Below are 1,128,760 nucleotides of genomic sequence, written 5' to 3'. Positions count from 1 at the left end.
GGGGATCCCTCCCTCCTTCCTCTCCGCTTCTCTGTGCTTTCTAAACTGCCCGTGGAGCACTGCCTTGCCACAGCGAGGTTTCCATTCTGCTGCCCCGGGAGCCTAGTCCGGCAGGAACGCTGAGAAAGCTCCCGAGCAGCCTTGATCCGGGCGCCGGGACCTTTCAGCCAGCGGAAAAGAAGCACCTGAGTCCCGGCCTACCAGCTCGGCCACGCGGCAGCACACGCCACCCCGGACGGTCGGTCCGCTGGGACCTGACGACACTGGAACCCGACGCCCCGGGCGTGGGCGCAGCGGAGCATAATAGCTGACGTACAGCCTCGCCGCGAGGCCCGGCGGAGAGGAGGAAGTTGAGGGCGCTGACGCAGCTGGGGGAACTTTGGCTCGATGGTACCTTCCTGTCCGCGACTCCGCCCCCGCCATAGGGGCTAGGCTCCGGAATTCAAGATGGAGTCGCTGAGTCGAGCTGGGCAAGAGATGAGCCTAGCGGCCTTGAAGCAACACGACCCCTACATCACCAGCATCGCAGACCTCACGGGCCAGGTCGCACTGTACACCTTCTGCCCCAAGGCCAACCAGTGGGTGAGTGCAGCCAGGCCGCTGAAGTCGCCCGCCCGGCCGCCGCCTCTTAAAGGGGCCGCGCGGAGCGTCCTGGGTGGGGGCCGATGAGGGAGGCCAGGGCGGCAGGGGCGAGGCCAGGGACTGGAGAAGAGTCCGGCTGGCGCCTGAGGGGTGTAGGCGGAGCCGAGGATTGGGCGAGAGGAGCGAGAGAAGTAGGTCCAAACATCCGGGGGAAAAGCTGATAGAGGGGAGGGTTGGAAGAGGATCAGTCCCACGGGGTCCGGTTCGAGGATGTGGGCGACTTGCCTTTTTTGCAGGTGTATTAGAGGATATGAGACCGGTGGAGTCATAAAGATGCCTGAAAGATTGTGTTTGAAGCTTTGAGGGTTATTAGATAAAGTATACATAATCTATAAAATAAACACTCCTTCTCTCCCCCCAATAGACACATAAATAAGAGCTCCCTTCTCAGAGGTCATTTGGATTTAGAGCTTGAAATCCAGTTAGTTTCAATTCTTGGAAGAGAGGGGTTGGGGATAAGTCCCGCATTTATCGAACTACACTGTATTTCCAGAGTTTGGAAAAGATTTCAAGGCACTTAGGAAAATGACTTCCATGTTAATTGGATTACCTTGAAACCTGTGGAAAAGAGACACTGTGTCTGTTTCAGCTATGCTGCTGGTGATGTCACCTCTGAATGCTCCCATCAGACTAAGTACTTTTTGTCTTTTTTGCACGGGAGGGGATCCGAAAAGTTGCATTCAGTTTGTTCACTGACTTGTTAGCCCGTTTGAAGCTTCGTCCGTTGTTTAAATAACATAATTAGGGAATTTCCTGGCGGTCCAGTGGTTAGGACTCTGCACTTCCACTGCAGGGTCCCCAGGTTCGATCCCTGGTCAGGGAACTAAGATCTCACAAGCCGCGCAAGCGGCCAAATAAGTAAAGATAACAATTTCCCTTTAAAAAAAAATTGAACCTTCTTGATTAACTCATTCAGCTATATAGGCTTTACTTAGAAAATAATCCGTAAATGTTTGTTGGATCGAATTAATGATTGACGTTCACGTTTCAGTAAGAATTGAAATCTTTATACTAACAAAACTGAAAGATTCTTATCGTAGTATGATTACAACATAGTGCAGATACATAGGTTATATTTAATTAGTAATTTTGTGAAAAATCATTTGGCACTTATAAACAGTTAATTCAGATAAAGAGAGTTTTCAAAGTCATCTTGCTTTACTTTATCTTCTTTCCTTCACCTCCTGGAAGAGAAGGAGGTATGGGAAGCTAAAGAGAACAAAATTATAGATTTTTTTTTAAGTGTGGCTGTTTTAGACATTGCTTTAGTTTGAATCGTTCTGAATCATTTTTCATTTCTTGCTCTACGTATAAATTTTTGTAATGTGGATTGCAGACAAATGGTGAAGATCTGGGGCATGGACTTATTATTAACAGGCTTTTATTTCTAGTTTGTCACAGCCTTCCAATATTTTGGAATTTTAATTGTGGTGTTCTCCTTTAAATATGAAATACAAGCTATAATAACCTGAACTGAAAAATAAGCTGCCATTATTCATTTGGGTCATGGCACATGGAGCATAACCAAAGTCTCTTCTCTCATTGTTATTTTACAGTGAGTTGTAACTTTGCACAGTGGTTTATTTGGGCAAGTTTTCTTTCATTGTGAAAACAGTTGATTACCAATTTCTTGTACTAATAAAGTTTGAAAGGCAAGAAAAAGCCTCTGAATTTTTAGTAAGGAAAAGTTTCATTATGATGTTTAAGCTAGGGCAATACTCCTGGAAGAAATCAAGATGGTAAATACTTTTAAAAATTATTTTTTCATCCCAGCAAATTCAATTTTATATGACTAACATTTAAGTTTGCTAAGTTTGTTGATTATATTAAACCATTTAGGTCCTATCTGGGCTGTGAACTGTAGACTAATGTTTTTTTTTTTTTGCTTTTTTAAAAACATTGTAATGGTGTTTAAAACCTAAATATGCTCTTGTCACAGCAAATGAAAGACGATGAGTTGTACTTTCTTTTTTTTTTTTTTTTTTTTAATATTTATTTGTTTATTTGGTTGTGCCGGGTCTTAATTGCGGCATGCATGTGGGATCTAGTTCCCTGACCAGGGATCGAACCCAGGTCCCCTGCACTGGGAGCGCAGAGTCTTATCCACTGCGCCATCAGGGAAGTCCCGAGTTGTACTTTCTTAATCAAAACATTTACTTTAAGCTAAAAAAAAGTTTTTAATTATTTGTAAGACCTATAAGAATTACACTAAGACAGAGCATAGTTTCAATATTCATGATTCTTCAACACAGTTTTAAAAATAACAAACTAATTGTGTTTGACAGTAACTCTTAACTAAATTTGCTACAAAATTTGCTACTCATAAAACTATACCCCCAGTGATGAAACAAAGTGTCCTATAAGAAAATTTCTTTTTTTTTTCCCCCTACTAACTTTGATAAACTTTAAAGGTGAAGAAATTGCTGTATACAGGACCTTGGCTTTAAAATTAAGAAATTTGGGTAAAACATTTTAGTTTTAAAAAGTGAAAGCTAATTCTAGAATTTTTCTCCTTTAAATTTTAAAAAAGGAAAGGGAAATTACTGCAGATACAGGTGTGTTGCTGGATAGAACATTGCATATCAGTTAATATGCATCAATAGAATAGAAAGAATACAAAAGAAACTGGTAACAGTAGTCTGTGGAGAAGACCTCCTTGACCTGTTCACAGTGATTAATTTTAAAATAAATAAGTTGATCTTAAACATGAAGTATTTCTTCTCCATTGGGACTACTTGGGGTTAGATTATGGGGAAAAAAACTAATTGTCTCATTGTCTGTTATAGGAGAAGACTGATATAGAAGGGACCTTATTTGTATATCGAAGGTAAGCTTTTTAAAAAAAATTTTTTTTTAATTTTTTTTTTTTTTTAATTTGATGGTGAACGGTGTCATACAAAGTGATTCAACCCTATTGTATATTTGTCTTTGGAACCTTCCTGCTTGACCCTTCGAGTATTCATGCATCCCTTGCTGTGAGATCCTTACCAAGTAATGTCCTTTCTTTGACACTTCCTGTGATTCAGAATCAAACAGAATTAGAATTTATTTAGGAACCTAGCAAAATGGAAAACATTTTCTAGTAATGAATGAGTCTAAAGCAGTTGCCTTTCTCCCTCCCCCCATATTAAGAAAAATAGAATACATTGAGAAAAATAGTTGAGAAAAAGAGAATACATGGACTAGCTGTTGTGTGATTACTAAACAAAAAGTTATCTTCTAAGACTCTGGATCTGTCCCCTTTCCAACTACCCGCAAAAGTTTTGGATTGTGTCAGTGTCTGTAGTAATATGTATTTTTAGTTTGAGAGTCTTTTAGAAAGCCTAGATTATCCATAATTGCACATTTTTTATTTTTAACTTTTCTGAGAATTATCATCTTAAAACATGATTTAAAAAAAAACATGATTGGTTTGTAAATGCAACTTGTGTTTTGTTCGGCAACTTTCTTGGCCTAAAGGCAACTGACAGGGTATGTTAGTCATTGGAGTTCCTTGTTTTCCTGGATCCCTCTTAGGTCTTGCTCTGACTGGGGTAGGTTCCTTCCCTTGGTTTCTAAAGCTTAGGGAACTCAGCAGGAGTTATTACTGATACCTGGTTCTTTTCCTGCGTGTGTGTATTGTGAGTTATCTTTTATGGATTGCCTTTCTCCACTAACGGTTATTAACAAGAATTTGTCAAATATTCTTCTAAATTTTGCTGTACAACTTTGAGATCTTGTCTAAAAATACTGATCTTTTTCTTCCTTTAAATGTAAATGCTTTGATGTTACTTTTTATTTTTTGACATTTTGTTTGCTGTTATTCGTCTTTCTCCTTTAAAAAAAAAAAAAGCCTTTACCCTTCACCTACTTCATTAGTCTTCATTACCAATATAAATATCTAGAAGCTTGTCAACTGTTGTTAGAATGTTCGTACTTGGAAAGTGGCTTGCTGGCCTTATTGTTACAGTAGAGTACAGATCCACCGGTTATAGAAGATGAAATTTAGTTTAGTGAGCGACTTGATTTAATGAAATTTATGGAGGCTTACACAGTATTGATTCTAATAAAAGGAGACCAGAGAAACTCTATTTGGGAAATGTGAGAACATTTTAGATACTTTGGATAAATATATACCAGGATGTCAGAATGTCAATTTGGAGAGACCTTAGTATAAAAGAAGCCTGGATTTGGAATCAGAAAACCTAAAGGACTCAGCGAAACAAGTGTATACAGAGAAACAAGTGAGAAACCGTAAAGTGTTGTATACAAGTGAGAAATATCTAAAGGATCGTATGCTGAATCACCCTGATATGAGAACCAAGGGTGTTTCTCAAGGAGTCAAAGCATTTTCTATGTAACTCAGGTTTTTCCATAGTTCTCACATTTGATGTAAGAAAAATCATTGTAATGGTGGGCAATAATTATAACCAATCCTGCAACATATTTAAAATAAATTATACTTTTATTGAGCATATGTTTATTAAACATATACTATATGTCTGTCTTGGGACATATCTAAAAAAATGACAACCCTATTTGCATGGAACTTACAGTTTAGTGGAGAAGGACAATAAATACAAAAAATGATAAGTGGTGTGGAAAAAGAGAGAGGAGGAATAGAGGTATTGAGTTTGGGAGCATTAAAAAGGGTAGTTCTCTAGTAGGCCTCAGTGAGAACAGGACAATTTACCAAAGGCTTGTGGGAAATGGGATAACTAGATTCTGGGCCAGTGGCCCAGGCAGAGGTCTTTAGGTGGAAACATACCTGTAGGAAGAATGGCAAGGAGCCCAGTGTGGCTGGAGCAGGAGGAACAAGGGAAGAGGCATAGGAGGTGAAGTCAAGGGGGCGCACATCACCTAAGGCCTTGGTGACCTTAGATAGGACCTTGGTCTTTTCTCTGAGGGACCGAGAAAGCTTCTGAGAGGAGGAGGGGTATGATCTGACTTAGATTTTTTTGTTTATAGTTTTAAGTGCTAATAATATTATATAATGCAATATTGTATTCGTTCTTTAAAATGGAAATAAAGAGGTAGATAACATTTCTGCAAATTGAACAGTGACTACAGATTTTTTTTTTCTTCTATTAAATCTAAGGTCAGCTTCACCTTACCATGGTTTTACCATTGTGAATCGACTGAATATGCACAATCTAGTTGAACCAGTGAATAAAGACTTGGAATTTCAGCTCCATGAACCATTTCTTCTATATAGAAATGCAAGCTGTGAGTATCTATCTGTTAATTACAGTGCATATGTTTGCAGTTAAAATTGAGTGACTTTAGTTTCTGTCAGCACATTATTCTTGGAAATTAAAGGTACAATAAAAAATATGGTCTGTACTCTTGTGGTTATAAATGAGTCTCTTAGTAAGATCAAAGCTTTTAAATTGGGCTTCTAAAATTGAAGCACTCTTTTGTATACAGTAACTTATTACATTATTTTAGTTAACTATACTATTCCATATAATAGCATTACATTATATTCCTATTGTTCTGTGAAAATAAGTTTCACCCTTTGTTTTTGTTGTAACATGTATTAATGGCTGCCCATGCCCCTGAGCAGCAGAACTTAGTTTAAGAGACACAGGACAGATACTGATATTTCTGTCCACAAAGAAAGTACTATCTTTGCCCTGATTGTGGTATTTTTCGATCTGTTTATTTAGTTGAGTATCTGTTGGGTATAAGTGCTGGGCCAAGAGCTATTGTACTTTAATGTTAATAATATAATAACCTCTGGGGTAGGCAGGCAGTTAAATGAGCTGAGACTCTGAGGTGAGTGGCGGCTATTCAGGTGAAGAGTGAGGACTGTAACCCTTTTTTCTGCTTCCTAGTCCAGGGTCCTTTCAGGCATTTTATAGACTCTAAAAATGGTTGGGTGTGGTCAGCAAAGCTCGAGTGGCCCTTTCAAGAAGGAAAGCACTGAAAAGTATACCTGGTTCCTGTCCTTCAGCATGGCTGTTGAAGGTGTGAGTGTTTGAGGACAGAAGACAGGCAATTTGTTTGGCATTGACGGTAGGGATATCAGAACGTTACGGTGGTAAAGTGATTGTGCTGTAACCATCATCTAAGGAGATTGCTGGAGATAACTGCTCCTTAAGTAAAAGTTTGCATTTCACTTGACTGGGAGGTAACTGGTATTGGGGGAATGTCTTCAGTATAAAATGTAAAAAACTACTAGAAATTATGCATCTTTTCATTCCCTGAATGAGAAATGGCAAGGTCTGTGTTGAAGCTAGAAACCCCAAATTCTTCTCTGTAGCTCACTTCTAAGCGAAATAAAATCTGTCTCTTGACTTTTCAGTAAACTATTTGTCCAGATAATTACCTCTCTTAGATGGTTTGAATGGATTTATTTAAACTAATGTTACAGTAGAATTACTTCAAATAGCTGTTTTCTTTATGCTGACCATTCTGTTAAAGGGAAAATTCTGCAAAGTAACACAGATCCAATTTTTTTTTAAGGAAAATTGGTTTAATTCTGTTTTTTATTACCTGAAAATTTAATCTAGCTATTGCCTCTAAGAAAAGTTTGATTAGTAGTCAGTAGGGGAAATTTGCAGAGGACCATGGACTTGATTACCATTTAGCATAAGCCTGAAGTGAATCTCATTATATTTCTTTAACAAGTAAAGTTTCCTATGAAGTTGAAAGTGCAAGATGACACAAATATAAGTGAACCATGATTAACCAAAACCTTTTTTAAATTAATTTTTATTGGAGTATAGTTGATTTACAGTGTTGTGTTGATAAAACAAAATTTAATCGGAGCCTAAAATATCTGGAAATATTTCTGTAGTCCATGTGTGGAAGAAATGAAAGCAAATTGTAAAAAAAACAAGCTAACAGTTAGGTTTTATTTTGCGAAAATCTAGTAAATTTCTCATGTGTTACTTGGGATCAATAGTATAACTTTAACCGCACTATAGTGTCATAGATTGATTTGCTGTAATGATAAGACCTTAAATGGTCAGGAGTGTTTTTTATATTAATTAGAATATTCTTGAGGGAAAAAGTAAACTACTGCTTTTTATCTTAGAAAGGTTTTCAACAAGAGGTTGAAACAAAGGTTTCCTTAGTTAAACAGAAGACTCATTTAACCAGGTCATACCCTTCCTCGGTTAATTGAGGCACTGAATCATCTCAAGGGCCTTACAGTTTCTGATATTGCTAATTAGAAATTCAAGAGCACATCAGTTTGCTTTCAGACCAGAGAAAAGCCTGAAAAGGTCAAGCACAATACAGTGGATATATTAGAAACAGTCCAGAGGATGAGCTTGGGGAAAGTATTAAAGGGAATAGCTGTATCGGGGAGAAGTGACAAGGCAGCATAAAGTGATTCTGGGAGTGTTAAGGCCTCTCTTGAGTATATGTTTTGTCTACCTAGTCTTAAAAGTAAAAAGTAGTCTTGTCAGGTCAGCAAGCTATTGAGTTGTTTAGGGATTATTCTTTAAATAAAAAGTTAATTAGTGTCTGATTGTGTATACAGGTAATTGTACATGATTCTGTAGCTGCTCTTCTGTTGTTTTCTTTTGGAAAATACCCCCAAGACACCTGACCCATTGTACTCAAGTTACACCCTCAGATCTAGCCTCTTCCACTTAAATCAGTTTTTAGAGTTGAGACAATATTGAGCTATAACTTTTTCCAGTTCTAAATTGTTTGTTTTGCTTTATATTATTTTTTTTTAGTGGTTTTTTTTGTTTGTTTGTTTTGGCCGTTTTGTGCGGCTTGTGGGATCTTAGTTCCCCGACCAGGGATTGAATCCCGGCCCACAGCAGTGAAAGCGCGGAGTCCTAACCACTGGACCACCAGGGAACTCACTAGTTTTTCTTTATACACTCCCCACCCACCCCAGCTTCACCACCCCAAGAGAAAAGTAAAGTCTTACAGAGGAAATGCTTATGCCCTCCAGAAGCTTAGCTTTGGTGATTCTCTTGAACCTTTTGGAAGCAGTATATTTTTGTATACTGTGCAAGGACTTTGGGCAGCCACAAGACCCAATGAGGGTTGTGGAGACTGCAGATTCTGTAGTTATTAAGCAAAAATGATGTTCCCAGCACCTTATTTCTTTTTTTTTTTTTTTTTTTTTTTTGAATATATACAATTTATTTAATAAATTAATGTCATTCAAAATACAGTGCCAGAACATTATGCAGTTGAACATGCTAGTAATGTTTGTCATGAAGCACCTGTGCTCATGTTAGATTGGCGGCACCCCGCTACTGCTAGTGGTTCCTGGGATTAATGCCAGAGCAGCACTAGTTATCTGCTCTTCTGCACCACTAGTGCAGAGAATTCCTGAACAGTTCACCTTTCTAATCCTACCCCCCACACACAACAGGTTAAAAAAAAACACACCCTGACAGCTAACGAATATCTATACACAATCACTCTACAGTAATGTTTGTTATTAAATTAAGATGTAATGACCTGGTTAACCCACTCTAAATCTTAAGATGGAGAAATACAACAGCAGCAGGTAGTTATATGCATGAGCCAATGTTAATGTAATACAGAAAGTGGAGGCATTTACTGATTAAAGCTCCACACAGACCCGCACAATGAGGGACTAGCAATTCATATTGCAAGCCCAGCAACTTAAGTCCACACCTGGTAAATGACCAGCTGATTGGAAGACCTGTATTCTAGATAGACAAGTATAAGTTAGTGAGAGAATACATGCACCTAATAGTTAGACTGATCCTGCAGTCATACTTTCCCTGTGCAATACCATAAAATGGAAGATCTTCCTCAACTATAGGATTTAGACAACATTTCTATACCAACATGGACATTAGTGTTAAGTGCAGCTCAATTAACTACACCGAAAAAACTATTCCAGGACTTCAGAACAGAAGCACAGGAATGAAATACATATAATAAAATAACCTTATTTCTGATTCCCGACTTACAGATGCGGAAACAAGAGTCCCAGAGAAGTTAAGAAATTTGCTCAAGAGTCACAAAGGTTATAAGTGACAGGCAGAAGTCAAATCTAGGTCTGTTGAGCTTCAAAACCAATGTTCTTTCTACTCTGCTACAACAATAAAATTACTTCATCAATCCACATTCTAGAGCAGTGCTGTCCAACAGAACTCTATGATGATGGAAAGAGTCTATATGGGCACTGTCTCATTTAGCAATCGCCAGCCAGCCACATGTGACTGTTGAGCACTTGAAATGTGGCTGGTGTGGCCAAGAAAAAAAATTTTTTTAAGTTTATTTAATTTAATCAATTTGCATTTAAATAGCCGTACGAGACTAGTGGCTACCGTATTGGACAACAGAGGTCTAAAGCATGGATCCATGCAGAAACACACCCTTTTGTTGTGCCATACCTGAACTGCACAAGCACTTGGGAAGCTTTAGATTAGATTTTTATGCCTCTCATTTAGTAATTCCTTTTTAAAATTTACAAATGATTTCTAGATACAAAGGCTGCAGAAGATATCCCTGAGGGTGGCTTTGCCATGGTAACACTCTACTGCGTGGAATTTAGTTTGCAGACAAGAATTCTATTCTAGGCTTTGCCATTTTACCAACTGTAACCTTGGATAAATCACTTAAACCACTGATCTGACCTGCTTATCTTAAGAGAGCATCATATATGTAAAGGTTTTTTGTCAGGCACTTACAAATATAAAATATTATAGACTATGTCTCCATCTTGGACTTAAGCCAAATGATCTTATTAGTGGAAGAGTCATAAAGACTTTATTATCCAGGTTCTCTTATAACCTAGGCCCATAGTGTGCTTCTTTCCATCCCTTCTGATTAGCACCATGACAGGCTGGGAACTCTGTTTACCTTTACAAATATTACATTCAAATGTTGTAAGGGCAATTACTAGACAGCCTGAGGTATGATAAGTTGAAAATATATATATATGTTAAAGATGAGAAATCTTAGAGGCTACAAATTTTTTAAAACTCTGATCAGTGGGTCATGGTGTGCTGGAACACACAGCCCCCTCCTGGCTAAAATTTTATAGGATAATGTAATGCTGTTTTAATCTGTGGACACATCTCCCTTAAAAACATTTATGATAGTTTTCATTTTATCTGTGATTAGTTGAAAAATCATAATTCTTTTGCTCTGTAAACATATGCATTACTACCAATCTGCTGATCTTCTGTTTTCATTTGTGAACAGAATCCATTTTACTAACTGGATTATAAAACCATTCTTTGGGAACTCTGAATTTCGAGGACTTACGGCATAGGCACATCAAAGAAAAACTCCTGTCCAGCAATATGATGTCAGAAAATCTGCCCCCTACAAACACTTAGAAATGCTATATAAAATATTAAATGCATAGTATAGCCTGAAAGGGAATGGGGGCATTTTAATGGGTGAGCATCAGAGTGAAAACTGAAAGCCAAAGTGGGAAGCTTGTGTGCTGACACCAGCTGCCAGCTGGTTATAGGGTTCTTGGGGATAGGGAACGCTCCTTAACATAAGGACCCCATTATAATTACATGGGATCAGGAGACAAGACCTTGACCCCTCACGAGGTGGCTCATTGGAGCTGAGATGTACATACCAACGTTCACCCAGGTGCCCTAATGAGTTATATATTAATAAATTAGAAAGATATCAGGGATATCCCCACGAACCTAGGGAGATGACAGGCAAGCTAATCTACCTCAATCTAGGCTATGAGTTGGAGGGAAAATGTCTCCACTGAAAATTGTAACCATGAGCTCTCTCATACAGATTTGAGATTCAAGTTATATCATTCATTTGGTATAATTTCTTACCCAGGCCAAAAAATTAACATAAAATTGATCGTCAACTGTTGAGTACTCTAGAACACCTGGCAAAAGCAAATACAAAACTTTTCTAGAGAGAAATATTCTTAATCCAGATTGCCCAGGCATCTTATTGACAAGCCTCGTGGTCCAAAATTACTATATATACAAAGAAATAATTCAGTCGGTAAAAGTTACAATAAAACAAACAGCCAACCCTTCGCAGAAACTTTGGGTAATGAAATGATCAGATAGAGACTTTAATGGATATGAGTATCCGATGTAGATTATAAAATAAAATGATAGGTAGATTTGAAAAATAACCAAGTAAAACTTCTAGAAATTAAAATTTTAGTTATCGAAATAAACTCTCTACCTGGACTCAACAGTTAATTTATAACAACTGAAAAGAGAATTGGGGAACTGGAAGAGACATCTGAGAAAATTATCCAGGATGCATTCCAGAAAGGGAAAAAATGGAAAATTTGACAAAGAGGATAGGATTGGAAAGCCTTAGAAAGTTTAACATATGACAGAGAAGAATTTCAGAATGATAAAATATAGAGAGAGGTAATATTTGAAGAGATTATGACTGAGAATTTTCCAGAATCCATGAAAGACAGAAGTCTCAGATTTAGGCAGTAAAATAAGGCCCCAAGCAAAATAAATAGAAATAAATACACACCTGGACAGATGGTAAAACATCAAAGGCAAAGACAGAAGCAACCAAGCTTGAGACTGATTATTTACAAAGAGCACCAATTTGACAGCATATTTAATTGCAGCTACTGAATTTGAAAGACAGAGGAATAATATATGCAGAGTACTGAGGAAAAAACAAACAACAATTCAGTAATTCAAGAGAACAAAATAAAGACATTTTTCAGCAAAAACAGAACTGTTGTCTCCGCAGACCCTTGTTGTATACACTTCCAAAGCAGTACTGTCCAGTATGGTAGCCACTAGTCACATGTAGCTATTGAACACTTGAAATGTGCCTAGTACAACTGAGTTTTTAATTGTAAATTAATTCTTAATTTAGTTTAATTAATTTAATTTTACCAGTGCAGTTCTAAAGGCTATAGTTCAGAAATAAGGAAACTGAACACAGAAGTAATGAGATTTAAGCAACAACAATAATGAGCAAAAAAAAGAAGGTACATCAAAATAAGCATTGACTGTATAAAACAATAAAATGACTAGTTTGAGTAGAGGTATTAAAAAGGTGAAGCAAAAATACTAGACAGCAATAATATAAGATAAAAACTTTCCAAACCTAAAGCATCCCAAGACTGAGGAGAGGGTAAATAAATTGATGAACAATAGACTTTTAAGTCAAGTGATTACCCAAAAGATTCAGGGTAATCACTGCAGAACAAAAAATAAGATGTCTTGATTTTAAGCCAGTATAAATCAAGATAGGAAAAACGTAAACAGAAACCATGGGAAATAGCCCAGTTATAGTAAAATGGCATAAATAAATAAAGCAGTATTTAGAACAAATGTTAAGTGAACTGTACTTGCCAGTTAAAAGAGATTCTGAGATTGGATAAAGATACAGAATTTGCCAAAAATGCTGTTTTCAAAAAACTTAAAACTCAAAAACCAGGAAAGTTTGAAAGTAAAGGGATAGAATGATATATATTAGGTAACTATTAACCAAACAAGGCTGATGTAACTATGTAAATCACATATGATAGATTCCAAGGTAAGAAACATCATCAGGAATAAAGTTACCACATAATGACAAAAGGAGTAAATAACCTGCAAGATAAAACAATTCCAAACCGGTATTACCTTGTATTAATATTTGTCAGAATTACATATCAAATGTTTAAAATCCATAATTATAATGGGAGAGTTAAACAGGCCACCTCAGTAATTGACAGATAAGGCAGATAATTTAGTAAGGTTATGGGATATTTAAACAACACAGTTAGGCTTGATCTAATGGACATATAAAGAACCCTGCTTCTAGCAGTTCAAGAATTTGCATTTTTTCAAGTCTGTATAGAATTTTATAAAAAATACCGTATGTAGGCTACCCAGGCACAGAAGTTATAGAGGAAAAAGGAAATCTTTAAGTTGAAGGAAAATATAGATGAGTAGAAATTAATTGCAGAAACCAGGGGCTTCCCTGGTGGCGCAGTGGTTGAGAATCTGCCTGCCGATGCAGGGGACATGGATTCGAGGCCTGGTCTGGGAGGATACCACATGCCGCGGAGCAACTAAGCCCGTGAGCCACAGCTACTGAGCCTGCACGTCTGGAGCCCATGCTCCGCAACGGGAGAGGCCGCGACAGTGAGAGGCCTGTGCACCGCGATGAAGAGTGGCCCCCGCTCGCCGCAACTGGAGAAAGCCCTCGCACAGAAACGAAGACCCAACACAGCCAAAAATTAATTAATTAATTAATTAAAAAAAAAAAAGAAAGTAGGAATTGCAATAGAACAGTAGAGCAAATGAACAAAACAAAAAACTCTCCCTTATAACTTGATTGATCCAACAACAACAACAAAAAAAGAGTAAGGAGAGGCATAATAGGCAATACTAGTAATAATATATACTATATATATATAGCAATTAAAGATAGAGAATAAAATAAGAAACCACTGCGAAGAACTTTTTAAAAATAAGAAACCACTATGAAGAACTTTCTGCCTGTAAGTTTAAAACTTGGATTATATGGACAATTTCCTGGAAAAAACACAGTGTAACAAAACTTAGGAATAAATGGACTCAATGAAATAATTGGGTCAGTAGTTTAAAATCTCTTCCATCACATCTTAAAAAATGCTGAGAAGAAAGTTCTGTCCGGTTCAGTAAATGGTACTAGAGTAGTTCTCCATATAGCAACCGGCCTCTGAAAAAGCAGCCATAGGATCTGTACATTTCTGATCTTATCTCAGGACACTTATCTCCAGTGAGGAAATTGTGCTTCTATTATCCACTATTCCTTCAAGCATTTGGTGAGCACCTGCTGCAAGCAACATACCTCACTAAGTATGTTTCTCTTAGAAGGTTCTTTTCCCCAAGATCAATGTCAGAGGTGCTTTGATTTCCACTTCTGTGGGTATCTCTCAGGGTGAACGTGGTAACCTGGAATCTGTTATTTATGTGTGTGTGTGTGTGTATGACTTAATTATGACATGCCCCAAGGCCATTTTGTAAGGTAGGTTCTGAGCAATTTTTTTAAATCCAAAGTTTGGTATGTGAATCAACAAAAAAGTGAAAGCAAGCAAAACTGGTTTTTCTTTGTTACAGCTAGACAGTTTACAGGATAACCTGGTTAATTGAAAATATTAAGATAAAGGTTTGTGGTACCACTAAGCTCTGTAAAATCGATTCTAGCATTTAATGATTTTCTTTTGCAAAAACTATTTATTTTGTCCTTTACTTTGTTTTTAAACAAACAAGGTGATTATTTAATTCAGATGCACATCTTAATTCATTAATGTTTATTAAGTATCTTTTGCTAAGCATTTTACCACATGGTATATCATTTTGATTAACAGTATTGTGTACTTTTAAAGAATTTTATGTATGTTTCTAGTTCTGAGATTCTGTTTTATTTTCTTAGAAAATTATAAGCAGAAGTCTTTAAATTAAATTGTTAGAACTTTTAGCGTCAGAACTCTGCCTTTCTGGTAAAGGTCAAGATTCTCAAAGAAATATGCTACTATATTAATCCCAGTGCTGTGCATATTTATTCCTGAAACAACCCTGTTAATTAGTGGTAAAAATTAATGATTTAAGATCTGTGATTTGAGACTTATCAGTTGCCAATTTGAATGATTAAGCTCGTTACAGTGAAAACGTGATCCACCAGAGAGATTGTGAGGGTATTTACGTGTTGTTTTTCCTGGTCATTTTTAACAGCAATACTGATTCATGAATTAGAAGGAGTATACAGTCTACATTTTCTCTTCTCACACCTAACTTTATTCTGTCCTTAGACAAGTTTGTGATGGCAGTTTTAGCCAAAAGAGAAGTGATTATCTTACTTTGTGTGCATGTTAGACTTAACATCTTTTTACTGAACGATAATCATTTTAACAAGGACAACTCCATGTTTCCTCCACCCAACACCTTAAGGCATGGATGTCCCACTGAATGCCACTTTTCATTTTAAAATGTTTTCTATAATCCAGAAGTACTTTTGAAAAAAATCAACAAAGCTTCACTCTGTAACCAGCTTAACAACAGCAGATCACCATAACAAAACAATAGAATATAAAAATATTATTGCTATTTAATATTTTTAAGAACTTACCTCCAAAAACCTGTGCGAAGTACCCCTTCGTTTCCGCTTCACTTGTAACTTTTCCTTTATATCGGGCGTCAGTCTCTTGATATAGAGCATTTTTAATTAAAATTAGATCACTAGAAAAAGCAGGGAAATTCATTTCCATAGCGTTGAAAATGTAGCTGCCAAATGGAAAGTTTTAGTAGGAGAAATACTGTAGTGTGTGTGTGTGTGTTTCTTGGTCTCTGCTTGTCCTTTCTCAGTTCAAGGGCAAGACTCGGAACAGTAGAGATGCTAGGTGGCTGCTGGCATTTGGCGCAAATCTTCAGACTTAAAGCACAGTGCAGGAAATTTCCTTGCAAGAGAAGTTTACAATTTGTCAACTCAGAAAATGTGAGTTCTACCTCGAGACTGAAAGAGGAATTTATAAACAGTTTTTAAAGTTACACAGTTCATTCTTTGTGATCTTTGAATCCAGCACACTGCTTCTTACTTAGCCTGAAGAAAGGCAGGCAGTCTTCCCCCATCAGCAGCAGCTGCTGTGGTTGGTATGATTCTGCAATCAGTGAAAGAAGAAGGATCTGTGGCGCTGCATTAGTCTGGCCTTCTGAACCAAGATAAAGAGCCTTGCTGTTGCCACCTTTGTAGATTGAAGAGGTAAAAACACCATGAAAACAGTGACTTAGACTCCAAGGCTGATCTGGTGACACTGTTAGGTCAGACATATCAAAAATCTTTAATGCTTCCTGTCATAGGCCGCCACTTAGTATTCTAGTAGAGCTCCATCAGGTACCTTCTTGTTAACTTCACGAGTCTGTGAACGTGTCAGAATTTCCAAAGCAGATTCTTTTCATTATGACTAATTAATTACTGGCTTCCCCCCCTGCCCAAAGTAGTGTTGTCAGGGGAAAAGCAATTTTTATCATTTTTTTTATTATAGTGTTATTTTAATTGTAAAGATTTAAAAAGTTAACCATGTATGCTCCATTTATTTCTTTTAGATAATTAATGTTTTCTCTTTCAAGAACTCAAAAAGGAAAGCAACAATTACTTGTAGCTAAGTGGCAGAAACTTCTTACTATGTGTTGTATAGGTTTTCATCTTGTGTTAATATAGGGAAGCACATTGTGGAGGTGAAAAATTGAAACAGAGTAACCACTTGTCCAGGAAGATTTGAAGCCACTCTGGAGTGGGCAGAATAAACCTCAAGACAGCCCTCTGACATTCAAAAAATTAGGGCATTTGGGCTTCCCTGGTGGCACAGTGGTTAAGAATACACCTGCCAATGCAGGGAACACGGGTTCGAGCCCTGGTCCGGGAAGATCCCACATGCTGCGGAGCAACTAAGCCCGTGCGCCACAACTACTGAGCCTGCGCTCTAGAGCCCACGAACCACAACTGCTGAGCCCACGAGCCACAACTACTGAAGCCCGTGTGCCTAGAGCCCGGGCTCCGCAACAAGAGAAGCCACTGCAATGAGAAGCCCGCGCACCGCAACGAAGAGTAGCCCCTGCTCACTACAACGAAGAGTAGCCCCTGCTGGCCGCAACTAGAGAAAGCCTGCGTTCAGCAACAGAGACTCAACACAGCCAAAAATAAATAAATAAAATAAATTAAAAAAAAAAAAATTGGGGTATTTTACACGTACACATCTGGAGTTCTGCCTTTTCTTCTTATGATGAAATGGCATGTATGGCCACACAGCACCTGCATTCCTGCAAGCACTAACAGTCAGCAGAGCTCTGGGTAGGGCCTGCTCACCGGAGCTTCGCTGATCCCATCACACCCTGAGGTCTCTTATACCCCTTCGGCATTTGCCTTACAACCCTGGTTTGGATAATCTCTTAGTAAATTGGTAGAAAAACATGTAGAAGAGAAGTTAGAGAAAGGAGAGAAAAGAAATTCCCCCTTTTCTTACACTACTGTCTGACCTGTTTCCCAAACCCCTAAGTGTAGATTTTTAGAAGCCCAGGAAACGGGAACTTGGCTGCATGGAAGCCAAGGGCCATGCTTCCCACCGTTTGTTGTCCCTTATGATACATAAAAATGATAATATGGATTTGTGTGGGGCACTGGGGTGAATAGACCGCTAGTGGGGGTTGGATGAATCCAACATTTTGGCACATCCATAATCACTTGCAGCTCAGGGGAAGCTCTGCCTTAGGGAGTGGCAAGTACTGTGTGGCAATAGTGGCGATAAATCCTGACAGCAGAGGTGAAACCCTAGTGTGATTCACTATTTTATTCAGGGTTGCCCATCATTAAAGAATAAAAAGTTTATAAATAAGAATCATCAGTTGTGATATTTTGGGGTTTATTCTCCTAGTCCCCCAAAACATTCAGTGGGCATTTCATGTGTCTGAATCCTATACTGAAATTACAGTGTTAAAAGGGACTGTGGAAGCAGTATTGCTGGTAAATATTTTTGGACTTGATTTAATTTAGAGAGGGGAACCAAATTTAGAAACAAACCAAAGAGTTTGCAGAATAGCATTTTTAATTTCCTGGCCTAAGTCTTTTAATCAGTGTTTACTAAATAGACATTATAATTTAAATTTTAGAAAGTGGACTCTTTCTCTGCCATGTTAGTGTTCAGTGGTGTTTTAATACGTGTGTTCTTTTGTCCAAAAAAGGTAAGCTGCTGACGTAACCCAGTTACATTTACCAGCCTTACTTATAGATTCACGGCATTTCCTCACCTGCCTGTTTGCCACCTACCACAGTCTCCGGTCGTAATCCCAGGTCCGCAGTCTTTGGCTCCATACCCCTTTTCCTGTGTGTGTGTGTGTTCTAACCCGCACCCCACCTCAGAGACTTTCTCTTCTCTCTCTTTCCCAACCTTTTGATACTGATATGGAGCCACCAGGCTTATTCCTGTCTTAAAGGAAATGATCTGTCAAGGCATTTTCTTTTTCACTTGTCAGGGCAGGCTTATGTTTATATCATCTACTCCATTCCTAACAGTACCTTTATAATCAGAAGGGTCTTCCTCATTCTAGGGTAAATATTTCTGGTTATGTTCAAAGTACATTTTCTTGTTTTTGTTCCCCAGTCTAGGGGATCTTTGTGGGTGTCGTCTTCATAAATTTTATAATAATTTTATAACTCAATGCCAAAAAGCTTTATCAAACCCCTTTTTCTGCTTGGCACCATACTGAGAAAATCTTCAGCCTCCTCAGATCCTTTTAGAAAGTAGATCAGATCTAAATAATAAATGAATAAAAAGACAACATGCATGAGAGTGATTCCCAGCTCTGTTTTTGTGACAGTTCACGGAATCTCTAGAAGTCTCAAGGGATTTTATAAAGGCTCCAAATTAGTTTGGGTTTCCTTGATCTTGTGTGTGCCATATGCCACTGCAGATGAGAAGCAAAATGAGGTATAACATCAAATCATAATTGGCTCCTGGATCTTCAAACAGGACTCTCTAGGGAAATGGACGTCTTGCCCTTCAGCTTTTTAAAATTTATCAATATTAAATAATCCAATAACTTTAATCTTTGTCGGTTGTATTTTTCATACTTTCAAAAGAAAAGGGCTGTCACTTGAAAAGCAATGGAGAGCTTCCCTGGTGGCTCATTGGTTAAGAATCCGCCTGCCGATGCAGGGGACACGGGTTCGAGCCCTGGTCTGGGAAGATCCCACATGCCGCAGAGCAACTAAGCCCATGCGCCACAATTACTGAGCCTGCGCTCCGGAGCCCGCAAGCCACAACTACTGAGCCCGCATGCCTAGAGCCCATGCTCTGCAACAAGAGAAGCCACCGCAATGAGAAGCCCGCGCACCGCAACGAAGAGTAGCCCCCGCTCACCGCAGCTAGAGAAAGCCCGCGCACAACAACAAAGACCCAATGCAGCCAAAAATAAATAATTTTTTTTTAAGTTATGAAAAGAAAAGCAATGGAAACGTTTAATTTTTTTTTTTAAGATTTATTGATTGATTGATATATTTTTTGGGGTCTTCGTTTCTGTGCTAGGGCTTTCTCTAGTTGCGGCAAGCGGGGGCCACTCTTCATCGCGGTGCGCGGGCCTCTCACTATCTTGTTGCGGAGCACAGGCTCCAGACGCGCAGGCTCAGCAGTTGTGGCTCACGGGCCTAGTTGCTCCACGGCATGTGGGATCTTCCCAGACCAGGGCTCGAACCCGTGTGCCCTGCATTAGCAGGCAGACTCTCAACCACTGCGCCACCAGGGAAGCCCGAAACGTTTAATTTTGAATATACTTTTCTGCACTTTGCTATTTTTTATGGAAGTACAACATAAAGGTATTTAAATGTCCTGTCACACCCCGTAACTCTTCAGTAACTGCATGACTTACTTGGGACAATGGTTAACAGCCATGATATGTGGTGGGTGTCCAATAACTAAATAATCTGCTTTCATATTGAGAAAAGCCGCTTATAAAACAGGATGCCATTATTATTTACTATAGCAAAATTATACGGTATTGCCAAATCCCTAAATCCTCTGTGGTATAATTAATCAAGATGTTTCAGCAAGCAAATTGTTGGCAAAATGTGTTGGGCCTTAGAGTGTGAGTTCTCTTGAGGGAAGAATACTTAGCTTTGGTTTAGAGACAAGGTCTTCCATGGTTTTAGCTATCTGGTGAACTTGTCTGTCTTTCCTCACCAGTGACAGTGACAGGCTCAGGGGCAGCTCCCTGGGCCTCCTTGCCAGTTGCATGCACTGAGCATTTGATATGTTGGCAGACAGAGCTGATTCTTTGATGCGTGTCTGAACCTCTACAGGTCTGCTTTTGGCAGAATCGAGTGTGACTCTTATCCTTTACCCATTAAGCTATCATTATGGCTTCCTTATCTTTATTTCTTCTGCAGCATGCCTTTGAAAGTGTTTAGCTCTTTTTTGGCCGTTTACTTGATAATGTACAAACGTGGAAAGTGTACATCTTATTTCTAAATTACAGTGTATTTCTTCAAAGGAAAGGGGGTGGGGCTTAAGTAAAGATTTGTCAAAGTAAGTTGACAGCTCGGGTGGACTTACTTTGATTACTGATATGGAATTCTTTCTTAAGAGTTTGGTTTACAAATCCCCTGTGAAAACATACTTAAAAGCCTCTGCTTAGCCCCAGAAATACTGTGTGTTCCTCTCTGAGCCTGATGTATTGCATATCATCCTTTTTTCTCATCACTCTAAGTTGTATGGGGTGTCTATTAGAGAAATATTGGTGTCTTTTGTATTTGGCCTCTTGTATTTTGTGTGTTCTTTAGCCAAGGTCAGATGAGGCATATTTAGAGAAAGGTAGTTGTGTGTAATTGCCATATATGAAGTCTTTTCAGAACCCCAATCCAATTTACTCTATGTTGGAGCAATTTTTAGCTGCTAGGAACATAACTAAGAGCCTGCGGTAGATAATGCTTAGCAATTATCTCCTCTGTAACAAGGTTGCTTCTGTGCTTCTTCCATTGGGATGTCAAAGGTAAGTTTAATCTGTCGACTTACATCATGTAAAATATTCCAGAATTATCTGTTATTCCAGGATGTTAACTCTGTTTGAAGCATTGGTAGTGTTTTGAAGTTCTGTGAACAGAAGAGGGGCGATGAAAATGGATTCCAAACACAGGGAACTATTCACAGCAGGCTGACGGCTCAGAAAACAAAAGCAAGCCTGGGCTGCCTCATGGTAGTACTCATGGCCAGATGTGGGGTCAGAGAAACCCCCTTGTGAACAGAGTAGGGAAAAAAATATCCATGTTCATGATCTTCATTGATTAAAATGAAACCATTCACTTACTCTGTATATCAATGTTTTATCTCACTCTACAATGGCAATAAAAAAGCCAATTAAACTTTTATTTCCACTGAAAAGAAACTGTTAAAGTTGTGATTGGTCATGAAGTCTTTTATAGAATATAATGACCTTAATTCAGGGTGAAACAAAAAATTCGCCATTAAAATAGCCTTCCGTGTACACTGAAAACTATGACATTAATCAAAGAAATTGAAGAAGACACATTGGACTTCCCTGGTGGCGCAGTGGTTTAGAATCTGCCTGCCAGTACAGGGGACACAGGTTCGAGCCCTGGTCTGGGAAGATCCCACGTGCCACGGAGCAACTAAGCCAGTGCACCACAACTACTGAGCCTACACTCTAGAGCCCGTGAGCCACAGCTGCTGAGCCCATGTGCCACAACTACTGAAGCCTGCACGCCTAGAATCCATGCTCCGTAACAAGAGAAGCCACCGCAATGAGAAGCCCACACACTGCAACAAAGAGTAGCCCCCACTCACCGCAACTAGAGAAAGCCCGCACGCAGCAACAAAGACCCAATGCAGCCAAATAAATAAATAAATAAATTTATTTATTTATTAAAAAAAAAAAAGAAATTGAAGAAGACACAAATAAATAAAAAGATATTCCTGGGACTTCCCTGGTGGCACAGTGGTTAAGAATCCGCCTGCCAACGCAGGGAACATGGGTTTGAACCCTGGTCCGGGAAGATCCCACATGCTGTGGAGCAGCCAAGCCCGTGCCCCACAACTACTGAGCCTGTGCTCTAGAGCCCGCATGCCACAACTACTGAAGCCCGCACGCCACAGCTACTGAAGCCCGCACGCCTAGAGCCCATGCACCACAAGAGAAGCCACTGTAAGGAGAAGCCTGTGCACCGCAACGAAGAGTAGCCCCCCCGCCACAACTAGAGAAAGCCCGCGCACAGCAACGAAGACCCAATGCAGCCAAAAATAAATAAATACATTTATAAAAAGAAAAAAAAGATAGCCCATGCTCATGGATTGGAAGAATTAATAGCGTTAAAATGTCCATCCTGGGCTTCCCTGGTGGCGCAGTGGTTGAGAATCTGCCTGCCAGTGCAGGGGACACGGGTTCGAGCCCTGGTCTGGGAAGATCCCACATGCCACGGAGCAACTAGGCCCGTGAGCCACAACTACTGAGCCTGCGCATCTGGAGCCCGTGCTCCGCAACAAGAGAGGCCGCGATAGTGAGAGGCCCGCACACCGCGATGAAGAGTGGCCCGCACTTGCCGCAACTAGAGAAAGCCCATGCACAGCAACGAAGACCCAACACAGCCAAAAATAAATAAATAAAATTAAAAAAAAAAAATGTCCATACTACCCAAAGCAGTCTACAGATTCAGTGCCATCCCTATCAAAATTCCAGTGACATTTTTCACCAAAATAGAACAAACAATCCTAATATTTGTATGAAACCACAAAGACCCTGAAGAGCCAAAGCAATCTTTTTTTTTAAAATATTTTATTTATTTATTTATTTATTTATTTATTTATTTATTTGGCTACATCACGTCTTTAGTTGAGGCATGTGAGATCTTTCCTTGCAGCACGCAGGCTCTTTGTTGCAGCACGCAGGGCTCTAGTTATAATGCATGGACTCTAGACCACGCAGGCACAGTAGTTGCAGCACACAGGCTCTCTAGTTATGGTGCGCAGGCTCCAGAGCACGCGGGCTTAGTTGCCCCGTGGCATGTGGGATCTTAGTTCCCAGACCAGGGCTCGAACTCGCATCCCCTGCATTGGAAGGTGGATTCTTAACCACTGGACCACCAGGGAAGTCCTGAGCCAAAGCAATTTTGAGAAAGAACAACAAAGCTGGAGGCATTACCCTCCCTGATTTCAAACTATATTATAAAGCTGTAGTAATCAAAACAGTATGGTATTGGCATAAAAACACACATAGATCAATGAAACAGAATAGAGAGCCCACAAATAAACCCAGGCATATATGGCCGATTAACTTATGACAGAGAAGCCAAGAATACACAATGGGGAAAGAACAGTCTCTGATAAATGGTATTGGGAGAACTGAACACACAATGTAATATTATTCAGCCATAAAAAAGAATGAAATCCTTCCATTTGGATGGCCTTTGAGGGCATTATGCTAAGTGAAGTAAGTCAGATGGAAAAAATAATACCGCATGATTCCACTTATATGTGGAATCAAACAAAAACGGAGATCATAGATACAGAGAACAGGTTGGTGCTTGCCTGAGGTGGGTAGGTAAAATGGGCGAGGGAAGTCAAAATGTACAAATTTCCAGTTATAAAATGAATAAGTCATGGGAATGTAATGTACAGCATGGTGACTATGGTTAATAGTACTGTATTGCGTATTTGAATGTAGCTAGGAGAGCGGATCTTAAAAGTTCTCATCACAAGAAAAAAAATTTTTTTGTGACTGTGTATGGTGATGGATGTTAACTGGACTTGTGGTGATTATTTTGCAGTATACACAAATATCAAATAATTGCACTGTACACCTGAAACTAATATAATATGTCATTTATACCTTAATTTTTTTAAAAAAATAAGCTTTTATTAACAGTGGCTTTCTAAATGAATGTGTATTGGTAATATCAATATATGTTAATGTGCATTGATGAAATTCAAGTTGTAGTTATAAAAAAGGATTTTTAATTTATTTAAAGTTTCTTATGCTAGCATTTATATTTTCTATATTTTGTCAGTCTTTTAGTGTATAATTTTTAACTTATTCAGTTATTTATACTTTATTCTTTTATGTGTTGCTTTAGTCTTCAAGCATAATTGAAGCTCATTAACTTTTTTGTTTTTACAAAATATTTTACGTTATTTCAACTAATGAGGCATTGGGTGTATAGTGGCAGGATTATTGGCCTAGGAATGAGAAGACCTGAGTTCTAGTTATAAGGCTATTTTTCTCTTATTTATTAATGTCATGTAGTCTTTCCATGAGCTTCAGTTTTCCATCCGTAAGCATACATAATGAGACTTCTGATCCAAACAAAATGGCATAGATTTGTCTTTCCTTGCTTCTACCCTGTTAAGTACAACTATAAAAACCAGAAGTAACGCAAAAGAAAATCAGGAACACTCTGAACAGTAGGAGGAGGAAGATGATCTGGTGCAGGATCCAGAACTCGAAGAACAGCACAGCAGCAGGTTGTCTTACAACCCTCCCACCCAACAGAAGAAGGGGACCCAGGCCTGGTGTTTCTTGACCTCCAGTGTAGCAAAGGAGGGTGCCCCAGTTAGGCTCATTCCTCTCCCAGATCAAATGGGAGTCCTGCCAACAATACCAGGTGAGCCCAGCAAAACTGGCAGGAAGGATTGGAAGCCCTACTGACAATAAGTGGCCACTGGGGTAGTATGTTTCCTCCTTTTCATGAAGGTGTGGTGGGAGCAGGGGAGGAGTCACATCACAGCCAGCCTGGCCTGGGAAGCAGTCTTCATCTCTGAAGGTCAGAGGCTCCCCACTAAAGGCATACCAGATGGCCTAGCCGTGGGAAACTTCTCTCACCCCTTCAAGCAACACTGCCTGGGAGTCTACTAAATTCCCACCTCAAGAAATTAGGAAAAGAAAAACAAAATAAAATAACTCAAAGCATACAGAAGTAAGGAAAGAACAAAGATGAGAACAGAAAAATCAGTGACGTTGAAAAGATGAAAATAGAGAAAAACCAATGAAACAAAAAGTTGGTTCTTTGAAAAAGTCAATAAAATTGATAAACCTTTAGTAATGACTAACAAAAGCAAAAACACGACACAGATTAGCAATATCAGGAATGAAATAGTGGACATTGTTACCCCAAAACTGGGTTTGCCTCTCGATGGGTGTCGAGCCAAAAGACAAAGCCAAGCCAAAGATCAGTAGAAGGAAGGATTTATTATTACTTGCAGCAATTAAGAACTACTGGGCTTTCCCAAAGCAGGGTTTCCCCAAACAGCAAAATTGGGGGAGTTTTAAGCTAAGGATACATGCATATTCATGAAGGGGCTTGAGTGGTCCACAGAGTCCAAACTTTTAGTTGATTGAAGTCATGAGGGTCGGAAAAGGTCAGCATCATCATTCCTTAGGTTTCAGTTGATCTGGTGGTTGAGCTTTTCAGGCTAGTCTTACCATTGAAACAGAACAGGGAGTCTAAGACTGATATGTTATCTTTGTTATTGTTACTTCTCTTGCCTGATAATAGTTAGTTTCTGCATTCTTTTGTTCCCTTAAGATCATTAGTTACTGGGACCTGTTCAGGGGCAAGCATGGTAGCCAGGCTTAGATCACAAAATGTCTTAGGCCAAAAATGGCTTCTCTTCTGTCAAGAAAGCTGTGCCTGGTTCTGTTTCTCCTGGGACCTCCTACCGTATCTGCTTACAATGTCACTACACATCCTCTGTAATAAGAGAATGCTATTAACAACTTTATACTCATAAACTTGACAACTTAGAAGAAATGGACCAATTCCTTGAAAACAACAAACTGCAAAACTCAACCGAGATAAAATAGGTAACATGAGTAGTCCTATAGCCATGAAAGAAATTGAATCCATAATTTTAAAGCTCTCGAAAAAGAAATCTCCAGGCCCAGATGGTTTTACTGGAGAATTCAAAGAAGAATTAACACTAATTTTACACAGTTTGTTCCAGAAAACAGAAAAGGAAGGAATTCTTCTCAACTGATTGTGTAAGACCAGTATTTACTCTAATACCCAAACAAGGCAAAGACAGTACAAAAAAAAAAGAAAACCACAAATCAGTATCTCTCATGAACTTGATGAAAAAAATCCTTAACCGGGCTTCCCTGGTGGCGCAGTGGTCGAGAATCTGCCTACCAATGCAGGGGACACGGGTTCAAGCCCTGGTCTGGGAGGATCCCACATGCTGCGGAGCAACTAGGCCCGTGAGCCACAACTACTGAGCCTGCACGTCTGGAGCTTGTGCTCCACAACAAGAGAGGCCGCGATAGTGAGAGGCCCGTGCACCACAATGAAGAGTGGCCCCCACTTGCCACAACTAGAGAAAGCCCTCGCACAGAAACGAAGACCCAACACAGCCATAAATTAAATAATTAATTAATTAATTAATTAATTAAATTTTTAAAAAAAATTGGGTTGGCCAAAGTGTGCCTTTGGTTTAAAAAAAAAAAAAAAACCTTAACCAAATATTAGCAAAGCCAACAGTATATAGAAAAGAAATATAAATTATGCCCAAATGGGCCTTATTCCAAATCTGCAAAGCTGGTTCAGTATTAAAAATCAGTCACTCTAATCCACCATATCATTAGTGAAAGGCTGAATGTTTTCCCTCTAAGATTGAAAACAAGACAAAGATATCCATTGTCATCACTGCTATTCAGCATAGCACTAGAAGATCTAGCCACTGCAATAAGGCAAAAAAGAAAAAGAAGAGGGCTACAGATTGGAAAAGAAGAAATAAAACTGTCTCCATTCACAAATGACATGATTGTCTATGTATAGACCCCTAGAACTAGTAAGTGAGTTTGGTAAGGTCTGAGGATACAAGATCAACACACAAAAATCAATCAGACTTCTACATACTAACAATGAACCTGTGGAAACCCAAGTTAAAAACAATACCATTCATAATCTCTACAAAGAAAAATACTTAGGGTAAACATAAGAAAAAATATATAGGGTATGTGTGCTGAAAATTACAAAATGAAAGAAATCAAAACCTAAATAAATGGAGAGATGTGCTATATTTGTGCATTGAAGGACTTGACATACTAAAGATGTCAGCTCTTCCCAAGTCCTGTCAAAATCCCAGCAAGGATTTTTGTAGGCGTAGACAAACTTATTCTAAAATTTATATGGAAAGACACAGACCCTAGAAGCTAAAACAATCTTGGAAAAAGAAGCATAAAGTGGGAGGAATTATTCTTCCCAATATTAAAGCCTATATATAGCTGCAGTAATCAAGATGATGTGGTATTGGTAGAGGGATAAACAAATAAATAGGACAGAATAAAGAATCCAGAAATAGACACACACAAATATGCCCAACTGATATTTGACAAAGGTACAAAAGATTTCTCAATAGAAGAGAGCATTTTCAACAAATAATACTGGAACAGTTGCACCAAAAAAGAAAAAAAGAACCTTAACCTTTTTTTTCCCCAAAAACTTCAAAATGGATCACCATTTTAAATGTAAAACTATAAACCCTTTAGGGAAAAAACACAGGATAAAAAAATTTTTTTAATTTATTTATTGTATTTATTTTACCTTTGGCTGCTTTGGGTCTTCATTGATGCTCGCGGGCTTTCTCTAGTTAGCAGGGCCTACTCTTCATTGTGGTGCATGGGCGTCTCACCACAGTGGCTTCTCTTGTTGCGGAGCACGGGCTCTAGGCATGCAGGCTTCAGTAGTTGTGGCTCACGGGCTCTAGACCGCAGGCTCAGTAGTTGGGGTGCACGGGCTTAGTTGCTCTGCAGCATGTGGGATCTTCCTGGACCAGGGCTAGAAACCTTGTCCCCTGCATTGGCAGGCAGATTCTTAACCACTGCACCACCAGGGAAGCCCAGGATAAAATTTTGAATCTAGGGGTCAGCAAAGTTTTTTAGACTTGACATCAAAAGCATAATCCATAAAAGGAAAAACTCATAAATTGCACCTTGTCAGAATTAAAAACTTTTGCTCTGGAAGGACCTCATGAAGAGGATGAAAAAAAAACTACAGACAAAGGAGAAAATATTTTCAAACCACAAGTCTGACAAAGGACTGGTATATTGAATATATGAAGAACTCTCAACAGTTTAAAAAACAGTCCAGTGGGGTAAAAGACATAAACAGACATTTGACTAAAGAGGATATACAGATGACAAGCACATGAAAAGAAGTTCAGTAACGTTAGCCATTAGGGAGATGTAAATTAAAACCACCATGAGATACCACTATGCACCTATCAGAATGCATAAAGTTAAAAATAGAACAACAAATGCTGGCAAGGATGCAGAGAGACTAGATGGCTCATCCATTGTAAAACTGGAAAACAGTTTAACAGTTTCTCTTTAAAAAACGTGCAACTACTGTGACTCAGTAACTGTACTTTTGGACATTTAACCCAGGGAAATGAAAACTTAGGTTCACAAAAACCTATACCCGAACATAGCTTTTTGCATAATGGCCAAAAACTGGAAACACTCCAGATGTCCTTTAGTGGATAAATGGTTAAATAAACTAGTACATCCATACCATGAAATACTATTCAGCAAAAAATGGGAACATATTATTGATGCAAGCAACAACTTAGATGGATATCCAGAGAATTATGTTGAGACAGAAAAGTCAGTCACAAAAAGTTGCATCCTCTATGATTCCATTTATAATACATTCTTGAAATGGCAACATTATAGAAATGGAGAACAGATTAGTGTGCTTGTCAGGGGTCAGAGATGGGGGAGGGGTACCAAGGGAGATGGGTGTGGCAGTAAAAGGTCAACAGGGATCCCTGTGGCTACAGAAATGTTCTGTATCTTTTTTTTTTTAATATTTATTTGGTTTTGCTGGGTCTTAGTTGCAGCAGGTGGGCTCCTTAGTTGTGGCTTCCAGGCTCCTTAGTTGTGGCATGCGAACTCTTAGTTGTGGCATGCATGTGGGATCTAGTTCCCTGACCAGGGATCAAACCTGGGCCCCCTGCATTGGAAGGGCAGAGTCTTAACCACTGGCCACCAGGGCAGTCCCAAAATGTTCTGTATCTTGATTGTATCAATGTCAGTAGTCTGGCTGTTATATTATGTTATAGTTTTACAGAATGTTACCACTGGAAGAAACAAATTAAAGGGCACACAGGATCTCTGTTTATTTTTTACAATTGCATGTTAAGCTACAATTATTTCAAAACTAAAAGTTTAATTTAAAAAAATAAAAGCATATCTGCCCTTCCTGTGCCAGAGAGTCACAGTAAGTATGAAAGGGGGTGCAACCTGGGATGTGCTGTGTCACAGTGGGTGCACATGGTAGCAATGAGCCATGCCTATCCCTATGTTTATTTTGACTTATATATTCAGTATATCTACCTTATCCAGAAAGTATTTATATGTACGACACAGAGAATACAGCCAAAATTTTGTAATAACTGTAAATGGAAAGTAACCTTTAAAAATTGTATAAAAATTAAAAGTTAAAGTAAAAAAATAAATTCAAAAAGTATCTGAGGCTTCCCTGGTGACGCAGTGGTTAAGAATCCGCCTGCCAGTGCAGGGCACACAGGTTCGAGCCCTGGTCTAGGACGATCCCACATGCCGCGGAGCAACTAAGCCCGTGCGCCACAACTACTGAGCTTGTGCTCTAGAGCTCGCAAGCCACAACTACTGAGCCCGCATGCCACAACCACTGAATCCTGTGCTCCACAGCAAGAGAAGCCACCGCAATGAGAAACCTGCGCACCGCAACGAAGAGTAGCCCCTGCTCACCACAACTAGAGAAAGCCCGTGTGCAGCAAGGAAGACCCAATGCAGCCAAAAATAAATAAATAGAAATTAATTAATTTTTTTAAAAAAGTATTTACAGTAGTTTTATATTTAGTCATCTTTATAATAAAGTTCATTTATCCATTCACCAGTGTTTTTCTTTATTTTTTTAAATTGATTTACAATGTTGTTCATTTCTGCTGTACAGCAATGTGACTCAGCTATATACATACATACCTTCTTTTTTATTATCTTTTTCATTATGGTTTATCCCAGGATATTGAATATAGTTCCCTGTGCTATACAGCAGGAACTTGTTTATTATTCAGTGTTTTGTGGGGGCTTTTTTAGTGGTAATCACCATACTGGGAATAAAAGATTGGAAAAGAAGTGTGAGATGGAGCTCATCCTGGGCACTTCCATTTCACGTGTGAATAGAGTCGATCATAGGATGGGTCTGGAGTTGGTGTTTGTTTTTTAAAGCTTTGTTTTTACTGTAACATGGTATTAATTTTATATTTTTAAATTTCAAGAGACTCATAAAGGTTCTGATGTTTGGTTTTGGAACATGGTTTTCAACGATTAAGACACCTTTTTCCCCACATTTGACTATCAATTTGGAAAGCATTTTACAATTATCAAGTGAAGAAAAACAAAACCTAGAAGTTGCAGGTTAAATTTTATTGAGACCTTTCTGAGGACTGTTGCCCAGGAGATAGCTTCTCAGATAACTCTGAAGAATGCTCCAAAGAGGTAAGGGAGGAGCCAGGATAAGTAGGAGTTTTTGCTGAAAATGTGTAGTTGAACATCAAAATATTACTGCTAATCACAAAAAACAGATACCTCAAGTTAATGATTTTTGTGCTTTTGTGTGTACGGGAAGATGCAAGGTCTGGGCTCATTGAAATTATTCCTTAGATAGGCATCTTAGATGTGCAGCTATCTAGGGCCAGTATCCAGAGCACACAATGTTTGCTGTTCGTCTCCGTCCTGAATTTGCCTTAGGGCTCACCATGGGGGGTTGGGGGGGATGCTGCAGTGGCTGATGGCTTGATGGCAGGCAAGGGCAACATACCATATTTACTGGAATGGTAAATATTTCCACACAATCAATGTTAATTCTTAGTTTAATTGGCAGCATTTTTTTTCTTGATAATACATAAAATAATAGTTTATCTTGTACTTTAGTGGCATCTTAAGCTCGATGAGATCTGGTAATGATGTCTAAAACCAACTGTTTTTGCAATTTTCATCTGAATATTTTAGCTGTCCTAATTTTATTAATAATTTTATTATTAAACAGTTTGCGGGGAGGCTTTTTTTTTAATTTAGAGTAACTGTTAACAGTTTGAGGTCCTCATGGTAAATTCTGTGACATTTTATGGTGATAATATATTACTTACATATTACCCAAGTATTGAAACCTCATTTCCCCTTATCTTTTTTTTCTTTGTTTTTCAAGTGTCAATATACAGTATCTGGTTTTATGACAAGAATGACTGTCACCGCATAGCCAAACTCATGGCCGAGTAAGTATTTCTGTTTACACCATAGATTTAATTAGTGATATATGGGAGATGAAAAAATGACTTTTCCCCTTTCTCTTTGTTACTGGAGTCCACTAACTCATGCTATTTTCCCCTGATTCCTGTTACTGTCGAAGTTTTGAAAAAGGCAGCAAAGCTCAAAGAAATCTAAAATTATCTATAATCCTACTACTACTAGCATTACTGTTTTTGTCTGTTTCATTCCAGTCTTTTTCTTTACGTGTACCTTGGGTTGATGTGTGTGATTGTTTCTTATGTCCACTGAGAGAACAATGCACAACATAAAATTTGTGAGTTAATTTTTATTCAGTGACCTTACTGAGCGCTATAGCCTGGGAGATGGCCTCTCAGAGAGCTCTGAGGAACTGCTTCCAAGAGGTAAAGGAGGAGCCAGGATATATATGAACTTTTTTTTTATATATATACATCAGAAAAAAATCATCTACTCAAGATGTTACCACCAAGAGGAAAATACCATAGGAAAAAATATATTTACATAATTGAAACCAGCTAAAGACTACTTTGTTTTTAAACCAAAAAGGTAAGAAAAAAAAGAATTCAAAATATGACCCTCAGCAATAGTAACAAGAATTTTAAAATACTTTAAAAAGAAAAAAACAGGGAGCTAGAGAATGGAGTGCCAGAAGAATGAGGATATATGAACTTTCTTGCTGAGAAAAACATGTAGTCAAGCATCAAAAGATTACTGCCAATAGCAAAGGACAGACATCTCAAGTTGATGATTTTCGTGCTTTTCTATGTATGGGAAGATGCAAGAATCTGGGGTCATTGAAATGATTCCTTAGATATGCATCTTAATCTAAGGACCAGTATATCCAAAGCACAGAATGTTTCCTGTTTTTCTCCATTCTGAATTCCTCTCAGGGTGCACTCTCTGTGGGCAACTGCAGTAGCTATAGGCTTGATGTTTCTTGAACTGGAATGGCAAGCAACACTTTTTTCTTTACACTTACAAAAGTAAGATCATACTGTACATCCTACTTTTCATGTCAACAGCATTTTTCCAGGGCATTCTAGTATTTATAACGACTGCATTGTATTCAGTCCTGCAGACAGATCATAATTTAACTGTTAAACATGTGGTTAGAGCCATTGAACTGCCTAGCTCCAGAGGGTATCCTCTATATCCAGTGCACAGCCTAACCGCCACATGCAGTGGATCTGCCTTAGGTTCTCTCCAGATTTCCACTGTAGCAGGTGGAACTGTGTTCAGTAACTGATAGAGAACTTCTGCACACATCCGTGGCTACTTCCTTTAAGAGAACTTATTTTTGACACAGATTCTAGGTTTAGTAGTCCCCAGTCCTCTAATGTATTATGTTCCAGGAGAGTTCTTATAAACCAGAATCTTGGAATTTGGAAAGTAATTTTCATTGGATTGATGTTCTGAGCAATGGTTCATCGACCTTTCTCAGACTGGCGCACAGAAGCCACCCCTCATGTGGCTTACCTGTATTGCTGGTATGGCCATTCTGGTTTCTGGGAGCCCAAGACACTTAGGTGCTAGAGGGGCCTGAGGTGCTACAGAGCTCTGGACAAACTGTTGCAGTGGGCAGCGAGTTCTGGTGCACTTATGTTTCCTTTGCAATTTTTGCCTGAATCTCCTCAGAAATGCAGACCTCTCTTTCCCCTCTGTCAAATCAGAATTCCCTTTGCTCTCCTGCAAGGTTTTTACCTACATGCTTGGGGGGAAACAGTATTAATTTTCTTTTTAACAGTCTAATTTTAAACTAATTCTTGTAAAAGTGTAAATAATTAGGCCCAAAATCTCAGTTCCAGGTATATTTGCATTTTAAAAGAAGTGCACATGTCTAAGGCCATGTTTTAGTCCAGGACTGCTAACATGTCTCAATTGGATGCTTATCTGCTTCCTGCTTTGTTTGCTGTAGCTATGAGCCACTGGCAGGCCATGTTTATTACTGTGTGCACCCCAAGGATATTGTTCCATATGAACTTGTGTCATTCATTTGAAAATGTGTTGTTGGCTCTCTAGAACCAGACTTTCTTTTTAGAACAACTTTTCTCTAAAAAAAAAAAAAAAAAGATAATAAACTTTTTTTACAAACCCATTTATTTGACTATTTTGTAGTTTTGAAAGTGACAGCGGAGGCAGCTTCTGATAACTTAGAAGACAAAGATTTGTTGATTCTTGATTGTCCTGAAATCCAGAATATTTTTCTTAAATATCTATGCTTTGGAATATATTAATATATAGACTTTCTCCTGCAGATTGAGAGCTTTTGGGCCCAAAGTGAGAGAACCTGGCTTTTGCAGCACTAACAGCTATTTGCAGGAAACCATTTTGAGCTTTTTTCTCTCTCAGGGCAGGTGGTCACCTAAGACAAGACTTCAGAATGTAGATAAAGCAGAAGACTGAAGGCCTATCTGAAACTATTGTATTGAGCCTAGAAATAGGATGAGGAAGTAGAAACAGAAAGCAGAAAGGAAAAAGAAGGACATTCAGGGTTCCTTCACTAGAAATGCCCAAAAGAGGGACATTTGCTTAAGCTTTAAGCTTGTTTTACTAGAAGCAGGGGTGGTATTGAAACTGATTAGTGAATGCCCTCGTGAAACTGTTGATAGTGAGTTTTCAAGTGTCTGGCCTATTTATGGCTGAAGAGAATACCTAATATGTTAACATTAACTTTGTGATAAATGGTATTCTGGTCACCGAAGATAAAAAGGTTACTTTATCTTTCTTTGCTCTAACTTTGCCTGCATACAGCCTCTATTTGCTACATGTTTCAGAATATCACCTCTCTTAACCAGAAATACAGGTAGAATTCTTTTGGGCATATTGTGCATCTAAATAAATGTGCCCGTTATTGCCCATTCTGTTAAATCTAGTTCTTATCACTGTTTTGACAGCTGCAATATAATAAAAATTCTTCAAGTAAAAAATTGATTTATTCCAAAAGGTGTTAATAAGAACTGAGAAGCTATGTAGGAGAGCAAGAAGGTGGATTCAGGCTGATGTGGCCTATAACTGAGTATTAACTAATTAGTCAATTTTAATAGTACTCTTCTTTCTGATTATTAAAAGAGTGCCTGTTAATTATGGAAAATGAAGAGAAGTACAAAAAAAGAAAGCGAAATTGCTTGTAACCTACCATCAAGAAATAACCAATGTATATCTCTCCAGTCTTTTTTTCCTTTGCAACAGGCCTCACAGTTGTCACAATACAGTATTTCTTTCCCAAGAGTTGATTACCAGTATGGATATAAATGAAACAATATTTATTCTAATTGGTCTGATCCTCATATCACATGCCTGTCTTCTTTCAGTCTGCCATCAAGTCCATGATTCTACATTTGTTTTATAAATAATAATCTTATTAAGAGCTGTAAGAATCTAAATAGAGAAACGACACCATTACCTTGAAGCAGCATTTTCCAAATAAGAATCCTGCTTCAAGAGAAGATTCTACGGTCAAATAAATTTGGGGAAATCTGTAAGCCCATCCTTGGAGAATCATAACACATTTTAGCATGTTAAAAACTCAGAATGTTTTTGCTGTTTAAAAAAAAAATCTATTTAATATTGTTTAACCCAGTATTTTCAAATAAGAGAACCATCCCACACACACTATTGGGAGTTCCTGGACAGGCTGTTTTAAAGCAGTAAGCTGACACTGGGTGGCCTGTTGTTGACCTACTCCTCTTAGTCCATAAAAACAAACCTTTTGCTACTGAATTGTTTTATTGCCTGTCATCATCACTGTCTGAAAGTTCTCAATTAATATGATTATCAAGTTGTGACTGTACCCATAATATCCCATGGCAGGTACGCCTATTCATTACGGTTGGGATTGAAACCTGAATGGATCTTTAAAAGAAAAAAAGACTAGTTGCCTTATTAAAATTTATTACTTTTATTTGAAGCTTGAAGAAAAATATAAGAAACAATAATATATCCATGTGCTCACCACCCAGCTTTCAGTTTCTCACATTTTGCTATAACTGCTTCCGACTTTAATATGTGGCAGGGAAGAGAGGATGTTCCTAAGAAATGAAACCCCTCAGATAGATTTGAAGACCCCAACCCTCGACTTAGACCTTGCCTTTTCATGCTTTATATATTTTCAAGGGCAGAATTAGCTTAAGCAGCACCAATCAAAATAAAGAGCATCGCCACTATCACCCTAACCTCAGTCACCCACTTAGTGATTTTTTAAGGAGAGAACAAGGGAAATCTTTTGTTTGCTTGTAGTGCCATCGTTAACTTTTGAAGATTCGCCGAGACCTCCGTTTTCAAGAAGCTAATCTTTCTCCTTGCTACCCCATTATCAATACACACTCTCCACAGGGGTTGTTCAACTATGCAGCCTTCCTTTGTCTTGGTGGCATTGTCCATTTTCAAATTTACTTCACCAGTTAGTTTGACTGATTTTGAGATACTTTTAAAAAGGAGAGAGAGATAATGAGATAATTCAGTAGAGTTTTCAGGGTACCTACTTCTACCCACTCTGGAAAGGAATTCTGTATTTTTGGCCTTCTGACAGTGAAATATATTGGTTGGTACTGTTGTGAGTGAGGTGGTGAAGTAGGTAGTCGTATACTCCTGGGATGGGGTAACCGAGGCTCTGTGTTTTGTATTGTGAGGACGGTGTTACCATGTGGCATTCTTCCTGTATCCTTGGAAGATGGACACCAAAAGAGTTCTTGGGTCAGATTGTATCAAAAGAGGTCTTTCTAAAACCTGGTTCTCCTCCTGTAGCGTGGTAGAAGAGGAGACACGGCGGTCCCAGCAAGCAGCTCGGGATAAGCAGAGTCCCAGCCAGGCCAACGGCTGCAGTGACCACAGGCCCATCGACATCCTGGAGATGCTAAGCAGAGCCAAGGATGAGTATGAGAGGGTGAGACTCTGCATGCTGAGTGGGAGAAGTAAAGGGAGGAGGAGACCTGCAGGGGGGCTCGTGGGCTGGGGAAGTCACCTCCAGGGCCAGCGGGAATAAGTCGTTCAAAAAGAAAACATGTCTTATAATTTTAAGCCTAAAAGATAAGGAAAGACATTTTCTTACCTCAGAAAATTTAGAATGCTCTTTTTCTATTCCTGTAAAATTACTGTGGGAGAAAATGATCTTGGACTGCAGGAGTTAGCCTGTAGCAGGTAGTTCTGGAAAGGTTTTATGCCTCTTCTTCCACCCTGCAGGCTCTGCTAGGTCTTAGGAATTTATGTAGTTTTTGAAAAGTACTCTGATAATTTGCACCCTGTAATACCGAAGCTTATATTTATGATCTGTAATTGGTGCTAGGTGCACAGCCCTCATTAAGCACCTTTTGGAATATTACCCAAATGAGAGGCTTTTCTAGAATGCTTTTTTTTTTTCTGTTTTGTATTTTAGTTTGTTTATTTATTTATTTATTTAAGCCTCGCCACATGGTTCGTGGGATCTTAGTTCCCCGACAGGGACTGAACACAGGCCCTCAGCAGTGAAAGTGCAGAGTCCTAACCACTAGACCACCAGGGAATTCCCTGGGTTTTGTTTTTTTTTTTAATGTTTATTTGTTTATTTATTTATTTGGCTGTGCCGGGTCTTAGTTGCGGCATGTGGAATCTAGTTCGCTGACCAGGGATCGAACCTGGGCCCCGTGCATTGGGAGCACGGAGTCTTAGCCACTGGACCACCAGGGAAGTCCCTGCCTGTATTTTAGTTTAAAAGTTAATCGATAACATTTTCTCCCCAAAGTTGAATTAAATGGAATTTGTGGTGCATTCATTAATTTATTCAATACATACTTATGAACTGTCCACTATGTGCCAAGCAGTGGGCAGTTCCTCAGTGGTCTTCAAACCTTGTGGCTTTGGAACTGTCCTGGCTTTTCACCTGACATCAGCACTTCAAAGCCCCAGGCTTCATTGGAGTGAGGTGGAAGGTTTCCACTGCTGCACTTTGTTTCAGCAGAATTGTAATTGTCATCTTACTCTTTACTAACATTGGGTTAAGTTAAGCTTTTTTTGTTTAATCTTCACCTCACCAAAAGTTCAAGGAACAAGGTGTGAAAAACACTAAGACGGTAGCTCCCCTAACAGTTCTCTGACACTAGCCTCTACATTGTCAACAGGTGGTCCTTGAAAAGAGGTTCTAATTGGTCAAATGAGTTAAGAAAACATTGTTAGAATGGCTTCTCCTCCCCCATCTTCTTGGGGCTTTACAGTGCTCAAGACTCTGAGAGGTCCCACAATAAACAAAACAGTAACCCCAAGTTCCAGATTGACTTGACTACAGGACCATTTTTCACATACTACCCTTTAACATCTCAAGAATCTAGAGTTCGGGGAACAAACTTTGGAAGCAGTGCTCTAGAAGGTAGTTGCCCGTAATTAAAAACAGTCATATTCACCATAAACTACAACAGATCTTCTATGTTCAAACACCAAAGGTCCCACCTCCTGGGTAGAGAAATGTACATTAGATCCCATGAGAAGTTTCAGTTTATACCAAATTCCTCAGTGTCTCATAGAGAATTACGAAGAATTTGTGGATCTGTGAAAATTAATATAGGAAAAGCAGTCATCTCTATAATGAATTCCTTGATTCTTAGGAAACTAGATGAGATTAATTTCAAGAATCATTTCTGAACTTTTAGGTTACCATATATTACCATAAATTCCCTCTTGTATCCTTAATGAGATATGGGTTATCTACATAGATACCTTGTTCTGTTTTTATAGAGACCTTTTGGTGTTCTGACAACAAGTAACTAATAAGTTCCGAGCTCTGTCACCTGTTCCCAGTGATGAGTAGATCAAGGTGCCACACAGGGTAGGAAGTATAGGCGCTGTGCACTAGAGCAGACACTCCAGGAGATGGCCCGCCTTCCCCCTCAGGCTGAGAAGCGAGTAATCTCCAAAGGAAAGAAAGAACTAAAGCCTTGTTTTTCTACACAGAGCTGTAAAGGAACTCTAGGTCACATGAGCAGAATAAAAATCTGACACGATTTCTAGTTAATAAACATTGCAAAACTAGAAAATATGGAAAGTGCAATAATTACTGTTGTAAAGAAAATTCTTCCATGGTGTGGAATAAATGAAATTTCTGTGGTTGGATTAAGACTAAACCTTTGGGAATTTAGTTAAATCTTTGATATTTACTTCATAATATGTTCTTTCTATTTTTGAAAACCGTCCATAAATAGGTGGTGCTTCCTTAAACAAGAGTTTCGTTTCTTGTCTGCACTTGCCTATCATCTAATCAAATGGGGTTAGTATTAGCAGTGGCCCCTGGATGGGCTCTCCTCTGATGCCGATTGTTCCAGATGGACCCTTTATCTTTAGGTAGAGACTTGGGAGATTGATAGTTTCAAGGGCAGGGGTACAAGCTAGGCCTCAGTGATGGAATTTAATCCCAATTCTAAATCTCCCCTGTCCAGTGTATATAATACAGTGAATGAAATTCCTGACTTTTTTTTTTTTTTTTTTTTTTTTGGCTGCGTCTGGTCTTAGTTGCGGCACACAGGCTCTTCTGCTTTGTTGTGGTGCGCAGGCTTTTCTCTAGTTGTGAAGTGCAGGCTTAGTTGCCCCGTGGCAATGTGGGATCTTAGTTCCCCAACCAGGGATCGAACTGGCGTCCCCTGCATTGCGAGATGGATTCTTAACCACTGGACCATCAGGGAAGTCTGGAAATTCCAGACTTTTGAGTGAGCAATTTCTAATAGAGACTATTTGAAAATAAAAATACTTTATAATAATCATTTTCTCCCCATGTCCTATAGTAGTTTGTTTCAACCAACTTCCTGGGTTTTTTTGTATTTATTTATTCATCTATTTATTTATTCACTTTGGCTGTGCCGGGTCCCAGCTGCAGCACACAGGATCGTCGTTGCAGCATGTGGGATCTTTTTAGTTGCAGCACGTGGACTTCTTAGTTGCGGCATGCGGACTTCTTCGTTGCAGCATGCGAACTCTTAGTTGCGGCATGCATGTGGAATCCAATTCCCCAACCAGGGATCGAACCCAGGCCCCCTGCATTGGGAGTGCGGAGTCCTACCCACAGGACCACTAGGAAGTCCCCCAACTTTCCTGTTTTTAATGTAAAGAAAGATAGCTGAAACACAGGCCTTGACTAAGGTTGGCCCATTCTGAGTCACATCTAGCCACAGGATGTAATCCTAGATTTTGGTAGGGACTTTTTGTTTGTTTTAGTGTAATTGCCAAAAAAATTTTTTTAACCCAGAGGGATTTTTTTGTTCTTAAAAAAATAGGAACACTATTATTTTTCTTATTATGTAAGCAGTGCATATTAATTATAGAAAATTTTATATTTTAAAATTATTATTATTTTTTTCCTTATAAATTTATTTATTTATTTTTTGGCTGCGTTGGGTCTTCGTTGCTGTGCGCGGGCTTTCTCTAGTTGCATTGAGCGAGGGCTACTCTTTGTTGCGGTGCAGTGGCTTATCTTGTGGAGCACAGGCTCTAGATGTGCGGGCTTCAGTAGTTGTGGCACGTGGGCTCAGTAGTTGTGGCTCGCAGGCTCTAGAGCGCAGGCTCAGTAGTTGTGGCACACGGGCTTAGTTGCTCCGCGGCATGTGGGATCTTCCCAGACCAGGGCTCGAACCCATGTCCCCTGCATTGGCAGGCGGATTCTTAACCACTGCGCCACCAGGGAAGTCCTATATTTTAAAATTATAATAAACGGGAAAAAAAAATAATTCCACCACCTAGGAATAATTGCTACTAATGCCTTGTTATTTATCCTTCCACAAATTTGTCTAAATATGTCCCAATGTGTGTGATAATATTTAAGTACACAGTTTTATTAACTAGTTTTAAAACTACTTTTTCATTAACTTTTTTGTAACCTATTTTTTTTCCAAAGAACAGTATCTTTTTGTGACAGTATTCATCGCACAGGGAGTCCCTGGGAGAGTTCATCTGGTAGAATGAAAAGCTTTTGAAAAAGCAAACTGTGATGTTAATAGTTGTATATTTTTATTTCTGTGCCTTATATAAACAATATCCTAGATATTTCTAATTCTGTTTGAGAACTCAGAAGTATACCTTTGTAGCTGTCTTGTTATTAATTAGCATTAATTTTCTCTTAAGATAAGTTACTTGAAATGGGATTGGTAAATCAAAGGATTTTGACATTTTTAAGGTTTTTACCAAATACTGTAAAATTATCTTCCCAAGTTTGTTTGTGGGACTTCCCTGGTGGCGCAGTGGTTAAGAATCCACCTGCCAATGCGGGGGACACGGGTTCGATCCCTAGTCCAGGAAGATGACATTGTCGAAAAGACAGAACTAGTGGCAGAGGACAGATCACTGGTTGCCAGGAGTGGAGGGAGGGCATGACTGCATTGGGATAGCCCGAGGGGGTTTTGGGGGCTGATCAATATGTTTTACATCCTGATTGTGGTGATAGATAGGTACACAGATAGAACTGTGCACTCCAAAAGTTAATTTCACCATATATTAACTTAAAGAATAAAATGGAAAAGAGTACATGATAAAGTAATGCTACTTGCTTTTCCTTAAAGGGGTTATAAAAGTAACAGTTGTTACTAACACTGTTGTCTAAAATCAGGTGCTCAGCTTTCTAGAAATTTTATTGTACAGGTTAATTTACATGCAGGTCCAGAGCAAACATTTGGGGGGATTTTATGCTTGACTTTTAAAATAATGTTTCTAGTAACCTTGAATGCTGTTTTGTGAGCCAAAGAATAGCAAGCTTTTCACATGATATACTTTTCCTTCTAATTTAAGAATCAGATGGGCAATTCAAATATCTCCAGCCCTGGGTTACAGCCAAGTACTCAGATCTCCAATCTGGGAAGCACCGAGACTCTAGAAGAGACGCCATCCGGGTCCCAAGATAAGGTTTGTACAGCTAAAGCCCTAACTTCATCCAAGGTAACCTAACAGAGTCAACATTTTGTAAGGATTTTAATGCAGTACAAGTTTGATTTGTTGTTCATCTGTCAGAGTACGTATGTACAGGCAGCAACGTAATGTCATCCTCTCACGTCATATCCCCTGGTCCATGTAACTATCTTTCATCTGGATTTTGCCGTAGCCTCCTGTCTGGTTTCCCAGCATTTGCCCTTGCCACTCCCTCCCCTATTCTTAACCCAGCAGCCAAAGTAATCCTGGTATAACATCAGTTAGATCATGGCCTTCCTCCAGTGGTATCTCATCTCACTCAAATAAAAGCCAGGGTCATGGCAGTGGCTCACAAGGCCCTACCTGATCTGGCCCCCCTAACCCTGGCCTCATCCTCTATCTTTCTGCCTTGCTCCCAGCCTCATTGGCTTTTCTGCCTTTCTGCAAATGTGCCACACATGCCCCTGCCTCAGCACAGGCCTTTGCAATTACAGTTCCCTTGGCCTGAAAGACTTCCGTCCTAGAAGTAGCTTGCTTCCTTTCTTCCTTCAGATCTCTAGTGTCTTCCATAAAAGTGAGAGCCTCTCTCACCACCCTATTTTATTTTATTTATTTATTTTTTTAATAAATTTATTCATTTATTTATTTATTTATCTTTGGCTGCATTGGGTCTTTGTTGCTGCACGTGGGCTTTCCCTAGTGGTGATGAGTGGGGGCTACTCTCCATTGTGGTGCACGGGCTTCTCATTGCGGTGGTGGCTCCCCTTGTTGTAGAGCACGGGCTCTAGGCACATGGGCTTCAGTAGTTGTGGCTCGCAGGCTCAGTAGTTGTGGCACACGGGCTTAGTTGCTCCGCGGCATGTGGGATCTTCCCAGACCAGGGATCGAACCTGTGTCCCCTGCATTGGCAGGAGGATTCTTAACCACTGCGCCACCAGGGAAGTCCCTCACCACCCTTTTTTTTGGCTGTGTTGGGTCTTCATTGCTGCGCACGGGCTTTCGCTAGTTGCGGCGAGCAGGGCTGGTCTTTGTTGTGGTGCGCGGGCTTCTCATTGCGGTGGCTTCTCTTGTTGCAGAGCACGGGCTCTGGGCGCACAAGCTTCAGTAGTTGTGGCACACGGGCTCTAGAGAGCAGGCTCAGTATTTGTGGCACACGGGCTTTGTTGCTCCGTGGCATGTGGGATCTTCCCTGACCAGGGATTGAACCTGGGCCCCCTGCATTGGGAGCACAGAGTCGTCTTAGCCACTGGACCACCAGGGAAGTCCCAGAAAACCATAGTTTTTTAATTAAACTTTTTATTTTGAGATAATTATAGATTAATATGCAGTTGTAAGAAATAATACAGAAAGATCCATGTCCCCTTTACCCATTTACTCCATTGATAACAGCTTGTAAAATACAGTACAATATCACAACCAGAATATTGATACAATATACCCATCTTGTTCACATTTCCTCAGTTTTATTCGTATTCATTTGTGTGTATGCGCATGTGTTTATTTAGTTCTATGCAATTTTATCTCATGTAGAGCTTTGTATGTCTTCCACCACAGTCAAGATACAGAAGACTTCCATCACCACAAGAATCCTCTGTGTTGCCCTTTTGTTACCACGCTAACTTACATGTCACACCCTCCCAGCCTTCTTCTGGCATCCCTAATCCCTGGCAGTGACTAATCTGTCTCCAGGTCTGTAATGTTGTCATTTCAAGAATTTTCTATAAATGGAATCATACAATATATAACCTTTTGGGATTATGTTTCTTCACTCAGCATAACTCCTGGAGATTCATTGTAATTGTTATGTATATCAATAGTTCCCTGTCATTGCTGAGTGGAATTAACATTTTTAACCATTAACCTGTTAAAGGACATCTGAGTTGTTTTCAGTTTGGGACTATTATGAATAAAGTTTCCATGAACATTTGTATACAGGTTTTTGTACATAAATTCCCTTTACTCTGGGATAAATGCCCAGGAGTGCAAATTTGGGTAATTTGGTAATTGCATGTTTTAGTTTAATAAGAAACTGCCCTGCCATACTGTTTTCCAGAGAGGCTGTACCATTTTACATTCCCATCAGCAATGTATCTATAAAGTTTTTAGGTATGTAGATGGTAATTCAGTTAAACCACATTTTGTGTACCACATTCCTTTCCTCCATTTTTACTGTATTTGGACTTAGGATCCTGAAGGTCAAACATATATTAGAAGCAATGCTGTGTTTTAAAAAAATCAAAGAAAAAAGCAGTGCTATATAAAATTTAATTTTTAAAAAATGTATGTTAAAAGAGGTGGCAAGGGAAGGAGCAGATTCCTTCTGGTCTGGTTTATCAGCCAGTGGGCCAGTCACTTCCCCTTTCCTTCTGAATCATGGGATTAAGGATTCTTGCAGTGCCTAACTCACAGACTTACTGTGAGATCCAAATGAAGAAATGGACCCCCCAAAACTCCATTTTATAGCCAAAGTGACAGCATTTTGTAAAATATTGAGATCTGGATATTGTCAGAGCCATGTCTAAAATTAGCTAAAATCCATAATCAGCCCTCCATGCAGATTGTATGTTGGTTTAGTAACACTGCCATCTAGTGCTGAGGAGCAAGTAATGCTGTCAAGCCTTAATAGTATTAAATTTTATTTCAGTTTCATAATTCACTTATTAAAATTCCTTTGGGACTATTTCCCTAGTTTGTTTAGTATTGTTTTTTTGGTTCCTGTGGTTAAGAATAATCGTATCTTCTAGTGTGCCCAGGGCACTATCAGGTAGGAAATCTGACATGGACACAATAAATCCAAACAGAAATATGAAGTTCTCTAAACAGCAAGAGCTATGGGGTGAGGAAGGAACAATGGAAAATCTGATACAGTTTTGTTGTTGTTGTTTTGTTTCTTGGGTTTTTTTTTTTTTAATATTATTTATTTGGCTGTGCTGGGTCTTCATTGTGGCACGCAGGATCTTCACTGCAGCATGCAGGATCTTCGTTGCAGCACGTGTGATCTTTTAGTTGTGGCAAGCGGGATGTTCAGTTGTGGCATGTGGGATCTAGTTCCCTGACCAGGGATCGAACCCGGGGCCCCTGCATAGGGAGCTCGGAGTCTTAGCCACTGGACCACCAGGGAAGTCCCCTGATACAGTTTATTAGAATTTCTTTGAGTACCGTACATGGTGTCACTCACTGAATTCCATTTCCCAGGGGCATGGTCAGACTAAATCTTGATTTAAGTGAGGCATTACAGAACTCAGAATCCAGTCTTTAAAGATGAGTAAAGAATACAATTTCACCTTTTCTATGGATGATGGAAGATGAATCCATGAATAAATAAGCCCAGCTACTAGAGGAATGCAGCCAGTTTTTCTTATCAGAGGCAGAGAAGTGTAGAGAGGGTCCTGTCCAACTCAGAGACTATAAAGCTTTGGGGAGTTTGTGTGGAGACGCGTGCTGTGCCCACTCAGCCTCTTGCGACTGATTCAGCCAGTTACATATTTCCAAAAGTTCGTACCTTTTGACTTGTATCCACCTCTTAGTTATTCAAGTCTTAGCTGCACCTCTGTTCCCCAGAGGATCATATCACCATTCAGTTGAGTAGGTAACCTATCATCTGCTTGATGGACATCTCAGTATGGTGGCATAATGGTTAAGAATATGGACTGTCTTGTTAGAACTAGGTTGGAGTCTGGTTCTGTTGTTGTACTTGGTCATCATCTGTAAAATGGCAATAATAATAGTACTGCCCTCACTGATTAATAGAGTAATGCGTGTAAAGTGTGTAGCACAGGGCCTCATGTGTAATGAGCGTTCTGTCTATGATAACTCTTATTGCCCTCATAACCTCATTTATTCTGCCTCATGTGAGATACCTCTGAAACCCTAAAGCTTTACCACACACCCTATTCCAGAGAAAGTCTGAGAATCTGTCTCTGGCCTGGCAGAAGTTGCAGGGAGGCAGCATGGAGAAATTGGAAACTTTCTGCTGCTTTTGCCATCAGAATTCAGCATTCTACCATATGGTTTCATTATTTATTTACTAATTTACTTATTTATTTATATTTATTTAGGCTGTGCCAGGTCTTAGTTGCGGCACGAAGGATCTTCACTGAGGCATGGGGGATCTTTTAGTTGCGGCATTCGAACTCTTAGTTGCAGCATGCATGCAGGATTTAGTTCCCCGACCAGGGATCAAACCCGGGTGCTCTGCATTGGGAGTGTAGAGTCGTACCCACTGGACCACCAGGGAAGTCCCATTTTTTAATATGAAGTAGATTTCGTACCATTAGAAATACCAGTTTTGGGGACTTCCCTGGTGGTCCAGTGGTAAAGAATCCACTTTCCAATGCAGGGGACTCAGGTTCAATCCCTGGTCAGGGAACTAAGATCCCAACTAAGATCTGTGGGGCAGGGCTTCCCTGGTGGTGCAGTGGTTGAGAATCTGCCTGCCAATGCAGGGGACGTGGGTTCGAGCCCTGGTCTGGGAAGATCCCACATGCCACGGAGCAACTAGGCCCGTGAGCCACAACTACTGAGCCTGCGCATCTGGAGCCTGTGCTCTGCAACAAGAGAGGCCGCGCTAGTGAGAGGCCCACGCACTGCGATGAAGAGTGGCCCCCACTTGCCGCAACTAGAGAAAGCCCTTGCACAGAAACGAAGACCCAACACAGCTAAAAATAAATAAATAATAAAAATAAAGGAATTCCTTAAAAAAAAAAAAAAAGATCTGTGGGGCAACCAAGCCTGTGCGCCACAACTACCAAGCTCTTGTGCCTCAATGCTAGAGCCCGCCCTCGCGCCACAACTACAGAGCCCACACGCTCTGCAGCCTGCACACCACAACTAGAGGGAAGCCCACGTGCTGCAACGAAAGATCCCGCATGCCTCAACAAAGATCCTGTGTGCAGCAACTAATACCTAACGCAGCCAAAAAAAAGAAAGAAAGAAAGAAAATAAATAAATATATATATTTTTTTTTTAACGGAGGATTTAGAGAGACTTTAAAAAAAATACCAGTTTTTTTCAACAGTCTTAGATATATGTATTAATTCAGTAAATATTTATTAAATTTATACTTCAAAGTAAGCCGTGTTTTTTTATACTGAAATAAACATTATCATCAAGCACCATAAGACATTCACCATTCTAATCGTCTTGGAAGGAGATTTTTTTTTTTTTTTTTTTTTTTTTTTTTATTTGGCTCTGTCGGGTCTTAGCTGTGGCATGTGGCATCTTTCCTTGCGGTGTGCAGACTCAGTTGCAGCACGTGGGCTAAGTTGCCCCACAGCATGTGGGATCTTAGTTCCCTGACCAGGGATCAAACCCATGTCCTCTGCATCGGAAGGCAGATTCTTAACCACTGGACCACCAGGAAAGTCCCTAGAGATACCAGTTTTTAAGTGTAAGTGTAGAAACATTTCACATGTAAATGTGGGTAATGTTAGTTGTTCAAAAGTTGATTTGTGTTCCACTAGATAGGTAAAAATTGCTACCTGGATCGTGTCATTTATGAAGCCTAAGGTGTATTTCATGGTGAGGCTTCTCCATGTCCTATTGTTTGATTGCTCCTTTTCTTATAACATAAAATAATATTCTTCCCTGGAAAAGACTCTTAAGTTTCTGCAAGATAGTGCCAATGTGGTCTGTGTTTTTTAAAGTAGGTATGTCTAAATGTTGGTTTGTGCGTGTGTGTATATATGTGTGTGTGTGTGTATATATATATATATATATATATATATATATATATATATATATATATATACACACACACACACATATATAAAAGAATATGGTGCTTAAGATCTACGTAATTGGGAATTCCCTGGCGGTCCAGTGGTTAGGACTCCGTGCTTCCACTGCAGGGGGCACAGGTTCAATCCCTGGTTGGGGTACTAAGATCCTGCATGCCGTGTGGCGTGGCAAAAATAAACTACATAATTTGCATTAATGAATAAGAATTAGTGTAGTTTTCCAGCACTTCTTTTGCCAAGCAGTCTTCACCATTTTGTTCTAAACATGATGTGTAAAAAAGGAATTAACCCAACTCAAAAATGGGCAAAGGGGGAACTTCCCTGGCAGTCCAGTGGTTAAGACTCCGAGCTTCCACTGCAGTGGGCGTGGGTTCAGTCCCTGGTCGGGGAACTAAGATCCTGCATGCTGCATGGTGCAGCCAAAAAATAATAAATAAATAAATAAATTTTTAAAATGGGCAAAGGGCTGAATAGACATTTCTCCAAATAACATACACAAAAGGCCAACAAGTGTTATGGTAATGTAAAATGGTACAGCAGCCCTGGAGAACAGTTTGGCAGTTCCTCAAAAAGTTAAAATGTGGAATTACCATATGATCCAGCAATTCTTTTCCTGGATATGTACCTGAGAGAACTGAAAACAAGGACTAAAACAGACACTTTTACACTAATGTTCTATGAAGCATTATTCATAACAGCCAAGAGGTGGAAACAAATTGTCAATCATCAGATGAATGGATAAACAAAATGTGGTATATACGTACAATGGAGTGTTATTCAGCCTTTAAAAGGAGTGAAATTCTGGGAATACCCTGGCGGTCCAGTGGTTAGGATTCTGCGCTTCCACTGCAGAGGGCACAGGTTCGATCCCTGGTTAGGGAACTAAGATCCCGCAAGCCACGAGGCGCAGCCAAAAAAATAATAATAAAAATAAAAAATAAAAAGGAATGAAATTCTGATACCTGCTACAACATGGATGAACCTTGAAAACATGCTAGGTGAAATTAAGTCAGTCACAAAAGGACGAATATTGTATGATTACACTTATACAAGGTAGGTAGAGTAGGCAAATTTATAGATACAGAAAGTAGAATAGAGATTACCGGGGTCTGTGGGTGGGGCATTGGGGGTGACCAGGAGAGAAGGTAGGGAGTTATTTAATAGGTACAGAGTTTCTGTTAGGGTTGATGAAAAACTTCTGTAAATAGACAGCATTGTGAATATTCTGAATGCCACTGAATTTTACAGTTCAGTATAAATACGGTTAAATATGGTTAAAATGGTAACTTTTGTTATGTATATTTTACCATAACTTTTAGAAATGGGAAGGGGGAAGGAATTGTCTCTCTGCTCATCAGCAGACATTTATAATGCCAGGGATCCAAAAGTGAGTAGATCACAGTGTTCAGCTTGGGGTTGGAACCTATGCGTTCTACTACAGTTATGTGGCCTGGACAGAGAGAAAGAGACATCTGTCCCATATCAGAATTCATTGTCTATTTCAGATTACTTTGAATGGATTTGAAATGTTACCAGTGAATTTTGAACAAATAGCTGTGTCTTTAATGACTCCTTGCCTCAGGGAACAATGGGGTGATTTATAATAGCACAGCCTCCATATCCCATCAAGTGGTTTTGTTGTTATTATTTTGCATTATAGGGGATGATATTCTAAAAGGATTTGATAGATTTTTTTTTTTTTAATAAATTTATTTATTTATTTATTTTTGGCCGTGTTGGGTCTTTGGTGCTGTGCGCAAGCTTCTCATTGAGGTGGCTTCTCTTGTTGCGGAGCACGGGCTCTAGGTGCGCAGGCTTCAGTAGTTGTGGCTCGCGGGCTCAGTAGTTGTGGCTTGCGGGCTCTAGAGCACAGGCTCAGTAGTTGTGGCACACAGGCTTAGTTGCTCTGCGGCATGTGGGATCTTCCCGGGCCAGGGCTTGAACCCGTGTCCCTTGCATTGGCAGGCAGATTCTCAACCACTGAGCCACCAGGGAAGCCCTGATAGATTTTTAATATCCCCACATATTATTTGATGTTCTTTAAAACATATCCACACACAGATTTATCATAATTGCTATTAAGAGTTATATGTGGGGCAATGTGCTCACCGGTCCCGCAGATCTGTCTCTTGCTTCAACAGTGTTTGGACGGAACAGACCCAGGGATGCCCCTTGCTCCAGCCTCCTACCACTCTCCAACCTTTTTTCCAGTCCCAACCTTCGGAGTCAGCCACTCAGCTATCCTCGGCCACCAGGACCAGCTAACACCATTTTCTGAGCTTAACTCTTTATTACCGATCAACCCTGAGCTCCCAGATTTGTCAGAATTATTCCACCAAGGTGGAGGCCGCCATCAACTGCCTGGTCAGCATGCATCTGCGGGCCTCCTACACCTACCTCCTCTTGGGGCTTCTATTTCGACCGCGACATCGTGGCTCTGGAGGGCATGGGCCACTTTTTCTGCGAATTGGTGGGGAAGAAGTGCGAGGGTGCCCAGCGTCTCTTGAAAATGCAAAACCAGTGTGGCAGCCGTGTCCTCTTCAAGGACATGCAGAAGCCATCTCAAGATGAGTGGGGTGCAAACCCAGGACACTTTGGAAGCTGCCATTCTCTTGGAGAAGAACCTGAACCAGGCCCTTTTGGATCTGCATGCCCTGGGTTCTGCCCGCCCAGACCCCCACCTCTGTGACTTCCTGGAGAGCCACTTCCTAGATAAGGAAGTGAAACTCATCAAGAAGATGAGTCACCGCCTGACGAACCTCCGCAGGCTGTTTGGTTCCCAGGCTGTGCTGGGCGAGTATCTCTTCGAAAGTCTCACCTTCAAGCATGACTAAGAGCCTCCAGAGCCCAGCGGCCTTTGAGGAGCCCTTCTGGTGTCAGGGCTTCTGCCTGAAGCCCCTCTCTGCAGCCACTAGGCAGCTTTTTAACCACCCTGGAGCCCTCTCCCAAGCCTTGGACCAAATGGAAACAATAAAACTTTTTGCAGCAAAAAAAAAAAAGACTGTATCTGGGTTCATATAATGATGATAATAGCCAACTCCCAATTATTGAATGCTTGTTGGGCACCAGACATTATATCGAGAACTTAATTTTTACAACAGCTCTGTGAGGCAATTAGCCACAGTTGCCCTCAGTTTTCAAATGAGGGAACTACATAGAAATGCTGTAATTTTACCAGTTAACAGCTGGTACTTGAACCTAGGTACTTTTTATTTCAGACCCTAAGCTCTGCAGTTTTCCAGAAGTAAAAATGTAAGGATATGAAACCATATAAAGTCTTTTGCAGTTCTTCACATCCACAGTGTATGATGAGGTGTTAGTGCTGCCTAGTATTTGGAGTGAGACTGTGAATCTGGAAAATCCCCTGAAGTGCTAGAAAGTGTGACAAGACAGTCTTACTAGTCTCGCTACGGCATTGTTAGCGGGGGCCTGAATGTGCCATGTGAGAGTTCCTTCACCTAAACAAAGCCTCTTGTCACATTAACTTGCCAAGATAAATTATGTTAGCTTTAATATTAATAGAATTCTCTTCATTGACTATTTTCTGAGATATAATGGTTCGGTACGAAATTGTAATTTTTTACAACTGGAGGAGGCTTCTGCCTCTTCCTCCACAACGGCTATTCCGCACCACCTCCGCTCTCCCGGCCACCTCTCTCTCACCCAGCAGGTGCTTCTGCCCTCACACCAGGGAGAAAATGCACAGCGGCGCCCCCGAAACTTTTTCTGTCCCTTATGTGTAAGCTCCCCTGCATGCTCAGTCCTCCCTTCCCTGTTGTCCCTCAACAAAGGGGATCCCTAACCCCCTTCCCTTAAGAGCCTGCTGCCCAGAAGCTCCCTCTCTCTTCTTCTCCCCACCCTTCACAGCCCAATGCCCCTGGCACCTGGTTAACACCATTAATTATTTGTCAAATGGACGCAGCAAACATTGGGGGAAAACTGAGCTTGTTTTCCTGTGGAAATGGGATCATACCATAGTGTTATCATCATTGTATTTCAGATGCAGTGTACTTGAAGGCCTTTATAGACTTTCTGGGGCCCTGAAAATCATGTGTTTTCAGTGAATTTTTTTTGTCATGTAAACATATATGTAAACAACTAAGAAGTCCATACACTTTAGGGATAAAACCATAAATTGAGGCTGCTTGTGTTCTCAGAGTACTTTGTCTCCCATGAGAATGTAAGCTCTGTCAGGGTAGGACTTTTTTTTGTTACTTCCTGGTATGTCCTTTGGGCCCAGGTCAGAGCAGGACCTGCCACCCTGTGCATACTCAGCAAGTAAAGGTTAAATGAATTCAGCAATACTGCTTGAAGGGAAGGGGCCGGAAAGCTCACAAGTGGGAAGCATGAATATTTCTCCTTTGAGTCGTTGCAGTGGTATCAATAAGCCAGATCACTAAAATATATGTAAATTTAACATGTTCAGGCTTAAATGCTTTGCTTTTTCTTAAGGATTCTGTGATTCGGGAGTAGGAAGGAGGAATGGCTAGCTATTTAAAAAATGGTTAAATTGGGAGGGGCAAGATCGGGGTAGGGGATTAAGAGGTACAAACTACTATGTATAAAATAAGATATAAGGATATATTGTACAGCACAGAGGACATAACCAATATTTTATAATAACTTTAAATGAAGTACGAGCTATAAAAATACTGAATCACTATGTTGTACACCTGTAGCTAATATAATGTTGTATCAGCTATACTTTAATTTTTTTTAATGGTTAATTTTATTTTCTGGTATTTGAGGCCTAGTCCTCAAGGTGCAATGCCTACCTTTTAGTCAAAAATCATGAAAATAAAGGTAGGATTGCTTGATCAGCATTTGGTCCCTCTGTCCTCTTGAGTGTAATTTCCCTACCATGTGTGACTGACATAGGACAATTAGGCACAATTAACTTTGAAGTAAAGTAATTGCCCCTTCACCTTATATCTGTTTGCCAACAAAAAAAAGATGAATTCTAAGCTATCACCTAGAGTCCGGAAAATTGGAATTTTGCTACTAATGCAGATTTCTGTCCACCACCTTGGGGAGACCAGATAGATGTACCTAGGCCTTAATCCTGAGGACATCTTCAGTTTGTTCCACTTCCTATTTTCAGACTGCACCCAGCCTTGCTTCTGCAAACTGTTTTGGTTGATGGAAAAGAAGTTTAGTTGCGCTGGTTTGCAAGAGATTTCTTTCATTGGGTGGTTTGATTTGTTTTTCAGTCTGCTCCGTCTGGACACAAGCATCTGACAGTGGAAGAATTATTTGGAACCTCTTTGCCAAAGGAACAGCCAACACTTTTGGGTCTGGATTCAGAAGAAGTGGAGAAGCTGCCAGGAGATGCCTCCCAGAAAGAGCCCAGCTCGTTCCTACCATTTTCCTTTGAGCCAGGAGGGGCCCCTCAGTCGGAAAACCTGGGTGTCCATCCTGCTGCCCAGCACTCAGTCCAGCCTGAAGTCACCACCCCGGTGCTAATCACTCCTGCCTCCATCACACAGTCCAGCGAAAAGCAGGCCCCAAGCTATGCGATCCCGTTGCACCCTGTGCTTAGTCCTACTCTACCAGCAGAAGCTTCTACTGGACAGGCTCCCCCAAGCCTACCCCGAAACACCACCATGATACAAGCAGTGAAGACCACACCTAGACAGAGGTCTCCACTTCTGAGTCAGCCAGTCCCTGAGCTGAGCCACACCAGTCTGACTGCCAGCCAGAGCCCATTCAGGGCCCCGCTGAGTGTGACAAACACAGCTGGTACATCCCTCCCAAGCGTTGATCTTCTCCAGAAACTCAGGTTGACCCCACAGCATGACCAAATACAGACACAGTCACTTGGGAAAGGTGCAGTGGCACCCAGCTTTTCTGCAGCAGCTGGCCAGCTGGCCACGCCTGAGAGCTTCATAGAGCCTCCCACGAAGACAGCAGCGGCGAGAGCCTCGGCCTCCCTGAGCAACATGGTGCTTGCTCCCCTTCAGGTACTGGCAGGAGGGTGGGGGGCTGTAACTGGGTGGGATGAAACTGCAAAGACCTGGATTTTAATTGACAGGAGACAGAGTTGTTTAAAGAGACAGCTGTTGAGTGTGTCAGGAGCTAGAAGAAAGGAGAGAGAAGCCCTGCAGTGATCAGCCAGACCATTGGTAACTGGTGTTGTAACTCAATTCACTTCCCAAAGTTATTTCAACTGATAAAAGCTAAGAAACTATTTTCTTTCCCGGGTGTACATTTTAGGGTTTTTTGTTTATTTTTGCCTAACAGTTCCAGAAGTCCTTATTTGACTCGGGACCACGGATCCAGATTATCCCAATCTTTGTTCCATCTCTGGCTCCCTCAGTACTCTCACTGAGTGCCTGCCTTGTGCCGGGAGCGTTAGGGCTGCCATCAGACCATCCCAGATTTGGAGGTCTGGGGTCAAATAAAGCTTCCTCAGGAAACTGATGTTCAGCTGAGGTCTGAAGACTCAGTAGAAGTTAGCCAGACCTATTCTAGAAGTAGGAAGAGTGTGTGGAAGCAAGGAAAATAGCACATACAGAGGCCTGGACATGAGAGGGCTTTTGCTGAACTTGCACTGCGGCTGGATCTACGTGGAAAGAAATGTAGGGGAGCAGGTATTTGTTGATGAGCAAAACTTTGTAAATTGTGTCAAGGAGTTAGAGGTTTGTTCTAAGGGCCCTAGGGAGTCTTTTAAGTGCTTTGAGCCAAGGGTGGTGTGCCGGGAAACGAGAAGATGGAAGTAGAATGACCCATCAGGAAGGAGGCTGGGGCAGTCACCCAGGCTTGAGCTGGTGGGGGCCTGCACTGGGGAGTGTGGACACGTGGATTTGTTAAGAAGTAGGATCAGTGGGACTTAGTGGTGAAGTGGGTGTGGGGGTGAAGAAGACGCTTGTCCCTCAATTTATAAGGTCGGTGAGTTTACAAATGAGGAAGTCAGGTCAGAGTTGGAAGTGACTTGTGCAAGATCACAGAACTGAAAGGGGGTAGAACCTTTCAGAGTTTTAGTCTCATGCCCTTTAATAATTATAATCCCCAACTCTTAACATTTTACCAAATAATATTATATAGAAGAGCCCATCATAATAATTGAATATTATTTCTTAGTTAATGGAGTATTTTTTCCATTCCATTGAAATTCTGTACAGAAAAAGGGGAAACCTAGTGTCCCGGTTACATCATTAAATTGTCATTTTTTGCCATTTCTGTCTGCAGTATAAGGAGGAGAGAAAATGTTCTGTTTGACAGGTAGGTATCCCACCCCTGCAGTGTATCTGCTGCCACTGTTCCTGTTCTTCTGGAAGTACAACCAGCAGTGGTGAATGCCACCCCCTGCAGATTTTGACCTCTGGGATAGCACCCTGCCCTCCAGCATGCCTCCTTGCAGGGGAAGCTTACAGACATGTACATTTTCATTTATGTGGCAGTATTGACTTTTAGGACCTTGGGCTTTATTGAGTTCTAATGTATTTGCTCTACACAGGAAGTTTTTTGTCTCCCAGTGAATGGGGATAAAATTTAGCATGTGGAAGTGTGACTCTGTATGAAGACTATTTAGTGCCACCTGTCCAAAGTTTAAATCACCTTATCAGGAGGTATCACACTGCCAGGATCTTGCATCTCTACAGCCTCAACAGCAAAAATAGGCTTGGGCTATCCCAGCTCTTATAAGAGACACAGGTTTCAGCTTTTTCCTTAGAGATACTTTCAAGACTTTGCACGCACCCCTGTTCTCGGGTGGAACTGAAGGGAGTCGGGTACTGTCCCAGAGCTCTCATCCTGCATTGTCACAAGTTCTGGTCAGCCTCTCCCCTCAGGAGTCTAGGAACCAGTTCATGTCTGAACTATTCCTTACTGCTGCTAACCTAGATTTTTCCACAGTAACTAAGAAATCTTAATTGAAACTTGCTACATTTGTTCATCTTTTCTTTTTAAACGTTGCAGTCTATGCAGCAAAACCAGGATCCTGAAGTTTTTGCCCAGCCTAAGATGTTATCCAGTGCCATCCCGGTAAGGATTCCCTTTTTCTGAAGAGCACAGTATGTTTAAGTTCTTCTGCTGAGTGTGAAGTAAAACATTGTCACTTGAGTGAAAAGTTTTAGCTTTCAAGCCTAGGCCCATCTTAGATGCCCCCTCCTGCTCCCCTAGGCAGAGTTCATTGCTGTGGCCTCTGTAGGCCTCAAGGCATCTGTCTGCAGTGATGTCTTCCCTGACTGTGTGTATGGGAGGGCAGGGTGGGCCACAGCAGGGGCACTCACTCAGTGTTTGTGAATGGGCGACTGCTGAGAGCAAGTCAGCCTGGTCCCTATGAGTAGGAGATTGTCTTTGCCCTGGAAGAGCTGTGGTGTCTCAGTAAACAGAAGGCAGCATCACTATGCTGCTCTCATTGGCTTCCCGTTGCTCTGACGACAAAGCCTCCCAGGCCTGTGTGCTCTGTGTCTTGCTGTTTCTCCCCTGCCTCATTTTTTAAAAGTTGCCCTCATCCTCCATTACCTACCAGCCTTGACATGCACACTTATTTTTTTCAGTTCTTAAACTTTTACATTCCTTTTGCCTTTGAGCCTTTACACCACTCCTCAAGTCTCAGAATTTAAAGTATAGCCAGCTTCTGACTGGTCTTGTTAACGGGTCTTTTCTGTAGCTTGTCCTGCTGCATGGTGATCGGCGGGAGCTCTCAGCCTGGTGTTGCACCAAAACAACAAACCAAATGGCTCAGAACCCAGAAACCACATTCTTAAAACTATGGCAAGCTCTTGGCTATTTGTAAATGAGGAGAGTGACAGATAGGAGGAAAAAAATATATAGCTCTCTGTTGATTATATCAAAATGTGAGAATTATTTAAAATACTAATTATTACTCTTTTGTGTATTCTGATGGTTAGCTATTATTAGCCCAGAAGTACATCTAAATGAAAGGAGATAGATATTAGATTTATGTTTTTAAAATGTATCTTTGAGGGCTTCCCTGGTGGCGCAGTGGTTGAGACTCCGCCTGCCAATGCAGGGGACACGGGTTCGAGCCCTGGTCTGGGAAGATCCCACATGCCGCGGAGCAACTAGGCCCGTGCGCCACAACTACTGAGCCTGCGCGTTTGGAGTCTGTGCTCCGCAACAAGAGAGGCCGCGATAGTGAGAGGCCCGTGCACCGCGACAAAGAGTGGCCCCCGCTTGCCGCAACTAGACAAAGCCCTCGCACAGAAACGAAGACCCAACACAGCCATAAATAAATAAATAAATAATTTTTTTTAAAAATGTATCTTTGATACCTGTAATGGTATAATAAATACGTTGAACACCACCAAAGAAACTAAGGCTCAGGATTTCCCTGGTGGTCTAGTGGCTAAGACTCCGCGCTCCCAATGCAGGGGGGCCCAGGTTTGATCCCTGGTCAGGAAACTAGATCCCACATGCCACAACTAAAAGTTCCCGCATGCCCCAACTAAGAGCCAGTACAGCCAAATAAATAAATATTTTTTAAATGAAAGAAACTAATGCTTCATATAACTGGGTTTTTTTAATTCTCTTTTTATTGAAATAAAACTTACATATAATAAAATGCAGATTTTTTAATTGAGTTTTAACATACGTATATCCCCTGGGTAACGACCCAGCCAAGGTGTATGTAACATTTCCATCACCTCAGGAAGTTCCTTCACACCCTCTTCCAGTCATTTCTGTGCCCCTCATGGAAAAACTTCGCATGTTTGATTTATCACAGGACTATTCTTACTGTGCATACCCTGCTGTTATTTATCAGATTCCCCTTCTGTGATGATCGGGCTTGGCTTCTCATAACAACTCTAGGGCATCCTTATCATATAGATGGACTCTTTATCCTTCAGCTAACAAGCTTCCTAACCAGACGTAAAATGCCCAGATGCTGCTCCTGAATGTTTATCTGAACCCCAGATAGTTAGCATTGGACTCTGGGCTCCAGTCTCCTGCTGCTTATGCTTGTTATCAGGCGTCCACTGCTCTGGACGTGGCTGCTGGCTTCCACACTTCGGTGCAAAATGACCATTGTTCCCCTGCAGGTGGCAGGCCCCCCACTGGTTCCTGCAACAACTTCGGCAGTGTCCTCAGTCCTGCTGTCCCCAAGTGTTTTCCAGCAGACAGTTACAAGGTCCTCAGACCTTGAGAGGAAAGCAAGCTCCCCTTCTCCTCTCACTGTTGGAACATCAGAAAATCAGAGAAAGCCTTCCATTATCCTCAGCAAGTCTCAGCTCCAGGATACATTAATACATCTAATTAAGGTATGTAGGATATCAATTTAGTCTTTGAATTTCATTCTTTAAAAATAAAAAAATTGTATGACTTCTTAGAAAATCAGTTCATAAAGAAAATTCAAGACTAGCCAGAACCAGTGTTTCTCTCTTCTTGGGCATACGCTCCAGGTGGAAAAATATCTGAGTGGGGCTTCCCTGGTGGCGCAGTGGTTGAGAGTCTGCCTGCCAGTGCAGGGGACACGGGTTCGAGCCCTGGTCTGGGAAGATCCCACATGCCACGGAGCAGCTGGGCCCGTGAGCCGCAATTGCTGAGCCTGCGCGTCTGGAGCCTGTGCTCCGCAACAAGAGAGACCGCGATAGTGAGAGGCCCGCGCACCGCGATGAAGAGTGGCCCCCGCTTGCCACAACTAGAGAAAGCCCTCGCACAGAAATGAAGACCTAACACAGCCATAAATAAATAAATTAATTAAAAAAATATATATCTGAGTGAATTCCAAAATATTAATGATGGTTATCTCTGGGTGGTGGGATTCTTTGGGTAATTAGTTATACAGATCATGTATACAGCTTCTTCCTAAGCTGTTATCAAGAAAGTAAGCTCTAATGAGGTAAATGTGACATTACCATCTCTTCCAGAATGATTCCAGCTTCCTCAGTACGCTTCATGAAGTCTACTTGCAGGTTCTGACCAAGAACAAAGACAACCACAACCTATGACTGGAGCAGAGTAAATACGAAGGCAGAATGTCGACCTCAGAAACAAATAGGCCTCATCATGGAAACTTCTAAACAGAACATTGAGTTTTGAGAATCCTGAAATTGAGCCTATGAGAAAGAGACTCATTCCTTAAGAATGTTTTCCAAGTGACGTTCCCAGTGATAATGGAGGTTTCACTGTGAAGCATCACCAGCAGACCTTTGTTTTGACAAAAAGAAAAAAAAAAAAAAAAAGACCGTTGTGTTGAGTTGTGTGGGTGTTTTCATCAGATCTAAGCAAGTTTGTGAAATAAGGAATCTGATTTTCAACTCACTTTCACGTTCAAGGTCTTAGGGAAAAGGGGTCACCAGCCTTGCAGCAGTCAGAGTTCAGCCCAGCCTGCACCCCTCTCCCCTCCACTCCCCCCCTAAAAACTTGAGCATTGGGCTGATAGTCAAGTTCAGAACAGAGCAGAAGTCAGCTCTGTGCAAAGTAGCTACGTGTTTTAAGGGTCAGAGTTTAAGCTGGCAAATTAGGACTGATTTGTTCAAGTGAAGTATATTTTATATGAACGCCTCACTTGGGCCTTAAAAGTTCTGAAATTTCTTAATTGTGTTTTGTTTTTAAGTGTCCCCAGTGCTGCCGTGTAGCAGGCTCCCAGTGCGGGGATACATTGGAATCGGGCCCTGCAGGCCCTGTCATGGTATGGGAGCAGGCGTGGCACACCTTTGAAATAAAGGCTGGGACTGGTAAGGCCCGAATTCTATCAGAAATCTTCACTTTAAGTTACTCTCCAGTGGTTTTGAAAATGTTAAATTTGTGTGTGAATCATAGCCTTATTTTCCTTTTCTGTCTAAACACAGTGAGAAGTCATTGTTAATTGTTTTCCTTAACACTTTGACAAAAGGACCAGTGGACCAATCTGACAAAGCCATTCTGGTTCCATTCCTCAAGTCTACTGAGAACAGTTTTAAAGCTATGCAGAAAAGGGAGCTGTTATTCACACTGCCCTTATTTTATTATAGAATATGGAGTTAAAAACAAAGTGTGAAATTCAGAACTTTACCAATGTATTCCTAGGCTGTGAGTACTTTTGCAGCCCAAAGTGTGAAAATATGTAAAGATGCTTTGTTATGCTGCTATTGATCCGCCATGATTTATATTTATTCTTTTATGGCATGTAATGGTGATTAGTAATATTTTAATGTAGATTTTGATTTATTTCAGCAATAGTAATTTTAAGATATTCTTTGAATGAAAGTGTCTTCGTTTCTATGATACAGGTCATTTTGTAGTATTTAACCAATTAAGATGCACTGCTTACTTTTCTGAGCACTATTTAATGATGGGGTAAAACCCAATTGGCTCAACCAGCTAGCATAAGGATTAGCTGTGAATAATGCTGACAGATGTAATGGTTCCTCGGGAACAATCATTTAAGCTTTAATGGTAACTCAATCATAAGTCCACAGATTTTTTTTTTTCTAGCTGAGATTTTAGAAAATTACTTGTGAATTACATACTTGTTTTAGTTTGCTCTTAGTTTTTTAGCATAAAGAATACCTTGATTGGCTTTTGTTAATCTAAACATGCTTCCTGAGCAACTTTTCTGCTTCCCAATTTAGTGTCTTCTATTGCATTTACCTAGTTATTTGTGAATTGCGCAGAAGTCAGGGAAGCTTTTAAGTTCTCATACTCCATTAGGAATAGTTTGTTTTCAAAGGTAGTGTGTAAATTTAGCAACCAAAAATGAATTGCTTGCGTGTCACCTGGGAAAGAGAAAGTTACAGTAAGACATGAAGTGTTGCTGACACCAGGAGATGGTGTCCAGGGAGCCACGTGACTGTTCTCAGAAAACAGTTGCCCTGGTAGGTTTGCTCGCATCCCAGGTGTAGTCTCAGTGGGCTTTGGTAAGCGGAAGAATCAAGGGATTCTTGTTACGATAGACATTTGAATTGAAATGATGATTTGAGTATGGACAATATTATGAGAGAGTTGAGAGAATATCCTGAAGAGGGTCTTTAATCAAATCTGTTAATTTTCACCCTTTAATCCAAGTAATGAATATGACAGACAGTAAAGAGAATCTGTGATAAGGTTTCCTTCGTGTGAAAGTAAATTTTTAAGTGCCCAAGTCATGGAGATTTGAAAAGGGTAAACCTGTTTCAACTCCCAGATTTATGTATTCAAAGCATTTTGAAAATTCAGAAGCCAGAAGTTCACCGTCATGATGACTAGGAAGTTCAGGCCAGAATGAGTCCCTAGAGAAGTCAGGCCAAGCCTGAACAGTTGCAGTTGGATGACCCTGGCCCGAAAGTCGCAGTTCAGTTGCCTTATTCCTCGTTCAGGCTTCTGTCCAGAACCTCATGCTAGTTTAGGTTGCATGTTTACATTGCTGCAGTGACTTTACTGGAATCTTAGTTTTAAACCTTAGTTGAATCAAAATGGACACCAAAACAGAGATGCTTCTTGCTAGGTTTGCAGAACTGCAGGTGACCTGCATTTAGGTCACCGTGACTGTCTGTATGCCCCCCCTCACCTGGGTGGGTGGCACTACTCTTCTTTGGTTGTAGTTAATGTGGTGTCTTTGAATGGACTCCCACCTCCCAAACAGCCTTGCTCCTTTCCTTTAAGGAAGAAGCTCCTCCTCATTGTGCATCTCTCCTGACGTTTGTAAGGTGTGACTTTGAATCCTAGGTTTTCAAGTGACTCTCAGTTTCAGAAGCATTCATGCTGTCTGCATGTGAATGTGAGTGTCCATGGCTTACTTTGGAAGGCTTTTGGGAGTGGGGTTTTGTTAAGAGCCCAAGTTGACCTGGGTCCTTCTCTGCCGGAGGATGCACAGGCTAAGTTTAGAATATGACCCGATTTTGCATGTCAAGAATTGTTCTTTTTCCACCCATGTATTCCTGTAAAAATTTTAAACCCCATCAAATCTTCTACTAGGTAAATATTTTTAAACCACGCAGCTTTATTACTCTCCTCCCCAAAGAATGTAGTTTGAAATTTTCTCATTTTGGTAGTAGAGGCCATAACTGCCATTGTATTACTAACAATGCAACATGAAATTGAAGGTGCCTAACTGCTTAAAAAACAAAATTAGCCATCATACTGTAACTCTGGGCAAAATGAAACACAGAGGAATGAGAGGCGGCACAGGCACGAGTGGGCTCAGTCCACGTGAGTGAAGACGAGGAATCACAGGGACATGTGTCCTGCATTCTTGCTGCGTGTTTGCTGCTGAGCACGTGTTTCTTTCTTACTTGTCTTTGGTTTTCTTCAGTTGTATTCAAAGGGCCTTCTGGAACCAATAGTGCCCTGTGTTTTCAGGTGTCTAAAACGTTAAGATCTGAAACAAGTAAAGCAACTTACACTGAGCTTTTTAAAGCTGTGCTTGAGAACGTTTCCCTGAGTGGGCTGGGGCCTCAAGGAGCCTGTTTTTCAGCAAATTCAGCAGGAGAGATGTGTGCAATGTTTCACTCGGTTTTGTATTTGACATCTTCATTTGAAATGCTATGATGCAATATCGTTCACTTTGAATGGGGAAAATGCAAAATTGTGTTGCCCTTTTATCTGTGTGATTCCTTAAGAAACGTGTTTTTAACAGTACGTGTTCTAAATGGTTTTTTATTCTGTATTCCTGCTTTGGCCATGTGGCTCTCATGACCTTCAGTGTACCAGAGTCTCAGCGCCCTGAAATGTGAGCATGAGAAGCTCTGGGATTACAGCAAGATTTTTGTTCCATGAGCGCAATACAGCATCATTAACATTTTTAATGGTATGGATTTTATACCATCTGTGTATGTTTGCAAATATTAAGTTATTACCTGTTTTCAGATGAGCATTTTTCATCCTAAATTTTATATGTTTGCAAATATATTTTTTTAATAAAAGTTCAAAACCAAGTTTTAGCACCTACTAAATTTTAATTGTGTTTTTATTGAATTTACAGAAATAGGAACTTTTGAATGAGTTGCTACACTTTGCCAGAGCCTCCTACTGCTGAGAGGGAGTGAGGTGAGAGAACAAAACAGCTCCATTTATTCCTCTGAGTTTTCCCCAGATGGAGGGTACAGGTCTAATCATGACCAAAAACACTGTTTTACAGGGGACTTAACCTTCCAGGTCACTTCCCAAATTCACTCAGTTGATGTGTATTGAGCTGTCATATGTGCCAGGCATCTAGGATGATAAGGAAGGAAAGAGGGAGGGAAGAAAGTAAAATGTGATCATTATGGGACGTAGGGAAAAGGAAAAAAGTGTTAATCATATATCTCCCTAGTAATTGTTCACATTAAGTGTGTTTCCAAATGAAATTCTCTCTAAAATGTTTGTTATACCTGCCTGCTTTTGTAGAGCAGAGCATATGCTTAACCCTCGCTTTATGACTTTTGTACACACGCCCCAGTCATCATTAATGCATGCTCATTCAGCACTTAAGCACTGCTGTCCATTATTTTCCTGATCTTCACAATAACCCATTTTAGGGAGAAGGGAGTTGAAGCCGAGAGTGACAGGGCCTGCTGCTTGTTAAGCCAGTACTGAGTTAGGAACCCGAAGCCAAGCAGACCGGAGGGCTGGTCTAGAATTCCTTTCTTGACTCCATTGCCTCCACGATAAATTATTCTAGATTGCTTTCTACAATTCCTTAGGTCACACATTACCACTGTTTATTAAAAGCTAGTTTGACCTACTCACGTGCTGCTTTTCAGCTCTCATGACCTAGGAAACCAGGTAACCAGGTTCATTGGAATTTCGTGAAAAACTAAGGCCACTGGATCGTGAACAAGAGCCATAGGGTTTGGGATTTTAGGCTTCCTGCTTGTTTCTAATGATGTTTTCACTCACCGTTTATGGATACTGGTTCATGCTGTTGCTAAAAGATACCTCGTCTTGGGCTTCCCTGGTGGCGCAGTAGTTAAGAATCTGCCTGCCAATGCAGGGGATACGGGTTCAAGCCCTGGTCTGGGAAGATCCCACATGCCGGAGCAACTAAGCCTGTGCGCCACAACTCCTGAGCCTGCGCTCTAGAGCCCGCGAGCCACAACTACTGATCCCCGCGCACCTAGAGCCCGTGCTCCGCAACGAGAAGCCACCACAATGAGAAGCCCACGTACCGCAAGGAAGAGTAGCCCCCGCTCTCCGCAACTGAACAAAGCCCGCATGCAGCAACAAAGACCCAACGCAGCCAAAAATAAAATAAGTAAATATTAATTAATTGAGTGGTTAATTTTAAAAAATACCTGGTCTTTGAGCAAGTGTGTGAGTTAGAAATTGCTGAGGCTTCTGTGTTTGTCAGAGCTACAAGAACCAGCCTGTCTCTCCTGGATGAGCAGCTAGAAATCTGGCCACGGGGTTTCCTCTAAAGATGAAGCCGGGTTCTTGGAAAGCTGAAGGGAAGAGCAGCAAAACAGTCATTAAATCAAGCAAACCCTGGAGCCCAGCCTGCATTCCCTCCTTCAGACCGTGTCTTTTGGGGTCTCTGTTACCCCCAAATGTAATGGGAAGACGCCAACAGGTTTCTAAAGGGCTTAGATCAATTCAAGATTCTTCACCCGTCTAAGTTTGCTGCCACGCTCATGCAGACGGAACCCATGGCAGGGCAGGAGGATGGGGCTTACACATATCTCTTCAGGTTCACCAGGCAAATTAGCTAAAAGTAAAGATGACTACTAAGAGATTTCTTATGCCCAGCGGTAGAATGGCTCGGAAGGAGGTGATACAAAGGCCGCATGACAGTCACATCATGTTTCACAAACACTTCTTTCACGTAAGTTTGAGTAAATTTGAAGTACAGTCCCACAAGTAATCAGAAGCGATGTTTGTTGTGTGCTGTGTGCTCTGTGTGCATTCTTTAACCCTCCCCACATCCCTGGGAGGTGGAGGCCATTCAAAGTGCAGCCTCGGGAAAGGGCCACTCACGACACCAGCTTCCTGTCATCCTGGGAAGGGGCAGAGGCCCTGGCTGTGGTTAGACCGACGTCAGCCCATCAGTCTAAAAAGGGCCCCAGAATTTGGAGCTGAGAAGGCGGCCACGGTCCACAGGAACTGCTGCTTGCTTACCAGGTCCCTGCCCCTGCAGAAAGATGGGTCTGGTACTGCCTGAGCCCTGGCAGAGCTCTAGAGGCACCTCCAGCAAACTGCCCGCCATGTTCTGTGGAATTTCTCAGTGTTGGTAATGGTGCCCTGGCTTCTGAAGCATGTACAAAATCTGGACCCCTACACATTTTGCTAACCAAGCCCCGTTTCGTTGTTTCTATATCTGACGCGTCCCTGCCCCCAGAGATTGCCCCTCCCAGCCTCTCCCAGGCAGGGGTCTTTCCCCTGGACAGAAGGGCTAACACCCTCTCCTGTCCTGCTGGCACCGAGAAGCTTCCCTGACTTCTGTTTGACCCTTACCCCAACAGGCCCCCTGATGGGAAAGGGGACTCTAGCAATGTTGCCGGCAACACCCCCATTTACTGTGTGGTCTCCACCCCAGCAGGCACCTCACCCCCTTTTAAACAAATATTTTGTCATTTCACCTTTACCATTTTGACCTAGAATTCATAGAGAATGTAACCTATGCCTACATAATTTTTAAATAAGACCTTAATTGTGATATAGAGGAGAAGTTTTAAAGTAATTTATAATCAGATGTTCCATATTAAATATGGAAATGCTTGGGCATGACTACACAAATTCTCAGAATGCCCCCGTAAATAGGAGCCCTGGTCTTCACTCTGACACGGCTCCCCTTCACCTAGAAGACGGCTGCTCTCCCACAGAGGGCCCGTCCAGGGCCGACACACGTGGGAGCCAGCTCCCGTGCCCCTCCATCGCCCGCCCTGACTCACTGGGCTCCTGCCCAAGAGGAGACAGAGGAGCTGTTTGCGCTCCAGCCCAAGATGGCGAGGCTATTAATTAACATTCCCCGAGGACTTGGGAACCCTTAAATGATGGGCCGGTGCGATGGCTGGTGCCTCAACCTCAGAGAAAGGTAGGGGGGAAGGTGGGAGAGAGAGAGACACACACACCCTATTTGTTGGTCCCCATCCGACCCTTGGGGCTGGGGGTAGCAGCTATTCTGTCCCAGACTCAGTGCTGGACACTATGGGCACAGCCCCACACACGCCTGCCCTGTCCCCTTAGCCTGGGCTCCGTGGTAAACTGCGATTTCGGGAGCAGGGATGCACGTCACTCTGTGGAATAGAGTGACTTTCACCGTCCTGACCACCTGGGGGACACATGTCATTGCCTCGTTTTCCAGATGAAGGAACTGACCACTGAGTGATTTGCTGAAGGCCATCCGTACAAGTTCACCCAGCTAGGGGGCAGCAGAGGCAAGAGTTGACCTGGACGTGTTCAGTTCAAACCTCCCTCTGGGTTTGTGGAACATGGAAAAAGCTTTTGGGTCCCTGGAGAATTTTGAAGCACGTTTGGAAATGACAGTGGCGTTGCTGCCAGTCACCTGTTGTTATCCCTTCCTCCCAGATCTGGCTCTTCAGAGGGCTTTCTCAGCCCTAGGCCGGGGGTGGGGGGTGGGGGGGTGCATGGGAGTGGCTCAGAGGCATCCTGCCAGGACACTGGCCGAGCTGGGAAGCCGAGGTCCAGATCTGAAATGGGTTTATAGTCTCAATCCCCATCACCCATGCCAGCATGACACAGGTACAGTTTGGTGTTATTTCAAAATTTGCTGTCGGTTGTCACCTCCTCCTTGGAGCCTTCCCTGATCTGCAGTCTCAGCAGGCAATTCTTTGTACAGATCACAGGACAGGGCCGCGTGGCCCCCGCCAACCTGTGACCTGTGATCTGAGAACAAAGACAGGATCATCTTCTTCCCCAAACAACTAGCACAGTGCCAGCACACAGGCCTTGGTAAATGCAACAAATGAGTGAATTCATGAGGGAATCAAAGGGTCAATTGAGGCCTCATCAAAGTCACCAGAAGGAAGGCTGACTAGATGTCATTGCTAATTCTGGGGGTGGGGTGGGGAGAAAAAGCCATTGTGTTTGGAGGGCAACCAACCTGGACTTGGGACTTCCTGTGGCTGCTGACTGTTCCTCCCAGCCAAGCACTGTTAGGGCTTCGTGTTTCCCAGGAGGAGCCGTGTGGCTCTGAACAGGGAAAGGATCCCTCTCCATGCCTTTCCCCAGACTGCTGCAGCCCTACCCGAAATAACCACCACTTCAGCTATTCAACAACTGCCCAGGAGAAGATCCACTTAATCTCCCCACAACAAAACCAAAATGTTCATCTTTAATATCCACAGGAACAAAAGCCACCTCTACCACCCAGCTTGCTCAGGGAAACCAGGAGCTATCAGAAGAGGGAACAGGGTGACAATCTCTCCCCACTCTGTGCCGCAGGCCATGCAGGCGGGCCCGGCTGCCCTAGAAGTGCCCTGACTGTCAACAGCACTGCCCAAGCCCAGCCTGGCATGGCACACCCGGACAGGAACTGATGGGGGCTGTTGAGGCAGCTCCTTACTCCCCACCCAGGGAGGTGCCCAGGCTCTGCTACTCAAACCGCAAGCTGCAATGACTAGGCACTTTTTCTTTGTGTGCAAGGAAAGAAGGCCTGGCAGGGCTGCGCTGGGCTTCATGCTGGTGCTCACCTTTCAGGAGTGCCAGGTGCCTGCAGCCCCGGCCTTTGGGGGTGACTCAGAGGGTCGACCACCCAATCTGGTCCTGGGATTGGCCAAGGACACACAGTGATGACCAGAAAAGAAGCCCTCTCTCCCAGAAGCAAGTGCTAGCTATAGTGAAAACACAAGTATTGTTTGATACAGTACAAACGAGGAAGCAATGCAAACGTCCAACCAAGGGGGGACAGTGGATGACCTTCCTCTGTGCCAGTAATAATTCTGTGGGAGAAAAGCACGCGGACTCTGCGGGAAAGCATTTAAGATGCACAGTGATATAAACCAGAGGGATCGTGACCTTACTTAAAATATTTATGTTCATGGATAAAAAGGAAAAAAAAAAGGCTGGAAGAAAATAACCAAAATGTTGTCCTTAGTGACCTCTGGATGGTGGATTATGGGGGATGAAGTTTTCCTCTTTGTGTATCAGTCAGGATACAAGCAGAGAAGCAGAACCTGTAGGTCTATATTAAAGATTTGTGGCAAAGAATTGGATTGTTCCAAGGTGGTGGGGCGAGGGGACTGATAGGTAAGTCACAAACTGCAGAGGAGGCTGGAGCTGCCACAGAAGAAGTCACTTTTCTTCTTCAGCCTTTCAACCAACTGAATCAGATCCACCCAGGTTATCTAGAATAATCTCTTTTACTTAAAATCAACTGATTATGGGATTTAATCACATCTACAAGATACCTTCACAGCAGCACCTAGGTTAGTGTTTGATTGAATAATTGGGGACACAGCCTAGCTGAATTGAAACAGGAGGGAAGGGGGGCAGGGCACAACCTTTGAAAGAATGACATAGCCCGAGGACATGACATAAACGGATTAGAACCAAATGGGTCCAAGATGGTGGACAAGTCGACTTCCACTAGACCTTGAGCCTCAGTATATACTCATTGTAACACATCAGCAAGCTAAATGACAAACCCACAGGCGCCATGACAATTCCAAGGCCAACCATAAGGATGAAAAAGTGGGCAGTGGCCCAATTCCTGGAAATCCCTGCCCCTTCCTGGAATAGCTGGAATACTCGTCCCACTCATTAGCCTATGAAATTACCCACCCCTATAAAAACTGACAGTCCCTTACCCTGGTGCCTTTCTCACCTTCTGAGATGCCCACACGCTGTCTGTGGAGTGTGCTTCTCACTTCTTACCTATTACTTTGTCTCACTGAATCCTTTCTGCAATGAGACATCAAGAACCTGAGCTTCATTAAGTCCTGAAACCAGGTGTGCAATCTCAGTTGGAAGACTGGGGGTTTTGGCCGGGTTCAAGTCCCGGCCGTGTGGGTTCAAGTCCCAGTCTGGGTTTTGGCTGGGTTTGAGCCCCAGCACGTGAGTTCAAGTCCCAATTTGGGGTGCACGGTTTCAGAATGACATATAAAACAGACTATCACAGTATTTTGCTGTATTCTCAAATTTTCTACAAAGAACATGTGTTGTTACTTGTATAATTTTTTTTTTTAAAGCAGTAAATGACAAAACCACCATGAGGTACCACTTTGCACCTACGAGGCTAGTTAAAATAAAAAAGACAACAGGATGGGCTTCCCTGGTGGCGCAGTGGTTAAGAATCTGCCTGCCAATGCAGTAGACAGGGGTTCAAGCCCTGGTCTGGGAAGATCCCACATGCCGCAGAGCAACTAAGCCCATGCGCCACAACTACCGAGCCTGCGTGCCACAACTACTGAAGCCCGCGCACCTAGAGCCCGTGCTCTGCAACAAGAGAGGCCACTGCTATGAGAAGCCCGTGCACCACAATAAAGAGTAGGCCCCGCTCACCGCAACTAGAGAAAGCCTGCGTGCAGCAACAAAGACCCAACGCAGCTAAAAATAAAAATAAATAAATTTATTTTAAAAAATTATTAAAAGATACATTTCTGCAAGAAGAAAAGTGAATCCAGAGAGAAGATTTGGGAGTAAAGAAGCAACCCTGACTGGTTCGAGTCCCAGCTGCGTAGGTTCAAGTCCCAATCTGGGTTTAAGCTGGGTTCGAGTCCCGGCATGTGGATTCAAGTCCCAATCTGAGGTGCACAGTTTCAGTACCACGCGGCTTACGGGATCTTAGTTCCCCGACCAGGGAATGAACCCAGTCCCCTGGCAGTGAAAGCGCCGAGTCCTAACCACTGGACCACCAGGGAATTCCCAAGTTGTGATTTTTTTAAAAAGCAATAAAATGAGAAAGGAAGGAGAGAGAGCCATGTGCACCTGGGTTAGAGCTGACTTCTAGCAAAGTCGAGGAGCTGGTGAGTTATCCCCTGTGTCCAGGTTCCCTTTCCCCACCCCTGCCTCCCTGTCGTGGGGCTCTTGCCCAGTGCCCACGGTCCCAGAGTCTGCAGGTGTCCTGGAGAAAACCATCTATAAAACTCATCTCAGAATTCTCTCTTCTCATTGATTTTCCCTTTGCTCACTGGCCAAGGGGGTCTAATACCTCCTGCTGCCTACATACCACTGCCAGGAAGAGCTTACAGCTGTGAAAATGAGGGCAGCCTCCCCACCTTGAATTTGCTTTCCCCAGGCAGAGAAAGGGAAAACAAGAAGAAACCTCTGTTTGTTGTGAGAATGAGCCCATTTTACAAATGTGAGGAAACAGAGGCCCAGAAACATGCAGGGATCCACCCAAGGCCATGCAGGTCGTGGACTCCCTCCCTCTGCCCTCTGCCCTCTCCCCCAAGCACATGGCTGGGACCTCTCTACTAAGAGGCAGAGGTGACTGAGTCACAACCAGACTTCCTGGAGAGCTCATTGCCAAATATGTATCAAGGGCTTTAGAAGGGTTGCCACCCTCTGACCTAGCAGTTTCCCATTGAAAACTCTGGGAAAACTCCCGGCTAAGCTGCCAGGAGGACAAGGATTTAGGTACCACATGTTAACTGCAGGGTAATACATCTTGGTGAAAACCTGGAAGCACTCCAAACACTCATCACTGAGGGATGGTTAATAAATGAGGACACAGCTCCATGATGGGACAATACACAGCTAGTAAAAACGATGTCTTTGAAGAATTTGGGAATGCTAATGGGAAAACGTAAATGAAAAATGGAGAATTTTATGTGATCCTGACAATAAGAAAACAAAAGAAACTATAGTAGCAAACGCCTATTGAAGGGACCCCCACTTCTACTCTCCAGCCCCTCTCCCTGACCCTTGACCCTGTTTTATTTTCTTCAAACAATTGTAATAAATCAGTATTTGTCAAATGAGGGAATTCCCTGGCGGTCCAGTGGTTAGGACTCCAAGCTTCCTCTGGAGGGGTCACAGGTTCGATCTCTGGCGGGGAGCTAAGATCCTGCATGCAGCGTGGTGCAGCCAAAAAAAAAAAAAATTTGTCAAACCAACAAATGACTTTAACAGTGGTCCTCTTTGGGTGGCATTACATACAATTTTAGTTTACTTCTAAATTTTCTATACCTTCCAGGTTTTTACAATGAGTGTACTTTACTTTTACCTTTGGAGGCGGGGGGGGCAGTGTTTTTAAAAAACAAGAACAAAAACAAAAGTAATATCAGAAAAATCAGAGGTTCTGTGACTTGAACTGTGTGTCATCTCACATCCCTGGGGGCAACATTATCAAAAGAAACTTTACCCCAAAAATGCCTCTGGAAGGAAATTTCTGGCTTTGAGAGGAGAGATGGATTTATTAAAACTGAATTCTTCATCAACCTACAAGCCCGTTAGAGAGTGTCCAAAAGTGGGCCCTCTGCTACGCATTGGTGGACACGAGACTGGACACATCCTCGCACAAGGACTCATCCCAGGCCCCCACAGGCTTTCAGCCCCGGATATGAGTCAAAGACAGTGTCCTGAAGACCCAGACTGGGATGTTGCCTCCACTGCAAGCCCAGTGCTGACTTAGGGCCCCCAGCACTAGCCCAGGCCTGCCCCAGGAGCCGCACGTGGGCCAGACCTGCCAAAGTGATGCCCAGTGCTGTCATTCAGGAACACAGCTGCTCAGGACCCGTTCACGCCTCATTGGTGTCCACTCAGGGGATGTGCAGAAGCACATCAGGATAGCTCTGCCCTGAATTTCATGTAGACAGCAGAGCAAGGGCAGGAGGACCTCCCACTGGTGAGCACCCACCGCCTGGAGGTTTGCTCCCAACTCAAAAACACCCAAGGAAACAGCCTGGCTTATGAAACACAGAGGCGGCTTTACATAATCATGAGAAATTACAAGAAAAAGCGCATTCATAAAAATGCATCTCGAGGGCTTCCCTGGTGGCACAGGGGTTAAGAATCCACCCACCAATGCAGGGGACACGGGTTCGAGCCCTGGTCCAGGAAGATCCCACATGCCGCGGAGCAACTAAGCCCGAGCGCCACAACCACTGAGCCTGCGCTCTAGAGCTCGTGAGCCACAACTACTGAAGCGGGTGCGCCTAGAGCCCGTGCTCCGCGTCAAGAGAAGCCACTGCGATGAGAAGCCCATGCACCGCAACGAAGAGCAACCCCCGCTCGCCACAACTAGAGAAAGCCTGCGCGCAGCAATGAAGATCCAAAGCAGCCATTAATTAAATTAATTAATTAATTAATTTAAAAAATGAAAATTAAAAAAAAATACATCTCCCAATCTCAACAGTGCTTTTTCAAGATGGAATTTTGTTTTGCTTTTTTTTGGATTATAAAAGTCAACAGTGTTCACTAGCACTAAATTCCAGCCAAAGAGAAATTTGTAAAGTAGAAACCCAAAGTCTCCCTCAGTCCAACCCTCCAAAGTCCCCCACGGCTTGAAGTCTGTCCTTGCAGCCTCTGTTCTGCCCAGGCACACTTATGAACACGCACATGTATGGGTACACACGCATGCATGCACACACACATGCGTGTGCACACTTTATTTTTGACAGAAATAGGATCACACTCTACGTGCTGTTCTATACCTTGCTTTATTTACTCTGTTTTCATGTCACGGACATCTCCCCACCACAGCTGGACTTTCAGTGCTTCACTTAGCCCCGTGGCGTAACCAGCGAGGCGTTGAACTCAGGTCTGTCCAGGTCTCCCCCATGTTTTTCTCTGGAGAGTTCTCAGAACCCCAAAACAGAATTGCCTGAGGGTCTTTTAGAAATGCAGAGTCCTAGGCCCCACCCTAGGGATTCTGATTCAGAAGGTTAGATGTGGTGACCAGGGATTCGTGTGTAGAATAACTGTTTCAGGCAATTCTTATGACTTAGCCAGCTAGGGGACTGTCATGTCTGGTGATTGGGACCCTTAGGAGCTACAGTTCCCCACAGGCCCTTCCAATTTCTGTCCGCAAGTCAGAAATGGGGATACTTTAGAGTATACCCATTTCTCAGGAGGCTTGGTCTTCACACTGATTGGGTGAAATGACCACGTAGGCCCCCACCGGCCCGTGCCTGCTGCCATTGCAGACATGCTTGCTGATGGAACTTCCCTCAGCATCATCTCCCAGGCACAGAGTTCCTAGTGGAAGGGCACAAGCATCGTGAAGGTCTTCATGTCCAAGGGTCTAGTTGGGTGCCCAGATCTGAGCAGCAGGAGGAGCTAGACCTTGGCTCTGCCCTGTGCCTTAGCTAAGGCACCCAGACCTTGTAGGCCAGGGGTGTCGGGGAGGGGGGCGGGAGGAGAAGGCTGTGGTGATGCCAAACTGGGTCTTATTCACCTGGAATCCTGGGATGACAAGAAGCTGCCCCAGGGGTCCCTAGAACCCCACAATGGGGCAGGTGGAGGGGCATTTTCTTCCATCACTGCTGGATCTCCAGAGCCATGGAGAGACCTGTGCCACCATTAGAGACCAGGGTGGGTGCAGAATGGCAAGGATTAGTCCCATTGGGCAGAGGGAGAAATTGAGGTTTGGAACAGGAAACCACTGCTCTAAAGGCCAGAGTTGGAAGGCACAGAGCTTCCAAAGGGTTTCAAAGGTATGTCCTTTCTTATCAGACTGAGGGCAGAGGCACACGTCAGGTCTCTGACATGGCATACCCTTGGGGCTATCTCACTCCAATCCAGCCTGCAGCCCTTGCCAGCTTTGGAGCCAAACTTGGGTGGGCAGGCCTCCGTGGGCTGGGCCAGCAGGACCCAAGTGCTATGAGATGCACTTGGCTTAGGGTTTGGCTGGGCATCTGGGAGCCAAGCCAGCAGAGGAACAGCCAAGGAGCACCCAGAGGTGGGGTGGGGGACTCAGTCACATTCAGTCCATTGTCCCTTGTGACCCAGAGCTCTGAGTGTTGGCAAAAGACACAGAGGGGACACAGGCAAGGAAGGCCTGGCCACTTGCCTCGCTCAGCTCGCTCAGGGGCTCAGCATCAGACAGATCTGATGCAGCCCCCTCCTCAGCCACTGATCTGAGGCGATACCTTTCTCTGTCCTCTGTGAAATGGAGTTTCTTCCTGTATAAGACATGGTAAAGGGTATCAACCTCCTGGGGCATGTGGGGTGGGTCAACTCCACCGACAGCGTCTGTGATGACGGTCCCCTCCCTACTCCCACTCGGGGGACCCTCGTCCCCCTGGGGGCCAGGGGACCTGGTAAGAGCAGAGGTGGGTTCTCCTGTCCCTACAGACCTGGAACCAAACCCAGTGATCTCCCTAGGAGTCAGCAGTGTTATTAGGCCCTAATAACTTGTGAAGGGTTTGCCTCTAGCAATTTCTCAGTTAACATTAGCTGATATTATCATTACTACTAATATGTGTTCTCATTTTCATAATCCTCATCCTCCTGCAGTTTCCTCAAGCCCTGGGGTCCCTCTCTGGGGCTGGGGCTTGAGGATAGGGCGTGTTTGCTAGGGCAGAACCCCCTGCACGCACCAGCCCTGTGACCTTAATTGACCTTGCCAGTTTCAGTTTGCTCATTTTTACTAAAGGATAATCAATGAAGCCTCCCCTCTCAGTTTCACTCCAGGGCTTTGTGGAGGAAGGAGAGCGGTCTGCAGTGAAGATGCGAGTCAACCGGAGAACCCTGAGCCGGGCCTAGAACCTGGAATTATTATCACATTATTTGTGTCGGTGGTTAATCCCGGCATGGCAGTGCAGCCTGACTCACAGGAACCTGGCAGCCCGCAGCTGCCCCGCAGATTTCGGAGGAAGTAAAAAGAGACGGAGAGGTTCGGCGGGTGGACAGCATCGGGGCGGGTCCAGAGTCTCCCAGGCTCGCAACCGCCTCGGTTTCCTATCAGCGCCGGAGGGCTGGGGCGGGGCTGCCTCCGCGGGCCCGGGGGCGGGGCGGGGCGGGGCGGGGCAACCTGGGGTGATGCCGGCGCCCCGCCCCCGCGGGCGGCTCCCGGGACTCTTAACGCGCCCCCGCGCGGTGTCTGGCCTTAGCAGTTGCCTGCGGCTACGCTGCGCTGCGTCTCCGCGTCCTCGGCCTCCCCACCCGCCCGTTCGCCCGGCCGCGCCATGGAGGCCTACCATAAGCCAGACCAGCAGAAGCTGCAGGCCCTGAAGGACACGGCCAACCGCCTGCGCATCAGTTCCATCCAGGCCACCACGGCGGCCGGCTCGGGGTGAGTGGGGGCGCAGGGCGAGGGCGCCGGGGCCGCGGGCACGCCGGCTCCATGTCGCGCTGCACGGTGCCACCACGAGGGAGGCGGCCGGGGGCGCGGTCAGATGGCGGAGCGCGCGCCTCGCAGGTCAGCGCCGGAGGAGCCTTCCGCCGCGCCCGCGCTCGGCCCGGCTTCCGCCGGCTGGGGCCCGGCTCCCAGCAGGCCTCAGGCCGGCTCGGCCCCTCATTCCCCGCTGCTCTAAGGCGCAGGGGACGCGGCTCCGCACTGCGGAGGCCCCTCGCCGGCCGTGCCGGGAAGGCCACCATTAGTGCCCACTCGCCGAGAGACAAGCCCTGTACCGTGCCCTCGGCACGCGCGGCCCCTGGACGCTTTCCACCCTGGTAACTGGTAACGTTGCACCCACACGTGAGGAAACTGAAGCTCCGAATTTGTGAGTTGCCCGAGGTCACACGCGGCGAGAGCTGGAATTTGAACCCATGCTGCCCAACTCGAGAGCGCCTGTTTTAACCCCTCATCTTGCAGAGGAGCCTGGGGCCCCGGCCTTGTCCCTACCTCAAACTACCCGTCCCCTCCTCCACCTCACATTCCTGTTCAGAGTCACATTCCTGCCACCCTTGGCTCTGGAGCAGGGGTGCTGAGACTCCAGGGGAGTAGGAGTGGGGAGCGAGGAGGAAGGTGGCCACGTGGATGCAGAACCCTGGCATCCCTTGTGAAGGGAAGGTCTAAGAGCTCCTCTGGGGTGGGGGCAGGAGGAGGGGATGGGGTGGAGGAGGGGAGACTTGGAAGGTTAAGAGAACCAAGAACCAAGCCCCAGGGCCCTGGGGTGAACATGCAGGGCCAGCCTCCAGGTGCACTTTGCTCAAGTCAGAGGCCCATCTCCCAACGTTCTTTCCCGCCAGCCCCAATGGCTCAGAAGATGGAGAAAGGCTGTTGCCCATCCCAGGGAGCCTTCTCTGAAGATGGCCAGTTGCAAGGGACAGTAATGATAACTGGCCACTGTGCAGCTGGAGGCATCAGGTGGGGTAGTTGAGAGGATCAGCTAGTGAGTCACTTCAGAGCCTGTTTCCCCCTCTGTAAAATGGGAACAATAGTAGCGCCTACACACTGAGTAGTTTTGAGGATTCCAGCCCTTTGGAGCGGGGCATGAGGCTGCCCAGACAGCATGTCATGGGTTCATGAAATGATTTTGAAGTCTGGGTGGGGGATGGTTTCCAGGAACCTTCCCAGCCAAGTCTTCTCTTTAGAACAAAGACAAGATTCTAGCTTCTGGCTGATTTCATACAGGATATGCTTTTAATGAGTCAACCTGTTGACCAGCAGGGCAGGTAGCCACTCACCCTGTGTGCCTTTAAGACACCCATTTCTCAGAAAGGATTAGACCTCTCCTGGGAGGCCATTGCCCTCGCATCCCACCTCTCCCACCCCACCCACCATGCACTCTTTGGACCCTTTATCTCCACTGGGTTTATATCAGTGGAGATACACTGATACCCAGTCATGCAGGGTATCCCTTGGCCAGGCAGGGATCTGGCTTACTCTTGGTGCCCTCTCCCCCGCCTGGCACACAGTAGGTCTGCACACCTATATTGCTTGGTGAGTACTACTGGATCCCCTTCCCTTGACCACTTCAGGGGATCATTTGCCCTGCAGAACCTTGTTGAGCCCTGCTGTATGCTAGGAGCTCTCTAGCCAGATTCCTGGCGGTCTAGCTGGAGGGACACAAAATAGTGTTACACTTCTGAGCATCTTACAGGTCTAGATAAAACCTATAGACAATTACAGGGTTCCTGAGTGGTCAGTAAGTATCCCTGGTGTGACACAGAGCATCCTTTATTGCTAATATTATCTTATGGATTCTGAGAATAACCCTATGAGACAGATGCTGTCATATCACATTTTATACATGAGGAAAGTGAGGCTAGTGTGTTAAGTGACTTGCCCAAGCTGGTCATTGGTCGCCGTTCCATGCTGTCCAGTGAGGGGCTCACGTTAACCAGGAAGAGTTCTTGGGCGGGCAGGCAGCACCAGGCCAGAAAATGGAGAGAAACTAGAAAGGGGAGGATAAGGCACAGTGATAGGGGATCTCAGTCAGTTTGAAGGCACTTGGAGAGAAATGAAATAACATTGACAGCTGGGGGAGGGGGGCTCCCAAAGGAAGAGGGTGTCCAATAGGTCTCCTGGGTCTTTGTTAGATAGTTAAACTCTGATTTCTATGGGGAAAAGATACTGGATTTGGCAACTAAGTTACACCCAGGTTTACTGTTGTAATGCCTTAGGGAGGAACTCACTGAACTCAAAGTGTCCATTTACAAGAAGAAAAAGTGCAAGATACAGTGATTCCTGTTCGTTTTAAGCATGCGTAAAAAATGAAGGAAAGAAATACTTAGAAAAAAACTTGCCGCAAGGCCAAAAAAAAAAAAAAAAGAAATACTTAGAAAAAACTTAACTTTTCAGAAGGAAGTAACATTACTAATACTACCTCTGTCACAAGAGATTTTGAAAGGCATGTGCCAAGAGCTCTGTGTGCACACACACAAAAAAAACCAGTAAAGGAAGACTTCAACAGGTCTCCGGATGTATGTTTTGAGGCCGACTATTCCCTCACAGCAATGGGTGCGGTCCATCAGGTGAAGGCTCAGCTTTGAGGCCCTGGCTCTGTGCAGTCATGGCCAAAGTGACCATCCTGTCAGGTTGTCTCCTTTCTGGGGGAGCTTACACCCCCAGTGGTGAAACAGCACTTTGGCCAAAGTCTTTTCATGGTCACTGTGGAGGCTGGACTGACATTGGATCAGTGAGGACCAGGCCGTGGTGTTCAGGATTCGGTGAAGTCCTGATATCTTGGTAGCTTTCCCCTTCCTGTGCCATCACTGACCAAGTGACAGTGGACCTCACCAGGCCCGGGAAGTGAGGACACTGGCCTCTGTGTCCAGGGAGCTGAGGGACAGAGCCAGCACAGAGGGCTCCTTGTGGCAGCACCCACAGCTTCTCCAGGTCACCTGCCCCTCCCTCCGCGTGCTGGGGGAGCTGTGGCAGCCGTGGCAAGGGTCCAGCTCATCCAGGCTTTAAAAGATGAGACTTGATGGCCTTGTCAGAGGGGCCCTTACTGCTGAGGCTCATAGTGGAGATTTCTTAGTTCTCAGCAAGCGGGCTAGACTGGCGTTATCCAAACAATGCTGAGTGTCATCTGAGGACGCCATCAGAGTCAGGCCCGGCTCTGGAGGCGCGGGCTGTGCTTAGAAGTCCCCGGGGCTCTGACCCACAGTGTTGGGGTGGATACTCAGGAACATAAGGTCTGGCCAGGCCTGGCTGGTGGGCACAGGGAGACGAATCTAACCCTGGCTGTGTTCCGACTGGCTGTGCCCTTGTCAGAAAGACCCTTCCCATCCCAGGGCCTCAGTTTCCCTATCTCTAAAAGAGAAGTTCACAGATAGGTTGTTTTTGAACTGGGTTTCTCTGGGGTGGGGCTGGGGGACCAGAAGGAGCAAGCTCTGGGGTCCTGCCGCCTCCTGTTGTGGGTTTCATGTCCTGGGGGTCCACGTGACCTTGAAGTGGCTGGAAGTACATCCCTCCCTGCTACCCAGCTCTGGTGCTTAGAGAGGCTTTGAGTGCTCAGAGGGCCCCTGTTGGCCCAGCCTCTCTGGGCAGAAAACTGCTGCCTGGGCCTGCTTCTCCATTCGGGCTGTCTTCACCCCAGCTTGGCCCTGACTGAGGCAAGAGCAAGCCCGTTGAGATTACCCCAGCAGCAGCATTTCCCAACTCTGTGTGAGGACACCCGGCTGTCCTGCAATGACTCTGTTCTTTGCCTCTGAACTCAGCAGGGCTGATGGGCAGTGCTTCCTGAAGCTGGGAACCTGGTGCAGCCACCTGGCTAGGGTCTGAGGTGTTCTCCTGTCTTCCCATGAGCTGATCACACTGTGGCCCCTGGACCACCAGCTCTGACTCCCCTTGATTTTGCCTCTTTAGGTAGAGGCCTGTTGTCACTAGAGCCCAGTCTCACAAAATCAGGAACTCCTTTATTGCCACAGACTACAGCTACCAGCCCTGGACGCTGGGTCCTTAGGCAGACTCTGTGCTCCTGCCCTGAACAGTGAGGTGAAGTCCACTCCATGGGGTGGGCTGGTGGGAGCTGGCGATTGCCCCAGCATGTGGGTCTAGCTGGCGGGGGCCTGCACTGTGTGGCCTTCTTGTTCAGAAGTCAGTCTCACCCATGGCCTGGCTGTAATCTCTGAGGGCTGCACAACTGGGTAAGGGAGTGTGGCTGCTCAAGTACTTCCTCTACTGGGCTCTGAGCACCTTCTTCCTTTTAAAAATCATCCTTTTATAGCTCTAGTGAGGTATAATTTTCATATGATAACATTCTTAGTGTATGGTCCAGTGGCTTTTAGTAAATTTAGTATATTGACAGTGATTTACAGTAAGTTTTAGTGAATTTACCACTTCCCATTTTAACTCTTCTGGATATTTCATATAAATGGAATCCTACAGAATGAGGTCTTTGGGGGTCTGGCTTTTTTCACTTAGCACAATATTTGGAAGGTCATTATGTTGTAGCATGAATTAGTACTTCATTTCCTTTTATTGCTGAATAGTCCATTGTTTGGATATACTACATTTTGTTTATCCATTCTTCACTTTCTCTTAGCGTTTTGCTTTTCTCCTAGCTCTTCTGATGGTAGGCTGTGTGACCTTGGGCAAGGTACTTCCCCCTTCTGTGGACCTTAGTGGTCCCATCCTCAAAATGAGAAGGAGGTTCGACTTCATATCTGGTGTTTTTAGAGCTGATATTTACTGAGCAATTGCCGTTTCCCTATGCACTGTGTTAAGCTCTTTACACACAAATACTACCTCATTCAGTCAGATTCTGCTACTGTCTCCATTTTACAAAAAGGAAGCTGAGGCTCAGAGAGGTCACATCCCTAGAGTCTTGGAGCCAGGATACATCATTTATTTGTGCACGCTTCGTTCCAGATGCTCTTCAGGCCCGAGGCTACAACAGTGAAAAGACTCAAACTCCCTGCCCTCCTGGAGCTGGAGTTGCACCTCGGATAGACAGGCAACAAATAGCCACATACAATGTCAGTTGGCGGCAAGTGAGTGAGGGGAAAGGTTTTTTGTGTTGTTTTTTTTTAACGCGATATGCGAGATCTGAGTTCCCCGACCAAGGATTGAACGCAAGCCCACTGCAGTGGAAGCGTGGAGTCTTAACTGGTGGACCGCCAGGGAAGTCTTGAAGAAGGTATTTTAGATAGTGTGGTCAGGGAGGGCTTCTCGGAGGGAGTCGTGTGGGGCATAGCTCTGTTTCTTCACAGTCTGAGGTGTGGAGGCAGTCTTTCCAGGCGGGAGTCAGCCCAGGTGGTTCTAGGAACAGGAGGAACAAGGATGGCTTCTGTCCTGGCATCCTGAGATTCTCTTGCCTGAGTATTTTCTTTTTTAATGTTTTTTTAAAATATATAAATTTATTTATTTTATTTATTTATTTTTGGCTCCGTTGGGTCTTCATTGCTGCACGCGGGCTTTCTCTAGTTGCGGTGAGCGGGGGCTACTCTTTGTTGTGGTGCGTGGGCTTCTCATTGTGGTGGCTTCTCTTGTTGCAGAGAACGGGCTAGGCGCGCGGGCTTCAGTAGCTGTGGCTCGAAGGCTCCAGAGCACAGGCTCAGTAGTTGTGGCGCACGGGCTTAGTCGCTCCGCGGTATGTGGGATCTTCCCAGACCAGGGATCGAACCCGTGCCCCCGGCATTGGCAGGCGGATTCTTAACCACTAGTTAAGAATGCCACCAGGGAAGTCCCCTGAGTATTTTTTTTTTTAATATATACCTAAAAAAGAATATAAATGATGTACATGTTATAAATAACGAACCTGGGTGTACCTACCTCCAGGCTTAAGAACTAGGACGTTAATAGTGCTTTAGAACCTGCTGGGTGTCTCTCCCTCCTCAGATAAGGAAGGTTTCCCCTAGAAAGAACTATACACTGAGTTTTGCATTTTATTGTTTTCCTTATAGTCTTATAACATTTGTATAAATTCATAAACAGTATGGTCTTCCCTGCTGTAGAGATCTGTCAGCAGTGTGCTTTGTTCACGTGTCGTATTTGTGAGATCTTGTTGAGGTTGCTGCATAGTATTCCATTATAGGAATATATTGTCATTAAATATCCTCTTTATTTCTTTATGGCTGCGTTGGGTCTTCGTTGCTGTGCGCGGGCTTTCTCTTGTTGTGGCGAGCGGGGGCTACTCTTCGTTGTGGTGCACGGGCTTCTCACTGCGGTGGCTTCTCTTGTTGCGGAGCACGGGCTCTGGGGCTCACGGGCTCAGTAGTTGTGGCTCACGGGCTCTTGAGCGCAGGCTCAGCAGTTGTGGTGCACAGGCTTAGCTGCTCTGTGGCATGTGGGATCTGCTCGAACCCGTGTCCCCTGCATTGGCAGGCAGATTCTTAACCACTGCGCCACCAGAGAAGTCCCTTTTTTTTCCTTTTTGAAGAGCTAACTCTTGACTTCGATTTTTAAAAATTGTACATTTGCTTCCTATTTCATAAATTTCCATTTTTTATCTTTCTACTGTCTTTGAGCTCACTGTATTTTTTAACTTTTTAGGTTGGACCTTAACTGTTGGTTTTCAACTCATATTTCTTACTTTTTCCTTCGGGTACTTATTTCTTCTTCATAACAGATTATTTTTCTTTGTATTTTTAAGCATTGGAGAGGCTGTTGTAGTGCTCACCTCCCTGGTTCATTTTCTGAGGCCTTGAGGCATGTGTATGACATGTGTAGGGTGGGAGAAGGGCCATCTTCCAGCAGCTGGCAGCATTATCTGTTGATAATGGAGAAGAGCCCAGCCAGGGGGTGAGGGATCTTCTCTGCACTTTTTCTGCAGGGAAATCTGTGAGCAAGCAGAGTGAATGCTGAAGGGAAGGGTGGTGGTGGAGACATCTGGAAGAATGTCCTCCCAGAGGTGGGGGGCCTTTGGGAGACTTACCTAGGCCCAGCTCTAAGGCCTCAGCACCACCTTCATAGATTGAACTAATTAGGAGTAAGTGGACAGGTTTTGGAACAAACTTATAATCCCCATGCATCACAAAGAGTTGCATAGTGGATAAAATTCCCTGCAGCCTCCCACCTTGCCCACACCCCTCCCTGCCTCTTGCCAGTTTACATTCATGGGTTTGTCCTGTACAGCACCTTGGGGTAGGCCCCCGCCCACAGTTGTCCCCCCAGGGCAGGCTGGGGTTACAGGAGAATCTCAGGCCCTCAGACCACAGACTCTGTACACTGAAGTTCCTCTAGTAATTTGCACCTAAAAGTAACTGTCTCCCGTGTGTTCAGCAGTTTATGGTTTGCAGAGCCCCATCTCAATCCTCAGCTCATTTCTTCCCTCCTGCCTGCCCCGTGGTCCGCAGAGGGTCGCGGTCCCAGCCTGGAGATGAGGAGTTGGAGGCACTGAGAAGTGTGGCATCTGGTCTTCCAGCAAATGGTGGCTGATGGTAACCTGGGCACTTTGAGTTCATTGTCTTAGGGACCCCCCGCCATCCCCACACAGCACCCCATTTACAAGTGAGGAAGCTGAGCCTCGGGGAGGTGAAGCAAGTGCTAAAGTCACAGCCTGTGTGGCCCATATCCCCACCCTGGGACACCTCTCAGAGGGAGTTCCCTGAAAGCTCTGGGGTGGGGTGGAGCAGACACCTGGCCCCCAGGGATCCCTTATTCTGTATGTTTTTATTTGGCAGGTATGAAGGTAGGGCCAGTAGTGTGTCCGGGATGCAGTATTTGGAGGAAATATAGGCTCAACCTCCATGGGTCTCGCAAGGAAGGGTTAAAATCAGCTACTTTTCAACTTCTGGTGTCTCTTCATGGGTGACCTCCCTCCCACCACGTCAGCTTTGCCTGGGTCAGGCACACTTCCATCATGTGCAGAAAGTGCTTGTGTCACAGCCCTTTCTCCCTGAAGCCCCTTCCTGGGAACCGCCAGGGGGGCAGGGCAGGCCAAGCTCCTGTCCGTGTCTGCCTTCTTTCTCTTGGAGCAGTTTGGCCTGCTCTCAACCCCCATCCTTCCCCCACTGTTCTCCTAACAGGGTCATGACTTTTGAAAGAGGGTTCCTCAGGGATGAAGCTGCCCTAGGAGGGGAAGGGCAGGAGGTCAGCCTGGCTGGTGTCGACTGGGGTGTCCCCCAGCTGAATTTTGCGCTAGGGACACGGGAGTTGGGTTCCTGCCAGGCAGGGAAAGGTTTCTCGTTCACATTTCCTCACCTCCCTCTTTCAGGTCTAGTGTCTTTCCCCATGACCAGGAGTTCGTAGAAATGGTTAAGTATAAGACGATTGTGTGCTGGGGATGTGGGTACTAAACCAGCATGGACAGTTCCGGATTTCTCTACTAATGTGTCTGCTCTGGGAGTGACTCACCCCTAACCCGTGGCGGGAGCCGGCTGGCAGGGAGGAGGGAGGCCCACGTGAACTCCAGGTGGTGCATGTGCCCTTGAGTTTGGCAGTGGGCATGTTTTAGTGTGAAGGGCCTCAGAGCAGCAGCAGAAGGCTGCGCTGAGCTGCATGGAGGGAGCGGCTGGGAGGCACGTGCCCTGAGGCTGACATTGTAATCAAACTGCGGACCGCAGGGCTTCAGGAATCACAGCATGTCCTGCCGGGAACCCCAGTCTCCACTCCTGGGGGCTGGGGCTGAGGCTGAATCCATCAAGTGAGTCCTAAGAAACCTGAATAAGTCACATCTCTAAGACAAAATCCTTGTACTTTTCTCTGGTTAAGTCCTTTGCCCAGTAGCCATTCAAATAACTGTGCAACAAATAGAACAAGAGCCCAAAAAAGGGAGACCCGTTGACCCCACTGCTCCAGGCCTGGAAGGGCAGGCGCTTGCTGCTGTCAGCCCCAGCCCAGCCCTGTCTCAGGCAGAAGGAATTTTTATTTTTTCCAGGATTGTAGCCTCTGTAGAAGGTAAGAGATTGCTTTGCCTTTTAAATTCTGTGCAAAAACATGGTTTCTGGTGGCTCTGCCAGCCCTCAGAATGCCCATTAAAGGCCTGCCAAGTAGCCCAGTGATACTCTTGGAGAGCCCGAAGGCCCAGCTTTCAGACTACCAACACTGTGGGTGGAGGCTGCTGGGAGCCTTCGTCCGTTAGCCCCTGCCCAGGGCCGTAGGAGGCCCAGCACCCCTGGGGGCCTGGGAGGCCAAGTTGCCCTGACAAGTGGGCAGAGTCCTGGGCAGTCCCACTGGGACTTAGCTAACTGTTCATAGAGGGGCCACCGCAGTCTCCTGGACCCCTCCTCCTTTCTTACTGTAGTCCAGCCCCAGAATTCTTCAATTACCGTGACTCTGAGGGTCCAGACTGTTGGCCCCTGGGAGGGTGCAACCCCCATGCTGCCAGCAGTGCCTCCTTGAGACCCCATGTAACCCTCCCAGGAGGGAGGAGCACGTGTCTCTGACAAGCCAAGCCCGTGACTCCTTGGGACCTGCACCCCCAGGTCCCTGTCTGTGGGCGTGGGATAAGCCCTGTAGATCAGGGGTTCAGGGCTGTGATGCATGCGTCCGTCTCTCTCCTGGGCCACAGCCACCCCACGTCATGCTGCAGCGCCGCCGAGATCATGGCTGTCCTCTTCTTCCACACCATGCGCTACAAGGCCATGGATCCCCAGAACCCTCACAACGACCGCTTTGTGCTCTCCAAGGTAGGAGGCCAGCCCTCTGTCCTTCACCTGGGGCTGGGTGGGCCCTGAAATGGTGAGAAGGGGACCTACCTCCCTGGTGTGAACCCAGCCCCCACCACTCTTCTCCCCCTGCTCCGCCCGGCCCCTCCCTCGGTGTCTTGCTCTGTGCTGACCCGGCTGGTAAACTTAACCCCAAGCTAAGGAATAAACAGCCGAACTAGTAGGGGATAATGGAAATGATCTGGGTGTTCCACCCATGTGTGGTGTTGACAGGCAGGACTGGAGTCCAGGTCTGGGGTATAGCTTTGTGGCTTTCTGCACGCGTCTCTGCTGTGCCAGTACCCAGGCCACGCTCGCTCTCTCAAGAGTGGTGATGCCCTGCAGTAGGGTTTGGGATGGGGCGCACTGACCGGCACTGACCACCTCCCCCCGCCGCCCCGCTTGAGAACCATAGCCACAAACTATGCCGTGAACCCCCGAAATCCACCTGTACCCAGGCCTGGCTCCATGGCCTCTGGTCTCTCGGGGTAGGCATGAGAGCTTAGAAGTCTGTCCAAGTCCGCTCACATGCCAGAACCCAGGGATTAGGGCGGCCGGCTGCCTGCTGGGGTTTTGGCCTCGGGCCTCACAGCTGCGCTCCCCCTGCACCTGTCCTAGGGCCTGCTCGGCCTTGGCTATGGGAACCTTGGGCTGGAGAGGGATGACAGGAGGGGAGGTAGCCTTCACTTGCTTCCTTTCCTGAAAGGGATACCCGGGCCGGCAGGTTCGGTTCGGCCAGGCCCCGGGTTTCGGGGCGTGGCGGGAACAGCGCCTCCTCTAACCCATCCCCCCACCGTCCATCCCCTGCAGGGCCACGCAGCGCCCATCCTGTATGCCGTCTGGGCTGAAGCCGGCTTCCTGCCCGAGGCAGAGCTGCTGAACCTGAGGAAGATCAGCTCTGACTTGGACGGGCACCCTGTCCCGGTAAGTGCACCCCACTGGGAGCCTCTCCAGGCCTCTGCTTCCACTTCCTGTTTCTCAAGGCATGCGGGAAGGGGGCAGGGCACCCACTGAAGAGCCGAGGGAGTTGGAGGGCAGAGGAGGGCATTAAAGTGAGGAAGAAGCAGGTATTTGGGGGCACGCTGTTTACCCCAAGCTTGTGCTGAAGCGTGAGACCTTTAAGGCCCCAGCCCAGGGCACTCTGGGTCAACTGCGGAAGGGCCTCTCCCCAGGCACCAAACACCGGCTTCCCTTCCCTGCTGGGCCTCTCTGGCCACTTAGACACAGCTTGGGAGAAGAGGTTCACCAGGGATTCTCTAAGGGGGTTGCAGCAGGATGCTGGTGACACCCACGGAAGGGGCCCGGTGTGCTCCTCAGGGCGCTGCAAACATTTGGAGTTCATGGGGTTACCATGGAAACTGTGACGCCCCATCTGGGCACCCACTAGGGCCAAATAATTCAGTTTTGTCATGAATTCTCCCAGCCACTGTGTGAGGTGAATAATGTGGGCTCTGTTTACAGATGAGGGAACCGAGGCCCAAAGAGATTCAGTCCGTGGCCTGAGGTCACCCAGCTCCCCATGGGCCGAGCTGGTATTTGAACCACAGCCACAATTACTGCTGTAGGGGAATAATGAGAAGTCACACTCTGCCTTCTGCAGACCTGCCTGCACCTTGGGTATGGGTGGGGTGTGGCTTCGAGGCTTGCAAGGTCACAGGGCTAGAATCCTGGGAGGCACTTCTGGGAAACATTGCCTGTGGTAACTGTAGCCCTCTGTCATGACAGAAGCAAGCTTTCACCGACGTGGCCACGGGCTCCCTGGGCCAAGGCCTTGGGGCCGCTTGCGGGATGGCCTACACCGGCAAGTACTTCGACAAAGCCAGGTGACACTCCCACTCCCCACCCCCACCCACGATGGTTTTGGGAGGGGTCCTGGTGGCCCAGCTTTACTCGATGCCCCCAGGCACCTCCTTGCCTGCCCAGGGCGGAGTAGGAACTGAGTAACTAACCGTGCATGTGTGGCGTGAGGCTGGTACCAGGACCAGCTCCCTTTTCAGATGAGGAAATAGGCTCAAAGGAGTGAAGGGACCTGCCCAGAGTCCCTGGATCGTGACTGGTAGGGCCAGGCTTGCGTCCAGGGCCACGTGCTCTTTGGCCAGAGCGCTTTGGCTCATGAGTCCGTGCTGCCCCCAAGCCTGGCACCTGGACCCTGGAAGTGTTAGGTGGGCCCACCTCTCAATGCCTGACTAGGTGCCGAGAACCCAGGCCCGAGCCACTCGCTTTTACCTCGGGAAAGGAGAAAATGGGGTGTTCCGGGGGTGTTTCTGGGCCTCCCTGACCCCCGTGTGTCAGCCAGGGAAGAGATGAACCCTGGAGAGAGTGGCCTGTGGAGGGTGAGCAGCCTGGTCAGAGAGGTTTGCTGCTCCAACACCAGGCAGTTTGGGAGAGCGCCCCCTCGAGGCAGGTTTCAGCTACAAGGCCGTCCACCGTAGCCTGCAGACAGGTCTCTGTTGCCGAGGGGAGGAGTGTTGGCTGCAGGCTGTCAAAGTGGTTTCTTCGTTCCTTTACCGTTTAGGGCCCTGTCCTCTGTGCTTTATAGGGTTTCACCTTGATAAGGGGATAAGGTGCGTACAGCTGCCCCTCTCACAGGTGGGGAAACTGAGGTAAGATGTTTGCCTTATGGTGGAGGCAGGATGTGAACCCAGGGTGTGCATCTGGGGTCCATATTCAGGGTCCCCAGGCTGCTCTGAGGGACCTGAGGGAAGCACAGCAGGCTCGGGGAGCCCTGTGGGCGGGAATCTTCCCAGAGGAGAGGGCGAGGGAGTCTGGCCTGCAGGCGGCAGGAGGCTACAGGGAGCCTGACTGGATGCTCCGCCCCAGTGAGCACCTACTGTGTGCAGGGGAAGCTCCTGAGACAGCTCTCCAGGAGGTGGGCTGGGGCTGTGAGGCCTTCCAGACTCAGGCCAGTGTTACCTGACGGCATAGCCTCCCGGGCTGGGCTCTGGGGCCAGGCTCAGCTACACCCAGAAGTGATTCACCATGCAGTGAAGAAAGTCACAAAGAACGGGATGTGTGTTTAAGAGTATTTTATTTGGCACAGAACCAGAGCTGTGAGTTAATTATTCTCTACAGTTGCTTGAAATAATTCCTCGTGAAGGATCGTTTCCTGACCCTAACATAATGGGAAAAGCCAGTGTAGGGAGAAAACGTTCAGCTGGGTTCTCAGTGGCCAGGGTTGGCTAAGGCTGAGGGGTTAAGGGAATTATCAGGCTGCGCCAGCTGCCAGAGTTCCTGGATCCAGCCTCCAGTCAGGGCTGTCCAGCCATCAACCAGGGAGCACACATCCAATGGGCTCTCTTCCATTTCTCTTTTGTTTTTTTTTTTTTTTGGTTGCACTACATGGCTTATGGGATCTTAGTTCCCCAACCAGGGATCGAACCTGGGGCCCCGGCAGTAAGAGCACTGAGTCCTAATAACCACTGGACCGCCAGGGAATTCCCCATTTCTCTTTTAAATAATTTTTTTTTTGGATTATAAAATACATACTAATCTAAAATACAGGAATGCATTAAAAAGAAACGAGGGATTTCCCTGGCGGTCCAGTGGTTAAGACTGCGCTTCTACTGCAGGGGGCATGGGTTCAATCTCTGGTCAGGGAATGAATACTGTGAGGTGTGGCCAAAAAAAAAAAATGAAACAAACATCTTCCTTATTCTTAACCACCTCTCCCCCATATCAGTCTCACTTAACAATGTATCCTATTTCCTCCATGTTATTGTGAGAAGAAACTTAATGGATTTATAATCCTAGTATTTATACAACTTTACCTAATTCTTTTTAGAAAAATCTGAACACTTTCTCACACCCTAACTGTCAAGAGCTAGTGTTGTTGTTTTTTTAATTAATTTATTTATTTTTGGCTGTGTTGGGTCTTCATTGCTGTGCGTGGGCTTTTCTCTAGTTGCGGCGAGTGGGAGCTACTCTTTGTTGCGGTGCATGGGCTTCTCATTGCGGTGGCTTCTCTTGTTGCGGAGCACGCGCTCTAGGTGCGTGGGCTTCAGTAATTGTGGCACGTGGGCTCAGTAGTTGTGGCGCACAGGCTCAATAGTTGTGGCTCACAGGCTTAGTTGCTCTGTGGCATGTGGGATCTTCCTGGACCAGGGCTGGAACCCGTGTCCCCTGTATTGGCAGGTGGATTCTTAACCACTGTGCCACCAGGGAAGTCCAAGAGCTAGTTTTAATGACTGGATACTGTTCTGTTTTATGGGGATGCTGTAACACGTTTAGACCGTCATCTGTTATTGGATATTTGAGGTGGTTTCCCAACTCCTGCAGCAAATGTTGGCCCTCTCGTTAGGGTCTCTTCTCTTCATGGTAGTTCAGGACTGTGGGCATTTGTAGCTCTACCCTGAATCTAACAGCTTCAGGAAATATGCAGCCTCGGGGTTAGCCCTGGCTTCTGCAGGGCCCCCTTTCCTGTTCACAAGCACCCCCAGTGTCTCCCCACGCCGCCCTCCTGACTTGAGTCTGAGGCTATGCTGGAACTCCACTCTTGGCCCCAGTTCAGCTTCCTTGGAAGTGGGTGTGGGGTTGGGAAGGCAGCCAGTCTGCTTCCCTAGAATCCCTTTTTGGGGAAGTCGAGTTCCCTACAGGCTTCTCTGGCTTAGCCCCATCAGGCTGGTCATTTTCGGGAGCTGCTGTGCCAGACCCCACCCCTGCAGTGTCTTCGGGCCCCCCTTGCAGCCTGCAAGACCCAGCTTCAGATAAGCCTCTGTGAGTGGGACCTTCTGCTCCTTGTGGGGGAACCAGTGGCCTGGCCTGCTAGAGGCCGCAGAAGGGAAGGTACGGGCCTGGCATGGCAAGGGGAGGACGCAGGAGCCCTCCCTGACCTGGAGGCCTGCAGGGGTGCTGAGTCATGCTGACAGCACCACAGCCGTCCCCACCTCTCTTCAGCTTCCCCTGCCTTGGCCCTGCAGCAAGGAGGCCTGGAGGCCCGACCCACTCAGCAACAGGGCGGCTGTGTCCCTCCGAGCCATCCAGGCACCAGCCTCCCTCCCTGGGGTCACACATCTGGACGCTGGGCAGGGGAAAGGGGTTCCCCGCATCCTGCTGCTCCTCCCCCGCGTGCGATCCTAGTCAGCAAGGAGTGGACAGTCTGGGCTGGGCAGTCGGGCCTGTGTTTGAATCCTCGCTCAGCTGCTCCCCGACTGCATGATCTTCAGGCAAGTGCCTTGACCTTTGAGCCTGTTTCCTTGTCTGTGTGTTTTTTTTTGGAATAACGACTGCACTTACCTTCTTTGAGAGTGTTACTCAGTGCTAAGCAGAGTTGGGGGGTTGGGGGTTGGGGTCAAGGTCCCTGAACTGGTCTCCCTGCCTCCAGCCTCACCCCTTGGCTCCACCCTCCCCGGCCAGGGAAGGTTCTGTTTCTGGGTAATTTATCCCAACTTCATTGCTCTTTTTACCGTGTCACACTGCCTTTGGAACAGTCATGGCTGCCTGTGTTGAGGGCAGGAGATGGCCCCTGGGGTGGAGAAAGCCTAGGCCCAGCTCTAGTCTTGGGTAAGAACCAGCCCCAGAAGTTTGGGAGGAGCCCATCCTTTGAGGCACCTGCCCACACCGTGATCCCGGCCTTCAGGCCCCCTCGTGAGTGCTCATTTCACCTGAAGCCTCCCTCTAGGGTGCATCACAGATGGCCTCCCTGGCCCAGCTCCTCTGAGCAGAAAGGTCCTCTGTCCCTCTGGCCCACTTAGTGAGTCCCAGGGCTCCCGCAGCAGTCCTGGTTCACGGTGGGGCGGAGAGAAGTGGGTGCACCCCGGCAGCGGGCGGCTCCAGGCCCTCCCGCCAGCGTGAGTAGTTAGCCCCTGTGAGCCTCACCATTTTCTTCACGCCCTAACAACTCCAGACTGCTGTCTGGAGCTCTGTTTCTTGGCAGCTGGTAGTGCTTTCTGGAGCTCCTGACAGCTTCCTTCACAGCCCCTTCCTCACTGGGTGTGGACTTGGGGTGGGCACAGCTGTTGCACGTCCCAGAGGGAAAGGCCAGGGGCACGTGGGCCAGGCAAGGGGGCCAGTCTCTAACCCACCCCCCCACCCCCGCACCCCCGCAGCTACCGTGTCTACTGCATGCTGGGAGACGGGGAGCTGTCAGAGGGCTCCGTGTGGGAGGCCATGGCCTTTGCAGCCATCTACAAGCTGGACAACCTCGTTGCCATTCTTGACATCAACCGCCTGGGCCAGAGCGACCCCACCCCGCTGCAGCATCAGATGGACGTCTACCAGAAGCGCTGCGAGGCCTTCGGGTACGTACGAGGCTGTGGCCTGAGCACCCTCATAGCAAAGGAGGCCTCTGTGCCAGAAGCTTTGCAGATGCAGGGGCTGAAGCCAGAGGTTAAGCCCCATCAAAAGAAGGTCTCCCTTCAGGGTCTGACTCACAGGGCATTTGGACTTAAAGTGGCCGCCCTGGCCAGTGCCATGGATTTGTGGGCTGAGGCCCAGCTCTGAGCAAGTTCCTTTACTTGCACGTTGGGTGGTGTGATGGCTCTCAGAGCTTCCACATAATGTGATCTCACACATCCTCACCTTGTTCTTGGGTGAGGAGGGAGGAGGTGCATGGTGTGGACCAGGCTCGCTCAGTACATCAGGCCACTGGTTACCTCCTGTGACAGGAGGAGGAACAGGCCTCTCATAGGGAAACGGGAGATAGGGTTTCCAGATTTCCCCCATAGCCTTGGATGGTTGTGAGTTCAGAGTCACGTGTTACAAAGCAGGGAGGTCCATCTGGGTGGGTGTCAGCCAGAGAGGGCCTGACCTTGATGTCCCTCCCCTACCCCAAATACAAGTTCTGCAGTTGGGCTCTGAGGGTCCAGGGCCTCCAAGGCCACCCTTCATAGATGAGCCGATGACCAGGGAGAGTCGAGTTGGAGTTGCAGTACCTGATCACACAGCAGACATAGGGCTGTTATCTCTGAGAGACCTTATAGAGAGAAAATGAAGAGAAGAAAGATTCTCTGTTGGACAGGGGAAGAAACAGCCACAACATGCCTCAGGGACAGACCTCCTCAAGGCCACATCGGGCTGGGACTTGGAGTATAACCCCGACAGCATCCTTGGGTCTGTGTCCATAACCTTGTGGCTACGAAGCCAGATTCCTTAAGTCCTGGCTTCATCACTTAACTTGCTTTGCGGCCTTGGGCAGATTACTCCACCTTCAGTATGTCAATTTACATGTCTATAAAATGGGGACAACAACAGGTTTTTGTTTGTTTTTAATAATTTGCCTTTTATTCTTTTTTTTTAATTTATTTATTTTATTTATTTATGTTTGGCTACATTGGGTGTTTGTTGCTGCGCATGGGTTTTCTCTAGTTGCATCAAGCAGGGGCTACTCTCTGTTGCAGTGCGCGGGCTTCTCATTGAGGTGGCTTCTCTTGTTGGGAGCATGGGCTCTAGGCACGCGGGCTTCAGTAGTTGTGGCTCGCAGGCTCTAGAGTGCAGGCTCAGCAGTTGTGGCACATGGGCTTAGCTGCACCGCGGCACTTGGGATCTTCCTGGACCAGGGCGTGAACCCGTGTCCCCTGCATTGGCAGGTGGATTCTTTTTTTTTTTTTTTTTTTTTTTAATTTTTTTTTTTTTTTTTTTATAAATTTATTTATTTATTTATTTATTTTTGGCTGTGTTGGGTCTTCGTTTCTGTGTGAGGGCTTTCTCCAGTTGCGGTGAGCAGGGGCCACTGGGCCTCTGACTGTCACGGCCTCTCGCGTTGCGGAGCACAGGCTCCAGACGCGCAGGCTCAGTAGTTGTGGCTCACGGGCTTAGTTGCTCTGCGGCATGTGGGATCTTCCCAGACCAGGGCTCGAACCCGTGTCCCCTGCCTTGGCAGGCAGATTCTTTTTTTTTTTTTTTTAATTAATTAATTAATTAATTTTTTTTGGCTGTGTTGGGTCTTCGTTTCTGTGCGAGGGCTTTCTCTAGTTGTGGCGAGCGGGGACCACTCTTCATCGCGGTGCGCGGGCCTCTGACTGTCGCGGCCTCTCCTGTTGCGGAGCACAAGCTCCAGACGCGCAGGCTCAGTAGTTGTGGCTCACGGGCTTAGTTGCTCCGCGGCATGTGGGATCTTCCCAGACCAGGGTTCGAACCCGTGCCCCCTGCATTGGCAGGCAGATTCTTAACCACAGCACCACCAGGGAAGCCCGGCAGGTGGATTCTTAACCACTGCGCCACCAGGGAAGCCCAACAACAGGTTTAAATGGGTTAATATGTGCTCAGCCCCGTGCCTACATAGAGTGGGCACTCAGTAAGTGTGAGCTGCTACTTCTGTTACTATTAATCTGCCAAAAAATGTCCCAAAAGGGATTGCCTGAAAGAGAAAGGCTCCTTCCTCAACATGGCTCATTTTATACAAGTTTCCGGCACCACGTCCAGCATCTATGGAGTGATCGGATGTGTCCCTTAAATAAAAATTCATCAAAAATCTAGTAGTAGATTCCAAACCCAGTGCATTGTCCTAAAAGCAGCTTTCAGTAGGAAATGAATAGCTCAGGAATGAAAGACAATAAGTGAACTAGGCTTTGCATTACTTAGGAGAAAGGAGGAAAATCTGTTCAAAGGCAAACAAGAGGAAGTAAAACAATGTGAAAAGAGAAAATTAAACCCAAATTGGAAACCGGCAGGTTTGAGGCGCCCCAACTCCTCCAGCTCTTTTCCAGATCACAGCCGTGCAGTGGAGCGAGGGCAGAGCCTTTCCCCAGGACCCTTCTCAGGGCCCTCGCCCCTCACGCCCTCTTTCTGTCCCCAGCTGGCACGCCATCATCGTAGATGGACACAGCGTGGAGGAGCTGTGCAAGGCCTTCGGGCAGGTCAAGAACCAGCCAACGGCCATCATTGCCAAGACCTTCAAGGGTCGAGGCATCACAGGTCTGTATGCTCGAGTCTCCTTCCACCCACCACCCCGGGACTGGACCCTGCGGCTGACTGAAGAGGGGGGGTTTAGGAGGCGTGCCTCTGAGAGCCCGCGTCGGGGGTTGAGCCAGCCCCTTGTTTCCTCAGCGGAGTGCACCCAGTCCAGGGAAGGGGGAGCAGGAGACTAGCTGGGCCGTGTGGCTGAGCTGGGATTTAGACCCTGGTTTGGCTGGTCTCGACTGGGGGTCATGTGTAGGCAGGAGGAGAGGGAGGACTTGGAAAGGACTGTGGGTAAGGAGAGAGGACACTCCCTGCCTGGCATCTGCAGAGCGACCTTGACAGCTCCAGCTGTCTGCCCTGAGCCGAAGGGCTGATGCAGGGAGCCCCAGGAAAGCCTGGGGAGACCTAGATTCTTCCCTAGGAGGCAAGCGGGGTACCCCTCATGCAATGGAAAAGTGATTCCAGAGGCCTGTGCGGGTGGGCAGCCCAGGAGGGTCTGGAAGATGGTTCCTGTGCCTGGCCTGAGAGCCATGCAGACATAAGTCCCTCCCTAGCACCTAGGCCCAGGCTCCAGACCCTTGCTTGGGGCTGGGATGGCCCTTGCCCATTGTAAAGCTGGGAAGATGGGGCTAGAAGTGGCCAGGGACTTGCCCAGGGATACAGGGAGTCTGGCACTAAAAGAGCCAACTGCCCGCTCTGGGCTGGCTTCACTGTGCCACGTGCCCGGCTCTCCCCCTGCCCACCAGGGGTCACGTCCCCCTCTGCCTGTGTGGACTTGAGGTAAATGAGGATATTCACTGGTATCTGGGAAGAAGTGTACAGCTCTGGAACCTTCTGGGAGAGGACTCTGGGATACAGTCATGACCTCAGTGCTGCTGATGCTGACCCCTCAGGTGTTACCACCACGTGGGCTCTGGAAACCTCATAGCTCCTGGGGGCTGCTTGGGAGGGTTAGTCCTTGGCTTTCTCCAGGCTGTGGTGACATCTGAGGTGACCTTAGAGGAGAGGGTTATTAAGCCTCACTGGTCCCCACACAGCCAGATGCCACGGTGGGGGATGCACCTGGGGGCTTACAGAGCCCCGTCTGCTGCTCACTGATGCATAGGTGACCTTGGCGGTGCTCCCCTTGCCCTAGGCCTCAGCTTCCTCTCCCAGCCTATTCAACAAATTGAGTGTGATTTCTACAGCAGACCCCACGCTGTGCAGGCTTGGGGTGGGGAGGTGATGCAAGGGGAATGGGATGGGGTGGCATGCCAGCAACATTCATCTACCACACATGCCCCCTCCCCACTGGGAGCTCCTGGGGGACTGGGCCGCTACTCAACGGGGGCCTGCAGTTGAGTGCTGGTCACCATGGTCCTCCTTCCCTGACCCCCATGGTGGCCTGCCCTTGACGTGTGGAGGGTTAGGCCCCCTCGAGCAGCTTCCTGGCCCTCTGGGAGCTTTCACCTTACCTGTTCCTCTGCCCTCCTATGTTGTACCCATAGGGATAGAAGATAAGGAGTCTTGGCATGGGAAGCCCCTCCCCAAAAACATGGCTGATCAGATCATCCAGGAAATCTACAGCCAGATCCACAGCAAAAAGAAGATCCTGGCGACACCCCCGCAGGAGGACACCCCCTCAGTGGACATCACCAACATCCGAATGCCCACCCCACCCAGCTACAAAGTTGGGGACAAGGTACCCAGTTGGGCCTCACTTTTCTGGACCGGTTGGGCTAGGGTGGCACCGGTTCTCTGGTTCCCCAGGGGTGGGGCTGGGAAAGAGAAGAGAGATTAGATTAGTTGGGGGTCAGGAGGAACCCTGAGATGTTGCTCCTGCCAGTTCTTTCATGGGGCCAGCCAGCTCTGGAATTATTTACATGCAGAGGCTCAGAGAGGGCAAGGATTTGCCCATAGTCACACAGCAAGCTACTGGGATCAAAGCTGACAGCTTATGAGTCCCCCCCAGCCCCGGTCCATCATGGCCTTGGCCTGCGCTCAGGACTCCCCCACTTCTGGCCAGGCAAAGGCAAAGGGCAGGCCTGCCCGGCTCTGGGCACTCCCCCTTGTGGACCCATCATTGTCACCTGAGTCAGGCTTTCTGACTCCCAGGCCCTCAGTGTATTCTCGTGCAGAGTGGGGCGAGTTCACAGGCCTCTGTCACAGGGCTGGGGAAATGGGGGTGTTAGGACATCTTTTCCAGCTCAGATGGTTCATAGCCGGGCTGGAGACAAGAGGCTGCACCCAAGACATTCATCGTTTTAAGTTCTTATTGGCAACCTTACGGAAGTTTCCACAGGGCCATATGCTGCTGGGCTTCCTGTTTGTACCCTTTTCCGCCCTGGTGGAAGCTATGGCCCAGAGGCTGAGCTGGGCTCCAGGCCACATACCCCCCGAGGTGCTCAGCCTTCCCACTCTCCTCCCTACAGATAGCCACCCGCAAGGCCTATGGGCAGGCCCTGGCCAAGCTGGGCCACGCCAGCGACCGCATCATCGCCCTGGACGGGGACACCAAGAATTCCACCTTCTCAGAACTCTTCAGAAAGGAGCACCCAGACCGCTTCATCGAGTGCTACATTGCTGAGCAGAACATGGTGGGTGCAGCTGGGGTCTGAGAGGTGCAGGGGCAGGGCTGAACCCCTCCTGTTCCCTTGAGCAGCCGTGTTTGGCACTGCCAGGTGCCTGCTAGGCCCTAGAAACAGCTAGGACTCAGCATTGACCCTTGACCTCAAGTAACTGGTGGCAGAGGGGTGTTGTGACACCCAAGGGCTGGGTGAGTGCACACGGGGGAGCTGAGCAGGGGATGCTGCGCGCAGGCCAGGCATTGTGGTGGATGGGCTTTCTCTGGGGGTAAAGGGCCCTCCAGGTGGAAGGGCAGGCACAGCCAGGAGGCTGGAACTAGCAGCCAAAGTCCGCTGGGCCCTTTTATGCACAAGGCTTTGGCCCTTGCCACCCTGTGGAATACAGAGATGAGAGAACTTTGTGGACCCCTGCCATGCACACAGTTGGGTTAACAGCTCTTTGTCAGGATCTATGGTTGTTAAATAAGGAACAGTGTTTTGTCCTGTTTTTCAAAATATCCTGGCCGAGGAGCCCAGTCTGGCCTGCAGGCTTCTAGGAACTGGGAGCTTCCTCCCCCTGGAGACCACCTGACTCTTGCATCCAGAGTTCTTCTTCAACCTGAAGTTGTCTCTGGCTTCCAGCCTTGGCAGCTGGAGGGTCCGGGGAGGGTGGTGGCTGGGGAAGGAGGGCTCCTGTCAGCTGGTGGGTTTCAGAGCTGTGGAGGTGATGCCAATTTAGAACCAGTGCCTGCACTCAGTGCTTCTGGGCCAGGATTTGGGGCCTGGGGCCTCTGGGCATACAGAGGGGTTGCGAGGGCTGGTCTCTGCAGAGGCCTTGGGGTGGCAGGGAGATGGTGGAGGAGACTTGCAGAGGCCTGGGAAGGATGGACCATCCACGCCCAAGCTTACTAGTCTGCTCTGTGAAAGGCTTTGCTTGTTGCTAGAAAAGTGTTCCCCAGGACAGTGATTTTAAGAGAACTTGTGAAATTACTATTTCAAGTTGAAGGAGTTTGGAAACAGACTGTGGAGTCAGTGGGTGCACAGGATCACTTGCATGGGAGGAGGAGAATTAACAGTTACTAGGATGACGGAACCCTCACCTCCCAAGAGGTGGGCCCTGGGGGTCCTGGGCCCCCTGGCCACCCTCTCCGTCCTCGGGGCTGACACCACCCACTCTGCCCCCAGGTGAGCATCGCCGTGGGCTGTGCCACACGTGACAGGACGGTGCCCTTCTGCAGCACGTTTGCAGCCTTCTTTACACGGGCCTTTGACCAGATTCGCATGGCAGCCATCTCCGAGAGCAGCATCAACCTCTGTGGCTCGCACTGCGGTGTGTCCATCGGTAAGGAGCTGCGGCCGCGTGCTCACGCCTGTGACCTCCCCGGAGTTCTTTTTTTTTTTTTTTTGCTTTTTCCCACACATAAACATTTATTAAACATTTTGAGTATTACACACAATTTGCTTCTTTTACTTAGCAATTTTTGGCATTTTTCTGTCAGTACTTCATTCTTTTTAACTGCTACAGATTTACATTTTATAGACATATTGGTTAGTTATTTATTAATCAACATTTGGGCTGCTTCCAAGTTTGAAAAAGAAAGTTGCAACAGATACTCTTGGGTCCATTTCTTTGTTCAGGATTAATTTCCAGAAGTGGAAGTTCTGGGTTCAAACCCAGAATACTTTGAATTTTAATTGATATTGCTAACTTACACTCTAAAAAGGTTGTACCAATTTATAAGGCAGAAAATGCTATTTTTTTTGGATACTTCATCTAAATCTTTGCTAACGTGATGGGTAAAACATGTTTTAATTTTCATTTTTTAATTCTGTGTAGTTTCTAACTTACTAATTTTGGTTTCTAGCAATATTCATTCTTAATTTTTACCTCTTTGACTTTTTAATTTTAGCCATTATGCTTGATATTAGGTTATTCTTTTTTGTAAAGAGCAGCCAGTTCTTATTCTATCGTTGTAACATCCCACGCAATCTGATTGAAGGTCAGAAACAAAGTTTTCTAAGGTCTCAGACCTTCTCCTTTAACCACCGAAAAGGTAGTCTCGTACCTGCCTCTTTACTATCTCTGTGGAATATCCTGGAGTTTTCAACTTACTGACTCCTAGTCTGAGTGAACAGAATTTTTTTCAAAAGTGTGATATAAAGTAATTCACAGTCCCTCTTTTGATCTAATTTTAATAACTGAATGCTAGCTCTTCTGTTTATAATCCATTTCTGACCTTTGGACCCATCTGCCTAGCTCCTAACTCTATAGGCTCTGGTTTCAACTCATGCTACCAGGGGACTCTGCCACTTTGGGCTGTCTTGGTAGATATTCTACCCTAGGCAGGTGCTGGTCACCTATTCTTGACTCTTGATGGGCATTCAGGCAGTTACAGCAGGAAGTGTTTCACAAATGGTATCTGATACAGTGTAGTTAAGATTAATGGGGAATAAAAGTACTTTCCTTAGAAATAATTATCCATAGATCTAAAGTCAACAAAAGTCTCCACAACAAAAAATACATAATTTTTTTGGGGGGTGAGGAGGAGGCTTGAAATAGATCAGAAATCACTTTCACATTAATTGTTCTTTTTATATACTTCAAATTTGTACTTAATGCCTTTCTCCTCCTGGACATCAGAAGGAACACCTGGATATCCTATAAACGGAACTGCCTTCCACTATCCAAACCATGTCCACTTTATTTGTTAATTCTGGTTGCTCAATAAGTTTTAAGGCATCATCCAGACTTTTAGCAAGAAAATGAGCTCCCTGTGGAGGTTCTTTGAGTTCTCTACTGAGAACTATATTAATTCTGTCCTTTAAAGGTCGATTCTTCTCTGGAATGGAGATCCAGGTTTTCCCACCCATAATCACTAAATTCTGTTTACCTGAGCGGGGGCCAGGGCAGGTCCCCATTCTTGCCGATGCCCATGTTCTGGGACACAGCGACAATGCAGTTTAGCAGATGAACCATGACGGTGGCAGAAAACACTTGCGAGCTAGCATGTCACACTAACACGGGGATAGCCCGCCAGCTTGGCGCGAAATTCTGTCCCCGGACTTCTGAAACAGGGTTTGGGGCCAGGATTCCATTCCACGCATGAGGTCGTACTTCAGCATATCCTTTCCCACACCCCAGGGGAAGATGGGCCCTCCCAGATGGCCCTGGAAGATCTGGCTCTGTTTCGGTCTGTCCCCACGTCAACCGTCTTTTACCCAAGCGATGGGGTGTCTACGGAGAAGGCAGTGGAATTAGCAGCCAATAGAAAGGTGGGTCACTTGACTGTTCTTTCTTCAGCTGGCAGCTAGCGCTTCCCTAAAGGAACAGGAAGGGAGGCCAGCATGCAGGCCCAGAGCTGGTCATTTGCTGCCCCAGAGTGGTGTCTCCTGACCTTGCACTGGTGTTGTGGCTTGGAGGAGTTAGACCAGGAAAAATGAAATACACACCACCCTTCCTGCTGCGTGGCAGACATTGCTAATTGAACACCGTTGTCTTTCGCCACTGAGCATCCTGACAGCCCCTGCCAATCCAGCAGTTGATGCCTGTCTGCCCTCCCTGAGTTGGATTCTCCAAGACAGAATGAACTGAGTCCTGAACAAGAGCCACGCTGCCATTGACTGGAATGTCTCACGTGGTTCTCGTTCCTCTGAGGGCAGGGGGCGAGCCACAGCACTCTGGGGCGGGGGGTGGAGGGGGTGCATGCAGTCCTTGGAGGCCAGTCTACCTGATGGAGAAGTTATCTTCCATCTGGGGCTTGGGGCTGGCTCTCACGCAGGAGGAATATTTGGAGAGGCACGTGCTGCAGAGGAAAGACTCCAGTCCTCAATGTTGGAAGTCCTGCGTCCTGAAATCCTCAGTTATTCTGTTTCATTCCAGGGCATCTGCTTCATCCGAACCAGCCGCCCAGAAAACGCCATCATCTACAACAACAATGAGGATTTCCAAATCGGACAGGCCAAGGTCAGTGTGGTTTATGCCCCAGTGAGACCCCATAGAGCGAGCCTGAGGTCAGGACCCACCCGAGTCTACCAGTCCCTGAGCCTCACTGGCCCCCATGTTGCCCCCAGGTGGTCCTGAAGAGCAGGGACGACCAGGTGACTGTGATCGGGGCTGGGGTGACCCTTCATGAGGCCTTGGCTGCTGCTGACCTGCTAAAGAAAGGTAAGGAGGGCGGGACCCACAAAGTCTTAGATGGGGTGCTAACTGCAGACCCGGTCTTGGGTGAAGAAAAATCTCATCTAATTAAATGATGAGAGTATTACTAAAAGCCAGGCTTGGAGCACTTCCTGTGTGCCCAGCATGGTGGCCAGATCAGAGGCCCCGGAGCCTGAATCTACTTAGCTGGCTTCTAATTAAGTATGTTATTCAGCATCATTGTGCCTCGTTTCCCCATCCATGATGGAGGTACTATCACCTTCCCCATGGGGCTGTCCTGAGGATTTAATAAATGTGACCTGGCATTATTATTATCATTGCGAGCTCACGAGTGTTAGCTGTAGGGAAGACAGGCATTAGCCTCCCCTGCAGTAGAATCACAACAGATTTCAGCCGTGCTGAGCACCCAGGAGAGGGCGGACATGGGTGTCCTTAGGAAAATGACCTCAGGGCTTCCCTGGTGGCGCAGTGGTTAAGAATCCACCTGCAAGTGCAGGGGACATGGTTCAAGCCCTGGTGCAGGAAGATCCCACATGCCGCAGAGCAGCTAAGCCCGTGCTCCACAACTACTGAGCCTGTGCTCTAGAGCCTGGGAGTCACAACTACTGAGCCCACGTGCCACAACTACTGAAGCCCACGCGCCTAGAGCCCGTGCTCTGCAACAAGACAAGCCACCGCAACTAGAGAAAGCCCATGCGCAGCAACAAAGACCCAATGCAGTCAAAAATAAATAAATTTAAAAAAAAAAAGAAAATGACCTCAGATGTGAGTAGGAACTGATAAGCAAAGAGGGTGTCGAAGAGGCCCAGGCATAAGGAACAGAGCTCTAAGGAACTAGGGGGAGGGCCAGAGCAGGAGCGAGACGGGCTGGAGATCCAGGGGGAGGGTTGACCCATCCTCCTGACCTGACACCGTCCTGCCTGCAGCCACAGCTCCCCTCCCCACCACCCCACATGCCCTCACTTTACCTCAGGGTGGACCCTTGGAGGCGGCCGTCCCCCTGGCTTTCCCTGACAGTCGGTCCAAAGGCCAAGATACTGCAGCCCAGGGCGTGAGGGGAGAGAGGAGGCGCTCCTCTTCTTGCCTGAGACCTGCTGCTCCTGTCAGGCCAGGGAGGCTCCAAGGTGGAGGGGTGGGTGCGGAGGACACCGGCATCACAGCTCAACAGAGGCGGTGGCCGAGCCATCGGGGGTGGGTAGCTGTGTGACAGGCCCCCTCGCAGGGTGCCCATCAGAGACCCCCAGAGGGCAGACCCACGGCGCCCAGCTCCTTCCCCTCAGCCCACCCCGCTTCTTCTCGCCTCACAGAGAAGATCAACATTCGCGTGTTGGACCCTTTCACCATCAAGCCCCTGGACAAGAAGCTCATTCTCGACAGTGCCCGGGCTACCAAGGGCAGGATCGTCACCGTGGAGGACCACTACTGTGAAGGTGACAGAGCCGGGGACACACGGGTTGGGAGGGCTGGGGCACAGGGCTGGACATCCTCCTTTATCCCAGCCCCAGGAGGGTAGCTGCGGCCCAGGAAACCCAGAGCAGCTGGGACTTGGCCTCTTAACAGACCTCAGGCTTGGCCTGGGGACCCTTGAACTCGATGGCTGGAATGGCTCCTTGGATCCCTGCCTGACTCAGGAAGCCTGAGAGGGTTCCAGCCGTGCTAAGAGCACACAGTGGTCATGTCCCTGAAGTACCTGAAAGTTAAGGCTGTTGTGCAGAATCAAACTGGGAAAGCGACACAAATTTCTGGCTTTTATGAGTTTTTCACAAAGCCATCCTCTACAAATACACACTACTCTCTCCTCCAAGGGAGGCCTCAGGGGAATAGACGGGCTTAGACCCTGAGATCAAGTGCAGGTGTCGGTTGATGACAGCTGCCCAGAGGATGGTGTTAAATATGATTCAGAGGCCATATTTGGGCTTATGAAAAAAATAAGTACTGTGATTGGTGATGTCTGCTCTGGCTGCTGGCGTGGGGCAGGGTGGTTGGTATATATGCCATCCCCCCATCCTTGGGAAAGGGAATAAACTCAGACTGATTCAGGACCCGGGGGCGCAGCTAGGGGCTCTGGGGACCCACCCACTGCTCACCTGAGGCTGCATCACCTGACTCACCTCTTTTCCTTTGTCCAGGTGGCATAGGTGAGGCAGTGGCCTCTGCAGTAGTGGGCGAGCCTGGCGTCACTGTCACTCGCCTGGCTGTCAGCCAGGTGCCAAGAAGTGGGAAACCAGCAGAGCTGCTCAAGATGTTCGGCATTGACAAGGACGCCATCGCGCAAGCCGTGCGGGGCCTGGTCACCAAAGCCTAGTGGGGGGCATGGGGTACAGCGTGGGAGTGAGTTCTACACATTCCTGAGATCCTGGCAGAGGTGCTCAAAGATGTACCGAGAGGAGTCATAAATATACGTTTTGAGAACAATGAATTGGCTCCTGAAATGTTTTTTCTTTGATGTGAATGCAGCCAGTGCTGGTTCAGAGGAAGAAGGGTGGAGGGAGAAGTAGGGAGGTTGGCGCAGTTGGTTCTGAGCTGCTGCTGCTTCCCAAGCACCACCAGGTTCGCCTGCAACCTGCCTTCCAGCCTAGAGGCGGAAACCCTCACCCTCAGCTGGCCCGGCCCCAGGGGCCTAGGGAGCCGCCTTACAGTCTGACCCCTGTGGTCCAAGGTCTCCTGGGGTAGGGAGGGCACTTGCTTCTTGTTCTAGTTCCTTCCCATGCCCTCTTAACCAGCAACCTCAGAGAAGCAGAGGGAAACAGGGTAGCCCCATCCTGGGAAAGAATGTAGCTCTCAGGTTGGCATCAGAGCTGCAGACAGCAAGAAAAACAAGAATCCCCCACCCAGCACCACAGACCCAGCAGTCCTCAATTCCAAGTGTGCAGAACTGCCTCCCCTCGACTTGTGAAAATGCAGTTTCCTGGGCCTTGCCTCTGGGGCCGGGACTCTGTATTTGACAGCTGGCCCAGGAGCTTCTCCTCACACTTAGAGAGCTGTGCAGGCCCGAGCTCCAGCCTCTACGCGGGGCTGGTTCCCTCACCTCCGTGACCACAGCTTATGTCTCCCTTGCTCCCTGGGCTCAGCTACGGTAGGCCTTGCCTGTAGCCAAATGCATAGAACCTTATCCCGACCTAGGACAAATTAATGCCAGGGGAAGAGGGCTGGGTGCTCCCAGCCACTGGTGGGGCTCCCAGGAAATCCGGAGTCCTTGGGGAGATGAGACATTCACAGACATGCCTGTTTGTCCACCCAACAATCTGGACAGTATGAACCAATCACACCCACAGTCAGCAAGCTCACAAGGCTACTCAGCCAGGTTTGGCTGGACCAGGGGGCTGTGTGCCTGTGTTTGACACCAATTCCAAAGGGTGCCAGGAAGAGCAGGGGTGGGGAGGAGTCCTGGGCCAGGGCTCATCAGCCTGCTGGCACCAACTGGAGGCAACTTAAGCACTAGAAGCCGACATCAGGGCAAACACCAGGGAGGCTGGCACCAGGCACTGCAGGAAGCCCACATGGGTTGGGGGAGGAGGGGAGGAGGCAAGCCCTCTCTTCCTGCCTGGGACCAATGCGGTGGGGGGAAGAGGATAGTTCTCAGCCAGAGCTCTGGATCCTGACACAACTCTGATGCCCCTTCTTGTATAATCCAAAATAAACTACAGTAAACCAGAAAAAAAAGTAAGGAAATCCATGGAGGTCTGCAAAGCAGCAGCCTGGGGACAGGGAGCTGGGGTGGGCGCCACCTGGTGGTCATCCCTGGTACTGTGATGCCTGGAACGGATCCCCAAGGTGGGGCTGAGACGAGGAATGGGATGGCGGCTGTTGTCCCAGGACTGGGCTGCAGCCAGCCAGGAACAGTGAGGAGTGGGAGGTGAAGGTGACATTGCTGAACACCTCCTGCAAGCCAGCGCTTTATGTGTACACATCTACTTAGCCCTTCCAACTGGATCATCCCCATCTTTCAGATAAGGTAGAACTGAGGCTCAGATGAGACACCAGTTACTCCAGCACAGTAGTAAAAGCCAGAGCTGGGATTGGAACCTGGATCTCTCTCACTCCAAGACCTCAGCCTCTGCACCCTACTGCCCCTCGGCCCCCTGGAGAAGGGGTTGTGCAGCGGGCACCTGGAGAAGGGCCTTGGGTCCTGCAGGACCATGGCTATGGGGAGCGTGGAGGGAGCACGCTGGAGCTCAGATTCTGTACAGCTGTCAGCAAAGCCGCCTGTGGTCCTTGGGGCCTAAGGCCCATGCACGTAAGTTTCTAGAAGCAAATGGTGGGAAAAGGGCACCTGAGCCATGGACACAGGCCCAGGCCTGAAGGGAGGCTGGGGTAGACCTGCTGGGCCCATCTATACGCATCAGCCATGACCCCAAGGACCTGGGCAGCCCTGGATAATCCAAGCAGAGGGACAGGAGAGGCAGCTGCCCCAACACCCCAGCCTGCTCAGCCTCTCGAAACCCACACAGCTTGTGAGGGAGAAGACAAAGGCCTGGGCGGGCAGGCCCTTGGGGCTTGGGCAGGATATGGAGGAAGTGACAATACTCCCAAGGCCCCAGACCTAGTCCTAAGACATCAGGGACACAGGAAACTGGGACATTTATGGACCCAGAGCCCATGATGAGCCTTTGAAACCCTGCTTCCTCTCTTTGGCTGAGAAGACATAGTATAAAACGTGCTTGGTAGAGACTTCCCTACAGGTCCAGCGGTTAAGACTGTGCTTCCACTGCAGGGACCGCAGGTTCGATCCCTGATCAGGGAACTAAGACCCCACATGCCATGCGGTGTGGCGAAGCACATGCAGGAAGCCCAGTCAGCTGGGCCCTCATGAAAGTCCGAGGAACCTGTTATTTCCTCCTCAGCCCCTGGCCAGGGAGGATGAGAAGCCAGGACACAGTGCCCAAGGCTCTCCTTGGCCTGACCTCCCAGCCAGAAAGGCCTGGCCAAGCCTCATGGCTTAGGCAGCTGAGTGGGAGGTCAGTTTCAGGGCCCCACAACAGCCTCAGGACCAACTCCTGGCACCAGTGAAGGGCCTCCCAGCCCAGCTGGCAGGGAGGGGAGGCCAGGGACCACTTTTCTTTGCACCACCCCACAGCCGTGCATGTGACATGGCTACAGGGGTGAGGGGTGCCCTGGGGACTTCTCGGTTCTCAGGCGAGGCTGAGCCAGGTGAGCCTGACAAAATTATACTGGTCTTTTCTGCCTTCTTTTACTTACCATAATGTTTTTAAGGTTCACCCGTGTATCAGAATTTCATTTCTTTTTATTGCCAAATAATATATTATTGTATGGTTATACCACATTTTATTTTTCCATTCATCAGTTATTTCTCCTTTTTGTCTATTATAAGTAACGCTTCTATAAACATTTGTGGTCTGGAGGGACATATGTTCTCATTTCTCTTGGGTGTATACCTAGGATTGGAATTGCTGGTAACTATCTGTGTTTAACTTTCTGAGGAACTGCAAGGCTGATGGCTGTGCCATTTTACATTCCCACCAGCAATGCATAACAGATTCAATTTCTCCTCACCCTTGCCAACACTTGTAATTATCTTTTTTATTACAGGTGAGGTCGTATCTCATGGTTTTGATCTGCATTCTCACGATGGATAATGGTATGGAACATCTTTTTATATGCTTATTGGCCATTTGCACACCTTCTTTGGAGAAATATCTATAGAGATTCTTTGCCTATTTTTAAAATTGGGTTATTTCTCTTCTTCTTATTGAATTGTATGGACTGAATGTTTGTATCCCCTCAAAGTCCATATGTGGAAATTCTCATCCCCAGTGTGATGAAATTTGGAGGTGGGGCCTTTGGAAGATAATTAGGGTTGGATAAGTCATGAGGGTGGGGCTCTTACGATGGAATTAATGCCCTTTTAAAAGAGGAAGCAAATAAGATCTGTCTTTCCTGTATGCACACGGGAAATGTTATGTGAGGACATAACTAAAAAGCCATCTGCACACCAGGAAGAGGGCTTTCAGACACCAAACCTGAGGGCACATTGATCTTGGACTTTCCAGAACTATGAGAAATAAATAATTGTTGGCTAAACCACCCAGCCTATGGTAATTTATAACAGTAGCCCAAACTAAGACAAATTGTAAGAGTTCTTTATTTATGTAGTCCAGATACAAGTCCCTTATCAGACTTACGATTTGAAAATATTTTCTCCCATTCTGTGGGTCTGCCATTTTTTAAAATCTTTTTTGTTGAGATAATTGTGGATTCACAAGAAGTTGCAAAAAAAAGAAGAGGTCTCATGACCTCAACCAGCTTTCCCCAGTGGTGGCATCTTACATAACTATTGTGCATCACCAAGACCAGGACATGCACGTTTGTACAATGTCTCAGGTGACCACAAACCTTACTCAGATTTCACAAGTTCCTGTCTTTTTGATAGGACTTGAAGGCCTTCACTTCTTGTCCTTTCTGTGGTGAGGACAGGGGGGCAGAATGTGAGGTGTCTCACTGCAGCTGGGGACCAAGTGCTCCGTTCTCTCCCAGTGAGGATACCTGTGCTTCCAGGATCTCCGTGTGGAGATCCACACAGATGCCTCTTGCAGCAGAGCTGGGGTCACAACCGTTCCCTCATCTCACCAAAGATCCCCTCCCCGGATGTTGTGTGTAGGGGGATCCAGGTTTTGCCACAAAGAAAGCCGCCACCTCAAACATCCTGTCCTTCCAGCCTCCGGGACAAGGGGTTTTGGGGGTGGGTATTACTTTAATAATTAAAGCATTTCAGAGGCAGGTTCCAGCCCTCCTCCCCAAGATGAGTCCCTGCCTGGGGTTCCCCAGTGCTCTTCTGTCCCCTTCGGGGTAGGGGGAGAGGTAACAGGAGAGCAAGGGGACACTGGCAAGTGCTCTGGGCAGGATTCCAGAAATCACTAACCCTCGGGGATCTGGGTGTTACAGACATGGGGATTTGAAGTATGAATCTGGGAAAAAACATAAGGGCAAAGACAGGTTGCCCACTCTCACCACTATTATTCAACATTGTTTTGGAAGTTTTAGCCACAGCAATCAGAGAAGGAAAAGAAATAAAAGGAATCCAAATCAGAAAAGAAGAAGTAAAGCTGTCACTGTTTGCAGATGACATGATACTATACATAGAGAATCCTAAAGATGCTACCAGAAAACTACTAGAGCTAATCAATGAATTTGGTAAAGTAGCAGGATTAATGCACAGAAATCTCTTGCATTCCTATACACTAATGATGAAAAATCTGAAAGTGAAATTAAGGAAACATTATCATTTACCACTGCAACAAAAAGAATAAAATACCTAGGAATAAACCTATCTAAGGAGACAAAAGACCTGTATGCAGAAAACTATAAGACACTGATGAAAGAAATTAAAGATGATACAAACATGGAGAGATATACCATGTTCTTGGATTGGAAGAATCAACATTGTGAAAATGACTATACTACCCAAAGCAATCTACAGATTCAATGCAATCCCTATCAAACTACCACTGGCATTTTTCACAGAACTAGAACAAAAAATTTCACAAGTTGTATGGAAACACTAAAGACCCTGAATAGCCAAAGCAATCTGGAGAAAGAAAAACGGAGCTGGAGGAATCAGGCTCCCTGACTTCAGACTATACTACAAAGCTACAGTAATCAAGACAATATGGTACTGGCACAAAAACAGAAATATAGATCAATGGAACAGGATAGAAAGCCCAGAGATAAACCCACGCACATATGGTCACCTTATTTTTGATAAAGGAGGCAAGAACATACAATGAAGAAAAGACAGCCTCTTCAATAAGTGGTGCTGGGAAAACTGGACAGCTACATGTAAAAGAATGAAATTAGAACACTCCCTAACACCACACACAAAAATAAACTCAAAATGGATTAAAGACCTAAATGTAAGGCCAGACACTATAAAACTCTTAGAGGAAAATATAGGCAGAGCACTCTATGACATAAATCACAGCAAGATCCTTTTTGACCCACCTCCTAGAGAAATGGAAATAAAAACAAAAATAAACAAATGGGACCTAATGAAATTTAAAACCTTTTGCACAGCAAAGGAAACCATAAACAAGACGAAAAGACAACCCTCAGAATGGGAGAAAATATTTGCAAATCAAGCAACTGACAAAGGATTAATCTCCAAAATTTACTAGCAGCTCATGCAGCTCAATATCAAAAAAACAAACAACCCAATCCAAAAATGGGCAGAAGACCTAAATAGACATTTCTCCAAAGAAGATATACAGATTGCCAACAAACACATGAATGGATGCTGAATATCACTAATCATTAGAGAAATGCAAATCAAAACCACAGTGAGGTATCACCTCACACCAGTCAGAATGGCCATCATCAAAAAATCTACAAACAATAAATGCTGGAGAGGGTGTGGAGAAAAGGGAACCCTCTTGCACTGTTGGTGGGAATGTAAATTGATACAGCCACTATGGAGAACAGTATAGAAATTCCTTTAAAAACTAAAAGTAGAACTACCATACGACCCAGCAATCCCACTACTGGGCATATACCCTGAGAAAACCATAATTCAAACAGAGTCATGTACCACGATGTTCACTGCAGCTCTATTTACAATAGCCAGGACATGGAAGCAACCTAAGTGTCCATCGACAGATGAATGGATAAAGAAGATGTGGCACATATATACAATGGAATATTACTCAGCCATAAAAAGAAACAAAATTGAGTTATTTGTAGTGAGGTGGCTGGATCTAGAGTCTGTCATACAGAGTGAAGTAAGTTCGAAAAAGAAAAACAAATACCGTATGCTAACACATACATATGGAATCAAAAAAAAAAAATGTCATGAAGAACCTAGGGGCAGGACAGGAATAAACACGCAGACCTACTAGAGAATGGACTTGAGGACACGGGGAGGGGGAAGGGTAAACTGGGACAAAGTGAGAGAGTGGCATGTACATATATACACGACCAAATGTAAAACCGATAGCTAGTGGGAAGCAGCCACATAGCACAGGGAGATCAGCTTGGTGCTTTGTGACCACCTAGAGGGGTGGGATAGGGAGGGTGGGAGGGAGGGAGATGCAAGAGGGAAGAGATATGGGGATATATGTGCATGTATAGCTGATTCACTTTGTTATAAAGCAGAAACTAACACACCATTGTAAAGCAATTATACTCCAATAAAGATGTTAAAAAATATACATAAGGGCAAAAAGTGGGAAAGGATGAGGCAATAAAAGGGTGTGAACTACAAGGCTCCTCCCCCAAGTAGTGGCTCAGTGGGGGCCACTGAGACCCCCCAAACCAGGTCTTGTGCCCCCACTATCCACTCTAGAGAAAGGGGGTCACGCAGATGTGGCCCTAAGGGCAAGAGGAGGAAAATGTCTCCTTTGAGTTGCGTCCTGGATGGAGGCACAGGGTCTGCATTGGTGCTGGGCTTGGTGCTGACTCACTCTAGGTCAGGCGCAGCCTTGGGAAGAGTGAACCTTTGGTCAAGCTGGCAAGGCAGGACAGGGTCCTCGGGGTCAGGTGTCTTGCTACTGCCTCTACAGCATAAGCCTGAGCCAGGAGGTGTCCTGCTCCCAGGCATCTGGGAACGGGGAGGGACAACGTCAGCATTAAGGAGAACCCCAGGGCTTCCCTGGTGGCACAGTGGTTAAGAATCCGCCTGCCAATGCAGGGGACACGGGTTTGAGCCCTGGTCTGGGAAGATCCCACATGCCGCGGAACAGCTAAGCCTGTGAGCCACAACTACTGAGCCTGTGCTCTAGAGCCCGCGAACCACAACTACTGAAGCCTGCGTGCCTAGAGCCCGTGCTCCGCAGCAAGAGAAGCCACCGCAATGAGAAGCCCGTGCACCGCAACAAAGAGTAGCCCCCATTTGCCGCAACTAGCGAAAGCCTGTGCACAGCAACGAAGACCCAATGCAGCCAAAAATAAATAAATAAATAATTTTTTTTTAAAAAAAGGAGGACCCCAAAGCTGCTGAAGCCCCATTCTTAGCTAGGGCTGCATAACAAAATTCCTCAGGCTGGGTGGCTTAAACAACAGAAACTTACTTCTCACCGTTCTGAAGGCTGGAAGTCCAAGATCAAGGTGCCAGCCAGTTCGGTTTCTTGTGAGGGCCTACACTGTGGCTTATAGATGTCCTCACATGGCCTTTCCTCCCTGTGCCAGTGGAGACAGACAGAGCTCTTGGTGTCTCTAAGTAAGAGGACACTAACCCTATCTGGTCAGGGTTCCACCCACATGATCTCATTTAACCTTAAATACCTCCTTAGAGTCTCCATCTCCAAATATGGTCACATTGGGGGTTAGGGCTTTAACCTATGAATTTGGGAGCAACACAGTTCAGTGCATAGCAGCCACCAAATCTGCCCAGTTCATGGGTCACCCATCATCTCCCAGGGGAACACTCAACTGTACATTAGAACTTGAAGTTTAAGAGAAAAAGGAAAATATCTGGGATTTAAAGGGGAAGAGGAGGGAAGGTTCTTTAAAAAGGGAGCAGAAATTCATCCACAGGTCACTGACCACCTCCCTACACACACCCAAGCCAGGGTGGAGGAAGCCCAGAGCCCCCATCCTTCATCCCCATCTCACCACAAAAAAAGAGCAACAGAGTTTCCAACATCGACAAATGCTTTTCCCCAGAAAATGTCTCTTTGTACCTCAGTACCCCTCAAAGCACAAAGGGTGACTTTACTAGTACCCAAGTCATACATGGCCCATTTTTATGTTGCCTTCAGTGACTTCAGATTTGAACATGCAATAAATGTTTTTCTCATATTTTCATGGGGGTAGGAGGCAGCTGATCAGAGTTTTAACAAAAACTTCCTAACCATACTCCACACCTTAAATTCAAGAAGTTTCCACCTCTGCTCCTCCAAGCTCAAAAGATGAAGAAAACCATCACACAGTTCAGAACTGGATGAGCAGCTCTATCCTTACAAGAGGTATTTGGAGACAAGCCAGGGCCTCTGCATGTGCTTGAGCCCAGGTCCACCAGGCTGGAGGTGAGGGGTGCTGAAGTTTAGACCCACCAGGAATTTCATTTTAGCTGATCCCAGGAACACAGACCTCAGCAAAGAGCCTGTCTCTCCATCACCTCAGAGGCCCAAGTCACATCACTTTGTAGGAAAAAGTGGCCCATGTGGAGGAGTAGCCTGTACCTCCACCTGTAAGGACTAGGGAGGAGCTGACTCATGGACCAGAGACCCTGGGCTGCAGCAGTGGCTCCCAGTAGTCACACAGCACTGAGATTGCAAGATGCATGCTGGGACGAAGAGGAAGTTTGGGGCAATTACTCACCCCCACCCCACTCGTGGGACTGGACAGGGTTCTCTCCCAGTAACTCCAGGACCCATTGATTTTGCTTCCTAAATGATCCCAAATATGCCAGCTTCTGCCTTCATCCTGGTCCAGACCTCCATCACCTCTTCTTCTTCTTTTTTTTTAAATAGACTTATTTATTTGTTTTTGGCTGTGCTGGGTCTTCGTTGCTGCGCGCTGGCTTTCTCTAGTTGTGACGAGCGGGGGCTACTCTTTGTTGCGGTGCGCCGGCTTCTCATTGCGGTGGCTTCTCTTGTTGCGGAGCATGGGCTCTAGGCGCGCAGGTTTCAGTAGTTGTGGTGTGCGTGCTCAGTAGTTGTGGCTCAGAGGCTTAGCTGCCCCGCCGCATGTGGGATCTTCTTGGCCCAGGGCTCGAACCCAAGTCCCCTGTGCTGGCAGGCAGATTCTTAACCACTGCGTCCCAGGGAAGTCCCCATCACCTCTTCTTATACAGAGCACAGTCAATGGCCTCCAGATGCCTTCTGACTTCTGCCCCTCGCCCCAGCTCATTCTCTACACAGCAGCCCAAGGGAATCCTCTAGAACCTGACACAAGCACTTACTGTTCAAGCGCATCCCCTCCCTCATGACTCCCACTGGATGAAGCCCTGAATGGCCTCTTCCTGCCCTGCTGCAGCCTCACTTCAAACCATCTCCCCCTGTCTCTCCAGCGCCAGCCCCGGTGGCCCAGCTTCTGCCACTTCCTCCATGGTCTCTCCCACTTCCTCTTCTCCCTCCCACCCTCTCCCCAGGCTGCGCTGGTACCGATCACTTAGTGCTGAGAAAAACACAAGGCAGTTTGACAACAGGAAGAAAACGGGGGACTGAGGAGGAGGAAGAGAAAGCTTGGGTTGGGGGGCAAGGGCCTCTCAGGAGGAAGGCACAGCCTATCTGGGTGACAGCCCATGCCTACTGTGATTAGAGGGCACACATGGTGGGGGGCTGGGGGAGGAAGGATGCAGCCTTGAATGCTAACTTCAGTAATTTGGATCTCAACTATGCCTGAAAAGACTTCCAATTTTACTTTCACAGGAAGAGGAACTTTTTTTTTTCCTTCTCCAACCAATATTTTATTGAACGTTTTCCATGGCCCGGATCCTGTGAAAAGAGGAATCCAAAGCTGGACCAGCCCTAATTCATGTCCTCCAGGCCAGTGATTCCCCAAACCCTGCTAATGAACAGAATGGGAGATTTCCACACACACACATCAAGTCCCAGGCCCAGAATATCACCTTTCTGTGGCTTTCCTTAGCAAAGACAAGATGGGCTGAAATTCTCAAGAAAGGGTCCACTAAACCAAGAGAAAACAAAAAGGATATCAATGCATAGAGTGCTTGAAAAATTAATCACACTTCTCCACAGATTCCAAACCGCCCAAACCAAAAGGTCGTCTTTCTGTTCACACCCCCTACACACCTAAGAAATCTGCAAGCAAGCCCAAATTACAGTCGTAATTTCCAAGGCCACTCACCCTGCTACCAGCGGCCTTTGGAGATAATCGAGATATTCTGGTGTTGAAAACTATCTTCCTCCACTTTGCTGCTTCACCATCCATTCTGTGTGTTCTCTCCCCCTCCCCCTCCCTCGCCACGCTCCTCCAGTTTCAAACATAGTAGAGTAACAGAAGGCAGAGGCATGAAGCAGGAGGAGAAATCTTATATTTTAACCAGAAATTTAATATTTTCATCAGAAATTGCCAACACGTGACAGATAAGATGCAGCCTTTCTTAACTAAATGTTTCTAAATTCTCATGCTTTGGAGGGTTACCTAGGAAATGGCCTTCCTTAGATCTCTGGTTGGGAGAAATCCCTCCCTGCCTCTTCTATATTTCTTCCTTTCATAAGGCAGTTGTATTTATTACTTGCTATTATGGCAATTTGTTCTAGACTGTGAAATCCTTAAAACCTGGGTAATTTTCTGGTTCGTCTTTTTCTCCACATAGCCAATTGCAGTGTTGTGCATGGGGCAGATGGCACGTGAATAGCTGTCCAACAAAGTGGGTAAATGAGAAATGAGTAGCAAAAGAGTACAATTAACCTGAGAAAAACTTCACTGTGGTGGTTGGGAAAGGTGTATGCAGATGCATTGCTAATTTCCTGCCCTTCATTATCTGCAGAAACAGTTTTCCTGCCTTGCGTCCACCCGTAGAGGAATAAGGACATTTTTATAAAGAAATGTTAAATCATGTTACCTCTGGAACTAATTGGCCTGCATGTGCAATTCCAGAACACAGTTCACCAAAGCTTCATTACTAGACCAAGTCATCCATACTGTTCCTATTTCTGGTATGCTTTGTTCCTTTGTGTAGATTCCTGTTTCCATCTGGAATAATTTTCCTTCTTGATGGACCTCTTTTAACATTTTCTGTAAATGCTGGAGATGAATTATTTTAGCTTTGGATGTCTGAAAAACTCTTGACACCCTTGCTGGCCATAGAATTCTGAGTGTGTGTGTGTCTTTCAGTATTTTAAGGACTTGCCCCCTTGTCTCCTCACTTGCCTTGTTTCCAAAGAGAAATCTGTTGTCATCCTTATTTTTTTTGTTCCTCTGCCTGTAACATGACTTTTTTCTTTGGATATATTTAAGATTTTCTCTTTATCACTGCTTTTTAGCAATTTAATTATGATGTGCTTTGGTGTATTTTCCTTGTGTCTGTTGTGCTTGGGATTCATTGAGCTTCTTGGAGCTATGGATTTATAATTTTCATCAAGTCTAGAAAATTTTCTGCCATTATTTCTTCCAATATTTTTTCTGTACCATCATCCCCTTATCCTTCAGAGATTCCACTTCGATATAGATTAGATTGCTTGAGGTACCATGACTTACTGGTGCTGTTAATTTTTCCCGCACTCTGGGTTTCATTGTGGATACTTTCTGTTGCTATGTCTTTAAGTTTTTATCTGCAATGTCTAATCTGCTGTGAATCCCAGTCAGCATATTTTAAAATCTCAGACATCATTGTGTAATTGGGGTCTTTTTTTGTATCTTCCATATTTCTGTTTATTTTTTTTTAAATAGGCTTTATTTTTAAAAGCAGTTTTAGTCACAAGCAAAACTGAGTGGAAGGTAGAGTTCCCATATACTCCCTACCCCAACACATGCATAGCCTCCCCAACTATTGACATCCCCCACCAGAGTGGTACATCTGTTACAACTGATATGAACCTATATTGACACATCATTATCACCCAAAGCCCACGTTCACATTAGGGTTCACTCTTGGCGTTATACATTCTATGAGTTTGGACAAGTGTATAATGACATATATCAATATATTAACATATAGAATAGTTTTACTTACTGCCCTAAAAATTTGTTGTGCTTTGCCTATTCATCCTCTACTTAACTTTTTGAAATATGGAATAGTTATAATAATTATTTAGTTAATAACTAGTTTTAATGTCCTTGTCTGAAAATTCTAATACGTGTGTTGGTTCTGGGTCAGTTTCAATTGATATTTTTCCTGTTTCTTTTCATGCCTGGTAATTTTTTTTTAAATTTATTTATTTTTTATTTATTTATTTTTGGCTGCGTTGGGTCTTCGTTGCTGTGCGCAGGCTTTCTCTAGTTGCGGTGAGTGGGGGCTATTCTTTGTTGCGGTGCACGGGCTTCTCATTGCGGTGGCTTCTCTTGTTGCAGAGCACAGGCTCTAGGCACGTGGGCTTCAGTAGTTGTGGCACACGGGCTCAGTAGTTGTGGCATGAGGGGTCTAGAGCACAGGCTTAGTAGTTGTGGCACCAGGCTTAGTGGCTCCACGGCATGTGGGATCTTCCCAGACCAGGGCTCAAACCCGTGTCCCCTGCATTGACAGGTGGATTCTTAACCACTGCGCCACCAGGCAAGTCCCCATGCCTGGTAATTTTTGATTGGATACCAGACATTGTGGATTTTATGTGATTGGATGCTGGATACTTTTTATATTCCCATAAATATTCTTAGGCTTTGTTCTACGATGTGGTGACCTCTGGGTACTCTACACAGTGACCCTGAATCATGAGGTTTTCCAGTATGGCTTCTGAGAATAGTCACTGTTCCCAACACCCTGTGAGTTCTAAGGATTGCTCCCTCTTATCCACTCAGATAATCCTTTCTCACCTTGGAGCATTTCCTCACACACATGCCCTGATGAGTGCTTAGCCAAGTACTCCAGAAGGATTCTCTGCAGACCTCTGGGCCTTTCTCTCTCATCCCCAATAGGCTACATTCTGAATTCCATCCCCCTTGGCTTCCCTGAATTCCCAGCTTCATCTTCCCAACTTGGGGAGTCCACGGGGCACCACCTGGTTTCCCCTCCCTAAGCCTCTGCCTGAAGACTGTCTCCAGGCAGTAAGCTGGGCAAACATGGGGCTCACCTCCCATGTTTCCCATCTCTCAGGGAACACTGCCCTTTGTTACCTCATGTCCAGAATCTTGAGAACTGTTGTTTCATTGATTTTATCTTGTTTTTGTTTTTGTTTTTTGTTTTTTTTTCTTTTTTCCTCAGGCAGGACAGGAAGGTAAATATAGTCCCTTCTACTCCATTTGGCAGGATGAAAGCAGGATTCTACATCATTTATTTGGATAAAGTGTGGTCAATATATATGATGGGATATCATACAACCCTGAAAGGGAATGCCTTAACCAGTCACAAAAGATTACATATTGTATGATTCTATTTATATGACACATCCTGAATAGGCAAATCTATACATTCAGAAAGTAGATTAGTGGTTGCCAAGAGCTGGGGATATGGGGGAAGTAGGAGGCTGAAGGCTAAAGAGTATGGAGTTTCTTGAGAGGGCAGACAGCAGAAGCAAGAAGAACTATAATCCTGCAGCCTGTGGAACAAAAACCACATTCACAGAAAGACGGACAAGATTAAAAGGCAGAGGGCTATGAACCAGATGAAGGAACAAGATATAACCCCAGAAAAACAACTAAATGAAGTGGAGATAGGCAACCTTCCAGAAAAATAATTCAGAATAATGATAGTAAAGATGATCCAGGACCTCGGAATAAGAATGGAGGCAAAGATCGAGAAGATGCAAGAAATGTTTAACAAAGACCTAGAAGAATTAAAGAACAAACAAACAGAGATGAACAACACAATATCTGAAATGAAAACTGCACTAGAAGGAATCAATAGTAGAATAACTGAGGCAGAAGAACAGGTAAGTGACCTGGAAGACAGAATGGTGGAATTCACTGCTACAGAACAGACTAAAGAAAAAAGAATGAAAAGAAATGAAGACAGCCTGAGAGACCTCTGGGATAACATTAAACACAACAACATTTGCATTATAGGGGTCCCAGAAGGAGAAGAGAGAGAGAAAGGACCCAAGAAAATATTTGAGGAGATTATAGTTGAAAACTTCCTTAACATGGGAAAGGAAATAGCACCCAAGTCCAGGAAGCGCAGAGAGTCCCATACAGGATAAACCCAAGAAGAAACACACCAAGACACATAATAATCAAACTGGCAAAAATTAAAGACAAAGAAAAATTATTGAAAGCAGCAAGGGAAAAACGACAAATAACATACAAGGGAACTCCCATAAGGTTAATAGCTGATTTCTCAGCAGAAACTCTACAATCCAGAAGGGAGTGGCATGATATACTTAAAGTGATGAAAGGGAAGAACCTACAACCAAGATTACTCTACCCAGCAAGGATCTCATTCAGGTTCGATGGAGAAATCAAAAGCTTTACAGACAAGCAAAAGCTAAGAGAATTCAGCACCACCAAAACAACTCTACAACAAATGCTAAAGGAACTTCTCTAAGTGGGAAACACAAGAGAAGAAAAGGACCTACAAAAACAAACCCAAAACAATTAAGAAAATGATAATAGGAACATACATATCGATAATTACCTTAAACGTGAATGGATTAAATGCTCCAACCAAAAGACACATTGCTGAATGGATACAAAAACAAGACCCATATATATGCTGTCTACAAGAGACCCACTTCAGACCTAGGGACACATACAGACTGAAAGTGAGGGGATGGAAAAAGATATTCCATGCAAATGGAAATCAAAAGAAAGCTGGAGTAGCAATACTCATATCAGATAAAATAGACTTTAAAATAAAGAATGTGACAAGAGACAAGGAAGGACACTACGTAATGATCAAGGGATCGATCCAAGAAGAAGATATAACAGTTATAAATATATATGCACCCAACATAGGAGCACCTCAGTACATAAGGCAACTGCTAACAATTCTAAAAGAGGAAATTGACAGTAACACAACAATAGTGGGGGACCTTAACACCTCACTTACACCAATGGACAGATCATCCAAAATGAAAATAAGTAAGGAGACAGAAGCTTTAAATGACACAATAGACCAGATAGATTTAATTGATATTTATAGGACATTCCATCCAAAAACAGCAGATTACACTTTCTTCTCAAGTACACATGGAACATTCTCCAAGGTGGATCACATCTTAGGTAACAAACCAAGCCTCAGTAAATTTAAGAAAATTGAAATCATATCAAGCATCTTTTCTGAGCACAACGCTATGAGATTAGAAATGAATTACAAGGAAAAAAACATAAAAAACACAAACACATGGAGGCTAAACAATACATTACTAAATAACCAAGAGATCACTGGAGAAATCAAAGAGGAAATCAAAAGATACCTAGAGACAAATGACAATGAAAACACAACGATCCAAAACCTATGGGATGCCGCAAAAGCAATTCTAAGAGGGAAGTTTATAGCTATACAAGCTTACCTCAAGAAGCAAGAAAAATCTAAACTAAACAATCTAACCTTACACCTTAAGGAATTAGAGAAAGAAGAACAAACAAAGCCCAAAGTTAGCAGATGGAAAGAAATCATAAAGATCAGAGCAAAAATAAATGAAACAGAAACAAAGAAAACAATAACAAAGATCAAAAAAACTAAAAGCTGGTTCTTTGAGAAGATAAACAAAATTGATAAACCATTAGCCAGACTCATCAAGAAAAAGAGGGAGAGGACTCAAATCAATAAAATTAGAAATGAAAAAGGAGAAGTTACAAAAGACACTGCAGGAATACTAAGCATCCTAAGAGAAGACTACAAGCAACTCTATGCCAATAAAATGGACAACCTGGAAGAAATGGACAAATTCTTAGAAAGGTATAACCTTTCAAGACTGAACCAGGAAGAAATAGAAAATATCAACAGACCAATCACAAGTAATGAAATTGAAACTGTGATTAAAAACCTTCCAACAAACAAAAGTCCAGGACTAGATGGCTTCACAGGTGAATTCTATCAAACATTTAGAGAACAGCTAACACCCATCCTTCTCAAACTCTTCCAAAAAATTGCAGAGGAAGGGACACTCCCCAACTCATTCTATGAGGCCACCGTCACCCTGATACCAAAACCAGACAAAGATACTACAAAAAAAGAAAATTACAGACCAATATCACTGATGAATAGAGATGCAAAAATCCTCAGCAAAATACTAGCAAACAGAATCCAACAACACATTAAAAGGATCATTAAAAAAAAAAAAAGGGTATGGAGTTTCTTCTCTGCGTGATGAAACTGTTCTAAAATTGATTGTGGTAATGATTGTACAACTCTATGCACATACTGAAAACCATTGAATTGTACACCTTGAATGGGTGAATTGTATGGTATATGAATTATATCTCAAAGCTCTCACAAAAGGAAGGAAATACACCTGAGCTACAGGGCTTAGTAAAGGTCAATTTCAAAAGCATGCGTGGGTTGGCGGGGTGGGCAATCAGGCAGCAGAAGGATCCTCCTGTGCACAGACACTGTTTATAATGAAGTTTAAAAACATGCAAAACAATTCTCTAGGGACTTACCTGGTGGCGTAGTGCTTAAGAATCTGCCTGCCAATTCAGGGGTCATGGGTTCGAGCCCTGGTCCATGAAGATCCCACATGCCGCGGAGCAACTAAGCCCGTGCGCCACAACCACTGAGCCTGCGCTCTAGAGACCGTGAGCCACAACTACTGAAGCCTGCACACCTAAAGCCCGTGCTCCACAACAAGAGAAGCCACCGCAATGAAAAGCCTGCGCACTGCAACGAAGAGTAGCCCCCGCTCGCCACAGCTACAGAAAGCCCACACGCAGCAACAAAGACCCAACACAGCCAAAAATAAATAAATAAATTAATTAATTAAAGCAAAATTTAAAAAAATTCTCTAGACTATGCTCAGGGTTGCCTATGGTACAGAGAAATGGTCCACACTCTAAAACCAGGTGCTGGTTCCTGCTGGAAGAATGCAGAGGAAATGAGGGTGGGAAGTACAAAGGGTGGCAATTTTATCTCTACACTTTTCTTTAAGAGCTTTGTTTTTTTTTTTTTGGTTGGGCCACAGGGCATGTGGGATCTTAGCTCCCCAAGCAGGGAGCCAACCGGGCCCCCTGCAGTGGAAGCACGGAGTCTCACCACACTGGACCACCAGGGAAGTCCCTTTACGAGCTTTCTTAGTAAGATTACTTGTCAGATAAATCACCCACATTTCCCCTGATGTCAGTGCCCCTCCATCCCTGCGCAGGCCCAGCACCTCACAGCGAACGCCGGCCCCACGGAGCCTGACTTCCCATCTCTGATGCAGAAAGAACACCGGAGAGTTTAAAAAAACAACCCCTGAAGCTTGTTTTTTGCTTCCCTTGGGAAAGCGCAACTATCCCACCACACTTGCCCGTGCTGCGTCGCCCCCAACCTTCCCAAAGCCCCAGAAAATCTTACCGAGCTGGTTCAGGCTGCCGTCAGCGGGACCTCGTGGGCCCATTGGGGTAGCTGCTCCTCCGCGCCCACGCCCAGGGCCCGCAGCACTCTCTCCGCAGCCCCGCGGGGCCGCCACGCCCCGGCCACGAGCTCCCGCACTAGCTCAGCTGCAGCCCGCCCACAGCCTCCAACAAGTAATGCCAAGCTCATGATAACCCCCACCTGCGGGCTGCACGCCCACCTCTTAACACACCAGGAGGGGGTTAAACCGCTCATCAAGCCTGTCCTCTCACTCCAGCTGGCTCCCCTGCCTGAGCGCTCACTTTCTGCCAGCCTGGCCCCCCAGTGCAGAGAGCCCGACCACCCACGGGTGGGGGCTGGGAGCAGGGCTGTGCTCAGGGGACCACACATCCTTGGGGCAGGACTCCAGGGCCCTGCCCAGTTCCCAGGCCTTGGCCCTGCCAGTTCCTCTGCCTGGGACCGCTTCCCCGACCCCACCCTGTTGCCTACTCATTCTTTTTAACTTCTAAAATACTGTGAAATGTCACCTCCATAAAGAAAAGCACATAGCACAAATGTACAGTGTAACAAATCATTAGAAAGGGACACCTGGGTAACCAGCAGTCAGGTCAAGAGACAGAACGCCTACCTGTTCTTGAAAAAAATACTTTTAAAAATTATGAAACGTTTTGAGCATAAAGCACAGAGGATAAAATAAGCATCTGCAGACCTTCCACCAAGCGCTATGAACCTCTGATGGTTTTCTGTACATGCTTCAAATTTTTTTTGAAAGAGGTAAAGCATTACAGACAGAAGCCAAGCCCTTAGGTAGTCTCTGGAGCCCAGGTCTCCCCCGACCCCTACTCTTCAGAGGAGCCAGCGTCCTGCGTCCCGGTTGCACCCTCTGACTCCTGGAGTTCTGGGCGCTTCACACAGAAGCTTACATCCCTGAGCTCGTGCAGCTCTGCGCTGCCCTATTTCATCACCCCACACATATCCTTCCACATTTCCTGTTAACATGGGTTTGAGAGTCAGTCGGTGTTGAAGCTGGCAGCCCTGTCCACTGTGAAGGCGGAGGCTCCATACCCACTGCACGAACTCACCTCCAGTTCTCCATTTAGTCTCCTGGGTGGACATTCGGGTGTTTCCACTTTTGCACTTTATAGTGTGGCAATGAAAAATCTTACCTGTGTGGCTCTCAGTGTCACGACCAAGACTTTCTCCAGCAAGAAGGCTGGGTCTTCAGCAGTCCCAAAGAGTGCCAAGTTGCCTTCTGGGGGAATGAGGCCAATTACGTTCCCACGCTTGCTAACAGGGACCCGCAGCTTTGCATCTCAGCAAAACTTGGCATTAGCAGACTTTAAAAATGTTGCAGGTCCGACAGTGGGACCTACTCATTCTTTGGATCTCAGCATTAAATGTCTCCTCTTCCAGGAGGCCTTTCCAGTCCCTGTTGCCCTCCCAGGAAGAGCCGGTACTTCCTCTGTCCACCCACAGCCCCAGCGGACACCCTGACCCCCACCCTCCCCTGTAATGTAATTTGCTTACAGACCTGCCTCCCCCAGGAGACCACAAGCCTGTTCCTCATTTGCGCAGTTTCCCACCATCCTGCAGAGCCCTGACATGCAGTCAGCACTTACTAAATGCTCACAGAGTGAATTGACGAGTCCAGCCTTCATTTCAGAGACATGACCACAAATACACTAGAAAAGCCTCCAGTGCAGGATCTGACCTTAGTAGCTGCTCAAGAAACATCAGCCCAACCTGTGTATCTGCATCCTGGATGCATTTGGGGGCTCCCAGGAGGCTCTCCAGCTCTGCCTCTGGAACATGCTGGGCAAGGTCCTGAGGGGTGAGGGAGAGTTTTTAGTGTGGCCCTAAGACCAAACAAGAGGGGGTGGAGAAGGGGAGACCTCCAGGCATCTGTCTCTCCTTCTGCTGCTGTGGCAACTTTCAATGGAATTCTGTGACAGTGTGAATTACTACCTTTCATGTCATTTGATTTTAGTTTTTGCCAAGAACTGGGGCTTTTTTTTTTTAAATTTTCTTTTATTTATTTTTTTATACAGTAGGTTCTTATTAGTCATCCATTTTATACACATCAGTGTATACATGTCAATCCCAATCTCCCAATTCATCACACCACCACCCTCACCCCCCCACCGCTTTCCCCCCTTGGTGTCCATACGTTTTTTCTCTACTTCTGTGTCTCTATTTCTGCCCTCCAAACCGGTTCATCTGTACCATTTTTCTAGGTTCCACATATATGCAGTAATATGCATTATTTGTTTTTCTTTTTCTGACTTACTTCACTCTGTATGACAGTCTCTAGATTCATCCACGTCTCTACAAATGACCCAGTTTTGTTCCTTTTTATGGCTGAGTAATATTCCATTGTATATATGTACCACAACTTCTTTAACCATTCGTCTGTCGATGGGCATTTAGGTTGCTTCCATGACCTGGCTATTGTAAATAGTGCTGCAATGAGCATTGGGGTGCACGTGTCTTTTTGAATTATGGTTTTCTCTGGGTATATGCCCAGTAGTGGGATTGTTGGGTCATATGGTAATTCTATTTTTAGTTTTTTAAGGAACTTCCATACTGTTCTCCATAGTGGCTGTATCAATTTACATTCCTACCAACAGTGCAAGAGGGTTCCCTTTTCTCCACACCCTCTCCAGCATTTGTTGTTTGTAGATTTTCTGATGATGCCCATTCTAACTGGTGTGAGGTGATACCTCATTGTAGTTTTGATTTGCATTTCTCTAATAATTAGTGACGTTGAGCAGCTTTTCATGTGCTTCTTGGCCATCTGTATGTCCTCTTTGGAGAAATGTCTATTTAGGTCTTCTGCCCATTTTTTGATTGGGTTGTTTGTTTTTTTAATATTGAGCTGCGGGCTTCCCTGGTGGCGCAGCGGTTGGGAGTCTGCCTGCCGGTGCAGGGGACGCGGGTTCGAGCCCTGGTCTGGGAGGATCCCACATGCCGCGGAGCGGCTGGGCCCGTGAGCCACAGCTGCTGAGCCTGCCCGCCTGGAGCCTGTGCTCCACAACGGAAGAGGCCGCGGTGGTGAGAGGCCCGTGCACCGCGATGGGGGGTGGCCCCTGCTTGCCGCAACTAGAGAGGACCCTCGCACAGAAGAGAAGACCCAACACAGCCAAAAATAAATAAATTAAAAAAAAATATTGAGCTGCATGAGCTGTTTATATATTTTGGAGATTAATCCTTTGTCCGTTGATTCGTTTGCAAATATTTTTTCCCATTCTGAGGGTTGTCTTTTCGTCTTGTTTGTAGTTTCCTTTGCTTTGCAAAAGCTTTTAAGTTTCATTAGGTCCCATGGGTTTATTTTTGTTTTTATTTCCATTACTCTAGGAGGTGGGTCAAAAAAGATCTTGCTGTGATTTATGTCAAAGAGTGTTCTTCCTATGTTTTCCTCTAAGAGTTTTATAGTGTCCGGTCTTACATTTAGGTCTTTAATCCATTTTGAGTTTATTTTTGTGTGTGGTGTTAGGGAGTGTTCTAATTTCATTCTTTTACATGTAGCTGTCCAGTTTTCCCAGCACCACTTATTGAAGAGACTGTCTTTTCTCCATTGTATATCCTTGCGTCCTTTGTCATAGATTAGTTGACCATAGGTGCGTGGGTTTATCTCAGGGCTTTCTATCCTGTTCCATTGATCTATATTTCTGTTTTTGTGCCAGTACCATATTGTCTTGATTACTGTAGCTTTGTAGTATAGTCTGAAGTCAGGGAGTCTGATTCCTCCTGCTCCGTTTTTTTCCCTCAAGACTGCTTTGGCTATTCAGGGTCTTTTGTGTCTCCATACAAATTTTAAGAATTTTTGGTCTAGTTCTGTAAAAAATGCCATTGGTAATTTGATAGGGATTGTATTGAATCTGTAGATTGCTTTGGGTAGTAGAGTCATTTTCCCAGTATTGATTCTTCCAATCCAAGAACATGGTATGTCTCTCCATCTGTTGGTTTCATCTCTAATTTCTTTCAACAGTGTCTTATAGTTTTCTGCATACAGGTCTTTTGTCTCCCTAGGTAGGTTTATTCCTAGGTATTTTATTCTTTTTGTGGCAATGGTAAATGGGAGTGTTTCCTTAATTTCTCTTTCAGATTTTTCATCATTAGTGTCATCATTTCATCATTAGTGTCATCATTCATCATTAGGAATGCAAGAGATTTCTGTGCATTAATTTTGTATCCTGCAACTTTACCAAATTCATTGATGAGCTCTAGTAGTTTTCTGGTGGCATCTTTAGGATTCTCTATGTATAGTATCATGTCATCTGCAAACTGACAGTTTTACTTCTTCTTTTCCAATTTGGATTCCTTTTATTTCTTTTTCTTCTATGATTGCCATGGCTAGGACTTCCAAGACTATGTTGAATAATAATGGCAAGAGTGGACATCCTTGTCTTGTTCCTGATCTTAGAGGAAATACTTTCAGTTTTTCACCATTGAGAATGATGTTTGCTGTGGGTTTGTCATATATGGCCTTTATTATGTTGAGGTAGGTTCCCTCTATGAGCACTTTCTGGAGAGGTTTTTTATCATAAATCGGTGTTGAATTTGTCAAAAGCTTTTTCTGCATCTATTGAGATGATCATATGGTTTTTATTCTTCAATTTGTTAATATGGTGTATCACATTGATTGATTTGCATATATTGAAGAATCCTTGCATCCCTGGGTTAAATCCCACTTGATCGTGGTGTATGATCCTTTTAATGTGTTGTTGGATTCTTTTTGCTAGTATTTTGTTGAGGATTTTTGCATCTATGTTCATTGGTGATATTGGTCTCTAGTTTTCTTTTTTTGTAGTATCTTTGTCTGGTTTTGGTATCAGGGTGATGGTGGCCTCATAGAATGAGTTTGGGAGTGTTCCTTTCTCTGCAATTTTTTGGAAGAGTTTGAGAAGGATGGGTGTTAGCTCTTCTCTAAATGTTTGATAGAATTCACCTGTGAAGCCATCTGGTCCTGGACTTTTGTTTGTTGGAAGATTTTTAATCACAGTTTCAATTTCATTACTTGTGATTGGTCTGTTCATATTTTCTATTTCTTCCTGGTTCAGTCTTATAAGATTATACCTTTCTAAGAATTTGTCCATTTCTTCCAGGTTGTCCATTTTATTGGCATAGAGTTGCTTGTGGTAGTCTCTTAGGATGCTTTGTATTTCTGTGGTGTCTGTTGTAACTTCTCCTTTTTCATTTCTGATTTTATTGATTTGAGTCCTCTCCCTCTTTTTCTTGATGAGTCTGGCTAATGGTTTATCAATTTTGTTTATCTTCTCAAAGAACCAGCTTTTAGTTTTATTGATCTTTGCTGTTGTTTTCTTTGTTTCTATTTCATTTATTTCTGCTCTGATCTTTATGATTTCTTTCCTTCTGCTAACTTTGGGTTTTGTTTGTTCTTCTTTCTCTGGTTCCTTTAGGTGTAATGTTAGATTGTTTATTTGAGATTTTTCCTGTTTCTTGAGGTAGGCTTGTATAGCTATAACCTTCCCTCTTAGAACTGCTTTTGCTGCATCCCGTAGGTTTTGGATCGTTGTGTTTTCATTATCATTTGTCTATAGGTATTTTTTGATTTCTTCTTTGATTTCTTCAGTGATCTCTTGGTTATTTAGTAATGTATTGTTTAGCCTTCATGTGTTTGTGTTTTTTATGTTTTTTTCCCTGTAATTGATTTTTTTAAAAAATTTTATTGGAGTATAGTTGATTTACAATGTTGTGTTAGTTTTAGGTGTACTCCCCTCTGTTTCTTTTTCTTTTTTAAAAAAATTAATTAGTTTATGTATTATTTATTTTTGGTTGTGTTGGGTCTTCGTTGCTACACATGGGCTTTCTCTAGTTGCCTGTAATTGATTTCTAATCTCATAGCGTTGTGGTCAGAAAAGATGCTTGATATGATTTAAATTTTCTTAAATTTACTGAGGCTTGATTCGTAACCCAAGATGTGATCTATCCTGGAGAATATTCCGTGCGCACTTGAGAAGAAAGTGTAATCTGCTGTTTTTGGATGGGATGTCCTATAAATATCAATTAAATCTATCTGGTCTATTGTGTCATTTAAAACTTGTGTTTCCTTATTAATTTTGTTTGGATGATCTGTCCATTGGTGTAAGTGAGGTGTTAAAGTCCCCCACTATTATTGTGTTACTGTCGATTTCCTCTTTTAGAGCTGTTAGCAGTTGCCTTATGTATTGAGGTGCTCCTATGTTGGGTGCATATTTATATTTATAATTGTTGTATCTTCTTCTTGGATTGATCCCTTGATCATTATGTAGTGTCCTTCCTTGTCTCTTGTCACATTCTTTATTTTAAAGTCTATTTTATCTGATATGAGTATTGCTACTCCAGCTTTCTTTTGATTTCCATTTGCATGGAATATCTTTTTCCATCCCCTCACTTTCAGTCTGAATGTATCCCTAGGTCTGAAGTGGGTCTCTTATAGACAGCATATATATGGGTCTTGTTTTTGTATCCATTCAGCAATGTGTCTTTTGGTTGGAGCATTTAATCCATTCACGTTTAAGGTAATTATCGATATGTATGTTCCTATTATCATTTTCTTAATTGTTTTGGGTTTGTTTTTGTAGGTCCTTTTCTTCTCTTGTGTTTCCCACTTAGAGAAGTTCCTTTAGCATTTGTTGTAGAGTTGTTTTGGTGATGCGGAATTCTCTTAGCTTTTGCTTGTCTGTAAAGCTTTTGATTTCTCCATCAAATCTGAATGAGATCCTTGCTGGGTAGAGTAATCTTGGTTGTAGGTTCTTCCCTTTCATCACTTTAAGTATATCATGCCACTCCCTTCTGGCTTGTAGAGTTTTTGCTGAGAAATCAGCTGTTAACCTTATGGGAGTTCCCTTGTATGTTATTTGTCATTTTTCCCTTGCTGCTTTCAATAATTTTTCTTTGTCTTTAATTTTTGCCAATTTGATTACTATGTGTCTCAGCATGTTTCTCCTTGGGTTTATCCTGTATGGGACTCTCTGCGCTTCCTGGACTTGGGTGGCTATTTCCTTTCCCATGTTAGGGAAGTTTTCGACTGTAATCTCTTCTCTTCTCGGGTCCTTTCTCTCTCTTCTTCTTCTTCTGGGACCCCTATAATGCAAATGTTGTTGCATTTAATGTTTTCCCAGAGGTTTCTTAGGGTGTCTTCATTTCTTGTCATTCTTTTTTCTTTATTCGGTTCCGCAGCAGTGAATTCCACCATTCTGTCTTCCAGGTCACTTATTTGTTCTTCTGCCTCAGTTATTCTGCTATTGATTCCTTCTAGTGTATTTTTCATTTCAGATATTGTGTTGTTCACCTCTGTTTGTTTGTTCTTTAATTCTATTAGGTCTTTGTTAAACATTTCTTGCATCTTCTCGATCTTTGCCTCCATTCTTTTTCCGAGGTCCTGGATCATCTTCACTATCATTATTCTGAATTCTTTTTCTGGAAGGTTTCCTATCTCCACTTCATTTAGTTGTTTTTCTGGGGTTTTTTCTTGTTCCTTCATGTGGTACATAGCCCTCTGCCTTTTCATCTTGTCTATCTTTCTGTGAATGTAGTTTTTGTTCCACAGGCTGCAGGATTGTAGTTATGCTTGCTTCTGCTCTCTGCCCTCTGGTGGATGAGGCTATTTAAGAGGCTTGTGCAAATTTCCTGATGGGAGGGACTGGTCGTGGGTAGAGCTGGCTGTTGCTTTTGTGGGCAGAGGTCAGTAAAACTTTAATCCACTTGTCTGCTGATGGGTGGGGCTGGGTTCCCTCCCTGTTGGTTGTTTGGCCTGAGGTGACCCAACACTGGAGTCTACCCGGGCTCTTTGGTGGGGCTAATGGCAGACTCTGGGAGGGCTCACGCCAAGGAGTACTTCCCAGAACTTCTGCTGCCAGTGTCCTTGTCCTCACGGTGAGACACAGCCACCCCTGCCTCTGCAGGAGACCATCCAACACTAGCAGGTAGGTCTGGTTCAGTCTCCTATGGGGTCACTGCTCCTTCCCCTGTGTCCCGATGTGCACACTACTTTGTGTGTGCCGTCTAAGAGTGGAGTCTCTGTTTCCCCCAGTTCTGTCGAAGTCCTGCAATCAAATCCCGCTAGCCTTCAAAGTCTGATTCTCTAGGAATTCCTCCTCCTGTTGCTGGACCCCCAGGTTGGGAAGCCTGACGTGGGGCTCAGAACCTTCACTCCAGTGGGTGGACTTCTGTGGGGTATCTTTTTTGGTGAGTTCCAGTGTCTTCCTGTCGATGACTGTTCAGCAGTTAGTTGTGATTCTGGTGTTCTTGCAAGAGGGAGTGAGAGCACGTCCTTCTACTCTGCCATCTTGAACCAATCCTCTATTTGTACTCATTCTTCAATCCAACTCAAGTTCTGAAATCAATAATGAGTCGTACAAGATTTAAGACATTCCTTTTTCATTTTCCTATGACTCATACTTCTTTCTTCCTGGCAGTTTGTTGGGGCGGGGGTACGAGGAGGAACTCTCCAAACTCCGGAACTCCACACTCCAGAGGCAGCCCTTTGGACGTGCTGCCTCTCCACTTCTGGGCGGGTCCTAAGCAGAGGCCCTGCCCCACGCTTGAACGTCACCCCACCTAGCAAGAACTGGGGCATTTGACATTCAAATTTTCTTTTTCATAATTTAAAACCACATGAGACCCACCTGCCACTCACATCAGCCTTAGACTCTCATTTTCCTGCTGTGGAGCTGGCTGATGGCCCAAAGCCCACAGTAAGGAAAGGGGACACAGACCCTGCTGCCAGGTCTGGAACCTACTCCTGACTCGCAGTCCAGGGCTCTTCACTCCATTCCCATCCAGGAAAATTGTGTCCCCTTTCTACATGATTCCCGGACACTAGCCTGGGCCCAGCCATGCCGTGTACCTACAGCACTGTTCTGAGGCAAACATGCTTGGAGACATGGAAGATGTTCACAGAGTTAAGAATAAGAACAATAGTCTTAGATTTCCTGAGTACTCACTGTGTGCCAGGCTGCATGAAGAGTTTTCCAAGCTTCAGCCTCATAACAACACTGTAAAGCAGGTATTATTATGCACAAGCTATAGGGGAGGAAACTGAGGCTCAGAGAGGGCAAGTAACAGTGGAGGGATGGAGCAGGCAGGTGTAGACCCAGATCTGACTCCAAGTCTGCATCCCACAGTTTATCATCAGTGCTGCCACTCCCTGGCCCACGCTAAGTGAGTCTGAGTATGGGTTCAATATAAAAAGGAGCATTTGATATCCAACTACTGCAAACCTGAGCCAGGGTTTAAAGACAATCTTTCTTTCTTTTTTTAAACATACCTTGTTTCCAAACAGAGTGCTCAAGAACAATTAAGCTAACAAGATCCATTTTTAATGGAATGCAAGCATTTTGTGAAATGAGTTATTTTGAACTTATCATTGATGCAAAGTGGGTCTAATTGGCTTAATTTTTTCTCAACTCATGATTTAAATCCAGGAAGTGGCTCAGAGAGGTTTTGCCAATACTATTGATGGCAGGTTTCTAAAGGTCTGTGGCTGGCCACAGCTGTCTTGCTCTTGAACCATGTCCCAACCCTCAGCTGGGACAGTGGGCCAATGCCACTTGCCAGCTGGAGGACATTGACTTCTGAGTTCCTGGGGTTTGGTCACCTGTCGCTTCTAATGTCACAAGGCAGGATTGGCAGCCACCCTTGTTTTACCGACTCCTTACCCATGTCCCCAGAGCAGGGGGAGGGGAGCTCATATCAGTCATTCACACCTTAGTAAGGAAGAAATTGGGGAAATGGGATTCTAATTGTGTGATGGATGCTAAGGAATGGGGTTGAGATTTGGGGCAGCCCAGAGACCCTCTTAATGCCAGGGGAGCTGTCTAGATGTGTAACCTCCACATCTCTGAATCTCTTCAAAATGGTCCTCGGGCACCTCCTTGCTGGAATATTTCCCCAGGGACTAATGACGGGAGGTGGGTTAGGAACCGAGCACTGTACCTGGCACAAAACGGTCCTCCCTGGGCCTGCAAGCCCGCCGGCCACCAGAGGGCGCTGTAGCTTCCCGGGGCCGCCGCAGGCTCCCTCCCTTGTGCCTCTAGGGCCCACCGATCTTCCGCCTGTGCTGGGCGCTCACGCAGGGGTCCCAGGGTCCAGCGGTGGAGCCTTCCACGCACAGGGGCTGGGCGGTACTGGCTGGCGACTTCACCTTCCAGGGTGTGGCCCTCTCACAGCCGCATCTCCTTGCTCCACCAGGACGACTGGGCGAAATGCAGATTCCCAGATCTCAACCAACTGGCTCTTAATCCTGGTGCCCGCTGGACTGTGGGGCGCTTTAGCAATACTAATGTGGGGTCCCTTCCAGAGATCACCTAGAACTAGACGCGGGGCAGCCTGGGCATCGGATTCCTATGTACAGTCAGGGCTGAGACCTGCTGGCTAGAACTTGGCATAAAGGATGTGTTTTATCAGTATGCTTTGCATGCTGACTGTGAGAGCCACTGCCTTAAAGGGATTGTGGTCTGCGCAGCCCATGCATTCATTCACTCATTCACTCATTCATTCTTCATTCCACCTTTGGGTGCCCTCACGAGCTGGCACATGGAACCACAGGGTGGAATCACTCTGAAGTTTTGGTTCTCTAACTTGCTCATCTTGATTCCTTGGCCCTGCACCACTTCCCACATCAGGAAAGGATTTAACCACCTCCCCAGGTGCTGGGTGTTCTGCTTGCTTCCATTTTTTCCCAATTAATCCATGAGGTGGTGGGCATCCTGGGCCAGCCTCCTGGGGCCTGTGGGTGAGACTCCTCTGGGTAGCTCTGCTTGGGAAGAGGGATTGCTGGGTCATGGGGTGGGTGCATTTTAGGATTCATTCATTCATTCATTCATTCCACGCCACATGGCTTGCAGGGTCTTAGTTCCCAGACCAGGGATCGAACCTGTGCCCCCTGCAGTGGAAGCGCAGAGTACTAACCACTGGACCGCCAGGGAATTCCCGCATTTTAGGTTTTAATTGAAACTGCCAAGGTGCCCTCCTGTAGTCTGGTCAAAAGGCCCACGGGTTCCAATGTGCAGCTGACAGTCCCGCTATCCTGAGCATGTTTCATCCCCTTGAGGGGATGGGGTCACAGTGGCTGCTGTTTACTAAGCATCTACTGTGTCCTGAGACCGTGGGATGCACTTACAGAAATCATCCTAGTCCACAAGCATCAGCATAGTTACATGCATACCTCGGAAATATTACAAGTTCGGTTCCAGACCACCGAAATAAAGCATGAGTCACAAAAAATTTTGGGTTTCCCAGTACATATAAAAGTTATGTTTACACTATACTGTAATCTATTAAGTGCAATAACATTAGGTCTTAAAAAACAATGTACATACCTTAATTAAAAAGTACTTTATTGCTAAAAAATGCTAACCATCATCTGAGCCTTCAGCAAGTTGTAATCTTTTTGCTGGTGGAAGGTCTTGCCTCGATGTTGATGGCTGCTGACTGATCAAGGTGGTGGTTGCTTGAAGATTCAGGAAGCTGTGACAATTTCTTAAAATAACACAAAAATGAAGTTTGCCATATCAAATGACTCTTCCTTTCATGAATGATTTCTCTATAGTACACAGTGCTGTTTGATAGCATTTTACTCACAGTAGAAGTTCTTCCAAAATTGGAGTCAATCCTCTCAAGCCCTGCCACTGCTTTATCAACTATGTTTATGTAATATTCTAAATCCTTTGTTGTCATTTCAATAATCTTCAAAGCATCTTCACCAGGAGTAGATTCCATCCCAAGAAACCACTTTCTTTGTTCATTCATAAGAAGCAATTCCTCGTTCGTTAAAAGTTTTATCATGAGATTGCAGCAATTCAGTTACATCTTCAGGCTCTACTTCTAACTCTGGTTCTTCTGCTATTTCCATCACATCTGCAGTGACTTCCTCCACTGAAGTCCTGAACCCCTCAAAGTCATCCATGATGGTTGGAATCAACTTCTTCCAAACTCTTCTTAATGTTATTTTGACCTCTTTCCATGGATCACAAATGTCTTAATGACATCTAGAATGGTAAATCTTTTCCAAAAGGTTTTCAATTTTCAGATCCATCAGAGGAATCACTATGTGTGGCAGCTATAGCCTTGTGAAATGTATTTCCTTTTTTAAAAAATAAATTTATTTATTTATCTTGGTTGCGTTGGGTCTTCGTTGCTGTGCGCAGGCTTTCTCTAGTTGTAGCGAGTAGGAGCTACTCTTTGTTGCGGTGTGCAGGCTTCTCATTGCGGTGGTTTCTCTTATTGTGGAGCACCGACTCTAGGTGCATGGGCTTCAGTAGTTGTGGCACGTGGGCTCTAGAGTAGTTGTGGCTTGCAGGCTCTAGAGCGCAGGCTCAGTAGTTGTGGCACACGGGCTTAGTTGCTCCGCGGCATGTGGGATCTTCCCGGACCAGGGCTCAAACCCGTGTCCCCTGCATTGGCAGGTGGATTCTTATCTTTTTGCGTTTTTCTTGGCTGCGCTATGCGGCATGTGGAATCTCAGTTCCCTGACCAGGGATTGAACCCATGTCCCTTGCAGTGGAAGCGCGGAGTCCTAACCACTGGACTACCAGGGAAGTTCAGATTAAGTTCTTATATGGGCACAGTTTGTGGTGCTGCAAAACAATTACAATAGTAACATCAGACATCACTGATCACCATTACAAATATAATAATAACTTGAAATTTGAAATATTGAGAGAATTACCAAAATGTGACACAGAAGCACAAAGTGAGCAAATGCCGTTGGAGAAATGGTGCCGATCGACTTGCTCCACGCAGGGTTGCCACAAACCTTCAATTTGTAAAGAACGTGATGTCTGCAAAGCGTAGTATAGCGAAGTGCAGTAAAATGAAGTCTGCCTGCATCCCCATTTTACAGTAAAGGAAACTGGAGCTCCGGGAAGTTGTCACTCACTGAGGTCACACAACCAGGGACATGCAGGGTTTGAAACCAGGGGTATCTGACAGCAGAGCCCTGCTCCTGCCCCCAGGCCCTCCTGCATCTGTGTTTGCTCGGCTCTGAGTGTGAGGCCTGGTACACATTTCAGGTGGAGGCCAAGCTCGCTGCTCTGCCTACACACCTACCTGGCAGGTGGAGGGCCGCCTTCCAGACCCCCAGATCCCAGTGAAAGCGTGGCTCCGGGCCCACCACGAGAGGCATTTCCTGGGCCACCCGTCAGGCCTGGTGCCTACGCAACTCTGGAACAGGCCTTGAGCTGCACAGCTTCCCAGGCAGTTTGGCAGCATCCCTGGCAGCTGCTTCCCCGTCCCCCAGGCTTTGCCCAGCCCCATGGGGTACCGAGCATCAGTCTCTGAGGGGTTCCCCAGAGCCGGGAGCTCCAAGAGCCAGTAGGGAGTAATGGTCCCGTTTTACAGATGAGGAACTGAGGCCTAAGGAAGAAACTCGTGGTGGTTACAGTGTGTGGGTAGCAGAGTAGAACTCACACTTCCATTCTTCCCGCCACCCTCCACAGCCTCTGGCTGAAAAACGACTTAGTCTCCCAGCCCACACAGGAGGAAACGGGCTCTGGCTGCATGGCTCTGCCTTGGAGCTGCAGGACCATGGGAGAGGCTCTGAATTCACTCACCAACTGTAGTTCTGTTCTAAACACACTCTGGACCACCCCGGGGGCTTCTGGGGCCTGTGCAACAGAAGTAGGGAACGGGGGTCCCCAGGCTCCTCCTCTGGGCTCTCACAGCCCCAGCATTCCCCAGCACAGCCCATGTCACGCTGTCTCCCCCACCTGTGAGCCCAAGGGGACAAAGCCCCACTTCTGGGGCTTTCACTGCTGGACACAGAGCAGGGATTCAAGTGTTTCCCGAGAGGATGGCAGGTGGAGAAGACAGGGGGACACTTAGGTCTCTCTGGGGAGGGTTCGGCCCCCAATCCCCGCAGCACCAGCCCCCCCTCATCCGGCTCCTCTCCAGCTGTGGAAACTTGTACCTCAGCCCAGAAAAATGAACTTGCTGGAAGTCAGCTGCTTGGCTGCCAGGGCCAGCCAATCGGGCGCTGGGGGCACCTCGCTCACCACCAGGGACGAGGGCCGGGGGCTGGACCAGAGGGGCTGGAGGGAGGGCCCTGCCTGAGGCCTGTGCCCAGAGAGAGGTGGAGAGGACGAAACAGGAAGCCGAGAGCGGGTGTTGAAGTGGTGGGGACAGAGAGATGCACGCTCAGGGGGACACCGGCTGCCACCAGTTTCCTCGCTGCACACGGGCACACTGAGCAAGTCTCTCAACCTCAACCCGGCCACTCGGCATTTTCTCACTTTTTTCTCCTACCCTGCTCCCCTCCCTGTCCCCAGGTAGGAAAGAGCTCCTGGGATATAGATTCTAGAACTCAGACACAGACTCCTCTGTGGCAAGGGCGGGGACAAACATGAGATGAGGAGTTACACCGAGTACCGCCTTGCTTTGTCCCCATTTTACAGATGAGGAAACGGAGGTTTCAAATGATTAAGTGACATCTTAAAAGCCGTATCTTTTGGCTACTCTGCGATTTGAATCCAGTGCTGTCTGAAGCCTGAGCTGTATTTCCTTCCTCTCCCGTCCTCCTCCCCAGTCTGGGCTGGCCTCGACGACTTTGCTCACGTCTCCCAGCCAGACCTTGCACTGTCCTGCTTTTCAGCGCTCGCCCCTCACTCTTCTGAGATAGACTCTCTGCAGCTGGTCCCACCTCCTCCCATCACCCCACAGACACACCTGGGGCTCCCTCAGCCACCCAGAAAAGTTTTCTGTTTTTGGCCCACGGCCCTGGAGCCAGAGGAAACCCATAAATACAAACACATTTGCATGAAAGCCCAGGGGTCTGCATCTGCAGCTAACAGCTCAGTTTAACTTCCAAGACAGAGCTGCCAGAAGCGGGAGCAGCAGCCACCAGCTTCCTGGGAGAAACGTGTCCCGACAGCCAGGTCGGTATCAGTTGGTGTTTATTTAGACACACAAATAAAAGAACCTGATGGTTCAAACAGCTTGTGCTTCTTTTTTTTTTTTTTTTTGGGGGGTGGTGGTGGGAGGTGGGGAGGGTGTGCATCATATATATAATATATATATATTTTAAAAGATCAACATATCACCAGTCCCCCACATTTTTCTCTACTGAGCAATATATACAGCCTATATATATATATATATATATATATATATATATATATATATATATATATGCGTGTATATATATATATATATATATATATATATATGCGTGTATATATATATATATATATATATATTACATATTTTTTTCAATAGATAACTACATTCAAGTAATGAAACACAGGATTTACAATTTCCCTCTGAGGGCAGAGGAAAAGCAAATTCACATCCAATTCACAGAGGAAGTACCATGAAAGCCCAGCCAGACAGGAGCTGAGGCCTCTCTGGGGTACGAGGGAGACAGGCAGCAGCAGAAATTATGACAATCACACTGCTGCTTATCGTGGGAGACAGGCAGGTGCCGATGAAGTGGGGGGCCCCGCCTGCTCTGCCTGGGCCAGGTCAGCAGGCCGTGCTGGCTGACCCAGGCTCCCTGGCTGGGGTGGGTTGGGGGCACATGTCTGGCAACCTCAATTTTCCAGGAGCCCCTCGAATTTGGGGTTCACAAAGGAGAAGCCGGCAAATGCTGTTTGGTCCATGGAGTCGATGAGGTCCTTGTCGCTGTAGGAGAGGCGCGGCTTCTCGTTCAGGAACTCCTGGTCGAAGTTGCTGTAGTCTCCAGGGGACCTCTGCAAGCAGAAGGCAGGGGTGCGTAAGCGGGACCCAAAGGGCAACCTTCCAATGGGTTCCCGAGATTCTGGGGACCCATTCCCGGAGCCATAATCCCTGTTGGGCTGGGCCAAGCCAGAGCTGCCCTTATTTAGAACAGAAAAGGGAGTCTTTCCTCTGGAAGGTGGATGCTGTTACCAAGGGAATGAGGGAAGCCAGCAGGGGGCCTGGAGGAGGAAAGGTGGACATCCACCCAAGCAGGGTTCTAGAAGACCACAGCCCTGGGTCAAAGCCCACCCACCACCTGTTTTTGTAGGTCCCACAAGCTAAGGCTGGCTTTTGCATTTTTAAATGTTTAGGAAAAAATCAAAAGGAGAATAACACTTCATGACGTGAAAATTAAATGAAATTCAAAGTTCGGCATCCATAAATAAAGTTTTATTTGTGCACAACCACACCCCCTCACTGACATACCGTCTATGGCTGCCTTGAGACTATCTGGCCTGCAAAGCCTAAGATATTTACTATCAGGCTGTTCACAGGAAAAGTTTGCCAACTCTCTGCTTCTGAAGGTACAATGAAAGGGTGATTGAAAGAGGTCTTAAGCTGGTGGCCCTCAGGCCAAACTGAGCTGCAGGTACAACCATTTTGACTAGCCATGGATTTTAATGGCATTTGAGCCAATATTTTAAAATTGGGCAATTTGACATAAAAATCCTGGTTTCTGGCTTCTTTTGAAAATTGACAGAGCAGAGCAGCCCTGGGCCCATGTCCTGGCACGTCCGCCCACTCTTGGTGCTGAAACCCGCTTGGCCAGCTCATCACAGGCCCCACTTCCCACTGACAGGGGCTGCCGATCAGCTGCCTGGTGTTATTTAAAATCAGTCTATCCCTCTTTCTATCAAAAGTGAGACACTGAAAGCAGGCTGTGTGATTTTCCTACAGCTGGCCTGGCCTGGTAGTGACGTGCCCAGGGCAGGAGGCACTGAGTTTGAGATCCCTGGAATGGGGGAGTGCTCTGCGGCTTCAAGACACAAACACATTACGCAGGCTGCTCAGTGGAACAGCGTGTCCTGACAGAAGAGGGGAAGCAAAGGAGAGAAAGGGGAAGGGAGGGAAGAGCTGTGATCAGAGAGGGGCCACGGAGTTCAACTTCTGAGAAGTCCAGCCTGCCTCTGCTCTCCTGCTGGCTCTTTGGCGGCTTCTCTAGATTCTAGGCCTTTATGCAAACCATCCCTCCTCTACCTGGAATACCTCCCATCTGCCCTTGGCCTGACCGAGCTTCCCCAGCCCTGCCGACATCCCATTTCCTCTCAGACCCACCCCGATCTCTGCATCTTGGGCACCGGCCCACAGACCCTCCCAATGGCAACTGATTGTGTGTGGCCTTGTGACATGTCTTGTACTGCTGTCATTTATCATAAATGACCATCAGTGTGCAAGTTTCCTATCTCTCTGAGGAGCTGGGGCCCCTCTAGCTCTGGGACTGGGCCTCCCACTTTGCTATGCAGCCCAGCACAGTGCTCTGCACCCAGAGGGCACTCAGCATTTCCGATATTTTTTGGAAAATGGATTGGATAGATGGGTAGATGGAGGGAGGGGGGCCTTAACTCTGATCCCCAAAGCATACTCCCCTGCACACAGTGGGTTTTAAAGAACGTATGCTAAAGGGTGGCTGGATCCACTGTCACCAGTGTTTGTTGAATGACTGACTGAGGAGAGATGGTGAGGATACGAGCATAGAGGCTGTGGCTCAGTGTGCCAAAGAGGTTGGGAAAGCAGATTTGCTAGAAGAAGGGAGAGGAGGAGAGCATGTGAATGATGCAGGAGAGAGGCAGGGCAAAGCAGGAGGAGTCCACCCCGGAAGGCAGTGAGGGACAACATCGAGTGGGCAGCCCCCACTGGAGTGGGATCACGTACCACTCTGGGCTTGAAGGGCGGCTCCACTGCACGTTTCTCCAGCAGAGCCCAGTTGATGGTCTTGAAGAAGGGGTGGATTTTGATGTTCCCTGTCACTCCCAGCCTCCTGGTTGTATCCCGTTCAAGCAGCTGCAACGCAGCAGGTAACCTGGTTAGCACCCGAGGGCTGTAGGAAATGGGAGCCTCAGAAAACCCCCAAGCAGGCCAAGGGGTGCCCAGGCTGGTCCAGCCCAGGCTGGTGTCACAGCCCAGGGCTTCTGGGGCTGGGAAGTCCTCTCTGGCCTCTGGTCCCAGGTCCGGTGGAGAAACAGGACGTGGACTGGTGCTGCCAGGACTCTCAGCTGGTGGGACTTGTGAGTAAAAGCAGGAGCCCTTACTGGGTGTTTACCATCTGCCTGGCATCATACATTTATGTTTTTTTCCCCAAAACTCTGTGAGAAAGGTTCTCTTCTGGCCTCACTTTGTAGATAAGGAGATAGACTCAGAGTTTAGCCTAAGGTCTATCTGTCTTCTGACCCCAAGCCCATCATTGCCAGGCCAGGCTGATTCAGTGCAGGGAACATAGACAGGAGGTCCCAGGAACGTGGCAGGAGAGTGACCCCCCAATGTGTTAGGACCGGAGCACTGGTGAGGCTGCCATCCCTGAGACAGGAGGCTTCTGGCATTCCCGTGACCTGGCGTCTGCCAGCTCCTGCCCCTGCCAGCCCAGCCCAGGGGCTCCTACCTTCTCCAGGATGTCCTTGGACTCCCTGGTGATCCAGCGGGGATAATACGGTGAGTCCACACGGATGGACTCGAAGAGTTCGTCCTCATCGTCACCATGGAAGGGGGACTGACCAATGAGCATCTCATAGAGGAGGACTCCAAAGGACCACCAGTCCACGGAGAACGAGTACTTCAGGCCCTGCAGGATCTGGGGCAGAGGGGGTGCTGGAGCTGAGGGGGCCCTGGAGCACAAGCCCCGGCCAGCCCTCCTCAGCCTCTCGGCTGTGGCTCGGACATCGCCACCCACCCCCTGTGGAGACAAGGTGTCGGCCAGAGGCGGGGCCGGGAGGGTGCCACTCACCTCGGGGGCGATGTAGTCAGGGGTGCCACAGAAGGTGCTGGCCTGTTTGTCCCCGAACATGTTCTCCTTGCACATGCCGAAGTCAGCAATCTTGATGTGGCCGTCCCGGTCCAGCATCACGTTGTCCAGCTTGAGGTCCCTGCGGGGAGGGGACAGGAAAAGGAGTCGTTAGGGTCCAATTCCCCTCCTCCCCGTAGTCCCCTCCCATGTCCCCATTGTCAGCTTGGAAAGCCTAGGACTCTCTCCAGGGGACAAGGGAATGAGGAAGAGGAGGGGAAAGAGGTGCTAAACACAGGTGATTCCTGCAAGCCGCCTACTGTGTGCTGTGTGCTGGACACACACCATCCTACTTCCTGAAGCCCAAAATGAGGCTCAGCGAGGTGGTACCACTAGCCTAGGGTCACCCAGCTAGTCAGCTGTGGAAGCGCCCTGGACTCAGGTTTGTCAGACTCCACAAGGGCAGGGAGCCCGTCTATTTTAAGTAGGTAGTTGAGTAGATAACTTAGGCACACGGTAACAAGCACCAGAAAAGCAGAACAGCACAAGGCCCATCTTCCACTAACCTCGCTTGCCAGGCCCTCCCTAGACTGAGTCCAGGCACGGACAGCACATTACAATGTGCATCTCACGCCAACTTTTAAAGCCTGGCCCCTAACGTTCAATATGCACTGTCCCATGGATTGGTTTTCCACTTGGCAACATACCTTGGGATCATCCCACAATAGTACACACAGCACGGCCTCAGCCTTTCGGATGAGTACATATTAATCCATGGCAGGATGGGACTGTCATTTATTGGGTGAGAATTTATGAAACCAGACCCCGTTGGTGGAAGCTCAGAGTGCTCGGATGCAGCTGCAGAGGGAGACCGATGGCTCCAAGGGAGGGAGACCCCATACCAGTCAGTGCTACGCTCCCGCCAAAGCTGTCGAGTATGGGCAGGGAGTTCCCAGTCCCTGGAGCTGTGCCAGCCTCAGCTAAGGGGCCACAAGGAATTGTAGCAATGGAGTAGGTGGTTTAAGCAAATATCCAACTAAAGACCGACTCCAAGAGGAGATGGGGCCACAGCTGGACCGGGATCCACTCAGAGCATTTAGAGGATATGATGGGGTTGGGGCCTCCCCTCCTATACACCCCCCACCTTCCGATCCCCGCACCTGTAAATGATCCCTTTCTGGTGTAGAAACTGTAGTCCACAGACTATCTCAGCCGCATAAAACCTGGATGACACACACACACACACCAAGTGTCCTGAGATGTCTGTGAGCAGCCCCTGCTTCTCCCTCAGTCTTCATCCCCACCCCCAGGGACAGGAAATGCTGAAAATAACTCCACGGACAACCTGGTCCTGATCAAGCACATCTTGTATCAGGCAAGTAGGGGCTGGTAGTCAAGGCAAGAGAGAAAATTGTGAAGAAAAAAGCTCCAAATGAGACAATTCTCTATCCTAAGAGTGTATGCATTTATATAGATATGCCTGTGTGCACACACACACAGTCTGGGGGTGCATGCTAGTTTGGGGTCCACCCACCTGGGTTCTGCATTGTGCAGGATCACCCACCCGCTGAGGCCCAGGGAGGGGACAGGACCTGGCATGTCTAGGTTGTGTTCCCAGCCACAGCTCACCCCTCACCCCTAGCTTCCCACACGGGGCGGGGGATGGCCCTGGCCACCCCAAGTCTCTCCAACCCCAGCTCCAGCCCAGGCTGGCTTCACCAGGGGGAGGGAAGAAGGAATGGAAGGCAGATGGGCAGAGGGCTCTTCCTCCAACAGGGCCTTGCGTACGTGGCACGGTAGAGCTCGAAGCGGCCTTTGTCCTGGATGTGATACATCAGATCGCCCCCATTGAGGAACTCCATCACAAAGAACAGGTGGTCCTGCGGGGGGAGGGTGGTGAGCAGAGGCACAGAAAGCGGCAGGAAGCTCCCTCACTGAGGACCACTAGGGGCAAGCCCCAACAGGAAGCAGGGGGCAACTCTGCCCTGGCGGATGTGAGGGGGGAAGAACGGCCCTGCCCTGGGGAGTCTGAGGAAGGGGCACTCAGCCTTGCCTTAAGTGGTCTGAGGAAGAAGACTGGGCCCTGCCCTGGAGAATCTCAATGGGAGACATGGCCCTGACCTGAGCGACTGAGGGGGGCTGTGGGCCGGGGCACTGATAGTGGGCGGGCCGGCACCTTGGTCTGGAAGGTGCAGAAGAGATGGGTGAGAAAGGGATTCTCCCCGGAGAGCGCCAGCACCCGCTTCTCCACCATCGTGCACTCCACGTCATCATCGATCAGAACCACGTCCTTCTTGAGGGCCTTGATGGCGAAGAATTCTTTTTTGCCCTTCAGCTCTGCGAGCAGCACCTGACAGATGGGCAGGGGTGCTGAGCAGGGGAGGTTCGGACCAAAGGTCAGGGCGCATGGCCCAACCCAACCCGGAAGCACCCAGGGAGGGTGGGAAGCAGGTGCCCCTTGGCTACCGAGCCCAGGTCCCTTGGGCTGCCTGCCCCAGGGCCATGGGGCCCTCACCTTCCCGAAGCTGCCTTTGCCCAGGACCTTGAGGAAGGTGAAGTTCTCAATGCTGCACTTGGTGCTGCTCTCCCAGATCTTGCCGTAGGTCCCAGTTCCTGCCCGAGAGACAGCTGCTTCAGACTCATGTCTCATGTCCAGAGGGTGGTCCTCCCCTGCTGGGTCCCTCCCCACAGAGGTGCCTCCTTTCCGGTTGCACTCAACTGTGTGGAGAGGCTGGGTCCCATGCTGGTGTTGGGGGGTAGGGGCTTTCCTGGAAGGAATGGGCAGAGCTTCACCTGGGACATCATCTCCAGAGACTCCTGGCTTCTTCTCAAAATTCTGGTAGATCCCAACAGTCTCTGCAGTCTCGGAGTCCGACCTCCGGGCAGGTCTCTGGAGGGGGTAGGGGTTGGGGGGCCAGAGGTCATACCATGGTCAGAACTCCCAACCCAGAGGGGGGACCCCAACCATCCGTAACTCCACCCTCAATATGGGTGACAGCAGGGGTAGAGCCCGGGACCCCAGGCAGTGCACGTGCATGTACACGTGCATGTACACATGTGTGAACAAGCGCGCACGCGCACACACACACTTCCGGCACAGAGACGCCTCGGTGGTCTGGAAGGCACTGATTACAAACAAAAGTTCTGGAAATTGAACCCTAACTTCCCAACCACTTACTCAATAGATTTTTATTTGTCTTGCCTTCACTTGTTTTTTTTTTCTCACTTGTGATAGATTCTAGAATCTTAAAGTTCTGTGGCCTCCTTCAAGCTCCACCCATACCCAAACACACACACACAAAACATATACACACTGGACTTTCCTGGTGGTTAAGAATCCACCTGCCAATCCAGGGCACACGGGTTCGAACCCTGGTCCAGGAAGATGTCACATTCCGTGGAGCATCTAAGCCCATGGGCCACAACTACTGAGCCTGTGCTCTAGAGCCCGCGAGCCACAATTACTGAAGCCCTTGCGCCTAGAGCCCGTGCTCCACAACGAAGAGTAGCCCCTGCTCGCCACAACTAGAGAAAGCCCGCATGCAGCAACAGAGACCCAACACAGCCAAAAATAAATTAATTTAAACAAAAAAAAAGTAAAGGAGGAAAAAGAGATTTTAGGTAAACTCTTTTTTAAAAAAAACAACAAACATATACACATAAAGGCTTTAGTTCCAAGTGTTCCAACCTTGCAGTCATCCAGGTTCACCCTCAGGAAAAGCACTGCTTGAATAACTAATTTCTTAGGAGAACAAGCCCACCACCCTCTAATGTCCAATCCTTGAACTGGATCTTCCAGAAGTAGGGTCTTATGTATAAACGCCCCTCACTGCAGTTCCCCAGGAGTGGGCATGAGCCCTGACTCGTCCCCAACCCTGCCACCCTCTGTCCAGGATTCCCACAGTGCCTGCCCACCTGGGTGACTTGGTTCAAGGCCTCGGCCAAGAGCTTCTGGTTGATGCCACAGAGGTTGGCCACCTTCATCTGGCACTTATGGTGCACGTTCATGCCACAGTCTGGGGTGGGAGAGAAGCAGAGCCATCAGGGTCCCCGCCAGGCAGGCAGCCAGCAGGCTCCAAGAAAACTGTCCCCTTGTCCCAGGCCCAGCCAAGGGCAGGGAGGGATGGAGGAGAGAGCAGGAGAGAGCAGGGCTTTTGGCAGCGTCTGCTGGGTTTCCTGCCTTTAGAAAAAGATGTATCTGAAGCCATCACGAGCACCTCAAATCTTTCATTATTTAAAGAAGAAAAAGAAAAAACAAATGTCTGGGACAAGCTAGGCAAGTCACTTTTCCTCCAGACGTCTCTCGTTTCAGTGAAGCCTGAGGTGGGGGAGGGCCTGCTAGGAGCACGTGCTGAGCTGGTGTGAGACGGGCCCTGGCCGAGCACCTTCCGCCCGCTTTCCCCTCAGTGACTCTTTGGGGCCGACTCTAACGCCTGTTTTATACTTGCGTGGAGCTCTCAGCGGTGGGGCCACCTTCTGACGGTCACACAGTAGTAAATGGCAGAGTCAGTCGGGCCAGTGGGGAGGGGCCAGGAGGCCTCACCCATGTGAGAGTCCCCGAGCGAGGGGGCAAAGGCAGCCTCAGCTGGTCTCAGCTTCCAAGGTCCGGGTGGGCCCCCCTCCCACTTCCGCCACAGCCCCCGCCCTGGCCGGCACGCACCTTCACACTTTAATCCCTGCTTCACCAGCCCCCAGAGCAGGCTGCCGCAGTGGTCGCAGAAGGTGGGGCTCATGTAGTTATAAACCTTGAACCGGTGTGGCATGTCAATGTTGAAACGTTCTTTCTGGAACTAGGGGTGCAGGGTGTCACAGGTCAAGGATCACATACCAGCTCCAGCCCCTTCCTCACCTCCTAACTCTCCCTGATCCAACCCCATGCGTGGCAAGATCCCCAAGAGGGCTCCATGGGGACTGGGAAATCCAGGGATCCCAGGGGCCAAGCCAGGGGAAGGAAGGAAGAAGGAAAACGGGGAGGAAGGGTGACCCCACAGGGAAGGGGTGGGGAGAGCTCGAATCCCTCCCGCCCTACCCCGGGCCCGGCCTCACTATGGTGTCCCGGCTGTTGGCTGCAGTGCCCGTACACCGGCCAATGATCTTGTCGATGCATTTCTTGTGGATGGCAGCGTTGCATTCTTGAGGAGGCCCAGGCCCAGGAGGGGGACGGGAAGGCCCCGGAGGGGCAGAGTCTGTGAGCTGGCACCCCCCGGCCCAGTCCTGCCCTCCACACAAAGCCCCCGTGCTCCCCGACCGCCCAAACCCTCACCACACGGAGCCCACAGCCTAGAGCTTGATTTTTCTCTCCTCCAGTCAATCCCTGTGGGAGGAGTCTGGGAAGGATGGGGCAGGGAGGACAGGTCGATCTGGGGGTGTCTCGGAGGTTAGGAAAGGCTCAAGGAGTCCCGGTGGGCAGGGAGCGGGGCATGGCAGTGAGAGAACTAGAGGCAGAGGAGCCCTCTTTGTGGCTCAGGACAGCAAACAGCTCTTAAGCTCTCTCACCCACCCACCCACACACACCCACACCCACACCCACACACACACACACACACACACACACTGACAGATGCACCCCAACACAAAGGCACTCAGATACACGTACACAGCATGTATAATGACAAACCTTCTTACATAGAATGCTTACCGGGCACCAGCCACACTTAAAATACAGCTTTACATATTTTATCCCATTTGATCTTCACAATGACTCTATTGCCCCTATTTTACAGATGAGGAAATTGAGGCACAGAGAGGTTAAGTAAATTTGTCTAAGGTCCTACAGCTAGGAAGTGGTAGAGCTGGGATTCAGACCCAGGCAGGCTGGCTCCAGAGCCTGTGCTCACCACCACCGGTCCACACTGCCTCATGCATGCACCGACGGCCGTAGAGAAGGGTGTGCTCATACGTGAGTACCAGATGCACAGAGCTCTCAACAGAAGCACACATGCAGCCAGGGATGTGCTGGCAGAGGTCTAATAGCCTCTCTGGGGGGAAAGAGCCCCGATGTGCAGCACTGGCAGATTCTGTGTACATACTCCACCGGGGCCTATTTCAGGCCGCCAACGTGATGTCACTGAACAGGAAGCGCTGGGAAGAGACACGCCGGCTCCAGCACTCACTGACGCAGCTGCCATCCACACACACACTACCACATGGAAAGCCTCACGTGCATACACTCAAGCACAGGCTTCATCCAGACACACCGTCCCAACACAGGGACACAGGCTTCGCTGTGAAGGCACGCAGGCACATGCGTGCACACACATGTGCATACAAACCGGGCTGTGGAGACACTTACGCCTGCATTTGTAGCCTTGCTTGTTGAGACCCCTGAAAGACAAGTGCCCAGGCAGGGTGACTGAGGGGAAGCACCGGGGATGGGGGCCCTCCCTCACCCACCCCACCCCAGAGGATACAGCCAGTCTCACCAAACAAAGTCTCTGCACACAGAGCAGAAAGTGGGCTGTCCAAAGAAGGTGGCGATAAACTCGTGGTTCTTGATGTAGTGAATTTTGGCCTGTTTGATGGCTCCACGGCGGTTCATCGTTGGGAACTTGGCCTCGCCTTCACCCCGCATTGACTGCTTGCAATCTGGGGGCCGGGTAGCAGTGAAGTCAGCCCCAGCCCACGGGAGGGGCCACACCCCTTCAGTCCCTCCCAGGGCAGTCCTGGACAGAGCGCCAATGGAGGCTGCTTCCCTAAACCTCCGTTCTGGCTCTGGCCTCTGAACCTCCGTCCCCAGCCCAGGTAAGGAGGGGCTTACCTATGTCTTCCAGGAAATACTGCACAGACATCAACACCTTGGCCTGGGGTTGCAGGTCCAGCTGCAGGGGTGAGGGTGGGGGAGTCAATGAGGGCAGGCCTGGGCCAAGCCAGACTCAGAACCCGCCCCCATGGTTGGTCCCTGAAGGACCAGGGAGTCCCGGCGGCCTAGCCAGACACCTGTCTGCCCAGAGTGGGCAGGGCCCCACCCCTGAGCCCCGCCCCCAGCCCTCACCCAGGGGTATTATTACATTTGGGGAAGTGAAAGGATCCAGCCCACACCCAGCTTGGCCACATGGCCCCGGGAACAGAGTGGGAAGGGAAACTCCCCGCCCCCAACCCCAGCTGCCCGCTTCACAAGGATCTTAGAATGGAGGCACGGCATCCCCCCACACACGCAGACACACAGACACACGCATACTGACACAGCGTGCTGGTTCTCTCTCTCTCCCTCTCTCTGTCGGGGGCTCTGTCTCTCCAGTCTCCTCACACAGACTGGCTCGTCCTAAGGGCAAGACCCTCAGCTCCCCCAGGGCCTGGTGACTGACAGTGTCCCTTGGGGTGGTGGACAGAGAGCACAACAGCAGTCTGCCTGATTCTTCAAGGGTGGGTGCAGCCCTGGGTCAACCTCTCTCGGCCCAGTTCCTTCACCCCTCACTGGAGGCTGAGTAGAGTCTCCATGGTCACAGGTCTTTCCCGGCGGGGACATCTTGGCTGCAGGAGCCCACATGTAACCCCAGGGGGCAGGGATGCCCTGCCAGCGCTGACATCCTGTGGCCACGAGGGACATATGGCCACGTGTGTGTGCAGAGTCCAGGTTTCAGGAGGTGAGTGGCGGGCCATGAGCCTTCTCCTCCCCGACCCCCCCTGCTGTGGAAGATCATAACTGGTGTTCCCCGATGCCTGCCTGGGTTTGGAATATCTGTGAAGATTCCAAACAGAACTGGGAACAATGGGGTTCTCTGAGAAGGGGGACCTGGTGTTGGGGCTAGGACCCACCCTTTCATACAGCTTGGTATGTTTTACTATGTGCACAACCTGCCTTTGCAAAATTAAAAGGGAAAAAAGCAGCTGTAATACCAAGGAGGGCTCTCTTTAGCACTGCCTACGTGCCAGGTTCTGCAGTAAGCCCTTTGCATCCAGCTGCTCATTTCATCAGAACTGACCCTACCGTAGGTCTTTTAGTAGTTTCTCCTTTTACAGATTCAGAAACAGACTCAGAGAGGTGAAGGGTCTGATGAATCGCAGGACCAGGATTCGAACACAAGCTGTCAGCTACAGAGCTGCCCCAGTGGCCGGAGCAGCCGGGTGCCCTCGGCCGTACCCGCTCACTTTGCCCACACACATGCGTGACTGTGGCTGTGCCCCTCACCCAGAACTCGGCCTTGCCATTGTTCTTCTTGCAGCGCTCGGCCAGCACCGACACGCCCACTGTCACCTCGGACACTGGCTCCTCCGCGGCTCGCATCAGCACGATCTGGATGACGCGACCCTCATAGATGTGGGCATCGAACGAGGACTTCCACTCGGGGTACATGGTGGGCTTCTTCTGCACCAGCGTCTTCCCACGCTCTGCAATGGGCCAGGAAGGCAAGGTCGGGCTAGGGCCCCTCTGTGCCTCAAATCCCAGGCCTTCCCACAGCCTTCCATCCTATGGAATCTGCCTGCTCTCTCCCCCAGGGCCCAAGTCTCCACTCCTCAGCCCTCATGACCATGCTCTGCTCGCCTCACCAGCCCCGTCTCACTCACAATCCGCATGAGAGCACAGAAACGCTGGCAGTTTCCCCAGGGTGCCCTGCTAGGTTCCACCCCGGGCCTTTGCTCCTGCTGTTCCTTCTTCCTGTGACCCTCTTCCTCCAGCCCCTCTTAGATGTCACCTTCCCTTAGACATTTACTCAGTGACACCGCCACAGGCTCCCCCATGCCAGCCATGGTGTTGGAGGCAAGGAACACGGTACCTGTCCTCCTAGAGTCCCAGTCCTGGGCAGTGACATGAATCAGTTCACCCCTCAAGTGAACATTAAATCACAGCTGTCATGAGACCGAAGAGGGCAAGGTCACTGGTTCTAGACCTGCCCATGGTCAGGTGGCCTGCCCCAACCTAAGGGTCAGGGAAGGCTTCCTAGAGGAAGGGACGGCTCAGCTGAGACCTAAGGGATGAGCCAGGGGTTCACCAGGTGAGGGCAGAAGCAAGAAGGAATGGCATGAGATGTTTGCTTCTTCCAGGATGACCTCCCTGACTGCAGCCTGGGATGGTTCCTCGTCTGGACTTCCCTATCACAGGATTCACTGTCTGGCTCCTCCACCAGACTGTGAGCCCCATGAGGGCAGGGCCTGGTCAGCCCTGGAGCATGGCAGTGTTCTCAGTGCCCAGCACAGGGCCTGGCACAGATGGACATGTGGAGCTCCTGCAGGGAGCCTGTTCTTGGGCGAAACAACCAGTGGGGGAGGAGCCAGAAGCCCTGAGCTCCACAGAAGGTTCCATGTAGCCAGTGCAAGAGGGCCTACAGGCAGTGAGTAGCCTCTGTTGTCCTGCATCGCAAGCTGAGCTGGGCAGGGAGACGAGGACAAGGAAGAGAAGGATCCCTCAGAGGCTCTAGGAGAACAAGGCACAGTCCCTTCCATTGCCTCCCCCTGGCCCTGGCTTCCCCGCCCCCCCGGCTGCTGCCAGTGCCTGTAGCCCTACCTGTGCTGAGTGCCTCCTTCATCTTCACAGCACAGAAGGGCTGGCTTGCCTCGTCTGCGGCCTGCAGGGAGCCCAGCTCGTAGGAGTTGAAGGAGATGCGCAGGAACGGTGCCATGTTGGGGCTTGCAGCAGGGCTGTGGAGACAGAAGGTGTGAGGCGGGCAGCAGGGACAGCCCTGGGAGGTGGTCAGGTATCCGCTCCCCCCAGGGCTCCCACAGCATTGAATGTGGCCCACATGGTGCTTAAAATGCACTAGTCCTAGTTGCCACCATTAAAATTGAGAAGTTTTATGTAAGACTAGATTGGTAGCCTCCCTGGTGAAATTGGAAGGTGCAACATCAGGCCTACTGGGCCATATCTGGCTGGCACTGCCCCCTTTGTTGGGCACCCCTGCCGGTTGACTCCAGTTCAGAGGCCCCCTTCCACTTCTCTCCAAATCCTATCTAGGCCCTGGAGGCATGTGAGCCTGTGACTCCCATGTCATTCATTTGGGGAGTCAGTCATTCAATGCCTCCTTTAATACCCAATGGCTGTTACCTAGTATGTGCTGGCCATAGCACCTCGGTGCCAGCCAAGATGGGCAGGACAGCACCCCTTCCTCCCTGTACCCTGCCCCATGCAGCCCTCCTTGGTTTTCAAAGTTTGTTTTTTGCCATAACTACCCAGGCAGACAAGTAGGGCCAAGACAAGTAGCAGGGCCAAGATGATCACCCCCACTTTTCAGATGGGAAACTGAAATCCTGAGGTTGAACCAGAACCCAAAGCTGGGATTCTACTAATTAAGCACCCACTTTGGGACCAGGGTAGTGAAAGGCCCCACCCACATCAGTGTGCCTGACACTTCTGAACCTGAGCCCCTTGGGGTCAGGCGCTCTCGCCTACCTGGAAGTTTGTCCGCACTTTCAGACTACGTTTTTCCAAATATAAAACTACTTTAATGTCGAATGTAACGCTGACATTGCTTCTTAAACCACACAGGTTGGCCCCACACGCCCCCATTCCTCACAGTTCCTCAAATCGAGGATCACTATGGGTGGCCCCGAAGGTCTTTCGTCTTGTCCTCGTGGAGGATGCTCAGCTGTGCAAGCCCACAGGTGTGCGCTCGTACACCTGCACAGACACTGGCCCCGGGCCTAGGCCCCATAGGAGGGAGCTCCACAGCCGTGGCTGCAGGAACACTTGCTAACGTTCATCCCCGTCGATACGTATTTGCTCCATCCTGAACATAAGCCGGCACGGAGGCAGACTCAGACACGCACCCTTACCCACACACGCGCCTGTGTGCACAGGCAACAGCCACCCTGGCCCTGGGACGGCTCCCCCAGCTCCTCCACATGGCCGCAGAGTACCAGCCAGGCCTGCTGGCAGCTCCAAGCCCAGATGAGCTCACAGGAAACACTTGACCTCAGCCTACAGCCCAGCCCAATGGCCCGGCCAGTCCTCTGAAGCCTGCAGCCAGAGTAGAGGGGAGAGACCATGCGGGGCAGACCCCACCACGTCCCCTGCCCGGGCCAGGCTCCTACTCAGAGGGAGTGAGAGTGGGTATGGGAGCTCACGTCTGAGACCAGATAGGCCAGCCACAGTGACCCCTCAGCAGGCAGGGAGGGAAAGCCAGCTGTGGGCGGCTGCTGCTTCCTCCCGGGGCCCAAGCAGGCATGAGTGTGCAAGCTGGTGTTGGGGGAGGGGGGCGGTATGTGTGGGTGTGACTGCACAGCCATGGAGATGTGTGTGCCTGCGAGGACGTGTGAGTGGGTGGCAGGTAGTGGGCACTCAGCCAATGTTGAAGTGGAGAGCGAGCTGCGTGGGCCTGGCTGGGAGCGTGCATAGGAGCCTGGGTGAGTGTCTCAAACTTCTAGGCAAAAGGACATCGTGCCCCTCCTGCCATCCTGTGTGGTCTGGGGGTCCAGAATGATCAGCAGGGCCCCTGCACAGCACACACTTGCCATGTGTCTGCATCCGCGTTCCAGGGCCTGACCCCCGGCAGACGTGGCTCAGCCTCATGCTTCCCAATAGGATAACCTCGAGACCTAGGTGGGGCCGTGATGAACTTCCTGAGTGTCTCAGAGGATGAGGGGGCAGGTGGGCAGGGACAAAGGAGGAGCAGCTGTGCTGCAGGGGGCTGGGCTCGTATGGGAGAGGGGGTCAGGGCAGCCCTGGGTGGCAAAAGGACGGGCAAGCTGCCTGGGTATAAGATCCTATCACCCACACTGCCTTGGCTGTGGGACTCTGTGGGTCACTTGGCCTGAGTCTCAGTCATCCCCATCCTCCAGATGAGGAACAGTCCCTCGCTGCAGGGTTGTCACGATGATGAGAACTTGGATAGGACGAGAGCCAACACCAGCCCCACAGCCTCAGGGCGGGGGCCTCTTACCACTACAACCCGTTCTTGCTTATAGCACCCCTCTTTCATCTGTGCACCTTCCTTCACCGCTTACAAAGTACACGCACACCCCCGCCACATCCACTCCACGCCCCCCCCCCACCCCCGTAGCCTGGGAAGATGGTCCTGATAACTGACTCTACCTCTCGGGGAAACCAAGTCTCCAGGAACAGAGCTGCTCATCCTGGAGTAGCAGGTGGGCCCAACACCTACCGGCCAGCTCCTCCTGCACCCTTCCCCCACCTCCCCTTGGGGCCCAGTCCAGGTGGCCCCTGGGCTCCGGGTCACCCAGCAGGAGCCGTCCGTGGACCACCCAGGGCTGTGAGGCGGAGACGGGATCATCGGCCTGCCCTCCAGCTCTGCAGCACACTCGGAGCAGTTGCTGTTCACAGTCAGTCAGAAGCCACCAGAGGGAAAACCACAACCACAGCAGGCCCCAGTCCCGGCCCCAAACCTGCACAGCCAGGCCGCAGCGCCGTGAGAGAGAGGACCCACGGGCTGCCCTGGGGCTACTTGGCAGTAACTCTAGGGTTAGGTCACCTAGCCCCAACTACCAAGGACTAAAACTAGAGCATGGGCCCCGGCCAGGTTCTATCACCTCCTCCACCTCAACTGCACCGCCTGGACCCCCAGAGGAAGACAGGCACCACGAGCTGGCATCTTCTTCCATTGATGAACCCTGAAAGAGGTCTTGGGCCCCTGCACACCAGGACCCCCCTGCACAGCAGAGCCAGAGTTGCCCACCTACCTTGCAGAGCATCTGAACACTGGTGGGAAGACCAGAGGGTAAAGTGACAGCACAAAAGCAAGGTGGGCCAACTATTTATAGCCCCCATGCAAATTGGCTCAGGCCCACAGGCCCCAAAGGAAGGCCACTGGCTCAACCTCATCCCCACTCTGCAGGGCCACGGAGGTGGCAGGGGTTGGACTCCACACAGGCCTCCATGGGGACCAGCTCCTTGGAGCCAGCTGAGGCCAGCCAGGCCTTTCCCAACCGCCTGTGGGCTCCAAGTCTCTACTCTCCTGCTTCTCCAGCCCACAGCAGAGGCAGCCCCGTGAAGCAGAGAGCTCCGGACTTGGGAGTCAAAGGGCCTGGGTGTGAATCAGTGCCCTCACTTATAAGAAAGATCATCCTTCTCTGAGGCCAACATACACCAGACCAACCTTGTAATGGCATTAGCTCACTTTATCCCTGTGCAGGTCCCAGAGGTGGATATTTTACTGATGAAGAAACAGGATCAGAGAGGCTAAGTGACTTGCCCAAGATCACAGAGCCAGTAAGTGGTAGAAGGAGGATCTGAATCCAGGCCTGCCTGACGTTGCAGCCCACATTCTTCTGGTATGCCACGTCAGGAAGAGGAGATGAAGGGCAAGAGGGGGCAGAGGTAGAGATAGATAAATGTGCAGGGAGCAATACACACAAACACACCCATGAGGACAAAGTAAACAAGAAGAGGGGTGAGGGCACCAGGAGACAGGTCCCCTGTGCTTGACCACCCAACCCCCTCCAGGCTGGTCCTAGGTCTGAGCTTGGGGACCCCCCGCTACTGTACAAAGAGGGTGGTACAGACCCCTGAACTGCTACTTTTTCTCCTGACCCAGCTGTTTGGGACAGACTCCAGTTCTTAAAACCTGGGGAAGGTCTGGCTGCATCCCAGCCCCAGGAGATGAGGGCTTGCTGGCCCTGCTCCCCACCCTGCCCTAGACCAACAGCCCAGAGGTACGGAAAGGCAGGGCCAGGCCGGACCAGAACAGGCGGCCCGCTCCTCCAGGGCAGCGGAAACCTTCTCCCAGCCAGTCGGGGGCAGTGGGCAAGGCCGACCTCGAGGTGACCAGTGACTGTGCCAGTTGAAGCTCCTGGGACGTGGAGGACAAGTATGCACATTACACATCCACGTGTGTGTGCGTGAGTGTGTTCCAGTAAAGGGGGCAGGTGGGGGGCATGGCCTGAGGGGCACTATCAGGAACAAAAACGCATTTTCTCATTTTCCTACAACAATCACATATAACTTGTTGGATAACAATTTTGTTAGAGGTAAAAAATAAAACCCATCAAGCCAAAAATATCTCCCAAGAGATGGGCCTTCAGAAACTGACACGTCCATCTCCTCTTTGTACAGAGCGGGGGAACTGAGGACCGGGTCCTGCAATGAGGGTCCCCTGACCCCCAGATAGGGCCGGGTCCCCTCCACCCTAGTCCTTCCCTGACATTTGATTCTGCCTCACAGGCCACAGGGTGATGCCTGCTGGACAGAGGAGCAAAGCAGGGCCCGAGAAGAGAGGCCTTGGGCAGGCTCTTGGGGAGAGTGTGAGGATGTAGAGGGGGGCTCCCTCACAAAGTCTGCCCGGGGAACAAGAGGAGGCAGGCTGAGGTCAAGGAAAGCAAGGGTGAGTAGGACCAGCTGAGGCCCCTAGTGGGTCTAGGGTCTGGTTCCCTTGAACAGACCCCTGAGGAGAGGGGGATACACCCCTCCCATGCAACCCTCCCCACACACACCCGCCCAGCCTGGGGCAGCCCCTGCCACCTGCCCACGGAAGGCCACCACCCGCTGCCGGTCAAGGCTGGCGGTGGCGGCAAAGCAAAGTGGGGCAGTGTCGGCCTAGGCCCTCTAGGGACACAGACCCTGCCTGGGGGGAGCTCAAGGTCCGGCCCACATCAGTCTTGAGGGATGAACGCAAGAAAGAGGACACAGGAGGCCCAGGCAGTGGGAGGGAAGGAGAGTGAGAGGCAGTGTGATTGCAGGAGGGAGCAGGGCTGGCCCTGGCAGGGTTGCAACAGGGCAAGGGGGCTGGGCGTGGCAGAAGCTGCCGGGCAGGGCAGGCAGGCGGGTAGCAGCTCAGCTGGGAGGCTGGCTTCCCCAGATGGCCTTCCCAGACAGAAGCAAGTTAAGGAGGCCACAGGGGTTTCACAACCCAGGAAATGGGCTCAGCAAGAACAGGGGGTGGGGGAGGGGAAGGGCTAGCAAGACCCCTCCAAGGCCCTTCCCCAGGGCCTGTGCCCCAGCCCCCACGTCCTGGGAGAGGGACCAGCCATGGTCTCAGGTCATGGCCAAGTCCCACAGCAGGGGATGCTCCCCAACCCTGCTCTCCCCCAGGACTAGCACCTTATCCCCCAGCCAGACTCCTTCTCAGCCCCTCCCTCGCCCCACACAGACCACCCACTGCCGTGGACTCTCCTCCCCTTCCCCAGTGACCCCTACTACCTGTCACCACTCCCGGTCCCTCCCCAGTCCATTCTTCTCACAGCTCCGAATCTCCTGGACTCCCACTGCCCTTGGAGAAGGCCCATCCCTCAGCCTGGCCCTGGCCTCCCCGCCACCTCACATCTCACCCCTGGCTACTCTGTGAACACATGCCTCACTTTCCAGCTTTTGCACAGGCTGCTCCCTCAGCCAGAATGTCTCCCTGAATTCCTCCATATCCTTACACATTGCTCTGAAGTCCAGCCCTTCCTTCCCCACTTGCCAGGAAACCTCCATCTCACGTGCCCCAGCAGGTACCCTGTGCATGTGTCTGGGATCACACTCAGCAGAGGACCTGGGTGTCTGCCTGTAGCTCAGCCTTGTCAGCTCTGGCGACACATCTGACTGTCCTGGGGACATTCAAAAACCCCACTGCCGGCCGACCCGGCCCACTGATGGGAATCAGAGGTGAGGCCTGGGCAGCACAACTGAACCTTCTGCAACTGTCCTTCCCTCAGAACCAGTGAAACACCTGGCTTTTCCCTCAGGAAAACCCATGCCTGTGGCAACAAGATTCTGCACATGACAGGGTGGGGACTGTAGGTCTCGAAGGCCGAGCCTGGTCCCAGGTCACCCCCAGCCAGCGGGCATCACAGTGACAAGACACACCAGGCCCATGGAACTCACAGCCCCAAAGGGGACAGCCACATAAGTGTGTAATTACAGAGAAGATGACCGCTGCTCAGGGGCCGGAGGGGCCTGTCAGCAGGGGCGGTGGGGGGGTGGTTTGCCTTAGGAAGGGCTTCAGTCTGAGAGATGCCCAGGGTGCCACGGGCCCACCTGGCCAGAGGGTCTGGAAGGGTAAGGGGGACAGGTCTTGGGACCCTGGCTGTCACTGGCTCACACTCACCCCTGCCGGCCCGTGTTGGGTGTAGGACCTGTGTGGGGCACAGTCCACAGCAGGCACAGGCCTGAGCCACTCAGCTGGCCCTAGGACTGGGGAAGCCCTGGGCTCAGCCAGAGGGAGGGCTCCAGGTACCCCTGAGAGGGGAACAAAAGCCCCTTCATGGCAAGACTGAGGACAAGAGGCCTCTGTGAGGAGCCAGGGTGGGGGGTATGTCAGGGCCTTTCCCAGAATAACCACACGTGTGTGCCCACACGGGCACACCCACCAAACCAAACACAGTTACACGTGGGGAACCCTGATTGCAGTTGGACATACACACACAGCTGTAACCATAGGCACATACACAATTCTATGACAACTCAGTAACGTACACACCGAGAAAGACACCCCTGCTCCCCGGCTCTCACGTGTTGACAGACATCCAAGTCCACGCAGATCACACAGGACATTCATACCCTCACTCATTCACCAGCACAGAGAGATCTGTGTGCACACAGGGAGCCGCGAGCACACAGGCACATAGACACTCCAGGCTGGCAGAGATCAACTCACAAGCCTGGAAGGACCCACACGTGCCTGACTACGGTCTGCCACCGGAAAGTCCAAACGTAGCTTTTTCTCCTGCAGCCCGTGGGGCACGACAACTGGGGACAGGGGAGGGAAGGGCAGCAGGACATCAGGCAGGCTGGGCCGAGGTGGGCCCGCAGTCCACTCCTCAGCCCCTCTCTGTGTACCTCCTTCTAGAGTCCCTGTGATTTTCCTGATTGTCGACAACAGCCTTTGTATTTGAGAGACGGTGAGATGGCCATCTAAGGCTTTTGCCATCCATCCCCACAAGGTGAGTAGGGCCTAGATGATGCCTCCCCACTTTAGGGATCAGGAGAAAGCTGGAGAGAGACAGGACCATGGTGTGCCATCCCACGGCGGGCAGTGAACACAGGAACTGGAGAGCAGGGGCTGGTTGTGGGCTGGACAGGTCTGTTCAGATGGGGTCTACCCTGGGTGCCCTGCGAGCTTGGCCAAGGCCCTCTGGCGTCATCTGTGAAAGGGATGATCTTGCCCTGCTCAGGAGGTGGTGCTGAGTGTAGGAGCTGTACCGTCATCCTTATCAGCGCTGTCATCCTCACGCTGGGCCCTCTCCCCACCTACCCCACCGCCCATTTCCAGCTGTCTGATAGCCATAGGGGCCTCCAAACTTCCTTGGATCAGTGGGTAAAGGGGCTCTCTCAAGCCACCCAGCCCTGTGGTACCCTGCTCTGGTCTGCTGCTCTGGAAAGAGACCAGGCTAGGCAAAGACAGCTGAGTCCACTGGCAGACCCCCAGCCAGCTACCATCTCTCTCAGGACCTCAGTCTCCCTACGTTGACAATGGAGACCTCTCAGCTTCCTCCAGCTCTGATACTGAACGACCCTGCAGTTCTCCTCCTACCTCCTCCCAGCCCCAGTCCACAGCAAGCGGACACCTGCTCCAGCCTCAGGCCTAGGCGACTGGCTACTCCACTGTGCCTGTTTACCCAACACAGCCATAGACATAATCCAAAGCTTCCGGGGCTGTTGTGAAAACAGCGGCTCAGCCACCACAAGCCTGCCCTCCTGGGCACCCTGGCAGGGACCTTCAAGGGACAGCCACCCCAGCCCTGTACCCAGGGCCTCTCGAACTTCCCCACCAAAGGCCTGCTGAACCCTCTCCTCCCTAGTCCGGGCTTTATGTGCTACCTCTCGACTCTCAGGTTTCACTTTCAGCCCAGACCCTCCCGAACTCCAGGATCCCCAACCTCGCCAAGCTCTGGAGGTGCTCAAACACATCCAAATGAGGCCTACTGATGTTCTCCACGAAGTGCCCCTGGTCTCCTAGCAGCGCCAGCACTCAGGCCAGACACCTGGCGGTCGTTTCCACCTTCCCCTTCTTCCCAGCACAGCAAGGCTATCACTTCTGCCTCCTGTCCATCCCAAAGTCCTCTCTTCTCTCCATCACCACCCCATCCGGACACCATCGCCTTCTGCAGGCCTGCTCCAGCCTGCTCACTACTCTCCATCCTCTCCTTTGGCCCCCATGGTCCCTCTGCCCCAGGGACTAGGCAGGTCTTTTAAGACAGTAAAGCAAATCTTGTCACCCCCTGCTCAAGTCCCCAGTGTTTCCCATTTCCCTTCTTATGAGCCCAGACCCCTCTCCCCGGCCTCCTGGCCATACCCCGCCCTGCTCCTGGGCCCCAACCCCAGCGACCACTTCTGGTTCCCTAAACAGCCACGTTCCTTTCTGCTCAGGAGTCTCTGAGCTCGCTGTTTCGTCTTCCTGCTCCTCCCAAAACACACACTGGCTCTTTCTCATCATTCAGGTCTCAGATGGACACTCCCTGATCTGCCCATTTCACAGGTGAGGTGACTGAGGCTCAAAGCAGTCCAGTCCCTGGCTTGAGTACACAGCCAGTAAATATCAAGCAAGGATTTGAAGCCAGATCTGTCCGACACCTGCAGAGGTCTTGCTTCTAAACCTTCGATGCCCTCCCTCACACTCCCAGCCGAGGCCCCTGCCCATCTCCAGCCCTCCAGGCTCCTGGCCCCTGCCTACTACACCGCCAGCATTACCATTCAACACCCGAGGACCCCAGCCCCTTGGCCCTGGATAGCGAAAGCCAAAGCTCAGCCCAACCCTCACTGGGCTGACCTGTGTGTCCCTGGGACAGGCAGGTCCCTGCCACCAGCTGCCACATGGCAAGGATGTATGTATGGATGTGTGTAAGGGGATTTCCAGCTCTCCCCACTCCTCCAGCCTCCATCAGCCCCACACGTCCGCCCCCTTGCCCAGCCCAAAGGCCAACTCCAAGGGTCCGAAGGGCAGGCAGGCTGGCGGGAGGGTTCACCAGCTACCCCCTCACCGCCAGCCTCAGCTTTTCCAAGCCCCATGTCCCGCAAGGGGCCAGGGCAGGGGAGGGGCTTTGAGGAGGCCAGAGGGGGCAGCAGGCAGTTGTGGCCTGCCTTTCCCTTCCCTGCATCCGTTTGTCAGGAGATCTATTTTTCTCCCTTTGAAAGAGAGTGAGGGGGAGAAGAGCTGAGTGGGCACAGCTGTTCCACCCTGGAGTTCTCCTCGGAGAACGCAGAACCTATTGAAACAACAGAACCGTCCCCACCCTGCAGCATTGCCGCTGGAGGCAGAATCGAGACCCGGCTTCTCAGCCGCAGCCACTTGGCCCTGTGACACTGGGCCCGTGCCCAGGCCATCAGACAATAATAATCCCACCATCAGTACCACCTGCAGTTCTTCGAACAGTTACCATGAACCGGGTGCTGAGTGCTTTTTACAGCTAGTTTCTACTTCTTACACACGAACAGCGTGCCAGGCACGGTCCTGGCTACTCTGCATACATCATCTGTTGTTTCCAGCACAACCTGGTAAAGGTGGATGCTGTCATGGTCTCAGGTGTCAGAGGGAGACACTGAGGCACTGGGTGTCAAAGCCACTTGCCCAGGCCCATTCATACAGCCGCTTAGAGCTGCCTAATCCCAGAGATGCAGCCCAGCTGATGTCACTCACACACAAGGGGCCATCCCTGCCTGAGCTAATGCTCTGAGCCTCAGCTTACAGCTTGGAGGAAAAGAGGAGCTGGGGTCATGGAGGCTGCAGGAGACTCCGTGGCCTCTGCACCCCCAGCCCACTCCTTGAGTTTCTGTCCAGGCCTGGCCAGCCCTGGCCATGGAAAGCCTGGCCGGTCGACCTAATCCACTGGCCAGACACCGCTCTCGGAGGCAAGGCTGGGGTGGAGCAAGCCACAGATGGAGAGCTGGTCAGTCCCACTCTAAAACCACTTCCTGGGCAGCCCAGAGGAAGTGAGCCTCCGGAAACACCTCCGACGGTCTCTCCTTGGGCCCAGGCCTTGGAAAGTGCACAGACCGCCCCAGGAGAAGTCCCCTGCCTGCCTCCCAGTCCCCAGGGCCCAGCAACTCCACGTGCACCAGGCATGGACACTGCAGGGAACAGAGGAGCTGACAGGATCCCTCACCCGCCTGTGAGCACCTTGGCCCCGTGACCACAGGCAGCCCACTTCCTCCTCTGTGGCAGCAGCCACAAACGGTGCCAGCACAGCTGACATGGCCCCTCCCCTACATTTATTCCCCCTCCCCCCAGTGCCAAGCCCTGGTCAGCCTGGGGGCCTAGCCCAGGCGGGCAGGATAGCTGGTGAATGCCTGGAAAGAGCTCACTTCCCACTGTGGCCCTGTCCCCTGGAGTGCCTGTGGTCACACGGCCACACCTCAAACCTCACCCTCAGTGCCAGATGCAGGCTGAGCTGTGACCCTGACCAAGGACCGCCCCCCCTTCCTGACCCAGAATGGGCACAGTGTGGTATGTGTGGGCAGGCGTCTGAGTGCACGGATGACTGGGTGAGCGTCTGTGTGCGTGTTTGAGCGTGCCTGCGGGTGAGTGCATGTGAACACCTGTGTACGTGTGTGTGCATGTGTGCTGCGTGTGCAGGCACTCGTGGGTCTGCGGGTATGGGTGCCGAATGCGGCTCAGCTTGTCTCCCTGTGTGTGTTTATATGTCTATGCCAGCGAGGTAGGTGAAGTTTGAGAGTAGAAAGTGGGCTGGCTTTAAGGCTAATTAGCTGAACTTAGGGAATGAGGCTCAGTGGTGGGCGGGAATGGCGCCCTGATCTCACACAGCAGAGTCCCCCAGCCAGCCAAGGACACATCACCTCCTCCCCACCAGGTTTGCAGGGAGGCTGAATAAACAGAAGACTCAGCGTAGACCCTGCCCTTGTTCAGCCCCTCCAGGAAGTGAAAGCCCTGACCTCTTGCCCTCCCCTCAAGGGGGAGCCCAGCCCCCACCATCTATTCACCCCTGAGACCTGTAGGTGCCTGGCAGCCAGTAGGGGTGGGAGTGAGGGGTTCATCTGGGAGGACTCCTGGGGGAAGAACACCTTGGCCACCCTGAGCACCCTCCAGTGCCCCCCAGAATCCTGTTCACTGGACTTCGGACACTCAATGGGTAACTCACACTTACCCCTGTAATGCGGGCTGAAGGAGGCAAGTCTGGCCCCAAAGGAGGGAAGTTTTAGCTTTATAAGGGGCCTGAGAGAGTGCAGCCTTTCCCAGTAGTCCTTAGAGACTCCCAGCTCACCCTGAATCTGGGGGCTGGGGCTGGGGATTTAGAGCCTCTCCTCTGGCCCCAGAGAGGCTGCAGAAATGGGGGAACTGGGGTGTGGAAGAGAGCTTGTGCCAGGAGCTGGGAGACCTCGCTCCATTCCAGCTCAGTGTCCAACCCCTACAGGGCCCAGGGCAAACCTCAGTTTCCCTTCCTGATGACGAGGACAGCCTGAGGCAGAGAAAGGGGCCAAGGAAAAGCTGATACATCCACTCTCACCCTGGCTCAGACACCACCTCCTCTTGGCACCAAACCACTGGAGGGCCCCAGGCCTCTGAGCTCCAAGGCCAAAGCCTTCCCTGGGCCAGAAGCCAGTTCTAGGCAGGGAGCTCTCAGGGGCAGGGCCAACTGCTACCTGCTCTGGGTGCCTAGCCCCATACCCAGACCAAGGACTCTGTGTGTCCCCCCACTCCAGTCCCAGGGCAGAAGGGGAGGAGCCCAAAGAGGATGGTCATCCCTGTACACTGTCCATCTGCCTAAGAGAACCCCATCTTACCTGGGGATCCCGGCTCCCCTTTGTCTGTAGTCCTGGCTCCTGCTGCCACCACCGCCACACAACCACCACCAGAAGTAGGCCCACTGCCCTCACCTGGGCCAGTTCCTGGCAGACCTGCAGGAACAAGAGAAAACAGATGAGCTGGGAGGCGCCACCAAACAGGCTCTTCCCATCAGTCAGCCCCAGCATGGCTGACACAGGCCCGGCTCAGCCTCATCTGGTTCTCAGACCTTGGCCTCTGTGGACCTGGCTTTCTCTTCTATGAAATGAGGTATTGGGCTTGACTTTTCCAGGGCACTGGCTATGTGTCCACTCTATGATTGGGGTCGGAACACTATGTCTCAGCCCTTGGAGCATTCCCAGACTACAGATACAACAAGAAAGCTGTCCCTCATCCTCCTGTCTTCAAGAGCCTGCCCTGTGGGCTTGGAGACCTAGGGTGCAATCAGGTACCACCGCTTTGTGGCCTGGGGCAATTCCTCTAAGCCTCAGCTTGTCTCATCTTTAAAGTGGGGAGACTACATCTCCCCAGATGGTACTGAGGCTCCAATGATGTGGTGTGCCAGCTGCTGTGCTGAACTCACACTGGGAGTGCCAAATGAATAGTGACACTTTTTTATTCTTTGTTTTGCACCTTCTAGTTCAGGTGATTCTCACATTACTGTGGTGCCCATTATACAGCTGAAAAAATGGAGGCCCAGAGAGATCCTAGAAGGAAGGAACAGCAAAGGCAACAAGGTGACCTGAGTCTCCTGGCTGAAAGGCCTGAGCACTTTCTCTGCAGGCCAGGCCTCCACAAAAGTTTCTCCTCCCCAGATGTGAGCCGCTCCTGCAGCTGAAGACCCCCATCACCACTCCCTCGGGGCTGAGGCATCCTCGAGCTTTATCTTTTTGTCTGTGCTTTAAGTTATTTCTAATTTTAAACTCCAATTAGCTGTGCCTGCTAAATGGTGTCAGTGGCCTGCGGTCACAGCTTCAAATCACCCCCACCACTCTCTCCCCATCACTGCTGCTGAGACTGGTAGGGGGTATCATGTGGGTTCAACAGGGCTGGATGTAGGTAGGGTCTCTGTCAGCCATCTTCCCTCCACAAGCAGTCTGGTCAAGGGGATGGGAGGGGGCAAAAGATACATCACAGGCAGGAAATTGGGTTGGGACTATCTGGGCTTTTATTAGCTCCAGCTCCCAGGAGAACGGGGACCATACAGTTTGGGGGAGGTGAGTGGTCACCAAACAAGACTTAGCATGTGCTGAGCTTTCACTATGGACCAAGGCTGTGCTAAAGGACCTCTGACACAGGACTTCTGGTCCTCACAACTTTCTCCACCCTGCAAATAAGGAAACTGCCTTAGAGAGGCCTAGTTCCCAGCTCTTGCTCTTAAAAGGCACAGCGCGTATTTGAGCCCAAATCTTTCCTGGGTCCAGAGTCCTCGGTCTTAGTCACAACACTATGACCTCAGGTGTCTGTGAACTTGGGAGAGTGGAGGAAGGTGAGAGATGGAGGCCTTCCCCGTCTCCCCAGGAGCCAGGGCTGGGCCTGAGTGTGTCATGTGCACATCCACACTCTCACGGCCTGCCACATGCATACACATACACACACACACACACCAGGGCTCTCACCTTCCCTCCCGGCACTGCCACCCCAGGGCACAGGCAACACACACCTTGTGGCATCCCCTCCTACTACTGACACCCACGCCCAAGCACTCTCAGTTCCCCACAATCACAATGACTCCCCAAGCACACATCCTCACAGTTTCATACAGTCAGACTGTGAGTCTCCCACCAGTCATACGCTCAGCCTTGCCCCCAGCCAAACTCCTGTCACACGCCAGATCCCTCATACCACCCTATAGCCAGCCAGGTACAGCTGTCCAAACACCTCCACATCACACACACACATACCCGCACAACTGCCTTCTATCAGCCTGCCCACCACACCCGAGCTCAGTCCACAGCAGGAACGAGGAAACCCAAGGGACCAGTCCCCTCCCTCAGCGACTAGGTCAGCCTGGGCACAGCGGCTCAGTGGCAGAGAACAAGAACATGTAAGTGCACACACATACACACACTTATACAGACACACTCACACATGAGCCTGGTTAGCTGACACTAACACTGCGGGCTGTATGTACTCATGACCACCAAGACATACCCAGTGTACAACACAGGACCCTCCAGGCACATGGGGACACACGTCCCAACACACAGAGGGGAGTCCGGTGACAAAGAACATAGTACACACATAGCTGCAGAGGGCACACAGAGCCTCAGGACACTCAAAGAGATATATACACATACACACAGGCAAGTCACACATGTTTAAAAGGACAAACAGGATCAAGTCCCAGACCCGGTGACAAAGAACACACAAGGAGACACAGATACACAACATACCTACACGACAGATACGGACAACTCAGCAGAAGACAGGGTCCACGCACATAGGGTAGGGGCCAGAGGAGAAAGGAACGTCGCCTCACTCACACCAAATCCTTCTGACCCGGTTCTGGTGGGGGTCTCAGTGGGGCTCTCCCTTCCCTGACAAGGACGAATGGAGGAGTTGGGGAAGTGCGGCAGTTCTGCCGGTGCCCACCTCCTGCGTCTTCACCCCTTCCCTCCTCCGCCTCCTCCCCTCTCCCGGCTGGGCCCCCAAAGGGGTGGCATCTGGACTGGGAAGGGGCCACTGGAAAAGGGGGCTGGGGGCCGTAGGGGTGGGAGGGGAAGGGCAGGGGATAGTGTAGACTGGAGCCACGCCCAGCCCGGAGACAGACAGGGAGAAACACACAGAGACTGAAAGAAGAGAACAAGCGAGGAGGAGGCGCCGCGCCGGCTGGGCAGGGCAGAGTCCCAGCGGCGGGAGGCGAGGCCCAGCGGGCGGCCTGGCCTCAGCCCCGCGGTAGAAAAGAAGAGGCGGCGGACAGGCAGGGGTCGGCGAGCGTGGCCGGGGCGCCGCTCGCGGAGGACAGGATCTAGGGGGTGGCGGGAGGTAGACTGGGGGTGGGGTGATGGGGCGCAAGCGGGGCGAAGGGCAGCCGGATGGGTACTAGGAAGAGGCGGACGGGGGAACATTGAGGGGGTGGGGACGGATGGACGGACAGAGGGCCCCAGGAATTCGGAAGGGACGGGTGGACCCTCGGAGGCGCTGGGGGCACACGCGGGTAGAGAGGGGCCGGGAGCAGACGGATAAGAGCCCCTCGGCCCCTACCGCTGGACAGAGGGCCAGACAGACGGACGGCGGCACGGAGGCACCGGCGGGTCTCGGAGCGCGGCGGGACTTTCGCCGGCCGCGGCTCAGTTTCGGAAACGGGAACCGGAGCGGAGAGGGAAAGGGAGGGGTGGCGTGCCCTCGGGGCAGCCCGATCCCACGTCCGGGCCCGGCCCTCACTCACCTCCGGGCGCGGGCCAGGCGCCAGGGGTCGCGGTGGCTAGAGTCTGGCTCTCGGCGCGGCTCCCGGGCGCGCGCGCGGATGGGGGTTCGGTGCGCACCCGACCCGGACGGGCCCGGCGGCCGGTGAGGTACCACCCGGGCCTCGGCGCGGCGGGCGAACGCCGGGGGTCGCTCAAGTGATCCCGGGTCCGCAGCCTCTAGCTCCCGCGCAGCGGCACACGGAAGTGCGAGGGGGCGGGGCGGCGCGGCGCGACCTCACCCAGGTGCCGGCCCGGGCCGTGGCCCCGCCCTGGGCCCGCCCCCACGAGGGCCGCCTCCACCCGCGGCCCCCGGGGGTCTAGCGGCTCGGCTTTCCCTGGCCGGCCACTCAGGGTCTGGGCCTCTCCGCCCGCCCCGGCACCCCTCGCCCCCGCCCGCCATTAGGTCACGTACCAGCCCTCAGAAGGGGCCTCATTTTACGGAGGACGCTGAGGCCGGGGGGTGGGGGGCGATCTCCCCGCCCCACGCCCCGCACAGCGAGCCGGAGAGGCGCCGGAGGGGTTCCCCAGCGCCGGCGCCCGGGACTCCCGGCCCGCCAGCTGGCCCGCGTCGCCGGGCCCTCGCTCTTTCTCTTCCTGTTGGCTGGAGTGCGGACGCGGCCGGGCTCGGTGCCCGCCGCCAGGCCGGCTAGTCCCGGCCCTGCCCCCGGAGACGAGTGGGAAGACTCCAGGGCGGGAGGCTCTAGATGGTCCACCGCTGCTGGTCAAGCGATTCTGGGAGCAGCCCCTACCCCGATCCACCAGTATTCCTCCCTCCTGCCCCTGCTTTTCAGAGTTCCCCATCGCCTCTGGGAGGCTCCTGATCTTCCTTTCCAGACTTAGAACTTGTTGTCTGGCATAACTCATTCATTCATTTCATTCACTGGGTATCCTCTGGGCCTCAAGTCTGGGGAAAGAGTAAGGCCCAGGGAATCCATTCCCTTGCCCCCAAAGATCAGAAAACCAAACCAATGACTCCAATGAAAAGAAACGTCACTTTTCAGAGGAAAAGAAAAGGGTTCCAGTTCCAGGCCTACCTCCTAGGGGACCACCTAGAGGACAGTCTGGACAGCTCTTCCCAGCTGAGACCTAAGGGATGAAAATGGGAGGCAATCCCTGAGGAAGCCTGAGCTGATCAAGGGGCCCACAGCCAACACAGGCCATGGCCAGGACATTAGTCTTCTCAAGGAGCAGGTGGTTGCAGCTGTTAGAGTGGAGTGGGCTTGTGGAGGAAATGGATGGGACAGAGTGGCTGCAGGCAGAGACGGGCTCACAGGGGCAGAGGTGCTGCCATGTTGTTCAGGTGGGAGGACCCTAGGTTGGGGAAGATGGGTGGGAAGAAGGGGTCACACCAAGTGGGTTACAGGGCTGTGGGAGTGGGAGGAAGGGGTGTCCAATGAGACCTCCAGGGATGGAGAGCCTGGCAGAGATGTGAATCCTGAAACAGTTTTAAGTGTGTGTCTGGGGGGGTGGGGTGGGGGGGTGGTCTGGACTGGAAAGAGAAAAACTACAATGATTCTTCCCACAAATGGGAGGCTGGCGGGGGTGGGGCGCGGGCCGGGCGGCTGCTACTCTACATTCCAGAAGGAGGACCTAGTTTGAAAACTGGTTAATGTCTAGGTTCCCAGCACTGGTGCCTGTCCCCTACCCCACTGGGGGAGGCTCTATCCACCAAACTGAACCTTCAGGTCACACTGGACTATCATTTGGGAAATAGGGCTTATGCCCTACTCCTCACAACCAGTCTTTTGTACACACTGTTCCCTGGGACTGAATGCCATTTCCCACACAGCCCCAAATCTCTACCTCTCTTGGTTGTGTCCATTCAAATGCCACTCCTCCGTGATGCCCAGCTGTGAATCCATGGCACGTCCCTGAGCTAAGGGACTCCATTCATTAGTGTGATTTGTGTCCTCATCCCCACCCCTACCCCATGGCTTCCCTGGGGTTGGGCTGGAGGAAAGGGGAGCAAGGTGAGCTTCAGGTGACTTTTGCTCACCTGGGATCAAGTTTCCCTCCTGGCTCCTCCCTCCAGGTCCACAGTGGCCAGCCTAGCCTCTCCCTCAACATCAACAATAGGCCCAGCCTGTGCCAGGGATCACTGGAGGGAGGGCAATGGAGGGCTGCCTCTTGGGGAGCTCCAGGACCAGCCACCAGACCTTTGCTCCCACACGCTAAGGTTCACCTTGGAAAATGGAAAAGAAGAATAATCGCTATCACTGATGGAGCTTCCCCAGTGCCAGGTCCTGTGCTGGGTACTGGATGTGTGCAATCTGATCAGTCCTCGAGGCACTTTAAGGTGAAGGCCACTTTTGGTGATGAGCAAACTGAGTCTCAAGGAGAGATGAAGCCACTTGCCCAAGGAGTCACAGCTAGTAAATGGCAGAGGTGGGATTCAAACCAAGGTCCACCTGGCTCCAAAGTCCAGGGGTTCTCAGTCTCAGCACTACTGACCCTTGGGTCAGATGATTCTTTGTTGTGGGGGCTGTTCTGTGCATTGGAGGATGTTTAGCAGCGTCCCTGGCCTCCACCCACTGGATGCCAGTAGCACTCCCCTCCCTTAAGTCGTGACACATAAAAATGTCTCCAAAAAGGGAACCCTCCTACACTGTTGGTGGAAATGTAAATTGGTGCAGCCACTATGGAAAACCGTATGGAGGTTCCTCAAAAAAACTAAAAATAGAGTTGCTATATGAGGCAGCAATCCCATTCCTGGGCATATACCCAGACAAAACTATAATTCGAAAAGATACATGCACCCCTATGTTCATAGCAGCACTATTCACAATAGCCAAGACATGGAAACAACCTAAATGTCCATCGACAGATGAATGCATAAAGAAGATGTGGTACATATATATAATGGAATATTACTCAGCCATAAAAAGGAATGAAATAATGCCATTTGCAGCAACATGGATGGACGTAGAGATGATCATACTAAGTAAGTCAGAAAGAGAAAGACAAATACCATAAGATATCACTTATATGTGGAATCTAAAATATGGCACAGATGAACCTATCTACAAAAGAGAAACAGACTCACAGACATAGAGAACAGATTTGTGGTTGGCGAGGGGGAGGGAGGTGGGGGAGGAATGGATTGGGAGTTTGGGATTAGCAGATGCAAACTATTATATATAGGATGGATAAACAACAAGGTCCTACTGTATAGCACAGGAAACCATATTCAATATCCTGTGATAAACCATAATGGAAAAGAATATGAAAAAGAATGTATATATATAAATATAAAAATATATATATAACTGAATCACTTTGCTGTACAGTCGAAATTAACACAACATTGTAAATCAACTATCCTTCAGTAAAATAAATTTTAAAAAAATGTCTCCAGACACAGTCAAATGTCCCCTAGGGGGCAAAACCACCCCTTGTTGAGAACCACTACTTTAGAGCAGGACTGGTGTTGCAGGAACAAGAAGGATTTAAATTAGACACCAGGAAGCACTTTCCTGGCCCTCAGGATTATACAGACTCATGAACTCAGGGGCTGTGAGCACACACTAGCTTCAGCCAATCTTTCTCCTATGGAGATTCCAAGGGGAGGCGAGATGTCCCCAGAGAAGGGCAAGGGGCTGAGGCTGTGCAGGCCACACTGTGGCCAATGCAGAGAAAGGATGCAGGTGGGCTTCCCTCTAGAGACAGGCCCTGGGATCAGGGGACCCAGGGAGAACAGGCTTGTGTGGGGCCCAGGGAATCCAGGCCAAGCTCGGCTGGAGCCACTGTGCATGTCGGAGTTGCCCTTTTGTGCCACACTGGGTGGGCCAGGGCACAGTCCAGGTGAGCTTGCTTCTGTGCCTCCACAACCTGACTGGTACTGACCTTAGAAGGGCCTGCTGAGGCTTGGGAGCGAGGCTTGGCTGTGTCACATGCTAACCGTATGACCCTGGGCGGGTGACCACACCTCTCTGATCCTGAGTTCTCACCTGTGAAATGGGCCGATGACAAACCATGTTGGTGGTTAAGTGTTGGGTGAGATGATGTGTGTGCAGCTTCAGCCAGGGTGGACACCTGGTGAGGCTCAGCTCACACTGGCCAGGGGCACAGGTAAGGTCACTTTGCCAAGTCACAGGCTGTCAGCCTCAGAAGAGCCCTTGTTAGCCTCTCATGATATGGGGCATAAATCCCCAAGCACGGCTGGGTCCACAGCAGCCACCCAGAAGTGGTACTTTCCCTTTTCCCCTATCCAGGTTTGCAGCCAAGGAAACAGGCCCATCAGAGTTAGCACTGAGCAGTCTCCAGACTCCTACCCCCAGCATCCACCCAGGGCTGTCCCCCTGCAGGCTCGCTCCCTGGAGGGTTAGTCCAGAGGATGGCCAGCCTGACCCCTGCAGCTTCTACCCCACCCAGAGGCCATTAACCCTGGGGGCCCTCAAACCCCTCCACAGGAAGGCCAGGACTCAGCCAAGCAACCTGGAAAAGACCTGGACCTCCCTCCATCTCTGGGGCTCGCCCACCTGAGGGGGCAGGATGGGGTCCCCCACTTGATCCCTGCCAAGAGTTGGTCCTTGTTCCGGCCTCTCTGCCTATGCTGCCTCTCTGTTTCTGCTTCTCTGTATCACCATCCCTGTCCCTGAAGCTTTGGCTGCCATCACCATCCCCATCACATCCAGAGCACTGGCCTGACCAAGGGAGAGTGGGCTCGTGTTTCTAGAGCAGGAGGCCTAGGCCAGCAGGGATGGTGCTCCTGGGCAACTGCTGGGGATGGCAGAGCCTGGATGGGTCCTGTTGGGGGTAGTGCATGCAGGTGAGAAGGGCACTTGGAACATGGTGCAACCTGCGGCCATGCCTCAGGTCACCAAGATGACCATGGGCAGGGATTTCAGCCTCAGGCACTGGGTAGGCAACAAATAAGGGAAGTGGCCTTGGGGGTAGTACCAAATGGTAGGGAAGTGCCAGGTCAGGGGCCTGAACAGGCCAAGTTTACATCCTGGCTCCACCCTGGACCTGTGCCTTAACTGTGCCTCACCTTCCTCATCTGTGGAATGGAGAAGAGAACAGTAATATTGGCCTGGTGGGTGGTTGAGAGGATGGAAGAGATCAAGATTCTGGGGCACTAGGGGCAGAGCTCAATCCATGCTGGTGTTCACTACCAAAGAGTTGGTGAGGCCGGCTAATGGTCCACAAGTTCTGTCCTCAACACATCTATGTTTGGGTGAAACTTGAGAAATACCTGGGGTAGACAAGGGGAAGGTGCTTTCTGGGAGTTCAGGGCACAGGGTTTTCCCCAGGCTCTCACAGAGCAGGCAGCCCCTGGACTACCCCAGTCCTGCACTGACCACCGCACAGCCCCTGCTCTTCTGGGTCCTCTCTTCGGGCTCCTCTACTCCTCTGCCCACCAAAGGGGCATGGATAGGCATTGGTGTTGTCAGGGGCAGTCACGGACTAGCAGCTATCCCCTGGCACAGAGACCCAGGGGACCCCCCCAGCTCTCCAGCATCACCCCTACTCCCCCATCACCTGCACGCAGCACCCCCTCTGCTAAGATCTGCCAGGTCTCACACTAGGCTCTGACACCTGCGGAGTCGGAGGGGCTCTGTCACCCACAGGGCGGGGAGGGCCGCCGGCCTCACCAGCTCCCTCGCTTGCTCACCTGCCTCAGTCTCCCTCCGCAGCGGGCAGCTCACCGTGCCCAGCTTGGCCGGTGGGAAACGGGGAATGGCGGGTACGGGTGGCCCTGAGTTGGAAAGGGTGGGGAAGGACCGCCAGGCACACCCGGATCCCCACCCGGACAGCCTCGCCCCCCAGCAGCGGCCGCGGCGCACACGCCCCCGCAGGCACGTCTCCCGCGCCCCGGGCCCAGCCCAGCCTAGCCCCGGGGAGGCCTTTCCCAACGGCGGGCGGAGGCGTCCGCCTCGCCACGTGACTCAGGCCCGGCTATAAATGACCCGGCTCTATTCCCGGGTCGGGCCGCCACCTGGAGGCTGGAGTGGCGCCGCCTCCTGGGTCCGGGCGCTGGGCGGTGTCTTCTTGCCCTTCGCTGCTGGCTCCGTCCAGGAGAGTCAGGGAGACTAGAGCACGTCTGTTTCATGGATGGCGCAACCCGGAGCCTGGGCGAGAGTGTTGTCCAAGGCACCAAAGCCTGCCCCCTGGGTGGGAGGACGGGGCTGGATGGGGGGCGGGGGTGGTGAGAGATGGGGAGGGAGAGTCACAGAAACCTAGAAAAGTAATGAAGTAATGACACACATTGGCTGTTCTGATGAAAAACAGAGCAAATAAGGAAAATAGTGACAAGTTTACATAGAAAAGTAGAAATTTCTCATAATTGCACGGATAATTTCATCTCCTCAGACAAACCTACCCTCCACACTGTTATTGTATCTTAGAAATTGTCCTATTGGAAGGCACAATCTGGGCAGGGTTTCTGGAGGAGGTGACTGTGAGGAGGTGACAGAGCAGTCTGGGGCTCAGGACTCCTTAATCATTTTACCCTAGGACCAGGATGAGGGATCCTAGGTTCCTGACCCAGCCTTCACCCAGGGTTTGCCAACAACTCTTGGCAGGGCTGTGAGCAGGGGCAGTGAGCAGTGCCTGGAGAGAGAAGTGGTTGGGCCAGTTGGACCAGCAGAGCCTGAGCAAGGTACCTGCACAGCCAGCACCCTCCATCCTGGGTGTGCTCAGGTTGTGCTTTGCTCTTGAAGATGCCATTCCATCAAGCTCTTAGCCGTCTAACAAGGCCCCATGCAAAAGATCCTCCTCTAGGGAGACTTCCAGATTCCTGTCTCTAACTAAAGAGGTCCTCTGCTTCCTATGAGCCCTCCCCTCAGTTCTAACCCGCTCCCATCCCCTCTGTCCAGGGCCTCTCCTGAGGCACCAACCACATGGTGCAGACGCTCCAGAGTAGGAAGAACTAGCATGCATCTTCCACACTAACTCACTGTGTGACCTTGAGCAAATGCCAGCCGTCTCTGAGCCTCAGTTTCCTCATCTGTAAAATCCCCAGCCCTTGAGGCTGCTCTGAGGATGGATTGAAATGCTGGCTGCAGAGGGCCCAGCCCTATGCCCAGCACTAGAAACAGGCAGCTGGGCTCTTCATGTCCATCTCCCCCAGGCTGCGAGCTCCCTTGGCAGACATACACCTCCTCCTCAGTGCCCAGCAGCCTGTGGTGGGTAGAGACAGAGGTTGCCAGGTGAGGAGCCTCCCCAGGGAGCTGAGTCTCACCCTTAGGCTACTTGCACACCCCACCACCTTCACATGCCTGGGCCTTGCCTCTGCCCACAGGATTCTGCAGGAACGGACTGTGGCCATCTTGGCCACAGCGGCTAGGCAGGTGGCCAGGCTGCTGGGCAGGCCTGGGCAGCAGGAATGGTGAGCCCTTGGAGCCAGAAACACAGCCAGTTCCCAGGCCAGCCCCTCAGGGCCGTGGGCACCAGGCAGTCATCCCAGGGCAATAGAGGGAAGAGTGAAGAAGGCTGGAATTTCTGGATGGGGGTGGCATTTGGGTCAAAGGCTGGGATATATAATCTAAGCCCTCAGGTGAGGCCCATGTGGGACCCTTTACACCCTCACTCTAGGCCAGTGGGGTGAGGGCTCTGGCTAGCTGCATCCAGCTGTACCAAGTTTCCCCAGGTGGGCACTGGAACTGGGGCCTCAGCTTCAGGCTGCAGGCCTAGGATCACAGGGAGATTTGGGAACCTTGCAAAGAAGATGAACTAGACTTTCAACTTGGCCTCAGGTTTCACAACCTGGAAGCCTGGGAAGTTCATGCTGATGTCTGCTCTAGCTCTACTGTGCTGCTGAGCAACCATGCTGGTCTGTCCCTTGGGGTGGGAAGGTAGCTTTCTTGTGTGGGGGCCACTCTTTGCCTCGGGAGCAGCTCTCTGGAGGGAAAGCAGAAAGGATGAGGAGGGAACTTGGGGAAGTGTGAGTGGGTTTTAGTGCTGGGCAATAGGGGTTGCGGTGGGAGTGTTCTGTGAAATCTGGCTTTGGGTTCTTGCGTGTGCACCTAGGTGCCGGCGGGTGTGCACGTGTGGGGGGCTGGGGGGTGGGGATGGAGGGAAGCTGGTGGCAGTGATGCCCCGTCTTCCCTCCTGCTCCTCAAGCCCCCTCCTTCCACACCACCCACATGAAGCCACCGGAATCTAGAGGAGAAGACTCCAAGGAAGCCTCCGCTGCCCACCAGGCTCTTGAGAAGCCGGGCTGTGGCCAAACCGCAGCCTCTGTGGGGTGGGTGTGGTGCATGGCATAGCTGTGCCACAGGGGACGAGAAATGAACTTTTCTTCCCTCAGGCAGAAGCTTTGCTCCGAGAGAGGCGGGGAGGGGACAAAGGATTCCCAGCCCCTGGGGTGGATCCACGTGGGCCTGCGCTGGGCAGCCTCCTGCCCTTTCCCCACCGCTCAACCTCCACCCCCCGCAATGTCGCCACCCCAGCCAGGCCCCAGGTCACTATGGAAGCATGTACAGGTCTTTGTCCCCTTGGTGCCTCAGTCTCCCCATTCCTTTTTTTTTTTTTTTTTGGCCGCGCTGCACAGCATGCAGGATCTTAGTTCCCTGACCAGGGATCGAACCCACCCACCCCTGTACTGGAAGCACAGAGTCTTAACCACTGGACGGCCAGGGAAGTCCCTCAGTCTCCCCATTCTGACTTCTCCATTCTTTTGTCCCCCCTGCCGCCGCCCTGGGCCACCAGTGCCTCTTGTCTGGCCACCTGCAGTCTTCTGTACTCAGGACCCCAGCTCCACACCCCCAACAATTCTTTCTTCTCACAGGAGCCACACACCCCTCCTGAAGAGTCCAGGACTGCTCAGTCCCAGCCCTGAAGTGACCATGGATCTCTCGGGATAAAGGACAAAGTCTCGACATGACTGTCAGGCCCAGCCTGGTTCAGCCCTGCCTCCCCGGCCCCTGCCAAGCGCCCCAGCTCCTGTGAGAGAAATTTCTTTCAGTTCCTACCAGACAACCTCCTGCAGTTTCTCACCTCCAGGCCTTTGCCCATGCTCTTCCCTTTGCAAGGTGCACCATGCCTAGCTAACTCCTTCTCAGCCTTCGTATAGGTTCTAGCTTAGTTACCACCTCTTCCAGGAAGCCTCCCCTAGCCCTTGTACCAGGTTAGGCAGAGCTCAGACATCAGGGCAGAGTGTGCCCTCTCTCCCTGGGGAACACCACCTCTTGGGGGTTGGGGGATCGTCCTTTCACCTCCCCACCCAGGCCTGCCCAGCTTCCAAGCCCCAGCCCAATGCTTTACCTCAGCCCCCAGGTGTCTGAAGAAGAGAGAACAGGGTGACCAGCAGGAAGTAAGGGGACAACCGGTGGGGGGGGGGGGGGCGTTCCTCAGGATGACTCCTGCAGCTCTGGCCCACCTGCCCTACAGGGCCTCGCCTGGGAGCTGGTACCACCAACTGATCCTCCAGATTTGCCCGGGGCTTCCAGGGCTTGGGGGGCTTGGCCTCTCAGCTGAGCCCCAGCTCAAAGGGAACCCTAGCAGCTGAGGATGGGTCTGGCATCCTGGGTCTTGTCTGATGGGAAGTAGGCATGAAGTGAAGCTTCTGGAGAAGGACAAACCTCTGGGCTGGGGTGGGCCTGAGCGCACACAAGTAAGCGAGTTTGTGTCAGGGGTGGGGATTGTGGCAGAATGGAGCTAGACACAGGCCCCCCATGGGCATGCCTGAGGAGGTGCCTGGCAAGTACTGTGAAGCTGGAGGCTCACCCTGCGGTGCCTCTGACTTGCTGCAGAATCCCAGGAGGCCCCTCTGCCCCTCCAGGCCTTGATAGCTCCAGCTATACAAGAGAGGCGGCAGGATGGGACGTATTAAGTTATCACTAGGATGATACTGGCCCCCACCAAGGACAGGCTGAGCAGTTCAAAACAGCCTCTCGTTTAGTGCTTGGGGCAGCTCCAGTTTACAGGTGAGGAAACTGAGGCTCAGAGGGGTGAGGTCACCACCCAAGGCCACTCGGCAGGTCAGGAAGAGGCAGCCCCCCAGGTCTGTGTGAGGTCGCAGCCTCCAGCCTTTCCGGAGGAGGACCTGGTGGCTTCAGAGGCAGGGGCTCCTAGTAGTTAAACCTGGTCTCTGGGTTCCCCTCCCAGCTCATCCCTCACTGGTTGTGTGACCTCGGGCAGGTAGCTCAGCTTCTCTGAAACACGATGAAGGATGATAAGATCCCTAGCTCTCCGTGGCCACGAGGATTAATTGACCCAGTGAGGGTAAGGAGGAGGCCACTGCCTTCCCTATCCCATCTCTCCCTCCTCCCCAAGTCCTCATGAGGACGTGCTGGGAGCATGGACAGGAGTGGGCCACTCTGAGGGTTGCAGGCATCAGGTCCCGCAGTTCCACCCAGATACATTCTTCTATTTACCCCTTGGCTATGAGCCCCCCAATTGCCATCTAATTGCCTCCACCTGGGTAGAGCAGGCATTCTGATCCCATCCCACAGAGGAGGAAACTGAGGCTCAGGTAAACCCCCGCCCAAGGCCACACAGGTTGTTGGAGGAGAATGAGGCAGGAGCCCAAGGCCTGGCTTGTCCACGTGTCCTGCAGAGAGTCGCTGCCCCTTCCTTAGACAAAGGCAGGATGCTGTGGTGGGGACCGGCTCTGCTGCCCTCCAGTTGGTTCTGACAAGGGCATTGTCAGGACAATTCCTCAGGAAGCTGGAATGGAGCAGATGTTCTGCCTGGCTTAGGCCGGGCCCAGATGGCAGCCTGGACTTTGGCCAGTGTCCCCACCAGAGGAGGGGATGGAGTCCAGCATGATTTGGGAGGCCGGGCATCTGTTTTCCTCTGCCTGGCAGGGATGCTGGGCTGGAGCAGCCACATGCCTGGGTGACTGCCCTCCAGGGTCCCCTCTTCCCTTCCACGTGCCTGCGGGGTTCCCAGCCCACAGTGCAGCCCAGGCCCCTGAGCCTGAGCCTCCTGAAAAGGGCCTGTCCTTACAGGTTGTGTTGAAGGGCAGTGGCCGAGCTCAGGAGGCCCAAGCCTGAGACCAGGAGTCCCCCTGGCCATTGGGGGCGGGCTTCTTGCAGCGAGTTCAGCCACTCAGCTGTGTGACCTCCCCTCTCTGGCTTCAACTCCCTTATCTCTGAATGGGGTTGTTTATAGCCCCTCAGAGGCTCAGGGAATGTAGACAGAGGAGGGTCTAGCACTGTGTCTAGATCAGAGTGACCTCCCAATAGATTACTGCTATTTTTGTTATATGATTTAATTTTGATATTATCAGGGTGCATTTAAGGATGGGGTTGGGAGACTAAGGTCCCAAGGGGCAAAGTGACTTGCCCAGGTAACCAGCACAGACTCCAACAGAGCCAAGAATAGAACATAATTCATTGTTCTTTCCCTCCTGCAATCAGTTAGCAAACACCAACTGTGTGCTAGACCCTGTACTAGAGCTGAGGAAGCAAGGACAGCTCCACCACAGGGTGCCCCTGGCCTGGGCCAGAAAGACAAGGAGGAATTCCTTCTCGGGCAGTGGTGAGGAGGCAGAGAAAGCACTCACAGCCGGAGCAAAGACTACATCCAAGACCAATCCTAGGAAGAGCGAGGTGAGCCTGTGGGGCTGGAGCATGGGGTACACAGGGTACCCCAGGGGTCAGTGGGGGATTCACATTCTCAGGGGCCTTGGATTCCATGCAAAGGCCTGGGTCTGCATTTGGGCCTGTGCTGAAGATAATGGGAAATGAAGCCTTGGGAAAGGGGTTTTCCAGGCAGAAACTGGAAGCGATAAGGTTGGGAAGACAGGCATTCTAGGCAGAGGAAAGGGCAAGGGCCTGGAGGCAGGCTCGGCTGCAACAAGCCCCTTTAAATGAGTGGATAAGTGCAGCATGGCCTTTATCATTCATGCTGCCTGGGTCTGTGGGTCCATTAGGGCAGGGATCAGAGTGCCCTGCCACATGCTGCTGATGGCACCTGCAGTGCAGGGGTGGAGACACAGCTGATGCAGAGACCTCCACCCACCCACCCCCATGCCCAGCTCCCCCCATCCCCCACCGGCAGCGCCTGAGGCTGATTACAGCCTGCTCCCTGAGCACAAGGTTTACCGACATGAAAGGGCACACATGGGTGTAGGTCCAGGGAGATTTCTCTAATCTCTGCCCTTCTGACCTTTGCTCTGTGAGCTCAGTGCGCAGCCCCGAAGGATGGGCTGCTGGGTCTCCGACCAACAGACTCATGGGTGAGGGTGTGGCTGTGTGTAGGGGGTTCCTGAGTCACCTCGAACCCTCTTCCTTTCGTTTACTGTTGGTTCTGGAACCTTTACCTATGGGTCTCTGGGCTCCCTGGTGTCATCATTCTAGCACGTGACCTTCCTGGTGCCTGTAGGATTGAGCCTTAAACTGTGTATGTCTTTGTTCCTTCCCTAGCTGCAGGGTCACACCCCCTTGAGGGCCATGTCCTCTCCTCCAGATCACTCCCCGTGCCACCACACACATGGCCGCCACCCTGTGAGGGTCAGGCATACTGTAGGTTCTTAGTGAAGACTGGCTTTCCCGGGGCGGCACCCCATGCCCAAGCAGGGCTCAGCAGCATCTGTTCACCTCACGTTTGTTGGCTCCCTCTGGGCCCTGGGCCTCCACAGGCTAAGGGCCAGGGAGCTGCTTCCCCATGGAAGTCAGGCTGGCTGGGACTGGCCTGAGCCTCTGGGGCTCCCTGTCCTGCACCCTCCTGCAGCTCTAGCAGGCCCTGCCCTGGAAGCTCCTCTGCGGATCCAGAGACATCCCAGCCCTGCCCTGGGGAGAAAAGTGCAGTAGGCGGGGATGTGCCCAGAAGAATCAGGAGCAGCAATGCACGATGAAACAGCTCGGGGCAGACCTGCCTGTGCTGCTGCCCAAAGCACTCAGACACAGGATCCTCTCCCTGACCGGGAGGCTGACCCCTCGAGTCCCCACTTCTTGCTGCTTTAAGATGGGGAAGTTTGGGGTGGGAAGTCACCATTACTTCCTCCATCATCACCCTGCAATTGCTGACATGGTTGAGTGTACAAGGACGTGTCTGTGCATAAATTCTTGTGTGTGAGAGGCCTGCAGTGGGGGCAGCAGTGTGGGAGGGCAGGAAGGTGCCAGTGCACACGGCGGTGAGAGGAAGGCCAGGCTCCAGCCAGCAAGGGTGCGTGACCTCCAGAGACGGCTCAGGCTCAGGGTTTGCCCTTGAGGCACCCTCATTCCCAGCCATCCCAATGCCAGCATCTGCCCTCCTAAGACCAAGGCCTAGGCACCTGAGGGGAGGAGGGGAAGGGGACAGTGGGGAGGAGGACGAGGATGGAGAGTCCACTGTGGGTCCTCTGGAGCCTCCCCATTCTGGCCTCACACTGTGTCCAAGAGGCCCTGGAGTACTCTCCAATCAACTCTCCTGGCTGCCAAGGGTCCCCAGAGCAGCCTTTGCCCCCAGGGCCTGGGCAGAGGCGGGTCCGTGGAGACTGTGGGGTCCTGAACTCTTGGATCCTGCACTCAGAGGTCAGCTTCCTTGGAAGGGCCTCCTCCCCAAAGGACTCAATCTTTACCTGTGTCTGGCAGTGGTCAGCCGGTGTGGGGAAGCCCAAAGGCACTGACTGGGCATCAGAATAAAACTTCACAATTGCTGCCCCCGCCCAGTGCCACAGAGCTCTGCCAGAAGGTAATTATAGGTGGCCTGGGCTGGCTGGCTCTGCTCATAGCCCAGAGCTCAGCAGGTCCAGGGGCCTCAGGGCTGCAGGGAACCCCTGCCCACCCCATTTTGCTCTGCCCTAGGCCTTCAGGTTCAAAACATTCCAAGTCCCCAGCTCCAGGGCCCTCCACCAGCCTTGATGCCTACCAATCTTGGAAGAGGTCCCCTGGGGGTCCAGGTGGAATCAGGACTCTACAGAGGATGTGGTGAACATGAACTTGGTCTCAGAATCTTAGAATCATAATAAGAACAATAATTCCAGCCCCTGCATATCAAGTACTCACTACCTACCAGGGCCTGAACTAATACAATGTTTATTAACTCACAATCTTTCCACAAAGCCCTTACGATGTGGGGACCATCATTAGCCCCATTTTACAGGAGAGGAAACTGAGACCCAGGGATGCTAAATGACACGCCGATTCTCACACAGACAGGACGTGGCCAAACTGAGCCTTACATCCCAGACTGCTCTGAATTCCAGGCCAGAGTTCATAGCCACTAGGCCAGTCTACCCCTAATGCCACAGAAACAGGGATGGGGGTAGGGGGGACAGTTGGAAACTGGCCTGTGTGGAGTCAGACGAGCGATGGGTGCGGAGGTATTGGCAGCTAGCAGGGGAGGGACACAGCTCCCCTTCCAGAGGCTTGTTCCCCAGCTGTGAAGGCTTGTGCAGACCTTTCTGTGTGGCCTCACGGGGTGGGTGTCCAAGGGGCAGTGAGAGGCTGGGGGAACAAGGGTAGGCGCACACAGTCTGGCTGCCCCACTGTCAGCCTTCTCGGTCCTGCCCAGGTTCTCCCAGACCAGAGGGAGCATCCTGCCCGGCCCCACCTGTTCCGGACCCCACAGTTTTCTTCCCCCACAACCTGGGAAGCTATGTGAGGGCAGGGGCTCACACAGGAGCTGCACCTGGGACCCCTATGGGCCCCTTGCACTGCCCCCGGCCTAGTGGGGATGCCTGAGTCTGCCGGGCATAGAAGGCTTGGGTCCGGCCTCCTGCAGCACAAGCCTCCACCTCCTGGGTCCTTGCCAAGATTTATCTCTGGAATTTGCCTTGGAAAACTCCTGGTTCCTGCTGACTAGTGAGGGCAGAGCTGTACCTGGGTTCAGGATCTCAGTCCACACTGTCCAGAAGTTCTCATGGGCATCTAACTTCTCATTTGCTGTCTGTCGTTCTTTCCCATTCTCTTCTCCCTTTTCCCTTTCTGGTTCTTGCAGATACAATAGTAAAGAGGCCCTGGGTTCATAGCTCCATCTCCATGAATGACTAACTCCAAATGACTTCTGCGCTGACCTTGTTAGTAATCAACAATGAACCCACAGACATTTATTGGGTCCCTACTCTGTGCTGGGAGTTGAGGAGAGGTGAAAGGAGGGGCTGACAAATTCTGAAGTAGGCTACTGTGCCCCTCTCTGTGCTGGTGGCCAATATTGCTAATCAATCACAGCACTTCTAACTGAGCCCGGAGGGATACAACTCAGAATCCTTCTCTACAGAGCTGCAGGGAGCCATTGGCAACCAGCCGCAAGTGACACATCAGTTGAAACCCATTTACCCTCCATCTCTTCTGCAGCCCACCTCCTGCCAAGGATCGAGGCCAGGGTCAGGCCAGGGCTTCTTGTGCAAAGCTGTCCTTGTCCTGTCCCACCTCACACTGCCTGTGCCCTGATTTCTTTGTCCTCGTTCTCAGCACCTGACACAGGATGGGGAGAAGGCAGACAGGATCATCTGTCTTTGTGTCTCAGGTTCCTCCGAGGCTCTGATGGCCTGGTTAGGGACTTGGCCCCAAAGTAATGCAGTGCCTTTGAATGGAAGGCATCTGGGCCACTGCATCCAAGCATCTTTCAAAGCTGCCTCCGTCTGGGACCCAAGACCCTCCCCAGACACATATCTTCTCAGAGATGCTCTGGGGCCTGGGGGTCATAAGTCCCCTCACCTTGTCTCCTGCTCCCGAGGTGCTCACTGTGCATTCCTTCCCAGGTCGGCAATAAGATCCTGACTGCTGCCTTGCCTTTGGTAGCCATTCCCACACGTGGATTAGCATCCACTGGGTGCCAGAGCCTATGGCAAGGGTCAAGGACCCCCCCAGCAGAAACAGCGGGTCCCTGATTCAGGGAGCTTGAGGTCTGTAGGAGAAAGAGACATGTTCCTGGATGGGTGATTGAGAAAGCATTAAACTCAGGATCAGACAGGTGGGAAGTCAATCCCAGCACTGCCACTGAGCCTCAGTTTTCTTGCCCATAAAATAAGGATAATTGTAATAAGAAACACAATAACACCTGCTTCACAGACTTATTTAAAGGTTAAACAAGATAACTTATGCCATCCTTTAACATTATTTGTTGAGCACCTACTATATGCCAAGATTTGCCTTCAGTTCCAGGGATATGATCACTCTCTTGGAGCTGACAGAGAGAGAGCAGACAAGTCACTAGGAAATGACCATATCCTGTGAACAGAGCCCACATGGGGAAAGCCTAGGCACTACGAGAGCCAGAAGAACTCCTGACTCCACCCAGGAAATCAAAGAAGGCTTCCTGGAGGAGGTGACTCCTGAAGGAGGAGGATGAATTAGCCAGGCTTAGGGAGAAAGGTGTTCCAGGCAGAGGGAGCAACATGAGCAAAGGCTAGGCAGTGAAGATGGTGCATATGAAAGGGCCCAGCACTGGGCCTCAGCACTGTTTAAAAAATACAAGGCAGGAGAGTGGCCCAGACAGACTGGCCTGGGTGCTGGATGTGGGGCAGATGAACTGGGTCAGGTACGTCCAGGGAGCTGCATTATTTACTGTCCCATCTATAAAATATTTACACAGGCTTCCTGATGATTTATGGTGTTTGTTTTCCTACCTTGGGGCTCCTGGCAGGTAAACCATGTGCCCTGCAGCTCACCCTTGGGAGGAGTCCCAGGGCACCGATGCCAAGCACCTAACTGGGCCAGGAGGAGGGCTCTGGTCCATCAGGCCAGGCCATTCAGCAGCTCTAAGCTCTTCTAATGAGGTGTGAGCCCCGCAGACCTGAAGTCCCCACCCCAGAGTCCCCAGGGCAGAGTCAGGAATCCAGGGTGACAAAGGTCCAGGCTATGGGGAGAGGCAGACCCAGACGGTGACCCAGTGCTCCCTGGCTGCGTGGTCTTAGACGAGGTGCCAGACCTCTCTCATCTTGTCTTCTCCCCTGTAAAATGGGGTTCATGGTGGTACAGTGTTCTGAGGAGTGGATTGAGATCCCATAGCACAGGGTGTCAGCTCAGTGACAGGAAGCTTGAAACCCTATACATGTTACATTAAATGTCTGCGAAGTGTAATATTAGGACAACCTGTCAACTGGAGCACACCTCATAGAAGAGCACAACTCTTATAAGTGTTTTATGTGGAAAGTGGGTGCCTTTTAATTTGCTTGGGTTGAGAGCCAAGAGCCTGCGGAAACCTTAGAAGGGCTTGACCTCAGCCTCCCACAGAAGGAGACCTGCTGTCCCCTCTGCTCAGCACCTCTCTCAGAGTCTTTTTAGAGATCTTTCTTATAATCTCTGTAAAACGGGCCCAGTTTCCTGTCCATTTCTGGAAAGGAAAAAAGGAAAAACCCCAGGTAGAGGGAGGGAGGTGGGGTGGAGGGCTTGAGTGGACCTCTGCCCGGGCCAGGTGGTGCCTCTTACTGCTCTGAAGGGGAAGAGCCCTCAGCCAGCGAAAGTGGAGCTGGGGTGGGAGGTCCAGACCCATGGCTGATGGGCTGGCAGTCTCATGAAGACTGGACTGCAGGGAAAAGCGGACACAGGGCTGGGTGCCCCCAGCCTGAGACAGGAGGATGGGGAGGTATGGTGAGGTCAGCAGATTCCTGAAAGGAGCTTCTGGAGAATCATGGCCTGGATGTGGATGAGAAATCCGCCCACATACCCAGGGTCTTCTTCCAGGGCCCACCTGGACCAGCTCGACCAACCTCTCCATTGAGCAGATGGCCACACTAAGGGCAGAGGGAGTAGGAATCAACAGGCCACGCGGGATCAGAATTGCGACCAGAACCCAGGGAAATCCACGCCCTCCTCTAAGAGTCACAGACCCATAGACTCTCAGAGAGCAAGTACCCTCAGGAACCATCAAATCTGACCCCTTGCCACAGTAGACAGAGGAGAATGTGCCTATCCTGGGCCTACTTACCGCAAATCATGCCTCACCCTTCCCCTGCTCTGATCCTCGTCTATAGCAGAGGGGTCAACCTCTTCAGGCTGCATTCCTCATACTTCTGTGGCTTGGTTTAGCCTGTTGGGGGCACCGGGGGAAAGGTGGAAGGAGACAGGAAGAGAAATGCCTTAGGCAATGTTTCGAGCAGTGCCTGCCTCTCTTCTGTGGCCTCAGATCCCCTGGACAGGCCCAATGAGGTTCTAGCTTCTTCTGGATACCCAAGTATCAGTCAGTAATACTTTAGTGAGAATCAACTGATGAAGTTCCTTAAGTTCACTACATTCCCAGACAGCTCTCCACAAAGCAGAAGGAAGCTGGCACAGAGTGAGGGTGAGGAAGGCAGATCTCCAAAGGGAGAGGGGGCTGAGGAAGCAGAGGATGGGTGCCACAGGCAAGCCCTTTGATCCTGGACAAGTGGCCTTACCTCTGTGGACTTCAGGGTCCAACAGGAAAAGAGAAGCCACTTGAGGTGTTTCAAATAGAGGGAACTGAATGTAGGGAATCCATTACACAGGTGATGGAAAAGTAGAGAAGCTATGGGGAAAGGAAAGGCAGCCCAGAGAGTAGCACCAGCAGGAAGCCACCACTGCCTCCAGGCTAAAGGGACAAAGGAGAGAGTGATGCGCATGTGCCACCCCTGGAGATCCCCTCCCCAGAGCCCAGCAGCCTGGTGGATTTTCCCCACCTTGTTTCTCAACCGGGTGTTTCGGGCAGCAACTTCCCCATTGAGCACATACTTCCTTCCCTCGGCTGCAACTCTGGGACACAGCTGTCTGGAAAACCTGTGGCCTCCTCTGCCCGGCTCATCTGGGAACTGGAGCGGCTGGGCCTGTGCTTCACCCCCACAGTTCCCAGAGGGAGAGCCAGGGGCTGCTGCCCAAACCAGGCACTGGGGGAGAGCTGAGAACTGAGGCCCTCTGAGCAAGGCTCCAGAAACCCAGGAAATTGAAATCTCTACCCCACCATCTAGACTCCAAACAGCACCACCCCCTAAGGGTCTCAAGGCCAGTGTTAACCAAGGGACCCACAAATCTTTACTGAGCACCTTCTGTGTGCCAGGCACCATTACATCACCTTGGTTTTACCTGACTCCAAACCTGTGAGGTGGGTATTATCATATAACCCCACTTTATAGATGGGGAAATCAAGGTTCTAAGGGGCTAAGTCATTTGTTCAGGCTCCCTACATTAAGATGCTCTATATCTCAGAGCCCTGAGGTATAGACGTGGAGAACCCTTGGCATTCACCCTTTCAACATAGGGGTTTCAAGTGCTTGAGAGTGATCCCAAAGGGTGGGGATTTTCTGTCATTGGTAGCATTGCCGAGGCATGAATTTGAACCCTGCATAGGTAAGGCTGGTGGTGGGAGGGAGTCACTGACTTTGAGGCTTAAACGGAGTAAAGCAGGCTAAGCATTTCACCAGCACCCCGTGTGAAGGCATAGGGGCTATTAGGCTCTGGGGTCAGGTTACCCACCCCACCTCCATCCCTTTACCTCCTCAGCTGTTAGATGAGATACGTAATCCTGACCTTAAAGGGTTCTTGTGAAGACTGCAATCACGTATGTAAAGGTTCCAATGCTTCTGGCATATATAGGGACTGTTAGGACAATGACGTTGATCTTGGCCTTTGCAAACAGTGACGTAATTCAGGGCTCAGTGGTAGGTTGTGAGGCCTGAATTGGTAGGAGCTCCAAGGGCAGACAGTGTGATCCTGGGGGGAAGGGTGGCCAGGAAGGTCCACGTCAGTGAGATGTGAAGGGCAAGCAGGCAGGAGGCACCAGGTTGTGTGCTCAGGGCCTCTGGTCTTTGGGGTCACAGAGGCCTGAGTGCAAACGGCAGCTCTGCCCCTTCCTGGTGGTGTGACCTTGTGCATGTTACTTCAGTGGGGCCTCACTTTCCTTATCTGTAAACTGGGGTGACATCACTGCCCATTTCCTAAGGTGTGTTGAGGAGGTTAAATGCAATAATACACCTGAAACCCCTGGTATACGCCTGGCACATGCAAAGAGCTTAATAAATGTCAGTAGTTACTGTTAGTTAACATCAGTGGTTACTATTATTTTCATGAGGGTTGGACCAGCACTTCAGGACATGAGTGGAGGTGATGGTTCCTCCATGGCCCCAGCAGTGATTTCCGGGCCCCAGCAGCCTTGGGAACTACTTGCTTCTCATCTCTGGCCTTCTCTGAGGGAGGATTCCTCTAGTCCCCAGGGAGGAGGTTTTTCTCCATCACTTCCCACCAGAATTGGACTAGGGGGAGTTAGACTCTGTGCCTCTCGGGATTTGGGGTCTGACTCATACCCTGACTCGCTTGTTTATCAACTGGAGATTGAGCCTACGCGCCCAAGCAAGGGCTAGACTGGGGAGGGGAATGGACAGTGATTAAAAACTGAGCGAGGTCCTGCCAAGAGGAGTTCACGGTCTAGGGCGCAAGGCAGACCAGACTGGCTGAGGTACAGGCTGTGATACATGTGGCGGTCAGCCTTAGATTCACGGTATTTTCTGAGCAGCTGGCGCAGAATTCTCATCCTCCTCAACCAGGTTACCTTCTCTGGCATTCGAGCATTGGCAGTACCCTTCCTCTTACCTATGCTCATGTGCCTGCCCTTCCGGCGGGCCAAGGTGTTTTTCCAGCATCAAGCCTGGGAATGGACTGTCACAGGCTTCCAGATGATCAGCCCATCTTTGATCAGCTTCCGGATCTGCTGACGGGAGTTGGCATCGGTAATTTCATCAGTCTCATTGGGGTCCAACCAGACCTTCTTTTTGCCACAGCGGAGGACGCTGAAGCCAAGCCTTTTCTGAAGCCTGAGCATACTCATGCCTGCGGCCGCAGCAACAAAAGAGTGGACAAGGGGCTTCCCCGGTGGTGCAGTGGTTGAGAATCCGCCTGCCAATGCAGGGGACACAGGTTAGATCCCTGGTCCGGGAAGATCCCACATGCTGCAGAGCAACTAAGCTCGTGTGCCACAACTACTGAGCCTGTGCTCTAGAGCCCGTGAGAGACAACTACTGAGCCTGCATGCCACAACTACTGAAGCCCGCGCGCCTAGAGTCCGTGCTCCACAATGAGAGAAGCCACTGCAATGAGAAGCCCGCGCACCGCAACGAAGAGTAGCCCCCGCTCGCCACTAGAGAACTAGAGAAAGCCCGCGTGCAGCAACGAAGACCCAACACAGCCAAAAATAAATAAATAAATAAAATAAATTTTAAAAAAAGAGTGGACTGCCATTTTTGATTCCACTTTGCTTTCCCCGAACCATGTCCCAGACACCGAGCCTGCCCAAGGGGTGTGTGTGTGTGTGTGTGTGCGTGTGTGTGTGTGTAAATGACCTAAAGTTCCCCACCATACTAAAAAAAAATTAAAATGCTATTTCTCCCTTACTGCCCCCTGTCCCAGAATAGAGAGCTCACTTGTCATGGTACTCAACTTCCTCAGACCTCATCAGAGACATGTTCAATTTCACATTTCCAAGGAGATTCTTGACCATTTATCCTCTGATAGACACCCAAAGGCTGAGTCCTCCCTTTCCCATTCCAGGTCCCAGGTCTGTGGGCAGATTGCTCATGGGCTCCATCCACTTCAGTCTTGAAGTGGCAAAGGGGAAACAATTTCAAGGGCATAAGCCATATTGCCCCCTGCTTCATGACACTGCTCTTCTAACCTATGAACTGAAGTTAGCTGTGAGGACCTGAATTGACCCAGGCTGCTCCAGTGCTTTTCCTGCCTCCGACATCTCTCTTCTTGTTCTGCCTACACCCTCTTCCCAGCAACCTTAGTCAAGGTTTAAGAAAGCCTGGTGTAGTAGAAAGAGCCCTATTGTCTTGAGTTCCAAGCTCTTCTTTGCCATTTAACAGCATGTGATTGTGGGAAAATCATTTACGATAAGCCCCAATTTTCCCTGTCTTTGAAATGGAAATAATAATAGGTGCCATGCCTGAAGGGTTAAGAAACTTAGTAATTGTGATTATAAAACAACACTCAGGACACCAAGTAAAATAGGCTATTTCATTAATTGCTAGTGAGTACAAAGTGGGAGCACAAAGTGTTCCTTTTTAAAAAAAAATTTTAATTTTATTGGAGTATAGTTGATTTACAATGTTGTGTACAAAGTGTTCTTTAACAGGTGAATGGTTAAACTGTGGTACATCCATATCATGAAATAAAAGAAACAAACTACTGATACATTCAAAAACTTGGATGGATTTCCAGAGAATTATGCTGAGTGAAAAAATCCAATCCTAAAAAGTTACATAGTGTATGACTCCATTTTTCGAATGAAAAAATTTTAGAAGTGGAGGATAGGTTAGTGGTTGCCAAGGGTTAAGAAGGGGGTGACATAGGCGTAATTATAAAAAAGCAACATGAAGAATCCTTGTGGTGTTGGACCTGTTCAGTATCTTGACTGTAGAGGCAGATGTAAGAATTTACACAAGTAACAAAATTGCATAGAACTTAATATACACACATACACAGGTAAAACTGGGGAAATATGACCAAGACTGGTGGATTGAACTAATGTCACTGTTCTGGTTGTGATGTCATACTATTGTTTCACAAAATGTTACTACTGGGTAAAAGTGGGCAAAATGTACAAGGGATCTCTCTCTATTGTTTGTTACAACTGCATGTGAATCTACATTTACCTCAAATTTTTACAAAGGATATGATAGATTATTAATGTTTCTGCTGGGTTTAGGAGAAAGAAGGGGCTGCCCTTGTGTTTCCACTGCAGAATTCCAAAGAGGAAGATTAAAAAATATTACTCTCAAAAAAAAAAAAAAAAAAGAATTGGACTAGGGGAGTGGCCGAGGCCTCCTGGACTGTGGCACTTGTGACAGCTCCACCTGCCCCTAGAAGGTCACTTAGAAAATAGGTCTGGAGACCCAGCTGGGAGGAGCTGGCTCCCCTACCCTGGCCTCAGCTCCGATGTCACTCTGCAGAGGCCCTCCCTGACCACTCTGTTGAAGTAGGCCTCAGGATCGCATCACCCTACTTTTCTGACTTCAAGGCACTTTTCAGGATGTGGAATTATCTTATCAACTTGGCTATTGGTTTACAGTCTACCTTTCCACCCTGGAGGAAAGCTTCTTGCGGCAGGGTCCTGGTCTGTATCTTAGAGACCAGTTTGATGCGTAGCTCTCAACAGGTACTCAGTAAACATTTGCTGGATGAATGGACCACAGAGGCAGAAGTTGTGTCTTGGTGGAGGCACAAGAAGACCACTGGACACAGAGGCGAAGGCCTGAGTCCCAAGCCCAGCTCTGCCCCCACCAGCTGTGTGACCCTGGGCTCCAGTCTCCCCATATGTACCATGAAGTCTTTGGGGAGAGGGGCTCCAAGTCCCTTTGGTTTCTGACATTCTGTGCCTCTGAGAGGTCCACAGAGCAGCAACTCTAGGAAGCCTCATTGGCTCCCAGGTAACAGGGAGTCCCCATGACAAATGCAGCCGGGTCTATTTTGAAATATGTTCTTGAACTGTCTGTGTCTGGGCTTTGAGTGACTTAGCCCAGAGAATTCTACCTTCCCTCGGGGCCACCACCATTAATAAGTGACCTGGGGCACCGACCACAAGCACATGCACATGCACAAACTGATTTGCAAGGCAGAAATAGAGACACAGATGTAGAGAACAAACGTATGGACACCAAGGGGGGAAAGTGGCGGGGGGTGGGTGGTGGTGGGATGAATTGGGAGATTGGGATTGACATGTATACACTAATATGTATAAAATGGATAACTAATAAGAACCTGCTCTATAAAAAATAAATAAAATAAACAAACAAAAAAAACCATACACACAGACACACTCACTATCACACCTGCTTGTACACACTCACATATACTTGCTCACATGTTCGCACCACACGACACAGGTGAACACTCACACATGTGTACTCACATGTTCTCAGACACACACACAGATGCTTACACAATCACACATACACTCTGGTATGAACACATACAGGCAGTCACACACATTTGCACTCCTACACGCTCATACTCATTTGTACACTGTCATATGCACTCACTTGCACTCGCCTACACTTGCATGTAGACTCGCAATGCTTACATACTCATGTACGTGCTTGCACGTGCTCACAGACTTTGCCTGATACACAAGTGCACTCACTCAACCTGCATCCACACACTCACATATACACTCACACACATTCACACATACCCACTCCCATACCCACGTTTACTATCACACATGCTCAGTCATGCTTAAAGTCAGTCACGCACACATGCACACACTCACACACGCACACACTCACACACGCACACACTCACACATGCACACACTCACACACATGCACGCACACACACACATGCACACATACCATTCTGTTGTACAAGCCCAACCCCCACCCATCTGCAGCTTGCCCCTCCAGAACCGCCCAGGCCTGGCCCCATCTGATGGCTGCTCTCCGCTCTCTTTTCCCTCTTGGTTCGACTTATTTTTCTTAGCCACAATGAGCATATTTGGAGAAGGATCTATTTTCACCCTATCTGGAAATGTACTTCCTTTCAGCCATGAGCTCGGCAGACCAGTGAGAAGGCGCCTGGCTGCCGTGGCACGGGCTGGGAGGGGTGAGGAGAAGCCGGGATGGAGACCAGAAAGTCCCAGAGACCAGACAGCTTCCTAGGATGGGGCTGCTGCAACCTCTCCTGGGGCTGCTGCCTCTGAAATTCTTTTTTGGGTACCCCTGAAATCAGGACAGCTCCTTCCCATAGAGGTAGCTGTGACTGGGAGAGTCTGGCTTGCCCCTTTGCTCCTTTCATATGACGTGGGGGTTCCACTGGCTCCTTATCACCTCTCTTTTCTAGGAGGAGTCGAGCATTTGTAGATCATCTCGTCCCTCTCGTCCCAGATAACAAAAAAGTAACATACGTTATATTGAGTGAACATTTCCTCTCCCCCAACCTGTGTAAACCCCTTTGCATGCATCATTTCATTTCAGCTTCAGAAGTACCTCAAGAGATTGCGTTGTTAGTCTCCCATTTCACAGATGAGAAAACTGAGGCTCAGAGACATCAAGGGACATGCCTAAAGCACACAGCCGTGTGGGGCAGAGTAGGCCCCTCTGTCTTCCTATTGCTCAGGCTCCAGCAGCCTCACTATCCCTAGCATTCACCCTGCAGAGATGCCTGGAGATGACCAGGGACTGTGTGGGGACCCTGGCTGGGTGGCCATGGGTTTAAATTGGGATTCCCTGAGGGTGCTTACCCAGAGGGTGCCTCCTCTGTTGGTGACCTGGGTGGCTGCCACATATCAGTCACACCGGTGTCAGGTGTGGCAGGGTAGCCTGTGGGCAAGGCAGGCCCCTGGGAGGGTGCATGGCACAGACAGCCTCTGAAACCCGAGGCCCTTGTCCAGTCTGTGCCTCCTCCCCTCTTGGATCAGAGTCCCTTCTATCACACACATGCTCCAGTGTGACAGCCCTGGGAGGCAGAGCAAGGCAAGTCTTCATGTCCCAAGCAGAGTCCATGGCTCTGTGTGCCCCTTCCCATCCCAGTAAGTCAGCACACAGGAGGTGCTCAGTAAATGTTAGCTAAAATAAAAAGAATTTTTAAATGGCAAAGGATTTGAAGAGACATGTCTCCAAAAAAGATATACAAATAGCCAATAAGCACATGAAAAGATGCTCAACATCATTAGTCATTACGGAAATGCAAATCAAAACCACAATGAGCTATCACTTCACACCCGTGAGGATGACTGTGATCAAAAACATGGACAATAATATGTATTGGTGAGGATGTGGGGAAATTGGAACCCTCATACACTGTCAGTGGGAATGTAAAATACTACAGCCACAGTGGAAAACAGGGTTACCACAAGACCCCAGCAATCCCACTCCTAGGTACATAACCAAGAGAACTGAAAACATGTCCACACAAATATCTGTACACGAATGTTCATAGCAGCATTACTCATAATAACCAAAAAGTGGAAACAACTCAAATGTTCATCAGCTAATGAATGGATAAACAAAATGTGATATACCCATAAAATGGAATATTATTCAGCCATAAAAAGGAATGAAGCAATGATACCTGCGACAACATGGATGACTCAACAAAACACTAATGCTAAGTGAGAGATTCTGGGTGCAAAATACCCCATTCTGTATGATTCCATTTATAGGAAACGTCCAGAATAGGCAAATACAAAGAGACCCAAAGTAGATGAGTCATTGCCAGGAGCTGAGGAGAAGGGGAGAAGGGGAGTGTCTGCTAATGAGTATGGAGTTTCTTTTGGGAGTGATGAAAATATTCTGGAATTAGATAGTGGTGATGGTTGGAGAACGCCCTCCAAGCGTGACTATGCTAACACCCACTGAATCGTACACCTTATTTTTTATTTTTTAATATTATGATGTTGTATTTTATTTTGTTATTATTTTTAAAATTTGTATTGAAATAGAGTTGATTTACAATTAAATTGTACACTTTAAAAGGGGTGAATTTTATGGTACAGAATTATGAAAATAAGTTATCTATTTTATTTATTTATTTATTTTCGGCTGTGTTGGGTCTTCGTTTCTGTGCGAGGGCTCTCTCTAGCTGGCGGCAAGTGGGGGCCACTCTTCATCGCAGTGCACGGGCCTCTCACTATCGCGGCCTCTCTTGTTGCGGAGCACAGGCTCCAGACGCGCAGGTTCAGCAATTGTGGCTCACGGGCCTAGTCGCTCCATGGCATGTGGAATCTTCCCAGACCAGGGCTCAAACCCGTGTGCCCTGCATTGGCAGGCAGATTCTCAACCACTGCGCCACCAGGGAAGCCCAAGTTATATATTTTAAAACATTTAAATGAGCCTGGGACTTCCCTGGCAGTTCAGTGGTCAAGACTCCGTGCTTCCACTGAAGGGGGCATGGGTTCAATCCCTGGTTGGGGAACTAAGATCTCACATGCTGTGCGACATGGCCACCCCCAAAAAAATTAATTAAAAAAAAATGAGTGTAAGAAAAAAAAAGTCAGAATAATCTCTACGTGGGTGGAGGATGGAGGTCCAAATATTAAATGATTTTCCAAGGTCACAGGGAGAAACGATGTCAGCTCTATTGATGCAAATACAATGAAAATAACACTAATAGCTCCTATTTGTTGCGCATGCTCAGTCTATGTGCCTGGCAGTATGGAAGCCTCTGCATGCATTGTTTCATTTAACTCTCACCATAACCCATGTGGCAGGTATTATTATTATCCCCATTTTACAGATGAGGAAACAGAGGCTTGGAGAAACGAAGTGTCTTACCTAAAAGACACTTGAACTTAGATCAGTCCATCTCCAAATGGTGGAGGAAAATGATTCTGTGAGACCTATTTTTTTAAAAATCGTTATTGCCTGTTTTGGTTTTTACAAGACACTTGTGTCCTCAATGCAAGAAAAAAGACACAAATGCAAGTTGGTGGTGCTGCTGCCGCTAGCAGGCTGTCAGGTCCAGGAAGGGCCTGCCCTGGTACCCGACTCCACTCTGGTCCCCAGGCTCGACCCCCACCTTCTTCATGAGCAGGTCCTGGCAAGTAGCCTTCGAGAAAACAGGCCCGGGAGGGCCTGGGGGCAACTCTCCATGCTGGACTGTTGTTCCATAGGGCAGCAAACACACCATGTGCTCAGGCTAGTGGCCTCCACTGGCTCTGGCCCAAATTCTTTGGGGTTTTGGATAAACAAAGTCTGCCCCGTTTCACCTCTATGTGACCTTTCTACGTGTGTAGCCCTGGGTCCAAAGAGCCAGGCCCCAGGGACAGCCCCTTCCTACCTAGCATGTGAGAAGAAGCCCTGGGTGTTTATGCCAGGTCCAGGCCAGGGGCGGGAATGTGCCAGGGGTGGGAATGTGCCAGGGGCGTTTCCTCCCTGGGAGCTTTGTGAATTGCTGAGAAGCAGCTTGCAGAAAATGGTAAACGGGGGCCTTTGAGGTCTGACAGTCTGAGCTCAATCCCAGCTCTGCTACCTATTGGCTGGGTAACCCTGAGCAAGTCACTTTACTTTTCTAAACTTCAGTTTCTTCATCTGTAAAATGGGGATAATAACTCAGATGATTATTATATAACTATTATAAGCCCACCATGTAAAATTTTGTTTTAAATAAATTTATTTATTTATTTTTGGCTGCGTTGGGTCTTCATTGCTGCATGCGGGCTTTCTCTAGTTGCGGCGAGACGGGGCTACTCTCCACTGCAGTGCGTGGGCTTCTCATTGCGGTGGCTTCTCTTGCTGGGGAGCACGGGCTCCAGGTGTGCGGGCTTCAGTAGTTGTGGCACGTGGGCTCTAGAGCGCAGGCTCAGTAGTTGTGGCGCACAGGCTTAGCTGCTCCGCGGCATGTGGGATCTTCCCGGACCAGGGCTCGAACCCGTGTCCCTTGCATTCGCAGGCAGTTTCTTAACCACTTTGCCACCAGGGAAGTCCCCCCACCATGTAAGATTGATGAGAGGGTTAATTGAGGTGATGCATGAAAAGTGGAGGCCTGACTCACAATGTTAACCATTTTTACACTTATGGGGGCCATGGACCCAGAATCAGAAAGTCCAGAGGCTGACTCCCTGAGGCAGCCTACATATGTGTATACCTGCGTGCACACACACCTTCATGTCCCCACACGTTCACTGGCTGCGTGCACTGCACGTGATCTTACATTCACATTTTCACATCCGTGCTCATACATAAACTCACAAGCATGTATGCATTCATGTGTGTGCGCACATACTCCCACACACAGACTTTGTCTGTCTGAAGGCAGATCCTGGCAAATAAACCTGCACACACATACAGATGCACGCTCACCTCCCCCCATGCATGTGAACACATGTGCCTGAATTTGTATTCATTCACACATGCTTGTCCACATCCATGAACTTGCTGCTCTTCTCAGGGCTACCAGCCCAGCAGTGGCCACAGACCAGTGGGGGAGGACCTCCTGCACTCCAGGGCAGTCAAAGGCACTTCCTGGGTCCTCCAATGGGCTCGGCAAGTTTCCTCCTCTGTGTTCTCTCTGCCTGCATGTCCCTCTGTCTGACCAAGCCCTCTCTCCCTTCAAGGTGCAGCTCAAAAACGGTCCCTGCGGGAAAGCTTCCCTGATGCCCCCGCCAGAGAGCTCTGACCCCGACCCTGAGCTTCCCTTGCCTGTTTTTTTCCACCTCAGCCTGCCTGGTGTCACAGTCGTGTTCTCTTGGAGAGGGACCCTGAGCTCTGAGAGGGCAGCGATTGTGACTCATTCACCCTTACCTTCCCTCCTAATGCCCAGCACAGGGTGGTGGCTCTGGAATAGACATTGTGTTGATATGAACTAGGCTGATGAGTGGACATTGCAGTATCTCTGCACAAATCAAAGCCCACAGGAGCCAGCAAGGCCAGGGCCCTGTGGCTGCTCACCCCCAACCCCTGGGCAGACCCTGGGACCCAGGGACTGCACTGTGCACCCTTCCTGATACAAAATTTCCCCAAGGCCCTCGCGCAGGCACCGCCTCCAGTCCCTGCTGCCCTGACCACTGAACTGTGGCCCAATCCTGAGAGCAAGACCCCTTGATGGCTAGATGGGCCTGGGGGCAGATCTCAGGACTCAGTTTGCTTGCTTTAAGCAGACAGAATTTCCCAGCCCACTGAAAGAGGTAGATTTTCCAAGGTGCCTGAAGATCTGCCCTCAGGCTGTCCTTCTCAGAGCTTGGTCCACTGTATCAGAACCACCCAGAGTGCAGGTTAATGCATATTCCTAGGCCCACCCCAGCCTTCCTAAATCAGAACTGCTGAAGTGGAGCCAAAAAATCAGCACTAACAATAAACAACCTGGTTTAGTCCTGGTTAAGGGTCTGAGAGTCACACTGCCCTGTGCAAATTCTGGCACCGTCATTTACTAGCCCTTAGGCAAGTCCCTTAACCCGCTAAGCCTCAGTCTCCTGGTCTGTAAAATGGGGATAATAATGGTGCCTACGTTGTGGGGCTGCTGTGGGAGTAAAATGAGATCATGAAAGTGAAGCGTGCAGCATAGTGCCTACACGGGCTCAGCAAATGAGGACTACTAGTAGCACAGCCAAATTCTCATGCCCGGGGACTTGTGAGTGAGGGACAGAGTCTTGAGTTTTTCTTGCAGGGGGGCATTAGTGGAGGTCCTCTGGGCAGCAGGAAGCCTTGGCAGGGCAGAGCTAGTGGCTGGTGTATAGGACCATGCCCAGCTCTTCTGCCTCCTCCCAGCTGAGGTCCAAGGTCCTGCTTCCCATATCTTCCATCCTGCCTCCCCACCCGCCAGCCACCTCCCTCCCTGCCCTGCTGCCCCAGGAGTCTAACTGGCTTGGCAACAGCCCTGGCACTCCCTCCAGCTTTGTAATAAAATAGCCAGCTCAGGTCAGCTTTCCCTGGCAGGGAGGCTACCTGCCATGGAGAGCAGGGGGTGAGGGGGGCAGGGAAGCCCAGAGAAACAGCTCCTTCAATGACCACCAGTGATAGTCTAGTGTTCTCCCAGGGGTCACTTGCTCTCCAAACCAGGCAACCCCCAGGAAAGAACTCTTCTTATCATCATTATCATCATTAATCATTTTGTGTCTTGCCATGGGCTAATAAAACTCTTCCACCATTAAAATATTTTTTAAACTGAACTTAAAATTTCATTTATGTATGCATTCATTCATGCAATATTGAAATGCCCACTGCTTGTCAGGCACCGGGGCTCAATGGTGATCACCAGGATTGGCAAACTTTTTCTTTAAAAGGCCAGATAGTAAATATTTTCAGTTTTTCAGGCCAAACTATTCTGCTGTTCTAGTAAGACAGTAGCTATAGACAACAAGTAAACAAATGGATGGATGTGGTTGTGTTCCAATAAAACTTTATTTGTGGGGAGGGGCAAGATAGGGGTGGAGATTAAGAGGTACAAACTACTATGTATAAAATAAATAAGCTACAAGGATATATTAGAAAACAGGGAATATAGCCAATATTTTATAATAATTGTAAGTGGAATATAACCTTTAAAAATTGTGAATCACTATGTTGTACACCTGAAATTTACATAATGTCGTACATCAACAACTGTACTTCAATTTAAAAAAATAATAATTTGAAAATACAGTGGAAATGTACAATATGATTCCAATTTTCTTTTTTATTTTATAAAATTTATTTATTTAATTTATTTATTTTTGGCTGTGTTGGGTCTTTGCTGCACACAGGCTTTCTCTAGTTGCGGTGAGTGGGGGCTACTCTCCACTGCAGTGCGCGGGCTTCTCATTGCGGAGGCTTCTCTTGTTGTGGAGCATGGGCTCTAGGCGTGCGGGTCTCCGTAGTTGTGGCACGAGGGCTCAGTAGTTGTGGCACATGGACTCAGTTGCTCCACGGCATGTGGGATCTTCCTGGACCAGGGCTCGAACCCATGTCCCCTGCATTGGCAGGTAGATTCTTAATCACTGCACCACCAGGGAAGCCCCGATTCCAATTTTCTAATTAAAAAAACCTTTACTGTGGACCCTGAAATCTGAATTTCATGTAATTTTCATGTGTCATGAAATAGTCTTCTTTTGATTTTTTTCCCAACCTTTTAAAATTATAAAAATTATCCTTAGCTTACAGGTGGTTTAAAACAGGCAATAGCCAGTGGGTCACAGCTCACCAGCCCTGTGCTTAGCCCTCCACACAGGAATGTGGCACACAGGAGTGTGGCACACAGGAGTGTGGCACACAGGAGTGTGCCAGGCCCTGTTGGTGCCAATACCTCTAACAGAGGCAAGGCCTTTGGAGAGGCTCAGCACAGAGGCAGGGGACAACTTCAAGCCCACTGCAGTTCAACCTCTGCAGCTCTCCCAGAGTCCTCATCTGTAATACCTACCTCATGAGTTGTTGAGAGGATGAAGGGGTTAGTACATGCATGTGCAGTGCTCACACGAGCACCTGACATCGAGTCAGTGGTCGGTGCTCACTGATTCTCATTACCGTTCCTTCTGTCCCACACACCCGTGCACCCAGCATGGCTCTGGGCACAAAGTGTCTGCTCAATCTCTCCTTGCTAAATCCTACCCTCCAGAATGAGAGAAAAGGGCCCCTAACTTCCTGCCCAGAAGCCCCTTGGGGTCTGAACCCTGGACTCCTGGGAGGCTTTGCACCTTGGACTTAGCTTGGAGCATTTCCCTTTGGCTTCTTTGCCCCCAGTGAAACGATTCCCTAGTCACTCCCAGACCAGCCCACCTGGATGCCTAGGGTTAGAGTATGTTGACGTGAAGAGCTCTTGGGGACTTCCCTGGTGGTCCAGTGGTTAAGACTCCGTGATTCCAATGCGGGAGCGTGGGTTCGATCCCTGGTCGGGAAACTAAGATCCCACATGCTGTGCAGAGCAGACAAAAAAAAAGAGCTCTTGGCTGTTTGCACTCCAAGGAGGAGCTGTGGAGGAGGCAGCTGCTTGGCCGGGGAAAGAGGGAGCCAGATCCCACCTCACCTGCCAAGGTCCATGGGGGTGGGCAGGCAGCCCAGGTCAAGGCCTTGGGCATCTTGGCCCACAGGCTGAATACCTCGACCCTCCAGCATTTTGCTCTCCTCTCCAAGTGGTTGCCTAATTTGCTTTGCCTTCCGGAACAGCACCCCTCCCTCCCCGTCTAAAAGCCTCTATTACCTTATCTTATTTCATTCTTCCATAGCACTTATCACTATGTGAAATTTTATTATTTATTTACTAGGGTTTTTTTTTTTTTCGATCTTCCTTCCACTAGAATTTAAGCTCCTGAAGGGCCAGACTTTTGTCTACTATAATCCTTACGATTGCCATCACAGGGCAGATAATATCCCCTATTTAATAGCTGAGCATATAGCGGTCACCTGGTTAGTGAGTAGCAGAATGAGGATTCAGGGTCAGGTCTGTCTGACAGTCAAAAGCTTACATTCTGAGCCCCTGCCATAAGACAGAATTTGATTAATCTGGCAAGATGGGAGTGGGGGACGTGCATAGGCCTTGAACCCCATAGTCTGTTTCCAGCAGTAGTAGCAGCAATAATAGGTCAGGAAGCATTCACAGGTGTCCTGGGGACTTTCTCTGCCACTGCTGCAGGAGGCAAAGCCAAATGGACTTCATTCCTGCCTTATTGGAACTCATGGGATGTTTAGACATAGCCTAGTCTCTTCACTGCAAAGCAGACTGTGCTAAGAGCTATAAAGGGTTACAAAGTGCTTTACAGGTGCTGTCTTTTTTTTTTTTTAATAAATTTATTTATTTGTTTTTATTTTTGGTTGTGTTGGGTCTTCGTTGCTGTGCGCAGGCTTTCTCTAGTTGCGGTGAGCGGGGGCTACTCTTCGTTGCGGTGCGCGGGCCTCTCACTGTCGTGGCTTCTCTTGTCGCAGAGCACAGGTTCCAGGCGCGCAGGCTTCAGTAGTTGTGGCAGGCGGGCTCAGTAGTTGTGGCTTAGTTGCTCTAGAGCATGTGAGATCCTCCCAGGCCAGGGATCAAACCCGTGTACCCTGCATTGGCAGGTGGATTCCTAACCACTGCACCACCAGGGAAGCCCTACAGACGCTGCCTTTATCTGCTTAGGCTGCCGTAATAGAATACCATAGGCTGGGTGGCTTAAACAACAGGAATTTATTTCTTGCAGTCCTGAAGGCTGGGAAGTCCAAGATAAAGTGGCCGATTCAGTTCTTAGTGAGAGCCCTCTTCCTGGTTTGCAGCCAGCTGCCTTCTTGCTGTATCCTCACATGGCAGGGAGAGAGTTCATCTCTCTGGTCTCTTCTTGTAAGGTCACTAACCCCATTCTTGAGGGCTCCACTCTCGTGACCTAATTACCTCCCAAAGGTCCCACCTCCAATTACCACCACATTGGAAATTAGGGCTTCAACATATGAATTTGGGGAGGACACAAACATTCAGTCTTTAGCAGGTGCTGTTATACTCACAAGTCAGAACACTGGGGCCTGGGAGGGTAGGCAGTGCCATTTGGAAAGGAAGGCACTTTGGGCAGAGTTGGCAGCAGAGCAAAGGCCAATTTGGGCCTGTTTGAGGAAATGTAAGGGATCCAAATGGCGAGAGCCTAGAATGTGTTGTGAAAGGGCAGTGAGAGTGTGAAAGGTGGTTGAAAGGTAGGTTGGGGTCAAATCACCGAGTGCCTAAAAGAGATAGATGGAGCTTCCTATGGCCCGCATAGTAGATGATAGGAGCATGGACAGAACAACAGCCGACTGTGTCGGGCACTTTACATTTTATGAAGCACTTTCCTACCATTCTTCTGCTCTGTCCTCACAATTGGTGGCATGCAGACAAGTGAGGCAAGTTTAGGATCAGGAGCCTGGGGTCCACTCCACCCAGGCACAAGTTATGTATATATGAACAAGTCACTTCACGTCTCCACGTCTCACCTTACTCATCTCTGACAACAGGTCCCAATTTTCAACGCTTGAGAAAGGATTACACAAAACCACACATATGAAGATGCTGTATTCAACTTCTGGACCTCAGTTCTTTCATTGTAAAATTGGGACAATCCTGTCTACTGTAATTCAGGGGACAGTGTCCGTGATTTTGTAAGCAAAGGTCAAATGGCAAAAATCTTATTACGGAGGCCAGTGAATAGTTTGTTCCTTTTGACAGATGAGGCCAGGGAAGTTAGTGTTTCTTGGTTGGTGGGCTGGGAGCCTCAGAGAAGGGGCTTTGGCTACTTTAACAGCGCCTCTTAGTATGGTCACAGTATTTAACTTATTTGGAACAGGGAGGCATACGCACAGAAACCACACGTTCTCTGAAACGGCAGAGGCGATGCGGCGCAACCACGCTGACTCATCCGAACCCGGTCCACTTAAAGGGCCAGATCTTCCCGTGCCCCGCCTCCGCCGTACAAAATCGCCAATCAGCGAACGAGCCGCTCCGTGACGCTATCTTCTTGCGACAAAGCCGGCCGTCTGAGGCGTTTACTGGTGATGGATCCCGGGGGCTGAGGCTATGCGCCCCCGGGAGGTGCTGGGCCAGGCGGCCCGGCTGGCCTCCTCTGGTCTCCTCCTGCAGGTACTCTGCCGGGCCGGGCCGTCCCCAGCCCGTTCCGCAGCCGGGATTCACGGGGAGGTGGCCCTGGGGCCCTTGAGAGCCCATCCCGGGGCAGACCCAGCCCTGGCGTGAACTCCGCTACTACGGAGGGGTTCCGCGAGAGGCGGTGGCGGCGGCGGCGGCCGAGAGGGGACACCTGGGCCCGGAGCTGGGAGCCTGCGTTCAGAATCCTGGCTGGGAGACTGCAAACAAACCACTTTCCTTTTGAGCATTATCTATCCCATATGGCAGTAGGGGAGGGTTAGATCAGGTGGCAGGGGTGCCTCTGGTGCTCTAGAATCTCATATTTTTTTAAGGCAAGGGTTTATTTTTTCCATGTCCCACTCCTTACCCTCAAACACTTTTTTTTTTAAATTTATTTATTTATTTTTATTTATGGCTGTGTTGGGTCTTTGTTTCTGTGCGAGGGCTTTCTCTAGTTGTGGCAAGCGGGGGCCACTCCTCATCGCCGTGCGCGGGCCTCTCACTATCGCGGCCTCTCTTGTTTCGGAGCACAGGCTCCAGACGCGCAGGCTCAGTATTTGTGGCCCACGGGCCCAGCTGCTCCGCGGCATGTGGGATCTTCCCAGACCAGGGCTCGAACCCGTGTCCCCTGCATTGGCAGGCAGACTCTCAACCACTACGCCACCAGGGAAGCCCCCTCAAACACTTTTTTCAAACTCTGACTCCCACTGAGTTCAGAGAGACAATATGGCATGGCGAAGAACAGGGACCTGGGCTCAGACAGGCCTGGACTGGAATCTTGGTTCTACCATGTCCTTGTTGCATGACCCAGGACAAGTGACTTCACCTGCTAAGCCTCAGCTCCTCCTCAGAAAATGGGGGTAATAATAGTACCTAGCTCATAAGGTTGCTGTGAGGCTAGGATGGGGTTCATTCAGATAATTGCACTTAACAGTAGTATGCTCTGGCTCTTAGTATGCACTCTTCCTTAAGGCAGTGTGACCTTGGACAAGTCACTTTCCCTTCTTGGCCCTAATTTTCACGTCAGATATGGTGCATGCCAGTTGATCCAAATGGTATTGTAAAGATTCTTTTAACCCTAGAACCTGGTCATTCTAAGTCATGTGGCTCAGTTTCTCTATGTCTCACTCTCGACCCATTCAGTCCTTCCTCACAAAAGTCCTGAGTCTACCTTTCCCCTTGTTTTAGAGAGGCAGCATTTCACATAGAGGTTAGGAGAAAGCACCAGGCAGACTAGGGCTCAAGTTTGGGCCTTGCCACTTGCTAGATGCCTGCACTTGGGGAAAATCTCTTGACTTCTACAATCATCAGTTTCCTCATCTTAAATGAGAACAATAATGCAACCTCATAATGTCATTAGGGAGATTAGATGAAATGCCTAAGTGCCTGGCATATTATAAGTACTTAATAAATGTTAGCTAGTTTTATTATGGTAATATGAATTTTTAAAATGGTCACTGTAGGGGTGAAATGAGCCAATCTATGTAAGGCATGTAGAAGAATTCCTTGCACAAGATATGCACTTAATAAACATTAGCTAGTCATCTAACCCTAAATTAGGTGAACCCTAAGTTACCTAGTTGTGTTTTTTTTTCTATTTCACAACATTAATAACTGTTTGAATTCAGTGCTTTAGCCACAGTGTTGATTGTTCAACCTTTGATGATACCTTACTACTGAGATTAGCTTCATTAAAAGAAAACGAGTCATAGCAGAAAACACACTAGACTAGGAGTCGGGTGGCCTTACCCATAAGGTCAAGCTGGGTCATTTGCTTGCCATGTGGGCAAATCCCTTTGCTCCGAGTTTACTTGCTTCCCTCCCGTGCATTCACCCAGTTGCTTTTAGGGGTCAGGTAATTAACAGATGTGAAAGGGCTTTTTTTTTTTTTAAACTGTTAAGTCCTTTACAAATGTTGCTAATAAGGGCCACTATAGGGAGCAAATACTGGGGAGTGTGAGCAACCTCATAGCTTCATTAGCTCAAACCTTTATTCAAACCAATTAGGAGATATGGATATAGCCTAAGACATTAAGTTTCTTAGTGATAACTTTGAAGTTAACATAAATGTGTGCATGTGGTTTTTTTTTTTAAATAGCTACAATCTTTAGGTTTCTTGGAGTGTTTTAATTCAGTCTTGTGTGCTTTCTCAAATTACAATGCAGACACTTGAGGTAGCTTTGCAATTACATTGTGTTCTGAAAGAATTTAAGAGCTTATTCTCTGTAACTCTGAGCCAGCCATAGTGTATTAATGCCTTTCATTTGTATGCATTTTTCAAAAATGCTTTCACTTCCACGATGTCTTTTGATCCTTGTCATCAACTCTCTGTGATAGGTAGCCTCACTTGACAGGGATGAAAATTGAGGCTTACAGAAATTAGAAGATGATGGGTTTAGCTAAATGGTGAGTTGAGACTCTCAGCTGAGTACTTTTTCCATTAAGAGCTGCATGAATTGGTTTCAAATCTCTAAAACTGAATACAGAATTTGGTGTCTATGTATGTACCCGCATGTTTCTAAGGAGAAGCTACCAAGCTTTCATCAGACTTTCAGAAGATCACCTTTGACTCCATAAAGGTTAACACTGTGATACCTTGGCTTTGGAGACCTTGCTGCTCTGTGACACTTCAGGGACAGTGTTAGACTGCAATCTCCCTTTTTGGTCATACCTTCCCCCGGAGATTTTCAGACCACTGTGGTCCATTGGCATAGTTTGAATTTTCCAGATTGCAACTGTTCATGTGTAACTCTGAGAGTGCTTGACACAGAAGTGATCTGTCATTTGCTCTGGAGTGCCCTTGAGTTACATCTGTGTTGCTGCCAGGATGCAGAGGGGGTGTCACTTAGTGAGGCTTGCACCCCAGCCATCATCCCCATTTGGCAACCTCACTTAATTGCAACCTGTTTTTCTCTGTCTCATGGGAAGAATTCTTTGTTCAGGTGGTTTTCTTGAATTCACAGGCTTGAAAGTCTCAGGATATATCCTTTTCAAATGGCAATAGCTGGACTCTGTTTTCCTTTCCCCTCTATTGTATAATCTTATTGTAGTTTTTTGAAAGGTATTTCAGTTCCTCTCTGGAAAGTGGCAAATATTCAGTAAATAAACATAGCCTTTTCTGTTTTCTAATTGAGAAACCGAAGTTCAAAGAGATTTAACGTCATTGTTGGATCCTTAGATATTACTAGGCAAAGAAGGAGAAATTAGATTCCGTGATTCCTGGTAAATCTGCTGTATTCTGCAGACTCCCATTTGCTAAGCGTGTGCTCTTTCTAAACAGGCTGGAGGGAAGGCCAGTGTGAAGCACTAACTAGAATTCCCTTTCTGCTCCCTAGAGTGCCTGACTGAACTTGAAGAAATTCAGTGCATCTGTCAGGGCCTCCCTCTTCTCATCAGTAAATTAGGGAGACTTCCACACGCCTTTTTGGGTTCTTTGACCATTGCACGAGAGTGCCGAGAGACCCCAAGGAATGAGATTTCAGAAGCAGTGCAGACAGGTTGAGCATTTTAAAGAGAATCTCTCTGGCAAAGCTGCTGTATGTCGTTACATTAAGAAGAGCAGCCATCTTGTGTTCATTTCAGCAAAGTAAACCTTCCCAATATAATTTATTCTTACGTATTTTTTTTCTTCTTCTGTAGGTGTTGTTTCGATTGATCACCTTTGTCTTAAATGCATTTATTCTTCGCTTCCTGTCAAAGGAAATCGTTGGCATAGTGAATGTCAGGTAAGAAGGGGTGTACCCTGGCATTGTCCACAATTCACATCCCTAGTCCGGTTTTCTTCAAACTGTGTACCTGTGTGTCACCCTTGGATTTTAGAAGCATAGACCTTTACCAGAAGCAGAGAGTTTCAGCAGTGGGCTGAAGAGAAGCGTTAGGCAATGTTGCTTTTAATGAACCCATGGTGTGTTTTCCATTAGCAGCCTCCAAATACACATTTCTCTGCCCGCTCTTCCGCTGTGCCTTAGAACCCAGGAGAGGAGTGGGAGTAATTCACTGCAAACTCCAACTCAGGTATAATCCTGTGTTCTCTTAAACACTTTGCTGTCCTGCTGACAGCAAAGGAAGCAGGAATTCTGCAGATCGTGAGGATGTGCTTTGTAATTGCAGGGCTGGAACAGCCACCTTCCTTCCCTCCTCAGTGAATTTTATAATTGGAAAGTGGCAGTGGAATGAGAGCTGAGTCCTTGTCATTAGTTCCTTGGAGGCTCTTAGAAAGCCAACTTGCTTTGTCTTTAAACTCTGTTTCTTCTACTCTCCTCCTGTCTGTTCAAGGACACCCACACATATTCTGTCTTCACAAATGACACAAAAGTATATGAAGTGATGTGAGTGCTCAGTATAGCTCAGCTTCCCAGGTGTGTCTTCATGTCCTAGTAAACAAGACATTATGTTCCAGACAGCATTTCACATCTAATATTTACCGAACATATGTTCTTGGCTCTGTTCTCAGAGCTTAGAGAAGGGTCTCAAACTTTGATGGGCAAAGGAATCATCTGGAGAGCTTTGCAATTGGTAGGACTGAGGAGGTGCCCGGGAATCTGCACTTTGACAAGTTTTTCAGGTGATTTTGAAATAGGGACCATACTTTAAGAAATGATCTTTTTGGGACTTCCCTGGTGGCACAGTGGTTAAGAATTCGCCTGCCAATGCAGGGGACACAGGTTCGATCCCTGGTCCGGGAAGATCCCACGTGCCACGGAGCAACGAAGCCCATGCGCCACAACTACTGAGCCTGCACTCTAGAGCCTGCAAGCCACAACTACTGAGCCCGCGTGCCACAACTACTGAAGCCCGCCTGCCCTAGAGCCTGTGCTCCACAGCAAGAGAAGCCCCTGCAATGAGAAGGCCGCGCACCACAACGAAGAGTAGCCCCTGCTCACCACAACTAGAGAAAGCCTGCACGCAGCAACGAAGACCCAACGCAGCCAAAAATAAATAAATAAATAAATTTATTAAAAAAAATAAGAAATGCTCTTGTAACAGCAGGAAGGAAGAGGGCCAAGGCCTCTTAGGTACTCAGACTTTAAAGCAGTTTGGGCCTCTCCCCACTGGCTTCCCCCAGATTTGCAGATCCCTGCATTGACAGCCCTTGTCTGGCCTGTCCACTTGCTTAAGGTATAGTTCAGTCTCATTGGGACAGAAGCACTGGGTCACAGAATGGTCCCTGGACAACCTCAGGTATCTTAGCCCTGGGCCATCCTCCTTCTGGCTTCATCCAATCAACTGCCTGTTGAGGAAGGGGAACTGTAGCTACTCTTTGCTAAGGTGCAGGAGGGTCCACCTAGGTAAGCCCGCCAGGGGGAACATGGGCAAGCCTTGCCCATCTGGGTTGCAGCAGCCCCAGTAGTGGTTGCCAGCCTCATTGCCTGTGTTGAGATTCTCCACTCAATAGAGCCTCAGCTTCTTTCATAGGGGTCATTAGGTCACCAGTCTCAGGGTGGCCAAGAGGCCCTCTTGCTGTGTGGGGTCATATCTTGTCCTTTTTTCCTCCTTATGGTCAGAGCCACATCTCTGTATAGACACAAAGGCTGCAGGCTTTGGGGGCCTCTGTGGCAGTTTCTGTCCTAGGCATAACTCTCTATAGGCACACGCTCATATGTCCCTTGTTTGGTTCCTAACTCTCCTACTGTATGGATCAGATTAGCTGGGGAGGGGGCTTCTGTAAGAAACCATTGCCCCCCGCCAATCACCACCAGTGATTTATGACCAAGACTTTTCCTCCTCCCGATTGCTGGCAAAATCCCAGAAGTTGTCTCTATGAAAAAACTAGATGTCATGTTGATTTCTGCTTTTCCTTTACAGGCTAACACTGCTTTACTCTACCACCATCTTCCTGGCCAGAGAGGCCTTCCGCAGAGCATGTCTGAGTGGCAGCACCCAGCGGGACTGGAGCCAGACCCTCAACCTCCTGTGGCTAACGTGAGTTGTGCTTTGGCCAGAGACGGTTTCACGGAGGCAAGTGTGATAAGTGTGAGAAATTAAACAGCAGCACTTGCCTAAAGCTGAATAGTTTCCAGCTTGGGTTTTGCAGTGGGCTTCTGGGCCCTTGGCGTGGGACAGGAAGGGGAGAACATCTGTGTGAAGGAGCATCCCTGGCTGTTTTCTCTCTGGATGGCCAGGAGCCAGGAGGAAGCTCCGGGTAGGGGTTTCTGTGCCACGTTTCTAACCCCACTTCTACCCCCTTTGGAGGCTGTTTCTGCTATTTTGATTCCCACTGGGCCTGTGCCATCTTTCTTATTCCCAACCTTTTTCCTTAGAGTGTTTTCTGCGCTTTTAACAGCCACTTATTATTTTTTGAAAGCCTTTTTAGGGTTTCTTTGTATCTCTCCTCAATTTTGTTATGTTGATTTCAGTTCTGAGCCTTTTAGAATATTCTTGAGGACCAAGTACATCAGCTAAAAATTGTAATGGCTTTTCTGCAGTTCGATCCCTGCCGGGAGGGCTAGTGATTAAAATGGTTTCCCAGTCCTGCCCTTGCATAACTCCTTATTACCTCATGGAGATGACTGTCATAAGGGCTGGTAGGTGTTTATTTTATTAGAGGAATGACTGTTAGCCACCCAGTCATATTGAAGTGCTCTGTGGTCACACCTGAAGGGATACTGTGCACTGGACTACCAGTTATTTGAGGTACAAGGACCAGCTGTATACCATCCTTCAGTTATTCTAGTGCAAACAGCAGGCACTTCTGGGAGTTTTACTTACGAGTCATTGTAACACAGTGGATAGGAGTGCAGGCTTTGGAGTTAGATCAGGATTGGGTCCTACTTCTGCCCTGAATAGCTGTCTATGACCTTGGCCAAATTACCCAATACTTGTCAGCCTTAGTTTCCTCATCTTTTAATTAATTAATTCATTAATTAATTAATTTTTGGCTGTGTTGGGTCTTCGTTTCTGTGCGAGGGCTTTCTCTAGTTGTGGCAAGTGGGGGCCACTCTTCATCACGGTGCAGGGGCCTCTCACTATCACGGCCTCTCTTGTTGCGGAGCACAGGCTACAGACGCGCAGGCTCAGTAGTTGTGGCTCACGGACCCAGTTGCTCCGCGGCATGTGGGATCTTCCCAGACCAGGGCTCGAGCCCATGTCCTCTGCATTGGCAGGCAGATTCTCAACCACTGTGCCACCAGGGAAGCCCCCTCATCTTTTAAATGGGGGTAATGACAGAGTATCATTGTGAGGAATCAGTGAGATAAAGGGGGTGAATCATATGCCTGGCACGTAGTAAGTGCTTGAATAAGTGGTAGCTATTTTTATTATGACTATATTTCTTTTCTGTTCAATGTTACTATTTTAATATATTTTTATTTTTATATTTAGCATATTAAGAGACATTTTTTCCCTTTTCTAGAGTCCCTTTGGGTGTGTTTTGGTCCGTGTTCCTGGGCTGGGCCTGGCTACAGTTGCTCGCAGTGCCCGATCCTGACGTCATCCCCCACTATGGAACTGGAGTGGTGTTGTTTGGGTTCTCGGCAGTGGTGGAACTTCTGGGAGAGCCCTTCTGGGTCTTGGCACAAGCACATATGTTTGTCAAGCTCAAGGTCAGTGTGCCTTCTGCTGTGAATGAGAAATGAGAAGAATAGGAGAAAGAGTGTTTTTTTTTTTTTTTTAATTAATTTATTTATTTATTTATTTTTGGCTGTGTTGGGTCTTCGTTTCTGTGCGAGGGCTTTCTCCAGCTGCGGCAAGCGGGGGCCACTCTTCATCGCGGTGCGCGGGCCTCTCACTGTCGTGGCCTCTCTTGCTGCGGAGCACAGGCTCCAGACGCGCAGGCTCAGTAGTTGTGGCTCACGGGCCTAGCCGCTCCGCGGCATGTGGGATCTTCCCAGACCAGGGCTCGAACCCGTATCCCCTGCATCGGCAGGCAGATTCTCAACCACTGCGCCCCTAGGGAAGCCCGAAAGAGTGGTTTTTAAAAAATGCTTTTATAGGAGAGAATGGTCTTTTCAGATTTGCATCTAAAAAAATATTTGGAAAAAGGAAACATGATCAGTTCAATTCATTCACTTGAGATTTGTCAGATGAGTTTGGTTGAAGTTTACCTCTGCTACACTATTAATGAAGAACAGGTTTTGTTAATAGGGAAGTTATTAGTGTAAATAAGAATTTAAAAGGACTTTTTCAGATATTTCTAGTGATTCTATTTAGTTGTATACGAATATTAACTTTTCATCTTTTAAGATATATTATTTGATACATACAAAAGAATATAGTGTGTAACATATATGTAAATCTTAAAGCACGATAATATACTGAAGGTCCATGAACCTACCACCCAACCCAAGAAGTAGAACATAATTAATACTGTGTCCAACCATATGCCCCACCCCTACCACCAGGGTAACCACTATCCCAGATTTTCTGGGATTCCTTTGCACCTTTAGTTTTTAATAATGTTTGTAAAGTGTACCCTTTACCATGGGTTTGCAGGTGATTGCTGAGAGCCTGTCAGTAATCCTCAAGAGCGTCCTGACAGCTTTTCTCGTGCTGTGTTTGCCTCACTGGGGACTGTATATTTTCTCTTTGGCCCAGGTAAGAGTTATGACTTTTAACTTTTGTATAATCTCTGTTTCTCCATCTGTTTTTTACTTCTTGTTTCTGTTACTCTGTGATTTACATTTGCAGTATTCATGCATGTGGAGAAGGCTGGAAGCTCTAGAAAGATGGTCTTGGCACTGCTTTTCCTCTGGCTGCCATTGTCCATCCTGCTGCATACACTGACACCACTGGTGTTTGTGGGGACCTGGTGAGGGCCACATCCGGCCTTGTTGGCAGACATAAAAGCTCCTTTATACATTCTGTGGGCAAGCCCAGCCCGTATCAAACTGATCTTTGATTGTCTGACAATCCTATGGAGGAGAGAAAAAGCAGTAAGGGGGTGGAGTGGGAATCAAATTGCATGTGTGTTATTTTCCCTGGATTTCAATCAGTTGTTTTCAGAATAGCAGGAAACTCTGCCAAGCCTGTTTTAAACTTAGATTGAAATCTCTCATAATTCAGAGGGTGTGAATCAAGTCATAGGAGGTACGTTTTCAGTTTTAGCAATTTTGGCTTCAATTCCATCTCATTTTCTAGTTCTAGTTCATATTTCTAGTTCTATTAAAAATGTAACTACAGTACTAATGCTAATTTAGAAAATGAAAAAAGATCATATAGTTATCAGACCATCTCATAGTACAAACTACTTTGTAATTTTTCTTAATGTATTGGAAGACAAGTTAAAATTCTTAGTAATGATTTATGTGAAAATGTTTCCCATGTCCTAGGCAAAAACTACAAATATTTCTGTGAAACACAGAAGAACTAGATTTAAAATTATAGATTAAGAATGAGAATTGCTTCCTAAAAGCAGCTAGCTACAATTGAATATTTTAGAGAAGTTATCTCTGATTATTTTTGCCATGTTTTATTAGATCTAGAACTACAGTTCTCAACATTCATCATTGTTTGTGATCGGCTCTCCCTAATAGGATAGGAGGGCAGTAGAGATGCCCAGTTATTGGTTGACTCTTCTTGGGAAAGTTACTTGCATTATGACTTTCTCGCTGTCGTAGTTCCCACTCAGGATACGTCATAGATCATAGGTCAGCTAGGCCAATTCTGAGTTTATTGACATCCTTATCATAAGATTTCTGAGAGCTCTTCTCTGGTACATTCTCTGTCAGTCTCTGTGGGAGAGGTCTAAGAGCCAACAGCACCTCATATCAGCAGGCGAGCCCCACCTATGGCGCTAGGATTCCCCTTTCTCTAACCTGCCTTCAGGTTCCTCCTTGAACTGCCCCTCTCCCCATGGCATCATAGCTCAAATAAAAGAGTCACTCTAGAATATATAAAGAAATCTTACATCTCAACAACAAAAAGACACACCATCCCAAAAGTGGGTCAAGGACTTGAATAGATATTTTTCCAAAGAAGATACACAAATAAATAGTCAATAAGCACATGAAAAGATGCTCAACATCATTAGTCATTAGGCAAATGTAAATCAAAACCGCAATGAGATGCCACTTTACAGCAATTAGGATGGCAATTATCAAAAAGATAGAAAATAACAAACGTTGGTGAAGATATGGAGAAATTGGAACACTCATACATTGCTGGTGGGAATGTAATATGGTGCAGCTGCTGTGGAAAACAATTTGGCAGTTCCTCAAAAAGTTAAATGTAGAAGTGCCATATGATCCAGCAATTCCACTCCTAGGTATATACCCAAAAGAACTGAAGATGGGTGTTGAACAAAATTTTGTACATGGATGTTCATAGTAATACTATTCACAATAACCAAAAGGTGGAAACAACCCAAATGTTCATCAGTTGATGAATGGATAAACAAAATGTGGTATATCTATACAATAGAATATTATTCAGCATAAAAATGAAGTACTGATACAACATGGATGAACCTTGAAAACATGATACTAAGTGAAAGAAGCCAGACACAAAAGGCCACCTATTATATGTTTCCATTAATATGTAATGTCCAGAATAGGTGAGTCTGTAGAGACAGAAAGCAGGTTAGTGGTTGCCAGGGGCTGGGGGAATGGAGAGTGACTGCTTAATGGGTCCAGAATTTCCTTTTGGAGTAATGAAAAATGTTCTGGAATTAGATAATGGTGGTTATTGTACAACATTGTGAATGTACTAAAAGCCACTGTCATTATGTGCTTTAAAATGGTTAAAATGGTCAATTTATGTGACTTTTTCCTCAATTAGAAAAAGGGGAAGGGCTCATGTAGTTAGGATACTCTGTAAAGAGTTTGTTGCTCTTCCCCAGGCTCTGGTCAGCAGGAAGATGGAGAGAGGCAGGGAAGGGGGCTAGAAAAGGGTGCTTGTTACAGAGGATGTTGGCATCAAGTGGTGTGGCTCCCCACAGCGCTGCTTGTGTCTTAAAGGGTTTGAGGCATGAAAGAAGGAGAGTGGATGGCGAGTCTGTCCTCAGGCATGGATGGGCGTGGAGAGCAGAGGAGCCTACACCTGCTAAACCCAGACTCCTCTTAGTGCATTTACTAAAGGAGCAGCCTTGGTGTTTCCAGATTGAAAGTGGGGCCTGGAGGTCCCAGTACTTCTTAAGCTAGTGTGCACTGTTCTCAGGGGGAGAGGGGATAAGGGAGCTTATGAAAAGGGGCTCTTTAGGTTTTTTTTTTTTTCCCTGCGATGCCACGCAGCTTGTGGTATCCTATTGTAGTTCCCTGACCAGGGGTCGAACCTGGGTGCCCGGCATTGGAAGTGCAGAGTCCTGACCACTGGACTTCTAGGGAATTCCTGAAAAGGGTCTCTTTGGATACTCCTCCCCAACTTGCAGACAAAACCCCAGGCTGCTGCTTATGGCCAGAAGACATCTGTCCTAGATGGGAAGAGGAAGGGGTGGAGCCTCTTAGCACCCCGTCCCTCCCCATCCTGTAGTAGCTCTTGCCCTGCCCATGCACTGGGCAGAGAGGAGAGCCAGCAGCTCAATTCTGCTTTTTAATCATAATGTCACAGGTTTCTGGGGTTCATGGAAAATCCCCAGCCCTAGATGATGGACAAGTCCCTCGATACTAGCACAGCCGGGACACATGGATTCTCACGGTGTTCTGTCTAGGTGGGAGAGCCATCCCTTTGTCCAAACACGAATCTTTGGAGAACGTATCTGACATTGCTGTGGTGGTTGTCATAGTGGATGTCTGTCACGGAACTTATGTTCTGCCTGCCTGGAAGAACTTCTGTTCTCCCAGTCAGGTGAACTGTTGTGACACCTTCCCTAGAGATGCTGCAATGGAGCTGGGTCATACTGAGTAGTGCTGTTTTCCAGAGGGTGAGGCATTGCTCCATAGAAAGTACAGTTAATTAAGACAGTTCTATTTCTTGACTGGACTTTGAGGTCAAATCTATAGGTGTACCTTAATTATGCTTACATTAAAACAGTGTAATTTAAACCCATTATTTTCTTTTTTCAGCTTTTCTATACTGCAGTTCTCGTGCTCTGCTATGTTATTTATTTCACAAAGTTACTGGGCTCCCCAGAATCAGCCAAGCAACAAGTTCTTCCTGTCTCCAGAATGACAGATATGTTACCCAATATTACGAGAAGTAGAGTAAGTAATGTATTTTGTCTGTTATCATTTTAATCACAGATGCTAGTTATCCTTGAGGGAAAGAAATGACAACCTTATTGCTTATTGTTATAATAATAAAGATAATTTGATAACTCATGTCTATGGAGTGCTTGTTATGTGCTCAGCCAGGGTTTCTAAATCTTGTCACTATTGACAGTTTGGGCCAGATAATTTTTGTTGTGAGAGCTGTCCTTTGCATTGTAGGATGTTTAGCAGCGTTCTTGATCTTTACCCACTAGATACCAGGAGGTACCACCCCCGAGTTGTAACAACCAAAAATATCTCCAGACACTGTGGAGTGTCCCCCAGGGGACAGAATTGCCCCCAGTTGAAAATCACTCTGCCAGCCCCTGTGCTGGATGATTTGCATACCTTATTTAATGCTTATAACAACTCTTTGGGGCTGACATTATTATTTCTATTTTAGCGTTGAGGAACTGAGGCTTAGCAACTAAATTACCTGCCCAAGGTGAGGGTCAGAGTGAGGACAGGAGCTGGAGTGGCATGAATCCCAGCAGAGCACAGGGCTCTCACCACTGTGCTCACTCTCTCTGTTCTGCTGCGTCTCTTGGTTTTTCCCGGGACTGACCTCCAGCACAGATAGTCTGGAGGGTGCTGACAAAGCAGGGAGGGCCCCTGCAGAGTTCCTTCGCCTAGTGTCAGGCTGCTCTCTCAGGTGATCCGCTTCCCCACGTAAACCATTGAGGATTCCAGAGGCTGATGTGTGAGAGTAAGGCATAATCTCTTTCTACTCAACCCTTCAACTTTCAGTCCATTTGACTTTTATCTCCTGACTCTCGTGGGGTCAGTGCTAGTGTCTCTAGCCCAGGAGCCATGCATGTGATGTCTTACCACATCACCTCTGCACAGATGCTCTGTGACCTGCTCCATCTGGGCTGATGCACTTTCCCTTTTTCTCGTACTTATTTGCTTTCTGGATGTGGTGCACTTAGTTGAGGTAAGGCTTCAGCTGGACTTCTCCTTATAGCTCTTTTGTGATTACTTGAAAATGTAATAAAGTATTTGGGACTTAAGTCTCAGAACTTAAGGAATCTTGTTATGCAACTTTTCAAGAAAAACGAGAAATTATGTAGCAAAGCCAGGTATGTTCTTATTTGTTAGATGAGAGTTCTCCATTCTGATCAACTAGATCTTACCTTTAACCTAAATCAACATGACAGTTTTTGGATACCATGGTGCCTTATCTTCAGGCCTAACAGATCAGGACTCCAGATCACTTCTCTTGCCTGGAGCTTCTGCTCCCTGCCCACAGAGCGGGTCTGAGAGTGCAGAAAAGTCCCCCTCCCTGAGCGCTCCCCAGGGCCCACCTGTACCAAGCCTGGCCAGCTTTTCATACTGGACCAGCGCCTGCACCCAGCAGTATTTTGGAAAGGAGCGTTTTTACTGTTAATACAGGCAAAGAGAGAGAGGGTAAGGAAAAGAGTCTGACAAGTGTGTACTTAACCCTGTGACGGGCTCAGAACTCCAACCTTCAGTTTCCTTATCTGTCAAATGGGCATAATAAGAATACCTCCTTCCTAAGGTGGTTGTGAGAGCCAGATGAGATGGGGCATATAAGGTGCTTAACGCTGTGGCCTGGCATGAGTGCACATCCATACGTGACAGCCCACACCATCACCAGCATCTCGCTGCTGCTCTGAGAGCAGGAGTAGCTCCACTTGAGCATCCTAGCCAGGCAGACACTGATGACATTGCTGAGAGCTCAGCGATTTCACCTGGCAGTCTGTCCCGAAAGTACCCATGCTCATGTTGTCAGGACAGAAGTCTTGACCTTAAGAAGGTTGGGTGTACCTGTCACACACGATGGTGGCAGCGTTCCTGCTGACAGAACACAGCCCCTGCTGGGTGTTCTCTGGGATACAGACACGTAGGAAGGTGACTGCTTAGCCTCAGGGAGCTTCCTATGCATTTGGGAGGCAGTAGATACAGATCTGAAGCCTGCAGGACTCTCTCCAGACCTCAGGGTCCTCACTTTTAAGGTGAGATTGTTGGTCTACACAACCCCTTAAAGACTTACAGAATTCTGTGAAAGTATTTGAACTTTGACAAAGAGCCGTTTATAATAACTGCCATTGACTACACACTTACTCTGCGCCCGGCCTTAGGCTAAGTACTGTACTTGGACTTCTGTCCTTAATCCTCTTAGTAACCCTATGAGGTAAATACTATTGTCTCCCATTTTACAGGTGAGAAAACGGAGGTTCAGAGACATTAAGTGACGAACCCCAAATCACACAGCTGGCTTTGGACCCACTTCTCTCTAACTTCTGTCTGTGGAAAAACCTTAGTCTGTGTGTTTAACCTCTATGCTATGAAGCCTTCCAAAAGAAATTGGCTTAAAAAAAAAGAAAAAGAAATTGGCTTATTGCCAAAAGTAATTATTTATTTACTTAAAGATTGGGAGATTCCAGGTAGAACAATTCATTATTCAAGTTTACTTTTTTAAAGAGAAAAGAAACGAGACAAATCTGAATGCAGTGGATAACTACACCAGCGACATGCCTAACTCGACTCTCCAGAGCAGCTTTCTGCCCTGGGGGCTCCCTCCTACGAAACTGGTCAAAAAATTGCTTTCACAATCAACTTGACCAAATTGGGAGATATCTTGCCTCCTCTTATAGAATTCCATCTTCTTTTTTTTTTTTTAATTAATTACTTTTTGGCTGCATTGGGTCTTCGTTGTTGTGTGTGGGCTTTCTCTAGTTGCGGTGAGTGGGGGCTACTCTTCGTTGTGGTGCGTGGGCTTCTCATTGGGGTGGCTTCTCTTGTTGTGGAGCACGGGCTCTAGGCGCGCTTGCCTCAGTAGTTGTGGCTCACAGGCTCTAGAGCACAGGCTCAGTAGTTGTGGCGCGTGGGCTTAGTTGCTCCGTGGCATGTGGGATCTTCCCGGACGAGGGCTCGAAACCATGTCCCCTGCATTGGCAGGCGGATTCTAAACCACTGCGCCACCAGGGAAGTCCAGAATTCCATCTTCTTTAATGTTACTTATTTAGCCTTAAAATAATGACATCTCAAATAACGGCTGCCTTTTACATCTTTTCTATTCTTTGATACTTCTGAGTGATTTAATATGAGAGATCAGCTAATAGTCAAGTAAAGCTGAGGAATTTAACACAGCAAGCATGTACTAAGCAGTATCCTGTCTTAAGCACTGTACCAGGTGCCCTGAGCGGGGTCCCTGTGCTCAGAACTTGCACTGTGGTGGGGAGATAACATGTGTACTCTGCTAACTACACTGTGTGTCTAGTGTTAACAAGATAGAAGCACAGAGAAAGAACTGATGAATTCCATCTTCAAGCGTCAAGGAAGGCTTCATGGAGGAAGCTGCTTTTGAGCCGGGCCTTGACGCCTGGGTGGGCAGAGGCGAATGTGCACGTGTGGTAGAAATGAGCATTCGTGGCTGTAGGAAGGAAGAACATTTGCTCAGGGCCTGTTATGTGCCCATCACTGTGTTGGAATTGGGATTGCAGAGATGACTGGGTCCTTAGGTTTGTTGGACAGCTGGGGAGGGGAGAGGTGAGGAAGCAAAAGGGGGAAGGAGGTGATGGCGTGCTGGTCTAGAGCCGGGTAATAATGCCCTCAGTGCTGCCGAGTGCAATTCAAGGGCAATGGAGCCTAATGAAAGGTTTTTGAACAGTACCATGGTCTAATTGCTTGTGTTGAGAAACTTACCATCTGTTACAGATTTATCATTTCTAGTTTTCTCTCATTCAATGCTCATACCAGCTCCAGGAGATAGGACTTCTTATCCCACTTTGTAGGTGAGAAAACTGAGGCTTAGCAAAGTTAAGTGTTTTGCCCATGGCCTTCGTAGTCCGTAAGTCAGGAGCTGTAGGGCATTCCCTGGAGGTCCAGTGGTTAGGACTCTGCGTTTCCACTGCAGGGAGCATGGGTTTGATCCCTGGTTGGGGAACTAAGATCCCACATGCCGCCGTGGCCCAGCCAAAAAAAAAAGAAAAAAAGGGTAAGGAATGGGACTTCCCCAGTCTCACCCCTGGGTCCAGTGGGTGAGACTCCATGCTCCCAATGCAGGGGACCTGGGTTCAATCCCTGGTTGGGGAACTAGATCTCGCATGCATGCCGCAACTCAGAAGAAGCCGTCATGCCACAACGAAGATCCCTTGTGCTGCAACTAAGACCCAGCGCAGCCAAAATAAACAACAACAACAAAAAGTAAGGAGCTGTAGTTTGAGCCCCAGTCTCTGAGCTTGACTCCAAAGCCTGAGCCCTACCATGAGGAGAGAAAAGGTTGGAAGAAGGTCAGGGGGAGGCAGTGGCAATCATCTATCACTTTTCAAGTGATGAGGACAGTGGAGGGTGGGTGGAAGCGGGAGCATGGACGAAGCCAGGGCAGTCGATAGCCCTGGAGCGAGAGGCAGAGGAAAGAGTGCTGTGTGGGGTGTGGAGGTGATGGAGAGCAGGGGACAGGACCGTGGCCCTGGTGACTCTTGTCAGTGTGGTAAAGATGCAGCTGGTTGGACCATTCTGAGTCAGAAGAGTTTGGGAAGTGGAAGAGTGACTCAGGTTAAAGCACAATGAGCCCCTGAGTTCTGATTCCAGACTTTCTCTGGAGGTACTGGCCATCACCTTTCCCCATCCGTACCTCAGTTTCTCCATCAGTACCGGGAGGCAGTGGAATGGCTTGTTGGTCACGGGATTCTGGAGAAATTCACAGCCTGTAGACCAGCTCAGCAGCTTAGCAATACCAACCTAGCTCTTGGGGAAGAGGCCTCTTTTGACCTTCCCAAGTGACAAATCCATTCAGAACAGAATGATAAAAGCCCGAAGAGTGCTTCTTTTTCTACCACTTAGCAGTTGCCTCTGAGAAGAAACCCAATCTCTGATCAGACTTCCTGCCTCTGTGTCCTTAATGAGCATTTTGGAGTTAGTAAGCAGTGTGGCCATTCCTTCCAAACCATGGGTCCATTTAAATTGAAGGCATTAGGAGAAAGGAATGCTCAAGTATAAGCTTGAAGATCAGATGCACTGTCATGATTTCACTCGCCTAAAGAACTTTTTATTTATTTATTTTTAAAGAGCTCTGCCACCTTCCCAAATCAATTCATAGCCTAACAGCAAGTAGGCTTCACAAAAGCCTTGTGGGCCCGCTGTAACTGTAACATTTCCTTTGGAAAGAGCACAGTTACTGCTTTGCAGATCACACCCCTCGCCCCCTCCAGAGGACCACCTGGCATGGAGGGGGCAGACTGTGAGAGAGAGAAGGTGCTGTACCCAGGCTCCCCTGAAGCCAACTATGGGCAGGATCAGTGTACGAGGATGACATGGTCCACAGTGCCCCCTAGTGGTATAGGGAGGTCTGGCGCTCTTTGTTCTGGGGAAAGGAAATGCCCAATTTCCTTCTCACTGAGGAAAATTTCCTCCTGGACTAGAGCTACCCCTGGCATTCAGCTCCAGGTCCAATGATGCACTGAAGTCAGTGTGGTTTGGCAGGATTCAGAACTGTCCTCCAAATCCGGAAGAAAGGTTCTGAAACCAAAGGGTGAGGAGATTTGAGGACTGGAAATGACCCTTGCTTTCAAAGGGTACTCTGGACTTGCCCTGTCCTAAATGGTAATGTGGACAGGGCAATGTGGCTACAGAGCATTTGGAATTGAGATGAGCTGTAAGTGCACTCAATACACACTGGATTTCAAAGAATTAATATAAAAAATATGAAATGCTTCTAGTATTTCTTTTCATGTTGCAATGATCGTATTTGGGGTCAAATCAAATATATTAAAATGAATTTCACCTGTTTCTTTTTACTGTTCACTGTAGGCTGCTAGAAAATTTAAAATCATATATATGGCATACATTATATTTCTACACAGATGGGCTTTGGGCCAAGAGCAGGGGCCCATGTGACTGGGACAGGTTCTACGCCTGCCTTTGGGCCAGCTTCCATAGCTAAAGTCGACCTTTTAGAGAGGTGAGGTGGGCTTGGCCTTGTGATTCACCCCTTTCCTCCTAAATAGCCCCCTGAAATCCCACCTTTCAAAAGTCATCAACTGAGTTAATATGAACTTTCCAAAATGCAGGTACCCTGAGAATAAGAACCTAACACCTAAACTGAATATTCTGGAATCCCAGGATGCCTTCATGTTTGAGGAGGGGCCCCTAGAAGGAACTGGGAGGAAGTAGAAAAAAAGAAGTCATGTCCAGCTAGCTTGCCCCTCTCCTGCATTTTGTGGTCAGCTCTCTGGCTTTGAGGCTACCTGTCTCTTACAGGTTGACCTCTGCCCTTCCTAAGCATTTTCTTCCTTCTCACCCTCCTTGTCCCTAGGAAATGGGCGGTTTGGTGCTCCCCCTGAGAGTTTTAGAAGAGCCATATCAGAAGTTTGTTTTTTGTTTTTGTTTTCCTTTTCTCTGTCGTTCCAATTCTATGTGGTTTAACTGACCTGGAAGGCCTTACTTTCTTTTGAAATATACAAGCCAAGCTCATATGCTTTCTGTAAAGGGACCCTGGCTGGCTAAATAGAGCACTAAGATGTACATTGAGCAGACTTTGCCCTGCAGCTTGGCATGCTTCAGACGTCTTTTAAGGAAAGAACTGACTGTGAGCTGTGTGTGTTCCATGTGGTCAGCTTACTCTCTGGGCAGCAGCAAGGGGACAGCACAATTCTTCAGGGGTCTCAGTGAATGAATCTTGGGCAGGCCCTACAGGGAGGCTCTTCCACCCAGAGACTTTGTCTTCACATTTAGGAATGTAAGTTTTTTGCCAGTATTTGTTGGATGTCTTCTGTGTGCTTAGCAGTAAATGAAAAATTAGTGGGGACTATCCAAATTGGGATTTAGAGACCAAACTGAGTTTGCCTCTCATGTAGTATTATTGTATTCTTAGACTTGGAATACCTGGAGTTTTTGTTTTGTTTTGTTTTTTCTTCTAGGCTTTTGTAAATTGGGAAGAGGCTAAATTGACTTGGAGTTTCTTCAAACAGTCTTTCTTGAAACAGATTTTGACAGAAGGTAAGTAAAAGGTCTCTCTGAGCAGTCAGGAAGCCGAAGTATCAGCCAGGGGATTCCATAGAACTGCTGATTGCCTAGATGCAGACCACCTGCTGCCTAGAGCCCCCAGGGCAGAGGACCCTCAGAAATGGGAGTTTTTTAAACAAGGAGAGGAAAACTAACATTTATTTAATTTGATACTTCAGTTGTCTAATTTAAATCTCCCCACAGCCTTGTAAGAAAGATATTGTCCCCATTTATTATGGATGAGGAAACTGAGGGTCAGTGAGGTTACATAACTTCTGCAGGAATGAGGAGCAATTTAATTTGAATCCAAGTCTAACTCCAGAACCCATGTTAACAGCGTTTAAACAAATGTATTATAAAAATATTATATCAATTACAGAAAGTTTGGAAAATACAGAAAACTATCTGTAATCTCATTTTCCTAACTTTTTATACACTTCTTTTTCTGCACTTTTTAAGAACCAGGTTTTTCTCATTTTATTTTCTTTAACAATAAAATTCACCTGTGGGATAGTTTGGTCGGCCTTCCAACTTCTCGGGACTTTCTAGTTTAACAGTGACAGAGCTCTGAAGCAGAGGGCAAGCCAGGAGCTGAAAGTATATGTAGTTTTTCTATATATATGTATTGGTTTATTTATACCCAGCTTTAGTTCAAAGAATGAGATTGGAGGTGGCTATAAGCTGCTGAAGGTAGTAGTTTCTCTCTATAAATTTCGTGTGTCTGTACATCTATATATCTATTACTGAACGTGTTTCTAAATCTTTTCAAAAATTATCTTTTAATTATGAAAATAATATAACCCCATTACAAGAATTTTGGAAAATAGAAAAGTTTCCTATAATTCCAGTATTCTAATACAAACATCATTATTATTATCTTGTTGTTTTTCCTTTTCCACCTTCTTTATTTTATTCATTGTGCTTCCAAAGGGAAGTAACTCCCCCTAAGCCTCACTTTCCGCATATGTGAGTTAAAGGATAGGACCAGGAGGCGCCTGAGGGCTCCCTGAATTTTGCGAATGGATGTTTCTAGCCTGAGCCCATAACGCTGCCATTACAGAAGTGAAACTGTTCATAGGACTTCTGGAGGAAGTAAAGGTCAGAAGCCTTCAGAGAGCTGAGTGAAGGTGCCTTAATGCTAAGTTTCTTGAGAGCAGCGAGTGTGCTGTTCACCACTGTCTCCGTGGCACCCTGCCAGGCCTGGCACATGATAGGTATTCAGCAAGTATTTTTTGATAAAGAAAGGTACTGTAGTGAAATTGTATATTGTGATAGTTCCCATTATTGTTAGAACAGGCAAAACAATGGAGGGAGTTTTGGGGAGGGGTGTTACTTAAATGCACTTTTTTTTCCTCCTGAAGTTTAAAGGACAGTTTGAATGAGTTGAGGAATGGTCCTAAGTTGGTTGCAAGCAGTGGCCCTAAGTTGGTTGTCTGGACTGCAGTGGCTAGACGTGTGTGCAGTGGCAGGTATCAGCCACACACTCAAGCCTCCCAAGCTGGGTCTGCTCCATGGTTGGGCCGTCCTGACTTGGCTGGAAGAGGGCCCTTAGGGACTTTCCAGGGCCTCCCTCTCTGTGGCTGTGAAGTAAGGAAGGGGCTTGACAAGGACACCCAGATTCTTCTTCTCTAAAAACTACAGCTCTAAAAAATTTGAAATCATTTATTGTTATAGCAAAAATGTGTGTGTGTGTATGTGTGAGTGTATATAGTATATGTGTGTGTATGTGTGTGTGTATGTGTGTGTGTATGTGAGTGTATATAGTATATGTGTATGTATGTGTGTGTATGTGTGAGTGTATATAGTATATGTGTATGTATGTGTGAGTGTATGTGTGAGTGTATATAGTATATGTGTATGTGTGTGTGTGTATGTGTGTGTATATAGTGTATGTGTATGTGTGTGTATGTGTGAGTGTATATAGTATATGTGTATGTGTGTGCGTATCTGTGAGTGTATATAGTATATGTGCATGTGTGTATGTGTGAGTGTATATAGTATATGTGTATGTATGTGTGTGTATGTGTGAGTGTATATAGTATATGTGTATGTGTGAGTGTATATAGTATATGTGTATGTGTGAGTGTATATAGTAATGTGTATGTGTGTGTATGTGTGTGTATATAGTATATGTGTATGTGTGTGTGTATCTGTGAGTGTATATAGTATATGTGTATGTGTGTATGTGTGAGTGTATATAGTATATATGTATGTATGTGTATGTGTGAGTGTATATAGTATATGTGTATGTGTGAGTGTATATAGTATATGTGTGTGTATATAGTATATGTGTATGTGTGAGTGTATATAGTATATGTGTATGTATGTGTGAGTGTATGTGTGAGTGTATATAGTATATGTGTGTGTATATAGTATATGTGTATGTGTGAGTGTATATAGTATATGTGTGTGTGTGTATGTGTGTGTATGTGTGTATATAGTATATGTTTATGTATGTGTGTGTATATAAATGCTGTTACTTTCTGCCCCCACATTTCCTAAACACTGTGTGTCAGGTGCTGAGAATACACAGATGAATGAGGAACAGGCCGTGGCCTCAAGGAGCTCATTCTCTCCCCAGAGACACAGGCATTTGTGTGGTTAACTCTGACACAGGGCTGTGAGGGGCTGTACTTGGAAGTGCCAGCTCATTCGCCAGACATCTCTTGAGTGCTGTTTAATTTCCTGGAGCTCTGCTAGGCAGCCAGGGGCACGGAGATGACTGAGACATGGTTCCTGCCCTCAGGGAGCTCACAGAACGTGGGAGGGAGAGGCCTTTTGTGCCAGAACCCAAGGAAGTCCCTGAAGAAAAGTCATTGCAGGTGGTGAGAATACCAACAGCTGAGGCTGGGAACACCGGCCCAGCCTGACTCAGAGCAGCTGGAGGGGCTAAAACCTCCATGTAGGGTGTAGCAGTGGATAACAGTGTGATGGTGGGAGGTGGGGGTGAGGTTGGTGAAGGGAGGCCAAAAAGATAGCTTGGGGTAAGTTTATAAAAGGCCTCAAGGGCTTCCCTGGTGGCGCAGTGGTTAAGAATCTGCCTGCCAATGCAGGGGACATGGGTTCAAGCCCTGGTCCGGGAAGATCCCACATACCACAGAGCAACTAAGCCCGTGCGCCACAACTACTGAGCCTGCGCTCTAGAACCCACGAGCCACAACTGCTGAGCCTGTGCGTCACAACTACTGAAGCCCGCGTGCCTAGAGCCCATGCTCCGCAATAAGAGAAGCCATCGCAGTGAGAAGCCCACGCACTGCAACAGAATAGCCCCCACTCGCCGCAACTAGAGAAAGCCCGCACGCAGCAACGAAGACCAAACGCAGCCAAAAATAAATAAATAAAATAAATAAATTTATAAAAAATAATAATAATAAAAAAATAAAAGACCTCAAATGCAGAATCAAGGCGCTTGGACTTTTTGCAAACACTACAGAGCCATTCAAAGTTGTGAACGCAGGGATTGACTTAAGATCTGTATTTGCAAAAGCTGGAACTGTTAGTGGTGAGGATGGATCAGAGCAGAGCAGAGATAGATGGGAACTAGTGCAGTCCCTGAGGGCCCGTGCCTGGGAAGACTTGCAGAGGTCCCTGCCACAAATGCAGTGGCTGGGAGATTGTAGGCAGGGAAGGGCTTGAAGAGGGACTTAAGATCACATTGCTTCTCGTCTCTTAATATTGCTTTCCTCTTTGAGCAAGTTGCTAGGAGGTGAGAGTTGGCCCTTCAGAGCTATGGACACTGTTCAGTGCCCCACCTCCATAGTGGTCAGTGCTTTCCACTCACAGATAATAAGAACATTCATGGAAGTTGGGGGTGGGGAATAGGGCTCTGGGCTGGTGTCTTCACCTTGAAAGCATTAGACTGTCTTGAATTGTGAACTTGGGCTCCAGGGAACTGCCAGCCTCCACGGAGCTTTATCCACCCAGAGAGGAAACTTTTGATGAGTCTGTGCACTTAATCATGGACCTTTCATTTCACAGAATTTATGCTCAGATTATCTGACCTCCCTGAAAACTTGAGATAATCATTTTCATCATTAACATTTTAGTAACTCCTCATACTTTTTAAAAAACTTATCAGACTGGTTTTATTGATTTTTGTTTTTTTGTTTTTATTTATTTATTTATTTATGGTTGTGTTGGGTCTTTGTTTCTGTGCGAGGGCTTTCTCCAGTTGCGGCAAGTGGGGGCCACTCTTCATCGCGGTGCGCGGGCCTCTCACTATCGCGGCCTCTCCTGTTGCGGAGCACAGGCTCCAGACGCGCAGGCTCAATAGTTGTGGCTCACGGGCCTAGTCGCTCCGCAGCATGTGGGATCTTCCCAGACCAGGGCTCGAACCCGTGTCCCCTGCATTGGCAGGCAGACTCTCAACCACTGCGCCACCAGGGTAACCCCTGTTTTGTTTTTAATTTAACTGGTTTGGAAATTTGTTGTCAGTAAAGCCCCCTGCACTTTCCAAATTGTTATTATTTTGAGATCATTTGAAATCAACATTAGGACAAGGAACATGTCTTCAACTGATTACTTAATTTTTCTTCTTTGAGAGTATTTACCAACTGGAAGAGATGATAGACGATAAAAGAAAAGGAAAGAAGAAAATACTGTACATTTGAAATGCTAATTAGTTTGCTTTTCCATTTACAGGCGAGCGATATGTGATGACATTTTTGAACGTGTTAAATTTTGGGGATCAGGGTAAGATGAAATTCTGTATTGTTTTAATTAAAGATGAACTATTAGTAGACACTTTCTCATATTTTTCTCTGCAGTTTGATACATTTAATGAAAAAATGAACCTGAAGATTATTTTTTAAAAAAAGATTATAAGTAATGAATCCTGAAGATTAAAAATTGTAGGTCTTTATAAATATATATTTGACTATCCCCTCTCATGTGACGTGGGTGGCAAGTTCTCTTTTGAGATTCTCTGCCCTTACCCCGCTTTCTGCAGAGCTCTGGTGCTCATTTTGGGGGCCAAAGGGTGCTAAGGGAAAAGGGAGCTCATTGCAGTCACAAAGATTTGCTCCATGTTTGTGTGGCTAGATAGGTCTTAATATTTTTTTCACACTTATTTTTGAATATAATCCCAAAGTAGTGGAAATAAAAAGAAAAAAAAATCAACTTGGCATTAATGACTTTTATAAAAAAATGCTGGTGATGGAAATGTTCTGTATCTTGACTGTATCCATGTCAGTTGAGATATTGTGCTATAGTTTTGCAAGAATTTACAGTTTGGGGAACTGGGTAAAGGGTACGTGGATCTCTCTTTTCTTTCTTACAACTCCATGTGAATCTATAATTATCTCAAAAACTTTAATTTAAAAAATTAAATTAGAAAAAATTTTAATGGTGCTATAAAAATTCAAATAGAAAAGCCAATACGATTGTTATTTCTTCCTTTTTGTTTTGTAGGCGTGTATGATATAGTGAATAATCTTGGCTCCCTTGTGGCAAGATTAATTTTCCAGCCAATAGAAGAGAGTTTTTATATATTCTTTGCTAAGGTGCTGGAGAGAGAAAAGGATGCCACACTTCAGAAGGAGGTAGTCTTGGTTCTCACGTCACCATCTCCCAAGTGAAATCTCTGTCTATGCGCAGGATAAACAGACAGAAACGTGGAACTATCTGTTCCCCTCTGTTAGATCTGAAATTTTCTTCTCGTTTTCATTCTTCTGTCACATTCTGAATGATGGCAGGACCCTGAGCTCACTTCTTCTTTCACAGCCTCTCCTCTTCCCCCTGACCAGCCCTTCTTTTTCACCCTTTGTCCTTCTTTGTGACCTTATTCTTGTCCCAGCCCTCTCAGAACTCTCTGCGGCTGTCCCCAGTGCAGCGAGCGCAGACCTCCTTCCATGGTCTAGTCTTAGGTGTAAGAATGAGGTTGCCTCCCCCATCCTCAGATTCTCAAGTACAAAAGATGAGCCGAAGGATGCAGAGACCGGGTCAAGGCTAACTGAGGGTGCAAGGAGGAAAGCGTGCGGGCATTTGGTCTCGCTCACCAATATGCGGGTTTAAGGTCTCGCTCGCTTAAACAACTTAAGAAGTTGTTTAGCTTCTTAAGGACTGTGACATGCCCAGAGCTCCATTCTGACTCTGAGAATCAATATACTCCGGCCAGTAAAAACAGAAGAGATTTTAATCCTGGAGTATTTGGTTGTAGAAACTTCCCTTTTCCTAGAACCATTGAAAATGTCTGTCTTAGAATTAGAAGCAAGCTAAGTCGGCCTCTTACATCTCTTAGAAGACATTTTGCAAAATGCAGTTTATGCACAGTATTTCAAAATGAGCTAATCTGGTTCTCAGACTGATTTAGGAATGTTTTCCTAAGTGTAGATTCCAGGAACATCAGGGTTTGGAGTTGTTTGTCAGGAGAAGCACGCTGACAAAGCTAGCTAGCAATGTAAAAACTCATCCATTTAAGAATAAATGTCAGAGGGGGAAGTGAGTGTTTCCTAGGCAACATTTGAGATAGTTTATCCTAAATGAGTTAAAAAGTAACCCTCCCCTGCACTGCCTAAGGAGGTACACTTTGTCTTTTTCCCTCCATTCTAATTGACATAGAAACAAACCCAGGCTACAGAAAAGCAGTGATGGCCCTCAGCAGTTGAAAGAGTGATCTGTAAAACAGCAAAGGGAGAAAGTCAGATGTGAAGTTTTTCTTTAGCTCATGATTCATCCCACTTATTTCCCTCTCTCCCGGCCCAAGGAGGATGTTGCTGTGGCCGCTGCGGTTTTGGAGTCCCTGCTAAAGCTGGCCCTGCTCACTGGCCTGACCATCTCTGTTTTCGGCTTTGCCTATTCTCAACTGGCTTTGGACATCTATGGAGGGGCCATGCTTAGCTCAGGATCAGGTATGCACAAGAGGTTTTTCCAGATCTGTTCTAATTTCCAAACCGAAATATTTAGAAGAGTCTTACAAAATTCAAACACATGACTGACATGTGTGTCAGTGTAGGGAAAATTGCCGGTAGCTGGGGCACCTGAGGTCAAACCAGCTCAGGGTGCAGTTGGAGCTTTGGCACCAGGTCGATCAGTCCCGCAACCTCACTTGGAGCAGTTGTTATGAATCCTTGGCTTTCCTCTCAGCCCTAAAATGTGTTTTGCCGATTGCTTCCCTGTGCTCCCTCTGGGGTAAGCGAGGAAGGCAGAGAGCAGGCTCTGATGAGTCTCCGCTTGGTACTAAACACATCTGAAGACAGTAAATGCCACATAAATCTCACGGCCTGATGCATAAAAGCCTCCGAAGGATAACCCAGAGCCATTTGCAGAGAATGAAATTGATCTCAGCAAATAAAGTGGTATATTTAATCCAGTGACTCTTGGGTTTTGAAGGAGAAAAGTATTGAATGTGTCTAACTTTGAAACACTTGGTGCCCAGGCCACTGGGCGTCTCACAGCTTCGCTGGGCCCTGGGAACTTCACCAATTTCAAAATGCGCTGGGTCGTGGGGTGGCAATCCATTTGGAGTGTTTCATCTTGGGTTTAGCAAAGATGTTTTTAATTCCTCAGGTCACTAGACAAGAACCCTGAAGACTTCTTTCTGCTGCCCTATCTCAAATGTAAAGGGCCTTCTCCAGTGCCATTTTACAAGGTCACTGGCATGTTTTAGTCTCCACTATAATGGGCCCAAACTTTTAGTATTAGGGGAAGAAGGGCCGAGTTTCTGCTTGACAGCAAAGGTTGTTAAGTTTGGAGAAACACCTGCCATGAAACCAATGACGTGGTTTGCTGCTGCCTGGGTCAGGCAACTGCAGGGAGGCCCGCATTAGGAAGCCATTAGCAAGTCAGTGTGCAGAGAGCGAGACAGGCTATTTCACAGCAGCTCTGCCCCTTTGGAAAGGTAGTCACCAAGGAGCAGCCTTTGTAATGCAACCACAGGACAATGCCACGAGGAAAGGGCTGTCCCATCCATGTAATGTTCACTTGCTGGATTCGTTAATCACAGAAGATAAATCAACAAACCATTGTCATTGTGTGGTCCTTTTACTCAAGTGAGATGCTGGTACCAGTCTTGAGAATTTAAAAGGGTCAGTGTTAGTTGATTTCTAAGGTAATAAATTCTATCTCTGATGGTGTATGTCAGAGTCATTAATAATTTTATTTATTTTTTATTTTTAATTTATGTATTATTATTTCTTATTTTTGGCTGCATTGGGTCTTCGTTGCTGCACGCAGGTTTTCTCTAGCTGCGGCGAGTGGGGGCTACTCTTCGTTGCAGTGTGCGGGCTTCTCACTGCGGTGGCTTCTCTTGTTGTGGAGCACGAGCTCTAGGCACGCGGGCTTCAGTAGATGTGGCTTGAAGGCTCAGTAGTTGTGGCTCACGGTCTCTGGAGCGCAGGCTCAATAGTTGTGGCACACGGGCTTAGTTGCTCTGTGGCACATGGGATCTTCCCGGACCAGGGCTCGAACCCGTGTCCCCTGCATTGGCAGGTGGATTCTCAACCACTGCGCCACCAGGGAAGCCCCAGAGTCGTTAATAATTTTAGACTCAAAAAGGTATCCTCTCTGTCTCATCTTCAGAGAGAGAAGAGTCTTGAGAGTGGTCTGGTTTCTCAATCTCTGAAAAGGATGTGTGGTTTGGTGTAGCCGCTGCAGGATCTTTAGGACCCTTGTCGTCTCTTGCCTGGCTCAGGCCTCCATCAGCATCCCTGTCCTGGCAAGGTCTTCCAGCATTTGTCTCCTCATTGCAACTGCTCCTCATTTTGACCAAACTTCCAGTTCTCTGTGCCTCTGGGAGGGTCATTTTGTCTCCCCAGGGTGCCTGTCGGCTTTCCTTCCCTTGTCTGCACTCCACCCATCTTCTCCTTGCCCTACTCCTGACTCTTCGGACTAGTGCTGCATATCCGAATGCCTTTCCTGTGCCAGAAAACATTAACACTGCTGCTCTCCGCCCCCCACCATAGTCTTTTTTGTTCCCTTAAAACTACCTCACAAAACTTGACTTTCTCCAGAAAGTCTTACTGAATCAGAAAAGAATGGGAACTTTCCATGCCTCAGCCCAACCACTTAGTTTTGAAAGTGGACCTTGCAATGCTGCTGTCCTCCGTTGCCCCAGTTACGTGTTGGTCTTTTTCCTCACCTGTGAAGTGGACTCACCTATGACCTGAAGTGGCCTCTCAGAGGCCTCTGTGCTGCTGTCTCCAAATGTAGGACTTGGACGCACCACAGGCAGGCTTTCGTGGGGCACTGTGGTTTTGCTTTGCATTACTTGGCCCTAGCCCTGTATATAATTAGGGGCTTTGGAAGTGCTCTGAGACTTTTCTCAGAAGTCTTTCTCATACCTAGCTTTTCCATCCTAAAGAAAAATACGTTCAGTGAACTTCCCTGAGATTTCTCACATTTATCTCTTAGGTGCTTCTCTCTTGCCCTTTCTTTTACTTTTTTTTGTCTGGAGAAGGAAAGATTTATTATTTGCAGCAAGTAAGGAGAACACTTGCTTTCCCAAAGCAGTGTCTTCTCTTTTATTTTTTAAAATCTTTTTTTCTTCTCAATCCCCTAATATTAGCTTCCTAGGGCTGCGATAACAATGTATCACAAACTGTTCAACAGAAATTGATTGTCTCACAGTTCTGGAGGGAAGAAGTCTGAAATCCAGGTATCAGCAGGGCTGTGCTCTCTCTGACATCTCCAGAGTAAGCATCCTTCCTTGCCTCTTCTAGCTAATGGTGTTGGTCGGCAATCCTTGGCTTGGAAATGCGTTAACTCCTATCACGTGGCTGTCTTCTCCCTGTGTGTCTTCACATTGTCTTCCCTCTGTGAGTGTCTGTCTCTGTGTCCAAATTTCCCTTTTTTATAAGGACACCAGTCATAATGGATTAGGGCCCACCCTAATGACCTCATTTTAACTTGGTTATCTTTATAAAGACCCTGTTTCCAAATAGATCATACTCTAATGATCCAGATAAATCTATTAGACTTCAAATTACTTCAGATTACTTTTGAAGGGGATATATAATTCAAGCAATACTACCACTCACTTCAATCCATAGTTTAAGGTTCCATCCACAAATTCCCCAATTCCAACCTCTTTCCCCAAAATTGACTCAAAGCGCTTCTACTTGAATCACCGTTTCATGCAGGAGTTTTGTGTCCTCCACTTTGCAAAGCAGCTCACTATCCACCTTCAGATAGACTCACACATGCCGTCGGCTTTCAGTTACCAAGTGAGAGGTGCAGGTTAGGAGAGGAGCCCCGCTCCTCTCTGCCAGAGAGAGGAGGATGGAGAGAAGCAGGAAGCACACTGAGCATAGCCTCGAACCACTGCAGGGCAGAACCTGGTCCCTGCCTCCTTTGCTGGAGTCATCCCACAGCTGGGGTGGGGGCCAGGCTACTTTCTGCAGCGACTTGGGGAATGAAATGCAACAGGATACGGTACAATGTGAACCCAAGAGAGGGCCATCAGGGCTGCCCTGTTAGTAGTCCTTTTGTCCTTTTTGATGGCCGTAAAACTATTTAGGGTCCCCATGACACAGGGATGTTTCATATTAAGCAGCTTTCATACACCAGGAATAATTTTCAGATTCCGAGACTCTGGAACTCCCCCCGCCTTTCCCTTTTCTTTTAGCAGTTAAGTTTTTTCGTTATTGAGGTCTAATTTACATAAATTAAAATGCTGTCCTCTTAAGAGCACAGTTTGGGGGCTTCCCTGGTGGCGCAGTGGTTAAGAATCCGCCTGCCAATGCAAGGGACATAGGTTCGAGCCCTGGTCCGGGAAGATCCCACATGCTGTGGAGCAACTAAGCCCGTGTGCCACAACTACTGAGCACACATGCCACAACTACTGAAACCCGCGCGCCTAGAGCCTGTGCTCTGCAACAACAGAAGCCACCTCAATGAGAAGCGTGTGCACCGCAACGAAGAGTAGCCCCCGCTCGCTGCAACTAGAGAAAGCCCGTGTGCAGCAACGAAGACCCAATGCAGCCAAAAATAAATTTAAAAAAATTTTAAAAATGCGTTAAAAAAAAAAAAGAGCACAGTTTGATGAGTTTTGACAAATATCTACACCCATGTAACCAACATCCAGATTAAGATACAGAACATTTCTCTTACCCCAGAATGTTCTCTTAGGACCCTTTCCAGTCAACTGCCCCCCTCCAACTCAGAGACAAGCACTTCTCTGATTTCTGTTACCATAGATTAGTATTGCTTTTAAAAAGAATTTCATATAAATGAAATCATACAGCATGGGCACTTTCATGTTCGGCTTCTTTCCCTCAGTATAATGTTTTTGAGATTCATCCATGTTTTTACATGCATCAGTAGTTTTTTTTCTCCTTGACTGCTGAGAAGTATTTCTTTGTGTGGCCGGCCCATAGTTTGTTTATCCCTTCTCCTGTCGATGGTCACTTTGGGCTGTTAGGAATAAAACTGCCATGGATGTTTTTGTACACATGTTTTTGTGAACACATGCATTTGTTTCTGTTGGTTGTACACCTAGGAGTAGAATTGCTGGATCATAGGTTAAGTACATGTTTATTTTTTTAGAAACTGCTTGGCTGCCTCTCAGTAATGACCCTCTTAAAAGAGGGGATCAGGGAATTCCCTCGTGGTCCAGTGGTTAGGACTTGGCACTTTCACTGCTGAGGGCCCAGGTTCAATCCCTGGTTGGGAACTTATGTCCTGCAAGCTGCGCAGCTCGGCCAGGGGGAAAAAAAAAGAGGGGATCCGTTTCGTTTTAAGGCTCCCGATTTTTGTTAGCAGATCTTCCCAAAGCTTGTTAGTTAGCTGTAGAACCACATCACTTTGTTTTAGGAGAAAATAACTTTGCAGGCTCTGATTCTCCCTGCAGAGTTGTGGGTGTTCTATCTCTGTAGTTTCCTGCTGCTCCTGAGCCCTGGGCTTCTTCAGGGCCTCCTCAACTGAGTTTCTCGTAGCATGCAGGGCCACTAGTGTCCCCAAGTGCTCAAACTAGCAGGCTTCTTCATGCCGATTTAAAAAGTGAGATTTGCTTGCTGGCTAGATAAGCTTTTAGTTGTTAGGCAAGAGATCTGTACATTTATTCCTAATTGTCTTTTTGTTTTTAGCTGTTTATTTTAGTCAGTACTGTAGAATGCTGGGAGTCCTTCCAGATAGTTAAGACCATAGGCTCAAGCACGCGTCTGCCCACTGATGACATCAGCAGGGCTCATGACCCAGCTCTGGTGTTCTCTGACCAACCAGCCGAAGTGACGGAGCCCGTGGGCCTCCTGTTTGGGCTCTGGAGTCTCGGTGGGTTGTTTCCTTACAGGTCCTGTCCTGCTGCGTGCCTATTGTCTTTACGTCCTCCTGCTTGCCATCAATGGAGTGACCGAGTGTTTCACATTTGCTGCCATGAGGAAAGAGGAGGTCGACAGGTAGGTAACCTTAAAGACGCACCTCTAATTATGGCCTTCAGCCAAAATGAAGTAACTTCTTTCTTTTCATTCTGAACATGCATTTACAGAAGGCTCTTTTAGAACCAGGAGTGTGGTGCCTTCCTCAGGCACCATGCAGTAAGTCCTCCCCGCGGTAGGGCTGGGGGCAGCAACTGCTCCTCGCCTCCCTTTGTGAAGGGAGAAGTCTGGGCCCTGAAGGGTTGTGTTAGTCCAGGTTGGCAGAGGCAGGCACCAGACAAGGTCCACTCCTCCACCCACCTCCTTGCCCAGTGCTCCGATGGGTTACCAAGGAGCTTCTTCAAGATGCAGATCTATAGAATCTGATTTGTAGGTCTTGCAGAATCTCAGGGATCTGTGACACCTCTCCTCAGAGAAAGGCCCAAGTGCACATACAAGTTTTGCCACATTTTTTCCCATCCATTGGCCCCCAGGTCAGGACCTCTGCCCTGGAATTTCAAGCAGTAGTTTTTAACACTGGTTATGAGTCACAGTGCCCCATGGAGCTTGTTAGAAATGCAGATTCCTGTCCACCCTACTCCCACCACTCTCTCTCCTACCACGCCTACAGAATCGGCAGGCCCTGAGCATGTGAATGTTTTTTTAAAACTCCTCAATGATTCTGACGTGAACTCCTGGTAAGAGCCTCTGACCCACACCTAGGATCATTGATCTCTTGTGTCCCAGATGCCAAAATTAGCAAGGTGGTATCTGAAGACATCACTGCAGAGTGCAGTTGAGGAGAAGGATACAACTGATAGGGACAAAGAAGAGAGAGGAAGAAGAAGAGAGAAGGGGTGGGTGTAGGTAATGGGGCGAGTGGCCCTTGTTATCCCTTTGCCCCTTGAGGTCTGGGTCCCTCGGGGGTTTCATGCTGCCTCTGTAGTGCCCTGAGTGCTGTTGAAACCCCTCAGAGTCCCGGTGCGGGGGTAGGATGGGAAAAAGGTACTCAGAGAGTTGGCGAACCCTTCCTCTCATTCAGAGCAGCCTCTGTCTGCTTCCCACTGGGGCCTGTCTCACAGAGGCTTGGTGACCTTGTATGCTACACCATAGTTGAGAACTGGAGTCTAGGGCAGTGGTCGCAGCCCAGACTGCTCAGAAGTTCTGGCCCCCTCCCATCCCAGCTGAACTGGAATTTTAGGAACTTAGGCCAAGGAGTCTTTTATTACTCAGCTCCAGGAGATTGCTGATGATAGATAGCGAGGGCCTTAGGAACCGCTGGCTCAGACCAGCTTTCAAAGTGAAAACTGCATTGAACACTGTGACCCAGTGCATATTTGGGTGTGACTGAAAGGAAGCTTCCATGAAGCAACAAGTACCCCAGTTACGCACAGGACACACTGATGGTTTTTAATTCTGTTATATTTCATTCTTTAAACTGCCATGTCATGACCCACTAAATTGATTTCCCAGCCTACTTTTAGGTCACAACCCATAGTTTTCAAATGGTGGTCTAGACATGGTTTTTACTTCAGACAGTTAAATTTATACCTATAAACCGCTTTGAGTGTATCTTTTTTTTTTTTTTAGTGGATAAAATGTTCTCTAAGTTTAATTTTGAAGTACTGTGTTTCTACTTGAAAGGTGCTTCTAACATGAAATAATTTAAAAATATAATTTAAAACATACTAAATAAGGCACTGAGGTGTAGTGGAAAGAGTTCTGGACTAAGAATCTATCTCTTTGAAGGGAATTTTGTTATAACAATTTCAGCATTAGTGTTGAGGGGGAGAATCAACACTAAGCCTGATTAAAACATTAAGAATACATATCTTGCAACAAATCATGGGGGAATATAGACAGTGGCTGGTTGCTTTGGTTTCTCTTACATTGCGTTGACCCAAAGAAAGCAACTTTTTAAGTTATTTGTAGTAATGGGATCAGGACAGTATATTAAAATCTGGAAAATTGTTTTCATGGTATTAGTAGTCAACAAAGAGAAAAGACAGGGCCTTGTTCTCATCTGAAGTAACTCACTTCCCCCAAGAGTAAAATGTGTGTGCCTTTAAGCATGTTTGTATTAAACATAGCAGCCCCCTTTCTGTCTGGGCCCCTGGCCCCAACCCTCAGTCCTGTCTGAACACAGGGAGCACCTGGGCTCATCACAGACCCCAGCATTTTTTCCCTCTCTATGAATTTAGCCAGACATAAAACGGTAGTAAGAATTTTTATAGTAGAATTGAGCAGCTTAGTTAAGTGTTATGATTGATTTACCTTGTACATTTCAGATTCTGAATTGAAAAATATATACTGATGAAATCATGGCTTTTAGTTAACTACCTACAGGTTAATCAGTGTTTTTCTAAATAAAAATAGGGGATTTGGTTGGATGTGAAATATTAGAATGTCCATTGAACTGCAGGTTGCTTTTTTGTTAATAACCTCATAATATGTATAGCATAAAATTGATGGCTTTTACATTATGCTCCACTGAAGGATTTTTGTTGTGTTTTGTTAAGGATATCTCATTTTCTTTTGTTCATCTGACAAATACTTTTTGAGCATCTACTCTCTAACAGGCATTTCTTTAAGCTCCAGGAATTCAGCAATGAACAAAAGAGAAGAGATCCCTGCTCTTCTGGAGCTGACAGTGGGGAAGGCAGGTAGCAAACAAGTAAATAAGCAAGAAAATATTGTGCTTTGCAGAGAACTAAAACAGGGTTATGTAGTGAGAGTGGGGGCCTTTTTAGATTGGGGGGGCCCCTCCAAGGAGGTGGCATTTAGGCTGAGGCCTGGATGACCAAGAAGAGTCTGCTATGCAAAGATGGGGCCGAACCTTCCAGGCAGAGGGGACAGTGATGCGGAGGCCCAAGACTGACAGCTCCTTTTTCTGACTTGTTGGCCCTTGAGTGCCCAATGTGGAGTGGGACTCCGTAACTGTTGAATGAAGGATGAGTGCACACAAGACTGGCACCATCCTTTGCATGGTTGCCAAGGCTACAACGTATGGCTGTGCCTTGATGTTTTCAACCAGCACCCACTGGGGGATGCTTCAGTTGCTGCTGCAGTCATCTATCTTTTGATAAGCCTGATTAAATAACTTCCTGTCTATGTTAACCAAGCCTTAGAAAATAGTCATTGTCACTGACTAATTTTCCATTGATTTAAAAAGTGGCATTTTAATTTTATCTTTAAAATTCTCATTTTTTCCTGAAGTGGATAATGTCTTTAAGGCTGTAGATTTATGAGTTCTGGAAAGTTCAGTAGCTGCAGAGCCCTCTTCTAGTGAAAAACAGTGGACTCCATGATCATCAGCACCTCCCGAATGGCTACGTTAAAGAAGCCACACCATGGAACTTGTCCCTGCTTGAATTAGCATGAATTGCCTACCGGTTTCATTCATTGTTTCCATTCTACTTGGGGCTGGGTGAGGATGACTTTGAAAGTTTGTGAACCTATGGCCTAAACTCCAAGCATTGGTCTTAATAAACCTTTCTGAGATCATTTCTGAAAAAAAACTGAACAGATTACACATCTCTGCTTCTTTTTGGAAAAGAGGTCAGAGTACTGGCCCAGCCTCAGTGGCCTGTTATAAAGTTGGCCATTCTGATCATTGATTAGCAGTTAGTGAAGAAACTTCCCCTTTGAAGATGTGGGCTCTTGTAGTTCCATTACTCATTAAAAGAAACTCTCTCAACTAAGAAGCAAATGAATTCCCTCTCTGGAATTCTGGATGAAAGCATACCTCCCCTGTTGGAGTACAGTGTGTGTGTGTGTGTGTGTGTGTGTGTGTTTGTGTGTGTGCGTGCACGGATGTGTGTTCTTGCTATCCTCTCTGATGAATTATATCTCCCATAGCACCTTGGGCTTGGTCAGCCCAAGGACCAGAACCTGGGCATTTGGAGGCCACAGTGGCTTTCTTACCACCCCTCCCTCCTGTACAGAACCTGAGTGGTGGCCTCTGAGGTTTCCTAACCCAGCTGACACAGCTTGGGGATCTAAGGAGTTTGGTTCCCTCAACAACTATACACTTAGAATGCCTGCTGTGTGCTAGGCAGAAACGAGATGCTGGAGAATTTTGTTCATGGATGTACCACAAGCCTTTTGGAAGACTGTGGCAGCTATTTTATCTCTGCTGAGACTCAGCTGAGAACTGAAAACTGAAGATAACTAAGTGACGTGCTGCTCTGGAATCATAGAAGTGAAAGGAGCAGTATAATCCCTCCAGTCATAGAACCCACAGAGCTCTGGAGATGTAGAGAGCAGAGGAGGGATGTGTAAGAGTCTGGGAAACCCTGAAGGTGGTCCAGGCCTTGCTCCCTCTTTCCATTTCATTATGGAAGCTGGTCACTTGCTTTGAGTGAGATGCACTGGCCAAGGTTATGGGGCTTCTGCATTTTGCAAAGGAAGCGGTGTGAGGTGCTAAAGTTTAGGGGCCAGGGGTCAGGTTGGGGTGTCGGCTCATTACTTAGGCAAATTACTTAGCCTCTCTCTGCCTGGTTTCCTCGTCCGTAAAACGCATCCAAGCTCCACAGGGAAAGGGCCGTGTGTTCATCCACCAGTGCATCCCCAGCACCCCTCACAGTACCTGTCAGAGTGCCTATTCACATGTAATTGTTACCCGTGTCATATTGTTGTGTCTCACGTTAAAGACAGGCTGAAAAGGATTTTTATGTGTTCTGATCACAGTGTCACTTAAACTAACCAGTTATTATCCTTAAACACCATAAATATGTTGAGTTGTTCATTTTCCTACTCTTCTATTCAGGGGTGAAAGGGACAGTGACATTTCCATGTTGTCCACTTAGCATTCGATGTTGTGAAAATCAGCTGGATCGCGGGAACTTGAAGGTGCTTTCTGTGAATTCATGTTCACAGCCACTTTCTTTGCAGCAGCCCTGTCTTGGGACCAGGTACCCACTGCCCTGCATTGCTTGCCTCCCTCTTCCCAGGTACAATTTCACAATGCTGGCCCTCTCATCTTCGTTCCTGCTGTTAGCCTATCTCCTGACCCATTGGTGTGGCAGCGTGGGCTTCATCTTGGCCAACTGCTTCAACATGGGCATTCGGATCACACACAGCCTTTGCTTCATCCACCACTACTACCGGAAGAGCCCCCACAAGCCCCTGGCCGGCCTGTTCCTGTCGCCAGTCCTCCTCGGGGCATTTGCCCTCAGTGGTGGCATTACTGCTGTTTCCGAGGTGAGGCGCCCCGCAGCCTTCACACCACATGATTTTGCAGCATGTCCACTGTCCCTCATTCCAGGCAACCCGTTCCTGCTCTACCTGACCCAGCTGGACAAGTACTTGCTTCCTCTTACCCGTTCCCCTAAGCTTCTGGGACAGCATCTTATGATAGAAATGACTGATCAGTGGTACCCGTGGGAACAGAGTAGACCCTAGTACATAGCTGTCTTGCCTTTACCTGACTGGAAGCTGGAGTGGTAGGGCCTCCACTCCCCCTGGCTTGCCCCAGAGAAAGGAGGTACGGCTGGGGGCCCAGGGCAGTGACAGTGGTTTCTTTCTGCAGGTGTTCCTCTGCTGTGAGCGGGGCTGGCCAGCCATGCTGTTGCACGTCGCTGTGGGGGCCCTCTGTTTGGGAGCGACTCTTGGGACAGCGTTCCTCACAGAGACCAAGCTGATCCACTTTCTTAGGACTCAGTTAGGTGTGTCGAGACTCACTGACAAAACGACGTGAACTTGCAGAAGCCTTGTGGCACCTGGACCAGCTGTGGGGCAGTTTTGTGGGTGGAACATGTTTTCTATGCAGAAGAGCCCAGTTAGGGGTCTGTAGTGGAGCGAGACCAACATACAGGTGAGTCATCAGAGCGAACCACCAGACCAAACACTTACTGTCCATTTGAGGTTTCAGACAGCAAGGAGGAGTTCCATTTTTAAGGGAAGACCAAAAAGCTTTTAAAATAGATACAATTATTTTTTTCACCATTTTGTTGTAATCAGCATTTTTCTTTTTGAATAATGTGTTAATTCTTTTTGGTTGAGATTGACCTTCAGAACTACATGTTCCAACAAACTCTGTCTTGGATGGTAATAGTTAATAATCTTCTGGCCCAGAAGGAGAGATGTAGCCACTTTACCCTCCACAGGAATATTTAACATATTCTATAAAAGCTGGAAGGAGACTTGATGTTATGTGATGTTGTACACCAAACAAGAACAAGTTGGCCCTGGAGTTGTGGCTTTCCCCACGTCAACACTGTGGCCTGGTTGTTTAGCAAAGGAGAAATGTTGCTCAATGAGAAATTCAAGAAATGAAGACACAGTCTTTCAGATCACATTTCCCACAGTTAGCCAGGCAGAGTCACGTCTCTCCCCTTCATGGCTGTCCCCCACTCCCACCCCCACCCCCAGGCCAGCACATGTCTTCCCACAGCAGGGGAAAGCCGGCTCACGACCTCTGGCCTGGCCACTTGAGAGAGGAGGGCTTTGAAGGACACTGTGATCCTTCGTGATCTACTCTGAAGGGAACACCGCTTTGCAGTTGGCTGTAACTTCTCATGAGGAGATTGCACAGATGACAACTAAAGTTGAATAGAGGTGTCTTTTTTCCCATCAGAATGAAATAGGGTAAATTCTATATGGCATGTGTCACTGAATCACACCCTTCCCCCGCTGACCTGTTACTTCCAGCACTGGTCAGTACACCGGAATTCCAGCCCCAGGACAAGACTGGCAGGCCTGCGGATCTGGTCCTTCAGGCTACAATGTGAGCCCAGGCTAAGGCTTGCCTCCCTGCCCTGCACCCAGCAGGTGCTGTTCTCAGGCAGAAAAGCATTCTTCTTCTTTCATTAATGTATTACTATATTAACTGATGTAATTAATGTATTAATTAATTAGATGTGATTGACCTTTGGAGCTACATGCACAGACTATATCTTGGGTGGTAATAGCTAGTAATCATCTAGCCCCGATGTCCCCAAACTTTCTATGTTTACACCCAGAGAGCAGGGAAGCTTGTATCAGATGGCAGTTTGGCTGAAATGCACACATTTAAATCCACTGGCCCAGAGCCAAAGCCAAGAGGCCAAGGATTAAGACCCACCAGTGGACCAAGACTAGGACCCAGTCACCTGGACACCTTTTTATCTATTCAAGGAGAGAATGCTTCGTGTTAATTGCAGGGAAAGTAGCTAAATGCAAGGTGTCACTGAACAATCAGAGGCCCTCCAGAATCATGGGCTTGGTCATGTTTTGTAAGGCAGGGTCAGCCTACCTCAGAAGAACTGATTGCCCCGTGGGGTAGGGTGGGTGGCACACACAGAAGGCAGCCCCCCGCCCCCAAGTACTTTTTTTTTTTTTTAATAAATTTATTTATTTATTTATTTTTGGCTGAGTTGGGTCTTTGTTGCTGCACGTGGACTTTCTCTAGTTGCAGCGAGCGGGGGCTACTCTTTGTTGCGGTGCTCGGGCTTCTCATTGTGGTAGCTTCTCTCTTTTTTTTTTTTAATAAATTTTATTTATTTATTTATTTATTTATTTATTTATTTAGGCTGCGTTGGGTCTTTGTTGCTGCACACAGGCTTTCTCTAGTTGTGGCGAGCGGGAGCTACTCTTCGTTGCAGTGTGCAGGCTTCTCATTGCGGTGGCTTCTCTTGTTGCGGAGCACAGGCTCTAGGCACACAGGCTTCAGTAGCTGTGGCACGTGAGCTTAGTAGTTGTGGCACCCAGGCCCTAGAGCACAGGCTCAGTAGTTGTGGCACACAGGCTTAGTTGCTCCGCGGCATGTGGGATCTTCCCAGACCAGGGCTCGAACCCATGTCCCCTGCATTGGCAGGCGGATTCTTAACCACTGCGCCACCAGGAAAGGCCCCCCAAGTACTTTTTTTTGTCTTTTGAATGCACAGAAATGGGCTTCCAGCCCTCACAAGTTCCTTCTCTGCTGCCATTGACCACCCTTCTCTCCCCTAGAACCCTGTCACCCAACCCCTGCCCACTTGACCCCAGACTCAAAGTGTGGTCCTCGCACCACCTGCCTCAGAATCACCTGGATTGCAAGTTATAAATGTAGGTTTCCAGGATCCATTCCAGACCTTTGGCCTCTGCGTCTCTGGGGCAGGACTTTGGGACCAGCTTTTTCGGCAAACTGAGGTTGGCACACCCCATTATCCTCACCAGCCTCAGTGCCCAGGGCCAGTCGTGCTCGTGTTCACAGTGTCCATTCCCAGCTCTAGGAAGACAGCTGCCATTGCCTGAGCAGCAATGCTGACGCCCCACCTCCTCGGGAGCAGGAACACCATGGCTCCCACTCTGTTTTCCAGCTTGGAGAGCCTCTGTGTCTGACAGCAAGGGCTCATGCTCATCTCGTCCCCATGCGGCCGGGCTCTGCTATCAGCACGGGGCTGCCACAGTCAGGGCCAGCGCCTCTTGAGAGATGGCCAGCTGGGACGGCCACCGGGGACTGCTTCCTGTGGCCTGCTTCCCTGTTTATAGAAAGAGGAGTCCCCGTGGCCCAGGGTTTTGGGAAGTGGGTGTTGTCCCATTACTAACGCCTGCTTCCCGGGCTCCAGCACTTGGGCAGCAGGCCCTTTGCAGCCATGGCCTCTGCCTCTGTCCCCGCTGCTCCCTGGAGCACAGCTGGGCCCGACCACTCGCTCTGGGGCTTTCCCCCTGTTCCCCTAGAGCCACACCTGTGCCTCAGGGTGCTTGCATACATGGGTGCTGAGCTGCCCCACGTTACCCAAGAAGGGTTTTGCGGGGGGAATCACACTTGAGGCTTTAAGTGCCACTCAAAATATAGTGAGGCTACTTCTCCATGGAAACAAGTCTCTAAAGCACATGCATTTATGAAACAAAGAAGCTTTTGTTGGTGAGGATAACAGCATTTCTTCTTTCTGTGCTGCTCTGGCCACATGTGTGTTGGTGTCTTCAGGTTTGGCCTGTCAGGTCCCTCCGTGAGGGGATGCTGCTGTGCTACTTAATGCCTCCTCAGCTGTGACTTCTGGCTCAGGAGATGCTGTATACTCTGCCCCACTCCCTGCCGCTTACCACCTAATTCACCAGGGCACCTCCTCCCTCCTGTCTTTTTTTAAAACCATGTATTCATAGTGCTAGTTTCATGTCAATTTCCCCATTTTAAAATGAATAAATTATTTTCTTCACATCTCTGTGAAGATGTTTCATACTACTTCTGCTTCCAAAAAAGAAACAAAAACTCTTAAATTTCAAAAGGAAAGTGGGCAAGTACCTTGAGTATGTGAATCATTTTTATTCCTCATCAGAACGCTTCTCCCTACGTTGACGTTACTGGACCATGATTCTGACTTTGAAAGAGGGGCTGGATTCCTGGCCCCTGCGATGGAGCTTTCTGTGTCCCAGACTGACAGGCCTGGCAGTTTATTCACTGCCTTTCCCTTCCACCCAAAGTAGTGCTTCCCATTGTTGATAGCATTTTCTCTTTCCTATCTTCTCTGTCTGGCCTGTCCTTGTCTTGGTCATGTTTTTAAAATATGCAGCCATTTTTGGCAGGTCAGAACTAATATCAGGGCAGGGAGGACAAGTGTGTGATTTTAGGCCTGTGGGTTTTAGGGAGTCCAGGGTACTCCTTCACCTTTATATCTTCCTCATTCGGGTGCTTGACTCGTGTATTTTATTTGGAAATGAGACTTCTGAGCCAATCACATGCAGGTGGAAAGTGATTTGTTTTACTGCTGTTTACCTGAGTGAATGTCCTTAATGTTGTAAATATTTTATTGATATTTGTTAATTAACTTTCTTTTTTTTTTTTAAACAGGGTTTTTTATTTTTATTTATTTTTGGCTGCATTGGGTCTTCGTTGTTGCACGCGGGCTTTCTCTAGTTGAGGCGAGCGGGGGCTACTCTTCGTGGCAGTGCACAGGCTTCTCATTGCGGTGGCTTCTCTTGTTGTGGAATGCGGGCTCTAGGCGCGAGGGCTTCAGTAGTTGTGGTGCGCGGGCTCAGTAGTTGTGGCTCGCGGCTCTAGAGCACGGGCTCAGTAGTTGTGGCGCATGGGCTTTGTTGCTCTGTGGCATGTGGGATCTTCCCAGGCCAGGGCTCGAACCTGTGTCCCCTGCATTGGCAGGCTGATTCTTAACCAGTGTACCACCAGGGAAGACCAAATTTCTTTTTTTTAAGATTTTTTTTTAAATTCTATTTTATTTTACTTTATTTTATTTATTTATTTTTGGCCACACTGTGCGGCATGTGGGATCATAGTTCCCCGACCAGGGATGAAACCCACGCCCCCTGCAGTGGAAGTGCAGAGTCTTAACCACTGGGCCACTGGGGAAGTCCCTAATTAACTTTCAAGGGTAGCAAGAAAGGTGTTTTATTTGAAGAGTTTGGGGGGAAAGGAAGACTCATTGATTTGCATCATCAGTCCGACCCCAATTACTGTGGCACAATCATTCCCCCTACTTAGTGTCATTCCTTCTTAACCAGAACCATCTGGGTGTATCAGAGTGAAATAGGGAAAATGGGCTCCTAATGTAGTTCAGCCTCCTTTAGGGGCCTAATGAAGGAAGTCTTATAAATACTTCTTAATTATCCTCCAGATTAATTAGCCAAAGTTGCTAGGTGCCCCTGTCCCAAAGTGCAGTCAACTCTTGGCCTGTCAGCTTCTCCATCCTTCTGGGGTAGTATGGCTTAGAGGGAAAGTGCTAGAGGTGAGCTGTAGGGAGTTAAGTCTTTCCCTTCACGAACGGGGTCCTCACCAGAGTAGGTGCACCTAGAACCCTGTCAAGGCTGCAGCACGCTCATGGAGACCCCTCCCCATGGCTTGTCAAACCTGTTACAGTACACCCTGTCCCACATTGAGCATAACAGATATGTAAGTATGCAGGAGTTGTGGTTGGCTAACTCTCCTGGTGATATGTTCTGTAGACATTTGAACATCAGCTTTGAAGCTTTGTGTTCGGATCCAGTAAGTTTTTTTCCATCTCAGTCATTTCTGTAGGTTCCTGAAGAGTTGAAGGGGCCTGGATTCTGCGCCTATGAGGCTGAATAAACAAAGGGCCCCAGGGGGCTTGAGAAGGAGGAGAGGGGGTGCCTGGATGGCTGCCTCACCATGAGGCTAGCAGGTGCTGGGTGCTGGGGCAGCTCCTGGTTTCTCTGCTCCTCCTGGCTTCACACTGGGGTGATACCCACCTGTCCTGGGGACCAGATGGTGGGCAGTCAGGCTGGTGGGCAATGAGAGGAGGAGTTCCCAGATATAGGTGCTGCTCTCGGGTAGGGGTCCACGTTCTTCCAATGATGAGACAGTCTCTTTCTTTCTTTTTTTAATATTTATTTATTTATTTGGTTGCACTGGGTCTTAGTTGCGGCTCACAGGCTCCTTAGTTGCGGCTCGCTGGCTCCTTAGTTGCAGCAGGTGGGCTCCTTAGTTGTGGCATGTGAACTTTTAGTTGCGGCATGCATGTGAGATCTAGTTCCCTGACCAGGGATCGAACCCGGGCCCCCTGCATTGGGAGCATGGAGTCTTAACCACTGCGCCACCAGGGAAGTCCCGAGACAGTCTCTTTCACCACCTTTTATCTCCTGCTTGCAGTCTCTCCTCTCGGGTTTAAGCTCTGTTCTGTACGCAAAGCCCCAGAGGAGAAATGGAACTGGCCCAGGTTAGCTACTGTGGGCCATGGGTCATAAGGGAGCCAGTGGATGGGCCACCCTCGGGGCAGCTGAGTGCCCAGTTCAATCAGCTCTCACTGGGTAGGGGCTGGGCAGGGTGGCATGGTTCATCCGGAGTTGCCCCTTCAGCCTCAGAGGAGCTGCCCAAGGGCCTGTGATGTAACACCCAACTTGTGAGGGAATGATCTAGTCCACCATTTACTTGTCTCATTACCTCCCTCCATCCAAAAATGTGTCCCTGTTGGCTCTACTGTCACAGTGCTGCCCTGGTCTGACCAATGCACTTGGCAGAGGCCACCTGGGTTCAGAGTGCTCAGTGGGAAGGGGACCTGAAAACCTGGCAACTCTCAGTCCTTTAATCTCATCCGCATCACAAACTGGGGCCTTGGAACGGGGCTCTGATGCTGTCAACGCAGTAAACAGTGACTAATTAAGACACGACTGCATTAGTCACGTTGGAGGTGACAACTGATCAGCATGTTTCGGGTTCGTGTCTGAGAGATCCTGACACACTTTTCAATTATGTGGAACTAATAGTGTGCGGCTTCCACGCAGCCGTGTCGGGCGGGAGAGAAGGAGAGTCTGAAATGAAAGCCTGACTCACTGTGGCTCTTCACTCGCTTCTCTGCACTGCTTTTTGAAAATCACAAAAGTTGACACCAGGGAGCGTGGCATTAGGGGGACCAGAGGGCATCTTTCAGAAGGAGAGTTATGAGACAACTCCGGGTGACACAGGAGCCTCGGTCCTTTCGGGAGGTGTGTGTTGTGAACCCCAGCGTTGACTAGCCCCAGCTTCCCCTGGGCTCGGGGCACACTCTCGTCATCAGGGACTGGCACGGCCAGGCAGGGAGAACCATGAGGACCCAGGAGAACCAAAACCCTTACCCGTGAGGGAAACGGCAATGTTTTCCCCCACATGTAATCCCAACCAAACTAGGGAATGTTGCTAAAATATCTTTCCTTTTTGTTTCCCCCAGGGCATTAACACAACAATTTTATGAACAAACCAGATTAGCACAGCGCATTTTTATGTTCTTGAGCTAGAGCTGAAGATTCCTTTCTTCCTCATGTGGCTTGTGAAATCCCTAAGTGGCATCTCTCCAATGACAAGACGATGTTCTTGCAGGTGTGCAGATGTCCAGCTCTGGGGGGCAATAGAAAGGATAGAGCTACTTGAATTTTTTTTCTTTTTTCTTTAGTAAGCGGGAGTGACATCATACGGGGCTGATGGCAAGATGCCCAAGCACACTGGCCACTCATCCTTGCCTCTTTTCAGCTCTCCCTGCAGCAACCCTACAAACATATGGCTGAGAGCCAGGCTCTGGGGGAAGACCCCAGAGGTGTCCTGCCCGCGGCGTTCCTTCCATGTGCACCACCACCAGGGAAGTCCGCTCGCGTCCATGTCTGCCTTCTGAAATACACGAACAGAGTTTTGCTTTCTAAGCGGCCCATGGTGTCATATACATGGTTATACTCCAGCCTGGCTGCCCTTTTCTAACTCAATGGGTGACCTTGAACAAGCCTCCCTCGCTCTACCACCTGTGGCGCACTGAGCACGTGCCACGTACCATCTACCTTTGGGCTCCGTTCCTCCCTCAGGTTAACAAGGGCTGGATTTGAGCTGTAGTGATAACATTGAGCCTGAGGAGATGGACGGGCCATCCAGCTCCTACTCCAACTGGAGCAGCACCCTTTTTATCTGTTTTGAAAATTAGGGGTTAGTCTAAGAATTTGCTTGAAAAAAAGGTTCTTTCTGTTAAAAACAAAAACAAAAAACCCCACGTTTTTTGAAATCCACGATTTTGAATGTTTTAAACCTCCTCGCTGACCTTCCATGACTTTTTCTCCCACAATTCCTCTCCCACCTCAGTCTTTATCTCATCTTAAAGAATTTAAGGTAATTGTTTTGCACAGGCATTAGCACGCATAAGAAGTATTTGGGAGAAACAAATCTGGTCAAAAATTATGTTGCGTTACAAAGAAAAAGTTGTCTGTACCCCATGGTCCCCTGTCTGTTGGTGGCCTTGACCCCAGGTGACACCACCAAGGAGTGGGAAGGTAGCTAACTTTGGCCACTCCATCACTTTGTAATCATAGGCAGGAGATGTTGCCTCTCTGTGCCTCAGTTTCCTCATCTGTCAGTAGCCCACCTTGCATAGCCCAGGGAGGATGGAAGGAGAACAGAGGTAGGACAGGCAAATGCAGCTCTGAAAGCCTTGGAGAAAACAACCCATAGCAAGACTCCCTACATGTCCTGTGTGCGCACCTCCCTGCCCGCTTTCTCTTCTGCTCCTCACCCTCGGCCAGTCCTCTCCTGATGCTGTCCACCCCACCCCCTCCCCAGCCCAAGCTCTGTTCTCCCCACCCTCGCTCCTATTAACCCACTCAAGGCCTGTTTACGGCTGGGCCAGCAAAGGAGCGAGAAGTGAGGACATTACAAATACTGGTGATTTAACCACTTTTCTTTAGCCCTGTCACCCCCAGAAGGCACTAAACCCCAAACATGTGGCATTAGTAAACACAGGACCCATCCCTTTTCCCCCGCTTCTGCCTGGTCTTGTTCTTTGGGTGCCCTCGGGAGCCCAGCACCACCTGCTATCCAGTCTCCAACCTCTCACCTCTCCACCCCCTGGGCCCTCGCCCCCGTCAGGTTCAGTTGCTCATGCCCTTGACCCCATCACGCTCCTTTCCCTTTCTTCCAACAGCCCTATTTTCATTCTCCCTTAAGAATTAGGAAGGCAGGGCTTCCCTGGTGGCGCAGTGGTTGAGAATCTGCCTGCTAATGCAGGGGACACGGGTTCGAGCCCTGGTCTGGGAAGATCCCACGTGCCACGGAGCAGCTGGGCCCGTGAGCCACAACTACTGAGCCTGCGCGTCTGGAGCCTGTGCCCCGCAACGGGAGGGGCCGCGATAGTGAAAGGCCCGCGCACCGCGATGAGGAGTGGCCCCCGCTTGCCGCAGCTAGAGAAAGCCCTCGCACGAACCGAAGACCCAACACAGTCAAAAATAAATAAATAAATAAATAAATAAAGTAGCTATAAGAGCACCCAAGCCCTTACATTAAAAAAAAAAAAAAAGAATTAGGAAGGCAGGTTGTGTGTGGGTTCCAGAGAGGGTCTTGGAGGCAGACCCATCCCCACTTCAACCTTGAGCAAGGTAGTTAATCTCTTTGAGCCTCAGTTTACGCATCTAAAACTGGGCATTAGAGCACTTGCCTCATAGGATGTGGCAAGGATTCCATGAGGGGATGGAGGGGCACTGAGCAGGGGGTGCCCTGCACCAGCCCGTTTGCTGTGTGAGTGGAATTATAAATCTGCTGAACAGAGAGGAACTGTGGCCCCTGGGAACATTTGTTTCACGCCTACCTGCTCCCTCCTTCCCACCTAAACCCAGTCCACAGACATGCATGTGGTTGAGTCTTTTTCCCTTCAGTGGCAACATTTCTTTCCCCTTTTCTTGGAGGCAGTGCTGCAGGTGAAGAGGAAACGAAAGATCCTTCTCAGCCCAGCTTGCCTGGAGGAGCTTAGAAGGTGAGGACGTGGGTAACGGAGACTGCCCGAGGCCTTCTGACTCTTGGCCAGCTCAGGTAGGCAAGCCTGGGGAAGCAAAGCCACAGCTTCCAGGGAGAGCCAGCAAATGACCTCTTTCAGGCTCAGCCTGAGTGGCCCCCCAGAGCAAGAGGGGATGCTTCCAAAGCTTGTTAAATGATTTTCAGCAATTTCAGAAATTACCTCAACTGGTAGTTTAAATTTCCCTGTAGCCTTAGATTAAAGCAGAAAGAAGAAAGACCCCAGGTGATAGAAGAGAATGTGGCTTTGTCCAAGGAGGGCCAGCTGCTGTCGGCAGCTTCTGAAGAAAATGGAAGGGTCTGCGATGGTCCTGCCATGTGGGTGGGCGGCCATGGGCACTGGCTCCCCTGACCTCAGCTTTAGGCCTGGGTCATGGTGGCTGTGAGGACACTCCCGAAACGACCCCCGCCGCCAGCCTCGATCTCCAGTTTGCCAGTGTCCTCACCTTGAACCCACTCATCAAAGCTGATCTGAAACTTGTTGAGTTCTTCCTCCTCACCCTAAAAAAGACAACAAAAAACAACCATTGCCTCTGCCATCAGCCTCTCAGACTTAACCTCTATAAACTTCTATTTCGTTTGTTGTTTTTCCTTCTCTGGACTGGGATAAAGGATGCCAGGTTCAGACCAACCAGCTTTCCCCTTCCAGAAGCAGCTGAGAGGAAGAGAAACGCCAGAACCTAGGGTGCCCAGAGGGTTCTGTCTTGAGTGCTGCTATTAAGGTGAGATTTTCCTAAGAAAGGAAGTGGGTTCTGCCCACAGTTAGGACTCAAGGAGAGCAGGGAGACACCAGACATGTCTGGGTCTGGCACCGCTCCTTGGGGAAGGAGTAAGGCTGTTGACCTTTGGTGTCTGGGTCATATCTGAGCAGTGGGGGTCCATCAGGCCTTCCTCTTGCTCCTCTTCTAAAGGAGCTGTGACCTGGGTGTGCCACAGAGCCCGGTGCTCCAGGCCTCCCCACTCCCATCAGCTTCTGTGGGCCACTCCCCCGACTCTGCAAGGTTTCTGGTTGTCTTTGCAGCTTGGGAGATGATGTTTTAGCTCCAGGGACCAGCTGTTGATACAGATAATCAACAGAGCCAGGGAGCCTGAAAATCACGCTCTAATTCCAGGCCTGCCACTGTCTGTTCATAAGATCATCTTCTCCATCTACAAAAGGTTCTGATCCCTACTCACTGTTGCTCTAGGACCATGGTGGGGGCCAAGAAAAAGTCACCATGCAGCACTATTTGGGGTTGAGTGGAGAGTGGGAAAGCAGGTGGGCCTGTGTGCTCCGAGGCTGGAGCCTGGGCCTGCGTTCAGACAGGGGAGCTAGACCAGAGCAGAAATCATCACAGAGTCTAAAATATCTCCGGGTATTGTTCTTCCTGGTAGCAAATGATCTTATCTCTAACAGCATTATGTATTTCAGGTATTTCTTATTTTAACTTATAAGTTGTAAATTATGAAGTATCCTGGGCAGCCAAGTGCCCTGTAGACAGTTAGAAACGCCCCATCCCGTCCATGGCCTCTTTTTACTTTGCATGTGGTGCACACATCTTGCCATGTATACACTGCCCTCTACATTGTTCTTTTTTACTACGCGGTGTACCAGGTAAGTTGTCCCCAGTTTTCCCTACGATTGTAAACCACGTGGTAGAGAATATCTTGACACAGAGACCTCTTCTGCATTTTGCCCACTGATGGAGCCTGAGAGCGCTCTTGCTGTATCAGAGCAGGGCCCTGCCTCTCGGCCCCAGCCTCACCCCAGAGGAAGCCCCGGGATGGAAGGAAGCCTCTCCAGGTCACACTGTGTTAATGACCAGCCAGCCTGGAGCCCAGACCCAGGACCTGCTAGCCAGTGGGCCATACCCCTCCTTTCACATGAAAGAGGCTTTGCACAATGCCAGGCACCCAGGCCATGCTCAGCGGTAACTGTGAGATCATGGCAGCCTGTCACTGGGTCATTCAGCCGACTGTCTTTCCCACTGCAGAAGCCGGGAAACTCCTGGAGGAGCAGTGGACCTTGGTGCCTCTGGTGAGCACAAGCCAGCAACGAGGACCCGACCCTCCAGGCTCCACTGCCTCCTTGGCTGCAGGTGGAGTGTGTCTGGCACAGGGAACTGCTTCCCAAGGTGTCAGGAAAGTCACTGATACCCCAGGTCTCCCCCTGGAGAGTCTAACTAATCAGCCTGGCTAGATGGGGAACTTGGGAACTAAAGCTACCAGTAAACAGAAAGGAAGTGAAACCACCCTCTGCTCCTGCTCCTCCCTCGGGGTGACGTGATCTCCTCAGGGAAGTGGCTTTGGGCCTTGTTTCCCTGCCCAGAGGCATAGGGTGCAGCCGGTTAGGCTGGAGGCCTTATTTGTGCAGCCTTTCTGGGCGCTTGGTGAGCCACCGGCCCATAGGTGGAGTCCATGGTCTTGACCAGGTCACTCCAAGCTCTCAGAGCTGAGTGTGGATCCCTGCTAGGCTGTCTCCCAACTCTGCCACCCTGGACGAGTTACTCTACCTCTCCAGCCTCAGCCTGCTTTCTATCTAAACTCTACCTATTTTTATTTTCAGTTTTTCTTTTGATCAAAAAAACACATGTACATAGTTTTAAAAGATAACCCCCAAAGGGCAGGTTCTGCTCCCCTCCAAGCTTCCTTCTCCTTGGCCCATTGTTTTAGTTCTTTTCGTCATTCCTTCTTCTGTTTCCCTTCATATTTCTAAGTAATCTGCATGTAATGCTATTTCTTGATTGTTTCCACTTTAGAATATTGACCTCCTCGTATGGAAAAATGAGCTCTAATGGCCACCTCCCTGCACACTTACCTTCCCATCCTCCCAGTGTTATGATTTGGGGTAAATTGATATTCATGTTCACATGGTTAAAACTATAGAAACATTGTTCTCTGCTAAACCAAGTAGTATCCTATTTCCTTTCTACTACAATCCTCAGGCTATTAATGGTCTCGTTATTTCATTTGCTTTTTTAAAAATACTTTATGCTGTCCCCTACAAAATTATAAAACGCTGAGCAAACACTATAAAGCTCTTGGCAACATGACTAACCTCAGCAAGTATCACGGAGTCTGTGTTTTCCCTGGAGACTTTGCTCGGGGAGCCTCTCACCCCCCCCTCCTCCACTCTCACGGTCCCATCTGTGGGCCCCTCCCTTCCCCAGAGGGAAAAGGCTCAGAGAAGTTAAGGAACTTTGCCCAACATCATAGCAGTAGTAAGATGGGGGCAGAGATGCGGGCCTAACCCAGGAGATGCAGTTACAGTCAAGAGCCGCCACCCCCTCACCAGAGGATGCTGCAGCCCTGTGGGGCGGCGACCATGTAAACAGGACCACGTGGTGGGTTTAACCTGCAGCAGGATTGCATGTGGTGGGAATTCCCTGGCAGTCCAGTGGTTAGGACGCTTATGGCACTTTCACTTCCATGGGCCCTGGTTCAATCCCTGATCGGGGAACTAAGATAGCACAAGCTGAGCAGTGCAGCCAAAAAAAAAAAAAAAAAAAAGGATTGAACGTGGGGCAGAGGCCTCAGCCCTGACTGCAGAGGGCAGAGGCGGGTCTCCCTGTTCATCCTGAGTGACCCTTCCTGGTAAGTTCCCCCGCATCCACGTCCGTCCCTGTCCCAGGCAGATTTGAGAACAGCCTGAGCCACAAGTCTGCCCGACAGCCAGGTCCACGCGTTTCTCTGACTGCCCATGGCTACCTCCCGTTGAACAGGCTGAACCAGCCCTCACCCAACTGCCAGGCTGACATGTGCCTCCCAGGGCCACTGGCAACCCCCTTATCACAGAGAGACCACTCTCCCACCACCCCAGGTCTCCTTCACTGGGGGACTGAGCTCTGACCCCAGCCCCCATGCTCTGCACTGGAGGCGACTCCTTTCCTTTGCTGGTCACGGTCAGCTAAGGTGAGCTCCTGGGAAAGCGTGGTTCCGAGGGCCCCAGGGGGCCTGGTCATCCAGTTGTTCACACACAGGCAATTCCCAGCCAAGGCCGCCGAGTCCCTAAAGGCAGCGCACACCCCTGAAGGGGACAGAGAGCCTTCTGAGTCCAGAACTCTTGCTGGAAACCCCTGTGCCTCACACGGAAGAGGCCTGTGCATGGTCTGGGGCCTCTGATGACCACCATCCACCCGCCCCTGAAGCTGCCACCAGAGTGTTGTCAGACGGAGGCCAGACCGGCAGGGGATGCTGCCACTGGGCCAGGACCGCCCCTGGGACACAGGAGCTGGTGCAGGACATGTCTCGCTGGCCTCAGCCATCAGGAAGCAAGGAGTGGGCATCAGAGGCACTTGGGAAACGGAAGATGCATAGATCTCTCCAAGCAGCCACATGCCTTCTAAACAGACAGTTGACCACGATTTAATCGGCAGCTCAAATTCAATCTGCTAAGTAGGGAAGAAGAAAGTGTGTGGTTGTCATGGCAACACCAAATTGCCCAGGACTGTTGGTCTCTCAGGTAGGAAAGGGAGGGGAGCAGAGCCCAGCCTCTGTTTCCCTGATGGGGATGTTCTGGGGAACAGGGGCCAGGCTGGACACACCTGCTTTCTTCCAACCACCCCAGCTTGCGGCTGAGGGCCTGAGCCGTGTGGTGTGGTGTAAAGGGGGCTGGCTGGCTCAGGGCCCTCACCCTGGGGTCTGGGGCCCAGGTTGCTCAGCCATGTGTGTTCCAGCCCCACGTCAGAGCAACTGGGATTTGGACCCCCCTTTTCCTCTTACCCCCCAAATCCTATGACTTCCTAGCAGTGCTGTGCCCGCAGGCCTGGTCATGGGCATGTGCACAGCTGGCCTTGCTGGCCTATCCTCTGAGTCCAGTCTGAATGACCAAGAGAACAACAGCCTCACCCAGAGAGTGCCAACCAGAGCCACACGAAGGAAGGTGTGGGGCTGATCCTTCCACTCACAAGTACACCGCACCGCCAGCCTGGCCTCCTTCTCTCCATCAGGAATGGGATGAAGCCATCTGATGGGTTGCCCCCTGTAATCTATGCCAAGCTGGGCCCAGGCCTGGGTGGGGGTGAGTGGTAGAGGAAGGGGCTGCTCAAGTGGAGGAGTTAAGCACTAGGAGCTTCGCCTGCCCTCATACCCACCTCCAAGGCCCTGCTGATCAGCTTCATGTCTGTCTCTGTGGTCCCAGGGCCTGGCCCTAGGAGGTCCGTGGACACTTAACGCATGAATGAATGAGTGAATAGATGAATGAATGAGTGGATGACGTATGGAGTGAGGACTGGGAGCAGAGGAACTGGAGAGGCCAGGTTGGGATGAGGAGGTTGGGGGAAGGCCTCAAAGGGAGGTGTTTGTCAGGCTCCCCATCCTCCAGTCTGCCCAGACCTGGGGCAGCTCCCATCTTCCAGAGGGACCACTGAGGTCCCTGGCAGATGTGACCCTGTCACTTGATCCCCCCTCAGAGAAGCAGGGACCCCAGGGCCCTTCCCCCAAGGCCCTCTCACCTGGTGCCTGATGGGGACTGCCTCCCTGGGACCCCACAGACCTGACTGCTTTTGCTACACGGTCTGTGGGTTCTCCCGCTGTCTAATTAGTGCTAATTGGGAGCAGGAAGTGTGTGCGTGAGTGGGGATTCGTGGGGGTATGTGTGCCTGGAGCTCGGATGTCCTTGTCAGAACCTAGAGGCTTCTTGGGACGGGCCCTTGCCCAGAGCCACGGGGTCTCTGTGGGTCCTGGGTGGGACTGACTGGGCATCGTGTGCGCTGAGTGCTTCTCTGCAGAGGCCTGTGCTGTCACTGGCCACCTCCTACCCTGGGCGCCAGCTGCCCCAGGGCCAGGCAGGCCCACTTTGTTCATGTGAATCCTCAGCGCCTGGCACAGAGCCACAGCTCTTTGCATTTCAGACTCCAGGAATGAAGGGAAGAGGCCTCCGGGGCTGGCAGGAGAGACATGGAGGGCCTGGGGGAATGACCCTGTCCCAGGCTCAGCTCATGGTTCGGTAAAGGCAAGGAAAGACTTGCTTATCTGATGGGTTCACACTTGTGCCTCCCTTGAGGGACAGAGGATGCAGAGGCTCTCCCTAGAGAGGAGGGACTTCCCCTTAGTTTTCCCTCCTTCCCCAGGTCCCCGCCTCCTTTCACTTGGGGCACAGATGGGGGTGTCCAGAAGCAAAGCAGCTTTTGTGTCAAGCCCTAGGCTAAGTTCTCAGCTCCTGTGGTGCTCCCCCCATCCATAGGCACTGGTCACAGCCTGATGACAGGCTGCAATGGGGGAAGCAGGGGTGCGGGCATGTGGGGAGCCTGGGCAGAAGCATGTGCCCCATTCCAGAGCTAAGGCTCTCCCTGCTTCCTGTATTGCTTGTATTGACCATGGTCCGTGAGTACCCTCATCCTGGGCACAGTCAGGCCTCCCTCTTAGTGGACCCAGACCCTGTGACCCTAGGACCCTAGGACCACCAAGAGCCCGGAAGCAGAGCCCTCAGGGCTCAAAGGTGCTCAGAGATTTTAAGATAGCTGAGCCAGCTCCTAGGACCAGCCTCAGTTTCAGCCACTGTAAAACAGACTTGTTCCTGTGAAGCCGGCACTGGAGAAGGTAGAGCGGGCAGTGGGTTCCCCTGAGGCCTGGGATCCAAGAGGAGAGGCCTGACCGCCGGCGGCCACTAGAGGGCAGGACCCTCCCGTGTGTTTCCTCCAAAGTGCTGGTGAGCAGGGTGGTGGGAGACAATGGCAAGGCAGGCCCTAGACACAGTTGCCAAATGCTGAATGGCTGCTAGTCAGGTCCAGCAGAGGCTGGGGCACTGACCAGAAGTCCACCTGGGCCCTACACCCCACAAGCCCTCGCTGAGCCTTTAGGCTTTCCCCTCCTGAATCTGCTCAGCGCCTCGCCTCCCCTTCTTAGAATATCAGCGGCAGGGGAGCAATTGGAACTGGCTCTTCAGCCTCCTCTGGGGACACTGAGGACACTGAGGCAGGTAGGAACTCAGCTGGCCACACCCGATGCGTTGGCTTGGAGTAGACCAAGGGCTGACCGTGACCCAGGCACTCACAAAGACTCCATGGGGTCAGAGTTGTTGGGGTCATGCTGCTTTGGCAGATGAGGAAACTGAGGCTCAGAGGGGCTTTTGTCTGCCCGAGGTACACCAGCAATGGTGGTACAGGGATTCCAGCCCGGGCAGGGGGACGGCAGAGCCTGTGTTTGAGCTACCACACAACGTTGCCATCACACATGCAGAGACACCCTCCCATGACCCTCCCAGACATGAATGCATGTGTGCCCACAGGGCCCTGGTAGCTAGCTGCAGCAAGCACGGGGTGTCTCTGCACCCTGCCTCTCCCAGCCAGAGGCTTCTGCCTCATCTGGGCCTGGCCGGTAGCGAGGCCCAGGAGCGCTGCCTCCCGGGTACAGGCTCCTTGAGGATGCCCACCCCACCCCTGGGCAGGAGGAGCTGTGTGAGAAGCTGTCCATGCTGTGACCACGCCTCCTTCATGGCCTCTTGGTGCTAGTGGGGAAGTGGGTGCCAATTAAGGGAGCAGATGGTGGCCCTGTCCGCCTCTTGAGGCTGTGCTTGCAGCCACGGGAGTCAAGGACCTGCGTTTGAGCCCTTGCTTGGCCTTGTTCCTCCAACCAGGCTTGGAGCTCTTTGCCCAGGGCGGGGAGTGGGGAGTTCCTGACCCAGGCCGCCCTACTTCTGCCCTTTCCCAGAGAGGGCGGAGGCCGTGGAGCTGCTGGGCATTATATTTCCGGTGAGGGCCTGAGCAGTTAGAGGCTGAGTCCAGCTGTCCCAATACTGCCTTGGAGCAGTAGAGAATGAGGGTGTCTTGGGGGCCTGTTTCTGGAGCTCTGGTCTGAACTGAGCTGTAGCTCATACAGCTGATTTGCATGGAGATCCCCCACTGGGCTGCAGGGCTGAAGTGGTGGGCCCTGTTAAGGGCTGGGGTCTGGTTGGGGAGGTAGCCCTGTTGCCAGATCTTTCTCTATGGCCCAGTTGGCCTCCTGGTGTGTCGAGACCTGTGAGCATCAGGCACGCCTGGGAGGGCAGCTCTGCAGGCAGGCCCGAACAGGGTACTTGGGGGAGCCCTGTCTTCCAGCCAAGTATCTGGGGAACAAACCCCACAGACTTCAGAGTGCACCTCCAATAGTGCTAGGGTCCTGTCAACAGCTCCAGTGACCATAGGATTCAGTGCACCCATTTTAAACAGATGGGGACCCCCAGACTCCGGCCACACCACCCCTTCACCAATAGCTTCTTCACTGGTCTCCTTGACTTCAGTTCTCTCTTTTCCTTCCTTGTTTTCAATTAAAACAATTTTTTTAACTTTTAAAATTAGTTTTTATTACATAAGAAGTACATGAAAACATCCTCATTTTTAAAATGTAATACAGTAAGATTAAATTGAAAGGCTCCCTTGGCCTTGTTCTTCACAAGCTCAGAGTTCACAAGGGTTAGGAGTTTGATATTTCTCTGTAAAATGAGAATAATTATACTTCTGCTACCCAAGCAACAGATTTATTGTATAAAAAAAAAGAAAGTGCTTTAGGAGCATGTGTGTTTAACACATACAGATGATTTATCAAATGTCCTGTGACTGTGAAATGCTTGTGTCCCAGTGGCAGTGCTCAGCTGTGCTAATGCCCTGGCCCTGCAGGCAGCCCATCCCATGATGACACTGCCACCCACGCCCTGACTTCCTATCTCTGTCCCCTTATTTTGGCTTCAAGACTCAATCCTTTTCCTTTAAAAGCTCACATCTCAAACTATTTTCAGAGTTTATTTTCTCCTTTCTCCCAACCCCCCCACAATAAGATTTGGGTTGGGATGGGGACAGGTAGGGACGTGGGGGAAGCCAAGCAGGGCAGGAAATGTCTAGCAGAACACCCCTCCCAGACTGTAGACCCAGGTGCTTCTGCACAGCCTGTGCATCTGGCAAAGCCTGTGCTCCTGTGGACACGCAGCACCCCCAAACCAGCCATGTCCCCCTCCCCCTCCTCAGTCATTGTAATTGCAGCAGAGGACGTGCACTATATAGATGTCCCATGGGCTTATCTGTTCCTCTGTTCCTGGACGTCTAGGCCGTTTCCAGTGGGGTGCTATTCCAGACTGCCACAACGGACACCCCTGTGCACGTCTCCTCTGGGGTCTTTCAGAGATGCTGAGAAGTGAACTCGCTGAGCTGAGAGGCAGGTGCTAAATCACCCTCCAGGGACTTCCCTGGCGGTCCAGTGGTTAAGATTCCGCGCTCCCAATGCAGGAGGCATGGGTTCGATCCCTGGTTGGGGTACAAAGATTCAGCATGCCACACAGTGAGCCTAAAAAAAAAGAAAAAAAAAAAAAATCACCCTCCAAACTCTTGAGCTCACACCCAGGATCAGAGGACTTGTTGCACTTTGTTCCACTAACACTTTGCCAAAACATATCCTTTCAATGTGAATTTCTTTCATTACTCATCTTATATGTTACTTATTAATTAATTTATTTATTTATATTGTATATATTTAAGATGTATAACTTTACATCTTAAAGGCAGGAGCTGTCTGGTGAGGCCTCTCCTGAAGCAGAGCCCTGACCTCAGCTCCTTCTCCAAGGCCGGGAGACTTGGAGATTGAGGTCAGCGGCCTGCTGGGCCCTCTCCTCCAGGCTGGATCTGAACTACACCCTGGCCCCAGGTTTCTTCCTGACATCTGACAGCAGGGCTGGCTGGAGGTGTAGCTGACATGGTCCCTGCTCAGGCTCAATCTAACTAGGGGGGAACTGCCCCAAAGCAACTCACTTAGAAAAGATTGACCTTTCCTGGACTTCTCACTCTGAATGAGCAAATCCCAATCTGTCTCGGCCTTCACTTTCTGCTTCTAGAAAATGGGGTGAAGGAGGACCCAGAATAGGAAATTAAGAAGCAACGGACAGGCAGGTGCTCTGGGCAGCGGGAAGATAGGGTCTGGGCCCTGGGAGCTCAGTGTGGATTCTAACATCTGCCAGGCCAGGTGCTGGGAGAGGTTGAAGTGTCAAGTTTGGGGCTCTCCTGGGCCTGTCTCAGATGTTTCTCCCAGCCCTTCCTGAGCTCACCGTGCCTTTTCTATGCCCACTCCCCCCGCATCCCACCAAACAGCACTGAGGATTTGCTGGCCAGTAGCCACCAAGAGCTCCAGGGAAATAGAGAGCAAGCCCATTTGATGATGGAAATGGGCTTTCAATAAAGCCCATTCTTGGGATGCGCTGGGCTTGCTTCCCTCTGATCAAAGGAGACCCCACCTGGGGGAGGGTGAGGAGAGGGTAGGGAGAGAGGGAGTGCAGGGGGCAGGGGCCAGACTGGGCTTTCTGCCTGGCTGCAGTGCTTTGGGGTTATGTTGAGTGTCTGGGTGGATGATCACAGGCAGGTGACTTTTCTCTGAGCTCCTGTGTCATCATCTGTAAACTAGGCAGAATACTACCTGCCACACAGTGTTGTGGTGAGAATTGAATGAATCCACACATGGACAGACCATCTAGCCAAGGGCTGCGCACATGTGAAGTGGATCACAAGCAATCGCTGATCAGACATTGCCCAGTGTTTAGTGGACACCCAATAAAGAGTGAGTGTTATCACGGCGGCAATAGTTGATGTGCCCATGGCCGCAGGCACCCGTGCACGTCTGTAAGTCCACGCCTGTTGCCGGGGATCCTCCCGGGATGTGTGTGAATGAGTGTGTGTGTGGTATGTGTTTCCGCATGTGGACAACCATGTCTTGCCACAGGTGTGGGTGTGGGCCCCCTGGGGTCATTTCTTCTGCAGAACCAGTGCTCAGAAGGTAACAAGTAGGGGACAGTCTGAGGAAGTGCTGGTGCTTGGATGGAAAAAGGAGTGGACAGGCTGAGCATGGGGAGAAGACAGGGCAGGAAAAAACAAAGATGAGATTAGTCTATATTGGGTGCAGTGGCTAAGGTCTGTTAAGGTCAATCCCTGTCACCCTCTGCACCAGGGCTACCCCTTAGGAGAGGCTTGGGCTGGGCCCTTCCTTCCCAGCAAGGTTGGCTACAGCTGACCTTATGCCCCACCCCAGCCAGGCAGTCCTGGGGCCTCAGAAAAGCCCAGAGTCTAGTGGTGACAGGTGGCCCAGCTGACTTGAGGGCATGATGTGGCCTGTCCAGTTGTGATCTGCCTCCAAGCCCTCCATGCTGTAAACTGCCACTTACATGTGTATGATCTCATTCACCAGCCAGTGCACTCGACATTCGGTTGAGACCAGAACCAGGAAGATCAATTCCCAGCCAGGCTCCTGCAGGATGGGTTGGATGAAGGGAGCGCTAGGGCGCACACACAGGGCCTCTGCCTGCTTCTCTGCAGCACCCCTCCCCCAGAGGCTCCTCATTTCGGAGTGCATCCTAGAGGCTTATTTTTCCTATCGAGGAATAAGTTACAGTCAGTAAAAAGCACTAATCAGGACTGTACAACCCGATAACTCTCATGCAGATGGACACCCATGTAACCATGACCAGAGCAAGGTTCATCACCCCAGAAAATTTCCTGTGTGCCATCCCAGTCTCTAGCACCTACCCAGGAAGTAATTGCTACTCTGACCTCCATCATCAGAAATTAGTTTTGCTCTCCTAGAACATCAAGTAAATGTAGTCATACAGCATTTTTTTTACGTCCAGCATTTTTTAAATGTAGTCATACAGCATTCCTTTTTACGTCCAGCTTCTTTTGGTCAGAATGATGTCTTTTAGATTTGCCCATGTTGCTTTGTCTAACATTTGTTCATTCCTTTTTATCACTGAGTAGTATTCCATTGTATAAATATACCACAATTTACCTATTCTTCTGTTGACAGGCCTCTGGGTTGTTCCAGTTTTCAGCTATTATGAATAAAGCTGCTCTGAATATTCTTGTGCAAGTCTCTATGTGTGGGTGTGTTTTTACTTCTCTTGGGTAAATTTAACCTAAGAGTGGAGAAACTGGATCACAGGGTAAGTGTGTGTTTAATTTTATAGGAAACTGACAATGGCAATGAATGTGAATTCCAGTTGTTCTTCATCCTTGGAAGTCCCTCTGTTCCAGACCTTCGGTTGCCTCAAAGAGCCCACCCCATTTCCCATCTGGAAGTGAGCCTGGCTGCTAGAGGTGGCAGGCATCCTCCAGGAACCCAGAGTCCTGCTACAATGGAGGATCTGGCTGATGTGGGAGACTACAAGTTGGGCACCACAGAAGACCTTTACTTGCATGCTTTTACTTAATCCTCTGGTTGCTGGGGTCCCACCAAGAACAGTGCACAAGACATTTGCTGTCTGCAGAGAGCCTGCCCCCACCTGCCAAGTCTGCTTCTCCCCAGCAGTGCCTCCTGGCTGTCATATTGAATCTATCAGAGGACCCAGCACAAAGGTGCTGGGAGGGTCTATAGAGTCTCTCCTCCTCCCCTACCTGCACAGAGGAAAAGCCAGGCTCTGGGAGAGAAGGGACAAGCAGACTCAGGTTTTCTGCTCCCAGCTCAGGAGAGGAAATCAGGCCTCCTTCCTTGGAGAGAGGCCCTTTCTAGGACCCCCTTTCATTGAACCAACCCTAGGGAGGACTTTACTCAACTGGGAGCAATTCTGGGTTGACCATTTAATAGATCTGTCTGTGCACCTCAGTCCCACCTGTGCAGGCACACAGCTGGCATCAGTGAGAGAAAGCACGCATGAATGATTTAGTCTGGCTCTGCTGCTTGGAAAACTCCTTATCTGAAATATTCACAATCGTGTTCACAGCCCAATCCCAAATCTTAGAGCTGAAAGAACCTCTAGACATCTTTGAGTGCATTGCTCTGCTTTCAGCAGCCCAAATGTTACTAGCCAGATTATAAGGATAAAATAATTTATATCAGGAAGTTAAAAGTGACTGTCTCAGGTTTTGTGCTCCAGAACTGACTGAAGACAGTGGAGAATGGAAATTTGAGGACTTAGGAGCAAGACCCAACAGGAATGAAGATCACACATCTCAGGAATTATAAAGTAAGTAATGAGAAAATTAGAATTCAATTGGCTACACTTCATTTTGTACAAAGCTACTGGGTAAAGCAAGGTCCATTGGCATTGTCTCTGATTTTGTCTGTATTATGCAGAAATCTCTTTCCTCCCAAATCCACCCAGCGCTGACAAGCAGGGAAACAAGTTGGGGGCCTAGAAGTGGCACCACACATTTGGCTGGAAGCCCCGCCAGGTAACTGTGAGGCTCTTGTTTATCAGGGAGATTAAGCTTCTCTGTTGCTATAACAGGTATCAAACAAACATAATGAATGTCCGTGTTAACATGTTATAGATTCATACCAATATCCTAATACTTATTGAATGTAAGCTATATCTTAATAAAAAAGGAAAAATGGCAGCATGGGAAGAGGCAGGGAGTGCGATGGAGGGCATGGGACAGGCGGGGACTGTGGTCTCCAGTCATGGCAAGCAGGCAGGGGATGGAGAAAGGACTCCGAGCATCAAAGGGATGCAGGCTGCGCTTGCCCAAGCCCAGCAGGTGGCTTTGGGGAGAGGCTGGGAGGGTCCAATGTCATATCAAGCAGGCAGGGGATGGAGAAAGGACTCCGAGCATCAAAGGGATGCAGGCTGCGCTTGCCCAAGCCCAGCAGGTGGCTTTGGGGAGAGGCTGGGAGGGTCCACTGTCATGTCGCCCTTTACTCTTTCCTCTCCTGGTGGGCTTACCCTGCTAACTCCCTTCCAAGGGCCCAACGGCCAGCTCTCTTCATGAACCTCCTACCTCTGACCCTTCAGGAGGCCGTGACAGGCTTGGAGAATGTTCTGTGCCTGAGTTGGCCCTACTCTCTACTCCCTCCTGGCTCCTGGGCTGCAAGCAGCCAAATACAGGAGCCCTTGGCCAGCATAGTGAGCCTTGGTGTCCTGATTGCAAATGCCAGCTCCTCAGCCCCAACTTGACCTCCAGGTCTTGGAAGTGACCTCTCTGGGGTCAAGCCTGAGTGACTGCTTCTTTTTAATGTGGTTTTCAGAACAGGTGGGTAGAGGACCACAGGGAATGGGGACTAAATGTCCCATCAAAGACATACACATCGGGCTTCCCTGGTGGCGCAGTGGTTGAGAGTCTGCCTGCCAATGCAGGGGACACGGGTTCGAGCCCTGGTCTGGGAGGATCCCACATGCCGCGGAGCGGCTGGGCCCGTGAGCCACAATTGCTGAGCCTGCGCGTCTGGAGCCTGTGCTCCGCAACAAGAGAGGCCGCGATGGTGAGGGGCCCGCGCACCGCGGTGAAGAGCGGCCCCTGCTTGCCACAGCTGGAGAGAGCCCTCGCACAGAAACGAAGACCTAGCACAGCCATAAATAAATAAATAAATAAATAAATAAAAAAAAAGACATACACATCAGATAAAAGTGTGTATGTGTATTTAGGTATTTACATATATATGTATGTGTGTGATATATATATACTTTTTAATGTGTATGACTGTTGATGGGACATTTATTATATATATTCAAAATATTTAATACATATTATATTAATTACATTTTATTATATACTATAAATTATATTTTCATTTACATATTACATATTACACATTTCATATTACATGTGCATATCCCTATACATTTAGTATTTCATATTGTTTTATTATATATTTTCATAGATCATATGTTATATTACTAATTAATAATTATGAATATTTCTAGTACATTATATTTAATATATTACATAATATATATGCTGTTAACAAAGAGGAATGAAAACACACATCCACAGAAAGACTTACATATGAATGTTCATAACAGCGTTATTCATACTAGCTCTAAATTGGAAAGAACCCAAATGCCCATCAACAAGGGAACGGATAAACAAATAGTGATATATCCATACAGTGGAATACTATTCAGTAAGAAAAAGGAATGAGCTACTGTTACATGCAACAGCATGGAGGGATCTCAAAATCATTAAGTTGTATGAGAGAAGACAGGCAAAAAAAGAGTACTGACTATTTAATTCCATTTATATAAAATTCTAGAAAATGCAATTTAAACTGTAGTGACAAAAGCACATCAGTGGCTGCCTGGGCATGTTGGCAGAGAGAGGGATGAATTGCAAAGAGATGTGAAGAAACTTTTGTGGGTGATGAAAATATTTGTTTTCTTTATTGTCATGATGGTTTCATAGGTATATTCATATGTCAAAACTAATCGGATTATAAAATTAAATATGTATAGTTTATTGTACTTCAATTATACTTCAGCAGTGTAAAAAAAGAAGCATTTTAAATCCCATTCCTTTTTTTAACAATATTATTTTTAATGTATATTTCTTTAATATTGTTAAAAATAATCATTTAATATAATAGTTTGTGAGGGCCAAAATGATTATACTCCTTTGATAAATAAAATGAAAATTATATTAAAGTAGTATTTATCTTACCTTTACTTCTTCCTTTTAAAATTTCTCTATATTGTGTATGTTTTATAATGCATGTAATATTTTACTAGATATAATAGTATGTGTGTATAAAATAATGATTTAAACATAAATAAACATACTGGAGGGTGTATGCTCAAAAATTCACCGATACGGGTACAATATTTTGAAGACCAGTAGAAAAGAGAGGTGCTGAATCTTCATTCCTTGGGCATTCTGTGTGATTAAAATAATATTATCTAACCTGAAATAAAGTGGTTGAACATCAGAGGAAAAGGCAATAATCTTCTGATACATGTAACAATGTGGATGAATCTCAAAAACAGACACAAAAAGGTATTACTCTATGATGAATTTTTTAAAAACAGACAACACTAACTATGGAGATAGAAATCAGGTCAGTGTTGTCGCAACTAAGACCCAATGCAGCCAAATAAATTAAAAAAAAAAAAAATCAGATCAGTGGTTGCCTGTGGGCAGGGGAGTCACTGGAAGGGGATGGAAAGAACTTTCTGGGTGATGGAATGCTCTGTATCTTGATTGTGGTCGTGGTTACCTCTGTCAATACTCAGAGACTGCACGCTTATAAAATGGGTGCATTTTACTCTATGCAAATTACCGCCCCCCCAAAAAAAAGAGTATTGTAAAAAAACCTCACTGTGCAGGTCAAGTAAAGCACCACCTGGGGCCACATTTGATCCAAGGGCTACAGGCTTGTGTCCTCGGAACAAGTCAATGCAGACTTCTCTCATACAACTTTTAAATGGAGTTTTTACTCATAAAATTCACCCTTTTAAAGTGTACAGTTCTGCAGTTTTTAGTATATCATGAAGTTGTGCAACCATCACCGTATCTAATTTTTGAACATTTCACCACCCCAAAGATAAACGCCAGCCTTGTTTTCCCTGCATTGCTGAGTGTTCTTGGTCACCAGTTCTGTGCCCTTAAATTCTTGCTAGCAGATAAGAAGTTGAAGGGGCAAAAAGGCTTAGGAAAATTGCATGGCCCAATAATATAAAATTGAGAACATTGCACCCATTAATTTTGTTTTCCTCCATGAATTGGGAAAAGAGAGCTGTGGAGGTAGAGGGGGATCCCTGGGAATGAATTGTGCATAGCCCTGGGCTTGTGATACTCAAGGATGGAAATGGGGTCTGGTGAGCCTGTGCTTTTCCCAAGGTAGGTGACTGGGGAAAAGCAAGCTAAGTGCCCTAGGTAGACAGAGAAGGAAGTGGAGAGATCTAGGGAGGCCTCCTGCAGGAAGTGGCTTTGAACCAGGCCAATTATTATAATTCTGTTGTGCTTCGCAGTTTGCAAAGAGTGTTTATGAACATTACTGCCTTGGATTCTCAGGACCCAGCAAGATAGGTGGCTTTATCCCCATTTTTATAGAGATGAGGAAACTGAGGCCCAGAGAGATGAAGTGTCCCATAAAGGAGGTCTTATTGGGGAATTCCCTGGTGGTACAGTGGTTAGGACTCCGTGCTTCCACTGCTAGGGACCCGGGTTCGATCCCTAGTCGGGGAACTAGGATCCTGCAAGCTGTGCGGCGTGGCCAAAAATGAATAAATAAATAAAAATAAATACATTAAATTAAATTTTTAAAAAAGGAGGTCTCATAAATAAACAGTGAGTAAATCTGGACTTGACCCCCAAGCTGTGTGCCTCCAAGCACACTGCTTTTTCCCTTACAACACAGCATAGGAGAGAGGGATGCCTGGCGGGGTGAAATTGCAGGAGCCAAGACGTGGAGGTGGAGCCGGGCAGGTGTTGAAGGGGCACGTGACAGTAGCCTGTGCCCCTAGGGCAGCAGGGCCAGCATAGTGAACTGGGCTTCAATGGAGAGTGGCATGGTGTGAGCAGGGACTCATTGGTGGTGATCTACTTGATCATTTGCATGATTAGCCCCAGGGCATCATCATGTGACTTGCTTCCCTTGGGCTAACTGAAGGGTGCTGGCTGGTCAGTGGCAATGGAGGGCTGCTGACAGCAGGGCCTGGGAGGCTGCAGAACTTTAAGTTCTTCTTGGGTGGAAAATGGGCCCATGTCCTGGCTGAGGGCTCTGTGGGTCCCCAGAGTCCAGGCCTGGCCCTCATGCTCTCATTCAGAAGAAGGCCCTGAGTTGACACCACCTGCAGAGTAGGACTGCTTGGAAGTAGCAGGGGACAGGGGTTCACACGGAATGATCACACACTGACCCCTTGGTCAATGAGGGCAGGAGGTCATAGCCACCACCCCCAGAACCAGTAGGAAGTGGGGACTGAGTTGGGAATGGCCAGGGTACTTCATGGGTGTGCCAACCTCTGGTCTCGGATGTTGCCAGCTGACCCACTAGCCACCCTCTCATCAACCTGCTGCCTCTCAGGGAAAGGGCCAGCTTCATAGTGAATGAAACAGGCACATTTCTGCCCTCAGGGGGACTGATGTCTGTGGGGTTATTAGACAAGGGTGACAGAACCCCCCAAAATGACAGAAATACAGATATAAATTATAGGTACCAATTGTGGGGAGAGAGAGAACCTGTTAGGTGGAGTGGGCAGGGAAGACTTCTCTAAGGAGACCACCTTCTTATTTATTTATTTATTTATTTAATTTGTTAATTTTTGGCTGTGTTGGGTCTTTGTTGCTGTGCACGGGCTTTCTCTAGTTGCGGTGAGCGGGGGCTACTCTTCATTGTGGTGCGTGGGCTTCTCATTGCGGTGGCTTCTCTTGTTGCGGAGCACGGGCTCTAGGTGCGCAGACCCTAGAGCACACGGGCTTCCGTAGTTGCCGCGTGTGGGCTCAGTAGTTGCCACGCGTGGGCTCTAGGGCTTGCGGGCCTCAGTAGTTGTGGCACATGGGCTCAGGAGTTGTGGTGCCCGGGCTTAGTTGTGCTGCGGCATGTCAGAACTTCCCGGACCAGGGATCGAACCTGTGTCCCCTGCATTGGCAGGCGGATTCTTAACGACTGCGCCACCAGGGAAGTCCAGGAGACTACCTTCTTAAACGGATACTGGAACAATAAGATGGTACTAACTCTGTGAAGGTGGGTGCATGAGGTGGGATGGAGAGTGTCCCAGGCAGTGGGAACACAGTGTGCAAGGGTCCTGAGGTGGGAAGGGGCTTGTCATACTTATGGGATGGAAAGGATATAGGTACAGGTGAACTGCAGCAAGCAAGACTGGTAAGTGGTGCCTGGTGAGTTTGTAGGGTGGCCAGGGCCAGTCTCAGAGGCCAAAGTAAGTCTTTTGGCTTTTTCAAAGTGCAACGGGAAGCCCTGGGAGGCTTTTGAGCAGGGGTGTGCCATGATCAGAAGTCAGTTTCCTCCATGCTCCTCTGGCATTGCCTCCTCTGTGAATAACTACTATACGAAATTCCAAGCGGCAGAGGGGTTGAGGACTGGTCCACCTGGTTTGTGGTCTAGCTCTGGCTCTCACTGAGTGACCTGGAAACTCCCAGTTTGCTCTTTGTCCATAGAGAATGCCATGACCTTCCCTGGGGGATGTTGCAAAGGGTAAAGAAGATTTCCATGTGCACACATGTCCACACCTACACGGGGCCCTGCACAAGCCAGACTCTTAAATGGTAGTTTTCAATTGTTCCTTGTGGCTTTCTGCTCTTCCTCTTCCTCAGGGGTCATGAAGGTAAGCAACAGAGAGAGGCTGGAGTCAATGAGGGACCTCGCTTCTGTCTGAGTTTTAAAATATTTGGATAAATGGGAAGATAGCACATGTCCTGGTTGGGAAAATGAAATATTATAGAATATTTGATCTGTTTAAATGAATTCATAGGTTTAATGTAACTCCATGCAAAATCCCAATTTTTTTTGGAACTAAAAATTTCAATAACAATGTTGATATTTACTGAGTATATATATATATATATATATACTATATGACAGGCATTGAGCTTGTGAGGCAGGTGTTACTTTTATCCCCGTTTTACAGACCAAGACCATAAGGCCTAGAGGTGATAAGCAACTTGCCAAGGTCACAGGGCTGGTGAGTGTTGAACCTGGATGATCCCATCTCCAAAGCCAGCACTCTTAAGCCCTGTATGATTACCCTAAAATGTGTAGGGACTTAAACCAGTCTGGATATCAAGTGATATTCTGAATAAAAGAAGACCCCATGAGGAGGATTCTAGCCCTGCCAGATGTGAGAACCTATTTTAAAGAACCAATATTTAGATCCACATGGTATTTGCTTAAACCAAAGTCTGTGAAAGGAAATGGACAATTCAGAAATAGACCAACCAAAATCAAAAGCCTAGCATAAAAGTAGATTTTTACTAAGCAAAGGATAAGGGAGGAATTATTTAATTAATGGTGACTGCATAAAAACTGGTGATGATGGTGGTTAGTTAAATCTATATTTTACCCCACACAGCAAAATGAACTTGCCATGGATAATCACCAAAGAACTAGATGTAAAATGAAGTTTTAGAAAACTAGCAGAAAATAGACTATCAGATGGGTGGAAGAAAGGTTTGTCTGCATTGAAACAATTTTAAAAAATCACAAAGGACCAGAATGACAGATTGAATAAAACAAAAAAGAACAATGGACTGGGAAATATTTGGATCACTGATGACAGAAGAGCAATATCTATAACATAAAAAATGCTTATTCAATGTTAGAAGAGGTTCAAGTCCCTAAAAGATGAATGGATATGAACAGATCATTTACAGAAAGGGAAATACAGAATAGTAAATGCATGGAAAAAACATTTCTTTTTAAAGTCGTCTAAGAAATACTGAAGTAACCTTGAAATACCAATAGACACTGTTAAAATAGGGGAGAAAAAATGATGGTACCCAATACTTGGAAATGTGTATTGAACTCTTTTACATTTGTTCCTGGGAGGTGCAGAGTAAGTGGGGGCAGCTCTTTGGGAAGCCCTATGGCACTGTGGGGGCAAGAACACCTTGCTGTTCCTTAACCTTCCACCTGGTTATTCAACTGCCAGGAATTTGTTCCAAGTGCAGAACTAAGATACACTTTAGCAAACAATTACAAGGAACCAAAATAGGCAATATTAGGAGACTGAGTGAATGGATGAGGATACCTGCACACATTAAAAATGAATCATGTGAACAGAAGAAAAATGTTAGCGATGGTAGCAAACACAAAAGAGAATGTGTGGTTGCAACTATGTAAAGACGTGCATATAAGCCGAAGGTTTCATGTGTGAAAAGTTGCATTTTGTAGTAGTAGTAGTATGGATACTACTTTATTCTTTTTGCATGTTTCTTTCTCCCTGGTTTTCATATTGTCTTTTCAGTGGCAGTTAAAACAAAAACAAAAACAAACAAACAAAACTGGATTCAAATCTAGCCAGCAGCGTGACTTTGAGCAACTCTGTCTGTAAGGTGGGGTAATATTTTCCAGCGCGGTGGTTGAGGTCAGTAGGAAGTGATTTGAGCCGCATTTGGCACCCCAGACCTCCTTCTTGCGGTGGGGGCGCCTCCTCCTCCCCGAAAGGCAGGAGCCGTCAAAGCCCTCTCGGAGACCTCCTCCCTGGGCTCAGGAGTCCAGGCACTCCTGGGTCTCCATGGCGCAGGGACTCCTTCCTGCATGGAACTCTCCAGAGCAGGTGGGGATAGGGGTGTCCCACTGGCACCTGCCCTCGCTGGGGAAGGGGCGAGCTCGGGGAACATAACGCCCGTGGGCACCTCGGGTTGCGGGGCTGGCTTGTAGCCACCTTCGAGCTTCTGTCCCGACCCAGGGCCCCCTGCACTCCCGCCGGAATTCGGCAGCCGTCTTGTGCCCCCTCGCCGGGGCCCCGAGCGGCAGGAAAACTCGGATTTACAGGGCGCCTCCTGCGGAAGCCCAGAGACACCGGGTGTGCCGAGGGTCCGGGTCTGACTTCGCAGACAGGGGGCACTTGGGTGCCTTCCGAGATCTCAAGGGTCGCGCCACGTCTCCGATGTGGGCCAGGCGGGCGGACGCAGCCCTCTCCCACGGCGACACGCGCCGATCTGGTATCCAGCTGTCGCTCGGTCCGTTCCTCCGTTAATGCCATCTTGCCGGAGGCTGTCACGTGCGGACGACAGCATCGCGCTTCGCCCCGGCTCGGACGCCAAAATCGATACAGGGACGCCACCCGGTTCCCTGGGCTCTGTCCACAACCCGAGGTGAGGCAGGGGGCCCCTTCCCTCGTGGGTTGGAGCAGGGACAGGGTGGGCACTGGGTCCCTGGGGGCGCGTCTCCCCGTCGGGGCCAGGCAGCGCGGGGTCGCAACGCCGTCGGGGGCCGGAGGCGCCGCCGCTTGCCCTGCGCCACGGCCTCGGGGGTGTCCGCTGCAAGTTGTGGGCTGCGGGCACGTGGGGCGGGGGCGGCTGCCGGCGCTGGACCCCCAGGACCCCAGTCCGCGGCCGCCTCGCCTCCCGCAACCGCCCAGCGGTGCGGGAAGACAAGCGGTCGAGTTCTGGGAGGCCAGGCCGGGGGGCGCCACGCGCGCGGCGCGAGGGGCGCGGGCTGCCGGGAGGAGCGCGGATGGTGGGGGGGCGCGGGCGCATGCGCCCTGCGCCCGTGCCATATTGGAATGAGTCGGAGCGCGGAGCGCCGCCGCCGCCGCCTCCGCCGCCGGAGCGCGGGTGGAGGGGGGCGGGGAGAGCTGCCGGCCGCCCCGCTCCGCGGAGCCCAGCAGGAAGAAGGGCGCGAGCGGGCGAGTGCAGGCGGCACGAGCGGAAAAAGCGCCCGAACGGGGGAACGAAAAGAAGGAAAGAAAGAAAGAAAACGAGCGCGAGAAGGGAAAAGCGAGCGATTGAGCGAGCGCGCGCGCGAAAACTCCCGACAGGTAAAAAAGCGGGGCCGCCGGCTGGGCCTTCCCGCGCGGCGGCCTGAAGGGGCGGCGGCGGCGCCGGGCGGTGGACCGCGCGGCGGCCCCCTCGAGGCGGCCACGCAACTTTGCCAACCAAAATCCGCCGGGAGCCGGAGGGCGGCGGGCGCGCGGGCTGAGGCGCCAACGGGCGGCGGCAGCACGTTGGGGGCGGGGGCGGGGCGGGTGTGTGTGGGGGGGGAAACGCGGCGCCCGCGCGCGGCCTGGCGCGTCCCCGCGCGCCGGCCTGCCGGGCAGCAGGAGCGCGCCTGGGCGCCTCGCCGCGGCGGCGGCCGGCCGTCCCGGGCGGACAGCGCGCCGCACGGCAGCCCTGGGGCGTGAAAGGAAAGTGGCCGGGCGGCGGCAACGCCGGCGCCCAAGTTCCCCGGCGCGCTGGGCCCGCCGCGCGCCCCTCCCCGCGCGTCCCGCGCTCCCGCCCGCCGAGCCCCCGCGGACCCGCCCCCCGGGCTCGCTCCGGGCCGGGGCGCGAACCCGCAGCAGGACCCGGGGGCGCGCCGCCCGCGCGGAGGTCCGAACTTCGCAGGGCCGAGGCGGCCGCTGAGCGTCTAGCGGCCGCCGCAACCGGTTGCTTCGGGCCAGCGTGGTGGAGTGCGCTGGGCCTTCCTAGCACCGCGCGGGCGGGCCGAGGGCTCGCGGTGAACCCGCTGCTCGACCCCCGCCGGGCTTGCCGCTCGGGAGGTCCGTGACCGTTTCGATTTCTGTTCTTAAAGTCTCGTTTTGGACCTTGAAAAGAGGCTATGGAGAGGCGAGCAGAGTGTCCTGAGAAGGCAGGCCTGCCCTGTGGGGAGCAGAAACGCCTTGTGAGAACAGAGATAAATTCCCGCGGAAAGGATGTATGTTAAGTTTTTCACAAGATGTCAGCTGCTCACTGGGTTCTAAAACTGAGCCGTAAAGGACAGATCACCTGCACGTTTTGTTATGCGCCAGGATTGGGGTAGGACACCCTTGCCAGGTCCAGGCGTTTTATTTAGTGGGGGTTATTCCCAGCGGTTCACTCAAAGCCATGCGGGTGGACGGCCCTGAGCGAGGTTTCGTGAGCCCTACTTAGCAGTGATATAGTCTTGAGAACCAAGAAACCATCAGATTTGAAAGGAAATAAGATGGATTTTGTCCATCCCTGCATATGCCTTCTTCTCTGGAATCACATTTTTCAGATGTCACACTTTATTGCATCGCAAGCAAAATGCCTGAAAATGTAATTGTTCATTTGTCAACTGTCTTGACAGGAGGAAGGAAGATGAGTGTTTTCTTGCGTACACTTTGGGGCCTGTTTGCCTCGTGTTTTGAGGGATATGTTGAATCTTTCTAGGCCACAGGTAGATTCAGAGTTGAGATTTGTTTACAATGTCAGAAAAGTAACTGCTTGGTGGAAACGGGAGTGGCCCAAGATCAGGAAACAGTTACGTTACTGCTGTTGTCATTGACTAGCTGCCTTATCTTGGGTATGTTTCTTACCCTTTACAGATTTGGTTTTCCTTATTTGCAGAGTTAGAGGATGAATGGATCATTATTCTGCGTGCTTTCGGTTCTAAAATTTGGTGACTTTTTAAAGTGAACGATTAAAAAAATCTCGGTCTGTACTTTGAAAGGTTCTACGTAAAAGTGCTCACAATGTGCATCTCTATTAAAATACATTTAGAGAAAATATCTTGGGAGCTCTGTCTGGATGATTTTATGTAATTTATTATCTGGAAAGATAGTTACACATGTATTTTAATATGTTTTTGAAATTTTATATATTTATTCATTTATTTATTGAGGCCTAACAGTAAAATCTTAAGTACATAGAGTTCAATTACTTTTTATGTATGTATATGTTCTGGTAGCTACACTCAGATTAAGATATAGAGCATTTTCAGCCTCCCAAAGGGCTCTCTTAACATTCTTTCCGTTCAGTAAACACCTTCCCCCTCCCAAGGTGACCACTATACTGACTTCCGTCACCACTGGTGAGTTTTGCTTCGCAACAGAACTCTTTTGAGGGTGAAAGGGGGCAATATTAAACTGAAGGACAACACGTGTGTAAACCTGGAGTTATGGTCATGGTCATTTTCGCCATGATCCTGATGCTTTTATAACAATTTTTACTTTTTTTAATATCTAAAATAACTAAAAATTCTGACCTGGGAGACTTCTTAGTCAGAAGATCACTTTTTAGCTGAGGCAGTACTGTGCAGGTTTGGATCTGTGGTTCTTGGGAGTCCTTGTGGACATGGGGCCTGTATTAATGTTATTTCTCATTTTTGGAATACAGGTATATTTGCAGACAGTAGGTTTGAAGGATGAATCATGAACTTTCCCAACAAGTCAGATTTAAGTTGTCAGTAGATGAATCAGTTCCTTAAAGCCTAGAATTTGCTTAGAAAATTAAATGAAAATTGATTTTTTAAAGTTCAGTGAATTGAAGAATGTGGGCATAAAGCTTTCACAACCTTTTAAATGACGGCAATTAACTTGATTTATATATGCAGGATATTTGCCTGGTTTATCAGATCATTAAAACTCTAGCGATGAAAGCAAAAACAAAAAGTAACTAAAAGTTATATCAGGTGTGTTTTTTTTTTAAATTTCAACATGATTAAGATACCTTTTTGTGTTAGACCTAGGAAGTTGGGTTTTTTACATTCCCCACTGAAGCAAGTACTTCAGCAATTTGCTTATCCTTCCCAAATGCCTTTTAGTATATTCTTGTACCCTTTCTTGTTTCTACTGCTAAAGGAGAGGAGTTAGGGGTTGTAAGTGAATTCTTGTTAGTTCTCACAAAGGTCTGTGTTTTTTTACTGCCTGGCCATCTGTGTGATAGAAAGTTGGGAACTGTCTGAGGCCTGTGGTAGGGATGTATGGGGCGTAGTCCACAAAGTTAAAAGATTTTCTTTTGTGAAATGATTCTGCTGAATAATTGTGTTTTTCTGTGACTAAGTCAGACAGTTGGCCAAAAACTAAGCTGAATTTGGTCACTCTACCCCAAGATTCATAGCATCATTAGCAAAGAAAGTAATTCATCGCTTAGTTATTATTGATCCACCAGTTTTTCTCTCTCCTTCCTTCCTTCCTCCCTCCCTTCCTTCCTCCTTTCCTTTTTTGGTGGCTCTTTTTAGATTTCTTAGCTTTGGCATTATCAGATATTTAACTTAAAATTTGTTAAATTTTTGAGAGATGCAACTGAAGAGATGCAAAATGAGAAGCACACATGAAAGGGAATTCCGTCTTTTGCTGTTTGTTTTTTTGTAAACTATGATTTTTCTCTTTAAAAATGCTTTTCTTATTCATAATCTTGCTGCTCCTGTAGGGTACTTTTGCTTTCACAGTGGTAACTAGACTGGGCTTAGCTGTAGAATGATGATGTAGAAGCTGCTATCTTTTGACTCTGAAGTCTATAGAAAAGCTGAACTGTCCAAACTTCATTGGCCTTTTTATTATGACTTCATGTTATGTTCACATTAAAGAAGTGAATACAATCCAGAAAGCAGAAGACCATAACGCAGGTATTTTGAATGCTAAATATTTTTTATTAAAGCTTTTCTATCTTACAATTCCCTGAAACTTTTCTTTCTGGAATTATTTGGCTGTTAACCAATGTTTCAGAATAATTTAAATGAGAATGAAAGAACATTTAATCAGTAAATGGTATGGCTTTGTTATGGCAGGGTATTTTTATCTCTGTAAATAGAATTTGTCTTCTAACTGGAATGTTTTGTAATTGAAAAAAAATTTTCTTCTTGTACATAGTTGTTAAATTGGCTGAAAGTCTCCGGGGATTTTGGTTACCTGGGAGATTTTGAACCAGTAGACTTCAGGGAGTGGGATTTTGATATGACTCTATACTTCTTCAAGTGGAACTGGCCCCATTGGAAAATGTTTAAAATAGAAAGGTTGTGGTCAGGTTGTTACAAGTTCATTTTTAAGCTTTACAAAAGTGGGAGAGAGGATAAGAAGACAGGTTATTAAAAGAAAAATTGTGACTTTACTGCAGAAGTTTTAACAAGTTTGATTGTAAATCTTTGCCTGTTGCTGAAAGGCACCTAAAGATTTGTAGTTATTTTTTAGTCTCTTTTATTCAAGAGGATGTTTATAAATTTATTCAGCTCTTTTTGACTTTAGATCGATCATCACTCAAGGACGTAATTTTTAAAAAATGTTGTCTATATATTGTGCTAAAGGTATTAGGTCCCTGCTGAACTTTGTGGTTTGATAGTTGAGTAACTTCAGAGCCAAGCACCGGACTGTGTGGGTAAAGGCTATACAGTGGCATTTCTAACATGGTGTACAGTGCTGCATGCAGGTGTGTTTGTTTAATCTAGAGAAAGGTTAATCAGTAGACTGATTTGGGGTGGATAGGGCAGTTGAGAGTAACTGCTTGGTTTGGGAAAGTTGGTTTTGGGCTGAGATGACATTTGGAGAGGGTCTTGGATGAGAGATGGAGGGAGGTTTGTTGGCAGCTGCAAGTGCAGGACAGTTGTATTTGGAATGACAACATGAGATGGACTGAGAAATTTATCAATCATTAGAATACCTCAAGAGTTTTTCCTGCTGAAATTCAGTTTAAAGTGTTAACCAACAAGTACTTCGATTTAATTCCAAAATATTATATATATTTTTTACCCAGAATAGTTTTAAAATTTATTTATTTTATTTATTTATTCTTGGTTGCATTGGTCTTTGGTGCTATGCACGGGCTTTCTCTAGTTGCGGTGAGCGGGGGCTACTCTTCGTTGCGGTGCGCGGGCTTCTCATTGCGGTGGCTTCTCTTCTTACAGAGCACAGGTTCTAGGCGTGCGGGCTTCATTAGTTGTGGCTCACGGGCTCTAGAGCGCAGGCTCAGTAGTTGTGGTGCACGGGCTTAGTTGCTCCGCGGCATGTGGGATCTTCCCGGACCAGGGACAGAACCCGTGTCCCCTGCACTGGCAGGCGAATTCTTTTTTTCTTTTTTTTTTAATAAAGGGAGTTTTTTTTAAATATATAAATTTATTTATTTATTTATTTTTCGCTGCATTGGGTCTTCGTTGCTGCGCGTGGGCTTTCTCTAGTTGCGGCGAGCAGGGGCTACTCTTCCTTGCAGTGCACGGGCTTCTCATTGCGGTGGCTTCTCTTGTTGCAGAGCACGGGCTGTAGGCGCGCGGGCTTCAGTAGTTGTGGCGCACGGGCTCAGTAGTTGTGGCTCGTGGGCTCTAGAGAACAGGGTCAGTAGTTGTGGCGCATAGGCTTAGTTGCTCTCTGGCATGTGGGATCTTCCCGGAGCAGGGATCGAACACTTGTCCCCTGCATTAGCAGGTGGATTCTTAACCACTGCGCCACCAGGGAAGTCCAGTTTTCATTTTTGTTATTGAGCAAAATGGGCACGGGTAGGTGATCTAGTAGCTAAAGCTAGAAATATGAAAAACTTTGGGTATTTGATTGTTATTATGGTCATTTATGATATCTGAACCCCTTGACCTCTTAATGTAGTTGATGCTTATTATTTTCATTTGTTTCCCTTTTGAAGTTGATTTTAGTCCTCAATCATGGTTTGTACTTGCATTTAAAATATACATAAGTTTCTATTATTGTTAATATTGATACAAGTAACACTGTACACAAATTGGGAAACAGACTTAATCTGCTCTTAGGCATTATCTGTGCCTGGTTTTCCTTAAGGGCTCCTGGGTGAACCCAGAGAAATTTTAAATGGCTCTGTTGCCAGTAGTAGCTGTGACAAGGGAAGCAGCGGGCTGGGTGGGCTCTTCTGGCCTTGCCTTCTAGGGTGGCTCTCCCTTCTCTGCCGTGAGTGCTTGAGGAGGGCTCCATGACTTCTACAGCCAGCTCCAGAGCTTTAAGGCACAACAGGGTTCTGAAAACCGTTTCTCCTCCCTGCCCACCCCTTCACCTTTACCCTGATTTTGGCTTTCTATTAACTTTGGGAGGAGCTCTTTCCAAAGCAGCTATACTACTGAAATCTCAGGTTCTGGTGTGGTATTCTTTTTCTGCCACTCCTTGAGAGGCTTCCCTGCTCTTCCTGTCTCATCTTTGACCTCATTGTTACCTCCTTTTCCTCTCAAAGAGTTCCAGCCCCTTTAAGCCTGGACCCATTGTCCAGTCTTTTGCTTCCTGGCCAGTACCCTTTACTCTGGTCCCTTTGCCCTTCTGCAGCTTCTGCTCTGTTGAGTACCACCCCTGCCAGTCCAGCCTGTGCCCGCTCTGCTGTGGGCAGACTGCCCACTTCAGACTCTGAAGGAGACTTCAGGGTCTCCTGAAGTGGCCCTATGTGCCACTGGCTCCACACAATCTTAGCTCGAGGCAGACCCTTTTCTTTTTGCCTTCTGTGACCTTTTCAGACCCTCCCTTGGTGGATTCCCCCACATTTAGACTTCATCTAGCCCTTATGACCCCCTAAACCTTTCTGCTGAGCTTCAGATCCATATATCCTCTGCTCTCTGGGCCTGTCCAGTTTGGATGCTCTGCTGGCCTCTCAAAATCTACAGGTCCCGAACAGAATCCCTCAGTCTACGTAAAAGCTACTCCTCTAGCCAGCCCATCTGCCTAGGTCTCCTTTTTTACCTTCCTTCTTAGTGATGGTGTCCATTTTTTCCCCCAGCACCTTTCCCGTGGAACTGAGTCTCATTCTTGCATTACCAATCCTTTACTTAAGAATGTGCAGTTCTGACTCCTTGGCTTTCAAACATTTTTAGAAGCTATGGGACCCTTTGTTAAGTGAAATCTTTCTAGGAAGCCCAATATATAAAATAAGTAAAACTAGAGTTCTGGTGGAAGGGGAGTGAAGGGTCAGCATCCTGTCCTGCCACTTAGGCCTCCTGGTGCTGTCCTCTTCCTCCTCCGAGGCAGAGCTGGTATCTGGTCCTTAGACTCTGTAAGTGGAACTCTCTGGAGTTGCTCAGTACTGCCTGAGGGCACTCTGCTTGTCGGAAAATCACTTGATCTGTTGTGCACCCCACCTCTTTCCCATTGGTTTTATTTTAATTGTGACTGGTAAATATAAAATTAATGTGGCGATGAATCTTGCCAAGGAGAAGGAAAGCCACTTTGGAAAGTGAAACTAGGTATTAAAAAGAGCCAACTCCTTTAAATGCTGAAACTTTCAAAAGTGCCCAAGGGTTTCTTTCAAGTTTTACGGAAGTCTCTACTAACTTATCTTTTTCTCTTAAAAGCTGCTCTTCTACAACACGAACATTCAAGTAAACTTAGTTTAGTTTTACTGTTTTTGTTTTGTTCCTTTACCAGTATAGCAGGTTTGTTCAACCCATAATATAAGTAAAATGTTAAATATTTGCAGTTAAAAATATGTTGTTGCCTCCAAATGGTTGTCCATACCCTCCATCCTCTGCCCTTCCTTCTCCAATCCATCTGACACACTGTGGCCAGATAGCTCTTTCTAAGCAAACTTGATTTTATCACATAAACTTATCCTGCTGCCAGCAGGGGAAAGTCCAGGCTCTTCAGGAATGTGCACAGAATCCTTGAGGAGCTTGTCCCCTCACCTGCCCAGCTTAGCCCCCTCTCACACACGCTGTCCCTCCAGCCATGCCCACACCCTGGTCCTCCGCACATACTCTCCTCTGCATGTCCAGTGTGTCCTCCACTAACGCAAGGCTCCCCAAATATGTCTCGCATGTACCAATCTCATGCTTTTGGCCATATTTGATTACCATAATTATTCTTTTAATATTTTAAAAATTTACTTTAAAATTTTGACTATTTTATTTTTTTAAATATTTATTTATTTATTTATCTGGTTGTGCCAGGTCTTAGTTGCAGCATGCAGGATCTTTAGTTGCGGCATGCGGACTCCTAGTTGTGGCATGCATGCGGGATCTAGTTCCCTGACCAGGGATCGAACCCAGGCCCCCTGCACTGGGAGCATGGATTCTTACCCACTGGACCACCAGGGAAGTTCCTAAAATTTTGACTTTTTAACTTAAATTTTATAAAACATTATTACATTTTAAAAATAAAAATAATGAAGTACGAGTAATAATAAATCTAATCGTTTTATCAAAATATATTCCTTCAGTAAGTTTCTTTTATTTATTTATTTATTTATTTATTTATTTATTTATTTATTTATTTATGGCCGTACCACGTGGCTTGTGGGATCTCAATTCCCTGACCAGGGATTGAACCCAGGCCCTGGCAGTGAAATCCCAGAACCCTAACCACTAGACAGCCAGGGAACTCCCAAGGTTCTCAACAAAGACTTTGTACTTAAAATTTTTAAAAACTATATACCTCATAATAGGTGATATTAAGGAATTTTTTTTTTTTTTAGGTGTGGTAATGGCATTGTGACTATATATGAGAATGCCTTTATTCTTGCGAGAAGCAAGCTGAAGAGTTTAGAGCTGAGGTATCATGATGTCTCACGATGTCTTCAACACTTTCAAATGGCTCATGAAGTATACATATATGCACATATGTATAGAAAAATAAAGCAAATCAGGAAAATTTTCATAACTTTTGAGTAAGTGGAGAGTATTTGAAATTTTTTCAAAATCTCTATGTTTGAAAATTTTGATTAAAGGTTGTCTTGGCTTAAGTATAAAAATGGCTGCAAAAAAAGTTGGTATTAAAAAAAGTTTTTGGGCTTCCCTGGTGGCGCAGTGGTTGAGAATCTGCCTGCCGATGCAGGGGACACGGGTTCGAGCCCTGGTCTGGGAAGATCCCATGTGCTGCGGAGCAACTAGGCCCGTGAGCCACAATTACTGAGCCTGCGCGTCTGGAGCCTGTGCTCCGCAACAAGAGAGGCCGCGATAGTGAGAGGCCCGCACACCGCGATGAAGAGTGGCCCCCACTTGCCGCAACTAGAGAAAGCCCTCGCACAGAAATGAAGACCCAGCACAGACATAAATAAATAAATAAATAAATAAATAATTTTAAAAAAAAAGTTTTTAACCCCAGTACACAATGGATAACATACATACATGCACACACACATACACATACATATACAGAGAGCACAGACCCACTTGTTGAAGTGATATTTAGACTACCCACATATTCAGTGTTGTGGAAAAACCAAATGCTAGTGAAAGTTTTTAGAAATTTTTTTTAGATTTGCAGTTCTAGTCAACGGTAGATATGTTTTTTTTTTTTTTAATTATTTATTTATTTATTTATTTATTTATTTTATGGCTGTGTTGGGTCTTTGTTTCTGTGCGAGGGCTTTCTCTAGTTGTGGCAAGTGGAGGCCACTCTTCATCGCGGTGCGCGGGCCTCTCACTATCGCGGCCTCTCTTGTTGCGGAGCACAGGCTCCAGACGCGCAGGCTCAGTAATTGTGGCTCACGGGCTTAGTTGCTCCACGGCATGTGGGATCTTCCCAGACCAGGGCTCGAACCCGTGTCCCCTGCATTGGCAGGCAGATTCTCAACCACTGCGCCACCAGGGAAGCCCTAGTGAAAGTTTTTTAAAAAAAATTTAATTTTTAAATTGAGGTATAATTGACATACAACATTATATTAGTTTCAGGTGTAAAACTAATGATTTGATACTTGTATACATTGGGAAATGATCACCACAGTAAGTCTAGTTAACATCTGTTACCATACCTAGTTACAAAATTTTTTCTTATGATGAGAACTTTTAAGATTTACTCTCTTAGATACTTTCAAATGTGTAATACAATATTATTAACTATAGTCGCTATGCTGTACGTTACATCTCCATGACTTATAACTAGAAGTTTGTACCTTTGAAGTTGTTAATAAATCCTCTTTAAGCAATACCTGTGAAGTTGCAGTTGCATGTTTTATGTGTTAACTCTTTTTCCCATTCCACCTTAATGATGCTATGTAAATACTTTAAAAGAAAGTCTTCAGCAGCCCCTAAATTTTCTCATGTTCCACCAGTGGTTTGGGTGTTGTGCTTAGGGGACTACACTAAGGAGATTCTTGCTTGTCCTGTAAGACTCAGGTCTCCTGTCGAGTTTTTCTTCCTGGACTCCTCCAGGCCAGATTAACTACCCTTTGCCCTGGGTACTCACAGTATTCTACATATTCTCCTCTTGTGAATATTACAATTGTAATTATTTGTTCAGTGTCTATACCAGATTGAGAGCTCATGGTGAGAGACCCTGTTTTATTCTTTATCGGTACCTTGCATACAATGTAGCAGAGAGTAGACAGTAGATGAATTATAGCTGAATGAAAGCACAGAAGCAATACTGCAGCACCATCATTTATAACATTATTTCTACTCTAAAATGTATTATGTGCTAAACAAGAAACTATGATGTTTAATCAGATTCTATCTTGTCACTCCTAGGCTTAGAGCCTGCCAGTGGCTTTCCATAGTTAATTACAATAAAATCCAAACTCCTTTTGGTCTGTAATGCCCTTTGTGATTTGTTCCCTGTCCACCTCTGCCACTTTTCCGCCTGCTTTCCCACAATCCAGCCACATGTCTTTTCTGTCCCTCCAAGTACACTGAGTTTGTTACATTTAGTTCCTTTTCATCAGAGGGGTCAGCTCAGTAATGAAACCTTTCCTAAACATCCTTACCTCCACTCCCCTGGCTTTTCATGTCTCATTACTGTTTGGTTTTCTTCATGGCACTTATCACTATATGAAATTATCTTATTTTTAGCTCATTCTAATATTTAAATTTAAAAGTTTAATTTATTATAAAGTGTTTTAGAGCCCCACTGTAGAGAATATTAAAACCTACTCCAGGAATGTTTTTCCTTATTGTTCCTTGTGGGAAAACTAGACAGTGCACTAATGCATTGTTCTGTTTGCTGTTGTAAACTCCGTGAAGATAGGAACCAGGTCTGTCCTTTAATCAGCATGGCATCCCTGTACTGAGAATGGTGTGTAGCAAATACATACATGTTAAGTGGAGGTATGAATAAACAACCAACTTGTAGATGATCTAAGAAAAAAAATTTTTTAAACTCTGGAGATTTGGGGGCAGTGTTATAGTTTAGTTCTGAATGTTCAGAATTTTTTTTTTTTTTATGAGAAGTCAATATTTTGTCATATTTTGCAGCTTGGAGTGTCTGTTTATTGTTTTAGGTGAGCCACATTCCTTTCCTCAACTTCATTTTCTTTGTAACTTATAACATCACTTTTTCGAGGATAACTGCCCATCTTTAGATCTTTGACAAATGCATTTCCATTAGTAAAAATCAAATTGAAGGGCATTAGCTCCAGTCATTTGCTTTACTTTTCATGATAGTAGTTACAGAGAGGCAATCACCAGTCTGGTTCTATATGAGCATAGGATGGGGCAATTCTATTGATACTTCCTTTGCCCTCATGTAAACTAATGAGAGCCTGTTATTTGCAGGTGCATGAGCCCCCAGGTTGAGCTTCAGACTAAAATCCAGTGGATCCATTGTCCTCCCACCATTGTTAATTGAATTGGTGCTCTTACTGTGGTGGGAGTGCTGATGATGTTGTATCTGGATGAGGACTGGGGGTACCTGAGAACAGGGGAGGCACCACAGAAGTGAAAGAGGGTTGGCCAGACTTAGACTTTGCCTATAATCCCTCCCACCCCCTACTCAGTCCTGCCTGGAAATGGAGAAGTTTTGGAAATCGTGAAACTATGGGGAAAAAACCCTCTATTTTTTAATTAAAAAAAAGTGTTTTTTTTTGGTTTGATATATTTTGTTCTGCTTCCATGCACAAAGGAAAAATGAGTCAATACTCTAGTTTTTTACTTAACTGATTTTTGGCTGGAGAGAGTTTAGAAAATTTGGACTCTTCAGTAATTCTGAAGTTCTTTGTTAGTTTAGAAACAAAAAGATAGCATGTAAAACTGTTTAATCATAATATAGTTAGTATGTGATATTAACATGTAAAATGTAATTGAACTTTAGTTGCAGATCTATTAATATATTTGAATCATTTAAACTTTGATTACAGTGGAGCCAAACATTTAAGGGATTTTTGCATCTTGGTTTGAGGAGGAAGTATACATTTTTTTTTAGCACGGTTGGCAAAAAGTTGAAAGTTACTGTGGGTAGAATGAACCTCTTCCTATACCACCCCTGCACCCACCTGTTTTACTGAATTTAAATGTTGCCACAAAGAATTTAGAGATAGATAAGAAAAATTAGATTGCTTTTAATAGGCATCACTTTTTCTTGCATTGCTTTATTTTTATCATAATCACAGACTTAAGTACTTAATCTTTTTGTTTGTTTGCTTGTTTTTCAGCCACACCGTGCCTGTGCAGCTTGTGGGATCTTAGTTCCCTGACCAGGGATCAAATCTGTGCTCCCTGCAGTGGAAGCTAGAGTCCTAGCCACTGGACCTCCAAGGAATTCCCTTAATCTTTTTTTTTTAAACAGGGATACATGTATGTAGTAAAATATTTTTTGAATAGTGAAAAAGAGTGTACAGTACTCCTTTACTGAGATCCCTAGTCCTTCAGTCCGTTCTGTACAATTTTTTTTTTTGGGCCACACCACACGGCATGGATCTTTGTTCCCCAACCAGGGATTGAACCCGCGCCCCCTGCCTTGTAGCTTGGAGTCTTAACCACTGGACTGGCAGGGAAGTCCCCTCAGTCCCTTCTGCAGGCCACTGTTATCCCTAGTTTCTTTTGTTTTCTTCCAGAAAAATTCTATTTGTATAATGATATATATTTCCCCACCCACTTCAAAAAACTCAATTGGTAGTGCTCTTTTCATTTAAAATATCTTGGATATATCCAAGTACACAGAGATCTGCCTTGTTCTTTTATTGATTGCCTAGTAGTCTGTTAATGGATGCTCCATAATTTATTCAGTCGGTATTTCCAGTTTTTTATGCTATAAACAGTGTCATGGACTAATGATAACTGCATTTGCTTGGATTAAGACAAGCTTTCTAATACTGAATGTGTTTTTTCTGAGTTAATGTGTTTGTATAAGTAGACTGTTCTCCAGCACTGGGTGCAGTAGAATAAGGGGAGCAGGAGATAAAGTCTCTGCCACTCCTTCCCCTTCCTGTGGGGCAGGAGGGGTAGAGGGGGCAGAGTTCCCAGCCGAGTCTTGGGAGGCTGAGGTGTCTGAAGATGTCCACAGACTGTGAGGTGTTAACCATGCCTTTAAAGCCCAAGACCTGTGTGTGTGCAGCTTGTTATCAATTTAGTTTATTTGTGTTTGTGTTTTGGTTTTGAGAAAATCACAGCAGCATGGATTGGCTAACAAATTATTTTATTTTCTGGAAAATTTTTTGTATTCTTTTGTTCATTGGCAGTAATACAGCTAAATTTTTTTTTTAAGTTGCTTTTTATCTGAGCCACTTGATAAGGAATTTTAAACAGAATGCTATGGTTCCAGTATCGTAACTTCTGAAGAAACTGAATTTGGAATCTTGATGTATTATGTAGCTGAATCTTTAAGTGTTATTATATTTCAGTAATCTGAGTTCTTACTTCTTACCCTTTATTGGAAGAACTTGAGAACACTCCCTCAGAGCTTACATTCATACCCCCATCAGTATCTCCTCTGTGTACTGCCATTGCCTCTAAAATACTGTCGTCAAAAAATGGGTAACAATTCATGGTAGTATATTCCTAACCCAGGGCTGTCATCGCTTGCGCAGAGGGCGCACACACTGGGCCAGCGATGGGCGGGCACTGCTGGTCCACAAGTGCTAGTGCCCTTCCTTGCAGGGGCTTGCAGCCGCTGAGTGCACTACTGGGCTTTCCGGAGTCAAGTGTGTTTGCTCTGCTGTGGCATTCTTTCTGCCGTTTATTTTGTATTCTAGGGAGTAGTTTTGACCCATGAAGGCAGACAAAAGGATGCGACTTGTAGACTTGGACTTGTGGCAAAGAAACAGCGTCACATAGTATGGCAAAAAGCAAGTTCTTATGGGTTGATAAGGTGCCTTCAGAAAGTGATCTCAGGACTTTTCCTGGTGGTGCAGTGGTTAAGAATCTGCCTGCCGGTGCAGGGGACATGGGTTCGATCCCTGGTCCGGGAAGATCCCACATGCCGCGGAGCAACCAAGCCTGAGAGCCACAGCTACTGATTCCACGCGCCACAACTACTGAAGCCTGTGCGCCTAGAGCCCCTGCTCCACAATAAGAGAAGCCGTTGCAATGAGAAGCCTGCACACCACAACAAAGAGTAGCCCCCGCTCGCCGCAACTAGAGAAAGCCCACATGCAGCAACGAAGACCCAATGCAGCCAAAAATAAATAAATAAATAAATAATTAAAGAAAAAAGGGAGCTCAGAAAAAGAAGTATAGAAATCGGCAATTAGATTTAGTCAAGTTCCTTGTAATGTGAAAAGCATTGTAAACAACAGGGCAGCCTGGCAAGGTGGACCGTTCAGTGTTTAAAGAACAGGTGGAAGAAACAATGGTTTGAAGCCTTGTTTTAACGTCAGAGGATTTGAAGAGGACTGTAGAGCAAGCGAATTGCCTGTGGATAATGCCTAATAAATTCACACAGGAGCTCTGCTTTAACGCCCTCTCAGGTGAAAAAGGCACTCCCGATTGGTCAGTGTGCACACCAGGACTGTCAGCAGTGCTGACCTTGAGGCACCTCGAGGTGGTGGGCACTGAATTTCCTTCTCTTGTGAGAATGACATTACCCCTCCCTGGAGGCAGGAACGTTATTGCTGCATTAGAAAGTTGTGGATTTTTCCTCTCTACTGAATTGGAGGTACCATGATCTGTTGACATAGAAATTTATTCAGCAGACTTTATCAAGCGGTGGTGCCAGGAGTTTAGGGAATACAAAGTTGAGTAAATTCCCTGCCCTTGAGAAGCTTATAGTACCAGGATAAGATACGATACAAAATAGCTAGTGTTTAAGTGCTGTCAGAAAGATACAAAGTGCCTCCTATGGAAGATACTTTGACAGGGCTGGGAGGAGGGGCTAACATTTTTGTAGGGTGTTATTTTGAGAAATGGTTTTTGTGGAATAATGTTTGTGGGAGTAAAGGTCAGGGAGTGAGTAATCTTTGAATACTTACTCATATATTATTAGTGTAAGACTTTCTCAGACTTAAGACATTTCAGGTTTTTTTTTTTTTTTTAAATATTTGTGCTTTTTTAAAAATTATTTATTTATTTTTGGCTGTGTTGGGTCTTCGTTGCTCTGCGTGGGCTTTCTCTAGTTGCCGGGGGGGGGGCTACTCTTCATTGTGGTGTGCGGGCTTCTCATTGTGGTGGCTTCTCTTGTTGCGGAGGACGGGCTCTAAGCGCGCGGGTTTCAGTAGTTGTGGCATGCAGGCTCAGTAGTTGTGGCTCACCAGCTCTAGAGCGCAGGCTCAGTAGTTGTGGCGCACGGGCTTAGTTGCTCCGCGGCTGGGATCTTCCCAGACCAGGGCTTGAACCAGTGTCCCCTGCATTGGCAGGCAGACTCTCAACCACTGCGCCACCAGGGAAGCCCTAGAAATTTCTATTGTTGTGGATTTCAGCAAGATTCAGGGACCAGCCCCCGACTTTTTAATGACCACATAGGAGTTCAAGATATATTCAGAATTTGCTGAGCATCCTCACTGTCATTATTTTTCGTCTTAGCTATCATCCAGTCTCATTTGGATTATTACAGTAGCCTCCTAACTGATTCCCCTCCTTCTGCCCTTGCTTCCTCCAGGCTACCCTTGACACAGTGAGATTCTGTTAACAGGTAAGTCAGATGATGTCACTCCTCTGCTCAGAATTTCCTGCTTTCACTCAAGTCTTTGTCATATCCCACAAGGCTCCATGGCTTAGCCTTCCCACCTCTCAGACTTCCTCCCCATTATCTGCTCTCCAGCAAGCCCAGGGGGTTCCCACCTGAGGGCCTTTGCACGTGTTGTTTCCTCAGCCAGGAATGCCTTCCTGGAGATATGTGCATGACTAGCTCTCTTGCTTCCTTGGGGTCTTTCCCCCAAAATCACCTCAGTGACCTGTGTGATTAAAATTTCAACCCTCCTGGTATTACGCTCAGTGAAATAAGTCAGTCAGAGAAAGACAAATACTGTATGATATCACTTATATGTGGAATCTAAAAAATAAAACAAACTAGTGAATGTAACAAAAAAGAAACAGACTCTCAGATATAGAGAACAAACTAGTGGTTACCAGTAGGGAGTGGGGCAAGATAGGGGTAGGGGATTAAGAGAGGTACAAACTACTATGTATAAAATAAATAAGCTACGAGGATATATTGTCCAGCGCAGGGAATATAGCCAATATTTTAATAACTATAAATGGAGTATAACCTTTAAAAATTGTGAATCACCATGTTGTACACCTGAAACTTATTACCTAATTTTTTTTTTTTTGTAAATTTATTATTTATTTATTTTTGGCTGCGTTGGGTCTTCGTTGCTGTGTGTGTGTTTTCTCTAGTTGCAGCGAGTGGGGGCTACTCTTCCTTGCAGTGTGAGAGCTTCTCATTGCGGTGGCTTCTCTTGTTGCGGAACACGAGCTGTAGGCGTGTGGGCTTCAGTAGTTGTGGCACACGGGCTCAGTAGTTGTAGCTCGCGGGCTGTAGAGCATAAGTGCAGTAGTTGTTGCATGGGCTTAGTTGCTCCTTGGCACGTGGGATCTTCCTGGACAGGGATCGAACCCATGTTCCCTGCATTGGCAGGTAGATTCTTAACCACTGCGCCACCAGGGAAGTCCCTTATTACCTAATTTTGTAAATCAACTATACCTCAATTTAAAAAAAAGAAAATTTTAACCTCCTGCAAAATTTCATATCCCTGCCCCTGATTATTTTTTTTCTCCTTAGCATTTATTGTCTAACACTGTGTATTTTACTCCTCTAGCCTGTGTATTATCTCTCTCCTCCACTTGAATGTTAGCTCTTTGACGACAGGGATTTTTGTCTATGTTGTATCTCCAGCACCTAGAACAGGGTCTTGCCTACAGTAGGTGCTCAGTAAGAAGTTGTTGACTGAATGGATGAATGAATATTTTATAGCATAGCTCCCCACCCTGGTTTGTGAATTATATAAATTCTGAATTTGGTAGGCTATCAGACAATGTCTAGTCAGGAAACCACTCCTAGGTGCTTCAATCAAAAGGGCATATAATTCTATGTGTATAACTGAGTCACTTTGCTGTACCGCAGAGATTGATACAACATTGTAAATCAGCTATATGTCAATTAAAAAAAGGGGGGGTATGATTCTAGGAATTGGATACAAAAGGAAGGGCTGGAGGAGCAAAGGGGAAGGTGGTATTGCGTAGAGCCCACACACCACCATTTTTCACCTATACTGCAGGAGTTCACTAACTGCCAAGCAGGAACCTGTATGCCTGCCAGGGCTGCTGCCAGAGTGGAGTGAGAGCACAACTGACAAGGGGGGCTGGCGATGCGGATTCACACCTGATGATTCAGGGAGAGTCTAGAAGGGTAAACATGGGGCTGAGTACCAACATAAACTGTCCAGCACAGGTGGTATTTATTTAATTCATATGTAGAGATAAACTTAGATGTAGGAAAAACTAAATTAATAGCAAGGGTAAGATCTGAGATCATGAGTGCAACATTAGAAAGCTAAGAATTAAATTCCAGCTTAGCCTAGTCACATCCATGTGTTGAACCACAAAACTGAACTCAGCCTCTCGAAATGGAACACGACAGGAAACATATCTTCACTGTGGCCGTGATCTCTTAGTGTGATTAAGTGCTCATTTCCGTGAGTTCAGTAAATCTGTGTTTAGGCCCAATTGTGTCCCAGATTAGATCTCTGTCACCTACAAGATCATACTGGCCTCTCCTAATCTGATTGTAGTCCTTACTCAGAGCCCTGCTATCAGTTATTGGTCTGAGATGTGACAGGCTTGTATTTATGGTACCTCTGATTGAGTGCTCCTCCCTTTGCTGTTCAGATCATTCTCACCTCCCCCACACCCCCAAGACACATTGCCAGCATCTTGTTGCTCCTTTTCTAGCTTATGAACAAGGATACCAAGGTCTAAATATACTTGATTGCAAACTATATTCATGTTCAGTGCTCGTCAGTATTTATGACATGAATCTATTACTGATAAGCTTATTTTTGATTAGGGATGGCAACATTTAAATCTCTCAAGATGTGGAGGGAGATCATAGTGGAAATGGTAGGAATTAGTGGGACTTCTGTTGCCTACTTCCCTGCTTCTCTAGGCCCCAATTAAAATTGGCCTAGGGATTTAGGTTGAATGTCTGTTTCTTGGATGTGAGGTCTGTCACTGATAGATCAAAAAATACTTCTTCCACCTACCCCCCAAAAAAGAAAGACAAGATGAAATCCTATGCAGTGATTACATTTACAGATTTAGAATTCTACTGTAATTTATTTATGAAATTCACATCTTTGCTTTTTTCCTTAAATCTGAAATTCTAAGGGCTTTTAATGTTAAAAGTTATCTTCAGGGAATAATTTATCCTGTTTTTGGTGAATTAAATAATTTATGTTCAAGTACTAGCTTATTTCTTTCATCAGATTATTTTGGATTTCTGTAATGCTAATTATTTTTCTTAAACGATGATCCTTTTCTACTTGTAAACTAAATAAATGGATCTTTCATGTGCCAGTTTGGATCCATCTCATTATGTTCATGGATTCACTTGTAAGGATAAAATCAGTCTTAAAATTGTGACTAGCTGCAGTCCCTTACTTTCCTAATAGGATTATTTTCTTCAGTCTAAACAAACTGAAAATAAACTGCTATGATTTTTGTTTTCCCATAGACCAGAGTATTTCTATAGCAAAAAAATTAACTACTGCCAGAGCAGCTTACATTCTTCTGTTCTCTGTGCCACCTAATAAATGAGGCCTTCACAGCAGCATCTCTACCACTGACAGCAGCAACATTTTGAAATGTTGGAGTCATGGAGGAGGAGGGCCATTTTGGCTGGGGATACTGGCCTCTGGCGGATTTGCATTTAGTCTTCTGTAAGTCCCTTTCAGAATCTGAAGTGCGCTTTAGAGAAATATTGCCTCATCAAAATTCTAGGAAAAAAATGTTCTGTTTAAGTTTAAGCAAAAATCATTTATTTTCCCTTTCTTCATGCTTTCACTACTTACTCCTTTTAAACGATTTTATTCCTCCCCTAAAGTTGCTCTGTTTTTGAGCTGTGGTTGTTGGAGACTCTCATAGAAAGGAGGCTGGGCTGGAAGTCTGTGACACCTAGCCGGTGGAAGGGCCCACAGACACTCCCAAGGAGCCCAAGTCTTACGAAAACACCTTTAGAAACTGTCATCAATTCATTTAAATTAAGTCTCCAGAGGGCAACAGAGCGCACTTGAGCTAGGAAAATAGCTGTGACCCAGAGATACTTACTTACTTTTGACTTCTTAGAGGCATTTACTCTTATTTAACTTTTTATTATGGGAAATTTTAAACATACACAAACGAAGAGGTAATAACAGTGTATCTCGGTTACCGATCACCCCTCATTAACATTTTGCTCTTTTAGAGGCATTTTTCTAATGCATTTAGGCATAAAGCACTTACATTTTATAATTATCTTTTTCTCCTCTTGGCATTATGTTTTAAGCAAAATTTTCTCCTCATTTACATTGGCAAATTTAAGTGTGTACTAGTAACTGCTGAGACTAGTTGCAGAGAAGCGATAATTTGATCTTTCAATAGAAATGCACTGAGTATAAAATAAACAGATCGCTGCTAGAGCTGTACTTTACAAATAGGTTAAGTTATGTATAGAATATTACTGTTAGGCTCAACTTAGCCGACAACGAACCTCTACTCTCACTTACAGTATGGAAAAATCTGTACTATAAAACTCTGGTGGAAACCTGGCTATAGATAGGAAATGTTTTCTTTTCTTCCCTTCTTTTCTCTCCTTCCTCTGTCCTTGATTTATTTCTTCTTTGTGCCACTCATTCTACAAATATTTATTGGCACTGCATGTACAACCCAAACAGAGGGAAGCTTGTATTTTGGGAAAGTAGGGAGATAATAAACTAGTAAGGAAATAAATAGAAGCTAGTATTTGTGATAAGTACTTGGCTGGTAGGCTGAGTGATATGTTAGAGAATAAGATGAGGACATGCTCAATAGGGTGACGAGAAAAAATCTTTCTGTGCTGGTGACTTTTAGACTTACGATGTGAAGGGTGAGAAGCAGCTGTGTGAGGAGCCCCTTGGGCAAGGGGATAGTACTTAGGAAAGAGTCTGAGGTGAATTAGGAACCAACAGAGGGAGTGATTGGAAGGAAGATGGAGTGGTAAGTAGGGACCAGACCTTCCAAGGCCTTGTAGGTCCTGGTAAGGAGTTTGGAGTTTATTACCTAGGAAGTTACTGAAAGGCTTTAAGTACGATTGTGACAGGATCTATTTTGCCTTTTTTTTTTTTTTTTCTAGCTGTGCCTCATGGCTTGCAGGATCTTAGTTCCCAACCAGGGATTGAACCCGTGCCCTCTGCAGTGGAAGCGTGGAGTCCTAACCACTGGACTACCAGGGAATTCCCTCTGCTTTGCCTTTAAAAAGATTTCTATCTGCTGTGTAGAGAAGAGACTTCCAAGTGTGAAAGGAGAGGCAGTTTGGAGGCTACTGCAATAGTCCAGGTGGCTTGGATTAGGATGATAGTGAAAATGGAGAGAAGTGGTTAATTTCAAGATACATGGTCACAGTAGACTCAGTAGGATTTGCTAATGGACGGAGTGAGGGCGATTGAGCCATTGACCATGGTTTCTAAGTTTTTGGCTTGGTTGGTTGTTTATCACTGAGATGGGGAAGCCTGGGGAGGGTTGGGTTTAGAAGCAAATTAGAGTTCTGTTTTGCTTGCCTGTGCACCATTGAAATGGAGATTCCAAATGAGTAGTTGGACATATGTGTCTGGAGCTCAGGGAGCAAGTGCCATGAATTTGCATGATATCGCCCAGGAAGAGAATGTTGGATGTATACGGGAAAAAGAGAGCTCAGCACTCAGCTCTGAGGAATTCCAAGATTTAGAGTTTGTGTGATTCTGGAGGAGCCAGCAAAAGAGAGTGAGATGGATTGGACAGAGAGGAAGAAGGAAAACCAGGACAGTAGTGTCACAGTAGCTGAGAGGAGAAAATGCTTTGAGGAGTTTACTGTATAGATGGGGGTGCCTGGTGAGACCAGAGAGGAAACCATTGGATTTGGTGATTGAAAGGTCAATGGTGATCTGGCCAAGAGTAATGTCAGTGTGTTAGGATAGACTAGCCAGACTGGGGAGGAAGTGAGGAAATGGCACATGTAGACAAGCTTCTGAGATGAGACTTCTTACTGTGAAGGGAAAGCAGAGAAATGGAGAAGTTCTTAGAGGGCATGACGGGGTCAGGAGAGGTTTTCTTTGATTATTGAGATGGCAGCATTAGAGCGTGTTTGTATGTTCCTCTGATGTGACTAATCCTGTGGAAATGTAGTACAGAAGGAATAACTGATGGTGTTATATTATTAAGTGGGTGAAAGGGGTGGAATCTAGAGCCTCTGGAAAGGGCGTTTCCTTTGTCTGAAAGATGGAAACAGATGCAAGCAGGTGATGGGAAAATAAAGGTAGTTCTTGGCCTCTCGCATTTCTCTGCATAGTTACCTTTTTTTCTCTCCTAGTTCTTTATTTTTAAAATTTTTTTATTTTTGGCCACGCCACGCGGCATGTGGGATCTTAGTTCCCTGACCAGGGATCGAACCCATGCCCCATGATGTGGAAGCGTGGAGTCTTAATCACTGGACCGCCAGGGAAGTCCCTCTCCTAGTTCTTGAATTCTTCTATTTTCTGAATATGCATAGACATCCCATTTGTAGTAAAGAAATTAAGCAGAAGTTTATTACTGCTTATTGTACATAGACATGCATCTTTTTAAAGAGGGAAAGAAAAGGGTTAAGAAATAGCACAAGATGTATGCTCATTTTTCTTACAAGAAGTCATGCTCATTTTGTTAAGGTAATTTGGAAATATTGCTAATGTTTTTTGAAAAGTGAAAGTATAAGCTACAGGAGAAGGGAAGAGGCATGGCGATGCTTTCTTTCATGGCGTTCTGTCTGTGTGAAATGGTGAAATTTCTCCAAGTTGCTATTTAAGTTCAGCCTTAAACTTGACAGTGCAACATGTTGCAGTCCTATTGCTCTGCTTTTGAGGAAGTATTTCTTTATTAAGTGTGTAAGACTGGGTCATGCAGAAGGGACTGCTTATGGGAGTCCCTTATGGGAGACTGCTTATGAGCAGGTTAGACGTAAGCCCTCAAGAGGATAGGGACTTTGTTTTGTTTATCACTTGATCCCCAGATTAGGGAACAATACCTGGCAGGTAATAGGCACTCAATAAATATCTGTTCCCTGACTATTAAAATAAAGGAAGCATCATTTTATTAGCAGACCTGGAGAGTAAAGTGACCACTGCATCCTCAAATGAAAACGTTTCCTCTTTTATCCAGAGGTCAAATTCTTACCTAAAACAGTGTGGTATGGTAAAAAGAACACGGGCATTAGATGAGACAGATGTGGATCCCATCTTTATCTTTTAACACCTTGGACTTGTTTCTTAGCTTCAGTTTTTTCATTTGTAAGATGGGAATAGTAGCAGTGTACTTCACAGAATTATTGCATATTTGTATAAGGTATGTAAAATACTCCTAGCTGGCATAGTAGGTCCTCAACAAAAGAAGGATCTTGTTAGTTTCCTATTTTGCTCAGTGGTTGAGTCTAGTTACTGGGATCAGATCTAGTTCCCAATAATCAGTTTTGCATCTAGGGGAAAAAAATGAAATTGAATCTTTCCCTTGTAGCTGATGGATTAAGGAACTGAATGTAGAGGCATAATTTAAAAAATTTTAGGTAATAATAATAAGAGAAGATCATTGTGACTTCAGGGTGGGGAAGAATTTTTTAAAACAAGGTGCAGAAAGCACTAACTGGGGACTTCCCTGATGGCACAGTGGTTAAGAATCTGCCTGCCAATGCAGGGGACACGGGTTTGATCCCTGGTCCAGGAAGATCCCACATGCCGCGGAGCAACTAAGCCCATGCACCACAACTACTGAGCTTGAGCTCTAGAGCCTGTGAGCCACAACTACTGAGCCCACATGCCACAACTGTTGAAACCCACATGCCCTAGGGCCCGTGTGCCGCAACTACCGAAGCCCGCGCGCCTAGCGCCCGTGCTCTGCAACAAGAGAGGCCACTGCAATGAGAAGCCTGTGCACTGCAACAGAGAGTAACCCCTACTCACCACAAACAGAGAAAGCCCGCATGCAGCAATGAAGACCCAACACAGCCAGAAAGAAAGAGAGAAAAAAAAAGAGAAAGAGAGAAAGAAAACAAAAAAGCACTAACTACAAAGAAAAGGTTGTTAAATGTGACTACATTAAAATTAAAAGTGTTATCAACAGATACCATAAAGAGAGTAAAAAAATTAGCCACAGAGTAGGAACATTAATTATAATCACATATAACTATCAGAATATATAAAGAACTCTTTCAAATCAATAGGTAAAAAAGACAGCCCAATGGAAAAATGACTTGAGCAGGCACTTCCCAAAAGAGGAAATCCAGTGGTCAGTAGATGTTAAAAAAAGGTGTTCAACCTTACTTTAATTGGGGAAATGCAAATCAGAACACAGTGAGATACCGTTCTACACTCGCTAGGTTTGCAAAAATTAAAAAATCTCACTGGGAAATGAGTTTGTGGAGCCATGGAATCTTGGTTCACTGCTGATGGGGTGTGAGACGGGACAGCCACTTTGGGAACGTTGGACATTGTCTGCTTTAAATGTTGGATATAAACTCATCCCGAACTCAGCCAGACTGACATGTCTGTGGCCTCAGGCTGGCACTGGGACGATCAAGATTAAGGCTGTGATTGTATGATTACTAGAACTCAGGGGGGCCTGTGGTGTCTGATAGTGAGTGAGCAAATCGCTCCTACTTTGGAGGTAGGAGTGTGAACTTAAAGCTCTAATGATTGTTCTTCCTTTGTCCTTTAGTTATTAATGACTGTGTTCTGGATCTGAGAAAGCCCCGTATTTTCTTTTCTTTTACTGCTAAAAGTAGGGTGCTAAAAAGACAGCAGTCTAAATAAAAGAAAAACAGTTGTTTGTTTGTTTCTAATTTTTTTAATTTATTTTTTTTGACTGAGTTGAGTCTTCATTGCTGCATGTGGGCTTTCTCTAGTTGTGGTGAGTATGGGCTACTCTTCTTTGTGGTGCACGGGCTTCTCATTGCGGTGGCTTCTCTTGTTGCAGAGCACGGACTCTAGGCACACGGGCTTCAGTAGTTGTGGTGCATGGGCTCAGTAGTTGTGGCTTGTGGGCTCTAGAGCACAGGCTCGGTAGTTGTGGCGCACGGGTTTAGTTGCTCCGCGGCATGTGGGATCTTCCTGGACCAGGGATAGAACCCATGTCCCCTGCATTGGCAGGCGGATTCTAAACCACTGAGCCACCAGTAAAGCCCAGTTATATTGTTTTTGATGAAATAAGTCTTCCCCCACTGCATACATTGCCATTTGATGCAGAATATTGAAAAACAAACAATTGTAGGCTTTACTTTTTCTCTTATTTTATTTATTTTTAATAGTTTGATGCCTCTCTTCTTTTTTAAATTAATTAATTAATTATTTTTTGGCTGCATTGGGTCTTCATTGCTGCACGTGGGCTTTCTCTAGTTGCTGTGAGCGGGGCTAGATTCTTAACCACTGCGCCACCAGGGAAGCCCCTTTTTCTTTTATTTTAAAAATAGCTTTATTGAGATTTGATTTACTTACCATGAAGTTTACCACTTATTCAAAGTAAACAATTCAGTGATTTTTAGTATATTTCCAGAGTTGTGGAAACCATCTTTATGATCAAATTTTATTTTTATTAGTTTTTTTAAAAATTTTATTTATTTATTTACTTGGCCACGTTGGGTCTTAGTTGCGGCATGTGGGGTCTTTAATTGCGGCATGCGGGATCTTTTTAGTTGAGGCATGTGGGATATTTTAGTTGTGGCATTTGAACTCTTAGTTGCAGCATGCGAACTCTTAGTCGCAATATGTGGGATCTATTTCCCTGACCAGGGAGCGAACCTGGGCCCCCTGCATTGGGAGCGTGGAGTCTTAACCACTGCGCCACCAGGGAAGTCCCCATAATCTAATTTTAGAAGATTTTCATTATTCCAAAAAGAAACTTTGTGCCTGTTAGCAGTTACTCTTTATCCCTACTTCCTTGCTTCCTCAGCCTAAGGCAACCGGTAATCTACTTTCTCTCTCTCTAGATCTGCGTATTCTAGACATTTTGTATAAATGATATATAATATGTGATCTTTTGTGATTGGCTTAACTTAGTATAACTTAGCATAAAGAGAAATCATTTAACTTTCCCAAAGCTACACAACTAGTAAATGACAGCCAAATCCAAAACCTAAGTTCTGTCTTCCCCATACTAAGTTCCATTCAAAACAAAATCTTTACACATAAGCTTTACCAAAATAGATTTCCTCATTTTCATCATTTCCTCTTAGACATTTTCCTGCATATTCTTTTTTTTTTTTTTTTTTTTTTTAACATCTTTATTGAAGTATAATTGCCTTACAATGGTGTGTTAGCTTCTGCTTTATAACAAAGTGAATGAGTTATACATATACAATATGTTCCCATTTCTCTTCCCTCTTGCATCTCCCTCCCTCCCACCCTCCCCATCCCATCCCTCTAGATGGTCACAAAGCACCGAGCTGATCTCCCTGTGCTATGCGGCTGCTTCCCACTAGTTATCTATTTTACATTTGGTAGTGTATATATGTCCATGACACTCTCTTACCCTGTCACATCTCACCCCACCCCCTCCCCATATCCTCAAGTCCATTCTCTAGTAGGTCTGTGTCTTTATTCCCGTCTTGCCACTAGGTTCTTCATGGCCTTTTTTTTTTTTTTTTTTTTTTTCCCCTTAGATTCCGTATATATGTGTTAGCATACTGTATTTGTTTTTCTCTTTCTGACTTACTTCACTCTGTATGACAGACTCTAACTCCATCCACCTCATTACAAATACCTCCATTTCATTTCTTTTTATGGCTGAGTAATATTCCATTGTATATTTTCCTGCATATTCTAAAGCCCCAATTCAGGAAAGAAAACAAGTCACTTCTTAGAGTGTTTTCAGAAACACCACCCAGTGAATCAGCTAACAATAAATAAAAAATACATCTGAGAGCTGTCACTGGTAACAGGTATTCCTCTGTAAAAAGCTCTGAGGAACAACAACATAGCTAGTCTACCTTCTAATTGTTCGGCTATTTTATCGTATTCTTTATTCTCATCACAAAATCAGGTGTCCTAGGCACTCTCGGGACTGGTTCCTTAGAAACAGACAGGCCCCCTCAATGAGTGTTGATGGAGTGAATGAATAAAGAAAGACACAGCTAGCATAAACTTCAATACAGCAGAGAGAAATTATGAAGCTAGAGGAACCTCAAAATGAGAGCATAAAGCAACGTCACCTCAACAAAATCATTAAAAAAAAAGCCAAAACCATATTTGAGTCATACAAAAAATAATAGACCTCCACCTACTCACTCCCTACATTTGGATTTTAAAATATCAACATTTGCATATGAGTACATAATGGCATCTCACTGTATTTTAATTTCTACTTCCCCAATTAAAGCCACAAAAATGGCTATAATCAGGAGAGAGAGAGAGAGACTAGCAAGTGTTGGCAAGGACGTGGAGAAACTGGAACCACCACACATTGCTGGTGGGAATGTAAAATGGTACAACAACTTTGGAAAACAGTTTGGCGGTTTCTCAAAAAGGTAAACATAGAGTTACCACATGACCCAGCAATTCCACTCCTAGGTATATACCCAAGGGAAATGAAAATATTATACACAAAAACTTGTACATGAAAGCTCACAGCAGCATTATGTATAACAGCCAAGAAGTGGAAACAACTAAAATGTCCATCAACTGATGAATGGGTGAGTCAAATGTGATATACCCATACAGTAGAATATTATCTAGTAATAAAAAGAAATGAAAGACTGATAGGGGCTTCCCTGGTGGCACAGTGGTTAAGAATCCGCCTGCCAGTGCAGGGGACACGGGTTCGAGCCCTAGTCTGGGAAGATCCCACATGCCGCGGAGCAACTAAGCCCATGCGCCACAACTACCAAGCCTGTACTCTAGAGCCCAGGAGCCACAACTACTGAAGCCCGTGTGCCACAACTACTGAAGCCCTCACGCCTAGACCCAGTGCTCTGCAACGAGAAGCCACCGCAGTGAGAAGCCCATGCACCGCAATGAAGAGTAGCCCCTGCTCGCCGCAACTAGAAGAAAGCCCGTGTGCAGCAATGAAGACCCAGTGCCGCCAAAAATAAAATAAACCTTATTTCCTGGCCTTTAGAATGGGACTATTTCTTTTTTTCTTTTTTTACTTTTTAATTATTTTTTACCATGTATTAAATTTTTTATTTTATTTTTTTATTGAAGTATAGTTGATTTACAGTGTTGTGCCAGTCTCTGCTATACAGCAAAGTGACTCAGTCGTACACATATATACATTCTTTTTTTATATTCTTTTCCATTATGGTTTATCACAGGATATTCAGTATAGTTCCTTGTGCTATGCATTAGGACCTTGTTGTTTGGAATGGGACTATTTCAAAGGGTGGTGGAATGGATGAGGTATTATATCGCACAATGCCTGGCACAACGAGTCAGCTGTCTTCCTCCCTGATCTCAAGACTGTTTTTAAAGAAAACGATGCTGCGTAAATAAGCCATGTTCTTTCTTAAAGTAATTGAAACTATCAATTAACTGATTATTATCTAATAGTAATGAAAGTGTGAGAGCATTTTGGCAAAAGAAAAAACAAGAGCTAACAGTAATATATGCAGTTGTAATCATTTCGTAGAATGTAACAAAATTGATGCAATTTTATTTTTTATTTTATTTTATTTTTTTCTGCACGTGTGGCATGTGGGATCCTAGCTCCCTGACCAGGGATTGAACCCATGCCCCCTGCAGTGGAAGCACATAGTCTTAACCACTGGACCACCAGGGAAGTCCCGATGCAATTTTATTTTGTAAATTAAAAAAAATTATTTTTTTTAATTTTATTTTTGGCTGTGTTGGGTCTTCATTGCTTCACGCGGGCTTTCTCTAGTTGCAGCGAGTGGGAGCTACTCTTCGGTGCGGTACGCGGGCTTCTCACTGCAGTGGCTTCTCTTGTTGCGAAGCACGGGCTCTAGGCGCGCAGGCTTCTGTAGTTGCGGCATGCAGGCTCAGTAGTTGTGGCTCACAGGCTCCAGAGCACAGACTCAGTAGTCGTGGCGCACGGGCTTAATTGCTCCATAGCACGTGGGATTTTCCCGGACCAGGGCTCAAACCCGTGTCCCCTGCATTGGCAGGCAGATTCTTAAGCACTGCAGCATCAGAGAAGTCCCCCTGATGCAATTTTAAATCACTCTTAATTCTTAGGAGTTACCTTTTTTTTTTCTTGTCAATTCTAGATTTTTCTGCTATTTCAAGTTACAAGTAAAAATTCTTAACAGGAGAAGATTTTTAGAGGTCATGATTATATTCTAAAACAAAATGTACTTCGTTTTGCAATAGTAACTTGTAGGAATGTTTCTGATAAAAGGCACAGGGAAATGCTCATAAATGCAATGTTTTATTTTCCATCATTTTGTTGAAAATCATTAGTATGTCCTTGAGGGAGAAAACTGCTCTTTTTTTCTGTAAGGTAAGATGGTGTTACATGCTTTGTAACAAGTGAGGTTTGCATCTTGAGTTAATGACTCTGTAAGTATAATAATGTTACATTTTGAACGAATTTAAGAATCTATAAGGAACTTGTCCAGAATTTTTTTATCTGGTGGCATAGTTCTCGCATTGCTTTCAGTATTATGAAATTCTAAACAGTGGATTTTAGTAGAACACTGCGTCTGGTCAGCTTTGAACTCATCCATATATACCACTAAGAGTTGTATTCATGATGACATATTCTGCCCATTCTAAATTTATCTGTTACTTACGGTCCCCTTTGTAGAAGAGTTTATTCTTCAGATAAAAGATTGAAGAATGAGTACTTTTATTATTTTGAGTACAAACTAATGCATAAGTTGTAACTTAGCAAGTTTTATGATTGGCTGGGACTATCTCTGTTTAAGGCTCAACACTGGAAACATGGAAAAAATTTTCCATTGAACCAGTAAGAGTTTTTGCAAATCAAATTCTATAGCACTACAATTCCTATAGCAAGTTTCTAGATGATTGTGATTGGTCTTTCAGATGTTTTATTTATAAAAACATGGTTTAGGATTTCAAAAAGGTAGTGTGAAATATTTGTAATTTTTTTTATAGCTTAACAAGCTCTTTGTGTCTTTGTTATTGGTCTCTCAGCACTCAAAACCTTTCAACTGTAAAGAAGACAGAATATGTTCCAATCAGTGTATGTTAATTTGTTATATTTATAGCTGAACTCTGTTCGTTATGGAATTGAGCTCGCAAAGACTAAAATGTGTCTGTCGTTTTCTTTCAATTCTAGCACCTTCAATAATGAGAAGTATGGGCGCTAACCTTTGACTTTTGGATTTTTTGGTCAGTGTTTTCCTAATTACTTTGGTGAACAAAGGATTGTGAGAACTGTTCGACATTGCTGCCCTTTTTAAGGGGCCATTAAATCTTGTCCATTTGCTGCTTGTTCGTTTTATACCTAAATATATGGTTGCTTCTTATTCACTGCATTCACTTTGTATCCCCGCCTTCTCCTCTCAGCCACCCACGTTGCAGCCTCTGCTCCTGCCACACAACTGGAAAGCTCTCTCAGACGTTGCTGGTGATCTTTGCATTGGCATGTCCAGTGCCCTTTTCTCAGTCTTCATTATCCATTGAACTTCCTTTCATAATTGTCTTTGTTGATGGTGCACTCTTTGCGAGAGGGCATTTTCTTGACTTACTGCATTTATATTTCTTCTCTATTTAATGTATGTGAAGTGACTTTGATAGTGGTCAACAAAAAGTGCTACCTCCTTTCCCCTTTTTGTTACCTCCTTTTCTTCCTCTTGGGTTTTTCTGAGAAGTAGCTGCCTGCACTTGCCAGTTGACTCATAATCTACAGCCCAGCCTGTCTTATACTGTCATCTCTTAGCAGCCTAATTTTCACCTGCCTTTGGGACTTCACCTGGATCGCCCACTCTTTTTTTTTTTTTTTTTTTTTTTAAGTATTTATTTATTTATTTATGGCTGTGTTGGGTCTTCGTTTCTGTGCGAGGGCTTTCTCTAGTTGTGGCAAGCAGGGGCCACTCTTCATCGCGGTGCGTGGGCCTCTCACTATGGCGGCCTCTCTTGTTGCGGAGCACAGGCTCCAGACGCGCAGGCTCAGTAATTGCGGCTCACGGGCCCAGCTGCTCTGCGGCACGTGGGATCTTCCCAGACCAGGGCTCGAACCCGTGTGCCCTGCATTGGCAGGCAGATTGTCAACCACTGCGCCACCAGGGAAGCCCTGGATGGCCCACTCTTAACCCAGGAGTCCGTATCAGTCATAAAGGATGCACCAGTCTTTGACATGTCCCCCACCCCAAAACCTCAGTTCTGTGTCACTACTCTGGCCTTTCACATGATAGAATTTGGAGTCATCTCTGATTTTTCTGTTATTTCCTACTTTGAAATATCTCTTAGGTTTAGTGTTTCCTCACCATTCTGATGGCTGCTTCTCTGCCCCAAGCCCTCAGCCTTTCGTCTCTGGGCTGTTTTCTGCTGGTCTGCCTCTAGTCCTAATTTTCCTTTAACTGTGTATATGTCAGCTGACAGATAAACTTTAAAACGTAGTACTCCTGGAGTCTTTCCTATTTGGTGCCTTTTGTGTAATATGTAACTTTCTACTGTGTACACCCCTCTGTGTGGCCTTATGCTATACACCAGCAGACTGATCTGTCCTTCCACCTTACGTGCAAGCACACTCCCCCCACCCATACACACAGCTGATGTCAGTCTCATGCCTGCCTTGCTGCCTTTTGCATCCTGCTTGCCCTGCTAGGAATGTCTTCTACTCTTTTCTCTACCTTTCCAAGGTTCTGTCCATTCTTCTTCAAGATGAAGTTCCTTTACTTTTACATGCAGCTTTTTTTTTTTTTTTTTTTGGCAGCTGTCTTGACTCACGGTTAACTTTTCCTTCTCTGTGCAGCTGGGTTTCTAATGTCTTGCATTTCAGAAATTCCCCCAGTGGCTCTGTCCCTAACTTTAAAATCCTTTAGGGCAAGACTGACCTTTGTATCATGATCTTCCATCCCTAGTGTAGTGCTAGGAACGAAGGAGGTGCTCAGTAGTAGGTGGAGGTCAGTTTGGAGAAGGGTTGAGAAAACATTGTAAACATGTGGGTTTCTAATTGCATTGGTAAATATTGGAAGACAGTTCTAAAGATAAAGATATAAAACAGATTTTTATAAGGTTGGTGGTATTTCCCTGGGATGGTTTTATCTTTTACCTGGTGCCGTTTTGTTGATATGGTATAACAGATATTGTGGAATTAAAATTCAGTGGGGGAAACTTTGAGCAAATTACTTTATTTAAACATAATGTTTTATAAGTTAAGTTCTATATATACAGAGAGACTCATTTGCCACTTTCTCAGTCAGCTACTGTAAATACTATGTTATAAATAAAATATCATTAGTCAGACATACTGTATTTTGATTGTACAGATTAAGTGAATGTCATCTTATTTTGAAACATGGCTCCACTTTACCCCCTTGTACGTTTTCCCATCTACATTATGTAAAGAAAGTTAAGAAAATTTCTTGTTGTTTAATTTTCCCAGAGCATCTGTGGAATAGAAAGGGCCTACCAGCTCTACAGAGAGTTAAATCAGGATTCATGAGCTACTTGCCCTAGCTGGGCAGCCGTGTCCAGTCACTGCCCAACTGTTCTCTCTCTCTTTTTTTTTTTTAAATTATTTTGGCTGCGCTGGCTCTCAGCTGCGGCACGCAGGATCTTCGTTGCGGCATGTTTAGTTGCGGCATGCGGACTTCTCAGTTGCGGCATGCATGCGGGATCTAGTTCACCAACCAGGGATCAAACCCAAGCCCCCTGCATTGGGAGCATGGAATCTTACCCACTGGACCACCAGGGAAGTCCCGCTGTTCCCTCTTGATAGCTGTCTCCCTTTGCCTTCCCCTGGGCTAGGGAGGGGCTGCCAGAAGCCCCCTGCACTCCAGGCTGTAGGAGCAATTGAGAGCTAGAAGAGCTTTCTGATTCTTCTCCCTTTATTCAAATTGTGCCTTGTTTGTTTAGTGAGAAAACAGAACCTCTTCTTTGAGTTCAAAGGTTTCTTTTGCCCTTTTCCTCTAGGCCTTAAAACATTCTAACCTTGTTACTTGCTTTTGTCTCCTTTCCCACTAGTTTGAGGCAAAGGGGCAATGTTTTATCTTTATAGCTGCTTCACAGTACAGCACAGTACAAGAACCAAGTAAATATTTGTTGAATGAATAAGTGGTTCATGTGTTTAAAAGCCAAACTTTTTTCCCCTTTATTCTCTCAAATTCTCAGCAGATTAACAGCTTTGTTGTTCAAAACCAAGGGTTCTTAAGCTTTTTGATATGCATGTATCCCTTTGGTAAACTAGTGAGGCCTGTAGACCATTCTCAGATTGCTGGTTTTAAATAAATAAAATACATAGGATTAAAAAGGAAATCTTTGTGTATATCTGCATCATCTGTAATGTGATATGAAAATATGTGTTCTTTCTGTGGTGACAAAGTTACAGTTACTGTTAATATTGCTGTGTTGTCGCCTACACTCATATTTGAAGGAAATCTTAAATTTCAATTTGAGATTAGTTAAAACAGATGTAACAGCTTTCTCTCATTCACATTCATGCACCCCTGAATTCTCTTCATGGATCCTAGCACTCCAGGTGAAGAACCTTGCTCTAAACAGTAGGAATAAGAGAAACTATTTAAGGTAGGAAGACATTTTAAGAAATTTGACACTGTTGCTGATTTTTAGTAAACAAGTCTGTGATAGGGGGAGTTGACAAGATTATTGTAAATTGCTGAGGATGTTGATGGATGAAGACTTGGGGGTTAAATAATTTCTGTTTTATAGTGATAACAGGGAACTGTGGGGGTAAGGGAGTAATTTCCTGAGTGCATAGTATACAGAAAACCCTTTTAAACATACATATGTGGTGTCTTTCTTAATCATGTTTGGAAATAATAGAGTTAGCATTTAGTGGGAAATTCATGAATGCTGGAGTCATAGAGACCTGAATTTTGAGTAAGTTTCTTAATCTTGCTTGAACCTTGGTCTTCTTACCTGTAAAATCATTATAATGCTTGCTTCCAAGTTCTGTGAAGATGAAGCGTTTGAGAGCGTGTCACAGTGCTTGGAGCTCCCAGCCGGTGCTGATTTCTCAGTGATGGGAGTGGTTTGCCTTTGCCTTGTGTAAGTCCAGGGTCTCATTTCCTTCTCCATAAAGCAGGGGTATTGGAGTAAAGGATCCTTAGTATCCCTTTAACCTGAAAAGTTTTTTGATATTAGGAAGCCTACTTCTTAGGCTTACTAAGATGTAAACTTACTAACTAGATGCAAGCTGTAAAGAGATTGTTTAGAAGTGGGAGAGAATTAGTCTTGAGTATCTATAATCTGGAAGGCATTCTCAAAGAAACCAGCTTATTTCATCCTCAGAGCCACCCTGTAAAAAAGTTGGTATTCCCGCTTTACAGATTAGGGTATTGACCCAGAAGGGTAAAAAATCTTCCAAGGCCATGAATTCATTTGTGATGAACTGGAGTTTGAAGTCAAGGTTACAATGTGGAAAACCTGTTTTGGGCTTTCGTTTTTTGTTATACAACACTGTTTCGCACTACTTTCCTAGTGATCAAATGCCAGACTCAGTTTAGTACTTGTCCTACGAAGAGAACACTCTTGTTGGAAAGAATACATGTGTATGTATTAAGATTATATTTATTACTTTCATTTTGGAGAGATAACCAATCATTTAAAAATATTTTTAAAATTTTGAAACAGCCAAAAACAGGGAAAACTTATAAGTGCAATAGGGAAAATGTTTTCCCACCCCAGAGTCCTTGGCAGTAAGTTGTCCATCTGATGCTCCATCACTCCAGAATACCCTGCTGTGTTACTTCTGCAGTAAGGACATTCTCCTACGTAAGTACAATATATAACTCTCAAAATCCGGAAATTAACACTGACACATTATTACCATCAAATACACCTCAGACCCCATTCAAGTTTGACCAATTGCCCCAATAAAGTCTCCCACCTCCCCACTGCCCCCTTTTCTTGGTAAAAGCAAAGGGATCCAGTTGAGAATCATGCTTCGTATTTAGATGTCAAGTTGTCTTCAGCCTTTCTTTTGATTTTCATGATCTTGATGTGTTTGGAGATTATAGGCCTGATATATTTTAGAATGACCCTCAATTTGGGTTTATCTGATGTTTTCTCAGGATTAAACTAGGGTTATAGGTCTTCGGCAGGAACATCACAGAAATGATGCTGTGTCTTATGTACCCTGAAAGGAGGCACAGATTTCAATTTGTCCTGTTTCTGATGATCAGCTGTTTATGGTGGTATGTGCCAGGCTTTCCACTGATAAATTACCCTCTTTCCATTTGTAATTAATTAGTATTTTGTGACTAAGTACTTTGAAACTATGTAACTATCCCATTCTTTGTCAAACTTTTAATTTATTGATTTATTAATTTATATCAGTATGGACTCATGGTTTTCTGTTTTATTCAGTGAGCTATAGTTTTGTTACTCGTTATTTTTATTTATGTGTAAGTTGTCCTAGATGTGGCCAATGGGAGCCCCGTTAAGCTGGCTTCTTTGTCTTTTGACCTGTGTCCATCATTCTTTGGAGCATTTTCTCACTTTTTGGCATCAAGTGTTCTAGGCCAGGGTTTCTCACCTTTGGCACTGTAAGTGCTCGTATGCATGGCTATTAATCTTAGTATCCATTCTATTCTGCAAGAAAATAGAACATTTTTGAAAAAAATAACTACCAAATGTCAACCTTTTTGTATCCTTAGTAATATATCACTTAGCGTGACTTTCTGATACTACTGTGAAGGTGACAGAGAACCTGATATTCCCTTTTGTGCATTTTTCTTCTCTCCTACCTAGGGGAAAAAAGAGGTCTTCTTGTCTAGGAACTGCCAAAAAAAAGGTAGTATAATTGTCAAAGCTTTTCCACTGTCAGAACAAACATTAAACAAAGCAAAGCAAAATAAACATTTCAGTGTCATTGGCACAAGAGTGGAAGAGGAAATGTGCTCTTCAGTTGTTTGCTTGCTCATCTATCATGTATTTAATGAATATCTTCTGGTATCAGGTATTGAGCAGGGCTCTTTGCAATGCAGCTGAGATTCCAGGGCAAACAGAAATCAATGGTTCCTGCATACCCTCAAGGAGCTTACAGTCTAGTGGTTAAGAGATGAGTAATCGTGAAAAGAAACATGGACTGACAGATAGTCATACAAGGAAATGCCCTGAGCAGCAGTTCCTTACTTACGAAATGTGGCAGATGTTCTACTTTACAAACTGTTCTGAGGGTAAAATGAGCTCATTAAAGGAAAAGTCTTTTGGAAACTGCAGACATCTTACATAAATGAAGTGTTTCTTTCCTGTCACTCTATCTTCTGGTGTTTCTCGTCTTCTTTTTAGAATTACTAAAGTAAGCATCCCCTAATCTAGCTTCCAGGCTCTTCCTCCCCACTCCAATCCTGAACATTACTGCCCATCTTTCTATGTGTACACTACCATTCACTTTCATGGCACTTAACTCTGTTCGAGTGTTCCCATATTTCCTTCAGGTTGAAGTCCAAACCTTTGGTAAATAAGGCCTCCAGGTTAGCGTCAACCTAGCTTTCCAGTCTTGTCTTGTCACTTGTGTTGAAGCCCTCAACCCAAACCAAATTGGTCTAGTTGCTGTGTCTGAAGTACACATTGCACTTTTCCAACTCTGTACCTTTGCTCTTGTCCTTCTGCCTGGAATTATCTTCATTTTCTCCATTTTTCACAGTTACATCCTCATTCTGGACCTGGCTCAAACCAAGGCCTTCCTTCGCTTTGCTCCCATTGTGTGTGGTCTGTCCAGAGCACTTGGTAGTCATCATTGCCCTCTTAGGTCACTGTTAGGTTTTCCCAGCTGGCATTACATGCTTTCAGTGTATAGGGACCATATTAAACATGTGTTTTATATTTCCCATATTTATTAAACATGTGTTTTATATTTCCCATATTTATGTAGTGTTCAATAAATTTTTTCTAATTGATAAGAAAAGTGATTAATTCAACCCAACTCCGAAGAATTTAAAAACAAAAACAAAGGGCTTCCCTGGTGGCGCAGTGGTTAAGAATCCGCCTGCCAATGCTGGGCACACGGGTTCGAGCCCTGGTCCGGGAAGATCCCACATGCCGCGGAGCAACTATGCCCGTGCGCCACAACTACTGAGCCTGTGCTCTAGAGCCCGTGCCCCACAACTACCGAAGCCTGTGTGCTTAGAGCCCGTGCTGCGCAACAAGAGAAGCCATCGCAATGAGAAGCCTGCGCACCGCAACGAAGAGTAGCCCCTGCTCGCTGCAACTAGAGAAAGCCTGCGCACAGCAACGAAGATCCAACACAGCCAAAAATAAGTAAATTAAAAAAAAATCCATTATCTAAAAAACAAAACAAAACAAAAACAAAGCCTGACTTTTCAGAAACACAAACTGAGTTCGCACTGCAAAAAATTATTGCTCTGTACCAATTTTGAATTTTGTTAAAAGTTACAGGGACTTCCCTGGCAGTCCAGTGGTTAAGACTTTGCCTTTCAGTGCAGGAGGTGTAGGTTCGATCCCTGGTCAGGGAGCTAAGATCCCACATGCCTGGTGGCCAAAAACCCAAAAAACATAACACAGAAGCAATATTGTAACAAATTCAATAAAGACTTTAAAAAATGGTCCACATCAAAAAAAAAAATCTTAAAAAAAAAAGTTACAACACATCTGACTTAACTTGTCCCTTGCCTCCGCAAAAGATGAACACTTTTGCACTGTGAGTACACTGTTGTCAAGAAGGAGGCTTCAAACTGAGACAGTTGCAACCCCTTTTGTCCCTCTCTTTTGACCCATTTTGGTACCAGGGTTGGACTGCTTCAGCTTAGCAGTTAGATGTATTAGCTGGGGTCAAGTGGGGTGCCCAAGATGATACAGGTGGATGCTGGTGGTGCTGAAAGGGGCTCAAGACAAGACCCAGTATTTCCCTTTTATACATGAATGATAAAGAAGTTGTGTCTCAGAATCTGAGGAATCTGCCACTTGATTATCTACCATAATTAAAAATGAAAATCAGAATAAAACTGAAGTCATTAAAAGCAATTCATTCTACTAAAAAGAAAAAAAAAAAGAAATGCCCTAGTGTACTATGGGCAAAATGGGAAAAATGTCTCATGCTGTGAGAACAGAAAATAGGAGGAACCATGAGTTTAGGTTTCAGTAACCAAATGTGATCTAATAATTGGTGTTACTGCGTCTTTTTGAGTTGAAATTCCATATTATATCTAGATGGATTTTCAATGATAGACTGTTTTTTTCCCTTACTGCTCTAACTTCAACATTCACTGTTGAAAGAATGGGTTGTTGAAGAAAAGAATGGTCAGAAATTGGAAATACTCAGATAACAATGATGATCTTTTAGTCAATACATACTTGTTAAATATCATTGATTTTCCAGAAAGATCTCTAAAATACAAAATGCATTTTGGATGTAATGTGTTTTGGACGTGATGTCCAAAATATAATTTGGGATATTAGTCATGGGAGTCGCCTCACGCTGCTGAGAATGCAGCAGGTTTTTTCAGAGTAGTAGCATCCATGAATATCAGGATGTCATTTACCATGCACACTCTTTATTTCTGTGTTTACAGCAATTAATGCTGCTGCTGCTTCTTTGTTGCAGCCTCTAAGAAGACTGATTTATCACTATAATTTTTTTATGGTCTACTTTTCATTATAACAATATTCAAACATACATGGAAACAGAAAGCCCTGCTACTTGGTTTCTGCAGTTATCAACACGTGGCTGGCTTATTTTATCTATACTCTTTCTCTCACACACACACAATTTTGCCTCCCTCACTGTATTGTTATACAGCAAAACTTGAGTATTTTATCACTTCATAAATAATTCAGTGTTTATCTCTAAAATGATGACTTTTTAAACCGTACATGTTTATCACATGTAAAAATCAGTTAATTCCTTAATACTATTAAATATCCAGTTGGAAATATCACATGATATCGCTTATATGTGGAATCTAAAAAAAATGGTACAAATGAACTTATTTTCAAAACAGAAATAGAGTCACAGATGTAGAAAACAAACTTACAGTTTCTGGGGGAAAGAGGGGGAGGAAGGATAAATTGGGAGATTGGGATTGACATATACACACTGCTATATACAAAATAGATAACTAATAAGGACCTACTGTATAGCACAGGGAACTCTACTCAGTACTCTGTAATGGCCTATATGGGAAAAGAATCTAAAAAAGAGTGGATATATGTATATGTATATCTGATTCACTTTGCTGTACACCTGAAACTAACACAGCATTGTAAATCAGCTATACTCCAATTAAAAAAAAAAATCCAATAGGTATCATCACTATTTTTTTTTTAAGATTTAATTTTATTTATTTTTGGCTGCGTTGGGTCTTTGTTGCTGCACGCGGGCTTTCTCTAATGGTGAGTGGGGTCTACTCTTCGTTGCGGTGCGCAGGCTTCTTGCGGTGGCTTCTCTTGTTGCGGAGCACGGGCTCTCGGCAGGCGGGCTTCAGTAGTTGTGGTGCGCAGGCTCAGTAGTTGTGGCACATAGGCTTAGCTGCTCCGCGGCACGTGGGATCTTCCCAGACCAGGGATCGAACCCGTGTCCCCTGTGTTGGCAGGCGGATTCTTATCCACTGCGCCACCAGGGAAGTCCCATCATCACTATTTTGAATTCTCTTCCACGTGAAGATTAAAATTTGACTTGTGGTATTGGCTGTTATGCAGAACCTGTAGAGGTTTTTTTCTTTTGAAATTAAGATCTAAAAAGAATAGCTCTGTTTCTGGAATGAAAATCTAAATATCATAATTTTGTAAAATATTTCGGGCTAAGACCAAAAAAAACAACAGCCAACCACTGAAAATCTAGGTATAACAACCTTGATTAAATTAACTCGAATCATTGTGTTTTTCCCATTGCTTCAGTACTTCATGAATACCATACTACTTGTTGGAAAAAAGAGGAAGGTGTTTTGAAAATTTGTGCTCCAGGTTTAGCAAGCTGGTGCTGACTAGGTGATGAGTTTGTGTATGGCTCTGGGTGGCAGTCACTGGTCTTGGACTATGGGATTTAGGGTGCTCAGGACAGGCATCCAGTTATTCAGTATAGTTCATTTTAGCAGGTGCTTAAATGAGCACTTACTCTGTGCAAATTAAACTGAGGAGAATATCTCCTAACTACTGAATGTTGAGTTAATTTGAAATAATAATTCTCTTATTTCTGTTATAATTCAGAAATATCACAATACATAGTGCAAATTGTGTTTGAACTTTTAAAAGTACAAACTGGACTACTCCATAGAAAACACATTTTAAAATAGGTTATGGGTACTTCCCTGGTGGCGCAGTGGTTAAGAATCCACCTGCCAGTGCCGGGGGCACGGGTTCGAGCCCTGGTCCGGGAAGATCCCACATGCCGCGGAGCAACTAAGCCTGTGCACCACAACTACTGAGCCTGCTGCTCTAGAGCCTGCACTCTAGAGCCTGTGAGCCACAACTGCTGAGCCCACGAGCTGCAACTACTGAAGCCCACGTGCTCTGGGGCCCGTGCTCTGCAGCAAGAGAAACCACCGCAATGAGAAGCCTGCGCACCACAACAAAGAGTAGCCCCCGCTCACCGCAACTAAAGAAAGCCCACACAGCAGCGAAGACCCAACGCAGCCATAAATCAATCAATCAATCAATCAATCAATCAATCAATCCCTTTTCTCCATGCCCTCTCCACCATTTATCCTTCTTTAAAAAAAATATTTATTTATTTATTTGGTTGCACTGGGTCTTAGTTGTGGCTCTTGGTCTCCTTAATTGCTGCTTTCTGGCTCCTTAATTGCGGCTTGTGGGCTCCTTAGTTGTGGCATGTGAACTCCTAGTTGTGGCATGCATGTGGGATCTAGTTCCTGGACCAGGGATTGAACCCAGGCCACCTGCTTTGGGAGTGTGGAGTCTCATCCACTGTGCCACCAGGGAATTCCCACACATGCTGTTACTTTTTAAAAATGTGTTGCGCAACAATGTGAATGTACTTGATGCCACAGAACTATACACTTAACAGTGATTAAAATGGTAAATTTTATGTTATGCATATTTTACCACAATAAATAAATTTTAAAATACTGTTTACAGGACCAAAAGGCCATTGCATTGCATTTGGTCTCTTAATTCTCTGTCTTTTTTTAAAAAATTGTTTTACTGAGGCATATTTTATACCTTAAGTGAACAGCTTCATAAGTTTTAGTAAGATTATACAGTTGTACAACCATCATCAAAATTTAGTTTTAGAACACTTCCATCACCCCCAAAATGATCTTTTGACCATTTACTGATAATCCTGCCTCTTCCTGGCCCCAGGCAACCACTGATCTGCTTTTTTTTCTACAGTTTTGCCTCTTCCACACATTTCATGTGAATAGAATCATTCAGTATGTAGTCTTCTGTGCCTGGCATATTTCATTCAGTGTGTTGTTTCTGAGATCCATCCCTATCATTGCACGTTTTGGTAGTTTGTTCCTTTGTATTTTGCTGAGAAGTATTCCATTTTATAGATATACCATATTTTGTTTATCCATTCACTACCTGATGGACATTTGGGTGGTTTCCAGTTCATAGCAGTGAACACTTGTGTAAATGTCTTTGTATGGATGTATTTTCATTTCTCTTTGGTAGATGCCCAAGAGTGGAATTGCTGGGTCTAAATTTTTAAGAAACCGCCAGACTGTTTTCAAAGTGGCTGTACCATTTTACATTCTTTTACATTCATTCCAGTATTGTGTGAGAGCTGCGGTTTCTCCACATCCTTCTTAACGCTTGGTATTGTTAGTCTTTCACTTTAATCATCTTCATTGGTGTGTAATGATATTTCGTTGAGGTTTTAATTAGCATTTCCCTAATGACTAATGAAGTCGAGCATCTTTTCATGTGCTCATTTGCCATTCATATATCTTTGTTGAAGAGTCTCTTCACATCTTTTGCCTATTTAAAAAAATTGGATTGTTTATTGAATTTTAAGAATTTTTATATACACATCCTTTATTAGACGTATATTTTGCAATTATTTTTCCCCCAGTTTGTGGCTTTTCTTTTTTTTTTTTTTAATTTATTTATTTTATTTATTTTTGGCTGTGTTGGGTCTTCATTGCTGCGCGAGGGCTTTCTCTAGTTGCATCAGGGGCTACTCTTCATTGCGGTGTGCGGGTTTCTCTGTGGTGGCTTCTCTTGTTGCGGAGTACAGGCTCTAGGCGTGCGGGCTTCAGTAGTTGTGGCACACGGGTTCAGTAGTTGTCGCTTGCAGGCTCTAGAGTGCAGGCTCAGTAGTTGTGGCTCACAGGCTTAGTTGCTCTGCGGCATGTGGGATCTTCCCAGACCAGGGCTCGAACCCACGTCCCCTGCATTGGCAGGTGGATTCTTAAACACTGCGCCACCAGGGAAGCCCGTGGCTTTTCTTTTTCTTAATGGAATCTTTGAAGAGAAAACACTTTTAAACTTTGATACAGTCGCAATTTATTGATTTTTTTCTTTTGTTGTTTGTGCTTTTTTGGGGGTCATATCTAAAAAATCTTTGCCAACCTAGGTCAAAAACATTTTCTCCTTGTTTTCTTACATGTTTTGAAATTTTAGCTCTTGTATTTAGCTTAATGATTCCTTTTGAGTTTTTATGTATGGTGTGAGGTAAAAGTTGAGGTCGATGTTTACCATGTTCCTCTGACTTCTCTACTGGATCTAGAAGCTCAATCTGATTCAGGTTTGATTTTTGTTTGTTTGTTTGTTTGCAAGATTGTTTCATAGTTGGTGTTCTGTTCTTCCATCGTTAGGCAAGTAACCTTTCAGCTTGTTTTTTGTTTTGTGATTGGTGTAAACTGTTTGTTGATGGTCAACACTCAGATCCATTAATTGTATCAGAGATTCTGTCATTCCTTCATCATGTGTTAGCTGGATTACTTTCACTAAACGAACTCCTTATCTTCTATATATTCTATATCTTCCTTATCCAGTGGTATAGTTGTGTATGATCTCTTTAGTTACAAATGCAGTGACTCTTGTTATTAACAAGTCGTTTGGGTTATTTTTCCTAATGCACCATTTCCCAGATGACTTGGCAGACAAAGAGTTTCAACTAATTAGCAAGTTGAGTTTTTTTTTTTTTCTTCCTCTGTCTCTGCATTAATGGCTTATGAACAAATCCTTCTGTTGGAAACTCTGTAAAGTGTTCTCCTTGGCTTCTTTGTAGGCAAAGACTGTATGTATCCTGAATTATTGCTTTATAAGAGCACATTGCAAGCTTGACCTTATCTTTTCCCAGCATAGTATTTTATACTGAATATATAGTAATTGCTTGCTTTTCTGTTTTTACAGCTCTGATTTATGATGCTGCTGCTGTCTCTTATGCTGCTTTATTGTTATGAAAAGGTTTTCTGTTCTTTTCTTGATCTTAAGTGTAAATAAGAAAAGTTATAAAGTTAACATACATTCTACTGAGTTGTGGCACACAGGCTTAGTTGCTCCACAGCATGTGGGATCTTCCCAGATCAGGGCTCCAACCTGTGTCCCCTGCGTTGGCAGGCGTATTCTTAACCACTGCGCCACCCGGGAGGTCCTGGAAGCACTTACTTTAAAAGCTACTGAAGAGTTATTTTGTTTTCTGAATAATTTATGCTTTTTCTAAATAACTTACACTTGTTCCTTGTATCATTTTTATTAAATGTTCAGCATGCTTCTTAGGTTTGCGGACCACAACGTAATGGCCCAGTGTTTTGCAATAGACAGTCGCCATCATGCTATTTTCCAGGGTTGCCTCAGGGGGCAGCAGCATTGCCCTGGAGTTGGGAGGGGTTGAGGGACTGGTTTTGTCTGATCATGCAGTATGGATACATATAGTGATTTTGAGTGGTTATAGCCTATCCAAAGTTACTTGGCATTTATAGCTGATAATCTTTTAGGGCCTTAAATTCTTTTAAAAAATTCCAATGAATTAATCGTACTGCACACGTGATTATAGTCCAGGAGTCTGTGAAGTCTGACATAAAGCTATTTAAAAATACCTGTGCGCTTAATGTAACAAAACAAAGCAACAAACTCCCGAAAGCATCCTGCCTTATAATCATGCCCTCCGTTGAAAGCTTTGAGGAGAAAGAGTGGGAGTTCAAGTTTGGTGAATGATTGGATAAAAGTCAAGCCTCCCAGAGGTCTGAAGACATCAATCACTGCTACTTGCCCTTGGTTCTCTTGTGGAGGCCTCTGGGGTAGACAGAAGCCTCTTTACTCCCTTGGGGCAAAGGCTTTGTTTTTGTGCTTTCCTACTGATTTTAAGGTTTTTGGTGATGGCTGTTTATCACTGATCTTTTTTTAGCCTTTTGACTGTTTTCTGAACTAACTCAATGTCATTTCATTACACCAAAGAAGAATTAATAAAGAAATGTACTTTAATTTTTTAAAAAAATGTGTGCTGTATAATTTTGCTAGGAGGAGTTAGGAGGATATTTGGTAAGAAAAATAAAGAAATAAAGAGGGTATTTCAACTACGTATGGTCTGGGAATCATTTTAGAAACAAAAGGTATTTTCATTCTAATAAGAGGCTTGTTAAAGAAATAATAGCTAATATTCTTTGAGGGCTTGGTGTGCTGTAAACTTTTACGTGCATTAATTAATTGAATTATCAAAGTAGCTGTATGGGATAGGTACTATTGTTAACATCTCCATTTTACAGAAGAGCCTACTGAGGCATAAATTGATTCTGTAACTTGCCCAAGGCCACACAGCAAGCAGGCTGTGCGCCTGTCAAGCCTTAGCAGTCTGGCTTTTGAGGCCACATGCTTCCTTACCAGAACTGTCCAGTTACTTTTGATATGGTGTTGATCATTCATATACCTTGATTTCCTCCCTTTTAGAGACCTAAATTTACCACTTAAAATATTTTATTAAACTTCCTGAACTTTTGAAAGTTGTAATGTAGGTTCAGTAGCCTCTAAAATTTATGATCCCTAATAACTTCCTTAGCTGGGAAGACATGGTTCTATGGAAACATGAGGGTTTAAACATATCTCTAATATTCTGATGGATAGGATTTATTAGGTACCTGCTGTAAGTGTAAATTATCATTTACTCTTCACAACAGCTCTTTACCATATTCCCTATTTAACAGATAAGGAAACTGAGCTAGTAAGTGGTGGCTGGGGGATTTAAGCAGGGTCTCATTTTTATAGTTAGTCTGGTCCATTATTTCACTATCTGCCATTCCCCGGCATGTGAATTTTGTTGTTCACTATTTAGAGAAACATTTGCCCAACTGATGAAGACAAAGGCACAAAGTCAAAGAAGAGTTCTCTTCTAGGCACCTGTATTGGCTTTACCGAGTGATCTTTTTCAAGATACTTACTGTGCTGAACTTTGGGTAGAACAAATTTAGTTATACTCATTATTCAGCATCAGTTGATTTTTCATTCTCTTCAAGAGAATAGTCGGCTTTTCAGATTCATCAAGAAAAAGAGGGAGAGGACTCAAATCAATAAAATTAGAAATGAAAAGGGAGGAGTTACAACGGACACTGCAGAAATACAAAGCATCATAAGAGACTATTACAAGCAACTATATGTGAATAAAATGGACAACCTGGAAGAAATGGACAAATTCTTAGGAAGGTATACCCTTCCAAGACTGAACCAGGAAGAAATAGAAAATATGAACAGACCAATCACAAGTAATGAAATTGAAACTGTGATTAAAAATCTTCCAACAAACAGAAGTCCAGGACCAGATGGCTTCACAGGTGAATTCTATCAAACATTTAGAGAAGAGCTAACACCCATCCTTCTCAAACTCTTCCAAAAAATTGCGGAGGAAGGAACACTTCCAAACTCATTCCATGAGGCCACCATCACCCTGATACCAAAACCAGACAAAGATACTACAAAAAAAGAAAATTAGAGACCATTATCACTGATGAATATAGATGCAGAAATCCTCAACACAATACTAGCAAACAGAATCCAACAACACATTAAAAGGATCATATACCATGATCAAGTGGGATTTATCGCAAGGATACAAGGATTCATCAATATACGCAAATCGCTCAATGTGATACACCATATTAACAAACTGAAGAGTAAAAATCATATGATCATCTCAATAGATGCAGAAAAAGCTTTTGACAAAATTCAACACCCATTTATGATAAAAACTGTCCAGAAAGTGGGCATAGAGGGAACCTACCTCAACATAATAAAGGCCATATACGACAAACCCACAGGAAACATCATTCTCAATGGTGAAAAACTGAAAACATTTCCTCTAAGATCAGGAACAAGACAAGAATGTCCACTCTCGCCACTATTATTCAACATAGGTTTGGAGGTCCTAACCATGGCAATCAGAGAAGAAAAAGAAATAAAAAGAATACACATTGGAAAAGAAAAAGTAAAACTGTCACTGTTCACAGATGACATGATACTATACTTGATAATCCTAAAGACACCACCAGAAAACTACCAGAGCTAATCAATGAATTTGGTAAAGTTGCAGGAAACAAAATTAATGCATAGAAATCTCTTGCATTCCTATACACTAAGGACAAAAGATCAGAAAGAGAATTTAAGGAAACAATCCCATTCACCACTGCAACAAAAAGAATAAAGTACCTAGGAATAAGCCTACCTAAGGAGGTAAAAGACCTGTACTCAGAAGACTATAAGACACGATGAAAGAATTTAAAGATGATACAAACAGATGGAGAGATATACTGTGTTCTTGGATTGGAAGAATCAACATGTTGAAAATGACTATACTGCCCAAAGCAATGTACAGATTCAATGCAATCCCTATCAAACTACCAATGGCATTTTTTACAGAACTGGAACAAAAAATCTTTTTTTTTTTTTAACATCTTTATTGGAGTAAAATTGCTTTACAATGGTGTGTTAGTTTCTGCTTTATAACAAAGTCAGTCAGTTATACATACACATATGTTCCCATATCTCTTCCCTCTTGCGTCTTCCTCCCCCCTAACCTCCCTATCCCACCCCTCTAGGTGGTCACAAAGCACTGAGCTGATCTCCCTATGCTATGCAGCTGCTTCCCACTAGCTATCTATTTTACGTTTGGTAGTGTATATATGTCCATGCCACTCTCTCACTTTGTCACAGCTTACCCTTCCCCCTCCCCATATCCTCAAGTCCATTCTCTAGTAGGTCTGTGTCTTTATTCCCGTCTTGCCCCTAGGTTCTTCATGACCTTTTTTATTTTTTTCTTAGATTCCATATATATGTGTTAGCATACGGTATTTGTTTTTCTCTTTCTGACTTACTTCACTCTGTATGACAGACTCTAGGTCCATCCACCTCACTACAAATAACTCAATTTTGTTTTTTTATGGCCGAGTAATATTCCATTGTATATATGTGCCACATCTTCTTTATCCATTCATCTGTTGATGGACACTTAGGTTGCTTCCATGTCCTGGTTATTGTAAATAGAGCTGCAATGAACATTTTGGTACATGACTCTTTTTGAATTATGGTTTTCTAAGGGTATATGTCCAGTAGTGGGATTGCTGGGTCATATGGTAGTTCTATTTTTAGTTTTTTAAGGAACCTCCATACTGTTCTCCATAGTGGCTGTATCATTTTACATTCCCACCAACAGTGCAAGAGGGTTCCCTTCTCTCCACACCCTCTCAGCATTTATTGTTTGTAGACTTTTTGATGATGCCCATTTTGACCGATGTGAGATGATGTCTCATTGTAGTTTTGATTTGCATTTCTCTAATGATTAATGATGTTGAGCATTCTTTCATATGTTTGTTGGCAATCTGTATATCTTCTTTGGAGAAATGTCTATTTAGGTCTTCTGCCCATTTTTGGATTGGGTTGTTTGTTTTTTTGATATTGAGCTGCATGAGTTGCTTGTATGTTTTGGAGATTAATCCTTTGTCAGTTGCTTCATTTGCAAATACTTTCTCCCATTCTGAGGGTTGTCTTTTCGTCTTGTTTATGGTTTCCTTTGCTGTGCAAAAGCTTTTGAGTTTCATTAGGTCCCGTTTGCTTATTTTTGTTTTTATTTCCATTTCTCTAGGACGTGGTCAAAAAGGATCTTGCTGTGATTTATGTCATAGTGTTCTGCCTATGTTTTCCTCTAAGAGTTTGATAGTGTCTGGCCTTACATTTAGGTCTTTAATCCATTTTGAGTTTATTTTTGTGTATGGTGTTAGGGAGTGTTCTAATTTCATTCTTTTACATGTAGCTGTCCAGTTTTCCCAGCACCACTTATTGAAGAGGCTGTCTTTTCTCCACTGTATATGCTTGCCTCCTTTATCAAAGATAAGGTGACCATATGTGTGTGGGTTTATCTCTGGGCTTTCTATCCTGTTCCATTGATCTGTATATCTGTTTTTGTGCCAGTACCATATTGTCTTGATTACTGTAGCTTTATAGTATAGTCTGAAGTCAGGGAGCCTGATTCCTCCAGTTCCGTTTTTGTTTCTCAAGATTGCTTTGGCTATTTGGGGTCTTTTGTGTTTCCATACAAATTGTGACGTTTTTTGTTCTAGTTCTGTGAAAAATGCCAGTGGTAATTTGATAGGGATTGCATTGAATCTGTAGATTGCTTTGGGTAGTAGAGTCATTTTCACAATGTTGATTCTTCCAATCCAAGAACATGGTATATCTCTCCATCTATTTGTATCATCTTTAATTTCTTTCATCAGTGTCTTATAATTTTCTGCATACAGGTCTTTTGTCTCCTTAGGTAGGTTTATTCCTAGATATTTTATTCTTTTTGTTACAATGGTAAATGGGAGTGTTTTCTTAATTTCACTGTCAGATTTTTCATCATTAGTGTATAGGAATGCAAGCGATTTCTGTGCATTAATTTTGTATCCTGCTACTTTACCAAATTCATTGATTAGCTCTAGTAGTTTTCTGGTAGAATCTTTAGGATTCTCTATATATAGTATCATGTCATTTGCAAACAGTGACAGTTTTACTTCTTCTTTTCCGATTTGGATTCCTTTTATTTCTTTTTCTTCTCTGATTGCTGTGGCTAAGACTTCCAAAACTGTGTTGAATAATAGTGGTGAGAGTGAGCAACCTTGTCTTGTTCCTGATCTTAGTGGAAATGGTTTCAGTTTTTCACCATTGAGGACGATGTTGGCTGTGGGTTTTTCATATATGGCCTTTATTATATTGAGGAAAGTTCCCTCTATGCCTACATTCTGGAGGGTTTTTATCATAAATGGGTGTTGAATTTTGTCGAAAGCTTTTTCTGCATCTATTGAGATGATCATATGGTTTTTCTCCTTCAATTTGTTAATATGGTGTATCACGTTGATTGATTTGCCTATATTGAAGAATCCTTGCATTCCTGGGATAAACCCCACTCGATCATAGTGTATGAACCTTTTAATGTGCTGTTGGATTCTGTTTGCTAGTACTTTGTTGAGGATTTTTGCATCTATGTTCATCAGCGATATTGGCCTCTAGTTTTCTCTCTTTGTGACGTCTTTGTCTGGTTTTGCTATCAGAGTGATGGTGGCCTCGTAGAATGAGTTTGGGAGTGTTCCTCCCTCTGCTATATTTTGGAAGAGTTTGAGAGTTTGAGAAGGATAGGTGTTAGCTCTTCTCTAAATGTTTGATAGAATTCGCCTGTGAAGCCATCTGGTCCTGGACTTTTGTTTGTTGGAAGATTTTTAATCACAGTTTCAATTTCAGTGCTCGTGACTGGTCTGTTCATATTTTCTATTTCTTCCTGGTTCAGTCTCAGAAGGTTGTGCATTTCTAAGAATTTGTCCATTTCTTCCAGGTTGTCCATTTTATTGACATATAGTTGCTTGTAGTAATCTCTTGTGATCCTTTGTATTTCTGCAGTGTCAGTGGTTACTTCTCCTTTTTCATTTCTAATTCTATTGATTTGAGTCTTCTCCCTTTTTCTCTTGATGAGTCTGGCTAATGGTTTATCAATTTTGTTTATCTTCTCAAAGAACCAGTTTTTAGTATTATTGATCTTTGCTATCTTTTCCTTCATTTCTTTCTCATTTATTTCTGATCTGATCTTTATGATTTCTTTCCTTCTGCTAACTTTGGGGTTTTTTTGTTCTTCTTTCTCTAATTGCTTTAGGTGTAAGGTTAGGTTGTTTATTTGAGATGTTTCTTGTTTCTTAAGGTAGGCTTGTATTGCTATAAACTTCCCTCTTAGAACTGCTTTTGCTGCATCCCATAGGTTTTGTGTCTTTGGGTTTTCATTGTTATTTGTTTCTAGGTATTTTTTGATTTCCTCTTTGATTTCTTCAGTGATCTCTTGGTTATTAAGTAGTGTGTTGTTTAGCCTCCATGTGTTTGTATTTCTTACAGATTTTTCCCTGTAATTAATATCTGGTCTCATAGCATTGTGGTCAGAAGAGGTACTTGATATGATTTCAATTTTCTTAAATTTACCAAGGCTTGCTTTGTGACCCAAGATATGATCTATCCTGGAGAATGTTCCATGAGCACTTGAGAAGAATGTGTATTCTGTTGTTTTTGGATGGAATGTCCTATAAATATCAATTAAGTCCATCTTGTTTAATGTATCATTTAAAGCTTGTGTTTCCTTATTTATTTTCATTTTGGATGATCTGTCCATTGGTGAAAGTGGGGTGTTGAAGTCCCCTACTATGATTGTGTTGCTGTCAATATCCCCTTTTATGGCTGTTAGTATTTGCCTTATGTATTGAGGTGCTCCTATGTTGGGTGCATAAATATTTACAATGATTATATCTTCTTCTTGGATTGATCCCTTGATCATTATGTAGTGTCCTTCTTTGTCTCTTGTAATAGTTTTTGTTTTAAAGTCTATTTTGTCTGATATGAGAATTGCTACTCCAGCTTTCTTTTGATTTCCATTTGCATGGAATATCTTTTTCCATCCCCTCACTTTTAGTCTGTATGTGTCCCTAGGTCTGAAGTGGGTCTCTTGTAGACAGCATATATACGGGTCTTGTTTTTGTATCCATTCAGCCAGTCTGTGTCTTTTGGTGGGAGCATTTAATCCATTTACATTTAAGGTAATTATCGATATGTATGTTCCTATTCCCATTTTCTTAATTGTTTTGGGTTTGTTATTGCAGGTGTTTTCCTTCTCTTGTGTTTCTTGTCTAGAAAAGTTCCTTTAGCATTTGTTGTAAAGCTGGTTTGGTGGTGCTGAACTCTCTCAGCTTTTGCTTGTCTGTAAAGGTTTTAATTTCTCCATCAAATCTGAATGAGATCCTTGCTGGGTAGAGTAATCTTGGCTGTAGGTTTTTCTCCTTCATCACTTTAAGTATATCCTGCCACTCCCTTCTGGCTTGCAGAGTTTCTGCTGAAAGATCAGCTGTTAACCTTATGGGGATTCCCTTATGTGTTACTTGTTTTTCCCTTGCTGCTTTTAATATTTTTTCTTTGTATTTAATTTTTGATAGTTTGATTAATATGTGTGTTGGCATATTTCTCCTTGAATTTATCCTGTATGGGACTCTCTGTGCTTCCTGGACTTGATTAGCTATTTCCTTTCCCATATTAGGGAAGTTTTCAACTATAATCTCTTCAAATATTTTCTCAGTCCCTTTCTTTTTCTCTTCTTCTTCTGGGACCCCTATAATTCGAATGTTGGTGTGTTTAATGTTGTCCCAGAGGTCTCTGAGATTGTTCTCAATTCTTTTCATTCTTTTTTCTTTATTCTGCTCTGCAGTAGTTATTTCCACTATTTTATCTTCCAGGTCACTTATCCATTCTTCTGCCTCAGTTATTCTGCTATTGACCCCTTCTAGAGAATTTTTAATTTCATTTATTGTGTTGTTCATCTCTGTTTGTTTTCTGTTTGTTTTGTTTTTGTTTTTAATTTATTTTATTAATTAATTTATTTTTGGCTGCATTGGGTCTTTGTTGCCACACGTGGGTTTTCTCTAGTTGCAGCAAGCGGGGGCTACTCTTTTTTTCTTTGGTTGCATTGGGTCTTCGTTGCTGTGTGCAGGCTTTCTCTAGTTGCGGCGATCCGGGGCTACTCTTCATTGCGGTGTGCGGGCTTCTCGTTGTGGTGGCTTCTCTTGTTGCGGAGCACAGGCTCTAGGTGCGCAGGCTTCAGTAGTTGTGGCACATGGGCTTCAGTAGTTGTGGCTCACGGGTTCTAGAGCACAGGCTCAGTAGTTGTGGCACACGGGCTTAGTTGTTCCACGGCATGTGGGATCTTCCCGGACCAGGGATCGAAGACGTATCCCCTGCATTGGCAGGTGGATTCTTAACCACTGTGCCACCAGGGAAGCCCCATCTCTGTTTGTTTGCTCTTTAGTTCTTCTAGGTCCTTGTTAAACATTTCTGGTATTTTCTCCATTCTATTTCCAAGATTTTGGATCATCTTTACTATCATTATTCTGAATTCTTTTTCAGGTAGACTGCCTATTTCCTCTTCATTTGTTAGGTCTGGTGGGTGTTTGCCTTGGTCCTTCATCTGCTGTGTGTTTCTCTGTCTTCTCATTTTCCTTAACTTACTGTGTTTGGGGTCTCCTTTTCACAGGATGCAGGTTCGTAGTTTCCGTTGTTTTTGGTGTCTGTCCCCAGTGGCTAAGGTTGGTTCAGTGGGTTGTGTAGGCTTCCTGGTGGAGGGGACTAGTGCCTGTGTTCTGGTGGATGAGGCTGGATCTTGTCTTTCTGGTGGGCAGGTCCACGTCTGGTGGTGTTTTGGGGTGTCTGTGACCTTATTATGATTTTAGGCAGCCTCTCTGCTCATGGGTGGGGTTGTGTTCCTGTCTTGCTAGTTGTTTGGCATAGGGTGTCCAGCACTGTAGCTTGCTGGTTGTTGAGTGGAGCTGGGTCTTGGCGTTGAGATGGAGATCTCTGGGAGATTTTCCCCGTTTGATATTACATGGAGCTGGGAGGTCTCTGGTGGACCAATGTCCTGAACTTGGCTCTCCCACCTCAGAGGCACAGCCCTGACTCCTGGCTGGAGCACCAAGAGCGTGTCATCCACATGGCTCAGAATAAAAGGAAGAAAGAAAGAAAGAAAGAGGGAGAGAGAGAGAGAGAGAGGGAGGGAGGGAGAGAGAGAGAGAGAGAGAGAGAGAGAGAGAGAAGGAAGGAAGGAAGGAAGGAAGGAAGGAAGGAAGGAAGGAAGGAAGGAAGAAAAGAGAGCGGGAGGGAGGAAGGAAGGAAGGAAGAAAGAAAGAAAGAAAGAAAGAAAGAAAGAAAAAGATAAAAGAAAAGAAGAAAGTTATTAAAATAAAAAAAAATAATTATTAAAAAAAATTTTTTTTGAGTAATAAAAAAAAACAACAACAAAAAACGGACAGACAGAAGAACCCTAGGACAAATGGCAAAAACAAAACTATACAGATAAAGTCACACACACAAGCATACACATACATAATCACAGAAAGAGAAAAAGGGAAAAATATATATATATCATTGCTCCCAAAGTCCACCTCCTCAATTTGGGATGATTTGTTGTCTATTCAGGTATTCCACAGATACAGGGTACATCAAGTTGATTGTGGAGATTTAATCCGCTGCTCCTGAGGCTGCTGGGAGAAATTTCCCTTTCTCTTCTTTGTTCGCACAGCTCCTGGGGTTCAGCTTTGGATTTGGACCCACCTCTGCGTGTATGTCGGCCGAGGGCATCTCTTCTTCGCTCACACAGGACGGGGTTAAAGGAGCAGCTGCTTCGGGGGCTCTGGCTCACTCAGGCCGGGGGGAGGGAGGGGTACGGATGCGGGGCGAGCCTGCGGCGGCAGAGGCCGACATGACGTTGCACCAGCCTGAGGCACACCATGCGTTCTCCCATGGAAGTTGTCCCTGGATCACGGGACCCTGGCAGTGGCGGGCTGCACAGGCTTCCGGGAGAGGAGGTGTGGATAGTGACCTGTGCTTGCACACAGGCTTCTTGGTGGCTGCAGTAGCAGCCTTAGCGTCCCATGCCCATCTGTGGGGTCCGCGCTCATAGCCGTGGCTCGCGCCCGTCTCTGGAGCTCCTTTAAGCGGCGCTCTTAATCCCCTCTCCTCGCGCTCCAGGAAACAAAGAGGCAAGAAAAAGTCTCTTGTCTCTTCGGCAGCTCCAGAGTTTTTCCCGGACTCCCTCCCAGCTAGCTGTGGTGCGCTAACCCCTTCAGGCTGTGTTCACGCCGCCAACCCCAGTCCTCTCCCTGGGATCCGACCGAAGCCCGAGCCTCACCTCCCAACCCCGATCCGTCCCGGTAGGTGAGCAGACAAGCCTCTCGGGCTGGTGAGTGCTGGTCAGCACCAATCCTGTGTGCGGGAATCTCTCCGCTTTGCCCTCCGCACCCCGTTGCTGGGCTCTCCTCCGCGGCTCCGAAACTTACCCCCCTCCGTCACCAGGAGTGTTCACCCACGACGGGGCTTCCTAGCGTGTGGAAACCTTTCCTTCTTCACAGCTCCCTCCCACTGGTGCAGGTCCCGTCCCTATCCTTTTGTCTCTGTTTTTTCTTTTTACTTTTGCCCTACCCAGGTACGTGGGGAGTTTCTTGCCTTTTGGGAGGTCTGAGGTCTTCTGCCAGCGTTCAGTAGGTGTTCTGTAGGAGTTGTTCCACGTGTAGATGTATTTCTGATGTATTTGTGGGGAGGAATGTGATCTCCGCCTCTTACTCCTTCCACCATCTTGAAGCTCCTCCTCTCACAGTAGAGTAGTTTCTGCTTGTTTTTTGTTTTTGGGGGGGCCAGAAATCAGATTTTGAATTTTGATTTAAATCTTCATTGACTGCTTCTCTGTATTTAGTGTATTCTTTAAACATATTCCTTAGAGTTATAGCAAAATTAATACTGAAGGAACACTTTCTCTTTCAGTTTACGCACACATACTGTTTTTGAGAAATTGGAAATTCTCCAGTTTGCTTATAATAAATATAAGTGCTTACCAATACTTATTACACTGAATAGTCTCTGGTATCTAAAATATATGTATATATATTTTAGTTGTATAACAAAAACTGCTTGGTCTAAAGGTACTATATATAAAATTATCTGAATATTAGTTTCAGTTAAACTTTTACTATTTTACAGCTTAAAAATAATTCTAAAAAGAAAAAAAAACCCAAACCAATTTATTCTACCAAAGTTTTAGTTCAGTAATTAATCATTTGAATTTGCAGTTCGTTAATTCAACAAGTATTATTTGAGTACCAACTGTGTCTTAGGAGCCAGGATTTTAATGTCTCATTTGTTCATGACTCTACCCTGGTGTCCAGCACAAAGCCTGACATGTACTAGGCATTTAGTAAATATTAGTTGAATGAAACAATGCATGTTTTTGTGGAGTTTACTTTCTAGTGTATGTTCATATCTAGCATTGCAGGGGCCCTAAAAGAAGTAGAATACATAGTCTGTATACATTGTAATGGGATGTGTTTGCTAACCCTAGCTGTGCCAGTTACCACTGCAAGGTGAACACTGGGTGATATTAAAGATTCTACACATTTTGAAACTATCTTGCCTTTCTTATTAGGAGTGAAAGTATATTTCCCAGAAGCTCCCCAGTAAGTTTTCTCTTATTTTTGAGCCAGGACTGGGTTACATAGCTATAAGGAAGACTCAGAACACAATTATGTGACAGAGAGGAATGAGACTGCCTGAGCATGATCCATTGTGTGGAACAGGGGACTTTGCCATCATGATCAAATGTGGAGTTTGGTGGCAAGGAGGAAGAGATGGAGGGAAAGACATATTAGGCTGTGCTAGTAGTGACCATTACAGAATTGGAGAGAGTTGAACTGGACTGGGCTTAACTTTGTACAGTGCTATGAAAAAAGTAGTTTCTAGGTGTATAAAGGAGTAAAGTGGAAATTTAAACCTATTTGAGAAAAAACTTTAATCTTAACACTTTAAGCAAAAGTCTCATAAATCCTCTTCTTTGGAGATTAGTTTATCATTCACTTGAAGAATAAGAAAATTATATTTCTTTTTTCAAGTGTTCATTAATTCAGAGTTTTTAGGCTTTTATTCTTTCATATGAATTAACCTAGTTAAAGATCTAGTAGAATAACATTTTGGGAGAAATTCGTTGATGGCAACACCTATCTAGGTACCATTCAGACTCCTGGTTACTTACCCTTGTAGTAGAACAGTGTAGAACCTTGAAGTTAAATAAATGAATAAACAGAAGAACTAGAGTGTAAATCATTTAGGCCCATCACTTTGTGGTACAGGAGATAGACACTTCACAGTTATCCTGAGCTACAGGAAAACTAGAGGAGTTTAGGCTCAGGAATCAGGCTAGGGTTCAAATGCTGCCTCTGGTGTTTCCTAGCTTTATAAACTGACAGGTTATTTAATTTCTCTGAACCTCAGTCTCCTCATCTGTAAAATGGGGTTATCATGTATGTGATAAGTAAATGGTTGGTTAGGATTAAATAAGATATAATTTTAAAATAGTTAACACTTATATTATGCTTACCATGTACTGTTGGGCAGTGTTTTATTTACCGTATAACACACAAAAAAAGTGCCAGGCACATACATAGTAGATACTCAAATATTACTTCTTCCTTTTTTTTTTTTTTTAAGATAAATGGCTAACAAGCATTTGTTGCGTTGGAATGAAGTTTCTCATCTGTCATTTGACATGAGAAGGCTGAGAAACAGCAACCATGAAATTACTGAATAGTTTCCTGGCTTTTTGTAACCAGACATGGTCTCTGCCTGTAATCCTTTTATAAAATTATTAAAAGTGGTACATTTTGACAGCGTTTGTGTTGGTGAATCACATTCCTCTTTATTTAATCAGATTAAAGACATATTGACTCTTTTAACATGTGCTCGTGCTACTGGCTCCTGTAAATAAAGCCTGTAATCAATGAGAAATGTGATAATATTTGAGCTCTAGAAGATCTGCTATTTCTGCAGCTTACAAGATAATGTGAGGATAAAGAAATGCTTTTTAAATGCTTGTGTCATATTTTGGTACAGTGAAAGATAATTTCAAAACCTTGATTTAGTAGTCTTGGTATCTGGCATAGTGTAGGTGCTTAGTACCCTGGTACTAATTAGCAATTGCTGAGGAAACAGGACTGCAGAATGGCCATACTTACAACTGTGAACCAGGGATTTACAAATTGGTTGGCATAAAATTTCCAACCTCATTATAGTATGATTCAGTTTTCAAAAATTATTTATGTCTGAAATTTTTGATAGATGTGTATTAAAGAAGGCTTAGAAAAATGGACATTTAAGTGCTTTTAATGGAAAATTTGTGGGTATTGAATTTTGGGTTTTAAAATAAGACAATAAGACAGCATAAATTACTAAACTGGTATGAGGAAGTGCCTTCATGGATGATTAGTAAACCTAGAAAAACAGGTGAAGTGTAAGAGAGGGATTGAAGATGACAAGAAGGTTCCCAAGGTGTAAGATAAGGATTGAACCCATCTAGCTGTTGTAAAGAGTTGTTATTTTGCTCAGATGAAGTATAGCAGATAAAGAAAATAGCTTATAAATTGGAAATACTTTACATAGTAATAATTCTGTTGACTGAAAAAGAATTTCCCTGAACACTCAAAGAGCAAACCCTTAATAATGAAGAAGGCAATCATATTGCCCTATTTTGCATTGAAGCCCTCAATTTGTCTTCCTCAAACCACTCCTCCTTTAGACTTTGCTTTTCCCCAAGTGGCAACTTCATCCTTTCTATTGCATAGACAAAAAACTTAAAGAGTCAGCCCAGGTAATGCTCTTTTTCTCACACCCCACGTCCAGTCTCTCATTTACTGTTATTCTCAGTGTTTTTACTGCTTCTAACCTGGAGTTAGCCACCAACACCTCTCACCTGGATTATTCCACCGTCTTTTAAATTGGTCTTCCTGCTTCTACTCTTTCCCATTTACAGTCTTTTCTCAACATAGCTGCAGAATAACCTTTTTTAAAAATAGGTCAAACTGTGTCTCTCTTCTGCTCCAAATCTTCCAGTGGCTTCCCCAAAACTAAAATCTTCACAGCAGCCTACAAGTGTACATGTAATCTGGCTCCCTGGTACCTTTCTAAACTCACCTCCTAGATCCCAGCCTTGATCATTCTGCTGCAACAGCAGTGACCTCAGATATCCTGCACAAGCTCTTACTTGAGGGTCTTTGCACTTCTCCTTTTCCTGCCTGGAATGTTCTTCCCTCAGGTGTGGGCTCATGTCACTTCATCACTAAGACCTTAATCACCTTTTTGAAAGTAGTACTTCCGTCCTCCTTCCTTGCTTCATTTTCCTCCTAACATTTATTTTTGTTCAATATGCTATATACACTTTGTTTTTCTGTCTCCCCGCGCTGGATTGTGAGATCCGTGAGGGCAAGGTTTCCCCCCCTCTATTTGTTTACCTAAAACAATATGTGGCAGATAGTATGTACTCAGTAAATATTTATTGATTAATTGAGAAAGCAATTCCATGGCAGTTTGTTGTATCACTACTGTTGATCCGTAGAGGCTTCTTTAAATAAAATAACTGATATTAGCTGTTGATATGAATTCTAGAATATGGCAGTGCTAATTCTAAACACTCATATATTTACTGATGTTGGGAAGTACTTCATTAGAGTTCCCGGCTTCCCTTAGAGCAGATGGGTCACGTGACTAAGTTTTAACTAGCAGAACGTGGGTAGAAGGGAGGTGCCGCTTGCAGGCCTGGCCCAGGAGAACCTCCCGTGAGTGATCCCCCCTATACTCGAAGATTTGAGAACCCTTTGTTGAAGATGGAGGAGGTGTGAGGTAGAAGGCACTTGGCTCCATGAATTACCACGTGGAGGGGAGTTGCCCCACTCCTTAGGAATATCTGTTTGGACTTTATGTGTGTGAGAAATAAATATCTGTTGGATTAAACAACAGAAATTTGGAATTTATCTTTTAAAGCATTAACTTAACTAATACACAACAGTGACAGCTAAATTATCTTTCCGTGTTCTGTTGCATATCCTAATGGTGACCCAGACTCCTTGTCTCTTTTTGTCATTGGCTTCTGTATTTGAAAATGGGAATAATATTATTTTAAAAGCACAGTTGTGTCCTTAATATTTTTTTACAGCTTTTTTTTTTTTACATTTTTTTTTTACAGCTTTATCAAGGTATTTTTACATACCATAAAGTTCACTTATTTAAAGTGCACAGTTCAGTGGTTTTTATTCAGAGTGGTACAGCTATCACAACAACCTAATTTTAGAATGTTTCAACACCCCCGCAAGAAACCCTGTACATGTTAGTCACTCCCCATTACCCTCTCCCCCAGCCTGGGCAACCACACTAATCTGCCTTCTGTCTCTATGGATTTGCTTATTCAGTACATTTCATATAAATGGAAGCATACAATATGTGGCCTTTTGTGTTTGACCTCTTTCACTTGGCACAGTATTTTCAAGGTTATCTATGTTGTAGCATGTATCAGTACTTTGTCCCTTTTTATGGCCAAATAATATTCCATTGTGTTAGATATCCCACGTTTTATTTTTTTATTTTTTTTTAATTTTTGGCTGCGTTGGGTCTTTGTTGCTGCGCATGGGCTTTCTCCAGTTGGGGTGAGCGGGGGCTACTCTTGGTTGTGGTGTGCGGGCTTCTCATCGCGGTGGCTTCTCTTGTTGCGGAGCATGGGCTCTAGGCGCGCGAGCTTAAGTAGTTGTGGCATGTGGGTTCAGTTGCTCCATGGCATGTGGGATCTTCCTGGACCAGGAATCGAACCCGTGTCCCCTGCATTGGCAAGCGGATTCTTAACCACTGCACCACCAGGGAAGTCCCCCACATTTTATTTATCCATTAATGGGTGGGTGGACATTTGGGTTGATTCTACCTTTTGACATTACAAATAATGCTGCTGTGTACATTCATGTACAAGTTTTGGTGTAGACATATGTTTTCAGTCTTCTTGGGTATATACCAAGAAGTGAAATTGCTAGGTCACATGGTAAATCTATGTTTAACATTTTCAGGAACTGCCAGAGTGTTTTCTAAAGGGATTGCACCATTTTACATTCCCACAAGCCTTGCCTTTATGTTTTATCACCCCCAGAGGAGTAGGGTCCTGGTAAATATCATAGTTCCCTAAGGACTGTAGGTGGGAGACAGTCACAAAGGAGACTGGGAGTGTGGCAAACAGTGTGAGGTTGACGGCTGTCTTGCCTCTCCTCTCGCTTGCTTATCTATGTGGCCTCTACTACCCTGGCTTCCTTGCTAGTCTTAGAACACACCTCACATGTCCTCATTCTAGGGCCTTTGTTCTGGGTTTTCCCTGTGCCTGGCAGGCTTTTTCCTTCTGTTTGTCCTTCAAGTCTTTGTCCAAATGTTACCTTTTCAGTGATGCTCCCCACCCCCTCATCCCCATCACCCGCCCAACCTCCGCATTTAACTTTCAGCCTATGTGTCTCCCCTGCCCAGCTCTATCACTTACCATATTTCGAAAAGTACTTTTTCTCCTTCCCACTAAAACATAAGCTTCATGAGGGCAGAGATTTTGGCCAGTATTCTTCACTGATAACATCCCTAATATTTTGATAGGACTTATTAACACAGAGTAGGTTTCTGGTAAATATTTGTTGAAAGAATGAATAAATAACTTTCCATGTCAGTAAATGCATTTTTTTCTTAAAATAAAAATTTAAATCACAGAAGTACACATATGAATACATTCTTATCATAAAATGTTTATTCACTGCAGATAAAGCACAAATTCCCTTTTACTCTGTTCCTGAATCTCACTCTCCTAGAAGTAACCACTGGTAGTGATTTGGATGCATTCTTTCAGATCATTTTAAAGGTATCTGTAGATATATAAAGAAAGATATGTACTATAGAAATATGTAGTTTTGTGTATGTTTGAGTATGTTTTATAAGCATGCACACACACACAAACTACTGTCTATACCCAAAACCTTTTCATCACTCCCAGCATAAACTCTGTACCCATTAAACTATCTCGTTCTTTTTAACTCTCATCTTAACGGATGTGCCCTAATTTACTGATTGATACTGAGGTTTCCAGTTTTTCCCTAGCCACAGACATTGCTCAAGCATACATTTAGGCTTTTGCACTTTGTACATGTGGGAGTGTTTTCTCTGTGTATGCCCTGGAAGTGAGAACAATTTAATCTCTTTCTTTGAAATTGTTATGCTGCTTATTTATTTTTTGGATAGTTTTCTGAAATAGATATTGGAAATTGAATTGCTCAGTTGTAGAGAATACAAGTTAAAATTTTTGATGGAATAAAATTTCTCTCTAAAAGGGTTGCATCCATTTGTGCTCTTCAACCGGTGATAGCAGCATTCATATCTCCATATCTTTACCCATATTGGGTGTTATTAATCTTTTATTTTTGCCAATCTGTGAGTGAAAAATAACTTGTTTTAGCTGTTGATGTTAAACATATTTTCATATGCTTATAAGTCATTTGCATTTCTTCTGTAAAATTCCTGTTTATATCTGTTTTGCCCCTATAAGGTTTGGTCTTTTTTTATTGATTTATAGGTGCTTTCTGTAATTATGGCTATTAATTCTTTGTCTATTATATTGATATATGCTGGCAATATTTTTTTCTAGTCTATAACTTGGCTTTGAAAGTTGTTTATGGTGTCTTTTGCTAATCAGAAGTTTTAAATGTTTATGTAGTCAAATGTATCCATTTTATAGCTTCCTTGTTTAAGGAAGTCTATACTATACCAAGGTTATAACCATATTCTCTTGTGTTTTTCTTTTAATTTGTTTGGAGTCTTAATTTTCATGTTTTGCTCTTTTAATTCACCTGGGATTTATTTATGTTGCAGCATGAAGTAAGGATCTAATTTTTTTCCTCCCAAAATGGATAGCCAATTCTTTATTATTAGTTTGTTCATCCTTTCACAATTGATATGGGATGCCATTGTATCACAAACTGTACTCTCATATAAATGCATCTATTTCTCAATCTCATTCTATTTTATGGATGTATTTGTCTTTTCTTGCACTAATACTACACTGTTTTAATATTTTGATAGAAGGAACTAGCTTCATCATATATCATCTTTTACAAAAATGTAGCTAGATTGTACATTTTCTCTTTTAGATGCATTTAAAAATTAGCTCATCAAGGTGAATAAAATACCCTATTGCGATTTTGATTGGGAAGGAGAACATTTCTCTAGCATAGTTTTATTGGCCACGTAGTAATACATTGTATGTTTGTACCATATTTTACTTAAAAATTTCTCATTGTTAGTCCAAAATAACCCTTTTAAAATATTGCCTCGTAATTTGGCTTTTTAAAAGATTGAGATATAATTGACATATAACATTGTATTAGCCCAAGGTGTACAACACTGTGATTTGATATATATATATATTGCAAAATGATTCGATTGTGTATGTATATATGTGTACACAACATCTTCTTTATCCATCCATCCATGGACAGTTAGGTTGCTTCCATGTCTTGGCTATGGTAAATAATGCTGCAATGAACATGGGGGTGTAGGTATCTTTTTGAGTTAGTGTTTTCATTTCCTTTCATTTCACATACCCAGAAGTGGAACTGCTGGATCATATGGTAGTTCTATTTTTAATTTTTTGAAGAATCTACATAGTGTTTTCACACAGTGCCTACACCAATTTATATTCCCACCAGTGGTGCACAGGGATTTCCTCCACATCCTTGCCAACACTTGTTATTTCTTGTCTTTCTGATAATAGCCATTCTGACAGGTGTGAGATGGTATCTCACTGTGGTTTTGATTTCCATTTCCCTGATGATGTGATGTTGAGCACCTTTTAAAAAAATTAGGGTATTCTTGAGTTGTGGGTTTTGTTTAAAGCTTTTACTGGCTTTGTAAATTAATAAGTACTGATTTGTTCAACTGAGATAGATGTGCCCTGTGTTGCATTTACATAATCATGAAAAAGCTAAGTTAGGGTCAGATTTAACTTAGATGATTTGAGTGGCTAAGATTTGTCAACTTAACAGACTTATTTTTTATCTCCCTAGTTAAACATGTAGCAGTGGGTTAAAAACAACAACAACAAACAACTTAATGAAACAATAGAAAATTTCTACCCATGATAATCAAGTTACATTGACATTTGACAGATGGAAGCATAAGATTTAATTTAGATAGCCTGTCAAATAAGATGTGCACAAGGTCAGGGAGTGATGATTAACCCTTATGGAGAGTGAAAGGCCAACTGAAATCAACACCTGTTGGGGAACAAAAAATACAGTGACTCTACCACTAGCATTTACCGTCAAGGGCAGGGTTAACTTTGCAAATCTGCCCAAAATGGAGCATCTGATTTGCTGAATTGTTTGCACTTACCATATTTACAACATACTTGAAATTACTACTGACCTTCCATTTGTTCAGTTGAGGGAGAGGAGTGCAAATTCAAGCATGTTAGTTAGTGGGAACTTTCCTTTTAACTGTCTGGTAAATATTTACTGAATTAAAGCATTTTCTTGCAACCACCATGCATACTAGGTCATATCGTTATAGTCACACTGAGTTTCTGTCCTTCTTCCTAAGTGCTTTAAAAATTATGTCTAACATGTTAAATCATTTGGCTGAGGACTCATGCTACAGAAATCTCTCTTGCATTATTGTAACTTTTCTACATAATAAATACTCTTACTCAGTGTTTAATCTTAGCCTTGAAAATCAAGAGCATTAACGTGGAGCCGAGTAGTATAAGCTTAGAGCGTGGACTGCATGGGTAAACTGAAATAGGATGAGAGAGGAAGCATCATGTAGCTGTTTATTGTTCAGATGACTTTTACATCTTTTAAAAAATCTATTAAAAGATAAGTATTCCATGGTGGTTTTATTTTATATTGATATATCACTAAAAATGGAATAGCGAATTCAGTTCAGTTTTATTCTACCTGGGTTTTGTTTCTGTTTTCTTTGTGTGCCTGTGTGTGTGTGTGTGTGTGTGTGTGTGTGTGTGTGTGTTTGACATCAAAGCTGGTTTTGTACAATTAGCTTTGCTTTTTTAAATTGTTATTTAGGTTTCTTAGAAGTGTTTCCTATTTTAAAATACTGGCTTTAGTCTCTTTTATTAGAACCTCCTGTAAATATCTAGGCTGCTGTTTAGTTCACTGAAAGAATTCTAAATAAGATGAACAAGGTCCAGATTAGTTAGTTCATGAGAACTTATTTAAATAAATAATTCTGATGTATTCTGGTCACCACAAGAGGAATTATAATACCAAAATCAATGATAAATAAAGACAGTAAAACAGTTTAACATGAATAGGAAATAAATGAAAAGTGAATTAAATTTTTATATTTTAAGTTTCTCGATATTTTACGGTTTTTTTCCTCGCTGCATAAAAAGAGAGCAGACTAGCAATAAAGAGAAAGATCTGACAGACGTTCTAGAGCAAAAGGCTTCATCAGTTTATATCTCATGATCCTATTAAGACAATGAACTAATTGTTTATTTGTTAAAATCTAAGTGATGCTGTAAGATCGAAAAAATGTCACAGCCCTTTTTAACAACTTTGTATGTTGACAGATGGTAAATGGTCTTCTTGCAGTGATATAAAAATACTGGGGGCTTCCCTGGTGGCTCAGTGGTTAAGAATCCACCTGCCAGTGCAGGAGAGACAGGTTCGAGACCTGGTCCGGGAAGATCCCACATGCGATGGAGCAACTAAGCCCGTGCGCCATAACTACTGAGCTTGCACTCTAGAGCCTGTGAGCCACAACTACTGAAGCCCATGTGCCTAGAGCCCGTGCTCTGCAACAAGAGAAGCCATCGCAACGAGAAGCTCACGCACCGCAACGAAGAGTAACCCCCACTCACTGCAACTAGAGGAAGCCCGCGCGCAGCAACAAAGACCCAATGCAGCCAAAAATAAATAAAGAAAAATTAAAAAAAAAATACTGAATCACTATACCTGAAACTTATGTAATAGTGTATGTTAATTATAACTTAATTTTTTTAAAGTTACATTCTTAGTTTCAGCTACATAAGACTTGCATTTCCCCCAACTCATGTCTTTTTGGCTTTGAAGATTTATTAATAATAATAATTATTATTATCACACTATGTGGCTCACTGCACAAAGTATACTGACGTATTTCAAGAGTTTATGAGTGTAAGCAGTGGATGACATCTTCACAGCCTAGTAAACCAACAGATAATTTTGTTACATCAGACCCATGATGAAGTTTCAAGACTGTATGTAGAGATGACCCTAAGTTAGTGCCATAGGAACTTGAATCTGTCAATATTGCATAACAGTTAACATTAACTCAGCATTTACTATGTAGCTCTATGCTACATGCACTCCATTGTTTATCCTACTTATCCTGTCAGTCCGGTGAGGTAGGTACAGTACTGTTATACTCCATTTTATTAGTGATATCATTGGCACCAATAAGGTGATTGTTGAAAGTCACATAGCCAAGTAAACAATGGACATAGGATTTTGAAAAGTTAATATAAATGATAATTGTCCTTCACTTGCTTTTTTCATTGAGAATATAGATGACATTCCCATATGCTTTTATGGATCTACTTGAATTCTTCTAATGATTACAAAGTATTTCCTAGTGTAGGTGTATCATAATGTCTGTAGCCATCTCATTCACATTTGATGGACATATAGGCTGTTTCTGGTTTCTCACTGTTAGAGATAATACAGCAGCAAACATCATTGGCTATGTAGCCTTTCACACATTTGTGTTGTGTGAAAGGTTCTTTTGTTGTTGTTCAAGAGTGCTTATTTTTTATTTATTTTTTATTGAAGTATAGTTGATTTACAATGTTGTGTTAGTTTCATGTGTAAAGCAAGGTGATTAAGTTATACATACATATATATATATTCTCTTTTTTTTTAAATTTATTTATTTATTTATTTATTTATGGCTGTGTTGGGTCTTCGTTTCTGTGTGAGGGCTTTCTCTAGTTGCGGCAAGTGGGGGCCACTCTTCATCGCAGTGTGCGGGCCTCTCACTATCGCGGCCCCTCTTGTTGCGGCCTCTCTTGTTGTAGAGCACAGGCTCCAGACGCGCAGGCTCAGCAATTGTGGCTCACGGGCCTAGTTGCTCCGCGGCATGTGGGATCTTCCCAGACCAGGGCTCGAACCCGTGTCCCCTGCATTAGCAGGCAGACTCTCAACCACTGCGCCATCAGGGAAGCCCCTATATATCTATTCTTTTTCAGATTCTTTTCCATTATAGATTATTACAAGATATTGAATATAGTTCCCTGTGCTCTACAGTAGGTCCTTGCTGTTTATCAATTTTATATATAGTAGTGTGTATCTGTTAATCCCAAACTCCTAATTTATCCCTCCCCTGCCATTACCCTTTGGTAACCATAAGTTTGTTTTCTACGTCTGTGAGTCTATATCTGTTTTGTAAATAAGTTCATTTGTATCACTTTTTTAGATTCCACATATTGTGTTGTGGGAAAAGTTCTTAACAGTACAATTATTGCTCAAAGAGTTTGTCTTTTAAATCTTTATATGTTAAATTATTTATCATTAAATTCCTCTCCAAAAAGATAGTACCAATATATACTCTCTCCCTTTGTCTGTCTTCCTTTCCAACTCTGGAGATTTTTAGTTTTAAAAATTTTACCAGTTGGAAAGGTGAAAAAAATAGTATTTGATTAAAAAGTCCTATTATTTCACTACTAATGAGATTGAGCATATTTTTGTAAGTATTAACTCTCATTTTTTGTGTGGATTAATTACATATTTTGCCGATTTTTCTTTTCTTTTTTTCTTGTTGAATTATGGGAGCTTGTATATGGAAATTAATCCATTATCTTACATGTTGCTAATATTTTCACCCATCTCAACTGTCTTATTTATTTATTTTTATTGAAGTAAAATTGACATATAACATTATATTAGTTTCAGGCGTACAGCATAATGATTTAATATCTGTATACATTGTGAAGATTACCGCAGTAAATCTAGTTAACATCTGTCACTGTACACAGTTAGAAAAAATTTTTTTGTGTGATGAGAACTTTTAAGACCTACTCTCTTATCTTTGAATTTTATTTATGGTCTTTTGCCATGTAGAAATTTTATACTTTTATGGTTTTTGGCACTCCTTTATGGTTTCTCTGATTGGGTCCAGAGTAATTTTTTTTTTTTTTCCAGAGTGATATCTTTAAAAACACAGATTTGATCCTTTCTCTGCTTAAGAAAACCCTCGGTTGCTTCCCATTGAGAGGCACTATAATACAGCGTTTGAGGACATATAATGTGGACGTTTTGCTAGGTTTGAAACCTGGTTTTCCTTCTTAACTAGCTGTGGGACACTGGCAGGTAGTACCTGTTTTGTGCCTGTTTCCTCATGATAGTGATGTCACCTTGTCCAGTTGTTGAGAGTATTAAATGGGTTAATATGTTTCAGTGCTTTGGACAGTACCCCGCTCGTGGTGAATCCTCAGTATGTGTCAACTGCGTTACTCCTACTCTTCCTGTCCAGTTTCATGGTGTGCCACTTACCCGGGTGGTTCCCATGCTCCAGCCACAGTGGCTGCTCTCAGTTCCTCCCCACCGTAGAGCCTTTGTATGTGCTGCTCCCTATTCCTGGACTATTTCCTTTCTGCCCTTTTTGCCTAACTGCTGTTTCCTCTTTCGTGTCAGCTTAAATACCTTTCCCCGCCCCAGGGACGCTGTCAGTGACCTCTTAGTTTAGGTTAGGTCTGCCATTATGTTCTATCTTAGCACCCACTGCTGCTTTTCCTTCATAGCACTTTAAATAATTGTTTTAAATTGTTGGCTTAAATTGTCTTACACCAGGTGAAAATAAGCATCATGAATGCAGGAACCAAGTGTCTCTTGATTGCTTTACCCTTATTCCCTAGAATAGTGGATGGTAATGAGCTGGTGTTTAATAAATATGGGGAGTGAATGAATTAGCAGGTGGAATGGTACAGTTTGAATGTTTTGGGCTTGGGGTAGGAAAGTAAACTGAGAGAAGAAAGCTTATTTAGAGGCTTTAAATCTCACTACCAGGATTCTATTCAGTTGTTCCTATCTGTGAAAGTGTGAGTTTCAGTGCTTATGTTGTATGAAAAGATTTTGGATAACTGGCAGTTACCTCAAATGGGATATCCATAATTTTAACTGTTATTAAGATTTTCTCTATGCTCAATATGAAATTTAGTTTTAAAATCTGAAAATGTTACACTCATTTTACAGATTTTAAAAATGGACATAATATAGTCTGTATAAGATTGCATAGTTAGTTATGGGTAGAGCTGGGGCTAGAATCTGGGTATCCCTATCACCCAGCTCATGCTGTTGTACTTGAGGTAGCTTGTACCTTTTCAAAGAGTATGTTAAAATTTAAGCTAATTTTTTCTTAGTGTTTAAAAGATTTTTATGATGATCTGTTACTGGGGATCTAATACAGAATCAGAATCTTTTTGAGAGGTTCAGAGTTGTTTGCTCTTGTAGGTATCACCCAGGCAGCTGTGGCTGTTGAGTTCCTATTCCACCTTTATAGTTTTCTTCATTGTTGCCCTTGAGGTTAGTTCACATCACACCTTCCTGCAGCAGCTCCTTTTCCCCCTTGCATTTACTCTTTCTAATCTGTTAGGCATATATAAAGGCAGTATCTTAGATTGTTTTACATGTATGTAAAGCAAGAATAAATAGATTCATCCATGCTGCAGCATGGATGGGCCTCAAAAACATGCTGAGTGAAAGAAGTCAGGTGCAAAAGACCACATGTTGTATAATTTCATTTGTGTGAAATGTCCAGAAGAGGCAAAATCTCTAGAGGCAAAAGCAGATTAGTGGTTGCCTGAGGCTAGGGATGGAATGGAGAAGAACTGCAAGTGGGGAATGAAGTTTCTTTCCAGGGTGATGGAAATATTCTAAAATTGGATTATAGTGATGGTTATACAACTCTGTAAATTTATTGAAAATTATTGAATTGTACACTTAAAATGGGAAATTTTGGCATGTGAATTATATCCCAATAAAGCCTTTTTAAAAAAGAATAAATGGTTTCAGAGGTTATTTTGGAGGGATTGAGCTCTCTTTATAAGTGTAATTGTAGACAAATATAGTTGATATTTTTTGGTTCTGCATAATATTCTAGGTAAATGAAATGGAAAACTAGATAAAATAATATGTCGTATCCTGAATCTTATTTACTGGTTAAGACAGGGCATTGAAAGCTAACTTTTCCCCCCAGGATTTCATTAGGAATTAGAGTTTTTGTGGATAGTGGTGCTCAGTATTATAATCTAAGTTGAAGGGGTAGTGATTCATATATATGTTTATTTGTTGTGATTTTTAGATATCAAGATCTTGATAGCTCTTTCTCTCTACACACACACACACACACACACACACACACACACACACACACAGTCTTCAAAATTAGAAAAGGTGTCAAATTTTTTTTCTCTAATTCCATCTATTCTGCCAGTGTATTTTTGTTTTATCTGCCCTTTCAGCCCACCCGAGTGTCATGTCTTATGACTGAATAAACACTGGGCTGCAGCCTGTTAATGTGTTCTTTTTGATTTTTCAGCACTTTCATTTGGACCCTTGGATGCCCATTGAACAGATGCTTGAGAACTGCAAGTAATCTTCAGATTGTAGCATAACTATAAGGCCTGTCCTCTGTGTGGGGAGGAGATCACCCATGTGCTGTGGAAATGAACGGGGAGCAGCAGATTGATGCAGGTATTGGTTTTGCTGAGCAAAATCCATTCTTCAGAGTGCAGAATTCCATTACTTACCTGTGTTATGTTGTCTGGCTTATCTTTCTACCACTAAATGGGAAGCTCTTTGAAGACATGAGTTGTCTTTCTTTGTACCTGGCAGAGAACCTGGCACTGAGTTGGGGGCGGGGGTACTCAGCATGTTTGTTGAAAAAGTAAATAACTTTTACGAGCAGACTTCATTAAAAAAAAAAAAGAAAGTTAGGTTCTTTTGAGGTAATTACCAATTCATAGGAGCTTGCAAAAATACTGACAGTTCTCATGTACTATTCACCCAGTTTCTACTGTAAGTTACATCTCATTTAAGTATAGTACAATATAAAAGCTAGGAAATTGATCTATGTATAAAATGTATGTAGTTCTGTCATTTTATCATGTGTAGATTCCTGTAACCACCACCTCAGTCAAGATACAGAACTATTCCATCACCACACAGAGCTCCTTTGTACTGCCCCTTCATAGTTACACCTACTCCTCTTCCCCAATATTCCCTAACCCCAGGTAACCATTAATCTGTTCTTCATCTCTGTAATTTTGTCATTTCCAGAATGTTACATAAATAGAACCACACAGTATGTGACTTTTTGAGATGGGCTTTTTTCACTGAAAATAATGCCCCTGAGATCCATCCAAATTCTTGAATGTATCAGTAGTCTGTTCCCTTTTATTGCTTGGTAGTATTCCGTGGATATACTGCAGTTTGGTTAACCGTTCATCTGTTGCAGTACATTTTGGTTGCTTCTAGTTTTTGGTTTTTATGAATAAAGCTGCTATAAACAATCATATACATAAAATTTCATTTTTCTGGGATAAATGCCGAGGAGCACACCTACTTTCCAGAGTGGCTGTACCATTATGCATTCTTAGCAGCAGTATGTGAGATCTGATTTCTTCACATCCTCGCAGCCGTTTGGTATTGTCACTATTTTTATTTAAGTCATGCTGATAGATGTGTAATGATAGCTCATCCTGGTCTTAATTTTCTTTCCCCTATTGGCTGAATGCAAATGATGTTGATCAGGTGATGCAGGTGATGTTGAACAGGTGCTTACTTGCCATCCCTGTATCCCCTTCAGTACCATGTCTTCGTGTTTTTGGCTCATTTATTAATCATACTGTTTGTTTGCTTTTAATAATTTTTTTTAACTATAGAGGTTTCCTGAAAACATCTTTTTTGAAATATTTTTCTTTTTTTTTTTTTTTAATTTAATTTAATTTTATTTATTTATTTTTGTCTGTGCTGGGTCTTCGTTTCTGTGCGAGGGCTTTCTCCAGTTGCGGCAAGCGGGGGCCACTCTTCATTGCGGTGCGCGGGCCCTACACTATCGCGGCCTCTCTTGTTGCGGAGAACAGGCTCAGTAATTGTGGCTCACGGGCCCAGTTGCTCTGTGGCATATGGGATCTTCCCAGACCAGGACTCGAACCCGTGTCCCTGCATTAGCAGGCAGATTCTCAACCACTGCGCCACCAGGGAAGCCCCTATTTTTCTTTTTTTTAAGATATAATTCAAATACTATAAAATTTACAGTTTGAGAGTATACATACTGTTCAGTGGTTTTTAGTATATACACAAAGTTGTGTGACCAACACTACTACCTAATTCCAGAACATTTTCATCACTCCTCAGAAGAAACCATTAGCAGTCATTTCTTGCTTAATCTACCCTCTGGCAACCATGTCTACTTTCTGTCTCTACAGATTTACCTATTCCTACTTTCTTTTTATTAATGTTTGCATGGTATATCCTTTTCATCCTTTCACTTTCTTTTTTTTTTTTTTAAATTTTATTTATTTTTCGCTGCACTGGGTCTTTGTTGCTGCGCGCAGGCTTTCTCTAGTTGTGGCGAGCAGGGGCTACTCTTCGTTGCGGTGCGTGGGCTTCTCATTGCTGTGACTTCTCTTGTTGAGACGCACAGGCTCTAGTCACGTGGGCTTCAGTAGTTGCAGCACGCAGCTCGGTAGTTGAGACATGCAGGCCCTAGAGCGCAGACTGGCTTTAGTAGTTTCGGCGTGTGGCTCAGTAGTTGTGGCCCATGGGCTTAGTTGCTCCGCGGCATGTGGGGTCTTCCTGGCCCAGGGATCGAACATGTGTCCCCTGCATTGGCAGGCGGATTCTTAACCACTGCACCACCAGGGAAGTCTCTCATCCTTTCACTTTCAACCTGTGTAAATCGTTATATTTGGAGTAAGTTTCTTGTAACAGCATGTAGTCATTAAAAAATATTTTTTTCAGTCTTGTAATTGGTGTAGACCATTTACACTTAATGTAATTATTGATATGTTAGGGCTCACGTCTGCCATTTTTGTCCATTTGTTTTCTCTGTTTTTTTAATACATTTATTTATTTATTTTTAGCTGCGTTGGGTGTTCGTTGGTGCCCACAGGCTTTCTCTAGTTGCCGCGAGCGGGGGCTGCTCTTTGTTGCGGTGTGCGGGCTTCTCATTGTGGTGGCTTCTCTTGTTGCGGAGCAGAGGCTCTAGTCACACGGGCTTCAGTAATTGTGGCTTGAGGGTTCAGTAGTTGTGGCTTGCGAGCTCTAGACCACAGGCTCAGCAGTTGTGGCACACGGGCTTAGTTGCTCCACGGCATGTGGGATCTTCCCGGACCAGGGCTTGAACCCACGTCCCCTGCATTGGCAGGCAGATTCTTAACCACTGTGCCACCAGGGAAGCCCTGTTTTCTCTGTTTTTTTGTTCCTATCTTTTCCTGCCTTCCTGTGGGTTACTTGAACTTTTTTTTAGAATTTCATTTTGATTTGTCTGTACACTGTTCTTGAGTGTTTCTCTTTGTATAGCTTTTTAGTGGTTGCTCTAGGTATTACATTATATATACTTAACTTATCACACTCTGCTGGTTTTATCATTTTGTTAATTTGAGTGAAGTGTAAAAATTTTACCTATTTTTATGTCTCTTTACCTACTCTTATTTATAATAAACTTGTCGTAAATATTCATCTACATGTTTTGAGAACCACATCAGATATTGTTAAAAGTTTTGCTTCAACTGTCAAATATAATTTAGAAAATTCAAGAGGAGAAGGAAAATGTATGTTTTCCAGTATTTTTACTCTTTTCATTGTTTTTTATTCCTTCCTGATTTTCCAAGATTCCTTCTCTGTCATTTCATTTCTGTTTATAGAATTTCCTTTAGCCATTTCGTTAGGGTAGGTCTCTTGGTGATAGAATTCATTAGTTTCCCTTCATCTGAGAATATCTTAATTTTGCCACTCATTATTAAAGGCTGTTTTTGCTAAATATAGAATTCTGAGTTGAAAGTTCTTTTCTTCATCTCCTGAAAAATATTGTGCCTTCTGGGCTCCCTTTCTGATGAAAAATTTCCTGTCATTGGAATTCTGTCTCCCACCACTCCCCTTAAAAGAGGTATTGTTTCTCTTGCTGCTTTCAGGATTTTTTGTCTCTAGTTTTCAGCAGTTTGACTCTGTGTATCTGTGCACAGATTTCCTTGGGTTTATCTTGTTGGGAGTTTTCTCACCTTCTTAAAACTATAGGCTTACGTCTTTTGACAGATTTGGAACATTTTCAACCATTATTTCTTCTAGGACTTTTTCTGCCCTGTTCTCTTTCTCTTCTTTTGGGACACTGAAGACACTTTTGTTAGATCTGTTGCTATTGTCGCACAGCTCTGTGAGGCTCTTTTCATTTTTTTTTCTCTCCGGTGTTGAAATTGGGTGTTTTTTATTGCTCTTTAATTTTGATGTTTTTTTCCCTGTCCTCCTCATTCTGCTGTAGAGCTTATCTATAGAGGAGTTTGTTTTGTTTTGTTTTTTGGTTATTGTATTTTCAGTTCTAAAATTTCTGTCTTGAGCTGGGGAGGAATGAAAGATGGGAATAGCTCCAACTTAAGAGCCACAATCCCACTATTCTAACAGAGGTTCTGTAACTTGTCTTGATAGATGCTTTTCAGTTTGTTCTGTGCCTTCAGTTAATTTCAGAACTTTGAAATGGTCAATTTTCATTGTTTAGCCAGCATTTTTGCTGCTTTACTGGAAGAGTGGGTTCACTGAGGTACTCACTCCGCTATTTAGGAAGTTGATTTGTTTTCTTTTAAGTGTTATTATTAACTCATATCGTATATACATTACAGATATATTTTGTATATGAATTTGAATCCATTGCTGTCATCATTCATTTGATGATCAAATTGCCTCATTCTAGACCAATGAGAGTTCTTTCAGATTGGTTCCTGTGTTCTTTGGATGTGACGTCATATATCTTTGACAGTTATAGTCCTTGCTTTCTGGCATAATAAGATTCCAAGGTCCCTCTTGCACGTTTCCTGCCCCAAGCTTGCAATCTGCCATTTCTCGGAGGAGCTCTTTTTTCTTTAAGTGGATATGATATTTACAGTCTACAGTCCAGGTGCTGGGGTGCTCATTGATAGCAGATTGCCATTTCTTCTAGGTCTTATCCTTAGACATAACTAGGAAATACATGTCTTTTGAAGAGAAAAGAAAATCAGATGGCTTCATCTGATATTTACAATTTTAATTTAAAATTACAGGGTTTTTATTTCTTTGATTTTATATTCGTGTCTCTTTTCTTTTAGAAATGTGTTGTTTTGTAATGTCTTTAGTATCACTTATTTGTTTTTATCCTATAATATTCATATAATTTTTTCACAATAACAATACCAGCCTTCCAAATATCAGTAGGATAATAGTGTATAGTTTAAGATTTCTTTATGGTTTTGCCTTTAGATATATTCCACTTGGGTTTGCAGTCAAAATTTTGTATTTTATTAATGACTTAAAGGGATCCTGTTTTCTTTGCGGTTTTGACACCAACAGTTAGGCATATTTGTTTAAGTTCATTTTCAGTTTTTAGAATTTTTAATTTAAATGTTTCTAAATTGTGTAAGTATACACATAGTTACAAAGTCAAAATTATATAACAACATTCCCACTTTCAACCTGATAGTATTCATCCTTTTTATTCTTCTCCATATATAGAACAAGTTTTATTACTTTTTATTCTATTTTTCATGTTTTAAAATGTAAAAAGATATGTGTGAGCATTTACATATATATTCATCTCTCTCTCACCTTATACAAAAACGAGAGCTACAATGAAAACTGCTCTGTGTTTTGCTGTTTCACTTAGTGTATACTGAAGATTATTCCACATCAGTATGTGGAAATCATTCTCATTCTTTTTTACAGATGTATAGTACTGGATGTATATACCGTATTTTATTCACCCTGTTCCTTATTGATGGACATTTGGGTTGTTTCCAGTCTTGGTATTACATATAGTACTGCAATGAATAGCTTTGTACATATGTCTTTTTGTATTTTTGCCAGCATATCTTTGGGATAGATTCCTAGAAGTGGGATTGCTGGATCAAAAGGTAAATACATATGTAATTTTGCTAGATATTGCCAAGTTCTTTCACCGGGGTTGTGTCGTTATGCTTTACCTGCTTAATTACCTGCCTCACCATGGAGTGTGTTGTCAGACTTCGGAATTTTTTCCATCTGATATCTCAATGTAGTTTCCATTTGCATTTTTAAAAAATGAATAAATTTGCACACGTTTCCATATGTTTAAGGACTATTTGCATTTTTTAAAAATAAATTCTCGGGACTTCCCTGGTGGCGCAGTGGTTAAGAATCCGCCTGCCAATGCAGGGGACACGGGTTCAAGCCCTGGTCCGGGAAGATCCCACATGCCATGGAGCAACTAAGCCCATGTGCCACAACTACTGCGCCTGCGCTCTAGAGCCCGCGAGCCACAACTACTGAGCCTGCGTGCCGCAACTACTGAAGCCCGCACACCTAGAGCCCGTGCTCTGCAACAAGAGAAGCCACCGCAATGAGAAGCCCACGCACCGCAATGAGAAGCCCACGCACTGCAACGAAGAGTAGCCCCTGCTCGCCGAAACTAGAGAAAGCCTATGCACAGCAACGAAGACCCAATGCAGCCAAAAATAAATAAATAAATTTATTAAAAATAAAATAAATTCTCTTTTCATGTGTTTTGCTGACTTTTCTATCAGATCATTAGTCTAGTTTCTTCTCAGTTTTTAGGTAGTTTTTGATGAATGAGAGATTTTAGTCCTTTCATTCGCTGCTTTTATTGTTGTTACTGTTTATTTTTTATTTTTAAATCAGCATGCTGTTTGAGGGACTAGGGTTCTTGCCAAGGACCATGAATATGAATGTCCAGCCTTGTTATGTTTTAGTGATGGAAGTTGACTTTCTACTGGCTCATACTTCCAGGATGCTCCCAATAAAGTCTTTGTTGGTTTGTTGTATTTCTAGGGAAAAATTTCAAATACATAGAAACGAATGGAAAACAATATAGGAAACACCCACGTACCTACAATGCAGAATTTAGAAATTAATAAATAATAAATTAACATTGTCCAATATTTGTTTTCATTTTTAAAATTGTGGTAAAGTATCCATAACATAAAATTGACCACTTCAGCCATTTTTAAGTGTACTGTTCAGTGGCATTACATACATTCACATTATTGTGTAACTATTACCACCGTCCATCTCCAAAACTTTTTCATCTTCCCATACTGAAACTCTGTACCCATTAAACACTAACTCCCCATTCCCCTCTCCCCCTAGTCCTTGGAAACTACCATTCTTCTTTCTGTCTCTATGAATTTGACTACTCTAACTACCTCAAGTAAGTGGAATCATAGAATATTTGACCTTTTGTGGCTGGCTTATTTCATTTAGTGTAATGTTCTCATGGTTCATCCACATTGTAGCCTGTAGCCTGTGTCAGAATTTCCTTTTTTTTCAGAGATGTGGTGCCGTTTTTTTTATGTATATAAATTTATTTATTTATTTTTGGCTGTATTGGGTTTTCATTGCTGCATGAGGGCTTTCTTTAGTTGTGGCGAGCAAGGGCTACTCTTCGCTGCGGTGCAGGTGCTTCTCATTGCGGTGGCTTCTCTTGTTGCAGAGCACGGGCTCTAGGCATGCGGGCTTCAGTAGTTGTGGCACGTGGGCTCAGTAGTACTGGCTCATGGGCTCTAGAGCTCAGGCTCAGTAGTTGTGGCGCACGGGCTTAGTTGCTCCGCGGCACGTGGGATCTTCCCGGACCAGGGCTCGAACCCGTGTCCCCTGCATTGGCAGGCGTATTCTTAACCACTGCGCCACCAGGGAAGCCCCTCCTTCCTTTTTATGACTAAATAATATTTCATTGCATGCATATAGCACATTTTGTTTATCCATTCATCTGTTGATGGACACTTGAGTCAGTTACTTCCGCCTTTTGGCTATTGTGAATATTGCTGCTGTAAACATTCATGTATAGATATCTGTTTGAGTCCCTGCTATCAGTTCTTTTGGGTATATACCCAGAAGTGGAATTGCTGGATCATATGGTAATTATATTTTTAATTTTTTGAGAAAGCACCAAAATTTTTTCCACAGTGGCTGTACCATTTTATATTCCAAGACCAGCAGTGCACAAAGATTCCAATTTCTCACAGCCTTGCCTACACTTATTTTCTGCTTTTTTGATAATAGCCATCCTAATGAGTGTGAGGTGGTATCTCACTGTGGTTTTGATTTGCATTTCCCTAATGATGTTGAACATGTTTTCATGTGTTTTTTCATTTTTTAAAAGAAATAAAACATAATACAGTTTAAGGCTCTTTTGTACTTTCCTTCTAATCTTCTTTGCTTCCCTCCATCCCCAAAGGTAGCGCTGTTAATGTTGATGTATATTCTTCCCATCCTTTTTTTATACTGTTATTGATCTGTATTTATAAACATTATATTGCAGTTTTGTTTTGAAGCCTAAATTGTATCTTGTGCTTTTCATTCTGCACCTGCTGTTTTTACTTGATGTGATTTTTTTGAGATTTATATATGTCAATATAGTTCATTTATTTCAGCTGCTATATGTAGTAGTACTCCATTGTAGGATTGCCGTAATTTATCTATTCTTCTACTGATTGCTTCTGTCTGTTGCTGTTAGAAACAGTGCTGTGGTGAGCATCCTTGTATTTGCCTCCTTGTGTTTGTGTGAAGCACAGGCTCCCCAAGGGTATACTCATTCAGCAGCTGTTTATCACAGACTTGCTAGTGACAGGCATTGTTTTGGGCAGTGGGGATAGTCAGTGAACAAAACCCTGCTCTTCGGGAGCTTATGTGAATTGGGATTATTGGATTCCAATGGAGTGTTTGAATCTTTGCTCACTCAACAAAAATGTATTGAGTCTCTGCTGTGACAGAGATGTAGGAGTGACCAAAACAAAGTTCCTGTCTTCACAGAGTTTATTGTCTAATGGGGAAGATAAAAAGACATGGTATGCTTGCAGGTAGGAATGTATGCCGTGAAGATAATGAAAGCAGAGGCTGGAGGTTTCTACTTTAGATGCACACTGATGGAAGGCCTTTCTGGTGGAAGGCTTTTCTGGAGAGGTGTTGAGTAGAGGCTTGAATAACGTAAAGCTGTCAATGACAGGGGAACGAGTCTAAGTGGAGGAAATAACAAACACAGAGACTTTGAGGAAAGAACATGGTTAGAGAGGAGTGGCAAGAAACTCAGAGTCCCTCGAGTGCAGTGAGCAAACAAGAGGCTGGTTGGGGATGCAGGAGCAGGGTCGGGAACCTAGGGGTCAGATCACATAGGGCCTTTGCAGTCTCCCAAATTTTAGATTTTATTGTGTGATTAAAAGGTGAAAGATATTGTTGTTAGACCTTGCGCTTAGAGAGATAGCAGTAGAAATGGTGGAAGGTGATTAGATTTGGGATATTTTTAAACGTAGTACCCAGAATTTTCTGATGGATTGGATGTGAGATGTGAAAGAAAGGGAAGAAAGTAAGGATAACTCTACAGTTTTTGGATTGAGTCAAAGTATCAACCAGTGGTAACTTTTACTCAGTTGGAGAGTACTAAGGAAGAACAGATTGAAAATTTAAGTTTGAAATGCCTATTAAGGATCTCAGATATTTGGCATTAGATACTAAATTACAGTCCAAAGCGATTATAGTAGTTACACTCTCACCAGCCTTATGTGATCTATTTAGGTGAATCCCAGATAGATCCCAGCAGGAGACAGCATGTGACACTCTATGGTGTTGAGATTCATTGACAATCAGTGCACTAAGGGAACCTGCTATTTAAAAAGAATACTTAGTTATTTTGTGTGAAAAGTCAATTAACTTGTGAAGTAAGTTGTAAGTTAGGTTTACTAAGTTTATGTTTTTATACCTTAAGTTTTTTTTAATTGAGTCTTACCTGTTTTTGTATTGTTTTGTTTTTAATTCCAGATGCTGGATCTGGAGTGGAAGAAGTGGAATTAAGCTGGGAAGACTATCTAGAAGAGACAGGGTCCACAGCAGTTCCCTACGGGTCTTTTAAACATGTGAGCAGTGACTATATTGCTTGACTTACTATATTTCTTTTCTTTGACTCACTGCACCATCATTAGAGAGTTTAGAGTTATTTTAAGGTAGAATACTTGAGAGAATTTGAGTGCTTTTTCTTTTTCCCTCCTGTTGCCACTTTTATTAAGAAAACTTGACATATTCTAAAACCCTTTTGGTTTTGTGTATTTTTTGCCACTCGATGCCAACTTGTCTTTTTTTGACCAGTCATGAATATTCCTTTATTTTGTCAAAAAAAAAACAAAAACAAAGCCTCTTCAGTTGAAGAAAATGATTTATAGTCTGGTACAGGCAGACCTTGGAGCTGTTGCGGGTTCAGTTCCAGACCACCACAGTAAGGCAAGTATTGCAATAAAGTGCAAGTCACACGAATTTTTTGGTTTCCCAGTACATATAAAAGTATGTTTAAACTATACTATAGTCTGTTAAGTGTGCAATAGCATTATGTCTAAAAAAAAGTACCTACCTTAATTTAAAAATACATTATTGCTGAAAAATGCTAGTCATCATCTGAGCCTTTAGCCAGTTGTCATCTTTGTGCTGGTGGAGGGTGTTACCTCGACGTTGATGCTGCTGACTGGTCAGGGTGGTGGTGGCTGAAGGGCTGGGGTGGCCGTGGCAGTTTCTTGAAAAAAGACAACAGTGAAGTTTGCCCCATGGATTGACTCTTCCTTTTACGAATGATTTCTCTGTAGGTGCAATGCTATTTGATAGCATTTTACCCATAGTAGAAGTTCTTTCAAAATTGGAGTCAATTCTCAAGCCCTGCCACTGCTTTATCGACTAAGTTTATGTAATATTCTAAATCCTTTGTTGTCATTTCAACAATCTTCATAGCATCTTCACCAGGAGTAGATTCCATCTCAAGAAAGCTCATCCATGAGAAGAAACTCCTGGGACTTCCCTGGTGGTCCAGTGGTTAGGACTCCACAGTGCCAAGGCAGGGGGAATGGGTTCGATCCCTGGTCGGGGAACTAGGATCCCTCATGCTACACGACATGGCCAAAAGATTAAAAAAAAAAAAAAAAAAAAAAAAGGAAGAAGAAGAAACTCCTCATTTGTTCAGGTTTTGTCATGAGATTGCACCAATTCAGTCACATTTTCAGGCTTCACTTCTAGTTTTCTTGCTTTTCCACCCCATTGGCAGTTACTTTCTCCACTGAAGTCCTGAACCCCTCAAAGTCATCCATGAGGGTTGGAATCAGCTTCTTCCGAACACCTGCTAATGTTCATTTTGACCTCTTCCCATGGATCACAAATGTAATTAAAGGCATCTAGAACGGTGAATCCTTTCCAGGAGGCTTTTGATTGTTAGATTCATCAGAGGAATCGCTATAGCAGCTACGGCATCATGAAATGTATTTTTTAAGTAGTCAGACTTGAAAGTTGAAATGACTTCTTAATCCATAGGCTGCAGAATGGATGTTGTGTTTGCAGGCATGAAAACATTATTAATCTTGTACATTTCCATCAGAACTCTTGGGTAACCAGGTGCATTGTCAGTGAGCAGTACTATTTTGAAAGGAATCTTTTTCTGAGCAGTAGGTTTCAACAGTGGGTTTAAAATATGCAGTAAACCATGTTGTAAACAGATGTGCGGTCATCCAGGCTTTGTTGTTCCATTTATAGAGCACAGGCAGGTTAGATTCAGTATAATTCTTAAAGGCCCTAGGATTTTTTCATGGTAAATGAGCACTGGCTTCAGCTTAAGCTCACCAGCTGCATTAGCCCCTAACAAGAGAGTCAGCTTGTCCTTTGAAGCTTTGAAGCCAGGCTTTGACTTCTCTGGCTATGGAAGTCCTAGATGGCATTTTCTTCCATCTTCTTCCAAGATAAGGCTGTTTCATCTACATTGAAAATCTGTTGTTTAGTGTAGCTACCTCCATCCATTATCTTAGCTAGATTTTCTGGATAACTTGCTGCAGGTTCTACATCAGCACTCGCTGCTTCACCTTGCACTTTTATGTTATACAAATGTCCTTTTTCCTTCAACCTCATGAACCAGCCTCTGCTAGCTTCACACTTTCCTTCTGCAGCTTCCTCTCTCAGCCTTAATAAAATTGAAGAGAGTTAGGGCTTTGCTCTGGATTAGGACTTGGCCTAACCATAAACCTGAATTAGTATATGGTGAAGGGCTGCCAAATATAGTAAAAATCAAGCATGGATATAGGAAGATGTTGAGAAGGGATGGCTATGACTAGCAGATCATGGGCAAAACTGGTAGAACTCAGAACTCTAGAGCAATGGTAATGTATGTCCAAGCCACTGGCAAGAGTTTTACACGACCAAGTTTGGCACAAAGGAAAGAGGGAAGACAGGGCTGAAGAAGGAATTAGAGATAAACCACATTTGCACAGAGGAAGAGTGTAAGATAGTGAAAAAGCCTTCCTCATGGTGCATGTCTGGTGGAGAGAACAGCCCCCACTATGGGAAAGGCACTAAGCTTTACCTGGGTCTTCTAGAACAAAAGCATCAAACTGGGGAAGGGATGTAGGTAGGAGAGGGGTAGGAATACATGCTGGAGCATCAGAAGTCCCCTACCGTTGGGGGAAGGTTAGGATCACTGAGAAGTTTCCACCCCCAAGACCAAGGGACACAGAATCTCACAAGACTGAGGCTGAATCTCAGAGAATGCTTGTCCCCCACTACCAAGTTAGAAAATTGTGGGTGGTAGAGGTCTGTTTGTGGGGGAGAGGCAAGAGTGTGGAGAGAGAGAGAGAGAGACAGTCACAAAGAGAAGTGTAGTTACAAAAGAGGTGTAGTCACAAAGAGAAGATCTAAATGTGAGGGTGGAGCAGCTAATGTTGAGGGAAAAAAACGTATAGCAAATGAGCCTACAGCATAAATACCAGACAGTGCTAGTGGAATCTGAAGCCTATGGTGCACTGTGAATAACTGTTAGCAACAATAAAACCCAAACACAGCTCTACTCCTAACTAGATTGACTTAACCTTCTCTCTTGAACTTAAGACCTAAGAAGAAACTTGCTCATTTCCGTGAGTAAATACTATGTGTCTCAGTCTTGACTGTTCTACCCAGGATGTCTAGCTTTCAACCAAAAATCATGAGAGACACACAAGAAGGAAGAGAAAAACAGCACACTGTCAAGAGGCAAAGCATTCAATAGAACCAGACTTTATGACCCAGATGTTTAAACTGTCAGAGAATTTTAAATAACTATGATTAATATGTTAGAGGATCTAGCAGAATAGGTGGACAACATGCATGAACAGAAGAGAATTTCAGCAGAGATGGAAACTATTAGAAAGAATCTAATAGAAATGAAAAATGTGGTAACAGATGAGTGCCTTTTTCAGGCTCATCAGTTGACTAGACACAGATGAGGAAGGAATCAGTATACTTGAAGGTAAGTCAGTAGAAATCGCCCAGACTGAAATATAAAGAGAAAAAAGTGGGGAAAAAACAGACTAGAACACCCAACAGCTGTGGACAATATTGAAAAGAAAAAAAAATGTAATTTGTGTGTAATTGGAATCTCAGAAGGAGAAAAGAGCAGAGGTGAGGAAGAGATGTTTGAAGGGATAACGGCAGACAATTTTCCAAAGGAAAACAAAGATACTACACCACAGATCAAAGAAGCTCAAGCAATGCAAAACAGGATAATTAATAACAGTAAAATGCACCCAGACACATCATATTCAGACTGCTGAAATCCAAAGGGAAAGAGAAAATCTTGAAGGCAGCCAGAGGAAAAAAAGACACATTACAAATACAGGAACAAATATAAGAATTATAGTGAAATTTTTTTGGGAAACTATCCAAACCAGAACACAGTGGAGTAAGATCTTTAAAGTGTTGAAAGAAATGAACCTATCAACCCAGAATTCTGTCCTCAGCAGAAATTTTTTCCAGAAGTGGAGGAGAAATATAGACCTTTTCAGGAAAACAAAAATTAAGAGGTTTCATTATCTACAAAAAAGTACTAGGAAGTTCTTAAGGCAGAAGGAATTTGAAATAAGACAGAAACTTAGATCCACACAAAGAAATAATAGAAATGGCATAGATGTAACTAGATATAAAGTTCATTGTTTTCCTTATTTTTAGTGTCTCTAAAAGATACCAGTTTGAAACAACAACAGAAAACTGGTAGCAGTATATTGTGTGTTTATAGCATATGTAACTATAGTAGCACAAAGGATGGGAGGGAGGATTTGGGAGTGTATGGTTGTAAGATCTTTGTGCAACACATGAAGTGGTATGGTGTTATTTGTAAGTAGACTGCAATTAATTAAAAGATGCATATTGAAAACACTTCATTGTTAAAGGTTTTAAAAAAATTAACTTCTTCCTCAATGTTTTACAACCACTAACATTCTCCATTTCCAGAACTTTTTCATCATCTCCAACAGAAACCCTGTATTCAGGGTTTCTCCCCTGGGTGGCTCCTCCCACTCTCCTCCCCCAGCCCCTAGTAACCTCTATTATACTTTCTGTCTCTGTGAACTTGCCTATTGCACTTAGTGAAATCATACAATATTTGTCCTCTTATGTTGGCTTATTTCACTTAGCACATCATTATACTTTTAAAAACTTTTTTAGTGGTTGCCCTTGTTTTTGCAATATACATTTACAACTAACCCAAGTTCTCTTTCAAGTAACACTGTACCATTTCATGGATAGTGCCAGTAGCTAATATCAGAGTATTCCCAATTACTCCCTCCCAGGCCTTATAACATTGTTATCATTCGTTTCACTTACGCATAAGCTATAATCACCAAATAATTTGTTGCTGTTATTAGTTTGAATAGTTATCTGTTAGATATATGAAGAATAAGAAAAATAAGATTTTATCTTGATTCTTTTATATGTTTATTATATATTTATTCATTTATTCTATTGCTCTTTATGTAGATCTAGTTTCTGACATATATCATTTTCCTTCTTTCTGAGGAATGAATGAATGAAGTTTCCCAGCCACGCCGTGTGGCTTGCGGGATCTTAGTTCCCTGACCAGGGATTGAACCTGGGCCCTCGGCAGTGAAAGCGTGGAGTCCTAACCACTGGACTGCCAGGGAATTCCCTGAAGAATTTATTTTAATATTTCTTGCAAGAAATATTACTGGCGACAAGGTTCCTCAATTTTTGTTTGAGAAAAGTCTTTATTTTGCTGAGTACAGAATTCTTAGTTGGTGTCTTTTTTCTTTAAGTAATTTAAATATCTCACTCCACTATTTTCTTACTTGAATGTTTTCTGAAGAGGAGTCTGATGTAATTTTTATCCTTGCTTCTTTATAGGTAAGGTATTTTTTTCTCCTCTGTCATCTTTCAAGAGTTTTTTCTTTGGTTTTCTGCAGTTTGAGTATCTTATGCCTAGGTATAGATTTTTTTGTGTTATTTATACTGCTTGGTATTCTCTGGGCTTCTTGGATCTGTGGTTTGGAATTGTTAATTTTGGGAAATTCTCAGTCATTATTGCTTCAAATATTTCTTCTATTCTTTCTCTCTTTTCCTTCCAATATTTATAGTACACTTATGTCACACTTTTTATAATTGTCCCACAGTTCTTTGGTATTCTTTTCCAACTTTCTCGTTCTTTTTTCTCTTTGCTTTTCAGTTTTGAAAGTTTCCATTGAAATTTTTTCTAGCTCACAGATTCTTTCCCTGGCTGACCCCAGTCTTGTGGTTGAGCCCATCAAGGAATTCTTCATTTTTGTTAGAGTGTTTTTGGTGTCTACCATTTCATTTTGATTTTTCCTCGGAGTTTCTAACTCTTTTCTTGCATCATCCATCTGTCCACTCTTTTCATTTAGAGCCCTTATCATATTAATCAGTTGTTTTAAATTCCTGGTATGTTACATCTCTGCGGTATCTGAGCCTGGTTCTAATGTCTGCTCTGTTTCTTCAAACTGTGTTTTTTGTCTTTTAGTACCTCTGTAAGTTTTTGTTGAAAGCTGGACATAATATACTGAGTAAAAGGAATAGAAATAAATAGGTCTTTAGTGTTTTATGTTTACCTGGATAGGAGTTAGGATGATTTTACCACTTGTTGTAGCTATAGGTGTCAGAGGCTAAAATTTACTTTGTTGTCATTAATTTTGTCTCCCCTGTTTTACAGGAGCCCTCTTGATGTGTGGTGGTAAGGTGTGAGGAGAGCAAAAGCATTCTCTAGCCCTGTGATTTGGTCTCAGTGTTTTAGTGAACCTGAGTTGTGCATATCCTTTCCCCTATTTTGGAAGCTAGAGGGGGCTGGAGTTGGGTATTTCCCTTACCTTAGATCAGGAAAACTCTGGTAAAAGTTCTGGTAAAACTCTAGTTGGTTAGGACCTAGTAAAATAGTTTTTCTTGAGGGTTAGTCTTGTTAAGAAGAGCAGAATGCTTCGGATGTATTTCACAATGCTACTTTATTCTTCCCTCTGCCAGAAGTACTAGGAGAGTTTTTTCTCTGATCTTTATTGTGAAAACCTGGTAGGACTCCTGGGGGGTAAACTCAGAGAAGACCGTGGGCGGCCCTGAGACTGGGCCCCCATGGAGTTTTTACCTCTCAATCTTGTCCATATTGAGCCTCTAGCAATTCATCAATTACAGTTTGAGGTTTCCTACCCTGGTTCTAGTCCTGCAGAGGTTTCTGCTCTGTCTAGTATGTTGTAATTCTCTGTATCTGTCTGTCTGTCTCTAATTTTGAGCACGGCAGTTTTGCCCTATGACCTCAATTCTGTGCTGGATCTAAGAAGAGTTGTTGATTTTTAGTTTGTTGAGGTTTTTTTTCTTCTTAGGACAGGAGTTCCAACATCCAAAAATCCTTACATGTCAAATTGAAAACCAGAAGTCCTGTATTGTTTTTCTGTTCTCTATTTTATTTATCACTACTCTAATCTTTATTATTTCCTTCCTTACGCTAGCTTTGGGTTTAATTTGCTCTTCTTTTTCTAGTTTCTTAAGAAGTAAAGTTAGGGTGTTGATTTGAGATCTTCCTTCTTTTTTAGTGTAGTCATATATGGCTACAAATTTCCCGCTTAATGCTGCTTTTGCTGCCTCTCATAAATTTTTATGTATTTTGGTTATAATTTGTCTCAAAGTATTTTCTAATTTCCCTTGTGATTTCTTCTTTGATCTATTGTCTATTTAAGAGTGTGTTTCATATCCATGTATTTGTGAATTTTCTAGTTTTCCTTCTGTGATTGAGTTCCAGTTTTATTTCATTGTGATTAGAAAAGATACTTTGTATGATTTTTGGTTTTTGGCCTAAAATTATGGTCTATCCTGGAGAATGTTCCATGTACATTTGAGAGGAATGTGTATTCTCTTGCTGTTGAGTGGAGTGTTCTCTACATGTCTGTTAGGTCTAGTTGGTTTATAATCTTGTTCAAGTCTTCTGTTTCCTTTCTGTCTGATCATTCTATCCCATATTGATTGTAGGGTACCAATTTGTTTAGAGATCAGCACAACCTTGATACCAAATCTAATAATATTTCAGGAAAGGAAAATTACAGAGACATGTCACTCCTGACGACTAATACATAAGTAGCGTACAAAATAATACCAAACTAAATGTAGCTATATTTTAAAAGGATAGTACATTAATAACAAGTCGATTTTTCCAGGAATACAAGATGGCTTAAGTGGCTTAACATTTGAAAATCAATGAGCATAATTCACCATAGTAGTAGAATAAAGGAGAAAAATCACATTATCATCTCAATATATAAAGAAAATTATTGATAAAATTCCACATCCACTTACGATAAAACTCTTAGCAAACTACAGATGGGAATTTCCTTAATTTGATGAAGTGTATCTATAAAAAAATCTACAGCAAACTTTATTAATGGTAATATGATACATCTTTCTTTTTAATATGGAACAAGACAAAAATCATGCTGGTTAACATGATTTCTGTTTGATATTGTATTGGAGGATCTAGCCAATATAATGTAGGAAAAACAAAATGTATAAGAATTAGGAAGGAAGGGAAAAGGTCATTATTTGCAGATGAATAAAATAATTTACAGCTATATTATTAGAATTAATGAGTAATTTTAGCAAGATTTTTAGATACAAGGTCGGTATAAAAAACCTATTATTTCTATATACTAGCCGCAAACAGAAATGGAAACTGAAAGATGTGATTTACAATAACATAAAAAACATCAAATAGCTAGGAATAAAATGTAAGAAATATTTGCAAAGAAACTTCAAATCTTTATTTATATAAGTTAAAATGAAGGAATATACCTGTTCATCTATTGGAAGACTCACTCTTGTAAAGATGTCAGTTCTCCCCAAATAGATCTGTAGGTTGACTGCAACCCAAGTCAAACAGCAAAAAAAAATTTAAGTAGAAATTGACAAACTGATTCAAACAAGTAAAACCTGACCCCTCCCTAATACCACACACAGAGATTAACTCAAGGTGGATATTAGTTCTCAATATAAAAGGCTTCTAGAAAATAATATAGTAATATGTCTTATGACCTTTACGGATAGGGAAAAGTTTGTTTAAAAATATAGAAAAACCATTAACTTTTTAAAGGAAAAATATTGATGAATCAGAGTATATTAAAATTAATAACTTCTGTTTATCAGACATCAAGAAAGCGATATTTGTAATATAAGTAATTGACAAACTGATATGCAGAATATTGACTCAATTAAAAATTGGCAAGAAATTTAGGCATTCCCCAGAAGAAGAACTATAAATGGCTAATAAATAAAAAGGTTATCAACTCTATTAATAATCAGAAAATGCAAATTAAAATTACAGTGAGATAATATAATACGTGTTTCAAAATGGTTAAAATGAAAAAGGTAGAAAATACAGTAATGTTGGTTAGAATGTTAAGGCAGAAGAATTTCTTGTATACTACTGGCAGAGTACATTGGTACAGCCACTTTGGAAAATATTTGTCTTTTTATTATAGGAATCCATGTAGGTATGCATCAAATGACATACAAAACTATTCATATAATTATGAGAATATTATCAGTAGTCTTCCAAAACTGTGACCTGCCCAGAGTGCCTACTATGAGGAGCATTAGAATGGATAAATTATGGCATATTTGTATAATGGAATACTATACAGGAGTGAGAAGACATAAAGTACTGTTACATGCAACAGCACAAATGAATCTCATAAGCAATGCTGGGCAAGAGAAGCCCCACACAGAAAAACATTCATACTGCATAATTTTGCTAACATAGTGCTGAAACACAGGCAGTGTTAAACTGTAGTGTTATAATTCAGGGTAGTGATTACCTTTCAGGAGTACAGCAGGTTAGTGATTAGAATGGGGAGGAATTTTACACAGAATGCGGACTTTCCCTCTCTGGCCTCTCCTTTCCAGGAGCCCCCTCACTTTCCAGTGGTTATAATGGCCACATTGCACTTAGTTGTCATGTCTCCATCGTCTCCTCCAGTGTGGGACAGTTCCTCATTCTCTGTCTTTCATGGCCTGGATACTTTTGAAGCGCATATCATATACCAGTTATTTTGTAGAATGTTTCTCAATTTGTGTTTGGGTTTTCTCATGATTAGCTTGAGTTTATGCATTTGGCAAGAATGTCATAGAAATGATGTGCTTTTCTGGTATGATATCAAGGGTATATGATATTGATGTTTTAGGACTGGTGATGTTAACTTTGATCCGTTAGTTAAGGTGGCGTCTGCCAGATTTCTTCACCGTAATGTTACTGTTTTCCCCTTTATGACTAAGAAGAATTTTGTGGAGAGAACCTTTGAGATTATGCAGATATCATAGTCGTCATAGTCATTTTGGCATCCGTACCTCTGATTTCAGATCAACACCACAAGATTCATTCTGCTTTTACCTTCTTCTTTTTAAAAATTTATTCTATTTTATTATTATTATTATTTTTGGCCGTGCCGTGCGGCATGCAGGATCTTAGTTCCCTCACCAGGGATTGAACCCATGCCCCCTGCGGTGGAAGCGTGGAGTCTTAACCACTGGACTGCCAGGGAAGTCCCATTCCCCTCTTCTTATTTTTACTTCTTTCTCCCACAGTGAGAAACCTGGCTCTCATTATCCATAATATATTTATTTAATTTTAGTATACACATACAGGAGTTCCAGAATTGCAGACCCCTAACTTTGTGACCATATAATTTATCATCTAAACTAGGACACTTTTGAGAGAGATAAGAGACACTATTATTATTCAAGAATAACAGGTGTAAACACAGACTGTTTTAGGGAAACTGGGAAATATGGCTCCCTTTGTATGGTACATATTATACTAATTTATTATCAATATAACTTATTTTTGTCCTTTACCTTTTCCAGCTTCATAAATTTTCTTTTGAATGATCGAGAAATCACTCTTGAAAACTTAATGTGTTGAAGGTTGTTAAAATGGTGAACATTCAGTGATTTGTATACTTAATAGAAAGCATATTCTGTAATCATAATAGACTGCTTCGGTGGAATATTGAGTTCTCTTAAAGCTCCTTCAGAGTCAGATGGAACAGAGCAGCATTGCTAGTCCCTGTTTTGTTTGGATCACTCCTGTGAGTTAGAATTGGAATTTCTCAGGTTTCCCTTGAGAAGATTTTATTGCATTTAGTGCTTCAGAATTGTAAAGAATGTTGGCCAAAGAAGTATTCATTTGAGATGTTTTTCTGGTGGTTAATTACATTTCCCTGTTCAGGTGGACACACGTTTGCAAAATGGATTTGCTCCTGGGATGAAACTGGAGGTGGTTGTGAAAACCGATCCTGAAACCTACTGGGTTGCCACCATCATTACCACCTGTGAGCAGTTGCTCCTCCTCCGCTACGATGGCTACGGGGAGGACCGGAGAGCAGACTTCTGGTGTGACATCAGGAAGGCTGACCTCTACCCCATTGGGTGGTGTGAGCAGAATAAGAAGACCCTCGAAGCCCCGGAAGGTAATGCGATACTTCGTATCAAGGCGTGATGTGGTATTGCTGTAGGAAAATTTGGGCTGTCCACAGTCTTAAGGTTTTCAGTTTCCCAAGCACATAAGTCTTCCTAACTTCTTTGGGTTAGCATTTTGAATGACAGTATTTATAAGGAATAATTTATATTTCCCTTTAAAAAAATTATATTCTGTGCTCACTAAGCCTGAGGCTTTTATGACATTCATAGGAAGCATCTGTTGCTTATAATCCTGTAGGTCTGTGAGGCTCTCTTAAGTTTGAGACTTGTAGGTCTGGTTGTCTTTGAGTACTTTGGGCCAGATTGATTCTCTTTCTGATTTTATCATCCTCCCTCCTATCACCGACAAGCAATCTGGGACCTGTGAACCCTTAGAATAAACCAGGTGAAGCTCCCTTCCAGGAAAGAGCCCTACTGGGAGTAGAATCCAAATTAAGTAGGACAGAGACAATAGGACAAAAGAAAGAGAAGGGTCATATAAATGTGCAGAAAGGAAAGACAGACCTTAAGAAAATTCCAGACCTTATATGCTTTACTTTCAACTTTTTATTTTTTTATAATTTCAGATTTACAGAAATACTTCAGATTTGCAAAAATACTATAGAAAATTCTTGGGGACTTACTGCCAACTTTCCCCAAATGTTGGCATTTTACCACATTTACTTTATCCTCCCTCCCTCTCTCTTTCTCTCTCTCTCTCACACACGTGGCTTTTTTAATGAACCATGAGAGTCAGTTGTACATGTGATGTCCTTTTACTCTTTACTTCTAAAAACAAGGACATTCATGAACACAATAAAATAAAATCAGGAAATTAACTTTGATATAATACTGTTATTTAATCTGTAGACCTTGTTCAGTTTTTATCAATAATGTTTTTATAGTAAAATATTTCTACAGTAAAAGAAAACCCTAGATCATGTGTTAACATTCATTTGTCATGTCTCCTAAGATTCCTTTAATCTGGGACAGTTCCTCAGGCTTTCTTTGACTTTAATGACTTTGACATCTTTGAAAGGTACAGGCCAATTTTCCCAGTAATGTTCATTATGTCCTGGGTTGAGTACTGTTCATTATTCCTCATGTCTTTTCCTTGTCCAGGATTCAGTGCATTTAGCTGTTATATCTTTTTAGTTTCCTTAACCTTCCTTTGTCCTTCTTGGCATTGACGTTTTTGAAGAGTACAGGCCGGCTCTTTTTTAGAATGTCTCACAATTTGGGTTTGTCTGATGTTTACTTAGATTCAGATTGTGCACTTTTGGTAGGAAAAATGCATAAGTGATGCTGTGTCCCTTCTGGTGCATCATATCAGGAGACACATGCTGTTGGTTTGTCCTGTAACTAACTTGTGATATTAACTTTCATCACTTGATTAAATTGGTATATGCCAAGTTTTTCCACTGTAAAATTCCTTTTACTGTTTTTAATTAGTAAGTATCTTGTGGGAAGATACCTTGAGATTATGTAAATATCTCATTACTCTTCAAACTTCACCCACTATTTTTGGCATCCATTGATAATTTTTATCTGAAACAGTTATTATTCTCATGATTACCAAATGGTATTTTCTAATTCCTTCTTCATTTCATAATTGGCTTTCTACTATAGAAAGAGCTTTCTCTTTTCTACCATTTACACACATGTATTTATGTATGCATGTATGCATGTGTGTATTTATGTATCTATGTCAGTATAGACTCATGGGTATTATTTTATTCAATGGATTATAATCCTTACTATCATTATTTATTTTGATGCTCAGACTGTCCTAGATTTGGCCAGTGGACACCCCTTCAAGCTGGCAAATGTGTCCTTTGCTATGTTCCCATTATTCTTTGAGTAGTTTCTTGTTCAGGAAACTTTTCCCTGCCTCAGCCCTGAAATCAGCCATTTCTCCAGGGAGCCCTAGGTTTTTTTGTTTTGTTTTGTTTCATTTTGTTTTTTGAAGGATGGTATTTAGAAATGGAGTTAGAGTCCTGGGTTATCGGTGGGCTTCTAGTTTGCCATTAACATTCTGTGAAAAAACATTGTAAGAGGAAGCTCTAGAGACATGAAGCTACCTGGCCCACTATCGCCGCATCTTGAGAGTATAGGAAAATTCACCTCATTTAAACATGAACAACAGAAAATGATTTCAGTTGAGTCTCATACAAGGTCCAGTTAGTATAATAAAAAAAAGAGGAAAAAAGGGTAGAATAAAATCCTTCCAGAGAAACATAACCACAAAAATCATGAACACTGTATCAAACAGAAATGTAGTAACAGTGATAGAGCAGTGAGAAAAATCATAAATAAAATTTATAAAAATTACAAAAGTGAGAAGATTTGAAAAGAAAAAGATTTGAAAAGAAAGAAAATAGAAGGTAGGCAAGAACTAGAAATTTAAAAATACTAGAAATGAAGATTAAGTTAAGATGAAAACAGGAGTGAATCAACCATGAGTAATATCTGAAGAGAAATAGAAGATGAAAAAGAGGGGAAAAAAATTAAAAAAAGAAATAAAAAGGACTTGGAAAAAAATATTAATAATATAGGTTGGCAAAAATGGTTCAAGATACATAAAATAGAAGTCCCTGAAGATGAAAACCAAAGTAACAAAATAATAAAATACTGTAAACTAAAATTCAAGAAAACTTTATGGAAATAAAATAGGACTTAAAAATACATATTGAAAGGGTTCACTATGTACATGGGGAAATAAAATGAGAACAGCTAAATCAAGGTATGTATTGAACTCTAAAGCAAAAAAGGATCCCTTAATCTTTTAGGCAAAAAACAGTAAGTTTCTTGAAAAGGAAAGAAAACAAGATGGTCATCAGACTAATTGACAACAGTGCTTTATGCCGAAAGACAATAGGGTAACATTTTTAAGAAATTCAGTGAAAGAAAACATGAGGCCAGGATTTTATTTCTAGCCAAACTGAACATCAGGTGTAAAGGCCACATGCAAACTGTTATGAAGATGTAAGGATTCAGGGAATATTGTTCCCATGATTTTTCCTTCCGAAGAAATCCACTAGAGAATGAGGTTCAGAAAAATCAAATGAGGGCTTCCCTGGTAGCGCAGTGGTTAAGAATCTGCCTGCCGGGCTTCCCTTGTGGCGCAGTGGTTGAGAATCTGCCTGCCAATGCAGGGGACACGGGTTCGAGCCCTGGTCTGGGGGGATCCCACATGCAGTGGAGCAACTAAGCCAGTGTGCCACAATTGCTGAGCCTGCGCGTCTGGAGCCTGTGCTCCACAACAGGAGAAGCCGCGATAGTGAGAGGCCCGCGCACCGTGATGAAGAGTGGCCCCCACTTGCCACAGCTAGAGAAAGCCCTCGCACAGAAACGAAGACCCAACACAGCCATAAATAAATAAATAAATAAATAATTTAAAAGAAAAAAAGAAAGGCTGCAACAGAAAACTTCTTTAAAAAAAAAAAAGAATCTGCCTGCCAATGCAGGGGACACGGGTTCGATCCCTGGTCCGGGAAGATCCCACATGCTGCGGAGCAACTAAGCCCCTGTGCCACAACTACTAAGCCTGAGCTCTAGAACCCGAGAGCCACAACTACTGAGCACACGTGCCACAACTACTGAAGCCCACATGCCTAGAGCCTGTGCTCCGCAACAAGAGAAGCCACCGCACCACAACAAAGAGTAGCCCCCACTCGCCGCAACTAGGGAAAGCCCGCACGCAGCAACAAAGACCCAACTCAGCCAAAAATTAATTAATTAATTAATTTTTTTAAAAAAAGAAAAGAAAATCAAACAAATGAAGGAACATTAGCTTGAGAATTGTTAGTGAAACACTAAATGTATATATGACTGTAGAACTTCAAGCTAAATGATAGTTGTAAGAGAGACAGTATAGTATATAATGGCTACATGCTTTGACAACATAAATACAGTATAACTATAAAAAATATGGGACCACAGTGGGGCGAGCAAGTGAATACAGTGGTATAAGCTTACTCATCCCTCCTCCCCTTTTAAAACAGGTTTATTGCCTAGTAATTTAACTAATTGCCTTTTAAGTGTTAACTGGGGGTAAAAGGCTATTACCTGAAATGAGATGCTGAAAGAGAGGAGAAGAAAGACATTATAGCTAACTTTAGTATTGTTTATTTAAAAAAAAAAAAAAAAGAAATAGAAAATAGTCTGAAAATAGAGAGGACTAAAATTGTTATATAAAGATATTAGTATAAAAGTAACCAGAGGAAAAAAAAACCACAAACCTTTCTAAATGTCAAAAGATAGATTTTAAAAAGAAAAAGTATATATTTAAGTAAAATAGATCACATAGTGAAAGACTGTACACATACACAAGCAATTTATGTAATACTTAACAATATGACAGAATTGAGGTCGTATCTTTTGGTCATATAAATAAATGTTAATGGGCTTACTCTTCTATTAAAAGTAAACAATTCAGGTTGGCTCACAAAATAAAACCCACTTCTGTGCTATTACAGGAGACATACCTATATGGAGATATTCTGAAAGAATAAACATAAAAGGATGGACAAAGATACATAGACAAATGCAAATAGAAAAGAAAGCAGGAGTCTCAGTCTTGATATCTGACAGAGGTGGAATTCAGATCAGAAAGCACTGTAAGAAACAAAGAAGGGTACTTTATTATTATTTTTTAATTGAAGTATAGTTGATTTACAATGTTGTGTTGGTTTCAGGTGTACAGCAGAGTGATAATCTCTTGGTTCATCCATGTTGCTGCAAATGGCATTATTTCATTCTATTTTATGGCTAAGTAATATTCCTTTGTGTGTGTGTGTGTGTGTGTGTGTGTGTGTGTGTGTGTGAATATATATCACCTTTCCAAAGAAGAGTACTTCATAATAAAAGGTGCAATCAGTCATTAAAAAAAGAAACAGGGTCCATCTACATATATCCAAGGAATGGTCTCCAGATATCTTGTTATATGAATAAAGAAAAATATGTATTGAATGAGGGAGGAGGAAGATGTATGAATGCGTGTGTATGTGTGTGTTAACTTCGTTTTTTAAAACTAAAGGAATCTTTTATTTTTTTTATTGAACTATAGTTGATTAACAATAAGGAATACACCATTTTAAAAAGTTGCCTGTGGGTAAAGAAGGGAATAGGATGAAGGGGACAAGGTTAAAAGGTGGATTTTCTGAATGTACCTTATTTTGTAGATTTGAATTTTGAACCATGTAAATATTTTATATAACTTATAAAGCAAAATTAAATTTAAAAAAGCAATTTGTAAAAAAACAAATGCAGAAGCAAATAAAGAAACCTGTGTATGGAGCTTGTGAAGTAACTACCCAGAGAACAACTATTTCAGTGACTTTCGAATACAGAAATTTAAATGTATGTCCCTAGTAAGGTTATGCCAAAAGGAACCAAAAAAATTGCCAAAGTAGCAACAACAACTCAAGCTGTTTTTAGTAATCATATTGTTGGTGGTAGAGTTGATGTTATTTTGAAATCATTATTTGTGTGTTGTGGGATAAAGCTGGACTGGGGCAGGAAATGTACAAGAGCAGCATGGAACATCTTTTTATACCAAAAGTGAAAAAGAGATCAATAACTATTTACTACGGTTATGTCAAAGGACTCAGGAGCCAACCTGAAGAGACCCCCTCTTCTTAAAGATGAGACACTTTGAGCATCAATAGGACAGTAGCTGCAATGGCCTGAAACATATATGTGATTTAATCTGTAACTTCGTGGTGAATCTTTTAAACAAAACTCTCATTGGTCGCCTTGGGACGATGCTGGAGAACCAACTGATAATTTTGAAGGCTGGTAAATAAAGAGAAAGAATAAAGAGAATCAAGCATATATCCTGCCTTCTTTTTGTGATCAAATAGTAGAAGAAGAGAAATTTTTCTTTATAGAAGTATTTTGGTTAGTAAATGAAGAAGAGGTGATAGAGTATCACCATTTTTAGCCCCTAATGAATCAGTATATCTATGTAGTGACCATTAAAAGCTGCTAACATCACAGAAGGAGAGACAACCAGAATGAATGTGCCTCTTGATGGAAAGATACAACTCCACTTATGAAGTAATCTTACCCCCCACCCCAGAGAGTCAAACCTGAATTTGATCAAGCCTCTAGATCTAAATACTGATTTATAGAAAATGGAAAGGACAGTAGAGCAACTGGTTACCACAAGGAGGCAACCAGTAAAACCAGACTCTGAAAAACTCTATGTATGACAAAATGTTGAGTCTTAACAAATATGTTGCAAGAAAAAGAGGGAGTGTGGGGTATACGTACACATTAAAAGAGATTTAGTGATATATTAACCATTTGCAATGTATGGCTCTCATTTGTATCATGATTTGACCAAACAAATTGAAAAAATCATCTTTGAGACATTTTGGAAAGTTGAACATGGACTAGATATTTGATATGAAGGAATTATTGTAATTTTTAAAGGTGTGATGTTATTGTGGTTATACAAAAAGTTATTTTCTTTTAGAAATGCATACTGAGATTATATTAGATGAAATTACATGATATCAGGAATTGGTTTCTGAATAATCCATGGTTGGGTCACGGGGGGGCGGAGTATGTGAGGATATAGATCAGGGTTGACAAAGTAGCTGTAAAGGACCAGATAGTAAAATATTTTAGGCTTTTCAGGCCCTCTGGTTTCTGTCACAGCTGCTCAACTCTACCTTTGTAATGTGAAAGCAGTACTTAAAAAATGATGTTGGCTGTGTTCCAATAAAACTTTATTTACAGTAAAGACAGCAGGCCAGATTTAGCCCACAGTTTGTCGTTTGCTAACAGCTCCTGGTCTGGATATAAAGATTTACCATGAAGTGACAGTTTTTGAAGCTGGGGATTCATTATACTGTTTTCTCTATTTTTCTGTATATTTGAAAATTTCCATAATAAAAAATAAAGTAGTTCATTTTTGGATAAAATTATATTAACAGGGAGTTGGGCCTATTCTCTTTTTTCTGGATGCAACTCTTATTAAACTAACCAGGAAGTAGCTCTATCTAGAGGAGGATTATTTTTAAGCTGTCGAAGAAGCAATATGTTGGGCTGTTAAATATTAAAATGACAGATGCACCTCTAAACCATTTTCACTGGTTTAGTTTCTCTGTATTCTGCTTAGTTTAATTTCTCTGTGTTTTGTGGCTGACAGTATGATTCCTTCATCTAGGCATCAGAGATAAAGTGTCTGATCGGGATGAGTTTCTGCGGCAGACCCTGATGGGAGCATGTAGTCCTCCTGTTCCGCTGCTAGAGGGCGTGAGTATTATTGCTTCCAGAATCAGTGTGGAAAACCCTTCCAGTCTTCCTGTCCAAGGAATCTTAAAATTGCATGCTCATTTACCACTCCAAGACAGATCAGCATTATTAGTACAGACATAGGCATAGGTATTGGGGGGTGTAAACTTACCCTCAGAGGTTGCAAACTGGCGGCTTGCTCAGTGCGTAAAAGGTTTTTGAATTAGTTGCAAACACATGAAAATCTAGTTTTCCAGATTCTTTCACGCAGCTGGAAAATGTGGCCATTTTGAGCTCTCACTTGGAACTGAGCAAGGGCTGACTCTACTTCAGCATGGACATTTGTAACTCCCACACCAGGTGACTTGAGACCCCTTTTCTTTTGCTCAGAAGACACTGGACCACCACCTACCTGCTTTCAGCAGTTCTTTTAAATTAGTATAGCTTTTGAGCTTGTTGGTGAAAATAGATTTCTTGTTTTTGTGAAATAAATTTATTGGTTATGACGTTTCTAAGTTATATTTTGTCACTATCTGTCGTACCAGCAACATTCTTTGTATCATACGTGAAATGCAGTTTATGAAGGTTCCAGTTTCTTTACATCCTTGCCAACACCTGTTATTCTCTTTTTGGTTATAGCTATCCTAGTGGGTGTGAAGTAATATCTCACTTTGATTTGCATTTCCCTAATGACTAATGATACTGAGCGTATTTCTATGTGCTTTTTTGGAGAAATATCTGCCCATTTTTAAATTGGGTTATTTATCTTTTTATTATTGGGTTGTAGGAGTTCCTTATAAATTCTGATTATAAGTCTAGATCAAGATATATGATTTTTAAATATTTTCTCCAATTCTGTAGATTGTATTTTCACTTTCTTGATGATATTGTTTGTAGAACAAAAGTTTTTTATTTAGATGTAGTCCAATTTATCTATTTTTTTCTTTTGTTGCTTGTACTTTTGGAGTCTTATCTAAGAAGGGTTTGCTTAACCCAAGGTCATATAGATTTACTCCTATATTTTCTTCTAAATGTTTTATAGTGTTAACTGTTATATTTAATTCTGTGATCCATTCACAATTCCTCTTTAAACTTGATTGGTGAACACTCTGTTTCTAGGTGATCTTTATATTTTATACAGGCATACCTCATTTGATTGTGCTTCACTTTATTGTGCTTTTCAGACACTGCATTTTTTTACAAATTGAAGCATTGTGGCAACCCTGCTTTGAGCAAGTCTGTCGGCGCTATTTTTCCAACAGTATTTGTTCACTTTGTGTTTCTGTGTTACATTTTGGTAATTCTCACAATATTTCAAACTTTTCATTATTATTTGTACGGTGATCTCTGATCAGTGATCTTTGATGTTACTATTGTAATTGGTTTTTGTTTTGTATTTTTAAATTAAGATATGTGCATTTTTTTTAGACAATGCTGTTGCACACTTAATAGACTACAATATAGTGTAAACTTTATTTTTATAAGCACTGGGAAACCAAAAAATTAATATGGTTCACTTTATTGCAATATTTACTTTATTGTAGTAGTCTGGAACTGAACCTGCAATATCTCAGAGGTATGCCTGTACTCTGACTCATTTAATTATGTTTAGTCTGGGCCCGGCTAAACACTCAGTAACATTTGAATGAATGAATGAATGAATGAACAAATGAATTAATAAGTATCCTGCAGTACATTGACCTTGATTCTGCTATTCTTATCTTTAGCTGTGAATGTGTTCCTTCATTTGTTCATGTGTTCTTTTGCATATATATGAATATGTAAGCGTCATAGAGCAGTTTTTTTGTTTTTTTTTTTTTATAAATTTATTTATTTATTCATTTATTTTTGGCTGCATTGGGTCTTTGTTGCTGCCCAGGGGCGACTCTTGGTTGCGGTGTGCAGGCTTCTCATTGCGGTGGCTTCTCTTGTGGCGGAGCACAGGCTATAGGCACGCGAGCTTCAGTAGTTGTGGCACGCGAATTCAGTAGTTGTGGCTTGCGGGCTCTAGAGCACAGGCTCAGTAGTTGTGGTGCACGGGCTTAGTTACTCCGTATCATGTGGGATCTTCCCAGACCAGGGCTTGAACCCATGTCCCCTGCATTGGCAGGCAGATTCTTAACCACTGTGCCACCAGGGAAGTCCGAGCAGTTCTTATTAGGAAAAAAATGTAAGTTTGAACATTAAGAAATGGTTAAGTGATGATATTGGAATCAGCCTTTGTTTTTATTCTTTTTTCTAGCTTTTAATATGTATCTAGAAAGTGAGAATTAAACTTTTCCTTTCCCTCAGTGTAATCAAAACACTCATTGCATTCATAAGAACATCGTTGTGAAATGAGTAAAAAAATCAGAACTGAAATGCCGTCAGCAGATAAGTGGATAAATTACTGCCCATGTATAATACCTAATGTCAGTAAAACAGATTAAAAGAATGAGGAAGATTTATATGTGCTATAGTAGAAAGATAGCTATGAAATATTAAGTGACAAATACACATTGAAAAACAATATACATTTTTCAAAAAATACAAAAGAGAAAAAGATAGACACGGGTGGATGTTGACTTGTGTGTAGAAAACCCATTCTCAGAGAGTATATGCCAAAGCATTTATCATGGTTCTTTCCTGGAGGTAGGATTGTGGGGGATTTTGACTTTTGTCATATTTGATTGTTTTTAAAATGATGATCATATCTGCTTTTACAGAGACTAAATAATGATGATATTTTAAAAATTCTTTCTGGATGAAACTATAACATAGTCCTAGAGATAGAAATCTTTCTTTAAGATAAATATTTTCATATCACCAGAAATAATACTATAGAGACTTGTATGATATTAGGCAGTTCAGTGTCACTAGCTTTGAATGGGTAAAAATATAAAGGCTAATTTGAGTTCATTTAAAACTTGATTTTAAAAATACTATGTTACCTCTCTTATATAATCATTTTGCTTTTTTTACCTGAAGCTCCGTAATGGGAGGAATCCTTTAGATCTCATTGCTCCAGGTTCCAGGCTGGAATGTCAAGCTTTCCAGGACTCTTTAAGTACTTGGATTGTTACTGTAGTAGACAACATCGGGGGAAGGCTGAAGCTGCGTTATGAAGGACTTGAGAGTTCTGATAATTTTGAACATTGGTTGTATTACTTGGATCCGTTTCTTCATTATGTTGGTTGGGCTGCTCAACAGGGATATGAGCTTCAGCCCCCATCAGGTGAGGAGCAATATAACGTTTTTCTTTTAATATTACATTATTGTTTATTATATTTGTATTAATATCTATGAGACTGAAAAATACATTATTCTGCATATTATGGAAGCCTTTGTTAGTTTACATAATAGAGATATTGAAAAAATGTATATGGAGTAGTTAAATGCCTTTTTTTTTTTTTGGCTTTATTGCCTTAGTAATTTGCCACACATATTGATATACCTTCTGCTCCAACTTTTACTGACTTCTGCCCCAACTCATACTGATCCGTTACCAAAACTGAAGAAAAATTCTCTAGGTAGCATTCACATAGTTATAGGAGTAGGACAGGTCTTGAGTTCAAAGCAAATTGTTGATTAAAAGATATCCCAATAATATTAAAGCAGGAGTTAATATTTGAATCAATTTACATTCATTATTATGTGCCCCAACTTGGATGCTGTATTATATTATTTTGTGGACAACAGCAATCCTTATGATCTTACTGTAGGTATTTTCACCAAACACTACCCAGGTTCTGAACAGAGGAGACAAGGTACTGAAGTTAAAGTTATAAGTTCTCTGAGTAAAGATGGTATAAGTGGGCTTGAACCCCTTCCCTTTTTCCCAGTGGAAAGTGACTTTTTTATGTGAATGCTTTCAGAGCAGTTATAAAATGTGTAAGTTCTCACATCATTTAAAGCATCCTGTCTTGTTTTAACTAAAGCCATCAGACATCTGAAAACTGAAGTTGAGTGGCAAGAGATCTTGGCCAAAGTGAAAGAGGAGGAGGAAGAGCCATTACCATCTTACTTATTTAAGGTAAAAACAAAAATGTGGTAGATAGGTACTTATCTTCTCACAGTAGAGTAAAGCAATATGGGGGAGCTGCAAAGCATAAAATAACCCCTGGCGTCAGTGAGAGTGCTGTGATGCCTGAAGGAGGGAAGAGGTTTGAAGGCTAGCTAGAGTGATGATCATCCTTTTTTCCTAGAAGTAGTCTACGTTTTTTCCCGAAGCGCTCTTAAAGCATTTTGAGTCTTTTCTTTTCTACCCTGAAGTACATAGCCTTGACTTGTTATAAATAAACTTGTTTTTTCTCTGTATGACCGTCGTGTTCTGAATGTAGAGAGTAGGAGTGCTTCTTTTGGGTTTTTTTTTTCCTAAATAATTTTTTCCAGGCTGGGAAGACAATTATAGGATTAGATTATTTACCAGAAGCTGGACAGTTCCATTATTTTAATTAAGAGTAGTATTCAGCTATATATGAGTATAAAATTAACGTGCAGATACTATATTTTATTCCCTCTTGGCATTTGCATTTCAGGATAAACAAGTGATCGGCACTCATTCATTCTCTGTAAATATGAAATTGGAAGCTGTGGATCCCTGGTCTCCTTTTGGGATCTCTCCTGCTACAATTGTTAAGGTAAAATGGAGGCAACTCTCTTGGTAAGAATTCTTGTCAGGGTGACTGGTTTAGGAAATAGGTAGTGTTTTAATCTTCAAACTCCACTAATCCAACCCATTGTTTCTCCTAAGCTGTGAGGCTAGAATTAGTTCTGTGCACATTTTACATTTGTAATGTCTGGTTCTTTGTGGCCCATTCCTTTTTCAGAGCTTGGTTGCCCCAGCTAACCAAAGCCTGGGCACCAGAGTAGTGGGGTGCACATTCTTTGGGGCAGGCCTAACTGTACATAACTATAGAGGAGATTTAAGTGGCAGGTAGCCCATGGTATCTGAAAAGTTTGGAGGCAGGCAGTGTCATCAGTGTCCAGCTAGGTGCAGGGCTCGTTGGGTGAGCAGATGTGTGGGCAACAGTTGATTAGTGTGTCACAAGGTCTGCCAGTAGGATTGCTCCAGCCATGGATTCCAGATTCAGACTTTAATCTTTTGGAAGACTGACAAAAGCGAGCTTCTTGTTAGAAGTAACCACAAGAACTGGGCAGGTTGTCAAGGCCCAGTTACTCAGTAACTAGAACTGAGGCATAAGGTAGAGGATTTCGTTTTAAGAGTAGAGCAGAAGCCCATTTACTGAAAGTAGAACCAAAAGTCAAGTGTGACAAGAGGAATAGTTATGTGGACGCTGAATCGTCTGACCTGTTGAGATTTAAATTTTCCTTACCTTAGAAGAAGATTATTCTTAGAACAAGAAGTGGGCTTCCCTGCTGGCACAGTGGTTAAGAATCCGCCTGCCAAGGCAGGGGACACGGGTTTGAACCCTGGTCCGGGAAGGTCCCACATGCCGCGGAGCAACTAAGCGCGTGTGCCACAACTACTGAGCCTGCGCTCTAGAGCCCACGAGCCACAACTACTGAAGCTCATGCGCCTAGAGCCCATGCTCTGCAGCAAGAGAAGCCACCACAGTGAGAGGCCCATGCACCGCAACAAAGAGTAGCCCCCGCTTGCCGCAACTAGAGAAAGCCTGTGTGCAGCAACAAAGACCCAATGCAGCCAAAAATAAATAAAACAAAATAAATAAATTTATTTTTTAAAAAAAGAGTAACTTCACAAAAGGAGGGGAAAAAAAAGAACAAGAAGGGATTCTGAACCTGCAGTGGGGTCAGAAGGTCCTTTCTGGAGTTGAGGGGTAGGTGGTAAGGAGCCAGGGGAGTTTCATAAAACCTTCTCTTTGGCATTTGAAACTAGGCTAGGATCTGATCTAATAAACTGGTGTAGTTGACTCCTCACTGAGCCTGAACTAAGCTTTGTTTGGAGCTCAACAACTTGGATTTAAATCTAGGTTCTGTTTCTTCCTGTCAGTGTAACATGGAGCAAGTTATTTAACTGCTTTTTAAACTCAGTTTCCTTTTCTGCAAAGTGGGGTTGATAATGGTACCTCGTTAGAGTGTTAGGAAGATTAAAGCTGAATTAATACAAAAAAAGCATTTAAACAGTGCCTGACACAGAGATAACATTTACTGAGTGCTTAGTAGTAGTATTAAAACACACTTAATGTTATTATTAATGTGGCTATTAACTTTTGTAACATGTTCAGCTATGCCAAGGAAGTGACGTGTGTGTGTGTGTGTGTGCATGCGTGCATAAACATACACATATTGGGATTGACATATATACACTACCATGTGTAAAACAGCTAGTTGGAACCTTCTGTATAGCGCAGGGAGCTCAGCTCGGTGCTCTGTGGTGACCTAGATGGGTGGGCCGGGTGGGAGGGAGGTCCCAGAGGGAGGGGGTATATGTATACATATAGCTGATTGACTTTGTTGTACAGCAGGAACTAGCACAACATTGTAAAGCAACTATACCCCAATTAAAAAAAAAAACAAAACATTTGTCTATTTTATGTGTTAAATCATATATACAGGTTTTTGATGAGAAGTATTTTCTGGTGGAAATGGATGATTTGCGACCAGAGAATCGTGCACAGCGATCCTTCGTGTGTCATGCTGACAGTCCTGGTATTTTCCCTGTGCAGTGGGGTCTGAAGAATGGTTTACACATCAGTCCCCCTCCTGGTGTGTATTCATTCTTTTCTGATTTGTTTGCTTCGAAATGAGATTTATCAGATGGCTTTACCTGGATCTTTTGTCCCCCTCTCTCCTCACACCCAATCCTGTCCTTAATGTTTTGGGGGCCCAAGACAAGTGTAAACAAAGACCTAGATTCCAGTATCTACATATTTAAAAGTTATAAATTAAGCTTAAAAACTAGTAAATAGGGACTTCCCTGGTGGCACAGTGGTTAGGACTCTGCGCTCCCAAAGCAGGGGGCCCGGGTTCAATCTCTGGTCAGGGAACTAGATTGCACATGCATGCCACAACTAAGGAGCCCGCCTGCCACAACTAAGACCAGTGCAACCAAATAAATAAATATTTTTTAAAAAAACAAAAAACTAGTAAATAAAAGTAAATAAAGTATGTCCTACTACCTTGATAAATATCTTCATAACATCCTGGGGTTCCATGCAGCTTCCTTAGTTCATTCCATGTGTGTCTGCTGGGAGGCATCAGGGGTGAGGGTAGGATGCAATGAGTGTTGGGAGCTGATTTATGAGAAGAGGTCTTAGAGCCAGAGTTAGGAGGTAGATTATTGATTTTTAGGTTTCTGGGCCTCCTCTTAGAGGGAGACTGTTTGGACCTCAGAGGGAGATTTATGGTCAAAAGTAGAACTCAGGCTGTAAGTAGGAAGGTAGCAGCTCATTTTCTTCATGTTTGCAACTTTGCAAAATTTAATCTTTGACCCTTTAATCAAGATTACTAAATATGACTTATTTGAGCTGAAATTTTAGGTATTTTTTTAACATAGAGTATCTGGAAGTGTAAGGTGTTTATCTGATTTTTATGTCAGCAAATCAGATTATTTGACTGGCTCTATATAATTTATTGGTAAGCTCTTAGTAAAACATAGCTTCACTTTCTAAATAGCGACTGCTGGAACACTGGGCTGGAAGTGCTCTTTTCTGTTAATAAGAGTCACAGACTCTGAACCTTTGTCTTCCGTTCAGCCTTCATTCATCCAACAAACATTTTGTGGAATGTTTGCTTTGAGCCAGGCATTGGACTTGTCACGGGGGAAACAAAAGTGAGAATGGCAGTTCCTTCAATGAGTAAATAGGGGAAAACCATAACAGAACCCCCCAGGTTCTCCCTCATCAGTGAACAGACAGTGGGAGTGCCTGCCTGGTGGTGATGGTTGGGGGGACATACCTACAGGAGCATGTTCTTGCTTTGCAGTAATGCTGTGAACATCCCAAGTTCCTTATCCTGCCCGCTGCCATTACATGAGAAGAAAAAAAAATTTATTAAAGATATCACCTGTCTCAGCATTGTTGTAGACAACTCAGCTGTCTTTGTAAATATCAATAGAAGGAAAGTAGTGGATTATGTAATTAAAAATGGTAGATAATTTACTGTCAGGAATTGAGGGGGAGGCAGAGAGAACATGGTGCCAGTCTGAGGTGGGCAGAGGAGATGACTGCAGGGGCTGTTTGGCTGTAGGCTGGTGTGCTCTTCAGTAGCCTGCTCTGTGCCTGTGGGACATTGCGCTCTGGGGAGCGGAGGTGAGCTCAGACACGGCGGGGCAGCCGGACTCAGTCCAGCTCCTTGCATAGAGCCGGTGCCATCAGGGTGTCAGGTTAGAGGGGCTTCTGCCAAGAACCTGTAGACTTAAGCGGGGACTTAAGCTCAGCTTTTTTCCTGAAATGAATTCATGATTCAGCTTATAGAGCACTGAGATTCTATAGAACACAAATCTGAAACCTGTGCTGGGAATATTAGTAGTTGCTAAGACATGTTTAAGGGAATAGCTTTACGAAAGAAAAAAGTCTTCACTGATTAAATAGTGCTGTAGGTTGTTTGTTGTCTCTTTTCCTTTAGACCCTGAGTCTCTCTCCTTTAGAGACTGGATTTATTAGCACAAATCAAATTCAGTCATAACTGTCTTAAATTCTTTTGGTAAATTGTCAACAACTAATCATATAAAATATTGTTCAAAAAAATGCCTAATTTGAAGTGTGAGTTTAAAAATTTATCCAGAGTTGCTCTATTTTATAAAATTAGTACTTCAGATTTAATAGGGTGTTTTTTCCCCTCTCTAAAATGATCAAAGTCCTCCAATTAGCAAGATTAGAAGTTGTGGGTGGACACCTGGCAGAGTGGCAAAGCCAGGCAGGCATGTGAGGTGTGAATCTTTGCTCTTTTGTCCCTACCTAGGCTACCCAGGCCAGGACTTTGATTGGGCCGACTACCTCAAACAGTGTGGTGCTGAAGCTGCTCCCCAGAGGTGCTTCCCCTCGGTGAGAATCCTGTCCCCTCAGGGCCACTGCTTTGGGGCTGCTGGGGACTGCTGTGCTTCCCCTGCTGTAATGATGTTTACTCTGAAGCCAGTTCTCTCATGCAACCCCAAAACGCCTCTCGTTGATTGTAATAAAATGGTCCAAGGAAAATTTCATTTGCTGCGGAAGTTAATTTGTTAATTTAATTAGTTTAACAGTTTATCAATTTGTTTTTTTTTTATTAGCTGAAATCATGTGAATTTAAAATTTTAGTTTATGATTAGTTTTGATGGTCCATTAATATGAAAAAATGATGAAATATTAAGGAGATAAAATTATTAAACTTATTTATGGTTTACAAAACCAAACAGCAGTAAAAAGCTTAGAACATAAAACAACAGTTTCCTGCTCTGTCCCTTTCCAGGGCTTCCCTTCCCAGAAGTATTCACTTCCTATTCTTCTCACTGTTTGTTATTCTCATATTTATACTTCCTCACTTATAATTCACTGCTATCTTTTGAGTTAATTTTAGATGTGTCTCTCAATTCTATATTATGGTAAGTGAGTAATCTAGCTATTTTACCTTACCTTTCTCCTCTGTCTTACCTATCTCCTCTTCCTATTAGAGTGATATTACAATCCTCGGTTAAGTCTGAATTTGTGTATTTACATTATCATGGGCGTTTAGGTGTTACTCACAGATTAGCAGTGTAGTATTTTACGATTGTTTTCTTCTTGTATTTGTCCTCAAGTTAATAATTGCCTTGTTTTTCATAGCCTAATTTTCTTTGCCTATAATACTAGTGCTTCCCACACCTTCCAGTAGATTCTCAAAACTCTTAGCGTATCAGGAAATCTGTCATGTCTAATACATTTTTTTAGAGACACCCCTCTTAGCAACCTCTTTTTAGACAGGTTACTGTCTTGGCTTGCCATGTAGTTTTAATTCTGGAGACTGCTCTGCTGTGTCACCCAAGGAATTGCCTCTCCTTCTTCTTAGGACTTGGGATTCCTGTTTTATATATCTCATGGCCTCTTCTTTTTTGGTTTACTCCCTTGTTTTGATGGAGCCTGTCTCTCAGTAGCTTCCTGAAATGGGATGCAAGAGATGTAAGTGTTAGTAGACTTTTGGTGTTTGAAAATATGTTCACTCTACTAACTTGACTGATCGTTTGGCTCAGTGTGGAATTTTAGAATGGAAGTTATTTCACTTTAGAATTTTGAAAACCTCAGTTGTTTTCTACCTTATAGTGTTGGTATTGAGAAGTTGAAAGCCATTCTTATTCTTGATCTTTCATATATGACCTGCCCTTTTCTCTATCCCTGGAAGGTTATAGAATCTCTTTTGTCACTCCCTTTCAGTGTCAAGCCATGGCTTGGCCTGTCTTCACCCACGTGCTGGGGCGTGGAGAGCACATTCTCTCTGGAAACTTGCACCTCTCTGTGCTGGGAAGTTCCCTTGGCTCTCTTCTTTGATTTCCTTTTCTTTTTCTCTCTTCTCCTTCTGGAATTCTCATTTTGGTGGCCCTCTGGACCAGGCCTCCAATTCCGCCGCACACTCCCCACCCCCACCGCTTTTCCTGCTTCTTAGGGGGTTTTTTTTGCTTTGCTTGCTGGAAGATTTCCTAAACTTTATCTTTCAACCCTTATTTTGAGTTTTTAATTATTGATATCACATTTTTAATTTTTAAAAACTATTTCTGAATGTTTTTAATAACATACTGTTCTTATTTTAAAGATGCAATAGTTTTTCTCATCTTTCAGAGGATGTTAATTACCCCCACCTTTTTGTGATTTTTCTTCTTGCGTAATCTGTTTTCTCCAAGTTGCTTGTTTTGTCTGTTTTGGTCTCTAGCTTTCATATATTTAGATATCTGGTAATTCCTTGGTGGAATTTGCTTGCTTATATTTAAGAAATGGGAGACTAAAAGAAAAAGCTGATTGGAAGCTCTGAGCATGTGGGTGGGGCTTGTCAACCTTGAACTTCCCTATTGGGTAAGATCTGTCTGGCCATTTGTTAGGGAAACCTAAATCCATGTCTTTATGTGTTCCTTCTTGTGCTTCATATTGCCACAAGAAGTCTCTTCCATTCGCTTGCGTGGAGGGTAGAAGCAGGGACTGGGCCTCAGTATTCCACATGCTAATCTCTATTCTGGACAGCACGCGTACCCTCAATAGTTCCTGTGTCCTCCTGCCCGGGGATCTGATGTTTTACCCTCTGGAGGATAAGTCTTATCTTCTCTAGGGAGGGGAAGGGACAGTTACCCTGGGGTGTGGAATGGAGGAGTTACTCTAGGATTAACTGTTACTTGGAAAGTTCTCTCAGATGAGCACGTGAGTTAATACTGAGTATGTATTTGATTAATTTATCTTCTAGTCAATTTCTGAGCATGAATTTAAGGAGAACATGAAGCTTGAGGCAGTGAACCCTCTTCTCCCTGAAGAAGTGTGCGTTGCCACCATTACTGCAGTGAGAGGCTCCTACCTGTGGCTCCAGTTGGAGGGTAAGCGTCAACACCCCTGAGAAGCCGTCGTCTGACCACTCTTCTTTGCCTTCCTGTTTACCCCTGTAGTGTGGCTTGTTAAACTTAATTGATTAGCTAAATAGGGGTCTTGTTCAGAGACTTCTAATTTGTAATGTAAGACTCTGAGCTAAAAATTCATCTTCCTCTCCTTGATCTTCAAATTTTAGGAAATGAATATGAATAAAAGCCTTCACTTATATGGGCCCCTGTTTTCTTGAAGGGGAAAATACAGGTTAAAAATAGCATATATTTTGATGTGACCAAAATACATGAGCATGAGCATTAGTAACTAGCTTATTTGAGAGATTATATTTTGGTTGCCCCCAACCAGTAGAACCAAAAAGTATGTAAAATTGAAAAGATATATTATGCTAAAAGTAATATTCAGTGATGGGACAGGTTTGTGGACAGAAAGTAGTATGTGAGTACTCAGCACTACAGCTTACTATGCCTGGGTTTCCTTTTATTCACTGCTGAATAGTCAGACGCGGTACTTACTGTTGTTCCCGGTTTGTAGAATCGGCCTTTAACATAGGTGTCAAGGACAGTATTGGATGTACATGTTTATGCAACCCCTGCTGAGCAACTTTGTTTACATCACTCTCTGATTTGAGCCCACCGATCTAACTTCTGGCTTGTTCCTGAGTACCAGAAGTAATGTTTTTATTGAGTAGAACTATAACGTTTGCCTTTTATTTTCCAGTTATTTCATGGAATTGACGACCATATTTGTCAACCATCTGAATGATATTACTGGTAGTTCTAGGTGCTTATTTGCTGTTTCCTAACTAAGGGTCACTCTGTACATTGACTACCTGTTTTGGTCTTTATACAGTTATGCTTGGGGGACAGTTTGCTTTTTCTCTTAATGTGAAAAAGTATGACTTCTGTGTAAAGGGAACTTGCTTAAGAGACTTTGTGTCTGTATTATTGCAACAGTAGAACACTGTCTACTAGAACATTGTCTAGAACATTGTCTAGAAAGTAGTTTATGAAGAAAGCTATTTAATAGTCTTTTAAAAATTTTTTTAAATCTAAACAGGTTCTAAGAAACCCATACCTGAATTTATTGTGAATGTGGAATCCATGGATATATTTCCTTTGGGCTGGTGTGAAACCAATGGCCATCCCCTCAGCACTCCTCGCCGAGCACGAGGTAGCTGTCTATTTCTGGGTCAGAGGATTGATTGTTAAATAATTTGCTGTGTGGCTGTTACCAAGTAGGAGGACATTTCAGAGAAAAATAAAATGATATTCTGGTTATCTGTTTCTGCATAGGAAATCATTCATTGCAACAAAACATTTATTATCTCACATTTTCTGTAAGTCAGGAATTTGACACAACTTAGCTGGGACCTCTGGATCCGAGTCTCTGGTGAGGCTGCATTCACGGTGTCAGCAGGGCTCTTGTCATCTCAAGGCCCAACTTGGGGAGGATCTGCTCCCAAGTTTACTCAGATGGTTGTGGGCAGGAATTCATTTCCTTGTGGGCTCTTGGACTGAGGGCCTCAGTTCTCTGTTGACTGTCAGTTGGAGGCTTCCCTCAGTTTCTTGTCATGTGGGCCACTTCGTGGGGGAGCTCACAGCACGGGAGTTGGCTTCCATCAGAGCCAGCAAGCAAGAGAGAGAGATTGAGCAAGACACAAGTCCCCATGTTTTGTAACCTAATCTTAAAGTGATCCTCCCCCAACTTTTAAAAACAGCTTTATTGAGAGATATTTATATACCATAAAATTTGCTCCTTTAAAGTACAGTTGACCCTTGAACAATGCGGGTTTGAACTGTGTGGGTCTACTTGTATGTGGATTTGTTTCAATAAATATGTACTACAGTACTACATGACTCCTGGATGGTTAAATCCACGGATGCAGAACTGCACAGACAGAGGGTGGAATGTAAAGTTATACATGGATCTTCGACTGCTTGGGGGTTGGCACTCCAACCCCTGCATTGTTCAAGGGTCACCTATATTTAAAACCTAGTTCTGTGTTTTTTTAACTAGCAAGTACTATAAGTATTGCTATGTCTTTATACAGAAACCAAAAATAATATTTTTAAGCCTCCCTGGGACAGCCAACTTCTATGAATATTTTCTGGGGGGAAATAAAATGGTGTAGCTGCTTTGGAAGACAATCTGGCAGTTCCTCGAAGTGTTAAATATAGAGCTATATACTCGAGAAATGAAAATATATATCCACATAAAAACTTGTACACAAATGTACATAGTGGAACCAATCCAAATGTCCATCAACTGATGCATAGATAAACAAATGTGGTATCTCCACACCATGGAATAGTATTCAGAAATATAAAGGAATGAGGTGTTAGCACACACCACAACTTGGATGAACTCTGAGAACATTATGCTAAGTAAAAGAAGCCAGTCACAAAAGAGCACATGTTGTATGATTCCATTTATGATTTAACAAGCAAATCTAGAGAGAGGAAAAGTAGATTAGTAGTTACCTAGGGCTCGGGGGTGGTTAAGTGGAGAGGTGATTGCTAAGGGGTACCGAGTTTCTTTTTGAGATGATAAAAATATTCTCAAATTGACTGTGGTAATAATTGCCCAACTATGTGAATACACTAAAGACCAGTGAACTGCGTATGGTTGTCCCTCCGTATACGTGGGGGATTGGTTCTGGGACCTGCCATGGATACCAACATCTGCAGATGCACAAGTCCCATAGTTGGCCCTCTGTCTCTGCTGTTTTGCATCTGAGGAATCAACTAACTGCAGACTGTGTAGTACTACAGTATTTACTGTTGAAAAAAATCCACATTACTCAGACCCATGTTGTTCAAAGGCCAGCTGTAAGCTAAAGTTAGCTTAATGCATATGTAACTTTTCCTTTGTCTTTTTATTTTTCTTGACATTTTTTTTTTCTTTGTACAGTACACAAACAGAGGAAAATTGCAGTGGTTCAACCAGAAAAACAGTAAGTGATAGTATGTTTGAATAGTTGACATTTGAAAGTTAGATATCTAGAAGAAGAAATAACTATTTCAGAGAGTATGTCTCCTCATATATTGTTTTCTCAGATGGAAGCATAATCCTTTAATTCAGCTTTTGATAGTTTATATACTTCTCCTTACAATATGAGCATTTCCTAAAGTGGCATTATATATAAAAGGGTACAATGCATTCTCAAGATGTTCCCCAAATTGAATTTTCTTTGGCTTTTAGACCCTGAAGACATTTGAATAAGAGAGGAAATAGAGTCTCTATGCTGGTATTTGTTAAGGAAAACCAAAAATTATAAATCAGGTTATGATTTGTCGCAGTGAAAAGAACTTGAGGTAGAAAACAACAACTCTACAAGAAAAGTCACACTCAGAGGAGTGCTTCTGTCTCCCATTAAGAAGCCCTTTGGGACTTCCCTGGTGGTCCAGTGGTTAAGACTTTGCGCTCCCAATGCAAGGGACCCGGTTTCGATCCCTAGTCAGGGAACTAGATCCCGCATGCCACAACAAAGATCCCGCACGCGGCAACGAAGATCCCACGTGCCGCAACTAAGACCCGGTGCAGCCAAGTAAATAAACAGATAAATATTTTTTTTAAAAAACCCTTTGTAGCATTCCTTCATACACACTGTTGAAAAGCAAAGAATTAGTGGTGCCTTTAAAATACAAGGGATTCTGTGTGCATGCGTATTTTTAAAAATTGGGTTTTCAATTCTGTCTTAGCTCAGGCCACCAGAACAAAATACCAGAGACTGGTGGCTTAAACAACAGAAATGTATTTCTCACAGTTCTGGAGGCTGGAAGTCTAAGATCAGGTACTAGCCTGATTTGGTTCCTGGTCAAGGCTCTCTTCCTAGCTTGCAGATAGCCGTCTTCACGCTGTGTCCTCACATGGCAGGAGCGAGGAAGAAGGGAGTTCTTTCTTTCTTGTTCTTCTTATGAGGCCACTGATCCTATCGGGTTAGAGCCCCACTCTTATTTACTGCCTAAAAGGCCTATGTCCAAACACACTCACATGGGGTGGGGGTGGAATTAGGGCTTCAACATATGAATTTAAGAGAACACAATTCAGTCTCTAGCAAATTCTGTATAATTTATAGCTGCTTTCATGGCTATATGAGTAATAAAACTGACAATTGAGGTGGAGAGAAAGGCTGCAGCATTCTAACCCAGCTAGAGGACTGAGAAAGCAATGACAAAAAAACTGGCTTTGGATTTTTCCTTGACTTAGTCATCAAGACTGATCCAAAGGTTTAGTCAGGAAGTATTCTGAAAAGATAAATTAGCCTTTTTCAGTGATTGCTGCATATGATGTAATTCTGTTTTTGTAATTTGTCTTTAATTTTGAAACTGATAGAAGGAAACAGACCCTATGTAAAAATGCCTCTGTTCTTCATCTATTAAAAAAACAAGTACAGATCTTCCTCGATTTATAATGGGATTATGTCCCAATAAACCCACCTTAAGTTGAAAATATCATAAGTTAAAAGTGCATTTAACACACCTAACCTACCAAACATCGTAGCTTAGCCTACCTTAAATGTGCTCAGGACACTTATACATTAACCTTCAGTTGGGCAAAGTCATCTACCACAAAGAATACTCATGTGACTTATTGACTACTGTATTGAAAGCAGAAAACAGAAAGGTTGTAAGTGTATTGATTGTTTACCCTGTGATCTCCTGCCTGACTGGGTTGCTGCCCAGGAACATGGATTGTACCGCATATCACTAGCCAGGGGAAAGATCAAAATTCAAAGTATGGTTTCTGCTGAATGCATATTGCTCTTGCACCGTCGTTAAGTGGAAATATCATTAAGTAGAACCACTGTAAATTGGGGGCCATCTGTAGTTTACTTGTGGTTTAAGAATCCAACGGGGGGGCTTCCCTGGTGGCGCAGTGGTTGAGGGTCTGCCTGACAATGCAGGGGACACGGGTTCGAGCCCTGGTCTGGGAGGATCCCACATGCCGCGGAGCGGCTGGGCCCATGAGCCACAGTTGCTGAGCCTGCGTGTCTGGAGCCTGTGCTCCGCAACGGGAGAGGCCGCGATAGTGAGAGGCCCGCACACCGCGATGAAGAGTGGCCCCCACTTGCCACAGCTGGAGAAAGCCCTCGTGCAGAAGCGAAGACCCAACACAGCCATAAATGGATAAATGGATAAATAAAAATTAAAAAGAAAAAATGGGAAAAAATTAAATAAAAATAAAAAAGAATCCAACAAGGAATTCTATAATTTGTTGCTCACATGAATGCAAGTTCATTGGAACGTGCAGTATCACAGCACTGTCTACAGACTGTTGTCCCCTTAGAACATGTCCATAGTTTTTAAAACAATTGCTGTTTCTAAAAAAAGTACAATTGAGGAAGCACCTTTTGTTACCAATTTTGCAATCTGCCACATTTGTTTTCTTCTTAGATTTGAAGGAAACTAATCCTCACATTTTACTGATCTTAGGAATTAACTCAGTATTTTGTTGTGTTTTCTTGATGCAGAGTACCATCCTCAAGGACTGTCCATGAGGGTCTGAAGAATCAGGAGCTGAGCTCCACAGACTCAGGTATAAGTGCATGCAATCTTAAGGAAAAGACGACCTTTAGCTTCTTTTAATGGACTATATCTAAAAATAACTTAAACAATACCTTTGATTTATGGGATGTAGCTTTATAGAGGGGTCTCTTAATTGTGATTTTAAAGAGTTATAATTGTCTAAGATATATTTAGTTTAATAATTATCTTTAGGCTGGTATTTCTGTCCATTATAAATGGACATTATAATATTTTAGCCATTATTTACTGATCACTTGTCAGTGTTAAAGGCTCTGGAGGTCAATATATCATCCCTGAGTTTAAATAAAGAAACTTAGGCTTTTCAGATCGTGCTCTTTTTTTAAACTGGGTGGTTGAGAGGTAGATATTTATTCTTCTTTAAAACCTTTTTATGCTATACACACTTTGTATATATATTTTGCAATTAAAAAACAAACAAACAAAACACTGAAAAACAGATTGTTCCAGAGGCAATGCCTGATAAATTAGACAAGGACCCTTGCTGGAGGCTCAAGCCTTTTGACCAGGGCTCCTTGGAACTACTCTTGACACCCCTTTGCTGGTTGTATAATGCGTAGCATCTTGGCTCTGTGTGTTTTAGCACAAATTAGGCATTTGGGTGGTATTTAGTAAATGCCTAGAGAAGAAAGGAAACCAAAGCTCAAAGAGGTCACACAGCTTACAGTAGAAGGGTCAGAAATGGAACTCAGATTTTTCTCAAGTTCAAAACCTGCACTTTTGTCTCTTCTACCCACTGCCTTTTCATAACATCATTTATACATAGAGGATCAGGGCTGCATGACTCCTTATTTTTGACGTGTTACTGACCATTCTAATGCCTACTAAAACTAAAGAATTAAGACATTAATATCTCATGTAACCATAGCCAAAATGTGTTTGCTTTGGGTTTTGTCATATGTCAAGTTACCTTGGAAACAGAGCCTGAGACTCTGATATTTGCATGCAGGAGTTTCACTGGGGAGTGCTTTTTGAAACACTCCTGGGAAGGGTAAAAGATGCAGGACTGGGCAAGGGGAGAAGTTGAGTCACAGTGCAGTTGTAACAGAAGTCTCTTCCAGTCCCACAGGGAGCCTTGGAGCTGGTATAGCCACTGAGTGTCCCTCAGTGGTGTGTCCCTAGAGGTGTGGTGGCCACACCCTTGTACTCATTGGTCAGTTATTGGAAGTGAGCTGCTTCTCCCTCCCCACCTCACAAAGGGTGGGACCTTGGGCAAGGTAGCTCTCTCCTACTGAGGGGCAGTTCTGGACTGAGAGATGTTCCAGGATAGACTCACAACTGAGAGCTGTAAACGCCCAACATTCCCAGCAGCAGGGAGCATCCCCTGAGAGGATCTGGGTGGCAGAGTTCAAATGGAGAAGTGGGCACCGACATGCTGACCACTGTGCTAAGACTGGGTTCTTAATTAGAGAATGAACACTATGTACTTCAGGGTGCTGTCAACACTGGGCAGTGTACACGCTCGTTTCCTTTTGATTAACGGGCAGTATCCATCAGAAGAGCTTTCTTTGCTTTATATGAAAATGGAAAATGTTTTTGTGTCCTTGAATTTTTTTATATTTAGTAGCTGAATTGCCAACTACTCATATGAGGGGATTAAAAAAACCTTATATTGGAGTACAGTATTCATACAGAAAAATAGTTGAAGAGAGGGGTCTCTAGGCCTAGTTATATCCCGTAATACCTAAAGAACTTAGAGATGTGGTCACAGAATGCTTTTATCCCTCTGAGGAATCGCAGTGATGGGAGGGCTCCCACATCACCAAAGGCTACCAGCATACTAGTTTGGTAGTTTTAAGGGGACAAACTGTAGTTCTGGATAATATTTACCATCACTGTCTAGAAATATTCTAGACTCGATTATTGAGTCGTTGATCTTCAGGAATCATCATGAGTTCTTGAAGTAAATCCTCCACTTCCTGTAGTGATAGAAGTGTGGGGCTCTGGAACAATGTTGCACTAACCAGGAGTTAATCTGCAGTAAGTCAGGATGTTGTTGATCTCAGCAGAGTGATAGCTCTATAATAGACTTGTTGTAAGTATAAGGTATTTCACACTCAGTATGTTAAACTCCAAAATAAGTTCAGTCCTGGCTTTATGTAATGGATATGCTGGTTTTTTTCTTCAGTAATTCAGCTTTGGAAACATAGGGTAGAAAACTATTCTGTTCTGAATATTTGTTTCTCTTCATTTCTCAGTTATGATTAATGGAAAATATTGCTGTCCAAAGATATACTTCAACCACCGTTGCTTCTCAGGGCCATATCTTAACAAAGGAAGGATTGCTGAGCTGCCTCAATGTGTGGGACCTGGGAATTGTGTCCTGGTCCTCAGAGAGGTAAGGTTCCCGCCTAGAGTAAAAGAATTTAAGAAATTTCACAGCAGTCTGGTAGACTCATTCAGACAAGGATCAGCGTGCCGTAGGTGTGACAACTCTAGGTTTTATCAAAAGTGACTCACTTTTCTCATGTATTGGGCAGTGAACTAGGCACATAATTATTTTTGCTCCATAGGAAACATTCACCTAAGCAGTTCTTCACGTGGCAGGTTCACCTCTTGTCAGTGTAGAAAGGTCTTCTGTCAGAGACCACGTGAGGACCATGCAGGAGTGAACATGAGAGTAGTCTAAGCCTGAGAGGCTGTGTGGCATTAACCTGGGACCGTGATAGAACTACATACACATCTGCTGGACTTGAGCTTCCCAGGCAGGGTGCTGCACTGTGGGTAAGAGATGTGAGGTTTTCAAACCTATCAGCCCTTAGGGTGGTGAGGCTGTGTCTGGGGAGGCCGGAGCTGCTGTGTTTACCATGACTAGGAAAGGATTTGGAAGCAAATGCTAGAGTAATTTTAAATTTGTGGTGCCTATTTCTTCCTGATCATAATGTTTAGAATATTTAAGAGGGTCTCATTACTGTCTTATTTGCAACTTTGGTCAACTGTCATATCTTCAGTATTATTATTTTGTTAATGTTTGTTAATTAATATGACTAGAATTAATCACCTAGGTGACATTCTAGGGAATAGCAAGGTTCTAATCGTCTGCTTTTCTCCTCTCCAACCCATATTTCTGCTTTAAAAATGGAGCACAGGTCCTCACTTTACTGATCAATGCAGCCTATAAACCCAGTCGTGTCCTTCGGGAGCTGCAGCTGGACAAAGACTCTGTGTGGCATGGATGTGGGGAAGTCCTCAAGGCCAAGTGAGTAGGCTCCCCTGCCCTTTATTCTTTTTTTAAATTTTATTTTATTTTTATTTTTATTTTTTGGCTGCATTAGGGGTCTTCATTGCTGCATGCGGGCTTTCTCTAGTTGTGGCTAGCAGGGGCTACTCTTTGTTGCGGTGCGTGGGCTTCTCATTGTGGTGGCTTCTCTTGTTGCAGAGCACAGGCTCTAGGCATGCGGGCTTCAGTAGTTGTGGCACGTGGGCTCAGTAGTTGTGGCTCACGGGCTCTAGAGCGCAGGCTCAGTAGTTGTGGCGCACAGGCTTAGTTGCTCTGAGGCATGTGGGATCTTCCCGGACCAGGGCTCAAACCCGTGTCCCCTGCATTGGCAGGCGGATTCTTAAGCACTGTGCCACCAGGGAAGCCCCCCCTGCCCTTTATTCTTAATCATGCTTAACAGGTCACAGAATTGATTCTTCCATGGATAATATTAGGATACTTATGTTCCCTAGGGCAGTGCTTCTTCAACTGTTTGTGGTAAAGGACCAGGTTTGTTTTCTTTTTTAAGTTGCTATCTTATTATACTTTTATAAAATATGGTAAAAATGAGTTACAAAAATATGGAATTCAAAAGACATACAATGCAGGAACAGCTTTTTTGTTACTAGATTTAAGAGCCATAAAATTACTTTTGCAAGTTACTGTGAAAGTTTATAAAACATTTGTTCTTGTTTTCTGACCTCATCTTGTCATGGATGGGTAACAGTTGGCAGGTTATATTGGTCTGTGGACCATACTCGTGGAACCACTACTCTAGGGTCAAGGAAGACTTAATGAAAGTCACTTTTTTTTAGTGGTTAGTGTAGAAGTTATTATTTGAAAACCTTAAACATAGGAACAGAAAGCAGGGACCTTATTTTGCTAATTTAAAAAGTCAGCTTTTAGTTGTCATAGCTTACTAGATTATAAACTTAAGTACAATATAAATTCCTCATCGTTTTCAGAGTCCTCAAACTGTAAGGGACATAGAATATTCTAAGAAGCAAAAATATTTTTCGGGTCTGTTAATATACTTGATTTTTCTCTGTGTAATCACTAGCCCAATAAACTTGGTATCTGATGTCTTCCAATGGCAGATACAAAGGAAAGAGTTACCGAGCTACTGTCGAGATAGTGAAAACAGCAGATCGGGTGACTGAATTCTGCCGGCAAACCTGTATCAAACTGGAGTGCTGTCCTAATCTCTTTGGTCCACGGATGGTTCTGGATAAGTGTTCAGAGAACTGCTCTGTACTTACGAAGACTAAATATAGTGAGTCAAGTTTTTTAAATTTGTTAACTGTAGCAGCTGACCATATCTCATATCCTGGAAGGTTTTTATTTTGCAGACATTCAGATATAGCAGAGGTATGCAAACTTTTTCTATAAAGGGCCAGATAATAATATTTTAGGCTACGGGTCATATGATCTCTTTTGCATATTCTTTTTGTTTTGTTTTATTTTAGTTTTTTAAAAGAACACCTTTAAAAATGTAAATACTATTTTTAGCTTGTGGGCCATACCAAAACAGGCCATGGGTCACATTTGGCCTACAGGCCCTAGTTTGCCCACCTTTATGTACAGAGTGTATATAAATTAACTGTTGCATCTAATAGGATATGGAATCTGTTTATACAATCTGCATGTATTTATTACGGGTCCACTGTGTGCTGCCACTGTTCTAGCACTGGGATACAAATGTAAAGAAAAAAATTCTTTCCTCATTGAGTTTACGTCTTAATGTGGGAGATAGATAATAAACAAGTGAACAAATAGAAGTACTATGGAGAAAAATGAAGCAAAATAAGCAAAGTAGGAGAGTGAGGAAGGCTAGCAGGTGGGGTGCTATTCATACAGGTGGCCAAGAAAGTGAAGGAAGCAGGAGAGCTAGCTGTGCAGACACTGGGGTGAGAGTGCTGGGCAGGAGGCAGGAGTATGTCATAACAACACCTGCTGCCTCTCATTGCTTATCCTCTCTTTTGTGAAACTGCAAAAAAAAAAAAAAAGGCATTCAGAATGAAATGTTTAATTTGGAGTCTTGTCAAGGCATTGTTACCCAAACACAAAATTCTGATCCTACTTTTCCTTACATCCCACAAGCCCTGATGTCACTTAGGAGAATTAATACAGAGGTGGATTTTACCTCGTAAAACTTGAAGATTTCTTTTAGGGGGTCTCTAATTTTGGGCCTCTTAAACTTTATCATGCGTGCAAATTATCTGAGGATCTTGTTAAAATAGAGGTTGTGGTTCATCAGGCCTGTGGGTATCTGGGGCCTAAGTGTCTGCATTCCCAACAAGCTCCCAGATGCTGGTGATGCTGCTGATCCAAGGTCCATATTTAGCCTGACAAGTTTTCTAATTAGGATATGAATCACAAAACCATATGGGAGTATATAACCTAGTTTCTATTTATATTTATTGGATTGTAAACCCCAAGAGCAGGGTTTGTCTAACTTATTATTATTGTGTCAGATTCAGCACTTAGTTTAGTAAATTGCAATGATTAGTGGCTAAGTGAAATGTACTGTTCATATAAGCACATGTATAAGTACACCAATTTGAGCCTTTGGAAGTATGTGGATTATGTTATGCTTTTTGTCTTGAATTTATTTTTTACAATGATATAATTGAAATTAGCCTAGATTTTAGGACTCTTTATAATTTTTCCCAATTAGTAATTTGAATGATATCAAATGGATTTATATCCTTTAGTATTCATTTTTTGCAAAAAATTACGTTATATTTTGATATTACTTTAATATGTAACTCAGAGCTAAACTAGGTATATTTCATTTTTGGAATTGTTTCTATATTCTAAAATTTATATGAAAATGCAAAGGACCTAAAATAGTCAAAACAATCCTGAAAAAGAAGAGTAAAGTTGGAGGGCTTATTCTATCTGACTTCAAGTTTTACCGTAAACTATAGTAATCAAAAGTGGGGTATTGATGAAAGAATAGTCAAATAGAGTGATAGGACAGAATAGAGGGTCCAGAAATAGAGACAAACATATATAGTTAAAGAATTTTCAACAAAAATGATAAATTTAATGGGAAAGGAATTTCTTTCAACAAATGGCACTGGTACAATTGGATATCCAAATCGAAAATGCAAAAACAACTCCTTGGCTCCACCTCACTATATACAAAAATTTATTCAAGGTAATTAATCATAGACCTAATGTAAAAGCTAAACTATAAAGCTTCTAGAAGAAAACAAAAGAGGTATCCTCAAGATCTTGAGCTAGGCAAAGGTTGCTTAGAGAGGACACAGAATTCACTAACCTGAAGGAAAAACTAATACATTAAACATTACCGAAATTAAAACTTTTGCTCTCTTAATAATACTATTTACAAAAAGGAAAAGACAATCCACAGTCTTGGAGAAAATATTCCTGTTTATTTGTTTGTTTTGGCATCCCTGAGGGGGCACAGATGAGAAAATACTCTTAATACGTATATCCAACAAAGAACTTGTCTCCAGAATATATTAAAAACTCTCGGGGCTTCCCTGGTGGCGCAGCGGTTGAGAATCTGCCTGCAAATGCAGGGGACACGGGTTCGAGCCCTGGTCTGGGAAGATCCCACAAGCCGCGGAGCAACCAGGCCCGTGAGCCACAGTTACTGAGCCTGCGCTTCTGAAGCCTGTGCTCCGCAACAAGAGAGGCCGCGATAGTGAGAGGCCCGCGCACCGCGATGAAGAGTGGCCCCTGCTCGCTGCAACTAGAGCAAGCCCTCGCACAGAAACGAAGACCCAACACAGCCATAAATAAATAAATAAATAAAAATTTTTTTAAAAAAACACATAGATTAAAAACTCTCACAACTCAATAAAAAGAGGAGTTTTGAAACTAGAGAAAGCTGGTAGTTGTACAACATTGTGACTACACTAATACCACTAAATTGTACATTTTTATATGTTTAGTTGTTTGTTATGTGACTTTTACCTCAATTTAAAAATAAGTAAATAAAAAGAAACAAAATGATCTGGTATTCGATAGTGGTGATGGCTGCACAACAGTGTATTCATTCATAGTCTGTGTCTAAAGACCGTTGAATATGTACAAATGACGGATTTTATGTTATGTGAATTATATCTCAGTAAAAAATTAAATAAACAGAGAAAACCATTTTAAAAAGTGAATAAAAGACTTGAATAAACGCTTCACCAAAAAAAGATATGCAAATGGCCAATAAGTACATGAAAATGTGTTCAGTAGTATTAGTCATCAGGGAAGTGCAGATTTAAGCTATGATAAGAAATTACTGTATATCCACTAGATTGGCTAAAATGAAAATTACTGACAATTCCACATGTTGGCGGAGGTGTACAGAGCAGCTACATCTCTCGTACATTGCTGGTGGAGTGTAAAATTATATAACCCTTTTGGAAAACTGTTAGCAGTCTCTTTAAAGGTAATCATATGTCTACCATATGATCCAACAATTCCATTCCTAGGTATTTACCCAAGGAAGATGAAAACATTGCCCACTAAAAGCCTTGTACAAGAATGTTCACTACAACTTAATAATTGCCAAAATCTGGAAACAACCAAGGGCCCATCAGCAGGAGAATAGATAAACTGGTATATTCATACAATGGTATGCTCTTCATCAATATGAAGAAATGAACTACTCATACACACAACATAGATGAAACTCAAAAACATTATGCTGGGACTTCCCTGGTGGCGCAGTGGTTAAGAAGCCAATCCGCCTGCCAGTGCAGGGGACGCGGTTTGATCCCTGGTCTGGGAGGATCCCACATGCCGCAGAGCAACTAAGCCCACGTGCCACAACTACTGACCCTGTGCTCTAGAGCCTGCACGCCACAACTACTGAGCCTGCACGCCACAACTACTGAGCCTGCACGCCCTAGAGCCCACGCGCCACAACTACTGAGCCCGTGAGCCACAACTACTGAAGCCCGCATGCTCTAGGGCCTGTGTGCCGTAACTACTGAGCCCACGTGCTGCAACTACTGAAGCCTGTGCGCCTAGAGCCCGTGCTCCACAGCAAGAGAAGCCACCGCAACGAGAAGCCCGTGCAACTAAGAGTAGCCCCCGCTCACCGCAACTAGAGAAAGCCCACGTGCAGCAACAAAGACCCAATGCAGCCAAAGATTAAAAAAAAGTTAAAATTAAAAAAAAAAAAGAAGAAACACTTAAAAAAAATTATACTGAGTGAAAGAAGCCTTGTTGGAAAGAGTATTTACTGAATGATTCCTTAGATGAGGCAAAACTAATCTATAGTGATGGAAATTAGAATAATGATTATTTCTGGTGAGGGGGACTAACTAGGAAGTGACCCTGGGAACTTTCTAGGTTAATAGAGATGTTCTGTATCTTGTTGGGGGAGGATTATTCAGGTTTATGCATTTGTCAGTTACTAATCAAACTGTATATTCAGAATCTATCGTCAAGATTATTCCATTGTATGGAATTTAACCTTAATCAAATACACTGTACCCATGTTGTGCTATGCTAGTGGAATCTCTTGTGGTTTGAGGTACACAAAAATAATGAAGCTACTTCGTTTTTCTTTGTCATTCACATTTAGCACACTACTATGGAAAGAAGAAAAATAAAAGAATTGGGAGGCCACCTGGTGGGCATAGTAACTTAGCATGTGCCCTGAAAAAAGCGAGTAAGAGGAGAAAGAGGCGAAAAAATGTTTTTGTTCATAAGAAGAAACGCTCCTCTGCATCTGTTGATAATACCCCAGCGGGCTCTCCCCAGGTACGAGATCTATGATGTACCTGTAAATGTCTAGAAGCCAAGAGATCCCTGCTTTACGATACAGACAGAAGGAATACCTGCAGGTCTTTCTATTCGGATCTCTGGCCAATGGAAGATGGTCTCGTGGTCCAGGAACTGATTTGTCCTGAATTTCATTGAGACTTCTCTCCTTGTCCTCTAGGGAAGTGGAGGTGAAGATGAGGATGACCCAGATGAAGGGGATGATGATTCCCTAAGTGAGGGCAGTACATCTGAGCAACAGGATGAGCTACAGGAAGAGTCAGAAATGTCAGAAAAAAAATCATGCTCCTCCTCTCCCACCCAAAGTGAGATATCCACATCACTGCCTCCAGACAGACAGAGAAGAAAAAGAGAGCTTCGCACTTTTTCATTTTCTGATGATGAGAATAAACCTCCTTCACCAAAGGTACCCGTTTTAAAACTACAGTGTCTTTTTTTCTCTCTTGACAATTTCCCTCTAGAATCTAATCGTTAATGATGTTGGCGTTACATTTATTTCACTATGGCTTCAGTTGAATTTCCTGGGTCTTTTTCTAAAACATCCCAAATTCACTGATTTACTTGCGTTTCAGGGATTATTTGGAGATCAACTACTTATCAGGAGGAAAGTCTCTCTCAGAATGGCTGCTTGTTTTAAGTAAAAAAAAGTTTCATTGGTAGTTTATTAGTAACTTGTCATTTAGTTTAGGGAAAACTGCCTTTTGATATTTTTCATAATATATGTGGTTTTGTAGTAATAAATTACCTTTTTGGCTCTGATTAAACCATTTTGTTTGGTAGATTCATACATGTGTATTAACACATGCATGCATTATAAGAATGACAGTTAAGTTAGTGTTTTAAAACTGGATTGCTTTTTAAATATAGTCTGTGAACAGAAGTGGTTAAAAACGATTTCTCCTGATAATTTAGTTAAGCCTTCTCTAATTAGAAATACCAGCCCATTTACTTCTGCACCCTGCCAGAGAGTGACCTGAAATAAACCAAGGAACAAGTGGAAGATTTTAAAACTATTTTTCTCTGTTAAATTGTCCAAATTATTTGTGCTGAAACTTTGAGATGAATTCTTGTCCGTTAATATTTCTTATTATAAAAGACAAACATTTCCTGAGTACCTAATGTGTATGGACCTTTGCCATCCTTGCTGGGAGAAATCATGTCCTAAAACCACTTTAAATCCTGCCTTAAAGGGTTATGACTTTATGTAGAGACTTTCTTAGAATGAAATAGCTCTAACACCATTTGGTTTGCTTTTGTCGTGGGGAATGAAGGAAATAAGGATTGAAGTTTCTGAAAGGCTTCACCTGGACAGTAACCCCCTGAAGTGGAGTGTGGCGGATGTTGTGCGGTTCATCAGATCCACCGACTGTGCTCCCTTAGCAAGAATATTCCTAGACCAGGTAATCACAGAGACCTTGAGGTTTTAGTAATGTATCTCTTTAGCAGAGGGCTGTGGAGGTAATAGCAATTTATTTACAAGTCTAAGGAAAAATATTTCTATCCAAAATGAAAAAAAAGTATTTCCCTTCTCAGGAGTAGAACTATGATAAAAAGTTACTTATCTGACTGCCTCCATAGTTGAAGCAGATTATATTATTGCATTCTCATTTTTCCTAAGAGTTTGTTTCCATCCCCTATTAAATAGCTTTAAATTACGCATGCTATACTTAATTATCCTCTTGTTTTCCAAAATAACGATCTGCTTGTTTTAAAAAATAATTAACATCTATATATGTTAGGCTCTAACAGAAATAGTCTGTGGCCTTAAATATTGAGATAAATTTTGTTTTGATAATTGAGGAGATTCAAAACTGAACATCTTTGAAAAGCTGGTCAGGCTTTTATGAATGTTACAGAGTAGGAAAACATTGCAGTTTATAGGTAATATTTTCTTTCAGATTTAGAAAGAGTCCTCTAAAAAGATATTTCTTCTGGCACATTTAGTTGCTGGTTACTGTAGGCTAGTTAATTTACTGGATTTCTGCAGAGCAGAATGGATTCTTACCCTTGGTAAAACTTTTATTACTCATTCTTTTATTTTTTTAATTTATTTGGCTGTGTTGGGTCTTGGTTGCGGCATGCAGGCTTCTCTCTAGTTACGGCACGCAGGCTCTCTAGTTGTGACTCACAGGCTCAGTAGTTGTGGCACACGGGCTGCAGAGCATGCAGGCTCAGTAGTCGCAGTGCATGGGCTTAGTTGCCCCACAGCATGTGGGATCTTAGTTCCCCGACCAGGGATCGAACCCGCGTCCCCTGCATTGGAAGGTGGATTCTTAACCCCTGGACCACCAGGGAAGTCCCCTTTGTTACTAATTCTGAAGATTGATTAGTATGGAGGACTATGAGAGGCATTTAAAAGGAAGTGTGTGATACTTCTGTAAAGGGAAAAAGTGATGAAAGGAAAAGCACAGGGACTTTTGATTTTGACAAAGCGAAGTGAACCAGGGCTGTAATGGTCGAGCTGCCACTCATATGCACATCACAGATGATTTGTATTTTATGCTTTAACAGGAAATTGATGGGCAGGCTCTGTTGCTCCTTACCCTTCCCACCGTTCAAGAGTGCATGGACTTAAAACTGGGCCCTGCCATCAAACTTTGCCATCACATAGAGAGGATCAAGTTTGCTTTTTATGAACAGTTTGCCAACTGAGAAGGACAACCAAAGTGAGCTGTATCTTTGAAGCACAAATGCAGCAAATCCTTCGCCCTGCTCTACAAGTGGAGCTGAAATAGTCCTGGGGCTCTGGGCCCTGCAGGTGTCGGCTTGCTCTCTTTGCACTTTCAGGGAAGGAGGACCCACACTTGAGTAAGCAAAAACTGCACAGAAGTGGCTCTCCTGCCAGTGAAAATGTGGGCATCTCTTGTTCAGCAGATTGCAGTTTTAAAAAAATAAAGGTTGTGAAGAAAAGACTCATATAAGAAGAATAAGCATTTCCACTGGTGTGGCCTGAAAACGAAGAATAATCTAGGTTGCTGCAAAGCACCCTTTTGGTTTTCTTTTTGTTCTTTCTGTTCCTTCCCGTTCCTTCCCACTGTAGATTGAACTTTGTTCTCTGCTTTCTCTTTCTTGGAAAGAGAGAACATAGCTTTAAGTCAGCACTGATTTGGGACTGTGCCTAAGGCACATCAGTGCTTCATTGTCATTGTGTTTTTTAAGCTTTTTTAAATTAAAACAGTTCATTTTGGGGATGATTATGTGGCTCTAGGGTTTTGAATGTGCAGTCACACTTTGATGCATTTTAAAATCTATTCTTAGGAGTTCCTTTGTTTACTACCTCTGTTGATAATTGAGCTTATAGCCATGTATGAGGTTGTTTTAATGATACCATTTTTAAGCTACATGAACACTAAAACTATGACACAGTTGGAGGAAAAAAAACACTGTTTGCTTTCTTAAAAATAATGTGTGGCACTTAACACCAATTCCTTAACTGACTGATCTAAGAACTCTACTGTCATTGTTTTGCATCTTGACCCAGGTTGGGCTGCCTGTTTCAAGTAGTTCAGAGATTGTTGCTATTTCAGTTGAATTGCTTTCTCCCTATTAGTTCTCAAAGGGACTTCAGAGGCTTTTATTTTGTGTTTACTTTTCTCTACAGTTGTTTGTCTTTCATTTTGAGAGTCCTCACTAGGGGTAAAAATCAGTAGGTGTTCCCTGGACCCACAGTAAAGCCCATTTCCCCATCTTTCTCGGTGTCTCCAGGCAGATAGTGTAGAAGCACAACAGAGAAAATAAGTTTTAGGAGGGGTGATGCAGAGCATGGCATTTCCGTCACAGTATGTCCTCAGTGGCTGGATAAAGATTGAGAGATGGTTAAGGATTCTAGAAACGTCTTTGCCTAGTCACGTTTACTCTTTCTTCGGTTAAACCTTTAAATTGAATGTATTCTACGGTCAGTTCCCACTCAACAACTCAAGTTTTCTTTTAGGTGTTTCTTTTGACCCAGCTCAAGTTGGTATTAAACAGGCAAATTTTCACTTATGATTGCACTGTTAGCTATTATAGAATAATAGCATTTGCTGTACTGTTCCAGCCATGTGGAATGAGGAAAGATACATAGGTTGCTTCCTTTAAATGGTTTGCTTTGCTGAGTGTGTGTGTGTGTGTGTGTGTGTGTGTGTGTGTGTGTGTGTTTTAATTATCCTAGTTACCTGCAAATATATAACCTAATCATTCCTCTTCAAGATTTGAAAATGTTTTAAAACTACAAACTGGGTAAATTCTAAACAGCTATACAAATATAAGGTAATTTTATTACAAATTTAAACTGATTGTGATTTTTTTCCTTTTCTTCCCCCGCTGCCCCACGTGTTTTTATGGACCTTGGCAAACATTTGTAGTCTGAATCTTCTCTTCATTGGATACTTTATGAACCACCTTAACTCAGGCCCTCCAACCAAACCATATATTAAAGCATCAACTCTTTGCTTAGGTTACTACCGGATATACCTGGAAAGACGCTTCATTTAAGTAGAAGTTAGTATGTTTGAACTTATCGGAGATATAGTTTTTAAAGTTTTGATTGATTCTGTGCCCCTGGAAGAGAAGCATATATAAGATGCTTGGGAACAGTTAGCATTAAGTAGATAGAGTTTCGGCGGGAGGGGAGGGGGCGGGGGAGGTGGGTATCTTGCATAATAAAATTTCCTGAGAGCTCAGCAGTCAAGGCACTAAGGCAAAGAGTTCCTTGAAGAAGATCAATGAAACAAAAAAAGTCTGGAACTAATTAACATTGTTGTCTTATTTAGGAAAATGAGATTTTCTGTAAGAGAATTTACCAAATGCAACAGTGAATATGTTATATTGTCTCTCTCTTGACTTCTTCGGAAACCATAGAATTTAAAACACCTCCCTTCACAGGTGAGGGGGCAAAGCCCCTGCAAGATGAAACACACGGCCTTAAGTAGTAGTCTCTGATCAGGTAGAGTGGGGCCCCAGCCAGCTTGTCTGTTTATGCCATGATTATTCAAGCTCAGCTTTCTCCCAGAGAGAAGCTGACTCTAAATTGGACAAGTAAGTAGGGTTTCCCTTAATATTTTTTGCATTCTCATACCAAGATAATAGTTTATCAGGCAACTACATTAAAGAAGTATTATATACCCCCAGCACCTATTCCTGGCTGTCACAGAAGAGAGGATAATTGTTTGGGAATTTGGCACAGGGCTTTTTTTTTTTTTTTTTAAGTATAAAATTTAGACTCCATTTGCCTCATAATGTGGCTGGGGCTGGACTGGCCAGCGGCGACAGTCTGATTGTCGTGATTCTGAAACAAATGTTAAGCCTGATAACAGCTCACCATGTTGGGGTGAAATGTTTGTTATGTTGCAATAGGTATATGAACTTTGGTTTTTAAAGATACCAGCCTCTTAAATCTGTGCGAGGTACATTATGAGGGACTGCATTTGTCTAAATTTCACCTTCAGCTGGCTCCATAGCCTCCCTAAGGTCAGGAAGTTTTCCAGGATCCATTTTTGATCCTGAATTGACAAGCTTGGAAACAGGTGAATGGATTATATCATGCTCCTGGACCTTGAAGTTGACTGACCAATGTAAGCCTATTATTGTAGTGCTGGTGTCTTAGGGGAACCTTTTACTGCATGCGAAGATTTGCTGTGACATTTTGACTATATTTTGTGGGCTTCTGGGGACTGTGCTGTTTTCATCTGTAAACCACCTCCATTCCTCTCCGTTGAAGCAGAACTGAGGTGGCTAATGCAGGAAATGCATTAATGGGAGCTTTTGTCCTATCTGCCTTTCTTTAGCATTATAGGTGGCTCCCAGCATCTACATTATAGATATAAGAGGTCAGGGAAGGATAGTTACCAACCTCTGGAAGGGATGGGCTTCTTGGGTAAATATTTGTTGAATTACGATAGAGGCAGTCATAGAAAACCAGTTCAGAACTTGACCTTTATACGCTCCTTCTCCTGGAAGTAAAATTTTTCTCACTGTGAGAGAGAGGGCATTGGACCTAAGCTTCCTGAGGACTTGAATACATTTTACTTGTACCAATTCAGTCACTAATACCATAACTGAATACAGAGTAAAAGCTTTAGGAGGCCTCAGGTTGGATAGTACTCAGAACCATCCCCTCCCCCAAGCCAGAAAGTATTTCTGGGGCACACACAGAACATCAGGGAACTGTAGGTAAGATTTAACTAAATGGGGACACTGGGAAAACTATCATAGGCACTTCTGTTTACTTGGTGCCTATCACCAAAGACATTTATTTAAGACACCATGTGCTGGTTTGATTGATGCCCACAGATACTCTGAGAGAGCTGTTAGGAGCATAGCCTCGGCAGTGGAAACACACACCAAGTTTGAACTTTGGTCCTGTATATTGGGGATGTTTGTGTGTGTGTGTGTGTATGTGTGTAAGTTCAAAAGTGTTCCGTGTTATCAGTTGGCCTTTTGAAGATGAAGGAGAGGGGAGCACTAGCAAATGAAGTATAAATCTCAGTAGGGACTGGGTACCCCCTTTAAAAATTTGAATGTCTTTGGTCCTGGGTCCACCCAAAGTAACCATGTGTCATGGTCATGGTGCTGGCTCGGAAACCCTGTAGGACAGAGCCTCCTGCAAAACCAAAAAGAAATCAATCACTTTCATGCACGTATAACTCTTCCTTGATTTTATTCACTTTACAGTGTTTTGCTAGTGAATTTTGATGATTCCCTCCCATTGTGTCAGGATGTGCATACTTTGGAAATTTGAATTTATCTAAATAAGTCACCTATGGACTTGGAGTTTTGGCAGGAGAGTTCTAAACTCCAAGCCCAGTCCAAACGGATCTGGTTCCAAGCCTGCTCACCTGGGATTTCCTCTGTACTTGTACCAGATTTCACAGGTAGTTCTGTTTCTGAGGGCAGCCTTAGGGGTGAAGGTATAGAAGGTGGTGGGCCATAAGTGCACTGGAGATCGATTTTCTTCATTCTAGGGTTTCAGAAGTCTTAGATTTTTGCAAGAACCAGCAAAACCAGGAGTGGGGTTGGAGGAATGGAGAAGTAGGCCTAAAACTCCATTCCTTTATGTCTTTTCTGACCTGACACACCATTTTTGGTCTGTTCTGGTGCCGTGGCCTATCGCAAAGGACTGTCTTAAAGGGAAACAAGCCACAGCCTTGCCGGACATGTCTTTAACTCCAGCAGTAATGGAGTTAAAGCTGTGGGAGGCAAGGGTCTCCGACTATGTCTGGAGGCAAAGGATGACACTGGCTAGTGATATGAAGCTACCGTTACTAATAGGTGTGCCTGTTCTCAGGATGCGTGGGAACTCAGTCCTACGGGTTTCTACATGTTTTAGTTTATCTAACTGCATGCCTAACTTGGCAGAGTGGATGTGAGCAAATAGTGTTGAAAGGATGAAGGTAGGCTCTTGGGGCAAATCAAGTCACAAAGCAGATGACTGAGAGGGAGGTTACAAAGTTTAGACAAAGTTAAAACTTATCTCCTTTTGCAAGAAGTCTCTAGGGGAGTGTACTTTGAATGTTTCTCTTCAGATTTTTAAGTGCTCATTTTTTTCCTCTTCTTTTTTTTTTTTCTTTTTTGTTGACTATTCTCTGAAGACAATCAGAGGCCTGCGAGGGTGGGACTCCTGGCTGGTTCCAGCACTGTCCTTAGGCCCTTTTCTAATACTAACTCGTTGGAACTGATGCACTTTAATGTATGTTGTCCTTTCTTTTTTTTTTTAAGCTGCTTGTTTGGAACAAAATGAAATGCATATTGTGTTGTATCCTTCCTGCTTACTGTTTTTCTCTTAATTTTAAAAGTTATGCATTGAGGATAAAGTATACTTAAGGAGAAATATGCACAAGAATACCTATTAAAATAACTCCCATCAAGTTTGATGGTACAACGTCAAGGGATTAAAAAATAACTATTTTGGATGAATATTTTGCGTGGGTTTTTTTTTTTTTTTGGTTTGTAAATAAGAGTGTATATAAACGTGTGGTATGTTATGACAGTTTTAAGTGGTCGTGAGAAAATTAAAACAGGTCTTAAGGTATATTTAACTTCCTTTGACAGCAAAGAAGGCATCTTGACCAGAGTAAATACTTCAAAACTGTTTCCAGTGGGACCTCAGAGAATCATCTCTGAATGGAGGAGAAAGTTCCTACCTGCTTCAATAAAATTAACCTTTCCAGAATTCTCCCCCCATCCTGCTGTCTGATCCTTTCCCCTCTGATCTGGGTACTTTTTAATTGCCGTTCAGAAAAGGTAGGAAGAGCAGAATTTCCCATAGTGAGCTTGCTCCCGGCACCGAGGACTCTGCCCCGATCTCTGAAGACTGCTTCTTGTTCTTTACATTTGCCGTGGCACAGCAGCGACGGGCCTTAGGGTTCCTCCACATCTGGATGTGCAGAGCACTGCTTTGTCAAAAATATTCATTTTTCAGCTCTATGTGCAGTTTTCCTTGAGCTGTGTCTTCAAGCAATTAATAATCTCCTTAAGCCCAACTACAATCTCTTCGGCTTTAAGGACACATCCTATTGTTTGGTTCTCTCTAAATGTGGACTGTGACTGCTGAGCATACATCCCCGTAAGGGACCTTCTTAGACTTAAAGACGGTAATGCAATTTTTCCTTACCTGTTTATTTTCTTAACCTGATTTTCTGTATTTTCCCATGGTCAATACTTGTGGAGAGTTTTTAATTTTATAAATTAAAAATCAGTTTAACTTAAAAAGCATTTTGTTGCATGCTCTCTGTGCCAGGCACTATGTTGGATTCAAAGCCGAGTAAAAAATCAGTTCCTGCCCTCAGGAGGCTCACACTCAGCTGGGAGAGAGAGGTGTGTACAGCTGTCTAATTTAGCAGTCTGAAAAGTTCTGGTGGAGCAGCACACACAAGGTAATGTGGATGCACAGTGGGGACAGGGGGGTCAGGCAGGCCTTCAAGCATGCGTAGCAGTTCATGGAGCAGGGAAAAGGGAACAGTATTCCATGCAGCTAGAATGCCATGTAAAGGCACAGAGGTGTGGAAGTGCATTGTAAGAGAAGGGCTGGGGAATTGGCTCTAGGGAGCCAGTAGCATTTGTGTTCTCCAGATAATCAAGTTAATATTCCTATTAACCAAGAAAGCTTTTGGATAGCATTGAACCTTTTATGTAATTGGAATTTCTTGATGGCTATCTTTAGGGGAACTTTCCCTAGGTTTGGTATTTATTGTTCAACAAGTGTACCCCAATGTCTACTGGAATAATACTGTGTGTACACTGGCATTAAATGGATGCAGTCCTGGTCAGGGACCTGAGAGCACCAACAAGAGGTGTCTGGAGAAAAGCCAGAGGCGGCTGAGAGGGTAGGTGACAGAACGGGGACTAAAGGCCCTAGTAGAGGAAGGGAGCAGGTTCTGAGGAGTCAGAAAGGGTTGAGTGGGAATAAATGTGAGTGTGTGTGGAGGGAGGCCCTGGAGACTGACAAATACCAACAACCTGGTTTTCTTTTATGAATCACGTTCAAAATGAACAAGATGGGGCTATATCCACGTGTTTACAGCATATACCCTGTATATTTTAAAATGAAGGCAGTTGGATTGAAATGACCATTTAAATTACGTTTATGGGAGGAAAAGTCGATTCGGGGCCTGAATGATGAATCTAAGACAAGCCTTTGGCCAGGATACTGGTACTAACAAGGAAAGTACAAGGACGCCGAAGGTCTGGGTTGGAAAGAATATGCTTGTGTGCGGAGTCACATTGTTTTCCTCAACGACCTGCCTCAGAATAATCCAGGCTGCTTGCCGAAAATGCAGATTGTTGGCCACCGTCTCAGAACAACTGAATCGGAATCTGGGGGTGGAATCCAGAAGTATTTTTTCATAAGTTCTTCAGGGGTTTATCTTAGAGGGAAAAAAAATTTTTTGTCACAGATCTAACCTGCTCCTGCCCTCCCAACCTGGAGCTCGGAGTCCAGGCTCGGGCTCTCAATCCGTTTTGCGCAGCCCATCTCACCTGGTCTGTTCTACCTGTGGTCAGGACCCAAGACACCGCTCCCTCTCCGGCCGGAGCCCCGCCCCTGGTGGGGGGGGGAGTAGGAGCGGCCAAGGCCCGCCCCCACGCCGGGCCTGGCCAATCAGGCGCTGCGGTCTCAGACGTCGCGTTACGCGCGGCGCCGAGTCGGCCGCGGGGCGGAGGTACCGGCTCCCGGCTCGGACTCCGGGCTCTGGGCTCGGCGGCGAGGGCCCCGCAGGTAGCGAAGCCCGGCGGGCGGGCGGGCGGCGGCGCCCAGCGCCCCTCGCCAGGCCCGCCATGCAGGGTCCTGCCGGGAACTCGAGCCATTCACTGCCGGGTGGGCCGCCTTCCACCGTAGCGTCCGGCGCGGGCCGCTGCGAGAGCGGTGCGCTCATGCACAGTTTCGGCATCTTCCTGCAGGGGCTGCTCGGCGTCGTGGCCTTCAGCACGTTGATGCGTGAGTCCGGGACCCCCGCCTTCCTGAGGCCCTGCGCCGCGAGCCTCGGGCCCACCGGCCTCGGGGACCCTCCTGCCTGAGGAGTTCAGGCCTTGGGGACCCAGGCCCTTTGGCGAAGGTGCTTTCCTCCCGCGAGCCCAGGCTGGGCATTCCCAGACGAGGGGGATCTTTGGCCCCGTCCCAGCGTGCTGGGTCCCTGGCCTTATCGCGGCAGCCTCTAGTCAGGGGTCACCCCTACTCCTCTTCTCCCACCCGCGCACACCTCTCTTCTGAGATGCCCCCCTGCAACCGTGTCATCGCAAATTAAAGCTACCCAACTTAACAGCCTACGGCCATGACCCCCGGGAGGCATATTCCTTTCTGCCCCCTTTTAAAGGCTCTTCTTAGCCTCCCCTTCGCCCCCAGCCTGATACTGAGCTTTTTTCTTCACCTTCACTTCAGGATTTTACTATGTCCCGTTCGCATGTAAATCCTGCCACCTTGCAATACCTGGCTTATTAGGCCGTGCATTCCGTTCCCAGTACTACTTCCCCCGCCCCGGCCCTTCGCCCTCAGCTTAATTTTCTGTTTTGGTTGGAGCCGGACCCACCCAGACTGCCTTCTTCCCCGCATCTCCTTTTTCCTCTCCTTTTCCTGAACAGGCTCACCTGTTCCATCTCTGTCCCAACCTTTCCTAATTAAGTTGCATCTCAAGTCTCCCCTGGCTGTTCCCTTTCCCAGCCCACTTTTGTTTATATTTCAGGTATCCTTCCTTTCCATGAGACTTGGGCAACTTAGGAGCTTAGTGGAGAGGCAGACTCAGAGGGTCTGAGGAGGTCTTAGAATTCCTGTGCTAAGTCATCAGGGGCCCTTCCTTGAGAGCTTCATGATGGGGAAGAAAGCCCCAGATAGCCCTTCTGGAAAACCAGAAGTTCCAACGTGTTGTCAATGTGTGCCACGTGTTGAGGGGTTATGTTTTCTTAGTGTACATTCTTCCTTTTATTAAAGTGACAAGAGGCCTAGTAGCCCTGTGATTGCATTTCAGGGAAAGGAAGGGTTATAACTATTTTGACAGAGGTGTTCCAAAATGACTTGTTCTCAAAATTTCCCCACTGTGCTCACGTGGGCAGAATGGGAAGTTCCTGCAGAAGGTATGCTCCTTGGCATCTGGGAAGGATCCTGCAGCTGTGTGTGTGTGTCTTGTAGGGTCCAGTTGCTGGAGTTGCACCTTTGCTTGTTTGTGATGTGCGGCTTATTTGGGTGAATTCTCCCAAGCTTTAGGTAACCCTGAAGAGGCTATTCTTGGACACCACTTTTTTTCTGGTTGCCTGGCCTTCATAAGTCTTGCAACAAGTCCCAGACTGTATGTGTTTGCTACTTTTTCTCTCCTTTTTAGTCTCTACTTGCCTTGCTGTTTTCCCTGCTGAACAAATACCCACTTGTTCCCACAGTAATAGTTTGTGACGACTTAGGGAAAATCAGCTTCTGACTTGGGTGCATGAACTGTATGTCTGTATATTCGAGACAATGTGCGTGGGTCTGCACTCCCCTCCCCACGTTTCTCTCCTCCAGCTGACCTTCCTTTCTCTCTAAAGGAACTACAGGCTTAGGTTTTATGTTGTTCCCTGACCTAAGATTTCTTATCATAGCCCTGGCTATTTTTATGGGTTTGATAGGTGCTGATGGCCCCACTAATTCCCTGGGGTTTGATACTTGTGATTCAGAGAGGGAAGTGTGATTATGACAGGCGGAGTTGCTCACAGCTGAGAAGTGTGCCGGGTTGAATGTGTTCAGAGTGATGGTGCTGGCCCTGCGAGTCTTCAGGGACACAGTCACTTCTTTACTTAATCTTCACTGTGAGCACAAGTGCAAATCCCGCTGTGGCTGGTGTATTCCATATACAAAGGCGGAACTAGGAAGTGGTTTCTTGCTCAGTGTAAGGCTAGACGTGGAGGGAGCTTGTGGCGTTGGGTAGTAGGTCCTGGGACAATGATGAGTAGGGGTGATGGAGGGAAGAGTTGGAAAGGCTAGAGCCGTGTCTGCCCTGGATACAGGCATGGACATGGATCGAGAGCCCTATTCTCCCACCTAGAAGCAGACAGCAGCCCAAGGGGAGTCCCACTGATCGAGACCCAGCCAGGGAAGTACCTTTCTTCTCTTAAACTTGTTGGTTCTATTAAAATAGAACTGTGGGGCTTTTTGATTTTGCAGGGCTGGGAAGAGGAGGAAATCTCTTAGGAAGTGCTTTACATTTTGAAATGGACTTTGTTGGGGAAAACGAAAGGGGGTGGAGGTGGTCTCAAGGAATTGCTCCTGCAAGCTGCTTGGCTGTCTTCCTGGTCACAGTGCCTGTTCCTCAGTCTGGCAGAGCTGCTGTCAGGAGTGCCAGGCTCCCACGACAAGACTGCTCACCTTGCAGCCCTTGAGGGAGGTCTGGGTTCGTTAAGATGAGGCCACTCCATCCTTTATCAATTCCATCGTTGGTTTCTTCAAGCATATTTTCTCTCTCTCTCTCTTTTTTTTTTTTTTAATTGGCTGTGCTGCATGGCATGCGGGATCTTAGTTCCCTGACCAGGGGGGTTGAACCCGTGCCCCCCTGCAGTGGAAGCACGGAGTCTCAACCACTGGACCACCAGGGAAGTCCCCAAGCATATTTTAAATACCAGTCATCTCTCCTGAGCAGTTGAAACTAACAGTCCCTCTCCTCTTTGGAGTCACAGTCTTTTCCCTTCCGGTGCTTTCCTCCTCCAGGGCGATGGGTTCGGACACTTCTGACAACTCCCCAGTTCTTAGGGCAGGCACTATTCCGTTTTCCTGTTGGACCAGCTCTGTTATATAGGATGGACCCATTTCTCTGCCATACAGGCTGTGTGGTATTTTTCATCACTTCACATCCTGATTTCAGTGAATCCTCAGACCACTGTTTTTATGTTCCTTTTTCTACCCAGAAAATTACTTTTTCTCCATTTACAGGTTGCTGTGTTTTTTACCTAGAGGTAAAGGTTACCTGGAGGAAGACCCTCTTATATCTCAGGAGAGGATTTTGATTCTCACGGGGATTTCTCATCCTGGTGCTCAGCTCCTCGGTGTGGGGATTTTCAGACGTCTCTGGACAGGCAGTTGAGAGTTGGTGTGGCAGTTGATCTATATAGCTGATTCTTTAAGCTGCATAAACATACAAGCCGCCATCCGCTGGCATGTCCCAGTGTCAGCATCACCTTGTTCAGGGGGTGAACTTTCCGGAGGCTTCGGCTAAGGTACCCTGTGTGTCCAAGGAAAGCCAAACAAACTCAGAGGCAAGCTTTTAAAGGGCCTTCCCCCTCTGGGTTTTCTGCAGTGTCACTGAAAGTCATCGGGTGTCTGAGTAGAAGGAAATGCTTTAAACGAGGGACTTTTGTCATACTCTACCTGCTGAGCAGCTTGTTTTGGTGGCTTTATCTGTAGTCTGTGACTCAGTGAAGTCACAGCAGAGCAGAGCTGAGCAGTCCTGGAGCTGCCCTGTGTGTTCCAGCACAGGGCAGTGGCCCAGCCATCAGCGAAAGGTCAGTATTAGCCAGTGTGTGTGTTGGCATTAGGGGTATTTACTCTCAGGACCTGTAAATGCAAAGCAAACTCAAGCCTCCTTCACCATGCACCATCAGAGTCCTGGGCTGAAGTCTAGACAGAATTGGCTTTTTAACAAAACAAGCATTTTGAGAGCTTGGATAAATCTACCTGCGTATTTTCATGTTACAGATTTGGGGACTCTCCAACTGAGAGAGGGTGTTGTTGTTTCATGAGAACACTGATGGTGCTGAGAAATGATAGCATATTTCCTGAGGCCCAAAGTAACATCACAGACTAGTCTACCCAGCTTTGAAATCTTAATGTCAAATGAGTCCGTGCTGTTTTGGCGCGTGGTGAACTGGCCTCCCTGTGTGTTCTGTACAGACTTAGGCATGTTGGGACAACCTTTCCTGGGATCACCTGTCCCCACGCCATCCTAATTTTTATCTTGAAAAATGTCAAATATACAGAAAAGATGAAAATAATACAATGAATGTCTATCTGCCCTCCACCTCGATTCAGAAATAGTTCACCTTTTTCCACATTTACTTTATCTCTTTATACTTTTTTTTTTTGGCTGACCCATTTGAAGGTAAGTTGCAGCCAGCATTACACTTTATCCCTAAAAACTTCAGTTGAGTCTCCTAAGGATAAGAATAGTTGTCTACATAACCACAGTTTCTTTTTTTTTTTTTTAATGAATTTATTTATTTTTTATTTGTTTATTTTTGGCTATGTTGGGTCTCCGTTGCTGCGCGCAGGCTTTCTCTAGTTGTGGCGAGCAGGGGCTACTCCTCCTTGCGGTGCCTAGACTTCTTGTTGCGGTGACTTCTCTTGTTGTGGAGCGCGGGCTTCAGTAGTTATGGCTCGCTGGGTCTAGAGGCGCAGGCTCAGTAGTTGTGGCGCACGGGCTTAGTTGCTCCGCGGCATGTGGGATCTTCCCGGACCAGGGCTCGAACCCGTGTCCCCTGCATTGGCTGGTGGACTGTTAACCATTGCGCCACCAGGGAAGTCCCCATAACCACAGTTTCATGATCACACCTAAGAAAATTTATAACCCTGCAATATCACCTAATATCTAATATTCACACTTCCCCTAACATCACGTCTCTTATAGCTGGAATTTTTTTAAAACTATGATCTAATCAAGGTCCACACTTCGCATCTGGTTATGATTTTAAGTCACTTTCACCCTAAAAGAATCTCCCCTACACACACACACACACACACACACACACACCACGAGTTTTTTTGTTTTTGTTGTTGTTTACTGACATTGCCTTTGGAAGAGTCCTGGCCAGTTGTTGTGGACGGTGCCCCACCTTCTGGAGTTGTCTGGGTGTTACCTTGTTGCGATGTTTGGGCGTTTCATGGACCTCTATGTTTCCTGAGTTGGTCTGGAGGAGCCATTAGATTGCGATGACCTTTTTTACAGCAAGAACACTGCGTGAGCAGTGCTGTGTGCTTCATGTTACACAGCACCAGGCGGTGCTGTTAGTGATAAGGTCAGTTACTGGGCAGAGAGGGCACGTCTCCAGCTCTCTCCCTTGTAGGGTACATTTTCCCCTTTGCAGTTAATACATTATCTCTGTGGTGGTAATACTTTGAGATCTTGTGAATATCTTGTTCCCCAGTAACTTTTCACTTCTGGTAAAATAACGAAACTCAGTGATCGCTGAAATGGAGCTGGAGCTCATACGTGAAGGTGCCATCTCTGGGCCTGGCACCCATCACACAGTCAATAATGTCGACTTCCTTTCCTCCCCCACCCCGGAGTGCCAGCCAAGGCACAGGAAGAGCATTCTGTCCCAGGCTGCTGTTGTGCCCACAGGGGAAAGGAATACGGCCAACATTAGCATGGAGGCCCATTAGGGGGTCTTTATTTTCAGAAAGTTTTCGGTTTTCTAAATGCTGATTCATCTGGTAGTATTTACCCATAATGGTGATCTCCTTTATTTATAATAAAACTTCACTAATTTGGAATAAAATCAGAGCAAGAGGGAGTTATCTGAATTAGGGGACAATCTGAGTTGTAATGCATTTTTTGCCTTTTAAATACCTTTGTTTTTCAAGTGTTGCCCTGTAGGAACCTATCAAGCCTTTACTGCTTTAATGAGCTGTTTAAAATCCTTTGCAGTTAGTATAGTGTTTGCGTGAAGATGAAGTCGCCTCCTGTTGAAGGAGTTTTACAAATGGTTAAGAATAGCAGAATCCCTGGCTCTGGAACCCATCTGACCTGGCTTTCATTTCTGCTTCTGCCACATACTGCCCTTGAGCAACCCACGTATTTCTTGAAGCTTTGGTTTCCTCCCCAGCAAGATGGGAATGATGATTTTTCTGGAACTGAGGATTAGAAGGGTGTGTGTAAGGAAGCTGGGTTAGTGTCAGGCACATGTTGGGCCCTCCATAGTAGGAGGCAGGATGTCATCCTCATTGTCATTACAGTATTGGCATTCAGAACTCAGTTGAAGAACATCTCACAAGTGCTTGAGTAACTTGTTTTCTTCTTATTATTTATTTTTTTATTTTTGGCTGTGTTGAGTCTTCGTTTCTGTGCGAGGGCTTTCTCTAGTTGCAGTGAGCGGAGGCCACTCTTCATCGCGGTGCGCGGGCCTCTCACTATCGTGGCCCCTCTTGTCGCGGAGCACAGGCTCCAGACGCGCAGGCTCAGCAGTTGTGGCTCACGGGCCTAGTTGCTCCGCGGCATGTGGGATCTTCCCAGACCAGGGCTCGAACCCGTATCCCCTGCATTGGCAGGCAGATTCTCAACCACTGCACCACCAGGGAAGCCCCCTTGTTTTCTGAATTAGGTTAAACATTTCCCTTTCGGTCTTGTTTACTCAACATGTTTACCTTTAGCCCTCTTCTCTTAGACTGCATAATAGTAAAAAAAACTGTAACCCAGACAGCATAGTGATTGCCAATTCCAAGTTAGCAGACACTCAAACCAGGTGGCTTTAGTGTAAGTAATAATCTCATTCCTTCACCTGACCCTTTCTTGTGTTTTCGCCTACAGAGTCTCACGTGGGCCCTGAGCAGGCAGTGGGTGGACTGGGGCAGCCCATTTACAGGTGACGAACCTGCATCTGAGTCCCTGGCTTCAACAGCCCCAGGTCCTGTGGTAGCAGGTGGTACCACTGGCCGCTGGAGCCCACTTTCCTGCAACTGGCTCTTTACTGAGTCCCTAGTATGCCGGCTCTTGTGCTCAGCATTTGACGTGCTTCACAGGAATCTGGAAGGGAGGGGTTGTTTCATTCTGCAAACAAGGACAGTGAGCAGGTGAAGTGTGTAGCACAAGGTCCCAGTTGGTAGGTGCAGAGCTGAGATGTAAGCCGGGTCCCTCAGGCCCCAGTCTCTCTCAGCCACTTCCCCCGATGCCTTTTTTCACCCCTTTCCATGGGTGCACTTATTACTCTCTATCCCTGGCTACTTCACCCCCCCCCTTTTTTTTTCCTATTTGTATAATTCCGAGTTTCTTTCTTAATGATTCTTCTTTATGTCCAGAGTATTATCTGGAACTTCAGATTATTTTGTGGCTATTGATAACGTTAAACATGTCAATGTGAAAAGACCTACCAGTCCTTTCGTGCATGTTTGAATTCCATCTTAGGTTCGCTTTTCTGGCCTTGGCCTTTGTGAAGGTTTGCCCTGGCTATGTGAGGATGGCAAGCCCACCCTGGGACTGAGGTCCAGCCTCTGAGGCGGAGCCTCCCGGAGCTGCAGGGGAGGCGTACATGAGTCCATTCTGTAACTCGTGAGGAGGGGTTTCCAGGGCCCTCAGTATTTCAGGTTACCCGCAAGTTTTCACAGAATTTGTTTCCCTAGTGCTATACAATTATAAGGAGCGTAGTTAATCATCTTAAGAGTTAGGATGGCCCTTAAGAGTTATCCTTTTCTTCATGTGTACGTAGAAGTGGTCCGTGCATCTCTTTTAGATCACTCGGCTGCTAGGAAGTTATCCGTCTAACCCAGGGTTTTTCAACTTGGCACCATTGACATCTTGGGCCAGATAATTCTTTGTTTTGGGGGGCTGTCCTGTGCCTTGTAGGATGTTTAGCAGCATCCCTGGCCTCTACCCACTGGATGCCAGTAGCTCCCCCACCCCTGTTGTGACAACCCAAAGTATCTCCAGACATTGCCCAGTGTCCCTTGGGGGGAAAATCACCCCTGTTAAGAACTACATTTGTTCAGTTTGTAGACTCAGTCACATGTAGACTCTCATGTGAACTCTAGCAGAATGGATCTGTTAAGGACCTGGGTGCCAAGTGTGGCCTTGACAAAGAAGAGCTGAGACCCAGTCCCCTGTCCCTGAGGGACTCACAGCTGGAGTGGGCTGCGTGCGTGCTGGCAGATCATTCCATTGCAGTGTGAAGAGGGCTGTAGATGTTTGAACAGACTTGAGAGGAGTGATGAGGGATTCTGCCAGGAGACCTTGGGAACCATCTCTGAGGGAAGCCCTGCTTGGTCACAACACTGGAGGTGAAGGAGATGTGAGGGCCTCTCGAAACAGAGGGAGTGGTGAGGGCAAAGGTCCAGGTAGGAGATCACGAGCGTGGCCATCGGTTCTGGGGACTGGAGATAGTGGGGACAGAGGCTCCCAGAAAAAGAGGCAGTGTGCTTGGAGGGATTCCAGAGAGCCGCCTTTTTTCAATTTCAGGCCTATTTTCTACAACTTAAACTTAAAAAGGATGGTGAATTAAATCAAGTCAGGTTCTGTGTTTACCTCAGGCTCCTTTTGTTTGTTTGTTTTGTTTTTTGGCCGAGCCACGCAGCATGTGGGATCTTAGTTCCCTGACCAGAGATTGAACGCTGGCCCCCTGCAGTGAAAGTGCGGGGTCTTAACCACTGGACCGCCAGGGAAGTCCCTACCTCTCAGGCTCCTTTTGCATTGTTTCTTTGAGAACCTTTGTTTTAAAGCAGTTTCATCACATTCCTTTTAGACCTCATGGGGTCTCCCAGGGAAGGTCTACTGTTTGTATCTTTGGGGCTGCAGGAAAAGAAAGGGGAACCCAGTGACCTCCCAGCCCCCCAGCCTATTGGCAGTGTGCCTCCTGAGACAGGTGGTGTGATGATGTGGGCAGACCTGCTGGGCCTGCTCAGTGCCAGGCATCGTGTATTAGCCCAGTTAGTCCTCACAGCCACCCTGAGAGGTGGGTGCTAATATTGTCTCCGTCTCATACATAAGGAAACTGAGTCACAGGGAGGTTAAGTAACCTGCCCAAGGTCACATAGCCAGTAAGTGGTAGAGCCAGGCCGTGTGGCTCTGGAGACATTGCTTTTAGCTAATAAGGGAAGCAGCTCCTTATTCGTAACCGGCTTCTGTTGACTGTCCACCACACTCCACACAAGTGTAGACAAAGTGGAGATGCTTCCATCCCTGGATTTTTGGTTCAGCCTTGGTTGTGGACAGCTGTTGGGTGTGGTCACAGAGAATAAGCCTGGAAACCTCTAGCCCCTTTGAGTGGGGCCCCAGGCTGTGGTGGGGTTGGGCTTTGCTAAAGAACCTCTCCCGTGAGAACTCCAGTCCTCAGCATGTTCTAGAACTCCTGCACTAGTACAGCGGGGTTGCCAGCCCCTGAGATCGCATGCTTGCCTGTGAGAAAAAGACTACTCATTTGCGTTACTGCAGCCCCGGCTTATCTGACATGCCGCCCCCCTCCCCCCGCCACCGTGTTCCCTTTGATTTAGAGCATCCTTTGCATTCTAAAGGGCATCTTGTGCCATGGTCAGGTTCCACTTGAGCCACTTTGCCAGAGGAGGAAGCAGGAGCTGGCTAGGCTCAGCCTCCCCCAGGGCGAGGGGGGAGGAAGGGTTAGGCTGGGGCGCTCAACCAGTGTTTTCCTTGGCTCTAAAATTTCTTCTGAAGACTTGGTGTCGAGGATTTGTGGCTTTTCCTTTCACCAAAGAGTGATAGGTGTCAAGAGCTTTCCTGTTTTTTCTCTCTTCTCTCTCGTGGACCAAGTTGTGTGCACAGTAGGTTGGGACACGTGTTTTTTACACGTTCACCTTTCTCAAAATGCTTTAGTTCCCCCCAGCTTCTGTTCTAGTCCGTGGGCTTTTCCAGCCTCTTAAGCTCATCAGTGTTCTTCATGGGCTTTTCTGTTTTCTTTGAAGACATTTTCGCTTAATAACATGAAAAATGACGCAGAAAGATGACTCAGTGACAACTCCTGGGTTAAATGACACAAGCCGGGCTGCGGTCCTGAGGAAAGAGAGAACAGCGGCAGCGCACACGAGCCTCTTGCCAGCCCCGCGTACACTGTGTCTTGGCCCAGGCGGCATCAGGGCATGAGAGCAGGTTTTTCTATCTGGGTAGTGAGTTTGGAGCTAAAATATTTGCAGGTGGTTCCATCTAGGCCGTGCACGGAGCGGAGACTCACTCAGTGCTCCCTTGAACGGTGTGCAGCACACATGCGCTGTCCTTCTGGCTGGAATTTTGCTCTTGGGGTTTCCAGGCAGCAGGCTTGAGGACTGCAGGTCTGCTCTTTCCACCACTGCCCCACCCTCAGGCTGGTGACGAGGGCCGGGTGTTGGGGTCCCACAGACACAGTGTAGGGAGACTTAAATGAATGTGTTTTTTCTGGCAAGAGCCCTGCTTGTATAATTCTGTCCCCAAGTTCTCTGTGAGAAATCTCATCAGTTACTGGCAAAAAAAAAAAAAATCCAATTCTGTTACATGAAATTAGAGTAAACAGGAATGTTAAATTACCTCTCAGTCTGCTTAGCAGATTACATATTGATTTGTTTTTCTCAACATGTGTTAAACTAAATAATTTACTAATACGCCAAATAGGTAAAAGTCTCTGGGGAAACATCCAACAAGCACTGTAGTCTTGCTAAGGACCTGCCTGAGTTCAAGGACCACTGCTGCAGATGGGACAGCGTCCTGGGTGCAGCCGTTTTACAGTGATCTTGTTCTCCCAGCAGTGGAGGTTCTCGGGCCGGGCCAGCATGGACAAGGCTCAGGCTGAATTTTGGTCAGCAGTGATGTGAGGCGTGAGGGCAAGGAGAGCTGGGGCCGGGGGGCGTTGTCTCACCCTGTTCAGAGCAGGTGGACCGCTGAACCATACCAGGAGCTCCTGGGTCCTTGCTCCCACTGGCCGTGGCTGCCAGTGGTGTTATGCAGTGGGTCCTTCTTTGCCTGGGACTAAGGTGGCATCCTGGCGTCTTGAAGGACAGCCGGGCTCCTGGACCTGGTGCCCCCATCTTCGTTTCTGAGCTCTTTCTTTGCTACAGACATTCCAGCCACCACAGTCTGGCACTGTAGCCCAGGCCAAGGAGAACAGCCATGATACCAGACAGTGGATTGCAGCAAGATGTCACCTGGTGCTCTTCTCTCAGCCCCAACACCTGCCAGACCCGTTCCCAACTCCTCCCCTTACCCACAGTCCTCTTTCCCCTAAATGCTTTTCTCCTCCCACCCTACCTCGCCATATCCTCCACATCTTCCAAGAAGTGCGCTGCCTAACGACCTTAGCCATTACTGCTCTCCTTTGAAGTTGAAGGGCATACAGTCTGTACTGTACAGGTTAGGCCTCTGCATGGCTCTGCCTCTCGCTGGGCTGGGCTGGGCTGGCTTGGCTGCCAAGCTGGTGCTGGCGCCCTGGCTTGGTGCTCAAGGCCAAGGCAGAAGCTTGCTCCCTACTGGGAAGCTGCTCAGAGGGAGAGCAACGAGACTTAGGAGGTGGGGGACTGAGATCTTTCTCTTCTCTAATCACTACATAGTTCAGAATTCATTTTCTAAGAACACAGGTGTTCTCTTTTAGAACCATGGTACAATTATTAACGCTCGGGAAATTTAACATTAACATGTTATTATCAATCCGCAGTCCATATTCAGATTTCATCAATTGCCTGAGTACTGTCTTCATAGCTATTTTCTCCCGGTCCAGGGTCATACTTTGGATTCAGTTGTCACATCTCTTTAGCCTGTAACAGTTCCTCAGCCTTTCGTTGTCGTCTTAGCCTTGATGCTTTTGAAGAGTACAGGCCAGTGACTTTGTAGAATGTCCTAGATTGGGTTTATCTGATGTTTTCTCATGATTACATCCAGGCTGTGTGTTTTTGGTGGGGATGCTGCATAAGTGATGCTGTGACCTCTTCAGTGTGTCAGACCCTCAGGCACCTGATGTTGGTTTATCCCAGTATTGGTGAAATTCTCTGACATCTTGGGTAAGGTGGTTCCTCTGGGTGTCTCCAATGTGAAGGTAACATTTCCCCCTAGTACTTAATAAGTAAATTGTGGGGAGATATTTTGAGACCATTTAAATGTAGGATCTATTTTCAGTCTTCCTTGTAAAGCCTCTTCTGGGTGGGAGGGCAGAACCACAGGCTCTGAAGGTGCTTTGGCCAGTTTTGGGTCTGGTGACAATACTGAGCACTCACATTTGTAGGGTGTTCGTTGTGCGCCAAGCCCTGTACACGCCTGACCATTGACTTCTCACATTAGCCACGTGAGGTGGGTACTCCTATTACCTTATTTTATACCTGGAGAAACTGAGGCACAGAGCGGTTAAGTGAATTGTCTAACGTTGTGGCAGCCAATAAGTGGGATACGGGAATTCAGACCCGGTGGGTCTCACTCCAGTGCTGGGGCTTTCCACTGCTGTGTGTGCAGTGTTCACATGCAATTCGTGGCACAGGGACGCTGCTCCTCTAACCTCTGGGCTTCCCATGTCCTCTGTGTGTGGAGTTCTTCAACACCATTTGGTTCTCATTGTCCCTCATCGGCTTGGTTTTTCGCTGAGAGCATCAATGCAGTTACTTTTCTAGGCATGATAGGTGGACTAGGAAAAGCTAAAAGCTTTTTATTTTGAGATTGGAATCCAGTAGGGCATGTCGCTGAAGCCAGAGGAATCTTTCCTATGTGGATAAATTTAACACTTGAGCCCATGCAAACGTAGATGAGGCTTTTGCCAGAGAAGGGGCCACTGGTGTAGAACTCACCCTCCTTCTATAAGCAGTCAGAAAAGAGGCCAAAATATTATGAAACAACCGTTTGCAGAAATTGGACAACAGGCAGCTCAGGATCCCTGAGGGAAAAGAAAATAATGAACTGAGCCCTCTGGTCTTCCCCTCAGCTTTCTGCTGGAGGCAGTTTCCAGATCTCAGAGTAGTGAGGTGCAACCCAAACAGAGTCCAGCAGCCTTGCTGAGTTGAGAAGACAAAGTTGAGGAAGCCAGAGCAATTGGAAATTTCAGGGACAATATGGAGAAAAAAAAGGCTACATAGAGGAAAAGCTCAAGACATTTGTTCAGAGGTCTCAAGTCCTTTTCTGGATATTAATCTGTGTGTGCATAGGTGAAACTCACAAGACAGAGCAAGGGGGAAGCTGTTGTTACCGAAAGCTCTGCCTCTCTGTGCACTAGTGCCAAACTGAATCTCGGAGACAGAGTTTTAGGTGAAGTAGAAGAGAATAATAGCTTTATTCCGTTGCCCGGCACAGGGGGACACAGCAGGCTCCTGCCTCAAAAAACTGTGTATCCCAACCCCAGATGATTTGATGAGGGTTTTACAACAGTGGTTCAAGGATGGGGTCTCTGACAAGATCTGGGTGTGTGTAGGGTCTGCACTCCTTTAATCTCGTCTCAGATGGTCTCCTAATCTTGATGAGCTTCTCTGGTCCCTTTAATCTTGCCTCAAGTGGTTTCTTGACTGCTCCTCCCTTGATTATCAACTGTTCGAATCTGCCCTTTGGAACTCAGAAAAGGTCATGGAGGCTGGATTCTTGCCTACAAGAAACGGGGGACAAAAAAGACCTCCGTGCCTGGGAGCCCCACAGGGCCCTGCTCGGTTTCACTATGAGCTGGACTATTTAGGACGGGGAGAGGTTTTTCTTTCCAGTTAACGTGAGAGACGTTGTTGAACACTGGGGGCATTCACTAGACACCTCAAAAGAATCATGCCTTATCTAGCCCTAGAAAAAAAGAGTACATGGCTTAAAAACAAGCCTTGATACCATACACAAAAATTGAGTAAAAATACATCACAGCTCTAGATGTAGACATGAAAACTGTAACACTTCTAGAAGAAAACGTAAGAGAAAATCTTTGTGACCCTGGGAAAGGCAAAGATTTCTTAGGATACAAAAAGCTTGAACCATTAAAAAAATAATAAATTGGATTTCATCTAAATTAAGTATCTCTGGCCTTCAAAAAATACTGTAATGAAAATGAAAAGGTAAACCACAGACTGGGGAAAAATATTTGCAATATGAATATCTGACAAAGCATTTGCTTTCAGAATATGTAAACAATTCTTACAAATCAGTAAAAACACAACGCAATTTTAAAATAGGCAAAGGATAGACATTAAGATATACAAATGGCCAGTAAGCACATAAAAAGATGTTCAATATCATTAATCATCAGGGAAATACAAATTAAACAATGATGAGATACCACAGTACACCGACAAGAATGGCTAAAATTAAAAAGATTGACGATACCAAGAGTTGAAGAGACTGTGAGCTTTGGAACTCTTATAGTAACTGCTAGCAGAAATATAAAATGGTACAACTACTTTGGAAAACTGTTGGAAAGTTTCTTATAAAGAAAATTACACCTACCATACAACCTAGCTATTTTGCCCCTAGATATTTATTTACCTAAGAGAAAAGAAAACATTATGTCCACGAAAGCACTTTCATAGCAACTTTATTCATAATTGCCCCAAATTGGAAACAATCCAAATGTCCATCAACACATGAGCAGATAAACAAATTGTGGTATATTCTTACAATGGAATCCATGTCAGCAGCTAAAAGGAATGAGCCACTGATAAAACAACATGGTTGAGTACGCTGAGCAAAAGTACCCAGATAAAAAGAATATATACAGACTTCCCTGGTGGTGCAGTGGTTAAGAATCTCCTTGCCAATGCAGGGCACACAGGTTTGAGCCCTGGTCTGGGAAGATCCCACATGCTGCAGAGCAACTAAGCCCATGCACCACAACTACTGAGCCTGCGCTCTAGAGCCCGCAAGCCACAACTACTGAAGCCCACGTGCCACAACTAGTGAAGCCCACGTGCCACAACTACTGAAGCCCACGTGCCACAACTACTGAAGCCCACACGCCTAGAGCCCGTGTTCCACAACAAGAGAAGCCACTGCAATAAGGAGGCCGCGCACCACAACGAAGAGTAGCCCCCACTCGCTGCAACTAGAGAAAAGCCTGCACGCAGCAACGAAGACTCAATGCAGCCAAAAATTAATTAATTAATTAATTAAATCTAAAAAAATAATAATAATGAGCACAGTGGAAGATAGAATAGTGAACCAAGTGGAATGTCTGGAACTGAAAATATAATTTCTGGAAATTTTACTGGATGGACTTAACAGAAAATTAGACGCTGAGGAAGAATAGATTAGTGAATTGAAAATACAGCCACAGAAGCTTTACAAGTTGAAGCACAGAGAGAAAAAAGACCAAAAAAAATGAACAGAGCCTCATGGGAAAATGTCAAAGGTCCAACATGTAATTGGATTTCTAGAAGAGGTGGGAGAAAAAGGGCAGAAAAATATCTTAAGAGTAATGGCTGAGGGACTTCCCTGGTGGCGCAGTGGTTAAGAATCCGCCTGCCAGTGCAAAGGACACAGTTTCGAGCCCTGGTCCGGGAAGATCCTGCATGCCGTGGAGCAACTAAGCCTGTGCACCACAACTACTGAGCCTGCGCTCTAGAGCCCGCGAGCCACAACTACTGAGCCCACGTGCCACAACTGCTGAAGCCTGCACACCTAGAGCCCGAACTCTGCAACAAGAGAAGCCACCGCAATGAGAAGCCTGTGCACCACAACGAAGAGTAGCCCCTGCTCACTGCAACTAGAAAAAAGCCCGTGCACAGCAACCAAGACCCAACGCAGACAAAAATAATAAATAAATAAAATTAAATTAAATTAAATTTAAAAAAAAAGAGTAATGGCCGAATATTTTCCAAAGCTGATGAAAACTAAACTCACAAAGGAATTCCCTGGCAGTCCATTGGTTAAGACTGGGTGCTTTCACTGCTCTGGGCCCGGGTTCGATCCCTGGTCAGGGAACTAAGATCCCACAAGCCACGAGGCACTGCCAAAAAAAAAAACAGAATGTAAACTCAGATCCAGGAAGCTTAACAAACCCCAGGTAGGATAAACACAAAGTAAATCACACTAAGCCACATCATAATCAAATTGTTGAAAAACAGTAATAAAAAGAAAATTGTAAAAAGCAATGAGAGGAAAAAAGACATTATGTAGAGGGAAATAAACATAAGAACTAATACAGACTTTTCATAAAATTATTCAAGCCAGAAGACAATGGAACATCTTTTTTGTAAATTAATTTATTTATTTTTGGCTGCGTTGGGTCTTCGTTGCTGCGCGCAGACTTTCTCTAGTTGCGGCAAGCGGGGGCTGCTCTTCGTTGCGGTGCACGGGCTTCTCATTGCGGTGGCTTGTCTTTGTTGTGGAGCACGGGCTCCAGGCTTCAGTAGTTGTGGCTCGTGGGCTCTAGAGCTCAGGCTCAGTAGTTGTGGCGCACGGGCTTAGTTGCTCTGCGACATGCAGGATCTTCCCAGACCAGGGCTCGAACCCGTGTCCCCTGCATTGGCAGGCGGATTCTTAACCACTGCACCACCAGGGAAGTCCTGGAACAACATATTTAAATACTGAAAGTAAAAACCTGTAAACCTAGGATTCTATATACAGTGAGAAGTATCTTTCATAAATAAAGGCAGGAAAAAAAAAAAAAGGATGATCCTTTTTTACCCAAAGCAAGTGCCTCCAGTCCTTATATACTGCCGTATCAACTCAGCTCCTGGAAGCTTTTACAAGTTTTGTCATCTTTAGTTATAATCTCAAGAGTCAAGTCTGATGGTAGCAAATTACAAAATTGGGGAGAAATTGAGTTGTTTTCTTAACTTTAAGAATAACTTTCACCACATTAACAAAAAGCAGTGCAGCAGTGTGGCTTTGGGCTCCTAGAGGCCACGCTGGGAAATCGTGATCCCAGTGCCTCCTCTTTATTGTCTGCTCCTCCACCCTCCCCTGCTCTGCCGAGGCGTGCTGTAAGTGCCAGGCCCTATGTCCTTCTTGATACCCCTCCAGGGCGTCATTTGGGTCCATGCTGCCCTTGTCAGTAGACTTCATTGCACTGATAGGATGTCCCCTTGTCTGGGTGAGTGAGAACCTGAATTGAGCTTACAATACCTTTTTGGTGGTTGCAGTAGAATAGGGGAAGGGAAAGCTCTTGTAGGGATGGACAGAAACACTGGTGACAGCATCTATTGCCTTGTTCTTTTTTCTTGCCTTGGAGGGCTGTTAGCCACCTAGGTCAGCAGAGAGAGTGAGCGTGTCAGCTAAGCTTGAGTTGAAAAGTAAAGTTCAAGTTCCCCCTTGAAAGGTTCACCCATTCCACGTTCAAAAATAAATAAATATTTTTTTTTAATTTAAAAAAAGCAATGTACACACCTTAATTAAAACATACTTTATTGCTGAAAAATGCTAGTCATCATCTGAGCCTTTAGCGAGGAGTAGTCTTTGTGCTGGTGGAGGGTCTTGCCTTGATGTTAATGCTGCTGACTGGTCAGGGTGGTGGTTGCTGAAGGCTGGGGTGGCCGTGGCAGTTTCCTAAAACAAGACAGCAGTGACGTTTGCTGCATTGACTGACTCTTCCTTTCACTTGACACTTAGAGGCCACTGCAGGGTTATTAATTGGCCCAACTTCAATATTGCTGTGTTTCAGGGAACAGGGAGGCCTGAGGAGAGGGAGAGTGATAGGGGAACGACTGGTGGAGCAGTCAGAACATACGGTATTTATGGATTAAGTTTGATCTTATATGCGCGCTGCTTGTGGCAACCCAAAACAGTTACAATAGTAAAATCAAAGGTCACTGATCACAGGTCACCATAACAAATATAGTAATTTTAAAGTCTGAAATATTGAGAGAATTACCAAAATGTGACACCAAAACACAAAGTGAGTAAATGTTGTTGGAAAAATGGCACCGATAGATTTGTTCAATGCAGGGTTGCCACAAACCTTCAATTTGTAAAGAACATAGTATCTCCGAAGCACAGTAGAATGAGGTCTGCCGGTATTCTTATTATTTACCTAGTCTTTAGCAAGCCAGCCTGTTGGCTCACTGCTTGTATTATAACTGGTAGGAAATCAGAGTTTCTACATTCCACACTGGATTGTTGATACAAGATAAATTTCAGACTAATTTGCTGTATAATGAGCCTTTGAGTTGTGTGTGGGAGTCAAATAGGGGCTAATCTTTGAAGTGGAGCCTGCTCATACTGTGCAGGTGATTTTTTACACATTTTCAGTCTTCTCAAGTTCCTTTTTTGTAAGGAGGCAATTGATCTTCCTTTTCCTCCCTCCTTCAAAGGGGGGCTCATATCTCAATGCTAAGGGAGAGGAAGTGCTCAAGTTCTAGCTTGTATACAGTATAGAGCTTTGTTCTATAGAGTTGCTGTATAGAATTTTTGTTCACTGCCCTGAGCACCCAGTAAGTCTCTCCAGAGCCGCCTGCTCTTCCCTTGCCCCTAGAATGTACTTAGGCACAGTCAGCACTATCCTGATTCTTGTGTCAGATTGTTTGGTTGTTTCCTGAGTGAATGAGTGAGCTCTATGCTTGCCCACCCATATCAGGGGTTCAGCCTCTGGCTCTTCTTGCACAGTGTCAGGTGTGGTAAGATGCTTATTAGCTAAGTCTCCCGCGGATAGCTTGGTTGAGGAGCAAGCCCAAAGGACGCATATTCCCAGCACTATTGCCGGGTTGGAGAGTCTGAGGACAGGTAGGCAGGCCTGACCTGGGCCCTATGCGTCCTTTTTTCCCGAGGTCTCGTGAATTGTGCCAGGACTTTCTGATCAGGAGCTGGCATTGGCAGGCCTGTTTCAAGTGAGAAATAGCAGGACCAAGGCATGCTGATTCTCTGGGGTTCGTTTATGTTCATTCTAGACTTCTAGGAAGGCTGGAACAAAGGCGGACACTATTGTGAAACAATCCCAGAACATCACCCAGCAAGCGCTTCTCCAAAACCCAGCACACTCAGGTGGCTTCTCCTCACTGCCTGTAGGTGTGGTTCGTAGCCCTCAAGGAAAGAGGTGGAGGCTGACTTCCTTTCCACCGGCTCTTCAGCCAAGCTGTCAGCCTAGCCTAGCGGCATCCCTGAGGCCGCTCACTGCACATCCTGCATAATAGGACAAGGGATGCAGAAAAACTTGATGGTGCCTCTCATGACCACCATGCCATGTGGTGGGTGTTTTTCCAGCGCTCTCATGGAAGGTACATTGGAGGGATCCCAGTAGACAGACGAACAGAGAGAGCACTGGGAGTACAGGAATCCTAATTTAACCCAGACCCGCCTTTCCTAGGACAGCCTGGGGCCCAGTCCTGGGGGTTGTGGTTTATTATGTTGTCTCTCCCCCTGTACTGGCGCACACGCTTCTCATTTATCACTCCTTCCTCTCACCCAGGCCACTTGTTCTTCCTAAGTGGAGAAGAGGTGAAAATAGCTGTGAGAGGAACCCAAGGTGCCTGAAGCATCTGACAGACTACTCTAGGTGGGATTCCCACTGCCAGCCAAGGAGGACTTACAGATATTTTAGTTCACAGGGGACTGATGATTTCTTCACTTAAGGTCCCAAGGCTCCCTGGAGTCAGGATATTATTGTAAAGTTAAGGCTTCCTCAGCTGCTCTCTGCTGCCCTGACACCTGATTCCCAGGCTTTGGGACTGAGGAAATGAACTCTGTTGCTTGTCTTCTGCTCAGATTCTGGTTGGTTACACAACGTATATTGTTGAAAAAGAGAAGACTCTGGGTGCCAGCTGCCCTGAGTTGAGAAGCTAAGGAAAAGGTCTTAAATGTAGTTTTATAACTGTGGTATCAAGAGAAGAGCTGCTCTTCTATTAATTTCTCTGCTAAGGGTGCTTATCAGTTCATTTCAGTTAGAAGGTGAAGCCCCAGTACATTCCCAGAGGAAGAGTCTTCTGCTGGGTAAATGTGTGGTACTCTCACGGAGCAGTGCCCCTCACTTGCACGGGCGGTGGGAGCCTGTCTGGTCTGTGAACAGACCTTCCTAACTGTGCCACTTGGTCCTGACAGCCCAGGAGCACAGAGCCTGGAGCAGTAGCCAGTGGGAGGGGGCGTAGGGCTGTGGGGATGGTGGAGGGATATTGCACACCCTGGGAGACGGGGGGCTTTCCCCCTCCGCGCTCCAGCTGCTTGGGCTGCCCAAGAGCCTGGGCTGTTCTGTGGGAGGCCGAGTGGTGGCAGGAGCAACCAACCTTGGGCAGCACTTGTCAGAGACCTGTTGTAGCCTCAGCCGGTGTGGCCTCTGCCTGTACCAACGAACTTCAACAGCAAACAGTTTCAGTTTCCACCTGCATTAAGACTTGAATTGATTTTTTAACTGCAAGCCTTGAAATTTTGGATGATGCATGTATTGTAGATATATATGCTATAGCTACCGTCAGTATAGAACAAAGTTTTTGAACTATTTTTTCTATCTATACGTAAATTTTCTGAGTGAATTCTCTTTTGGAGGCTGTTCTTTTCTCTTTTTTTTAAATTTTAATTTAATTTTATTTTTAATTTTATTTATTTATTTATTCATTTATGGCTGTGTTGGGTCCTCGCTTCTGTGCGAGGGCTTTCCCCAATTGCGGCAAGCGGGGGCCACTCTTCATCGCGGTGCGCGGGCCTCTCACTATCGCGGCCTCTCTTGTTGCGGAGCACAGGCTCCAGACGCGCAGGCTCAGTAATTGTGGCTCACGGGCCTAGTTGCTCCGCGGCATGTGGGATCCTCCCAGACCAGGGCTCAAACCCGTGTCCCCTGCATTGGCAGGCAGATTCTCAACCACTGCATCACCAGGGAAGCCCCTGGAGGCTGTTCTTGACTTTTGTTAATGCTGTCTGGATTGCACATAGAGGTTTGCATTTCAGAAACTTTGCATTTTATACCGAGGGGCCAAGCCCAGTCAGTCCTGATGCTGAGACTTGTTTTGTGGGGAGTGAGGGTCAGCAGTGGCCTGGGTTCTGGTCCTGACTACCACTTGCCACCTGTGAGACTTCAGCAAGTTCCTTAACTGCACTGAGATTCAGTTTCTTCATCTAGAACTTGGGATGATACTATCCTCCCAGGGTGGATGTGAGGAGTCATTGAGTTGGCATAGCTCGAGACTTCAGTATTTTGATGATGACGATGATGATACCATACCTGATGAGGCTTTCTTAGAAACCCTCCTAGAAACTCAGGTGAATTAGCCATGCATGTTGGATTTAGGTAGGAGACAAGGTTGTTTTTCTTCAAAGGTGAGGCAGGGTTTGGTTGGAGACTCTGTTGGGTGTGAACCTGTTCTCGGCCAGTTGCCCTCACACAGCTTCCAAAGTGTTCACAAGGGCTACTGGATGAGGGAGATGGGGGACCAGGGGGCCCCTTCACCATTGCCAGGGAGTGGCATTGAGAGTATATGACCTGCAGAAGGTCAGAGGGCAAGTGGAGTCATCTTTATGAATGAAACAGTACACTGGGGTTTTCCTCCTAGTAAGATTCTTGGAGCTGAGTGAGCCAGGTAGTGAGTGGCAGCGTTGTGTCCAGTCCTCGGCTTCTGTTTAACTCTTGGTGGGTGAGTGTACAGCTGGACCTCCACCCTCTCCTTCCAGGCTCAAGGTGTGAACACGACGTCCCTATACCCATTGTATATGTTCTGTTCTCTGCTGAGTTTGGACCACCCTGAGCAGCTGGAATCATTTCAGAGGCTTGGGTTACAAGGATGAAAACCCACCCTGCAGTCTGCAGCTCATCACTGAGCAGTGGGGCGAGTGGGTGTCTCCTCTGACTGTTGGAAGCAGCAGTGAGGCAAGTTTCTGCACTGCCTGAGCCGACGATCATCTTCCATGGTGGGACTGGGCCCGGGCTGCAGGTGTTAGCTCTGAGAAACACAGACTCTGGGGCCACTCCTTTTTCTGTTTGATTAGTCATGAGGTTGCAGTGAAGGGCTGTGTAAAGAATTTTTATAGTCAGAGGCCTCTTATCCAACACAGGATTGATTATTGGTTAATTTTTAAAAGGCAGGGAATCTGGGGAATCCTATAAAATATAAACATATACGATAAACATTTTATTTGAATCTATGCCTGTGAGCATCAGGTGTGAGGGGAGCCCCTGACCTGACTGACAGGAGCATGGTGGCACATCGTGTCCATCAGGGATGACAGATGGCGCAGCAATGATGCTTGCCCCTGGTTGATGTGGACTAAATGGGCTGAAGTGACATATTTCCCGTCTCTAGTGAGTCCTGCCTGCTGGAAGCTTTTCTGGCAGAAGGAAATTTTCTGAATGAGTTAGGTTTGAGGAAGGCTATAAATTAACCTAATGTGCAAAATTGTATTATTGTCATTTTTAAATTATTGTTTTTGGCAACAGCAGCTTTTTTCTCAGTTAATTGTTTTTAGACCTTTTTTTTTTTTTCCTACCACAAAGTAATACATGCTCTTTGTAAACAAAGAAAACATTATGGAAATACATAGCATAAAAAGCAGAAGTTCCCTATAATTCCATGTTCTAGAGAGCTACCCATGGTTAACAGTTTATTGTGTGTGCCTTCAAATTTCTGCATGTATATATCATTTTAAAATAAAAATAGGCTCACATGACACATTACTGTTTTGGTGACTTGCTTTTTTCCATGAGCAAGCCACGTAGTGAGTGCTTTTTTTTTTTTCGGTGACATGGCATTTTTCCATGTCAGTGCAGATAGATTTACCTCACTTTTTAGAAAACTTTATTGAGGTGTAATTTATATAGCATAAAATTAAGCCATTGCAAGTGTACCATTTCTACCTCACTTTTTAACAGTTGAATTACCTCACTTTTTAACAGCTGAATTCCACTGTATGATAACTTACATTTAACCCCTCCCTTATTGATAGACACTTAGGTGGTTTTTTTTAAGTCTTCCACTCTTACAGACAAAGCTGCAATACACTCTTACACAGACTTTTGGGTATTTGTGTGAGTGTAACAATAAAAGAAAATCCTAGAAGTGGATTTTCTGGGCCACAGTGTGTAAATATTTAAAATCAAAACAGACATTACCAAAATATCTGCTGCAACTTTTTAAGTGATCTGTGGATTGATAGGGAGAAAACCATGCACGTCTCCGTCCACTAGGAGAGCAAATGGAGTTCATAAACGTATTTGGCCAAGGAATCCAGTTAGCAGTGTGGTGGTGACACAGAGCAAGAGCAGATGCAGCAAATCTCTGTGAGTTCCCTAGGCCTAGAGGGTCCCCAATTGCCCAGGGACACTGGCTCTCAGGGCAGAGTCCTTCTAGGACGGCCCATTCCTGAATCCTTGCGGCTTCCGTCAGTGTTCAAGGAGAATTTACACTACCCATCAAGCCTTCATTAGGAATATTTATAGGTCTGTAGCTCCTCCTGCTTCTGAAGTCACACTGCATCCTGGAGGCCTCTTCATCCACCTCCAGCAGCATCTCTTACATCTCTGCCTCCAGCATCCCTGGTCCCAGGAGGCTCCATTCACTGTGACCATCCTGACGCCAATTTAATGATCCTGGGGACCAGGATCACAGATCCACTTCCACACATTTCCCTAGTGGTTGTACCATTTACTTTTCTGCCTGCAGTTGAAGAGTGCCTGTTTCCTAATATCTTCACCAAATGTTTTAATCTTTGCTAATCGGGGCAAGAATAATTATTAATTTGCATTTTAAAAATTGACCTTATTGAGGTTGCGTATCTTCTTGTGTGCTTATCAGCCATTCATTTCTTTCCATCCAGGAGTTCCCCATGGAACACTCCCACCCCTGCTGAGGTCATCAGCTTTAGCAAATGGCACCACCACCCTGCTCCCAGGGAAGCTGTGCTTCTAAGGAAGCCCCGTGTTTAGAAGGCTAAGCATATTTATTTGCTAGACAGTTTAGCTTTTTCTCTCGCTTCTCTCTCAGCCTTTGGCCCACCCACGTGTGGGAGGATTAAAGCTGGCTAACTTAGAACCTCGGCTTTATCTGTCCAGAAAGAGTCCTTACAAGAAATATTCATGAGCACTTAAACTGATTACAAACCCAGAGTGTCCGGTTCTTGGATCTAAGGCCAGATATGGTGAGGGAGGCCTTGACAGGACGGTTCACCTTGCCTTGTGGTTAGTTAGGAGGAGGAAAGGTCTGGGGTAGTGTCCTCTTGGCAGTCTTGCTGGCAGATTACTTTGGGGCCAAAGAGACAGCTGAGCAATTTTAGTCCTGTTGCAGGACTAATGGTTTGCAAACCAAACTTCTGGGAGAACTCACTGTGCAAATTCATGGAACTTACTGAATTAAAAATAGATACCTGGACGGTAGTCAATAACTGTGTCTTAAGTGACAAACTGAAGGAATTCCTTTGTTCAACAAATATTGTGTAGCACCCTGTTAAGAGCCAGGCACCCTCTAGCTGCTAAGAATGTGGGGTAAGCAGAGCAGAAGTTCCTGGTCTTACAGAGCTTCCTTTCTAGTGGGGAGAAAAAAGACAGTGGTCAGGAAAACACAAAAGAATTTCTGAGATGAAAGGCATTAGTGCTGTGAAGAAAACGAGATAGGGAAGTGAAATTGAGGGATGGGGGCAAGGCAGGACGCGCACACCTGGAGCTGAGGTGGTAGGGAGAGAATTCCAAGGAGGTGACCCGGAAACTGGGACAAGAGTGGAAAAGAGGGGCCCACCACTTGGCAAACTGGGAGAAGAGTGTCCCAGACAGAAAGTGCAGCTGCGGCAGGATGGAGCCAGGTGAGTGTGGTGCATAGAGAGAAGGCCGGAGGGGATGAGGGGATGAAGTCAGAGAAGCAGAGAGAATCCGAAGTCACGCAATACCTTGGCCATGAGAAGGAGCCTGCGTTTTATTCTAACTGCTGTAGAAAGGCATGGGAGGGCTTTGTGTTTGTTTGTTGTTTTTAAAATTTTTATGGAGGTGTCATTTACATAAAGTGCACAGCTCTGAAGTATAAAGTTTGCCTTTTGACAGATTTGTGGCCATGGGAGTTTTAAGTGGAGTGGAGGGACACCCTCAGCTGAACTCTGACCCCAGTCCCCCCCCACCCCCACTGCAGGCGCCTGCTCAGCCAGCTTGTGGGACAGCAGCACCAACCTGCTCTTCCCCCTGGATCGGAGTGTGGTGACAGGGTCTCATTCCGTGGTGTTTCTTGAATCGGTGACATGTCAGTTCAGATTTTTTCCTCACTCTGATTGTAGAAGAAATTCTGCAGCGTCCCCGAGTTGATTTCATGGTGCATCTCCCTTCTTCAGCTAAGAGCAGCGTGAGGTGTCTTGACAAGAACCAGCCCTTTTCCCCAGTGACCTTCTGAGCCTTCCGAGTTGGTCTTGAGCCCTCTGTCCTGTCAGTCCCTCGGTGTTTCCTGAGCATGTCCTGTGTTTGCTGCCTGCTGTGGTGAGGCGGGAGGCCCGGCCCTGCCTGCCTGTGGGCCATGCCAGCCTGAGCTGTGCCCTGCCGCTCTGCCCAGGGTGTCCCTGTCACCACTCTTCAGTGCTCACCTTTCAGACCACCAGCATCTGGAGAGTTCTTCCAGTGGCCAACCCTTGGGGCTGATGGAGGCTGACGGACCAGGGAACAGAGAGCACAGCCTGCTATAGCTTCGTTCTGGTCCCACATGGGAAGTGCAGGCCAGAAGGAGATTTGGAACCAGAAGTACAGTGATATAACAACTAATGATCTTGGTTGTATTCAGATGGTGACATTTTAGATAATTTCACTTTCTCTGGTTTCCAAACTTACCACAATGATTTATAATCTATAAGAAAAAAGAAAGACTTTAGGGAGGCTCTGGATCCACAAATTATAATCAGATGAGTGCTTTCTTGCTGTCTGCAGCTGGGCTTTGCACCTGAGGATGCACTGTTCCTCTAACAGTAGTACCTCTGCTCCTTCTTGCTGTGATGTGCACAGTACTTGCTAAGTATAAAGCACAGTTTTAAATACTCTAAATATATTGTCTTGCTAATGCTGCGGTGAGACGGGTGCTGTAATCTCTCCCACTTTATAGAGAGGCAGATAGAGACCCAGAAAGGTTAACAACTTTCCCTGGCCCCACGTAAGTTGCTGATGTGAGGTTTTGAGCCCAGAGCTTTGCACACTGAGTGCTAAGGTGTCACCTCCTCTGTTCTGTGACGAAGCCCAGTGTGCTCTGCTCCATTTGTTCGGTCAGTGCCTGCTTCCTTCTAAAAGGTGCTGAGCTGGGTGCGGAGGGTGTAAACACAAATAAGTTAAGGAGGTGTCTGCCTCCTTAACTAAGTGTCTGGCGGGAGAAACAGATCCTTAGTATTGCACGTGAAGTGTTAATCCAGGGGTGTGCATAGGAGACTTTGAGAAGCCAGAGGGAGGGAGGAGGCTTAGCCCAGTTGCAAAGGAGGCATGTCTTAGAGTTGTCTGAACTTAATCTAAGAGTTTTCCAGGAGAAGAAATGTGGAGGCCCTCCCAAGCCAAAGGGACAATGTGAGTGACAGCTAAGTTGGGAGATGCCAGGTCATGGGTACCTTGTTTGCCAACTTGAAAAGTCAAACTTGTGTTCCCTGAGGGATGGGAGGTGGGGTAGACTCTGGAGGCTTCTAAGCAAGGCGTGGCATCTCAGCTCACTCCAGCTGCAGTGTGGAGGTGTTTAAGGGAAGAGAAGCAGAGTCGGGAGGACATGTTGCGGGGAGGAGGTGGGCCCTGACCTCAGGGAGCCTCCTGGGCCCTCTTTGCCCTTGCGGTCCAGCCCTACAAGAACCAGCGTTGTCCTGGATTAGGCTTCCTCAGGTTGGCTGGTGGGGGTGGGGTGGGGGGAGGATGTGTGCGCTGGAATCAGGTAGATGTAGATGCACATGCTGGTTGTACCACTTTTGGCCTTTGGCAGATCCTCTGACCTTATGTGTAAAACAAGGATGATACCTTTCGCGGTTGTTGTGAAGATGAGAAGTAACGATGTAAAACCCTGGATTGAATGCCTGATGAAGGGTGGTGGTGAGGCAGCCACACCACTCACCTGCTACAGCTGCTTTTGTCCCAACATTGACCCTATGACTAGACAGCTGAGGACACTTAGACCCGGAAGAGTTAAGTGACTGGCTTAAAATAATAAAACTTTTGATAAAGCAGGAACTAGATTGCAAACTACCCCCAGCTGGACTGCCTTTAGTCCCTTGTCACAAGGATCACGTGGCTCTTCACTTCTTGAAAAGCAGCCCAGTCTGGGTGTACAACTACCCTAGGCTAGAACTTGGTCACACAGCCGCACCCAGCTGCAGGGGAGGCCGAGGACACAGTCTGCAAGCTACCGAAGGGACTTCCTTAGTAAGAAAGAGAGGGGCCAGTGGGTTTGGGGGGCAACCAGCAGGCTACCTCAGTGTCTTCCTGGAACTTTCTCCCTGCCCTGAAGACACTGAGTACCTCTGGGGTTTTCACACCACTAGGGAGCATTAAGGAGGCTTGGATATTGGGATGATCATTTATAATTTAGGGAAAGTGCAGAAACACTTCTGGGTTCTTCCTAGATTGCTGGTTCCATCAGTGAGGGTGGATTTACTCACCCCCAGGAGTTTCTGTCCTTTGGGATTGGGGTCCTGGGAACACAGAGCCAGCAAGCTGTGGTTTGAGGTCACTGGCCCAGCCAGTACCAGTTACAGAAAGAGGCCTGTCTCAGGTGGCTGGAATTTCACCCCAGCTCCACTACTAAGTACCTGGTGATCCTGGACAAATCAGCTCTTCCCTCCCACTTTCCTCACCCTTTACACCGAGGAGGTTGGCCCCTCAAGGACCCTTCTGGCTCTGACTCAGATTCCAAACTGCCTAGTTTATGTACTGATCCCCAGCTGGCACGGGTGGGGGCTGCTTGCCATTTGCCCCGGTAAACAGTCTGTTACCCTCGACAGGAAGCCTCTGTTGCATGAGCCACTGAACCGTGGTACAGCTTGAGAAATGAGGCCATCAGAGTGTTGGCCTGGTCAGCAGCCTGTCACTGGGCAGAAGGCTCTAAAACTCTGGGGTTTTTTCTGGCTATAGGTCATTGGAAGGAGAGGGTTTGCCCCCAGGGCTGAACAAGAAAGCATGAGCTCATAGTCTCTGGAGCTCCCCCACCCCAGGGGGTGGAAACCTGCTCACTTCCCGAGGCCTGAGATCTCACACAGGGACTGGTGAAGAGCCTGTGACTCATTTCCATAGACTGTGACGTGGCACCATCCAGGGTGTCTTCTGTTGTATCACTTTGTGAAATGCCAGATGCTAAAGTGGCTGCTGTGTGGTCTCTGATCACCTTCTAGCGTCAAGATTACACTTTAGTAGTAAGAATGTGAATGTTCCACACATTTTATATTGTAATTGAATTGCCTTGGTGGATTTTCATGGCAAAGAGAAGCTCTCTGCCAAGAAGCCTACCCGGGTTCACGAGCCCCTTCCTGTACTGTATCCGCAGCAGGGGTGATTTTACACCCTCATCATGCTGGTTTGGGAAGTGCCGTCAGATGAAGAGGGGCTCAAAGGACTGCTACCTCCTGGTAACCACGTCTTCTGAAGCCCAGTTTACCCCATTGTTATTCAGGCTTGAGCCCTGCTTTCTCTTCACCAGACAGTCAGGAGCCTCTTACTGCCCCTTACATGCGTCTAACTCTGCTTCTCTCAGGGGGCGCCCGGCACGGACATGGCTCTCTTAAATTGTGTGGTTTAATTTCTAAACAGTTATGCTTTTTATGACTCGGTTTCTAAGTAGGACTGCAGCTGCTTTGAGGAAATTATTTCCCTTCCAATTCCTGTGATTTGACTTGCAATGCCACCTCTTATGTCTTCTTCCTTGTGATATAAAAGGAAAGACCCCTGTATAAAATCCCAGCTCTCTTCCTCCACTCAGCAAGTCCCTGGGGCATCAACTGGGCGAGGCTCCGAGGAGGACAGGGAAGTGGATTGCCAGGTACCTGCCCTCTAGGTGCTGACTCAGAGAGGTGTGTGCAGAACCAAGTGTTGAGGTTGCCAGTGTGAAACAGGTAGAATCTGATCACCCATACCGCCTTCCTGTTGTGCGGCACCAAAACCACAAAACTTCTGGAAGAGTGAGCACTATGCCCTGGTACCCTCAGGGGAGGGTGTGAGCCGAGGCCCAGAGCAGGTGGGCAGAGAGGAGGGCAGATGGGAGTCTTGCCAACCTCACTTGAGCTGCTTCCTGGGCGCCCACGTGCCTTGATGAGTGCACTCTACAGCCATGCTGAGGCTGCCTTTCAGTGATCACATTGTCAAAGGAAAAAGTTTCATTAATACACGGTGCTGGCAGGGATGTGGGGAAAGGGCACTTGTATGGGTTGCTGCAGCCTCTTTGGAGGGCAGTGTGACAAAGTCAGCTGCACATAAGCTTTGATGCAACAAGTCTTCCACTAGGAATTTACCCACACAGGCAGAGATGGCACATGGCAGGGACATTCGCTGCAGTGGTGCTTGTAGAATGACTCAGAGATGACATTACCATGCCACGGGCTACCACATAGCCTCTAATCCAAGAGGTAGAGTCACGTGTACAGTAGGTGAAGCTCCAGGGGGTTTTCAAGGAGAGCAGGAAGGATCCGACTCTGTGAAGTCTGCGACCATCTGTCTGTCTCTTTAAAAAGACATCTGTCCATCTTTATACTCGCCTGGCACATCTTTGGAAGGCCACACAAGATCCAGGTGACAGTGGTTGGCCTTGAGAAGGGAAACAGAGGGACTGGGATTTCAGATGGAAGGGAGTGTTCTGAATTCTGAATTGTTTTGTTTTTTTTTAAGAAAAAGTAAAGGGGGGCTTCCTTGGTGGCGCAGTGGTTAAGAATCCACCTGCCAATGTAGGGGACATGGGTTCGAGCCCTGGTTCAGGAAGATCCCACATGCCGTGGAGCAACTAAGCCCGTGTGCCACAACTACTGAGCCTGCACTCTACAGCCCACGTGCCACAACTGCTGAGCCTACGTGCCGCAACTACTGAAGCCCAGGCGCCTAGAGCCCGTGCTCCACAACAAGAGAAGCCACCACAATGAGAAGCCTGTGCACCGCAACAAAGAGTAGCCCCCGCTCACCACAACTGGAGAAAGCCCTCGCACAGCAACCAAGACCCAACACAGCCAAAAATAAATAAATTAAATTAACTAAATAAAAAAGAAAAGAAAAAGTAAAGGGAATTACCTGGTGGTCCAGTGGTTAGGACTCTGTGCTTTCACTGCTGAGGGCCCGGGGTTCAATCCCTGGTCAGGGAGATCCCGTAAGCATGCGGGCACGGCCAAGAAAACAAAAACAACAAAAAAAGTAAAAGTAAAAAAAATTGCCTAATTAGTTTTTTAGGGACGCCATAACAAATAATCACAAACTTCTTGGCTTAACAAAACAAATTTATTCTCTCACAGTCCTGGAAGCCCAAAGTCCAGAATCAAGGTGTCAGTGGGGCCATACCCCCTCCACTGGCTCTAGGGGGGAGAATCCTTGCCTCTTCTACTTCTGGTGGCTTCAGAGGTTCCTAGGCTCCTGTCTTCACAAGGCCTTCTTCTTCTCCGCTCTTCTCTCTCATAAGGGTACTTGTAATTAGACTTAGGGACCCCCCCACCCCCCGTTAATTGAGGATTATCTCTTCTCAAGACCTTTAACTCAATTACATCTGCAAAGACCCTTTTTCCAAGTAAGGTCACATTCACAGGTATTGAGGATGAAGATTTGGACGTACCTTTTTGAGGACCACTCTTCAGTTGCCAGTCACATTTGGAGTGGGGGGAACTTAGCTGTATGTTGCCTACAGTAGACCCACGTTAAATATAAAGTTGAAAGAAAGGAGATTGAAAAAGATGTACCCTACAAGTTCTAACCAAAAGAATGTACTCTCTGGATTTTATACACTCTCCGTATATTTACCTCTTCCAAAAGATGTATTTTAATTCAAAAATGAGTTAGATTGGAAAAGAAGGGAGCTGTGTTTCAGGCAAGTTAAATGATGTGCAGTGTAATTACACTGAAAGTTCCTTGAGGGCAGGGACTGTGTTTGTGTTATGCATTTTAGTATCCCCAGCACAGAGTAAGTGCTGGCTGTGGGTGGGATGGGGAGGGGAATGGGTGGGCAGGTGGGTGGGTAAGGCGACTGGGAAGAGTGGGGGCAGGGAAGCCTGTGAAGAGGCAGTCTCATTAGCATGGGAAAGCAGTCATGAGGACCTGGACTAGTTCAGTGGTAGAAATGGGGAAAGGGACACATCCAGAAGACTCCTCAATTGCAGAGTTGTTGGGGGAGATTGACAGAGTCAGGGGAGGAGAATATGGAGGCCCCAGAGGTGAGGAGACTTCCATTCTGTGCAGAAATGGGGAAGCCAGGCAGGACTGGCAGGGTGGGCAGGAGACACGACTCTGCGGGACCAGGCTGCACTTGGAGGGTCACTGGGGGCCAGGGCTGGGGGAGGAGGCTGATGAACCCTTGGCATAGAAACCCTGAGGGGGGGTTCTCCCCAAGGGTCAAGCAGAGGAAGGAGGGCCTGTGGAGGGAGGAGAGAGCCATTGGGAGGTAGAAGGGAGCCACAGAGGAACACTCAGAACATGGGGGGATTCCTAGAACCCTTCTAGAACCCTGAGCTGCCTACAGGCGCAAGAGGGAGGCTGGTGTGGAGATGTCAGGTTGTAGCTGGCAGACCCTAGGTCACACGCTTCTCAGAGACCAGGACCAGGATGGGGTGGCTGAGCCCCAGGACTGGGAAGAGTGGATACAAAGGGGAGGAGAGGGAAGACGGTCCAGGACAGGACCTGCAGGGTGTGGTTTGCTTTCCTGAGCACGTGTTCTGTGCCAGCTGCTTCCACCTGTTTTCTCTTGTTTAATTTTGAGGTCAACCTGCTAGATCATAGAGGCCCCCCTCCTTTTTTTCTTTTTACATGAAGTCACATAGTAGCAGAGGACTCACAGCGCGTCTCTCTGGCTATTGGCCACTACTGCTTTTCTGGCGATGGGGCCCCACGCCTGTCTCTGGGATGTGTGTGCATGAAGGCAGACAACCTGCTGGGAGCCCCCCCTGAGGGCTTCGCGCCCCAACGGCCCCCTTGTCTGTCTCCCATTCTCTACCCCACCCACCCACCCTTCTTTGTCCCATGAGGGCCTCTCTTAGGCGCTGCTCCGTCAACCTTGGGTTCCAGCTCCAGTGTCGCGGAGTGTCAGGAGCCTGACCTACCCTTGAGGTGTGCCTGCTTCCGCTCCACTAGCCCTCCGGCCTCAGGGGACGTTGGTGGATACATTAGAAAGAATGGATTGCCCTTTGCTTTGCCCTCTTGCGCCGTCTGAGTTCTCTCCACCCTGTGGAAGCACCAGGAATTGAGAAAAGATCGGTTGTCCGAGGGCTGAGCCTGAATCACTCTCTGGAGCTTCCGAGGGAGCAGTGCCACAGCCCCGTGGGGAACAGGCCTGTTTGGGAACAGTTACCTGGCTTGTCGTCCATCAGGGACCCGGGGGCAGCTCCTCATCTCTCACCTGCAGAGAAGTCTTGTGTCTCCCCAGTTTCCCACCTCTCACCACCACCAAACCAGAACCAGAAGTGCAGTGGAACAGTGTAAGTTCCCAGCTCTGGAGTCGTCCTCGACTGTTCTCTTCCTCTCACACCCGCCCCATCCACCCTGTCAGCAAGTCCTGTCGGCTTAGTGTTGAAGATACAGCCAGGATCCCACCTCCTGTCGTCCTCTCCTGCTGCTAGCTGGCTAAGCCACCACTGCCTCACGGTGGGTTCTCATACTGGTCTCCCTGAAGGCTGCTCAGCAGCAGGGGTGAGCCTATTCGACTGTAGGTCACAGCCATCCTGCCCTGCAGCTGCCCCCTCGTCACTGCAGGCAAAGGGGAGCCTTTGCTCCCTGGGCCACAAGGCCTGGGAGGCCTGACCTCATGTCCCATACTCCCGCCTATCCCTGGCCCCTGCCTGACGGCTATTCCGCAGACACGGGTGATTCTCACTGACTGATGCTCACCTTCCGGGCCTCCTCATCTGTCCCTGCAAACCCACTTCCCAGGCCCCTGCGCTCCTTTCCTGCCTTCCTGTCCCTTGTTGCTACCTGACATGCTCTGTGTTTACTCCTCTCTCCCCCCTTGAATGTAAGGAAGGTGGGGGGTTTTGTCTATTTCGTCTCCTGCCGAACTGGCCCCATAGCACAGCAGGCCCCTCAATAACACATGGCTGGGTGAACGGGATCTTCTGTTCTTTTCCAAATTAGATCTAGAGTAGCTTTCTTAATGCTTCTTCTTCCTTTAATTAAAAAAAAAAAAAAAAAGATTTTAGACTCATATATTCTAGGGAAAGGGGGTAGGACATGGAGAGGGAGAAGGCAGGAGCCACACGTCTGCTCTTCAGAAGAATCTGAATCCACTCTGAGTCCCGTGTAGGGCGCTCCCGCGCATGGACGGCCTGCACACACCCTTCCTCTCCCTTTCTTGAACCAGAGCCCAGCTGTGAGTCACATCACTTCTCCCCATGTCCCACTTTGCTGCATTAATACAAGTCTGACACAGGCTTGTCTTTTTTTTTTGAAATAAAAACAATATGAACATGGAAGAATGTTTAAACCATTCAGAATGATATAAAAAGTCTATGGGTCCCCTGACGCATAATTCCTTTCATCAAAGGAAGCCTTTGTTAACAGTCACTTACATATCCTAGGGAAAAAACCCCTGCGTAATATCACCATAAATATGTATTCTTTAAAAATGGGTCTGAACAGAATCATGGTAGGCATATTATTCTGCAGTTTGTTAATATAATTTGGAAGTCTTCCCATATTAATCCATGCAGATCTACCTTGTTTCTAGTAACTGCATGGTGTTGCCTCGTACCGTGATGTATATACCCGACCCCACATTGATGGTTTCTTCCTGGGTTCTTGTTATGACAGTATTACAGTGAAGACCTATATACATCTTGGCATGTGCTGCAGTAAGACCTGTGCAACACGTACCTGGCAGTGCACTGCAGGTTAAGGGGTGTGGGTATTAACAGTTTTGATAGATATTGCCGGATTGCCCTCTGAATGCTCGCGCTGGTTCATTCTTCTGGAGTGTGTTTTCTTCCCAACTTTTTATTACAAAAAATGTTAGACCTAAAAAAAAGTCTAAATAAATTTAATGAATACACGAATGTCCTTCATCTAGGTTTATCAATTACTGTGTTGCCACATGTATTGGTGTGCTAAGGCTGCCATAACAAAGTGTAGAGTGGGTGTATTAAACAACAGAAATTTATTTCCTCGCAGTTCTGGAGGCTGCAAGTCCCAGGTCAAGGTGTCAGCAGTTTGGTTTCTCCTGAGGCCGCTCTCCTTGGCTTGCAGGTGGCTGTCTTCTCACTGTGTCCTCACATGGTCACCCCTCAGTCTATGTGTGTGTCCTAATCTCCTTTTTTTGTAAGGACACCAGTCATGGTGGATTAGGGCCCACCCATGGACCTTGTTTTACTTTTATTACCTCTTTAAGACCCTGTCTGCAAGTAGTCACATTCTGCGGTCCTGGGGGTTAGGACTTCTTCATGTGAATTAGGGGGGTGGGAGGAGGAATACAATTTGGCCCATAACACCATATTTGCTTCTCTTATTGTATATTATATTAATATAATTATAAATATTTATTATATAATTACTTATATTTGTTGTATTTATCATTTATAATTATAGTGTAATTATTTATAATTACATTATGTTATACCATTTATAATATATTTATTATATATAATTATCATAAATAATGTATAATTTTCCCCCTAAACCACTTGAAAGTAAATTGTACCCATTCTGGTACTTTAGCATGTATCTCCTAAGAATGAGGACATTCTTCTTGGGTTATGTTTTGGTGTCCTTTATTTTATGCTGATGGGGACAGACTCCCCTGAGGAGAAGAACACATGAGCAGGAGGTGCTCTGGCCCTGCCTGTGGGCTTTCCCTCCAGATGGCTTGTCCTGGCCCAGCTCCCTCCGCATCTCCTTCCTGAGCCCCCAGCCCCTCAGACCAGAGAATGCTTGCAGAACCTCTGGGCCTCCCTCAACTCCAGACTCTTTGGCCTTGTTGATGTTTTGGATCTGTCATGTGTCAATGGGATGAGAGCCCTCCTCACAATTTCACCTGCTTTTTGGTCTCTCTGTCAAAATGTCTCTAAACACCAGACATTTCATTTCTGTGCATAGACAGTCCTTGCTTTGCAAACCAGGGGCTGCCTGTATTTATTTAGAGAAGTGGGGCTTATTGATTGGGCACCCATTTCTCTCTCCCTGCCTTCCTCTTCCTGCATCCTCATTGCAGCTTGGGGCTCTGCCGGAAGTCTGTTCTTGCCTGCTACTGTCGTGTCTGTTTCTTCCTCGGTACTTTTGTGTGGGAGAACATCACACATGCGGCACTTGCATTGTTTGTTTTAGTAGATAGAGTCGTTGTGGAAATAAGTCTGCCTAGGGCTTCAGTGGAGGACAAGACACTTAGAACTTCTTTGTTTCCTTCAGTGTAAATGGTTATGTCTCAGACCCACCCGAGGTGAAGATGTCAGTCTGGGGAGCCCTTTGCCATTCGACATGGTCAGGCTGTTGCTGAATGAGCGTCCCGCCTCCACTGTCCTGTGCTGGGAGTGCCACTGCCTGGTGCTGGGACACAACCAGCGTCCTTGCTCAGTCCTTTCCACCCCCAGAAACCCACCATCTACACAATTCAGAGCCGCTTTTCCGCCATTCCCACCGTGTCTTTGCCTCTGCTTAGGTCTCTTCCCTGGCTTTTCCTTCCCAGCAGGATTCATTCCAGACTCCTTGGCCTGACACTCAGGACGCTGCTCAACCTGTCTCCCTTGTTACCTGCTATATTAAAGCCAAATCAAATTACGCCACACACACTCTGTCACGTCATGTCCTTGTACCTGTCAGCTCATGGTGTGTGCTCTGTCCAGAACGGCTGTTCTCTCCCCTCCCTGGTCCGTTTGCTAGCCTCGTCCCCAGTCCCCAGGACTGGGCTTGGCCACCTTCCTGACTGGTGCCCTTCCTCCAGGCAGGCAGGCGGGCTCCCGCCTTCACTCTGCCTCAGACTTATCTGTTCTCGAGCACTCGCTACCCTTGTGGGTACGTGTCTGCCCTCCTCTACAGCTGCCTCTGCCTTTGTCTCCACAGCGCCTGGCTTGGAGCAGGTACTCTGTGAACGTTTGGGTGGGTGGGCAGATGGATGGATTTGTCGTTGGATCCTGAACTTAGAAGTAGCTACATTCCCCTTTGCGGTTTCCAGTCCCTGTCTGAGAGACGCTTGTCACAAAGAAGAAAATACAATTTTCCACATGCTGTGAGGAGCCATTCTTCCTAAGTAGACAGTTCGGAAGAGTCTCTACTGGTCCGTAGCAACAGGGCCTCTGAGACCTTCATGGCTTCTTGCACATCATCCCATGTTAAAGAGCAAGTACCCTGACTCAGTGGTTTAAACACTGAGTGTGCCGAGAACCCCCAGCTTGTTAAATGCACTTCGCTTCCTTATCACTCTAGAAAGGTACTGAATATCTTTCTTTTCTTTCAGTCAAACGCTTCAGAGAACCAAAGCATGAAAGACGTCCTTGGAGGATATGGTGCGTATTTAAATATTAATTCATTCCTAGAATGCTTTTGACTATTTGGGTTTTTTTTGGGGGGGCGGGGCATGGAATGTGAGCAATTATACATAACATAAAGTGTTGAAATCCATTAGTCCAGTTAATCATCAGGAACTGTGTATAATATGAAAGCACTTCTGTTTCTCCAGATAACTGTTGAGCCCACTATAGGGCTAGTGACAGCCACGTGGCGGCGATTCTGTCATAACTGCTGTCTAGTTTTAGGAGGTGGAAGGTGATACAGATGTATCAGTCCATGCTGCAGGCTTTGTTATGTCTGCCTGTTGTTGGACTATGTTAAATCTGTGGACTCTCTATGCGTAAGCAAAAAAATAATCTAAATTTGGAGATAAGTCAGATGTACCATGTAAATGCCCCTCTCCCCAAAACTAGTCTTTCTTAGTCCCAGGATGACCTTGTGGCAGCAGTTTTTCCGTCATAGAAATGGTGGTTAAAGGTTCAGACATAGCTTCCAAAGATAAAACTCCAAAAAAATAAATCACTTAGAAGGAGACAGCCAGCTCCTCAGGACAACATAATGCCCTCAAGAAGCCATCTTTCAGGGGCTTCCCTGGTGGCGCAGTGGTTGAGAATCTGCCTGCTAATGGAGGGGACACGGGTTCGAGCCCTGGTCTGGGAAGATCCCACATGCCGCGGAGCAACTAGGCCCGTGAGCCACACCTACTGAGCCTGCGCGTCTGGAGCCTGTGCTCCGCAACAAGAGAGGCCGCGATAGTGAGAGGCCCGCGCACCGCGATGAAGAGTGGCCCCCGCTTGCCACAACTAGAGAAAGCCCTCACACAGAAACGAAGACCCAGCACAGCCAAAAATAAATAATTAATTAATTTAAAAAAAGAAAAAAGGAAATCAGGCTTTAAAAAAAAAAAAAGAAGCATCTTTCTTGCACCTGTCCTAACAATAGCTACTTTCCCTCCAGAGGAAACTTCCGATAAATCTCTGTGATAAAGGCCCCTTAATAAAATTATAAGCATATTCTTGATTGATCTTCAGTGCATTATTTCTCAGTGTTGATAATTCGTTTTTATTTTCCACCAGTCGGTTTCTCTCAAGTCTGGGTTATCTAGCTTGGGTGGGGGGCCTGGGGGAATGTGGAGTTGGGTTTTACACACAATCCCCTTTGGCAGCTCCTACTTTGCCATGATTTTAGGAAATGATTTTCAAGCCTCAGTTGCAGGGTTGGTCTGGGTAATCTCTAAGGTCTGTTCCAGCGCTGAGACCCATGCCTGTGTGCCCCTTTATCACCCCCGTCAGTGGCCTGGCCCAATTCTGAATGCCCAGCCTGGGAGGCCAAGAGGGGCGACCGTAATCCAAAGGTTCCTCGACCACGGGCTGTGAGTGGTCCCCAGGTGTTCACGGCCGAGGAGAAACTGAGGGCCCACGTTATCTCCACAGTGCTCCTGCCACCTGTCCCAAAGACTACCAACTTTGTTTTTTCTTTTCTGAAACTCCTGTCCTCTAGTCCAAGGGTTGGCAAGCTGTAGCCCGCAGGCCCAATCTGACTGCTGTCTGTCTCCATAAATAAAGTGTCAGTGGGTCGCTAGTGACCGGCTGCTCTTACAGTGCGGTAGCAGAGTGCGTAGTTGCTGCAGAGGACGATGGCCCACAGCCTAAAATATCTACTCTCAGACCCTTTACAGAAAAGTTTGTCTGCCCCAGACGAGCCCGTTGTTTAAGCGGCAGCAGCTGAAGGTTGTTTAGGGTTCCAGAGGCAGTGCCGAATGAGTGCAAGTCTCGTTAAGCTTGCACATCATTCAGCTCGTGTGTGAAGTCGGGAGCTCTTTAAAGTAGAGGCACCTCGGACCCCATCCAAAGCTGTGTTCAAGCATTTTGTTTTGAAGTAACAAAAATGAAAAAGTGAAAACACACATTTTAAACGTGTTTCGTGTGTTTAAATCTGTGTTATTAATCAGTGGCCTTTCAGGGATGCAGTGTTATGGTTTTGAAAGGGGGCTGAAACATCAAGCCTGAGTTAGTCCCAACGTCCCAGGAAGAGGTGACTAGTAACTGGAAGTTTGGGGTCTCCCCAGTGGCTTTTTTTTTTTTTCCTGTTGCAGACTTATCATTTTCCCCAAATTGGTTGTTACCCCTCCTGTCAGAGTGATAACAAGTGCTGACTCTATTTTGTACAGGTTTTTAGACACTTCCAAACAAGCCATAGGAATGCTGTTCATCCACTTTGCAAATGTATACCTAGCAGATCTCACTGAAGAGGACCCTTGCTCACTGTAAGTGGCCCATATTTGAGTGCAAACATCACCTGCCCCTCCATGCCTTGCTTTCTGCTGCCAGTCATGTTCCCTCTAGCTTGGGGAGGGGGCAACTCCCCTTCGTCTCTGTGCTCATCTGAGAGATTGCTGTGTGCGTGCTGCGTGTTAGGGTTTTGCCCAGTGACAGTTGCCCTGTGATCTGGCTTTCTGCTAATCAACCTAAGTTCTGTCCCTTGGCCTTCTAGTGCCCTTATGTTTCCCAGTTTCCAAGCAGCCCCTGGCAGAGCAGCATAATGCCCCGAAGGAGTGTCTGTGCTGGAGCAGTACACATAGGGGCTTCTCTGTGGTGTCAGCCATTCAGGGTCAAAGCCATTGTTGACCATTTGTTGACCATCATTGACCTCTTTGACCTGAAGACCATGGGTGGTTCTGCCTTGTCAGTGCAGGCAGTGTGCCTTCCACACAGCCCCCAGAGCTGTCTGCCTAAAACCCCAGTTGGGCCACGATACCTGTCCTCCTTGCTGACAGCACCCGAACAGTGCCACTCTTAGCAGATGGAGTAGAAGAGGGTGCCCCCCTTCCCTGTCCTGGCTCCATCTGCTGCCTTCCTTGCTCAAACTTAGTGCTCCAGCCATGCTGGGCTGCTCCTGGTGGCCCTCAACCCCACCAGCTGTCTCCTGCTTCTCTGCCTTTGCTCGCACTGCCCTCTGCCTGGAATGCCCCCCAGCCCTGCCATGCCTCTGAGGGAGAGTAGGGTGGAGGGCTGGTGAGTCCCTTGCCAAGAGGTTCAGTGTATATTTAAGACCATTTGGACTGGAAGATTCCTTTAAGCTTCTCTTGTTTGGTGACTGTGTAGTTTTGAGCTTTAGTTCAGGTCCCGATTCAGAAGGAGGTTGTATAGTCTTCCCTCCCCAGGGTTTTTTACCTTAAGACCTGGATAGGTTGTAATCTGTTAGGGTGTAGTCCCACAGCAGGGGACCGGAAGGGCGATCCTCCCACAGGGGAGTTGGTTAGGAAAGGGCCTTGTCCTTCTAACCCTTGAGCCCAGCAGCAAGCTTGCGTCATCCTCTGGCGGATTGTCTTGGTTGGCCGGGATATGCTGAGAGCCAGCTGCTCACCCTGGAGGCACTGGGGTGAGGAACCCTGTCTCCTGGTGCCGCCTTGGTAACTGGTGGACTTTGACAAACTGAATCACAGCTGGGATGGAGAGGGGACTGCTGACAGATCTCGAGTGCTTAGCCAGAGGAGAAAAGGCCCAAAATGGAGTTAGGTGTGGTGAAAAGAGCCCTTGAATGGGAGGCCAATCAGCGAGAAGGCAGCTCAACTTCCCTGAGCCTCTGTTTCCTCATCCAGATCCCCAGGATCACCATGAAGGTTTCATGAGATGATGAGTACATGCAACGTTGGAAGTCATAGAGGCACTTGCCAATGAAGATGTTAATAGCTCAATCAGAGGATATTGTCATTAAAACATAGGAAAGACATGTGAGCTCCAGCAGTCAGTTGAAGAGCTGTTGAGGGGAGACTAGGCAGGCAGAGCAGGCCTTGCCCCACAGAGTGGAGAGGTCCTGGGCTGTGGAAGAGCAAGTGCTGCAGCAGGATCCATTCCAGCCCCATCATCCGTGAATAGCCCTGTGACTTTTTACAAATGGGGGAAAGGTTGGGCTGGACCTGGGGCATCTTGGTACTCTACAGACCTAGAAGGGAAGCCAGTCAGTTCTGGGAGAGGAGAAATGTACGAACAGAGGAGGGTGAACAACTTCCTGTGGCTGCAGGGGTGCCCCGTGCTGGGGATACTGCTCTGGGTGGGAGTTTGGCTTTTGTGACATCCGAGGAGCTATGATTCTAACGGCACATTTGTGTAGCACTTAATACGTGGCAGGCACTGTTCACGTATGTTGACTCGTTTGATCCTCATAACAGCCCTGCAATATAGATACTCGGATTATCCTCATTTAAAGTTAGAGAACTGAGGCACAGAGAGATTTATATAACTTAATTGAGTTCACACAGCTCAAGAGTGATGGAGCGGGGATTTGAACTGAACCAGTCTGGCTCTGGGACCCACAGGATACCCTGTTGGCTGCCAGTCTCACCTGTGTTGAGTACAGAGTCTAGAGCTTTCTGTCTTTATTCCCAAGGCCTGGCACACAGTAGGCTTGAATCAATGTTTGGTTAGGGGTGAATGAACTAATGCCTGCATGTGTATCAGTTTCTCTTGATATTTTCAGGATGGGTCCCAGATATCAGAACCACTTGAAACCAATGCAGTTTAAGCATCTGAGAGCAGCTTTAGCCTAGGGCCAGAGCTCAGCTGTGAACTTGGAGAAACTGCCTGGGAAGCAGTCGCTATGCCTTCTCTGGTCTGTGGTCTGAGAGTGACCCCTTGTGATTTTAAAGAGGAAGGGCAGGCAGGAAGAACAGGCTGTCCCCTCCCTCTGGTTTTCTCACCACTCCAGGGCACTGGCAGCCGCCCCCTTCCCCCCTCAGCACATGCTCCCTAGGTTTCAGAGTGCTGTGCATGTCACTGAGGCCGCTGAGGCTGGGCCTTGGGGTTGGGGGCCATGGGCCTGCATAAAATGTCTCAAGCCTGAGCAACTCAGCAGTGCCGCAGTTGGTCTGTGGTATCCGGAGCTTCCCTAGGGGGGTTTCCTAGCCATGTGGCATCTGGAGGGCGAGCACCTGACCCCGTGACTGCTTGTCTCCTGCTTTGTCTGGAGAGCTGCAGCCTGCGTTCAGGGCCCTCGAGGGAAGGCCAGTGAGCCAGGGGCCTTTCCTTGGTGAGGGAAGGGGAAGGGGTGTGTGTCGGGCAGATGGAAACAGACCCCACAAGAACGAGAGGTCAGGGTGGGCATGCTCTACTGACCCTCCTCTCCTTCCTCCATCATCTTGCCTTTTCCATGGGAGGTTAAGCTTTCTCTTTAGAAATATTTACTTGTGCTTGCTTCCATGGCAGGCTCTGAAGCACAGGGATGAGCAAGGGCCACGTGGCCCTGCCCTCTTTGGTCTAGGAAACCCCGAGGCCATTTCCTGAACTCTGCTGCAGCAGCACTGTCTCGGGGCCTTGTTTCTGTTTTCCTACCGGCCTCCTTGGCTGCTTCCAGGCACTCTGTCCCAGTCTTCGTTTGGCAGGAACACTTGAGGGCTTTCGAGTTTCTTGGTCGCTCCTCCACCCACTTTGAGCAGTGCAGTGTCCCGGGGCGTGAGGCCTTCCTGGGCTCCCGGAGGTGAGCCCTGCAGCCTCTTGCACAGGCACACTGGAGGCTCCCACCTCCCAGAACAGGACCAAACAGTGCTGGGTCCCCAGCCTTGACCTTGGCCCTGGCAGCACGTGGGCCCAGCTCCCACCCAGGGTGGTGTTTCCTGATGGTGCCACTGTGCCCTCTCCTCACAGGTACCTCATCAACTTCCTCCTGGACGCCACCGTGGGCATGCTGCTCATCTACATGGGCGTGCGCGCCGTCAGCGTCTTGGTGGAGTGGCAGCAGTGGGAGTCCCTGCGTTTTGGCGAATATGGTAACGTACCACGGACGCTAGCCAGGGCTGTGGAGGGGGCTTCCTGGAGGGGGCTCTGCTCCTTGCCCTGTACAGCCCTCCAGTCCAGTGGGTTCGAAGAAGTTTCAAGAGCTGGTGGCTTTGTCCTCTGTGTGGTGGAGAGGCTTGTTCTGGAGCCTGAGCTCCAACCTCCTGCCACATGCCCAAGGCAGGTGGGTGCCTGCTTTGCTGCCTAGGCTCCTAGGAGACAGGAGACACCCTAGAGGCAGGGAGGGGCACAGCCCTCAACTGCAGGGGTGTAAGGCCACCTCACTCTGCCACACTTCCCACCAGGCTCATACCACCTGCCCACCTCACTAGAGAGATGGGAGGCGGCTCTCAGTTTGGGAGTTGCCCCTCTTTTTGCTGCATGTCTGTGCTTGTCCTGTCACTGGGCCATTCCACTACTGGGTCTCACAAGGTCAGGACTGGAGTGTCCATCCCCCCACCCCGGGGCCAAGTCACCTTGCTGACCGTGGGCTGCCCCCACCCCAGCATCTGGCATGTACGGTCACCAGGGACACCAGGTGAATCCTCAACTCACAGAGACACAGCTTGAAGCAGGTGACCTGGGGATGCTGACCCAGCTTTGACCCACTCCATCTTGTCACACCCCATGGGATACAGCCTGGGTAGGAAGCTGCCTTCATGCTGGCTCTGGGCACAAATGCAGTGCCTTTTACTTGGTACCCCCAGAGAAACAGCTGGGTGTGCCCTCAGCGGGGCTGCTGGTGAGAGGGGCTTCTTTGGGCCTTGCCCTGCTCTGGGGATTTAGCTGTCTCCCACCTTCACAACAGGCCTTGCTGTCTGGAGCCAGGAGCTCCCATTCATGGGAATAACATCAGTGGAGTCTTTGCCATGAGAGGGGCACGTGGGACAAGAAGGAGGGATTCTGTGATGGAACGACGGTGGGATTCTGGATCCCACTCTCCTTTCCTGGTCACACCTCCCAAAGAGCTCATGGCTCTGGGCCCGATGGCCGCTCACTCCTACATGGCTGAAGACTCACAAGGGACTGACATTTAAAAGGGGAGCCGGTTCGTGGAGCTGGCTGTGAGTGCCTTGGGTATTTCTAGAAATCTTAAGTAATTGTTTGTCTCCATTGACGGGAGATGAGCTCAGGGGAGGGCTTTTCTTAGCCTTGTTACTTGATGCCTGATGAATCACTGACTTAAGATAGTGTCCAACACACAGCATCTGCCCCTATGTCTCCAGGGAAGGCTGCAGAGAAGCTCCAAGTCATTGACTTCTCAACTTGGAGGATGGAAATGGACCACAGCACACGTGGACCAAAGCAACATCATCCTCATTTATAGGATAGGCATCCACAGGGGTTGAGTGACACAGGAAGCTCACCCAGACAGTGCACAGCTTGGAGGGCCTCTTGGCTACTACACTGGGATATGCAGTCCTCCCACCATCTCCAAGAGCAGTGCTCATAGCTTCTTCTTTGCTGTTAAGATCCATTCTGGAAGGCAGGGCTTTCGACTCAACTGTAGCTGAGCAGTGCTATGAGAGAGCCACTCATAGCCAGTCATGCCGCTCTGTGACCTGGGAGTGGAGGCCAAGTCTGGTCCTGATACGCTGGACATTATGGTACCACCTATTCCCAGCATGTTTTGTTTGCATCCTTAAGAGAGATTGAAAGGAAGAAGGCAGTGGTTGTTTAAACCTCTTGTTTCCATGCCACCCTCCTCCACCCACTTAGCCTGCCTCAGCCCCTGCCCTTGGGTCATCCCACCCCTGCCTTTGGGAACCAGAGTCTTCAAGCCAGGGTGTTTCCACGTGAAGCTGCCCTTTATCGAGGACCGTCTGGGTCCTCCCTCCCCAGGCTGAGGAAGGATAGTGGATGTCAGTTACCTGGTTTCTATTTCTGTCAATTTCTATTGTTTTTTCTTGCTGCTATAACAAATTACCAACAAAATTAGTGGCTTAAAACAACACAAATTTATTATCTGTCTGTAGTTCAGAAGTCTGACATGGGTCTCACGGACTAAAACCAGGGTGTCAGCAGGACTGGTTCCTTCTGGAGTCTCTGAGGGGAGAATCGGTTTCCTTGCTTTTTCCAGATTCTGGAGGCTACCTACATTCCTTGGCTCGTGGCCCCTTCCTCCATTTTCAGGGCCAGCAGATGCAGGTTGAGTTCCTCTCATATCATATCACTCTGACCTTCCCCCACCTCCTTCCACTCTGAAGTGCCCTTGTGATCACATTGGGCCCACCTGGATAGGCCAGGATGCGCTCTCTCTCAGTCAGCTGATCAGCAGCCTTAATCCACTTGCAGCCTTGAGTCTCTGCCACAGTAGCTCCATAGTCACAGGTTCTGGGGATTAGGTTGTGGACATTATCTACCTATTGCACCTGTTAACCGGCCCATCTGCTTGAGGCAGTAGTTCCAGGTAGGCCACAGAGCTCTCTTCTCAGGTGAGAGAAGAAAAGGGGCTTGTTTTCTAGGTGTTTCCATGGTCCCTAGAAGAGAAGGTGAACTTGCTAACAAGAACATGGGCCGTGGGGAATAGACTACACAGCCCTGAGGGGCGAGACAGGGTCCAGGGAGTACGTGGTGTCTGCAGTCTGAAGACCAGGCTGCTCTTCCTTAGGCAGAAGCCCTGAAAACAAGGTCTCTGTCCTTTGGGCACCAGTGGTGTGTGGGCTTTGCTGCCCGCCCCTGTCCCTGTACTCCCTCCGGAGGCCTCTCTAGATACAGAGTGTTCCATCCTTTTGGTCCCATCCATCCCTGTGATTTATCCTGAGGAAATAATCCAACAAAAACAAATGCCCACGCACCTCAGTGTGTCCAGTGTGGTAAAAAGCAGAGCACACGAGAATGCCTGGCTTGTCTGTCCTTAAAAGACGAGGCTGTGGACAGGCTCTCAAATGAAACAAATCAGAAAAACCAGCACATGTGCGCTCACTCCAGCTGTGGCTGCGAGGGCTGGATGCTTGGAGGAAACGGTGTGTGAGAGTGGGGTCACATGTGACTTTTTACTTTTTTTTTCCACCATGTATTTATCTGTTTGTTTATTTATTTATTTATTTATTTTGGCTGCGTTGGGTCTTCGTTGCTGTGCACGGGCTTTCTCTAGTTGCAGCGAGTGGGGGCTACTCTTCGTTGTGGTGCATGGGCTTCTTGTTGTGGAGGCTTCTCTTGTTGCGGAGCACGGGTTCTAGGCATGTGGGCTTCAGTAGTTGTGGCGCACGGGCTCAGTAGTTGTGGCGCGCAGGCTCTAGAGCACAGGCTTAGTAGTTGTGGCGCGCAAGCTCTAGAGCACAGGCTTAGTAGTTGTGGTGCACGGGCTTAGTTGCTCCGTGGCTTATGGGATCCTCCCAGACCAGGGCTGGAATCCGTGTCCCCTGCATTGGCAGGCGGATTCTTAACCACTGTGCCACCAGGGAAGTCCTCACCGTGTTTTTAGAATTTCTTACTCAAGCATCTACATGAAAAACAGAGGCAGCTGCCTCTAAGTTGTGGCTCTGGAACTCAGAGCAGTGGAGTTCAGGGGGCAGTGTGAGGCCCCCTGAGAAGGAAAAGCATCTTCTTTTTCTGTCGGCCACTTAAAACTTGGAGCAAATGGAGTGAGCATGCTCTGAGCAAGTGTATTTTCTTTTGATATTAAATGTTAACTCGTGTTGACTTTCAGACACACTAGTTCCAATCCTACCAGTGCTTCTGTCTGACTGTCCCCCGTTTCACTTAACAGTTTTTAACAAGTATTTTCAGCTGCTGTTTTTGAGGACTTTCCTCAATAATGTCAGGTAGTTTACCGAAAGGATTACAAAACTCCATTAAAAATCTAGTTAGGAGAGATTGCACTTCTGAAATGGCTTTTTGCCTCAAATGTGAAAGTAAATAGGACACCGCAGAAGAGGCAGTGATGTCTTTCTGCATATTTTCTGTGCACTTCTCCAGAGGTTTTCCAGAAAAGGGAATGGCCTGGGGTTGTGTCCATTACAGCTGCTGGAAGGTGTCCACTGGGGTTCCACCACATACAGCTGGCAAGGCTGCGGGCCTCCGGCACCCATGCTGGACAGGGATTGCTGCAGAAACTGCAGAATCAAATGAGAAGCCAGAGGTTCCTCTGGAGGCCAGATTCTCCTCACAGCCTGGATTGGGGCCTTTGTCTCCCCTGCAGTGTTACTCTCTAGCCCCCTCTGGGCCAACGTGGTCACACAGCTCCGGCAGGGCTTCCAGAGTGGCCCCTGGCGGCGTCCCCGCACCCCCCCACTCTCCCCTGGGTCTCCCGCTCTGGAGGCGTTTGTGGCTCCCCAGGGACTCACCCGTCCCATGGGTTCTGCCTGTCACTGAGGATGTAGAATGTTCCCTGGAGGGGTCCTCCACCCTGCATCAAGCCCCTTTTGAAACTTTCTGGAGGCACTGAGTGTCCCCCAGTGCGGACTGTTGGATTCCTGCGATTGCTGTGCTGTTTCTCAAGCAGTGAGCAGTGGGATCACAGACGGACCTTTGTCACAGCCCCTCCTCACCTTGGAGGCTCCTCTCTTTTCTTCCATGTCCCCAGCCCAAGGTGTTTTGGGGTGCCCCCCTAGACAGAATCTGAATTTCCCCAGAGTCAGGTTTCTGCTTTCAGGGCTGAGGGCAACAGGAATGGCCGGGAGAGTGGGTGGGCCTGGGGTAAGAGACAAACAAAGAGGTCATTTGCTGCCTACATGATTCAAACCCTCAGGCCGCTCATGGACGGGGGAAAGGACGGGTAGCACTACAGCCACTGGAAAAATCAACAACGGATAATAATAGCAGTCTTGCTTAACACAGCCTCAGCTGCCAGTGGACAAAAAGAGCCAGCTTTTCTGAGCTCCAGCAGTGGGCACTTACTAACTTTAGTGCTTTGTAATTATATCTTGGGCTGTCTTGAAAGAAAGGCCACTTTGGTATCTCCAAATTAGGAATTCTCTGATTTTGTTTAAAACACCCACGTTTGTTTGTTCGGCCGAGCTGATTCTTGGTGCTCTGGAGGACTCATTCAGGAGCTCTGGGGTGGGGTGGGGTGTGAGGGCTCACAGGAGCTGTGGGCAGTGGGTGGGCGGGGCATTGGTGTCTGCGCCCCGCGTGACCAAGCCCGCTCTCCCTGCAGGAGACCCTCTGCAGTGCGGAGCCTGGGTTGGACAGTGTGCCCTTTACATCGTGATCATGATTTTTGAAAAATCTGTCGTCTTCATTGTCCTCCTCATACTTCAGTGGAAGAAGGTTTGCCTCTTGTTCCCTTCTTTACCAGCTCCTCGAGACGCTAAGCAAGACAGTACTTCCCCACCCCAGCCCTACTGGGAAACCAAACTGGTTGCTGTTGTTTTTTTTAACTCCATGAATGCACCTGGATTGGTTCTGATGGGGCAGCTCCTGGCTGCCTATCAAGAGCAGTAACTTGTCAGTTTTTTACATAGCATCCTTCCACTTCGGCCATACACGTCTGCTCTAGATTAAGCCTTGGAATATATAAAGCCCATGAAAATACAGTCCCCACCCTGGGCTTGCTTATGGTGGTCGGTTAACTGTAAGTGTTGTCAGCGGGTGTTCTCTACGTTTGCAGGTGCTTCCTCATACACCTGTCTTGGCCAGTGGTTTAGTCGAGCCTTTTGGTGCCACAGGCAGTGGCTGGTCACAGGTTCCCATGGTTCCTAACCCTGCCCTCTGGCCCCAGGGCTGTGCAGTTAAGCTTCCACTGCCCACAGGAAACCAGCCAAAGAGACTTCGGGGACAAGTAACTCAGATCTTGGCCTGCTTTGGTTTTATTTGTGGCTGAGATTTATTTTTTTAAGAAAATAAACCAAGGCTTTTGGGAGCTGTTGCCCTTGAGGAGGCGGTTGGGGTGCAGGGTTTCTGTTAGAAAGTGGTCGGCAGCTCATTGCTAGTAGCTGTGATGAGCGCCCACTGACCTCCTTCTCTCCTCACACTTCCAACCCCACCCCGTGCCTGCTTCGTAAAGTGCTTCCCGCCCCACCCCTGTTCCCCATCCCCGCGTCGCTTCTCTTCTCAAGTCCACACCAGGACTGGAGCTCAAGCACTAACTGCTCCCAGTGGTCTCCAAGGGGGTCAGTCCCTTGGTAGCAGTCAGGTCTGGGGACTGTGAGGCCCTGGGTGTGAGGTGCTGTTCTCATCAGGGCTCTGGGGGGAGTGTCTAAGCTAAGCCCCCTCGCAAGGCCTCGTGGGTGATTTCCAGTGCCACATCACCCCCCCACTCCCCGACCCCCGCCCCGAACTTTCTCTGGGGTCTCCCCTGCCCTCACTGAGTCTGCTTCTCTTTACAGGTGGCCCTGTTGAATCCCATTGAAAACCCAGACCTGAAGCTGGCCATCGTCATGCTGATCGTCCCCTTCTTTGTCAATGTCAGTGCCTTGTTGCATTTTTTAACCCCTGTTTGCCCCCTGCCTTCCCACGTCTGTCAGAATTCTGAGTCTGATGGAGAAAACACGTTATAGCCCTCGGGTCCCTCCATGCAAGCATTTGCCACCTCCCATCCCCACCCCGGACCTGGAAATGGCAGGATTGCTTCCTCAACATGCACATCCCTGCTCTGGGGCCTCTGTGCAAAATGAAGGGTCCTGGGATCTTTGTCTTGCCCTCCCTGCCCCGTGTGTAACAGCAGCTTCTAGATTAAGATCGTCAGGAATTCACCCCTGTCGTTCATTCCTGACCGCAGGGCTCCAAGAGAAACTCATGAGCACTCTGGCTAGAAATTAAGAAATAAGAAAAGAAACAGTAAAGGAACCTGGGGATGACAGATGTGGCAGGTGTGCCGGCCAACTGCTCGGCCCAGGGGAGGAGCCCCCACCAGGAGTCCAGAGACCTTGGTTCAGGCCCCGCTCTGCCAACTGCTGCGGCAACCAGGGCAGGCTGTCCCCATCAGTCACCACCACAGAACCCCTTGGGGTGAAACAGAAGAAGGGACATAGAGATTGGGAATCTCTTCGTAGACTGCTGAGAGAGAGAGCAGGGGGCCTGGATGATGTTTTCCTTTCCCTGGTTCTCGATGCTGTGATCTGGAGCAGGGGTGAGAAGGATGGGTGTGGGGCTGCTCAGCTTGGTTTCACAAATGGCTTATCCCGGAGTAACCTGCATTTTCCTTCCCCCAGGCTCTGATGTTTTGGGTAGTGGACAATTTCCTCATGAGAAAGGGAAGGACGAAAGCTAAACTAGAAGAAAGGGGAGCCAACCAGGACTCGAGGAATGGCAGCAAGGTCCGCTACCGAAGGGCCGCGTCCCACGAGGAGTCGGAGTCTGAGGTAGGGCCGAGCCCTCGTGCCGCTGACCCAGGAGGGGTCTGGTCTTGTGTTTGCATCTGTCCTTCTCTTGATTGCTGAGTCACAGTGCCAGCCAGCGGGAGGGAGAGGAGGCTGACAGCTCCCATCCAGCCTGGACCCATTCCTGCTGTCCCATGGGCCTTCCTAGGGCCGGGAGCTGGAGCATCTGTTGGGGGTGGCTCGCCTCCTGTAGCCCCTCTGTCAGTGGAGAAAGACAGGAAAGGGAGGAGCTGCCTTGTTCCAGGGAAGCTGTCAAGGACGTGTGGGCCTGGTCGTCGACCTTTAAGCATCAAGACGTTTGAATCCCTGCCTGTCGCCAAAGAGCAAGGGAAGTGTTGGCTAAGCCACCAAGAAACTTCTGTAGGAGTAGCCAGACCTCCCAGGGAGAACCTCACCTCCCCTTATTTTCAGGTTTCCTGAGTTCAAATGTTTGGACTTCAGGGAGATTGGTGGTCATAAATAGGAGCCTGGAGGCAAGGTTGTGTCCTAGGCAGCCCACAGCACTCACTTTGCACCTGCACTGTGCTGTGGGATGGGGGCTACAGAAATGGCTGAGGCCTTCAGACTTGTGGGCAAGGAAGGTGACAGCCTGCACAGCCCATCATAGCACTCTGCGATAAATTCTGAGATTGAGGCATTGAAAAAGCCCTGTGAGGACTTGGAACAGTTGGTTTAGCTCTTGGGGGCGTCCTGGAGGGAGCTTTGAAAGCTGACTAGATGGAGGACAGAGGGGAAGCCCGTCGCTTCTCTAGGTGTCCCTAGAATCTGGCACAAGGCCTGTCGGGTTGTAAGAGCGCAGTGAACATTAGGTGAATGACAAACAGCGTTTCAGGCAGAAGCAGCTGCTCCTGAGCAGTTGTAGTCATGTGATTTGGCATTTGGGTACTAATGTGAAATTTATTGTGGCCAGAGTAGCATATATTCCGGAGGGTAGGACGGAATGACAAGAAAGAAGTAGGTACGGGCAAAGGTCTGAGTTAGCTGGGCAAGGTGCTTTGTGATCCAGCGTGAGGAATGGGAATGTGCTTGTGCGGCAGGTAGGGAGCCAGAGTGTTCGATCAGGGGACCAAGACTGGAGGCAGGAAGCCCTGCAGGGAGGGGTGGTGAGACTGCCCTGCCCGGGGGGAGAATGAGCTCCCCTTGCACAGGTGCGCTTCGGGCCTCTCCATCCTGACCTGGGCTGTGCCAGTCCTTCCCCGGTGCTCTGAGGTCTGTGGAGCCAGGCAGGTGGGCAGTGAATGAGTGTCTGCCCCGGATGCCCTAGCTGCGTGGCTGCATCGTTCTGGGGGCTCAGAAGAGCAGAGGGCTTCTGTTTGTCTTCAGAAGTTTACCAGGTTGGCTCAGAGCAGACACTCTGAAATCTCCATGCTTTATGTTGTGCCCCACAGGTGTTTTCCTTTCAAAACGGGGCTTTTCAGTCTGCTTTTGCTGTATTTGAACCAATTTCAAGGACCTAAGACTCCATGTGTGAAGACTGGGCTTTTTTGCCAGGATGACCGTAGGCTAAGTTTGCTCTGACGGGGGTTCGGTCCCAGCCGGAGGTTGGATGGAGAAGCGGGAGCACGAGCAGAGGGGAGGCGTATCGACTCAGCACTGGTATCAGTAGCCCGTGGATGCACGTGGTGTAAAAAAAAGTCTGGGGTGGGCCAGCTTGTCTCACTCTGTAAAGGGGGCCTCCCCATCACCCTCTCCTAAAGAAATCCGACACTTGAGGCCTCCTAGACAGGCTGGCATTCTGTGCCGGGGTCCAAGGTGGGTAGGTGAAGAGGGTGCTGCAGGCAGTGACTCAGGGCCACGCCTCTCCACCACTCAGATCCTGATCTCGGCCGATGATGAGATGGAGGAGTCCGATGTGGAGGAGGACCTCCGGAGACTGACCCCCCTGAAGCCCGCGAAGAAAAAGAAGCACCGCTTCGGGCTGCCTGTATGACGCATCCTCGAGCTGGGGTCAGGTCGGGGCCTGGCCAGCCACTGGTTGGCCGAGGGTCGCTCTGCTGCGTCTTCCCTTCCCTCCTCTCTCTGCCCCTCTTCTACCTCCACTCCTCCCACGGTCTGTGCCCACTCCTAGACTACTGTGACCCAAGGGAGGGAGGCCGCTGGCCCGGCGTGGCAGCTGGAGGTCCCCACTCAGTTGCACTACAAACACTGACCAAATATGCAAGCGAGGCGTTTTGTTTGTGTGTTGTCGTCCCAAGCGGTGTTGTGAGGGACCCAGAAGCCCTGTCCTGCGTCTGGCCGGGTGGCCTCGAGGATGAGAACTCACGTGCACACAGACCGTGGGTGGAGCCTTTCGCCAAGGCTCAGGGGAATGTGAAGACGTAACACGTTTGGGGGCTAAAAGTTACACATTGACCAGGTTGGAACCGCAACGCTTTCTTACTCGAAATGGCTTTTGTAACTATTGATTTCTATAGCTGGTTTTATGAGCTGTCACAGTGTTAATGTTTTTTGAGTATATGTTTATTTCCTATGGGACTCATGGGCAAAACATAGATTTTTAAGTCTTCCGTATGCTGTTAACTTTTATATTTTTAAGTTATATTTTCATACTATTGTATTTAAAAACTCTTTTTAATCCCCAAAGAAATGGGTTTGTTTGCCTTTCATGGGTTGTGAACTGGTGGGAGGAAAAAGTCGGGAATTTTTTATTTGGAACGTTGTTAGGTAATCTATGATCAGATGAGGTAAATGATTCCGGTAGGAAGGGAGGTGGGCCCTCATCTGAAATCAACAAACCCGGTGGTTCTGCAAAGGTCAGGCCTGGGCAGGAAGTGGCCGGTCCAAATGTGGATCCAGGGCCCTGTGAGGGTGGAACAGGAAGGGCTCTGCCCAGGGCCCACCAGCTCCTTGGCACTTCTGCTGGCAGGTTAGAGGTCTTAGTGAAACATGCCGGAAAAAGGAGCGTAAGAGGATGTTGTGTCCAGAGAAATTGAGACTCCAAACCACTCCTGTTTGTTCCCTGCCTCTCTTCAGAGCCTCCAGATCTGAAGTTTAAAACACAATCTCGGCCTCCCCGCCTCCCATGGTGCAGCCTTCAGAACCAGGCTCTGGACCCAGCTCTGGGAACTTCCTCTCAGGCTACGCCTTGCCTATCAGCTTAGTGTTGTCGACTCGTCTTCTAGAGAACGCCTGTCTGACCAAGTGATCCTGTTTTTCACATCCTCCAGACCAGCGGGTGGAGGTGAGCGAGCTTGCTCTCTGCATCCACAGGCAGGACGAGGTGCTTCAAAGCTTGTGGCCCCCACTCCCCAGCATGGGCATAGGCCCCGTGGCTTTGGGAGTCTGCTGCCCGGCAGTGGAATGGGCTGACCCAGGTACTTGCCCTGCTGTGGGAGCAGCAGCCCAGTGTTTTGTCCCAGCCCGGAGGCAGTCATGGAAGTTTAGGAATAGAGAACCGCATGGCTAAGGTGCGAGCTGGAAGTGAGATCAGTGCAGGGAGGTCACACCACCCAGAACCTTCTTTTTAGGTTCCTACCTAAAAACCTACATAAAAACGTGTCACTGAAGCAGATTGGGTCTGAACTGTGACATGTGAGCCACGCTGTTAAACCAGGCATCCTGGGCCTGTCCTCTGCCTCCCACGGTCTCACCTTGTGTGGGTCATGGAGGGACAAGCCTTGCAGAGGCCTTCGCAGCCTGTCGTCCTGTAGGAGTCCAGAGGGCCAGAGGAGCTGGGACCTGAATTGCAGTGGGCGGTGACTCTGTTACGGTGGGCACCTGCAGCTGGAGAGGAGAGCAGGGTGAGATTGGAGCCCATCTCCACTCTCCCTTAGCTTTGCTCTCATTTTATGCTCCTCCCCCCTTCCACCCTCGGCTGTGTTAGTGGGGGCCTCCCCACTGGGAAGACCAGGACTGACAGCGGTCCTGGTAGGTGGCAGGCATCGCTGACTTGCCTTACTCTGTCCTCCTGTTTTGTCTTGGTTTGAATAACCTGTGGCCGCAGCTGTTTCCTGCACCTCCCTGAGCCCAGAATCTGAGCTTCACTTTCAGTCTTGAGCTCCTCATGTTTCCAAACCGGGGACGGGGGTGGGGAAGCCACAGGTGTGAAGGATGGAAACTATGTGTTACAGACCCCAGATGATCTGCTCATCTCAAGGCTCGTCCCAGCGCCTGCTGGGCAGTGGGTTTGGGGGACAAAGAGGTAGCGAGCGATCAGTGGTTTCTCCCTGTATCCTGATTTTGAAAGGGCTTTAGTCTCTGAGCCTCAGTTGTATAGCTGGCTAACTAGGACATGGACGTGTAACAGGGAGTCTGATCGTACAGGGCCTTGTCAGCGTGCGGGCCTAAACGGCGTGGCCTGATGTGTTTGGCCTTATCCCTGGGATAAGCTTCCTCACCACCTGCTCCAAGGTGCCTTATGAGGTGCAGCTCTTCACCTGCCACATGGCAAGCATCATTGTGCTTGAGAAACCACGGGACACCAACTGGGTGTTGTGCGCCATCCGTCTGATTTGTCCTAATCTGGACCTCAGCCAAGCCACCCATAATGGAAACTTGTAAGTCAAGGCCATGAACGAGTTTCTTATAACTGATAGAAATAACCCGGTGAGGTAGAACTGTCAAATCTGAATGGAAGAGATCGTTGTTGCCCATTTTTCCTTTCGCTGACAGTGGGATATTGACAATGGCAAGGAGGGATGTTGGTGAGATCCCAGGCAGTGGCTTCTTGGTCTGCTCAGCCCAAAGACCTGCCACGTGAAGGCCCGTCAATTAGCCTTCGGGCACACTGGTGGCCTCTTGCCTCAAGCCTTAACCTGTGCCTCTTCCTGACAACAGGAGTCATGGGTTAGTGTTGACCTGTCATGCCTTTAAAGGGAAAATATGTAAAGGCTCAAATTCAGGTTGTTTCTTCCCCTCCTCAGTGTGGGCCTAGAGGCTGGAGCCCGGAGTCCCCGTCTGAAGGCTGCCCCAGGAGCCTGGAGGGAGGAGCAGCTGTCAGCAGCTCACTCTGCCCTCCAGACTGCAGTTCACTGGCCTTTTTGCAGCCAGGCAAATGCAGACGGCTCTGGGAACTTGCCGTCAGCCAGAGCAGCCACCTTGTAGGGGACAGGGCCGGCCTTTAGAAGTTTCACACGTTTCCAACTAGGAGTGGAGAGCTCTGTGTTTTACCCTGTGAAACATTGGCAGCTCTGAAGGGCTTTGCTCTTGGGGAGGGACCTTGAGCTCCTGAGTGGGTGGGTGGGTTGGTTTAATTTGATTTCTCTTTTCATGAAGTTTATTAGACGTCAGACCTATGTGAGCAAACCATGACCGACTTCCACTGCCCTCCCAGTGGGGGTGGTTAAATTTGTGGTGTTACGATTCACAGAAACACATTTTTGAAATGAAAGGGAAGACGATGTACTTACATTGTAAAGTGGTTTACAATAAAGTTTGACATCTTATTACAGTTTTTTAAAAAAAGAAACCATCACTTTTGTGGTTGCTGGTTGTGTGTTCTGTGAAGTTGAAACAGCTTAGTGGGGGTCAAGAAAATGGCCCCAGTGAGTTAGAAGGTTCTCCCCAGAAAACAGAGTGAGAATGAATCTGACATCTCCTTATGGCAGATGTGGGAGCCAAAACCTGCCAAGGGGAAAAACCCAAACATACTCTTGCCATTTCCACTTCCCTGTTAATGCGAGTAAAAGCCACTCTGCCTGCCCCCCGCCCCCCGAGGAGTGAAGGGTGCCGGAGAGATGGAGTGTGAGGAGTGAACATCCCACATCCTTGTTCCTGAGGCCACAGGGCTGGAAGGCAGGTGCCCCCCCGGGCAGAGCTGGCTGTGGGGGCCGAGCTGAAGTGCTGGGAGCCAGCAGCAGTGCCCTCACAGGCCAGGCCTGCCCTCAGTGCCTCTTGGCCCCTGTTTGGAGCCCTGAGTCTGTGCCCGTCCAGAGGCATTCCTCATGTCAGCACTTGTCTCAGATGGAGCCTGGCAGGGCTCGCATTGGCCTCTTGGGGCCAGGACCGGGCAGGGGGGATCGGGGTGGGATGAGGTCTGACAGCAGCGGAGTGGTGTTCCAGACAGCCAGACATCAGTGCCTGGTTGGGTTTCGTCTGCCTGGAGCCTTCAAGGATAAAAATACTCTCCATCACAAACTGACAAGGAGCTTGGGTATGTCTGACCCAATGGGGCGGACCCTGACCTCCCACCCACATCCACTCCTACCCTCACCTCAGGCTCGGAGTCCTGCCCTGTGCCCTGGGGGTCTTCCCTTCAAGGATGGGGTGTTAGGAACTAGCAGAGGAGAGCTAAGTGACCTTCAGGGAGCCTGTGCCTCTGTCCATGCCTTGAGTGGGCTTCACTCTTGCCCACCCTCTCACAACCTAAATGTCCTTGGGCCAGATGCCCTTCGGTGACCTCATCTCAGTCAGAGGCTCTGTGCTGTTTCCTGCCTTCAGCTCACCGGTACCCTTACCACAAAGCATAGTTTCCTCCCGGCCCTTCCTGGTTGCTTTGCTCCCTCCTTCATCCTGTTGCTAAACTTGCACTGGGAGCTGGACAGGACAGAGGACAGGGGCATCAGCAAAAATGCGGATGGAGCGGCTCCCAGGCTTCCCTTGGCAGCAGCTTCTGTACCTGTGAGCCAGGGGTAGCCCCCATGCTCTGAGTCCACTGTGAGGGCCCAGCGAGCTGGGTGTGAGCACATGCTCCCCAGCGGCAGATGCAGGAAGCCCTCCGCCCTGCTGCCGTGTGGGGCTGGGAAGTCTCTTTCCTCTGGAATCCAGGGAAGGGGTAGAAGAGAGAGAAAAACAAGCTCAGAGCTGTCCACCCTGGCTCAGGGCCCGCTCTTTCCTCCGGGACACCCCCCACGCTGGGATGGACTATCACAGATGGACAGCTCAGAGTGCCACACGCACATTACAGGACCTACGTTCATAAACGCGAGTCGCTGCCAGGCCCAGCACCTCCCGCCTGCCAGAGAGCAGCTGTTCTCAAGGGTACGGGGGCTCCCCAGCTGTCTGCTTTCACCAGAACTGCAGCCCACCAAGCAGCAGTGCTCAGCGAGCCCCCATCATCTCCAAGAATAAACTCTGAAGCCAGCGGCTATGTGGATCTGAATCATCAGGGAGCTGTCAGAGGAGGGGGAGTGACTTCCCGGGACAGGCAAGCCAACTATATAAGCTCCAGAGGGCTGGGCGCCGCTCAGATCTCTTTCACAGCCGCTGCCTTCCAGGGAGCAGTTCCCCACACCCACCATGTCCCAGGTAGGAGGGCCCAGCACAGGCCCTGCTTGTGCCAGGGGGTGGGGGTGGAGGATGGACGTTGTTATCTTTAGCAGCTGTGTCTTGAGCTGAGCTCTGGGCATAAACACAGGAGGCTCTGCCTCTCCTGGAAGACCGGGGCTCAGGGAGGACAGGCACACAGATGGTGTGAGGCTACAACAGCCATGGCCCCAGAGCTCCCAGTTTGTGGGAAAAGGGCAGAGACTCGGGGTAGGGGGCTGTGAAGTATAGTCAGGAAGGCTTCCTGGAAGAGGAGTGAGGCCTTGAATTGGCTTGAGGTAAGTGAGCAGGGAAGAGGGGTCTCTGCCAAGGCACAGTGGTGGGAAAGGGCTCTCAGCCTCGAGGCCTCGGGTTGTAAGTTGAGGCTCTGGACTCTCAAAGGCTGGCACTCAGGAAGACCCCATCAAGAAGAAGCGCCCCCCTGTGAAGGAGGAGGACCTGAAGGGGGCCCGAGGGAAGCTGACCAAGAACCAGGAGATCAAGTCCAAGACCTACCAGGTCATGCGGGAGTGTGGTGAGTGTTCTTGGGACGATGGGGGCCAGGGGTGCAGATGTGTGTCAATAGGAGGGAGGATGGGGTTGGGGGGGGAGGTCCCATGGGTCCTTTTTCTAAGAGTTTAGAGCTTGTGGGCTCAGGGGGTGTGCTCCCCACAAAAGGAGCCTTTCCTCCCTAGGAAGCCAGGCCATGCCCCTGACTACACCTCCTCCCCATCCTCCCCACAGAGCAAGCTGGTTCTGCCGCCCCATCGGTGTTCAGCCTTGCCCGGACTGGCACCGAGACCGTTTTTGAGAAGCCCAAAGCCGGACCCGCCAAGAGTGTCTTTGGCTGAGAAGTGCACGCCACGCCCCTCACCGTCAGCAACACCTAGACACAGGAGCCTTTCCCAAGAACTCTTTTTTTATGCCAGAACATAGCTTCTCACCCGTGGCCTCTGGGATTGGCACCCTCCCCGACAACCCTGGCCCCTGAGCCCAGGGACTCTGCATCAGCACCTGGGCAACACCAATAAAGAGGATGCCCAAGTGGCCCCAGCATTTGGAGGGTGTTGGTTGGTCACTGGCCATGGCCACTAAATGCAGGGGAGGGGTGGGCAAGGTGGGTGTGGGGCATGTTCTGTACGCTTCTCAGCTTTTGGGACGGCCCCAGAGGATAATGCAGGTGCCATTATGGCCACTGCCACGTACTAGAAAGAACCTTGGGTGTGGAGCCCTGGCGCTGATCTGTGTGACTTCAGACTGTCTCTCCTCCTTTTCTGAGCCTGTTTCCCCTTGTATGAGGCAAAGGAGCCTGTTGCGCAAAACAGGCCATAGTCACACTGCTCAGAGTGAGGCAGGTGGGGGCCTGGGGCTCACGCTTCCCTTGGTTCTCACAGAAGCCATCGAGATGCCTCCAAGGACCCTAAGACTCTGAGGGACTCAGGATCCTCAAAGCCCCCTCCCCCTTGTTCACATTGCCTCCCTGCCAGCTCGCATCCCCTCCAAGACAAAGCCAGGTGGAGGCTCCTCTCTGGCCGGTGGCAGTCTGCTTCCTGAGCTACTGTCCCCTCTCCCAAACAGGGTGAGCCTCCCCCTTGCCACTCCCACAGCTCTGCCTGAGGCATGGAACACCAGGTTCTTGGCTCACGTGCGATTCTTCCCGCTTCAGGCCTCAGTGTCTCTGTGCGCATGGACCTGTCAGACTCAGGGGACTGCAGAGGCCTGTCCAGCTGACAGCAAGACCACAGACAGTCCAGGGATGGACTGGCAGGGTCTGGGCTTACAGAGCCTGGCTCGGGGCCAGTGCCTACAGGGAAGTCCCGCCTGTCCCCTGGGCAGGTGGAGCGGGCTGCACGGAGCCTTTCCCACATTCCTGGCCAGCCGGCCTCCTTATATAGCCGTTTCCAGGCTGGGTCCATGCTCTGTGCCCCAAGGGAGCAGACCTTCTGTGGCGACCAGGCCTGGGTCTGCTCACTGGGCTCCTGGGGAGGCTCTTCCCCCATATTGCTGAAGGGGTATGTCTTCCCGAGTAATCCCAATCACATCCATAGTCAAAGGGAGAGTCGTATACATGCGCCCAGAGGTGAGGCTTCTGGCTAATTCATGCTAAGGAAGGGGAATATTCACTTGTAGCCACAGACCCAGCTCCCTTCCCTTGGGGCAGATGCTACTGGCGTTGACTGAGACAGGGCTAATGGAGGAGACCCCTTCCCGGCCCTTGCAAACCTGTCACTGCCCCAGGGTCCCAAGTAGGCCCTGAAGATGGTACCCTTCCCCAGTTCCCACCCCTGGGATAGTGTCACTGAGTCCTCCTTCCCCAACCAAGGATCTGGCACCTGGCCGCTTTTCTGAAGCATCTTTATCCCATCTGTGGCCCCAGACTCAGGAGCCACGCTTTCCCAGAGCCACAGGGACATAAGCACCAGCTGCATCCAGATCCCCTAGTATTTATTCACTTTATTGCTACTTGTTATGAAAGCAGTCTGTCAACTTTATTAAAGGAAAATTGAAAAAAAATCATCTGTAATCCTACCCCAGGCCCTCCAGCCACCCTCCTGTAGTCTGAGCCCACAACAGTGGCACTGCCTTCGCGTGCTGACAGATCAGTGTTCTGCCCTTTCTCACTCCAGGCGTGATTCACAGGCTCCCTTGGTACGACTGACCTCTATGTAGGCCACCTGAGCATACACGCCACCACCCTGAATCGTCCCCTTCAGGAGCTCTGTGCTTTCTCTGTTCCATGCTTCCCTCTCAGGAGATTCCCCAGAGCGGGACTTCTAGGCCACAACGTGTGGGCATCTTTATGGCCCTCAGTTTGTATTGCCAAGTGCAGGTCTTGTTTCGGAGGCCTTGCTGGAGTTGCACCAAGAGTCCTGGCTAGAATAATGGGGCCCAAACAGCATCCTGAGGCCCCAGCAGAGAGAAGGGGGGCTCCTTGACCTAGCCTCTCTCATCCCAGAAATAAGGTGTATCCATCCTGCCTTGGCCCCAGCAGATCTTGCCCCACTCAGGCACCCCAAGGGCTGCTTGGTGCATTTGGGATCCCACTGCCCAGTCACACTGACCTGACTTCCAGGCCCCTGCCACCTGCAAACCACCCTCTGGCCCTCCTCTTCCCAACCACGCCTGTGCTTCTCCCAGGCTGGGCTTATGGAGAGCAGGCCAGTTCACTGCTATGTCCCCCAGCCCTAGGGAGCTTGTCGGCGAGATGAGTGGTGCAAGGGGTGGTGGTGGTTTGGTCAGATTCTGGACCATTCAGAAGGGGCGCCAGTACCTAGCTCCCCCCTGAGCCTGCTCCTGCTCAGTACGTGTTCCCATCCCCAGCCAAGGTCCACAGGACATTCGCAGTTTGCCTGCTTATCTGAGGCCCCTGCGGTGTTTGGCTTGCAGATCCCAATTTCCCAGAACCTGCCCCCACAGGGGCGGGGCAGCGAGCAAGTTACTAATTCATTCCGCTCTTCCTCTCAAGCTCAGAAGCGGCCTGCCAGGCGCCAGAGCCAAAATGAAGACCCCAGCCCCTGGCCGCGCCTGCGGCATCGTGCTGGTCCTGCTCTCGCTGGCCACCCTCCAGACCCTCAGGGCCCAAAAGGTAGCGGGTGTCCCAGGGTTCCTGTATGTGTGCACCTGAGCGTGAGTGGGACAAGTGGGTGAAGGGGAGGAGAGCCTCAGTGTGTGCAAGTGAGCACGGGTCAGTGTGTGTGCAGAGAAGTAGCGCTGCCCATCCACCAGGCACTACCCTGAGGGCTCTATGGAGAGTCCCCCATTTACAAGAAGGGGTGATCCTGGTATTCCTAGTTCACGGGGAGGAAGTGCAGCCCAACAAGTTGCCCTGGAGGGTGGCAGTGGGTGGGGCGGGTAAGAATGTGCCTCAGGAGCCCAGCTTAGGCCTCCTGGCTGCATGACCTCTCGGAAGTCATTAATGCTTTCCGTGTCTCTTTTTCCTCATCTGTAGAACAAGGTAGTAATAGAACTATTTAGAAGTTTGTGGTGAAGAGGAAACCCATAGTGTTGTGAAATGCTGAGTACAGTGTCTGGCATGGAGCAGACACCCACGTGTAAACAAGCCACACGGCCCTCCGCGCACCTCTGTGCTAAGCACAAGTGTGCCACATGCAGGCGGGCGAGAGATGTGTAGGCTCTGCCTGTTTGCACATGCCCTTCCTTGGAGACCGCAGACCTCGAGTGAAACACACATGCCTGGGGGAGTGCCCTGTAGACAGGGCAACAGGAGAGGCCCAATGCTGCAGGGAAAAGGGGGCAAAGCAGAAGATGCCCAGCCTTAGAGATGGACCTTCCCTACCTCCAGTTCTCCCAGCTCCTGCAGGCCCCTGGGGAGAGGTTGGCAGGGGCTGTTTTCCCCAGTCACAGGACTTGTTCACTGCCCTTTCACTGGGCGGAGCTAAGATAGCATGGAAGCTTCCTGACCCAACAGGACCCTGTGCCACTCACCTCTGCCCCAAGGATAAGTAAGTTCCTCCCAGACACAGTGGGGCTCAGGCTCCACCCCCCACCCCTTGCCTGCTTGTTCTCCGAGGGGCACTATGGCCCCCACTGAACAAGACAGACTGATCCCTGCCCTGTGGCACTGTAGGATGGGGGATGAAGCACACAGCTGCCTCTGATCTGAGATGAAAGTTCACAAATGAAATGCTTCATGGAATTTTGCCTGAGACTTGATCAGTGTCTCACTTGGGGTTGGGGGCTTGGTCTGGGACCAAGGTCAAGGCCCACTCTTGAAGAACATTGAACAGTCCTACCCTTTCCTTTCCTCCTCCACTGGCCCAGAATGACATCGACATCTACAGCCTCACTGTAGACTCCAAGGTCTCATCCCGATTTGCCCACACAGTCGTCACCAGCCGGGTGGTCAACAAGGCCAGTACTTTGCAGGAGATCACCTTCCAGATGGAGCTGCCCAAGAAAGCCTTCATCACCAACTTCTCCATGTAGGTGCCCTCCTGCTCTCCTCCTCGTCCCCCCTCCCCAGTCCAGCACTGTGACACCATGGTCCCTGTGCCGGATCAGGAAGAGAGGGCCTCTTCCTGATGTGAGATGTGCCAGGATATATGCCTGAGGTGTGTGTGCTCCACCTGTAGGCAATACAGGGACCAGAGGCTTTAGCCAGGAACTTCATGAGTTCTCAGAGACGTTTCCCTCCCTCCATCCTTTTATCCCTTCGTCCTTCCGGTTCTCCCTTCCTCCCTCCCTCCCTCCTTCCCTCCCTGTATCCCTTCCTCCCTTCCTCCATCCATCCCGCCGTCCCTTCATCCCTCCCTCCTTTGGTCCCTCCTGCCATCCATCTCTCCATCTGTTCATCCATTTTCCCTGAGTGCTGCCCAGGTGGCAGATGGAGAACCACGATATCTTTGTGTCTTTGCCTTTGAGAAATACAGACTTGGGGCATCCTGAGGCCAAGCCCAGGCAGAAGGGAGTCACCAAAAGGCAGATTCCAGTTCAGAATACAGAAAACTTCCTAACCCCTGGGCTGCCCTACAATGAAGCAGTGCCTCAAGGAGGGGGACCACCTCCTTGTCACAGAAGTTCTAAGCCAGGCTCATCCCCCCACACCCTCAACTGGGATACTGCAGAGGGTGGTTCTTCTCTGGGTCAGAAGCTGCATTGGGAGGCCCCTGGGGTTTCTGTGGACTCTGTGAGCAGGTGATGATCCTCACCTTGTCTCTACTGTCCTCCCCCACCCTTCCTGACCGAGTTTTGCAATGTTTGCTAAATGCAAGAGAACTCTCTGTCCCTGGCCCCGCAGGAGAGGCAGTGATTGAGGACAGGCCAGAGAGAGGCTGATCCCAGAAACTCAGGGAGGGCGATGGGTGGGGCAGAGAGCGAGCATCTCAGGTGGAGTCCCCAGTGCACCCTGGGACCTCTGAAAACCTGCGGTGGGGGTCCGGTCCCTGTGGTTGGCTCCTTATCTCTCTGCCCACACCCCCTCCAGCAGCCCTTGATTTCCTCACGCTGGAGCCAGGCCTGTGCTGCCCAACTTGCAGCATAAGCTTCACAGGCTGCACCCCACCTTCCATGTGGGTGCCACGGCCAGCAAGTTACGAGGTTTCAGGCCCATTGCATCTGCTGAGGGCCCTGGACTTGCACCCCTCTCTGGGCCCAGCTCCTGCTGCTGCATGAGATAGGGAAGCAGGGGGCAGGGTGCCCTGCTCTTCAACCTGCTTGGGATCCCAAATTGGGCATCTGGGAGGAGGAGCCCTGCAGCCCAGCAGCAGCCCAATCCCTAGCCCAGAGTTAAATTGTGACCAGGGAGGTTAGGAAGGTGTGGAGGAAGGACACTTGGTCCTGAGGTCCTGGCTGCCCCCACTCCCCGCTGTATACTCTCACCCTCTCACACCACCTCCAGACAGAGCAGGCTTACGTTTGCCTGCCAGTTCACTCCCAGTCCCCAGAAATGGCCGCTAGGATTGTCTGCACGCCCCAAGGAGCCCTGTCCACCAGTTGTCCAAAACTTCCTTCCCCAGAGGCCAACCTCTCTGCAGAGTGGCCTGTCCAGTGCTGGAAGAGGGGGCAGCCATGGGGGAGAGCGGTCAGAGCCTTCAGTCCCGTGTCTCCACTGGCCTGGGAGCCGGCATCTCCCTCCTGCTGAGCCTGCCCCACGGGGCTGAGTGAACTGTGGCTCAGAGATCTCGCTGGTGGCTGACCCGTTCCTCTGAGAAGAGTCTGTGGGATGAAAGGGGCAACTGGGACGTGGAGCCAGACAGGAAGGGAGAAGAGAGGCTGGGACCTGCCTCCCCTGCAGCCTTCATCCCAGTTGTTCAATAAAAGGCATGTTTGCCGACACAATGCACGTCTCAGGGTAGACGGAGGCCTGCAGAGCCCCCATCCACACCGGGACCCGCACAGAGTCGTGTCCACAGTAGGTGCATAATAAACGGGTGGGCTCAGGTAAAGATGGGAGTCAGTCTGTCAAGAGGCACGTGAAGTCCCGGAGGAGGCAGGATTGCAGGGGGCCTCCCCCACCGGGCTCTCAACAACCCCCTCCCTCCTGCCCCAGGATCATTGATGGTGTGACCTACCCCGGTAACATCAAGGAGAAGGCTGCAGCCCAGGAGCAATACAGCGCGGCTGTGGCGAGGGGAGAGAGCGCCGGCCTCGTCAAGTGAGCCCAACGGGGTGGGGAGGACCCTGTGGGGGTGGGGGCTGCCCCTGCCTTCAGCCGCCCCTGGTCTGAGGGGCAGACCTGATGCCCTCTTCCCCCAGGGCCACTGGGAGAAAGACAGAGCAGTTCCAGGTGTCAGTCAGTGTGGCGCCCGCTGCCAAGGTCACCTTCGAGCTGGTGTATGAGGAGCTCCTGGTGCGGCATCTGGGAGCGTACGAGCTGCTGCTGAAAGTCCAGCCCCAGCAGCTGGTCAAGCACCTGCAGGTACCTGGTGCCACCTCCTCTTAGAAGTCCTCCTAGATGACCTCACTCTCCTGAGGGTGGCCCCTACTTCCCCTTCTGCCTCCTCTGAGGGCCAGCCCTGTCCCCCAGCAAACCCAGTAACCCACTTCTTGCCTCTAGATGGACATTTACATCTTCGAGCCTCAGGGCATCAGCTTTCTGGAGACAGAGAGCACCTTCATGACCAATGAACTGGCAGAGGCCCTCATCACCTCACAGAACAAGACCAAGGTGGGCCTGCTATGGTCTGCGGGTGAGAGTTCCCAGGGGCCTGTCTTCAGGCTGGCTCTATGGGCCTGGATTTCCAGAGAGTGGGACCATTGGGCAGAATCTCTGAGCTAGAGGGACTTGTGAGGTTCCTGTGTCCATGCTGTCATTTGGCAGATGGGGAGGGCAAGGCCCAGGGAAGGATGGTGGGTGCTGGTTTGAACCCTGAGATCGGGAGAGAAGACTGATGTCAGGGTCCCAGGACCAGGTAGGGAGGAGGAGCTGACTGGACCGCACACAGCCTGAGCCCAACCTCTGCTCGCACAGATCTAGGAGCAGGGGATCCCCTTGTACCCACTCCCCTACGGGGAGGCAGTCTATCCGATACTTCAGCGGGAGAGAAAGTTCTCTGGAATTTGACCCAAGGCTGCCTCCTGGAATCCTCTCCTCAGATGGGGGTGAGGGGTGTTGTTGACATGGCCTTGCTGCTCCTCCCAACTTCAACCTGGTCATTTTTCCAGGCTCATGTCCGATTCAAGCCGACGCTGTCCCAGCAGCAAAAGTCTCCAGAGCAGCAGCAGGACACAGTCCTGGATGGCAACTTCATCGTCCGCTATGATGTGGACCGGACTGTCTCCGGGGGTTCCATTCAGGTGTGTGGGCTCCAGAGAAGAGCTGAGCCACCAAAAAGTCCATCTACCCTCAAGGACCTGAGCCTGGGGGTTCTAAAAGAAAAGACAAAATAACCACCCCTAGTTATCCGTGTGCACCAGGGGCTGCACACACGGCAAACAGGCAGTTTAGTTGTGTTGTCCCTGAAACAATTCTCTTTCGGAGGGAAGAAAGTTTGTCTCTGCTGAAGAACTGCCCTGCAGGGTTTCCCTTGTAGCCTTGGCTGCCAGGAGACTCACAGTTCACTTTTATGCTCAATTACAGTACTTTCTTTCACACAAGCTTCTGGCATCTTTGTGCTTCCCCTTTATTTTTGAGCAAATCACTGTTTTCTCGCCCCTTTCCCAAACCACTGGGTCCAGGGGAGACCAACCCCTCGAGGATCCAGAAGAACATGCAGGAAGCCATAGATGGACTTTGTTTTTGGATTCTTCACTTTTTTGATGGATCTCAGGTTTATTATGTCTGAACCTTTTAGTATAAGCTGCCTCAAATACTAAAACAAGTAAGAGGTAAAGTAGGGGTAGAGTTCTGGTGGGCCATGCATGAGCAGGGAAGCCTTCTGCAAGGGAGGAGCTGGACTAAACCCTAAAGTATGGCAAGGATTTGGGGAGATTAATGGTGGGACAGGGATGGAGGGTGATGGAATGAAGAGAACAGAGGAACCCCAGGACTGGGGTTGAGGAGGCTGGTTAGGGGCAGGGCAGGGCTGCAGCTCTTACACCCGGGTGTGTCTCACTCTGGTCACAGATCGAGAATGGCTACTTTGTGCACTACTTTGCCCCTGAGCACCTGGCCACAATACCCAAGAACGTGATCTTTGTCATTGACAAGAGCGGCTCCATGAGGGGCAGGAAGATCCAGCAGGTGGGTTCCATGGGCCAGGCGGGGTCCTGAAAACTCACAGATGTCCCACACCATCAGCTCTGGTCCAGCAGGCAGACCTGCCCTCCTCCATCTTCCTAGGTAGGGGGCTCCCATGGATCGAGGTTGGTCAGAGTTTGGGGCAGGTCCTGCCGCTAGAGCATTCACCATGTCCTCACTGCAGATGTGAGCCTGGGGGTGCAGCCGAAGGGCACATGAGCCCCTAGGGAGGCCCCACTGAGACACCCACCTTGTGTCCCCTTCCCCTCACCAGACCCGGGAAGCCCTCATCAAGATCCTGGGTGACCTCGGTCCCCGTGACCAGTTCAACCTCATCAGCTTCAGTGGGGAAGCAGCCCAGTGGAAGCCACAGCTAGTGCCAGCCTCGGCTGAGAACGTGAATGAGGCCAAGAGCTACGCCACTGGCATCCAGGCCCAGGGAGGTGAGCGCCTCTGCAGCCTTGCACGGTCACGACGTCCAGGCACTGAGCCCAGCCTGGGGCACCCTGCTGGGAGCCACCCTAAGAGTGTGTGCCCCACAGGGACCAATATAAACGATGCGATACTGATGGCCGTGCAGCTGCTAGAGAGAGCCAACCGGGAGGAGCTGCTGCCCGCGGGAAGCGTCACCCTCATCATCCTCCTCACCGACGGCGACCCCACTGCAGGTGAGGCACTGCCAGCAGCCCCAGGGCGTGCTGCCCAGAGGGAGTAGCTGGGCTCCAGCGCGGCTTGCTGTGGGACCTGGGGCAGGGAGGGGGGATCTCTGAGGCCCCTCTGGCTCTGAGATTCCAGAAATATCTGTTGAGCAAATCACTGTTTCCTCACCCCTTTCCCAAACCACTGGGTCCAGGGGAAACCAACCCCTCAAGGATCCAGAAGAACGTTCAGGAAGCCATAGGTGGCCAGCACAGCCTCTTCTGCCTGGGCTTCGGCTTCGACGTCAGCTACGCCTTCCTGGAGAAGCTGGCACTGGACAACGGCGGCCTGGCCCGGCGCATCTATGAGGACTCGGACTCCGCGCTGCAGCTCCAGGTGCCCGTGCGCCCTTGCTGGGCCATGTGAGCGAGGGATGGCACTGACAGGCGGGCAGACCCCAGCACGGCCCTTACGACACCCCCACCCTGCAGGACTTCTACCAAGAGGTGGCCAACCCACTGATGACATCGGTGGCCTTCGAGTACCCAAGCAATGCCGTGGAGGCGGTCACACAGGACGCCTTCCGGCTGTTCTTCAAGGGCTCCGAGTTGGTTGTGGCCGGGAAGCTCCGGGACCAGAACCCTGATGTGCTCTCAGCCAAAGTCAGGGGGCAGCTGGTAGGTGTGGCCAGCCATCCTGGAGGGGAAGGGCAGCCGGGGCAGGCAGTCAGAGCGGCTGGGTTCAAACCCCAGCCCTGCCAGGCTCCAGCCGGTTGACCTTGAGCAAGTTACAGAGTGCCCTCTGCCACTTGCGGATGACGCATCCCCACCGTGTTGGCTCCTGGTAGAGGTTCAGTGAGATGATGTGATTTTCCGAGAGCACCTGTGTGGGGCCGGCATGCGGCAGACACTCAACGGTCAGTCAGTGCTGCTGCTGCTGTTCCCAAGGGCACCAGGTGCTTGGCATCCCCTCCTGTCCTCACACCAGCCCTCTGAGGTTACAGTCAGGCAGGGAGGACTGCTCCCATTTCACAGATGAGCAGCCTGACATCCAGGCAGAGCAGGCGGTTTGCCCTGGGCCCCACTGCAGCCGGGTCAAGAGCCCAGCTCACCATGTGGCGTCCTGTCCTTGCCCAGCCTTCCCTGCCTCTGTGCCATGGGAGGCCCTCTCATTCCACGAAGAGAAACACAGCACTTCTCTAGGCCCTGGGGTTACTGCCCTCACGGGAGAGACAGCATGGGTAAATTGTCACGCAAACAAGGAGCTGCAGGCTGGATAAATTCGGGGACTCGGGGGCAGCACTGGGAACCCCAACCTGGCCTGGGGATCAGGGAGCGTTTCCCAGAGGAAGCTCAGCTAAGACTGAGAGGTGAGTAGAAGGTGGCGGAGGCCAGATGGTGGAGGGATGGAGGAATGTTCCAGGCTTGCGTGGCAGGCAGGCAGCATGTGTGGGGAGAATAGCAGGTGGGCTACGCAAGCGGGCATGGGGGGCCCAGGGCCTCATCTCAGGAGAAGTAGCCAAATGTCATGATGGGCAGGGCATGCCCTGTGGCCAGCCTGCCCGGCTTCACCTCCAGCTCTGCCATTTCCCAGAGGTGAGACCTGGGGCAAGGCACTTAAGCTCACTGTGCCTCAGTTTCCTGCTGTATACAAATGAAAATAAGTCACCTTGCCCACAACTGGTAAAGCTGCAGTGGGGATTAAGGTCTCGCCTGGTATAAACACTCCATGTATGTTAGCTGCTGATACCCTGGAGGCCAGTGGTTCCCAAAGTGCAGAACCCAAGGTGACTTGGAGTAGTTTACAAACAAACATGTCTTTGTTTTAGTAGTTATGTATTTATTTTAATGTGTTCTGAAAAATAACTCGAACCACAGACCTAAGATTTCACAGGTATTATTGCTTGGGTCAAGGCCAAGAGTGTTAGTCTATTTAAAGTTGATTGGAGAAGAACCATCAAACAAATAGCTGTATGTGTGGAGAAGGCAAAAATTCATGCAGCTCCTGGTTCTGCGCCTGCTGTGTAGCACCTGGGATAGTTTGCTCCCTTTTATCTCCACCTCCTTGTCATCCTTGGAGGCTCTGTTGCTGAGCCCCTCACACCCCTAAACACACTCCCTACTCTCCACTCTACTCAAAGGAAATGTGGCCTTGCAGCCAACGCTGCCCCCGCCAGGTTTCTCGTGGCAGTGCTGGGCAGCGCCAGGCCGGGTGCAGACGTCACACCCTCACTGCTCCTGCCCTGGCTGGGCCCCTCTTTCCAGCACATGGAGAATGTCACCTTTGTAACGGAGTCCCGCGTGGCAGAGCAGGAGGAGGCGTTCCAGAGCCCCAGATACATCTTCTACAGCTTCATGGAGAGACTGTGGGCGTACCTGACCATCCAGCAACTGCTGGAGCAAACGTGGGTGCACGCACCCTCCAGGGCCCGCTGGGGTGGCCACACACGGTCTCAGCACTTCCCCAGGCTCTTCACCGGTGGGGCAGGCACAGCTGGCGCGGACATCTCCTAGGCATGGAGACGGGGTGGCGGTATCGTGTCTGAGTTCCAGACTCCCAGTGGGAGCTCCCTAGAGGGGTCTGGAAGGGAGGGAGAGTCTGACTGGGCACCCGGGGGCCTGCTGAGCCACTGGTCTCCTCCGCCTACAGAGTCTCCACGCTAGATGCTGAGAAGCAGGCTCTTGAGGCCCGAGCTCTGAACTTGTCGCTCAGCTACAGCTTTGTCACCCCGCTCACGTCCATGGTGATCACCAAACCGGAAGGTCAAGAGCAGTCTCAGGTTGCTGAGAAGCCCGTGGAAAATGGTGGGTGTGGCAGCAGAGTTTTGACCCAGCATTCTCCCCAACCCCTCCCCACATCCCGACCAAGACGCCACCCCTGTCACCCACAGACTCCCAGGAGACTTACCCTATTTCATTGATGAGGAAACTGAGGCCAGTCTCCTGACCCCTGCATGTTCACTGCACCTGTGTAGTGCTGGGGCTGGGAAGCAAGATTAAACAGAAGCACTTCAAATTTATCAAAACCACCCTGACAGTGTTTCTCTCTCTTTCTCCTCTTTTTGTCTTAACCAGAAAACAGACACAGGAACGTCCACTCAGGTAAGGGCCTAATACCCTCTAAGGCTGGCCTGGGTGACTATTGGTTGACACAGGGGCCTATGGTACAGCGACAATGAGGTTGCTAGCCGGGCCTCTCCAACCCAGCCCTGCTCAGGAGGGGGTGTCATCTGCCCAAGCACGCTGGTGCATTTAGTTACCTGTTCATTCAGATATTGGTTGCCACTCAGGCCCTGTCCTGGGCACTAGGGACACAGGCCCGCATCCCACTGGGGGCCCCAGAAAGGCACATCCAAGAAGCAAACCCAGATCTCTCTGATTTCCAGGTCACACTCTCTTCAGATATCATTCCATGGGAGACAGAGCGTCCAGAATAACAGGTAGCAAAAGAGGAGAGGATAGAGGAAGGGGCTGTTGACAGAACCTTGACCCTGGCCACAGACTGGGCTCTGCCCTGGCTGTGGGGGGGGAGTGACTCTTGTCTCGCCTAGCTGGTGGCAGGGCTGGGACTCAAATCCAGTTGTGTCCGATTAGGAGGCAGCAGTGCAGACCCTGTCTTTTCTAAAAGAAGAGGCTGGAGAGGACAAGGTAGTTTGAGGGGCACTGCCAGAGCGGGGCAAGGGGGGCCGATATCCCAGCAGGGAGGAGTTCAAGAAGGGTCCATTGTTCCAGCTTTGAATTTCTCCCAGAATGGTGGGTGTGGGGAGGGGAGCCATTTGCCTTCTCCACGTCCCTCTTCTGGGGTGGGTCCCAGAGCCCTGGCTGTGGGGACCCATGGCACTGCTTGAGAAAAGACTGCATGTGTCAACTTTTCCAAAGCTGGAGTTTTCGATAAGCTGTACAGCTTCCCAACGAGATTAGGACCACCTGGACCTCTTCATCCTCCTCATCTTCCTTATCCATTCCACCGTACGACCTGGGGACCAACGCTACCAGACGTGATGTCACGTAAGCCGCTTTCTGACCCTCTGAGGGCCTAGTTTCCTCAAGATGAACCTGCCCATAGAGTTGGATGATATAAAGCACCAAGTACAGGGCTAGGCACAGACCAGGGAGAATTGCTGTAAGGTATGACGTTAAATAACGTGTCCTTTATTTTTACTGAATTGGATTCATTACACTCTGGAGGCTGGCTCAGGATGGAACGTTCTAGAAAGGGAAGGTTTCCTCCATTCCCAAAGCCAGGAGTAGTCCCTTGAGCTGTTTCTGAACTCCATATCTGGACTCAGACACAGCTGCAGGGCCGGGCTGGACCCTGTCTCCTCAGCGTTTTCCCTAATAACATGCTCTTCTGGTTGAAAAATCTCTTTGCAAAGGCTCTTCCAGATTGGGTGTACGTGTGGCAGGGGTTGTGGGATTGGAGCTTGGTGGGTGGCAGGTGGCAGTGATGGCTGGAGGGCTTGCCGATTGCTTGGAATCCTGACTGCCTTTTCCCTTTCTGTTCCTGGCTGTTCCTGCACTAACGCCTGTGTCAGGGCCATCAGCTACCTCAGTTCTTTTTTTTTTTTTTTTTTTTTGCTACCTCAGTTCTTGATGAAGTGTCTCATGACATGGACTTAAGAATCAAAGGTACCTCCAGGCAGCAATAGATTCTGGCCCTATAGCAGGGAGACCCTGGGAGGGGAGAGCCCGGGGAGCTCTACAAACCTGTCGCGTGGGTTTCTCGATGGAGAGGGAACCCTGCCACACCCACCTGCTACTCCATTCCTCAGCCTGCCCCTCCCGAGGAAGGGGCTGCCTAAACCCAGACTATTTCTTCTTTCAGAAACAACCACGGCAGCCCCACACCCCGGTAAGTGCCAGCTCCCCTCAGCCCCTCTCCCCGTCCTCACCCCCAGCCTGCTCTACCTTCCCCCAGAACCACACCTGCTGTCCCAGCCCCCATCCAGCCTCCTTCCGTCATCCTGCCGCTGCCTGGGCAGAGCGTGGACCGGCTCTGTGTGGACCTCAAGCGCTCTCAGGGACCGACGAACCTGCTCTCAGACCCTGGCCAAGGTGAGAGGTGCACACCCAGTCATACACCCAGAGGGACCCGGGCACCATGCACCCCCAACTTCCCACCCCGGAAAAAACGGTGGGAAACCTGCCCACAGAGACTCACGGGCAGTCCTCGTCCCAGGTGGTAACGTGGCCACGCCCCTGAGCACCGACACTTGTGCTCATACGTCTTCCCCACAGACCTTTCACTGGGCACCACATATGCAGGCCTGGGTGGCCTGCACCCCAGGGTGACCAGATGTGGGCTTGCCCCCAGGCACTGCCATACTTCAGGTGTGGGGAGACAGACCTGGGCACAGAGCAGCACAGGGGCCTGTGGTCCGTGCCCAGAGCACCGTGGAGACGAGCCCAGAGGAGGAGATGAGAGCTGTCCTAGGGTCAGGGGAGGCTGCACAGGGTCATATGGGGGTGACTGGGCCTTGGCAGAGAAGTGGGGGGTCCACAAGGTAGAGGAAGGGGTAGGCAGAAGCACAGAGCCCTGAAGGAGGCTGGTGGGGCTGTAGGGGGTGCGGAGGTAACAAATGGGGGGAGGAGGTAGGTACGCTGGCCAGACCTGCCCCCGAGTCCCCAGAAGGGTGGAGCTGAGCTGTCAGGTCAGACGTGGGGACACACAGCACTCGAGATGCTCAAATGCACAGCTGCAGAGCCACTCACAGTCAACGAACATCTGCGGCCCCCTCGTTTCCCCTAGACCCTCACACACTGTCTCCCGCTTCATCACGCCAGGCCCAGAGTCGGTTTGCTCCCTGAGGCTAGGGACCACTGACTTTCCCTCCCGCTCTTGGCCACGGTGCCCAGCTCAGGGTCAGGCACACTGCAGGGGCTTCACGCGCGTTTACTGACTTCACACGAGACCTCCCTCCTCAGAGGGCTCGTCTGAAGATGGCTGTCACCCAAGACTCGGGGGCCCCTCCAAGGCCATAGGGAACCAAGGGATGAGAGGAAAGACTGTGGGAAGCAGGCCCGCGGTGTGAGGGGAGGCTGGGGAAGGGGACCGGAGGTGAGTGGGTGAAGAGCGGCTCCGGGGGTTGTAGCGGGGGGGACCACCTGTTCAGGCCAGTGCCCAGCTGGGACCACAGCTTCGACCTCTCTGCTCCCGGCCCTCTCAGGGATTGAGGTGACTGGCCACTATGAGACAGAGAAGGCCCACTTCTCGTGGATTGAGGTGACCTTCAAGAAACCCCAGCTGCAGGTTCGTGCATCCCCTGAGCACGTGGTAGTGACTCGGAACCGAAGAAGCTCTGCATACAAGTGGAAGAAAACTCTGTACTTAGTGATGCCAGGGTAAGCCACAGGCTGGGGACCGGCGGTGACCCCTCACCCCACGTTAGCTGGTGATGGGACGCCGCAGGCCTGGGGAGGGAGTGGCTGGGCATGAGTCCTCTGCAGTGGGCCGCACCCACGGGAGAGGCAGAGATGCACAGAGCCCTGTACATACCCCTCCTGCTCTGGAGGGTCCCAAGGGGTTGTCCCGGGGACCTGGCTACCCTCACACCTAACCCAGGTCACTGTCCTGTGCAGGGCACGGTGTGGTTTGGAGCTGCTCTGCTGAGTGACCCTAGGCAGGCTGCTTAGCCCCTCTCACTTCTAACTAGGGATAATCATACGGCCCTGAGTCAGAGGGCTGAGGGGATGGTCCAGTGAGAGAATGTGGTCGGGGAGCACTTTGCCCACAGAGAGTACGGTGCCCACTGGGCATGCGGGAAGGTGCGCTCTCTACGTGGTGAGGTAACCCTGACGACGAGAGGTTGGAGAGTGCTGTCCATCAGGGGAGGTTACAGTTGTCATCCTTAACTTTGAAGCTCTATTGAGGAGAGACAGGTCCCTCTGACATCAACACGGGGCAGCTGGTGGGTAGTGGAGAAGGATGGCGACCTCTTCTTGTGGGGCTTCCCCTGTGTGGAGCCTTGCAGAGGTCGCTCTCCTGCTCTGGGAGTCACAAGGGGCCTGGGAGAAAGGCCAACGACCCTGGTCCTGTTCGAGACATGTTCTCTGAGCCCCCAGCCTGTGCTGAGTATGGAGAGCCTTGTCCACTCCCTCTCACCCAGCCCCTCCGAAGAGACTGGTTCCCACTTGATACATGAGTGCACACCTGGCAAATCTGAGGGGCTCACCTGAAAAGCTCCCAATTTCATAAAAGATCTTAGTTTCCTGCTATCTGGTAGACAAAGATCAATAGCATTTCTGTGCCTTGGACATACACACTAAAAGATGGAATAAAGGATTCCTATCAATTGTGGTGATTGAACGTCCACATACTTTCATGAGCTACAGAAGATGCACATAAAGAAAAATAGACCACGGCTTTTACACTGAACTCTGTCAACAAGATGGTGTAAGTTTAGGGCGTTTCCATTGAAAATAACCTCAGAGTCACAGCAGGGTCTTATTCAACATGCTTAAAGGAGTCTAACGTTCCTAAGAAAACAAAAGTGGTAATAATTTCAAAGATTATTTTAAGTAAAAAAGGAAGGCATTCGAGAAGGACTTGCCCTTCTAGACCTTAAAACACATGATTAAACACTGATCATCAGAAGAGAGTGGCACTAGCCATAAAAACAAAAGGGACAGAGGAAATGTATCCTTGAAGCCCTAAGTCATATAATTCATGAGAAACCAAATCTAAGAAAACCGGAGGGAGAGGAACCGTTATCTCATGTTATAAATAATCCTGGGATAGGGGACTTCCCTGGTGGTCCAGTGGTTAAGACTCTGCGCTGCCATTGCAAGGGGCATGGGTTTGATCCCTGATCAGGGAACTAAGATCCCGCATGCTGTGCGGCAGGGCAAAAAAAAAAAAAAAAAAAAAAATATATATATATATATATATATATATATATATATATGTATAAAATGCTGGGATAACCAGGTATCAGTAAGTTAACATCGGTCCCAGTTGACTGAGGAAACTGAAGCCCAGAAGATTGAAGGGACCTCCCACCAAAGGCCACACTAGGAGATCCGGAGGACAGGAGGGCAGCCCCTGCCCACTGCCACGCTGCTGCCCAGGTCCCCTGCGGGCACCTCCTTGCCTCCCTTCCTGCTCAGGACGCGGGTCTCCCCACAGTCTCAAGATGACAATGGACAAGGCGGGGCTCCTGCTGCTCAGCAGCCCTGACAGAGTGACCATCGGCCTGCTGTCCTGGGACGGCCCTGGGGAGGGTCTCCGGCTCCTTCTGCGGGACACTGACCACTTCTCCAGCCACGTCAGTGGGACCCTTGGTACGTGGCTCGGGACATCATCAGAAGCCGCCTCTGCCTGTGAACAGGCGGTGCCATCACCTCTGCATGTCCCCCAGCCTCCCTCTGTCTTTATTCCTCGCTGACCCGCCCTTTGTATCTCAGGCCAGTTTTACCAGGACGTGCTCTGGGAGCCCCTGGCAGCAGCAGATGACAGCAAGCGAACACTGAAGGTCCAGGGGCATGACCATTCTGCCACCAGGTGACTCAGCACAACAGGCCACTGAGCCCGGCCAGGGGTGGGGCTGGGAGCCGGGCTCTGGGACCCCCACTCCTCTGTCCCTGCCTGGGAATTAGACAGTCAGGTGTCAGGCTAGACAAGTCTGACCCAGCTTTCAGTGGCCCCACAAAAGGTGGTCAACTCAGACCCACAGAAAACATACCAGCCCAGAGATCACTAGAGTGAGTTGGGAGCAGTAGGAAACTCCCCCTGAATTCCCAGAGCCCTGGCCCCTGGAGACCACACATAGCTGGGTGCCCTTGGGTGGCCAGGCCTTGTCAGCCTGTGCTAGAGGGAACTCTAAGGGACCCCAAGACCCTCCGCCTTCCACATTCCTATCCCTAGCTGTCTCCCTCTCTTCCCACCCAACCTGACACATGCTGACCACCTGTCTGTCTGTCCATCCCAGAGAGCTCAAGCTGGATTACCAAGAGGGGCCCCCGGGAACAGAGATTTCCTGCTGGTCTGTGGAGCTGTAGTTCTGATGGAAGGAGTTATGCCCACCCCCCATGCCGCCTGCTGGGTGCAGATGGCTGCCACCCTGCGACCACAGGGCCACCTGTGGGTCCTGTAACATCATGGGGAGAGGTATTTACGCTCATTAAAATAAAGAGAGGTGGTGTGAACTCAGGGAGTGGGCATCTCTGGTCCCATCTGGCCAAATCCCAGAGCCTCAGGATCACGTCCTGGACACGTAGCGTTGTGTAACATTAGAATCATCCGCCATCAACCCCTCAAAGGCCTGTGGCCAGTAAGGCCCGTGGAGAGCTTTCAGTCTGGTCCCTTCATTTCTCAGGCAGGGAAACTAAGATTTAGAGAGATTTAAACCACCCAGTCAAAACGTTGCTCTTGCTGGGGGCCTAGGGCAGGAGAACACTCCTGGGAGCAGCGTTCACTCTGCTTTATGGTGACATGGTCCATGAAAACCAGTTTTGACTCAAAAGAAAAAAAGTGACCTGGGTAGAAGTTCATCATTCTCAGCAAACTTTTGGGCCCTTTTGCAGTGGGATTTGCCAGACATAATTTGATTTTCACACCTGTGCTCAGGAACAGGCCTGTCTTCTCACCACCTTGCAGAGAAGCTGGCAGTGGAAGACAGAGGAGACAGAGATGAGGCCCCAGTCCCAGGAGGGAAACAAGGGTCTGTTCCCAGGAGCCTGGGCTGTTGAGGGTCTCCTCTCCTGTTTGTGCCCCAGGGTTAGGCACCCCAAAGATTCCACCCAATTCTTGCACAGGCAAAGCATACTTTCAAAACATTTATAATTATTTCACCTACTTCTTCAAAAATGACACAAGTCTTTGGCTTACAAATAAAAAGCATAAAGAGAGTAAAACCAAAAAACATGAGAATGAAAATAAGAGAAAAGAGCCAAGCAGGAGGAGAGTTAAATCAGAGACACCAGGGTAGGGGAAGCTGTAGCAGCAAAAAAGCTTTGCTCTGAGCTTCCTGGCAGCCAGGGTAAGGCAGCAAATGAGTTCATTTGCTTGCTAAGAGGGAGCAAACCAGATCAGGGAGAACATTCTTTTCCCAGCTCTTGAGCTATACAGGGTGTTTGCTGAGTGAGTCTTTCTAGAACGGTAGAAGAGAGGCCGGTGGGAGGGAGGGGTCTCCAGCAGCAGGTTTGCCCAACACTCAGGAACACTCTTTCCTGCACCGCTGCCTCCCCATCAAGCCTGGGTGGCAGGCAGGGGTCTCAGGCAGAGTCACTTTGTGAGGGTCACTCAGAGGGGCTCAGACAAGAGCTCAGCGAGACAAGGGAGCAGCTTCGGGGGCTCCGCTGGACTTGCTGTGGGGCTGGCCCTGACATACCGGCACGAGACACCACCACCTGGGCTGGGCTCTGGCATTTGTGCCACAACAGCGGGGTCCTGGGTGACTTTCTGGCCCAGCCAGCACCTGAAGTGCGTGAGTTCTCTGTGAACAATTGGAAGTAGGTCTATGCACGTCACTGTTTTGTTCACTGCATGCTTTCCAGCACCTGCTTGGTCCAGGTCCTGGGCCGAGTGCTGCAGGCACATTGGGCACCTGCCAGACACAGCTGCCACCCAGAGAACAACCAGGTGCCACAAGGAGCCCAGAGGGAGACATCTTGCCCAACCTGAGGAATATCAGGGGAGGCTTCTTGGTAGTGTCATGGTTGGGATCGGATTGGGGTCGAGTTTTGAAGAATAAAGAAAAGTTAGCCCAGTGGAAAAGGAGGGCAGGGACACAAGGGCCAGAGCCAGGACACTGCACTGAGTCTAGGAAGGTAAAGGGAAGCAGTGCCGTGGGGTGAGGTGGAGGGGTTGCTGGTGAGGTGGGGAAGCAGCCCCAGGCCAGCACCAGCTGCGTACACCTCGCCGTGGAGCTTGGCTTCTATCCTGAAAGCCCAGGGAGCCTTCAGAGGCTGTAGGCAGGGACAGGCGCAGCCAAGATGAGGTGGGACTGGGCAGAGGACAGACCTCCCTGACTATGTGTTGGAGGAGGGGGCAACATGTGGGCTGGGCACATCCTGCTGCCTTACTCCCAGCCCGCCGGGTTTGGTTGCTAGCTGGAGCAGCAGGACAGAGATAGGCACCTCAGGAGGACCAGAAGCTACCGTGCCGGTGCCTCTTCACACGCTCCGTCTGGCAGGATCCTTCTCCCCATTTCATAAATGTGAAAACTGACCTCAAGATGACTGGTTTAAAGCTACATGGCTCCTCAGCTGACCTGGGACTGCCCACTTTAGGGTGTCGCATCCCAGGCCCGGGCCCTTTCTGCCAGCCCAGCCTGGACCTCTGCCGCTTTCGGTCGGGGGCCATGTCTCATGTGGCCCTCTCTCTAGAGCAGTAGCAGTGCCTCGGGGGCTCCTCTGGTGACAGATGTTCCCTCCTGGATTGCCCTTCTCCAGCCCTCTCCAGGCCCCCAAGCCAGTGCGGGCCCTGGGCAACCCTGTCCTGGCTCAGACAGAGGGGCCCCTGGAGGGGGAGGTAGCAGAACTCCCTGGTGAGCCATGGCCAGACCCCACTCCACCCCGCTGGCATTCGAGACCCTTCCCAATCTGACTGCAACCTCCTCCAGTCTTGCTGAGTCCCCTGCTCTGCCGTAAGCGAAGCCACCCAATGCTTCCTTCAGCCGGGTGCCTTCCGCCCAGCGTGCCCTCAGCCCCTCAGGCAGAGAGAACAGCAGAGGCAAAGGATCTGGGGAAGGAGGGATTGTGTTTGCAGAAGTGGAAGCAGTTTGTGTGCCTGGAACGCAGACAGTGAGAGGGAGCACCTGGCATGGGGGGCTGATGAAGCTGGAGAGACCGCAGGAAGGACTTTTGTCTTTGTCCCAAGAACCCTGGGTGGGAGATGTCATTTTTAGGGTTTCAGGCAGGGAATGATGACCAGGTCTGCACTGCAAAAAAGCTCTCACTGGAAGCGGGAGGGCTGGGGAGAGGCAGTTGCTGTTGTCCGGGTGGGAGAGGGTTGTCCAGGCTGAGAGCCCTCAGAGCCCCTTCTCTAGGAACCTCTGTCTGACCCCCACCCCACCCAGGACTTACTGTGAGGGTGCAGCAGGTGGTCACCATGAGGAGTGATTGGAGGATCCCAGGGATCCCCAGCCCAGCTGAAGGGAAACTTGGGCACCCATGCAAGCAGGACCTGGGGTACTAAACTATGTGCTCCCAGATCCTAGCCCAGAATGTTGGGTTTACCTGCTGAATAGATGGGTTGTTGGGGGGGGGGGGGCGGGGGATGGGCGGGCGGATGGAAGGGTGGGGGGCGTGCACAATTAGCTGCAGGCTGGGTCTGCCCTGGAGCACTCTTTGCTGCTGAGTCATAGAAGGAGCTTCAGGCCTAAAGGTCCTGATAAGAGCTTGTGAGCCATGACCCCTGACTTTTCCTCTGACCCTCCTGAACTCTGAAATGCAGTCAGTCCTTCCCGACTTCTCAGAGCCTCTTTGCTCTCGAGTCAATTCTTGATTTTTTCCTTCCCCAACCGTCATGTGTTTGACTCCCCATAGTACCACCCCAACCAACTGCGTCTTTCAGCCGCATCAGTGGAGAGGCCCAGGAAGTTGCCTTCCTAGCAGCCAGCCCTTCCTTCGAGCTGCCTGTCCCCTGGAGCAGGGGTTCATGGAAGCATGCAGACACTGGTAGCCGTCCGGTTTCTCCTTGGCCTTTACTGTCACAGCCCTCCATCAGGCCCCACTCTGTGCCTCTGTTCCAGATGCCAGGCAAGCCCTGCCAGCGGTCTCAGTAGGAGCTGGCATGTCCACTCAGAACAGGTTGGGGACAATGTAGTCGCTGTGGACGCCGTCAATCAGCCCTTGCCCATTGTTGTGGACGAACCAGCAGGCAACATTTGTGCCAACGCTGACGTCCTTCCTGTAGTCCTTCTGGGAGCCCCTGGGAGAAAGGAGAGAGATGCTGTGATACACGGGGTAGGCAAGATGGCTGCTGCGCTCAAGGGCCTAAGGTTGAACAGGGGTGTGAAGTTGCCAATTCTAGGAGTCCAGACTCTGGTCAAGAATGAGGTCTTGTGGTTACTCCTTCTAGGGGGTCAAATTTGGCCTTTTCCCAGTTAGAGGGGGCCAAGACCCCAGAGGGAAACAAAGATGCCCCACAGACGACAAGAGCCAGCTGGGCTGCTGTGCGTGGGCAGAGAGAGCTCCTTCCTCCTGTCTTGTGACAGGGCAGGGTGAGGACGTCAGTAGAGTCTCCTCACCTGGTAACCGTCAGCCGATGGTTCTTCACCACCATTGTGGCATCTGGCTTTGTGGGGTCAGAGCCTGGGTGGACGTCAGACACTTTAAAGTCAAAGGGGTGGAAGAATTGTCCTGGGAATAAAGACATTCACACTGTCAGCCCTGCCACCACCATACGTGACATGGCCACTGGCCTTCCAAGGTCGATGCAAAGGCTGGATGGGGTGTTGAGCCCTGGGTCCAGGGTGACTAGGCTGGCCCTTTGCGTGGCTTTTTCCCTCCACCATGTGGCCTGAACAACCTGAGGCTTGAACATTTCGCACCCAGCAGCCCATGTGTCTGTGCTGACATCCGATGACTGTCGACCACATAGAAGCCCAGGAAGTCATGGTGGATGGGTTGTTTCTTCCACACCTGATGCAAGACAACCACAAAAGTAACCCCATCTCCAAAGGAGACCACCATGTTCTTCTTCCTGTTGATCGTCACAGACAGCCTAGGAGAGAAGAGGAGGTCAGCAGTGAGGCCTAGTGGCCGTGACACCAGGCATCTGAATCAAGGGTATCTCAGCAGGAGACATGACACCTGAGAGCACACAGACTCCAGAAACTATGTCAGGGGTGTTGGAGAGAAGACGCTCATGCATGTTGACTATTCACTCCACTGAGTGGGTCCCTGCTCCTCTCTAAGCAGGAGAGGGGGCTGTCCTGGGGGTCTGAAGGCCCGGGATTGAACCCCAGCTCGACCACTGGCTTCCTGTGTGACATTGGGCCAGTTCTGCCCCTCTCTGAGCCTCCGTGGAACTAACACCGCTGCCCTGCCCACCCAGCTTGGGGTGACCTGAAGACGTAGGAGAGGCTGAGGAGTTTGAGAACAAGCAAGTTCAGCCAGACACGATGCATGTAGGGATCTTTGTCGCTATCAGCTTGCTTGCCAGGTCCACCTAATGCTTTCGTCCACACAGCCCTTCCCTCAAGGTCAGTCCTATGAATTGTCTAGCTACCAATACTGCCTCTGATGGGGGCCCCAGGGGTTGGTGGGGGGGGCACCATGGTCACCCTCCCCTAGGCAGGGGCTGAACTCTGAGGCCACTGGTCTTTCCTGTGAGCCCTGTGGATCTTCTGTCCGGCGATTTGTTCAAATCCCTCCTTAGACCCTTGCGCTATAGCACCTCTCAGAGACCCAGTAGTGGGGCTTTACCCATCCTGTGTGACCATGACTGTGTCCAGCCAGCTGAACGTGCTCTGTGCAGCCCCATGCCACAGGGTGATCGTCTCCGGTGTCACCTCAATCTGGAAGTCCACCTGAGCATTGGCAATGCCCAGCTTGCCAAAGTAAGTCTTTCTGGTCTGGGAGTCCAGGCTGCTTCTCTTCTCACCAATGATCTGCCCGTTAACTGTGAGGCCTGCCAGAGGGGCAGGGTAGCAAGAGACCAGCAAGACCTTCTGAGTCCAGGCTGGTCTTTAGGGACGCACCTTCCCCTTCAGCCAGACCTACTGAGGGGTAGCCCAGTGGGGGCCCCATTGAGAGACCAGGACTTCAGAGCCAACCCTATCTGTTCCTAGACACATGGGGGTCACGCTAGTGGCTGAGGGCCCACTCTGTGGATCTGCCCCTTGCCTGGGCCAGTGTTGTTCAGAGAAAAAATGATTCCCTACACACAGGCTGGGTCCTGCCTGCACGCCCAGGGTGCACTTAATTCTAACCATCTCCCCAGCACCACTGGCCCCGGGGGCACTAGGTGAGCCTGTGGCTCTGGGTGGAATCTGTAATCCCTACAGGATGCAATCTGCGTATAAGATGGGTGACTTATGGGCAGAGTGAGGAGCTAGTCCATGTGCCTATCCTAGGGACTCCAGGCCCTCCCAGGAAGAGACCCTGGCCCCAGCCCGCAGTCCCCACCTGTGACAGGGTCCTGAATGAGGCGCAGCACTGTGCCTGGGTCTTCGTCGATATTGAAGCAGATGGCATCGTCCTTCTCTGGAACTTGGATGATGAAGTGGGGGTCCCCATCCACTGAGTGCACATAGAGAAGGGGCTGGCTCCCAGGGTCTCTCACTGTTCGGGGGCCCTCCCCTTGCCTCCTAGTCCCCGTGGGATGGACACCTAGACAGGTGGGAGGCGCTCGGCCCTGGGCCCTGAGCCTCGCCCCAGGAGGAGCTGGGGAACTCACCGTAGTAGGGTGTCTGGGGAGGCCGGGAGTTGGCTGTGGACGCAAAGGGAGAGAGGGCTGAGCTAAACAAGCAGGCGGAGGAGGGTCCAGGACCCCCACCCAGAGTTCGGTTCATGCCTCTCCCCTTCCTGCTCCCTAATGCTCTTAAACCCAGACCTTCCCTCATCCCCTCAGGACCCCCCAACCATCTGCCTGTCCCAGAGAGCTGATTCAGGAAAGACTCCGGAGGGGGACGGCACAGGGCCACGCTCTGTGGCAGCTGGCACATACTCACTCAGGTAAGCCATGGAGGGGATCACTGAAAAAAGAAGCCAAAGGGCAGGCGTGAGCAAGGTCTAGGGGTTCCCTCCCCACAACCCCATGCCTTCTCCCTGTCTCGGGGCTGCTGGTCCCCAGTGGGGCCCCAACGCTGACAGATAGAGGGTGGGAATATGACCCCCTAAGTTTAGGCTTTAGAAATGGGACATGCCCAGGGAACTCCTTTCTAGGGCTGGTGGGTAATATGGGTGTAATGTTAATACTGGGGCTCAGCACTTCCACGTAGCTAAAATGCAAGCCATTAGGTCGTCAGTTTCTCTGTCAGGAGCAATGCCGTCCCCCACCCCTGAACTCCCACCCCCAGGGTGGGATGAGGCTCACAGGTGATTGTTGTCTTTGGTAGTAAAACACCCACCCAGACGCACGTGCGCGCGCACACACACACACACACACACACACACACACACACACGCACCGTGACTACATTTCACAGGGCTGTTCAGAGGGCAAAGCCATGACCCATTCCAAATATACTGCTTGGCTAGGACAGCCTGTATGGATAGAGACAAGGCAGGCCGGTAGGGGCTGGGGAGGCCCTGCCTGGTGGTGGTGGGTTTGTGGGGGGTGATGGTCAAATTTTACAATGAGAGAAGCGCAAAGTGCTGTGAATTCCAGCGCAGGCGCTGGAACCAGGCTGCCTGGGCCAAAGTCCCAGCTTGGCCTCCTGTTGACTGAGTCACTGAGCAAATAGATTTAACCTCTCTGTGCCTCAGTTTCCTCACTGTAAAATGGAACCATGAGAGGACTGCCTTAAAGGATTGCTGTGGGATTAGTCGAGTGCTAATTGAGTTGCTAATTTTTGTAGGTCACAGAATACTTTCATACTGATTGTCCCTCCTTGGGCGGGGGAAGCTACCGGACGAGAACCCTTAGGCTCAGAGTGGAACAGAGCCCAGCCCCAGGCCCCTGGTGAGTTCACAGCAGAGCTGGGAGCTGAACCCAGGTGTCCTGAGGGCCCCTCCCCAGGCAGTACATCCCCAGCATGATTGGAAAGGCCTCCTTGGTCCTCTCTTGTCGTCCTCCTGGGACACCCGCCCAGCTGTGGCTAAAGCTCACCTTCTGCATCCACAGGCCCTGGGAGGGAGGAAGAGGAGAAATGCATTAGAGGCCACAGACTCCTGGTGTCAGGGCCAATGTGACCACCTTACTGCCTGGCCAGCCAGCCAGCCCCAGGCCTCGTGTGCCCTCTGCAGGAACCAGGAGCTCCTGGAGGCAGAGGCCTGGCCCAGACCGGCTCTTTACCTCCCAGTGCCAACCCCCCATCGCCCGTGCCAGTTGCAGGGACACTCAGGACCCCCCTCTTGGGGTCTGGTTGAGGAGGCCTGGTCCCAGCCTCCAGCTCTCAGGGCCTCTTCCTCTCACAGTCCCCAGGCGCCTGCTCCAGGCCTAACTTTTAGGTCAGAAGTGCTTCTTCTTGTCTCACTGAACCCTTGCTTCTTCTTGTCTAACTGAACCCTTCCATGCTGCAGCCTAAGTCCCTTTCCTGGAAATGACCCTGGGCACTGTGCCCTTTTAGAGACTTCGAGGCTCCTGTTCACACTAACGGCTTCGCTCCCTCTACAACACCCTCCCCATCCCTTGGCCAGTTTTCCTTCGATGCCCCCAGGACCTGCGCTTCTCAGCAGGTCTGGTCTCCTCAGCCTGGCCCTCTTCTCTTCAGGGCACCTAAGGCCAGGGGCCTGGAAGAAGGCCTCCGAGTTCTGGCCCCCACCCTCCGCGCCCACCTTCCCCGGGCTTGTCGGCAATGGCTGTCTTATTCTCGTTGTCCTCAGGCTTGGTCACCACCATGGAGGTCAGTGGAGTCACGAAGTGGTACTTGAGGGACAGGTCCAAGGCCTGGGCTGTGAGGTTCTCCTTCTCCTCGCCATGGGCATTCTTGCTGTGGGGAGGGGCGGGGTGGGAGGGTCAGCCCAGGACCCTCCTCCACCCCTCCCAATGGGGTCCCCCAGGATAGAGCCCACTAGCACTCAGAAAAATCTGGTTCACCAGCTCCCTGGGACAGACGGACATGCCCTGATTCCTCTCTGGACCTCAGTTTCCCCACCTGAAAAATACAAGGGGCTCAAGATGGCCACTGCAGCAATCAGTCATGATAGTGTTCACATGCTGAGCGCCAGCGGCTTTCCTGGCCGAGCCCACTTAACGGAAGGCTGACATGGCCCTCTCGCGTGGGCCCAAGCTCTGCTCCCTGTGGCTGAGGGCTGGCGTCCCAGCCTCTGGTTGTGTTCAGCGTCAACATCTCTGTGGGCCCATGCTGGGTGCGGGGAACAGGATGCTGAGGCCCACCCCTGCCCTCGAGGTGCTCCCAGGCTGCTGCTTGAGCCCCAGATGATGGACCCGGCTCTACTCCAGGAAAAACAGGCCATGGGGCCTGGCCAAGAAGAGGGCAGGGCAGCTGGAGTGGGCGTGGAGGTGCACTTCCTGGGGTGTAATTTCCTCCTCGTGGGCTCCCCCGGAGCACAGCCAGCACAGGGGGCGTCACAGGTAGGTGCTGGGGCAGTGCCAGGGGCTGAGTGCGGGGCCCGGCTGTGTGAGGGGTGGGCCAGGCAGGGTCACCGTCTCTCCAGCAGCTGCTCGATAGTGAGGTAGGCCCAGAGCCGCTCAATGTAGTTCCCAAAAATGTAGTCCCGCTCCTTCAGGGCCTTCTCCATCTCCTTCACGTCCACCTCCTCAGTGAATGTCAGGTCGTTGATGGCCTGGGGCAGGGGTGGGAGGAGGTGAGAGGCTGGAGGCCTGGAGCCAGGAGCCAGGTGGGCCTTGTTCAGGAGCTGCTACTGCTGGGCCGTCAGCCAGGAGGCTGGAGCCCTATCCGTGCGGATCCCCCATCCCCGGCGCACAGCCAGGCCCCGGCCCAGCTTACCCCGTGGCCCTTGACGTCCGCCTTAAAGCTGTTCGTGTCCTCAGCTGCCAGGCGCCCAGCCACCACAATCTCAGAGCCGTCGTAGAAGTGCTGGTAACTGTTCCGGGTGAGGTCCAGGATGGCGTTCTTAGGGTACTCCACCTCCACATCTGTCAGCAGCGGGTTGGCCACCTCCTCATAGAAGCCCTGGAGTCCAGATAGGGGACCTGGTCGTCTCAGGCCACCAGGGCGGGCAGAGAGAGGACAGGATGGGCAGGCTCCCACTGGCGCCTCTGCGGGTTGTTGAGTCTCCCGGGCTGGGCCAGTCCTGGCTCCTGATCTCCACTTCCACGTGGCCCTGACTGTGCCCTTCAGTTTGGGGGAGCCCTTCCTCATCGCGTTCCCCCCTCCCCCCAGGTAGAGACTGGGAGGAATAGAAAAGGAAAGGACAGAGTTCTTGGCACATAGAAAGGACTCAAGAAATGTTTGTTAGAGCGAAAGTAAGAAGAAAGGGTGGAGGCCGGCTAAAGAAGGCGATGTGGGGTGAGAGCATGGAGACCCGGAGACTGACAGGAGGAAGGCCGGGGGGTCCACTGCAGAGGTGGAGAAGCAGTCACCTGTGCCAGGGAGGAGGGGGAGGGTACCAGATTTAGCAAATGAAAATACAGGACATGAGTTAAACTTGAATATCAGGTAAATGACAAGTTACTTTTTAGTATAAGTACAGCTGTCATGGGATGAATTGTGTACCCTCAACATACATAGGTTAAAATCCTTACCCCCAATACCTCAGGGCATGACCTTATTTGGGGAAAGGGTCTTTACAGAGGTAATCAAGTTAATATGAAGTGTTCAGGACAGACTCCAATCCAGTACGACTGGTGTCCCTATGAAAGGGGGAAATTTGGACCCAGAGACAGACATGCACACAGAGAAGATGATGTGAAGATACAGGGAGAAAATGACCATCTACAGGCCAAGGAGAGAGGCCTGGAAGAGATCCTTCCCTCGCAGCTCTCAGAAGGAGCCAGCCATGCCGACACCTTGATTTTGGACTTCTAGCCTCAAGAACTGTGAGACAATAAATTTCTGTTGTGGAAGCCACCCAGTTTATGGTAATTTGTTAAGGCAGCACCAGTAAACTAATACAGTGTCCTATGCAATATCTGGAGCATGCTTGCTAAAAAATTATTTGCTGTTTATGAGAAATTCATATTTAACTGGATGTCTTCTGTTTGATCTGGCAGTTCTACAGAGGAAGCAGGTCTGTTCTGTGTAGGCCACAGACAAAATCAGAACCAGTATAGATGGGTAAGAGATAACCAGAGGTAGATTTCAACCCAAGAGGAAGTTCTTTCTAATAACCAAAATTGTCACACAGTGGAACAGTTTCCTGAGGAAGTGGTGAGAGCCTCATTCCCAGAGGTGTGCAAGACAAGGCATACCTGCAACTGCAAGTTGGCATCGGAATCCTCATAAATGCGGCGGGCAAGCCCATGGTTCTCCAGGGCCATACGCTCCAGGAAGTTATAATTCAGATTGTTGCCAAAGCCCAGGTTATATAAGGGGAACTTGCCACCAATGGCGTTCCGCACATTCTCTTGGATTTTTTCAGGTCTGCTTTCACCTGCAGGAGAAGGAGGTGTTCACGCTCCAGCCACAGCCCTGGCAGCTGTCAGGAGAAGCTCTGTCTGGACAGATCTGACTCCTACACGTGCAGAGTTGGCGGAGTCATGGCCACCAGCCCTTGTAGAGGCAGACGTGGGAAGGCCTGGCAGGGAGACAGGGCCCTGCCATTGAGGGGCTCACAGACCATGGGGGACCCTGGAGAGAGCTGCCCAAGGTCTTGCAGCACGCCAGCTACAGAGCCAGGAGCAGCAGCCAGAATTACACCCGCTGCCTCACCCACATTGGCGTCCCCGTCGGTCAACATGATGACGATGGAGGTGCTCCTCTCTGGGACTCTGTACTCCTCCCGGGCCTTGTTCAGCATGCTGATGCCCCTCAGCAGCGCGTCGTTGATGTTGGTCACTGGCACACAGACAGACAGACGGCACCGTGGGAGGGTGTCCTCAGGGTGCCAGGGTGGAGGAGGTCGAGACAGCAGGCCCTGCTTATGTGCCCAGGGACCCTGCCTGCCCATGTGTGGTGGTACTCAGTAAATATCGACTGAATGACTCAGTGAGTGATGAATGAATGACTTAGTCTTTCAAATGAGTAAAAGGACCAGCCTCTCAGGGCTGCCGGAAGGATAGATGCACATGGTGATTGTAAGAGCAATTTGGAGAACAGTCAAATGGACTCCCAGCTCCTCTCACAGGGAGGAGTGGGGAACAGTATAGACGTCACTTGTCATCTTTCATACAAAACTGCCATGGATAAGGGTATCTTGCTGGGGCTGATGGGGCACCAGGATCACAGGTTAGAATCAGAAAGAATGGGTTTCTGTAGACCACAGAGAAGACACCCCAGTATCAAGCCTGGGGACTCCCCACTCCCACTTCTACCCCGAGCCAGGGGCTGCAGGACCTGGACCAGCAGAGTCTCTGCCCCAAGGCAGGAGGGAAACAGACTGCTCAGGCAGAGAGGAGTGGCAGGATGTGGCTCCCTCCCCTCTGTTCTTACTTCCTTGATCACGAATATTCATCACAAATTTCCTGGCCTCCTGGATGTTCTCAGGAGTGGCTTGAACTAAAGTGTCTTTCCAAGTGGTCACACCTCCACTGAACAGGATGAAATTCAGGTAGTCATCCTCTTTCACATCCTCCAGAATTTTGAGGAGGGCATCCTTTGTCTGGGAAGGAGAAAGACAAGCAGACAAGAAGATGTCTTCCCAGCCTAGGCTGGCGGTGAGGCCCATGCCATCTGCAAGAAAAGGGGCAGATGATTTGTGCCTTTTTAGAATCCTGTCCCCCTTTCTCCTCTTTCACTGGAAATATTAGCTTCGTCCACTTTTTAAAAATCTCTCTCTCCCTCCCACACGTCTCACCCCCACCCCCTTGCACCAAGGAGAATACCTGCTCCACTTTCCGACCGTGCATGGAGCCACTGACATCAATCACGAAGATCACGTTCTTGGGCACCACCGGAAGGCCTTGAGGTGCAAAGAAGTGCACAAAGTAGCCATTGACGATCTGGAAAGGGGAGAGAGAGAGGGGAGGCCAGTGTCCCTTCAGCAACCTCACGTTGGCTGCCCTTGCAAATAGAAGGCAGCCGTTAACCAGCCCAAAATAAAGATGTCCTTTCCACCCCTCCAGGGGTGCCACACGAAGGCTCTGGACTACCCATCGTCCCCAAGCCTTGCAGGAAACTCATCCTTGGGCTGAGGATCAAGGGTGTCTCACTAGATGAAGCTGCAGCCCCTCCCCGCATCAGCCTTCACCCCACCATGGTGGGGAATCTACCAGCCTGGCAGAGCCAGTCGGTGGGTACCTACCTGCACGTTGGCTGGAGACTCTCTGTTCACGTCATAGGTGATAATAAAATCTCCTTTGAGGAGGGAGTCCGTACAGGTTGGGCATGAACGTTGTTGATCCAAGCTGGGCTTGAAGGACACGTGGCCCTGAGGGAGGGTGATGGCCAGCCTTGCTCAGCTTGGCCAGGGCCTGCCCTCTGCAGACCTCAGCCCGAGGCTGCCCTGGGGAGCAAGGTGCAGTCCTCATGGCGAGGAGCCTGTAGGTGGGTGCCTGTGCAGTCCTGCCACCCTCTGGGGTGCTGAGGCCTTTCTGAGCACCTCTCTCCCCTTCAGAGATCGGGAGCTCCTTGGAGGCCAGGGGCCTTATCTGAGCCAGCCTTTCACTCTTCCTGCTCACTGGGCCCACAAGTCCCTTAGCTCTGCCTGCACTAAGAAGCCACTTTGGGTGGGGAATTCTGCACCATGAAAGGGAATTTCATGTTGGGTGGTATTGTGTGTGTTGTTTCCAAGAGGAGGGGGAAGGGAGCAGAGTAGGGAATGGGGAGGGGCCCTGGGTGAGGGCACCGCCTGCAGAGGCCAGCAGCCCTCTGAGCAAATGCTCCTCGGGCCTCACCCTGGGAGTCCTGACTGAGGTTTGCTGTCCATATAAACATTTATTCATCCACTGCCCATGATCAGCAAGGCCCCTGGAATTGCTGGGGACCTTGGGGACCAGAGCCAACCACCAGTACCAAAAATAAAGTTCCCTTTTTTCTTTCACCCTTCATGTGGAATCAGATCTAAAAAACTCTCTCTGGCCTCTGTCTCCTTATCTGTAAAACAGGAACCAGTAACCTGCCCTGCCTACTTCCCAAAGTAGAATGGGACCAGGCTATATAAATGGCTTCCCTGTCCCCCAGTGCAGTTGAGACCCCAGTTCCTCCGGCAGGTCATCATCAGCAAGCAGCCCCCTGCCTCCAGCATCCTCACTCCTGACCCAGGGGGCCTAGGAGCAAGGGGACGTTGCAGACTCATCCCCCCCCCACACACACACACACACTCTCTCTCTCTCTCTCTCTCTCCCTTTCTCCCTTGCATCAGCCAAATCCCCAGGTTCAGACTCGCCCTGCTAGGGTCAGTGTTCCTGCACCTGCCCCCCAGGCCCGAGGGGCATCTACACCACCTTTTTCCCTGAGAAGGACTTGGTGAGGGCGCTGCTCAAGAGGTCATTGGTGATGAATGAGGCTTCAGCATCCAGCGTTCTGATGCCCTGGGGCTCGAAGATGTCTGCTGTGATCTGAGATGGCGAAAGGTAAGGAGATGTCACTCAGTGACAGTGCAGAGCCCAGCCTCCAGGACAACAAAGGCAAGGAGATGGGTCAGTGATGGTACAGGGAGCAGCCTCTAGGACAGCTCTGTGACAGCCAAGCCTGCTGTCTCCCACCAAGAAAATGACCACAAGGGCTTTTAAGTGGGTACTCTGACCCCAGAACTCTTCTACTACCTGCCATATGGTGCCCCAGATTCTACCACTAAAGCATTTCCTTTGGCTTTCCACTCTGATGTAGGTAAAATGCCCATGTAAGCAGTTACAAGCATTACAGAGACACTTTGTGATGTTGCCCCCACGGGCCCAGCACCCAACCTGGATCTGCCAGGTGCTGCCCAGCCTCCTCCCCTTGGCCCAGGTGCTGTAGCCAGCGCCACTGTAATTCCCCCATACCTCCTCAACCAAGTGGTGGGGCCTGGGTTTCTGTGTTCTTGACCCTGCTGTGGGGTCTGCCCAGGGACCCTTCCCAGCACCCTGCCCCCAGCAGTTTCAGCAGGGGCTGCAGGAGAGCAGCTGATTACCTCAAAGTGCTTGACCAGTTGCTTGGGCTGGACCTTGAGGTACATCTCGTACTTGCCGTTGTGCCTCTTCAGCAACTCCTCGTAGGCTAGCTCAAAGGTGACCTTGCTGCCTGCAGCCACATTGACTGAGACCGTGAATTTCTCCAGCTTCCTCCCAGAGGCCCTGAATGGGGGTGCAAGACAATGACTGCCCCAAAGACAGCACCAGCCCATCCTTCCTGGGCCTTGGGTTCAAGTCCCTTACCCTTGGGGAAGACCCCTACCCACTCTGAGCCTCGGTTGCCTCAAATTCAAAATGAGATAACGTAAGAATTACTGCGCATTTTGCCATATAATGATAATAATAGCTGCTGTTCTGTTGTTTGTGTCTCTGAGGGCCCTTACAGCCCTGACGTTCTCCCCAAGGCCTGGGGGTCCACACTTACTTGACCAAGCCAGCTGTCTTGCCCTGGGACACGGCCTTTTCATACTGCTTCTTGGCAACTTCCTTCTCTTTGACATTCCCAGGGTAGGTAACACCATCAATGGTCCTGCAGGGATAGAGAGCTGCTGGGGGACTCATGCTGAGCCAGACTCCCCTCCCAGCCCAGAGCCAGCAGTCGTGGTGACACCCACAAGGTGAAGTTGGTGATGAAGGCTGTCTTGGGCAGCTCCACATCGAAAGAAACCTCCTTGGCAGTGTCTGCGTGGTTGACGGCCCCGGTGGTGACGACATTGTGAGCGAAGCGGGAGGTCACCTTGCAGTGGACCTTGGTGCTGTAGACTTCGATGCCTTCGACCACCTGCGGGAGAGGTGATCAGCAGATGGTGACCAGCCAGCCTGAGGCACCTGGAAACCAGGTCTTCCTCCTGGCCTCTCCCCTTCAAGCTCCCCTTTGTGGGCTCCAAAGCTCCTGCCTGGTAAGTGGCCCCTCCAGTCTCCCAGTCACCCATGTCAGAAGCCTGGGCAGCATCCTTGGTTGCCGCCTTTAATTGGCCACCACTGTTCTGATGGTCACTCTGCATCCTTAGCTCTATCATCTGTTTACATGCAGCTGTAGCCAGTGAGACGGTATAAAAACCCAAATCCTACCCTGTCCTTCTGCCACTTGAAGCCCTCCCGTTCTCACCACCGCCCTCAGGACAGTCTTCCCCATGGCTCTGGGGGCCTCCAGGCAGGTCCTGCCTCCTCTGCTCATCCCATGCTCCAGCCATGCCAGGTCCTAGCTCTTCCTGCTTGTCTTCCACACCTCAGCTTAGAAAGAGCATGTCCACACACACCCCAACCCGCCCCCTGTGTCCTTTGGTAATTGCCCGCTTCTGTCTCCCAAATAGGCCCTTGTTTCCTATCTGAGGGCAGTGCATGGGGAGGGCCTTCGTGCCCCCAAAAACCCTCTTTCCAACGGGGTGATGGACCAAGGGACGCTCTAGGGAGACGTCTGGGTTAAACATGGATATAAAGATGCTTCGTGAAGGCGTGACAGGGCCATTCACTGTGTGTCTCCTGCCCTGTGCATGGGGCCTGACAAGTGCTCGGTAAGTGTTTGTGGGAAGATGGACTCGTGGAAGGGCGGTCCTCTGCTCTATCAGCAGGTCCGAGGGCCATGGTTCTGTGGTGCTCTTTCCCAGGGTTCTGGAGTCACGGGGGGGGGGGGGGGTCTGCGAGGGCAGGGGGCCATAAGCTGTTTACCAGCTGGAGGGACCTGCCATTGTGGCCCACTCCTTCCGCTGTTGGGCAACTAGCTCCGTCCTGCCCTGCCCTGCCCCATCCCTGGTGAAAGTTCTCACCCCTTCCGGGAGGCTCCGTTTCTGCAAAAACAAAGACAAACACAGGGGTCAGGCCAAGGCCAAGGCTACAGTGGCTTGGCAATAGGCTCTGGGCTGAGGCCAAGGTTCAGCAGTGACCCCCACACACACACCTTGAGGGGCCTCTGGACATGGACCCACCCAGAGCCACATGTCGGAGTAGGAAGGGCTTGAATAGATGGGGAAACTGAGGTGTAGGGAGGGAAGATCTCCAGTCCACCGGGGGGATCAGGGCAAGGAGGACCAAAGCCAGAGCTCTTCCCCTGCCCCGTATACCCTGACTCACTCTGCCCTTCCCTGGGCCCCAGGCCCCTGAGGCCCCATCCAGACCCCACCACCACTGTACCCCACACAGCTCAGCTCGGCCATTCCTAGAGGCCTCTACCCTTGTCTCAGACGTGGACCTTCACAGCCCCTCAGTGAGGTGAGCTGATCGTGCTGCATCACCCACCTGACCGGTAGGGAAACAGAGGCCCAGGAGATTTAAGAGCCTTGCCCAGGATTAGGGAGCAGGTCTAGAGCCCAGTTCCCCACATACCAGCTCTGTTCCCTGCAGCTCACTGCCCAGCCTCTGCCTCCTCCTCACCCTACACACAGGACCGCCCGGCCTGGCCCCTCTGCCTGCCAGATGGTGAAGAGGGGGCAGATTTACCCCAAGTAGCCGGCATAATCTTCTAGGGAAGCCAGAGACCGCCACACTGGAGAGCAGAGCCAAGATGAGGCAGGGCCACTGAGCAGACGCCATCGCTGAGCACACTGGCGGCGCCTGGGCTCCTTATATGAGCAAGCCTAGTGTTTCCCAAGTGGGGTCATCGACCTGCAGTGTGGGCGGGAGGAGCGGGAGGCGGGAGGATCCCCCGGGAAGCTGGACATGGGTGGAGTGATGGGCCTGGATCTGCCTGTACCAAGGAGGCCCCGTGGGTATCGTCAGAAGTGTTAGGACTTCACTCCCGGCAGCTGTGGGACAAGGAGGCCCCCGGAGAAAGCAGAAGCTCTGTGTTGGCAAATGGGCCCCAAGACCCCCTGGGAGGGGGCAATGGGATATGGCGTCACAAACAGCATCTCAGAATTGTTGCCGCACCGCAGACGTGGCCTCTGGTCTGGCCTCCTGGATCACAGTCACCCCCCCTTCTTGAGGCAGCCAGGGCACCAAACCAGACCCATCCCCCTAAGGCTCAGATCTCCATGGCTGACCCCTTGCTCATTACTCTCTGTGTCTCCCACGACCCCTTGAAAAGGACAACCCCCAAGTCCTGTGGTCCAGCTCCAACTTGCTTTCTGAACTTAACTCTCTTCCCACTGGCATACCTCTCCCTTCTCTGCACATCACATCTCTATCTCTGCCAGCCTGTGTCCCTCCTTCAGAAGCCTTCCTCTTTTGTCCCCTAGCTGACCACAGACAGCCCTGCTCCAGGCTCCAAGCTCCCGAAGGGCCTACATTCTGTCGTTACCTTTGGTTGAGGTTCGCGTGTTTGGATCTGATCACTCTCTCTAGACTCTGAGCACCTGGAGGGCCAGGCCATGTGTCACATTCATCCCTGTGTTCCCAGTCTGGCCAGGAACTCAGCTGCCCTCAGCCTCTTGGAGAGTCGTTCTCCTGAAAGTCTCCAGTGAGGCTGGAGTTCTGCTATCCAGGACAATGGGAGCCTCAGAGGCAGGGTCTTATCCCCTCCTAGTGGGGCCTGGGTCCTTCTGGGCCATCCCAGGGCCCTGCCAGCCCCTAGACCTTCCAGAGTGGGTACCATGTGCCGGCCATACCCATGTTCTTCTGAGCAAAGTGACCCAGTGACCCTCCTACTTGGCCACTACTGAACAGTGTTGATGAGGGTGCCTGAGCACAGGACAGCTAATTTATGGATCGTACCATGGTCTTGACTGAAAGCCAAGAGTGCACTTGACTGTGAGATGTACAGAGAGAGTTGACTGCTGAGGGCAGAGAAACAGAGTGAGAGGACAGAAAGCAGAAGCTCTGAGGCAGCAGAAGCCACGAGGAAAGAGTGGACTAGTGAGTGGAAGTGGCAGGAGCCGCAGAAGTAATGACAGAGAGTTGCAAAGTCAGCACAACGATAGCGGATCGACAAAGGGAGCTGCTGAGGCCCGGCTGGGGGTCCCTGCTCTCCCCAGGCCTCCTGAATCCTGACCCACACTGCCGGCGGGCACCGAGCTCAGGGCTGACACCTGGGAGCAGAGAGAAGGGCCCTGCAGTCTGGCTCCCAAGACATCTAGTTCATGAGGTCATCTTCAGCGGCTATGGTCGCTGACCACTGGGCTCTTGGGGCTGTGGCAGGGGTGGCAGAACTATTGTCCTGCCAGCATTGCCCAGTGGCTCCTCCTCACGGCCCTGCAGCCGCCTGAGGAGCTTTCCCCAGCCCCTCTCCTCCAGGCTACCACCTCATCCCCCAATACTTGGAGTTTTGTGGGAGGGACAACTCAAAGTAGGAAATTCTGAGGTTGCTCAAGAGGCCCCTGAGGGACAGCTGGGGACCTGGAGGGACCCAGAGTCATCATACAGAATTTCGAATTAAAGGAATCTAGGAAATCTTCAGGTTCACCCCATTTCCACTCTAGAGGACGGGAAAAGGAGGCCCCAGTTGGGTGGACTTTGCTGAGGGTGACCAGCCAGCTGGCAGCCCGTGGCTCTCCCTTGAGAAGCCCAGGATACTCCAGACGGTGGGCTGGGCTCTGCAATTCCACTGGCTGCCCTTCAGGGCTCTGTGTCCCTGGGCCTGGGGCAGCTCTGGACCTCAGCGTTTGTGTTGTTGATCTGAGCCCTCATGGGCCTCACCTGGAATGGGAACTGGACAGAAGCCAGAAAAAGCAGAAACCCCTTGGAAAGGAGTGGGTGGAGGCCCATCAACCTTCGCCAGAAGGGCCAGTGGCTCCCCAAAGTGCAAGTTCATCTCCACACGCCCTGTAACGTCACATTTTAACTGGGCCCCTAGACAAGGCCCAGGGAAGGCATTCTGAAGGGGTAATTCCAGGCATCAGTGTGAGGAGTCAGTGGGCTGCTATTCCTGGCCCCTGAAATCACAGCTTCTGGGCAGTGGCCGTCTCTGCTTTGGGGAAATATGCCTGCTCTCAGAGGTTCCAAACCCCCAGCTGGGAAATCCAGTGGAGGATGGAGGCCTGGGAACTGCCTCCTGAGGCCCTGACCCCAATAGGTGACCCTCAGCTCCTGGCAGGACTTCTTCAGGACCCCAAGTCCATATATATTTCATGTATTTCTTTCACATGTTCGTGTTAAGTGATAGTTTGGGATATCCAGAACCAAATCCCAACAGGCTTTGGCCATCAGCCACCCAGCCTGATGGGAGTATTTACATGGGGTGGTTAAGCACATAGATGCTGACTCCAGATAGCATGGGTTCAAATCCCAGCTCCGCCACTTAAAAGATGAGTGATTTTGGACAAATTACCTAACCTCGGCTGTAAGTAGTCATGATAAAAGTATCCCCCAGGGCTGTTGGGAGCATACATTTAGTTAATTCAACAAAGGCACTTAGAACAGTTCCTGGCTACAGGAAGCACTGGGGCAGCTGCAGCTGTTGCGGGTCGTTCCTATACGTGCTGCCAGAGTGTCCTTTGGTCTCTGGACCTGTAGGGGAAGCTGTGTGCACGGGACACCCAGGACACTCAGAGGGCATGGGGCCAGGCAGCTGCAGAGAACAGGGTGGGGCGGGGGCAGAGTTGGTGCTGGCTCCCGCCCAGCCTCCTGGTCTGCTGTGACTCCTGAGCCCTTCTGAGGAGCAACATCTTGGGTTGCCTCCCTGCCACACCCCCCTCCCCCAAAGCAGCCAGCCTGGGCTGGACATAGCCTCTCTTTAATGGAAGTCATGAGTGCTTCGACATAGGAGACCAGCTTGGACAGGGAGGTGTGGCCTGGGCAGTAGCTCAGGCTCCTCCTCTGCCATGGTCCCAAGGGAGGATGGGTGTGCTGGCTGGGGGCTCAGAAGATGTCAGGGACGATGTAGTCAGTGTGAACACCGTCAATCAGCCCATCCCCGTTGTTGTGGATGAACCAGCAGGTCACCTCAGCCCCATGCCGGGGGTCTTTGCTGTAGTCTTTTTGCAAGCCCCTGAGGAGAGACAAGCCAGCTGGGGTCACCTTTTGGGTCTGGCAGGGCTGCACCGCTCCAGGAAGCCCACCTCAACCCTGTGACACCTGGAGGAAGGCCTGGAGCAACGATGGGGAAGGCCAAGGGCAGAGATGCTGGGAGAGCAGCCCACCCACCTGGTGACCGTCAGCCGGCGTTTCTTCACCACCATTGTGGCGTCTGTCTTTGTGGGGTCAGAGCCTGGGTGGAGGTCGAACACTTTATAATCAAAGGAGTGGAAGAATTGTCCTGAAAAGGCATATGGGAGACAGCAGTTACCATCGGGGGCCTTGCTGCCTTGTACTCAGTAGGTGCTCACTGGAGGCTTAGAGAGTTGCTTAAATAATTGTTTTTCAAGGGCTTGACTGTTTCTGATAAATTTTGGCATCAAAAGCCACCTTTAGTTCACTTGCTATAAAGAAGCAGATATATTGCCTGGTGGTTGTACCTCCTGTCTTTTTGGACCAATTCCAAAGGAATCTGGCTGGGGAGAGAGGGTTGAGGGGTAGAGAACAGGGTCTGCAGGAAGGCCACAAGGAGAAGCAGTGTGGCCGATGACACATCCCACTCAGAAGGTCTCTGGGAGTCCACTGGACCTTTCCATTTGCTAATCGGACCTCTCCTTACTCGCTCCCAGGCTCACTTAACCTTTAGCTTCATTGTGTTTGATTGCAGCCTTTTTGCGGGACAAGCCTTCACCGGGACCCTCTTTGGAACTCTGAGCCTTGTAGGCCACGTTGGGGGTGGGCCTATCCTGGTGACCCGCTGCAAAGCTGACCCAGGGTAAGTCCTCTGGTTTCAACACCCCACCCCACAGCTCTGCCCGCCTAGCCAGCCGTACCCAGCAGCCCGTGTGTCCGTGCCGACATCCGGTGACTATCCAGCACGTAGAAGCCCAGGAAGTCCTGGCGGATGGCACTCCCCTTCCATACCCGGTGCAGGACGACCTCGAAGGTGCCCCCGTCCTCCACGGACACCACCAGGTTCCTCTTCCTGTTGATGGTCACCACCACCCTGTGGGACCAGGTGCCATGAGGGCAGGTGCGGCTGCACTGCACCCCCTCCATTCAGCTGCTCTTGTCCTTGAGACCCAGCTCTTATGAATCCCTCTCCCTGCAGGGGGTTGACGGTTACCTGCTCCATGCTCCTTCCCACTTGTTGCTATTGTGTATGGGGCCCTTACAATGTGCTAGGCCCTGTGCTAAGCCCTCCACGCAAACTGCATCATTCAATTCCCACTCTGATCCTGTGAGGACTGAGGCTCAGAGAGGTTAAAAAACTTGCTCAAGGTCACACAGCTGGTGAGTGGCAGAGCCAGGACTTGGACACCAGCCTGTCTATTATGAGTCTGTGTTCTTTGACTCCCACTTATCATCTGTGTCCTCCATACCGGACTCTGCCCACGTCTTCCTATAGCTCTGCTGCCCAGCATTGGGCTCTGGTGCTCAGCAGAGTTTGTTGAACGAATGAATGAGTGAAGGAAGGAACAAACACTAAACAAGGCATACTAAGACAGGGGCTGAAAGAGAAACCTAGAGAACGCTGGAGTTCAGCAGAGGAAGGGACTAGGATGGCTTCAGGGAAGAGGTGGCCAATGCGCTGGGCCTGGGAGCAGGAGTCGGCTTGGTTTGGCGGAGACGGGGGTGGACTGCAGGGTGAGGGTGCCACGGGAGCACAGGCGTCCAGGCAGCTGGGCCCGGAGCACGTGCAGCAATCAAGGGAAATTGGGAGTCGGGTGGGGAATGGTCCACGGGGCCCAACTTGTCTGCACAGCCTACGTGGAGGCCACGTGGACATCACACACTGACACAGCTCGGGGAATGGGGGCCCAGCAGGCTTGGGCAGCAGAGCTGGCTCTGGGGCTTCGTGCCTTGGTCTTCACCACACCCACCCCCGCCTCCCCTCCCAGGCCCCGGCCCCAGCCCGGTTACTCATTCTGCCGCAGTGAGGCCTGGTCCCTCCAGGAGAATATGGGTCCGCCGGAGCCAGGGTTCAGCGTAATGTTCTGAGGAGTCACTTCCAGCTGGAAGTCTGTTGCGGGGTTTGCGATCCCCAGCCGCCCGAAGTACGTGCCCTCATGCTTCCCAGGGCTCCTGGCCTCGTTGCCGATGAGCTGGCCATTCACTGAGAAGCCTGCAGTGGGGTGAGGGGCCATCCGGGTCAGGGCGGCCCAGCTCTCCCTAGAACCCCACCAGCCGGTCTTTGCTCCTGCCGCCCCCATGCCCACCCTCTTTGGGCTATGAGGGCCTCACCACCCAAGGGGAGGGGCCTTCAGGACAGGTGCAGGCCACTCACAGCACCGCCTCCCTCCCCTCCCGCCACACTAACTCTCTGAGACTTAGCCCTCGGTTCTGGGCCCTGAAGGAGGTGTTGCTTCCCCGAGGACAGGCCTTGGGCCTGCTCCTTCTCTGCGGACCCAGGCCCTGACACAGGGCAGGTCACAGTAGGTGCTGCAGGTGGGCCTCTCCACAGAAGCCTCCTCTGAACTGAGCAGCCAAAAGCCCCCTCCCCGTCTTCACTATCCCAACACAGCACGTCTCATGCTCGGAAATTGTCAGCTAAGAATTTGTTCACCTGTTTATCTCCCTTCCCTAAACGCCACGAGAGCAAGGACCTTGTCTCCGTTCCCACTGTGTCCCCAGACCTTAGGATGTGCTCAACAAATATTAGCAGATGGCCTGCCTGGACTGGGAGGGTGGGAGAAGTGGCCGATAGATGGAGAGGGCATTGCTCCCATCACCTGAGCCCTGCTGGGGAGGTGGGCTCCAAGACCCCTGCAGCCATGCGGGGGGCGGGGGAGGGGGTGTGGCAGGGCCACTGCATCATTTATAGGATTCAGTACAAAATGAAAACAAGGGGCCCCTCATTCAAAAATTGTTAAGAATTTCAAGATGCAACAGCAGAGCATTAAATCAAGCATGGAGTCCTTCCAAGGGCAGGGTCCTGTGCACCTGCACAGGTCACATGCCCAAGAAGCAGGCCCTGTATAGGGCCCAGGCAGGTGGATGGGGCATGAAGGAGGCAGGCTGAGCCCAGCCAGGTGGCAGGTACATAGGGTGAGGGGAGTGGAGGCCACAGCCACTGTCCTTCCTGTTCATGGCTGAACGTTGAGGACAGAGGAGCCCAGGCCCCACCCTCTCTGGCAGAGGGCGTGATGTCACCCATACCTGTGTCAGGGTCCTGCACCAGGCTCAGGACCACACCAGGCTCCTCGTTGATATTGAAGCACAGAGTGTCCTCTTTCTGGGGCACGTGGATGAGGAAGTGGGGGTCAGTGTCCACTGGGGGCACAGCATGGAGTCTATTAGACTGAGTATTAGGCACATGGGGCCGGCTGGGGAGAAGGGTTCAGTCAGGCAGGGGTGTCCCTCAGACCCTCCCAAGGACTCACCGCCAGTCACTTGGTTTGGCAGCTGCTGGACCTCGGAGCTAGGGCGCGTTGGAGAAGGCTGCGAGGCCAACAGCACGAAGGCTGACGGGCAAGAGTGAACGGCGCTTAGAAGGGAGGCAGCTGGGCCTTCCCTGGAGCTGCTGCCTCCTTTTCTGAGGCCCCTGCCACCCAAACGGGCTGGCCTGAGGCCACAGGGGCCGGAGTGGACACAGAGCCTTTGACGCCTCTCGGGATGTGGGAACGGAAGTTTGGCCCAGCACAGTGGCCTGGCCCCCTCTCGGTCTCCTGTCCTGGGAACCAGGAGGGGCTGGTGGCATAGGGGTGGGGAGGCCAGGCCAGGTCAGGGGGAGCGTTTTGATGGTTCCCAGTGAGAGGCAGCGAGGAACGCTGGAACAGAGGAAGAAAGCCTTAGGCTATCATTTCCTCATCAGGCAGATAGGTGATGACCAGGGCTTTGCTCAGGACTGAATGCACAGCCTGAGAGGTGGCCATGTGTGGAGTAGAGGGGTAGAGACCTGCGTCATCAGGATGGCTGCCACTTACTCTTTCCGGGTCCCACCATCTCTGTAGAGGACAACGATAGAGGACAGCGTCACCCTCCCCACTCCACGCAAAAGGCACGCACCTCATTCCCCAAGTGCAGCTGGGCCCGGAGGCCAATCAGGCCTGGGCCCGCCCTCCTCCTGGGGGTCCCAGCCCTCCTGGTAGATGAACGCTCACACGTAGGGCCCCTAAGCAGGCCGGGGAGTGGAGGGGTTCAGGCTGAGCGAGAGCTCCCCGAGCACACAGGAGGCAGCAACTATTTTGCAGCAAAGTAGGGAAGGGCATCTCGGGGGAGGAAGAGACCAAGAAAGGGTGGAGCAGGGCAGGGGGGCAGGGTGCTGTGTACCCGGTGGCTGGAGCACGTGCCACTTGCCCAGCCACCCGGAGCCCCTTGCGAAAATCAACGTGATTTAAAAACTCACCCAAGGGAAGAGAATCTGGAAAGGAGAGAAAGGAAAGAGAATTAATGCCCAGGAGATTTTTGGCTCTCAGAAGCCTCCCCATGCCCACAGCCTCCCCTCTGCAAGCCCATACCGTCCAGGGGCTTGTCAATGAGGGGCTCCAGGCCGTCTTGGTCCGCCATGCCCCTGATGGTCATGGAGGTCAGCGGGGTCACAAACTGATAGGCCAGCGACATCTTCAGGGCCTTGGCTGACACGTTGGCCTTCTCTGCCCCCTCCAACTTCATCCTGCCAGACAGACACCGGCTCCAAGCCCGCAGCTTGGATGACAATGGACTTGCACTCCCTTGTCCTTTCCTTCCTTTGTTCACTCTTTCAACAAACGTTTACAAAGCCCCTGCAGTGGCCCTGCCCAGGGGCTGTCTTCAAGGACCTCATGATTTAAAGGCCTCCCTCAGAGAAAACCTGGAGGTCTGGCAGGGCTGGGGGATGTGCCTCAGAAATACACAGAGAATTCAATAGCTGTGAGATCCTGGCAAGTGGTCTAACCTCTCTGAACCTCGGTTTGCTCGGCACATTGTGAGGATTAAATGAGTGTGTCTGGACACAGCAGCCCCGCAGTAAAGGGAAGCCTCCCCCGCAGCGGCTCAGTGGGGGCAAAAGGGGCTGCCCTGTGCCTCCAGCGGGCCCTGACCACACTACTGACTGCCTGGTTGATATTAACTCAGGAAGCAAAGGCAGAGGCCAGTAAATCTGACCTGCTTGCAACCTCCAAGGCCTAGAACCGCCCCTCCATAGTCCAAAGGACCAGGGCGTGGGGGTGCTCTGGGGTGGTCGTGCCCCTCCACCCCCCAGGCAGCCGCCGGGCTGGTACCGCTTGGCCAGCAGCTCCTGGATGGTGAGGTAGGCCCACAGGCGTTCGACGTGGTTCTCCAGCATGTGGCCCCGCTCTCGGAGCAGTTTCTTCATCTCTTCCTCATCCACCAGGCAGGTCGTCTGGAATTCTTGGCCCTCCTGAGGGAGGCGAGGGAGAGAGAGGCTGTGCGCCATGAGGGGCTCTGGGGGAGCCCGATGTTGTCTGGTCTCTGCAGCTCCGTTCTGAGCATCCTACCCCCTGCCTTTCCTGAGCCTGCTCTCCTCGTCCTCTTCCATCCGTTCCTTCCACAAAAGTTGCTAAGCACACTCTGTGAGCCAAGTTGGGCCAGGCCCTGGGCATCCCAGGGATGGAGGATCAGGCCCTGCCCTCATGGAGTTACTCTCTCTGGGGGATGCCAGCAGGCAACCAGCCGACCCACCACGTAGCTGTTTCCACCACGCCTCGCTCCTCCGGGTGCCCACCGCGGCCCCGTGCACCATTCAGCTTGCCACAGCTCACAAATGCGCCTTCTCTCCCCAGCTACAGTAATGCGGGCACCTCTTCCCAAGCGCATCCCACGAACCAGGCGCTGCATAAGCCTATTATGTGGATTATTTCGTTTACTCCACACAACTCTCCAGTACATTGTTACTCCCACGGTACAGAAAGGCCTAGAGAACTGGACCCATTTGATCAACGTCACCCAGCTGCAGCCAGGGTCTAGCTCAGCTTTCCTCACTCGAAGCCGGAGTCCTGAACCCTCAACTACACTGCACGGCTAGAGTCCAGGTCTCCATGACACCCCACACACACACACACTGCAGTGTGCACACACACACAGGCCCTGCACCGTGGTGCAAAGCTGCATGTGCAGTAGGTGCTCAGGAAATAGTTGTCACTTGAGAAGAAAGAGGCTGGCCTCTCACCCTCTCACGCTTTGGGAGGAATGATGTGAGGAATAACAGGTGGACCAGTTGGATACAAGGGACTACAGCTAATCAAGGCCCTGTTGGCCCCACTCTAGCCTGCCCTCAGGATGCCTTCATTGGAAGAATGCTCAGCCCTGGGGGGTGTGTGGCCTGCTGGGGTGAGGCACTGCTCTGGGGAAAGAGAGGCTGCTGGGGGCACAGGGGTTGGGAGCGGCGTAGGTTTGGAGTCTCTGGGTGCCTCTCCACCCTCCGCAGCCCTCTGTTTACCCCATAGGCTTGCACGTCCGCCTTGAAGCTGCTCAGTTTGTGGTCAGCGATGCGCCCGGCCACTATGATCTCCGAGCCTTCGTAGTACTGTTTATGGTGGTGCTGGGTCAGGGCCGAGACGGCATCCCCGGGGTACTGCAACTCCACATCCCTCAGCAGAGGGTTGGCTACCTGCTCGTAGAAACCCTGTGGGGATGGGGGGTGCAGCCTCAGAGCTGGTGGGTCGTCCTAGGCATCCAACAGGAAACCCACTCACAAAGTGGGGTGTCGGGATCCCTACTTTATAGAAGGAATTGCAGGCTCAGGGCTTAAGTAACTGGTTCGAAGTCACACAGCTAATTCGAACCCCACACCAGAGCTTTATCTGCTCTGGGCTGATGGGTACGTGGCTGCCAAGGCCATGCTCCCCATGACATGACTTTGGGAGCAGGGGGAGGAGGAGACCTGCAGTTGCTGGGTGGCATCATGGTCCTCGTAGATTCTCTGGACACGTCCGTTGTTCTCCAGGGACATGACCTCCAGGAATTTCAAGTCCACGTCATGGCCGAAGCCCAAGTTGTAGAGTGGGAACTTGCCCCTGATGGCATCTCGGACATTCTTGAGGATTTGGGCACGATCCGTCACCCCTGCAGCCACACAGCCAGGTAGGGATGGGATGCTGGCTCACAGGTGTGTGGGGCACGAGGGGACTTTGGGGCACCCTCCCTGGGGGCCAAGACTCCCATCTCAGACCATCTCCAGTCCCCACTGGCATCTTGAGGCAACGCCTCTTGCTGGCTCACCTGGGTGACTGCAACAGCTGCTCACAGAGCTCCTCGAAGACTTTGCCCATCTACATGGATCCATCATGAGCAGATCTGATTCTGCTCTAAACCCATGGCTCCTCGCATGGCCTGTGAGGTCCTGCTGACCTTTCCACCCTGTTTCACCTACTCTGCATATGCCTACACTTCCCAGGCAGGCCCTGCCAGTGCACAAACCTTGTTTTGCTCAAGCTGCCCCTTCTGCCAGGGATACCTTCCTGCTTCTCCTCCCCTCCTTCCAGATTGGGCTCAGGGGTCACTTCCTCTAAGAGGCCTTCTGAGACCCTGCCTGGGCCAGGTGCCCCTTGTCTGTGCTCCTTTGGCCTTCTGGCACCCTGTTCCTTCAGGGCCCTTGACAGAGCATCTGCTCCTGGGTCTGCCTCCCCCAGTGGACCCTGGGCTCCTTAAGGGCAAAGACGTGTCTTGTTCTCTTAGTGTCTCTCCTTGGTCCCTAGTCCTGTGCTTGGCACTCAGTCAGTGCTGAATCCGTAGTTCATTAAACTCAGCCTAGGGTCCTGCCCATCCTCCTGGGCCCTGTGCAACCCCGTGTCATGCAGAAACTTCCCCAGCTTCCCAACTCAGGACAGAACACCTTGGAGCTCCTGCAGACTTTGTGGTCTGAACTCTGCTTTTAAACCAGTGCTTGGCTTTGCCCTTAGCCTTTCTGCCCCCAACAGCATCCCCATTGGTTGTATTTCCAAGTTCAGCTTGAATGCCTTTGGTAATGAAGAGGTCACCACCTCCCAAGGTAGCCCTCGGGGCGTTTACCCTCTGTGGGCTCGCCATCTGTCAGCATGATGAGAATAGAGGCGTGGTTGCTGAGTTCTGGGAGGCTTCCGTGAGCTTTGTTCAAAATCTCAATTCCCTGGAGCAAACCTCCATTCAGGTTTGTAGCTGCAAAAAAGAGAAAGCAGATCAGTGTATGCCCTGAATCTGAGGGGACAGAGGTGACATCAAGGCGGCCCCAGACCCCTGCCCTTACACCCGGCCAGAGAGAAGTGCCGCACAAAGTTCCGAGCTGCGTCCAGATTGGCGGCAGATGCCTGCACCAGCGAGCCCCTCCAGGACTGCACTGCAGACCCAAAGAGGACCAGGTCGAAGTAGTCCCCTGGCCGCAAGTCCCCCAGGATTTTAAGGAGCGCCTCCTTGGTCTGTAAGGACAGGACAGTCAGTGGAGGGGCAGGGCCCCAGGATAGTGCCTTCTGTCATCTCCAGATACCCAGTTCAGAGGTCCACAGGGTAGAGGTACATGGTGGGCAAGCAGAAGGGGATGGACAGGACAGCCAGGTGGCGCCAGGAGAGGAGCAGCCTACTGAGCTCTGGGATGTCTTGAGGGGGATGGAGAAGGCAAAGGGACCCAGTATGGGGAGGGGAAATGACCAGGAGTTCAAGGGGGTCAGGATTAAGACAAAGGACCCCAGGGGGCTGAGTTCCTAAAACTCTGATTGTCCAGCCATGCTTTCACTGCGCTATGGACAGGACACCCAGAGCACTGTGGGAGTGGGCTGTGCCCTGCTGCAAGCCATCTCCCGGGACCACTGTAATCATCCCTGCACGCCTAGGGTACAGATCTCATCTTCCAAGCATCCCCCATTGGTAAACCCCACAACCCTATGGGCACTGCATTTTACTCCCATTTTTGCCGTTGAGGAGAAGTGAATGCACTTGCCCACGGTTGCACAGTGAGAAAGTGGCTGATTCCAGAGCCCCTGACCACTGGGATATCCTGTTAAATTACCCTGCCTCTGACCAGGAGCAGAAGTCCCAAACCCAGACTCTGGAGGCAAAACCAGGGTGGGATGGGTGATGGGGCTAAAGAAGCTCCTGCTGGCTAACTGTTTAGAGCCACAGTTTACCTGCTTCACTTTCTGGCCTTCCATGGAGGAGCTGATGTCAATCACAAAAACCACATTCTTGTTCAGGTTTGTCAGGTTTTGGGGAGCAAAGAAGTGGGCAAAGTGGTTATCGGCGACCTGAAACACAAAGGGACAAGTGAGGCCTCTCTCTCAAGCACCCTGCCCACCCTCTGAGTCTTGGGCAAGAAGCTTCCAGCTCACCAGGAGGTCACAGGCCTTGTCCCTATTGACATCGTAGGTCACCTTGAAGTCCCCATTCAGCAAGGTCGTAGAGCATGTGGGGCAGGATTGCTGCTGGCCCACCGTGGGACGGAAAAGCACATGACCCTGGAACCATCGAAGGTGTGAGGCATTACTGGTTTGTAGCGACAGCGTAAGATGTGTGTGTGTGTGTGTGTGTGTGTGTGTGTGTGTGTGTGTGTGTGTGTGTGTGGTGCACAGGCATAGGAATGAATCTAGTGGGCCCCTCACCCTGCTGCTGAGAGTACACACCTGTGGGTGGTAGGAGAGAAGACCTGTTTCTTTGCTCACATGCTTCTGAATCATTGGGATTTTCTATAAGTATCATCACTTTGGATACACAATAAAAACAGAATAATAGCAGCATGAGAAGCATGGGTCAACTCACACTGTCTAGTGAAAAAAGCAACACTGTGCTGGAAAATGAAACCTGCCTGGATAGACAAAGAGAAGGAAGAGCCCAGAGTGGGAGCTGTGGTCTGTTTGGACTTGGTGCTGGTGTTCAGGGAAATTGGGGGTGGTTTGTACCCGATACATTTCTACACTTCTGTTCTTTCCACATTTTCTTTAAAGATGCTTTTATTTTTACTTTTTGTTTGTTTGTTATAAAAGTAAAATATGCTCATTAAAAAAAAATTTGAAAAGAATTATTAGGAAGACAAAGACCATCCCCTTGGTCCCCTACTGAAAGCAAGCATGTTTGCTAACACTCTGGGGTATCATATTTTGTTTCAAAGGAACCCCTTCAAAACTGTAGGAAACATTTCTTTTAAGTGAATTGTTACGGAGTCACTACCAAAGGTGGGTGGGGAATAAAGAGTTTGCTCCTGGCTCCAGTTGAGGGCAAGTTAGGAAGCAGGGCACTAGCTGGGTATCACCCACTCCTATGCCACACTCCTCAGGACCTGGGGTAGGGGCAAGCAGGGGGCTTCTGGGATTCCCACAGATGGGTGGGAAGTGACAAGTGGCAAGTGGCTTGGTAGGCCAAAGGCCTTTCCAAACTTCATCATGTTTCCAAGAACACTGGGGCTTGGAATCCTGAGGTTTGCACATGTGCCCTATATTTCCATGAATGCTTTCCCGTTGGGATGAGACAGGCAAAGAGGAAACTGAGGCTTAAGCAAGCCAGCAACTCACCCCAGACCAGGCAGCCGTTGTAGGCGCCCTCCCCAGCCTCAGCACACAGGCTTTTGCCAAGCGGTTCTGAGAATCAGGAGTGCTAAGTTCCCCTCTCTCTCTCCCTTAGGGTGGCCTGCAGCCCTTGTCTGCAGCCATGCTGAGAAGTCTCTGAGGGCTCAGCCATCCCACGCACCTCTTTCCCTGAGAAGGACTTCTTGATGAGCTGGGCGGCCTGTTCCTTGCGGAGGAAGGAGGCCTGGGCATCCAGCTTGCTGATCCCCCGGGGCTCAAAGATGTCCACGTCGATCTGTGGCATTGAAGCAGTTCCTGTACCAAGGCTCCCATTTGGGAGCCATCATCAAGTCTCAGCCAAGAGCCAACGTATATCCTGACCACCTACTGTGTGCAGCACCCACCCAGCTCTCAGCACAGGGCCTGGTTGTAGGCACTCCAAAAATATTGGCCAAATGAAAGTGTGCATGCCTGAGCCCCTCAACTCGGCCACCACTAAGGTGCCAGTAGCAATTACAGCCCCTCAGGCTGCCCAGGACTTCCTGGTTTACAAACTCCCTGGACATTCAATATCTCTCATGATCCTTGCGGCAGTTCTGGGACATGCAAAACCCCCATTTGACAGATGAGCAAGCCAAGGCTCAGAAGGAGGAGGAGGTTGGAGGGTTCAGGGAGCTCCCTGCCCACGAACAGCCATCAGAGCCCACCCTGAGGAGTCAGTCCCCCCCCCGTGTGCTCAGGCCCAGGGCTGCACACGGTGGGTGCCGAACCAATGCTCAGAGCTGCAGAGAGAGAGAGGCAGGAGCCCAGCTCCTGAGACCTTGCCCCTGCATGTGGTCACCAGCGATCTACCTCAAAATGCTGCACCAGCTGCTTGGGCTTGACCTTGATGACAATGTCATACTGCATAAGCTTTCGCTTCAGCACCTCCTCGTAGGTCAGCCGGAACGTGGCTTTGCTCCGGGGACCGATGGTGACCTGGATGGCAAACTGCTCCATCGTTCTCCCCGAGGCCCTGGATGTGCCACCAGTGGCAACAACAAACAGACAAATGGTAAGTGATATGGAGGTCCTTGTCACCTAAAGCATGGCCCTCAGAGTCAGTTTCTCTTATTTTCGTGCTGCTCCCAGCTTTCCTTGACCCTCACCCTTGTCTTAGCTGGCTGGCCAGGGTCAGGGCCCCACTTCTCCAGAGGCCTCGTCCAGTGCACCTGTGCCAGCAGTGGATTTGGGCAGTTTGCTCCCTTCCCATCAGCCTGGGCTGCCCTCCACCCAAGGCATCCATCCTGGCAGGGGAGGGCAGCACCAGGGATTGGGCCAGCAGGGCCCAGAACTCACCTGACAAGGCCGGCGTTCTCTCCTGAGATGGCCGCTTTCCGGTACTGCTTCCATGCAGTCACTTTGTCCTTTATGTCCCCGAGGAATGCATTTTCACCTGCTCTGCTACAGGGAGGAAGACGGCCTCAGGGAGGTGCCCCTCCCCGACCACACAGGGCCTTCATATTGGAGGTGCTCCCAGCCCAGGCACTAAGGAGGCCCTGTCCAGGTGAGCACTTGTGAGAGGGCATCTCCTGCCGGCCTCCTGCTGCCCCCAGAGCTGCTCAGGGAGGTGGGCAGCCATGGCCACAGAGTCCAGCAAGAAACCGTGGGTGCCAGCCTGTGCTCCTTGGGCCCTAGGCTGAAAACACACTGTCAGAGGCTCTAGTTTGCTCTCTAAGATGGGAGCCCAGAGCAGACCTAAAGGACTTTTCAGTCCTTCAGAGCTGGGGCCGGCCTGTGGCCCTTGGGGACGAGGGGATGGGCTGCACTGTTGGGCCACTCAGAGCCATGGTTTCGGGCTGGGCCTGGTGAAGCAGGCGGGGCACGCACATGGCAAAGTCGCTGATGAAGGCCGTCCTGGGGATTTCCACATCGAAGGCCACTTCCTTGGCTTCGTCGGCGTTGTTGACCACTTGGCTGGTGATGACACAGTGGGCAAAGCGAGAGGTGACTTTGCAGTTGACTTTCAAACTCCGGATGACCACGCCATCGACAGCCTAAAGTGGGACGTGCGGGAGGTGGCTGGGATGGGGGCTCAGCCAGGGGAGACCTCAGCACCCATCTCTGACACAGGTGCTGTTCTCTATGCCTGAGGCCATGCCGTGGGGCATGAGGGGGGTGGGCGAGCCCCCATTTGGAGGAGACGGGAGTCCCTCTGCCCAGGGGCACACCTCGAAGCCCAGGGGAAACAGACTGTAATAAAGGCCCACCACAGACCCCTTTGCTGAGATCCTCACTCACTGTGTCCAAAGCCGGTCGCTTCTGTAAAACAAAACCGGGACAAGTGTGAGTGAGAGCACTCAGGGGACCAGGGCCTATCTGTTAAGGGACGGGAATGGGACACAGCCTGTGTCCTTGACGCCTTGGCCTCACCTCCCCCATGCTGCTGGGAGATCCTCTCCATTCAGAGGAGGTCGAAGTGGGTGGGGAGAGCCCCGGTCTCTGGAGCCCCTTCCAGGCTCAGCTGCCTGTTTCTGGCCCAGGGGTTTACCCACATACCTTGCCGCCTTTGGGACTGCGTGTGGGTGAACCCTGAGCGGGCATGGCCTGCAGGGCGAGCAGGGACGCCAGGCACACACAGAGCAGCCCCCGAAGCCCCATCGTGCCGTGCATGGTCTCAAGGCTCCTGCTGCCTGTCACTTCGCTCAGACCATTAATCAATAAAATGCTGGATAAACATGGATTAAACATTAGACAAGGTGAAGGCAAATATTACAATTTGGGGGATGAAAAATAGACAGTGAAAGCTTTCTCCTTAGGGGGATTCCCAGCTGTGCAAACTCCTGACCAGACTCAGACTGTGCCCCTTGGTTAGAGCTACACTCAGCCGGCGTGAATTGTGAAGACCCAGACAGCTCATTTAATCCCGGCTCCGTGGCACAGGGCCAGCACCAGTGATACTGCGGCAGGCATCAAGAAGCCACAGTTAAAAATGGATTTCTCAACTTCGTTAGGTGTTTCTTTCAAAATTCTTTAAGCATCAACAAACTTTTCAGACAGTCATACTTTGGCCAGGGAGGCAGATATGGTGGCTTAGAAAGGGTCTGCCCACGTCCTTGTTTCTGATGGCACCAACTCTAGCAGTTCTGCCAGAGGCGGTCTGGACAGTTCTGGGGATAGTAATGGGTGACACACCCTTTAGGCCAGTCAGCTTTGTAAAGAAGAGCAGAAGTAAGCCTCATCATTCCAGGATATAGTGGAGACAAAAGATGAATGCCATGCTTTCATGATGAAGGACAGACTACGAGCCATGCGTCGCTCTCAGCCTTTTATGATCTAATTTTATCCTCAGGGTGTCCCTGGGATGTTGGTCCCACAGCAAATGAAAGAGCAGGTATTCAAACCCAAATCTTTCAGACTCCAAAGCCCAAGCCTATCATGTAATGACAGAAATGTCCTCTGCATTATTAGGAAGAAAGAAGAAGCAGTCAAAGATCCAAGAGACCCATCTTGTAGCTGCAGTTTCTTAAGTTTTATGCACAAACCCTGTCTGTCCCCCACAAGCCACACACACTGGGAAGACGTGGCGCCTGGTCAACCCACTCCGTGGCCCTGGTTGGGATGTACTGGCTGCTGTGACCCTGATATGGTGAGGGGGCCCAGAGGCTTCTTTGATCTCTGTTTGCTTGTCCTGGACTTTGTCTCACAGAGCAGCTTCTGGGAAAGGGTTTATTGTCCCCAGGCCAGAATACCCTTCTTGCCTGTCTTCTGGCCTTTGCGGGAGATGAGATGGATCAACATGAAACTGTACATTAAGGGTTCTGTTGATTTTCTGCACCAGTGTCAACCAAGCCCTGTGTTGGGTTGGGTACAGTGCCAGGCACTAGGACACCACAGTGATGAAGCTCAAGTGCCTCCCTGTGTTCAGTGAGCTGATGCCTTGGGAAAAGGAGTCAGACAAGTCAAAGGAAGCCCAGTGAATCCCAAGAGTGGCCAGAGCTAAAGAGGAGCCTGAGGAAGCTGTAGAAATCTGGAAGGGGTGGAGCTCATCCCCTGCAGGGCCTTGGAGAAGCCTCCCAGAGGAGGTGCCTGGCAAATAGAGCGGCACTTGGGAAGGATGGGTGGGAAGGGGAGAAAGAGAAAAGCAGATGGGTAAGTGTGCAGCATGATTGGGGAAGGTGCAGGTGTCTGTGATGGGAGCAGCACCTGATGAAGAGGGTGGGGAAGGAGGCTGGGAAATGGCTTGGGACCAGCTGGCACAGGGGTCCCGTCTTTTGAGTAGGAAACACTAACAATATTTTGAGCAGGTGCATGGCAAGATCAAGACTGGGCTGTTGGGAGACGGCTAGCTCCAAGCCTGTGCTGTAGAGGTGATAGAAATGCACTTGTATTGCATGGCCGGGAGAAAGGGCGAGGGCACTGCTAACAGTGACTAGCATCTGGCCCACTCCTCAGCATCTTTTGTGCCCTAGTTCGCTTACTGCTTACAGCTACCCCCAGGAAATGGATACTGTTATTGTTGCCATGTGACAGATGAAGAAGATTGGTTGACTCGCCCTGTGGATGTGTGTGTGTGTGTGGAGGGGGAGGGGGATGTGTGGACAGGAAGCAGCTGAAGTTGCTAAAGATTGAGCCTGGGGGTTTGAGAGGGTGGCCGTGCTGCTGGGGCCTGTGGGACAGCACGTAGGCCCAGACCTGCTCAGACCCCTCGGTCTGATATATGCAAACTGAACTCATGACCTTCCTTGCCCCCCACCACCAAGCCTGGTCTTCTTCCTCTTGTTGTCCATCCCAGTGAAGGCCACCACCATCCATCCATGCATCCAAGCCAGAAAGCTGGGTGGCATCCTGGATGGCTCCCTCCCCTAAACTCTCAAACTCCTCCCCACCCCATCTCCAACCCTCTAAATATCTTTTTGGTCCATTCACTTTTCTCCAAATCCCCAGTCACCCCCGAGTCTACCACCCTCATCTCTCACCTAGATGGCTGCTCCCCTTACTTCCACTCTGCTCCCACAGTCTACCCTCTGGCAGCAGCCAGAGTCATTATTTTAAAAGGCTGATCTGCTCTAGGCCTTTCCCTGTCTAACATACTTCCAGGTCTTGAGTGGTCTGACCCCTGCTGACCTCCATCTCACCCAGCCCATGGCCCTTTGGGTCTCACAGCTTCAACTATAGATACTGTTTCCTGATCCATGCCACAACCAATCCACTTTTTGCTAGTATAACTTCCTTATTCCTGCTCCCTTCAGCCTATAAAAATCTTTCATTTCGTACAGCTCCTTGGAGCTCCTTTCTGTCAGCTAGATGGGATATGTTGCCCAATTCGTGAATCATTGAATCAAGCCGGTAAGATCTTTAAAATTTACTCAGTTGAAATTTGTTTTTTAACAGATTTGGTGGCAGTGGTGGGATCCAAAGGAAACTTCTGAGGGCTTTGAGGACAAGAAACACAAGCACTGGTACCCTCAAATCCTCTGAGTTCTCTTTCTCGCCACTTCCAAAGGCCATGGGTAAGTTCCTCCTGGTTCTGAGCTCCATTCTCTTTGTGTCAAACTTCTGATTTAATTGGCTTTCCAGTCCGGGGCAGGTCAGCTTGAGCTAGCAGATGGTTCCACCCAGAACCCAAGCCTCTAGCCCTTGGTTTCGTCCACTGTTCTTTATTTGATTGGAATCCCAGTCCATAGTCCCCTTTGTTGGTGGTCTTCTGGTTCAGTCCTTTCCCTAGTCCCCAGTTCCACATTGGGAATTGCTGGTGGTGCACACAAGGCCTTCTCTTGGCCAGGTTACTGTTAGTTTCTGTTAATGTGCACATGAGGTCAAGGCTGTTGCTAATAGGAATCTTGGAAGCCAAAAGCCACAAAACTGGTGGGCACAGGTGGAACACTTAAAAGCTGTTAGAGCACTCACCACCTAACTCTAAGACCCTAGTAATTATTATAAATTGGTCTCGGAAAGGGTTAGGTTGACACTAGGTCACCTGCCGACTGCAAGAAAATTTCTGTGCAACAAGATCCACTGTAAAACACCACACAAACTCCAACCTGGCAGCACATCCCTCTCAGGTATTAATTTGGCTCCAAGAGACCCAAGACTTAGCTAAAGAAATGGGATTGAGTTTCAAATAATTGAGTGCGTCGCCTTCTGGCGCAACTGCTTATTTTATATCCAAGAACTGTGGTCCTGGAAGCTGTAAATATCTACAAAAATGGCAAAATCTTACAAAGACAATCTAGACTTACAATAGCTGTTATGAGAAAGGTTCCAGTTAGACAAGAGCATTTATTTAAGAAGTGCATTTGAAAGCAAGGGTTCCCAAATCAAACACACAGAATGGGACACCTATTTTAATTGGCATGCAGAAACCTCCAAAAGCCTTCAGAATTCCGTAATAGCTTCATTGAGAGATTCATTGCAAAAGGCTAATGAAAAATTAAAGACACACAGGCATCTAAAAGAAAAGACTATATGAGACTGATGCAACTCCTATTGCTCCCCGCTATCCTCCTTTACTTGAGTGCTCATTCTAGTAATCCTCTGTCTGAATTGTCTTTCCACTCTGAAGAGACTACAAGACCATAAACAAAAGTCCACCAAGTTAGTGGCCTTACAGATGTCCCCATATCTACCCTTAAAGGATGGCCCTGGTGTGGGCCCCTCCCAGTGTCGAAGGGCCTCCTGAGGGATTTTCTGGTAAACAGCTATTTTATTTCCTTAAGCAGCCTAGGGAAATTAAAATTAAAATTAATGGATAACCTTGAGAAATTCTGGTAGATATTGGAGCCTGAATATGGGATCCTGGGAAAACTGGTAAAGCCAGTGAAGAGTGAGAATTCTAACCAGTTTCAGCTCTCCTGAATCTCTGTCTGTAGTGCCCAGTCAAGAGGAGAATAAAACTTGATATTGTACCTACCTTTACTGTTTGTCCTGGCTGAAAATTAACAAGATTTTTTTGAAAGGACTTTTTTTTTTTTCCCCCAAGGTAGCTCTTTGGCCAGAAATTGGCCAAATTGGAAGCTGATATTCAGAGCCTGGTAAGAATTTTTTTTTAGGCCTTCTCTAAGCTAAATGTACCCAGAGGGAAAGAAGAAAACAAACAAGCAAAAAAACCTTCTGAAGCCTTTGTGGAAGGATTTACTAAAACATTTCAAAGACATACAGCTCTAAATCTAGAACATAGGACTCTTTTTGATTTCCATATTAGTTGAAGATCTTCTCCCTGATACAAAGAAGCAAATTGAGAAAAATGTAGTTGGATGGGTGGATCAATCTATAACGTCATTTAAGTCGCAACCTAATCCCCTGAGGTATTAAAAGCAACTGTCCTTACCTTACAAATCTTTGCAAAGCCAGAAATGCAGCTCCAGAAACAATTCAAAGTCCACCTGTCCTTTTTACCAACCCCCAAACCTCCCCTATTTATCTTAAAAGGCTTGTGAGTAAAAATTCTGGCCTTAGAAAACAAAAGTCCTTAGAGGAATTTGCAATTTTTCCCTGTGCCTTTGAGATGTAAATATTCTTACTTGGTCTTCTCCAGAATTCTTATCTAGGTCATCTCTTTGAAATGCAAACTTCAGAGAGACCATTCTTATCAGAAGGAAAACAAAAGGGGGAAAGGTTGTTTGGAACTTAGGCAAGTAAAAATCTTAAGTGTCTTCTCCACAAATATTAGTAAAAAGTTTTAGCCATCTGAGCAGGTAACCTTAACTTACTCCATCGGCCAAAACCATTTGGATCCAGCTTATTCTACAACTAGTGAATTTTGTAATTTTGTACCCAGTTCATGGCTAAAATTTTAGAACAAAAGCTATGAGCTCTTGGGACTTCCCTGGTGGCGCAGTGGTTAAGAATCCGCCTGCCAATGCAGGGGACGCGGGTTCGAGCCCTGCTCCGGGAAGATCCCACATGCCGCGGAGCAACTAAGCCTGTGCACCACAACTACTGAGCCTGTGCTCTAGAGCCTGCGTGCCACAACTACTGAGCTCACATGCCACAACTACTGAAGCCCACGCGCCTAGAGCCCATGCTCCGCAACAAGAAAAGCCACCGCAATTAGAAACCCACGCACCACAACAAAGAGTAGCCCCCGCTCGCCGCAACTAGAGAAAGCCCACACACAGAAACGAAGACCCAATGCAACCAAAAAAAAAAAAAAAAAAAAAGCTATGAGCTCTCTGTTTGCATCAATCTGTATTTTTATATGTGTCTACATACATATGCTGTAGATGTGTGGTATTTTCCTACATTAAGAAGGTATTGCCGAAATTAATTTGTAAAAAAATTCTATTTAATTGGCTTAAAGAAAATTAAGCACATTGACTGAAGAAAAATGCACAACCTGGACCTTCGTTGCAGGCTTTCTCTAGTTGCGGCGAGCAGGGGTTACTCTTTGTTGTGGTGCGAGGGCTTCTCATTGCGGTGGCTTCTCTTGTTGAGGAGCACGGGCTCTAGGCACGCAGGCTTCAGTAGTTGTGGCGTGCAGCCTCAGTAGTTGTGGCGCACGGGCTTAAGTTGCTCCATGGCATCTGGGATCTTCTCAGACTAGGGATCGAACCCGTGTCCCCTGCATTGGCAGACGGATTCTTAACCACTGTGCCACCAGGGAAGTGCCTTGGTTTAAGATTTATTTGAGGAATCTTATTGAGGACCATAGCCTGGGAGACAGCCTCTCAGCTCTGAGGAACTGTTCTGAAGAGGTAAGGGAGGAGCCAGGATACACTGACATTTTCTGCTGGAAAAAAGACATGTAGTTGAACTGATCTCTGGTGGCCTCGGCCAGCAGCGGCTTGAAGCAGGATCTTGGTTCCCCAGCCAGAGATTGAAGTCAGGCCACAGCAGTGAAAGAGGTGAATCCTAGCCACTAGACCATGAGGGCCAGTGGCCAGTGACAAGGCCCTGGCCCACTGGCTTTGTAGAAATGAATTTCCACAAAGAGATGGAAAGTAGTGAAACAAGTAGTGTTTATTAGGAGGAAAAAGAGCACGTGTGAATAGACACGCATGGGCAGGCTCAGAGAGGGAGAGTCGTGCCCCCATGGTAGTTTGGGGCATTTCTTCCGGGTTTCCTCTGGTCAATCATCTTGCTTTGCCCGGCTCTGAGTCCATATTTGGTTTATCTCAGGATCCTCCCCTGTGTGCGTGCACATCTCTTAGCCAAGATGGAGTCTAGTAAAGAGGCCTATGGGTAGGTTGACATCGCAACAGGGAAGAGCAAATCCTGACTCCATGTTGCATCTGTTTCTTTTACTTTAACCTTTGCTTTTTGTTGCTTTTGTTATTATAATCACTGTCTATAGCTGTAAGCATACATAATGGCCTGCCACAGGGAACCCTGCCCCTCTGCCTGACTGTTAAACTAAAGTCCCTTTGTTCAGTTCACAGAGAGGCATTCTGACACTGCCCACCTGTGAATGGCTGCAGAAAATAAGAAATTAACACATCCCCTTCCTGATGAGGGGCAAGCAAGGAGATATTTTGCAAGATAAATGGCCTTTTTACTTCCTCACCTCTTCCCCCTCTCTGTTCTATAAAAGAAACTGGCATCCAGACCCGGATAAGACGGTTTTTTGGGGTACGCTTGTCTGCCATCTTCTCAGTCCTCCAGCTTTCCGAATAAAGTCTCTATTCCTTGCCTCAACACCTCATTTCCCGATTTACTGGCCTGTCGTGCAGTGAGCAGAGCGAGCTTGGACTCAGTAACAACATCACCTGCTATGGGGTGGTGCCCCCTCCCTTTTTGATCCCTGAGGAGCCTTTCTGCGCATGTGTAGTCAGGGAGGTCTCCTTGACCTTGAGAATGAGAAATATGTGGGCTTTTTATCTTTTTTTTAAATTTTTATTTATTTATTTATATTTATTTTGGCTGCGCCGGGTCTTAGTTGCAGTGCAGGATCTTTGTTGAGGTCTGAGGGATCTTTAGTTGTGGCACGTGGACTCTTAGTTGCGGCATGCAGGCTTCTTAGTTGCAGCACGCGGACTTCTTAGTTGCCGCGTGTGAACTCTCAGTAGCGGCATGTATGCGGGATCTAGTTCCCGGACCAGGGATTGAACCCGGGCCCCCGGCATTGGAAGTGCAGAGATTTACCCACTGGACCACCAGGGAAGTCCCTCTTTATCTTTTATCTGGGCAGGACTCAGCTCTTCTCTGGCCCTGCCATTACTGTTTTCTTTTTTTTTTTAATTTTTACTGGAGTATAGTTGATTTACAATGTTGTGTTAGTTTCAGGTGTACAGCAAAGAGCAGAATGAATCAGTTATACATATACATACATCAACTCTGTTTTTTTTTTAGATTCTTTTCCCATACAGGCCATTACAGAGTATTGAGTAGAGTTCTCTGTGCTATACAGCAGGTTCTTATTAGTTATCTATTTTATATATAGTAGTGTGTATATGTCAGTCCCAATCTCCCAATTTATCCCTCCCCTCCCCCCCTTTTCCCCTGGTAACCATAAGTTTGTTTTCTACATCCATGACTCTACTTCTGTTTTGTAAATAAGTTCATTTATACCCTTTTTTTTTTTTAGATTCCACATATAAGCAATATCATATCATATTTGTCTTTCTGTGTCTGACTTACTTCACTTAGTATGACAATCTCTAGGTCACTAGAGGCAAAGTCCAGCTATTTGCCCTGTTCCTGTTGTTATTTCTGTCTGCAAGTGTAAACAGGAGGCTGGCTGTAAATGTCTAACCTGGAGCCCATCTATCTCCTGCCTCAGAACGTCAAAAGATTATTGCTAATCACAAGGAACAGATGCCTCAGGTCAATGATTGGAGTGCTTTCCTACGTATGGGAAGACACAAGAATCTGGGTTCATAGAAATTATGCCTTAGAAATGCATCTTAACTATCTAATGCCAATATCCAAAGCGCAGAATGCCTCCTGTTTTTCCCCATCCTGAATTACCCTCAGGGAGCACCGTGGGCTGCTGTAGCTAACGGCTGGATCCTTGTAGAACTGGGATGGTGGGCAACATTGTTCACTGGAATGGCAGGCAAAATTCCCTGTCCACAAGCACTTATATGAATTAAGGATTCCTAAAACTCTCAGAAATATAAAAACTAACCCAAATGTTTTTCAAGTTCATGTGACCTGAAGTAATCTTTGGTAAATAAAAGCTAGTTTAAGTTTGTTGGTTTAATTAAAATAGGTATGTCTTCAGAGTTATCATTAAAAATAATGCAGAATACAACTTTTATTCCACCTGAGTACACTAGCTAAATAAGTTCATGTTGTTTCTGTTACCGAATTTGTTAGCAAGAAAAACAACTTGGTATGATGAAATTTTCATGTTAGGAACAAGTGAATTGGGACTTCCCTGGTGGTCCAGTGGTTAAGAATCAGTCTTGCAATGCAGGGGATGCTGGTTCGATCCCTGGTTGGAGAACTAAGATCCCACGTGCCGCGGGGCAACTAAGCCCACGTGCCGCAATTACAGAGCCTGTGTGCTCTGGAGCCTGCGTGCCACAAGTAGAGAGAAGCCTGCACCCCGCAATGAAAGATCCCGTTTGCCGCAACTAAGATCCAACGCAGCCAAAAATAAATAAATAAATAATTAAAAAAAAAAAAAAAGAAAAAGTGAATTAAATAGACGTAAATGGGATAAGAGTCTTTAGGCAAACACTTCAGCAATGATTTTATTTTATGGCATGTCTACTTAAATAGTTTCCAAAATCTTTCTGGTTACTTGAAACCTTAAAGTTATACTGAGATAAGTTAAATAATGGACATTTATCAAATATTTAGATCATTTTCAAATAAAATAAAATACTGAAACATTAATCACTGAACATAAGTTTATCCACTTTTGGTTTCCTTTTACAAAAAAAAAAAAAAAAAGAGCCTAAATATATTTAGGTCTATTAGTAAAAATCTTTTCTGCTACATTGGAAAATTTACTATGAGGAAGAATATACTCCTAGAAATTATGGAATGTATTTATGTCTGCCAGTCCACAGAATGCTAGTGTAAGAGACTGTCTACGATTACTCACTTCTTAGTTTTCACTAGAAATTAAGGATTCTAAGGGTTAAGAGTTCTAATTAACATATGTAATTGAAACTACTTAGAAATAATAAGGGTGAAAGGAAACAACTGTGTATGAAAAGTAGGTAAAGAAAGTAGATGGACTTCCCTGGTGGTGCAGTGGTTAAGAATCCACCTGCCACTGCAGGGGACAGAGGTTCGATCCCTGGTCTGGGAAGATCCCACATGCCGTGGAGCAACTAAACCTGTGCACCACAACTACTGAGCCTGCACTCTAGAGCCCGCAAGCCACAACTGTTGAGCCTGTGTGCCACAACTACTGAAGCCTGCGCACCCTAGAGCCCGTGCTCTGCAACAGGAGAAGCCACCGCAATGAGAAGCCCGTGCACCGCAACAAAGAGTAGCCCTTGCTCGCTGCAACTGGAGAAAGCCCGCACACAGCAACGAAGACCCAACACAGCCAAGGAAAAAAAAAAAAAGGAAAAGAAAGTAGAATGATTGGCAATATAATTAGTTATTTGCATAAGTTCAATAAAAATCTGTCCTCCTTGTAACAGGACACAATTGGAAACCAGTGACTATATTACCATGGCTTTGGCTGGACTGTTACATTTAAGAGAGATGTGCATTCACATATGACAAGACAGTTTAAGGACTGCTTGGAAGAATTGGCCTGGTACATTGCTTCTAGCGTTCCTGGTAGCCTTACCAGGTGAGTAAGGAAGGTCACTTCCTGGCAGATCCAGGAACGTCAGGAGAGGAATTCACCCAAACCATAAGTATTGCAGGTAAAATCTGATGGTGAGTTCTTGGCTTGGCTTCCTGCCTCAGAGGATTTTAAGAGTTCAATCTGAGACTCCTTATGAAATTTCAGTAAAGCAAGCTTTAAAAGAGCTTATATGGTCAGTTGCTACTCTTGTTTATGTAAATAATCATGCCAAGTTTAATGCAAAAATATTAGTTTTACTGCGATTATCTTTGGTAAATTATCTTTGTGATTGTAGAGAGAAAAATTATGTTTGCACTTTTGTAGATACTAGATTCTGGTCCTGTTAATTGTCTTTGAGGTTTTGTTATATACCTGTAAACTGGACTGGGTCCTGAATTCTTCTACTTTCCTCAAATATCTGGCTGTGAATCTCCAAACTAATGTTTCCAGTTCTCTCCCATCCTTCTGATTTGGAATCTCTAAGAACAAAGACTGCCCTTGAATCTCCTTGGAAGGGACTATACCAGGTCCTCTTCACTACCCAGATGGCAGCCAAACTTCAGGGACTTGAACCTTGGGTCCACATCTCCCAATTAAAAAGGGTTCCTTCAGACTCTAGGAATTGCACACCAGCTGGAGACCTCAAAATCAAATTGACTAGGAAAAGAAGAAGCCAACATAGAGGTAGACTGCCTCCTCCCAAGACGTTGGATCAAGAATGTTTCTTTCATTCCTTCTTCTCTCTCTGACCATCCTTTTCCTAATACTTACATGATGAAGGTCTTTATGATTCTTTTGACCACCTTTGTATCTCAGGCCATTTCAAAGGGAGGTAATCCAACCTCCAAAAGACTGTTGGACTTGCCACATGCTGATGACTCTGTAGTTCTGCCTGTCACAAACTTCTTTCTGATTTCCAATGCCTCAGTTTTTCTGGAACAAACTCAGTCTCTTCCCTATCATGTCAGACTCCTTAACCCTGGGGATGCATTTCCCTGTCTCTGATTGACAACTCCAAACATGGGGAACCTTGCATCCAGGCTCTGCACAAAGAAAGGGACACAAGGCAAGGGTATCCAGAATAAAACCATCTGTGTGGTCTACAGACCCTTAAATTTTGCTGGTCTCCGTGGCTGTCACCTTTACAGTCCTGAGTCACAGACTCAAAGGGAAATTACCAGGAGGCATACATAAGTCAAAATTACATTCATTTAACTCCCCTGGCTAGGAGCAAGTGCACATGAGGCTATGACCAGGAACCTCCTTTTAACTCTTGAAGACATTGCAGAATCTGCTGCTAAAGCAATAACTGCCCAACAAAAATCCCTAGATTCTGTGGTCAAAGTTGTTTTTGGTGATATGATAGCTCTTGATTATCATTTAGCTGACCAGGGAGGTGTCTGTGCTGTGGCCAACACCACTTGCTGCACCTAGATTAACATTTCTGGGATAAGATCATTGAGCAAGCCACTTGGCTTAAGAAAGTGACTCCTTCTTCCACAGGGTCGGTCTTTCTTTGACTTATTTGATTTTGATTGGTTTGGAGCTTGGAGACCGTGGCTCCAAAGTGCACACCAGACATTGGGAATTTATTCTGCTTATAATACTCATAGTTGTCTCCCTGGTGTGATGTATTCTATCAAAAGCTTTTTTTTTTTTTTTTTAAATCTTAGTTTCCTGGCCAGGGATCAAACGTGTGCCCCCTGCAGTGGAAGTGCAGGGTCTTAACCACTGAACCGCCAGGGAATCCCCTCTCAATAGCTTTAAATGCATGTTTGCAGCTGCTAACCACCAACAAATGATCTCCCTAAGACTAGAACATCAGAAAAGGAACGAAGAGAATGATTGACATAAAGAATGTGAACCCAAAGTCATGATATTTCTATACCACAGAGAGATTTAGCAAAAAGATGTCACGACCTGTGAACACCACACAGGATCAGCAAAAACTGGGAGAACTTCAGAGCGGTAGGTGGGAGTGGCAGTAATGCCTTAAATTTTTATCACATCTTTCAGTTAGGCTGAGAGCCTGATTAAAAGGGGGGAATTGTTAAAAACAAGACAACAGGTCCCAAGTGGAGTCACTCATGCTAAGCCCCATTTCATCTAATTGAGACTTATAGTTTCAGCCTCTCCCAGAAATGTAATCTTAAGCCAGTCGATCGGGAATCACCTGGTTGGCACTAGTGAGGTAATCTGCCTGATAGACCCCTGCATCCCCTAAAGGAAGGTGACCTTGCCACAACAAATCCACTTTTTGCTGGTATAACTCCTTATTCCAATGCTCTTCTGTTTATAAAAGTCTTTCATTTTCTGTAGCTCCTCAGAGCTCCTTTCTCTCTGCTTAAATGGGATGCTGCTGCCCAACTCATGTTGAATTCATGCTGAATAAAGACTATAAGATCTTTATTTTTAGTATTTATGGGAATCTTCATTACCGCGTGTGGGATCTTCGTTGCGGCATGCGGGATCTTTAGTTGTGGCATGCGAATTCTTAGTTGTGGCATGTGGGATCTAGTTCCCTGACCAGGGATGGAACCCAGGCCCCATGCATTGGGAGTGCAGAAAAAGACTATAAGATCTTTAAATTTTACTCAGTTGAATTTTGTTTTTTCAACAATAGTATGCTAGGGACTTCCCTGGTGGCGCAGTGGTTAAGAATCCCCCTGCCAATGCAGGGGACATGGGTTCGATCCCTGGTCTGGGAAGATCCCACATACCACGGAGCAACTAAGCCTGTGCGCCACAGCTACCGAGCCTGCGCTCTAGACCCTGCGAGCCACAGTGACTGAGCGCGTGTGCCACAACTACTGAAGCCCACATGCCTAGAGCCCGTGCTCCGCAACAAGAGAAGCTACCGCAGTGAGAAGCCCCCGCTTGCCGTAACTAGAGAAAGCCCGCGCAGCAACAAAGACCCAATGCAGCCAAAAATAAATAAATAAAAATAAATAAATTTATATTAAAAAACCCCCAACAGTATGCTCTGTATTATGCATTCTCAACAGGGGCAGTATCAACTCCACCCCCCAAACTGGGCAAAAATTGGTTCTTGGATATAGGCCAAGAAACCTTACATTTCAATGGGATGGATTTCATGACCTTAAGAAAGACATTCTGGGGTTGTAGGAATACAACACCCCCCCGCCCCCCGCCCCATTGGATTTATAATTTTAAGCTTTTTAGGTATATGTCCTAGGAAAGGGAGGTGTTGGCTGGATCAAACGATAAATCTTTTGGCAGTTTTGAGCTTCCACAGGCAGGCCATTTAAGGTGGGCAGGTACTCTGGGGACACTGCCTTAAGCTGTTAAAAACCATGCCAAAATTTGGTCAAGTCACTTAGTGCAGGGGTTTGAATGGAGTCCTTCTGAGAGTTTTTGCAGTTCTCAATATGCAAGCTGAATTGTTTAGGGGTGAAGTGCACTGATACCTTCAATTTATCTTGCAATGCATGAAAAATAAGATGGATTGCTGCATGCATACATTAACCACCATATGATAAAGTAAATATAACAAATGTTACTTGTAGAATCTAGTCTGTCCCCAGTCCCCCATTAGAATGTGAGCTCCCGGAGGGCAGGGACTTTTTCGGCCAGGCACAGGGTAAGCAGTCAGTAAATATTTGTGGAGCGAATACGTGCAAAGCACTAAGAACAAGTAAGCGCTCAGTAAGGGCAAACGTTCACAAGTCTATTGTTGCGGGAAACCCGCAAGTTCCGGCCTTGGAAGCGAGGTCGAGGGTGCGCGCGCAGGCCCGGCGTGGTCGCTCTGGCCGCCTGTCGCCTCGGCTCTGTGGTGGGTCCTCCGGGCCGCAGAGCATGCGCAGGGCAGCGCCTGCGGGGATCGCTATGGCAGCGGCGTCGCGGCGGGTCGGGCCTCTGCGCTGGCACCCTGGCAGGGCCGCCTCAGACGCCGCCGGCACCACTTCCTCTGTGGAATGAGCGGGGCCTCCTGCCGCCGCTCGCCGCGCCCCCCGCCGCTGCCGCCGCTGCCGCCGCATCCCGACTGTGGGCCCGCTCCGGGAACATGCCCCTGACCGCCTACTGCTACCTGCGTGTCGTGGGCAGGGGCAGCTACGGGGAGGTGACGCTCGTGAGGCACCGACGGGACGGCAGGCAGGTCGGCGGGGCTGGGGCCCGGCAGGGGATGGGGGCAGGCAGGGGTTCGTCGAGGGCGCCGTCCAAGGGCTGGGCCGAGATATTCTGAAGGGGACGCACCTCAGATGGCACTTCTTCAGGGAAATCGTCCCAGACCATCAAGAGTAGGCCAGGCCTTCCTGTCATATGCTCCCCGAACTCCCTGGCGTTCTCTTTGTAGTCGTAATCGGTGTGCTTAATCTGCACACTTTGCCCGCACTCTCGACAGTTCCGTGAGAGCGTACACTCCCAGGACCTAACGGCGGCGCCTGGCAAGTATTCCTCCTTCAGTGAAGGGCACCATACCCCGTCTGACCTGGAGACCTCTGGACTCGCTCAAAACTCAGCTCATCACCTTCCCTCCAGACCTCCTCTCACGGTCCCCATTTCAGGGAGTAGCACCACCAACCAACCAATTGCCCAAGCTGGACACCTGGGAGTCGTTCTGGGATCCCCCCCTTACCTTCCCCCACTCCTACCCCCTTATTCGTCTGTCCACTAAGCCAACTGGCCTCTTCTTCATCTCCACGGGTACCTCCCCCATCCAGGACATCATAGTCTCTAGCTAAGCTATGGCCATGGCCTCCCGCTTGTCCTCCCTGCCACATGACTTGCCCTTCTCCAATTCATCACTTTCATTGCAGTCTCAGTGATCTTTCTAAAACGTGCCTCTAATGTTGCACTTTATCCCATTAGCCTCAGGATAATAAACCAATTCTTAAATGTGGTTTATAAACGGGTGACCATATAATGTATTGTACAAACTGGGACAATTTGGAAACTGAAAGGAGACACTATTTATATTACACCAGGACAATGGGACTGCCCCAGACAAACTGAAGGGAGATGGCCCCATAAGTATAAGGTCCTCTCGCCTATTCTGCCTTGTCTCAGGTGCTGGTCACTGCCTGGAACACAAGCTCAGGCATAAGAGATTTATTCAGTGGTCAATGGGGAGGGGGGATTTTTTTGAGCTGAGGATGGGGTGCTAGCTGTAATAATAGTCCCTCACATTTGAGCAGTAGTTTGTTTACATTTTACCAAGCACATTTATGCTTTGTTACAAAACACATTTATGATTGTGTTTGTTGAATAATGAATTGTTTGGTGTGTCAGTTGGTTGAGGGCAATGTATTAGGTGTTGGAGGATTTTTTTTTTTTTTTTTTAAGTGAGAATTATTTTGGATGTTGAGGATAGGTGATGTTTAGCCTTATTGGGCCTTGGATCCCTTTGAGTATGTAATGGAATTCACAGACCCATTCTGTCTGCAGATGTATATTCAAGTCATATTGTATGCACCTTTGTAGGGGGAACTTAGAGGTTAAAGAATCTCTACCACAGATTTTTTGGTTAATTCAGTGGTATATTAACACTGACTCATTTTTAGCCATTAATGAAATTGTAAAATGCAGATGGAAAGTATAATTTTTTTGTGACCCCCCCCCTACCCTGCTATAAGTCTAACTTGTAAAAAAGTATCATTAGTGGTAACAAGTCTTTTTCCCAGTTTTGTGCTTTGTGAATAACAAAATGAATAGGTTATGTGGCAGTCTCCAGAAGGTTTGTTTTGAGGACACTCAGGGTAACCCTTAAATACTTTTGAATCTATAATACTGTATGTTTGTTTGCATATTGTAAAAACATGTGTTTTTTTTGTAGTATGTCATCAAAAAGCTGAACCTCCGAAATGCCTCCAGCCGAGAGCGGCGAGCTGCTGAACAGGAAGCTCAGCTCTTGTCTCAGTTGAAGCATCCCAATATTGTCACCTACAAGGAGTCGTGGGAGGGAGGGGATGGTCTGCTGTACATCGTCATGGGCTTCTGCGAAGGAGGTGATCTGTACCGAAAGCTCAAAGAGCAGAAAGGGAGGCTTCTGTCCGAGAGTCAGGTGGTGGAGTGGTTTGTTCAGATCGCTATGGCTCTGCAGGTACTGTCAGGACTCAGCATCCCACTTGCTCCAAGGTGACAGAGGGATGCCTGGTGGATTTTAGGAAAATGCTTCCCCAAATGCTTAATGAAAAAAAAAATTCTTTTAAAAATCCATTTATGAAGTGGACCTAGTTCCTCTTGCTGTAGCACTGAAGTGTTCTGAATGAGTGATATCTGTATTGAAGCAGACATGGATTTTTTCTGATTGCTGGGAAAGACAATTCTCTATTCATTTAATATTTATAGCAAAATCCATTTTAAGGGCCCTGAGTTGACAAAGAGCAAAGAATGACCATGTTTGTTATCAGTTGGTCAGCTGCATCATACTGAAAGGTGGTTGGGCTAATTAATCTGCCTAAACTGTGGGGCTTTGGGCTTTAACCCTGCTGTGGCAGAGTGAGTAGAAATGTGAAACATGTTTGTGTTTTATTACACACATATTCAAACGTGAGACTGTTTATGGAATATCACTCTGATATTAGAGAATGTATCTTAGGATTTAAACAATAAAAGTGATATTGTTATAGTTGAAAATATTAAGCTGAAGATTTCATGAATCTGAGAGGAATGTGCATTTGACCTTGTATAAGTTGTCTTTCTACCTTCAGTGAAAGTTTGTAAGCACATTTTTTAACTGGGTCCTTATAATGCTAGAAGGTATGACTGTCAAGTCACCAGGGAACAATTTTGAAGGAAGCTGGGCAAATTAATGCATGGAACTTAATTTCTTACTTTGGAAAGTTGTAAATTAGACTTTTTATTTAGAGATTATAAAACAATAGTGTTTTGATGTGTAGGTAAGGCTCATCTAAGAGTATAAGGCTCTTTAACTTATACAGTTGTTGATGGTATATAAGAAGTCAGGTATAAATAAGTCAGGTATTAAATATTTATATTTAATAAAATTTTATTTTTCTTCAGTATTTACATGAAAAACACATCCTTCACCGAGATTTAAAAACTCAAAATGTCTTCCTAACAAGAACAAACATCATCAAAGTGGGTGACCTAGGAATTGCCCGAGTGCTTGAGAACCACTGTGACATGGCTAGCACCCTCATTGGCACACCCTACTACATGAGCCCTGAATTGTTCTCAAACAAACCCTACAACTATAAGGTAGGATTTGGCTGTGTTTGCCAGCTCACCTTGTCTCTACGGCAGTATTTGTAATTTTAGAACCCATCAGAATAGTAAGTTAGAAGAATTCTCTGTGAATTGGTTTAAGGAAAATGTCTTTTTTCTTTTTTTTTAAGAGGAGAAATGTAAATAAGGCATTCTGACATTTAACCATTTACTATTTTTTTTTCCTAGTCTGATGTTTGGGCTCTGGGATGCTGTGTTTATGAAATGGCCACCCTGAAGCATGCTTTCAATGCAAAAGACATGAATTCTTTAGTTTATCGGATTATTGAAGGAAAGGTAAAGAATATTCTGGAATTAATTGTTTTTAATATTTGGAGCAAGGTTAATTTAATGCAGGTTTGAAAGTAGCTACTGAGAAAAGGGAGTAATCATGTTGGGTGGATAGTTAAGAATGGTGGGTCCTGTCTGTGGGGAGGGTTGAACTGGAGGAGAAGGGAACGATCAATGGCTTAATGGCTCTGAAGAATTGGCTTCTTGAAAACCAGTACCTTATAGACACAGGATGTGCAGGTGCCCTGAGGCTATTGGTAGCTTCACCTAAGCGGTTAAATGAGCCCTGTTTAAAAGGAGTCTACTCTGTTTGGACTTCCTTGGTGGCGCAGTGGTTAAGAATCCGCCTGTCAATGCAAGGGACACGGGTTCAAGCCCTGGTCCGGGAAGATCCCACATGCCGCGGAGCAACTAAGCCCGTGCGCCACAACTACTGAGTCTGTGCTCTAGAGCCCGCGAGCCACAGCTACTGAGGCCCGCGCACCTAGAGCCTGTGCTCTGCAACAAGAGAAGCCACCACAATGAGAAGCCCGCGCACCGCAATGAAGAGTAGCTCCCCGCTCACTGCAACTAGAGAAAGCCCGCGTGCAGCAACGAAGACCCAACGCAGCCAAAAATAAATAAATAAAATAAATAAAAGATTTATTTTTAAAAAAAGAGTCTAGTCTGTTTGAACTTGTTGCTCCTTTGATAATCATCACAATCACTAGTAACCAGTTAAAAATTGCAGAAAGCATTGTGTATGATAGATGCTAGAGTGACCAACTTTATGTGTCAATTTCATGAGGCTAGTTGCCCCCTGCAGTGTCAGGCATCCTCACACCATTAAGTTTTAAGGCTATAAATCACCTACTGATTTTAACATTATACCAAGACTCATTTATTTTTTTAATTTGAAAAAATATCAAAAAACACAGAAAAAGTAAAATTTGCTCATAATTCCACTTCTTAAAGAATCAAACAAGAAAGGGGTGAAATTCCCCTGTTTCCATCCATTTCCATCCCTTGGAGATAACCATTGGTAATGGTTTGGTGCATAACCTTCCTGGCTTTTCCCTGTCTTTATAACTCTGGATGTGTATGTTAAAAAAGTAACTGAAATGGAATCAGGCTATACACACTGGTATACAACCTGCTTTTTTGACTTAATAAATGAGGGACATCTTTCCAGGTCAGTACCTGTAAGTCTTGTATTTTTTTAAAGGCTGCCTGGTATTTTATTAGAAGGGTATACCATACTCTATTCCACAAGTACCCTATGAATGGCCATTTACATTGTTTCCATTTGTTCACTATGACAAGAACAATACTGCAGTGAATATCCTGGTACATAAATCATGCTCTTATTTATGAAGGAGAGGGTCCTCAAATGGGACTGCTGGTTTAAAGGATATATTTTATAATTTTACAACTTGCTATTATAACCAGGATGCCAGATACGCTTCCTGCAGACTAATATGCTGGTTATTTTCTGCTGTGGATAATGATTTAAAAAATATATCTTGGGAAACCTCTACCTTCTTTTACTTTCTTCACAAGACTGTTAGTCATACTTATGGTATTATTTCTCTTTGTAGCTGCCACCAATGCCGAAAGATTACAGCCCAGAGCTGGCAGAAATAATAAGAACCATGCTGAGCAAAAGGCCTGAAGAAAGACCTTCTGTGAGGAGCATCCTAAGGCAGCCTTACATAAAGCGCCAAATATCCTTGTTTTTGGAGGCCACGAAGGCGTAAGACATTTCCCTTGCAAATAGGTCAGCTAAATAGATGGAATAAAAGAGGGTGGCTTTTATAATTTTCATGTGTGAGAAGTTATGGTGAGTTTTTTAAAAACATGAAGTAGAATTGCATGATTAGAACAAGTGTTGAGATTTGCTTAATTGCTAAAATCAGAAATCTAGAGAACCATTGGAGGAATCACTTTCACATTTCTCAGAGTTCCAAGACATATTGAGTACGATTCTTTTAAAAGGATGTATGTTTTAGAAATAATATTAAAATGAGAGATCTTCTAAGAAGCCTATCATTACATTATGTACTATGTAAGATAATAGTCACATTTAAAAAATAATACTCAAATCTCAGAGGGCTTTTATAAGGTTCCCTCTTTACTCATATAACTTCTCAAGGGGATAGAATTCCTTCTTTGACTTTCAGGTCCTACCTTCGCTAAATAGCTGTTCTAGGATCTGAGACTTAGAGCTGGACAAGACCTTCACAGTCCCTGTCTTTTGACGTGTTAAATTTGGGAGGCAATGCTAGAGAGGCCCTGGGGGATAAAGAAGGATCATATTTTTGTTTACATTGCCTATAATTTCCTACCAACAGACCTTTGGCCTTCTGCAGCTCTGGTCTTCATGCTCCCCTTGAATTCTCCAGAGGTTTAGCTCCATTGGAAAATGTCACACTTAAACAGTTGGGGATATTATTCCTGTATACATTTATTCTGCAAGTCAAGGCTGAGTATACCAATCATTTTTACTTTCAAACTTGGCAAAGTAGTTGTGGTATTATTACAAATGTGAAACTTGAAGATGAAAATTATCCTGGTGCTTCTAATTGTGAGGCAAGTTTTCATAGGTTTTAAATTTTAGAATAATATTGTATTTACAGAAAAGTTGCAGAGATAGAACAGAGAGTTTCTGTATAACCCTCACCCAGTTTCTCCTATCAGCATCTCATGTTACCATGGTACATTTGTCAGAACTAAGAAAACAACATCAGTATCTTATGTTGACTAAATCCAGACTTCACTTGGCTTACACCAGTTTTTCTACTAGTGTCCTTTTTCTGCTTCAGGATCCAGTCCAGCATACCATATTACTCCTCATTTCTCCTTAGTCAACTTGGGTCTCTGACAGTTTCTCACTTTCTTTGTTTTTCATGACCTTGATTGTTTTTGGAGATTACTGGTCAAGTGTTTTGTAGAACGCCCACTGGTTTTTAGAAGACTGTTCTCTATAAAAGGAGCAGTTCTATGGGAATTCCCTGGCAGTCCGGTGGTTAGGACTCCACGCTTCCACTGCAGGGGGCACAGGTTCAATCCCTGGTCAGGGAACTAAGATCCCACAAGCCACATGGCATGGCCAAAAAAGAAAAAAAATAAGAAAATAAAAGACAGAAAGAAAGAAAACGAGCCGTTCTAAGAGGGAGTGTAACATATATGCACATTTCCTCATATATATGGAAACCTTTAACCTTCACTGTACTGATAATAACTTTTTCTTCTTTTCTTCCTCATAAAGAAAAACCTCTAAAAATAATATTAAAAATGGTGACTCTAAATCCAAGCCTGTGGCTACAGTGGTTTCTGGAAAGGCTGAATTAAGTCATGAAGCCGTTCCCCCTCAACCACACTCTTCTGAGGGCTCCAAGACATATGTAATGGTATGTCTCATTCTAAAGGATATGTGTTCTAGAAACTGTATTAAAATGATAGGTTACCTAAGCTAGTTATTCTATGTGAAATGACTAAGCTTCATTAGATTTCTGTTGTATAAGTAATTTTGTATTGTAAAGAAGGAATACTGGTGAAGTATTCAAAGTGCCTATTAAAATGTTCATGAAGTCAGTGCTGTAATAACTTTAAGAAGTTTTTTTAATTGAGGTGAAATTTATATAACATAAAGTTAACCATTTTAAAGTGAACAATTAATTGCATTTAGTATATTCACAGTACTGTGCGACCATCACCTCTATCTCGTTCCAAAACATTTTCATCACCCCAAAAGGAAACCTCATACCCATTAGGTCGTCACTCCTCCTCCATCCAGCCCCTGTAAAACACCAGTGTTCTCTGTTTGTATGGGTTTGCCTATTCTGAATATTTGATATAAATGGAATCATACAATATGTAACCTTTTGTGTCTGGCTTCTTTCACTTAGCATGTTTTTGAGGTTCATCCAGGTAGCATATATCAATACTTCATTTATTTTTATGTCTAAATAATACCCCATTGTATGTATATGCCACAGTTTGTTTATCCATTCATTCATTGGTAGATATTGGGTTGTTTTCACCTTTTAGCTTTTGCTATGAACATTCATGTACAATGTTTGAGTATCTGTTTTCAATTCTCTTGGGTATAATATCTAGGAGAGTAATTGCTGGGTCATATGGTAATTCTATGTTTAACTTTTTGAGGAATGACCACATTGTTTTTCCTTTGTGGTTGCACCATTTCATGCTTTTATCAGCAATCCCTGAGAATTCCAGTTTCTCTACAACTTCACCAACTCTTGTTATTTTCTGTTTTTCTGATTCTAGCCATCCTAGTGGATGTGAAGTGGTATGTTATTGTAGTTCTGATTTGCATTTGACTAATGACATAGAACTTGTTGGCCATTTGAATGCCTTCTTTGGAGAAATATCTATTAAGTCCGTTGCCCATTTTTTAATTGGGTTTTTTGTTTTTTATTATTGAGTTCTAAGAGTTCTTTCTATATTATAGATACTAGACCCTCATCAGATATATGATTTACAAATATTTCCTCCCGTTCTGTAGGTTGTCCTTTCACTTTCTTGATAACATCCTTTTATGCACAAATGTTTTTAATTTTGATGAAGTCTAATTTATTTGTTTTTTACTTTTGTTGCCCATGCTCATATCTAAGAATCCCTTGCTAAATCCAAGGTCATGAAGATGTACACCTATGTTTTCTCCTAGGATTTTTATAGTTTTAGCTCTTATATTTAGGTTATTGATCCATTACAAATTTTTTTATTATGGTAAAATATAAGTAATATAAAATTTGCCATTTTGTACCATTTTTAAATTAATTAATTAATTAATTATTTTCATTTTGTACCATTTTTAAGCATACAATTCAGTGGTCTTAATTACATTCACAATGCTGTGCAGCCATCACCATATCTTCCAAAACCTTTTCATCATTCCAAACAGAAACTCTGTACCCATTAAGGTCTAACTCCCCATTGCCCCTACTCCCAGACCCTGGTAGCCTCTGATCTACTTTCTCTATTCTCTAATATTCCGCTGTATGTATATACCACATTTTGTTTATCCATTCATCTGCTGATGGACATTTGGGTTGTTTCCATCTTCTGGCCGTTGTGAATAATGCTGCTATAAACATTAGTGTACAAATATCTGAGTCCCTACTTTTAGTTCTTGGGACAAATACCTGGGAGTGGGATTGTTGGGTCTTATGATTATTCCATGTTTAACTTTCTGAGGAACCTGCTATTCCATTTTGAGTTAATTTTTTAATATGGTGTGAGGAGTGCTATAATAACTTGGAAGCATGTTTTCATTCAGGTTGAAGACAAATATTTGTCCCAGGAGAAACCCATAGTCATTGGCCCCTTGAAGACACCCGCAAGTCTGAAAGGCCACACCTACAAACCAGACGTAAGCAATACCACAGAATCGCTAGCCACGATCAGTAGGGTGAATATTGACATCTTACCTGCAGAAAGGAGGAACTCAGTAAACAACAGCTTAGTTCAAGAGAATCAACGAAGACATTTAGATGCCTCTAATGAGCTAGAAGGTAAATGTATTATTTCTCAAGTGAAAGAGAGGCTGCAGGATAACACTAAATCCAGTGCTCAACCTGGAAACCGAATTCCCACATGGTCCATTGACTATGTCACTGGAGAAAGGAATGACCCAGTGAAGCCTCTGCAGCCCCTAAACAAAGACCAAAATTTATCAAAGGACCAGGTGAGTGACATGCACAAGGTATTGGTTTCAGAAAGAAGACTGGAAAGTGTGGTTACAAAGGTGTGGGTTGTGTTCTTTGTGCTTTTAGTTGTGGTTTTAGGAAAATCGGTTGTTCCCATATAACAGTTTAAACATGACAGAACCAAAGGATAGGACCCAAGGAATTCTTAGATCCCTTCTGTGCCCTGGTGTAGGGTACTTGCCATTTGCCATTAGTGTGTTTTTTCCTATTTCTACGTCATTCTTTTGTAAGTCCTCCAAGTGGATGGGCAGTTCCAAAAATTAGGTAATATCACATTCCTTCTTGCTTTTAAAGTTAGTGGATTGTCTGATTTTTTAAGTTAAGGAATTAAAAAAACATATTTTATGTGTTGGAACCAAAGGAGAAGGAAGAAAGGAAGAAAAGGAACGGAACAAAAGGATTTTGATACTGAGAGACTATTCTGAGTAAATTTAAAGGGTATCTTCTACTTGAACATGGAAAGAAGCCTAAATTAGATGAAGCATGGTAATAGCTAAGGATTAGAAAGAAAGCCAGAACATTTGATTAACTTTACATTTTTATTTGTGAAATATTTAAAGAATATATTTAATGTATATATTGACTATATTTTTATAATCTACATATATTTAAACTTTATATATTACATACATTTTCATATTTAACACTTTTATATAAATATATATAACTATTTTATGCATCTATAGTCAAATGTTTTTATTTATTTATTTTATTTATGGCTGTTTGGGTCTTTGTTGCTGTGTGTGGGCTTTCTCTAGTTGCGGTGAGCAGGGGCTACTCTTCGTTGCGGTGCACGGGCTTCTCATTGTGGTGGCTTCTCTTGTTGCGGAGCACGGGCTCTAGGCACGCAGGTTTCACTAGTTGTGGTACGTGGGCTCAGTAGTTGTGGCTCGCGGGCTCTAGTGCATAGGCTCAGTAGTTGTGGCGCATGGGCTTAGTTGCTCCACGGCGTGTGGGATCTTCCCAGACCAGGGCTCGAACCTGTGTCCCCTGCATTGGCAGGCGGATTCTTAATCACTGTGCCACCAGGGAAGTCCCTCAAATGTTTTTAATAAGGTTTTGTTTTTATAGAAAAGTACAAGTATGATGCTCCTTTCATTTGAACTCATTGAATTGAAACCAAAATTTAGTCCTAAGCTTTCTCTGGACACTGGAATCCTTAGTACTTTATAGATAAAATGATGTGTGTCCTGCTTGTTCTGCTTGACTGTCAAATTATATTCAAGTTCGCATCTTTTATTTTTTTCCGTAATTATTTAAAAAATTTTTAAAGTGCCAATTCAGTGGTTTTTAGTATATTTATAAAGTTGTACATTCACTGCCATTATCTGTTTCCAGAACATTTCCATCACCTCAAAAAGAAACCGCATACTCAATACTAGTCACTCTCCATTCCTCCTTGTCTCTAGCCCTTGGCAACCATTGTCTGTATGAATTTGCCTATTCTCAATATTTCATATAAATGGAATCATACATATATGGCCTTTTGTATCTGGCTTCTTTTATTTAGCATAATGCTTTCAAGGTTATATCCATGTTATAGCCTGTACCAGTATTTCATTTCTTTTTATTGCCAAATAAATTCTACTGTATGTATATTTCATATTTTATTTATCTATTCATCAGTTGATGAACATTTGGGTTGTTTTCACTTTTCACTGTGGGTAAAGTTGCTTTGAACATTCATGTACAAGTTTTTGTATGGACATATGTTTTCAATTCTCTTGGGTATATACCTAGGAGTGGAATTGCTGTATCATATGGTGACTCTATGTTTAACTTTTTGAGGAACTGCACAACTGTTTTCCAAAGCAACTATATCATTTTACTTCCCATCAGCAATGTATGAGAGTTGTAATTTCTCCACATCCTCACCAACACTTATTTTCTGTGTTTTTTGTTTTGTTTTGTTTTGTTTTTGATTCTAGCCATCCTAGAAGTGGTATCTTATTGTGGTTTTGATTTGCACCTCCCTAATGACTAATGTTGTTGAGCATCTTTTTATGTGCTTATTGGCCATTTTTATACCTACTTTGGAGAAATATCTATTCAAATTCTTTGCCCATTTTAAATTGGTTTATTTATCTTTTTATTGTTGAGTAGTAGGAGTTCTTTATCAATTACAAATGTCAGTCTCTTATCAGATATAAGATTCAAAAATATTGTCTCCCATTCTGTGGATTGTCTTCACGTTCTTTTTAAAGTGTATTTTATTTTATTTTATTTTGACTGTGCCATGCAGCATGTGGGATCTTAGTTCCCTGACCAGGGATTGAACCTGTGCCCCTTGCATTGGAAGTGTGGAGTCTTAACCACTGGACCACCAGGGAAGTCCCATCTTCACTTTCTTTTTTTTATTATTTATTTATTTTTTCTTTATTACTTTTTTGGCTGCGTTGGGTCTTAGTTACAGCATGCGGGGCCTTCGTTGAGGCGTGCGGCATCTTTCATTGTGGCGCGTGGTCTTCTCTCTAGTTGTGGCGCATGGGCTCCAGGGCATGTAGGCTCCAGAATGCGTGGGCTCTGTAGTTTGCAGCATGTGGGCTGTCTCGTTGAGGCGCGTGAGCTCAGTAGTTGTGGCGCGCAGGCGTAGTTGCCCCACGGCATGTGGGATCTTAGTTCCCCAACCAGGGATCGAACCTGCGTCCCCTGCATTGGAAGGCGGATTCTTTACCACTGGACCCCCAGGGAAGTCCCCCATCTTCACTTTCTTGATGGTGTCCTTTACAGCATAAAAGTTTTAAAATTTGATGAAATCTAGTTTTGTCTATTTGTTATTTTGTTGCTTCTGCTTTTAGTGTCATGAAGATTTCTCCCATAATTTCTTCTAAGAGTTCATAATTTTAACTCTTACGTTTAGATCTGAGATCTATTTTGAGTTAATTTTTGTGTGTGATGTGTAGAAAGGGTTCTACTTCATTCTTTTGTATGTAGATGTCCACTTGTCCCAGTACCATTTGTTAAAAGATTATTCTTTTCCCATTGAATTTTCTTGGGACCCTCATTGAAAATCAGTAGACCCTAAATATGATGATTTATTTTTATACTCTCAATTCTGTACCACTGATTTTTCTATCCGTTTGTCAGTAACACAATTACTGTAGGTTTATAGTAAGTGGTTTTTTTTTTTTTTAAAGTGAACAGGACAGAATCCACCCAGCTTTACAGCCACACAGCTCTGGGTCTGAACCTTTCCTGTCTCAACAGCAGCGGCAGAAGAAAAGAGAACATACTGAGCATACTGAGCATAGTGGGGAAAAGAGACAGGTCAGCAGAGATCTCTTTGGAATAAGTCATTGTGCTGCTGCTTGGGAAACAGACTTTAGGAAGCTTCATTTCTATCTAGAATGATGTGCTAAAAAGGCACATACATAATGCAAGGAACATATAAAGAAGGGTAGAAATGCTAAATATTAGTTATCAAATGTCAGTGAGTTGGAAGCAGAGTAAGGATTTTATCTTCTCCAGCAAGGATGGACAGCTCATTTTGAGAGTTAAAGGAACAGGCCAACAAAGGTAAATCTCTGATTCCTCTTATGTCATATTAATGAACAGTTTCTCCCTCAGCTTCTGCATAAGATCGTGGCAACCCCTCATTTCTGGAAGTAACTTTCACAGGCACCCTCTCTATAAGCTTCTTAGATGGTCATTCACTTTTGGCAGAGTTTCTTCCCCTCCGCCACCGTCCCCCCCCCCCCCCACCAAATGCAATGTTTTAAAGTTTTTGAGAGGGAATCACTGACAAATACATAGATTTACCGATGGGGGACCTTTGGAGGTAGATGTATATGACACTGATAACCTCCTCCTCTTTGTTAATTATGGAAGTTCCAAGAGACTCCTCCTCGTCTTTTGCCTTCTCTTTCTACTGTTGGAAAAGTGGATGTCACATCAACACAAAAAGATGCTGAAAACCAAAGTAGAGTGGTCGCTGGGTCTGTGAGCAGTTCGAGGAACAGAGAGATATCATCATCAAAGGTTTGTAGGAGTCTATGTTGGATTTTTTTAAGCTTTATTATAAAGCCTTTTGGTTGTAAATCCTGCATATATTGTGAAGTTTTGTATTAAAACATCTTAGCCCTGCTTTTTGCCAGACACTGGAAAGCTCAAATTTGTGATTCTCAACAGAAGCTTTGATTGAAACGGACAGATTCTATCGTTTCAGGGCTGGTCACTTCCGGTTAATTAAGGAGACCAAGTGGATTCTGAATGTAGGAAATGCAGAATTCCCTATTTGCCCTTCCAAAGATGAGCTCTTCCTAGAAATGAGGGCTGTGATCATCCTAGCTAGGAGTTGTAAGCCTGATGTGAACTGGTTTCAAGTGGACACTCCTTTAAAGACCTGTGCAGGGCCTTTCCTGTAGTGCTGGATGATATGTCATGCATTGTAGGTATTATAAGAACAGTAAATAGGAATGGAAGTAACTGACTTTCTTTAAAAGGACCGACCATTATCAGCAAGAGAGAGGAGGCGACTAAAGCAGTCACAGGAAGAGATCTTCCCCTCAGGTAAAGTTGTTCTCTTTCCTTCATCTATTGGAGGTTATTGGTATGGCTCATGGACATAGCATTGGTACTGATTGTGAGGTGTTAAGAATTTCCAGCATCAGTAATCCATTTGGGAAACCAATTTAGAAGAATTTTTGAAATTTCCTAGTCAAGCCTTTCAAAAAATTGGCATAGTATTGGATCTGGAACTTGTGTTATTAGAGAAAGAGGACTCTAAAAAGAGAGCAAGAGAGCTTTGAGTGACAGTAACTCCTGGGAGATTTCAGACAGGAAAGCAGTCAGGCGAATGTTTAGTTTGTTTCCGTGTTCAGAGTCTGTTGGTCAGAGAAGTGCTCTCTTCTCAGGAACAGAGAGAGGAAGCCAGGAGAATGGTACTGCCCTGGACTGAGGGCTGTGATCATTCCTATTACTATTATCTAAAGACAACATATTCTAGCAGTTTCCATTTATTGAATGCTGACAATGTCTCAAACATTATGCTAAGTATTTTAAGGGCATTATCTCATTTCATATTTTGCAGCGGAGGAGACTGAGGGTTAGAGGGGTTAAGTAACTTGCCCAAGGTCACAGGGCTGGTAGACCTAGACCTGAGATTTGAACTGAGGTGTCAGACACCAGAGTGATGATGAATATGCTGTCTGAGTTCCTTCTAGGCTGGCCCTTGCTGGGGTATCTTCCATAAACAGTGCAAAGCCCTCTTCTATTGAGCCCAGCCCACCATAAACAACTGCTGGGGGTTGTCACTTTTTCAGGCCCTTCAGTGAGGAGTCCAGCGGGGCCAGGGAAACCACAAGAGGAAGGCCACCCTACCCCTGCTCAATGGTTGTCTTCTGACTACAGCGTTGCTCAGGTACATTACATAGTCCTAAGGTAAAAGGTAGCCATGTCTACATCTGGCAAGCCTAGTAATGGTAAACCTCATAAATGCCAGCTCTATTTATTCCTGGGACAGCACTGACTTAAGTTACACTTTTCACACTTCCTCTGATAAGAAGAAGAACTGGTCAATAATAATTAAAAGGATTTTGTTTTCTTCATTAAGGGAATGGACTTTTCAGGCACTCTTGTAAACAACTGGCAGGCTAGTTAATATCTTTCTTAGGAAGTCTTTTAAACAAGACTTCCAAAAGGCTTCCACTAGGCAACACTTTGCTTATTCTGCTGTGTTAATAATATACCAAACGACCTGGCCAGATTTTAGTGTTTGTGTCAAAGTACCTTACCTTTCGACCCAGGGATAATGTAGGGGCACCATTTGGTGGCTAAATAGATAATTGCAAGGTTTTAACCACGTTCACTTTTTTGTATAATAATACCCTGGGAATAATTATTCAGTTTTCTGTATTCCAGTTTTTGACATCATTTCTAGGAGCATATAATTACTTTTTTTAAAAAAGAAACTTCCTGCCCTTGAAAGTAATGAAGATATTTTTCCTTTAACAATAGTGTGTGATTTAGTTGTTTCACTAATTAAGATGATCTTCTTTATTTTCCAAAGTTGTAACAGTTGTGTGTAATTATATCAGGTAATCCTTTAAAGCATTTAACAATGAGTATCATGGGTGAGCAAACTGAGGTTACTTTTTATTTAGGTGGCATTCTGTCTAGTTTAAAATGCCAACATTCCTTATGGTACCAGCCCTCTGCTTAGAAGTTCAAACACCAGAACTGTTTGTCTGCTCTCCTCTGGAAAGGAAATTTCTTCATAGCTGAGACTTTCCAGGACCTTATAAAACTTCACTTTGATGTTCCTCAGGCTTCATTTATGAACTTCATGGGTGAACTGGGACATTATTTGGTAAAGTAACTTCAATTTTTATATCCATAGTTCTCCTGTTAAATTGGACCTAGGTGCACATTGTGTCTAGGCATTGCATCTAAGACTGTTTCATGTATTACATTCTGGTTGTGTTGTCATGTGGAATTTTGTTTTTCCAAACATTAATAGGAAAGGAAACTCACCCATTGTCTCTCTGAGGATGAGTTAAGTTCTTCTACAAGTTCAACTGATAAATCAAATGGGAATTCAAAGGAAGGGTAAGTTCTTATTTTTCTATCTCCTTTCATAAGCTATTTCTGTTTGAATTAATTTTATTCTAATTTAATTTTATTTTTTTACTTTTAAAAAAATTTTATTGAAGTATAGTTGCTTTACAATGTTGTATTAATTTCTGCTGTACAGCAAAGTGACTCAGTTATACATATATTCTTTTTCATATTCTTTTCCATTATGGTTTATCACAGGATATTGAATAGAGTTCCCTGGGCTATACAGTAGGACCTTGCTGTTTATCCGTCCTATAAATAATAGTTTGCATCTGCTGATCCCGCACTCCCAATACTTCCCTCCCCCACCCCCAACCCCCTTGGAAACCACAAGTCTGTTCCCATGTCTTTGAGTCTGTTTCTATTTCACAGATATATTTGTTTGTGTTATACTTTAGATTTCACAAATAAGTGATATCATATGGTATTTGTCTTTCTCTTTCTGACTTACTTCGCTTAGTATGATAACCTCTAGGTCCATCCATGTTGCTGCGAATGGCATGATTTCATTCTTTTTAGTGGCTGAGTAATAGTCCATTGTATGTATGTATATATATGTATGTGTGTGTATGTGTATCTATCTGTCTATCTCACATCTTTATCCATTCATCTGTCAATGGACATTTAGGTTGTTTCCATGTCTTCGTTATTGTAGATAGTGCTGCTATGAACATAGGGGTGCATGTATCTTTTCGAATTATAGTTTTGTCTGGGTATATGCCTAGGAGTGGAATTGCTGGATCACATGGCAACTCTGTTTTTAGTTTTCTGAGGAACCTCCATACTGTTTTCCATAATGGCTGCACCAATTTACATTCCCACCAACAGTGTAGGAGGGTTCCCTTTTCTCCACATCCTCTCCAGCATTTATTATTTGTAGACTTTTTTTTTTTTTTTTTTTAATTTTTATTTATTTATTTATTTATTTATGGCTGTGTTGGGTCTTCGTTTCTGTGCGAGGGCTTTCTCTAGTTGCGGCGAGCGGGCGCCACTCTTCATCGCGGTGTGCGGGCCTCTCACTGTCGCGGCCTCTCTTGTTGCGGAGCACAGGCTCCAGATGCGCAGGCTCAGTAATTGTAGCTCACGGGCCCAGTTGCTCCGCGGCATGTGGGATCCTCCCAGACCAGGCCTCGAACCCGTGTCCCCTGTATTGGCAGGAGGATTCTCAACCACTGTGCCACTAGGGAGGCCCTATTATTTGTAGACTTTTTAATGATGGCCATTCTGACCCATGTAAGGTGGTACCTCATTGTAGTTTTGATTTGCATTTCTCTAATAATTAGTGATGTTGAGCATCTTTTCATGTGCCTATTGGCCATCTTTATGTCTTCTTTGGAGAAATGTCTGTTTAGGTCTTCTGCCCATTTTTTGATTGGGTTGTTTTTTGTTGTTGTTTTTATTGAATTGTATGAGCTGTTTATATATTTTGGAAATTAATCCCTTGTCAGTTGCATTGTTTGCAAATATTTTCTCCCAGTCTGTAGGTTATCTTTTCTTTTTTTTTTTTATGGTTTTCGTTGCTGTGCAAAAGCTTATAAGCTTGATTAGGTCACATTTGTTTATGAATTAATTTTAAATGTACATTTATAGTAGCATTCAGACCTGTAGAACTGTCATTGATAATGTTGTAAATGGTTTTTGGTATATGCAAGAGCTAAAATTCTCTTTTAATGAACACATCTGATTTTCAGTCAGAATTCTTATAAAATGTCTTCTTAGATCTGTGGGTTTATAGTTTTCATTGGTGGAAACAGTTTCGCCATTATATCTTCAAGTATGTTTTTGGACCCCCTCCTGCCCTCCTAAGGATTCTGATTACATGTATATTAGATTGCTTAAAGTTATCCCACAGGCCACTAATCGTATTCTTTTTTTTTTTAGTCTTTTTTTCTCTGTTCCTTTTTTTTTTTCTGGCCACACCGCGTGGCTTGTGGGATCTTAGTTCCCCGACCAGGGATTGAACCCATGCCCTCGGCAGTGAAAGTGTGGAGTCCTAACCACAGCACTGCCAGGGAATTCCCATCTGTTCCATTTTTTGTAGATTCTATTGCTGTATCTTTGAGTTCACTAATCTTTTCTCCTGCAGTATCTAATTTGTTAATCCCATCCCACAGATTCAACACATTGTACTTATCATTTGTAGTTCAATTTGGGTCCTTTTTATATCTTCATTGCCTCTCCTTAACATGTTGGTGTTTCCTCTACCTTGGTCATATGGAATATATTTTTAATAACCATTTTAATGTCCTTATTTACTAATTCTGTCACTTGTATCACTTCTGGATCTATTTCTATTAACTGATTTTTTTCTCTTCATAACTGTGTGCTATTTTCCTGCTTTGCATGTCTGGTATTTTTGACGTGATGCCAGACATTGTCAATTTATCCCATTAAGTGCTGATATTTTCATATTTCTTTAAATATTCTTGAACTTTGTACTTGGATATAGTTAAATTACTTAGAAATAGTTGGGTGGAATTTATACACAAAATCTGGGACCTTGTCTTTCTCACTCTCTCCTTTCCAAGATTCTTCTCTCACTTTCTAGTGGCAGTGGTGGTCTCGAGCTCTGTCCTTTGGTTTTGCAGGCAAGAAAGACTGTGGGTTTTCTGTTGTACTTTAGCTGCCTATGGCTTGCCTTTAGACTAAAGGTGTTGACTCTCCTCCATAATCTGCTTGCAAATTTTGTACATTCTTCATTGCGTTCACATAGTTGATTTTTGTATTTTGTCCAGAGTTTATACTTATTTGTGGAAGGGTTCTGTCTGTAGGAGCGTACTTGCTCATTGGAAAGCAGAACTTCCTAAAGGTTGTTTTGTATCTAATTTCTAATGAAAAATTCTCATGAAGCCAATTAATAACAAGAGAATTTTTTCTTTTTCAGGAAAGGTCATACAAATGAAATGAGTGACTTGGTACAATTGATGACACAGACCCTGAAGTTGGACTCTAAAGAGAGCTATGAAGATCTCCCGGTACCAGAGCCAGTGTCAGAATTTAAACTTCATCGGAAGTATCGGGACACGCTGATACTTCATGGGAAAGTTGCAGAGGGGGCGGAGGAACTCCATTTTAAAGAGCTACCTTCAGGTGGTCAGTTTATTGTTTTACACCAAGCTGGAGAGCATATGTTTACTGGAGAAATGTATCAAACTAAGGAGCTTAATGCTTGCAAATTTTTTTGGTTTTTTAAATTATTTCATTTGGATATCTCCATAAAAAAATATATCTTATTTTATGTAACAGTTGTATTCCTGAAAAGTTGAATGAAAATTGATTTTTAAAAATAAATGTAAATAAATACATGTTTGGAATTTTTCATGTGGACTTTCTTCAAATTAGACAATTTGTAGTTTTTAGATTTAGGAGATGGTGATGAGACATGAAGCGTAAGTTCATATATACATTTTAGTCATTAAAAATACATGAACTCTTAAACTAAACTCTTGTCAAAGTGAAAAGAATCTTAACATGACAAGATTACCAGGAAAAAAAAGAAAAAAAAAATTGTGTTCTTCTTGCTGCAGTGGTGAAAGTGTTTACTTTTTCCCTGTTGTTGTTATTGCTTTTTAGCTATCGTGCCAGGTTCTGAAAAAATCAGAAGAATAGTTGAAGTCTTGAGAGCTGATGTAATTCGGGGCCTGGGGATTCAGCTTTTAGAGCAGGTGTATGATATTTTGGAAGAGGAGGATGAATTGGAAAGAGAGGTGAGTGTTCCATTAGCTGTGTCAGCTGCTTATGCTATGGAATTTTTTTAATGGCCTTTTGAAATATAATTAACATACCATACATTTTACCCATTTAAAATATACAATTCAGTGGTTTTTAATATGTTCACAGAGTTGTACAACCATCACCACATCAATGTTAGAACATTTAATTATCCCCAAAAGAAACCCTGTACCCACTGTCCCTCCCCATTGTCCTATAGGCCTTTCACCCCTAAGCAACTGCTAATATTTCTGTCTCTATATCTGCCTATTCTGGACATTTCATTTAAATACAGTTGTACAAAACTATGTGGTCCTTTGTGACTGATATCTTTCATTTAGCGTATGTTTTTTAGATTCATCCATGTTGTAGGGCACGTCATGTACTTCATTCTTTTATATGGCTGAATAGCATTCCATTGTATGGCTATACCACATTTTGTTTATCTATTCACCAGCTGATAAACAGGTTGTTTCCACTTTTTAAAAAATTAGTTAATTTATTTATTTATTTTTGGCTGCGTTGGGTGTTCATTGCTGCTCACGGGCTTTCTCTAGTTGTGGAGAGCGGGGGCTACTCTTCGTTGCGGTACACAGGCTTCTCATTGCGGTGGCTTCTCTTATTGTGGAGCATGGGCTCTAGGCATGTGGGCTTCAGTAGGTGTGGCACACGGGCTCAGTTGTTGTGGCTTACGGGCTCTAGAGCGCAGGCTCAGTAGTTGTGGTGCACAGGCTTAGTTGCTCCGCGGCGTATGGGATCTTCCTGGATCAGGGCTCGAACCTGTGTCCGCTGCATTGACAGGCGGATTCTTAAGCACTGCGCCAACAGGGAAGCCCTGCTAAGTGTTTTTATGATGAAAAGGTGTTGGGTTTGTCAAATGCTTTCTATTTAGATGATCATGTGGCTTTTGTTTTTTATTCTGTTGATATGGTGTGTTGTATTAATTGGTTTTTGGATGTTAAATCATCCTTGTATTCCTGAGATAAATCCCACTTGGTCATCGTGTATACTGCTTCTTATATGTTGCTAGAGTCATGTTTCTAGTATTTTGTTGAGCGTTTTTGTGTCTGTGTTCACATGAGATATTGGTCTTCAGTTTTCTTTTCTTGTGATATTTTTATTGGTTTTGTTATCAGGGTAATACTGGCCTCAGAATGAGTTGGGGAGTTTCCCTCATCTTTTTTGGGAAGAATTAGTGAAGAACTGGTATTAATTCTTCTTGAAATGTTTGCTAGAATTCACCAATGAAGGCATCTGGGTGGACCTGAGCTTTTCTTTGTGGGTAGTTTTTTGATAATAAATTCCATGTCTTTACTTACTATATTCAGATTATTTGTTCTTCTCTTTCTAAAATTTGTGTCTTTCTAGGAATTTGTCCTTTTCAACTAAGTTATCTAATTGGCATACAATTTTTTTTTGAATTTTTGAATTTTATTTTATTTAATTTTTTACACAGCAGGTTCTTATTAGTCATCAATTTTATACACATCAGTGTATACATGTTAATCCCAATCGCCCAATTCATCACACCACCACCCCCACCCCCCTGCCGCTTTCCCCCCTTGGTGTCCATACGTTTGTTCTCTACATCTGTGTCTCAATTTCTGCCCTGCAAACCGGTTCATCTATACCATTTCTCTAGGTTCCACATATATGCATTAATATACGATATTTGTTTTTCTCTTTCTGACTTACTTCACTCTATATGACAGTCTCTAGATCCATCCACGTCTCAACAAATGACCCAATTTCGTTCCTTTTTATGGCTGAGTAATATTCCATTGTATATATGTACCACATCTTCTTTATCCAGTCATCTGTCGATGGGCATTTAGGTTGCTTCCATAACCTGGCTATTGTAAATAGTGCTGCAATGAACATTGGGGTGCATGTGTCTTTTTGAATTATGGTTTTCTCTGGGTATATGCCCAGTAGTGGGATTGCTGGATCATATGGTAATTCTATTTTTAGTTTTTTAAGGAACCTCCCTACTGTTCTCCATAGTGGCTGTATCAATTTACATTCCCACCAACAGTGCAAGAGGCTTCCCTTTTCTCCACACCCTCTCCAGCATTTGTTGTTTGTAGATTTTCTGATGTTGCCCATTCTAACTGGGGTGAGGTGATACCTCATTGTAGTTTTGATTTGCATTTCTCTAATAATTAGTGGTGTTGAGCAGCTTTTCATGTGCTTCTTGGCCATCTGTACGTCTTCTTTGGAGAAATGTCTATTTAGGTCTTCTGCCCATTTTTGGATTGGGTTGTTTGTTTTTTTAATATTGAGCTGCATGAGCTGTTTATATATTTTGGAGATTAATCTTTTGTCCGTTGATTCGTTTGCAGATATTTTCTCCCATTCTGAGGGTTGTCTTTTCGTCTTGTTTATGGTTTCCTTTGCTGTGCAAAAGCTTTGAAGTATCATTAGGTCCCATTTGTTTATTTTTCTTTTTATTTCCATTACTCTAGGAGGTGGATCAAAAAAGATCTTGCTGTGATTTATGTCAAAGAGTGTCCTTCCTATGTTTTCCTCTAAGAGTTTTATAGTGTCCGGTCTTACATTTAGGTCTCGAATCCATTTTGAGTTTATTTTTGTGTATGGTGTTAGGGAGTGTTCTAATTTCATTTTTACATGTAGCTGTCCAGTTTTCCCAGCACCACTTATTGAAGAGGCTGTCTTTTCTCCATTATATATCCTTGCCTCCTTTGTCATAGATTAGTTGACCATAGGTGTGTGGGTTTATCTCTGGGCTTTCTATCCTGTTCCATTGATCTGTATTTCTGTTTTTGTGCCAGTACCATATTGACTTGATTACTGTAGCTTTGTAGTATAGTCTGAAGTCAGGGAGTCTGATTCTTCCAACTCCGTTTTTTTCCCTCAAGACTGCTTTGGCTATTTGGGGTCTTTTGTGTCTCCATACAAATGTTAAGATTTTTTTGTTCTAGTTCTGTAAAAAATGCCATTGGTAATTTGATAGGGATTGCATTGACTCTGTAGATTGCTTTGGATAGTATAGTCATTTTCACAATGTTGATTCTTCCAATCCAAGAACATGGTATATCTCTCCATCTGTTGGTATCATCTTTAATTTCTTTCATCAGTGTCATAGTTTTCTGCATACAGGTCTTTTGTCTCCCTAGGTAGGTTTATTCCTAGGTATTTTATTCTTTTTGTTGCAGTGGTAAATGGGAGTGTTTCCTTAATTTCTCTTTGAGAGTTTTCATCATTAGTGTATAGGAATGCAAGAGATTTCTGTGCATTAATTTTGTATCCTGCAACTTTACCAAATTCATTGATTAGCTCTAGTAGTTTTCTGGTGGCATCTTTAGGATTCTCTATGTATAGTATCATGTCATCTGCAAACAGTAACAGTTTTACTTCTTCTTTTCCAATTTGTATTCCTTTTATTTCTTTTTCTTCTCTGATTGCTGACACTAGGACTTCCAAAACTGTGTTGAATAATAGCGGTGAAAGTGGACATCCTTCTCTTGTTCCTGATCTTAGAGGAAATGCTTTCAGTTTTCCACTATTGAGAATGATGTTTGCTGTGGGTTTGTCATATATGGCCTTTATTATGTTGAGGTAGGTTCCCTCTATGCCCATTTTCTGGAGAGTTTTTATCATAAATGGGTGTTGAATTTTGTCAGAAGCTTTTTCTGCATCTATTGAGATGATCATATGGTTTTTATTCTTCAATTTGTTAATATGGTGTATCACATTGATTGATTTGTGTATATTAAAGAATCCTTGCATCCCTGGGATAAATCCCACTTGATCATGGTGTATGATCCTTTTAATGTGTTGTTGGATTCTGTTTGCTAGTATTTTGTTGAGGATTTTTGCATCATATTCATCAGTGATATTGGTCTGTAATTTTCTTTTTTTGTAGTATCTTTGTCTGGTTTTGGTATCAGGGTGATGGTGGCCTCATAGAATGAATTTGGGAGTGTTTCTTCTTCTGCAATTTTTTGGAAGAGTTTGAGAAGGATAGGTGTTAGCTCTTCTCTAAATGTCTGATAGAATTCACCTGTGAAGCCATCTGGTCCTGGACTTTTGTTTGTTGCAAGATTTTTAATCACAGTTTCAATTTCATTACCTGTGATTGGTCTGTTCATATTTTCTATTTCTTCTTGGTTCAGTCTTGGAAGGTTATACCCTTCTAAGAATTTGTCCATTTCTTCCAGGTTGTCCATTTTATTGGCATAGAGTTGCTTGTAGTAGTCTCTTAGGATGCTTTGTATTTCTGCCGTGTCTGTTGTAACTTCTCCTTCTTCATTTCTAATTTTATTGATTTGAGTCCTCTCCCTCTTTTTCTTGATGAGTCTGGCTAATGGCTTATCAATTTTGTTTATCTTCTCAAAGAACCAGCTTTTAGTTTTATTGATCTTTGCTATTGTTTTCTTTGTTTCTATTTCATTTATTTCTGCTCTGATCTTTATGATTTCTTTCCTTCTGCTAACTTTGGGTTTTGTTTGTTCTTTCTCTAGTTCCTTTAGGTGTAATGTTAGATTGTTTATTTGAGATTTTTCTTGTTTCTTTAGGTAGGCTTGTATAGCTATAAACTTCCCTCTTAGAACTGCTTTTGCTACATCCCATAGGTTTTGGATCGTTGTGTTTTCGTTGTCATTTGTCTCTAGGTATTTTTTGATTTCCTTTTTGATTTCTTCAGTGACCTCTTGGTTATTTAGTAACGTATTGTTGAGCCTCCATGTTTGTGTTTTTTACGATTTTTTCCCTGTAATTCATTTCTAATCTCATTGCGTTGTGGTCAGAAAAGATGCTTGATATGATTTCAGTTTTCTTAAATTTACTGAGGCTTGATTTGTGACCCAAGATGTGATCTATCCTGGAGAATGTTCCATGCGCGCTTGAGAAGAAAGTGTAATCTGCTGTTTTTGGATGGAATGTCCTATAAATATCAATTAAATCTATCTGGTCTATTGTGTCATTTAAAGCTTCTGTTTCCTTATTTATTTTCATTTTGGATGATCTGTCCATTGGTGTAAGTGAGGTGTTAAAGTCCCCCACTGTTATTGTGTTACTGTTGATTTCCTCTTTTATAGCTGTTAGCAGTTGCTTTATGTATTAAGGTGCTCCTATGTTGGGTGCATATATTTTTATAATTGTTATATCTTCTTCTTGGTTTGATCCCTTGGTCATTATGTAGTGTCCTTCCTTGTCTCTTGTAGCATTCTTTATTTGAAAGTCCATTTTGTCTGATATGAGTATTGCTACTCCAGCTTTCTTTTGATTTCCATTTGCATGGAATATCTTTTTCCATCATCTCACTTTCAGTCTGTATGTGTCCCTAGGTGTGAAGTGGGTCTCTTGGAGACAGCATATATATGGGTCTTGTTTTTGTATCCATTCAGCAAGCCTGTGTCTTTTGGTTGGAGCATTTAATCCATTCATGTTTAAGGTAATTATCGATATGTATGTTCCTATGACCATTTTCTTAATTGTTTTGGGTTTGTTTTTGTAGGTTATTTTCTTCTCTTGTGTTTCCCACTTAGAGAAGTTCCTTTAGCATTTGTTGTAGAGCTGGTTTGGTGGTGCTGAATTCTCTTAGCTTTTGCTTCTCTGTAAAGCTTTTGATTTCTCCATCGAACCTGAATGAGATCCTTGTCGGGTAGAGTAATCTTGGTTGTAGGTTCTTCCCTTTCATCACTTTAAGTATATCATGCCACTCCCTTCTGGCTTGTAGAGTTTTTGCTGAGAAATCAGCTGTTAACCTTATGGGAGTTCCCTTGTTTGTTTTTGTCGTTTTTCCCTTGCTGTTTTCAATAATTTTTCTTTGTCTTTAATTTTTGCCAATTTGATTACTATGTGTCTCGGCGTGTTTCTCCTTGGGTTTATCCTGTATGGGACTCTCTGCGCTTCCTGGACTTGGGTGGCTATTTCCTTTCCCATGTTAGGGAAGTTTTCGACTATAATCTCTTCAAATATTTTCTCGGGTTCTTTCTCTCTCTCTTCTCCTTCTGGGACCCCTATAATGTGAATTTTGTTGCATTTAATGTTATCCCAGAGGTCTCTTAGGCTGTCTTCATTTCTTTTCATCCTTTTTTCTTTATTCTGTTCCACAACAGTGAATTCCACCATTCTGTCTTCCAGGTCACTTATCCGTTCTTCTGCCTCAGTTATTCTGCTATTGATTCCTTCTAGTGTAGTTTTCATTTCAGATATTGTGTTGTTCATCTCTGTTTGTTTGTTCTTTAATTCTTCTAGGTCTTTGTTAAACATTTCTTACATCTTCTTGATCTTTGCCTTCATACTTTTTCCGAGGTCCTGGATCATCTTCACTATCATTATTCTGAATTCTTTTTCTGGAAGGTTGCCTATCTCTATTTCATTTAGTTGTTTTTCTGCGGTTTTGTCTTGTTCCTTCATCTGGTACATAGCCCTCTGCCTTTTCATCTTGTCTATCTTTCTGTGAATGTGGTTTTTGTTCCACAGGCTGCAGGATTGTAGTTCTTCTTGCTTCTGCTGTCTGCCCTCTGGTGGATGAGGCTTTCTAAGAGGCTTCTGCAAGTTTCCTGATGGGAGGGACTGGTGGTGGGTAGAGCTGGCTGTTGCTCTGGTGGGCAGAGCTCAGTAAAACTTTCATCCGCTTTACTGCTGATGGGTGGGGCTGGGTTCCCTCCCTGTTGGTTTTTTGGCCTGAGGCAACCCAACACTGGAGCCTACCTGGGCTCTTTAGTGGGGCTAATGGCAGACTCTGGGAGGGCTCATGCCAAGGAGTACTTCCCAGAACTTCTGCTGCCAGTGTCCTTGTCCCCACGGTGATCCACAGCCACCCCCCGCCTCTGCAGGAGACTCTCCAACACTAGCAGGTAGGTCTGGTTCAGTCTCCCCCGGGGTCACTGCTCCTTCCCCTGGGTCCCGATGCACACACTACTTTGTGTGTGCCCTCCAAGAGTGGAGTCTCTGTTTCCCCCAGTCCTGTCAAAGTCCTGCAATCAATTCCCACTAGGCTTCAAAGTCTGATTCTCTAGGAATTCCTCCTCCTGTTGCCGGACCCCCAGGTTGGGAAGCCTGACATGGGGCTCAGAACCTTCAGTCGAGTGGGTGGACTTCTGTGGTATAAGTGTTCTCCAGTCTGTGAGTCACCCACCCAGCAGTTATGGGATTTGATTTTACTGTGATTGTGCCCCTCCTACCATCTCACTTTGGCTTCTCCTTTGTCTTTTGGTGTGGGGTATCTTTTTTGGTGAGTTCCAGTGTCTTCCTGTCAATGATTGTCCAGCAGCTAGTTGTGATTCTGGTGTTATCACAAGAGGGAGTGAGAGCACGGCCTTCTACTCTGCCATCTTGGTTCAGGGCCCACACACTGGCATACAATTATTAATAGAAATTCTTTTTAATATTTTTTATTTCTGTAAGGTTGGTTGTTTAGGAGTGTATTGTTTAATTTCCACATATATGTGCACAAATATATTACATTTTTCTACTTTATAGGTTCAACAGTGTATTATATACATGCTGGTTTTTCAAATTACAGTAAAATACACATAACTTCAAATTTAGCATTTTAACCATTTTTAAGTATTTGGTTCAGTGGCCTTAAGTATGTTTACATTATTGTGCAAACATCACCACCATCCATCTCCAGAACTTTTTGCATTTTGCAAAACTGAAACTCTGTACCAATTAAACAAAAACTCCCCACTTACCCCTCCTACCAGCTCCTGGTAACCACCATTCTAATTTCTGTGTGTATGAATGTAACTACTCTAAGCCTTGATACAAAGCCTAAACACAGCATCTAGGAAAAGTAAAACTCGCCTGTAAAGAAAACTTCAGGCCCAGATGGCTTTGCTGGTGAATTCTTCCAATCATCTAAGGAAGAAATAACACAAATCCTACACAAATTCTTTAGAAAACAGAAAAAGAAGGGACATTTCCCATTTCTCCCCATAAGACCAGAACAACCGTGATACCAAAACCCAACAAGGACACTACATGAAAAAAACATGAGACCAGTATCTCTCATGAACACCTTAATCATCTAGTATTTTGTTGAAGATTTTTTCATCAGTGGTCATAAGGGATATTAGTCTATATTTTTCTTTTCCTATAGTGTCCCTCTTTGGCCCTAGCACCAGCAATGCTGGCCTCATAAATGAGCCAGGAAGTGTTCCTTCCTCATTAACTCTCTGAAGAGTTTGAGAAGATTTGGTATCAGTTCCTGTCCAGATGTTTGGCAGAATTCACCAGCAAAGGTCCAGGGCCTTTGCTTATTAGGAGGTTTAGATTACTGATTCAGTCTCCTTGCTAGTTATGGGGATATTCAGATTTTCTATTTCTTCATGATTCAGTTTTGGTAGGTTTTATGTTTCTTGGAATTTGTCCATTTTGTCAAGGTTATGCAACTTGTTGGTGTACAATTGTTCATAGTACTTTCTTAGAATCCTTTTTATTTCTTTTTATTAGAGTGGCAGTAACATCCCAAATCCATTTCAGATTTTAGTATTTTGAGTTTTTTTTTTCTTAGTATAGCTAAAGGTTTGTCCATTTTGTTCATCTTTCTGAAGAACCAACTTTTGCTTTTATTGATTTTTTTCTATTTTTCTGTTCTCAATTATATTCATCTCAGCTATAATCTTATTATTTCCTTCCTTCTGCTAGTTTTAGGTTTAATTTGTTCTTTTTTCTATTTCTTTAGGCTGCAAAGTTATGTTGACTTGAAATCATTTTTCTTTTTTTTTAAAAAATATTTATTTATTTATTTGGTTGTGTCAGGTCTTAGTTGCGGCACGGTGGGATATTCACTGCCACATGTGGGATCTTCCTTGTGGCATGCGGGATCTTTAGTTGCGGCATGTGAACTCTTAGTTGCAACATGTGAGATCTAGTTCCCTGACCAGGGATTGAACCCAGGCCCCCTGCATTGGGAGCGCAGAGTCTTAGCCACTGGACTACCAGGGAAGTCCCAAAATCTTTTTTCTTTTTTAACATAAGCATTTAGAGCTATAAATTACCCCCTTAGCACTGCTTTTGCTGCATCTCATAAGTTTTGGTATGTTGTTCTCATCTTCATTTGTCTCTCAATATCTTAAATTTCCCTTGTGATTTCTTCTTTGGTGCATTGGAGTGTGTTATTTAATTTCCATAAATGTGTGAATATTCTAGTTTCCTTCTGTCATTGATTTCTAACTTCATCCTGTTGTGGTCAGAGAAGATACTTTGTATGTTCTGTTTAATCTATTGAGACTTAGTTTGTGGCCTAATATATATATCTCTTCTGGAAAATGCTTCATGTGCACTTGAGAAGGATGTGTATCCTATTATTGTTGGGTAGAGTGTTCCCTATATGTCTGTTAGATCTAGTTAGTTTTTGCATTGTTCAACTCCTCTGTTTTCGTATCTTCTGTCTGGTTGTCCTATCCGTTATTGAGAGTGTGAAGTTTCCAACTATTATTTGTAGAACTGTCTATTTTTTCCTTTAATTCTGTCAAATTTAGCGTCAAATATTTTGATGATCTGTTATTAGGTGCATAAATGTTTACAATTATTATATCTTCCTGCCGTATTGATCCTTTTGTTAATGTATAATGTTATTGTGTCTTGTAACCTTTTTTGTCTTCAAGTCTGTTTTGTCTGATATTACTATAGTCACCCCTGCTCTCTTTTGGTTACTATCTGCATGGGATATCTTTTTCAATCCTTTCACTTTCAATCTGTTTTGGATCTAAAGTCTCTTGTAGAAAGCATATAGTTTTTTAAAAAATTAATTAATTAATTAATTATATTTTTGGCTGCATTGGGTCTTCGTTGCTATGCGCGGGCTTTCTCTAGTTGCGACGAGTGGGGGTTGCTCTTCGTTGAGGTGTGTGGGCTTCTCATTGCGGTGGCTTCTCTTGTTGTGGAGCACGGGCTTTAGGCGCACGGGCTTCAGTAGTTGTGGCACACGGGCTCAGTAGTTGCGGCTCACAGGCTCTAGAGCCCCGGCTCAGTAGTTGTGGCACACGGGCTTTGTTGCTCCACGGCATGTGGGATCTGCCCGGACCAGGACTCGAACCATGTCCCCTGCATTGGCAGGCGGATTCTTAACCACTGCACCACCAGAGAAGCCCCAGAAAGCATAGTTTTGTTAACAATTCTGCCAATTTCCATCTTTGTGATTGGAGAGTTTAATTCGTTTACACTCAAGCAATTACTGATAAGGAGAAACTTCCATTATTTTGCTGTTTGTTTTCTATATGCTTTATAGCTTTTTCTGTCCCTAATACCCTGTATTACTGCCCTCTTTTATGTTTAGTACTTCTTTTTTTTTGTAGTGAAACATTTTAATTCCCTTTTCATTTCCTTTAGTGTATATTCTATAACTATTTTCTTTGAGGTTACCATGGAGATTACATTTAACATCCTAGTTTTAATACTCAAATCTGAATTTATACCAGCTTAACTTAAAAAATCTGCTGCTTTAAAGCTCTGTCTTCACCCCTTTTGGTTATTGATATCACAGAATTACATCTTTATGTATTGTGTAATGAAAAACATAAACTAGTAATTGGTTTTTTTTTTTAATGCATTAGTCTCTTAAATTTTGAAGAAAACAAAATGTGGAACAAACCAAAGTTACATTAGTACTAGACTAATAACTTTTTAGACTAAATTTTTTTTTAGTGTATTAGTGTCTTAAATCATGTAGAAAATAAAAAATGGAATTACAAACCATTGTTATAATACTAGCTTTGATAATTGCCCATGTATTTACCTTTACTGAGACCTTTATTTCTTCATACAGCTTTGTGTTATTGTCTAGTATGCTTTCATATCTACCTGCATGACTTCCTTTGGTATTTCTTGCAGGGCAGGTCTAGTGGTAATAAACTTCTTCATCATTTATCTGGGAATGTCTTAAGTTCTCCCCCACCCAGTTTTATTGAGAAATAATTGATATGTAACACTGTCTTAGTTTAAGGTATACAACATAATGATTTGATATATGTATATACTTTGAAATGATTACCACAGTAAGTTTAGTTAGCATCTATCATCTGTCATAAATTTTTTTTTCTTGTGATGAGAACTTTTAAGATCTACTATTAGCAACTTCCAAATGTACAATAGAGTACAATTAACTATAGTTACCATGCTGTATATTATACCCCCAAAACTCACCAGAAGTTTCTATGTTTTTACCACCTTTACCCATTTCCTTCACCCCCACTCCCCACCTCTGGCAACCACCAGTCTGTTGTCTCTTTCTATGAGTTTGGTTTTTTTCAGATTCTGCATGTAACTGAGTTCATACAGTATTTGGCTTTCTCTTTCTGACTTATTTCACTTAGCATAATACCTTCAAGGTCCATCCATGTTGTTGCAGATGGTAAGATTTCCTTCTTTTTTCTTTCACTTTTGCAGGACATTTTTGCCAGATAACAGGATTCTTGGTTGACAGTTTTTTTCACTTTGAAAATATCATCCCACTGCCTTTTGGCTTCCAAAGTTTCTGATAAGAAATCTGCTTATTATCTTACTGAGGAATCCCTTGCATGTGAAGAGTTGCTCCTTTCTTGTTGCTTTCAAGCTTGTCTTTGGCATTTGACAGTTTGATTATAATGTGTCTGAATGTGAACTCTTTGTGTTCGTCCTACTTGGAGTTTGTTGAGATTCTTTGATGTTTATATTCATGTCTTTCATCAAACTTGGGAAGTTTCTGGCTATTATTTCTTTAAATAATTTCACTTCCTCTTTCTCTCTTCTTCTGGGACTCCCACAATACCTATGTTAGTCCCTTTAAACCCCTTGGAAGTTGCTTCAGCTGGAGACTATGGTGTTTGTAACAATGTTAATGAGCGTTGCAACAGTGGTTGCCTGCCTCTGTGTCTGTCCCTCTGTGATGAGAAGCAGCAATCAGCTGTCAGTACAGAGATCCCTAGTACTTGGAAGACAAGATTCTTATTGCCTACCCTACCCTGGCTCCTATAAGCTATCTACAGGCTGCTCCAGGAATGTTGGACAGCTACCTGCCTCTAGGTAGGGGGGTGCTAAGAGCTGAAATTGACTGGAATTAACCAAAATTTACCATCCAAGCCTTCCTCTGAATGTTTCAAGCCTTTAAGAGACTCCAGAGTTCCAAAATAGTTACATCTGGCAGATTCTGCCAGTGCAATTTTTGTCCATGTGAGGAGATAGATTCCTGGTGCTTCTTCTTCCTCCACCATCTTCTATATATATTGTATTATACAATGCTTTTAAAATCAGTTCAGAGAAGAAAAGGAGAAGCAATTTGTATTTATATTGTTTTTATTTAAATAATTACCTTCATCAGTGCTTTTCATGTTTTCATGTAAATTGGAATTATTGCCTGGGGTCTCTTGCTTTCAGCCAGATGAGCTTCGTTTAGTAGTTCTTGCAAGGCAAGTCTGCTAGTCACAAATTCTGTTTATGCTTATCTGGGAATATCTTTATTTTGCCTTCATTTTTTTTTTTTTTAGTTAATTAATTAATTAATTTATTATTATTATTTTTTTAATATTTATTTTTGGCTGTGTTGGGTCTTCGTTTCTTTGCGAGGGCTTCCTCTAGTTGCGGCAAGCGGGGGCCACTCTTCATCGCGGTGCGCAGGCCTCTCACTATCGCGGCCTCTCTTGTTGCGGAGCACAGGCTCCAGATGCGCAGGCTCAGTAATTGTGGCTCACGGGCCTAGTTGCTCCGCGGCATGTGGGATCTTCCCAGGCCAGGGCTCGAACCCGTGTGCCCTGCATTGGCAGGCAGATTCTCAACCACTGCGCCACCAGGGAAGCCCTTGCCTTCATTTTTGAAAGATAGCCTTACTGGATATGCGATTTTTAGTTGACAATTTTTTCTTTGAGTACTTTGAATATGTTATCCCACTGCCTTCTGGCCTTCATTGTTTATGGTAAGTCAGCTGTTAATGTTATTGGGGTTCTCTTGTAAGTACTGAGTCATTTTTCTCTTGCTGCTTTCAAGATTTTCTCCTTGCCTTTGGCTTTCAGCACTTTTACTTTGTTGTCGTTGTTGGAATATTGCTTTTTATTATTATTTTATTTATTTATTTATTTATTTATTTATGGCTGTCTTGGGTCTTCGTTTCTGTGCGAGGGCTTTCTCTAGTTGCGGCAAGCGGGGGTCACTCTTCATCGCAGTGCGTGTGCCCCTCACTATCGCAGCCTCTCTTGTTGCAGAGCACAGGCTCCAGACGCGCAGGCTCAGTAATTGTGGCTCACGGGCCCAGCCGCTCTGCGGCATGTGGGATCTTCCCAGACCAGGACTTGAACCCGTGTCCCCTGCATTGGCAGGCAGATTCTCAACCGCTGCGCCACCAGGGAAGCCCTATTATTTTTTTAAATTTATTTTTTCTTATTGAGATAACATTGGTTTATAACATTATATAAGTTGCATGTGTACAACCTTACATTTTGACTTCTGTATACATTACAGCATCAGGACTTTTACTTTAATGTGTGTGGATCTCTTTGAGATGATCCTGCTTAGAGTTCATTGAGATTCCTGGATGTGTAGATTGTTTTTTTAAAATTTGGGAAGTTTTCAGCCAATATTCTTCAAATATTTTTTCTGCTTCTTTTCTCTCTCCTCTTCTTCTGGTACTCCCATTATACATGTGCTGTTGTGCTTAATGGTGTCTTACATTTCTCTGAAACTGTTCATTTTTCTTCATTTTCTTTTCTCTCTGTTCTTTGGATTGCATAATCTCTGTTGATCTATCTCCAAGCTCACTTATTCTCTATGCCAGTTAAAATATACTGTTTAGCCTCCCAGGTGAATTTTTTCATTTGTTATTGCACTTTTCAACTCCAGAACTTCCATTTGGTTTTTTAATGCCTTCTCTTCCTCAGTATTCTCTGTTTGATGTGACATTGTCATCATACCTTTCTTTACTTCTGTAATCATGGTTTCCTTTAGTTCTGTGAACATGCTCATAATACCTACTTTGATGTTTTTGTCTGTTAAATCCAACATCTGGTTGCTCTCACAGGCAGTTTCTCTTGCCTGCTTATTCTAGTGTATGTGTCATACTATTCTATTTCTTTGCATGTCTCATAACTTTTTGTTGGAAACTAGACATTTTAGATGATAAATGGTTACAAGTCTGAGTATTGGCCTCCAGTGGTGGGGGGTTGTTATTGTTATTTGCTTGTTTATTTGTTTAGTGATTGGCTGGATTATATTAGTAAAGTCTATGAACCCCTTACCCTGGTCCCCACAATGTAAAGCCTCTGATGTTGCCCCTAGGGTACAGCCTTGGGTATGTTCACAACTATCTTGGAATGACAGTGGGTTTGGCAGAGCTCTCTTTATTTAGTTAGTTATTTGTTTTGGCTGCACTGGGTCTTAGTTGCAGCATGCGGACTTCTTAGTTGGCGGCATGAGAATTCTTAGTTGCGGCACACATGCAGGATCTATTTCCCCGACCCCGGGGATCAAACCCAGACCCCCTGCCTTGGAAGCATGGAGTCTTACCCACCGGACCATCAGGGAAGTCCCTGGCAGAGCTCTCTTGATGCTGCCTTTCCCAGACCTCACCCAGATGTTTTTTGGTTGCCAGCTGATCACTTTTATTGTTCTCAGTAATGCCCTGGGGCTATATTGCTCCATAGGCTGATCCAATCAAAGCTGAGCTCCTTTGAAGAGGTAGTTCCCAAGCTTAGTGTTTGAGATTTGTTCTGAACCCAGGGCCCCTCCAGCTTCTTGGTTCTTTTAAAGTAGCTGGCGTACAGTTTAGCCTATATATCCAATGCACCTAGTACTAATCTGCTCCCAGTTGCCTTTCACCACTACCTCCAGTTTTTGAGAGCACCCTTAGGCTTGAATTCTCCACACTCTGTTCCAAATGAAGTCGGTTCATTAAAGACTTGGTGCTTATTTTATGTCTTGCTTCTACCCCCAGGCAAAATCTGGGAGCACAGCTCGGGAGCTGGGAGTGGGAACAGTAGCTTGCTTGTCTCTGAGTGATACCCCCACTTAGGAAGCTCAGAGGGGGTGAGAGGCAGTAGCATCTGGTCTTCTTGGCATGCTTCACCCAGCATGCAAACTTCACTTTATGGTCTAGGGCAAAGGTGATTGGGGTCCCTGTATTTTCAGTGGCCCTGTGCCCAAGATAGAGCCTCTATCCTACATGTCTGAGCTGGGCATAAAAAAGAAGCTACCACCTCTTGGCTGCACTCTCCCAAAGCTTACTGTCACCATCAGGTATTGGGGGCAGGATGAAATATGCCGATGTCCTGCCCCTCCCAGGAAGATAGCCTTCCAACTAGGAGTTAGGGGGAAAGAAGTTTCTTGACTTCACCAGTGTAGTGAAGTTTTTGTCTCACTGAGCTGGAGTGGGGAGGGAGACATTTCATTTTAATTCAGTTCACTGACCCTCATTGTTCTTAGTAGCTTTACTGTTTTTAACTGAGTTTTAGTAGATTTTCTAGAAAAAAAAAGGGTCCCTATTTGCTATATGCCCTTATGACCATTTCCAGAGACTTTAAATGGTTGGTTTTTTAAATATTTTCACCAGTTTCACTGAAGAGGGGTCTGCAGAGCTTCTCACGCTGTCATGCTGGATGTGGAACCAATTAGGAATACATTTTATTTTTATTTTAAAATTTATTTATTTTATTTATTTATTTTTGGTTGCATGGGGTCTTTGTTGCTGTGCGCAGGCTTTCTCTAGTTTCAGTGAGCGGGGGCTATTCTCCGTTGTGGTGTGTGGGCTTCTCATTGTGGTGGCTTCTTTTGTTGCGGAGCATGGGCTCTAGGCGCAGTCTTCAGTAGTTGTGGCTTGCAGGCTCTAGAGTGCAGGTTCAGTAGTTGTGGCTCACGGGCCTAGTTGCTCCGCGGCATGTGGGATCTTCCCAGGCCAGGGCTCGAACCTGTGTCCCCTGTATTGGCAAGAGGATTCTTAACCACTGTGCCACCAGGGAAGCCCCAGGATTACATTTTAGATTTAGTTGTTATGTCTCCTTTAATCTGGAACAGTTACTGAGTCTTTGTTTTTCATGACCTTGACGTTTTTGAAGAGTATAGGCCATGTGTTTTATAACATGCCCCTCAGATTGCGTGTGTTTGATGTTTCCTCATGAATAGATCCAGATTATGCATTTTTGGTAGGAATACCACAGAGGTGATGTTGTGTCCTTCTCAGTTCATTGTATCAGGAAGTGCATGACATCTGTTTAACATATTATTAAATGTTATTTCAATTTCAGGCATTTCTTTCAACAGACATACTTTGAGTATCAAATAGTTCTTTTTTTTTTTTTTTGATTACTAGTCAGTTTGAATTTTATGTTAATTGGTTGTATTATTTTGTAAATGCCTTTACTGAGTTATCTATGGGATTGATTTTGTTTTATCAATTCTAATATTCTGGGTTTTTTGCCTTCAATTAATTTATTTTCTCCATTTCATGTGTGTGACATGCAATGGAATGTCTAGGTTTCTGATAAGGATAACAGGTGTTTGGTGGCTTTTTTTTTTTTTTTTAATTTTTATTGGAGTATAGTTGCTTTACAATCTAATATTTTAATATTGCTGTGTTTTATTGATTTTAAGAGCTCTTTATACATTAATGGTATTAATTCTTTGGCATGTAGCAAATATTTTCCTTAGTTTATTGTTTGCTCTTTAATTTCTTATGACTATTTTTTGGTATCTTGACATTTAAAATTTTTATGTAAACAGAACTATTAGTTTTCTCCCATAAGGTTTCTGCTCTTGGTATCATGCTTAGAATAGCCCTTTTAAGGTTACGGAAATATTTTTTTCTACTATATACTGATTTTTTTTTTTTTTATGTTTCCCAAATAGGTACTTTTGCGGGAGCACATGGGTGAAAAGTATGTGACTTACAATGTGAAAGCTCGCCAGTTAAAATTTTTTGAAGATAATGTAAAATTTTGATAATTTACCTAATCTGCTGCCAGAATGAAACTATTTTCAAAGGTTTTTGGCTTAAACAAAAACAAACAAACCTATAATAATGACTGGAGGCCATTCACCATCCTTATATTTTGTTGGGCCTTTTTTTACTAGAAAAAAATTGGACAGAGTAATATGAAGCAAGCTTATTACAAAAGAAAAAAACCTTTGGCTATCTTATTCTCTTTATGAGGGAAAATCTGTTGTACGATGTTTATTTGGTTACTGTTTACTGAGCCTTAAACCAACTTGATATCTAGAACTATTTTTTTTTAAGGTACTTATTAGCTTGAATACAGGGATATAACATACTGGATTGGAAGTTTTATATTATACTATAGTGACTAAAGCAATAGGAGAAATAAATGACATATATCCAGTGATACTACTTTTTACTGTTAATAACCTTAAGTAGAAGTTGATAAATTATTTTTTTTATAATTCTGGGAGTAGACTTAAAGATATGGCATTATATATAGTACTTGAGCATTGAATTCCTTTTTTTGCATATTGATGGATGTTTAACATTTTATTTCCATTTAATATGGACCTCATTCAGGGTATACAAGAATTGAAACTAGGAGTTATTTTGGGCTAGTAAATCAATATGTTTTTACATACTGGATTTATTTTTTCTTTTTCTTTTTAAGATTTATTTTTCCATCAGCAAAAACATTCCTTAAACGCTAATTCCTTTTCTAATTCAGCAGTTTTTAAGTAAAGTCCAGATCCTTTTAGTTATGTTGGACATATTTGTCTCCTGAAATTTGTCTTCTTATACATCAAGATATTGTCTTCCCATGTTTTAAATGTATAATTGTATATCACATATTTTATTAGTTGTTTAATAAGGGGCAATACCCATCTAGCAAATAGTTTTTATAAAATAAAAGTTTTGATTAGTAAATTTTAACTTCTGCATTTGAGGGACTCTAAACATGAATATGACTCCAGAAATATTTTCATTTTTTACAGTTAAAAATATGTCTTACCTTTTATGAAAATTATACACACACATAAAATAATAAAATGTTCCCTTTCTAGTCCACATAAAAGACTTTTATTTAGTTTTTACTATGTGCCAGGTGCTAGGCCCGGGTTCATGGCCTAATTTCTGAAATTTCTTTATTTTGAAGGGTTTTTAACAACTCAACTCTAAAACCATCTAGTCCTAGTGCTCAGCTGAGGACAAATTTTTGGCAAACGGTTGGTCTTCCTGAGCTATTTACCATTTCTTGCATGTTTTAGAAATCCACATCTTTCTGGAAAGTCATCAGTTCTACTAAAGTTTTCTAACTTATTGATACAAAGTTATACATATTATTTTCTTAGAATAAAAGAAATCTCCTCCATACCTTTTTTATTACCATTCTGTATATTTTTGTTTAAACATTCAGTTTTTATCCTACTGTTCTTTGGTTATTTTGTGGTGCTTTTTTCTTGGGTGCTTAATCATTTTTCAGCTTTCTTATTTAATTATAAAACACATTTTTAAGACTATAAATTTCCCTTTCAACATATCTTTGGCCACATTTGAGACTTTTTTTTTTTTTGAGGTTAGTTTCTAAATAGTAAATCTGGTTTTGATTTTCTCTTTTATTTTTTTTCATTTACTGAATATTCTTATTTATTTTTTTAACATCTTTATTGGAGTATAATTGCTTTACAAGGGTGTGTTAGTTTCTGCTTTATAACAAAGTGAATCAGCTATACATATACATATATCCCCGTATCTCCTCCCTCTTGAGTCTCCCTTCCCATCCTCCCTATCCCACCCCTCTAGGTGGTCACAAAGCACTGAACTGATCTCCCTGTGCTATGTGGCTACTTCCCACTAGCCATCTATTTTACATTCAGTAGTGTATATATGTCCATGCCACTCTCTCACTTCGTCCCAGCTTACCCTTCCCCCTCCCCGTGTCCTCAAGTCCATTCTCTACGTCTGCATCTTTATTCCTGTCCTGCACCTCGGTTTTTCAGAACCTTTTGTTTTTTTTTTTTTTTAGATTTCCATGATTTTTTCTTTTAAAAGTGTCTAAATTTCCATATCTTTGGAAGGCCAAGGAAATTCTGTCTCCTTGCTCCAGCTACACTGCAGTGTTGTTAATGAATATGACCTGTACAACCCCTATTTCTTGGAGTCGTTTTTCCCTGTAGTTCAGTACATGATCCATCATTGGAATGGCCCTATGTGCATTCAGTAAAGGTGAATTCTCATGCATAGGCAGAATCACTTCTCTACTAAATATTGGAAATGTTCTACATCTGCACTGATGAGCTCTTGCAATGGAACTCAATTTTTAATTAAACTTAAGACACACATGACTAGTAGTACCATATTGGACAGCACAGCTCTGTATCATTCATTCAGTAAATACTGAGTGCCTATAATGTGTCATGTACTGTTGTAGGTACTAGGCAAACAGCACTGAGCAAAATGAGGTTCCTGTTCCCATGGAGCTTATATTCTAGGGAGGACAATTAACAAATATATACTGAGATATATTAAATGCCATGGAAGTAGACACAGAATGATGGAGCATACCCATACTTTGACAGGGTAGTAGGAAATGCTTCTTTACAGTGACATCTGAATGTCACCTAACCTGAATGAAAGGAGAGGACAAGTCATGTATATCCGAAGGAAGATGTTCCAGGTATGTGGAACAAGTGCAAAAGTCTTCATATTAATTGCCTTGATCTATCAAAATCTGAAAGGTAGAGTGTTGGTCTCCTACCAAGAGTGCAGCTTTGCCAAATTCCAGTATATGTAAGAATCTTTGCTTTACACATTTAACATCTTATTCAATGCATGATTCATAAGTGACATCTTACAGCTATGAAATGTTGCTCTTTGCCCCATTTAATGCTTTCTGATATTAAATATTTCTTTTTCACTATTACCACTCCTTTTAGGTTGCATCTGCCTAATATATCCTTGCTCCTGTTTTCAACCTTGGGGTGTCATTTTGAGAACATGAGGTGATGTGATTTTTAACCCTATTGGGACCTCTTAACTTTATATTCACATTTATTATACTTAACTGATATGCTTGTTCTTGTTTCTGCCATCTTTTATTTTTCTTCCCCTTTTTTAGAATCCTTTCCTGACTTTTGCTATATTAAGGTCTTTGCTCCCTTTTTTTTAAACTCATAGTTTGGAAGTCCTATATCCTGGTATTGAGAAACAGAATATTACCTGTAATAACCCTTCCACTCCCATCCCTCCCACAAGGCCTTTGGAACATTTTTCTCTTCGGCCCTCTGGAAAATTTTAAAGGAATTTACAGTTTTATGAGTTTCCACTTTGAACCACCTTAGGTAAAGCCTGGATTAAATGTTTTCTGCTTGGCAATAGGCTTATTTTAGTGGTACCAAGATACTACTTTACCACAAATTTACATTTGTGGTAAATTTCATAGCTGTAAGATATCCCATATGAATCATGCATTGAATAAGATGTTAAATGTATAAAGCAAAAGTTTTTTTATAGGTGCTTGCTGTTGTTAAAAAAAAAAAAATGTATGTTAGGAACTTGTAGCTTCAGAAAATAGAAATGGTTCTTACACTTTCAGAACCATGAACTTCTAATTTTGGCTTTTACTAGTAGTCATGCTTGCAGAACAATAAACAAAAGACTCTTTAGACATTGAGTTGCACTGTGAGTTTTATTTGAAAACATTAAAACAGCCTGACGACTCATAATGAATTATAAAACTTTGATAGTTAAATTGTATTATCATTTATGAGGCTTTTATTCTTCATTATTTTGTAGACCTGAAAGAAACTTTGCATACTTGTGTTTTCTGTTCTCCATTTCAGAGGAAGATTGTGAAGAGAAGGTCTAAAATATTTATAAATCAAAACCCAACAGAGAAGTGAAATATAGAGAGAACAAAATCTGTACACAGCTGAGCATAGGTGTTTTTAGCTCATGTTTTGGATATGAAAACAATTTAACTCATGTCACACGAAACAAAAGCAGCTGCAGTAGTAAAGCTCAATCATGAAAACCCCAATCAATTATTTTTAGCATGTCTCTTAATTTTTCTTTCCCCTGGTTTCTTGTCTTCTGTGCCTGAGTCTTGAACAGGTAACCACTTGAGGGGGTGCCGGCGATAAATGGGCCACGGAGGAAGTGTCAGCTGGGTCACAACAGAGAAAATGCATCAATTATGGCCATTAAAAGTTTAAAAGAGCATTATGTATAATGCCTGGTTGCCAAATGACTCCTATGCTAAAGGTTAAAAAAAAATGAAACTGACATTCCTATGAAAACTGTGTGCCACCACCCAGACAAGATACTGTTAAGTGAGAACAAGCCTCACTGTTTACACATGGCTTTAAGAGCTAAAAGAAAGGTGAGGAGGGAGCAATATGAAGGCTGTAAGGTCTTAAGGTCTAGTCTGACTTTAAGATTACTGCTTGGATCGCCTGCCAAAAGAAATGAGCTTTATGTAACTTAACCTCATCTGATGCTATTTGGCATTTACTTTTCCAATGATAGCAAAGGAAGGATGAGGGAAACGATGGTGCCGGTTCTCACTACTAGGGCCAACCAAAACAACCCAATTCAGAAAACCTAAGTTGCCACTAACATCCAAGCACCCATAAATTTCTTACCAAACACGAAAAAGCAAATCCCGCCATAACTATATAGACAGTCCACCCGAACTGTTCAGCCACGTACCCGTAGATAAATCCAACTATCTAGAGACAAAGAAAGTATATTAAATACAGTCAAGGTGGGGGTGGGGAGAGAAGATTATGCAAAACCAATACTTACTGCAGAAAAAAGAATAATTCCCTGAAACATCTGTTCAGCTAGCTTCTGGCCCTTGTAATCCTAGAGGTGAAGGAGAGCAAAGCAGGAATTGGTTCTACCATCGAAGAGGTACATTCCTGCCCTGGCCTCACAGCTTTGGCACAGGGCGATCCCAATATATGGGGCTTCCCCAAGAACTTAAAGGAATGACATTCTGGGTTTCCCGGGGGAATTAAAGCATCCTCACGGAACCCGGGCTGGGGCATCCTCGCGCGGGAAGAGAGAAGGGGACCCAGGAGATTCATTTCGGGGAAGAAAATAGCCATCCGGGGTAGGAACCGCGGTGCACCGGGGGGGTCTCGGACAAGGGTTGCGGAGCTGCCAGGCTCGCGAGCGGCGTGTAGGAATCTTGGGGCCGAGGCGGGCAGCGCCCTCACCATTTGCGTGGGCAGGGAGCTCAGATGCTCCAACATGACTGGCTCAGGAGGCGGGCGGCGGAGCGAAGGCGGCCGGGACTCAGGGACAGTAGGGGCCGTGGTCAGCTCCTGCGCACAGCTCTGCGGACCTGTCGAGCCGAGGGTCGCGATGGCCGCGGCCCCGGAAGCGGATGTCTCCCACAAACCCGGTCGGCCCGAGGCCCCGCCCCGTGCCCTCGCTAGGCGACCCGCGTTTTCGGAGCTGGCTGTAGGCCGGCGACCTCTCCGCAAGGGCCGAGATGCTGGCGGTGGCGGCCGAGCCGAGGCATCACGCGCCCGTGAAGGGTTCGCCGTCAGTGCTGTTGGGTGCCGAGGGCGGTCCAGGTCCCCCAAACTGTCCTTGCCTGTACCTTCGCGGCTTAACGGCGGCCTGCGCGCGCCCCGTCTCCATGGCGACGGACATTTCTCGGCGAGGACCCCAGCGGTCGGGCTGCCCCGGCGGCGCCTGCTCTGCGCGACGGTGTTGCGGACCGAGCGGCTAACGGGCGGGGGGCTGCGGGACTGCGCGGCGGCCGCGGAGCTAGCGGGCAGGCGGGCTCGGTCCGGAGTGCAGGGGACGCGGGCGGCCCGGCGGCGGGCTGGGCCCCGGGGCCTGCGGCGGGGGCGCTGAGCTGGCGGGGCGGGCCGGGGCGTGGGCAGCGGCCCCTCCTCCTCGGGCTGCAGGTAAGGGCGGCCGTGGGGAGCGTACGAGGGAAACGGCTGGCCTCGGGGCCGCGGGGGTGGGGGGAACCCCCGGAGCGTCACCCATTGCGAAACACCCCTAAACGTTATTGACCCCCAGAATTTAGAGGGGAGTACCCCAGAACCCATCATCCAGAGAAAGGGAATGCTCTCGGAGAGGGACGGGTCCTGGCCCGCCCCTTCGCACCAGTTGGAGAGAGCTCCCACCCGGGGAGTCTCCAGTTTGTCCCTCCAGGCTGCTCGGCGGCTTCACTGGCGTCTTCACAGACTCAGGCCTCCCGTAAGAGGCCAGCAAAGGATTCGCACTGCCTCTCAAGGCCGGCATCTATCTCAGAAGCTTAGGCCCTGCCCCGTTACTCTGAGCAGGGTGGAAGACCCACGTTCCGGAGATAATCTGTTCTGGGAAACCTGGGCCTGTGGGTGCCAACTGGCTCTCTGGCCTCTGTGCTGTGTTGTGCCTCAGGGTCACAGGCGGTGGGATTCTAGGCACTCCAGGGTAGGTGGTGTGTGGCTGCCGCCCTCATGCAGTCAGCAAACATTCCCGGCAGCTTTTTTTGTGCCATGAATTGGGCCAAGGACATGGCCGTGACCAACACCAGGCGCTTGCCTTCCTAGAGCCCAGAGTGTGTCAAGGGAGACAGCCACGTAACCCCACAAATATAAGCCGGATTTACTCTGGGGTAGCGAAGCCCGGGAGATGTGAGAGCTCAGGGGAGATGCAGCTGAATGTGAGGTTTGGGGGAGGCTCCCTTGACTCCTGAAAGCCAAGTAGGAGCTAGACAGAGAAGAGGTAGAGAAAGTGGATGTATATCCTTAGTGCCTTTTCCACCTTTCAGCCTGGCAGAGACTAAACAGACTTTCCCTCGTCTGCAGAAATAGATGTATCCCTCTGTGTTATCCCTCTTTAAATGCACTTCACGGGGTGGCAGTTGCTGCAGAGACTTTATGGTATTTGAGCTATAAAGATAATCATGGGAAAAGGAAATTGCGTGTCAGGTTCAATTTCAGAGAGATCTCCATTGGAATCCATGTCTTTTCTTGTGTTTGAATTTGTTTTCATGATTATTATCAAAGATCGTGTTCCCCTTCAGAGCTGAGAACCAGCCTTGCTCCTGGATTAACAAGACCATTCAACAAATATCACATACCTATTACCATTTACCAGACACGGTTTTAGATGGCAAGGATACACCAGTAAACACTTTTCACTGGGGTCACTGTTCTCATAGAGCAGGGAAGACACAAATAAACAAATCAAATAAATGAGATAATTTCATAATTGAAGAGGGGGAGCGGTGAACTTTCTTGATGGCCTCTGAGGGGATGGGTAAGAGGACAGAAAGATAACCTTGGTCTTTTGTGACCTCGACAAAGCCACTTTGAATGGAGAAGTAGGGCCAGCAGTCTGGTTGAAGTAGGATAGAGGACAAGAGGAGAGAAAGTGGAGCTGGAAACTTTAAATCCTTTCAAGCTTTTAGAGTGAGAGTGAACAGAGAAATAGGTCTGTGGGTCTGCTGGGATATGGGAAGTGGTGTCTTTTTTTTTTTTTTTTTTAAGAAATTCACGTTCTTTTATTTATTTATTTATGGCTGTGTTGGGTCTTCGTTTCTGTGCGAGGGCTTTCTCTAGTTGTGGCAAGCGGGGACCACTCTTCATCACGGTGCGCAGGCCCCTCACTATCGCGGCCTCTCTTGTTGCGGAGCACAGGCTCCAGACGCGCAGGCTCCAGACGCGCAGGCTCAGCAATTGTGGCTCACGGTCCCAGTTGCTCCGCGGCATGTGGGGTCCTCCCAGGCCAGGGCCCGGACCCGTGTCCCCTGCACTGGCAGGCAGACTCCCAACCACTGCACCACCAGGGAAGCCCCCAGTGGTGTCTTTTTTATTTTTATTTTTTAATTAACTGGAAGATACCAGAGCATGGTAATTAATGCTGCTAAGTGTGTGATCCAGCAGAGAGGGAAAGAGTTTTCTGATGCTGCACCAAGGAAACAATTATAGGATAGGTTGCAGAGCATGAGTGGAATGGCCTTCCTTGGGAATATATAGCAGTAGAAAGAAAAGCAGAAAAGGCCACTGAGATGTGGGTACTATTGCAGGTAGCTAGCAAGTTAAAAAACATAAAGTGTTCTTGCCCCCTAAGGTTTCTTCACCCATATTTCTGGGAATGCCTGCTATGTGTATTGTGAATGATTTGGGAATGTGAAGGTCTTATAATTTCTAAACAAAATACTACTTTTCATAGTGAACAATTGAATATCACTGATCAAATTGTACACAGTTGTGTACTCTTGCAAAAATATAGCCAATATTGCACATCCGGGATGTACATACAGTTTTGAGAATTCTTTCTAACCAGATCAGTGAATTCCATTACCAGGAATTGCACCAGGAAAGGATATATGGATCAGACACACTCCATAATAATCGGCATTTTGCATGTAGATAACTGTGGAAGAGTTTTAGGAGTAGGTGGTTTCTGCCATGCGAATCTACTTAAGTACATCAAATACCTGCTGGGATTGTGTTTTTCTTCTAGCTAGCTGGAATAGCACAAAATACTTGTGCCTCTCAATTAACATACCACCTGTAAGTAATTGTTAGTGGACATTGTTGAGCTAAACCATTGGCCCTTATACCATTAACTAAATGAGATTTATTAAAGTGAGATCATTTTCTCCAGTCTTGGTGGAAGTTGGCTCCAAGCAGGCAGATGTTAGAACTCTGTCTGAGCAGCCCCCAGTCTGCCACCTCCTATAGGTAAGGCTCAGTCCTCAAGAGGAGATAGAGACACATGGCTAGAGACACATGGCTCAGGGTATATAACGATGTGTAGTCTTTAGAGAGTAAGCTTGTTGGTATAATATACATATACTGTTCTAGAAAGAAATGAGAGTGAGCGAGAAAGAATGTGTGTGTGTGTATTTTAGATTGTTCTTTGGGAGTCTGAATTATGTTCTCCCAAATTTGTAATCTGGCCTGTGATCCCCAGTTTTTTAAACAGCTCTTCAATATATTTCTCTTCTTTTCAAAGGCCTTGAGAAATCAAGTGCCTGATAGGCACACACTTCACTTAAGATGAAATTAATTCAGACTGACTTTGATTTTAGAAATATGCTATATTTGAAAGTGCTTTGTAAAATTAATAGCCTTTATGTAAATGTTAGGTACTCCCACAGGGGACGATGAAGTAGAAAAGAGTAAAGTTCTCAAATGTAGGATCACAATATCCAGGCTGTATAAAATGTTTTTAATGAAACATTACCCAAAGATTGTTGTAGAAACCTAATTGTTTAATTTAGCCCCACTTACAGTCTTGTTTCCATTGAATTATTTGTTTTGAAAAAGTGAAGGCTTCAGATGAGCTGGGGAGCACAAACCACAGGCAGAGTGACAGTATCAGACACCACTTTCATAAGAAATGGGTAGTTAACCAACAGATAGGAAGCCCCCAGAAGAAGCTAATTTTTTCTTTTAGCAGATTTTTAATTTTTGAGACTAGAGCTCTAAACTTTTGATAGCAAGATTAGATTTTGTTAATTTTTGTAACTTTGTTTCTCTGCTATAGGTTTTTTTTTCTTTTTTATAAATTTATTTATTTTTGGCTGCGTTGGGTCTTTGTTGCTGCGCGCAGGCTTCTCATTGTGGTGGCTTCTCGTTGTGGAGCACGGGCTCTAGGCGTGCAGGCTTCAGTAGTTGTGGCTCACGTGCTCTAGAGCACGGGCTCAGTAGTTGCGGCGCACGGGCTTAGTTGCTCAGCGGCATGTGGGATCTTCCCCAACCAGGGCTCGAACCCGTGTCCCCTGCATTGACAGGCGGATTCTTAACCACTGCACCACCAGGGAAGTCCCTCTGCTATAGTTTTAAATGAATTTAGGAACTGTTCTTTTTTCTGTTTTCTTTAATTCCGGTTAAAGATGAATGGAATACAGCTTGGAACAGGGATGTTTGTACCAACGAGGCTGACCTTGGTTTACTTGATCATAGACAACTGAAGTCCATGTCTAATTAGGAATTTTAAGTAGAAATTCATTCAGAAAACATTTCCATAGTGGTTAGACTCCAGGTATTCCTCCTGGTAGAATTTCTTTTGCTTTTCACCTAGTGGCATATGGTATACAAGGCTGTAAGTTACTGGAAGTATTTTATTATTATGACTACCGTAAAAAATTCAGATCCCAAATTGGGTTCTTGGAAACTGTTAATTCAAAACGAGTTTCTTGCAGAAAATACCGTATGCACTTCTTGTTTCAACCTGAATAAAAGTGTGTAGGCGGGACTTCTCTGGTGGCGCAGTGGTTAAGAATCCGCCTGCCAATTCAGGGGACACGGGTTCGAGCCCTGGTCCAGGAAGATTCCCCATGCTGCAGAGCAACTAAGCCTGTGTGCCAAAACTACTGAGCCTGCGCTCTAAAGCCTGCGTGCCTAGAGCCCATGCTCCGCAACAAGACAAGCCACAGCAATGAGAAGACTGCGCACCGCAACGAAGAGTAGCCTGGCTCGCCACAGCTAGAGAAAGCCTGCACACAGCCAGAAAAAAAGCGTGTAGGCATTTTGATGGCCATTCTAATGTACCTACTGACTTTGGGGGCTTGTTTTTGTTTTGTAGGGTTAATAACTAATTATATAAGACAGAAGAGAAAGATGTCATTCCGTAAAGGTATGTCCTTTCTACAGTTATGTTGTTTTATACCTGGTCAAAAGGTGAAGAGATGTAACATGGGCATTCTCCTTTGTTTCAGTAAATATTATCATCCTGGTCCTGGCTGTTGCTCTCTTCTTACTGGTTTTGCACCATAACTTCCTCGGCCTGAGCAGTTTGCTGAGGAACGAGGTTTCAGGTATGGGAACCCTGACTAATGCCTTGGCATGTGTTGAGGACCTGGAATTCCCCGTGTCCCACATTCTAAGTTACATCACTAGATTCAAGGAGAAGAAGGCTTTCTTCTTGGCCTTATAGAAGCTACTAAAGACTTTGAGAAAGGCAGGTGGCACTCACTGTGCTCTTGCAGCCTGTCCCCTTCTCCTTGCTGGGCAGTTGTTTGCTGAGGGTTTGATCTCACAGAAGATTCTTTTTTACCAAATCAGAGACCTTGGAGAAAGGAGCCACTGTGGGCTGTTATCTACAGACATTTCAGTAGGGCAGGGCTTCAGAATGTGGGGACGGAAGTGTTGCTGGTGTTTGATGCCTCTTCTGTTCACTAGAGTGTCAGTCTAGTTACTTTCCTTTACCTGTTACTCTGCTTTAACACATGAAACCATATCAGCAGGTCTTTAGTAGTAAAACAAAACCACAAAGCCTTGTCAACTGATTTAAAAGACCACTATTGTATAATTCCGCTGCCAGTTATTTTAGATTACTTGTTCATACTGCTCTGCCTTGGTATTGAGGGATGTTTGAGGCTTCAGTGTTTGTCAAAAATCATTTCTGGATTGTCACCCACCATACTTGACCAGAGCAAGAAAAGACTAATAGCTTTCCCTTAACTTTCACTGAGTGCTCTGATAGCATGTTTTTATAATAGTGTATATATGTGTGTGTGTATTTTTATATATACATATATATTTACATAAAGTAATGCATGCTTCTGGTGGGAACATATATAAAAAAGAAAATAGCATTCAAGCTCCATGAGGGCAGTTGTGGCTGGTACATAGGAGGTGCTTACTAAATATTCATTGAATAAATGATTTCACTGCCTAGAGATAATTATTAAAATTTTGTGTTAGTACCTTACAGGTTTTTTTCTCTGTATTTTTTTCTATACAGTTGAGATTATACTATATATAAACTACACATGACATGGTTTTTCACATAATTATATCCTAAGCACGTCACCATGACAAAACTCTTCATATGTAAATTTAATGTCACATAGTTTACTTTTTGCCATAGGAAAAAGTCTTTTGGTACAATGACTTTCAGATTTTTTTGAGGGCAACCCCACAATAATGAATGTGTTACATACAGCAGACACATACATGTATTTATTGTCTATCTGCCCTACACAATGGTAAAGATTTGACCATCTTATTCATGGCTGTAACCCTGGTGCCTAGATATTGCCTGGCACATAGTAGGCGCTCAGTGTTCAATGCATGATGAATGAGTAAAGGAACGTATTATAAAAAGCAAGAAGGTTTACAAAACAATACTTGCAGTTGCTGTATGTGATGCATTCTGATATTTTCTTTTCTAAGTCACTGTTCTATTCCAATTCAGGAACTGTTTTCCTACTCATATTCTGATTGCGATCCACTTATATTGATTTCATGCCTACTTGTGGGATACAATTCAGTTTGAAAAACAACTGTTTTTTAGTCTGTTTCTAGGTTTTTCACAATTGTAAATAAAATTGTGACGTTTGGTTACCTCTCAGTTGTCGTCCTTAAGAGACACAAGGGGAATTATTGGGTCAAAGGCCATGTACCTGTTTAAGGCTCTTGATACAAACTGCCCAAATACAATCTAAAAAGATTGTTATATTCCTACCAGTAATGTATCAGAATTGTCTGCCTATTTTTAAAAAATGCTTTTCCAAAGGCCTGGTTACATATAGGAAAACACAATTTCTGGGCTATATGCTTCACATTACAATGAGGCAGAATGAGGTGTAAATATCATAATTCTCAGCTTACCTCTTTTATTTCTTGGGCTCTGTATCAAAAGCTCTTGAGATTGTGTTTGTATCACAGTACCTTCTTTGTGTGTGTTCTTTGCAGATTCAGGAATTGTGGGGCTTCAGCCTGTAGACTTTGTCCCAAATGCTCCCCAACACGCGGTAGACGGGAGACAAGAGGAGATTCCTGTGGTCATTGCTGCATCTGAAGATAGGCTTGGGGGGGCCATTGCAGCCATAAACAGCATTCAGCACAACACTCGCTCCAATGTGATTTTCTACATTGTTACACTCAACGGTACAGCAGACCATCTCCGGTGAGCTCGGCTTGCCTGATGATTCTGCTTCTAGGGGATGCTCTAAGAGCAGGCCAGCTGCCAATCCAGTATTATTTTTTTCAATGTTTACATTTTTCCTATATAATTATTATACCACATGTAAACTGCACATTGTTTTTCCATGTGATTGTACCATAAACATGTCTCCATGATAGCAGAAATATGTAAGAAAACTGTGCCAAGATGTAGATCAACTGCGTTACTATGCATAGTTAAGTGGATATTTTTTGGTAATAAGACTTTCTCAATGAAGGAAGCAAGGTGTTGATTTACACTCTCTTACAAGTTCCTTATTTCAAGAACATGCTCTTGAGTAGTTCTGGTCTAGAGTGGGAAGGGACATGGGAGCAATGACAAGGTAGTATGGTGAAGTGAGCATAGACACTGATCCAAATTTTAGCCCATAGTGGGGAACATTACCTAACCCTTTGGAACCCATTTACTCATCTGTAAGTACAGGGTATAAATATCCAGCTTAGAGGACTGTTGTGTCAAGTAAATGAAAAAATATATGAAAACACCTACCACATAATAATCGCTCAGTAAATGGTCCTTACTATTGTTAACTGTTGTGATTAATAGAAAATCTGATGGATAGTCTTAACTGTGTTTTGAAAGATGCTTTGAATTAAGATTTACAAAGTTTATTCCAAGAAACATTTTATCTAACAGGTTAATAGTGGTCAAAGTTCTAAAACATATCTGTTCTTTTCTCCATGGTTGTTCATGAAAGTTGTTACAAATCATTTTTCCATACTTTAAAAACTCAAGAAATCATCTAAAATAATGTAGAAAGAAATACTGCATTAGAATAGACTACAGAAATAACATTATATCCACAAAACGCTGATGTGAAATGGGCCTAGGAAAAATGTGCAGTATCTCTTTAGGGAACACTGACTTTTCTTACAGGCAGTACCTTAGACTCAGGTGGAATTACTCAGCCAACAGTGAATTAATGAGTGTGTAGATTAACAGACTGATTTACCAGCTTTGTTGATAACTTAGCTTTCACTATCATCATACTTTGACTCATTTTCTTCACTGATGTATTTGGAGGGACAAATGTTGAATGATCCATGTGGTGAAAGGATCTTCTCAATTCCATAATGAATTTTTTTTACAGCAGTTTTAGTGTCAGAAGAGTGATCAAAAGTATGAGTCTTTGGGTGCACTATCACCATGGAATCTTGGTTCAGGAAGGGACTTCAGTGGGTAAAGTCACTGCAGATGAGGAAACCAAAGCTCAGAGGTGAAGGGGCTTGAAGACACCTATTTTGTCCTCAGGATTTCTCTTGCATTATGGTCTTATTGGAAAGCAGAGATATGGCTGTGGGTTGGGACATAATTACTTAAAACTGATATTTAGTGGTTTATTTTCATCAGGTCCTGGCTCAGCAGCAGTACCCTGAAAAGCATCAGGTACAAAATTGTGAATTTTGACACTAAACTTTTGGAAGGGAAAGTAAAGGAGGATCCTGACCAGGGGGAATCCATGAAACCAGTGAGTTCCACGCATCCTTGTTTGCACTTGGTAGTATTATGAAATGATTGGAATACCTGGGTAACTGTGGGTACAGTACTAGTACTTCCCTGGGAACCAAACCTGGAAGTTCTGAGACCTTTGGCTGTCTTCTGCATGGATACCGAGAGCATTCTGGGAGTTTCTAATAAACAAAAGCACAGCCACTGACAAATCTTGTGCCAATGCCTCTTTCCTTTTCCAGTTAACCTTTGCAAGGTTCTACTTGCCAATTCTGGTTCCCAGCGCAAAGAAGGCCATATATATGGACGATGATGTAATTGTGCAAGGTACTAAAGAATGTCACCATCAGTGCTGCTCTCTGTCCAGTGTGGGCGGTAGTGGTTGTCTTATTTATGATATCCTATAAAAGGCCAGCCTAAGAAGTGGGAGGAATAGGGAATCCTGGGGCAACTTCCAGTGTAAATCTTAAACCTTATCTGTTTCAGGTGATATTCTTGCCCTGTACAATACACCACTGAAGCCGGGACATGCAGCTGCATTTTCAGAAGACTGTGATTCATCCTCTACTAAAGTTGTCATCCGTGGAGCAGGGAACCAGGTAAATTACTTATTAGACCTTGTGAATAGACACTCCACTCCCTATAATTCATATCAATGGGGAGAGGCAGCAAAATCAGGGAATTCTAAATCTTTAGCTACATTTTATTCACCAATTATTTCATCCCAAAACTCAAGGCTGCTTTCCTAGATTGGTTCACAGATTAGACAACCTAATTCTCCTTGAACATCTGGCTTAATGTTTAGGTTCCTGTTGTCTAACTTGCAATCCCAAGTGTCACTTTTATTTGCTTTATGTAGAGCCCTTTGCTAATAATGAGAAGTCGTAAGTAAGCAGAACAGTTATCAAATTATTGTTTGAAGCACTAAACATACTATATATCCCAATTGTGTTTTTAGTACAATTACATTGGATATCTTGACTATAAAAAGGAAAGAATTCGTAAGCTTTCCATGAAAGCCAGCACCTGCTCATTTAATCCTGGAGTTTTTGTTGCAAACTTGACAGAATGGAAAAGACAGAATATAACTAACCAGCTGGAAAAATGGATGAAACTCAATGTAGAGTGAGTATGTAACTGGCCTAGCTGTGAAAACTCTTGTTATTTCAACCCTGGTGGTCTTCACTAACAGGAATTAGTCAGGATTCTTTACTAACAGCTTTCATTTGTTATCTGTCCCACCAAGAGAAGGGCTGTACAGTAGAACACTGGCTGGCAGCATCACAACACCACCTCTGCTGATCGTATTTTATCAACAGCACTCCACCATCGACCCTATGTGGAATGTTCGCCACCTTGGTAAGTAGATAATTAACCAAGGGCCTAAGCTAATAAAGTGTCTAAAGGACCACCCTCAGGGGTGGAATATATTGTTTCCCTTAAGTTTCCTGCAGTCTTGTGTCTGAATAGTAGTCATTTGGCTCTTTTTTCCTAAATGTAAGGTTCCAGTGCTGGAAAACGATATTCACCCCAGTTTGTTAAGGCTGCCAAGCTACTCCACTGGAATGGGCACTTTAAGCCATGGGGAAGAACTGCTTCATATACTGATGTCTGGGAAAAATGGTATATTCCGGACCCAACAGGCAAATTCAGCCTAATCCGAAGACATGTGGAGATCTCAAATATAAAGTAAATAAGTATGCTATAAGCATTTCTCAGGAAATCCTGGAAGAAAGTATGTGTGGGAAGTAACACTTGCTAGGTTTCAATGCCTGTTTGCAGCAACAAAGGGACAAGGGACATTTCAGCTGGGTAAAGAGGACAAACTGCCCCATCTGGCAGTCAGCTTCCCAGACAGACTATAAATATGCCTCCATCTGCCTTACCAAGAGTTTGCTTACTGACAGTGCTGAACGACCAGAGGTGAATGGACTTAAGATACGGCTGGTACAGCTAGTTCAGCACTGCTGCTTGGTTTTAATTTTGTGACCTGTGGCCGAATCTGTAAATAAAGTAAAAACTACATTTTTCAATAAGATATCTGTTTTAACTTTACTTTTACCCACTTACTGTTTAAGAGATGAGTTATCGTTTTATAGAACTTAGACACTTTCTAAGTTGCCTGATTTTTAAAATGAATATATCATTATATACACATTCACAAAATTTACACAGCTTATGTCATACTGTAACAAACCGGTACATCACACGCAGAGAACAGCTTAGCAGTCTGCTCACAATCTTAAAAACCCACAACAGAACACCATTATAGAAGGACAAAGTTCTATTATACATAATCTGTACTGAAATCATAAGTATCATCTTCCTCTTCAGTCATTTTATCCAAGATGAAAGATGGCGCAGACTGCTTATCTATATTGGAAAGAAAAATGAGGTGTTTAAAAACAAAAATAAAAGCTACTGTACTGCTTTGTTAGAAGATCCCTCCACCCAACTCACCTGCTTCAGAGTCCTCAGGCAGTGCCTCACAGGCCTCTTCTGCAGGGGACATGTCTGAGCTCTTTTCCTATGGGACACAGAAACAGTGTTAGTAAGCCCTTGTGTGCTCATTAATCCAAGTTAATTACCCAGAAAAAGTCTCTGGAGGTACACATTAATGGATGCACAAAATCAAGACTAATGATTGCAAGCCTTAAACTTCTACATTGTACGAGGCTTTTTAAAGTCATGAAATATTTAATTTCTATTTCTTCCTTCAGCCCCTTCCCCTCTCTGTTGTACGTAGTAATGCTAGAAAACTTACTTCAGCTTGAACAACTCATGCACAACATACTTACATCACCTTCTTCGTCAACACATTCCTGGTCAGTGTTGACATCTTCATAGTCCCCCCCCTCCTCCTGCTTCCATTCTTTCTGTTTCGGCAATTCTTCAGGTATGTCCTTTTCCTCTATCACTCCATTTGTCAGACCCGATGACTGGAAAAGGATGCTACTGGCTAAACGAGGGCCCCTGATGGCTAGGAAAGGTAAACAGCCCATGTAAACGGATGAGACCTTTATTGGCCTGTCAGCTTATGAAGACAGTAGGTAAACACAAGCCGTGCTTACCTCGTATGCTGTGTGCATTGTTCTTTTCCAGTTCCTCCAGATTAAAGCCCCATTTCATGTCTGTCACAATGCTCTCATTAAAATGTGGAGGAGTCCAGGATGTAGGGGGATGGCAAAAGTAACTTAAGGAGGCACTGGTATTAAAAATAAAGTTTGTCAAAAGTCAGTTCCTTTATTCTGTGTGGTCATCAAAAAGCCAACAGAAAGAAGCCTTACCCTGTCCACTCAGACCACAGCAGTTTGGCAGCACCTTCTACATTTGGGCTTCCACCTTTTTGGTGCAGTCCTCTTCTCTGAGCAAATGAAGTAAAAAATTCCAGAGAATTCTTAAAGTCTGGGACAGTATATTTCAGTACGACCTTATTAAAAAAAGAAAAACAAACTCATCTATCTGATATAGTACAGATGTTAAAAAAAAAATGCTTATAATGAAATACAAGATGGAGCTCAAGGGAAGGGGATTCTTTTTACCTGTCGAGCATCAGCATGGGACAGGATGGCGCTAGCAGCCTCCATTGGTTTTACTACCTCAATACTTGCTGGACTTCTCAGAGCGAGTGCAATAGCAGAGTTAAGTGGAGACACAATGAAACTTGGACTATCTATGATTGTGGTTTGTTTGTCCAAGGGGACAACCTGCATGTACCTGAAACAAGAAAGATGGTAACTGACGGGCACTGGTTTTCCTAAAGGCCAAGAGACACAACGAAGCTCAGGGTTGGATTGAACAAACTCAGCACAGTCTGTCAGATCCACTTTATCATCATTTGCTTCATGTTTATCTAAAACCGTAACAGCACACCCTCCTCTTCTAAAGACAAAACACTACGTGTTATAGCTTACATACATATTGACCTAAACACATGCTGTTTCCTCTGTCGTATCTCCCCTCTTCTACCTGGCAGACTTCTATTCATTTCAAGTTCAGGTTCAAACATCACTTCCTCTAAGGCAGCTTTTCCTTCTATGAATCTATTTGCTCGTCTTTCAAACTAGATTGTGGGCAGCTATTCTACTCTAATCAATTCTTCCCAAGCCTAACACTGGCTTAACCCTCTTCCTTTCACTGAACAGAAAGTTGAGTAAATAGAAATAGAAAACTGTCTCCCTTAAAATAAACAAAATCATACTTACCTATAATGAAATATTGCAATTATGGAACTCAATTTACCTTGTAAGTCCCATAGATACACCAACATTGCATATCCGTTCTTGTTTTAAGCTATTGATGATGCTGCTTTTCCCCACATTTGGGAAACCTACAAATGGAAAATCCACAGATACAAAAGGCATTCTGTGCTGGTAATTATAAAATCTCCACTCCCTTATTTTATCCCTGCCTGTTTAGAGCAAGATCAGAGTTGGATCTGAGCGTCTTCACTTCAACACTAAGACTACTCTTAGCATCTTCATTTCTTGCACAGGTAATGAAAGGGCAGGAAAAGATTATTAATTCAAATAAACCAGAGCTCTTAGAAGCTAACATTACCTATAGTGCCGAGTTGCACTTACTGAGATAAGACATAAAATATGTTGAACTGAAACTCACCAATTACCCCAATGTGAATGGCTTTGCCATAAGTCTCCTGAAAACCTCCAAGAAGCTTCCAAAGGCCTTCTTTTCCAACACAGACTTCACTTTTGAATGGAGCAGGTTTCTTCTTTACCTTCACAAGTTAAAATTCTAAATAATTAGTTTAACTACTTCTGACAACCCACCAGACAAAACCCAAGCAATCTGGCTCCAGAGTCCATCTATTAAAAACACCACATTCCATTGCCTTTCATATTATCCCTGGATGAAATCAGAGTTGGATCTTACAAGTTTTCATTTTTTAATCAAGAATTTGTACACTCATCATATTTCACCCATCTGAAAGATGAAAGAACCACATTTCCCACCACTAAATTAAGGGTACCTTGATTCTCTTCCCTTTGTCCTTCAGATTTGTTGAGGCTTTGAACACCACTGTTGGCAATTCCTTCGTCAAATAACTTAGCCAGTTCTCCAAATTCTCCTTTGGTACCAAATCTGATAGGGATTAGGAACAAAACACTGTTCCAATTTGGTCATTTTGTTGAGATGAATGTGCAAAGTCTAGTAAACTATGGATTTCATTCAGGTTTGCCTTTTCCCAGTTTTTTCAAAAGTATCTGAACTAGAAGATGGGGAGAGGGTCAGCTCCCTACCATGCTTCTGGTTAACAGAGTTCAGTATGCACACCTCTGTATTTCTTTAATTCCCCTCTGCACTGCTCATCCTTTCAGAAATAAGTCAACCTCTAGAATATTACCGTACTAACCTTAGGGCTATGTTTCCAGAATTTACTATCAGGTAGCAGCCATGTTTACTGACCCCAACTATAATTTTAGATCCCATCCTTACATTCTGTTTCACAGGTTTCTGTTTCTGGGTGTTTCTGTCCCTGCTGCTCAAACCCAGATACATAATCATGTCTCATCTAAATAGTGCCACATGTCGACATTGTGCAGGTGTGGCGAATGTGGCACTCTGTCATCATTTCCTACATGAAATATACTACACAGTAAGCTGAGTATAAAAGCTTACACTCTTAAATAAGACAAGGTGGTTAAGTAATGAATAGCAAAAGAATAGTACAAACCAGTTAACTCGCTTCTAGAAAACATCTCCAGGACCTCCCTGGCGGTGCAGTGGTTAAGAATCCGCCTGCCAATGCAGGGGACACGGGTTTGAGCCCTGGTCCGGGAAGATCCCACGTGCTGCAGAGCAACTGAGCCCGTGCACCACAACTACTAAGCCCACGTGCCACAACTACTGAAGCCCACATGCCTAGAGCCCGTGCTCCGCAACAAGAGAAGCCACGCAATGAGAAGCCTGCACACTGCAATGAAGAGCAGCCCCCGCTTGCCACAACTAGAGAAAGCCCACACACAGCAACGAAGACCCAACACAGCAATAAATAAATAAACAAGTAAATAAACTAAACTATAATATAATAAGGGGAAAAAATTTCCACCCCACTGCCCAGCACTGTCTTTGGCAACAAGAGCTCACGCTTATGCACTGGTTTTGTTGAGGTCAGAGTTGGATCTTATCAGTCTTCAGAGACAATCAAGACTGTTCAGATGTTTTCCTCATACCTCACTAGTACATATGGAACATAAAGAGCAATGTTTTCGCCTACCTGATTTATTTAATACAAGTACCAGCTTTTTCTGTCCACCCTTGACAATGGCTTCTTCTACCTGGGGACACCTGCAACCAAGAGGATCTCTGGCATCCAACACCTCCAGCACAACATCTGAGGCTTCAATCACCTGTCAAAGCAGAAGCTATCAGAACAGCATCCCTTGCTCTGGCACCACCCTCCACATAAGTACACTGGCGTTGTCTACTTTGCAACAGGGTGAGCTCAGAGTTGAATCTCTTAAAAAAAACTTTTTTTTTCATTTATTCATTTTTTTTTTTTGGCTGCATTGGGTCTTCATTGCTGCACGTGGGCTTTCTCTAGTTGCAGCAAGCAGGGGCTACTCTTCATTGCGGTGTGCAGGCTTCCCACTGTGGTGGCTTCTCTAGTTGCGGAGCGTGGGCTGTAGGCGCACGGGCTTCAGTAGTTGTGGCGCACGGGCTTAAATACTCCCTTGGCATGTGGGATCTTCCAGGACCAGGGCTCAGAACCCGCGTCCCCTGCATTGGCAGGCGGATTCCTAACCACTGCGCCACCAGGGAAGCCCCAGAGTTGAATCTCATATCTTCACTTTGGTGTGAATGATGTTCACATGTTTATTTCTTACATGACAGTAGGACATAGGTTTGTTCAGTGGCCTCTGATCAAAGTGGATTTCAAGAGTGGAAACATTCCCAACTATCTAAATATATAATCTTCCCATTCTGAGTTATGTAGTTTGAAAGACCTTTGTGGCCCTGCCAAGAGCTGCTGAGAAACACAGTCAGGGTCTATTCACAGGAGGGAGTGAGCTTAGGAAAATAGGTGTTGGGGATGGCAGTGCTACACCAAAACATCCCTTTGACCTCCTTCACTTAGGTTTCAGCAGAGTACTTTAGAGACTCTTACTTCTGTACTGCTCCTCTAAAGTATTTCCTTCTATTTAAAAAGCCACTGTGTCAACATGTTATTTTATCACAAAATGCCACTTCTGTAAATCATGCTTATGGGGAACTGTTCCCATGAAAAAAATTAAAACCATAAGAATATTTCCTTCAGTTAAACATATCAGAGTAAGCCAACTTGCTGAAGAATTCTTCCTGCTCAAGAGAACTCTACTTCCACCTCTACAAGGTTGGTGTCAGAAGAGAAAGAAAAAAAAAAAATTCTAGTCTTTTAAACCTCGTTACCACTTTTAGACACTAACCTAAACTATGATACCTTTTTAAGTTCCTGACAATACAGCCTCTTCGGATTCTGTTTGCTTGACTTGGCTTTCTTAGCTTTGCATTGCCCAAATTCCTAGGGGATAAAGACAAGGGGAAAGGAAACAAAATTAGTAGGTCAGTAGATGTAACCTATTTCTCCATTTTTCATGACTGTAATCATACCTCTTTCACAGGTTCCATGTTAGATAGCTCAACAGCAGGGTCAGTTTCAAGTCTTCTTTTCTTGTCCTGTTCCTTCTGCCTGTCAAGTTTCTGCTGCTGTTTCAGTTCTTCAAGCTGTGTTCAAGCCACAAGAGAAATGGGAGAGCCAAAGTGACCTGATATTGTAACTTTACTTTGAAAAAATACACACACCCACACATCACTTGTTGAACATTTTAGCTAATGCATTTTACCCGCTGTTTCCTTAGCTCAGCTTCCCGAAGAAGAGCCTCCTTAAAAGGAGCACTGTTTGGAACTCCCGGGTCTTTCCTAGGCTTCTTTCGACCCCGTTTTTTAGCCTCTTTCCTCAATTTTCGATGGTGCTCTCGAACCTATCATAATAAAATTTGATTTAACAAAAATACTGAACAAAATTCATGTGAGTAACCAATCTGGCTGCAGTTTACTTGTATCTGTAAAATAACCTAGAAACATAGAACTTTAACTGTAACAATGCAGAGAACACACATACTTATGTAAGAAACAGCAAGAAAATGTCATCAGGAGATGCTTTTTGCAGCAATTGTTACCATATTGATCAAAATTTACAGACTCTTATCACTGAATTACTTCTGATGCTTAAGAGCTTGTGTCATAGTCTATCCAACCTCTGTTTCTTGAGGTGAAATCATACTAATATTAATCCAGACCTCTTTGTGGAGGAGGGGTGGGGCAGAAATCAGTTTAGCATTATACTTGGTATAACTCTTCCAAGATCAAGATTTACCTTTTTTTGGATTTTATACCGCTTATGGCAGGTCATGCGTTTACTTGCTTTCTTTAACTCTGCAAAGCAACATATCACAAAAGGGTTAATTTATTTACTGTTTCCTTTTTAATTTATTTATTTATTTTTGGCTGCGTTGGGTCCTCATTGCTGCGCATGGGCTTTCTCTAATTGTGGTGAGCGGGGGCTACTCTTCGTTATGGTGCGCGGGCTTCTCATTCCGGTGGCTTCTCTTGAGCCACCAGGGAAACCCTATTTACGGTTTTTTAAAATCCACTTTATCCACAAATGATCAGTTTTAGTTTCTGATGACTGCGCTCTAGGGTCACATCCATATTTGCGTTAAGTAATTAACTGGCTCCGAAACCTAATTTAAGAATCTTGTGGGGGAAGTTCCCTGATGGCACAGTGGTTAAGAATCCGCCTGCCAATGCAGGGGACACGGGTTCGAGCCCTGGTCCGGGAAGATCCCACATGCCGCTGAGCAGCTAAGCCCGTGCGCCACAACTGCTGAGCCTGCGCTCTAGAGCCCGCGAGCCACAACTACTGAAGCCCGAAAGCCTAGAGCCCGTGCTCCGCAACGAGAAGCCACCGCAATGAGAAGCCCGCGCACCGCAATGAAGAGTAGCCCCCACTCGCCACAACTAGAGAAAGCCTGCGCGCAGCAACGAAGACCCAACGCAGCCAAAACTAAAAATAAATAAATGAATTTTAAAAAAAAAGAATCGTGGGGTGTGTGGTAAAAATAAACACGGACCACTCAAGTCCCAAAGACTCTGATTCAACAGATCCGTTGTAGAGACCAACTTCCCCGCTCCCACTCTTCCCAGATTAGAGTGGGATAGCACACAGGAGCGTGTAAGATCCAAAAATACAGCCACTTCTTGTCAAATAGCACGAATCACAAAGGAGGAGCTAACAGTGGGTTTGAGAGGCGGCACTCAGATCTCACCAGGGCCGGGTCAAACGTGGCCGCACAAGGGAAAACGCTGCGCCTGAAACCTGGCTCAGACACTGACCGGGTCCTCACGAGACTCTGGCCCGACCTTCACCCTTGGGGCCCAGCCTTCTTTCTGCACCACAGGCCCGCGATTCACGTGGGGCCTTCCAACCCTCAGTTCTAGGCGGGATCAGGGCTACGGCCTCCCCGCCGGCCCTCCATTCCCCCAGAGACCAAGCCGCAGAGGAGCGCCCTGGTGGGTTCGTCGACCATCAGACACAGAGGCCCCTCCAAGCCCGCCCCCTGACCACACTCACTCGGCCGCTTCATACTGTAAGTCGGAAGGGCTGCGCCCGCAGTTGCACCAGCGCTCACAGCCACAAAGTGCCTCCCCAGGAGCCACGTGCGAACTGAGACCACGGGCGAGCGTCACGCACTCACGCTGCTGCCGTAAAGTGCGCCGCCGCCTGCCCTCGTGCGCGCGCTCGCAGTGTCGCGCGGAGCCAGGTTCGCTTGGCGGCCGCGGGGCTGGTTTTGCGGCGGCACCGGGAGGGGTGAGGGCGGTGAGGGCGGTGAGGGCGGCGGGTGCTGGAGCGACGGCAGCGGCCGGAGGAGCAATAGCAGCAGCCGTGGCGGCCACGGGGCGGGGCGCGGCGGTCGGTGACCGCGGCCGGGGCTGCAGGCGTCGGAGCGGCTGGGTAAGGCCGGGCCCGGGGCGGGCGGGGCCGCTTCCTCTCGGCCGGCTGCCGGGCCTTTGTGTGGGCCCGGGCGGGCGGGAGCTGCGGCGGAGGCCCCGCCCCGGCCGTCGGGACGCGCCGGTCGGGCCGGGCGCGCGGGGCGGGGCATGGCGGCGGGCTTCGGGACGCGCCCGGCAGCCTTGCCGCACCTGCCGGCCGGGACAAAGGCGCGCAGCGTCCCGGAAACTCCCCGCGCCCCGCTTTCCCGCCCCCCGCGGCTGGCCGAGCTCTCGTCGCGGGCAGCTTCAAAACTGTCAACGTTTCCCTTAGTTCCCCGTACCGGTGACAGGTTGGGAAAGTCATTTCCTCCTGAGCTCAGGGCCTCCTTTTTTTGTTGTCGTTTTTTGACGGTTCAGACACAAACTCTCCTAGTAAATTTTTTTTTTAATACTTTCTGGATGACTCTGTTCAGACTGAATATTTTTATCACTGGGACTTGTATTCATCGTGGAGCCCAGGTATAGTTTCTTATCTGCAACACCACAAAGAATCGAGGTTTTCAAATTGTGTTTCTGGTTTTTAATATTTTTTCGTCTCTTAAAATTTTTTTACTGAGAAAGAAGCATAGTTTTGTTATTGCAGGGTAGAAATTGGTGACTTAAAGAGGAAGAAAGATTGGCAAAAATGTAGAAGAAATCCTGAAAAGCAAATGACAAATACACGATATAGTGGATATAGAAATTATTACTACAGTTGTAGAAACATGTTGGAGTAAAGCATTTTTATTAACTTATCTTCCAACAAACTAAGACTCCTCAAAAATGACTTCAAGGTATTTTTTTCCCATTTAGTAGTGAGCTCTTTTCCCAAGTATAATTCAAAAGCAAATTGGACTCAATACAAAAGAGTATAATTTCTACCTTATCACCTGTTAACAGATTGCCCATATTTTAGATCCAAAGGAAGATTGGAAGGTATCTTTTGAAGAAGTATGTCAAATCAGTAATAAATATGTGTGGATAAATAGAAGGGCTTTGACCACTTTCTTTGGCTTTGGGAGTGTACAAAATATCTTAAATATTCATATCTATGCAGATCGCCAAGATTAGTAAATTGCTATCTGTATGATAGACTACTCTCAAGGCATCCAACATCATGTGAGAGAACACTGAATTGGGAGAATAGTCCCTAAGTTAAAACACAGGCTGCAACATAATACATGTGGTTTGTTCATGCTTTTTTTTTTTTTTTTTTTAAAAAGGGCAACCAGGGCATAGAATAAATACTGAAAGCTGTGAACGCCAACGTTAAGGGTGCTTTTTCTCTGGGAAGCTGGATTATAAGCGATTTTTTTCCCCTTTTGAATCTTCTGTTTTCCAAGATTTTTGTTTTAAACGTGTATTACAGTACTAAGAAATACTAGAAATACAGGAGAGTACTAAAAGTCTATAAACTGTCAAAATATACCATTTGGCTATACTGAGTAAATATTGTCCCAGTTGCACATTGTAAAGTTATTCTTTACTGTCCAATGTAATTTATCATTGGTTGTTAGAGTTTTGGACATGTGACTGTAATCAGTGCCATTTAAAAACTTGTAACTAAGTTTCAGAATCTTTTTTCTGTATAGAAGAAGAATTACTGAATGGATGCTCACAGGCCTTTGAAACTATGCAAACATTTTTTTTAATGTCTCACTTAAGTGCACTTTTAATATGTTTTATTAAATAGATAAGTTGATCATTGAAACTATGCTATAAGTCAGGCTACAAAAATGGATAAAGTGCTGTTCCTGTGCCCAAGACAGCGTGCAATCCTAGAGTTAAAACTTAACATTTTTGTTGTGTTTTGACATTGCAAAGTGATTTCACATACATTTTTCACTGCCGTTAACAATCCAAGGGATATATGTACACTACTGTTCTCATTTTAGAAATGAAGAAACATATCTGAGAGATTGTGACTCAAGCAACATCAAACAGATAATTAGAGATGGAAGACCTGGGTCTCTTATCCTGGTCTTCTGAGCTCAGGTCCTATTGCTCCTCCCACCCACCTGGCCACATTGCCTTTCTAGCCAAACTTCCAAAATACATGTTAAAATGTGTTCTTTGGATGAGAAAATATTTGAAAATTATCCTTAAGTTGAATCTTTTTTCTTATCAAAGTAAATTAATGAGTCAAGGAGTTTTGGATAGTGTGTGGTCTAAACATTCCCCCCCCCAGTGATTTACATTTTTTGTCATTTGATTTTCAGCAGATTATTTATAAAAGTAATTTTGACCTGCCAAATTGTTGAAGGCTTTTTTTTTTTTTTTTTTTTAAACCTTTCTAAAGTTGTATGTGATATCTTTTCAGTGCTGATAGGACTTTTGGAAAGAAATGTCTTTCTCTGAATTTTTTTGGTGGGGAGGAGTTTTCCATACTCTTTGCTTACGTGAGCCATTCTTGGTTTGTTCCAGCTTGCTAACACTTGGTGTCACATGTGAGCCTTCCACATGTGGTCACTCTCCATTCCAGCTCTGTGATTGAACTCTGCTCTTATTGACTAGGGGGCAGTTGGGCAGGCATGCTTCGTTCCTGGAATTGACAGTCATTCGTGTGAGTAAAGGGGAACCTCAGTGAGGCATCTTTATGCATGTGAAAAGCATTTGGTTTTAAAATGGAAGAAATGTCAGATACTGTTAGTTCCTGAGCCTTTGCAGCTGTTTGATTGGCGCAAGAAAACTGATATGCCTATTTTCTCCAGATCTTTTATCTTTAGCAGTTCTGCTTGAATGTTTTCTGTCTATTCGTACTCATTTTTACTCCTTTGACCCTTCTTTTTATTTCCCCTGTCTCTGCCTTGTTCTTCTCTTTCAGTTTTGAATATATTAACACTGAATCAGCACTTCTAAAGCCCTGCCTTCTCCCACTGGCTTCACTTGGCCTTCAGACATAATGAGGAGACTGGCTTTTCGAGGAGCTGGTTGTGCTCTGGTAAAGCTGGTAAATTACTGATCATCTACACCCTTTCCCTTTTCTGTCCTTCCTTGCCTTTTCCCTTCCACCTTTCTTAAATTTTGTTATCCTTTTCATAAAGATTCCTGCCTTATGTTCATCAAATTCACTTGTGTCCTTGTCATAGATTGTTTACAAAAGCTTGGTCCTTAGTTTCTTCATTTTAATGAATTGACACCAGTTTATCAGCCTTTTATAAAACAAACAAAAATCAACAAAAGTTGGCTGGCCTTGGCCTAAGCCCTTTGAAGCTTTAGCCAGTTGTGGCCGATTGCAAACTAATACACTGTATAACAAACCAAGTCCTAGAGGAAAGAACATCATCATATTAGGCTCTGTTTTTAAACACCATGTGGACTGTAATTCAGAGGAAGAGATAAGAGACTTTGTTTGTTAGTTGGTTACCAGAATTTTTTATTTATTGGTTTGTTTTGCTCCTGCTTTCTTTTCCCTGGAGATCCCCAATTTTTCTCTCCATACTACTGGCAACCCATTCTTTCAGCTACTGGTGTCTTAGTTTCCTGAAACTGAATGTTGATGAGTGACACTGGGATCAGTTTTTTCTTTTTGCTTTAGAGAAAGGCCTGTGAAATCACAATATGCTATTTGATACTGTTTTTAAATTGTGTAAGCATTGTAGGACTTTCTCAGGTATGCACCCTTACCCTCTAGCTGTAGCAGATCATTTCAGTGGTTGCATTTCTTGTGTTATAGTCAAATATATATATATTTGTAAAGCTGTGTTAAGATTACTTAGCAGCCTGCCTAAAACTTAGAGCAAATATTTACATGTTTCTGGGAGGCCAAGGAGGACCTAAAACCTCACTTCCGGGGTGCTCTTCAAGATCATCTAGTGAAATGTAAAGCTGTGAATTCATGGGGATAGAGTACCTCATGTAACTGAAAAGGAGGTTAGTCTGGATTGACAGAAGTTTCAAAATGCAATTTTGCTACTTTAGCATAGGTATGGCAAGTATGTTGAGTGTTTTCTGGGGTATGTCTTGTGGATCTTTCTTTAATGAATGGAGAAAATTCATTTTCAGTGTGTTAATTTTAGGGTACATCTAAAATGCTAGAAGGTTAATCCTCTGTCCCCTTACCCTTTTGCACTAATTTGCCTCAGGGTCTGCTTCCTGTTTTTTGGTTTTTGTTTTTTTCCAACATCCTGGCCCACCTGGAAAGTGATCATAATCATAAGAAACACTGGGGAAAACAGATGAGGCTGCTGACTCCAGAGGTGACCGCCTTAGGGACTCTGTCCCTGAGGCCTGCCTGACTGCCTCAGGGGCTGAGGGATCAGTACCTCCAACACACCATTATATGTGGGTGTACCGTTATACGTGGGTTTCCAAATTCCAGTCCAGGGTAAATTTGGGGCCAGAAGTGGTTGAGTCATTCAAAATTGGTAAATACAAATGAGTATACTGTTGCTGAATTTGTCCCATCCAAATTGAAAGTGTAGCATTCTGGTAAGTGAAGGGGCTAAAGCAAGGTCCAGGACTTGCATTGAAAAAGCATAGTTAAGCTTCTTTGCAACAGTGAAAATATCCTCCTAAGTGAACCAGAAGCTTTGTGGCAAGTGGCCAACTGAGGGCTTGGTGGCAGAGTATAAAATTCAGTGTAAGAACATGGCTAATTATTTCTTATAGAAGAAGTTGGATTCCATGGGTTCCAAGAGAAGAAGAGCTACCTCCCCTTCCAGTAGTGTCAGCGGAGACTTTGATGATGGGCACCATTCTGTGTCCACGCCAGGCCCAAGCAGGAAAAGGAGGAGACTTTCCAATCTTCCGACTGTAGACCCTGTAAGTAACTCAGATCACAGTTTCTGCCTTCTGCACAATTCCCTACCTTTCCTTTAATGATAAGCAGTTAAGATGCAAGGCCTCTCAGCTTCTTTTTCCTCTGGCTTGATATTCTTAACCTTTTATGAAAAGTATACACTTAGTCAGAAGTCTTACAGTAATAGTGTAATTTAATATTATGAAATAATAAAGGATATCATTTTTGTCACATTATATAGTCATTCAAGTAAATGTATGCTTGTCATGTGCCAAGCACTGTTGTGGTGATTGGGATAAAGCCATGTGTAAGACAAGCTAGTTTTTCACATGGAGCTTAGATGCTAGTGTTGGGGAAGCAGAATGTAAACAGATGAACAAATAAATAATAAAGTTTCTCAGCTAGTGATGAGTGCTAAGAAGAAAAGTTTGGATGATATGGGCTGTTTTGGCCCGTACCTTCAGGAAAGATTTCTTTGTGATCAGAAGGCAGCAGCCCTGCAGAGCACTGGGGAAGGGTGTTCCAGGCAGAGTGGCTGGATCAGCAATGGATTTGATGGGTTGTGATTACAGAGAGATGGTCAAGAGGGAGAAGGAAACTGGCAAAGTCTGCCCAGCCAGAGTATACCCTACGTACTCTGTGTTAGGAGTTTAGATTTTATTCTCTGACTGGTAAGAAGCCCTCTGTTGGATGATTTTTAAACAAGAGTGATATGAACTAATTTTGTTTAAAGGAAAAGAAAATCACCAGTAACATATTCTGATGAAAGATTTAATCATTTAAATGATTTTAAATGAGAGATACTGTCAGCATACTTTAGACTTGGGTTCCCATGTGGGAATTTGGGGATTTATCCTTCTCTACTGGCCTTTTATGTTTTGTTTTTGTTGTGTTTTTTTTTTTAAGAACCCCTACACTGACTTTCTGTTCACTTTTCTGGTGATTTTTCTCCTTTTCCTATGTGTAGATTGCCGTGTGCCATGAACTCTACAACACCATCCGAGACTATAAGGATGAGCAGGGCAGGCTCCTCTGTGAGCTCTTCATTAGGGCACCAAAGCGAAGGTGAGTGGGAGGGGTTTGGTTCCGGGTGCAAGTTGAAAGTGTTTAATAATTGAGTTTTCTTTTGGAAGGAATGGCGTAGATGATACTGGGGTCTAAATTTTAGTTTCAGTTGTCAAGGTGTAGCGAAGCGCATTTAAAAAAATTTTTGTTTTAACTGAAGAAAAAAATTTTAGTTGTAAAAAACATACAACATAAAATTTACAGTCTTAATTGTTTTTAAGTGTATGGTTCAATGTGTGTTAAGTGTATTTACATTGTTACACAGCAGATCTCCAGAGCTCATTCATATTGCAAAATTGAAACTCTGTGCCCATTAAATAACTCCCCATTTCCCCCTTCCCCTATCTCCAGTCCCTAGCAATCACCATTGCACTTTCTGTTTCTGTGAATTTGACTGCTTTAGGTATCTCATGTAAGTGGAATCATACAGTATCTGTCTTTTGTGACTGGCTTATTTCACCTAGCGTAATGTCCTCAAGATTTATCCGTGTGGTGCCATTTGACAGGATTTCCTTCCTTTTTAAGGCTGAATAGTAGTCCATTGTGTACATATACCACATTTTTTTAATCCACTCATCCATTGGTAAACACTTGGGTTGCTTCCACCTCTTGGCTATTGTGAATTACGCTGCAGTGAACATGAGTGTGCAAATATAAATACCTCTTTGAGATGCTGCTTTCAGTTTTTTTGGATATATACCCAGAAGTGGGATTGTTGGATCTTACAGTAATTGTGTTTTTAATTTTTTGAGCAATCACCATACTGTTTTCCATAATTGCAGCACCATTTTACATTCCCACCAACAGTGTACAAGAGTTCCAATTTCTCCACACCCTCACCACACTTGTAGTTTTGTAGTAAGTTTTGAAATCAAAAGGTGTGAGTCCTCTGTGATGGTTAATTTTATGTGTCAACTTGACTGGGTTAAGGGATGCCCAGATAGCTGGTAAAACATTATTTCTGGGTGTGTCTGTGAGGATGTCTCTTGAAGAGATTAGCATCTCAATAGGTAGACTGAGTAAAGAAGACAGCCTTCACCAATGCAGCTGGGTATCATCCAGTCCCCTGAGGGCTTGAATAGAACAAAAGGGTAGAAGAAGGGTGAATTTGTGTTCTCTGTTTGAACTGAGACATCCATCTTCTCCTGTCCTTGGATGTTGGAGCCCCTGGTTCTTGGGCTTTCAAACTGAAATACACCACTGGCTTTCCTGGTCTCCAGCTGGCAGATCCTGGGACTTCTTGGCCTCTGTAATCACTAGTTCCTATAATAATTCTCTTACACCTCTCTCTCTCCCCCTCTCTCTCTCTGTTTCTCTCTCTTTCCCTACCTATCTATCTATCTACTGATAGATAGATAGGTAGGTAGATAGATCCTAGTGGTTCTGATTCTCTGGAGAACCCTGACTAATATGGTCTTCCAATTTCATTCTTCTTTTTCAGGATGGGTTTTTTTGTTTCTGCAAAAAATTCTGTTGGGATTTTGTTAGGTTTTGCATTGACTCTGTGGATTGCTTTGGGTAGTATTGGTATCTTAACAATATTAAGTTTTCCAATCCAAGAACGTGGGATATCTTTCCATTTATTTGTGTTTTAATTTCTTACAGGAGTGTGTAGTTTTCAGTGTAAAGTCTGTCACCTCGTTGGTTAGGTTTATTCTTTAATCTCCTTTTTGGATTGTTCACTGTTAGTGTGTAGAAATGCAACTGATTTTTGTGTATGTTGGTTTTGTATCTTGCAACTTTGCTAAATTCACCTATTACTTCTAAAAGTTTTTTTTTGTGTGGGATATTTAGAGTATTCTGCATATGAGATCTTATCATCTGCGAACAGAGATAGTTTTACTTCTTCCTTTCTAATTTAGATGCCTTTTATTTCTTCTTGTTGCCTAATTGCTCTGGCTAGGACTTCCAGTACTTTGTTGAAAAGAAGTGGTGAGAGCAAGCATCTTTGTCTTTCATCATTTTTAGTATGATATTAACTATAGACTGTTCATATATGGCCTTTATTTTGTTGAGGTAGTTTCCATCTATACCTAATTTGTTGAGCGTTTTTAATCATGAAAGCGTATTGAATTTTGTCAGATGCTTTTTCTGTATCAGTTGAGATGATCATGTGGTTATTTTCCTTCATTCTGTTAATATGATTCATTACTTTTATCAATTTTCATAAGTTGAACCATCCTTGCATTGCAGGAATAAATCCTACTTGATCAGGGTGTATAATCCTTTCAATATGCTGCTGAATTCATTTTGCTAGTATTTTGTTGAAAATTTTTGCATCAACGTCCATAAGGGATATTGGTCTGTAGTTTTCTTTTCTTGTAGTGTCTTTGTCTGGCTTTGGTATCAGAGCATTACTAGGTTCACAGAATAAGTAAGTTTTCCCTCCTCTAGTTTTTTGGAAAAGTTTGAGAAGAATTATGTTAGTTCTTTAAATGTTCGGTGAAATTCAGCAGTGAAGCCATTAAGTCTAGGGCTTTTCTAGGGCTTTTCTCCTAGGCCAGGAGGTCTTTGGTTACTGATTCAATCTCCATACTGGTTATATGTCTATTCAGGTTTCCTGTTTCTTCATATTCAGTCTTGGTAGGTTGTATGTTTCTAGGAATTTATCCATTTCTTCTAGGGTATCCAATTTATTGGCATACAGTTGTTCGTAGTAATCTCTTATAATTCTTTTTATTTCTCTGGCATTGGTTGTAATGTCCCCTCTTTCATTTCTAATGTTATTTGAATCTTCTTTTTTTTCTTAGTTAATTAGCTGAGGGTTTGTCAATTCTGTTGAGCTTTTCAAGAAACCAACTCAACTTTATTGATTTTTTTTCCTGTTGTTTTTCTATTCTCTATTTCATTTATCTCTGCTTTATATATTGTTTCCTTCCTTCTAGCTATGAGTTTAGTTTGTTCTTCTTTCTCTAGTTCCTTGACAGTGGAACATATTTTAAAAAATTATTTAATAGTCTTTAGGATAGCAGCAAAGTTGTATTTATCATAGTTAAAAGGGATTAGTTTTTCACAATATGCAGAAGACACAGTGATTATATTCACCTTGCTGTCTCTCTTTTTTCCCTAACTTTTGGACTTGACTTCTGTGGTCCAATGAAGCAAAAACAAATATGCACCTGGCACACGCCTCCCTGTGGAGGCTATGTTCCCCCTGACTAGAGCATCCTTCCTCTCTTGCTATCAAAATAATATCACTGTTCTTTTCAGACTCTGGCATTTGAAGTTCTTTGTTCTGAAAACATACATTAGTGTGGTAGATAGAATAATGGCCCCGCCAAAATGTCCGTGTTCTAATCCCTGGAATCCATGAATATGTAGGATTACATGACAAAGAGAAATTAAGTTTGTTAGTCAACTGCCTTTGAATTGGAGAAATTATCCTGGATTATCCAGGTGGTCCCAGTGTAATCACAGGAGTCCTTAAAGAGGGAAGTAGAGGAGTAAGTCAGAGAGAGATTTGAAGATGCTGTATTCCTGGCTTTGAAGATGGAGGAATGGGGCTACAAGCCAAGGAATGCACGTGGCCTCTAGAAGCTGGAAAAGGCAAGGAAATGAATTGTTCTCTAGAACCTCCAGAAGGAATGTGAACACCTTGCCTTTTAGCTTAGTGAGACCCATTTTGGACTTCTGTAAGGTAATAAATTTGTGTTGTTTTAAGCCATTAATTTTGTGGTAATTTGTTAGAGCAACAATTGGAAACTAATACAATGAGTTAATTAAAGATTTAGATCCATTCATGAATGTTGATGCTGCAGTGGGTAGCCAACAAGCTCTAGGTTGATCTGAAGGCAAACCTCTCACTCCAAGGAGCAGAGCCACCAAGGATGCAGTGTCATCATCCTGAATGAGGAGAGCTCTGTAAATTAGTCATGCCAAAAAAGAAGAGTTTTTTTTTTTTTTAATGAAATCTGTCTACAGATTTCAGTTAGTTTATCAGTAACAATCTTTTGAAAGTTGTCATTTAATTAGCATATGATAATAAAAGCCCATATTTATTGCTTACTACATGCTAGGCACAGTACTAAGTGCTTTCCAGGCCTCATCTTGTTTAAACCTGAGCAATATTGTTATCACAGTTTATAGATGACGACTTGTACAAGTTCTCAGAACCATTGAGGATAACCAGAATTCAGACTCAGGTTTTTCTGATTCTAAAGCCTGTGCTCTTAACCAGTATGTTGTATAGAGAAGCAGCATCATATTAGTACACAAGCACCTCATGGAAAAGGACTGCCCCTCTGCTGCCTGCTTTTCACCAGCTGAGGGGCAGAAAATACAGGCCTTTGGTGCTGGAGCACTGTCTTCTAGCCTCCATGATGTGGTACTTGAGGAGCACTGCTGCCTTCCCCCCAGTGCTGTGCCTGCCTGCATCTCTGCTCCTCCTCTGTGGAATGCATGTTTTCTCAAGAGCTTGTGGGAAGAAGTACTATTCAGAGCCATGCAATTGTGAATCTCTTTTTGAGACTTTGTTTTCATTAGTATGTTAGGCTGCTTGTACTAGGACATCCAAATTAACAATGGCTGAAACAAGAACAATTGCTTTCTCTCATGTACAAGTCCTATTCTGTGAGGTCTTCAGGGCCGAGATACTGTCTGTCTTTTTATTCTGCTGTGCTTGGGGTATCGCCCTTGTCTGCATGGTCTGAGATGGCTCACCACCACAACTACCTTCCGGCCCATAGGAAAAAAGAAACATGTTAGGATGTGACCTGGACATGGTACATTTCAGCTCTTGCATTGGTCAGAACTTAGCTGCAACGTGGCTAAGAATTTGGCCTTTAGTACCCAGGCAGGAGCTTAGAATGCTGTCATCTTGGGAAGGAGGCAAAATAGGTTTAGGGGTAGCCAGCAGGCTCTGCACATTAGGCAGAGTGTTTCTCACTTTTCTGGTTAAAACCCTTAGTTATGCTTTGACTATTCTGTGGCCATATTATGGCAGGGTGCCCTCACCTATTGTTGAAAGAGAAAAGCTCTTAAGACATGTACTTCACAGTCCTATATGTGTGTGTATGTGTGCACAGAGTCTGGAAGAATATTAATAGTGCTCTTAACTCTGGATGAATAGGGGCAGTTTTTACTTTTCTGTGCTTTTCTGTATGTTGATTTAAGTGGGAAAAATCAGTTAGAGCTATTTCATTTTCAAAGTGGGGGGACCTTGTTTTGACCACATTATATAGAGTGGAATGTTGGGATCCTGACCTTTTTTTCTATATGGTTATTCTGAAAATGTTTGTGAGGAACCCCCTAGCAGAGCTTCTGGGAGATAGTGTCCTTTCTAGGTATGTGTCCTCATTGCGTTGTCAGTTGTCTACAGATAATCCCCCAAGCCTGAGAGGCTGCTGAGGCCCAGCTTTAGCAAGGAGCAGTGGACTGTGGCCCATCAGGCCCAGGCAGAGAGAGCCATCTAGGATAGCAAGTTAACAAAGCCCTAATGCTCACTCTGAGAAAGTCCCTTGGTACCACTGACAACATTGATATTAGGCCTGGGTGGGCCTTTGTTGTTACTCACTGAGACCTTTATGTTCTTACACTTTCTTTGAATAGCAGATTGAATACTCCTTTTATCCCCTCGTACTTAATTTTATAGTTCACTAAAATCGTAAGTAGTTGATAAGGGTTTAAAAACTTAATTTACTCTTCTTCCTTTCTCTTCCTGGAGAATTCAAAGTCATTAGGTGAGGCTGAGCAAGGTAGGAATCGGCAAGGGAGACAAGCGGTGGGGGTAATGGGGTAGGAGTTGTGGACAATAGCCATGTCACAGGCTTTTACATAGCCTGGAGTTACCTTTCCATAAAGTACAAGGAGTAAAAGAGTAACTTGGTCAGTTGAGAAGCTTGGCAGACCATAATCAAGTGACCAAAATCAACCTCATCTAAGTAGTGGCATGAGTTGAAATCAAGCGCCACGTGATAGAATACAGTGAGATGAATATAGCATCATCAGAATTTATTCATCAGGAGAAGAGACAACCCCAGATTAAGGGACACTCTACAAAATAACGGGCCTATAATTTTCAAAAGTATTAAGATCATGAAAGTCAAGGAAAGACTAAGGAACTGTTTCAGAATGAAGGAAACGGAGGAAACATAACTGAATGCAGCATGATTCACATTGATCCTTTTGCTATAAGGGACAATTTTGGAACAGTTGGCAAAATACAAATGGGTTCTGAGGATTAGATGGTGAGACTGTATCAAAGTGAATTTTCTGATTTTGATGATTGAACTGTGGTCCTTTTTTGTAGGAAAAACACACAACTCTTCAGCAGCTTACTCTCAAATGGTTCAGAAAAACATTCTGTGTACTATTCTTGCGATTTTTATGTTAAAGCACAAAGTTTTAAAAAATTAAATATATCATACATACATGGCTAAAACATGTCAGCCAGTGTCCCAGAAGAGATTAAAGCCTTAATGACAGCATTCTTCATATGTAGTAACTTACCCTCTTACACATCTAGGATGAGTTTTATCTACCCCTGAGGGAGAATTGTGAAAAATAGTTGCTTAGATAATTTTGCAGAAGGTTTACTTGTCTCATGGAACTCCATTTGAAAAAAAGCCAGAAGGAATAATAATAAACATCCATGAACCAAAACCCAACTTAAGAAATTATTATAACTACTTTAAAGTGTCCCCTCCTCTCCAAGAGATAACCACTATCCTTAATTTTCTGTTCATCATTCCCATGCCTTTTTTGTTCTGTCATGTTTGTTTATGTCTTATGCCCTTTTATCATTGGTAAGCTCCTTGTGCCAAGGGCCTCATCTTTCTCTTTTGTAACTTTAGTACTTGATGTTAGAGCAGCATATATACTAGGCACTTGATAGCACTTGGCAGAGAAAGTTCTGTGGTCACTACCTGAAGAAAGATAATCAATTTCGTAAGTTTATAAAGAGCTTTGGAACATACCTGTTTTCAGCCATTATTGAACACCATGAAAGGTAAGTCATTTTCATTTGCAGAAGATACCTTTGACATGGTTTTAGTGTTGGTGCCTTAAATCTTAAATATTTAGCATATAAAAGACTATCACAGATGTTAATTTAGGTTTCTATATCACCAATATGTATTTTGAAAAGGGCATGCATATTCGTCTTGCTTTTGTTATTCCCTCTCCGTTCCAATAATGAGAGTACATCTAGTATGTTCTGTCACTTGGAGTGTTGGACATTACCACAGAGTTTTGAGACATAACTTTTTTTGGGCTTTTGATTAATAAATACCTTTTTAAAAAACATTATTGACAGAAATCAACCAGACTATTATGAAGTGGTTTCTCAGCCCATTGACTTGATGAAAATCCAACAGAAACTAAAAATGGAAGAGTATGATGATGTTAATCTGCTGACTGCTGACTTCCAGTTGCTTTTTAACAATGCAAAGGCCTATTATAAGGTAAGAAAACATCAAATTTGGAAGATATTCAATTTGATAATTGTATGGCTTTTTAATATTTATCAGTCTGGTAGATAAGTAGTGGTTTTTCATTTGGTAGTTTGAGTTTGCATTTCTCTTGTTAGTAAAGAAAACTAAAGATTAATATGATTATGACCCATTCTTGTTTCTTCTGTGTCTGCTCAAATCTTTTGCCTGTTTCTCTCTTGGGTTGTTTGTCATTTTCATATTTATTTTCAGAAATTTTTTTGTTCTAGATACTAATCCTTTTTTTGGTTATCTGTGTTGCAAATATCTTCTCCCACTGTTTGGCTATTTTTTCACTCTTTGTGGTGTCTTTTTTTTTTTTTTTTTTTAAATATTTATATATTTATTTTGACTGCACCAGGTCTTAGTTGCAGCATGTTTGGTTGCAGCATGCAGGATCTTTAGTTGTGACATGCGGACTTCTTAGTTGCGGCATGCATGTGGGATCTAGTTCCCCGACCAGGGATCGAACCCCGGCCCCCTGCATTGGGAGCGTGGAGTCCCACCCACTGGACCACCAGGGAAGTCCCTGTGGTGTCTTTTGATAAACAGAAAGTTTTTTATTTTAATATAGTTAGATCTATTAGTCTTTAACTTTGTGGTTTATCCTTCTTTGTGTCTTGTTTCAGAAATCTCTCCTGCCCAAAGATTATAAAGATATTCTCTTATTTTCTTCTAAAAGTTTAATAGTCTTGTCTTTCGTATATAAACCTTTAGTGCAGCTGGGATTGATTGTTGTGTCTTCTCTGAGGTAGGGATCTGTTTTTTTTCCACAGGTATAAGCACCTTGAAATGGCCATCCGCTTCACATTTGTCTCTGATGTTAGTGCTGGCGTTGATTCCATGTGCTCGTGGGCCTCTTTGTGGCCTTTTATTCTGTTCCTTTTGTTCTGGCCAGCTTATCTAAAACTGGGCTATTCTATTTCTACCTTAATTTCTATGGATTTATAATTCTTTATCTGGCAAAGAAACTGTTTTGATTATTTTTATACATTTTAATATTAGTGTGTTAACAAGCACCAAAAAGATTGTTTGAATTTGTATTGGAATTGCATTGGCTTTGTAGATTGTATTTTGGAGAATTGACGTAATTGTGATGTTGATTATTCCAGTCTGTGAATTTGGTACGTCTTCATTTATTTGTCTTTTTAACAAAGCTTTAAATGTTTTTTTCATCAAGATTCTGCAAAAATGTTAGATTTATTCTTAATGCTGTGTGTATATATTTTTTCTTTAATTGAGATATAATTCACACACTCTTTTAAAGTGTAGAGTTTGGGGCTTCCCTGGTGGCGCAGTGGTTAAGAATCTGCCTACCAATGCAGGGGACACGGGTTCGAGCCCTGGCCTGGGAAGATGCCACATGCCACAGAGCAACTAAGCCCATGTGCCACAACTACTGAGCCTGCGCTCTAGAGCCCGCAAGCCACAACTACTGAGCCCGCATGCCACAACTACTAAAGCCTGTGCGCCTAGAGCCCACAACAAGAGAAGCCACCGCAATGAGAAGCCTACACACCACAACGAAGAGTAGCCCCCGCTCGCTGCAACGAGAGAAATCCTGCGTGCAGCAACAAAGACCCAATGCAGCCAAATAAATAAATAAATAATTTATTAAAAAAAAAAATCGGTATCTTAAATGCCCTTCTAAATAATGTAAAACCTTAGAATAATGTAACTCTGATCTTTTTATTTATGCTATTGATGTTTTGTGTTTTATTTCTATTTTGACAAATTTTTAATCCCATAAAATAATGTTACTGTTTTATATAGTCAGTTTTTTTACTTACAAACAAATTACTGTCTTTATTCTTCATTCTTGTATTGCTGTTGAGAAATCATCTGTCAGTATGACTGTATTTCCTTTGAAGGTTACCTGTCTTTTCCTTCTAGCTATCTTTAGTATCTTCTTTCTGTCTTTTATATTCCACAGTTTCACTGTGATACGTCTAGATACGAATATCTTATTATTATAGAATTTGGGAGCTGTAGATCTTTCTAAATCTTTGGGTTGGTATTTTTCATCAGTTCTGGAAATTTTTCAGCCATTATGTCTTTGTATATTGCCCTTTCCCCATTCTCTCTTCTTGTAGAACTCTGACTGGTTGTTATATTAGAACTCTCTTAGGTTTCCATTTCTCTTAACTTTTTGTAGTCCCCTTTTTTGTGTCAGTATTGCTTTTTAGGTAATATCTTTAGTTCTTATATTTTTCTTTTTTTTTAATATATATTTTTAAAATTTATTTGTTTTATTTATTTATTTTTGGCTGCATTGGATCTTCGTTGCGGTACACGGGCTTCTCATTGCAGTGGCTTCTCTTGTTGCAGAGCACGGGCTGTAGGCACACGGGCTTCAGTAGTTGTGGCGCACAGGCTTCAGTAGTTGTGGCTCATGGGCTCTAGAGCACAGGTTGAGTAGTTGTGGCGCACGGGCTTAGTTGCTCCGCGGCATGTGGGATCTTCCCGGACCAGGGCTCGAACCCGTGTCCCCTGCATTGGCAGGCGGATTCTTAACCACTGTGCCACCAGGGAAGCCCCTAGTTCTTATATTTTTCTTTGAAATCTGCTCTTAAACCAATCTATTGAGTCTTACATTTTAATGTTTATATTTTTCTTATTTTCGAAGTAGTTTCTATTTTGGGGATTGCTTATGTCTTCAATCCTATTATTTCTTTAAACGTTTTCAACATATTTTTTATTCTGTAGCAGATAACTCAATATCTGAATTATTTGCATGTGTTTTTGCTGTCATTTCTGCTAGCTTTCTCTTGTGACTCTTTTCTTATTGTTTCCCTTTGATATTTGGCCGCACTGGGTCTTCGTTGCTGCGCACGGGCTTTCTCTGGTTGTGGCAAGCAGAGGCTACTCTTCGTTGCGGTGCGTGGGCTTCTCATTGCGGTGGCTTCTCTTATTGCGGAGCACGGCCTCTAAGCATGCAGGCTTCAGTAGCTACAGCACGTGGGCTCTGTAGTGGCGCTCAGGCTCTAGAGTGCAGGCTCAGTAGTTGTGGTGGGTGGGCTTAGTTGCTACACGGCATGTGGGATCTTCCCAGACCAGGGATCGAACCCATGTCCCCTGCATTAGCAGACAGATTCTCAACCACTGCACCACCAGGGAAGTCCTCTTGTGATTCTTATTCTTGTGTGTTTCATGAATTTTGACTATGAGCTTATATTTCTTGGAACTTTATCTATAGGGAGACTTAGGCTTAGATTGAAGTTGGGTTCATCTAGAGAAGATTTGTTGCTTATCCCAGGCACCTGGCCTCTCTTCGTTAGGGCTAGCTTATGGTGAAGCGTTCTCAGATGAGATTCCTCTCATCCCTCTCTTCTCTCCACAGTGCCATGGGTTTAGCTGGGTGGAGGTTGAGGTGGGTAGTCTTCCTTTTCCCTGGCAGCAGAGAAATGAATTGTTTTGAATTCCCAGTTACACTGCATCCATGGCCTTTGGATTCCCAGCTTTGGGCAGACCCTGGCCTTTATCTCTTGTCCTTGCAGCCTCAAGGAGGCTTGAAAACTAAAGGTTAGGTTATCTTGTCTTATAGGTGAGGGCAGTGTTCTTGCTCATCCGGGTTCCTGCTTTTACTCTATTCTTGCTTTTATGAACATTGCTTACTCCTTATTGGCAGCACATGGATACATTTTTAAAGCTTTACTGTTTGTTTAACATTGCATCCAGCATTATTCTTTTTCTTTTTTTTAATATTAACTTATTTATTTGGCTGCACCGGGTCTTAGTTGTGGTGTGGGGGGTCTTTGTTGCAGCACATGGGATCTTTAATTGTGGCATGTGGGATCTAGTTCCCTGACCAGGGATCAAACCCGGGCCCCCTGCATTGGGAGCACAGAGTCTTAGCCACTGGACCACCAGGGAAGTCCCCCAGCGTTGTTCTTTTTTTGTTTTGTTTTTTTGTTTGTTTGTTTTTAAATTTATTTAATTTAATTTATTTATTTTTGGCTGTGTTGGGTCTTTGTTGCCGCATGCGGGCTTTCTCTAGTTGTGGCGAGTGGGGGCTACTATTCGTTGCAATGTGTGGGCTTCTCATTGCAGTGGCTTGTCTTGTTGCGGAGCATGGGCTCTAGGCGCGTGGGCTTCAGTAGTTGTGGTTTACAAGCTCTAGAGTGCAGGCTCAGTAGTTGTGGCTCACGGGCTTAGTTGCTCCATGGCATTTGGGATCTTCCCGGACCAGGGCTCAAACCCGTGTCCCCTGCATTGGCAGGCGGATTCTTAACCACTGTGCCACCAGGGAAGCCCCCCCAGCATTGTTCTTACTGGAAAGTTTTAGTTAGTTTATCCCCACCATGCTTCAGGAAAAGAAAATATTCAAATAAGGTGTTAAATAGTTTAAAAATAGAAGTGATAATCAGGACAATCATTAGCTTCTGTCCTTTAGTCTTGTATCCCTTAAGTTGGGTCTTATCCTTTAAATTGCCTTTCTTAGTGTATTAGTAATAATTAGCCTTTATCATAAAATACTAAAGTGATATTTTTTTTCTCTTCTCCTTGCTAATGTACAGCCAGATTCTCCTGAATATAAAGCTGCTTGCAAACTCTGGGATTTGTACCTTCGAACAAGAAATGAGTTTGTTCAGAAAGGAGAAGCAGATGATGAAGATGATGATGAAGATGGGCAAGACAATCAAGGCACAGTGACCGAAGGAGTAAGTGTGCCACTGGAATAGGTGATAGATATGCTACTGGGAGGTGGACGAGGCCCCTGCCTGTGATTTCTCTTGGCCACTGTGGGCAGGTGGGCTTTCTGTGCAGTTGTGTTGGTAAGTGGGAGGGTAAAGGGACACGCAACCAGAGAGCCCCACTCCAGTTACAAGGGATCCTAGGACATCCTGCACTACATGTAACATGCATGGTTGCTTTCATGAATTGCTCTTACGTTAATGCATATTTCCTGCTCACTTTTAAAGAGAATCTTCATATTATCAAGGACTGGTCCAATATTGCTATATTGAGATATTTTGTAAGGGTAGGCAGTGTTGTGATTGAAAGTTGGAAAGTTGATGGAGTCACTTTAGTTAGGAATATTTTTATGGGTTAGGCTGGTTCCTAGAACATGCCAGGTGTGTTCCTGCCTCTGGAATTTTGCAGTTGCTCTTACTTCTGCTTCCTTTGACTCTGCCTGTGACTATGTCTTGTGCATTATTCTAACATCACTTAAAATAATGTAAACTGGGAGAAGACTTTCCTAACCACTCTGTCAGATTGTTTGCTCTGTGCTCCTCCTTTCCAGTCATCACATCACTCTGTTCTGTGAGCTATAATTTTTATCACTATATGTGAAATAACGTATTTAGAATTAGTTTATGTGTTTACTTTCTGTCTTCCTCAAGTAAAATGATAGCTCCACAAAAGGTATCACCTTGTTCACCTATTCTGGCATCTAGACTCTGCCCAACATGTAGGTACTGAAAAATACTTGCTGAATGAACACACATGTTTAAAAAGAGAAAAAAGAACAGTAAAAGGAATTGCATCTCTCTTCTGCAACTAAATAGTAAGACACCCAAAGAATAAGTTATGTGAATGCATTCATACTCCCTGCTCCCTTTGTCATCTGCAACATTTTTCCAAAGTAGCTGGTTGGGTTGGGAGAAGAGGAATCTTGGCCGCAGGACATAACTCACCTCTTTGAAGCTTACTCTGTGGTGTCATGTTTTAACTAGTAAGTAAATGACTTAAATACGAGTATTTTCGTCTGCTTTCATCAGTGTTATCTTGGTTCTTCTCTAAGCTTAGGTGGTTGGGGAGTCTCAGCTAATCACATATCTTATATGTTAAATATTTATTGCGTGTCTGTTTGCCAAGTGCTGTGCTGGTAGGTTCAAGAGATGTCAGTACCCTCTCTCTGGGCCTAATGTTGGACTTTAAAATTGAGACTTTACTAAATAAGACTTCTGTTGGATTAGGACAAAAATATTAGTGCTTTTATGATTTAAACCAGAATTAACCATTAATCTTTACTTTATATGCCCAAAACATGGTTTGGACTTAAAGTACTATTTATTATAAACCTTGACTGAGACATCCCATTTCTGACTGTAGAACAGGGGTCCATGGACTGTTAGGAACGGGGCCGCACAGCAGGAGGTGAGCAGCAGGTGAGCGAGCGAAGCTTCCATCTGCCGCTCCCCATTGCTCTCTTTACCGCCTGAGCCATCCTCTGCATTGCTCGCGTTAACCGCCTGACCACCCACCCCCCTATCCGTGGAAAAATTTTCTTCCACGAAACCAGTCCCTGGGGCCAGAAACCTTGGGGACTGCTGCTGTAGAAACTGGCTTCAGACTTAGACCCTCCCTGGCCACCTACTCTTTGGGACATATCTTTTCCCATATTGAAACAGTGACTAAGGTAGGAGTAAGCCAGCCAGTGTGGAGAGCAGAAGTGATTGCATCAATTGGCTTAATCTCCATTCAATTTTGATATAACTTGAATTCGGTTGTTAGATCTGGCAGAGCACCCCATAGTTAAAAGTATGTAGTTCCAGAAGTATGTAGTTGTTCCACCAGAATACCAAGATTTCCGTAGACGTGAACAGCAGATACAGAAATGGCCAGGTATCATGGGGCATGTTTTCTCCATCTGTTACTCAGACCCTTGAAAGGTATGCATTTCCATCATTTCACACATATGGCACTTTAACTTCACTATTGCAGTGTTTGCTGTGAATAGAGTTCAGTAAAAGGACCCGATTCAAAGGATTTAGTTACTGAAATAATATGAGTAGCCTCATTAGTTTCAAATATGCTGTCCTGGGAGTGTAACCCCTCATGACCAGCATCAGAGAATTTCTGTGGTATTCTTGAAAATTGTACTTAAAATAAGTATTGTTTAGAAGTTGCTCTTTTGAATTAACTTTAAAATTTTAGAAGCTGTTTAATATCAGCATTTATTTTTGGATTTCTCTCACAAGGTACTTATTTCTTCCCTCTCTCGTTCCTTACAACCGCCTCTTCCCAGTCTTCTCCAAGTTACTTGAAGGAGATCCTGGAGCAGCTTCTTGAAGCCATAGTTGTAGCCACAAATCCATCAGGACGTCTCATTAGCGAACTTTTTCAGAAACTGCCTTCTAAAGTGGTAAGTGATGCAGTTGAAGACAGGTGGATTAAAGTGGTTTTTGGTTTTTTTTTTTTAAGTACTTCAGAAATTCTGTTAGTTCTAAGTATATAAAGTAAGGCTAACGCAAGGCATTGGAGATAGCCAAGAGATCCTCCTCATGGCCTCAGCAGTAAGCACATAGGATATGTTCTGTCATTTTACTTCAGCAAAAGGTTGTGGATTTTTTTTTAAATTGTGTTTTTGTTTTGTTGATTGGTAATTCTTTTTGTTTTTTGTTTCTATGGTTGTAAAATATACAATAACATAAGATTTACCTTTTAACCATTTTAAGTGTACAGTTCAGTGGCATTAAGTACATTCATATTATTGTGCAACTATCACTACCATCCATCTCCAGAACTTTTTCATTTTCCTACCCATTAAACAATAACTCTCTACTTTTCCCTCCTGCCAGTCCCTGGAAACCACAGTTCTGCTTCTATGAATTTGACTACTCTAAGTACCTCATTTAAGAGGAATCATACAGTATTTGTTCTTCTGTGTCTGGCTTATTTGACTTAGCGTAGTATATTCACGGTTTATCCACGTTGTAGTATGTGTCAGGACTTCCTTCCTCTTTCAGGCTGAATCCATTGTATGTATATACCACATATTACTACTTTTTGTTTATCCATTCATTTGTTGATGGACATTTGGGTTGTTTCTAAGATTAGTAATTCTTAAATGATCAAATAGGGAGGGGGGAGAAAAAGATAAAATAAGCAGCTAAACTAAACCTTTTATTTATAAAAGAGAAGCCACATTCTCTACTCAGGAGACAGAATGAGAGGAAGATAAGTGAGTTCTTCCTCTCTTAGTTCTCTTTGATCGTCTGGTGATAAAGAAGAGAGAGAGACCTAATAAGTATTCTTCTACCCCAAAGAGGAAGAGGGTTTCTAGACCAATGAAACCCTTTAAAAGTGTTAGAACCCCTTGTGGCTTCACATCCAAGAAGCAATTAACATAGCTGAAGTTCCACTTTAGCCTTTGGAACTACAAAAATTTCTATGGCCTCTGCATTCTTATATTTCTAGATAAAGATATACTTTTAGAAGTTCTCCACTTGTTTAACTCCATTGTGACCATTTTCTTTTTTTATCTAACTCTTAAGGACAAGGACTGATGTATTTTCTTTTGGGTCCCTGCCACGTAATTGGAACCCAGCATGTCAGAGGTTTGCAAGAAGTGCTTGTTGACTGATGGGTAGCATGCAGCTTTACCCATCAGTCATCAACAAGACTAGTTATTTACAAGGTGACTAGCTGTAGGACAATTACAACATTAGAAATAAAGCATCTCTGACCACTGCTGTCCTAAGCATGGATCTGATTAGAAAAATATAATGATTATATTGGTTATATATTTAAAATTTCAAGGAAAGAAAAAACCAGTAAGACAGTTCTTCAAAAATGAAACATAGAATTATCATATGATCCAGCAATTCTACTTTGGATATATACCCAAAAGAGTGTAAGCAAGGTCTCAAAGAGGTATTTGTACAACCATGTTCATAGCAGTATTATTCACAATAGCTGAAACATGGAAGCAACCCAGGTGTTCCTCTACATGTGAATGAGTAAATAAAATGTAGTATATACACACAATGGAGTATTATTCAGCCTTTAAGAAGAATGAAATTCTGACCCATGCTGCGGTAAGAATGAACCCTGAACACATGCTAAGTGAAATAAGCCAGTCACAAAAGAAAAAATATTGTATGATTCCTCTTTTAGGAGGTACTTAGAGTAGCCAAATTCATAGAGAGAAAAAGTAAAATTGTGGTTTCTAGGGGATGACAGGAGGGGAAGGTGGATAGCTGTTGTTTAATGGGTATGGAGTTTCAGTTTGGGAAGATGAAAAGTTCTGGAGATGGGTGATGGTGATGGTTGTACAATAATGTGAATGTATTTAAAGCCACTGAACTGTATACTTAAAAAGGTTAAATGGTAAATTTTATGTATTTTTACCACAATAAAGAAATAAGAAAAGAGTACAGTCTTTACTCAGGATTTGTTCTTACTCTGCATGATAACAATCAGTAGTGATCAAGCCATCAAGGGTGAGCTGGATGACTAAAACATTACTACCCAGTTCCCCCGTTCTGGGAGGGTTTTCAGGGACACCATGCAGCAGGAGTTGATACGGGAAAGCAGATTCCCATTGGTCCCTTGGGGTGTGACAGTTTGAAAGACAACAAGGACTGAGACCTGGAAGGTCTTTCCTTTCCTTTCCTTTATAAATCTTTCCTGAGTGAGACTGGCAAAATGGGAGAGGTAGATTGGGAATACCTGGGCCAACAGCTTGGTTTATGCTGTACCCTAGCCTGGGTGTCTCTGCCATAATTTGTCTTCTGAATTGTTTCTCAGAAGTAGAATTGTTGAAGAGAAGGGGCAGGCAAGGGGTTTGATCTAAGGAAGGAAAGGAGTAGGGTTAAGAAAATAGAGAGGGGTAAGCTGAGGGATCAGACGAAATGAGATCATCCCTTTAGCGCAGTAATTGAACGCTGTGGTCTCTTGTTCTTGTTGTTGCTTTTGTTTTTTGGGCTCCAAGGATTTGAACAGGTAGGAAGAGCCTGAAGAGCACAGTCTGACTTCCCTCGACACTTGTCCCCCACTGAAAAGACCAACTTTTGATTTTTGGTTGACTTCAATTATTTTCTCCAAGGAATAAAACCTGTAGGAAAGACTCAGGGCAGTGAATGAACTCCAGGCTTTGTGAAACCCTTCGAGTATATTCTTCTAACATGTTTAACTCTTTTTCTTTTGTTGAGCTATAATATTTGATAAGAAATCAGAAATTGTTTATAATTTTGCTTTGATTCTTTAATGTATTTTCATTGAAAATGTGTTTTATTTTGAAAAAAATTATTTTGACTGAGATAAGTAGAAGCATTAAGTTAGACATGAAGCTAACAAATCTTGCAACCTGACTTCTTGTAGATTCTTTTCTTTTTTTTTTTTTTAATTAATTTATTTATGGCTGTGTTGGGTCTTCGTTTCTGTGCGAGGGCTTTCTCTAGCTGTGGCAAGTGGGGGCCACTCTTCATCGCGGTGCGCGGGCCTCTCACTATCGCGGCCCCTCCCGTTGCGGAGCACAGGTTCCAGACGCGCAGGCTCAGTAATTGTGGCTCACGGGCCCAGTTGCTCTGCGGCATGCGGGATCCTCCCAGACCAGGGCTCGAACCCATGTCCGCTGCATTGGCAGGCAGATTCTCAACCACTGCGCCACCAGGGAAGCCCTTCTTGTAGATTCTTACTATTTTATGTGAAATAGGATATAATTGTGCTATTTAGATTGCTAAATTAAAAGAGATTATAATAAGCCCTTCAAAAACGTTCTTTTGCTTCATTTCCTGGCATAGATATCTTGGGATCTTAAATTTAAAATTGTGTGATCTGTGAATTTAGAAAATTTAAAAACATTAAATTGTGGTGTATTAGTTATATAATGAAAATTACCAAATACTAACTGTAAAGTCCTACAACATGCTGTTGGGTATCTCATGAAGCTTGTAAAAATCAAATGCTTTCTGCTTCAAATATAACAAAATGCTGTATAAACTGTGTCTTTAGCCTTAATCTCACAAAGCTGCTCAATTGATTAACAGATAGTCAGTATACTTCCTTGTTTTCTCATTAGCTGGATACTTTAACTTATTAAGCATGATTGGGTTTTGTCTTCCAGCAATATCCAGACTATTATGCAATAATTAAGGAGCCTATAGACCTCAAGACCATTGCCCAGAGGATACAGGTATGAAGGTGACCATATGTAAAAATAACATCATTTAGGGCAGATTGGCCTGTGGTCCTTTTTTAGGGCCTTTTAAAAAAACAGAGAAGCAGGTATCTCTATAAGGAGTTACTAGCAATATAATGTAAACAAATTAGAGATGTTACTGAGTATAGCATTGGAGGAGTAAACTCAGCTTCCCTTTTGCATTTTTTTCTGTAAGAAGGAAAGGAAAATTTTCATTGGCATAGTAAATCTTGACCTTAGGACAAAAATTAAAGCGCATTGGTCATCGCCATTTCTGATTGTGAAAGGTACATTGGGAACAAAAGCTTTGTTGTTTATTTTTATTTGCTTCCAAATAGTTTTAGGATATCTCAGAATAAAAGTTACCTACAACAGACATTGAGAGTGTAAGGTTAGTGAAAATAGAGACTTTGTTCTCTTTGAGTGCCCCCCTACCTGTGTCTTCAGCAGTAATAGCAGCAAGTAACACTCACCTAGATAGAATTCCTATGTGTTAGCTAATTAATTCTTATAACATCTCTATGAGGTAGATACTGTTATTATTCCCATTTTACAAATAAGAAAACTGAAGCACAGAGATGGTAAGTCACTTGCCTGAGTCATCAACTAATGAACAAAGTTAGGATTTGAATCCAGTCTGGCTCCAAAGTCTATACTCTTTAATGAGTTAGTATTCTTGAAGCATTTAGAACAGTGGTTGGCACAGTAAACACTATATGTTTGCTTAGTAAAACAACTTTTACCTTTTTTGATTTTTTAAAAAGTATAAGTTTTTATGAGAATAGTGTAGCTCTGGTTTTGTTACCTATCTCAAAAACTTTTTTGTAAATGGACCACAGTAATAGTTTATAAAAGAGAAGATGACTTTATATAGTGTTCACACGTGTACTTTCCAATGAAGTCTTAGAATATGGTGACGGTTTAAAATTACGTAGAGTTTTTTTTTTTAAAGGTCATGTTGCTTAAGAGGAACTGCTGTATTTTGTTGTTTACTATAGAATGGAAGCTACAAGAGTGTTCATGCAATGGCCAAAGATATAGATCTCCTAGCAAAAAATGCCAAAACTTATAATGAGCCTGGTTCTCAAGTATTCAAGGTTAGTTTTGTTGTTGTTGCTTTCATTGATAAGAGTAGAGACCAATATTTTTATATAACAACTTTATTGAGATAAAATTCACATACCATACATTTTACCCAAAGTGTATAATTTAATGACTTTTAGTATATTCACCAAGTTGTGTAGCCATCACCACAATGAATTAGCAGTCACTCTTCATTTCCTCCCAACCTCCCTAACCCTAGGCAACCACCAGTCTACTTTCTGTCTCTGTGAATTTGCCTATTCTCAACATTTCATAAAAATGGAATTACACAATTTGTGGTCCTTTGTGACTGGCTTCTTTCACTTAGCATCATGGTTTCAAGGTATTCATTTTGTAGCCTGTATTTCTTTTTATTTCCAAATAGTATTCAATTAAACGTATATATCATGTTTCATTTACCCGTTCATCAGTTGCTAGGCATTGGGTTGCTTCCACTTTTGGGCTATTATAAATAATGCTGCTATGAGCATTCATGTGTAAGTTTTTTTTTGTTTAAATAAATTTATTTATTTTATTTATTTATTTTTGACTGTGTTGGGTCTTTGTTGCTGCGCATGGGCTTTTTCTAATTGCGGCGAGCAGGGGCTACTCTTCGTTGTGGTGCTCAGGCTTCTCATTGTGGTGGCTTCTCTTGTTGCAGAGCACGGGCTCTAGGCACACGGGCTTCAGTAGTTGTGGCTCGCGAGCTCTAGAGCACAGGCTCAGTGGTTGTGGCGCATGGGCTTAGTTGCTCCGTGGCATGTGGGATCTTCCCGGACCAGGGCTCGAACCTGTGTCCCCTGCATTGGCAGGCGGATTCTCAACCACTGTGCCAGCAGGGAAGCCCCATGTCTAAGTTTTTATGTAGACATATATTTTTATTTTTATTGAATACATACCTGAGAATGGAATTGCTGGGCCACATGGTAACTATATTTTTAACTTTTTTGAGGAACCACCAAATTGTTGTGTTTTTGTTTTTTTGTTTTGTTTTTTTTTGGCTGCGTTGGGTCTTCGTTGCTGCACTCGGGCTTTCTCCAGTTGTGGCAAGCGGGGGCTACTCTTCATTGCGGTGTGTGGGCTTCTCTTGTTGTGGAGCACGGGCTCTAGGCACGCGGGCTTCAGTAGTTGAGGCACGCAGGCTCAGTAGTTGTGGCACGTGGGCTCTAGGGTGCGTGGGCTCAGTAGTTTTGGCTCATGGGGTCTAGAGCGCAGGCTCAGTAGTTGTGGCGCACGGGCTTAGTTGCTCCGCGGCATGTGGGATCTTCCCAGACCAGGGCTCAAACCTTTGTCCCCTGCATTGGCAGGCGGATCCTTAACCACTGCGCCACCAGGGAAGTCCCCACCAAATTGTTTTTCAAGCCACTGCACCAACATTCCCACTAGCAATGTGCAAGTGTAATTTCTCTACATCCTCACCAATGCTTGTTTCTATTTTTGGTTTTGTTTTTATTATAACCATTCTAGTGGGTATGAAGTACTATCTCATTATGGTTTTGATTAGCATTTTTTTTTTTTTTTTTTTTTGGCCATGCCTTGCAGCTTGCGTGACCTCAGTTCCCCCACCAGGGGTTGAACTCAGGCCATGACAGTGAAAGCCCGGAATCCTAACTGCTAGGCCACCAGGGAACTCCCTGATTAGCATTTTCTAATGATTAGTGATGTTGAACATCTTTTCATGTGCATATTGGCCATTCATATGTCTTCTTTAAAAAAAAAAAGTCTGTTGAGATCTTTAGCCCATTTTTTAATTGGGTTATCTGTCTTTTAATAAAAAGTTGAGTTGTTAGAGTACTTTACATAGTCCGGACATTAGACCAGACATATGATTTACAAGTATTTTCTCCCATTCTATGGATCGTCTTTTCATTTTCATGATAGTATCCTTTGCTGCACAAAAGTTTTTAATTTGGGGAATTCCCTGGCAGTCCAGTGGTTAGGACACTGTGCTTCCACTGCAGGGGGCACGGGATTCATCCCTGGTTGGGAAACTAAGATCCCTCATGCTGAGTGGTGCAGCAAAAAAAAAAAAAAAAGTCTTTAATTTTAATAAAGTATTTAATTTTGGTTCAGTCCAATTTGTCTGTTTTTTCTTAGGTTGCGTGTGCTTTTACTGTCTTATCTAAGAAACCATTACCTAATCCAAGGCTGCAAAGATTTACACCTACGTTTTCTTCTAAGAATTTTATAGTTTAGCTCTTACATTTAGATCTTTGAGCCATTTTGAATTAATTTTTATATACATGAGGTAGGCGTGAGGTAGGAGTCCACATTCCTTTGCCATGGGGTATTCATTTGTCCCAGCGCCTTATGTTGAAAAGACTATTCTTTCCCCATTGAATTGTCTTGGCAACCCTGTTGAAAATCAGTTGACTCTAGATGTATGGGTTTATTTCTGGATTCTTGGTTCTAATCCATTCATGTGCATGTCTTTCTCTGTGCCAGACAAGGTTTATTTTTGATTCACTTTGTAGTTAAATATTGATGTAGTCCCTGCATTTAAACCTCACTGATATAAAAATCAATCTATGTAGTATATAGTACACAATGTAAAATGGCTATTTCATTGCTTTGCAATTCTCTCCTAGAAGTTTTGTAGTCCTTCTACATAATGAATTGTAGTGACAGTTGCTTGTAGAAATTTCTAGAATTAATAATATATCATTGGGAACTTAGCAAAGGATGGTCAGAAAATCTTTTGGGAGTAAAATCATTTAGATTTACAGAATGCTGATTCAGTTTCTTTTGGTAGTTAATTTTAACTTTTATGTTGCATCTTTTTAAGAAACTTTGAGTGGAAATCAGGAATGAAATCCTCGTATTCTTAATCCTTGATAGGACATTTTAATAGTGTAGTACCAATTGTTTGTTGATGCAGTTAAGAATTTTACTTCTTGGTCTGATTAATTTTCCTAAACTAAATTTTGGAGAGAAGGGAAACTTGGATTTGATATATGCTGTTAATTTAAGCAAGTATATTCATCCTAAATTTACATGCCTTATCTTTAATCTTAGAAATGTACCTTTGTTTCAGTTTTAAGGTTAGTGTACACAGGTAGAGTTCATTGTATTTTCACCCCTGTTTTTCCCTGTTTCCTGTTCGGCATTAGGTCTTTGTCTCTTACCTGACTAATTGTGAAAGAGCTAGGTGGCTTTTCAACTTGTATTTAATTATGGAGATGTTTTGGAGGCTTGTGGTAAGGTTAGAGGATGCAGCTTTCTGGATATTGAATGGAAGTCTACTCCAGATGGAAGGAGTGCCATAGAAAGTGTCCAGTACATGATTGCGGGCATTTTAAACTGCCCGTTTTCTCTATACTTTTTCTAAGCCAAGTAATTTTATCTTAACAGGATGCAAATTCTATTAAGAAAATATTTTATATGAAAAAGGCAGAAATTGAACATCATGAAATGACTAAGTCAAGCCTTCGGATGAGGTAGGTTAAAAAAATGTCTTAAATCCTTGTACCTTTATTATTTGCCAAATTTTCTCAGTATAGTGGAAAATAAGATGCATGTTGCATTTCAAGATTATATTTACAGTTGGTAATATGATTCTGAAGAGCGTAGTGTTAACTCTTACCCAGTCCCTTCATTGCAGCTGAAGGGCTTTATTTAAAAAGAAACAATTTTTAAGACTTAACACTGCTGTATACTTTTATTGCCTTATACAAATATATATATATTGTATATCATATTATGTATAATGTATATTAAACATATAACGTGTCCTATATAAATATATGTACAGGCATACCTTGGAGATACTGCAGGTTCATTTCCAGACTACTGCAATAAAGTGAATATCACACTAAAGTGAGTCACACAATTTTTTGGTTTCCCAGTGCATATAAAAGTTATATGCACAGCATACTGTAGTTAAGTGTGCAGTAGCATTAGGTCTAAAAAAAGTGTATATGCCTTAATTTAAAAACACTTTATTGCTTAAAAATGCTAACCATCGTCTGAGCCTTCAGCAAGTTGTAGTCTTTCTGCTGGTGGAGGGTCTTGCCTCTGTTAATGCTGCTGACTGGTCAGGGTGGTGGTTGCTGAAGGCTGGGGTGGCCGTGGCAGTTTCCTAAAACAAGACAGCAATGACATTTGCCCCATCAGTTCTCTCTTCTTTTCACTAATGATTTCTCTGTAGCATGCGATGCTGTTTGATAGCGTTTTACCCACAGAACTTCTTTCAAAAGTGGAGTCAGTCCTCTCAAATCCTGATGCTGCTTTATCAACTAAGTTTATGTAATATTCTAAATACTTTGTTATTGTTTCGACAATCTTCATAGCATCTTCACCAGGGGTAGATTCCGTCTCAAGAAACTACTTTCTCTACTCATCCATACGAAGCAACGTCCTCAACTGTTGAAGTTTTATCATGAGATTGTAGCAGTTCAGTCACATCTTCAGGCTCTACTTCTAATTCTAGTTCTCTTGCTGTTTCCACCCCATCTGTAGTTTAAAGTCTTAAACCCCTCAAAGTCACCCATGAGGATTGGAACCCACTTCTTCTAAACTTCTGTTAATGTTCATGTTCTTTCCATGAATCACAAGTGTTCTTAATGGCATCTGGAATAATGAATCCTTTCCAGAAAGTTTTCAATTGAATTTGCCCAGATCCATCAGAGGAATCACTGTCTGTGGCAGCTGTAGCCTTACGAAATGTATTTCTTAAATAATAAGACTTGAAAGTCCAAATTACTCCTTGGTCCCCGGGCTACAGAATGGATGTTGTGTCAGCAGACATGAAAACAACACAAATCTCGTGTATCTCCATTAGAGCTCTTGGGTGACCGGGTACATTTTCAGTGAGCAGTACTATTTTCCAGATCTTTCTTTCTGAGCAGTAGGTCTCAACAGCAGGCTTAAAATATTCAGTAAACCATGTTGTAAACAGATGTGCTGTCATCCAGGCTTTGTTGTTCCATTTGTTGAGCACACGCAGAGTAGATTTAGCATAATTCTTAAGGGCCCTAGGATTTTTCAGAATAGTAAATGAGCACTGGCTTCAGCTTAAAGTCATCAGCTACATTAGCCCTAACAAGAGAGTCAGCCTGTCCTTTGAAACTTTGAAACCAGACATTGACTTCTCCTCTCTAGTTGTGAAAGCCTTGGATGGCATCTTCTTCCATGATAAGTATGTTTCGTCTACACTGAAAATCTGTTGTTTAGTTACAGCTACTTTTATTAATAATCTTAGCTAGATCTTCTGGATAACTTGCTGCAGCTTCTATATCACTACTTGCTGCTTCACCTTGCACTTTTATAGAGATGACTTCTTTCCTTAAACCTCATGAACCAAACTCTGCTAGCTTCAGACTTTGATTCTGCAGTTTCCTCACCTCTCTCAGCCTTCATAAAATTGAAGAGAGTTAGGGCCTTGCTCTGGATTAGGCATTGGCTTAAGGGAATGTTGTAGATGGTTTGACCTTCTATCTAACAGTTTCTTCATATCAGCAGTAAGGCTGTTTTACTGTGCTATCATTCCTGTGTTCACTGGAGTAGCAATTTTAATTTCCTTCAAGAACTTTTCCTTTGCTTTCGTAACTTGGCTAACTGGTGCAAGAGGCCTAGTTTCCAGCCTGTCTCAACTTTCAACATGCCTTCCTCACTGAGGTTAATCATTTGTAGCTTTTGATTGAAACCGAGAAACATGCAACTCTTACTTTCCCTTGAATGCTTAGAGGCCAGTGTAGTGTTATTAATTGGCCTAATTTCAGCATTGTTGTGTCCCAGGAAATAGGGAGGCCTGAGGAGAAGGAGAAAGACGAGGGAATAGCTGGTCGGTGGAGCAGTCAGAACACACACAACATTTATTAAGTTTGCTGTCTCATATGGGTGTGGTTCATGGTACCCCAAAATAATTACAATAGTAGCAACAGAGATCACTGATCACAGATCACCACAACAAATATAATAATAATGGAAAGGTTTGAGATATTGCAAGAATTACCAAAATGTGACACAGAGACGCGAAGTGAGCAAATGCTGTTGTAAAAATGGTGCCGAAAGACTTGCTTGATTCAGAGTTGCCACAAACCTTTAATTTGTAAAAAATGCAGTATCTGTGAAGTTTAATAAAGCAAAGCAAGATAAAACAATGTATGCCTGTAATATTACATTTGTATATGATGTATAGTAGTATATATTTATATTTGCAGTAAGAATATGGCCAGGTATCAGGAGATCTGAAGTCTCATCCTAGCTTACCTTGTGCTAGGACTGTGACTTTGAACAAGTCTTTTACTTCTGGGATTCCATTTCCTCCTACCTGAAATGGAAAGATTGAGTGGCTACTTTTGAAGCTTTCTGCTGACCCAGACATTTGCTGTGTTACTAAATCCTATGGTCACTGTGGTGACCATAAGCTGTCTGGGATCAGCCCTGGTTTATCCTTTTCCACAGAGTCCCAGATTTTGGAGCAAAGCCTCCTGCACAGTAGAGGCTCGGAAATATTTGAGTTGTTTTGTTTGTTTTTTTCTGCCGCGCCGTGTGGCATGTGGGATCTTAGTTCCCTGACCAGGGATGGAACCCGGGGTCCCTGCAGTGGAAGCGTGGAATATTAACCACTGGACCACCAGGGAAGTCCCTGAGTGTTTCTTTTTAAGAAAAGAAAAAGAAAATGGTTGTTTCCTTTTTGTTATTCAGCATTCTGATTTCAGCTGTCAGTTTTCTGAGTTTTTTTTAACCTTGTCTCTGGACAGGACTCCATCAAATTTGGCTGCAGCCAGGCTGACAGGTCCTTCGCACAGTAAAGGCAGCCTTGGTGAAGAGAGAAATCCCACTAACAAGTACTACCGGTGAGAGAGAGTGTGTTTAGTCTGAGAGCTGACCCGTGTTTATGAGGATAAGCATGCTAGCATTTTCTTGATGACTATCTTGAAGTAATATTTTTGGGTGTAGTTGGGTTATTATGAGAATTTGTTGTCAAATACCTTACTTAAAAGGCATAGTAGGCCTGACCTCACCTCTGAGAAAACACGTAAGCAGAAGTTGTTTGTCAGGTAGAGTTTAATATTACCAGTAAAACGTGAGGTAAAATGCTGAAAGATTTTGTGTTCATAATAGAATTTCTTTTCATTGTAAAATCTGAGCATATTTAGAATTAACCAGCAATTATGAATGAATCTTTATTTTTCATTAAAAAAGTAGTGCTGCATTTAAGTAAAAAACAAATTGCAAGTAGCCTGCTTTAGGCTTTCTACCGCCACTCCCTCTTTTCTAAGAGAAAAAAATTAGGCATCTTGGTTAAGATTGATTGTGGGGAATATAAAAAGTACAAAGTAAATTGAGGAGGCAGTTGAATAGAAACTCTTTCTTTGATGTGAATGCCTTGTTAACAGTTCTTACTTCCTATAAAGTAACCAAATTATTATAACATCTTTCCCTGCCTTCTAATTGCTTGTTTTTCTTTGTAGTAATAAAAGAGCAGTCCAAGGGGGTCGTTTATCAGCAATTACCATGGCACTTCAGTATGGCTCAGAAAGTGAAGAGGATGCTGCTTTAGCTGGTAGGCATTAAGCTGTGACTAGTTAAGTGGTGTCTCAGTGGATCCTTCTGGTTAAGGAAAATTATAGTTATTTTGGTCTGGCTGGGAGTTTGTCTGTTTTTGGAGTACATACCTGTTTTGCTACATTTTAATTGCACTCTTGGTTGGCAAACTTATCAAGAGCTTACTACTACTTTATTTCGTGTTAAAGCATGTATCAAAGTAAATAAATACTTGTGCAAAATCCATTAGTTTGATAGCCTTAGCAGATTCTGGTTTCAAACCTATGATGATAGTGAGTGCTAGTGACACCATCAGGAAATCCCAGGGAGACATTCACATCATCTTAGACTTCCAGGCTTATATTTTCAGTAGACTATAATTTCTTCTCACCTAGAGCTTATGATCTAAAGATAGCTGTAAATTATGATCAGAGCAGCATTCTCATTTAAACAGGTGAAACAAAGGGCATTGGGCACTAGGAATCCGTGTAGAAGTACACAGTTCGTAAAATAGTAATAAAGAACAGCTGTAGAGGTATATTTGATTTCATTGTCTTTCTCCTAAGTGTGATATAATATTTTTTTATTTTACTGTAAATATTTTTTATATGTAGATACAAAATTCATTTTATGAAATTACTCTCTTGATTTTATAATCAGGTGTGACACAAGAGATTTTTCTAGCTATGTCTTATTTTCTACTAAGTCTATGGAATTTCTTTTTTTTTTTAAATAAATTTATTTATTTATTTTTGATGGTGTTGGGTCTTTGTTGCTGCATTTGGGCTTTCTCTAGTTGTGGTGAGTGGGGGCTACTTTTCATTGCGGTGCTCGGACTTCTCATTGCAGTGGCTTCTCTTGTGGAGCACGGGCTCTAGGCGCGCGGGGGCTCAGTAGTTGTGGCTCGCAGGCTGTAGAGCGCAGCCTCAGTAGTTGTGGCACACAGGCTTAGTTGCTCCGCGGCATGTGAGATCTTCCTGGACCAGGGCTCGAACTCGTGTCCCCTGCATTGGCAGGCGGATTCTTAACCACTGTGCCACCAGGGAAGTCCCAAGTCTATAGAATTTCCTAATTACTCTAGACTGCTGGAGTATGAATTTAATTTTTTGACACTCATCTACAGAATTAAATTTTATTTAACTTAAATCGGGCCTTATCAAAAAGTGAAAGAAAATTTATCTCTTCATTATCTTTGTTTTGTGCTAACTGTAAAAGTGACACACATGTTATGTTTAGGTTTCCTTCTAACATTTGGTTACTTCATTAACCTTATAGTAATATAACAAATTGAAGGAAGACCATACCACTTACAAAATTCTTAAAAAGCATTTATTGTTTTTTTCTTCTAATAAATAGTACCTTTGTCACAAGAGGATTCTTAATTTAGTAACCTCAGGTATTAAGAAAACAAAGTAGATGCCAACCAACTTTGTATGTAGTAGATCCTTCAGGCTATTATTCAGAACCTGTTTATCCTTAATTTAGTTGAGGTTTTAATATATTTGGTTTTCTGCTTGCTGCTCCTGGAAACAACTTAGGGGTAGGTACAGTGAAAATAGCAAAGAAAGGATAGCTCATGATCTTGGAGCAACAAGAAAGAGCTGATGGAAAGAAGGCATAAGAATTCAAAGTGTGTCCTGGCCTCTTGAGGTGATTTGTTTTAGAGGCAAACCACACTGCATATCCCTAAGGGGGTGGAGAAGGAGGTGGAGAAGAGCACCCATCCACAGTCACTATAAGAAGAGGAATGAAGTGAGCAATAGAAAAAGAAAAAACAGATAAAGCTTGCAGTCTTCTCCCACCAACACAAAGTAAGGCAAGAAGGCAAAAGGAAACATAGAAAAAGTGGGATAGAGAGAAACAACTCCAAAAATTATATCAGAAATCAGTGTTAGTGGCCTAAATTTTCCAATTAAGACAGTTCCAGATTGGATATTTAAAAAATCAGGTTCTATGCTAGTTACAAGAGATACATCTTCAATATAAAACTGTGTACTGGAAAGTTGAATGTCAAAGGATGGAAAAAGATACACCTGGCAAATAATAACCAAAGGGTAGTTACATTGACTTCTCTTAAAATGGACTTTCAAACAATGCATTTCCAAAGATAAAATGGATTCACCTTATAATGATAAAAGGTTTATCGCATGAGAAAGATAATTTATAAAAGGGCTCAAAATACATGAAACAAACAAATGGAACTTCTTGGACAAAGTGAAAACATTGCCCTTAGAGTGGAAGCCTGCTTCTCTCAATTGCTAGATAAACAGCCAAAACAGTGAAGACAGAGAAGACATGAATACACTTCCTCACAAGTGTATTTGTTCCCTATTTCTGCTAAAACAAAACAAATTACCACAAACTTAACTGGCTTAAAACCACACAAATTTATTCTCTTCAGTTCTGGATATCAGAAGTCTAAAATCAGGTTGTTGGCAGGCTGGTGTTCCTTCTGGAGGCTTTAGGGGATAATACACTTCCCTGCCTTTTCCAGTTTCTAGAGCTACCTGTATTCCATGGCCCCTTCCTCTCCATTTAGAACACAGCACTCCAGTCTGCATCTGTCACCCCGTCTCCTTCCTCCTTTGGCCTTCTTGCCTGCCTTTCATAAAGACCCTTGTGATTATGTTTAGTGCCCAGAGATTAATCTAGGATAATCTCCCACACTCAAAATTCCTCTCAGTCATATCTGCAAAGTTTCTTTTGCCATATAAGGTAATATTCACAGGTTCTGTGGATTAGGACATGGTTGTATGTGGGAACCTATCATTCAGCCTACCACAACAAGATGATTATAACAGACAAGTATTCTACAATTAGAGAATACATGTTCTTCCCTGGTTCACATGGAATATTACAAAAATTGACCATGTACTTAAGCCATGAAACAAATTTCAACAAATTTGAAAGATCGGGTATTATACAGATCATGTTTCTGAGCACAGTGCAGCTATGATAGCAACTAATAATGAAAAGATATTAATTTTTTAAAATATTTATTTATTTATTTTGGCTGCTCTGGGTCTTAGTTGCAGCACACGGATTTTTGCTACAGCATGCAGGCTTTTAGTTGTGGGATGCAGGCTCTTAGTTGTGGCATGCATGCATGCTAGTTCCCCGACCAGGGGTCGAACCCGGGCCCCTGCATTGGAAGCACAGAGTCTTATTGACTGGACCACCAGGGAAGTCCCAAAGATAAAATTTTTAAAAGGAGTAATTATAATAGAAGTTTAATTACTTGAAACTGAACAATAACAATAATGAAAATAATACATACCAAAACAGTGGGGGTGCAGTTACAGTGATACTTCAGAAGAAAATTTATAGGTCTGACTGCTTCTGTTTAGAAAGAAAAGCAGCTGAAAGTCAGTGAACTAATAAGCATCCAACGTAAGTAAATAATAATAAGAGCAGAGATGTTAGAAAAAAGAATATAAAGAGCAGAAGTTAATTCATTAGAAAGGAAATCTATAATGGAAAACAAATAAAGTCAAAGTTTTTCTGTTATAGAGGTTAATAAAATAGGTAAATCTGTAGTGAGATTATCAAGAAAGAAACAGAAGGCACAAATAAAAAATATTAGGGGAAAGGGGGAGCATACAGAGAAAACAAAAGAATGTAAGAACAGCATAATGCAAATAAATTTGAAAATTTAGATGAAATGGATAAATTCCTAGAAAATGATAAATGCCTAAAAACTGATTCAAGAATAAAAAGGCTGATTAGTTATATCACCATTAAAGAAATTAAATTACTAATTACAAACATTCCTGCATAGAAAACACCAGGTCAAACATTCAAGGAACAGAATTACACATAAACCTCAGCAGTGAATAAAAAAGAGCTCCCCAATTCATTCTTTGAATCTGATATAAAACCAAAACTAAACAAAATATAAACACACTGTATCTAGCAGTATATATGAAAGATAATACATGATAACACAATTGGGTTTATTCCAGGAATACTAGGTTAGTTCAACATTAGAAAAAAGTATTATTCACTACATTGGTAGATTAAAGGAGCAAAACCATACTATTGGCTTAGCAAATGCATTTGATTAATGCTTCAGTTCCCATTCATGATAAAAGCTTAGCAAACTAGGAATAGAAGGGGATCTTTCCTAACTTGATAAAGGGCATCTCCATTTTCATTGGAGAAGTATTTGTAGCATTCCCCCTACCATAAGAAACAAAGTTAAGAATGTTGTTACCTCTTGGTCAAAGTACTAGCCAGCATACACTGATAACAGTGAAGTTATAAGGATCAGAAAAGAAGGATTTATAAGGATTGCAGTTGATAGATTATTTTTTGAGTTTTCTAGTTAAAAAGCTACAGATAAATTATTAGAATTAATAAGAATAATAAAATGCTAATGTAAGATTATTATACAGAAATCTACTTCGGACTTCCCTGGTGATCCAGTGGTTAAGAATCCGCTTCCCAATGTAGGGGACACGGGTTCAATCCCTGGTCCAGGAAGATCCCACATGCTGCAGGGCAACTAAGCCTGTGCACCACAACTACTGAGCCCGTGCGCCACAACTACCTAGCCCGCGTGCTCTAGAGCCCACACGCCACAATTACTGAGCCTGCACGCCACAACTACTGAAGCCCATGTGCTCCAGGGCCCGCGTGCCACAGCTACTGAGCCCACGTGCTGCAACTGAAGCCTGCGTGCCTAGAGCTGTGCTCCACAAGAGAAGCCACTGCAATGAGAAGCCCGCACATCGCAATGAAGAGTAGCTCCAGCTCGCCGCTACTAGAGAAAAGCCTGCACACAGCAACGAAGACCCAGCACAGCCAAAAAAAAAAAAAAAAGAAAAAAAAATCTCCTTCATTTCCGGAATCAGCCATAAAAAGAAAATGTAATTTTTTAAAAAGATACAGTTTACAGTAGCAATAAAACATATACCTAGGTTTAAATTCAATAAAAGATGTGCAAGAGCTTTATGAAAAGATTCGAGGTAATGGAGTCAGAAAAGACTTCGTAGTTTCAGATTCTGTCTTTCCTTCTAGCTGCATGACTAAATCCAAATCCCTTCTCAACTGCTTTACAGGCTAGCTGACTTTGGCCGAGTCATCAGCTCCTCATGCCCAGTTTTCTCATTTGGAAAAGAAATGACAATACCTGTTCTGTGTGGTGATGTTAGGATTACCTGAGGGTGGTGCTTATCAAGCTCTTAATAAATAACTAAGTGCTTAATAAGTGATTATCATACTTACCTGGGAGCACATAGTGATTTTGGTTATCCTGATCCATTAAGAAAAAATTTAAATCAGGTCATTATATACTGTTTAAGAGTTCAGAGAAATCAGCAATATATTTTGTATTTCTATAGAAGTGATTACATGTTTTGTTTTGGTGTTTTTATGATTAGCTTCTACCTAAAAATTTTCTCAGTAAAGGAAAACATCATTCCTAAGGGATGCTATAGGTCAGTGGGGCAAAGTCAAAGAGACTTAAAGCTAAATCAGATCTGTCAGTATCAGCCCCGTCTACATTTATACTATCCTAAGCTACATGCTGTCACTTTAGTTCTGAGATCTGAGAATGGCTACTTGCTCCTTTTCTTGTCCAAGCACACATAAGCAAAGAGTCTCAGAAGATGGCAGAGAAACTATTTTGTAACCTTTTAAAGATGGTATAACTTTTACTATGTAACATTCTATTCTATTTCTGTGTAACATTTCTCTGAGTAAACATACAATTTTACTAAGCATTACTAACAGCATCTTTATGAAGCCTAGAGACTATTCTTTTAAAACAAGTATTCTCAAACATATATAGCATAATCTGGAAGGTTGTTAAACGAGCTTAAAAAAATGTTTGTTTCTTCCCCTTATAAATATTTTTTTTAACATCTTTATTGGAGTATAATTGCTTTACAGTGTTGTGTTAGTTTCTGCTGTCCCTTTTAAATATCTTTTATGTCTTTGTAGCTGCACGTTATGAAGAAGGAGAGTCGGAAGCAGAGAGCATTACTTCATTTATGGATGTTTCAAATCCTTTTTATCAGCTTTACGACACTGTTAGGAGCTGTCGGAATAACCAAGGGCAGCTAATAGCTGAACCTTTTTTCCATTTGCCTTCAAAGAAAAAATACCCTGATTATTATCAGCAAATTAAAATGCCCATATCACTACAACAGATCAGGTAAGATATCTTCTACATTACTCAGTATAAATCTATTTTCTTGTGATTGAGCCTGCACATGTATCTTCCTTTCTAAAATTGATAAAGATAATAAAGGTAAAAATGTTTTTCACATGTCTAAAGTGTGCTTAAATATCACTCCTATATAAAAGTGAGAAATAAATTTGATTAACTACAAATGATGTTCTTTGTACCGCAGTAGAGTCAAGAGGCAAATAAAAGATGTTCCAGCTAGGCATTTTTGTGTCAGATTATGAATTATAAAAAGTCATGCAGCTCAGAATTTAACTGTTTGTTTTCTTATAACTGTGCAAGAATTTCTCTTCTTACACCTTTTATCAATATTTTAATCACAACAGTTTATCTGCATTTAAATTTTGTATCTGTAGTTAAACCTCCAGAATAAGCAGTCAGCTCTTAGAGAACTCATTAGCTGAAACAATACCTGAGAGATGGTTCATCGTGGTTTCCCTTTTCTGTTTAGAAAATCTTAAAATGATCATTGGGAATTCAGCCAGACAAAATACTTGAACCATCACAATATCATTAACAATAGTAGGAAATAAATAATGTTATAAAACATGTTGTTTTGTGACTCTTACAATGTGGGTTAGGTTTTGTAGTATACCCAGATAGAGGCAAGACGCAAGTAAAATTAAATGGGCAAGGTCAGAGTAAGCTGGTGTTTAAATGATGTTTTCATGGCAGTTAACTAACTTTCCATACAGTAGGAATTAAAATCCTTGTACTTGCTGGATTCTAGGAATAAGGTGGCCTAACGTATGTTTTGTGGTTTTGCATTTGTAACGTCTGTTTTCCTTATTTGATCAGTAAAGTTTTATGGTGTTTTTATTTAATCCAAACTTTGGAGGTTTTGTACGCGAGTAGGTTATAGAAAATTAGTTATTTGGCCTTCTTAAAAATAACATGGAGGGACTTCGCTGGCGGTCTAGTGATTAAGAGTTGGCACTTCCATTGCAGGGGCCCGGGTTCGATCCCTGGTCGGGGAACTAAGGATCCCACATGCCGTGTGACATGGCCAAAAAATAAAATAAAAATGAACAATAACATGGAAATTAAGGCTGCCTTTCATTAAGAAAATGGACTAGAAATTGTTTTTTGTACTCTTTGCCTTGGAAAAGATGGTGACAGTCTTGTAGATCGTTAAGAGGTTCCTTTTTAATTGATTGATTTTTGTCCTTAGTTTCTTTTCTCCCTCAGTCTTTTAAAATTCAGTCTAATTAAGTAGATTAGTTCAAAAGAAGGCAAATACGCAGCCAGCCCAGTCACCTGCCTGCAACCTTCTTCCAAGTTCGACTTTTCTAACATAAGCCTTACTTTGTATAGGGACTTTATGAGAGTTGGTGTTAGTAATAGCCTTAGTGTCTGAGACAGCTATCGGAATTCTTAAGACTTAGGGTAAGTAAAAACCTCAATATTAAGCCATCGTAATTAATTACAAATGTTTGTATTGGAGGAGGAGTAGTGAAGGGACTCTGACATATCTGCCTCTCATTTATTATCTTAAGACTGCTCTTCAGGGAATTCCTCGGCGGTCCAGTGGTTAGGACTCAGCGCTTTCACTGCTGGGGCCGGGTTCAATCCCTGGTTGGGGAGCTAAGATCCCGCAAGCTGCGCAGCGCAGCCAAAAAACAAAAAGGACCGCTCTTCATTGCCCATATGCAACTCGCCTGGAGGTTAAATGTGTATTATTCTAAACGCTCCTTCATGGAGTTGCCAGTACTTTCTCTTTTCTTTAGCCCTCATCAAGTGGAATGGCCTCTTTATTTTCTAAAATGTGTAGATCACCATGATTCTTCATTAAGGTAGCTTAAAACCTCCCTGATTTTTATCTCTTCTTAGGGTTTGCATGTTAGCCACTAACAGGATTTTTCTCTTAGGATTTTTGCTAATATGTTTGCTTTATAATTGACCACCTTACTAGGTTCTGTTATTACTTCTTAGAGTGTTTTATTCTTTTGGATTTTCAGTTAAATTGTCATATTGTCTAAATATAATGGTGCTTTTGCCTCTTCACTCTATATTTTGAAATTGTCACTTCTAGGCCTCTAATCAGTATCACTGGTAAAGATACCTTGTAGTGCTTGTCAGGATTTTTGCACTGGACTTTCAGGAAGTGTGTTTCATAATTTTCATAATGGAAGATTCTAGCCATGTGTTTGTCTTTCACAGAACAAAGCTAAAGAATCAAGAATATGAAACTTTAGATCATTTGGAGTGTGATCTGAATTTAATGTTTGAAAATGCCAAACGCTATAATGTTCCCAACTCAGCCATCTACAAGCGAGTTCTAAAACTGCAGCAAGTCATGCAGGTATGATTTCTTGGTTTTGCTAAGTTGTTGTATGTATAATTGAAATAATTTTACACATTTTGAGTGTGTTCTTTTAAGATACATGATTTTCCTCCAGCAATATCACGTCATTCATTTCAGCCACAAGTACTGCTGAATATTTTTTTAAGAGTTTTCAGGACCATGTAGAGTAGACATAATAGTTTAGACTGGTTTAGCTTTGTGAGTGGAAGAAGCAGGGATTTGTCCCTGGGGAGTAATTTTAGGGATGTCAGGAAGTTTCCCTCTAATCACAGATGATACTCTGTCATTTAGATTTTATTTCTTTGGTTCTATACTCTGTTTCTGTTAAGGTAGGGTTGGTCCTAGGAGAAGGGACATCTTAAGGCTAATTAATCATTGTACAGTGTCCATGAGTTTATTGAATCCTTTCTGAGGGCACACCTTGGAGCGCATCTGAGGCCATGGGTCTTTTAATATTTATATATTCTAGAAGTGTTCGGCAGAGTGAGCTTGACTCCCAGGGTCTGCTCTGTTTTAGGCAAAGAAGAAGGAGCTTGCCAGGAGAGATGACATTGAGGATGGAGACAGCATGATTTCTTCAGCAACCTCTGATACTGGTAGTGCCAAAAGAAAAAGGTAGATACTCTTCTTATAGCTGGAGACATCTTCTCAGTTTCTTTTTATTTTGTTTTAGATTTAAGTGCAGAAAAGTACAGTTTCTTTAAGCTGTCAAGTATGAATTATCTTATAAGCTTTAACTATTTTATAACATTTAAAAATTCATTTGTAAATTGTATGATTAGTGCTTTTTTTTTGGTACCATATTGGCTTTAGATAACATAGATAAAAATAACTACTTATGTAGCTTGGCAAAACATGTTATTCTTTTTGCTGTACAGGTTATTTTGTTCTAATGTGGCATTTAAGAATGCTCCTTAAATCTAATTTAGGTAATTTCTACATGGTGAATTACAAAAAAAAAAAATCAGTACTACCACTGTAGTGAAGTAAGTCATTATTCTTACCTGTTTGTTTTTCCTTGTTAATCTGATCTTTATTTGCCATTTTAAGGATGTCAGATTGTAAAATACCAAGTCATAACTTCTTGTAGTTCATAAAAGGTTAAGCTAGATATTTGGTTTTCTTTTCTTTCTAACCTTTCTGTCAACTTCCCTAACCCTTCCTTTTTCTCACGGGTTTTATGGAGGGGGGCCTTACTGTGAGATTCTGAAGCTGGACTCCTGTAAAGAATCATGCAAGACCATCTCTTTTGTCTGCGCCTTCCACGTGGAGTTTCTCTGGCCTGATCTTTGTGGAACACCGTATTCTTCCTCAGCCTTAACTGTCTCACCATCTTTGTAACAGCAGGGAGGATACCTTAAACAAGGAATAAGCTCCATCACTAATAGCAGGGCTTGACAGATTCATAATTGAGTGAAGAAATCATTAGTAACTATTAATACAGTTCTGTTCATGTATTAGTAGATCCACTGAGACCTGAGGATTTTAAAAAGTGGTTTAGAAAAAACAAGCTGTCTTGTTTTTCCCTATAAATAGCATTTGGGAAATTTTTTTTAACTTTGAAAATAACTTTGCTATGCTATGCCAAGGTAACTAAATTGATTGGTGTGCCCTGAGATGTGAGTCTCCTCCATTACTGGCCTATGAATTTCATCCTTCCAAGTTCTTAATTCCTTGTTATACCAGGGACAACGGAGGAAAAATGGGAAACCAGATCAGAGGCATCAAATCAAGAACATCTTTGAGTGTAATTATATAACTACTACAGCATCACCTGTGTTTTCCAGATCAGTCACCAATCAAAGATAAAAACTTCTCAGGCAAAAGAAGGTAATGGAGGCAAAAGTGATGGTACAGTTAGTGCCAACACTGAATGAAAAGAGAGATCTTAAACTAGTTGAGTGTTCAGAAAACAGTTCCAAGGACGCATTAGCCCAGGCCAGAGCCTTAAAAAAATATCTGTGGCTTGTACTTTGTGGGACAACCCAAATAGGTTAAATGAAAGTTATTATTCTAAAACCTCCCATAAAAAGAAAAGCATTGTGTTCTTGAAATAATAAAATCCCACTTTAGACAAAAAGTCTTTTTGTGCACAGGTTTCTTAGGAAGTGTTTTGTTTAATGAAGTGAAAAATACAAGTAAGAGAAGAACAAATATAAACCATAGCTAAAGCAGTAAAATAACATATCTGGGTTTGAAATACAGGCATAAGCACACATTAAGAGGTTGACAGAAGCAAGTCCTATACTTTGGACTGTGACAAAGGAAATAACATAACCAGCCTTTTAGAAGGTAGTTATGTTAAGAGGTTTTGGTAATAAGAAACAGACTTCTCCAGAATTCAGGCAAACATGACAGCCTAGTAGGTTAAGTTAAGCTTATCCAGAGAAGTCAGGGCCAAGTTTTCAAGTACCACTTGACTTGACTCCTAAGTATTGTGTATGATTCTGTCTTTGCCTTATTTTTTTCGTATCAAAGATTGTGAGAAAAATTACTGCGGGTATGTTCTCTTCATTCTGGGAATGCATTCTTCTCCCCAAACCCTCTACCCAAAAATCCACCTGCTATCTTCCATGTTGAAATGTTCCAAGTATTCTTAAAACCTTTTATCCTTTGGATTGAATAATCCTCTTTTTTCTCAACCATATTTGGTTTGTACATGACCTCCAATGTTGCTTGTTTTGTTTCTCTTCACATGTAATGTTTGTTTCTGCTTTCCCAGGAACACTCTTGACAGTGAGATGTTGGGTCTCAGGAGGCTATCCAGGTGTGCAGTCCTTTTTTATGCATAAACATATTTTTTAAAGTGTAACTTTTATGGCATGGTCAGTAGTGATTAGGTGAAAAGTGCAGCCTTAAGCATGTGAATAATGTTTTTTATTTGGATGCCAGTTTATTTTATGAGTAAAGAAAGCAGTATAGTTTAGAAGTATAGTTAGTAAAATGAGAATTAGCCTAGATATATTCAGGAGCTGTAATTTGTTGCCAGCTTTGCCAGGGGCAGTAAGCCCCCACAGCAGTCATTGTGGCTGTGCTTCTGCAGCAGAGGTAGAGAGGCTGAGAATATGGTACCGTTGCCAGTGTCCAAGGGCTGGCGGGTGCTGATTGTCTTTTACAGAGTGGGGGATGGTGGAGGGATCATAATCAGTGTTGACAATCCAAGTGATGTCAGTCTATGTTGGCACCTATGCATTGGGTTAGTGCTTCTTGAGCATAAATACATTCTTCAGTCTCTGATCTTGTCCATGTTTTATTTCTTTAAAAGCATCCATTCTTTTGCATGTTACTTACGATTTTTAAAAACAGCCCATAAGTTGCCATGTTATGGTCCTAGTAATCATTGTGTGGTGCTTTTATTTTCACCTTTGCCATCTGGCATTCATGGAGTGTCAGTTGTTTGCAGAACACCAGACTCTGCTCACAGGTCATAAAGGAGAACGTTTAGTCATCACCTCTACCTTCCAGGAATTTATTGGCCAGGAAAAGAGGCAGGTTAAAAACAAATGAACTTATGTGTGATCACTGTAGTAAAATAATTGTTTAAGGTACACAGTTGTATAATTGTATGGAAGTGTTGTGTGATTGCCCAAATAGCTTTAGGAAATGTGATTTCCCTATCATGCTTTTTCTTAAAAGTTAGATGTTCTAAAGTTATCTTTATGTTGCTACCGTATGTAGTCCACTCTACAAAATTACTGTATTATTATCTTCTTCCTAATATTTTCCTTAAGAAAAGTTTTCTTAGTTAGATAGTAAACTTAAGGAAAAGACCATGGATTGTATTTCTTTTATATCATTCATAGTATATGGCACTGGTTCTGGGTAGTAGTAGAAGAAATAGAAATGTGGGGCATCGTGGAGTAGTGTTATAACCCCGAGCGCTAGAGCCTTACTGCCCAAGTTCAAATCCCAGTTGTTCTTATCAGCTGTGTTCTGAGCCTCATCTCAATTTCCTCATCTGAAAAAGGAGTTGATGACATTACCTGCATAGGATTGCTGTGAAGACCTGATCGCTTAATATGTTTAAAGCCCATGGAACTGGGCCTGGATGCAGTGAGTACTCACTAAATGTACTCACTCTGATTATTTTCTGGCAGTATTTCCTGCTGGCATTAAGACATGGTAGATTTCATTTTGTTTTTAGTCAGATGTTACTAGTCTGGGAAACTCCTTAAAAAGGTGAGTAAAAAAGTCCTTGAAGACTTGCAGATGAAATATAGAAAGCCTTGTAAAAGAAGGAACCTTTGGGTTTAGTTAGCTTCACAGTAGGCACCACTGAAGGTCTAGGGCCAGGGAGTTAAATGCTGGGAGACTTTGAAGCCTGTGAGCAGGGTTGACTTTGATTAGAGAGGCCCTTGGTAAGAGCTAACTTTTTTTTTTTTTTTTTTAATTTATTTATTTATTTATTTATGGCTGTGTTGGGTCTTCGTTTCTGTGCGAGGGCTTTCTCTAGCTGCGGCAAGTGGGGGCCACTCTTCATCGCAGTGCACGGGCCTCTCATTATCGTGTCCTCTCTTGTTGCGGAGGACAGGCTCCAGACGCGCAGGCTCAGCAACTGTGGCTCACGAGCCTAGCTGCTCCACGGCATGCGGGATCTTCCCAGACCAGGGCCCGAACCCGTGTCCCCTGCATTGGCAGGCAGATTCTCAACCACTGCGCCACCAGGGAAGCCCCCAGAGCTAACTTTTTATCATCCACTTGCATGATAAAAGTAGTCTGGTGATTATCAGCTGATTCAAGTCTCAGTTCTGATTAGTCACTTTATGGCCTTAGGTATTGACTTGAGTCTCCAAGCCTCTGTTTTTATAGCTGCAAAGTTGGGATAATAATTGTACCTGGTTCTCAGAGTTTGAAGATTAAATGATAGTGCTTAGCACAGTCCCTGGCATGTGGTAGAAATGTTAGCTGTAACTATAAATAGGATCTGGTGTGTATATCCAAACACAAATACATACATAATAAATAATAGCTTCATAGGAAGGATAATGATAAGGACATTTGAGAAAGTGGTCAGCCACAAACTATGAAGGTTAGGACTAACACCATGGCATGAAAAATTAAAAGGAAAGATCAGATCTAGAAGCGCTATGGAGGTCCTCTAGGAGTTGGTGATAAACTAAGAGAAGCAAAAAGTGACATTGGTTTCAGTGTTTTAGGCTGGGTTTAGGGGTTAGGTGGTGGTCCTGGAAAATCAGGGATTCAGAGCGAAGCCCCTACTAGCTCATAATCTTCGTGCAAATTAGGAAAAGCACCCATTTCTCTTGACTTTCATTTATTGGAAAATTGCTGTAATATACTGATTTTGTTAGCGCAGAACCAATTATGGCCCATCTCCTGTAAACTTCTAAAACTGTATATTTATTATGTGTCTGTGACCTGAATTGACATCCCCTTAAGTATGGCACCCTTAAGTGCATAATGATAAACAACCTTGGTTTTGAACCCCCGTAAGATGTATTTTATCGAAGTATCTTCACAGGTGCTGATTAAAAAAGAATGAGTATGCCAGTTACAAGGTGTGGGATTTAATTTTATGCACCTTTCCCAAAATAGGGAAGAGTGAACAAACTGTTTATAGTTACTAGTCTGAGGGAGGAAGAGGGGATGTTCAAACAAGAATCTAAAAATCAAAGTGACATTGAAAACAGTAACCAGAAAGTATCACATAGGGAAATATGGTAGCTGTCTTTCAAAGTTACTTTCAAAAGTGTGGATATAATAAGGTTCAACATCATATTGGAAAAGGATAAAGTAAATATACCAGCCACCCAAGCTAATACAGTTATAAAAGAATATGAAGTTTAGCTCTGAGTTATTTCTGGCAGTCAGATTAAAAGTAATGGGCCTGTGGGTCTCGGTCTCAAAGGCAATGTAAGGATCTGGAAAAATGTAAATAAAATAACAAAACTGGATGAGTTCAGAGAAGATTGTTTGACCCTAATGACAAAAGTTTTGCTTGCCTTTGAGGATGGAAACCAGTTACATATCACTCTCTTGAAGTGAATGATACAAATGGAGAAAGGATACTCTAAGGGTTATACGTCCTAAAGCAGTAAATTTCAGTTATTAGACCAGTTACCAAATTCTGTGATATCAAATTCAGGTTCTGAAATTTTTCTTTAGAGGCTTCTTGTAGGCTAAAGTCATCTGTGTTCTAATCTTTGCTCAGATGTGGAGCTCTGTGATGTTGGAGCTTTGTCCTGCATTCCCCTTTTATTATTCACTTGCTAAAGTCCTGGACTGAGAGAGTTCTTCCTCTCACATCATCCCCTCAGGAAATGCAGGTGTTCAGGAGTGGTTGTCATAGGAGATGGGACACTTCTCTTTGTGTTTGTTTGTTTAAGGGAGAACTGTTAGTAGGGAATCAGCAGTTTTATTCCACTTTTGCTCTGTTCTTAAAAAATATATTTCCATTAATAACAGCATTTCATTTTCTTTGGCATTAGACAAGATCTGTTTTCAAGCATTGCATTTCATAAATATTCTAAACACGTTTGTCTGGTGTTCTTGGGGGGTGCTCCTGCCAGAGTCACTATGTTTTAACTATTCTGAAAAATTTCCTAATATTTGCTTATAGCTTCCAGCATGTTTACTGTGTTTGTGCCATACATAATCAATACATTATAATCATTATGAAGCACCTGCCCACAAGATTAATTTGTTTTATTTCGTGTTCATCCTTATATCAAGAAAACTGAACCTGTTCTCATTTTCCCCCTTTTCTCCCTCGCCCCTCAACAGTAAAAAGAACATTAGAAAGCAGCGAATGAAAATCTTGTTCAATGTTGTTCTTGAAGCTCGTGAGCCAGGTTCAGGCAGAAGACTTTGTGATCTATTTATGGTTAAACCATCCAAAAAGGACTATCCTGATTATTATAAAATCATCTTGGAGCCAATGGACTTGAAAATAATTGAACATAACATCCGCAATGACAAATATGCAGGGGAAGAGGGAATGATAGAAGACATGAAGCTGATGTTCCGGAATGCCAGGCACTACAACGAGGAGGGCTCCCAGGTGAGGACGTGTGGGAATCCTGGAGTAGGTACATTTTCTTTTGATCTTGAGAGACCAGGTCTAGAGGCCTAACTTAGGTTGCTCTTCTCAGTGACTAGCTTAATATTTTGTCTTTTCTTAATTATTTAAAATGGGAGGCAGGACACTGTAGAGGTTAAAAGTTTGTACTCTGTACAGTTGTCCCTCAGTATCGGGAGTGGGGAGTTGGTTCCAGGACCCCTGCGGATACCAAAATCCACAGATGCTCAAGTCTCTTATATAAAATGGCATAGTACAGTCGACCCTGCGAATCCCATGGGTTCCATATCCATGGATTCAGAGCGTCAAGTGTAATCTGGCATCCTGGATTTGAATCCTGCTCTGCCAATCCCTGTGTAAGTAACTTATCTTTTCTGAGCCTCATCTGTAAAGTGGAGATAATAGCAGTACTTGCATCAGGGTTATTATAGGATTTAAATGAGACAATATTTACAGAGCATGTAGCACAGTGCCTGGTATTCAAACACTCAAATGAAAGCCAAGGACAATAAAATCTTTCATCATCATTATTATTACTATCCTCAGTAGCCATACTTCTCTAAGGATAGTCCAGAAAATTGTATAATTATATAAATATTAGGATATTCCCAGTAATGCACCTTTGAATAATTGATTTTGTTATGAAGCATCTTGATTTTCAGTTCTTTGTCAGTAAAGCTAAGATACATTCTTCCTTTCATATTTTTTTTCTATTTCATGTCCTTTACTTAATTTTTTTAATTGAGATATAAGTGACATGTTTCAAGTGAACAACATAGAGATTTGATATTTATATATATTGCAAAATGATCACTGCAGTAAGTCTAGTTAACATCCATCACCATATGTAGTTACAAATTTTTTTTCTTGTGATAAGAACTTTTGCGATCTGTTCTCTTAGCAAGTTTCAAATATGCAATACAGTATTATTAACTATAGTCACCATATATTACATCCCCATGACTTATTTATTTTATAACTGGAAGCTTGTACCTTTTGACCTCCTTCATTCATTTTGCCCTTCCCCCAGCCCCACCTCAGGCAGCCACCAATCTGTTCTCCGTATCTATGAGCTTGGGTTTTTTTTGGTTGGGGGGGGTGTTTTTAAATTCCATATAAGTGAGATCATACAGTATTTGTCTTCCTCCATCTTAACTTATTTCACTTAGCATAATGCCCTCAAGATTCATCCACGTTGTCGCAAATGGCAAGATTTCATTTTTTTTATGGCTGAATAATATTCCTGTGTGCGTGTGACATTTTCTTTATCCATTCATCCATTGATGGATGCTTAGATTGTTTCCTTATCTTGGCTATTGTAAATAATGCTGCAGTGAACATGTATTGGGGGTACATAGATCTTTTCTGAGTTTCTTTATCTACTTTAAATCTCCCAGAAATAAAAGTACATTTTCAAATTGTTTATTTCCTTTCTTATACTATTACATTTCAATATAAAATAAAGTAGGCACTGAGGGTGCTTGTGATCAAAGAAATGGTTCTCTCTGTCATAGGGGTTTACACTGTCTTCAGTGTCATTGGCCAATGTGCCACTTGTCTGCCACTGGTAAAGAAAAAAGCCACCCTTAAGAGAGGTTGCCAAAGAAGAGAGGTCAGTTATTCCCTCAGCCCCTCTGCTCTGGGGGCAGTCAGGGAGGAGAGCCTTTGTAGGGGGAGTGGGAGGAGGCAGCTGTGGGGGCAAAACAGTTGGGTGCGTAACCTTGTCCTTGGCTCTGTGTTACCACCTTCGGCCCAGTCTTCATAGAGAGAGAGCCTCAGCAAGGATTGTTGCTTTTCACAGATCAGATTCCAGGCTGTGAACGCACACTGGTGTTAAATCCCTTTTAATAATGTTTGAGATGTTTCTCTCCAACTATCAGATGTTTTTAATTTTTAATTTCCATTGAGCTAAGTCTGCTACCTTGAGGGTCCAGTGCAAGAGAGATTTATGAAGAAACAACACATGTAAATATATTTCAGAACTTCTGCAAAAACTTGCAATGATTCTGGTACAGTAGTTCTCAAACTTTAGCCTGCATTGGGTGCACATTAGAGTCACCTGGAAGACTTTAAACAACAAACCAGTTGAGGCTGAGGCCCACCCCACGGAGATGTGATTTTGTTGCTCTGTAGTGATCTCAGGCTTTATTTCTATAGTTCTCAACTATCCTAACTTATGTTTTTAAAACTTCTTTATGGATGTATATTATACTTCAGTAGAAAGCTTCTTAGAAAAATAATTTTAATTATATTTGTAATTAAATATAGGTGTACAATGATGCGCACATCCTGGAGAAGTTACTCAAGGATAAAAGGAAAGAGCTGGGCCCACTGCCTGATGATGATGACATGGCTTCTCCCAAACTCAAACTGAGTAAGGCAGCCTCACACTTCATTGTTCAGTTTAGTCCATCAAGGATAGATTGCTGATTTACTGAAATAACATTTAATTAATTGGTGAATATAATTGAACTTGCACTCCAGCATGGAGTTTCTTAATTCCTCTCAAGCACTGTCTTCTGTATTTTAAGTAAACATAAAAGCACGTGAGGAATAGAAGAATATAATGTCAAAGGTTTTGCTTTCTTGAATGCAGTGGACATTTTGTAAATGTTAAATAGTAAGAATAGATATTTTTTCTACATGTGATGCCTGGAAGCATATAGTGGCAGATTTTATTTTCTTTCTTTTTTTTTTTTTTTTGTATGTTTGTTTGCTGATTACTAGAATTAAAAATGAGTCCCAGTAGTTCCTCCTAGACAGAATTTGATAGGTTAGAGATGTCTAGCCACTGTACTGTAAGTTAACTTGGCTGTCTTTTGAGTGTAGTCTGTGGATGGTTGTTTGGTTGAAAACTGTGAGAGAGAAGAGAGAGAGCAAAAACAATTAGTACCATTGGGCTACAGAAGAGGTTTCTGCCTTATTTAAAATATATAAGTAAAATAAATACCAAGCAAATGACAGTGGTGTTGTCAAATATTCTTTAGAGTCATATTTGCTGAAAAGGGAAAAAACAAACAGACCCTGATTTTTTATATGAAATGACTGTAAACTGAATTTACAGTAGCTTTGGGTATGATTTATTGCTAAGTGATCATTCCTTTTTGTTAAGCCATTCATTTATCTCTTCATGGAGTTGTAAAAGCATACAGAAGGTTTGCAGAAATGAAAACCTTCTAACTTACAGGGATATAATGCCTTTTAAAACTAGAATTCATTATACAAGTTGAGTTAGGAAACTAATGACAGATAGATACTTTAACAGTAACTATCTAAATATATATAAATACATTTTTTTTTTAAAGTTCAGGGAAAGGAAATTTTAACATGCAATGTTAATTTTTTCATTTCTCAATTTTATGAAAAATTCAAAACATATGTAAGTATAAAGAATAGTACAATGAATCCCTGTCTATACCTGTTACTCAGCATTTATCAAGATTCTGCCATACTTATTTCCTATCTTCCGTTTTTTCCTTCTTTTTTCTTTGTTCTGAATTATTTTAAGCCAAATCCAATCATGTCGTTTTATTTCTACATAGTTCATTATGCATCTCTAAAATACGCAGGTATTTTCTTAAATAACCATGAAGTCATTGTCACACCTAACAAAATTAGGAGTTTCTTGGTTTCATCTAATACCTGACAAATTTTCAAATTTTACTGATTGTCTCACAAATGTATATTTATAGTCAGTTTCTTCAAATCAGGATCTAATTAAGTTCTGTATATTACATTTGATTATTTTGTCCTTAAACTCATAGTTTAGAGCAGTCCCCCTCCTTTTTTTATCCTTCATGCCATTAACTCTAGAAACCTGGTCACTTTCATGTGCAGTCCAAATTTCTGGATTAGTCAGTTCACTTCCTTGTGATGTCAGTTAACTTTTTCCTTTATTTCCCTATTTCTCATAAATGGAAGTTAACTTTAAAGGCTTGATTAGATTCAGTTTCAACTTGGCAAATAAGGTCCACACGTTGCATTTGATTGATAGTTCTTTTAATCTATAAATTCCCCTCCATCTCTCTTTTTTCCCTTGCAGTTTGTTGAAGAAATTGGGTTTGTACTATAGTTTCCCACAGTCTAGGTTTTGCTCATTGTGTCCCTTTGCTGTAGTTTCACGTGTTCTTTTGTCCTTTTTAGTTCCTATAAATTGGTAGTCGATCAGATTTAGATTTAAATTTGATTCTCCCCTCCCTTTGACACAGAAACTGACTTCAGAGGTGATATAGTGTCTTCCATCAGGTGGCACGTAATATCTGGTTGTTTCTTTAAATTATGTTAATAGCTATTGATGCTTAATTCATTGAAGAGCTGTTAGATAGTGATAATTTAATTTTATCATTCCTTGCTCATTTACTAACTGGAATACTTCTATATAAATAAACTTTGCCTTATCCAGTGTTTGGTTACCCAGTGGTATGGTTTTTTTGTTTGTTTGTGTATATTGTTTGGTTTTTGAAAGGATAAAAGCTAGATTTTTTTTCCCCTTTTATTTACCAGTTTTCAAAATAATGAAGTACAAAGAAAATAATGCATTGGTTTACTAAAGTCCTGCAACATCTATCCCATTGTTTGTTTGTTTGTTTTTATTTATCATTAAGAACTACTAGATTTAAACATATTGCTGAGTTTTATAACCCATTGCAATTATGGTTCTTGTTGATACTTACGTTGTCCCAGACTGGCTGCTATGGTCTTTTGACCTGACCATGGTAAGAAGTTGTTGGTAGATTCTTTACTGTCTAGTGTTTCAAGATATACCAGGCTCATCTTGTATAGACTAGGAATTAGCCATTTGCCAAAGAGCTACTAACATTAGTATTTGAAATCAGTATTCCAGAGCTGTAGTCTTTATATAGTCAAAATTATATAGGGGTATACTGCAACTGGGTTGGTCACTGTTTCTCGAATTTTCAGTGGACAGAGCTAAGAAATTTTGTGTGTGTGTATTTTATATTTAAAGAGAAAATACATCTTAAGTTCATACTGATACTCCCAGTTGAGATTCAAGGCTACAAGGTTTTTATTCAGTGTCCTCTGTTTTAACACCTTGATCTCTTTTTCTCCCTTGTTGAAAATCTCAGTTCTCAAGGATACCATAGGAGATGGAGTTAGAGTGTCACATAGCTACTCATTTCCTTTATTCTACCTTATTCACAACTATCTCAACATAGTAGCACTTACTCTCCCACCAAAAATATAAGTACTGAAAACAGTTTTTCTAGTTCTTTCTTTGTTGATAGGGTATGTTTCACTAGAAACATACTAATTACTGTGTTTTATATATCACTTGGAATAGTCCCTTCCTTGTGGTTATGCTACCAACTTTTTACAAATTTAGGTTCATATATTTTATTTAACATAAATCTTTCTTTAGGTAGGAAGAGCGGTATTTCTCCTAAAAAATCAAAATATATGACTCCAATGCAGCAGAAACTAAATGAAGTCTATGAAGCTGTAAAGAACTATACTGATAAGAGGGGTCGCCGCCTCAGTGCCATATTTCTGAGGCTTCCCTCCAGATCCGAGCTGCCTGACTACTATTTGACCATTAAAAAACCCATGGACATGGAAAAAATTCGAAGTCACATGATGGCCAACAAATACCAAGATATAGACTCCATGGTTGAGGACTTTGTCATGATGTTTAACAATGCCTGTACATACAATGAACCAGAGTCTTTGATCTACAAAGATGCCCTTGTCCTACACAAAGTCCTGCTTGAAACTCGGAGAGACCTAGAAGGAGATGAGGACTCTCATGTCCCAAATGTAACCTTGCTGATTCAGGAGCTTATCCATAATCTTTTTGTGTCAGTCATGAGTCATCAGGATGATGAAGGAAGATGCTACAGTGATTCCCTAGCAGAAATTCCTGCTGTGGATCCCAGCTTTCCAAACAAACCTCCTCTTACTTTTGACATAATTAGGAAGAATGTTGAAAATAATCGCTACCGGCGGCTCGATTTATTTCAAGAGCATATGTTTGAAGTATTGGAGAGGGCAAGAAGGATGAATCGGTATGTTTTCAAAACCATTTCTTTTTGAGAAGGTGTGACATTTAGTGTAAAACAGAAGAATTTTGCTTTGATTTGCTATTTCAGCATAGGTACATGATTACAGTTGATGGGGTGCTATTTTGAATTTTAATTAGCCAAAACTTATAGAGAGCAAGTATAGTCTGTGGAGGAGAGAAGGCACACTACTAAATTGTCTACAGTAGGGCCAATGAGGGGAAGGAATGAGACAAAATTGAAGATCTGTTGAAAAACATAAACTTTTAAAATATAGCCTTTCATACAACATGTATTTTTAATGGATAAAATGCTTTCAATTAGAAATAGTAATATGATTTTCTTTTAAAGTTTGAGTTGAATGCAAGCATGCTTTAAATAAATTAAAATAGCTCTAAGATACTGATCTGAGGTTAGACTGATTTAAATTTGATTGTCATTTCAGATATCTAAAAGGGCTTCTTTTTAATCTCAGATTCGTCACTTTTAAGTTCAGTCTGTAGACATTAAATGTTCTAAAAGAAGAAGAAATCAAATTTAAATTTCCATCAAACTTAAATTCCCTTCTAATTTTGATCTGTGCTGTATATTTGCCACACAACAATAGTATATACTCAGCTGTGAAAACAGGTTCAGTTCAGCAATTACAGTGTGTCTTCTATATGCTCTTGGGGTCACTTGGGGGGTATATAAAAAGTTAAAAATACAAACCCTGCCTTCCTGGAGCTTATAGTCTATCATGCTGAGAGCTAGACCTTTAGTCACTGGGCATGGGGTGATTCCAGCTGGGGAATCTGTGAAGCCTGGGTTTGCTCTGGATCTTGAAAGAAAAATTAAAAGTAATGTTTGATGTTCCTGTTGAGGGCCTGCCCTTTGTAAAGCACCACGCTAAGTACTTTATGTACATAATCTCTAACTCTTATAATAGCCATTCTAGGTAGGTGATAATCTTCCTAATTTGTATACGAAGATGTACATGACAGAGGGAAATACATTGCAAAGTCACAACTAGTAAGTGGCTTGGCTTATCTTGTTCCCCACTATAGAGAGCCACTGCTGAGCCAGTCACCAAGATGCCAGTCATGGAGCGCAGCCAGGGATGATAAGACTTGAGCTGTGTGCTCTAAGAGCTTCAAGTCTGACAGTTGGGGTAGCGCCTATGCTTAGGGAAAAATAATTCCAGGCATGAGATAACGTTTAACAACTTGATATTTAGTAAAAGATGGTGGAGTAAAGGAACTGCGTTAAGAGTTCTAAAAACGCATGAGACGTCAGAGAAGACTGGGAAAATGGGTGGGATTCAGATAAGGTAAGTGGTATGAGTAAAGGCATAGGGTTAGGAAATGAATATGGTGTGTTCAAGAGACACGTGGAGTTGGGGTCAGATTGGAGAGGCCCTTGAGTGACACATTTAGTAAATGGTCCTTATTCTTCAACAGTGCAGATAGAAATAAAGAGAAATATGGGGGGACATATTGTAGTCAAAATCTGCATTCATTTATTCGTTAGTTTTCATTTATTCAACAAATGTTTATTGAGTGACTACCAGTTAAGAGAATGTTCTGGATACTTGGTATACACCAGTGGACAAAACAGACAAACCCTGCTCTCATGGAGCTTAGAGTTCCATTCTTATTCACAGTTTACTTAAATAGTCCTTAGGTCTAAAGTTACTCCTCTCCTCCCTGCCCCCCTACCTTACCCCCAGTATATCTTGGGATTAGTTCTGTGCTTCTTCCAAAATAGACTTGTCTCTTAGATTATTAGCAACTTTGTTTCTTATATAGATGACTAGCAACTTTGTTTCTTGTATAGATGACATGATTATTTTAAGAATTAAGCAGATTTGTATCTCTAGGAAATGAGCTCTTTTGCTTCTCCCATTGTTGACAGGGTTAGTTTTTGCTTTTGAGGCCTAGGAGGTAGCGTCCAAGGTGACTTTACAGTATTCCCCTTTTTATCCACCGTTTCACTTTCTGCAGTTTCAGTTACTCGAGGTCAACCAAGGGCTGAAAATATTAAATGGAAAAACCCAGAACTAAACAATTTGTAAGTTTTATAAATTACACACTGTTCTGAGCACATGATGGAATTATGAATCTGCCCTTTCAGTGTAATGTGGATTATCAAAAGTGTGTTTTCAGTTTTAATTTTATACTTAAAATTGTAAGCTCTTGTAAAATTAATTTCAAGCGAACAGTCTTCGGAAGTCTCTGTTCAGAAAATAGGCATCAAAATAGTGTCGTAGGAGTTTTATTTCCCTTGGCCAGTTTTATTTTTATTGCTTTCCTACAAGTGTTAGCATTTCTATAACCTGAAAAGATTTTAGAATCTTTCTTGAAATATCCATTTAGGTTGTTATTGGCAGTGTTTTAGATTGCCAGTTCACCTTTGCTGGTGAGAAGCATTCTGGAGGCTTCGTTCAAGTTTTGATGCTCTAGTGATCCGTATCAGCAAACAGCTGACTGGGCTTGCTACACCATCCACACTAGCCTGACCAGAATGCCTCCATGACTGCTGCTAATAAGTCTTTGTCTCTGGTTACCTTTGTGGATAATTTTTCAGACTCTGGTATTCTTTTTTTTTTTGGTGTGTGTTTTGCACATACTTTTTATTTGTTGAATAAAGGAGTATTTGTGAATATGTACATAAACACATAGAGCGAGCACTAGATTTAGAGCAAGAATATCTGGGTTCTAATACGCAAAGCCACTTACCAGCTCCGAGGGCTTAGGCCAAGAACTTAATGCGTTCAGCTTCCTCGACTGTAAAACTAGGCTATTAGACCCGTGCAGCCCACCGCACAGGTTTATTGCAAGGTTCAAATGCAGAAACATATGAAAAGTGCTATGAAAACAACTTAAGAGCAATACAAGTATAAATACGAGTAACAGCAATTGAATTTCAAGTTGAGGCGTACTTAATCACACCCTCGGGTTATACCGATGTACTGATGGAGTCAATATGAAAGTGACAAAACAGCTGATTGCTAAGGAGAATGAAAATGACACTCTTCTGAGCAGGGAGAATTCTGCAATATCCCGTAGCCCATCCCTGCAATGAATCACTCCCTAAACTTCATGAAGATGTCAGCGACCCACCGTCAATAACTCTCTCACGGAAGCACAAGGGCCAAATGTCCCACGTTTATTTACATATGAAATGTCAGACCCTGGTATTCTTAATTAATAGAATTATCTTTCTTCCTCAGACCAACAGTGGATTAGAAATAGTAATAGAATTTCTTTGAGTCTAAATTCTGAAGTTCATTTTGCCCAATCCTCTCATTTTATAAATGGTGAAAGAATCTTTTAAAAGTTTTCAGTATGACACACACAATTTTTTTTCTATCTTCCACTATGTTGCCTGTGGTGATTCCCCAGAATTATGTAGTTATTTCTGGGAAACTAAAATGAACACTGACTCTGAGGCCTGTAACCATTTTACGATGCCCTTAGGACTTTGCAGTTTAGGTTCAAATATTCACGGAGTCGTACCAGCCTAGGCAACCATGATATAGATCCAAAAAGAAGAAAATGGGCTAAATCTTTTGTTAGTACCTTATGCAGTGTGTTGGTCCCTTAACTAAGACAAAGTAAAAATTAATTCAAAGATTAGATGCAAGTAAGTGTTGCACATGGTGTGGAGCCTTAGTATAGTCCCTGACTGTGGCAACCCCCTTCTGTTGCCAAAATCAGCTAATGAACATGCTATGTTTCTCCCTAGGAAGCTGTATGAGGCCTTTCCTTTTACATGAGCTGTACAAGGAGTGAGCCTTAAGGAAAAGGAAACTGGTGAGCATGAGGCTCACCAAGGTAAAATTACACTTCAGATTCTGTTCTAACAAATTTTAAGGAGATAGCCTTATTAGAACTGCACAGAAGTTACCATTATATCAATTAATGCATTAAAGAAGCATTTCATAGAATGCTTTAACATATAAGCAGGGTGTTTAAAAGAAGCAGCTTGTGTGTCAGTGAATACTCTTAATGCTATTATAGGACAGATTCTGAAATATATGAGGATGCGGTAGAACTCCAGCAGTTTTTTATTAAAATTCGTGATGAACTCTGCAAAAATGGAGAGATCCTTCTTTCACCAGCACTCAGCTATACCACAAAACATTTACATAATGATGTGGAGAAAGAGAAAAAGGAAAAACTACCGAAAGAAATAGAGGAAGATAAACTAAAACGAGAAGAAGAAAAAAGAGGTTAGTTTCTTTCATTTTATTAAATATGAAGAAACATTATTATGCTCTGTCCTAGCTGGTCTTATAATTACCTGTGGAGCAGAGTCCTATTTGTGTAAATGAAGACTCAGGGTGTTGGCTCTTTCAAAACAGACATGGTAAGATGGGACATGTTTTTGTCATTATCAGTTTTGGTCATCAGACTGGAAAAGGTTGGAAGTTATACATGACACAGCTGTTATTCTAGTATTTCAAGAACAGAGTCAATTAATTCACAAGTGTGGGAGCTTAAAACCTCTTAATACTATTGGTAGATAAAAACCTAAGGGGCCCAGCTGGGGCTAGAGAGCATTCTCAGCAGTGCCTAAAGTTTCTGCCCCATTGTTCAACAGCATGGCTGTCCTCGTATGGACTCAGCCAGGTAAGTAGATTATACTTTGTTCTTGTTTTAAATTATTTATTTATTTATTTATGGCTGCGTCGGGTCTTAGTTGCGGCACGCAGGATCTTTCGTTGCGGTGCGCGGGCTTTTCTCTAGTTGGGGTACGCAGGCTCCAGAGCATGTGGGGTCTGTAGCTGCCGCATGCAAGCTTAGTTGCCCCACAGCACGTGGGATCTTAGTTCCCCGACCAGAGATCGAACCCGTGTCCCCTGCATTGGAAGGCAGATTCTTAAGCACTGGACCACCAGGGAAGTCCCCAAGTAGATGATATTTTGGTTGAACCACATAACTAGGAGGAAATTTTTATTTTAATTGTAACAACCTAAAAATGTTACTTTGAGTCACTTGCCAGAATTTAGAAATATTTGAAAGTAGGAACTTTTATTAGAAATTTAATCATTTCTGAAAAAGAATTCACATAAATACCTAGAATATATAACTTTCCAAGAGTCGTATTAGTCTTTAGCATCAGATCTCCTCCTTAGAGTTTTTTTTCTTTAGGCAAGAGAACAAAGTAAGTTGGTTTGAAGCAAATTCTCATAAGCAATGGCATATGCAAAAAAGAAAAGAAAAGAACCTGGTTGGTGAGAATAGTGATTTTACCAGTACAGGGCTAGCTGCAGAAACCAGCAGCTTTTTGCCAGAAGGAATGTACTCATTTAGGATGGTGAGAGTGTGTGTGTGTGTGTGTGTGTGTGTGTGTGTGTGTGTGTGTGTGTGTGTGTGTGTGTTGGACCAGGAGAGGGGGAGGGGGGTCCTGTGTCTTTTCCAACGAAAGCAGTTGATGCAGGAATGAACAGGGTAAACCTGTAGCTTCACTTGCCCCAAGTAACAGTTGGGGTTGAGGAATATCCTGAAAATTACCATAGAAGGGCTAAGATAAGCCCTCCACACATTCTTGGCTGACTGGAAAACTACACATTTACAGGGGAGATGCGAGATACTGATGAAAAGCAAAATGCGAGGGATTCTTGAAAGTTGGTCACAACTTTGAATGCATCCCCCAAGCCACATGCAGATTGTTCAGCAGAGGGTGGATCCTTACAGGTTTGAGGTGCTTGAATACAGTCTTCACCTAAATCATTGGTTGAGCTTTAGCTATGCAGACTTACAGCAACCCCTCATGCCATGTGTCCTAGTATACTTATAATGGGAATCTCAGAGGAGAGAAAGGGAAAGAAAAATATTTGAAGACATAATGGCTGAAAACTTCTCAAATTTGATGTAAAACATTAACCTACAGCTCCAAGAACATGTAAGAAAACACAAAGGGAATCACATCTAGGTATGTCATAATCAAACTGCTGAAAGAAAGTCTTAAAAGCAGAAAAATGACTCATCATGTCCAAAAAAACAATAATATGATAATGACTCATAAGAAATAATGGAGGCCAGAAAGCAGTAGAATGATATTCAGAATGCTAAAAGGGGAAGAAAACTGGACCAATAATTGTGTATCCAGTGAACGAACCTGTCTTCCAAGAGTAAAGCTGAAATAACTCATTCCCAGATTAACAAAAATTGAGAGAGTTCAGTGCTGGTAGATCTTCCCTGTAAGAAATACTGAAGGACGAGCTTCAGGCCAAAAGAAAATACCACCAGGTAGTAACTCAGATCTGTAAGAAGGACTGAAGAGTATTGGAAATGGTAAATATGTGGGTAAATATAAAAGACTATGTCTGTATCTTTTTCACTTAATTTCTTTAAAAACATTAGATTGATTAAAGGAATAATAACACTATTGTTAGCTTTATAACGTTTATGGAAGTATATATGTGACACAACTAGCACAAAGGAATGGAGCCGTATTGGAGCAAAGTTGCAATATTGAATGAAACTAAGTCACTGTTAACCTGAAATAGATGGTGACATGTTAAAGATGCATATTGTAATACCAATAATAAATAGAAAAAGTCAACACAGGAATTAAAATGATACGCCAGAAATACTTGCTTAACACAAAAGAGGGCAGTAAAGGAGGAAAAAAGGAACAAAAAAAAATAAGACCAAAAAAAAAGCAAAATGGCAGACTTGAATTCAGTCATATCAGTAATTACATACTGTGAATAGACTGAACACTCCATTCAAAATGCATTGGTTATCAGACTGAATTTAAAAAGTAAGATCCAACTGTATACTGTCTGTAAGAGACTCATTTAGATTTGGACACAAATAGGTTGAAAGGAAAATGAAGGGAAAAGATATACCATGCAAATAGTAACCATAGTGAGTTGGAGTGGCTATATTAATCAGACAAATAGACTTTAAGAAATATTCCTAGAGTTGAAGGGGGACATTTTATAATGTTAAAAGGGTCAAGAACGTATAATACTTATAAATGTGTATGCACCTAACAGTGGAGCCCCAAAATACATGAAGCAAAAACTGACAGAATTGAAGAGAAATAGTTCAATGGTTATAGTCTCAATACACCTTTCTCAGCAAATGACAGACTAACTAGACCAAAAATCGGCAAAAGTATGACTTAAATAAGATTGCTATAGACTGAATGTTGTGTCTCCCACCAAAATTTGTACGTTGTAGCCTCCAGTATGTTGGTATCTGGAGATGGGGCCTTTAGGATGTAATTAGGTTTGGATGCAGTCATGGGAGTGGAGCCACTACAGTGGAATTGGTGCCATTGTAAGGGGATGAAGAGTGAGAAGACAACTGTTTATGAACCAGGAAGTGGACCCTCACCAAACACCAAATCTGCCTCCAGAACTGTGAGAAATGGATGTTTGTTGTTTAAGCCACCCTGTTTATGGTGGGTGTTCTTATAGCAACCTGAGCTCTAGGACAAGGACTGTCAACCAGCTTGACTTGACTGACGTGTAAAACACTATACCCAATGACTGCAGAATACACATTCTTGAAGAGTGTACATGGAACATTGTCTAGAATGGACCATGTGCTGGGTCATAAAAGTTTAAAAAATTTTAAAGGATTGAAATCATACCAAGTTCTTTTTTTTTTAATTTTTGGCTGTGTTGGGTCTTGTTGCGCGCGGGCTTTCTCTAGTTGCGGCAGGTGGGGGCTACTCTTTGCTGCTGTGCATGGGCTTCTCATTGCGGTGGTTTTTCTTGTTGCAGAGCATGGGCTCTAGGTGTGCGGGCTTCAGTAGCAGCACGTGGGCTCAGTAGCTGTGGCCTGCAGGCTCTAGAGCGCAGGCTCAGTAGTTGTGGCACACGGGCTTAGTTGCTCCACGGCATGTGGGATCTTCCCAGACCAGGGCTCGAACCCGTGTCCCCTGCATTGGCAGGCGGATTCTTAACCACTGTGCCACCAGGAAAGTCCCGGGTTTTTAATTTTGAGACAGAAGATTCTTCTCTTGAGAAATGGACCAGGCAGTGGGGATCTGAAGATAACATCTGGTCCTCAATGAAATCCATCCAGCTCTATGTATGCATGGAGAGCTTCCAGTCAGCTTTTTAAAGCGTTTTTACTTTCGTTTCTTTTTTTTTTTTTTCTTGGCTGCACCACACAGCATGTGGGATCTTAGTTCCCAGACCAGGGTCAGACCCACGCCCCCCTGCACTGGAAGCACAGCATCTTAACCAGTGGACCACCAGGGAAGTCCCTAAAGTGTTTTACTTTTAAATAGAAGCAGATATTTATTTAAATGGGACCAAATATTTAAGGGAAAACTCTCTAAGATGTTAAGATAGAGAGCAAAACAAAAAGAAAAATGGACCTTGGAAGAAACAAAAAAAATGAAGGCAGCAGGAGAAAATTTTTTTAAAAAACCAACTAACTGGACCTTCAGAGAGATGGCAAGCTACTGCATCCATAAAACAAGAACAGAAAGCCATAAAAAATGAACATTTGCAGAACAGAAAATTTATTGGAAATTAAAAATATGGTAAACCCACAGAGTTAAAGAAAATATTCACAAATCATTATATCTGATAACGGTCTAGTATCCAGAATATACAAAGGACTCCTACAATTCAACAACAACCAAACAACGCAATTCAAAAGTGGGCAAAAGATTTGAATAGATATATCCTCAAAGAAATTATAGAAATGGCCATAAGCACATGAAAATTAATGTTCAACGTCATTAGTCATTAGGGGAATGAAAAAGAAAATTACCGTGAGAAGAGAAGCCACCACAACGAGAAGCCCGCGCGCTGCAACAAAGAGTAGCCCCTGCTCGCCGCAACTAGAGAAAGCCCACATGCAGCAACAAAGACCCAACACAGCCAAAAATAAATAAAAATAAAAATAAATTTATTTTTTAAAAATCGTCCAAAAATGGTGAATTTTATGTGATATATATCTTACCACAATTTTTTAAAATTAATGTAGTATACCAAAAACCATTGCATTGTGCACTTTTAAAATAATTAATTAATTAATTAATTTTTGGCTGTGTTGGGTCTTTGTTGCTGCACGCGGGCTTTCTCTGGTTGCGGTGAGCGGGGGCTACTCTTCTTTGTGGTGTGTGGGCTTCTTATCACGAGGGATTCTCTTTGTTGTGGGGCACGGGCTCTAGGCACACGGGCTTCAGTAGTTGTGACCCACGGGCTCAGTAGTTGTGGCACACGGGCTTAGTTGCTCCATGGCATGTGGGATCTTCCCGGACCAAGGATTGAACCTCTGTCCCCTGCATTGGCAGGCGCATTCTTAACCACTTCACCACTATGGAAGTGCCGAACTGTGCACTTTAAATAGGTGAATTGTATGGTGTATTAATTATATCTCAAGCTTTAAAAAAAAAAAATGATAGCAGAGTGGGGTTGGGGGATAAGATTGATGTTGTTTAACAGAACAAACTTGCAAAGAGTAGTAAATAAGCTATAGAGATCTAATGCAGAGTACAGTAGATATAGACAACAATATTGTCCTATAGTTATGTAGTGTGGTAAACTGCTGCAATGGCAACAGTATATAAATAGATCAAAGTAACATGTTGTACACCTTAGATTTACACAATGTGGCACTTCCCTGGTGGTCCAGTGGGTAAGACTCCACACCCCCAATGCAGGGGGCCCGGGTTCGATCCCTGGTCAGGGAACTAGATCCTGCCTGCATGCCACAACTAAGAAGTCCACGTGCCGCAACGAATATCCATGTGCCTCAACTAAGACCCAGCACAGCCTAAATAAATAAATAAATAAATAAATATTTTAAAAAATTTACACAATGTTATATATCAAATTTATTCACTTAAAAAATTGTTTTAAAGATAGCAGAAGGGAAACAGAGAAGGATTAGAAGATAAAGTTGAAGAAATCTCCAAGGAAATAGAACGACAACAAATAAACAAAGAAAAAGATATCTAAAAGATCAGCTCAGGTGGCCTAGAATCCACATAACTGCAGAACACAGTTCTACTAGGCCTTCTTCCACTATATAACAAGGACCCCTTTCCTCCACTTTCTAATAACATTTTCTTCATTTTCTTCTGAGCCTTCAATGCCAAGTCTTTAATGTCCATTTCTCTACTAACAGTCTATTCAAGGCAACCTAGGCTTTTTCTGTCGTGTTCCTCAAAATTCTTCCGGTCTCTGCCTATTCAATTGCAGAGTCACTTTCATATTTTTTTAGGTACTTGTTACTGTAACAACCCCTCTACCGGCTACCAAAATCTAATCTAAATACCATCAACTCAAAAGTCCCAAATCTCATTATTTAAATCGTCTAAACTAGGTGTATGGGTGAGGCTCTGGGTATGATCCATCCTGAGAAACAATTTCTCTTCATCTGTGAACCTGTGAAAGTGAAAACACAAGTTCTCTGCTCCTACAATATAGTGATGGAACATGCATAGGATAACAGGGACATTCCCTTTCAAAAAGGGAGAAATGGAAAGAAAAAAAAGAGTCATCAATTCCAAGCAGTTTCAAGATCCGGGCAGGCAGACTCCATTAGGCTTCAGGGCATGGAATTAGTTCTCTGTGGCTCCACACTTTGCCCTCTGAATCATCTTTTTTCATGAAAGGTAACACATGTTTGCAGCTGAGTTGTTTTATCAGCCTGTTTCCTGTCTCTAGAATTTGGGGGGTTTAACAGCCTTCTTTCATTTTGTACTCTGTCCGTTTCAGGCCTGTTGACAGTGTTCCGGTTGGTATAAAATTCTCAAGAACCTTGTGAATGTGCTTCCTATGTCACAGGGATTCATTTGATTAATCAACTGCTAGATAACATTTTCTACCAAAAATGGCAAAACTTTAAAAAAAAATTATAATACCAGTATTGGAGAGGGAATGGAGAAACAGACCCCCCCCACACACCTTGTAGCCAAAGAGTGAAGGACTTAAGTTGGTATAGACTTTTGGGGGTCAGTTTGGAATATGCATTTTAAAAACGTTTAACATGCTTATTTCCAGGTCTTCCATTTATGGAAAATTATCTTAAGGAAGTAATCAAAGAAGTGGGCAAAGCTTTTTCCTGAAAAAAACCTACGGTGTTTGCAGATAATGGCTTATATGGGAGCCATTAAAAAGTTTTGTTTAGGGACTTACCTGGTCCAGGTCCAGTGGCTAAGACTCTGCACTCCGAATGCAGGGAGCCTGGTTTCAATCCCTAGTCAGAGAACTAGATCCCACATGCCGCAACTAAGAGTTCACATGTCGCAACTAAAGATCCCACATGCCACAACTAAAGATTCCGCATGCTGCAACTAAAAGATCCCACATGCTGCAACTAAAAAGATGCCCTAACTAACAGTTCTGCATGCTGCAACTAAAGGATCCCACATGCTGCAACTTTTGCTGCAACTAAAGATCCCGCGTGCCGCAACTAAGACCCAACACAGCCAAATAAATAAATAAATGAATAAATATTTTTTTAAAGTTTTGTTTAACAAAAATAAAAATCTTGTTGAAAAGCATTTAATCTCAGGGGAAATGTTCATGATACATTAAGTGTATGCATATATAGTTTACAGTATATTGTATGAAATACATATTCCATATCTCCTCAATTCTACAATTCCATTCATTGTAACATAACCATGTAATAACTGTCAGAGGAAAAAATTCCAGATGTGTTAGGATGGAGAGAAAGTACATATGAGATTATCTCTAGGATTACATGATTCACAAGTGACCTGTTTTCTTCTTTATATGTTTGTATCATCCAGAATGACTCTAGTGAGCATATATTATTAAGGTGATTATTTTTATTCTGTAGATGCTTTATTTATGTATTTATTTAAATTAATGGCAGTTGGTTGTAATTCAAAAAGACAATTTTGAGTAGAGGCTATTGGGAATGTGGCTGTCATACTGTTTGTCCTGAATCCTGCCTTTGAGTATCTAGAAAAGAAGTAAATGTATTAGTATGTGTTGTTTGAATCTTGCATCTGTTCCAGCATCCCTTTCATGAGAACATTTTTCTCTTTTTTACCTAAGAAGCTGAAAAGAGTGAAGATTCCTCTGGAGCTGCAGGCCTCTCAGGCTTACATCGCACATACAGCCAGGACTGCAGCTTTAAGAACAGTATGTACCATGTTGGAGATTACGTCTATGTGGAGCCTGCAGAGGCCAATCTACAACCACATATAGTCTGTATTGAGAGACTGTGGGAAGATTCTGCTGGTAAGTTCGTTTTAAATGGGAGGGCAGATTGGTGAGATGTGACTATTGTACTCCTCCTTGGTTCTCAGGGAAGGAAATTGTAACTCAGACATTTTATGTCTTCCAACAATAGTTCTACACTGTCAGTAAATGCAATTAAGTACCCACTATATGAGAAACATAGGCTCAAGCACTGTTGGGCAGTGGCACAGCTGAGTCGAAAGAAATACAACTTTTTGAAGTCTAGTTGAGATTCAGTCATTCAACTGATATTTATTAAAAACATACCGTGAGCCAAACTCTGTAGGATGGCAGAGATTGAGAAGAACAAAAGGCCTGTGTTTTGCCCCTGGCAAAACCACTCTGGTAAAAATCACAAATAAAGAAGAAATTGTTATAGACAGACATGTGCCTTAGCTTAGAATTTGATGCCAAAAAGGCTTCCTAGAACAATTGCCTTTAACTTGAGACATAGAGAATGAATAGGAGTTAATGAAACCAAAAGCAAGCAGAAGTGTGATTCAGGCAATCCAATTGTTTCAGCTGTTCATCATGTAAAATACCTTTGTATTCCTTCACCCAAGAGCTAAATATGTCCTTTAGTATATCTTACATCCTTATAAAAGCACACAGCTTTAGGTGTGTCCTGACCCAGCAGAGTAGAGTAGGTCTCATCACCTTCCTTATTCTATTTATTATACATCTTTTTTTTTTTTTTTTTTTTTTTATAAAGTCTCTTTATTCTTTTTTTTTTTTAATTAATTAATTAATTTATGGCTGTGTTGGGTCCTCGCTTCTGTGCGAGGGCTTCCTCTAGTCGCGGCAAGTGGGGTCCACTCTTCATCGCGGTGCGCGGGCCTCTCACTATCGCGGCCTCTCTTGTTGGGGAGCACAGGCTCCAGACGCGCAGGCTCAGCAACCGTGGCTCACGGGCCTAGTCGCTCCACGGCATGTGGGATCTTCCCAGACCAGGGCTCGAACCCGTGTCCCCTGCATTGGCAGGCAGATTCTCAACCACTGCGCCACCAGGGAAGCCCTATACATCTTTTAATAGGAGGGGGAAAGTAGTATTTTTTAGGCCTCATTACATTTCATTATTTTAAAGTATTGTTTCTTCTAAGATAATTGTATTAAGGAACCATGGCCTAAAAGCACATTGCTAGGTTTAGGCCATGGCAGAATGGATGTGGTATTTGCTCATTTTACAAAGAATATGTTATTTTTGTTAATGGTAATTCTCTCTCTTTCTCTCTCTCTTTGTTTTTGAGGTGAAAAATGGTTGTATGGCTGTTGGTTTTATCGGCCAAATGAAACATTCCATTTGGCTACACGAAAATTTCTAGAAAAAGAAGTTTTTAAGAGTGACTATTACAATAAAGTTCCTGTTAGTAAAATTCTAGGAAAATGTGTGGTCATGTTTGTTAAGGTAAGAAACTCATTAGTCCCAAAACAATAAATTATTCCATGGGAATAAAATTTACAAACACAAAAAATTGATCTTTACAAAACTGATAGCTCTGTTTTAAACTGTTGAATTTTTTTTTAAGCTGTGTCTCTAGCTTCTGTAAAGATTTGGGGAGAAATTAACCTGAACATGATGGTGAAAGACCATTTGCTGCCTACGCTATATAGCTATATGCAGTTAGCTTAAATTTTTTTATACCGGCAGATAAATTTTTAAGGGTGACATTTTCTGAAGGATCATTATAAATTGTTAGTGTGGTTTTAGGTAATGAGGTGCACTTTTTGTTTGTCTGTGTAGTATAGGCACATGCCCACAGCTTTAAGGAACATTATAGCTGTATGAAATACTAATATACTGTCAAAGGAGCAGTTAGTAAGCTAAATAAGCTAAACAGTATGTGGTAAAGCCATTCAGTATAAGGAAATACTCCTGGATCTCTAGCCATTTACCATTTGTTGTTCACTGTCAAAAAGTCTTAATACTTTAGCTTTTATTTCTTTGCTTGTTTGGTGATTTTATTTGTTTTTTGGTTGATTGGTTTTCAGAAAATTCACCTAATTGATTTCATTCTTATATCCACCAGGAATACTTTAAATTATGCCCAGAAAACTTTCGAGATGAGGATGTTTTTGTCTGTGAATCACGGTATTCTGCCAAAACCAAATCTTTTAAGAAAATTAAACTATGGACCATGCCTATCAGCTCAGTTAGATTTGTCCCTCGAGATGTGCCCTTGCCTGTGGTCCGAGTGGCCTCTGTATTTGCAAATGCAGATAAAGGGGATGATGAGAAGAACACAGACAACTCAGAGGACAGTCGAACTGAAGACAGTTTTAACTTGGAAAAGGTATGTAGATAATAGCCACATAGAAAATAATTTTACATTTCAGAATACCTAGTCTCAAAAATAAATGAACAAAGTACTCAAATTCAGAATTAGAAAAAGAGCAACAATATAAAACCTTAGCCTAGGGACTTCCCTGGTGGCGCAATGGTTAAGAGTCCGCCTGCCATTGCAGGGGACATGGGTTCGATCCCTGGTCCGGGAAGATCCCACATGCCGCGGAGCAGCTAAGCCTGTGCGCCACAACGGCTGAGCCCGTGTGCCACAGCTACTGAAGCCTGCGTGCCTAGAGCCTCTGCTCCACAACGAAGAGTAGCCCCTGCTCACCGCAACTAAAGCCCGTATGCAGCAACAAAGACCCAATACAGCCAAAAAAAAAAAAAAATTAAATTAAAAAAAAAAACAGCCTAATAGAAGGAATTATAAAGGAAAGAAAGAAATTATTACTTAAAAAAAACAGAGCAGCAGGGCTTCCCTGGTGGCGCAGTGGTTAAGAATCTGCCTGCCAATGCAGGGGTCACGGGTTTGAGCCCTGGTCCGGGAAGATCCCACATGCTGCAGAGCAACTAAGCCCGTACACCACGACTACTGAGCCTGTGCTCTAGATCCCGCGAGCCACAACTACTGAGCCCGTGTGCTACAACTACTGAGGCCCGCGCACCTAGAGCCTGTGCTCCGCAACAAGAGAAGCCACGGTAATGAGGAGCCTGTGCATGGCAATGAAGAGTAGCCCCCACTCGCTGCAACTAGAGAAAGCCCACGTGCAGCAATGAAGACCCAACACAGCCATAAATAAATAAATAAATGAATAAATAAATAAACAGAGCAGCAGAATTAAAAAGGAGACTTAGACAAGTTCAATGAGATAAACTACCAACTATCCTAATAAAGGAAAAAGAAGGGAATTAAGCTCAACATACAAAATATAGAGGAAATTTAAAGACTTGTACATTTCTGTTAATAAATCTGAAAACTTGAATGAGGGAATTCCCTGGCAGTCCAGTGGTTAGGACTCCACACTTTCACTGCCAAGGGCCTGGGTTAGATCCCTGGTCAGGGAACTAAGATCCCACAAGCTGCATGGTGTGGCCAAAAAATAAATAAATAAAACAAAACCAAAAAAAAAAATTTAAAAAACCTGAATGAAGTGAATAATTTTCTAGGGTAATACAAATTAGTAAAGTGGAATCAAGTAGGGATAACACATGTAAGTGGACAGCAACGTGAAGAAATTTTTTTAATGTCAAAGAGCTCACTTCAAAGAGTACTCAGGTCAGATAATTCCATAGGTAAATTCTTTTAACCCTTTAAATTATTGAAGGACTTCCCTGGCGGTCCAGTGGTTAAGACACCGCGCTTCTACTGCAGGGGGCATGGGTTTGATCCCTGATTGGGGAACTAAGATCCCGCATGCCGCGTGGCGTGGCCAAAAGAAAAAAAAATTATTGCAGAGCATGGAGAGCAAAGAAAACTTCCCAGTTTGTTTTACCAAGCCAGAATAATCTTGATTCCAAAGTCTGACAAAGTAAAAACAGAAAACTGCAGTTCAGTCTCACTTTATGAATACTGATACAAAAAATACTTGGGAAAAATGTATTGTTACAAGTGAAATCAAGTTAGTTGTTTGAGAACAACATGACCAAGTAGGGGGGGTAGTTCATTCTAGGAATGCAAGGATTGTTCAAAATTAGGAAAATTCAGTAATACACGTCATTATAATTAGTAGATAAAAGGAGAAATTATCTGATAAGGTATAGTACCCATCTTGATTGAAGTCTTCAGATGGATATTTCCTCAAAGTGATTTTTAAAAATTGTCTTCGTATCTCAAGCCTAGAGTAAAAGAAATTCCTTTTAATGTTATACACGTGACAGAGGTGCTTTCTGTACCATTATCTATATTTTTCTGAGAGTAGCCAATGTAGTTAGACAAACAAAAGTAGTAAAAATATTGACAGTAAGAGGCAAAATTATTTTTTTGCGGATAATGGGGAGAAATTAACTGAAAAGTTTTTGAAAACAGTTCAACAAGTATAAATTTCAAAATCTATGTACATGTCATTAGCTTTCTTATATAAACAGAGCAATAATTTCTAAGACTTTTGAAAGTAAAATGAAAATGTTGAATACACTTTAACAACTGTTAGAAAAATCATATGGAAGAAAATATCCAATTCATATGAACAAAAAACATACATTAAGAAATTATCTTAAAAGGAATATATGGAACCTAGGGGAAGAAAAATAGTCTACTGCAGGACATTAAAGACTTGAATAAGTTGTTTTGGAACTTGACAAAATTATTCTAGCATTCTTTTTTTTTTTTTTTTTTTTTAATTCTAGCATTCTTAGGAAAGAATAAATACATGACAGGCACCAGAAAAAGAAAAACTGAAAGAGTAGTCAAGAGTGCTTTACCCTGCCAAATAGTATTACATTTTACAAAAATACATTAAAAAAATATTAAGATATTAGCTCAGGGTTGGTCAGTGGAGGGAATAGGCTCTTCACAATTAAATCCAGAATATAAAGATACTCATTCATTCATTTTAGTTTTTATATATATATGTGTGTGTGTATATATATATATATATATATATTTTTTTTTTTTTTTTTTTTTTAAGTAATTTATTTTTTGGCTGGGTCAGGTCTTTGTTGCTGCACGCAGGCTTTCTCTCTAGTTGCGGCAAGCGGGGGCTACCCTTCGTTGTGGTGCGCAGGCTTCTCGTTGCAGTGGCTTCTCTTGTTGAAGAGCACAGGCTCTAGGCATGTGGGCTTCAGTAGTTGGCACACGGGCTCAGTAGTTGTGGCTTGCAGGCTCTAGAGCAGGCTCAGTAGTTGTGGTGCACGGGTTTAGTTGCGCTCCGGCATGTGGGATCTTCCTGGACCAGGGATTGAACCCGTGTCCCCTGCATTGGCAGGCAGGTTCTTAACCACTGTGCCACCAGGGAAGTCCCTAGTTTTATATATTTTAACTTTAATTTTGAAATGATTTTAGACTTAACAAATGTGCCAGGTGCTTAACAAAGATAGTACAAAGACATTCCTTATATTCTTCATTCAGCTTCTGCTAATGTTAACACCTTGTAAAGCATGGTACAAGGATCTAAACCAGAAAATTAACTTTAATACTATTTACTAATCTAGAGACTTGATTCATACTTTCCCTTTTGTCCCACAATCGCCTTTTTTTTCTTCTAGTTTTATTGAGATATAATTGACATATAGCACTGTATAAGTTTAAGGTGTACAGCATAATGATTTGACTTACCTGCATCATGAAATGATGACCACAGTAAGTTTGGTGAACATCCATCATCTCAATATAGATACAACATTAAAGAAATAGAAAAAAAAATTTTTTTTCCTTGTGATGAGTACTGTTAGAATTTACTCTCTCCCTTAACATCTTTCCTATATAGCGTACAGCAGTGTTAATTATATTTATCATGTTGTACATTACATACTTAATACATATTTATCTTATAACTAGAAGTTTGTACTTTTTGACCACCTTCATCCAATCCCCCTTTCCCCCTATCGCCTGCCTCTGGTAACCACAAATCTGATCTCTTTTTCTGAGTTTGTGTTTTTGAAGTATAATTGACCTACAATACTGTTAGTTCCTGGTATGCAACATAATGATTCAATATTTCTATACATTTCAAAATGATCACCATGCTAAGTCTAGTCATCATTTGTCAGCATACAGAGATACTATGTAATTATTCCCCACACTGTACATTTCATACCTGTGATTCATTTATTTTATAACTGAGAGTTTGTATAAAGGTAGTATTTCAAATCAGCAAGAGAGGATGGAATCAAATGATATTGGAAAAACTGGTAGCCATTTGAAAAAAGAAGAAAAAAAACCACCTGAACTCTACCTCATTTCATATTCCAAAATAAGTAAGATATAAACATTAAAAAAGAAACATAAGTTGCTAACGTAAGTACATTTACTACTATTTACCTGTAATCTTTTATTCATTTATAAGCTTGGAATGGATCCTTTTATATACATGATATAAAACCCAGTAGCCATAAAAGAAAAAAAATAGATCATTTTCTTGATACAATTGACAATATCAGTTAGTTTAATGAAACAGTCTAAGGACTGCTGTTTCTAATGTACAAAGAGCTGTTTGAAGTCTAGGGAAAAAATAATACTGGAAAAATGGGCAAAGGACCAAGTAGATCATTTCTAGAAGGTCATTCAAAAATGTAAGAAAATGTATTAATCTAATAGCTTTTAAAATGCCCAGCAAATTGGCAAGAAGTCTGAAGCCTGATAATACATGCAGCCTGGTGTCAGTGTGGGGTAACACACTCTCATCTCCCATCAGTGGCATTCCCTTTGGCCCTGCTGTTTGATGGCAGGGAATGTGTTCCAACATAGTACTCAACTAGGTACGCCAAAGGGTGACATCAGTGTTGTTTGTAAAAGCAAAACCCTAGGCCAAACCCAAATGCCTGTGAATGGGAATTAAATTGTTATACATCCATTCATATAATGCAAACTGCAGCCAGCAAAAGGAATTAACAGGTTGCAGAATGGGATGTGGTTCCATCATTACTCAGAAAAATCAAAATGTATGTTTACATATATGTATGTGTAAAAAACATGGAAAACTATAAACTAAACTGGATGATTATCTCTAGGGTTAGATCACAGAAGACTTTTTTTTTTTTTTTTTCACACACGCACACTGTATTTTATTTTTACAAGAGATAAATAGACTGACACCAAGCATTGTACATGGATGACCACAACAAAAGCAACAATGATTGCAATTACCAAACATGAAACACACTCATACTATGTCATAATATTGACATTCAGTCCAGTAATCCTCCACTGTAACAGCTCCTTTACTTTGCAGTGAAAATTGATTTGTATATTCTTTGCCTCTGAGTCCTTGTTGGATTTTTTTTTTTTTTAATTCAGACAGAAAGTCACAAAAATTATACTCATCCTCATCAGTTCACTCAGTCCCATGTAATTAAATTTTTTTTTTCCTCTTGATCTTTTGTTAGCACTTTTATGAGTTCATCAGTTTTTCATTAGAGTTCTGAAAATGCTTATTCATTCAGTTCAGCAGTACAGTCAGTTACCAGAAACCTGTACTTGTCAGAGTCTTTTCCATGAATTTCTTAAAGATGAAACCCTTTTATAGGAACATATTTGCAAAAGCATCAGAGTACACACAGAACTGTCTGTAAATGACAAAAGACTTAAAAATGACCACAGTTAAAAATTTGATGAAAGTTCATAATAATGCAGTTGACAAGAAAATTAGTTATTTCTGAGATATACATTTTAAGGTAATAACTAGGATTATGACTTATAACATTATACCAGAACATATAAGATTTTTAGAAATTTCATGTAATGTCTGAAACATTTATATTAACATATTTCCATACAAATAACCCAATGAAAGTTTAGTATTAGTTGTTTTGTTTGTTTGTTTTATTTATTTATTTATTTATTTATTTATTTATGGCTGTGTTGGGTCTTCGTTTCTGTGCGAGGGCTTTCTCCAGTTGCGGCAAGTGGGGGCCATTCTTCATCGCGGTGCGCGGGCCTCTCACTATCGCGGCCTCTCTTGTTGAGGAGCACAGGCTCCAGATGCGCAGGCTCAGTAATTGTGGCTCACGGGCCCAGTCGCTCCGCGGCATGTGGGATCTTCCCAGACCAGGGCGCAAACCCATGTCCCCTGCATTGGCAGGCAGATTCTCAACCACTGCGCCACCAGGGAAGCCCCCTGTTTGTTTTTTTATACTGCAGGTTCTTATTAGGCATCAATTTTATACACATCAGTGTATACATGTCAATCCCAATCGCCCAATTCAGCACACCACCATACCCACCCCATCGCAGTTTTCCCCCCTTGGTGTCCATATGTCCGTTCTCTACATCTGTGTCTCAACTTCTGCCCTGCAAACCGGCTCATCTGTACCATTTTTCTAGGTTCCACATACATGCGTTAATATACGATATTTGTTTTTCTCTTTCTGACTTACTTCACTCTGTATGACAGTCTCTAGATCCATCCACTTCTCAACAAATGACTCAATTTCGTTCCTTTTTATGGCTGAGTAATATTCCATTGTATATATGTACCACATCTTCTTTATCCATTCGTCTGTTGATGGGCATTTAGGTTGCTTCCATGACCTGGCTATTGTAAATAGTGCTGCAATGAACATTAGGGTGCATGTGTCTTTTTGAATTACGGTTTTCTCTGGGTATATGCCCAGTAGTGGGATTGCTGGGTCATATGGTAATTCTATTTTTAGTTTTTTAAGGAACCTCCATATTGTTCTCCATAGTGGCTGTATCAATTTACATTCCCACCAACAGTGCAAGAGGGTTCCCTTTTCTCCACACCCTCTCCAGCATTTGTTGTTTGTAGATTTTCTGATGATGCCCATTCTAACTGGTGTGAGGTGATACCTCATTGTAGTTTTGATTTGCATTTCTCTAATGATTAGTGATGTTGAGCATCTTTTCATGTGCTTCGTGGCCGTCTGTATGTCTTCTTTGGAGAAATGTCTGTTTAGGTCTTCTGCCCATTTTTGGATTGGGTTGTTTGTTTCTTTAATATTGAGCTGAATGAGCTGTTTATATATTTTGGAGATTAATCCTTTGTCCATTGATTCATTTGCAAATATTTTCTCCCATTCTGAGGGTTGTCTTTTCGTGTTGTTTATGGTTTCCTTTGCTGTGCAAAAGCTTTGAAGTTTCATTAGGTCCCATTTGTTTATTTTTGTTTTTATTTCCATCACTCTAGGAGGTGGATCAAAAAAGATCTTGCTGTGATTTATGTCAAAGAGTGTTCTTCCTATGTTTTCCTCTAAGAGTTTTCTAGTGTCCAGTCTTACATTTAGGTCTCGAATCCATTTTGAGTTTATTTTTGTGTATGGTGTTAGGGAGCATTCTAATTTCATTCTTTTACATGTAGCTGTCCAGTTTTCCCAGCACCACTTATTGAAGAGACTGTCTTTTCTCCATTGTATATCTTTGCCTCCTTTGTCATAGATTAGTTGACCATAGGTGCGTGGGTTAATCTCTGGGCTTTCTATCTTGTTCCATTGATCTATGTTTATGTTTTTGTGCCAGTACCATATTGTCTTGATTACTGTAGCTTTGTAGTATAGTCTGAAGTCAGGGAGTCTGATTCCTCCAGCTCCGTTTTTTTCCCTCAAGACTGCTTTGGCTATTTGGGGTCTTTTGTGTCTCCATACAAATTTTAAGAATTTTTGTTCTAGTTCTGTAAAAAATGCCATTGGTAATTTGATAGGGATTGCATTGAATCTGTAGATTGCTTTGGGTAGTATAGTCATTTTCACAATGTTGATTCTTCCAATGCAAGAACATGGTGTATCTCTCCATCTGTTGGTATCATCTTTAATTTCTTTCATCAGTGTCTTATAGTTTTCTGCATACAGGTCTTTTGTCTCCGTAGGTAGGTTTATTCCTAGGTATTGTATTCTTTTTGTTGCAGTGGTAAATGGGAGTGTTTCCATAATTTCTCTTTCAGATTTTTCATCATTAGTGTATAGGAATGCAAGAGATTTCTGTGCATTAATTTTGTATCCTGCAACTTTACCATATTCATTAATTAGCTCTAGCGGTTTTCTGGTGGCAGTTTTAGGATTCTCTATGTATAATATCTTGTCATCTGCAAACAGTGACAGTTTTACTTCTTCTTTTCCAATTTGTATTCCTTTTATTTCTTTTTCTTCTCTGATTGCTGACAATCAATTTTAAATCTTACATACTCTAATGTTTGAATTATTTCCAACAAATACACTTTTTATATAAAGAAGAAAAATAAAGTTTTTAAATTGTTAATGTAAAAACTGGAAAAAATGAATTTTTAGTGTCCTAGAAAAAATATCCATTTTAGTGTCCTTACAGTGTTTGTAAGAGAAAAGGAGCTTGGGAAAAAACATGATATTTTTTACATTTTACCAGTATGTCTGGGAATCATAGAGACATTAATTTTAAAAGAAGAAATGTCAGTGGAAGTCAATGTGGGAATTAACTTAAATTTGTTATTATTATTGTCATTAGAATTCGTAAGTCCCCAGTGTTCTCTCTATGTATGAGTTACTTTTTTAGTCTCATATTTATTTTAATATTGCATGGCCAAATCATGTCATGCTAAGAACTTTTTAGATGAATAACTAGAACAGAACCCATTCCTGAAATAAAATGTATTCTTAATCTCAGGGCTTTCTTTTTCATAGCTTCCATTCCTTCAGGTGCCCCCCACCCAACATATATGTGGGACCTCTCTCATTCTTAAGGATTTTCCAGGAAGTCCATTTCAGTACCACATTAGAAATCATAAAGATCAAAACATTAAATTATTTTGGACAGTCTAAAGGAGATTTTTTTTTCCTTAAGGTTGAAGTTTCAGATATTCTCAGGGAGATGCAGTAGAAAATTTGGGGGGTGTTCTGCAGTTTCCTCAGCTTTTATGTGTTTTAGAGCTTTTGTATTTAAAACACCTAGTGCTGTGCTCAGTATCTGCTAGGTTCTCAGTAAATTATGTTTCTTATTTTCATTAGTCAGAATTATCTTTTATTTTTCTTCTGAGTCAGGCATTATTCTGTGTATGTAGCATGAATTGTGTCATTTAAGCTTCCTAACAGCCCCATCTGATGGGCACAATATCTTCATTTTACAGATGATGAACCTAAGGCATAAGAGGTCAAGTAATTTACCCATGTCACAGCAGCCAGTAGGTGACAGACCCTGTAATTTATTCAAAATCAGAGTATGTGTGTTTATGTCACAGAGGCTATGCTGTTCCTTTCCATGTTGGAATAAATCCAAATGATAAAATTTTTAAATCAGTCAGTTGTTAATATGAAGAAATGTGGTGAAGAGGAAGCTTGTGTAGAATTTGCTCCTTATCTTTTTAACAGTTGCATGAGGCTGTTTTCTGTATGCTGATAAGTCTTCTCCATTGCTTTTTTTTGCTAAAGTGTATGAGAATGGGGGAAGAAAGGAGAGGGGAATAAAACAGTCTTGGAGTAACATTATTTTATGAAAATTAACTAGAAATTTAAAATAGATACAATATTTGATAAGACTCAGTTTGATTTCAGTAACCTATTCCTTTGGTTTCCTATCTTTATCAGAGCTTCTGTTTATGGTTATTTTTTCTTTTAAGTTAAAATGAAGGAAATCTGCCTTCCCTTCTTACCTTCTCTGCCAACTCCTTTATTGTCAGCGGCCTGTCTTCAACCAGTTTCCTTTACCACAGGAGAAAGAAGACGTCCCTGTGGAAATGTCTAACGGTGAACCAGGTTGCCACTACTTTGAGCAGCTCCGGTATAATGACATGTGGCTGAAGGTTGGCGACTGTGTCTTCATCAAGTCCCATGGCCTGGTGCGCCCTCGTGTGGGCAGGTGAGCGTTTTTGAGGTAGAGAGGACAAGGTTTGGTTTGAGAGATTCGGAGCCAGTAGAAATTCATCACTGTTTAGGATGAAGGCTAAAGTCCCTCCCTTGGCAGCTTTTCCAACTTCCTCTCACACCACAGTCTCCCTGCTTACGCCTCTAGCCACATTTCCTTCTTTAAATTGCTTCCATGAATCCTTTTTTTTTTTTTTTTTTTTGCTTTTTCTTCTCCTGCCGTTTACTGAACTCTCAACCCAGAAATCTCCCTGCCAGCTTCATATGGTGAACTCCTTTAGCTTAAATTTTAAATGGCTTTTCCTTAAGGAAGCCTTTCCTGTCTCCTCCAGACTAGGTTAGGTCTCCCTATTACACATTTTCAGAGCACCGTGTATTTCCTTCTTCTCAGAGCACATATCATTTATATTATCAGGCTTCCATATCAGACTGCAAATGCCCTGAGAGTTAGAGACCCTCTCTTTTTGAGCAAAAAAGCGATATATATACCTTTATATCCCCTGCTCCAAGCATAGTGAGTGAGGCTCAGATATTTGATGAACAAGTAAATGGGTGGAAGTATGGTTGGATGACATAGAATAGCATTAAAGGAGTCAGGGCGCAGGGCTGGGCAGTAGAGGATAGTAGTTAAGGAAAGTAGTTGGTTCCAAGAGATCTTGGTTTAAGTCCCAGCCCTGCTAGTTTAATGTCCATAGGCAAATGACTTAACTCTCTGAGCTTGTTTTCTCATTGTATTTGTTCATCATTCAGTAATTGTTTATTACACACCTACTATTTGCCAGGCTCTGTAAATACATTAGTGAATAAAACAAACAAGTATCATTAGTCCCGCGGATCTTTTTTCTAGTGGGAAGACAAACTATAAACATCATGAATAAGTAAAGTGTATAGTGCATTACATTATGATATGTGCTGTGGAAAAAAATAGAGCTGGGTATGGGGAATCAGGAGTCAAGGAGCCATGGTCAAAGTTAGGGTGTTCAAAACTTTAAATAGGATGGTATGTAAAGCCTCACTGAGAGCTGACAGTTGAGCCAACACTTGAAGAAACCAAGGAAGTGAGTAATGTGAATATCCAGGGAGAAAGCTTTCTAGGGACAGAGAACAGCCTGTGTAAAGACCGGAAGAGAGGCATTCCTGGCCTGTTCAAATCATCAGAGTCTGTTACAGGCGGAGTGAGCTGTACATGAGTTAGATAGGAGATATGAGAGCCAAGGGATATAGTGCAAATCTTGTGGGACTCAGAAACCATTGTAGGGACTTGGGCCTTTACTGAATTAAATGAAATATCATGGATTATTTTCAGCACAAAAGTGACTTGTTTTGGGGGCGACACTGCGAGGCATGCGGGATCTTAGTTCCCCGACCAGGGATCGAACCTGCGCCCCCTGCAGTGGAAGCACAGAGTCTTAACCACTGGACCACCAGGGAAGTCCCCAGAAGTGACATCTGACTTAGGGCTTAGCAGGATTGCTCTGTCTACTGATTGTAAAGAGTCAAAGGTAGAACAGCGAGATCTGCTAGGAGGCTCTTGCAATAATCCAGGCAAGAATGATGGTGGTTCAGGCCAGTAGTCAGATCCAATTCTGTAAATTAGTCAGATCCTGTTTTGAAAGATTGAGTTAAGAGAATGTAGTGTCCAAGAGAGAGGAGTCAAGGGTGACCCCTGCATTTTGGCCTGAGGAACTGGAAGGGTGGAGTTACCATTAACTGCAATGAGGATGCTGCTTCATGTCTGGAACCATGAGGCTATTGGGACAATAATAATGGCAACTTTATGGTGTGCTTGTGAGGAATGGTACAGTATCTGCACTGAACAGTCAGATGTTAATTTTTATTTTTTTCTAGGGAGCTGGTCTGTGACTTTCATCAGATTCTCATGGGGTAAAGGGGTATTAGATCTTGACCTTCAGAAAGGTCATGAACCATGGCCTTAAAGGAATATGTGCCACTGATGTGATCTGACCCCAAATATTGATGATCTGTGTGTTTATTCAGCTCACAAATCCAGTGATAGATGCTTAGCATCTCAGGAAGAAAACCTGAGAGTCAGCTTAAACTATTAAGTTGTATGCCTTAGTATTATGTTAAAAAAAAATTTTCCCCGAGATGAGTAGCCAAATGTTCACTTCTCTTTTTTCCAAGTATCTTTTCACATGCTTAAAGGGGAAAAAAATCAAGGAAATTGTCTTATTATCAAAACAGCCAATGAAACTCCTCTAAATAGTGCATATCATTAAGTTTTTGGTTAACAGAATTTTTGTTAGACTAAGCCTTTAGGAATGAAACCTATAAGAACTCTATTTTAATGGAATTTCTCCATTTTTTTCTCCCAAGAATTGAAAAGGTATGGGTCCGAGATGGAGCTGCATATTTTTACGGCCCCATCTTCATTCACCCAGAAGAGACGGAACACGAGCCCACAAAAATGTTCTACAAGAAAGAAGTGTTTCTGAGTAATCTGGAAGAAACCTGCCCCATGACATGTATTCTAGGTAGGTATTCATGCTTTTAATTGTAGGTATTCATGCTTTTAATTTAATCTTATTCATTCCACAGTTGGTTGAATAGTTCTTCTGTCCTGGGTACTCTTCTAGGTGCTAGGTATACAGCAATAAAAAAACCAAAATCTCAGCTGTCTCAGAGACTTACAGTGGGGCAGAGGCTGGGGAGTCAGTAAATAAATTAAAATTAAATATATAGAACATCAGGTAGTAATTAGGGCTATGAATGAGAATAAAGCAGAGGAAGAGGATAGAGAGTAATGTTGAGGGGAGGTCCTATTTCAGGTAATGTGGTCAGCAAAAGCCCCTCTAATAGGTGACATGAGAGTAGAGCCCTGAAGGAAGTGAGGAAGAAAACCATTCAATGCTGAGATTTTACTCCTTTTAGGCACAGCAGACACCAAATGCAAAGACCTTGAGGCAGAGTATCTGGGCATGTTTGAGTCACAATAAGAAAGCCGGGTGGCTGGAGCAGCCAGGGGGTGTGGTAGGGAATGAGCCCTCTAGGTGGCTGGGCACTCAGTCATGGTAGGTCTTACAGGCAGTGCAGGGATTGATCTAGAACAGATGAGAGGTCCTGTGAGGAGTCTGAGCAGAGAGACCATGTGAGCCGACGTATATGCATTAGAGGAATCACTGTGGCTGCAGTTTGGAGGATGTGTTGTAAGAATAAGGTAGGAAGCAGGGAGAGCAATTAAAAAACTTTTACAGTCTCTGTTGGATTAACCCTAGTAGTGTTATTGTTCCCATTCCAAAAATGTGAAGGACTCTTGTTTTGGTTTCTGTTGTGTCATCCTACTGAGTGTTCACAGTGGCATTCTGCTTCTCAGATCTAGTTATATGCACCATATACTGTTATTGTTTTCAGCTGTTGTATTTATTCTGGCCCTGAATTAACTCCTTAGCTTACTTACACCAACTACTGTTTACATCTTTTGGAGTGGTTTTCCAAAAGGTTACTAGTCACAGCTTTATATTGATTACATATGGTTATAAAGTTGAAGGAGCCACCATGCTTACGACCAAAAGGAAATTTGCAGATTAAAAAGTATTTTACACTTAGACTTTGGTCACTTTACTGTTTACCTACATTGTTTTTGGTACTTCGAATTTTTTCAGAATTGGATATGGTAAAAATGTCTGAATGGCCAATAATTCATTACATTTTCCTCTTCCCCTCTGGGGAGAGGCAACAAAATCTAGTGAAGTTATTAAATCCTTCTTGAGTTTCTGCAGCAGAGAAAGTCTTCCTTTTAACTTGTGCCCTAGAGCTTTACTCCCTAGTGTAAACCTAGTCGGGAGACTCAAAGAGAACATAACAAAGGTGAGACTGAAGTCTTCTTTGGTTAGGACAACTGTATCATTGATTCTTTTTTAGTTATTTTCTTCGTGGTTACCCTGGGGATTACATCTTAAATTTATGACAATCTGGTTTCATATGCTATACAAAAAAACTCTGTTTGGGCTTCCCTGGTGGCGCAGTGGTTGAGAGTCTGCCTGCCAGTGCAGGGGACACGGGTTCGAGCCCTGGTCTGGGAGGATCCCACATGCCGCGGAGCAGCTGGGCCCGTGAGCCACAAGTACTGAGCCTGCGCATTTGGAGCCTGTGCTCCGCAGCAGGGGGGCGCCGCGGCAGTGAGAGGCCCGCGCACCACGATGAAGAGTGGCCCCCGCTCGCCGCAACTGGAGAGGGCCCACGCACAGAAACGGAGACCCAACACAGCCAAAAATAATAAATAAATAAATAAATAAATAAAGTGTAAAAATTTAAAAAAAAACAAAAACAAAACTCTGTTCCTCTATAGCTCCATCCCTCCCCCTTTGTATTATTGTAAGAAATTACCTCTTTATACTTTGTGTGCCCATTATCATAGATTTTTAATTATTGCTTTGTGTATTTGTCTTTAAAATCATATAGGTGAAAAAGAAGAGGATTTACAAACCAAAAATATAATATTGCCTTTTATATTTACCTATGTAGTTACCTTTACTAGTGGTTTTTATTTCTTTGTATGACTTCAAGTTATTGTCTAATGTCCTTTCATTTCAGCCTAAAGAACTCCCTTTAGCATTTCTTGTAGGACAGGTCTGCTAGCAACAATCTCCCTCATCTTTTGTTTATCTGGAAATGTCTTGATTCCTCCATTTTTGAAGGCTACTTTTGCTGGATATAGAATTCTCCATTGGCAGTTTTTTCTTTCATGTCTTTCATCAAATTTGGGAAGTTTTTGGCCACTGTTTCTTCACGTATTTTTTCTGCCCCTTTCTCTTTCTCTTCTCCTTCCAGGACTCCTATTATGCCTATGTTGGTTACGTTTAATGGTGTGCCACGGGTCTCTAAGATATTGTTCATTTTTCTGTATTCTTTTTTCTTTCTTTTCCTCAGACTTTTCATTTTAATCGACCTGTCTTCAAGTTCGTTGATTCTTCTGTGTGTTCAGATCATCTGTTGAACCCTTCTAATGAATTTTTCTTTTTTTTCCATATTTATTTATTTATTTGTCTGTGATGGGTCTTAGTTGCAGCATGCGGGATCTTCAGTTGAGGCCTGCGGGATCCTTAGTTGCAGTATGCAGGATCTTTAGTTGTGGCATGCAAACTCTTAGTTGTGGCATGTGAACTCTTAGTTGCAGCAGGTGGGATCCAGTTTCCTGGCTAGAGATCGAGCCCAGGCCGCCTGCATTGGGAGCGCAGAGTCGTAGCCACTGGACCACTGGGGAAGTTCCTCTAATGAATTTTTCAATTCAGTTATTATACTTTTCAGCTTAAGAATATCTATTTAGTGTTTACATTTTCTGTCTATTGATATTCTCTATTTGGTGAGACATCATTCTGGTTTCTTTTAGTTCTTTGTCCATGGTTTCCTTTAGCTCTTTGGGTGTATTGAAGACAGTTGATTTAAATTCTTTGTCTAGTAAGTTCAGTGTCTGAGCTTCCTCAGGGACAGTTTCTGTTCATTTTTTTCTAATCCCAAGTAAGCCACACTTACATGTCTCATGCATGCCTCATAATTTTTTTGTTGAAAACTGGATGTTGAAACTATATTTTGAATATTATGATGTGATAACTCTAGAAATCAGATTCTCCCCCCTCCTCAAGTTTTGTTGTTATTGCTTACTGTGGGTTGTCGTTGCTTGTTTTTTAGTGACTTTTCTAAGCTAATTTAAAGACTGTGTTCTTTGTGCTGTCACTGAAGTCTCTGTTCTGCTAGCTTTGTGGTCAGCTAGTGATTTAACAGGATTTTCTTAAATGCTTGGATCCAAAAAACCCAAAAAATTCCCAGTCTTTGCAATTGCATACTGCATCTTTGTTGGAGCACACCTTTAACACTCAGCGCAGAAGTTTACAACTCTGCCTTTGCCTTTACTACCTGCTTGTGCAGGGCTTGATAGTCAGCTAAAGGTGAGAGCTTAGGGCCTTCTCAGGTCTTTGCTGAGCATGCACCCTGCCCATGGCATGTGCATGGCTTTCTAGATTTTCAGGACTATGTGGAAGCTTTTCAAAACTCTTATTCCCCAAAGAATAAGAGTTAGGGGGGTGGGGGGAATGGATGAGGTAGATTAAAATGCCACAACGCTCTCCTGCTGGCTTTCAGTCACTTTTTTCCTTAAGTAAGCATTCATTTGGTTGCTGTAAACTTTTAGCTGTTTTCCAGGATTCCAATAATGTTGATTCTCACAGTTTTTGCTAGCTTTTCTTAGTGTTTCTGTGAAGGAACACTTGGATTCCCCAACTGCCATTTTCACTGACATCACTTGAAGTAATTCCTTTTTACAGTTGCCTGTTAGAATGTGTTGCATTCTGTAGTTTATAAACTAGTTTTTTTTTTAATCTAGGATTTCATTTATTTCAAACCATAACCCTGTGTAAAAGATGCTGATATTCTCAGAAAGGTCATGTTACTGTCCAAGAAATGGACCAGAACTGAAACTTAGGTCTTCTCGTTTATACTTCTGTACTGGTGTTTGGGTTGTTGGTTGGTTTACAGCCACCTGGGACACTGTTGAGAGTGAAAGGGGGTGCCAGTAATATTAGGCAGGACAACAGGCATACAGTGAGATGTTCATCTTGAGATAAACCCCTAAAGAAAATGCATCTAGTGGTCACAAAATGGGTTTTCAGCCCAGCTTGTGGATTTCAATATCCACCCTCCCCATGGGAGAAAAGTGTTTCTTTGTTACATTTTATATTGACTTAAATGCAAGGAGGCAGATCTTTTTTTAAATTAATTTGTTTTTGTAGACAGTAGTAATTTAAAGTGTTTAAACTTAAGCTTTAGAGGATTTATAATTTCATTGTGTTAAATATACACACTGTTGAATGTAAGTCTCATTTTTGTCTCTCTGAAACAAAAGTTTTAAGGATAATTAGGTGTAATTTTTTCATCTTCTACAATATAGACCTAGTAGGCCTATTTCACTTAGGAAATAGTCCTGTTTTCCTAACTATTATATATATGTTCTTTGTTCAGTTTCTGTTAAGAGTTGTCCTCACTAACTTGAATGGTAATCAAATGGCCACCAAGAAGTTGCTTTTGGGAATGAACATGGCCTTACCTGGCAGAGAGTACCTTTACCCTTAGGCCACTTGAGTGATAAAATTTCCAGGAACCTCAGCTCCTTAAACATGCCAGTTCCTAATTTATTGCAAGTTCTGTTTTCTTCATAGTAGATTTTTTTTAATGATTCTTTAATTGAAAAACTATTCTTAGTAAGGCAAGAAAAATAAAAAGTTTTTAAGGATTAGAAAGGAAAAATAAAATGATCAGTTTTTGCAAAGGTACAAAGAAAATCCAAGAAATGTTCAGATAAATTGTTAGATTTAGTGAAAATATCAACATCATCTGTATTTCTATTTACCATCACTGAGCAGTTAGAAAACTAAAATTTTTAAATATGCAATTTACATTAAATACCTAGGAATAAATCTTTTAAAAGATATATAAGACTTACACATACACATGCTAAAAAAAAACTGTCAGGAAATTATCAAGAGAAATTAAAGAAGACCTAAATAAATGAAGTGATCCGTTATGTTTATAGCTGAAGGACTCGGTATTATAAAGATGTCAGTTCTTCCCAAATTGATGTATAGATTCATTGCAGTTCCAGTCGAAATCCAGCAGGTTTTTATAAATATTTTATCCATTAATAAATGAAGCTTCCTAAACTCTTGTCTTTTCCCTATCTTTTGAGGGCCTGGTGGGAACCCCAAGTCAGGACAGGGACAACACATCCATTCCAAGGCCACCATCATTTTTACTCTTTAGCTGTGGGCAGAATTTTTACCTTTTCCAAATCTCTATTTTTCCTCTATGAAGTATGGAAAATACTAACTGTCCCTCTCTGAATTGAAAAGCCTTTGGATTATGTAAGTAAAGTGCTGTGTAAATCCAAGGCAGTGATAATAATTATAGCTATTTTAAGCTTGTAATATGGGGACTTCCCTGGTGCTTCAGCGGTTAAGACTCCACACTTCTACTACAGGGGACACTGGTTTGATCCCTGGTCAGGGAACTAAGATCCTGCAAGCCACACAGTGCGGCCAAAAAAAAAAGTTATAAAGTGTTTCTAACGTGTTTTTACATGTTTTGCTTGTAAATGTTTAGTAAGTTGTTAGCTATGAACACTCCTGTTAAGGTCAAGAGCAAAATAGGAATGTCCTTGTCACTCATGTTTAACATTGTTCTGAAGGTACTAGCCAGTGCAGATAGAAGTAAGAAACAGACATTTCAAATAAGGAAATTAAGGAGATGAAGATTCAAGAGAATCAACCAAGAAGCCATGGCACATAATAAGAGAAGTAAGATGGTTGAATATAAAATTAATAACAAACTAATTGCCTTAAAAGATTAAATAATAGGACTTCCCTGGTGGTGCAGTGGTTAGGAATCTGCATCCGCCTGCCAATGCACGGGACACGGGTTCAAGCCCTGGTCCGGGAAGATCCCACATGCCGCGGAGCAGCTAAGCCCGTGCGCCACAACTACTGAGCCAGTGCTCTAGAGCCCATGAGCCACAGCTACTGAGCCCATGTGCCACAACTACTGAAACCCACGCGCCTAGAGCCTGTGCTCTTTAACAATAGAAGCCACCGCAATGAGAAGCCCGTGCACCTCAACAAAGAGTAGCCCCCGCTTGCTGCAACTAGAGAAAGCCCGCATGCAGCAACAAAGACCCAAGGCAGCCAAAATATTAATTAATTAATTAATTTTGTAAAATGCACTTTAAAAAAGAAGATTAAATAATAATAAAAAAATAGAATTACCTTAGGATAAATTTAACAAGGTATTGCCACAGTTGTATAAAGAAAGTTTTTTAGTGCTACTTTTAATGCATTTAAAAGGGAATGCTTGGACTTCCCTGGTAGCACAGTGGTTAAGAATCCGCCTGCCAGTGCAGGGGACACGGGTTCAAGCCCTGGTCCGGGAAGATCCCACATGCTGCAGAGCAACTAAACCCATGCACCACAAATACTGAGCCTGCGTTCTAGAGCCCGTGAGCCACAACTACTGAAGCCTGTGCACCTAGATCCCGTGCTCCACAAAAAGAGAAGCCACCGCAATGAGAAGCCTGCGCACTGCAACGAAGAGTAGCCCCTGCTCGCCGCAACTAGAGGAAGCCCGTGTGCAGCAACAAAGACCCAACACACCCGATCAATCAATCAATCATTCAATGGAATGCTTGAACAAATTGCAAAACATACCATGTGCTTGAATAAGAATTTTCTACATCATAGAGATGTTCATTCTCCCTAAATTAATCTTTAATGTGATCCCAATAGACATACCAATGGGAATTTTCTGTGAGAAAGTTGGGACTAAATAAACTGATTTTTTAACATCATGTCACAAAAGAAACAAAAATCAGGAAAATTCTGAAAAGCATGGTGAAGGGGAGAGTGTCTATCCTTACAGATACTAAAACATCCTAACACTATAATAATTTAAATTATTTATATGATATATGAATAAACAGATTATTTGAACAGGATAGAAACTTTAGCAGTAGACTCAAATATAATTTAATTTGTGATAAAAGTGGCATCCCAGGTAAGTGGGAAAAGGTGGATTTTTCTCTAAGTAGTATTTGGAAATTAGGTAGCCATTTGGAAAAAGTAAAATTGTATCCATCTCTTGTGTCAACTTCAAAATAAATTCCCAGATAAATCACAGGCGTAAATGAACCTAAAATGAAGTAGCAAAGATACCAAAAGAAGTGATGGGAAAGAAATTTTTATAACCTTTGACATAAAACCCAGAACTCATATAAGAAAGATGGATAAATTCAACTATATAAAAGTTTAAAATGTTTGGCAGAAGTAAAGACAGATGACAACTTTGGGAAGATATTTACAATGTACATCATAGAAAAAGATCGAATTTCCCTCATATATGAAGAGCTCCTATAAACAATTAGTAAAAAAGATCAATATCCAATAGGAAAATGGGCAGAGATTAAGAGAGAGCAGAGAGAAGTTTATCAGTGGTTCTTAAAAGAAAATATGAACTTCAGCCAGTAGAGAAATGCAAATTAAAATTACCCAGATGCTGCTTTTTTTTAAATTATCTATCAAATTGTCAAAAATTCATATGTTTACTAGTTGATAAGAATACAGGGAAGTGGCATTTGCCCACTTTGTGGTGGGTTTATGAATTAGCATAACCTCTATGGAAGGTAATTTGATAATACCTATAAAAATTAAAGTGTACATACCCTTTGACCCAGGTTTTGTACTTCTAGAAATTTATTCCTCAAATGTATTCATCCATGTGCAAATTGATATGTGTCTTTTTTGGGAGGGGGGCCGGGTTGGGTCTTCGTTGCTGCGTGCGGTCTTTCTCGAGTTGCATCAGGTGGGGGCTACTCTTTGTTGCGGTGCGCGGGCTTCTCATTGCGGTGACTTCTCTTGTTGCGGAGCACAGGCTCTAGGCGCTTGGGCTTCAGTAGTTGTGGCTCGTGGGCTCTAGAGCACAGGCTCAGTAGTTGTGGTGCACAGGTTTAGTTGCTCTGCGGCATGTGGGATCTTCCTGGACCAGGACTCGAACCCGTGTCCCCTGCATTGGCAGGCGGATTCCTAACCACTGCACCACCAGGGAAGTCCGATATATGTCTTAAATTATTTATGTCAACATTGTTTTGCTTCAGTAGGAGAGCAAAAATTTGGAAACAACCTAAATATCCATCAGTAGGGAACTAGTTGAATAAATATATTAATGCCAGCAGTGATCCTCAGATTTATTATTTTGGAGCAAAATTTAGGTGTAAAACAATGTAAGTGATATGCTACGATTTGTAAGTTTGTATGTGTGGTAAAATATAAATGTTGCACATAAAGTGCAACATTTTAACCATTTTTAACTGGACAATTCAGTGACATTAAATCCATTGACAGTATTGTACAACCATCACTGGAACACATCTAGAACTTTTCATCACCCCAAATAGAAACTCTGTACCCATTAAGCAATAACTACCCATTTCCACCTCTCCCAGCCCCTGGTAAGCACTGTTTTACTTTATTTCTCTATGAATTTTGCCTATTCTGGGTACCTTATATAAGTGGAATCATGCAAAATTTGTCCTTTTGTGTCTGACTTGTATTACTTAGCATAAATAAAAAATTCTCAAGGTTCATCCATAGTGTAGCATGTATCAGAATTTTATTCCTTTTTAAGGCTGAATAGTATTTTATTGTATGTATATATAACATTTTGTTTATTCATTCATCTGTTGATGGACATTTGGGTGGTTTCTACCTTTTGGCCAGTTGTTTATAATGCTGCTATGAACATTGGTGTATGAGTATCTGTTTGAGTCCCTGCTTTCAGTTCTTTTGGATATTTACCTAGAAGTAGAATTGCTGGATCAACTCTGTTTAACTTTTTGAGAAACTGCCAAACCGTTTTCCACAGCAGCTGCACCATTTTACATTACCACCAGTGATATACAAGGGTTCCAATTTCTCCATGTCTTTACCAACACTTGTTACTTTCTGGAGGTTTTGTTTGTTTGTTTGGCTTTTTTCCCTTTATAATAGCCATCCTAATGAATGTGAAGTGGTATTTCATTTCAGTTTTGATTTGTATTTCCCTAATGAGTAATGATGTGAGCATCTTTTCATGAGCTTATTGGCTATCTGTGTATCTTCTTTGGGGAAATGTCTGTTCAGATCCTTTGCCTATTTTTTGAGTTGTCTTGTTATTGCTGAGTTGTAGGAGTTCTTTATATATTCTGGATATTAGACTCTTACCAGAGATATAATTTGCAAATATATTCTGCTGTTCTATGTGTTGTCTTTTCACTTTGTGTCCTTTGAAAAACAGAAGTTTTTAATTTTGGTGAAGTCCAGTTTATCTTTATTTTCTTTGGTTGCTTGTGATTTTGATGTCACATTTATGAAACCATCGCCTAATAGAGGATCACAAAGATTTACACCTATGTTTTTCTTCTAAGAGTTTTATAGTTGTAGCTCTTACATTAAGGTCTTTGATCCGTTTTGAATTAATTTGTGTATATGGTATATGGTAGGCTTCCAGCACCATTCTTTTGCATGTGGAAATCCAGTTGTTCCAGCACTACTTGTTAAAAAGACTATTCTTTCCCCATTGAATTGTCTTGGCACCCTTGTCAAAAATCAGTTACCCGTAAAAACTCAGTTGTATGGGTTTATTTTTAGACTTTTAATACTATTCCATTGACCTACATATCTATTCTTAACACCTGTGTATACCCTTTAAGTCTTCTAACTTGAATCATGTGAATATATTAATTCAAAAATAATACAAATTTAAAATAACTGTTAGCTATGACCACAATTTACTCCTTTAATTTCTCTCCAATTTTCTCTTTCAGGAAAGTGTGCTGTATTGTCATTCAAGGACTTCCTCTCCTGCAGGCCAACTGAAATTCCAGAAAATGACATTCTGCTTTGTGAGAGCCGCTACAATGAAAGTGACAAGCAGATGAAGAAATTCAAGGGACTGAAGAGGTTTTCACTCTCTGCTAAAGTGGTAGATGATGAAATTTATTACTTCAGGTAAACTTGAAAAACTAAGGAAGAAAGAGCACTTCAGCTCCTAATAGTAAAACTGATATCAAAATAGCGTAGTCCAGGGTGGGTTTTTTGGTTGTATTTTTTATTAGGTCTTAAACCAGAGCAGTCGACATTTCAAATAGAAAATATTAATTCATTCAGTTAAATATTAAAGGAAAATCCTCATAATCTGCTGAGATGTGATAACTGCTATAACAGTCCTCTTGGCGTAGACTTCAATAATTGTAATATGGAGGCAGAAGTCTTTGGTTCTGGTTCATAGCCTGTCTATTAACAGGTTGCACAGTTCTGTAGACTACGAAAATTCTTTTCACTATATATTGGCAACTAGATCTCAACTTTGCACCCAGTGCTTTTGTGGGTATTCAGCAGAATCCCTTAAAAACAAACATCTGTAAGTAGGTGTGACTATAAATATACGTTTTAATTCTTTCCCTTGCTGACTTAGAGTAGACATTGCAGATTGCAGGACGTTGCTTCTAGATATTAAGGCAGAACATTGCTTTCTGATCAATCCTGGAGTAGTGTTAGGTGATTTCATTTTATTTATTTGTTTTTATGTCACTTCTTTTAGAAAACCGACTGTTCCTCAGAAGGAGCCCTCACCTTTATTGGAAAAGAAGATCCAGTTGCTAGAAGCTAAATTTGCTGAGTTAGAAGGTGGAGATGATGATATTGAAGAGATGGGAGAAGAGGATAGTGAGGTCATTGAGCCTCCTTCTCTACCTCAGCTTCAGACTCCCCTGGCCAGTGAGCTGGATCTCATGCCCTACACACCCCCACAGGTGAAGGTGACAAGTTCCTGTTACTTGTCTTATTTCCAGCTCTGGTTTGCAGCAAATTCAAACCCAAAAGGGAGGAGACATCCAGCCCCTATACTGTGGGAGCTTCAACCTAGAATGCTACAGGAAGGAACAGGTTTTTTTTTTTTTCTCGATGCCACTAATAACTTAAAATTTAATATCTTTTTTTTTTTAATTTCATAGACAGCTGGTTTTAGTGGCAGGTTTAGTTAGAAAGCTCTTCTTGCCTTGTATTGAAGGAAAGCAATAAGGAACTGCATCATTCTGTTACTCTATCTTTTATTGCTTGTATCTTTTTAGTCTCTCTTTCTTTAGGACCTCATCTTTTGGTTAAGGTGATCCCTATTGGTATTTTTTTTTCATTTAGAGTTTTCTGAAGACTTGATTGTGAGGTCACTATTATAGATTGCAGTCATGGAATTCAGTGAAACTTTCATTTTTCTTATATGGTAAGAGGCAAGGAAGAGCTGTGTTTTGAACACGAAAATGGCCAGCTAGAAACTGAACATGTCTACAAAACAGTAGCTGTTGAGTCGCATGTTCCTGGCTTCCAGAATCCTTTAGCAATTGACCAGATGCAATGTTCTGATGCACTATAAGCGCTTTCTGTCTTACAGTCTACCCCAAAGTCTGCCAAAGGCAGTGCAAAGAAGGAAGGCTCCAAACGGAAAATCAACATGAGTGGCTACATCCTGTTCAGCAGTGAGATGAGAGCTGTGATTAAGGCCCAGCACCCAGACTACTCTTTTGGGGAGCTCAGCCGACTGGTGGGGACAGAATGGAGAAACCTTGAGACAGCCAAGAAAGCAGAATATGAAGGTAAATAGAGCGTAGGCACAACTGTCTGAGCTTTCTAAGCAAGGGGGTGTTTTCAGCAATGCACGTGCATAGACAGGTTGAATCTCTTGTTCTTACCACTTGCACGTGAACTTTGTGTTGGGGACTGTCTCAAATGGCTCCCATCCAGCAGTTTAAGTGTCAGCCTTGTCCTGACTGAGGAAGTGCTGCCTCTGACTTGGCCTCTGGTCCTGGTGTGGTTTTTTTTTTACCCCCAAATTTCTCAAACAAATATTTAGCTATTAAAAATTGCATGATTTTTTTTCTTTCATTAAGTCCTGTAAGCACACATGTGTTGAGCTGGGGAATGATTGTACAAGGATGTTAAATATAATTTTGGTTAAAATTCATCTGAAATGGGGCTTTCAAAATCAGTGATCTTCTATTACGGCTCTCGATAAGCCATATGTATAAACTCCAGGCTGAGGCTTGGCTGAAGCGCTTGGTTTCCTAGGCCAGTCCTGGCCTGTGCTGCATTCATAGCTACTTTTAAGGTACTTGGGTTCTCTTTGATAAAGCTCAACTGCCTTCATTTTCCTTTTACTCTATAATTAAATCATTTGGGGCTATGAGCTATCATTCAAGGATTTGGTGGTTCTTAGCCATTAAGGACAAATACTTAAGAGAGATTTTTGGTTTTTTGTTTTTTAATATCAGGCATGACTTTAATAAAGAAATGAGTAATAAACATTAGATTAGGCAGGACTGTTGCCCTTAGAGCTGTACTTTTTTCCATTTGGAATTGTATATAATGCTTCATTTTGCCAGTTTAAAGCCCTCTCTCGATTGACCATAGTGATCACTATTACTCTTCTTGGCCAGGTCCAAATCCAGCAAGCATAAACAAATTAATTATCAAGGCTGCCTCCTTTATTACAGTTTATGGAGTTTCCAAAGAAACTCCTTTTTTTAAAAAACTAGTTTACTCCTTTCATTTATTACAGCTGATTTATTATTATAAAATTATCTGACAGGCTTCCCCAAGGATCTTGTGCAGAACCCTAGTCCTACAAGATGTTCATTCAGAAAACATTTGTGGCAAAACCAGTTTGAGAAGCACTCCAAAAACTTTCTCTCTTGGAAACTTAACAGTGCATATTGCCATATGAAAGTCTTTAAACCTATAGTAAATAACCTATTTTGTTCACCTGGCATTTTCTGAAACTTGATCAAGTATTCATGTAATATCTGCTAATATCCCGAAGAACTAATATTTCACAGAACATTCTTTGAGAAACCATAGTCAGTTCTATAAGAACCTAGAACTTTGGAGAGCTTTGGTATTTCTAACCTTAGTGGAAGTTAAGACCAGATATATCACTCAGTTGGAGAAGTGTTAGAAATGAAGCTCACATGGCTGTAAAGCCTGGTCCAGGACAAATGAAGCCAGTACTGCATGGCTAGTTATTCAGAGTGTGAACAAGAGCGAGGAATGTGTCTGGAGATGATGTAAAAGTAAAAATGCTGGAGCAGAACTGAAGAGAAGGAGAAATGATGGCTTCTGGGAAATCCTTCCAAATTCAAAGGAGAATCTGAAATTCAGTGAGAACTTAGTGAGAGGAGCTATATGACTCAGCAGTGTCTGCCTGAGACACAAAATCTGAACTTTTGATGTTCAGACCCATTGAATTCAAAACCCAAAGTTTGGAGTTTGGCTGACTTCATTTAATAATTCTCTTTTCTAAGACAGCCCAAAAAGAACTAACAGGTAGCCAGTCCAATATTCCTTCCACAGGCCTGAAATTTTGTTTTTTCAACTTCATTTTTTTGCTCTCCCATTTTACTGTGTCACTTGCGTGATGAAAATATGAGAACTTAATGTGGGAGTCTAGGTCATCAGTGTTTTTTTTACTGCTAGTTCAAGGAAATAGGTTGTTAAAATGGCCTTTGTCCCTCATGCTCATTGTACAGAGGATCTGTAAACTGGGACAGTGTAGTGAGTGATGACAAGTCTCTGCAGGTAACACTGTCGCAGCCGAGGAAACTTTGACTTGGTTGACTTTCACATTCTCACCCAAAGGAGGACTGGAGCCGTTGCTTCTTGATGCTCTTTAAAGCCATGTGACCTTGAGCTGTTTTCCCCTTCCTTAGATCAGCCAGCAGTAGCCTTTTGAATTCCTTGTTGGAGGGTTAATGTGTGGCAGTTGGAGTTTGATACCAGGAATCAGGGCCGCAGGTTGCTGGTTCTCTCTGTATCCTTGGACAGGTCACTACCTGTCTCCAGTCTCAGTTTGCCCATGTGAAGAGTGGAGAGGAGTTCCTGTTTATGAACGGTGAAGCAAAATAAACCCTGTATTGTGGGAGCTTTGGGAATGCACATTTCTAGAGTTCTCTAGTAAGGGTCCAGCCTGCTAGCTCCCAAAAAGACTGGGAATGTGATTGTTGGGGCTACTGGCTATGGAGAAGCAGAAGGAGTAGCTCAAAGGAGTGAGGGGTGTAGCAGGGATGTTCCACAGCCCAGAACTGGCACAAGCTAATGCTCCTATTGCATTTGGATGAAATAAGTATGAATTCTGGAACTTTTGCTGATTTAGTATGATTTATGGTCAGTATTGAACTCAGCTTCAGGAAACCTGGTTCTGTCAGTACATTGTCCATTGCTTCATATGCGTATATATATTATTCCCTGCTTCTGATGACTGTAGCCTGGAGTATCATGCATTTTTTTCCCTTGGGGTTTATTAAACATGACCTCTTTGCTTCATTAGAATGTACAAATTAGCGTTTATTTTCCCTAAAACCTTGTGGAGGAGGCAGTAAGCTACTTTTCCCTTACAGAGTTAATTTTCTTCAGCTGCTAAACCTCATGACACTAATGACAAGAGTCCTCAAATCTTAGTAAAATTGGGTGCCAGGAATCAGGAAAATATAGTAAGTAACAGTTGTGCCAAAAATTACAATGGGCCATGGAATTGCTTCATGTTGAAATTATAAATAATTTGTAATGCTATTAATACTAGAATAATGGTAGCGCTTCTCATCTTCAGGGTGCCTTGTGAGATTAACCACGTTGGTTATGCTGGTGACGTTTTTAAATAAAATCTGTGCTTTCTGAATGTGTGTTGCAGTCTTAACATTCTTGAAATCTTTGCAGACCAGTTCTCAAGATGGGATAGGAAAGCTGGACTCTAGGTTACCAAGTGAAATCGGCCCGACTCCTCCTGTGTTGAGACTAGTCATCTACTGTTCCTTCCATTGAGACAGAACTGTTGCCTGTGTTTTTACTAGTCCTGTTGAATGCAATGGATGGTATTTTGAATTCCTGGGTTAAAAACAGAATTGAAAATCTGAAATGCCTTTACAGAGCGGGCAGCTAAAGTTGCTGAGCAGCAGGAGAGAGAGCGAGCAGCACAGCAACAGCAGCCGAGTGCTTCTCCCCGAGCAGGCACCCCTGTGGGGGCTCTCATGGGGGTGGTGCCACCACCAACACCAATGGGGATGCTCAATCAGCAGTTGACACCTGTTGCAGGTAAAAACAGGAGCTAAGACCATTTTTTTCCACTTTAAGAAATTCCTTCATTTTTTTTTTTCCTCCAACAAGGAGTAAGCCACAGTCTCTAGGCTTTTCTCATGACAGATTCAAAGTTTGAAGTCATCCATGTTGTCCCTATATCGCCTTTCCCTTATGGGCAATGCCTCCCCTCTGCCCCAGAAATGGGCCCTGGGCCCAATCCTGGGAATTGGTAGGGAGCAGCTCTTCCCTGGCTGTGGGCATGGTCTGGCGATATTCTCCACCGTAGACTGCTCTTGATAGAGTTCTACAGCAGAAAATATAAACAGACCCTGAATTCTGTTCTGGAGGGACTCCCAACAGAAAACACAAAACTAGTCTTTAGGTGGTGATGATTTTCCCATCTCATTCCAGTATTCAGTTTGCCTTGTTCTGCTGCAGCCATCCTTAAAAGACTGACCATTTAAAAGGATTTTTGACAATGAATTGTAAATCCTTTCTTGGTCACCAATGTGCATGACTGCTAAGTAGAATACAAAGTCCTTAATCAATTCATTGTGCCCACTCTGTAATGCTTTTCTATTTAATTACATTAAACTGCATTTTCTGTTAGTATCCCAGTCACATATTTTTAAAAAAAGAAAAGAAAAGATGAATGTGGTTTGCTTGTGTGTGTTGTCTCTGGTTCTGGTAGCCATAGCAAATTTGGCTGTTCTTGAATATTCTTGTCTGATGTGTCTCCAGTGAGAAGCCTGCAGACCACTTCTCGGGTCCCTCCTTCGTGATCTTTCTAAGCCTGGTGAGGTCCATTCAAGCTGTGTTTCTTCTTAAGCAAGCAGTCTGACCTCTTTTTGCAGGGAGTCCAAGATAGTGTTGCTCAAGACAGGCTCATTGGGATGCTGTTTTTGTTTTCGCTTTTTGTTTTTTTTTGTTTTTTTTTTTTTGCTTTTTAAGGCAGAGTAGCATAGGATAACTTTTCCATTGTTGCTCCTACCTTTTGTGATGGCAAGTTCTCAAATGCACTATCGCTGAACTCAGCAGTTGCACTCGCCAAAGCACATCTGAATCATGGCTTTCAGTACTTTCAGTGTAACTGATGTTGATCTAACAAATCTCATAATCGCCTGCTCTATTCCATGGCCCATTTTGGTTAATGGGGTGCCAGAGGTTTTTAGAAATCAGACCTTGAACATGGGGACTTTGAAAGTTAGAATTCCCTCATTGACATTGTCTTTTGTTCTATTTGATGTGTGATATTATAGCACTGTGCCCTTGACTAAAAAGCCCAGGGACACATTAACAAAACGAATTCAAACAGCTAAAAACATTGAAAAACAGCAGCTGCAGCATTTTAGCTCCCTGTTGGGGAATAACATCACAGAGCTCTGATGGGTGAGGAGGATGGCCCCCTTCCAGAAAGCCCCTGCTCCATTATTAAAGCTTTTGCTGCCCAGACTTCTGGGCTGTGGGAGTGCAGGGCAAGCATTCTCTACAGTAACCAGTCTTTGGTCCACAATGGGGACTTTGCAGCTTAAGAGGGTGATTTCTTATGGGTTTACAGGTTGCATAGGGCCTAAGTCTTAGCCTTGTTGCTGTCTGAGACCAGCTTTGCTTACAAGCATTGAAGCTCATTTGAACACATGTGACTGGGATAATAAATGCCAAAGTACAGTTTAATGAAGACAAGTGTCATGTCTTTCTATTCTTAATAATTTCTTCAACCACAGCCCGTGAAGGCTGCGTTCAGATGGGCTTTTGTAATTGAAAGCAAAGCCTCCTAACATTCTTGAATTCCCACCTACTTACCCTTAAAAGCTCTGTCTGGTGGTATGGTTAAAAGACAGTTTGGTAGCATTGGATCTCCTCATGTTTAAGATGATGGTGTCTGTTCAAAAGTAGTTTTACTCTCTGAACTCTCATTTTAAGAAAATGAAACTGATAATCGTATTTTATGTACAGAGGTATTATTATTTAAAATTTGTTTTATTGGTTTGTGTAATTGTAAGTTTCTTAGCTTAGATATGACCAATGAGGCAAGCTGAATCAATCTCAGAACTCTGAGTAATTTTATAGCTTGAAAAGACTAAACTTTTATAAATAAATACTTTTCAAACAATTCTTCAGGGAAAGTCAAAGAGTAAAATTCTTAGAACCGGGAGTCTTCCACTGTTTCCAGAACCCCTCTACAAAGAGTATTATATAAAAAGGAGGTTTCACACCAATTCCTCAACCCCTCCCTTTGTGCAAGAAGCTGTGACCAAAGGTGATTGCATTCCGCGGGGAGCCTTGTGTTTTGTTCATTGTGATCATTTCAAATCCCAGAAAAATCAGGTTGTTTTTCTTGCTTAAAAAAATGTCATATGGCTTTAAAGTTCTTTTGATAGGTGAATCTTTGACATTTTGAAATTATCTTCTTCCTTTCACTCTTTTTGCCAAAAATACTTCTGTGAAATTCTTCCCTAGCCAGCAGAAAGTATTTTGTGTTGTGAAGATGCACTTTGAAAATAAAGGAATAAAAACCTCTGTTCACAGAAATTCTCTACCTCATTTAAAATGTTCCCTGTTAACTGAAGGTCTTTGTGAGGACATTTGTGCGCTTGGGGACAATGATGACAATTGGCCTTTTCTCATGTCAACAGAGCCTGATTCTCCAGCCATTCCTCCTAAGATCTGCGTGCAGGCTACTGAGTGAACTGGGCTTAGGTTGGCTGGCAGCCAGGGTGGGGGTGGGGAGTTAGGTTTTATCTTTATTTTATCATGTTTTGAGATCTAAAGATGAAACATCATTCATTGTGATGACTCTTAGCTGTTCCCCAGCTCAAGCTCAAGCATGATCCATTCTTACCAGCAGTGGTGGGGCTAAAAGGGAGGAGGAATGGACATAGAAGTCTTGAAAAAGTCTTGCTGCCTCCCCCATGCTGGAGAACCATGCTTTGTGATCAGGGCTGTGCGCCTCATTCTCCTCCATTCCAGTTTCCCCTCATGTGTACCCGTGATAGGCATATGAGTGTGGGCATAGTGGAATGATGGGGTTTATACTCTTCAGTAGAATCGCAGTAGGCAGAACGGGTCTCTGTTTGAACACCTTGCAATAATCAAGACCTTGGGAAGGCTGTTACTGGAACTCCTCTTTATTATTATTTAACTGAAAACATGCAGCATATTTATCACAGGGAAATAACTACAAATAATAATGTACTAAGTACTAATTCATCCAGAAATGTATTTCATATTTGTAACTTTATATTTTGTTCATTATTGCACAAAATAATTGCACTAATTGCCGTTATATCATGCAGTACTAAGGGTGCTTTATTCATTAGTAGTGCATGGGGGGGGTTGTTATTACTTAGTTCATGTTGCATGTTAATGATGCATGTCTGAAATTTGTTGTGTCCTTCAAGGCATGATGGGTGGCTATCCGCCAGGCCTTCCACCTTTGCAGGGCCCAGTTGATGGCCTTGTTAGCATGGGCAGCATGCAGCCACTTCACCCTGGGGGGCCTCCACCCCACCATCTTCCGCCAGGTGTGCCCGGCCTCCCGGGCATACCACCACCGGGTAAGAACTTCATCCTCATTCACTCATTAATCTCATCTTCATATTCTCTTTTTCCTCCTTCAGCCATTTGTTCCAGGAGGTACCTGCTGCCCATGTGGGCAGGCCTTCCCTCACTGAGAATCCCAGGGATGTCAGCAGCAGGACCTGTCCTGTGTGTTGAGCAGGTGGCTCAGCACCTGTGCCCTTGAGCACCTGGCTGCCTAGCAGCAGCACAGGACACATGACAGAAACTAGACTCAGCAGATCAAGGGGCAGGAGGTGTACTCTAAAATCACTCAAACAATTTGACACGTGCTCAGAAAGCCAAACACAGCCTAGGAGGTCATGCCGTGCTCTCTTTATCAGTGAATGAGGTTTCCCAAACTGCCAGTTGATATAAAAAGCACTTTTTGCTCCTGAGTACATTTCTTCTTCTGGTTCAATTCTTATCTCGAAGGGTCTTCTGTGTAGAGTCCCTGCTCCATCTTTTGCTTTTCAAACAGCCCCTCCCCTCTAAGGGAATTACAGAGTCGCTAATGTAGAACTCTTTAGAAATCCTTCAGTCAGTCCTTCTAGGAACAGAAAGGAGGGAGAGAGCGAATTTGCCCTGAACGAGTTTTCTATATCTGAGTCCCCGAAGAAGCATGACATAACATTTAAAGAACAGCATAGCCCACCCTGCTACCTGGAGACACTGGTTTGTTTGTCAACAGAAGCTCAGAAGTTATGTCATATAGAAACATGTAAATGGAGCCCAGAAATAGGTACAGTTTTCCTTTACAATTAATTAGCAAATTTGAAAGATTATTATGAAAGGAAAATCACAAGTTCCCATATTAATTGCCATCATATGCAAAAAAACTGACCCTTAGGTATCTATTTGGAGGGAATGTGACCTTAAGATGACTTGGAATAGCATTTGATCCATTATCCAAAATATTAGCTAAAGGCCTGGCCCAGATGACAAAATGTAGAAACCCTTAGATTTGCTTACAACAGCATTGGATCTACCAATCCCGTGGCTATAAAGAGTTCCAAACAAAGCTTCAGAGGGTGTGCCCAGCAGTGTGTAGGGTGAGCGAACCCAGCAGTGTGTAGGGTGAGCGAACCTGGTGGCTTGGCCTAGAGTCTCCAGTAACACTCTTTGTGATGTGAGTGTTGCTTAGAGAATGGCCATAACTCCACAGAAGTGTTTGATCCAGACACACCCAGAGGAGGAAATGTTCGTGGGCGTGGGTGCTTCATTATGGAAGTGGTGGACTGTGTGTGAGTTGCTGTTGCAGCAAGTGTCAGTCATAAAATGGGTGTGCTCCTGTGGCAGGTGGAGTTGTCCTTAATTCTGTGCCCTCTCCCCTTGGCAAGAGTATCTGACTGAGCAGTGAGACTAAGCTGGAGTTAACTCCCAGGTGCGTGTGCTACTCAGCGGGAGTCATACCGAAGGCCAGTACCCTCTAGGTAACTGGTCTTTTGGTGGGTATTGGGAGGCAGATGTCTCCCTTTGCCCCTTTTTCAGATTCTAAATGCATTTGAAGGAAGCACAACACACCTGATGATAAGGAGACAGGGAAGAACCCCCTTAGTGTCTACACACACACGTCTGATCAGGCTTTGAGGAGAGGGAGATTCAGTGAGCTCCTCTGGTGACTCAGCCCGCATTCTCACCAGCTGCCCCCTGGCATGGCATTTGTAAACAGAGGACACATAGGGGGTTGGTTGCTGATTTGTTTGTGCTGCCCTGCAGAGATTGACACAGGCACCTCATGGAGGCCCACTGTGTTGTGAAATCTAAGGTGGGTGAGTGTCCTAGGGGGACAGGGGTTAATAATATGTTGCTGGAGCAGCAACTTACCCACCGCAACCTCTTCACTCACTCACAAATAATCACTAAGATCCTATTCTTATGATTCAAGTACCCTTCTGGGTTCTTGGAATATAAAAATCCCTGCTTTGTAAACAGAAAGCTTGTTTTCACTTAGTATTTTCTCTCTTACAAACATCTAATACTTCTTGGAAGTGGTATTTAGCAATTCTGAACCTTAGAATAGTGGGTTGGTTCTGCCTGGTTAAAATACCAACATTTTGAATCCAGAGAAACTATAGAATATGAAGTTAGCTCCTGTTGATCCTTCTGTGCAGCCAGCTGGACTTGTTTAAGGTTTAAGCAGTAGCTCACCAGGGTTTTGATTGTAGTTTGTTAGTTTTTAATGAACTGGGTCCCTTACCTATTGCTCTGTTTTATGAGACTAGGAAATGGATGGTCCTGAGATTAAAATAGCCCCAGATGCTAAATTTAAGACATCATGTTATTATCAACTAGGACCTATGAGACAGAACTTGCTTGTGTGACAGAAATTGCTTGTGAGGAGTCACCAAGGGAAGTTTATACAAAGTCCAAATATAGTAGGACCATGGAATCTTTCTCTTTCCCTTTGTCATTTTGCATTTGAAGTGATAGCACCAAGGCTCCTCTGTTTGCAGATGATCCCTTTTCAAAGTGCTGGTCTATCAAATGGCAATGGCCCCTCTCTGCCAACATTAGTGACTCCAGTTAGAACCAGAGGTGCTGGTGGCCTGTGAGAGGACAGCAAGAATGTGCCTCCAGCCTCCACAAAGGTCATTTAATGTGCGCTTGCACAAACCTCTGCCCTTATGTCCCTGCTGTCCTAACACATTGCATACAGCTGAGCCTGGTTGCAATGCCATTACTGCTGAAATTAAACACGGGCTTCAGTTGCAGGAAACTGTGTTGTCAAAAGAAAAATACCTTGAAAATATAGTTGTATTCTGACTGTAGCTTACCTAGGGAAATACTAGAATTTTATGCAGGGTTCAAATTATTACTAAGCCATGAATAATTAATGTACATCTGACAAATTGTCCTAGCTTTGTATTTAAAGTACCTAGAAAACAAAAGAACATGAATTTTCTATATGAATGCTACCTCCTGTTTTGGGTGCTTAGGGTTCCTATCCACAAAGACTCAGGGCAGAGATCATAGGCTTGCATTATAAATGGCCTTTCTTATCAGACAGTAGTTTTTCATTTTTCTCAACCCAGAGCCTCTAATTGTGCCTGTAATTCTGAATTATAGGTGTGATGAACCAAGGAGTGGCCCCTATGGTAGGGACTCCAGCAGCAGGTGGAAGTCCATATGGACAGCAGGTGAGCCTCCAAGTTGGATCTTCTAGGACTCAACAGAATTCAAGTTACCCTCTTTCTCAGAGCATGCGCTGAGTATTTTTTTTCCCTTACCATGTGTCTGTGCTCTTTCAGGTAGGTGTTTTGGGGCCTCCAGGGCAGCAGGCACCACCTCCATATCCTGGCCCACATCCACCCGGCCCCCCTGTCATACAGCAGCCAACAACACCCATGTTTGTGGCTCCCCCACCGAAGACTCAACGGCTTCTCCACTCAGAGGCCTACCTAAAATATATTGAAGGACTCAGTGCTGAGTCCAACAGCATTAGCAAGTGGGACCAGACCCTAGCAGGTAAGGAGAGTCCTTCTCAAGAAGCCTTTCGAAATCCATGCTTTATCAAAGTCCTCTCGCTGCTATGGACCTATTACATCATAGGATAAATATCCATTATTCTTATACAGGCATACCTTGTTTTATTGCACTTTGCTTCGTTACTCTTCTCAGATACTGCATTTTTTACAAATTGAAGGTTTGTGGCAATGTGTCAAGCAAGTCTATCGGCACCATTTTTACAATAGCATGTGCTCGCTTCGTGTTTCTGTGTCACATTTTGGTAATTTTCACAATATTTCAAACTTTTTCATTATTATTATATTTGTTTTGGTGATCTGTGATCAACAATCTTTGATGTTACCATTATAAAAAGATTACGACTTGCTGAGGGCTCAGATGATGGTTAATATTTTTTTTAGCAGTGTAGTCTTTTTTAATTAAGGTACATACATTGTTCTTTTAGACATGATGCTATATTGCATACATTAGACTACAGTATAGTGTAAACATAACCAAAAAATTCATGCAACTCACTTTATTGTGGTGATCTGGAACCAAACCTGAGGTATGCCTTAAATTGTATATTTAGTAGAAGGGTTTGGAGCTTCTTTGTATATTGACATTACACACTGAAAATGTTTTTTTGCTGAGTTTCAAAGCTTAGTTTTGTCATAAATATCTATGCCATCTTCTTAAGTATATTCTGAATTTTTTCAGTTATTTTTCAGGCATTTGGGCATAGCATAGGTGGATTTGGGTAAATTAAAAATTATTTCACCTCAATTTTTAAAAAAGAAAAATAATGGAAGACATGTTTCTGTGAACCTATCAAGTTTATTCATTTAGTTCAGCAGGCTCAGCATATTTTCAGTACTTACTAAAATAACTTGCCTAGTTTCTGGAAAGAAATTTGGAAGTTTCTGTTCATTTTTCATTTCTACGCCAGATTTGATCATTTGGTTCCTTTAAGAGTAGTAGGTGGTTTTCCCTTTCTTCACGCTTACCTTTTTAGGAATTTTTGTTAATATTGGAGTAACTATTAAATATTAACGATCATATCTTTTAGGTGTTCGTACAACTTTTATGTTCCCATTCTAGCAATTATGTTATCTTGTGCAGCTGTTTTGTGAAGTAATTGTTAGAAATTAGATAATTTCTAGGACTTCCCTGGTGGCACAGTGGTTAAGAATCCACCTGCCAATGCAGGGGACACGGGTTCGAGCGCTGATCTGGGAAGATCCCACATGCTGCAGTGCAGCTAAGCCCGTGCGCCACAACTACTGAGCCTGTGCTCCAGAGCCCGTGAGCCACAACTGCTGAGCCTGCGAGCCACAACTACTGAAGCCTGCGTGCCTAGAGCCCATGCTCCACAACAAGAGAAGCCACCGCAATGAGAAGCGCGCGCACCGCAACAAAGAGTAGCCCCCGCTCACCGCAACTAGAGAAAGCCCGCACACAGCAACGAAGACCCAATGCAGCCAAAAATAAATTAATTAATTAATTAATTAAAAAAAAAAAAAGACATGAGATAATTTCTAAACTGCAAAGTGTAAAACGAGACACCCTTGGCTAGGTAGTCTCATACCTAAGTAAAATAGTTTTCTAAAAACCAAGATGCCTAATAAAACAATATAAGAAATTTGCTTGGAAATATTCTGCAGAGTTAAAATTCATAATATTCAATAAATAATGTTTCATGTTTTAATAAATCTATCAGACCTTAGGACTGATACTTGTATTTCTCTGTCTGCACTTTAATTTTCAGCTCGAAGACGCGACGTCCATTTGTCAAAAGAACAGGAGAGCCGACTCCCCTCTCACTGGCTGAAAAGTAAAGGGGCCCACACCACCATGGCAGACGCCCTCTGGCGCCTTCGGGATCTGATGCTCCGAGACACCCTCAACATTCGCCAAGCATACAATCTAGAAAACCTTTAATCACATCAATTACGATTCTTTTATAGAAGTATAAAGAGTTTTGTGGAACAGTAGCCATTTTAGTTACTGGGGGTGGGGGGAGGAACAAAGGATGATAATTTTTATTGCATTTTATTGTACATCACAAGGCCATTTTTATATAAGGACACTTTTAATAAGCTATTTCAATTTGTTTTTGTTATATTAAGTTGACTTTATCAAATACACAAAGACTTTTTTTTGCATATGTTTCCTTCGTTTAAAACCAGTTTCATAATTGGTTGTATTTAGACTTGGAGTTTTATCTTTTTACTTGTTGCCATAGAGCTGAAACCATCAAAGGTTTTTTGTCTTGGCTTGGGGTTTTTGTTTCTTGTTTTTTTTGGTTGGTTTTTTGTTTTTGTTTTTTTAAAATAACAAACAAAATGAAAAAAAAACACACACACAAAAGAGTTTACAGATTAGTTTAAGTTGTCAATGAAATGTGAAGTTGGCCCTAGTTTACATCTTAGAGAGGGGAGTGTCCTTGTGTCTGTTTCACGTGCCTAAATATCTTAAGCCACTTTTGCAAGAACTGTTTCTTCCAGGTAGAGTGAAAGGTTGTTAGCTGGATTGTAGATGTTTGGCAGACACGGCACATTTGCTCTAGTAACTCAGAGATCTGAAGTCAGCACTGTGCACTCTTCTGCAGCTAATGCAGCTCCCGGACACCTGGAGGGAGAAAGCACTTTTTCTTGTGCTGAGTTAGACATCTATGGTGTCAGTTATTTTTGCAGAACATGTGCACAACCCTGAATTATATTTAGTCTTGGCAGGTAAGTTTAAGGGTACTTTTGATCTTTTTGTAATGAATTCACAATTTATGCCTATACATGTTAGGTGATTTAAAACTTTAAATCTCTTATATTGCAAATCATTGAAGTTCATCTTGAAGAAAGTATTGAGGTGTGCTGGAGGTGATTTATTTTTAAACATAACACCTAACCTAACTTAGGGAAGGGAGTGCATTAACCAGATATGGGCTGTGTCGGAAGCATAATTGTAAAAGGCTGGATTGCCTGCATATGCAAGTATGTTTTAGTATTCTTTATTTCCTCATCAGATCTGGCTTTTTTTTTTCTTTTTCTCCTAAGTTTCAGGGTTGTAATTCTCAACCAGAAATTTAAGACTTTATAAAATAATTTTAAAATTCAGCTTGTGCTTTTGAATTTCAGGAGAAGGAAATCATAATTTAAGAAAATGCTCACTAAAAAGACCATTACAGATCCCAAACACTTAGGTTTGATGACCCTGTCTCTCATATATGACTCTGGAAAAAAACATATGGAGGCAGTATATAATGCTTAGACAGGTGGAAAGCATCAAACATGGAACAGTATTTCACTCAGTGTTTTTGAAACCTGCTTTATTGTAACGAGGTGGTTGCCATTGTGGTGGAGCTTCCACTGCTGTTTGTAAATTGAGAGTGACTCTCAGAAGATACTTTTTTTCTTTTAATCTGGTATGAATCAATACCTGGATATTTACCATTCTTACTAAATCATGGGGAAGGAAGAGTTTAGAATGGAAAAAAGTCTCTTGTATCTAGATACTTTAATTACAGGAGGTCCTTATAACTTAAATGCCTATAAGTCAACCACTGGATCTCAATTTGCATCAAGTTATTTAAACAGTTCTGAATTTTAAAAAATGTTTTGCAGTAGTATATCGTATCTTATTGTTAAACTGAATCAGATAAAGAAATCTTCAGTTCTTGGTTATTTGGGCCATTGAATCATCATGGACTGTATAATACAATCAGATTATTTTATTTCTAGACATCCTTGAATTACACCAAAGAACCTGAAATTTAATTTTGGTTAAGTTATTTATTTATTTCATGCACCCATCTTATTTCCCTTTTTAAGGTCTGGAAGAGACTTCTTTGGGAAGACTCTAAAAACTCTTCACTGTGGTCTATGTGGGGCATTAGAAGCCAGAGCACTCCTCCTCCAGGCTCCTTCTCAGTGTCTGGAGGTGCTGTAGGAACCATAGATCCAGCCAGGGGCTTCCCTAAGGCAGTGCAGAGCCGGGCCAGGGGGCCATTAGGCAGGCCCTAATTAAAAAAGAAAAAAAGCTCTATGTATTTATTTTAGAATCATGTCTTTCTGTATATTAACTTGGAGAATGTCAATTAATATTTTAGGATATAAGATTTGAGGTCAGCCATCTTCCAAAAAAGAAAAGAAAAAGAAAAAAAAAAAAAAAGCCCTGACTTTAAAAGGTACATGTGAACTCTACATCTTGTTTTTCATGAGTTTTAGGAACTGTAGTGATATGGCTTAGAAAGTATAATGGCCTAAATGTTTTCAAAATGTAAGTTCATGTGGAAAAGAATTTTGTTTATGTGTGGAAAAAGACCTATAGGTTTAAAATAGTATGTCAGCCAACTGATTTAAAAGGCCTTGAATTGCTTTGTTTTTGAACCCACCCTTTTCTTCCTATGAGGAAGAATTAAGAGGGGACTCTTCTTTGTGTAAAATCTCCAAATTGGTGTTGTTGACTTTTGAACTTAAACATTTTCAGACTTGATTAAAACTTGGTTTATTCTAATTTCTGTATCGAAAGAGGTTTAAGTGATAACTAGTCTTATAATATGTATGTATCATATGTTTGTTCATCTAAAGCTTTTTAATCCAAATAAAAATGGAGTTTGCAAAGTGATTTGGATTAACCAGGTTTGGTTGTTCTGTTAAAGCTTGTGTCAGATGTTAGTTTCAAGTAGGTTTAATTCCTGCAGGCCTTGATTTTATGTTGACAGGGATATGGCTGCCAATTTAAAGGAAGAGAGCTCCTTGGGTAGAGGCAAAAGTCAGTGTCCAGACCCTGATCCAAGGCTTAGGCTGCATTAACACAGAAGCCGAATGTAGTCACACTGCAGCCTGACATGCCCATGCCAAGCCTCTCAGACTGGCAGTCAAGGATTCCTAACATGTCCTCAGCATGGGCAGAAATGCAGGTTGAAGTTCAAATTGCAGAGGGAGTTGTTACTGATGGTGGAAGGTAAGGCAAGCATGTCCTATATCATAAATCAGTGTAATCCATTTCAAATAGCTGTGTATGGCCAGAAGAGACAAGTGGCCCGGGTATGTTTTTATCATGCTTATAATCTCTTAAGACATGACCTCACTTTTAATAGAAGGTGTTGGTAAAATCAACCGTTTTCCTCTAATATCACTTTTTGAGCAAAGAACTGTTCCAGGTGCCTTTTACAGTCTTCCAGAGAATTGACATTTTTTCCATGAAGAGAATTTTGTAAAGACCGAAATAAATGGAAATACGCAGGTGCAATATCTGGTGAATACGACGGATGAATTAGAATTTCCCAGCAAGCTGTAACAGTTTTTTGCCTGGTCATCGAAATGTGCGGTCTTGCATTATCCTGATGGAAGATGATGCGTTTTCTGTTGACTAATTCTGGATGCTTTTCGTCGAGTGCTGCTTTCAGTTGGTCTAACTGGGAGCAGTAGTTACAACATCACTTTCTTTGGATGAAGACCGGCCTTTGGTTGGTTGGTGGTGGTTCATTTAGCTTGCCCCACGATCTTTTCCGTTCCACATTATTGTACAGTATCCACTTTTCATCGCCTCTCACAATTTGTTTTAAAAATAGAACGTTCTGGCTTCCCTGGTGGCGCAGTGGTTAAGAATCCGCCTGCCAATGCAGGGGACACGGGTTCGAGCCCTGGTCCGGGAAGATCCCACATGCCGCGGAGCAGCCAAGCCCGTGCGCCAGAACTACTCAGCCTGAGCTCTAGAGCCCACGTGCCACAACTACTGAAGCCCACATGCCTAGAGCCCGTGCTCTGCAACAAGAGAAGCCACTGCAATGAGAAGCCCGCACGCTGCAACTAGAGAAAGCCTGCGTGCAGCAACGAAGACCCAAAGCAGCCAAAAATAAATAAATAAATTTTTAAAAAAAATAGAACATTCTCGTTACGTCTAAGTAGAGAATTGCATGCGGAAATACAGTCAAGAAGGCTTTTTTCACTTAAATTATGGAACCCAAACATCAAAGCAATTAACATAACCAAGCGGTGATTTTCAATGCTTGATTTGGATATTTTTGAGTATGTCAGCTGTCTCACGCATGGTATAACGTTGATTGTTCTCAGTGTCTCGATTTGATCACTATCAACTTCAGTAGGTCTACCTGACCGTGGAGCGTTGTCCAGCGGGAAATCTCCAGCACAAAACTTCGCTAACCGCTTTTGACATGTTCGATCAGTCACAGCACCTTCTCCACACACTGCACAAATCTTTTTATGTGTTTCAGTTGCGTTTTTACTTTTCTTGAAATAATAAAGCATAGGGATTTCCCTGGTGGCGCAGTGGTTGGGAATCCACTTGCCAATGCAGGGGACACGGGTTCTATCCCTGCTCTGGGAAGATCCCACATGCCTCGGGGCAACTAAGCCCGTGCACCACAACTACTGAGCCTGTGCTCTAGAGCCCATGAGCCACAGCTACTGAAGTCCACGCACCTAGAGCCCGTGTTCTGCAACAAGAGAAGCCACTGCAAGGAGAAGCCCTCACATCGCAACAAAGAGTAGCCCCCGCTGTCCACAGAGAAAGCCCACGCGCAGCAACAAAGACCCAACGCAGCCAAAAATTTTAAAAATTTATGTAAAAAAGAAATAATAAAGCATAATACGTGGAAAATGTTGCTTCCATCTTCAATATTAAAATGGCTGCACAAAAATTCACCAATTTTGATTTTTTTTTTTAATGCATCCTGATATGAGACCTGTCATAATACAGTCTAACAAAATTGTTTCAAATGAAGTTAAAGACAACTAAGCGCTACTGGAGCCATCTTATGGGAAAAACCGAATGAACTTTTTGGTCAACCGAATACTTTCCGTATCCATTCAGATGATAAAATGAAGCTCCAAAGCCCACGTTCTTTGTCTAACACCCCAATGGAGGTAGACTTCTAGCAATAAATGCTAATTAGATTTTTGTCATTCTAAAGTATTGTGGTTTTTGAAATGCAAGTTATTAAATTGTTTGCCTTGTAGTTCACAGTAGGGGGCACTGCAGTTCTGTAAGCAGCATATGAGAGCATTGCTCTTTAAATTATTGAAGTTCCCTTAAATAATCCTAGTGTCTGATAAGTGGGATAGAGTCATATTCCTTAGTAGAACTGTTAAAAAATTGAGGCAAAGTTAAAAAGCTTGCACCTTGGTTAACAAAAATTAGTTCTGTAGCATCCAAATTAATATGCTTTGAAAGTATCTTCAATTTAATACAATTGCTTTGCTAGTCTGCTTGCCTTAAAGTCAGACATTGTTGTGTCATCTTCAAAGCTTCGTTGTCTTAAATAAATTGGCACTCCAATACATATATTTTAGAAAGATGAAGAAAACTCTAGGGAAGTTTAGCACAAATTTCAGACTAGAGATTCTCCCTGAGATGGAGGCAGCGGGATAGGCCAGGGAAGGAAACCACAGCAGACACAGAAGTTAGCTGATGGTTTTATTAGCATTTACAACTATTCTTTGTAAAAGGTATGTATGTTACATATGCTCTTTACATATGTACAAAATATTAAACTTCTAAAACGGGGGTTGGGGGAACAAATGGGAGTTAAGGCCACAATTTAAATTCACTATGCAGCAGTCTAGTCACTAAAAGTAACTATGAGGTTTAGGGTCACCAGGAATGCTTGAGGTAACAAAAGCGCACATGAGAACTACCTTCCTCTCCCTGGTGCTGTTGGTCATCACTGGTCTTCATACTCAAGCTACCTCTGAGCAGTGACTCATTAGTGCTTTAATGAGATCTGAGTAGTCAGTGGCTCCTTATTTATACTGGATTGGTTCTAACATAAATGGACTGACTTAAATTAGAAAAAAAAAATCCCTTTGAACAATTTATTTGTGGCAGAGATCATTAACTTGAGGATACCCTGTGGCCTTAAGCATCTGCTTCTTTATTCATGAGCAATAGTTAGAAACTATTTTGAAACTTAGTCTTCCTTAATATGTATATATTTTCTTGTTTGAAAAGATGTTGGATATGGTTATCCAAACATGGAAAGATGCCTTTGCTTTTTCTACCAACTGATCCAAACTTATTCTGGATCAGATTGGAAAATCTCTCCCTATAGATTGAGCCTCTGATTTAGCTCAAGTCTATGGTTGCTTTATGCTGTGAAGATTCACTTTCTTTGGGAAGGAGCAGTGTCTTTATCTTTAGCAGCTAGATGAAAGCAACATCTTCATCTCAGAGGGGAGTGAAACGTGTTGCTCCCCAGTCCTCATGGAGGTCCAGCCCTTGTATGTTAGTGGAGCCAAGCAAGGTAAGGGGTTGTCTGTGTTCACAAGAGCACTTAACATGAGTAACGTGTGGTCACATTCTAACAAAATGTTTACAAATTGGTAGCTAGCAGAAATGTAATCTTCATAATCATCCTCGTTTAAATGATCCTACAGTAGATAACTAACTTTTATTCATAGTAAGTCTGAATTCTGCAAAAAACTAAATAAGGTTATCCCTTGTTGCCTAAAACAAAGGACTTCACAAACAATTCAGGCTACACTGAAAAGCATCCTGATTTGATCCTTGAATTGTTTAAGAAATATTTCATGGACTAGATTCAATGGGTAGGTGTGTTTTAGTAGGAAATAATTTTCCCACAAGTGCTGTCCATCAGTGACTTGGGAAGTATTCAAGCAGAGACAGGAAAACTATAAAAATTCTTTGTAAAGGCAGTTCTATGTAAGAACAAGAGACCCGAAAAGTACATTTTTAAAGGAGTTGAAACCAGTAGTAAAGTTTCATATTCACTTTATTGACTGCTGAAGTTCAGTCTCTGATGCATCTTCCAGCCTTCTCTGATACTGCCTTTCTGAGGCTTTTCTACGGTAGACATCGTCTGTATCAAACAAAGATTTTATTTAGATTTTCAGGAGACTAAGGAATTAAAAATACATATCTGAGTAATTTAACCAATAGTCTAGATCTGTCACCTGAATCTCAACATTAAGGCTTAACTCAATACCAGAATAAACTTAAAACAAGATTTGATTTAAGTGAGGACTATGTTAAAGGAGCTCTCAATATCAATAGCAGGGTCAGAGTCAGTGTCTTCAAAGATAGTGTCATGTCCCAGCACAGCCCTTAGCAATTTCACTTCTCTCTGAAATCACCCTTCTTAACTGGCCCCGCAGAGGCACTTCTAGCCCTATAGCTCTCTGCTGCTCCCTCTGCCATACCCAGGAACTGAGGGCTGGGAGATGAGGGCAGTCTCCTTGTTCTCAGCTGCTGCTTTTCCAGACTACTGATTCTCCACCTTCTTCCTCTGGGGCCTATGCCATTTGCCACCATCTTCCCTGCACTGGCACCTGCTGTCCATCACTCCCCTTCAGTCTCTGAAAATGCTGGCATCTAGCTCAGGTTCCTTGACCCTGTCCTGTGCCATCTTCCCAGGCAACACCACCCCCAACAGAGATGAAGCACCAGCCCCCTTCATCTTCCTTACTTCTCAACTTCTGCCATCTGCTTGCAGTGTTCCTCTGAAGCAATGAGTTCATTCTGCTCTGACCACAACCTCTACTACCTTTCTAGCAGCCTTTCTGTCCTTAGACCTCCACTTCCTCAGGCCCTTGTTCTCTCTTCCTGCCCAGATCAGCTGAAATTCCCTCTCATCAATATCAACTTCTTGATACACCTTCAAAACCCAAACTACAGATTAATCCAACTTACTTCCTTTTCCATGCCTCACTCTGCTTGCTTTGCACTGTGGGCCCAACTGTTGCATCTAACTGGGTCCACTGTGATGCCTGGCAGTCCTGTTTCTTCAGCCACGGCCCTGACCCTACTTTACCCACCCCGAAATGGCCATGAACTCTTTCTTCGCACAGAAAAGTCATCAGTAAAGAACTCTTCCAGCTGACTTCCAAGGGCTACTCCTTACCCTGCTCTGGTCCCATCCTCTCCCACCTTCTCAAGGGCCAAGGTATCTTCAGCCTCTCTCCACCCTCTCTTTCCTGATCAGTATTTGCATATTTCAAGTCTCTCCTGGTAAGGGAGAGGGGGCTTACCTCCCATTCACTTAGTTGAACTTCCTGAACCTCCTGTCTTCTGTGATAACAAGCCCGTCTTGTTTCCCTTCTTGCCTCTCTGGTCACTCTCAGTCACCCTTAAAATGTTGGGGTTTAAACTCTGACTTTCATCACAATCAGCTTGTGAATGACCCACAAACCTAGATCTGAGGCCCAGATCTGCCTTCTGAGCTTCAGTTCTGTATAACCATCTCCCCCCTCAGCAGGTCCAAAATGGAGCCCAGGACTGTCCTGCCTGTGTTTCCCTGCCCCAGCTGCCCTACCAGAAGCCTCCACTCCTCATTTCCTGAGTCCACTCAATCACCAAGCCCTTGTCAGTACTACCTCTGGGGTGTCTCTCAACTCCACCCACTTCTTGCCATCTCACCCTAGTCCAGGCCACCATCTCAAACCTGGACAACCACACAGCCTAAGTGTTCCTGTCAATCCGCCCTCCACAAGAAAGCATTCTCCACATACGTTCACCAGCTGCTGCTTAAAACTCTTCAGTCCTTTGGGATACATTGTTGATTCTCCAGTCCCTTTGTGGCCCTGCCCAGGCACCTTTCTAACCACGTCATCCCTCACTCTGCTCACCTGCTTCAGTCCCTCAAACACAGTGGCATACTTTCACACCAAGGCCCCAAGGTTTGCTCTTACCACTGGCAGAAGACACTTTCAAGTCCATAAACGTTTCCCTCATCTGGCTGACACCTACTCAATCTTCGGATCCTACCTGACATGGTAACTCCTCCCGAAAGCCTTCCCTGCACCACCTAGTCCAATTCAGGTGCCCCACCCAGGACTCCCATGCTCCCCCAACTTTCCCCCCACAGCAGTGATCACACTTAATAGTAACTGTATGATCTATCTCTCCCATTAGTGCTCTTCTGGTGTGGGGGCCCTCTGCCTTATATCCTCTCATCAGTGCTCATTAAATATGAAGGAATGGGTGAACACAGAAGGATTAAATATCTTTAGAAAGCACTTTTTTTTTTTTTAAATGAGGATTGGCGATTCACAAGTGATTGTGTTTCTGGAGAGGGAGAAAGCAGAAAGGGCCTAGGGGTTAGGGAAGTCTTCCTGGAAGAGGAACTAGCCTGTCCAGGCTAGTGCTCAGCAAAGCAATGCCAGACACACTTTTTGTAGTGCTGGGCATTGGTACCAATGACTCTGGCCAGTAAAGACAGTAGTATTTAGCTAAGCCGGGCCAACCAGTTCCCTCTAGGGTTTGGACTGGCCAGTTAGGAGCTTCCTGTCCAAGCGGAACCCCCGCTTCTAGGTGCTGTGAGAAGTCTATTCCTTAGGCCCGAACAGTGTCACCGGCATGGCCGAAGGGCAGGCTTGAAAGGAGGGCGTCCTGAGTGGAGTCACGTGCCCTCCTCTCAAAGTGCAGGGAAGGTCTCAAGATTGGATACCAATGTGCCTTTGTCGCCCCGCTTACAGGAGAGCCCAGGCGGATCTCCACCGCCCAGCGAAGGGAACCGCACTCGCCCTTCTGACCAGGGTAAAAGCAGCTCAGCGCTGAGCGGAATGAGAGGTCTACAAGCTGAGAATAGCCCCCAGGAAAACGGCTCCCTCGCCGCCTGCCGCCTGCCTGAAATGAAACAGAGGCTGCTGCACCCCCACTTACAGAAGGTCTCCTGGCCCACGCGCACTTTAATCATGATCCATTCCATCGTTCCTCCCAGGACAAAAAAGAAGGGCAGGAACCTGTAGACGCCGAGTCGCTGCTTCCCGGGCACCCGCTGCAGAACCCGCCTCACCTGGGCCCTGGAAAACATGCCGGACCGCTGTCGTGGAGAAGGGTACGGCGGAACGAAGAGCGACGGGTGCTGTCCCAGCCCCTGAACTGGAGCTCCCGGATGAAGCCGAAGCCGTCCTGCCCGTCCTTGCTGAGTCCGGCGGCCAAGTGGCCGTGCGATCCCGATCCTGGGCCACCTCCAAGGAGGTGAGGAGCGGAACCGGTAAAGAGCAGCGATGAGGTCGGGACCCAGAATGTGGAGCGGCTCCACCAATCTGAGTGCGGCGGGCTGCGTGGGTCCGCCAATCAGAACGCGGCGGAGTGCGCGTGCTCTGTGAGGCCTAGACCAGCTGGCGCAGACTTCTCTGCTCCAGAGGCAGGGCGGGCCAAGGGGCGGGGCCTCCCACGTGGCGTCGGTCCGGCCCCGCCTCCCGGCCTCCCCTGTGCAAGCTGGTATTCAGAGTTGGCGGCCGCGCCCCCTACTCTGCCACCGCCATCTTTTTTCTTAAAGTCCTAGTAGAAGTGATGACCCTCTATGATGGACTACTAAACGGGTAGTGCACCATGCTCTAAAATGCAATTACCCAACGCCTTTCATTTATTTCGAGATCGAGACTGATGCCTAGGCTTCTAAAAATAACAGGATTTGAGGTGCATTGTTGAAAGCTAACTTTATCATTATCACAAGAAAAGTCTAAGTAAGCATCTGAGACAAACAACCATAAAAGTAAGAAAAGCTATCCTGTATGGGGCACTTTCCGTTATTCCCGGACTATTAGACCATCTAAGAAAGTCAAATGAAAACTTAGAACCAATAAGAGAGTTTGGTAATGTGGACACAAAATATACAAAAAGAGAGAAGAGAGATCAAGCAGCGCCTCTGAAAAGGGTAGTAGGGTCCGCCGCTGAGCTGCCAGGCCCAAGCTGCTGCCTGGATAACCTGCCTTCTCCCGGGGCCAACCCCACCCAACCACGCACACACAGCTGGCTTGGCGCTCACTCTGGCTTCTCTTGGTGGCTCTGCAGGCTGGACACCACAGAGCACCCATCTCCCGCCCAGACGAGGCTTACATATGGCCAAGCCCCCAGCGCACACTTAGCCCACTGGGGCCCTGGGAGTGGGGAGGGCAGCCGCCCTCCCACGGGCCCATCTATGGCCTCCATCCTGCGCCAGCACTTGGCCCAGGGGCTGGCACACTGTAGGTCCTCAGCCAAGGTGCAGTGAATATTGGAATGTACACCCTTAGACCCGGCGAGGACACCGCGGGGAGCATCCCACGGAAACAGTGTCTAGCTAGCCAGCTCTCCACCGACAAGGCCCACGGGTGCAGGGTCGGCCGGCTCAAGGTCCAGGGCACATGCGCATGTGGACCCAGAAAACGGATCTGTGTGGAATACACGCGGGTGGAGAGTGGTTCCCAGCAGGAAAGAGGAATTTCGTTGGAAATCCTGGTGATATTGCTAGAAGAGCTAGAGAGTCCTGCGTGGGGAAGCGAGGAATGGAGAGGTTCGGTGCGGCCATTTGCTGAGGTAGGAACCAGGCAAGCACAGTGGCCCCTGGCCCACCGCCTCGCTCCAAGTTAACAGAGATCATCCGTGTAAGGCACAGAGAGGGAGCGACGTCTGCTTCAGCGGACGTCGGCTGCGCTGCGGGTCCCGAGGTCTCACCCAGCGTGGGGCTGGCAGCGGGGAGCGCGCAGGAAGGACTCTTTATCCGCCAGAGACGTGAGTGAAACGGACCGGTCTCTGGTCCGCGAGCAGAGCCGTCAGGGGAGAGGGGCGGGGAACAGGACCCCCGCTGCAGGACTGAGGGAAGGGGCAGAGGATCTGAGGTCAGGAGGACAGGAGGTGGGGGAAGGGGCGGGAGGACCCGGGAGCAGAGGGGGAGACAGAGGGCCGGGGGGCCGGGGTGGACCCGCCGCGCTCTGGCCCTCTCCCCTCCGAGCCCTGGCCGTCCGGAGCCTCGCGGGGACGGCCTTTCTTAGGCCCTCCAGCCTCCCTAGGGGAGGAAAGAAGGAGCCGCCATCGCCGCCGTAGATTCCGAAGGGGGGCGCAGAGTCCTCCTGGGTCGCTCGGGAGACTGGGGGAGGGGGTCGGGGAGCCTGCCCCGCCCCGTCCGGGACCTCCCGCCCCCCCGGGCATAGGGACGCTCCCATTGGCGATCGGGCTCCGCGCGCCGCGCCCATTGGCCGGCCGCCGTGAGGAGCACGCGGCCACGGTGGCGGGCGCGCAGTAGGAGGGCAGCGGACGGCCCGGAGGGCTGAGGGCAGCGCGGGCGGCGCGCAGCGGGCATGGCGGGTGTGGGGCTGCGGGCAGCCGCTCGGCGCTACCTGCCGCGCCGAGACCACGGCGGGCCGCGAGCCGCCTCGTCCTCGCCCTCCTGCCCTGGTTGCGGCCCCCCGGGTCCCGGCGCCCACTGCCCCGGCGCCCCGCGCTCTGCGCCTGCCTCGGCGCCCGCCGGCGGCGCCGAGCCCAGCGCACACCTGTGGGCTCGATACCAGGACATGCGGAGACTGGTGCACGGTAGGTGAGCCCGAGCGGGAGGAGCGCCGGGGGTGTAGCCCTCTCGGCGGCACACGCGAGCCTGGGCGACGGACCGACGGACCGAGTTCCAGGGCACCGCTCCCGAGTCGTCCCGGGCGCCGCTCCTCGGGGGAAGCGCCGTGGTGGGGCTCGCCGGGGCCCCAGAGCCCTAAGGCCGGGCAGCCCTTCGGGAGGGACTCCGGCGGAGGGTCCTGGGGGCTTCTGGGGACGCCCGGAGGCGGGCGGGTGCGCGGTTTGTTCCTCTGCTCAGTGTTCAGGAGCTCGGGGTTCCTGTAGCGGCCGCCGGAAGGCGGGCCCCGCCGTCTTTCCTCAGGGTCCCGCCTGTTGGGAGGCCGAAGCGGAAACGCCCCCAACCCCTTGTTCTCTTCGGGGCCCTTAGTTGGGGCGGGAGTACTGGGGACAAAGCCAGCCAGCCGGCGGCGCTGGCCGGAGCGGGCTCCTAGAGACTCCCGACTCAAAAGATGCCGACTAGACTTTTCGGACGCCTCTAGATTCCGCCCTGGAGTCTCGCGCTCTCAGCCCAGCAGAGGAAGGCGTTGTTTGGAGAAACGACACCAAGTCGCCCAAGTTCCCTGGAATCCAGAAGGGTTGCTGCTTCCTTCGCCAGGGCACTTACGCTATCCTCTCTCCCTCTGCAAAACGGGCAGATGAGGCCCCAGGGCACCCTGGTGAGGCCAGAGGGCTGGATATTTGTTCTGGTCTCTGGGGCCCTGCCTCTAGCAGACAGATGTGGTTGGGTCTTGGCCCTATCACTGACCAGCTGGGTGGCGCTCAGCAAGCCTCTTCCTCTCGGACCCTCAGTGTCTTACATCGGCAAACACAGTACTGGGGCCTCTGTCACAGGGTTGTGGTGCTGACTCGGAAAGAGGCCAGGAAGGGACAGGGCAACTTCAGGAGGAGCCCTTCCGGTAGTGACATAGCTTTTGTCGTCTGATAAGACAAAGTGGTCCTGTCTGGAAGATTCCAACTGCCTGAACGAGGGCTTCCACTCCAGCTGTGTAGAGACCTGGGAGTAGTGTGGGTGGACAGGACTCACATTTTGAGGAGCTGAAGGCAGAATAAGCCCTGAGGAATGGTGGTTTTGAAGCCCTTGGGCCTCTATCAGGACCATCCCTGCCACCCAGTGGACAGGGCATACATGGGGTGCCGTTTAAGGAGATGTCTTTGCTCTGGGCCTCGAGAAGACCCTCTGTAGAACAGCCTGAGAAGCCTACATTGTAGGTGTGGGGGAGAGACATAGGGAAGTCTAGTGGGCTTTCTCACTCAGGGCCCACTTGGATCTTCAGATCTTCACAGAGACCCCCCCCAAGCTCCTCTTGATGTGATAAGGGCAAGGTCTTTTCCAAGATGCCATAGTGAGTGCCAGGATGGACCAGCCTTGCACCCCTGGGTCCTAACTATCCCCTCTGGCTGGGTTTTCTTGGGGGAGATTCTGGACATTGAGACGTGCTGATGCCTGTGGACAAAACTTTGCCAGGGAGCCAGGCCCTAGGCCAGCCCCTCCCCCCCAGCCTCAGTGTGGTGACACTGGAAGGCTAGGCGGAGGGGCAAAGTGATTGAGGCAGGTAGGGTGACCTGAATTCAAATCTCAACTCCATGGCCTGTTGCTAGATGGTTTGGAGCAAGTGACTTTACCTCCCTGCACTCCAGTTTCTTCCTCTGGATGATGGAGGAATAAGTGTGATCACCTCATGGGATTAGAGTGGGCTCTAAGGCACCAGCAGCAGCTGGGAGGATGGCCCCCACAAGTGAGTCTCATGGCTGCCATTGGGAGGAGTTGGCCTGGAAGGTGGGGGCTGGACAGTGAGACCAGTGAATTTGGGAAGCTGGTGCAGGTGGAGGGCATATCTCCTCACCTGGCCCCATGCACCACCACAGACCTATGGAAGAAACTGGGGCCTTCTGGCCCCCAGAGCTATGGTTTTCTCAGTTTAGAAGCTGGGTCAGGAGGCCAGGCCTGTGGGCTGCTTCCCCATCCTGCTTTGTTCCTGGGAGGGTTGTCCATCCCTGGGAATATCCTCAAGGGCAGAGGCGAAAGCCTGGATTTGGCCAGAACTCAGTGCCAGCAAGGGGCTGCACAGCCAAGCAGACCCCTGCCCTCCTGGGGAACTACTTGGCTTTGTGCTGAGAGTCACAGATGGCACCCAGGAACTCAGGACCGTGGGAAGGGACATCTCAGAAGCAGCTTCATAGAGAGCTGATGTCAGCTGTGTCTCATGTGCACCCAGGTGAGGAGTGTTCCATCTGCACCCATGAATCTGAAGCAGCTGCTCTTCCAGGCCTAAGGGCCACCAGAGGAACCAGCCACACCTGTTCTCCCACCCACGCTCTGTACTTGTCTCCAAAGGAAAGGGGATGGGTGTGGAGCCTGTGTTCCAAAGGGACCTTTGAGGCAAATGTCTGCTCCATGGCCACGGGCTTCTGCTTCAAGATCACAACTTGTTGTGTCTGAGACAAAAATTAATTCCCTGGAGGCCTGGGCTGTTCGGGCCTCAGCCACAGGCAAGAGGTCTCAGGAACGGGGGCACCTGGAGCCCCTGCAAAGCAGTGTGCTGTGTGTGCACCTAGTCCTGCCTGCTCCCCTCTGATTCCCTGCAACCCGTTTCCTTGAGGGAAACTGGGGACAGGGAAATGCGGGCTCCAGAGGTGCATTGCCCATTTAATCCTACATTTGCCACGGGTCCAGGTGGGAATGCTGCCCAGAGCACGTTCTGTATGACCCTCTTTTTAATTTTGTAGGTTGATACAATTTTTATTCCCCCTTTAGAGACAAGGAAACTGAGCCCCAAAAGGTAAGGTGTGGTAATTTTCCTGAGGTCACAGCCATGCGAGGGAGGGCTCGGTCTGCTCTCTCTGACCTCAAAGCCCGTGCCCTTTCCCCATCCACCTCCCCCACTGCACAGATGGGGAAACCAAGGTAGATAAGCCTGGGAACCCTCAGCCCCTAGGGAGCAGCCAGGGGATTGGGGTGGCTATGACTGTATCCTCAGAGGAGAGCAGCCTGGGTAATGACCCAGAACCCACCACATGTCCCACCTGTCATAATTAGCAATGTTCCCTGCCTAGAGGTGATGCTGAAAACTCGGCCTCTGTGCACCAGTGCTGAATCAAGTCTCGGAGACAGAGTTTTAGGTGAAGTAGAAGAGAATGGCTTTACTGCTTTGCCAGGCAAAGGGGGACACAGCAGGCTCCTGCCTCAAAACACTATCTCCCAACCCACGAGGAGTTGGTGAGTTTTTCTAGCAATGGTTCAAGGGTGGGGTTGCTGATAAGATTAGGATGTGAGCAAGGTCTGCACTCCTTTAATCTCATCTCAGGTGATCTCCTAATCTTGATGAGCTTCTCTGGTTCCTCAAATCTTGCCTCAGGTTGTTTCTTGGCTGCTCCTCCCTTGTCTCTGCATCTTTTCCCTTCCCGACTAACAAATGTTCAAATCTGCCCTTTGGAACCCAGGGAAGGTCATGGAGGCTGGAGTCTGTTCCCTACAAACAAGAAATGAGGGACAGAAAGGCTTCTGTTCCCAGGAGCCCCACAGGGTCCTGCTTGGTTTCACTCCCCCCTTTTCTTTGATACTCCTCAGTCTTGAGGAGAACAGATGTTGGACAAGATAAGGAATAAGCGTTTTGGATAGAAATGTTAATCATAAACTTGGCAGAGGGACTCGGTTTTAATCCCCGCTTCAATTTTATCTTTCCCCAAATCTTTCAGGGTACAGGGTGATGGCCACTCAGGCTACTTCCTGCTGAAATGGGGCATAGATACCAAATTAGAAATATTAGAAGGCTTCCCTGGTGGTGCAGTGGTTAAGAATCCGCCTGCCAATGCAGGGGACAAAGGTTCGAGCCCTGGCCCGGGAAGATCCCACATGCCACGGAGCAGCTAAGCCCATGCACCACAACTACTGACCCTGAGCTCTAGAGCCTGCAAGCCACAACTACTGAGCCTGCATGCCACAACTACTGAAGCCCATACACCTAGAGCCCGTGCTCCGCAACAAGAGAAGCCACCACAATAAGAAGCCTGTGCATTGCAATGAAGAGTAGCCCCCGCTCGCTGCAAGGAGAGAACGCCTGCACACAGCAACGAAGACCCAACACAGCCAAAAATAAATAAATAAATAAATTTATTAAAGAAAAAGAAAGAAAGAAATATTAGAAATACTTGAATTCCTAGTCCTGGATCCGAGGAGTCCTGTATGATTAAGATCTCAATCCCTTAGTCCGCCATTTTGGTGCAACAGGCCCAAGTTAAAGGTAAAACGAGTGACAACTGGAACTTTAGTAGACGGTGTAGATCTCATTTCCCTAGAAATTCAGGAGAATAAATCGGAAACCCAGTCTGGAACTGGGCTGTTGTAGCCAGTTGTTTCCAAACAATTCCCTGTAAGGGGGAAAACTCACCAGGTCAATCCTGAAGACCCGGAAATAGGAAGCTCACCACATATCCAGCAGTTAGAATTATCAAGAGAATCAGCATATGAATCTATAGTTTTGTGGGGAAAAGTAAAAGGTATGAGAAAGAATAAGAAAACAAAACTTCATTCCACTTGTTGGAACAAATACTTAAGGTTTCCCAAAGGGTGAGATGTCCACTTCTTAGGAGTCTTGTTTGCTGGCTGTAGGCAGGCGTGGCTGGTCAGTCTCTGGTGATCATTTTACTCTAGTGTGATGTACCCACGGTTTTACTCCATCCAATTTTAGAGAGGTATGAGTGGTAAGAAGAACATCATAGAGTCCCTTCCATTTCTCTTCAAGCTGCTGCTCAGGTTCTTGTTCTTTCCACACTTTCAGCAGCACCCTGTCTCCTGCTTTGAAGGGATGAAAGGGAGCTTCCAGGCGAGGGGGAGACCTGTGAGACACAAATTCATGCATAGCGGTTAACAATTGACCAGTCTGTTGTACATACTGCTTTATTTATTTATTTGAAGTATAGTTGATTTACAATGTGCTAATTTCTGTTATACAGCAAAGTGACTCAGTTATACACATATATATATATATATATATTTTTTAAGCTGCATTGGGTCTTCGCTGATGTGCGCGGTCTTTCTCTAGTTGCAGTGAGCGGGGGCTACTCTTTGTCGTGGCATGCAGGCTTCTCATTGTGGTGGCTTCTCTTGTTGGAAAGCACGGGCTCTAGGCATGTGGGCTTCAGTAGTTGTGGCATGCGGGCTCAGTAGTTGTGGCTCATGGGCTCTAGAGCGCAGGCTCAGTAGTTGTGGCGCACGGGCTTAGTTGCTCCGTGGCGTGTGGGATCTTTCTGGACCAGGGCTCGAACCCGTGTCCGCTGCATTGGCAGGTGGATTCTTAACCACAGCGCCACCAGGGGAGCCCTACATTATTTTTTTTATAGTCTTTTCCATTATGGTTTATCCCAGGAGATAGTAGTTCCTTGTGCTATACAGTAGGACCTTGTTGTTTATCCATTCTTTTTTTTTTTTAAGATTTTTTTTTTTTTGATGTGGACCATTTCTTTTTTTGAGTCTTTATGGGATTTGTTATAGTATTGCTTCTGTTTTATGTTTTGATTTTTGGCCATGAGGCATGTGGGATCTTAGCTCCCTGACCAGGGATCAAACCCACACCCTCTGCATTGAAAGGCAAAGTCTTAACCACTGGACTGCCAGGGAAGTCCCTGTTCATCCATTCTAAATGTAACAGTTGCATCCAGTAACCCCAAACTCCCAGTCCATCCCTCTGCCTCCCCACCTCCCCACCTCCCCCCGGCAACCAAAAATCTGTTCTCTATGTCTGCGAATCTGTTTCTGTTTTGTAGATAGGTTCATTTGTGCTCTATTTTAGATTCCACATATAAGTGATATATATGGTATTTGTTCTTCTGACTTAGTTCACTTAGTATGATAATCTCTAGTTGCATCCATGTTTGCTGCAAATGGCATTATTTCATTCTTTTTTATGGCTGAGTAGTATTCCATTGTATATGTGTACCACATCTTCTTTATCCATTCATCTGTTGAACGTTTAGGTTGTTTCCATGTGTTGGCTATTGTGAATAGTCCTGCTGTGAACATAGGGGTGCATGTATCTTTTTGAATTATAGTTTTGTCTGGGTATATGCCCAGGATCGGGATTCCTGGATCATATGGTAGTTCTATTTTTAGTTTTCTGAGGAACCTCCACACTGTTTTCCATAGTGGCTGCACCAACTTGCATTCCCACCAAGAGTGGAATTCCCTTTTCTCCACACCCTCTCCAGCATTTGTTATTTGTAGACTTTTTAATGATGGGGATTCTGACTGGTGTGAAGTGGTACCTCATTGTAGTTTTGATTTGCATTTCTCTAATAATTAGTGATGTTGAGCATCTTTTCATGTGCCTACTGGCCATCTAAATGTTTTCTTTGGAGAAATGTCTATTATGGTCTTCTGCCTGTTTTTTGATTGGTGGTTTTTTGTTGTTTTTTCTTTGTTGTTGTTGTTTGTTTTTTGGCCGCACTGTGCAGTTTACAGGATCTTATGTCCTCAACCAGGGATGAAACCCGCACCCTCAGCAGTGAAAGTGCAGAGTCCTAACCACTGGACCTCCAGGGAATTCCCTGGGTTGTTTGTTTTTTTGTTGTTGAGTTGTATGAGCTGTTTGTATATTTTGGAGATTAACTCTTGTCTGTCGCATCATTTGCAAATATTTTCTCCCATTCCGTAGGTTGTCTTTTCATTTTTTGAGTGGTTTCCTTTGCTGTGCAAAAGCTTGTAAGTTTCATTAGGTCCCATTTGTTTATTTTTGTTTTGGGAGACCTAAGAAAACATTGGTACGATTTATGTCAGAGAATGTTTTGCCTATGCTCTCTTCTAGGAGTTTTATGGTGTCATGTCTTACGTTTCAGTCTTTAAGCCATTTTTAGTTTATTTTTGTGCATGGTATGAGGGTGTGTTCTAACTTCATTGATTTACATGCAGCTGTCCAACTTTCCCAGCACCATGAACTGTTTTTCTTTCTTTACTCTTAGGAGCCAAGAATGGTCTCCTGTATATAATTTCGTAAGGGCTCAATCCTCGCCTGCTTCTAGGGGCCACCCATATATGGAGGAGAGCAATCCGCAAGCCCTTGTTCTATTTTAGATGAGTTTCCTGGCATAGCTTAGCAAAAGTTCTTCAGGGTGTGATTCATCTTCTTAGCCTTTCTTATAGATTGGCGTCTCCATGCTGAGTGAAGTTTCCATTTTATACCTAAAGCTTTATTTACTGTTTGTGTTATTTCTGCTCTGAAAGCAGATCCATGGTCACTCTGAATAGTAGAGGGAAGGCCGTACCTAGGAATCATGTCCTTAAGAAGAGCTTTTGTCACTTCTGATACTTTTTCTTTAGCCAAAATCTTGTTGAAGAGGGTGGGAGAGTTTTAAAATCCTTGTGGCATCCCAAGTCTGATGTAGCTCAGAAAATTCAAGTTCGCAACAATACAGGAATATGTCCGAAATCACATACACAGTGGTCAACTAGTTTTACCATAGTTACTCCATTTTGACTTTCAAATGCACTCCCCTCCTCAGTGTCAAAGCAGATGTACAATGCGTGTCTGAAAGGCTACAAAACAGGCCTTTTTTTAAAGTTAAACCATGTATAAGCCAGTGACTTCCCCACACCTCAATACATGCAGATTTTTTTCATCATTTTCCCTCTGATTGCAAATCTTTCAATAGAAAGCATTGATAATCAAAATAGCTGTCCCTCAGTGCCGGGGTGATTCAGCTGTTTGACCTGGTTGTAGATCGTATCCCACCATGTTAGGCCTCCTTTATATTTGCCTAGTTAATCCACACTGGGGGAAAACTGATCAGGTATCGTGAACAAGCTCAGAGGTATGTTAATGAGGAAACACTTTATAGGACATATATTTTATCATTTATACCCAATTGTCACACAAGCATTGTACATGTGCCTTAAGCAGTAGACCCAGCTCAGTGGTATGATATGAAATTTATGAGAGACCTGTATTTATCAAAAGGTCCTTCACATAAATCTTGAAGATGAAGCACTTCTGCAAAAGCATCAGAGTACAATAACTGTCTATAAATGACAGAAGGACTTAAAGGATGCAGTTAAACAAAGATGAGTACAGATCACTTAAAGGCAAAGGAACTCACAAGCTGTTATCAAAAGCAGTATTTCAAGAAAACTTTAGAGGAAGAAACCAAATCCAGTCTTGTCCCAGCCCACTCCCAACAAAATTCATTTACCCCAATAAATTTCCTTTTCCTTTTCCGCAGACCTTCTACAACTTTCTGTAAACATATTTTGCCCCTTTCTTTTCCATTCAAAATCAACCAGCTCTAGGGCAAAAATCACTTTTTTTTTTTTTCCTTAGGAAAATGCAGTGCCATTCCTCATACCATCTTTTGTTCAAAACACACAACCTACTTCCCTTAAGCAACCGTGAATTGTCTTCAGCACTCTGTAGATTGATAAACATAAATACCAATAATTTCCAAAGACATGTGCTTTCTTTTTTTTAAATATTCATTCATTCATTTATTCATTTATTTATTTATGGCTGCGTCGGGTCTTAGTTGTGGCATGCGTGCTCTTCATTGCGGTACGCGGGGCTTCTCTCTAGTTGTGGCACGCGGGCTCCAGAGCATGCGGGCTTAGTTGGTTGCCCCACAGCATGTGGGATCTTAGTTCCCCGACCAGGGATCAAACCCGCATCTCCTGCATTGGAAGGTAGACTCTTAACCACTGGACCACCAGGGAAGTCCCAGACATGGCTTTCTTATACAGAATCACAGGGTGGCACCAAATACCTTTAGTTCCTAAATACCTTTAGTCTCTCTGCAAAGGGAAGCCAGTATTCAGTAATTAATGTTTCAGTATCTTATTTTACTTGGAAATGGCCTACCTATTCAATAAACTTCCATCATTTAACTTAATTTAGCACAACTCTACAATTTTAAGTTACCAAGCATCTGGAGAGATTATTCTTAAGTAGACATTCCTAAAATACTTATTCGTAAAGAGTTTACCCAAAAACTCTTAACCTCGTTTGCTTTACTTAACACTGATGATTCTAAAGACATGTCTATATTAATTAAACCAACAAGCTTAAGCTACCTTCAATAACAGATATCAATTCAGTACTGAATATTTCCCAGATCGTGTGGTCCAAAATTTATATTGGCCAATTTTTTAGACATTTAGATTTAACTTGTAAGCTCTTACTTTTTTAAGTCAGTTAAACAGAGCTCATTTACAAGTTAACTTCTACATAAAGACAGAACCAGAGATCTCACAGTTTTTCCACTTGAGTTTAATAAGGCCTTCTTTCCCCTGCCCTTTTTCTTCAGTCTCAGGAACTAGAGATGGTCTAGATAACATGTGTTCCTGAGGACCTAGGCACAGGGGGAAAGAAATACCAATTCCTTTTCATGGGAGCATAGCTGAAGAGCTCCCAGTTTTGTAAAAATACCCTAGGGGGTGTACAGAGATGGAACAGAACTCTGGTCACCTATAACAAGGCTAGTCCAAAAGGGAAAATCCCAACCAACATTCCTCCACAGGCAAAGCCCCACACAGTAGGGAAGGATACACTGATGTTGTTGTCACACGTGAGCCCTGTTATTCACGACAGATGTCTCAACCGGTCAGTGCAAGTACTGACACACACACATACAAACAACAAACATGGTCCCACAAACAAAAGATCAGACAAGGTGTAGCCCAAAGATTCCATTTCCACTCCCAGACAGAGAATTCAAAGTGGCTCGCAACGAGCAGGCAGAATTTTGCCACCCTGCGCAAGCCAGAGTGGCTCACCCCAAAACAATACACACAAAAGCACAAACGACAGATAAGCTATGGCCACACAGAAAATCAGAGGAGGTGTAGTTTAAAAATTATACTTCCACTCCCAGACAAAGGTTTCCAAACAGATTGGCTCAGTTCTTGAAAAAGAACAAACCCAGAGTTGGCTCTTGGAAAGCCTGGAGCGGCTAGCCCATATGGAGTGGAGAGAATTCCCAGCCTTTCCATTCCTGTGACAAAACGATTCTAGCTAAAGAATAGAATAATAATTTAGGCTACCATACAAAGGCCACCTCTCCTTACTTTTAAGAATGTACATTGGCCAAACAGAATTACAATAGAATCTCATTCTTTTTAGTCATAGGTTGATAGCTATAGGTTGACCAGTCTGCCAGAATTTTCCCCAGGGGACTATCAGATGGAATCAAAGAAGAAGCACTTCCCATGTTTGACTGAAAGAACACTCACGCTCAGACCAAGAACAAACCAAAGTCCTAGCCAGCAACAGAGCCTCAAACCAAAGAAACCAAAAACCCAAACAGAAACCAAAACCAAATGGGCTTCCAAGTCCCACTTAGCCCGTGACCTCTGCCCAAGCGGCACACCTCTCAAATGGGATTTCCTGGAATGGAGAATCCCCCAAATGGGAACCAGGGTTCCCCCAAATGGACAGGGTCAAAGTGGCCTCGGAGTACACGCTGGGGGACTTCCCCAAACGCTAAGCCGAGGTGTCGTGACATCTCAAATGCTACTTTTCTGCTTCCTCAAGATAATTCCTTGGAGTAGGAAGTCCAGGGTGGTCCAGGCAGGAGGAAGAGAGGAATGTCCTCAAGGCAAAGATGGCCTCCGCAGCTGCTAGGGTGGTCCCTAGCGGGACCACTCTTCCACTATCTAGTCCCACCTCGGAGTTCCAGCTGCCAGGATGGCCGATGGGGTATGACTGGGGCTCAGCCTTCCCAGGCAAGGGTCCCAGGTGATCTGGCCTCTAAAGGAATTCTCCAGCCCTGCACTCTTGAATGAGGCTGGTATGGAGAAAATCTTGGAGCGTCCAATCAAGCCAGGGAACCTTCCCCCCCACCCCAGGACTGTCCGCGAGTCAGCCCCATGTTGGGCGCCAAATTGGATGCCAAAAACTCAGCCTCCCTGCACCAGTGCCGAATCGAATCTCGGAGACAGGGTTTTGGGTGAAGTAGAAGAGAATAGCTTTATTGCTTTGACAGGCAAAGGAGGACACAGCAGGCTCCTGCACCAAAAAACTATCTCCCAACTGGGGAGGAATTGGTGAGGAGTCTTTTATAGCAATCTTTCAAGGGTGGGGTAGCTGATAAGATTAGGGTGTGTGCAGGGTCTGCACTCCTTTAATCTTGTCTCAGGTGGTCTCCTAATCTTTTTTTTTTCTTTTTTAAAATTTATTTTTATTTATTTTTGGCTGCACTGGGTCTTCATTGCTGCGCGCGGGCTTTCTTTAGTTGCGGAGAGCAGGGGCTACTCTTCATTGCGGTGTGCAGGCTTCTCATTGAGGTGGCTTCTCTTGTTGCGGAGCACAGGCTCTAGGCACGTGGACTTCAGTCGTTGCAGCACGCAGGCTCAGTAGTTGTGGCACATGGGCTTAGTTGCTCCGTGGCATGTGGGATCTTCCCAGACCAGGGCTCAAACCCGTGTCCCCTGCATTGGCAGGCGGATTCTTAACCACTGTGCCACCAGGGAAGCCCTGGTCTCCTAATCTTGATGAGCTTCTCTGGTTCCTCAAACCTTGCCTCAGGTTGTTTCTTGGCTGCTCCTCCCTTGTCTCCTCATCCTTTCCCTTCCCTACTAGCAGCTGTTCATATCTGCCCTTTGGAACCCAGGGAAGGTCATGGAGGCTGGAGTCTGTTCCCTATAAACAAGAAACGGGGGACAGAAAGGCTTCTTCTGTACGCAGGAGCCACACAGGGTCCTGCTCGGTTCCAGGGGCAGTGAATGTCATTATGTGGACCGGTGAGCAGCTGAAATCCGATTAGAGGGGCCTCACTGTGAGACCTGTGGCAGGTGCACAGAGCTGGGGCCCTGAGCAGCAGTGGAGCTACCCAGTACCCCTCACCTTGATAATGTTCCTAAGTCCCAACCCCAGCTTCAGGCAAGGTGGAAAGTGTCAGAGCATAGCCAAGTGTCCCATGAGGCTTAATGAGAGTCTGGAGGAGGCATGGCTCAGAGCAACTGGTAGGCTGCAGGCGGTGGTATAATCCAGGACCCATAGGGTCCTTACCCCACCCATGTGACCCTGGGTGAGTGACTTTTCTCTGAGCCTCAGTTTGACCTTCTGCTGCATTGAGCTAAGAGTACCATTTTAGGGTGTTTCGTGATCATCCTCATTATACTTACACCTCCTTCCTCTAGACCTCCTGCCTCCGGAGGTCTGCAGTCTCCTGAACCCAGCGGCCATCTATGCCAACAACGAGATCAGCCTGCGCGATGTCGAGGTCTACGGCTTCGACTATGACTACACCCTGGCCCAGTATGCAGACACACTGCACCCAGAGATCTTCAGTGCTGCCCGTGACATCCTGATTGAGCACTACAAGGTGAGGCCAGACAGGTAGGGGTCCCAGGCCCTGGAGACCAGTGGGGCACAGCTTGGCCTAACCCCAGGCCAGATCATGGGGCGCCCCTGGATGGGTGGCTGAATTGATCCCCTGAGGCAGCTGCCCAGCCAGCAGGTCTGTCAGTACCGCTGGCTCAGGCCTGACCTGATTTCCCCTCACAGTACCCGGAGGGGATTCGAAAGTATGACTACAACCCCAGCTTTGCCATCCGTGGCCTCCACTATGATATTCAGAAGGTGAGTGGCTAGACCATTGACTCCCTGGCTCCTCCTGACTGGATGTATATCAGACCTACTTCCTTAGCCGCCCGTCTCCTGTGCGGGCGGGGGCGGTGCTCATCTTTCTACTCCCTTGGCCTCAGAGCTGTAGCTTCCTCTTGGAGTGCACATGATAACCCTTGGTACCATCCAGCTGGGGCTTCGGCATGGGGGCTAGCAAACGCTGGCTCAGAGCTAATGGCAAACTCCTTCATTGCCCATCTTACTCCCTTGGTGCCCTCAGAGTCTTCTGATGAAGATTGACGCCTTCCATTATGTGCAACTGGGGACAGCCTACAGGTCAGTGCTGACCTTGCCCTGACCCCACCCCAACCTGCTGCTCCAGGTCCACACTGTCCTGCGTCACCCCACTGTCCCCCACCCTACACCGTGGCCCGGGCTCAGGACCACTTCGGACTGGTGATCTCTGCATCCACCCAGGGGCCTTCAGCCTGTGCCAGACGAAGAGGTGATCGACCTATATGGGGGCACCCAGCACATCCCACTGTACCAGATGAGTGGCTTCTATGGCAAGGTACTCGCTCCGTCTGCCACTGCCCAGGGCAGCCAGCTCCATGACCTCACGGTGGGTGCTGGCTCCCTGGGAGGCAGTGCCCACACCCTGGTGGACCAGCCCTGACCCACAGGCTGTGCCCCTCCACCAGTGTCCCAAGACAGATTTGGAGCTCTTGGGTCTCCAGAGCTGGGGGTTGCTGAGTCAGTGGTCCTTCCTCAGGGTCCTTCCATCAAGCAGTTCATGGACATCTTCTCGCTGCCAGAGATGGCACTGCTGTCCTGCGTGGTGGACCACTTCCTGGGCCATGGCCTGGAGTTTGACCAAGCACACCTCTATAAGGATGTGACGGTGAGGGCACTAGGCCTGCCTCCCAGTGTGGCAGGGCAGGTCCTCCTGGGCTCCACTGTGGCCTCACTGTCCCTCCACTGCCCCCAGGACGCCATTCGAGATGTGCACGTGAAGGGCCTTATGTACCAGTGGATCGAGCGGGACATGGGTAAGCGGGGATGGTTGCCTGCCGCGGCCTGCCTGGGCAGGGTGCAGGGCTGGCCCTCACAAGCTCCCATCTCCCCCCATTAGAGAAGTACATCCTGCGAGGGGATGAGACATTCGCCGTCCTGAGCCGCCTGGTGGCGCACGGGAAACAGCTGTTCCTCATCACCAACAGTCCTTTCAGCTTCGTGTGAGCACCCCCGTGCCCCCCAACCCGTGGGAGGAGGGAGCGGGCCAGGGGCCTGAGTTGGGGTGGGCAGGCCTGGAGCCTCCCTCAGACACCTGCCACCTGTCCCACTCTGTCCCACCCTTGCCCAGGGACAAGGGGATGCGGCACATGGTGGGTGCCGACTGGCGCCAACTCTTCGACGTGGTCATCGTCCAGGCAGACAAGCCCAGCTTCTTCACCGACCGGCGCAAGTATGGGCCTGGCAGGGGCGATGGGCCCAGGGAGCGGGGACTGGCCTCTGCTTGCCGCCCTGTGTGCCTGGGGTGGGGGCACCCCCTTGCTGATGGGCAGGTGAGCAGGTGGGCCTTTGCAGAGTGGGAGGTAGGTGTCCAGCCTGTGGTCCTGCCACAGACTGGAAATCAGGCCCTTTAACCCCACCCTAGGCCTTTCAACCCACCCTAGGCCTTTCAGAAAACTTGATGAGAAGGGCTCACTGCATTGGGACCGTATCACCCGCCTGGAAAAGGGCAAGATCTATCGGCAGGTGAGAGCCATCTAGGTGGGAGTTGCACCTGGTAGGGATCCCAGGGCCCAGCCACGGCCCCAGGCTGTGGCGGGGCTGCCGCATGGCCTCTTGGGCCCTGACCAGCCACCACACCTCTGTTGTGGCTCTGTCCCCTCACAGGAAGTGGCTCCCAGGGCCTGCAATTGGGCCTCTCTGTGCTGTGCTTTCCTCGTCTGTAAAAGAGGTATAATACTCTACTTGAGTGGTGGTGTAAAGCTCTTAGATTGTTCGGGCATTTGCCAAGTGCCCAGTAAATGGCCCTGGTTTCGCTTGGGGCTGAGCACTCTGCTGCAGCCAGATGAGCCTGGTGGGGGCAGCGCACAGGCCTCTGAGGAGACCCCTTTCCTGGCTGGCTAGGAAGGTGAGAAGGGGCCTGGTGCTTGGTGGGGAAGTGTCAGGTGGCTGCGAGCAGGAGGTGATCAAGGCATTTGGCTCTGGATGGAATGTGGAAATCCTGGCTGAGCTGGGCTTCTTGGAGATGGAGGTTCCAGAAGCTGGGGGCAGGGAGGAAGCCAACAGTCGGGCCAGTGACAGCCACAGGGAGCAGCCTCGGGCCGCCTGGTGCCAAGGTCCCAGCCCTTCACCCCTGCCGACTACTCAGCCTTCCACCCTGCTGGCCCCCAACTGTCTGTGGCCCCCTTGGGCACCAGCTTTTCCCCTCGGCTCTGAGGCTGATGCTCCCTGTTGTCTTGGCATCCTGGCTGAGCCTGAGGAGGGTCACGCATCTTGGTGGGGAACACTGATTTTTCTTCTCTGGCAGGTTTTAGACTTCTGTATGCCCGATGTTCTGAAATTTCATTGTGTGCGTGGTTCTCGTCTTCCTTTGCTCTCCCCTCCCCGTCTCCTGTTGCTGGAACCTCAGGCTCCCTCCTGCCTGACTTGGCACGTCCTCAGCGCTCCACCCGCTCATACTTCCCTCTTGCTCCGGGTCCCCTGCTCCTCACCCTCTCTGCTTGAGCTTATTTCAACCATAAAGTCCTTCACAGCTACCTGTTTCCCCCATGGCTGTCACCTCCCCAGGCCTCTCACACCCGCAGACTGCTTCTAGTAACTCCTTTTTGCTGGGTGTATATTCTTCTCACTTCCGGGCTGTGGGCGCCTGCCCTGCAGAGGCTGCTGTACTTCGTGCTCTGTGCCCCCCCAACCCCTGCCCCAGTTTCTGCTCCCCTGCCAGCTTCCTCTGCTGTGCTCGAGCCTGGCTGTTTTCATCTTTTCTCCAGCTTTGGCGCAGGAGGGGCAGGCGGCCTCACAGTGAGGGCTGCCATTGGTCTGCTGGGTCCCTCTGGGCTCTGGCTGAGGTGGCCTGCTTGCTTCAGGGCCCTGGGGTCACTGCTGCAGTTTGTTTCCCACAAAGAGTGGATTCAATCCCTAGCTTGGGTGGGTTGTGAGGGCACGGGGAGTGGAGGCCCAGGGCACCAGGCCAAGCCTATAGGAGACCTTCATGCCCCAGGCAGACCCCCTTCCGGAGCCTGGAGGGGACAGCGAGGCCACGGGAAAGGGCAGCCCAGCATCCGGCTTGAGGGGCCTTGCTGCCTCTGGGGATTAGGGATTTGGGAAGACTGGTGGAGAATAGCCCTGGGGGAGCCCCCTCGGTACACTGGGCTTAGCCCGGTCCCCCCCGCCACCCAATCTCTTCCCAGGGAAACCTGTTTGACTTCCTGCGTCTGACGGAATGGCGAGGCCCCCGTGTGCTCTACTTCGGAGACCACCTCTACAGTGACCTGGCGGTGAGGGCGGGAGGTGGGGATGGGTCGCAGTGGGGAGGGGAGGGGGGCCTCCTGGCCAGCGCTGAGCCCTGCCTGCCCTGCACCCTGCCCCTCAGGATCTCATGCTGCGTCACGGCTGGCGCACAGGTGCTATTATCCCCGAGCTGGAGCGAGAGATCCGCATCATCAACACGGAACAGTACATGCACTCGCTGACGTGGCAGCAGGCGCTCACAGGGCTGCTGGAGCGTATGCAGGTGCGGGGGCAGCTGGACGTCTGCGGGGAGGTGGGGGGCCGCTGCCTGGCTGCACACGCCCAGAGCACCCCTTGTCTCCCCCAGACCTACCAGGACGCCGAGTCTCGGCAGGTGCTGGCCGCCTGGATGAAGGAGCGGCAGGAGCTGAGGTGAGTGAGTGGTGGGGCCTGGGCAGGAGCCCCAGCCCAGCCCCCTCAGGAGCCCCCCGTGAGTGCCCACATCTCCCTCCTCAGGTGCATCACCAAGGCCCTGTTCAATGCGCAGTTTGGGAGCATCTTTCGCACCTTCCACAACCCCACCTACTTCTCGCGGCGCCTGGTGCGCTTCTCCGACCTCTACATGGCCTCCCTCAGCTGTCTGCTCAACTACCGCGTGGACTTCACCTTCTACCCCCGCCGCACGCCCCTGCAGCACGAGGCACCACTCTGGATGGACCAGCTCTGCACCGGATGCATGAAGACACCCTTCCTTGGCGATATGGCCCACATCCGCTGAGGGTACCTTTATTGTCTGGACCAGGCCCAGCCCGCCCCTGCTGTCCCACCCACTCTGGGCAATAAAAGGCGCCTCCCTCCTGCTCATGCCTCTGCTTCAGCACCGGCTGCGTCTGCGTCACTTGACCTGGAGGATCCTCTGGGTGTCAGGGAAGTCGTCCTCCAGGAGCGAGTCCTGAGGGGAGGACTGTTTGTTTGTTTGTTAGTGGCTGGGCCGAGACCAGGCCCTGGGTCCCCTTTCCCAACCCCCCAGCCCCCGCACTCACGTCAAAGGGCTCACAAAAGGCATCATGGCTACCAAAGACCGGGTTGGGGACAGAGACCAGGGTTGGGCTCGTCCCTTCCTGCCATGGGGAGAAGTCATCAGCAGCATCATCTTCCGCCTGGGAAGAGAGGTGAGTAGTGAGAGGCCTCAAGCAAGCTCGGTGGGCCCAGACCCCACCAACCCCATCAGCCTCCAGCCCAGCCTACCTGGAAGGCAGAGAAGCCAAAGCCTGCGGACCTGCTTCGGGCACGAAGGTAGAGGGCTCCGGCCGCGAGGCCAAGGAGCACTCCAGCAGCAACCACAGCCCCCGCGCCTGCTGCCACAGGTCGGGCCTCCGGGGCCACCACTGCCCGCTGCCAATGAGGAGAGCATCAGAGACCTGGCCAGAGCGGTCCCCTCACCCCTTGCCACTCTGCCTGCCCCTGGCCAACTCACAGGCTGCGGGGGTGCCAAGAGGGGGCTGGCCAGAGTGTGGATGATGCCGTTGAAGGCCACGATGTCCCACACGATGACGTGGCTAACCACAACTGCTCCTGGGACCTGTAGGGAGACCAGGGTCAGGCCCAGTGGGTGAGTGAGGGCTGGGGCCAGCAGGGGAGGGGCAGCCTCCAGACTCACCACAGGGGCCCGAGAACTGTTGTCAGGGCCCATGTCACTGATGATGAGGCTGAGGCCCGAGTGGGCGGGAAGCAAGGTACCCTGGCTGGCGTTGGTGCTCAGGAAGGTGGTATTGGAGGCGTGTAGCTCCAGGTCTGGGCCGCTCAGTGTCTGTGGGCAAAAGCAGGGCCTGTTGGCCTGGGCCAGCTAGAGGGAGCAGAGTTGGGCCCTGCTCTCCCCACACCCCCTGCTACTTACCAGGTTGTCCATAAAGCCTTCGTTGACAGGGACGAAGAGTGTCTTGTAGGTGAGCTCGTCGTCCAGGAAGTCCAGGAAGTCGAGACCCCTCGGGGTGGCATTGGCGTAGCCCAGTAGCATCTGGGATGGTGGGGACAGGGTAGTGGGTAGGCTCTCTCCACAGGGATCCCGGCTGTACCACCCCCCTGGTCCTGAGCCTGGGCCCCTGCACACCCCATAGAACGTGGAGAAGTTGGCAGTGGTGGCCAGTACATCAAGCAGCTTCCCATTGCACACGCTAGCCCCATCGCCCACGAAGCCATCGCGGCATTGGCAGGCCACGTCTGCAGGAAAGGCAGTGAGTTAGTGGGTCAGTGGGAAAAGGCAGGGCAGAGGATGGGGCGTGGTGGTGGCTGTACCTTGCATGCGGTAGCAGTAGGCGTCCCAGCGCTCCGACAGGTTCTCCCGGGCACCCAGACTGACCACGCCCACCTGACCATCGCCACAGTCTGCTGCCGGGAAAACGACGGGATGGGCAGCCGAGCCATTGGCCAGCCAGCCCACAAGGCAGAGGTGAAGGCCCAGCTGTAGGGGCACAAACAGATGCTGAGACCCAAGGCCCAACTCAAGGGGCCCCCACAGGCTTGGCTCCAGACTCCTGGGCCCCGCGCACCTGCTGGGCAGCAGAGAGCTGAGGGAGAGAAGCAAGGACAGCTCCTTGGGCCCCACAGGCTGCCTCGGCCTGTGAGAAATTCAGGCTGTAGGGGCCACTGGGGGCCTGGAGGTGGAAGACACCGGCTCGTTTTTCTGTGGAAGGGAGGGATGCACGGTCAGAGGGCCGGCACCGAGGTAAAGCCGGGGTGCTGGGAGAGGGCAGGGAAGCATACCCTGGAAGTGCAGGTCAGTGCATACAGCATCCACGTGACAGGGTGGTGGCTGGTCCAGGCAGCGGTCCACAGGCGGCTCAGGCTCCTCCAGACACTGCAGTCCATCACCCACGTAGCCGGCGTGGCACGCACAGCGCCGTGTGTTCTGGACAGCAGAGCAGGTGGGCGCCCTTCAGGGACTGGGACAGCCACTCATTGGGGGAACCCCCGCCCAGCTGCTTGGCTGCCCGCCTGCTCACCGGTCCAGTGCTCAGGCAGTCGGCGTGCTCGCTGCAGCCCCCGCGGTGGCCATCCTCACAGGGGTTGCGGGCCCGGCAGCTCCAGCCGTCACCCTCATAGTCGGGCAGGCAGGTGCAGGTGACCACTGTGCCTACCTGGCTGCAGTTGGCATGCTCGCTGCAGCCGCCACGCCCATCCTGGCACAGGTCTACCACTGGAAGCAGCGAGAGGGTGGTTGGACCAGGCGACAGGAGGGGAGGGGAGTGGGGCCTCCCACCTCACATTCCCGCTCACCTGTGCACGTGCGGCCATCCCCTTCGTAGCCCAGGCTGCACTCACAGCTGTGGCCAGCGCGGCACACGGCCTGGGATGCGCAGGGTGGAGCACACACAGGCTGCAGCTCTGTCCCCCGGGGCCCACCCCACACATCCAGGTTAGTGGCTGCCCTCCTAGACCCCCTTCCACCTCAGTGTGCAGTTGGGGCATGCACTGGTGTGTGCAAGTGTATACACGTGTGCAGGGTGGGCACAAGCACAGGGCCCACTCACCCAGCTGCACCTCACAGTGTGGCCCAGTCCAGCCCTCATCACAGAAGCAGGAGCCGGAGCCCCCCAAGCCCTCATCGCAGTGGCCATGAGAGGTACAGTTGCAGGCTGGGGAGAGGGACAGGCAGGATGGTGTCGGCACATGGGCCATAGGGATTAGGGAGCAGGATAGGGCAAGGTCGGGCAGGATAGCCTACCTTGGCAAAGGGGCCCAAAGGCACCCGGGGCACAGAGTTCACATGCCATCCCGGCAAACCTCGAACGGCACCTACAGTACCCGCTGCCGCTCATGCCGTCCATGCACGTGCCATGGCCATTACAGGGGCTGCTGGCACCCCCAGGGCAAGCTAGGGGTTAGGGTGGGAGAAGAGAGGTGGGGCCAGGGACTCTCATCAGGAACCGCACACATGCATCCCCAGCCCAGCCACACGGTCCATCTGACCCCCAGCGGCAGCAGAGGCTCTTGCAGAAGCAGCAATCCACCCAAGTCCCCACACCCTGGAGAACACCCGGACCCCAGCACACCCCACCAGGTCCTGTACCATCTACACACCCACCCCAGCTCTTAGAGCATTCTCACCTGGTAAGTTCCACTCCCCGCCCCCAGCCCCTGACCACCCTGACACCCCTTCTGAGGCACAGTGGCCAGAACCACGCCCTTGGCCACCTTGGGAGCTGGAGGAGCCAGCCAGCAGCATCCGCAGCCTCAGGACACTCACCTCGGCACTCACTGCCATAGTGACCAGGGCAGCAGCTGGGCTTCCAGGTGGTGGTGACACAGTTGCGGTAGCAGCCCCTGCCCAGGCCTTGGGGCTGACCCCAGTGGCTGGGCCGGGCCCAAACACTGCGCAGTGCCAAGGAGTGCAGTGGAGGAGACGTCCAGAACTTTGAGAAGTAGCGCCAGCAGGCTTCAGGGCTGCCCTGGGCCAAGAGGAATCAGGCTGCAAACCTGAGCTTGGTAGGCCCTGGGCCCTGCCCCCACCCCCACCTGGCTCCCAGCCCCTTACCTGCTCCTGTGAGCCCTCAGGACAGGGTGGTTCCAGCCCACAAATGCTGCAAACCTTCTGCAAGGAAGGGAGGCCAACACAGCAAGCTCAAGTGAGTGGACAGGACAGGTGGGCTTAGGCCCCTGCCTATCCACCTCTGGCCTGTGGCCTCCCTCACCAGCCACAGAGGCCGAGTCTCAAAGCGGTCACACCGGGCACCAAGGCCAGGTGGCTCCAGCAGCTGGTCAATGCCGTAGGCCAGGCCCCCCTCAAAGGGCAGGTGTCGCTGCACAATCCGGGCGTCCTCCTCTCCCACCGTGAGCTCACCCTGCAGGCGGAGGATGTGGAGTACATGGGGGGGGGGCGGGTCACAGGTATACTGCAGCCCACCCCCCAGCGCCAGGGCCCCTGCCTCCTGCTTCCCTCGTTCAAGCTTTCTCCCCAGACTCACCGGCCGGGCACGGCTGCAGGAGAAGGAGATGAGGGTCCCATGCATGGTGCGCAGTGGGCCCAGGTTGGGCAGGTCAGATGCCAAGGCCTGAGCAGATGGAGCCACAGTTGGAGCTGGGAGGGCAGGCTCAGTGGCAGGCAGTGGGGACCAAGGTCTGGGAGTGCACCCACCTCAATGTTGCGGATCACGTGGCCCCGCAGAATGGCTGCCAGCTTGTCACGGTGGTCTTTATGGTATAGCCAGAGCTGGCGATCGGGAGGCAAAGCTTGCAGGGCGGAGTCCGTGGGCCACAGCATTGTGAAGGGCCTATGGAATGAATCTCGAAGCAGGGGCAGCAGGCCAGCCATCTGGTAGGATAGAGGTGTGACAGTCAATCCCGTCAGAGGATGGTGGGCAGATGGAGGGGGCTCCAGGGACCCAGGTGACCTTCCCACCAGCCACATTCCTCTGTAGCCACCCCAGGCCAATAGACATGGACATACATGCAAGTTGTCAGGTATGTGGGCACAAATAAGCACACCCTTGTGCTTACTGGGACGCTCATGCCCACAAATATGGCCTGTGCACAGAAAGGTGAGCACATACGTTGACAGTCGCCCACATATACACACTTACACGTGCACATATGCACACACTGAAAGGCTCACACACAGGAGCAGTACCGTCACAAGGCCACTGAAGATCTTGTAACCGAAGCTCTCCGCAGCGGCGGTGAAGTTTCTCTGGGGACAGGCGCTCAGTGAACAGTGAGGTCAGGAGGGGAGGGAGGATCCCAGGCCCCTAGCCGCCTGTCTTCCAGCTCCCGGCCCACACCCAGGTCATACCCGCGGAATCGGGGCAGCGTCAGGCTCCCAGTGCAGCGCTTCGGGTGGCAGCAGGACACGGTCGATGAAATGCAAGACACCGTTCACAGCCTCATGATCGCTGCTCACCATGCGTGCGAAGTCATTGATGTATATGCTGCCCTGGGGGTGGGGCCGGGATTGAATAAAGCCAACTAGTGGGGTGCTCAGGGAGCTGTGGGTGGGGCCTGAGGTGGGAGTAGAGCCTGGGTTGGGTGAGTCTTGGGGCAGGAAGTGGGTGGGGTCAAGGCAGAGGGTGGGTCTTGCCTCCAGCCCAGGGAAAACAGCCACTCAGGGAAACAGCCACCGGACTTGGCTGGTGGGAGCGGTGCAGACACAGGGCCAAGCTCAGAAGTCCTGAGCCCAGGACTGGTCCCAGGTAGTGGGTGGGGTCCGGGGACAGACTCATCTCCCTCTCATTAAAGCCGCCCTGGCCCTGGGAAGGTGAGAGGGTCTTAAAGGCATGGGGACAGGGCATAGGTGCGGGCCTTGAAAGCAGCTGAGTCCTTGGTCTGTGGACAGCCCATGTCGGGGACCAGGGCCTGGGCTCACCTCCCTCTCACTGAAGCGCAGCGGGTGCCCGGAGAGTGTGGTGGCATAGCCCTCCTCTAGCAGCTCCTGGCTTCGCAGCCGCCGGCAACCAGCCACGTGATAGCGGAACACAAGCTGGCGATTGGCACGAATCCGGGCCAGCTCATCCTGGAGTGGGAGTCATGAGGGCACAAGGGTGCCCTGACTTCCGCCTCTGCCCAGGCAGTGCCCACCCCCCAGAATGCCCATCCAGAATCCCCAGTCTTGCTCCAGGGGCTGAGTTACCTGCGACAGGTTGGTCATTAGATCTGCATGCGGCACAAAGATTGTGAAAGGCCCATTCCCCTTGAGCTCCTTGTATTCCTGGGGGGAGAGGGAAACAGCTTGGGTGGAAGAAGGGCGACCTGGGACCAACTCGAGGTTTCCACTGATTTTCTGGGAGAGACATAGACTCAGAAACCAAACCAGCCAGCCCTCTGACCAAATGAGAATATCATGGCCCAGAGACAGGTGGGACTTGCAGGTCAGAGAGGCCCAGGCTGGACCAAGGATGTGCAGGCCAGCTGGTTACTCACCAGGAGATGGAGGCTGAAGAATGAGGCATGCTTGTCCCGAAGGAGCTCCTGGATCAGGGGAAACAAGGATCAGCTCAGATTGTGGTTGGCCTCCATGCAGGGCTGGTGCCTGTCCCAGCACCTAGAGCCCAAGGTCTGGCCAAGGTAGAGATGAGGAAAGGAAAGCCAGGGTGGTCTGTGCTAGGATCAGGATTGGTTTCATGGATCATAACTGGGTCAGGCCTAGGTGGAGTCAGAGGTCAGGCTCAAGTCCTGGTCAGGGCCAGGATCAGGATCAAATCTGGGGTCTTAACCAATATCATGGGTCAGGCCCATGGGGGGCATTGCCAAGGCTCGGTCAGGGGTCCTACTTGGGCATCATTACCAGGCCGACTCGGGCACGGCAGGTGAAGCCATCACCCACAGTGTGGACTGCATCGCAGGTACACATCCTCTGGCCATCCCCTGTGCTTTTGCACACAGCATAGGGGCTGCAGCCTCCATTGTTCTGAGGCAGGGACAGGAAAGAGAGGCATCAGTGACTCCCAGGACTGCTGCCCCAACCAGCTCTGGGGAAGGGGCCATGAAGTTCCCTGGCCAACACCCAAAGCCCTGTTTCCTACTAATCAGTCAGACTTGACCTTGTGGCACAGGTGGCTCACCCTTCAGAAGCACTCAGGACCCCGCTGGGGGTGAGGAAGGCTGGTTCGCGCCCCAGTCCCCTCCCCCTGTGGAACTGGGTGTGACTTGGGGGCCTGACCTGGGAGCAGGGGTCCAGGAGCACACAAGTCCGGATGCCGTCCCCACTGTAACCGTCGCGGCAGCTGCAGGAGACCTGTCCCAAATCCTAATCAGTGGGGCTGCTGGCACCCAAGAGTGGGCCAGCGCCCTGGACGGAAGGAGCACCCCTCCCTGGGCCTGGTCTGAGGAGGGCCACGCCCTGTGAGGGAATGGCACAGCCCCAGCGTCCAGCTCTGTTGTGCTGACCTGCTGGGGGCCTGTGGGGATACATTCGGCGTGCACGTGGCAGCCCCCGTGGTGGATGAGACAGCTGTTAACTTCTGGGGGAAAAGACACTGGGATGAGGGCTGGCCCCAGGCGGCCCCTCCATTCATCTGTCTGTTGAGGTGCTCATCCCCTACTCTCTCAGCACCCTCAGGCTCACAGCCCTGTGTGCCCCTCGGCCCTTCCTAGTCTCACTCATGCCACTGAAGCCAGACCCCTGGTGGCGGACCCCAGCCTCACCCTGGCACAGCTCCCCATCACCCGTGTAGCCATCCAGGCAGGTGCATGTCCGCTGACCAGGTGCCACATTGGTGCAGTTGGCGTGGGGGGAGCAGCCCCCGTGGTCATGGGCACAAGGGTCCACCACTAGGAGTAGATGATCCCAGAGAGTTGTGAGCAGTGGGCATGGGACAGAGTGGGGACAGGGGAGGAGGGCATGAGAGAAGGGAAAAGGTCGGAGGGAGGGGTCAGACCCAAGAGGTGACAGGGACAGAGACTGGACCTAAAGGGCATGGAAAGGGCTCTGTGGGGAAATCCACCCCCAAATTTCAGGGGTCTTGGGGCATTGGTGTGCCTGGACCTGCACAGTAGATGCCGTCGCCCGAGTACCCCGCGGCACAGACGCAGGCAGGGGCTGCAGCCGAGTCCTGGACGCAGCTGGGAGGGACGGCAACAGCTTAGTCTATGCCTGCCCAGCCCCTGCCCTGACCCTAGCCCCGCCTCCACTTGCCCACCTGCCCCAGGCTGAGCTCACTCACTTGGCATTGGGGTCACACTTCTGCGGGCATTGAGGGCCAGTGATTTCTGGGGGGTAGGAGGATGGTTCTGATCATGCTGACCCAGGAACCGCCTCCCCAGGAGTCACCCGCCTCTCCCCCTTGGGGCCACTCCTCACTCTGGTCACAGCGGAGGCCCTGCCAACCCACGTTACAGACACAGCTTCCGTCCCCTCGGAGCCCCTCCTGGCACAGCCCGTGGGCACAGTCACACACTGGGAGTGGAACGAGGTAGGACAGAAGTTACCCAGTGCCTGTTCTGTCCCTGCTGCGGTGTCTCCATGACCGCTGTCCTCAGCCAGCTTTCCCACCATTCCTGCCCGCCCCCGGGGCCTCACCTCCAGTGCAGTTGGGCCCGTAGCGGCCCAGCTCACACATCTCACAGGCTGTTCCGTGGAAGCCCTCGTGGCAGCGGCACTCCCCACTGCCCAGGAGCCTGTCCTGACACTGCCCGTGGCCCGAGCACACACCACCCAGACCCCCCGGGCACGGCTCACACAGTGTGCCGAAGAAGCCAGGGCAGCAGTCAGGCACCTGCGGGAGGGGGCACAAGGAGAGGCCCGGCACAGGCCAGGACAGACGTCAGGGGGCAGGGAAACGGCGGGGGTCGGGGGAAGGGCATCTTGGGGCCACAGAGCCACAGAACAAAGCAAGTCAGATCCAGAGAAATGGAGACTGCCTTCTACAAGCCTCTCCACGGCAGGGGTGAGGAAACGGACTGAAGGAGGGAAAGGCCATACCGGACTCCACGGGGAGGGGCAGAGCTCGCCCCGTTGCTGCCCCCAGGGCTTGGCTGTTGGTGTCAGTTCCAGGCTGAGCCCCTTTCTCTCTCTACCCATCCCCACTCCCTGGAGGCACGGCCACAGGGACAAACACTGGCCCCTCTGACCTCAGACCTCTCTCCCTTCCCCTTCTTCCAGGCCTTTGCTTCCCTGGCTTCGTCATAGTCCTAGCCCTGCCTCTGCCTTTGAAGCCTAATCCCGGCTCCTGCCCTGGAGCCCCGCTCCCACCTCCTCCTCTCTGGTCAAAGGCTTGGGGCTGGGGGTTGCTTCAGGGCAAACCTGGATCTTCTTGGCACACGTGTAAGAACAGCCCCGGGAGAAGGAGTAGCCAGACCGGTAGACACAGCTCTTCTTGGGGGTGTCCTGGAAACGGGGACAGGCAGGAGGACTCAGCCAGTGGCTTAGGTAGGGGCAAGGCAGTGAATGGGGAGACAGACGGGCAGATTACAGGTGTCAGTGGGTGAGACAGGTAAGCAGAATAGCAAAAGGGTCAAGGAAGGACCACGACAGATAGACCTGAGGAGGAGAAGGTAGGCAGGACTGGCAGCCCGAAGGTCACTGGCCTCAGGTCACCAGTCTGAGTGAGGCCTCCTCCGGGCAGACCTGGACCCAGGCCTCCTGGCCTCTGGCAGGAGAGCCAAGCAGCCCACGCTGCTCCAGGTTCCCATGCCTGGGTGAGCAGAGCTGGGCCCGAGGAGCTCAGACACCTTGGGCACAGTGCGAGCAGGTGAAGCAGGGATGGAATGTGCTGGGCCCTGCCTCACCTCCAGCTGGTAGCCTTGAGTGCAGCGGAATTTCCGGGTGCAATTTACACATTTCTCCTGAAGGGAAGGAGGGCAGAGTGTCAGGCCTTCCCGAGGCGGGGGCTCCAAACCCACCTTCCCTCCTCTGGGGCAGGCTAACAGCTCTCTCACCCCTGACCAAGTGCCCCTCCCACCGGCCAGGCCAGATAGTGCCTGCGGCTCTTGACCGCCCCTCTGCGCTCCCCAGGCCCCAGCCTCTTACCCGCAGGGCCTCTGCGTGGCTGTGCAGGCAGCGGCTTGAGCCCACTGTCAGGACCCCGGACAGGCCAAACAGTGAGCGGCCAGGGGCCTCCAGCACAGGGCCTTCCAGCGGTACGTGGTTCACCTCAGGCTGGGGGTTAGGGCAGGAGGCTGAACACCCCCCACCCCACCCCCACCCTCCCCTCAGGGGCTGCAGGCCAGGGAGGCGCTCCAGGGCTGGGGTATCTCTGTGGACTGGGGGTCTCCCAGGATGGGAAGTCTCCGGACCAGAGGCTGAGGTGCCCAGGTGGGGGAACTCCAAAGAAGAGGGGTGTTCAAGAGCAGGGTGCCCAGGGCAGGGGCTCCTGTGCTCCCCCACCCCACCACCAACCTGGCCACTATGGTTGTAGAAGACAAGCCAGTGCACAGGGCCCAGGAGGGAGTTGCGGTGTCCCCCCCTGCGCAGGGCCTCTGTGGAAAGCGCCTCCCCCAGGATCACATGGTGTCGCACTACATCCAAGTCCTGGAGGGGGAAGGAGAGGCTCAGGGGCTCCAGGACTCCCGAGCGCCCGGGACGGTGCGTCCCGCCCGCTGTGTCCTTGTCGTGGGATGGGAGGCTCACCCACCCCCCTCAGTGGCCCCCTGTCCCGGTGATCTCACCAGGCCGCTGCTGTTGGCCTGGGCCTCCAGAGAGTGGTTGGTTGGCACGAAGATGGTGTAGGCGGTGGCAGCCTCAATCTGGGGTACCAGCCTGTGGCGCTAGGGGCGGGGGCAGGCGTCAGGGGTGGGCCTTCTTGCCCTCAGTCCTGACCCTGGGAGCCAGCAGCTCCGCCTGCACCCGGGGGAGGGCACCCCCGTCCAGGACTCCCCCCCTCCTCCTGCCCTTACCTGCAGCAGCTCCCGGAAGAGGTGGAAGGCAGGCACTGAGTCCAGCTGCTGCAGCAATCCCTGCCCCCCCAGCACATCCCCTCTCGGAGGCAGTAAGACCTGGCACAGAGCATGGGGGCTGGTCAGTACATCCTTGCCTCTTGGCCTGCCTAGAAGGTTCCCTGCACACACACCCCTCCAGCCATACCTGACTGAGGACATGTAGGACACCATTGGTGGCAAGGAGGTCAGCCACGTCCACGCTGGCATTCTGCACCCAGACCCTCTGGAAGGCAGCAGGCAGAGCTCAGGGAGACACAGGTAGACACTTAAGAGTGCGTGTAGCACCAACAGAGAGGTTGCTGGGCACAAGGCACCCAACCTGGCCTGGACACCCTCAGACTCAGGACCTACCAGATGGGCACACAGAACCTCACTGGGGCCCATGCATGAGGGGGCCAGGTGTGCACATGCAGACAAAGATGGACAGACAAGCCCTGGCAGGGCAGTCACTCTGGCCTAAAGACACCACCCAGCAGCAAATGTGTTCTGAGCACATCCTCTGAGCTCAGCCCTGGGCTGGGCAAGGGGACCCAATCAGATCGCCGGGGACCCTGGGCTGGGAAGCCTGTAGCCACTCGAGCCCCCCCTTCCCTGTATGGTCCCCTCTTCTGCCCAAAGTTCACCACGTACCCCACTGATGTTGTGAATCTCCCAGCGTGCGGTGGGGCTCAGGGTGGCTACACTCTGCCCGTCCAGTCGGGCCAGCTCCTCCTCAGACAGGGCGCCCTGGAGAAAATGGGCCCTGAGAGGGCACAGTTTAGGGGGGGCCATGGAACTGGATTAGTGTAACCTACAGAGACCCCTGGAACTGGGCTCCACCCCAAAGGGTGGACACATGCCAGGTTGAGGACCTCTGGGGAGGGGCTGGGTCTCACACAAAAGCCCCCTCCCAGAGCCCAGCCGTGGCAGCCCACCTGACCACTTGCGGTAGCATCCTCGGCTGCAGCCAGAAGGCCTGGTCCTCAGGGCTCAGCCTACGGATGGCAGACTCCGAGGGCACCAGGGCTGTGACTCGGCTGTCAGCAGGAAGAGTGATGCCGGCTCCCTGTGCACATGGTGTGCGGGGGGACAGGAGGAGTGATGAAGGCAGCCGCCACCTTGAGATCACTTCCCCCAGCCTCCAGGCCTTGCCCCCCACCTCCAGCTCTTAGAGCTGTTATGTGGCCTCCTGGATCTGAGTCCCCAAGCCCAGCATTCCATCTGATCCTACCTTGATCCACTGGTAGAAGATGGAGAAGTGGGCATTTGCCTCCAGCTCCTGAGGGGAGGGAAAAAGGTGAAGTCACCAATCTAGGGACAGACTTGAGCCCCCTCCCTCCATGACCCTGAGTGCGGCCCCACCCCCGGATTACACAAGAGGACTCCTCCCCGAGCACAGGAAACCACTCACTTGGAAGATGTCTCCGTAGCAGCTGAAGCCATCACCCCCATAGCCAGGGGGGCATGTGCAGACCCGCTGACCTCCTCCCACTGCCCGGCAGGTGGCCTGGGGTTGCGGGGCAGAGAGACATGGCCTCCATTCAGCACCCACAGGGCAAGCTGGACAGCACCCATCCTCCATCTCTCCCTTCACTCTGGCCCATCCTCCTGCTGTCCTCTTGTCCAGCTACCCATCCCTACCATCTGTCTCTCCCTCCATCCAGTCTGTATTCAAGCTGCTCCTTTGGTGTGCCCAGCCCTACTCTCCAAGACCAGTGAGCATGTGACGTGAGCTACCCCAACCAATCCTGGCAGATGCGTCAGGGAAGTCCAGGGCTGCGGGAGCATCCGGGAGGCCCCGGACCTCCAGGCGAGGCCTGAGCTGAGAGCAGGAGGAGCTAGCCAGGCCGAAGGTGTGGCGCTGGGAGCATGGGACAAGGGTGGTGAGGGCAAGGGCTGGGGTCTTTATAAGGAGGGTGAAAGCTCTGTCCCGTGGGCAAGCAGGTGACAGGGTTTGGATTTGAGGTTGAGAAAGATCCCAATCCTGACCAGAGACAGGGACACTGCGGCAGCCAAGGCCTACCCCTGAAGCCTCCCCTGGGCCTGGAGCCCTCTCACCCCCTCACCAGATCATGGCAGCCACCGTTGCCTGCCCGGCAGGGGTCAATGGGACTGCACACGTAGCCATCCCCCGCGAATCCCAGCTTGCAGGTGCACTGGCTCTGGAGAGGTTGGGGAGCAGAGAGCCTCATCTCACCAGAAGCATGAAACCCTTTCCTCCTCCACAGTTCAGCTCCCGATGGGTACTCTCCCCTGGGGTGGTCTGCTCAGACACCAGAGGAGCTTTTCCCAGGCCCACCCATGGAGGTCCATGTTCCAGATGCAGAGATTGAGGCCCTGAGGAGTGACTGGCTCTCAGGAAGAGCCTGAGGAAGTGATGGCATTGGCAAGGGGGCATCCAGGAGCCTCGGGGCCTCTTTGCTCTCAGGCCTGGGCCCAGCCAGGCTGTTGAGGTCTGCAGTGTGTGATGAGTGGGCAGGTTTTGCCAAGACCAGCCCCAGGGATGGCCGCTTGGATTCCCCCTCCAACCCCGCCACTCTGCTTGGGTGCTCAGATCCTTCCCGCTAAATGCCAGTGTCCTTGGGCTTGTCCACACCTCAGGTGAGTGACTAGTGAGACTCCCCGGATCTCAGTTGCCCTTCTTTGCACGATGGGGGCATCTACAACTGCTTATTCCGCCCTCAGTTCTGAACTTTAAAGCTCCTGATGGAGTTCGCAGCTCCAGCTCTCAGGCCCATCTGAGCGTCACTGCTGAGGTCCCACGGCTTGTGGTCCAGGCCATCATGGGGCAGGAGGACAGGGAGCCCCATGGATCCCTGCATAAGCCTGGGCCGCACAGAGGCTGACCCTGAAGCAGCCAGGCCTGGCCTCCCAACTTGCATATTAGATTCTTTAATGCCAGCCAGTCCTCGGGCTCACCAGGCCTGATGTGCTTCACGTGGAAGGTTCCAGGTTCTAAGATCCTGTGACTGGAGTCTGAGACTCCAAAATTCCAAGAGCTGGATTTCCATGAGTCTAAAAATTTGGGGATGTCACTCTCCTTGGGCAGGTGTCTCTTCTTGCTTTGCTCAATACTGAATTCCTAAATCTAGAACAGCAACTAGCATGTAACAAGTGCCTGGTGACATGTGGGAAACCAGTGAGTGGGTGAGTGAGCTAACTGTCAGAAGGCAATGGCCCCAGTGGCCCGTAAGAGCAGAGAACTCATTGATTCTCGGTTATGGGAGTTCTCATCCCTGAGACACAGGAGTCACAGTCTTCTGACTTGGAAAACACTGGCACTCGAACACGCCTTCCTTTAAAACTACTGCAACCTTCGCATTGCTTCCAGCACCCGTCCACTGCTTCCAGATTGTACGACTCAACATTTCAGAATTGGATTCTCATTTGTGTCTGAGGTTTGAGACCCTGAGCTTGAGTTCTTAGACATTGCTAGAGTCAGATGGGCTAGGGGGAAGAGTTCCCCCCAGGATGGAGACCCCCACCCTGCTCTCTCAAGGCCGGTCGAGCCTCACCTGCCCGGGTCCCACATAGCTGCAGAGGGCGTCAGCGTGGCAGCCGCCTCGTACATCCAGCTCACACTCATCGATGGCCACGCAGACACGACCGTCCCCACTCCAGCCCTTGTGGCACGTGCAGTGGTGGGTGCCTGGGGCCCCAGGGACACACTCAGCCTGTGAGAGCCACAGATAAATGACTCAGGGCTGCAGGGCGGCAGGCTGAGGGCAAGGGAGTCCCACCTCGAGCCCGTGGGTCAGGACTTCAAGGAAGGGGCCAGACTCACATTCTCCGAGCATCCGCCACGGTCTGGGCGAGAGCAGGGGTTGCTGGGTGTGCAGGAGAAGCCGTCACCCTCAAAGCCATCGAGACAGAGACACCTGGGGGTGGGGGGTGGTGAATGAGGAGCCTCCAGTAAGCCTCTGGAAGCTGTGAGCAAACTGACAAGTGCAGTCACAGACGCAGCAGAGAGGAAGCGCACGTCCTCACCTGGCAACATCCCCCTGGTTAACGCAGCGGGCATGCAGGTGGCACTGCTGGGCCTGTTCTGTGGGCCCACAGTTCCCTGTGGACTCGTTGCAGAAGCGGCCACTGAAGCCTGGGGCACATGTGCCACGCTGGCACACCCCCCCACTGCCTGGACGGTTGTCACATAGACCGTGGACACAGCCGCAGTCTGCAGGGAGGAGATGGAGCAGGGAAACTGAGGCTGAGGCAGGGCTGGCTGGGAGCCAGGATGCAGTTGGGCAATGCTGGGAATGGGGCAGCCAGAATAGATTTGACTGCAGGGTCAAAATCAGGTCATCCCAGATTCGGGAGGGAGGAAGAAATGAGAGGGGGGCATTCATTGCTTTCAGTCACCCTATTCTAGCTGCCCTGCTCCCAACACCACCATCGGAAAGTTCTTCTGTATGTCTGACCTAAATCCTGCATGCTTTAGGTTAAACTGTGGCTCTCTTCCCGGCATGGATAAAAGAGACATCTACTCTTGTGTTTCCAAAACCTTCTCCATAATCTCTGGACTGAACCCTTCTTCCTGAGGTTCTATTTCCCTTCTTGGGAGTCCCCAGCCCCACTTCCAAGAGACCCTTTTTCTCCCTGGCAGGTGGCCTAGGCCAGGATCACCCACCTTCCCGGCACTGGTCTCCATGCTTGTTTGGGTTGGAGCAGATGTGGCAGGCGATGCCCTTGTAGTCTGGGAAGCAGAGGCAGGCCCCGCTGCCCTGGACCCCATCACTGCACTGTGGGTGGGCAGGAGGCAAGAGCAGTCACGGGGAGGGGATTATCCACATTCTCTTCCCTAACACCCCTTCTCTCCACAGGCTGTGAGCTCCTGCTCCCCCTAGAAGACCTCCTGCTGGAAGAGACCTTCCAAATCACTGATGCTGCCAAAGAACTAGCCCCTAAAAGGCACCTGGCCCTGGAAGCTTCATGGGTGACTTCTGCTTAACCTAGAAACACATAACTCCTGTGTTCCTCCATAGCCAGGTGCTAAAGCAACTGTGATATTACAAAATGGCAAAAATACAACACACACAAAAAAACTATTGACAAATAGCCCTTATGAAAATAGATGTAACAATCTAATTAATTGATTCTAATGAAAGTAAATATAATTTGGTCCAACTTCCACTGCCTCCATGTGAAGAACCCAATACCAGAGAGAGGCAGGCTTTGCTCAGACATACAGCCAGTCACCGGCCAACTCAGAAAGGAGCCCCTATCTCCCCCACCCCTCACTCCAGAGCAGGAGGGGACTCACGTTGCCTTTGCCATAGCAGGGGTTGGAGAAGCCCCCAGGACACTGCACACAGTCAGGCCCAAAAAACCCTTTGCAGCAGCCAGGTTTCTATAAGAGAGAACACATCTGAGGGTCCGTCGGGAGCCATGTCGACCCACTGGCCCAGGTTGCTTCTGTTTCCTGGTGCCATATCTAGAGCAAGGGGGTGGGCGAGGCCCCTCTGTGACACCTTTTCCACCATTAGGATGCAGCACAGCTGAGGATGGCACCCCACCCAGCCCCAGCCTGGGGGCTCCAGAGGAGAAGCAAGTGCCCCGTGCCCAGGCTCACCAGGATGGTCTGGTTGCAGTAGTGGGCGCAGCCCTTCTTCAGGACGTTCAGCCCAGTAGGGTCATGGATGTAGACACACTCCTCAGGGGAGATGTCCTGGGTGGGCCGTACCAGGCTGGTCAGCAGGCAGGGGTCTTGGGCCGGCCCCCTTCACCAGGCAGCCCTGGTCAAGGGTCCTTGGCCCCCTGGGCCTGGCACCTCCCCCGTCAGTGGGGCTGAGCCTCCAGGTCCAGCTGAGCCTCCCAGCCCCACTTCCCCACCCTGACCCAGGGCAGAAACCTCGCGGGGCAGTCAGGAGTCAGCCCTGAGAGCTGGGTCAAGGGATGCTCACCAGCTTCACGCTGTTGGGGGGGCACATGCTGGTGTTCAGGGCTTGGCAGTCCACACAGGAGCCCTGGGCAGGGTAGGGGGAGGAAGGGAGAAGGGTTAGTCATGGTTTATTTATTTAGCAAACCCTAAGAAAGAGGCACTCAGCCAAGGCCTGAGGTATGAGAAGAGTCACCACAGGAGGGCCAGAGGATGGTGTTCCAGGCGGAGGGAAGAGCAAGGGCAAAGGCCCTGGAGCAGGAGAGCTCAGTGTGAGGGCATCACAGGTCTGGGCAGGGAGGCTGGGAACAGGGCTGTAGATGCGTGAGTGACGGCAAAGGGACCATCAGGAGGACTGCTGAGGGCTGGGTGTGGGGCGTCCAGGTGAAACTGGGGCCTGCGCCCGAGCCCCAGAGCCACCCACTCATTTGAGGAGAACTAGAAAATGGCACCTCTCCCTGGGAAGATGACCCCAACACAAGCAGCGCTGGGGTCCCGTGCGCTTACCGCCACGACCTTGTGCTGCTCTTCGTTGCAGAGCTTGGGCAGGATGGGCAGGATGGTCGGGGGCAGCAGGATGCCCTCCAGCATGTGGATGACGCCGTTGGCAGCCAGCACATCCACTCTCCGTAGGGGGACCCCCTCAGGTCCCAGCAGGATGCGCCCCTGCGGCGGAGCCCAGCGTGCACCCTTGGCCCAGTCCCCGCCCCTGCACTCGGCACACTGTCAGAGGCCCAGCCTGCCAGCCACCTCTTCACCCGCTCCCTGGCAACATCTCTTGCTCTGGCAGAACCGCTCCAGCCTCTGCACCCTGACCCACGTGGTTTCTGCCACATGGAGCCCCCTCCCCCTGCCCATGTGCTCACCCTCCTCCTCTTCGGAGCCCTCCCAGCTTGTTGGGCCCCAGGAGAGGGATTTGATCTGTGCCTGTTCCCATATGACCCCCCACCAGGGCATGCCCACTGCAGGGCTCGGAGCACGAAGCCAGGTCTGAAAGAGGCTTGACACCTGGCTGGTCATCACCAGCCCCTCCACCAGTCCATCCCTGGTGCTCATGGAGCTCACCTCCTCCGAGATATTCACAGCCAGGACCTGGTTTGCCATGGTGAGGACCCGGCCCTTGGAGATGAGCTTCTCAACAGTCAGCTAGGGTGGAGGAGAGAGTGGCCTTAGGCCGGGCACTAGCCAACCTTGGGGCCACACCCAGTCCTGCCCAGGTGACTCGCAGCTACCACCTTGGTCCCCAGGCTCTCCTCTGTCCTGTAGAGTCCAGATGGGTGGGGAGAGGAGAAGGGGCCCCCCAGAAGACTGGAATCTGCAGACAAACCCTCTGACAGCCCATTGGCAGGTGTAAGCCAGCCACCCTCCCAGAGGATCTCTCACCTGGCCGTGGCTATAGACATGGTACCTCACCAGCTCCTGCAGTTTGGAGAGACCCTGGCAGGAGAGAGAGGGATTGGCTGCTAGAGGCTCTGAGCCTGTATCCCTGGCCCCTTCTCCCGGACAAGCTTACCGCTGTGAAGAGGTAGACCAGGCGGCCGTCCCGCAAGCCATCCACTGCCTCATTGCTGGGGGCAAAGACTGTGAAGGGCCCAGGGCCATCCAGGAAGGAGGGCAGCCCACAGTTCTGTGGCGGTGAGAAGGAGGCTCAGGGGGTTCCGTGGCCAACTCTTACCTCTAAGTCCTGCCTGGGCCCTGCTGCCCTTGGTCTGCAGGGAACACCCACCAAAAGTAAGTGGGTGACATTGGCAATGGGTTCATGCTACCACAGAGCCTCAGGATTCTGATGGGCAGGTTCTAGGATGGGGGTGTGGGCAAAGGCCCGTCCTACTCCAGAAGCCCAGATCACTGTGGGGCAGATTCTGGGTAATGAGGGGTCCTGGCCCAAAAGATCAGATGTGCTAGGACCTTTCGCCCAGACTCACCTCCAGGATGGTTTCAAACCGGGTGAAGGCCTCAGTGGAGGCAAGGATCTGGCCGATGGTCCTCTGTAGGAAGGGATGAGCATGAGGGCCCCAGAGGGGAAGGAGCTCTGCTCCAGCCCTGCCCAGAACTGCCCTGTCCCCCTCTCCGAACTCAGTGCGGGTCAGAGGCCACGCAGGGGCACAGGGCAGGGGGAGGGGAAGGCACTAGCTTACCTTGGGGTCCTCAGGGAGCTCTGGTGGGGGCTGCCACCGCAGGGCAGTGACCACGTGGAAGATGCCATTGGCTGCTGGGTAGTTGGCCTTGTGGATGGTGAATGTCTGCTGGGGCTGGTCTTTGTACTTGTAGGTGTATTTCTGCTGAGACATGAGACCTCTGGCTCAGACTCCAAACACCCACCCCTTGTCCTGAGGCTCTGTCCCACCTCCACACCTTTTCCCGGGCTGTGTTTCCCAACTATGACTCCTCTGGTCCCCAGGCTGAAGTCCCTGCTTACCCTGAAGCGGCTGAAAGTGACGGTGATCTCCTGTCCAGCCAGCGTCCACCACCTGCGTGTAGGCTGGGTCCCTGACTCCTCCAGCATGTGCTGCCCTGCGATGATGTGCTGTCTGCAGAGCTGCTGGGCAAGGGATGCCTGTGGGCACAAGGGGACAGGGGTGCCGAGTGGGCCCAGGGCAGGCAGTCCTCTTCAGGGACCGTTGCCCAAGCAACGGAGGGGACAGGAGGCCTCCCAGGCCTCAGTCCCCTCGAGTGTGCACTGGGGACACTCTCACGGCCCTGAAGTCTAGGGCAGGGTCCAGGGAGGAGGCCCACTCCTCGACAGGCAGGGGCTCACGTTCATGGTCCTGGAGGATATGGACGGTGCCAGCACAGTGAATGGGCCCGACGTGCTGAGGATCTCCCGGCAGCCCTGGTCTGGGGGCAGGAGAGGGTGCATCAGAATGGGTCTGGGAGGCCCTCAGCCATCAGTCCTGGGTTTTGGAGAGTTGAGGTGGGGGAGCGTTGGGTCTAGATCTAGGGTAAGTAGGGACATCAGGATCTGGGGGGGTAGCTCCCACCTCCATCATGCACCCCACCACAGCCCATTCTCTGCTTCCACAGCTCTTGGGCAGAGAAATAAGGCATCTCTGGAGAGTCTGCCAAGGATGCTGGGTGTGAGGGGCGGGGTCTCAGGCGAGTGGCGGGGGTCACACACCCAGCATGGCAAAGGCGACTCTCAGCCGCATTAACGTCATGCTCGTCTGGCTGGCCTTCTGCACCTCGTGAAGCAGGTGGCCGTAGCAGGCACGCCCATCTCCCACCTCGCCCTCCTTGCACACACAGCTGGGGGCATGGGTAGAACTGGTCAGGGCGGGGGCGTGGCCAGGTCCCCCTTCTGGCCCTCACCCACCATCCCCACAGGGCCCTTGAAGTGCACACAGGCACAAACTTGCCCCTGCCAAGTCCACTCTCTCTGCTCTGCCCCTGGTGCCCAGCCCAAGGCACCTGTGCTCACCTGGTCTTTCCATCAGGGGTCACCTGGCAGGTGGCTGACCGGTCACAGGAGTAGGGGAAGCAGTAGGCGAAGCAGCCCGCGGAGGCATTGTGGTTGGTGCTGACCAGGCCTGGCTTACATGAGCAGATGGCCTGGCCCACCCGGGAGGGGAGGGAGGACGACACCACGTCCGTGAGAACCGTGGCGTCTGCCACACCCACAGAGCTCTGCTGGGTCCTCACAGCCACCCGCCCAGAAGCGGGCTGTCATTCTCTTCCCATTTAACAAATGGGGCAGCTTAGGCTGCTAGGAGGCCCGCGACTGTCCCACAGCCCATGCGAGCTGGGGGACTGCGGGGCAGGCCCAGCCCAGGGCCCCAGCTCACCTGTCCTGGCCTCTTGTACAGACATAAGGTGGAGTTGCTGGGGCAGCCGCCGTTGTTGGTGGTGCATGGGTCCTGGGGCAGACACACCGTTCCGTCCCCATGGTAGTTCTCAGGGCAGCGACACTGTGCCTGCCCCCTGGGGCTCACGGAGCACTGGGCAACTGGGGAGCAGGGCGACGGCTGGCAGGGGTCAGGGGCTGCCGGGGCAGTGGTAAGAGCCCAAGTGAGACGAGCACCCAGGAGGCCCATCTCCTCCACAGCCTCTATCCAGGTTGGCCCAGGGATGGGGTGAACAGGCTGATCTAGACCTTGGGGACAGGCCCTATTTCCCTCCCTCAGGGACAGTTCCCCCTCCCTGTAAAAGGCCAGATCGTACTTGCTGGTTTAAAAGGATGCTCACCCTGAGCTGGGGCTCCTGGCCTCTAGATCCCAGACTTACCTAGGCATTCGCCGCCCTGCTGGGTGTGGCCAGGCAGGCAGCTGCAGGTAGGGGCCTCTGCAGAGCACTGGGAGTTCTGAGGACAGTTCAGGGCCTGGCAGACGGGGAGCTCTGAGTAGAGAAAGGAGAGTATCACAGCAGCTCAAAGTCCCAGGTTGGGAAGGAACACAGGAGCGAAGATGCTCTGCCTAATTTGCTGTGTGACCCTGGCCAGGGCCCCATCCTCTCTGGGCCTCTGGGCAGTTAAGGTTTCAGATGACACCCCCTCCCCCGAGGGAGGCTGCAGGCGAGGTCCTGCTGAGGCTCAGGCCCCATCCTTCACCCTGTCAGCCTTTCCTGCTCTGGCCACTAAAGACTGGCTACCCCAGCAGCTGCTCACCTTGGTCACAGTGGGGTCCAGTGAATCCAGCAAAGCACAGGCAGCTTCCATCCCCGAGTGGCCCATGGCGGCACACGCCATGCACACAGCTGCAGACTGGGAGGGACACGCAGGGACAGGTGGGACCCCAGCCTCAGCCAGGGGCACACAGGGACGTCGAGTCCCTGCCCTCTGCATCTCCAGAACTCAGCTCCAGCAGGCACAACCTCAAGAATACAGAATTGTGGTGCAGGACCAGAGGAGTGGTGGGAGCCCAGGGCAGGCACCTGGGCTAGCCAGAAGGTTCAAGGAAGGCTTCCTGGAGGAGGCCTCCAAGAACAACATGTGCAGGGGTTAGAGATGTGATAAAGCAAAGCTCATGTCCCTAGAAGGGATGTGTGAGGCTGAGCGGCTGGGACGGAGTCTGGTAGGGGCTGGCTGTAGACTAGGTCCCCACTGGCCCCCAAGTGGACATCGGCCCCGCCTTCCTGCCTGGCCAGCGCTCACCTGACTGGCAGGCAGGACCGAACCGGTTGGGGTCTCTACACTCCTGGCAGGCTGAGCCGCTGAAGTTTTCCTGGCAGAGGGATGCACCAAGTCAGTGCAGCCCCTCCACTGCCCCCCACCCCAGCCCCACCGGGCCCTTACCTGGCACACACAGGTCCCGTTCCTGTCTATGCCATCCAGGCAGGTTCCGTGGCTGTTGCATGGGGTCTCGGCACCCCCAGGGCACTCTGTGGACCCCCCCCCGCCTAGAACTCAGCTCTGCCCCAAGAACTCTCAATTTACCTGACCCCAGCAGCTCTGGGCGGCCCCAGACTTGGTCCCTCCCCTGGGGCAGCCAGAGCCAAGAGGCCCAGCTGTCCATTAAATAAGCCAGTTGAAGGGGAATGCAGGCGGGTTGAGGCATGAGGAGCAAGGCTGGGACCCTCCCCCATACCATAGCACTGGGACCCCCAGTAGCCAGGGCAGCAGGCCTTCTGCACCACGTCCTTCGAGCACTCCAGGCTGCAGCCGCTCACAGACAACAAAGAGTCCCCCAGCTGGACCTCATATCTGGGGACCAAGGATGGGGAGGGTGATGGGAGGGGCTCCCCCAGCAGCCTCCAGCCCAGCCTCCCCACACTGGGTTCTGTTGCTCTTGGTCCCCCGACCCCTTCACGCCTGGCCCTGAGCTGAACACAGGGCCTGATCCATAGTAGATGCTCAATAAACAGCACTTGCCCTGCATTCTTACTCCTTCCTCCCTGCCTATCTCTGTCCTACTGGAGGGGCCAACAGACATGTGGATGAGTGAGTCCCTGCCCTCACTCCCCAGGCCTGCCAGGCCCTCCTGGTCCCCTGCCATCCCACGGGATACCCCTGGAAGCAAGCAAGGGTGGAGTGGGGGTCTGCACCGGCAGTCCTGTGAGATCTTCTCTGGGAACTCCCGAAGCCAGCCCGAGGGACACACCCGCTTCTTGATGGCAGGGCACGGGGTGCAGGGTATGTGAGTGACAAACTTGGTCTTCATGTCGCAGCGTCTGGACTGTACCTGGGCATGGGAAAGGTTTGGAGTGAGGGACCTGAACCCTGCACACAGCCCTGACCCTTGATTGCAGCGAGGCCTAGCACCCCTCTCCAGGCCCTGGTTTCCCATCTTTTCACTGGGGAGGCAGTGAGAACAGGGAAGGCCCTGAGTCTGGGGGAAACCGGCCTGGCACAGGCTGTCCCTGCCACAGTGTGTGTCTATGTCCACAGCCACACACCTCTGCCCGGGGGCCTGGAGGCACGCCCAGAAGCCTCAGAGTCTCTGCCTTCTGACACAAAGAGCATCTGGCCCTCTTGTTCCACCCTGGGTGACTCAAAGGAGGAAACTGAACCCCAGGAGGGTGGCCCTCGCCTGTAGCCACCCAGGGACTTGAACCTAGGCTCTCAACCTAGTGCTCATTCCCCCCTTTCATTTAAACATAAACACTAAATGACAGGCTGACACTGTTGGGGAGGAGAACACGGCGACGCCATCCTCCATCCCCTGGGCATAGGCAGGATGAGAGCTTCAGCCATGCGCCATGGGGCTGGCCCTCCAGCTGTCACTCTGCTCTGAGCACGTCCCCACCTCACTCCCAAATGACCCCCTCGGCCAGCCCAGGGCCCTCTCTGGTGCCCCGCGGTCAGAGACCCAGCAGCCAGCCCCATGCCCGAGGCTGGCCCGTGTGAGCAGGCGTGTGGGAGGGGGTCTGAGTCTGGGCCAAGCAGTCACATTCCCTGAGCCCTGGTCCAGGCCTGGCCCACAGCCCCACACGCCAGCCGGGACCCAGGGGTCCACTGCCCATCACTGGATGGGCAGTGCTGGGAGTGAGAGAGCTGAGAAGACCCAGGCTGGAGGCCCAGGTGGCTTCCTGGGGAGGTGACAATTGAGTTGGGACCTGAAGGATGCATGAAAATTGGTCAGGGTCACTGCTCCTGACAGAGCGGACAGGAGAGACAAAAGTCACGAAGTGGGAAAAAGCAAACGGCCATGTGTGATGAGGCAGAGACACGCAGAGACAGGCAGAGAGGCTGGAGAGGGGCTGGGGCCAGGCCAGGCCAGGCCAGTGAGGGGAGGCAGAGTCCGGAGCAGACCCAGGACTCGTTTATGTTTTAAATGGGCCCTCTGGCTGCTGCATGGAGAACAGAGGTGGGGGCAGCAGAAGAGATGGTCACCTGAGAGCCAAGAAAGCCCTGGGCCTGCAGTCCACTCGCTGGCCTGTCACAGCTCCCCCAAGTCTACCATCAATGGGGCTACCATTACGGCAACAAAGTCCCAATAACCTACAGCACTGGCCCTGGAGGAATGGAAGCTAAACTCTTGGTTGTCAGTGGGAGAAAAGACCACAGCAAGGTGCATTTTGATGAGGAGAGCTTTCAGGGGCTTGGGGCATGGCCTGGAGAAGCTGAGAAGTTCTCATCTTAAAAAGTGCTGAACACACTGTGCTCCAAAAGGGAGTAAACCCAGAACATCTCTTTCCTAGAACACATCACAGATGTGTGGCTCTCAAAGCCAGAGAAAAGGAGAAATAGTGCCTCAATACTTTCTGGTGTACATGAAGGTCCCAGGGCCTCTCCCAGCTGCTGTGATTTGGCCTTTTCCGCTCCTGCCTCTGTGGTCTGCAAAGAGGGAAGTTGCTGCGGGTGGCCTCAGCCCGAGCTGTGGGGCTGGATGTTGTGGTCTCATTCCCCACCCTGAGGCTCGGTCTTTGCTGAGCCAGGGAGCAACTAGGAAGTTGGGTAATTTCAGGGCCAGGCAGCTGCTGGCTCAGGGCAAAGGCTCTGCAGGTGATGGGCTCCCCTGAGGGCCACCTGGCCAGCCAGACACAGCTGCCAGCGTCAGCGCCAATGGCCCGGGGACCAGTTCTCAGAGCAGCCCTGGATAAGGGCTCAGGGGCAGTGAGAGAGCACTATCCTCACTCTTGGGCAGAGGGGGCGGTCCTGTCAAGTGGGGGGTGAGTCACCAGCACGGGAGGAAGCTGGAGCCTTGTGGCTGGTGGTGGGGTGGACACTCATTCACGAGATGTTGCATCTGTAAATGTATGATGGATGGATAAACCAGTGGACAAGTCACACTTCTCTCTGGGATCTCACCAAAAGTGGGCATTCAGGCCCCCTCTGCCTGGTGGCCTGGAACGAGCACCAGCCCCAGCCGACAATCTCGCCACTGGTCCCGCTGGGTGGAGTGAGGCTGGATTCCAGCCGAGTGCTGAATCAGATTCCCTTCTTCCCTAGGGCACCTCGGGACCCGTCTGAGCCAGGCGGGTGCTGCTCCCCTCCCTGTCCTAATCCAGAACTGATTTTGCAATGTCTGCATCCCATAGAGACACTGCTGGGGAAGTTGAGGAGACATGAGGCGTTAGACTGTTGTGAGAAGGTGGAAGAAATTCCACCGAGCTGGGGCCCAGGGCCCAGAACCCAAACTCCCTCAGATGGGAAGGGACCTCCCAAACTACTTCCCCTTGCCCAAGATCAATGCCCCTCTCCCTTCAAACCCCAGCTTGAGACCACAGGCTTCACTTGCACCAGCATACACCTAGCAGAGGAGGCACCTGGTGAAAGACTTGAATAGACAGGTGCTAAGCCCCCTCCTCCAGGAAGCCTTCTCTGCCTCTACTGCCTGAACCTTCCTGTGTTTGAGTTCTGCTCCTCACTAGCTGTGTGACCCAGAAGTCGTCCCTTCCGCTCAGAGCCTCGGTTTCCTAATGTTTACAGTGGATCTCGTGCTACACAAGGTGCCGGTAGTGCTGAGGGACTGAGGGCGCGTGAGAGGCCAGCGTTGCTGCGTCCCTGACAAGAATCCCCAGGGCCCTCTTCCCCACCCAGGATGTCTAAGCCCGAGCCCCAGCCCCAGAAGGCAGACTTAGAGGTGGTCTGTGACAAGGAAAAACTCCCAGCCTGAGGCCCCTCATTGACCCCTGTCACAAGAACATGAGGAGGTGGCCTTCGAAATTCCCTTGCATTGTACACATGGGGAAACTGAGGAAGGGAGGGAGCAGGAACCACATGCAGGGCTCAGCACAGCCTGAAACCCTTGGCTCTTCCACCATCACTGTCACTTTTTCAGCCTCAGATCTGCCCGTCCTCAACCCTGACTTGGCCCTGAAGCTGGTGAGGCCCCTCACCAGACCACAAGGCAGATGAGAGCGAGTCCCAAGGTGGCACAGGGCCTGGGTTCCTGTCCTGGCTCTGCCCGGCAGTGGGATCCTGGGCAAGTCCTTTTCCTCTCGGGACCTCAGTCTGCCTGTTAGTGATTTGAGGACACTAGCAGCTGCCCCAAGAGAACTTGGCCTCACAGGAGAGGGTCCTTCACCTGGAGGCAGGCCCCAGCCAGGTGACTCTGTCTCCATGCCTAGGGTGGGAGGCTCTTACAGAAACTCCAGTTGGGACAATGTCCCTACTACGGGGGCTTCGGTGGATCTGCAGACAGGCATCCCAAAGGGGGCTTGTGCATGTGGACCTGACAGCCACACACTGGGACCATCGGCTCCTCCCTCATGGCCGGATGGGAAACCGCAGATGGCGGTCTGGAGCGTGGCTCTGGAGTTGGACCAACCTGTCTCTATCATCCTTGGGTTTTGGCTTCCTCAAGCGGAGAACAGGGCCCACTGCTCAGGGGCTGGGATGACTTGAGGGGATGATGCCGGGTGTGCCCAGGGCGCAGCTCTTAGGCTTGAGGGTGTTATTGTTGCCTGCTGTTTGCCCAGAGGGACTCGGGGTGAGTAGACCTCATTCTGCCTCTGGGCGCACACACATACACACACACCCAGCACGCCTACGCATGGTCCACGTGAGCCTCTCAGTTTGTCAGCCCTGCGAGGGTTGGGGGTGATCACATCTCCCATCCCCAAGCCAGGGCCACAGAGACACCGGGCCTCAGTCTGGGCAGGGGGATGGGCCCGGCTCCGTATACCCCACCCTCAGGCTGGGGAGACCTGGGACGGCTGCCCACACCTCCCGGCTGGCTAGCCGGACACAGAGGAGGGCAGGCTGACACATCCCTGCCACCCCAAGCAGCGAGACACAGACCTCAGCCTGGGGAGGTGGGCACAAGAGCCCAGCCCTCTGTCCAGCTCAGAGAAGGTCAGAGAAGGTCAGACAAGAACCAGCTGCCCTGTGTGTCCTCAGCCCCGTGCCTGATCCGTGAGCACTCCCTCCCTGCTCCTACCACTGGCTGGGAGGGCCTGGATATCACGTCCCCCGCGACCGGCTCACACTCACCTTCTGCCCCCCGATGAAGCTGGAGCCTGCCAGGCAGAGGGCCAGGAGGCAGAGCAGGAGGTGGTCCCAGGGCCCTGCCATGGCTGGTGGTGGCTGGCGGGCACGCTGTCCAGGACAGAACTGGGGCAGCCGGCGTGGAGAACGAGCTCTAGGAGGCAGGCACAGGGCGGGCGGGCAGGACAGGGCGGGCGGGCGGGCGCTTTAAAAGCAGCCGGGAGGCCCCGCCAGCTCACCCCCACAGGAACCCGCCAGGATTTCCTCCTGCGTATCAGCAGCCTGCAGGCGGAAGGGAAGGTGCTGGCCACTGACCCCTGCATGGACGCCTGGGCCCAGCTTGGGGCTTCCTGGCCCGGGACCCTCCTCCTGGCGTCAGCCTCCAAGCCCACCATTAGCCACAAGCCTTGGGTGTTTCAGAGGTTGTGAAGCACATTCAGGAGCAGATGCAAACAACTCCCCACCCCAAGTACCTGCAAGCCCAGCATGTTTCGTTCAGAAGCTCTGGGGGGTTCTGGTGCTTGGGGGAGAGGGCAGCCTCTGAATCAGGTCCGTCTGCCTCTACCTTTCCAGCTGCTGAGGGCACGTGCAGGCCTCCGACTCCCTGTTAAGTGGACAGTCATCAGGCTCCCCCTCACCTGCCCTGCTCGGCCTCCACCGCCCAGGATCCCCATCCCCCATGTGTCCTTGCGCCGCCCTTCTCGCCCGGAGGGGCCTCCCTGCTGCCAGTAGCCCTCCCTTCCCAATCCGTTCTCCACTCAGCCCTGAGGCTTGCCCCCTGTGCCCCGGACCCCTCTCCACACCAGGCCGGCCTCTCTGACCTGGTTGCCTGCTCTCCACACCCCCCACTCTGTTCCACCACAGGCTTTTCTACTCCATGACCACAGAGCGAGCTCCCTGGGCGCTGCCGTTAGCCCAGATCCTCACAGGACTCACAAGGTCCAGCCTCAGGTCAAAGGTCTCCAGCCTTCACCTCCTCGTAGCACTGGCCACCAGCTGACACTAGTTTGTTTATTTTCTGTCCCCCGCTGGAATGTCAGCTATGGGAGCGCAGGGAAGGGGTCGGGCCGGTTCACGCATGGATGCTCCCTTCAGATTTGTGGGCTGAATGAATGCAGGCACTTTTACTATCCTGTTACTGGTGCGGAAATGGACGCTCAAAGGGGCTAGAGAATTTGTCTAAGATCACTCAGCTAACCAGTGTGAAGATCCAGCTCCAGGTCTGCTGCCTGCGGGGCACCCTTCCCCCCACTACATTGCACGGTCTCCCCCCATTAGGTCCTGTCCTCACGGACCCAGGCTGGGGTCAGCTGTTAACTGTTGGGCTGTGGGACCTGGGAACAGCAGTCCAGGTGGTGAGGCCTATGTGTGGTGGACCCTGCCTCTGGTCTATAAGTCCCCATTTATGTATGACATAACAGATGGAGACAGGCAGGTGGCCATCTGTACGGGCCTCTGATAAAGGTCTGGTCGGGGGCTGCCCCTCCCCCATCAGCTGAGGGGCCACGGGGCGGGTCTTTGCGAGCCGGCTGGGGGGAGGTGAATGCGGAGACCCCCCCCCCCCTTGGTGGCTCCTCCCATCCACCACAGCCTTCCTGATGGTGATGGGTCCTCCAGGCGAGGATCCCCACTCTGCTGGCACGAAGGGAAAAATGAGGAGAAGCAGGCCTGGGAACCCGGCTGGCCCCTCCCCCATCCCCAATACCACCGGGCGGAAACGGTCCTGCAGCCTTAGGGCCGAAGGCTCCTGACTGGCCAGGATGAGAGAAAGTAAGTGGGCCTCAGGGGCCCTGCTATGGGGTAGAAATGGGTTGAGGAGGGACTGGGCACAGGGGCTGGCTCCCAAAGAAATCCCACGTCCTACCTCAGCAGAGCTCCCTGAAGCAACCATCTCTCAGGACATGAACCCAGACACGGACGGCACAGAGCCCTCCTCCCCACTATCCACCGCTGGGGCCACCTCCCCTGCAGGCCATGCTGGTGAGACCCCTAGACCCCACAGAGTAAGCCATCCCAGACTCCAGGCCTAACCCTCACAACAGGTCGGGTGTGACATTCCTGATCTGAGGGTAGCAGGGCAGCAGCTGGTGTGCCAGGGGCACCTGAGGAGCTTCATTCCTCTCATTTGCCCTGAGGCTCCTGACTTAGCCACAGCCCAGCACGGTCCTGTCCAAAGATCGCCTCACACCTCCCCTGTCCCAGGCTCCACAGACACCCATCCAGCATCTGGCCCCGGGAGAGCAGCTCCCTTTGCCCTTCACAGGCTCCTCCCCTCTTCCTTTCCCCCAAAACCTTCTTGTGTCTCTAGGCACCCTCTCCCCCTCAGGCCAACCACACCCTGGACCAATGCCCTGCTGGGACCCCAGTGGCCCTTGAAATAAAAGACCCAGACTGTGTCAAACTTGGCTTTACTGGATTAGAGAAAATAGGCAACAGGAATCACACTTGGTGCTGGCAGCTCTAGGTCCCCTGCTCCCAGCCCTCTCAGTCCCAAGGCCTGGGGGACTCCTGCCCCCATAGGGCTCTCCCACTTGTCTGGACCAGGAGAGGCCTCCCCTTTGGAAAACTGCATGGGGCGGGAGCTTTCAATGTGCATTTCGCTGCCAGCTTCATAAATAGCAGCAAGTGCCCACAATGACAGCAACAGCAACAAGACTGGACTTAACATCTCGGGAAAGGACGCGTAAAAGAGTAAACCAGACCCACGGCGCCACATGTTAACAACGGTCCCACGAAAGAAGACACGAAACTGGTGTGCCTGGCCACGCGGCACCAGGGGCAGGCAGCAGATCCGCGGGAGGCTGAGAACCAACTGAACACACATGTTCACATTCTCTGGGAGGACAATCAAACAAAGGTACCGAAAGAGAAGAGAAAACATTTTAAAAAAGCAAAGAAAGCCTGCTTCCCGGCCCTGAGTGGACACCAAGCCAGACACGGCGGGTGGCGAGGGCCAGCTACAACCCGGGCTAGCCAGTGAGCTCCACGGGCAGCTCCCGGCCACAAAGGGCCTCCCACTGGCGGGCCAACAGCGAGATGAGCTTCTCTCGGCTCTCAGCGCTGGGGACAAACACCTGCCACTGGACCTCACGGCCCTGGCCGCCTCTAGCCGGGCCACCTGGCACCTCCCCAAAGTGGTCCAGGGTGACACTGCCCATGAGGTCGTGGCCCTGCACATCGTCAAAGACCAGGGTGAGGGCCTGTGGGTATGTCTGGTAGCCCATGAGCACGCGGTCCAGGTCCCGGATGCGGCGGCCGTCGTCCAGCCGGTACCGGTCCCTCTGTGGCGGCTCTTTGGCGAACTCGGGCAGCGGGTAGTGGACGAAGTCCTCGTCCAGGAGGAAGATCTCGGCGCTGGTGAGCAGGAGCGTTTTGGGGCGCAACATGCCCCTGCAGCGCCCAGACAGTGGTGTGCCCACCTGGAAGGCCTGCACGTACAGCAGGATGCTGAGGGACGGCGCCTTCTCTGGGTCAGCCACCTTCTGGGCCACAGTGAATGTCAGGTCCCCGACCTCCTCCTCACTGGGGTAGGTGAACTTGACACGGCTTGAGTGGATCAGCTCATAGTTCTCCATCTTCCCTGCAGAGAGAGACGCCACCGGGGCTGCAGTCTGGAACTGGCCTGTGGTGGGTCACCAGCAGCCCCAAGCCACCCAGAGACATCAGCATGAGTCACGTGTCTGTCAGAAGTGGGAGAGAGCGCTCCAAGCCCCCACTCTCAGACCAGCAGCTCAGAGAAGAACAGACACTGAGATGCTGAACGGTTGTGGATTTGCCGGGCCAGAGACTCTGCCATGGAAAAGCCACAGAAAACCGTAGCTGACTATACAGGAAAAGAGAGAGAGAGAGAGAGAGAGAGAGAAAAGAGAGCTAGAAGCAGAGAGGGTGCTGCGGCACAGAGAGGTTGCTCCGGGGCCTGCTGCAGCCCTTGGGGTTGGCGAGGAGACCCGAGCTGGGTGGGGATACCTGTGGTCTTGTTTCCAAACTCAGAGTAGAAGTCTTTGTCGACAGGCTCAGGTGAGGGCGTGCGTTCCAGCAAGGAGAGCACGGCCATGAGGTGCTGGAGGAAGCAGTGTGTCAGGTAGCTGTCCCGTGTCAAGCATGTAACCACCTGCGCCGGAGAGGAGCCTGCGGGAGGAGGGGCCGGGCACGGTTGCAGGCCGCTACTCCCCCCAGCCCCACCCCCACCCCTGGAGCCATCTCTAGTCTCTAGCAGGTCAGCCTGGACCTGAGGACCACAAAGCCAGGGCCAGGAGGACCCACTTGAGGAAGCATCACGGGGCCTGGGGAGACGGCCATTTCTCAGGCCGGAAGGGCTGTTAACATTTTTCTGGAAGGGGATACAGAGGCATTAGGGAAAGAGCTTAGCTTTCTCTCTTCAGGAAGTATGAGTCAGAAACATCCTGCCCGTGAGCCCAGGGCCCACTCTGCCCGCCCACCCAGCACTTTGCCGCCTCTGTTCCCAGCCTCTCGCTCCAAGTCCTGCGGGGTGAGTTCTGCCCTCTCAGCAGTTCCTGAAGCTGCTTCCTCCCGCTCCGGTGAACTGGCTTGTGAGCAGATAAACTCTGCCTGCGATAAGGCACCCACATATGAAGGTGGAAGCCCACTGGTGACACTGGCCTTCACCCAAAATAGGACAAAAGCACAGTGACCACTCACCCGTCAGCCGGAAATACTGGTCGAAGAGTCCAACATTGACTACCTGCAGGTCGCTGAGTTTTAAAACAAAGCACTGAGAGATGTGGAAGGGACTGTTGTTGTAGTCGGCGTTTTTCTGATGCCAGAAATCTGTGATAGACAGAAAGGGAGCGAACGTGGTGGCGGCCGTGCTGGGTGAGCACAAGGTTCCCAGGTGTGCAGCTGCCTGGAGCAGGAATGGGCCCCCTTGATGGCCTGGTCCACTGAGGCCTGGCGAGGAGCCCCCGCCACCTCTGAGCACACATGGCCTCGGGGAAACGTGTTCTACAGTCTGAGCCTTGCCTGGTGCGCTGGAGACACCAGGAGCCCTCGGACAGGGCACTGGCTAAGGTGCCCACCAAGGCCCCAAGGGGCAGAGGCTGCCCAACATCCCCCCAGCACGCCTGGGTCCCGGGCACTCACGGGGCCTTACTGGGCGCTTTCACGCCTGGCCTCGCATCCCACGTGACAGCTCCAGGAGGAAAGTGCTGTCATCACCCCCCTTCCTCAGAAAAGAGATTCTCGGCCCAGTGCAGCCAAATCGCTGCTGCCTGACGTGGCACAAGGGCTCTAGAGACAGAACCCCGCCCATCCCCTCAGGCCCCAGTGCCCACCCTGCAGCGGCTCCGAGAAGTAGCGGCGGAGGCCATCGTGCAGCACAAAGTACACGGCCTTGGTGGAGAGCAGCACGCAGGCGGTCACCTCTAGCCCCGGGGTCTGGTAGAACACCACCGACGACCACAGGAGGTGCCGCAGCTCCTCGTTTTCCACCTGGACACAGAGGGGCCGGGTTGGGGCCTGCAGGAGAGCAGGGCGGCCGGGGCACACAGCTCCTCCTCCACGCCTCTGCGGAGGGTGGCCTCTGCCAGCCCCACTACCCAGTGACCTGCCGTCCCAGGGACGGGCCCACAGCCTTGGATGGGGAGGCGTGGGACCTCTACTGTGTCTCGTCAACCTATTTATAAACTCTGAAGCAGAGAGGAGGTGAGGGATGGGAGACGGTGTGCCGTGGGGTCTGCCCAGGGCCCGAGGCTAGGAATAGCCGCAGGAGGAGGCGGTGATGGAGGGAACAACTGGCCAGGGGAGGGCACCCCAGGTTCTCCCTACTCAGGTCCTCAAAGCTGTGAACAGCTGAAGCTGGGGGAAAAGCCAGCACACATAAGTCTGGGAACCTGAGGCTGACCCCAAGGTGAGCCTGCCGGGGCCCCAGGACGACAGTGCCACCTTCCTCCACAGGCGCGCTGGCCCTACCTCGGCAACGCTGCTGTGGAAGAACTCAACGATGGCGCTCCCCCGCAGGCTGGCGATGTGCCGGAGCGATGGGCAGGCGGGCAGGTGCGAGGGGATCTGATTCTCCTCCGACGTGGACCGGATCAAGTGGTCGCTTGGGTACTGGGCGGGGGCCTCCACTTGTGCTGCGGCCTCCACTGCCGGGTCCGAGGCCCCCACTGAGGCCTCCGAAGGGGTCTCTGCTGAGGCTGGGGCCTCCGCTGGGACCAAAGCTGGCACTGAGGGCTCTGCCGGAGCTGGGGTCTTTGGCGGGGTTAGAGCTGGGACCTCCACTGGGGCTGGGGCTGGAGCCTCTGCCGGGACCTCCTGGAGATGCTGCTCATTGCTGCATCTCCCAGTCCCCCAAGAAAAACCATATTAACACGTGAGTCCCAAATGCAGATTCACATCCCACGTGTAACCTCAGTGTGAGGGAAACGCACGTACCACACACCGCCTCTGGGGTCATCTGGGGATTTCATCTTGGTTCCTTATGGGAAGACCAAACAGCAGAAAGAAAGTGCCGGGGCCCTTTCTCTTGCGGGGGAGATGGGAAGATAGGGCAGGGCTTAGAAAGACAGATGTGGCTCATGGACTGAAAAATCATTTTGAGAAGGTGGTAAAGGTGTCAGAAATGCCACTACAGAGTCCAGAGCACGAACCAAGGTGCCCAGAGCTGGGACCTTGGGGAACATGGAGTTGAGAACCAAATACTCAAACTGCTCCTCAGTTTGCCTTCGAGGCCTCCTCAGGTAGCCCAGGATCTCACCCCACTCAGCCACCACTGCATGTGGCCACACTGGGTTTTCTCTGGTCTGTTCCAAGCATGAGATCAAACAATGCTCAGAAAGAACCCTCATAGAGGTTTGGAGCTCCCTGCCACCAGCCTACATGCCCAAGCTCATGTTGGTGGGGAGTCCTGGATGTCATCCTCTCAACTGGACAGTCCAGCTGCTGAAAGAGATCCCTGGGGCCCTGATCTTGCACTGGGCCAAATGCCCCCAAGCCCTCTGGGCTGTCCTCCTGCTGTCTTGGGGCAGAGATGCATCTGCCGGGGTGAAGCAGAGCGCCTGCTTTCAGCATGCAGTCCCTACTGTGGGGAGGGTCCAGCCAGGCTTGGGGGTGGCAGGGAAACTGAGACAAAGTGTCACCATCTGAAGCCTCATCATAGGGGCAGGGAGACAGAGAGATGGCCATGCAAGGCCGCCTCTGGCATAAGCGGCTCTCCAGTACCTGGAGGCATCACAGGTCTCTATGGAGAGCATGGGACTTGAGCTGGGCATAAGAGGGCTCCCTGATTCAGCCAGGAAGATGCTGGATGACCTTTGGGAGCATCAGTTGAGGGGCTGGGTTGGAGAGAGAAGGAATGCCCTGTGAGATGCTGGGGTGAGGGCAGGGTCTCCACTGTCCACCAGGATGGAAGAGGAAGTGAGCTACACCATGTCTCATTGGACAGGAAGGCCAACAAACAAAGGGTTTTCTTGCCCAGGTAGGGAAGCCCCAGCATACATGAAGTTGGGAGCAGTAACAGTAGAAAGGGGCACCCTGAAGGGCACAGGGCGCCTCTTGAGCCCCAGGCACGGGTGAACCTGTGACTGTGACCGTGGCCCCCACAAGCCACTATATGCCAACCCCAGGCGGCCCTGAGGGAAGCCAGGCTCGGGGGAAGGAGCAGGTGAAGGAGAGTAAGGAAGAAGAGGACAGGGCTGCGCTTCCCTGGTGGCGCAGTGGTTAAGAATCCACCTGCCAATGCAGGGGACACGGGTTTGAGCCCTGGTCTGGGAAGATCCCACATGTCACAGAGCAACTAAGCCTGTGCGCCACAACTACTGAGCCTGCACTCTAGAGCCCACGAGCCGCAACTACTGAGCCCGCGTGCTGCAACTACTGAAGCCCACATGCCTAGAGCCTGTGCTCCGCAACAAGAGAAGCCACCACAATGAGAAGCCCGTGCACCGCAATGAAGAGTAGCCCCCGCTCACCGCAACTAGAGAAAGCCCGCACGCAGCAACGAAGACCCAACGCAGCCAAAAATAAATTTAAAAAAAAAAAAAAAAAGAAGAAGAGGACAGGGCTGCCAACTCCTCCCCTCTCTGCACTTCAGTCTCCCCCCAGAAGAAAAGGAGTTTTGCACAAAGTGACCACCCAGCTCACACACTCAGACCTTGCTGCTCTCAGCCAACAGCTTCCTTTGGAATGGACTCACAAAATTACACACAGAGAGGGCCCCTGAGCAACCCACGTCTTCCTGAGAAGGCATGTGTGGCTCACCAAAGGGTACGGGCTTGGAGCTGGGGGTCAGAGGCAGGTGGTGCCTGAAGCAGCCCCCTAGCTCACAGAGCCAGCCACGAGACTGTGAGCCTGGAGGCGAGGAGGCGTGGGTGATGCCTAGAGGCCATGCTTGGACCCGGTGGAGAGGGCCAGGCAAGGTGGGAGCAGGAGCCTGGGGACCCAGCCACACAGGACTCTAAGTGGCAGAGAATTGGGCCAGCCTGGCTTTGTGGAAGGACAGCTTTCCTGGGCCTCTTCTGAAGCCCTGGGAGATAAGGAGCAGCCCAGCACCAAGCCTGAGGGAGCCAAAGGCAATGCTGAGGGGGTGCTGGAGATCTGGGTGAGGTAAGTGGTCTCAGCCAGCCTCCCGCCCCCTGGCCCCCAAAAGCCCATGCTCAGTCTTACCGGGCCCCGTCCTCGGCAGGCTGGCCATCCACAGGGGGGCTCTGAGGCCTGCCCCCGGTTGCAGGGGTCTTGGCGATGACTACAGTCTTCAGGTCCTGCAGTGAGGCCCGCAGCTGGTTGTAGATGCGCAGGAAGTGGAACTTCTCATGGGGCAGCACGAAGATGGCGGTGACAAAGCGGTAGCCCACAAGCAGCTCAAGCACGTGGCCGTCCGCGAAGGCGCCCCTTGGCTGAGTGCAGCTGCGTGTGGGGTCCAGAAGCACAGTGGAGAGCGGCACACGGCTAAGCTTGAAGCTGTTGCGGTTGCGGCAGTTGTGGGTGCCGCGATTGGGCATGGGGTTGAAGTCGGCCTTGATGACGTTGAGGTGCTGGGGTGTAAGCAGCAGCCAGTAGGGGATGGCAGCAGACTTGACAGCCTCGGAGGGTGCGCAGCAGGAGCGCCGCACGGCGGAGCAGAGCGTGCAGCTGGCCCACTCGATGTTGCCCGAGTAGTCCCCGGCGGCTGTCTGCACCATGCGCTTGTCACTGTAGACCAGGTACACGGGGAAGCAGCCCTGGCTGCGCTCCTGGCAGCCGCCCGCCACCTTGTAGAAGGTGAGCAGCTGGCGCAGGAACTCCTGCAGGCTGGTGTGGCTGCCATAGAGCACGGGGCTGCACAGCATGGCCATGTGCTGCGGGGCAAAGCAAGAGCGCAGGTCAGCGTGGAACTCGTGCAGGTTGGCGGCGTCTGAGATGATGAAGAGTGTGTTCTCGCTGTGCCGCACCTTGAGCACCAGGCACAGCTCCGGCATGAGGAAGCCAAACTCGGTGAGGTCGCCGTGCGGGAAGCAGAACACAAAGCGCAGGGAGGAGAGGATGTGCTGGCTGCTGCCCCGCGACTCCTGGTGCGGGATCTCAAAGACGGCGATGCCGAAGTCTGTGAGCACGAGGCAGGCAGCGAACTGGCGGATGCTGCCCTGCACGTGGATCAAGAAGCACCAGAGCACCTTGAGGATGCGGATGTGCTCCAGCAGGAAGTCCTCATCTGCGCCCAGGGCCCACTCCAGAGCCAGGCGCTCCTCCTCGCCCTCCTCCTCCTCCTCTTCCTCCTCCTCTTCTTCCTCTTCCTCTCCTGGCCCACCCTCTTCCTCTTCCTCCACATCCGGGGGCCCCATTTCAAAGTAGCGGTTCTCAGTAACATCCTCCTCCTCCTCCTCATCATCCTCGCCCTGCTCGCCCTGGCCCTCCTCTCGCTGGTTGGCAGCCTCGATCCAAGCAGGTAGCTGCCGCTCGATGGCCTGCCGGATGAGCGTGCTCAGGCGCTGGATGAAGTCCTGGTTGGTGGCGGTGTAGCCAATGCAGGTGAAAGGCAGGAAGATGATCTGGCCGGACCCGGGCACCACCTGGACCTCTGGCTCTGCGTGCTCTGGGCTGTGCGGGGAGAAGCCAGGTCAGTGACGTGCTGGGCTGGGATGCCCTCACCTCCCACGTCCAGTCCTGCTGCTGTCCCCTGGCCCTGAAGAAGCAACCCATGGGTCTCCCAAGCCTCCTAAACAGCTGAGCCTGGTGCTAGCAAGCACCCTGGTGGGGAGCCAAGGTGCTGGAAGGCTGGGGCCACCACACTCCCAGGGGCCAGACCACAGGCATCCAACACAATCCTGCGCACATCATGAAGACTTCTCAGTCCTTCAGACACTGGCCACAAGCCCCAAGAGCAATGAGTGCTCATGGGCATGGACTAACTTGACAACAGTCCCCTGCAGGGGCACTCAGTCGCCTTCACAGGTGAGAGGCATGGGGAGTGGGCTGGGGGTCTTAGGACCTTCACATTTAAATTCAAGCTCCTTTAGAGATAGGTAATCTACCTGAAAAAGAATTCAGAGTAATGATGATTCAAAATCTCAGAAAAAGAATGTAGGCACAGACCAAGAAGATACAAGAAATGTTTAACAAAGAGACAAAAGATTTAAAGAACAAACAGAGATGAATAACACAGTAAGTGAAATGGAAAAACTCACCATAAGGAATCAGTAGCAGAATAACTGAGGCAGAAGAACGAATAAATGAGCTGGAAGACAGAGTGGTGGAAATCACTGCCACAGAACAGAATAAAGAAAAAAGAATGAAAAGAAATGAGGACAGTCTGAGAGACCTCTGGGACATTAAATGCACCAACATTCACATTACAGGGGTCCCAGAAGAAGAAGAGAAAGGGAAAGGGCCTGAGAAAGTATTTGAAGAGATTATAGCTGAAAACTTCCCTAACATGGGAAAGGAAATAGTCACCCAAGTCCAGAAAGCGCAGAGTCCCATACAGGATAAACCCAAGGAGGAACACACCAAGACACGTATTAATCAAACTGACAAAAATTAAATACAAAGAAAAAATATTAAAAGCGACAAGGGAAAAGCAACAAATAACATACAAGGGAATCCCTATACGGTCATCAGCTGATTTTTCAGCAGAAACTCTTGAAGGCCAGAAGAGAGTGGCACGAGATATATATATATATGTCTTCTAAACATCTTTATTGGAGTATATGTGATGAAAGGGAAAAACCTACAACCAAGAATACTCTACCAAGCAAGGCTCTCATTCAGATTCGACGGAGAAATCAAAAGCTTTACAGACAAGCAAAAGCTAAGAGAATTCAGCATCACCAAATTAGCCTTACAACAAATGCTAAAGGAACTTCTCTAGGCAGGGGGGTAAAAAAAGAGGTCACAACTAGAAATAAGAAAATCACAAATGGGAAAGCTCACTGGTAAATGCAAACGTAAAGTAATTAAGTAGGAAATCACCCATACACAAATATGATGTCAAAACCAGCAACCATGAGGAGACTACAAATGCAGAATATGGGAACTGCATTTGAAATCAAGAGACCAGCAACTTAAAACAACCTTGTATGTAGACTGCTATATCAAAACCTCATGTGAACTGCAAACCAAAAAACTAAAATAGATACACACACAAAAAAGAAAAAGCAACCCAAACACAACACTAAAGATTGTCATCAAATCATAAGAGAACAAAAGAAAAAGGGAAGAAAGAAGACCAACAAAAACAAATCCAAAACAATTAAAAAAATGGCAATAGGAACAAACATATCGATAATTACCTTAAATGTAAATGAATTAAATGCTCCAACCAAAAGATGTAGACTGGCTGAATGGATACAAAAACAAGACCAGTATACACGTTGTCTACAAGAGACCCACTTCAGACCTAGGGACACATACAGACTGAAAGTGAGGGGATGGAAAAAGAGATTCCACACGATGGAAATCAAAAGAAAGCTGGAGTAGCAATACTTGTATCAGACAAAATAGACTGTTACAAGAGATAAGAAAGGACACTACATAATGATCAAGGGATCAATCCAAGAAGAAGATACAACAATTATAAATATATATGCACCCAACATAGGAGCACCTCAATATATAAAGCAAATGCCAACAGCCATAAAAGGGGAAATCGACGGTAACACAATAACAGTGGGGGACTTTTAACACCCCACTTACACCAATGGGCAGATCATCCAGACAGAAAATCAATAGGGAAACACAAGCCTTAAATGATACTTCAGACAAGATGGATTTAATTGACATTTATAGGACATTTCATCCGAAAACAGCAGAATACACTTTCTTCACAAGTGCACATTGAACATTCTCCAGGACAGATCACATCTTGGGACACAAATCAAGCCTCGGTAAATTTAAGAAAACTGAAATCATATCAAGCATCCTTTCCGAACACAATGCTATGAGATTAGAAATCAATTACAGGAAAAAAAAAATTATAAAAAACACAAACACATGGAGGCTAAACAATATGTTACTAAACAACCAATGCATCACTGAAGAAATCAAAGAGGAAATCAAAAAATACCTAGAGACAAATGACGATGAAAACATGACGATCCAAAACCTATGGGCTGCAGCAAAGGCAGTTCTAAGAGGGAAGTTTACAGCAATACGATCTTACCTCAGGAAACAAGAAAAATCTCAAATAAACAACCTAACCTTAGACCTAAAGGAACTAGAGAAAGAAGAACAAACAAAACCCAAAGTGAGTAGAAGAAATCATAAAGATCAGAGCAGAAATAAATGAAATAGAGACAAAGAAAACAATAGAAAAGATCAATGAAACTAAAAGCTGGTTCTTTGAAAAGATAAACAAAATTGATAAACCTTTAGCTAGAGATTCATCAGGGAAAAAAGGGAGAGGGCTCAAATCAATAAAATTAGACATGAAAAAAGGGTAAGTAGCAAATGACACCACAGAAGTACAAAGGATAATAAGAGACTATTACAAGCAACTATACACCAATAAAATGGACAACCTGGAAGAAATGGACAAATTCTTACAAAGGTACAACCTTCCAAGACTGAACCAGGAAGAAATAGAAAATAGGAACAGACCAATCACAAGTACTGAAATGGAAACTGTGATTAAAAAACTTCCAACAAACAAAAGTCCAGGACCAGATGACTTCACAGGTGAATTCTATCAAACATTTAGAGAAGAGTTAACACCTCTCCTTCTCAAACTCTTCCAAAAAGTTGCAGAGGAAGGAACACTCCCAAGCTCATTCTATGAGGCCACTGTCACCCTGATACCAAAACCAGACAAAGATACCACACAAAAAGAAAATTACAGGCCAATATCACTGATGAACACAGACACAAAAATTCTCACCAAAATACTAGCAAACAGAATCCAACAGCACATTAAAAGGATCATACACCATGATCAAGTGGGGTTTATCCCAGGAATGCAAGGATTCTTCAACATACACAAATCAATCAATGTGATACATCATATTAACAAACTGAAGGAGAAAAACCATATGATCATCTCAAAAGATGTAGAAAAAGCTTTCGATAAAATTCAACACCCATTTATGATAAAAACCCTCCAGAAAGTAGGCATAGAGGGAACTTACCTCAACATAATAAAGGCCATATATGACAAACCCACAGCCAACATCATTCTCAATGGTGAAAAACTGAAACCATTTCCTCTAAGATCAGGAAAGACAAGGTTGTCCACTCTCACCACTATTATTCAACACAGTTATGGAAGTTTTAGCCACAGCAATCAGAGAATAAAAAGAAATAAAAGGAATCCAAATCAGAAAAGAAGAAGTAAAGTTGTCACTGTTTGCTGATGACATGATACTATGCATAGAGAATCCTAAAGATGCTACCAGAAAACAACTAGAGCTAATCAATGAATTTGGTAAAGTTGCAGGATACAAAATTAATGCACAGAAATCTCTTGCATTCCTGTACACTGATGATGAAAAATTTGAAAGAGAAATTAAGGAAACACTCCCATTGACCACTGCAACAAAAAGAATAAAATACCTAGGAATAAACCTACATAAGGAGACAAAAGACCTATATGCAGAAAACTATAAGACACTGATGAAAGAAATCAAAGGTGACACAAACAGATGGAGAGATATACCATGTTCTTGGATTGGAAGAATCAACATTGTGAAAATGACTATACTACACAAAGCAATCTACAGATTCAATGCAATCCCTATCAAATTACCAATGGCATTTTTCACAGAACTTGAACAAAAAATTTCACAATTTGTATGGAAACACAAAAGACCCCAAATAGCCAAAGCAATCTTGAGAAAGAAAAACGGAGCTGGAGGAAATCAGGCTCCCAGACTTCAGACTACACTACGAAGCTACAGTAATCAAGACAGTATTGTACTGGCACAAAAAGAGAAATATAGATCAATGGAACAAGATAGAATGCCCAGAGATAAACCCACTCACATATGGTCACCTTTTTTTTGATAAAGGAGGCAAGAATATACAATGGAGAAAAGACAGCCTCTTCAATAAGTGGTGCTGGGAAAACTGGACAGCTACATGTAAAAGAATGAAATTAGAACACTCCCTAACACCATACACAAAAATAAACTCAAAATGGGTTAAAGACCTAAATGTAAGACCGGATACTATACAACTCTCAGAGGAAAATATAGGCAGCACTCAACAGGCACATGAAAAGATGCTCAATATCACTAATCATCAGGGAAATGCAAACCAAAACCACAATGAGCTATCACCTCACACGTGTCAGAATGGCTATCATCAAAAAGAATGCAAACAATAAAAAAAAAAAGAATGCAAATAATGTTGGCAAGGATGTGGAGAAAAGGGAATTCTTATATACTGTTGGTAGAAATATAACTTGGTGCAGCCACTGTGGAAAACAGTATGGAGGTTTCTCAAAAAACTAAAAATAGAACTACCATATGACCCAGCAATTCGATTCCTGGGTATATACCCCAAAAAAACCAAAACACTAATTCAAAAAGATAGATGTGCCCCAATGTTCATAGCAGCATTATTTACAATTGCCAAGATATGGAAGCAACCTAAGTGTCCATCAACAGATGACTGGATAAAGAAGATGTGGTACATATGTACAATGGAATACCACTCAGCCATAAAAATAATGAAATTTTGCCATTTGAAACAACATGGATGGACTTGGAGGGTATTATGATAAGTGAAATAAGTCAAACAGACAAATATTGTATGATATCACTTATCACTTATATGTGGAATCTAAAAAATAAAACAAACTGGTGACTATAAAAAAAGAGATACAGAGAACTAGTGTTTATCAGTGGGGAGAGGGAAGGAGGGATGGGCAAGATAGGGGTACAGGATTAAGAAGTATGAACTATTATGTATAAAAAAAGCTACAAGGATATATTGTACAACACAGGGAATACAGTCAATATTTTATAATAACTATAACTGGATTATAACCTTTAAAAATTGAATCACTAGGGCTTCCCTGGTGGTGCAGTGGTTGAGAATCCGCCTGCCAATGCAGGGGACACGGGTTCGAGCCCTGGTCTGGGAAGATCCCACATGCCACGGAGCAACTAGGCCCGTAAGCCACAACTACTGAGCCTGTGCGTCTGGAGCCTGTGCTCCGCAACAAGAGAGGCCGCGATAGTGAGAGGCCCGCACACCGCGATGAAGAGTGGCCCCCGCTCGCCGCAACTAGAGAAAGCCCTCGCACAGAAACGAAGACCCAACACAGCCAAAAATAAATAATAAATTTATTTAAAAAAAAAAAAAAAAAAAAAAAAAATTGAATCACTATATTGTACACCTGTAACATATAATACTGTATATCAACTATACTTCAATTAAAGAAAAAACAAGCAAACTAAAATATGTGTATATATATAGTATATGTATATATATATTATATATATAAATATATTGTATATATACATTGTATACATATACATTGTATATGTATATATATATACATATATTGCTGACATAAATTGCAGCAATATCTTTTTTCATACACCCCCCTAGAGTAATGAAAATAAAAACAAAAATAAACAAATGGGACCTAATTTAACTTAAAAGGTTTTGCACAGCAAAGGAAACCATAAACAAAATGAAAAGACAACCCACATGTGGAGAAAAGGGAACTCTCTTGCACTGTTGGTGGGAATTTAAATTGATACAGCCACTATGGAGAACAGTATGGAGGTTCCTTAAAAAACTAAAAACAGAATTACCATATGACCCAGCAATCCCACTACTGGGCATATAGCCAGAGAAAACCATAATTCAAAAAGACACATGCACCCCAATGTTCACTGCAGCACTATTTACAATAGCCACATCATGGAAGCAACCTAAATGCCCATCGACAGACAAATGGATAAAGAAGATGTGGCACATATATAAAATGGAATATTACTCAGCCATAAAAAAAGAACGGAATTGGGTCATTTGTAGAGACGTAGATGGATCTAGAGACTGTCCTACAGGGTGAAGTAAGTCAGAAAGAGAAAAACAAATATCATATATTAATGCATATATGTGGGACCTAGAAAAATGGTACAGATGAACTGGTTTGCAGGGCAGAAACAGAGACACAGATGTAGAGAACAAACGTATGGACACCAAGGGGGGAAAGCAACGGGGGGTGGTGGTGGTGGTGCGATGAACTGCGATATTGGGATTGACGTATATACACTAATATGTATAAAACAGATAACTAATAACCTACAGAAACTAACACACCAGTGTAAAGCAATTATACTCCAATAAAGATGTTAAAAAAAAAAAAAAAAGAAAAGACAACCCACAGAATGGAAGAAAGCATTTGCAAACAAAGCGACCGACAAGGGATTAATCTCCAAAATATACAAACGGTTCATGCAGCTCAATATCAAAAAAACAAACATCCCAGTCAAAAAATGAGTGGAAGATCTACATAGACATTTCTCCAAAGAAGACATGTACATGGCCAAAAAGCACATGAAAAGATGCTCAACATCATTAATTATTAGAGAAATGCAAATCAAAACTACAATGAGGTATCACCTCACACCAGTCAGAATGGCCATCATCAAAAAATCTACAAACAGTAAATGCTGGAGACGGTGTGGAGAAAAGGGAACCCTCTTGCACTGTTAGTGGGAATGTAAATCGGTACAACCATTATGGAGAACAGTATGGAGGTTCCTTAAAAAACTAAATATAGAACTACCATATGATCCAGCAATCCCACTCCTGGCCATATATCTGGAGAAAACCGTAATTCGAAAAGATACATGCACCCCAATGTTCACTGCAGCACTGTTTACAATAGCCAAGACATGGAAGCAACCTAAATGTCCATCGACAGGTGAATGGATAAAGAAGATCTGGTACATATATACAATGGAATACTACTCAGCCATAAAAAAGAATGAAATAATGTCATTTGCAGCAACATGGATGGACCTAGGAATTGTCATACTGAGTGAAGTTAGACAAAGACAAATATCATATGATATCGCTTGTATGTGGAATCTAAAAAAAGTGGTACAAATAAACTTATTTACAAAACAGAAATAGAGTCACCGATGTAGAAAACAAGCTTATGGTTACTGGGGGGAAGTGGAGGAGGAATAAAATGGGAGATTGTGATTTGTATGTATACACTACTATATATAAAATAGATAATAAGGACCTACTGTATAGCACAGGGAACTCTACTCAACACTCTGTAATGATCTATATGGGAAAAGACCTTAAAAAGAGTGGATAAATGCATAACTGATTCACTTTGCTGTACACCTGAAACTAACACAACATTGTAAATCAACTATACTCCAATAAAAATTAAAAAAAATAAATTCAACCGCCTCTTGGCCTCTACTGGCCCTGGTGAAAAAGGGTATGTAGTATGGGGTTGGGGAACCTCTTCTGTAAAGACAGTAAACACTTGAGGCTTTGGGGGCTACCCCACCCACATCATTTTTTTTTTTTTAAAACAGCTCCTTAAGAATGGAACAATCATTTTTAGCTCACAGACTGTACAAAACAGGCAGTGGACTAAATTGGCTTTGACCTGCTGACCCCTAGCGTAGGATAACATGTGTCAATGCAAAGTTTAGGGATTAGAACTTGGAAACAGACCACAGTCCATTTCAGCTGTGTTTATTTATTTAAAGGAAGAAATAGTTCTATAGGACTTCTGCAAACAGACTTTTAAGAAAATCTTGGTTACTACTGGCCCACAGAGCGTGTGCAGAAGGCCCAGAATGCCTTCCACGATAGCCTCTTCCTTACCTTGCACTGCCAACAGCTCCCGGCACGTCTCTTAAATCATCAGAAGGTGCCTGCCAGGAAAGGAAACGCGGTCAGCCCCCACCTGCCGCAGCCATGCCCTGGCATTCACCGGGCGCCAGGCCCCAAGCACTCCCTCGTGGCCCAGCAGGAGGCTCCTTGCTATCCCCACACTCCACCCTAGGGTGGATCCTGGGGCCCAGAGAGGCAGAGAGACTCACTCAGTCAGCTAAGACTTCCAACCGTGTCAGTCTGACCCCAGCCCACACTCCCAACCCCTGGGCCAAAGCCTCTCGCCCTCTGCAAGCTCAGCTTGTGCCTCCGGGTCTGGCATCTGAATGTTCCCTGTGCCATCCCACAGGGTCCATGTGGACCATCTACCAACTTGGTACCGGGCCAGCAGAGGACATGGTGAGCAGAGGCTGTGCAGTGCCTGGCAAGGCCCTCCCAATGGTCTCTGGGCAGCGGAGAAGACCCAGGGCTCAGGAGCCTCCTGCTGTGACCCTGGGGAGGGTGAAGGGAGAGTGCAGTGGAGTGCCGGGACAGAGCGAGGACTCTGCCCACTGCCCCAGTGCCACACGGCCATGACACTGTGTTGGTGAAAGGAGACAGGGCTGGGCAGGCCCAGCTACCAAGCACACTCCCCACGCACACAGCAAACGAGCCCCTCGCACCACACCTGCAGTCCTCTTTCTTTCCAAGACACAGGAAGCAGCTCAGGGACCCTCAGGAGCAGCCACGGAAGAAGTAACAGAGTCACAGCGTGTCCCAGATTACCAGGGTGGGTGACGTGCAGAAACAGGCAAAATGGCCCAGGGGTGCCAGACAGCAGGGGGAGAAACTTCCTGATGGGTGTGGAGCCCAAACAAGCCACCCCTGGCCAGGGCCTTCTGAACTTTCCCCAGGGAGTCTGCTCACATGCACTAAGGGTTATGTGGCTTTGCCCCCCAGGGTCCAGTAAGAGAAAACTGCCTATTCCCATCAGTCCAAAGAAAGAGACAGATGACAGACGCTAAGTGAACAGACCCTTAACCACAGAGCAGAGCACACCAAGCACTGGCAGCATCTGCTGCAACTCCAGCCGGGCCACCTCCTACTTCCAGACAGCTTCAGGCACAAGAGCAGGCCGCAGAGGTAACCAACCCCCAGAAGCAGGAGGAGGATGTTACCTGTCCCGCAGGGATGGACTCCAAGGAATCAGAGCATCCCCGCGCAATGGGCCGGTCCTCAGGAGTCAGACTGTCGGTGGATGACAGGCTGCTGGCCAGGGCCTCTTCTTGCACAAACATGATTCCTGGAGAGACCAGGGGCAGGCGGGTGGGGCAGGCGGGGCGGGGAGAGCAGCCATTCAACAAACGGGGCTGGGCCCTCGGGCTACCGGCATGGCTGGGGGCTAATCAGACCCCAAACCTAGCCACGTGGATTATAGAAGAAAATGTTGAAACTGAAATCTTAAAATAACTAGAAGAACAAATGACTGCTTATCTAATCTCAGGGTAGGGAGAGACTTTCTGAGACTAAATCCAAAGGAAGAAGTTGAGGTGTGACTGCATAAAAGCTAAACTTCTGTAAGTAAAAAAAGAAACCTAAACGAAATGAGAAAAAAGTGCTCACAACATTTGTCAAAGGCTTGTATCTTTAATCTATAAAACGCTCTTACAGATAACAAAAAATGGGGGGAGAAAATCAGAAATCCCATTAGGAGACTGCAAAGAATGAACAGACATTCCACAAAAGAACGGCCAACAGGCGTAACACAAGATACAAGCTCACCCTCGCGAGCCATCAAAGAAGGGCAAGCTTGGCCTCTCACTTTGGCAAAGGTCAGGCTGTTTGGCCTAACTGGCAGAGGCAGGCACTGGGGTGCAAGCTGCCCCACCCATTTGGAGAGCAGTCTGGCAATATGTCCACCAAGAGCCTTAAACGTGTTTGCTCCTAGAGCGTCTTCATGGGGAAATGGTTCAAGTCCCCCTACCCGCCACCCCAGCATCCCTGCGGAGTTTTGCAGACACAGGGGCACAAGACCCCTCATGGGAAGGCCAGGCGTTCTTGCAGGCTCGGGTTTCCTCCAGGGCTGGAGAGGACAACCCATGCCCACCTTCCCACAGGACACATCCCACTGACCCTCCCCTGGGCCACCGCCCGTGGACAGCACGCTCTGACTCACTTGGGCTGCTTTTGAAGCCTGCTGACGCTGTTGTATTATTATTACAGCTTGTCTGGGCCCATTACTTCACTCCAGACATTTTCCAGACTGGTTGAGGGTAAAATCTTTTTTTAACTTTCTCCTAAATGCAGCTGATTGGATGAATGCTGGGCATCAACTCTAAGTTTTGCAGAAACCTGGAGGAGCCCAGGGCTTGCCTCCATAGCCTGGCTTTACCACCAGTCACCACGGCCCAAGAAAATACCTCAGAGAACTCAGAGCCCCAGAGGTCACAGGCCCTCGTCCAGCTCAGCTGCTGGCTGGGGTCAGGACAACTCACAATGGCCCAGGTCCTCTGCCCATGGGCTAGGCAGGCAGATGGCCGGGCCCAAGCCCAGACACCCCCCAGGGCAAAGCAGCAGGGGCTGTGCACAGGCAGGAAGGGCAGCAGGCACAGAGCCAGGCATGAAGCGTGCTGTTCTCTCCTGGAATCCACCCCCTCCTCCCTCACATGCTCAGATCCTACCATCCTTTGACATTCACCTCACATACAACTCCACTGCAAAGTCCTCTCTGCTCTAGACAGACTTCTCTGTCTTCCACAAATGACCCAAATCATTCTGTCCTGTTCTCCCTTGGGGGTACAGCTCATCTTCCCAAGGGGCTCCAAGTTCCTCAGGGGCACTGTCCTGATCATCTTGAAACCCTCCAAAAAGGACGCAGGCAGGGAGCCCTTACTGACCACTTCTGATGGACCAGAAGCAGTGCTAAGTGCTTCCCCAGCATTAGCTCACGCACGCCTCCCATTATTTACCACAGCTCATCAAATCTAAGATGCGTAGATGTGGCGCCATCTTGGTCTCAGCAGGTGTCCACGGAAGGTTTTTCACACAACTCCATCACGAATACCAGCTGGCTGACAGCGACTATGAGACGCCACTGACTGAAAGATGCATCTCAATTTCAGAGAAGTCACAAGGTGGAAATGTGTGCATCTTAGAATCGATGAAGTAGGGTAGAGAAAACAGAGCTTTGGGAGGTAACAAGTTGCTTGAGGGACCACAGCCAGAAAGCTGGGATGCAAACTCAGGTGACCCAGCCCAGGTGCCTGCTCCGAACCACTTCTCTATGGCCTCCTCTCAGCCCCTGGACCTGGCTGGAGAATCAACTCAGTCATTTTGCACATCAGTCCCTGTGGCCACAACCCTCCATGGCTCCAACAAGCTGGCTAACAGCTCCTGAGATGACCAGAGGCCTGGTGTTTACTGGACAGCACCCCTCCAGGCAGGCCCCCGGGGGCCCATTTTATTCACAAGTATGTTCACTTCTACAGAACTGGGCTGGGAACAGAGCTGCTCCCGCACCTAGGGAGAAATCCTCGCCCATGCAGGCAAAGTCCAATAGCACGTGGCTGAACACAAACTTCTGCGGATTCCTCCACGTTAGCAAGAAAAAGAACATTTTCCTGTCACTACCCACCCAAGCCCTGTTTGGAACTGAGGAAATGTGGATAGGGACAGTCTTTCTGCTTCCTTCCTGGACTGCGGTCTGTACAAACAAGTGGTCAGAAAGGGCCACTCAGAGAATGGGACAGGGGACATTAGAATGCTTAGACGGGGCCCAACCTTTGTTGTTTCTCACCAAAAGGAAAGAGATGTGCACACAGAGACATCCACTGCAGTTTTATTTATAAGAGGTGCAGATCTGGAGACAACGTCTAAAGGTCCAGTAGCGGGAAGGGGGAAGACTACAGTGAGCCACTGCATGGCGCATCCCCAGGAGCGGGGGCAGCGAGGAAAGGGGCTGAGGCCTGGGCCTGGCTGGTGCAGAGGCTTTGCCACCAAAGGGGGCGCTGCCCGCAGCTACGGCTGTAGGGGCAGACGCCTCCCTCGCCGCCTGCGGCTCACTCATTCCCCGACTCAACAAACACTGACTGAGAACAGGCTGGGCCCTGGCCCCAGAGCCTAGCCGTGCAGTCCCCCCCACAGGCACCCAGGGCTGTGACGGGCAGCTCGGGGCGGGGGGCCTAAGGAGGGCTCTGGCCCCTTGGCAGGAGACACGGTCAGGGAAGCATCTTCACAGTGATACAAACCCCCTCCCCTTTTACGTAAAAAAAATAAAACCGAAATTTCTCAGTCAAGAGTGTTACAAAAGCAAACGGACGACTGCTCCAGCACCAACGTCCCCATCCACTCTCTGGCTCACATCCACGGCTGTGACCTCGGCGCGCTGCCCTGCGCAGGCTCTCTGACTCAACCCAGCACTTCTCCTTTCTCATCCAGCCTTCCCCTCTCGGCTGTGATGGCTGCAGGGTATTCTGGACCACAGCTTAATCTCCCTCTCACTCTCTGACGTCCATCACGGCCCATGTTTGGCTAGCATAAACAGTGCTGCGGTGAGCATCTCACCTCCGACTTCCCTGTTATCTTATCCCGCTAAGATAAAATCCCCACCAGCGGGGTTACCAGGTCAAGGGGTGGGAACGTTTTTCTGGCTCTTGAAACATAGGGTCAAACTGTTTTCCCAAGACCTCACACCAAGTTCTCCGTCTCCAGGAGCCCGGGTGGGCGGCGTTCTTTCCTGTGTGTCCCGAGCCTCGGCTCCACTCGGGACGGCACACCCTCCCCTCTTCCGTGGGGGCCGGGCCAGCAGACACTCATGGGACCTGCTTCACTCACTCATCTCCGAGGATGCCTGGGTTCAGAGGTGAAAGCCCTTTGAAAACGCTAAGACAGTGGGTGGATGAAAGGGATTGGTCTTCCATGGGTTCACAGACAGCCCATCTTGGCCCCACCAACAGAGTGTTTGGGGCTGCGTGATACCACCAGGGCCACGGCAATGAGGCACGCTCCCCATGCAGGTATCGGGGTGCCTGACTTAGGGAAGTAACCAGGCCTGGGTTCCCATGAACAAGGAGCCAGTCTGCCCCCACTGCCTGTGGGCCAGTGGGGTCTTCATGGGCCAGCAGCCAGTTCAAAGAGCACACCCCGTGGAACCCTAGAGGATCTGGATGTGTGTGTCAGAGCAATTGGGAGTCCTCACTAAGCAAACCTCAGCCAGGCACCCCCCAGCCATGCGCCACCCCGAGAGGGGCTGGTGTGGAGACAGCACCACGCCCTCCCTGCATCTGAACCGTGTAGGGAACAGGTGCCGGCATCTCTCCCCCAACCCCAGCCCAGCTGGGGGCCCAGGCAGGGCACGTGCAGCTCTGCCAGGGAGAAAGATACACACGCGATTACCTTGGTTGGAGAGGATGGGCTGGGGCAAGGAGGCAGAGGTGGGAGCCACGGTGGGAGGGGAGCTGCTGGGCCTGACGCACGGGGCAGCAGAGAGCCTAGAATCCTCACTGACCTGAGGAGAGGTGCCGAGTCAGTCGGGGAGAGGAGACAGATCCAGAAGAAGAGAACAGAACTTGGCAGAGCCTGAGATATGAGGAGCTCATGGCTCTCACAAACATCGGTGACAGGGAAGGAGATCTTAACTAACCCTCAGCAACCCCATGCGTCAAGTCCTATCACCACCCCCATCTCACAGACGAGAACAGAGGGAGCGTGAAAGCCCAGGGTCATGCAGCCGGGGGGGCAGGGGGTGCAGCCAGGACTCCACGGCCCGGAGTGCTCCCTGGCCCAGCTCCACTGCAAGCCAGCTCCTTCCTCGGCTGGCTCCTCACCACCCCTCCTCCCACCTCCCACACAAAGACCCACCTTCTTCTCGGGGTTGCTTAATTTGGACTTGACCTCCTTGGCTTTCTGAATCGCTTTCAGCACTTCCACTGTGTCCAACTCCTTCTCTGTGGTCACTGTGTTGTCCAGACAGACCTACAGTGTCCAGAAAATGGCTATCAGCATAGGTGCTGGCAAGCATGGAGGGAGGAGAATGGCAGGGTCCCACCGAGGTGTGGGCCAGGCCCCGTGAGGACACAGGAGGCTGCGGAGGCTCAGCCTGCTGGGAGGTGAGCTCCTCGCCACCCATGGAAGTGACCTGGGAGCTCCTTGGAGTGGCCCAGGGAGGTCTCACACTGTCTGGCCCAGTTCTGGGAGTCCCTCTCCAGGAAGGGAAGACAGGGCTGCAGGGTCCACTGAGAAGGCCTCTGGGGTGGCTGGGAGAGGGGTGAAGGTGGTGCCTTGAACTAAGCCTCCAATTATGGCGGAACTCAGATCTGCAAAGAGCAAGGGGAGGGCCTTCTGGACTGGGGAACTGGGAGGGCAAAGGTATGGGAAGCAGGCAGAAGGGCAGGGACCCCACCTGCAAGTGCAGGAGGGAGCTGTGGGCCGGCAGGCAGTGGGGAGCAGCAGTGTGGTCAAATGAGGGAACGTCCCAAGGGCCTGGGAGCCAGGGAGGGGAGGAGGTGACATCTTGTGAATGTTGTCTTGGTGACAGTGTGGAGAAAGGTGCACTTGGGGCTGAAAAGAGATTGCAGGGCGGGGTCGGGGGGAGGATGCAAACACACTCCCAGGTATCTTCCAGCCTGGGATTTGGGGAGAGTGGAGGGAGCCTGCTTGAGGCTGAGGAGACAGGTGAACCTGGAGGCAGACCTGTTGGGCTGGCGGGGCAGCAGGCGGCCACTTGGCAGACAGCAGATACTGGGCTGGGTGACGCTGGCCAAGGTGGGCAAACCCTTCAGGTTTATGGTCAGACTTTATGGCCAGAGGTTGTCCAGGAAATATAATTAATTCAGACATCTTATTCCTGACCCTTGTCTACAATAAACATTACTTTTTAACAAGTTGAAGACAGTCAGTCCCTCCACACTCAGGCTGTGCCTATTGGTTCCTGGGTAGCACCCCGACCTGAAGCTCTGACAGAGGCGAGGGGAAGCCCACGGCGGAAGCACGGCAGCCGGTGGCCCCCAAGAGGAGATGCATGAGGGAACCTTTTCCTGGGGAGGCAGCGGACTTCCCAGACCTGAAAGGCCCCTCAGGGTCAGGACGTCCTTCTGAAGCAGGCAAGTATATGTAAGCGGATGTCACCTCCAGCTGACCCCTCCCCGAGCAGCTTACCTCCGAGGCCCGCTCTCCGAACTGAGCCAGCACCTTGGTCCGGTAGTCAGGGATGATGCTCAGAGGGTTGTTCAGCAGAGCCACGTGCTCCAGACACGGGAGGCTGCCGATGCTCCTGACCTCCTCCATCTGCAAGGCATTCCCGCGTCCCTTCTTTAACACTTCAGCAAGGTGACCGCTCACTTGACAGCCAAAGAAAGGAAGCCCACCATTCTCGCTAAAGTGATCAACGCCAAGGCACAGCCACTCCAGAACCCCAAGACCCTTCTGGGGCACGGCTCACCTGTTCGATTCTGTTGTCGCTAAGATCCAGGTTGACCAGGGAGTAGAGTTTGTGCAGGCCACTCAGACTCCCCAGGAGATTGCCTGCCAGGTTCAGGGTCTTGATGTTCCCCAGTTTGGTGTGAACCCCTTCCAAGAAGGACAGCTTGTTGTAGGACAGGTCCAGGTGCACGAGGTTGTACAGGTGCTGCGGCAGCATTGAGAACAGAGTAAAGTGGTTAAGGTCAAGGCTCCAAAGAAAGGGGACTGACATTAAGGGTGTGATGGGCCTTCCGACCTAAAACGACCAGTTCCTCTGACAGTTATTCCGAAGGGAACTCCCTCTTCCCTGCACAGGTTACAGCCCAGCTGCATCCCCCGCAGGGGCAGCACGGCCCTCAGGGTAGGCACGGGCTTTGAAAATGAGGCTATCCGTCTTCACAATGGAGGCACATCATCTTCATCACGCTCTATTTGTATTTACACATCTTTTCTAATTTTTGGGAACTAGAGCAACAAACGCTCAGTGCATCATTGGGACCCAAAGGGAAGGGCAGCAGCCCCTGCCTTTATAAACCTCTGGTGCACCCAGACACCTTTCGAGTGCCCATGAGAGAAACCCCAGAGCATGGCCAAACTCCCAAGGCTGCATCTGAGGAGAATGGGACCTTGTGAGAAGCCTGCAGGCAATGATGGTCTCCAAAGACACAAATTACCTGCAGATTGTCCACGACCAGCACTCCATTGTGACTCAGGTCCAGGAACTCAATCTTTGGAATCAGTTTCTTGTGAAAGAAAAGATAACACATGACGTTACCCTAGGAAGCTGGACCCCACGTGGCCCCTGGACATGGTGGACAGACAACCTGGGAGGCTTCCTCCTGACCACGGACTCCTGGGCTGGCCATCTGTGCAGGGCCCCTGACGTGACACCTCCCAGTGCCCACCCAGCAGCACGTCCTCAGGAACATATAACACAGGGACTCCAATACTGAGCATGACCCACTGTTTTTACGGAACACTTGGCTTGTAAAAATGACAAATGGCAAGGCTGCAGACAGAAGGTGTGTCCTTCAACTCTACCCACACACACTGAGAGGCACAAGTACAGGACTCACAGTCCTACTGCCCAAGTACCATCTGGATGTCACTCTTACATGGGCACATCTGGAACCTTTCTTTTTTTTGGCCGTGCCATGTGGCATGCGGGATCTTAGTTCCCCGACCAGGGATCAAACCCATGCTCCCTGCAGTGGAAGTGCACAGTCTTAACGACTGGACCACCAGGGAAGTCCCTGGAACCTACAGACTGATTTTTCTGCTACACTCCTTGGGAATAAATTTCACCACTTATTGTGTTTCTGTTCTATCAAATGTACATGCAATTAATACGCTTCATTTGGTTCTAAGCACTCACCTCGTTTAAATAACCCCATTTTGAAATTAACTTAAAAATTGCAGGCAATGCACAGAGCACTGGGTACAGGTTTTCGGTGGTCTTTCTAGAAAAAGCCAGGTTAAATACCCAACCCAGGGTCTGGTCAGGCCATGGAGAGCGTACCACAGACTCATCGATCTCAGAGATGCTGTTGTGACTCAAGTCCAGAGCGGTCAGCGCCTGCCACGTGGGGATGACGGCAGTCACAGTGCCCTCCAGGGCTGCGCCTGCTGGCTCCCACTCATCAAATTCTGAGGCTTCAGGAACGAGGACTTCCTGTGTAAGAACATCTGGTGAGCACCACACGTGGGCCCTCACGCAACACTGACTGGGAACACAATCATTGCAAAATTTCAGGAAGGGCTGGAGCATATTTAGTATGTGGAAGTGAACTTGCATTAAAATGGGGCTTTTGGTTCATATGCCTTGAAATGATTGTGAAATAACTGGAGTTCAGAAACATAACAGCCACTTGGAATATGTTCTGGCCCTACTTGAGCAAATGCTCTTCCAGCTCCCAAGAGCCTAGTTATACGGTGATGCCTTTTCTGGCTTAAATCTCAGAGACTGAAGGTCAGAATTTGCAGTGTTTCCAGGCAACTGTGCTTTACAAGCTGGCACTGCGGTCCCCGTGGTGGACAGTAGGCCCTTTAACCATTACTTCACAAGGTAAAACCCAGCAGTCCTGAGACAGGGGAGCAGCACGGAGCACAGGGGCACCATCCAAGGGGAGGGAGGCAGGCAGGCCTCCTCCTTTCGATTTCTGATGCCCTTTGATAAGACCTCTCCTCTTTCAATGGATCATCTTGGGCTCCTTGAGCCAGGCAGCAGGGAGTGCCTCCCAGAGGGGCAAGGCTGCCTGACACAAGCCTCCTTCTTTCAGCCAGTAGCCTCAAGACAAAGACTTTTCACCAAACCCAAATCTTGATCAGACACTCTAAGTTCTAAAAGTGCCGCAATGTTTCTTTCTAGAAGAATTTTAACGTTACTAAGATGCAACCCATAAAGAGAGAGATCTCTTACACTCTCAGTTTGCCTATTTGTGTCACTCACATACAAACAACAGGGCCCAGCATACACAACTTGGCCTGTCTACTCAAGTCCACTGAGAACAAGATATGAACAAGTGCCACACCAAGGCTTTCTATGTTTAGAGAAACATTTCTATCAGTCCACCTAATAAATGTTCTGACACTCGCCGCCGCTAAACAATTTGGTTATTAAAAAACCAGTGGCTTTTTCCATGGGGAGGGGTTACCCAGTTCCTTAAAATCTCTCATTTAACAGTGTTGATTTTGGACTGAAGCGTCCCAGGGACTGTCGAGCACTGGGAGGCCCCACATGAGTGAGTGGCTGCCCAGGGGAAAGTCTGGCTTCTGGTTCCTGACAGATGGCAGCAGAGTCCGCATGATCCTCCGTGGGGAGACCACAGTGCAGGACCCTGGCCCTCAGACAGCACCCTGGGCGGTCACAGGTTGCGCTTACCTTCATGGAAGTGGCTGAGAAGCGGACACTCATCGTGGCCAAGGTGGGCTTGGATGCGACCAGCCCCCGGATGCGCTGGGCATCACAGTGACTTATCTGGAACAAGAACAGCTACGTCTCAGAAACGGCATCACTGCTCCACCAGAAGTCCCGGGAAGTGGGTGTTCATCACCCACACACAAAAGGAGCACAACCATCGGTGACCCCAAACCCTTCGAGGCAGGCGGCGACTTAAACCCTAAGTCTCTCCTTTCCCCAATTTTTAGTGCTAATTAAACATTCTCTGAAGTAGCTTATGAGACAATGAACCACGAACTCCATTTTCTCTGAAGGGCTGCTTCGGGCTTGGCAGCTAAACACAAAGTGAGGGGCAGGGACACCAGAGCTGGAGAGCTGATGACTCCACTGGCCTCACTTCACTGGCCTCAGTGGCCCTGCAGGAGGAGGGAGGGGTACAGGCCAAAGCACCCTCCCTCAAGCCACCTGCCCAAGTGCTACACACCCCGCCCGGCAGAGCCTCAGCCTGCCCAGCCAGGCACTCCTCTCACTTCCCAGCCCCACTCACCTGTGCTGGTCGAGGCACAAATGCTCATCAAGGGAGTGGCCCTCAAGGTCTCTGAGACAATTCCAGCACATCGCAGAGTCAGACACAGCTGAACTCAGATCCCAGCTTCCCCCTCGTTAACTGTGTGATCCTGGCCAAACTTCCTTACCTCCCTAAGCCTCGGTTTCCTCAACTGTAAAATGGGAATACAAGTGCCCACTTCACATGGTTGAGAAGATTCCATCAAGGAGTGAACATCAGACATGGGGCAAAGGGCTGAACACAAAAGCACTGATTTCTCATTGCTGAGATGAGAAATTTTTTATTATTCATTACTGAGTCTCCTCTCATTTATTTAAAAAGTGGTTAACAAAATTGGCATTGTGAACCCAGGAGCTTAGCAGTGAGTAATGCAAAGTATTTCTTGTTAGGTGTAGGCACGCCAGAGAGCAGAGGACCCTCCAAACCATCTGCTGATCTGCCCTGGGAGACAAAGACTTGGAATTGGCTCTGCCTGACCCTCAGGATGGCTTCCCAGCACCTCAACTTGCACAATGAGGAAGCCCAGAAGGAGCTGGGCACTGGTGCTCCATCCTGTCCAAATGCTGCAGGGGTGGGGACATGCAGACCAGCCAAGAGTAGCAGAAGCCCCTCTTTCTCCGCCTTCAGATGGGCCTGACTTACCTAAATGGAATCTGCCACATACTGACAAACAGAAAAGCAACAGTGCCTTACAATTAAATCCAGACACCTAACATTGGGAACACTCCCTAGCCAAAGATAGGATGGTCAGAATGCAAGACCATCCTGCACAGGGCTCAGCCCCGCCTGCATTCCAGGGGCCCTGGGCCTTACCTCCACCTGATGAAGAGACTTGAATATTGACAGATCAAAAGGCAGGAGCTGCTCCTGAATGTTGCTGGTCCCAAAAGGTCCTTCTGTGCCAGAAACCTACAGCCAAATAAATGGCTTGAATTAGAGATGCTGCTGTAACAACCACATCCCATCCATGTTCACAGGGCGGTGCTACAGCAACTACCAAACCGCACTCGAAGCTTCGCCTGGCTGTGAGAGTCAGGCTGGGCATGTACTCCCACTCACCACTTCCACGGTCAACAAAGCAGGCTAAAGCCAAGGTTTAAAGCGAGGGGCCACTGGTTCACGACTGCCCCCTGGTGCTCACAGCCGAAAGCACAGTGCCAAGATCACCAAATGCAGCCTTCCTTCCCTCAGGGCCCACGGAGTCTACACACACACACACACACACACACACACACACACACACACACACACACACACACACACACACACACACACACACACACACACACACACACACACACACACACACACACACACACACACACACACACACACACACACACACACACACACACACGCTAGGAGGTGCGTGCCCACGACTGAGTAGCTCTCCCCGACCAAGCTGCCCCATCTTTACCTTAAGGTACTTAAGGCGACAGGTGAAGTCCAGGATGTGCCCCAGGTCAGTCTTGGCATCCCCGCTGGCGCACGTGGGCTTTCCCTGCTGCAGCTGCTCGGTGACCGCGTACAGCTGCAGGGGCCTGATGGCAAAGACCTCGCCGGCCCCCAGGAGCTGTTCTCCTGCAACAGCCATAGCCCGTGGGGTGAGCACTGAGCCCCAGCCCCATCCCCATTGTGCGGCCAGGGCACCGGCACACCTGGCCAACAGTGGACAAGCACTTGGTCAGCACCCATTAGATGCACCGAGTCAGGAGGAAGCCATGGTCCTGAGAATGCAGGAGCGGCCCCCCTCCTGAGCTGACTGCACGCAGGGGAGACCCAGGACATGTGATTACAAAGGAGGGAAGGGCCACAGAAATTTGCAGCTGGGGAACCTCCCTGAGGTGAGGATGAGTTAAAATCTGAGGCCCTGGGCCAGGAGAAAGCTGATGCAGGCAGCATTGTGGGCATCGGGCCCACGCTGCCACCTCCAAGATGCAGACGTCTTAAGGTTAGGTGAGGCCTAAGGTGCCAGCACAGTACAGGGCCTGAGAGCAGGAGGGGGTTCTGAGCCAAGCCAGACAGACTGGCATTTGGTCCTCGTTTTGCTCCTTCCAACCATGCTACCTGCCTTCAGGCAGGTAACTGGGCCTCTTATCCTCAATGTCCTTCTCTGGCCCTCCTGGGGGGAGGCAGTAAGATACAAACACAAGGCTAGACCACAAGCACTCTTTACATCTTAGCTACCGTTACTGTGCTCTCTGGCAGGGCCGCGACCCTAAGTCAGCTTCTGTTTGCCATCGGAATCTTTTTAGGTAAGGACAGACCCAGTGCAAAGGGCAGCATGCCACCCACCTTCCAGAACTCCACCATAAGGCCCTGGAATAGCTCCTGAGCCTGAGATTAGCCCCTGACACAAGGACCCGGGGGTCCTAAGGTGAAGAATACAGCTCCTCAGACCTGCAGAACAGGTAGGTGGGCAGGCCTGGCTGTGGACCAGGTCCAGGGATTTGGGCAACCCCAGGGAGGTGGGCCCTGGTTAGGACTCACTTGGCACAGAGCAACTGTGCCACCCAGGGCCCCTGGCTGCCTAACAGGGCTGGGCAAGTTGCACCCAGTTTTTCAAGGACCCCTGGCCATATACCTTTTTCAAAGAGCTCCTCAGCCAGTGCTGCAGTGATGCCATTAATCTCCTGCAGAGAAAACAAAACCCACAGTCAGGAAATCCACCTGCTCCCAGTCACTGGGAGTTGCACATTCCCTGCTATCTACCCCCTCTGCTGTTGCAATGCTAGCTCTCCAGAAAGTAAAACAAAATGGAGAGAATAAACTAAAATGAATCAAGGAGCTCAGAAAGGTAAACAATATTTCCAGCTAAAGGGACATTTGAAATGTCTCCTCCAAAGGAGAACCGAATAGACTAACACTGCAACTCCAAGGCCACTCAGGCACTAGCTGAGAACACCAGGCCCGGGAGGCTGCAAAGCTTGGCCATGTCAAGAGCTGGCTGGGAAACCAGCAGCTCCCCAGACTGGCCCTGGGACATTCCTAGGAGAGGCATGGTAGAGAGACAGTCCTGTTTCTTCTCGAAGAGGGGCTCCCATCACCCTGCTGGGAAAAAGGGCCTCCCAGAGCTAACCCTGCCTGAGAGCGACCATTTCTATTGACATTCATGTCCCACAGGTATCTTAGGAAAGAGCAAGCGCCCGCTCTCTTCCTGTGCCCATCCCTTCAAGCCCTGCAACAGCACCACTCAGCCCAGGGTCATGAGAAAGAGGCAGAAAAGGATTTCCTTTTAGAGTGATGGGATAAAGGAGACACGACAAGGACAAGCCTTCAGTCATAGTAAACAGCTAACATGCTGGGGTGCTAATTCACACCGGGCGATGGCCTGAGCACTCCCCACCCAGTGGCTTGCTCAGTCCTCCCAACGCCCTAGGCCAGGAGGCCCTTATTTTGAATCCTGTTTCACAGGTAAGCAAACTGAGATGGACAGGTGCTGTAGTTCTCAATTTTACATGGCTAGAAACTAGCAAAGCCCCACTCCCAAGAACTTGGTCTTGAATCCTCTCTGTTCACAACCAATTGCCTCAGCATTTCAGTGGTGTAGCCGTGGGGTTGGCAGGGCCCTGGGGCCCGCAGCCCCACATCCTGCAGGTAAGAACTGTAACTAATTGACAGATGGCAGCCAAACGGACTTTCATAAACAGGTCCAGATGGAGGCTGCAAAATCGCCTTTGCAACTCACAGGAACACCTCTGCCACCAGGACAAGCAATCCACGTGTTTACCAGACTCAAAAGGTACCACGTTGCAGGAGACACGGTGTCCTTTTCCTGTTTTTCTCTCAGTTGCTCATCTCTTCCTTACCTTTTATACATAGAGGATACTTTACAGGTTGTTTATGTGCTGCAAATATCTTCTTCCTGTCTGTGTATGCCTTTTACCTACACTCACCCTGTTTCTCCCAACAGAGAGAGGTTTGTCAAGTTCATGTTTTTAAACCTGTGATTCTTTTCCTTTGTCATTTCTGGGACCTCTTCCCCCACCTCAAGATTATAAAACATTCCCTTAATTTCTCCTTTTAGTATTTTAAGGTATTTGTTAAAAATAAAATGTTTATTTCATCTCCTTGAAATTCAGTTTATATATAATATGAGAATAACTTCCCCTTATTCTCACACATGAACAAAAAGCCAAAGGGAGAAAAATGAGCAAACACAGCTCCAGCATTAAGGGGCTCAGAGTCTGGCAAGACACAGGGTCAAATGTAAAAGGGCCACCAGAGGGGCAGAGCAGGCTCTGAGCAGGAGAGGCTCCAGCCAGTGAGAGGAGAGGGCATCAGTTCACTCCGAAGTTCAACTTCACTCTCTCACAACAACTCAGTTATGTTTTCCTTGGCTGCTGTGAAGAACCGAAGATCAGTAAGACCTAGGAACGACCCAAAGGCTCATTTCTCTACCTACACCTTTGAGAACCAAGCCCTGTCTTCAGATCAGCACTGCCCCATCCTGCCTGTAGTCAGAACGCCTGGACAGCCTTAAAAGATACAGATTCCTGAGCGGCTCCCAGAGGCCTGATCCTCACCCACCTCCAATGCCCAAGAGCAGCTGCCCAGCCTCTCCAGCCCCTTATTGACACTGGGCTCCTAGAAGGTCTCCCGTGGGAAAAGGGCTCCCTGTCCACCCTTAGTGCCCAACAACCCTCACCCTCAAAGTTACACTTCTCCGGGCAGCTGCCGTCAACACCAGCCCTGCTAAGGAGATAGGCCTGGAATTTCCAGAAGACACAGAAAGCCGAGAGACAGTGAGAGCCAAGGGCTCATGCTAAGCAAAGAGCATGTTTCCACTTCTGAACAATCTAAAAAGCAGACTATGTAACAATTTCCTTCCCTGCTCTTGGGCCACAGGAAGTGTGCCCTGTGGCAACACGATCTACTTAGTTTCCCAGGCTGATCTTCTTCACCTTGGGAGACCCTGAATCAAAGAGGAACAAAGAAATGCCTCAGCCCGCAAATCTAGAGCACAGGTCTCTTCTGCCTCCTCAGGCTGCTCTGACTGAACTGTGGCCTTGTGTGCAAAGGTGAGCAGCCCCTTGCCAGGAGGAAATGGGGTAGGGGGGACAGTGGGCCCAAGTCTAAGCTCCTGTAGATTCTGCTCAGAGGTCACCTGTGGGAATAGGTAACCCCACCCACACCCCACCCAATCCTGCTGAAGGGACTTGAAGTGCTTCAGGGTCCCACAAATGTCTGAACTGAAATGCATTTAAAAAAAAAAAACAAACATTCTTTATACTTCAAAATTTTTTTCAATTAAAAAAAATTAGCTATGTTTAAAAACTAAAATACCCACCTCCAAACGTGTTACAGACCAATCAATCAGCCACCTGCCAGGTCACATGCTGGTTTGCAGCCTTGGGCAGCGGTGTGAGCTGCACACAAACGCACCATGGACTATTAGGCTGGTGCTTGGCGACTACTGCTCTGACTGAGCATGTCTGTGCATGCGGAACCCCACGACCCACTGCCCCCGGGAGCGCAGACCCTACTCAATGAATAACCCCAGGCCAGCCCGACACTCCTGCCTGACACAGGCTCGAGCACAGAGTGCGTGTCAGTGGGACATTAACAGGGGACTCAATTACACATCGCTGTGTGGTTAACACACACACTAAGGGCTGGGAGTCCTTGTATAATTTATTTCACGCCTGTGAGGCACGCTAGCAGAAGTCAGGTACATTAGGTGCGTAAAAATTCCCGATGGATAGATTCAAGCCTAAGCTTTGGCTGAGGAGAGTTCCAAGACTGTAACTAAGTTGCAAAGATATCTGCTATCACTTACAGCCTCTGTATTTTGCAACTATAACAAATCACCAAAGGCTGCCTTTAAGATGGTAACAGTTCTATCCTATCTCCTGATTTCAAATTTCAAAAAGTGGCTTTGTTCTAGCCAACTGGTTTTAAAGTAAAAAAATGATACAAATACCACCGGTGACAAGAACTGAGTGCCTTTCCTAAGGAGGAGAGCTGGCACTGGCTGGGACCCAGTGAGCCCCTGCCACGGGCCCATCACTCTTCTCGGTCCTTCACCTTCACCGCACGGTCTCCTGCAATCCTCAAGAGCCCGGGATCATCACTCTCCAGCTCACAAGAGGAACTGGGACACAGGGGTTAAAAAGACTGCCTTGGAATAAACTGTCAGGAAGCAGCAGGGCTGGGAGACAAACTCAACTCTGCCTGCCTGTCAGACATCCTGCCCCAAAGCGGTGTGTGCTGAAATTCTCCGTGGGATTCCACTTTACTGAATTTGAAGCCCTCTGCTCTAGGGGTTCTGGGATGAGGTCTGTCCCTGAGGGTGCAGGAACACTAGGGCAGAGTTATCTGGAGGGAGAGAGCCCAGCAGTAGGCCAGGGCTGAGGTGTGCCCTCTCACTGCAACACAGGTCTGCACTGGCCTCTGGACACCCCATCTCAGTTGGCTGGGGAGAAGTGGTGCTTTCCTTCCTTGACCTTAAAATTCACACTACCAACCTCACACCACACCCCAACCTCACAGCATGTACAAAAATTCACTCAAAATGGTTAAAAGATCTAAATACAAGAGCTAAAACTATAAAACTCTTAGAAGAAAAACACAGTTGTAACTCTCTGTGACCCTGGATTAGGCAATGGTTTCTTAGATTTGATACCAAAAACACAAGCGACCAGAGGGGAAAAATGGATAAACTTCATCAATATCTAAAACTTTTGTGTTTCAAAGAATACTATCAGGAAAATGAAGACAAACCACACAATGAGAGGAAATATTTGCATATCATATTTCTGATAAGGGTCTAATATCCAGAATATGTAAAGAACTCCTACAACTTAACAACAAAAATAACCTAATTTTTTGAAGTGCAAAGACTTTAAATACATTTCTCCAAAGGAGATATGCAAATAACCAATAAGCATATGAAAAGAAGCTCAATATTATTAGTTATTAGCCAAATGCAAATCAAAACCACCATGAGATACTTTACACCCAGGAGGATGGCTACCAAAAAAGTGGACAGTAACAAGTGTTGGCAAGGGTGTGGGGACATAAGAACCTACACATTGCTGGTGGAAATGTAAAATGGTGCAGCCGCTACAGAAGAAAATTTGGCAGTTCCTCAAACAGTTAAACAGTTACCATATAACCCAACAATTCTACTCTTAGTATATACCCAAGAAAAATAAAAATATAGGTCTATACAAAAGCATACATGAATGTTCATAGCAGCCTTATTCACAAAAGCTAAAAAGTGGAAACCAGCTAAATTTCCATTAACTGATAAATGGACAAAATGTGGTGTCTCCAAGCAATAGAATATTACTCAGCCATAAAAGGACTGATGTACTGATTTATGCTACAATATGAATGGACCTTGAGAACACTATGCTAAGTGAAAGAAGCCAGTCACAAAGTCACATATTGTATGATTCCATTTATATGAAACGTCCAAAATATGCAAATCCATACATTACGAAAGTACGTTAGTGATAGCTGATGGGTACATGGTTTCTTTTTGGGGTGATGAATGTTCTGCAATTAGATAGTAGTGACAGATGCATAACTTTGTTAATATACTAAGAACCAGGGACTTGAACACTTTACAAGAGTGAATTTTAGGGACTTCCCTGATGGCACAGTGGTTAAGAATCTGCCTGCCAATGCAAGGGACATGGGTTCGAGCCCTGGTCCGGGAAGATCCCACACGCTGTGGAGCAACTAAGCCCATGCACCACAACTACTGAGCCTGCGCTCTAGAGCCCGCGAGCCACGACTACTGAAGCCCGCGCACCTAGAGCCCGTGCTCCGCAACAAGAGAAGCCACTGCAATAAGAAGCCCGCGCACCGCAACGAAGAGTAGCCCCCGCTAGCTGCAACTAGAGAAAGTCTGTGCGCACCAACGAAGACCCAGCGCTGCCAAAAATAAATAAATAATTTTTAAAAAAAAGAGTGAATTTTATGGTATGTGAATTATATCTCAAATTTTTAAATCCACACCTCAGCCAAACAGGGTTCCCTGGGTCCACCCTGTCCACTGTCAGCCCCACAAGAGGTGGAGCACATTGGGAACAATTTCAGAGAGGACACTGATGGGGCAAAGGTTATCAGAAACACTCCCTAAGGGCTTCCAGCCTATAAAAAAGGCTGACAAATCTTTTGGACCCTGTTTGTTCAAAGTCATTTGAAGATCTAGTGATTCTCAATCAGGTGCAATTTGCCCCTCAGGCAGTATTTGCCAATGAGTGGAGACATTTTTGGTTGTTACAACTTGGTGGGTGGGGGGAAGGGACGCTACTGGCATCTAGTGGGCAGAGGCCAGAGATGCTGCTCAACAATGCACAGAGGAGCTGCCACAACAATCGTCCAGCCCAAAATGTCAACAGTGCCACAGCTGAGAAACCTTGATTCAGTTTAATGATGGGTCAATCACTTTTTACAACCTTGGATTTATATAACCACGTGGCCCTTTCGATAAGTTATTTCAAATATGTTCGAACTGCTCCAAGCAGTAGAGCATGCCTCAAACCAGAACCACAGATGTGGGGCAGGTCCCAGGCCTATCTCAGGCAAACCTATCTCAAAAGAGCAGTCCAGGCCTTTCCATGCTCAGAGGTATCCAGGAGACCTCCTCAAAGGCCCAGGTCTTTTTTCTTTTTTTTTTAAATTTTATTTATTTATTTATTTCTGGCTGTGTTGTGTCTTCGTTTCTGTGTGAGGGCTTTCTCGAGTTGTGGCAAGCGGGGACCACTCTTCATCGCGGTGCTCTGGCCTCTCACTATCGCGGCCTCTCTTGTTTCGGAGCACAGGCTACAGACGCGCAAGCTCAGTAATTGTGGCTCACGGGCCCAGCTGCTCCGCGGCATGTGGGATCTTCCCAGACCAGGGCTCGAACCTGTGTCCCCTGCATTGGCAGGCAGATTCTCAACCACTGCGAAAGGCCCAGGTCTTAAGCAATGAATTATACTTTCAAAGGGCTGCTTATCAAGTTTTAAACCTAAATAGCCAAACAAAGCTTTCTTAAAGTACAGCATTTCTTAAAATACTAACCAGTTAAGTTTATTTGGAAGACTCGCATAAGGAATGGACATTTCTTTTCACATAAGGAAAGAAAACGCAAAAAAAAAAAAGTCTACAACAGGAAACTACTGCTAACCACATACATTTCTGGTATATGCCAAACAAAATCCAAAGATATATATACATATATATCTCCCATCTATAAATGCCACCCTTTTTTCCACATGGCCCCTCCAAGCCGAGAGGCCCATTGCTAGTGCTATCACCGAATTCCCAGGCTCTATCTAACACTTCAAGAAAGGTTCAGCTGTCTTACTCTGAAAATACCTCAAGACAGTTATTGTTTAAATAAGTTTGGGCCTTTAAGACCACAATCCACAGGTCCCTTCCTAAAAGGCAAGGCTGAAAAGGGAGTTTTTCCCCCTTATCTTCATCACACAAAGAGAAAACAATTAAATGTAAATTATCCAAAAATCTATCACCCAAAGACTCCTAGTATTTTGATGTATAACCTTCTAGAATTTTCCTAGACAAATATATTCATACAAGCTTTTTTTTTTTTTTTTAATAAAAATGGGACCATACCCTAATACCATTTTCTGGCCTCTTTTCATACAGTAATATATTTGTTTTCCTACAAATCCACAGCTACACCGTCATTTTTCTAGCAGCATAATATCCAATTACATGGTTGTACCCTTTAATTTTTTTTTTTTTTTTTTTTTTTTTTTAAGTAGCCTTCTGTTGGGCTTTTGACTGTCTTCAGTATCTCGTTATAATCCTGGAATGACTACCTTTGTACCCATATCCTTTTCTCAGTCGCCCAGTTTTTTCCCTTAGAATAAATTCTCAGAAATGAAATTGCTGGCTTTTTAACGTTTTGGTTTCATACTACACCAAACTTCCCTCCTTGAATTTTGACAACTCATCCTGTCACCAGCAGCCCATGACAGTTGTTCCTCCATCCAGAAGGGGATGCAGAGCTGCTCTGAGACATACAGTCCCACTGGAGGAAGCCATCTACTCTCACTCGGCACCCTGGACTCTTGACGATGCCCTAAGATGGCAACATTCTGCCAACACAGACTGATCCCTTAATTAGTTTTGAGCTGGGAACCAACAACTCAACAACAGTCGATGCCAAGTGTCAGCTGTTTCTAATCTAACCCCATCCATTTGGATGGAAACGTAGCTCAAAAACCCATAGGCCATTTGTGCTAAACAGAACGCCTTGTGGTGGAGGAAAACCGCTCCGTGGCCACAGCCAATAGTCTAATTTAAGGCAAATCCATTGGTGAACATGCTTCTGCCCGTTCCCCAACCCGACCAGGATGCTCCTCCATCTCTAAGCTCAGGCTCCGGCTCCAGCCCACCTCTCCTCCAAGCCGAGGTCTACAAGGGTTTGCTGCCTGGAGTTTTGGTGGCTGTGGGCTTGTAGGCAAAGGAGAAAACCCAAGAGGAACTTACGTAGAAGTGAAAATGCAAGAAGTGGGCCAGCACTCTGGGGGCCACGTCAGGGAAGGTGGCCAGGAGTGTCTGGAGGTAGACCTCCAGATCCTTCTCCCTCTTTTCCACCAAGCTCCTGGAGTTTTTCCCAATTATCTTTTTGGGCGGAAGCAAACTTTTATCGATCTTCCTCTCTGCGACGAGCTGTAAGCAAACATAATGTCAACCACAGACCAAGAGGTTCCGTAACTGTGCAAGGCCAAGGCAACCAGCCTGAGGGCAGGTGCTTGTTATGACTTCCACAGCCCCTCCTGGCAGTAGTACCAGAATTAATGATCAAACTGCTGCACCTGGGATTTGGCCTCAAGTTTAATTAGCACTAGAAATACCAATACAATTCCAGATGAGGAGTTCCATCCCGAGGCTTTGGAGACATTCAGGAAAATAATACCTCAAGGCCTCTAAAACCACCATCTTCTCCAAACCAGAACAAAATACTTGTGCTGCAAATGACCCAGAGAAAGGCAGCTCTCTCCAAATGCAAAGAAAGAAATGGAATCACAGTCAGATATTAAAGCATAGGTTCTGGAATAGGTATAGTCAGATGGAACAAGTTCAAGCCTGTTCCCTCCCCGGGAAACTGTCCCGGCATCTCACATCCAAGCTACAACTGACAATCTTAAAACTAAAGTTCAAATATGCTCCTTGCACACTGTCTTATGCAAGGGCTGAACTCCCAGGATCCACCAGTTTTTTTGCCAGTTACATTAATAAACCAGTTTATTAATGTAACTGGCACAGAGCCTGTTTTGCCCTAAAACAGGCACAATGGGAGCTTGGCCTAAAAGCCCCCAAGCCCTGAGACACAGGACCCCAGCTCTCAAGGGTTACCTTTTCATGTAGGTCATGGAAATCGCTGTAGCGGTGCTTGACTGTCCACTCATGGCTGCCATCAGTGACCTGGATGATGTAAACCTAAAAGGAAAAACCAATAGCCCTTGCCCAGCCGGCAGTAAGGAAAGTGCCACCCTACCCTCAGCGATAGCTGTAGCACACCCAGACCCCCCCAACCCCCAGGCCAAAGTTAAGCTGCTCTTGCCCACCAGCTTCCGCACCTGACCCTTAGGAGCAGCAAGGCCCCCTCTCTTCCATGGCCCTAGCACTGGATCTGGCAGGCACATGGGATAAGTCTGAGCTCTATCCAACAGTGAGAAACAGAAAAGGTGGCTATCATATCAAGCCATCTCTTTAGTTTTTTAACTCCAGCCTCATGTAACTCAAAGCCCAATCCAACCTGAGCTGCAGGAAAGGAAGGCCATTCCTTCTAAGAGAGGCAAAACAGGGTCAGGTTTGGCAGGACCAGCTTTTCTGCTGTAATTCTTTCCCAGGTGCCCTGACTGTATCCTAGAATCAAGTCCTTTTCCAACGCTTTCAGCTGCTTCAGGGCTGTGATTTCTGCTGCTGAGCCAGGAGTCAAGGCACTAAGAAGCTGATGGGTGGTGGGGGGAAGCAGTGATGGACAATTAAGCCCTATCAGAAGGGAACAAGCCGTGGAGTCAAGGAAGACCTGTGTTCAAAGTCTGGTTCTGCCATTTCCTGGCTATGGTTTATGTATGTCACTTATATAAGTGACTGGGAGCCTTAAGTTGTCTGAGCCTCAGTTCCTCCATCTTAAAATCTGCTAGGTTTAAGAATCAAAGGTAATGCACACAAAATGCTTTGTAAAGGGCCTGACATGTAGCAAGCGTTCAACCAAAGGTAGGTGTGTTAATAATACTCAAATCAGCATACCTGGACAAAAGGACACGAAATGGTACCATCCAGTCCGCCTGGATCACCACCTCCCCCCACACCCATTCAGAGGAGGGACTCAGCCCTGTGCAATGAGGAGGCTTTTTGGAGCTAACCCTCCAGCTGCATGCGGTGCACGCGTGACGGCCAGCCAGCCAACAGCTCAGAGACCTCAACCCTCACCTGGATGAGGCCCCCTGGTCCCAGGGTCCCGCCCCTCTCTGCAGGATGCAGGGAAGGGGGAGGAGAAAATAATCAACTCTGCTGAAACCTCCCGGGAGGAGCAGCCATTTCTCCAGGGCCGGCCTGTTGCTCCAGGATCCGCCCCCAGCCCCTCTCCACAGCCTGGCAGCTTCCCTCCCCCTCTTCCCGCCCAGGAAAGGAGAAAGAACCAGAAAAATGACCCTCTGGAGGAGGGTTAGGATGAGGGCCAAGGGGGTGGGGTGAAGGCAGGGCCAAAGCCCCCACCCACCCCCCACCCTCCGAGAACAAAGGACAGGAGGCTGGGAGGTGCTCAGGATGCCCCCACCTTGGGGCCAGTCCCTGCTAGGCAGCCTCCGAGGCCCACAGGCCTGGTGCCCAACCCCATCCAGACCCAGGAAGGCCTCCACCTCCATCACAGTCCGCAACTGCCCCCCTTTTCTGTCCTCCATCTCCCCCACAGCCTTGAAGCGTGCGTGGGCGGTATGCTGCCCCAACTCACCGGCACACTCTAAAGCCACGAAGAGCCCTAAGGCTCCTGGGTCTCGGCCTTTCAGCCCTGAGCCACCCCCTCAGTTCCCGGGGTCTGCGCCCCACCCCTCCCCCATTCTTGTCTCTGCCTCAGCGCGAAGGCCCCAGATCCCTCCTTCACTTTTTGAGCAAATCTCTACTGCAACCCCTAGACACCCCCCAAATCAAGGCCCCGCCCCTTCTCCTTCTTCACGGCCTGCACCGCCCTGACCCTTTCCCCTGATTCCATCCATAAGAGCCCCCACTCCTTAATCCCCCTTCTCCGGGACACCCTGTCACGTCCTCCCAGGCCTGCGCCCCTCCAGGCCTAGAGGACCTAGAGGGGCCTCCGCCTCAACCTGACTCCCCTCTTCCGCAGACCCCCTTTATCCCCTGATTCTCCTCAACCCTAGCCTCCTTTTCTAAACGCGTACCCTTCCCAAGCCCCCGCCCTGGGCCCCACCCCAAGACCCTCTTTCCGGAGCTGCGCGGCCCAGGCCCCTTCCCCAGATTCCGCCATCCCAGGCCCCCTCCTCAAAATCGCAGCCCGCCTACCCCCAGCTCCCCAGTTGCGGGGCTCAGACGGCCTCCCCAACACCCCCGACTCAGACTCCGGGTTCCAGCCGCCACCTCCAGTTCGGGCGCCCGAGCCCCCAGCACACCGTATACGTGTCCACGAGCTCAGAACCCACGACGCGCGCCTCCTTGGCCGGCTCGGCCTCCCGCTCGGGACCAAAGCTGCGCGCCGCCGCCGCCATGTTCCGGGCTCGGTCACTGTCGCCGCCCGGCGCAGACTGGCAGCAGCAGGGGGCGGGGTCAGCGTCCCACCGCCCCCAGGCCCCCGCCGCCCCCCGCCCCTGCCGCGCGCCGTGCAGCCATCTTGGCCCCGCCGCCTTCTCGCGCCCCCGCCGCTCTACCCCCTTCGCGCGTAATTGACAGCAGCCGCCAGCGGCGCGCGTGCGCAGGACGCCGGGGACTGTCTTCTTGCGTAACCGGTACCTGCGTGGCACCGCCTGCCGCGCTCTTTGCAGCGTGGGAGAAACTGAGGGCCCATGCGGGGACTGCTCTGGGCACTACCGCTAGGTGCCCAGGAAGGGAGGTGCGATGGCCCCGCACCTTCCATGCTACCCGAAGCAAGTCACTGCCACGCCTGGCCTCAGTTTCCCTCTCCAGATAAGAGACAGTAACCACATCTCACCTGGCTCTTGGGCTCATTCCCTGGAGGGCACGAGGGGGTTGAGAGAGAAGGAAGATCTGATCTGTGCCTGGAGCCCGAGCAGGACAGAATAACTCTGGGCTATTTCTTAACCTCTCCGAGACTCGGTGATCTCTGTCACATGGGCTTCTAGAGAATTGAGTGGGTTAATCCATGCAATGCCTGTCAGGCAGGGCAGGGAACTGGTGTAGGCTCTGTGTGAAGGAGGTGAAGGGTTAGGTGGAAGGAAGGGATATGTGCTGGCCATCTGGCACAAGACCCCCAGATGGTGTCCTACCAGAGCTCAAAATGAGGGGGCAACAGCCTGGTCCTGGACCCAGGAACTACAGTACTGGAAAGGGGAAGCACAGAGAAGCAGCCCTAACTCAGGGGAAGACCCAGGTCTAGAAAAGAGAGGTAGTAACGGAACTGGAGGGGGAGAGTCTTACACAGATGGGGCATGTGTTGGTGTATCAATATTTGTTGAATGACTGATTGAGTGCAGTCAAGCCTAGAGCTAGTACTTTTCTCCCTGGGGAGATGAGAGGTCTTGGGCATGGCTCCTCTGGCACCCTTGGCAGAAGGGCTCCAGACCACACTCTACTGAGGTAGGTCAGTGCCTTCCTTCTCCACCAGTTCCATAGCACCATACTCTGAGCTTGGCATTCGAGGCTTCTCTTGGCACGGTCCTACACTCGCAGCCTCTTCTTGCATGCTGCTGCCCCTACTCCAGAGAGGTTTAACTTAAGGCGGGAGCTACCAAGTCAGACAGACCTTGAGCAAGTCGCCACCCCCCCCAGGAGCCTCACCCACCTCCCTGGTTGGATAGGAGTTGAGCTAACGTGTATAGGGGCCTGGCCTGAGGCCCACTACATTGCAGCTCCTGTCCTGTCCTGGGCTCACGTTTTCACTCATTAAAACCTTTCCAGAGAGTCCCCTGGGGGAATGGGGGACAGAGGAAAAGAGACCTGCTCCTTGTAGCCCTTCATCGGCTCCTTGCCCTGGGCAGAGGACACAGGACTCAGGCCAGTGTGAGATCACCAGAGCCGGGGGGAGGGAGTGGAGGATACTGCAGGCAGGGGTGGGCTGGGCGGGGAATGAGATGGGGCAGGGCTATTTAAGCCCAGGGCTGCTGGCAACCCCAGCAGCCTGCCCTGTGAGCCGCCAGTATGGATGACATCTACAAGGCTGCGGTGAGGGATGGGTCTGGGCAGGGCTGGGGTGGGTGGGCCCACTGGGGGCTCATTCAGCTCGGGATGGGGTGCAAGGTCACCCCCAGGAGGTGGTGGGGACCCAGGAGAGGACCCACATACTTTCAGCCCAGGCCTTCAAGGGGACGGTGGGTCTGGTGTTCCCGGTTGTGGAAGGGGTGAGTTTAGGGTCTGCGGGAGCTGTGCAGGGTGGTGGAGGAGGATGTCGAAGCTTTCGCATCACGTCTAGACCTGTCTCCAAATGTCTATAGTCTGTGTCATTGTCTCCAGGCCACATCTCTCTGCGTTGGTGTCTCTGGTCGCTTTCCCAGTCTCTTTCTGTCTCTTTGTTCCTCCTAGGCTCTTCCTCTGTGGCTCTGTCGCTGTTTCCCTGCCCCCCATCTCTGTCCCTCACATTCTGCTTCTCACACACTCCCAATCCCCCACCACCTCCAGCCCCCTTGACTGGCTGAAGATGCTGTGGAGGGTGGGACAGGGGTTGTGAGAAGGGGGCTGCAGAGCCAGAATCCTGAGCTGGAGAAGGGGCTTTGAAGTTTGAGGCAGGGAGGGAGGGACTGGGAAGAAGGAGCAGAGCACTGGGGCCCCAGCCCCCATCCGGCCTGGCAGGCTCAGGGCTCAGTGGCTTAGCCAGGGGTAAGGGCTAGCGGGTGGTCACCCCAAGTCCCTGCTGGGGCCGCTGAAGGGCTTCAGATGCTATTCTATCTCTGGAGGGGGCGTGTTGCTGACCTACCCCCAGCACAGAGACAAGGACATTTGACACAGACAGCTGTCCACGAGGGAAGCCCTCCCTCAGCCCTGGGAAATGTGGCCCCATTCCTGGGCAGGGAAGGGCTATGGCTGGCCATAGGGGTGCCCCTGCCTATCCTGCAGGAGTCCGTGGAGCTGGGGGGGGAACACCAGCCCTCCACCCTGTGCCCATACAAGGCCTGGCAGGGCCAGGGACTAATTTTGGCTCCTGAGGCACCAGCAGGCCAGGGGGCCAGATAACGCTGCCCCACCCCTGCATGCCAGAGTCCCCAGAACAATCACCAGGTTTAACTTTGTCCCCTGTTAAAAATAGCCCAGTGGCCACCCCGGTCAGGTTACAGTGGGCGGCTTTGCCCACCCCCACACTGGTTTTATTGTTCCAACCTGAGGGACAGCTGTCTCTCAGGCCACCCAGCTTGGGTTTCGGTGGGGGGTGGGGGCGAAAGGGCGTTGAGTGGTCACTGACTATTGTTACTCAGGGTCACCTTAGTCCTGGAGGGGGTGCCCACCTGTCACCCTGGTCCTGAGCCCAGTCTCAGTGAGGCCAGCTGGGTCACCTCAGGATTCTGGGGACTAGGAGGGAGAACTGAGGCCTCTGCTCTGTGACCTGGGAATGGCCTGCGTCTTCCGGGCTTCAGTCTTCCCACCTGTGGAATGGGTTGGTTTCCTCGACAGCAGTTAAGGCCTGAGCCTGGGTCCTGAGACCTCTTTTCCTCTCTAGGTAGAGCAGCTGACAGAAGAGCAGAAAAATGGTGAGTACCCCAACATGCATGTGGGGGAACAGCAGAGCTGGGCTGGGGGAGCATGAGGACCCCAGGCTGGAGGCCAGAGGCTGGGGTCCCTCTCCCTGTGACCTCAGAGGTCTCAGAGGGAAGTGGGCAGGTTAGCAGGTGGCCCTAGGGGTCTGGCCTTCCAGGTTCTTGGCTGCTGAGCCCTGGCTGCTCTGTCTCCCCTACTCTCCTATTGGACGCAGAGTTCAAGGCAGCCTTTGACATCTTCGTGCTGGGCGCTGAGGATGGCTGCATCAGCACCAAGGAGCTGGGCAAAGTGATGAGGATGCTGGGGCAGAACCCCACACCTGAGGAGCTGCAGGAGATGATTGACGAGGTGGATGAGGATGGTGAGCCCCTTTGCCCCCCCGCCCCGGCCCCAGACCCATAGTGCCCCCAACTCTCTGGGGACCTGCATCCTGGCTCTGCCACTTATTACTCTGTGCCCTTAAAGGAGCTGTTTAGCCTCTCTGAGCCTTGGCCGTATCATCTATAAAATGGGCACAATGACCACACTCGTCTCACAGAGTTGCTATGAGGATGCAGTGAGAACAGTGGGGTCTAGTGTCAAGGGCAGTGCCAGCCATTCTGACCGTTGCTCTCTAATGGCTGTGCTGCCCACCCCCTTAGGCAGCGGCACAGTGGACTTTGATGAGTTCTTGGTCATGATGGTTCGGTGCATGAAGGATGACAGCAAAGGAAAGTCTGAGGAGGAGCTTTCTGACCTCTTCCGCATGTTTGACAAGTGAGTGTGTGACCCTTGACCTCTGACCCTGACCCTAGCAGAGCTGGGCAGAGAGGGACAGTCTTGTGACCTCGAGGCCTCAGTCTCCCGTTCTGTGCAATGCGGGATGAGATGCCCCATCTCCCAGTGGCCCTTCCTTACTTCCCGGGGTCTTGAGCAGGGCTGCCTCTTCCCCTCTCCCTGCCCCTACCATGGGCTCTGAGGCCCCCCTCACCCAACTGGCAGAAACGCTGACGGCTACATCGACCTGGAGGAGCTGAAGATCATGCTTCAGGCTACGGGTGAGACCATCACAGAGGACGACATTGAGGAGCTCATGAAGGATGGTGACAAGAACAACGATGGCCGCATTGACTATGACGGTGAGTAGGGGTGTGCTGAATCCCCACTGCCCATGCCCTGCCCAGCCCTGACCTCTGACCTATGCCTGCCCCTCTCTCACAGAGTTCCTGGAATTCATGAAGGGGGTGGAGTAGACACCGACCTTCTCCCAGAGCTGCCTGTGCCACCTTCCAACTCCAGCCGGGCCCCGGGGTTAGGGGCAGGGGGCTAGGGTCCCCAGGATGTGAACTTGGGTGTGTCCTTGACCACGGGCCCTCCCTGACTACCTCCCCCAGCCCTGTCCTAGGGAATGCAAATAAAGCCCTGCTCCCTGGAGGCCTGGTGTCTGGCTTTCATTCCCTAATCTTCACTAGGGTCCATTCCTGTCCTGACCATTTCTGTCCCTGTCCCAGAACCTGTGCTCTAACCACCCTTGCACACCACCTTCTGCAGGAGGGGTTAGGTTAGATCAGAGACTACCACGCTCCATACCCACCTGGCTCCCTTCTTTAACTGCTGGTACCCAGGCCCCGTCTCCAGCAATTCCACACCTGGAGTCTGTGGTGGCCCAGGAATCTGCATTTCACAGGCTCCTGGGGGCCATGGCTTTAGTCAGCCAGTTGGCAGCCAAGGGGTCCTATACTTGGAGAGGGCAGTCACTCAGCACCAGGCTAGGCCCTGGATGCCACTTGGCATGGCTGCCATGGCTCCCTCTCGCTTCTGGTTGGGAAGAAGCAGGGCACTGTGGGGGCTCAGCGGGCCTGTGGCTCCAGTCCATCTGCCCGCTCACCTGGATTTCCTGCTGGCGACGTTGACTCCCCGGGACCGAGGGGCATATCGTCTACTCCCCTTGCCCATTTGACAGGTAAGGACTCTGGGGCCCAGAGAGATTCAGGGGCCTGTCAAGTTCATCCAGTGAGTCTGGGGGAGAGTAGAGCCACCTGGCTCCCAGCCGAGGACTCTGTCTGATGGAACAGATCCTGATGGGCATGATTTCCAGTTCCCATGAACCTCACGGCTCCAGAAACCCACTTTCCCTCCCTGGCAGGGAATGGAGGCATGGGGTCTTGTGGCTCTCCGCTTACTGGGGGCACCCAGGCCAGAGCTACAGCCAGAACAGTGAAACTGACCTTGGGTAGATGGGGGGCTGCAAGGAAGTGGAGGTGTCAGCAGTGGTGCTTGCAAGAGGGACAGCTGCCACAGCGCCTAGGCTCCAGCCAGAAGGTCAGCAGCTGTCCGTACTCCGCCCAGCCACTCCACAGCCTCCCCACCTGTGCCCCAGACTTGGCGTTCCCCAGAGAGGCCCAGCATTCCGGAGACAGTCTTGGAATTCTGAAGATGCCTCAGTGGAGGCCAGAGCTGCCTGCTTCCTGGAGAGAGCGAGGGTCGGGGAGAGGAGAGGGGTCCCCTCAGTCCTGCCCTCGGGAGCTGGAAAACTCAAGGACCTACATGTACACCCAGTAATGACATCTCAAGAGAGGAGGCAAGGCTACATTGGGTGGCACCACGAGCCAGTGTACCATTCCAGGGTTTAGTCACACCCCTACTATGTGTCCAGTGCTGGCTGAATGCTGGGACCCTTCAGAGCGAGGCCCAGTCCCTAATTTTGTGGAATTTATAGTCAACTCAGGAAGACAAAGAGGGAGATGAGTGCAGTGAGGAAACCAACATAGTGCTAGAATGGGGACCGGAGAGGAGATGAGGCTGGTGGGGTAGGAGAGACCCTGGGTGAGCAAAGGGCCCAAGGACCCAGGAGGGAAGGAAGGAGGCATTGAAGACAGCTGATGGCCCTGGAGCTGGCGAAGTTGGAGGCCCCGAGGCCTTGGCCACCTGGGCACAACGGTTTCACTGGAATGGTGGGATGGGAGCTCAACTAAAAAGGGCCAAAGGAGTGAGGCAAGGTAAAGGGGAGACGGCAAGTGTGGACAATACTGGTGAAGTTTTGCAAGGGCTCAGGGAACAGAGAGTTGAGCTGGAGCTGAGGGGAGATGTGGAGTTCGAGGAAGTTCATTTAAGAAGGTGGGTCAGGGAGTGGCCTGTATGCTGATGGGAGCAACCTAGTGAAGCTGGAGAAGGGTTAAAGCAAGATGTGGAGTAGAGCTGCAGAGGGTGAGCAGCTAGGGTCTCCAGGAGTGTGTCAAGGGCCTGGTTATAGCTCTGGGACTGGACCCAAACTGGGCAAGGAGAAAGGGAGGCTTGAGGCAGGGAGGGAAGAATTGTGGCAGGGGGGATGCTGAGCACAAGGTGGTATCAGAGGAGGAATGTTCTGAATGGAGATGATGAAGGTCACATCCTCATTGGTGGTGACTTGGAGGATGGGTGGCTGAGGTGGGGGGAGGAGGACAAGGACTGCAGAGGCCAGGGGCTCCCAGGGGGTATGGGATGCTGATGGGATCAGGGAAGGAGAAAAGGAAAGCCCCAAGAGTCCAGCCCTCTGTGAACAAAACAGGAGGATGACTGGGCCAGCTACAAAGTATAAGGGGGGCGGCGGCTGGTGCCTTAAAAAGGGGTCCACAGGTAGGAAATCCTGTGAGATTTTCCCAATATCTCTGTTCCAGAATTAGGTTGGTGGAGGAGGGACCGAGGGCGTCCATTCCTTCCAGGCATTTCCACCCCAGAATTCTAGCTAGGAGAAGCTGGGCTGTGACCCTTTATATGCCCACCTGGGGGCACATGGTGCATGACAGTACACATCACACTTGTATACAGCCAAGGGCTGACAAGTTCCCACTAGCACATGCCATTGCGCTCCCCTACATGCATCACCCAGTTCTGACTGTTTTGCTCTGTTCAGTCCTCTCCATTTCTTCTGGGCTGTGTCATCCTTTGCCTAGATAGTGCTTCCTCCATGAAGCCCCCCTTGATTTCCTCCACCAGAAGCAAGCACTGGATGCATGTAAATCAATGAAGTTAGAACACTCCCTCACACCAAACACAACAATAAACTCAAAATGGCTTAAAGACTTAAAAATAAGCCATGACACCATAAAACTCCTAGAAGAGAACATAGGCAAAACATTCTCTGACATAAATAGTAGCAATATTTTCTCAAATCAGTCTCCCAGGGCAAAAGAAATAAAAGCAAAAATAAACAAATGGGGGGACTTCCCTGGTGGTCCAGTGGTTAAGACTCTGCGCTCCCGGTGCAGGGGGCCTGGGTTTGATCCCTGGTCAGGAAATTGCAGACCGCAACTAAGAGCCCGCATGCTGCAACTAAGACCTGGTGCAGCCAAATAAATAAACATTTTTAAAAAATAAACAAATGGGACCTAATCAAATTTATAAGCATTTGCACAGCAAAGGAAACCATAAATAAAACAAAAAGACAACCTATGGACTGGGAGAAAAAATTTGCAAATGACACGACCAACAAGGGCTTAATTTCCAAAGAATACAATTAGCTCTTACGACTCAATATAAAAAAAAAAAAAATCAAAAAATAGGCAGTTCCTAGAGTGTCTTCCAGCAAACAATGGCAAACATAATATAAACACTACTTGCAGAAGAGATGGTCTTTTATTAGTTCTTAGAAAGGCCTTCATTTCCTTCCAGGCTCATCACTCTAACTGGGAACCCACTGATGGTTGGGAGTGAAGCAAATAGATCAGAACAGTAAACACCAGGTTTTCGAAATATGGTTATGCTTCTAGTGGTAAAATAATTATAAGCTGGAACCTTAAAGCATGCTTCCGTTTACCCCCAGGAAGAATTGTACTATTACAGAGTGATGCTAGATTAAGACTGGAGTTTTAAATGATTGAATTGTGTCTCTCTTGAAGTGGTGCCACTTTATCTCTAGAGATCGGGAGAAAATAAAATTTCATTTCATATTTAAAAAAAAAAAATGGGCAGAGGGGGCTTCCCTGGTGGCGCAGTGGTTAGGAATCTGCCTGCCAATGCAGGTGACATGGGTTTGAACCCTGGTCCGGGAAGATCCCACATGCCGTGGAGCAGCTAAGCCCGTGCGCCACAACTACTGAGCCTGTGCTCTAGAGCCTGCGAGCCACAACTACTGAGCCCACATGCCACAACTACTGAAGCCCGCATGCCTAGAGGCCATGCTCCGCAACAAGAGAAGCCGCCGCAATGAGAAGCCCGCACACCACAATGAAGAGTAGCCCCCACTCTCCACAGCTAGAGAAAGCCCGTGCACTATAAAAACCCAATGCAGCCTAAAATAAATAAGTTAAATAAATAAATTAAAAAATAATAATAAAATAAAATTATTTTTTTTTTAAATGGGCAGGAGACCTAAATAGAAATTTCTCTGAGGAAGACATATGGATGGCCAAACAGGCACATGAAAAGATGCGAAACATCACTAATTATTAGAGAAATGAAAATCAAAACTACAATGAGTTACCACCTCGCACTGGTCAGAATGGCCATCATCAAAAAGTCTACAAATAGTGGTACATGTATACAATGGAATATTACTCAGCCATAAAAAAAGAATGAAATAATGCCATTTACAGCAACATGGATGAACCCAGAGATTGTCACAGTTAAGTAAGTCAGACAGAGAAAGACAAATATCATATGATATCACTTATAGGGCGAATCTAAAAAAATGGTACAAATGAACTTACTTACAAAACAGAAATAGAGTCACAGATGTAGAAAACAAACGTATGGTTACCAGGGGAAAAGTGGGATGGGGGATGGATAAACTGGGAGATTGGGGTTGACATATACACACTACTATATATAAAATAGATAACTAATGAGGACCTACTGTATAGCAAAGAGAACTCTTCTCAATACTCTGTAATGACCTATATGGGAAAAGAATCTAAAAACGAGTGGATATATGTATAAGTGGTAGTTTCTGTACAGCAGAAACTAACACAACATTGTAAATCACCTATACTCCAACAACAACAACAAAAATTTTTTAAGTCTACAAATAATAAATGCTGGAGAGGGTGTGAAGAAAAGGGAACTCTTCTACACTGTTGGTGGAAATGTAAATTGGTGCAGCCACTATGGAAAATAGTATGGAGGTTCCTTAAAAAACTAAAAATAGTTACCATATGATCCAGCAATCCCAATCCTGGGCATATATCTGGAAAAGATGAAAAACTAATTTGAAAACACATGCAGATAGCCTCATCCACCAGAGGGCAGACAGCAGAAGCAAGAAGAACTACAATCCAGCAGCCTGTGGAACAAAAACCACATTCACAGAAAGATAGACAAGGTGAAAAGGCAGATGAAGGAACAAGATAAAACCCCAGAAAAACAACTAAATGAAGTGGAGATAGGCAATCTTCCAGAAAAAGAATTCAGAATAATGATAGTGAAGGTGATCCAGGACCTTGGGAAAAAAATGGAGGCAAAGATCGAGAAGATGCAAGAAATGTTTAACAAAGATCTAGAAGAATTAAAGAACAAACAAACAGAGATAAACAATACAATAACTGAAATGAAAAATACACTAGAAGGAATCAGTAGATGAATAACTGAGGCAGAAGAACAGATAAGTGACCTGGAAGACAGAATGGTGGAATTCACTGCTGCAGAACAGGATAAAGAAAAAAGAATAAAAAGAAATGAAGACAGCCTAAGAGACCTCTGGGACAACATTAAATGCAACCAGATTCACATTATAGGGGTCCCAGAAGGAGAAGAGAGAAAGGACCAGAGAAAATATTTGAAGAGATTATAGTTGAAAACTTCCCTAACAAGGGAAGGCAAACAGCCACCCAAGTCCAGGAAGTGCAGAGAGTCCCATACAGGATACACCCAAGGAGAAACACACCGAGACACAGAGTAATCAAATTGACAAAAATTAAAGACAAAGAACAATTATTGAAAGCAGCAAGGGAAAAATGACAAAAAACATACAAGGGAACTCCCATAAGGTTAACAGCTGATTTCTCAGCAGAAACTCTGCAAGCCAGAAGGGAGTGGCATGATATACTTAAAGTGATGAAAGGGAAGAACCTACAACCAAGATTACTCTACCCGACAAGGATCTCATTCAGGTTCGATGGAGAAATCAGAAGCTTTACAGACAAGCAAAAGCTAAGAGAATTCAGCACCACAAAACCAGCTTTACAACAAATGCTTAAGGAACTTCTCTAAGTGGGAAACACAAGAGAAGAAAAGGACCTACAAAAACAAACTCAAAACAATTAAGAAAATGGTCATAGGAACATACATATCGATCATTACCTTAAACGTGAATGGATTAAATGCTCCAACCAAAAGACACAGGCTTGCTGAATGGATACAAAAACAAGACCCATATATATGCTGTCTACAAGAGACCCACTTCAGACCTAGGGACACATACAGACTGAAAGTTAGGGGATGGAAAAAGATATTCCATGCAAATGGAAATCAAAAGAAAGCTGGAGTAGCAATACTCATATCACATAAAATAGACTTTAAAATAAAGAATGTTACAAGAGACAAGGAAGGACACTACATAATGATCAAGGGATCAATCCAAGAAGAAGATATAACAATTATAAATATATATGCACCCAACATAGGAGTACCTCAATACGTAAGGCAACTGCTAACAGCTCTAAAAGAGGAAATCGACAGTAACACAATAATAGTGGAGGACTTTAATACCTCACTTACACCAATGGACAGATCAACCAAACAGAAAATTAATAAGGAAACACAAGCTTTAAATGACACAACAGGCCAGATAGATTTAATTGATATTTATAGGACATTCCATCCAAAAACAGCAGATTACACTTTCTTCTCAAGTGCGCACGGAATATTCTCCAGGATAGATCACATCTTGGGTCACAAATCAAGCCTCGGTAAATTTAAGAAAATTTAAATCATATCAAGCATCTTTTCTGACCACAACGCTATGAGATTAGAAATGAACTACAGGGGAAAAAACCGTAAAAAACACAAATACATGGAGGCTAAACAATACGTTACTAAATAACCAAGAGATCACTGAAGAAATCAAAGAGGAAATCAAAAAATAACTAGAGACAAATGACAATGAAAACACGACAATCCAAAACCTATGGGATGCAGCAAAAGCAGTTCTAAGAGGGAAGTTTATAGCTATACAAGCCTACCTCAAGAAACAAGAAAAATCTCTAATAAACAATCTAACCTTACATCTAAAGGAACTAGAGAAAGAAGAACAAACAAAACCCAAAGTTAGCAGAAGGAAAGAAATCATAAAGATCAGAGAAGAAATAAATGAAATAGAAACAAAGAAAACAATAGCAAAGATCAATAAAACTAAAAGCTGGTTCTTTGAGAAGATAAACAAAATTGATAAACCATTAGCCAGACTCATCAAGAAAAAGAGGGAGAGGACTCAAATCAATAAAATTAGAAATGAAGAAGGAGAAGTTACAACAGACACGGCAGAAATACAAAGCATCCTAAGAGACTACTACAAGCAACTCTATGCCAATAAAATGGACAACCTGGAAGAAATGGACAAATTCTTAGAAAGGTATAATCTTATAAGACTGAACCAGGAAGAAATAGAAAATATGAACAGACTAATCACAAGTAATGAAATTGAAACTGTGATTTAAAATCTTCCAACAAACAAAAGTCCAGGACCAGATGGCTTCACAGGTGAATTCTATCAAACATTTAGAGAAGAGCTAACACCCATCCTTCTCAAACTCTTCCAAAAAATTGCAGAGGAAGGAACACTCCCAAACTCATTCTATGAGGCCACCATCACCCTGATACCAAAACCAGACAAAGATACTACAAAAAAAGAAAATTACAGACCAATATCACTGATGAATACAGATGCAAAAATCCTCAACAAAATACTAGCAAACAGAATCCAACAACACATTAAAAGGATCACACACCATGATCAAGTGGGATTTATCCCAGGGATGCAAGGATTCTTCAATATATGCAAATCAATCAATGTGATACACCATATTAACAAACTGAAGAATAAAAACCATATGATCATCTCAATAGATGCAGTAAAAGCTTTTGACAAAATTCAACACCCATTTATGATAAAAATTCTCCAGAAAGTGGGCATAGAGGGAACCTACCTCAACATAATAAAGGCCATATAGAACAAACCCACAGCACACATCGTTCTCAATGGTGAAAAACTGAAAACCGTTTCCTCTAAGATCAGGAACAAGAGAAGGACGTCCACTCTCATCACTATTATTCAACGTAGTTTTGGAAGTCCTAGCCACGGCAATCAGAGAAGAAAAAGAAATAAAAGGAATACAAATTGGAAAAGAAGAAGTAAAACTGTCACTGTTTGCAGATGACATGATACTATACATAGAGAATCCTAAAGATGCCACCAGAAAACTACTAGAGCTAATCAATGAATTTGGTGAAGTTGCAGGATACAAAATGAATGCACAGAAATCTCTTGCATTCCTATACACTAATGATGAAAACTCTGAAAGAGAAATTAAGGAAACACTCCCATTTACCACTGCAACAAAAAGAATAAAATACCTAGGAATAAACCTACCTAGGGAGACAAAAGACCTGTATGCAGAAAGCTATAAGACACTGTTGAAAGAAATTAAAGATGATACCAACAGATGGAGAGATATACCATGTTCTTGGATTGGAAGAATCAACATTGTGAAAATGACTATACTATCCAAAGCAATCTACAGATTCAATGCAATCCCTATCAAATTACCAATGGCACTTTTTACAGAACTAGAACAAAAAATCTTAAAGTTTGTTTGGAGACACAAAAGACCCCGAATAGCCAAAGCAGTCTTGAGGGAAAAAAACGGAGCTGGAGGAATCAGACTCCCTGACTTCAGACTATACTACAAAGCTACAGTAATCAAGACAATATGGTACTGGTACAAAAACAGAAATATAGATCAATGGAACAGGATAGAAAGCCCAGAGATAAACCCATGCACCTATGGTCAACTAATCTATGACAAAGGAGGCAAGGATATACAATGGAGAAAAGACAGTCTCTTCAATAAGTGGTGCTGGGAAAACTGGACAGCTACATGTAAAAGAATGAAATTAGAACACTCCCTAACACCATACACAAAAATAAACTCAAAATGGATTAAAGACCTAAATGTAAGACCAGACACTATAAAACTCTTAGAGGAAAACATAGGAAGAACACTCTGACATAAATCACAGCAAGAGCTTTTTTGATCCACCTCCTAGAGTAATGGCAATAAAAACAAAAATAAACAAATGGGACCTAATGAAACTTAAAAGCTTTTGCAAAGCAAAGGAAACTACAAACAAGACTAAAAGACAACCCTCAGAATGGGAGAAAATATTTGCAAATGAATCACGAACAAAGGATTAATCTCCAAAATATATAAACAGCTCATGCAGCTCAATATTAAAAAAACAGACAACCCAATCAAAAAATGGGCAGAAGACCTAAATAGACATTTCTCCAAAGAGGACATACAGATGGCCAAGAAGCACATGAAAAGCTGCTCAACATCACTAATTATTAGAGAAATGCAAATCAAAACTACAATGAGGTATCACACCAGTTAGAATGGGCATCATCAGAAAATCTACAAACAACAAATGCTGGAAAGGGTGTGGAGAAAAGGGAACCCTCTTGCACTGTTGGTGGGAATGTAAATGGATACAGCCACTATGGAGAACAGTATGGAGGTTCCTTAAAGAACTAAAAATAGAATTACCATATGACCCACCAATCCCACTACTGGGCATATACCCAGAGGAAACCATAATTCAAAAAGACACATGCACTCCAATGTTCATTGCAGCACTATTTACAATAGCCAGGTCATGGAAGCAACCTAAATGCCCATCGACAGGTGAATGGATAAAGAAGATGTGGTACATATATACAATGGAATATTACTCAGCCATAAAAGGGAACAAAATTGGGTCATTTGTAGAGACGTGGATGCATCTAGAGACTGTCATACAAAATGAAGTAAGTCAGAAAGAGAAAAACAAATATCATATATTAACACAAATAGGTGGAACCTAGAAAATGGTACAGATGAACCGGTTTGCAGAGCAGAAATTGAGACACAGAAGTAGAGAACAAATGTATGGACACCAAGGGGGGAAAGCAGCGGGGGGTGGTGGTGGTGGTGGGATGAATTGGGAGATTGGGATTGACATGTATACACTGATGTGTACAAAATGGATGACTAATAAGAATAAATAAATAAATAAATAATAAACATAAAAAAATTAAAAGAAAACAGAAAACACACATGCACCCCAAAGTTCATAGCAGCACTGCTTACAATAACCAAGACATGGAAGCAACCTAAATGTCCGTTGATAGATGAATGGATAAAGAAAATGTGGCATATATATACATATATATGCACAATGGAGTATTACTCAACCATAAAAAAGAGTGAAATATTGCCATTTGCAACAACATGGATGGACCTAGAGATGATCGTAGTGAGTGAAGTTAAGTCAGACAGAGCAGGATAAACAATAATGATAATACTTACATGTGGAATGTAAAAAATAATACAAAGGAACTTATTTACAAAATAGAAACAGACTCACAGACATAGAAAACAAAATTATGGTTACCAAAGGGGAAAGGGGGAGGGATAAATTAGGAGTATGGGATACACACTACTATATATAAACAAAAAGGATTTACTGTATAGCACAGGGAACTATATTCAATATGTTGTAGTAATCTACAATGGAAAGGGATCTGAAAAATTATATATATATATATATATATATATATATATCTCCAAATCACTTTGCTGTACATCTGAAACTAACACAATATTGTAAATCAACTATACTTAGGAAAAAATAATAAATAAATTTTATAAATTTTTAAAAAGAAGCAATCACTGGAGCATCTCCCACTGCCCCTGCCTCTTTCTATTAAGGTTGCCTGGTTACTGCCTGCTGTCCTAAGAGGGTGTGGTTTCTGCTGTGTGGCCCTGCTGCCCATCACAGGGCCTGAGACAGCCGGCAGCTGTGGGACCTCCTGCAGTTCCTAGTTTGTCCATTAGATGGCACAAGATGTCTGTGGCTGGGCCCATTGATCCCAGACACCAAGGGCACACTTGGGGTTTTTTCCCACCTGCAACCAGCAAGCAGAGATCTTAATGTTGTTTTTTTTTTTTTTAGCTGTGCCACGCGGCTCGTGGAATCTTAGTTCCCCAACCAGGGATGGAACCCAGGCCCTTGGCAGTGAAAGCACGGAGTCCTGCAGAGTCCTAACCACTGGACTGCCAGGGAATTCCCTGCAAGCAGAGATCTTTACAGAAGATCCTTACCCCCTTCCCAGACTGGGATCCAGACCCAGAGAGGAAGAGCACCTGCTCGAGGCCACACAACAAGTTTAGCCCCTGCCACAGGCTGCTTTTCTGCAGTGTGGAATGGGCTGCCCCCGCATCCTGTTCCAGTAGACCCAGGCCTCCCCTGCAGTCACAGCTGGGGGCTGGCTGAGCTTAGATCCCCAGGGTGAGCTGGCAGGTTGAGGAGTTGTTGGGCCTCCCACCCATAGCTGATGGCCACATGCTGGTTGAGGGGCTGTCTGGCTCAATCTCCAGCCAGACACTGGCCCCCAGCCCGGGCTACTAGGCTGAAACAGCTCCCCAGGGAGATGGACACAGAGGAGCTCCACCCCTCCAAGGGCCCAGGATATGAACACCATCATGGCAGCTGCTGCACAAGCACCCCTCACCAGTTTATAGAGCCTGTTACACCTAAGGTGGCTGGTCCCTGGCTCTGGAAGGAGGAGACTGAGACCCAGAGAGGGAAAGGCCTTGGCCAAGGTTCTTCAGGGAATCCAGAGGCAAGGTGGCCTCCCTGAGTAGCACTTTGCCCAATCCCAGGTCAAGAGGCATGTATATTTTGAGGGGAGATGGGGACAGGGAGACAGGGATCCAGGTCCCTGGGTCCTTCTCACGCTGACTCAGAGACTGAGCTGTTTCTCTTTCAGGAATGAGATAGGAAGGGAGGTGGGGTCCCAGTACCCTCAGGAGCCTGAGAAGCAAGAGAGGGTCCCAGGAAGGGGCAGGACTGAGCAAGACCTGTTCTCAGGCTGCTGTGTGGTCTGGGCCACGTCCTTCATTCTCTGATGCCCCCAAGTTTCCTGAGCACCATCTGAAGGCCCGGGCTGGTAACTTGCAGGAGTTTCTAGAATCCTGGAAGCACCAGGATTCTCGCTCAAGGTGTCAGCTACTCTGACACAGAGGCATCAGCCGAGGTGGAATGAGAGGCTGCAGGTGGATGGCAGGGCACTTGCTCCCTCCCTCTTCCTCCCCGCCTTCCTGGCCTGGGACAGGGTGGAGCTGTTGCCTTATAAGTGGCAGGCCTGGCGGCAACGGAGCAAACTACAGCCAGCGGCAGCGGCAGCGGCAGGACCCAGGGCAGCTCTACAAGCAGCTTGGTGTCCCGGTTCCCCAGCATGGCCCCCTCAGCCTGGGCCATCTGCTGCCTCCTGTGGGGCCTCCTGCTCCGCGGCGGCAGCCTCAGCCCTGGCCCCAGCGTGCCCCGCCTGCGGCTCTCCTACCGAGGTAGGGCAGTGCGCACCCTGTTTGTGTGTGTGTCCCTGGGAGCCCTGGACCCTGCCATACCCCAGCTGTGGGACCCCAGCCAGCCCAGGGCAGTCTGTTCTGACAGCAGGAGGGATGCAGTCACTCCCAGCACCGCCTGTGGGAAGGGCTTTACAGTCACTCCCTGGCATGTGCTCCCGGCTGGCCGCCAGAGGCAGGAGCCTGGGAGAAAGGCAGGGGGAGGGGGACAGGTCCTGGAAGACATGGCCAGGGTGGAGGTGGGAGAGACAGAGACACACTGGGGGAGAAACTGAGGGGACTGCTGAGAAAAGGAGAGAGACCTCAGTAGAGATGGGCAGAGAGAGATGGGGAGGGGTCAGAGAGGGCAGGTCTGGAGTATCTGTCTGCTCTCAGCTGGGCCCCTTGCCCAGGGCAGACAGTGGGGAAGAGGGCAGCATCCTGTCCCTCTCGTCCGCCCTGCAGTGGGGTCCCTCACCCTATGCCCACAGCCCTGTTCCCCCTCCTGCCTCTTGCAGCCCACTTTGCAATGCTGGCCTTTCCTCTTCCCCTCCATCCACGAGGCTCTTTGTAGCCTCCCTTCTTTGCCCATCCTGGCCCAGGAGGCTCCTCTGCAGATCTAACCTGGTATGTTGTGCTGCAGCTGGCACAGGCCTCTTCTAAGTCAGATGAGACAGAGGCTCTCCACAGATTCTTCTTCCTGGGGAAACCAGAGGGGTGATCACCTTCCCCCAGGAACCCCAGTCCGAGGAGGGAGACCCAGGCCTTCTCTGGAGAGTCGGAGGCGGGAGACATGGCTCCACTCTGGAGAGTCTGAAGGGAGTCAGGGCGGGGGTGGGGGGGCCGGGGGTTGTGGAATGTGGTCCTTCCCTGGGAGCTGTGGCTTTGGGCTAAGTCCGGCTACAAGAAAAGGTCCAAATAGGGCAAATCTCCTCCAAAGTACTGTCAGGCATGGAGGGCTTCCTGGAAGAGGCTGTTAATGAGTTTGGGGATAGAGAGGATGACCTTTTGGGCTTGGATACCTCACCTTCCCAATGGTGGCCATCGCCCCTTCCCACCACATCCTGCTGCTCTGCCCTTGCCCACCCATCATCTCCAGCTACCTAGCTGGACCCCAAGGACCTACTTCAGGATCCCCACCTCCTGGGATCATCATCCCCAGAGAGCCACCCCCATCCCTGGGACCTGGGTGGGCAGCGTCTATGGAAGAGAAAACCCTCTTTAGCCATATCCCTGGACCAGAGCCTAGAGATCCACCTGGCCATACCTGGCATCTCCCACACCCAGGCCTTAGCCAGGTGCTCCCTCTGATGGAACGCTCTCCCCTGTCCATCTGCTTGTCCCACTGAGTCAGCCTTGCACGCTGCTCAGACCACCCACCCTTCCTCCAGGCTCTCCCAGCACTTCACCCAGCTTGCTGCCATAAGTTCTGCCAGTGGGGCCATCTTCCCTAGGGACTGGGTAGAGCACAGATGGGCCAGGGGGAAGGAGATGTTAACTGAATACCAGGGGGCCACGGAGTGAAGGTGTAGGGGGCAGGCCCCTGGGTGGGCTGGGCTGGGTGGGGGGCTCAGAGCCCCCTGTCCCACCCACCCCCAGGAGTCATTTCCCTGAAGCCCTCCAGCACCCCTTGCATGGAAACATTTTCCAGATGTGAGTGGGGGCGGGGACGGTGAATGCACAGCTGGGACCCTCCACCTCCACAGATTGGCTAGAGAAGTGGGCTGAGCAGCAGGCCCTGACCCCCTCCCTCCCTCCCTCCTAGACCTCCTTTCTGCCAACCGCTCTGCCGTCTTTCTGGGTCCCCGGGGCTCCCTGGACCTCCGGGCCCTCTACCTGGACGAGTACCGGGACCGCCTGTTTCTGGGCGGCCGCGATGCCATCTACTCTCTGCGGCTGGACCAGGCATGGCTGGATCCCCGGGAGGTGAGCTGGACTGACCGGGAAGCGGCTCTGTCTGAGAGCTGGGCAACTCCAGATGGGAGGCCAGCTGGGTCAACTGAGGCTGTGAGGTCAGGGGTCACACAGGCTGTGTTTCAGGTGCTGTGGCCACCGCAGCCAGGACAAAGGGAGGAGTGTGTTCGCAAGGGAAGAGATCCTTCGGTGAGTGATGTCGGGAGTGGCTGCCCCCCACCATGACCAACACCCAGTCCCTGACCCCCAGGAGAGCCTGGGGCTGCTCCCCTGCTGCCTGTTCTGGGGCCACTTGAAGCAGATCTTGAAGGCTCCTGACGGTGCTGAAGAATCTACCCCCCACCCTAGATCATCCCCCCATCCCCCCTCCCCCTAGGTGGAGTGTGCCAACTTTGTGCGGGTGCTGCAGCCCCACAACCGGACCCACCTGCTGGCGTGTGGCACTGGTGCCTTCCAGCCAACCTGCGCCCTCATTGCCGTTGGGCATCGTGGAGAGGTGAGCCGGGGCGGCCCCGCAAGGGACTGGGAAGCAGTGACATTTCCTCCCTGTTGTCTGAACGCTCCCCATTGAGCCTGGGTCAGGGCAGAGGGGTCAGAGCCTGAAAGGCACCTTTGTGCCAGGGAGCTGACCCTGCCGGCAAGGTCCTGAATGAGGGCGCCTTCCGCCCACCCCCACTCTCCAGCCGCACGCGATGGCCGCTGCCCGGGTCGGGGCTGGCTCTGCTTTCCTAGGTGACGCCTCTCCCTCCCTCCCTCCCTCCCTCTCCCCAGCATGTGCTCCGTCTGGAGCCCCGCAGTGTGGAAAGTGGGCGGGGGAGGTGCCCACACGAGCCCAGCCGTCCCTTCGCCAGCACCTTTGTAGGTGGGTGATGCCCAGGCCAGGGCGGGCATGACAAGGGTGGGAGCCGGCCGACGTCACTGGGAAGGGATGGGGTCTGGGTACAGGGCCTGGCCCTCCTCCTCTGACTCTGCCCCCTACCATCACCCTAGGAGGGGAGCTGTACACGGGCCTCAATGCTGACTTCCTGGGGCGTGAAGCCATGATCTTCCGAAGTGGGGGTCCCCGACCGGCCTTGCGTTCTGACTCTGACCAGAACCTCCTGCACGGTGAGCCCAGGGGTCTGCTGAGGGCAAGGCTGGCTGGGGTCTGACCCTGGCACTGGCAGGGAGGTGGGAGAGCTGACGCTGGAGTGGGGACCAGAGGGGCAGCCCATCCCCACTCCACTGCCTGGGACTCCGGCCTCCAGTGGGGTCCCTGCACCTCTTCCCCTCCTCACTGGCTCACCCCCCACCCTGTTCCTCCCCCATGAGGCCCCCACCAGCTTCACCCTGTTACCTCACAGACCCCAGGTTTGTGATGGCCACCCGGATCCCTGACAACTCCGACCAGGACGATGACAAGGTGTACTTCTTCTTCTCGGAGACAGTCCCTTCACCTGATGGAGGCCCGGGCCGTGTCATCAGCCGCGTGGGCCGCGTCTGCGTGGTGAGAGCTGTGGCAGGGACAGTGAGGTTCACATCCTGGCCGTATGTGCCTTCCCAGACCCGTCCCAAACCGCAGCAGTAGGCAAACCGAGGCAAGGGTGTGGAGCCGACATCCATGCCTCCCCCACAAGGGTGAGGGTGGAGGAACAGGAGGAGGGGCCTGTCCTTGGGACCCAAGGCTGACTGGCCCCCACTCCCCAGAATGACGCAGGTGGCCAGCGGGTGCTGGTGAGCAAATGGAGCACCTTCCTCAAGGCCAGGCTGCTCTGCTCCGTGCCTGGCCCTGGAGGTGCCGAGACCCACTTTGACCAGCTGGGTAAGGGCATGGCCAGGGCAGGCTGGGTGAGGGCTGGGGAGGGCTCAGAGCCAGTGAGTGGCAGGCATTGGTCGTGGCCTTCTGTCTCCAGAGGACGTGTTCCTGCTGTGGCCCAATGCAGGGAAGAGCCTGGAGGTGTACGCTCTGTTCAGCACGGTCAGGTGGGCACACGGCCTCCCCTCCCCTCCACCCCTGGCACCGTCTCTGCACTGCAGCCTCCCCTGTTGAGCCCCTGCCTTCACGTCCGGCCTCGCCATGGGTCCCCGTCTCTGTCCCTGACTCGGTGACTCCGTGGCTGTACTCTCTGCCTGGGGGTCCTCGTCTTCTGGTCTCCGCTGACTGCAGGCACCATCATCCTCTCTCCTCCCTATGGAGCCAGGCTGCCCCCTTCCCGCCTCCGACAGCCCCCCTGGCCTGACTGTCCCTGTCCGCCCTTGGCAGTGCTGTGTTCCAGGGCTATGCCGTCTGCGTGTACCACATGGCTGATATCTGGGAGGTCTTCAAGGGGCCCTTTGCCCACCAAGATGGTCCCCAGCACCAGTGGGGGCCCTATGCGGGCAAGGTACCCTTTCCCCGTCCTGGTGTGGTGAGTATCTGCCTGGGAACAGGGCAGGGAAGAGGGCTGAGTAGATGCCAGGAGGGGCTCTGCCTGAGGACAGGCCTGTGTCTGCGTGTGGCCCCAAGGCAGCGGCTGAGCTGGGGCTCCAGAGCAGCTGGGCTGGGTGGGGTGAGGATGGGAGCAGAGCCCAGACCACACTAAGGAGTCTCTCCTACAGCGTGAAGGGTCCACAACCTCAAGGTCCCTCTGAGGTTGGCGTGCCCAGCCAGTGGAGCCTAGAAACAGACTGGGGTGGGGAATGTGACATCACAGGAAGCTTCAGGCACTCCCTTTGCCGCTGCCCACAGTGCCCCAGCAAGATGACCGCACAGCCAGGACGACCCTTTGGCAGCACCAAGGACTACCCGGATGAGGTGCTGCAGTTTGCCCGAGCCCACCCACTCATGTTCCGGCCCGTGCGTCCTCGGCGGGGTCGCCCTGTCCTCGTCAAAACCCACCTGGCCCAGCAGTTGCGTCAGATCGTGGTGGACCGCGTGGAGGCAGAGGACGGGACCTATGATGTCATCTTCCTGGGGACTGGTGGGTGGGCTGAGTGAGGTGGCCGGGCAGGGGAGGTGTGTGAGGACCTATGCTGCCCCTTCCTCTCCCACTGACCCCTCCTCCCCTGCCCCAGACTCAGGCTCCGTGCTCAAGGTCATTGCCCTCCAGGTGGGGGGCCCTGCTGAACCTGAGGAGGTGGTTCTGGAGGAGCTCCAGGTGTTTAAGGTGAGTGGGGAGAACTGATGGGAAGGGTCCCCTCAAGCCCCGTCCCTGCATCTAGGCCTGGCTAGGAGAAAGCAGGAGCAAAGTGCAGGAGGGAGATGGGCCTGCTGTACTGAACCTGCGGCCAGTGGGGAGTGAAAGTGATGACGCTCACTACTGCAGAGGCCTTGCCGATGCTTCTAAATGACTGCGGGGCCTGGAGACGCAGTCTGTGAGCTGAGAGTTGGGGGGCCCAGTGAGGGATGGCCAAGGCGATCACCCCTTGACAAAGCCCTGCCAGGTTCAAGTTGCAGTGAGGGGCGGCTGACACCCCAACTCCCCAAGGGGTTCTGTTGACCCCTCTATAGAGTCAGACAGGGGATCATCTGTGTTTGGGGAACTGTTGTGCTTCCCCACATGGGATGGGTGATTTGGGACAGCTGCCTCATTGCTGGGGAACAGGACTGTGGGAGGGGACACCAGAGCTTTGTGCTTGTAGCCAAGCCTTGGAGGCCAGCCAGGGAGAGAGGACCTTTCTAACGTAGGAGAGACTGTCTGGCCTTAGTTGCCAGGGAGTGCACTGACCTGGGAAAAAGATGGTTTCCACCCAGAGTCTGGAAGAGGCTGAAAACAGGGATGCAGGGGAGGTCTTGCTTCTTTCCCAGGTGCCAACACCCATCACTGAGATGGAGATCTCCGTCAAAAGGGTAAGAGTAGCTGCCATCTCTCCCCACTCCTCCTTCCTCTCCACCTGTCTCCTGAAGTTTCCCTGAGCACTCTTGTTGTCTCATGGAAAGTTGAGTCACAGCAGGCCCTGGGGCTGCCTGATTAAGCCCTGCAATGAGGGTTTAGAGTTCAGCTGGGAGCTGAGATTCCCATGCATGAAACCAGCGGGAGCGGGAGGCCCGGAGTAAGTGAGCATGTGTTCAGATAAGGGGAGATCCACAAAGGCCACTTCCTCAGGGGAGACAAAAACGTGCTTGAAAACAAGATCCAGATTTTAAATCAAATAGATTTTAGAGGCCTGCTGTGTGTCCTTTTGCAAGTGGCAAAATCTCCCCAAGTTCATCTGCCCCAGTTCATCTTTGGGTAAATCTTGACTTTTGTACTGGGATTGCTTAAAGCAGAGCTCACCTCCAAAGTCAGGGGCAAGACAGGATAAAGGCCACTGGGGTAGAGGGCAAAGGTCTGCTGCCGGGAGGGTCTGGAGAAGCCCCTTAGAGAAAAGACCCCAGGTGTGCCCCATTCCCTCCACGTCCTAGCATAGGATCTGATGTAGATCAGGTGGGTGATAAACATTTTTTCTTCTGGGAATGCACTCAAGAGGTTCTGGAAGACTCTTGCGAATGTCAGGAGTCTCAGGAAAGCCAAGGGAGCTGAGAGCCTAGCTGCTTCTAGGCAGAGCACAGGCTCACCTCGGGCTCTGCCTATGTCCCTCCCAGCAAATGTTGTACGTGGGCTCGAGGCTGGGCGTGGCCCGGCTGCAGCTGCACCAGTGTGAGACTTACGGCAGTGCCTGTGCAGAGTGCTGCCTGGCCCGGGACCCGTACTGTGCCTGGGATGGTGCCTCCTGTACCCGCTACCGGCCCGGCACCAGCAAGCGCCGGTTCCGCCGGCAGGACATCCGGCATGGCAACCCTGCCCTGCAGTGCCTGGGCCAGAGCCAGGAGGGTGAGTGGCGGCGGGCATGGGGGCGCCAGCTGGGCTCTCACAGGGCCCCCACTCATCCCTGTGGCCTGGGCTTGACCCCTGTGAAGTATGGCCTCAGGCCGTTCTTGTAGTAACAGGCAGTCCTCAATTTCCCTATGTGGGCAGCTCCTGTCAGCATATGGGTTAGGGTCTTTGGGCAGAGTGAGCGGCTTAGGGATCAGTAGACACCTAGGTCCCTGTCGCATTCATGGGAGCTCCTGGACTGAGGGAGTCAGTGGGTGGTCCCAGGGGTCCTATAGTTCCTGAGCTGAGCCCACCTCCAAATCCTTCCAGAAGAGACTGCGGGACTCGTGGCGACCACCACAGTCTACGGCACAGAGCACAACAGCACCTTCCTGGAGTGCCTGCCCAAGTCCCCCCAGGCCACTGTGCGCTGGTTCTTACAGAGGCCAGGGGACGAGAGGCCTGACCAGGTGAGCGAGGACCCTGGCTCCAGCCTGCCTGTGTCCTGAGGTCACACCCCTCCATGAACTCTGGGGGGAACTTGCCAAGATCAACTTAAGAAAAGTATGTATTAAAGCCCCTGGGGTGCCTAGAAGGAGGTGCCCCTGTTCCTGCCATCTGGGAACACCCAGGCCAGATGTGGTAGAACTTCTCCAGTGACAGGGGGCCCACAAACTCCTGGGCACTGAGCTGGGCTCTGTCTGAGAGCGCGGTAGCAGAGATAGAAGAGAGGGAAGGGGTCTAAGCTGGTCAGGAAGGCCCCCATGCTTACACCTACGGCTCATCTTCAAAGGGGTCTCTTCCCCAGGGGTTCTTGGTCCTCCTCTGCCTTAGGCCTGGGCCCCTGATCACTGGCCTTTGCACACACACCTCCACCACACACACACACTCACACACTGCCTGGTCCCACACGTCCTCCCTGGAGTCCAGCTGTCTGCCTAGGCCCTCTCCTCCCCCATCCAGAAAAGTCTGTCAAGCCCAGAGATGGCTTCAGTCTGGGGCCTGAGGCTGGGTGTGGGTGGGGGCAGGGTGAAGAACCATTCGCAAGCCGCTCCCACGGGTAGGGAAGAGGAGGGAGTGGGTTGATTACAGGAGGGGCTCTCCTTCCAGCTTGAGAACTGGGGGAGGCCAGCCTTGGGCCAGCTGTTGGGCTGGGCACTGAGAAGTCTCCCCCAGGGGGGAAGGGGCAGGTGGGCGATGAGATGGAGTTACACAACACTCACCACCCAAGCAGTGCTGCCTCAAAGTACACATGTGTGGACTAAAGCCCAGACAGGGTCCAGGCCAGAGACGGGGCTGGATCGGAACCGTGTTCCACCTCCTACACTGTGATGGGGCTGTGGGCCCTGCACTGTGGGGGGGAGTGGGCAATGCAGACCAAGACAGGGAGGGCTGTGTGTGTGTGTGTGTGTGTGTGTGTGTGTGTAGAGTGGAGGGGAGTTCTTGTCCTGGGTCTGGGGGTATAGCCCCCCTGAGTAAAAGCCCATAAATACTTTTTAACCCTCTGTTCCCTGGGAATATGTGCCAGGGCCCCCCAAGGCCAAGACAGGGGATCCAGAGCTCTGAGTAGGGTAGAAACCAGTCAGTCAAGTCTTTGAAAGGCCCTGTCCTGGATTATGGGAAGGTGAGTCCCTGCCTGCAATTAGCTCACGGTCGAGGAGGCTGAGCCGGCCAAGCTGCTGGGAAGTGGAGAATGAGCCCTGAGATGGCAAATTTGGAAAAGCAGGGGCAGAGAAGTTGATGGTGCAGGCCCTGCTCCAGGCGCCCTCACGCCCTCCCACACCCCCAGCAGGTGAAGACAGATGAGCGCATCCTGCAAACGGAACAGGGGCTGCTGTTCCGCAGGCTCAACCGCCTGGATGCGGGCACCTACACCTGCATGACGCTGGAGCACGGATTCTCCCAAGTGGTGGTCCGCCTGGCTCTGGAGGTGATCATGGCTGCACAGCTTGACACTCTGTTCCCCCGGGAGCCGAGGCCAGAGGAGCCTGCAGCCCAAGGAGGCCCGGCCTCCACCCCCTCCAAGGCCTGGTATAAGGACATCCTGCAGCTCATCGGCTTCGCCAACCTGCCCCGGGTGGATGAGTACTGTGAGCGTGTGTGGTGCCCCTCCCGCAGCCGAGGCCGCAGCAAACAGGCCAAGGGCAAGAGCTGGGTGGGGCTGGAACTAGGCAAGAAGGTAAAGAGCCGGGTGCAAGCCGAGCGTAATCGGACACCCCGGGAGGTGGAGGCCACATAGAAGAGGGAGGAGGAGAGGGGGTGGTCGGGATGGGCCAAGTGGCCAGCAGCAGCCCCCAGCCTCTCCCACCCACCCAGCTAGGGCAGAGGGGGCCAACATGCCTGATTGCCTCTTAGAGATGGGAATCTCTGCCCCCAGACCCCTACCAGGCTGCCCACAGGATAGGCTGGGGCCTGATGGAGGGCCTTGTGCCCTGGGCCAGTTCCCTGCCCCTCTCTGTGCTCTCAGTCCCAGGCTGGAGCCAGCACCCTCGGGCTGCTGGCAACTCCAGTGGGCCTGCTATTTGTTCTTGAATGAGGCCCCCAGAGCACATTTCCACTTGTGCCGGAAGCAAGAGGGCTGGGTGTTTCTTACCCAGCCTGCAGAACAATGGCCATTCTGAGTGACCCTTAGACTGGGTGTGTGGGTGCAGCTGAGGAGGTGTCTGGGCAGGGGGCCCTCAGGCAGCTGAGGAGGGTGGAAGTTGCCTCTAAGCTAGTACCTGCTAAGAAGACCTACCCTGACTGAGGTGGGGAGGGAAAGTGGAGGCGCTGAGAAGGTGGAACAGCAAGACCCCCTCACACTTTGTGCCCTGATATCTTGGTAGTTCCCTGCCACTGCACAACCCCTCTTCTGCATCTCAGAATCACAGAAGCATAGACTACTAGAGCTCCCTGGGACCTGGGGATGGTCTGGACCTCCAAGCCTGACATCCCTTCATCAGGTCCTGGAGCGGCCAGGCCAGGTTTCCTGGGATGCCCACACCTCCTGATGGGATTGCCCCTCCCCACCATCAAGGTCTCCATGTTGATGAGCAGGGAGGGGGTGAATTCTAGGAGAATGTTATCCCCCATCTCTGTGGACTAGAGATAGGGAGAGGGGAGCTGGGGAAGGGTGGGGTGGTTGGAGGAGTGAGCTATCTTTCCCAGGGCAATGCAAGCTGGCCCACAGCCTGGGAGGGTGGGGATGTGGCAGCTCTGGGAGCAAGCTGCAGCTGGTGGTCAGGACAAGGGGCAGGGCTTTGCCTGGGGGGGCCACAGAATATTGAGGCTTTTGAGATGGGGAGAGGGTGGGAGACCCTAGGACTGCCTGTGGGACCCAGGGGCAGGCATTCTCAAGGACCCCAGAAGGCATCAATTAGCCCAGGAGCCAGATGTTTCCCACCCTGGGATCTTTGGTTTCTGCTAAATAAGGGTTTGTCACGGATGGTTCATTTATGAAGCCTTTTTTTCTTTTAAGGGAAAAAAAATGTAGGGGGAAGCTTCTAAGTCCTGCTGGTTCTTGGGGGTGCTGTTGGCTCAGGTGGCCAGGACACAATCTGTCTGGGCGTGTAGGGAGGTGTTTTTGCCATCAGCAGTAATGTGTTTCTTTGGCTGGGGAGCGTGGAGGGGGAGGAGGAGGAGGACTAAATGAAAAGTTGTTCCCAGCCTGCATGTGAACAAGTCAGTGACGCACAAAACCGACAGGAGGGAGACAAAAGCATCAGGTTCGAGATTCCCTCCATTAAAAACCAAGATGAAGGAAGGAGGAAAAAACAGATAAAAAGCAAGACAGGGCTTCCTGCCCCACTGAACTCAAACCCAGACTCTGCCTTGGATTTTATCCGAGCCACCCCCGCACTCCTTCCCCCCCCCCAGCCCCTACCACCTCTAGAGAACTGGGGTCCGAAAAATGCCCCTCTTCCCCTCTTTGCACAGTGAGTGAACCAGAAGCACTGAGGTTAACCTGACAGCACTTTGGGAAGCCTCTGGCCTGGGGTAGCTGTGGCTGGGATGTCAGCACGTGAAAGCAGAGGAGGAGGGCCGTGGGGGGGAGAAGGAGAGAGGGGCCATGGAAGAGGGTGGGGAGACAGCGCAGAGCCCCATGAATGGGTCTCAGAGCTGCAGCCAGCTCTGCCCCTCTATCCCAGGCTCTGCACTGGCTCTAGGCTGGGTCCCCTGGGGAAGTTACTCTGGAAAACAGAGGGAGAAGGAGTTAAAAATCCTGAACAAGGAACACCTGAGCTTGGAAAATTATGGACAGCTTCTACTGGTCCGTACCCCGCACCCCGCCGCCGCCTCCACGGTACCGTGTGTTATTCACTCCTGGAAATGCTTCTATGTGTGAATTCTATTTTTGTATTCATATGTTGAGATGGGCCTTGTAGTTTCTCTGTCTTCAAAGCACGCTTCTCATAATTACTATTGTTCTTTTTATCGTCACCGCCCCTGAGAGCTGGTGAGGATAGTGCAGGGGTTTTCCACACAACCTGCAAGGAAAGGGATGAAGTTAATACTTATATCACATAATTATTACCATTATTGTATCTGTGTATTTCTGTACTAAATTAACTGATGCCATTTGTGTGAGCTGGAAATGAGGGGCTTTCCCTGTCCTTTCCAGGAGGGAGAAACCACCCTGGGTGGCATTTTCTAGACGGGAAGGAGATGGGTATCAGAGGAAGGAAGGAGTCAGAGGGCTTTGCCTATGAAGCTGAGATTGCTTATTAAATTAGGAAAATCCTGTCCCGCGGGCTTCTGAGACTTCTTGGAACTTCAGTAAGACCTTGAGCCAGGGAAAAAAATGCTGGCGAAGGGCAGCTGGGCACGTAGGCAGCCCTGCTCCTTTTTCACAATAACACTTGACTTTGTGACAGCGACACTTGGCCTGATGCCTGTCTTCATCAGCCACATACCAACGTATATTAAGACCACTGTGCTCTTGCCTGGGGGGCCAGGCTGTGCTGTGGGAGCTGCAGCTTTGGCAGAGGAGGGGGAGCCCCAGAGTCTGGCCTGCGGGGCAGGATGCCTCTCCCCCAGCCCCACTCCCCCAGTGACATCATGCTCCTGCCCAAAGAGCAGACTCCACTGGTGCTGGAGGGAGATGGGAAAAGGCAGGGGTGCTTTAAAGATGGGAGGGACATCACCCCACCTCACCAGAGAGATTAGCCTCTTGCTTGGATGGCCTCCTCAATCTGTGCTATGGACTAGGGGGCTTAACAGTCATCAGTCCCATCTTGCAGCCCAGGCCCTGGAGCAGGACCCCTGCTTTCACCTCCTGGACCCTGCACAATCACCCAGGTCTCACAGAAAGTGAAACCCTGTTGCCCGGCCTCGGGCCATCACCACCCATCTGAGAAGCATCATCAGAGCACCATTTGGTGTGGAGTGCTGGGCTGGGAGGCTGTGTTAATGCAACCTCAGAGCCCCCTTCTCCCCTGGGGTGCATGGTGTCTCTGCTCCCATGTCACCACCGCCCACACCCTGAAGACCCCTTGGGCCTGGACTTCCCCCAGCCCCTCACCACCACCCTCATCTCCAGCCCTATTTCCTGCCTCAGGGATTTCACTCTATCTTCCTCTCCCAGCTTTTTCCTCTAAGTCTCATACTTCCCCTGGTCTTTGGTCCTGTTTCATGATTTCCCAAACAGGTTTATAACTGGAAAGGGGCTTCGAGAAAGGGGCTAGTCAAAAGTTGTCCTTTGGAACAACTGTCTCATGAGATCCTCGACAATGGTCAAATAAACATGGGATTTCTCTCTCCTTAGCCCCTACAGAGCTGTGCACTGCCTGCTTGCTTGCCCTGTGAAATCCCTGAGGAGCTCACGATGATTTCTCATTAATTGGCATGGCTACTATGTGCTACATGATCCTCCAAAACATGTGGCCCTCTATCCCTTTTTTTTCCCGTGGAGCAGTTACCACCTCATGTTTCTAATGTTTTGAAGAGCATACTTTGGGAAAATGCTGGTTAGCTTAATTCCCTCCCTTTACATTTGAGATTAATTTATTAATCTCTGCCTTCTAAGCCTGTAAACTCTGGAGCCCCTGACTTCGCAGATGGAATAGCCACATCTTGGTTTCCCGTGGCTAGCACCAGAGCAGGACCTGCCACCCCAGGGCCAGGGCTGCCAAGCTGCCAGTCTGCTGTCCCTTGGGCCTGGACTCTGCCCTGCCTCTGGCTCCTGTTCTCCCACACCCAGCCTGCCTCCCCAGCCCATTTCCTGCTCCTCCTGTGTCTGGCATCGTCCACTGTGGAGGGCTGGGATTCACCCCAAGCTTGTGGCTGTCCTGCAGTCCAAAAGACTAGTTTCTAAGGAAAGGTGAGGGGCAGGGTAGGGGCAGAATAAGGGTGGAAAACAGCCCTTTTCACTTTCTCAAATGGCTTCTGTGCTTCCCTTTCATTCAGCTAAGCCTGGGTCAGGTCCCAGACACCCCTAGAATCCTCCAGCTTCAGGAGTGGGCAGGCAGCAGCCATCAGGAGGCAGGTCTGTCTCCTGCCAGGTTATCTCCTCTGTGGGCTCGCAATGGCCCCAGATGCAGCTAGAGCCAGGTGGGTCGCAGAGAACCCTCTCGTGCCTCTGCAGTCCAGCAAACTGAGGTGTCTCCAGCCAGCCACATCTCCTTACAAGTAGCAGACAGTTGCTCAGAAACAGACCAATTTCCACCCGAGTTAAGGATTAACCCCAGCCTCACCCAAGTCCTAGTCTGCAGGGGCTCTGGCAAGGAGAAAGTTCAACACACACCAGGATCAAATCCCCAGGGATTTCTGAGATCACAAACTTGGCCCTGGTGTGCAGAAAGAAGGAATGAGTGGGGCTAGGTTTGGATATAATACCTGCTAAAGAGCTCAGGGATTGTTGGACCCCTCACCCTGGATCCTCTTCCGGACTCACCCACCCTCCTGGTGCACAGGAGATGAAGTAACAGCAGCTGTGGCCCTGTGCCCACTTCCCACTGCCCAGCCCCAGTCTGCCTTTGTGTGGGTACCACTGCCGGCCCCCTCCTCCTTAGAGGCTGTGTCCTAATGAAGCCTTTCACTTTCCCCACTGGATTTTCATTAAGGAAACTCCTGGTTCCTCAATGATGCCCTTAAAAAAATCATTCTCCTCTGAGGATTGGAAATGCTGCACAGTCTCCAGGGAGGCCTTGAAAGGGAGGCCCACCTTCATCCTCACACCAGGCCTCCAGCAGTCCAATAGTGGCTTGTACTCAGGGATTCTGCTATGAGGAGGACTCAGGTGACCAGTCTTGACCCCTTTCCCCCAGGGAGGGATGAGTGCAGAGATGACTGGAGTGCACCCTAATCCATCCCAATGGAGTGTGTTTCACCGCCAAGAACATCCCATTGGGCAGAGAGGGACGACCAGGGCAAGGGGACAGTTGTGGGCTGGAGAGGATTCCAAAGTGAATCAAGAGACCTAAAGCAGAGTCCAAGTTATCTGCCATCAAATGGAGGAGACAGTATTAGAGACACTTAAAGCCCAGATTTGCCTGTTAGAAGGACAAGGGGGGCTCTGCTCTCACAGATAAACGTATAGAAGAATGACATGGCAGACCAGCAGCTTGCTTTATGGGCATGACCTCATCTGTTGACTCTGCCCCCACCCCCCCCCACCCCCCCAGCTGATAAGAATCTGGTGCTGTTTCCTGTAGTCCAAGGGTCTCAGACAATGGTGTGAACGGCTGGCCCTACTGGAAAGGACATTGTTCAAGGAAGAAAAAACAACACATTAGCACAAAGCCAGGGCAGGACCTGCCTAAATGTAAGGGCCTGTTAACATATCTATGATTTCCAAGTGAGGGGACACAATGGGGAATTGTTTCTGGAGAGACTAGGTTCCCCTCCAGAATGCTCCTGGGGGCTGGGGATGGCTTTGATGGCCCAGACAGGTCTCAGATGCTCTGTGAGGGACAGACATTGATGGCGTAGATGCCTTCCTGTTTATTAGAGGTGCACTTCAGGGCAGGCCCAAGGAACAAGTTTATACCAAAGACAAGGGGGAGAAGCTCCTGGGCTTCACTCCCTCTACAGAGGCCTCATGCTGTCACACTGCTCAGAGACCCCAGGGCTAGAGGTGGTTTGCTAGGGAAAAGTGAGATTATTTTCTGAAAAACATCAACTCTTTGGTTTATGGCCTGCAATTGCCATGTTGCTTTTTGGAAAAAATGTACAAGGCATGAGACCCTTGCAAATAGCCAACGCCTCTGGAATGGGGCTCCCTGGCTTAGTCTGTTAGGGAGCCTTCTCATACCTAGGGGCCCCTGTGATGCTGCAATTCACCTCCAGCCAGCCTGGAAGCACACAGGGAGCTGACGCTGTGTCCCTGGGGTCAGGGCCAATGGAGGTGCTGTTTCTCATAGCAACCTCCTGCCCTGCCAACAGGAAGTTAGAGCCTTTGAACCACCAACCAAAGGCCCTGATGTCAGAGTGTGTGTGTGTGTGTGTGTGTCTGTGTGTGTGTGTATGCAGCAGGTGGGTAGGGCAGAAGAGGAACAGAATCATATTACCCATTCCCCTTGGGACTGGCAGTCCCCATTTTTAGGGGTGAGAGGAGGGCAGCTGGGGTTAGGAGGATCACTTTGGGTCTGGAGAGACCATGAAGGCAGTCCTATCTGAGGACCTGACCTATGATAGAAGTGTCATTAGTAACATCTATACTAACCTCTAGATATAACAGGAGCACAACTCATGGATAAACTTGAATGGATGTGTTTAGAACAAGTGAATAGCAGTAAATCCTGTGCAATCCCCAAATAGAAGCAAGTTTTCATAAGCCCTTCTCAACCTTCCACGCCTAAAGGGTTATAATCTTCTTCCTCAACATGCTCACAGTGCCCTCTGGTGTTTGACAGTAAAACATCAGGCTTATGAATGCAGGGTTTGAGCACATCCAACAATTCAGTAGACATCAAACTGCCTCTGCATGTGGGGTCCTGAGCCAGACACCATGAGGGGGAGAAAGGTTAATAAGGCAGAAAGGTTCCTTCCCATAAGGGGCTTCCAATCTAGAGGGAGAGACAATTATGGGACCAGATGGAGAATGACACAGGCTATAATAGGGGTATAAGCAGAGCTCAGGGAGAGTGCCCAGGGATGAAGAAGTGGCCCTTATGCTGGATCCATCAGGCTGAGGATAGAGGTTATGGCTCTCCAGACTGCAAAGCTCATGCTCAGGGCCCAGTATTTCAGGGTAGCCATAGCAGAGTGCCATGGAAGGGCTTAGATGTCCATCTCAGCGGGGGCCATCCTAAGTAAAGAGCTGGCAGATGTTTTATGGCAATTAACAGAAGGGATAAGGATGGATATGCCAAGCAAAGCAAGTGGATATAGGAAACCATGCAGAGAGAAGGCTTTTGCTGCAGTCCTGTGAGGCACAGGGGTCTGAGCTCAACACTGGCAGTGGGATGGAGAGGAAGGCAAACATTTGAAAAATAGTCAAATTGACAAGAAAGAGGGTGGTTGAGCAGAAAAGGAAACATAAGGAGATGCTGAGGTTTCTGGCCCTAGTTCATGGTTCCCACAAAGGTAAAGAATTAGAGGAAGCGGAGCAGGTGCTTTGGGGAATTTTTATTTGATGTCTATTCCTACCCTCCCCAAGTGAACTATTTGTTCTAGGTCCTAGGTTATAAAATGGTAATTAATTCTAATAGACACATCATTTGTGAAAACAGGTATTTAAAATATACAACATGAGCCTGGGGCATCTTGTAGTGCCAAAAAGTAAAGAAGTGCTCAAAACCAAACCAAACCAAACCAAAATGAAACACACAATAATGGCAGTATGTGAAAAGGACATAGGAGTCCCAATGGCCAAAGCTAGAACAATCTGAGCAACAAAATAAAGTAGTATTGGATTATAACCCAAAGTATGATATACATATCCATGAGTCCATACTGATATAAATGGTTGAATAAATAAATACGTGGGAGAGGATAAGTAGATCTCCCATGCTGAAGAATTCCAAATAATATATGTAGATAATCTGTCCGTAAAGAGGGAGGGGGCATAAATCCCCACTCATTAACTGTGGGCTGCACAGAGTGGCTTCTTTCCAAAATTTACAGTATATAAAGGGGGAAAAGGAGTAACTTTTCTCTTTCTGGAAAAACTTGGCAAACACTAACTTGGCCAGATGACCAAGATCAACATCAACAGTGATAAGTCATGTTGATTGTATGTAACTTCAATTTGATGTGATGAAAATGGCACTTTACCTGTGTGGTCTTCCTCCCTCAAACCCATAACTCCAGTCTAATCATAAGAAAAACATCAAGGGCTTCCCTGGTGGCTCAGTGGTTAAGAATCCGCCTGCCAATGCAGGGGACACGCGTTCGAGCCCTGGTCCGGGAAGATCCCACATGCCGCAGAGCAACTAAGCCCGTGCACTACAACTACGGAGCCTGTGCTGTAGAGCCCGCGAGCCACAACTACTGAGCCCGCGTGCCTAGAGCCCGTGCTCCACAACAAGAGAAGCCACCACAATGAGAAGCCCGCGCACTGCAATGAAGAGTAGCCCCCACTCACCGCAACTAGAGAAAGCCTGCGTGCAGCAATGAAGACCCAAAGCAGCCAAAAATAAAATAAATGAATTTATTTTTTAAAAAAGGGAATAAACAACGTACAGGAGGACTTCCCTGGTGGCACAGTGGTTAAGAATCAGCCTCCCGATGCAGGGGACATGGGTTCGAGCCCTGGTCCGGGAAGATCCCACATGCCGCAGAGCAACTAAGCCCGTGCACCACAACTACGGAGCCTGTGCTCTAGAGCCCATGAGCCACAACTACTGAGCCCGTGCGCCACAACTACTGAAGCCCACGTGCCTAGAGCCCGTGCTCCACAACAAGAGAAGCCACCGCAATGAGAAGCCCACACACTGCAATGAAGAGTAGCCCCCACTCGCCGCAACTAGAGAAAGCCCACGTGCAGCAATGAAGACCCAACGCAGCAAAAATAAATTAATTTTTTAAAAAAACAATAAACAATGTACAGGAGAGGAAAAATAGTCATAGTGTACCACTTGACTCAACACTGAAGGTTAATTAAACAAAAATTGCGATGCAATTATAAAAGATGGAGGGAATGAACATGGGAAGGTTTTAAAGGTGCTAGATCTTTATGTAATATAATAGGAAGTCAAAAATGTCTAAGATTAATATATCAAGAAATGGCTAAAAAATGTGGAGAGTAGTTGCCTTTAGGGAATAGGGGTAGGGAAGGATGAGTCAAGAGAGTATTTTTCATTATAATCCTTTTAGTATTTCTTGATTTCTTTTTAAAGTATTATTTTGACCCCCACCGCCTCCTTGTGATTCCAAATGAATCTGGTCAAATCCAAATCACTGTGCACATTCAGATGTAAGTCTCCAGGGGTCAGCAACATTTAAACCAAGTTCGCAGTGAGACCCTGCGAACTTGGTACCTGGCAATGGTCTTGAGTTTCCCCCACTAATCCAAATCCCACAAAATCATTAAAAACAAACAAATGTTCTATTCAATTTATCCCAAGACCTTCTGCCAGGTTTCTGTCCTAGCTGTCTTGCCTAATGTGCTGGCATGGCCCCCTTACCTGAGCTAGAAATGCCCGAGCCACCAGACAGGAGGGTTTGAGTGGAGGTGTGTTAGGGTTTAGGAAGGTATGCTAAAGACCAGGCTGCCTGGAGTGAGTGGAGCCCCTTCTGTCCCACGTGAGCACGGCAGTCCCTGGCCTTTGAGTCCAGGGCCCCAAGCCTTGCAATAGTGGCCTATTCTCAGTCCAGTGTGTTCTCCTTTGCGGCTCACCTTCCTGATGAGATCCTGTGTGTTTATTTGCACAACGATGAAATCTCTGTCCCTGCAAAGTCGATTTACCTGCAAAATACTTCCCTCCAAAGCAACATGTCTAAGTCGAAAGTTCTACATTTAATTCACTGAATTTTATAGAGTAGAAAGGTGCGTTTTCCTATTCCTTCACTCTACCCTCCAGATTCCTTAGTATGCTAGATAAATTCCACAGTGAATGCATAAGGAGACAGCAATGGAAAGAAAACTTTTATTTGTATAACAAACGTGGGTGAAGTCAGAAGAGGTATATGAGAACAAGATCAAGGTGGAAGAATCTTGGGGGAAAAAGAAGAGTAGAAAAGGCCCTCTGGGAATCAGGCAGAAAGAGCAGAGGTGCTCTTAAAGCCACAAACGCGTCCTGTGGTTGGCATCAGGACTCTGCTCTGAACTCATGTTCCCCTGGGACTTCTCTTTCTTTGGTTCAGAGTCTCACTGCTAGCCCCCTTTCCTTGTCTCACAGTGCCAAAGTGCTCCCTCCCCCAAACCTGATGGAGGAACACAGCTTTGTACTCAAATGTGCTTGGCAGCGACTACTCAGAAACTGTTACTTGGACTTTTTGCAGCTCTCAGTGATTTTGACACCCTTGGATCACCAGGAGTGGGCCCTCATCCTGCAACCAGAGGACTCCGGTTTTTCTAATGAGGAAGAGCCTGGCCAGTCAGTCCAAGAAGGGCCCGGATTCTGTTCCAGGCTGCTGTCTCTGCAGAAATGCCCCCTGGTGGAAGGTGCTGCTGCAACAGGGGATGTCACCTGAGTTTTCAGGTGTGCAGTCTGTGGTGAAAGAAAGGTGGGAGAGGCAAACTCGACCCTCTGTCTCTCTCCCAGGCGCAGGTCCTTATGCCCCTCCCTAGCCGCTTTCCTCCCCAAACTAAAGTACCAACTAAAAGTCCCCATCTGATAGCACACCCTCCTCCTTTCCCAGGCACCGTAAGTCCCCCGGACCCCCAACCCCCACCCCGGTTCTGAGACCACACCACCCCTCCAGTCCCACCTGTGGCTTCAGCAGCAGGCGCACACTCCTCACACTCCCATTTCTTACAGTTGGATCTGAGAGAGGAGCAGTCCCTATGGGTTCCGTGGGATCCACATGTAGCACACAGAATGAGGCGCCACCTCCTATAGGAAGAGCCAAGGGAGGGTTGTGGGACAAATGTAACACTCACTACCACTCTTGGAATGTTCGCTGCAGGCCAGGCCTTTGCTGAGGGCTCCTTAGGTATCTTTTACTACACGTTTTACCCGTGACGGAGATGTGGCTGAGTGCTGATCCCAAGACCTGCGGTCAGGCACAGCCACTCGCAAGGTGGATCGTGGAAGGAACTGGCCCTGAGTGTCTCTCCATGGGGCACAAGGAGAGGAGACCCTGCAGAGAGACCTGTTCACTTGTACATGAGTGAGTCCTGAGCTGATCAAGGATGGGACTCAGCAGCTATGTTCACCCTGAGGTCTGTAGACAAAAGTAAATTTCTTGCACTTGATAACTGTGCAAGGTCTAAGATGGCCCTGCTGAGAGATCTGTCTGGCCAGGAGGCTTTTCCTACCCTTCATCCTCAAAGCTGTCTCTGCCTTGTTCATACACACAGATGGGGGCATCACAATGCTGATAGCGCTGATACAACTCCGAGAAAGCCCCTGGCTCGAGTTCCCAGGCAGCGTCTCTGCAGTGGGAGAAGAAACAGTGAGTAAAGGACATATAATCGGGTGGTAAAACCTTTGTCCACCTGGGAGGAACTAGGAAGAACTCAAGCTAACACAGCAAAAGAGTTCAACAGATTGCCTGAATACTTTCAGCAAGGCGGGGCTAGTGGCCTGGCAGTGGGAGAGGGTTGAAGCAGATAAGTGGAACACAGGTGTTCCTTAGCTCCACACTGGAATTCAAGAACCCAAAGAATTCTGACCCCCAAAGCACCTTTTTCAGAAACATGCCCACCACCCCTGCTTCACCACCCCCCCATTTCTTTTTATAATTGAAAAGCTCTCCCGCCACCCTTCCCTCTTCACTGTACATCAGTGCTTCTGCTGATTCCTCATGCTCTGAACTATCCTCACACTCACCTTCTCTCTAGAAACCTAGGCAACCCACTTCCTGGCTCAATTCCTGCTATAAAGTTTCTACTACCTGTCTGGAATATGAATTCCCATTCTTAGCATTTCTTGAGGAAATTCTTCTCGATTGTTGCAATGTGGACATTTGAAGAAATGCTTTGCTGATGTGTGGGCATATTTCTGTAAGATAAACATGGAAGATAGTGTTTGTAAAAACACTATCTTTTATCACATTCTTCCCACCCCGCACCCTCGTCTCACAAAGAGGATGTTGCTAGGAGAGCTTGACTAAGGGTTACAGGACAAGGAATTTGGATGGGCTGGGGAGAGGGCTGCAAATACAGGCATCAGACCAGGGACCAAAAGCTCAAGAGGTGCCCAGGAGTGCCTCAGCTGTCATCTCCAGTCATGGGGCCTGGCAGTACTCGACCCAGTAGGGGTCAGGTACCAAGAATACACATTTCCCTTTCCTTCAATCCCAGGAAGCATGGCTGATTTTGAGGCTACTTGACTCATTCTAGGATAAGCTCATTCGCTCCAGCCATCCTGAGGATTTTGTTCAGTCTAAATCTGATGATAAAGTCCTACAGGTCAAGGATATCCAGAGACCAGGCTAACTTTCCTCTGGAACCAGTCCTGTATACAGGCCTGCAGCACAGAGCACAAAAGCTGAGATTGCCTGAGCATTCCCAGGGTGCTAGAACTGGGCCATTGTGGAGGGTCCCCAGTCCAGAGAAAGCCCCACCTGTATGCACTTGCGGTGGTAGATAGTCTGGCTACAGCACGGACTCTGGATGTTTTCAACACTTGCTTGGGATAAGTCTTCACAGCACAAGACACAGCTTTCCTCCCCCACATTCTCCCATCGGATGTCCTGTGTTGGGCGATGTTTCTCACAAAATGATCTGTGGGAGAGTAAATAGACTTGGTCTCTGGTTTGTCACTGATGCCGTTTTCCAGCTGCCCGGCCTAGGAAGGGCAATCAACCACCCAGGCCAGTGTCCACTGAACCTCCACGCTCATGGGGGAGGAGGAGGAGCAGGGCGAAGAACAGCCACATTCCTTCTCATAGCTGCTTTCCCACTGAGCAAAGCTCCTGGGACTATCTCCACAGACTCCTGTTCCTGAAAGCTCCACTTAGTTCTGAGCAGCTAAGAACCCCAGCTGTTTGTAATTTAAGGAGGGGATAGGAAGCAAGAAGCAACCCCTGTGAAATTGCCAAGTCAAGATACTGTTTCTCATTATTGAATGGAGGGACAGATTCTCTGGTGAATCGAAACAGGCCCGTGAGAACTGGACTCTGATTTCATTAGATGCTAAATAACAAATAGCAAAAGGGCAGCCCAACTTTCCTCCTTCATCACTCACTTGTACTCTCCAAAAAATTGTGAAAGGCAACCCCTTTCCTGGCCACAAGGAAGATGGAAGTTTCTGACGCATTGATCCTTCTGGCAGTTGATGGCAGCTCCCTTTTTCTTGCACACAAAGCAGATCTGCAAATGAGACCCCAGGCAGTGCTCAGGCCCCAAAACAGACAGACATTCTGTGGCACATCATTCTACGGAATGGAAATTTTTTGAAGCAACAGCCATTCTTCTTCCTCAGTGGACCTAGAAGCACTAGGGTATGCCGAAGCTGAGCTCCAAGCAGCACTGAATTCTTTTTGGCTTTCTCAGGATGTTGCTCCCTCTCCTCACTTAGGATACTATACCCTAGAGAAGCATGGAACTTAAGAGAAGGACCAGTGGGAAATTCAAGAGTCCTCTGACTTTTAAACTAGCAACTAGGGAAAATAGAAACAGGGATGATGAGAGGAGTATGAGAAGAGGCCTATCCCAAGGCCCCCATTTCAGGGGATTCTAACCTTCCTAGAGGCCCGGGCTGCCTCCTTTTTGATGTCCTCAGGCAGGAATCCATGGAAACCTCTATTGGACTGGCCCCTCTGAGGCAGCTTGCTAGATAGGATCTAGAAGGTCAGCAGAACCAGGCTGTCAACACTGATGATCAGTGAAACAGTGCAGTGGGTGATGATAGGGTAAGAGAGCTAAGAAACAGAGCTTGGTGGAATATATATGCATTTACAGGGTAATTTATTTACTTAACAAGGCCTTACATAGCATAAGTGTTGGGTGCTCTAAGTGCTTTTCAAATATTAACTCATTTAATCCTTGTAACAACCTTAAGAGGTAGGTACTGTCATCATCCCCATTTTATAGGAGAAATAACGTGACAGTATCAAGAGCCCAGAACCTGGGCTCTTACCCACCTTTGTGCTACTCTGCCTTTCATTCACTGAGCACTGCTTTTGTTGTGCTGAGCACTTTGGAGAAACATTCCCTCTATAGTGACTCATTGTCTGCTCACCACAACCCTGTGATACAGATGCCATTGTGATCCTCATCTTAGAGGCCACTGAGGTGCAGCGCAGCAAGTGACCCGGCTGGGGTCACCCAGAAAGGAGGCAGCAGAGTCGCCTTCACATGTGAGCCCACAGAACCCACACTCTCACTCTCCCACTGTACTGCCCCTCAGTACAGAATAAATACTCTTCTCAGAGTGTATTCTCCACAGAAAGGGAAACAGGGCTTTCAAATCTCCTGACTGTAGTCATTCTGCCTTATAGGGGAAGGGGAGGAATTGAACTTTTCTTTAAAAACATACTTTAAAGGACCTTTTGTTTCTGAAAAGCCCCCAAAGCAGAGTCTAGAATGGGAAATCAAGGGAAAAGAAGCTAAACTGTTAGGTACCCGTGAACAATGAACGTGTACATACTTTGGAAGAATGTCATACCTGAGCCCCACCCCAAGAAGCTTCCAAAAATATTAAGGAGGGTGCTGGACCTACTGCAGCAGTTACATGTTATATGTAATGGGGGCTGAGGTTATTTTATTTTAACATTATAGAAAAAGTGAGCCTACAATGTTGGATGACTTGAGGACGCTTGAATTATATCCCAATTAGGCTTAAAACATATCTATGTTAACAGTCTCTCAAGGCTTTAGGACTATATGAGTGATTTCCATTTATACTTTTAAGTGTTATTAATATTTCCTACAATGAATATGTATAATTTCTACAAACAGAAAAATCAGTAGTGAAAGATTAAAAATAATCTAAATGTCCTTTAACAAGAGTTTAATACTTTTTGGCACATCTGTACCATGGAATACCAATTAGCTATTAAAAAAATGTTCTATATGGAAAGAGCTCCATAAATATGAGGTAAAAAAAAGTAAAATACAAAACACTGTGTATAGGATGTCTATTTTATGTTGAAAATGTATATGCTTATAAATGCATTGAAGTTAAACAAGACCCGACACCAAAACAAGACAGAACTTACAGGAGTGAAAAAGCACAGACCAATTTTTCTCATGAGCATAGATACAAAAATGAAACAAAATATTGAATCCAGCACCATATAAAAAGGATTATACATCATGACCAAGCAGAATTTGTACCAGAAATGCATGATTAGTTTAACATTATTCAATCAATGTAACAAACCACATTCACAAAATAAAGAAGAAAAATCATGATCATCTCAACAGATGCAGAAAAAGCATCTGACAAATTCAGCACACATTCATAACACCCTCAGCAAACCAGAAATAAAAGGGAACTTCTCCAATCTGATGAAAAGCATCTAAGAAAAACCTACAGCTGACATCATATTTAATGGTGAAAAATTGGATGCTGTCCTCTAACGTTAGGAACAAGATAGGATATTCACTCATACAACTTCTTTTCAACACTAGATTGAAGTTCCCAGCTATTACAATAAGGCAAGAAGAAGAATTAAAAGACATAAAGATTGGAAAGAAAGAACTGCCTTTATTCACACGTGATTGTGTACACAGGAAATCCTAAGGCATTTACAAAAAAATTTAAAAATAAAAACTACTGAACTAATAAGTGAACTTAACAATACTGCCAAGACAAAATCAATGTACAAAAATAAACTGCATTCCTATACACCAGCAACAAACTTGAAATGAAATTTTAAAATACCATTTATACTAGCATAGAAGTCACAAAATATTTAGGAATACATTTGACAAAATATGTGCGAGACTTCTTCACTAAAAAAAAAAATTGCTGAGATAAATTTTAAAAGACACAAATTAATGGGGAAATATATCATGTCCATGGACTGGAAGATTCAATATTGTTTGTCAATTCTTCCCAAATTGATCCATAAATTCAATGCAATTCCTATCACTATCCCAACAGGCTTTTTTTTTAAAGAAAAATTGACAAACTAAATATAAAATGTATATGGAAAAGGAAAGCACCCAATAGCCAAAGCAATCTTGGAAAAGACTGCAGAACAAGACTTAATTTCAAGATGCTGTAAAGTCACAATAATCAAAACAGTGTGGTATTGGTAAGGATCAACACACAGATCAATGACATAAAATAAATCATCCAGATCCACAGATACATGGTCAACTGATTTTGACAAAAGCACTGAGGTAATGCAATGGGTGGGCAAAGATTTCTTGGGACACACAAACAAGCACGAACCACAGAAGGAAAAATAGATAAACTGGACTTCATCAAAATTAAAAACTTTTGTTCTTCGAAAGACATCATTAAGAAAATAAAAAGGCAGGGGGAAGGGGCAGCAGGCACCATGTTGGGCCATGAAGGTGGCAAGAAGAAGTCCTTGAAGCAGCCCAAGAAGCAAGCCAAGGAGATGGGCAAGGAAGATAAGGCACTCAAGCAGAAAAAGGAGGAGGAGCAGAAGAAACTCGAGGAGCTAAAAGGGAAGGCTGCGGGGAAAGGCCCCCTGGCCACAGGTGGAATTAAGAAATCTGGCAAAAAGTAAGCTGTTCCTGGAATTCCTTGGTGGTCCAGTGGTTAAGACTTGGTGCTTTCACTGCCATGGGCCCGGGTTCGATCCCTGGTCAGGGAACTAAGATCCCACAAGCTGCACAGCGTGGCCAAAAAATAAATAAAATAAAATTTTAAAAAAGTAAGCTGTTCCTTGTGCCTGAGGCAATGATGATTCCATTCCTGTTTAAACATCTGGATTCCCTGCCATAACATCTGTCGCCACCTATAGCTATAGCTTGGAACCTTTTGTACATTTAAGAATAAATTTTTGTAAAAAAAAGAAAATCATACAGTGGCTCATCTTGTCTTTAGTTTTTCTCAGCCATTTTCTACCTTAGCTATGAGATCCGCATAAACCCAGTGCAGAATCCTGCCAAAGTGTGTTCCTAAGTCCTTGTTCTATCCTGGATTCTGCATCACCTGGAATGAAACCAACTCATTTGAAAAATAAAAAGAAAATTAAAAGGCAAATCACAGACTGGGAGAAAATAGTGACAACACACATCTCTGAAAAAGGATTTGTAGCCAGAATATACAAAGAACTCTTACAACTCAATAAGACAAAACATCACAACTTTTTTTTTTTTTTTGGCCTCACCGTGCAGCATGTGCGATCTTAGTTCCCCTACCAGGGATCGAACCTATGCCCCCGGCAATGGAAGTGTGGAGTCTTGACCACTGGACCGCCAGGGAAATCCCAAAACAACTCAACTTTTAAAATGGACAAAATATTTGTACATACACTTCACAAAGGGAAATATGTGAATGGCCAATAAGCACACAAAAAGAAGCTCAACATTTTAGGTCATCAGAAAAATGCAAATTAAAACCGCAATGAGATACCAAAACACACTCAGTAGAATGGCTAAAATTAAAAAGACTAACAACATCAAGTCGGGACAAGAATATTGTACAAACAGAAATCTCATAAATTGCTAGTGGGATTGTAAACTGGTACAACCACTTTGGAAAGTGATTTGGCAACTTCACACAAAGTTAAACATATAGTTAGTAATTTCACCCCTAGACATTTGCCCAAGAGAAGTGAAAACATGTTTTCACACAAAAAATTGTACGTGAATATGCATAGCAGCTTTATTCACAATAGCCCCAAATGAAAACAATTCAAATGTCCATCAGCAGGTGGATAAATAAGCAAATTATAATATATTCATACAACAGAATACAACTACACAATAAAAAGGCACAAGCTACCGACGCATGCAACATGGATCAATCTTCAAAACACTGTGTTGAGTGAAAGAAGCCAGACACAAAAGAGTACAAATTGTATGGTTTCATTTATATGAAGTATAAGAATAGGCAAAAGTAACCTATGGATCAGAACAGTGATCACCTCTGAGGGAACTGACTGGAAGAGGGTAGGAGGGGATTTCTGGCATGATGGAAATAATTATTTTGATTGGGGTAGTGTTTACATGGGGACATACTTTATATCCCCATGATATATGAGTTTATCAAAACGCATCAAACTGTATTCTTAAATGGGTGCATTCTATAGCATACAAACTATACTTAATTTAAAAAGAATATCAGGAAAAAATAGCTGGAAGAACTGTTGGTAGCATTTGCTGCTGGGGAGAGGGAGAAGGATTGGGAATACTACTAGGGGAAGAGACTTTCTATTGTACATACTTTATACTGTTAGGATTTTACATCAGGTACACACATTACTTTTTAAAAATTAGATTTTTTAAAAAAAAAGTCATTAAGAAAAACAAGCAAACAGGGCAATGGATCTGAGGCTGGATGCAAAAACAGAGCACAGACTGTACAGGAAAGCCATAGGACATTCAAAGCAAAGGGGGCCTTATACTCACAAGACAGAAATAATGCACACTGAGATTGTGTTTCTGAAGAAATTCCCCTAATTTTTCGGGATCCCCAGGTTCTTGAAGGCATAGCCGGCAAACTGGAAGAAAAGATGTTAGGAATTCATTTTGGGAGCATAACGATCTCTCTAAGTACAAGGAGGAGGACAGTACTGGGAAGAGGGTCATTTTGACAAGGAGGAGGTTGGGATGAAGTGTTATTTGATATCAGTTAGGCTTTCATATAATTTTAGCCACATCTGACGGAGTTGGCTGCAACTGCTCACTTCATATACTTTTATCTCAAGTGGCTTTAATTAACTTGTTCCTTGAACTTTGGACGTGACATTTAAAAATTACAGACTCTGAGTTCTTCAGGATCTTAGAGATTCTGGGAAGGAATTGACAGTGAGAAGAGCAAGTTTGCTGCCCTACACAGGTGGCCTTTGCTGAGGTCGGGAGGCAGCAGCCAAACAGAATCTCCAGTCTTTCTTACCAGGCCCTGAAGAAGGCTTCCTCTGGGTTACCCTCCTTGTCTTGGCAGATTTTCTATACAAGAGATGGAAAAAGTACAAGGTAGTCTTTGAGGATCCTGTTGGCATCTCTTGTAACATTTCCCTCAAAATGCTATCCATGGGTCTGATGAAGGACCAAAACAGCTAAAGACTAAGACATCTGTTTTCTTCTTCCCTTTCATATTTTTTGAAAGCACAAAACATGCCCATGGAATTATGTGAATTATGTGAGATCATAGCCATCTTTCTGTTCTAGTGCCTCTATTGCCTGTGTTGACTGAATGAATGCAAGAACAAACCCCCTTTTATTCTTTTACTGTTTCTACTGTCACCTACCCTGAATCTCAGGTGGTACCATGTTCACAAGGCATAATAAAATGATACTAAAATTGATTAAGAATTTCCTATTGCTAGGCAATATTCTTGGCTCTATATGTATTAGCTCAGTGAATCTACAGAATGTTCTAAAAAGTGGGTGCTATTATTATGTATTTTCCAGATGAGGAAACTGAGGCCTAAAGAAATGAAATAACCTGTCCCAGGTCACCTAGTTAGCAAGTGTTAGAGCCAGGATATGACTCTAGGCAGTAGGGCTCCACAGCCAGGACTTTGCCAGTAGGGACATCCCTGGGAGGATAGGTTACTGGGCAGCTTCCCAGGGACCACTGGTGTATGTGTCAACACTAACCAACCCTAGCCTCCAAGACCAAGCAAAGGGGACAAAAAATGAAGCATATACTACAGGCCATTGGACAATTTCTCCCAAACTCTCTTAAGTTGCCTACTCTACCTCAATCTTTGATGTTCCTTCTTCTTTCCTATTATAGTCTTCATTCGCTGCTGTCTCTCTCTCCTGTCTTGAATTCTTCTATACTATAATGAGGACAATACCGGCTCTTCCAGCTATAAATATAAACAAGTCAGCAATTAATTCTACATTTGGTTATCAAGTTCCACAGGGCCAAAGCAACAGTGCACTTCACCTCCCCATCCATGTGACAGGATAAAAGGGACATGCCCAGTATCAATGTCAGTAATAGCCAATAATTATTAAATCATGCCCAGAACTGTTCTGGGCATTTTACATTTAACTCGAAAACCCCCTTGGCAATAGGTACCATTTTATCCCTATTTTCAAGATGAGACTGAGGCACAAGATGAGACTGTCACACAGAGGCACTTGCTCAAGATCACAGTTACCGATACACCACAGCGGTATGAGAACTTGGAACTATTGCTTGAACTGGCTAACTGGTTCTTTGCTTTCTTTGTGCCTACTAAATGTATGAGGTAGCACTCAGGAAAAATGCCTCCTTTTGTCCCCAAGTTTAAGTTCCTTAATTCCACCCAGGAAAAGCTAGATTAGGTAACTCTTTCCTAGGAAAAGGAGCCTGTGAGATTCTGGCTGCCAAAAGCGAGACCTCCCTCTAGTGAGAGCCAAGATATAACCCTGACAAATCACCCCTTGGCTCCTATTGCTTCTTTTCACCAGGCTCAGATGATCACTGAGGTCTGGCCTGTTCTCAACCTTCCTCTAGATGTGAACCAAGGTTAAAAGGCCCAGAAGTGGAAAAGACACCCTGCCACTCCTCCCCCGACCAATGTCAGCTGGCTATAAATTCACAGTTTTCATTGGTTAAGGGGGAAATCCCTGAATGGGAATGGGGACAAAAGAAATAAAAAGCACTCCTCTCAAGGAAGGACTGTGTCAAGTCAGGGGAGAGGAGAAGGATAGCATTTCTTAGGAGAATTGAGTGAATTAGGTCAGTCCAGGGACACACACTCCAGTACCCATGTCCTCAGACCACAGCTGCAGAGCATGAACATCTTTAACGACTGTCAACTGTTCTGCATGAACGTAACTACTCAGGCAACTAGCTGTTCAGCACGCTAAGGCTCCATCTCCTCTTCTAACCCATGAGTTGCACTTGCATTGGTAATGACATTTGATGGCTTCTTACTCAACAAAAGCACTAGGACAGGCTGGAAGAGGAGAGAGAAGGGCGTGCACTAGGGGATCCACTTTAGCTGGCTACAGAACAGTTACGAGTCATTGGGGAAATCCAGATCTAGCAACAGAAATAAAACCTTGAAACGTCAGTTCTTTGCATCGCTGGACCAAGACGTTCCTTGAGTGGGATTCTGCGCACAGTGGTAGTTACAGGAAGACGCAAGGATCTTCAAAGCATGTGAGGAGGACGTTGCAAATGCTGGCTTCCACAAGCTGCTCAGTCTGAGATTTCCTAACCGATCGGATGCTCCCTTGAAACGGTTACCGAGTTGTTTCACTGGATAAGTGCTGGGTAAAACTTGAGAAAATTAAAAATAAATGTATTCGGCCCCGCCACCGCAAGAATAAACAATGATTTGGAAAATACGAGTCGGTGTGGCCACAACCATCCCCCGGAGGTAACAGCCAAAGAAGGGGCTCAAGGAGCATCCCGCAGATGCCAGACCAGGCTCATGTCGCGCCTGCCGGGCTGCTGGTGCGAGGCCGGGCTGGAGGTCGCCTCAGCCGCTCACTCCTCACGGTAGCGCACTGGCGGCCGCTCCCGGTCGGGGCCGCCAGCCCGGCTATCGCCGAGGGCGCCGCTGTCCCGGAGCTTTATTCGTTGCCGCAAGCTGTGGTAGCTACCTCACGGGCCGCCGCCCCGCGCGGTGACTGCGCCGGCGAAGGGGGTGAGCACGCAAACGGCGGCCGGGTCACGCGGACTGCAACCCAGGAACACTGCAGCCGCGGGGAGCACGGCGACGCTGACGGTTGCGCAGAGCGGGACCGCTAACGGTAGCGCGCTAACGGCCGCGCGCCTGCCCCGCCCCTTCTCGCGCCACCCGCGCTCCAGCCCTGCCCAGTCTTCTCGCCCTGCACTCCCGCGCGAGTTCGCCGGCGTCTGGAGTCGAAACTGCAGAAGACGAGGCCAGAGGCGGGGCGGCGATCGTCGCGCAGAGGTGACGTAGTGCCGCCGGCGCGGGCGGGTGACGCGACGGGGCCCGTTGTCTGTGTGTGGGGCTAGGGGCCCCGGGGCGGCGGGGGCTCCCGGCGGGGGGCGGCGGGGGGTCGGGAGGGCCTGGACATGGCGCTGAGGGGCCGCCCCGCGGGAAGATGAATAAGGGCTGGCTGGAGCTGGAGAGCGACCCTGGTGAGGAGGGGACCGGGCAGGCCCGGAGCTGGGGAGGCCGGGTGGGTCCGAGACGCGCCTTTCTGACCACTACCCGCTCCTCTTGTCGCCCCACCCAGGCCTCTTCACCCTCCTGGTGGAAGATTTCGGTAAGAGCCTCTCCTACGCGCCGGAACCAGGCTGTGGGGGCCCACTCATGGGCCATCGCTCCACAGCCAGAGGCTACCCTTCCCGACTTCTTTCCTTACCTGATCGCAGGTGTCAAAGGGGTGCAGGTGGAGGAGATCTATGACCTTCAGAGCAAATGCCAGGGGTGAGTGGCTTGGCACGCGGCGTGGCTTCGGCCGCCCCTTACACCCCGAGGGCTAGGGAGGGACCCGGGAGAGAGTGCTCCTCAAGGGAGGTAGTATCAGGGCTCCAAATTGTAAAATCTCGTATAAGGAAGCATCCCTCCTCTTTGGGTGCCTTCCTGATGAAGCTGGTGCTGTGCTTTTGTTTTTCCCAGTTTTCCCTCAGCACTTCCCTTTACGTGGTAGCCTCTTCCCCCCAATACAAATTCTAACCATCTCTTGGATTAAATTCATCTGCTTTTTGTGGCCTCCCAGCCAGAAACCCACTTCTCTTGACTCAGGTCACACTGTGCCTTTTGTGCAGCTGTAACTTATTAATGACTGCTTTACTGTGCCCATGTGCCAGTGGTTTTAATCCCCACACAGGGGTCTCATATTGATTGGTTGGTTTGTGGCATCTGACAAGGACTCTCCTGGGTGACCAAGGTCAGGGTCTTGTCTTGGTGGTCCTACAGAATAGAGGTGTGGAGGAACTGCTACAGTGACTAAACGGAGAAGTCTGCTTCTTTCCCTCCAGGAAAGAAGGGACTGATATGGGTGTTCATTAACTTCCCTGATTGCACTGGGGCCCAGGCCCTGGGCTTCACAAGTGAGAATTAGTGTTTAAATTCCTCATCACATTTATTGTTCTCGCCTTACTTTCTGTTCCTACCCGGTCCTGAGCCATCGTTGCAGCTTTTCTTATCCCAGAACCATAGACTTCATAAGGATACTGGGCGACTCCTGGAACATCACAGCCAGAGGCTGATGCTTGACTCTGCCTGCAGTGGGCTTCTGGGGTGCGAGGGCTCAGGGCCGCTTTGGGCAGCGTTGGGAAGAAGCCAAGGGAGAGGTGGGATCACAGGAAGGGCACCTGAGTGGTAACACAGTGCAAAGGAATAGGGGAGAGGAAAGGGAATGCAGCTTGCCTTCCCCCACTTGACTGGTCTAGCTCTGTCCCTTACTTTCCCCAGCCCCGTGTATGGATTCATCTTCCTGTTCAAATGGATCGAAGAGCGCCGATCCCGTCGCAAGGTCTCTACCTTGGTGGATGATACATCTGTGATTGATGATGATATTGTGAATAACATGTTCTTTGCCCACCAGGTCTGCTGGGCTCTGTGTTCTTTCTGGAGGGTGGGATGCTGCCGTTTTCTTCGCTTGGCAAGTGGAAGTGGGGGAAGGCAGAAGGAACTGAGCTCTTATTCACTAAAAAAGGGAGTCTCTTTAGAGGAGGGTGATGTCTGAGTCCATTCTCCATGTCCCCAGACTTCTGATGGGTACTTAGTTGAATGAACAAACGTTGGGTAAAGATGAGGGGAGCTGATGAGGATTGTCCAGACATGACTGTCTCTCTCTGGGTCCCCATTCCTGATGAGTATGGGCTTGGGGTGAGGGATGCTGTGGATGGGTGACTGTTCTTTGTTTCACAGCTGATCCCCAACTCTTGTGCCACTCATGCCCTGCTGAGCGTGCTCCTCAACTGCAGCAATGTGGACCTGGGGCCCACCCTGAGTCGCATGAAGGACTTCACCAAAGGCTTCAGCCCTGAGGTAGGCCACAGTGCCTTGATCCTGACTCAGCTGACTAGGCAGATGTGACCACCAGATCTGCCACTGATAATGCCACCACACGGCATTTGGCACTATGAGGCTTTTTCAAATGATATTTACATTATATTTGACCTGTAAATTAATTGTGTAAGTCAACTTTTTTTTTAAGGCCCAATTGTCAGAAAAGGAGACAGACCTGGGGAAGAGAGGAACATTCCTTAAGTGACACCTTATTAGGACTTTATCAGGCAATGTTGTTGTCCAGTGTCCACTGATTACCATGCAAGGCCAGTACAGCCCATCTTTTGGGGGCTCCAGAGCTCTTTCCTGCCCCCACTAGGCCTTCAGGAGAGGCCACCTGTGCTTCAAGTTCCTGGAATGCCCCCAGGCCTGTTCTCCTGAGCTGTTTCCCACCCGAGGCCCACCTGAAAAGTTGCTCTGATGTGGCCTTATTTTCTTCCCTCTAGAGCAAAGGATATGCGATTGGCAATGCTCCAGAGTTGGCCAAGGCACATAATAGCCATGCCAGGTGTGTGGGAGCTGTGGGAACTGATGGGGGTGGGGGCAAGGAAGGGGGTTGTACCATTCTGGGCACTGACTGTGTCCTTCCCCAGGCCTGAGCCACGCCATCTCCCCGAGAAGCAGAATGGCCTTAGTGCCGTGCGGACCATGGAGGCATTCCACTTTGTCAGCTATGTGCCTATCACAGGCCGGCTTTTTGAGCTGGATGGGCTGAAGGTTTACCCCATTGACCATGGTAGGCACTCTGAGCTGGGGGCCCATTGGATTTCTCTGCTTACCTCCTAAGGAGGTGGGGCTCAGGGTCCTCAAGCGCTTGGGACCCAGTGGTGGGGCGTGGTGGGGCGGGGGTGTCTTGAAGACATGTGGTTCTGGCAGGATGGCACCCTGTACTGCATTGCCCAACTAGCCCCTGATTCTCTGGGTCACCTGCTCTCCATCATCCTTCCAACTCCTGGCCTGCCCGAGCTCAGGGCTTCCTACCTACTGACTCCTTGTCTTGGTTTCCCCAGGGCCTTGGGGGGAGGATGAGGAGTGGACAGACAAGGCCCGGAGGGTCATCATGGAGCGTATCGGCCTCGCCACTGCAGGGTAAGGGCCCTGTGCCTGCCCTAGCTTCTGGAGCTGTGCCCCCATTGGGAGGGACACAGAAGAGGGAACCAAGGCAGAGAGAGTCCAGATGGCTTGTGCAAGGCCACGTGATGAATCTGGCAAGATCAGGATTAGATCTTGTGCTCCCAACTCCTTGCCCTATTTCCCACTCAGGCTGCGTGTGGCCTGCTTCAGGATAGCCTGGGGAGGGGCAGGCCTTGGTGGAGCCCTGGGTGGCCCACGTGTGCTGGCTCACTTCCTGACAGGCCCCTCACGCAGCTTGTTGGAAGGCACCAACTCAGGTGCCTGGTGTGCATGGCCAGCTGCTGCCCGCCTGTTGGGGTGGGGCCTGTACCTGTGGCTGCAGGTGTGACTTCAGGGAGCCCTGCCAGGAGATCTGCCTCAACCTGATGGCGGGGCCAGGGTGAGAGCTGCTCTCACGGCCACGGCTGTGACTGCAGGGAGCCCTACCATGACATCCGCTTCAACCTGATGGCGGTGGTGCCCGACCGCAGGATCAAGTATGAGGCCAGGCTGCACGTGCTGAAGGTGAACCGTCAGACAGTACTGGAGGCCCTGCAGCAGGTGGGTACCCCTCCTGCCCAGGCCCTGCCCAGCCCAGCCCAGCCACCCACTCCTCCCCTCCACTGGGGCGTCTGTGTCTGATTGCCACATTACTCTCTATTGTGGATCTGGGCTTCAATTAACCACTCCTTTCCTTTGCTCCCTTTGTGGGAAAGGTGATGGGACTTGGCGTGGGAGGGGGAGAATAGCCTCTGAAAGGAGGTTTGGCTGTTTTATTTCCCTTTAAGTGAGTGAGTAGAGCCAAGGCCCTTAGCTGTCCAAGGTAGAAGCTAGGGTCTGCCTTCACTCCTCTGCACCTTGGATTTTGATTTCAGCTGATTAGGGTAACGCAGCCAGAGCTGATTCAGACCCACAAGTCTCAAGAGTCACAGTTGCCTGAAGAGACCAAACCAGTCTGCAGCAAGTCCCCTCTGGCCCTGGAAACAAGCAGGGCCCCAGCGGCCTCTGAGGGCACCCACACAGGTATTGGAGCCTCTCATGGGCCTCAGAGCCACCCCAAGCAGAGCAAGTCTTTTTCTATGGAGGCACTTGGGCAGTGGTTCAGAGGCTCCTGCAGGAGGTCTGAAGCCTGGTGCCTACAGCCCTCTCCCCTCGGAACATGGAGGAAGAGCAGTCCCTCCCTAAACAAAGGCACCTGGAAAGGGCTGCCATTACCACAGTCCCCCAAGACTTCTCCTTAATGTATATTCCCTTTCTAGCCTCTAGAAGTTTTTTTCTTTCTGCCTCCTTTTTTTCATCTCATCCTTTTCCTGCCTCACTGTGGCCCCATGACTTAGAGCTTGCTGACTCTCCACCTATCAGCTGTCTCTGCTGTTCTTCTCTGAGAAGGGAAGGGGAGCAGTGCTGCGCCCCAGGACTGGGGAGACAGTGGGCTGAGGACAGCTTTTCTTGAGGGTCTGGCTGAAAGTCCTGCCCATGCCCCTCGCCCTCTCAGATGGTGCGGAGGAGGTGGCTGGTTCGTGCCCACAAGCCCCGACCCACAGCCCTCCCAGCAAACCCAAGCTGGTGGTGAAGCCTCCAGGGAGCAGCATCAATGGGGTTCCCCCAAACCCCACTCCTATCGTCCAGCGGCTGCCAGCCTTTCTGGACAATCACAACTATGCCAAGTCCCCCATGCAGGTAAGCTGGGAGGATTCCCTCCAGGATTCTTTTGAGAGGTTGCAACAGGCACTTTCCTCAGGTGATTCATTGGTGTTCGCCTTCTGTCGGGGCCTAGGTATCCAGGTTCCTCTGTCTGATACTCAGAAGCCCCTATGATGGCAGGGGTTTAGGGAAGCAGAGAGAGCTCCTCTGACTTTAAACTCTGTCTCATGGCTGTGGGGCTAAATGTTTAGGGCATGGGGTTGGATTCAGCTCTATGGGTTGGGTTCTACTGGCAAAAGAAATGCAGGTGTTTCAGGGCACTCTGTTTCTCTTAGAAGCCCTATGTAGGCAGGTAGTGTGGGTGGGCTCTGGAGCACCTGGAGGGATTCAGTGGACTGAACCTGGAGAGCCATGTTGGCTTCCTGGCTGTGGCTGCTGTCTCCAGCCTGGCTCACGGCCGCCCTGGGTCTCTGCCCCAGGAGGAGGAAGACCTGGCAGCAGGTGTGGGCCGCAGCCGAGTTCCAGTCCGCCCACCCCAGCAGTACTCAGACGATGAGGACGACTACGAGGATGACGAGGAGGATGACGTGCAGAACACCAACTCCGCCATCAGGTCAGCCCCAGCTCTGTAAGGCTGGAGGCTGAGTGCTGCAGATCCTATCTTGAATCTTCCAGCCCAGAAAATGCCGTTCAGCAGATAATGCTGAATGCCTGCTGAGTGCAGGGCCCTGGGGAGGCTGACGTGAAGGGGCCGATTCCAGGTCCCAAGAAGTTTTTGGAGGGCTTGGGCGAGGGCCGTGCACATTTAACCAGACATCAAGGCCTTTTGTCTAGGCCTTGAGAGATGGGGTGGGGGATATCTTTGCTAGAAGAACCGGCATTGGCAAAAGGCCAGAAGTGAGACAGCTGGAATAGAGGAGGTGTCCTTTGAGGACACCTGGCTGCAGCTGTCGTAGCTCAGCGTGCCAGGCTTGGCATGGCCAGGTCAGGCTGCTGGAGCTTCAGGGTCAGTCCCTGGAGGCAAAGATGTGTTCAGGTCATTCTGGGCGTTGCTGAACGTGGTCACCTGGCCCATTCCCTTGGCTTACCTTTCCTTGGGCCCCACAGGTATAAGCGAAAGGGGCCGGGGAAACCGGGGCCATTGAGTGGCTCTGGGGATGGGCAGCTGTCGGTGCTGCAGCCCAACACCATCAACGTCTTGGCCGAGAAGCTCAAAGAGTCCCAGAAAGACCTCTCAATTCCTCTGTCCATCAAGACGAGCAGCGGGGCCGGGAGTCCGGCTGTGGCAGTGCCCACGCACTCACAGCCCTCGCCCACCCCCAGCAATGAGAGCACTGACACAGCCTCTGAGATCGGCAGCGCTTTCAATTCGCCACTACGCTCGCCTATCCGTTCCGCCAACCCCACGCGGCCCTCTAGCCCCGTCACCTCCCACATCTCCAAGGTGCTTTTTGGAGAGGATGACAGCCTGCTGCGTGTTGACTGCATACGCTACAATCGTGCTGTACGCGACCTGGGTCCTGTCATCAGTACGGGCCTGCTGCACCTGGCTGAGGACGGTGTGCTGAGTCCCCTGGCACTGACAGGTGGGCCTTGGGCTGGCTCACTGGCCTCCCAGTGGCATACTGAGGAGGGAGGTGGCCAAGTGACCACCACGTGTCCTGCACTCTGATGGGTCTTCTCGTGCCTTCTCTTCCCAGAGAGTGGGAAGGGTTCCTCACCTTCTATCAGACCGAGCCAAGGCAGCCAGGGGTCTGGTAGCCCAGAGGAGAAAGAGGTGGTGGAGGCTGTGGACAGCAGAGAGAAGCCTGGGCTGGTCAGGCCTAGTGAGCCCTTGAGTGGGGAGAAGTACTCACCCAAGGTGAGCCCCTCTGCAGCTTTCTCTTCTAATACTGACAAGGGAAGGGCCTAGGGCACTGCTGCCCAGGTGCTGGGTTCCTAGTTGGAATTTTGGTGTGAAGGGTGGTGGCTGAAGCCAGGTGCCAGGAAGCCTGTCTGGGTCGGGTGGCGGCAGGGGCCTCAATAGGCTCCAGGGACTCTGGCTGCTCGTCCTTGCCTCTAGCTGCCTGCTGGTAGTGGGGCTTTGGTGCTGGCCAGCCCCCCCCACCACGGGTGCAATTGCTGGGTTTTGGCAGGAGCTGCTGGCACTGCTGAAGTGTGTGGAGGCTGAGATTGCAAACTATGAGGCCTGCCTCAAGGAAGAGGTGGAGAAGAGGAAGAAGTTCAAGGTGGGCCCTCTCTCCAGCTGCCTGGTCCTCTGCCCGCCTGTCTTCCCAGAGGTGCGACCTGCTGGGGTCAGCTGGTGGCTGCTCTGGGGAGATGCTGCAGCGTCCTCATGTCCTCACTCTTCTCTCCCACAGATCGACGACCAGAGAAGAACCCACAACTACGATGAGTTCATCTGCACCTTCATCTCCATGCTGGCTCAGGAAGGTGAGGGGTCTCGCTGCTGCACCTTACCTGGCATGCCCTGCTCAGAGCCCTGGCCCTCAGGCCCCCTCCTTCAGGCCTCTGCCGGGGCTTGAGCAGACTGTAGTCTCAGGGAGGGCCGAGAGAGCCTCAGCTTCTGACCGGAGGCTGTGGCCAGTTGAGTGCGTGGCTGCCGGGCATCCAGCCACCCACTCAAGGGCCTGCGCCTCTCCACAGGCATGCTGGCCAACCTGGTGGAGCAGAACATCTCGGTGCGGCGGCGCCAGGGGGTCAGCATTGGCCGACTCCACAAGCAGCGGAAGCCTGACCGGCGGAAACGCTCACGCCCCTACAAGGCCAAGCGCCAGTGAGGACTGCTGGCCCTGACCCTGCCGCTCACTCTTGCCACACAGCCCTCACCAGGGCCCTCCCCTGGCCCACTCCCCCTCTTCCCAGTATTACCGAATAGTTCCAGTCAGAGAGCCCAGACCCTGGGAATAGGAGCCAGGCCAGGATTCTCTGCACGGTGCCCTAGTGCCTGCCAGGGCAGGGCTGCCCCGTCATGCTCTGGAAGCAGGAGCTGGGGCACAGGGAGGTGCTGCAGCTTCCTCCACAGCCGGCTGTGGAGCGGCAGGACCTGGCCTTTCTGCCTGGGCAGCAGAATATATATTTTACCTACAGAGACGTCTATTTTTCTGGGCTCTAACCCATCTTGCCACCACTGTGTTGACATAGTCAGCTTCCTGACTCTGAGTTCTCTCCTAACAGCTGTCATCCTGGAGGGCCAGGGTCACTCCTGCAGGGTCACAGCTGGGGGCCCTGCTGCTCTGGCCCCAGTTGTCCCTGTTGCGAGGAAGCCAGGTCTGCTCTTCATTCCTCCTGGGAGAGCTCCAAACTCAGGGACCTGGCTGCTGGGCTAGACTGGGAGTGGGGTGTTCCAGCGGGGGTGGGGTGAGCAGCCTGCTTGGGTCCCATGGCCTGAGCAGAGAGAAGTGTTTGAGCTGTTTGGTGGCCTGGCTTTGGCCAGGCTTGGTAAGACTGCTCTCTGTGGCAAGGCCCTAGGCTCTTTGTCTTCAGTGTTGTGGCCCTGGCAAGGGGCCTGCCTTGGGCTCCTGGGCTCAGAGGAGCCTCTGCCCACCCCTCAGTATTACCACGTCTCCCTCTTAGAGACAGCAGAGACAGGGCTGCTTGCAGGAAGCTGGCACCACTCAGTTCTCCCTGCCATGCCAGCTTTCTCAGCTTCTGCAAGGCACTCAGGGTGGGGGACAATAGGACCAAGACAACCAGTTGGAGCCCCATGTTCCCAGAGGGCCTGATGCCAAGGGCTAATGGGCCCAGCACTGCCTCTGGAGCTCAGGCCCCAAACATAGCCCCATGGCCTCTGCCAGGTGGCTTTGAAGGTGATCCAGGCGGGCCCCTTATGTGTACATAGTGACCAGTGTGGGGGGCAGCTGGCAGGCATGGCAGCTGCCTCTCTGCGCTAAGCATAGCCCGACCCCTCTGGCCCCTGTAAATATTGGACTAATGAATGAATAAAACTCTCCTAAAAAATGAGCCCTCCTGTGCTTGCTGGCCTGAGGTTTGTAGGCCAGGGCTGTGGTGGGAGTGAGGACCTAACCAGACCTGGGCCCAGGGCCCTGTGTGTGACCAAAGAGGTAAGGGGAGTGCATTCTCGGGCATTCAGCCTTCTGGGGCAGAGGTTCTTGGGACCCTAGGCCTGGGACTTAGGGTCTGAACTGAGGAGGGGCTTTGGGTGGGCTGTGGAACCAGAGGAGTTGTGTGCAAGGTGTACTGTGGGAGGAGAGGGCCATGGCTTTCACCAGATCTGACAGCTTTGCAACCTGGAGAGGTGTTGGGACTCAGTGGAGGTGGCGCCTCTGTCTCTAGTCCTGCCTGGTGCGCAGTCCCTGGAGGGGCCCTGGGACCTTGCAAGGCTCACCTCTCTTCCCTTATTGCAGGTCAAAACTGCCAACTGTGCCACTCTTCCCCCTGCTAACCACATTTTCTCTTGAGGCCACTGTAGCCTCTCACCCCCACCATTTCCCTGGCAGTGGGTTCTACAGAGGGGGCCTGGTGTAAGCAGCTAAGGCTCACCTGGACTGCTTAGGAAATGCAACTTTAATGGCCCCAGCCCTTCTGTCTGGGTCTAGTAGTCCAGGGCACAGATGAGGGCCACACCACGCTTTACCCAGTGTCGCTGGGGCTGGTCGGTGGGGATCTCCACAGCAATGACGTAGTTTGTGGAGTGGCCTGTGGTTGATAGTGTTCCTAGAGCAGGCAAGAAGGGGGAAGGTTAAGTTGTCTGCTTCAACTAGGGCAGGAACAGGGTATAAAGAAAGGCAGTGGACTTGGCAGACTGAGCTTGGGACAAGGAAGGGGACCTGACCCAAGAGGAAGCCCGTCTGGGGAGTGTGGCCAAGGCTCAGGCCTGCCCTCAGTTACTGCACTGACGATTGAGGATGGGAATGGGAGAGTTGATGCCCCTGCTCATTCCCTGTGGACCCAGCCCAGGCCCACCCCACCTCTCCAGGCCTCGGTTACCCCCTCTGAACCTCCATGGGCAGGCTGGGGCTCCCAGGACCCAAGGTGGGTCTGCTAAGGGAGGCAAGAGGATGGTGAGCTCAGGGGCCACTCCCCACAGACTGGGCCCAGCCCCTGGGCATCACCTTGCCTACTACTGGCCCAGCTCTGTCCTGGCCTAGTCAGTCTCAGGAGTGCTGACTGACCTCTGTCAGCCACCCTGTTCAGCTAACCTGGGTCAGCCTAACTGGCCCAACCCTGGGCCCCCACCTGTGGTGTAGGCTCCCCGCCCTGGGCCCCATACCAGCACGGGTCAGTGTCTTGTAGATGGGGCACAGGTAGAAGTCCTGGTTCTGGACCTTGCGGTTGGGTGTTGGCAGGAGCCAGATAACGGCCATCTCTGTGTATAGCTCCTTGGGCCGAGACTCAGCCAGCTGGAAGGCCAGAGGGTCCCATCGGGCGCCTTCCAGGAACAGTCCATGGATGAAGCACCCCTCTTTGGGTCTTGTCTTGAGCTCTGATACCGACTGGTGCATCACCTGTGGTGGGCACACAGATGCCCCCTCACATATAAACACCCAGAATCTGGGTTAGGATTTGGGTCAGGAGGCACAGCTGCCTCCTGAGGGCTCTGCCTGCCTCCCCCCTTCACCTGCTGTTTCATCTGGTAGCCTACAGCCTGTGCTCTGCCCCTAGGGATTTCCCTGGGGCTTACGGTCTCTTCTATCCTGGCTCTCCCTGTCCCCCAACCCCCTCTCGGGGCTCCCCTGATTCTGCCAGCCAGCTGTGGCCTCCGTGTTCCTCCTGCCTGGGCCACACCCCAGCCTGTCACCTGACCTGGCCCTGGCTGAGTCCAGACCTTGAAATCGAAGGAGATGGTGTCAATGGAGATGATAGACTTGCGGGCATAGTTTTGCAGGGTGCCTGTCAGGAAAGCCTGGGGGAAGAAGAAGCCGCTGATCCAGAAGACGGCTGGGATGCCCTTGGAGATCCAGGTCTGCAGGAAGTCCAGGCGCTGCAGCAGGTCCATGACCCATGAGGACAGCGGCTTGAGTGATGGGTAGGCCTTGGCATTCCAGAGCTCTGGCACAGTGTTGTTGTATAGGCTGGCAGCCATCAGCTCCAGCTGCAAGGACATCACCACCAGCCCCTTGAGTGCCGTGAGCAGGTCTCTCAGCGTCTGTGTGATCACTTGCAGCAGCCGGTTGTACCTGTGGAGCCAGTGGTAAGGAGGAAGGCAGTGGTCTGGGGCCGTGTGGCCATATCCGCACTCCCCAGTTGTAGGCCATAGACAAAAAACAATGGCAGAATATAGGGGCTAAGAGCATAGAGGGGGGTCGAGTGGCTTGAGTACCAATTCCAGCTCTGGCTTGTTAGTAAATGTATGACCTTAGACAAGTCATGTAACCTTTTTGGGCCTTGGTTTGCTCATCTGTAAAATGGAATAAAAATGTGGCTGAGTTAGAGAATGGGTTTATAGCACTTGGTGTAGCTTTTGCTGTCATTTCTCTACAGCCCAGTGGTCTGCTGACTCAGGGCTGGGGGTGGCAGGGGATTACCGGGTGACCTCCTGTACTAGCACCGTGTTCATTGACTCCTCATACAGCACAGGGTACTTGGTCATCACCCGCTGCAAGCTGATGGGCTCAGGCATCTTGAGCAGAATGTTCTGGGCCACATCCTCCACTATCTGTGGGTGCAAAGAATTCTACATGCGCAGAGTTCCTTCCCACAGGGGAACAGGCATGATGGTGGATAGGAGACTGGTCCTGCCCAACCACTGGGCCCTTTCCCCTGCTGCCACTAACCTCCTCCCGGCGCTGGCCACCTGCAGAGGATGATTTGGGTTGCAGCTGGACGATGGTGCCAAGCAGGGTGTAGGTCTCATTCTGGGCACTGGTGATATTGGCATTGTCATGCAGGCCAAAGATCTCAGGCATGTCGTTGAGTGGAAGGCTCTTGATGTAGGAGAGGTAGCCCTGGAGGGTAGGAGGGCTGCGACTGAAGCCCCTGCCCTGCTCTACCTCCAGCCTGCGGGACAGCCCTCCAATTGAGCACATCCCCTACTCGTCACCCCTGGTTGCAAGCTTTACGCATCTCCCTCTTACCCTCGGGACTCCATGGCCTCTGCTCCCTCCTAGCCCACTTCTCCCTGCTGCCTAGCTCCCTGCTTCTTCATTCAGCTGCTCAAACCTGTCACAGCCCCTCCTGCCACAGGCCCTTTACACTGCTGACCCACACTCTGGGGTGCTCCACCAGCGCCTGCCTGCTCCTCACACATCTTAGCTGAAGCATCATTTCCTCAGGGAGCCCTCCCTGACTGTGGTCTGGGCTGCTTCCCGCCTCACTGCCTCACCTGGCAGCCTCAGAGGAGCCGCCCGCCCCCTCCCAGCCTCACTAAGTCCTCTCGGGCAGGGGTGAGAGGCGGGAGTTGTCGTCTGCCCACAGAACCTGAGCTCCAGGGCTATCTTTGTGGGATGGATCAATCAATGAAAAGGAGCTACTGGCCGATAGGGGCCAAGTCTCCCAGCACCCAGGTGTTCACGGCACCCCAGGACCCCAGCCTGGCAGGCCACCTGAAGCACGGCCCCGGTGTGTGCTCACGTTGAGGTCGTAGGTGGGTTGGATCTGGTGGTAGACGCCCGAGGCACTGTAGCTGTGCTCGGGGAAGAGCACGGCGGGGCTGTAGAAGTCCTCCAGGATGTTTATGACGCAGCGGCGGTCCCAGTCGTCAGTGACGCGGCCCCCGTAGTTGATCTCCCCTGCCGTGTACTTGAGGACCTACGGGGTGGGTAGGTCAGGCCCCCACAGGCACCCAGCTCCCCGCCCTCAGCCCATCCCCAGCCCACCTTGTAGGGGATGTGGTCATACTCGTCCAGGAACATCTTGAGCTGGCTGACGCAGATGCGCAGGTCCCCGTCCGTGAACTCGTAGGGGATGTTGAAGCCCAGGGGCCCAAACTTACGACGCTCCAGGGCATTCCCATGGAACAAACACAGAGACAGCAGCAAGGACTTGAACTCCATCACCTGTCGGAGGTGGGGGCGGGGCGGAGGGGCGTGAAGGGTGGGGATGGAGATGGGGCAGGTTGGGGGTGCCAAGTGTGTCTCACCTTGTGACAGGAGTTGAGGAAGTCATCGCTGAGGCTGCTGTAAGACTTGAGCAGGTTGGCCTTGACCCCGCGTGGCGGCTCAATGGTCATCTTGGAGCCGTTCTGTAGGATGGACACTGGGAACTTGTTGCTGGGCAGGCTGGTGAGCCACAGGCGGAAGTCCCGGTGCACCTGGTGGCCACGCTCCACGTGAGCATTGAGACCCGTACCTGGTGGCTGCCCCAACACCAGGCTCCCTCCTACCCAGGGACCCTGGGCCACCCTCAGCCTGACTCCACCCCTGGGTTGGGTTGGGCCAGACCAGGCTGCATGGACCACTGGTAAAGAACATGGGCTTCGGCAAGTCCCAGGGTCACCCGTCTGTGCTGGGTGGCCTTGGGCGAGTCACTGGTAGCAGTAACTTGAGGGGGCCACTGGGAAGATTAATCTAGTTGATATGTGTTACATATGTCACTTCCTGAGCGCCCACTGTGTGCCGGTGGCTTGGCTGAGTGCTCTGTGGGACGATCTCATTTAGCCTTATCAGTCCTGGATGGATGTACTGTATTCCCTTGGTGTACCTTGTCGGGATTGATGTGCTCAATGAGGCGCTCCAGGACTGGCATCCAGCTCGGTGCCAGGTGGCAGTTCTGAAAGAAGACCCACTTGCCCCTCTCTATGGAGCTGCGCATCATGGCTTCCGCCCGAGGGCCCTGTGGGGACAGGAGTGCTGAGTGGTGGGGGACCAGCTGGCCCAGCCCACCAGCTCCCTTCTCCCCCACCCCCTTGCCCTTACCTGGCCCTGGCCCAGGGAGATGGCAGAGAGCTTCTTGGAGAACTTCATTTCTTCGGCAAACTTGTAGAGGTCGGCAGCCGGGTCAGTGCCAGGTGATAGCACGAAGATGAGGGGCGTGGTGGAGTTGGAGTCTTTGAACACCAATGACAGGTTGGCTGTCTGCAGGGCAGGGAGAGATGCCACCTAGAGCTTCTCCTCAGGGGCAGGCAACCAGGGAGAGGTAGGGGGGTCCTGGGGCCCCCAGAGTAATCCCAGAGGGGCTTCCTGGTGGGACCTGGAACCTCTCAGAGCTTTTTGGGGTGGCTAGGGATCCTGGCCTGACCAAGGCTGCAAAGTGGTCTGTCCAGGTGCAGCCAGGATCCTGGGACCCAGGCTGGGGATTAGCCCAGGTGCTGGCTGACAGCACTTGCCTGGGGCTCAATGAAGCGTGGCTCCAGGTTGGTGGCCACGAAGTCCTGCATGGCATTGGTAACCTTGTCCCCACGTAGGCAGCGGAGGACCAGCAGCTTCTGGAACTGGTCCAGGTACTGGTCCCAGATGCCAGGCAAGGGCGCCCTGCAACAGTGCCCACGTCCCCCTGAGAGCCAGCCTGTGGGAGGGCACTGGCCACAGGGTCTCTGCTTGCTGGACAGCAGGGGAGAATGGGGTGTCCAGGGGTACATGGCCGGGGGCATGGAAGAGACGTAGTCACAGCTGCAGGGCAACCCTGTGTGGCCCCTCAGAGAAGGCTCCAAGGCAAGCCTGTTCCTGGGTCTCAGCCCCTGGATGTGCCCACCCTGCTGTGCCCTGGGTCCCAGCTCACCGGTGGGGCTCAGGGCTATCAAAGATGGCCTGGAATTCCGATAGGTGCTTCACGAAGTCAAGGGCGAAGGAGGAGAAGGCCGGCAGGTTGGAGAGTGCCAGGATGTCTCGCCAGGCCCGGTCTGACAGCCAGTCCGGGGCAGGGTTCTCACTCATGACAGGGACAGAGCCCCCGGACAGGAGGTAGCGCCACTCGCTCTGGCAAGGGACAGGGGAGGCTAGTGCCCAGGCCCTGAGGCCTGCCTCCAGCGCCCCACCCAGCAGTGCCTCCCCTACCATCCTCAGCCAGAGAAATGGAGCTCCCCTTGGGGGTGGCAGTTGCACAGGTCTGGGTTAGTGTCACCTCTTTCCCTTTCCCTGGCTGTGTGACCTTAGGCAAAGGATTTGACCTCTCTGAGCCTCTGTTTCCTCACTTGGAAAGTAGGAAGAATCAGAACTCTGCTTCCCAGGGGTTTTGTGGGGGTAGGTCAGAGGGTAGCTGTGATCCCAGCACCTGGCACACAGTGAGGGCTCAAGCAGTGGTGGCTGTGACTCTCAGTGCTTTCCAACGCACCACGAAATACCTGGGGCTCATGAGACCATGAGCTGGTAGGCTCAGGACTGTCTCTGTGCTCACCAGCACTCTCAAGGCTCTGAGAAGACGTGCACAGGAGCTGCCGGGCCATAGTTAACCCAGGGCCTCCTGGCTGTTTTCAAGCAAGGAACTGGCCGCCCCTCCATCACGCACCTGGTTGATCTTGCCCTGGTTCATCATGATGCGGGCACACAATAGGAAGGCGAACATCAGCTTGTGCTTCTCGAAGAGGCTGCGGCAGACATTGCTGTAGAGGTTGTAGGTCAGGTAGCGGTTGATGTTGGCGATGCGCTTCTTTAGGTTGTCTGCAGGGCAGAGGGGTGATGGCAGTGCAGGGAGAAGGGAGGGAAGCAAGATCCCTGGGGCCCAGCCCAGCCCAGCCCGTCTCCCCAGTAGCCAAAGGGGCAGTCTGGGCACCCCCTTGGGGCATTTGCTCCGAGGAGGGTAGGAGGGGCGTGTGTTCTTACGTAGTGTAAGTCTGATGAGGGTGTGTATGAGTGGACATGGGTGTGAGTCTACGTGTGTGTGCCCGCTGTGGAAATGCATCCAGGTGTGTCACACCTGTGCCAGGGTAGAGCCTGGTGTTTGTGTCAACATGTGCATCTGTGCCAGGGCTACCTGCCCTCTCTGAGTTGGCGATGCCTGAGAGGAAGATGTTGAGAAACCACTCGAGGGAGTACTGGTACATGGGGTCCACGTTGGCCAAGTCAGACACGCAGAAGAAGAGGATCTGGGTGCGGATGGCCACGGGAATGTACTCCATGCACGTGAGGTCAATGTCCTTCTCTGTCTGCTCTGCAATCCTGACCTTGGCCTGGGGGTGCAGTACAGGGGGAGCTGGTCAGGCCCAGGTAGGTTGTCAAAGGGCACCAGGCAGAGGTGGGTGGGGATAGGGCGCAGGCCTGGGGCAGGTGGGGAGAGGCAGGCAGGAGTGGGCCGGCAGTTGCTGACCTGGATCTCAGCAGCCTTCATCTTGGAAGCCTCCAGCACCTTGATGAGTTCCATGTCATCCACAGGGTTGCCCTCAGAGGAGCTAAGCCGGTACAGGATCTGGTCTTCAATGTCCTTCAGCTCCTGGCGCATCTTGGCATTATTGACAATCAGCTGGTTCTTGGCTTCCTCAAGGTCAGGCCGCTCCTCAGCCACTACCTGGCCCAGCAGCTGGTCCTCTAGACCACTGCCAGGGGCAGGGGACATTATGTCTGTGACACCTGGTGGGCCCTGGAGGGCCAGCCTTGAGCCTGCTCACCTATGTACCTGTGCTCCCGGGGCTCCAAAGAGCCTAGCATCCCTGTTGGTGTCAGCCTGGGAGGCCTGGCCTCTGTCTCAGGCTGCAGGGCTAAGGCAGAGCCTGGCTTGAAAGTGACCAGTTCTCAGTGAGACCTCAGGTGGCAGCTTGGAATCCCAGCAGGGGCCAGGAAGTTGAACATGTGAGTTGCTGGGGTCTCTGAAAAACTCCCTCTCAGCAGGAGGGGGCTGGGGGTGATGGGGAGGGACAGGACTTAAAGATGTTTTCACCCCCTTGTCTGTGGAGAGGTTCATAGTGGCCACTGGCATGGAGGCCTTAGCACTCTATGTGGGTGGTCAGCAGAAGCTATAGTGCCTGGGCTTAGGGCAGCAAGGGCAGGAAACGGCTTGGGTGCAGGGAGCCAGAGTATGCCCCCCACAGGGCTCCAGGACAGCTCTGGGGGTGAGTGCACAAGGGCTCAGCAAGGGCTGTGGAGAAAGGGTATCTGGATGAGGTGGGGCTAGTGCTGGCCAGGGAGGCTGGGGGAGGGGTTCCTGACCAGGGATCAGGATGATCTGAGGGTGGGGTTTCTCAGGTGGAAATGGTGGCAAGTAAAGGGAGTTGGTGGAGGGGCTAGAAAGACCTGAAATGCAGAGTGCCTGGGAGGAAGCTGGCAGGGCCTCAGGGGGAAACCCACTGAGTCTCTGCCTGGGGGTGGGAGGAGGCAGCCAGGCAGGCTGAGGCAGAGCTGATGCTGGGGGACCCAGGGACCAAGGGCTTACCCGGGAGACAGGGTGAAGTTGATGAGGGTGAGCTTGGTGGAGATCTCCGGCGTGTAGTGTGGGTTGGGCAGCTTGGTGGTGATGTACATCCTGAAGTCCTCGTGGTAGGGGATCACCGTGTCTCCCAGCTTCAGCACCGTGTTCCCCTGCTGCTTGTATGTCTGTGGCAGGTGGGATGGGCAAGCGCTGTGGCCTGGGCTTCACCAGTGAGGCAGGGGAAGGGGGCCGCCCCCACCCCCACTGCTGCAGGCCCACCTGCTTGAGCAGCACGGGCTCCAGGGCGGGATCCAGCTCCTCGCCCACGTTCTCTAGAAGGCAGGGCTTGCCAAAGCGGATGGCATTCTCCATGCTGCGCAGGAAGTCGCGATCGCTCAGCTTGAACACATCCAGCCCGCTGTCCTTCTCCTGTGGGCACAGGGGGCGGGTGGGGGCCGCGGGGGCTGAGAACCAGCCTGAGGCTCAGCTACTCCCCCTGCACCTGCTAAGCCCTGCTGGGTGGGGTGGTGGCACCCGGTGGGTGGGCTCACCATGTTCTTGATCCATTTGTTGGCCTGGCTCTGAGGGTCAATGAAGTGGGTCCAGCGCTGGGAGAACTGGTTGATGACCCCATTCTCCACTGACAGTGTGTCGTTGGGGAGGCCAGCAACCTGTGGGGGACCGGGCTGGGTCGGGAGTCTCACACAGCAGGCTCAGCTGGTACATCAGCTACTCCCAGCCTTGTGCTTTGGCTGTGTTTCCCTTCTCCTTACTGCACCCTCTTGAGGGTGGAGGGCAGTCCTGAGGTCTCAGCCCCCAGTACTGGTCTCCCTCCTATTGGCTGGCTCCCAACACCCTCCTTCGCTGGGCCCGTTGTTCCTCTTGCCTACTGAGTCCTTGCTCAGTCAGACCATCTTCACGGAGCCAGTAAAGCCCATCAGCCCTCCCGGACTGTGTTCACGCTCAGCCTCTGCCTAAGCCTCTTGGTTCTCTCCTTGTGCCAGCTCTACCTGTCCTCCAGGGTCTAGCTCGGACACGACCTCGTAACCCTCACTCTGGACACTGCTCTCCCACCCCACCCCCACTCTCATAAGCACCCCTTGACCTCTCTGCCCACAGTTAGCCAGCATCTGTGCCACTCGCTCGGCTTTCTCCTCTCCTACCCACCAGCCTCTGACTGGCCCCGGGCGGGCTCAGGAGACGCATCTCTAAGCAGACCCAGGAAAGAGGGTGGGAGGGAGGCGGGAGGCTCCTGGCCCAGCCCAACCACACTGCAGGCCCAGCCCAGTTGCTCCAGCCCCCCGGGGTGGGCACCTGCCACGAGCGGATCTTCACGGGGTTCCCCAGAGTCCTGATTAGCGTGGGCTCGGAGGTGTGTGGGACATGGTGGGTCGTGAGCTGCTTGACCCAGCTGTCGTAGAGCACCGTGCGGTACTGGCCCTGGGGAGATGCCAGACTCAGGGCCACCCCACCGAGACAGCCGCGATGCCCTCCCACTTCCCCCTGTATGTACCCCAGCGCTCAGCAGTTGTGCAGAGGTCAGAGCTCAGACATGGAGACTGAGGCCTGAGCTCTAGCCCCACTTTGGGGAACATCCTCGGCCTCCACAATCCTCAGCCCCTTTTCTGTGAAACCAGCATAAGAACAACAGTGCCCACCCGTCAGGGCAGCTGTGAGGATTGAATGAGAGGCACACAGCAAGCACGGCAGTGTGAGCTCACACTTCCCTCTAGAAGGCCAGCCCCACCAGAGCAGGTTTTCTGGCTGTTTTGTGAGCTGCCATATCCCCAGTGCCTGGAACAGCACCTGGCTCAGACGGGGCGCCTGAGCAGTGCTTGTTGAATGAGTGAGAGAAGAGCCGCCCTCAGGCCACCCCTCGTGGAGGTGAGGCCTCAAGGCGGGGCCGGGGGCTCCTTACCGTGAAGGGGCCCAGGTAGGCCACAAAGCCGGCAGCCACCAGCACGTCCCCGAAGATGTTGTCGAGCGTGTGTTCCAGGTTCTCCACCGTATCCTGCCAGCGCACCCTCTCGTCTGACAGTCCGTTGATGAGCTGCAAGGACAGCCCATGGGGTGGGTTCTGGGAGGCTGGGCCGGGGGCCTGGGTGTCCCTGCCTGGTGCAGTCCCCGAGGTGGCCAGTGTGGGGTGTGTGGACAGCCACCCTGGGACCCCCCTACCACCCGGGCCCTTCCAGCCTGTCGGGGGGCAGGCCACAGCACAGGCCCTCGCACCTTGTCGGCGCGGCCCAGCCGCTGCTCACACTGCTCACACTTCAGCTCCAGTTCCTCCTTCTTGGCGATGCAGTCTCGGTACTTGGCCTGCATCGTGGCAATGCCATCCTCCACCTTGTGCAGGCGCTGCTTCGCCTCCTCCAGGATCCTCTGTGTCACCTCCAGGTCGTCCTGGGCCTCCCGCAGGGCTTGCTGTGGGCAGAGGGCGCAGGACCAGCTTTCCTGGTGTCCAGAGGAGCCCACGCCCCCTCCCCTGCCCCCCAGGTCTACCCAGCCCTCACCCGCTTGGGCTCCACGGCCTTGGCCACGAAGTGGTACTTGTGCATGGCGCGCACCCACTGGCAGATGGAGGTGCAGGCCTTGGACACCTTGGCGATGGCGGCCGGCTGGAACTCTTCATTGTCGATGTATGGCTGGATGGCTTTGATCACCGCCTCCCCAATGTTGTCCTGGGGATGGGAACCATGGGCTCAGGGGGCTGCTTCCCAGGGAGGACAGAGAAGGCTCTGCAGGGCTGAGGGGCATTCTGCTCCTGCCGCTATGCCCCGTGCAGGCCTCAGTACAGGTGTCCTCCCTAGGGAATAAACACAACCCACAAAAGCTGGCCAGAAGAGGATCTTCTGTATTCCAGGATTTCAAATAATATGATCAGAGATTTTTCTTTCTCAAGAAATGACACAACCTCAAGATCTGATAATACAGGGACTTCCCTGGTGGTCCAGAGGGTAAGACTCCGCGCTCCCAAGGCAGGAGGCCCGGGTTTAATCCCTGGTCAGGGAATTAGATCCCGCATGCATGCCGCAACTAAGACCCGATGCAGCCTAAATAAATAAATAACTATTTAAAATAAAAAAAAAAAAGAAGATCTGATAATATGCAGGCCCCATTTAAAACCCATTTAGAGACAAGGGCTCCTTCCTGGCCTATATGGAGACGAGTGAGTGGTTCTGATGCCCACCCCGGCTCACGTTCAAATGTAATAATCCCCACCCCGAGAGCTCACCATACTCTTGGAGCGCTTGTCCTACCCTGGGAGAATCCAGCTCTGTAATTCAGGATGAGCCCAGGAATCTGTATTGTTCATGAGCTCCCAGAGGTCAGAGCTTGGGACCAGGGGAACCTCAGTGCTGGCCGTGAGCCTCCTGATTTGGGCTCAATTAGAGGGATGGGGAAGCCCATACAGAGTCCAGCTGTCACTGAGATGGGCCATTGTCTCTGCCCTCCCAGTGCAGTCTGGGACGTGCCCAGGGCTCCAACACTGACACATGGTGGGGGGGGGGGGCGGCCCGTGTGGGACTAATTTCTGGGCTGGAAAGGGGCCCTCCAAGAGGGCTGCGGGCTCCAGGCTGACCTAACCCTAAGCAGCCCCATGACAGCACATGCCCAAGGATACTGAGAACCCCAGATAGACAGGAAGGCAGAGAAATCCAGAGACAGACAGGCACTAAACCTCAGGTGTTGAGGCTGAGGGAGAGGCGATGACTGAGCAGCCAGGGAAGGTCTTGGCCAGCGCCATGGGGGTTTCAGGGAGAAAAGGGCAGGAGAGAGAATCTCCAGGCTGCGGAGCCTTGGAGTGACTGTGGGTGATGTCCTATGGGCATAGGAGACTTCCCAGGTCCTGATTTCCTCAACACCCATCTGTTGGTTGGTCTGTCTGTTGCCCCCACCAGCTGGAGAGCTTCTCTGGGCCAGGATCTGGCCCCATCAGCTCTGTGGCCACAGGGCTGCGTGTGTTGCAGGCAGAGTGAGATAGGACGGAAGCCCCAGCGCTGGGGGGGGAGGGGGCCAGTTCCTCTCCCCACTTCTCTGCCCAGCTGGGTCCTGCCCTCACTCACTCCCAGCTGGCCGGGTGCCTGGCACGCTCACCTTGTCAAACTTGAAGAGGCTCTCCAGGAAGCGGCCGGGGTCCTGCAGCAGCCCCTTGCCTGGCTCCCAGTAGTCATCCACCTTGGAGCCAGGCTTCTCTCCAGGCACCTTCTTGGGCTTGATGCCCTTCATGATGCACACAGCTTCTATGACCAGCTTCACGCCTGTGGGTGGCCGCTGCATGGCACGCACCTGTGGGCCAGGCCAAGAGTGGGGAAGGGGGAGGTCCATCACGGAGTGGGTACCTCCAGGCAGGGACAGCCGCCAGACAGGGTGGGCCCCACCAACCAAGTCCCTACCACTACAGACCAAGGGCACATCCGGGGATCCCCCGAGGTCTGCCTTAGCCTATGGCAACTACTGCTCCCCCATATACCCAGGCCTGGCCACGAGGCCCTGTACGCTCAGTTCTCAAGGCCCAAAGCCCTCCTCATGCACCTGCCCGGGCCCTGGGGGCTGATACAAGGAGGTAAGGGCAGGCAGCTGGATTCAAGCTCTAGTTCTGCCCTCATCTCTTGACACATGACCCTCAAGGGATATGTACAGGGAGGGCCTAGGGGCCAGAACCCAAGAGGGCTCCAGGGAGGGATGCCAAGAAAAGCCTAGGAGGTGCCTAGCCACCCACCTCGGTCACATCATTCTTGTTGAGGTTGCGCAAACTGGCCAGGGCTGCATCCAGGGCGGGCAGAGCCTCATCCAGATCCTTCTGGGCATCGTCAGCAATACCTTGTGCCTTCCTGGCCTTCTCATTGGCCTTGATCTCCTCTGCTTGCACTGAGTTCCGGGACTCCTCAGCAATGGTTGTGTCCACCTAGGAACCAGAAGTAGGGAGGACCCAGTGATGGCCCGTGTCAGGGACAGGTGTGCCCTCCTCCCCTTTCTCCTTTCTGTCTCAGTCTCCCCAGGTGGAAGGAAATGAGGGTTGGGATGCCCCATTCTCTAAGGACCCTCTCGGCTGTGACAGCCCATGGAGATCTGGGAGTGCTAGGAACCCCTTCCAATCCTGAGTGCTCATCGTGGGCCTGGCATGGGGCTCAGGGCTTTACATGCTTGAGCATAACTGCCCCATGGGCAGGACCCCCTACACCCACAGGGCACCTCCATGCAGAACAGAGAAAGGCACTCCCCCCCCACAAGTCACTTTCTTTCCATCTGCTGGAAAAATTTTCAATACCACTGCCTTTGTAGAGCAGGACATGATTGTTTCTGCCAGAAAGCTGCCATCATGAATATGCAAACCTGCGGAGGCTGCTGTGAGGACTGGCCCTCAAATGTGGGCCCTCTTGTAGACTCAGAGGATCTTAGAGGGAGACTCAGGCAGACTCTGCACCGCTAACTGTGGCTGCCCTGCTGCTCAGTCCGTGTTGTGATTATTGGGTTTGGATTTGTCTTGCTCATCACCATATCCTCTGCCCAGTGCAGCACTTGGCAAAGAATAGGTTCTGAGCAAGCATTTGTTGAATGAACACATGACTGAATGAGGGAACTGGGCACCAAGAGGCTAAGCAACCTGTGAGGCCGGGCAGCTAGGGATCTTGTGGTTGCATGGGGATGCCGAGCATCCTCAGACGTGGTCAGCCGTCAGGGAGGGGGCCAGGAGCACCCCCAACCTTGATCTGCTCCATGGTAAGCGTGGTCTCCTTGGCAGCCTCCTCCAGCAGGGGGCGCATAATCTCCAGCTCTTCCTGCATCTTGGCCACATCCTCTGAAGTGCGCAGCAGCTGGGGGGTGGGAGGCGGCAGGGGGCACAGAGAGGAAATCCGGTGTGACGGTGTGATGGGGACCAGAGAGTGAGTTAGGCCTGGAGGGGGCAGGGGAGAAGTCCCTGCAGGGCCGCCCTCATTCACGAGTGAGAGGCTGTGGCCAGCAGCTTCAGTGGCCCCCAGGTTGCCCAGTGGACCCAGAGGAAGGGAGCAGTCCCCTAAAAATCTTTGGGGTGACCTGCTTTGGCCTTGCCCTTGGCCAGCAGCTTTTGCTCTTTTGGTGAGGGAGGAAGCCACCCATTTAAACACTGTGGGCTGCCAATTGAAAGGCCAGGCTGGGCCTCCGGGGTCAGGACTGAGACTGCATGGGCAGAACCACGGGCAGCTAGCCATTGCCCACAAGGCCCCACCCCGGCCCACCTTGTCGAGGCCACTCTTCATGCGGTTCTTAGCGGTTTTCAGCTCCTGTTTCTTCTGCCCGATGAGGATGGAGAAAATATTGAGCAGCTCCAGGTAGCTCTTGGGGGTCACATAGTTGTGGCGGGCCAGCTCGGCCAGATACTCGACACACTTCTTGGCCACTGACTGGTGGATATACACGCAAACCTGAATCTGTGAGGGAGCAGACCACTGATGCCAGTCTTGTAGAGCCCCCAGCAAAGATGGGGCACCAGGGTGCCCTTGAAGCCACTGAAGCCTGGTTCTGGGGAGGGAGCCACGTGCAGGAACCTCAATGGCCCTCACACTCACTCTCTCCTATGATCCTCATGACCTCCAGGTAAAGGTCACCTATTCTGCAGACGAAAAATCCCATGACCCAGAGAAATCAAGGGGCTTTTTCAAGTTCACACAGTTGTCAAGGGCAGAGTTCACTTTGAACTTGGACCCAGGTATGTCCCAGCTCTTGGCCCAGTGCTCTTATCACGGCCCCTATGACCTGCCTCTCTCAGAAAGGCCTAAGGTGGGGCCCCTCTCGGAGGCTGTAGATGTGGGGAGGGAGGGCCCAAGGCCTCAGCACAGCTGGGCAGAAATGGGCTCACCCTAGCTCTTGGCCCCCAGGTGACCATCACTCTCTCAGGCTGGACCAGACAAATCTACCCCCCACCCCATCTGTAGTCTCTGGGTTGTATCAGGAGGCTCTTTGTTTGTTAATGTGGACCATTGTTTTAAAAAAAACTCTTTACTGAATTTGTTACAATATTGCTTCTGTTTTACATTTTGGTTTTTTGTCACAGAGGCATGTGGGATCTTAGCACCCCGACCAGGGATTGAACCCTCATCCCCTGCAGTGGAAGGTGAAATCTTAACCACTGGTCCACCAGGGAAGTCCCTATATCAGGCGGCTCTTTAAAGAAAGTTTCCATGGAGCCCTCAGGGAATAAGATAAACAGTGACTGTGTAACTGTGTGCCCAGCCTCCTGCGTCACCGTGACAACCTTGCGGCACTCCCATTATACAGATGAGGAAACTGAGGCTTAGACAGGCAAAGCTGTCTGCCCAAAGGCTTCCCATCAGTGGTGGGCCTGGGACTCTTACCCAGGCCTTGGTGACCCCAAGCCCGAACCTACACAGTCCCCCACAAGGGCTTGCTCCTCACCAAGATACCTACCAGTCCTTCAATTACTTTGGGGGTGGCGTCCAGCTCTGGGATCTCGTTCAGGAACATGGTGGCCACAGACTCCAGGGCCTCTGCCGGCCACTCATTAAACCAGTCGATGGTACAGCAGTTGACCAGGGAGGGGAACTGCCTTAGGTGAGCTCGGAAGACCTCTCCAATGGGGCTGGGGAGGTGGGGGTCCAAATGAGGCCCTGAGACACAGACTTACACCCCCCAGGAACCCAGGACCCAGGGTCATTTCACAGCCCTGTGGCATGGCAGCCAGGACACAACAGCACAGCAGCCTGGACCCAATGGCATGGTGGCCAGACCCAGGCCACTTCCCCTTGTGGCAGGCCCAGGTGCCCCCCCACCTAAAACCACTGTCCCTGCGAGGTTGCAATGGCCGCCTGTACCTCATGCACAGCACCAGGTGGATGCTGCTGCGCACACGCCCGGTGTAGGTGGCCATGAGGTTGGCCTTGGTGGGCTGCAGGCCCTGCTCCTGGACGTAGGGCCGCATGGTGTTGACAATCTGGTCCTGCTCATCCGTGTTGTAGAGGTTGGGAATGTCGCCTGAGTTCAGGACATTGTTAATGTCCTCTAGGAAGGACTCGTTCTTGATCTGGGGGGAAGATGGGGATGGAGGAGCTGAGCCTTGATGATGGCCCCTGGGTGTTGCGCTCCATGACCATGGTCTCACTGGACCTTCACAGGAGCCCCATTCCACAGACCATGCCACTAAGGCTCAGAGAAGCCCAGGGTCACACAAGTGACCACACAAGTCGTGGTCCAGGACTCACACCCAGACCTGTCCTACAGCAGAGACTCTGAACATCACTGCTGAGCTGTGGAAGGGCCCTGGGTCCTGGGTGGGAGATGTGGTGTCTTCTTCCTCTCTTGCCAGGCCTCTCTACATCTCACAGGAGAAAACCAGGCCACAGGCAGAAATGGGTCCTTACCCATCTCATATGGCCAGAGGGCACCCTCACTTGCCTGACAATGTAAGGGGAGCCCGGGGGATAGGAGTAGGGCTGGGAGCCTTCCAGGGCTTCAGCTTCGGCCCAGTCCTGACCACCAGTCAGGTTTAAGCACTGCCCTGTTTGTCTTGAGGCCCTGGACCCACAACCTCTCCTTCTCTCAGACCTGGGGAGAGGCCTCATCTAGGGAGCTCCAGACAGAGCAGCCCCAAGAAGGGGGCCATAGGCACAGCACCTCAGGCACAAGTCCTGTGGTCCTTGAGGTAGGAAGCCGTTGACCAGTGAGTGTGGTCCCACTTGTGGTCAGCCATGGTGGCAGGGGCCTTCTTTACCCTCGGGGCATAGTAATGATCTATGTCTCCCACCAGCCCTGACAGGCTAGGTTTGGCCCCCTCCCCCTGGTCCCAGCCATTCCTCCCAAGATCCACCCCAACTGACAGTGACGTGGGCATGAAGGACTGACCACCTTCCAGGATGCCACACTGGGGTGGGTTGTATCCAGCCCACCCTGGATCCCGCCCACTGCCCGTGTGGTAGCACCTGGGTATCTGAGAACAGGAAGGTGATGGGCAGGCTGTGCAGGCCAGCCTTGAGCAAGACCTTCTTGACATCATCACGCCACTCGGTCATGCCATAGTTCTTGGACAGCTCAATCTGGAAGCACTCATACTCGGCCCTGGAGACAGGTGGTTAGGTGGAGGCATGCCAGAGCTTGAGGCCAAGCGCCGCACCCCAGCCATCTGTTCCCATCCTGGGCAGACCTGCTGACTCCCGCAACCCTGAACCTGCTCTCTTGCCTCCAGACATTTGCTGAGGCTGCTCCCTCAGCCTGGAATGCCCTTCCCTTCCATCCTCCCAGCCTTGATTAGAAGAGAAGGCCCATGGCCACCTCCTCTAGGAATCTCTCCTGGATGCCTGCAGCTACCCCTCCCCCATCCCTGCAGCATCACAGGGCACTGCTGCTGTCTCTCCTTGGACCCCAGGTTACTCTCCCAGGTCTAGAAGCCCGTGGGCCAGGTGCGTCTGCCTCAGCATAGAACATGTGGAAGAACATGAATGGAACTGAGTCTGCCACCGGCCGCCCACTGCCCACCACGCCTGGGGGCCCTCACATGTGCGAGGCCAGTCTCGTGAGGGACCTGCGGCCGCTGCCACCCACACCCAGCAGGAGCGCGTTGCCCAGCGCCTGGCGCAGGGTGCGGCTGATGCGGCAGACGTGGCTCACGGCGTCCATGAAGAGGACCAGCCTCAGCTTGGCTGTGCTGATCTGGTTGTAGTCCTCCATGTACTCCTCAATCACCTGCATCATCTGGCGGCAGGGGGGGAACGGGGAGAGCGGGGTCCTCCCTCTGTCCCCGTGCACTGTGCCCCCACCAAGGGAGCACAACGCCCCGTCCCCCCGGCCAGCCCTGCTCCTCTGTGCACAGAGGGATGTTGGCCCTAAGATGTCGGGTCTGCCTGGATGAGGCCTGACCCGCTGGACACACCAAGGCCTGAGGGTCGGGTCAGAGACCTGCCTGCTGCCTCGAGGGCTCACCAGGATGTACCGACCTGGGGCCCCGTGGGAGTTCCTGGGAGCTAGGAGAGGGTCTGTGTGAAGAAACCAACAGGAGGCCCCGCACTCCAGCTTCATCCTGCCACCCTGGGGTCTTGACTCAAGACTCGCAGCGCCCGGGGCCCTGCTGCGGCTCTGTGGCTGGGATAATAGTGCCTCAAGTGGGCATAGCGTGTCCCTGTTTACAGAGCCTGTCTCAGTTGAACCTTAGACTTGTCCTCAGGAAAGGGCCAAGCGGGGCCTACCGCGCCCATTTGACAGGCGAGGAGATGGGACTCAGAGAGGCAACTTCTGGCCTGAAGTCCCTGAGCTGGCCTTCCAGACCAGTGTCCGACCCTCTGGTCAGAGCGTGGTGGTCTCTTAGCAGTGGCTGCAGAGGGCCGGGGTCCCGGGGGTCGGGGGTCGGGGGTCGGGCCCCAGCAGGCCCCTTCACCTTCTTCTTGCTGGTGATGAGCTCATAGGACTTGACGTCGGAGCCTGGCGACATGAAGTCCCCGTAGAGGATGGGCTGGAAGGGGCAGACCTCTTCGAAGGCCACCTCCCACTGCTCCATGCAGCTCTCCAGGAGCTTGTCAAACCAACTGCGGTCCTCCTCGTTCACCAGGCGGTCGCGGAACACACGGCAGCTCTCGTGGTACCACAGGCGCAGCAGCTGCACCTTGTCCTGTGGCCGCCCAGCATCAGTGCCTGCTCTCGGCCCCACACCCTCGGCCACCTCTCAAAGCACCTGGGCCTGGCTCTCCCACCAAGACCCGGCCAGGGCCCTGGGTGTCTGCTGTCTCCACAGAGGGTGGAGTCCACACGCTGACGCCTGGGCCTCTCCACCCCCAGCTCCAGGCCCAGCTGTGCCTGCGGGGTTCCCAGCTCAATTAGCTTCTCCCCTCTTAGGGTCCCCACAGCTCCCCAAACCCCAAGCCCAAGAGGAATGCCCGATTCTCCTTATACCTTCCCGACACCCCACATCTAACCACTCACTTGACTCCAAAGCTCCCTCTGACTCTACCCCCATCCTGCTGCCACCTCCATGCTGACTTCCCTGCCTCTCCCTGGGTGACGGGACCGCCCTCAGGAAGCCCCAAAGCTCTTCTCTCGACTCCTTTGGCTATAGCTGGGCAGGGCCAGGGCTGGCATCTGTCCTGTTCACACTATGCCCTTGATGCCGGGCCCACACACTGACCCATCCATTCCCCATCCCAAAGTGCAAATCTGCCCCCTACCCACCCCTCCGCTCCCATCACCTTCAGGACTCTCTCCCCCTGCAGCCCACAGAGCCTGCCCAGCACACCTGACACTGCTCCCCGCTGCACTCCTGCTCCTTCCACCTGGTACCACTCACTCTTCCCCTCAATCTTCTCACACACAGGGCTTCCATCAGGAACCCTCCCTCCCTTGCCATGCCCTGGCTCCTGCTTTTGTGTGATCCCATCACAGCCAGCATTCTAGGCGTGGATTTCACCTGCAAGATGGGACTCAGCTGCATGAAGGCAGGGCTCCTGGGGGCTTGGTACTTGTTGCCATGTCCCCAGCTCCACCCCCTGCCCAAGGGCCTGGCCAGATCAAGGCTGAGGAGTGTTTGGGTAGGAAGGCCTAAAACCAGGGAGGACTGTGAGGGCAGTGTGGGCACTCCACTGCTGGACACTGGGGAGAGGGCCCACCGGTCCTCACCTCGACCTTGGCCGGGTCGGCCATGAGCATGCCCTGGAAGACCTTGGAGAGATCCCTCAGGTTGAAAGTGTAGTGGGATTTGGCTGGGGTGGGCAGCAGCTGGGAGGTGATGGTGGAGTACACCATGATGGTGGCTTCCACGAGGGGATCCGTGAAGTGGGCAATGTTGGGGGCCCCGGCTGTGGGAACAGGAGAGTGGCCCTGGGTCACAGCCCCTGCAGATCCGGTGTTGTGTTCTCTGCACACGCCTTTCCCCAGCCTGCATGCTTGGATTCTGCCCACTCTGCAGCCCTCTCGGATGCTACTTCCCCAGCAAGGTTTTCCTGGTGTCCCCCACCATGGGGTGAGGAATCTCTCACCCGGAGCTCCCCCCTTTTATATCCTTATCACTGATATAGCCTGTCCATATGTTGGGGCACTGGGACACATTCATGGAATTGAGAACACTAATGGGGCCAGACCTGAAACATGCCACTCTGAGCTGTGCATGGGGAGGGTTGCATGGCCCACACGGGGTTCAGGAGTGCACCACAGTGGACGTGGAGGCCTGGGGCTCAGCCATGACCTTGGGGGCTTATCACCCCCTTGCATTTTCACCACTAACGTAACCTATTTGCTTGTGCTTTGAAAATGATCCAGTTCTTTGCTGGGAACCAAAATTCTGTCATTGGGAATTTGGGGTAGAGGGAGCCCCCAGAAGAGGGAAAGAAGCAAAGAAGGGGCAGGACGGCTCACTAGCCCCAAAGCGGGCTCACCCATTACCACAGGGACTGTTCTAGGTGCTGGGCACGGAGGGTGGCCCCAGCAGACACGCTCCTCACCCCCAACAAGTTGACTTTCTTTGGGGGGAGACAGACTCTGAACCGACTGACAGTAAACAGGCGATGGAGAATGTGTGGAGAGAGGTTTGGGGAGAGCCAGGGCTGGGGGATTTGACATAAATGCTGGGGAGGCCTTGCAGAGGAGGGCACTTGAGCAGAGACCCGAAGCCTTGAGGTGCCAAGCAGGTTCAGAACTGGAGAAGGTGTTCCAGAGAGGGCATGGCCAGGGCAAAGGCCCTGAGGCGGGCATGCCTGGGGGGGTTAAGGACTTAGCAAGGGGGTGGTGAGAGCAGACAGTGACGAGGGGTGCCCACCACTGCCGGGACCTGGGCTCTAGTCTGCATGAGATGGTTGAGCAGAGGAGGAATGTGATCTGATTCAGCATTTGAATGGGTCCCTCTGGCTGCAAGTGGAGAATGGATAGACCTCCAGACAGACAGACAGATGCAGGGGGTGAAGACAGAATCAGGGAGACCGGGGTGTGGGGGGCTGCTGCAGTGGCCTATGAGTGAGGGCTGGGGTGCTGAGCAGCACAATTCAGGACGGGTTCTGGAGGGAGAGGCAGCAGGACCTCCTGAGAGAGAAAGAGAGCGAGCGAGTCCCGATGGTGCCAAGGCCCTTGTCCTGAGCGAGTGGAAGGACAGAGAGTGGCCATCAGCTGAGACGAGTGGAACGCCAGGTGCTGGTGGGTCAGGGGCTCGGGTTTGGACATGTTCAGCCTGAGACACCCGGTGGACATTCAAGAGGAGACGTGGGTCCGAGGTTCAGGCAAGAGGTCTGGACTGAACACACAGACTCAGAGGCATCCGCACTGAGGAGTTTATCGCCAGGGCGGGATGATGATGTTGCAGAAGAGTGTGTTTAGAGGGAGGAGAGGCTGAGAGTAAGCCCCCTGCCCACCTAGGAAGGTGACTGGGAGGAGGAGGGGTGACCCCCCCAGACAGCTGACAGCCTGGGAAAGGTGAAGACCCAGCTGACCTTTGGTCTGGACGCCGTGAGGCTGCTGGTGACAAGAGCCCTCTCCGGGGACTGGTGGGGCTCAAGAGAAAGTGGGAGGGAGGGCTGGTGCCCGCAGGAGGAGAAAACGCTCTTGGGGCGTTTTGCTCTCAAGGTGACAGAGAAATGGAGCCAAGGCTGGGGGAGGGGGTAGGGAGGGGCCAAGAGAGGGGCTTGTTTTGTGTTTTGTTCTTAAGATGGGAGAAATCGGGGCGTGTCTTCACGCTGATGGAATGGCCCAGTGGAGAAGAGAACACTGATGTCGGTGGCTGTCAAGCAGACAATAGGGGATGGGACTCAGGCCTAAGAGGAGGGCTTGGCCTCATACGGGAGCAGGGAAATCTGTTCGCAGGAACAGGAGAGAAGACAGGGCCCAGGGAGGCCTGGGTGCAGGTCAGCAGTGGATATGGAGGCCTGAGGAGGTCTGGAGCGGCCAGTCACCCTGCTGCAATAAGCAGCAGATCCGCTGCCACACTGGGGACGCCCAACACAAGCTCAGGTTGCTCCTGGCTCCAGGCTCATGCCCTCTCCTCACAGCCTCTGCTTCTTCACACAGGGTGGGACTTTGTTGGATTCCTTATTCATTCATTCAACTTGCATTCACCTTGCTTCTACTATGGGTCGGACACTCACCCAGGCACTGAAAGACTGACCGGCCATGTAACGGTGAATGAGCCTATGCAGGCCGTCGGTGATGGGCAACCTAGCAGTGGCCCAAGGTCCCCTCAGGAGCCTGAGGATGGTTCACTGTGGCCCCTGGGACCCGGCCTCAACGACATCCAACTGGTCCAGGACTCCCCCTGGAACCAGTGCCCCTGCCCCATCCAGGCCTTCCCAGGCCCTGCCCAGGCCTGCACTTACGCACGGGCTCCCGGTAACTCTTTTCTCCGAGGAGTCCATCTAGAGGGTTGAAGGAGAGACACGGGGCTCAGAGTTAGGTGGGTCCCTTGCTGCCCACCTTGACCGGCTGTGCTCAGCTGGGCAGCCCCTGAGCAGCCACTGACCATCACCCCCCTCCTCAGAGCCACATGGCCCCCACCTCCAAGCTGGGCATGGGGGCAAGTTCTGGCCTATAGCCCCGGGGGGCAGGGCAGGCCAGGCCAGAGGAGGGAAGGCCTGACTCCCATCACCCACCACCTGGCACAGTGCCAAGTGGAGTTCAAAGGTCAGTGTGTGTTATGTAAGAAGTGGACTGGTTGGGGGAAACTGCATCCTGGGACAGACTTTTCTTCAAGCTCCATGGAAGATCAGGACCATTTTGTCCATTCTATCTTGGTGGCGCTTCCTGATTTACAAAAGTAACATCCTTTCACTAGCCTTTCTACCATATATGCGTGTACTTATATGGATGAAAATACATGTATACATATGTATAAATCATATATTCCGCAGTTACCACATGCCGGGCTTCTTGCTAGATGCTCTACATGCAGCGTCTTATTTAACCTTCACAACTCGGGGTGTTGGGCACTAATATTATCACCCATTTCAGATGAAGAAACTGAGGCTCAGAGAGGTTCATGAATTGGCCAAAGGTAACATAGCTGAGTAAGGGGTGAAGCCAGGGCTGATGTCAGTGGTTCAGCCACTCGGCCCTTCCCAGTGCTGCCCAGCTGTCCTTGGTGTGGCTTACCTGGCCGGGGCTTCTGCCCTAGCCCATGGCCTCCTACCCAACTCCTGCCCGATACTCACCCATCCAACTGCCCAGGATGGTGGAGAAGATGCGCTTCTTGCTGACCTCATCCATCTCAGCAAAGGACAGGTAGTTGAAGTGGCGGGTCAGCCGTGGAGTGATGGTATTCCTGCCTCCACCGGGGGGGCCCATGGCACAGACAAAGTTGATGTCCACCAGGCTCTTGAAGGCTCCTGGAGTGGGGGCAGGAAGTCAGAAGGCCCTGCCCAGGGCTACACTAAGACTTTTGTAGACCCTGGGTACTTTTGGTTTCTTGGGCCTCCTCTTCCATTAAAAAATATATATATTAAAAATTATAATTCACCACAGTATCGGTACATAGACAAATATATTAATATTATGCATTTTAAATGTTCTTTGACCTAGAAGTTCATTTTCCCCTTGATTTTAGAAGACATTAAAACACTTCTGTGGACTCTCTGTGAGTCTGGTGGGCCCAGGCCCTGTGCCTACTGCGCCTAACGGGTGAGGCCCTGGCCCTGCCCAGCACACCCAGCTCCGCCCCGCTGGCCCGGGCAGCCGGCACGCACCGATGATCTTGCGGTCATACCAGCCACCGTGGTCCATCCACTGGCGCAACAGCTCGATGGGCGGCTGGGCGCCATATGTCTCCAAGGCCGGCATATTCAGGTCATCGATGAAGAAGATGAAGTTGCGCCCCAGGGGCGGCCCGAACACGCCCTTCCGCCTGTGGGAAGGGGCTGTGTGAGCCCAGCACCCACGGGTACCAGGTCCTCAGGGAATCCAGGGTGGCAGGATGGCAGCTCCACCTCTGGGAAGCCCTCACTAACTTCAGGCTACCCCGAATTGCTGGGCCTCTTGAGCAACTCCTTGTCCCATTCTGAGCGTCCTGGGACATCACACCTGGCTGCTCTGAGTCTTGCCTCTAGGCAGATGGATAACAAGCCCCGCCCGAGCGCCCAGCCCAGGGAGAGCACCCACAGAAGGGCTCGGCGGGAATTCCTGATGGAGGAAGGCTCCAGAGCAGTTTGCAAGGGAGCCCAAGGGCCACCCGGGAGGGGAGGGGGGACAGCAGCTGGCCGAGCCAGGCTGGGGGACATCGGGACCCAGGAAGGAACCAGCGTGCCTGCCTCTTGTCCAGCTTGCTGTCGATGAGGTCCTGGGTTTGGTTGGCTGAGGTGCGGGCAGAGAAGGTGAGGAAGTGGCTGATGTATTCCAGTGGCAGGTTCTTGAGAAGCTTGTTGGAGATGGTGAGGGTCTTCCCTGTGCCCGTCGGCCCGATGCACAGCACCTAGGAGAGCGGGGGCACAGGGTCAGAGCGCTCTCACAGGGCCCAGCATGCAGCACGAGCTGCCGCCCTGTCAGTGTGGGAGCCAGCCACTGCTGACCTAGGCCTTGGGGTGGGGTGAAGCAGGGCATGGCAGGGGCACTCACGGGCTTGTGGTTGGTGAGTAGCATGTCTAGCAGGTAGGACATCTGGATGGTGTCCATGGTTGGCACGATGATGTTGCAGTAGTTGGTATCTGGCATCATGGTGAACGAAGCTGAGGAGTCCATCCACCTCACCCAGGCAACCTGGAACCACAGGTGGCACAGGGTGGGCCTGGAGCCTCTCCCCGTCTCACCCTTGGCCAAGTGCACCAGGAGGGCAAGGAGTGGCACTGCTGGGACTCAGCAAGAGGGTCCAGGTGAGGGGCTGCTTCTGACAGAAACAGGAAGCCCTGTGCCCACTCTCCGCACGGGGTGGGGGACTCCCAGAACAAACCTCCAGGAATGGGGAGCTCTCTGCACACAGCTGCCCAAGTGAAGGCTTCCCTGCATCCAGCTACCTCAGTGGGGCCAGTCTCTGGGCCTCTGCATGAGGGAAGTACTCTGGGAACTGGACAACCCAGAATGCAAAGGTCTTTGCTGTTTAGTTTAGGCTACCCAAGCATGTGAGGGCCAGAACCATGGGGCTGGCATCACCTAGATGCTGAGAGGTCACCTGGCCCGCTCTCCCCCACCATCCCCACCTGCATGCATCCCTTCACCCACAGCCCTGACTCAACTTGCAGACCTCCCTTGATGGGGGTGTTCACTGTGGTCAAACCCAAATGTCCCATTGGGAACGGTACTGATGGTTAGACTCAAACGTGCCCCGTGAGACCCCCAGCAGGACCCTATGCAGTAATCATCTCTATAGATGCCTCTCTGGCCCCTCCTCCTTCTGGGCTGGAGTCCTGATCTCATGAGTGTAGGCTAATGGGACCCTCGCTGGCTAAGAGGAGAAATGGGGACATCAAGACAGGCCATGGGGGCTTACTCCCCCACCCTTGAGGAGCCCAGCCCCTGGGCAAATGGGGCTTTTAAGTAGAACTGAGCTGATTAATCCCTGGGCTCAGCATCAACACAGGGGAGGCAGTGTGTATGGTTGGGAAGGGAGGCACTCTGACAACTCCCGGTCCCAGGTTCAAGTCCAGCTCTGCCACCAACTAGCTGGGCGCGATAGTTCTGAGCTTCAATTTCCTTGTTTGGGAAATGGGCACAATAATAACCACCCTGTGGGTCTGTGAGGATTCAGGAGATGATGCAAATAACCCCAGCCTGAGACCTGTGACCATCAATGCAGCCTCTTCTCTGCAGTCACTATTCATCGAGGAGGACAGCCACCACCCAGTGGGGCCCTCCCTGTGCCGGCCCTCCCTGGGCAGGTCTGCAGTCACCTGCTTGCCCTCATCATCGTCCTCATCGTCAGTGGTGCTGCTGATGCCGCCGTCCTCCAGCCTGTAATCAAACACCAGCCCCTCCTCCGGAAAGAGCAAGGTCAGCTGCGAAGGACCAGGGGGAAAACCAGGAGGTGAGACCCGGTGGCTTGTGTGGCTACTTGTTTCTGAGGGCCTGGGCCTGGGGGACGGCCCCAAAACACCCAGCATTCAGCGTACGCATCCCAGACCTTGGACCCCAGCCCAGGAGCTGCCGCCTCTCACGTTTTCTGTCTTCATCTTGATCCTGAGCCAGTGGCTGAAGCTGATGCGACTGGCGCTGTCCCCCGTGGCACCCACACTCCAGATCAGGGAGAAGATGAACCAGGGCTCGATCAGCTCTGGGATGCGACTCAGCTTTTCGGGAGGTATTTTCTTGAGGCCCTGGGGACAGAGGCGGGGACAGAACTAAGTGGCCTGAGGAAGCCAGGGGGTGGGGGGCAACCCTTGGCCTCTGCCGCAGTTTTGCGTCTGCAGCAGACTGGACGGGGTGTCCCATGACCCATGTGAGCCAATCTGATTCTCTCTTCCAGGAAGCTGGACTTGGGATTCAGGGTCCTCAGGTGAGGAGAGAAGGCCCCCAGCCCACTGCTCAGAGCTGCACCTCTTTAGGCAGGAAGGGCTTGAAGAAGCAGTCCAGCAGCTTGAGGAGACTCATGGTCAGGTTGCTGTTGGTTGAGGTGATCACCTCCTTCACTGAGGACCGGACGAAAGTGATGGACCCCTGCAGGGGATGGACACCCAGCTCTTGTGGCTGGTGGCCATAGCACCTGGCTGCCCCACCTGGGCTGCCACACCGTGGCCTCACTCACCTCCAGGAAGCTGACAAAGAGGGCCTTGAACTGCTCCTCAAAGGGCTTGAGTAAGGCAGGGAGATGCCTCAGCCAGCACTCGACAAAGGGCATGAGCCCCAGGATGCTGGGCTCCAGGTACACCATACCACAGCGGGATACTGTGGCTGGGGAGGCCACTGCCAGGTCCTGCACCTCAAACATCATGGTCATCGCCTGGTGCCAAGATGAACTGCGTGAGTGGGCCAGCCGCCAGCCTCCACGGCAGGGGAAAGGGCTGCAGGGCCATGGGGAGGGGTTGCCCATCCTGCAACTGTGGGCAGGCCACGGGGCAGGTGCTGGGCCAGGAACAGGGCTGGGGTGGGGGCAAATGCAGGAACCCTTTGGCCCTCAGCTGATAATACAGCCCTCTCCAGAGGCCAAGAAGGAGTCTAAGTCAGGAGATTCCTGGGAGCCCTCTGGCCAGCCTCGGGTCAGGGCATTTTGGGGTCCCTAGAGCCCTGGGGAAATCCGATGGGAGCTGTGTGCTCTGCTCCAGAGCCCCGCACCTGTGTACATGGACACAGGGTCACACTGACCTCCAGGTGTTCTCAGAAGGACTCAAGAGACTGGCTGCTCTTAGGCTCAGGCAATACCCCTCCTTCTCTAAGAACTGCCCCACACTTCCCACCAGACAGCTGTTCCCATGTTCTCCAGACTCCAGGCACGTTGCCAGTATGCCTAACCCAGACTGGGCCGATATGACTGCAAATGGGCCTGGGAGGCACAAGACAGCATCAACCAGGAGCTGGGGTAGTTGTCCTGGCCCTGGGCTCGGAGCATCACAGAAAGTGGGTCTGCCGAAAGGGCAGCACCGAGCAGCTGTGTAGGACGTGCCTGCGGTACAAGAGCCTGGGGATGGGGAGGGCGCTGTGGCCCCAAGAGGGAAGGGTGGAGGGGGATGAGGCTTGGCTAGCGTGGTGTGGCCTCCTGGGCTGCGGAGGAGAGCAGAGTGAGCAGACAGGCGGACACACCTCTGTGAGCTTGATGATCTCCCCGGAGCTGAGGCACAGCTTCTTGTTGTCGTCCAGCACCGTGTTCATGTTCTCAATCCAGACGGCGTCCACCGGCCCATCGAACATGTACCACTTCTTGTTGGTGTCGGAGGCGATGGCCCCCACCCGGATGAGGGAGGAGAAAATCCCATCTGTCCTGCAGCCACCAGGGAGGAGAGGGCTGTAGGTGCAGGGGAGGCAGGGCGGCAAGCACAGCCGGCTCCCAGGGAAACCTGGATCCAGGCTGGCCCTGCTCTGCTTTTGTTTTTTTCTTAAATAGCTTCATTCATTTAACAATTACAGTAGGGAAAATGGGACTTTTTGGTATAATAAATGTCATGAAAATGTGTGCTTATATTCTCTCCCTGCTGAGTCCTCACTAAAGTTCTATTAAAGGAGGATGAAGAGTAATATCCCCAAAAGAAAAGGAAGATGAGGGGACTTTCCCTGTGGCACAGTGGTTGAGAATCCGCCTGCCAGTGCAGGGGACATGGGTTCGAGCCCTGGTCTGGGAAAATCCCACATGCCTCGGAGCAACTAAGCCCGTGCCCCACAGCTACTGAGCCTGTGCATTAGAGCCCACGAGCCACAACTACTGAGCCTGCGTGCCACAACTACTGAAGCCCACACGCCTAGAGCCCATGCTCCACAACAAGAGAAGCCACCACAATGAGAAGCCCGCACACCACAACGAAGACCCAACACAGCCAAAAATAAATAAATTTACAAAAAACAAACAACAACAAAAAAAACTATAGTGTCCTGGAATTTAAAAAAAAAAAGAAAGAAAAGGAAGATGGGGGAGGAGGCAACACAGAAACAGAGGTCCACACAGTCCCGGAAGACGGACAGAGGTGGAGAAGGGGTAAATGACCTCGCAGGGAAAGCAGGGTCATGAGATGTATCTAGTCCCTGCCAGAGAACCCAAGAAGCCTCAGACTTCAGAGGCACCAAATGCCAGGGAAGGGGGTGGGTAGGAGGGCTTTTTCTGGTCTGATCCCCAGGCCCCCACCTACCCACACAAGAGCCCGGAGTAGGCGTGGGTGAGACCCTTCACCAGAAATGGGGGAAGCTAGACAGGCCCACATTCAGAAAGATGGGTGACTGCCCCTCTCCAGTGCCCATCCCCCACTGGGTTCCAGGACACTGGGACCAAGAAGACACCCCAGCAGGAGACTGGAGACTTCTCTGGAGAGACAGAATAGCCCTGGAAAAAACCCTCAGGTGCTGACATCTCCCAGTTTGGTGCACTTCCCCTAAAATGCACGTCTCAGCCCAGGAGCAGAGGCCCCGAGAGAGACCACCAGCCTCTCGTGGGTACTAACAAAAGTCAACATGTACTGAGAGCTCAGCCTGTGCTACACTGTCCCAGCCACCTTCCATAATAATGGTGTCATTTTTATCCCCACTTTGCAGATGAGGGACAAAGGTCCAGGGGGTGAGGTGGGTCACTCAGTGAGGAAGTGCAGTGGTGGGTAGTGTCCCAGGCATTTGGGCTCCAAAGCCTGAGCTCCCGACCTTCCACTTGGCTCAGGGAGGGAGGCGGCCCACGGCCCATAGCCTGCAAAGGTCTGGGAGCAGGACGGTCACTGGAGGGGTCCCAGGCCACTCACCACTCATGGGTGAGCAGGTCAAACTCCCCGTACAGCTGGCCCATTGTGATGGACTTGGGGTTGAGCACATAGTAGTTGACGGCCTCGTACACACCGCCGCTGATGGACGGCTGCCCTTTCAGCGATGTCATGGCAGCTGCCAGGACTCTGTAACACTGGGGAGAAGGGCCAGCTGAGAGTGAGCCTCCAAGCTCCCTGGAGAGCAGGGCTGGAGTGGGCTGTGGGTCACGGCGGGCAGGAGGGTATTCTAAAGGCCAAGGAGGCACAAGTGGGGGCCAAGACCCCTGTTGAGGCTGCTCTGCCCTCAGGCCCACTGTCTGGGCACTGGGCTGCCCAGCTAGGCTCCACTTATATTAGTCTTTTTTTTTTTTTAATTTTTATTTTATACTGGAGTATAGAGAACAAACTTACGGTTGCCAGGGGGAAAGGGTGGGGGGAGGGATAGATTGGGAGTTTGGAACTGACATGTACACACTGCTGTATTTAAAATAGATAACCAACAAGGACCTACTGTATAGCACAGGGAACACTTACGTTACTCTTGCCAGAGCCTGTGGGCCCAACGAGCATGAGGCCGTGCCGTACCACCGTGGTCTCATACAGCTGGATACACTTGGTCAGGAATCCTGGAAGGACATGGCAGGGAACCCAGGGATCAGAGTGGGGGCTTAGATCCTGGTTCTGCCACTAGCTTGCTGTGTGACCTGTGATGGGTTACCTCACTCCCTGCACCTCAGTTTCCGCATCTGTAAAATGGGGATGGCAGTAGTACCTACCTCATAGGTAGAGGCAGGTGAAGCCCTGAGCACAGAGCCTGTCACAGAGCAGGAATTCTCTGCTAATGGCCAGCCATTATTTCCACTGTGACTATTATTCCCTAACATCCACTGGTTGGGTGTCCAGCTGGCACAGGCTTGCTCAACGAGGAACTGTCACAGGCCTCGAAATCAACTTCAGCTCCAAAGCAACCACCCAGCCTACTGAGAGCACAGCCCCAGGGAAGTGCTGGCCAACACGAGGCAAAATCCCAGGGACAAGATCCAGGGTCAGGGGCTTCCCTAGTGGCACAGCGATTAAGAATCCGCCTGCCAATGCAGGGGACACGGGTTCGAGCCCTGGCACCACAACTACTGAGCCTGTGCTCTAGAGCCCGTGAGCCACAACTACTGAGCCTGCGTGCCACAACTACTGAAGCCTACATGCCTAGAGCCCGTGCCCCGCAACAAGAGAAGCCACAGCAATGAGAAGCCCACGCACCCCAAAGAAGAGTAGCTCCCACTCACCACAACTAGAGAAAGCCCGCGTGCAGCAACAAAGACCCAATGCAGCCAAAAATAAATAATAAATAAATTTTAAAAAGATCCGGTGTCAGTCAGGGTCTCTGACTGACCAAGACCAGAGCTGTAGGGGCAGGTGCCTGCTGCAGTGGCAGGCCAGACCCACACAGGTAGGGAATGAGCACATCACTTTAGCCCAAGAAGAGGGGTCCAGGAGAGCTATGCAGGTCTGGGAGCCCCTGCCAAAGGGACAAGGTCCAGTTATTTGGTGCTGGCAAAGCTGCCCCAAGGCCGTGAGGGAGAGAAGAGTTTGAGGCTTCATTCAACTCGCCTGCTGGGGCCTCAGCAGGCCAGGGGGGGTGCTTAGGGCCGCATTTGTAATGAAGAACGGTGAAGGGCAGGGGTGTGGATAGGCTCACCATCTTCCCCCAACCCAGACATCAAACCCCATTCCCACCCCAAGCAGGTGAGGATGGGGCAGAGGAGAGCCTCTGTCAAGGAGTAACAAGGCCAAGGGTGTGGTCCAAGCTGTGACTGCTCCTCCACGGGGAGGAAGGGCAGCACCTGCTTCCCCACTGTGAAATAACAGGCAATCTCTGTATCGTCTCTGTTCCTGGTTCCTGATGCAGAGCTCCTCAAACCCTTGTAAATAGGGGTGCTTGGAGAACCTTCAAGTTCCAATACTTAGTCTCTGGTTCCTGACACAGAGCTCCTAACTGTGTAATTTCCCAAGTGTTAGGAACATCTTATGTTCTAATGAGGCAACTCTTGGTGGTGAACTCCTGGGAGGGGACTGGTCACCAGAAGAAGCTTGGAACTTTCAGGCCCACCCTCATTCTCCGGAGACGGGAGAGGGTCTGAAAGTGGAGTTAATAAGTGATCATGCCTGCATGATTAATCCTCAAAAAAAGATCCCAGAAATAAGGGTTTGGAGAGCTTCTGGATTGGTGAGCACATCCACGGGCTGGGAAGGTGACTCACCCCAACTCCACAAGGACAGACCTCGCCCTATGTATCTCTTCATCCCGCTGTTCATCTGTATCCTTTTTATCACATCCTTTATTATATAATAAATCAGCAAGCGTTCGTGTTTCCCTGAGTTCTTTGAGCTGTTCTAGCAAATGATCAAGCCAGAGGAGGGGGTCATGCGAACATCAGATTTGTAGCCAAATAGGACAGAGGCTGTGGGTAACCTGGGGACCCAGTACTTGCGACTAGTATCTGAAGTGGGGGCAGTCTTGTGGGACTGAGCCCGTAACCTGCGGGGTCTGTGCTAACTCTGATTAATGTCAGGATTGAATTGAATTGTAGAACACAGCTGTGTTCGAGAATTGATGAGCGTGGGGTAAAACCCCATACATCTGGTGTCAGAAGTGTTGAATGTGAGAGTGAAGGAGAGTTTTTCCCTAGACTCCCACCACCTGAAGTGTCCCAGCGGAGATAGGGGCAGAGAGCCCCAGCCTGCCACATGCCTGGCCAGGCGGGAGGGACCCTGAGGCTGGACTGCAACCTGGGGTGGCCGGACCCAGCCCTCCTCTGGCAACACAGGACGGCAGGGCCAGGGGCTCACCATCCACGTCCTTGAGGTTGTTCTTCTCACAGGCCTTGCGTATGGCCTCGTCCAGGATGCCGTAGTCAGTCACCTCCTCCTTGATGGTGGGGAACAGGTCAGACACGATCCCAGAGAAGAGCTTGAGGTCCTCCTGCAGGAACTTGGGCACATTCACGTCTCGGATGGCCCGGAGGCAAATCAGCTCCTGCAGCAGAGGCCCAGGTCAGACACCCCTCTAGCTGTCCAGAGCCTCCCTAGAGCCCTACTCCCCAGGCACCTCTGGATGCAGCTCACCTCATCCATGCTGGGATTTTCTCGCTTAAGGTTCCCGGCAGCTGAGATCACAGTCTTCACAGCTCTCATCCCGAAGTCATAGTGATCCTGTCACCACCATACAGGAGGAGGGGTGGCTGAGCATTGTCCCTCTCGGGTCTTCTGTCTGGAACACTGTCTCCCACCTGACACCTGGCCGTGCCTCATCGCCTAGCTCGTAGCTGAAGTGTCACTTCCCCTGCAGGCCATCTGCACCCACCTGCATGCCCCAGCCTGGGCCAGGTGCCCCACTTTGGGCTCCTGTGGTGCCCTCTACTTCACTGCCCCAGTGGCCCGCTCCCCTTACCAGGTTACCTATCCTGCACCCCTGCTTGCCTCTTGGCCCCTGAGGGTGAGGAGTCTGCCTTGGTCATGGCTCAATCCCTGTGGTCCCAGCACAGCGCCAAGGGCAGGAGGCACTCAAGTTTTGTTCAAAAAGGGAATGAAGGAGTTTCCCATCTGTGCCACAAGCAGACTTGCCTCGATGGCCTTTGAGCTTCCTTCTAACATTCATCATATCTCTCCAGACCCACCCTTTCGGCCGTACTACCTTGGCTTTCCCCGCTTTTGCCTCTGGTTCTGTTTCTCTCCATTATATAGCAGGTGTGTTGGAAATAGTTAAACTTATCATTTTGCCTCATGGTGCCAGACCATGAAGCTACATCTGGACCTGACCCACAGAATAGCACATTTCCCAGAAATCTTGGACTTGGAGCTGGATGAAGAGACTGGGCTTGGCTTTGGGTCATCAGCACTTGGGAAGGGTTGACTGCATTTCCAGAACCATGTGGGGATAGCTGCTCTATTGAGGGGGTACATTTTTGAAAGTGGATGGTTAGAAAGAAGGGTGTGTGGAGGCGCTGGCACCTATGGTGCACTGTGTGGACAGCTGCTGTTTTTCCCAGTAACAGAATGCTCCTCTCTCTAGCCCATGGGTTTCGGTGGGCCCCACCTGGTCAAAGGCAGTATGGTCTCCCAAGCCACAGTGATGGGTGTTCATGCATGAGCAGGTCACCTAAAGAAAGCCCATTAGGGTGACACCAGGGACTTTTTTGGAACCATTACGAAACTAAGCTGGTAGCATGTAAGCCCAGAGCTAGGGCTCCTCTCTGCCACTGCCAAGGGGGAGCCTGCCTGAGACTGGAGCCAAACAGGAAAGCTCATCCGCCAGTGCTGGTGCCTATACCAACAGCATGTGCCCCTAGAACCTGGGCTCAGCTCACTGAGGGGAAGGCCCTGGTGTTGGGAGGTTCGGGTGGGGGGGGTGCTGGTTGTCCCGCTCTGGTCCCACGAGACCTAGGTGCACTTGCTCTCCAGCCTTGGATTGTGTGGCTCTTGGTCACTTCCTGGCTGACCCTCGCTTGCACCTGAACTAGCCCAGGTGGGCATCTGTTCCTGGCTCCTGCTCCAGCTCCCCTGTGCACCACATGAGCCTGGCCAGGCTCCTGCCTACTTAGGACCTCAGTGTCCTCAGCTGAGAAGTGTGGATGTAATTCCTATCTCCTAGGGTTGCTAGGGGAAGGCAGCAGCTCTCAGACCCTGGAAACTGGTTAGGGCAGGACCTCACCTGGGAACTGAGCTGCTCGGAGGACAGCTTGAAGGTGGTCGTGATCTTCTTGGCCAGCACATTGGCCTCGTTGAAGCCAAAGGAGTAGAGGGAGATCTCAGCGATCATGGCGTAATCCGGAACCATCATGGCCACAGGCCGGAATAGTGCCTGGGGCGCATGGTAAACGTGTGAATGGAGAGGCCACCTCCCCTCCCAGAGCACCACCTGCTCTCTGGACTGTCTGGTCCTCTGAAGGAAGCTCCACTGCCCTCCTCCCCCACCGATGCTTGGATCCTTCCTCCACTGCGCCTGCCATAGCTGAGGCTTATACCCCGCTATGAGTGGATCCCTCTGCCCATTAGAAACCGGTCCTTTGTGTTGACTTGAACGTGCCCCTTACCTTCTCCCAAGCCCTGAGGACAAGCCTGGGCCCTCCTCTCCATGGCTGGGGGTGGGCTTCAGGGCCCCTGGGCAGGAGGGCTGCCATGGGGAAGCACAGGCCCTGATGTCCAGCAGCTGTGTGTACTTGCATAAGTGCTTTAGCATCTCTGATCCCAGGCCACAGCTCTGGTGCTTCCCAATGCCCTGAGCAGCCTCCTGGACAAACCTAGGCCCGAACTCACCTTCAGGTTATCGGGCAGCTCCGTGCGACCAGCGTATCCCGGGTTCATGGTGATAAACACAGCACAGGATGGCACAAGTGGGATCTCAACGCCTTCAAACATGAAGCGGTCCACCTACAGGGGTAGGGAGGAGTTGGCTCACCTGCCCCATCCTCTGGATGTTCCCTCTCATCCCCTGTTGATGCCCCTATCCTGGCTATAACTGGTCAGCCTGGACTGGACCCCTGACCATGGGTTGGCTCCTCTCTCAGGATCTGGCCTAAGACCTCTGGTCCCAGTGGCTACCCGTGGCCTCCCAGGTCCCAGCTCCCGGAGGTCTTCACATATCTTCTTCCACCCCCATTTCCCAACACTGATTCTCCTCAGACCTGGGCAAGCTCAGCCCTTACTAGGACCCAGGGCCTTACTGGGGTCGGGACACCTGCCAGCCTCCCAGCTCTTATCCCCAGGAGAAGACCTCTGACCACCCTGAACAAAACTAGAAGAAGGACAAATGGCTGGGACTTTCCATAATGGTCAGGATGTGGGGAGGGACCGCTTCATCTACTGCAGCTTGGCCTAGGAGCTGTACCCAGAGTGGGGTAAGGATATGGGGCTCCCCGACTGGCTTCAGAAGTCCCCCAGAGACAGCTCTGCCGGGGTGGGGGGGACTGCCCAGTCCCCTGTGAGATGAGAGAGGCTGGGCTTAGGGCAGGCCTGAGCACCTGGCTTCTCACCCCACCAGTGTTGGGGGGCTGCAAGGCGGCATGGGCGGGACGGGTATAGTTGAAGGGAAAACGTGGTCAGTTGCGGGAGGCGTGGACGGGGGTGGCCCCCGGGAGGCTCACCCGCTGTTGCTGCGCCTTCTGGATGGTGGTGATCTGCTGCGCCACCACAGACAGCACCTCGATATCGATGCGATTGAACTCATCGAAGCAGGCCCAGGCCCCAGCACTGAGGGGAGAATGTTGAGGGGAGATATGAGTTCAGAGCCCCCTGGCACCTCCAAGGGCCCCCGCTGACTCTGCTGGGGAGGAAGCCCTCAGTGGTGCTCTCCGTCAGCTCAGCCACAATCCCACTGCTCACCACCCCGTCCCAGTGGCCGCCAGTGGCCGCCAGGGGCCGAGCCTTTGACATCTGTTATCTCATCCCCTCCCCTCCACCATCCCGTGAGGCTCCTCTCGGCAATGTCCCGGGAGAGCTCAGCCTTCTTGCCCTGTCTGTGCCACCTGCACACCCAGCCTTACCTGGCCAGGCCCTTAAAGAACTTGCCCATGGCCATGACGTCGAGCTGGTCGGAGCAGTTGAACACAACGGTCTGGATGGCCAAGGCCTTACCCAGGTCTTTTGTGGTCTCAGTTTTCCCTGTGCCAGCTGGGCCAGCTGGGGCACCCCCAAACTTGAGGTGCAGGGCCCCAGTCAGGGTCAGGTAGCACCTGCGGAAGTGAGAGGAGATGGGTGTGGGCCGTGCACCTTCCTCAGGAGTCCCACAGACACGAGGAGAGAGCCCCCATCCCCCACCGTCTTGGGCCCTGTGGAGGGGCAGCTCCTGCTCCTCCCCATTCTCAGGGCCCCAGGCAGGCCCAGCCCTGGCTGCCAGGGTCAGGATTGGAGCCCTTGGCCACCTGACTAGTGCTCCCCCACCCCATGGCCCTGCAGCGCTTGGCTCAGGGACCTGCCAGGATGGCTGACCTGTGGTCACTCTTCCCTTCCTTTCCTCAAAACCCAATTTGAAAATCCAGCTGCTACTAAATACAGGCAGCCAGAGGAAACGACTGATTGCTTTAGAAGTGTTCACTTTGTAAAGGGACTTGCCCGTTGTTTCTCTCAAGATCAATTCCTCTCTTGTGTTGAAAGGAGGACCTGACTGATAAAATCAATAAAGCCCACACCCATTAGATGCTTACTGAGCACCACACAGGTGCTAAGAGCTTTACACATCAGCTCACGAAACTCTCATAACCACCCTGAGGAAGCTGCAGAGGAAACTGAGGCATAGGGGGCGTTGAGCCACCTGCCCAAGGTCGCCCAGCCCATGACGGGCAGAGCCGGTTTTAAACCCAAAAGCTGAGCTCCTAACCTTTGATGGACTGACTGCGCCTTGTGGGCCCTGGACTCCTGGACCAGTCAGAACTGGAGGGAGGGGCCCAGTGTGGGAGGGTACGTGGGGAGGGGGGCACTCACCTGTCTGTGAGGGGCGTGATCACCAGCCTCCCACTGTTGCCTAGGTACTCGTAGCCATAGATGAACTTGGCATTCACGGCCCGGATGTACAGGTTGTTATTCATCCAGTAGTACCTGGCTTTGCAGGGAGATAGGTTCCCAGGCCATGTGGACCACAGGCCATTGGGCAGGGTATGTGGTAGGGGAGAGGCGTTTCTTTTGAGGAGTGAGAGCATCTAGGCGCCCAACTTGCCCCAGGGCCCCGAGGGCACGGACCACCCTATTGTAGTTGACTCTCCACATCCCCTGACCCCTCCTGCTGCTGCTCTGGCCCTGGACGTGGCCACACTGCCTGCCTCCTCACCTCAGCTGTGAGATCCACTCGAAGTCATTCACACTGACCACGTTCTCCTGGATAAGCTTGTTCACCACATCCTTAGCGTGGACCTCGATGACGATTAGCGCTGCCAGCACGGCTCGCTGCATGGGGGACAGCTTCCCCCGCACCAGTGCCACCAGGTCATTGAGCTGCAGGAGCCGGGGGACACCATCAGGAATGGGCAGGGCCACGCTACGGGCAGGCTTCCCCTCCCTTGTTCAGAGGGTGGGCTTCTGCCAGGAACAACCCCTCTATTCTGGGGGCTTCTAATGGTCTGGGATGGGTGGGGTGCAGTGACCAGGCAGGGTGAGGGCAGGCAGGGCACTGGTCACATGGGAAGTCTGGCAGGGAAGTGATAAAAACGGAGGCACATGCATGGCATCTGCCTCCCTGCAGCATATGGTGTCAAGGGCCAGGTGAGGTGGTGGGGCCTGGCGAGGAGCTCAAGGAAGGAGTGTGGTGAGGAGCCGGTGCAGAGTGAGCGCAGGCTGTGGGGTAGCCCAGGAGGGATCCAGGAGGAGGCTCCCACTGTGACCTTCGGGAGAGGGGCATCTGCCTGTCCTCAGAGCTCCCCTCAGAGCCCCCATCCCTCTCACTTGTGGCTGGTCATGAGACACTCATTTCAAGGGTGTCTGACTTTCTACTCTTTGGCTCCAACCACAGGCCTCTTCCAGGATCAGTACACAACAAAGCTCCTGGAGGGGCTGGGCTCTCCCAGGGTGTGGGGTGTTTGTGGGGAACAGATGGTGACCCCCTTGAGTCCCACCTGCCGGGCGAGCTGGGGGAACAGCTGGGTACTGAGGTTGCTGGCCTCCAGAGCCTCTTCCACCTCCATGGTCCAGTAGGTCTGGCACCCGGCGATGGTCACCTGGCCAGGCCAGTTCAGAACCCACTGAGTCCTGAGCATCTGGGACGATAACACAGACGGGGCTGACCCAGGAAGCTGCCAGCCCTGACCCTGCACACTGTTTTTCCCTTAAATGTCATCTGTGCTTCTGGTCTCAGGTTGTTAATTCCACCTCGAAAGCAGAGAAGCCATTAAGCTCTGGGCCTCTCGGGGCTGGGCAGAGTCATTACTTCCTCTGCAGAGGAGACCTGGAAGCAGAGGGGTGGGAGCCCAGGACGGGGGAACACACAGTCCTGGGTTCAAATCCTGACTGCCACCTATGAATCACATGCCCTTTGGGCAGGAAACACCTCTCGGCTACTTTGTAGGATAAGGCTTAACCCCCAGGCTAGCTGCTGATTGTGGGGCTGAGAGAGGTAATGGGGGTGAAGTCCCATCCCAGGGCCTGGCACACAGTGAGTGCATGAAGCATAACAACAGCAACTGATTATCACTAGGAGCCAGTCTCACTTTTCAGAGGGTGTTTTCAGATTCCTCCCTGAGTGGGCCCCAAGGACTCTTTGCCCCCAGAGACACTCTGGCTGACTGAGAGCAGCAGCAGCCAAGGCTGTAGTCTGAGGATGAGGTAGACAGGTAGCCCAGCCCCCGTGATAGAGGAGAGGCACTGAGAAAGGAGCAAACGGAAGAACGAGTAGGTTGGGAGGCTGCGCTGGGAGGGGAGGCACGGCTCACTGTGGGGTAGGCCTTGATGGCTCTCTCGATGATGTCCCGCACACTGGCCTTCATGCTGTGTTCCACCTCCCGCAGCCAGTCCTCCACGTTGCTGGACGGGTAGATGGAGAAGGACAACTGCACCTCCTCACCCTCTGCCGAGTACATATGTGTGATCTCCAGGTCCTCCTGGAACAGCAGCTGTGGGCAGGGGGCAGTTAAGAGTGGGGTTACCCTCAGTGTGCCCAGAAGCCCTGCCCACCAGAGCCCCAGTGCTGACCCCGCCTGTGCCCTCCACCTTCAGAAGGTGGCATTCACGTTTGGAAGAGAGCTCCACCTTGGCTGGGCCTTCCCTGACTGCTTGTGGGCAAGATGGGACTGCCTCGTCCCCAGCTGTGGCCCAGCCCACTTGGGGAAGGAGGCTAAGCCTGCCCTGCGTGTCCCCCTCCTGTGCAGGCCTGTGTGGCCTCCCTCGTAGATGAAGATGAGGGCAAGGAGAGTCAGGAGCCTCTGGCCTCATGGGTTTCTCAGCCTAGCCAGAACCTCAGTGTATGGCAGGGGCCAGGGATCCCCTGGGTGAGCTGGGAGCAAGGGTCCCCCAACCCTGAGCCAAGGACTCTGCAGCTGACCTTCCTCCCACAGGCCCCAGGTATGTCTCTGAGAGCCAGGAATCTCACTTGCCACCTCATTTCCTGCTAAAGAGACTTGAGGTGAGAGAAGAGGTGTGCTCCCTGGGAAGGTGCCCCAGTGCTCCTGGCCCTGAGCCCTTGGCCCAGTTACCCACCTGGGAGATGTTCTCAAAGCACTTGCGCAGGTGGGGCTGCACAGCTGTGGGGTCCTTCGTCTGGGACAAGATCTCGAGTAGCTCATCGTCAGACAGGAAGTAGAATCTGCCAGGGGAACAGGGGTGAGGGAGTGGGTCAGGCAGCCCCTGGGTCCCAGCTGCCCCAGTACCACTGACATCCCTGCACCCCAGCCTGGAGGGGCACTGGGGCCCCAGGCTCATGGGCAGGCACTGACAGAGTGGGCATGGGCCGGTGGTGCTCACCTGGGGAAGGCGCTCCTCTTGGTCTCCAAGTACTTGCTGAGGCCCTTCTGCACCATGTCCAGCAGCTTGTTGCAGTCCCGCAGGCTGTCCAGCAGCCTCTGGTCAGAGCACACATTGATCACCTGGATGGCCCGGGTCAGAGAGAAACTGGAAGTAAGAGCGGTCTGACTGGGAAGCAGCAAGGTGGGCTCAGAGAGGACCCATGCCTGCCACGTAGAGACCCTCAGTGGGGCCTGGGAGTAGATGGGGGCAGGAAAATCGCCCCGAGCCAGGGGCTGCCTCCATAACCCCTGTCAGCCCCACAGAAAAGAAGTCTATTATCAAAAAAAATAGGGTTAACCAAAGCCAAGTAATCTGATTTGCTGTAGGACTTGTCAGGGTCTTTAAAAATATTAATGTGGACTGCAAATCTCCAAGAGGAAAACCATCAACTGTTGTGTTTCTGAGGAATGTCTCTCAAGACTGGGGAGCCCACCCAGGGGGACACGGGCCAAGACCAAAGCCTTGGACTTGTCCTCCAGTCTTTCTTGTTCAGTGAGAGACAAGACGAGGAGGCTCCCCGGTGGTCCCAGCTGCCCCCTCCCATCCCCGTGTGAGCTCGCCTCCCGGTTCTCGTAGGCATTCTTCATGATCTTCCTCCAGATCCGCTCCATGGTCTGGTAGCGCTTGCTCTCTACCGGCAACTGCCGGTTGATGTCCTCAGAGCTGAAGATGGGCTCCAGGTAGAGCCAAGCCCGCTGACAGTTCAGCCACTCCTCTAGCACCTCCTGGACAGGGCATGGACTGTCAGGGCCTGGGGTCCAAGTTGGGTCCTGTCCCCCATGACCTAGACATTCTATCCCACTAGAGTTCTAGGCAGAGCACTGGGCACCAGAGCCAGTGTCCACGGGGAAATTTCTAGATGGCGCTGTCAGCCACGGTACTCCAGGGAACAAAGAGGCTGCATGGATGTCTGCCCTCCAGAGAAACCGCAAATCCCCCACAGGATGCCCAATCCTCCAACAGAGCCAAGGGAGCCACTCTTCCTATGAGAGAACCACACCCCAACCAGCAAACCCTAAAGTAACAAGGAAAGAGCCCAGTGCATGGAAGACCAAACCAGTCTCCTCTCCTGGGAGGACTTTGGGTCTATGACCCCTGGATTCTTTGAGGTGTACTGGGACTTGAGCTTGAGATCCCCTAAAATGCTCTGTGAAACATCAGTCCAAGAGTGAGACCTCTTCAAGCCACTTTCCCCTCTGCCTCCAGATTCCCCTTTCCAAAATATCTCTTGCTATTTCCTATCAGTGCAAACCCATTCATTCATTCGTTCATTCTCTTCTTCATGAGACGTGTGCTGTGGCCAGCCTGTGTCAGGCCCAGGTCAGGTCCATGTCGGCTCCAGAGGAAACAGAGGAGGGTGTGGTCCCTGCCCTTGAGGAGCCCACCGTCCTCTAAACGGCCAGTTCTGCCTCTGAATCACCAAGGGCCCAGTGTGTGTGATGGGTTCTGTAAGAGGTTCCGACCAAGGGCCTCGATGGGACTACCTTGCAGGCAGGTGTGGGGGAATCAGTGAGGGCTGCTCGATGCTGAGCCCTGGAGGAGATGGAACTCCAGGTAGAGAGGACAGTGTGAGCAAAGGACGGAGACCCAGGGACAATGCTGATGAGCTCAGGCCTCTCTGGGTGACCCGAGGAACATACAGGCAAGCCCTCCTCGCTCAGCTTCTGGCCTTCACTGGAAGTTTCTGAACAGCTCCCAGAGAGGGGCTGTCAATCATACCAGTAGGCCTGGCCCTGGCACTGACCTCAGGGCTCTGCAGATAGTGCCGGCCACTGGCCTTGAGAGCCCCAAAGAGCAGCAGTCCCTAGTGCCCTGGCTCTCTTACCGTGAGCCAGCTCCAGTGAGAAGCTGTGAGTGAGAAGCCCAGGGCCGAGTAGAAGGGGACTCTGAGGAGCCTCAGGGCCTTGTGGTGTCCAGCCCAGAAAGTCCTGAGACTGGAGGTCCTAGCTGTCCCAAGCCTAGGCAGCACTTTGGGGGTCTGCTGGCAGCTCTCACGCCCCTCCTCAGCTGCAGCTTTGGACCAAACACTGGCCCCACCCACACGTTCTGAATTGCCTCCTCCAACAGCCGAACCTGAGATGGAGAGCCCCATTCTAGTCCCCCTCCTCTTTGTGAGGGGCCTGTCAGAGAGCCAGGAGCTGTGCAAACCTCGGCAAGGTACTCCACCTCTTCCAAACCCACCCAGACACCATAAAGAGCAGCCTTGGGACAGGGTGCTGCGAGGGTGGGGGGATGGGGGGAGGGGAGGACAGGAAGGGCCCACCTGGGTCAGCTTCAGCTTGTTCTCCCAGGAGTTGATGCGTTGCTCGAAGGGCTTCTTGTAGGGCGAGAAGGTCATGCTCTGGGTCATGACGATGTGGTCATCAAGCAGTTGAGAGGCCTCATCTGGGCTCTTGAGGATGTGGGTCTCTGTCTCCTTGTAGGGCATCACGTTGAACAGGATGGTGGACCACTCCTTCTCCATCTTGTCCAGTGCCTGGAGTAGGGACGAGTCAAGGCTGGTCCCGGGAAAGAGCTGGCCTACACTGAGCAGCACTGGGCAGGGAAGGGCAGGTTCTACCCGGCCATGATCTTCCCTCAGGCCCCCTCAGCAAACTCTCAGCTTGTCTGGTCAACAAATCCCCCATGGACCCTCATCGGAATCCAAGGCTGACTCGCTCTCACATGTGGTGTATGTATACAACATGCATGTACAAGCATGTTGGGAGGCAGCTAAGGCACTGGTTAGGAGCTCTGGTCCCAGTTCCAGCCCTTATTGGCTATGCCACCTTGGCCAATTGCTGAACCTCTCTGAGCCTTAATTTGCTCATCGGTTAAATGAGGTAATGCTATCAGCACCTTCCTGAGAGAGGAATAACTTAAGAGGACCAACTGAGTAATAATAGGGATGGTAGACACTATGCCAAGCACTTCATATGCATTATTAACGCACTTAATAGGATGCACCTCAACCTCTGGGCCTGGTGAATGACCCCAGGGATGGGGCCCAGTACTGTCACCTTCCCACACCATTGGGCAGCATGTGGGTGGGGCAGGGCAGGCCTGCTGGTGGCGGCCCACCTGCTCGATGGCATACTCCTTGCCAGCCACCTCGGCCACCTTGCTGATGCTCTCAGTGTGGTCCTGCAGGTTCATCTCAAGGCAGCGGGTGAAGGTCAGGTTGGCCTTGGGCCTGACATTAATGTTGATCTCATTGGACAGCATGTCCCAGTGCCGGGTCCTCATGCCAGGGTTGCGCAGTCCTTGGATCAGCGGGATGTATGGCTTGAACTCCTCAATGCGGGCCTGGATGTCTAAGGCCACATCCTGGCAGGCTGCCGGGCAGGGCAGGCAGGGGTGAGAGGCAGCTGGCACAGGCAGGGAAGGAGGGGACGGGCTGGCTGGGCTGCCTACCTGGGATGTCCTTGAACTGCTTCACGCATTTGTGCATGGTCTTGAACGACTCCATGACGTTCTTCTCCAGCTGCTCTGCGTCGATGGCTGACAGGGGGTCGTTCATCCAGCTCTCCGACCAGCGCAGCCAGTCGGAGGCTGTGGTCCAGAGGTCCAGGTAGGGCTGGAACTCCTTCACCATCCTGGAGAGCTTGTCATACTGCAGGGGCAGAAAAGCTGGGGCTGTGTCGGGGTGCTCCCCAGTCTCTCTCCACGCTGCTCCTTCTGGGGCCCCTCCTTGCTCCTGGCTGCTGTCCCTGATCCTGTCCCCATGGACTCAGGCCTGGCCTCCCTTCCTCCTTCCCCCCATGGGCTCTGGGCTCTGAGTGGCTGAGCAAGGCCTGCACTGAGCCTCCAGCCTCCTGCTTGGGTCCAGGCAGCCTCCTCGCCCTGGGGGCCGGGAGACGAGGGTAAGCTCTTCTCTGCAGCCTGCTCAGTCCTGCCCCCCCCAAATGCCAGGGCCCTGCCACCTGGCAGCTGGCTCCAGACGTGGCCGCAAATGCCACGGGCTCCTCCTCGAGCCCTTCTCAGGGCTGGGGGGCAGTGTGCCCAGAGGAGGCCTACGTTGGTGATGGGCAAGCCAAAGATGCGCTCGCGGTTGTTGTAGAGCATCGCCAGCTGCTGGCAGTCCTTCAGCTGCTTCTTGACCCGCCGCACCTCGTTGGCAATCTCATGCGCTCGCACAATCTCCACGTGGGTGGAGAAGCCAGCTACCACCAGCTGCAGGCCAAGGAGCAAGGGATCAGAGGCCTCTGTGGGCCCACCTATGCCCACGCATCCCCACGCACACCCAGGGAAATTGAGGTCCCCAGAGCATCAACATCTCCCAGTTCTGAGGGGACTTTCTCCTGCAGTGAGCGGTTCCTGGCCCATCACAGGCAGCTGACCACCCCAAGGTAACACAGCAAGGTCAGGTGGAGACCCAGTGCCCATGAGGACACAACAGAGGGGTTGGGGCTCTTTGCTACTCCGCAATTTCCTGGAACTTGCTGCCCAGGCACCTCTCTGACCTTTCAGTTCACTCTTTTAGCCACTTGTTCACTCACCCAGCAAACATTGACACAGCACCTCCTGACTGCAAGGGGCAAGGCCTGGCCCTGCCTGGATAGCTGTGTATGTGTGGTGTGTGTGTGTGTGTTTTCTCAACCCAGCCCCACCTGCAGCCCTTCCAGCTTCTCCTGGAAGTTGTTCTGATCCATGATCTGGATTTTGCGGAACTTCTCCTCATCTTCCATGTGTTGCTGCCGTACCATCTCTATCTGCCCGAGGATCTTAGCAGGCCAGTTGCTGGCAGCCCATCTGGATGGGGCAGGGGTGGGTTATGGGGGGGAATGTCACACTGAAATCATGGGGTGTGCAGGCCAGGGTGAAGGGGAGAATGGGGGATCCAGGCGGCAGCTGGAGCAGCCGGGGCTGGGCAACCGGGAGGTAGAAGTGGGCCTGGAGGCAGCCACTGCCACCACTGAAGTGTGGGGCTGCCTGGCAGGGAAAGCAGTCCCCGCTCTGGGATTGTGGGCAGCTTCCAGGGAGATGCACACCCAATGTGCCCAGTGCAGTGACAGGACAAGAAGGGAATGGTGTCCAAAATGAGGGAAGCGATCCTGAGTTCCCCAGGTCTGTAAGGGGCCTCAGCTCAGATGAGGCAAAGTGACAGCCTCTAGCCTGCATTTCCTTGGTGACCAGACAGGGACACCAGACCAGCTTCCTTCATATCAACTCCCTCTGCCTGGCTGACCTGGTGGCCCTGTGGGCTTCAGAGATTCTGCTTGCAGTTGGCCTTGGGCTGCAGATCCTGGGGGAGGCCACCCTGAGCACCAGGATGTCCCATAAAGCAGGTGACTTAGGGTTCCTGGGTAGGGTTCCCAGGAGACAGTGCCAGTCTCTCCCAGACCCTGGCAACCTGGAGCCAGCCCCAGGCCATACGACAGGCTGGGCAACGGGTCTCTTGGCCTCAGTAAGGCAGTCCCAATCTGAGGCTATTTCCTATGAGGCTCTCGAGCTGGGTGGCGACAAGTGCTCCTCCCCAGGTACCGCCCACCAGGCTGGGCTTTGCCTTCTCGCCATGCTCCCAAGGACCCCCAAGGGCCTCAACCACAAACAAGGGGATCCCAGGCCCGGTGAACATGTGTGTGTCAGGCCAATGACGGGATAGAGAATGGAGACAGAGTGGGGGGCAGCAGGGTCCCTAGACCAAGAGGGCCAAATGATTTCCTTCTGCCCCACTGGCCGCGTGGCCCTGGCCCGTGTGGAGCTGTGTGACTGCACAGCCTGCAGCCGCCATGGCTCAGCACCTCCTCCCCCACCTCCTGCTATCCACCACCCGCCTGGAGTAGGGACCGACCTCACACTCACTTGTCATTGAAGTCATCTGTGCTGAGGTTGTAAAAGAACTCGTCCATGACTTGGTAGTCGTCCATGACCTTCACAATCCGATCCTGCATGTATAGGCATTGATGAGAACTATGTGTACCTGGGAGGTGGGAGGGTAACTGGGACCAGGCTCCCCAGAGTGGTTGGGTGTTAGGGAGAGGCTGCCCTCTTCCAGAGAGGGGAGGCCTGGGGTGGTGGAGGAGGTGCTGGCATTGGGCTCAGGGCTCCAAGGGCCTGGGCCACCACACCTCCAAACTCCAGCCCTCCACTCATGCCCTCCTGACCTCCCAAACAGCATAGCTCTGAATCTGCACCGTGCACCCAGCCTCATAACCCTCCAAGCCCACTTGTCCCCTGTGTGTCTACCTCACTCCCAGCCTCCCGGCTCCTGCTCTCCCAGCCCCTGCCTGTCCCCAGCCCCTAGCCCCCCGTGTACCCGCCTCACCTCCAGCCCCACCAGCTTCTCGGGGATGCCCTTCATCCACTCACGAAGCTCAGCCAGCTCCTCAATGCTGTTGGGCTTCTCGTAGATCTTGCGGCTGATGCCGCGGAACTCTTCACAGATCTGGCAGGAGGGGGAGGGCGCTGGGGAGGCCGTGTGCCCCTCCCTTGCCTGCCCAGGGGCCTGCTCCTCCTTCTTGGTCCCAGTATCTCCCAACAGGGAACTGCCCCCACCCCACCACATCCTTCCAAAAAGAGGTGCTCCCTTCCAGCGCACTGGGGAGCTGAGGGTTACCCAGTGCGTTTCCCCATCCCCAGCCGCCTGCACCTGCACACCCTCAGCTCTGCGAAATGATCCATCTCAGGGTGTTCTTTGTGAGGGGTTTCCAGCTCTTTACAAGTCCAGGGGAAAAGATAGCAGCCCCCACTTCCTGGGACCTCCCATATGACCCCAGGCAGGGTCAAGGCAGGGTGACTTCCAGACCCTTCCATTGGCCTGGATGTCTGCAGACACCCCTGAGCCTCACTCATGGGAGTTCGCTACGTATGCACGGTGTGTGTGCTGGTGCAGTCTCTGGGGCCGGGCAGGTGGGCACCTACATCATCCACCTCCTTGTGCAGGTTCTTAGCCAGGATGTCCAGCATGGAAGTGGCCAGGGCCTTGCACTTCTTGGACAGGCTCTGTTTGACGTTGTCGACGTTGACGTAGAAGGGCCCGATGATGATGATGCTGGGCAACGAGCTGTCCAGGATCTCTTTCTCCTGCAGGTGGGTGAGCACCACCTCCCGCACCTCCTCGGCCGACGGGCACTGCGTCTGGAAGGCCCTGTGGACAACGGGCACCCACGAGGGGCAGAGGGTGGTGAGAGGGTGAGTGGGGGTCACACAGACAGGCAGACACACTCCGACGCACCCACGCACTTGAGGAAGGTGCCAACGTCATTGTTGTTCAGTTCCAGGTACTTTCTGTACTCCTTGGCGTAGGCCTGCAGTGGGATCATGGCCTTGCACACAGCATTGGCGATGACGGCCCGCAGCTCCTCCACCAGCAGCTCGTGAAGCCCCACCGACTCCAGCAGGGGGTCACCGCTGATGAAGATGTCCTCCATCACCAGCTGTGGGGCAAGGTGGGGAGGCGCACAGAGCTGGATGGGCCACAGTGCAGGCGGGCAGAAGGGTTGGAGTGTGGTCCAAAGACTGAGTGAGCGGCAGTGTGGCCGAGCATAGACAGCATGGTGGGGGCAGGGCAGAGGGTCTGCTGCCACGTCTCTTAGGTGAGGCTGTGGACTAATACAAGGCGGGAAGGCCCAGGAGGCACACCAAGGGGCAGCATCTTCCTCTGCCTTGCCTGGCTCAGCTCAAGGCCAACGGGACAACCAGGTCACTGATGTCTCTGACTGACCAGCAAGGGACAGAAGAGGGGACTGGAGTTACAGAGGCTGTGGGGCCTGGAGTAGCAGGCTGTGCTGTGGTGACGAATGAGGACCTTTAAGAAGGGGTCCCGAGACTGGAGGTCAGTCTCTGTCTACATCTTGAGTGGAAGAGAGAGGTCAGGAGCTGGATGGGATCTGGGTCAGACATGGCTGTGGCAGGAGTGGGTGAGCGAGCCTAGTTCCAATCGCAGGTCTGACCCTTAGCAGCTATGTGACTTTGGGCAAAACTTCTCCAAGCCTCATCTACAAAATGGGGATGTTAATGGTACCCAGTTCAGCTTGTGGTAAGGACTAAATGAGCTATTCAAGAATTAAAGGGCTGAGCACACTGCCAGCCATGATGAAGTTGAACTGCTCTGACACTGTGGCAGCACCCTGGCAAGAGTGCCACTGTACCTTCTCCAGCTGGGGCACTGCATGGGTGGCCAGGATGCCCTTGTCAAAGAGGTTGAGCAGAGAAGTCTCGAACTGCTCCAATGGCGTGCTGTAGTGCACCCCTGAGCTGTCCAGCACCAGGTCCACGATGAACAGGGGATTCTTGCGGGGCCTGCAGGGACAGTGGTCGGGCGGATTGTGGGCAGGGGCCTGAAGAGGGCTGCGCACAGGAAGCCCAGTCCCTGCCCTTGCTGCCGGCATTATGGATCTGGAGCTTCTTCATGCACGAGACTTGCCTCTGCCCTCTTCCCAGAAACCTCCAAGTTACCAGAGAGAAAGACCCACACCAACCAGACAGGCTCCTCCATTCCTGCCGCTTGCGCAGAGGCCCACGGGCACCAGGGAGAGGGAGGACGACCTCCCCGCGGTCCTGAGGTCATCAGGGCAGGTTGGAGACGCCCTGGGCACTTGTGGCGTCCACGTTCTCCCTGGGAGCCCACCATCCTTGGCTCCAGACACCCACTACATGCAATGACATTCAAGCCTAGATCCCAGCCGAGCCTCCCCCACACTCTGGACTGCCAACCACCCTGACCTCAAATGAGCATTTCAGACACTCCACGTTCCCTGACTCCCACCAGGGCTCAGTGGACCCCAGGAGTCAGCCTTGTCTCCTCCCCTGCCCTCTTCCCCCTACACATCCTCTCCCCAGCACTACGGCCTACGCACTGCCCCAAATCTGCCCTACCCAGCCCCATCACCCATTGTCTAGACAATGGCAAGAGCCTTGGTCTCACTTCTCTTCTGCCTCACTCATCCTCACAAACCCAGAGCATGGTTTTGGAATATAATTTGGATTGTTACTCCCCTCTGATGGCTGCTGACCACAATTAGAATAAATCCAGCCCCCAAACATGACCACAGGAGGCTCTACATGGTCTGGCCTGGTCCTCGCAACCTCTCCCGAGTCATCCTGACCAGCCCTCCCTGCCTTTCTCTCTCCAGCCGTAGCCACTGGCCTTTCCTTCCATGACGGCCCCAACTTTTCTCTTCCCTCCGTGCCTCTGGGCCCTCCACCTGGTGCCCCCTCCCCACCATCCCCTCATGGCTGGTTTCCTCTGTCTCAGTTCTTGGCTCAGATGCCACCTCCTCCCTGACCCCCTTGGCAACGCCCCCTCTCCTGGATATGTCAGAGGCCCTGCCAAGATCAGTAATGACTGTATCTGTTTGTTTCTTTGATTGCTGTCTGTGCCCATGTGAGAGCAGGGGCCGCACGCCTCTTGTTCCCCTAGAACCCCACCTGGTTCATGGCAAGTGCTCAAAAAACATTTCTGAACTGAGGAACTCAGTGACTGACAGAGATGGAGGTCACCAGAAGACACACCAGGCAGAGCTGCTGGGACATTCCCCAGAAACCAGGGCGGAAGCCAGGCCCACCCTGGTGTCCAGGACCCAGCAGTGCTGGGCACCCTGCCCCTGGCTGCCCTGGCCCCCCGACCCTGTACCGCCCTAGCCACCGGCGCCTGACAAGGAACAGCTCTGGTTTTGACAGGTGCCTCTGCCCAGCCGAGCCCCACCTGTAGGGACTGTTTATGAAGTCTTCGCCCCAGACCATGTCGTCGGCGCAGTCGAGCACGCTGCAGCAGGCATCACTGATGAACTGCGCGAAGCTGGCGAGAGAGTCCTGCACCAGGAAGCGCAGCGTGTCCTGCAGCATGTACTTGAGCAGCTCCATCAGCCTGCGCAGCTTTGACATGAGGTACACCTCCCAGTTGGTCTCATAGAGGTTGTACCAGCCCTTGCTCATGTCACGCAGGCTGCTGCGCATGACCACCTTGAGCGTGGTGATCCAGCTGTCCTTGAGGAACATCTGCACCTGCGGTGGCCACAGGTGGCATCATGTGGCTGCCTGAGGGGCACACTGCCCACAGCCACCATGCTCGGGCACTCTCCAGACTCAGATGACCGTGAAGGGATCTCCCCACAACCCCAACTTACTGCCAAGCCCTGCCAACCAACACCCCCTATGACCCCCAGGGACCAGGGCTTCTGGAGGTGGGGGGATGAGGGAGGGAGGGGCAGCAGAAGCAGGGCTTTCCCTCCAGCCAAGGGAGAGACACAGAGACACAGAGAATGAGGCAGAGAGAGAGAGATCGAGGCACAGAGTGGAGCAGAAAGAAGGAGCTTTCCTCCTGGGCCCACTGGTGCCTGTCTCCCATGAGGCTGCACCTCTCCCCCTCACATTCCCATGCTCAGGTAGATATGGGGGTGCATGGGGTTCTTGCTCCCCTTTCCAAGACTGGGAGTCTGCTTCAGAGGCCACCAGTATTGGGACGGAAAATGACTAGAAAGGGAGCCCAGCCTGGTTTTCCTTTTCTCTCTAAGATGAAACACCCGGATGGCACCCGCCCCAGCTTCCCACAAGGTCTAGGAAGAGGCAAGGCCTGGTTTTAAGGAAAGCAGGGGCTCTCGCCTGATCAACTCCGGGCTTCCCAGGGCCCCTGTCTGTGCCCATCAGCTCCGAGGCCCTGGCCCGCTATCGCCCTCTGTGCCCTGGATGCCCACGCACCTGGGAGTAGGTCTGTGACTGGATTTGCTCGAACTCCTCTAGGCGGCTGTACTTGGAGAGGCTTGAGTGGAAGAGGGACATAGCGGTCACCTTGCTGCACTCTGCCCGCACCTTGCTGAGGGCCGTGATGACCTCCGACCGTGTGAGCAAGGACACGAAGGTGAAGTCTGCCTTCTGTTCCCGGAATGGGTACTGGGGGACACTCACCAGTCCTGCAGGGATGGGGGCCAAGGGCCAGTGTCAGATGGGCCTTGGATGTACCAGGGGTCAGGGCGGATCTACCGGGTATTGATGGAAGGAACAACTCCTGCCTCCTCCCTGGAAGAGACACCCATGTCCCTGGGACCCCTCTTTCCCCATGGCCTACCTGGGTGACCCCAAGGCTCCGCAGTGAAGTGCCCACTCTGGGGTGGGTAAACCAATTCCCTCCAGGTCACTCTGGATCACAGGCCCCTTCAAGGTGGGTGAGAACCATGGGCTCCCTCCTCACCCCCTCCCACCCAACCTGCACACAACTCCTGGGGCCCATCTGGGGCCTTCCCTGGAGCACCAAAAAAGGAAGACGTGGGCATCAGGCCCCTGGGAGTGCCCATGGTCTGCACCCACCCCAGTTTCCTGGGCACCTCACACACGTGGAAGCTGGGGCAGGGATCAGAGAGCTCCAAGCAAGGAGCTCTGAGACTTGGTCTGCCACATGTCAAATGGAGCTGCGGCAATGCCAACCTACTCTTGCTACTGGAGGAAGAAAAGGACTGCATGTCCCTAGGTCAGAAAATCAGAGCACTTTTCATCCACTTCTGGACAACTGCTTTCCTAGTCCATGTTTAGCTTGCCACTTCTGCACCACTCAGACTACTATTTTTAAAAGAGCCTTCAGGGACTTCCCTGGTGGTCCAGTGGGTAAGATTCTGCACTCCCACTGCAGGGGGCCCAAGTTCGATACCTGGTCGGGGAACTAGATCCCGCATGCATGCCGCAACTAAGAAGTCCACATGCCGCAACTAAAAAGATCCCGCACGCCACAACTAAGACCCGGCACAGCCAAAATAAATAAATAAATAATAAATATTTTAAAATAAAAATAATAAATCAAAGAGCCTTCTTCTACCCCCACCCCCACGACCCCAACCCCCAGCTCTCCAGGCAGGTAGGAAAAGAAGGTGATGAATGCTGGGGACAGGGGAGGTCCCAGAGGGAGGGGCAGGAGGGGCTCTGGCTGGGGGTGGCCACGGGCCCGCCTCTGTCTAGCCAGCGTCACCTTGCTTGGGCACCTTCTCCTCCTCTTCCTTAGGCAGGGTCACATAGGAGAACGTCTTGGGCTTGGAGGAGATGATTTTGTCAAAGTTGATCTTGTTCATGCTGCGCTCGTAGTCCAGGTTCACTTCTCTGGAGAGATTGCTGAGGTGCTCCAGAACCCTGCCCATGTGGAGCCGACAGGGCGGAATCAGGGGGGCCCCACACCCCCACACACACTGTGGGCCAGCTGGGCCCCAGGCTCTGGGGACACGAGTTTGGGGCATCCCTTCTGCATTCCTGGGCACACCTCCTACCTGGCCCCCAGCCACCAGCACCCGTCGTGCCTCTTCTATGCCACCCCCGCCCCCAGGATCACATCAGTCCCTGAGTCTGCCCATTTTGCTTCCCACTCTTCACTGACCTCCCTGCCGCCCCCTCTTGCCCCCTTAAAACCCATTCTCCGCTTGGCAGGAAAAAAAAAGATATTTTAAACATGTAAATGGTCAAGCCAGTCCTCTGTTCAAAGCCCTTCCCTGACTCCTCTCTCACTGCAGGCCCGTGAACGCGTTCCTTCTTACCGCCTGCGCCTGCCTCATGGCATCCGGCCTCCGTCTCCAGTGTCTCCCAGGCTACAGCGCCCTCTCTGGTCCACTCCGGCTGCATTAACCCCCTACTGCTCCTCACGTCCCCCAGATGTGTCTCCACCTCTCAGCTTCGACACCGTTGTTCCCTCAACCAGAATCCTCTTCTCCCCTTGCACTGTAGGCCTCAGCTCAAATGTTCACCCCAGCGAGGGCTTTCCTCACCACCTGATGTAAAGCAGCCCCTCCAAGACATCTCTATTCCCTTACCTTGCTCTGTCATCACAGTACCCATCAGAACCCAGACACCCAGCTTTCTCACTGCCTGTCTTCCTGGCTAGACCGAGAGCCCTTTGTTGGGGATGCTCACCACTGTGCCCCAGTCCTGGCACAAGATAGGTACCTGCCACACACGTGGCTGGCCGCCTGACAGATATCCATTGCCTCCTATCTGCACCTCACTTTTGCTCCAGATGTGTTCCTTTCTCACATGACTCAGGGGAAGATGAACCACCCCCAGCTCCAGGGGTATATCTCAACTAGTCTACGTCGATCCTGGTGGGGCTTGTCCCGACTGTAATTGTTTAGGAGTGGCTACAGGACCCAGTTGTGACTGACCAGTGACTGATGCAGAGATGTAGAATCAAGCCCCCTTGTCCTGTCTCCCTCAGGACAAACTCTGTGGTGTCATTCATGCTCCAGAATTCCCCGTGGGATCAGAGGCTAGCTTCTCCTAAAACCCCACCTCTGCCTAGATGCTTCCTCCATCTTATCCTGCCTCCTTCACTTGCTTGTAGATTCTCCTGAGAGGACTGCATCAAAAAATCACTTGTACATGAATCTCTGAAACAGGCTCTACTTCTAGGGAATCTAATCCACAGCAGGAGTCAATGGACTCTGGACCTTGTGCTTCTGAAACTGCTGCAGCCATCTTCCCTGAGGACGAAGCCAGCAGACACCAGACAGAACCCTGAGGTCCAAGCCTGGGATGTCCTGCATCAGATTTCTTGTTACATGTAAAGAAATGAATTTCCCTGTTTTCTAAGCCAATCTGAGCCAAGCATCTTTGTAATTTATAGCCAAAGATACTCTAAATAATATAAAACTCAAGAAATGGAATTCTGGAAAACCAGGATAATGATGGCCACATCAATTCAACTCTCCCAGCACACTTTTTAAAAAAAGAGAAGAGGAAAAGAAAAGCAAGAAAAACAAATAGCACTACCCAAAACGTACACCTTTAGCATAACTAGAATAAAGAGAATGTCCAAACTCACATTATCTTCAAGTAGAAAAATAAACATCAACTCCCAGTGCACTCTCACTCACACTCCAGCTACAAGCCTTCATGGAGAACAAGGGCAGTCCAGGAAAAACTGTGCAGAAGAGTGGTGTATGGTATCCCCCATATGGACCTAAAATCCTTCCAGAAAGAGAAAGTCTCTCCTAACTGCAAAAACAAGAGTCCCGGTAAATCACAGCACTTACTGAAAGGAAGGGATTTAGCTGCATGTGTTCAAGGCAGGATTCTCTGAAAGGCATGACTTATGAGGGGGTAAGGTAAAAGGAAAGAAGAGGAATCCTTTGGAGATTGGAGGGTGAGGGAGAAAGAAACAAAAGTGAAAATTAGAGTCCTGCAAGAGAGAACAAAAAATTTGGAAGACACATGACCCTTCCCCCCAACACCCGCCCCCCTACATGGCCATTTATTAAAAAAACAAAAAAAAACAAAAAAACCAGTTTGCTATACTAACAGAGGAGGGCGCCCTGGGACTAGAAATCTTGTAAATCTTTACAAATCAATGAAATGAGTAGGTGAAAGACTACATTTACATAAAGCTACTATAAGAAAAAGAAAGAAAACACCTTAATTGATGAAAATTCTCACACACCCCACAAAAAAAAGACAAAGCAGAAGAAAACTAATACAACACTTCAAACTAAAGTAAACCTCTTCAAACAAGTATTTGGGCATATGAAAAATAAAACAGAAATAGGCAAATAACAGGAAGAAAAGAAACGATATTTAATTGGACTCAGTGGAAAAAAATGGAAGAAACTAAATTATCTTATGAAGGAAAGCTAAATTACAAGTTGGCCATGGAATAATACAGTCAAATTAAAAAGGTAATAAAATACATTTAAGAAAGTCACGAATAAAACCAAGGGAATGAAAATGAGAAAAAGAACAGAAAAGGATCAGAAAGTAGCTGAATTAGAAACAAAGAAGAAGCAACACGACAGATAAATGGATAGATAGATAGAATGGAGTCTCTGATGAAGAGAAACAAAACAATGGAACAGAACTAATATTTAAAACTACAATTCAAGAATATTTTCCAGAAATAAAAGAATATCTGAATTTATACATTTAAAAGGCCCATTGTGTACTTGGGAAAAAATATGAGAATGATCAACTCTAGGACATACCCTAGTAAAATGATTAGGCTTTAAAGATGAAAAAAAAAAATCTCCAAGGTCTCCAAGGAAAAAAAAAATCAAACAACTTACAAGAGAAGGGGACTTTGACATCAGATGTCTCAAAAGCAACATACAAAGCAAGACAACAAGAGTTGTCTATGCAAATATATTTTAAAAACTAGGTAACATGGATAATTTTCTAGAGAAACAAAGTATACCAAAATTGACTCCATTAGAAAAAAGAAAGCTTAAATAGATCAAATTTCTGTAGAAAAATAAAGTTATAGAAAAACTAGAAAAGCCCCATGTCCAAATGGTTTTACAAAAGAATGACCACACAGCCCCAATGCAACATAAATTGTTCCAGAGTACTGAAAAAGATGGAAAATGTCAAAATTCTTTATATGAAGCAAGTATAACTTTGCTTCAAACCTGTTTAAAGAAGTACAAAAAAAAAAAAATTGCAAGCCAATATCACATATCAATGATAAAGTTCTAAATAGCATATTAATGGACAAAATCTAATACCACATTAAAAATGATACACGGGGCTTCCCTGGTGGCGCAGTAGTTAAGAATCTGCCTGCCAATGCAGGGGATACGGGTTCGAGCCCTGGTCTGGGAAGATCCCACATGCCACAGAGCGGCTAGGCCCGTGAGCCACGACTACTGAGCCTGCGCGTCTGGAGCCTGTGCTCCGCAATGGGAGAGGCCGCGACAGTGAGAGGCCCGCGCACCGCCATGAAGAGTGGCCCCCGCTCGCCGGAACTGGAGAGGGCCCTCGCACAGAAACGAAGACCCAACACAGCCAAAAATAAATAAATAAATTTATTTAAAAAAAAAATGATACACCATGGTTAAGTGGGATTTATTAAAGGAGTGCAAGGTTGTCTCAATATTAGGAAATCAATTAATATAATTCACCATGTGACTAGATCTAAGGAGACAAACATATGATTATCTCCATGGTACTTAAATAGCCTGTGACAAAAAAAAAAAAATTAAGAAAACAGAAATCAGCAGCTACATTATTAAATAAACAAAAACCTAAAGCTAGCATTTTTCTTAAGGGAGAAACACTAGAGGTATTTCCACTAATATTAGGAACAAGGTAATGATGCCTACTGTCTCCACTACTATTCAGTATTGTACTGGAGGTATTAGAAAATGCAATTAGACAAGAGAAAGTAATTAGAGGAATAAGAATTGGAAAATAATAAGTAAAACTATCTCTATTTACAGATAGTGTGCACTTAGAAAGCCCTAGAGAATCAATGATAAACTCAAACATTAAATGATTTCAGGAAGGTAACAGGATGTAAATTGGCATAAAGAAATCAATCAATAGACGTAAGAGTAGAGAAAGCCCATTTATAATAGCAACAAAGAAGATAAAATACTTAGAAATATGCAAAACCTATATGAAAAAAACTTTAAAGCACTACTGAAAGACACAGACGTAGACTTGAACAAATGGACAAACATTCCTTGTTCTTGGATAGGACAACTCAGGATCCCAAAGATGTCAGCTATACCTAAGGTAATTTAAAAATATAATGCTATCACAATAAAAATACCAAGCGTTTTAAAAGTACAGCTAGACAAGTTGATACTAAAGCTCATATGAGGAAATAAGCGTGCAAAGTCCCTATCAAAATCCCAACAACTTTTTTTGCAGAAAGAGAAAAATTCATCCTAAAATTCATATGGAATCTCAAGGGACCCCCAAATAGCCAAAACAAACTTGAAAAAGAACAAAGTGGGAAGATTCACACTTTTTAATTTCAAAACTAATTACAAACCTACAGTAATCAAAATATGTGGTACTGGAATAAAGACAGACTGATAGACCAATGGAATAGAAAAGACAGCCCAGAAATAAACCCTCATATATATATAGTCAAATGATTTTCAACAAGGGTGCCAACATCATTCAATGGGGAAAAGACAGCTTTTTCAACACATTGTCCTGGGAAAACTGCATATTCACATGCAAAAGAATGAAGTTGGACCCTTACCTAAGACCATATGCAAAATTTAACTCAAAATGGATCAAAGATCTGAACATAAGATCTAACACTGTAAAACTCTTAAAAGAACACATGGGGGCTTCCCTGGTGGCGCAGTGGTTGAGAATCTGCCTGCTAATGCAGGGGACACGGGTTCGAGCCCTGGTCTGGGGAGATCCCACATGCCACAGAGCAACTGGGCCTGTGAGCCACAATTACTGAGCCTGCGCGTCTAGAGCCTGTGCTCTGCAACAAGAGAGGCCGCGATAGTGGGAGGTCCGTGCACCGCGATGAAGAGTGGCCCCCGCTTGCCACAACTAGAGAAAGCCCTCGCACAGAAACGAAGACCCAACACACCCATAAATTAATTAATTAATTAATTAAAAAAAAAAAAGAACCCATGGAAGAAAGCTTCATGACATTGGATTTGGTAATGATTTCTTATACATGACACAAAGTCACAAGCAATAAGGAAAAATAGACAAATTGGACTTCACCAAAATGAAAGCCTTTGTGTCCTAGTTACACAAAGGACACTATCAACAGAATAAAAAGGCAACCCATGGAATGGGAGAAAATATCTTCAAATCACATATCTGATAAGGGATTAATATCCAAAGTATATAAAGAACTAAAACGCGACAACAAAAAAACAACTGGGGACTTCCCTGGTGGTCCAGTGCTTAAGAATCCACCTTCCAAAGCAGGGGACACGGGTTAGATCCCTGGTCAGGGAACTAAGATCCCACATGCCACAGGGCAACTAAGCCCGTGCGCCACAACTAGAGAGGCCACGTGCCACAACTAAAGAGAAGACCATGCACTGCAACGAAAGATCCCACGTGCCAAAACTTAGACCCGACACAGCCATAACTAACTAACTAACTAAATAAATAAATAAATAAACTAACTAACTAAATAAATAAATAAATAAAAACAACTAGATTTGAATATAGGCAAAGAATTTGAATACACATTTCTCCAAAGAAGAATATACAAATAGCCAATAAGCACATGAAAAGAAGTGCTTAACATCACTAATCATTAGGAAAATGCAAATAAAAATCACAAGGAGATACCACTTCACATCCTTTAGGATGGCTACTCTAAGGAAAAAAAAAACAGAAAATAGAAAGTGTCAGTGAGGATATGGAGAAATTTGAACCCTTGTGCCCTGCTGCTAGGAATGTAAAATGGTGCAGCTGCTATGGAAAACATGTTGGTGGTTTCTCAAAAAATTAAAAATAGGGCTTTGCCGACACCACCGATGCCACCCGAAGCCACCCTGCACTACCCCACCATGGTCAACCCCAGTGTTCTTTGACATTCGCTGTTGATGTGGCCTTGGGCCATGTCTCATTTGAGCTGTTTGCAGACGAAGTTCCATAGACAGCAGAAAACTTGAGTGTTCTGAGCACTGAGGAGAAAGGATTTGGTTATAAAGGTCCCTACTTTCACAGAACTATTCCAGGGTTTATGTACCAGAGTGGTGACTTCACATGCCATAATGGCACTGGCAGCAAGTTATCTACAAGGAGAAATTTGATAATAAGCATCACTCTCAAGCATATGGGTCTTCACATCTTGTACATGGCAAATTCTGGACCCATATAAATGGTTCCCAGTTTTTCATCTACACTACCAAGACTGGGTGGTTGGGTGGCAAGCACGTGGTCTTTGGCAAGGTGAAAGAGGGCATGAATATTGTGAAAACCATGGAGTGCTTTGGGTCCAGGTTTGGCAAGACCAGCAAGAAGCTCACCATTTCTGACTGTGGATAACTCTAATAAATTTGACTTGTATTGTATCTTAACTATCAGACCATTCCTTCTCTCATTTGCTCATAATAGCCTATAATCTTTGTGCTCTCACTGCAGTTTTTTGGGTTCTAAGTTTTCCTTATCCCCTTCCAAGTCTAGCTGGATTACAGAATTAAGTTTATGATTATGAAACAAAAACTAAACAACAACAAATAGAATTACCATATGATCTAGTAATTCTACTTCTGGGTTTATACCCAAAAGAACAGAAAGCAGGGACATGAAGTTATCTTTGTATACCCATGTTCACAGCAGCATTATTCATAATAGCCAAAAGATGGAAGCAATCAAGTGTCTATCAACAGATGAATGGATAAACAAAATGTGGTATATATGTACAATGGAATATTATTCAGCCTTAAAAAGGAAGGGAATTCTGACACGTGCTACAACATGGATGATACTGAAAGGCATTATGCTAAGTGAATGCAGGATTCGCAAAAGGATAAGTATATATGATTCTACTCATATGACGTACTTAGGGTAGTCAAATACAAAGAGTACAATAGAATGGTGGTTGCCAGGAGCTGGGGGAGAGGGGAATGGGGTCTTATAGTTTAATGGGTACAAAGTTTCACTTTGGGATGATGAACATTCTGTGGATGGATGGTAGTGATGGTTGGACAACAATATGGATGTACTTAATGCCACTGAGCTGTACACTTAGAAATAGTTAAAATGGTGAATTTTGTATTATGTATATTTTACCATATACATAATGGCCCTATGAGACATTAAAACATACTGTAAAATATCTATAATTAAAACTTTAGTGGGACTTCCCTGGTGGTGCAATGATTAAGAACCCGTCTGCCAATGCAGGGGAGACGGGTTCGATCCCTGGTCTGGGAAGATCCCACATGCCGCGGAGCAACTAAGCCAGTGCACCACAACTACTGACACCGCGAGCCACAACTACCAAAGCCCGCGTGCCTAGAGCCCGTGCTCCACAACAAGAGAAGCCACTGCAATGAGAAGCACGCTCACCGCAACAGAGTAGCCCCCACTCACTGCAATTAGAGAAAGCCTGCGCACGGCAACGAAGACCCAACGCAGCCAAAAATAAATAAATAAAAATAAATAAATCTATTAAAAAAATTATAGAAAAAAAAACTGTAGCACAAGTGCATAAATGGACAAACAGAACAATGGAATAGAACAGAAACTCCGGAAATAGACCCAAGTACACATGGAAATTAGTGTATGATAAAGGTGGCCACAAATATCAAAGATTACTTAGTAGAGTTTTTCCTCCAAAGGGTATAGATTACCAATTGAAACTACTTTCTGTGTATTCCAGGACTGAGCAAATAAGTAAATATACTATGAGGAATAAAAGCCAATTTTCTTTTAGAAAAAGAAGTAACAAATATGTACAAGTGAGAATGAGCCCTGTGGTTTGAAGTCAACATGAAGGTATCAGTATGAACTCATGTTTTTTAACAGATAGATATATAATAGATAGATAAAGACATGTGCATGGAGGTTATATGTAACATAATGTAATATAAGAATATATGGTATGAGGGGTTCAAGCCCTGGTCCGGGAAAATCTCACATGCAGCAGAGCAACTAAGCCCGTGCGCCACAACTACTGAGCCTGCTCTCTATAGCCCGCAAGCCACGACTACTAAGCCCACATGCCGCAACTACTGAAGCCTGCGCGCCTAGAGCCTGTGCTCTGCAATGAAGAGTAGCCCCCGCTAGCCACAACTAGAGAAAGCCTGCACGCAGCAGCAAAGACCCAACGCAGTCAAAAATACATTTAAAAAAAAGTTTAAAGAATATATGATATGATATAAAATAAATAAATAATATATATATCTTAGATCTATCTGCTCTAAGGACCTCAAAGTATTGATTTCCCAGTAGCAATGAGCACATCTTAATGTCAAAATCTTAGCTTCTAAATACCATTCCCCACCAAGAGGAACCAGGGTTCCTTGGGGAAACAGCTGATTTCAGGGCTGAGTCTGGGAAAGTAAGATGAGCCTGGAACTTCTTGCTGTGCCAGAAAGTAAAAGCATACTCAATGAACAGTAAGAACATATCAAACGGACACAGGAATCAGCCTGAAGAGGCTCCCACTGGCCAAAGCTGGGACAATTTGAGCATCAAAATTAAAAATGGTAGTAACAGATTATAACCCTTGGAATAAAATTAAGAATCCATGAGTCCATATTGATAATGAGAGATCTGGAGATGAACAAGAAATTGTTTGGGGCCCAAGAAGTCCATAATGCAGTGGGCAAGACAGCCCCAAACAGATGAGCATGGAGGGAGCATCCCCCCTCCCCCACTGGGCAGCACCACTTCCCCACTGGACAGCTCCCTGGAGGACGTGCTGCTCTGGTGTGGGAAAGGGTCTGGGGGGTACTCACGAGGGCCCTTTGCGCATCCGAGGTGTGCTCATGGCCCACTGCTTGATCTTGCTCAGGCTCTGCTCATTGATGAGCCGCTGGCCCTCGGAGGGCATGCAGTCCACATACAGGTTGTATAGCAGCAGCGCCTCTGTGTTCTTGCGCAGGGCGTTGGCCTGGACCACACGTTGTGTGAACACACGTGGGTCCTCAGCACAGAAGAGAAGCTGGATCCTTGGCACCCAGTACTGGCAGATCAGGAGGGGCGGCCTTCCTGGAGTCGGGTGGAGGGAGAAAGGAACATGCAGTGGGGCCCTCTGGGCAGGAGCACTGGATTCCAGCCTGGCTCTGCCACTGATGCGTGGTGGCTCTGAGCAAGTGACCCCATCACGTCTGTGAAATGGGTATGACAACACTCCCTGAACTGCCCACGTCACAGGTTGTCATGGACGGATGTGAAAGTGCTTTGTAAACTGTAAAAAGCTGTGTACAGACAAGGAGCTATACAGGGGTGGCTATTCAAGTGCTCATTCCTGATGCCACACCCAGGGCAGACATCACTAATTGTTGGGCCTCAGAGTTGGCATATCAAATAATGGCCAATTGCCCTTCCTGGGGTCTCTGAGTGATGCGTCCTCTGGTTCTCACTGGTTGGGGGACAGACAGCCCCAGGACAACAGAGCAAGGGGGCATTCAGACCCGAGCTGGCTATACCCTGGGCAGGGGTTGGCCTCAGTCACAGGCCAGGCCGGGCCTGAGCTGGGGGTCTGCCTGAGGCAGGGGCAGAGACCTCGTACCTTCAGCCGTTACCCCTCCATTCAGGATGGGCTTCCCCATCTCATCTCGCACCAAACCATCCTCATTCGTCTTGTGCACTAGGTACAGCTCCTTCTCCTTGTCGTAGTCCAGGACGCCGACATCGCACCATTTGTACGTCAGCTTCTGACTCTTGGGGTCCTCTGAAACAGGAGGGGAGCCCACCAGTGCTCCCTGCCATGGGGTGGGAAAAGGCCCCTGCATGTGGGCAGTGGGTGCTAGGAAAGGTCTCAGTGGTCACTAGTCCGGCCTCTCTCCCACCATGCAGAGTGGGGAGCCTGCTTCCTCCCAGCTGAGCTTGCCTCTGGGGAACCAGGCAGGTCTCTCTGCCCTGATGCTCTGCATGACTCCATCAGGGCAGAGAAAGACACAGGCCAGCAGGGCTGGGACAGGAGGCAGGAAAGCCCCAAGCAAACAGGGGCTTGTTTGCTTAGTCCTTGTTTGCCTAGCCCTGTCCGAGGATCTAGGTGTAAAGCTCATCAAGTCTGAACTGGACCCCTTCAAGGCCGAGGGAAGCACTTAGGCTGCATGTGGCAGCTGAGCCCCCAGGCTCCTCCCATCAGGGCAGGGCAGGGTAGAAGACTGCTTCCCTGCAATGGCCTCAAAGTGGGCCTCGGGGGCTGTTTGGCCAGAATGGGCCTCCCACCCTCTCCCTGGGCTGAAAGCCTTTGACTACTCCAGCTCACCTCTTGCCACTGCCTCCCTCACTCATTCCTCTCCAGCCACACTGGATGTCTGGCTATTCCTATGACTTTGGAGCTTGCTCCTGCCTCAGGGCCTTAGCATTGGCTGTGTCTTCTGCCTGGAACAGTCTTCATCCAGGTCACCTCGATGCTGGCTTGCTCCCTGCTCAAGTGGCTTCTCCTTGTAGAAGCATCTCTGCCTAAAATAGCACCTTTGCCCCAGGCACTTTCTGACTTGTTACATTGTTTGTGTGTCTCACAGAGCCTAAAGTCATACTGTGTATGCATCTTCTCCCGGCTGGAATTCCAAAGAAATGCTCCCACTGACTGATGCCAGGTAGATAAGTAAAGGAGGCTGCTGTGGGATATACCTCACCAGCTTTGGCTCTGTTTTGCTTTCCCTCCTCTTCCTAATTAGTTTCCTTTTTGAAAATGCTGACCTTGTCTTGACTCAGCTTAAAGGAAAAGATGTCACAAGAAGCCCCCAGCAGAAAGCAGAGGTCTCTGGCAGAAACGCTCCACCATTAGTGCTGCCACCCAGGGCCAAGGCCCATATGAAGCGGTGCAAGCAGAAGCACTTCAGGGAAGCCACTACCTGGTACATTTAAGGTTAATACAGCCCCAAACCTTCTGTTTTTATCACCAGGAATTGGAGATCTAGGAACAATTGAGTTAAATTATTTCTGTAATTAAGTCCAAAGTAAAGGGAACATTCTGGGTTTCTTATCTAGTTCAAAGAAATTGATTCTAGCATTAACATGTTTTTAAACTGAAACATAAACTTACAGCTTGCACAACGGACTCGCTGTGGGGCCCCTGGAGGCTGAGCAGTCTGAAAACCAGCATGGCTCTCACAATCCTATCTCTCGCCTGGGCGCCGGCCCACTGGGCCCACTCCCCACTCCACAGCGGCATATCCACGCACTGGGCAGGGAGCAGAGAGGCCTTCGCCCTGCACATGGGGACAGCCACCTCCAATCTCATAACCCAGACCTTCCTAGGATACCTACATAGACAGTAGTCATGCCAGCCATGGTGGCAGGCCAGGGTGGTGACCGTGGAAGGTCAGCCTGGCAGACAGCAGCAAACTGGAGAGAGCTTCCACGACCGCCAGGGCAGACCTGGGGCCAAAGGAGGGGCAGACACAGACAAGGGCAAGATATGGCAAATCTGTGCAACATCAGTGTGGGGATGTGTGTGTGGGTGTGTCAGCGGTTGTGAATGGGTGACAGTAGGCATGTGTGTGTGTGGTGAAAATGTGTATATGAGTGCAACTGTGTGTGTGTGTGAGGGACGGTGGGTGAGTGTGACAGTGGGCTTATGAACGTGTGTGTTTGAAAGCAAGTGTGTGAGTGTGAGTGTGTGACAGTGTGTGTGTTGTCCATGCAGAGGTGAAAGCCAAGAGGCCACAGTTATAGGTGGAGCAATGCGGTTTCTGGGGCAGGGGATGGAAAGGCTTGAATTGTGCCCCTTATACACATTTGAACATGTCTAATAAGCTTGCATATTTTTCATTGCCAATAAATCAAAGACTTTTTTTTTTAACATTAGACACCATCCAGCTGTCCCTTCCCCAGCCCACCCACCCATGTCATCCCTGGTCCCTGCATTTCCTTCTATGCGGCCAGCCCGCTGGCCTGTATCCCAGCTGGGAGGCCTCAAAAGGTGGGGCCCCCACCTCCCATGGTTGAGGCCCCAGGGCAGTCTAGGAGTCTACGGCTGGGCTGCCAGGACAGGATGGTGCAGACAAGATCCTGTCCCCCTGCCCTTGCTGGCCCTGCTCACCGTGCCCCAGGAAGTCATCGGAGGGCAGGAGGGCTTTTCCGGGGACAGGTTTCCTGTTCTGAGACCCTGGCTCCAAGCCCATGTTGATCCACTCACTGGGAGTCCGGCAGTCAAACTCCTCATTGTCAAATATCTGGAAGAAAACAGCAGATGCTGGGAGGAGGCGGCTCGCCCCTGGTGGACCCAGTGGGCTGGGCATGCCAGAGGGTAGGGGTGCCTGAGTAGGCCCCTCCCCAGATGCAGAAGCTGAAGACTGGGGCCCAGGGGCCTGAGTGCCTCCTCTGCTGCTCACAGGGGTCTGTGGAGTCTGGCTCTATGAAACCCTGTCCAACCAAGCCACACTGAGGTTCAGGCAGAGGGGTATCTGGGGACTCAGAGCAGGATATGGGCTCTCCCCCATCACTGGCCAGGATCACCCAGCTCAGGTCCAAGGGAAGCGGTGGCCCTTGGATTTTCCTGAGCATCCACCAGACTCAGAAACAATGGAGGTTCAGGTTGTCAGAAGGCCATCTTTATAGGGTGATATGCAACTCTGTCTCCCCATAGGGACCACCAGGCAAGAGATACTCAGGACCATGGAGAGGAAGGGCAGGCAAGTGGGTGAAAACCAGAGCAGGCTATGCTCCCTCTTTCTCCTCTGGACTCAGTTTCCCCATTGGTACCCCAAAGGGGCTACAATGGTGCCTTCCTCCACCCCAGGTCTCCCCATCTCAGTGACACCAGACGCAGTAGTCAGGAAGGCCTGAACACTACTCCACAGTCCAACTGGGCTGCTTCTTGGTGCCCGTGGGTGGGGTGGGGACAGAGCTCATGTACACAGGGTTCCCAGGCTCCCAGGGAAGAAGCAGGGAATCAGCGTCCCAGGGGTCCTGGGGCCCCTCCTGCCCCAGCCTAGGATGTCTGAAACCCCAGGAGTGGGGGTAGCGCTCTGACTATGCAGTTGTCCTGTTTGACAAGTGAGTGCTTGTGATTGCCATGGGATCCCCTTTTGAGTCTGATCCCTTCACTGGAGTCCTGCACCACCATCTCCTGACCATCAGCCCTCTGTGGAAGCTGGACTCACCTTCAGTGGGAGATAGATGGGGAAGAGCGGGTCATGACCCTGCTCAATGGTCTGGGGGTGGTGGGGGTCTGGGTGCCTGGGCATGAGCTTGTCGGAGTCAATGCCCTCGCTGGCCAGCAGCTGCTCAATGTCCAGGCTCAGGTACAGCCGCTTCCTCCTGGCCGAGGGCGACAAGGAAATCTCATGACAGCTCGGCTCGTGTGAGGTGTCTCCATGGGGGTCAGCAAGGGCCCAGGGAGTTGAGGCAGTAGGGGTGTGGCCCAATGACCCCTCCAGGGCCCTCCGCCCTTCTGGGACTCATCAGGAAGTGGAATGGTGGCTGGGGCTGGCGTCCTGGACCCCAACTGCCCTTGCATCCTGCCTGTCAGTTCCACCAAGTTGACTTAAATGCCACCCTGCCTGATTCCACAGCAAGGAAAGCAACTCGTTCCTATTAAGAAACCAAAGGGCTAGAAGATTTGATTTGAATACTTGCACACAGACCCATCTTAGTAACCTCTGCCATGAGGATGATCACCTAGTTGTCTACTGTCCCTCACCCCTTGAGGTGGGTGGATGCCACCTCCCAGAGGGCAGGCCCTCCCACTGCTCACCCAACCATACCTACCTCTCAATCTCAATCTTGCGGGGGCACTGGCCCGGCAGCACCAGGTAGGGCACCTGCACCTTGGGCTCATAGGCCTGCAGCGGGAAGTCAGTCTGGATGAGCAGCTTGGTGGTAGACCCGATGTGCTGACGCTCCAGGCGCTCCTCGAAGTTCTCAGGAACCTCAAAGGTTCTGACTGTGGGCAGGGGCAGGGGCAGGAGCTGCAGGGGCTCAGGCTGGGGCCCAACACCCCCAAAACACAGTGCTAGGCAGGTACCAGGCATGCAGCTTTGGGGCATGGGAAGCTCAGAGCTGGCCTGTGGCAGGGAGAAGCCAGATGTGCACCGGGCTCCCAAGGGATCATGAGCCTGGAGGACAAGGGCCTCCGGAAGGTCTGTTTTGGTCCTGCTCTCCCTGCCCAGAGCCAGCATGCTCAACCATTCCCCTCCTTTCTGCCCACAGCCCTGGTGCCAGCGGCTTTTGCTCAAGCCAGATGCTGAATCAAACTACCAGTGAGGATTAGAGCTGGATAGGAAGGCCAAGTGGTAGCTCCCTGCATGTCTAGGACGGGTTCCTGCCATCCCTACCCCAGAGGCCCTCCCAAGCATCTCTGGGTCTGAATGCCATTCACTCACTGGGACTGTTTCCAGACTCAAGACATCCTGGATACTGTAGGAGTGGGTGGCACCGCCACCCCACCCCCAGGGGACCCTCAAGTCACAAAATGGCCACCCCTCCTTAGACAGGCTTCCATTCCAGGTCTGAGGACAAGGGAGCTGGTGAAGAGAGACCCATTGATAGGGTGACATCCCAGTTTCCCGGGACTCAGGATGTTAAATGGGAAGGAAAGTCTCAGGCAAGCCAAGACCATAGCGGTGGGGACGGGGGTGCAGGAAAATGCTTCGGGGATGAGCCACCTTTCCCAGGGCCTGGGTGGGCTCTGGACAGCTCAGTGATGGCTCCGAACAACTCCCCTGGGAGGCCCTAGTAACCCCCTCCTTGGGCCTCACGTCTCTGGGGTTAAGATGCAGTCACACCACAGGAGGGTCTACCTTGGGGGTACCCACTGGGGCTCTACAGAAGCTTCCAGAGGCTGAGCAGAGGCCATCCACCTGCAGCTAAGTCAGCTCTCTTACCAGAGCTGTCAGGTGCTCGGGGAACCCCACGCTACCAAAACGGCCCGGCCCAGGGGCAGTTTTCAGATTCCTAATCATCTGCTCTTGAGCCTATGGGTCCATAACACATTCCACACCCAGGATCATGAATTCCTGGACCTGGCCCTGCATCTCAGGAGCCAAGAAGGAGCCAGGGTGAGGACAGCAAAGCCCGGCCCCCGCCCCTGCTGGTCCGGGAGCCCTAGGCAGGCTTCCCAGGCCTTCACGTAGCCTTCTGCCAAGAGCTCTGACGGCCACGAGCCCTGACTGCCGCCACCCAGTGACCCTGCCGGGCTGCTCTTCCTCACGTGGGTGGGGCCACAGAGCTGCTGACCAGCCCTGCCCCCACCCCTGCCATGGATGGCAGAAGTCCCATTCCCAGCTCCCCCGCAGCCCTCGATCTGTGGTTTGTAACCATTTTCTGGGCCACAGATACTTGTGAAACTGCTGACCACAATAGGCCGGATCCTCAGATCACTGCACAGAGGCACGTACATGTGATGTTTCCTGTGCCACTTTTGGGGATTCACAGGCCCCCAGGAGGACTGTGGGTCTCAAGAAGACAAATCTGGACAGTGCCAGCACAGAGCCAGGCCTCTCCTGGGCGTAGAGTGGAAAGGCAGACAGCTGGGACCATGGAGCTTCTGGACCTGATCGAAAGGGCGTCCTGTCCGCTGGCCAGCCAGGAGGGCCCCCCCCCCGCAAATCCTCACTGCCTCTCAGGGCCCCACCCAGCTCGCTGCCTCTCCTGGAGCCACCCTCTCCTCCCCTCTGCCACTGGGGACTGGCCCGCGCCCTGCAGACCTGCCCCACACCTTACAAGACTCATCACGGAGCTTGAGAGGAGCGTCCTTCTTCCCCTCTTTGGCAGTGAAATCCTGGGCGCCTTCCTGCTCCAAGCCCTGTTCTAGGTGCTGCAGCCCGAGCCAGGTAACAACTCAGACACAGTCCTGACCTCCTCCAAGCCCACGTTCCACGTTCCAGAAAACACACATGTCAATATCCTACTGTCCCCAGACAGGCAGAGGGAAATGGGGACCTGGCCTTCAGCAGCCCCACCGCACCACAGTGCCCTTGTCACACACAGCTCTGCCAAGAGTCACAATTAAGCAGCTGTGCTTCACCGAGCACTCACCACGAGCTGGGCCCCTGCAAAGCACCTTGTTTCCTGTTATCCCCATTTCACAGTTGAGGAGATTGAAACCCTCAGCCAAGAGGAGACAATCTCCCCAAGGCCAGAGGCCCTGCTTCTAAAGGCACCCACCCACCCAGCCCCCTGGGCACTGACCTCTTGGGGTGAACTTGTCAAGGTTGGCCTGCCGCAGGAGGTCCTGGTTTGTGCAGGGGCCACGACACACTTCCTGAAACCAAACCCCATAGCCCTGAGGCAGAGTAAACATCCCAAGGACAGGCAGGATCTGGTAGGGCCCCCAAGGCCAGGTGTCTCTCCCAAGCCCACCAGAGAGCATCCCAGGGGCACAGGGACAGGGATGAGGAAGAATCAGTGAAGAGGAGTTTGCACAATTCCTCATTCAGAGGCCACAGTAGGTGACAAGCTGTGGCCACCTGGGACGCCCCTGGCCCAACCCCATTCTGGTCGTGCACAGTCCCCCTCCTCACTCTGAGAACACTCCTGCTGTGTGTCCAGGGGCTGAGCCACAAGACAGAGGTACTGTAAGGCCTGCAGGTGTCTCTGTGTATTCCTCCACTGCCAAGGGCACTCTGGGACCTCTGGCACAGTGGGTATCAATGGGTCCTCACCCTATCTCTATCGGCCCCTCCCCTGCCTAAAACCATCCTAAGGCTGTCTGGGACGCACAGGGCTCTTTGAACTCTCCCCTAGTTATATCCCTTCTTCGTCTTCCCCTGCCCTCCATCTCTCTCCTCTTATTTCTACTCTCCTCCTCCATGTGGGCCATGGCCTCTGTCAGGGATCTCAAGGCTCTGTATCTTCTGTTCTCCCTGCCTGGAACACTCCCCGCAGCCCCTATCTTACCCAGCAAATTCATACCTATCTTGTAAATCTCAGCAGTACACCACCTTGTCCCAGGACCCCCTCCCCCACCAGAGCTGGGGCCGGGGGAGGGAGTATTTCCCCACCAAAGCCATTGCCCCATGACAATAGGCATATGGATGACCATCCTGGTGTGTTGTCACTAGGGCTTAGTCCAGGGCCTGTCACATAGCAGGTGCTCAGTAATGAACTGTTGAATGAATGGACAGAGATGGATGGTCAGAAGGATGGGCAGATGGGTGAGTGGGTGGAAAATTGCTAGACAGATAGGTGGATGGATGGATGGATAAAAGGAAGAAAGGGCAAAAAGAACCCACAAGGAAGGCTCAGGCTTGGTAGGGTATGGCTGCCACACTCACCCCAAGTTTATCCAAGCTTCCAGGGCTGAGGATGTCAGAGTAGAACCCACGCTGCTTCATCAGCGGGTACTTCTTATCAGTGCCCGTCAGGAGCAACTTCCGGGGCTGCCCCAAGTCTGAGGGCGTGGGTGGGGCTGCAGTCAGGGGCAAAGGTGGGGTCTTGGGGTCAGGGCTTGGAGGAAGCTTCTCCGACCCAGAATCTGGTCCCTGAAGAATGCTCCCCAGGTTATGCTCCAGGTCTCTCAGACTACACTCATGGCCCACAGGAGTACTGCTGCACTCTGGGCCCTGAGGGGTCCTTCCTGGGCTGTGGCCTTCTCTGTTAGGCTGCTCCATGCTGCTTCTCAGGGTGATGTCCCAGCCAGAGCTCCTAGGAGAAGATACTGGTGTCACTGGGCCCTTGCCAACCTCTGCTCATCCCCCAGGGCCACCAGGATACAGGGATGCCTAGTCTGCCACCCCACAACAAGCCCCAGCCCCCAGGCATAGATAACGGAGGGAAGGAGTACTCTTCTAATCTGAACAGACACAGAGGGCCAGGAAGGTCCTGCCAGGAGACAGCAGGGCCTTCCCTAGAAGCTGTGTGAGAAATGAGACCCCAGAGTCAGAGGTTGAACACTCTATAGATGCCCCCAACCCTGTGCATCCTTCTGTACTTTCCCACCCTTCTCCCCTGTGTTACAGAGCAAGGCCGGGCTTCTCACAAGGGGAGATAAAGAGGGAGGCCCAGAGTTCACTCACTCAATGAAGAGCCCTGTTTGGTTTTCTCCAAAACAACTTTCATCCAGTTGCCCCTGGATGAAAGTGCCCCTTACCCCCATTCCCCCAACCCCAGCCCCACCCCACCCAGTCCTGCCTGACTGCCCTGACTCTTCCCAGTGTGGGGCACTGGGCCATGCCCTGCATCCCCCATGCCCATCTCCCTACCCATGCCCATCTCCCTACCCATGCCCATCTCCCTTACCTTACCCCAGGAGCCAGAGAACTAAATCACCTCCTGAGAGGTACCCTGACCCTCTGTTGGCCCACAGATACCTCTGCCAGCAACAGAAAGCTATTCATCCACAACCTGGCTCTCAGGATCAACCCAGCTAATGAAACTGACACCCTCTTGTCTCCCCACAGGGAACAACAGATGCACCACTGGATTGCATGCACATCCCGAGGATGAGGGTTTCCAGAGTTTTTATTGTGCGGCAAGCAAGCCCTTGCCAAGCCACTGCTGCTTTTGGCCACCTCAAAATGCACCACCAGGGGAAATCCTTGGTCAGGGGAGCACTATAAGAAACTAGATAAGGGTATGAGGAAGAAGAGGTTTGTGTGTAATGCTGGTGCAAAAATAAAAAAGGCAGTCAGGGAGATCAGATCAAGATGGCAGAGCAGTAGGATGTAGAGCTCACCTTCTCCCACAAATGCATCAAAAATACATCTACATGTGGAATGTTCCTCACAGAATATCTACTGAATGCTGGCAGAAGACCTCAGACTTCCAAAAGAGCAAGAAAATCTCCACGTAACTGGGAAGGACAAAAGAAAAAAAGAAAAAATGAGAGAAAGGAAACAGGACAGGACCTGCACCCCTGGGAGGGAGCTGTGAAAAAGGAAAGGTTTCCACACACTGGGGAGTCCCCTTACTGGTGAGGAGATCAGCCTGGACAGAGGGGGAGCTTTGGGGGAGAACGCAGCAAGCAATGGGTTTTTGGAGGACAAAGCAGAGAGAGATCTGCATAGATGGTCAGGGCCATCACCTGGCACTCCCCAGCCTGAGATGCTCATCCACTGAGGCAGGCGAGGGCTGGGTGCTGAGGCTTGAGTTTTGGAGGTCAGACCAGGGAGAGGACTGGGATTGGCTGTGTCAAGAAAGCCTGAGGGGGCCAGGGTGTGGTCGCCACAGCCGAGGGAGTCCGGGGATGAAGCCTGGGCCCGCCAGAGTGGCAAGGCTGGGGGCCACCCCCATGAGGAGAGGGGCGGGCCTGCCATAGGAGCTTCTTTCTCCCAGGCTCACTATCTGGCGGCAGGGCACCGCCTACAAGAGCTCCAGGGGTGGGTGGAGGGTCCTCCTTCCAGGGAGCACATGGCCTGCCGTGGCCACCACCAATGAGGGTCCCGCCACTGGGAGCCAACCTCTGTCCCCACCCTCCTGGGAGTGTGCACGGGGGCTGTGCATCTGCATACCCCCTATCAAGGGGATAACGACCAGCACACCCTGAAGAAAGAGAGGGCAAGCATCCAAGCCAAAAACAGCCCTCATGCCAAAAAAATATTAAACCCACACAAGCTATCAGGGATGCTCCCACATATAAATAGCCCTTCAAGACTATAGTGGATAATTGTTTCTCCTAAACACACAGAGTAAGAGAAATACAAGCAAAATGAAGAAGCAGAGGAACCACCACCAGTTAAAAGACCAAGAGAATTCCCCTGAAGGAATAAACAATGAAACAGACCTCTTCAGTCTTATAGACACCGAGTTTAAAAAGGAGGTAATGAGGGACTTTCCTGGTGGCGCAGTGGTTAAGAATCTGCCTGCCAATGCAGGGGACACAGGTTCGAGCCCTGGTCTGGGAAGATCCCACATGCCACGGAGCAACTAAGCCCGTGCGCCACAACTACTGAAGCACGCGCACCGCAACTACTGAGTCCATGTGCCACAACTACTGAAGTCCACGCACTCTAAGGCCTGCATGCCACAACTACTGAGGCTGCACGCTGCAACTACTGAAGCCCATGCAGCTAGAGCCCATGCTCTGCAACAAGAGAAGCCACCGCAATGAGAAGCCCGTGCACCACAACAAAGAGTAGCCCCTGCTCACTGCAACTAGAGAAAGCCCGTGCACAGCAACGAAGACCCAATGCAGCAAAAAATATAAAAAATAAATAAATAATTTTTTTTAAAAAAAGGCAGCAGAGATCCTAAATGATACAATAGAACAGTTAGACTTAATATTTTCAGGACATTACATAAAAAAAAAAAAACAGAATACATTCTTTTCAAGTGCACATGGAACATTCTCTAGGACTGACCACATACTAGGGCACAAAACTAATCTCAACAAATTTAAGGGTATAGAAATTATTTCAAGCATCTTCTTTGACCACAAGGGCATGAAAATAGAAATCAACCACAGGAAAAGAAATGAGAAAAAATGATTACATGAAGACTAAACAACAAGCTACTAAAAAAGACAATGGGTCAACGAGGAAATCAAAAAGGAAATTAAAAAATACCTTGAGACAAATGACAATGAAAACACAACCATACAAAATCTATGGGATGCAGCAAAAGCAGTTCTTAGAGGGAAGTTCATAGAGATACAGGCCTTCCTCAAAAAACATGAAAAATCTCAAATAAACAGCCTAATCTACCACCTAAAAGAACTAGTAAAAGACGAACAAACAAAACCTCAAGTCAGCAGAGGGAAAGAAACATTAAAGATAGGGAGAAAATAAATAAAACAGATTTTTAAAATATAGGAAGAAATCAATAAAACCAAGAGCTGGTTCTTTGAAAGGGTAAACAAAAGGGATAAACCTCTGGCCAGGCTTACCAAGAAGAGAAAAGAGAGAACACAAATAAACAAAATAAGAAATGAAAAAGGAGAAATATCAACTGATACCGCAGAAATACAGAAAACCATAAGAGGATACTATGAACAATTATATGCCAACAAATTTGACAACCTAGAAGAAATGGACAATTTTCTAGAAACATACAGCCCACCAAAACTGAATCAAAAAGAAATAGATAATTTGAAATAGAATCTGCAATTAAAAACAAAAAACAAAAAACAAAAAAACTTCCTACAAACAAAAGTCCAGGACCAGATGGCTTCACAGGCGAATTCCACCAAACATACAAAGAAGAACTTATACCGATTCTTCTCAAACTCTTCCAAAAGAGGGAACACTCCCAAAAGACATTCTATGAAGCCACCATCACCCTGATACCCTGATACCAAAACCAGACAAAGACACCACCAAAAAAAGAAAATTACAGGCAATTTCTGATGAATATAGATGCAAAAATTCTCAACAAAATATTAGCAAACTGAATCCAAGGACACATAAAGAAGATCATACACCGTGACCCAGTTAGATCACCTGGTAGCCATTTTGGTTTGCATCAGAGGAAGCTTCAGGTTGGATTCACTGACATTCAACCCCACGTGACCTGACCACCCACCAAGCACTGGGCTAGATGGACACAGATGAACAAAAGTATTTGATCCTCACTACAGGTACTACTAGAATCACCAATCCACAAACAAGGAAACTAAGGTCCAGAGACGTCAAGAAACCTGGAAAAGACACACAGCCAAGAAGTGGCAGAACCAGAATAGAAACTGAGGTCTCCGCCTCTGGCTGACCCAAAGATGGCTGTCCTTAGCACCACAACAGTGGTTCTCAAACTGTGTGCCAAGGAGCCCTGAGGTTCTGCAAGGTGAGTGCCTAAGCAGGAGGGCTTCTGAGCCACCCACCCGTGATTCAACAAGGATCCTGCACTCTTATCGGTTTCACATATTCTGTTCGTGCTCAAATGCAGCAATTTTCAAGTAACACTGATCTCTGGAATCTCGACACCTAGCACAGGACTGGCATGGGCTTGGCACATGGTAGGTGCCTAGAACGTGGTGAATGATTGTGAGAATGAACGAATGAATGAATGGGGTAAGTAAAGGAAGGAAGTTGATCTCTGTAAGCTCTGTGAGACAGATGCAGCAGTACTCTGCCAATTTACAGATGGGAACCAAAAGGACGAAGAAGATTGGACGTGGTCGGGCTCAGGAGAGGCACTGGTGGCTGATAAGGACCAGAATCCTGGCTTTTTCCCTGCATGGGAAAGGACAGGGAGAGGGCTACATTCTCAGCATGGGGTGTGGTCACTATGGGACTTATCTGCAAGGTTGTTTAAAAGTGCACCCCACTCCCTTCCCACTGGCCAAGGCAGAGAAACGGCATGGGGGCTCGTGGACAGGGATGTGGACCCTGGGCCGGGAGGGCGTCCTCCTTTCTGTGCATTTGCCCTCTGAGACTTATCGAGGTCCCCCTGCAGGCGCTTGCCCCGCCATCCCGTGGGCCCACCGACCTACCGGCTCCACCGCACAAGTTGTGGGGTCCCGCTGCCCGTTTCTAGGGAGGGACGCCGGGCCCGTTGCTAAGGGGCGGGACCATCCGGCAAGGCTGGCGGGAGCTTCCGCCAGTGAACCTCCGCAGGTCTGCACTAGCCTCCCTACACACTCCTGACTTGGTTCCTCCCGCCCCGACTCACGCGGCTTCCCCCACCCAGGGCTGCGCCACCTCCGAGGGGCGGGTTCGGGGCCAGCGGGAAAGTGTCAGCCGTCTAGGCTCTCAAATCCAGGCTCCATTATCCATCTCCCCTCCCAGACTTTTCTAGAGAAAGAGACAAAACAGCCAAATGCTGTTTTCAAAGTGCGACAACTCTGACTGAATCCTGTTTAAAAAAAAAAAAAAATGCTATGTAAACAACGTGGGAATAAAAATTGGGGAAATTTACCGGAAAGGGTCGTTTCTGTTCCCCCGGAGGCTCAGCTTAAACACACACACATACATACACAGCCGGGCTGCAACTCCACCTCAGCCCTCCGCCGGGTGGGCAGTGGATGAACCTCCCACGCCACCCACCCCCCCGCCCCCGCCAGGTGCCCATCTGCTCCAAGACCTGGCATGGGTTCAGGCTTAGATCCTCCTTCCTGCCTTGGATATTATTGTTAATTTTCTCAGATGTGATAATGTTATTGTGGTTATACAGAAGACTGTCCTTGTTTTAGCTGATGTGCACTAAAGAATTTAAGGACAAATGTCAGGATGTCTGCTGCTGGGACTTCCTTTCACATGGTTCAGCAAAATTTATACATAGGTAACTATATAGAGAGAGGAGATAAAGCAAAAGTGGTCCAATACTGATAATTAGGGGATCTGAAGGTATACAGATGCCCACTCTACCCACCAGTCTTTTCATTTTTCTATAAGGAAAAGAGATGGGTTACAAACCAAAGAAAATGTAAAAATCACTCCACCTTAATCTGAGAATCCCTGCCCAGAGCTTTCTCAGAACTGGCCTCATTTCATAGATGGGGAAACTGAGGCTTGGTAAGACAGGTTAGTGTTGGGGGAGGTGGTAGGACCTGATGCTCATCATGCAAATGCCCGATTTTATTTGACATTTTAGTAATGCTGACTTGGTGCCAGGCCTGTGCTGGGGACTAAGTGTCCAGATTTGAACTGGACGCTGTCCCTACCACAAAATGTCTACTAAGTGGGAGAGAGCCAGAGAGACCAGGCCACAAAGAACCCAGAGGCAGGGTATAAGTTGTGACTAGAGAGAATGATTCAGCCTTTGCACTGACTTCTGCTTCCTCTGTCCAGAACATCTCTCTCCACCAACTCCTACTCCTGGCCAACTCCTATTCATCCTTCAAGACCCAATGCTGATATAACCTTTCCTGAGCCTGAACCATAGTTTACTTTGCTTTTCTTGTTGGCATTCACACAATAGGTACTTGGTGACCATAGCAGAAGGAAGGAAAGAGTGTGAGGGGGATTGAAGGCAAGAATGACCACAGCTCTTCGAGGGGACAGAGACCCCCAAAGCCCTGTTTTGGGCAGCTTGGCTCCTCTGTAGGTCTGGGGATAGGCTGTGTACCCCAATCAGCCTGTGGAGAGGCACCTGCTTCCCCTCTTTTGCCTGCCACTTCCCACACCGGGTACAGCTGTCCAAAAAGCTGCAGTACCCATCCAGTTACCAAGGCAACATCAGCCCATGGTGGGACGTCAGGGATGACAGGGGCAGAGCACTAATCCTGGAAAGTTGCCAAGCAACACAGCGGGTTGGTGACATCACAGGGGCCATGGCTTCTGGACAGATGGACAGGCCACTGCGGAAAGGGTCCACTCTCAGGAGATCTAGCTTACAAAGTCCCTCACCCTCTACTATGCAATGGTTACTGCTGTATCCCTCAACTGGAGATGGGCTTGAGTGGCAGGGACCAGGGGGTGCTGCTTTCCCCAGCAGCCCTGCCAGCTCCACCTTGCCCCTCTACAGGTGTGGACAGTGGATGTGACTGCCTCCTTCCTCAGCAGGGGACTGTGGGTCAGTCCCCGCTCTCCTGAGTCTCAAGTGCCTACTTTCAAATGCCATCTTCTCCAATGGCAGGGCATGGGTTCAGGCTTTGATCTTCCTGCCCTGCCCTAGAAGTCACCATGTCTACCTGCTTCCTGGGAGAGGAACAAGGGGCTGAGCCATGACCCCACCCTGGGCTCCTACCCCTCCTGTGGTGGGAGGGCAGTCTTCTGCCCTATATGAGCTGGAAGGGAGGCCAGCCTTGCTCTTGTTGAAATGGGGAGAGACTGGCTTCCTGAAAGAGTTGGCGGCCGGGGAGGGGACGACTTAGGCAGACAGGCTGCTTAGGGCACCCTGGCCCAGGCCCATGCCTTTGGACCAGGGGTCTGAGGGGCATGGCAGGCCTGGGCTCCCCCCTCCCCTGTGCCTTCCTGCTGGCAGCACTGAGGCCGGGAGGAATGCTTTACTAGCTGCAGAGATGAAAGCCTTATGTGAACAGGCAGCAGAATGGGCCCTTCACGTGGCCGACAAGCCAGAACGGAGGGCGACAGGCATTCAGACAGGGTGGCTGGAGCTACCCGCTCTCCACCTGCCCCCAGCTGGCCTCTTGCACCCCAGGATCTCTCTCTGGTTTGCTAGGCCAGGAGCTCTGAGCTGCTGCCAAGAGAAACCAAGTCACAGGCATGGAGGGTATCAGAGAGAGAGCCGGGCAAGGGCTGAGGCACGCCTTCTCCCCAGGCCTCCCCTGATCCTCCCCTTCTCTGCCATTGGCCAGCTGGCCTCAGCAGCTCTGACAGCATTTTCTCTGATGAATAAAAATGGAGACAAATTAATTCTCCTTTCATCCACATGGTCAGCTTGACAGACAATACCTTGAAAGCCCAGAGCTCAGGGAGAAGGAGTGGAAAGGAGTTCCTGGGGGGTTGGAGGATTGAGGACCAGTCACCCATGAATGCTCAGCCCCCAGTCCAATCCCACTCCCACCTATATCCATGTGGAGCTTCGCAGACAGAATCTCCTCCCTCTTTTCGTTTATCTACCACTTTCCATCTCATCTCAAGCTACACCTCCTCAGGAAGCCCTCCCTGATTGCCTCAATCCACAGAATATGCTCACGTTCTCCTCAGGGGACCAGAGTCAGTACCACTCAGCAGGCAATCATGCAATGGTGTCTGCTGCATCCCCCAACTGAAAGGTGAGCTTGCGTGGTGGGGACCAGGGGTGCTGCTTTTCCCAGCAGTCCTGCCAGCTCCATCACTCCTGCAAGATCCCATAGGAAATGCTGAGGAGACAGAGCAATCACACCAGGCCATCACCCTGAAGATGGTGGCCGCCAACATCTGCCCAGCTGCACATGACCACACTTTACACCCTCTTCCCCAGCCTACCTCCTCCCTCTGACCTGCAATTCCAGACCACACCAGTGAACAAGGTCCAGGATGCTGAGGTTCTGCTCACCAGGAGCAGCAGCCAGGAGGGGTTCCTACCAGTCCCTAAATGCCTGGGCCAAAGCTCCAAATGACAAGCCCCGAGACAGTGATATCTTGCGCAAGACATTTCTGTGGGGCCTGAGGAGCTGCAGAAAGCTGTTTATCGTAATTAGGCTCTGAGCGCCTCTGATTTCCACTTGTCCCCAAGCAGCTCATTGAGCATCGGTGGAATGATCTCTTTGCAGGGTGGGTGGCCTCATCATCTCAGCCCTGTGACCCACTAGGTACCCCCATCCCACCCCTCCTGGGAGCCTGAGTTTGCTGAGTCTGGGGACCAGACTGCCATTCTGACTTTTTCTCCACCTCTAAAAAGGTCTATGAACCCAGCAGGAGGCCTGGGTTCTGCAGCCGACTCACTGGGCAAGTCTCTTTTCTTGCCAGGCCTTAGTTTTTCCATCTGCATATTGGAGAACACAAATCTTGCCCAGCCCTGAACCTGGGCCTCCTGTACAGAATGGTCTGAGGTACACCAGGACTGTTACCCTACCCCAAATACCTCCATTCTTGGCAAAAGCTTTGCCTTTGCCAGACCTCTGGGAGGAAGTGTGTAAGAAATTCCAACAGTCATAGCAGCACTATTCACAATAGCCAAAACATGGAAACGACCTAAATGCCCATCAACAGATGAATGGTTAAAGAAGATGTGGTACATATACACAATGGAATACTACTCAACCATAAAAAAATGAAATAATGCCATCTGCAGCAACATGGATGCAACTAGAGATTATCATACTAAGCGAAGTAAGTCAGAAAGAGAAAGACAAATACCATATGATATCACTTATATGTGAACTCTAAAATAGGGCACAGGGACTTCCCTGGTGGTCCAGTGGTTGAGAATCCATTTTGCAATGCAGGGGACGCCAGTTCGATCCCTAGTCAGGAAACTAAGATCCCACATGCTGCGGGGCAACTAAGCCCACGTGCCACAACTAGAGAGCCCATGCACTGCAACAAAGAGCCCACACGCTGCAACTAAGACCTGACATAGCCTATATATAAATAAATAAGTAAATAAATAAATAAATTAGTGTTATAAAATAATAAAATAAAATAGGGCACAAATGAACCTATCTACAAAACAGAAACAGACTCACAGACATAGAGAACAGACTTGTGGTTGCCAAAGGGGAGATGGGGAGGGAAGGACTAAGAGTGTGGGATTAGCAGATGTAAACTATTATACATAGGATGGATAAACAACAAGGTCCTACTGTATAGCACAGGGAACTATATTCAATATTCTGTGATAAAACAATGGAAAAGAATATTTAAGGAAAGAATGTCTATATGTATATAACAGAGTCACTTTGCTGTACAGCAGAGATTGGCACAATACTGTAAATCAACTATACTTCAGTTTAAAAAAATTAACAAAAAAAAAGAAACTCTGACCGGTCAGCAAAAATAAGTTTGTTCAAGAGAGGGAGTTCCTCATTATCAGAGAGGTGGGGCCACGGTTAGCAGTGATGGCCTGGGGGTGTTCAAACAGCCAGGGCGGCAGCTGGAGCTGGCAGTCTCCTCGGCAACCTGCTTCCACACTCTAGGTCGGCAAACTGAGGTGGCAAGAGGGGAGAGGGCCTCACCCAAGGTCACAGCAGAGTAGGATGGGAACCTGGGGCTGGCCTGCAGGGTGTAGGGAGACACTAGAAGGGGGAGACAACACAAAGACCAGTGACCACAGGCATCTCCTTCCCTCTCCAGGAAGGGGAGGGGCATCCTCCGGAGCTTTCCACTCCTCCTGTCCCCTTGTCCCTCCTCCATTCCACCATCCGGTTGCGAGGGAGGTGGTATCAGAGAGCCAGATACAGATAGTTCCTAGGATCTCAGTGTCCCCACCTGAACTGGCTGTTGGATCACCAGGGACCCCCAGGCCATCCTTTCCTCATGGGAGGTCCTTGCCCCAGTGTCCTCTTTCCCTGATACTCCTAACAAGCCACTCAAGAACCTGGCACTGGGCCCAAAAGACCCATGATGGACAAAATATTGGAATCAAGCACATTCCTGCAACCCAGTGTGGCATTTGGGTTCGAACCAGCAATGGAGGTCATTTTGCTTCACCAAATTATCCTGACTCATATCCACCAAACAAGGAATGCATCTACATTTTGGAAGCTGCTCCACGTCAAAGAATAGAGTTGACCTTTGATGAACATTATTATATAGAACCATCATTTGAATGTCGGTTTGATCACTTGGGAGTTCAAGATGGGCCGTTTGGTTTCTCTCCACTTATAGATTGTTACTGTGGTGTGAAAAGCCCTCCATTAATTAGATCAACAGGGAGATTCGTGTGGATTAAGTTTAGTTCTGATGAAGAACTTGAAGGACTGGGATTTTGAGCAAAATATTCGTTTATTCCAGATCCAGACTTTACTTACCTAGGAGGTATTTTAAATCCCATCCCAGATTGCCAGTTTGAGCTGTCAGGAGCTGACAGAATAGTGCGTTCTAGTCAGGTAGAACAAGAGGAAAAGCCAAAACCCAGCCAAGCAGTTGACTGCATATGGACGATTAAAGCTACTCCAAAAACTAAGTTGACATGGAAAGTTGATCAAGGGACTTCCCTGGTGGCACAGTGGTTAAGAATCCACCTGCCAATGCAGGGGACACGGGTTCGAGCCCTTGTCTGGGAAGATCCCACATGCCGTAGAGCAACTAAACCCGTACGCCACAACTACTGAAGCCCACGCACCTAGAGCCCGTGCTCCGCAACAAGAGAAGCCACCGCCATGAGAAGCCCACGCACCACAAGGAAGAGTAGCCGCCACTTGCCACAACTAGAGAAAGCCCATGAGCAGCAACAAAGACCCAATGCAGCCAAAAATAAGTAAATAAATACGTATATTTTTTTAAAAAAAGAACCTGGCACTGATAGGTCCCCTGCCCAGTTCCCCTGTACCCATGATGGGCCTCTGGGAAATGTCATCTCCACCTCTACACAGTGACTCTTAAGTGTGTAGGAGGCTTTCAGGTCTCCACATGGTCTAACAGAGGTGGCCCTGAGAGTATGACCCAAGACAGCCCCCTTCCCTCTTCTCTCTCCAACTGTCCACCCTGACCCAGCTCTGGGGACATCCTGGCCTCAGATCTCCTTCCAAGCAGAAGGAAACTTACTCTTGGAGACCCTGAGGGCAGAAACAGTTGCTCCCATTTTATAGGTGAGCAGACTGAGGTCCTGGAGTGGAGGTCTTGTCATGGACACACATGCTACTGGTAAGGCAGAGCTGGCTTGTCAGCTGGACCCTCTGCCCTTGACCAGGGCCGTCCCTGCTACCCATCCTGGTTGCACAGGCCCTCTTGAGTGGCTCTCAGAGCAGGCAGCTGGGCCTGGGGATGGGCAGGGAGTGCCTTGGGAAGGACGCCTGGGCTGGTGAGCAGGTGTAGTGGGGGGGCAGCAGGTGCAGGATAATGGGGCCACCAGGGGAGGCCCAGGGAGCAGGTGCCACCATGGGGGGTGAGGTTGTCATTGTTCATCCGGCTCTTGTGGGCCCCGAGCAGGAGGGGCATCTCTGTGAGCCCCTGGGCCACCTTGGCTCATGCTCAGAGGTCGTCCAGATGCCTGGGCTCAGGCACACAGCCAAGCCCCTCCCCTGGGTCCCAGCAACCCACCAGGTTGCCATGACAACCAGCACTTTCATCCTTGTCCCTTTGTCTGGTCACGGTCCAGCTTTTGTGACCAAGCCATAATTCGGGGGTGGAGAGAAAGGGGCCTTGCCTCCAGACACACTCAGCTGGGGTAGAGTTGTGAACCCGAGGCAGAGGGGACTGGAGGGCAGCTTAAAGGAAACTGGAAAAGCTGGGCTTTGCTGGCCATCAACCCCTGCAGCCTCCTCCCTTGGCTGCTGACCACACTCTCAGAGCTGAGTCTGCGGGCCTGGGAGTGACCAGGGCCCCAGGCTCTCCTGTCCCCTCACTGTATCTCATTTTCCCATCTATAAATGGACCACCCCTCTCCACTGATGCACCATGGCTGAACAATTTGATGACTTCCCTGTATAACTGAGGAAACCAAGGCACGGAGCCAAGCTGGGCCTTGGCCTCGATCACGCCACAGAGAGCAAGAGGAAGAGCCAGGCCTACTGGGGATCCAGGACCTCAAGCCATTAGGCCCCCACGCCAAACGACAAATCAAGCCCCACAGTTGTCCCTTCTCCTGACACCCCCATGGGGAGGAGCCTAGCCACCAGGACTAGACAGGGCTGGGAGCAGGCTGTGGCCGCCCTGGCCCCACCAGCTGTGTGACCGTGAGGAAGCCCCTTCTCCTCCTGGAGCCCCAGTCTGTAAAATCAAGGGTGTTGAGGGTAATGGGGAGCCCTCCCACCCACAGCTGGGGTGAGAATGAAGCAAGGCGCACTCTGCACAAAGCAGGCTCCATGCTGACCCCACAAACATCACACATCCTCCACTCCCAGCACCACCTCGGCCTGCCCAGAGGACTTGGCATCCCCATGTGTCCACCCTGTCGCCCTGCTCCGGGCCTTTGCACCTGTGGTCCCTCCCCTGTGGCGCTCTCCCCCCCTCACACAGGAATCTGGAAGTCCCAGGTCACCAAGAGTTGGAGAGCATGACCGCTGCTTAAATCTACAGGAATCCCCTAGAGACAAGTTCTGATGTTCAACAGGGAACCCCCGAGCAGAAGCAGAGCGTGCTCCGGGGATGGGATGGCACAGAAGAAGGGGAGCAGGATGGCTTTAGAGACTAGGCTGTCCTTTCTTCCTGGGCTGGCTCCTCTGATCTTTGAGGGGAGCCAGGAGTTCCTGCAAGCCCCCTGCCCCAGGCTTACCACCCCAGTATCGTGGGAGGAGTCTGGGCACCCCAACAATGATCAGCACAACCTTGAGAGTTTGGTGTGAGCTTCTGTAGGGTCTGCCGCCTTCCATGGGATTCAGGGCTCTCTCTGCAGGCCCCTTAGGCTCAGGACAGACACCCACCACCAGGGCAGCCCCACAGACATGACAGGGTCTGGGGATGTACCCCAGAGACACCTCCAGGCAGACACCTCAGTCAGGGTGGGTCTGCATCCCCCCTTCTCAGCCACCACTGGTCCCCCTGAATGAGACTAGAGGAGCAGAGGGCCACAGGGGAGGGTCTTGGGCTCTCCTGCAGTGCAGTGAACACTGAGCAGAGAACCGATTCCAAACAGCAGGGCCCCGGCCCCACGTCTCGACACGGCCCGGCCATCTCAAGAAAATGTCACTTCCTCTTCCCGTGAACATCTTCCTCTGGGATTAGCTCTGCATCTGTGCTGGATGTGCTGGGGCGGCAGCAGAGTCTGCTACCTGAGGCCATCAGGTGGGTGTTGGGGCCTGGGCTGAGGCTGCACCACTGGCGGCCCACGCCAGCAGGAGGACAATGCCCGCCTCTGTAGTTATTCATTATTGCTATGGGTTAGGAAGCTGTTACTGAGGAACTAGAATGTGTCATGAGGTTTATACATCATGTCATTTAATCCTCGCACCAGCCCTGGAAGATGGTGGCTATTATTGTTTCCCCTCTTACAGGTGAGGACACTGAAGCTCAGAAATGTTAAGCTTGGGAAAGGGGATCAGCAGACCCGCCTGAGGGGTGTGGGAGGGTAGGAGGGCATAGCTGAGGTCACCGTTAGGTAGAACACAGTGCAAGACAGATCTGGGCTCCGGGTAAAACATTCTGTGCAATGGCCTGAGCCAAGGGACTGGGCTATCCAGGTGGCAGGGAGCACCTGTCATGAGAGGCATGCAAGGAGAAGCTGGATGGGGTACCTGTTATTCAGGCATCAGGATGGAAACAGAGTCCCTGTCCAAAGCATGTGAGACCCTAAGGTGTCCATCTCAGCCTCACCCCAGTCCTGGAGGGTGCAGAGAAGGCAGCACCTCCCAGGTAGGGGTTGAAGGATGGAGGGGGACACACTGCCCAGACCATCCCCCTGTTGCCTCATCTCCAGGAGTGGCTTCCACTTTCCAAAGTATGTTTTAGTGAGAAGTTTCAGAGGACCAGGGACAAGGCACAGGTGGAAACACAAGACTGGGAGTGAGTACCCCAAATTTTGCATCCCAGGCACTTGACTTGCCTCATCCTAGTGCCAGCCCTGTGGGGACACTTCAGGGCTCAGTCCCACTCCCACGTCCCCTCCCTAGGGAACTGACAGCTCTTCCTTCCCCACCCCTCACACCAAGCCCCATCAGTTCTACTCCTAAACATCCCTCAAATCCCCTCTTCTCCAGATCCACAGCCATAGCCCTGGGCACCACCTCCCTGGCCTCCCAGCCAGAAGTTACCAGTTCCTCCTACCCAGCAGCCCTTCTTAGACCCCTCCATGGCCCCTCCCTCTCCCTACTTGGCACCTTGTGCTGCCCTCTGGCCAGAGAGAGGCCCTTTTAGTTCCTGGTACACATCAGGTGCCTGCCCACTTCTCACCTGGATCATATTCACTGCAGCTCAGGCATTTTTCCTCCCAGGTCTGAGTTAAGCACCCCTGTGCTCCTATAGCCATGACAAAACTGTGTAGCCATGGCCATTAATATGTCTGCCTCAGGAATTCCCTGGCAGTCCAGTGGTTAGGACTCTGCGCTTTCACTGCCAAGGGCCCGGGATCAATCCCACAAGCCATGCAGTGCAACCAAAAGAAAAAAAAAAAAAAAGAAAAAATATATATATATAAAAAAGAAAAAAAAGAAAAAATATATATACATATATATGTGTGTGTCTGCCTCCTCAGGGAGACCAAAGGCACCATGGGGCAGGGTCCAACCTGTCTCGCCCAGCCTTGCATCCCCAGCCCTGCTGCCTGGCACAGAGGAGATGCTCAGTGACCGAGAGCCAAATGGATGAATGAATGAGAGTGTGGCCAAGGCTGGAAGGGCTGTCCTATACAGGCAGGTCCCCGGGGTCAGCTGGGTGTAGAAACCAGAGCAGGAAGTGGGCTCGGGGAGATGTCAGGGCAGGAGACTGACTGAGCCAGCAGGTCCTCTGCAGAGGCCCCAGATTTGTGTGGTCCCCCCTCCTACCCTGAAATGCAAAGAGGGGGCATCTCTAACAGCTACACATCTGCCAGAAAGGGACAGGAATTGGGGCCTTATGCCGAAGGGAGAGGGTGATTTAGGTGGATTCCTAGAGGTCTCACCAACTGCCTCTGAGTCACATCTTCCCTTTCAGCAAAGCCATTTTACAGTCGTCCTGGGGACCCCCACAGGTGTGAGGGAATCCAAAGGTCCAGCCGCGGTGCACCCACCCTGCTCAGCTGGAGGGGGGATGCCTGTTGGTGGCTTTGTACAGCCCCCAACCCCAACCCCAACCCCGACCCCTGCACAGAGAACGAGCAAGTTTGAGAGGGCAGAAGGTTTCCCTGGGCTTGGCTGACCTTGAAACTCCAGATACTGCTCTCTGCGGGTGGTCCCGGGCTAGCCCTCTGCTGCTTCATACTCCTCTCAGCTCAGTGGCAGCCTCCTGGACTTCCTGGCGGGCTTCCAGGCCGCAGAGGAAACCACCGCCTTTGCCACCACCACTACCGCTGCCACCACTGCTGCTGTGAAAATGCAATTACAGCAAACAGCCTCACTTGAGCCTCACCACCCACACCTGGAACTAATTAACTTAATTAGGCCTTAATGAGCTACACTGGTCAGAAGGCCTATTTTTACTTAATTATCCCCTAATGTGCTTGGCATGGAGGAGCCCAGGACCAGGAGGATGGCTTTGGTGGTGGCAGCCACCTCTTCTCCATGCAGAAGGGACACCCAGGAGTCATGCCTGCAGGCCAGGAGTGAACTTCCAAGCTGAAAGTCGGAGAGTGGGGGTGAGCCAGGGGCCACAGGCCACCCCGTGGGAACAGCGCCCCTCTCCCAGCCCCATCATTCCAGCCACCCTGCCTCAGCTGGGGCTGAAGCCACACCCGGGCCCCCCTAGCCCTAGCACATCGCCCTGTTAGGATCTTCTGCATCGCACCTGCACCACACTATTCTTTTTCCTGACTCCCACTAGAGTATAGGTTCCACGAGGGTAAGGACTTCATCTTGGTCCCTACTGAATCTCCAGCCTAGAACAACATGTGCCTGGCACATAGTAAGGACTTTTTGTTGAATGGACGTTGAGGGAAGGCCTTGACCCTCTCACAAACAGCCAGAGTCCCCAGCCCCTTCCTCGAGCTCCCCAGAGCCCACCCAAACACCTCACACCTGAAGATGACATCCCCACATCCTACTCTGGCCTCCCAGCCTCTGCTCACACTGGTCCTACCATCTGAAGTACATCCTCTGTGAACTGAAATTCTTGCCTGTCCCAGGCCCTGCAGGTGCCGTCTCCTGACCAGTGAGGAAGAGGGTTGGGACCTCTACTTGTTTGAACTTGGCTCTTCCTGGCACTTATCTCTGCCTACCCTTTGGAGGACACTCCTAGGGGCTGGGTCTGTCTGAACCCTGAGACCATGAGCCCCTGGATGTAGTGACCCTCATCTTTGCCGGCCCATCGCTCCCCATTTAACCCCAGTAACCAGGCCCAAGGTGGCTGGCCCATAGTCAACGATTAGCAAACAAGTTGGCCTCACCTTGATCATATGCCTCCAGACCCAGAGAGGGGCTTGGATGAAAGCCAAGTCCAGCCAGTTGCGGGTATTGCCTATAAGAGGGGGCACCACTTAGTGGGAAGGTCTGGGATGGCCCCCAGAGCCCATGCCTCCCAGACAGGATTCCCCAGTTCAGAAGGGCAGGGGGCCCAGCCTGGGGCAGTTGGAATTGCCAGTCAGAGCTGTCTCCCCAGGGGGCCTGACCCACATGCAGGGCACAGGTGGGACAGAAAGAGGAGGGACAACTATGACGACATAATTTGGAGGGAGGGAAGAAAGATGTCACATTCCTTGGGTCCCACCTCCCTGGGGACTCTGGACAGTGTCAGGATGTCTGAAATCATAGACTCTCCCTTCACACAGGGATACTGAGGCCTGAGAGAGAGAATCCGCACAGGTGACCCAGCCAGGCAGAGTGTAGAGTTGCTGGGACCTGATTTTGGCTCTAACAGCACCTCTTGGAGGCCCTGGAGCCTCAGCTTGCCCATCTTTACAATGGTGGCACTGATTCCCATCTTCCCTCACTTCCTTCCCCCCAACCCCCGCCCAGGAAAGCTGTGAGGCTCACTGAGGGGAAGGCTGTGGATGGTCTCAGGCAGGTCAGGGCCCCGCCTCCTGGCCTGTGGAAGGAGGCAGGGGGTAGGGAGCGCAGAGGAGGCTGAGGGAGCAGGACTCTGGGGGCCCCCCGCCGGTGATTCCCTGCCCCCTCCTAGGGGAAGGAGCCATGGGGCAGGAGACCTCCCTGAAGCTGAGGGGGAGCTGCCTGGGCTCAAGGAGGAGTGTCTGGCCACGTTGGGCTGCCTCTTGGGTCAGCACTGCCACCATCAGATCTAACACCTCCCAAGCCTCAGTTTACCACAAGTCCAATGAGGATAGCAGTAATCAATCCAGTCCTTCCAGTCTGTGGCCTCAAAGAGCCACCCTGAGGGGCCAATAGGCTAGTGGCTGGTGTGAGCAGCAAAACCCTGAAGAGAGAAGAGACAGCCTGCTAATGGTCGCATTTCAGGCAGAGAACCTGGGGGCAGAGGGGCCCAGACTGCCCGGGCCCCCGATCTCAGCCAGCCCAGCCTAGCCAGGGCCCTGGCTGTGGGGACGGCAGTGCCCATCTGTGATGGGAGAGGCTTGGTCAGGGATGCCATCAGCCCTGGAAACTGCCTTTCTGCTCCTGCCGACTCTTCTGTCCTCGCCTGTCAGCTGCTGACAGTCACCCCGCCCCACGCACACACCGGCCACTGCCTCCAAAGCAGAGGCAGCTGCTGCGGCCTCCATGCTGGAACCAAAACTGAATGAGCATTTTCACAATGTTGCCTCCCGCTGACGGCTCATAATTGCATGTTGAAGCCATGTGATGGAGCCCAACTTACACTAATTATGTCATTACCCTAATTAAGTAAATACTGTATGTGCTAATTGGCGGAAATCTCTTCGGGGGGGATGGGCAGGGGGAGAGGAAGCCCGTGTCCCCTAGGCTTTCACATGGATGGGCTGGGGCTAATAAATTCGGGGTGGAGGGGGAGCATTCCTCCCTCAGTTTGGCAGGTCCTGCCGTCACCCAGGTGGGATTCAGGGAGGACCCTCGGCCGCTGCCCAGGACAGGCTTGCCCATGCTCCAGGGGAGAAAGCAGAAGGTGCTGGACAGGTGGTCAGAGATCCAGGCTGGAGGCCTGCCTTTGCCCTGACAGGCCAGTGGTCTTAAACAACCTTCTACCTCTCTCCAGTGGGTCCTCTTGCCCACCCCCCACCTCAGCCACCCCAGAGCCTGTGGAATCTCAAAAGTACAGGGCACAGTGGCATCAGAGGGGACTCAATGTCCAGGAAGGACTAACCAAGCCACTGTCATCCACCTATATAGGACACTAGTTACATGCCCGGCCTGGGACAGCAGGAGGGAGAAAGGCTGATGACGGAGCAAAGCCCTAGGCCCTGGGGACAGCACCAGTGTGAGCCAGCAAAGGAATAAACAGAGCTGGCATGTGAGGTGGAAGACAGCCTGAGGAAGTCAGGAAGGCTTCCTGGAGGAGGAGGACCTCAACTGTCAGAGAGGAAATCAGGGCCTCAGAGATCAGATCATCTTTCAAGGTGTGCTTTTTTTTTTTTTAATGCCAAACTTTTTAACCATAACCTTCAGGTTGGGGTTAGGAGAGAGAAGAGAGCAGCCATCTGGAGGCCGGCCCCCAGATGGGACTCCAACCCATTTGGGGGTACTGAGGGACACAGAAGGAATGCCAGCCCTGTGTCAGGGACAGTTGTGTCCAGAATGACCAGAGCCCTCATCCTGCCCTCTCTAAGCCTATAACCATGGACCAGCTGTCAAGTGAGGGCCCCCATCCCTGTCCTGTCTCTCATGAGGCTGTGGGGTGGGTCCCAAAGGCAAGAGTTTGAGGCCTCAGCACTGCAGCTGGGGCCTCCAAGAGCTGGGTCTTCTCAAACCCAACAGAACCAGGCAGTGCCCAGTCTGGCGAGTGTGCCCAGGTGCCTCAGTGTGGGCATCCCTGTTCTCCCAGCTCCACCCCACCCGCCTGCTGCCACCTCCGTAGACATATGCTGCAGCTCCACACCCTGCAAACACCACATGCTCACTTTGGTGAGCAATGGCTCCCTGCCTCCCAGGATGGAGGAAAGAGAAAACAAGAGGGACGTGGGGCCTAGCCCTGGACAGGCCCAACTCCCAAGGCAGCCTCGGCCAAGCCCCTCCAGCTCCCAGGCCTCATGCTCCCAAGAGATGATATGCACTCATTCATTGCCTGTCCCGGGCCTCCATTCATTCGGCACAACATGGTCTGGGCTCCCCTACACTGGCTCCAGGAGACAGAAACAGATAAGAAACCATCCTTTTATCCATGACATCTGCAACTTACTCTCAAATGGCTCAGGAAAAAAATTACATATAACTATGCACACATACAGAGCAAATACATATATAGAGAGGGAAAGCAAGTGAGGAAAAATATTAACAATAGTCGACATGGCTAGAGGGTATATGGGTGTCTTACACTATTCTTATTGACAATTCTTCTGTAAATTTGCATTTATTTAGTAGTAAATGGAAGGAAGGAAGGGAGGAAGGGAGGGAGGAAGGAAGGAAGGGAGGAAGTGAGGAAGGAAGGGAGGAAGGGAGGGAGGGAGGGAGGGAGGGAGGTCCTTTCCTTTTATGGGATTCCAGGCTACGAGAGGAGGTAGCTGGAACAGTGGCAGCCGGGTTGATGTGGCCCTCCTTGGTGGGGCTGGGACGGCTTCCCTGAGGAGGTGGAGGGAGTTGGGCTAGGCAGAGTCTAAGGGCATCTAGCTCTTACCCTTCCACGAAGGGTGGGATGGAGGCTGACTCCTCCTCTCCCTGTCACAGCTTTAGGCAAGCCCACAGCTCCCTCCCCTCTTCCTGCTCTCCAAAGCATGTTGGTGTGCTGGACTTTCTATAAGGAGTCTCCAGTGGGATAAGAAGGGGAACTTCCCTTGGTCATAAGCTTAGGAGGGCCTCCTGTGCCTCTGAGCATGGGAGGAGACTGGACCAGCCTGGGGTGCTGTGCCTGGGACTAGAGAGGGATAGGATGGCTCTGATCAAGGCCACCCTACCTCCCCTGCCCCTCACAGCACTAACACAGACATGTGCCCCAGCGGCCCAAGCCCAAGCAGAATTCCCTGATGCCCTTGCCTGTCACAGCAGCACTTGGCAGCAGGAGGGAGCAGCAGGAAGTGGTTCATTATTCCATCCTTCATTAGGTCTGCATTAGGCAGCCCAAGAATCGTGGGATGTGCAGGAGGCCTCTGCTTTAGATGGGCCTGTTAAGGGGCTGCAGCTCTGGACCCGCCCCCTGCAGCCTCCTTCCCAACTCACCCCCTCCCTATCCCCTGCTTCCCCACTCCCTTCATTCTTCCCCATTGTGCCTACCATCCTCCCCACCTCCCTTGGGGCCCCAAATGCTCCTCCCTAAAAGGGGACTTCCCCTACCCAGTTCTCAGTCCAGGCTTTGGACCCCATCAACCATCCCCTCCCCCAAAGACACAGTGACAGTGGCATCCCGATGTGTGGTCAGTCTCAGCAGAATGAAGGGGACCCCTGCCCGCTTTCACAGCCCATCCCCTCTCCCCTTGACCTCAGGCTGACACTTCAGAGCCTGGACCGCCCCAGAGTGGACCTGCCCTCCATTCAGGAGACTCTGTCCAGGACGCTCCAGACTGCGGCACCCAGAGGTCAGCAGGGGCCCGTTCCTCCATTCGGACACCTTTGTTCTTCTCCCGCCTTTGTCCCTGGCCCGTCCTCCTAGCCAGCCCACAGCCCAGAGCCTTACCCCTCGCCTGGCGGCTCGCCTCTCCCTCCCATTCCCCTTCGTGGCCTTTTGCCCACTCAAGTAGCAGAGCCTGGCATGGGATGGGGTGGGGCCTCCCTGCCCACCCTGCCCAGCCCCCAGCCCGCCCGCCCCCTGCAGCCCTCCTCTCCACCGCTCCCTCTCCTGCCCACGCCCCCCTCACTTGCCCCATGTCCCGCCCCTCTAACAACCTCCCCTCTCTAGGTCTGGCCCCCTCACCTCCTCCACCCCCTCCCCATTTCCTCTTCCCTCTCTTTCCTTGGCCCTTCAGTCCCTGGAAGTCAGGCCTCCTCCCCTCCCCTCTTCTCTCTCATCCTCTCCCTTCTCTCTTCCCCCTCCAGTCTCCACTCCTTCGCCTGCTCACTCACCCTCTCCCTCTCCTGCTGCCCCCCTCTCTCTCCCCCACCTCTTTGTTTCAGCTGAGAACCGGCTCCTCGGGACAGTTCCCACACCGCAGTGCCTCTGGTGAGGAGACAGCGCCGCCGAGGTGAGCTGAGCGATCGGGCACCGGCAGGCGCGGGCAGCCGGAGCTCTGGGGGCAGGTGGGTGGGGAGACGGGGCAGTCCAGCCTGCCGCTTCTCTGCCCGGACCAGTGGGAGCAGCAGTCGGAGTGCCAGCTTCAGATTCCCCGGTGGTTAGCCGGAGCCAAGGACAGAGGGGCAGCCAGTTGGCCACGGCGGGCAAAGCTAGTCAGGAGCTGGCAGGCTCTGTCCCAGCCCTGGTGCCTGGCTTCTGTGGGTGGCCCTGGGCGGAGGGAGACCCTCAGGGGGTACCCGACTGGGTGGGCGGGGGGGCTGGGCTGCCCAGAACAGCCATCCCTGATGGTCTGAATGTATGCCCAGTCTTAAGAGTCCAGAGCTCAGGACCCTGCCTCTGGCTGGGTTGCGGCTGCAAGGTTGCCAGGTGGCAGCAGCGGAGCTGTCCGTGGGGCTGTGACCCCTACAAGTGTCCATTCCTGGGGGGCTGTGGTTGCTGGTCAGGTATGTGCTGGACCACTCCCATTGCCCAGGTGGGGGGTGTGGGCGAAGGAGAGCTCTGCCCCATGCTACAGGCTGGCTGCTTTCACCCCAAGCTACTGACCACCAGACCCAGAGAGCCACATGGAGGAGGGGCACTTCTCCCTGCCCTATGGGTCTCTGACCAGCTCCCCCAAGATGGGGTCCCCAGGACAGCTCTACCCAGAGTTGCAATCAATAGGGATTCAGGTCCAAGCTCACATGTTCCTGCGGTCAGCTTCCTGGGGTGAACTGAGCAGGACAAGGAGGAATGCCTTGATGGGGGTGGTGGGCAGCTGGGAGAGAACAGGTGGAAACGGAGCCCTGGCTCTTGAGTAAGGCTGTAAGTGTGAGTACTGGAGATGACCCAGGGCTACACAGTGATCCGGAGACCCTGACGCTGGGTAGGAGTGGATGGAAGGGGCAGGAGCCAGTGCCATGGGCCCCACCCCCTTCTCAGCTGGAGCTGGGGATAGAGAGACAGGGCTGGATGGGGACAGAGGGTGCCTCTCACACTTGCCCAGAGAGGCGAGCAGGGAGGCTCTGCAGGCTGCCAGAGGAGGGGCAGGAAAGGGCAGGAATGTGAGGGAAAGGGTGGGGGGATTCCCACTGGGGTGCATCTTGGGGGCCAGACCCTGGCTATCTGGCTAGGGCAGGGCCAGATCCTACAGCTCCTTGAACCCCCAGGAGCCAGCAGTGGACAAGATCATGGTGGGTAGTGATCCCATGAGGCAGAGCTGTGAGGGGCGTTTTTCCCGCTAGGACTGGGTAGACGGGGCACTTGTTTCTGGGGGCCAACTCTCCCTGGACAGAGCCTCCTTATCTGAGCTGGCAACAGCCCCTCCCAGGCAGAGCAACCTGTAGAGAGAGGGGGCATCAGAGCTGGGGGCCCCGGGGCCCTGAGCCCACCCCACACAGCCTCTCCAGAACAGGGCAGCCTGAGCCAGGGAAGCGGGACAGCAAAGCTTCACGACTGGCCTTCTGGTTGCCTAGGGAGGGGTTGACCGTCAGACATCCCTGTCTCAGGGAGAAAGGCCAACCCTCCCAGCCTGGGCAGAGCTCACCCCTGCTCTGTGGTCCTATCTGTCAAGCGACAGCCCACCTAGGCCACTGGCTTCCCCATCACTCAGGGCGTGTCAGTGTTCCCCCCGCCCCTACTCAACCCCTGTCCTCCCCTAGCACACCGGATTCCTCTCACCCAGCTAGGGACTCCTGGCCTGGGGTCAAGCCAGTTCTCCCCCATGCAGCCTGGGCCTCAGCAGGTCTCCCTCACACGTGATCCAGGCCCAGAGGGATCAGGCTGCCCCACCTGTTTTTCTAAGCCCTGAGGGGCTCTCTCGCAGGCTGAGTCAGCTTACTCTAGCTCCAGCTGATCCCCCCCACTGGCTCTGTGATCTCCCATGGCACTGTGCACCCCAGCAGCCACTAAAGACTCAAATACCACACCCTGCCAGTGCCAGTCCAGTGCCAGAGGGCAGTAGTCACTCGCTCGGCCTCAGTCAGTGAGCACCAAGACCTCGCCGGCTCAACCCCGACCCTGCCTGGAAGAAGGGGCCTCCCTGAGCCAAGAACTCCCTGAGCTTCTCCTTGGAAGAGGCCAATACCTCTCCCTTCTCTCCCCCTGTCCCTGACCCCCTTCCACAGAGCTTTCCTACCTACATCCATCTGCTGCCGACACCTCCCCAGAGAGGTAAGCAGGATAAGGATGTTGTCCCCATTAAACAGAGAGGAAAACCAAGGCCTGGAGAAAGGAGGCTGGCATGGCCAAGATAAGGACCTAGGACCCGACTCCCACTCCAGTGCTCCTTCCAGGTCTTTTAACTGCCACCTTGGTGAGACCCTATATGCAGTGGGGTGCCTATGCTCACCAAAGTCCACTCGCTGCCCAGGCTCTCTGCCCCACAAATCCTCATGCCCTGATGGCATTCCCAGCAACAGAGGAGCTAGGTTACTCCCAGGGGTGTTTGAGCCAGGGCTTCCAACCTTGGTTCCAAAGTGGGCATCCAAAGGGTTGCCTGGGCTGGCTGAAGGCTGCCGGAATGAGGCTACAGAGGAGCAGGCAGGGAGGAGGTGGGAGGGGGTTCCCGGGCCTGGTGATGCACCTCTCTCCTACATGCCGCACCTCTTCCACCCCCCCCCCCCCACCCCCATGGTAAGGATGGCCTCAGCATCAAAGTCCTAAGACAGCCTCCTGGCATCACTCCTTGCCAAAACTCCTTGTGGGGCCTGCCACCACTGTCAGTGTGAAGTGCAACCCCTTCAGCCAGGCACACGAGGCCTTTTGCCAATTGGCCTCTGCCAGCCTTTATGGCCTCCTTGCTGAACTTGCATCACCGTCTCCCCAACATTCTAACCACACCAAACTGTGTGCGTCCCCCACCCAACTCAGAGCATGGCTCTGAGGCCCACTCAGTGACTGTGGGTTGAACTGGACACACACGCCTACACGTCTCCGAGCACACACACAGATGTGCATGCAGATGCAGGCACACACCTTTGTGTGGAAACCCACCGCATGTGGCTTTTTGCCAAATCACACACACAATGGAGCTGTGAAATCTAAGCCAAGAGGGACTGACAAATCTGTTCTAAGGACCCCTCAAGAGACCAGCCATGGTCACGTCACCATCCCCAAGCCCTTGGCAGGGCAGCAGGGAAGCAGGAGTGGATCTCTGGCTCTGGCTGAGCCCTTGACAGGCCCCAGGGTCTCTAAGCCCCAGAGGGTAGGCAGAGGATAGTCAAGCACGTCCCAACCAGGCTCTCATTCTGGTTCTGTGGCAGACTTGCTGTGCAGCCCCAGACAAGCCACCTTCCCTCTCTGTTTCACCAGCTATAAAACAAATGGATTTGGATTGGCAGACACCTAAAGGCTGGCCAGGCCCATTGCCCAGCTGCTCTCAGTTCATGCCAAGTGTAGAGAATGGAAGCTGCTGGGGATGGAGATGAGGTGGGAACGAGGGCAGCAGGAACCCAAGTGGGGACAGACGGAAGCCAAGAGCCACAGGACGGGAACAGTTATGACCCATAATTGACATTTATGGAGCAAATAATAAGTCCTACAGAACACTCACCATGTAGGCTTTATCTCATATTTTCATCTAGATTGCAGCCAGATATATCCTTTCTCATCTTGGGGTTACCAAATGGGCAAATCTAATGGGTTAGGCCCAATCCAGCCTCTGGCCTCCAGCCCCCACAAACACAGGCCCAGGGCAGGGGCCAAGGTAGCCAGGGGGAGACTCTAGCAAGACCCCACTCTCACTCACCCCTCAGCAGGTGTGTAAGCAGCTATGCGCACAGGAAGCAGCACAGCACAGCCCGCACTGAGGATCTCCGTGTACACACACTGATGCGTTCCCCCTCCTGCAATGCCAACACCAACACCTGCGTGCTCACATGCCACCACACACATGCATGCACATGCTCGGGACATGGCAGACAGGCCCTCTGCCACAGCCCCAACCCTCTTATCCTGCTGTTGCTGGGAACTTGACACCCAGTGCTAATCCTCATGCCCCCGAGGGCAAGGACTGAAGCAGAGACAGGGCATATCCAGAGGGTGCCAGAGGAGCACCGGGGCACAGGCACAGCCATGTGGGGACAGTAGCCCCTAAGACTATGACACCCCCACCCCTGCCGGAAGAAACCTCCCACCAGGACAGAAGGAAATGGAGCCCCTGCATCACAAAGGGGTGTGAATTCCCCTCTCCCCTAAATCTCCCTGGACCCCAGAACCCAGCTCACCTGCTCACCTCCCTCCCCATCCTCAGCCCACCAGGAACCATCTGCAAGCTGCACCGTCTAGAGCCCAAGTAGAGAAGGGAGGCTCTTCCCAGGAGCAGGGCACGCCAGCCCTGGCCCAGAGCCCCTCACACCCTCAGAGAGGAGGGCACGGCTGGGGTGGAGAAGGGGGCCAGCAGGAACAGCCCCAAGCCTCGCTGTTCTCTATGGCTTTTTATTCCTATGTGATTCTACTGCTCACTCATATAGGGATTGGAGCCGTGGCGCACGGCGGGGGCAGCCAGCGGAGGGCTCGAACACTGAATAAGGGGGCCCAAGGAGAGCCAGGACAGCGGCCCCACCCTCTCCCAGTGCAGTCTGCTAGCCTGGCTAAGGAAGCCCTTCCTCTGTTGCTCCCCTCCCCACTGGCCTCTTCCCAGCCAGCCATAACAGGAGAAGGGGAGAGGGGCTGCTAGACCCCACCACTGCTCTGACCCACCATCCCAGCACTGGAGACCCCCACTGCAGGCTGGCACCAGAAACTGGACTGTGTTCCCAGAGGAACAGCTAAAGGATCTGGGGGCAGGGAGTGGGTCAGCCTGGGAAAATGGGTCTGGCACAAGGAAACAACACCCAGTGTCCTGTGTGGCTGGGGGTAACCCCTGGATAAACAGGGGTTTATCAATCAAAGAAAGTACAGTCTGTCTAAGGGCTGTCCAAAGACAGAAGGGAGGGAAGTCCTTGGTGGCAGGCAGTAAGCATGTGCCCAGCGAGGCACACATCACAGGGTGGAGAGACCTCAGCAGGGATGCCACAGGGGAGAGTGACAGTTGGATGAGTGGCCAGTCCCACCCAGACGTCAGAGACTAAAGTTCTTAGGCCTGTCCTCCCTGGGGTCTCTGCTCACCCACATTGAGCGTGTTGGGAGCCACGCTCAACCCTCCCAAGCTCCTGTTTAAGTGAAGCAAGTGCCCTGCAGAGATGGGTACAGAGAACTCCTGCAGGGCCCTGGCACAGGGGCTGCTGCCCAACACCATTCCCCTTCCCGGCAGCTCCCCGCTAACCTTTGCTGTGAGGGAAGAAGCACTGAGAACCCATAGTGCGGTCCTTTTTATTTTCAGTCCTTCCTGTTTCACCCCACAGAAGAAACAGGCTCAGGAGCTGAGCAGAGGGGCTGCCTGGGGGAAAACACTGGGAGCAGCAAACTGGCCTAGGGGCTCGTCCTGGTCCTCAGGGGTACCTGCTGCCATGGCTGAAAGTAGGGGTGGAAGAGAACCCCCATCTGCCTGTCTGGTTGGGGAGTTGGACACAAAGCAGAGGCCCTGGTTTGGAGGTGTGAGGGCCAACCATGTAGCTAGGGCCAAGGAGAGGAGAGGCCCTAACGCCTGGTAAGGCCCTGGGGACCAAACCTGGTCTTCTCCAGGACGCTGCCCTGCAGGCCTCCTCTAGGTTCCCAAAACATGACCTACAATATCACCGCGGCTGCAGGAACAGGAGGTGGGCGTCCATGACATTGGTGCCAGTCAGCCCTGTGTGCAGCAGGTGTGCCCCACCCTGGAAGCGGCAGAAGAAGGTATGTGAGTCATTGTGGGCTAGGAAGGCAGCCACGTCCAGACCCTGGGCAGCGGCCTGGCTGATAAGCTCAGGCCTGACCCAGGCCCCGGCTGCTTCTGTGGGCCCATCCTGCCCATCAGTGCCACCGCTCAAAAACAGCACGTCAATAGGCCCCAATGGCCACCGTCCCAGCTCTGCTCCAACACGCAGGGCCAGTTCCTGGTTCCGGCCACCCTTGCCTGAGCCCTGCAACTGCACTGTGGGCTCACCACCAGCCAGCAAGCAGACCGGGCCCCGAGTGCCCACCACGGCCTCCAGAGCCTCCTTCAGCTGTAGGTCTGGGAGCTGGAGGTCAGCCGCCAGTTCATAGAGTTGTTCATCCTCCTCCACAGAGGCTCCAGCCCCAGGCATGGTGAGGCGGGCTCCAGCCACTCGGGCCAGCAGCGCATAGAACTGGGCTACACTTTTCACATCTCCCTGTATGGCTGTGCTCAGCACCACAGCCCTGTATCCCAGTGCCTCGGCCTGCTTCTGAGCCTCGGCCAGTGCCAGTGCATTGGAGCCAATGATCACATTGAGGACGTGACCACAGGTGTGTGGCCCATGGGGGTCAGAGTCAGCCCGAGCCAGCACAGTCTTCACAGAACGTGGCAGGGCAGCACGAAGGCCATAGCGATTGAGGATGTGCAGGCAATCTTGCACACTGTGGATGCTGGCCACAGTGGGGCCGCTGGCAATCACCTCCACAGGGTCCCCCACCACGTCTGACAGAATCAGGCTCACCACCTGGGGAGGGGTCGCAGAGGCAAGGCTCAGTCCCACCTGGTCCTTGCCCCAGGGCCCGTGAGGATAAACTGCCTCCACCTATCCACACGTCCTCACACCACCCAGTGCACTTCCTCACCCACTTCTAACCCCTCTCAAGTGGGTGTGCAAAACACCTAGCCCTGTGGACTCCTGTACCAGGCCTCTGCCCTTCATCTCCCTGGCACATGTCGACCTGGCTCCACCAGCCCAGGGCTGCCTGGGGAAGAAGAGACCCACGCACCTGGGCAGGGTAGGCGGCCTGAGCCAGCCCCCCACCCTTGAGCTGGGACAGGGCCTTCCGGATGGTGTTCAGCTCCTGGATGGTGGCTCCACGGGCCGCCAGCAGCTTGGTGAGTGTCTGCTTCTCCTCCAGTGTAACAGGTGGGATGGGGGCGGGCAGCAGGGCCGAGCCGCCACCTGCAGAGACAATGAAGACGCGGGGCAGAGGGGATGGATGACAAAGGGACTTCCCCACCGGGGGGAGCAGGCAGTCAGTGCTCATGTTAGGCTAGAAGAGGGGAGGCTAGAAAGAGGCGTTAGGGTGCCCCCGTGTGGACATATAGTGAATGTGTGCACAGTCACCACACCCAGGTTGAACCCTGCTTTGGGGTAGCCCAGGTCCCAGCAGACACTGGAAGAACTATTCCTTAACAGCTTGGAAAAGGCAGCAGACCTAGAGGAGATAGCAGAGGACGAGGGTGGAGACTCTGAGGGAGCTGGAAACAAGGGTTCTAGCCCCAGGTGACAACGGTACAGACAGCAGCAACAGAGACATTTCCCTTGCAAGGCCTGAGTGAGGTGCCCTCTCATGGTTATCCAACAAGGTCAGTCAAGGGGAGGACCCCACAGCTCACAGGAGGCCACCAAGGAGTCAGCCATCCAGGCTCTTTACTGCTCCCTTGTCCTGTGACCTTGGGAGCTCAGACCAACAGCTTCTTGCAGGCCTGATATTTGGAAACCCCCACCCCCCATCAACACACTGTCCTGAGCCAATCTGGCACCCACACCTGAGATGAGCACGAGCAGCAGGTCATCAGCTGTGAGGCCTTCAGCCAGCTGCCGGATGGCCAGAGCAGCCCGCAGGGCATCTCGGTCCGGCAGGTTGTTCTCTGCGCCCTCGAATACCTGGACACGGCTGTGTGGCTTCAACAGCATCTCCCTCACGGGAGAGAGAACGGAGAGCAAGATGTGGGGTGGGCTCCTCTTCCCACCTGATTTCCCAGATGTACAGGTGAAGGGGACATTAAAAAGGACACCCACTGACACCCACCCTGGAGCCAGGCCAGTCCCAGAAGAAAATGGAAGCTGGTGGAGGAAGGAAGCCCCGATCCAGCCTGAGTCTGGGCCCATGTTCCCCTCCAGATAGGAGCAGCCCCCCAAGGCTCCTTACTGCTTGCCAGCACTCTCCATGGCAGCACGGATCCCCTTGGGAACGCTGATCACGCCCTGCACAAGATGCTGGCCCAGCAGCTCCTCAGCTGCAGTTGCCATGCCCAGCACAGCCTTGCCAAAGCCCACCAGGTAGAGGTTTTGCTGCAGCTGAAAGCTCCGGTCCCGCACCTTCAGCTGCCCGCTGTCAGGGTCCAAAGACAGTGCCCGCTGCAGCATGGGGCCCGGCAGCACGGCACCCACAGTGCTCTCAAACAGCTGCCGTGCCTGCTCTGCCAGGGCCATGCTACTGGCCAGCCGGGCCAATGGGCCCCCCCAGAGGAGTGGGCTCAAGGGGGCTCGGGCCAAGTGACGCAGGACCTGCAGGGCTGCAGCCATGCCCCACTGCTCTCAGCACCACCTGGCATCCATGGCTGCCTAGGAGGAAGAAAGCACTAGTTAGACCGTTGCAAGGCCAGAGACAGGAGGCTCCCCACAGCCACGGCTCTGAGGGCTCAGGGCCAGTGGACCCCACAGCTGCTGCTGCAAGAATGGGCCATCTGCCAGTCCAAGGAGATTTCCTAAGGCCCACAGCTGCCTGATCTCACTCCAGTCTTCTGAGCCCAGGCCTGCCACCCAACCATGTCCTCCTCTTCCACAGGCCTCACGCCAGCCCTCTGGACACTCTGCTCAGAGTCCAGAGGTCCTGTTAGCTGAGCCCTCCTCCTAGATCACTCCCTTCAGCTGAGAGTTAATCATTCATAGAAGAAGAAATTACTATCAGTGGGTTGCCACCCCACCCCTTTTCCACCCCCTGCACTTCTGAGCCTTGCCCGGGGCAACGCCCCTTTCTGGCACTCCTTCCTTGCCTCTTTACCACTTCTGTTGCTACAAAGCTGCTGGCTGTCCCACCAACTGACCTTGAGCCCAGTGACCTCCAGCCTGCTCTTTTTTTTTTTTTATTTATTTTATTTTTGGCTGTGTTGGGTCTTTGTTGTTGCGAGCAGGGGCTATTCTTTGTTGGGGTGCGCGGGCTTCTCATTGCAGTGGCTTCTCTTGTTGCGGAGCACGGGCTCTAGGCACGCAGGCTTCAGTAGTTGTGGCTCTCGGGCTCTAGAGTGCACAGCCTGCTCTGTTTCATTAGCTCACGGGTCTGGGCTGAGGAGCCTGGAAAGGCTAGGTCTGTGTAGGGAGGCTCTAGGTTTGCTGGGACACCGACAGGCAGGTCCAGGCACATCCTCGGGGCACACAGCCCGAAGAATCCCAGCACTCAGGGTCAGTCCAGCAACAGGTTCAGGTTCAAATCAGAAGTGGCAGCAAAGCCTGGCTCATAGTAGAACCTTGAAGAAGTCCTTAGATGCCACATGACCCCATGTACCATTGGGCCCAATCTGCAAGACAGAAAAGGATGCCCTTCCACCTACATGGTCAGACCCACCCATGCCAAGAACATGCCTTTGGCTCTGACATAACAAGTCTTGGGTCACACCACCCACAGGGGTGAGAGCAGCATGGCTGGAGTAGGCAAAGGGCAGGCTTCCCCAGCTGAAGCCAAATAGTCATTTTCCCCACTGGGCACAGTAAAGGCTAAAAAAGCTTTAAGGTGAAGGTCAAGAGGCTGTAGCGGAGTTTAGGGACAATAAAGCCCCAAAGAGCTCATCTGTAAAAAGGCATTACTTTAATAAATGCCCACCATAACTGCTGCCAGCTGACTGCAGCAGCAAGTGTGGACAGAGCAGGGGAAGGAGGCTGGGAATCAGGCTCCAGCTCTACCACAGGGACAGCTCCGTTTCTCTCATCGGGTCTCATGAGCAAAATGAGAGGTGAGATGAGACTAATGCTCTCCCCTTGACATCCCTGGGCTCTCTGAAGCTATCCACTGTTAACAAAGAAAATTTGGACTCCAAACATCACTTTATCCCACACTCAAAAAACCTGGCAACTTCTAGCCTCTGGCCACTGAGCCTACATGGAGCTCAGCTTTCCCGTAAGAGAAGAGAAACCGCGCCTGACTCCAGCTGTGAAAGGGAACACAGGGGGCGCTGCCACGGGGACTCAAAATGGGCCCAGCTGTTGCCCGGGGCTCGTGAGGCTGGTCCATTAGGATTGGCGCTGAAAGCGGCTTAGGTAGCGATGGCTGATTTTGACAGTCTGGGAGAAATTTGTTACCTGTTTCTCTGATGGATACAGGCCTAGAGGATACCAGCTTTGCCACTGGATATCAGAGCCCAGGGCAGGGGGCGCCCAAGAGTAAGGTAGACAGATAAAATACCGGACGTCCAGTTAAATTTGAATTTCAGATAAATTAGGAATTTTTTAAATGTAAATACGTTCCGTACAATATTTGGGACATACCTACACTAAGAAATTATTTGTTGTCTATCTAAAAATTCAAGTTTAACTGGACGCCCTGCATTTCTTTTTTTGCCAAATCCAGCAAGTCTACTTGTGACACCGCCTCTCCTAAACTCACCGGCCCTCCAGCAAGAAACCCGGAAATACCGAGCGGACCCTCCTTGACTCCTCCCAGCCACAAAGCGAGGCTGGAGCCCTTTCCGGCCTTCGCCTGCCCGCCCAGCCCCGGAAATGGCGTCACCCTCAAGCCGGAGCCTCTGGCTTTCGTGAGGTAAATGGCGGCCGCGTAACGTCCGGTGTAATGTCCGAGAAATAAGGGCCCGCTGACGCCTGGGCCCGATGTTGCGGGGCCCAGTGGTTCTGCGGGCCCTCGCTGCGCGGACTTACCGCAACACCGTTCAGTGCCGCGTCTTCCAGCCCCGGGGACCGGAAGTGCTTTGGGGGGCGGAGCGGAATCCGGAAGTATGGGGTGGGTGGGGCGCCTGTGGCTGGAGGCCGTGGGGAGCGGGGGCCGGGGGCAGCAGGAGTCAGGATGGCGATTAGGGTATTGACTCTGCCCTGACCGCCCGGAGGCCTGGTTGGAGTGACCTTCAGGACTCGGTGTCTTCATCTCTACAATGGGATAATAATCGTCGATTTCTATAATCCGTCCCCTTCTTTATTCTGTAGGATTCAACCAGTCGCAGATACATTCCGACCTCCTGTTAGGTGCCAGGCACTGGACTAAGCAAACAGGTTGAGAATCACTACTTACCCACAACACACCCCTCCTGGGGCCAGATGAAGTCATCCCCATGCCTCCTCATCGCTATAATTCCACAATTCATTCGTGTTCCCCGCCTTCTCTCGTGAGCGACCAAATCACAGCTCTGACTCAGCAAGAGAGTTCTAGTCCGTGATTCTCGAACACACAAGGTGCGTGTAAACACGAAGGACCCTGGGCCTCCCACACTGTCCCTGCTCTCACGCTGGGCCCGGCTTGATACCTTCCCACATTCAAAAGACAAGTCCTGACCAGACACAAAGACACAGAAGAGTACATTGTTTTTCCTGATGTCTTCTTGGGAAGATCACAAATAATACAACAGGTCTTAAAACATATTTCTCCCCACCTCCTCTTTTTAGTAGCTGCCACATCTCCCCTTTCCTCTCCAAACCATGCTCTGCTCTTGTCAAGAACTCCTCCTCCCCCCTCCCTAGCTGTCTCCCTGGATTTTTCTTTCCCGTTGTAATAGAGGACCTTTCATTCCCTATCAACTTCTCCCAAATGCTTCCCCACCCCATCATCAAAACAAAGGCAACTTCAGGAGGATCTGCCCTTTTTAGGCGTGGGGAGATTGTAAATACTTAAAATTGCAGTTTTTCCTTGCTTATAGTAAGCTGTCTTCATCCATCCATGCATTTATTCATTTCTCCAACATTCAACAGACATTTCCTGAGTACCTTCTAGGTGGGCCAAATGCTCTAGCTGCTGGGATGAGTAAGCAGTGGTACTTTTAGTTGGGAAACTTACTCTGCTTTTGTAATTACATTCTCAGCTTGGGGGGGTGGGGAGTGTAAATTTGAGCACCTCTCATTATTTAGTCCCAGGGACTCATAAACAGACACCATTTACTGTGCCAGTGCTGTTCTGTCAGGTTGTTAACAGGAGACTAATTATATCCATTTTTTTAATCCCCATCCCACCCCACAGCTACTCACAATATGCATTTAACAACAAGGTTTAGATGCCCACTGGACTGTGAGCTCCTGGAAGGTGGTAATTTGGTCTAATTAATACTTGTATTTCCACTGCCTTGCATAGGACCAGGCACAAATACAAGCCGGAATTTTTTTTTTTTTTTTTAATGAATTAACGGTGGGAATTCCCTGGCAGCCTAGTGGTTAGGACTGGGCGCTTTCACTGCCGGGGCCCAGGTTTGATCCCTGGTTGGGGAACTGGGATCCTGCAAGCCAAGTGGCTCGGCCAAAAACAAAAAAGAATTTTTTTTCAAGAAAACAGTGAAATGCTCAGCTACAAAGTGCTGCAGACCCTAGGTGGAAAGGATTGCACAAAAGGGAAAGAGATGCTGGTGCGTGGGAGTAGAAGAGTTCATGAGGCAGTGGGATTTGGGTCTAAGAAAACAATTAGGCACATTAGAATGCTTAAACATACCTTGATAGTAGGCATGAATATGTCTACAGTCTTTGTACACTTGGCAATAAGTATCAGTGTCAAACATGACAGGCATTTTCAGTCCAAGGAAATAATTGGTTATGTGGACAAAGATGGTATAAGGGAGAAAAAAACTTTTTCCTCTAATCTCTTAGGTTTATTGACTGAGGCCCTACAAATTAAACTGACACATGACAGATTAACAACAGAATAAGGTTTATTTCATATGGATAGGAGGGGCCTCACAGAAATGACATGAAAACTCCAAAGAAGCCATTAGGCCTGAGAGCTTATGTACTATTTTTAACAAAGAGTGATATTTTTTGGAGATGTGATGAGACAAAAGGGGTTTGAGCTTCTCAGGGCAGTAAATTGTGTGAAGGTAAATATATGAGGGAAACTAATGGAAGATAAGGATTGCTGAAGTAATATTTGTCTGTGAATATTCACCTCAGCATTGGCTCCCCACCTCCTAGTATGGGGAGGGTGCCTTTCTCATGAAACTGAGCTCCCCAAAAGTGGGTTCCCTTACCAAGTTTATGATTAATCTCTTTATCCAAAACTTTATTCCCTTTCTTGTCCCTTCTGACCTCTATCCCTTTTTTGTCCCCTTTGACCGCAATCTTTTGCTAACTGAACACTAATCAACCAGAGTCAGATGACTAAAACTGCTGTTGTAGATAACATAGTTGATGTACAAAAATTGCTGTTGTAAATATCATCATTAACATACAAACTCAGGTTGTTTCTCCAGGGCAAGATGAGCTAATAGGCCCCCAAGCCATGAACCACCTGGCCAGGGAATTGTAACCCAGAGATATCATGTCTCCCCAAAATATGATTACAAAATGTCATAGAAATGTCCCAAGACGATAATTAATCCCAGTTTCTTTGTTCTTTCCCTTTAAAAACACCCCCAACTCAAAGACCAAGATGGACTGGATCTGAGACTTGTCTCCCACTCCCTTGCTTGGCGCCCTGCAATAACCCCTTACTTTGCTGCAAACACCCTCTATCAGAGTTTGGCTTTCTGCGCCGTGGACACAGGAGTCCTTGCTCCGTAACACTCACAGGAAATTTGTCCTGCTTTTAGGTTAAAAGGAGGAGGGCACAGAGCCCTTCCTGCATCTGCTGTTTCTCATATTTTTTCAACTCAAAATAATTCTTATGCCAAAGTGGCATATTTGGGGGTGGCCTACTCTGATCCCCTTCAATGGACATGAAGAGATATTCAGCCCAGAGATTTTATGAGTATAAACAATCTGAACATCCATTGATAAGAGAATTTATACAAATAAGTTATAGTACTTCTAAACAGACATTAAAAATAATATAAATTCTAATATTATTAAGGCTAAGTACATGCTACTTTTTGTAGCATGACTATTTTATGACTAAAAAGACTGTTGAAAAGGCCATTTAAGTAGAATTTAAGCCTTCCTCATTATTCAGGCAAGCCAAAGGAAAGAAGGCTATGGATTGGGGTACATTACTCGTACCCTGTTAGGGGAAGGTTTACTGAATTGATTCATTCAGGGTAAGCTTTAATTTAAAGGTTCCCTTTTAGAAAAAAGGAAGAGGTCATTTCTGGGTGATGTTGGGTAGTCAGTGACCAGGAAAAGGTGGTGTGAATGAAAAATATTGCCTGTCATATTAGTAAACAAAGGATGTTGCAGCCATCAAGCCATCACATTACAGGCGCCCCAGCCGTGAGCCCTGAGGGAACTCAGGATAGAAAAATAATGCCCACCATCAAATCATCAGACACTGCAGGCCCCCCACCCCACCCCATGGTGCACCCTGAGGAAATTCAGGATGAGAAGACACAGGACACTGGCCCCAGATAGCTGAGGTGCATATCAAAGGAATGATTTCAGTGACCCCAGACTCTTGCATCTTCCCATACATAGAAAAATGCGAAATTCTTTAACTTGAGATATCTGGGTTTCTTTAATTAACAGCACTCTTTTAATGTTCCAACTACCTGGTCTTTGTTGCAAAAACTCTTATATCCTGGCTCCCGCCTTGCCTTTTCGGAGCAGTCTCTCAGAGTTATCTGAGATGCTGTGTCCTGGGCTTAAGTCCTCAGTTTAGTCCACCGAATAAAACATAACACTCAACTTCAACTTTTAGGTTGTGCATTTTTTGTTAGTCTACGGTGGCAATAATGGCACCCATCCCCACTAACAGTGATGAATCTCAGGAATTCATCGTGGATAAAGTACTAGGTCCCCGTAAGTCTGAAATATCCCCCTACCCCACACACAAGCTCAAGGGGGTCACCAGGGGTAGTGAACGGTGCAAATTTGGGAGAATGGTGCTAAATCTTGGGCTTTCTGACCTGGAACTTTGCCATAAATAAATCCTGCTCATTAAGGAAGATGATCACAGATGATGTGCTGCCGTTTGACGTTTCAGATGCCTGAGGAGGTTTGAGGTGTTAGTCCATGTCATCAGCACAGCAGAGCCAGCAGTCATACCCCAAAAGCACCCACTTCTCTATCGACATTTGTCCTGTTGTCCTCCAGTGGTGGCGAATAGTGTGAACTAAGAATGCCACTACCATATCAGTAAACAAAGGATGTTGCAGCCATCAAACCACCACATTACAGCCACCCCCCCACCCCCACCCCCCCGATAGTGCAACCTGAGGAGACTCAGGATGAGAAGACATAGGATACTGGCCCCAAATAGCTGAGGTGCATATCAAAGGAATGATTTCAATGAGCCAGACTTTGCATCTTCCCATACATAGAAAAGCACTAAATTCCTTAACTTGAGATGTCTGGTTTTCTTTAATTAACAGCAATCTTTTGATGTTCCCACTAACTGGTCTTCGTTGCAAAAACTCCTATAAATCCTGGCTCCTCCCTTACCTCTTGGGAACAGTCCCTGAGAGCTGTCTGAGAGCCTGTCTCCCATGTTTAAGTTCTCAGTATGTCCACCGAATAAAACAACTCTCGACTCTTAGGTTGTGCATTTTTTTTCAGTTGACAGGTATATAACAACATTGAAGAGGTGAAGAACATTTTGCTGTGTGTATTGACAAACTCAGGAGAGTGTTGTGCACTAATCAATACCGTGAAGCAGGAGCATGAAGCAGAAAGTAGCTTCCACAAGAAATTCTTTGCATTGTTGCAAAAATCTTGGTCCCCTGTGCACCGATGCCGAATAAAAATACAGAGACAGAGATTTGTAAGATAAGAAATAGAGGGGACTTTCCTGGTGGCTCAGTGGTTAAGAATCCACCCGCCAATGCAGGGGAAATGGGTTCGAGCCCTTTTCTGGGAAGATCCCACATGCCACAGAGCAACTAAGCCCGTGTGCCACAACTACTGAGGCTGTGCTCTAGAGCCCGTGAGCCACAACTACTGAGCCCACGTGCCACAACTACTGAAGCCAGCGCACCTAGAGCCCGTGCTCTGCAACAAGAGAAGCCACCATAATGAGAAGCCCGTGCTCCGCAATGAAGAGTAGCCCCCGCTCGATGCAACTAGAGAAAGCCCGCACAGCCAAAAATAAATAAATAAATTTCTTAATTAAAAAATAAATAAATAAATAAATTTATTTAAAAAGACAACGAAATAGAGAGGCTTTTTTATTTTCTTTGCCAGGCAAAAGAAAGACGCAGTAGGCTAGTGCCTCAAGAACTGTGCCTCCCTTCCCTGGGGAGTTACAGGGATTCTTATAGGGGGAGTTCTTAGTCTGAAGTGAGTGATAAGGATCAAAATGGTGAAGGTCTTGCATTCTTCTTCTTGCATTATTTCAAAACAGTCACTGCTGTGTCAGGCAACCCGGTAATTTGGTCCATTAGTCTCTGGGTTATCAACCTGTGACCTTTCCGAAATGCAAACAGCTACAAGGGGTGATTTGCTACAAGGGAGTGCAGGATGTAATTCACACAATGTTGAAGAGTGATAGGTTAGCTTTGTGAAGTACAAATCTAGTTACAGACACTACAGATTAGTAACAGTTAAAATAAAACTAGGAGTGATTAACTCTTTCAGGCCAGGTTATGTTTCTTCTCTAGCCTGTTCACTGTTCCCTTTATTTTCTTTGTTCTCAGGAGAGGGAAAACTTCATTTCTATTTTTGCTGCAACAGCATCAGTCTTGGGTTTCTGTGGCGGGGCAGATTTTTATTCCATCAGTTCACGTGGCTTCTGGCTGGGGTCCCCCTCCTTTACTGCATTTTAATTATGACTGGACAGAGACAAATGATAGTAAGAATTCAGGACCAGCAGGGGATGTAATATTGATATAAAACCAAAAATAAAAATAGTGAATATGAATGTGTTCAGACTTTTCTTCAATAAGGTGAACTCAGTTTGGTTACTTTAATCTGAAAAGCATTGTGAGTTATTATAGTGCCTTCATAACAGAACCTGTAAAAAGTTCTGCCACCTTAAAATCCACTGTGAAAATTAAAAAGTGATTTTTTTAAATGTTTTTTTTAATTTAGTTATGGCATGCGGGAATCTTAGTTCCCCATCCAGGGATCGAACCCATGCACCCTGCAGTGGATGTGCAGAGTCTTAACCACTGGACCACCAGGCAAGTCTCTGATTTTTTTTTAAATGCAAAACCTGAGATAAGTCAGAGGGTGTCTGTCATCAACTCCAAACTGGAGACAGCGGCCTTCCCAGGGGGGTTGCTCCTGGTCTCCGTGGCCTCCCTCCCCTTGTCCTTGACATCCTGTACCTGGGGACTCAGTCCCCTCTTCCCTACCATTCAGCCCCTGATGCCTCACAGAGGAGTGGAAGAACTCCCTTGGGGGGCTGCCAGAGTCATCTCTGAAGTGAGCTTTTAGGAGCCCCCTCTCCCACCTCCCCACTCCCCCACCCCACCTTTGCCTCTGTAAGCCTGGATGCTTTTCCAGGGCAGGCCCAAGGTGGGGTGCTCCGGGGGACCCAGAGCTCTAGTGAAGGAAGATGTCGGTGGAGGGTTGCTCAGCGGGAGGGAGAAGGTCAGGCAGTCTGGAGGCGCGGTGGAGTGGAGCTGTACTAAGTAAAGGCTTTAAAACACCCTAGAGCTATTTTTCTTGGGAGGAGGGGTGGGGGAGAATACAAACAAGCACCAGGAAGCCGCTCAGCTGTGACTGATGAGGGCTGAGAAAGCAAGGGAGGTCGGAGCGGCAGAAAGGGTTTTTAAGCCTTTTGAAACAGTTTTATAGTATTAGAGGCAGTGGCTTTAGGCAGTTCTTCCTGGCTGTGGGCAGTCTAGGCTTATCAGGGAAGATTCCATCCTGTCCTTCCAGAACAAGAAGGCATTGTTTACCAACAATGGACTTTGTTAAATGTGAAGATTATCTACCCTTTGCCCTGGAAACAGAGCTGGAGCTTTCCAGTTCAGAAGCAGAGTGTGAATCCAGACTCAAATCGCTTACTAACTGCATGACCTTGGGAAAGTTACTTAACCTCTCAGTCTTCATCTTTAAAATGGGGTTAAGAACATTAAATAAATGATGTGTTTAAAGCACACATAAAGGGACTTCCCTGGCGGTCCAGTGGATAAGACTCCACGCTTCCACTGAAGGGGACCAGGGTTCGATTCCTGGTCGGGGAACTAAGATTCCCACAAGCTGTGCGGTGTGGCCAAAAATAAAAAAAAATAATAATAAAGTACACGTAGAAAGGCTCACAGTTGTGGCTGGGCCAGCTTCACAGGTGTGTGAACTGCGCAGTCACACAGAGAACCAAGGTCAGAAAGGTCCTGCACTAAGTGCTGAATATTCTGCTGTTGCTGTCTTGCAATTCTTAACAATTTGTTGAGGAGGAATTTGTAAATCCTTAACAATTTGTTTTATTTTGTACTGGGTCTGCAAATTATGTAGTCGGTCCTGCTACCAGGGAAAGATGCTGTCCTTTCAACCAGGCCTCCTGGTCCTGGAGTTTCAGGACCTCTCTGAAATTCCAGACACTAGGAGAGCCGTGCTACACCCTGGGAGAGGCAGAGGTGGCACTGTAGTTCCCGGGCAGGACTGAGGCTGTAATGAGAAAGTTTGAGGCCCCTTCTATGACAGGCATGTCCTGGTTGCTTGGCCCAGAAGAGCTCTTTATCAAGGGGCGTCAAAACCCTAGGCTTGGCTGGCTAACTCAGTATCTGAAGGCCACACTTTGAGTCCTACACAGGCTGACTCCTTGGGGAAAGTGAGCACAGTATGTAATTCAGGAGTGGTACAGGCTGCGTGAATTAGATGAAATCAGCCACGGGTTCCTTGCAAAAAAAAATAATCTTTTTTAATTAAAAAAAATCAAATGTTCTAATCTTTTAAAATCCTTCTGGGACTTCCCTGGTGGCACGGGGGTTAAGAATCCATCTGCCAAATGCAGGGGACACGGGTTCGAGCCCTTGTCTGGGAAAATCCCACAGGCCTCAGAGCAACTAAGCCAGTGTGCCACAACTACTGAGCCTGCGTTCTAGAGCCCCTGAGCCACAACTACTGAAGCCCGCGCACCCAGAGCCTGTGCTCCACAACAAGAGAAGCCACCGCAATGAGAAGCCCGCGCACCACAACGAAGAGTAGCCCCCAGCTCGCCACAACTAGAGAAAGCCCGTGCGCAGCAATGAAGACCTAACACAGCCAAAAAATAATTAATTAATAAATTAATTTTTTTAATTTTTAAAAAAACTTTTAAAAAATTTTAATCCTTTTAAGCATATATTAATTCCATCATCAGAAGGAAAAAAACAAACCAAAAAAGCCAAGAAACCAACAAAAAATAGAAAATATGTTTCAATAAATAAAACCGTTGCTGAGGATGCCTATAACTCCACAGAAGAGGTTTTTGTAATTTCTGTTTGATGTAAAATGTTACCTCTGCTCATGGCCAGGGTTTATTTCCTCTTGGTGGTAAGTGAAATGAAGCATTCATTTAGCAAGTCAAACAATTTGTCAGGTAAGAAGTGGTTACATGTGAACCGGCAATGGAAACATGTTATACAAAATTACCAAGGGTTGGGATTGTGTTCCAACATTCTGTTTTCCCACTTCGCAGTTAAGCTCACACACACACAGCTTTCCCAAAGAAGAGAGTCACCTGACTCTGGTTACTGTGAGGGCTTGTGTAGAAAGTTGAGGGGGTAGCAGAAAACCACCCCAAAATGTGCTACTTTCACATGTGGATTGTTTTGCGTTGAAGGCAATTAAGACCCAGCAGATTCAAGAAAAGCTTTTTACCTCTCCCTTAACTGTCTAAGAGAATTTAGATAGGGAACCTGTACCAGAAAGAGAGAGAGAATTTTTTATATCAGAAAGACCTGTGTGGCATGACAAGCTTTTGTTTACCAGACATTTGCTCTTCTCATCTTCCTGTGAATTGTCTTCCTCCCCTTTGAAGCCCCAGACCACTTCCCCCTTCTCCTTAGCTCAGGATGGTATATAAGCCTCAATTACCTGACTGCCTTTGAGTCTGTCTTTGTGGGGCTGCTGTACATACTTACGTAATTAAATTTGATACTTACTTACTCTGTCTTATGTCAATGTAATTATTAGACCAGCGGATGAACCTAGAAGGGAGGAAGGGAAAATTTTTCCTCCCAGACAAACTTATTCAAGCTCCAGGGAAGCCCCACTGGGCATTCTAACTCAGAAATTTATCTCAAAAAACTGGAATTCGTAAGGAGTCCTCAGTTTTGGAAAGAAGATATATTGTTTAGGTCACTTTAAACTGCAGCATGAAATGTAGAAATTTAACAAATGGGCCAATCTCGATCCTATTATGGTAATCATTTCACATTTTTGTATAAGTGTATCAAATCATCCTGTTGGGGCTTCCCTGGTGGTCCAGTGGTTGAGAGTCTGCCTGCCGATGCAGGGAACACGGGTTCGAGCCCTGGTCCGGGAAGATCCCACATGCCGCGGAGCAACTGGGCCCATGAGCCACAACTACTGAGCCTGCGCGTCTGGAGCCATGCTCCGCAACGAGAGGCCGCGACAGTGAGAGGCCCCCGCTCGCCGCAACTGGAGAAAGCCCTCGCACAGAAACGAAGACCCAACAGAGCCAAAAATAAATAAATAAATAATTTATTTAAAAAAAAAACATCCTGTTGTACACCTTAAACCTGACACAATGTTACGTCAATTATCTCAATAAAGCTGGAAAAAAAAAAAGAAAACAAAAACCCTATCCAACTAGCTTAAACAATAAGGAAAAATTGTTATTTCACGTAACAAGTGATCTCAAGGTAGAATGGCTGTAGGGTTAGCTGTATAGATCACAAGGACCCTGTGTTAGTTTCCTAGGGCTGTCATAACAAACTCACCCAAACTGGGTGGCTTAAAACAATGGAATTTTATTGTCTCACAGTTCTGGAGGCTAGTAGTCCAAAATCAAGTTGCCAGCAGGGCCGTGCTCCCTCTGAAACCTGTAGGACAGACTCCAATCTCTGCTTCCATTGCTACATGGCCATCTTCTTTGTGTCTCTCATCCTACAAGGACACCAGTCATACTGGTTTAGGAACCACACTATTCCAGTATGACCTTAACTGATTGTATCTGCAACAACCCTATTTTCAAATATGGTCACATTCTGGGGTACTGGGGGTAAGGACTTCAATATATCTTTTAGGGGGGACACAATTCGACTCATAACATTCCCTGTCCATCTTTCTGCTCTGCCATTCTCAACCTGCTGCTACCTTTAGGCTGCTCTCTTCATGGTCCAGCCTGGCTATAGCACTCCCAGGCATCACATCCAGCGCAACAGTGTCTTTCAGATGAAGAGGGAGCATCTTTTCCTTTTACCTCTTTTAGAAGCAAAGAAATCTTTCCAAGACCCCTCCCCCAGCAGACTTGCTCTCATGTCTCATTGGCAAAAATGTCATCATATGTGCATGCCTGATACCATCACTGGGAAGAGGAACAAGACCACTCATCGTGATTGACTTGGACCAGCAGTTCTCAGATTTGAACCTGTATCAGCATCACCTGGAGAGCTTCTTATAACACATTGCTGGGCCCTATCCCCAGAGCTTCTGGGTCAGTAGGTCTAGCGTGAGGTCTGAGAATCTGAATTTTTAAAAAATTTTATTGAGTTATAGTTGATTTACAATGTTGTGTTAATTTCTGTTGTACAGCAAAGTGATTCAGATGTGTGTGTGTGTGTGTATAAACTTTTTAATATTCTTTTCCATTATGGTTTATCACAGGATATTGAATATTGAGAATTTGAATTTTTGATGATTGGAACTCTTCAGGTGAGACTGATGCTGCTGGTCCTGGGACCACACTTTTTGAGAACCAGTGGTTTAGACTAATCAGGTTTTATCTCAGAGGTCTGGGCTTAACTCTTGGGAAAAGCATTGCCACTCAAAGAAGGGAGGATGTCTTGGACAAAATCAGGATTCATCAGAAAGGAATAAGAGGAGAAAACTGTTGGTTAGGCAACCAGTAGTGTCTGCCATACAGTGGCCAAAGAACAGGCAGAACGAGAGTAGGAGTGTGTCCAGACAGGCGGGAAGAAAGTCAGAATGGAATGATGTCAAGGGAAGCATGGAGAAAAGATTCAGGGAGAGAATGATCAAGACTGTTAATGACATAGATAGGGTCAGGAAGGAAAGCACTGAAAAGTGACCACTGGATTGGACAACCAGAAGATCTTTATTGATCTTAGCAAGAGCAATTTTATTTTGTAGACAGCACATGAGAACAATTATACAAAATATGAAGTTATTTATAAATCATTATCTGCCACTGATGCCAAGTGCTAGAGCTAATTCCTAGCATTGGGATTGGTTTTCCTGGAATCCAGGTAACTAGGTGACTGATAAGAGGGGGCAATGGGGTTTTGATTTATTGCTGAACAGTAAAATAAGTTTACTGAGACAGAACCCAGTTCTGAGCTCAAGTTCAAACACAGCCACATCCTGAGACCTAAGTTACAGACAGACAAGAGGTCATGATTATGGGACAAATGTTTGTATATCCTCATCTATTTGCTGGTCCACACATGTCTCCACATATGTTCAGATATGTCTACTTACCCAATCAATTCCCACCTCCTCCTCTCTATCTCGGCACATTTACTGTCTAGCTTTGTAAGCAACTGTCTGCAGGAAGCAACTCTGTGCAGGAAGCAGCTCTTTGCAGGAGGCTTTTTGTCTTGTCACTTTAGCAAAGCTATATTTTAACTAACCTTTACACCAGATGCCCCCCATGCTTAACTAGCCTCCAGCCCAAACACACCTTTTAAGTCTTTTGATCACACAATGCCTTGCCTAATCTATTGACTCTTTTCTTAGATTAAAGAAGTAAAAATGAAGAATAATGAACAGATGAGTAGATCTTTTCCCCAGCCTTCCCTTCAGTAATCCTTCAAGCAAACTACATGAACAAGATAGCATCTAAAAGGGGACTTCCCTGGCAGTCCAGTGGTTAAGACTCCATGCTTCCACTGCAGGGGGCACGGGTTTGATCCCTGGTCCGGGATTTAAGATCTCTGGTCAGGAAACTAAGATCCCGCATCCACATGGCATGGCCAAAAAAAAAAAAAAAAGATAGCATCTAAAGGAAGATCATGGGGAGTCTGCACACAGCAGAAAGTGAGAAAGAATCTGACCCCCTACCTTAATGATGAACTGAGATTATTTCCCCTTTTCTCTTTAAAAACTTTGATGGCCTAGGAACTTCCCTGGTGGCGCAGTGGTTAAGACACTGCCTGCCAATGCAGGGGACATGGGTTTGAGCCCTGGTCCAGGAAGATCCCACATGCCTTGGAGCAACTAAGCCCATGCGCCGCAACTACTGAGCCTACGCTCTAGAGCCCGCGAGCCGCAGCTACTGAGTCCGTGTGCCACAACTACTGAAGCCCGCGTGCCTAGAGCCCGTGCTCCGCAACAAGAGAAGCCACCACAATGAGAAGCCCACGCACTGCAACCAAGAGTAGACCCCGCTCGCCACAACCAGAGAAAGCCGGCGTGCAGCAATGAGGACCCAACGCAGCCAAATAAATTAATAAATAATAAATTTAAAAAAAAAGAAAACCTTTATAAAAAAAATTAAAACCTTCATGGCCTAGCAGAATCTTTGGAGTTGGTTCTGGGACACAGGTCCACCTTCTCCCCAGGTTGCCAGCCTCCTGAATAAAGCAACATTTCCCTTTCCAACCAACTCTAGTCTCTCGAGTACTGGCTTTTAAGCAGTGAGCAGCCAAACCTGAGTTTGGTAACAGCTTCACATATATACATAATTATCTATAGACAAGTCCAGGTTCTGCCACTTGCTGCTGGAATACCTCTCTTGGTCTACATTTTTGCCTCTCATAGAGTTGTTATGAGGCTCAAGTGAGATCATGTGTATAAATAAAAATGTATATGTATGTAAGATAATTGTTATTACAGCTAGACATCCTTTACTTTCTCCACACATAATGTTGCCAGGTAGCGATTGATTCCCAAGTATTCGGATGAGTACAATTTTTAAGATATATTTATACTGCATGATTCCAACTAGATGACATTCTGGAAAAGGCAAAACTATGGAGACAGTAAAAAGATCAGTGTTTGCCAGGGTTTGGGAGTGGGGGAGGGATGAATAGGCAAAGCACAGAGGTTCTTTAGGGATGTGAAACTACTCTGTTTACCATGATAATGGATACATGTCATTATACATTTATCCAAACCCATAGAATGTATAAAACCAATAGTGAACCATAATGCAAACTATGGATTTAAGGTGATTATGATGCGTCAATGTAGGTTCAGCCATTGTAACAAATGTACCACTCTGGTGAGGAATGTTGTTAATAGATGAGGCTGTGCATGTGTGGGGGCAGTGGGTATACAGAAATCTCTGTACCTTCCTTTTCATTTCACTGTGAACCTACAAGTGCTCTAAAAACACTGTCTTTTTAAAAAAGAGAGAGAGAGAAAATGGAAAAAAAATAAATGGGCCAATTAAATACCTTGAATCCTTTGGCTAAATTCATTTGTTCAATTAACAATATATATTGAGTCAGACCTTGGCTGGGCTCTGGATAAAATGGGAAGTAAAATTACTTTCTGAACATATAATGGAATAGTAGATAGCCATTCAAAATGATTGTGTAGTTCTGTATTTATTGATCTGGAAGATGTTCATTGTATTCTATGACAAGAGTAGGTTATAAATAATAATATATTATGAACCCAATACAAATATATTTCAAGGGAAAAAGTCTGAAAAGTTCTACATCAAAACAAATGTAACAGTAGCTACTCCTGGACACTATGTTTTTTTAATTATTTGTATGTTTTAGTTTTCTGCAATGGGTGTGTATTTGCTTATGTGGGAAACTATGTATGTAAGTAAATGAAATAATGATTAAAAGGAAAGGAAATAGGGCTTCCCTCGTGGCACATTGGTTAAGAATCTGCCTGCCAATGCAGGGAACACGGGTTCGAGCCCTGGTCCAGGAAGATCCCACATGCTGCAGAGCAACTAAGCCCGTGCACCACAACTATTGAGCCTGTGCTCTAGGGTCCGCGTGCCACAACTACTGAGCCTGCACTCTAGGGCCCGCGAGCCACAACTACTGAAGCCCGTGCGCCTAGATGCCGTGCTCCGCAACAACAGACGCCACCGCAATGAGAAGCCTGCGCACCGCACAGAAGAGTAGCCCCCGCTGGCGCCCACGTGCAGCAACAAAGACACGATACAGCCAAAAATAAATAAATTTTTTTTTTTAAAAAAGGAAAGGAAATACAAAAAATTAAGGCTGATGCTCTTTAAGGCAATCTGATTCACTTCTGACTGCAGCTGTCCCCTCTGTCCACCCCCCACTGGAGCCAGCCTCTCTGGGTCACTATTTATTTATGTATTTGGCTGCGTCGGGTCTTAGTTGTGGCACGCAGGATCTTCGTTGCGGCATGTAGGATCTTTCGTTGTGGCACGCGTGCTTCTCTCTAGTTGTGGCGTGCGGAATCCACAGCGTGCAGGCTCAGTAGCCCCGCGGCATGTGGGATCTTAGTTCACTGACCAGGGATCAAACCCGCGTCCCCTGCATTGGAAGGCAGATTCTTAACCACTGGACCACCAGGGAAGTCCCTCTGGGTCACTTTTTAAAGTCCAGCCTGTTAAGGCACTGTTGGATTGGAAGCCAGGAGAGCCCCACTGCAACAGGCAGGGAGCCAGGCTAGGAATGTGAAACTGAGAATGTGAAACAGGCTGAGCCATTTCAGGGTGCTCTTAAAATATGAAAAAACGACTTTTTCCATTCCAAAAATAATTCAGGAAGTCAAGTCTGGGGAGGAAGCTTCAGTCTAACAGTGAAATCTGGGAAAGGTACAGGAAGTACACAACTTGAAAGATATATTGCAAAGATTTATTTTGCCTTACAACATTCAGCAGACTATGGCTGTTTCTGTGATTATTTTTATAGATTGAGGGCCCAAAAAATAGTATCTCACTGGGTACATTCATCTTCCCAACCATTCTAAGACATGGCACCAGATCTGTCTTTGTTGCCATCGAACCATTCAAAGCAGACTCGACATTAGCCTTTCTAGCCTGTGAAATAAAAAAAGCAGGAATTGCAGGGAAGTTTGTGCTCTTGGGGGCACAGAGGACTTTTCTTCCACTGCTTTGCAGTTTGGAAAGTTCCCATCCATTCGGGTTCCACTCAAAGAAGCTTTTTCCAGACCCCAGAACAAATTGTAGCCAGAAGCTCTGCTCTTTGTCAGGAGGCAATTGCAGCCCAGACTTAGCCAGGATCTTGCCCTCTACTCTCAGAGAACAAATTCACTTTATGTGTAGGGATCCTGGTTCTTCTTTTACCTGGGGATGGGACATAGCCCCTGGTTCTTTCCAGAAAGCCCCCAACTGTCCTGAGGTTTCTGTTTTGTTTTGTTTTGTTTTTTAATAAATTTATTTTATTTATTTATTTTTGGCTGCATTTGGTCTTCGTTGCTGCGTGTGGGCTTTCTCTAGTTGCGGCGAGCGGGGGAGCTACTCTTCGTTGTGGTGCGCGGGCTTCTCATTGCAGTAGCTTCTCTTGTTGTGGAGCACAGGCTCTAGGCACATGGGCTTCAGTAGTTGTGGTACACGGGCTCAGTAGTTGTGGTGCACGGGCTCAGTAGTTGTGGCGCACGGGCTCAGTAGTTGTGGCACATGGGCTTAGTTGCTCCGAGGCATGTGGGATCTTCCTGGACCAGGGCTCGAAACCATGTCCCCTGCATTGGCAGGAGGATTCTTAACCACTGCACCACCAGGGAAGCCTGAGGTTTCTGTTTTGCTTTCACCATTGTACAGGTTATATCTGATCTCTGGATATCACTTCTTCCCAGTATCAGTGATTGAAATGTTTCAGTCTTTCCTCTTCCCTTTTCCTTCTCTTTAGCCACTGTAGTTTAGTGAAGCAAAATAAATAGGCCTCTGTCTCCATTGTCGGAGACCCAGGCAATTAAACTTTTGAGGGGCTGCACACAAGTTAGAGATCTATGAACCCTCATAGGAAGTTAAAGCCAAGGCGCATGGTACCTATTTTGTGATCAGATATTGTTTTCCTTTGTTAGAGATCAACTTTCCTTCCTTTTAAGGCAAAGAATCCCTTATGCGAACCATCACAACAATCCCGATGACTACAAAGAGGATAATGCAACTGTTCTATATCTTGAATGTGGTGGTTGCACAACTGTATGGGGATTTTAAAACTCATAAAACTATCTCTGAAAAAGGCCAATTTTTACTGTACATAAATTATACCTCAATTGAGAACACCAACAACAATCTGGTTTAAGTAACATGCAAAAATGTGTAAGATACAATGCTAAAGTGGGGGGAAAATGACAGCATCTACAGCTTATGTTGATATATGAATAAGGAGGAGGATATCAGAATTTAGAACTGTGCTTTGTTGAATAAGGAGATAATTTTCCCTTTCAAAAGTTTACTTGTAATTGATGCTATGAGTTTTTTGAGCTGTAAATACGTTTTAAAACTTAAAGATGAGTGTTTATAAAATGTGTGGAGCTGAACACTTAAAATTAGTTCGTTTTATGCACTTTATATATCAATTACAAAGTTTTTAAAGAAGGCTTAAAGAAAAGTTGCGGGTGATGGTCACAAGAGTGTACATCCAAATGAAAAAAAAAAATTCACCCAAATGAAAAAAATTCATCCACTTAAAATTTATACAGTCTACCGTATAGTACACCTTAATTTAAAAAATACATAAATTTAAGTCTTCTGGGGATGTGGTGGACACGCGGTCAAAGCCCGACGGCGATGACTCATACCCAGAACAGGCCTCCTGGAGCGCAGCCCACCCCCGCAGTACCTGCTCTCGCTCTGCCTGCGGCCGGGACGCCTGCAGGGGGCGCCCGAGTCTCTCGGGGGAGTTGCGACCCCGCACAAAGACCCGCGGCTCCCGAGAACCCGGGGCCTTGGGGCCCAAGGTGGGGAAGGACGTGGGAGTCCCCGCCCCTCCCGCCCCCCAGCGAGTCGGGGAATCGCCGCCTCTGGCCACCCAGCCACACCACTCCCCGCCGGCCGCGCTGACGTCACCGCCCCGCCTCCCCGCCTCGCTCCGCCGTTCCCGCCCCGCCCCCTTTCCCGGCTGGCGCCGCGGTGAGGCTCCTCGCCCTCAGCTTCTGCCTGTCGCCCCAAGATGGCGGACACAATGAACCGGTGCCGCGCCGGTTGGCCCTGAGGCGACCGTGAGGAGGACCGGTCTGCGAGACCCCATAGTCCCGGCAGAAGAGTGTTGCACAAGCAGGAAGAGGAAGAGGAGGAGGAGGCCCAACTGTCGGCCGCTCTCCAGCCCGCCGCCGGCGCGGCGCCGCGCCCGCCCCGCCCGGGTCGGCCCCTCGGCAGCCCGCCCGTTCGCCGGGCTCCGCCCCGGCTCTGCGCCGCCGCCGCCTCCAGCAGCCGCCGCCATGAAGCTGACCGACAGCGTGCTGCGGAGCTTCCGCGTCGCTAAGGTGTTCCGCGAGAACTCGGACAAGATTAACTGCTTCGACTTCAGCCCCAACGGCGAGACGGTCATCTCGAGCAGCGACGACGACTCCATCGTGCTCTATGACTGCCAGGAGGGCAAGTGAGTGCACCGGTGGCCTTGGGCCCGGGTCTGAGTCCCTCCCGCCCTCCCCGTCGTGGCCCTGCGCTCCCCCCGCGGCCCGCCCTCTAACCCGGTCTGGTCCGCGGCCTGTATTGCACACGCTCCTGCCAGGGCTGCGTCCCCTCCGAAGCCGTCCGGGAGACCTTTTTTTTTTTCTTTTAAAATAACGATAGCAATAATAGTAATCATATTTTTGTTTTGTCTGTCTTCGGTCTCCTCACAGAGAGCCTTAGCATCTCTGGCCAAACCACACCTTGACCTTGACCTTTAAACGCAGGGTCCGCCCACCGCTGCCCCAGCTGGTAGCTTTTCCGCTACTCTGACTCCGTTGAAGGTGCCAGTCGGCTGTGGCCCCCGCGCAGAACCGCAGAGGCTGCTCTGCTGCTTCGTTCAACAGCGGCAGCTCGCTCTCTCTGCGCTCTGCTCGGTGACCTCGATTCAGCCCTGGCACTTCACCCGTCCCCTGCCCCTCAGCTTCCCGCCGCCTTTTTGCCGGAAGGCCGCGTGGGTTGCAGTTGTTAGCTGTCAGGATTTATTTGTTGCCTCTTTGGGCCCCCGACTTTTCCTTTCTGGTCCAAATCATTCTTTTGCTCCCTCAGTCCCGATGCCCACGTTTATAGTTAACTTTTTACCTGCATCCGAAACTTTTCCTTTTTGCCAGACACACCTGGCTGTCGCTCCCAACCTGAATGTGAACCTCCTAGTAGAACAAAGAAAGCATCGTCTAACAATTTCGTGTTTCTTCTTATACTTTTTTTTAAAATTACACTTTATGGTCCGCTTGGACTTATCATAATTCCGAGTCTGATCATGACATTTCTAGGTTGTCCCAAGTCCTCTGGAGACCCACCACACCTGTATCTCTGCAAAATCTTAAAAGCACAGCTTTTTGCCTTTTTCCCTGGGGACCTGTCAGCTTTCCCCTCACCCCCGCCCCAGACTTGCTTTCTCTAAATCCTTGCTAAATTGTGATCTCCTTTTTGAATCCTTGGGTTTTTCTTTACCTTCTCCAGCTGTTTCTTTTGTCTGCTTTGTTTAAACCAATGTCTTCTATAAGCTTTCTTTTGGAACTTGTCTTTTCATTTGTAAATTTGGTTATCTAAAGTAATGCTGTATTGGTCTGAGCTATACTGTTCTGCCCAATTTTTTCCCATTTGGGCTGTGGAAAAAGTATTATGTAACTGGCTCTGGATCTGCTTGCGGTATGTGGAAGAGTGGCCTATAGTGGTGGTCCTGAGGGAAGAGAGAATTGTTAGCTGGACTGATGCTGAGAGATGTGAGTCAATGTTATTCATTTCATAGATGGGTTTTCGTCCAGGTCCGGCCACTTGCATTAGCCTGGAATAGAGAGTAACGTATAAAGCTAGGGTGGAGATTGGGGTTGTGGGGTCCTGGAGCTAGAAGTAAATTGAAGCTGACTTGCTTGAAATGTTTAGTGCTTGTGCACAGATTAGAACCTCTCCCTGGATGAATTTGAGGATGGAGATGTATATCCTCATTCAAAGAAAATGAAGGTTGTAGCAGCATTTCTTCACAGTTTGTCTCCAAATACTGCATAATTTCCGCGGTTGGTAGGAATGACATTGACTTGAAGGCTGTCTTGTTAAAAGTAAAATGTTAATTTTATAACATAATGCAGTTTATTCATTCATGTAGCATTTTTACATAATTACAAACTTGCAGAAAAGTTACAGCATTGTTTCAAAGAACTCCCAGGATCCAATAATTGGTTACATTTTGCTCTGTTTGCTTTGTCATTCTCTGTAGATACACACACACACACACACACACATATATATATATGTACACACACACACACACACACACATATATATATATATTTTTTTTTTTTTTCTTTCCCTGAACCATTAGAGAGTAATTTGGAGGTACCAAGCCCCTTTATCCTAAACACTTCGGCATGGATTTCCTAAGCACAAGGACGTTTTCTTAGGTAACCAGAGTACAGTTATCCAAATAAGGGAATTTAACATTGATACAATAGTATACAGCACGCTCTTTAAAATATTCATATGGATTAATTGTGACCTTGTTTCATTGTGATCTGTGGTCAGAGAGTGACCTGATAGGAGACCTGGGTTCTAGTTTGGCCTTGTGACCAGGTATGTGACATTGGTCAGATCACTTCTCTGGCCTCTAGGAGTCCGTGATCCTAAGTGGTAATGTGAAGAAAAAATTTGCCACTAGTGTAGGTCAAACCAACATTGGAAGAAAAGTAACATTTTCTTGGAAGGCACAGTATCTATTACATGGTACTAATGTTGGGAGTTTGAAAATGGCTAAAACAAGATTCTTTATGCTTAATATTTTCCATGTGTACTGTTCACTTAAACTTTCTTTATAATAGAGTTCATCCATTGAGTGATTTTTAAAAATTTTTTTAATTTTAATTTTTTGGCTGCACTACATAGCATGTAGGATCTTAGTTCCCCAATCAGGGATCAAACCTGCGATCCCTGCATTGGAAGCACAGAGTCTTAACCACTGGGCCTCCAGGGAAGTCCCGAGTGTTTTTTTTTTAATTTGAAAGTATACAAAGGATATTATCTGTGGTAGGTGATGCGAATTATTCAGAGAGAAGGATTTAATATTATTTATTCGTACCTGATCACCAGAATCATAGTTTGTGCAGAGAAGCTTACCACAATATTCGTGAAAGAATGTTATGCATAAGCTCTGTAAGATCCTCTGAAATGGATGCATTAGGATCTTGCTTTCAAACTAGGAAATGATATGAGGTAAAAGATTTGTGTTATTAAGAACAAAATCTCAGGTTAATATTATGGATATATTTGGATATGGATATATTTGAGACAAATAGGCCGTATATAAGTGAAACTGCAAATTTTCCTTTAACATTGGTTCTTCAGGCTCTGTCTTCATTATTGTAGGGTAAATACTGAGATAAGTAAGCTTCTGTTTCCATTGGTAGGAGCAAAGTCAACTATCTTTTGAGAGCAAGCACACATTCACACGCACGTTCACTCACTCACTGGTTACCACACAGTAACTACATGGCAGAACCCAGGGTGGTGGACTTGACAAGGTAGCATTTGAGCTGCTCTTTTTGTTTATCTGATCTTTCAGTAAAGGTAAAAATGTGGAAAATTCAGTGCATTTGGAGTGAGAAGTCTTGTTTGTAAATAGGTTTAATATAAGGAAACCCTTGACGTCACAGAAATTGAAAGTGCAAATGATTAAAGTTCCCTGAGTCATCTGATTATTTAGCATCTAGGTTTCAAGAGGTTTTTACATTGAGAGGGTGAGCTTCTTTTTCATAAATTAAATTCTTGAAAAACATTAATATAGGATTTATGAAATTCTCCTATACCTAAATGTAGAATATTATGAAGTTTTTGGTTAAATATTTTGCTGAGATCAGTTTCAGCTTGATCTTCAAGGTGCTATAGAAGAAGATAACATTTAAGGAACTTCAACAAATGGACTGATAACTTCTAACTTAGAAATATGTGATTTTACATTTAAGTAAAGAGAAAAGAATCAATGACTAGTTTTGTTAGGGAGAGTGAGGTTTGTCTTGTAAAAGGCTCAGTAAGTGCTTTGGACCTGTAAGATAGAGAGGATGGAAATATTAGGTTATATTAGGAAAGGCAGTTTTGCATCTGGTTTCAGTTTTGATAAATCATTTCTTCTTAAAGAAAGAGCTTCTTTCCAAGCGAATGGCTTAAGTTCTGGCCTCATTGGTCTGGCCTATTCCCATTTTCCTCTTTCTTGTAAGTTATGACTTGTTTTGTGTGTCTTTCTTCCCAAATAGATGTACTTCCTCTCAAAGCTTACTTTTGAACATTGTAGTAAAGGCTGATTTGAGCCCTCAGATTTACTTCCACTTCCTAACTTTGGCATTTGGTATTCAGAGGTGAAAGGCTGTTGCACTTGATTGATTCTGTTTGTTTCCACCCTTTTGGAAGAAATTCTGTTTCTTTTCAGTGTTAGAGCTTACCAAGAATCTTCACCCTTCCCACATCATTGAAGTGCTTCTCTTTATATGAAGATCCTAGATTTTGGTGATGGAGGATTTTGATGGTTTTCTTTCTCTGTCCATTTCCTCGTCAGACCAAAGAGAACCCTGTACAGTAAGAAATATGGCGTGGACCTCATCAGATACACTCATGCAGCAAACACAGTCGTTTACAGCTCTAACAAAATAGACGGTAAGCAAGCCTTCTTTTTAGGAAGTTATGGTCATGGTTTCCTTTGTTAAATCATTCACGGAATCTTTGTACTTCTGTTTGGTTATAGTTACTTTAAATTCTCCTATGATGTTAGCTGTGCTAACATTGTTATGACTGAAGGGATGCTGGAAGCAAGCAAGCCATTAGTACTTTTGAAGGACTTGAAACTGAGTATTCAAGGTCTCCAGTTTAGAGTGGAGAGTGGAAATAGGAAGCCACGAATTGTATTTACGGTTTGAACTTCTTGAAACTTGAATACTTTTAGAAGAAATAAAAGGAAAGAATACTTGACAGCAAGTGGTAAACAATGCTACCTTCCCGTTCAAAATATATAGATTTGAGAAAAGTTTTACAGATGCTTGAGTTATGGTGGTTTAGCAGACATTAGAAGAGTTTTTGGTGTGTGCCCAACCATTTATGGTCTGTGTCACAAAGGACAGTATACTGACCTTAGTTATCTTTGATTCCAGGGAAACTTTTTGATTTGAATTTTATCCCTTTTTCCTTTCATTTATTTATCTTATTTTTTTTGGCCGCACTGCACACATGTGAGATCTTAGTTCCCCAACCAGGGATCAAACCCTTGGCCCCTGCATTGGCAGCGTGGAGTCTTAGCCACTGGGCCACCAGGGAAGTCTCTCCCTTTTTCCTTTTAAATAAAGTTAATGTCTTTGAAGAATAAAGGCTTATTTTTAGAAATTAAACTTGTGAATTTCTTTCTCTAATAAAGGATCTCTGCCTTTACCTGCTTTTCCCCTGGGATAAGTCATTCTCAGTTGACAGATTGTCTTGGAATTGAGCTATAACTTTCATGTTAGGACTCTTTTTTTTTTTTTAACTTATCTCACTGATTTATTGATTGTTTCATTTTTAGCAGTACGATTTTTCTAATGTCATTCAACAAAGATTGCTTAGACCGCTATTTTGGTTATGCCTATCTCAGAGCAGATGGGTAGAAGTCTTTTCTTTTTTTTTTTTTTTTTTTTAAATGAGACTTTTCTGCCTGTACTTGATTTTTAGTAAGTATATCGTTTATACTTTTCATGCCTCTATTTCAGAAGTGGTTTTCTAAGTAAGCAGTGCAATTGATGCTTTTGGACAAGAATATAAAACAGGATCTTGAGGAAATATATCTCTGTGATCATCTGAATGAATGGTATATTTCTTCTATTGGGGTATATTTCTTCTGTTGGGGTGTTTTTCTGGGTGATTAAATGAGGATTCTCCAAATATGGTGCAAGATGAGGCAAATGTGTGGCACTTGCAGCTTTGCTGCCAGGCCTCTGCTGTGAGGATGTTGCTTTTCCTGTCTCGAGTGCATCCATCCTGAAGAGTTCCTCCAACGCTCCGTATCATTTTGCCTGATTCCAGGCTGAGGTAGTAGTTTGTACAGTTTGAGGGTCTATGATACCACCCGGTACAGGAGATAACTGTACAGGCCACTGCCTTGCCAGGAACAGCGCGCCAGCTACCGAGTGGGGCGGAGAGGATGGCGACGCCCTGCTCATCTCTGGGAAAACCAGGTAATGGGGAGGAAGTCTTTTTCTGCTTAGGGCAGGTGAGTAGTTCCTAGCAGTAGAACAACCAGGAATACTTTATAGTTGTCATTCGAGAACTTTGAAGATGTTTTCAAGGAAAACCATGTTTAGTTTTGGAACATACAAAGAATGCCTTTTTCCCTCTCCCAGGTTAAATGCCCTTTTATTAGTACCCCTGTGAACCACTGGGATTACTTGGTGCTTTCAGCCTCTTTGTTCCTGTGTTGTGTTTGCCTCCAGAATGTTCTTTCTATGCTTTCCTTTCTGTAATTTGGCCCCATTTCCTATTACCTTTTTCTCAACAATTGTTTCTTATTCCTAGTCTTTTCAGGGGCATAGTACTTTCCAGTTCTGTTCTTTATGGCACTTCATTCCCTTCCCACCACCATCATTTTTTGTTTTACTTTTTCAGAAGGAATCATTTGGTTTTTAAGAGTATTTGTCTTGTTTTCCCCAAGCACAAATCTCTGTGATTATTTCTTTCTTGGAATTTGTCAAATTCTCACTGCTATGACGTGGTATAGTTCATGATTTTGATTTTTAAATGTCTTGCGATCTTTTTAACCTAAATTTTCTCATTTCTTCTTTTGGCCACTTTATAATTCACTTTTCTGCATAAGGGACCATTGGATAGTTGGTTAATTAGAAAAGAAGTAGTAGAACATTACTTCTCTTTCCATTTTATTTAGTTTTAATGTAAATTGTGCATCCAGTTTACATTCAGATGAGGTGAGGGTTGGGTTGACATGCTGTTGGAGAACGCTGGACAAAAGTATCTTATGCCAGAGTCCAGCCTGATCCTCAGCGCAGCATGGCTGTTTAATTCTTTGAGTCTGTTTCCTCAGTAGCCATATGTTTTTCTTTAAGGTTTGCCATTCTGTGGGCATTAAAACTGTTGTGGTTTTTTTTTTGGGGGGGGGAGCGCATATTTGCAGGACAAGTTTCATTGTAACTATGCAGAAGTCAAAGATTGGCAGCAATAGTGATTTTAAACATTGCTTTACAACGCTGTCAACTTGAGAACTCTGCTTTTGAATTACGTGAAATCTCTAGTCCCGTGAAAAGGAGTTATTCACTATTATTTATTCATACCTTGCTTGGGTTATGGAAAACAATGAATTCTTTGACCTTGTCTTTTCAAAATGAAAATGCAAAGTAAATTCCTTTAAAAATAGTAGGATATCATCATGCCTTATTTATCTTCTTACAGATACTATCCGTTACCTGTCCTTGCATGACAACAAATACATCAGATACTTTCCTGGACATAGCAAAAGGTAAGACGCAAGTGTTACAGAAGTAGATAGTTCTTTTATCCCTGAGGTTATCCAGAGAATGAAAGAGTGGAGAGATTTTATTAGTGAACTGAAGCTAGTTTCTCACTGCTGTTTGGCATACCTCTTAATCTTCTCTTGTTAACCTTCCCTAAACAGTCAACTCATGATTAATCGAGGTTGTAGAGGCCAGGGGTAGGACTTCATAGATAAACCGAAACCTCAGTTAAAACATTAATAGGAAGAATGTGGATTAAAGATATTCAGTGGAAACCTATGTAGTAAAAATAACATTTGGCATTTAGGGATCCCAAATATCAGACATCCCTTAATGGAAGTACATTTACATGTTTGAGGCCTTCCAGTGTAGGTGGCCCCCATTTCCGCATGCCCCTGCTCTACATAAATGTGTTCCACATGAAGAGCTTAATGAGGATGTAAAAAAAAATTAATAAAAGTGTTGGCTTCCCTGGTGGCGCAGTGGTTAAGAATCCTCCTGCCGATTCAGGGGACATGGGTTCGAGCCCTGGTCCAGGAAGATCCCACACGCCGTGGAGCAGCTAAGCCTGTGCGCCACAACCACTGATCCTGCACTCTATAGCCTGCGAGTCACAACTAAGCCTGCGTGCCACAACTACTGAAGCCCACGTGCCTAGAGCCCATGCTCCGCAAAACAGAAGCCACTGCAGTGAGAAGTCTGCACACCGCAACAAAGAGTAGTTCCCGCTCACCGCAGCTAAAGAAAGCCCGCGTGCAGCAACAAAGACCCAACGCAGCCAAAAATAAATAAATAAATAAATGTATTAAAAAATAATAATTGTCCTTTCATACTTTTTGAAAGTCAAGAAACTTGTTTCCTTATTTTTTTTTTAAGGTATATATTTATTTATTTTATTTTTATTTTTTTTGGCTGCGTTGGGTCTTTGTTGCTGCGTGCGGGCTTTCTCTAGTTGCGGCCCTCGGGGGCTACTCTTCCTTGCGGTGCGCAGGTTTCTCATTGCGGTGGCTTCTCTTGTTGCGGAGCACGGGGTCTAGGCGCATGGGCTTCAGTAGTTGCGGTGCGTGGGCTCTAGGGCATGAGGGCTTCAGTATTTGTGGCGTGCGAGCTCAGTAGTTGTGGCTTGCGGGCTCTAGAGTGCAGGCTCAGTAGTTGTGGCGCGTGGGCTTAATTGCTCCGTGGTATGTGGGATCTTCTCAGAGCAGGGATCGAACCCGTGTCCCCTGCATTGGCAGGCAGATTCTTAACCACTGAGCCACCAGGGAAGTCCCCCTTATTCCGTTCTGTAATGCAGGTTGCTTCTCTCTGTCTCTTATCTCAATTCCCCTGGTATTTTTCCTCCCGTTTTTCAAGTTTGGGCTGAATGTTAAACACATTTTCCCTTGGATGATATATTAATCATTGGTGCTTCCCTTTGCAAATGTACAGTAATCCTGTATAGCTTGGAGTGGTTCAGAGCCCTGACAGGAGATAGACCGAGAGCACCGTTTTCAGCTGCACTTCTGATTGGGCAAGGGCATTTCTGTGTTGCTGAAGATAAGAGGTGGCAGCTGTTGGTTACTGTGTAGTTCAAAGAATGGCTTGTGACAAGTAGATGTTTTTGCTTGTTTATAGTCAAATTAATGTTCACAAATATACTGTCTGTAATTAAGAGTTGATTGCAGTTGTTTGAAATTCTTTCCAGTCTTCCCAGTTGCCCAATCTCTTGACCTCCTGACCTCCGGATTCTTAATAGATGACTTTGTCCCTCCCTTTTTGAGAAAATCAAGGCCATCCAAAATGAGTTCTTTTCAACTCCTATCTCTTTCACCTAAACTTCTCTCTTCCTTAGAACACTTTCCCTGAGAAAGAAGTAGCCTTTTCTTCTTTGAGAAAACCACCCCCTCTGTTTTTACTTTTACTTCCGTCTCCTTACTGGACTTTGCTGCCCACAAACTTAGTCGGTATTCTAAATTTATTTATTTTTATTTATTTTATTTTTGGCTGCATTGCATCTTCATTGCTGCACGTGGGGTTTCTCTAGTTGTGGTGAGCGGGAGCTACTCTTCACTGTGGTGTGCAGGCTTCTTATTGCGATGGCTTCTCTTGTGGAGCATGGGCTCTAGGCACGTGGGCTTCAGTAGTTGTGGCACTTGGGCTCAGTAGTTGTGGCTCACGGGCTCTAGAGCACAGGCTCAGTAGTTGGTGGCGCACGGGCTTAGTTGCTCCGTGGCATGTGGGATCTTCCCCGGGCCGGGGCTTGAACCCAGCAGGCGAATTCTTAACCACTGTGCCACCAGGGAAGCTCTACTCACCAGGGGAGCCCTACTCGGTCTTCTTTATCTTCCTTATCTTAAATTTATTTCTTGAGCATGTCACCCACTTCTTTTTTTTTTTTTTTTTTAATTTTTATTTATTTATTTATTTATTTATGGCTGTGTTGGGTCTTCGTTTCTGTGCGAGGGCTTTCTCTAGTTGTGGCGAGCGGGGGCCACTCTTCATCGCGGTGCGCGGGCCTCTCACTGTCGCGGCCTCTCTTGTTGCGGAGCACAGGCTCCAGACGCGCAGGCTCAGTAATTGTGGCTCACGGGCCTAGTTGCTCCGCGGCATGTGGGATCTTCCCAGACCAGGGCTCGAACCCGTGTCCCCTGCATTGGCAGGCAGATTCTCAACCACTGCGCCACCAGGGAAGCCCTCACCCACTTCTTTTCAACGTCAAACATAAAAGAATAATCTGCATATTCCCTTCTCCACCTCCTCATACTCACTCACTGTTTAACTCACTCATCCAAGCCAAGCTGTTTACTCCCCTTTCCCTGCTGCCTCCAGGTAAAATCCACTGCCTGGAGCTTTTTTTGGTGCTTAACCTCTCAGTAAAACTTTTTTTTTCCTTTGGCTTCTCATCTTGGTTCTGTTTTTGCTATTTTTTGCCTCTCTTTCTCTTTTTGACTCTAAACAAGGTTCTACCCTAGCTTTTTTCTCCTCCTCTTGGTATTTGGGCCATCACTGATTTCATTCACCTCAGATAGCTTCCCAAATCAGTATTTTCAGCCCATGATTTCCAGACTCAACTTCTACCTACAGGTCCAATACTCCATCCATCGTTAAATTCCTTGGGCCAGCTCTTCTGTCTGCCTCATGTTTCTTCACCTCTGTCCCTTCCAATTCTCCCAACTCAAAGGCTCTGTTACCTGTTCACTACTTTTTCCCTGCCTTCACATCCAGTGAGTTGTTAAATCCCGTTGATTCTACTTAGGTTTAACCTCGTGTGTCATTCTGCTCCATACGCCTTTACTTCTGTCCTAGCTCAGGTAAATTATTGTCAACTCCTTATCTCCCCATCCCTCAGCATCCTGCTTCTGCACCCTGTTTTTACAGTTCTGACCACAGCCTTCCTCGAGAAACCTTGGAGTCAGATTCTTTTCCCTCTGCCTGACCCATTTTCCCAGTGTTATCTCCCACCACTCCAGTTGAAGTGAATTCTGGGCTGCTTCCTGAACTGCCTCATGCCTTCCTATCTGGCAACTTCTAGAAAGGCCACTCCCATTGAAACCCTGTTCACCACAGGTGCTGCTTCTTCCTGAAATCCTTCTCTGACCCTCTCTTGGAGTTGTCTGGACTAGACAGTTAAGCTTCCTTAGAGTTGAAGTCGTGTTCCTCCTTGTATTCCCTCTACCTCTCATCGTAGAGCCTTGTGCCAAGATAGACTTCCTCTGAGCTTTTGACCTGAATACTGACGTAAAATTACATGTTCATATGCATTCTGCTCACTCCGTTTTATTACCACCTCAGCATTCCCAGGAGATTTTGGCTTATAGTATCATTAAAATTTTTAAGTTGATGATCTAGTGCAAATGTTAATTTAGTTATATTGGAAGAATTTTTTTTTTTTTTGTCAAAAACTTTATTTTTAAGGAAAAAAAGTACATTTGTCCATTTTTTACTCATGGCGTACATTTGTAATTCTTTCTAGTGGAACCAAAACTTCCTGAACCCCTTTCAGAGTCATCCAAAATTTGAACTTCCTCTATTTCTACATTTAAAAAACCCATTCACAAATGAGCTGTGCAATTTGATCTGCTTTTTGTACTCCAGTTTTTTTTTGTCAAAATGAAACAGTACAACACCAACATTTCCTCTGTAATCTTCACCTGTGACACCAGCTCCTATGTCTGTGAAGCGTTTTTTAGCCAAGGCAGAATGTGGAACTACTCTTCCATAACACCCAGAAGGAAGAGCCATCTGAGTGTCCATTTTCACAAGGGCTTCCTCTATAGGTGGTACTACAGACTCATAGGCACTGTACAGGTCATAGCCCATGGACCTCAAGGATCCCTCTGGTTAGGGCCGTGGCATGCTCCAAGAGGCAAGTAAAGTGGAGTCACATGCCATCCTTCTCCACAGGCTGGGCCCGAATGCCAGGGAGATGATGGGTATCTTCAACGCAGAGCATGGCAGAGCAAGAACATGAGCAGAGGGGACAAGAGACCTCAGGATGAGGCCTTGGAAGAAGTATTTTTCAGTGAGTGACTGGTGTAACCATAAGAGGGGACCCATATCAGAAATATAGCATAGGCTATTAGCATAGAGCTGTGGCTCTCTAAGTGTGGGGCCCAAACCACCAGTCTCAACATCACTGAGGAGCTTGTTAGAAACACAGATTCTCAGACCTCACCCCAGACCTACTGGATTAGAAATTCTGGCAGTGGATCCCAGCAATCGGTTTTAACCCACGCTACAGGTGATGCTGGTACCACTCAGGTTTGAGAACATCAGTATAGTCCACAAACCTCTAGTTAAGGAATCATGCTTTTTTTTTCTTTTAATTGAGATATAGTTCAGTACCATAAATTCACCCTTTTAAAGTGTACAATTCAGTGGTTTTTAGTATATTCACAGAGTTGGGCAACCATCACCACTATCTAATTCCAGAACATATTCATCACCCCAAATAGAAACCCTGTACCCATTAACACTCCCCATTTCCCCTCTTCCCAGCCCCTGGCAACCACTAATCTACTTTCTGTCTCTATAACTTTGTCTATTCTGGATATTTTTTATAAATGGAACCAGATCATATGTGGCGTTTTGTGTCTGACTTCTTTCACTTCATACATGTTGTAATATGAATCAGTACTTCATTTCTTTCTTTTTTATTTATTTATTTTTGGCTGCGTTGGGTCTTCGTTGCTGCGCGCGGGCTTTCTCTAGTTGTGGTGAGTGGGGGCAACTCTTCGTTGTGGTGCGCAGGTTTCGCATTGCGGTGGCTTCTCGTTGCGGAGCACGGGCTCTAGGCTCGCGGGCTCAGTAGTTGTGGCTCACGGGCTCTAGAGTGCAGGCTCAGTAGTTGTGGCGCACGGGCTTAGTTGCTCTGCGGCATGTGGGATCTTCCCAGACCAGGGCTCAAACCCGTGTCCCCTGCATTGGCAGGCGGATTCTTAACCACTGCGCCACCAGGGAAGCCCCAGTACTTCATTTCTTTTTATTGCCAAATAATATTCTTGTATGACAATAACACGTTTTGTTTATCCATTCATTAGGTGATGGACATTTGGGTTGTTTCCAGTTTTTAGCAATTATGAATAATGCTGTTGTGAACATACATGTACGGGGGATTTTTTTGACATATGTTTTCATTTCTCTTGGGTATATACCTAAGAGTGGAATGTTTGGATCATATAGTAACTCTAACTTTTTGAGGAAGTGTAAAACTTTTTCAAAGCAACTGTACCATTTTACATTCCTACCAGCAGTGTATGAGGGTTCCAGTTTCTCCCCATCCTCACCAACTCTTGTTATCTCTCTTTTTGATTATAGCTTTGCTAGTGGGTATGAAGTGGTATCTCATTATGATTTGATTTGCATTGGAATCATATATTTTTATGCTGTAGCTTTAAGTTGCTTTTTTGATTATACTAATTGCCTTTGATTGTTCCAGATTGCTTGCGTATGTGTGTTTCTTAAAATGGAGTTTTTAGGAGAACACATATATATAGGTAGGCAGGTAAAGTGGTTTAGAGTTCATATCCAATTTTTGTTAATATTTCGCTTCAACTCCTATTTATCTTGATGCATTGCAGGGTGGTGGCCTTGTCCATGTCACCTGTGGATGACACTTTCATTTCTGGGTCTCTTGATAAGACCATTCGGCTCTGGGATCTCCGGTCTCCTAACTGCCAGGTAATGTTACCTCACAGTTACACTTTAAGCGTTTTCAACTCTCCCTCTCAAGGAAGGGGGGAAAGCAGTGATTCTTTTCTGGGATCCCAGAGTCTTTAAATTTTGGAGAAGATCTTTTACTGGTAGGAAGCTGGTAATTAAGCTAATACCTTAATCCAGTGCATACTTATGATGATCTGTGGCTTAGTGCTTTAAAAGCAGTTTTCCTGGAGCCTTTGAGCTATAGATTTTAGACTCCAGGGATTTGTTTTTATTTGAATTCAGTGTCTATAAAATTATACAGTTAGGGTTGATCTGAAATCAATTGCATGGAGACCTGGGTTTTTTTAACTTCATTTTAGTTAGTCTTGTGTTTGCTTTTGGTAGGATCCTGGGTTCATTAACTTTTTTAAAATTTCTTTTTTCTCAGGGTCTCATGCATTTACAGGGCAAGCCAGTTTGTTCTTTTGATCCAGAAGGATTAATTTTTGCTGCAGGTGTCAATTCTGAAATGGTCAAACTTTATGATCTTCGCTCTTTTGATAAGGTAAATCTTTGAATCTTTGAACCGTCTTGATATTATGGAAGTTTTGAAGGGTGAGATGGACATTTAAGAGCCTTTTTCTACAGTAGAGGAGGTATGTGGTAGATATTAGAAAGTGTCAGAGCAGTACTTCATCTTCTGCTTTCCCTAGTCAAAAAGGAATCTAAAGGGATAGAATGAGATTTGGCTCTGGCAGAATGAATTATTGATGTGCCTTGGGCCTACGGCTGCTGTCTGTCTTTTGCAGGGGCCATTTGCCACATTTAAGATGCAGTATGATCGGACTTGTGAGTGGACAGGACTTAAATTCAGCAATGATGGCAAACTCATCCTCATCTCCACCAATGGCAGCTTCATCCGTCTGATCGATGCATTCAAGGGAGTGGTGATGCATACGTTTGGGGTGAGCTGACAACTTTGAACCATGTTTTTTTTTTCCATACTCTACCTTTTTTCCATGCTCATCCCTTCTGAGAATTGTGTCAGCTAGTTGGTGGAGACCGGCAGTTGTCCTTGGCTCACTAATCGAGGCATGGACTTGCATTTTCTTCCTGCTCGTGGCATTATTTCTTTTGGATTCTGAGACATTCACTTCTCACCCAATGACTCACGTTTGGTGTTCAGATAATATAATAAATTCCTGACCATAAACATTTTCTTGCCCCCTTGAATATGGAGTTGGGGATAAGGGGGTGAATTGTAAGGGGTGGTAGCCGAGTTTGAAACCTTGGTAGCACTGTGCATGAGGAAGAAAGGGTTTCACAGAAGGGAAGGTGATGTATGTACTACAACATGGATGAACCTTGAAAACATTATGCTAAGTGAAATAAGCCAGACACAAAAGGACAACTGTTGTATGATTCCACTTAGTTTCCTAGAATAGAGATAGATAGTAGAACAGAGATTGCCAGGGAGCAGGGGAAGAGGGAAATGGGGAGTTACTATTAAAGATTATGAAGTTTCTGTTTGGAATGATGAAGAGGTTTTGGAGGCAGATGATGGTCATGGTTGCATAGCATTTTAAGTATACTTAGTGCCACTGAACTGTACACTTAAAGATACTTAAAATAGTAAATGGCTATCTATATTTTACAGTAAAAATTTTTTTTAAATCAAAAGAAAAGAAGAAGATGTATGTGCTGGGGTCAGTGTTTGTAGGCCATTATTTTTTGTTAATGGCACTGTAATGAGAATTGTTCTGCTTGTTTTAGGGTTATGCCAACAGCAAAGCCGTCACACTGGAGGCCTCGTTTACTCCAGACTCGCAGTTTATTATGATTGGTAAGCTTCCTTTATCCCCCGCCTTGGGTGTTACTTATCTGGTACTGTGCATTATGTTATTTCTGTTAGTTTTAACTAATTTAAGATATTATTTATTATCCTTTTGAGATAGAGTTTCTCAGATTTCTGTGTAGCATGTTATGTCAAAGGTATAGTGTCTTTAAACTGTCCTGACTTTGCTTTCTTTTCTGGGAACGGGCGTTAATGTTGGTCTTCCCTGGACCATCATAGAGTTAAACTCTACAAGCACTGGTGTAACCCTTCATTCAGTCACCTTAGTGTAGATGTTCGTAGGGTGATCATATTCAGCCCCCTTTTTTAAATGAGAAAACTGAAGTTAGAGGGGAAGTGACTTGCCTAGGAGCAAATAACTAGGGTCTAGATCAGTTCCCAAAGTGTCTTTTCTTCACTGCCATTACTCCCTCTCCATTTCTGCTGGTGGCTGGGTCCTGAAGCTTGGCCTCTCTCCAGATGTCAATCCATGTCTCTTTGCCACTTGTCTTTGTATTGTGCCTTGAGCTGTTGTTATATCCCTTGATCATTCTCTTCAGGTTCAGAGGATGGCAAGATCCATGTCTGGAATGGAGAGAGTGGTATAAAAGTAGCTGTGTTGGATGGCAAACACACAGGCCCCATTACCTGTTTGCAGTTCAACCCCAAGTTCATGACCTTTGCCAGTGCTTGTTCCAACATGGTATGTGAACAACGGGAGATGTCCTCCGTCTAGGGGCCCTTTCCAGTTGGGGTGGTGGGTCCTTCAATGAGCACAGTGAGCTGTGTTCTAAATAGGTACAATTACAAGCACCCAAGTTCATGTTTCTCAGCTGGTGGCTTCCCTGTTTCACCTCTATTATCTGATCTTTGGTTGGGCTGGTCTTTCACTTTTGCTCTTCTTTCCATGATCTAGGATCGCCTCTGAGCTCCCAGGAGATCTTAGGCCAGTTTTTGCTCTGGCTCCTGGTTTTATGCCCAAACTACCTGGGGCTATGCCTCACAGGTTTTTGGCTTCTTAAAATACTTTGAACCAGCCTTTTGTGGCTGTAAACTTTCAGTTTTCCATTCCTCTCAGGTTATGCTGAGTTAATCAGAAATTCTTACGGTTGATCACAACTCACCACTTAGAGTTTTCTCCAGGCCCCTGTCTCTTCCTAGACAACACTAGCAGAACAAAGCATCAGTGAGTCTCAGCCTCCAGTTTCCTCTTGGCATCTCCTAAACCTACCTGGGTATTCGGGCATGAGGCATTTCATTACTAGCCTACCCAGAACACATTGCTCCATTTCTTTTTTTTTTTTTTTTAAACAAAGAAAACAGTGTCAGAAAAAAATGCAGCAAAACCATCCAATCCAGTCCCTCACGGTTTTTACAGCTCATGAATGAGAGGGTCTGTCTGAGGTCACCTGGTAGATTAGCTGTGAGGCCAAACACCCACCTCCCAGACAGCACTTCTTCTTTTCTTTACCACTGGACCACTATGTTGGAAGTTAGACAATGTTTACTTTCACATAGATAGGGGAGTGTTTGTCCACAGATTGCCAGAGTCAATTGGTCAGGAGGGAAGGCCACCAGCCATAACTCCTCCAACTTTGGGGTTGGGTGCCTTGATGGTGGGGGAGGGGTAAGAAAAACCCTCAGAAATGAGGAGACGGGCTTGGCTTTTTAAAGTTGACTTATGTTCTCCTTCCATCCAGGCCTTCTGGTTGCCCACCATTGATGACTGACCTGCATAGTGCTTGGCTGTTTTCTGTACAGCGAGGGTGGCCAGTAGGAAAAAACTCAGAGGGAACTAAGATAATAGTGAGATTGGATCATTTGACTGGGCTGGAGAGCATCCTTCCACTTGGCCTTCCCAAGGATGTGCTGTACATTTGCTCAAAAGAAAAAAATTACTTTGCCAAGCTTCTTCAAAAGGACTCTTGGTGCGGCAGATTCAATCGGGACTCAGATTTTCCAGCTGTCACTGCACCGAGCTCCTCCAGAGGAGTGACCAGACTCGTGACTAGGGTATAGTGGGGCCCTCAAGACACCTTCAGTTTTGAATGTATTTGCTGCTGAGGAGTCGGTGAAGTTGTTAATTCTGCACATCCCTTCGCCCACCCCCATAAATGCGTGGGAAGCCACAGTTCTGGTTTTGAGATGCTAGGGCAGCTCAGTGCCCCTTGCCCTCACCCTGCATGTCTTGTTACTGGTTCTCCCTGTGTCATTGTGGCATTATCCACAACCATCACGTTACTTAGGTGCCAAATATTTACAGAAATAAGTCTCCATATATCTTAGGGTCAGAAAGGGACAGATACAGAAGGACCTTGCTTGCCAGGAAGCCTTGCAAGTTAGTCATGTGAGGGTGGATGATCTGGGTGTGCCTCAGGCTCTGGGTGAGGGAGGCGGGGTAGCAGATGAGTTCCTAGGGCTGGGAGGTTTAGCAGCAGCTTGGTGTGGTGCCCTGTCATCAAAACAAACACACAGTCCTTCTGGGTGCCTGCCAAGTTTGGTTGTATACAGAAGCAAGGTGGGCGTCTATTTTTGTACATGAGATACATCACGCTTTTCTGTGGGCCAGTATTGTGGAGTGAGTCTGAGTTGTTTACACTGATGCCTTCCCTGCCCACCACAAGTTGTGTACATAGTCTCCAGATGATACCACCCCTTCCCCAGCTCCCAACCAGGAGCTGGCTCTAGGCTTGTGTTATATGTTATATTTAGCCTTTTTATATATGACTTGAGATTTCTGTTGTTTGTATTTTAGCACAGTGTGTGTACACCTTCATTTAAATATATCGTATGTTTGCATACATATATACATATATGTATGTATGCATATATATGTATGTGTGTATATATATATATGTGCGCATATATATATATATATATATATATATATATATATATATGTATGTATGTATTTTTAAAGTATCTGAAGGAGATAGAGTCCTCTGCCCCAGGAGAAAGACTGCATTCTTGCTAATAGTGTTTGCCACAAGTGTTAGTCTTCCCTATTACCTTTTTCCCTTTGGGAGACTGAACAAAAGCAAAGCTTTTGAGTGTTTGCTGTCCCCATGGCAGCTAAGTGAGGGTCTTGGAATGACTCCCTTTTGTTCCTCAAGCCGCACTTTGGGGCCTTCTCTGCAGTATTAGCCCCCTTTTTGCCCAGTGATGCTCTGTCTGCGCCTGTATGTGTGTGACAGTCACTTTTGCATGCCTTTTGTGTCTGGCTCCCAGCATTTGGGGACAGGATGCTGGAACCAGAGCATTTTCAGCTTGTCTGAGGCTTCTTTGCCAATTATAGGTCACTCCTGTTTACCTGGTATGCCTGCTTTCTTAACTTCTTTTCCTTGCCTTCTCCTGGGAGAGGGAGGATTCCTCATCGGGGTTGAGGTGAGCTGCAGGTAGCTCATTGCCTTTTCCCCTGCATGGCCTTCTTAGAGCAGGACAAGTGGCATATTATTTCACTAAGTTCCCAAACAGCTAAGCAAGTAACACATTCCCTGCAGATCCAGAAACAGGCTCAACAAGGTTATGTTTGACTTGCCCAAGAGTACCTAGCTGCTAGTGGGGAAAGCAAGCCATTACTGCCTCTGTTCAGCAGCAGGAATAGGCTGTGAATTGCTAGCAATTACTGTTTTGTTTTGCTTTTTTAGCAATTACTTTTTGGCTTGTTCCTTAACCTTAAAAGCAAGGGGCATACGTCTTTCCCAGACATAGGCTGGAATCTGCAGCTTCTGAGGTACCACACACCGTATAGCTCTGCATTCTCAGAGTGGAGGGACTTTTAGAAACCAAGTGATCTGAGCTGTTACTGCCCACCCCTGGCTTTCCAGGGTAGAAAATTCATGGTAGGAATAACTGTTCAGAGAAAGTACTTGGAACTATAGGTTAATAAGAAAGCCTGCATAATTAACATATCTGTACCCAGAGAAGCCACCACGCATGACTTGTCTATCAGCAGGAAAATGATTTGTATTGAGTTCCTGTGTGTCCAAAGCTGAGGCACCATGTCCTTTGAAAATATGCACTGCACTGCTTCTATTTATGGGGACCTGTGGCTGCAGAGCTGGCTCCTGAGTTGGGAAGGAGAGGGAAAGATGCAGCTGGAAGTGACCGAATATGATGTGGTTGTGGGAAAAGGCAGAATTAAGGGAGAAAAGAGTCTGTGGGTCAGAGAGGCTGAGGAGCACCAGGGCTGCAAGGACACCCTCAGTAGGAGCCAGAGGTGCTTAAGCTCTCCTGGGGGTGGGGGGTGCACCACGCTCTCAGGAGTCAGGGCCAAAGCCTCTGATTTATATGTGACAGTGACATTGCACTGCTCAACCACCAGCCAGTGGGGTATTTTTTTTTTTTTTAAGAAAACCGTTGCAATCATAATTAATGCTTATTAAGAAAAATCTGGGAATTTTAAAAAGAATTAGTTTGCCACCCAAACGTTACCACTGCTAATCTTTTGGTGTTTAGTGTTCCTCTAGACATTTCTGTGCATAGATTTTTGGTGTGTTTACATAGTTGTTATTCTACTGTATATACAATTTTATGTCCTTTTTGTACTTAACATATAAACGTTTTTTCCATGTTATCTGTCTTAAACAGAATTTTATGGCTGCAGCCTCTTCCATTGAGTTTTCATAGCATTGTTTGCCTGGTTCCTAGAGTTGGAGGGAGGGGGTGGGTTGTCTCCTGTTAGTCCTCCTGGCTCACACTGGGACTCACTGTAATGCTGTGTGGAAGGGTTGTTGGGCTCCCTGGGACTGCCCCTGGTGACTAAGGCCTGTGCGCTGGTGGAAGGAACCCCTAGATCCAGCTCTCAATGCATAGCAGCCTGGGTATCCTCAACTCCAGGTTCTAATAAGCAGCCATAGGGCCAGAAATGAGTGACCAGGAAAAGGCCGGCCTGAGCCAACCTTGAGATCCTCAAAGACTGCATCTGGCATGTACCTCAGGCTGCCTTTCATCCCCCACTGTTACCTCAACCCTTGATCAGATTGGCAGCCTCTAGCTGGAATAAGGTTCATCCTCCTAGGCCCTGGTTTGTGGGGGGCAAGGATAGTGGGGTGTCTCTGAGGCTCCTGCACCAGTTCTGGCAGAAGGCCTGGCCACTTGCTTGTAAACCCATTGCCTGGCTGGTGAGTTGGTAACTCACTAGTAGCTCAGCATCCTCAGCTGCAACACCTTGGGCCTGCCACTTTGTACATGGTCATTAGAGGTTGGCCAAGGACTCTGGAGGGCAGCAGAGGGAGCATCCCGGCTTGTGAGTGGTAGGCCCTGCATAGGCTCTCAACATGACTGCTCAAGCAGGAAGAGTCCCCCCTCACGGCCTGGTGGGAGGGCTACTGCAGCGTTTGGCTCTGCTGAGAGACATGAACATGTAAGTCAGTGGCTGCCCCTGCAGCGGTCACTCCTGTCAGTTTGGCTTGTTCGCAGTTGAGAGACCCACTGTTGCCCACTCCCCGGGCTTCAGCCTAGTGGTGTGAGGAGCAAGACCAGGCAGTGGGCCGGGTCAGAAGCAAAGCAAAGCAGACTTGGGGCAAGCAGGCTCAGTAGTTGATGTGGGTGATTGGTTGGCAGGCACAGGATACTGCCTACGCTTTGCTGGGCGGGGGTAAAGAAGGTGAGTGGTGGGGGTGGGGACTGCTGAGGAAAGAGGAAGTAAAACTGCAGGCTGGTAGGGCACACTCTTGTTCTTGCCAGCTGCCTAATTAGAGTCCTGGAGAGGCTGCCCAGAGCTTCTGGGGCCAACCACATTTTCTCAGGACCCAGCTGCAGACAGATGTAGGCCCAGAAGTGCTGGGCTATGGAATATGACTAGGTAAAAAATGAGTAGGTTCCTAGTTTTTCCTATCTCTTCCCTAGAGAACATGCAGGAAGTAGAGTCTAAAATGAGTTAATGGGCAGGAAAGGAGGTCTGAGCGCCTGCCCATTGTGTTAAACAAGTTTAACCATCAGTTTTGTGGCCTACTGGCCCTTGTCCTTTCTGGCTGCAGTTTAGGGCTGTGAGTTGCCTGGTAAGAATTAATCTCAATTGTAGACTAAAGTTGGAGTAGATCAGGGAAGAGTTAGGAAAGGCTGAGGTCATGAAATTCAACAAATAATTCAACAAACACTTACTGAGCATTTGAGCCTTGGCAAGTGCTGCATGATAAAAACAGTCTTGTGAGGAACATGAAGAACTAAGCTACTCATCAAACAGCAAGCTCTGGAGCCCCAACTGACTTCTTGTCTCCAGTCGGTAAATCTAGCTTTATTATAAATTTACTATAAACTTTATACTAAAATCACTATAATTTGCCGTAAAAAACAAGGCATCCCTTCTGATACCTCAAGCCCAGAGCCCACAGATGGTGGTGGAGACCCCCTTTCTGTTCCCTGGGCAGCAGTTCTCTCACTGGGGCTCACCCCAAGCTGCGAACTGGGGAGGCCACAGAGAAAACACAATGCTGACTATAGGCAAACTTGTAAGGTGGAGCTAAAGCTAAGAGTGATTTTTTTTAGAAGGGAACAAGAAAAAGCAAAAGGTATACTGTAATATCAAGCTATACAGCAATTCACGATTCGCAAGGGTTCTTCTGCATACAAACATTTAATAGGAAGGTGATGGGGAACAACAAAACGGCGTTGTTGAGGCATCAGCCTAGGGCAGGGCTGGAGCCAGAGAGGAGCAATCAGGAGACTGGGCTAGAGGCAGCAGCTATAATCTGGGCATTCACTAAGCCAGCTCGGGGGCTCCTTCTTGCCCCTTAGTTCTCCCCCAACTTTAGCCCCTGGGCCTGTGCCTCTCCTCCAGCACGGAGGGGAGCAGGGTAGGACCTGAACTGGTCTCTCTCCAAGGGCTGCTTCAAGATGGCTGTTTAGCAGATATGAGGCTTCCCATAAGGCACTCTGCATGGGCTTTGGGGGTTGTTGAGTAGATAATCTGACATTCATGCATTAGAGACCTGGATCCAAACACAGGGTGTCTGCCCTTCCTGGCATCCTTGGCCAATGCCCTTAGTCCAGCTGTCCCCATCTGGGAATAATATAGTGGGCTGTTAAGGATCCTATCTGAGGAGGCTTACATGGATTCTAAGTTGTAAAGTGACTCTGCCAGACATTATTGACATTAGCACTCTTTCCCTGCCTGCCAAAGGGGGACCTGGGGAGCTGGACTCCCTGTGTTCTTCCAGTTCTGACTGCCTTGTAGAAATGCTCCCCTTGAAATGGGTTGGGGTCAGGGCTGGGTCTGGGGGTGGGGCAGGCAGACCTGCTGTTGACCATGGTGGACGCTCACACTGCACCTGGCCCGTAAGTGGTTCTGGGATGCGATGTTTGAATCCTCAGTGGCTACTGCGCCCTTGGCCCTGGTTGTGCAAGGGAATCACGAACACAGAGACGTCGTCGTAGGACACCTGCCCTTCCTGTGTGGAACTGTCGTCCTTCCCCTGTGTGCTGTGTATCAGCATTTGGGCCAGCTCCGAGAACCTGTGGGGACCATCCTGCAGATGTACTTCAGGGCCAGAGCAAAGAGGCAAGGCCAGCCCTCAGGGAGAACTTGCACAGTGCTGGACACTGAGGACCCAAGCAATGCAGTCTGACTGTGGGGCCAAGCAAGCCACAAGCCTGGGAAGGCCACAGGTTGGACCATGGGTGTCTGGACCCAGAAATTTTTGGGACCCACAGTCACCCCCAGGAAGCTTGAGATAGCTCTAGTCCTGGCCAACTGTTCTTAGCCAGACTCATCTGCAGTGTTGTCTTCTCAACCATAACTACTTCTTGGTGTTTCTGCTGGCACCAACTCAGGCCCAGGCAGATCCCCAGCAGCTATAGTACCTGTGTGGGTCCTCTCGGTTGCCAGGGAGGAAGCTCCGCACCAGCCGTGCCACCTGCTCATTGGACAGGACATCCCAGAGCCCATCAGTCGCCATGACAACTATATCCTCTTCCTGCGGCTCCAGCTGGTCCATATCCAGCACAGTCACCTGCAAGTTAAGCCTAAGGTTTCCTCACTGGCTCCCTTCCCAGCTCCTGCCAACCTTGCATAGTCTGCCTTTCTGGGCAGATAGAAGCTGGTGTAGGCTATTGCCCCCTCACCTGTGGGACAGAGAGCAAGAAGGGCTTGAGCTGAATATTTGTGTCCAGGACTTTGAGCTGATGGTCTCCTAGGCCCCGGGAGACGGCCAGTGTTCCCAGTAACCGAGCCTGGAGACAAGGGAGGTGTGAGGTGACAGCAAACAGCCCCAGCAAATGTACAAGTAAAGCACACAGAGGTGGACTGTGGCCCTGGGCGCCTGGGCTGAGGGAGAAACATCCTCTGACCTCGGAGCAGTCCCTAGGACCCCAGCCAAAGCTCCCCACAAGGGACAAAGGAGCTCCCACCTCTACAGGGGGCAATTTAAGAGAGATTCTTGGAGGTGCCATTCACTGACCTGCCTACCCTGTCCATGAATCAGTGGGTACTTGAGATCCGACTGCTCCACGCACTTGTAGCTCCTACCAGGAGCAAACCCAGCATCAACCCAGGCCCTACTTACCACCTCACCACCCCCAACACAGGGCCCACCCTGCCCAGGTAGAAGGGGACTGCTCCAGGCCACACAGCTGAGCCTGGACACCAGGGCTCTCCCCACTGTGTCCCCCAACCCCACCTCGCTCACCAGCCGCTCATGTGGTGATCCCTGAACAAAACCTTCTGCCCCAAGTCATCCCCCTTCAGTCGCCGAGGGAACTCCAGTCTGGTGAACTCACCAGCCAGAAGCTCAGGGTAGAGAAAGGCCTGGAATAGGGAGGCCATGCTCAGATCAGGCTCCCTCTGGTGGCCCAGGAGTTGGGGCTCCACAGCCTCCCTCTGCCAAGGGCACCTACCAGCTGCTGGATCCGCTGCCTCTCAGTCTCCGGGGTGAACTCAGAGCTCAGGGGCCGTACCTCATCCCTCCGCACCAAGATGGCCCTGGATGAGGTTTTAGAGGAGAAGGAGAAGTCTGGGGGGCAGCCTCCATCCTTACCCATAGCCTCCCTCCTGCCGGCCCCTTCTCCAACCACCAGGGGCCAGTTCTGCCCATGCCAATCCCTTGCTTAGAGGTCCCCATGACTGCTTAAGGCCTGCAGGGTAAAGCCTCAGCCATCTGGCCTGGCCCCTGAGGTCCTTGCCCTCCCTGGCATCTGCTGTCTGCCTTCACACTCGACACATGCCAAGTGCACAATTCAGCCAATCTTCCCCAATTCTGTCTCTCGACTTCCAGCCCCCTTTCACTGTCCCCACTGCCTCTGCTGCCTGTCTGCCCACCCCACCCTGCCCACCCTCCGGGCTCACTCACCTGCTATCCCCAGCATTGGCCACATACAGCTTTCCTTGCAGGGTCACAGCCACCAGGGCTGTGCAGCCACCCACCTGTCCTGAGGCCTCCAGCTCTCGCCCGATCACCTCATCCTGGAGCAAACCAAGGCTACTTCAGCTGCTGCTTGTACTGCCAGCATACCACTGTCCCCAACCCTCACCCTACAGTTTACTTCCCCACCAGCAAGCATGGCAGTCCCAGCGCAAAGTCTAGCTATGACTCCAGGATTCCTATGGTCAGGAGATCTAGACATATCCCTTTGGAGGTAGGGAAGTCCTATTCAAAACAGTGAGGAAGGGAAACCAAGGACCAACAGGGTGTGCAAGAAGATGATACAGGTAAAAGCACCTAGCATATAGTAGGCGCTGGACAAATGGGTGGGGTTATGATAACTGTTTAGTAACAAACCAACCAACCCAATCTTGTCCTCCCAATCCAAAGATCCAGGGTGATCACCATCATGTGCAGGGACACCCCACAACCCAGAGTCCCTCAGGTCCCTGAGGGTAAAACCTTCCCTCCTTTCCCAGCCAAAGGTCACACTCACACACTCCTGGAAGGCACTCTCCAGAGCCCCGACAACCAAGTCTTCTGCCCTAATGCCCTTTTCCTCCACAAACTGGGGGTCACTAGGGCGGATGCAGTGGCCGCTGAGGTGCATGGGGGGCTGAGTGGCCACCATGCCCTCTACCACGGCCTCCAGCTGCCGGCGTAGGCAGGAGTGCAGGGTGTTGGCAGCCAGGATAGCTGCAGCTGGACCACCGTGACCATCAAACAGTGCCCAGTAATGACCTGTCAGGAACTGCACAGGAAGGGCTTGGCGTCAGGCTCTGCCTGGCCTCCCCAGTTGTCCCCTGGCTGAATGTAGGGCACTAGGGCAAGAACCTCAGTCTACAGTCCTGGCCCCAATCTTGGCCCCAGCCTGTAAAAGGGGCTCAGGCCCAGTTGCACTCACCTCCTCTGGGCACAAGGTCAGCCATTCCTGGTCCTCTTCAACCCCAAACTCAAATCTCCGGATGCACAGCTTCCCACAGGCCGCCTGATCCTCATTGAATTCAGATTTCTCTGCATTGATGATCCTGAGGCCAGGAAGTGATCAGTGACCCTTTAGGGACACAGCTATGCTCCCATGGGCACAAAGAACAGATTTGGAACACAAAGAGGAGCCCTCCCTCTGGAGTAACAGCCCCCATGCTGTCCCTGACACACACCTGGACAAACAAATGCTGGAAATTTGCTAACTGTTCAGTAACCTCACAGCTAAAGCAAAACTCAGGGCCCAGCCCATCTGGAGCTTACCTGCTGACCTGGGCCGGGAGGTAAGGGCAAGTCGGCCTGCGGAGGTGTGGGGCTTCCTTGCCTATCCCCTGTCCCATCTCAGCCAGAATCCCTGTCCAATGCTGCACAGGCCATAACCCAGGGTGAGATGTGTGTGTGTATGTGTGTGAGGGATGGGGGGAGTCTCCAAAGCCCAGAACGCTGGAATTCTACCCAGTGTCCCTACCTCTTTTGAAAGCCCCAGGGGGGCAGGTCCTTCCCGACCTGAGGTGGAATAGGGGAGGTTGTCAAGAGTGCGGAAGTGCCGACAAGAGAGAGTTATCCATAAGGTTGGGGAGGCGGGATCCCTCACTCAGCTTGGCCTGTTTTCTCGGTCAGCACGGGACCCCAGGCAGGATCACAGGGTAGGGGTCGGGGCCTCAGGATTGAGAGTCGCAGGGAGCGGGGAGTGTCGAGGGCAGGGGGGCCGCTCGGGGCCGGGCACTCACTCGGCATAGCCTGCGTTCCAGGGCAGCGCGCGGCCCCGCACCGGGCTGCGCACTGGCCGGGCGTTCGGGCGGCACGAGGCGTCGGCGGTGCCGGGGCTGGAGCCCGAGCCGCGCAGGAAGCGGGGCCGCCGGTAGGGCACGGGGCTGGCGCGGGGCCGGGGTGGCCGCGGCGCGGGGAGCGGACCCCCCGGCAGGAAGCGGCGCCGGAACCAGTCGGCTGACATGGCGCAGCGGCCCGGGGCTGCCCGCGGGGCGCCGGGCAGGAGGCTGGGCCGACGGCACCGCCCGCCCGACCCGGGAGGAGGAAGCAGGCCGGGCCGGGGCGGGGCGGGGCGGGGCGGGGCCGGCTGGGCGGTGACGCCCCCAAACCCCAACCTCCCGCCGTCCCGGACTCTGTGGGCGGCCTGGGTGCCATCCGGCTCCTCAAGCCTCCTAATCAGCCAACGCTGTTATCAACCCCACTTTACAGGCAAGAACACTGAGGCCTAGATAGACAAAGACGCCGGCCCGGCTCACACAGGAACCTGAGCAGGCTGACGTTCACCCACACGTAAGGGGCACGAGTCTTTGCGAGGGAAAAGTCCCTCCTCCCCACCCAGGGAGGCTGTAGGGGTCGATGAGGGCACACGTGGGCCTCCGGGCTGGATCAGTGTCCATGGCAGAGCCTCAGGCCTCTTCTTGCTGGGCCCCGACCTTACACAAGGGCAAGATGGGAACAAGATGTCCTTGGAGGTGTCAGACTGACACATTGAGTAAGAGTCTCAGAGCACAGTGTTCCCTCAGGAGACCTCCATGCCTCACCCACTCGGCCTGGCACCCTCCACTCCCAGATGGGGCTTGGTGGTCACCCTGGCCTTCCTTATCCTGAGAAGCAGCTCCCACCCTCAAGGCCAGGTCTCCTAAACAGCTGTCCCTCCAATCAAGATGTCCTCTCTAGACAGACAGCAGGGGCCTCACTAGAGTGCAAGTGACTGATGGACAAAAGGAATCCATGGTCCCCAAAAGACTCCAACTGGTCAGAGTTCAGACTTGCGCCTAAGGGAAGTGAAAGACTTTCATCTGGGTTGGAGGCAAGATGTTGCAGCCTCTTAACTCCTGGTTACCTACCACCACTGGGTCAGTGGGGTCAGCAGCATGTTAACAGAGTGCTTTGTCACCCTCTGTCACTGAAGCCCAACTCCCTATGCAGGACTGTTATTTCCATCTCATAATGAGGGGGACTCTGAGGCCCACAGAGGGGAAGTGTCCTGACACCCAGGGCTGTGCTGTTTCCATTATGACAGTGCAGCTGACTCAGAACCCCCAGAGGGGATTTCTCTTCCCCTTCCCTCCTCCAGGAAGGCAGGCTTGACAACTCAAAGCCCCTGAGGCCCCACAGCCCAGGGCCCAGGGAGGGCTGCAGGAGGAGTCCCTACCTTCGCCTCCACACCCAAGCCCAGCATATGCTCACTAGGCCTTACTTCCTCCAGGAGGCCAGCCTTGCCCCATTGGGAGTTCCCTCCACCCACCCAAGGAAGAAGGTTCCTGGGGCAGGGAACTGTGCCCAACAGCCCCTCCCTCAAATGACTCAGTTTCAGGGTAGCCTGGGAGCTAATTTACTGACCCCACCATGTGTGTCAGGCCCCAAGCACTGGGCACAGGAGTACAGTACTTATGGAAGTGAGCTCCCCTGCAGTGATGGTGGAAGTCCTGGTGGATGGTGCTTGATCCAGCTGGCAAGGGGGAGGGGGAGAAGTCAGAGAAAGCTTTCCAAAGGACACCTGAGCTACAACCTGTCATCAGGACAGAAATGGATCAGGGACCCAGAGTGGGGCAAACCCAATTCTATCAGTGGGGTAAACTCCTCATCCCACCAGCCAATGGCTCAGAAGCTGTTAAAGTCTAAAACTAGAGGAAACAATGCAAACACAGTCTATTCCCCAAACTCACCATCTTGGACTCCCCTGGGTGGATGAAGAGCCTGTCCTCTAGGTGTATTCAGAGAAGCTCCTGGCAGCCAGGTGTCACAGGTGGTCTGTTGCCCAGCTTAACTATTTTAAGTTTTCAGAGCCATGTGGAGCCCTATGGCAATCCCATCCTCCCTGTTCCAAGCTGACCTAAGTGTTCCTCCAGTGCTATCAAGGCTCCTCTGGCTCCCTAGGCTCCTGGGAGCCTCTGCTCTTGCCTGGATCCCAAGCCTGACTCTCTTGGTTTACTCTGTCATTTTGCTGAAGCACATCCTCTAACACCTTTCCAAGAAAGGATGACTGGGTCCTGGTAATTTTCTGGGTCCTTGCAATTCTGAAAGGGCTTGTATTCTGCCTTTGCTTTTGATTGATATTTTGGCTCAGAATTCTTTCTGACTGCTCTGTTCATTGTTTTTTGGCTGTTGCTGCTGCTGAAATCCAGTGCCCCTGTCATTCCTAGGCCTTTGGATTGGCTTCTGTTTGCCTTTTCTCTCCAGAAGCCTCCAGGCTCTTCTGTTTCCAGTGTCTGAAGTTGTAGGTGAGGTTCCTTGGGGTGGGTCTGTCTTCATTTCTGGGTAGAGTCCTCCCTGGAGGCCATGCAACTCCTCACTCTCCAGTTATACCCTTATCCTGACACCCTTTTCCCAACTGCTCGAATGAACCCAAGCCTACCCCCTCCTGGCCGGAGACCTTGCCTCAGCTAACTCAGTCAGCATGTGAGGGATGGAGGCGGGGGAAGGAGCAAGCTTAGAAAAAGGAAAAAGACTTTTATGCTATGTTTTTTTCATTCACCATGAAAATAGCTTTTGTTGAGTCCCATATCTGTTCTTAACAAGATTTATTTTAGATTTAATTCAAAAAATTTAATACATTTCACTATGGCTCAAACAGTTCCCCTCTCCGAAGACAACCAATATTACTAGTTTCTTGTGGATCCTTCCAGAGATGTCAGGGGTATTCTGTGCAAGTTCACGCAAAAAAACAAAAACATGTAAGACCAGAAATAACAAGTGCTGGCAAAAGAATGTGGAGAAAAGGGAACTGTTGTGTATTGTTGCTGGGAATGTAAATTGGTGTAGCCACTATGGAAAACAGTATGGAGGTTCCTCAAAAAATTAAAAATAGAACTACTATATGATCCAGCAATTCCACTTCTTGATATTTATCTGAAGAAAACAAAATCACTACCTCAGAAAGATATCTGCCTCCACCATGTTCACTGCAGCATTATTTACAATAGCCAAGACATGGAAACAAACTGTGTGTCCATCAATGAATAAATGGGTAAAGAAAGTTTATATATATATATATAAAATATAGAATCTATATTATATAGAATCTATATATTATATAGAATATATTATATATTCTATATACTATATAGAATACATATTTAATTTATTATATATATTCTATATATTTTATATTTTCAGCCATAAAAGAAGAAATTCTGCCATTTGCAACAATGTGGATGGACCTTGAGGGCATTATGCCAAGTGAAATAAGTCAGACAGAGACAGACAAATACTGCTTGATCTCTCTTATACGTGGAATCTACGAAACAAAAAACAAAACCCAAACTCATAGATACAGAGAATAGATTGGTGGTTGCCAGAGGTGGCGGGGCAGGAGGTGGTGGGAGGTGGAGGCAAAATGAATGAAGGGGGTCAAAAGGTACACACTTCCAGTTATAAGATACATAAGTCCTGGAGATGTACTGTATACAGCATGATGACTATAGTTAACAATACTGTATTGTAGGGCTTCCCTGGTGGCGCAGTGGTTAGGAATCCACCTGCCAACGCAGGGGACATGGGTTCGAACCCTGGTCCGGGAAGATCCCACATGCTGCGGAGCAACTAAGCCCGTGCACCACAACTACTGAGCCTGCGCTCTAGAGCCCACGAGCCACAACTACTGAGCCCATGCTCCACAAGAGAAGCCACTACAATGAGAAGCCTGCGCACTGCAACAAAGAGTAGCCCCTGCTCGCCACAACCAGAGAAAAGCCCGCGTGCAGCAACAAAGACCCAATGCAGCCAAAACAAAAAAAAACTGCATTGTATATTTGAAAGCTGCTAAGAGAATAGATCTTAAAAGTTCTCATCACAAAGAAAAAAATTTGTAACTCTGTGGTGATGGTTATTAACTAAACTTATTGTGGTAATAATTTCACAATATATACATATATCAAATCATGTTGTACACCTTGGACTAATACAATGTTATATGTCAATTATATCTCACTTTAAATAAATGGATAAATAAAAATTATATAGATATATATGTTAAATCTTTCCTCTTCCCCTCCTTTTCTTTACCCAAATGATAGCATACTCTACACTGTATCCTGCACCTGAAGTTTTCACATAAGATACCTCTATCTTTTTGTATCAGTCCTTGAAGAGCTGCCTTGTTCCTTGAGAGGGCTGCAGAGCAGTCTCTGCAAATATGCAGACTTTATGTAGCTAGCCCGCCAATGATGAACAGTTAGATTGTTTTCATTTTTTTGCTTTATAATTTTTTGTGTGGGCATATTGGTAGGATCAGCCTAGTAATGGAACTGTTGTGTCAAAGGCATTCATTGTTCATAGCAACACTATTCATAATAGTCAAAAGATAGAAAGAACCCAAATATCCATCAGCTGGATGAATGGATAAACAAATTGTAGCATATACACACAATGGAATACTATTCAGCCATAAAAAGGAATGAAATGCTGATACATGCTACAAGGTAGATGAACCTCCAAAACGTTATATTAAGAAGCCATATACAGGACTCCCCTGGTGGTCCAGTGGCTAAGACTCCATGCTGCAAATGCAGGGGGTCCAGGTTCGATCCCTGGCCAGGGAACTAGATCCCAGATGTTGCAACTGAGAGTTTGCATGCTGCAACTAAGACCTGGTGCAGCCAAATAAATAAATAAATATTTAAAAAAAGAAGCCATACACAAAAGGTTGCATATTTTATCCTTCCATTCATATTAAATATCCAAAATAAGTAAATCCATAGAAAAAGAAGAGTAGCCCCCGCTCGCCTCAACTGGAGAAAGCCCACATGCAGCAACAAAGACCCAATTCAGCCAAAACTAAATAAATAAATTTATTAAAAAAAAAGAATGTTTTGGAAGTAGACAGAGGTGGTGGTTGTACAACATAGTGAATGTACTGAATTGTTCACCTTAAAATGGTTAATTTTATGCTATGTGAATTTCACCTCAATTTAAAAGGGGGGAATACACAGTAATAATTTTGTAGATATTGTCCTACATGAAGGTTGCACCAATCAGTCTATTTCCCCATCCTTTGACCATTGCAATTTTTTATTAAAATTTTTAATCTTTACCTATAAGTAAAAAATATGCAAGTCTAGTTTGATTTCCATTTATCTTTTTTTAATTAATTAATTTAATTTATTTATTTTTGGCTGCGTTGGGTCTTTGTTGCTGTGCGTGGGCTTTCTCTAGTTGAGGCGAGCGGGGGCTACTCTTCGTTGCCACACGCAGGCTTCTCATTGCAGTAGCCTCTCCTGTTGAGGAGCACAGGCTCTAGGTGGGTGGGCCTCAGCAGCTGTGGCATGTGGGCCCAGCAGCCGTGGCTCATGGGCTCTAGAGCGCAGGCTCAGCAGGTGTGGCGCATGGGCTTAGTTGCTCTGCGGCATGTGCGATCTTCCCGGACCAGGGCTCGAACCCATGTCCCCTGCATTGTCAGGTGGATTCTTAACCACTGTGCCACCATGGAAGTCCCTGATTTCCATTTATCTTAATAGGAGAGGATACCAACTTTTCACAGTTCCTTTTCTGTAGATGGTCTTTTTGTATCTTGTGCCCAGTTTTCTACTGGGCCATTGGTCTTTTTCTTATTGATTTATGAGAGCTCTTTATATATAAGGGAAATCAGCTCTTTATTTTGAAATGACTTGCAAGTACATTGTTTGTAGCCAGTTACAGTTTTATGTTTGTGTTTTGGTTTTTTTTTTTTTAATAAAATTTATTTATTTATTATTATTATTTTTTGGCTGTGTTGGGTCTTCGTTTCTGTGCGAGGGCTTTCTCTAGTTGTGGCAAGCGGGGGCCACTCTTCATTGCAGTGCACGGGCCTCTCACTGTCGCAGCCTCTCTTGTTGCAGAGCACAGGCTCCAGACGCGCAGGCTCAGTAGTTGTGGCTCACGGGCCCAGTTGCTCCGCAGCATGTGGGATCTTCCCAGACCAGGGCTCGAACCCGTGTCCCCTGCATTGGCAGGCAGATTCTCAACCACTGCGCCACCAAGGAAGCCCTGTGTTTTGGTTTTGATGGTGGGTTTTTCCACATAGACTTTTTATTTTTAATGTAAATAAATGTTTTTTTCTCTTATGGTTTCTGGGTTTGGTGACATACTCAGAAGGACTTCTCTACTCGAAGATTTTACAATCTTCTCCCTTTGTTTCTTCAGTATTTTTATAGTTCACTTTAAAAAAAAAATTTAAATCTTTGATCCACCTGAAAAAAAAATATGTTCTAATAATTTCAATGGCTGACTCGTTGTTGAGAAACATCAGCAAGAAAGGAGCAACCAACCTGCTCCTGGACACTCTGATCATCCCTAGACTCATTTGAGGAGCTGTGTGCAGCTTTCTCATCTTTCTGCCTGAAACCAGATCTCAGCCAGAGATGGAGTCTGTTCAGATATTCCACTGGTCCTTAGGCTCCTCGCTTGCATCCTAGGTTCTGAAACTGCGCAGGACTGAGCCCCAATCCCAGTCTCCCAGGAAGTTCCTTTCTCTGGTTAAACCCTCATCACTCAGGTGTGAGACAGTGATGGAGGCGATGAGGGCCACTGCCCAGCAGGATTTCTCATCCTTTGTTCCAATTTGAGTAAAGGAAACTAAGGTTCTTGGGGACACTCACTACCTTGTGAATCTGATCAAATCACTTTATCTCTCCAAACCTCAGATTCTTCATCTGTAAGGAGACAATAACACCTACCCTGTAGGGCTGTCATGAGGATTAAGTAAATGTGTCCAGTCATAGTTAGTGTGCAACACAAACACTCATAGTTCATTCAGACACTTTTTTTATTTGGCAAATATTATTGAGCACCTACTAATCCTGGGCACTGTTCTAGGTGTTGGGGATAGAGCAGGGGCAAAAATTTAACGACTGGTGGGGGGAAGACAATAAACAAATAAGCAAGTAAATATATGAATCAGGTAGTGATAAAAACAAAGAGAATGATGTAGGGTCGGGCCAACCAGGTATCAGGGGAGACCTTGATGTTAAGGATGCCATGTAGTTCACCCAGTGATGGACATTTTAATAGGGAACATAACCTTATTATTTTTCATCAATCTGTTTTCTTGGTTAAGTCCTGTTTCCAAGAGGTCAAGGTTCTTATGGTTCTGTGGAAATGCGAAGTGTTCTTGTGGAGGCCCACTACACAGGCTCAGTCCTCAGGGCGTGCACAGGAAGATGAACAAGAAAATCTTTCAATTTTGTGTGAGTTGGACTCTCAGGAGACCAGAAACCCAGGGTCTGGGGCACACAGAGGAGGGCTCAATTCTGCCTAGTTAGGGTGGGGTAGAGGGACAGGGAGCAGGGAGCTCATGCTGGGGCTAGATACCAGGCAGGCCACATCATCCATCATCAACTCTCAGCAACCCCAGCCCCCAAAGCCCACCTCCTTTCTAATCTTCCCATCCAAAGTCCCAGGACAGGCTCTGACTGGACAGACTGGGGTCAAGTGCTCATCCTGACTCAGTCACAGTGGCCTAGAAGATACATTATGTTGGTAACAGCAGGCAGGGGCTGATGCCAGAGAAGGCAAGTCTGCTGTGTATGGAGCCAGAAGTTGATTAGGAGTTGGGAAGTTTCTCAGACTCACCAAGCTCTGACCCTCCTTCAACCTCCGGGCCTTTGCACACGCGATTCCCTCTTCTCAGAAAACTTTTCCCTCGCTCTACCAGGCTTTCCTCCAGGTCTCCAGTCAAATATCACCTCCTCCTAGTGGTCTCTTACTCTGCACAGGGCGCTCACTGCCACAGACACAGCTCATTTGCTGACTGCCTAGTAGAATGTCGGTCTGGGCTCCCACTGCTAGGGCAGGGCCTGCGGGCCGGGACGCCTCGAGGAGCCCAGGCCCCACAGGAGGCGCTCAAGAAACGTCTCCGAGGAAAGGGATGCCACTCAAACGCACGCGCGCCCATCCACACACAGACCACACCCGCCCCCCGCCCGCTTTAAGGCCACAAGTTGGGGTACGCGTGGATCCCACCCACCTACAAACCCACCGGGCCGGAACTCACGGACACACCCCAGCCACAGACCACTCGGATCACGGTGCACAGGCTCAAACACGCGTGCGCCCACACACGCTCGGCCACACGCAGGCCCTGTTCTCTGCCACAAACACGGCACGCGCAAGCGCGCGGACAAGGCGATCAACTCAGTCGCGGGCCCACCCGAAACCAGGCGCCCACTACGCGCACGCGCTGCCCCGAGTCCCCGCCCCCTCCGGGTCTCGCCCGTCAGGGGCGGGGCGCTCTGGGGGCGGGTCTGCGGCACCGCCCGGGAAGCTGCGCGAGGCTGGGCGGCCGCCACCACATCCTCCTACTTCTTTTCCTCCTCCGAATCCAAGCGAGCCGAGCCGGGCCGGGGCAAAGCCTAGGGCTCCGAGGGCGCGGGCGGAGCGGGGCACAGAGTCATGGCGCACCAGACCGGCATCCACGGTGAGGGCGGATGGCGGACGGGCAGGGGGCCGAGGGTCAGTGCTGACGGCTGCGCCCCCTTGCTGGCTCTCGGCCCCTGTTTCTTCCCCGGCACCAGCCTGGGGAAGCTTCCTGTTCTCTTTTGCAGCCGCGGGTCGCCTGGGGTGGGCACATCTTGGTGGGATGCGGACTTACTGTGCATAGTTGAGGGTGGGCGTACATGTACGCACACAGCTGGGGTGGAAGTATCGGTGTTCCCATCTATGTATTTTTGCCTGTGTGTGCCCATCTTTGTATTTTTGTTCCTTTCTGGGGGTGGGTGTACCCGGATGTGCACATCTGAGGGAGTGTGCACGCATGTGCACTTGTCTTGTGTGTACAGTCCTGTGTGTGCACATCTGGATCTGACTGCTTGTGTACATCTAGTGCACACGCACTAATGGCTGATTGGACACTGTCGCATGGAATCATCTTTAGACATCAGTGTTTCGTGACTGTGTGCACATGTCTGTGGGTGTCTGTGTGCGTGTGCACAAGTTGGGTGCATTTCAGTGTTCATTTGTTACCATGGATGCGTGTATGGCTCGTATTGGTTTGTGTCTGTGTGAGGAGGGTGCCCTGACCTTGGGCTCTTCCTGGGACCCTCACGAACTAGGCTGGGAAAAACCTGGGACAGGTTTTTTTCTAATTGGGATGTGGAGAGTCGCCAATCTGACCTTGACCTCTGATCTCTCTGCCATTTTCCACTCTGATCTCCTGAGTCTGCCCCAGCCAGTGCTGGAAGGCTTCTGCTCCAAGCTGGAGGCAGGGAAGAGGGTCCTGACCCTAGAGATTCCAGGCCAGCTCTCCCGACCCCAAGCTTCTCCAGCCCAGAGCATCACCCTCCTCCCCCAAGGGGCGGGTTTCCTCCTTATACAGGATGGGGAAGAAGCAGTGGCCAGGAGCCAGGTGTCCTGACCCTACCTGGGCCTCAGTGTCCTCCTGTGTCACTGGCCTGGGAGGGCTGCCTGGCCTGTGGGGAAGGCCCAGATAGCCCAGTGGTTTGGCTGTCAGCCACTCCTCCCACCACATCAGGATTCCCTGCCCTGGGCCATCACCATCAAGCAGCCTGACCGCCTGGATCTCTGCTTGTGGTTGTGGCCGCTTGGTGGCTGGCCCTGAGAGGGTTTCCCTGGCCACACCCCACAGGACCAGAAAAGGCAGGGGCCTGGGTCTGGGCCAGCCATTCTCCAAGAAGAGCTGGAGGGGCGGCTTCATGACTCAGCCCCACAGAAGGGAACAGCCCCTCACCGGACCTGCCCCTTCCTTCCCCTTTGTCTGATCATTGCTGCTGCCTCCAACTGAGAGGGGATCAGAAGTTAGGGCTCCTCCTCCCCACTCTAAGCTGACCGGTCCTGTGGCCTGGGCCCTTCCTCACTCCCTCATTTCCATATGCTGCGATGGGCCTGCCTAGGGGAGTCTGAGGGCTGAGCCCCCCTCCCAGCCCTCCTTCTGCCTGGGAGCAGCCCACTTCTTCCCATTTTTGTCCTGAGGAGGTGGCAGGAGAGATCACCCTGGATGCCCAGGTGCCAGCCCTGACCTGGCCATAGGTGTGGATCTGCTGCCTCAGAGCTGGGCAGGGGAGGGACCTGTAACCTGAGGCTTACTGGGAGGGGGGTGGGAGGTAAGGCAGTGGGGGGTGGGGGTGGGGGACATGAATCTTTGATGATAGAGGCTCAGGTGTCCCAGGCCTGGCCTCTGGATTATTGATGGTGACTGAGGAGGCATGGAGGGGGATGTCTCTTCCACTACTGGGGTGTCACTTTGTTCTGGTAACACTAGAAGGGGCGTGTCAGCCTCTCCCTTGGGAGAGGTCTGAGCAGGTGGAAGTGACAGCTCAGCACGGTCCCGCCGTCATTACAGTAATAAAAAATTAATAATTGCTCGGACTTCCCTGACAGTCCAGTGGTTAAGACTTCGCCTTCTGCTGCAGAGGGTGCAGGTTCATTCCCTGGTTGGGGAGCTAAGATCCCACATGCCTCAGGGCCAAAAAACCAAAACATAAAACAGAAACAATATTGTAACAAATTCAATTAATACTTTAGAAAAATGGTCCACATCAGAAAAAAATCTTAAAAAAATATTAGTAATTGTTACTAGGAGAGGCTCTAACCATGTGAGGGGTATTAGCTCCATGTTATAGATGAGTTTGAGGTTCATTGAGGTCAGAGGTCACAGATAGCTATGGGAAAGGTGGAGCCCCTGAGGTCAAGCTCTTCATCAGGGACCTGCTTGGGGTCCTCTGAGGGGCAGCTCTGTCCTGGCCCAGTGGGGCTGTGTCTCCATGCCATGCTGCTCTCAGCCCCAAGGGCCTGCCGGGCTTAGCTGGGACCCTGCCCACCCAGTGGCCTTGGAGTGTGGTACACAGCGTGAGGTCTCAGGCTCAGGGTCACCCTGCATGATGGGCACCTGAGGACATGACCAGAGTTTGTTTTCCTAAAGGCCCCCCCCACCCCGCCCTCGAGCTGCCGGGGCTGGGTCCTATAAATATTCTCTGACCTCAGCCGTCCAGCTGTGTTCCTGCAGAATTCTCCTGACCCCTGGGCAGCCCCAAGGTCATGCTGGCCTGGCCCTGTGCACCCAGAGACCCAAGTAGGTCCTTCCCAACTTGGACCTTGGTTTCCCTCTCTGAACCACCAGTGGATCTGTGACTTCCATGGTTCCCTAGCTCTGACCATGATCCTCACTTCTGCACTTGGGTCCTTGGTCACTGGCTGTCACCTTTCAGCTCTGTGGCTCAGGGACCAAGACAGGGTCTGTTTTGAGGAGACCCTGAGAGTCACTCATCTTTCCAGCTGCCTGGTGGTGGAGGCTTATCGCCCCCTGGCAGGGCTGTGCCAGGGCTGGCCTGGCTCCCCAGGGCCTCTCAGGGTTAGGCAGCGTGGCTGGTGGGCTGGGGCTGGGTGTGCATGCATGTGTGTCAGTGTGTACCTCTGTATTTCTGTGTACACTTTGTACAGCCACTTGCCTGTACACACATGTTAGCCACGCTCTGCATTTGCCTGTGTGTGAATTTATTAGTACCCTGTATCTGTGTGTGTGTGTCTGTGTGTTTGCACGTTTAAATGTGTGTTTAAATGTGTGTGTCCATTTATGTTAGACCAGCTGAGTGGTGTGTTCATATATGAGGGCGTTTGCATTTCTGTTCCTCTCTCTGTCCCATAGTGTTTATGTGTTTCGTTCACACATGCTGGACTGAGTATGTACCCATTGGCACGTGCAACATGCAATGCATGCGTGTGTGTATGCGTGTACATGTGTGAGTAGACATAGTGGGCAGTGCGCATTGGGAGCATTTGTTCTTGTATTTCTGTCTGTGGACATGATGGTGCTGGGAGTGTCCCAGGCCAGCTCTGTGCTGGGCCTTCTTGGGGGGCAGGGGACAGGAGGGGGCTGTTCACTCTGGCTGGTTTGGCCTGTCCCAGAGCCCGCCCCATTCTCGGGTGGGCTGTCCCATCCCCATGTGCCCTGTCAACAGAGCCATCCCAGCCAGCAGGCCGCCTGCCTGCCACCTCTGCTGGCTAAATTTGGGAGCTTGTGTTCAGCGGCTGTCTCAGGTTCCCAGTCACATGGGGGGCCGTATTTAACCCGGCTCCCAGCTCCGCCACCAGACCCCCAGGACAGAGCGGGCCCTGAGTGTGTTCCTGCCCACTGTGCTCCCTCTGTCTGCTCATCCTCCACCATGTTTCTTGTTCTGGTAGCTACCGAGGAGCTGAAGGAGTTCTTTGCCAAGGCGCGGGCTGGTTCTGTGCGGCTCATCAAAGTCGTCATTGAGGACGGTGAGTGCTTCCTACAGGCGAGGGTACAGGCTGGTGGCTGGACCCCGTTGCTTCTCTGGGAGGTGGGGGGACATTGGCCTCCAGCCCCCTCAGGACCTCAGTTTCCCATCTGAAAATGGGAGGTGTCTTGTAGGAGAGCGTTGGAGGTGGGCATGGTCATTCTGCCTGTTACACTGAGTAGGAAGCTGAAGCAGGGGGGATAGCAAGGAGAGCCCTCCCTGGGGGGTCCCGCCCAGCCTCCCCAGAGGCTCTGTAGTTGGCCGTTGGCCTAGTCAGGGGGCTGGGCTGGGTTAGGTAGGGTGGCAGGGGGTGAGTAAGGCCAGGCACTGCCCCGTGTGGCTAGTGCCACTCACCTCCCTGTGTGGTCGGCAAGCCTGGCCTCGCTTGGCCACTGGCTGGGGGAGATTCCTAAGGAGAAGCCAGGGCCCTGCCTTTGGGAAGTGCCCTCACAATGGGGAGAAGGGACTCGTGTCAGCCTCTTTGAGAGCAGGACTAGGGGATTCCGTGCTTGGCTAGGCCTTGACCTGGACCCGGGATACCTGGGGCTTCCGCAAGGGGAGGTGCTGGGGATATAGGGGTTGGGGGGGCAGGTGAGCTTGAGCTGAGGCCTGAAGTGGGGAGGGGCTTTGAGGAGGTAGAGGATTAGACTGAGGCTTGGGGGGACTTGGGGTAGAAGAGTCCTGGGGTAGAGGACAGCTGAGGGGCTGGCCCTGGAAGTAAAGGGTACAGACTCCAGGACTGGGGGTGGGCCGGGCCGCCACAAATCCTTCCAGCCCTTCTTGGTAGCCATGCAGTAGTGGGCCCTTCTGGGGGCTCCCCGAATGGGCTTGGTGCCCAGCTGACTTTTCACACATTGAATTGGGTCAAAGCAGGGTCTGCCCAGACCCAGAATTCACCCCAGGCTTTAGGGCCAGAGTTGTGCTGGACTTTGTCCAGGGTCCCCACATTCAGATGCCCTCAGAGGCTGGGTCAGGGTCATTGGGGTAGGTCAGCCTCCTGGACCCCTCCAAAGAAGGGACCCCAGTCCTCAGCCTTCCCTGTCGCCTCCCAGACAGGTCGTCCCTGTAGACGTTTAGCAGGAGGAGTCTCTAGGTGAGCCCTTACCTGCATTCAGCATTACAGCTGTGGGGGCACCTGGGAGTGCCCAGGAGGGTCCAGGCCTCCTGACAGGCAGCCATTGCCCAGCTCCCACTGAGTGTGGCTTGATCTGATTTTTCTAGAGAAGCCATGAATTCCACTTCTTATGTGAAACTTCCCAGTTTGAAAAATGTTGGCAACAAATTAAACAACTTGGGCAGTGCTGTTGGGGTCCAGTCGGCCCGTGACCGCTGGTTTTCAGCCTTGATCCCATCTGCGCTCTGGGAGGATAGGTGAGGAGGCCAAGGCCAGAGGGAGGCGGCTGGGCTGGTATGCCTGGCTTGTTGGGACTCCTGGACAGCCAGGCCCCTTGCCCCCCTCAGGAGGGCCTGGTGGTCAGGTGCCGGTACCTACTGGCCAGGCGGTGATTGTCCCCTTGCCCCAGTTCTTCCTCTAGCCTGGGCCTGTGCACATCTGGGCTGGTGTTCGGTGCCACACTAAGGCCCTGTGGGCTGATAGGTCAAGTGTATGTCCAGCCTCGATACCCCATTTAGCCACTCTGCACCAGCCAGGGAGGTAGCAGGCCTGGTCGGCCCCAGGCATTAAGAGGTTGGCTGCTTTTGATTTGTTACTTCCGGGGAAGCTGCAGCTGGCGGGGGGCAGCAGGGTAGCTGTTTATACAGTGTCTGGTAAGAGCCCCTGTCTCCCTCTTGTCCATGTGCCTTTGCGCCTGCAGATCCCTGTGGCCTGAGGCTGTGATCCCACTTCCCATAGCACATTCGTTCTGAGAAGGGTGTGCTGGGGGGTCTGCTGGAGCCCCAGGCTGAGGGAGGAGGGGGCAGGAGGTGGCCCAGTGGGGCTGTGTGCTGAGGAGCTGTGCGGTGGGTCTGAGTGTGTGGGTGTCTGTGAAGGGTCGCGTTGTCGATGGCTGTGGGCACGTGGCTGTGTGTCTTGGCTACTCCTTGGCTCACCTGGCCTCTGCCCCCAGAGCAGCTCGTGCTGGGTGCCTCGAGGGAGCTGGTGGGCTGCTGGGACCAGGACTATGATGGGGCCGTGCTGCCGCTGCTGGATGCCCAGCAGCCTTGCTACCTGCTCTACCGCTTGGACACGCAGAACGCCCAGGGCTTCGAGTGGCTCTTCCTCGCCTGGTCACCTGATAATTCCCCTGTGAGTCCTAGGGACCCCTGCCCAACCCCCAGATTGGAGGAGGGGGGAAGCTGGGTCTGATTGAGATAACACGGCCCTGCCCCGGGAGTCTGAACGGGGGAGACATCAGATCCTGCACTAGAGAGTACGAGAGCAAGGGATGAGGTCCTGCGCTTGGAGCCTGGGGTCTCTGAGAGCGTCCAGCCAGATCAGCCTGACTCTGGGAAGCAGAGGTTGGGCTGGACAACGGCTCCCCCTGCTGCCTGAGCTGACCTACTGCAGCCTCGCCCCCTCTGCTGGGTGCTCTGCTGCGCCCTCTGCTGGGTGTGTGGGCCCAATGAGGTGACCAGGTCCCCACCCAGAGGCTCTTGCCTGCTCCTGGACGGGCAGCCCTGCCTGGAGGGGTCTCATGGCTTGGCCCCCACCCTTCAGGTGCGGCTGAAGATGCTGTATGCAGCCACACGGGCCACAGTGAAGAAGGAGTTTGGGGGCGGCCACATCAAGGATGAGCTCTTCGGGACTGTGAAGGTAGGCCCCCTCCCCTGGGCGCCCCTCGCCCCCTTCAAGGCCAGGACCACTAGGTTGCGGTCATGGACCCACAGAGGGTGAGGTGTTATACAGGCTCACAGAGTAAGTGGGTGCCAGGCTTGGGGATGAGTAGGGAGGGCTGCGAGGGTCCAAGGTCTGCAAGCTGGGGTGCTTAGTGGACTTCTGCCAGCCCACCCCAAGGTGCTTATTTACTCCTCTGCATCCACCGGCCAGGATGACCTCTCCTTTGCTGGGTACCAGAAGCACCTGTCATCCTGTGCGGCGCCTGCCCCGCTGACCTCGGCCGAGAGAGAACTTCAGCAGATCCGTATTAACGAGGTGGGTGCGCTGGACAGGGTGGGCAGAAGTCCTGGCCCGAGGCCCTCGAGGTCACGTCAGGCCCTGCTGGCCAAGCCTTTGCTCCCCAGGTGGGCTACACCCTGGTTTGGGCAGGTGAGGGCCTTGCTCAATGTTCACCTGTCCCCAGGTGAAGACAGAGATCAGTGTGGAGAGCAAACACCAGACCCTGCAGGGCCTGGCCTTCCCTCTGCAGCCTCAGGCCCAGCGGGCACTTCAGCAGCTCAGACAGAAGATGGTCAACTACATCCAGCTGGTGGGTGCGCGTTCCCTGCCCTAGGCACACACTCAGGGTGTGCTGCACCTCCACCCTGCTCCTGCGCACACGCATGAGCTCACGTCAGCTCACCCATGTACTGGTGGGAACACGCCGCCCTCCATCCCTACCCGTTCCCTACAGTCGCCACGTGTGGTGGCTGCACTCTGTTCCCCTACCCTGCCCGGCCCCGGCTCACCCACAGGGACTCCTGTGAGACACTGTCCCTCAATCCGCCCTCCACGCTGCGTACACACATCACCCCTGGGTTCACCCCTCAGCTCTGAGCCCCTTCCTGTCCCAGACTCCCTCTGCAGCCCCCTGACCACCCCCTTTCCCCAGCCAGGGTCCCTCTGCCCCAGTGGTCCAGCCTGCCCCCTTTCAAGCAGAACGGGTCCTCAGCTCTGAAGATAGGCTGGCCCAAGGGTGATGCCTCCTTGAGGTGAAGGCCCTCCCCACTGTCCTGTTCATTGTCCTTGCTGGGACTTGCTCTTCTAGCAGAGTGTTCAAAGGGGCAGAGTTGGGGCTGCGCCCAGGAGTGGCCTCTTCAGAGGGACCCACATGGCAGGATGGGGGAGGGGAGCCCCGGGAGAGGGAGATGACAGCAGGTTCCCACCTCAGGGAATTCTTGTTGGCGAGGGTGGGCCTGGGCCCTCCCCCGCACGGTGCCCTCACATCTCCCCCTGCCCCTCGGCAGAAGCTGGACCTGGAGCGGGAGACCATCGAGCTGGTACACACAGAGCCAACGGACGTGGCCCAGCTGCCATCACGGGTGCCCCGAGATGCCGCCCGCTACCACTTCTTCCTCTACAAGCACACCCATGAGGGTGACCCCCTGGAGTCTGTGGGTGAGTGGCCACAGCAGGGCCCCCGCGCTGGCCCACAGCTGGGTGGGCCGCCTGCAGGGGCCATGGGGCAGCAGGAGTCCCAGGCCCACCGCGGCTCACCTCCCTGTTCTCTGCAGTGTTCATCTACTCGATGCCCGGCTACAAGTGCAGCATCAAGGAGCGCATGCTCTACTCCAGCTGCAAGAGCCGCCTCCTCGATTCCGTGGAGCAGGACTTCCAGCTGGAGATCGCCAAGAAGGTGGGCGCCCATTCCCTAGGGCCTCGCCTCCCAGGGCCCTGTCACCCCACCCTCCACGTGGGGCATCAGGGTCCCGTGAGAATGGCAGAGCAGGGGCATTGTTGCCCTGTTGGTTGGATGGGGAGACTGAGGCCCAGGGAGTAGTGTGCATAGCCCAGGCTGCCCAGGTAACTGATGTCTTGGACAAGCCCCAGCTGTGACACCCATAGCTCTCCTTTTCCTGGGTCTGGAAGGCAGGTAGGGGGTGACAAGGCCTGCAGGGCAGCAGGCCCCAGGCTCTGTGCTCTTGGAGGTGCATTTCAGGTGGGGATCTGAGAGGACACCCCAGGGCTAGAGTGAGAGAGATCAGGGGTGTGCCCCAGGAGTGGTGACCAAGGGTGGTGTGTGTTAGGGCCCTCCACCCTTGGAGTGACCGACCACTGCTTTGCCCTGCACAGATTGAGATTGGCGACGGGGCGGAGCTGACGGCCAGCTTCCTCTATGACGAGGTGCACCCCAAGCAGCACGCCTTCAAGCAGGCCTTCGCCAAGCCCAAGGGCCCCGGGGGCAAGCGGGGCCACAAGCGCCTCATCCGTGGCCCCGGCGAGAATGGGGACGACAGCTAGGTGGCGGGACCCGAGCCCTGCTGGCATGTGGAACTGTGGGGCTGCCCCTACCCCACCCCCACCCCATCCCCGCAGCCACCTCCCTCCTTCCCAGCCTGGGCTCTGGGGTGGCCTCCTGTGGGCAGCAGGAGGGCTGGTGAGTGAACATTCTTGCAGCTTCCGAGGACCACTGGGCTGGCATTTTGCGACCCTCCCCCTTTGCTGTTCCTGCCTCTCATCCATGTGCCCAGGGCATCTGGGGACCCTGCCCAGCTGGTTCAAGGGGCTGGGTGGGGGACCTGGCATGAACCTGGCCCCCAGGGGAACTGAGACTAGGGTCCCAGCATGGCCCAGAAGCCTTTGCCCACAAGGGGTGCGGTCATTTGGGGCTGGGGCAGGGGGTCATTGCAGGACGAGATGGTTGAATGCTGTATTTTTTAAAGAATAAAATATTTTTAAATCAACAGTTGAGTCTGGCCCTGAGGGACCATCTCTGGCACCAGGAATGGGGAAGCCCTGAGCGTAGAACTGTCCCCTCCCAATGCAGAAGGGGCCTGTTGGCCTGCTAGGTGGAGCCCCAGCCCTCCCGGCTGCAGATGTGTGGGAGAACCTGTGTTCCTGTGTACGAGGGCACGGCGTGGAGAGGCCGGCTTGTTGATGGGAGCTCCATCCAAGAGGCAGGCACACCTCTGCTGTGATATGGGAGATCTGGGTGGATTCGTTTTCTGTGGCTGCTGTAACAAAGTACCACAAACTTACTGGCTTAAAACTACACATTCATTCTCTCACAGTTCTTAAGTCTGAAATGAGTCTTACAGGGCTAACGTCACAGTTTTAGCAGGGCTGTTTCCTTCTGGAGGCCTCGGGGGAATCCATTTCCTCACCTTTTCCACCTTCTAGAGGCCGGTTGCATTCCTTGGCTTGTGGCCTCTCCATCTTCAAAGCCAGGGGCATAGCATCTTTTCTCTGATTCTGCTTCCCTCTGCTTCCGTTGCCACGTGGCCATCAGTAGTCAAATTCCCTCTGCCTCTGTCTTATAAGGACATTGTGATTGTATTCAGATAATCCAGAATACTCTGCCCATCTCAAGATCCTTAACTTAATCCCACCCGCAAAGTCTCTATCACATAAGGGAACATATTCACAGGTGCCGGGGATTAGGACATGGACCTCCTTGGGGGCCTGCCACACTGAGTAAGCTCTGCCCACTAGGTTTCCCGGCTGCCGTGGGGCTGAGGCATGGTGGCTGTTTCCGTGGACCTCTGGATCTTGGTGTCTCCAGCCCGTGTGTGCATGTGCAGACTTCACTGTCAGCTCATTGGCCCTCTCTTAGGTACCTGTGTTCTGCCCCGAAGGGCCTGGGTTTCTGGTCCCAGGGAGTCTGGGAGAATCTCCCTCAGGCTTGGGATTCAGCAGGAACCAGAACTTCATTCTCTGTCTCTGAGAAGTGGATGGAAGACTCCTCCCATCCTGGGTGGGAGGTGTGCAGGGGTGGGGACATGTGGGGCCAATGATGGATTCAGCTGCAGGATGGGCACCGTCCTTTTTCTTGAGAGTGCACCTTGGGCTGGGACTCAGGGCAGTATTCTATCCCTGGGGCCTCTCTCAGCCCCTACTAAAGCCCTCATTTATTATTTTTAAAATTAATTTATTAATTTATTTATTTTTGGCTGTGTTGGGTCTTCGTTGCTGCGCACGGGCTTTCTCTGGTTGCGGCGGGCAGGGGCTACTCTTCGTTGCGGTGCACGGGCTTCTCACTGCAGTGGCTTCTCTTGTTGCGGAGCATGGGCTCTAGGCTCGCGGGCTTTAGGCTTGTGGGCTTCAGTAGTTGCAACACACAGGCTCAGTAGTTGTGGCTCATGGGCTCTAGAGCGCAGGCTTAGTAGTTGTGGCGCATGGGCTTAGTTGCTCCAAGGCATGTGGGATCTTCCTGGACCAGGGCTCGAACCCATGTCCCCTGCATTGGCAGGCGGATTCTTAACCACTGCGCCACCAGGGAAGTCCTAAAGCCCTTAGAATTGTAGGGAGGAGAGCTGGAACCCTAGTCAGAACCCAGAGAAGGAGGCTGTCCTTTCCCACCCCAAACACTGGTTCTCAGGTGAGCAGGAAGACAATGCCATCACCTTCAGACTGCTAAACCACCTGGGCCTGTGCACCAGCTGGACGCCTGGCAGCTTGGCACCTGCCTGCCGTGACACCCATCCAGAGGTGGGCACAGAGAAGCACAGAGAAGCTTCCCCCTCCCAGCAGAAGCCCTATTTGTTTGTTCATTCATTCACTCATTCATTTAACCATCACTCAGAAACACTCTCTGTGCCTGCCCAGGGCTGAGTGCTGGAGACCCATGGATTCAGCAAATATTGAGCACCTACTATGTGCCGGGTACTGTGCTGGGCTCTGGGGACACAGACAAAAAGATCCTTGCCCTCAAGTAGCTGACATTCCAGCAGAGGAATAAGAGAATATACAAGAAACCATGAAAAATCAGTATTACGGTGTGTTAGCAGGTAAAAACTGTTAAGGACAAATTACGTATAAGAGCTCAGGAATACCCAATCTGGGGTAGGGGGTTTATAAGAATGTCAGAGAAGACCTCATTGAGAGGGTGATGTGTGAGCAGAGATGTAAAGGTGGTGAGGGAGGGGACCATGTGAGTATCTGGAAAAAGCTTCAAGACAGAGGGAACGGGGACTCCCTGGTGGACCAGCGGTTAAGACTCCATGCTCCCAATGCAGGGGGTCCAGGACTGATCCCTAGTCAGGGAACTAGATCCCTCATGCCACAACTAAAAGATCCCACACGCCACAACGAAGATCCTGTGTGCCGCAACTAAGACCCAGAGCAGCCAAATAAATGAATGAATGAATGAACGAACAGCACATTCAAAGACCCTGGGGCAGGAGAGTACATGGGTGTGTTCAAGCCACAGCTAGAAGGCCAGTGGCTGGAGACTGGTCAGGGAGGCAGTGGGAGGGCAGATACCGTAGGACCTTGCTGGCTATGATGTAGACTGGTTTTGACCCCAGAAAGAGCCATGGAGGCGTCTGAGCAGAGGAGGGACCTAATGTGACCTAGGGGTCTAATGAGAATAAGCTGTGGGGCTTGAGAGCAGAATCAGGACAGCCCTGAGGAGGCGACGACTGCACTGGTCTAGGCAAGAGGTGATGGCGGCTCAGACCAGGCTGGTGGACGTGAAGGTGGGGGGCAACGGGCAGATTCTGAACATGGAGCCAGCAGGACTTGCTGAGGGTCCCAGGTCACCTTGAGGCTTTGGGCCTGAGTGATCTGTTATGATTACCTGGGTCAGAAGGATCGTGTGAAAAGAGCCTCAGGGGAGGATGAGCCAGGAGGTCCCAGCTGGTCCAGCCATGGGGTTTGTGCTCTGACGGTGTGTTGGGAATGCAGAGGAGGCCCTGCTTCTAGAGAAAGCGGCAGCTGCAGTGGGGCAGGTGAGCCTGGGCAAGGCCAGTGCTGCCCCCCGACCCCGTACGCCAGGCCCGGCATGGCACACAGAGCCCTGGGGATGGGGCCGCAGGGCAGGAAAGGGCAGTGTGGGAGCTGCTGGCCTTAGAGTGCTGCCTGGGGGCAGGGGCTGAGCAGGCCCTGGCATGGGTGTCAGCAGCCCACCCAGGTCTGGCACTGCCCCTAATTCCACTCTCTCACTGACCTTAGACTGGGCTCTGGGTGGTGGTTTCTCCCCAGACTTCCCAGAGGACCGGTGTGAGGACCATGTGGGATGTGGCGGATTCTTAGGACAGGCTGTGGAGAAGAGGGCGGGGGGAGAGTGGAAAGAGGAAGAGGTGAAGGGGCCGGCTGCCACCTGACTATGCAAATGGCCTCTGACTCATTGCATCCCCCCGACACCCCTGCCCTGGGCATGGGGTGGGGGAAGGAAGGGGGCTAGGTTATTGTGAAATTCTCACTTCCTCTGTTCCCCGAGCCGTCACCACGGGAAGGGGCTGTGAGTGTGAAGCATCCTTCCCTGCAGCTGCTGCCTAGTCTGCCAGCCAGACCCTCTGGAGAAGCCCCCCTTCCCTGTCATGGTAGGACAGCGGCCCTCAGTCCCCAGGGAAGGGGACAGTGGGAAGTGGTAGGGAGAAAGGTGGGTTTGGTGGCTGCAATGGTGAAAGGGACAGTCACCCAGGTGGCCCTGGGGAAACTCACTGAACCCTGAAGACATCAGAGCAGAAGACTGTCTCTGAGCCATGAGACACAAACCCACTGCTTGGGTGAGGAGGCTGGGGCCTAGGGCTGTGCTCAGTGGTGGTGCTGGGCTGCGAGCAAGGGGACCCCCAGGCTGGGCGCTGTCTGCCCTTTGCTGCCCAGCCTCCCCTCCAATCCATTCTGACCCACAGCAGGTTGAGTGCTTGGGCTGGGTGAGGTGGGCAGAGGGGGAAAGAGCTGGGCAGTGCCCGCCCTGGCCAGGGCCCTGGGTGGTAGCCAGCCTGAACCCCAGCAGGAGACCCTCATTCCCACCTCTTGGCCAAATGCAGAGGGAGGGCTGGGGGAAGCCTGGTAGAGAGCAGAGGGAGATTTTCAGGGGGCTGGAGGGAAGGGAAGATGCCTCCTTGCTCAGGAGGAAAGAGAAATGACCTCTGAGGAACGGAAGGAGAGAGTCGGGGAGAGCCTGGTGGCCCTGTTGACCACCTACCTGGCTCTCCTGTCCAGTTGGGGTTTGGTTGAATGAAAGCTCTAGATCATGAGTCTGGATTTCAGGTCCAGAACCAGTTCTGACTCCCCGTTCTGAGTCAAAGGCTGGGCCTCAGACCTGAGTCCAAGTTCCCTGTGGGCCTTGGAGGTGGGATGGGCACTGGGCAGAGAAACAGGAACCTCCCTGGAGGGCTGGGAGCCCTGCGGGAGACCCCGGGGGGGCGCAGGAGAGGTGGAGCTGGGGCCGTGCCCTCACACGGTGCCCACCCCGCAGGGCCCCTGCCGTGCCCGGCACCCCCTTTCTCTCCTGGTGCAGGCGGCAGCACTGGCTGCAGCCCTGGCCCAGGGCACCCTGCCTGCCTTCCTGCCCTGTGAACTCCAGCCTCACGGCCTGGTGAACTGCAACTGGTTGTTCCTGAAGTCTGTGCCACACTTCTCGGCCGCAGCGCCCCGGGCCAACGTCACCAGCCTCTCCTTGCTCTCCAACCGCATCCACCACCTGCATGACTCCGACTTCGCCCACCTGTCCAGCCTGCGGGTCCTCAACCTCAAGTGGAACTGCCCGCCAGCCGGCCTCAGCCCTATGCACTTCCCCTGCCACATGACCATCGAGCCCAACACCTTCCTGGCCGTGCCCACCCTCGAGGAGCTGCACCTGAGCTACAACGGCATCACGACCGTGCCCGCCCTGCCCAGGTCCCTCGTGTCCCTGTCGCTGAGCCACACTAACATCCTGGTGCTAGACCCCACCCACTTCGCCGGCCTACACGCCCTGCGCTTTCTGTACATGGACGGCAACTGCTACTACAAGAACCCCTGCCACCGGGCACCGGAGGTGGCCCCGGGCGCCCTCCTTGGCCTGGGCAACCTCACGCACCTGTCGCTCAAGTACAACAACCTCACGGAGGTGCCCCGCCTCTTGCCCCCCAGCCTGGAGACCCTGCTGTTGTCCTATAACCACATTGTCACCCTGGCGCCCGAGGACCTGGCCAATCTGACCGCCCTGCGCGTGCTCGACGTAGGTGGGAACTGCCGCCGCTGTGACCATGCCCGCAACCCCTGCATGGAGTGTCCGAAGCACTTCCCCAAGCTGCACCCCGACACCTTCAGCCACCTGAGCCGCCTCGAAGGCCTGGTGTTGAAGGACAGTTCTCTCTACAGACTGGACAACAGATGGTTCCGTGGCCTGGGCAGGCTCCAAGTGCTAGACCTGAGTGAGAACTTCCTCTATGACTGCATCACCAAGACCACGGCCTTCCGGGGCCTGGCCCGGCTGCGCAGGCTCAATCTGTCCTTCAATTACCACAAGAAGGTGTCCTTCGCCCACCTGCACCTGGCGCCCTCCTTCGGGGGCCTGGTCTCCCTGAAGGAGCTGGACATGCACGGCATCTTCTTCCGCTCGCTCAGCGAGACCACGCTCCAGCCGCTGACCCACCTGCCCATGCTCCAGATTCTGCGTCTGCAGATGAACTTCATCAACCAGGCCCAGCTCAGCATCTTCGGGGCCTTCCCGGGCCTGCTCTACGTGGACCTGTCAGACAACCGCATCAGTGGAGCTGTGAGGCCGGCAGCCACCTTGGGGGAGGCGGATGGTGGGCCGAAGGTCTGGCTGCAGTCCAGGGACCTCGCTCCAGGCCCACTGGACACCCTCAGCTTGGAGGACTTCATGCTAAGCTGCAAGAACTTCAGCTTCACCTTGGACCTGTCACGGAACAACCTGGTGACGATCCAGCCAGAGATGTTTGCCCGCCTCTCGCGCCTCCAATGCCTGCACCTGAGCCACAACAGCATCTCACAGGCGGTCAACGGCTCGCAGTTCGTGCCGCTGACCAGCCTGCGGGTGCTGGACCTGTCCCACAACAAGCTGGACCTGTACCACGGGAGCTCATTCACGGAGCTGCCGCGACTGGAGGCGCTAGACCTCAGCTACAACAGCCAGCCTTTCAGCATGCAGGGCGTGGGCCACAATCTCAGCTTCGTGGCCCAGCTGCACTCCCTGCGCTACCTCAGCCTGGCGCACAATGACATCCATAGCCGTGTGTCCCAGCAGCTCTGCAGCGCCTCGCTGCAGGCCCTGGACTTCAGTGGCAATGCCCTGAGCCAGATGTGGGCTGAGGGAGACCTCTATCTCCGCTTCTTCCAAGGCCTGAGAAGCCTGGTCCTGCTGGACCTGTCCCAGAACCGCCTGCATACCCTCCTGCCACGCACCCTCGACAACCTCCCCAAGAGCCTGAAGCTGCTGCGTCTCCGTGACAATAACCTGGCCTTCTTCAACTGGAGCAGCCTGGCCCTCCTGCCCCAGCTGGAAACACTGGACCTGGCGAGAAACCAGCTGAAGGCCCTGAGCAATGGCAGCCTGCCGTCTGGTACCCGGCTCCGGAAGCTGGACCTCAGCGGCAACAGCATCGGCTTCGTGACCCCCGGCTTCTTTGTTCTCGCCAAGCGGCTGGAAGAGCTCAACCTCAGTGCCAACGCCCTCAAGACGGTGGACCCCTCCTGGTTTGGCTCCCTAGCGGGCACCCTGAAAATCCTAGACGTGAGCACCAACCCGTTGCACTGTGCCTGTGGGGCGGCCTTCGTGGATTTCCTGCTGGAGGTGCAGGCTGCCGTGCCCGGGCTGCCCAGCCGGGTCAAGTGTGGCAGTCCGGGCCAGCTCCAGGGCCGCAGCATCTTCGCACAGGACCTGCGCCTCTGCCTGGACGAGGCCCTCTCCTGGGACTGTTTTGGCCTCTCCCTGATGGTGGTGGCCCTGGGCCTGGCTGTGCCCGTGCTGCACCACCTCTGCGGCTGGGACCTCTGGTACTGCTTCCACCTGTGCCTGGCCTGGCTGCCCCGGCGGGGGCAGCGGCGGGGCGCAGACGCCCTGTTCTACGATGCCTTCGTGGTCTTCGACAAGGCGCAGAGCGCAGTGGCCGACTGGGTGTACAACGAGCTGCGGGTGCAGCTGGAGGAGCGCCGTGGGCGCCGGGCACTCCGCCTGTGCCTGGAGGAGCGTGACTGGCTACCCGGCAAGACGCTCTTTGAGAACCTGTGGGCCTCGGTCTACAGCAGCCGCAAGACCCTGTTTGTGCTGGCCCACACGGACCGGGTCAGTGGCCTCTTGCGTGCCAGCTTCCTGCTGGCCCAGCAGCGCCTGCTGGAGGACCGCAAGGACGTCGTGGTGCTGGTGATCCTGCGCCCCGACGCCTACCGCTCCCGCTACGTGCGGCTGCGCCAGCGCCTGTGCCGCCAGAGCGTCCTCCTCTGGCCCCACCAGCCCAGTGGCCAGGGCAGCTTCTGGGCCCAGCTGGGCACAGCCCTGACCAGGGACAACCGCCATTTCTACAACCAGAACTTCTGCCGGGGCCCCACGACAGCCGAATAGCACAGAGCAGCAGCCCAGCATGCCTCGTCCCCCCCTCTACTTGCCTCTCTGCCTGGGATGCCCCAACCTGCCTTGCTCTGCGAGACCACTGCTCTGCCTCCCCCTCCCCCCAGCCCCTGGCATATAGCAGGTACTTAATAAATGCTACCGGAGGGCCAACAGCTAACCCTGAGCTCACTGGAGGTGTGAGTGGGAGGAAAAGGGGAGAATTCTCCAGGCCTTCCTAAAATGAAGGGGAGCAAGAGGTGATTTGGGGGTAATTGCCATGGAGAAAAAGAGAGGGCCCACGGGGCATGGGTCCGCAGGGGAGGGAAGATGCTAAGGGCAATTGTGTTCACTGGCATCTTTTCAGGGGAGTCTGAGGAAGACCACCGAGTGTGGCCTTGGTCTTTCCCAGAGAGCAGGCTGGGTCTTCTGCCCCTGTCAAACCCTCCCCAGATGCCCAGTCCTACCGAGCTCAGCATTCCTCTGGAACTGGCCTCAGGATCTGCCTCCTTCACCAGCTGGAACTGAAGCTGCCTCAAGGGCAGAGAACCTGCAGGCCCCCTTCATTTCTGACTGGCGCCAGATTCCTTGGAGGCGGCGGCCCTGGGGAAGGTTCATTCCTAAGGAGATGGGGCAGATTTGAGGCAAGTTCAGAGGGGTGATTGTGCCCTCTAGTGGCCATGTCTGTGCTGCACCCAGGAGGCTGGTCCAGGCTGGGGAGAGGAAGGCCTGCGTGTGAATCCTGGCAGCAGCGAGCTGAGAGTCAGGGAAGATTCTAGGGTGAGCTCACAATCCATCCCTTTCTGTTTCCACCTAGAGCACATGCTCAGTCTCTCTGTTCTGACATCAAATGGACACCTAGATGAGCCGCCACCTCTCACAGCTGATTGCACTTAGGTGAGAGTTGCAGCCAGGATGGAGTATGTGTTTCTAGTTTTGATACTAGATTTCAGTGTAGATTTTGGGATACTGCCAGGAGCCTTGATGCCCACATGCCCAGTGTTTGGAGGCAGCCTGTTCACGGTCTCCACAGGTGTTTGGGGAGTTTTGGGTCCTGTCAGGCCCAGAGTTCTTGTGGTGCTTTGCCCAGGCCAGCTGCCTCACCATCCCCACAAGTAAATCTGCCCTTTGAGGAGCAGAGGAGACACCTGCAGCCTCTCAGTCAGAGCTGGGGCCTGGGGCGGTGGGAGAGTGGAACCAGCTGAGCTGGCCCAGGCCAGTTTGGGGCAGCTCAGGGGCTCAGGGCCTCTGGGCTGGAAGGTTGGAGCTCATGTAGACTTGGCTAATCTTGCAGCCCTGGTGGAGCTGGGAGGCTGCTTTTGCCCTCCCTCCAGTCCACAGCTGGGAGAGAAGTATAGGTTTCCTTCTCCTTTCTGACCTGGGTATAGGGGCTCCTGCAGGGGGCTGGCATCCCCTATTATCTGCCTGCCTGAAAGAAAGACAGAGGAGGATCTCTGACCCACCTATCAGAAGCCCCACAAGGGCCCTGACCCAATCCGGCTTCTGGAAGGGCAGGCTGAAGTTATAGCATGGCCCCATGAGCTTCCGTGGCCCATGCCTGGGGAGAAAAGAAAACAGGAACCATCCTTCCCCCAGGCTGGAGTCTTGGGGGAGGCCCCTGCTGAGTGGCTCTGAGCCCTCTCTGGCAACATCTGGAGCAGGAGCAGGAGGCAGGGCCCTGTCCAGGGCACCACATTTTGCATGTGGGAAGCACAATTTGCCTGTCTCAGACCAACAGAGTCTGCCCTCGGGTAGCTCCCAGCTAGAGCCTCCACATACACGGTCACTCACTCACGCTCCCAGACCTGGTTCCTTTGGGGCTGAGGATTCAGAAGAAGAGCATTTTGGAGATGAAGCATGGGGGCTATGGTAGGAGCACTGTTGGGCTCCGCTTAAGTGAGTCTACAGGTCCATGGTGCTTGGATCAATCTGCAGCGAAAGGCTCTGCTGCTGTCTATGGCGTCGGGGACAGAGCCACTAACCCAGGCCCCACAGGGGGCGCTAGGAGCTGGGCAGGAGATACGGTGGTCGGGAAGGGTGCTCGTGGCTGGCTCCCAGCCCTCTCCTCCACACTGCTGGACATCCTCGCCACTGCCCACAACGCAGCTCTGCAAGGCTGTGGAAGAGATGGGCCTCAGGTCAGGTTACCTGGGGCGATCACCAGCTCTGCCATTCGGGTTATCCTGTGCAGGTGACCTCCCTTGCAGAGCCTGTTTGCTCATCTGAAAATGGGGATGGCCAGAGTTACTCTGCAGGCTGTTACAAGGGTTTGTGGTAATGTATGTAAAGTCTGGGAAACCTAGCGGGTCCTTGGTGGTCATTATTAGGTAAGGGACTTATGCTGAGGACAACTAGCTGATGTGGCTTCGAGATTTTCTCTCTCCACCCAGAGATGAATCCTCCTGAATCAGGGCCCCTGCCCAGAGCACTGAACGGGGTTTGGAGGCAAATGTGGTTGAATCGGAGGCTCGTGAAGCTGGGAGGAGGACCGAGGTGCCTGCGGATCCTGGTGTTTCCTCCTTGTGCTTCTTTGCTGTTGGGGAGCAGTGTGTGCTAGACAAGTAGAGGGCATGAGACTTAGGACAACTTGACGGGAAGAAATGTAAATGTAAGGAAATGCTACCTGCTAAGATTCTAAGCTACAGCTCTCCCTTTCCTCTCTAAGACATTTTATTTAACACCCTAGGCTTCTAAATATTCTTGGGAAACTTCCGTGACATCATACATTTTCACACTTGGATTCTTATTAGAAGCCAAGCTTCTCCTGTGTAAGCAGTTGATAAATCCATCCGCTCCCTCCAGAACATTCCATCATCCTTTGTTCTCATAACCACCAGCAGCAAGGAGGAGTTGAGCTCATGACCTTGTTGACCCAGCTGGCTCTGAGTCTTAATGAGAAGGAAGGTGGGTCTCGTTAAGCGTTCAGGGAGAAACACGACCCAAGGTAGAGGGGAAACCACACTGGGCGGAAAGGAGGTGGAGGGAGTTCTAGGCGTGGGAACGTGGCGGACAATGGAAAGGCCCTGAAGACTCTCGTGAAGTAACAGAGCTGGGAAGGCTGAGTGAGGCATGTTTCCTGAGCAGAAAGGAACCGCGTGGTTTTTCCAAGGGAACGTGACTTCCATCACGCCCAGCGTCCTGCCCAGGTGTGTGGCTTTATCTGATGGGACCAGGACTCAGCGAGCTCTCTCAGTGCCTGGGCTGATTAGGGGCGTGGGGCCACCCCCAGCCGCCCCTAGAGCTGAGAGAGGCCAGTGAGGCCGGGAGGCTCTGTGTCCTCCGGCTGCTTGGTTGAGCTTCGGCTCACCTATTCTTTCTGGTAAAGTAGCCTTGGGTGTTCTCACTGGTCCCTATTATGGGCTGAATGTTTGTCCTCCCATCAGTTGAAGCAATAACCCCCAGGTGATGGCGTCTGGAGGTGGGGCCTTTGGAAGGTAATTAGATTTCGATTAGGGCAGGAGGTGGGCCCCTTGTGGTGGGATTAGTGGTCTTATAAGAAGAGGAAGAGGGAAAGGTCCCGTGCATTTATAGTGAGAAAGCAGCTGCGTGCAGGCCAGGGAGAGGGCTGGCACCAGGAACTGAATCTGCTGGCACCTTGACCCGCGACTTCCAGTCTCCAGAACGGTGAGAAACAAATGTTTGTTGTTTAAGCCCCGCAGTCTGTGGTGTTTCGTTACAGCTGAGACAGTCCCCTTTCGTTCACTCAGCACATTTGCTCAATGTCCAGTGTGTGTGTCAGGTACTGTGCATGGCATTGGGGAGAGAGAAGCAAGGAGAATGACAGGGGAACGGTCAACAGGGGTGGTGACCAAGGCTTTGAAGGGAAGCCCGGGGGGAGGCCAAGTGATGGTGAGAACACAGGAGGGGCTGCCTTAGTCCGGGGCCTCAGGGAAGGTCTCCTCGCGGACCCTTGTCCTGTGTGAAGAGAGGCACCCACACCACGATCCAGGAAAGCGAAATCCAGGAGAGAAACAATGGCTAACAACACCAAGGTCTGGAAGCTGGTGAGAACGTCCGTGGGTGTTTGAGGCCCAGGAGTATGTTTCCACACGTGAGGCAGAGCGAACAGATTGGGGTGGGATGGGAGATGAGGTTGCAGAGCTGGATGGGATCCTGATCCCAGAGAATGTCATCAGTCTGTGTGACAATCTAGAATTTAATGAGTGCAATTCGAAGACCCAGAAAAATTTTCTACAGGGGAGGGACAGGATGTGATATATATATTTGTTTTTTAGGCTGCACTGCATGGGATCCTAGTTCCCCAACCAGGGATCAAACCCGGGCTCCGTCAGTGTAAGCGCCGAGTCCTAACCACTGGACCGCCATGGAACTCCGTTTTTTTAAAAAGCTCTCTCAGGCTGCTGTGTGGGGTAGAGGCTGGGGCGGGTGCCAGGATGATGGTGGCGTGAGCAGGATGGTAGCAGTGGGAGGTGACAGGAAGTGGCCTGGCCTGAGGTGTATCTTCGAGGTAAAACGTACATGACTTGCTAACAGTGTCACGCGTGGGCAAGACAGAGTTGTTTTCCACATGAGAGGCAGGAGTAACTGGGTAGATGTGGGACGATGAGGAGAAGGGCAGGAAGGGGAGGAGTGGGCAGACCCAGGGCGCCCTCAGGAGCTGCGTGGTTCAGGTGCTTGTTTGCTGGCCCTCAGTGACGTACAGCTGGAACTGGAAACCCGGTGCTGGGGGAGATCCTGTGCAGGGAGGGGAGGGGTTACATGCAGTTAGAGATGAACCCAGTGGGCGCTCAATGTTCAGAGAAGGACCAGTTCAGGAAGGAGGAGGAAAATCAGGAGAGGTTAGTGGCACGGAAGCTTAGAGAAAGCTGTAAAAAGGCCAAGGACAACCACCTCAAATACCACTGGGAGATCCAATGAAAGGAAAACAGGAGGCCACTGGATTTTGCAAGAAGAAGCAAGACGTGTCAAGGAAAGAGCGGCCTCCACAAGGAACAGGCTGAAGGACCAAGTGGGGAGGGCTAAACAGAAAAGGGGCAGAACAGAGGCAGCAGCTAGATGGGGGTCAAGACTGAGGGAGAGCCTGTTTTATTTTTAGGATGGGTGAGAGCCTGCTGCAGGCCAATGGGGAGAAGGCAAGAGATGGTTGCAGGAATGCATGAGAAGCGAGGGGACCCAGAACATGAGGGGCAGGAGTCCGGGGGAAGGAGCACAAACGCCTCCACTTTCAGGGCAGGGGCGCGATCACAGGTGCAGCTGGTGCTGGAGGACCTGCTGGTGACAGACAAGCCCGACTGCCCAACTTTCACAGGGAAGTGTGAGGGGGAGGAAGTGGCTGGGAAGGGAAAGCGGGAAGGGAGAAGCCGCTGCAGTGCGGACTGCGCGTAAGGTGTGGGGAGAGGCTCGGAGTGAAACAGCCCCCGTGTGGTGCCCTGTGGTGACCGCTCTCAGAACTGCTCAGGCTGGGGCGCAGCTGGGCCACCACCTGGCTCGCATTAAAGACATGCCGGCTTCCTACGGACTGGGAGGTCCTGCCATCCCAGCAGGGTCTGGAGCCACTACCGGAGGACCAGGATGTTTTTATATACTTCATACATCTCAACAATACAGACCAAGTTTAAAGGGATGAATGATTTTTTGATTTAGGAGCCAATGAAAAGAGGACCCATGATTTAGACAAGAATTTATTTGCAGGACTACACGTTTACTACAGATTAAAATTTAATATAATTTAATTCACATACAAAGACAACTCTGGAGAACTGACTACCTGGATACAATGTGGCCTGGGGTTAGGTGGAGTAATTGAGGGCGCGACACACTCAGGCCTGAGCAGACACCAACTTGCTCATACCAAAGAAGTAGGATTTCTCTCTTTCGCTCATCACTTCAAAATGCAGCGGCCTCCTGCAAAAGTTGCACTCGGCTGAGGAATGTGGCTTGAGTTCCAGCCCAACTCGCTTCCACGTGGCCAGCAGATTCTCTGTGAGGAGGAACAGTTCTTAAAAATTAAAGGCAGTACATACCCAAGACAAATGGAAACACACGCCCCCCAACAAAAACTTGCACACAAATGTTCACAGCAGCATTATTTTCATAATAGTCAAAAAGTGGAAATAACCCAAACATCCGTCAATCGATGGATAAACAGAATGTGGTATATCTGTACCAAGGAAGATTATTTGGTAATAAAAAGAAATGAAGTGCTGATTCATGCTACAACATGGCTGAACCTTGAAAACACTGTGCTGTGAAAGAAGCCAGGCATAAAGGGCCATATATTGTACGATTCCACTTACATAAAATGTAATGTATAGGCAGAAAGTGGATCAGGGCTGATGGCTGACGGGGGCTGGGGATGGGGAGTGGCTGCTAAGGGGTGTGCGGTTTCTCTTTGAGGTGAAGAAAATGTTCTGGAATCAGAGAGTGGTGACAGTTGCACCACATTACCTAAAAACCACTGAATTTCATACTTTGAAAGGGTGGAATTTGCGGTATGTGAATTCCATCTTAATAGGCTGTTATAAAAAAAAAAGAGAGAAACAAAACCCAACTCTGGCTTCCCTTTACATGCCTTCAGGAAAGAAGTTGCTCCCACATGGCTCCACTGTGCCGAGCTGAGCACTCCTAGCAGAGCAGCCCTAACGGCTCCAGGCAGGGAAACACCTCGGACGGGGGGCGGCTCAGGAGGAGAACGCACCTCTGAGGCAGAGGCAACCAGGAGCAGCCCGTTCGGTCTCTGCCTTTAGGTGGACGCTGGGGGTGAAGGACTGGCTTCTACAGAACTATGAGAATATAAAATGCTGAACAATGACTGTCATCAAAAGGGGTTTGTGTGGAGTTGGTTCAGAGAACAGAGAGAAGTGCAGAGCCGAGCTCTGGAGGCCCAGGCAGACTTAGGCCTTCAGAGGCATCTCTCCTGCGGCAGCCGTGACTGGGCATCCTTGAGTCGCACAGACAGGGGCATGGGAACAGTGAGTGGATTAGCAGGCTCCCTCAGCGCTTCCCAAATGACTGCACCCTCCTGAAGTGAACGCAAACGACTAAGTGTCTTTTACAGTTTTATACCATCTGAGAACATTCTGAATTACTTGGAAAAAGAAGAGACAAATCTGAATGACTCTGAATGCCTTCAGTTATAGACACTGAAAAGACAGCTTCATGCCACTCTCCCATGAGGTGCTGGCGGCTCCCCGGCTACTCACCCACGAAGTAGTTCATCATCTGTGGCGTGTGGTGGGGCGTGGGGGCGATGCGCAGCAGCTCCTCCCCCCGGGGCACCGTGGGGTAATTGATCGCTTGGACGTAGATGTTATGTCTGCTCATTAGCTCATTACAGACCTCCGTGTTTTTAGCAGCATCTGCAACCTAAGTTTGATGATAACAGAAGGTAAGGCCAGAACCGGATGGACTACCTCTTAGCAGAGACCAGTGACAGGTGTGCCCACGTGGCTTAGGCTGGAGCCGCGTATGCAAGCCTGGCACAGAGGTAAAGCGCTGCCCAGACACCTGCGATTTAAAGGGTCCAGTTTTGTCCACTACAGACCAGAGAACTGAAACCATATTAGAAGTAAATTTCACACTGATCTCCCACCCAGACTCTGAATGGGGGAAACGGGAGCTTCTGTGACCCCAGTATGACGGTAGTTGGACGTGTGCATCCTGGGGATAAGGCAGCTTTTATACCAGCTCCACTACTTAGATGAATTCAACTGTGACACCAACAGGGCTACCCTTTGTAGCGGGCAGAGCAAGACCCATTTCAAAATTAAATGAATAGAAAGCCATACTTCAAAGCTAGCCAAGCTCAGACTTCCGGAGCTTTCCAGGTACAAGCTCTGTGTTTACCCTGTCAAGGCTAGTGCTCTGGGGAAGGAACCTCTGCTCCAGCCTGCTGGGTTCAAAGGCTTCATTCTCACTGTGAAGTCAACCAAAGGCGGAAACACGGCAGAGGGCCACTGGCTACAGTCCCTCGCCCTGGCAGTCACCCTGCCGCAGCCCAACTTCAGGAAGGTGTGAACCAGGACATCTCCCGTCAAGTGCGGAGGCCCGGCCCCCAGCGAGTCCAATCACAGGCCGCTCATTACCCGGACGGGGATGATGTGACTGGGGCAGTGGACGACTGGGAGGCTGGCGTCCATCAGCATCTGCCTCATGAGCTTGACGTTGCGCTGGTGCTGGCGGCGAAGCACCCGGCCCTCGGTGCTCTTCAGGATCCGCACAGACTCCAGCGCTCCAGCCAGCAGCATGGGCGGCAGGGAGGTGGTGAAGATGAAGCCCGCCGCATAGGACCGGATGGTGTCAATCAGGGAACTCGTGCTGGCGATGTACCCTCCAACACAGCCAAAGGCTTTGCCTGGGAGGAGACAGGCTCATTTATTACAGCAACTGCCCTAAGTGTGCACAGCCAGGCGCTGCAGAGCCTCAGAGCACTCACTCTTCTCTTCCTCATCTTTAAGTGCCCTAAGACTCAAATCAAGCCCATTTCCGAACGGGAAAAGGCTGAGAACGTTATGAAAGGGTCTTGACCGAAGTCACAAGGCCAAGCTGGTGTCTGACCAGGATCAAAGCGCAGGTCTCCAGACCAGGCCTGGCACTGGCAACTGATCACAGTGTGCCTGAACCCCACGTGCCACCTCCCTTCCCACCCAGGCTGGCTGCATACCCCCTCGCTCTGCACTGCGCCTGCTCCAGGACAGGGTCTGAGCGGGGGGCTCACTGTGAGAATCACCCTTGAGGCCGGAATGTCACCCAGCTGAGACATTAACTGTTTTGGCAGGGCTGGTATTAATTTCTACTTAAGTAACCCCAAATTCTGACAAGGAGTGTTTGCTGGATAAATATGAAAACTCAGACCCTGTTAGGGTTGATTTTAGGGCCGGCCTCATTTTTCAATTCTTGTTAAGTCCCCTTGTATAATCGGTATCTCGGGTTTCAGGATTAATGACTCCAGAAGAGTCCTCCTCTATCTTAACATTATGTTCTGTAATTAACAGTCTTGCTTGAGCCCCACACACTGCTGGGTTGGTATAATCTCTGACAGTGGAAAATTTCTCTCTCCAGCCCTTTTCATCTCACAGTGACCATACCTTCAAAGAGCCCATGTCATAAGAGCTCTTTACAAGAAAAGGGCTGCTGGAATTAGGACACATGAACAAGAGCTTTCCTCTTGGCAAGGCTCTGCCCTGCGAGGCCCCAGGCTCTACTGGTCTGCACGACGTTCTCACGCCCCTTCACGGTGCTGAAGGACGCTCTTTTTTGCCTGCTCTTCCTTTACCAACTGCAGACTGTAAAGTGGCACTTTAGCTAACCACTACATGGTCTCCAACTGCCTTACTAACTTTTGAAATCCTCAGATTTGTACAGTTGGACTTGCCTGGTGGTGCAGTGGTTAAGAATCCGCCTGCCAATGCAGGGGACATGGGTTCGAGCCCTGGTCTGGGAAGATCCCACATGCTGCGGAGAAACTAAGCCCATGCGCCACAACTACTGAGCCCGTGCGCCACAACTACTGAGCCCTCGTGCCACAACTACTGAAGCCTGTGTGCCTAGAGCCCGTGCTCTGCAACAAGAGAAGCCACTGCAAAGCGAAGCATGCCCACTGCAATGAAGAGTAGCCCCCGCTCGCCACAACTAGAGAAAGCCTGTGTGAAGCAACAAAGACCCAATGCAGCCAAAAAAAAAAAAAAAAAAATTTGTACAGTTTACATTTTCACCTCATAGACAAAGAGAACGTCTACAGTAATTGTTTGTATACAGTTCATTTATCTTCTCCAAGCTGAGGTGGGTTCTTTTGTTACCTCCATCATATTGATGAGGAAACTGAGGCACAGAGAAGTTAACCACAAACCCAAGGTCACACAGCTAGTGAGTTATTAAGCATGCAAGATTTACACCCAGCAGGCAGCATGGCTATGGAGTCTGGAAGAGTCTGGAGTTGCTCCGAGAGACACGGCCTCTCTATTGGGAGGAGCAGAGGAAATACAAAGTAGCCAGGTGAACTGGAATGTTCCCACCCGGTAGGCACAGAGCTCAGCGCTACACAACACAATGCCTGACCTGCAGCTCTAGGAGAAAAGCACTAAAATTCTTCTTTTTTATTTTTTTTTAATATAAGGGAACAATCTGACGCACAGAGAGTAAAGGCTGTTGCCACGGCGTATACCTAAAGCCACAACTATGTTTGGAATGAGCTCAGATGGCAACAAATGGTACTTCTATCATGTTAGGCTGTGAGATTTACTTTGATTCTGGGGGCCATGCCATGACTCAAGGGATTCTGATAAGCTGTGCCACCACTCACTGAGGAAAGAAAAACTCACTCAAAAAAGTGACCCAGGCTTTAGATGCTATCAGACCATCTCCTCACCTGACCTGTTAGACCAGTAGTCCTTGGCCTTGTTAGGAGAATGTAATTTTAGTGCAGATTACAGACTGTGCAGAGTGTACGTACCAAGTGTTCCAGAAATGATGTCCATTTTTGGCATAACTCCATCCCGATCGCCAATCCCTCCTCCTTGAGCCCCGTACAGCCCAACCGCATGGACCTCATCCACAAAGGTGATTGCTCCAAACTCGTGGGCCACGTCACACAGCTCTTCCAGTGGGCACACTGCCCCTAGGAGAGACCACAGACCACACTGAAGTGCTTGCTATTTCATGAATTACTGTTTTGGTAAGAGTTAGAACACAACAATGTACGTTCTAAGATATTTTTAATATTGGGGGAAACCAATTAACTTCCCCCAGTTTCTGGATTACCTTGGGGTTTGGAGCCTAGTAAAAGCCAGAGTAGAATATCTACATTCATCCCAATCTATACAGTGTCCCGCAACTACAAAATCCTGCCAAAGTGAAAAGAAACTACAAAAATGAAATAAATATCACACTTTTAAGAAGTTCAGGCCTTGTTTTCATTTAAGATTTCAGATTGGCCTCTACCTAGACTTACCGTCCATTGAGTGGACAGTTTCAAATGCGACAATCTTGGGGACGGCAGGGTCAGACCTCTGCAGCAGTTCTCGGAGGTGGCTGACATCATTGTGGCGGTAGATGTACTTTGGCACTCGGCTGTTCCAAATCCCTTGGATCATGGAGGCATGGTTCCCAGAATCAGAGTAAATCTCACAGCCTAACAAGACAAAAATGCTATTTATTGCCATCTGCACCAAAGACAAATTATTTCCTCGACAGTCAAGGACAACAGACTTTGACCTGAAAATGCTGCTTTGCCCAGTAGGAAAAAGACCCTGAGTGCCAGTTTCTTCCTGGAAAAATAACTAACTAGTGCTTCTCCTCTGAGAAGGCCCATAGGTGTAAAATAACCCAGTGGCATGCAACTAATCTGCTTTTAAATCTGGCTGCCTCACTCCAAACTCAATCGAAAGATAACTACAGGGCTTGCCAATGCAGGGGCACGGGTTCGATCCCTGGTTCGGGAAGGTCCTACACGCTGCAGAGCAACTAAGCCCGTGTGCCACAACTACTGAGCCTGTGCTCTAGAGCCCGCGTGCCACGACTACTGAAGCCCGCGTGCCACGACTACTGAAGCCCGCGTGCCTAGAGCCCATGCTCCACCATAAGAGAAGCCACCACAATGAGAAGCCCGCGCGCAGCAACGAAGACCCAATGCAGCCAAAAATTAAAAAAAAAAAAGATAACTACACATGATTAAGAGAATTCTCCAAAGGATTTTCTTAGAGTACAAAGCACACTGGAAGCAATTAGCTTAAAGACAAGCCCTGCAAATCTGATTTTTCATTGTTATCATGTTCTACTGGCATTTATAATGTACAGTTAACACTTTATGCTCAATTCAAGAACAAATGCTCCCAGTTACTATCATAACTCTTGAGTGGTTCTGGTAAGCTTTCTTTGTTGTCAATATTCCTGTTACTACTAAGAAAGCCAGAAAACTCTAAGGCACCCATGACAGGCTTCCTACCTGGCATCATCTTAGCCAGAGTGAAGAGGGTCGAGTCGTTGGCCACAAAGCACGAGGAAAACAAGAGTGCTGCATCTTTCCCGTGGAGGTCAGCCAGCTCCTGCTCCAGGTCCACGTGGAATTTACTAGTTCCAGAAATATTTCTAGTACCCCCTGCTCCAGTACCATGCTGTTTCAAAGTGTCCCTTTAAAAAAAAAAAAGAGCAGACAGAAAATAAATCTCATGGTTCTGAATACGATGTGAACATTCCTCCCTCCAGGATCCAGGAGACTGAAACTGATGTTGCTGTAGCACCTCTCTCCCTGTGAACCAGAAGTTCACAGAAGTTTCAACCCACTTCATCTCTAGACTGGGCGGGAGAAGGTCTCCACACCAGGGTGATGATGCGTCTAGGGAGCATCAAGAGCAAGTGTCAACAATCTTAGTTGAGTTTTAGTTAACTTACTGAGATTTCTTTTCTCTGACAAACATCTTTTTCTCCAATAACACGACCTCAGGCTCTAGAGGGACATCTTGAATGGTGGTTACCTAAACCCTTTGTGAACCAGTCCCATAATGTTAGGCTATCTCTATTACTAAACCTCAGACTGGGCTCTCTCTAGCAAGCCTCCTTGGAGAGTTTGACCAGCAACTCTCTCAAGTGTTCCTAGCCATGGCAAACCTCCTGAAGGACATGAATGACAGGCTCTACCAGCACTTTTATTTTTATTTTTAATATTTTATTTTTTAAATAAATTTATTTATTTATTTTGGGCCTTTGTTGCTGCACGCGGGCTTTCTTTAGTTGCGTGGAGCGGGGACTACTCTTTGTTGCAGTGTGCGGGCTTCTCATTGCAGTGGCTTCTCTTATTGTGGAGCATGGGCTCTAGGCGCGTGGGCTTCAGTAGTTGTGGCACGTGGGCTCAGTAGTTGTGGCACACGGGCTCTAGAGCGCAGGCTCAGTAGTTGTGGCGCATGGGCTTAGTTGCTCCGCGGCATGTGGGATCTTCCCGGACCAGGCCTCGAACCCATGTCCCCTGCATTAGCAGGTGGATTCTTAACCACTGTGCCACCAGGGAAGCCCTTTTTTAAAAATATTTATTTATTTGGTTGCACTGGGTCTTAGTTGCAGCAGGCAGGCTCCTTAGTTGTCGCGTGTGAACTCTTAGTTGCGGCATGCATGTGGGATCCAGTTCCCTGACCAAGGACTGAACCCGGGCCCCCTGCATTGGGAGCGTGGAGTCCTAACCACTGTACCACCAGGGCAGTCCCTCTACCATCCAGTGCTGCTCGATTTGTATTTCTCCACCCACAGCCACAAGCCAGGAAGCCTCTGTTCAAGACTTGCCTGTGGAGGGGTAGTAAGTGAGTGGACATGTGTAGTCAATGAGCCCAGAAACTTAAACTCTCACAAAGGGGCTCCACCAACTACTTACACATTAGAGTTTCTCTAAAAGCAACCTGTACATATTTTTAAAGGCTAAGAAGAGCATTTTGCTATGGCACACTTTCAGCTGCTGAATATCCCCCCCATAAAAGATACAATTCCTATAAATCATCAATGTCTTGCTAAGTCATGCCAGTGATATCTGAAAACTGAAGGCTACTTACATGACGGCTCCACACACCCGTGGGTGGCAACTCATTCCTAGGTAGTCATTGCTACACCAGACGGACACCTGCTTTTTGGTGATGAGACAGTCTGAGTAGTCATCTGCCATGGGGAAGAACTGCGCCCTCCGGTTCACAGTTTTGAAAACTCGATAGGTATGGTCATTTTTTTTCTCATCAATTTTCTTCTCAAAGAAATGATCATACTGAAAAGTGGAAACAGCTAAAAACCGAACAAAAGATGGTACAGTTTGACAGTTAAAAAGCACATCTAGGCTTTGGTGTAAGACCTAGGTTCCAATCCCAGCTTGGCCATTCGGGAGCAAGGAGATTCTGGCCAAACTAACGAAGTACTCATCTGGGCAAGTTCCTTGACATCCTTATCTTGAGTCTGTGTATGTCTCAAATGACACTGTCTGACCCCGTGAGCAGACAGTAGGTGTTAAGAGAGACAAGGCAGGCTATCAATAGGATTGGCATTCACTATAGCCAAGAGCATCTACTTGCATCAAGCAAGAGACATGGCTTTTAATCCACAACTCACCATGCAATTATACATTTAATCTGATGTATGTTTAAGTTATAAACTCTCCTGCATCAAGCAAATAACGAGGAGACTCACATTTTGGCAAGTTATCTTGAAGAAGGTGGGACACTCCTTCTGGTCGTTGCTTTCGCATGATATCCTGAAAGTTCTTCAGCAAACCACTCAGCTCCCCTCCATCGGTCTTCACACTAATCACACTGGGATTCACTGAGGTTTGGGCAACCTCTGTAACAAAAGTAACAAGAGGCAAAGGGGACCAATGTTCTATTCTGAGTCTACAATACCTTCCAGACATACTGTCAAAAATGGCTTACTGCCTAGTTCCCAAAAATAGCCCATCATAACGAAAGTGAGATGTAACTGAGTGTATGAAGCTTCTCTTCTTCTTTAGTTACTGTTTGGTTTTGTTTTCAGAGCTACCAGCCAGCTTTGAGGAACATTAAAGTCCAAAGCTTTTTTTTTTCTGGCTGGTTTGCCTTCCCCATTGCAACCCCCCTACCCTAATTGAGACAATTTTCTTCACAGAAAACAATTTCAGCCACTTGTATCATTTCTGCTGGGGAGAATTTCTGGGGACCTTATGTGTTCCATGGATACAGCCACAAGTGGAATTAAGGTTGCCACTCAATGACCACCACTAAGACACACAGCTTGGGAGTCCTAAAACTAGCACTCACTGCAGTAACACTGTTTTTTACCTTTTATCCAACCAAATGGTGGGAAAGAAACAAAGGGCAACTGGTAATAGTTTATGCCTGAGGGGTATTTTCAGAAATTAAAGAATTACTGTAAAAGCTGGTTACATCCTACACACACACACAGAAAAAAAACTCCCACATTTTGCCATATAGTCCTCTATCTTGATGACCTTTCTCCTCGGCCCTAAAACAGGAAGGTGCTGACACAAATACTACCCTAATAATAGTTCACACATAAATCTGAGGGTCTGAAAGAGCCAAAGAATCTCTTTGCTCTTCTGATGGCTCATGTCATCTGTTTACCTTCCCTCACGGCATGCATTTCCTGCACATCCTCCTGAAGCTCTAGGCTGGCTTTGCAGAAGACGCTGCTGCCGCCCTGGCTCATCTGGGCTGCCAGGAAAGGGCATTTGCTCGCAGTGCCCTGGCTCGCGGCAAGGGAGGCGTGTCCAGACGGAAGCTGCGTGCCATCTGGAGTCTGCTGGGATCCATCAGGAGCCTGCTGCACCTTGGCTTTGGCAGTTTTGTCCTCTGAGGGGGGAAATGTTAAAACTGAAGCATCAGATCTGGTTGCACGGTACACAAAAGCCCACTTGTTTCTTTCTCTTGTTGCCTCAAAGACAAACCTTATACTTACTCTATCCCATGATCCAAAGACAAGTTTATTCTTATTAGGTTCTGCTAAATCAACTGTTTTCTCATCTGCCTCACTGGATACAACGTTCCTGTGAAGAGTTAACCGGCACAGTTCACCTACCTCTCAAGCCCATAGTATTTCTCACTTATAAATCCCCAAAGTAGTATTTTCTAGTTCTAGACAGCCCAGCATTCTTGAGTTGAATTATTTCCAGTAAATCTACCCCAAGTACACTCAGCATATTTCCTGCGAGGACACGCTCTTGACGGTAACTGGAAGTGGTCACAGTTTTTTTCTCTGGTAATATTTTCTAAACAGATTCTTGACAAAAAAAGCTTGCCATTGCTTAACAGATAAACTACCAGTTTTCTCTAAATGCCTCAAAGAAGTTCATGACTTATGCAGTTGGCTGGTAATTAAGCTTCTAGACTTCCCTCTCCCCTTGAGCAAATGCATTCATCTTCCTTCCAGAGAAGTCTTTCTTCATCATTCTGGAATCCTCCTGTGAGTCATAGGCTAGGCTCTCCTACAACTTGGGCAGTGTCTCAATACAGTTTGTATTAAAATCTATAAAGGAAAGCAAAAAAATTGCTTTGGGGAATTCCCCAGCAGTTCAGTTGTTAGAACTCCATCCTTCCACTGCAGGGGGCACGGGTTCAATAGCTGGTGTGGGAACTAAGATCCCGCATGCCGTGTGGTGAAAAAATAAAATTAAAAAAAAAACTGCTTTCAAGTTCATTTCACTCACTATAAAAGTCAGTAAATACATATTCATTGTAGGAAGTCTAGAAAAATAGAGTTCTATTATTCAAAACATAACCATTGCAGACAACTTGGCATATTATCTTTCTTTACCCCTTATGTGTAGGTTTAGAAAAAGTTGTACTTATTCTGTATATGCTTGTTTATTCTGCCCTTTTCATTATAAAGATCTATATAAGCTAGTAAAGAGTTTGTGAATATCATTTGTGATGGATGCATGGCAGTCCATAAAGTGGACAAGTCACATTTTACTCAACCAGGAATAGAAGAGGAATCTACTGCTAGGGACAGATTGGTAAAAACCATAACTAACTCCTAAACAATGGGAAAGAGGAAAAGAAATCCTAGAAAGGATTAAATCCTTTCTAGTAAAAGAAAAAAACATTCTTTTCTTACAAGTCCACATCCAGAGAACACACCTAACAGAGCCTGTAAGGTAAATTATTCCCTAGAATTAAGTGGTATCTGAAAAGCTTCATTCTTTCCTGGCAAAGAAAGACCAAAACTAAATCTCTGATCTCTTTATTAAAAGCAAAATTTAAAAATTCATATACAAAATAAAGATACATGTGTTAAGGGAATTCCCCGGTGGTCCAGTAGTTAGGACTCAGCACTTCTACTGCAGGGGGCTTGGGTTTGATCCCTGGTCGGGGAACTAAGATCCCGCAAGCTGTGCCAAAAAAAAAAAAAAAAATACATGTGTCAAAAAAATCACTACTTTAACAAATTTTGTATGATTCCACTTATGTGAGGTTTCTAGAGTAGTCAAATTCAAAGAGAGAAAGTAGAATAATGTTTGCTAGGATCTGGGGGAGGAGGATGGGGAGTTAGTATTTAGTTAGCACAGAGTTTCAGTTTGGGACAATGAAAAGAGTTCTGGACACTGGACGGTGGTGATGGCTGCAGAACAATATGAATGTACTTAATACCACTGTACACTTAAAAATGGTTGAGATGGTAAGTTTTATGTTATATGCATTTTGCCACAGTAAAAAAAAAATTTTAAAAAGAGAAAAAACCCCAGCATCCGTGCATTTAGTTGGAGCCATGTGACTAGTTCTGGCCAATGGATGTTGTGTGTTGCTTCCTGACTAAAATATCCAAGAGCTGGTGGGGCTGAGTATTTGATGATATTAGGAAATTGTATCATTCTTTAGGTGTGATAATGGTATTGTGAGGGTGCTTTTAGAAAGAACTCATAGGGACTTCCCTGACAGTCCAGTGGTTAAGAATCCGCGCTTCCATTGGTTCGATCCCTGGTTAGGGAACTAGGATCCCGCATGCCACGTGGTGTGCCCCCGCCCACAGAAAAAAAGAAAGAACTCATATCTTTTAAAGGTGCATACTGATATTTACAGAGGAAATTTCTGGAATCAGTTTCAAGTTAATACAGTGGGCGCAGACGGGGTGAATGGGGACACAAGTGAAGCAAAATTGGCCCTGGATTGATATTGTTGTTCATAATTGAAATTTACCATTATGAAAAGTTTTAAAAAGATGAGCTGGTTTGAGACCCTCTCACTTTCCCCTTATGCAATAGTGACCCAAAAGCCACCTATTTCAGAGTTAAAGCTGTAGGACACCAGAGTTTGGAACCCCAGGTCACTGCTTAGAACAGAATTGCCCTGATGACCCAAAGTGAACCTTGCGTGAACAAGATAGAAATCTTTATGTGTTAAGCCCTGAGATTTGGGGGTTGCTTGATACCTCAGTGTAGCCTAACCTAACTGAAAAACTCACAGGTAGAGTTGACTTTGAAGATGGTTTAGCCTGGAATAGCCTATATGGTCTGGAGCCAGACAAAGAGATAAGGTATAAGATAAGTGACTGCATAAGAAACTAGCAGGAATTTGGGAAGGCATAGCACAGAAAGGAATTGAGGGCAAAAGGCACAGGTCAGGCAACATAGCAAAGGCAAGGAAAAAAATAAAAGAAGAAAAAAATCACAACTTTAAAAGCTACAAGCTTCTACGTTCCAACTTTACATAAAGATTCCAACTTTACATTTACATGAATGAGGCACTGACAACTCACAAACTCCAACAGACACTGACATGCAATCCACAAGGTGGAATGCTGGCCATTGTTTCACCTTTAAAGATGTGAAAACTAAAACTGCCTACTTTGTGGGGTTAGGATGACAATTCCATGAGATAATCTATGCAGAGAACTGACCCTGGCACTGAGTAACCGCCTCAGATAGCGTGACCCTCATCAGCACTGTGCATGAGAATTGCTTCCAGGGTCTTGTAATGAATGCAAACATCACCACTCTCTATCTACTTCATTGCTAAGGACACTTACTCTCGTTGGCCGGAGGGGTTTCTTTGACCTGCTGGCAGAGTACTGCTGAAGTGGACAGGGCCCGAGGGGCTGGCTTGGTCCCAACTTCCATCATCTTAGGGCAGTTTTGGGCATAGAACAATAGAGATTTGCCTGCCTTCTGCAGAAAGGCCTGAGGCACTCGGGATAAGAATGGGCAGCGGCGAACAACAGTCTCCATGTCCCGGAGGTGCACTGATCCTGTACAAAGATGAGGAGTGACACCAACACTTGTTAATAATCACGCAAATACCCACTCCAAGGTCACTGGGTTCAGGTGTCACCTGAAGTTTATAGCAAGGGTACTGTGGGATACTAACAAGTCTCACTCAAAAATGTCTAAGGACAGCACTGATGAGGGACTCAACTAAGAAGTGGTGACCACACTCTACCCAGATCACCTTCATTCCCCAGCTCCATACAAAGGCACCTGCAAAACTACTTTACCAAATACGGTAAATACTGATGATCAATAACCAAGGGGGTGGGACAGGAGGGACAAGTCAGGAACAGGTTTGGGAGGTCAGAGGCTCCTTGAGGAAGATACACAGTGCAGAAGTGCAGATAACACACCTTGGCACCCACCCAGGTGAAGAAGTGAGGCCAGGAAAGAAGCCACTGTCATCCATCAAGGCAGAGAAGACTCTTAGGGATCCTGATCTTCTCCTGGTCCCTACACTCCCAGACCCCAAGAAGGCATCCAGTCCGGCCCTGGGTTCCTGAGGCCAGGATTTCCCCAAGGTTATGCCCCTACATCTCCGTGAACTGGGCATAACTGAGAAAGGAGGGGGCATAAAGAAGGCCAGGGTTACGAGGGGAAGCGCCGCTGGAGCTAACTGGGAAGAGACAAGGGCTAAAAAATGAGGGCAGTGGGTCTGGCGGAAAGTGGTGGTCCTGGGCAGGGGAGGTCTGTGGTTACCCGGGGCGTCGAGAGCTCGAGAATAACGGGAGGTGTCTAAGAATGGAATTCGAAAGCGGTCAGTTAAACGGGGAACGGCGGGAGGGGGCCGATCAGGTAGAAGATCGGGCATATGAAAGTTGACCCCGAGGCGGCGGGTGATTGGAGCGGTGGGGGATGGGGTCCCAACGGCCGGAGTAGCGGGGCGCAGGCAAGCAGGACACGCGGGGGTTGTCCCCGGCCGCGCCGCATCTAGAGCGCGGGGCCCTCACCTGCGCGGGAGACTCGGCGGAGGCGGAGGAGGCGGCGGCGGCGGCGGTGGCGGCGTGTACCCAAACAAGGGTAGAAACAAACCGTTGCCCTTATCCGCGAGAATCCTCAGGCCGCGAACCCCGTCGTCCTAATATACACAGATAGACAGCTGCGCATGCGCCATGGGCGGGGGCGTCCTCCGCGCAGGCGTGCCGCGGCGCGCTCCAGAAGTTGGAAGGGCGGGGCGGGGCGTAAAGGCCCTCCTCCTTAGGCTCGGTATGTGCTGGTGGGACCTGGGCTTACCGGGATTGCCTGCTGGGAGGACGGAGAACAAGACTGGGGACGGATGACTTCATGCTGCACCACCTTGCCGCTTCCCCTAACTACCCTATGCTTTAGAATCCTTTGTGGAGCATAAAAGGGCAGAGTCGGAGGGGAAGCGCCTCTAGGGCAACCAGGGGGTTACAGGGCTGCAAAAACGGGTGCCTTGGATATAGAGGAGGGAGGGGAAACGAGGGGTTCCGGACCAGGGTCTTAAGCAGGATCTGACCCACCCGGGACTTTTTGCATGGCGGAGGGCTTCCCGGAGGAGGTGGGGCTGGATTGACCAAGGATGGAGTGGTCCTGGGGGTGATGCCCAGGGAGCTGGAGGGAGGGATCCGTAGTGAGGAGGACGAGGAGAAGCAGACGGAGACCCAGCCGTGGCACTTTCTGGTCCGAGATAAAGGGACTTAACCTGATGCAGAGAAGGAGCACAAGGAACAGGGCTGGATGGAACCCACACACTACACACTGGGTGGGGGGTGAGGGTGGAGGCATGGGGCCTGGCACATAGTTGGGGTTTGACGTATATTAATTATTATTTTTATTTTCCATTGTGTGCTGTCCAGAGTCCCTGCTGGCCACCCTGGCCGGGCACCAGCTGGGTGACTCAGTACTCTCTCCCAAAGTTCAGAGTTGCCCTCACTTCCTTTGAGTCTCCCCCAGACCACACCTGTGGAGTACAGCTTGGCAAACCCCTCTCAGGAACGCCAGCCTGGCCTCCTTGCTCCACACCCTTCCCAGCTTAACTTGGGCTTGGTTGGTCTGGGCCCGTGCCAGGCTCAGAGTTGCCCTCCTCCACTCTTGAGGAAAGGGCCACCCAGGTTGCTTCCTCCTCAGCTGGGCATTAATAAGAGGGACAAAGTCTAGAGTGATGGTGACCAAGGTGTGTCCAGGTATTTCCCAATTCCCTCTCTTTGAATCTCCAGCCAGCTGCAAGGCAGGTGAGGCGAGTCTCCACCTGAAGAGGAGGCACCTGGGTCCGGAGTGGCACTGGGACCATTCCAGGGGTCCAGGATGAGGGCTTTGCCTGGGAATCCAAAGTTCAGCTCTAACCCATCCTGCTGAGGGCCCCTGGGCAGTGCCCAACAGCCGGAGAGAGGGTAAGAGAAAAGGTCAGACCCAAGTACAGCCAAAACAGGGTAAAGATGGTATTGAGTGCTTTGTCCATCTCTGGGCCTCACTTTTCCTTATCTGAGCAATGGGATCATAATCCCTGTTCTGCCCGCGTCGCAGGGCTGTTTGAGTGATCAGAGGCAAAGCAGAAGCAGAAAGAACAGGACATCGGAGCTGGACATGGGTTCTAACCCCGGCTCAATCTTACTTGGTCTTAAGTAGGCTACAATCTCTCTAAGGCACCATTTCCTCATTGTAAATCTCTCCCAGCCTTGCCACTTGTGGTTGGCAGAGGGTCAAGTGAAGTCATGGATTTCAGAGGTTTATTGTTTAAACCAGTAAGTTTCTAGTCCTCTGGGAGTTTCCTGTTTAATAGAGGGAAAGGTTGGGAAACAAAGCAGATCCACACGGAAAGTAAAATAGGATGTTGTAAATAATTCCAGAGGGAGGAGGAGGCTATTGAGTTGGCCCAAAAGTTCGTTCGGGTTTTTCCGTAAGATGTTATGGGAAACCCAAATGAACTTTTGGGCCAACCCAATATTACTTCAACACAAGCTGAAGGAGAGGGGAATCCCAACCACAAGGAAGGCTTCCAGAAGAGAGGTACTGGCTGGAAGGGTGGGTCTGTATGGGACTGGGAGACTGGTGGGCGAGGCATTGAATGGGAAAGGCCCAGTTTTGTCCTGGAGGGCAGTGTGACTCAGTTTGAATAGCTGGGCTCCAGGGGTGCAGCTAGGATGTAGGGCTAGGAAGTCAGACCAGAAAAGCCAAAAGAGAGCCCCAAAGCTTCCCAGTGTTAGGTCTCAAAGAACCACCAGCAGGGCACTGGTCAAAATGCATATTCCTGGGCCATGCCCCTTTGATTCTGACCTAGGAATCTGCATTTTAACCAGGCCTCCCTCCTGGTAATGCAGGGGTAGGGTATACTGGGGCCACATTTTGGGAAATGCTGCCTGAGTGGTTTCCAGTTTGAGACATTGCTTGAAGGGCAAAGGCTAAAGCCATGAATTCTAATCTTGACTGTGCTACTTTCTGATTCTGGGATCTTGGACAAATTACCCCATGCCCTAAGCCTCAGATTTTGCATCTGTGAAGTGGGAGTGCCCCTCCTGCCTCAGTGATGAGTCTGGGTGGGCCCCATTCTGGCAAAGTTGTGGTCCCTCTCCTGGGTTTAGCATTCTTACTCCCCTCTCCCTCCCCCGTGATTTTTCCTTCCCTCTCTTTTCTCTCCCTCAATCCTGTCTTGCCTCCCTCCTCAGAGCTGCAATATAAACTCATCACCCTGGCCCTGGGCAGGGGAGCCCAAGCCTCCGGAGTTCAGGCAAGGTCAGGCTCCGTTCTGGGGATGACGCTGGGATCTGGCCTCCCTGACTTTCTCCTTCCTCCCCACCCTCCACCCCGTCTGCGTCATCTTCACCGTCAGGGGCTGCTGCACACAGCACCTGCCCAGGGACCAAGGCAAAAGAAAAACGTTGACCCTAGCCCCAGGATTCATCCTTTTCCACTCTGGGTTCCAGGAACTATTTTTAGCAGTGCCCCTCTATAAGGATCATGCAGCCCAGGGACCTTGAGCAAGCTTACTGCCTTCCTCTGGGCCTCATTTTCCACATCTGCCAGCCAGCTGAGAAATCTTGCCAGCCTTCACCTCGAGAAGACCCGACTGGACATGAGACAGTTTTAGAGACAGACAAAACCTCCAGCCTGTGCTGCTGATGGTCAGTGTGGCCTTGGCCTTGGCCCAGCAGTGCTCCTTGGGATGTCAGTCCCTGTCTGAATAGTGGTGGGTGAGGGGCCAGCTTTGCAGAGTGGCTAGATTTTCTAGAAACAGCTCAGGTCTGCCCTGGAGGGTTGGAAACATGAGCTCCAGGGTTTACAGTGATAGGGCCCGGGAGTTATGATAGGAATTTGGGGATTGGGCGGGGCAAGAGGGTTCTGAGGCCCCCAACACCTGCCTTATGCTGGCCCTGCCTTTGGAACCCTCTCAGGCTCTGGCCTACCTGGGGCAGGCCTGGGCCTGTGTTTGTGAAGCCATCTGCAGGTCAAGGGGAGGGCTCCGATTGACTAGTCGGGAAAGAGGCCAGAGTGGAGCAAAGCCATCAAATGCTACAGGAAGCAGGTCTGGGGTGGTACACAAGGAACAGCACCCCACCCTCTTGCCAAATGAGAGCAGGAAATGCCCCCAAAGCAAACACTATCCTTCCAGAGAGCCCCAGAGGGTCCTGGAACCTAGCCTTCTAGTCTACCACCCACAGACTGTGGCTCAGACATGTTCTGTTTGACCCACACGGTGCTTTTTTTTTTTTAATTAATTATTTGGTTGCACCAGGTCTTAGTTGCGGCAGGCAGGCTCCTTAGTTGTGGCATGCGAACTCTTAGTTGCGGCATGCATGTGGGATCTAGTTCCCTGACCAGGGATCGAACCCGGGACCCCTGCATTGGGAGCATGGAGTCTTATCCATTGCGCCACCAGGGAAGTCCCCACACAGTGCTTTTAAATATGTGAATTAGTTGTCAAGATTTTGCAGTCAGGAGATTGTTAAATTGAAACTCAGATTTCCAGCTTCTCTTGAGGACTCAGCAGACCTGGAGCCCCTGGGCTGGCCCAGGCAGGACGTGCTCTCTCCACTTCTCCACCAGCACTCCCTTCAGTGGGTCCCCAACCCTGTGGACATGTGATGTCCAAGCAATGACAACTGTCTGGCCTTGCAGACATCTGAGTGTGTGTCTGTAGCCCTAACCCATTTTAGAGCCGGGATGACTAAGACCCAGAGAGGGGAGAGGACTTGCTCAAGGCCACACTGCAAGTGAGGTTTGTGCTGCAAAGGGATCCAGGTGTCCTGCTTTCTAGCCCACACACTGGGCTCTTTTGACCTCAGCCTCTGGAGGAGGGTTGGGGGGCGAGGGGAAGAATCAGGCTGGCCCAGAAGTGGGTTCCGCAGTGCTTGTCCTCACCCCCAGCCCCTGCCTGCAGGTCAGGCCAGAGCAGGCCCCCTGAGGTGATGGAGTGGCGACGAGGGGTGAAGGGAGCGGGCTAAGCCTGCCTCCTCCAGCTGGTGCTGGATGCACAGTGTGAAGGAACCTCGCTCCCTGCCCTGGGCTGCTAGAGAGGCACCCAAGGAAAGGAGCCATTACAGGCTGTGACCAGTGTGGGCAAGGGGCCTGGGATGGACAGTGGTGGGGAGGGGGGACCCACCTTGGAACTGGGACCTGGTATCAAGGAGATACCGCCTCTGATGGAGCAGCCAGGCTGAGGGGCCCTCAGGGGAAGCTAGAGGAGCCTGGTGTGGAGGGGGGACTAAGGGGGCCAGGGAGGCTGGAGGCAAGAGGGAGAAGGAGGAGGTATGTGGCAGAGGGGAGGGCGGGGGTCAGAGTCCCAACCAACCATTGCCAGAATCCCACTGTTATCAACACTGTGATTATCAACCAAGGCAAGGGCCTTCACTTCTCTCTGGCCCTGGAGGCATTTAAAAGCCTACCCAGCACACATTCTGACCAGAAGAGGTGGAAGCTGGAAAAATGAAGGGAGGATGGGGGAGAGAGCGAGCGAGGCTCAGCGAAGTGGTGCTCGGTGGACAGGGGCAAAAAGAAGGCCGGGGAGGATGATACTACGATGAACAAGTACGGCAACAAGTAACAGCTCTGTTCAGGTGTTTGGCAACAGCTCTATGCAGATGTTTGGCCTGGTTCCGGCGAAGCAGCCCTCTAGGTCTGTGCAATGATTAGCCACATACGTTGGACAGAAGTTCAAAATGGTTAAGTAACTTGCCCAAGGTCACACAGCCAGCAGGTGGAGAACATGGCTGACCTGCTGGCCTTCTGCCTCTGATCTAGCGCTCCACCCCGGGGAGATTAAGGAAGCTGGGAGGAATGAGGCTGGGACTGTGTCGAAGGGTTTCAGGTCTCAGTGGAAGCTTTTCTCTACCTCTGGGTGTTGGTCCAGTTAGGGTGGGCACATGGCAATGACCAGCCAAGGAGCCAGCCAGCCGGACCCTTAGGGGAAATCACCCACTTCCAGGAACCTCCGGGCAACCAGCCACAGCCCCAGGAGGCGAGACTTCTTTCTGACCCCACACGCTGGCGACACTGTGCTCCCTCTCTGTCCCCTGCACGTGGGTCAGAGGCTCTGGGCTTCGTTGCCTGGCGCGGGAGATCACAGCCTGCTGGAGTCCACCTTCTGCCCCCCTGCTCCTTGGGGGGCCCGGGGGCTGTAGGTTCTCTGCCCTGCACTCTAGAACTCCTCCCTCATGGGGTGGAGCAACACTCCTCTGCCTCATTTCCCTGTTCCCACGCCGTTCTGTCCTTTCTCAGTACTAACAGTAATTCCCTAATACCACCCACTGCCCTATTGACTTCTGTCCCTACCATAGACATGGTCCCAGGCACTTCTGTGCATTTTCCTATCTGATCCTCACACGCCCTGTGTGGAGTAGCCACCCGCAGCCCTGTCCTCAGAGTGGAGCCGACTAGGGCTCGTGTTCACCTCCCAGCTCCATCCCTCGTGCTCCTTAGCCTTAAACGTGTGGCACAGCCTCTTTGAGCTTCAATTTCCTCATGCGCAAAAGGAAATAATGCGTTCTGTGGTGGTTAAATGTTATGTATCAACTTGGCTAGGCGATGTTGCCTATTGTTTGTTTAAACATCTTTATTGAAGTATAATTGTTTTACAATGGTGTGTTAGTTTCTGCTTTATAACAAAGTGAATCAGTTATACATATACATATGTTCCCATATCTCTTCCCTCTTGCATCTCCTTCCCTCCCACCCTCCCTATCCCACCCCTCTAGGTGGTCACAAAGCACTGAGCTGATCTCCCTGTGCTATGCGGCTGCTTCCCACTAGCTATCTATTTTACATTTGGTAGTGTATATATGTCCATGACACTCTCTCACCCTGTCACATCTCACCCCTCCCCCTCCCCATATCCTCAAGTCCATTCTCTAGTAGGTCTGTGTCTTTATTCCCATCTTGCCACTAGGTTCTTCATGACCTTTTTTTTTTTTCCCTTAGATTCCATATATATGTGTTAGCATACTGTATTTGTTTTTCTCTTTCTGACTTACTTCACTCTGTATGACAGACTCTAACTCCATCCACCTCATTACAAATACCTCCATTTCATTTCTTTTTATGGCTGAGTAATAAACACTGGTCTGGATGTGGCTGTGAAGGTATTTTGTACATGTGATTAACATCTGTAATTTAAGTAAAGGAGGTTATCCTTGATAATGTGGGTGGGCCTCATACAGTCAGCTGAAGGCCTTAAGAGCAAAACCTGAGGTTTCCTGGAGAAGGACTTATTCTCCAAGCTGTAATATAGAAATTCTGCCTGAGTTTCCAGCCTCCTGGCCTGCCGTACAAATTTCAGATTTGCCAGCCTCCGCAATCATATGAGCCAGTTCCTTAAAATGAAATAAATCTCTCTCTCTCCATATATGCTAAATATATATCTTATTGGTTCTGTCTCTTAGGAGACTCCTGACTGGGATACTTTCTATGGACAAGGTTGACACGAGGACTCCCTGAGACCCTGCCTCCATGCTTGGGGGAGGGACCAGCCCCTGGAAACGGTATGCAGTTAGTATTAGCTGTTGGCTACAGATGAGGGAACGGAGGCTTGGAGAAGTGACCTGTGCAAAGTTTCAGAGCTGGAGTCAAGATTCGAGCCAGGCCTGCCTTCCTGCCTCTCTCAATGTGTCCTTGCCCTGTCACCCACCTCATTGCCCAAGGGGCTGCTGGTGGCTCTCTCGCTCCAGGGGTTCCCTTTGGGTTTAATTAAAGCCCTCAAGCCCTGGTCGGGGGTGAGACCAGAGGCACTGTTGCGGCCTGGCGGGTACTGTTAACTGATTCTTGTGCAAGACTAGCCGGCTTGTGACGTGTCAACATTCACCAGCCCTAAAACTGTGGTGACCGTGCTGTGGCTTTTAGAGTCATTGTGAGTGAAATCAACCAGGAGAGATGGCTTCCCTTCACCTTAGGGAAGCCTTCTCAGCCCCACTCTGTACTCTGCAGACCTTGCAAGCTAATCTCTTTGCAGCATAGACCTGGGGTCAGCAGCACAGAGGCCCACAGAGGCCAGATGGGGTGAGGCAGTGCATGCCCTGCGCCCCCTGGGCTGAGGGGAGGCCCCATCTCAGCTCCGGCCATTGTCATCTCAAGGAACACAGCCCAGTGTGGCCAGGCCTTCCATTTTGGCCAGGCCTTCCTCCCATTTTTTGAGAAAAGCCTCACATCCAGATTTTTATGTGAGCACTCTAAATTCTTATTGTTTTTTAATAGCAAAAACTTATTTATTTGAATAGATAATATTTGCATATGCTAACAATGCAAATAGTATGACAGGGTAAACAGAGAAATTCCCCTCATCCAGGTCTTTCCCCAGACACTACCACTGCTCCTAAGTTCTCACGGGTCCTTCCAGAAAGATCCCTCTCATTTATTCAACATTTATCAGTTGATTGTCTACTACGTGTCCAATGCTGCACTTATGAAATATATTCCTCTTCGCTCTTTGTACTTAATACTATAGCTTGGAGAGGGCCCTGTAAGTGAACAGGGAGTGCCCATCTTTTTTCACGGCTGCATAATACTCCACTGCACTGTTGCTCATGGTTCACGTGCTTAGCCCCTTACTGATTATTTGGTGGTTTTCAGGAGGTTGTGCCTACAAACATCCTTGAACATGCCTCCTCATATGGGGTGAGGACCTCTATGGGATATTTAGAAATGAAATCACTAGGTCAAAGGTGAAATCGAAGGTCAGAATCTTCGTTTTTTGGTTTTTTTAATTTTTTAATTTTATATTGGAGTATAGTTGATTTACAATGTTGTATTAGTTTCAGGTGTACAGCAAGGTGATTGAGTTATACATAGTCGTATATATATTCTTTTTCAGAGTCTTTTCCCATATAGGTTATTACAGAGTATTGAATATAGTTCCCTGTGCTCTACAGTAGGTCCCTGTTGATTATCTAGTTTATACTGGGTTAGCCAAAAAGTTCGTACGGATTTTTCTGTAACATCTTACGAAAAACCCAAACAAACTTTTTGGCCAACCCAATATATAGTAGTGTGTATATGTTAATCCCAACCTCCTAATTTATCCCTCCTCCCAACCCACATTTTCCCTTTGGTAACCATAAATTTGTTTTCTAAGTCTATACATCTGTTTCTGTTTTGTAAATAAGTTCATTTGTATCATTTTTTTAGTTTCCACATATAAGTGATATCATATGATATTTGCCCTTTTCTGTCTGACTTACTTCACGTCATATGATCATCTCTAGGTCCGTCCATGCTGCTGCAAATGGCATTATTTCATTCGTTTTTATGGCTGCGTAGTATTCCATTGTATATATGTACCGCATCTTCTTTATCCATTCCTCTGTTGGACATTTAGGTTGCTTCCATGTCTTGGCTATTGTAAATAGTGCTGCAGTGAACATTGGGGTGCATGTATCATTTCGAATTATGGTTTTCTCCAGATATACGCCCAGGAGTGGGATTGCTGGGTCAAATGGTAGCTCTATTTTTCGTTTTTTAAGGAAACTCCATACTGTTCTCCATAGTAGCTGTGCCAATTTACATTTCCCCCAACAGTGTAGGAGGGTTCCCTTTTCTCCACACCCTCTCCTGCATTTATTGTTTGTAGAGAAGGTCAAAATCTTTGATTCCAACTTTGTTTTTTCTCTCGTATAGAATTGTATGCATTCTTATAAACAACCTCAGATTCTTGCTGGAGTGAGGTAGCTTTCAAGAAATAGATAAATAGGTTTACTCATTCAGCAAATACTTATCGTGTACCTACTGTTTACCGGGCATTGAACTAGGTCCCAGGGTGGCGGCTGTGAACAAGACAGATGCAGTCCTCCTGTCATGGAGTAGACAGTCTAGTGGGGGAGACAGATGTAAACACAAGCCCATCCAAACACGTGATCACATGAGAGTGAGAGCTCACACAGGTGGTTTGAGTGGCCAGAACAGGGACTGCTTTATTTGGGGGCTTGGAGAGGACTCCTGAGGATGGGACATTCCAGGTGAGTCCTGAAGAATGAGAAGAGCCAACCAGGTGATGTTGGGGAGGAGGAGGTCGGGCTGGGGATCCATGACCTTGGTTGCTTCCAGCTCCGGTCACTACACTTCATGATATAGGCAGTTGGAAATATCACCCATCGTGCCAGGCACCAAGGAGGTGTTGGATATGTCTCATTATATTGCTATCATTATGAGCAAAATGCAAACGAGGACGCATGGATGAGAAGTTGGGGGAAGTGGGCAGTACTTGGAAGATGGGCTCGGGCTCTCTAGGCCTTTGAGGACCCTGAGGAGGGAGAGTGGGGAGGAGCTGGAAGGCCTCCAAGCCCTCGTTGAGGTCACAGAGGCTGGTGTAGCTGGTGGGAAGGAGCATGAGGGGCAGCAAAGGCAGTCTGCGCCCAACTGAGGGGACCCCCGAGAGCTAACAGAGAGGTGGACCTTGTTCTGTGGGGTCTGGGATTGGGGGACAGCTCTGAAGCCTTGGGGTCAATCCGAGGTGAGACAGACCCTGGACTTCAGGCAGAGTGAAGTGCCAGGTCCAGTCAGGGGAGCCTGGGGTCAGGGGAGGGCAGTTATGGCATTTACCCAACCTCCAGAGCCCATCCGGCTTGATACAAAGACCTGGTTGTGACACCAGCTCAGAGCTTCCCTCCAGCTAACGGCCACCGTCCCACCCAGCCCCTAGGTTCCTCTTTTCTGAGCTACCCACACGGAGGTCCGTTGGGACTTTGCCTTCATTGCTTTGACTTGGGGGGCCTGAGGGGCTAGAGGGGTCAGCAGAGCTGGTGGTTCAGAGGAGGTGCTCCATGAGCATTTGGTGAATGAATGAATGCATGCACACATGCATGAATGAATGGAGTGGTTAAATAGACGAGGATTCTCCATGGACTGTGTGTGAATGCATGTGTGTGGTGGTTTCTCAGGCCCCAGAGCTGGGGGCAGCTTGTGGGCAAGTTGTGTCAGCAAAGAGGTAAGTGTGGAAAGTGGGAAGCCGATGGCTGGTCAGCAGATAGTGCAGAGATGGGCAGGAGAATCTGAGCAAGGTCGTTACCAGGCACTCGGTTGCTTGGGCACTTGCATGGGTCTGCCCCCGGCGAGATCTGCGAGCACCCTACCACTGCACCCCATCTCGTCCGTGCACAGACTCACAGGGCCCTCCCCGGGGTCCGTGCCATCTTCCTCCACGCCGTCCTCTGTGTTCACCCTGGAGCTGGTCGTCTTTGATCCTGGTCCCGGCCTGTGCACTGCATGTGTGGTCAGGACCCAACTGAGGCCCCGTGGGGCTGGGCTGGGGTGAGGGCTGCGGGACAGATGGAGGGCAGGTGGCAAGTCTTCCCCATCGCAGACCCTAAGCCTCTCTCCTGGTCCTTCTCCTGTTGCCTCTGTGGCCAGCACATCAGATGACCATGGCTCTGCGTGGCAGCGCTCCCACTTTATATCTGGGTAACTACATTTAGAAAATAGTTTTCCACAGCCTGCCCATGTCTTAGTAGACAGAAAATTGCTGGCAGCTCTGAAGTGACAGTTCAGGTTTGGGAGTTCTGAGGGCCAGAGCAGCCTGCTGGTCACATTCACAGGTGCACACGCTGGATATCTCTCAAATTCACATGTGGTCCCAGGCCCACAGGTGCCAGAGTCACTAACACCCCCTCGTGCACAGCCACATGCCCAGCCACTCTAGTCATAGGGACAGCAACACACTTAAAAACAGCCACATGGGGCTTCCCTGGTGGCGCAGTGGTTAAAAATCCGCCTGCTAATGCAGGGGACACAGGTTTGAGCCCTGGTCCGGGAAGATCCCACATGCCGTGGAGCAACTAAGCCTGTGCGCCACAACTACTGAGCCTGTGTGACACAACTACTGAAGCCCACGTGCTAGAGCCTGTGCTCCGCAACAAGAGAAGCCACCACAATGAGAAGCCCACCCACCACAAGGAAGAGTAGCCCCCGCTCACCACCACTAGGGAAAGCCCGTGCGCAACAACAAAGAGCCAACACAGCCAAAAATAAATAAATAAAATAAATTTAAAAAAAAAAACAGCCACATGTAGGTGCAAAAGTCACACTTGTTGCCGGCAGACATACAAGGACCGCCACCATGCACCATGGTGATACGCGGTGTCACACACATGTGGGCTGGGCAGTGTAGGGTCATAGGGTTGTGCATGGTGCTTCACCTCTCACCCTTACTGCCCCCCCCCACCCCGAGTGCTCACTAGCTCCCTGGGTTGTGTCATCACTGTCCCTTCCCCCACCTGCATCCCTGATGAGGTCAGGGCTATGAGGTCAGTATGTCCCCCTTGGGAGCTTGGGAAACGTTAGTGGCTTGTAAATCACCCGAGTCCAGTCAGGGTCACCTTGGGACATTCGTGCACTTTCTAAAGGGCAGTTGCTTGTTAGGCACAGGCAGGAGACCAGAGAAGATACATCGAAGTGCACCTGAGGTGGCTCTGGTCTGCGTTCAGGCTGTTTAACAGGTGTTCTCTGAAAAAAATGTTCTGTGGTTAAGTAAGTTAGGAAAGCATATTATATAATTCAGCTGGGCTGAACAAAGGTGAACCGGTTTCTTGTTTGTGGGTTTTGGCAGGGCCGTGGGCTGCCAGAGCGTTCAGGGCAGTGTTGGGGGGGTGATAGTGTGGGTCCCATTTCCCACTGACGCTTTCTTCTCAGAGCCTCTGGTGGGCTGGGAGCACTGGGGCAAGGCTGCTTGGGTAGCACCAGCAATCCCTGGACCACTCACTCTGTGCCCACCCCAGGGCTCCAGATTCAGCAGCGCACCCGAGAATCTGCATTTCTACAATTTCTCAGGTGGTGCTTCTGGGACCACACCTGGAAAACAGCAGACCTTAGAGCAGCCAGAGGGATCTTTTCAAAGCAAAAATTGCCTGGGGTTCCTCCTCTGCTCAAAGCCGTCTCACTCAGTGGAAGCCAAGTCCTCATGGGAGTCTGCAAGGCCCACCCACCTAGGTGACTGCCCCCCCCCAAGTCTGTTTCTCTGTCCCTTAAACCCACCCAGCAAATCCCCACCTCGGGTCTTTGTGTTGCTGCCCCTTCTGCCCTGAAATGCTCCTTCCCCAGATCTTGGTGGCGACAACCCCTCCTGCCCTATCCCTTCCTTCTCACCCCTCCAACCCCGTGCTTGTACCCCTGCTCTTCCAAGAGGCCTGCCGTGACCACTATAGCTTCTGCAGCCCTCCGAGTCCACTCCATGAGGCCAAGGCCATGCTGTCTTGTTCTCGGCTCCATTCCCAGCGCCGAGCACAGCGCTGGGGGGCAGGGGGAGGGGTTGGGTGCTGTTAGATGAACAGAGCTGGAGCAGCCCAGGGGCCAGCAGGGCTGAAGCTCGGGCCTCCCGGCCAGCCAGCCTGAGCAACTGGAGCCCTCACACAGGACGACCCTAAGTGGCACTCTCTGGTCCGATGGCAGGTCTGGTGCCCTGGGAGGGGGTGGCGAGGAGGGGAGAAGTACCCAGGCTGGGGTAGTGGGGAGTGGCCCTGTGGGCAACCAAGCTCTGTCACTGGCTTCATGCTCCTTATCAGTGCTGACCTGTGTCCTCTCCCTGGAGCACTTGGTGGCCTGACACGTCTCTCCAGAGGTCATGGAAGCGTGGATGAACTTGGCTCACCGGCACCTCACAGTGACCCAGGCGAGGTCAGAGGGTGTCCTGTGGCAGAAACCAGAAGGTTCTGAGGAACAGGGGCCAGGCTTGTTTTCCCCATCACACCCTCTATTGGCTCTGGCCTGGCCTAGAGGTGGCCCTAGTGGGCAGCTGGGAGAAGGAGGGTTAGCCCAGGCCTGTCTGGCTGCCGGGTGCATAGGAGTGATGGGGAGGTGGTGGGGGAATGGCAGACTCCCCTCTGACCTAGTCCTCTGTGAGGTCTGCGGGGTGGCTGCCCAGAATCTGCACTGGCGTCCCTGGGGCCTGTCTGAGTCTGTGTTCTGCCTCCCTCCGAAAGTGGCTGTGCTGGCTGCACACCCACGGTCCTCCCCTGTCATGTCAAGGCTGTGGGTTTAAGCGGCCTTGGGTGTTGGGATAGTCCGTGAATTTGCCCATGATGTCAATGGTGGCCTTGCTCAGGACTCCCAAGGAATCTTCTGACAAACAAGGCTTTTAAATTTATTTATTTAATTATTCTTAAATATTTATTATTATTTTTTTTGGCCGTGCTGCGTGGCATGTGGAGTCTTAGTTCCCTGACCAGGGATCAAACCCGTGCCCCCTGCAGTGGAAGCGTGGAGTCTTAACCACTGGACCTCCAGGGAAGTCCCTGACAAGGCTTTGACTTTAGGGTCCTCCTGCCCAGGGAGCTGGCATCAGACCCTGAGCCTTGCTCTGAATGGCTCTGCCTGGCTAGTGGACTGCAGGCTGAGGTCTCTAGGTCACTCATCCCGGCCCTCCTGGGTGCAACTCCATGAGCAGTGTCCTGCTTCCCATGTGCCCATATCTGCCCACACGCATGTGTGCAGGTGCAGGAAAAGTCTGCAGTCTGCGCTCCTGCACCTCCACCCTCCACCCCGCCTGCCCTTTATTTTTTTCAATTGACAAAACATTATATTAGTTTCAGGTATACAATGTAATGAGTCGATATTTGTATGTATTGCAAAATGATCACCATGATAAGTCAGTTAACATCCATCGCCATACACAGTTCCAAAAAATTTATTTTTCTTGTGATGAGAACTTTCAATATCCACTCTGCTATCTATGTTCAAATACGCAATACAGTATCATTACCTATAGTCACCATGCTGTACATTTCATCCCCACGAATTATTCACTTTATAACTGGAAATTTTCTTTTTTCAGCTACAAGTTATTTATTTTTAAAAATTTATTTATTTATTTATTTTTGGCTGCGTTGGGTCTTCGTTGCTGCGGGCGGGCTTTCTCTAGTTGTGGCGAGCGGGGGCTACTCTTCGTGTTGGTGTGCAGGCTTCTAATTGTGGTGGCTTCTCTTGCTGCAGAGCACAGGCTCTAGGCAGGTGGGCTTCTGTAGTTGTGGCACGCGGGCTCTAGAGCGCAGGCTCAGTAGTTGTGGCGCACGGGCTTAGTTCCTCCGCAGCATGTGAGATCTTCCCGGACCAGGGCTTGAACCCGTGTCCCCTGCATTGGCAGGAGGATTCTTAATCACTGCGCCACCAGGGAAGTCCCTACCATTTATTGAGAGCTGACTAGGTGCGAGGCCTGTGGTTTAATCCTACTGCAACCCTATGCTGTAGGGTTGTGTTCCCCCAAAAGATATGTTGAAGTCCTAACTCCCCAGTGAATGTGACTTTATTAGGAAATAGGGTCGTTAAAAACGTAATGAAGTTAAAATGAGGCCATACTGGATGAGGGTGGGCCCTAATCCCATAACTGTGTCTTTACAAGAAGAGGGAAATTTGGACCCAGAGGCACATAGAGAGGAAGGCCATGTGAAGAAGGAGACAGAGATTGGAGCTACGCTCCACAAGCCGAACCCCTGGGTCTACCAGAAGCAAGGAAGGGTCCTCCGCTAGAGGCTTTGGAAGGACCCTGCCAACACCTTGCTTTGTGACTTCTAGCCTCCAGAAGTAGGAGAGGATAAATTTCTGCTGTTTTTAGCCACCCAGTTTGTGGTGTCTCGTTACAGCAGCCCTGGGAAACTAATACACCTAGTTTCTGTTAGGAAATCCATTTTACACGAGGAAATAAAGCTCAGAGAGGTTAAGCTCTTGCCCACAGGTACAAAACAAGTCAGTGTTGCACATGGAATTGGAAGCCAGATCTGCACAACTCCAAGCCTGTGGGCTCAGCCTCTCCCCTACGGACCCCCCTTGGCTCCATTCCCTGACCCACTACAGCACCCCACCCCCTGCAGCCTCAGGGGAGACCCCATTCCCTCCCAGCTGGGGGCCGCTGGTCTTCTTCAGTAGATACTAAAACTCCTCCATGTCCTGGTTTCCCCAAGCTCCAGTCTTCCCTTCCCCAGCAGACTTCAGGGGTGCCCCTCACTGTCCCCCCGGACCCCACGTAGCCTCAGTCCTTGGTGCTGCTCTCAACTGTCCACGTGGGAGTTCTGGTTCCCCACAGCCCGGACCCCTGATCCTCCTGTGCATCTCTGTGCAGTCATGATCTCCTCGTGGCCACACCCCTTCTTCCTGCTGCTCCCAGGTCTCCACGGCCAGGCCTCTGTCCCCAGACCTCTCCCGCTCCAGCCCTGTTCAGGATGGACCCTCTAAAGGGGAGCACTGACTGCACCGCCTCCCTGGCACCCCAAGCTACCAGCAGGCCCCACTGTCCCCGAGTGGCATTTGAGTCCACTGTCCAGGCCCCTGTGGGCAGCAAGGTTCAGACAGAGGAGGCCCTGGTTGCCTTCTCTGCAGCAGAGAAGGCCTCCCCCATCTCCCTGCCCCCAGCCCATTTGACTCCCCGCTCCGCCACCTCCACCCTGGCGCAAGGGCAGAAGCTGCCACTGCCCAAAGCAGGTCCAGGTTTGCTCAGCCAAATTTGGCGGAGGCCTGGCATGGTTTGACAAATCCTGAGCCAGCCTGTTCAGGAAAGGGAAGGAGAGCAAGGCCATACATAGCTCATTTGATGCTGTGATAGCCTTCCCCTGGCCCAGTGGGGGGTTTGCACAAGGAAAGGTCATTGGAGTCCATGCATCCATGTGATGTAACCGGGCAGCGGCTCATACACAGGAGCATAGACATGTGGTGTAGCAGCTGGTGTTGGCGCTCTACCTGCTCCCTCCCACTTACCGTTTTGGGGCACACAAGCCTGACTTCTTACTGCCAGTACCAGAGACCCTGTGCTGAGGGCTTTCTTTGCCCCAGAAGACCCTAGGCCTGGTGTAGGACTGGCTGGAAATGCCAGGCTGTCGAGTGTGGCTGGATAAACCCTCAATTCCCTCACCTCAGGTGAGATGACCCTGAGTCACGTTCTGTATTGGGTCACAGGCTCTCCAGCGACCCTGGGCTCTGGTCACCTGAGGTGGTAACTTGCTTAATAATGCCCTTCACTGGCTGCTCTCCATCCTTTGTCTCACGCTCCCACTCCCTACTGGTGTTTTCTAGAGTCACCTCCCAAATAAATGAATTAACCTTGAATCCTTTCTCAGCTTCCGGAGGAACCCGAACCAAGATACACAGGCACAGGTACACACATCAAGTATCTCCCTTAGGCATGCGCACATGTGCAACAGACACACAATCACGTACAAGCACTCAGAGGCACACGTGGGCACACACAGACACATAGTCACACACCTTCATCCATTCCATATGCTCTCGAGAGGGGACCAGAATGAACTGACAGGACCCTCCCTCTGAAAGCACTTGGATCCTCAGAAGAAAACCCTGTCCTGCTTGTACTTCAAATTCCCACACGTGCCTTCTCCTGGAAGCCCCCCAATCCTTCCAACAGAGGGACACCATCAGTGCTGAGCCGGAACACCTGGAAGGACACACAGAGGGCTCAGCCTGATTGGTGGCCCTTTCCCTCTCTGGTTCCCTTGGAGCAGAGGCTCTGGTTCATCACCTGCCTCCCCCATGACCCTCCATAATGCCTGGGGACCCCAGAACAGGGTGGGGCATGCAGCTGGCATTCCACAGACGATTGTGGAATAGAATTGTCTGCTCCTGACCCCATAGCAAGCCCCTCCCTGAGTCCCAGCATCACTGGGGACCTTGGGAAGGATTTCCTGGTGTTCCCCAGGCCCAGTGGTGGTTCCAGATATTGAATTGTCACACAAGTTTGGTTTTTTTCCTGTGCCAAGCCAGGGATGAGTGCCCAGGACCCCGCTGTGATCAGCAGGGTGTGGTCCCTGCTTGCACAGAGCTCATAGCCTGGGGGAGATAGATGAGAAAGCTCCAGAATATAAGCAGTGAAGGGGATGGAGGCATGAGGAGTGTCTGGGTTGGGGCCGGCAGAGGTGTCTCTGAAGGGGTGATGTCCAGGCCAAGGCCTGAAAGACCATGAGTGAGCAAAGCGATGAGCTGGGGGAAGAGCAGCCAGACAGAGGGAACAGCCAGCACAAAGGCCCTCAGGAAGGTCTGAGCACGAGGGAGGCCAGTGTGGCATGATGAGGAAGGGGAGACCAACGGGGCCTGCCTACGATCGCCTCCAGACCTTTCTCTTCCAGCTGACCACAACCACCCATTGAGGCCAGAAGTGCCCTACAGGTCACCTATGGATATCCTTGTTGTACCGTTGGGGAACCTGAGACCTGAGATGGGATCACAGAGCAGGTTGGGGTCAGAGCTAGGACTTGTCGAGTCTGGGTCCCTGGCCAAGGCATCGTAGCTGAGTGACAGCCCCCTGGCTCCTTGAGGGCAGGATGGAGCTGTCCAGGCACTATGGTGCCCAGGGTTTCTTTATCAGGTCCTGGGGCCACCATATCACAATCCCAGGGGCTTGTTATAAATGTGGGCTCCCAGCCCCACCCAGATCCATGGAGTCAGACTCTATGGCTGGTCTGGGAATTGGCATTTAAACCAGCTGCACCTAGACTCTGGAAACCCTGTGCCCTAGGCCCCCTGTGGTCCTGGTCTTGGCAGTCCCACTCCCTTTGATAAACAGCTGAATGACCCTTCTACGGCCCTGCTTCTCAAACTGAGGATGGGGGCGGGTCATAAAACCACAGGATAAACTGGGGCATCTTCCTGAATATCAGTGTGACTTGGCATTAACTAGTCCATCATTAAAACATTGATTTGATATTAAAAAGATATTGAAAAGAAGAGTAGATGCTAAACTTACTTGACAGTTTAAGATAAAATATGAGACAACAAAGGACTTTCTAATGTGGGGTTCACTGCCTTGGGACTGTTTTGGCCTCCATCCCTGCTGTTGGGGGTAAAGTCTTGAGGTCCTCTTAAGTGTTACCGGGCCCTGAACTGTTTAAGGATTCTTAGTTCTTCTTCCTGTATTTGTTAGGATTAAGGGTTCAGGCTGTGCAGACAGACAGACTTGGGTTCGAATCCTGACTCCCCATTTAGTAACTCTGTGCCTCAGTTTCCCCATCAGTAAAATGGGCATAATATTGTACTACTCCTGGGGTTGTAGCTAATACTTTACATGGCTTTTGGTGTACAGTGACTCTTTGGTAAATGAAAACTGTCAGTTATTTTATTGCTGGCACTATTCCAGGCTGGTTCACCACACCACAATTCAGGGCTCCCTGGAGGAGGGAAATCTGATTATCCTCTGGTTTCATGGGTACCTGGCCCTATCTTCCCACCCCAAATGCTCTGGGGGCAGCCAGCAAAGATCTGCTAGGGGACCTGAGGAGCTGTGGCCTGCATTCTTCTACCTTGACCAAGTTCCCTAGGTTTGGGCTGGTGTCACCCAACCCCCCTCAGGTGGGCAGTGGGACATGGGGACCAAGATTTGCTCTGGCTACTGTGGACAGGACACTGAGCTCCTTACCGGCCTCACCAGGAGACTGAAGTCCAAGAGGCTCCATGACTTGCCCAGGGCCACAGAACCAGTCCTTAGCCTAGGGCTGTGCAGTCCAATACGGTAGCCACTGGCCACATGTGGCTGTTTACATTTCAATTAATTAAAATTGAATAAAATTTAAAATTCTGTTCCTTAGGCATGATAGCCACGTTTCTAGTGTTTGATAGTCACATGTGACCAGTTGGTCAGTGTGGATACAGAACATTTCCATCGTCACAGAAAGTTCTCTCGGTCACACTGATCTAGAGGGGCTGTTCTCAGCCTTGGCTGCGCACTAGACTCACCTGGAGAGCTTTTAAGAAACACTGGTGCCTGGCCCCACCTGCAGAGGTTCTGAATGGCAGCCAGGGCTGAGAACTGCTGCTCCGAAGCCCTGTTTGCATTGTCTACTGGAAAGGTTTCTCTAAACGGTTCAAATTGAATTCAGACTTTTTGTGAGTGTCTGCATCCCACTTCCAGCCCATGTGTGCAGAGCCAAGGTTGGGGGGGTGGGGCTCAGTTTTGTGGAATTCCCTCTCTTACCACAGTTGGGCTGCCCTGGCCCCTTCCCCTCTCTCTGAACAACGTAAAAAGGAGGCCCAGCATCTCTCACGGGGTCGCTTGAGGCTATGGGAGAGCGGCCATGCATCATGCCTGTCATGCTTATGGGAGGCGGGGAGAAGTACCCAGAGGCGTCCCTATCCGACTTGAGTGGATGGTGTGGAATGTGGCTACTGGCCAGCTCTGTGTCTTTCTGGAAACTGGTCCCAGGGGACCCCTGGGTCCCTTGACATCACTGTCCCAGGAATTGCCATGGCAACTTTAGTCATGCTACCCACTGTTTGCAACATGCAAGGACAGGCCCAAGCTGGATGCTTACCCAGAGTGGCCACTGCTATGGGATGGAGGAGCAGGGCTAGGTGAGGTTGAAGGCTTGGGGCTCCATGGGACCTCTCCCCACTTTGGGGTGGGCCTGCCATATAGAAGGCTGACCTGCAGGGGCACGCCAATGTCACAGCAGGTTCTCCTGAGGCCCAGAATTACGGTGGGTCTTCCTGGGGAGGGTCATCCTGCAGGGGTCACTTCCACAACAGGGAGACCTGGTACCAGAGCTCCATCTATGAGCGGTCTCTTTTGGCTCACCTCAGCCCTAGGAGGGGACATGTGGCCCTTGGGCAGGGGGTCTGGGAGTGATGACAGGGTGAGAGGCCCTCACAGGGGGCCCTGAGTGTGGGCTTTGTACCGGGACAGAGACATCTCTGCCATAGTGGGGCTTGGAAAAGAAGCTCCCTTTGAGCCGCCTCAACATGGAGCCCCCCCCACTATTAAACCTCTTCCAGCACTGAGCATTCCCCCTCCCATGGAGGCCCCAGTCAGAAATGGAGTTCAATCTGGTCGAGGTGGCATGGGGTGGGACTGCTGCATCAGAACATGGAGGCACCAATCTTGGTTTATGCAGGCTGTGCCAGTGTTGTATCCTAGGTTGTCTATGTGGTTTTGGTAGAGCTGAACTCTGTGTTTTTATGGTGAGTAAATGAGCAAGATGGAGTGGGGCATCCCCAGCTGCTCCTCCCTGAGGGGTAAGGATAGCAGACAGTGGGATCTGGAAAGACCAGCAAGGATGAGTAAAATCTTCCAGTGCCTCTCGCTTTGAGCAGACCTGACATTTGAAAATCATTTTACAAAAGGGTTTCATAAATTTAGTTTTGTAGATTATGAACTCTTGTAAACCATGGGTGTTCTATAGCTAAAATTGACAACAAAACAAAACAAAACCAAAAACGCCACCCAACAACAAGAATGAATGAACTCTTATGTGTAATAGATATATTTTTCTGTATTTAATTTTTTTTCTTCCTTAATGTTTTAACTTTAAATGTTTGTCCAGTAGGCAAGAGAATAGCTGAATAAGATGCAAACATTGGTGGGAAGGCTTGAAAATTGTCATCTGAACAGTGCTGAACAATTTCGGGTGTGTGTAAGCAATACTATACATGTTTTAAGTGGAATTTTATATTGTATAAGTTAAGTGAGCCTGAACATTTCTAACATACAGGAACCAGTTTTAAGCCAAACCACAGCGAAGATGGGATTAAATGTATCTATTTCTTGGGTCTGGCCCCAAACCTTCCAGGTCCAAAGAAGAGACTCACTCCTCCACATGCCAGCTCCCCCCCCACTGCCAGTCTCTGAGTTCACTGAATTGGGCTCTGGTTTGCAGGTCTAGGGACACACCATCTTAGGTCTCAGGATGTCCTGAGAAACCTCAGGGCCTGGCCAGATCTTAATCAGTGTTGAAGTATGGCCAATCCACACTTAACCAGAGAGGTGACACAAGGTTCCCAAATCTTTACAAATGTCCAGTCCAGATCAGGTCCAGGTTGGGAAGATGCCCAGAGTGAGGCGCGCGCGCGCGCGTGTGTGTGTGTGTGTGTGTGTGTGTGTATGTGTGCTGTGGCGAGGGCGGGGGGTGGGGGGGGGGTCGAGCGGGAAGGTCTAGAGACCCCAGAAAGTGAGCAAGGACGACCTCTGGCGGCCAGGCCCTTGGATTATCTCCTTCTCTTTTAAACACGTAATTTACAACGGCTGCTCAGGGCTGAGGGTCCTGAGAGGGCCAGGCTGCGTCACACCCTCTCATGTCACGAATGGGGAAACTGAGGTCCACAGAGCAAGGTTATTTTTCCCGAGGTCACGCAGCGAATCAGGGCAAGAACTGAGAATAGAACCCAGGCCTCTCCACTCCAAGGATGTGATTCCGAGTGACTAGTGTTCTTTTAAATCGACACCTGTTTTAAGCGCGTTCGGAGGAACGAACTACTTAAAGAATTCCCGAAGGGTGAATAATTGGCTTTTAATGGGGTACTGAGAGAAAAGCCGGCCTCGCGGGCGCTTGAAGAGGACACAAACACAACGAGCCACAATTAACAACCCAAAGTGAACGCTTTAAGGATCTCCACTTCCGGGATCCTTAAGGCGTTCACTTCGGGTTGTTATTCACGGCCCCGCCCTCATGGCATCTTGGGAAATGTAGTCCCACTTTCCTCCAGACACAAGGATGAGGGCGTCTTGGAACTGCATTTCCCAGAAGGCTGTGCTCGCCGTCTCGTTAGCCGGGCTACGGGTTGGTGGGGCGAACCTCTCATCCTGGACTTTTTAATTTCTCAGGGGGAATGAGTGACGGTGGGCAGAGGCCTTTGGCGGCGCCGTCTGTAGCCTGCCTGGCCTGGGGGCGCTGGACGCGGAGACCATGGAGCCGGCCATACAGCTCTCCTTCCAGTCGGGGGGCAAAAAGCCGAGGCGCCGCGTCTCCTTTAATTGCGGTGGGCGGGGCGAGGCGAAGCGACCCGCGTTGCTATTGGCGGCGGTTGGGGGCGCGGAAACTGAACGGGACGCAACTGCAGCCGCTGCTTCCTCAGGCTCCTCTGGCGCCTTGGGCGCCCCTGGCCCCGCCATGGCCGCTCCCTGCACGGTAAGTTCCTGCCAGCTGCGGCCGCCCGGGCTTTAGTCTCCCCGCCTAGTCGGACGGAGGGTTCCGGGCCGGTCTTCTCTGGCCCCAGTTTACCGTCTGTGCAGGGGGCGCTGAGTCCGGGCATCTGGTGAACGCCTCCTGCGAGCCAGGCTCTGTTCGGGCTACCGGGGCTAACAAACCAGCCTCTGCCCCCAGGATTTGCATCTCCCCCTAGCGGGGGAGACACTTGTATGGCCTGACTGGAGGTGTGACCTGGGGCCAGCGCCGGGCCTCTCTGGCTTCTGTCTCCTTATCCTGAGCAGTGGATGGCTGAATGGGGGTTTGTTGAGGGTGCACCCTGTTCCGACGTGTGGGAACAACAGGCCCCCGGGATGCCTGGGACGGCCCAGGCCTGCAGTGTGACCTGGGCCAGACTGCCGTCTCTGATGAGTCCCAGGTTCTTCCAGAGGCCAGAGGGGAGCACTCCAAAGCCCCTCTTTTTGAGAGGTTGTTTTGAACCTGAACCTGCCTGGTCCTCTGGCTGGGTTGAAAGTCAAGGACGCTGGGTGGTGGCCTGTTGGCTTCCTTGGGTGTCTGGGCATGTGAGCAGAGGGCCCAGACTAGGAACTAGGCCTTTTGATCTCTAATAGTGTTTCACCCCCCACCCCAATATATAAACCACCTTTGGGGGAGATGAGGAACCAACAAGCCTGTGGGATTGGAAGAGAGGGTGTCGGGAGATTTCAGGCATCCCCTGGTTAGGGGCGGATCTGAACTTGCCTCTAGAGGGTGCACTGTTTTACCCTTATTCTTCCAACAAGCTCAGGTGGAGCAGTTTCTGCTTAGTTCCCCGCCCTCCTCCAGCTGCCATTCCTTCTCTTGTTGAAAGGAGGACTCAGGCTGGTGTGTTGGGGGGTGGAGCTGGGCAAGGGGCCACGGGAGCCTTTGTTCTGGTTACAGCTCCCTGCAGCCCTTGTTCTGCCCCAAGGCCGTTTTTTCCTCAAGAGGAGGCTTTGCTGGGCTCCCTGGTGCCCCCAAAATGCTTCTTTGAGGTTTAAGATATTTGGGGTAGGGGGAGATGTCTGCACGGCTGGACTGTAACTCTCCAACATGAATTGCTGTTGGATGGAGAGAATCTCTGGAATATTATCTCCATGTCTTCCTAAGCTACTTCTTCTCTGATGTTGGGTGGAGTGGAGGTGGTCGTAAAGCCACTGGGGGCTTATTCAGGGCTGACCTTTGGGTTCACTGGCCGGTCCGCAGTGGGATTGAAGGTATGGGATCTGATTCCTGAGATGGGGGTGCTGAAAGTCCCCATTTTCTCTTCTTGGGTCTTTTGAAAAATAACTTTATTGAGATATTATTCACATACCATAAAATTCACCCTTTTGAAGTGTAAAATTTAGTTGTTTTTAGTACACTCACAATATTGTGCAACCATTACTGTCTATTTCCAGAACATTTTTGTCACCCCAAAGAGAAACCCATACCCATTAAGCAGTCGCTCCCCTTCCTGACTGCCCCCCCCTCCGCCGCCCCCGCCCAGTCCCTGTCAACCACTAATCTATTTTCTATCTTTATAGATTTGCCTATTCTGGCCATTTCATATAGATGGAATCAGACAAAATGTGGCGTTTGGTGTCTGGCTTCTTTCACTTAGCATAATGTTTTCAAGGTTTATCTGTGTTGTAGCATGTGTCAGTAGTTCATTCCTTTTTATGACTGAATAATATTCTGTTGTATGGATATACCACATTTTGTTTATCCATTTATCTGTTGATGAACATTAAGGTTTGTCCACTTTTGGGCCATTATGAATAATCCTGCTATGAACATTTGTGTACAAGTTTTTGTGTGAAAATGCTTTCAACTCTTATGGGTATTTACCTACAATTGCTGGATCGTTTGATAACTCTGTGTTTAACTTTTTGCAGAACTACCAAATTGCTTTCTACAGTGACTGGTTTTTGTTTTTATTTTTAAACATTGTTTTGTCTATTCTGGCTGTTCTACATTTTATGTGAATTTTAGGATGAGCTTGTCAATTTCTGCAAAAAAAAAGCATCTGAGATTTTGAAAGGAATTCTGTTCACTCTGTAGATCAATTTGAGGAGTATTTCATCTTAACAATATTAAGTTTTCCAAACTATGAACATGGGATGTCTTCCCATTTATCTAGGTCTTTCTATACTTCTTTCAATGATGTTTTTTAGTTCTCATATGTCTTGCACTTCTTTTGTTAAGTTATTCCTAAGTATTTTGTTCTTTTTTATGTATCATAAATGGAATTGTTATCATACTTTTATTTTTCACATTGTTCATTGTTGGTGTACTTGATTTTTGTATATTGATTTTGTATCCTGTGAGCTTGCTGAACTTGTTTATTAGTTCTAATCGATTTTTTAGTGATTCCTTAGGATTTTCTATATACAAGATCATGCCTTGAGCATTTTTAAATGCTGCTGGCTGTTATAGGAAGAGTCTTGCCCCTGGGGAAGCCTCTTCCTCCTCCAGGCTTCACATATTTGACCCTGGCTCTCCCTCAGGAGGACCCCTCGCTGGAGAGGCATTTTAAGGGCCACCGGGATGCAGTTACCTGTGTGGACTTCAGTCTCAACACGAAGCAGCTGGGTAAGAAGAGGCATCTTGTCCTAGGCACTAGGTTATGAGCTGAGAAGCTCGTGTTTCTACCCGGGAGGTGTGGCGTGGGGAGGAGCAGGGCACAGCGAGGACCCAGGTGCTTTGTCTAGACCTACCTCCTGCTTCAGCCGGCCAGCTCTCTGGGCGCTAGGCTTTATGAGCTCCATTCTGCATGTGGAGTGTGAGGCTCAGAAAGGTTGGGGGCCTTGCTAAGGTCACACAGCCTTTGAGGTTAAGACCCGGTTCTGGGCTCTTCCCTGCACACCCCATCCACCTCTCAGGTCTGGCCTGCAGAATGAGCCCTAAACAGTGGCTTTTTCCTTGGGTCTTTATTGATTCTGTTGTCCACAGTACCATGGGCACACCTTCTTGTTGAAGACGCCCACCACTGAGAAGGATGGGGAGCAGAGCCGGGTGCTTCCCTCCCCCCATTGCCCTTATGCTGCAGCTGAGTGCTCGCTCCTTGGCCACCTGTGGGTTCATACACAGCTGTCACGGCTGCAGCTTTCTTGTTTCTATGGACGAGGCTCCCCCTTCATCCAATGGTCAAGGTCCCCTGTCAGAAGCTGCTGGTCTCGTGATACACTGGAGATTAAGAGGAAACTGAAGTCATTTTTGGTCTGTTCTGGGGACCTCCACTAGGCTTCGGATGGGTCCTCTTAATGGTAAAAAGGCCACTGGGTTGAGCTGGCTCCCCAGTTTTGCGAGGACTTGCTCTCTCGAGCTGCAGAGTGTGTCTGTGGGGAGACCTGGGACCCTCGGTTACAGCCCAGGGCTGGTTGCTGTGTGGGCCTGCTGCCTGGAGTGGTGACAGGCCCTAGGCTCTCCGAACTCCTGCTCAGCAGTCACTGGAGGTGTGGCCTGTCCCCATGGGGAAGGCAGAGCTGGGCTGTCCCTGCTGCCCGCACCCCATGCCCCGCCCGTCTCCAGCGTCCTGGTGGAGGCTCCGGGCCCGCTTGAGCCGAGCGTCATGGTATCCGCTCTCTCCTCAGCCAGTGGCTCCATGGACTCATGCCTCATGGTGTGGCACATGAAGCCCCAGTCACGTGCCTACCGCTTTGCCGGCCACAAGGACACCGTCACCTGTGTGAACTTCTCCCCTTCGGGACACCTGCTTGCCTCGGGCTCCCGCGACAAGACTGTCCGCATCTGGGTACCCAACGTGTGAGTTAAAGACTTGGAGGGGCTTGTCTGAGTCTGGGCCCTAGTACTGGACTGGTCACAGTGGGACATCTGCCCCACTTCTGAGGAGGTACCATCAGAAGCTGGGGCTTCAGTCAGGGCCCTCCCCTCAGGGCCAATAGGGAGATTCTGGGCTGACCTTGGCCATCCTGGAAGGGATCCCACCTGATGCTGCTTGCACGTGGGTGAGGCTCTGGCTTCCCTTTTTGGGGACTGGGGCACTCATGCCTGGATTGACTTTGGGAGGGTTCTGAGGGGTGGGGAGGGCTTCGATGTGCCCTTATGTTGCTGTTATGGGTTTATGGGTTTCCTGACTCTGCATACCCATCCCTGCAGCAAAGGCGAGTCAACCATGTTTCGTGCACACACGGCCACAGTGAGGAGCGTCCATTTCTGCAGCGATGGCCAGTCCTTCGTGACAGCCTCCGATGACAAGACAGTCAAGGTGTGGTCAACTCATCGCCAGAAATTCCTGTTCTCCCTGAGCCAGCACATCAACTGGGTCCGCTGTGCCAAGTGAGTAGTGTCCTACCTGGAGACTGCTGGAGGGACCCCGGGGGTTGGAGGGCACAGAGGAGTTGCCAGGTGCTAGCACCATGACCTTGGACAAGTTACTTAGCTACTCTTTATCTTCCTGAACCTCAACTTCCTTATGTGTGAAAAAGAACAATAATAGTTCTCACATTGTAAGTTGTCCAAGCTTCACTGAGCTAATGCATGACAAGTAAGTTAGTCCATTGTCAGCCACGACTGACCCCTGACGTCTGTGCTGATGCAGCCCAAGGTGAGTCATCAGGGGCCACTTATTAGCAATAGCAACAACAACAAGATAACGTCAGTACCACCACTAGAAATTTTCTTCTAACTCCTCATGGCAGTCCCGCAAGTAGGTGGCATTGTTGCCATTTTGCAGATGAAGAAACTGAGGCTCAGAATAGTGTAGTATCTTGCCGCGGGGCACATCGGGAGTAAGTGGCAGAGCTGGGGTTGGAAGCCGAGTGTCTGGCACTAAGGCTTGCCTACTTTTCTCTGAGAACGTTCTGCTCCTCAGAGGTTGATTTTGCTTCAGAGGTGCCAGATGGGGGCCCAGGCTTCTGAGAGGGGTTGGTCTGGAAGCCGGTTCTCCCTTTGGTGTGGGGGCCGGTGCTTTGGGGATGGGGGCCAGCTGATTCAAAGCACCTTTCAAAGTCTTAAGAATTGCAGACACAGCTGTGCCTGCTTCTAGCTTATTTTGTTCCTTTCAACAGAGATCTCACATGTCGAATCTCTGTGCTCTGGAGGAAGAGGTTGGAGTGTCTGGGGACACTGGGAAACCATGGGAGTCAGAGGTTGGGGACTGTTGAGCTGTGTTCTTCTGGGGACCCCACGAAGTTACTTATTCTCCAGGGCCCTCATTCCTCTGTCCTGGGAGGTCCCTGATTGCTCTGAGAGGCCCTCACCATTGCACTCCTGAGAATAGGAGGGGCCCCGCCAGCAGACAAGTGTTGAACTCACACCAGGCCTTTGGTGGTGGGTCCCCAGAACCTCCACCCCTTTTTTGTTAGCAGGTTGGTTTTGCTGACCCATTCTCAGAGTTAGATGTGGATTCAGGGCACCTGGGAACAGGATAATGATGCCAAGTACTAGCAGTCAGCACGCATGTTGCCATGTGCAGTGCTGGGGGCCTCGTGTGTGACTCTATTGCCTACCTGCTTACCAGGAGGTAGGCACCCTTCTGACCCATCTTGCAGAGAGAAAGACATTTGCCCAGGATCACTCAGGATCAGAGCAGGGCATGTGGCCCAGGCGGGTTCCTGAGGTCAGGTGGTGGGCAGCTCAGGAAGGGTGACTGTGGAAGATGGTGTGTGGTGCCCATGATGTCTGTTGACTGGTGATGTGACTTGTGCCCCGCCTGGTTCAGGTTCTCCCCGGATGGGCGGCTCATCGTGTCCGCCAGTGATGACAAGACTGTCAAGCTGTGGGACAAGACCAGCCGGGAGTGTGTCCACTCGTACTGTGAGCACGGCGGGTGAGTCCCCAGATCCTGTCCTCCACCTGTAGGCGCTCGAGAAAAGCATACACCTGGGCTCGAAGAGGCCGTAGTGGCCTCCGGTGGCGGCAGTTGGGGCCCACCGCCATGTCTCTGCTGTTCCCTGGCTCTGTATCTTTTCGCATGTGGGCGGAAGTTTCTGCCTCATCCCCATCCCCACGAACAGTAAAGAGTGCTTAACCTCAAGGCATGAAACTCTTTTTAAACATCTCTGTTGGAGTATAATTGCTTTACAATGGTGTCTTAGTTTCTGCTTTATAACAAAGTGAGTCAGCTATACATATATCCCCATATCTCCTCCCTCTTGCGTCTCCCTCCCTCCCTCCCTATCCCACCCCTCTAGGTGGTCACAAAGCACCGAGCTGATCTCCCTGTGCTATGCAGCTGCTTCCCACTAGCTATCTATTTTACAACTGGCAGTGTATATATGTCAGTGCCACTCTCTCACTTCGTCCCAGCTTACCCTTCCCCCTCCCCGTGTCCTCAAGTCCATTCTCTACATCTGCGTCTTAGAGAAAAACAAATACCGTATGCTAACACATATATATGGAATCTAAAAAAAAAAAAAAAGTTTATGAAGAACCTAGGGGCAGGACAGGAATAAAGATAAAGATAAAGGCATGAAACCCTCGAGGCCTCTCTTTTCCCTTCACTTTCTAGTTCTCAAAATTGTGACACGTCTGTCTAAAGAAGTTGAACCCAGACCCCCAAAAGGATGTTCTCCTTGGTGATGACTTTATAAATGAAAGGCTAATCAGGTTCTTGTAGTGGATGGTGGCTGTTCATATTGTGCCGCATCACTGAGAGGGATGAGCCTGCATTTGAGCAGGGACTAACCCAATCTGGGTTCCTAGATGAACCCCAGCGTCCGCCCCTTGTTAGGCTGGGAGCCCCAGGTAAGGGTCCCTCCTGAGGGCTGGCCACGATACCAGCCTGGGTGTCACATATGAGTATATTGAGGGCCCTTGGCTTGTCTTCTAGAAATAGGTGAGCCAGTGGCTCTGGGACCCTGCTGTCCCTTCATGTCTGGGCCTCAGTTGGCAGGGCCTGCCCTGCCTCCTGCTCTGGTAGGGGCACCAGCTCTAACTGAAAGCACCCGAGCGGCTGGCTGAACTTTGGTCTGAAGACCACTTTCTCTGCTCTCATTTAGAAGTTGGTGCTGAGACTTGCTCCCTGGTAAGTGCGCCTCAGGTCACTGCTAGCCGCTGTTCTCACCCTCTCCTTCTTGTTCTCCCTTGGCCGCCTGGTAAAGATACAGGGCAGTAGGGAGGTATTCTGGGCTGAGGGAAGAGTGTGAGCAGGTGTGTGGGGATGGGGATGTGCTGGATGTTTAGGGGTCTGTTCTGAGCCGGGGCAGACCTCCTACAGCATGCGGTGGTCCCCTTTCCAGCTTTGTCACCTACGTGGACTTCCACCCCAGCGGCACGTGCATCGCCGCCGCCGGCATGGACAACACGGTGAAGGTGTGGGACGTGCGGACTCACCGGCTCTTGCAGCACTATCAGCGTGAGTGTCCCCGAGTGGCCGCAGTGGGACTGTGCCATGCCGGGTGTCCGGCTCTTGGCTGTGGGGCTTAAATGGGCCTGAGGACAGCTGGGGCTGGCTTGGGATTAGGGGGGAGTCCTGGGTCTGTTGGGATCTTCAGGGGTGGGTAGTCTATGGCGTGGCTGTCCTGGAACCTTGGCCCGGAGATACAGCGTGGTGCTAACTGGCATCCACCAGCCCTTTGGTGCCCACTTATGAGGTGGCAGAACCTCATGCACACTGCGGTCCAGATGGGGGCCCTCAGTGGGGCTCTGGCCAGGGCTCCTCTTGAGGGGCACTTCTCAGGGGCTGCCCATGCCACTCACCTCCCCCTGTAATGGAGGCTCTGTCCTCCAGGGCCAAGGTGACAGCCCTGGAGGTGGTGAAGGAGACAGGTCTGTCAAAAGAGGTCAGTGTTTGTGGGACCTTGGCCACCTCTGGTTCCACGGTGTCCTCCACAGATGTGGAGCCACGAGCCATATGGAGGGTCGATTTGGTAGGGGGCCAGGCTTGGAAGCCAGCCCCGGTGCCGTGTCCCCTTATTTATATATATATTTAATTATAGCCCTTGGAAGGCAGGGCAGCGGACTGTCGACGTGGGCTGGTATCGGGTTGCAGGAGGGAGGTGGGAGTGGGGGCAGACTTGGGTGAGCTTACGATGAGAGAGCTGAAGGTACTGGGATATGGAACTGGCCTCAGAGCAGGTATGACTGGGCAGAGTCCTAAGTCACCCCAGTTGTGGGGATGGGGCCCAGGGAAGGGAGCTGCTGAGGGGCCACAGGAGGAACTGGGAGTTGTGCAGGGGGCAGAATGGGTGGGCAGGCCTGAGGGCTCAGGGCTGAGACCAGGGAGAGTCAGAGCTGGCGTTGTTTGAAGAACTGTGGTTGTTGACTTGGGACTAAGTTTCAAGTCCATGGGCTCACTTCCAAAATTCACACCTGAAAATGGGAAGGACATATCTGGAGAAAGGTGTGGGACGTGGGGTTCAGAGCTCTCCCCTTAACACCCCCCACAAGCCCTTCCAATTCTCTGATGTTTGAGGCCAGGAATTTCTTGGGGTAACTGAGGGAACAGACCTTCCAAGAAGGGGGAGTGGATCCTGGTCTTGAAAAGCACATGGTGGAGGGTGGCTCTGCACCCAGCTTCAGCATTTTTAGCTGTGTGACTTTGGGCAGGTTACTTGACTTCTCTGGGCCCCCTGGGACAATGATAAGGCCTGTTTCTTAGGTGGTGTTGGGAGGGTAATGAGTTGGGCCATGACAAGAACTTACAGAGTGCCTCACACAAAACAGGAACCAGGCACAGTGTTAGTGACAATGACAGTGATGCTGAGTCTCAGTCAGGAGGTCTGGTCTCCCAGCAAGGTGGGCCCAGTTGGTCCAGGCTTGCAGTACTGTACATCACCACCAGGTGGCAGGGGCCAGCCACGAGAATGGTTCTTTCCTCAACAGGGAGCCCTGGGGTTTGTCACTGATGCTGTTTCAGACAGAGGCTTCCTGAACAGAGCCCCAGCGGGGTCTGCCCTCTACTTGGAGACCACACCTCTCTCTCCTCTCCTTCAGGCTCAGACGCCTTTCTCCTCCTGCTCTGGGCCAGGCCTGAGATGGAGACTGGGTACATCTGCATAGCTGACTGGGCGGAAGGTGGGAGGCGCAGAGGAGTGCTAGGCAGGAAGGCCACCTCTGAGTGTGGGGTCAGGAGGGAGGACTTGGACAGGGAGAGACGGGAAGGGAGGTGATGAGGCAGAGCAGTAGTTAGGAGTACGGGCTCTGTTTCCTGTCTGCGAAGGGGTGGTGGTAGCCTGCCTTATGGGGTTAGTGAGGATCTGATGGGAGAATCCACATGAGGATTACAGTACGCTACTGGGTACAATGGTTTGTACCACATAAATCTTGATACTGGTGAAGAGAATCTCCAGGTGACCCTGGGAGAGTCCAGGCCTCCCTCTGATGGATCAGGAACCTAGGTCTGGTGTTGGTGGGGTGCAGCAACAGGTACCTGCAGGGGAGGGCCTTGAATGCCATGCTCTAGCCCAGGGTCCCAAAGATGCAGCCTGGCTGGAAGTGCTGGGACAGGGGCGAAAGGGTGAGGGGCATCTGAGAGGACAGCAGTGCTGAGAGCCTGCTTGGGTAGGAAGCCATGTGCCTAGGTGACTGGTGGGTGGGCTGTCGTCAATGCCCAATGTCGGTGAGGTCTGGACATCAGAGTGGGTCAGGGGTCAGGCCCAGGGGGTGGGTTTTGGAGATTGAATAGAGGCAGAAGGTGATGCTATGGGGTGGAGGGGCCAGCTGGGCCTAGGGATCTGGAGTGTGAGAAGGGCTGAGGCCACATCCTGCATCCCTGTGATTGAGGGGCTGTGGAAGAAAAAGGTCCACAGGCAGCCAGAGTGAGCAGGGGGAGCCCGCTTTTCCCGTGATGGAGGGCTGAGGAGAGCAGAGCCAGGGGACTGAAGGAAAGCAGGGTCTCCTAAAGAGGGCGGTCAGGGGGTGGCATGATGCAGAGCAGTTGAGGAGAGTAGAGGGTGCTGGGGAGAGATTCCTGGGGGAGCAGGCTTGGCAGTGGGTGGGGGTGGGAGATCAGTGACTGGCAGGGCCCAGGGGTGGGGGTGGACTCAGATAGCATCAGAGGTCAAGTCCTGAGGGGACCTCAGGTGCGTGAGGCTGACAGGCTCCACAGTGAGATTTCAGTCTGTTTTTGCTGCTGTCCTTTCCTCTTGTGATAGAGCCACTCAGCGAGCCTGCAGCCTCTTATTCCTAAGCCACCCCTAACAGAGACCAGAGGCTTCGGGGGGCCTGGAGTACCCCATAAATAACCCGGTTCCCTCTGAGCTCCCTGCCCAATGCATGGCACACAGTGGGTATTCGCAAGGCAGCAGACTCATCCCACCACCTCTGGGCTCAGCCTCCAGGGCTCAAGGAGAGCCTGGCAGGTCTGAGCTCATTGGTTTGGGGGACAGCCCTCACCCTGTTTGCTGGGGAGGGACCTGGTCAGGTGTGCTCAGCAGCTCCCCTAGAGAGCTCCGTGGCAGAACCTTCTACCTGAGAGACCCTCCTAGCCCCTGAGTAGCAGCTGTCCCCCTACCCAGAAGAGGTGCCGGGGGATCTCTTGGGAAGCTGATTCCCCAAGTAGGGCTCCCAGCCCCCCGGTAGCAGGCACCTGAGCTGTTTTCTGTCCCTGACCCCTAGGACACCCAGGGGGAAGTGTTTAAGGACAGTGACATCCAGTGTCTTCCCTGATTGGGCTTTGGGCGCATAAGGCTGTTGGGCTCTTCTGAGAGAAATTGGTTCATGATACTGCAGATGTGTGGCCAGCAAGCCCAGCCAGCCTGTGGCCAGCCGCCATGATCTTGCTCTGTGGAGGGCACTTCCGGTCCCATGTTGGGTTGTTGGAATCACTCTGGGCTACAGCAGGCAGCTGGCACCATTTGTCTCAGGCGAGGAGTTTCTTGCTCTGGCCTATCACTGCAAGGAGCAGTTCTGATTTCCCAATTCAGCAAGGAGTTGATGGGGCACTGGAGCCCCGGGAGTGCCAGTCCCCACGGAGGAGGGTTAGGCTCCGTATGCTCGGAGCCACACTAAGACTGTTCAGACACCTGAGCAGCAGCCCTGTCCCCGATCCCTTAATGTGCTTTGCGGTTTCCAGGCACGTGCGGGTTCATTATCCAGGGACAGGCCTGAGTGGTCAGCAGGGCAGGGCTACTCCCCATTTCACAGATGGGGTGTTTGAGGCTTGCCCAGGTCACGCAGCTGGGAAGCTATGGGTTCCTCACACCGTGTTGATTCTAGTCATTTACTTGCCCGAGGCCCCCGAGAGGGCTTGGCTTGGCTCTCTCCAGAAACTCCAGTTAGAAGCTCAGAGTCCCAGCTTCTCTGTCCACTGGTCCTTAGCACGTCCCTGGACCCCCTCCCTACTCCAGACACGGTCACGGAGGGTTTTAAAGCTTCTGTGCAACCAGCAGGGCAGGCCTGCTCCCTTTTTGGTGTTCGGAGCCCGAAAGGGTTGATCAGGAGGCAGTGCACCGTCCCACCTGCTCTGGCCAACTCACCGGCTCTCGCCCGCTGTCCCTGAGCGGGTGTTCCTACGACATTCGCGAGGTGACTGTTTGGAGTGTCCTTAGCTGCTGGTGTCAGAACACCTTCACTGTGTGAACCCACAGCCTCTTGTGAGCCCACGGCCACTGCGTCACTGGTAATGCCAGTTGAGCGTTGTGAGAGGCCACCCTGGCAGAGCGAGCCGAGCCCCTTGTGGTGGGCATGTGGTGGGGCTCGGCGCTGGCGTGGCCTGCCCCAGAAGGAGACCTCCTGCTTGGGCACCTGGGGTCTCTGTGGGCCCCATGGCCAGTTTGGAACCCATTGGGCAGTGGGCCAGATTTGCGGAGGGTTCTACAAGCAGAGCTGTGCGGGCAGCTTGTGGATAGCCAGGTCTCTCCTTAGGCCACCTGCTGCCTGCAGGCTGTGGCCCGTTCCCAGTACTTGGGGGCAGGGTCTGCAGTGGCCTCAGTCCCACCCTCCCTGGCATCCTGGTGACCTACAGAACATTGACGCTGGTACATCTCTGACCCTGAGTTGGAGTCCCTTCTTTGGGGTCGCGGTGGGGGAGGGGTGTAGCCCACATTGTGCCCAAATGGCAGCCTGCCATCAGCCGTCACCCATCTCTGCCATGGAGCTAGGCGGAGGGCCCGCAGCTTTGGGCTTGGTGAAAAGTGGATTGTTTGTGTGCCGTCACCGCTCAGGGCTTCGTGACGGGAGGCTCACCCCCTCGTGGGGCAGCCGGGCCTCCGTGGGAGACTGTCATGCAGGGCTGATTCTATGAGGCCTCCCTGGTACAGCCCCACCCTCGGCAGAGCCAGAGAGGCTGCTCCAGGCTGGCGGGGCTGGTGGGTGAGGCAGGAGAGCGAGTCGGGAAAGGTGGGGCTGGCACATTCCCAAAAGCCTGGCTTGCCAGGCTGAGCCCTGTTTTGGAGTAAATGGTTCCAGATATTTCTACCCCAGCCAAGAGGCCTTAGCTATTCTTGCCATTTATAGTGGAGCAGGGCCTCGGGCACCCTTCCCTGGGCCGGGTGACGGGGTGGACGGCAGTTCCCTCCCTTGGGTGGGCTTGACCAGGTGGGAGAACCTGGCGTGGTAGCCGCGCCCTGCCCCTGCCGCCCTGCTGGTGCTGGGCAAGCCCTGTGTTCCCTGAGCTTGCCTCCCCCGATCCACGCTGCTGCTGGCTCTCCCCTGCCAGCTTTGTCTCGGGGAGGGGCTGGGGGGCGTTCATGCCAGCACAGGCTGCCAGGGGCTGCAGAAGCAAGAATAGCGCGCCCTTCTCCAGGCTCAGAGAGGCAGATGCGCCAGGAGCAGCATCTAAGGAGGCCCAAGGGGAGATTGGGGCGTAGTGAGATAGATGGAGGGCAGCTGCCTCTCAAAGCTGTCCTACTGTGGGCCGAGGGGTCAGGGGTGGGTGGGACTCCTCAGGGGGATCTCGCAGTGTTTGTGCCCCTCTCCCACCCCCACTCGCCACGGGTGTGAACCAGCGTCCTGGCGAGCACAGCCAGCCCCTCAGGAGCTCACACTGGTTCGCAGCCTATAGAAGCACAGCCTGAAGTGCCTGCAGAGCCTGGGTCTCCTCCCCAGGCATGACACACTCGTCTGGGGGGAGGGAAGGATTCACTTTTTATCATTTGCTCAGTTGTATAATCATAGTGACTATATTCTAATGCTGAAAAAATATTTTCTGGAAGTATGTAGAGTAATAATTAGAAGTCCCCCTGTTCCTGTCCTCCCCAGAGAGCGCCCCTGCTCTGTGTCTGGAGCTTCTGTCCACACCTTCCTCTGGGTCTGCACACGTGGGTGTGCCCCCCACATGTGGGGAGTCACGGGCACACCCTGTGCGCCACTAACGTTCTTTCTGCTGCTGCTTGTGGCCGGTGCCTGTTCGGTTCTGCTGGGGTCGGCTCTGGCTTTTTTCCTCTTCTCTCCATGCCCCCATTTCTGGTAAACACTGAGGGTGCCACCCCCTGCCTCATCGCCCTGAGTGTGGGAGAGCGTCTGGCCGTGGGGCTCTGGACTCCGCCTCCAGGAGCTGGCTCTGGAGACCCCATCAGCCCCACTCCAGGCCGTCTCTTGGAGTTCCTGGTGCTGAGAGAGTGTTTAGACCTAAAGATCGTGTTATGTAAAGCCCTGGTATCTCCCCTAAGTGTGCTTGGGAACGTGAATCCACACTCCCCGGCACGTCTGCACATCGGCTGGCCTGGTGTCTGAGGGGCTCCGTGCACCTCCGTCGGCTCTACTGAGGGCCGTTTCATGGTGGGTGTGTTTACTGGTCCAGCAGTGGTTCCTGCAGTCTCACGGTGCCAGGATGAGGGGTTCGTTTTAGAATTTGCCTTTATGTTTGTGGCAGTTCTGACTTGGCGGGGTCACGGTTATCCTAGCCCCTCTGGTTTCGCTCACGAGGCCTGTGGTAATGGGTACGAAGGCACCTGGGTCTTCCTCAGCAGCTACTCTAAGCTGTGATATGGCTGGTCCACACGTTGATGTCCCCATGTGGCCTGCCTGGGTCCAGTTCACCTACTCACCAACTGCTTTTCGAGTCCCGCTCAGTGTCAGGCACTGAGCCAGGAGCCAAGGACCCAACAAAGCCCCCTGCCTGATGGAGCACATGGTCTCATGGGGGACCCAGCCGGGAACCAAATAGCTGCACATAAATGTAAAAACCCTGCTGTGAAGAGACTCACGGTGCTTCAGGAGGGACCAAACAAGGGGGTGGCCCTGATGGCGAGGTCAGGGGAGGCTTCCCTGAGGAGGTGACTCTGAGCAGTGAGTGAGCTGCAGGGTCTGAGGAAGAGGCGGGCAAGAGTCTTCCCAGCCCAGGGGGAACAAGGGGTGGGAAGGTCCCACAGCTAGGGAGCTGACAGGGCTGGTGTGGCCAGATCTTGGAGAGCGAGGGACACCAGTGTGGATGGTGGGGCTTGGGCTGGAGCAGTGGGGAAGAATCGTGGATGGGCTTGAGCTGTCAAGTGAGTTAAATGGCAGGACCTGGAGTAGCATGGGATGCCTGGGGTAGCGGAGAGGGACATCAGAGCTCACTCTGTACAGAGGCCTCACAGGCTTCACCTGGCAGCATGCCTACAGCACCCTAACTTGTAGGTGCTGTGCCACAGAAGGAGAAACGGGCTCAGTGTGTCAAGATGCTCGCTCAGGGTCCCAGGGCGGGCCAGTCAGGAGGCTGGGGTTGGAACCCAGGCCTGACTGGCTCCTGAGAGCGTGTCTTAAGCTGTTTTCTTGCCCACTCCCATGCCCATCCTTTCCCCCGGGGCAGGGGCATCATATTGACATTTGCAGGGGTTTTCTTTTCCATTTGGTTTCCCTGAAGTAGCAGCATGTGAGACAGATTGAGCGTTATGTTTGAGCACTCTGTACGGCTCTAGCTTGACTGCTTGGTGAGGAGGGAGAGGTGGAGGAATGGCTTGATCCCTCTGGCCTTGCCGCACGTGCTCCCGCCTGCCCTGCGTCTCCCGCTGCCTGCCCTCATCTCTGGATGAGTCTCCTCCTGTCCTTTGTTTGTGCTGCCCTCCTGGGAAGTCCTTCTGGGGCTCTTCATAGCAACTCTGGGCAATGGCCTCCCCAGCCCAGACCTGTGCCGAGTCTTCTGGCCCGTCTTCTGACTTTGTGGGCCTCCCAGCCCATCTGAGTGACGTCCTTCCTCCAGTGCACAGTGCGGCGGTGAACGCCCTCTCCTTCCACCCGTCGGGAAACTACTTGGTCACGGCCTCCAGCGACTCAACCCTGAAGATCCTGGACCTCATGGAGGGCCGGCTGCTCTACACGCTCCATGGACATCAGGTGAGGGCGTCAGCCTGGGCTGAGTGGCATGGAGTGGGGTGGAGGCGCTGCCTTGAGGTGGCCCTTCCCTTGGAGCCCGATGGAGGGGTTCTGTGGTCCCCTTGCAGCCTGCACGTTGGGGTGAGGTGCAGAAGCAGGTTTCCCACCCACAAGACCTGTGACCTCTGGCAGAAGTGCTGGGCCTGGTGCTGCAGCTGAGAAGGGAGTACAGGGGTTCAGTTGGGTGGGGGGTCGGAACGGAGGCCTCTGGACATGGTTGACAGACTTTTCCCAGGGGCTGAATGGAATCTGTCCCCAGTGACCTCAGGCATCACTTGGTCCAGCAGTTGAGTAGAGCCCTGGAACTCATGCCCTGAATTGCCATCAGGCCTCCTGGGGCCCTTTGGAGGCAGAAACAACAGGTGTCTTGCAGAGGCGGGTGTGAAGGAGGGAAATCTTACCGCACATTCATTGGGGAATTCCTAGAATTGAAACGAGGGAGAGAGGCCTTCTCTCTGAGCGTCTTTCACCAACACATCCGGTGCCCTGGCCCCCTATGTGGGCAGTAGCTGGGCACGGGCCCCAGTGGGCGGTGGGCTGCTTGCGGTTCTCCCCTGCAGCCGGCCTGGGTGCGGCTGAGCTGTCTCCTGCTGAGCAGAGCGGTCATCAGGGTGTCTCCTGCTGGGACGTGGTTGCCACATCCAAGTGGGGCACGGGTGCAGAGACCAGAGCATTTCAGTTTGTCCACTTCTCCACCCATGAGCAGGGGCAGACGGGACGGAGAGTGGGGACAGGCTCTTGAGGGCTGAGGGAGGCCCTGGGCTGCTCACGTCTCTTGGGCCAGCAGCTAGGTGTGAGGCGTCTAGCCCAGCGCTCTCTGGGTCCCACTGCCATCTGAGTCAGAGCACAAGGGGCCTTGGCCATGGCTTGGAGTGGGGCATGGGCCTTTTCTTCTGCTTCCTTGGGACCTGGAGGCCGCTTGCCCTCAGCGCATGGTGACCCCTGGTCCTCTCTGTCAGAGAAATGTCTGGTGTGCAGGACCAGTGGGCCTGTTCCCCTGGTGTCGACACATCTAGGTGTCACGTATGGCCACTGGGCTGGCGTGATCGCTGCTCCTGTTGTCAGCCTGTGGGGGAGCCACCTTTGTTAGCCCTTTGGCAAGTAGTTACTTAGATTCACACGTAACCAGTTTCGGATCTTATAACCAGGAGGGCATTTGAAAACCACATGAACACTGCTACCTCTCCTGCTCCTACAAAAATGAAGGAAAGGCAATGCACAGAAACACCGTGCAGGCAGGTGCATACCAAGTGATCACCGAGCACTTTCTCCTTTCTTGTGGACGTTCTTTAGACAGCTGACTCACCTCTCAGCCTGAGAAGCCTTGAATGCGGCATCTAAAAGGCTGTTCCTGTGTTCGGGCCCAGCATCAGCACATATGGGAAACCTGTGGACATTGTTCTCCTGGAGAAGTGAGACAGGGACCAAGAGAAACCGCGCAGTTGCTTATCTGCTGTTGAACCTGGAAATGTGGGAGACAGGCTGAGGGACAGCGGTGGTTTGGGGGTGTGGAGAACGGGAAATGGCTTCAGAAATCAATTCTTCCTCAGGGCACCAAACTCGCAGTGCCCAGAGGAAGTGGGAGGAAGGAGAAGCAAGCTCACCTCTGTTCATCTTGACGTCCGTTTGTCCATTCGTCATCCGCTTCCCAGCTCACCGGGCTGGGCACCAGGGGTATGAAATGGATGTCGTGGTCCCACCCACTGGGGCTCGTGGCCTGGGAAGCAGGGGACTCTCTGGGGACATCAGCAGAGCCGAGGTGGCATGAGATGTGTTAGGAAACCAGGAGAGGCAGGTTGAGTCTTGGGTGGTACTTGGAGGGTTGGGTGAAGCAGGGTAGGCTTCTCCCCGCTCAGATGAAAGTGGGAGTCGGAGTGTGAGGCTCACATTTGTTTCTGTTCCGACCCCCCGAAGTCCCTATCAAGTACAGAAACTTAGCATTGGTGTGCCATGGGTCTTAGGGGCTCTTCTTCCTGGAGTACCCATAACACAGCCCCGCTGTGGGGCGCAGGGTGTGGGAGCCCCAGGGCCTGGCTTCCTCGGGGTTCCGCAGACCGATTCTGGGAGGAAGGAGCTGGCCAGAGCCCCGCGCTAGCTTTAACCCCTCTCCTCTTCCTGGAGAGCTGATCTCTCCCTTTCTCCTCCTCCTCCTCTTCCTCAAGACCTGTGGTGAGACCACTGTGCACTCACCGGTGGCAGCTCAGTGCTGGGTTCTCCAGCGGGCCACGTGGGCAGACCTGGCCCACTTCCTTTGCCCTCTCTGCCTCCAGGGTGCTTTCTTTTGGGCAAAGACTCTTCAAGAGTCTGGTCTCTGGGCTGATGTCGGAGGGCAAGTACGTGGTGTGTGTGTGTGAGGGGGGCTGCAAAACCTAGCCCCCTCTCTGTGCCCCAGTCTGCCAGGGTTTGCTGTGGCTCCTTGTTGGGTCTGACTCTGCCCCTAGGTTTGGGGCGATTCAAAGTCAGCTAAAGGTGGCTTCCTAAGGAAGGAGAGTGCGGTTGAGCAGCCTTGATTCGGGCAGTTGTTAAAAGCAGTCCGCCAGCTGGACCAGATACCTAGTGTGGGCGGACATCTGGGCTGGGAACGGGAGCGGCTTTGCTCTCCCCGAGGGGACAAATCCGTGGAAGTTGGGCCTGTGTTGTCACTGGGAGCCAATGTGCTCCGAAAATGTCCCTGACCTATGAGGGTTTGTGACATGCTGTCGGGCCAGAGTGGCTCAGCTCCAGGAAGAAGTTCTTTGACACCCCTTTGGAGGATGTATTGACTCCTTTGGAGGATGTATTGCCCCTGCCAAGCCCCAGGGAGAGGGCCTGCACCACGGGCTGAGGAGTGGGCTGAAGCCCCGCCCAGATGCTCTGTGCAGTGTCTGGTCTTCTCAGGCTCCCCCGCTCGTGAAGTCCCCTCCCTGTCCCGTCCTTCCAGGAAGATGCACAGCTGCACTCCTTGGTGACTTGAGCGTCCACATTCTGTTCCAGGAGGTAGTGAGGGCCTCACCAAGCACAGCTGTCACCAGCCACGTCCAGAAGCCTGTGGCGCCCACAGCTCCCAAGTGGTCCCAGATGCCCAGGGATTCTGTCCCCCAGATGAGAAGGCAGATTTGAAAGCACCTTTGAGTCCTGGTGGGGGAACCGAGGTCCAGAGAATGATCTGGACTTGTAGGGGGTCTCATGCAGCTTAAGGTTGTCGACCTGGAACGAGTACCCACATCTGCAGTTTCCACCACACCCATTGACCTCATATGTATGGCTTTTAGAAGTTGTGATCTCACTCTTGTTTTCAGATCACTGGTCTGTGTAGGCCAGCGGGCCTCATGGCTTCTTGTGTTCCAGCCTTGCTGCTAGGTGATGGTGTTCTGGTCCAGCAGGAGAGGGATCCCCAGTAAGCTTTGGTTTGGACTTGGAGGACCTCCTTGTGACCACCCTCAGGCATAGCCCCAAGGGAGCCATAGAGGGAGGGCTATTGAGTTGTTCTGCCACGTGGAGCAGCCACCCCTTCAGGCCTCCAGATCCACACTTATGAGAAGGGACAGTGCAGGCCGGGGGTCAGGGGCCAGTCGAGAGGAGCCTGCCACAGGGAGCTGGTGCTGCGGGGAGCCAGACCTTGAGCAGGAGAGGGGGCTCTGCGTGTGGCAGGGAAGTGTCTCCGTGTCCTGTGGGAGGGCCGGCCTGAGCCAGCCCCACTGGAGGAAAAGTGAGGAATGGTCAGGGGAGGCCATGCTGTTGGGTAGAAGCTCTCTTGCCTGAGTTGAGGCCAAAAGTCTCTTATTGTTTCCTAAAGGCATAGGGGCACCAGGACAGGCACATGCCAAGTGCAAAGCTAAGATCAGGATCACCCAGTGTGGCCTGGGTCTCCTGGGCTGGGCCCACGTGCTGGCACTGAGGACAGCTTGTGCCCCCAGGAGTCTGACCAGGCTGGCAGTTTGGTGGTTCTCTGGCGTGCAAGTGATTGGTCACACTTCCATCGGCCCATGTGAGGCCGGCTTACCTGTGGGGCTGGGGATGGACGTCAGTTACAAGTTTATTGTGAGCCTGAAGGATTCTGGTGCTTCTCCCCTGCAGTCCTGGCTTTGGGTGAGCCACAAAGGGCCATTCAGGGGGTGTGGCTGGTGACTGAGCGAGGCTCCTGCCCCGTGGGAGCTCGACGCCACATGTGCTGTACCCCAGAAACAGCTCCCTGGCTGCAGCTGGGGCTCGTGTGGCTCTTCAGAGGCTTCCACGGGGTGGATGTCCCCAGGTGATTTGGGGAGCAGGCCAGAGAGCTGGGCAGGCCCTTTGCTGGCTCCAACCCCACACGGGCCCTGGCCCCTCACCGCCCTGCTGCTCCTGCTGCACAGGGGCGGCAGGTTTCCAAACTCAAGCCGAGCAGACACTGACGCCTTTGCCAGGGCAGGGGTGTGGGACAGACTGAGGAGCCTGTTGGGACTGAGAGGTTGGGTAGCCCTCGGCTTCCAGACAAATCTGCCCATCCGGGTGGAGAGTGGACAGAGCAGGGAGGCACTGCCAGCCTGGATATGGGGCACTGTGCTTCCTCCGCCATGGGGACACCGGGGTGATTTCTCTCTCAGTGATTGGGCTGGCAAAGAGCCTGCACCGGTCACCTTTGCCAGCTGCTTTGACTGAGACCAAGTGCTGGATACGTTCGGTTGGGGAGGGTTCGCAGCCTTGTCTGATGCCCAGCTTTCTAAGGAAACACCCCAACATTTCCAGGGACGAACGGCTTGTACCCACCTGTTTCTGGTTTAGAAAAATGATGGACACTCTCCTATCTTGTTCAGCCAGAAAAGCCTGAGCCTTGGGGGGCCACAAATGGGAGGAAAGGGTTTGGACGTTGGGGTCAAACCATTCTGGCTCCACCTCTTAACCTGTGACAGTGGGCAAGACCTTGACTTTGCCAAGCCTTTCCTCCTCTGTAAGAACGACGCCCATATCTGTCATATTGGGAGAGGACACGTCCTCACGGCTGCCAGTCCCTGTCCTGCGCAGCTCTTGGAAAATGACTCCATGCTGTTCTAGATGAGAGCTCTTTAAAAGGCTGTTTAAAGTTTCTGTTATGGGCATGGTCCTGGCACCATGGATGGGTAATGTTTGTTAGGAAACTGAGTACATATTAGGGGGCTCTGATGACTTAACGCCCACTGATGGGCACAGGGCCATAGCCGTCGGCCCCTCCCCCTCTGGGATGGGGCTCACCCATTTCCCCTCCTCCCACTCACCCACAGAGTCTCTGCAGGGTTTATCTGGCTTCTTATTTTGTTTAGGGTTGTTCTCATCTGCCCCAGAACATCCTCTTGCTCTGGCTTCTCTCTTGTCACACAACTCCTAAAATCCGTCCCACAATGGGTGGGCTGTAGTGATTCCCCGACAGCTTGTCCCCACCAGCCGTCCTGAGTGGGTTCGGCCTGCTGCTGCCTTGGTCTACAGGTCTGCTTCCGTTGCCCTTTATTAGTCCCGCCCATCGGGTCTTTTCCAGGGCCTGACTCCTGGAGGACAGGCCGGGTATCTGATGACACTGGGCTGGGTAGGGGTGCCAGCGCCCTCTCTGAGGCTCTGGGAAGTCTTGCTGTGGGGATCCGCCACGACCGGGACAGTTAAGCAGGAGGAAAGGGAGACCCTGCTTCTCGCTGGATCCTGTACAGACTTAGGGGTGTCAGCTGCACGGGAGCCTCCTCACCCCGCTCACCCCTCACTTTGCCGCAGGGAAGACCAGGAGAGGGGAGGGCTTTCCCACCAAAGGCAGCTGTCTTTCAAAGCCTTGTGCCCTGAGCAAGGCCCCCATAGTTTTGTGTGGCAAATGTGGGGGCATCGTGCTAGAAATACAGATTTATTTTTCTGTATTTTCCGAAACGTAATCTCGAGACATGCTCATTTGGTTTTAGTCCCCAGAGCTATTTGGGAGAGGAGGGTAGGCGGGGCGTGGGTGGGGCGTTAAATCTGGTGTTTGCGGCTGTGCAGTTGGCGTTCGTGTCTCTGTGGAGTGACTGAACCGCACAGGGACCAGCGGGCACGCGGTTCCCTGAACCTCAGCTGGCCCACGGTGGAGCGAGCACCCATCACCCAGGGCCCAGAGCCCCAAAGCCGGGGCAGCCGTGTGAGGGGCTGTGCTCGGTTGTCGAGAAATCACAGGCTCAGAGCACGGGGTCGGCCGACGCTACTGGCAGCTTGTGCCGCGCCGGGGGCTGGGGCTGGGGAAGTGGCAACAAGGGGGACTCGCCCTCTAGAACGAGAGACAGCAGGGGGACAGAGCGGCCTGGGCACGTGGGCCGCCCCTGGCTGCCCCAGGAGGAAGGAAGCTCTCAGAATGGGCCCCTCCCACCTCGTTTCTCTGCGCCCTGTGGCCCTTGTGTAGTTGTTCATTTTGGAGACTCGCTTTGCTGCTTGAGAGGCTTAGATCTGCCTTGGATGGTTGGGCAGCTCCCGGGAGAAGTGAGGGGACATTAAGAAGGAGAGGAGGGCTTCCCTGGTGGCGCAGTGGTTGAGAGTCTGCCTGCCAATGCAGGGGACGAGCCCTGGTCTGGGAGGATCCCACGTGCTGCGGAGCAGCTGGGCCCGTGAGCCACAATTACTGAGCGTGCGTGTCTGGAGCCTGTGCTCCGCAAGGAGAGGCTGCGATAGTGAGAGGCCCGCGCACCGCGGTGAAGAGTGGTCCCCGCTTGCCACAACTAGAGAAAGCCCTCGCACAGAAACGAAGACCCAACACAGCCATAAATAAATAAATAAATAAATAAATAAATAACAAATACTTAAAAAAAAAAAAAAAAGTAAAAGTCTATTAAAAAAAAAAAAAAAAGAGGGAGAGGAGCTCACTTACTCCAACTGAAGTAACCAAGAGCTCAGCCTGACCCCCTGTCCCCTGCCGGCAGCCCAGAGTTGAGGGCTGGGAACAGGTGTCCTTGGCCAAGGTCAGGAGCAGCCTAGGTGGCCGCTCCTTGTCCGCGGGGCCCCACGAAGGGACATAAGCACCAGCCCACAGCAGGTCTAGCGAGTGAGTGCCGAGCCTCCCTCGCGGGGATTTGTGGAAGAATCGTCCTGGTGGACTGGGTTGCGGTGTCTTTGCCTGAGCGCGGGGGTCCGAGTCCAGAGCACCCACTCCAGAGGCCTCCTCGGTCTCCGTGTATCTGTTTGATGGCCGCTCTTCTTTTACCTCTGACATGGGGCATGTGGTGTGACGTTGCTTTTTGTTCGCTGGCAGCCAGTGAAAAACATCAAAACCCTTGCATGGTGGGGGTGGGGGTACCTGGCTGAGCCTTTGCCCCTGTAGCTGTTGTGGCCACATCGGTCAAAGTTCAGGTGTGCAGGGACTCAGGGAGTCAGGCCGGAGGGGGTGAGGCCAGCGGAGAGGTCTGGACAAACTGCAGGGGCTGTGGAGTGAGAGTCGTCAGGAGCTGTGGGATCTAAACACCATGGCATCCTTTGTTTTGCCTTTTTTTCCCCCCTGCATTGACGCCTTGCTGTTGGAGAGTGAAGGAACCAGCCAGTATGGGTCCCTTGGGTCTGGAGGTTGGCAAGGCAGAGGCGGTGTATGGTGAAATGACTGGGTGTGAGTCCAGCTGAGCTCGAGGGCCACGTGCAGCTGGGTCAGGGGGGAGAGAGAGGTGGGGGACCGGGCTGTGTCCAGTGCTCACGATGATCATCTCACAAAGGGCTCCAACTGGCCAGATCCAGAGAGGGAGGGAGGAAGGATCCGGTTGAGGCTAGGCAGCGTCCCTGCCAGTGGACCTGGCCTAGAGCCAGATGGGGACCAGGACCTCAGGCAGGTGGGCACCCCTGGCGATCAGGGACAGGTCAGACCCACGCTGCCGAGGGCCCACCTGAGAGCTGCTGCTCAGAGTCCCGCTCAGGAAGCGCTGCAGAGGCCCCGGGCCTTGCCTGTGGGAAGAAACAACTTGGCCGCATGCCTGACCCTAGCCGGTGAACGAATGCATCAGGAGTGACTAATTGACTGAAAGGAATCAGCCACTGTGAAGGCGGGACAGTCTCAGAGAACACTCCTGATCACAACTGATCCCTGCCGGTGATAAAAGAGATTCCCCCAGCCCGCAGGGTTTGGAAACTAGAACTCACTTCTAAATAACTGCTGGGCTAAAGAGAAAATCCCAGTGGAAATGGAAAATTTGGAGATGAAGGACAGTGAAAATACTGCATATGGGAAACTTTGGGGATCTAAGCTCCAAGATGGCAGTCAGAGGCAAATTTGTAGCCTTAAATGAATTTATTTAAAACCAAGAAAGATCAAAAATAACCAAATTCAGAGCTCAATGTAGGAGGCTGCAGAAAGAACACAGAAAGAGGCCTTCTTGAGCTCACAGTTGTGCGGAGCGGCGAGCGGTTCAGTGGGGCCAGAGTGCTGATGGGAAGGGCAAAGGAGAGGGCCTGGTGAGGTCTCTGGGGGTCTGGGTGGTCTGGGGCCCTGAAGGCCCACCAAGGGTTGGGTTGAAGATTGTCAGCAGTGAAGAGCCGAGTCTGCATTGCAGTCCATGATGACTTTGGCCCACAGCAGAGCCCAGGGCCAGCCATTCTCTGGGCTGTGCTTTGAGTGCCCTGGACTGCTTCTGTGGGCCCCGGGGTGGATGGGTAGGAGCCTTCGTGGAAACCACTCTTTCCAGGAACACCGAGGTACCTGGTGCAGGAGCCATGCAGTCCTCTTGGTAAACGGGCACTGTTGGGGAGGACTGTGGGCCTCAACCCTCAAGAGCTCCTCTGAGCGCCCTTGTCGCTCGTGCCCTCCCTGGATTTTCCTGGGACTTGGACTCTGGGGAAGGCTCTAGTTCTTCTTGCCTGGAGGGCTCCTAGCACCTGCTTTCTGGTCCTGATCCCCCTGCCAAACTGGGCTGCCGGCCGCATTCTTCAGTGGTCCTGCTGCTGCTTGGCCTCCAACATCTTGTCCCCAACTTGGCATCTGGTGGTGAGTGTCAACAGGAAAGGAGACTGACCCACGAATATTTGTTTGGTTCCTTAGTTGCTGTGACTTCTTGGAAACCTGCCATTCCTCAATGAGCTCTGGGCAGGCAGAGAGCCTGGCTTTTTTGACACTCCACGTACTGTGTTCCTTCCCTTTTCTGTCTTCCCTCTTTGTTTTTCCTCAAAATGAAAACAGTTTTGTTTTGTTTTTGTATTAATGTAACGATGCTATATACTCGTTAAAAGATTCAAAGTATGGGAAATTACAGAGATTTCTAAGACTCAAGTAACTCACCTGAAATTGCCTCCCCCCACTTAAGTCCTGTCAGTGTGTGGTGACTGTCCGCCTGGAAGGGTATCTGGGTGACAGACGACCTGCTCCCATCCTACCCCCAGGCCCTGCGCCTGCAGCCCGTGATGCTGCGCTCCTGGTATTGCACACTCACCTATGCAAGTGGACATTGTTCCCCGTCAGTGAGAATGGATCTCCTTTGTCCTGATGGATGGCTGCAGAGGACTCCCGGGCTGCTGTGAGCCCAGCCCCTTCGGGCCCCTTGTACTTCTTCATCACCCCCACTCTGGGCAGCTCGGAGAGGAGGAGCCGTGGGTAGATTCCAGGAGCATGGGCAGACATGCTGCCTCCTGCCCAGTGTGCCCGGGCCCAGGGGGCAACTCTGTCTAACCCGCCTGTCTCTTCTGGGCAGGCAGAAGCTGGCCTTGCTCCGTGATGTCAGGTCCCTTTCCAGCCCACAACCTGTCTAGTCTTTTCTGCCGCCGAGTGGAAGTGCTTCCCAGTATTCCTGTCGTCCACGGGTCCACCGCTGTGTCAGCCCCACTGCCGGAGGCCCCTCATATTCGCTGTTGGAGCTCCTGTTGCTCCCTGTCCTGCTCTGGAGGAACTGAGGTGGCCTTTGATGGAGGCCGCACTGTCATCATCTAGGCGAGAACCTCTTATATCTGGCTTTGCTTGGGGAATGCCAGGTGTTGCCGCATTGACAGTTTGGCCAAAAGGAAGCAATGGTTCATTTTGGCCAAACTTTTAGTGTGGTGGTGTGCCGAGCAGACTCTTGCTCTGTGCATCTTTCTGCGATGGGTTTCAGGCGTGTGGGGAAGAGCCCCCCTCTTTACCAGGAGATCATGCCCCCTGCCCCAAGCCTGAATGTGCTCACTGGTGCGGCCAGGTGCAGGCCTGACATCACCCTTTGGACAGTTCAGTGGACCTTCAGCGCGTGAGAAGCCAGAGTGGCATGTCTCCTCCCAAGGCCCCAACATGAGGGAAGTGATGTGCCCGTTAGAGGGACACGTCACTTTGCTCCGCTGCCCAGGCCCCTTCAGTAACCCCACCCCATCCTCCTTCTTGCCCTGGTTCTGGCCCTTTGGGTCGCCTGAGCTCCCCAAGCGCCCTGCCTCTGCTCATTGGCTCCTCCACGGGGCTCCACGCTTCTCTGGTCAGCTGCAGTGTGGTGTTGGCAGAGGGGCATGGTCTGGGTCGGGGGACCGAGTTCTGGCCCCAGTGCTGGGCCTGGGATAGGTCAGTGCACCTCTCTGACGTCCGGCTTCTCCTTGGGAAGTGAGGGCAGTGATGTCAGTCCGGTAGGGCTGTCAGCGCGGCCTTTCCTGCTCATTCCTGTCGGCCCAACGCTCGACCTCATGGCCCGGCTTTTGTCAGTGGTGCTTGGGGCCAGAGTCTCAGCAGTAGTGCTCATGCTTGGGCACCTGCCAGTTCCTCCGCCAAAGGTTGGGGAGGGCATGGGCTGGATGAGGTGCTCAGCCCTGAGTCCTGCTGCCGCTCTCACTCACGAGCTTCTGGTTTCTTCCTGTGCATTGAGAATCTAGAGTGACCTTTGGTGTTTGCTCTTTTTGGCTTGTTCTCCTAGGGTCCAGCCACCACTGTTGCCTTTTCAAGAACGGGGGAGTATTTTGCTTCTGGAGGTTCTGATGAACAAGTAAGTAAAGAATGATCTGAGGGGTCTCAGCTGATACTGAGCAGAACAGAACAGGGGGCCGAGGTGTCTTGGGGATGGACAGGCTGGGTTTCACCAGCTTCCTTGGTGGCTTTCAGCAATCTTGAGGCCTGGATCTTGGGGTGGGGCCCCCAGAGCTGGGCCCTGGCCTCCCCAGAGCAGGAGTGCTGCAGGTGCCGACCCGTGGCAGCATCTCAAAACCCTTACAGCTCAAACCAGCTTGGGTAGGAAGTCTGGGTTACTGTTGCCATGAGAAAGTTAAAACGGTTTTTTTAGGAACTTCTTTCTCCTGATTATAGGTGAATAATTAGATAACTCTTGGATGCTTACTGCGGGCCTGGTAATGAGGGCAACATGGCAAGAGCGTCACCCCTCATTCAGTCCTCAGGGCAGCCGTGTGGGGCAAGCCTTCTCTTCAGCTGTTCTGTGGGTGAGGAAACCGAGTCTCGGCTGCAGCAGAGCTGGAGCCTGCGCTAGAGCCTGCACTCTGTCGTCTGCCGTCCTTTGCTCCTGTGCTGTCTGAGGGGGCAGCATTTTCCAACTCCAGGCTGCGGAGCGAGGACATGTGTGAGGAGGTCCTGTCCTGCCTTGTCACCCTGTCAGCCACCCTGGTGCCTCCTGCCCAGACTGCTCAGCCCTGATTACCTGCCTCCTGAGGGGCACCCTGTCCCTGGGGTCTGGCCCAGAGTCTGGCACCTGGGAGGCTCCAGGGCCGTTGAAGAGTCCACCCGCTGGAAATCTTTCTCCGGGTTCTGGCGCAGTGCTGCTTGTCCAGAAAAACCACACTTCCCTGAGGCAGGGAGGAAGGGGTGGCTGTTCCGAGCCACTGGGGACCTGGTGTGTCACCTAGAATGTTCATCCCACTGCTCCCGGGCCTCACAGCTCTGACAGCTCTGCCCAGGAAAGTACTGCTGGCCTCCCAGTGAGCGCCAGCCCCGGCCTCATGGACCGATTCTGGTTGAGTCTCTGCCAGTAAAGCAGAGGACGGTTGGAGGCACAGCATGGCTAAGAGTTGGCAGGCATCTTCCCATTACCAGCACCGGTTCCTGTGCTGACCACATAAGGCAGGAGGAGGCCAGAGGGAACCCCTGAGCCTTGCCTGGGCATGAAGGCCTGGCTCATTGCTCAGAAGACTAGGGAAACTAGTACAGTAAATTCACACCATAAATAAAGTCCTGGCAAAAGAAATTCACACAGCACAAGAGGCAACCTGGTGGGAAGTAGGGCTTCCCCGACCCTGGCCCCTCCTTGGGCAGCCGCTGCTGTCAGTTCCCTGGCTGCCTTCTGATTGTCTGCTCTGAGAGCCTTTTGGGAATGACATTTGACATTCTCTTCACATTCCTGATAGCCATTCCCCGGCTCAAGACCATGCAGCAGTTAGACTTGTGCAGTACACAGGACCCTATAAACAAGGGGGTGTGTGCCGATGTTCTTTTTGTAAAGGGGACAAATGAGAGACCCTAGATGCTCATCCGCTGGGGAGCAATGAACAGTGGTGCTGCTCTGGGAGTGGCGAGCAGCCTCCCAAAGAACCAGGCTCGTGGCTGCGTCCCGATGGGGCATGCATCCAGGGCACGTTGAATTTCCATCCTATGTGGATTCGTTGGTTTTTCTGTGGCCTCAGTTGACTCCTGGCCACGATTCACAATTCCTGCCATCCTGGAAGTGGCCCTAGAGGAGTGCAGCCACGGGTGGCCCGCACCCTCCAGCAGGGAGCGCTCTTGCCCAGCTTTTGTTGGAGGAGCCTCAGGGCATGAAGATCCTCCCAGTGAGATGTAGAATAATGGACGTGTTACCGACTTCTCCCTGGGGGCCAGTGTCTGTGCCAGACTGTCTCCTGTGAGCTTCATTGCAGCCCTGTGAGGTGGGAACTATGACCATCCCCTTTTCACAGATGAGGAAACTGAGGCACAGAGAGGGTGAGTCCCTTGCCTAGAGCCACACAGTAAGGGGTGGAGCCAGGAGCTTAACCCTAGTTGTCTGGCCTGGAGTCTGTATCTGAACCACTTCTCACAGTGAAGCCGGCCAGGCCGCCACCCTAAGGAACTCGTATTTTAGTGGGGAAACAGATGGTAGACAAGGAAAAGGGACAAAGATTAACTAACTACCGACTCTGATGCCTTGAAGGAAACAAATAGAGGGCTATGATAAAAACTAGCAGGAGGGCCAGGGAAGGCCTCTCTGAGAAGGTGGTATTAGAGCAGACACTTCAGCCTGAGGTGCCAGCTACACAGAGCTTGGGCCTGGGACATCCCAGGCCCAGGGAGCAGCCAGTGCAGAGGCCCAGTGGTGATAGTGACTCTCCGTCCTGGTGGAGCACCCGGTCCTCTTGGGGCCTGTTCAGAGATGGTGCAGGTCCCAGAGGGAGTGGGGTGCCAGGTGGGGACCACAATCCCACCACTGGCCCAGAACTTTGGGGGTGGCCTCTGGGCCCATTTTCTCCATGGAGAAGGACTGGTAAGGGGTTTTTCTCCCCCTGATTCTGTGTGCTTATTGGTCTCGGCAGGTGATGGTTTGGAAGAGTAACTTTGATGTTGTCAATTATGGCGAAGTCCTAAGAGTGCAGAGGCCCGCAGCCTCGCTGGCCAGCTCCTCCAGAACTCTGGTAAGTGGCTTGACAGGCATATCCTGAGCCCTGTGACTGGTGGGCTGGGTCATGGTGAATAGCACTGGGCTCGGGGATGGTAGGGGTGCTGCAGGCTTAGGCTGGTCACAGGGAAGAGACCCTGGTCAGATCTCATCATTTACCAAAAACTTAAGTGCTTGTGGTGCTTTGTTTCAAATCTAGAATGAACACATAAGACATGAAGAGGCCGTTAGCGCACACTGCTGGGTGCCTAGGCCCCGTACCATCTGGTGGGGGACTGTTCCATGCTGTAGGCCGTTGGTTGTTTGAGGCCTGAGGAAAGGAAGGACCCATCCTTTGCTGAGCCCTGGGCTCGATGTCGGGTTCCTAGAGGGTGCAGGGCCTGAAGCCACAGCTGGGACAAATGGGAAGGGCCCCAGCCCTGTTGTTCTTACTTCCTTTTTTTTTTTTTTTAACCATGGAAAGGAAGTTCCTCAGCCACAAACCATTTTTAGTATCTTTGTTGGTAAAAGGGCGTTCAGTGTTCCTGAATTAAAATAGTTAATATTTTTGGACAAATATTTGGGGAAAAGAAGATAACTGATACCGTCTCACTGAATAAGGTCACATTCAGCTTTGGCTAAAATAAACGGTGAAGCCAAGGAGGTGGAACTGTGAGGGTTGTAAGCTCCAGTGGCCGCAGGCTGCTTAAATCTCTCCCTCCTGGATCTTAGAGGCAGTGTGGCCTCTCCCACACGCGGAAACTGGCCTGAACAACAGGAAGCGGCTTGCCCAAGGTCCCCAGCAAGTCAAGGTTGGCCCAGAATAGAACCAGGAAGCCTCTGAGTCCATCCCGGGGCTTTCTTTGGCTCCAGCAGAGGGCCCTGCCCCGCCCCGCCCACGCCCCATCCTGTGTGTTGGGGCTCCCTCTAGGAACAGGCCAGGTTGGGATTTAAAGCTTTTCTTTCAAGGGTTGCCCTTGGCCCAGAGGTTTTGTTCTCAGCTTTTGGGTTTGTTGGGGGGCGGGGAGGGGGTGGCTGGGTTGCACGGTGGTGTGCTTGCTGCCATTTCATCTTCCACCTAGAAAGGCATCTTCCAAACTGTGGAGTTGGGATCCTCTGGGGTCCATGCCCACTTCCCGACAGCTTCCCGTCTCTTGGGTATTTACGGCGAGCCAGGCCCTGCCGAGGCCTTTACGTGTACTGCCCTGTATATTCCTTACCTCATCGGGATGGGTGGGTAAAGTTACTGCTCTCATTCACAGAGGAGACACCTGGGGCTTAGTTGCCTGCCCTGGTGCCTGGACCTGGGGACCCACCATGCTGGTCCCTCTGAGCAGGGCTGAGTAAGCTAGAAACTGCAGGTGGCAGAGGGCTGCCTGGAAGCTCTTTCCCACCCTGGGGGAGGGCCCTGCCACCTGTCTCTTGGAAATGGTTAGTAATCACCAGCAAGGGGAGAATCCCATGCTCCTTTTCTTGTAGCTATTGAGAAAGTAACTTGGACAAGCTGCCTCTTGTCCCTTCAGCCCTAGCTCAGAGACGGGGTGTGGGGCACCCTTGCTTCCCATAGCTGTGGGACCTGATCATCTAGGACGAAGGATGTGGGGTGGGGAAAGCCAGCAGGACAGGGCAGGGTAGGGCCTGGGTGCTGGAACCATCAGCCGGGTTCAGGAAAACCATTTGCTCCCGTATTCCCCTCAGGCCCCCTGCCCAGTGGGCATCACCACGTGGGACTCAAATTGGGGAAGGGGTGTGGTCTCTAGCTGTGTGGTCCCAGGTAAAGCACCCACTCTTTGCAAGCCTCCATTTCCACGATGGGGCCCGAATACACTCACAGACAGGCTCTGAGGACCCCATGTGTGATGTAGGTGACCTCTGCTAACCTATGAAGTGACTTGACTTGTTAATCCTAAAATCATTCTTCATTTGGGGCTTTTTCCTCATTTGTCTCAGGCCCCTTTGAGACTCTGAACTGACCTATAGGTCCTCCTCCAGACGCACTATGTCCACACACGCATACCACCGGTGTACCCTTTCAGGGGCTGCTCTGATCTCAGGACTCCCAGGTCAAGAGGAGAGCTGGGGAGGCTGTTTTGTTTTGTTTTGTTTTATATACGTAACATAAAATTCACCATTTTGCCTATTTTTAAGCATACAGTTGAGTGGCATTAAGTACATTCACACTGTTGGGCAACAATCATCACCATCATACACAGAATTTTTTCGTCTTCCCAAACTGAGGCAAGCTAGTCAGTATAGCACGGCTCAGTGACTAGGTCTTCCCATGAGTTGGGTACACAAGCTGACAGGATGGTCTTGCCCGTCCTGCCCCAGGGCTTCCCTGGCACCGAGATAGTACTGATGACCAATTCTGTGGCCGGCCGGGGTGTCTCAGCTCCTCAGGGAGCCCCCACCCGTCTAGCTCTGTCCACATTACCATCCTTCCAGCAACCTGGGGGTTCTCAGCCTCGGCACATTGATTCTTTGGGCCGGATGAGTCTTGGCCCAAAGAAATCCTGTTCATTGTAGGATGTTGAGGAGCATCCCACTAGCTGCCGATAGCATCCCCGCCCCCAGTTGTGACAGTCACAAATGTCTTCAGACATTGCCAAATGTCTCCTGGGGTGCAGCACTGCTCCCAGTTGAGAATCACTGCAGTAACTCCTGCCTCGGAGTGAGCCCAGAAATGGGGCTGCTGCAGCAGCAGGAGGAGGGTGGGAATGCGGGCATGGCTGTCAGGGTGGGAGGAGCTTAGGGGGGGCACTGAGGACTCTGGAGCCTGTGCTCCTGCTTGATGGGCCAGATCTGGGCTCCCCACCAACAGCTGTGGCCCAGGTCTCTCAGCCTGACTTTCTAACACAAGCCCACTTTGTAGAAATGTCCTTTGGCTTATCGAACTGTGGAATCTTCCATGGGTGATGGTAAACAACAAAAAAAGACCTTGAGCAACTTGGTTTTCTTCACTACACTTGGAGTGTGTTCTTACCCTTCCTGCCTGCGGGCTTCCCGGGCTCTGCGGTAGTACCTGGTGAGTGATTTGGTGGCTTGGCTTCTCAGAGAGCCCACGAGCACCACCACCGTGCCCAAGGAGCTCTCAGACCTGAAGGCCCCTCCCCCTTCAGCTCTGTCTACACACTAGGTCTCAGATTCTAATGCCGCACAAGTCACTCCTGTGCGTTTGGGGATTTTAGGAAGCGCATTGGACCAGGTGCTGGATCTTGAATTCTGGACCACGTGCCTATTACAGTGGCAGTTTAAAGCCAGAGGGGCAGACCATGGCAAGGGCAGCCCTGTAAGCCTGTGACAGCCCCTGCCCTGGACCCCTGCCCTGACTATGGCATTCAACTCCCGCTCTTGGAATGAAGGCCATCCTTGAGCCCACTCTGAACAGAGCTCTGTTCACTGCCGGAGCTATTTTCAACCTCTGGTTGAAATTCACAGCTTATTTTTAGACACATTTCATGTTGAAAAGCAAAAGCCATTTCCCAGCCCTTCAGAATGAGAATAATGGGTTCCATTTTCCCTCTATTCTTGGCTGAGTTGCCATGAGGAGGGATTTCAGGGCTGTGGCTGGGGAGCTTTCTCTGCTTGGAAGCCTGCAGAGGAAGGACTCCAGCCCATGCACTGGGCTGAGGGTGGGCAGGAAACTCCGTGGTCTGCCGCACGACACACTGCATGGCTGGAGGAAGGTTGCAAGGTTTCAAGCAGATGAGCCGCCTCCCAGAGGGGCTTGTGTGGGACCCCATGAGCTGTCTGTGTCAGGGGCTTGTGCTGGCGTTTTCAAGGGGCTCCTGTTTAGCTCTGTTCCTGCTACAGCCCTCGTCCTCTCGCCCTCTCGCCCTCTCTGCGCTCATCCTCACCGTTTTCACTCCCTCCTGCTGTCTCTGCTTTTAGGTCTGTCCCTGAGGCTATGGACCACTGTGTCTTGGCTGACCTTGGATTTGGCGTGTGCCCCGCAAGTCCCAGCCGCTATAGCTGACTTCTGCCTCAACCACAGAAGCATCGTAAAACCATCTTTAATAGCAAAGATGCATCTATTCTGATATAATCTTATTCTTGCCCTCTCTTCAAACATCTGAGAGCCTGTTATGCAATTGAGAAGGAAGGTTGTGCTGGGTGGGGCAGGAGTGGAAGAAGGCCGAATTCTAGGTAATTCAGTAAAACTAAAAAACCACTTCCTGAGTTCTCTGGGCTGGCTGCCCTCCAGTTCAGAGAACCTTGAGGTCTAGGGCCGAGGGCTTTTCTCCACTCACCTCAAATGGGGAGATGCCAGGTCCTCCTTTGGGAGATTTCACGAGGTGGTACATGCCAAGCAGGCACTTGGAACCGTGCCCGGCATGTGGCAAGTGCTCACCAAGCTTTAGCTATTTTTAAAATGTTCCTTTTCCTTCCTCTGTCCAACAGAGCTAGGCAAGTCCCCTGCCCGGGCAGGGGACTTAATGTGCTCCAAACCTGCTGCGGTGAGGGACAGCAGGCAGGGGTGGGGGCCCTTCTGACCGGGTCACATTTGAGGTTGACTCCGCTCAGCAGACTGTCCCTGTGAGGTCCACTGTGGCTTCTGGACTCTTGCGGGCATCAGTTGTGCTTCCTGATGAGTAGCCCAAGTCCTCTCTGCTGGCAGACACAAAAGCAAATCCATGAGGTGGGTGGAAACAGGCCTCTTTTCCCCCCTCACCCCCTGACTCCTCAGGGCATGGTGCCCAGGACCCCCTGAGCCTCAGTGCTAGGACTGTCCCCAGGAAGAGGAGGCCAGGTTAGCCGAGGATATCTGGTCCAAGGCCTCAGCCTTCCCTAAGGATGGCCTGTTTCTTCTTCCTAGTTTCTCTGGTTCTGAAAGGGGAGCCCCAGACACCCCCTGTGCCCCCCTTCAGCTCCCACATTTCCATTTTGGGGTGCTATACAGAGTGGGCTTGACTTAGGGATTCTTGGGCCCTGATCCCTGGCCCAGAGAGTCTTGGCACTGGATCTTGCCCCACGCTGAGGATCTGGGAATCCCAGGTGGCGTTTGCTCAAGATCTGGGTTCTCATGCAGGCACCTGGACTGAGGAGTCATTGGGTCAAGGTTGGGGAAGGGACCCGTTTCCACCTGCCTCATAGATTTGCTTTCTCGCTTGGGAACTTGGATGACTTGGGTCTTTTACTGAGAACACACATTTCTGGCTGGCATTTGCTTTTCGTAGTGAGGAGAAGTGTGGGTTGGTAGATGGGGCATTGTGAACCCCAAGTGTCTTAGAGGGGAGCCTCTCATTTCTCCACTTGAGGCCAGTTCTGGCTCTGAGTTCTCCAAGCTGTTGCAAGGGGCTCTTGGCAGCAGATCCTCAGTCAGAGGATGCCAGGCACACAGGCATCTTGGAAAAGTGTTGGTTTCATGGGACCCAGACTCCTAACACATCGGCTGACCTTGCCTTAGGCTCGGGGCATCTGTGGGGGTCGAGATGTGCCTCTTAATGTGCTGGGGGCTCTCCCTCTGCTGCACCCTCTGGCTGAATAGCTGGCCTCCCACAGCTTCCTTCATCCATGTGAACGAGAGCCTGGTGAGAAACACAGGAAAGCAGACGCTCCCTGGCCCCTCCCAGTACCTTCTTGCCTGGTTTGGCCATTGTTGGGCCTGGCAGCGCCTGGGCCTTGGGGGCTGACTTAGGAACAGTGGGGACTTTGTTTTCATGTTTCCTGGGACTTAGTGGATGACTCCCATGGGATAATTCCTGCCCACTGTGCTGCACAGAGGAGAAACCTGAGCCCAAAGGTCACCTGCTGGTGAGTGGCCCAGGTACCAATCAAGCCTGTGCCCTTGGGTCTCAGCCCTTTTGTTAGCAAAACTAAGAGACCCTAGACTGGAAACGATCAAGAAGTATTCTCCCCATTTCTCAGTGGGCATCCTAGCCTCCTCAGCCCCTGGGACAGATATGCAAGCCCAGCACAGGACAGACTCTGGTGACTCAGAAACAGCTCTTGGTCACTTTTGTGTGTGTGTGCTTGTGTTGAGTCCTGGCACCGCCTTGGGGCCTCTGGTGTCTGCATGCCCCTCACCCTTGGTGAAATTTGACTCCCCGTTGCTGGTCCCCGTTATTCCCCCCACTAAGACCCCGAGGTTCCTGTTCTGTGAGGTGTCTCCAGGTCACCTGGAATGGCCTGGGGCTGGGCACAGTACAGGGGAACAATAAGAGACCTCGCTGGCCAGGTGCTTCCTGCGGTGAGGACCGCAGTCTTACAAGGATGGCTGCCCTGGAGAGGATTCTTGGGCAGCCCTACTAGGGAGGTGGATGATGCTGGAAACTTCTGGCTCTGGGAGCCACTTTAAGAGCTTGGCTGGCAGTATTGCCCCTGTATCCTGTTCCAAGCCGAGGCTGGGGCCTGGCTGGATGTGGCACATCTCTCCTGTAACCTCAGACAGGTCATCTGGATTCTCTGTATCCTGATTTCTCCCCCCAGAGTACATTACTTCTCTGGGCATTTTCCATTTTACCGGCTCACTCTGCAAAAGACCATCCTGCAGGGGTGAGGGCAGGGCAGGGCAGCCGCCGCAGCCTTTGCTGACCCTGGGCGATAGAGGTGCTCAGACAGATGCCTCACTCCATACTCAGATTGCATTTTCCCCACCTTTACCTGAATGGAAGTCGTGTAAAGTGCTATAGGTTTCTTAGTTTCCATGGGAAGACAGAGGAGACTAGAAAGATAGAAGATTCAATATTTGTCACCAAACTGCGATATTTAAAGAAAGTTTCCTGCTTGAAACAGAGCACCCTTGGACAGTAGCTGATGGGTAACGTGGCTGTGCATGGTCGAGGAGCAGCAGATATTCGACGCCCCTAGCAGAGGGGCTTCCTGGGCCCAGGGATCAGAGTGAGGGGCTGAGCCCTCCCCGCTGACCTGTTGTATCCAGTACTGGGAGGCAGGCGGGATGCCCTCTCCTTTCCTTCCAGAGGCTACAACTGACTTACTGGGAGGTGGGTCAGGGCTGCTACCAGCCACATGTTAAATAATTACTGTGTTTACAAGAAGGGAGGGGTTGCCTTTGCCAAGCACGAGAACAATGTTTGCAGAAACGCATCAGGCAGAGTTGCTGGGCTTCCTGGCAGTGGAGTGAGGAGACAGGCCTTTTAACATTTGACATTTATTGCAGCAAGCCTCTTGCAGTGGTTCTCAAACTCCAGTGTGCATCAGAGTCACCCTAAGGGCTTGTTAAAATTCAGCTTGCCCCATCCCCAGAGTGTCTGATTCAGTAGGGAATTTACATTCCTAACAAATTTCTAGGTGGTGCTGATGCTGCTGGTTGGTTGGAAAAGAGTCTAGCCGATTGACACCCTGGCATCGCGAGCAGGGAGGTGGCTGGAGAGAGAGAGTGAGTCTCTGTCCATCTTGGGAAGTTTCTGTGGCTCATGGGGGCTACAGCTTGGGAGAGGCACCTGGAGAATTGGTGTCCCTTCAGCCCAGTTTGGAGCACTGTAGTCTTCCTCTTTCCAGAAGAGGAAAAGCGGTGTGGTTGGTTCTGATCTCGGTGTGGTGTTAAAAGAAATCCCGGTGTTGCCCTTTAGGCTCTTTAGACCTAAAGGCACTCTTTAAACCCACTGAGCTCTGTTTACAACTGGGCAGGCAGATGTGTGGTTTTGTTACCAGCCAAGGACATCAGTTAGAGGATGGGACCCAGGGCAGCCCTCCGTGGGCCTCTGCCGGGCCTGTCATCCTCTCTCAGCTCCTGTCCTGGCCATTAGTGCTGCTGCATCAGTTCCGTCATCAGTGCTTGAATCCATGTTCTCCAGGCCACCTGCCTCCTGCATTGTCCTCAGTGTCCACCTCTTACCCTGCAGATGGGGGTGCCTAGGTCACCTCCCATCCTCCAGAGTCTGCTGGGCCTTTAGGGAAGCTGGCGGGTGAGTCTCTGACACCTGAGCTTGGGACGGCCTGGGTGCTTGTGGCCCAACATTTTAACCCCCAGGTAGAGGTCTTCTTTGTAGAGCCTTTTGGGGAAGTGCCTCCAGGTAGCAAGAGCAGGAACAAGCCCTGAAACAGCGATGACGGCAGTGGCACCAAGAGGATGGGGCTGTGGGATGGGGCAGTAACTGAACTCCCTTCTCTGAGCTGCCCTTTTGAGAGGCTGATGGTAGTTTCCCGCCACTGGAAAATTCCCATCCCTTTCACAAGGTCCCTATCCAGAGGAGAATGGCACAATTCTTAGGAAGGAAGGCCTATTAATGACTTAAACCAACAGGGCACGTAGTCGTAGAAATCCAGGGCAAGATGTATTAAGGTAGTCACAGTGTGGAATCCAGACAAAGCCTGGACACCCTTGTGTCCAGCTCTGCATGCATCGGGACACACCTGGTGTGTGAACCTGGGCGCTCACACACACCTGTGAGAGCTCTCATCTCTTTCAAGGGACTCAGAGCTGTTTTGGGTTTCCTTTCCCCCTGGCAGCCAAAGCATGGGTTCAAGGTCAGTGGAGATTCCACAGTTGCACATGGGGAATCGAGCCCAAATCACAGGACAGTGGGGTCCTGACATTGTGGTGCTTTATTCCAAGGCACACACAGCCCTGGACAGGGCACACCGCATGCCTCAGAGTGCCTTTGTTTCAGCCCTGGAGCCACTGCAGTGATGCTACCATTTTGGTGACAGTGATGATAAACATCCACAGCCTGGTTAGGCCACGCTGACAAGTCCCCTCTCCACAGAGAGCCAGCAGAGGCCATGCACGTGAAGTAGAGAGGGCGGCATCTGAGAGCTAGCCTGCCTTCCTCCCTCCCTCTCTCCCTTCCTTCCTTCCATGCTGCTTTCAAACCTAGAAACCTGAAAATGGAAGAAATGAGCCACAAGTGGAAATAGACCGAGTTGCTTAAATCTGACTGTGATTCTTTGGCTCCACCTCCCTGTTCCCCAGCAGAGCCGCGCTCCTCCTTTTAGTCTCTTTCCAGATGGCACCTCCTCCATGCAGCCTTCCCAGGAAGGGCAGCAGCTTGTGAAATCTTCCTGCTCCACCTACCCAGAGCACTCTGCTTGGTGGAGCAGCCCCTCTCGGCCACAGTCAGTTTTTCACAGGCCTAACTTGTTGCCCTGGAGGCCTGGGGCCTTGGTCTCCATGGGGTGCCCAACATGTGTCTGGACACCTGAGCAGAATGCTCAGGAAATCAGAGTTCAGTGGACACATTCTGCTGTCTGTGGGCATCGTGGGTTGAGTGTGTGAGGCTAGAGGCAGGCTCTGGCGCTTTCCTTTTGCCGTGTTTGATGGTCCCAGGCTAAGTGAAGGAAACCACTTTCTGACCTGGTTTGTCAGTTTGGGGGCAGGTGGCAAGGGGTGGTGTGGGCAGTGGAGGGTGGGAGAATCTACATGTCTGGACTAGAAGTTTTAGTCCTTCTTTCAATTTCAATGGAAAAAATCCCTTTTCAGCTTGTATTTTCCAGATTGGATGGCAGCGTTGTCCATGTGGTGTAAGGGTGTTGGATAATGCTTGTGTTTATGTTCTCATTGGTTACCATGGAAAAAATCAGAATAGATGGTTTCCATGGAGATTATCTTAAAATTAGTTTCTTTGAAGGTCCAGACATTGCTGCAGGGTTCACTGAATGCTCTTGGTGCCATCGGGGCTTTCTCTATGGCAGTGCCAAAGGCTGGTCTGAACGTTTGTGGATTCAGCCTTATTTGCCTCCTGTGCTTGAAAGTGCCAGAACACCAGAGTGGGGGTGATCCTGTGCCTCACCTTCCTCCTGGGGTCCCGCTTGCCTGGCCTTAGCTCCACAGCTCATTCAAGTAGCCTGGAGCTTTTATTTTTTTATTTTTTTATTTTTTTTACCACCACCAACAAAAAAACCCTTTGTATTGTGGAAATTTTCAAGCTAGCACAAAAGGTAGAGAGAATAATATAATGAACCACCCCCCCATGTATCCTTTACCTAGCTTTAGCATTTTGCCGATCTTATTTTGTTCATCTCCTCCCACCCTTTTTTAGAAGAGTTGGAATATTTTTGTTTAATCCAGATATGTTACCCTAAATAAAGACTTTTCTGGGTTAAATAACTGCAGTGCTCTTATCACATCCAACAAAATTAATATTTCCGTAATATCAGATGCCTAGTCCATGTTCACATTTTTCTGCATTGTGTCAAGAACATTGTTTTGTGCTCTTTGTTCAAATAAGGACGTGGGAGCCTTTGAAAGCCCACGTCTCCCCTCCTCACCATGGTCCTGCTACGTGGAGAGGTTGAGCGCTCTTAGCTTAGAGCTGCAGTTGGGCCGGGCCAGGCAGAGCCTTGGGGCTCCACCCTCCCACTGTCCACAAGGGAGAGTTGTGTACTCTGAGCTCCAGGACGCCCTTGTCCCAGCCTGGAGATGTGTCAGCGCAGGTGGGCCAGCTACTGCCAGCTGTCCTGGGGCAGGCGTCCGCTGGGGTGCGCTGTCCCTCTTCACAGCCTACAGGGGGAGGGAGGGAGAGGGGTGATGTAACCTTGATTCACAACAGCTGTGTGCAACTTCATCTTCCAGGAAAGGGAGGCTGTGAGACACCGGGGTTGGGGGGGGTGGGGGGGGGAGGCAGCCTCCCTCGGCTCCTCCCTGGGCAGCACCAGGGTGAGGGCTTTGCCTCATCGGAGGCCCGCTGCCTCTGCGGGGTAGGCAGAGCCAGTCCTGGTTATCTGTCTTGGCAGGCTCTGCTCGTGTCCTGAGATGCTGCACAAAATATGAATTGCCGAGTGGTGGGAGTGGTGCCCGGGGATGGTTGGTGCCTCGAACACTCTCCATTGAACTAAGTGCAAGGAGAGTTTAAAATAGCCAGCCTTTGTTCCCGAGGTTTTAAAAATTCAACTCCAGTAGTTACAATGAGCTGTCTTCAAGTGGATCTATAAATAAACTGCTACTGTTCCTCTTTGTCACCGAGAGCTTCGGCGGCTTCCAGAGACGTCGGCTCTGCCGCTCATCTTCATTAGATGCCTCTCATCTGTGGGGCAGCTGTGGCCATCAGCAAGCCGGGCTGACACGCAGAGTTTGTAATGACAGCCACACGTTCCCTTTTAAAGAGCCACAGTGCCAAGCCACGGTGCCCCATGATTGACTACACAGGGAAAGATGTAACTTTGCATTGGAGAAACCTGGCAGGGAGGTCAACATCACCATTGATCGAGGTCAACATCACTGATATATAAGATATATAAGACCTGTCTGGTATATAAGACCTGTCCGTGTGAGCCCTGTGGTGTCATGCACGTAGCTTTTGTGGTGCTCTTGTCAAAAATGCATAACCTCACCCCAGTTGTGAGAAAACATCAAACAGATCCAAACTGAGTGACATTTGACAACAAAACTGACCAGTACTCTTCAAAAATGTCAAGGTCATGAAAGACAAGGGAAAACTGAGGAACTGGACAGATCTCAGGAGACTAAGAAAAAACTGAATGCAGTGTGGGGTCCTGGATAGGATTCTGGAACATCAGGATCCAAGGACATTAATGGGTAAACTGGTGAAGCTCAAATGGAGCCCTTCCTTAGTTTGGTTAATGGAATTGTCCCAATGTTAATTTCCTGGCGTGACCATTGTACTAATGGTTATGTAAGATGTTAACACTGGGGGAGCCTTGGGGAGGGATATATGGAAATTTTCTGTACTATTTTTTGCAACTTTTCTCTTAAGTCTAAAGTTAGTTCAAAGCAGTTTAATTTAAAAAAACAAAACAAAAACTACAGTCAACACTTAAGCTTTATCAGAAGCCTTGATCTCCCGCCCAGGGTGTCTCGGTTCAGGTGTTTGTGGTGGGGAGGGCAGGTGTTTCTGTCTCAAGGTAGGAGGTAACAACCCGAGCTACTTAGCACCCAGCCTGGAGTGGGCCCTTAGTGACGTGTGTGGAGCTGAACTGAGCAAGAGCCGGCCCTACAGGAAACAGGTCGTGTTCAAAGGGAGTTCTTACAAAGGTATTGGTCACCAGCATGGGGACTGCAGGGCGGCGTTGTCTGCTTGTGGACGTTGTCGTTTCTCAAAATGCTCCGGAGGTGCACCCTCTCCAGGAACTCTGGGCAGACTGGCAGCAGCTGCTCTGCAGCACTGCCTCCTCCTGAGGCTTCCCTGGGCTGTGTGGAGGACCCCACCACTCTGCCCTGCCCTGTTCCTTCTCATCCGTGTCCCTGAGCCCTGGGCTCTGCCTTGCTGCCTGTCAGCGTGTTTCTGGCTGTACCGGGTGTGATGACCTGGAGGGCTTCCACCCCTAAAGCCTGGGTTGGTTTTCCTCCACGCTCAGATCCAGGAGGGCCAGGACCTCCCCTGGGCACAGGAAAGTTCTCGCTGCATGATGGTCTGCTTGCTTTCTCATGGCTGCCACCAGTTTGCAACTGCTTAGCCTTCCTCTCCCCGTTTTGTCCTCCCCCGCTTCTCCCCACAGCTTCCCTCACGTGTCATTTCACTAGGACAGTCCTCCCCTGCCCTACTTTTTTCTCCTGGGGGCATATCTGGACATTGGAATGACTTCCTGTTTCCTGCTTCTTACCAAGGCCGTCCTTTCACACCTTTGAAACACATTTGGCTGTATAAATCAGCCCTCTCGTGTGGGGAGGAATACTTGGAGACCAAGTATTGGAGAGCACGGCTGGGGAGTCAGCAGGAGATGGCTGGGGTTGAGCCCAGGGGTGGCTGACATAGCCCTGGGGGTGGGAGCCTCGGTCTTGCTTTGGGCCTGAGTGAGGAGACGGGGGTTCCGTGGTTTGTGCATTTAACATCTCCCACATGCCAGGGAGGCCTGTGACCCACACAGGTGTAATAGGATGACAGAGGCAGCTGTGGCCCCTGCCTCAGAGGGACTCTCAGGAGAGGACTGTGAGGGTGAGAAAGTGGGCCAAGCTGCCTGTGGTCTTGGTGCCTGGACAGCACTGGTTCTGTGTGAGGAGGCCTGGGTCAGGCACGTGGATCCCTCATCCTCCAGGTTAGACCCATCCTCTGACCGCTTCACAATTCTTAGTTCAGAGGACACCCTGTCTGCTTCCCGTTGGTAGGAGCCTGGGGTCACAGGGTGGTTCTTACACTGAATTGGAATCTGTCATCTTGGAGAGTCTGATTGAGTTCAGAGGAAGCTGTCCAGCCCCATCCCCCCGAGCCTCTTGGCTCACTCTCCTTGGGAGCCTGGTGTGGGGAACACATGGAGGCACCCTGCACATTCATACTCTAGACAAAAGCCAGCAGCGGTAACCAAACCCCACACACATACTTGGGCTGGCTTGGAAGAACATTGGCAAGATTGCCAAACAATTAGATGAGTTTAAGAAACTAGAATTCCTCTTGGGTTCAAGGCTATGTTTAGAACCAGAAGTTTCCTCTCTTGTTGGAGTCCGGGCCGGAACCCTAAATTATAGGGCAGACAAGGCTGTAGTAGATGTAGTCCACAAATATGTGTGGGGAATACAGTACCAGGTTTCTTTTGAGCTTTGATTTGAGAAAACAGCTGTGTCTATTTCCACTTGAGAAGCTGGAGCTGAGCAGAGCCCAAGTGAGCTCTGCTCTGTCCCCTGCTCTCCTCGCCAGGGCCAGGTTTAGCAGACAGGGAGGCAGGCGAACTGGATGCCTGTTAACTTTCCATGAGGCAAATTGTCAAAGCCAAAGGCCTGAGGTGAAAACCAAGGAACGTCTGTGTCTGTGAATCTGCACCCTTGCTTAGCAGGCTATGTGATGAGCAGTTCGATGAAAGATTAAGTTGAAAAGATTCAACTGTGGTGTGTGGTGTGTCTGTCCATTTCTTTGTTTTGCACTCAGGGTCTATACTAGGAGGGTAACTGGTGAGACAGTCCAGATCTTGGGCCTGGGTCACCTCTGGCTCCCCTCTCTGGCCAGACCCAAGCCTTGGACCAGTTAGTTCCTAGATGTTTTTGTCTGTTACAGAGTTTTAGTTTCTGGAGCAGGCTGGGCAGGGGGCAAGGTCCGGTGTTAGAGACTAAAAGAGAAGGAGAAATTTCCATCTTAAGCAGGTGTTAATAATTGACCACCCCGCCCAACTAGAGGGGGGCATTCCGTCAAGTCAGCTCATGACATCTTTATGGTAGAACTCCAGCCACTCCTGGCTTCTGGCCAGGTGTATGTAGACCTCACTTGCTCATGACTGTCAAGCTGTGTATGGACCCCTAAGCAGCTGAGACCTGAAGTTGCATAGGCTGGGCAGCTGCTGCTTGGAAAACCTTGCTTGGGACATCTGCTAACGACTGGGGAGTCACTGAAATGTGACTCTGACCTTCTGCATTTGGAAACCATCATCCCCAGACCAATGGTGGACCTCACGGGCCTGACCTGCGGTCTTTAGGCTTGGGTTTTGCCCACTGGTAATGTCCTGTGGCAAGGCAGTGATTTTCACCTTGAGTGCAGAGTGGCAGTGATGGGTAGTGTCAAGTGCAGTGTCATGTGATGGACCTGTTGGGATCCTAGGGGCATTTCGGTTGTAACTGCATCTTTTTTCTTTTTTAAGTCAGACTTATTAGTACACAAATAGTAACATTCACCATTTAAAAAAGTGAACCATTCTCTGAGTTTCGACAAACAATCATGTAATCACCACCATGATCATGTTATAGAATATTTCCATCATCCCCCCAAATTTCCTTGTGCTTCTTTGTAGTCAATCCAGTACCTCCACCTCCAGCCCCAGGCAACTACGAGTCTTTTTTCTGCATTTTTCAGAATTTGATATAATTGAAATCGTATAGTTATATGTTCTTTTTAGTCTGATTTCTTTCGGCTTAATTATTTTGAGATTCACCCATGTTGTTACATTTATCAATAGTTCATTTCTTTTTATTGCTGAGTACTACTCCATCGAATGGATATACAATTTGTTTGTCTGTTTGTGAACACTTGGGCTATTTTCAATTTGGGGGCTATTACAAATAAAGCTGCTGTTAACTTTTACATACATATCTTTCTATGGACATATGCTTCCATTCTTTTTGGGTAAATATCTAGGAGTGGAATGGCTGAGACGTGTAATGGGTATATGCTTAACCTTTTATGTTACTGTCAAACTGTCTTCCAAAGTGGTTGTTCCATCTTGCATTCTCCCCAGCAGTGTATGAGAGTTCAAGTTTCTCCACCTCCTCGCCAGCACTTGGGATGGTCAGTCTTTTTAACGCTAAAGCATTGTAATAGGTGTATAAGGGATATCTCGTGGTGATTTTAACTTGCATTTTCCTGATGACTGAGGATGTAAGAACATTTTTTTACATGTTTGTTTGTCATATTTATATGTTCTTTGGTGAAGTGTCTTCAAATCTTTTTGCCTATTCTTTAAATTAGTTGTCTTATTGAATTATGAAAGTTCTTAGGTATTCTGGATACAAGTCCTTTACCAGATATGTGACTTGCAAATATTTTCTCCCAGTCTGTGGTTTGTGTTTTCATTTTCTTAACAGTGCCTTTCAAAGAGCAGAAGTTTTGAATTTTGATGAAGTTCATTTTATTGGCTTCTTCTTTCACGGATCATACTTTGGCTGTCATATCTAAGAAATCTACCTAACCCAAGGTCACAAAGATTTTCTCCTATGTTTTAGAAGAAAAATTCATACCAGTGTTATAGTTTTAGGTTTTACATTTAGGTCTATGAATCATTTTTGAGTTACTTTTTGTATATGGTATGAGATATGTACTAAAACTCATTTTTTTGCATAAGGATTCCAATTGTTCCAGCAATTGTTGAAAATACTATCTTATCTTCTCTCTGGTAAGTGGTGAACCATTTAAAAAAATTAATTGACCATGTATCTGTGTGTATATTTCTGGACTCTATTTGTTCACTGATCTATGTGCCTGTCCTTTCACCAATGCCACACCGTCTTGATTGCTTTAGCTTTAGACTAAGTCATAAGATCAGGTAATGTGAGTCCTCTAGTTTTGTTCTTTTTTTCAAAAACGTTTTGTCTTTTCTAGTTCCTTTGCCTTTCCATATAAATTTTGGAATAAGCTTTTTGATTGCTATAGATGATTTTGGGGAGAATTGGCATCTTAACAACTTTAAGCCTTCAGTACATGAGCATGGTATATCTCTTCATTGATATTGGTCTTTTCTCATCAGTGTATTTTAGTTTACAGCATATAGATTTTGTACATATGTTGTTTGATTTATATCTAAGTATTTTGTAGTGGGTTGAATGGTGCCCCCCCCCCCGCCAGGAAATATGTCTACATCCTAACCCCCAGAACCTGTGAATGTGACCTTACTTGGTGAAAGGGTCTTTGCCGATGTGCTTAAGTTAAGGATCTTGAGATTAGATCATCTTGTATTATTAGGTTGGCCCTAAATCCAGTGACAGGCGTCCTTATAAGAGACACACAGGGAAGAGAAGGCCATGTGAAGATGGAAGCAGAGAGTGGAGTTATGCAGCCATAAGCCAAGGAATTCTGGAGCCACCAGAAGCTGGAAGAGGCAAGAAAGGATTCTTAGTGCCTCCAGAGGGAGTGGGGCCCTTTTGATATCTTAATTTCAGACTTCCAGCCTCCAGAACTCTGAGAGAATAAATTTCTGTTATTTTAAGCCACCAAGTGTGACAGTTTTTTTTTAGAACAGCCATAGGAAACTGATAACACATTTCATGTTTTTTGGTGCTATTGAAAAGATAATGGCCAAGAATTTTTGGAAAATGATGAAAGGCATCAAACCACAGATACAAGAAGCTCAGAGAAATGACAAGCAGGCTGATGAAAAAACAAAAACAAAACAGAACCCTACACAAATTATATTCAAGCTTCTGAAACCAAAGATTAAGAGAAATTCTTAAAGGTAGATAGAGAAAGGAGATGTTATATACAGAGGATCAAAGGTAAGAATTACAGAACTATTCTCATAGAACTGCACAAGCTGGAAGACATGGAAGTAACATTTTAAAAGTATCCAAAGAAAAAACTGTCAACCCAGAATTCTATACACAGAAAAAAAATCTTTTAAAAATGGAGAAATAAACACCCCCCCCCCTTTTTTTTTTCCAGACAAACCAAAGCTGAGAGAATTCATTACCAGGGTACTTGTACTATAAGAAATGTCTCTTTTCTCTTTCTTCTCCTTCTGGGATTCCAGTCACACATGTATTAGATAATTTGATATTGTCCCACAGTTTACAGGTAGTCCGTTCTGGGTTTTTTTTTCCCTATTATGTTTCAGTTTGAGGAATTGATCTGTTTTCAGGGTCATTGGTTTCTTTTCCTCAGTTGAGCTGAGCCTACTGTTGGACTGGCCAAAAAGTTCGTTCGGGTTTTTCCAAAACCTCTTCCCAAACGAACATTTTGGCCAACACAGTAGTAGCCCAACAAAGTCATTCTTCATATCTGGTATTGGGTTTCTTATTTCTAGCATTTCCATTGACTCTTTCTTACAATTTCTACCTCTCTGCTGAAATTCCCCACCTGTTCATGCATGTTGTCCACATTTTCCAGTAAAATCTTTAACATATTAATCATAATTATTTTTTCTCCATCTGATAGTGCCCACATCTAAGTCATCTGAATCTAATTCTGCTGATTGCTTTGTCTCTTGACAGTGGGGTTTTTTTTCCTTGCCTTTTTGAGTGTCTCATAAGTTTTTATTGAATTCCAGACATCATGTTCAGGATAGCAGAGACTGGGATAAATAGTCTTATCAGGAGTTGATACCTTGAACTTAGGGTGAGGTCTGGGTGTTGGAGGATTTTTCGCAGTGTTCCTGCTCCACCCCCAGCTTTCAGCCTACCCTGGGGTCCTGCCCCTCAGAGGATGTCTGTGTCCACGGTCTTGTCCCTCCCCCAGCAGTAGGCTGCTGTTGCTTGTTACCTGGTGCTTGCTAGCTTTGTTGGAGGAATTCTCTGCTGTCCTGGGCCAGTTTCAGTCTTAGGCCCTGTGTCCCTGGGTCTCAGAAGTAGGGCATTCTCAGTAGTCCTGCCCCTCCCTCAGCCTTTGAATACCTCAATGATCTCCACTCAGGATGGTTTCCTGCCTCTCCCACAAGGCAAGAGAGGCTTTTATCTCTTTTTGCTCTTCCCCCAGTAGATTAAGGATTTTGTTCCGTAGGCAAGAAGGGTCTTGGCAGGGCTTCGTGCCTTTTCCACGTCTACTCCTCTCCTCCAGGCCTGCACCCTCAAGGATGGTTTTCTCCCCCAACCCTGTCTTTCTCATGAATGCCCAGTGGAGGTCTGTGGAGAAGACCCTGTGAGTAGGTGCAAACTCCCCTTGTATCTGTGGCTCCCAGGGGTTCTTCACTCTCACCCTGGCCACTCTCAGCCTCTGCAACTTGTTAACATGCATAACTCAGTTCTTCTCACCCACTTATATGGCACTCAGTGTCCCTTCTTCCCAGGCTTTGCCAGAGGTGAGCCGATGCTCACTTCCTGTTTTCCTTGGAAGAGTCTGCCTTTCCTTAGATTTCAGGCTAGTTGTTTGCTCTGTGATCTCAGCTCTCTGATTTAAGAAAAGTTAAGATCCTTTTAGATTGTTGCTCTTTTTCTTGTTAGGATAGGATTAACACTTCCCCCAACTTTCTCTACCTTAGGCAGAAGCTTCTTATCCATACCTGCATCTTGATGATGAAAAGGTGAGACCATAGGCAATCCAGAGACCAGTCAAGAAGTTATCCCTGGGCTTCCCTGGTGGCGCAGTGGTTGAGAGTCTGCCTGCCAGTGCAGGGGACACGGGTTCGAGCCCTGGTCTGGGAAGATCCCACATGCCGCGGAGCAACTAGGCCCGTGAGCCACAACTACTGAGCCTGCGCGTCTGGAGCCTGTGCTCCGCAACAAGAGAGACCAAGATAATGAGAGGCCCGCGCACTGCGATGAAGAGTGGCCCCTGCTTGCCGCAACTAGAGAAAGCCGTCGCACAGAAACGAAGTCCCAACACAGCCAAAAATAAATAAATAAATAATAATAAAATTTAAAAAAAAAAAAGAGGAAGTTATCCCAGATGGATTGATTTCTTGTCACAAGGAAGACCTGCAAGCACTGCTCTTTTGTTTTTTAATGAAAATGTACGGGTTGGTTACCCATGTGTTTGAGTGGCTGAAAGCAACCACAGATATTTACACAATTCCTACTGTGCTCAGTGCTGAGCTCATGGTGGCGTATGACAGGATGGCAGCAACAGAAACTGAGGCAAGTAGATTAACCTACTGTGAGAGCCTGGGATCCCACACCAGGGTGGGGACACCTACAGACCCCAAATGAGATTGCCGCAAAGTTAAATAGATTCATCTATTCTGAGTTTGACCTTTTTTTTTTTTTTTTCTTTTGATGTTAAGATGTTTATATTTGGTACAAGTGAAAGTTGTCGACTTGGTGCGACTTTCTAGGTATGTATGTTTGGGTTAATGTTGTTGTAATCTTACTTGTGAGAGAACTAACGAGGACCACCAGGCAGGGCCCCTAGTACCCTTGGATGTTGAACAGACAAAGCACTGATAGGATTTCTCCCCTTAAACACTGCTCCTGTTATCCCGCCACTGTCATTACTCACAGCCCTCGCACGTGAGTGCGTCTCTTCCTGCTCTTGCCCATCATCTTCTTATCTCTGCTTTATCGCTTATCTGCCGAGCTCTCGGGGAAATGCCATATCTGCAGAGTGCTGGAGTGCAGGTGAGTGCCTGCGATGGTGTGCGGGGCGGGACTGCTGGCCCTTTGCCTTGGGGAGGTGTCATTTCACAGGAGTGTCACCATGATGGGCTTGGCTCTTTGAGGCATCGAGTGTGTGTGGAGGGCCTGCTCTGTGTTCAGCTCTGTGCCAGGCAGGCATTCCAGGGCAGGTGGGGTGGAGGAATGACGCAAAAAGTGTTAGAGCCAGGAGCCAGGAGCCTCCACAAGGATGGAAGAGAGGAGCTGGGGGTGTGGAAGCAAATCCGCAGGCCATGTCACCTGTCAGAGGCTGCTTCCTGTCAGGAAATGCCTGTACTTTGGGTTCAGGTCCCAGCCGTCATTTCCTATATTAGAGCAAGTGATTTAACCTCCCTGAGCCTGCTTCCCCATCTGAAAATTAAGGTTAGTAATGCCTGCTGTGAGGGGTCATTGTAGGGATTAAATGAAGTGACGTATAAAATGCTGGCACATAGGTGGCAAGTAAACCACAGCGATAGCCATCTTTACGTGCGGTGTGTCAAGTGCTGTAATGTCTTCTGGTAAGAGCGGACAAGGTTGCAGAGAAGGGCTGTGTCCTGGTGAAGGTAAGAGCAGGAGCGAATGCTGTGGCTGGAGGAATAGCCCAGGGCAGGCAGAACCCTGGACTTGTGAGCAAGGCTGGGGGCTGGGTACCTTCTGACAGTCACTTCCTGTCTGAGCCTCAGGTTCCTACGGCCCTCTCTTCCAGAGGCCACCTCCCTGCCTCGGGCATGTGGCTGCGGTCCTCAGTACTCTTTTGGAGCTGGCTGGGCTTGGGCTCCTGTTGGTAAAGTCAGCGGCGCTCACCCCCCAACCCCTGCTTCCAGAGACTCGGCTCGGCACTGTCCATTTCTGGGCCACTCTGCAGAAACACTCAGAATTTCCATCCCCTCCTTCCCAGGCAGCAGGCAGCGCCCATCTGGCCACTCCTTGAGGACGCCGGCTGTCAGGACAGAGGGCTGCCAGGTTCCCACCCTCCCTCTGGTGGCCTTTCCTGAGGGAGCCAGGGGGACTCTGTCCAGAGGAAGAGCGTGCGTGTCTCGAAGGGGGTCCTTTGGAAGCAGTAGGCACTGGCTTCTCAAGAAAGGCCTGTGGGTGATTTGCAGATAAGCGCCTCTCACAGCCCAGCCCTTGGGAGGGCAGGCCCAGTCGTCACCCCCATTTTATAGAAGATGAGGAAGTGGAGGCCCAGAGGAATTAAACCTCTTGCCCAGGGCCACCTAGCTGGTCAGTGGTAGAGCTCAGATGTCGACCACGGCCTGTCCGAGTCACTGCTCTTCCCCGCTGCACTCTGCTGTGTCTCCCGACAGCACTGCCTGGGTCTGGGGGCCGCTGCGGTGAGGTGAAGGCCAGTCAGGGCTTCTGGAACATTTCCTTTTGGAATGGGCTTTGAGAGCTGAAGTGTATTGATACCTGGAGGACTGGAAGAGCCTAGCCCCGGTGGGCCGAGGTCTTACAAAATGGCCACAGTGCCGCAAGCAGACAGGCGGACGGTGCCACAGTGCCGCAAGCAGACAGGCGGACGGTGCCACAGTGCCTCAAGCAGACAGGCGGACGGTGCCACAGTGCCGCAAGCAGACAGGCGGACGGTGGGCACGTGGACATGGCACTGCTCCTGCTTTCAAGAATCCTCCTCAGGCTTGTGGCTCACATTCAATTTCTCTTTAACCACCAGGGCCTGCATTTTTCCAAGTTCAAATTGACATGCACTTGAGAGTTTGTTATCTATGAGATTAGAACACTTTCCTAATAAAGGAAAATATGCAAGTAGGGTCCACGTGCTAAACTGCCCTTCTTTGATGGTTGGGAATCCTCTTCCGGGCTGATTCTTCTCAAGGACTCTGAGGCCTGCCCAGGTGAACATGTCTAGGGCAGAGCATCTTCCTGGGGCTAGGCCACTGGATTTATCCAAAAGATGGGCCAACTCAGAGGAGATGCAAGCCGGCTGCCAGTGGCAGGTGTGAGGCATCCTAGGTGAGCCCCAGTCATAGCCAGTATTCTCCAGTGGCTGTGGCATTGAGGGGTGAAGGAGTGCTGGGTGGAGTACCCTGGCTCTGTGGTGTATGGGGAGTTGACAGGCTTTGAGCCTAGTGATGTCCTGGGTTTAGAGGGGAGAGGAGCGATGAGTGCAGGCAGAAGACAGGAATAGGGACACAGGCACATGGGCAGGGGGCAGGCCCTGTGGGTGGTCTGGCATTGATTCATCCCACTCATGTGTCCTAGCCCTGGAGACGCAGTGGCTGGGGGAACAGGGCAGGGATGGGGCAGGCCCAGGTGCGGAGCACAGAGGAGCTTCTGATTGGGCATGGGGGGTTGCAAGGTGAGTGGAGGACAGGATGCTCGGAGCAGGGGGAAGGAAGGGTAGATGAGGGGCCCTGGGAGCTGGGCACGGGAGCACTGAGGTGGGAGCGGAGCTGCGGAAGGAGGCAGGCTGGAGCAGGGTGCCCCGTTAAGGGGTTTGAATTTTCTCCCAGTGCCGGTAGAGAGCCCTGGATGACTGGCAAAGCCAGGGAATGATGTGGTGGAATGTCCATCAGTGAGGCTGTGGTTGAAAACACTGAGCCCCAAGTGTGGCTGCATTTCTGGGTTACTGGGGTTTGGGGGCTGGCCGAGAGTGTCGGCCTCACTGAGCATGTCATTCCCACAGGGGGCAAGTCCACAGAGGAACTGTAGGTTCCTGAGCATCTGCCCACCGTGTCCTTGGGAGGCTCCCGGCATTCTGCCCTGCTGAACACGTGCACGATGCTTCTGGGGTCAGGAGAAGCCTTTGTGTGCAGAGCAGTGCCTGACTTTTGGGGGACACGCATTGGACTGGAATGAGCCCCCTTAGGAAATCACTTGCCCTCAGTGGTGATGGAGGAGGATGGCTTCTGCATTTGGGGACTGAGGATCTTAGGCAGAAACACCAAGTCCCCCTCATGTTCCTGGAGTCTTGTCTGAAGCAGCCTGGGGCGCCTGTCCTGTGGATTCTGACTCCCGCCAGCCGTCAGGCCAGGACGTTCACGTAGAATCTGTTTTCCTGGGGGATCTGGCCAGGGCAGGGTTGGAACCTCCCGATGGTTCTGGGCCATCCCCATTCCCGGGGTGGGGAATTGACCTTAAGCTAACCAGGAGGAAGGGTGACTTCAGAGCCAGGCTGGGCTTCAGGGGTCCCGCACTCTGACAGGCCTAGTGGAGGGCATGCCGTGTGAAGAGTTGGCAGCCCCCGGCCTCTCTGAGGGCCTCCGAGAGCCCACCTGCACATCCCTCCCAGGCCCCTGCAGCCTGGACTGCCAGGTGCTTTGATTCCGCTCCTCACTCACGGCCTCTGCTCAGAAAAGGGGGCTGGAAGGGAGCGCGCAAGCCCGGATGTGGGAGTCCCGCCACACCGCCGTTGCTCACCAACATTTGGAACTTGTCTTCTCGAGTTTGCTGGTGGTTTTCCACTTGATCCTTCAAGGAGCTCTTCCTCTCGGTGTTTCCTCAAGCACTGACTCAAGACTAAGGGGTTCTCTTTCCTTTCATTGTCTTTAGCCAGAAGTGGATTCCCCTGTGCCACCAGGCAGGGGCAGGAGTCAGGAGTCGATGCAGAGCCAGCCCCAGGAGCCCGTCAGCATGCCCCAGACGCTGACCAGCACGCTGGAGCACATTGTAGGCCAGCTGGACGTCCTCACCCAGGTAGGCCGTGACGTGAATTCACCCCATCGTCTGCACTTGGCCTGGCATTTGGACCATTTGAAGTTGGCCAGCGGGTGCTGGATTTTTTTTTTTTTTAATCTGTCAAAACTTCTAGTATTTCGTCTTTTTTTTTTTCTCTCTCTCCTTAACCTAACCACATTACTGTCATCACACCCAACAAGGTTAACGATAATTTCTCAATACCATCCAATATTCTCAGGGGTCACTTTTAACGGGTTCAGGACGCACAGAGGGAGAAAGAAATATGAAGGTAAGGACCGAGGGGATGCAGGCGGCACATTAAAGAGCCGAGGCGACATTGCTCCCGGCTGCGGCCGTGGATCGGGTGCCCAGCTCCCCAGGCCTCCCCGTTCCTGCTGTCATTAACTGCGCCAGGCCAGCACCAGCCAGGCCAGGTCGAGGCCCGCTCGGAGGCGCGAGCTCCTCGCCTCCCGGCTCCCAGGCAGTGACCCCAGCAGGCCCCGTGCAACTGAACAGCCCACCGTCCCCAGACACCGACGAGTTCCTGGAGGGGAAACGATTGACACCACTGCCTGCACTGCACCCCCGGCCCTCCCCCGCGGTACCTGCGTCTCCTGGCAGGGCTGGGAGCTGCAACTGGCTCCCGAGCCCGGCCCACCCAGGTCCCCCGCAACCGCTCTTCCTGATGCCTGTTCCCGCACCAAGCTCTCAGCACCGTGACCTCCGGGTGCTGGGTTTTTAAAAAATATAATTATAATGTACCTATTTTCCAGCCCAAATTAATGAAATAGCAGTGCCTGCCCTGGGATCCTGGCTTTCAGAGCCATCCGATCCCTGGCCAAGCCACTGGACCCCAAAATCACCAACACTGAATCCTGCCAGGGAGTGCCCACCCAGTGCTGACCTGGGCCACAACAGCTTTGACAGAAACGCTGTCCATTCATTTGACTCTTCTGTGGGTGGGCACTCCAGAGACGTGCCAGGGAACTGCGTGCAGTGAGTCAAAGCATCCGAGAGCCCAGGCTCTGGGCTGCTCCTTATCCTTTGAGCGACCTTGGAGACATCCCTTCGGCTCTCCAAGCCCTGGTGTGTTTATCTGTGATGAGCCTGCCGTGTTTGTGGTCAGGATTAAAGGAGATGAGTCTGCAGGAAGTGTTTGACCTGTGCCTGGCCCTAGGTAGCTGCTCAGTAGATGTTAGCTGTGGCACTGACCACCCTCATGAGGGAGATCATTGTGGCCCCATCACCACCAGGAGCGTAAGTGCATCTGGCAGCTCATAACACAGACTTGCATTGCAGCAATTCCAGTGAGAGCAAAGCGCCCCGACGAGAGGTGGCAGCCAGCACTGCGGGCATGCCCAATGGGGCATCTTCTCCTGGGGTGGAAGAGCAGTCCCGCAGAGGGAACAGCCTGCCTGCAGGTCTGGGGGGGCCATGGGCACATCCAGGCAACAAGCAAAGCCCAGCACAGCTGACATGGGGCATGTAGGTGGTGGTGGCAGCTGGGCCGAGGCAGGATTTAAAGGTCCTCAGGCCCCTTCCCTCCTGGGCTCTGGGTGCAGACACCCCCGCCTGTGCTGGCTCACGGCTAGAGGGGGAATGCAAGAGGGAGGCCAAGGACCCTTGAGTCTCTGACGGAGACGGAGGTGAAGCGGCGTGGCGTCCCTTCCCTACCTCTGGATCTGGGGCTAAGTGCGAAAACCTCCTCCACATTGTGTCCCGTGGTCCACGGCGTGTCACAGCATCTCAGCTGGTACTGCACACCCTGGACCCACTGAAGGAAGGGCATTTGAGGGGAAAGGTCAGGCGTCGGTGACTAGGGGATGGTGGGACTATTCGCACATCATACAGACATTGCCGAGAGCCTCTTAGCCCTGGAGGAGGAGGCGTGTGCTGAGAGAGGGAGACGAGCAAAGACTTAGAAAACTTCTCCCACCTCAGAGCCGTCAGAAACTGCCAAGACTGCCTCATGTTCTTCACAGCCTCGTCAAGTGAGAGTTCAGGGGAGGTGGAATGAATTAGAACTTTATAGGATAAAATTGGAAATTAAGTCTGAGAAGGTAGTTAAAAATAGCCTCATTGGATCCAGAGGAGTGTAACACTAGAAACATTTCCTGTCACTGTGTTTTAAGGGCGTACATGGAAGGTTTTTTTCATGTGTTAGCAGTCAGGGGTCTGGTAGTAACTTTGTAAGAAACTGGCATCACAGGAAATAAGTGAAACCTTGGCCTGTGGCCGGGGTCACACCGCTCAGCCCCTTTGCAAATCCAGACAGCACTGCCCCCCACTGAAGCCCAAGCCCATCAACCAGTCACCCGCTTTGCCAGACAGTGTGCATTCCTGAAGGCCACAAAGTGTGCCGTGTTCCTGATGGAGTCAACATATTTTGAGGCAACTTGGGTTCCACAGATGAAGCCCCCAGCTGAGACCTTAGAGTGCAACCTGTTTTCAAAATGGTGTGGGGAGGCGTCTGCACGAATTTGCGTGCTACCTTGGGCTTGGTCGCCGGTTGTTTTCCAGGCCCACGTCCCCTCCTGGAGTTGGGGCCCTAGCTGAGGTGTTTAGCTCCAGCCAGAGCTGCCCCCGCTGGGGTTGGAGGTTCCCTGGCCCCTCCTGTTGGGACCAGCCTGGCTGCGGGCAGTCCCCTCTCTGGAGGCTCCCCTGAGGCCTAGAGCCAGGTGACCACCGCCGTCCTTCTCCCCATGCGGGTAGCTCAGCTGGGGCTCTGCGCCTCCTTGGCCTGTGGGTGTTGGCCTCGGATGCTTTCCCCTCAGCCGCGCTCCTCACCCTTCTGGCGTGCGCCTGTGCTCTGGAGGAGCAGGGATGTCGCGGCCACCCCGACACTGACACCTACTTCAGAGTTCTCTGTCTGAATCATCCTGTTCTCCTCCGTCCTGCCCCATCACTGCCCCTTCCCTCCCCCACAAGGAAGTCTATTTCTAAGCGGCCTCCGAGAGGGACACTGCCTTCTAGGTCCTGTGGGCCTCCGTCCTGAAGAACATCCTTCAGGGAAGAAGCCCAGGGCTGCAGTGGGCAGCGGCCAGGATGTTTACTGAGCGAGTCACAGAGGCTCCAGTCCCGGGTGACAGAAGGTGCTCCGCTGTGGAGGTTCACTGTCCTCAGAGCCTGCCTTCCCGCTCAGCAGGCTGGATGCGGCCCAGTGATCGAATCCTCTCTGGAGGTGTGTGGCCCATTTGGCACCCATCTGAAGGCTAAGGACCCGGCCTCAGTCCTCGTCCGTGGCCGCTCTGTGCAAACCAGAGGCCCAGAGGTCAGGCGGCTGAGTGGGCCTGGGGGAAAATGTGGCTCAGAGCTTGTTTGGGTGCAAGTCCTGGCTTTCCCACTTCTAGCTCAGTGACCTTGGGCAAGTCACTTAACCTCTTCGTGCCTCAGTTTCCAGATCTGGGACACAGAGCTGATAATTGCATCCACTTCACGGGCCTCTTGTGCGGATGGGGTCTGTCAGCCTGTGTGAAGCTCTTTGAACGGTGCCCAGCAATGCCATGTGCTGCTGATGGGTTCAGTGCTGCTCCTGCTGCTGTCCTTGTCACTATTCAGGGCCTGGCTGGCATGGGTGCAGGGGGATCCTCACGACGGCACCAGAAACAGCTCCCCAGTTCCCCCTGCCTCTCTGCCCAGGAGAGCCATTCCCCCGCCCTCACAGCAGGCGTGGAGGGTTCCCTCCGTGCACACAAGTTCGCTGAGTCTTTTCTGTGTGTAGGGCCCTGAGCGAGACCCAGTCCCACCCTTAGGAGGGCCCAGGACTGAATCTGCTGATGTCAGAGCCAGGCCTCCTAGGAAGAGCAGGCAACCAGGACCGTGGGAGACAGCTGGGCAGAGCGCGCCAGATGGGAGTCCAGTGGGCCAGGTGGAGAGGGCCACGGAGTCCTTTGGCCTGGGCTAACAGAAGAAGCACCATAGGCATTTGCGCTCCTGGTGCGGCCACTGAGCAGGGCAGAGTCGGGCCAGACCCACGCTGAGGGTCTGGCATGGAGTAGGGACAGGGACACAGAGAGATTGGGACCTGGGCCGGGGGTGGAGCTGTCAGGGCCCTTCCCCCAGGAGGCGAGTTCTGCAGCCTACTTGGCTCAGGTTCACCGCAGGAGGGAGGAAGGGGGGTGAGGAGACGGGCAGGACAGCACAGCAGTCAGCCCCTGCGATGCCGCTGGGCTCCCAAGGGAGTGAGGCGCTTCCTTTAGCCCCCACGGAAAGCAGACTGCCCCAGGGACATGTGCGGCATCTGCATCCAGCCCTTTAACTCCTGAATTGGGGTTGTGTGTTTTTATTTTTTTAGGAATACCTTTTTAGTAAAGTGCATACATTGTTTTTCAAAAGTGTATTTATTCAGGGAAATAGGATGGGATGGCCTTGCAAGGTACACAGCCCTTCGTGCATCTCACGCCCGAACAGGTTCCCTCTTCGGGCTGTCCCGGGCTGTCGGGTCTCCCCACAGTGTTGTTTTAGATGGAAAGTCCTCAGAGTGTGGGGTCACATCCTCATCATAATTTTCCTCCTGATGTTTATCTGAGGCCTGCAACTTTCCAAGGGCTTTCCTCTGCAGCCCTGTGTTATCCTCCTGCCTGGTGCCCACAGGTCACCTCATGCCTGGTGCAGATAGGGTGTTGTGCCTAGATACGGCTTGTGCCTGGACCAGCTCTGGGGTCCACTCAGCCTGGGGCTTCTCCAGGATGCCAGGTGATCCTGAGCTCGACCTGCTGTAGGTCAGAGCTTCCCCAGCTTCCCTTGCTAACCATTTCTGTGTAGTTAGGTATGGCTTCATTGAGAAGTTTATCTGCAAACCAAACTTGACCTTTCTGAAAGTTAAGGCCAGAAGCTCTTGCTCAGCCCTCTGTGATCACAGAGCCCAGCAGGCCCGGCCCCTGAGGTCACCAGCCAGAGAGCACACCCCCTTGCCCTGGCCCTTCTTTGTGTGGGGGAAGCCCCCCCTTGCCCCTGTGAGATTGCTGTTTGGGGCCTCACTGAGCTCCTCAGTACCCTGATCCCAGCTGGACACTGTGTCCTGAGCAGCCAGGGTGTGTTTGGCCTTACACGTCCCTATCAGCTGTGGGGAACAGAGGTACCTCCCTTGGGTGTCAGGGCTGCTCTGCTCAGCCCAGTGAGCCACTGCCCATTAGCCTGGGCGTACTTGCCCTCCTGGTCTTGAGGGCCAACTCCACCGCTCATCACCTGGGTGACCTCGGGCAGGTGATGTTGCTCCCCAGAGCCTCAGCTTCCTCACGTGTAAAGTGGGGACAGCCGAGCCTGCTCGTGTCCTCTGAGCACTATGATGAAGCTCTGGGTTACCTGGGTGGGCTAGGTCGATGTTCTCCAAGGGTCAGTGTGGGAAAACAGGGTGGCCAGGTGACACAGGAGTGGACATTCCACTGTAACTGCTGGAGTCCCAGGAATGCTTTTGAGCTGCCAGTGAGACTCTAGTGGTCTGACTAGGCATTAGGATGAGAGGGAGACAAAGAGGAGGTCTTTCCCCACGTCCAGGAAGGAGGAGGGCCCAGGAGGTGACGAGAGGGACTGGGAGCCTGGGGACTGTTGAAAATCAGGGGTGGGTCGTGGGGCCCATTAGATGCGGTCCTTGAACCCAGAGCCAGGCATTGGGGCCAAGATTGAAGCTCTTCAAAGTTGTATATATATCTTGTGGCAGCCATCCTCTGAATTGAGTTACCGTAATGGCTGTGGGGGAAATAGATTTCCTAACAATGGGATTTAGGTTTTTCTTTGGGTGACTTTTTGGTTTTCAAAACCCCTCATGGGAATTCTCAAAAGCAACTAGGGCTGAAGTCACAAGTATGGGTGCTGGGAGCCATGTGTGTGCCCCCCCCTTCCTCTCGGGAGCCTGTGCTGGGCCCCACCTTCTCCCCTCCCCGTCTGGGGAGAACACACACCTGTCCTGCGGCCACCCTGGTCACTCTGCTGCTGGGCCTGCCCCAGTCTTCTCTTCCTGAGATAGATGGCTCGATCCCAGAGGCCTGCAGGAGTCAGAGCAAAGCTCAGACCAGGAGTCAGAAGCCGCAGATGCTCTGGCACAGCCTTACCTCTTTCTGAGGAAGCTATGGTTTCCTCCTCCATAGAGGGGAAACTTTAGGCCCTGCCCATCTGTCTGTCCTCTGGGATGGGCAGCAGAGGTCAGCGTCTCAGGTGGGGCCGGGACTGCTCTCAGGGCCTTCTTTCCATGAGTCGCCCCTCCCCTCCACCCCTGGCTGGGCCCCTCCCTTTGTGGCCACTCCAAGAGGAGGGGCTCCAGAGTGGACCCCTGCCAGGCCTGCCTGCTTGGTGATGGGCATTCAGAGGCCCTGACCTTTCCCCTGGTGTTCTTCTGGGGGTTCTGCCAAGTGATTTAGGGTCCCTCTCGCAGGTGCTGGGACGCTCACCAGTGAGCAGGGAGAGGCTGTTTTCACAGCCAGAGTCCCCTGGGAGCTCACCTCCCGCCTTGGCTCCCTTCACTTCCTTCACGGACTCCTGAGTGACAGAGGTTGGGTGGTGTCTGGAAATTGCAGGGGCCCTGGGTCTTCCTCGAGGGCGAGGCCGTGGGCATGGGGCGCGGCGCGGCAATGTGGGCAGTACCCGGGAGCTAGGGAGGCTGCAGTGAGGGGCCTGGGCCTGGCAGGCGGCCGGTGGTTTCGCCTCAGAAGCCCACAGCAAAGTTATTTTTGACTCCGATTTCACGTCTTGCTGCTTTTTAAAAATACCAAGCCATGAAATTCCTGCTCCAACTGTGTTTTCTCATGGCAGCTGTGCTTGAGGCTGGCCACAGCAAGGCTGTGATGTCACACATTCAGGTTCCTGTGACTCACTGGGGGCCGCTGGGCTCGGGGACCGGAACACGTGCGCCGTGGGAAGCAGCCGCGGGCAGGCCACCCAGCCCTGTGGTTTAAAGGTCCAGGTTGTTGCAACTCTGCTGACCAAACTCAACAAGGATAAGGATTTGGGCCTGTTTGCTTTGGGGAGTTGGATAGAGTGACCCATTGCTTCAAGACACCTTGCCCCTGCCCCCGAAGGTCCTGGCAGTTTCCTATCTGATGGGCTGCTCAGGTGAGGCATCCCACACAGGGAAGGTGGGAACACTGGGCAGGCCCGGTGTGGGCCGAGCTGCCTGACCAATCTCAGGGGCTCTCGGGGTCCCTCTTTCCCAGACGGACCAGCTGTTGATTGTGGAAAGAGACTCCAGACTTTAGAGCAGTTCTGCCATTTTCCCTGGGGGCGGGTCCTCCCAGGTGTGCCCAGATGGAACTTGTTGGGAAGGTGTGCAGTGAAAGCACCTCCCCGCCCCCCCCCAAGTAATCCCCTTTTGTGGGGTGTGTGCAGCCCTCCCCACGGCGCTCACGCACCCAGGCAGGGCCTCAGGGGTGATTGTTGCTGGTTTCCGCAAGAGCGGGCCCTCCCTCCCTCCACAGCAGCCTATCTTGCCACTTAGCCTTGACCGTGTATAATCCCAAGTTGGTTTAGCCAACCTCCTCTTCCTGGATATTTAAGGGCTGCCCTTGGGCCAGAGTCGACTTCAGGACAGCCGGACCTCGTGCCACTTGGGGTTTGGAGACTTGTTTTTCCTCTCTTAAGAGCCTGCTTCCTGGGGACAAGGGACTGAAGACACTCTGGTCTATTAGACACTTGGGGTCTGACTCTAGCCAGTTGCAGAGGGGCTGGGCCCTGACCCTTCCCCAGCCCTGTTGCTCATTTTGGCAGTTTATCCAAAGGCTTCTCTGGCTTTGCAAACGCAGAGGCATGGGGAATACCAAGTCAGGGCCAGTGTGCTGGCAGCAGTCAAAGATGGGGCGAGCTTGTGTTTATTATTGCGTGAGGGGCTGGATGGCAGCTCCGTCTTCTATCCTGTCTGCGGTTGTGGCAGAAAGCACTCTCTCCCCAAAGAAGCTGCAGATGGAAGGCCCCTGCCCACCAGATGCGCTCGGGATGGCTGTGGTTACCTCTGGGGCCTGGGAACATTCACAGTCTTACGAGATTTCCCCTGTGAGGCCCAGAGCAGGCCTGGGGCTGGGGGCTGGGGAGCAGGGGCTGGAGCGGGAGATCTAGGAGAGCTAGGCCCATGGAGGGACATCTCATTCAGACTGACTCTGGATGATTCTGAGAGGAGGGAGGAAGAGGACCCAGGTGATTTGCTCTCACTGCTCTGGGGACCCAAGGGCCCTCCAAAGAAAGGTCAAGCACAGGCCACAAGAAGGGGCCTACGAGTCTTCTGGTTGTGACAGGCAGCCCCAAAAGGGCCTACATGGCTCTGAGATTAACCAAGCCCCAGCTGCCCCATGGCCTGCATGAAGCGCCGTGAGAGCTGGGTCAGGAAAGACTGCAATCGGGCCTGCCATTTCCCTCCGCCCACTCTGCAGAGGGCCCTGTCTGGGCCTGGACTGTTGGTACAGACCCTCACTGTACCCACAGTAGCCTCAGCTCTGGGGGAGGAGAAAAAACGGAAAGGAGCTTTGAGCTCAGCAGAGCGTGGCATTTGGGGGAGTGATTCTGTTCCCCCCATTCTGATCTGGGCCTAGGTGGTAGCTCCAGAAAACCGGCCAAGATGAGAGGCTAGGTCTCCCACTGTGGCTCAGCAGGCACTCCACAGGGGAGGGGGAGCCTGTGAGCCTTCGTCCCTGAGGTGGGCCTGTTGGACAGGGGCCACAGCCTAACTTGCCCGGCTGCACTGAGTTTTTCCGGGCCTCCAACAAGCTACCAAGCAGTCTCTCTGACTTGTGATGGTTGTGTTTTATCGGGTGCTGGCAAATTAACTATTTTATATGGATTGCTGAAAAAGTGAGCATCTGAAGAAAGGGGATACCGAAGGCGGTCAAGGCCAAGGTTCATGCCCCACTGTCAGCCCTGTTTGGACTTACCCTGGAGCCAGAGTACAGCTGAGCAGTGACTGGCATCCTGCACCTTGGGGCCTATCCCTGTCAGACTTGCCTTCCCTGGTGGTGTGCCCATGGCTGGCAGAAAGATGAGCTTGAACCCAGGCCAGGGTCGGCGTGGCAGGGGGTGTGGCTCAGGTCTTCCTCCTGGTGTGGGTAGCACCCCACGGGTTCCCGCAGCATCCGGTTTTAATGGATGGTGGTGAGTGGCCCCACTTTTAATGGCTTCTCCTTTGGGGGTAAGCAGTAATGTGGAAAAGCCTGTGTTTATTTAAAAGGAGTTGCTATAAAGCCATAAGGAAAGTAAATTAGCCAAGATTCCTTAATGTCATAGCTAATCCACCAATAGAAAATAGCGTCTCATGCGCTTCCCGAAGAGAGCTAATCCTCGTTAGAGGTGGGGGCTGGGGGATGCAGAAACGCCCGAGAAATCCTATATCCCTGAGACAACGTGAAGCAGAAACACGGACCTCTGGGCTCAAGGGACAAAAGCTCATTTTGTGTTGTTGGCAGCAGACTGTGGGGTGACGAGAGGTGGTTAAAAAGACAGTTACTGAGCCCAGAGAGGTTGCGAGGAATTTCTGTAGAAACTTGTTTTTCTGTGCATCAGCTGTGTGTGATGCTGGACAAGTTAACATGTCAGACGTCAGCATGAGTGGGAATCTCCATTCCTTCCCCTTTAAAGTTTAGGCCCCGAAACTTTTAGTCCTCATCAGATCGGCGTGAGGTGGGGAGGGGAGGAACTGGGCTGCTTCCTGGATTCCTACCCCACTTTGCGCACCCCTACTTCCTGCTGAGGCCAGGAGGCTTCCTCCCTCCCAAGGCCAGCTGGCGGTGGCCCTTCGGGCTCCAGCCTGCCCACCCTCCGCTCCCTCCTCCGCCAGCCCCTCAAGCCCACCAGGTCCAAGGCCCAAGCTGGGGGGAATGTTCCTCACCAGCCAGCCAGGCTCATCCCCAGAGTAGGGCTGCCCCAGGCCCGGGGGACCTGGACTGGCTGGTGCAGGACCTGCCTCCTCTGCATCCCCATGGCACTCAGGGTCTGGCATGTGTCCATCCAGCACTCAGTGTGCACATGTGATGCTCCAGGAGCTGGGCCTGGGAGCAGAAAGACAGTGGTGAGCGAGAATAGACAGAAACCCCTGTCCTCGTGGGGCTGGCACTCTGATGGCTGTCAGCAGGCCGCTCGAGGGCCAGCATTCACCCCTCTGACTCGAAGGCCCCTGTGCCACAGACCTTCAGGCGCTGGGCCGAGGCTGGGGCTGAGAGACAGAGCCTTTGGTGGTAGGAAGAGCTGGGCCCGGACCAGCAACCCCTGTCCCCAGGGAGACAGGCTGGCCCCTCCGGCCCCCATTCACCCCTGACATGCGGCAGTGGGCTGGCCAGGGCACCATCAGCAAGCCAGGGCCCTGCGTGTGTGCACACACACGTGCACGAACACCGAGAGCTGGAGACAGAGCTGCCAGGAGACAAGGCAGAGCCAGGCAGGCGCTGAGCCCAGCAGCCCCACTTTGTTTTGATAGCTCACAAGACCCCACAGCAGAGAGATTCTCCTTTTCTTGCATCTGTTTTAGATCTTTAGAATCTGAGTGAAGTCAAAACCCTTCTACAAGGGAGATTAATTCCACACTGTTCCATCTTTGCAGTGGAACCATAGGAAAGTTAGACATTCTGTGCGGCACTGTCGAGACAGGGGCGTTGCGCCAATGGCCAGCCCCTGGATGTTTCCCGCAGCCTGGCACAAGTGCCCCCAGCAGCATGGCTGGGTGACTGTGCCCTCGCCCTGAGACCCAGGGCACCTGGGACCCCCTGCCCCCCAGGAATCTGGCTCCTGTGTTGGGGGAAGGGGGCTGGGGTGCCCCAGCCCCTCTGGGGAGACCGCCTGGAGGAGCCAGAATCAACCATAAGCCTGGAAATGATTAAAAGGAACTTTCCGTCACAGGAGAACTTTAAGAAGCAGCCAGACCACCACGTGCCCTGATGGCTCAGGCCCTACGAGGCCTGACCACAGGCCACCTTCTTTGGAGCCTCATCAAGCCCCATCTGTGCCTAGGGCTGCCCCCTCAAACAGCCCAGAGCTCAGCCATGGCCCCTGTAAGCTGGGGGAGCCATGTTGCCCACGGTGCACCCCTGCCCAGAGCACGTGCCATGTAAATAGTAGCTATTAACAAAGTGTTGGGTTGGCCAAAAAATTCGTTTGGGTTTTTCCGTAAGATGTTATGGAAAAACCCGAATGAACTTTTTTTTTTGGCCAACCCTATTACGATGGTTCCACAAGAGATGCGTTGCACAGATGAGGAATCTGAAGCCCTGGTCAGGTAACTTGCCCAAGACCACTCAGCAAGTTAGTGATCAAGTTCAGATTTGAGCCCAGGCAGTACAGCTGCAGAGCCTGTGCTCTTATCACCTGGGACAAAGGTGGGGACCAGGAGTCACTCTGACAGCATTTTCTAAGGCCCACACCTGTGTCACAGCCATGACATGGTGAGAGAGGAGGAGGGCAGGGACCCGAGCACTGGGGCGGAGGGGGGGTGCGGGATGAGGGGGACTTCTTGGGGGAGCAGGGCAACGCAGGCCTTGAGTGCCATGTGAATGCCACATCCAAGAGTCTGGCCTTTCTTCCTGAGCTCTTGAACAGAAAAGGAATATAGCAGAAGCAGCGTGGAGGGCAAGGGGGTGAGGAATCACCAGGAAACCAAGGCAAAAGGATGGGGACTGAGAGGAGGCAGTCACCAAGTGGGACGTGCCTGGGGTCCGCAGCACTGACTGTATATTGGGGGCCCTGGGGTCCTGGGTCAGGCGAGGAGACTCCTTGGGCAGAGCCCTGACGCGACTACCGCGCCCAGCCCGACACAGCAGCCAGAGGGGGCTTGGACATTCCCTGCACCCTCGTCAGCCCTTCCTGCAGCCTCCCCAACCCGCTCCAGTGCCCTTCCGTGCTCACCATTCCCACTGCCCTCCCCCGGCCTTCTCCCAGGCGCTGCCTCTGCCCTACACGTGTCCCTTCTTTCAGCCTGACCTCCCCACGCTGTAGCAGGTGTGTGCTTGTGTGGCACTCCTACCCCCAGCCGTTCCAACCCTCTTGCCCCACTGCCCCTTTTGCCCCATTCAGACACTGAGGTCCCAGTCTCCTGGCTTCCCAAGACTGCCATCCCAGAGCAGTTTTAGTTCCCCCTCGCCACAAGGCAGAGTGCTAGAGGGGCCACGTGGCTGGATGTCAGCTCTCTGCTTCCATCGTCAGTCTGTCTCTGGCCCAGCCACCCTGTTCACCTCTGTGCCACCTGTCTTCCATGTTCCAGGGAGGCCCAGGAGGGCCTTTCAACCATAGAAACCAATTCCACTCACCTAAGAGGGGCCCCATGCACCCTGTGGGGCTCTGCTTAGAGCAGGAAGTGGACGTGGAAGTGCCCTGGCTGGGGGAGTGGGGGCTGCTGGGAAGAAGGGTTGCCCGCAGAGCTGAACAGCGTTGGGGAGTGCGGTGGAAAGGCCTGGAGTGAGTGAGGCCTGCACACGTGGCAACATTTCATAAGGAACTAGCCAAAGAGCTGAGAAATGTGGAGAGAACGGCTGGCTGGTCACCCTCATTCTTTTCCCTTCCTCCAAAATGTTATTCACTATCAATCGTGGCAGCTTTGCCAGAAGCCCGCCCAGATAGGACTGGTACTGCATCTCATCAGTGCCTGGAAGCCCCTCAGAGCCAGAGTCCCTCCTTGCTGCATGTGATGGGCAGCTGACAAGTGTGAGAGTGGATGATGATGTCAGGAGGGCTCGTGAGGGTTCTGTGGCCCCTCAGAGCTTTGTAGAAGTTATGGCTCCAGTTTTCCTGCTACATTTGCACACCAGTACGTGCAAGAGACCTTCAATAAAGGTGGCGGCAGCAGTGGCTCTGGAAGGAGGAGCAGCTGCCGGAAGGGACCTGGCTCCGGGGGTGCGCCTTGGTCCGTTTCTGAAGTGCCAGTTCACTCCCTCTGCTTTCACCACCTGTTGTGAAACTAGGCAGCCATGATCAGTTCCCAGGCTGAGCCCCTTCTCCCAGAGTCCACTCTGGATCCAGCGCTTGGAAAAGTGGCCACGGGCATGCAGGAGCACCATCCTCCCTGCCTGTACCTGCTCGGATTTGTGAGTCTGGTGAGGCAGTGCTAGGGAGTGGAGGCGTCCCCATTCCTGTCCCTTTTTGGGTAAGGGCCCTGGGACCCCTCCTCCACCTTCCTTGTGACCACCATACTCTCTTCCCTGTTCAGTCACTCCAAACCTGCCACACTGGCCTCCTGACAGTGCCAAGAGTGTGCTGTGTTCTTCTCTGTCTCAGGGCCTTTGCACCTTGTGCTTGGAGCACACTTTCTCTGGCCTGTCCTGTGCTATCTCCTCACAGAGGCCTTCTGGGCCTCCTGTCAGGGTTGGAACTCTCCTTCCCAGGTCTGCCAGCCCCAGAGCACGTGAGCCAAGTCAGGGGCCTGGACTCCACGCCGAGCTCAGTCCCTGTGGGCTGGACCGACACATCCTGCTCCTTTTCTCTTTGCCTTCCCCCCAAACACAAAGTGAAAAGGGGATGAAAAGGAGGCAGAAATGAGTACTGGGGGGAAAAGAGCTGAGGAAAAATGGAGGACAAGACCACCTCAAGAGGAAACCAGGCTGAGGAGAAAAAAGAGGTTGGCAGGGCTGAAAGAAGGGGAGGGCACACCATGAGGAAGTGGGGGCCTGGGAAGTGGGCAGTCAACAGGAGAAAGGGGGGGCAAAGGAAGGGCCCACAGAGCCCAGGGAGAGCATGTGGGCCTAAAAGAACTGTGCGCTGCTCCACAAGGCTGTGGGCAACTTGCACCGCCCCGCTTCTGCTCTGTTCCACCCCTTACGAGGGTGGGGGATTTATTCTCCCAGGGAGCACTGGACTCTCGCCTCCTCCATGCATTGCCCGCAGAACTCTTCCCTGGACCCGCGTGGAGCCCACGGGAGTATCGCGGCCCGGCCCCTCGTGGCTGTAGCGTCAGGCGGAGGCCCCGCGGACCCACTTTGCCTTCTCCCAGCATCACAGATGTGTGAGGCCCCGTCGCAGGAGTCAGGGGTGGAAGGCTCTCCCCTTGGCCACCTCGGAGGCCAGTGGAGATGCACAAACCCGGGCTCTGTCCCACGCAGGCCACTTTGGGCCCCATGGGGTGCAGACACCTGATGACTCGATGCCAGTAGAGAAAAGGCATCTGAGGCAGCGAAGTTGGGACCCGTGGCTCTGTCAAAATATCCCCTGTGCTGTGTTCCCTCCCACTTGGAGTTGGGGGCCCCAGGTACCAGACTTATCGCTGCGGACAGGCATTTTGGTGCAACTTCTCCGAGCATCACTGCAATTCAGAGGGGACTAAAAATAAAAGCCTGTCACTTTAAAATTGGTTATTTTTACACCACTCAGAAGGCCCTTCAGGATGTTTCATAAAACGTCTTACGCTGTTGAACTGTGAGCAAGAGAAGCCTTTCGCCCTGTTAATGTTGCCCCAATAGGAGACAGATCACGTCTTCTCCCCCCTCAGCAGGAAAATCAGGATCTGAATGAGATGCCCTTGCTGATCCTCTCCCAGGGGGATTTTCCTTGGAGCGCTCCAGCGGGAGTCATGCTGGGAGCCCCGCCCCCTGGCCTGAGCTGGCCTCTTCCATGCTCTTGGGTTTGTTCCCCAATGCCTCCAGCATCCTCCTCCCTATTAGGTGCCTGGGTTGGGCTGTCCCTCCATCAGTGCCCACTGAGGGGCCAGGCTGCTTTCCAGGGGGTTTCAGCAGCATCACTGACATGGTCCTGAGCCCTGGCCGGATCCCCGAGTTCACCCGCACCGGGTTCTCCTCTCCAGTGTCCAGGGGCTTGTGGATTCACTGCCCTGTCCCTCTCCCTGTCTCCCCCCAGCCCCCTCTCCCCCCATTAATGAGGATGATCTGAGAAATGCAGAATAACCAGGCTTTTTCTGACACCGCCTCATGGCTGCCTGACCCTCCCATCCCTCTCAGAGGGGCCTCAGCCTGTCCAGTGTGGTGCCCATCCTCAGCCTCTCCTGCGGGGCCCATCCTCAGCCTGTGTTCTCGGCCTCAGGAACGTGTTCTCTCTCTTGTCCCCCAATTGACTCACCACCAGATGGTGGTGGTTCATACCTCATGGATATCTCTGATTTTGTCCACTTTCCTCCTTAGCCCCCTCCCCCAGTCCAAGCCACCATCATCCCCTCTCATTCTCTCTTGCCTCCATCATGCCTAGTCACAGCCACACAGCCACTCCCCGGGCCATCCCCATGGAGCAGTCAGAGGGGTCTCATCCCCGCTTGGCCTCGAACCCCCAGCACCTTCCTGCTGCTCTGCGGCTGAAGATGAGGTTGCCAGGCATGGCCTGCAGGGCCTGGCCCCACCTCCTGCCTCCTCCGAGGCCCCTCTCCTTCTCACTGCCTTCCCTCCCACCTCGGGGCCTTCCTGCCCCTCCCTCCTGGTGAACTCCTCCTCAGTCTTAGCTCACTCCCTTCCTAGGGCTACCTCCCCTGGCTCTGACCAAGCAGCGCCCTCCGTTTTCCCAGCGCACCCCGCTGGTCTGCGCAGCTGCTTAGCGCTTGCCTCTTCAACCCGCTGCGCACCCTGCGGGCCCAGCTGAGTCTGTCTGCTCTGCGCCATTGTCACCCCGGGCCTGGCACAGGCCTGTACGGCGTGGTGCCCGGGGAGGATCTGAGTGAGTGAAGAGTCTAGGGCCAAGATTGGCAAACTTTTTCTTAATGATAAATATTCTAGGCTCTGTGGGCCATAAGAGTCTGTCACAACTACTCAACCTGCCACTGTAGCCAGGAAGCAGCCATAGACAATATGTAAGCAAATGGGCACAGCAATAAAACCTTATTTACAAGAACAGGCAGCAGGCCGAATGTGCCAACCCTTGGTCTAGAGAAACAACAGAATTCATTCAACAGCAAACGGGAGTGTTTCTAAGGAAACGATTTTCCATGAGAAAGGGCTGTGGCTTCCTGGAAATCGCTGGTTACAGCAGGAGAAGGTGGTTTTGAAACAAGCCCCCAGGTGACCCTCCGACAGGTGTGACTTTGAAGGTGAAACTTCTGGATCCCCTATGACCTTGCCCCAAGAGGCTCCCGCGTGGCTTGCAGGTGACGGCCATGACCCTGGGAGGCAGACAGTGTTGGGCGAGGGGTAACAGTGTCCAGGCGTGGAGTCTGAATTCTGCTTCCTGTTGCTCCCATTCAGGGAGGGAGGTGCCTTGTTTGAAGTCGAGCCCAGTCTTGGGAGGGGTGGGGCGCCATCAGTGACCAGGGCGAGTACCAGAGTGTGTCTAGAGGCTGATCTCTTACGCTTTAGCAGCATAAGCGCCCCAGTGAGAGAAGGCATCTGAAATTAAGGTGTTAGGGTCGTTTCTCATTGCATATCTATTATAAGGTTCTTGTCGGTATGTCCCTTTTAACCCTATAATATTGCCTTTTCATAGCTCAGAATTGTGACTTCTGTGATAATTCCAAACCTAAATGTTTAGCCAGATAAGAGACTCTACTTCATGGGCATTGGAGGTGTCTGAGGCCTGGGAACTGCCTTGGAGAGGGGCCTGATGGTGTGAGGGCGCTGCCGGCTGACCCTGAGGGATGGCCCTTCCAACCGCTCCTGCTCATTTAATCCAGAGCCACCAGGCCAAGTGGCTTGGACAGGACAGAAGGTGGCTGCCGCTGTGTGAGCACAGAGACCCAGGAGCATGTTCTCAGGCTGCTTGAGCTTGGGCATAGGGTGGGGGACAAGCAGGTCTGCTGGGTCACAGGGCCAGTGGCCCTCAGGTGATGCCAGAGCGAGCGGGGTGGGGGTGGGGGGAGGAGTAGGTTAGGTCTCTCCTTATACGTGGTGGATGGGGACAGAGCAAAGGTGCACAGTTCCCGGTGCCTTAGCCAGCACTCTGAAGCCAGGCCACCAGGGTTCACAGTCCAGGTTTGTCATTTATATGCTGTGTGACTTTAAGCAAGTTAGTATCACTTGGTTGGTACCTTGGTTTCCTCATCGGAAAAAATGGGGGTGTTACAGGCTCCCACCCTGAGGGGTCATTGTATGGAATAGAATGCTTGGCGTACCGTGAGCACTCCGTGAGGGTCAGCTGTCAGGAGCAGCCCCTGGAGCAGAGTGTGTCAGGAATCAGGATGGCCCCCCAGAGCCCAGTCCTGGGTCCTCCCTCAAGTCTGGGCTTCACACCCAATTACAAAGGGGACCTCGTGTCTGGATGGCACAGGGCCAGGGAGAGGGCATGAGCTGCCTGGTTTCTCCAAAGTCAACAGACAGGAGGGGCCTCTCTGTGGAGGAGTTCGGACCCCAGAATGAAGGAGTTCCGGCTAATGGCCGTCTTTCCCAGACGCGTTGCCCAGACAGGTCTGCCCAGCAGCCAGAACCCTAGACTCCTCAGCCCCTTCTCCAGTTTCCCGTTGCCCTACTTAAAATTAAGTCAGAGGCCCACGGACACCCATGTCGGGCAGGGCCATTTCCTTTTTTGACACCTGCCACCACACCCAGCTTTCAACTCCCTGGGGACTTTGTGAGAGGCTGGGACCAGGTCATTTGCCCTTGAATAAAAGGAAAGCAAGGTGACTGGGCTGGGAGCATGGACTTAGAGGGACTGCAGAGGTGTCTGCCTTTCCAGTGCTTCTCCTCACCTTCCAGGGCAGGCGGGCCTTGTCTCTGGGCCTGGGGAGCATGGGCACTGTGTGGCAGGAGGAGAATTCCCAGGGCTGGGCCAAAGCACGAGGTGGGGTGAGCCACGAGCAGCCTGCTTGGCGTGGCCCCGAGCCTCAGGAGGGCACGGCTGCGGGCTCTGCTCTGCCCTCTGGGTGCTGAGGCAGCACATACTCACAGAGGCTTGCTGTGCCCCTGACACTTGGTTGTGGGGATATTGCTCTGAACCAACAGGTAAAGGTCACACTGCAAACACAGCCACGTGACATGGCCTGGAATCGGTCCCTGCTAGTGATGCTGCTCCCTCCTCGCGTGGGCCCCAGCAGCTGGGGAAGCACGGTGGCGGTGGCGCGCTGTGGTGGCCTGGCTGACTCCCTGCAGGTGGCCGGCCTGCCTGCCCTCTCGCTGTGTGTATCGCCAGCCCTGAGCATGTCTGACCTCTGCTACTTGGCTTCTCCGATTGGAGCCTTTTCATCACTGGGGAAGCCCTTTCCTGGTGGAGGAAAGGCATATCAGCAAATCGGAGATCAGGGTTTCCAGGCTTCACTTTATCAGGAGGGATAACAATTTCCCGTGAAAATGAGGTCCCATGCTTTAGTGGAATGGGATTATTAAGACAAATTTGTGAAGCAGAGACTGTGTTCTAATGCACAGAAATCCAAAGTGTCCGTCCTCCTCTCCCTGGCCCATCCTTCCAGCTCAAAAGGGGTTTGGGAGGGATCATATGTGACGGGGAAGAGCTGGGTGGACTTAATCTCTGGATGGTGGCCGCCACCGAGCATCTTGGCAGAGTAGGCTGGGGGCGCAGGGAGTAGGGAAAGTGGACACCAAACACAGAGATGACGTGACTCTTCCAGAAGCTTGCCTGGGAAAGGGGAGAAGCTGCAGGTTTGAGAAGGGTGGACTTTTTTTCAGCCTGTTTGTCTCTAACGTGCTATGAAGCATCCCCTCATAGCTCCCAAAGGAAGGACCCCCAACACCCTCCTTCCATTCAGGGGGCTGGAGGTGAAATAAGTGATGCTTTTCTGTTCAAAGAAATTTAACATCATCAAATTTAATGCCGTATTTCTACCAAGCTGAAGTATGGGCCCCCCGTGGAACTAAGTAGAGGCCTCGTGAAATGCGTGGCACCCCTGGTATTGACATTGGCCCAGCACCCACTGCCTCCACATTTGGAAATTCGGTCCCTGTGAAGAAACAAAAATTTTTAAGTTGTGTGTGTGTGTGTGTGTGTGTGTGTGTGTGTGTTGGGAGGGGGGATGGTGCTGGGCAGAAGAGGGAAAGCTGGCTGGCTCCCCCACTGGGGCCTGGAGTCCAGAGCCATCGGAAAAAGTCTGGATGAGGAATGATTTTGGAGCTTGGCTCAGTGTGAGTTTTGCAGCAGCCAGTGGAAACTTCCAGGAATGCTGCTCTGGGCCAGCCGGGGGCTGTTTCCACCGCCACTTTTATGAGCTGCAGACCCCCTCCGTGGCTGACCAGCCAGCAGAGGGGAATGTGACCGTCTCTTTCAGCTCAGCTCTACCTCTCAGGGTGCAGTTCATATTCCACAGGCAGCAACTTTTCAGGCTCTGTCCTGTGCCCCAGGGCTCGGAGCCTTTGCAGCCCGGCCAACTCATCCAGAAGGGGCCAGCCGCCAGGAGGAGCAGCCTCCGTGAGCGGCTGACATCCGTGCGGGATGCTGCAAAAATTTATAGCAATCTTAGGGGGGAAACTCCCTCCCAAAATGTTTCAATGTTTTATTAAATATGTGAAAGGAAAGTTTCCTTTCTACTGGACCAAGGCCCAGAGCCTCCATGGAGCCTCAGGGAAGGTGGCAAAACCTCTTGGGAAAGCCCACAAATGAGTAAAATTAATAGAAAGTTTTGTTTCTTAATCTGACCCCTTTCTGATGCCGGTAGGCTGCACGGCACAGGAACCAAGCCTGCTTCATTCACAGTGGACTTGCCCAGGGCCTGGTGTGTGCCTGGACACCACTGCCCCTCTGTCAACACTCTGTCCAAAGCCAGAGGAAGGGGGCAGGTTTCTGCAGCCTTGTCTGGAAGCCAGGTTCACAGGCCAGCCGTCATGCTGGGTATGCAGGAGAGGCCAGGGAGCAAAGGCTCTGCCTCTGGAAGCCAACATGACAGGCATTGTCATGGTGGACAACATGGGCACCATGCTGTCACCTCTCAGTCTCCAGGACTGCTGTGAGCTCGGCATTATCCTTCCCATTACAGAGGAGAAAATGGGCTCAAAAACGGGGAATTAGGGCCTAACCCCCAAACAGCACATTCCTGCAATGGTCCTCAGTGGGCTCGGACAGGCAGAGGCCCTCCTGGGCTCAAGGGACTCACCTCCAGCCTGGGAAGCCCCTCCAGGTGTAGAGATAAAGGGCCTGAGGTGTGGGCAGGACCCAGGTGGGGCGCCTTCTTTTGTGGATGCAGTTTTCTCACCTTTGGAATGGAGATGCTTGACGGTCTCTGGTTGGTTATGGACAGAGCCTGGCCCAGATGAGCAAGTGGTTCTGCTCTGGAACTCCAGTCTAAATGCCAGACCACCGGGGCTGGGGATTCCTGACCCTTGGCTGTCTTGGGCAATGACCGAGGACTATGGGACCTGCTGCTTACTTTCCCTCACTACGTCCTTCCGGCTGCCCAACAAACATCAGAGAATAACCATCCCGAACCAGCAGAAGTGGACATGACGACCAGAGACAAGGCGCCAGGAAGGAGCCCTGGGTGGGAAGAGCTGGCATTTGTTCAGCGGACTGAGGCAGCTGAGCGGGACTGGTTGAGGGCATCCCCAGGGCAGCCCAATGGCCCCTCCATCCTCTGAGCTTGACCATTTATTTTGCAGACAGTCTCCATCCTGGAGCAGCGGTTGACACTGACAGAAGACAAGCTGAAGCAGTGTCTGGAGAACCAGCAGCTAATCATGCAGAGAACACCACCATGATCAGGGGAGCAAGAATCAAGAGCTCGGTCGATTTGGGGGGTGACAGGCCGGGGATTTGTACTGGGGAACTTGGGTAAATAAATAAAGGGGATTCAGCTCTGGGAATCACATCCATCCCGGAGCCCCAGGGGTCCTGCACCTCTGCCCTCCTCCCAAGCTGTCCGCACCTGGAGACTCTCCACTTGGCTGTGGGAGGCCCCACATACCCACAGATGACCACGTTTAGTTTAATGTGAAGGAGCCACTGGAAAATGTTTGCTACCTTGGAGTCCTAAGTGGAGTCCACTTTTCCCTTACCAACCTTTCTGCCGTATGACTGGCTTCCCCCCACCGACCTTTCCCAGCGTAGAAATGGACTACTCATTGGTTGGATGAGCCAGGAGTTTCCTATAAATCTGACAAAAGGCCCAAAGTGGGCCCATCTGTGTCTGATTTACCCAGGAACAAGCACTCTGGAGAGGGTGGCGGCTTTGCAGTGGCCTTGATTTCTGCCCCACACATGTTCTCTGGGGCCTGATGGCTTCCTCCTCTGCATGCATGAGGGCAAAGGAAACTGAACATTAAAACGGATTTGATGGAGCTCGTCACTGAAATGGCTTGTTCTGAGTGAGACCTAGTCCCCCATCCCCAGGACCTATAAAGGGAGAATGAAAATGGCTTCTTGGGAGGGCCCCTGCCAGGATCACCTCTGAAGCCCAGCACACCCTGTTTGCAGCCGTTCGGGGTCTTCAGGAGCAAGGACAGCCAGAGCCCCTGCCTACACCCTGTCCCTCTGGCTGGCCTGGCTGGCTACTTCAGCTGGGACCTGGAGGCCTCAGGCACCTGCCTTTCCTCTCGCTCATGAGGGTTCCATAGGCAGCTTTCCCTGCATCCTTGCAGGAAAGCCAGGCAAGTGTTTCCCATATGTCTGGGTGTCGTCCATGCCTTCTGTATTCAGCTTCTTGGGGCCCAGCCAGCCAGAGAGGTATTTACCCTCCAACACACCTGCCCTGCCCTGGGGCCTGGGGGGAGGGCGGTGTTAGATCTTCCCGGGAGCTGTCAGTACCAAGCAGCTAATGAGGTTCCCAGCCTCTGCAGCTTCCAGGTGGGAGCACAGTCTGAACGCCTAAGAGCTTGGGCTGACAAGAGGCAGCCTATGTTGAGTACCGATGAACGACAAGCCTGGAGGAGCTGCCTCTTCCACCTGGCTGGGGAG

At 48.2% G+C, this 1,128,760-nt stretch overlaps 30 protein-coding genes, 5 long non-coding RNA genes and 4 pseudogenes across 146 annotated transcripts; 24 read left to right on the top strand and 15 right to left on the bottom strand.

Annotated features, from left to right (window-relative positions):
• The first annotated feature begins 387 nt into the window (after positions 1-387).
• On the top strand, positions 388-73,500 carry DCP1A (decapping mRNA 1A). Of its 8 annotated transcripts, XM_082414483.1 has the most exons (11): positions 392-582; positions 3,429-3,469; positions 5,720-5,847; positions 31,264-31,330; positions 36,087-36,225; positions 41,079-41,192; positions 52,144-52,893; positions 54,851-54,916; positions 56,941-57,159; positions 58,458-58,578; positions 73,302-73,500. In XM_082414483.1, exons 1-11 carry the CDS (start codon positions 448-450, stop codon positions 73,382-73,384), a joined length of 1,863 nt encoding a protein of 620 aa, XP_082270609.1. In that variant the 5' UTR covers positions 392-447; the 3' UTR covers positions 73,385-73,500. The 8 variants fall into 8 exon arrangements, with proteins under 8 accessions (XP_082270610.1, XP_082270609.1, XP_082270608.1 ...); XM_082414482.1 differs by lacking the exon at positions 73,302-73,500 and having other exon boundaries at positions 58,458-61,752; XM_082414485.1 differs by lacking the exons at positions 58,458-58,578; positions 73,302-73,500 and adding an exon at positions 57,769-58,113 and having other exon boundaries at positions 394-582.
• LOC309638476 (ferritin light chain pseudogene) lies at positions 49,167-52,136 on the top strand (annotated as a pseudogene). Its single transcript has one exon. The product of its transcript is annotated as a ferritin light chain pseudogene (transcript).
• Positions 61,886-73,282, bottom strand: LOC309638492. The gene is made up of 3 exons (XR_014251169.1): positions 63,073-73,282; positions 62,678-62,759; positions 61,886-62,011 (listed from the first exon to the last, which is right to left on the bottom strand). It is a non-coding gene; the product is annotated as an uncharacterized lncRNA (long non-coding RNA).
• A 200-nt stretch (positions 73,501-73,700) lies between the features above and the next one.
• On the top strand, positions 73,701-101,555 carry TKT (transketolase). 2 transcript variants are annotated; one of them, XM_082414502.1, is made up of 14 exons: positions 73,701-73,913; positions 83,464-83,581; positions 84,410-84,523; positions 85,325-85,422; positions 89,644-89,835; positions 92,331-92,449; positions 93,922-94,115; positions 94,846-95,010; positions 96,163-96,319; positions 98,120-98,250; positions 98,858-98,941; positions 99,049-99,142; positions 100,444-100,566; positions 101,266-101,555. In XM_082414502.1, the coding sequence occupies exons 1-14, from the start codon at positions 73,807-73,809 to the stop codon at positions 101,439-101,441; spliced, it is 1,872 nt and encodes a 623-aa protein (XP_082270628.1). In that variant the 5' UTR covers positions 73,701-73,806; the 3' UTR covers positions 101,442-101,555. The 2 variants fall into 2 exon arrangements, with proteins under 2 accessions (XP_082270628.1, XP_082270629.1); XM_082414503.1 differs by having other exon boundaries at positions 73,720-73,913; positions 82,168-83,581.
• On the bottom strand, positions 96,327-98,113 carry LOC309638480 (dihydrofolate reductase pseudogene; annotated as a pseudogene). Its single transcript has one exon. The product of its transcript is annotated as a dihydrofolate reductase pseudogene (transcript).
• A 28,911-nt stretch (positions 101,556-130,466) lies between the features above and the next one.
• PRKCD (protein kinase C delta) lies at positions 130,467-162,980 on the bottom strand. 5 transcript variants are annotated; one of them, XR_014251189.1, is made up of 21 exons: positions 162,730-162,973; positions 161,735-161,878; positions 159,338-159,451; positions 147,236-147,369; positions 145,922-146,121; positions 144,551-144,611; positions 144,216-144,378; positions 144,086-144,117; positions 142,840-142,925; positions 142,454-142,583; positions 141,709-141,809; positions 140,587-140,683; positions 140,309-140,406; positions 139,970-140,143; positions 139,582-139,673; positions 138,954-139,016; positions 137,797-137,935; positions 137,455-137,643; positions 136,731-136,859; positions 131,815-134,830; positions 130,467-131,722 (listed from the first exon to the last, which is right to left on the bottom strand). XR_014251189.1 is itself a non-coding variant. In XM_082414612.1 (19 exons), exons 3-19 carry the CDS (start codon positions 147,348-147,350, stop codon positions 134,672-134,674), a joined length of 2,028 nt encoding a protein of 675 aa, XP_082270738.1. In that variant the 5' UTR covers positions 147,351-147,369; positions 159,338-159,451; positions 162,730-162,973; the 3' UTR covers positions 130,467-134,671. The 5 variants fall into 5 exon arrangements, 2 of the variants coding, with proteins under 2 accessions (XP_082270738.1, XP_082270739.1); XR_014251190.1 differs by lacking the exon at positions 161,735-161,878; XR_014251191.1 differs by lacking the exon at positions 161,735-161,878 and having other exon boundaries at positions 145,988-146,121.
• Positions 162,981-197,342: 34,362 nt separating this feature from the next.
• RFT1 (RFT1 glycolipid translocator homolog) lies at positions 197,343-247,512 on the top strand. Of its 9 annotated transcripts, XM_082414510.1 has the most exons (16): positions 197,359-197,487; positions 199,828-199,896; positions 201,130-201,215; positions 203,296-203,412; positions 204,842-205,031; positions 205,921-206,022; positions 209,427-209,564; positions 216,494-216,572; positions 221,220-221,270; positions 221,988-222,118; positions 223,282-223,426; positions 228,802-228,907; positions 231,458-231,528; positions 233,634-233,716; positions 233,818-234,067; positions 234,396-234,545. In XM_082414510.1, the coding sequence occupies exons 2-16, from the start codon at positions 199,894-199,896 to the stop codon at positions 234,410-234,412; spliced, it is 1,569 nt and encodes a 522-aa protein (XP_082270636.1). In that variant the 5' UTR covers positions 197,359-197,487; positions 199,828-199,893; the 3' UTR covers positions 234,413-234,545. The 9 variants fall into 9 exon arrangements, 6 of the variants coding, with proteins under 6 accessions (XP_082270634.1, XP_082270637.1, XP_082270635.1 ...); XM_082414508.1 differs by lacking the exon at positions 199,828-199,896 and having other exon boundaries at positions 197,343-197,487; XR_014251124.1 differs by lacking the exons at positions 199,828-199,896; positions 231,458-231,528; positions 233,634-233,716 and adding an exon at positions 243,933-247,512 and having other exon boundaries at positions 197,343-197,487; positions 234,396-234,680.
• Positions 247,513-263,202: 15,690 nt separating this feature from the next.
• Positions 263,203-398,355, top strand: SFMBT1 (Scm like with four mbt domains 1). 9 transcript variants are annotated; one of them, XM_082414450.1, is made up of 23 exons: positions 265,985-266,109; positions 281,683-281,715; positions 334,745-334,899; positions 344,200-344,294; positions 354,941-355,181; positions 359,649-359,789; positions 362,348-362,436; positions 365,383-365,629; positions 366,333-366,427; positions 366,933-367,034; positions 368,934-369,084; positions 371,281-371,363; positions 373,720-373,846; positions 374,910-375,023; positions 376,764-376,806; positions 379,327-379,391; positions 381,598-381,737; positions 382,489-382,598; positions 383,696-383,871; positions 388,159-388,337; positions 388,519-388,764; positions 389,630-389,758; positions 390,870-396,373. In XM_082414450.1, the coding sequence occupies exons 3-23, from the start codon at positions 334,872-334,874 to the stop codon at positions 391,008-391,010; spliced, it is 2,742 nt and encodes a 913-aa protein (XP_082270576.1). In that variant the 5' UTR covers positions 265,985-266,109; positions 281,683-281,715; positions 334,745-334,871; the 3' UTR covers positions 391,011-396,373. The 9 variants fall into 9 exon arrangements, with proteins under 9 accessions (XP_082270574.1, XP_082270577.1, XP_082270571.1 ...); XM_082414448.1 differs by lacking the exons at positions 265,985-266,109; positions 281,683-281,715 and adding an exon at positions 263,203-265,444; XM_082414451.1 differs by lacking the exons at positions 281,683-281,715; positions 390,870-396,373 and adding an exon at positions 396,387-398,355 and having other exon boundaries at positions 265,972-266,109.
• Positions 398,356-398,458: 103 nt separating this feature from the next.
• On the top strand, positions 398,459-453,302 carry LOC309638467 (store-operated calcium entry regulator STIMATE). 3 transcript variants are annotated; one of them, XM_082414551.1, is made up of 8 exons: positions 398,459-398,769; positions 434,806-434,854; positions 437,029-437,124; positions 440,501-440,622; positions 445,731-445,843; positions 446,902-446,979; positions 447,727-447,876; positions 449,386-449,697. In XM_082414551.1, the coding sequence occupies exons 1-8, from the start codon at positions 398,610-398,612 to the stop codon at positions 449,410-449,412; spliced, it is 795 nt and encodes a 264-aa protein (XP_082270677.1). In that variant the 5' UTR covers positions 398,459-398,609; the 3' UTR covers positions 449,413-449,697. The 3 variants fall into 3 exon arrangements, with proteins under 3 accessions (XP_082270677.1, XP_082270676.1, XP_082270675.1); XM_082414550.1 differs by having other exon boundaries at positions 449,283-449,413; XM_082414549.1 differs by lacking the exon at positions 449,386-449,697 and adding an exon at positions 449,708-453,302 and having other exon boundaries at positions 398,463-398,769.
• Positions 453,303-454,922: 1,620 nt separating this feature from the next.
• Positions 454,923-456,132, top strand: MUSTN1 (musculoskeletal, embryonic nuclear protein 1). The gene is made up of 3 exons (XM_082414563.1): positions 454,923-455,079; positions 455,479-455,611; positions 455,821-456,132. Exons 1-3 carry the CDS (start codon positions 455,071-455,073, stop codon positions 455,925-455,927), a joined length of 249 nt encoding a protein of 82 aa, XP_082270689.1. The 5' UTR covers positions 454,923-455,070; the 3' UTR covers positions 455,928-456,132.
• A 146-nt stretch (positions 456,133-456,278) lies between these two features.
• Positions 456,279-473,997, top strand: ITIH4 (inter-alpha-trypsin inhibitor heavy chain 4). Of its 4 annotated transcripts, XM_082414440.1 has the most exons (25): positions 456,279-456,655; positions 458,543-458,662; positions 459,859-460,019; positions 462,086-462,190; positions 462,292-462,454; positions 462,593-462,703; positions 463,201-463,332; positions 464,102-464,218; positions 464,490-464,658; positions 464,758-464,883; positions 465,069-465,250; positions 465,346-465,531; positions 467,119-467,258; positions 467,504-467,658; positions 467,929-467,955; positions 468,240-468,293; positions 468,448-468,501; positions 468,733-468,861; positions 469,441-469,482; positions 469,679-469,705; positions 469,792-469,908; positions 471,021-471,195; positions 472,979-473,133; positions 473,257-473,353; positions 473,781-473,997. In XM_082414440.1, exons 2-25 carry the CDS (start codon positions 458,576-458,578, stop codon positions 473,848-473,850), a joined length of 2,781 nt encoding a protein of 926 aa, XP_082270566.1. In that variant the 5' UTR covers positions 456,279-456,655; positions 458,543-458,575; the 3' UTR covers positions 473,851-473,997. The 4 variants fall into 4 exon arrangements, with proteins under 4 accessions (XP_082270566.1, XP_082270565.1, XP_082270568.1 ...); XM_082414441.1 differs by lacking the exons at positions 456,279-456,655; positions 458,543-458,662 and adding an exon at positions 459,100-459,539; XM_082414439.1 differs by lacking the exons at positions 456,279-456,655; positions 469,441-469,482.
• Positions 473,998-477,478: 3,481 nt separating this feature from the next.
• ITIH3 (inter-alpha-trypsin inhibitor heavy chain 3) lies at positions 477,479-491,171 on the bottom strand. Its single transcript, XM_082414454.1, has 22 exons — positions 491,036-491,171; positions 490,366-490,386; positions 489,214-489,380; positions 489,024-489,128; positions 488,599-488,761; positions 487,931-488,044; positions 486,790-486,915; positions 486,371-486,487; positions 485,979-486,147; positions 485,259-485,384; positions 484,799-484,980; positions 483,375-483,560; positions 483,071-483,210; positions 482,239-482,393; positions 481,571-481,588; positions 480,471-480,494; positions 480,197-480,229; positions 479,926-480,039; positions 479,224-479,428; positions 478,347-478,519; positions 478,044-478,155; positions 477,479-477,724 (listed from the first exon to the last, which is right to left on the bottom strand). Exons 1-22 carry the CDS (start codon positions 491,126-491,128, stop codon positions 477,595-477,597), a joined length of 2,673 nt encoding a protein of 890 aa, XP_082270580.1. The 5' UTR covers positions 491,129-491,171; the 3' UTR covers positions 477,479-477,594.
• Positions 478,487-483,502, top strand: LOC309638489. The gene is made up of 6 exons (XR_014251158.1): positions 478,487-479,000; positions 479,177-479,357; positions 480,371-480,474; positions 481,320-481,423; positions 482,824-482,998; positions 483,419-483,502. It is a non-coding gene; the product is annotated as an uncharacterized lncRNA (long non-coding RNA).
• On the top strand, positions 489,375-505,144 carry LOC309638488. 3 transcript variants are annotated; one of them, XR_014251155.1, is made up of 6 exons: positions 489,375-489,498; positions 489,913-490,113; positions 495,153-495,260; positions 501,372-501,508; positions 503,762-503,865; positions 505,010-505,144. It is a non-coding gene; the product is annotated as an uncharacterized lncRNA (long non-coding RNA). The 3 variants fall into 3 exon arrangements; XR_014251157.1 differs by having other exon boundaries at positions 503,762-503,896; positions 505,010-505,106; XR_014251156.1 differs by lacking the exon at positions 503,762-503,865 and having other exon boundaries at positions 505,010-505,123.
• Positions 494,189-507,636, bottom strand: ITIH1 (inter-alpha-trypsin inhibitor heavy chain 1). Of its 2 annotated transcripts, none has more exons than XM_082414443.1 (22): positions 507,433-507,636; positions 507,151-507,195; positions 506,764-506,930; positions 506,233-506,337; positions 505,747-505,909; positions 505,076-505,189; positions 503,725-503,850; positions 503,524-503,640; positions 502,650-502,818; positions 502,436-502,561; positions 501,309-501,490; positions 500,865-501,050; positions 499,687-499,826; positions 498,946-499,100; positions 498,834-498,848; positions 498,412-498,432; positions 497,869-497,949; positions 497,645-497,758; positions 496,409-496,610; positions 495,319-495,491; positions 494,615-494,726; positions 494,189-494,459 (listed from the first exon to the last, which is right to left on the bottom strand). In XM_082414443.1, exons 1-22 carry the CDS (start codon positions 507,622-507,624, stop codon positions 494,330-494,332), a joined length of 2,835 nt encoding a protein of 944 aa, XP_082270569.1. In that variant the 5' UTR covers positions 507,625-507,636; the 3' UTR covers positions 494,189-494,329. The 2 variants fall into 2 exon arrangements, with proteins under 2 accessions (XP_082270569.1, XP_082270570.1); XM_082414444.1 differs by having other exon boundaries at positions 507,175-507,195; positions 507,433-507,633.
• Positions 505,835-561,938, top strand: NEK4 (NIMA related kinase 4). Of its 7 annotated transcripts, none has more exons than XM_082414467.1 (15): positions 505,835-505,948; positions 510,268-510,386; positions 523,365-523,536; positions 524,555-524,752; positions 524,948-525,055; positions 526,627-526,781; positions 528,297-528,438; positions 530,331-530,738; positions 534,589-534,738; positions 535,203-535,269; positions 536,022-536,119; positions 537,218-537,306; positions 540,200-540,405; positions 540,889-541,022; positions 557,809-561,938. In XM_082414467.1, exons 3-15 carry the CDS (start codon positions 523,498-523,500, stop codon positions 557,899-557,901), a joined length of 1,887 nt encoding a protein of 628 aa, XP_082270593.1. In that variant the 5' UTR covers positions 505,835-505,948; positions 510,268-510,386; positions 523,365-523,497; the 3' UTR covers positions 557,902-561,938. The 7 variants fall into 7 exon arrangements, with proteins under 7 accessions (XP_082270593.1, XP_082270591.1, XP_082270595.1 ...); XM_082414465.1 differs by having other exon boundaries at positions 523,365-523,631; XM_082414469.1 differs by lacking the exons at positions 505,835-505,948; positions 510,268-510,386 and adding exons at positions 521,313-521,687; positions 533,905-534,048 and having other exon boundaries at positions 523,365-523,631; positions 530,331-530,798.
• SPCS1 (signal peptidase complex subunit 1) lies at positions 561,569-563,261 on the bottom strand. The gene is made up of 4 exons (XM_082414562.1): positions 563,122-563,261; positions 562,706-562,765; positions 562,543-562,629; positions 561,569-562,064 (listed from the first exon to the last, which is right to left on the bottom strand). Exons 1-4 carry the CDS (start codon positions 563,155-563,157, stop codon positions 561,939-561,941), a joined length of 309 nt encoding a protein of 102 aa, XP_082270688.1. The 5' UTR covers positions 563,158-563,261; the 3' UTR covers positions 561,569-561,938.
• An 87-nt stretch (positions 563,262-563,348) lies between these two features.
• GLT8D1 (glycosyltransferase 8 domain containing 1) lies at positions 563,349-574,319 on the top strand. Of its 5 annotated transcripts, none has more exons than XM_082414534.1 (11): positions 563,349-563,484; positions 563,942-564,337; positions 568,448-568,498; positions 568,581-568,679; positions 570,562-570,775; positions 572,183-572,300; positions 572,524-572,608; positions 572,768-572,880; positions 573,240-573,406; positions 573,528-573,640; positions 573,784-574,319. In XM_082414534.1, the coding sequence occupies exons 3-11, from the start codon at positions 568,483-568,485 to the stop codon at positions 573,972-573,974; spliced, it is 1,116 nt and encodes a 371-aa protein (XP_082270660.1). In that variant the 5' UTR covers positions 563,349-563,484; positions 563,942-564,337; positions 568,448-568,482; the 3' UTR covers positions 573,975-574,319. The 5 variants fall into 5 exon arrangements, with proteins under 5 accessions (XP_082270660.1, XP_082270658.1, XP_082270661.1 ...); XM_082414535.1 differs by having other exon boundaries at positions 563,372-563,452; XM_082414532.1 differs by lacking the exon at positions 563,942-564,337 and having other exon boundaries at positions 563,350-563,484.
• Positions 572,973-582,062, bottom strand: GNL3 (G protein nucleolar 3). 2 transcript variants are annotated; one of them, XM_082414506.1, is made up of 15 exons: positions 581,916-582,062; positions 580,659-580,717; positions 580,126-580,263; positions 579,893-580,006; positions 579,723-579,803; positions 578,520-578,652; positions 577,272-577,384; positions 576,902-577,019; positions 576,524-576,611; positions 575,824-575,998; positions 575,569-575,711; positions 575,353-575,486; positions 575,080-575,261; positions 574,742-574,808; positions 572,973-574,654 (listed from the first exon to the last, which is right to left on the bottom strand). In XM_082414506.1, the coding sequence occupies exons 1-15, from the start codon at positions 581,926-581,928 to the stop codon at positions 574,569-574,571; spliced, it is 1,644 nt and encodes a 547-aa protein (XP_082270632.1). In that variant the 5' UTR covers positions 581,929-582,062; the 3' UTR covers positions 572,973-574,568. The 2 variants fall into 2 exon arrangements, with proteins under 2 accessions (XP_082270632.1, XP_082270633.1); XM_082414507.1 differs by lacking the exons at positions 577,272-577,384; positions 578,520-578,652 and having other exon boundaries at positions 574,548-574,654.
• Positions 582,063-582,160: 98 nt separating this feature from the next.
• Positions 582,161-689,726, top strand: PBRM1 (polybromo 1). 27 transcript variants are annotated; one of them, XM_082414431.1, is made up of 33 exons: positions 582,161-582,296; positions 585,138-585,263; positions 586,925-587,077; positions 588,022-588,119; positions 595,372-595,519; positions 600,064-600,207; positions 602,520-602,636; positions 606,342-606,410; positions 607,415-607,513; positions 610,851-610,936; positions 614,204-614,299; positions 614,918-615,009; positions 620,934-621,147; positions 623,341-623,482; positions 624,003-624,100; positions 626,208-626,252; positions 630,227-630,503; positions 632,790-632,895; positions 635,902-636,544; positions 640,540-640,751; positions 648,534-648,719; positions 649,967-650,124; positions 650,747-651,010; positions 660,294-660,439; positions 662,782-662,939; positions 672,803-672,986; positions 673,579-673,789; positions 674,425-674,626; positions 677,949-678,113; positions 681,500-681,655; positions 684,726-684,796; positions 684,908-685,124; positions 686,872-689,726. In XM_082414431.1, exons 2-33 carry the CDS (start codon positions 585,216-585,218, stop codon positions 687,042-687,044), a joined length of 5,178 nt encoding a protein of 1,725 aa, XP_082270557.1. In that variant the 5' UTR covers positions 582,161-582,296; positions 585,138-585,215; the 3' UTR covers positions 687,045-689,726. The 27 variants fall into 27 exon arrangements, with proteins under 27 accessions (XP_082270557.1, XP_082270534.1, XP_082270533.1 ...); XM_082414408.1 differs by having other exon boundaries at positions 582,167-582,793; positions 585,138-585,254; positions 586,928-587,077; XM_082414407.1 differs by having other exon boundaries at positions 582,167-582,793; positions 585,138-585,254.
• On the bottom strand, positions 652,534-660,282 carry LOC309638495. Its single transcript, XR_014251174.1, has 2 exons — positions 658,775-660,282; positions 652,534-655,688 (listed from the first exon to the last, which is right to left on the bottom strand). It is a non-coding gene; the product is annotated as an uncharacterized lncRNA (long non-coding RNA).
• Positions 689,727-693,837: 4,111 nt separating the features above from the next.
• Positions 693,838-697,146, bottom strand: UQCC5 (ubiquinol-cytochrome c reductase complex assembly factor 5). The gene is made up of 2 exons (XM_082414564.1): positions 696,744-697,146; positions 693,838-693,942 (listed from the first exon to the last, which is right to left on the bottom strand). The coding sequence occupies exons 1-2, from the start codon at positions 696,892-696,894 to the stop codon at positions 693,851-693,853; spliced, it is 243 nt and encodes an 80-aa protein (XP_082270690.1). The 5' UTR covers positions 696,895-697,146; the 3' UTR covers positions 693,838-693,850.
• Positions 697,147-699,047: 1,901 nt separating this feature from the next.
• Positions 699,048-716,274, top strand: NT5DC2 (5'-nucleotidase domain containing 2). 4 transcript variants are annotated; one of them, XM_082414491.1, is made up of 16 exons: positions 699,049-699,377; positions 702,166-702,190; positions 710,972-711,129; positions 711,529-711,713; positions 711,896-711,970; positions 712,236-712,291; positions 712,433-712,526; positions 712,728-712,856; positions 712,944-713,004; positions 713,088-713,190; positions 713,319-713,420; positions 713,632-713,713; positions 715,375-715,461; positions 715,557-715,697; positions 715,782-715,846; positions 715,931-716,274. In XM_082414491.1, the coding sequence occupies exons 1-16, from the start codon at positions 699,146-699,148 to the stop codon at positions 716,190-716,192; spliced, it is 1,857 nt and encodes a 618-aa protein (XP_082270617.1). In that variant the 5' UTR covers positions 699,049-699,145; the 3' UTR covers positions 716,193-716,274. The 4 variants fall into 4 exon arrangements, with proteins under 4 accessions (XP_082270618.1, XP_082270617.1, XP_082270619.1 ...); XM_082414492.1 differs by lacking the exon at positions 712,728-712,856 and having other exon boundaries at positions 699,048-699,377; XM_082414493.1 differs by lacking the exons at positions 702,166-702,190; positions 710,972-711,129 and having other exon boundaries at positions 699,050-699,377; positions 712,433-712,577.
• LOC309638423 (nischarin) lies at positions 716,167-803,294 on the bottom strand. Of its 10 annotated transcripts, none has more exons than XM_082414387.1 (90): positions 803,117-803,294; positions 783,414-783,497; positions 782,544-782,726; positions 774,673-774,721; positions 773,506-773,669; positions 772,902-772,997; positions 771,503-771,598; positions 770,141-770,293; positions 769,296-769,364; positions 768,602-768,787; positions 768,319-768,447; positions 767,023-767,136; positions 766,558-766,669; positions 762,342-762,466; positions 761,176-761,225; positions 751,561-752,970; positions 748,867-749,236; positions 748,230-748,386; positions 747,598-747,726; positions 746,905-747,066; positions 746,358-746,518; positions 743,412-743,542; positions 742,945-743,092; positions 738,612-738,748; positions 738,155-738,270; positions 737,863-737,948; positions 737,722-737,791; positions 737,236-737,331; positions 736,857-736,967; positions 736,418-736,614; positions 736,054-736,184; positions 735,754-735,881; positions 735,394-735,473; positions 735,055-735,192; positions 734,774-734,914; positions 734,561-734,623; positions 734,149-734,262; positions 734,019-734,072; positions 733,701-733,781; positions 733,143-733,301; positions 732,661-732,723; positions 732,330-732,425; positions 732,021-732,107; positions 731,388-731,499; positions 730,748-730,934; positions 730,545-730,638; positions 730,276-730,434; positions 728,827-728,922; positions 728,172-728,267; positions 727,992-728,039; positions 727,696-727,826; positions 727,412-727,523; positions 726,927-727,004; positions 726,740-726,838; positions 726,512-726,610; positions 726,243-726,374; positions 725,874-726,002; positions 725,633-725,689; positions 725,148-725,231; positions 724,425-724,620; positions 724,206-724,301; positions 724,069-724,114; positions 723,891-723,967; positions 723,551-723,676; positions 723,293-723,366; positions 723,066-723,140; positions 722,691-722,813; positions 722,327-722,374; positions 722,037-722,114; positions 721,773-721,919; positions 721,203-721,343; positions 721,041-721,100; positions 720,549-720,725; positions 720,379-720,465; positions 720,106-720,255; positions 719,949-720,005; positions 719,661-719,862; positions 719,139-719,288; positions 718,945-719,049; positions 718,691-718,798; positions 718,417-718,610; positions 718,178-718,322; positions 717,964-718,097; positions 717,710-717,875; positions 717,312-717,634; positions 717,075-717,224; positions 716,892-716,996; positions 716,663-716,809; positions 716,458-716,574; positions 716,167-716,366 (listed from the first exon to the last, which is right to left on the bottom strand). In XM_082414387.1, the coding sequence occupies exons 1-90, from the start codon at positions 803,285-803,287 to the stop codon at positions 716,310-716,312; spliced, it is 12,171 nt and encodes a 4,056-aa protein (XP_082270513.1). In that variant the 5' UTR covers positions 803,288-803,294; the 3' UTR covers positions 716,167-716,309. The 10 variants fall into 10 exon arrangements, with proteins under 10 accessions (XP_082270513.1, XP_082270515.1, XP_082270517.1 ...); XM_082414389.1 differs by lacking the exon at positions 803,117-803,294 and adding an exon at positions 785,687-785,983 and having other exon boundaries at positions 746,358-746,560; positions 748,867-749,230; XM_082414391.1 differs by lacking the exon at positions 803,117-803,294 and adding an exon at positions 785,687-785,981 and having other exon boundaries at positions 746,358-746,560.
• TNNC1 (troponin C1, slow skeletal and cardiac type) lies at positions 787,326-790,349 on the top strand. The gene is made up of 6 exons (XM_082414558.1): positions 787,326-787,412; positions 788,899-788,929; positions 789,151-789,297; positions 789,578-789,692; positions 789,918-790,054; positions 790,137-790,349. Exons 1-6 carry the CDS (start codon positions 787,389-787,391, stop codon positions 790,166-790,168), a joined length of 486 nt encoding a protein of 161 aa, XP_082270684.1. The 5' UTR covers positions 787,326-787,388; the 3' UTR covers positions 790,169-790,349.
• On the top strand, positions 802,194-813,884 carry SEMA3G (semaphorin 3G). 3 transcript variants are annotated; one of them, XM_082414457.1, is made up of 16 exons: positions 802,301-802,495; positions 804,258-804,418; positions 804,533-804,595; positions 804,783-804,902; positions 805,178-805,268; positions 805,397-805,513; positions 805,750-805,892; positions 806,093-806,207; positions 806,299-806,368; positions 806,649-806,793; positions 807,114-807,345; positions 807,440-807,531; positions 808,173-808,214; positions 808,950-809,178; positions 809,491-809,630; positions 810,953-813,884. In XM_082414457.1, exons 1-16 carry the CDS (start codon positions 802,387-802,389, stop codon positions 811,397-811,399), a joined length of 2,316 nt encoding a protein of 771 aa, XP_082270583.1. In that variant the 5' UTR covers positions 802,301-802,386; the 3' UTR covers positions 811,400-813,884. The 3 variants fall into 3 exon arrangements, with proteins under 3 accessions (XP_082270581.1, XP_082270583.1, XP_082270582.1); XM_082414456.1 differs by having other exon boundaries at positions 810,950-813,884; XM_082414455.1 differs by lacking the exon at positions 805,178-805,268 and having other exon boundaries at positions 802,194-802,495.
• A 7,270-nt stretch (positions 813,885-821,154) lies between these two features.
• Positions 821,155-833,086, bottom strand: PHF7 (PHD finger protein 7). Its single transcript, XM_082414544.1, is given in 12 exon segments — positions 821,155-821,670; positions 821,672-821,732; positions 821,953-822,077; positions 822,503-822,619; positions 823,081-823,187; positions 823,753-823,912; positions 824,376-824,500; positions 824,872-824,973; positions 829,688-829,779; positions 830,175-830,227; positions 830,984-831,096; positions 832,282-833,086. Coding segments are annotated over 11 exon segments (1,107 nt in total). The 5' UTR covers positions 831,028-831,096; positions 832,282-833,086; the 3' UTR covers positions 821,155-821,549.
• LOC309638479 (translation machinery-associated protein 7 pseudogene) lies at positions 824,981-829,559 on the top strand (annotated as a pseudogene). The gene has a single exon. The product of its transcript is annotated as a translation machinery-associated protein 7 pseudogene (transcript).
• A 103-nt stretch (positions 833,087-833,189) lies between the features above and the next one.
• Positions 833,190-841,935, top strand: BAP1 (BRCA1 associated deubiquitinase 1). 6 transcript variants are annotated; one of them, XM_082414461.1, is made up of 17 exons: positions 833,190-833,333; positions 833,432-833,461; positions 833,571-833,625; positions 834,616-834,676; positions 835,075-835,194; positions 835,662-835,723; positions 835,809-835,951; positions 836,226-836,304; positions 836,766-836,889; positions 837,204-837,351; positions 837,824-838,008; positions 838,452-838,600; positions 839,080-839,558; positions 839,673-839,833; positions 840,108-840,251; positions 840,333-840,405; positions 840,619-841,935. In XM_082414461.1, exons 1-17 carry the CDS (start codon positions 833,297-833,299, stop codon positions 840,750-840,752), a joined length of 2,184 nt encoding a protein of 727 aa, XP_082270587.1. In that variant the 5' UTR covers positions 833,190-833,296; the 3' UTR covers positions 840,753-841,935. The 6 variants fall into 6 exon arrangements, with proteins under 6 accessions (XP_082270587.1, XP_082270584.1, XP_082270588.1 ...); XM_082414458.1 differs by having other exon boundaries at positions 833,191-833,333; positions 834,616-834,748; XM_082414459.1 differs by having other exon boundaries at positions 833,192-833,333; positions 834,616-834,748; positions 838,452-838,585.
• A 546-nt stretch (positions 841,936-842,481) lies between these two features.
• Positions 842,482-933,483, bottom strand: DNAH1 (dynein axonemal heavy chain 1). The gene is made up of 78 exons (XM_082414565.1): positions 933,210-933,483; positions 911,384-911,753; positions 910,299-910,371; positions 907,878-908,052; positions 907,271-907,427; positions 906,208-906,340; positions 903,721-903,882; positions 902,945-903,197; positions 893,755-893,912; positions 892,497-892,708; positions 891,505-891,803; positions 889,949-890,099; positions 889,041-889,234; positions 888,720-888,945; positions 888,124-888,243; positions 887,661-887,743; positions 886,466-886,607; positions 885,873-886,028; positions 885,270-885,468; positions 884,937-885,190; positions 884,140-884,352; positions 882,437-882,601; positions 881,835-881,956; positions 881,571-881,676; positions 880,808-880,987; positions 879,995-880,135; positions 879,214-879,377; positions 878,871-878,984; positions 877,934-878,122; positions 877,535-877,640; positions 876,708-876,821; positions 876,103-876,252; positions 874,518-874,604; positions 874,242-874,428; positions 871,929-872,020; positions 871,395-871,549; positions 869,761-869,938; positions 868,769-868,963; positions 868,561-868,680; positions 868,182-868,340; positions 867,918-868,022; positions 866,650-866,790; positions 866,346-866,506; positions 865,785-865,942; positions 865,254-865,427; positions 864,423-864,461; positions 861,745-861,923; positions 860,513-860,743; positions 859,637-859,833; positions 859,065-859,200; positions 857,961-858,169; positions 857,557-857,728; positions 856,368-856,559; positions 855,855-855,965; positions 854,870-855,055; positions 854,245-854,436; positions 852,660-852,827; positions 852,379-852,570; positions 852,068-852,199; positions 851,464-851,589; positions 850,701-850,820; positions 850,429-850,578; positions 850,174-850,334; positions 849,115-849,340; positions 848,782-848,977; positions 848,317-848,468; positions 847,591-847,787; positions 847,195-847,343; positions 846,789-846,943; positions 846,574-846,705; positions 846,014-846,184; positions 845,751-845,930; positions 845,506-845,682; positions 844,710-844,880; positions 844,461-844,591; positions 843,761-844,166; positions 843,206-843,440; positions 842,482-842,649 (listed from the first exon to the last, which is right to left on the bottom strand). Exons 2-78 carry the CDS (start codon positions 911,717-911,719, stop codon positions 842,528-842,530), a joined length of 12,852 nt encoding a protein of 4,283 aa, XP_082270691.1. The 5' UTR covers positions 911,720-911,753; positions 933,210-933,483; the 3' UTR covers positions 842,482-842,527.
• On the top strand, positions 893,855-902,087 carry LOC309638470 (peptidyl-prolyl cis-trans isomerase A pseudogene; annotated as a pseudogene). The gene has a single exon. The product of its transcript is annotated as a peptidyl-prolyl cis-trans isomerase A pseudogene (transcript).
• A 5,132-nt stretch (positions 933,484-938,615) lies between the features above and the next one.
• On the bottom strand, positions 938,616-944,452 carry GLYCTK (glycerate kinase). Of its 4 annotated transcripts, none has more exons than XM_082414515.1 (6): positions 943,990-944,062; positions 942,168-942,638; positions 941,270-941,685; positions 940,887-941,038; positions 940,121-940,296; positions 938,616-939,858 (listed from the first exon to the last, which is right to left on the bottom strand). In XM_082414515.1, the coding sequence occupies exons 3-6, from the start codon at positions 941,644-941,646 to the stop codon at positions 938,992-938,994; spliced, it is 1,572 nt and encodes a 523-aa protein (XP_082270641.1). In that variant the 5' UTR covers positions 941,647-941,685; positions 942,168-942,638; positions 943,990-944,062; the 3' UTR covers positions 938,616-938,991. The 4 variants fall into 4 exon arrangements, with proteins under 4 accessions (XP_082270641.1, XP_082270642.1, XP_082270644.1 ...); XM_082414516.1 differs by lacking the exon at positions 943,990-944,062 and adding an exon at positions 943,844-943,982; XM_082414518.1 differs by lacking the exons at positions 942,168-942,638; positions 943,990-944,062 and adding an exon at positions 944,357-944,452.
• Positions 943,760-953,527, top strand: LOC309638493. 3 transcript variants are annotated; one of them, XR_014251170.1, is made up of 3 exons: positions 943,760-943,873; positions 944,272-944,517; positions 950,218-953,527. It is a non-coding gene; the product is annotated as an uncharacterized lncRNA (long non-coding RNA). The 3 variants fall into 3 exon arrangements; XR_014251171.1 differs by lacking the exon at positions 950,218-953,527 and adding an exon at positions 949,824-950,208; XR_014251172.1 differs by lacking the exon at positions 950,218-953,527 and adding an exon at positions 948,748-949,342.
• A 7,765-nt stretch (positions 953,528-961,292) lies between these two features.
• Positions 961,293-992,059, top strand: WDR82 (WD repeat domain 82). Of its 3 annotated transcripts, XM_082414546.1 has the most exons (9): positions 961,297-961,769; positions 965,883-965,980; positions 968,750-968,816; positions 974,871-974,970; positions 975,380-975,496; positions 975,741-975,896; positions 976,705-976,774; positions 977,326-977,468; positions 978,466-981,357. In XM_082414546.1, exons 1-9 carry the CDS (start codon positions 961,609-961,611, stop codon positions 978,493-978,495), a joined length of 942 nt encoding a protein of 313 aa, XP_082270672.1. In that variant the 5' UTR covers positions 961,297-961,608; the 3' UTR covers positions 978,496-981,357. The 3 variants fall into 3 exon arrangements, with proteins under 3 accessions (XP_082270674.1, XP_082270673.1, XP_082270672.1); XM_082414548.1 differs by lacking the exons at positions 977,326-977,468; positions 978,466-981,357 and adding an exon at positions 991,547-992,059 and having other exon boundaries at positions 961,293-961,769; XM_082414547.1 differs by lacking the exon at positions 975,380-975,496 and having other exon boundaries at positions 961,296-961,769.
• Positions 983,324-991,517, bottom strand: PPM1M (protein phosphatase, Mg2+/Mn2+ dependent 1M). 5 transcript variants are annotated; one of them, XM_082414528.1, is made up of 10 exons: positions 987,840-991,517; positions 987,029-987,138; positions 986,621-986,875; positions 986,053-986,165; positions 985,601-985,685; positions 985,393-985,511; positions 985,165-985,228; positions 984,830-984,937; positions 984,569-984,717; positions 983,324-984,220 (listed from the first exon to the last, which is right to left on the bottom strand). In XM_082414528.1, the coding sequence occupies exons 1-10, from the start codon at positions 988,252-988,254 to the stop codon at positions 984,076-984,078; spliced, it is 1,563 nt and encodes a 520-aa protein (XP_082270654.1). In that variant the 5' UTR covers positions 988,255-991,517; the 3' UTR covers positions 983,324-984,075. The 5 variants fall into 5 exon arrangements, with proteins under 5 accessions (XP_082270654.1, XP_082270651.1, XP_082270650.1 ...); XM_082414525.1 differs by having other exon boundaries at positions 983,324-983,768; positions 987,029-987,152; positions 987,840-988,159; XM_082414524.1 differs by having other exon boundaries at positions 987,029-987,152; positions 987,840-988,157.
• Positions 992,060-996,315: 4,256 nt separating the features above from the next.
• On the top strand, positions 996,316-1,005,788 carry TWF2 (twinfilin actin binding protein 2). 2 transcript variants are annotated; one of them, XM_082414530.1, is made up of 9 exons: positions 996,316-996,493; positions 1,000,213-1,000,290; positions 1,002,356-1,002,534; positions 1,002,946-1,003,041; positions 1,003,276-1,003,380; positions 1,003,529-1,003,654; positions 1,004,352-1,004,502; positions 1,004,619-1,004,740; positions 1,005,178-1,005,788. In XM_082414530.1, exons 1-9 carry the CDS (start codon positions 996,469-996,471, stop codon positions 1,005,343-1,005,345), a joined length of 1,050 nt encoding a protein of 349 aa, XP_082270656.1. In that variant the 5' UTR covers positions 996,316-996,468; the 3' UTR covers positions 1,005,346-1,005,788. The 2 variants fall into 2 exon arrangements, with proteins under 2 accessions (XP_082270656.1, XP_082270655.1); XM_082414529.1 differs by lacking the exons at positions 996,316-996,493; positions 1,003,529-1,003,654 and having other exon boundaries at positions 1,000,106-1,000,290.
• Positions 1,005,789-1,008,488: 2,700 nt separating this feature from the next.
• Positions 1,008,489-1,013,499, top strand: TLR9 (toll like receptor 9; the record flags this gene model as incomplete). The annotated part of the gene is given in 4 exon segments (XM_082415026.1): positions 1,008,489-1,008,521; positions 1,009,229-1,009,351; positions 1,009,353-1,009,367; positions 1,010,291-1,013,499. Coding segments are annotated over 4 exon segments (3,219 nt in total). The 3' UTR covers positions 1,013,339-1,013,499.
• A 5,450-nt stretch (positions 1,013,500-1,018,949) lies between these two features.
• On the bottom strand, positions 1,018,950-1,033,101 carry ALAS1 (5'-aminolevulinate synthase 1). Of its 2 annotated transcripts, none has more exons than XM_082414480.1 (11): positions 1,032,953-1,033,100; positions 1,031,765-1,031,983; positions 1,028,365-1,028,592; positions 1,027,439-1,027,588; positions 1,026,817-1,027,039; positions 1,025,226-1,025,410; positions 1,024,233-1,024,412; positions 1,023,735-1,023,899; positions 1,021,369-1,021,637; positions 1,020,487-1,020,649; positions 1,018,950-1,019,264 (listed from the first exon to the last, which is right to left on the bottom strand). In XM_082414480.1, the coding sequence occupies exons 2-11, from the start codon at positions 1,031,961-1,031,963 to the stop codon at positions 1,019,104-1,019,106; spliced, it is 1,923 nt and encodes a 640-aa protein (XP_082270606.1). In that variant the 5' UTR covers positions 1,031,964-1,031,983; positions 1,032,953-1,033,100; the 3' UTR covers positions 1,018,950-1,019,103. The 2 variants fall into 2 exon arrangements, with proteins under 2 accessions (XP_082270606.1, XP_082270607.1); XM_082414481.1 differs by lacking the exon at positions 1,018,950-1,019,264 and adding an exon at positions 1,019,842-1,020,066 and having other exon boundaries at positions 1,032,953-1,033,101.
• A 21,775-nt stretch (positions 1,033,102-1,054,876) lies between these two features.
• POC1A (POC1 centriolar protein A) lies at positions 1,054,877-1,128,144 on the top strand. Of its 3 annotated transcripts, XM_082414520.1 has the most exons (11): positions 1,054,879-1,055,269; positions 1,057,795-1,057,879; positions 1,058,881-1,059,052; positions 1,059,407-1,059,586; positions 1,060,971-1,061,078; positions 1,062,490-1,062,605; positions 1,070,313-1,070,446; positions 1,081,258-1,081,326; positions 1,083,851-1,083,949; positions 1,106,978-1,107,121; positions 1,127,467-1,128,144. In XM_082414520.1, the coding sequence occupies exons 1-11, from the start codon at positions 1,055,048-1,055,050 to the stop codon at positions 1,127,563-1,127,565; spliced, it is 1,428 nt and encodes a 475-aa protein (XP_082270646.1). In that variant the 5' UTR covers positions 1,054,879-1,055,047; the 3' UTR covers positions 1,127,566-1,128,144. The 3 variants fall into 3 exon arrangements, with proteins under 3 accessions (XP_082270648.1, XP_082270646.1, XP_082270647.1); XM_082414522.1 differs by lacking the exons at positions 1,106,978-1,107,121; positions 1,127,467-1,128,144 and adding an exon at positions 1,102,375-1,103,930 and having other exon boundaries at positions 1,054,877-1,055,269; XM_082414521.1 differs by lacking the exon at positions 1,081,258-1,081,326 and having other exon boundaries at positions 1,054,912-1,055,269.
• The last annotated feature ends 616 nt before the right edge of the window (positions 1,128,145-1,128,760 follow it).

The sequence above is a fragment of the Balaenoptera physalus genome (assembly GCF_965194825.1).
Source record: "Balaenoptera physalus genome assembly, chromosome: 11".
Taxonomy (NCBI): domain Eukaryota; kingdom Metazoa; phylum Chordata; class Mammalia; order Artiodactyla; family Balaenopteridae; genus Balaenoptera; species Balaenoptera physalus.
This window is presented reverse-complemented; position numbering and strand designations above follow the sequence as displayed.

Coding starts and splice junctions, on each gene's coding strand:
- DCP1A (XM_082414482.1), top strand. CDS start 448: ATGGAGTCGCTGAGTCGAGCTGGGCAAGAGATGAGCCTAGCGGCCTTG. Junction 31,331..36,086: donor ATAGCCAAACTCATGGCCGA/GTAAGTATTTCT, acceptor CTCCTCCTGTAG/CGTGGTAGAAGAGGAGACAC. Junction 36,226..41,078: donor CCAAGGATGAGTATGAGAGG/GTGAGACTCTGC, acceptor TTCTAATTTAAG/AATCAGATGGGCAATTCAAA.
- TKT (XM_082414502.1), top strand. CDS start 73,807: ATGGAGGCCTACCATAAGCCAGACCAGCAGAAGCTGCAGGCCCTGAAG. Junction 96,320..98,119: donor GCACTGCGGTGTGTCCATCG/GTAAGGAGCTGC, acceptor CCCACACCCCAG/GGGAAGATGGGCCCTCCCAG. Junction 99,143..100,443: donor TGCTGACCTGCTAAAGAAAG/GTAAGGAGGGCG, acceptor CTCGCCTCACAG/AGAAGATCAACATTCGCGTG.
- PRKCD (XM_082414612.1), bottom strand. CDS start 147,350: ATGGCACCGTTCCTGCGCATCTCCTTCAACTCCTACGAGCTGGGCTCC. Junction 146,122..147,235: donor GAAGGAGGCACTCAGCACAG/GTAGGGCTACAG, acceptor GGCCCATTGCAG/AGCGTGGGAAGACGCTGGTG. Junction 134,831..136,730: donor CGCCCTTCAAGCCCAGAGTG/GTACGTGATCCC, acceptor TTCTGCTTGCAG/AGGTCCCCTGGAGACTACAG.
- RFT1 (XM_082414508.1), top strand. CDS start 197,425: ATGCGCCCCCGGGAGGTGCTGGGCCAGGCGGCCCGGCTGGCCTCCTCT. Junction 201,216..203,295: donor GTTGGCATAGTGAATGTCAG/GTAAGAAGGGGT, acceptor TTTCCTTTACAG/GCTAACACTGCTTTACTCTA. Junction 206,023..209,426: donor ATATTTTCTCTTTGGCCCAG/GTAAGAGTTATG, acceptor TTCTTTTTTCAG/CTTTTCTATACTGCAGTTCT.
- SFMBT1 (XM_082414448.1), top strand. CDS start 334,872: ATGAACGGGGAGCAGCAGATTGATGCAG. Junction 375,024..376,763: donor CACTCCTCGCCGAGCACGAG/GTAGCTGTCTAT, acceptor TTCTTTGTACAG/TACACAAACAGAGGAAAATT. Junction 389,759..390,869: donor CAAGAATATTCCTAGACCAG/GTAATCACAGAG, acceptor ATGCTTTAACAG/GAAATTGATGGGCAGGCTCT.
- LOC309638467 (XM_082414549.1), top strand. CDS start 398,610: ATGCAGGGTCCTGCCGGGAACTCGAGCCATTCACTGCCGGGTGGGCCG. Junction 437,125..440,500: donor GAAGAGGACCCTTGCTCACT/GTAAGTGGCCCA, acceptor CTCTCCTCACAG/GTACCTCATCAACTTCCTCC. Junction 440,623..445,730: donor CCTGCGTTTTGGCGAATATG/GTAACGTACCAC, acceptor CTCTCCCTGCAG/GAGACCCTCTGCAGTGCGGA.
- MUSTN1 (XM_082414563.1), top strand. Junction 455,612..455,820: donor CCAGGTCATGCGGGAGTGTG/GTGAGTGTTCTT, acceptor TCCTCCCCACAG/AGCAAGCTGGTTCTGCCGCC.
- ITIH4 (XM_082414440.1), top strand. CDS start 458,576: ATGAAGACCCCAGCCCCTGGCCGCGCCTGCGGCATCGTGCTGGTCCTG. Junction 463,333..464,101: donor TCTCCGGGGGTTCCATTCAG/GTGTGTGGGCTC, acceptor CTCTGGTCACAG/ATCGAGAATGGCTACTTTGT. Junction 468,862..469,440: donor GCTACCAGACGTGATGTCAC/GTAAGCCGCTTT, acceptor TTGCTACCTCAG/TTCTTGATGAAGTGTCTCAT.
- ITIH3 (XM_082414454.1), bottom strand. CDS start 491,128: ATGGCGTCTGCTCAGTGGCCCTGCCTCATCTTGGCTCTGCTCTCCAGT. Junction 489,381..490,365: donor AACGGAGCCTCCCGGAAGGG/GTGAGAACTTTC, acceptor CCTCTCCCGCAG/GTGGTCGAAGGCATCGAAGT. Junction 486,916..487,930: donor AGTCCTTCTCAGGGAAAAAG/GTGGTGTAGATG, acceptor ACCCTCCCTCAG/GGCCACGTGTCCTTCAAGCC.
- ITIH1 (XM_082414443.1), bottom strand. CDS start 507,624: ATGTTTAATCCATGTTTATCCAGCATTTTATTGATTAATGGTCTGAGC. Junction 506,931..507,150: donor GTGAGGATCTCAGCAAAGGG/GTCTGTGGTGGG, acceptor GTCCCACTTTAG/GCTGTCGATGGCGTGGTCAT. Junction 495,492..496,408: donor GCCTCACTGCGGCAGAATGA/GTAACCGGGCTG, acceptor CTGGTCCCACAG/GGTGGTGGTGACCATCAACA.
- NEK4 (XM_082414469.1), top strand. CDS start 521,595: ATGCCCCTGACCGCCTACTGCTACCTGCGTGTCGTGGGCAGGGGCAGC. Junction 534,049..534,588: donor TCAGCAGAGATCTCTTTGGA/ATAAGTCATTGT, acceptor TAATTATGGAAG/TTCCAAGAGACTCCTCCTCG. Junction 534,739..535,202: donor GAGAGATATCATCATCAAAG/GTTTGTAGGAGT, acceptor TTTCTTTAAAAG/GACCGACCATTATCAGCAAG.
- SPCS1 (XM_082414562.1), bottom strand. CDS start 563,157: ATGTTGGAGCATCTGAGCTCCCTGCCCACGCAAATG. Junction 562,766..563,121: donor GCTCCCTGCCCACGCAAATG/GTGAGGGCGCTG, acceptor CTTCACCTCTAG/GATTACAAGGGCCAGAAGCT. Junction 562,065..562,542: donor GATTTGCTTTTTCGTGTTTG/GTAAGAAATTTA, acceptor GTTGTGACCCAG/CTGACACTTCCTCCGTGGCC.
- GLT8D1 (XM_082414536.1), top strand. CDS start 567,950: ATGGTATACAAGGCTGTAAGTTACTGGAAGTATTTTATTATTATGACT. Junction 570,776..572,182: donor GGTACAGCAGACCATCTCCG/GTGAGCTCGGCT, acceptor TATTTTCATCAG/GTCCTGGCTCAGCAGCAGTA. Junction 573,641..573,783: donor GTGGAATGTTCGCCACCTTG/GTAAGTAGATAA, acceptor CCTAAATGTAAG/GTTCCAGTGCTGGAAAACGA.
- GNL3 (XM_082414506.1), bottom strand. Junction 578,653..579,722: donor ATTGTCAGGAACTTAAAAAG/GTATCATAGTTT, acceptor CTGCTTTGACAG/GTGATTGAAGCCTCAGATGT. Junction 575,487..575,568: donor CTGTGGTCTGAGTGGACAGG/GTAAGGCTTCTT, acceptor TTTTAATACCAG/TGCCTCCTTAAGTTACTTTT.
- PBRM1 (XM_082414406.1), top strand. CDS start 582,443: ATGGCGGCGGGCTTCGGGACGCGCCCGGCAGCCTTGCCGCACCTGCCG. Junction 582,794..586,924: donor GTATTCATCGTGGAGCCCAG/GTATAGTTTCTT, acceptor TATTTCTTATAG/AAGAAGTTGGATTCCATGGG. Junction 650,125..650,746: donor GTGTGGTCATGTTTGTTAAG/GTAAGAAACTCA, acceptor TATATCCACCAG/GAATACTTTAAATTATGCCC.
- UQCC5 (XM_082414564.1), bottom strand. CDS start 696,894: ATGTTTTCCAGGGCCCAGGTGAGGCGGGTTCTGCAGCGGGTGCCCGGG. Junction 693,943..696,743: donor CGTGGGCCAGGAGACCTTCT/GTAAGTGGGGGT, acceptor TGTTTGATACAG/ACGATGTCTACCGTAGAAAA.
- NT5DC2 (XM_082414491.1), top strand. CDS start 699,146: ATGGCGGGTGTGGGGCTGCGGGCAGCCGCTCGGCGCTACCTGCCGCGC. Junction 711,130..711,528: donor GAATGTCATTATGTGGACCG/GTGAGCAGCTGA, acceptor TCCTTCCTCTAG/ACCTCCTGCCTCCGGAGGTC. Junction 715,462..715,556: donor ACCTCTACAGTGACCTGGCG/GTGAGGGCGGGA, acceptor CCTGCCCCTCAG/GATCTCATGCTGCGTCACGG.
- TNNC1 (XM_082414558.1), top strand. CDS start 787,389: ATGGATGACATCTACAAGGCTGCG. Junction 787,413..788,898: donor ATGACATCTACAAGGCTGCG/GTGAGGGATGGG, acceptor TTTCCTCTCTAG/GTAGAGCAGCTGACAGAAGA. Junction 790,055..790,136: donor TGGCCGCATTGACTATGACG/GTGAGTAGGGGT, acceptor CCTCTCTCACAG/AGTTCCTGGAATTCATGAAG.
- SEMA3G (XM_082414455.1), top strand. CDS start 802,209: ATGGCAGGGCACTTGCTCCCTCCCTCTTCCTCCCCGCCTTCCTGGCCT. Junction 805,514..805,749: donor TGACCAGAACCTCCTGCACG/GTGAGCCCAGGG, acceptor GTTACCTCACAG/ACCCCAGGTTTGTGATGGCC. Junction 806,794..807,113: donor CCTTTCCCCGTCCTGGTGTG/GTGAGTATCTGC, acceptor CGCTGCCCACAG/TGCCCCAGCAAGATGACCGC.
- LOC309638423 (XM_082414387.1), bottom strand. CDS start 803,287: ATGTCTCCCGCCTCCGACTCTCCAGAGAAGGCCTGGGTCTCCCTCCTC. Junction 734,073..734,148: donor TGGTCTACCTCTTCACAGCG/GTAAGCTTGTCC, acceptor CTCTCCTGCCAG/GGTCTCTCCAAACTGCAGGA. Junction 720,006..720,105: donor AGACTCGGCCTCTGTGGCTG/GTGAGGGAGGCC, acceptor CCTTCCTTGCAG/AAGGTTTGCAGCATTTGTGG.
- BAP1 (XM_082414458.1), top strand. CDS start 833,297: ATGAATAAGGGCTGGCTGGAGCTGGAGAGCGACCCTG. Junction 834,749..835,074: donor ACATGTTCTTTGCCCACCAG/GTCTGCTGGGCT, acceptor TTTGTTTCACAG/CTGATCCCCAACTCTTGTGC. Junction 836,890..837,203: donor TACTGGAGGCCCTGCAGCAG/GTGGGTACCCCT, acceptor TTTTGATTTCAG/CTGATTAGGGTAACGCAGCC.
- DNAH1 (XM_082414565.1), bottom strand. CDS start 911,719: ATGGAGCAGCCTAACAGAGAAGGCCACAGCCCAGGAAGGACCCCTCAG. Junction 878,123..878,870: donor ATCACGCCCCTCACAGACAG/GTGAGTGCCCCC, acceptor TCACTTCCGCAG/GTGCTACCTGACCCTGACTG. Junction 866,791..867,917: donor ACGATGATGAGGGCAAGCAG/GTGACTGCAGAC, acceptor CTGTGGTTCCAG/GTTGCCTGGGTGAGGTGGAT.
- GLYCTK (XM_082414518.1), bottom strand. CDS start 941,646: ATGGCTGCAGCCCTGCAGGTCCTGCGTCACTTGGCCCGAGCCCCCTTG. Junction 941,039..941,269: donor ATGGAGAGTGCTGGCAAGCA/GTAAGGAGCCTT, acceptor CTCTCCCGTGAG/GGAGATGCTGTTGAAGCCAC. Junction 940,297..940,886: donor GCTGCTCGTGCTCATCTCAG/GTGTGGGTGCCA, acceptor TTGTCTCTGCAG/GTGGCGGCTCGGCCCTGCTG.
- WDR82 (XM_082414546.1), top strand. CDS start 961,609: ATGAAGCTGACCGACAGCGTGCTGCGGAGCTTCCGCGTCGCTAAGGTG. Junction 965,981..968,749: donor CAGCTCTAACAAAATAGACG/GTAAGCAAGCCT, acceptor ATCTTCTTACAG/ATACTATCCGTTACCTGTCC. Junction 975,497..975,740: donor ATCTTCGCTCTTTTGATAAG/GTAAATCTTTGA, acceptor TGTCTTTTGCAG/GGGCCATTTGCCACATTTAA.
- PPM1M (XM_082414528.1), bottom strand. CDS start 988,254: ATGGCACCCAGGCCGCCCACAGAGTCCGGGACGGCGGGAGGTTGGGGT. Junction 985,686..986,052: donor GCCAATGCTGGGGATAGCAG/GTGAGTGAGCCC, acceptor AACCTCATCCAG/GGCCATCTTGGTGCGGAGGG. Junction 984,938..985,164: donor TTCATGGACAGGGTAGGCAG/GTCAGTGAATGG, acceptor CCTTGTCTCCAG/GCTCGGTTACTGGGAACACT.
- TWF2 (XM_082414530.1), top strand. CDS start 996,469: ATGGCGCACCAGACCGGCATCCACG. Junction 1,004,503..1,004,618: donor TGACCCCCTGGAGTCTGTGG/GTGAGTGGCCAC, acceptor TGTTCTCTGCAG/TGTTCATCTACTCGATGCCC. Junction 1,004,741..1,005,177: donor AGCTGGAGATCGCCAAGAAG/GTGGGCGCCCAT, acceptor TGCCCTGCACAG/ATTGAGATTGGCGACGGGGC.
- ALAS1 (XM_082414480.1), bottom strand. CDS start 1,031,963: ATGGAGACTGTTGTTCGCCGCTGCCCATTCTTATCCCGAGTGCCTCAG. Junction 1,028,593..1,031,764: donor AACCCCTCCGGCCAACGAGA/GTAAGTGTCCTT, acceptor TTCCCCCCTCAG/AGGACAAAACTGCCAAAGCC. Junction 1,019,265..1,020,486: donor GATGATGAACTACTTCGTGG/GTGAGTAGCCGG, acceptor TCCTCCTCACAG/AGAATCTGCTGGCCACGTGG.
- POC1A (XM_082414520.1), top strand. CDS start 1,055,048: ATGGAGCCGGCCATACAGCTCTCCTTCCAGTCGGGGGGCAAAAAGCCG. Junction 1,059,587..1,060,970: donor AACTGGGTCCGCTGTGCCAA/GTGAGTAGTGTC, acceptor CGCCTGGTTCAG/GTTCTCCCCGGATGGGCGGC. Junction 1,062,606..1,070,312: donor GCTCTTGCAGCACTATCAGC/GTGAGTGTCCCC, acceptor TCCTTCCTCCAG/TGCACAGTGCGGCGGTGAAC.